The sequence below is a fragment of the Cheilinus undulatus genome, linkage group 21 (genome assembly GCF_018320785.1).
Source record: "Cheilinus undulatus linkage group 21, ASM1832078v1, whole genome shotgun sequence".
In the NCBI taxonomy this organism is placed as follows: domain Eukaryota; kingdom Metazoa; phylum Chordata; class Actinopteri; order Labriformes; family Labridae; genus Cheilinus; species Cheilinus undulatus.
Window position 1 is genome coordinate 31,461,739 of NC_054885.1, and position 1,120,282 is coordinate 32,582,020.

Sequence of the window (1,120,282 nt, forward strand, 5' to 3'; positions counted from 1 at the left end):
GTGGAAGTGGAAACTGGATAGTCAGTCCAGAGCTCTGGCCTGCTTCACTAGCTACTGTAAATCATGGGAGCTGCTAAAAGTCAGAAGTATGTGATGACTAGTCACAGTATCATCTCTCCGTCTCAAATGCACTTGTTTAAGACTTGAAAAGACCTGGGACAGCTGTTGTAACTGATAAAGCACTGTTCACTCTTGACAAATGATCAAAAATACTCAAGTTCAACAGCTAGTGAAGTATCTCTCCTTGAAACATTTATTATAAAATGGCAAATAACATGGATAGTACTATCTATATGACTATCAAAAGGGACGTTTCTCTATGCTAATTAGGAGAAATGAGCACAGCTGAGAAGCGCCTTGCATTTATCAATATAAGAACACAGGTGTAAGTAATTCAGCAATTTAAGAATATGCCATAAACCTCATGTAGGTTTCTCTAAGAAACTTTCTTCATAACAAATTTAAGAAAAAAAATCTCAGAAAGATATAGGTGAATGAGGCCCAGAACCATCTATGGTAACTGACCTCTAATTTCCACATACAACAGCTGCCTTTGAAGCTCACTGCCGAAGAAATCGCTCCCTCTGGCTCTGGTGAATCCCAGAAATTCCACGCTGCTCCACTTCATTGGAGATACACACCAGGTCTATTTTCAGAACAGGCCCCTTCCAAACCATGTCAATCCACAAAGAGCAGGTAGATCAAAACAACCGAAAAACATGTTAAGTATGTACTCAACTTTGATACAACACAATACGTGGACTACCTATTGTAAAACATCACTTTATCAACAACACATTTCATCCTTAACATGAAACCACACATCCATTGTAGAAAACCTTTTAACTTCCTAATGTACTCACTCATGGCAGAAGCAGTAAAATCACAGAATCATGTGGAAATGAACAGCAAATCAATCCAAAAATGGAAAAATAATCTGTTGTTGACATACCGAGTGAACGCATAGTTCTCCAGTGATCTTGTGCCCTTTTGTCTCAAGCTTATCCTCGCTCATGTGCAGGGTCATTTGCCTTCGGTTGGAATAAAATTGCTGCACTGGAAAGCACAGCACAAACAGTGGAACTACAATTCAGTACCATTGGCTCTGAGATAATCCAATCTAATCTGATTCAGGGTAACTGGACTATAATTTTGACCAACCTTGGCTGAAATCCTGGCCATACTGCAGGTATGCTCCCTAACGCTCATGGTAGCTGAGGCCACCACTGTCTCCACAACTGTGTACAAGTTCACAGGTTGATCAAAGAGTGTCAGTCACTCTACAACAGAAGCACCCTGTAGGATTGTAGCGGTTTTTAGAAGAAAACAAGAAACAATTATGGATTTAATTATGGATTGAAGTTATGGATGGATCAAGAGATCAATATGGATTGGCTCTCCTTCAGGTGGAACTTGAGGTATGCCTGTGATAACATGAATAGGATAAAATAAAATGTACACATTAGCTCCCTGGAGGGAAAAAATACAGAGATTCTTGTAAATGATGATGCAAAGATAAGGCCCAAATGCTCTCCTGGTGGTAGGTGTCAGGATTCACATCATTGGCATCAGGACAAGGTGTGAAACTGGATGATGATGTAAAAAATATTCTGACATGCTAGTTTTGTCAGGTCATGGGTCTGGGATGTGTTGTGAATCATGTCACACTCCAAAACCATTTGTCGCTCCCAGTACTCAAATTAGGCCTGAGTTTTGATGATGAGCTGTGATGTTGCATTCGGGCCAAATTGAACTTAAAAAACTCACTAGATATCTGCATTTTGAGTGATTTTAGTGTATAAACTCCCTAGGAGGCCACCATGTTTTGGTCCACATCAGTAGTGTGTGATGTCACTTAGCCAGAGTGCTCCTTTGCGTTGCTATGCAGTAACCGCTGTTTCAGACGGTTTTGCTGATTGCAGCTGTTGCCAGCATAAAAGCTTTCATACCAGGCTAAAGTTTGCTGTGTGTTGGCTTTGTCTACCTGCTGTCAAAGCTCTGTTGGGGAACGACAGATGCATTTTAGCTCATGGCCTTCATCAGGGTCATCAAGAAACAGATTTCAAACATATTCTACTGATGTGGACATACATATCTGCTAACCTGGCACGCCAGATGTATTTGTTTCACACATCCATCTGGTAAACCACTCATATACAGCATTTGGGAAAGGACAGAGCCTTTGAAGAAAAGCTTGGAGGTTGACTGGATGAACTTTCTGTCTGTCACATCTTTATGGGCCAATCAGAGCAACAAAACATGTGACGTAGCCGCTACTGAGCTGTGCCTCTACCAAGGAGTAAACTCCATAGAAAACTGCATATCGCGAACCATGGCAACTGTAGACATGTCTCCACGACTTTGTTGTTTTTGAAAAAAAAAACAACTCACTGCTGTTCTTTGTTCTTCTTTTAATGAAGAAATGTCGTCAAGTTCTAATAAAATTGGTGCTTTAGCAGCATCCACGCTAATCTCTCCTGCCATAATTGCACCGACCTCTTGTTGCTGCTTGCTTACGTCACCACTCCGCCGTGCCCAAAAGTAGTGCCCCTTGACGCTAATTGGTCCTGTCACTTTCCAACTGGGCGCAAACAGTTCAGACGGGAGCTTTACAAGATGGATTTGCTAGTGAGAAACACTGAAACAGGTTTTGCAAGTTTGCATATTTGCTACAACAAGGTAAAATTCTCTGTGCGTGTGACATGCAGTGTCTCTAGAGTGTGTGAGATGCAGCCCTAACACCGGCTGCCAGTCTGAAACAGCGGTCACAGTACCAGTGTGGACCAAAACATGGCGGCCTCCTGGTGAGTTTATAAATTCAAATTACTCAAAATGCAGATATCTAGTGAGTTTTTTAGTTCAATATACATACAAGAATCTATCCAGATGTTCTTAAGCTGGAGGTATTGGCACAGAGAAAAATCCCTTTCCTGCAAGTATACAGGTACAAGACTGCAGGGCAGTGTGCAAACAGAAGGCACACAGAAGTGGGGGGGGACAAAGTAAGATATAAGAAATGTTCAAATTCAAATAAACTGTAAAAAAAAATCACAATACTTTGAAACACTTTGATCGTTCCTCAGTGGATGTAGTGTTGCTCCAGATGACAGGAAGAGGGGAGTTAATTATGTTTTGCACCAGTGGTGGATGTCAAATATATGCCACAAACGCATTAGTTGGTGAAAATCAGTGGTTCAGACGATGCTTTCATAGGCAATGACATGCACCATCAGAGAGAAAATGATGCACTTCACATTCATTCCTAAATAGTTATTATGATTTCATTAAAATGAATATTTATTCTTAAGCCAATACTTTGAAAAAATGGAACATCTTTAAAACACATTTATACCTACAGATGCACACATGACAGTGTGTGAAGATAGCTTTTTCTTGTCTTAACTAAAGTGTCCAATGATAAAACACCTCGAGTGTGCTAACTTTATGATTATATTTCGACATTTTGCAGCTAAGATCGAATACTGCATGTTTAAATTACTTATCATATTTGAGTCAAGTATTTGGTCATATTATTCAATAATATAAAAGTGTTAAATTTATTAAAACCCAGTAAAATAGAACAAACACATTTGCTCTGTTGTAAGTCTTAATCTATCATATTTTAGTGCAAAAGTAAACATTTTATCGTCACTCAGATATTCATAATAGCGCTCAGAAGTGTTCTTAGCTATTGCCTTGTTGATATTTATCTCATTCCTGAGCCATTATATGGTGTATTTGGTGCAAAACAAGCCACAACATTTCTCTTTCACTGCTGCCCTGCTGACTTCCTAAAAAGTCCATTTATAGCTGAAGAGCATGGAATTCACTTCTGCATCACAGTCCACGCTGAATCAAGTGAGGACCGTAATTGAACTAGATGTTTTTCTATTTTCACCCCCACATGAACGGCGTTATGTAAGTTCTCGTCAAAGGCCGTCCTTCCTAAAAAGAATGTCTTTGATTTGGCTGAAGACCACTCTTCTGTACAGCACTGGACCACTGCCTGCAGTGTCTGCATTGAGTTTTCTCATCCTGCCATGAAGTCTTTGACGTGGACACTCAGAGAAGAGTGGTCTGTTCAAAGTGAGCTTTTGTGAACCTCTGTTGTTGACATTCACGGGAAAAAAGCACTCAGAAAGAGCCATCGAGACAAGATTCTTCTGACTATTCATCACACATCCCAAGAAATCACAACTTGTCAAGTGTGTGGACTCCTGTGTGCTTATATAAGGATGTTTACATGAATAGAAGTGGTTATATTAATGCAGAAATCCACACTGTGAAAAAGAATATTGGCTGTAATCAATGTGTTTAAAAAAAAAACAAAAAAAAAAAACAAAAAAACCAATGCACAACCTATATATATACCGTGAAGGGCTCTATTGTTGGGTCATTTATTGATCCTTGGCCCATGAACCAGTCACCAGGTTCCCTGTTTTTTTATTTTTAGACTGAGAACCTTTAAAGAGCTGCAGTCCTGAAGATGTTCTGATCTATCTGTAAGCCATCAGATTTTGTTCCAAGTCAGTCATGCTCATCCATCCCCTTCACACATTTTCCTGCTTCTACAATGCCTATCAAAAAGTATATCACACCCTTGGATGTTTCACCCTTTCATTGATTTTAAAAATCAATCATGGTCAATATAATTTGGCCTTTTTGACAATAAAAAAATAGAAACAACATCTTTAATGTCAAAGTGAAAACAGATTTCTACAAAGTAAAGTCAATTAAATAAAAATATGTAAGGTAAAATAAGTCACTTTTAAGTGGTAGGTGCTGAAAAGCATCCCAACAGCATGATGCTGCCACCACCCTGCTTCACAGTGGGGATGGTGTGTTTGTGGTGATGTAGAGTGTTTAATGTCTGCCAAACATACCATCTTGATGGCCAAAAACCTCCATTTTGGTCTCGTCAGACCAAAGAACTTTCTCCCACTTGACCATGGAGTCTCTCCCACCTCAGCTGCTGAAGCTTGTAACTCCTTCAGAGTAGTTTTAGGTGTCTTGGTGGCTTCTCTCGCTAGTCTCCTTCTTGCACAGTCACTCAGTTTTTAGAGGATCCCCTGATCTAGGCAGATTGACAAATTCTATATTCCTTCCATTTCTTGATGATGGATTTAACTTAACTCAGAGGGATGTTCAGTGCCTTGGATTTTTTATTGTATCCATCCCCTAACTCAAACCTTTCAATAACCTTTTCTCTGAGTGTTCCTTTGTCTTGATAGTGTAATGGTAGCCAGGAATACTGACTAACCAGGGACTGGACCTTCCAGACACAGGTGTCTTTATACTACAGTCATTGTAGACACATTCACTGCACTCAGGTGATCTTGATTTCACTGAGACTACTAGCACCAATTGGCTGGACCTCTGTTGAATTAGGTCAGTCACTTTAAAGGGGGTGAATATTTATGCAGTCACTTTACATAGCATATTTTTATTAAACTGACATTACTTTGTAGAAATATGTTTTCACTTTGACATTAAAAACATTGTATTGTATTTTTTTAAAAGCAAAACACAACAATATTCAGAGACTATTGCCTTTTATTTAACAGGTTATTTTCAGTGTTTAGCCAGTCAAATACACATACTTATCTTTTCAGTCTTTTAATAACTGTGTTAACTCCCATTAATGATCACATGTAATTGATGACTTATGACATGGTTGAATTCAGTTGTCCTTATGGTAGGATGCTTGTTTTACTGCTCTTTGGGAGGGTTTTTGCTCTGTTGTTCTCAAGTCTGTTAGACAAAGCCAATAAAAGCAAATTTTTGACAAAATAAGAATGTTTTATGGTCCTTCCATCAGGTTACGCTGCCACCTATATGAGGTTAATTAGACTAACCAGCCAGCTGCTTCATCCAAAAACAGGCTGTTGATGATCAGTAACCATAATATATAATATGTGATTAGAATATTACATATGTGCATCTATTTTACAGGATTATTATTTCAAGGCTGAAACATGTACATGACCTTCTTACTGAGGAGAAAAGTGAGAGTTGGAGACCACTGCAGGCTGAAACCCAAAGACCTGGCTTCGCCTCGTCAGCTGGATCAGTCAGCTCCTGTTTCTTGATTACAGAGTGCAGTTGCAGGAATGAGAGTCTTAAGTGGAGCTGTTAGTGACACAGAAGGAGGAATAAAGCAGGTTGAGGAGCTGCCTGGATTTCCTCTGATTGGCATGAGCAAATCTGGCAAAGTGTAAAAGTTGGGATCAGTATTTTCTATGTTAACAGTATGCTGACTTGGACTTGAGTCCATGCATCTTTTCGGCCTTTGGATTTATGGTTCTGAAACAGATTTAAATAGGCGAAAAGGGATAGGTATTCAATTTTTTTACAGTAGAAAAATCACACTGAAACCACATGGCAATGGTTTGATTTTCATTTTCCATTTCAACTATTCTCACTGCAATCACACCCTGATGGCAGAGATGCACAATTACCTGTCACTACCATTCTCTTCACATTCAAATATAACTGGCATAGCAGGGGGGAGTAATTTTGGATCAAGTCTTTTATCAAAGAATACTTACTTAAACACGGGACTGCAGGAGCTGGAGATTAAACTCCCAAAAAGTACAGTTGTGAGACGACTAACATGGTTCCAGGGACACCCCAAACTGGCAAAATTAGCAGAAAAAAAGCTTAAAACAGGAAGAAATTGCTAAAAGTGGACTACTTTTGTTCCCTTGATAAGTACTGTACATTTCAGTTGTATTATATAGTGTATTTTGATGTGAAAAGTACAGGAAGTTTTCCAAACAAATGAATACGTAGGCATAGATAAATAAGTCACTTATCTTCCTGGGAGGCCCACATGTCTCACAGGACTGTTGGTGTGGACCTGACCCACTCCAACTCCACCTTGACAGCCTTAAATCTGTATTTAAGGACCTTGTCCAAGGACCCACACTGGACTCTGATGATGCCCTGACCAAGATATAAATCTTAGATCTCTTGTACCAGCTATGGAAACCACAGAGCTATCTAGCCTGATCTGGCCCCAGGGCTTCCACTTTAATAGCCAGGTAACAAAGTATTTTAGCCTTACTATCAAAGTATCTCTTAACGCACATTTGATGATGTTTCATGTCATGTTACCCCTAGTTTATTTTCTCTTATATTGTGCTGGTTTAAATATGGAATGATTTATTCCTCGTGTTTGTTGAACAATACATAAAATAAGGAGCCTAAAAATTATTGCATATTAAATCAATAATAGGGGAAAAAATCGCAATTAGATTGTTTTTGCAAACCATTCAGCCATATTTCAAACCATCTTGAGTGCCTGGACCTGAATTGTTGTTGACATTTTTTTATCAGTGTCTTCAAAAAGTGAAAACTAAATAAGAATAAAAATAAAAATGAAAAATCTAACTGTTATAACCTTGGGCCATACTGTGATAATGATAGAATTGCTTTCTATTGTGCAGCCGAATGTGACAGCCTTCACATCAGAGCACCTGCAACACTCATAAAAAGGACAGGTATAAAATGCTTATACTGAACAATAAAGCCTTTATTTTTTGTCTTTCCATAGTTCAAGTTTGTCAGTCCCACCCAATGAAAAGGTGGCAAATAGAGTGAAGGAGTAAGAGGTAGAGCAAGTGTTCCATTCTCATTGTGATCGGCGTAAAAACTCACTTTTACACACCAAGGGAATGGCCATCCAAAGAAGGCCGACTAAAACAAAAAAGAGAAAAAAAGGAGAGAAAATAAAAACAAAAATTAACAGCAGCTTCTTTGTGGTGTTGCTAGCTTTCCCTTATTATTCACAATCATAAATACTCCTGACTCACTGACTTTTGATAAAGGTCGCACTACAGTGTAAACCAGAGAGGTGACGAGTGCTAGCCATGACGAGACGCATGCATGGCAGTTATCATCACTATCCTCACCACCATCATCATCATCACAGTCTCTGAACACTTGAAGCGGGAAAAAACTGCCACATGGCAAAGGACCTCTCGCTTTGTGTCCAAGGCGAGGAGGCTCTGCATAGTACGGTCATACAGAAGAGATAATGGCTGCCCACCAAGGACTGAAAAGAGGCTCTCGGTCCAGCACTCAAGGAGAGTATGACCTAAGGAAAAATAAACGGGGTTGTCTCCGCACGGAGCAGAGCAAAGAAACCTGAGTGGCGGCGCCTGACAGCACATCAGTCCAAAATAGGTGTACGACAGTCAGCTGGCCCTGCGAGTACAAGTGTTTGTGTATGACATGTCACACTGCTTTAAAACTAACTAACACCAACCACTCTACCACTCAGCAGCACTGCTAGACTGACACAGTGCCATGTTACATTAAAAAAGGAGATAGTATTTACATCTTCAACACATAAATTATTTCCCTAACATACTGTCTGTGTAATGCATAATAACAAGGTACTGGGGAAACAAACATAAGTGCCTCTTATGAGAAGACTATGGAGACAAAAAGGTTTAAATGCTGCTGAAATAAAACCGAACACAGGCCAGAACAAGTCCAAAATAAAGGGAAAAAAATACAATTAATGCAGAAATTCATGAGAACAATTTGATAAAATGGCACAGAAAGATAAAGCTCGATTAGGCAACCCCTGAATACTTCCAGGTAGCAACAATGGCAGCACTGACGCTGACACGTAAATACCAAAAGAGAAGAAGAAGATGCACGAGGGGCCTCAGCTCAGATCAATGAGGGTTCATATGATATCGGACGCCTCACATTCCTGAGATCTAGGAATGACTCCTGCCGTCCAGAATGCGACCCCTAACATTTCTTACGTTTTTGTCTCTGCTGGAGTCCCGAAGGCTCATTCTGCAGCCCCATTCTGCAGCCCCAGCGCTGACCAATCGATGCAGAGCAGAAGCAGGTCGAACTGTTCCCCTGATGCAGTGAGACAAATAAGGCCCTAGTCCGGTAAAATTCACACTTGTCCAAGAGATACAGTATCAAAACTCTGTATAATGAGAAAACATACAAACGCATATGCAAATATAGCTTTCAATACACAACAACATACACATTAACTGATGGTTTTGCAGATGAAATCCAAAAAAATTCAAAGTATTCATACAATATGTGTCACAAAGAGATCATGGCTGGCTCTGTCCAAGATAAAAAGGGGGCAAAAAAAAAAGAAAAAAAAAAAAAAAAACAAAGCAGAAGAAAGCAGGTTCAGTTCATATCTGTCGTGAATGCTGGCACACACAGGAAAAGTCGGAGGAGTAAATTTAACCTCTCCAGTTTTTTTTTCTTTTTTACCATACGAGTTCATTTAACCGCCACACCCCCACTCCAGTGCTGCTTGGCCGCTGTCAGTCTTTGGGTCAATTCCCCCCCGCCCTGTTGTGTGCGGTGGCATAAGAGTCTGCCATTCCAGTGAGTTAAAAAAAAAAAAAAAAAAAAAGAGAAAAAAGGTAGGCCATTGGTTTGTTTTGCTGGGAGGTCCCGCCTACCATGACGACGGCGGAGCCAGGTCAGAGCACATCAGTCATCGAGGATGACCTTGACAAAACTGGCCACATCCGTCTCTTTGGAGTCATGCAGGGTGAAGAAAGGATGTTGCTGAAAAACATACAGTTTAATTCAGAATGGCAAATACTTCATTTAATGATGTTTCTCTAGATAATTCCATGTAAACAGACATCACATAGTTGGTGGGTTAGTAGGGAAAGCCTGACCTCTTGTGGACAACAAGAGAACTCTAAAAATTACAAATAGGATGATACAGAGGCCACAAAAAGGGCTGAACATTTTCTTTTTTTTTTTTTTGGTAAGAAAAGAAAGATAAAAGTGCTTACCATTAATTCTGTATAAGCTGGTCTTTCATTTGGTTTCTTTCTTAAGCTGTAAAACAAGAAAAAAAATGCTAAAGTACGGCAAAAAATAGATATAAAAATGCAAAGCCATCTGTAATACCACATTTTAAAACAGTCAAGTGACATCATCATAATCCAACATCAATTCAAAGCTCCACAGATATACAATTAACACCCTCTTTTCGCTTAATAAAGAGCCACACTGACCCCTGCTGGGCTGCTTCACAGCAAAGTGTGTGGGTAGCATTAAGGTTGCAGCCAAACTTTACATTAGTAGTCAGGAAGGAAGGATGCATCCACTCCCTGACTGAGCCAGAAATAAGGCAGGGCAATATGGAAAAATAAAAAAACATAATTTCTCTTACGGCCAGATCAAAGTCTGCATTAATTCCCAGTTCTTTTATTCTGATTTAAGGATAAGGATTGCATATTAATGATTTAAAAAATCCTTATTTCCCATACATTTTTTTTCAAATGGAAAAATACTGAGTTGAAAAGCCAAGGTTTCTTGTCTTCTGCAACAATCTGTTGGTCAGTGCAGGAAATATTCAAGTATTTATCGTTTCCACCATCATGTAAGAGGGTCTGGAGGTTTCAACTTCTTCATATGTTTTGTTAAGATGGCTTCTTTCTCTTCTTCGTTGGTTAAGAGCAGTCAGCAAACCCTAATGAACATAACTGCCAGTAAATACTGTCATATTTGTTTGCTTTTGTTTTGGTTTTTTTTTAATGGTTCAGACTTATTCATTTCGTGACTACGTGGTCCAAATACAAATACTATTACACCCCTATTAAACACCCATTTAAAAAGCTAAACTGGTACCAAATGAGGAGACAAAATAAACTAAAAGGTTTTTGAACTTATTTGTAAAGGAGGGGCTTCCTGAACATTGGTACAGCAGGGTTTGAGGTGAATCAGCTGTGCAGCTCCTCATCAGTAGCTTTTAAAAAAACAATATAAGACTTTTCAAGACCTTTAAAAGAACTAAACTGGGAAAAATTAATGCCACTTTTTGCAGTTACAGGTCAAAAATGAAAGGCACATGAGATTTCTCAGTACACTGGACAAGTGCTGAGTTTTTCTTCTTTAATGAACTGTGTAATAAACATCCAATCCTACATTGCTCATAAACGCCCCAATTTGCGGATTTCTGGCAAATTTAATGCCTCTATTCTATCAGTATGACATGTATTGATATTTATCAGTATCAGCAGCACATCTGCTGATATCTAGCATTTATTTATTCATTTTTCTTAAAAAGCAGAATAATGATTTTTGTAGGAGCAGCCAGTTAAAATAAGTGTGGCAGCCCAGCTGTTAGAAACTGGACTAGTTTTTTACAACAGTAGAGTGTATTTGATTGCAGCAATCGGATAAAATAAAGAGGGGTCTGGGGGTCCTCCCACAGGAAATTCATAACATCAAACCCTGAATTCCCTGAATTCAGTGTTGTAATTATGCAACAATTAGTGGAGGAGGATGTTTAAAAACTATGTAATATTGGCTAGAAAATGAAGATTGGTTAAACACAACATCTCATTCTAAAATCTAAGACCTCTCACTGGTTAAATTCAAATTTTTTTTAGGCCTTAAAGAAGTAGTGAACATTTCATCATTTTTTTCAGATGTACACACAGGTATCTGGATGAACTATGATAACACATCATTGATGGTGTTATTTCTGACATTTGCACCAAACTGATAAAAATCTGCATTTTACGAATTTTAATTAGCCCCAAACAGACATCTGCTTTGAAAAATCTTTTCTGAAAAGGCATGGCTTTTCACAAACTTTATGTAAATGGTAGAGCGTTACCGCCTCTAACTGACATTACCATTCAGAGACCACTGCCACCGTCTCCTGCCTGCACCTGCATTGCTTTGGCTCAGAGAGCTTCCGGCTTTAGTAACGCCGGTGCTGGAGCAAACGGCCTGAACAGGTATTGCTCAGGACCACCATGGTCCACCACCACTCCACAGCCTGCTTCAGGGGACTCTGGAAGGGAAAAATCCTCCACCTCAAAAGATCGCTCTGAAGCAGCAGTGCTGCTGGACTTTCCCCTCCCTTCCCTCAGTACCAAACTGCTCACTTTCTGTTTTGTTTTTTTTTTGTTTTTTTTAATACTGAAGTGGGCGGCATTAGCTCTGAGCTGGGGGTTCACTTACACTTTAACTTTCAAATGTGCAATTTAAGACTATTGAAGATATCTCAAGGATCTGCACAAACCCTGGTATGTGATGCCAAACAGACTGATGCTGTAAAGAGATGGATTTTCCATTCAACAAATTACCCTCTCTCTTCCTTGCACCTCTGTTTCCCAATTCCTTGCTAGGAGGAGATCAGACGTGAGGAAATGACAAAAGTGAGGGGTGCAAAGAGATGCCAAGATGTTCTGTCATCACTTACCACTGAGAGATGAAGTCTACAAACTCTGGGGAGAAGCGGTCGGCAGGCAGCTGTGGAGATGGCTCATCCACAACCTGTTTGAGCTGCTGGAACGGAGTACCCCAGGAGTCATAGGGGAACTTCAGAATGGCCAGCTCAATCTATGAGGAGGAGGAGGAGAGCCAATTAGTGAGGATCAGAGCTTGTCTGGGTGCAGCATCTTCAACAGATGGGTGAGTGTTTACTAATATTAAAGTTTTATTATGTTTTAAAACCTGTTGTGTGGAACTGGACTGAAAAGCAAAATCTGAGCAGTTTTCAATATCTAAGCCACATTTATACAAACTAAAATAATAGAAAGAAGGGCTGAACAAATAAGAATTTCTGACATGAAACCATATCATGAATGAAATTTGCTAAACTCAGCATGAATGAGATGTCTCACCATCGTGATACCGAGACTCCAGATGTCTGACTTGACACTGTAGCCTTTCTGGTTGAGGTCAGGGTTGATCCTCTCAGGCTGAAACAGAATTAGTAACAACAGATAAGAACCTTGCCACAATATGTATATAAAGTGAACAATAAAAAATATGTAGAAAATGTTTATTTATGCCTCATTTCTGGGCAAGATATCTGCATGCTTATGTAAGGCTCTGTTAGAGGCTCCACTTCTCTCAGTGTAGAAACTAAATTTGCATATGGAAATGAAGCTCCCAGCCAGTGATTTCAGCTTTTACTCAGATTAACGAGGAGCTGGAAGACTTTAAAGTCAGACACAGGCAACTCTTCTGATCGCACTTCCAGAAACCTCAGCTAGCTGGTTCCTGGACCTAGACCTGCTGTGCCCACTTACCGCCATGTAGGGCTTGCAGCCTGCATCCATTGTTTTGGCCACAGAGTCCACCAGGTGGCCACTGATGCCAAAGTCGCACATTTTCACTTGTCCCTCAGTGTTGATCAGAACATTAGAGGGCTTCACATCTGGATAGAGACATCGATGGGAAAATTATGACAAATCATAAAGTTAGACAAATGTCAAAAGGAGACTGCTGAGTGTGCAAAATGACGGAGTAACATAATTACCTCTGTGTATCACTGACAGGTTACTGTGAAGATGCTCTAATGCTTTGACAATCTATGATGCAAAGACAAAGAATAATAGGAAAATGGTGAATTCATAAAGAATGTTTACATACAATCAAGGGAAGTTTTAGATGCATGTTAATGAAAGATGTCAGTAAAATCTGAACAAAAATAAAGTTTAATTGATACCGTTGTTGTCATGTCCCTAGAGCAACATGTTACCAAACTGTCCTGAATATATGAGCATAAGTTTTAGGCATGTAAGACACTAAGGGTTCATTAAAGGGCCTGATGTGCCCCGACCCAGGACTGGAGAGCAGAGAGAGGCCGGCCAGACTCAGGCTTGACACGTCAACACGTCGCTCTGGGCCTTTCAACCCTTGTTGTATGCCCAGACTCTACCAGCGGTTCTGGGGTCCTTTGGACATCCACAGCACAACCAGGGGCTCGTGGAAACCCTACTACCAGGCCAGGCAGTTCCCTAGCCCATGCTTACTTGCCACATCCAACCCTTATTCTGCTCTGAAGGTATGAAATTCAATTTTTCAGCAGAGTATTTTCCCATGCCCCTGGTAACATGCAAGGACATCCAGAGTATGATCAGGGTTGTGTCAATCCTCCTTCCTGCCAGATGATGCCCATAGGTGGTTTACTCGCCACATCTAAGCCTAAACATGCCTTAAAGTCCTCCACACTAGTGCTGGGTAGTGCTACTGATTGCTGATTCACCGGGTCCCAATTTGATTCAATTTCCAATTCCGTTCCGATTCATGTAGGGATGATGTAGTTGCAAAACCTACTTCAGTTCAACATTTAAGGATCTCTCAGAGAATTACATTTGGAAACCATACAAAGAACGATCCAACCAGGCCCAGTATTAAAAATGGCTTGTTTTGCTCTGTCTTCATAGTCTGTCTTCATAGTTCTCAAATCAAATATGCAGCCTGATATCTTCTTTTACATTTGGTGATGCCTTCAGCAGAGCAGAGCTGCATGGCTCCATGCGCTCACCTGTAGAGTTCAGCTGCTCCTGCTGCACAGGCGGAGGTTTAGGTGAGGAAGAGATCTCCAGAGATCCAAAATGAAATGATTGGGCGTAAGCCTTAAACCTTGTATCAGAGTCTAAAGGCTTTTAGAGGTGAGTGCAGGTCAAGTTTCAAGCTGCATGAGCAATGACAGGGCCTATATTAAAAGATCGATCTCTGGATAATCAGAATCGACATCTTAATTTAAAAAAAGAATCAATCTATTTAGAGAATTCGTTTTTTAACCAAGTCTTACTGCCTAGTCCTGTATATGACCTGTTAGGGCTTGAGCCCAGACCTCAGAGTAAGGACCCGATTGAAACTAAAGATATTATATTTATTCCTTCAAATAACTAGGGGCACACACACACACACACACACACAATAGTGATCGTCTGAGATGCTACGTTTAAGAGGGGCAAATCCTGACTGATCTGTGAAACCCCCCTATATGCCACTCTGTACAGTGTGCTTAATTTTACGACCCCCTACTGCTCCGTTTCACGTGTAAATTACACACGGCCCCGCCTTTACAGCAGGGAAATAACGGATCGCTCAGTCATTTAGAGAGATATGAGTAACAAACTCGCATCTCATGTAGATTTTCTATCAAGTTAGCATAATATAACATTCACAACAACATACAATGTACATATAATGACAGATAACATGATGCATGTTTCTTTTTATAAGCGCTGTGGGTCTTTTAATTAAAGAGCATAGGTGTGTGTCTGTAGTACACACCTCACAGACAGCAGACAGATAAACATTAAAGCACCACACTGTATGCACTATATCTGAAAATGTGACTATTACTGCTACTATCACATTATAACCTTCAGTGTAATTATACATCATGGGCTTAATCAGATTTAGTGAAAAATAACTGATCAAATTTACTTATTTTTATTCATTTAACAACAATAGTTTCAACTTGGACATGCAATAAGTGACTTATCTCTGTAAAAACAAACATGATGGAGCCTGGCAGCTCTGCTCCACTGAAGGAACCTCGAAACCTGACTGCATTTAGAATTTAAACACTACAAAGACAGTGGCAAACTGAACAAAAAAGACCATATCCAGGATGTGCCACATGGAGGTAGAATAGTGATGTAAATACTACTAGTTTAGGGTCAATTTTTTAAGCAAACCCTGAAATTTTTAATAATGTGCCTAGTTGGAACATTCTTTGTACTATTTCCAGCTTAAGTTCTCTGAGAATCTCTTAAATGTAAAAGCAATATAGGATTTTTTTTACTAAAATATCTCTACATGAATCGATATTGAATCGAATCAAATCGAGAATTGAATCGAATCGGGGCCTTGAGAATCGGAATTGAATCGATTCAGGAAATCAGTGGCAATACCCAGCCCTACCCTTCATCCTATTCCTCCAATCCTGAAGTAACAGCGCCTATATCTTATTTTGTAAAAACATGTTAGAGGACATACTGCTACTGTGATCTTGCCCAGGATGTCCTCTGGGATGGTTTTGCCCTTCTCGATGACTTTCTTGTAGAACTTATCCAGAGATGTGTCCATCAGCTCCATGCAGATCCACACATCTCCCTGAAAAAGATGTCAACCAATAATATAAACATGCCATACTCTCCCCGTGACATTAGGATTTATTTAGATCATACTTTATTCACCTCTCTGAAGAGGGCGCCATAGAAGGTGACAGTGTAGAAGCAGTCCACTGTCCTCATAGAAATGTCCAAGTCCATCAGGAGCCTCTTCTGCTCCAGAGTGTTGACTGTGGCACGAATCCTCTGAGGACACAAACGTCACAGATCGGGGCCATCAGTGTCATCAGCCGGCAGATATACTGTAGCTTAAATCAAGCGGTGTCGTCTGACATGTAACATGTCATCCAAACGTTTACTACATGAGCTCAGACGTTAAATCCATCTATGAGGCATGATAGGACTATTTTAAAAAAGCAGGATGCATCTAAAACAGGTAACCTGAGCAGCCTACCTTGACAGCCATGATAACCCCACTGGGTACATGTCTCATCTTGTCCACCACCCCATATGCTCCCCTCCCCAGCTCTGCGATCTGCTCCAAGTCATCAGCCTTCACTACAAAATTCTGGACAGAGGAAGACACTTGCTTTTAGCTCAGAAAGAGACAAACAAAGAAGGGCATGTTTCAAATGATTACAGACACAAACTTACCTGATCTCCAATCGTAACACAAGCTTTTGAGTCAAGATCTCGAGGGGGGCTGCAAAGTGGGAGAGAAATAGGTCAACAAGAATGCCAAAGTTAGGAAATCAACGTCAGGGTTTGCTTCCTTTCTTCAAAACAGAATTTTGCACTATGTGTGTTAGAGCCAGTGTTCATTTTGGCAGCTATTTTTAATTTTCATCTTAGTTGTAGTCTTTTAATGAAATGCATTTTAGTTTTAGTCACATTTTAGTCATTTCTATCCTTTTTAATTTTAATCTCGTTTTAGTCAATGAAAACTCAAAACATTTTAGTCTAGTTTTAGTCCATAAAAAGTCCTCATGTTTTAGTCTTTACTTTTAGTACAAGCATTCATTTTCTTGTCTAAATCTGGTACCAGATCATCATAGTGTGTTCTCTGCACCCAGCCAAACCTGGGGTCCCTGCTTTATACAGCTGAGAGGCAGAATAGATACAGCTGCATTGTTTTTGACAGATATACCCACAGTGGAGAAATATCATGGATTTTGAATGTCCGGCGGAAACCACATTACATTTTAGTCTAGTTTTAGTCATCTTGACAAAAATTAAACTTACTTTTTGTCAGTTTTAGCCATCACAGATCTATTTTTGTGAGTTTTAGTCTACTTTTTGTCATGGAAAAAAGGCTGTCGACAAAAATTTTTAGTTATAGTTTTAGTCAACAAAATTAACACTAATCAGAGCCCTTTAGCAGATATGGGCAGATAATGTGCATGCCAATGCTTTCTTGTGAGTCAAGGACACTTTTTGCACTCACAACCTGATTCCTGGTGAATGCAATAATTTCTAGTGTGCACCTGAGAATGATTTAATATTTTTCTGCCCATGCTTAGCAGACTTTACCCAACAATAAATGCCTGCATTTTTCCTACAAATGACAAAAAGGATGTTTCACATGCTTACTTGCATCTATGGATTGGGGGGAAGATTCTTGAGTATCTCATGATTTTTAAAGAAAACTCGTGCTTGTAGTAAATTCATCTCAAAAGCGATTTTTTCATTCAAACCAATTCCAGATTCATACCCTGCATCAGGGATCATCAACTACATTCGTGCAGGGGCCAGCTACTGTCTCCTCAGATGCTGAGTGGGGCCAGACTTTTAAATTAACAAAAAAAATGAGCTAAAAGGGATATTTTGGTCTATTCAGCATTTTATTTCATCAGTATTTGTGTTTGTTTTTTTTTTTCTATTTCTTTCTTTTTTGTCCAGAATGTTTAGGCAAAATCGGTGAAATCAGTATCTACCACCTACAGCACACTGCAGCCAGCCACAAGGGAGTGACTGAGATGTTTTAGCTACATATTTTTAGGGCTTCCATATTGTCCATAAGTGGTTTGACACCAGTATGCTGTGTCATGATTGGTGCAAAACATGTGCAGGAGACTTTTCTTTTGTTTTTATTCTCCAGCAGGGTTAAATGCACTCTTTAAGAGCCTCATGTAGAAAGTTGAAAATCTGCAAGCTGGCATGCTTTTATTTTGAGTGAACCAAAAAGAGCTAAGTTTTGAAGGAAAAATGTAAATACATTTGTGTTTCAGCCCAAAGATGCTGCAAGTGAAGAGAGCGAAAGGGAGCATGCAGCAAGACACAATCAAATCAGTGCTGCTAGAACAGCTGCAGTTAGATGGAGCAGAGGGATTGTAGTAGTTTATGTATAAGATGTCCCTCTTTCTGCATGATTCGTGCCTCTCCTCTCCACCATGCACACATACCCTTACTAACTGCTTAATTCATTGGCCAGCAAACGTGTTTTATTAAGACCCTCTAGCACGGCTTAAAGATGCACGCGCTAACGTGTTTGTTATAGATGGACAGAGAGCAGAGGGGAGAGACAGCGATGTTTCCTGATCCTCGCATGCAGAATGCAATTAAGAATTATTCATTATGTATTGCTGACAGCGGCTTCACTGCTCAGAACGTGATGGAAGCATGACGACACAGACCAGACTGTGAAGTCTGGCGCCACTTTTTATCTGCTTTTCTTCCTTGTTAGGTCATAATCATGCATTAAGAGAATTCCTCTAGTGTTAGCGTTACCCCTGAGTCCTGGTTTGACTGGAACCACCCCTCAGTAAGGACAAGCGGCAGGTGGATGAGGGCAGTGAGTCCATCTCACAACAATGACTGAAGGCCAAGAGCTCAACTACGGTACTGTAGTTAATAGATGTACAAACTCTAAATACTGAACGAGTGACACAGCTGCACAGAAACTCCAAATTTGTGGACTTTGCAAAACAACATGGAAAAAAATCACCCTGGAGGACTGTTTAAAACTTTACTATAACAGACTGCGGCTCATATTCCACAGTGACTTCTATACCAAATTATATGGTAGTCTAAAATTTTTTTTTTTTTTTTTTTTTTCAGTACGGCAGCTGCCACTCATGAGCCCCTGTCAGTTACTGAATGGCTGATGGTGCTCAGGCTAGGTATGTGTGAGGTTAAATGGTTACATTTAGTTTATCAGATTAGGTGGTGGAAGATCTACAAGTCGGTAAAACTAATTCCCTACATTTTTTTTTATAAACAAAGGCTTGAAATCCCGGTCTGTAGTGCTCTTTTGAACTGTAATGAACCTCCCACCACTAGAAGCCGCTGTAGCTTCAGTTAATGGCCACTGCCTTCCTGTCTGAGCTTCCCCCAACACTTCACCAGACATAAATATGAGAAGTTTAGCAGTTAGCATGTAGTAGAAACAGCGTGGTATGACAGTTTTTTTTTTGGAGTAATAGAAATTACAGTGTATGTAGGCTGTCGAAGGTTGAACTTACATATTACTGCTCAATCGAAGTGAAAAGAAGCCACATATCAAAGCACAATATTTATCTGCAAATAGGAACAAAGGCTGGCAAAGCTAGCTGCTAATGTTAGCCACGTTCTACGCAGTATATCAGGCTCACATCACACCTGCTAACACAACAATGCTGTAATAAATTTGTTTTTTAAGGATTTTCTTTTCTTAAGACTAATCGGTTGAAAGGAATTAACTTGGCATTTAGCCAAAACAGACGCCCAAGAGCATCCCTAGCTCAGGCTTCATCCATCCAACAGCATATACTTTCTGTTTCAGTAAAGGGATGCTGTGTGCATTGACCAGCAGTTGTCAGCATTACACATATTAAACACCAGGTGGTGGAGTTATGATGTGAGCTAGAGCATTTGAATGGTTCCCAAAGTATTTCACTTTCCTTTTGCAGACATCACATATTGACTTTGCTGGGTCAGGCTTGCTCTTACCCGAGGGACTGTAGGAGCCTAAGTGCACCCAAATGAATATGGGACTCCCTGAATGTGTTTCTGCTCTATAGATGGTGGCCTACAAACTGCACATTTATGTGTCACAGCCATACATTACCATCGCTGAGAGCTAGCTAATGTTAGTGATAAGACTGACAAGAAAGGACTGAAAGCACTGGTACAGCAAGGAAGGTCGGAAGGGTGCACGCAAGAAAATGCCAGCAGCAAGTTTGCCGTGTTCAACATGATCAAAGCGGCTGCTGGTGAAGATTTACTAGAGTGAAATACATCTTTGGAAAATACTCACAGTCTTCTTAATTAATAATTACAGTTTTGATGTGAATCAGTGTTATCCACCATCCCGTCTAGTCCCTCTAGGTCTTTCTGTTTTTAAAGGAAACTCCTGCTTTTAATTACGTTGTAGGCCTTTCATGGAAACTTTAGAGCCACAATACTCAGTAAAAGATCACTCCAAATATTAACAAATATTGTGCAAACATGATAGACTACCAATGACACATTCTATAGCTCTTGTCAGTTTTATCTTGTCCAGAAACAGTACTAGTACTAACCAATTACTTTCTTTCCATGGTGCTGCACTGCAGCATCACAGACTCCTGCCCCAGGCTTCAATTTTTGTTGCTTTTGTGCCATCTTTATACACTCTTTGGTTTGGAATTGCTGCTGTTAGGTGATGTTTCACTTCCTGTTTCTTATGGTCTATGTATGATTTACTTCATATGCAAAACACGTTTCCTTACAGGGACATTCAAGTGTATCTTACCTTAAAAAAGTTTTCAAACATGCCTCAAACATCTTTCTGGACTATTTTTCAATCTTACAGATTGTTCTGTAACTGTCTGCAGTCAATCAATGAACAAGATATTTCCAAAACCAACATTAAGACTCTTTTGGTATAGCGTGGCATCACTCATGAATTCATTAGATCCTCCTGAGACCTGAGCTTTTGTTTGGAAAGCATTTTAGATTTTTCCTATTTATTTGGGATAAGGAGGGTGTGATATGTTTAAACATCAGGCTGGCTTTTAAATAGGGATTTCTTGGAAAAAACTCCTCTCCAAAAGAACCTATAAAAAGTCCCCCAAAATTAATTTAGATAATCATCAAATCTTTCAGTGAAGCTTTATCATAAAGCCCAAACATTCCAATAAAAAAATCCCCCAGAATTCCATGCAAATTCATGACCATTTACAAGCAAATTCCCCAAATATCAAAGAACATTCACCCTAAAATTTCATAGCAGAATTTACCAATACATTCTCCAAAAGAAACATCCGAATAAATTTCCTAAAATTTCCATGAAAATTCCTAAAAAGTTCCTAACCCTATTCCCAAAAGCTCATGAATGAATTTTCCAATTTCCCTGTGAAAATGCCCAAAAAAAATCAAGCAAATTTACCTTCCAATGAAACTCTCCAAAATTTACCAACATATTCCCTAATTCCCTAATTTTTCATTGAAATGCTAGCAAATTTCCACTTAAATTCCCCAAAATATCTAAATAGCAATGTATCCCAAAATTTTAAGCAAATTACTAACACTTAAATGGACATTCTGGACAAAAATTTCAAAGATTATAATAGTAGAAATTATTTACTTTGTTGTAAGAAAGCCAATGTGCAATGTCCTCATATGTGCATACTGGGTCTTAGGAGGATATAAAAAGATGAAGACTTACGCTGCTGCTGCTGGAGGCACAAACACTTCTCTGGCCAGCTTCAGCCCAGGGTTTTTCTTCCTTCCTGAGAGACAGAAAGATGAAGAAACAGTCATTACCACAGCTTTGTTAGACTGACATACAGGTGGGTGACATGGACCAAAAATAATTCTGATATAGGCTATATATTATTTTGGGATGAATGCAATGGACAATATACATCTAAAAAAACCTACTCGACAGTCTAAGCTTGTTTTCTTTTCATCAAACAGAGAGTCTAAAACATTTTGTTTAATTTGATTCATAATGCTGATGTGTTTTGAGCTTATTAATTATAGAGGTGACCCGGAACAGTCGGCGACTCGACGATTTGATTCAGAGGAGTCTGATTGGACTATGAACCTCAGAGTTGAATGTTGTTATGTAACCAAGATTGTACCATTCTGACTACATGGGGTGCCCACGGCTGCTAAGCCTGAGTTTCCGTTAGCCGGCATTTGCCAGTCATTGGCCAGTAAAAAGGGCAGAAGTCCGGCAGATAAAAATATAATCGGTCAAAATGTCCGGCAGAAAACATGCAAATGACCAGATAAGTAAATGCTGAATACTTGCATATTATATTTTGTGTAACCTAGAAGATATGCTGCAAGAATGCGTTAATAAACTAAAAGTTGCCTTATCTTACTACATCTACTGTCCTGCGGTGCTGGGGTTGTTTATCTCCTCAGACGGCAAGCACATGGCTAATTATGTACGCACGATGACGTCAAAGCAAATTTATCTCTCTGCGCATGCTCAGTTCTGCTGGGGACTATGCAGGGAAGGTTTGACCAGAGCTTTCTCGTAAAACAGAATTTTAATTTAAGTGAGGTTTTCCTGGTTAACCAAAGGCTCACTATCATCAGCAGTATGGAGGATTTTAAGTCAGTCATCGCTGCGAGTAATGAAGAGGCTGAAACAAAGGGAACTGTATAGCTGAGCGTCATAAACACTGATGCAACAGAAGAGAGAGAGGGGCCTACGCTGGGCCGAGTTGTAGTGGACTTCAATAAACTACCTATGACCAATTCTTGGATAAAGTTGGATTGTAGTCAACACAGAATCACATCGTGCAGAACGGCATGGACCGCTTGGAGCTTATAACGAAGGCTCTGTCTCTCTTCAACGTAGCTGGTTGTTAATGCTCGGGATGTTCTGGCTAATTAGCAGAAGTAGTCTTGGATAAGCCGTTAATGAGAGGATGACTGAACCGGACTATCTGCTGTGGAGCTTTTGTCTTTTCGGGACTAGCTTCACTAGCTGGTGAAGTGTTGGGGGAAGCTCAGACAGGAAGGCAGTGGCCATTAACTGAAGCTACAGCGGCTTCTAGTGGTGGGAGGTTCATTACAGTTCAAAAGAGCACTACAGACCGGGATTTCAAGCCTTTGTTTATAAAAAAATGTAGGGAATTAGTTTTACTGACTTGTAGATCTTCCGCCAGCTAATTTGATAAACTAATTGTAACCGTTTAACCTCACACATCCCTAGCCTGAGCACAATCAGCTATTCGGTAAATAAACCAGGATGGCTGGATTTCCAGCTTTAGCAGAGGTTACAGTTATATCATCATGAGGACTGACAGTAAGACTCATTTTTCATTTGAAATGTAGAGTTCCAATGCAGTGTCCAGTTAACAGAGCACTGGGGAGTTATGTTTGGATGCTTTGTTGGTGTCGGTGGAGGATGGTATTTGGCTGTTGTAAGCTGCAAAGTTACAGTAGCGGCCAATGTGCTAACAGGCTAACGGTGCTAATGTGAAGCTAACTGTTGTTGTTCATGAGTTTAACGTGGGCATATAATGTGTATCTAAAAGCATGCAGCTTTAATTATGATACTTTAAACCACTTACACAAAGAAAAATAAGACAAAGTCTTCGTGCAGTCATTTCTAGGGTCTAATCATGTATCCATGTCTACCAGTCTGTAATAACAGGGTAATAATTACTCAGGTTTACTGTCAGCTTGGTTTCTACTGTCTCAGTTTTGGGTCAGGTCTGGAAATAAAAATGTGTCCTCAGTCCCGTTTAGCGCAGACATGTATTGATGTATCACCGAATATCAGATTTATGCGTCTTGCTGCTGTTAGTGCAGCAAAATAATGTCAAAGCAAATGTCCAGTAGTTGTTCTAAATGGCCGGAATTCTTGAGGACTGCCAGTCATTTTGACTGGGGACAAAAAGTCTAGTGGAAACGCTGTTAGACTTTTAGTCGACAAAAGGCAAAATCTGACGAATCAGATTCGACTATGAAAATCCTTAGTCGAAGACACCTCTAATTAATTGATTGGCCTACAGCTAAAGTGCTCCTTAGGCCTAGTCGTCTGTGTCTCTGCTCTGAAGTCTGCCAGCCGGTCACAGTGAAAGGTGCAGGAGACAGAGCAGAGATATCTTTACTGGGATATCAAGGCACAGTTATCACTGACTGTTATCATGGTAATAAATACATGAATGGTATGATAGCAGTGGAGGAATTTTATCAAGGTTATCTTTAATACTGGTAATTGTTTCACTTCTACTCACTAACCACGAAACCAGCCGCTACATCAAACTATAATCGATCTGGTATTGGTGATTCGCTTATCTCACTAATGGATCATCAGTAATTGGCTGCAAGAATTCTGATCAGGTCATCCTTAAAACTGAAATTGAAAGTATATCAGTCTATCTCTGAATTTTGATAGAGGATTGCAGGAATCACACACAAATCAATCCTGCAAGTCTCATCCTCATAATGCATGAAAATCCTGCATAAAGTATAAATTCACAATGATTTTTACAGTGGCCCTGTATGTCACACAGCAAACGTTTGCACAGTTGAGGAAACGAGAATAGGTCGAAGCAGAATGAGCGTCGCAAGTCTGGAGCCTGGTGGCGCATTGATCAAATGTCAGAAATCAAAACATTTGACTACATACAGAGAAATAATCAATAACCATTTGCTGCTTTTGTTTGCTTTCAAATGTCAAATAGAAACATCAACATAACAAGTATGTGTCTTGCTAAAAAGGTCTAAAAAACTCATTGCCGTTCTGCTTCTGTAAAAATCCCCTAACTTTAAAAATCCCCTCTTAAATTTAGTTTAATTTCAAGATTTCTTACTGGCATGAATGGCACTGCTGTTGCCAAGGCAAAATTAAACAAAACAAAAATAAGAGGAAAATTCGCCAAGTATTTAACAATTATGTAATAACTTTTGTGGCAAAGTGTAAAACTAAAAAACATGTAAAGAGTCATGAGGGGAATCCTTCTTGGTATAACTATTGAATTCCAGCCCCTATATCTCAAATATTTACTGCATTTCCCAGCCTTAGAATAAAGATGTATTGAGCAGAAAAACCTGATCATCAGTGTTTATTGAAGGACTGAAGCAAATGGACTTCAGACTCCTCAGAGTTAGAGCAGGAGTTTGCGAGCTATGATTAGGACTATTCACTGCAGTCTGTTATCACATCTGCCTAGAGACGGGGGATTTTGTTTTGTGTTGGAAGTGAGGAGTGTTTTCAAGGTTACAATCAATTTGCAGCTGCCTCTGACACAAACTGAGCAAATGATCTGTTATCTAAGTGGAGATTAGGTGTACTCAAAGCTCAAAGCAGAGGCCTAGCAATAGAAGGAAGGTGGACTAAATGACTAATGGGCACTGGTATGATGACTCAAAAAAATTAAGAGAAGGGGTCAGTTAAAGGGAATTAAGCTCTCCTTCCTGTCGTGATGTTTTTTACGCTGTTATTAAATCAACTTGTTTTCTTTTCTAGTTCAGTTTGGACCTTTGTTTTTTTTCCAGATGATCTGTTCTGAGGTGTTGTAAACTGTGCAACCCTGGAGACTCTGTGCTAAATCAATGACAGCAGTCCCATTCATAAACACAGTTTACCAGCAGGCTCTGGGACTTCCCACAAGGGGCTGCGAATCCCTGCCAGAATGACACAGCTACCGGGCCTACGAGCAGCAACACAGGAAAAACAACTCTTGACACGGACACTCGTGCTCAGCGTGTTCACTCTTGTTACAAGGTCGGCAGGAAAAACAGAGCACTTTTCTTGACCTTTATCCGTGTGTGCTCAGACTTGGCCACAGTTATGCCCACTGGGATATGATGAGAAACGGTTTCGACCTGGTTGGTTATTTCCTGCTCTTGTCCTGCAGCATGCAAGCTCACACCGGGCTGTGCAATTATTCTACCCCAGTTCAGAAGAACTGGTTTAATGTGCAGGGAAGTCACCTTCACTCGGGAACAAATGCAAAAGCTCTTCAGAGCAAATGTTAGCAATGGGTCATCTCACTGGTATGATTAGCACTCCTATTACTGTGGGCTTGTATTTGCCGTTTAGTGAGTCACACCACTCCTGCATGGAGGAAGTTAGATTGGGTAAACCCCTTCTTGCTAGTCTGAGCTGGAAGGGAAGTGAAGTTTTACTAAGATTTTAGATTCTATTGCCTTCCCCTGAAATGTCAGACAGGTCCATTTTGTGCTGCAGCCCTAAAATAGTCCCACAGTGTCTGGACAGACTACGACAGTCTCATGTGGTAGGGAGAGATTGAAGTGTGATTTACTCACACATGCTCAGTCAAAAATAGACTTTGTGTTTCCTCTGCGTGGGATAAAGCAAGAGCACTCAAAGCCTTCAGATGACCTGAGCAAAGAGACAAACTTTTGTTCACATTAACAAAATCTGGGCAGCAGTAGACATCATGGAGCAAACACATCTGGCACCCTACAGCTGAGATATCTTATTATGCTTCATATGGCAAAATCTCACTGAACACTAGTAGTCTGTAAAGCTGCACATTTATTTTAGAATTACATTTAATGATAGTGAAATACTTTTTAGAGGAGCTGTGTGCTGTGCAGTGTCTCTGTAGTCCTAACTGTGGGGAGGGACGTGACTCACAGCCGGTCAGACTCAACACATCCGCTGAAAACACAACTGTCAGGACCCCATTGGGAAATATGATGTCACTTCACTCCACTTGCTGCTTGCTTACCCAGTTAGGGCCAACTGAGGCCAACTTTACATAGCACCCTAGTGCTGCAAGCCCTGCATGGCTATCAAGTTAGGGCTGATAGGAGACAATAGTGCCATTACATCAGCTTTAACTGCTGTGAAAGTAAAGATAGCTAAAAAAAAATATTTATATACAGATACATTTAATTAAGCACAACCTTAATTCCAAATAGTATATAAAAACAAAATTCAATGATTTGCAAATCTCATAAACCTGTATTTTATTTACAATGCAACATGAACAGCATATCAGACTATTTCATGAAAAATATTAGCTCATTTTGAATTTGATGCCAGCAACACATCTCAAAAAAGTAAGGACGGGCAACGAAAGGCTGGAAAAGTAAGAGTTAAAAATAAAAAAGCTGGAGGCGAATTTTGCAATTAATTAGGTTAATTGGCAACAGGCCAGTAACATAACTGGTTATAAAAGGAGCATTTTCAAAAGGCAGAGTCACTCAGAAGTAGAGATGGGCAGAGCTTCACTAATTATGGGCTTCCAGAAATCATTGTTAAAATAGTTTGCTGTGCCATTCAAATGCAAGTTTAAGCTGTATCATGCAAAAAGGAAGCCCATCCTCTCTGGGCCAAAGCTCATATAAAATGGACCGAGGCAAACTGGAAAACTGTTCTGTGGTCAGATTAAACAAAATTTGATATCCAATATGGGGAAAAATGGACGCTGTGTACTGTGCACTAAAGAGGAGAGGGACAGGGATGCATGATATTGGATTTTTGCCGATATTCAATATGCCAATTTGTACAGATTCATTTAAGCTGATACAAATACTGATATATAAGTTTTACATAACTTAAAGATTCAGACCTTTGACACACTTCAAGGTTTGAGTATAAACTAAGGCTGGGCAATTAACTGAGATTTGATGATGTTTTTTCAACCTGAAATGTGTTTCAAAATACAAATGTACTTCTTTTTTGCAGCATAGAATCATTGAAGTGCCATTTATTTTAATAGTTTGCAAAAAAAAAACCTTCTTTCTTATTTTGTATGTTTTTCTGCATCGATAGGAAAAATTCGTATAATTTTGCATTATGAGTTTAATTAATTGCAAATAAATACATACAATTTGTTCCCAAAAGAGTTCAGCCCTAGCTTAATCTATTTAATACAGTGCTTGTTTTGGTTGAATAAAACATACAACGAGGAGTTGAAAAAATGATCGCATATCAAATTGCAATAACGATATTGGAAAATGTAATCACAATTAGAATATTTTCCATAATCATTTAGCTCTAGTATGAATGAAGAAACCACACTTAAAACACACTTTAAAGTTTAAAGAATGAAGATGAATGAAGAAAAAAACTCAACAGACGTAGGTCTGTTGTTTCAGCCCAAAACTCCACCAATTTTTTAGTATATATGGCCAAAATTACAGACAATATATGCTAATATTCACAGCTAAAATATCTTATGTTAATATCTGCCAAAATTTTAATATCTGCCATACTGATATTTGCCTTTTTAAGCTTATACCTGCTGATAATATTGTGCATCCCTAGAATGGGATCATTCAGCTTTTTAACAGTGTCTGTATATCTGATGGTACGGGGTTACATTAGTGCCTATGGTGTGGGCAGCTTACACATCTGGAAAGGTACTATCAATGCTGAAAAGTAGATAGAGGTTTTAGAGCAACATGTGCTCACATCAAGAAGTCTCTTTCAGGGAAGGCCTTGCATGTTTTAGCAAGACAAAGCTAAACCCCACAACAGCATGGCTTCACAGTCGAAGAGTCCAGATTCTCAACTGGCCTGCCTGCAGCTCCAACCTTTCACTAATAAAAAACATTTGGTGCATTGCAAAACATAACATCCAGTAAAGAAGACCCAGGACTGTTGAGTTGCTTGAATCCTATATCAGACAGGAATAGGACAACATTCCTATCCAAAAACTCCAGCAACTAGTCTTCTCACTTCCCAAAAGTTTGCAGAAAGTTGTTAAAAAGATGACTGGATGCTACACAATGGTAAACATGGCCCTGTCCCTACTTTTTTGTCACGTGCTGCTGCCATCAAATTCAATATGAGCAAATATTTTCCTAAAAATGGTGTTATGTCTCAGGTTCAACATTCAGTGTTTTTATGTCCTATTGTGAATAAAATATGGGTGTATGACATGTTGCAATGTTTTAATTGGGTTTTACATTTTAATGTTTAAATTTAAGAGGCAAAATAGGAAATTAAACATTAATATCAAAGCATCTTGTTTCATACTTAAACTTGGTGCAAGATTTTTGAAAAAATAATTTTTGCACTGCAAAAATATTTCCTTTAAAATATTGATCATGGGGTATCACAGATACAAGTAGTAAGCAGATGCTGGATTTAAATTTAGTAAAGTCTGCTGTTACCAACAGTCGAGTGGTGCACTTTCACAGGAAATGCAGCAATTCTTATAAAACCAAAAGTGTTCTGTGGAAAGTATTCAGAGTGGAATAATTGCATACGTCATTTGAACAAGAATTTCTGGATTGTGCACGAGGGATCAAAGTGTCAATAGCTGCGTGGCGAGTCACCATCAGGAAGCTCCAGCTTCGGAGTGGGTCCATATACAGAAAAGGATGACTCATGCACAGATAATCTTCTGCACCACCCTATCAGCTCTACTAGGGAGAACCCAATCTCTAAACATGCCTCAGCAATACCATGAACAGCAGCAATGCAATGCACTGCTCTGGCCCACTCCACCCTTGACCAACCAGGGTATAACTGTGTGGTGGTCAGGGAAAAAAAGGGGGGAAAACTACATAGACACCTCAGGCCTGCTTCCGTGCACACAATAATTACAGCACAGAACCTGTGTAGCAGCTATGGAGTCTGTGCTTGCAGCCAGTGAACTGTCAACAAAGAGAGAGGCTGCTCTAGGTATTGGTGCTGCAAGTCAAAACATGCCATGGTAGGCCAAAGGCTGTGATTGCCTGTGAGCAGCACCCCAGCCAATCTACAGAGCCCTCTCAAAACAGTGTGTACTCCCGACCATGGTAACGCTAGTATGATTGTGTAACAAAGCACAAGCGGTGAACTTGAAATGTAAATTGACATCATCATCATCATGTGCATGCGCGCGTGCATGTGTGACGCAGAGGAAGGACCTTGATTTTTCCAAGGTGTGTATTTTATTCAACACAGTGCAGTAATTATTACACAGCACAGACCCACGGGCAGGCGGAAGCCGAGTGTGTGATAGCGCCCTGGTTCCTTGGCATTGCCGCCTGTTTTAAAAATAAAATATTTCCACCACATGAGCAGAAGGAGGGAGGTAAAAACTGCATTTATAAAAGCGAGGTGCTAAAAATATTTTAGCTCCAACACCAAAAGGTCCCATCACAATCGATCAGTCATGAGTCAGAAGGCCGAGAAACACAAACACCTGTGGTCCCAATGTGGTTTACTTTCCCCGAAAGCGAGAAACTGATCCCAGGGCGGTGATTTCCAGCTAAGGGGCAACTTGGTTCATAATTACATCTTGGCAAAAGTCCTTTATTGTCGTGAGTGATGTTAGCTAACCACAACACGGGAACTTGAAGAAGCTATGCGACTAGCTTAGAAAATTAGCACCAACTTATATGTAGCGCAAGATAAATATTTCCACTTAAATTACTTGGACGTTCAGAGGATTCACATAATGATGGAAAGCAGGAAAGACATGCTGGCTAGCGTCTCTTTCCTCCTCTCATACATGCAGTTTTCCACCTGGCAAGGTTACGTTTCTCAAACATGGTTAGCTAAATTACTTCCCGCAAACTGCAGCTCCGTGTTAAAATGTATGCACGGTTGAGTTTTAAAAAAATAAAAGTGAAAAAGCACTTACCTCCTTTAGACAGAGACATTTCCCCTTTGCTTTGATGAGGGGGAAGGGAAGCACAAAGACTTTTGCCTTTTTCTACTCCCTCCCTCCCTGCATCAAGCCTTACACCCGCTCAGGATCGCTGGCTTGTGCAAAAAAAAAAATTAGCACCGATAAAAACTAAACTCTTCTTCTATGTGCAATCTTTGCGCTTTAATCGGCAGCTCGCGTGTTCAAAGATCGATCCGCAGATGAATGCACAACTTTAAATAAAGTCGGCGCGGGTTATACAGTTCGAGTTAGTTTGCTAACAAAACCTGCACTTTTAGGGTGGCCAAAGTCTGACAGCTGAAGGCTCCAACGACGTAATGACGTATTTCCTGCCGCGCGCGGAGCACCATGGGATCTAGAGTGCGCATTGAAGGTTCACAGAAACATAAGCTGTCTTTTCAAGCTTTACTTATTTATTTCATTTATTCCCAGAGGTGGAAACAGAACCAGACGATTATACTCAAGAAGAAGTACAGTTATTCTGGTTCAGTGTTAATTTTTACAGCTGTTTAAATTGAGTCTTAAGATTGAAATGCCTTTTAGTTTATATCACATTTTGGTCATTTTTAATATTTATAGTTTTAGTCTAGTTTTATTTGATGAAAACCAAGAATATTTTAGTACATTTTTATTCAAGTAAAATTCCTTAAACTCAAGTCAAACGTTAATTCAAACTGTTTTTGTTTTTATGTTTGTTTGTTTTGTTTGTTTGTTTGTTTTTTGTCTGAATGTGATGCAAACAATACTTGTCAGCCACCCTCACAGACCAAATACACAATAAAACTTTAGAAATAAAATTGGATTAAACTTCCATTCACAGTTTGGGTTTACAATATGAACAGTTAAAATAAAAAAAAAAAGAACTGCAAAATCTGATTACACAAAATTTAATAAAGTAATGGTCTGATACAAGAAAAAGCTTGTCCTCTGTGAAAACCTTCCAATGCAACCAGCGCAGCTTATATAGCTCTGTTAGCTGTGTAAGCTGTGTAGATAAGGGAGCTACATGGCTAACAGAGCTAAAGCTAAACTCCCAAAGCAGCTACATAAGCTACGTATTGAGGTTATCTGTGTAGCTAAGTAAGCTTTAGCTAAGTTTGCTAAAGCTCATGTTGCTAAAGCTCACATAGCTATAGATAACGGACCTACGTAGCTAACATAGCTAAGGCTATGCTCACAATGCAGCTATGTAAGTACATTATCTACACAGGTACATTAGCTTTAGCTACATTTGCTAAAGTTGACATTGCTAAAGCTAACTTAGCAACATTAGCTTATGTAGTTACGTAGCTATGTTATCTTTAGCTAAAGCTAATGAAGTTAAAGCCACAGCTTGTGTAACTTCTTCAACTGGTCTATACGTATTTAAATCCCAGATTAGACCTCAGATCTTTTTATCTGTTTAATTGATGAAAGGTTTTTTAATATGTTAAATTTCATTTTATGATTATTTTATGTGTTTAACTGCCAGATTTAGGAATAAAGTTGTTTTTGTCAGTTCATTTGCTTTTTTGTTTAGTCTAAAACTAGAAAAATGTTGCACTGGCAAATTTTGGCACCTCCTTTCTGAAATATACTGTATCTCAAATAAATGGTCTGTGTTAGTGGCCATCAGAAAAGTAGGGTCTGCAGCCAGACACCGATCAAAAAAAAAAAACAACAACAAAATTGAACAAAATTGGCAAAATAACCTGATTTAACCCCATATGGCAACTGTGATCTAAATCGTAATTTTTCAAAAAACCTCATCATCTCGTGTATTTTGAGCAAGCAATACATTGTATAACACAATTACACAATATAAGATATATTAAATTCAAACTGAGCCAAAACGAGTTAAAAGAGGCAAAAATATGTTCAAAGTGGCACTAATGGACTGGGGGAAAGAACGATGAAAATGGTTAAATGTGGCAAAATTGGTTTAAAGTGGCACAAATGGGAAAAAGAGGCAAAATTGCCCAAAATTGATCAATTGTGTCAAATAATAGTGGAAAATGGGTATAAACAGTGGTTAAAAGGGGCAAAAAAGTGTCACAAAAAACTAATTCCAACATCAGAACCCAATAATAGTTTGACACTCTTCTCAGCTCCTTCTCAGGTTTGTCAGGGGCCCAACCAACTCTGTGGGCCACCCCTGCTTATCTCAAGTCTTTTTTATAACCCCAACATAGGCTATGACAGAAAATATTTATGTTATTGTCCTTTATTGTTATTTTTGTTTGTTTCAGGATGAAAATCACAAGGATACTGTCTTTAAAAGCTAGATAAATGCAGAAAAATAAGAAAAATTACTAACTGAAGCATTACCATCTTGATGGTGTTCTAGTAAGGAACATGGATGCGACTGACCTTTAATTTACACATTTTGTGTGTAAATAACAAGTATGTTTGGCTGGAAAGAAGTGCTGTGAACTAAAAATCTATTGAAATCTATGGTTGACTGCTGAATTGTGAAAATTGATAACAGTTACATCTGACTTGAAAAAGAATCCATATCAGCTATGCAAACAACATTAACCATGACATAAATTCCACAAGTTCAAGGATCAAACTATTGGGCTTAAAATACCTGAAAAAATACAGTACAGTGAAGTGTTTTCCTATTTTTTTTTTTAAGTGAGACAGAAATACTGAATAACCCACCATCGATATTGGGGTTATCACTGCTGAGCCGTTGAATTGTGAGTCCTTTATTGTACCTATCACCTCCCTGCTGAGTAGTTTGAACACCGTGATGCACAAACTATTCAACAATAGAGATTTCACAGACCTGATGCATAAACATTTGCAGTGATATGAGTTCACTTTGGAATATGTGTTTGAGTAATTGTGCGTGTTGAATTGAGATTAACCGATGGTAAGGCCATGCCAGAATCCTGCCCTTACTTCCTGGCAACAAGGAGAGTATGGTAAAGCGGTTTTATTATGATGTGCAGGTAGAGGGAGCTGTCAATCAGGTACTCTGACGCGCGGCGCTGCAGGTCAGCATCGAGCAGGAAATCCCCGGCCTCCTCTGTGCTCTGGTGGAAGTTGTAGACGTGGCGAACCACCACTTTGCCTTGCTGTCTTGCCATCACAATCACAGTCTTCTGGAAGCTCACACCGGCAAAGTCTGGACTAGAAGTGGCCGGCGTTACAATGATGCGAGGTCGACCTCCGTCTGTGCGTGTGGGCTGCATGGCGCCCAGCTCGGTGTAAGTTGACCTGGCGCTGAGTGGTAGCCAGCGAGGGGAGAACAGGGCGTTCCAGGTAATTCTCTTGCTCGAGTCATGGCCGCTGGGGCCAAGCTGGGTCTGGAAGCTGAAGCTGCGGTCATCGCGGGTTGGGCTATTGATGATCCAAGGAGAACCCCAGGAGGAAGACAGGTAGTTGCGAGGAGTAAAGATACTGCAGTTGACATCAAAGTACTTGGCCAGCTGGATTGGTGAGGCGGAGTGAAACTGGAAAGCCAGATAGAGGAGATCTCTAATTGACTCGTAGTTCTTCTGCAGGAGGGCTGACTGCTTCTGGAGACGGAAAAGGTGCTGAGGTGGGATCATCCCGTATCGAACAGCCCTCAGGGCGGTTTCCACTGTCTTACTGACAGGTTGGTTCTGGTTAATCCAGGCCTCCAGGGCCTCGTAGAGCTCCAGCTCACTCTGCAGAATGAGGTCAGAGCGCTGGAGCAAGGAGAGGAGCAGGTCTTCACTGATTGAGCTCCATTCTCCGCTCTGCAGCACAGATGACAAGTTCCAGGACAGGTACTGCAGGCAGCTGTCCCGCAGGGCCACGTCCCCAATTTGTAGCGCATAGTTGTACCAGCCGACCACATGGCCAGCTGGGGAATCACTTGACAGATGTTGGGTCATATATTGGGTCAGACCCTGTTGCAAGCCCCAGACATGGTACTTGCTGGCTAGTTTGTGCAGAGAAATGGCCTGATCCAGCCGCACTGAGACATCACCGCAGTACAGATACCTGCAGGAGGAAAAGGTTGCTTCAGTAAAGCATGCTATATTTGAAACATGTGTTCTCTCCTCACATGTGAGTCACTGAATAAACCCACACCGCTTTTCAGCTGTGAGCCTAAAACAGTAGATGTAATTTTAGAATACTTCAAATGCTGGAGCATCTCATTTCTGCAAAGCATGGAGGCAAATTGTTGAGATTTATAGGCAATGCATCAACAGCTATCTCCAGGGTTTCTTAAATTTGATAGATCCTCACCTGATAAACTTGTCAAAGACAGCTGCACAGTCGGCCGGCTCTCTCAGTACAACGTGACTGTTATTGCGGGTGAGGAGCAGTTCCTCAAACACGTCGCTCTGCAGTGTGAGAACCAGGCTGTGGGCCTGGATCACCTTCACCTCATCAGTGTTGATGGTCTTCACCCGCAGGGTGACATCACTGCCGTTTCCAGTGGCCAGCAGCGACTCCATGCGCTGCACCATACTCATGGAGTGATTCAGCAGGGTGGCCCCATTATCCAATCCGGCCTCCTGCTTCAGGGCAGCTGTGGAGAAAATAGAGCATGGAGATGGTCAAGTGAATGCACTTAATGCGTACACAATCATCCTTTTTAGTAGACGATATTTGCCTTGGAGTTGCAGCTTAATTCATTTCTTTGTCTGCTTCCATCACCATCAACCTACAGAATTCATGTGCACTTGTGTTTAAACTTAAACCACACACTAAGAACTGAAAAAGACACTCTGACTTTACCACAACTGATAAACAAAACTGTCAGGGAAAAATCTAACTTGTGCATCCTTCACGCTTTTTGGTTTCAATTACTTGGGAGCAACAAAACAGGTGGCTGACTCAGAAAATCTCTGCTAACATGTTCTCAGAAAGGATCCTGAGTTTGCAGCGCGACTTGCAGATGGCTGCTTCTATGCGCTCTCTGTGCACGAGTACAAGTGGCACACACTGGAGGAGCACACATGAAAGACTCAGCGTGACAAGTTGCTGTTTCCACTCTGCTCTGCCACAGCCGTCAGCAGCCTCGTCGGCCTGTTACAGGGGGTTTAATGAGACACTGGGGGAGAACTCCTGGCTCCCTGGAAAGCCTCACAGTCTTCATATCTTAACCACAATCGAGGAGCCCCCTCTTCAAAGTAACCTTTTCCAATTAGTGAGCCAAGACCCTGAGCCAGCTGAGCATGTGGGGGTGCATTTCGACAGATGATTCTGGCACGGTGTAGCCAACTGGAAAGTCACCAAATTCATTATGACTGGAGTAGTATACCTTACATATTTTATCTTTTTTCAATCATGCAAGAAAAATGAGAGATACAATTCAAAGTACATGAAAAACTTGAGATAAAGAGTAATTTCAAGTCAAACTGAAAGAGCTGAAAGCATTTAAAATATCATTCAATACACAGTCCCTAAATATAGGATCAGATGAATCTGTGCTCACAAGGAATAAAAAGAGCTCATAATCTGACAGCAGAGGAATGTGGCCTTCAATAGCTTTGTTTAAAAATCAGTTATAGTCAGATCTTCTTTCAGGAGTAAGAAAAGCTTTCCCTCTGCGCTTCTACTCTACTCTATCACTGAGCCGGCACAAAGCCAGGCAGCAAATGGACCCGCATGTCTCTCCCTGCACCCAGCAGACAGATAGATGAGGACAGGATGAGTAGAATAGATAAATACCCATCCTTTGCCCTAAGGCTGAGCACGAGCTACACATTCATGCCGTGCCCTACTATCCTCTGCTGTGCACAGGAAGCTGGAGTGAATAGAAAACAGTTTCTTTTACAAACAAATCAAACTGCTGATGAAGAGTTGTCTTACCTCCTCTGACAGTGACAGAGTGGATCAAGAGGAGCAGGGTACCCACACAGACCCAGCCAGGGATCCCTTGTTCCAAGGAGCGTACCATTTCTTATCAGTGATGTCCTGCCTCTCTTCCTTTATCCTTTCCCCCTCTCTTCCTCACTCTGTGCCACTCTTCTCTTGACTCTTCCTCTCACAGCTGTGCGCCTTCTGTCGCGTGCGAGCAGAAAGGTGTGTTGCCCCCCTCTTGTGTGCCGCCCGGCTCCCTGTCCCGCACTCTTTATGTAGGACGCTGGCCTTTCCCTGGCGCATCTCGCAACCCCACGGGCTCCATTGATTGGTGGAATCTGGCAGGGGCGTTGCTATAGCGACAGCTTTGATTTTGAATTTCTCCCTTTTGGATTTTACATGGTATTGATCAGTGGCAGCGGGCCAAGGGAGGACTCAGCTTAATGGTTTTTGTTTCTTTTTTTTTAAGTTTAAAGTCAGGAGAGTTAGGCTCCATTAACAATCAATAGTAACACAATTTCAGTGTTTTGAAGGCACTCCGAGAGCTGTAAATCTCTGCAAGGCTAAATTTTGTTTGTATAATGAGCTAATTAATTACAGCAGGTTGCCACTCAGACTGAGAGTAATTGAGGTTCTAATCTGTGTGACCAACAGCAGTCAATCAAATCTTATTATCCATTTTGTGGCACAGTTTTTCAACTGAGAGCAATTATTGCTTTGATGGCATGTTAATCACACTAATGGGAGGATAATTTCTTTTTAGCCTGATCTTTCCTTCAATTTAAGGGCAGATCTGTTCATCAAAATCTGCTGCCAATCAGGATTTTGTGAAGTTACATCGCTGGTATTGAAATTAATTAAGTTTTATCCAACTGTGAGTGTGTACAGTTAAGTTTTAGGCAAGCTTTACAGATTCATCATGGGGTCCAATGTGCCTAAACCCAGGATTGGGTGGTGGAGGGATGGGGCAGAGTTAACCTCGACACCTTTGATGACAGCCAAGGTCAAGCTCAACGGCATCTCTTTTGTCCAGGGCATATTCATCATTGGTGATACGCCCGGAGACAACCGGCATTTTTGGGGCACTTGGGACATCCAAAGCATGACCAGGGGTTCACAACAACCCTACTACCAGACCGGACAGTACCCTCGGCCAGCCTTTCTCAACAGGGGTGCCGTGGCACCCTGGGGTGCCTTCAAAATGCTTTATATGCAACCAAGAGTTTGTATGAATATATGGAACATTTCCTGTCCCAGCATAGACATTCAAAACTGTTTCATATGACCCTAAAATCACATCAACATAGGGGTCATGGAGAGTTTTTCCAGTTTAGCAGATGCCCATGGAGTAAGTAATGCTGGTTCTCAACTAGTGGGTTGGGACCCAAAAGTGGGCTGCAAAGCTGTTTCCAGTGGGACCTGAATGTGTGCAAGGGGAAACAAATGTGGCAAAAAGTCTAATTTACAAAGTCCTTAGTAGGCATACAATACATTTTGTCAGGTTTTTCTGTGATGATCATCAAATTTATGTATTTTTCTCAAGATTTCAACTTATTCATCTCCTTTTTCCCTGACAATAATGCTAGCTTTTCCATGATAAATACGAAATTCCTTGAGACGTCATCCAATTTCCATACTGTAGAATACAATGAAATGTAATGGTGTGCTTTTTAAACATGTTTGTTATATCCTGTCTCTTCATTCAATCATGTTTTGTTCCATCTAGGGTCCAAACGTCAGCATTTTTAATTAAATAAATTAGAATGGAGGAAAAAAGAATTAAAATTGGGTTGCAATTCTGATAAGGAGGTGGTGGTGGGTCCTGATGCCTGCCGAGAACCACTGTTTTAAAGTGAGTTTGTTGAATGTGTTCATGATGTCTATGCATTTCTCCTGAGTCTGGCTTAATGTTTTACGCCTTATCTCAGCCTCAGTTTGTCCCATACATGCCTAAAAGTTCTGCACAGTACTGCGTATGTGTAGACTTTTATTTGGTATCACCATGCACGATAAAGTCGAAATAAAAGTGTTTATGCACTGGAATTAAAAAATGATGTTAACACCTAAGAATAAGGCTAAACTTTTCACTTGCAGCTTCCAAAATGACAGTGCCAGAGACTAGGGAGGCACTTCAGTCATTAAATGTTGTGAAAATTAACGTTAATTTTGGCAGCTATTTGAAAGTCAGTCTTAGTCTTCAGTTTAAAATGACTAACTTTTGATTACATTTTAGTCATTTTTAAGCTTTAAAGTTTTAGTCTACTTTTAGTTGAGAAAAATTCAAAAACTATTCTAGACCAGTTTGAGTCAATAACAAGCCCTTACACTTTAGTCTTTACTACAGTATGCACAGTGGGGATTCTGAATGTCCAACAGTCTTGTTTTGGTCTCCTTGATAAAAATTAAACTTAAATTTTGTCGGTTTTTATCACTGAAGATCTATTTTTAGCTAGTCAGGTTTTCAACAAAGGTAGCTGACAAACATTTTTAGTCAAATTTTAACCAACAAAATTAACACTGGTGCAGAGCTGCAACCAAAAACATGTCTGAGACACCGTATGACTTCCGATAGGAAGTGTGCATGCTTTTTATGATTTGGCATCAGTGAAGTTGACCAGTGAGAGCAGAGAGCGCTCTGTAGATACAGCCATTAGAACCTGGCTGCAGACAGCAGACATTCATAAACATATGGAAACTTGATTGATTGAGTCAAGATGAACCTTACATCTCTGTGGTGAAACTAAACAATGACACAAATTAACTTAACTAGTTTCAACGTAGGGTTTAGTCTGACAAATCTTAGAGAGCTGGTGCGACAGGCGGCAGGGTACCAGGTGGGGGGGCAAGTGACCCCCACCCCACCACTGAGTCCACCAGTGGGTTAATCAGCAGTTAGTTACTCATATGTTACCCGGTAAGAATGACAATTTTGTATGCCTTATTGTAAAGTATTACCCAAGTTCCAGTTCTGTATGGAGTGACCGGTCTGCCATAATAAGCTCCATGCTGTAGAAATCAATGTAAAACACTGGGATGACTCAAACTGAGCTCAAGGCACAATGGAATCATACATCCTATGATGGCGCATGGTGACTGTGGTGCTGCAAAAATACAATTTTATTCAAAATGGCACTAATGGAATGCTTAAACATAATGATTTATGGCCAGAACAGACCTGGACAGTGCCATTTATACGAGCCTTTTGCATTGATCTGTCAGTCAGAGATGGGTCAGTCAATACTGAGATCCATGGTAGATTTTATTAAAAAGATAAGCAAAGTATGGATTGAATGAAAAAATCATTGCATCCAACAAGGCCATTAGTGTAATCTTGATATTTTTACCAACAGGCTGCAATGTGGTAAAAGTGTTTAAAATAGCTCTGAATCTGCCAGTAAAGAGACACAGACAAGGACGGACATAGTTTTAGAGGGATTTGGGTTGTGGTGAACCCTGAGGCCTGTCAGGCTGCAGTAACAATGCAGGAGAAGAGATGCCCTGTGAGACCCCAACCTGAGCCACTGCTATGAATAACCTGACAGGCTCCCTGAGGAGAGTGCTGCTGCTGAGGTGCCCTAATGAAGGCGGCTGCAACAAACTGGACCAGACAACACGATCAGGGAATTGGATGCTTCGGTATACAGGGGCATTTTTATTTCTGGAGGCACTCTGGAGGTGGAAGCACATGCACACAAATAGGGTTCTTGAATGTTATAAGCATGCAACAAGCTTGTATGGATGCAAATAATGAGAAAGTGTGAATAAATATCTGTCTACCTGGTGATATAAACTCTACATGGGCTTGGATAGTTGTTTTCAGCTTCACAAATCTGTTGTTTAGCTTCATAATAAACAGAACGTATCCACAACCCCTCACATAAAAGGCGGGTGCCCTTCAGGAAGGTGACATTGCTTTCTCCTTTGAGACCTGCCCTATTAAGAATCAGCTATGCAAAGGGATGAATTGATGAGCTGCTGGGTTTGTGAGAGTACCCCTCGGGATTAGATCCATTGAGGGATCGATGCTCTGCAGGGGGCCCCATCACGCAGCATAAACAGCGCGTTTAGTGCAGGCATGATGCCAGAGCAAACTTCGGCAAGGCGTCCTGGATGACCTTACTATTGTGCATGCACTTTTCATCTGGTTATTGGAATTGTGACGCACTAATGGCTTTTTGATATAAGCACGCATGTTGCATGTGGAATGCATCTGATATCTACCTAACAACTGACAGAAATGGGAGATTTAACATGAACTTAACACAAATTAACAATGTCTAATTGTAGTCAGTAGATCCAGCAGCACATATTTGATTTATTTGTGCCACTGCATTTTTTAATTGCAAATTTCACAGGAAAAAAAGCAAGTAGTATTATGATTAGTTACTGTTTAAGCTTTTAGACCAGTCTAGACAAAGAAGCTGGCAGAAAGAAAGAGCTGCAAGGGATTTGTTCATCTCAAAATACCTTAATTTGGCTCTAGAGAGTCAACTCAGCAAGTACTGATACTCTGATGACCACTCAACAGTCAACATTTATCAGACAATAGTCCCTTCATTGAACAAGCAACTTATCCCTAACCTTGCAAAGCAGATGGATACGCCCGTTTCCGTGTTTCTCACTGGCGAATCCATCTTGCAGAGCTCCCATCTGAACCATTTGGGCCCAGTCAGAAAGAGACAGGGCCAATCAGCAACGAGGGGCAGTACTTTCAGGTGCGGCGGAATCGTGACGCAAGCAAGCAGCAACAAGAGGCCGGTGCAGTTATGGCGGAAGAGCTTCGCATGGATGCATCTAAAGCGCCAGTTTTATCAGAACTTGACGATATTCCTTCATTAAAAGAAGAACAAAGAACATCAGAGAGTTGTTTCCTTTTAAAAACAACAAAAGTCATGTACTGACATGTCTACAGTCGCCATGGTTCGCGTTATGCAGTTCTATATGGAGTTTACTCCTTCAGCAGTGGCTGCGTCACGTGTTTTGTTGCTCCTATTGGCCTGTGAAGATGTGACAGAGCGTTCATCTAATCACCCTCAGATTTTTTTTTATTTCAAAGACTTAGCCCTTTCCCAAACGCTGTCTATGGGAGGTTTTCCAGATGGATGTGTGAAACACAACCATCTGATGTGTCAGGTTAACTTATCCCTGTTTAATGTAAAATATCCTGCACTGTCTTATGGCTTAACTGTAGCTCAAATAGTGTAAGAAAGCTCACTGTGGTAAAATGCCTCACCTATGCACATTTGCATGAACTGATCTGTCTACTTTAACTAAAATACTGTAAGAAAGCTCACTGCGGTAAAACACCTTACCTTATATGCACATTTGCACTAATTAATGTAAAGCATTTTAAATGATCTCATCTACCTCATGTAAATCTGCCCACATCCTTGCACATTTTATTAAACATGTCTAGTCAGAATTCTTGGACCGTTTGCACATCCTGCGACCAAAATATCACTGCACACAGACTTTTATATACGATAAAAAATACCTATATAATAAGAGATTGTTCATTTTCAAAACCTCATCTTTTACACTGTTTTCAGTTTTATTTATTTTTATATTCACTGTTTAATTCCTGTCCATTGAGAGCAAAGCTATCCGGAGCCAAATTCCTTGTTGTGTAAGCATGATTGGTCAATAAAGCTGATTCTGATAAACTTTTGTGATTTTTCTGAAAACTAAACTATATCCTAGTTTTTAACACTAATATACAAACACAACATGTAAGTATTAGACTATACCTATCATATTTTCCGGTTATTTTACATAACAGTGTGAAAAAAAAATTGGTTCAAATGAGCTCATTAATGTGGTTAAAGAAGTCTCAGGAGAAGACTTACCCCTGCAATCTGACATACATGCTAAATATAAATTATATGCAGTCTATCCAATTTCAATAGCTTTAGACCTAATAGAAATGCTCTTTCATTAGTCAAAGCTCAACTGTGCTATTTTTACATATACTGTGTCCTGCTTTACTCCCTGGTCCTCTGCCTTTCAAACAACTTTAAAACTGATTATATCATTAGATAACCAGACGATAAAAAAAATCATGGTCAAAAAACATTTGAAATGACATCATTGATGTGCATTAGAGAGACATAATACATTTAGCTTTGAAAGCTTCATTGGCTAATGCAATCTCAAAATAATTTCTAGATGTGTGCATTCTCTTGTTAAGGGGCAGATTTAGTCATTTGGAGGCTGCAGGCAAAGAGCAATATGAGGGCCTTCCTGCTTTAGCAGAGCAACCACAGCAAGATAAAATCATTACTTTGAAGCACCTCTTTTAAGGCAAAAAGCCAGAGAACAACAGGAAAAAGTCAAATCTGAAACCCAACAGTACTTACTCATCATGACCAAGAAGAGCATCATAAATCAACACATCTAAATATTACAGCATGCTTCTAGCCCAGGTGTATATAATATAAACAAATAATATATGCTTTCTATGATATATGCAATATCTTCTCAATAGTACAACCCCAATTCCATTAAAGATAGGGTACTGTGTAAAATGTAAATAAAAACAGAATGCAATGTTTGCAAATCATATAAACTCATATTTTATTTACAATAGAGACATATCAATGTTCAAACTGAGACATTTTACCATTCCATTAAAAAATTTAGCTCATTATGAAAATGATGGCAGCAACATTTCTCAAAAAAGTAGGGGCAAGGCCATCCCTCTTCTTACAACAGTCTGTAAACATCAAGGAAGTGAGGAGACCAGTTGCTGGAGTTTTTGGAGAGGAATGTTGTCCCATTCTTGCCTAATAGGATTCTAGCTGCTCAGCAGTCCTGGGTCTGCTTTCGTGGATTTTTTGTTTTATGATGCTCCAAATGTGTTCTATTGGTGAAGGTCTGGGTTGCAGTCAGGTCAGTTTAGTATCCTGACTCTTCTTCCATGAAGCCATGCTGTTGTGATGGATGTGGTATGTGATCTAGCACAGTCTTGAAAGAGACGCCTTCACTGAAAGAGACGTCTGGATGGAGAATATGTTACTCTAAAAAATCCATATTTTCCAGCATTGATAGCACCTTTCCAAATGTGTAAGCTGCCCACACCATAGGCACTAATGCAACCCCATCCCATCAAAAATGCAGGCATTTGAACTGTCTGATAACAAGCTGGATGGTCCCTCTCCTCTTTAGTGCCCAGGACACAGTGTCTGTGGTTTCCAAAAAGATTTTCACTTTCTGATTAATTTGACCTCAGAACAGTTTTCCATTTTGCCCAAATGAACCTTGGCTCAAAGACAGAGGTGTTTCTGGATCTGGCCTCTTCTTTGCATGATACAGCTTTAACTTGCACTTGTGGATGACACTGTGATGCAGTTCTGTCTGAGGGCTGTCAGGGATTTCTCCAGATTGTCTGAATCATTTGACAATATTATGTAATGTAGATGATGGGAATTGAAATTTTATGTTGACAAACATTTCCTGAAAGTTTTCCACAATTTTTAGACTCATTTTTTCACAGATCAGAGAGGCTCTGCCCATCTTTACATCTGAGAGACTTTGCCTCTCTAAAATGCTTTTTTTTTTCTTCAATATCCAGTCATGTTATTGACCTGATGCCAATTAACTAATAAGTTGCAAAATGCTCCTCCAGTTGTTTTTCTTTTCGTCGACTTACTTTTTAATAATTTTGTTGCTCTGTCCCTACTTTTTTGAGATGTGCTGCTGCCATCAATTATAAAACTCAAAAGCTTTTTTAATGAGATGGTTCAATGTCTCAGCTTGAACATCTTAAATGTTGTTTATGTTCTATTGTGAATAAAAATATGGATTTATGAGATTAACAGACTGTAATATTGTGTTTTTATTTATATTTTTCACAGCATCCCAACTTTTTTGGAATATATAATTCTTTATTTTAGAACTTACACATGGCCTAGAAACATGTCAAAATATTTTTACGTTGTGGTTTTGTTCCCTAAAACAAAATGCTTCACAATATTTTGTTTGTTGCTTTTAGCTAAATGGAGAAGGGCCTCATATTGATTTTTGCCCAGGGCCAACAAATTACTAAATCCGCCCCTGACTGAACGTCCATGATAAATTAACAAATAGATAAAAAAAGATGTGTTGGCTTATATATTGGTAAAAATGTTCTAAAGACAGCTTAAAAGCTCTAAATCAATGGCGCCAGTCGATATAGCTTTTAATCAAATGGTAGTTAAATGGCCTGGTGACAACAGATCAATAAAAGCCTGTTTTGTTGTGTAATCTGATTTGATTATGCAACACATGACTCCATCTCTCCTGTTATAACAATTTCCACCAGGTGGCTCTGCAAACTGGATGCAGAGTTTCCCCCCCTGATGGTCAGTGCCCCTCAAAGAGAAAATAGACCCATGTGCTACTAAGATTACAGCCAGATGTAAATAGCTAAAATTAGATATTTAATGAAAAACTGCATGTATGCCTTTTTCCTTGAATTTTTACACCAAAAAGCAAAGGATCATTCATGACAAATCCCCTGTAAGGTGTTAATGAATGACCATCAGTGTGCTTGGAATCAGTGTCTCAGCATGTGGAACAGGTCAGACCATGTCCCACAGCCTGCAAACACCACTGAACATGGCTCACTTGAGAGGTGAGTGGGTCCTTTGTTTGGGAGTAAGCTGCCTGAAACAAATAAGCAGGCTGGCTGCTAATCTCACAGAATATGCAAAGCTGTGGAGAGGCTGGGTAAAGACACAGAGCGCTTTGAGCCTGGTCCTTAGAGAAAGTTAAACTCACAGGATCACAACGACTGGACATGACAGGAAGGCTATTACCAGGAGACCGCCGGTGAGGGCAATATAACATGGTTCAATAGATGCAGTGAAGGAGTGGGCAGGTGGAGGTCAGTCCATGACTGGACCCGGAAAACACGCTGGATTAAATAAAAGACACGTTACATTGACTAGCTGATCGAAACATTCGCAAGTAGATCGATAATACTCAGAAAGGTAGAGTATTTAGATACGTTTTTTTAAATTATTTTTCTTAACTGGGTTATCCTTACTTGGAATAAATTTGCTCAAGACACCCATAGGAGCGGTCAGCAGTGCAGGTAAGAAGTCCTGATGGAACCTTTCGATATTGGGCTACTTTCATGGTGTTGCCGTTTAGTTCATGAGCTAGCCAACCTTTGCAATGAGGGTATTCCATAATGCCTGTCTAAAACAAGAAAAGGGTAAGTATTCGACAAAATGCCAACTTTTTCACGTAAAAATAACGCATGTTTTGTCGTTTTATTACGGAATTAATCCAAGAATCTTGTAAGTTTTGTCAACCTAACAAGACAAAGCAAAGGCAGAATAATACTGCGGTAAATTGTTTAAATGTAAATTAAACTGTTCGTGGAGCATCGTTAGAGAGCTTGTTAAGGATTTAACGATAGGCTAAATATCAAATTATTAGGTTAAAAACACGTTTTTAATCACTGTTCTTCAGAGTTTCAAGTAAATTCATGAAAAATATCATTCTATTTAAGCTCTCCAAAAATTTTAATGCAAGAATATCATCTTCTACGGTGCCCTGAGAGTCAACTTTAAAACTGTTTTATCATTGCAAAAAAAGTTTTAAGCAGATGACAGAAACATTTCAGCAAAACTCCACATATAATGCAATTACAAAAAAAATAAACATATAGCACTTACTTTGAACAATGTTTTACCTTCTGCTAAAATAGATAAAAATACAATTTGTGAAAAGTATTTTACCCGCTAGAGAAAATAACATCTGGCAAAAAACTTGTCTGTAAAATATTTTAACAACTGCAAAAAATATTTCACCGTTTGTGAAAAATATCTACCAATTACCTAGGCCCTTAAGAAGCCTGGAATTTTTTTTTCTTAGCAATTAATGTAATATTTGAATCAAAAGCAACTACATGAATTGGTCAACAGACTGATTTTTTAATCAAATACAGTAAAATAAATTACTGTAGCCCCTGCTCTTCCCTTTGAAACATTCCAAAGAAAGTAAGGACAGTGGAGGAGAATAAAGCAGGGACAGAGAGCAAGATAAGGCTTATAAATAAATAAACTCATGTGAAGGAAATAACACAAGTAAATTTAATTTAACCATTGTGAAAATATTGCTCATTAATATTCTTAAAACAACGCAACATTTTTGCCTGGCTCTCCGGCTACGGGGGGCCCTGTGTGATTTTTCTTTCTGGGGGCCAAAAATCCCTAGGTACACCCCTGCCTCTATTTATATATACTGTTGCACTCAGTGCACAATTGGTTATTCAATGCAGTAAATGTGCATGATATAACTATCTTTATTTATTGATTTTCTACTTTGATAAAGACATGAAATTTATGTTATTTGCCAAAGAAATTTGCCAAAAGCAAATGATTTCTTTCCTTGTTTTTATGATTATAGTCTTAGCAATACTGTTTCATTTTAAGGCTGAGAAGTTATTGACAGAACAATTCATTATTATTAAATTTTGTTTGACCATTTTGCTTCCTTTTGAAAAATTCAAAATAAATTTCATAATTCTAATTTCAAATTTAAATTCTTATGTGTATTGGTTTTTAACTATACAGTAAGGTTTTGTTACATCCATACCAATTTAAAATTCTCCCACTGATGTTTAAAATGAGGCCTCTCCTCTGCATATTTGTCTTATCATGCTAGACTGAGCTGATTATGTTATGACTTAATATTTAAATGAACCACTAAGATTCTACATAAATTGTAATAAGTTTATTCAGACTACCTTGGGTTTGTCCAGTATGTGAGATTTTTTTCAATGTTACTTAATTTGTTTGCAGATGCAAAGTCACAGTTTGGATCACTTTTAAATAATCAAATGCTTTTGTTTTGTAACAGTTTTTGCATACATGTTTCAATAATCTGGGCTTTTTTTTTAAAGGGTTTAAAAAAGGTGCAGTAGAGCCATGGGATCGACCGGCCCTCCAAAAGGCTGCACTTCCAGTATCAGCTCCATCTACTACAACCTGTGTGACCTCACCACAGTGTGGGGGATCGTAGTGGAGGCTGTGGCAGCTGCTGGTGTCGTCACCTCCTTCGTTCTCTTCATCATCCTCATGGCCAGCTTACCGTTCGTGACAGACAAGAAGAGGAAGGCTATGGTGGCCCTGCAGGCGGGAATCCTAGCCTTTACTCTGGGACTCTTTGGACTCACGTTCGCCTTCATTGTGGGCCGCTACTCCACCAGCTGTGCTGCACGGAGGTTCCTCTTTGGAGTTCTGTTCTCAGGGTGCCTGTCCAGCCTGATGATGCACGGGCTGTGGCTTGCTCTGCTTCAGCGGGGCCGGATGCCCAAATGCTGGATGTTCTGCTTGGGCGCGCTCGCCCTTTGGATGGTGGAGGTGATCATCAATACTGAGTGGCTCATCACCACCGTGGTCAGGAGCCCACCTGGAGGGGACTTTGCCCCTGATCTGTCCTGCAGCTTTACCAACCTGGACTTTGTGATGGCTCTGATCTACGTCATGGTCCTGCTGGTTGCTGTGGTAGTGATGTCTGTGCCCGTGGTGATACACAAGCAAAAGCAGTGGCGGCAAGATGGCGCTTTCATTCTGGTCACGGGGCTCCTCAGCTTGGCCATCTGGGTGACTTGGATTGTCATGTACCTCTATGGGAACCAAGTGGTCGGAAGTCCCAGCTGGGATGATCCCACTCTGGCCATAGCTTTGGTCTCCAATGCCTGGGTGTTCCTCGTCTTCTACAGCATCCCAGAGTTACACTTACTGACCAAGCAGGACCAAGACCAGGAGCCGCTGGATGATGGAGATCATGTTTACCCAGCCAGAAGCTTGGTGTATGACAACATCCTGAAGGAGCCGGAGACACGCCCTCAGAACATGTACATAGAAAACAAAGCCTTCTCTATGGATGAGCCTACAGGTAGTCTACACATTGCTTGTTCAAAATCATTAGGACCATAAGCCATTAGGAAATGTAATTGTGGATTTTTTTTCATACATTTTAAATCTGTTTCATGAAGAAACTGCTCTATTTGTACACTTCTTGAGCAGTCATGATGTCAATGATTTGCAAAGCATTCTTTGAGATTCCCCATTACTCTCAGTTTGAAGTGTGCCCAAACCATAAGGGTAGGGCTAAGCGGTCTAGCAAGGGCTGTTTTAGTACTGAGCAAAGATCTTGCAAGGAGAGGTGCAAAAACTAAGCAGGATTTTAGGGGCAGCATGTCATGAAATTTTCTACAAATATTCAGGAGTGCGCATGTGAAAAAGCATTAACCCTTTCTAGGGCACTCAGCATAATAGAAGTGTTAAAAGGTAATAAAACTGACCAAAAAGCACATCTGTTTAGCAATATATCCATTAATTGCTAAGAGTCCAACTCAAACAAAACCTATCATGACAATTAGCTCTACTGTTCACCTTTATAATGTAATAGTAATAATGATATTACATTTTATTTATAGGTGCCTTTCAAAGCCATCAAGGTGACCTAAAAAAACAAGACATATAAATGAGTTAACAAAAATACATAAGTTAGGGTTGATGTTACAGATGTCTGGTGGGTGGGAGGTCCAGAGACTGGGAGCAGGCGCTAAAGGCTAGATCCCATGGTGGCCAAACAAGCAGGTGGGACAGGGAGATGGATAGAGGAAGAGGACCTGAGAATGTGGGAGGGGGGGCTAATGTGCAGAAGGCCAGGAAATATGGAGGTGCAAGGTTATGTATGGCGTTGAAGGTTGGAGGGGCAGAATCTTTAAGTCAATGCAGTACTGGACTGGGAGCCAGTGGAGCAGCTGAAGAACAGGAGTGGTGTGGATGGGGTTCTGGAAATGACACAGGCAGCAGAATTCTGGACTAATTGAAGTTTTTGACGGGATTTCTGAAGAAGACCAAAGAGAAGGTACTTACAGTAATCATTCCGAGAAGTGACTAGAGAGTGAACTAAATAGCAGCAGAGGTGGGAGTGAGGGATGGATGAAGGTATATAGACCTGGAACCACTACTGATATGAGATCGGAAAAATAGTGTGCTGTCGAGGATGACACCCAGACTCTTGACCTAAGGGGACTGATCCATTGTAAGGGATAAACTGTCAGATTTTGCTAAACTGGATTTAGTGGCAATGAGTAGAACTTCAGTTTTATCACTGTTGAGTTTGAGGAAGTTGTGTCAGAACCAGGATTTGATTTCCTGTAGACATTCACAGAGGGTAGGAGGGCTTAGTCAGGTTTGGTGGATAGGTAGAGCTGGGTGTCATCTGCATAGCGGTGGAATTTTATGTTGAACTTCTGTTAGATATGACCAAGAGGGGGGCACAGGTGGCAGAATGGATAAGGCGCGCGCCTTATGTACGTGGGCGGCCCGGGCTCGAATCCGGCCTGAGGCCCCTCACCGCATGTCTCTCCCCGCTCTCCTCCCTGTTTCCGACTCTATCCACTGCCCTCTCCTCTATCAAATAAAGGCAGAAAATGCCCAGAAATAAACCTTAAAAAAAAAAAAAAAAAAAAAAAAAAGATATGACCAAGAGGAAGCAAATAGAAGGGGGCCTAGGACAGAACCTTGAGGAACATCCATAGAGACTAGGAAAGGGTGGGATCTGAAGGATTTGAGTTGTATGCACTGAGCACGGCCAGAGCGGTATGATTTACACCAGTTCAGGAGTGTGTTTCTGATTCCAATGGAGGCCAGAGTATGTGATGAGAAGGCCACACTCAGATCAAGGAGGATGAGGACGGTTAACAGTCTGGAGTCAGCTATAGTGAGAAGATAGTGTGTTATTTTAACCAGGGCTGTTCCTGTGCAAAATTAACATTTTTGGGGTCTGAACCACAAATAACAAAGAGCTGATGAATGTGTGAGTTTCAACAGCTCACCGTTGTAGGTTAAGATGGTACGGCTGTTTGTGTGGGACTGACAGTTTCTTGCCCCATACGTATATTCATGGAGGATAACAGCAACAAGCACAGCTGATTTATATAAGATAATGGAGCACAAAATAGTAGCTTGTGTAGGAGGTTTCTTTAATCGACAGTTTCACTGAGCCTAAAAAAAAAAAACATTGGGAAATAGCTGTTGGTTTATTAGATGTCAAAAACATCCTTTTTTTTATATAAAATTATAATTTGCCAATTGTTAGACTTCCTAAGCTGAGACTTTCTTAGCAAGCAAACCCATGAAATCCATTAGAATAACAATTTACAGGCAGGTCATACTGTTTCCTGTTGGAAGACTACAATCATATTTGTTTGTATCCACAAACATGGAGAAACCACTGAAGTTATAAAACATAATAGTAGTTTTTGGCAATAAAATTGGAGGATAATGCTGCCTCATGTGATTGGTGCAGGTGCAATAACAAAAAAACAGCAGGAAATCTGTTTTGTGCGTCAGAATGACAGTGAGCAACAGAAGGAAAACAAAATACCACAGAAATTAAATCACAAAAGGATCAGCAAGCAGCCACAATTAATCAGATTTTTAGTTAAAGCTTGATTTTTGTGAATCGGAACAGAAATTGCAGATCAGATGGGGTTAATTTAGTATGTGAAAGCTTTTAAGGGCATTGTGAGTAATTATAGCACAGCATTTTGAGCATGTTTAATTGGCTGCTGACTGTTCTGTAAACATTTTCTGTGGGTGGTTCTGTCATGTCTGTAAAATCTGAGCAGACGACATAATAGCTGCATTGTAATACATACAGTATCTTCTTTTCAGCAGGCAGCTGAAGGCATTCTTTTCCACAGTGTCTGGCAGAACTCATGGGAACATGCTTAAAGGACTAAAATAAATATATTCCATTCACAAAGCAGTAACCCCTTTTAAGGACAAAAGTCTGAACTACTTATTGAGGTCAAAGTTAAGCTCAGACAGTAACTGAAAAGCAACAACTGCCACATTAAGGTTGCAAAAATGTTCAATACATGAATACCAGTTTTTAAATAGGGCTGTCAAAAGCTTTGAATTTTAAGATTTTCAATTTCAGAATTTCTCTAGCTAATCACAATAGATTTCCCTTTCTAGTCACATTTTCAAAGTCCACAATTTTGCCTTTAAACTGTCCTAAGGGTAACTGACTTTCCTATTAGGATACAGACTAGGGCTGGGCAATAAATTTTAAATTAGATTTAATCATAATATGGCCTGCTGCAATTTTCAATATTGCAGAAGGTGCAATATTTCTTCAACTCTAAATATGTGTCAAAATACCAGTTTTTGCAGCAGAGATGTTTTGCATTACATCTCATGCAATCATTCATGTGTCAATTTAAAAAAGAAAATTAAAAAAATATACATTTTGTTCATTTTTGTACATTTTCTTATCAAGCATGAGAATTGTGTAAAAATTATCACCCTCCCTTCGATACAAAAATTCATCTTCAATTTGCAATACAAGTCAAAATCATCACAATTAAATATTTTTTTCAAAATTGTTCAGCCCTCGCTAAGTCTAATATTATGTTGGTTATAATACAGAATAATTTATTGCTTGTGTTTTTCAGAAGATACATGAGATAAGGAACTTAACCAATAATCGCACATAAAATCACAATCGTAGTATTGGGGGAAAAAGTTGGGATTATATTATTTTCCAAAATCATTCAGCCCTAATACAGACCTGCTTTTATTTTGAAAGAGCATAAGGAAGATTAAGATACACTAAAGATTATGATATGAGCTTACACATGGAAAAAGGAGCTTATTATTGATTGAAAAGCAAATGGGGGGAAGTAAAAAGGTAACAGGAAGTGCAAATGATTACAGACTTTCCCACTGAGCTGTCTGTGAGTTTTTTAAGTGAAATGAGACATTAAGGAGCAGTGGTGGACCTCTTTACATCACTGTAGGTGCAGGGAGACATTGGTGTGGCTTTACCAAAGTGCTGAAAGGAACAATAAATCATGCAATTAAATGCAATTAAAAAGATCAATGCTCTAATTAGCACCCTTAATTAATTAGTGATTAATGCTTTAGTGTGAATAGCACTAGTTTGCAAACAAAACCAGCTCTGTTATTTAAATAACCAGTATGGTAAGGGTTAAGATTGCTGTCATATAAAAGCCATCATACTTTTAACAAGCTGAAGTTTAAATTGCACAAAAACAATGCCAATATATTTTTTCAATTTACATGCTGCAAAGGAGATTGCCTGCCTTTTTTTGCACTATTTAGCCTTGGACTAAATGTTTAAAAATCTGCTATTGTGAGAACTCTAATGCACATGGTTGACAGTTCTCTGAAGTTCCTGTGGGGATTCATGTTTGTGTGGGTTTTGGATTACTAGCTCTTGAAAGAGTCCTAGTTGTGCCAAACTTCTTCCATTTGAGGTCACTGTGCTCTTGGGAACCTTCAGTGCTGCAGAATCTTTTCCCCAGATCTGTGTCTTGCAAGGATCCTGTCTCTTAGCTCTGCAGACAGTTCCTTTGGCCTCATGGCTTAGTTTTTGCACTGATATGCATTGTCAGCTGTGAGACCTTCTATAGAGAGGTGGGTTCCTCTCCAAATCATGTCCAATCAATTTACCACAAGTGGACTCCAATCAAGGTGTAGAAACAACTCAGGAACAATCCAGAGAAATGGGAGGCATCTGAGATTCACTTTGTCATGATGGGGTGCTGAGTGTAGATCAAGGAGAATAAAAATGATTTTTTTTTCAACCGTAGCATCAGGCTGCAACATAAGAAAATTGAACAAAGTGAAAGAGATCTGAACTCTTTCTGAATCCAATTTGTGTTTGCTGATCCTGATGCAAAACAGAAACAAATCAGGTAACAAACAAAACAAGAGAAAGAAAAACAAAAAGGCTGCTTTGAGGTTGAACCTTTTGGTGACTCTGTTACATCACTGAAACAGACTGTTCAAAATCTCCTCTGTCTTTTCTTCAACCAGTGTCCATAAGGCCTGAGTCTCCCTACGGCTCTTATAACGGTCAGATGCGAAGCTGCGTGTACCAGCCCACTGAAATAGCACTGATGGCTAAGGGTCTAACAAGGGTAAGAGTCTCCAGAATATTCCACCTTAACCCTTCTCTTCAAACATTTGCATCAGTAACCCCTTTGTGTGCATTTCAACAGATGGACCAAGACGTGATTCTCCCCAGAGCCAGAACCCCGACCCTGAATCCAGGAAGTGTCGGCTCCCTGCCGCGTTCACCCGTGTCTTTACCTTCTTAAGGACTGTCACATGCAGGCAGTATGTTTCAAGAGTTGACCAACACTTAAAGCCATGAGATTAAGCTCCAACAGGGCTTTGCTGCACTCAGAGTTCCTAGTGTGTTTGTTAACGTAGCCCCAGTTGTTGTGCTTTAGCTCCTCTGTTTTCATTTCTATTCTCAGCAAAGTCCTAACAGTTGATGTTCTCTCTAGTCCAAGAGAAACTGCAGCATGTTTGCATCTTTCACATTTCTTGACTTTCTGGTGAGGTAAAAGACTTAAAATTGTTTGCCTTTCACATTTCTGCAAAACTCAAATCACAACTGGAAACAATCTCTAAAATCTAACTGACCTTCTTCATGTTGATGACAGAGAAACTGTAGACTAGATTAGGCACAAATAGCAAAGGTTTATAATTTGACTTTTATGTTAATTTTTACTCACAACATTGAGAGATCCCATGTGTTCTCAATGATGTAATGTGATTGTTTTGAATCTTTTTGCCTTTAAATTACCTTTTCATTAAGATTTCCACTGACAGCCATACAATTTTGTAGTGTTTTGGATTTACAGAAATATCATTTTATGTAAAGTTGTAAAATTTTAACTTATTAAACATGTAAAGCTTCCTAAAATCCTGTGTGATGAATGGATCTTTGTTGCTGTTAAAGCTGATATGAGGTCATGGAAGAGGAAGTGTCACAGGCACTTCATGTCCCACTGTTATTTACATATTTAACAGCTTGATTGAGGCTTACACTGTGGGGGAAGGTGTAATACTCTAGTTGTTGACACTGAAATGGCAATGGGGGATAGATACAAACTTATAAAATGTAGTTGAAAAAATGAAACTGCATTAAAATCCTAACCTTGCAAAACAGGTGAGTTTGCCAGATTCCATGTCTGTCATCAGGCAAATCCATCTTGCAAAGCTCCAATCAGAAACAACTTTGCCAGGTCTGCGAACGCACCGGACCAATCAGCATCATTTGAGGCGAATGAGGTGGAAGCTACGGCTGGGGTTTAGTCGTACAGGGAGCAGGGAACAATGGCCAAATTTCATTACAAAATAAAGAGCACCAGAACAGCACTGAAAGATTTTATGACAGAAAAGACGTTTTCATTCTTCTCTCAGCCTGCTTCGGCATGAGTTTGTAATAGTTTTAGTTGTACTGTAAACCAGTAGCAATTAGCTAGGATGTAGCTGTAGTACTGCAGAAGTTTTATCAGAACTGGGCCACATTTCTTTATCTCCCGGAGCATTACACTTCTCTCAGTGCTGACCAAGGTCCTTGCACTGATACTGCTGAACAGGATCTGCTGCTCCAACGCTAGCAGCCTGAACAGTTGGGCTTTACACCTAAGAGATCTATGGTAGACCGCATCCTGGCACTTTGGGTCCTCACAGAGCACTTTGGGTAATTCAGTAGCGGGTTGCTTACAGCATAGTTGACTCCCAAAAGTTATTCAACCCAGTTAGTGAAGACCCTCTCTGGAGGATTCTGGAGTTCCAAAGGATCCCATGTTCCCTCATCCAGGTGCACAGAAAATGCTGTGCGTCTTAGCTCCTGTGGTCCTCAGTACCTGTATGGACTGGATATTGGGGCAGGTACAGGAACAGATCAGGACTAAGCTGACGATGCTGTTATCCTTGCAATACTGTAGATGTCCTTGTGCAGGCTCTTAACCTGCTGAATGAGGAGGCTGAAGCTTTGGGAATACATGTCTCCTGGGCAAAAAACAAAGATCCAGGCATCTGGATCCTTTGCACCACTGATCCACTGTCTGCAAGGCTGAGATCAACCGAAGACTTGGACTTGCACATGGGGAGATGGGTTTCCTTAGCAAGACAGTGTGGTGTTCCGGGTGTTTAAGCATGTAGACGACAGTCTTTTGGCCAGTCTGGTCTTACTATTGTGAGGCCTGGATACTGACTGGATGAAGGTGGTCTGGACCCCTTTGTGACAACTTCTCTTCAGCACATTTTTAGGTATTGTTGCCAAGGTCATGTGTCTAATGACGTGCTCAGGAGATCAGTAAGGCAAGCGGGGATGGCTTTCATAGGCCTGATCCAGCTCACTAAATACTGAGTGCCCAAGACCCAGTGGGCTGGTCCAGATGTCGGGGATGGCTGCATGCATCGTTTGTGGGTGCAGCTGGGGGACACCCCTTGCAGAAATGGTGGATGGACCTGGTCAAGGCCTGGGTGATGGCCATCAAGACACTGGAGCAGTACAGAACCAAGGATGATGTGGTAAAGTGCTGAACCGTCAAACGCTCTCATATTTGACCCGACCTGAGACAGCAACACCGAAAGCTTCTCTTGGTGGAGAAAACATTTCACTCTACTCCCAACCGTCCTTGTAATGCCTACTATTTCATTTTGGGGAAAGGAATGCTGTGGACTTTGAGAATAAAGTCAAATGACAAGAAAAACATTGAAATATGGAGAATAAAGTCAAACCATGTTAGGCTATAACAAAACAGCAGATCTTGACTATCTCTACAAAATGCCTTCTATTAATGAGCATGTAAAAACTTTATTTCAGAACTGGATTCAACAACCAAACGGTTTTTTGTCTTTAAGCTCATAAACACTGTGTGATTGTCAGTGTGAGGACTTCAAACATTAAGACTTTGGCAGCTCCAACTTTAAACTCGACATTTCAACTTTAATGCCAAAATTATATTTTAACCTTTTCCTTGTAATTTTGGCTTTATTCTCAAAATACACCACATTATGTTTTCCTTTAACCATGGCTCTAATCCTCTTCTGTATGTAACAGTCATCTATTGTCAGGTTATTAAACCCCTTAGGTAAAATTGGTCAGAAACACCTATCAAGGAACACCCAAATTAAATTGACTGCTGTTTGAACTATTTGAAGCATATGCACAAACATGGTGTCGTTAGAAAGATAACACTGTGAAGTTTCTTCTCAAACTGTCAGTCTTGCTGTAGTTGCCACTGGTATTGATTAATACAACTAAGAACAGAATATGTTTTCCCATCTTACTTTGTATTGTGAAATAAAGGCCTGACAGCTGTGGACTGGAGATATTAGAAAACTCAACTGGACAGAAGCTGGAAGCCTTGGCTAGTTCAGGTACAAAGCTGATTACAATAGAACAGATAATTAGGATTTTACACCTGTTTTTATGAGGTGAGGACCAGATGCAAAGTTGGCAGACATTTTTCTGTAAAGCATTGCTTATAATTGTATGGGAAAAAAATACATTAAACAGCATATATGAACCAGTCCATGCATCTTTATGGATATAATCCTGTTTTTAGATTAAATATTTGACTGGATTTAAATTGTGGGGGCTCTTTCGATGAAGGCTGTTTTTGATGGAATATTACAATCATGAGAGTACAGTAGAGCTTGTCATGGTAAGTTATGTCACTTTTATTATTGTTTGACAAATGCATTAATTGTGGCTGCTGTGGTTGTTTTCACATGTCAGAATCCTGAGTTTCAGAATTTTCTGGTGATATATTTAGTATAACGTGGTATATTTCTGAAGTCATTTGTAAATTACTGAATAGTGAAGTCTGCCAGCCCACCAGTAGGCCCTCAAATTTTTAAGAGGTTAAAATTCTCCTGAGTGCATACCTTTTAAAAAAAAAAAGCCTTCTATTTTCTAAATATTAGAGTTAGATTCAAGCAGATGAGCAAGGGTGGGAACATTTATTCACAGATAATGTCACACATGTGCACACAGCCACACTGCTCACACTTACATTTTCAGTAGCAGGCTAAGGAGGCTCTCTCTTTCTTATTCTTCCACCTATCTGTGCTGTCAGCAATCAAGAGGAAACTGCTCTCAGACTGGAAATCACACAGATCAAAAGTGTACAACAGCATGTGTGAAAACTGTCAGTTTTACCTTCTGTCTGCACCTTTTTGTCAATTTTTTGGATGCAAAACAGATGCAAAAAGGTGCAAAAAGCATGCAGATTGTCTGAGCTGTCTTGACAAACAACCTGACAATGAACACAAAAGAAAGTACGGGCAGAAGTGTAAACTTTCAGACATCTCATAATGTTTTCTTAGCTTTCCCAGCTTCCGTCTTAATTGTGAGTTGCTGCTTAATCACTGCTCTGATAAGCTCTGAATAATTAAAACTGTCTTTCCCAGAGGAGCTGGGTTTAAATCAGACATGTAACAAAGGGTTAACTGGTCAGGTGCCACCTTCTTAGAGGAGGATGAAACCGTGCCAATATCTTTGTTTACAGTGTTAAGACGTTAATTCCTGATCAGTGACTCCAACTCGAATCAAGCCTTTCCCTGCCAGGCAGCAACTTCAAACCCCCTGATGATATGAATAGCTGTCTTGCACACATGGACACAGGTGGTTACATGACCAGTGCTGGTTAAGCTCAGCCCAAGGGAGTCGGCACTATCAATCACAAGCAGCTGTCCCCACTTAATGCATTTCATTGTCACTGTGACAACCTTGTGTGGACAAACACAGCGGAAAAAAAAACTGAAAGAAATGCCAGTGAACCCACAGACCAGATGACAGGGATTAAGTCTTAATAGGTCAGAACACATGGAGGATGTTATCAATAAAGTGTTTGCTCTGAGCTGCAGGAGGCTAAGAGAGATGAAGCTGCCAAACAAAACATTTCTGTATTTGCACTGTTTGTCCCAGGAGCCAGTAATTGCACAAAGGTCTTGTTCATGAAGGTAAACCTTTTAAGGATTACAAAAGTAATCAGCAGTGCCAGGCTCTAAAAAGTGTGTCGCATTTAAAAGAGGTGGTGTGATTTATTTATCACAGGACTCAGGCTCACAGAAAGAAAACATTTAAACTGTAATATTTGTTTGAATGCACTACAATAAACATTATTATCATTTGTTCTCATGTTAATAACAGAAAGATACAGATAAGCATGAATTTATTAGCCCTCTTATGGATTAATTACAGAAGTATTTCCCAAGTGCTGTTTACCAGACTAAGACATTTTTAACACAGCTTTTACAAACATCCTAGCTTTATTTTGGATGCTTACATCATTTTACTTTCCACACAGAAACAAAATTATTTCACAAAAGCCCAAAACTACCAGGGTCAAAATTATAAACCCTCTTTCAAACAGGCCTTTTTGTTGAGTCATAGCACAAACCAGTGTTGTGCAATGATGTGCCTTAACTTTGTGGCTCTCTAAGCTTGTTAAAAAAAAAAAACAAAAAAAAACAAAAGAAATCAGTTGAACAGACTTGAGAAAGGGAATCGTTGATGCTCACAAAGCAGGAGAAGGATATAAACAGTTATCACAGCGTTTTCAAGAGTCAGTAACTGGAGTCAGAGGTATCATCAAGAAATTGAAAGAGAGCCCCACAGTCCAGAACAAGCCTGGCAGAGGTAGGAAGAGAAAGATTTCAAAGACTCTGGAAAGAAAGCTAGTGAGAGATGTGTCTAAAGAGCCGAGACAAGACACTAGTGAAGGACTTAGCAAAGTCAGGAATTGTAGTCTCAAAGATCATCACTAGAGCCCTGCACAGGAATGGACCAAGAAAAACTCCATTTCTGCAGAAGAGACATCTTCAAGCCAGACTGAAGTACTCTCAGGACAACCTGGAGAAAGATTATTTATACTAGAAGCAGGGTTTAAAAATCAAATTAAAGACTTTCAAGACTTGATCTGAGAGAAATAAATACCACCTTGTCCACAGTAAACAATAAAAAATGAAAGGCATATGAGATTTCTCAATACACCGAACAAGGACAAGAATATTTTTGTTCATAAACATCCAAATTTGATGATTTTTGGCACTCTTAATGCCTTTATTCTATCAATATGCTATAAACTGTTTTTTATAATACAGTTTAAAAAGTGTACTAAGCCGATTCTTAACTTAATAAAAAGCAGAATAAAGCTTTAGGTTAAGGCGAACCTGTTAAGGATTGCATGGAGTTCTACATTTGCAACCTCATAGCTAAGACGTTAGAGAACTTGACTGGTATTTTTGAACAGTATAGAGTGTATTTAATCACACTGAGGTGGATAAAATCAGAGAGGGGTCTGGGGTCCTCTCCAAGGAAATTTAGAACACCCAGGACTAAATTCCCTGGATTCTGGGAAAACAGAATGCAACAATTTGTGGAGGAAGATGATTAAATGGTATGAGCTTGGCTAGAAAATGAAGACTGGATAAGGACACGTCTTAGTCAAAGCTTCTTCTAGACTTCAAGATCTCTCACTGATAAAAAATATATATATATACTTTTATGGCCTTAAATTCTACGTGTGAAATTTAAGACTTTGTAAGACTTTTCAAGGATCTGCAGGATCCCTGGTGAAGGGTGTCCTTTAGTCAGATGACACCAAACCAGAGCTCTTTGGCCAGAGAGTCGTTGCTTATGGTTGGAGAAAAGAAGGGAGAGTCGTATCACCCAAAGAACACGGTCCTCACAGTGAAACAGGGTGGTGGGAGTATTATGCTGTGGGGATGCTTCAGAGCATCCGGAAGTGGGAACCTGGTAAAGGTGTCAGGAACCATAAAGAAAGAAGGATATGTGGAGATTTTGGAAGAAAACCTGAAGCAGTCAGCAGCAAAACTGGGTCTGGGTTGTCACTTTGTCTTCCATCAAGGAAACGACCCAAAACATACGTGGCTCCTGGTGAAGAACTACCTCCAGAGGACCAAAGTGAACCTTATTGACTGGCCTGCTCACAGCCCTGACTTAAACCCCGTTGATAATCTGTGGGCAAACTGAGGTCCACAGTCCATGCAAGAAGACCATCAAATCTGGAAGAGCTGGAGAGATTGGCCAAAGAAGAATGGGCTGGGATTCCTCAGAAGATGAGTCAGAGACTTGTTGAAGATGACAACAAATGACTGCAGGCTGTTATCCAGCTAAAAGGAGACACAACTGACTATTAGCATCAGGGGGGCTAATAATTTAGACCCTGGTAGTTTTTTATCTTAATCTGTAAATCTGCAAGACTATGTCGAAGTCATTGTGCTGCTTCTAATTTTCTTACTAAGGCTCCAGAAAAATACATACAAATAGACTTTAGAGTGAGATTACTCATTTGAATTTATTCTTACATTTTATATGCAAGTTTTTCTCATTTCCACAGCTACAAATATGCTTAAAGACTACAGTAATAAATCCTCACATATGATATAGCATCAAGTTTGACCAAAAATACACTTTAACTTTTAAAAAGTCCAAAATGTTTCCCCTGCAAACCCTGCAGGACCAACTTTCTGCATGTAGAACGCCATCTAGTGGAACCACAGCTAACGATCACGACTCACCTCACATGCTGTGGCCTGTGGATGCAAATATTTGCTCCTTTGCCTATAATTAGGCTATATTGTGGGGAGCTTTTCTGCAAACACTTCAGCTCCAGAGTTACATAACACATCCAGTCCGTGTGCTAGCAGTTACCTGGCAAGCCTGCTCAGTCTTTAACCTGCGAACATGGACTCTGACATGAAACATCACTAAAGGTTCTTTAGTTTTTCCAGACTGGCAGTCCTGGCCTCGTGCTGAAGCTGTTTCTGTTTTTTAAGATGGCGGTAGGCCTCCACTGCTCGTTGCCTCTCCTCCTCCATGATTCTCTGGCGGGCCATGGAGGGCTTGGCTGTGGAGGTTGTGTTGTGGCCTAGGAGGGAGTTGAGGAGCAGCTCCTTTGATGCTTGCTGGATGAAGGAGCCAGATATGAATGTTAACATATTATTCAACCTTTAAAATATCAGACACAAAGAGATGTACGGCAGGTTACCTGAGGTTTGACTTGAGCTTTTCTGGGTTTGATGCTCAGAGATGGTGGAGCCATTGAAACTTCACCAAAAGGAACATAATCTGAAAAATACATATCCATTATTTGGACATATAACCATGTTTTATCTTATTCTTCAGCTTACTTTTTCTAAGATTCATGATAAATATCTGGCACTTCAGAAACAATATTCGTCTTTGATGTGAGTAGTAGTAGTAGTTGACTAAACACTTGTATCAGGACTGAATGAAGTATTGTTTTACAGCCGTGATAGCAATGTACGCATATGAAATTGTTCCATGACCTTATATCCGTGACCAATCTACATTAATGTCTGTCTGATTTCACCATCAGTAGTCAGAGAACTGATCAGTGTGCATGCAGAGTCAGTGTGCCTTCAACATTTACGTCCAGGCTGCAGGTGAAAAGATCTGCAAGCCCTGATGTGGACCTACATGGTTGAAGCATGGTGGATTTAAAATTATTTGTCCATTATAATATTTTTTTAAGTCTTTTTTTCCTGATTTAAAAAAATCAGCTTTCTTCTCTTTTTGTTGTTCATATTTCCTGTTGTTTTCCAAGAGTTCACACATGGTTGATATTTCTTCTATTTTGACCACACTGAGCAGCCATTATCCCATTCATCTCAAAGACAAAAATATGGTTTAAATTTTAATTAGCTTGCAAAACAAGCCAATTCAGTAATCTGGTTTTATATCTTTTTTCATTCAGAAAAATCTAGATAAATATCACAGAAAGAAAACAACTGCAATATCAGTTTTTTTCCATTCACTCCTACCTTTCAGTGGCTCTCAAAAGCCCTTTCAAAATTCCACATTTCTGTTTGTGTAATTTCAGAACTTTTACCACCTTTAATGTAACCTTAAACATACAAAATTCAAATGAAAAATAACCAAAATCTTTTAGTATAAATTAAAAAAACAAAACAAAAGGAAAATCCTTGCCACATAAATATGCACACCTTTTGACTAATTAAAGCTTTTTTTGATTTCATCACAGCATGCAGTCTTTTGTCATTACAGAATTCAAATCCTTGCTATGGTTTGGGCAATCACTGCCTTGCATTGTAGGCTCCCCATAAACAACCCACATAAAATAAATATATACATGCCCTTACTGGGACAGAATTGCTCTCTTAAATCATGAATATTAAAAAAAAAAATTTGGGAAAAATGGTTTCTTTACCAACAAACATCTCTTTCTCCATGACAGCCTCTTGTCTGTCCAGCTTCTTCTGGTGTAGCCTCTGTAGTTTCATTTTATCGTGTCTGTACAAGAGACGAATCAAATAAGTATGTATCATTCAGGAAATGTACATTTCTGGGTTTAACTGAAGTATTTTTACAGGATATCCTCCTGTATTGGTCAACTATCTCCCTATTAGGAGTGAGTATTGGCAAGAATCTCATGATATGATACGTATCACGATACTTGGGTCACGATACGATAGTAACACGATATATCAGGATATCACGATATTGTGATATATTGCGATATTCTACACAGTTAACTAAGAAAAATATAGAGATGATGTATAAGTAAATCACACAATACGTTGGTGGTGTTCCCGCTATATTACACGGCAGCAAGACAGAGCTTGCAAACGGCATTTCCTTTTTTTAACTCGCTGTTTGTGCTCACACAAATGTGTGAGCAAGTCATATTTTACTAACAACTCAGCTAAAACATGATTTGTTTTTTTAACCAAAAAATCGATATTAAGAGTTGAAGTATCGATATTTTATCGGATGTCAAAGTATCGTGATACTTTGCCATATCGATATTTTTTTCACAGCTCTACTCCCTATAGGGTTTTACTGTCAATATCCGATATTGGCAGGGCTGTTATTTCAAATATCAGTGTCTGCCCTAATTTTCACAATCGGTGCATCTTTACAAGAGCTCAGCCTGTTCAACAGTTGCAATCTTAAAAAGAGACTAAAAAGCAGTTAAACATTCTTCTTTTTGTTCTTTAAAGCCTTTCAGTTATATCGTGTGTAGCATCCTCTTTTCTTTTAACAACCGTCTATAAACGTCGGGGAAGTGAGGAGACCAGTTGTTGTGTTTCCAAAAAATGATTAAAAATCTTTATTGAGCTGACCACAGAACAGTTTTCCATTTTGCCTCAGACCATTTTAAAAGAACTCTGTATATAAAAAAAATAATATGATTTTTTTGTTTATTCACTGTTTGGGTGCCACTATTGTGTAGTATAACAGCCAGCAGTAAATTATTTTTTTCATTTTTATATATAGTTAAACGTTAAAAACTAATTAAAATGATTGAATAAAAACAGTATAAACAACAAATCAAGGGACGATCCCAATACCAACATTAGTTAAGGGTAAAAAATCTGCTTTACTAATGATATAAATACTCACTGCTTCTTCTTCTCAGACTTTCCCTTGTCTGCAGGCCTTTCTTGTTTGTCTGCCTCCAGCTCAGGTTTCCTCTCCACTTGGTTCTTGGTGAGGAAGAGGACATGTTTCGTCTCATTCTCCATGCGTCTCACGTAAGATTTCTCGCTTTCCTTTTTTCCTCTCCTGAAGCGTGGGACAGGTATGTCTCCAACCTGGGAATCCTGTCCTTTACCTTTAGGGGAAATGGCTGTGGAGATTAGCACAAATAAATCTGTTAATGACATGACTGTTGGGAATGCGTGCATGGCAAAAGTAAATCAAAACTCTACACTACTCACCATCTTTGAGCTTTTTTGCCCTCTTAGGCCCATTTTTAATTCTGTCCTTGCTCTTCATGATCTCTCTGAGCCTAAATGGGATGTGTTTGAGGTGGTCTTCTTTGTTTTTGTTGCATTTTCCATCTCGTTTCAGCTTCTTATCTCTGAAGTTAAGAAAAAATACAACCAGGAGTGAAATAAAGTCAAAGTTTGACAAATAAATCAAATTCAACACGTGTAAAAACAGCCAGCTCTGTCAGGCTTAAGTTCACTAAATGTGTTTATCTCATTTTAAAGGTTTCCATCAAACCCAGGAGACTGGCATGATAACAGTTAGCTACAGTGGCTAACTAGCTGGCTAACAGTTTTTCTCTAGCATTAGCCTCCTTGTGTTACCTTGAATGTTGTCCGGGGTTCACTGCTTGTTTCCCCGACTCTGTAGTTTTGTTCTTCTTATTCTTCCCCATGATGCTGTAGTTTATTTCACTACATTACAAATTGTAGTAACAAAACATGTGGACTAGCGTGTTTGGCCTTTCACCTTCGAACTTCAACCTCAAAGATCGTTAGTAATGAGGAAATGAAGAGCTCCCACTCTGTGACTTTTTTTGGGTACCTTGGATATTTCTATTCGTAGCGGGAGACATTCAAAAGTACCGACTAATTCCTCGACGTTTCAGCATTTACTTCAGGAAAATTTAGATATCTTTTTAGCTTCTATTCAGTGATTTTTGAGCTGCATTTTAAGTTTGAATAGTTTGTAATAAATTGTGTAAATCTAAAATACGTGCTTTCTGTACCAAACTCACTTATAAAGCAGCAGGAAAATAATTTTGGAGTGACACTCCTGATAATCAACGATCTTATGTAAACGTCATCGTGATTTCCTGTTTCTGTTTTACACCACTAGATGGCGACGTCACCCCAGTCTGTCTAAACCATAATCTATATTAGTGATAAACACAACTTTGATCTTGGAGAGGGCCATATTTATTGCGTTCTAGCTCCCAGAGGGCTATTTTTTTTAAAATAATTTCAGGACACTCTCAATGTAACAATTACAATTATTTATAATTTAATATAAATTGATTTAAGGAACAAATATGTAGCTTTCATCACAATCTGTTATACTTAAAGTCAAACACATTTTTTGAAACCTGGGGATGTGAGTTTAATAATTTCTGCTATAATGCTGTGTAACATTGAGGCAGTCAGCCTGTGGCACTGCTGAGGTGTCCACTCAAGCACAGGAATATTATGGTCATTTAACCAGCTTTTGGTACTTCTGGTAGTGGGGGAAGGTGCCATGTCCTGCTGGAAGAAAAAAAAAAAACAGCATCTCCATAGAGCTTTGTGCTTCTTTAGTATTGCAAATGAGATAAGCCAGTGACAAAAATATGTTGTATGCAATCTTTTAATCATGACAAATAAGATGTAATATAAGTAAGCTTTCATTTATGTAAATTGATGAACCCAAAAAGTTATTAATAATGTAGAATAAGTTTACCATAAAAATGCACATTTCTGTAGATCAGCCCATTTAACTCAGTTAGGAAATCTGCTGATAGAAGGTAAACACAGCCATCAGTCATGCTTCTTAGTTCTTGTCTGCAGACATGGTAAAAAACTGCTTTTGATGGTAGGGATGGATCATGGGACACATTCTGAGAAAACCACACAGAAATTAAAGGTTACAGAACTATGTAAAATCCTCCTGTCACCTTTTATTTTAAAAACAACAGGAGTTGTCTCCACCGTCATCCATCTGCACTGGTCAGTATCTGCAGCACAGACTTCCCATCCTCTAAACTGCCTGTCAGCCATGCCTTTAATGGGTCTACTGCCTAATAATGGGACATGCAGTGAGAGTACATGCGATGAAGGTCCTGGAGTTTAATTTCTGAAAGCGTCATAATCTTCTCAGGGTGGGAGGTGTATAAGAGGGCTTGAAAAAAACACAACTCAACATATAAGAGCTTTAAATCTCTACAACAAGACCAACATAGACAACACAAGAGGTGAGTGCTTGTAATTCCATAGATTATCAAACTATAGATACATTTCTTTGCACTTTCGCACTGTACTTGTTTTATTGTACTTGTATCTTAAAGTACAGTGAAGTGCAATGTATTTTGCCTGTTATAATTTGATTCAATCCATTCATATATTCATTAATTGATTAGTTTAATGGCCAGATAATCTACTTTTAAATCTGTTTTTACAAGCTAAAATGTTATTAAAATGGTGCATATTTCAAAGAAGAGACACACATTCTTCATACTTCATTGAGCAAACCACGCAATCAACACATCAGTACAATTATTGCATTATAAAACCGTGTCAACACACATTTGAATTCACACCATTAAAATGCATTTAAGTCATCAATGAAAGTGAAAATTAAAATATATACACCAAAGTATTTCCTAGAATCTATATATATATTACTTTCTGTGATATGTAATTATTTGCTATTTTTAATATAATCAAACTTTGTACATTTGACTTGTAATGGTTGTAAATTTTTATAAAGTTAGAAAAGTATTTTCAGTGGCTGAACGTCTGAGTGATTCATGAGGTATTGTCAGGTTAGGCCCACAAGCTAATTCAGCATGTCCTCTCACTAATCTGATTATGAAGCTGCTGATAAAGCATTGTGGGTGGATTAGAGAAGCCTCAATTGTCTTTACATGAGTATTTATGCAGATAAAAGTTGCTATCACAGCAGTCTGTATCAGTTTGTGCAGCTTCCACATGTTCTAGATTCATCATTACAAAGTGGACTTTCTTTGTTTTAATCTTGAAGATTACAGGTTAAAGCTCACAAATTGAAAAATCCACCATATCAAATATCACAAAGCACCACCAAAAAAAAAAAAAAAAAAAAAGGATTCATTATACAGAAAGGTTGACCCTCTGGAAAATTATGCTTATTAATTACTGCATCTATGTGAGGTGGCATTGGGGCGATCAGTCCGTGGCACTGCTGGGGAGTGACGAAGCCCAGGTTGCTCTTTCAGCTCGTCTGTATTGTTGAGTCTGCTGTCTCTCACCTCCCTCTGAGATTCCCTACAGCACTGATCATCAACTGGCGGCCCGGGGGCCAAATCAAGCCACCCAAAGCTTCCTGTCTGGCCCCCAGAAGATCATTAAATTCAGAAAAGCAGGAAAATGCTGTGGTTTTAAGAGTATCTTTTGGCTTTAAATGTCTGCAGCTGTTAAAAAGATCTGTTAAAACTGGCAAAAATGGCCAGATAAAGTGGTTAGAGAGTGGGCGATAAGCGTCCAAATGGGTTGTGGAGTGGCACAAGGGGACAAAAACTCACAGGAAAAGTGATGAAAAGGGGTTAAAATGTGACAAACCAGTAGTATAAAATGAAAAAGGGGGCAAAAGGTATATAAAAATGGGTTAAAAGTGGCAAAAATGGTGAAAAAGTAATGATAAGTAGCAAAAATAGACAAAAAGTGGCAAAAAAAAAAAGTATCAAGGAGAGATAAAACAGGCAAGAAAAGTGATTTAAAGGAATTAAAGAATGGTAAAAAATTGAGTTAAAGAGACAAAAAAGGGCAAAAAGTATCAAAAATGGGTTAAAAGTCGCAAAATGGTGCAAAAATAGCCAATGGTAAAGCAGTGAAAAGGCAGGAAAGTGGGTTAAAGAGTGATAAGATAGCAAAAACAGGTTAAGAGTGGCACAAAGTGTGGCAGAAATGGCAGACTGAAGCAGTGAAGTAGTGAAAAGTGTGAAAGATTAGTTTATTTTGGTACTAAATCATAATTGTTGAGGGCCCATTGTTTAGGATTTTCAGCCCAGCCAATTCTGTGGGCATGCCTGTCTCCTTATACGGCATTATAGATCGGGACAGATCTCACTGGTAATGCCTAAATATGTCCTGGGATTTTACAGAAAATACATATACTATAAAATATGTTAATCAGAACAAAATTTAGTTTGTCTTTATTTGGAAGTCCAGAGACTCTGTCAAGACCTGCTCTACAGGGTCCAGGTGAGGCAAGTTAGATGGCTAATCAAGCACAGTACTGCCATGGTCAGCAAACCAGTTTCTGGTAGTTTTTTGGCTTCACTGTGGACTGGTTCCAAGTCCTGCCAGAAAAGGAAATCAGTATCTCCATAAAAGTTCTCAGCAGATGGAAGAATGACATGATCTCAAATCTCCTGGTAGATGGCTGACAGCGTTGACTCTGGACTTGATAAAACTCAGTGGACCAACAGCAGATGGCATGACACCCCAAACCATCACTGACTGGAAACTAACTGGACTTCAAGTACTCCTCCAGGGTTCTGTGACTCTCAGATCGTCTGACAGACTCTGGACCTTGATTTACAAATGAGATCAAAATTTAGTTTCACCTGAAAACCGAACTTTAGATCACTGAGCAATGGTCAAGCTGGCTGATGATGATGATGTTTGTGGTTCAGCCCCAGGAGCACAACACTTGTAGTCCATTTCCTTGACCCCGTGTGTGTGGTGGCTCTTGATCCACTGACTCCAGCCTCAGTCTTTGTGAAGCTTCCCTAAGTTCAATCCTCTGAAGGCTGAGCTCATCCCTGTCGCTTGTAGGACTTTTTTAACCACACTTCCCTTTCGGTCAACTTTCCATGAATATGCTTTCATGGAGCCTCTGAGAACAGCCTGTCCTTTCAGCAGTGACCGTCTGTGGCTTACCCTCCTTGTGGAGTGAGTCTAATGATTGTCTTCTGGACATTTATCAAGTCGGCAGTCTTCCCCATGATTGCAGTTGTGTGTACTGAACCAGAGTGAGAGAAAAGTCTTGAGATTAATCTAGAATATATGGAAACTTTCTGAAGTAAAAAGTACATGGTATTTGTCTTCTTGCAGAAATAAGAGAATGAGTCTGGATGTGCCCAAACCTGAAGCAAAGACTGGCAGCAAAGCCCCACCAAGAGTCACCGGCCCTGCATCGGGCCCGCCCAAGTTCAAACAGCGGAACAGCCGCCAATTCAAGAGCAAGCCTCCCAAGAGGGGCATCATTGGGTAAGCCTGTTGTGAATATATATGAACCTAGAAATTCTCTTCTTGGAAAGACACAGCTTTGTGATTTCATTATCTGCTCAGATTTGGAGAGGAGATCCCAGGAATGGACGGCCTTGGCACAGGTAAGCAGACACGCCACAGTTGGACCACCGCAATGTGAAAAAACAAGACAGAAGTAACACAACTTTTCCTTTTTGTCACTCTTTTTGTCCTTTTTCTACAGACATCACTGTAATCTGCCCATGGGAGGCATACAGCCATCTAGAGCTACATGAGCTGGCTCAGTATGGCATCATCTGACCCTAAAGTTATTCTTGGATAGATCATCAATATTGGCTTAAAATATCAGTTAAGAGATGAATTGTATATGAATAATGTTCTTTGCCTAAGTTGTTTTATAAACTATTTGTATACGACTTTCTAGAAGTCCTTTTTGTGTCCAAAGTCTGATGGTGAATGTGTCTTCTGTCAGAGACTGAGGTTGCAGTAGCAGCGATGAGTGAAATGCGTTTTTTGCACATATAATAGCATCATGTTTTATCAGCCTATAAAAAAAAAACCGCAAAAAAAAAGTGTTAAACTTGGTGTGTTTTTATCTTGTTACTGTTTGAAACATTATTTTAACTAGAATAATAATTTATTTGTCCATTTTCAAAAAGGAGTAGCACATGTAAAACACAAAACAATATGGAAAACAATTTAATTCACAGCCATTCAAACCTCTTGTCTAGCTATTCCCAGGAAATGAAAATGCTAATCCCAGTACATTTAGCTAATACTTAGGAATATAATAAATACAGTCAACTTTAGTCAGTCTGCTTCTATGGGTAAAATTTAAAACAGCATTATTTTGCAGCCAGTGTCTGTTGAAGTGAAAAATGAAGGTAGACAGATAGGCTAGCACTTTGAAAGGTTTGAAAGGTAGCCATGAATGGTTAATTTACAAGTTCATTGTATTGGGTGTGTGTAGAAATTTTGGAATGTCGGCTGTATGCTTTCTAATTTTTTTTTCTGCTGTCTGAGAGTTTTTTTTTTTTTTTCGAACCATAGTTCTCTAAATATTGCTGATAAAAAAATAAGGTAAAACAGCTAGTATGACTATGTCTTTATCATCTTAATTTTTTTTTGTGCTTAAGTTTTTTTAACAAGCAGGCCAATTAGCAATATCCAACGTAAAGTAAGAGTTGCATGCATCAGCTAGCCAAGCTAGCTGATGCATGGGTGTCATGTGGTCCAACTATTTGGGCTGTTTGAGAGAATGCTTTCTTTATATATATATATATATATATATATATATATATATATATATATATATATATATATATAGTGATTCAAGACAATACAAACAATAACAAAATAGTGAGAAACAAGAAACAAACATAAAAATAATAATAAAAAAAGGACAAAAAAGAAGTGCAAATACTTGAAGCCGCTAAGACAACACAAAACAGACCCGGGAGGGGACTGACAATATACTGTGGCATTTAGAGTTGCGGGTGCTGAAGAGATGTGTCCATATGTGACCATGGGTGTGTGTGTGTGTGTGGGTTGGGGGGAGGGGGGTTATGGAAGAGTATATGGAATGCATGTACTTTGGTGCATAGGGGGAGCAGCAAAGTGGTTATGATTTTAAGGACATCTGGGGGAGAAAAATATATGTCTGTTCCAAAGTAGATATGTCGTGATGTTTTTATGTGTGAGAGATGAGTGAAATGTGCCATACCTTTATATGATATGTGAGCTTGTAAGGGTAGCAATAGAAAAAGATAAGGAGAAGGAAAAAAGAAGAAAAAAAAAACACAAAAAAGAGAAAAGCCCTCTCCCAAAAGAAGAGCCCTCTCCCTTTTTGAGAGGATACCACTGAAACCACAGTTAGCTCGTATGTCAGTAGCCTAATAATTAAGTTAAGAAAGCTGGACTTAAAATGATTAAAACTCAAAAAAAAGTGCCATTACTAGCATTAGCATAGGCCTAGTTTGCTTAGCAAATGTTTTTTTGTATACAGTGAGATTTTTTAAAAAGTCATACATTTTTGCTAATTAAAAAAAATGTGTTCAGACTATTTGAAAAAACATTTAAATTTCGCACAGGTTCCTCCCATTTCTCTGGATCTTTGATCAGATGTTTCTACACCTTGGTTGGAGTCCACCTGTGGTGAATTAAATTGATTGGACATGATTTGGAAAGGCACACACCTCTCTATAGGCAGCCTCACAGCTGACAATGCACATTAGGGCTAAAACCAAACCATGAGAACAAAGTAACTGCCTGCAGAGCTCAGAGACGGGATCGTTACAAGGCACAGGTCTGGGAGAAAAAAATCTGCCGCACTGAAGATCCCCAAGAGCGCAGTGGTCTTCATAAATCTCAAATGGAAGAAGTTTGGCACAGCCAGAACTCTTCCAAGAGCTGGTCGCCTGGCCAAACTGAGCGATCAGGGGAGAAGGGCGAGGTGACCAAGAACCTGATGGTCACTCTGACTGAGCTCCAGAGATCCTGTGTGGACAGAGGGACAGCGATCACTGCAGTCCTTCACCATTCTGGGATTTATGGCAGAGTGGGTAGACAGAAGCCTCTCCTTAGAGCAAAACACATGAAAGCCCACTTGGCCTTTAATATGGAGTGTTGCAAACTCCAAGACAGTCCTGTCTCTGAGCTCTGCAGGCAGTCTCTTTGACCTCATGGCTTGGTTTTTGCTCTGATATGCATTGTCAGCTGTGAGGTCCTCTATAGAGTGGTGTGCCTCCAAATCTGTTTAATTTACCACAGGACTGCCACAGAAATACCAGGCACCTGAGATAAATTTCAAGTGTTTCTGCAAGGGGTCTGAATACTTATGTCAGTGTAATATTTCAGTATTTTATTTTTAATTGATTAAAAAAAAAATGATAAATAAATTCTGTTTTCACTTTGTCATGATGGGTACTGGGTGTAGATTCATGAGAGAAAAAAGCTATTTTTAGACTGTAACATCAGGCTGCATTATAACACCATTAGCCTATAATTAAGGTACAAGAGCTTGACTTTCTATCATTAAAATCCAACAAAAGTTCCTCACTAGCATCTGTCCTATACTTATAAAACTATATAGGCTAGGTTAAGTTAAACATTTAAAATAAGAAAAAATAGCCTGGATTAATTTGTTTGGGAATTAACACATTTTGGATTCAAGGGGGTTACTCTTGTTGTCTGAGGACTTACTTTGATTTTTTTTATGCTTAGAGCACAATTTTTGTACTATTAAGAATAAAAGTAAGTCTGCTCAAGTTGAAAGCTAACAAATACCTAATAACTTGCATGCTATTGTTGTTTGAAAATGGACAAAAGGGGATTTTACTGAAGTTGTGTCTCAACAAGACTCTTTTTCAATGCCAGAGACAATCACGTATGTTTACTTTGCAATCACAACAAGACTCTTGGCATGGAAGGCTGTAGTCCCATTCATCTAGAATTAAGAAATAGTCATGTGAATGGTGTAAGTGCTCACTTGTAACTTGTGTTGAAAGTTTCTAAAATGTCAAAGTATTTCCTGTTTCCATCAGCAGCTCTTGATCAGAGCTGGGGCTTAAAACAGGCCTGGTTTCCAAATTTCTGAGAGCTTTGTCTCATTCTTATTTGACAGCCTTTTTCTGGGTGTCACAATATGATTATGCTCTGAAAAGTCACGATTTCACTGCATAATATGATAACTGTCGTAAATTTAACATGACTTTAAACTGGTCTTCGTTGTCAAAATATTCTTTAGAAGAAATCTTCCTTTTTTATGCTTGTTGAAAAAAGCATTTTGGTACATCACCTTGATATTTTTATTTTGAAATATGTTTTCTTAAAATAAGTATACTTGTTACAATTTGTATTTTTAATTTAAACTGGACAAAGAGTCTTTTTAATCAACTGTAATGCAATATTAGCACACACATTCTGTAGTCATCATCATGTTAGCTGTAGAGTTTATGCCAGTAGATGCTGTCTAACAGTCGTGTTGTGATAAACAGAGTCATAATTTGGATCCCCAGTAAGACGATTGCAATGGTTCCTATCAGGCCCATGTGTAGCTCGATCCAGCGAGAGATCCCTCCCAGACAGCCACCCAGGAAGATCACACTCTGGGCGGTAAACTCATCCAGCAGCTGGGCTCCTACGCCACACTGAGAGTTCCACACGGTGCCGTTCTCCAGAGGGTCCACGCAGCATGTGGCGGGGACGCCACAGGCCAGCACTCCTGGAGCTGAGCAGTTGTAATATCTGAGGAAAGGAAAATTAATCCTATGACCAATAATTTTTAACATACTATCTTTTAAAATTCATTCAAGTCAACTTGTGCTTACACATTGATCTCCCAGTCACGGTAAGTATCTGCCCCACAGCACTGCAGATTTGACTGGATCTCGTCCATGATGAACCTCAGATCCAGATCATCCTGGTAGCGCACCATGGCCGTTATCATCCCTGACTGCAGGTAGCTTCCAATCTGATCTTGCAGACTGTAAGCCAAGATGGTAGCCAGCACCTGCAGTGTGATGAGCACCAGCACTGCACCAGAGAACAGCCTCAGCAAGGTGCAGTTTTCTCTTATGGCGCCCACACATCCTGACAGGCAGAGCAGAGTCAGCAAAAAGCCCATTCCCACTATGATCAGCATCGGATCGCTGCCAATACTGCCGATCTTCTCCTGGGCGAACGACTCTTTGCTGACGAGGCCCCACATCCCCACACCCAGGACCAACAGGCCCACAGCAGTGAACAACAGGTTGCATAGGAAGAGGGCGTATTTGAGGAAATAGTCAATGAAAGTGTAACCATAGCGGGGCCGGACGACTGCTTGCGCAGAGCTGTTTTGGTCCAGTCCATAGTCTCCAAAGTCTGACCGTGCCTCATAACACCCGGGGGTGTGAAAGTCAAGGTTTGTTGAATCCTCTATGTCAGAGCCTGCCTTTGGACACACAGGAATGCAACTTTATATCAATGCTCTAAAAGCAACTTTAAACATTTAAATATAACTCAGACTGAAACCATGAAAACAGAAGTTCAAGAGACTCCTTACCTTCGGTATGAGCGGACTGGACTCATCTACTGAAGTGTCCTTCTTCCTCCACGGCCATGAAATCTTCTTCATCCACAAATACTTTTTCATGGTGTCAACTCCTGGGAGAAGATTCTCCCTTTGCTCTTAACCGCTCAGAATGATAAAAATTAAAGCGGAACATAGGGGGAACATTCGCTACAGGGGGAACAGAGGAGCATGTGAGCTGAGGTGGAGATAGTCTGCAGTGTTTAGCCTGTGGCTGCTGGGAGCCGTGGGATTTCTTCATCATGTGAGAGTCACAGTGAGGAGATTACGGTTATCAGAGCATGTAAGAGAGGCTCAGATACACCAGAGTGGGCCTCTGTCTGAAACAAGGAAATTTTAATGAAAGGTTAAATCAAATAAAGCCCATAAATGTCAACGTAGAATCTCTAGTTTACACTGGAACGAGAAATTAAAGAAGAATCTGATGCCTGCCTTATTTTAACTGAATTAAATCATGAAGAAAGGAAAATAAACAATGCGCTCCTATTCACATGTGCACACTTGTGCCTCATGAATGAGCTCCTTGGCCATTTTTAACCCTTAGCCCAATGGTTCCCAACCTTTTTTTCTTCCTAGGGGACCCCCACCTGCATCTAAGAAAAGCCAAACACCCTGAAGACCCACTTTGAACAAAGTACACATCAATTTTAATTGTTTTCATTGACCAACATTTGTTATTGAATAAGATTTTTAGGCCAAGACGTAGAAAAAATTCTGTTAATTTTCAAGAAACAAAAAAACATATAAATATACGTCAAACACAACTTTTAATTTTTGAGGTTTCAAAGTTGAAAATGGGACCATTGTTTTCAGTTTGGTTTCTTGTAAATTTTTGACTTAACAAGGTTGTAAATTGATGCTTTTAAAACCCTAACATTTTTCAGATTTTAATGTAAAAAGTTGACTTTTTTTAAACTCTGACGTTTTGACTTTTAAATGTAAATTTACAACTTTTTGACCTCTGAAATTCTAAGTTTGTTTTCTTGCAAACATTGATCTTATGATCTAAAACTCTGATCTGAACTGAACGTCTTCTTTGTTGTTTTCTCCATGTGTTGTTGCCATATTAATGTAGGCAAGTCAGCCACATAAGGAAATACAGGTAGATGAAAAATATGCAAGTTTTCAACTTAACAAGCACAGATAAGGTCACATTTATTTTTATGAATGGATTTATGATCCAAATTCATCTGTCACTGAGCACAAACATAATATGTGACGGGAGATTGGCTGGCTGGGGGGCTGCCAATGTCAACAGACAATAGACAAGGATTGTGCACGTTTTTGGAATAAAAAGCTCAAACGACAAGATTACAGGGACTTAATGAATCATTTACAATAAATGATCCATATTAAAATAATAATTGACTGTGAAACAAAAAAGCAGAATCCGCTTTCTTGTATTTTCTCAGTTAAATGAAAAGATGTACTCCATATTTTAAAATAAAATAATTTTATATTATACAGTTTTATATATGTATAGATATTTCTTATATTGAATTTATATATTTGTACATATATGTTAATCTGATTGTTTGAGCCTTTTATTCCAAAAATGTGCATAATCCTTGTCTATTGTATTGAATGATATAGCCGACTTGCCTCCGGCAACATGGCGGCAACATGGCAGCAACATTGGCGTCTGGCCAGCCAGCCAGCCTCCCGTCGTGTATTATGTCTGTGCAAAGTGATACTTGAATTTGGATCATACATTGATTTATTAAAATTAACATTATGTAATCACTGTGCTTGTTAGTCTGAAAACTATGTATTTTTTGTCTACTTGCATTTCCTTATGTGGCAGACCTGCCACTATTAATATGGCGATGTACGAAGAAAACAACAAAGAAGACGTTCAGTTCAAGTGACTTCCAGTATTAGAAGACAAGCTACAGCGGCGTTCATCCGACTTCCATTATGAAGTGGAGGTTCCCGGCTGCATCCAGGTCCATATAAAAGAAAAATGAATGAATCCTCTTATATTTTGTATCTTTTGAGGAGGATTAGAGCAGACAGGGTTCTAACAGATCTCTAGTCTCAACACAGTTCACATCAAAAGCTACCTGAATGTCAAGAGCTTTGCAATTTTGCAATCTTGAATCTAATGTTCGGTAGAGGAAAACTCAGGAACTGAACGTTGCACATTTACAGTGAAAAAAATCATGGTAATCCATCCAAATGTTCAACAAATGATAGAAAGTAGCTGTCTTTTGAGGACAGGACCCCTGCAAAGCTGCAGTCATGCCAAGAAGACGTGTTAACCTTAATAGATAGTTTTGCACCAGTAGAGTGGATGAATGCAAATAAACTTGGATGACAGTTAAACAGCCTTTGCAAAGAGGAGAACAGACTCTGTTGCCTTTGATAGGGTAATTCAGTCTAACAACTGAGGACAGCTTCCCTTTAGTCCAGTTTCTCCTACAAATCCTGACACTCCTGATTCAAGAGGAAACAAGAGAATCCTCATGGTGCACCTTCTGTTTGGCATCAGTGCTTAAATATAAGAGCAGGTATATTTCGGTTTAAACTGCTCTGATAAAGCCATTATAAATGATGCACTGCTGGGAGTTAATAATGTGAGGGAGCAAATGTGAGTATAGAAGCAGACGGAGAGAGGCCTGGTTATCTCACTCTCTGGCTCTGCACAAGCTCTGCTGTCATTCTTTCCTCTGGCTGTGCTGCATCTGACTGCAGGTCTGTATCCTGCTGCCATAAATCTGTTACCCATATTTGTTTTAATGAACAGATGATCTGTCAAATTTACTGACCTTCAAGCTAACTTTGTCTTGATTTACATAACAGTCGTAATCAGTAAAAACCTCCTGAAATCACAGATTAAGACCAAACCTTTAGCAACAAGGGTACACTTTTTCATCTGTAACAAAGTTAGTTTGACGGTTTTAATTTTCAGTTTGTGTTGATTTTGGCGATTTTGACATTAGCTCGTATTTCTTTATACAGTGGCTTGCAAAGTATTCATACCCCTTGAACTTTTCCACATTTCTTCACATTACAACCACAAGCGTAAATATATTTTATTGGGATTTTGTGTGATAGACAAACATTAAGTGGCACCTAGTTGTGAAGTGGAAGGAAAATTAAACGTGGCTTTCAACATTTTATACAAATAAAAATCAGAAATAATGTGGCATCTAGAGGTATTCAGCCCCCTGGATTCAATACTTTGTAGATCCACCTTTCGCTGCAATTACAGCTGCAAGCCATGGACCTCTTTGTTGCTTCGCCAATCTGATTATTAAATTCAGATAAATGTGCAGAGGGAAAACTAGGTTGATTCATTAAGGCATTTTTTTATTCTCTACAGCTACAAAAAACAATTCAGATTGATAAAAAGTTGTCTGGATGCAGAAATCCACCTATTACCCATTGTTAGCAAACATGATGCATGATAAACACTTACTTTGAGTTCATTCTTGATTAAAACTATGGTTTTCTTTTGAACTCAAGTGTTTTCCTGCCTGAGAATCAACACTGAATAGACTTTTCTTGCACAGGTTTTTCTCCAATCAGGGCACACCATACTAGTGATGACAAACAGAACAGCTAAAAAAGAAAGATAATAAAACATCAAAGTTTTTATTATTTTTAAATATGGACCTTAATTAACCTGCCACGCTGGATGGATTTGTTTCACACATCTATCTGGAAAACCACTCATAGACAGCGTTTGGGAAAGGGCAGAGCCTTTGAAAAAAAAAACTTGGAGAGTGATTGGATGAACATTCTGTCTGTCACATCTTTACGGGCCAATCAGAGCAACCGGTACCAAGTTGCACCCCTATCAAAGGAGTAAACTCCATACAGAACTGCATAACGGGAACCATGGAGACTGTTGACATGTCAGTACACGACTTCGTCATTTTTGAAAAGAAAACAACTCACTGCTGTTCTTACTGCCCCTGGATGCTGATTGGTCCTGTCACTTCATAACTGGGCCCAAACGGTTCAGATGGTAGCTTTACAAGATGGATTCGCCAGTGAGAAACATAGAAACAGGCGTATCCATCTGCTTTGCAAGGTTAGACCTTAATCACATAGTTTTTAAATGCATAAATGTAAAATTCCCCCACCAAGGTACCACAACTCAAACAATATCACAATTTGATGAGTACAGACCAATGGTGCCAGCTTCACTCGCCTCTTCCATTTTCTTGTTTTGAATTAAGGACTTTGGTCAATGAAAAGGCACCTCATAGGTTTATTGACTAAACAGAAAACATTTTGTTTTCCTTCATAAATTCCTCATAATGAGGGAAAAAGGCACTTAAAAGTGCACTCTCACATTCACGCTGAAAGCGGTCCCAGAAGGCACGCTCTAGCGGTGCCTCCAGTGCACATGCACATTCTGGGACCACTTCCAGCATGAATGCAGAAGTGCACTTTTAAGCACATGTCTCCCTCATTATGAGGAATTTATGAATAAAACATGTTGGTTTTCCGTTTAGTCAATAAACCTTATGAGGTGCCACTTTTAGTCCTCAATTCAAAACAAGAAACCGTATTAAGATGGAGGCCGAGGGGTGCTGGTCTTAACTTGTTAGAAATGCAGATTATGGGGGTTTCCATGTTGTTGGAGTGGGTTTGGGCGATTGAATTGGTTGAATTGATGCATTCCATTACAGTTATAAAAATTTTAATCTTCCCTGTCTTGAAAACTTTAGGAAACATTTAAAATACATAGGACAATGATCATCAGCTGGAGGCCTGGGGCCCACATCAGGCCCCCCACAGCTTCCCATCCGGCCCCCAGGGAGCTTGATTACAGTCAGAAAATGTGCGGAAGAAAAAAATAGATTGCTGTGTCCCTTTTTAATCCCTACAGATATTTAAGTAACTCCAAAAATAAGAGAGATTGAAAAAAAAACAAAGATTGGCTAAATGTTTGATCAGTTTTACAAAAATCCAACTATAATTACCCATTATTAGCAAATAAGATGCATCTCAAACACATTCTCTTGAGTCCATTCTTTATCATAGCAGCAGATTTCTGTGTAAATTAAACAGTTCAGGGGGTTTAGAGTTTTTTGTCACAGCCTGAGGATCAAAACAAAATAACTTTTTCTTTCATGTGTTTTTCCATCAATCAGAATGCAGCATTTTCACATCAAACTACATGGCAGCCCGAGGGGCAACCTCCTGTCCTGAAAAATGAAGCCAATGCAGAAGTGCAAATTATTGCTATACCGCGAGTGTCCACTTGAGGCTGGCTGCAGGAATACCGGAATTCCCGTCTGTATACGTGTGAAACAGCCGGTTTTGACACTAGAAATAAACTGGTTTACAGCCTGGTTCAAAACACTGAACGTGTCTCATTAGCTAGTGTCTTATTGTGCTCCCACTGTACGGGGAGTGAATTATTTTGTACCATGATCATTTGGGTTATATTTAGGATGAAAGCTAATTGGCATGTCTCATTTGATTGACAGATAGCTCGGCAGGCAGAGGCTCCATTTCTGTCAACCGGAATGCTAGCTAGCAGGCTGACAGGAAGTCATGCTTAGTGGGCTTGGTGGGACCGCGATCTCAATATGGAAGCCTCCACGGATTGGCTTTAAGAGCCGTTTGAGTCCGTCTACTGTAAGCAGACGACTAACATCACACAGGGTTTGTCCAATTCTTTCTACAGTCTATGTGGCAGCCCCAGAAATATGTGGCTTAAATATCTCAATTGCCCCCTTGTGGCTGGATTTAGTACAGGTAATAGGGACTGAGTTCACTGCTAAAGACTCAATAAAGGTACATTTCAAAGAAAATAAAATTATTAAGACAGAATTTTTTCTTTTATTTGGGGAATTTAAGGGTCTGGACCCCACAGTATCTAGAAAATACAGCATATAAAACACAGATTTGGTCACTTTTTAAATTGATATTTCAGTGCAGAAATAGTACATATTGTGTCTTTAATGCATCAATGCCAGCACTCCTAATACAGTATATATGAATGTTTGTAATACTTTTCCAAATGAATCTTTACCAAACTGATCAACTTTCTAGTGATTTACACTTTTATTTTTTATTATGAGTGCATTTCTGGGTACCAAATGAAGACATGAAGAAACAAACAAACAACAACAACAAAGCAATAGCCAAATAAATTTAAAGAATCTCAGAGAGGGGAATATAAGGGTTGAAACTCCAAGAGTGAAAAAATGTACTGTTAATAGTTTTATTTGTTCAAGAACATATTTTTAAATCACTTTACTAAAAAAATACATTCTGATACAGAATTTATACGAAAACCAAACCCTTTTTTAGAAGCTTCATAAGGACTTCAGATTAAAAGAATAAAAATTTACTGACAATTTTACTGATAGTTAAAGCAATTTAATACTTTTTCTTAATAATTGTCTTGTATTCAAACTCTGGTTCCACGTGTAAGACTTGTAGCCCTGAGGTGTTGCATATTTCTTCTTCAGCAACACGTGAGACTTTTTTACAGCGCTGCTGCTGCACATGGCTGTTCATGAAAAGAATAGACTGGACGAATAATGATCGCCAGTCTCTTATGATAAAAACTGGATGAGGAGAGCAGAGAGATATACTTGAAGATTTATGTCCTCTGATGAATGGATAAGAAGTTTAGAGTCAGATTTCTGTGTGCAAATCTCCAAAATCTTTCTGTTTCCTCATTCATAAATCTCTAGGCACCTAAGATAATTTACTTCCTACTTTTCTGACAACAATCCAACTCCTTCTGTAGCGCTGTCAGTGCTGTATGGATTGCAAAATGTTCATCCAGTCCGGTTTAAAGCTGGTGCAGATGGCAGGGATCGCAGCTCGTGCAGATTCCTCTTCAGCTGTGATGAAAACCTCATGCCAGATATCCGTACAGTCTGCAGGCATCAGAACCAGAGAATTGGTCATCTTTCAAATGGAGAAGAAGTTTTGATCTGGGATGGATCAGAGCTGGAATTTTCAGTGACAAAAGGCATTTCATTTTTAAAGCTGACAAGGACAAATGCTCTTTTTAGTCCATGAAAGAAAATGTGCTTTTGTGCTACCTCTTCCAGCATCCACCTGCATCTATGCGCTCAAAAATGTCCTGATTATGACTCAAGGAAATCTGTTTTAGTGATTAAACTCAAGAAAATGAGGCACTGAAATGAGATGTTACATAAATAATAAATTATCTAGACTCATAAAAGGTGGAATAAAGTCAAAGTAAGCTCAATAGTGGAGTAAATCAGATAGCAGCAGCTTATTTGAGTTAGGGATGTCAGCACATTATGGATGAGGGAATCTCCTGGGGGGTGTAATTTTTCCCATCACCATATAACAGCTGTCGCTAATACTTAAACTAAGGATTGCTTAATCTCTAGAAGTAAATAAAGTGGGATTTAATCCCTTTATTTTGAAGCTTATGTTTTTCTCCAAATATTAATGATCTCTGTCCGTTAAAGGGACCGTCTCTTGATGGGCTGGTTGTAGCCCAGATGCTGTGCAGATTGTATTACAGTAGGCAGTAAGAATGCTACGCTGCTGCCATTCGGCTACATCAAACACCTCCTCTGGACTGCTGCCTGTGGGGCGTGTGGTGGACTTACACCATGCACAGCAGCTAAATAACATGTGGAGGATAGAGGGAGCTAGATAGGGGATTATCAGGACCTCCCATCCAGGATTTGTGGGGTCATTGGTTGTAAAAGCAGTCAGGGATTCATCTTTGAAAAGAGGCAGAAGAGGAAAGCATGCGTGTCTGCGTGGAGCTTGTTATGTGCCATGTTATGTGACCCTGCAGGCAGCAAGTGTGCACAGATGCTGTGAAGGAGGGAGGGTGACACGGGCCTGCATCACCGGAATGGGTGGGAGCAGGTGGAGGAGAAAAACAAGGGAGCTATAAGAGAGAGAAGGGTCGTGTTTTCTTACAATGACTGCTGACGGATCAGAGTGAGCTCTGCTGCTGAGACTAGGAGAGATCTCCAGCTAAACCTCACCACAGGTACAGTAAAAGAAACAGAAAGATCAAGAATGGCTGTGTTTTGTTTCCTTAAACAAGAATAAATCTTATGGTAAATAAACAAAACATTGATTTTTAAGCTTATTTTTTATCATCTTAAAGTTGGAAAATAGAATAAAAATAAGCAAATTGATCTTGTTTGTGTATTAAATTCTATTTCTGTAACAAATTAGTTTCCTAAAAGTTTTTGCATTTTTATTTGAATTGTTATTTCAACAAACTGCAAGAAAGGCAAAGACAATAAGATCGTTTCTACCTAGAAAGGTCAGACATTTTGACTGCACTAACTTTGCTTAATTTACACTGATACATTATCTGCAGTGGCAGCTGAATCTTGTTGCATGGCAGCATCCGTTGTTTCTCACACAAAACAAGCTGCCTATTAGATTAGATGTTCAGTCACCAAATTAAACCAGGCCGAAGAGGTTTTAGGCTGTTATACGTCAGGGTAAATGTGCCGCTCTGTGGTGCTGATCAAGGGCTGCTTTGAATGATAATTTCAGGGAGAACCATTAGAAAGTATCACCTCTATCCAGCCTTTGTGGAGAGACACATAAGAAAACACTGTTTCATCAGTCATCAAAACAAATGATCACGGTTTTGTGAATCAAATTCACATCATAATTTGCAGATTAAAGCTCATCTGATGTGAGGTCTGAACATTCTAAATAAGGCAACAGTAGCAGGTTGTTAACTCCCATGCTTCTCTCCTACTGTGCAGAAATTCAAAATTTCAACAGTAAAAGTGAAATGATACTAACTGTAAAGGAAATCTGAGGTCCACCTTTCATATCTGTTTGTATTGGGTATCTATCATTAGAGATAGCAGCATAATCTAGCTGTCAAAATGACCTCTCATATTCTTTCTAGTACTGGAAATCTGGCTGTTTCAGTGTTAAATGTGCTTGCTTATTAATCTTACATCTACTATCTGTTAAATCTCAGCACCTGCTTCTTCTATTCCAGTATTTTTCAGTGAGGAAGATGAGGATGAAGAGTTCCCTGGTTCTGTTCTGCGTCATTGTAACATGTGGGGCTCAGAAATGGAAACAGGAAATGACACGTTGGGACTCTAAAGGTCAGGACTGATGTGTCGTCATGCTTGAATTTCTTTGGTCTGTAAATAATTATCTCATGCTAGGGATGGGCAACGAGGTTGCTTGCATTTCACATCATGTCACCCTTAAAACTCCAGATGGGGGGCAGGAAGTGATTTTTGCATTAATAAATGCTATCGAAATTGAGAGCTGTTTAGATCCATCCCAACTGGTTAAAATAAATTTTTAAAAAAACTCTTTTTAAAGTCTGGAGAAATACTCACTCAAATATGTAGCAACATCTTTGTCAAAGGTTAGTCTAAAATCATGAAGCTTCCAAATATTGATATAGAATGATGTTTTATCCTTTTGTTGATTTCATAAATCAACCATAATGAATATAATTTGGCTATTTTGACAAAAATGTCAGGTTGCACTGGGATCAAGCAAGTCCAGCCATAAACTCTCATTGGATTGAGGTCTGGACTTTAATTTAGCCAGTCCAGAACATTCACCTTGTTGTCTTTAAACCATTTCTGTGTAGCTTTTGCTGAATGCTTTGAGCCAATCTCCTCACGAGGCCGTAGTGCTCTTGTAGACTGAATAAGATTGTCCTCCAGGATTGTCCTACATTTTGTCACTTTCAGTTTACTCTCTGGCTTTACAAGCCTTCCAGAGCCGACTGCAAAAAGAAGCATCCCCACAGCATGATGCTGCCACCACTGTGCTTCACAGAATGGTGTGTTTGTGATGATTTAAAGATAAGGTGAATATTCTTGAGCAGCCCAGTCAAAGCTGACAGAGCTTGAGTTTTGCTAGTTAAGCCATCAGTTGCCCAACCCTATTCATACATGTTATTTTGAAACCCTGCATTGTAAACTTTAGGGTAAATACCCCATAACTCTAACGTAATTGTCTGATGTCGGCAGACAACAGCAACGGCAAGACTTGCTCCAACCTCACCCAGGTCCTTGACAACTGGAAATTCGCCATTATAACCCAAGTGAAAGACCTGCTGATCAACGACCACGCCTCTGTTTTACCTGAATACAACAGGTTAGTTACTTTCCTCTCAGTTGGTTCAATGCTTGCAGACAGAAAAGCTCAAACAAGAGGAGAGCAAACCCAGAGTTGACCTGTTATATAACAGAGAGGTGAAATGTGTGAGAACAACAGTTGGTGAGGTCAGTGAACATTTTATTGCTCCTAACATTCATACAAAATGAGGAGTTATGTAACCTCTGCATGTGACCACTGACCTGTCAGAGCCAGAAATGGGATCCATGACCGCTCTGGTCCACACAAGGCAGACTCAGCTTTGTGGATGACCTCACTCAGGAGAGAGAGCCAGTAAATAACAGGAAAACGTTCCAGCCTTGTGTTCTGATGAGTGTTTTTGGCAAATGCAACCCCAAGTCACCAGCCCTCACAGTACAAGCAGACTGATTAAGGCTGAAAATGTTTACAGCTCTAAAAGTAAGCAACACTTTATTTTTTTGGCTCATTCTAGGTGTCCTCTCTAAGATTTGGGCCAAAAATCTGCTACTTTTCTATTTTCTCTCTTCATTATGTCTGTTGTCCTGATGTTTCCTGCAGACGATGAGGCTGCTCCTCCTTAACAGTGTGGCGTGACTTCCATGCTGCCAATTTGACTTCTAATGTTTTGCCAGTAAACAATGTTCCAATTTCATGAGAGAGTGTGGAACACCAGCGGGCCAAAGCTCTCCAACAGTTCATCCAAACATTTAAAATAATTTACTCATTTGTACTTTCCTCGCCGTCTTCGCCTGTGTCTAGGATCCAGCCCCTGTCAAATGCTCTGGGAGACCTTTACAAGCAGTTCAACACTCTTAAAGACGAGCTGGCAGCGCTCTCTGCAAAGTTTGACAGCGTGGAGGGCTTCGTGGATGATCTGAAGGAAGGCAGATTCACTGTGCCGCAGCGTCCCGTGCACAGGCTTCCCCCTGGGGTTGGACTCAGAGTTCCTCTGCGAGCGCAGATGAGGGCTCCTGTACAGGGGATTATGAGGGGGCCAACAGTGATCAGAGCGAGGAGGAGAGGGCCACAAACACCGTAGACCTCCTCACTACATGTTTCATTCTTTTATTAATGCTGACTATCAAAAAGAGATAATGTGTTTGCATTTTTACAGAAAATGTAGCTTTATGTAATTTATACAAGTCATGCATGATTGTATGCATATGAAAACTTTAAGTCTTCCATAAATGTTTTGAGAATATGTATATATTACTTTTTTGTACAAAGTTTATTTTAACCACAAGGTGGCAGCATTTGTCATATGATCAGAATGGTCAGTTAGGTGTTTGGAGTACCACAGCTGGACACGTGGTAACAGAAAGACTTAAAAGCTGGTCTTGTACTGTGACATCTAATATAATGATATATAATTGACATATTTTAATAACAATCTGACCTTATGTTTAGGGAGGAGCTATGCTGTCCTGACTTACAATTATATGTATTTTTTGGAACCCATGATAATAAGCATGTGCTTAACATTTACATCTGTAAACAATGATCATTACAATTAAAATAAATAGATCAATTTATAATTTGCTTTCTGTGTTATGGCTCTATATGACTTTCACTTTTCAAAATATTCCAATACTTTGAACTAACACTGGTGGGTCAGCACTGTCAAATAATTCCAATGCTGAAGGCCATTTCCCTAAGAATGGAGTTAAAATTACACATTGGGTGCTAAAATCGCTCCTGAAATGTTAAACCCTGAGTAAACATCAGCAGCTTGTTTTATATTTTACTGTGTTGACTTAACGTTTCATCAATATTTTGCTTGACATCTTTACAACATAACAGTCCTTTGTAAATAAAATTGATAATTGCAGCTGAGAGGAAGATCAGGAGAGGAGGGCGGAACTTTATTTCATGAGTGGAGCAAACCTGGGGGCGGAGCTAACCCCCCACATGACATCATGAGGGGAAATCTGAGAACAGCTTGTTTCAGCACACATTTTCTAAACGGTGGAGAATGAGAGGTGGGGAGGGAATGGATTTCTTAATTCTTGGGGGGATCATGGACAGGTTAGGGGCACATATTTTTGTTAAAAAAGCCAGAAAAATTGTATTTTGCATATGTCCCCTTTAATAAAGTATCTATCTATCTATCTATCTATAGACTACAACTAGACGTTGAAACAGTGTCTCCATAAAGACTAATTTAGATGTCAAAAAAAGGTGAATATATGCAGCAAACATCAGTGGTTTTCAAGCTTTATTTGCTCAAGACAAGCTTAAGATCAAATAAAAATCTCACAAACCTTAAAATCATTTAATTTGGAAAAAACATTGAAGAAACTGGGGTTTAAGTAAAGTAAAGCTATTTTTTTTAATAGTGTTATGATCTCAAAAGCAGTGCAATGTGAAAAAGAAATTTAAAATGTCAAGATATCAAACGTTTACAATTCCTCTCGGCTGAGAGCACAAAGTTCATGCGGTAAAGGATTGACTACAAAGCCAAGACCTGGACTCAAATCCAGTTCATCCTCTGTGACTCCAGGTGGAGGAGTGAGACGGAATCGCTGGAGGATGGCGGTGAAGAAGAGGAAGAGCTCCATCTTGGCCAGACCTTCTCCGAGACACATCCTGCGACCTGAAAGAAAGAGGACACAGCAACAGGTCAGTCTAGATCATACTGTGTTAAAAATATCCCTAGAAAAACACTTCTAAAAAATATAAGAGTTGTTATACCTGCAGAGAATGGCATGAAGGCGTCTCGCTTGACAAATTTACCCTCCTCATCCAGAAAGTGTGAAGGGTTGAATGTGTTCGGACTCTCCCATTCACTCTCATCATGCAGCACAGATGTAAGCAGAGGAAACACAGCAGTCCCCTGTAGGCAAAAGCAGAGGAAGGATCTACAGTATGCTGTGTCTATAAAATGTATTACCCTCTTGGATGTTTTAACCTTTTGTTTAGTTTATAAATCAATCATGGTAAATATATTTAGGCTTTTTGACCAAAAAATTCTTTAATGTGAAATTAAAAACAGATAAAGTAATGACAAACAAAAATATTGAAGGTAAAGCAATTGCGTACATTTTCACCCTCTTCAAAGTGATTCAACAGAGGTCCAGCCAACTGCTAGTAGTAGTCTTGCAATTAGTGAAACAGGAATCACCTGAGTGCAGTGAATGCATCTCAAGTGATTGTAGTATAAAGACACCTGTGTCTGGAAGGTTCAGTCACTGGTTAATCAGTATTCCTGGCTACTGTTACACCTTGAAGACAAAGAAACACTCCAAGCAATTCAGAGAAAAGGTTATTGAAAAGTAAAAATTGGGATGGGTACAAAAAAAAGAAGGCATTGATCATCCCCTGGATTTCAGTTAAATCCATCATCAAGAAATGAAAGGAATATGGCACATGTTTAAACCTGTAAATCAAGACGCTGTTTTTGGCGAGCACTAAACACTGCACATCACCACAAATATGCCATCCCCGCTGTGAAGCAAGGTGGTGGCAGCATCATGCCATGGGGATGCTTCTCAGCAGTCAGCCCTGGAAGACTTGTAAAGGTAGAGGGTAAAATAAATGTGGCAAAACATAGGAAACTCCTGGAGGACAATCTTGTTCAGTCGGCAGGAGAACTGCAGACTGGGAGATTAATTTCCCAGCAAGACAATGACCCGAAGCATACAGCAAAAGCTACACAGAAAGGGTTTAAAGACAGCAAAGTGAATGTTCTGGAGCTGCCAAATTACGCCCGATCCCCTTGCAACCTGGAATTGTCAAAAAACCCTAATTACAGTGTCCATGACTGATTTATAGAATCAGAATAGGGATAAAACATCCAGTGGTGGAGTGAATACTTTTCATAGGCACTAAATGAAACCTGTTTTTAAAAAGTGGGCGAACATTTCTAATGTAAGCACGAACCTTTCTGATGAAGTATCCCTGGAAAATGACGTCTTGGCTGGTTTTGTGAGGTAAACTCATGGGAACAATGTTCGCTACTCTCTGTGTCTCATGGATTACAGCATCAATATACGGCAGGTTTTTACGATCATCGACCCGGACCTGACGGCTTCCCACCACCCTTTTCAGCTCCTCGTGGACCTTTTCTGTAGATGAAAAGACCCTCTAATAACACCATGGTTTTCACAGAAATAGTAAAGTCTATTTGCCCTGATTTTGCGCCCAATCCTCAGGAGAATTTTCACTAATCATATGCTGGTGCAAACACGCCCAGAGAGCACTTTGCACCATCACCACTAGCCACCTAAGTATAACACTGAAGTGAAATAAATAGTTTTAGTTCTGTTGTTGTCTCTGTTGACGCCTGCAGACACAAACAGCTGATCCGACGACAATGTGCAGAGGTGGAAGAACACAAAAGTTGCACTGCAAAGTAGCACCAATAATGGAGGCTGTCTGTCAATGAATAATAACAAAACCAATCTGCATTTTCTTGACTATGGTGTCACCTTTTTAGTCTTACAATCTCCGAAAACACAACACTCAAACCCACCTTGTATGTGTGGATATTTGGCCATAAGCAACAAAGCCCATCTCAGCGTAGTTGCAGTGGTGTCAGTGCCGGCAGAAAACAGGTTGGCAACTGTAAATATCATGTTTGTGTCACTGAAGTGAGTTTCCATCACAGAAGAGGCCTTGAAGAAAGAAAGTTAAAACATCATTAGAAGCTTTTTCATTGATTAAACAAGATTGTTAACAGCTAAACTGTTCATTTACCTCTTCTTTCTGCTTTCGAACGAGAAAACAGTCCACAAGCCCCCTGCATATATGAGGGTTCAGTGTGTCTTTCAGATTCTTGACTAACTCTTTGATATCTCTGGCAGCAGCTTCCATATTACTCAAAATCTGCTGCCGGTTTTTGACCCAACTGAATAGCCTCGGGAAATTGTTGTAAAGCTGTGATGAAACCAAGAGAGAAAAGTAGAGAAACATCAGCACAACAAAAACAAATTCAAAGGAATATAATCATGTGCAATATAATATAATGACCAGGCTTGATACTGACTATTCTGTGCAGCTTTATAGAGGAAAAACTAAGATGTTTAGTTGAACATATTCACCAGGGGTTTAGTGAATGTTAGAAGGTAATTCATGCATTTGTGCAACTAATACACCTGTCAGCTTAGTTTTAACTTTAGTTATCCATCCTTGTTCTTCCGCTTATTCAGGATCAGCCCAGACATCCCTCTCCCAGTGACATTTTCCATCTCTTCCTGGTGAAAACCAAGGCGTTCCCAGACCAGATGAGATCTATAACCCCTCCAGCAGCTCCTGGGTCTACCCCCAAGGTTTCCTCCTAGTTGCCCAGAAGACCTCCAATGGGAGGCGATCAGGAGGCATGCTAAATCAGATGCCTGAACCACCTCAACTGGCTCCTTTTGAGGCGAAGGAGCAGAGGCTCTACTTTGAGATCCCTCCACGATGTCCAAGCTCTTCACCCTATCTCTAAGGCTGACCTCAGCCACCCTCCAGAGGAATCTCACTTTCCCTGTTTGAGCCTGTGATTTCATTCTTTCAGTGATTATCTAAAGCTCATGACTATAGGTGAGGGCTGAAATGAATATTTGACTGGTAATCTGAGAGCTTTCTCTTCAACACAACAGTCCAGTGCAATACCTGCAACACTGGGAATGTCTTGAATTCATGACAAAAAATAAGAATACTGGAAGCAAAAAGGGCACGTTTTCAGAAATCAGGCACTTTCTTGCAGCACATAAAAGTTCAAGATGACAAGACCAAAAGTGGCCCCAAGCATTTTCAGTTTGAGACCTCTGGAGGAGGTTTTTTTTTACATTCTGCAGTTATCCAATGAAAGTTTAATTTATACCCTTCAAATTATACGTGTTTACATCGGATTTCTCTTGCTTCCTTAAAGGGATATTTCGAGATTTTTGAAGTTGGTGGTATGAGGTACTTGGCTATAGAAGTAGCATTAGCTTCCAGTGATTTCTGTGAAAGTTGAACCCCTCTAACCTGACATGACAGATGGATGTGTGAAACACCTCCCATAGACAGCATTAGGGAAAAGGCAGAGCCTTTGAAAAAAACACTCGAAGGATGATTAGATGAACGTTCTGTCTGCCCCTCGTCGCTGATTGGTCCTGTCACTTTCTAACCGGGTCCAAATGGTTCAGACAGGAGCTTTGCAAGATGGATTTGCCAGTGGGAAACACGGAAAGGGGCGTATCCATCTGTTTTGCAAGGTTAGCGCAGAGACGGAAGAAGACCAAATGCCAAAAGCTGCATCATAAATTAGTGCCTGACACATAGGGGTTTTTTGGGAGTAATGAAGTGCTTTGCTTTCGACACAGCATACAGGTGAGCCAACATGGTTTCTTGGGCCATTTTTATGTAAAACTCATTGAACTACACAGCATTATGGTCAGTATCTCTCTGAGCTCATAATAACCACAGGATCAACTTTCTCAGAAATCACTGGAAGCTCTAATGCCACTACTATTGCCAGGAACCTCATACGACCCAACTTCAAAAACCCTGAAATATCCCTTTAAAGTACTACGTATGTAATGAAAACTGAGACTACCTGGACTGTTGCAGAACCAGTAATCCTTATGGTCTGATTGGCTCTTTTTACCAAGGTTTGGAATAGATGGTCATCGTAGTCAAACCTGCTCCCATACACAATAGAAGAGATGATATTGGATGTCGCATAATTCAACGGACGCAACGTATCAAAGGGTTTTCCTGTGTAATAGTAATGAGAAAGAATTAAACCACAAAGACAGCAGCACAACAATCAAACTGTGACTTTGTATTTTAACAGTGACAGTAATAAAAATTCCGATTATTATTTTAGCTTAAAATCCATACCTTTATGCTGGTCAAACATTTGTATGAGATAGTGACATTCCTCTAAGATTTTCTCCTCTGCTAATCTTTTTCCCATGCCAAAGTCTCTCAGGGTAGTCAGGGAGAAACGTCTCAACTCTTTCCATGATTCTCCATTTGCAAAAATGATCCCTATTAAAGTAGAAATAACTTAGAGTTTAAAAAGTTAGAGCACTGTGTAAAATGTAATAAAAACAGAATGCAAATGTCAGATTTTATTCACAATACAACATAAACAACACATCAGATGTTGAAACTGAGACATTTTACCATTTTAAGAAAAATATGAACTTGTTTTGAATTTAAAGGCAGCAACAAACTAAAAAGTAGGGACAGGGCCTTGTTTACCATTGTGTAGCATCCCCTTCTTTTAACAACAGTCTGAAAATGTCTGGGAAGTGGGGAGAAGGGTTGTTGGAGTTTTTGGAGAGGAATGTTGTCCCATTCTTGTCTGATGTAAGATTCTAGCTGCTCCACAGTTCTGGGCCTTCTTTGCCTGATATTTCATTTCACAATGCAGCATTTTTTACCATTTGTAAAAGGTCTGGATTGCAGGCAGGCCAGTTCAGCACCCAGACTCTTCTGTGAAACTATGATGTTGTGATGGATGTGGTATGTGGTTCAGCATTGCCTTGCTGAAATAGTCAAGGCCTTCCCTGATTGGACATTGTCTGAATAAAAGCATATGTTGCACTTAAACCTCCATATACTTTTCAGCATTGATAATGTCTTTCCAGATGGGTAAACTGCCCACACCATGGGCACTAAGGCAACCCCATAAAAACAGAGATGCAGGCTTTTCAGCTGTGCACTGATAACAAGCTGGATGGTCCCTCTCCTCTTTAGTTAACAGGACACGGTGTCTGTGGTTTCCAAAAAGAATTTCAAATTTGGATTTATCTGACCACAGAACAGTTTTCCGTTTTGCCTCTGTCAATTGTAAATGAGCCTTGGGCCAGAGAGTATGGTAATGTTTCTGGATTGTGTTCGCATACGGCTTCTTCTTTGAATGATTCGGCTTTAACTTGCATTCGTGGATGGCACGATGAACTTTGTTGATAGACAGTGATTTCTGGAAGTGTTCCTGAGCCCATGCAGGAATTTCCATCACAGAATGATGCCTGTTTTTAATACAGTGCCGCCTGAGGACCCAAAGATCACCAGCATCCAGTATTGGCCTTTTGCCTTGTCCCTTCTGCACGGAGATTTCTCCAGAACTCTAAATCTTCTGACGATATTAGTACACTAGATTGAGGGATATTCAAAGTCTTTGCAATTTAACATTGAAGATTTTTTTTCTGAAATTATTCCACAAGTTATTAGCTTAGCTTTTAACAGATTGGTAAATTTCTGCCCATCTTAACTTCTGATAGACTCTGCCTCTCCAAAAAAAACTCCTTCATGTTACTGACCTGTTGCAAAATACTCCTCCAGCTGTTTTCATTGGTACCACTTACTTCTCCAGCCTTTTGTAGCCCCGTCCCTACTTTCTTGAGATGTGAAGCTGCCATCAAATTCTAAATAAGTTAATATTTTTCATGAAATGATAAAAATGTCTCAGTTTCAACATCTGATATGTTGTTTTTTGTTCTTTTATGAATAAAGTATGGATTTATAAGATCTGCAAATCTAGGACATACCATGGCCTTTATTCAGATCATAAAATATGGGGGCAATTTCTCGGTCTCCAAACTCTTCTGAGTAGTTGACCAGAGCCTCCTTGACTGTCTTAAATCCTGCTAAGACGACCACTTTGCTGGATCCAAAGTAGACTGTAAATACAGATCCATATTTCTTTGAAAACTGGGGGGAGAAAGAAGTCAGATATGTCATAAATAATGAAAAATTGACATTTTAACGGTTAAAGAACAATTCAATAATAGGTCTTCTGATATAAGAGTGGTTTCACCTCATAGAGAGTTTTGTCAGGTCTATTTAAGTCTAACTGTAACAAGTTTCCAAACAGGGGTAAAGGCCTTGGTCCTGGAGGCTCCTGTTCCTTTTCTTGTGAGCTGAAGCTGGAGTATAAAAGGTGGAGAATCAGCAGGCCCAGTATGGTCCCCAACAGCAGGACAGAAGTGGGGGACTGGAAAAGGCCCTCCAGCATCATACCAGCTGGACCTAACTCTTTAAAAACACAAATTTCTCATTGAATAGGTTTCCTCTCTTTCAGTTCAGAGTGCTCTGAATGTGAATGATCTACTGTAGGTGTTAATGGGTGGGTTTTAGACCATCTCACCAGCAAACGTTCTGCACCAGTGAGACCTTTTCAGGGGACGTACTGAGTGGGCCAGTCAGCCAATCACAGAGCTCCAAAGACACTAAGCCGACCTGTTCAACAGCAAACAAAGACTATATCATTTAACAAGCCTGAAACCAGTGGAGTCAATCAACATGTGTGATTTGGTAGTTTTACATTTTTCAGGAGTCCAGTAACAGCAGAGCTACAGCAGAGACAGGTAAAGAATAACTAGATACAGCTCTGACTATCTACATACATCCTAAAGAGCCTTGGTTTACACTTTCCTATGCAAAATTACTGTCATTAGGCTGGCTAGATTAAGCAGTAGGAGGTTTAGTGAACACTGCATATATACAAGGCATGATGAGCTAAAGAGATATAATAGAAGAAAAATTAATCACTGATGAACAAAACTGGTTGAATCAAGGTAAAACAGGACCTGTTTTCTCTTTCACCTCCCACAAGGATGCAGTATCTGCATCATCTATAAAACTCATCCTAAGGAAAAGACTGTAGTGTACTGTAAATAACCCCCTCCAGATATGCATATTTTTTGCTGCACTTAAATGTTTCAGATAATTAAATACATTTTGGTATGAGACAAAGAAAACCCGAGTAAATACAGAATGCAGCTTTTAAATTATGATTTCATTTATTAAGGGAAAAAGCCATCCAAACCTCCCTGGCCCTATGTGAAAGAGTAAACCTAATAACCTGTTGTGCCACCCTTAGTGGCAACAACTGCAAGCAAGCTTTTGTAATAACTGGCAATGTGTCTATGGAGGAATTTTGGCCCACTCTTCTTTGCTGAATTGTTTTAATTCAGCCACATTGGAGGGTTTTCAAATGTTCTGTCCGTCACATCTTAACGGGCAAATCAGAGCAACAAAACACATGACATAGCCACTATCAAGCTGCACCCCTACCGAAGGAGTGAACCTACAGAACTGCATAACGCAAACCATGGCGTCTGTAGACATGTCAGTACACGACTTTGGCATTTTTGAAAAGAAAACAACTCACTGCTGTTCTTTGCTCTTCTTTAAACAAAGAAATGTCGTCAAGTTCTGATAAAACTGGCGCTTTAGCAGCATCCATGCTAATATCTTCAGCCATAACGGTACCGGCCTGTCGTTGCTGCTTGCATACGTCACAACTCCACTACGTCAGAAAGTACTGCCCCTCGACACTAATTGATCCTGTCATTTTTTAACCAGGCCCAAACGGTTCAGACGGGAGCTTTGCAAGATGGATTCGCCAGTGAGAAACACGGACAGGTCAATCTATCTGCTTTGCAAGGTTACTGTTTAATGTCATGCTATAGGCATGTCATTCAGTTTTAAGTCCGGACTTAAACACTTTTTGGGTTTTTTTTACGCTGTTCAGCTGTTTTGTGTTGATTTTAGTGAACAGTGATTTTGGCCTTGGATGCCATTTTTGACAAGTCTCTTTCTTATTGTTGAATCATGAACACTGACCGTAACTGAGTCAAGTGAGGCCTGCAGGTCTTTAGATGTTGGATTGGGTTTATTTGTGACCTCCTGGATGAGTCATCGATGCACTCTTGGAGTAATTTTGCCACTCCTTGGAAGTTTCACCACTGTTCCCAGTTTTCTCCATTTGTGGATAATGGCTCAGACTGTGGTTTTCTGGAGTTTTTGAATCCTTAGAAATGGCTTTGTAACACTTTCCAGACTGAAAGATGTCACTGACTTTGTTTCTCTCTTGTAGCCTACTTCTCTTTGTCAGACAGTTTCTATTTAAGGGATTTCTTGCTTCAGCAGGTCTGGCAGTAATTATGCCTGAGTGTGGCTAGTAGAACTGAGCTCAGCTTTAAAAAAAAAAAACAAAAAAAACAATGTGGTTAACAACAGTTAACCCAATTAAACAAGAGGGGCAATGACTCTTTCCTTTAGGACCAGGTAGGTTTGGAAGGGTCTTTTGCCATAATAAATTAAATCATCATATCCACTCAGAACATCTTTGTCTAATACCTTTTTTTTTGATGATCTGAAACATTTTAGTGTGATAAATATGCAAAATAATCAGGAATCAGGATGGGGAAAGTCCTTTATAACAGCACTGTTTGTCTTACAATAGGCTCACTACATTCATGTGTAACAATATTTAAGACACGAGTGCATTTAGCTTTACTGACAGAATTACCACACAAACATCTGTGGAAGTTGAATGCTACACAAGTTACAATGCTTTAAAAAAGATAAAGCAGTTTAATCGCTGTATTCTTATTAGGCTACATACTAACAAACAGGTACGTTACCTCCTTGATGCATCTTGCAGACAGCTTTGTAAATGAAGGAAATAGAACTGAAGAGTAGTTTCCACGTCGCTCACCACCAAAAGAAATGCACACTTGGAGTTAAACTCCTGGGTGTAAGGTTTCTCCCAGGAGATGTCACACCTCCCAGCAACAACAGAGTTGTATTTCCTGCTTGTTTGGACTCCTGCTTATTCACCCCCCAAGGGACAAAGTGATGAGAGCAACACCTCAGTGTAATTGGCCACTTACATATTAATGTGAAGTGGGTTGCCTTACTTTTAAAATAAGCTTTGTAAATCCAGCATTATCAATGACAGTGCCTAAACAGATCAGCATACCTGGACAATGTAGATGGATGATTTTGTCTCTTCTTGTGCCACCTACTGGACAACGTGCAAATAGCCTTCTATAGGCTATTTGTCCAGATATTTTATTCTGTTTTACCTTTTGCTGCTTACATCTATGTTTCCCCCCTCTAACATTGAGTTACTCAACAAAACAATGTTGAAAAACAAAAGATAAATACATTGGAATAAATGGTCTTTATTTAAAAAGGCATGCTCCAGTTGTACAATTGTGTCATGGCCAAGAGATGTTGGCACACTTTTTGTGTGTTACCTGACAATGGTTTTCTGAAGTGTTTCCATGTTTTGATATTTATTGCTGGTTTATTAATGCAGTTTTGGAAAGTTCCAGGAATTGAGTGTTGTTTTTTGGCCTTGCCCCCTTATATGTAGAGATTTCTCCATATTCTCTCAATCTTTTCATGATATTATGGATTCTAGAACATGAAATCACAACAGCCTTTCCAGTTTTAGTTGAGGAATGCTGTTTATAAAGATAAAAAAAAGGTTTGTGAGTTTGAACATTGCTTAACTTGTCTCATGCTGCACGCTACTCACAAACGTTACTTCCTTATTTAATAAAAAGGGGCTTTGTGAAAAAGCCATGGAGAACAGACTTTAATTAAACACAGTCACATAAGGGTAGATGAACACCACATCCCTGCATGCCATCTTCTGTTATTATTTTGATCAAGAGCTTCCAGCAGAGTTTACATACTATGCACTTGAAGAGGACATGTTATGGAAAAATCACTTTTTCAGGCTTTTTTAACAAAAATATGTCCCCTGGCCTGTCCACAATCCTCTCAAGTACCAAAAAAATCCATTTCCTCCCTACATCTCTTTCTCCACTTTCCAGAAAATGTGTGCTAAAACAAGCCGTCATGTGGGGAGTTAGCTCCGCCCCTAGGTTTGGTTGGCCCTCCCCGCTTGGAAAAAAGTGTCACCCTCCACCCCGTGATACTCCTCTCAGCTGCCAACTGAGAGGAGGATTAGCAGAGCCACATCCATTAAGCCACATCCATTTCCTAAAGGGCGTGGTCAGGGGCGGAGTCAGACAGCTCATTAATATTTAAACCCACAGAATCAGCTCATTCTGAGCAGGGCTGAAACAGAGGGGTTTTTCAGACATGCAAAAATCCAATACTGGAGTGTTTTTTTCAGCAACAAACTTCAAAGGTATGTTTTGGGGACCTCTGAGAACAATATAAACTTGTCTTAAAAGGGTAAAAAATGCAACCTTTAAGTAATGACACTTCTTAGATTTACTGTTTAGGTTGCAACAATCAAATGGGAGCATTAAGGAAACTCAGTTCAGCGCTTTTAAAACTGCAGACAGACAGCCGCCATCAGATTTGACCTCCAGTCACATCAGGTTACCTGGATCTGTGCTGCAGATTAAGCAGCAGCTCCCTTTGCACCACTTTATCGTTCAAAGAACATCCAAGATTAAATTCTTTGTTTTCATGTATGTGCACAGAGATATCCAGCTGGTTCAGCAGCTTTTTAACCTTTCCTGCACCAGGCTGAATTCAGTACTCTATAATCATGTAACCTGACAAGCACTGACTAAACTCCTGTTGTTGTAAAAGACAGGACGTTACCTTATTCCATGTCTAAGCAAACCTGCTTTATTAACATTGAATACATAAGGTCAGAAGAAGTTCAAATGTCTTATCCCTCCAGGGTAATACAGTTATTGACCATAAACAGAGAAGTTTTTACAGTCATGGACAAAAGTATTGGCACCCCTGGAATTCTTCCAGAAAATACACCATTTCTCCCAGAAATTGTTGCAATTACAAATGTTTTTTGGTATACACATGTTCACTTCCTTTATGTGCATTAGAACAACACAAAAAATCGGAAGAAAAAAGACAAAATTGACATAATTTTACACAAAACTCAAAAAATGGGCCGGACAAAATTGTTGGCACCCTCAACTTAATGTTTGATTGCCAGTGTTGGGGGTACGCATTACAAAGTAATCCGTTAGAGTACTCAGATTACTTTTGGAGTTACAAGTAACGTAACGCGTTAGTTTTACAATTCAAGTAATCCCATTATTGGTTACATTTTCATAAAAGTAATCCGTTACTGAAAGGAAAATCCCAAATTTCTTCTCTCTTCTGTGGCTTCTAAAAGAGAGAACGAAAAAAAGGACGCTCCATAAAGCATCCGCTCTGCTTGTCCGTCTCTCTTCTTGTAGTCACGTTGGCACGTAGTCTCAGGCCAGCGGAAGGTAAACATTCTGTGCCATATGGCCATTACGCGCGCATTGTTAGCTTGTTGAGCCAGTAAGATGACGGAGAGGACAGCAGGCCACTGTGGAATTATTCCCATTATGATGGATTTTTGAATAAAAGGGACAAGAACAGCATCCTGGTGAAACACAAGTTTAAAAGCTTCATTTGCTTTCATTGAATCAGCTGTTCCAATTATGTGCTGGTATTACGCACGGCGTTTGAGTGATTCTGTCTGCCTTTGCTCAGTTTGTTGTCTGATTGTGAGCATGTTAAAGAGCTGTAAAGGTTTTCCTGTCTGTTAGTGGTGTTTTCAGGCTGCAGAGGTACAGATTATGGGCTGTAAATACGTTGTACATTGAAATTAGAGTCTGCACATTCAAATGCAGACTTGGTTGTTTTTTACAACCATCGAGTGGAACAAGTGCTAAAAGGGTTTTAATTTTTAATAACGCAAGAGTACTCTAACGCATTAGTTTTAGAAGTAGGTAACGCAGTAACGTAACAAATTACTTTTCTCGGTATGTAACGCCATAATCTAACGAGTTAGTTTCAAAAGTAATGCTACCCAACACTGTTGGTTGCACACCCTTGGAAAAAAATAACTGAAACCAATCACTTCCTTTAACCATCAACAAGCTCTTTACACCTCTCAACTAGAATTTTGGACCACTCTTATTTTGCAAACTGCTCCAGGTCTCTCAGATTTGAAGGGTGCTTCTTGCAACATCAATTTTGAGAGAGTATGTATTGGGATAAAAAAATAAATTATCAAATATCTGGAACCATAAAGATATTGTTTCATAAATGCATTTTAGCTAATATTATTAGATGTTTTTGAGATTTAAGGCAAATAAACCTTTCAAATCCAGGCAAGTGTATTTTATGGAGGCCACGTTCTACACAGAAAAAAGACATATTGAAATCAACATTATTTGTGATAGTAAATCATAGGACAAAGAGTTGAAATGATAAGATTATAATTCAGATTTTGAGTCCTGAAACTTTTACTTTTTAATTTATAATTATGGTCTTTTATGAGTTTTTTTTTTTTTTTTTTTTTTGTAATTTGACTTTTTATCCCAAAGGTATGACTTCAATTCCAGAATTTTGACTTTTTATATCTTATTTTGACTATCTCATAATTCTGACAATTCTCAAAATTTTTTACGTTTTTATCTTAGTTTTAGAATTTTTTCTAATAGTTTCGTTTTACCTCATAGTTTTGAACCCTATCTCGTAAGTTCTACTTACTAATAATAATCTTGACTTACTCTCTTGTAATAAGGACTGGAGTTTTTTTTCTCAATATATCATAATTTTTTTATCCCTTAATCTTATTATATTTTATGATAATCTTATTTTGCTCATAAAGTAAAATTTGTTTGCCCAGTTGTCGTACTATAAGCTATAAAGGGCTGGTAATTTGTACTCAGTATCTTGAAGTCAGGTATTGATCTTGAATTATAGAATGAACATGTCTTAAAAAAGAGTTTGAGATAAATTGATGAGAAATGAGACAAGTACTTGCTTAAATGCTAAGAGTTGTAGTCTATCTGCTTTATTAAGAGTTGAATCAAAAAATGCATTTATGATAACCAAATATATTTCTATAATTTGCTGCCATATAAGAACATTTCAAAAATGGCAATCTATACACCAAGTTCACCATTTAATGTTATATAGTGGAAAAGATGCAGGTGTATGATTAAATGTGAAAGTCTAATTTGGAATAAAGGTCTTACACATAAAAACTCTCTGGTGATTGTTAAAGCTAATGTGAAATATTACAGCAATATAAAAAAAAACTTTGGATAGTGTTTTACCTTTCTTTGATATCTTACATATTTTACATATTTCATGACACTGTGACCTTGACAGTTATCACGCCATCTTACAGATCTCTGCTGACAGCACAAAGCTCATGAGGGGAAGGGTTGAGCGTCAGGCCAACAGCTGGTGTGAGATCCAGTTCATCCTCTGTAACTCCAGGTGGAGGAGTGAAACAGAACCGCTGGAGGAGAGAAGTGAAGAAGAGGAAGAGCTCCATCTTGGCCAGACCTTCTCCAAGACACATCCTGCGACCTGACAGACAAAACACATTCTAAAAACATGCATGTCAACCCAAAACACTGGGAACTTAGTAGAAAATATTACCTGCAGAGAATGGCATGAAGGCATCTCGCTTGACAAATTTACCCTCCTCATCCAGAAAGTGTGAAGGGTTAAATGTGTTCGGACTCTCCCATTCACTCTCATCATGTAGCACAGATGTAAGCAGAGGAAACACAATAGTCCCCTGTAGGCAAAAGCAGACAGCAGCTCTTCTATATCACTACACCGCGTTCCACATTATTATGCAAATGATATTTTTCTCTGATTTTCCTAAATATTAATGCAAATGACAGTCAGAATATTTTTCAAGTCATCAGCCATTAAAGCATAATTCAGATGTTTTTGAACAAACTTCATAATGACAAAAATTATTTAAAAAAAATAAAAACCTCAAAAGGCACTGTTCCACATTATTAAGCACAACAGCTTTTTAAAACATTTTATAGGTTGTAAAGAACTGAAAATGGTCATTTGTAGAAATTGCAGCATCAGGGGGTCATATTTACTGAAATCAAAGCTATTTCAATCAAAAACATCTTAACAGGACAAGTTCCATGTTAACATAGGAGCCCTTCTATGATATCACCTTCACTATTCTTGCATCCATTGAACTTGTGAGTTTCTGCTACAGTTTTTTTTTGCAGGATGTCAAAATATCCTCCAAGAGCTGCTGTTTTGATGTGAACTGCCTCCCACCCTCATAGATCTTTAGCTTGAAGATGCTCCAAAGGTTCTCAGTAGGGTTGAGGTCAGGGGAGGATGGGGGCCACACCATGAGTTTCTCTCCTTTTATGCCCATAGCAGCCAATGACACAGAGGGATTCTTTGCAGCATGAGATGGAGCATTGTCATGCATGAAGATCATTCTGCTACAGAAGGCACAATTCTCTTTTTGTACCATGGAAGAAAATGGTCAGTCAGAAACTCTATATACTTTGCCGAGGTCATTTTCACACTTTCAGGGACCCTAAAGGAGCCTATCAGCTCTCTCCTCATGATTCCAGCCCAAACATGACTCTGGCCCCTCCTTGATGATGTCCCAGCCTCGTTGGGACATGGTGGCCATCCACCAACCATCCACTACTCCTCCATCTGGACCATCCAGGGTTGCACGGCACTCATCAGTCAACAAGACTGTTTGAAAATGAGTCTTCATGAATTTCTGGGCCCACTGCAACCATTTCTGCTTGTGAGCATTGGTTAGGGGTGGCTGAATAGTAGGTTTATACACAACTGCAAGCCTCTGGAGGATCCTACACCTTGAGGTTGGTGGGACTCCAGAGGCACCAGCAGCTTCAAATACCTGTTTGCTGCTTTGTAATGGCATTTTAGCATCTGCTCTCTTAATCTGATGTATTTGTCTGTCAGAAACCTTCCTCATTATGTCTTTATCTGCACAAACCCGTCTGTGCTCTGAATCAGACACAAATTTCTTCACAGTACGATGATCATGCTTAATTTTTCCTGAATTATTGAATGTTTTCATTCCTTGTCCAAGGCATTACACTATTTGACACTTTTCAGCAGCAGAGAGATCCTTTTTCTTTCCCATACTGCTGAAACCTGTGGCCTGCTTAATAATGTGGAACATGTGGAAAAGTGCATTTTGAGGTTTTTATCTTATTTTTTTTAAATTGTTATCATTATGAAGTTTGTTCAAAAACAACTTGAATTATACTCTAACTGCTGACGACTTGAAAAATATTATGACTGTCATTTGCATTGATATTTAGAAAATCAGAGAAAAATGTCGTTTGCATAATAATGTGCAACGCGGTGTAAATGAAGCCTGTGGTTGAAGAGATGGACAAACTGCAAAATGCTCAGATGTGAACACCAACCTTTTTGATGAAGAATCCCTGGAAGTTGACGTCCTGGCTAGTTTTGTGAGGTAAATTCATGGGGACGATGCTTGCCAGCCTCTGTGTCTCGTGGATGACGGCGTCTACGTATGGCATGTGTTTCCGGTCATCTACACAGATCTGACGGCTTCCCACTACCCTGTCCAGCTCTTCATGGACTTTCTCTGATCACACAGAAAAATACTTGTTTAAAAAGACCTGAGTGTAAGCAGCTATTAAGCTGGCTCTGAGATGCTTAACTTTGGTACAGTTTTGCATTAAGTACACATCAACCGAATGTCAGACACTTTTTGGCCACTACTTTGACAGTGTTTGTTTGCAGTCTAAAATGCATTTAGTTTTATCATAAGCTAGTAGCTCAGATTTTGCTTTAGCAACAGTTTTTACCAGAACTGGACAGTATTTCTTTATTGAAAAGAGGAGCAAAGAACCACACTTAAGCCTTTCTTGGCAGAGATGTTTTTGCTCTTCTCCTGACCAGCCTCAGAATGAGTTTTATCCCCCAACAAGCTCCACCAACAACGACAGTGCCTGCCTGTCTAGCTCAGGTTACCATACGGAGCTTTGCATGCCTACGACCTCATTTTGTCTTGTCACTCTGATTGGCCCTTAATAAATGTGACAGACAGAACCTTAATCCAATCACTTTCCAAGAATTTTTAAAAAAGGCCTGAACTTACCAGACACTCTGTATGGGATGTTTCCCACATAATGGACTTGTGTATTTTGACAGTGCATTGACAGTATATCTAATAATGATGGGCATGGTATCTGGAAAAATACCAGATGGACCACCCAACCATGGGCCGTTCATTTCACTCATAATGGCTAATTATTCTGCTGGGGGTAAAAATGCTGTATCTTTCCATTCATATTTAAATCTGAAAAATCCCCTGCCTTTTTTAAATAACTATGCACAGGTGGAAACACCAGTTCATCAGCCTTATCTGTCTCTTTACCTTGTATATGTGGATATTTGGCCATAAGCAGCAAACCCCATCTTATTGTGGTCCCTGTGGTATCGGTACCAGCTGCAAACAGGTTGGTGACTGAGAAGATCAGGTTTTTCTCGTTGTAATAGGTGTCCAAATCACAAGCTTCCTAGGAGGAAAAAATATCTGTTTTCATGCTGTTCCTTTTCTTATTTTTGTTGAGAAACAGACAAAATATTCTTACCTCATCCTTCTGCTTTCGAATCAGAAAACAGTCCACAAACCCCCGGCATATCTGAGGGTTTAGTGTTTCCTTTAGATTCTTGATCAGCCCTTTTACATTTCTGACCAATCTGTCTCTGTTTCTCAACACCAGGTGACGATTTTTCACCCAACAGAGCAGCCATGGAAACATGTTGAAGAGCTGAAAACAATGTCAAAGCCACAGACTGAACATTCCTTACAGCAGTATTGTTACTACACTGATGATTTACAGTAGCAAACTCAAAAAGTACAGCAAACACAAATCACATTTTAGGGATTCAATTTAGATTTAAATTGATACATTTTTTACAATTCTTTATATGATATGGTCTAAAATGGTTCTACAAATCTGTTAAAGTTATTAAATATTTTTTCAGTACATGCTTAGTGCATAAATCATATTTTTCCATCTTCACTTTCGTTAATGTAGCCCTAAAACATTAGCAATTGTAATTCAAATGAAAAACGTACCCCAACTTGTGCAGAACCAAACAATCGTATGCTTTCACTGGCTATTTGCACCATTTCTGTAAAGCGGGGGTCGTCATATTCAAACCTACTCCCGTAAACGATGGAAGAGATGACGTTTGATGTAGCGTGATGCATCGGACATGACGTATCGAAGGGTTCTCCTGTTAAACAGCAAAGAAAAATAATGTGATTATCAATTCTGAGGTACAACATTGATTTTGTACTCTTCACTCTTGTGCAGTTGTAAACAGAGCAAAAAGTCAAGTGTCCATTGATGTAGCGTATAAAGTCTGAGTGAGCATGCATTATTCTGTCGGCTGGTTCTGGAGTTCTGGGTTTCAGTGAGAGCCTGTGGTAGGGTCGGAGTACTGTTCATTAGACTGACAGCAGAGGGGATGAAACAGTTTCTTGTGGTCCGAGGTTTTGGTCCTGATGGACTGCAGATTCCTGCCACTAGGCAGGGCCTCTAAAAGTCCATGTCCAGGGTGAGAGGGGTTGGCTGCAGTTTTATATTTATATGCATGCCTCAGTGTCCTGGAGGAGTACAGGTCGTGGAGGGATGGTAGACTGAGGGCAGTCAACCTCTCTGTAGAGCAAATGGTATGATGCAGCCGGTTCCTGTCCCTGAAACGTACGAGTCAGAAATCAATAATGTGAGGGCGGCCACAATGATGGTGGTGTAGAAGTGGACCATCACCATCTTTGGCAAGTTGAAGATTTTCAGCTGCCACAGGAAGTACATCCTCTAGTGGGCTTTCTGCATGATGGAGCAGATGTTAAGCTCCCACTTGAGGTCCTGAGTGATGAGGGCCCCCAGGCCCACAGTAAAAACTGGGGGTCACAGAGGGTTATGGGGGCAACAGTATGGGCGACAGTGTCCTTCCTGAAATCTTCAACCATCACCACTGTCTCTAGGTCAACAGATGGTCCACCTCCCACCTGGTGGACCATCTGTTGATAATAAGATACATATAAACTTTGACATGTTTGCACTTGGTACCTTTATGCTGATCAAACTGTCGGATAAGATGGTGGCATTCCTCCAGGATTCTTTCCTCACTTATTCTTTTACCCATGCCAAAGTCTTTCAGGGTGGACAGGGCGAAACGCCTCATCTCTTTCCACGATTCTCCATTCGAAAACACAATACCTGTCAAAGAGACTAGCCGTTAACAAGTTATCAAAGTAATTATCAGGGATTAATGTATGGGAAGAACTACTATTCTCCTGATAAATAATTTTATAATAAAGACCAACCATTAAATTTAGTGTTAAACGTTGTTTAGATTGTTATTATTGGCTCACGAGTTTGATTTCATACTACGATCTGTAAGGACGTGACTTACCATGACCCTGATTTGAGTCATAAAACACGGGAAAGATGTGTCTGTCTCCAAACTCCTCTGCATGGCCAACCAGAGCCTCTTTGACTGTCTTGTACCCAGCCAGAACCACCACTTTATTTGGTCCAAAGTGCACCGTGAACACTGACCCATACTTCTTTGAAAGCTGAAAGAGGAGCTAACTTTAAAAATTGCACATGAAGACATCCAAGTAAATCTCAGCATGCTTCATTTTGTGTTAAAGCTTAAAACTCACTGCACAGAGTGTCCTGTAAGGTCTCTTAAGGTCTAGCTGCAGCAGGTTGCCAAGAACGGGAAGAGGTTTTGGCCCTGGAGGCTCCTTACGCGACTCGTCTGAGTTGAAACTGCTGGAAACAAGAAAGTAGAGAAGAAGGAGGAGGACAGCAGCTCCCAGCGTAGTAGTGGGGCTGGAGAAGAGAAAGGACACTAAATCCTGCAGGAGAGACATTTTTTCTTCTGTCCTGATGGTTTCTCCTCTCACTGAGCCTTGCTGGTGAACAACTGAGATTTTCACACAACAGAAACCACGTCCTCAAATGGACCCACAGCTGAAGTCTCACATGACCTATTATCGCTCCTCCCATCTGTGTGTTGGACCACATTTACATTGGTGGCTTAAAGCACAAGAACCAGTTTTGCTGGGTTTAATAATGTTGGTCTTGGGCCAAACGACAGTAACATCTGACACCAAACATCTGATTGCAGGTGTAATGTAGGTCAAAGGTAAAGAAGGGTAAGAAATCCCTTTACATGACAGTTATGTTGTTGACGAAGGCACAGAGATGTTTAAGTTTCTTCATTTGGAGACTGATTGTGTCTTTTGGCTGAACAACAAAAAAATTTGCTTCTTGCACATCTTTACACAAGTCATTTAAATCATTTGTTTAGGCATACATTGCTTCAGTCCTTAAGAATATTAGTTTATTTTAATGCAGATCCATGCATGTTATAGAAGATTCAACTTCAAAATGATGAGATATAAGTTGCTGCTACTCACATATTTCACTCTACAAAATATCCTAATTTCAATTCTTTCATTTCTATGAATCAATTTTGTAAATCAAGGTCATTACTTTTGTTAAAATTAATAATTTCACCACTTTCAGGTTCAAGTATGTTTTTTTATATTACTTTATCACGAGCTTTCAGGCCCATTTTTCAAATAAGCTATGAGATTTGATGCACATATCCCAATTCCAAAAAGTTGGGATTTTTGAAAACATGTTAATTCGACAGAATATGGTGATTTGAACATCCTTTAAAACCTGAGTCAGGTGCGGCCTGCAGGTCTTTAGATGCTCTGGGTTCTTTTATGACCTCCTGGATGATTTGTTCATTGCGCTCTTGGAGTCAATTTATTAGGCTGGCCACTCCTGGAAGGGTTCACCACTGTTCCAAGTTTCTCCATTTGTAGTTAATGGTTCTCACTGTGGTTCACTGGAGTCCGAAAACCTTAGAAATGGCTTTGTAACCCTTTCCAGACTGATAGATGTCATTGACTTTGTTTCTCATCTGTTCATAAATTTCTTTAGATGGCACCACGATGTGTTGCTTTAGGGGTCTTTTAGCCTACTTTAACAGGTCTGGCAGTAATCAGGCCTGTGAATGGCTGGTAAAGTTAAATTCAGCTTTCTTAAAAACTATTGTTAATCACAGTTAATTCATGCGTGAACAAAGGGGGTAATTAGTTTTTACATAGCACCAGGTAGGTTTGGATGGATTTTAACCTTTAATAATAAAATCATTTTTTAAAATTGCATTTTGTATTTACATGGGTTATCTTTGACTCCTATCATTTTTTGATGATTTCAAACATTTAAGTGTGACAAATACGCAAAAAAAAAATCAGGAAGCAGGAAAAAACTTTTCACACTGTACATACTGTAATTCTTTAATTAAAGTAGGCTTCAAAACTCAGTTTTAACCGTTCATGCATGATTAAAGCCCTTTGTTTATACTTTACATTTCATATGTGCACTATATGGACAAAAAGTATTTGGCCAGCTGACTACACCACCAGGGACTGTAATGACACTGTATTCAAATATGATGTAGCTAGAACAACCTCCACTCTTCTTGGAAGGCTTTTCAAAAGATTTTGTTGTGTTTCTGTGGGAATTTGTGCCCATTCATTCTGTAGAGCATTTATGAGGACAGGCACTGATGTTTGACGAGGCAACCTGGCTTGTAATCTCAGTCCAAGTCCATCCCAAACGTCCTCCAGGTTGTTAAGGTCAGGGCTCTGTGTGGGCCAGTCAAGTTCTTTCACACCAAACTCATCAAACCATGTCTTCACAGTCATGTTAGAATAGAAAATGGCCTTCCTCAAACTGTTGCCACAAAGTTGGAAGCATAGCATTGTTCAAAATGTCTTGATATGCTGAAGTGTAACCCTGAAAATCGGTCCCATACCATTATACCTCCTCCACCAAACTTTAAAGTTGGCACAATGGAGCCAGGCAGGTAACGTTTTCCTGGTAGTCACCAAACCCAGACTCACCCATGTGACAGTGAAACAGAGAAGCATGATTTATCCAATGCTCCACAGTCCAGTGTCGGTGTGTTTTACATCACACCATCTGACACTTGTCAATGCCATTGGAAACATGTGGCTTGCATGCAATTGCTCCACCACAGAAACATATAGTCACAAAGTCTTTAGAGTTGGAAACTTGTACACACCATGCGCCTTAGCAGTCATTAACCTGCTCTGTGTTTTTATGGGGTTCCCAATTTGCGGCTGAGTTGTTGTTGTTCCTAAACACTTCCACTTTGTAGTATTACTTACAGCGGACTGTGGAATATCCAGCAGGGAGGAAATTTCACAAACTGTCTTATTGCAAAGGTGGCCTCCATCACAGCACCACATATGAAGTCACGAAACTCTTCAGAACGACTCATTTTGTATCTCAAATGTTTGCAAAGGGACACTGCATGGATAAGTGCTTGATTTTATATATCTGTGGCAACAGGTCTGATTGAAACCAAATACTTTTGGCTATGCAGTGTATTTTTTATCCAGCCATGTCAGACTGTGCATTTACAATGTTTGGGCATCTTTGGGAAAAATGACACCACTCGTTGATTTTTTGCTACCACTTGCATAGAGCTTTATTTAATTTAAAAAGAAGAGCGATACATATACATTTGACAAGGTCAGTTCCATGGTACAATACAGTACACATTCACAATGGTGTAAATTCCCTTTTTTAATTCTTAAATATGATACAGCTTTTAATCCTCAGCAGCTCAAACCTTTTGTAGTATTCCTCAAACTATGTATCTAACATTGCAGTTGATTCAAGTCATACATGTAATGAGACAGAAATTGTGCAAAAAGACTTAAAAGTTTAAAGGTTTAGTCCTTTAAAGTTCAAAAAGCAACACATCTTTCTGGAATGTCAGTCTCTTCTTCACACACATCAGGTGACGTTAAGAAACCGTAAATCATAAGAAGCTGTAAAAACAAACTTGGTCACTGTGAGCGCTTTTTGCTTCGGTTAAGACAGTAAATACATTCATCTTAATGCTGTGGAGTGGAGGGATGGTTTCATACTCAAATCAATGCTGATTCACCCTGGATTAGAAAAGTGATTGTTAACATGGTTTCTCAGTAATATGAATGGGAATGTGATTATTAAAATGCTCCTTAAGAACGCATATAGAAGTTACAAGTCCTGTAAATTGCTAAAAATGTGATTGCGCATCTTAGCACAAGAGGAATCAACACTGAGCGGATTAATTTTCCAATGAAAACACCAAATACAGTTGTGTTCAAAATAATTGCAGTGTGTTTATAGCTCAAAATCCTTTTAACTTTTATTTCCATACATTCAAATGCACTGGGAACACTGCGCATTCCAGTCCAAATGAAGAAAAATCAAAATATGAAGAAAAATGCTGGTAGATTTAGCTTTCCTTTGAATCACTGACTCAATATTTATCCACTGTTTCTGCTTTGCATCTATGTTGCATGGATCAACCTGCTTCTGGCACCTGTGAATACCTGTGGTGCTCCAGCCCAGGATAATCGGACTATATTCCACAATTCCTCTGCATTTCTTGGTTTTGTCTCAGAAAAAGCATTTTTGATGTTTTCTATCGGATTAAGGTCCAGGGATTAGGCTGGCCACTCCATAATCTTGTTGGTGTGGAACCAAGATGCTGCTGGATTACTGGTGTTTGGAGTTGGTGTCTTGCAGCATGACCTCTTCAAATATTCTGGTGTATTTAAACTGATCCACCATCCCTGGATTCTGATAAATAGGCCTGACAACATAGTCTGAGAAACATCCCCATGTCATGATGCTTGTATCACTATGCCTCACTGTCTTCACTGTACTGTGGCTTGAATTCAGTGTTTGGGGGTCATCTGATGCATCATTTCTCTTTAGGCCATTCAGCGTTTTCTTTGGAAAACTTTAACCTCTTCAGCACATGTTGTTTTCTCAACACCGGGTTTTTGCGCAGCCTTCTTGCTGATAGCTTGGCTTCACATAGGCGTCTTCTAATAGTTACAGCACTCACATGTAACTTCAGACCCTTTTCAGCACCCTGGAGCTGATCACTGGCTGAGTCTTTGCCATTTTGGCTATTCTTTGATCCATCTGAAAGGTAGCTTTCAGTTTTCTTCCACCTCTTTCTGGTTTTGGTTGCCATTTTAAAGCATTTAAGATAATTTTAGCTGAGCAGCCTATCACTTTTTGCACTTCTTTATGTTTCCCCCTCTTCAATCAACTTTTTAATCACAGAATCAGCAGCATGCATGTCCTGACTATTGGGTAAGATGGTTTTCCAATACTCTACCACACCTTGTAGTAAATTATATAATTTCAACCAAAAACAGTGACTGATCTGGTAAGTGTAGTTGGACTGCTATTATACTGAACACAACTATACTTATCCTAGCCTTCCTATTGCAGCACCTTTTGTTGCACTTCTAGGCTTTCCCAGTGAGAGCAGCTCTACATTAAAGATGAAGCAGCAGTCAAATATGTCCATTTTCTGTTGTTTTTCATCACACCATTTTAGTTTGTTTGAATCCAGGTATGTGTTACCATACTCTGTGCATCTCTCTCACACAGGAGATGCATAGCTGCAAGGAGAAAACGCACAAAAATGCTTCATAATTCAGAGCACTCTTCCTGTTTTAGATCCAGTCCAATCCCATGTATTATAACCTATGCTTCTGCAGCCACAGCGACATTTTAAAATCATCTTCTAAATTGCTTCCATGTAAACTTTAATAGCTTGGTAATCACATGGGAACACGCTGCTGCGACTTGTTTTGCAGAGGAAAATCAGATCTAAATGGAGGCTTGCCTGGTGTAGTGAGACTGGATTTGTGTACTTTACCCCTCGTTTCCACTTTCTGGTATGTCTGATGTCCCTACATCTGTAAATATAACATTAATGCCTCACAGTATCCAATGCAAGGAAGTGCACTTTTTTACAGGTGGAAAGAGACCTGATAGAAACTACCTGCAGCCACAGGAAGAGGATAATTTTAACAATTTTTTGCTATTCAGTAGCTTTGAATATATGAGACAGAACAGGACTCATATGCATGACCATCAGTGAAGTCAGCCTGGAACAATAAAATAGAGGGATCCATTAATTCTGACAAAAAAATGAAAATTTTGAGATTATAACTTCTTCCCGCTCCTTTTTGAATACATAATCGGATTCCTTCAGTTATTGTTTTAATATTGTTTAAATTGCTCATCATCTTATTTATTTACTAATTTGTTTACTTTTTTGTGTTTGTCTCTATGAAGTTGTATGATCAATTTGTGTTTTTCTTATTTTTACATTAACAAGCAAAATCCTCTGTTTTAAGATCATCATTGTTTTTTACTTTTAGAGTGGCTCTTATATGCCTTTGTAGCATTCTGATCTTGATGTGTTTTTAGTTTCTTCACTAGCAAATTTGCAATTTTATAATATAAAAACTTAAAAATTTTCTTCTCAAAAAATTAACAGAGCCTCTTTATTTAGTAAACATTCATTTTTTTCTTTTTTTTTCATTTCTAGAGTGGCCCTGATATGCCGTTGTAGCATTCTGATCTAACCAGTGTTTTAAGGTTGCTTTGCTTGCAAATTTAGGATTTTATCATCTCAAAAATGTCCAAATTTTCCTCTTGAAAATTAACGGATCCTCTTCATTAATTTTTCTAAATTATTTATTTATCAATTTACTTTTATTTGAGCGGCTGCGTTAGCATTATGATTAATTCAGTGTTTTGATTTTCACCGGTCGCAAATTTATGATTTTAAAATGCCATATTCAGGACTAAATAAATTTCTAATTTAAAAAAGGCTAAATGCGTGACTTTTTAAACTTGGAAAATTCAACTTCATCTCCCTTATAAATTTAGAACATGTTAAACTAAAAAATTCTACCTTAAAAATGTATACATTTGTAATCTTAGAAATTTCTTATGTTTGTTTACCCTGATAATCAATCTTTAATTTTAGAATGGCCTTTGTAGGTCATATCATGGTTTGAAATTTTGAATAAAAAATACACATGAATGACCACTGAGACATTCAGTTGTTTGTATGTTACCAACCTGTTTTTATGCAGTTAAGCCATCTGACTTGTAGCTTCAAGACGGAAATATTACGGAGGTGAGTATTATTGTTTTGGATAGGAAATGGACTTCCTGTTGGTTCATAAATATGCGGAAACAGGGGGTCAATGTTGAAGGCCTTCGAGTTTCTTGCAGCTCTCTGATTCCTCATTTTCATGCACTCTGCCGATCCTGTTTTCTGCATGCATTCAAACAGTCTTTAAATGAGTAAATGTACTGCTCTGGCCTGAATGAGGGTGAGTAGTTTTTAGTACCATGAACACATCACATTATTTACATCCGGCAACAACATGAAGAGGCTCTTAAGGATAACCAGGCATTTCATATAGGGCAATAGAAAGAAACAAGAACCCTTATTAAGTCTGATAAGGCGCAAAGGTGTGCAATGATTTCATCAACAAATGGAGTGGTTCATTCTCTTGTGATGAGATTAATGATCACAAAGAAGCACATATATTTGGAAACATAATCAGGATATAAAATAAAATCATAAATAACAAAAAAATGAGCAGTTTACGCATAAGTGCACACACAAATAAACCCTGTCGTACTTCAGAGTAGTGGACGTATCAAACGAGTGCAGTCATTGTCTTTGACCTTTGACTACAAAGGTACAGTATTTAGAGTCCATTACTTGGTATCGCCATAATCCCAGACTTTCTCGATACAACACCAACAATAACAACAGCATGAATAACCAAACAAAGATGATGTGAAACAGTAGTAGAAATGCTGAAGTTTGTTTTTCTTTTTTGGCGACTGGCCCTGTGTGTTTGTGAGTGGTCAAGGTAAAAATGGAGCTGGAGACATGTTCCCGTGGCCTGTGTGCACGCCTGCTGTGACCGAGGTAAATCACACAGGTCCTATGTGCACAGACCCGGTAGAAAATGGGCGATTGATGGACGGATCCTACGCTCCACTTACTTCGTCCCACTCTCTGTGCAGTGCTGGAACTGGGCGAAGCTGAGGAACACCTGCTCCAGTGATATCTGGCTCACGCAGTAGTCCTCAATGCGGTATTTTTCTTTGGCTGCCTCCAAAGTGCCAAACACCTAGGAGAGTGTGGGGAAAAGAGAAAACTGTGATACTGATGCATTTCTGGTGTTGTTCTAGGATTCATGCCAGGACTATTCTTTAAAGCTGCATCTCTAAAACAGGAAGACAGTATTTCTGTCAAAGCTTGTAAACACTTTCCTTCTATTTACACTGATTTCCAGAGTTGTTTTGAACATACTGGAAGTTTTGATTTTTATATAAAGGTCATACATGCCTTAATAATGAATTAAATGCTCAGTATATATAAAAATAGAGAAGGTGGAAATGACAAAAACAAAGAATAAAAGCTAGAGCACATCAAATCCAAGCTTGTCCTTTGTGGATGCTCTGCACCAATTGTCCACAAGAGGAAGTTCTAACACAACACAACTACAGCAGAGTAAAGTTTTCTATATGAATCAAGTTACCTGGGCCCAGGTAAGTGTTTTATCAGTCAAGTGATAGTGCACCATTCCCTGATGCTCATCCTTTAGTTGACTTCCTGTAATAGGAGAAAATTCACATGGTTATGTTTCTTGAGATTCTTAAAAGTGAATTTAGTGCAAAAAATCCCCCTTAAAGGGATTGTTGGGTGTTTTTAAGTTGGATTGTAGCGGCATTCGCCTCCAGAGATTTTAGTATATTGGCCCTTTAAGCAGCGTGCCCTAGGGCCACCAACAAGGAAGTAAGGCTGTAAAGTGCTACAGACAGGTACAGTTTCTCTGCATATTTAGCAAGTTTTAGGTAAAAACAGGACAAAAATAATGAAGGCTCTGTGTTTGGGACTTTTGCAATGCAACCATTGGCTAGGATGTACTTCTGTCTCACCATGTAGCTATCTCCTGATCAGCTGTTTGGGTCTGCAGCTTTTATGATGCAGGGTACACAGAGGAAATTTCATTGGAAACTGGTCAGTTTTTTTTTTTTTTGTCTAATGGCTGATGATTAGACCAGCTCTGGGGAAGGTTACTGAGGTAGTACTGTACTGTGAGATTTTGATACCGTTACATCAAGTTTGAATTTTGTTTGTTGATGTTGTATCTGTTGAAGCCATGGATCCAAGCAGCCGATTAGAAGACAACAATACAAGGAGGTGGAGGAACACAGAGCCACAGGCTGCACCGCAAAATAGTGCCAACACAGATACTTTCTGGGTGTAAAATAAAACAATTCAAAATTGTTCAATATAGTGTACATTTGTGCCAGCATTGTTTTTGGCTCTTGTTAACTAAAATTCTCTGCAAAACACTGTAAAGTCTAGCTTCCATGCTTGCTACTGCCCCTACTACTGCTGAGGACCTTATACAACCCAACTTCAAAAATACCCATATATCCCTTTAACCTCTTGAGTCCATGTGTCTGACCTGGAAAAGTGCTTTCAATGAAGTCTTTAAACAGCAGCAGGTCGCTGTCCTCCAGCTCAGCCTCTATATGGACTTTAGCCAGCAGCGTGTAACCGCTGCCAAACTTGCTCTTTAGGTGTTGGGGACTCCCGAGGCACTTGAACTGACCGTTGACCATCACTGCCAGTCTGGTGCAGAGGGCTTCACACTCCTCCATACTGGTGAGAGAGGAGAGATGGGTAAAGGAATGAGCATCGTCACTGTCTCTCTGATACATTTGGATATTTTAATGAATCAAATAAACACCAGACAAAATAAAATTCTCCTTCACAAGCTAAAATCCTCGTCTAGTGATCTGGTTTGGTTGAGTGCAGTTTGTCACTGTTTGGCATGGTAAATCCTGATTGTACTGATTTACCCAGGTTGGTAGCGATCAATAACAGAAATACTTGCTTGCTAGCATCTAGCATCATCTAGTAAAATGAAGTGAGACAAGAGTCTTGAGGAGTTGTACTGAGCTAAGAGGCTAGCTGAGCCCCCATAAAATATAAAAAATTCTTAGTTTGAACAAACATGCTTTTAATTGAAAGGATTATGCACTAATAACTGAATAAACCTTAAGAGGTAAGCAACAGAGCAATGATAAGCTGTTTATGTGAGCCACTGTAGCTCCTGCTTGAGTGCCAGTTTCCTTTCCTCCATTCTTTGTCGTTATTTTTCCACGTTTAAAAAGCCAAACTAGGACCAAATGAAGGGTCATTTGAAAGCCAAAAAAAAACAAAAAAAAGCAGCTCTGTTGAGCTGAGCCTAATGATCTGGATCTCTTATAAAAGAAAGAGTTTCCATCCCAACAAGCAAGGCTGGATGGGCACTAGCTGAGGAAACACGGGCAAGAACAGTTAGAGCTAAACCACGGAGAAACTGTAATGAGTCAAACTGGACCAGTGGACTGAATTGTGGCAATGGATCCTACACGTGATGGGTGTGCTGCTGCTTGATTCATGATACTGACCATACATTCCAGGTAAATCAGTTAACCCATGGGAAAAAGGGATCATCATGTATGTAGAAATTTTCTGATGATAGCTGCAGGGTACAGGTCCACCTTGAGCGATAAAGTACTAACTTTCTTCTTTTTCCATCAATTCCCAACTGTGTTCTTCACTTCCTACCTCCCTCTGCATCATCGGGATCAAGTGACCAATAAAGCTCACCTGTGAGAAGTGATGATTATGGCCTTTCCAGACTCCCTTGTGCGTGTAACAGCGTCCCACAGCAGCCTCCGGGCCACAGGGTCCATCCCTGTCGAAGGCTCGTCCAGGAAGATGACGGGAGGCCCACCAATCAGAGCCATGCCTGCACTCAGCTTCCGCTTATTACCACCGCTGCATAAGAAGGAGGCTATGTATTAGTAAACAGACTTACTGATCAAAGAAAACATCATTACTGAACAGTCTACTTACCTGTAACTGCGGACCAGTTTGTCAGCATGTGGCTCGAGCAGCAGCGACCTCAGCACATTCTCCACACAGCCAGACACGTACTTCTCTGGTATCCCTCTGAGTCTGGCGTACATACTCAGAGTTTCTCTTCCTGTCATGTGGTCCAACACGGCGTCAAACTGAGGGCAGTAACCAATCCGCTGCTGTACCTGCAATCCAACGATAACATTCAGAGAAGTTAAATCCAAATTTTGAACTATTAGAATCAACCCATCTGCCCTTTCCTTCAGTCTGTCCCAGCTCTTACCTTCTTAATGTCCCTCAAGATGCTGTATCCGTCAATGTAGGCGTCCCCAGAGGTAACCGTTTCATCACCTGTCAGCATCTTAAAGGTCGTTGTCTTGCCTGCTCCGTTGAAGCCCAAGAGGCCGAAGCATTCTCCTTTTCCTACAGCTAGAGACAGCCTGTCAACAGCCAGGAGATTGTGCCCACTGCTGTACACCTGAGGAGCAGAGATAACACCGAGTCTGTACCACCTTTTCATATCTCACAGAGACACGCAGATACCACAACTCAGCCGCTCTCTCAGGGTTTAAAACCCATGTGTAGGTGCAACGCAAAAAATTAGAATATCCTGAGAAAGTAAGTCTTTCTCATCTTTTTTTAGGTTAAATCTCAATGATTACAGCTTTCTGAGCAGGAATGTGGACTAAACCAGCAGATAGCATGACAATGGTCCAAACTCCTCTTCTCGGACAGAAATAAATTTTGTAAATTCCCTACTTAACTCTAAAATTCAGAGTTTTTCTTCTTGTCAATAAACAACATTATAATCTCATTTCTTCCCACTAAAAATGTGAAATTTTTCGCTCAAATTCTAAAACATTCTCTTCATTTTTAGCATCTGTAAGTTTTGCCTCAACAAATTATGATTCTAAACATGATTCTAAAAAGGTTGGGAACCAATCATCTGATAGATGCTTTTCACCTCTGAGAACAAAGGTCATATTTTCATTCCCTCCATCAAAACCTTTAGTTATCGTTCAAAAGCCTAAAGGAATAGTTTCCTTCGTCTGCAATTAGGGATGCACGATTCCAGATTTTTGCTGATATGCCCATATTTCCAAACTCATTTCAGCCACTACTCATACACACTCACCGCCCACTTTATTAGGTACACCTTGCTAATACTGCGTTGGACCCCCTTTATGCTTTTAGAACTGCCTTAAATCATCCTTGCATAGTATCCACAAGGTGTTGGAAACATTCCTCAGACATTTTGGTCCATATTGACATGATAGCATCACACAGTTGCTGCAGATTTGTCAGCTGCACATTCATGAGCTCCTGTTCCACCACATCCCAAAGATGCTCTATTGGATTGAAAGCCAGTGACTGTGGAAGCCTTTAGAGTACAGTGAACTCATTGTCACATTCAAGAAACCAGTTTGCGATGATTTCAGCTTTGAAATGGTGCATTATGCTGCTGGAAGTAGCCATCAGAAGATGGGTACACTGTGGTCATAAAGGGATGGACATGGTCAGCAACAATCCTCAGGTAGGGCTGTGGCATTTAAATGATACTCAGTTGGTACTAAGGGCCCCAAAGCTTGACAAGAATGTATCCCCCACACTATTACACCATAACCAGCCTGTGCCGTTGATACAAGGCAGGATGGATCCATACTTTCGTGTTTAGGCCAAATTCTAACCCTACCATCTGAATATGGCAGCTGAAATTGAGACTCAGACCAGGCAACGTTTTTTCCAATCTTCTATTGTCCAGTTTTGGTGATTTGTGAATTGTAGCCTCAGTTTCTTTTTAACATTTAAAAGAAATTGGATTTTCTTATTCTAAGAACTTAAAGTCATAGTCTTCAAGATTAGGAATGTACAAGAGGATATGTAAGGCTCCATTTTTGAATAAAACTACATAAAAAAATGATGCTGCACACCTTGCTGAGCTCCTGCATAATGAGGGGGCTGCCAACCATGGACTCCACCACTGGCTGGCACTCCAGGACCCTCTTCCTCTCGTCTGCAACATCCCGGTCCTCTGGGAGCAGAGCAGCATCCTGTATTAGAGGTAACTAACATACACAGTAGTGGAAAGTGTAAGATAATGGCAGCAATAATGGGGAAAGACAGAAGGTTAAAAACAGGTTCATAATACATGCATAAAGTGTATTTTACACCCAAGAGGATGATTCATCCACTCTCTGCTCCTGCTGTGAACTACAGATTGATCTGCAGGTCCATATAATTTGGTTTTGCTTTTATGGTGGTTTGTGATCAAGAATATTCTTGATAACCTGTGATTGCATGTCTTCACTGATTTGAACCTCCCCTCTCAAAAGGTTAACAGGCTTTGTGAGCCAAGCTATTACAGCTGCAAAAACTGCATCACATCTAAGGAAAAACAGGAAGAATTTCTTGGTAGTGCATTTCCATTTGTGGTACCAGCTCAGTTCAGGCAACAAGCACTTTGTTTTCCATGCCAATATTTACTCTGATAGAGGTAGAACCTCATTCATTTTAAGGCTTCAGATTCAACATATTTAACCACACTTAAAATACTCTCCAGTGAGACATCCTACACGCTGCAAGCTCTGGACCAAAGGAAATATTTTTAGAAACAGGAAAGCCTCTGTACACAAAGAAGCAAATAAAAGCACTCTTCCTCTACCTGTTTCCGCCTTCTTCCCAGGGAGGTGAGGATTCGCCGCAGAGTGCGGACACACTGCAGCTCGATGACAAACAGCAGGATGATGTAGACGACACCTTGAACGGAGAAGGCCACGAGGAAACGGCCCACGCCAGGCTCTGACATCGAGAAGTAGTTTTTCTGGTACGTGATGTCTGCAGTCAGAAAGATACAGAGATATGTCAAGAAAAGGAAGCAAAGGAAACATTGCAAGAAATCCAATAATGTGTGAGTTTTTGTTTTAGAATTTAACAAGAGGGGAGGACTGGATAAAAACATACATAAAAGTGGATTATTAAAATACAATTTACAGCTTTAAAATCCAGTTTAATCTCCACTGCTTTGCTTTTCATTACTGAAGTATTTGTTGAGCTGTCTTTGTTGGCACAGGAGGAACATGTTTAATGCTAACTATGCATGGGGAATTAAAATCAAAGAGCAAATAAACAAACCCATCTGCTCTGACTTCTGCTCAGTCTGGCTGGGCTTTGATAAAAACTGAAAGCAATGATCCTGATTGTAGGATCAATAGTTCTCTCATTATTATTGGCACTGTGTTACATTAAACATTCAGTACAATAAGATAAAATGTATTAAATTGTGGAAAAGTATTATATTCGATGAAAAGTATATTATACTGTCACCAATAGTATGACTCAACATCACAGCTATATCTTTGATATTATAAACTCATCACATTATTGAATGAATTCAGATTGTAGACTGTGTCTGCGTTATTTTCTGACCATTATCATACAGCATTACCCACTAGTGCTATCTGTTATATCTCTATTTTTTTTTTTTTTTGGGCCTTTTATGCCTTTATCTGATAGAGGAAGGACAGTGGATAGACTTGGAAACATGGAAGAGAGCGGGGAGAGACATGGGGCAAAGGGCCACAGGCCAGATTCGAACTCGGGCCGCCCGCATACATGGGTAGCGCCTTAAACCACTTGATCACCTGCGCTCGTTATCTCTATTTTTTTTAAGCATATGTGCAACAGTCACATCACAGCACATGCGATACTAGTCACCTGACTTAAAACATGTCATGTTGCTGCTTCTGCATTTGGGGGAAAACAAAAGTTTTCTCTGTACATTCAAGTTGCAGGTGAAAACAGCTGCCATCACAGATACACCACCGTGACTTTTGAGGCAGACGCTCAATTATGCAGGGCTGATTATAAGACTGTGTTTTCAAGGGCTGATTTTAAGACTGTGTTTTCCTGCTATCAGCGGCATCTCCTCCAGGTACGTTACAATGCTGTAGCCACGTGAACAGTATGCAAATGATACGGACTGTTTAAGTTGTGTTTGGCTTCCTCAGATTTTTCAGAGTGAATTTCATTTTAATACGTTTCATTGACAGTGTCAGTGACTGTTCCTTGTTGTTGTGTTGCTGAAATGCCAGATTCCCCCTCTGGGATTCAATAAAGTATTATCTTATCTTATTTTATACCAGTAAACATTAAAAATGCACTGCATTCACCCAGTAAATTTTACATTTTTAAATCTAAAAAAAGCAATAACAACAGTAGACAGGAAAAATATTGTAATGTCATTTTTAGATCATTCAGCTCTATAACCCACCCTTTTTAAATGTACTTACTCAAGAATCTGCAGATATCCGTTGTGATGTTACTGGTGGTGCAAAATGTGATGAACTGGTAGTTCTGGTAGAACTGGCTGAAGGACATGCCCAGGCAATAGTTTGGGAAGATCAAGAACACCTTATCCAGCAGCCGAGACATATCCCGCAGGTTCAGCTCTGGAGAGGAGATTCGTAAAATGGACATCAACAACAAAGATATAATAAAGACACTACATTTTCATACATATTCTCTTCATTTTTCATCTGTAGAACTGTAAGTTCCATATTTAGCAGCAGGGCCTTTGGATAGCTACATGTCTCCTTAAAATTATTTACTGTACATTTCACTGCCCACAAAGACTGCCATAATTTAAATTCTCAAATGGTTAACTACAGCTTTGTTTTGTTTTCATATGAAAAATGAATTAAAAAAGAAGGCTGCTTATCTAGTTTGAGTTAAACGTGAATTTATAATCACAGTGGGTGTTCAGAAAATTCATGCCTGCTTCTCTCTGCCTTAATCAAGCAAAAGATTGGAGCCAATTAACATGTCGCACAACCAAAAATTACCAGTGTCACATAATGTTATTCTGAGGAGCTCAAAGAGATGCTTTGACAAGTGGTAGGTTGGGGAATAAAAGGGCTGGCTGCAACTTCAGCATACTTTGACAAGCTACACACATTTCTGTAATTTCTACATTTAGAAATAGGCTTGAAAACTTTTACACTTTAGGAGTAATAGAGCCAGTTTGAACATTAAGCTTTTACATTCTATTCTGGTTAATATCTAGATTTGAGACAATTTTGCTTTAGAGCCTCCACTCACCTGGGATAGTCATGATCGTGACAGCCAGATAGGTGGCCGTGCCAGAGATCATGTTGAAGATAGTGAGGCGTGTGTAGGCAGTAGCGGCGGTGGAGAAGAAGAAGCTGAGTAGGTACATGAGAGGCACGACGGCCCAGCCGTACAGCAGCAGCAGCAACAACACATCCACCAGGTGGTTTTTGTCAATGAAGGCCTTTACTCCAAATGCCTTAAACACCACCTAGAAGAAAAAATGTAAAAGGTTCAGACATGAGATTGTAGGAAGCTTCTGTGACAGCTAGTCAGGCTCGGGCCTTGTTCACATGTAGGTGGAAATTTTTATTTTTTAAATAACAACTGCAAGCTTTTTTGATCATTTTAAGTGAGTCTTTAACAACCCTGTGGAGGAATTTTGGCCCATTTTTCTTTGCATTTTCCTTGTTCCAGTATGGGCGATCTGTCAACATGTAACGGGACACCACCTTCCAGAAAGTTCAACATTTGTCTCATTAGTCCACAGAATATTTTCCCAAAAGTCTTTGGGATCATCAGCAAATGTGACATGAGCCCTTTGTGTTCGTTTTTGTCAGCACTGTTTTTTGGCTTTGGATCTCTCCCATCGATGCCATTTTTGCCCAGTCTCTTTCTTATTGTTGAATCATGAACACTGACCTTAATTAAGTCAAGTGGGTTCTTTTGTGACCTCCTGGATGAGTTGTTGATGCACTCTTGGAGTCATTTTGGCAGGTTGGCCACTCCTGGGAAGGTTTAGCACTGTCCCAAGTTTTCTCCATTTGTGGATAATGGCTCTCATCATGGTTTGCTGGAGTTCCAAAGCATCAGGAATGCCTTTGTATTCTTTTCCAGACAGCAGATGTCAATGACTGTTTCTCATCTGTTCATAAATTTCTGTAGATGGTGCCACGATGTGTTGCTTTTAAGGTCTTTTTAGTCTACTTCACTGTCAGACAGGTTCTATTTAAGGGATATGTGGATTCAACAGGTCTGGCAATGATCAGGCCTGGGTGTGGCTAGTTTAATGGAACTCAGCTTTCTTAAACATGTGGTTAAATACAAATAATTAAGGATATAACAAGGGGGGGCGACTACTTTTTCACATAGGACCAAGTAGGTTTGGATGGCATTTTTTTCTTCCCCATAATTTAAAAAAATGGCAAAAAAAAAAGAAAAGAAATGGTCGTCGCAGAGAACGGTGAGGACATTTTAACATCAAGGTCATTTTTGCTGTCTGTGATTGAGTGATTCTTTAAGCATGATTTGGACTATTTTTCAAAACAGGGGAGGAAAACCTCAACTTTTAAAACTACCCACCTACATGTGGACTAGGTCTTAGTTTCTGATCCAATCAGTTATTTTACTGACCAGCATGAGCAGACAGGGCAGCAGGAAGTTGACGAGGTCCCACAGCAGGGCAGAAAACCAGAAGTTGGACAGGTAGACTCCGCTGACTTGCTGCACATGCTTGGACTTGATTGCAGACTCGGTTACGAGCAGCAGGGCGAAGGTGCTGGACAGAGACGCCATACCATACATCAGGTTGATGGCGATGACAAAGCCAGTCTTTCCCCTTTGGATGAATAGAAAAGAGTGAGAAAGTTAGGAAACAAGGGCGTTGTGAGGGGCTGATGTTAGCAGTTAAGGAAGTTGTGCAAAAGAAAGGCAAAGACAGATTTGTAGTATGAAACAGGCAATGATACATCACTGCCACTTTTGTTATTCAGTTACAACCAAGGTACTTTACATGAATCTTGAGTAATAATATCCTGTGCATCCCAATTCACACTGCAATATATCTCATCACCTGCGTCTTCATTTTCCCCCTTATAAATTTGAGTATAATTTATGTTTTACCTTCTGGGAGAATTGTGCAGGGAGAAACCTGCATACTTGCTACAAAAAGCTCCATAAAGTCAAAACCTTCTGATGTAATAACATTTTTTGTGGCATTGAGGAAAGGAGCATGAATTTCACAGGAATTACAGGATACGCATATACCAGCCTTTATCAAAGAATTGCGTTAGACTTCACTGGTGTTAAGGGTACAAAATTATTCACCTCCTTTCAGTGATAGTAATCTCATCATGATATGTCAAACTTTTGCACAGTAACAGTCAAATTCTCCACCCAATCCTTCCTCCACTCACTCAGTCAGCTGACTCTTTGCTGATTCAGACAGGTTGCGTGGCATGGGGTAATTCCCAGTCTCAATGGAAGCATTCGACCCAGCTACTAGTTTAAAGAGGGCGTTGTCCACCATCATGAGGGCTGTGGCGGGTGTATGGTAGCCCTGGTTGTTGAAGTATGCTGTAGCTTCTGCATATTGGCTCTTGCTGCCACGGAAAGCAGCTCCCACAACACAGCGCTCATTAAAGCTGCTGCCTTCTTTATCTGCCTGCGCCAGGATGTAATCTGTGAAGTCTGATGGGAAGAAGGAAAAAGGGGGCATGTATCAGTCAGCACCCTGTCTGTTAGTACCCAGAGGCGGCACAGTCAATCAAAATTTTGATAGAAATTATCTTAAAATCCAGTTTATAAACTGCACTTTAATACCTGTATTAAAGTGCCAAGACACATAATGTCATTTCTTTGAATGCATGCAGCTGCCACTGTCAGATACTGCATAATACCTAATGTGACAGAAAATTTCCAACCCTTGCAGTGTAATGCAAGCCACCACTTTATCACTCAGAACATGCTGGGGTACATAAGAGGAGATCAGACTGGCAGAACTTTGGCTACTTTTTAACCAATTTTCTCCATGTAAGGTCATAACCATGCATGAAAGAAAATGACGAGTATACTGCACAGCTTTGTACATACCTGTGATATTGACGAGCTCACCCAGCTGGGCAGGGAGCTGTGAGCTGTATGAATTAGCTAGAGCAGCTGCCAGAGGACCTGGCTCAGCCTGCAGAGCCACAGGGACCTTAGTGGTACCATATCTGCTGAGGGCCAGCCTCAGATGAGGAGCGTTCTCATGATCGGGGATGGTGCGTGCAATAACTAAGGCCATAACAGTGAAGACCAAAGGCACAAGGAACTGGGCCACCATCACCTTCCAGTTTCTCCAGCTGTATAGCGCCCTCTTCAGGAACATGGCGTAAAACTGCTGCAGGTGAAGTCTGGCCTGATAAGAGAAGAAAGGGATGCTGAAATGTAAGTGGCATGACTCAAGCAGAGATCATGCTGTATGATGAGTTTGCTTCCTTCCTGTCTCACCCCTGTGTTTAGCTTAATGTTGGAGCAGTCCTCTGAGATGAGAGTGCCACTGTCTGTAAAGTCAGTGGCGTCGGTCATGCCGCTGATGCTGCTGGCATCATCTGTGGTCCAGTCGTTGGAGCGTCTCTCGTGTTGGTACTGCAGCGCGGGTAGCTGGATCGCCTGGATGTCCAAACTGGAATCCACCAACTTACCCACCCTTAAAACACAAATCAATGTCATATTACCAAAAGTTTACAGAAAATGGCTCCAACTTGGAAAGGATTTTGTAATACCACATGATAAAAATCAAGGAAGCAACATGTCTCTACTTTGTAATATCTGAAAAATACATCTTTAAGAACTCTTTTGTGTGAGAGGAGACTGTTTTCTTTTTTTTTAGCAGCTCAGGATGACAAGAACTGCAAGACAGATTGTAACAGAAGCCATCTTCAGATCTTACAATTCATAATCAGAGAAGCTATCAAATCAAGGCAGCCACAGCAGGTGGTAGATCCTTATACTTCCATCTCTCCTGACATGATGATTTTTTGTTAGCCTCGATGCATCTTTTCACAGGTCAGAGTATCACTTCTGTTCTTCTTATGGTGGAATTTAAATGCATGAACAAGCAAAGACAATATGATTTTGGTAATCGTGGAGGATCATTCATATTTGCATGCTTTGTAAATGACTTAAACCACCTTATTGTGACAATTTTAATAAGCGCTATCTATCATATGAGTTGTTTTTCTTTGGCAGTGAAATACTGAACACCAGAAGGATGCCAAACAACCAAATGTTCAAACAGCAGCTCTTCTTAGTGTCATGTCTGACGTTTGGTGAACTGAGTTTACAGCCAGATCACACTGACGGACTCTCAGTATGGCTCATAAATAATGAGGCTGAAGAGACGAACGCTGTTGGCAGCTCTAAATAGGATGTCACAGGCTCATCCCGGATGAAGTAATGTGCAACAATAGTAGTCTACAATCCAAGCGCTCTCATGCTTGCTGCCAGAGATACACATTTGAGCTCAGCTGGAGAGCAGAGATAACAGCTCAGAGAGGACTGCTGCTGGGATTTAGATAGTGTGAGCAAAGGCCAACATGGTTTGTATTTAAAGTTCTTTTCACTAACAGTCTTTTTCACTGAGGACAAATGTTTCAGCACAATTTCCAATGATAAGGCTGGCAAGTAAGATTGTAAGAGACCCAGCCAGTTACTAAATAAAAAGTCAATGACAACTTTTATATATTGTGTTACCTTGAAGGTATGTTGCATGAATCCTTTAATATAAATGTGAAGTAATTATACTACAACCCACTCCCTGTCTGGTGTTGTAGGTTGTTTATCGACGTATCACAGCACATGGCTAATTTAGACGCATCAATATTCATGTGCTCAACCATGGATGATGTCAAACAAAGCTCATCTCCAGGAAACTTTAGAGCTTTTGAAAACTATGCAGGGATATCAGCAGTGTGGAAGGATTTACACATATTCATCACTGCAGGTAATAGGGAAGCCGAAATAAAGGAAACTGCAGATAGCTGAGCGGCATAAACACTGATGCAACAGTTGGGTCGAGAACAAGCCTGTCCGAGCAAAGATCTGTAGAGGTCTTATATGAGTGGGTGCATCTACCCATGACCAAGTCTCTGATGGAGTGGAACTGTATTTATGTGGTTCAGAGAGGCGCAGATTGTTTGAGTGCACCATCTTACTTCCCTGTAGCTGGATGTTCATGCTCAGGGCATCCTAGCTAATCAGTAGCAGTGTGTGAAGAGCCATCAATGAAAGGACGACTGCATTGAAACCCCAATGGTCAGATTTTACTGTTTTAGCAGAGGTTACAGTCGAGATCATCAGTTCATGAGGAGTCATACGGTGCAATTCATGGCAAGACTGAATTTTCAGTTAAAAAGCAGAGTTTTAAGGTGGGGCCTAGTTAACAGAGCACTGGTTAGTTATTTGTTTGGAAGATTCGTTGGTGTTTTCAGTGGAGGATGGTATGTTGTGGTTGTAAGCTGCTAAATTATGGTAACACCTTATGTGCTGGAGGGCTAACTTTGAGCTAACGGTGCTAATGTAAAGCTAGGTGCTGTTTTTTCTGTGTCAAATGTGGGTGTATATTGTGCAACTGACAAAGACAAATAAAAGAATGTCTTCTGCAGTCATTTCTGAGGTCTGATCATGAGTAATATGTGTCAGGCAGGCTATAATAACAGGATAACAAATACTTCGGCTTACTGTCAGGCCAAGTTTCTACTTCTAGTTCTAAAAATATGTCTCAAGTCCCACTTTAGTGCAGACATAAAGCTGTATCACAGTGCTTCTGTTTTTATGTTTTATTGCCAATAATTGTTCTAAATGGCTGAAATTCTTGAGGACCGCTGGTCATTTTGGCTTGAGACAAAAAAGTCTTACAGAAACTCTGGTCTAAAGATCGCTTTAACAGTGGCAAATAATCAGAATAGGCACTACACCATGATCTCTATTTGCACTTTTAAACTGACACTTTAAGAACCTAATTTTATCTTTCTCTTTAGTATTTTCTGACATTAATAATTGATACTCAGTGTATTATGTTAAACGTGAATGACATCTTAAATGACTGCAGCTTGGATGAAGACCTCAAGACAAATGTCTCACTTTCCAGAAAAAGTTAAACCTGAATCTCTTGAGATGTATGGCAGATGTTTGCGTTTTTTTTATTTTCCCGCCTACCTGAGAAAAACCTCCTCCATCGTGGTCACTGATGCTCCATAGCTGGCTATGCCCAGCTCCTCTCTGTTCATCTCCAGCTCTGCAAACAGCAGCTCAAACCTGAGGGAAAACGCAGCACAAAAATCACTGAAATGGAAATATATATTGTACATCAAGCTCTGCAGAAAATCCAATAATAGACCACTAGTGCTACAGTAAAGTCAAAATCTAATTTGTGAGGGGTTTAATATTGATTTCCAGCATAAAATAGCCAATAAAAACAGGTAAAAGGAGAGAGGGATATTATAAAAAAAATAACCTGAGGGAGAGACAACGAAAGGTCAAAGTGAAGAGGTGGAAAATTCAAGTTTATTTTTAAAAACTGATGAAAAGAAACGTGTGGCACAGAGACCCAAAAAGAAAAGAAAAGCAGTTACTGCAATGCATATGTGATACAACACTTGTTTATAATATAATCACAATTCTTTATATCAGTTTTTAAGCTTGCAACTCCCAAAATTAAGGTGCCAGAAACCAGGGACCCCCACTGTACCTGAAAGGTGGTTGAACAGGATTTTTAAACATTACTTTGATTTCAGCATAAATCTGACCAAATTACCATGTTTTAAAATTTTACATATAATTGGTTCAATGTTTCTTACAAAAATAGGTAAAATATACAATTTGGAATAATTCTACAATACTGTTTTTTGGAAGGCATCTGACAAACCCCCTCTCAGTGTCCAGTGACACCCAAGGGGGTCTTGACCCCCCAAGTTGAGAACTACTATTTTATATCAGGGTTAAATAAAAGCCTCTAAGATCAAAAATAAGAACGTGTTTTAGCTCTTTAACGATCCATACAGGAGGAGGCCAGCAGGATGTTGTATTGATAATTTAAACCTCCAGATATACAGTTGTGATTAAACTGGACAATAATGCGATTTGCGATTGCAACTTGCGATTACATTACAATACTTAAATGGTATCACGAGTCTGCTTGCAAATTTAAAGGCCTTCCTGCAGGCTTTCTTTGTAAACCTCTCAAGTGATATGTAATATATAAAAAATGCAGCCTTTCATGCAATTTTGTATGTGCAAAGATTGCGATTAATTGCACAGCACTACACAGTGCATGCTCATACATTGTTTGGAGTAAAACACTTTTCTTCCTGATAAATCCTTATTTTAACTACTGTGGTCTTCAAATATTTCCTGTTTCAGAAGTCAAAAGTTTAATTCAGTTTCCTCTTCTTGTACTGTTTGTAGTTTTTCTGCTTAAATCTCAAATAATATTTGTGGTAGCGTTGCAACTGTGCACACAGGGACTTTAATAGTTACTGACAGCAGCCTCTTCAATCTTTAATGTAAATCAAAACAGAAAATGCTAATTCATTAAATATAAATCACAACAAAGAAATGACATGAATGCTGGTTCTGCTCAACATCATTTTAAAAGCAACACAGCCTTCAGGTAAAGTGCAAAGTTAAATAAATTTCAGATGCCATATCTAATCTAACTGTCTATAAATGTGCTCTGCAGTATAATGCAATAATTCTCCAACAGATAAGACAGATTTAATATGCTGCAGCAAATCAACACTGATTTTAAAATGTGCACAGACACGCAGAGACCTGACACAGTATTGATCATATCTTACACTCATGTCCAGATTGATAAACGCCGATCTGTGCATGGACATGAACTGTTTGCTGTATGCATGTTTGATAAATGAGGGCCATTGTGGTTGTCCCAGGACAGAGACATGACTGACTCACTTGCTGGTGCTTTCTTTGGGTAAGATGTAAGCGAGCTCGGCCCCAGCGCTGCTCTCCAGCGTGGCGTTAGGAACGTACATGTGGACAAGGCGGGTGATTTCAGACACGTTACATAGAGCATCTTTTACTATCACCATGTGGTAGCCAGCACCTGGAGAGAAGAGGAACAGAAATTATTAAAAATAGTCAAAAATATCTCCTCCTTTAATATCTGGGCTACATAAATCTAACCCTCACTGCATCACTCACCATATTTGTTTTTCAGAAACAGCGGCGACCCGCAGCACTGCAGTTCTCCTCCCGCCATGATTGCAATGCGGTCCCCGAGCAGGTCGGCCTCGTCCATAAAGTGCGTGGTGAGTAGGATGGTGCGGCCGCGTTTCTCCCCTTGCAGGAGGTCCCAGGTGGCACGTCGAGCTGATGGGTCCATGCCTGATGTGGGCTCATCTAACATCACCACCTGAGGAAAGGGGAGCAAATGAATCAGATGTGGAGGCAAGAATGATGAAAAATGATTCTCTTATAGGTTTTTGTTTCTTACCTTGGAGTCTCCAATGAGAGCGATGCCTATGGAGAGTTTTCTCTTCATACCTCCAGAGAGGGTCTTGGAGCGAGCATGCCGCTTGTCTTCAAGATTCAGGATGCGAATAATGCGGTCTACCTCATCTGGGATCTTTTCTTTGGAGTAGCCTTTTAGCTAAACATAAATCAGATAACACATCAAATGAACAATATATTCTCCTGAAAGAAAAATTGTCTTTTTTCTGTATATTTTGTAAATACCTGTGCATAGAAGAGCAGGTGCTCTCTGACGGTAAGGTTATCAAAAAGTACGTCATGCTGCGGACAGAGGCCCAGACTGCGGCGGATCAGAGCCATGTCCTGACAGATGTCGTACCCGTTGATATACGCTCTGCCACTAGAAGGGGGAAACAACCCTGCGGGCAGAAGCACAGAGGAAATTAGCCACTTTTATGTTTCTGAGTGAGTAAACCAGCTGTGCTGAAGTGTTTATTTAACCACCTGTCAGCATGGACAGCGTCGTGGTCTTCCCAGCACCATTGTGTCCCAGCAGCACCGTGATCTGCCCTTCAAACATGTTCACAGTAAGATCCCGCACAGCCTGCCGGGTCTTGTTGCCCACTTTGAATTCCTGTTGATTAATAAAACAGAAAGTTTCAGAGCAGAAAAGCCATGGGGGCAGTGTAACCTTGTTGTTTGTGAACACGATCTGCACTCATGCACAGCACACAGACATTTTGACCATCTGGGTCATGGTGCCCCTTTAACTGCTCACCTTGGCAAGGTGTTTAATTTTGATCCCAGAGACAAGTCCGGCAGGCTCTTCTTCAATAAACTCTCCTTTTAGAGCTTTTTCTGCATCCTCCTCTTCTTCCTTCTCATTCACCAAAGCCATGCGAGGACTGCTGCACCAGTACGAAGGCTGTGGAGTAGAGGATTGTGACAAAGTGAGAGTCACTGAGGTACAGAGAGGAGCTGGGTGCAACTATAGGCTGTATTAAACAGGTATTTAGTTTTCCTGACATCTTTGAACAGTGATAATAAATTTCATTTATAATGTCTGGGAGTTGAGTAGTGCCTTGAGGCAGGCTGGGGAGTTTCAGTAGATGCATTAGTGAATGAGAAGGGATAGTTTATATTCAATTGTCTGAGGGATGAGTGTAATGTGTTCATACTTTAGGTTAGGCAGTAACACCATATGCCGGAGTACGTAAAAATAGCTCCAGTATTGCTTCAAATACCATGATAAAAGATGGTGGTGTGAAACGCATATGTTTCTAACAAATGCCTTAAGAGTGTGTGTCTGTTTCCAGCAGCAGCACCACTGCCTGTGTGTGGGGATGCTTTGAAAGTGATTACAAAACTGCTGTATGATGCAGGTTTAATATCCATCCCCACATTCACCACAACAGTCCGGTACAATGCCTGCAAAACTGCTGATGCTGCACCAATCTGCATGTCAGTCTTACAGTCAATCCTCCCCTCACTTGTGAACAAGACCCCGAGATACTTGAACTCCTTCACTTGGGGCAAAGACTCACTCCCCACCCGGAGGGAGCAATCTGCCATTTTCTGGCAGAGAATCATGGCCTCAGCTATGGAGGTGCTTATTCTCATAGCAGCCGCTTCGCACTCAGCTGCAAACTGTCCCAGTGCCTGCTGCAGGTCCCCAGCTGAGGAAGACCACAGAACCACATCATCTGCAAACAGCAGAAATGAAATTCTGACTGCGCCTTGAGATCCTGTCCATGAAAATCATACATGGACGTCATGAAAACTCTTATTTTTCCAAAAAGCATAGCCAATAGGAGGATGTTGTTTCTAATTGCAATTGGTGGTATGCTGTCATATAGCAGAAGAAAAAGAGGGATAGGTTTCGAAATAAACTAGCCCTGGAAAAATCTTCTATGCTCGATGGTGATGTGGCTTCTCTCTACTGACCTCACATTTAATTATTAGCCTTCATTTTCATGTTTTGGTTGCATAAATACTATGTTTAATATGCTCCTCTTAGTCTCCTCTAAGGCTGGTATTTTGTGTAACTTGAGCAAACATTTCGCCAACCTCACACTGCATGAAAGTTAATTTGTCACCTTATTTCAATGCCGTGTTGAAATCACAGGATGCAACAAGGGCAGCAGAGGAATCTGATCATTTGTTAAAAACACAAGAAAGAGAAAGTGGACGTCATTGTTCTTGAATGCTCTACGTTAGAGGGAAATGCTTCCTGACCAAATCTCCTTCTGTTACACTTCCTGAGAACCAGAGTCAAACCTCCACTCGCTCTGCTGCAGATGGTTTCTCACACCCACACATACACTCACAATAGACATATGTGCGTCAATAGAAACCACACCCTGCTGGCCGTCTCCACAATCCAAAGTAGTTGGAAATGGGTTAGCATGAGTTTATTTTCATGTGTGTCTGAAGGCACGCCACTTCGTGATCATCGTCAGTTGTTATGAAGATAAAACTTATTTGTGTTGGCTTGACGGACTCAGACACTTCCTGTTATTCTGGCTGGCTGAACCCAAAGATTTCCTCTGGCTGATAAGTTGTGACCTCGCATTTGTAAACCCCTCCACAGTATCAGACCTCCAGTCACTGAATGGTGCAATTTCTCTATAATGTAGGGCAATTTTGCTCTAGAGAGACCTGGGCCTTGACCTCTACCTTTTAACATAGCTGCAAGTGTCAAACACCACTCTTTGTCAGCGTTTGTTGACACATTAATGAGTCTTCAAACTGTAAACCACATTGTAAAACCTGTGTCAGACCCAGGTTCAGGTCCTGGAAGAAGTAATTGGGGCTTGTTCGAGGACTGAAACATGTATGATTAGCCGTGTTTATGTTTGGGAACTGGTGATGTTCAAAGAGCTGGGATCATAAAGACATCCCATTCATTATTTAGGTCAGTGGGTGTACATGCTACATGCTAATGTGATGGGCCTCTGCATACATCTGTAACTTCCACAATGAGCCTTTAAAATGACAGTTTCTATTGCTCTTGCATGAACTTTGCTGGTAGTTTCTCAGTTAAACCTCTCACCAAATTATTGTATAATTTAGTAAATGAGCAGCCATTATGGAGGTACTCATATCTGTTATGTAAAGTCAGCCTGGGCAAATACTGTGATTAAGAAAAAAATGTTTTGCTGTATGGAACCACAGACTGTAAATTAAGATAGACTTGGCAACAGCATCCTGGGAGAGAATCCAAAATATTTAGAGCTTCCCCTGCTAACTGGCTGCAGCACAGGCCATAAACCCCGCCTCTCTGATTGATGGGGCCTGTTGGCTGTTGATGACAACAATACATGCCTCTGCAGTATGATGACATCAACATATACCCAAAGAAGGTACAAGTGAGGTTTGAAAGTTTAAACTATCATAACAATGAACAAAAGAACCCTCAAAGGATTGTGGGATATATACTGTAGTTCCTTCATCCTTTGAAGGAAAATATATTCACAGTCTTGTACCTTTGCCTTTCTTCTCTGTTTTACAATGTTTTTGTGCTGAAAGAAACGTTTTCTCGTCATCACGAGTAAGTAGGGAGCAGGTTGACTTGGTTCCTGAATTACTACTTATGGAACTAGAGCTATCAAAAAAGTGGCCAAGCACTGCTGCTAAATTCCAGGGGGAAAAAACTGACATTGGGATGTATTTTTTTTAGTGATATTTAATTTTTTCTTTTCATAAAAATGGAAACTTCACCAGATAGTGTCTGTGTCACATAGGCACTAGAAGGAAGAATGGTTGAGGGAGAATATTATCTTGTTGAATGTTACTGTGTTAATGAAAAGCCTTCAACCATTTCTTGTTGGGTTTAGTTTACATTACCAACCCAATGAGATTAATTTCTAATTACACACTCACTTGGTCAGCTGCTGCAACTCTCACACACTTCAGCTCACATGTTAAGCTTAGAAATGAACATCAGGCATATCTGTGCAGTTAGAGTAAAAGCGGCCACATGCATCTGGACGAGGTGCTAATGATATACATTCAGTTAAAGGGGACATATTTTGCCCCTTAAAGACAAGCTTATATTGTTCTCAGAGGTCCCCAAAACATACTTGTGAAGTCTGATGCTGAAAAACACTCCAGTATTGGATTTTTGCATGTCTAAAAACCTCTCTGTCTCAGCCCTGCTCAGAACGAGCTGTTTCTGTGTCTGTGGCTTTAAATCTTACTGAGCTCTTTGACTCCACCCCCATCAGGAATGGATGTGGCTTAATGGATGTGGCTCTCCTGATCCTCCTCTTGGCTGGAGGGAATGGATTTTTCTGGTAATCGTGGGGATTGTGGACAGGCCAAGGGGCCATATTTCTTTTAGAAAAGTCAGAAAAAGTGATTTTTGTATAATATGTCCCCTTTAAGCTCCCTCTTGTGTAATTAAGCGTATGCTTCAACTGTCATGCTGGTGTATCTGTGACTAGGGTGGTAATACTGTAATACCGTATCTCGGGGTGTTAGAAAAAAAACACCGGCATTGCTTTGTTAACCATCATGACGATGGTGCTGCATAATGAGCGCACATTTATAATAAATTCCTCTAGACTATGTGTACAGCAGCATCCGCAACACTGGCACAGCTCTGGTTCAGCGGTATGGTCCTCTCTAAAGTCAAACTGTTAGACATGCAACGCTGGTTGTAATGTGATCCACAACAACGTCAGTTAAAAACACTAATTCTTCTTGCTAGGTGTAGATCAGTGATGAAATGATTAAATTGATTGATAACACAATAAAAATTATTGAAGGTTTTTAAAAAGGTTTAAACTGATATTTATCTGATATTTAAACTGATATTTTTAATTTTGTTGTGAAATGTAGACTAAGTTAATCAGTGCTTTAGAGTTATTTTAGGTGCTGAAGTAGTCTGTATCTTTTTAGAAGAATATCACATGGAGCATTACTTCACATTCCTTGATCCTATGATAATAGTTTTGGATTTTCTCATTTAACCCCTGTGAGGGGGAAGGAAAAGAGCACACGTGTTTTTTTTTTTTGTTTATTTATTTATTTATTTTTTTTTTAGAATTTAAGCATTTTGAGAAAGGATTAAAGAAGCGCTGTAGAGGCTAGACTCTGCTTGCATGCTTGCACATGCATGACAAAAAAGTATAATGTGGTTTTTAAAACTCTTGGCAGTAATACTGTATACCTCGGTAAAATTTGGGGAGGGTATGATGGTATTAAAAAATGAATACCACCCAATCCTAATTGTGACAGCAGCTGGGTCGCCTGTAGCCTGAAAGTGGGATACAGACTCTGCATGCATAGTGCTCAGATCTCTGCCTACTGATGGTGATATCAGAGAGACTTTCAGAGTGAATTAGTCATGGAAATGAGAAAACTTAACACCTTTGCTTTCCATCAGACTACACAAAAGCTGTTCTCAAGTCAAATGACAAACATTGCACTTCCTACGATGTGGCTGTTGTGCATGTGCACATCACAACAAGACTGAAAAACACTGTAACAGATCAGCCCTCCTTCTCATTGATAACAAATTCCTGCATACAATGTTGGATGTAACACGTTTTAGTATTTGCATGACAATAGCTCTGCACAAGCTCCAAGGAGTTATTAAAATATTTTAAAGTAAATAGATTTCTATCAAGATTATCACCAAATCCTGTAAGAGATACACAAGAAAAGTCATTTATTCTTAATTCCACTAAATTTGTGGCATGTGTAGTAAAACAGTATAAAGAAATCATGTTACACTGTTACTAGGAAATGTGATAACAACAGCTAACATGATGATTTGACAGTATTTGTTAGAAACACAACTTCCCCGTTTGCTTGGTTTACTTCCTCTGGCTTTGAGTTGCTTACTGTAAAAGCTGCTTTGCTTGAAACTTACCAGTGCAAAGAAATAAGATGGTAGAGGCACACCATACTCCCCAGGAAAGACTGCCTCAATGTACCACGCCACCAGCCCATAAAACACAGCGTCAAACAGCAGCAAGCCCAACACCTGAGCCATGGAGAAGTCGTCGTCCACCGTCACAGAGTCAAAAATGTTGGACCACTGGATCCCAGTGCCTAAAGGATGGAGAGGGCTGTTAATATACTACACAAAACAGTTGACAAAATGTACTATAAATCAAACCTCAAGGCTCACCTTTGCCTTCAAACATTCCCATGAGTTGAGCACCCATGGCCATGGCCACGTTGGAGATGAGGCAAGCGGACACCTTCTGGGCATGGCTCAGCAGGTCATAGCGAGGCCAGAGGAACAAATAAGGAAGGTAGCTCATGAAGTAGATGAAGCCGCCTGCTGCTGCTGCCACGTTTGCTAAAATAAGGCAGAAAAGAAAGAATAAAAGATTGGAAAGACAATGAGCAGAAAAACTATGCAGCGTTAAATAATAAATAAACCAAACTGACACAGAAAGAATAAAGTGCTCCATTCCCCTGGTTGTCAGCGAAAAGATTACTGTGAAGATAGAAAAGCTTCAATAGCTATACATTTATAGACCTATGCAACAGCTCACAGGTAAATTACTTTCAAAAGAGAGCGCTTTTCTCCTGTGAAACCCATTTCTGTGAGTGACAGCATAAGTGTTCAGGGAGGACAATCGAGGGATGAGGAAGGAATTTGTAGGGTAAAGTGAATGAAGCAGAAAAAGACTTTCAGGGCTGCTTTTCTTTCAATTTCAAGAAGCATGACAAGAACTCTCCAAGGAACACTTGTGGTGGACAATGTGACATTTTGAGCATGTATGGACATGCATTGATTAAGTGTCATCAGAAGTCCCAGAGAGCTTGGTAGAAAAATACTCTGGAAGAAAAGATGGCCAAGTAGGTCACTGAAGTATCCTCTCTGTTGGTTCTTCACTGCCTATTTCCTCCACCTCCTATTAGGCTCTGTATATACAGTCACAATCTTTGTGTAACAGATTTAGTTTTATGTACACGGGAAGGAAGAACCCAGGAAGGTCCGGTGTCTTCATTTTATTTTATAGAGGGCTCAGCAGCAAATAAGGCAAACTTAAGGGTTGCAGAGGTGCAGAAATGTGAAAATCAGGGTCAGTACTGATGTCTGAATAATAGTGTAGCCAAATGCTTTAATCAAGTCTTCTTAGTTCCTTGTATCTTTAAAAAAACAAGAGATATGAGACTTGATCCACTTAAATTGCTGTTAGAAAACAATGCTCTTATAATTCAACTGCAATATGTCCTATAAATTGCTAAAGTGTTATTGCAATTTATAGGAGAAGGTGCAACTTCTAGTGCAGACCTAGTTCCAAAAGTCAATAAAAGACTCCAGCACCACCACATTTTCTTACATAAATGTTTTTTAAATCAAGATAAAAAAAATTGGGAAGACATTTGAAAAAAATTACAGATAAGAATTTCAGTTACAGCTCCCCTTTTTTCAGTGTTTGAACCAAGAAAAAGCAAAAAGACAAAAAAAAGAAAGAAGGGAATTCAACATTTAAAAACAGGTAAATTGGGAAGCACTAATGAGATTAACAGAAATAAATACAAATGAAGCACTAGAACTGTTGGGAGTTATACCCATGCATCGACCAATCAGTCTGTTGTGATCTAAGCTCCACCCACTGTAATTTCTGGGGTGAAGTGTGGGCTGAGTTTCCCATCAAGCCCTTGGGCCTTGCCCTTTAGATGTGTTTTAGATGTGTTTAGTTGTATTTGGTTGTTGCCTGTTGTACAGTGATTGTTGTTGTGAGACACATCTGCACCATGAGTGGAGTTATATCCACTGAGTTGGAGTTCACACCTGTGACTATAGGTATTCCTAAAGGATGCACAGTGCTTATTTACAACTCTCATAACAGTCATAACACTTTCAAAGATTTAGTTTTACTCAGGGATGCACGATATTGGATTTTTGCTGAAATCCATATACACTCAGTACTTAAAGTAAACTATAATTTAGATACCTGTTACTTTTACTTGAGTGGATTTGCAGACCAGTACTTTTACTTTTACTTAAGTAGATTTTAACCAGAGTAACTGTGCTTTTACTTGAGTACATTAGCTGCGTAATTTTTCCACCTCTGGTCACACTGGTTGTCAAATTCATACTGGTTCCAAATATCGGTTATCGGTCTAACAAACTACTAATAATCAGTGTTGACCCAGGTTTTTACAAACATATTAATGAGCTGCCATCTTTTGTAGAAAACTAAGGGAGTGTCTTTTCATGGTAATAGTTCTTTCATGTGTGACAACATGTGACTTCTCTGCACGATTGTAAACCTCTTCTCTGAATCAGCTGTTAGTTAAACTAGCATGCCAGCTTTATACCGATGCAACACTAAATAAAACAGCTACTGACGCCAATGCCAACACTGGCTGATACCAATCTTAGCTGACGGACTGGTGCATACATAATCAGGATGTACTTCTATAGTATTAAACTCTGGACAGTTATTAAGGGACCACATTGGGCCAAATGGAGATGGAGAACAGCAGGAAAAGAAGAAAAGGGCTGTGTACATTTTTAATACGACACTTTGCTTTGCATTTGCTCTGTCTGTGATGGAAAGGACAGTCATCTCATATGAATAAAGGAGAGAGAAATCAATCCATCATAGCTAGGAGAAGGAAGGAAGCCTTTAATGTGTTCATCTCTGCCCCTGCAGACGAAAGGCTCTTAAAGCCTAATCATGACTAATCATAATCAATTAATGTTAATGATGATTTTCTGGAGAACATAAATACTGCAAACATGGAAAATAAGTAATGTGTTTATGTGCATACAACTAAGCTAGATAGGCAAAAGTGTGCAGTAAATCCACCCTGTGGCTCCTTTCTAGCACTCCTTCTACCTGATTTCCCAGGCAATCCACTGTCCTTTCCTCTCCAAATAAAGGTAAAAAAAACCACTAACAAATCTTAAAAACTGAGCAAGATGAGCATTTGTAACTCAACCTGGTCTGTAAGGGAAAGTTTAAGGCCCATGTGGATACCATCAAGGCAGAACATCAGGGACAGTTCATTCATGAAATCCACAACTTTTTTAGGGGGAGGCAACACATAAAACAAACGCCTTGAGGGCTTTGCTACATCAGTAAATGCATGTTTGCTTGATCTATGTAGACTACATTTTGCTCTTTAAAAGTCCTCCAGCCTGTGTGAAGATCTTTGTGTAAAAAGAAAAAAAATAAACTATTTTTATTGCAGCTTTTATGCTTTAGAGCAGCTAAGAGGAGGGCACAGAGCAAACAGTCGATATTTGACCTATATCTGACGGATCAACAGTGTTGCGTAAAAAAGGCAGCCGGCCAAACACAAAACACAGTACAACGCTGGAGGCTGACACACCACAAAGAAGTACACACCTCGTGAGAAGAAGGTGCTGATCATGAAGCTGAAGTTGATGGTGGCCACGGCAAAGATGAGCAGGAAGACAAAGACCAGCGTGGGGTCACTGTAGGTCAGTACGGCTCCGTTAGGACTCACCTGAAACAACATTTATAAATCCACCATCAGGAGTCTAAATCAAAACAATATATAAAAAAGAGGTTAGGTAGAGGGGTGGAGATGATCTAGTGGTTCAACCATGCCACATGTACACATTAAGTCTAGCCTGTGGCGCCATTCCCACATCATTTCCCACTCTCTCATCCCTGTTTACAACTCTATCCAACGTCCTTCTCTAGGTCCAAAAATTAACATAAAAAAAGAGAAAGATGATGCATAGACATGTACTACTACCGCCACTGTTTTTTGTTCAATTTTGATAAAGAGAGAGGATATGACAGGATACAACACGTCACTTATACAGTGTGATGCTCAGGCCGTGCATGACCATCAGACCATAATGTGTGAGTCTTAAGAGCGTCTTAAGTGATTCAGTCGCATCACAAGCTGACTTTCCACCATCACTGTTAAGGAACCCAACATGATCAGACAAATTCAACTAATTGGATAGATATTTGTATCTCTCACATGTATATTGAACAAAAAAACTCACTAGATATCTGCATTTTGAGTATATTTGAGCTTATAAACTCACCAGGAGGCTGCCATGTTTTGGTCCGCACTGCTACTGTGACGTCACTTGGCCAGAGCGCTCCTTGCTGTTCCCATACCTCCTAAGTTTTATGTCAATAAAACGCCTGGATTCAGTGTATTGTGGAACCGTTCCAAGAGCATTTCGAAATAAAAGCAGTATGTACACATGAAAGGAGTTTCTCCAAAGAAATGCTAAAGCAGGCTTTTACTTTGAAAAGCACAAACCAGAAGTATTTTTGTACTGTGTTTATCTTCACCTGCAACATTTTGAACCGCATGGAAACAGAAAGCTTCATAAATAGTAGAAGTTTGGAGAACAACTTCATCAAACAGACACATTTAAGCTCCTTGCCTTCATCAGAGTCGTCAAGAAACAGATTTCAAACAAATTCTCCCAATGTCGGTGAACATATTTGCTACACAAAGTAAATTTGGCTCTTTATTTATTATTTTCCTTTCTATTTTGACCAATAACTGCTCGTGGTGCACAGAAAAAGACCTCAACAGCGTATGATATGCAGCCCTCTGCCGGCCTCCTGGTGAGTTTATAAGCTCAAATTTACTCAAAATGCAGATATTTAATATGTTTTTTTGTTCAATATATATATGAGACTTACAAATATCTATCCAATAAGTTGAATTTTCTGACCATGTCGGGTTCCTTTTAAAGAGTTGGCTTGAAATCACACAGTTTACGTTCAGCTTAACACAATTCAAAATCCAAAAAGAAACAAAAACTGTTTAAAATGCAAAATTGTGGCATTTCAAAATTCTACTAAAAGGGGAAATTATAACTACAGAAATTCTTAACTAATGTGAGTAAAAAAAATCTTCATATTGTACCCTTAACATCAAACTCTAGTTCATTAACACTGCATAAACAAAACTAAACCATTATAAGAGGTTTTTTATTTTAACTAATTATCATTTCATTATAACCACTGTTTTAACAGCTTATGCCTATTTTCCCCTGTTTTAATACCATTGCTGAGTTAGATTAGATTGAAAGTCTTGTCCATGAGTGCCCATTTTGTTTGCATTGGAACTCCACTGGCTGTGCATATTATGAATACATAAATGCATAAATACATGCATGTAATGAGTAACTCCCATGGATTTCATTATGATAAATAAATAGTGAGATATGAGACACACATCTTGCAGTTCCGGCAGCTTTTTTAAGATCCTGAAAGTTTATGGACTAAATAACCTGATTCATCTGTTAGATTTGAACCTCCTGGGGTAAGAAAACCTCCTCTCTGACAGCAAAAGTCTAAACTCTGAACGCAGAAGGTGCTGAGGCTCTCACTTAAAAACATGGCTAAGATCATGTAACTCAGTGCATCTTTCTGCAAAGTTTTATGGTATTTTCCACCCTGTCTTTGTTCACAATGCTAAACAAATGACTGCAAACCTTTGTCAAGCTCTCTATGATGAACAGTTAAATTTTGCTGATTTAAAGCTTGAGGTATCTGCATATTTCTTTAGTACATGCATACTGCAGGTATACTACCATATCATTGATAACAACATTTACAGGTAACTTGTGTAAGAAATTTTCTTAATGAATGGCGTGCAGGAATGTGGCTTATGTAACAATGATTTAGCAAAACAATCTTACCTGGATACAGAGGAGCAGAGTGACCAAAAAGACTGAAATGCAGAGGAAGAGGAAGAACATGAGGAACCAGGCGCTCCAGTGGAGCCAGTTACTGAGACCCATCATCCTCATGTACTCCTGAAATAAACAAAAAAAAAGAGAAAATTAATAGGGCAGTCAGCTTTAGATACTGATTTTAGTGACCCTTAAAGAGGCACAACAACGCCCACCTTGAGCTTCCTCTCCTTCTCCTGCACCACGGCTCGGACGATGTTGAGTGAGGTGTAGGTAAAGCTGAGCACCAGTAGTAAAGGCAGCTGGTTCTGAATGGCCAGAATGAAGACGTCATAAATAAAGGCTGGATAAGGAAACCGGGACAGGACCACTCGGCTCTGTCGCAGCAGAGGTGATGCTGCAGTCCTGTTGTATGAAATCATGATGGCTCGATCCACTGCATGCTGCACAGCTAGGAATCCCTCTCTGTAGTAACCTTAGAGAAGAGAAAACGTTAATCCTACCATTTAATCGGCCATTATACCATCATTAATTAGAGTCAGGAATAAATGGCTATTAGCGAAACCATATTTTAAAATTGACCTTTTCTGCAAGGCAAAGTCTTTCTCCCTTTCTCTAAAAGTTAACGGCTTAAGAGGCCCAGAGGAGAAGTGGAGCTCCAGTCGACCCTAATTATGCATGTGGAGGCTGGGAATCCATATTCATGTGGCTCCAAAAGCTTTTACTATGCTGCGAGGATGACTTCATCTTTGAGACATGACTCTTTGTTCCTTCATAGTTACACTCAACTCCAGAAGTCCATTATGAAAAAGGGTTTAGGCCTGATTGGGGAGGATAGCGTCCCATATTTGCCTAAAATTACCATTGCCATCTAATTTAAACCTGACAATGAGGGTCCACTGATAAGAAGTCATCTGCTTACAAGTGACTGGATTTGATCAAATCTTAAAAATTGTACTGTTTAAAAGAACAAAAAAAATACAAAACAAATTGGTTAAGGTGATAAAATCTCTGTTTTTATCTGCATAACTTGTTTAAAGAGTTGTGCTGGTATAACTTTGACACAGAAAAACCAGGACAAGGGTTATCAGATAGAGAAAATGAATACTGTGGAACATATTTCATCAAAATAGGTCAAAAGAACTGAAGACAGAAACATCCAGGGAGGATTACTGTTCAGTTTGGGGTACACAACACTCATCCTTAAGAGGAATTTGGTTCATTTTTAGTGACAAAATACAATTAAAGTCAACTATCTCAGTCACATTAACAATGCTTCGGGCAGTGTGGACACACACGCCAGTCTTAAACACTCCCAACAGGTTTGCACATGTTTAAAAATTCAGATTCTCTGGGTAAATATATGTAATTCTAAAAGAGTTGGGGTTCTGTAAAAGTCCTGTATCTTGGTTTGATAAAAGTAAATTTTACTATCATAAAAATTTTGTAAGATAGTGTTTGTGATTTGCAAAGGAAAAAAGATATAATCCATGATATAAACCGTAACAGAACTATACATAGTCATGTGCATAAATTTTAGGCATGTAGGGCTGGAGAGAGGGGAGGGCAGCCAAGGTCAAGCTCAATGGCATCTCTCTCTCTCAGTCCTTTCCACGCCCTGGTAATGGCCCAGGTCTTCAGGATATCCACAGCATGGCCAGGGATTCATGGCAACCCTACTACCTAACCGGACTTCACCATGGCAGTGTTTACTCACCACATTCACCCCTTACCCCGCCCGAAAGGGGATGACTTTATTTTTTCAACTGATTATTTTTTCCACGCCCCTGATAATATACAAGGACATCTAGAGCACGACCAGGGTTTTGTCAGTCCTCCTTACCGCCCAATGAAAGGCTTACTTGCCAAATCTACACCTTATTTTAGCCTCCTTTATTGCCGAAACATGCCTTAAAGTTCTGCACAGTGCTGTAAAAATAGGGCTGCCAAAAAAATCTAAACTTTTTCAATAATAGAGAGTCTTAGAATATCTGTAGTTAATAGCAATTACTTGCATCCTTTTAACTGCATTCTAAAAATCCGCTATTTTGCATTTTGTCTCATTTTGGATCTTTCTGCTGACTTAACCTAAAGGTAAGAGACATCCTGTCTGAATACAGACCTGCTTTTATCAGTAGATTGAAGATTATGACATGAACTTAACCTTGGAAAAGGGAACTTATGATGTATAAAGGTAAATGTTTGATTAAACAAGGGGCAGATGACAGCTGACTTGTCCACTGAGCTGTCTGTGGGTTTTTCTTTTTTTTAAGTGAAATGAGCCTTTAAGGGGCAGAGGTAGACATATTTGCTTTACAGTGGCTGCAGAGAGGATTAACCAAAGTGAGATGAAAAGGACCAAAAAGCATGCAATTAATTGTGATTCAAAAATAAATGCTCTAAATGGAGATCTTGGTAAATGGTGATTAATCCCAATATAAATGCCTTTTTTATCCAGGATTTAAAGGAATCTGGTGGGATAAATGGAGCAGCTGTAGCAGAGGAGGACAGCACTGTCTTCTTGTGACTCTTGTCATCATATAATGACAACTACATGTTGATACCAATATCCTTACCACATCTCTAGTCCCAGTTTTATGTCTTAAATGTGAAACTGACTGAATATAAAGCATTGCAAAAAAAAAAAACAAGAGGTGATGTTGACACCTACATTGCTCCTAAATTACAGTGACAAAAAAATTAAAAGTGACTTTAGGATTTTAAGACAATACAGGTGCTTATGTTAATACAATAATTTAAATATCCCAGGTATGATAGCTCTGGTAGTCTGGTTTGGTAAATCATAAAAGTCTGTATCTGCTAAGGCTGATCTCACAGAGTTTATTTTATAAAACAGAACAAAAGTAAAATAAATAACCTGATCCTGGACAGCCAAAAAGAGGACCACCAAATCCAGATCATTGTGTATAATGCTTTCAAACAACTGAGCTGGTGGGTTGAAAAGGAAGATAACATTAGACGACGCCTCTGTAAAAGAGCCTGAAACCTGAGAAAGCATAGAAAGAGGGGGCACAAAACATCACTCTGCTGCCAAAACCAGGGTTCACGTAAGAGATGTGTAAGGCCACCGTTGCCACGGAGACACATCCTGAAGAGACACACAGCACTCTAAATTTGTGTTAAATTGGGTGCTTTTTACCAATCAGACTGTCTTTTTTTTAGCACAGATGTATTAATTCCAACCTGGACAGCTCTACTGAGAAATGTAAGGTATTTTGTCAGATAAGACCAACAGAAATGTAGGTTTGGTAGCAATAAAGCAGAGACAAGAAGTTTTGGTTTGCAAAACTGTGAAAAAAGTGAGAAATAAAAAAGAGAAAGGCAAAAAGAGGGACATTTAAAAAAAAAAGGGGGGGTGGAATTGACAGAAGTGGGAGTTCTCACCAGGTGTTCCCCCGTCCTTATCATACTGCTCCCTTGGCCCCGGCAGCTGAAATAAGGGGAAGAGGCTGAGCGTGTGCCAGTCCAGGTCACTGTTTGGGCTCAGCTCTGACTTCTCCTTTGGGGGGGCGTTACGTGGGGTGAAGGTGAACCGCAGATGGTAGCCCACCTGTACAAGAGACAGCATGAAAAAAAACAAGGGATGAGTTTGGAGGTGCGAATTATGCTGCGTTTTTACCAAGTGAACGTCAAAGTTGTACCAACTGAGGAGCTGTTTGGCACCCAAGAGACTGGATCTTAATGCTGAGTTGAGCCAAAACAGCTGAGTCCCATAAAGAGTCAGAATTCCCATTACCACAATTGAGACTGGACAGTCAATGGCTGTGGAAATTCAAGATAAATAAGAGTTTACTGTGCCAAATTGTGCCAGAATGTATTGAACAAAACCAGACAGCTTCATAGAAATGCACCATCTGAAACAGATCTCGTGTCTTTATCAGCTGAGAATCCAACAATCCTATCCTAGTACTGTTGATTCTATAAACCACAAAGACATGTATAACCTTATATAATGATTTGTAGTGTATTTTGGTCAAATGAATACATCTTCATAAAACTAAGCACAAAAAAATAAACTAAGAAGAAAATAAAGTCTTGTGGTCTTTTTATTACATGAATATTTTGGGTTTTATGTATTCATAATATGATGATGTTATTTAGGAGGAAGAAGAACAGAAAAGGGAAATAAAGAACACTTAATACATAGCAAAAACTCAGGAAGTGTATCTGTCTAATTTCAAGTCAAATATCTCACGACACTTCCTATAAGCCAGATCCACCACTTATACAATACTGGAATAAACTAAACAAACTAGTAAACTCTCCAAACTCATGTCAGGTTTTTCCTGCTACACAGGATGAAACGCTTCGCTACTGGTAGTATTAATCATCTTAAATTATTACACCCTGACACTGTGCAAGTGGTGTGTATGCAAAACTGGAAAAGTCAAATATTTTTTATGTCAGCAAATGTTTTCCTGCCAGTAAAAGCTGAGTATAGAAAATCATGAGCATGCACTGAGCAGGGAGGTGATAATATGGCCATTTAAGCTGAGTTTTGCTGCTTTAATGCATATCCTGACTGCAAGATATCATGTTGTATCCTGAAGCACTTGCTGTCCACACTGCATCTGATATATCTCTGGGAATTTCAGGTCCCCCTTAAAAGCAGTACAACATCTTGGACCTTTATTTTGAAGGTGGGGAAATGGAGGTGTGGTGCTTTGCATTGACAAGGCTTTGGTGGTGGTGAGCTGGATAAAGCTTTGCCTCACAAGTTAAAGAACATTTCAGTAAGTTGTTGAGTTGTTGACATGTCACATTACAGAGAAGAACTCCAGATGGGAAGCAGGAGGGGATTTCTGCACAGAGAGACAGTTGATGCTCACTGACCAAAAACTTTCCATTTTTCATTGTTTCTGGTGTTCTACACTTCCCGTCTTCCCATCTGACTTTGTCAGAAATGCACTAAAATCAGGGAACCAGCCACGCAGTTTATATTTCTGATCCTAAATGTGTCATTCTAAAGAGCTCAGTGACTTCACGAGTAAACAGTGAAGTAATCAATGCTGCCTTTGCAATAATATGATTTGTGAAATTTCATCACTGCTGGATATTCCACAGTCAACTGTGATATCATTAGAAAGTGGAAGCATTTGGAACAACAACTCAGCCACAAAGCGTATGACGAAGTAAAATCACAGAGGACGGGTCAATGACTGCTGAAGGACCAACATTCTGCTGTTTAAAGACTTCTGAACTTCAACTGGCATCCATGTAAAAGCAAAAATGGTGTGGCCAGAGCTCCATTAAGTGGTTTTCTATGGCCAAGCAGTTGCATGCAAGCCTCACATCAGCAAGTCCACCACCACCACCACCACCACCAAGTAATCCAAGCATCAGATGGAGTGGTGTAAAGCACATTTACACTGGACTGTGGAGCAGTGGAAACATGCTCTGTGGAGTGACGAATCATGCTTCTCTGTTTGGCAGTCAGATGGGTGAGTCTAGGTTTGGTGGATACCAGGAGAACATTACCTGCTTGAGTGCATTTAATTGTGAAGGTTGATGGAGGAGGGATAATGGTGTGGGACTGCTTTTAAGGGTTTTGGCTAGGCCCCTTATCTCCAGTGAAGAGCAATCTTAATGCTTCAGCATACCAAGATGATTTGGAAAATGCTATGCTTCCAACTTTGTGGCAACAGTCTGTGGAAGGCCCTTTTCTATTCCAATGTGAATGTGCTCCGGTGCACAAAGCAAGGTTAAAAAGACATGGTCTTAGGAGTTCAGTGTGGAGGAACATGACTGGCCTGCACATCAGTGTCTGACCTCATAAATTCTCCACAGGATGAAGGGTATAAATTCCCACCAAAAAAAACCCCAAAATCTTGTGGAAAGCCTTCCATGAAGAAGGGGGGGCTGTTAAAGCTGTAAAAGGGGGGGTCAAATCCATATCAAAGTAAATGTATTTGAATACAATGTCCCTGAATATTTTTGTCCACATAGAGCATGTAATTGTTCACGTTACTCTTTCCTCTTTTTGTGTCAATGTCTGCAGGATTGACACAAAGATGAGTTGAAACTAGGTGTTGGGGTAAAAGCATTGGACTGCTTGCAATCCAAAGGACACAATGGAACCAGGCTGATTTCACACCGATGTTCTCTCACATCACTTTGCAAGCTCTTGATACACAGTTTTGCTGTTTACTCCTAGCCTTGGTTGTCATTGTTATTGTTTATTGGATAAACATCTTCTTACACATTCTGGCCATATTAATATGGCTAAAATCATCATTAAAAGGCATTACCAAAGACATTCAGAACACACTACCCCACAGCATGTGAAGGAAGATTTCTGTAAATATCTGTGCTCCTATGCCCTTAGATTATCGAGAAAAATCACTGTACTGTTGCGCTTTGTTAAAAATCCGACCAAATATGGGCTTTTCTCTTGGCTTGAGACTCTAGCTGCTATTTTTAAACCAGACAATTGACAGACAAAAAAGCTGCTTATTGGCAAGCAAACAATGAAATGTTAAAGGAAGAGAAAAACGTGCCTGAGCCTGTTAGACTGGTAACACATACTGTAGATGTTTTTATCTAAGCTCAGTGTAACAAAAGCCGTGTGTTGTAGCAGCTTTCCAAGTACTAATGCTTCTGTTATAATTACTGGAAAGCAGAATTAACAAGGAATGTTCTAGCTCAGTGTTTCCTAAAGAGAAAACAAAGCACTGCAACTGCACCCAGTCCATCAGTCTGCTTTAGTGTATGTTCAGATTTTCACCTTAATGGGCAGAGGTTCATCATCATGGGTGAAGGGGTGCTCAAACACCACGGCGGCGAGGATCTTTCCTGACTGCGGGTCATTCCTCACAAAGTCCTCAAACTGCCCCTCTGTCTCAAAGCCACGCACTAAGAAAAAAAAAAACACAGACACACAAAGAAAATGATATTAGTAGTGGTGTGGTATTCATCTCACGTACATCTGTTTTCATGCCTGCTGTCTTGCTGCCCGACCTTGGTGCTCTTTATCTCACCAGCTGCCAAGAAGTTAGGCGGGATGTTGACAGCATACTGAATTAAATATTATATTATCAATCAAACGGGTCACATTTCCTCTAAAGAGTTCACCTAATGTTGCCATTTATATGGAGCTCAGTGAAAGTTTAAACAGGAAGCCTGTTTCTTACTCATTCACTGGTCTTCACTCATTCATATCTCTTCCTACTTCATTCCTCCTCTGGTCCCGCTTTGGTGATCAGTTGATTATGGGCATTCACTTTCTTAAGTACTAAAATTCTGTCTCAACCTTGTTTGACCAATCATCTTGTACCTGTCATGTTTTAAATCTTCTCTCTTTCACAGTCAGTCAATTTAGTGTGGACGTTGCAACCCTCCTCCACTCCAGCTACCTCCATTCAGATTATAAGCTTCTAGTCCAGGACATCTGCTCATCTCATCCTGCATACCTCAGCCTCCTCCTCCAAGCCACCTCATTGCTTTCCTGACCCAGGAAGGCTACTCCTTATCTGAACCTGCATCCCTAAACACCACCATCAGTGTCTAGGCTCCATAGCGGGATATTCTATTCCTGCCGTTTGCCTAATGACCCCTTCAAGAACATGAAAGAGATAAACACTAGAACACAAAAATGTTACAAACACCAGTGATATTACAGACAGTTTCAGAAAACTAGTCAAAATAAAAAGATAAAAAGGATGTGGTTCTTTTCACTTTTCACTGTAACTTCTAACTTTCCTAAAACTTGGTTTCTCAACAGCTCTTATCAGGCAGACGTGCAGCCATTCTGAGTCAAAGGAAAGGACTTTTACACTTTGGTGTTCGGGTTAAATCTAGGTCAGCCTCATGAAGTAAACAACTGCATGGAGACATTCAGAGGACACAGAGGGAGAACAACCAGAGAAATAAGTCAACAGTTATTGCATTCACCACATTTTTGGTAAAAATGTCTTCAAAATACTTCTTTTTTATTATTTTGTTATGTTTCTGCCTGATGTTACAGTCGTTTAAATTCTTTTTTCTCATTAATCTAAACTCAGTACCCCATCATAACAAAGTGAACACAGAGTTTTAGATTTTTTTGCAAATTCATGAAAAATAAAAAACTATGAAGTAAGTGAAGTAATTCATGTACAAGGAGCAGAGTATTAGAGAAACTAAACCCTGTGCTGGACTCTTTTCTTAATCCCACTCCTGCCTGCCTGGGCTGGATTTCTGACATTTACCACCTGCTCCTGTAGCTTGTGCCATCCACTCCTGCCTGCACCCACAAGGATTCTGACAATCCATATTAAATATTTAAAATAAAAGAGAGTGTTTTTTATTATGTTCATTTAAGCACCACCTTGAATAAGTTTCCTCTCTGAAAGAAGGAAACCCTAAGAAAACGGTGCCACACATGGATAAAAAAAGCAGCTGGGAGTCTCAGACTGATTTACCTCCTCGTTCTGGCTTAGTAATAGCAATGTCAAAGTAGTATTTACTGACTTATTTATTTTTCAGTCATACAGAGGTGAAATTGTTTCCTGATCTCTGGAAAGCCCCTTCATCATAAAAACTACAGCGCAGTTCCATCAGCTCTCACAGACAGTAGGCTAATCTTTTCTCTATTTATGCCATGCTATTACCAACCACATCATTAGATGCTTGGTGCAATTAGGCCAATTTGCAAGGAAATTGGCGTTTTTCTACAAATAATGGCTCAGCGTCTCTGCAAGCCAGTGTGTAATAGTGGTGATAGGCCAACAACAAAATAAGGGGAATATTAAAGCTATGCCTCTAAAAAAGTTTAAGTGCAACGCACTTTTTGTGGAGCTTTAACAAAGCATCCTATGGCCCAGCTGCTGTCTGAAGCTGGCTGCACAGAGACAGCTCCAAATGTCCCGTGTTGTGGTTGTAGTTCTGGTGGCACACGTCTCACAGCAAGAAGCCTCCTAATTTGAATCAGCACAGGACAGGGTCTTTCTTCCTCCCACAGTCCACAGACATGCTCATTAAGTTAACTGGTGACTCTACACTGACTGAACGTGTCAGTCTGAGCATGCTCGCTTGTTTGTCTCTATTTGTCAGCTCTCTGATTGACTAACAACCGTCCCAGAGCAAATCTGCCTCTCAACCAATGACAGCTGGGACTGGCTCCAGCCCCTGTGGCCCCTTTAAGGGATAAGTAGATAAGTGATAGATGTGTTGTTGTAATAAATGGAAATTTTAAGAATTATAAATATTAAAGTTGTTCATTTTGGTAAAAAAATGATGACCTTAAATTAACAGTTAAGTGATGGATACATGATCCACCTAGAAAGATTGCAAGAACGGCTTTACAATCACAGTTTTCACCCAAAAATAATGTCCTAATGACTAAAATGTCAGCTAAAAATGAAGGACTATGAGCTGATACACAGAGCTACATGAGAATAACAATGGCTGTGTAGATTTTCTACAATAAGAGCTAAAAAGTTAAGAACAAGTAAAAGTGAAAATACTGAGGCTGAGAGTAATGATAACAGCTGAACAAATTCAATTTTAGTTAGAGTACTGCACTATTACCAGCCTAGACTTGCAGCCAAATAACGGCAGGCCTCACTGGAGGCTCCTAAGCTTGTAGTGTTGCTTGTAGAGCTTGATGCCTGCTGCATCAATCAAAAAGCTGGGGAATCACTGGTTGGATTGAGAATGATGTAATTAGCTCAGTTTATTTCTATTAATAGTCAAAGCTTCTCAAACAGAAGTTCTGCACAACAGCTTAATATCGCTCACCTATTAAGCAACAAAAATTCAGATTACACAATCCACAGTTCCTTATTTCATAATTCCCTGTTTCACAATAAACACATAAACAAGCCGCTTCATTACCTAATACCCTCCAGACAAACACACCAAAGCCCTCAATTGTTTTAACTGAGAGCTGTTTAAATGTGTGAGACTATGACGTCTGAAATATCAGAGGGTTTTTAAACTCCTTTGGCTCAATCTGCTGAGCAGAGTCTTTTATTCTAGTCAGAACATTAAGGTCACATTTCTTATGTGGTCTTCTGTGTGCATGACATAGTAAAATTCAGCCTCCACCTTCTCTCTGAGCGCTGAATTATTCATGAATGTCTGAGCTGGGATCTCACCAGAAAAGACAGCCTGAAGTCAAACACCTATACGAGTCTACCTGCTGCTCTGAGTCTGCCGTCAGTCTCACTGCTGCGATTGGTCGTCCCGGCTGATTTACTGATAAACGTAAAATCAAATATGTAAACAGACTGTTGGCACAGCAGAGCGTCTCTGTTTGAAAAACCAGTCCTGCAAGTGTCAGCATGTATTTCAGTGAATGAAACAGACTTCAGCATACCAGCTATGTTAACTCCAGCTGACTCTGACATGAGAGAAGGGTGCGGCCTGTTTGCTCCCCTGACAGCGGTTTCTGGAGGAACCGGTATTCCCAGCTTTGCCCCAGTTTATAAATGGTGTCAAGGCTCTGGTATTTGTTTCACCGGTTATAATGGTTTAACTAAAAGCACATTTGGGGACATAAACATGAGGCTTGGCATCCAGATTTCTATGGGCAAAAATTCAATACTTGATCGGAAAAAGTTTGTAGCATGTAATGCAACTACTTCTTGGAGAAACTTTCCCAAAAAAATCAATTTTAACTAGAAATAAACATCAAAATAACACTTGTAGACACTGATGCTCTGTCACTACTTTGGGATCTATTACATTTCTACTTCTTCAAACTCTCTTCAGTCTTTTAAATCAAATTCAATGTTCGTTCTTCACATGTTTCTAAAACATTTTCTAATCTCAATTAATCAGATCAAATCCTATTGGAACAAAGAGTATGTGACTCATAATAGAGATTAAATACTGAAAACTGAATGGAGAGATTAACACCACTGCCTTTGAGACTTACTGTATCAGTCACATTCAGTATTAGCAAATGACTTCAGATTTAATCAATAATCTCTTTAGGGAAGAATTTCACATTTTTCATTGGTGCGAAAATGTTTGAGATTCTTTAGAGAAAAGCCATATGTAAGGAATAGTTTTAGTATTTTCGAGCAACGGTTCCCAACCTGGGGCATGGGCACCTTTAAGGGTTGGGGTTTGCTCTGGCTTCGTAAAAATTAGATGTACAGATTTATCTTTTTGAAACCACAATGAAGAAGTATTATGTACAGGGGTGTATCAGGGCCAAAATAAAAGATTTTAAAAAGGAAGACAATCTGTCAAATTTTTAGCAAAAAAAAAAAATCCAAATTTGGGTGATTTATTTTTTTTTAGATTAGAAAGTTGTAGATCTACAAGAAAACAAACTCAGAATTTCAGAGTTTAAACAGTCTTAAAGCTTACATTAGAAACTCAAAAATGTCAAGTTTTTAAAAATCCGAAATTTGCAGTGTAAAGTCAAAAACTAGGAAATCAAACTGAACCAGTGGTTTGACTGTGGACTTCATAAGTTTTGGTTAACACACATTTCCAACTTCTACAGTCAAGCATGTTTATCTTTTTCTCATAAATTAACTTTGTAAACTTGAGAATTTTGAGTTTGCTATTTTTGTCTTCTAGAGTGGCCCTAATACACCGCTGTAATAATGGTCAGGGAGTCAGAGAATTTTTTTACTTTCTTCAAAGTCAGAAGTTTGCATATGTTAAGATTACTATCTTTAAACAACTTGGGAAAAGCTCAGATGATGATGTCATGGCTTTGGAAGCTTCTGATAGGTTAACTGACAACATTTGAGTTAACTGGAGGCATACCTGTGGATATATTCTAAGGTAAACACACTGCTTCCCTGTGTGGCATCATAGGAAAATCCAAAGAAATCAGCCAAGATATCAGGGAGAGAATCGTGGGTTTCCATTCTTATTGTCTCATCCAAGTTTCCCTGTTTCTCCGCCATATTTCTTAATTTGATCCCTACTCACACTCGTAAACAATTCCAGTAAAGTCTTTCTTTTATACCACATGTAGGATTTTCCATCATGATACGTCAACATATCTAATAAATGAATTGACTGATGCAGGATTTCTTTACATTTTTCTGTCTTATTGCAGTTGCTCTTTGAGCTTATAAAGCACCCAGTCTCTAGATGCATGCTCACTGTTTTTTAGCAGGAAGTCCCAGAACGCAAACTTTGCGAACAAAACCATCCCCCAAAAGCATTTGACATTTATGTATTGATTTATGTCTTTGCCACTGTTATTTTACACTTATTTACATCACCCATTACCCACCTGAGGAGAGGAACAGGCTCCCTCGCACATACTCTGCCACTTGACGCACTGCGCTGGAGTTACTGGGCACGTAGGCCAGCTGTAGGTGTCTGAAGTAAAACCTGGGTAGTCTGTCCACGGCGTAGCTCTCATAAGTAGTGGCATTTGGGTAATCTTTAAAAGGAACCTTCTGACGCAGCACGATGAGGATGCCTGAGAAGAGCAGGGGCAGGAGGATCTCCACCAGAGTTACCAGGATTTGACGTTTCTAGGGAGGAGAAATGGAGATCAGCTGTCGTTATGCCATTTCTGACAGAGTCTTCATGATGTTAGGCAACTTTAATCTGTGAAAATCAATAAAAATCTTTTTGAGCTGAAGATGTATAAAGAAAAATCTGTATCAGCTCCTCAGCATCAAACTGAAGTGGAGTGTTGAAAACATGATGTCAAAACTTGCAATACCTTATGAAATCACAAGTTTTTCAACGGTAAAAGCCCATTATTTTAATGACAAAACCGCATCTATGTCATAAGAAAGTTGCATGAAAGTTGAAGAAAATGCACCAACAATTACAAACAAACTCCTGCACATGGTCTGAAATATATAAATAATTTATGTTTTAGTACCAAAACATCACAAGCATAACTGCTTGATTTTTATTGCATGTACAAGCTTTCTTGCCATTCTTGAACCTGAACTTCCATTTTTATTGTGAATGTAATATCAAATCAAAGCTTGAAAGCCCAGTATCCTCACAGCCCTGATTGAAAGGCAAAGCTTTTCCAGAAGGCTTAATAATATTTAGATATACTAACTAGGACTAATTCTAAACCCAGATGGGGCCTGAGCTTCCATCTATCATCTTCACACTTTCCAGGATTGAAACCGGATGATTTCAGAGACAGCTGAAACACAGAATAATTTATGTGATGGCCTCCTGCTGTTGAGTGATTGGAGTACTAAGCGACTTTGACGGTTCCAGGTCATTAAAGTCAATCTCTGCGGGACGCCAAGAACAGACCTTCCCCTTTCACAACAAATCACAGGATCACTTCAAGGACGGCCCAAGAATAGACCACCCCTCCGTCCATCTTTGGTTTGCTGTTGAATTAATAAACATCATAATGGGGTGTCAACAATTTCTATACACTGATTCTTTCTGACACCACAAGTTTTGAAATCTCTGTTATTTTAATTGATAGCACTGAAGAGTAATGAAACTTTATGAAGCTTTACAAAATTTAACTCTTTGATAAAACATTTAAACAAAAGCTGCTGCAAGTGACTGAAAAAGCAGAGTCTATATTGCACAAATACACAGCGCATTGTACATTTTATATGGAATGCAAGAGATTGGCCGAATTTTGGGGGATGAAAACAAGAAATTACCTAATATTATGTGCTAAAGACTTCTATTTGTGTTTGCAAGTTTTTAACTAGAATTATGTTAAAGTCTTGAATCTGGTATTTCAACAGCACTAAAATGTTATCCTTTGACCAAACCAGAACAGCAGATCTTTTGTACAATGCTGGGTATTTAACCTAATAACTAGGCTATTTGGTATTATCACAGTTGTATAATTTTAATTAGATATAACCTAAGTTATGTAGCAGTACTGTTAGACTCATACTGTCGCTGTGTGTTGTCTACGCTTAAAGAAAAGTAAGGAATAACATTTTTATGTTGGTTTAGTGCTAAATGTAAATTTAAAAGTGATATATTTGTTATTACAAAGCCTTAAAGTCAACACATTTTATATATGAAAAAATATCATGCTTGTTTATCATGTTGGTTGGTATCACCAGTATCCCGTCCCAGCACCGCTGCTTCTTGTAGAATTAAATTTTTCAAAGAACTTAATGACAAATAGCCCACACAAAATTAAACATTAATGATAAAGCATCAGTAAATACTCACCCTAGTAAATACTGGACTAATCATCTATAAAGCATTATCAACTAATTTATGTTATTAATAAAAACAGCTACAAATGCTTTAAAATGCGAAATAGAAGATGGAAATGTAACTTTGATGGGCTATAAACGCCAATAAATATTTGTTCAAAGTAGAATATTTAATTCAATAAATCATGTTGTGATTTTTTCCCCCAATTTTCATTTTATTTTTAACATTTAACAAAAATCTGTCAGTCAGAATAGCGTGGCATTTCCCAGCCATGTTTTATTAGGTATAGTGGAAATAAACTAACTAACAAATAGCCAAACATGGAAGACAAAAGAAAATATCACCAAAATCCCAAGCCTGTAAAGAAAATGACATTTCGTTGCTCTATGTATCATGCTGTATCTATGTATCAATTTAGAAATTATTACACTGAAGTTTTTTTTTTTTTTTTTTTTTTATACAAACTTCATGCAGAAACTTCAGGCTAATAAACACTCCTGTTCCCTCAATCAGCTGTGCATACAAGCACACAGCAAAACCTAGAGAGCCAAAATCTTAGTGCTAAATATTTCAGGGTTGATTTAACTCCACTTAGAGATAAATGGCCTTCAGTGTTTTATTCGACTATGTTAATCCATGCAATGTTAAGTCAACTCTGTAGAAAGTCAATGATGCAATTTTCGTCCACTGCCATTTCAAATCTGGGGGGCAGAGTTTTCCCATCATGCCCTTGGGCAGATTTTTTAGATGTGATTTAGATCTGTCTGTTTTGTACAGTGATCACTGCTAGGACTCCTTTGCTCATGTTTCTGGTGAATTATTCTTGTTTTTGATTTTAAAAACTTCTGCACCATGAGTGAAGTGATCCACTGAGTTGGCCACCTAGTGCAGACCTTCAACTCAGGGCTTATTCTATTTCTGCATCTGTTTCTTTGCTATGCCAACCTTTCCCAAGTATGGAAAGTGCTTTGCACTATGGGAATGATCTAAATAACACATAACTCAAATTTATTCATTTAGAGTTACATAAACTCAGAAGAAGTGCTAAGTTTAACACTTTGGGAGTTGAATAAAGACTGGTGATTTTGCTGTGTACAGTGTTTGAATAACTAGTTAAGTGTTAGAAATAAACACTTTCGAAAGTGCTAAAAAGCATGGACACATAAACACACTTGTCTAGTGTTTCACACTCTCAGTTAAAAAATAACACTGGGGATTTTGATATTCAGGAGGTGTGGTGCCATATTAGCCAACACATGAAATTCAAGGTTGTTAAAGCTAAATTTGTCCGTAGATTCTTTTCAGCAGATATCTTAGTTACAACAAGACTGAGCCAGAGGGCATTTTTTTGGTTGCATGTGCAGAAAAATTACACCACCACACTACAACGGTGATTACGAAGGAATCAGTGATGAATCGCCCTCATGCAGGACGACCTGCCAGAGGGTGACATCAGTCTACAACCTGATGTTAGTTAATATTATGAGGATGCAGAAAAACTAAAGTTCGGATTTATTGTGCATTAACTTCAGAAATAAATCACTTAAAACTGAGTGACTATGAGGGCCGGGACTACGGAAACAGTGCAGCATCTCCCCCCAGTTAAGAGCGTTGAGGACTGGTATGCTTTCAGAGTGTTGCAGAGCGGTTTGCAGTGGGTTTGAACTTCAGGAGGTTTAAGCTTTATTAAAGCATCAATGAAGCCTTACAGCTGTGTTTATAAGTGAAATATAACATAAAATGTCTGTTTTGTAATTCTAAAGTGTTCCTGATCTTTTTTTATTGCCTTTTTAAGGATGTTTGTGTTACAGCCTCTTTTTACAGGACAGTAACAGCAGACACAATGTCAGCAACTCCTGGGACAATGTCCATGTGGAGTCATGTGACACTGAGGAAGAAGTGCTTTAATACAACACAATAGTGAGGTGAAAAAAACAATGGGTGACTGTCCTAAATGCAGCCAGGCTGTATAAATGAAATGCTAGTGTATAGATATTAAAAATAATTGGGATCATGGAGTAAATAAACAGTTTGGGCGGGTAGAATTAATCTTTCCTTTTCAAAAGCCTTCCTCTGCAAAAACAATGGTGGTTTATACTTTCTTTAATTGCTCGTGTTTGCTTGCTGTTCTGTAAAAAAAGGGTCCAGAGCAAAAATTTGTGAGTGTAATAATTTTTAAGTGGGACAAGTTTAATGAGGACACTCCCAAACAACAGAATAGCCCAGAAATACGAGGACTTTACTGCCTTTACAGCAGGCTTTTACAGCTTTTATGATGTCAGCACTGTGCTACACAAGGTAAAATAAAGCAGTGAATCATATCTGGACGTCCAGTTGGAGTGATTAACATGAACACACCGTGGCCAAGTTAGCAGAGCACCACCAACACAGTACTTCCTCCTTCCTGGTCCTAATAGAGTCTCTTTAGTCTTTGAACAACCACAACTGAGAGGGAAAAAAAGGCTGCTGGAGCTACAACCACACACCAGGCACGCTCTGGAGCAGATAGTCAAATCTCTTGCAGAATTATCTGCAGGATTGTGCAACGATCAACTGATATAAAAGTTCAAGCTCCTCTTTGGTGCCGTGCACTGTTTGGAGTAGAAATTCCTTTCTATCTTCTGTAAACTGGAGCAAAACCCTCAAAGTGATACTGGTGTTTCTCATGCAGAACTTAACATGTGGACTCTGCTGCTGTTAGGGGCCATGTCTGCATGGACGTTCTGATTAAAACAAGATCTTAAACCGGCGAACATTTCATCAACTTATTAAAAAAGCCTGAAAAATAGAAGAAATCTGAATGCAAAACTTAAATTAATGCAGAGGAAGAAAAGTTATTTGCTCATCATGTTTTCTCTACCTTCATTTTTTTATATGTATAATACACATTTATTCCCTCTTTTTTAATTGACTTTCTTATTCAGGGCTCCTACTCACTTTTAAAAATCAATTTAAAGACTGTTGAAGACCTGAACTGAGAAAATCAACTCAAATGGCATAGTGCAAAATAATTTTTAGGGGCCATAAATGTCCAAATGTGATGATTTCTGGCACATTTAATGTCTTTATTCTATCAATACACTATATAAATATTTATCATAAGACATTTTTGTGCTGAGCTGATTCTAAACAGTTTAACTATCAAAAGCAGAATCATTCTTTTGTCAGGGGAGACCTGTTAAAGTAAGCGGGGCTTGTATCAAATTTTAAGTGGGCAACCTGGTAGCCCGGATGTTAGAGAGCTGGACGAGTGTTTCACAACAGAACCGAGTTAATTAAATCACAGCGAGTCAGACAAAGTCAGAGAAAGATCAAGAGTCCTCCTCCAGGAAATGTAGAACATCCAACACTGAATTCCCCGAAGTATTAAGAATATTTACACAATACTTTGAGGAGGAAGATGATTAAAATCATAAGGTTGGCTAGAAAACAAAGATTGGATTTCAAGAATATTCAAGGCTTTTCAAGGATCTGCAGGAGCCCTGCTATTCATTAGATTCTTAGTCTGAGTAGACACTCACTGACCACTTCATTAGGTACACCTATTCAGCTGTTCAGAATCCAAATATAAAATCAGCCAATCACATGGCTAACCCTAACCCTAACCCAGAAGAAAGTTGATTTAAGTGACTTTGAGCGTGCCATGGTTGTTGGTGCCAGACGCACTAGTCAGAGTAGTGGGACTGGGATCATGTGCATATTTGCACTGATTAATCTACTAATTGCACTGATAACCAATTTAATTTATCTACAGTACTGAAATGTTGCAAAGCATTCCCTGTTGTGTAAGCATATTTGGCCGATAACGCTGATTCTTATTTTTATGTTGACCCATCTCTAGGGTTTACAGAAGACAGTCCAAAAAAGAGAAAATACCAAGCGAGCCTCAGTTGTCTTGCTGATATCAGAGGAGAGACTGGTTTAAGCTGATAGAACAGCAACAATAAGGCAAATGACTGCTCATTACAACAGATATGCAGAACAGCATCTCTAAATGCATGGCACATTTAACCTTGAAGAAGATGGGCTGCACAGCAGCAGACCACACAGGGTGCCACGCGAGGCTAAAGTTCACACAGGCATATCTACAAGCTCACCAAATTTTGACAATAGAAGATTGGGGAAACGTTGCCTGGTCTGATGAGCCTCCATTTCTGCTGCAATTATCAAATGAAAGAGTCAGACTTAGGCATAGGAAAACCTGACAGACCACCAGGAGCCACTGCACGTTTAAATCCCCTTTCTTCCTCATTCTGATGCTGTGTTTGAACTTCAGCAGATCATCTTGACCAGGTCCACATGCTAAAATGGATTGCAAATTGCAGAAAAAAAACGGTTTCAAAGCCAGTGAAGTTCAGCGTTTTCAGCGCCCAGTGTCCTGAGCGTCATCATCAGCTGTTTTTGTCACCACACTCACAACACTCTTAGTTAAACATTTGGATTAGCATCGCGCTTGTCAACGTCACTTCTTCCTCAAATATCAATAATAATCTAGAAGAGGCAGGACTCATGATACTGGCTGGAGACAAACTGATCTGGTTGTCTTTTCAAGGGTAAAGTTTCCACGTCTACAGCTGCTGCCTTTGTCAGGTCAGCATTCCTTTAGGCTACCTAGCTCTCCTTTTTTCTCGCTGATATTTCCTTGAATTAAGGAAAATATCAAACAAATGAGCTCTTTAAAAAGTATATTATGGATATAACCAAAGAAAGCAGGAGTTTACTTTTAAAGCAATAATAAATGGCATTGAGAAGCTCTCCTCTAAAGTCCTGAAGTCCTCTGGTCCTTTCATATTCTTGCTTCATTAAAATCCACTTTTTTTCTTTATTTTGCTTTTACTTCCTATGATGGATGTCATCATCTTCTTATAATCATTTTATATTATTTTCATTTTCAACAGCTTTTTTTGATATATTAAGGGGATTTTTAAGCCTTTATTCATAGAGGAAAACAGTAGACAGAACAGACACAAGGATGAGATGTGGGGGAGACATGCGGGAAAAAACCCACAGGCCGGACTTGGTCACCCCTCTACACGGGGCACGACTTAACCACTCCACCATCAGCGTGACCCATTTCCACAGCTTTTGTTCCCTTATTCATTTCTTCAGTTATATTGCTGATCACTTCAACTGCCTTTTTCCTTTGATTACCAGTTTTCGCAAGTTGATTTTTTTTGTATTTGCATCCTGTTCTTGCTTTTCTACTAAAATTCAACTCTGTGTATGGCTTGGCTATTGATGTTTTTATTGTATCTATTATTATTATTTTATATAAATGTAGTTCAGACCTAAAATTTGAGTCCTTAAAACACAGTTTAAAGTGTAAGAATAATGATAAATAAGGTAAAGACTTCCTTATAAATTTAATTCAATTCTATTTCATTTTATTTTATTTTATTTTTAGTTTATTACTTTTGTTTAATTTAAACATAATTTTATTCTATATAACTGTATAGGTTTTATCTTAGTTTTAATTTTAATTTCATTTAATATCATGATATTTATTTTTCATTTTATTTTGTTTTATTTTATTTATTTTATGTCATGTATCCACTCACTATGTACAATTTGTTTTAGTTCAGTGAATTCTGGCTGTATAATTCAGAAAATAATTAAATTTACATTGTGCCAATAATTTTTATTGAAAACTATTATTTTTGCATTCTTGATAGCCTTGTTCATTCAGAATTACTCATTTCTACATCTTGATAATGCAGAAAAATATGTTTTTTTTTCTTTGTCTAGTGAATGCTACAAATTTTCACGCTGGCCCCCATTTTATTTTATTTTATATCTGCAAACTCAACAAGCCATGAATAATTTGCTCAGTGAAATCTGGGTATATAATTCAGGAAAATAATTTAATTTATTTTGTGCTCATGACTCTCAAAGCCCCTCTTTATTGTATTCTTTATAGCTTTGTTTGTGTTTAACTAGTCATTTCTACATTTTGTTAAACATATGTAGGTCTGTTGGTCCAGCCTAAAACTCTACTAACCTATTTATTCATACAGCCAATATTTCTTTCTTCTATATCACTGAGATATGATGATATTTATATATATCTCAGAGACGATTAAATAGAGTTCACTTAGAGGTATTTAAGAATGTGGATCTACTGGTACACACTAACTGTGTTGAATACTGTCTCATGATTTTTGCAGCAACAATTTAAAAAAGCAACAAAAGCTACTAACAGTGATTCCCCTTCAGATAGCCATATAAGGCTGTTAAAGCATGAGACAGGACAGCAACCAAAGTGTTGACCTAGCTGAAACCTGTGACACAACAACAGTGCAGCTGTGCTGCAAATTAATGACATCAATATGTTTCAAAGCAGCTGGATAACATCAGAAGCTCTTGAAACGAAAATGTTGACACACTTTTCTGTATTTATAACGCTCTGTGGGCCTATAACTTAACAAGCACTGTGTCTGCTCTATAAACACGTCTGACAATACACAGTTATAAACCACATTAGCACCTAATAAGGAATCATACAGGCTGAGTGAAGATTAACCTCCCTCCAACTCACCTGCTGAAGATAGTTTTTCCACACCAGTAGTCTGAATTGTCGCACGATAGCCATTTTCATCAGTACACAGGATGCAGTCCAGTCACCCCTTTATGGTGGCTGGAGATAGAGAAAAGAATAACAATGTTAGATCAATGATAGAGGTAGGACAGATTTTGTTTTGACAAGCAGGTACAGTTTTCTTAGTCTGGTTGTGTTTAAAACCTTGATATCACGTAATGTTTTCTGTTTCAATTCACCAAAAACAAAAACTCAAAACAAAAAAGAGAAATGCAACTGGCAATAGGCTGAATCATGATTATCGTTATGTTTTTGTTGATTAAACCCCAATCATTAAGAGTTATGACAAAAATAGACAGAAATGAGGGACAAGTCTTTGCAGTACTTTTAAACAACAGAGGCGAATTTATCTTGCAAATTAATTCAACTGGACACGAAAAAACATGCAAATGAGTAAGGTCTAGAAAAGAGGTCAGTTACATCCACATGATTCATCAGTTGGATGTGGCAATAAAGTTTATAGCCCTTTTTCTTTTTAAATCAATTGACATTTCTGAAGCTGAGACAACAGCTTACTAGCTTCCATGCAAGAAAACGTGGAAATTTTGCTTCAGTAGCACTTTTAGATAACAATTAGGTAAATAAATACAAAAAAATCATGATGTATGAACTTTTAAAGCATCAACAGGCGTAGGAGTTAAACTAAACAGCACATGAGTCCATACATGTAATAAAACTGGTCATGCTAGGACTTTGAATATCACACTGGTGCCATTCATGTCTGTGTGCCTACATCCCTTTCATGCTATATTATGGGTTATCCGGATATATTATCCGTGTAATTTAATCCCGAGGGGCATGTGCTACACACTGACAGCCATAATTCTTCGACTAGCTTCTTCAGGAAAACGGAAAACAAAGGATAAACACACGCAAGCCATTACAGACATGATCCTTTTCCTTATTGCTGTAAACTGCCTTGCTCTTCTCTGATTGGTCCACCGCGACATTCTGAGCCTCCTGATTGGACAGGCAACCTGCTCGTCAATCCCTAGGGGTACTGATGAATGCTAATGATGAGGATGAGGGACAAAGCTAGGTATTTTTAAAATATAATCTGCATAATCCTAGAAATTCTTTTAACATGCATACTGTCAATAATAGTATGTCCCTGAGGATGTGAATTACTGGTGATTTATGACACAAATGTCTCACATTACCTCAGAAAAAAGCAGGTTTCGTCATATGAACTCCACAAGCTGAGGTCCCTCTTCCTGGGAGGTGAAAACAATTCCTCCTTTTTGGATCAAACCGACAACAAAACCATCCCAACCGGGGCTTCTTCTCCCTTTCGCCGACACTGTCACGGCTCGGTTAGCATGAGTGAAGCTAAGGACGTCCACAGCCGGTCAGGTTTTCCCTCCTCCAGTTTGCTGCCTTCCTCTAACAAGAAGATGACATTGCAGCAGTCGGATAAGCCCGTGAATTCATCGTGCGAAACGCAGCGACAACCGTCAACAAAACACCTCACGTGACCTCGCTGGAGGGTAGTCACGTGATATACACAGCTGGGCTTTTTTTCCGCACTATCCTCCGAAAATAATAGATAACCATTAATTATGAGGTGGAACTCAATTTTACGCCGTTTTCACATTTATTAATACAGTTGTGAATATTAGAAATATTCTATGAATTTAAATAAATAAATAAATTGTTATCCTTCACGAAAGTGTTTTTAATTTCCACTCGGCAATGTACTGCATTTTTGTAAAATCTGCTTTTATTTTTTGGGAGAAATGACAGTTCTTTAGGAAGGACGAGAAAAAATATTTGTAAAAATAGTTTTTTTCTTCCCCCCTGAATTAATGACCAAATCGGTCATTCCAAGTGACAGTATTGTTCATTCAGAATGAGTAATTCCTACATCTTTTTTGAATCAGAAAAATAAGTTTGTTTTTGAAACTTGAATGCCTTACTCATAAACTGTTAAGATGATTTGTATTTATTTATTTATTCAATCATTCATTTATAGTATTTTATTCTATTATTACCTCTGCCACGGAGGTTATGTGATTGGGAGGGTTTGTTTGTTTGTTTGTTTGTTTGTTAGCAACAAAACCTAAAAAGTTTTGATGAAATTTTCTGGAAATGTCAGAAATGGCATAAGAAAGAACTGATAAGATTTTGGGAGTGACCCAGATCACCCTCTGCTTTCAAGAATTTTTTTGAAGGGTTCGGTACTATTGGGAGATAGGGCTAATGGCGGAGGTCTGCACTCTCCGAGTGCTTTTCTAGTTTATTTGATGCAATTTTATTTTTTTAGATTTATTTTGACATTATAAAGTAAATTGTGACATAACTAGCATGCTAACCTGGCTAAGTTTGTATCAGCCGCCACGAATGTCTCACTGCACAACACTAGAAAACTTTTCCCAAACTTGCCTCTCAATAAACACCTTTGTTATCCACGTCAGATTCACATGTAGCTATTTTATATATCAGTATTCATCGAAAATGTAAACGTACCTCAAAAATCACGGATTAACGTATTGTGTTACTAGCCATAGTTTTTGTTATTGCAATATCTATTCTGACCACAAGAGGGCAGTAAACTCCCATGCTATTTGAGAGCGTTAAAAGACCTTCTGATGGTAATAAATTCATGTATCTTTTTTATTTGTTTTTCAGTACCAATGTTAAGTTCCCACAGATGCAATACCTAACGATTAATCTTTTATTTGATGCAATTTTTGTTTTTTTAGATTTATTTTGACATTATAAAGTAAATTGTGACATAACAAGCATGCTAACCTGGCTAAGTTTATATCAGCCGCCACGGCTGTCTCACTTCACAACACTAGAAAACTTTTCCCAAACTTGCCTCTCAGTAAACACCTTTGTTATCCACGTCAGATTCACATGTAGCTATTTTATATATCGGTATTCATCGAAACCGAAACGTACCTCAAAAATCACGGATTAACTTATTGTGTTACTAGCCATAGTTTTTGTTATTGCAATATCTATTCTGACCACAAGAGGGCAGTAAACTCCCATGCTATTTGAGAGCGTTAAAAGACCTTCTGGTGGTAATAAATTCATTTATATTATTTATTTTGTTTTTTAGTACTTATGTTGAGTACCCACAGACGCAATACCTAACGATTAATCTTAACCTCCGCCAAGGAGGTTATGTGATCGGGAGGGTTTGTTTGTTTGTTTGTTTGTTTGTTTGTTGTTGGCAACATAACTCAAAAAGTTCTGGACAGATTTTTATGAAATTTTCAGGAAATGCCAGAAATGGCGTATGGAAGAACTGATTAGATTTTGGGAGTGATCCGGATAACTGTCTTGTTTCAGGAATTTTTTGAAGGATTCTGTACTATTGGGAGATAGGGCTAATGGCCGAGGTCTGCGCTCTCTGAGTGCTTTTCTGGTTATTTTATTTTATCTATTGTATTTTATTTTATTTCATACTTTTATTCAATTTTCTATCTCAGAACTTCAACAGATAGAAACTACGTATGAATCGTTGGTTTTAGCTCAGTAAAATCTGGCTATATTGCTCAGTAAAGTTTTTTAATTTATTCAATATAATTTGTATTTATATTTTGCTGAGGACTTTCATTTTCAGCTATTCTTTATTGCATTTACGATAGCCTTATTTATTCATACTTCATGAATTATTTCTATATCTTGTTAATTTAAAAAAAATGTACCATTTTTGATGTAATTTTCTGTCATTTAAAAGTTTTAGGTTGTCTTGCTGGCACTATTTTACTTTGTTTTATTTGATTTTGTTAAAATACAATTTTTGTAATCGTATAGCTCAGACAGAAACAAATTACTATATAATTTGTTAAGCTCTGTTAATTCTGGCTTTATAATCCTGAAAAAAACATTCAATTTATATTGTGCTCATAACTCTCATTGAAAACTACTCTTTGTTGCATTCTTTTTACCCCAATGTTTTTTATTTTCAATCGGCACTTTATATACATATATACAAGATAAATATCATCCAAGCATAACATTGAAAGAATAGAGAGAACGAAAGAAAAAAAATACAGAAAAAACTCCAGACAAAACAACCCCCACCAACTCCCAGATCCATACAGACATGATACCCAGACTTCTCAATCTCAGTCATTCACCAACAAATAAATTGGATCTCAAGATATTTGCCTATTGCAAAGCATTACTCTTTTAATTAGATCCTCCCTGTTTGATTCAGCTTCCAAAGCCTACATGTTCAGTTATTAATGTAGCTAGTTAAGAGGACTATTTGCTAACAATTTTGAACATTTCTTTCATGCTCTGGAGAAAATAATGTTCCTTATTTCACTGGCATTCAAAGAATGAGAAGTCCTGTCACATGTATCTCTTCCTGAAATTCAGGGTTTCAAAAGTAGTGGGTTGGGACCCGAAAGTGGGTCACAAAGTCATTTTTAGTGGGTCACAAATGTGTGCCTGTAAAAAAATGTGCCAAAAAGTCGTCAACATGCTTTCAATACTTTTTGGTCCTACTCTCTTGGTTTTATGTTCTGTACTGTCTGAGGTCTAAATGGATTAATCTTTCATAGAAAAAATCTGTCTGAAAAAAAGCAGAAATTCACAATGACATATCTTGTTAAGAAGTTGGTGGTGGGCCCTGAGGCCTGACCCGCTGAGAACTTCTGCTCTGAAGTATATTCCATTATCTTTTCTCTAATAGTAACATACTTTGCTTTTAGGCTGGAGTGTAGGAAGTTTTGAGAGTGGCCAGTGTGAATTTGTCCAGCCACAAATTTTCTTTTAGATTGAGGTCTGAACTTTGACTCTCCAGCCACCCCAGCATATTCACCTTGTCTCACAACCATTTCTGTGTAGCTTTTCACTCTATACTTCTGGCCATTGTCTTGCTAGAAAATTAATCTTCTCAAAAAACTTAGTTCTCTTTCAGACCAAAGATTGCCCTCCAAGACTTTCCAGCTTTTTGCTGCATTCCTTTTACCCTCTACCTTTACAAACCTTCCATGACAGGCTGCTGAGAAGCAACCCCACAGAATGATGCTACCACCTCTGCGCTTCACAGTGAAAATGGTGTGTTTGATGTTGTGTTTTGCTAATAAAGACGTCTCAATATGGTTCCTCTTAATAAATGTTAATAAACATAAATTGGATGTTGAGACGTATTTGACTCTCAGTGACTCTAAATGACTCAAAAAAATAAGAAAAAAGTAAATTTTGGAATAAAGTCCACAAATCAAACCATTTGGATTGGTGAAGGGTTGATAAAGTAAGAGAGGAAGTTAGCATGATGGCTTATTTTATTTAAACTTGGTACAAAAATTACATATAAACATAAACAGGTCTATTGAGAAAACACTGTACTGTAGAAAAATAGACAATTCACAAAGAAAACTGCCTTTTTTGGAATGACGCAAAAACAATTTCAAGTAGTGGCATGTTCTTGTCTCTCTATACATATAGAACTATGTACACTTATAAAAAAAACACAGGCGATAACCAGTCTGGTGTAACGGTTTTAAAATGTAATTACAGTCAAGTCACAGTCATTATTGTGTACTCTGTGTCCTGAATAAGAAACCCCACCAAGGAGAAATGTTCCTGTAGTGACCAAACTTCCCTTTCAGTCCAGGAAGGCAACGCAATCCACTTAGAAATGATTCAGCTTTGATTGTTCAAGCATGAAATGCTTACATTTCATTGACTTGCCCTCCTGTGATGATAAAAAGTGCTAGACCTGAATCAGATAAGAAGAAACATGGGTAAAAAGTACAACTTAGTGACTACAGCAACAAACATCTGGATGAAAAGATGAGGTTTGTGATACTCGACCAGCTAGTGATTCTTTTCTTGGTACCATTATCGGCTCATTTTAAGTTTTTTCAGCTGTTCCTGGTGGAATTAGTGTGCTTAAGGCCTTACTGAACAAAAACCCTAACTGTTCATGTATGTATAATACTGTAGACACAATAAAAGGCTCATTTCACAGCTCTGGTTCTATTTCAGCCCCTGAAAACAAACACCACTACAGTACCTTTGGCAAACATTTAAAACGATGGACCACTGAATAAGAGGAATCGATACAATAATATCTTTTCAGGCTTTAGATGCAGACATTTCCATCAGCTAGATGATAGCTGTCAAATATTGATGACATTCAACAAATACAAGAGAGATTCTTGTAAAGACAGTGCATAACAGAAACTACGGTAACCGGAACACAATAACATGACAGCCTATGTTTAGAAGTTTTTTTACAAAACAAATCCATGAGGTTTATTTCTTTCTGTCTAATGCAATCAGAGATAGGTTGTTGTAAAAGGCAGGTTTAACAAAGACTGTTTGAGGATCCTGAGGAAAGTCCAGTGGTTTCAGAGCCAACTTTGAGTCTTTATTTATGGGAGGTATTTTAGTTCATATTTATTATCTCCTTTGTTTCTTAAAGTCTCTTGATCTTTTGGCGACTGATGCATCAGTGCAGGCTGACAGGAGTGAGGAACAGCATTGAGAACAAAGTGCTGGAGAATAACAGCTGAACAGCGAGCAGCCTTAACAAGCTCAGAAGCTTCTATAGGCTCAGAAACCCTGCATTAGCAGAGTACTCGTCTCCTTCTCCTTCCACTTCACCGCCGCTGTGAGCTGCCGAATTCTTCCTCTTCACTTGTTTGCCTGAGGTGCCCCGAGGCCTCTGCATGGGCACCAAAAGTCGAAAGCCTGGCTGGGCATTGGTGGAGGCTGCGCCCAAAGATGTGGTGAAGGTCTTGAATGTGCAAGGCATGAGGGAGGAGGAAGAGCACGTGGATGAGGGGCTGATGCTTTGGATGGAGGAGTATCCTGAACTGTGAAGATCTGCAGGGAAGGATAGCGGCTCCTGAGCTTGTCCATCCTTGTCCACATGCTCTTCTGCTTCACAGAAGCTGTCTTCATCACTGGACAGTGCTCTGCAGTGTTCCAGTCTCTTTTCCTCCTCAGTCAGCGGGGACAGTTTGATGGAAATCATGGAAGCTGTTGAAAATAAATATGTGCATTAGTTTAAAACACAGGGTCATCTTCAAAGTTTACAGAGTCTGTAGAGCCTAACAAACTTTGTGCAGCTACTACCATCCATCTGCATTTGTCTATGTGAGTAAGCCTGCATAATATGAAGTCCCTAATGTATGTGCTCATTTATTATGCGGGATATTGCAACTGCTGAGTCATCACTAGTCACATAATGTCCTACTGGAATAGTAACTCATGCATTATGCTCCTCCATATTTAGATTAGTTCATTTATATACTTGAGTCCACCTAAATTCAGACTCTTTAAAAACTCACAATCACTGTCTCTCTCCCCCTCGCTCTCCTCCTCCTGGTCGCCCTCGTAACCTGAACAGGAAGTGTCCAGACTCCAGTCCATGATGTCACCCAGGAGCATCTCTTCCTGGTTGGACAGCTCTGCCGTGGGCGTGGCCGTGAGGCTGGCTCTGTGGGCTTGCATTGCATCATCGCGCCTCCTAAGGAGAGAGTGGACAATGTGTGGTACGGTGAGTCACCGGAGTGTCTCACAGATGGCACAAACAAACAAACGCCTTCTGAAGAAGACTGTTCACAGTAATGGAGCACACAGACTCAGAGGAGAGAAAAACTGCTAAATGAGCAAGATGAGAGGTGCAGGCAGAAGATGTTTAAGCCATCTATAAGTGAGTCATTTCTCAAAAAGCAATTATTAGCAGCTCTAATGCCTCAGTTATCAACAATCTTATCTTTAATAGATGCAAAGCTGCAAACTGTAAAAACATTTTTTAAAACAGACACAAATTTATCAGTCCAGAATAAAAGATATTTCAACCTTTCATTTGGAGATTACACTTTTAGTTCAGAAGGTTGCAGCCCCAGGCCCACATATTTTTTTCTAAATTATTATCTTTATGTCAGTGTTTAATGTTTCTTATTCTATCTTTTCTGATTTTTGTGTGTTTCTTTATGACATTTCATGCTTGTACTTTTTCTAGTATTAAAATTGCATAGCACATTTTTGATCAAATGTTAACCGTCTGTTTTCTTTGTTGCTTTAAAACACCATGTCCCAATTTAAACTCAGCAATTAATCAAATTTCAGATTAAATCACTATATGCCATACTGCAATTTTCAAATTGCAATAGGTGCAATATTTCTATGACGTGAAATGTGTCTCAAAATACCTTTTAAATACGCAGCGATGTTATGCTCTACAAATGCAAACATTAAAGACCCGGTAAAGTAGAAATAAATCTGTATTTAGGTTTGTCGTATGATAGATCACTGTGTTATGAACCCCCAGGTCAAATTTCAATCACATAAAGCACCTCCAAATTTACAAAATTAAGCTTCAAATCAAGAAAAATTAGGCAGTAAAATCTGCTCCAGGATGGTGTGGGCGTGTCTGTTGAATGAGCTGAAACCACACCCACTCAGGACAAAGCTAGTCTGCAGTATTAACCCCCTCACTCATGGTGTCATACTTGGAAAAATGTTTTCCCCTAAAAACATGAACCAATAAACAAAACATGCATAACTATAACTTTGCAATGAAACATGAACATTATAGAACGGTACAAGAGTACAAGACTGAATTCCTTTGCACAAAATGAACCAGAAGTCCCTGCTCCAGGTGACTGCTTCCTTCCACAATATTGTAGTGTTAGAGGGGCGGGGTCGTTCTCTACTGTGGGCTCATGACATCATGAGCCCACATATTGGCCCCGCCCACATGAAACCAAACCAGGACAGAGATGAAATGGCCTAAATCCAGAATTTAGTCTCATGTAGATCTCAGAGTTTTCACATGTTTAAAGCAACCATATTCCAACATTTCCAGAGTGTTAAGACAAAAACTTTGGATTTCACTTTACAGGGTCTTTAAAGTGTTAAAGAGTTTACAAAAATCCTACTTTCCCTGTTTTTGTATTATTATTTTTTTAAATCAAAATAAGAATTACAAAAAAATCATCCTGTCAATACAACAATTCATATCAAATGTGCAACACAAGTCATAATAATTGCATTTCTCATATTTTTTCTAAATTGTTCAGCTCTAGTCCAAACAACACATAAGAGCGAGTGTCAACACGCTGAATCCTGTTGTAGCATCTTGACACCATGCGGGGGCAGATGATGACAAGGCATCAGGAGTGTCTGACATGAATACTTCCTTGGTTTCCTTTCACTTATCTCACTAAACAGTTTGTTAGCTTGCTATGCAAAATAGAAATAGTTGTGCCTTAGTAATATCAATATCTCTGCATCTCTGTCTCCTGAAGAGAAAAAAATATTCAGTTCAAGTCAGCTAAGGGTATGTCAATCCAAAGTGCAGCACTTCTGTTTATCCGTATTCAAAACTAAAAGTGGTAGATGACATTCTATTAACAATGGGAGCCTGAAATTCCCAGGGCAGACTGCATGTTTGCTGGCTGCAGTGTGGACAGCAAGCATGCAATGCTGTGCAATGCAACACAATGTCTGATGTTTGCATGCTGTTAGGACTTAGTGTAAGGCAGCAGTTTGAGTTGCATGCATTTCACACGTTATCTGAATTAATGACAGACAGGTGGGTTCAAAATCAGGGCTGCACAATATAGGAAAATAATGTAATTGTGATTTTTTCCCACTAATATTGAGATTTAATCTGCAATGACTTTTTTTATAATTCCTCATCTTAAGCATTTCTCAATAAACCAGAAAAAAATCTGTATATATGATAAACAAAATATGGAAGATTAAACTAAGGCTAAACATTTCTGAAAAGTATCTAATTATTTTGATTTGTTGTAAATTCTAAAGCAATTGGTGTATTTTAGGGAATGATGGTTATATGTCTCTCATTTTTAACAAAGACAAACGTACAGCAAAAACATGGAAAGTAGGTTTTTGATGCAAAATATTCTAGAAAAAATAAAATACTGATTAACTGCATGTTGACATATTGCATTTTAATCTAAATTTTGATTACCGTAATTGCCAAGCTCCAGTAAAGTCACGTAAGCAAAATCTACACTGAGTACAAAAGTAGCCCAAGGGCCAAATGCTGACCCCCCCCTTTACTCAATATAACACTAAAAAAAAGACACTTAACACTTAAAAAAAATCTGCTCTGAAGGATTTAAATCTGAATTGCTTGCAGAACACTTGGCATAAAGTGATCTTTGATAGCAGGTATATGCATTTAACCTGAGCAGCCAGATAGACTGTTTCACACAGCCATGGCATGGGATAGATTTCACATCCAAATGGGTAATAGCCCATACACGGTGTTTGGAAAGGGAGTTCCATCTTTAGCATTCATTAAGAGGGCTAATCCACTAACCCTAGGAAATTTGTGGATATCACTGGCTATAGTTGCTTATTATATAGTTACTTGCATTTGAGTTTGAAATATAAATAAAAAAATTCAGATAAAAGCAATACATTTGCTCCTTATTCATTTATGTTTATTATTGTTTGATTAAAAAGTATATCTAAGAATTTGTAGCTTTATAGTCCCTTGTAATGATAAATTAACTTGGTCCTCTCGGAAACCAAAGTCCCTATCCCTGGTTTTGGTAACTTATGTTTGTTTTTTGTTTCAGCTATGTCTTCTTCAGTAGAGCTGCAGGAAAACACTAAGCCTAATGCAAGCACATTAAGTAAACATAAATTAGATATTTATTGACATACACAGCTGGTTTTAAGTTGTTCAGGCAAATTTGCATCCCTGTTATCAGTCCAACATTGTCCCCCCAAAAAGGGAGGCAAAATCAGAATATGCTAAGTTAATAAAAATAATGAAAATAACCATAAAACACTGAGTTTAAAAGTAACAGTGCCCAAGTGGTGCATTGTCACTAAAAAGCCATGCAAGCCCATTAAGCCCAGGAGTGCTAATAAGTGGACTTTATTATGGAGACATATGGAGCATTTTGAGCTAATAAAATGTTCTCTGGGCTCCAGCAGGCTGGATGTTTAATGCACTACACTTATTTATTTATTTTACTGGTATTTGCTTTTATTAGTGCTGTTTTTATTAGATCACAACACTGCTGTAATGCATGTGTGTGGGGAACTGGCTTACCTCTTGCTGGTGCTGGACGGAGAGGCGAGGAAGGTGTGGATGTCTGCTGGCTGACCAGTAGGACTGGGAGGCTCCATCTGAGGCACAACGTCAGGAATCTCCAAGATCTGACACAACTCTTTATAGTCCATCACCTTAAAGAGGAGGTAAAAGATTAATTTTAAAGTTTAAAAGAACTGCTACAAGAGATTTAAGCGTAGGAGTCTCCTTCTCCCTCAATGCCTTCAGTGAAAATAAAATCAAGTACCCTTTCTTTGCTGATGTTCTGGTAGGCCTCGTCTTCAAACCGCTGCTTGACTCCAGTAAGAGACACATGCCTGTAATCTTTGGGAACATCTTGACTGAAACTGGAGGAGACAAAGGAAGAGTGGGAGTCAGAGACGAGGAATAAGACTGAGACTTGCTGCATCTTTATAATCAGCTCTTGGGGACAAATCTCGTTACTTTTCCATTTGAGAATTACAGTTTATCAATATGATGATCACCTATCAAAGTGACTCACCCTGAGGCACGTTTCCGTGACTCAGCTGGTGATTCACTGATGGTACATGCACCCACACATACACAAACCCCCATCTCTAAACAAACACCCCCCTTGTACCCAGCCAAGTGGCTCCTTCAGTCTTTTATGACCACAGCTCTCTCTGGGCTTCAAGTTTGCTTTAAAACCTAACCGGCCCACCATTGTGGTCACAGGACATTAAAGACGGCCTTTTATCTAATCAATGATGCTATAAGCGTGCTGAAAACAGCCAGACATGTCACCAATCAATTTATATCATCTCCTCTGATAATGGAAAGCACAGAGAGGCAGTAGTCGCGAGTGAGCAAAGATACAGAAATCAAACAGAATACTGACGACTTTTCTAAACTTAAGAGTAAAAATACATTTATGTTTTCCCTTCAGAATAAAAGCCCGTTCTGTTTAGATTTATGAATAATTTAGACTAATGTTCAATATGCATTTATAGCAAGACTGAGAGTGTTTGTTTTTTAACTCTGTATTCACACTAGATAGACTTGTAGACCCAGGACACTGAGGCTCAACATTTAAGACTGTGACATTACTGTACCAGCTCCTTTTTATCCTTCAACACTGTTCTCAATAAACATTTTATTACAATCCCAATTTTTTTTAAACCATCTTATTACAGCTACAGTATATGAATCACCAAAGAAAAAAATACACATGTCAGCAAGAGCTGAGCACCATTTCTACTCTCTACTCAGCCTGGAAATGTGTCATGAGGCGACGCCGTAATGGTAGTCAGGGGATGGAGATCTGCGTTACAGGGGACAGATGGACTACACGCAGCAGAAGGCAGAGAATAAACATGGAGGCAAAGAAAGGAGCACACCCAAACAATTTATCCTTTAAAAAGTACACAACCAAACTGTTCAATAAGAAACTGTTCTCATAAGGTGTCAGAGATCGGCATAGTTGAGCAGCGCTAGTCTCTACTAATCATGTTTTGTTATTGTTTTGGTTGAGATCCCCCTGGTGGTGCAATTTGAACCTTCAAAATGTTTCTTTTTATTTCATTTTGCATTACATATCCTTTGTTTCCAACCTGTTTCCAACATTTTAAGGGAAAAATTGTTTGTGTGCTCCGTTCTTGTTCCTATCTACCCAATATCCAAGTACGATCCACTTATCTTTACAGATTTGCACACTCCCACTGTGTCTCTCATGCATGCAAGCTTCATTAATGGCTAATTCATTAAATATACCTGTAATATTGACAAACTTAGACGCACAAGCTTCTGATTGAAAAGACTCTGCATCAGTCAGACGTGTCACTTAACAGGAAATGATTTTAAGTATTTATGGCAATTATAAAATGTTAAAAACTAATAAGGCACAAAGTAAAAGAGGCAGTCAGGTAAGCAATTTTCAGTTTTAAAGTTTTAAAAAATCTTTATCATCATCAGTCAATCAAATTATAATCAGTACACCTTTGATTTAATTACTAAAAGAGAAAATTGTTTAAAGAGAACAAGAACTACTGAGATAAAGCCTCTTCATTTGCTCTAAAATTGAAGTTTGGTGCATTTAACTTAAAAATATCAAATTTTTCTCCCCAGGGAGCATTTCCCCAGAAAGTTCGAGGTCCCCCCCACCATAGTCTCCTAAAGCCTATTCTATCATATTTGACACACACTTTTATGACACCTGTATCTAATCAATGTGATCAATAAATTACTTAAAAACCTTTTGTATACGATCTGATAAATTATATAAATGCCCTGAAGTGGTTAAGCAGTTGCAAAAAAACCCTTATGTATCAAACGAGATACTAATATATATATATATATATATATATATATATATATATATATATATATAACATTTTATGGAAATTTTTCTATATTTGGAATTAAGTAGAAGGTTAAATAAACATCAGCTTTTAAAAAATGATAATTTTCTGTTTTTTGTTTTCAGGCTTTAAACCTAATACTTCTCTAAAAGTATTAATTGTTGCAAAATCGATTTATAAACCTAATACTATCAAGACCCTGCAGACACCCAAATTTAGCCGTACAACATCAATCTTGTGTCACAATGATTCATTACAGTAAACATACATTGTCTGTAATGTGTTAATATTTTTACTTTTGTTTTCCTAACATCTTCCTTTAGTTTCCTTTTCCTGCTTTCTTCTTGCTTTCTAAGAGTGTCCTTATTTTGTCATCTTATTTCAACATTAAGAAATAAAAAAACATTAAGAAAAAATAAAAGATCATAACATGACAACAAAAAAGAGAAGCTAAAATCTAAAAGGGTTGTATCATGTGATGATGGAAACAAATTAGTTCAGTGCTGTCCTAAAAACAGATGTTCATATTTGTTAATCTGGCCTCGTGCTGGTGGTAGGGTTGCTGTGCTGTGGTCACAAATTGAATCATAGGATGCCACAAGATAATAAACAAGTTAGTAAAAAGGAACAGAAACCGAACTTTGGATTACATTAGCTGCTTAGGGAATTACCAATTTTCCCAATTCTTCTACATACGAGATAGTTTAACTTTCACGAAAGCCTTTCTGTATAGGCTTTGGATTGTATAAAGGCTTATAAACCATAAATAACTCCCCTTTATACCACACTGACAACATGTAGCTTACCGAGTATGACACTTCCCTCTAAAATTAAAGAGTGAACAGCAGTTATTCCCAACCAGAGAAGTTGTACTGTTATTACTCATACAATCAGTAAAGAAGCCGACCTTTAGATCTGCCAGGTTCTACAGTAACAACTGCTTCAGTATAGACCTGTTCCTCAGGGATTGTGGGTCCTGAAAGGGCAGCTTTGGGCATTTCATTTAAAACAGAAGTACAGAGAACAAGTCATCAGCTTCATGGTGTGCAGAGGGAGATTTGGCCTCACAGTACTTTGTAAATTTCCCGTTACTGATTCTTGTCAACCTTTAGAAGCTGTGTTGGATAATGCTAAGGTTTACCGAGAGAACTGCCACAAGCACCCCTTAAGAAACATAATGTCCAAATCAGAGCCCTTTTTTATTTTACAAACCAGGCAAAACAAATGTGCAGCGATGGAGGGCAGTAGCCACACAACTGGGCTTATTCAGGGCCTTTCTTTATAGATGGGACCACATTAAATCCTACTTTTTGAAGTGATTACACTCATCAGCAGGATTGGCGTACCCTGGGGAGGTCACTGCACATGAAGTGTTTCAGGGCTGAATTGAAATGTGCCGCTCTTGCGAGGTCATGATGACCCGTGTAATCTATTCCCTCAAAATGAAGAGAAAAGGTTGTGCTCTGTTGTCTGGTTCACATGGGTTTCAGAAAGTGATTTAACAGAAGAGAGCCCTTCACATGTGCACCACACAGCAAGAGACTGTCACTGTTAGATAGGATAGATAGGAGGTGGGTGTCTCAAGAGGCAGGATGTGCCTGATTAACATGTTTGCATGCATTTTACAAGACCAGGTCTAGTCTGACTATGAAATAAACAGACTTTTTTCTAACTGTAAAGTAGGTACATACTTTAGATAGTTTGCCTTTTAATCAACGTTATGTGCAAATTGATGTATAAAAAAGACATACCTGTACTTGTGAGCAGAATAGAAAAGAATAAAGTTCCTCATTGTGTACTTAAAGCCTGTGCTGTGTCACCGTCAATCATGCAGGATAAATGTCAAGGCTTTCCTGTTTACCTGCTGCATTTCACATCAGGGTACTCCAGCTTTTGCAGAAATTTCATAAGGTTTCAGCAGGAAAAGTTACATGTAAAGCTGGGGTGAAAAATTGGCTTTCTGTGTTTGCAATTGTGAGATGTTATCCAGCTTAAAGTGCATTCGAGAAAACACCAAAGGTGAAAATAAGATGAGAAATCCAGTGTTAACATGGAGCTTACCACTTGATATAGAGCAGCACTGAAAGGGAGACGAGGTCTTGCTTGGAGAAGCCCGTGTAGTCGACTAGCTGGCTGGGCCAAACTGGAGCTGAAGAGAGAGAGACAACAGACATAAATAAAGGTGAACATAAACCCAACACTCAGCCGAAGCTGTAAATTTTTTATTGTTTAGCATCTGCACTGTGTGTGTCACCGAGTGTTAATACCATAGTGATGTAGCGCTCGTGTAAGCAGCAGAGCAGCACAGGCTAGTTTGGCAGGCGGTGGCGTGGTAAGAGCTGAGTAGAGAAGTGACAGCTCGCAGATGTAGCTGAAAAGGTGAGTGGTCCTCCTCTCCAGAGGGAGCAGAGACAGCAGCACCTCCCCGTAGTCCAGCAGCGTGGGGCTCTGATGGTAGAGTGGGTTCAATGAGTAATCCAAGTCCCACGAGACTCAATCATCAGCGGGTAGATTTTCAACATTTCATGAGAGGTTTGCTGTACTCACCCTGATCTTTCCCTCCAGCACAGAGACAACCTCTCCCATCATTCGAACCAGGTCTTCATACTTGTATGTGTTGTCTGTGAGCCAGACTGCTTCACGAATGGTCAGGATTTCTTTACTAATATAGCTGAAATGAGAAATAACAAACATTGAATATCAAAATCAAGACAAATTTCAAACAGTGTTGTCTCCTCCAAACTCAATGATTAATAACCAAACTGAAGTTTTCAATGTGTTTTAGTCAAAAGTACTATTATAACTCATTTCTATACCCCCCATGTCCGCGATATCCAGGACTGGAGGCATAAATCTTTTGGGATGCACATCCGTTTAAACCATTTTTGTTAATGCAAAAATACTTTGAGGAGATTTTCTTAAACTTTGCATGAATTGCCATTCTGTTAGAAGTAAGAACCAACTGCATTTTGCAAGATACATGGGTCTATATTTATCCCTTGCTTTTGATTGTGATTTCTCAAAAAGTTTGAGTGATTTTATTGTAATAATAATAATAATAAAACAGTTATTATCATTATTGCTGTTATTATTATTATTATTATTATTATTAACATTATTATTACAGAGTTACAAACTGCTTCTTAGCATAAAAACAGACCTATAATAAAATTTAGAGAGACAGAATTACAGCAACAGGACAAAAATAAAATTATCAACACAATCAGTCCAGAAGATATAGGTTAATACTCATAAAATTAGACAAACAAAATAAGTTAAAACCACTTAGACCCAGGTAAATTCTCAATAAATACTTAAGCATAGTTAAAAATCCTTTATACAAGTTAAACTGGGTTAAAACTCAGACCCAATGACAGCCCACTTATAAAAATGTGTTTTTAAGAGATTTAAAAGAGGATAGGGAACTTGCAAGTCTCCTCTGTGAGGAGAAAAGCGGTTGAAAAGCGGCACCAACCCTCGTCAGTTCAGTCTGTGTCGTTGCATGCTCTGAGCCATGAGGTAGCTGCTTGCAGCACACAGCGAATGAGGGACTTTTCAATAGTTTTAGGTATTGTGCTTGGCTTATACACCGCATTTTATGATCCATATGGTTTTCTTGTTTCTTGCTTTCTAATCCTGGTTTGTCCCTGTATTTTTAATCCTTTTCTTATTTTATAGCAGTTAAATATTTGCTTTTGGTAAGCTAAGTAAATTTCTCCTATGATCAAATCAGTACAGCTTGTATTGAAATGTACTTTCCCTCTCTGAAAATTCAAAGAGCAGCAAATCCTCCAAATCCTTGCAACCTAGTAGAAAATTCTTAATGTAACCCATAATCAACTCTGAAGATTTACATCTAAAAATGAAAAAACATCTGAAGAAGTCAGAGTTTGGCATGCTTTGCACTCTTACCGTGTGCAAACAACCATGCAGGCGATTCCTAATAACTGGAGGCGAGCCTTGGGGACAGAGCGTAGAGCCAAGTAGCGGTCCACACATCCGACCGTCACATGCAGCGTCAAGCTGGAAAAGTCCTTCATGGTGGTCACCTCTACAAGCCAGTCCACCAAAATATACCTGAAGAGACAGAGGTAGAAATTCAATATTCAGGGCATTTAAAGGAATTGCTAATCGATATTCTCGTCATGGAGTTAAATAGTGAATGTTCTTTTAAAGAGTCTTAAATTAGCAGAGATTATCTGATCTTAAGCTCAGTAATGATGGATGAATCACAGCTTGAAAGGCGCCTAGAGGGAAGTGGCATTAACTGACTTTCATGGAAACCATTTATCTTAAAGCTCCTATGAGAGACTTTCCATTTGTGTTGATAATGGCTCTCCCTGTACATTAAGTTGCACCTCTTATCTCTGCTGATCTCATCTTCTACATGCACAGGTAGTTTTCTTCCTTACCAACATCTAATCCTGCTTTCTTTAACTGTCAAATTTAACTTTTATTGTAAATACAGTGGCTGTAGAGATGTAGACAAAGGCTGTTTCTTCAGCAGGCTCTGAAGTGTGCTGCCTGATGTTTTCCCTGTTGCAGCATTACAGGCATTAGAAATTAAAAAACATAAAAATAATGACATTTCTTCCTCATTTTCTCATCTGCTTTTGTGGGTCATAAAGAGGCACCAGTGCTAATTTCACTATTTCATAACCAGTTAAAAAAAATCCTCACTGGGGTTTAAGTTTGATGAAAAATCTTCAGCTGGCAAATATCTGCTGGTGTTCTCTTTCATTGACTTTTAATTGATGTGATTAAAGAAAGATGATCCAACATCGTGAGTCATCACCATGACTAAAACAGGATCATTTAATCTTCTTCAAAGACATTATTCCCCAACAGACTGTAATCATGCTGGTAAAGACATATTAGATCTCCTATCTACCTCATGGTGTCCTTAATGCCACGTTTCAGGATGCCCTGTGTGCAGTGTCGTGATGCTGGGTTACAGCTGAAGAGCTGAGCCACTAAATCAGAGCAGGCTTTGGACTCCAAACCCAACGGATTCCCACTGCTGCACACTTTGGCCAGGGAGAGCTGAGGAGGAAAAGACGATGGGTTAAATAAAACATACACAGATGAGGACAAAATCATTAACACCCCTATGAAAGTTTCAATTGCTGTGTAACAGAGACAGGATTTAACACAGCTTTCCCAAACATCCTAGTGTTATTTTGGATGCTTATATTATTTTACTTTGCACAGAGACACAATTTCAAAAAAAAAAAAACAAAACCTACCAGGGTTTAAATTATTAGTTTTAATAGTCAGCTGTGTCTCCTTTTTGCTAAATAACAGCCTGCAATCATTTGTTGTAGTTTTCCGCAAGCCCATTCTTGTCTGGCAAAGCTCTCAAGCTCCTGCAGTCTTTTCTTCAGTTCACCCCACAGATTTTCAATGGGATTCTAGTCCCAGACCCAGTTTAACTCTTGACAACTTGAAATTTTCTTTAAAAATCTTCACCTATGCTTCTTCCTTCACAATTCCTTCCACCTTTATGAGATTGCCAGTTCCAGACGCACTGAAGCATCCCCACAGCATAATTCTCCCATGGCCATGTTTCACTGTGGGGATGGGGTTCTTCTGCTTATACTCTCCCTTCTTTCTCCAAACATAAGCAACGTCTGTCTGGCCAAAGAACTCTAGTTTGGTCTCATCTGACCAAAGGACACGCTTCCAGCATGCAGAATCCTTCTCCAGGTTGTCCTTAGCATACCTCAGTCTGACCTGAAGATGTCTCATCTGCAGAAGTGGAGTTTTTCTCGGTCTGTTCCTGTGCAGGGCTCTAGCGATAGTCTTCTTTGAGACTACAATTCCTGACTTTGCTAGGTCCTTCACTAGCATCTTTGCAGTTGTTCTGAGGTCTTTAGACACATCTCTCACTAGTTTTCTTTCCAGAGTCTTTGAAATCTTTCTCTTCCTACCTCCGCCAGGCTTGTTCTGGACTGTTTGGCTCTCTTTGAACTTCTTGATGATACTTCTCACTCCAGTTCTTGACACTTGGAAACACTGTGGTACTGTTTATATCCTTCTCCTGCTTTGTGGGCATCAGCAATTCTTTTTCTCAAGTCTAAACTGATTTATTTTGTTGTTTCCATGATTCTTTTTCCAGTGACAGCTCAAACTCTTACTAAAGTTTTAATGCTGTGTGTAAATTGGAACATAAGCTTCAGTTTAAACTTGATTTTTTACTAGTTTTAAGCATTACAAAGTTAAAGCACATCATTGCACAAGCAAGTCTGTGCTTTGGCTTGACAAAAGGTCAGTTCTAAACAGGGAAAATCATTTAGACCCTGGTAGTTTGGGGATTTTGTGAAATTATTTTTATTTCTTTGTGCAAAGTAAATAATGTAAGCATCCAAAATAAAGCTTAGATGGTTGAAAAAACTGTTAAAAATGTTTTGCTCTGTTAAACAACACTTGGGAAAAACTGAAATTTTCATTCGGAGGCTAATAATTTCATCCTCATCTGTAATTGGCTTAAAAATCCAGCAACTCAATAGCTTTTTGATGTGAATCTCATTAGATTGGAAACAATCAGTGATGAGTTTATAGTTTGCTTGTGTAATTGCAGAGCTGGGGACTCAAATGAGTATTTTTGCAATTCTATGCAGCACGTGGGGAACGGCAATAAACAAAAATTGCAAGTCAACAACTGTCACGCCCCCTCAACGCTGCCTGAGTGCTTCAATATAAAGAACCTCAAGCTGTGGACAGATGGAGGAGTGAGAAATTTAAAAAAAAACGAAATGAAACAAAAACGTGGCAGACGAGAAGCTGTCAGAGCAGAATCATTCTCTTTTGTGTTATTACGATGAACCACTGAGGGAGATAGAAGCTGCGGGCTGACAGCAGGCCATTACAGGATTGAAAATGCACGGGGACACATCAAAATTGACTGTTGCATCCATGTAACAGTAATTATGTGCTTTCAATCACACACACCTGGGCTTCCCAGCATCCTTTGCCAGCATAGTCCCTGAGGGTTCGAATGCACTGGAGGTATCTGCCTGGATCTGCCATCTGAAATCCATGCAAGAGGAGAATTTGGCAAAATACTTCAAACACAATATCAAAGTGATGCATTAAATGTTCTGTTTTTGCATGTTCTATTCTATAAATGCCAATGTTTTTTGATTGATTATATGGAAGGGCTGTTTCCCTGATCAATAATTCATGGCTCAACATATGCAAGAATAATTAGAAAACTGAACAAGAGGCTCAGACTCACAGCTGCTTTCCGGTTATACTCCCACAGCATGTAGGAGCTCTGCAGACAGCCAGCCCGTGAAGACTCTTCAAGCATAGATACAGCCTCTGAGCGCTTTTCATCCTCCTGAAAAAAGGTGAAACAGGCCCACGTGTGAGCAATAAGGCTTTCCAAGCAGACCAAAAGAAAAACATTTTCAGCTCCTAGACAGTAACTAGAACGTTGAACAGTCTCATACAAATATTAAAACTTAAAATAGGAATATGGGTTTCAGTAGGCAATGATAAAAAGAAAGAGGAAACCAGTGGTCCCTTTGACAGCAGCACAAAGCCATTCACTTTGAATGGCACTAATAGAAACTGGGCAAAACCACACCCAAACAGAGACAGTTTCATATAAAAACTCACCTCAAATAGCTGCAAAATTCTGGCCAAACAGTGCAACAACGGTCCTCTCTTCTCCTGCAAATTAAACAAAATAAAAGACAAATAATTACTTAAACATCAGCAACATCCTCCCATAAAACTCTTCAGCACAGGACTCTAAAGGGAATCAGCCTCTTTCATAGCTTTATGTTTTTGGAAACGTGTAAGGAAGGCATTTCCACATTAAACCAGAATCAGCCTGATATTTTAAAACTATTTGATCCATTGATAATTTCATTACTATAAAAGCTTTAGAGCGACACCTACCACATTGCTGTCACACTCAGCCTTAAGACGGTCAAACACCACAGCCTTGCAACAGCTACCGGTGGGTGACCAGGGTGGGCGGATGAACACCCAGATGAAGGGATCTGTCAAGGGAGAGTGGAGGCTCTCCGCAAGGCTGAAGAAGTGGGACGCCTTTCGACCACATAAATCTGCTCGCCCCTCATCGCTCAACAACGCTAGAGGAGGGAAGTAAAGATGAATCCTTTAAATCAGCTGCAGATATTATCAAAAGGGGTTTGCATTTCCCAAAGTTCATTTTGATATCATTTAGTCATTACATCACAATCTAGAAGCACTTGTTTACAAGTTTTGCATTGCAGTTACATCTAAAAAGAAGGGCTGCATACATTCAGGTTTTAAGAAGTAAAAAAACAAGCTTAAATTGCCTGTTTCAGGATACTTGTAACAGTCCAGATTTTTTGTTTTCAAATTTTAAAGCATTAAATCGTCAAGGATCGCCTAGCCAATCAGCCATAGCTCAGTTTAATTTAGTTGTATTATTTTGATATTTCATTTCCACAAGTGGAAACATGAGGACTATTACCTCTTTAATATAAAAATTTTAAAAAAATCAAAGACCTCATGTTCTTGCAATTAATACTTAAGACTTTCTAGAGGTCTTAATTTTGACTAAATTGATCTATCAACTTTTGACACTTTTTAGGACCTCACAGACACCATGTGCACGCTCTTTTTGTGCTCAAACTATGTGATCATGGTGTAAGTCCCATAAATATACAAAATGAAATATGTAGGATGTTGACTTACGCCCTTCATTGTACAAATAAGCAATTCCTAGCTTCACGGCAGCTTCAAAATTCCCTTTCTCAGCAGCTCTGAAAAAGAGAAATATTGGAGGTAAGTGGAGGCAAAGATAAAATATTAAAGCAAGTGTTGTCCTTTTTTTCCTGACAGGTGTAACTCTACCTTTCAAAGAGCCATAAGGTGTTAGGGGACGGCCAAGTATCCCTGAAACTGACTCTGGCCCAAACACTGGAGTGGTTGTCAACGATGTCTCGCAGCTGGGAGTGAACCTGCAACAGGCCACGAGAAAATTAGTCTCAACAGGTAAGAGCTAAAGTGCTTTCAGGACCTATTCAGACCACTTCACTTTTTAATGTTGCAGCCTGATGCTACAGTGGAGACAAAAATATTCTCATTAATCTACATAGAGGACATGACTTTTTTTGCTTCGCTATTATGGGGTACTTGAGTGTAGATTAATGAGAATAAAAAGGATTTTCTTTAACTGTAGCATCAGGCTGCAACATAAGAAAAAATTGAATTGAGTCTGAATACCTTCTGGTGACAAGTTGCCTGAGTCTAAAACAAATATGGGGTGTCTTGGCACATTAATGTTACAGTACATGTACTCACTGCTCGGACAGACAGCAGGTCCTCAGCAGAGAGGCACTGGAGCACACAGAGGAGGACCTCCTCAGGTAGAGACAGCAAGGTTAGGGCTGGAGTTCGCTTACGAACCCGCTTCCGTGCTGGAACCGAATAACATTTTGAACAACGGCAGTGGACCACTGAAAGAGAAAGAAAATCCATACATGAAGTCTGCCACACATCAGGATGCCTCTCATCTCAGTGTAAGAACCAGTACAAACACTTTAGGTGCACACTTAAACACGAAATTACACAAAAGCATTTCACATCTTAGAGTTAGGCTCACAGACTCATTCTCACATTGATGTCAAACCAATATTTGGACTTCGTTTAAAGCAGGCAAAGGGCTGCATATGTTAGCTAAGTCAGGGTTAGCAGGGTGAGTGTTGTGGCTCCATATTCATAACGCCTAACGTAAAGCATCTCCGGGTGGTCCAGTCAAACCCCCTTTTTAAATCTAAAACGGTTTAAATGCAGAGAAAGTCGGAAACCTTCGGAAGTTACAAAGGATTCAGTGTTATCTAACTAGGCATACATAGCTGTACTATTAAACATTAATGTAAAGAGTGTCTGACTCAAAAGTCAAACCAAGTGAGCGCCCAAATTTCCCTCCCGGGAGTCAAACGCCACTAATGTTCGTTACCATGAAGTTTTGTGACTTTAACATCTTAGATCAAATCAAAAATCTCCACAGACGTGAGCCCTGGTCTTAGGAGTCGTATTTTACTTACATATTGTCATCTTCAACCTGTTTTAGCAGACATTTTCTCACAGGAAGTGTCGATAGCCACCCCGGTCAACGTTCATCTTGGCTAAGAGCTAGTTAGTAAACTGGCTTGTGTAACTTTGCCAAATTGCAGTTATTTAGCACATAGTCCCAAACAATCGCCCTACATAGATCATGTTCCATGTATGTGACATTAACAAGAAGTTTAAACTGATGTAAGTTACTTACCGCCCGCTTTCATTGCAAGTGAAGTGATATCCCCCCAAGCAGAGATGGTTGTAGCTTCAGCACTGAGCAGCTATTTAAACGTTACAGCAATAATCACTGATATGTAACACATACAAACGTACTGACTATTTCAGCAGGAAATTCAGTGTTGCTGTAAAATTCTCAGCTTGTGTTGTGCCGCTAGAGATGACTAATATCCTTACTAGTTGTTAGCTGTTGCCTGAATTCAAATTCAAGCACGCGTCCTCACTCTGTAGGAGCCGCCCCTAAGCTACTCTAGGACCGCCCGCGCTCAGCGTTTAAACTCCCTTTACAATTTGATTGGTCGACAGAGATACCGCCCATCTACCACATAGTAGCCCAGCGATTGGCGAGAACGGAGGAAGGTTGCGACGATTGGTCGGATTTTAAAAACAGTGAAAATCTAGAAGATTATTGGACAACGTGACGCATTTTCGAAGTACGCGCTCGTCACTACGTGTATATGATTGGTTGACCTGATTATGAAGAAAGAAGGCTGACCCTCCTACTTCCTATGGATTGTGGGAAGTGTAGTTGCGAGAGAACGTAATTTAAAGGGACTCCATTTAAAGGGACAGACGCACCGTCAGCTCAAGGGTCTGTATCATGTCAAAACTAAAAAAACTCTCTGAGGGAAAAACGAAATCTCGAAATTTATTAAGATTTATTTAATTGACCAAAAGTCTAAAATAGTCTACAGGCTCTCATTTGTGGGCTACACTCATGCATATGACCACATTGTTTCATACTATCAGGCCCATTAATTTTGTAAAGTATTTCAGAAAAATATTAAGTTATATATAAAAATTAAGATAAAAAAATAGATAAACTTAAAACAAAAAGTAAGGCAATTTGTGTTTGGCACATTATTTCTTTGTTGTAACAATGCTTGTTGGTAATAAATCTTAGACCGCTGGAAAGCCTGTTTATTACCCTTTTAAGTGATGCCACATTTGTAAGGATCATGCATTTGTGGGATGAGCAGAAGAGCTGAGTATGTGGGTTGCACCCATGAAAAACATGCCAAATCTTCTCTGCCAATGCCAAACAGCTTATTTTGCTGTTGCTACTGACTCTTGTTTTGAGCTTCTGGTACCCCCAGGTGCTGCCAATCAGGTGCCTAATTGACAGTACCTGTGAGCATGGGCCCTGCTACAGTGGTCAGTAGATGTCTGCTTCAAGAATCGGCATGCCACGTTTGACTGATCTGGATAGGGCCCGTCGGTTGGGCAACTTCAAGCTGGTGTTCTGCAAAACCAAGTTGCAGCATTGTTTGGAGTGAACCCTAGTACCATTTCCAAACTGAAGGCCAAGTTCCACATAACGGGGAATGTCAGAGACAAGCCACAAAGTGGGCGTCCCAAAAAGACAACACCCTAAGTATACTGTTTTTTCACCCTGTCAGCAAGAACTCTATCCTCCAGGATGACAACACTCACCCCCACAGAGCGGGGTTTATCAGAGACTACCTCCAGACTACCTCCATCCTCTCCAGAAGTGGAGAGGATGGAATGGCCTGCCAGCAGTCCTGACCTTAACCCCATTGAACACTTGTAGGATCAGCCTGGGTGTGCTGTTCATGCCAGAGTGACCAACACAACCACATTGGCTGACTTGCGATAAATGCTGGTTGAAGAATGGGATGCCATCCCTCAGCAGTGTGTGACCAGGCTGGTGACCAGCATGAGGAGGAGATGCCAGGCTGTTGTGGCTGTGTATGGCTCTTCCACACACTATTGAGGCTCCTGTTTGTTAAATGAATAAATTGTTAAATTGTCGATAGGTCTTCTTTCTTCAAACTTCAATAATCCAATCCACCAAACACCAAACAAGAGTCAATGGCAGAATCAGCTGTTTGGCATTGGCAGAGAAGATTTGGCACATTTTTCATGGGTGCAACCCACATACTCAGCTCTGCTGCTCATCCCACAAATGCATGATCCTTACAAATGTGGCACCATTTAAAAGGGTAATAAACAGGTTTTCCAATGGTCTAAGATTTATTACTAAGAAGCATTGTTACAACAAAGAAATTATGTACCAAACACCAATTGCCTTACTTTTTGTTTTAACTTTATATAATACAAAGAAAAAAAATCATAAAGAGACAGCTTTTTATTCAAAAAAATAAAAAGTTTGATAGAAAAAATAAAGATGAAATTTAGAAAAACAAATCAAAATAAATTACTTAAATACTTTGAAAACAAAAAGATCTGTGCATATTAACCCTATCTGAAGTATTACTTGTGTGTTTGTTTCACAGTTTCAAAATAACATTACTTTTTCAGCTGTCCAAACTCAATAATTATTTGTTTTAATTACACATTTTCTTTGATTTGCTCATATCCAAAGGGATCTCTTCCAGTAATTGATTCAAATGATCTCCATTGTTTCTCCACACCCCATTATCCCCATTAACCCCATTTTATGCTCATTTTTGCCCATTTCTAAGCCTCATTTCACTGTTTGGTACACTGATTTTTGCCACTTTAAACCAATTTTTGTCACTTCAAACCCCTTTTCACCATTTTTTCTGATGACTTTTCAACTTTTAACCCATTTTTTGTGATAAAGGGGTGAGCTTTCTGGGGCCCAGTCGTTTTGGAGGCCCACAGAGGTCAGCAAAATCATATTGCATTGTAAAGGTCAGCTGTGAAAAACATTTTTTTATGTGAGTAATAACTATCATATAGTATTTCTAAATCATTTTATCAAGAAAAAGATAGAGTTGACTGCGTCAGAAATTGTCAGAAAAAAAGAGTGCAAACAACGCTGAGGTAAACGGAGTTATCAATGTATTCTCGTTTGTTATTGAGCATATTTGAAATCATTAGGCTGCCTTGTTCTTTAGCACACGCATGCTTTACAGGGACAAACAACCACACAAAACCCTCTTATTAACTTGTCAGTGTTTGTGAAACAGAGCAGAGATGTAAACCCAGATATAAAGACCGGCTCAGCGCCTGACACAGCTGCCTTAGAAAATTATAGAATGATTAAGATGATTGTTTAGGATCCCTACTGAGAGTAAATGGAGTCCTCCTCTGGGTGAATCATGACTGTTGATTACTGGCCCCTTTGAAGAGAGCCATAAAGGAGCAGGGCATACTACCAGGGCTGTTTGTTCCCTTTCAGACTCCCTATTGATCTTCACGTCACATGCTCCTCCAATCTCATCATCACGCACCAGAACCTGGATCCACATCACCTCCGACACTCAGTATTCACCTTAAGCTCTAAGACCCTGCATGTACATATGAGGACGTTATTTGAAATTTTCTACAGCATAGTCATAATTTTTGCTAAGATAATTCCTGAGATAATTGTCCAGAATGTCCACTGAAGTCTCAGTAACTTGTTTGAAATATTTGGATGATCTGCTGTGGAAATTTCATGGAAAATTTTAGGGTATTTGTTTGGGTATTTTGGGGAAATTTTCCCCACATTTTTGGGATATGATTGTACATTTGGTTGAGTTTCACTGGAAGTTTTGGAGAAAACTGCTTTAAATCTTAATGATTTTTTTTTTTTTTTTTGGCATTTTCATGGGAATTTGGGAAATTTGTTTGGAAATTTTGAGGAACTTTCATGGAAATTTGGGAAATGTACAATTGTAATTTTTTGAGAATTTAATTTGATTATTTGGGGGGGGGGGTAAATTTTCTTTGGAATTTTAGGTGTTTTCATGGAAATTTCTGGGAATTTCATTGGAAGTTTTCATGGGAATTTGGCAACTTTGACATTTTTGGGAGTTTGATTTGAGCTTTAAGGGGAATTTTTTTTTACATTACATTACACTTTACTGGCTACTTTAAAAGCATACATTTTCACAGAAATGTTAGTATATATATATAAAATTTTTGGAAATTTGTCTGGATATTTTGGGGAATCTTGTTTGACATTCTCTGGTATTTTCAAGGCTTATATGTTTTTAGGTATTTTAGGAGTTTTAGTGGGACTTCTTGGGGAAGGTTATCCTTTGAAATTTTTAAGAACTTAAATGGAAATTTCAGAGAGAGGTGTTTCAGTGGGTAAACCAGGTAAACCCAACGAAGAAACTGGAGCACACAAATCACTTGATGACGTTTAATCAGGTGCAGAGGACTAACGTTTTGATGCGCTCTGCGTCTTCATCAGAGTCACAACGAAATTTCAGAGATTGAAATTGTAGGGCATTTTATTCAGAACTTTTTCTAAGAAATGCAGAACTTGGAAGTGGAAATTTGTCCATGCTTGGTCACAACAAGTGTTAGTGGTTCACTATCAAAATAAAACTTCACCATACCTCTCTTAATATCTGACTTTTCTTACAGACTGATAATCCCCTACAGCCCAACTGGTCCACACAGCCAAAGGATATTCTCTTAAATGTCTCCAGAGCTGTATTTTCTGCAGAAACAGGACCTAGAAAAAGATTTGCAGACATTATTCTTGATCAATCTACTTCCTGTTTGAAGAAAAACATGAGGTTTTGAACTTACCAGTCATACTGATCCCAAATAAGACTAAAACAGCTTTAGCATGATTTTTCTATAGTAACGTTGATGTCTAAAGCATTAGGCTTATCATTTCAGAAATTCTATATTTTCCCTTTATTTGTTCCCTTCATCACTTGACATGTGATGAAGAAAAAGCCTTTGTTTTCTGTGTTTAAAGTGGCCCCTAATGTATGCTGCATTTTACATTGCAGGTGTTGTTTGATATAATTATGTTGTAGATGGGTGACCTCAGACCATGCACGGGCCTGATACGCCCTCGATTGGATGCAGTCCCTGTTTCCATAGAAACTCCAGCCTGTTTCAACCATTTTCTCAGTTTAACACAAAGTGACCAGTAATGGCTGGGGAGAAGCAATTGGTTTGTGCATTTAACCTTAAATGACAGTAATAACAGAAATAAACCCTTGAACAATGCGCCTGTGTAGTCCTTGTCTGTAATTCTTCTCCCATAAGCGTCCATCAGTTCTTGGTACAATCACTGCTGTTATAAAGAAAATGCTTATGACAGGAAGAGATGAGGTTGGATTTAAGAGAAAGAGAAGGACATTTGTTAACTGACACTTGAGAAAAGTCAAGAGAATAAAGGGATTCAGTCAAAATACTTGATTTAGTCTGTGTGAAATCAACAGGATCCTCTTTGTGCTCTTGAAATAGTCAAAAATAATCCTTCCACTGTTTCCTACAGTCCTTTTTTCTTCTGATTTTCTCATGTCTTTGTCTAATTTAATGCAAAGGTTCCTCAGCACATTTCTGTCTATTACAATACCTACATTGAGACTGTGTGCTAATCTTATTTGCCTGTAATTCAATTTGTCTGGCCAGGCATGTGCGATAATTTTCTACACCTGTTTCAGAAGCAGCTGTGGTGTCTGAAGCAGAATTTGGATTAAAGTAGATGCTAACAAAGGCATCATCTGGAGCAAAAAGCAGTCAGTGTCTGATTAAATCCACAGACAGAGACTCATAGATGCTGCTGATCAGAATGTGAGAAAACATGAAAAGATATCAGGCATGTTTGGCTCTAATCCAGATTTCTTTATGTAGCACTGCAGTGTCTGCTGCATCTCTGCTACAATTTCAAAAAGCCAACAGAAGTGGAGAACGCTTCGGTTTGAAGCAAAGTCCTGCAGAAGTTTGAGAGGCGGATGAGTTGCTCCCATCTGGTTTCCTGTAGTCCATCCTGACCCCTGCAGTTGGACTAACCGTTTCCACCCCCTCTGCACTTTACCCCCGTCAGGCTCTCCACCCTTTATTTACTGTCTCCTCCACACCCACTGCAGTTTCCCAGCACAGCGCTGCCTGGTCATTATAAAAACCGTGCTGATGCTTATCAAATACTAAATAAACTCTGAGTGAGCCAAGCAGGCCTATTAGTCTCACCCACACAGGCCTTTACATAATGAACATGGAAGATATTTCTGACACTCTGAAGGACGCTCAGGTATTTGAGTATTTTACCAGTAGAGGGTGTTATTTTTTCAGATTAATGCCAATCAATGAAATACTACAGATTTCTGAAGAAGGAGCAGGATTTTTATGATCCAGGGAATAAGTTTGGATTTGGGGGTGGTTTGTTTGGTAATTTTCCATAATTTTCAATGGATTTTATTTGTAAATTACGGGAAAATTGGTTAGACATTTTGGGTGGACTTTTTCTGTAAACTCTGAAATTGTTAGGCACTTTCATGGGAATTTTAGGACTTTCTTTGTCATTTTTAGGGAATTTGTTTTGAGATTTGGGTGGTATATTTCCTTACAGATGTTCTTCAATTTTCATGGAATTATTAGGGAAATTTGTTTGGATTTTGGAGGGAATTTTTGGAGGAGTTTCCACATTTTTACATGAAATTTATTTGTAAACTATGGCAAAATTATATGGATATCAGTTGGTTCATCTAATGTAGTTGGGCCAATTTTTTAGGTTGAGCCCCAGATAAATGTTGACTCAACCTAAATCTGAATGTTCATTAGGTATTTACCTTAAAATATTTAAAAACCCCAATATACGAGGTATGGCTAATCAATGATTATACTGTGTTGATTAGCATAAAAACACCTGGTTCACAGTCACACCGAGTGTTATATATTAAAGGTTATTCACCCACAGCCGCTGTAAGTTTCCAATAAATTACATCTTTAGTTCACTGCTAGCTACTGATTGAAGGTCACGTGTTTTGCTATGGCATCAGAAAATGATTAGCCTAAAAGTTGAGCAAAGCATTAACTTGGAACTTTTGGTGAAATTGAACTAAACAGCCGCCACCTGAGGAGTACGGGGGACACTTCATGTTAGGTGTGTTTGAATGGCACCAAAGATTTAGTGAAGGCAGAGAGGATATCCAAGACCATGAACGTCCTGGGTGCCCATGCACATCAAAAACTTCTGAAACCATTCAACAAATACAACAAAATGTTGTAAACAATCAATGATTCAGTGTAAGAATGGAAGCAGAAATGGTCTCCATTGATAAAGAGACAGTTTGTCAAATTTTGCATTAAAATTTGAACATGACATAAGTGTGCTAAAGTTGTCCCAACTTCTTACTCTGATGAAAACGAAAAACACAAGAAAACCTGTGGAGACATTTAGGAACAAAATGAAGTGAACCCAATTTTTTTTAGGAGTGATTACATTGGACAAAACTAAGTTCTTCAAATGTGATCCTGATAGAAAACGTCAGTCAGTGCATCGGAAAACACCAGTGTCTTTTTGGATATTGGTAGAAAGTTAAATCAACATCTCAGTTCCAAAAAATTGGATTTTTCTGTCTATTATTTAAGGTATCAGGATTTAAAGGGTTATAATCAAAGTTCTGGTTTATAAACTAGGGTTTTTACAGAGAATCTGACATTCAATTTTTCACTTTTTAAGGCCCTCTTCATACATTTTGAGACCTTACATCTTCTTTTTCTAACCTGTTACATTAGAAATGCAGTTATGTTTGGGCCGATTGTAAGATAGATTTATGACAACATAGAAAAGACAATGTAATTGTGTTGAAGTGTGTGCAAATTAAGCAGTCCTAAAGCATTCTGAGATTAGACAATAATTTAAAATAAAGGAGCAGGCAATTAAAGGTGAGATTTTTCTACTTAAGCAGCATTAATGTAGTCACACTACTATCTGGAATTACGTTTTTAAGATTTGTAATGTATCTAACACTGAAAAGTAGAACAGCTAAGACCTCATATTCTTGCATTCAAGAATTTTCAATACTTTTTAAAAGCAGAGTTGTTGCTAAATTAACTTTTATATATATATATATATATATATATATATATACACCATATAGCTCTCGTTATCAACAAACTAAAACATTAAAGGACAAAGTGTACACATACATTTATTATACAACAATTAAATTGACATTTAAGTACAAATATACACTAGAAATATAAAATTGTCATATCTATATACAGCACCAAAATTAGAGGGCACACGAATGAACATTTTGTGTCACTCAGTGGAGTGACCAACAGCAAAGGCAGACAGCATGGCTATCTACGGGGTTAGGGACATATTTCCCCTGCAGCACAGAGAGGTAGACTTTCCCTTTAACTCCTGTTTTTTTTTACAAGGCAGATGAGAAATCCCTTTTACAAGTCACTTTCCATTCAGTGTTAACACACCGGCAGAACATAGCTTGATTACTGGCAAGAAAAACAATGCAACCACAACGTCTTACATAATAAATGAGCGCTATACATGTGAAAATTGCATTCATACATAAGCCGTATTTCAGGAGGGAGTAAAGGCCAGTGTAAGTTGTCATTCTCACGATTGATTTTTTCCCTTTTTTTTAAAGCTAATGCAGAAAACTGACGTCACCACATTAACTTGGCATTTCCCTGCTGCCAGAGATGCATTATATCCCCCCATAATAACACTGCTCTGTTCAGGATGGCTGATCCCAATCTTGCCTCAAGCATAGCTCCCCACTTGCACATAAAAGTGAAAGCAATGGCTTCCTGGATTGCTTTTGTCATCCAAAATTACCTCTAGTTCCCTTTCTTTAAACGGAGTAAGATTGGCAATCACTGTGCAACAGAACATCTAAAAGCAAACGGAGCCGTTCATGAACAGACTGATCCGATGGATGTCTACCGAAGTGTGTAGACGAATGCAGGCCTCCAGGACAATCTTTGGCGTAGTGTGATAGCTGCTACCTCTGGATGCATAGACACATTTTACTCCGCAAGACACATCACTAACCGGGTAACCAGAATCAATGCACAATGATCAATAGTAGTTCTCAAGGGTAAAAGACTGCTACTACTGCCCTTCACATGGAGACAAGAAGGTCTAGACTCCTTAGCACATCTATACATTCTGTACAAGCGTGCCATCTTCTCTTGATTTTTACTTCCATTCAATGTTACATTCAATGACTGAAATATTTAAGACAAGATGACTTTTGGTTGCCTCTGTGAGACCACACCAACATACAGACATGCACAGCTACATTCATTCATTCTCTCTGAAAGCACAAGTGTTAGAAAGGGAAACCCCAGAGCCACTAAGAGTGCAAACCTTCGTCACTATTCACTGGAGAACAGCCTTGTACCCTATTTTTAGTCCGACAAAGGGATTTGCTACTCACTCTGGGTCAATATTCTTTCCACTATGAGAGAGAAAACAATCCACATTCTTTGGCACAGATGGGTAACGACAAATGTCTGTGGGCTATGAGGCTTACATTAAAGTGTCTCAACTTGTGTGCAGAAAATCTGCACACAAGGCTTTATGGAAATGGGGAAACAAGTAGGTGCATCAGGAAACTGGGCAATGATGAGGGCAGTCCTGGTGGGGCAAAAAGCAGGAGAGACAAGGGGGAAATTCTTAGGGGTTCAGATGGAAATGGGGGAATGCAACAGAGCCTTTTTCCATGAGTGCTTGCTCAAGGCACAAAGCGGGAGGGGCCCTAGGGGAGCAGGATCAGTCAAAGTGTCCCTGCAGTGGCATGTTGCCTCATGCAGTGTCCTTCAATAATCCTGGCCTGCCCCATGGTGCCCCATGAAGGAGGCTGAGTGTAAATGCTCGCATAATGACAGGAGGGCATTCATTCAGTCAGAAAGTCAGAGCCCCACTCCTTTGTAACATTAAGTTGAAGCTACAGAAGGCCTTGCAGTGCTTTACTAAGAATTTCTCTGGCTTGGCGTGGACGCTTCCATATGTGCAAATCTTTTGTTCCTCAGTAGTGAAGTAAAAGGTCCGCTAGTGTTTCAGTTCACCAGAATCTTTTTGTTTTTTTGCACAAACACCTTCCACTTCCCCAACAGGTCCCTTGCCCTCTCCGGTTCATCGTCCACACAGATGCCAGTAAGATCCTGTTGGACTCAAGTTCCACTCTCCCATTGCGTAAAAAAAGCCCCCAACACATTGCTGCGGTGTCACAGGACGAGTGAATGACGCTGGCCGCTGACGCGGGTGAGCTGCTCTTTCGGATGGGTATCAGGTTGCTGTCTTTGGCCCACTTCTGGCCTCTTGGAGAGTCACCTGTCCTGGCAGGAGGAATGCTGTGACTGACGTGCCTAGTGACGCCAGCATTGACTCCAGCAGCAGCTCCGCATAGCGTGTTGGGTGTCTGTGCAGTCTTCCACTGTGACTGCTAGTGCATGTGTGACTGAGGACTGCAAGGGCCATGTATTCGTGCGTGTAAGTATGCACGCAGTGCACAGCGCATATTTGTGCGTCTCCTTGGAAGTTGTTTTGACACTGGACACCTGCTGTCTGATGATAAAAGAGAGTGTGTGGCATTGGTGATCCCTCCTTGCCGGTCAAAAAATGGTCCAAAACGTACAGACTTAGCAGATCCTTGGAGTTCTGTCTATCTGTCCTTCCACTCTATGATTTGTCAGCCCAAGTTGTCACCAGTTTGAGCTGAGGCAAACTCTGTGATAAAGAATAGAGGGGATTTGGTGGTGGGAGGCAAACCTCTGAGCTCCCACCCCTGGGTTTGTCTCTGCTACCAAGTTCCTATCAAAGTTTTCTCCTCAGAGGGGACACTGTTCAGAGGTGAACGAGCCTCCCTCTTTCTTTTTCCTTCTCTTCTTCTTGTGGACAGTCCAACAAGCGGTAGCCATCAGCAATAGCAAAAGCCCCATAACCAGTAGCACCACAGAAACCACTTTAGTCTGAGGCAGGTCATTGTAGGTGTATGTTACCCCAGTTCCTGCTACGCCAATCACCAAAGAGATGATCCCAAAAGGAAAGATGCAACGGTACCAGGACTTCTCCATGCCTCCAGTGGCCTGGGACAGACGCTCAAGAGAGGAGAGCACCTCAGGGACTTTTGCACCCCCAGCCTCGAGAGACTGAGCTTCCTGGCCTGAGTTGGTCTGGGGCTGAGTTTGGCACGCCAGGTGCCCTGTCGTACAGCCCATCCTTGCAAGTGGCTCCTGACAGGAGGAGGATGCGGCGTTCGCCTCTTGGATCCTGTTTGTTATCAGCGCTAGCCTGCAGAAATAGAGAGAAAGGCAAAAAGGGGAGAGAGAAAGGAGAAGGAGGTCTTGATGAGAGCAGGAAAGGCTGAAGTGTAAAGTTGAAGGCTTCTAAGTCAGCGCTGAAATCCACTCACACTTTCCCCTTCTCTGCCTCCCTCTCAGGCTGTTTCTCTGTACAGTGCCTGCTGGCTCTCTGGCAGCACATTGTACACTCCGCTGAGTGAAGTGGAGGGGGATATATAAGGGAGCACTGGATGGGAGGAGAAAAGGGGATGTCCAAGCACTCCGATTGGTCCTCTTCTGTGTGACGTCAAACTTTGAGGCAGGGAGAATGGGGGTTGAGGAAGGGGGAGGGTAGGGGAGTTTACTGCTCCCTCTTTTCTTCTTCATCTCCCCATCACTGCCTCTCAATTGCAGTCTTTTTTGTTTTCCTGCAGCACCAACCCTTCCCTAAGGAATACAGAAATCCATTGCTGACTGGAAATCAGAGGAGAAGGGGAATCCCTCATCACTTTAGATTGGAAAGCTTTTTCCGCTGTCATCACCTTCTGCTCTAACAGCACAGATGTGTCACCTCCATGTGGCAATTACACAGTAATGGTGTTTCCACTGCACTCTAACAATTCTTGCGGAGACATCAGCGGTATACAGAAATCCTCCATCCACCTACACACTCCTCCATTTATATGCATGCAGGCACCTGAGGACACTGATTTGTAGGTGGATATCAGCTACACACCACTCCTGTAATGAGAGTCTAACTACTGTAATGAGCATGCCTACACGTGACGGAAACACACTCACAGAGAACCAACGGCAGCCCCCACTCGTTTCCCGCCCACACGCACTGACGGTGCCCATCCATTTCTGAATGGAAGTTAACCTAGCAGAAGTCAATCCCCCAGTATGCTGTTCTCTCTCATCCATGAAAAGAAAAATCAATTCAGACAGCTCTCTCCCCCCTAAACTTGATAATCTTCCTCCTCCGCATCTGAAAAAGCAATGCTGGGGGAGGAATAAATGCGTGTGCACTGTTAAATGTCTCCTTTTTTTAATCTCTGAGCATCACTGGAACTACTGTGGCAACATTTTAAATTCTTAATTTTAAAAATATTTAGCTGTCATATTTATTAAAGCCAAAATGACAGAGGAAATCAGAATCAGATTTATTGGCCAAGTATATATATATATAAAAAAAACCCAAACACAAAGGCATCTCTAATTCCAAAAAAGCTGGACTTGTACATTGCTATGTACAATGCAATTTGCACATCTCATAAACTCACATTTTATTCACAACAGAACATAAACAACATATCAGTTGTTGGAAATTAGACATTTTACCATTTCATGAAAAAATATGAGCCCATTTTGAATTTTATGGCAGCAACACATCTCAAAAAAGTAGGGACAGGGCCATGTTTACAATTGTGTAGCATCCCCTCTTCTTTTAACAAAAGTCTGTAAAAGTCTGAGAAGTGAAAAAACAGTAGCTGGACCTTTCGACAGAAATGTTGTCTCATTTCTTGCCAGTTTTTTCATTTTATGATGCCCCAAGTTTTCTGTTGGTGAAAGGTCTTGACTGCAGGCAGGCCAGTTTAGGACCTGGACTCTTCTACTGTCAAGCCATGCTGCTATGATGGATGCAGTTTACCATTGTCTTGCTGAAATATGCAGGCCTTTCTTGAAAGAGATGTTGTCTGGATGGGAGCATATGTTGCTCTAAAACCTCTATGTACTTTTCAGCATTGATAGTGTCTTTTCATAGGCCCTAATACAACCCCATACTATCAGGGCTGCAGGCTTTTAAACTGGAGCTGATAACAAAATGAACGGCCCCTCTCCTCTTTAGTCCACAGGATACAGCATACATGATTTCCAAAAGGAATTTCAAATTTTGATTCATCTGACCACAGAACAGTTATGAAACATTTCTGAAATTGTTCCACAACTTTTAGACGCAGTTTTTCTAAGATTGGTGAACCTCTGCCCATCTTTACTTCTGAGTAACCCTGCCTTTCTAAATTGCTCCTTTTATACCCAGTCATGTTACTGACCTGTTGCTGAATAACCTTATCAGTTACAAAATGCCTCTCCAGCTGTATTTCATTATTACCACTTACTTTTCCAGCTTTTTGTTGACCCGTCCTTAGTTTTTTTTTAGATGTGTTGCTGCCATAAGATTTAAATGAGCTAAAATTTTTCAAGAAATTGAAAAATGTCTCAGTTTCAATGTGTGAAATGTTGTTTGCGTTCTATTGTGAATAAAATATTGGTTTATGAGATTTGCAAATCACTGCATTCTGTTTATATCTACATTTTACATCACCCTAAATTTTTTCAAATTCTTACAGTATTTAATTAACAGTGAGTAAAGAGAAAGTGCAGGATACTTCAGCATTAAGCAGGGTGATGGTGCTTTTGATTATGCGAACATTTACCTAAAAATGAAGAAAAACAAACAGTATTGTAAACATTCTTACTACCACACTCCAAAATAATCCTTTGAACGTTTGCAGGCGTAAAAACAATGGCTTGATTTTGAAGATCTAAAGAGAAAAACAGTGTGTGGGCATCGATGTAATTATGGGTTTAAAAAGCATGACTATACATTAGTAAAACTATAGCATGACTCCAGTTTGGCAGCAGGTTTTCTCCTCATAATTAGATTAGAGTGTTTCTGCTCTATTATATGCACTGGGCGTACATTATCAGAGAAAGAGACACCAAATATTTTCTTTAAAAAGCCAAACATGCCTCCTTCTCAACAGGACAACTGCTTTGATAATAGGGATATTCTTTGCATTTATGGAAAAATTTAACCTGGGAGAATAATAATTTAATGTAGCTTAACGTGCTAAATAAATAGAGCTGCTGATTAGGAGTAAAAGCAAGAAAGAAGAAAACGTTTTTGAAGAGGTCCAAGACAAAAGAGATGTTCAATAGCAATTGGCATTTGAATCAGACAAGTGGATTCTTGGTAGTCCTGTTTGGTTTCTGTGGATTTGCTCTTTGATTCAGACTCTGTCGTGGACTCAGGCTGCGAGAAGTAAAAAAGAGAGGGTTGAAAAAATTAAGCAAGTTGGAAGGAATTTGTAGCACTGAGAGAGGACTATTCAACCCTGTGACACATGGCAGCGCTGACATGGGAAAGAAAATGAAGCCTCTCCATGGAAAGTAAAATTTCCCCGACTCTTCCATCATGTGACAAAAAGGGGCGTGAGAAAAAGGGGACAAAGGCGTGAGACCTGGTTAACCTGGGCAGGGCCGGGCCACGTCGGTGGGAGTTGAAGAGCTCTGCTAGCAACAGTCAGGGCCAGGCAGTAGCTGATGTATGCAGGTCACAGGAAGGCTGAGTTGCGTAGGCGCCACTCCCACTGGGACTTGTGTGTAGTGTTGACGTGATCTCAAGGATGCTTCCCTGCCTCCTCCTCCCTTCAAACTGTTTGGGAAAAGAAATCTGCAGCAGACTGTTATGATCCTGAAATGACTGTCTTTTAATGGAGGGGAAAATTTGTCTGATTTAACCCAGGAACAGCTTCTCCATCCACTTTGCCCCTGTTGTTTTGGACACAGGTAACAATATGAAACTGAAATAGCCTTCTCTCTTTTATAATCCATTTATTGCTCTTCTCAGGGAGAGCCATTTCCAGCTTCAAGCATGCAGAGAGCCAGACTCCCTCAGAGCAACGTCTTTGTGACTCAGCCTGCTTTGGGTGTGCATGTCCCCATGCTTGTGTGCACAAGAGGTTTGGTGCAGCAGGTCTCAAACACCCACGGCCTGCTGTGTGAACCCAGCGCCACCTGTCGCCCAGTCTGGCAGAGTGTGTGCCATCCACACGTCATGTGTGGGCAAGGGCCCTCTCCTGCATCTCACATACGTTTTCACATCGCATATGTGGCATGCACAGCCAAGTCTACCAATTTTCTCACATCAGAGAAGCCCAGTACCGGCCCCTTGAGTGTTATATATCAATCAGTGTATGCCAGATGATGAAAGCCCTGAGGGAAGATCAAACACATCGTATGTAGAAACAGTATGCTGTGGAGGTTTTGCTTGATTGTATTCTTCTCTTCTCTTAAACCAGCTCACGATAAACTCAAACACACTGAAACTGCAGGCCTGTTTCACTGCTAACAAGAATAATCAATCACACTGTGAGCTTTCTGAAACTCTGATATGCCAGACAATTACAAGAAACGGATTCAACCGGGGGATGAGCCACAAGCCATGGTGTTCCTGCTGCTTTCAGTGAAAGACAGATTAAAATAGGATTGAATGCTGCCTTTGTTCCTTTAAATCACTTAGATTTGCAGACCAGCATGCCAACAGCCACAAAGATCACCTATTAGTAGCCATTACTTGTTCCTATTTTATAAGAAGTAGTCTCATTTCCTCATACAAGTCAGTCACAGATGAAATCCAGCTGTATTCATTTCTTTGAATTGATTTTCTTAGGTTCAGTGCCACCTGCTGGTAAAGTTCGAGCTTCATGACTTCATGTTAGATTTTCTGCACAACATTGCAGATTGGGCAATTAGTTAAAATCTTTCAGTGTTTCCCACATGGATGATACTTAGGAGGGCCATCCAGGTTTATGTACAGCCACCCAAGTATATTTGCTGACCTATTTTCTAGTTTTGAAAAAGAAATCAATTTATAATCCCTACTATTTTTGTATTTAAAACTGTCTTGAACTTAAGGAATTCAGTTCCTGTTTAAAAACAGACCTGCTTTTATTTTGAAAGAAAATAAGGAATATTATGCCACCAGTGGCTCCCAATGTTTTCCTGATGACCCACTTTTTAGAAGGTACAAGCCACTGTGACCCAACAACCTTGTTTTCCATACATAATTGCTTATCAACTCTGCCTTCAGTGCCGTCCTTGACTGGTTGGTTGAGTTGTAACTTAGTTCACATAAATTCTGGACTCAATCTGGTCCTGACCTGGCATTTTCCATTTTTTGAGCCTGAAAAGGGCCACATTATCTCTGTAACACAGGCTTTCTTTGGATGCCTGGCCCCCTGTTTTATTATGGTGCAGAGGGTGAGTGTTAAAACATAGAGCTCTCCCACGTAGCTATGCATACTGCAGACATAAATGACCAATTGAATACTGTAGGCAAAGACATTCTGAAAGCTCATTTGGGGACCCAAAAAAACTCTCCCGAAGCCCACCTTTGGGTCCTGACCCAGACTTCGGGAATGAGTGAATTAAACCACTGAAAAAGGAACTTGTTATGGACTGAAAAGAAAATTAGGGAACAGCAAAGAGGTAAATGTTTCATATCACAAGGTGTGGATGACTTTTGACTTGTCCACTGAGCTGTCTGTGAGGTCAAAGTGAAATGACTTGGGCTGTCAAGATTAATCGAGTTAATCACGATAGATCAAGATGTAAATTCGTGCACTAATTTTTTTTAAATTGTGATTAATCACATGCTTTATTGTCTCTTTTAACACGCTTTGGTTAATGTGCTTCAGTATCTCCCTGCAGCCACAGTGATGTAAAAGATGTCCAGCACTGCTCTATAATGTCTCATTTTACTTTAAAAACTCAAAAGTCATCTGCGCTTTTTAAATGATTTCCTATTTCATTTTTAATCATTGACAAGTTCCCTTTTCCATGGTTAAGTTTATGATATAAGCTTCGATCTACTACAGGAAGTCAATTACCCTTAACCTGACACGCTGGATGGATTTGTTTCACACATCTGGAAAACCTCCAATATACAGCACTGGGGAAAGGGCAGAGCCTTTGAAAAAAAACTTGGAGGGTGATTGGATGAACGTTCTGTCTGTCACATCTTTACGGGCCAATCAGAGCAACAAAACACGCAACGTTGTAGCCACTACCAAGGTGCGCGTGTGCAGCTACCGAGGAATAAACTCCATATAGAACAGCATAACACGAACCATGGCGACTGTAGACATGTCAGTACACGACTTTTGTCATTTTTGAGAAGAAAACAACTCACTGCTGTTCTTTGTTCTTCTTTTAATGAAGAAATGTCAAGTTCTGATAAAACTGGCACTTTAGCAGCATCCACGCTAATGTCTTCCGACATAATTGCAACACCCTCTTTCCACTGCTTGCTTACGTCTCGACTCTGCCGCACCTGCCCCTCATCGCTGATTGGTCCTTTCACTTTTTAACCGGGCCCAGACATTTCAGACAGGAGCTTTGCAAGATAGATTCACCAGTGAGAAACTGATTAAGGTTGCAAGGTTAAATTACCCTTAGTTTAAGACAGAAAAACCTAAAATGGTACTCTAACAGTTTAAAATGCAATAGAAAGAGTGTGATTAACCGTAATTGACAGCAGAAATTGTGAGATTAATCGCGATTTAAATTAACCTTTTTAATCTAGAAATGACACATTCAAATAAGTAGTGTTGTACCAATTTAATATCACTGTGGTTGCATGGAGATACTGCAGTGGATTAACCAAAGTCTACTAAAAAAGGGACAATAAATCATGAAGTTAATGGGATTTAAAAAATGAATGTCCCTCTTATGGACTTTAATTGATCTTGATTAATGCATTAGTGCTGACAGCCCTCAGATTTACCCTCATGGATGTAGGAGGTGTTCATTATACATAAGTGCACTACTTCAGGAGTGATGATTCATGTAAAAAAAAAAAAAAAAAGAGCTTCTGACATTCTATCAGATTTCAGATTATTTCAGCTCCTGCTTGCCACAGATATCACCCCCTAGTTGTATCTAAATGGTGATCCCCTTCGGAGCAACATGGAAAAAAATAACATATTGCCCACTAAGATTAGTGTCAACCTTTTTTTTTAAATCCAATAAATCCCAATAAAACAGCCCATATATATTTTTCACTACCAAAAGATTCTTAATGAACCATCAGGTAAGCACGTTACATTGTTTGTAGTCAATTTATGCACACCTCATTTTGACAATCTCGGAGTAGACAAAGCCTCACAACACCCCTGAAATCCTTAGCTTTGGTTGCTGGGGTCCAAGAGCCACCGCACAGATGGGTCCAGGAAAGGGACTACAAGTTTTGTGTTCTTTGTGTCGAGCCTGAACCACAGACATCAAAGCTTCTCACCTACGCCAAAAGAAAATGAACTGGACCGCTGCTCAGTGGTCAAAAGTCCTGTTTCAGAGGAAAGTGTTTTCAGTTTCTACAGTCAATGATAGTTTGAGGTGCCATGTCATCTGCTGCTGTTCTTCTATTGTGCTTTATCAAGTCCAGTCAATGCTGTCAGCAGTCTATCAGGAGATTTTAGAGCACTTCATTCTTCCATCTGCTGAGAGGCTTTATGGAGACACTGATTTCCATTTCCAGCAGGACTTGGCACCTGCCCACAGCGAAGCTAAAACTACCAGAAACTGGTTTGTTGGCCATGGTGTTACTGTGTTTGGTCTGACCTAAATCCCTAGGGAAATGTCAAGAGGAAGATGAGAGACACCAGACTCAACATTACAGATGAGCTGCAGGCTGCTATCAGAGCCAGCTGGGCTTCATGACACCCCAGCAGTGCCACTGACTGATTGGCTCCATGCCCCATCGCATAGATGCAGCAATTTGTGCAAACTTTCCAGAAGGTCAGCATTTCTGTATTATAAATCCTTTTTTATTGGTGTTCTGTGATAATCTGATCTTTTGAAATGGTGGATTTTTGATTTGTGTGAGGTGTAAGCCGTAATCATCAGGAATAACACAATTAACTTTTGCATAATATTCTAATTGTTTGAGATGCACCTGTATAGTCACATTCTACACAGATTTATATCAATGCTTATTTATTGATCCTGCCAAGTCAAAGCTACACATCTGCATACTTGCTGAAAACTAGGATTTATTGATTCCTATGAACTGTGGAAGTTTCCTGAGTCACACATTTTTCACAGAACATCTTAACGAGCATTCAACAGCATTTCACAGTCAGAAACAATGATGAAGAAAAGCTTGAAAAACAATCTTTTTTTCCTCCAATAAATCAACATGGTATCAGAAACTAAATAATAGTCACAGTATACTAAAACAATTCTTCACAAGTTCATTTTGACTCAAGGATGACTACTAACCGAGTTAACACTTTACCACAGAAGCTCAGTCAAAGTAATCAGATAAATGGTCTTAAAATTCATTAGATTCTGTTTTTGCTGAAGGTGTCAGCTGGGTATGAGTCTGTTTCTGTTGCACTGGATTGCATTATACTGATCGGTGCTCTTCATATCTCATTTCTCCTATTTGTATAAATGGAGGTACACAGATTAAATAATAAACTAATGAATCAGTGTCACATGCTCTGTAGTCAGTCAGGCTCAGAGTCCACGACAATGGTGGGGAAGCGTTCCCCTCCCTCCCCCAGCAGGGAGTACATGTCTCTCAGCACACTCACGTTGGGACAGCCAGGCACAGGCACTGTAGTTGAAAGCTGAGGGTGAAAAAAGTCCAGCAAAGCCTGTCACAGAAAAGAGGAGGCTGTAAGCACATTAAGTCTTGGTGGTTATTGTCAGTATAAAGATATCTGATAAACTGAGCCCTTACCTGCTCAAGGTTCATCTCCTGTTGCAGCAGAGCCACCCTGATCCTCAGCTCCTCCACCTCTCTGAGCTCTGCCTCTGATGTGTAGGTTACAGTGAGGGGCAGAGGTGCGCTTATCCCATCTCCCCACATGCCACTTGCCCCGATGGGGCAAAGACAACCTCCCTCTGGCCTCCATCGATCCCATGCTTCCCACTCTGATGGAAAATTTGTTTATTTTTAGAGTGTGAGCGTGAGCAACCGTACCCTAAAACGTTTTTCTGCTCTGCTGCCTCAGCTTTAAATAGCCAGGCCCTTGCCTAGCTGCGTCAGGATAGACAGCTTTTAAAACCCCACCGTCACAGGCTGGGGGGATATGTCGAGGCCAAGGAAACTACTGATCTGGCACCGAGGTTTCACGGCGGCTCTGTTTTCATTTTCCATGCACTGAGATGGAGAGGCTGCATTAGCTCGTTAGCACGCCACAATCATCACAATCATTTCCAAAATGCTATTAAAAAGCAATAAACAACTTATCTTCTTTTGAAAACAACACTGAAAAATAACACACATATTGAGCTGTGAATGAGATCTGCTTGATCAGATGTAACATGGCCACAAAAACAAATATCTGTGACTAAGCATGGAGTCAGAAATGTCTGGAATCCTTTTTCCCACACTGGCTTTAGCAACATGCTCGAGCTGCACTGAAGCTAGAACCGGTTAACATAAACAAAGCTCTTTCCCAGAAGGTGAAGCCGTCATATGAGTGGTGTGGATGGAAAATCTTAGGGTGTTTAGTTTCATTAGAATTGTATCATTGGAGGTGACGGGAATTATACCACTTTACATTCTGTAGGTAACGAGTGATGCTTTGACTTTCAGGCATCATAATTTGAACAGGTCTGAGTAATCAGAGTAAAAGTGGATCATGAGTTCTAACACAATATCCATTTGTATTATGCAAGCCTCTGCCAGGGAATAAACTTTTATCACCATGTTATTATTGTTTGTTTGTACAAACCCCGATTCCATGATAGCATATGTAGCTCTAAAACTTGTATGTACCCTTCAGTATTAAAGGTGTCTTCATAGATGTGCAAATGACCCAGGCCATGGCCACTAAGACACCCTCAGACAATTATAGATGCCTGGTCCTTTTTTAAATTCAGCCTGAAGGGCACGGCTGTTGTCCCCCCCCCCCAAAAAAAAAATATTGAAATGTGGACTCATCAGACCACAGCACACTATTTCACTTTAGGTCGCTCCATTTCAGATGAGCTATGGCTAAGAGAAGCTGGCATCCTCCACATGTTGTTGGCTTTTGTCTTGCATGGCAGAGTCTTAACTTATACTCTGTATGTAGATGCAGCAACCTGCTGTGATATCTGACAAGGGTTAATTAAGTGTTCCCCAGCCCACATTATAACATCCATCACAGAATGATGCTGGTGTATAATGAAGTGCCACTTGACAGATTTCTGCTCTTCCTTTTAAATGCAGAAATTTCTCCTAACTCTTTGTAATTTAGATAGTATTATAGACTATAGATGATGAAATGGATGTTGATGAACGATGTTCAAAAACTGCTCGACTATTTGTCATCACACAGTCTTTTCATGAAGTTACACAAAATGTTTGGAGATGCTACATTCAGCCATTATGCTCTGAGACGGTGGAACAGCGTTCTAGAAGATCTGAGAAGAACTGAGAATATCCAGACTTCCACTGTTTTCTGCTGTTTTCCAGACATCAGAAAACACCCCTTGGGGGGCAAGGGGTGATTTTTGCATCAGGAAACACAACCAAAAAGGCCATGTTTTAAAGAAAGTATGACTATGCCAAGAGTGAAACTATAAACATTCTTCATTTCAAGCTATTTTTGTGTCCTGAAATGAGTGAAAATTTAAGGCAAAGAAAAAAAGTTTAAAAACTGAGGAATAAAAAGCTTAAAGTCTAAAGCCTGGGGGTGTCACATAATGCCTGTGTATGGTCCATTTCCACAAATTTGTCCGGTTTGGTTCAGTACAGTTTTGTCACGGTTTAGCACAAACTTTGATCTGACTCTTGTTTCCTCAGCTGATGTCCATCCTACCAACCTCCAGCCTCTCTTGTTGTGACGGAAAATCCGTCTCTTTAAGAGGACCAGATCATTTACCTCATGTTTGGCTCCCAAACATTTTATTGTTTTATCATATCCAGTGGTGGACAGTAACGGGGTACATTTACTTGAGTACTGTACCTCAGTACATTTTTTCAGTATTTGTACTTTACTTGAGTATTTGTTTTTTTGGAAACTTAGGACTTCAACTCCACTACATTTCAAAGACAAATATTGTACTTTCGACTCCACTACATTTTCTAGGAAGCTTGTCGTAACTCATTCCTTTTAGGCTCAGCATAGCTTTGTAGTCAGATGTTGGTATTTTACTTTTCTAAAATGCAATAGGCCACACGCTGTGCTCCTCACAGAAGGGAACCAATCAAGGTCACCGCTCACACCTGGGATGGATTTGGAAATAGTCTATGTCATCCTCGCTCGGAGATGGCAGGAGAAACTCAAGCTGAAAAACCAGTGCACCTATGGCCATATCTCAGCTCAATGTTTGAGATTTCAGAAATGAGGAATGATTCATATTATTTCAAATGTCTTCTGTGTATACCGCAAACAAACTACATTTCTGCATTCAAGAACTCCTCGTCCAACCTGAGAAAGCAAGTTGAGGTACGTAAACAGACGTTATTTTTCACTCCAGATAAAAATTTTAAATGAAGTTGTCTGAGGTTAGAGTGGTTGCGGTTTAATGCGATGACCGATGATTGAAATGCAGCCGACCATCAGAGCGCTAAGCTTTGTGACGAGTCAGAGGAAAACAGCCTGCAGAGTCAGACTCTTTACACCCTTTACACGCCGTGAATTAAGGATTTGTTTTTGACCAAACCAGAGGTGATGGTTGTTGGAAGAGGGGTCAGACTAACAACTATGGTTTGGGTGAGTTTTATGTGTCTTTCTGTCGAGTTGTCCTTATTGTTTTTGATTGCATTTTTATGGTGAAGTTTTTACAGGTGTTTTTATAGACTTTTTGTTGCAGAGTGGTTCTACATGTAAGTCAGTACATCATTAGGTGGTTTCAGAGAGTTACAAGGTTCTGTAAAAGCACTGAGAAAACAATACAGCAATGTACTGATATTAGAAAATGTACTTTGTACTTTTGAATAGTTAAGTATTTTTAAATGCATGTACTTTCGAATACTTAAGTATTTTTAAAAGTAAGTACTTTAGTACTTAACTTGAGTAAAATTTCCCCGAGCAACTTTTACTTGTACTTGAGTAAGATTTGACCACAAGTATCAATACTTTGACTCAAGTACTGGAGTTGAATACTTTGTCCACCACTGATCATATTTAATTGATTTCAGTGCTTTCTTGTTTTATTAATTCATACTTATTGTTTTCTTTCTTCTTCAATCTCTGTCTTGTATCTTGTACTATCACCTGTCATCATTTAACCTGCTTATCTGTGGAATGTTCCACGTGTTTTTGAACATTCCAAAAATGTCACAGTCTTTTCTCACCCCTGTCCCAACTTTTTTGGGAATGTAGCAGGTGTTCTATTTGGAAAGTGTGTTTACTTCCAAAAACACAATAGAATTCATCAGTTTAAACGTTAAATATCTTGTTTTGTGCTGTACTCAGTAAAAACTTGGTTGAAAAATACTTGCTTTTTTCTGTTTTATTTACATTTTACAAAAGGTGCCATCTTTTACAGCACTTAGGTTTGTACTTATAATGAAGTTCGTGTTATCGTGATTTCCTACCTTTTGTGGTTTGTTCTGCACATCTCTGGAGCTCTGCAGCTTTCATCAGCAACTTTTTATTCATCAGAGAGGACATGTGCTCATTTTTCTTACCACCTGTTTTGAAATAGATAACAAATTCATAGAATTTTAATTAGTACATTTTTACAGGAGATGAGTACAACAGCACATTTCAGCATCCTGAGTGTGATTGGCATAGGGAAAAGTCTATAACACTCATTAGAAAATCAAAATAGCTCACAGAAAGAAACCTCCTGCCGACTCCCCATGCAGCTTCCTCCTAAATCATCATTTTTCACCCACACACTTGGGTCATCAATCTTCTTTTCTTGTAATTCCTCCAGTCCTAATTTTGTGTGTTAGCACATGAGATGGTGTCCAGGCTTCTTACCCAGCTCTCTTGCTTCTGCTGTCTGCCTGGCGAGAAGCTCCTCAGTCTGGCATTGGCGGGCGAGGTCAAGCCCTTGGTGAGTCAGTCTGTAGACCAGAGCCCTGGTCTGGTCTGGGCAGCTGTGCGGCCAGTCCTCGGGGAACTAGAGAGGATACAGAGATACAGGGTCAAGGACAACATGCTGGGTGAAAGATAGAAATTTGAGTGCATATTTTTCCTAATTGGGAAAAGGAAATTAATATATTCTTTTCCAAACTCATTTATTACACAATGTTGAAAACATTTGGGAGACTTTTCCGATCAGCTTCACAAGGAAAAGGAAAGATACCATCTCTCTCATTCTCTCCATGAAATGACTCCTCCCAGGCACAGCTTTCCTTTGTGTTGTAACAACTTTATCCCACAACCTGGAGTAAATGAAGAGAAGGAAACTTAGTGCCCGAACAGAAGCTTCAGAAACGGCTGCAAAATTAGCAGGCTCATTCTGGCCACCTGTTTTGCTTGCTCCTGAGGGATTTCCATTTGGCTGTGTGATCAGAAATAATCCTAAAAAGAATGAAAAGCAAAAGAGATTAGTGCAGCACAGAAACAAACACGCAAATTAAGGTTTTATTGTTGTCATACCCAATCTGTGGAGACACACTGGAAGCTACAGACTCCCCTGTTTGTGAAAAATGCTCTATGTTCATTAAAGATGATGGTGATATTGCTGCAGTGTTGCCGCCTTCACTGTTACTTCTGATAGTCTTGTTTTTAGAGCGGAAGGTCGCAGACTTAGAGACATGCTGCTGCAGTTTCTTCACTTCCTTGCTTGAGTACGCCGCCGAACTTGTACCAGGCGTTTTATACTCTTTTCTGTCAAGGCTGGCAGATTTAGAGGTTGATCTGATGCTAGAGTGATTTCCCTTGGAAGCTGCAGAAGTCTGCCGTGCCTCTTTGCTTTTGACAGCAGCAGTGGAAAGTTCCTTTGAATGTGCAGGTAGTTTGTTCCTGTCAGAGTCTTTTTTAGATGGATCTGTGCCTGTGCGGACCTGTAGGGCTTTCTTCAAGGCTCGCTCAAGCAGTTCTATGTCTTCTTTCTCCCCTGGTGAGGTATCTGTGTCTGAAGATAGCATAAAGGCACACATTGAGTTACAGTTTTGTTATTTTACAAGTTAGTCTTTATATAAGCTAAAAGTTTTGAAACATCATATCCTTTATTAGGCCGCACTGGAGCACAAATTATTCAACAGGAAAGCATTAAAAGATCCATAAATCCTTTACAGCTTTCAAAAACAGTAGGATAATAAGGGCTTTGGGAAGCAAGAAGCAGAAAAGCATACCTTCTTAGTCACTTTAACCAAAAACGCTCAAATAATAGCAATTACATGCAGGGTGCGAATTGCGAGGAGGGACAGTGGGGATTTCATTGCCCCCTTTCATCACCTGATACACCCCTCTGATGATAAATTTCTATGTTTAATGCCTGCCTCTGCTCTGACTGACTGGATCCAGCTGTTTGACAGTGGTAGTCTACTGTCAGATTCATGCGCTCATACTGCGGTACGATAGTCATGCACAGCCCGAGTTCTCACTCTGATGAGTGAAATCTGGACAGTGACAAGCAGCAAAAGGTTTCATTTAAAGGGATATTTCAGTATTTTTGTAGTCAAGTTGTAGAGGTACGTAGTGGCATCAGCCTCCAATGATTTTAGAGAGCATTGCTCCTTTAAGAAGGACTTGCTAGTTGTATCAGTCAGGAAGCTAGGCTATACACCGCAACAGGTAAGGACAGTTCCTCTGCAGAATTTAGCGGGGTTTTGGTAAAAAATTGGCCATAAAACAATGTTGGCTCAAACGTATACACCATCAAAAATTTTTGAAGCATCTTGTTTTATATCTAGAAAGCCACTGTGTTTTTGTCACCATTTTGCAATGCAGGAGTACGTCACCAGTAGCCAAAGCCTGCACTGCAAAATAGTGACAAAAACACAGAGGCATTATAGACTTTGTCTCCCATGCTTCACATAAAAGAGTTCCCTCCTAAAACTAGTCTGCAGACGGTACATCATTACAACCAGCTGGATGGACGCAGATATTTCCTACTTGTTCTGTTAATATTTACGAGGATGGCATAGCAGAGAGCCTTTCCTGACATGGTCATGGTGATTTCAGACACTGTACAAAAGTTTACACAGAAAAAACACCCAGACGTTGGAGAATTTGCTCATAGCTCTGCTCTCTTTGTGCGAGAGTGTGCAGTAGAAATATCAGGCACATCGGAATTCATCCATGTCAGGAGTACCTAATTAAGCTGAGGTCATCTGATGTGTCCCCACAAACTATGCACCGCAAACCAGTGTGTGCCAAGCTATATGAAAGGCCAGGTTTCTTTATTTGTTTAAGAAAATGCACACCCCTTCTCTCTGGTTTTTCAGCATTTTACACCCTGGTCACATGCAATATTTTATACTGTTTTGGTTTTTTTTTTGTCATACCTGGAGCATCATCCTCAGTAAAGTCTGGCTCTTGAGCATCAATCTTTGGTTGAGGCACTCTGTGGGAGACAACTTCATGTTACTATACATTTGAAACTGTAAGGCATTGCTATAAAAATACTTTCCATAAAATTTTATTTAAATGTTAAAAATAAATCATCTTTCTTGTGCAGAAATTGAAAAAAAAAACCTCATCAATCATGTTTATAACTTTTCAATAATCATTTATTTTTTGTGGTATAAATGAAAATAATGGTGTAAATATTGTCTCTCTTAATACCACAAATCATATTTATATATACAAATCGGCCAGCTTATCTCCCACCAGATTTAGTACAAAAGACAAGTGCATTTACAAATATCATTATTGTAGTTACAAAATTAGTATGGAATAATAATAATCTTGTTAATAGAGAATATGCAGCATCAAAAGAAAAAAAAGGCACTGCTGGGATTCGAACCCAGGATCTCCTGTTTACTAGACAGGCGCTTTAACCAACTAAGCCACAGCGCCGGATGGAGACCGCCCGCCCAAAGTGCCCTATTTATACTAATACTAGCATGATTTCATACAAATAAAAAAAATATTCTTCATGGTATTTTATTGATGAATGCCTCAATCATGAATGAATGGATACGTATGCGTGTAAACACATACTAGCTGTATAAAAAGCGTACCTAACATACGATGACACTGACGTTCCATTCAAAACACAATGTTGACTCAAGTGAATGCATGACAACTTGACAACAGCAGACAATATTATAGTGCAGTACTTACAAAATCCTCAAGAAATCTCCGTAGAGCTGCATGGACTTGTTAATCTTGGCTTGTTCAGCTTTGCAGGACTTGATGGCCTGTTCCACCACAGACAGCAGAGACATGCCCATGTCTTGTTGCCGCCCTGCCATAACAACTCGTAAGAAATGATAACGACTAGCTAAACTGTAAATTTAGAGCGTTTTATGGACAAAAACAATCGAGTCTACCATAGAGGCATGTTTAGCCTCGTTGACAGGCAACCTTTCACATAAATTCAACTTCACGTTATTCTTTTTCATCCTCTCAGACCCGCGAAATCGAAATCGACGGATGCGGAAGTCACGTTTTCACTTTTGCCAGAAAAAAATGTTCCTGTAAAGCAGCGTGAATACATTTTAGTATTAAACCGCTTTTCAAAAGAACGGGGGCATTTTTCTGTAACAGAACTGTGTACTTATTAAGTAAATTAGCTTTCAAAGGTTGAAAACTTTGCAACTGAATACTCACATAAGTTCTTACTTCTCGCGAGAATATCGATGGCTACCAAGGGAACTCCTGCATCATGTTTCCACAACACAACCAACACAGCAAATAAAATCCTTCTGATAATAATTCCCTTGGGTTTATTCGCTTTCATTTAATACAGTTTATTAGAATGAATGAAGTAGAGAATTTGTTGCACACCTCTCCTATAAAATGTGTCTGATGTATTATACTATTTAGCCTGGCACCATCAAAAAGAAGAAAACATAAGGAGAAATTGATGATTTTGATTTAATGCTGACAAATAAGTGATTGCTGATTGTAACCGCTTCTCAGTGTAGTCTCAGATTTTTTTTTTTTTCTGATTTGATCCCAGATTACTGTTTCAAGTCTTATCACTATCACTCCTATCACTTAAAAAGTTTTATCACAAGACTAGGGCTGTCATACCAGAATATTTAAATTGGTTAATAATCAGACTACTGACACAATCCTGAAAAACACAACACAAATTAAAGGCTAAGGCACGCAATAAAAGAACCTTTTTTTCATATTTATGATCAGGTCTGACCTTGATGTAAAACAAAATAATGCAAAAGAAGTTACATTTTTCTTATATGTAATATTTTCTATTGCTATTTATGTATGGTGTCCTTTTTTGGCCACTTACATCCTGAGTGTTGCAAATGATTAAAATCTCAAATTCATAAAAAAAAAATCAAAATTGCAGGTCATAATGAAAATATTCAAAGACGTGTTAATCCTCTTCATGGAAGTCCAATTTAAGTATAGTATGTAAAAAACTTTCAATTTTTTGTACTTTTGTAATTACAAAAATCAGGTTTTGTTGCACTTAAACTGGAACGGCAGGGAATAAAACCTAAAAATTAAATAAATAATTGATGTTTATGAACAGGTCTTGTTTTTTAAAATAGTGCAAAAAAGAGGATTTTTCTATGTGTGGTACTTTTATAGCTATTTATGCATGGCATCTATTTTTAGTCACTTGCACCCTTAATTCAACAATTCACTAAAATTTTTACTTGAAAAAACATTAAAAATATCATAATGATTGCTCATTATTAACATATTCAGACTGTGATAATCCCTCTCAAGGAAATCCAGTTTGCATGTAGTACATAAAATAATAATAATAATAATAATGATGATGATTATCATCATCATTATTATTATTATTATTAATTGTATTTGCATTAAAAACATCAGGATTTTGCATTAAAACTGGAATTTGAAGGGTTAAATATCCCAAAATGATTTATATTTGATATTTATGATCAGGTCTGATCTTCACTAAGAAAAAAAATGTAAAAAATATGTTGTTACCTATGTAAGCTGCCATTTTTGGTCACCAGCACCCTGAGTGTAACAGTCTATTTGACATCATTAGAGGTTTAAGGATGTTATGATGCTGCATCCTACAGTGTTATTGAAGCGCAATCAAAATTGCCCAAGCCATAAGCACAATGAAGTCTCTTAAAGGCATTGTTAGCCAATCAGAGTGACAATAAAACAAAACGCAAGCATAAAGTGAAAACATATTTCTCCAACATAGTGCTCAAGCTACATTTCTTTTTATTCTTTTAGATGTCCAAAAATCTTCATGGAATTACTGGCAAACAATCAGAATAAATGGAGTTTTCCTGTCCTTTCTCCATCAAAGATTTAACCAAAGTCCCCTTCCTCTATTGTTGAACACCAGCGGCACAGAAGCATTTCCCAAAGCGATTTACTGCAATGACAACAGCTTGTTGGCACCATTGGAGACAAGTGAATCATCATGTTAGCTCATCTTTCCCCCCACCAGTCTCCTGTGGCTCAGTCGCAGAGTGAGGAGGGGGGTACTCAGCTGCCCTGCCAACCAGGCATCTGACACTGCAGCCGGCTGCCAGACTATGATATGAGGCTTGCATACAGTTTTTCTCACCCACACACATACACAAGGAACACACGGGCAGGTTGACATATACACATTGCATACACTCATATGCTAATGGATACATCTGCTCAAATCCAAACAACCATGTCATGCATATATCATAAACAGCATGCATGAATCATTTGTAACAAAAACACCTAAAATCATGATTCGAATATGATGTTATCAGCAGAGTGATCCAAAACAAGATAAACATCATGATTGGATTTTACGTTCAAGCCTTGGAAAGATCGAAAAGGTTGAGCTTGTTGTTGTGTCGGGCTGATTCAGAACAAACCCACGTTAATTCAGTGGAACTTTCTGAAACTTCACAGCTGTGAAGAGGGCAGACTGTTGAAGATATAAGACAGCAGAGGCAAGCTTTATGTTAACAGATGTGCTGACTGAGTTCCAAGCAGCAGCATCTAAGTGCATCAGATTTGCCTCTGTTATGCTCAGGTTACTCAGTGGAAAACAGGTAAGTGAGAGCAGACTGCCCCAGAAATTCCCCAGAAATATATCTTCATAAAAGATACACTAGAGATATGTTTAAATGGCTAGTTAATGGCTGACAAGGCAAATAGACAATCATTTTAAGGATTTGGGGTGGGTCAATCAGATTTCAGGGGGCCTTGGTTGGCCCCAGCTATTATTGGTCCCGCTCTGCTCTGGAATGCCATTGGTATTGCTATTAGCTGCCTTAATCCATCATGGCATATAAATCAAGATATTGTAATTATTTTGGTTGGCAAAATGTTTACTATTTACAGTGTCATCCTAATTTAGGCACAAAAAACATCATTCAATTTGACTTGTCAAAATGTTTGTCTACAGAATCAGCATGGCAGCACCACCCTGTGCTGAAATTAAGTAGTACAGAACAGTTGAACAACCTTTACATTCTAACATGGGCCATATTTCATTTTATTTATAGAAATGGCCGAGAACCAATCAAAAATGGGCTGCAGGCCACATTTGGCCCCCCAGCCATAGTTTTGTCATCCCTGTTTTAAGTCGTGTATCAGATCCAGATGTAAATACCTGGCAATTAAAGCTGAAATGCTGATCTCTTGTCTCTTATTCATCCTTTGATGTCAAATCAAAATGTTTTCAGACTAAAGCAAAAATAAAGGAATTGGTCTCACTGTTCTAATACCTTTCAGGGGAGTGTAGTAATTTTTATGACAATAAAACAAACTTATGAGATAATTACAAGTATTGAAGTACTACTGATAATAGCATAGGAAATAGTGTCCTAAAAAGTTGTTGTGTCTTGTTTTTGACAGCTACCACTTGACTATTGTGCCTTCTCAGCACTTCCTATGGAGGAGCATCTGACTGCCCGTGTATTCAAATGATGCCAGAATAATTGGACAAAAAAAGTTATCGATCAGGAGAAACGCTTTGAAGATTTCAAAATTCTTAAAAAGTTGGTTCAAGACTTTCAAAGATTGAAGACTAATGTTGTTTCACACTGGCTGACTGTATGTCTATGTAGGCTCCATAATTAATGAAACTACTTAACCAATATCAAATTTAGTCTTCATTATTATTATTATTATTATTATTATTATTATTTTGCCTGTCTGTATTTTTATAGATTATATAAGACAGTCATATAGGGTGACAATGATTATTTCCGAACCGTAAGACACGATCAATTTTGGCCGTCTATGTAAATTCCAAAGCTTGTTAACACAAGGGAGGCACAATAACGACCCTGGGAAAGTCCTTATCCGAGTTTACGTGAACGCAGCATAAGAGCAGCCGGTGGAGGCGGAGTTGTACGTGCAGTTCTGTCCTGGTCCTATGATTGTTTGTAGTTTTAGCACAGCGGCGAAGTGAAGGTTTGTACTGTCAATATAAAACAAAGCCTTTCAGCCCGTTAACACGAACTCCTTAAAGGTTGAACGTGTAACCTCGTCAGCGTGTTGCACCGTCAAATAATACCTTTGTAAGCTTGTTGAAATGCTGGCTAGCATTTAGCCAACTAAGCTAGTTAGCCTCATCAAGCAAAGTTAGCTGTTGATGACAAATGATTATCTTAGATAGTTTTATGGCGTTAGAGTCAGGTGTAGTTAGTAGTACGTTTACTCGTCTTTAGATAAGGCTAAGCTTTTGTCCTTTGGAAGATCAAGACTGAATTTAATCGCCTCTTACAACACTGGTTATCTGTATCTTCCAGCTATTCTCTCAGACTTGTGGTAAACGCTAGAAGGCCTGTGATTTGTTGTCTGAACTGCTCTCTGTTTGACTTTCTCTGTGTACTGATTGGAATAGGCAGGCCAGCTCTTGACAGACTGTATTGGCGTCCACCCTTTGTGACGTCTGCTCTTGAAATGTGCTATATAAATAGACTTCACTTGCTTGTTTACTCACCCTAATATTGCCACATCTTCTACTCAGAATATATCAGGTAAGAGACTGAAAACAGCTGGAATAAGACCTCTTTTCTTTTACCATAATCAGGAACAACAACTAAAGTGACAAGGAGTGGTGATATCAGCTTCCCATTTTCCAGACCTCTGCTGTCTCTGTGGTAAGGCTTTATTGAATCTTTATGCTGTTTGTATATTTGTGAATATTTGCAGAAACCACGACTTAACCTTAACATTCCTATGGTGAATTTTAAAGTGTATTTTTGGAAAGGACTACATTAAAAACTCTGATTGTGTTTGGCAAACATTCTTTTTTATGCTTTTGCTTCTCTCTTTGCTTTGACCCACACAAGCTGTGTGAACAGGGATTGTACATTGCTCTTGTGTTATATTTTAAGGCTCTAGAAACACAGGGAACACCGTCATTGTTCCCTTGTTTATTCTAAACAGCAGTTACATAGGTGCTTCTCTAATGACATAATTAAATACCACTAACTCGTGTAGCTTGTCATTGTTTTTTTATGTTTTGGGCATTCATATGATTGAATGAAGTTCAGATGTGACTTATGCCCTTTAATTGAAATGTACATGCTACTGTGATGTCTCTCACAGTTTCTAGGCTGAACAAACTGTCCAACAGGAACAGAAATGTCAGCAGAGAAGATGGAGACAACAGCCAGTGTGTCCAATGGAGCAGGGCCCACATATGAGGAAAAAGAAGAAAAACCTAGGTAAATTTTCCATGACAGTTGTAACTAGGATAGGGTGGTATCTATTTTTTGATAATATTAAGCTTTCCCAAAATTTTTCAGCTGCATACACTGTTAATGCCACATTATAAAGAAGCAGGTGGGACCAAGCACTAGTCTGTGTACATGTGCAAGCATAGCGAGGAGAGCATGGCTGTAGAGGAGTTTCATTCAATCTTAAAAAGAAATGCTTCGAGTCTTTAATAAAAACTATAAGAACATTTATTACAAGGGTGCTAGAAGCACTGTCTAGTTGCTGCATTGTTTTAACACTCCACCGATAAACAGTTACTACAGGACAGAGTCTGTAGTAACTCTATCTTTTTCCCCTCTGTCCCTGTGCATATGTCCAGCATATGTCCATTTTTGCCCCCCCCCCCGAGGGGGAGGTAATATGTGTAATAATAATCCAAAACTATTATCAGACAGATCTAGGCATGTGAGGTAATGTTTCATTGCTTTTAAACAGATAAATTCAGGCAGTAACTAAATTTACATCTTCGCATAGTGCAATGGCAAGTTCCATCCCACAAGAAAAGGCTATTTTAATGCCCCAAATAATTAGGGTGTGTGATATTATCTGCATGATCTAAGTATCAGCGGATATGAAAATTTCTGCTGATATATACTGCCAGTATTTTAGCTCTAAAATCTGCCTAGATCAGCTGTAGAGGGAATCATAGCATGGTGGTACATATGGATCAGTACCATGTGGTAATGTGCATCTAAACAGCAAGTCCTTTTGATCACAGGTCTGTTGTTTGACAAATTAGCCCGACATCATTAACAGGAGTTCTGTCTTCAGTTTTAGAGCATCTTCACACACAGACAGTGCTGCTGGAAAAGGACACACATTCCTTAAGCATTTGTTATAAACGTGTCATTACACAGCACCATTTTTGTCACAGTAATTAAAGCAATATTGTGGCTGTTTAAAAATTCCTATTGGTAACATGGTCATCTTGATGCAAGAGACAAAACTAAGATGTGTTTTTTTGATCACACATTTTCTTTCCTCAGTCCCCATGATCTGTCTGAGATGCTGGCAGCAGGGACCAAAGAGGTCCATGAAAAAGCTGAGAACACCCAGTTTGTGAAAGATTTCCTCAGGGGGCGCATCAGAAAAGAGCTCTTCAAGGTTGGTCTTATGCAAAGGAAATTTTATTTTACAATATGAAAAGAGTGAATAAGTGTTACTTCTGAGGTTCTTTACAGAGGAACAAGGGAAAATGTCATTCTCACTTTCTTTCATGTTTCCCCAGCTTGGTGCCGTTGCTCTCTACTATACTTATGCTGCCATGGAGGAAGAAATTGAAAGGAACAAAGACCACCCCCACTTTGCCCCTTTATATTTTCCTCTGGAGCTGCACCGTCATGATGCCCTGGCCCGTGACCTTGAGTACTTTTATGGTCCCGACTGGCAGAGCCAAGTCAAATGCTCCCAGGCCACCCAACAGTATGTGGACCGTATTCATGAAGTCGGGCTAGAGGACCCAGTTCTGCTGGTTGCACACGCCTACACCCGATACATGGGTGATCTGTCTGGGGGCCAGGTGCTGAAAAAAGTGGCCCAGAGAGCCTTGAAGCTGCCGCCCACTGGCGAGGGATTGGAATTCTACCAGTTTGATGCCATCCATAGTGCCAAAGCATTCAAGCAGCTGTACCGCAGTCGGATGAACGAGCTGGAACTGGATGAGGAAACAAAGAAGAAGCTTGTAGACGAGGCTGTGAAGGCTTTTCACTTTAACATGGAGGTAAGCAAAAGAAGAAAGACTAAGTTTGGAAACACAGGTGGGCGATATGTTCCCTGGTGGTGATGAAGTGGTAGCAGTAGAGGGGAACTTTTTTAGGCTTTGTTTATACATTTGTTTATTTTGAAGACATTTGAAAGGTAGCAGTATAGTTATTAAATATTAGCTGAAATCTGCTGAAAGTTATCCTGACAGCCTGACAACAAAGATGCAAAAATTAATCTGATATTAAAAGGTTTTTGCATTTTTGGAAAGAGCATTGTGCCTTTGTTAGGACTTGATAAAGGCTTGGCAATAAGAATATGTTTAATGGACAGTCATTAGAAATTTACCTTTTGCAATAACTAGGTGTGTTAAATTCTTGATAGCAGTGCTTAGCATCATTTATCAGAAATGTCAGACGTCTCACAACCACAGCCCCTGTGATTAACAATGACACTGACATATCAGGCATTAACTTTGATGAATTAGTCAGAAACTTTCATCTCTAATTCATTTCTTGTTAACTTAATATGCTGGGTTTTAGGTGTTCAATGAGCTGGAAGAGATCGGTAAAACCATCCAGGAGGAAGTTTTGGATGCCGGCATGCCTGTCCATGGAGCAACAGGCGGTGACATCAGCAAGTGTCCCTACTATGCTGCCAAGATGGGTAAGCTTTTATTGTGCAACTGAAAACTCATATTTTGAATTTCTGATAGAGTTTTCTAATGATATTGTCTGTTTTTGTCCTTCTTCTGTCACAGCGGCATCAGGTGGATCAGCATACGTTCGTCAGCTCGCCATGGCTGTGCTCCGACACCCAACAGGACAGGTCCTGTTTGCTACGTGGTTTGCTGCTCTGGCTGGATTGGCAGCGTGGTATCTGATGTGATCTAGCCATCACCCTGTCACTCTGCTGCTGTGAGAGAGAAGTGGAGAAATGTTGAAGGAAGGACCGCAAGGAGACTAAGTCCCTCAAACTTTGCACATAGTTTCATATAAACTTTTTGAATGGGTCCAACGTTGTTTTAGTTACGAGTTTGTTAAAAAGGATAGCTGACAGAAAATAAACATGGATCATTCCTATCAGTGGAATTCCGATGAAATGATCCACTGGGCCATAAGGACATCAACTCCTGCACCATAAATCCATCCATCTATCCATTCATTAAGTTATTCATTGTTACACTGCTTCTTGTAGTCTTTTAAATTCTCTACCTCCTGTGAACATTCCCTCCATTTTCATCCTTCCAGCGTGTCTGGTAGAGTTTCAGGACCTTTGCAGCTGTTTGCTGACTTTGCAGTTGAAGATCACCATGTGAATAGCTCATAAGTTGTGAAGCAACATTTCTTGTCATTTTAAAATGGAATGGCCAGATTAACACAGTTTAGTGAGTTAGACTAATCTTAATGTGTTAATTCTGTGATGACCAAATTCATGTAACTATAAAATCAATTCATGGTGAGTTATGTTGGTTTAAAATACTATGCGCATGTTATGCATGAACAGAACAGCACAGCGGGTTTTTGCTGGCAGACAGCTGTGCTGGTTTTAAATGAGGCCTCGGTGTATTTGCATAAAAGATTTTAATTCAAGCAGTGACAAGAAGTGACGTTTTATGTAACAATGCAATAGTGACACTGTGTTCTTGTAGTTAAATTTAGGTAATGTCTCAAAATAAGCATCTTACTGGCCACTTTATTAGGCATACCGGTTCAACTGCTCAACTGCTTATTGATGCAAATATCTAATCAGCCAATCATATCACAGCAACCAATGCATTTAGACATGTAGATGTGGTCAAGACAGCCTGCTTGAGTTCAAAAGAATCTTCTAAACAGGAAAGAAAGGTGATCCACTGATTTTATGCACAGCCATCTCTGAGATTTACAGAGAATGGTGCAAAAAAGATGAAATACCCAATGAAAGGCAGCTTCCAGGACTGAAATGCCTTATTTATGGTAGAGGTCAGGGGAGAGACTGGTTCAAGTGGATAGAAAGGCAATAGTCACACGTTGATGTGTCCCTGGGCTAAGACACTTAACCCAAATTTGCTCCCAGTGCTTCTCGTCAGTGTCGTGTAAATGGGTATGGATGCGTTTGAATGGGATTAGCTAATACTGATGGCCAATTCTCATAGCAGCTTCTGCCATCAGTCTGTGAATGTGGTCTGAAAGCGTGTGAATGGCCAGGTGTGATCAGCAGTTTGAGTAGTCAGATGGCTGGAAAGCTCAAGTCCATTTACCAAAATTACACAATAGGAGATTGGGAAAACATTGCTAGGTCTGATAAGCCTTGATTTCTGCTCAGCTTTTGAGTTATAGGGGTCAGAATCTGTTGTGCAGACATGGAAACCTGCCATCAGCTATATTCAAGGTCACTTAAATCACCTTTCCTCGCCGTTCTGTTGCTTTGTTTAAACTTCAGCTCATTGTCTTCACCATGTTTACATACCTGAATGCATTAGTTGCTGCGATGTAATTGGCTAATTAAGATATCTGCTAATAAGCTGAAGAGGTGTACCTAATGAAATAGTCAGTGAGTGCTTAAATTAATGTGAAAATACAGTGCACATCATTTCAGGACTCGAATATTGCCTCAGTTTTCTGGAGTTGTGTTTATGCATACTGTCAAAAAGGAAATAAGAGTCAGAAGCCCTTTTTTAGATAAAATCTAGCACACCTACACTTTCAGGAGTGTATGATAAAATCTTTTAGATAGCTGTGAATCTAGAAAATTAAAGAATCTGATGCATGCTCAGAATAATGCCATAGGGTATAGTACTCTTAACTCTTAACTAAAACTGCCTGTTGTCTTTGAAAATGCACAGCATGATTCTCCATGATAATGCAGAAGCCTATATTAGGACAGAAGTGTTAACACAGGGGACTGCAGCTGTTTTAAAAAGAATGTTTTATAATGTTGATTTGTCCACATGAAGGCTAAATATGGGTCTTATTGTTGTGGTGTATTATGAGCTACTTCAGGTTAGGTAGTTTCTGTACAGGATCATCATTTAAACTCTGTATCAGTCTTCATCGACTTTCATACTGTGTGTTGGAAAAACTGTTCCCATTAGAGCACAACTGTTTTTTTTCAACATGAATTAGGAGAAATATTTAGTACTGTGTGTGCTTTATGCAGTGTAATTGCATTGAATTGTAATATTTATCCTAACAGTTATGAAAAATAATTAACTTTGCTTTATCTTTCAAAGCGGTTTGTATCTTTTGCCTTTGCTTGAGTTTGTTGGACAAAGAGTACCAAAGGAAACCTACTGAGAGCAATGTTTCAACCAGGTTCCTGCACTTTTTGATTTCTTCATACATTCACACAAGAAAACACATGTACAGTATTCCTTCTTTGACTCAATTTCTTCAGGATTAAGTGCTGGGAGGCAGCTGTTCAATACATGTTCAATACATGTTTTGTATTGAGAGTCTCAGGGTCATGTTGCAGTCAAATGGTAAGATTGATTATAGCTGATTAATGCAGGGGTTGTCCTCTCATACTCCTGTCATTAACTTTCCATGTTTTATTACATGCTTTCCATGCCAGTGTGTCAAAATGCCACAGTGTTTTGAAGAAATGAAGGGACCATTACTTGAATTTTAAAAGTTCAGGTACCTTTAATCATCTATTTAAAAAAAAAAACTCAAGTGTGTGCACAACTAACCTATGCTGATTTTTTGTTCATATGCATTTTCATTAACTTTGCACGTCTGTTTATGGATGCTGAGATCAGCTGTGTTTGCAATAACTTTTTAATTCTGTTATCTTCAGATCACAAGTTAATTATGTCAAGATGACAGAGCTTGTTTGTTTCTTGAAAGCAGGTTATTAATCATATTATATGGAGAAAACAAAAACTTGATTTCTAAAGGTAATGAGAAAATTTATCACAGGAAGATGACTATTTCTTTCTTAAGATCATTGCATGAGTAGAGAGAATGAGTTTCTGGTTAGTGTGACCACATTGAATTTACAATAACGATCATGACTGTGAAGGAGGAGTCACATCTGAACAATGATCTCAGTGTGATGCATCGATGTATAAGAAGTACTCCCTGATGCAACATTTTCACCTGAAATCACTCTACAATCGTCAAGACGCCCATAATGCATGTTGCCATGGCATGTCATCTCTGATAAACAAGGCGGATGTGTTTAATTGGATTGTTATTGCTGTCATTTAAATAAGAAAAGCTTATTTTCTCACTCAGATTGAAAATCAACCTAAGCGTGTCTATTCTCAGCCTCTAAACTGTCTTGATCAAACTGTCAAAAGCGTTACAAATGACTGTTTTGTTTGCCTTCAGGTATGAATGAAAATCCAGGATTGTGCTGTGCTGTCTATAATGAAAGACATGATTTCCCCCCCTGCTCATGCTGAAATAAAGGTGATTAATTCAAACTGGTGTTTGAAATTGCTTTTCTGTAATGCATACTTTGTAATGTCAGGGTTAAAAAAGATTATTTATTGGGCTTTCCTGCCTTTAGTAAGATAGGATAGCTGAAAAAAGACAGGAAACAGAGAGGGAGGGGGAAAGACATGCACCAAACTGCACTGAGACTGGGAATCGAACCCCTAACCAGTATGCTGAGGACTAACCTCTGAATATGGGCACCTGTTCTAGTGTGGCACCCGTTTAGGGGGAATTTAGGGTGATGTATCCCACTGGCATGTTTCCAAGTACTTCCACTACCACTCATATTATGTATATATACAGGGCTTGACATTTACACTGGCCAACTAGCCAAATGCAGATGGATTTCAGCTGTGGCAGGTACCAGATTGACTTCAACTAGCCACATTGACTAGTGGAATTTATCAGTGTCACAACCTCAGCATTCTCTGATGGATATTTGTCTGAGTGAGATTTTGATAAAACCAGCTGCATTTCTGATTTTTTTGAATAATCTTAATTCAAAGTCAATGTTTTAATGTAAGTATAAACTTAGTATCCATTAAAGAAGGAAATGGAGCGTGTGTTTCATCTCATACCAGACATACCCAATTTGCAATGTCACGCATAGCTTCCAATCAACACAACTGTGGTCAGTGGAAATGCTCACTGGCTAGTAACTTTTCATATATATATATATATATATATATATATATATATGCATTTATGCAATTTAGACAGTTGCCTGCAGTTTTCTGATTATCAAAAATAATAAATTGCTTCATTTTTGTTGTTTAGGACCCCTGTTTTAGTTGCTGTAGCATGGAGATATAAATATTGTTTGATTTTTACTGAAAACATAAATGTTTCTCAAAATAAATAAAACATTAATCCCAAAATTTAGACAAAATATTTCAAATAGATAATATTTTCAATATGCTAATTGCTGTTAATTGTTAACTGTTCTTGATATTGAACTTCAGGATTGATATCTTTTTTAATCACCTCTATCAACATAAACTATGAATAAATGGTGTTGTCTTTCCCTGTAGATTGTTTCTAAATATATCAATATATCTTTAATTCTCATTATATTGCCCCACTCTCATAGAAGGGGGAAAAACATGTTTTTTTTATATGTAACAATGCTAGATCTAGATAGAGTTGCAGTATTCTGTTTTTTCCACAGGGACTTATATAAAAACAGAACAAAACTTCCAGACCATAGTTTTATTATAGATGTACAGTATATTTTGTCTATGTGACAGACTGATAAAGCTATATGATCCACAACTGTCTATGTACAAATGTAATGAAGGCGCATTATACAAAGGGTTAAAGGAGGGACAGTGTCTTGTAAGAAGTGACTGCAGTTCAGGAGAGTCTCGTCTTAATGTTAGCTTTCCAGGATTTAGTTCTCAAGAGAGACAGGAGACGGTCTACCCTCTAGAGACACAGCTGAAGTCTATCCAACAGCTAAACTAAAAAACTGTGGAGATGTTCAACTGGTAGACTGTCACTGAGAAAAGATTCTAGCATTAATAAAACAGCTATAGTGTACAGAACAAAAGGATTAGGTTCATTCAATCCCAAATAAAACTTCTACAGTCTTTATTTTTAGAATAATTTATGCCTCAGCACTTGGATTCTGCTTTTCCTATAACCACTGGCAGAAAACCAACATGCGCCGTCTGCTACGTTGAAAGATAAAGTCTCTGTTTCCTTATTGGACAGAAGCAATTGGCACGCTGGAACATCCTCTTGTATGTGCATTCAGAGCAGGTAACGCTTCTCTGCAGATCGATCTGTGTGGGTAGACAGCTCCTTGTTGATCCTCCAGAATATTTGTAGGCCTCCTCCAACACCAAATACTCCTCAACCACACAAAATGACTGTTCCTGTTTCACTCAGTCCTCCAGTCTGCCTTCGGATCGAACGATCAAGCCTCTCAGTTCCAGGATGATCTTTTACCTAGAGAGGAAGGAAAAGAAAGAAAACAAGCTGTTAAAGCACACATTTCTTGTTTCTGCACTCCCTATAAACACAACTGAACGCAACATTTTATTCCTTAAAAAGACAAATTCTTATAATCAAGCAAAAAAGGTCGCACTCTGTTCATGTGCATATTATCATGAGAAGGGAAGTTTTTGCTAGTTTAATTGGAGTGGATTTAGTGATAAAAATGCTATTGACATTTATCTGAGAATAGTAATCCCCCTGGGTACTTTGCTGAAACAAAGCAAGCCCCGCCCCTTTCTGGATGAAAACATTCCATCAAAATGAATGCCAGCCAATGGGAAAGATGAGTCTTTCATGCTTAAAAAGCTTAAAATATGAAAACTGTACAGTTCAAGGGTTATTAAGATTCCTAATCCAGTGGCCAAGGAATTAAACATAAAAATGATGACTTCCCTGAACAGGAATCAACATCAGAACATCATAAATAAACATAGTTATGGGTGCATATGTGTCTAGTCAGACTCTCTCTGTCAAACTGGACTACCAGCCCCATCTTGTGACCTGAGATGGTATAAACTGACATCACATACCCTATATGCATATTTTTAATTATGTTACCTGAATTTGATCTTAACTCTTAAAATATCATTAATACATTTAAAATATCATATGTCACACAGAACAATCGCTGTCTTAAAGTCAGTAGAAAAACAACACTAATCTCACATCTGACCACTTGCCTCAAGGTTAGCCCAAAGCCACAGAGCTCTTCCTATATGCCCCTTCATTAATTGAGAATGAAAAACATGTCATAAATTGTGCTCTATATTTTTTCTTGAAGCAAAAAATGCTACACATTAACATTAAATCCCACTGCTATGACTGTTCAAATCTACCACAACTCAGACTCAGGGATTGTTTCATCAAAATGGAAGTGTGATCACTCTGGAGAGTGGTAAGCGACATTAGGCTTGATGATTGAAGGAAATCAGGCAACAGGATGCAGCTTAAAACACACAACATTAAACATCTTTAACATCTAAAAACATTCCCCTAATATAAATATGGTTACCTGTAGTAAAAATAAAATTTAACCACTATAAATTTAGAATTAAACTTGTATAAATATAAATACAAGTTAAATAATATAAATGATAATAATAGTAAATAAAGTTGAACCTAAATTAAGGAAATAAACCTCTTACAAGAATAGAGTACAACACCTTTGGTCAGAGCTTTTTTGGCCGAGCTAGAAGCAGTAAGTTAGGGACAACATGTGCCCTTTAATTTTTATCATTTGGAACTTCAAATCTGTTTTATTAGATTAACTCTTTTGGGGCCTTTTTGCATTTATTTAGACAGTCCAGCTGAAGAGCAACAGTAAATGTGGGGAGAAAGAGTAGGGAAGGACATGCACAAAACAGTGCTGAGACTAGAAATCGATCCTGTGACCAGTGGGTCGAGGACTACAGCCTCTATATATGGCTGTGGAACTTCATATGTTTAACACAATATTCACCAACATGATTAAACACTGCATATTTCTCATACTGTGCAGGCCTACATTAAAGGTACAGAAAATAGAATTTTTGCACTGAAATGTCTACATGAATTATAAAAGTACAACTTCTATATTCTATATATTTGTAGTTGCAAAGCCTGAGACTTAAGGAACATAAGGGGGCATGTCCCGCCATTGAAAGCTGCATCTCATTCATGTTTTGTGCCATTTACTTGAGATAGACCATGATTATTCTCTTCACCTTCTGTAGCCCAGGCACCACCCCGTAATCCATAACACCACCCTCCATAAAAACGTGGCCCAAATGAATTTCTTTCTTTTTCTTTTTTTCCCCAAGCCCGGCAAAGCATAAACATTTGCTTCATTTATTTGTTCAAAACTGATGGCTCAGTTCAATGAAAACTACGGGTGTCAATTGCCGAATCTGATTTGTCAGATTTTGCCTTTAGTCGACTTATAGTTGAACAGCATTTCAGCTAGACTTTTTTGTCCCCGGACCGGCAGTCCTCAAGAATTCCGGCCATTTAGGACAACTACCGGACATTTGCTTTGACAATTTTGCTACATTAACAGCAGCAAAACGCATAAATCTCTCTTATTTTTTTATGTAAGTGGTTTTAAGTATCAAATGAAAGCTGTGCGCTTTTCCTTACACACGCAGTCAGTTACACAATATACACCCACATTAAACTCATCAACAACAACAGTTAGCTTCACATCAGCACCGTTAGCCTGTTAGCACATTGGCCGCTACTATAAATTAGCAGCTTACAACAGCCAAATACCATCCTCCACTGACAACAACAAGCATCCAAACACATAACAAAGGTGCTCTCTTAACTGGACACTGCGTTAGGACTCTACATTTCAAATGAAAAATGAATTTTACCGCCAGTTGCTAATATCAGTCCTCATGATGATATAACTGTAACCTCTGCTAAAGCTGGAAATCCAACCATCCTGGTTTATTTGGACTAGTCCTGAAAAGACAAAAGCTCCACAGCAGATAGTCCGGTCCAGTCCTCTTCTCATTAACGGCTTAACCAAGACTACTTCTGCTAATTAGCCAGTGTAGGCCTCTCTCTCTCTCTGCTGCTGCATTGGTGTTTCAGCCGCTCAGCTATAGTTCCCTTCGTTTTCAACCTCTTGCAGCAATGACACAAAATCCCTCCATACCACTGATGATATTAAACCTTTGGTTAACCAGGAAAACATCACTTAGATTAAAATTCTGCTTTACGAGAAAGTTCTGGTCAAACTTTCCCAGTTTTCCTGCATAGTCCCCAGATACTGAGCTTGCGCAGAGAGATAGGCTTGCTTTGACGTCAACGCGCATACATAATTAGCCATGTGCTTGCCATCTGAGGCGATAAACAAGCCCAGCACCGCAGGACAGTGGGTGGACTCTGATTTGACTATGAGGCTCATAGTCGAATCAGACTCCTCCAAAGCGAATCGTCGAATCGCCGACAATTCCAGGTCACCCCTAATAAAAACTATTTAATAAACTCTATTTACCACTGTTGTGGTTTCATCGATAAATTTTACTTAATGAGAGAGAAAAGCTGTTAAAAGTGTCCTGCAAGTTATCCAGGATGCCAATGAAAACCAGAAAGGCCACTTTTTAAAAGATAGATCTTTGGGCCATCAGCACCCCAGGAAGGCTACTTTTACGCTGCCTTTCTCCCTTATTGTATGAAATCTGTCCATGAAACAAAAACTGTGGTTGGCTTCTAAGTAAAAAGACATGATGGAGTGCTGGTTTTGTTGAAAAAGTCTTCAATTTAGGACAAAAAGTACACGATAGAGGAGGATGTAAGTGGGCAATGCGCCTATATGCAATTTTTTAGGATTTTGATTGAAATCCCCACCCTGGTGGCAGAGTTTACATACCATGGATTTAAAGGCCATTCTAATTAAAGAATCAAAACGTAAATGACTCAGAGCAGTGAATTAAGAACCTCAGTACTGACTAAACATCTAGCTGGATGCAGGGGGATTGTGCATCAGTTGTTTCGGGTGACAGCCACAAACCAGGTGATAAAAGTTCTCAAAAGTTAGCTGCTGTATGCTTTAATAGTGATGAACAGGACAGACAGAGTGGGGTAAGGGAGATAAATCAACACCAGTCCTACCTGGTTTGTGGCTGTCATGAAGAACTAAACAATCCCTTTAATTTGGAGAAGAAGCCCCCCTCTTGTTTCAACTCTCCTCCCTCCTTGTCATGTCTTTGCCCTGTCTCAGACCGCTTACCACTGCTGCCCTCACCTGGACAGAGACGAACACTGCATCAGCCAGCTATGCCACTAAGTACAGTCTCCTTTGCTTGATGCTAGAGATGCTACGGGGAGAGAAAATTTTCTTTAAACAGTCAGCGAGAATGTCCTCTAACCTGTCGTGGTGGCAGTGACTCCGTTCACCGTCCCCTCCACATCTGTCTCGTCTTCAGCGTAGCTCATGAGCAGACTTCTTTGTCTATCTGTGAGAGTCCTACAGGAGGAAACGATGTCTTTTTATCTCTGTGTGTTCCAAAGTGGTGAAAACATTTACTGAAGTAAAGAAAACTTAAAAAATTTGCATTTGTTTGTGAAGTCTTACTTCGGTACTTTTATTTTGACATGGACATAATGATCTCCAAAGCCATAGCCACTGACACGAGCGATTCCCTTCCCTGCCAGACGTATCCTCTGGTCAGTCTGGATGCCTGCTGGGATCTGAAGACAAAATTTCTTTCTTAATAAGTATTTCAAATCTTTCCCTGTTAGGGGTAAAGCCTCTGAAAATACATGCCTACTTACAGATAAATTTAGTGTTTCGTAGAGGCCTTGTGTTCTGGCTGTGCCGCCCAGGATAGCTTGTGCCACAGAGATAAGAAGGTCAGAGTGGATGTCTGCGCCATCCCTCCTGAACACTGGACTTTTTTGGACCTGGACATAGAAAAAAATCACAAACAGTGCCACATGGTTAAACATTTAAAAACACCTGAACTATGTGCATTTGAAGTCAGCCTGCTCAGTGTTCAGACATTCACATTAGGGCTGTCACAATATCAGATTTTCACTTCACGATTGTTGTGGGCAAAAAATGTCACAATAACAATATCATGATTTCAATAAAAAAAAATTGAATAAAAATGGAACAATTAATCAAATTTATATCTAACTTTATACAAGTTGTGTTCTCTCTTTTGGCAGATGAATTACACTCAAAATACCTGTCTAAGGAGGTACTGCAGCTGCTGTGTCATTGCGGAGGGTCAGTGTTTGTGTGTGAGGAGGAAGGGGGAGGGTTGTTGGGGTGCTACAGGAGGGAGACGAAGCAGAGCGGAAGAAAACAGGGGCGGATGTAGAAAACAAACTGTGCTCAAGTGGCACTAGATCATTTACACGATATTATAAAATGCACATTCTTAACACGATATTGAAATTTTATTTTTTAATACCACGATTATCGTCAATATCGTGACAGCCCTAAATTCATATTATAAAAAAATAAAAGGATTGGAAAATCTCTGAATGAAAAAACACTGCACATCTTTTTTCCCTTTGTACCCTCCTCTATATATGCAACAATAAAGATGGGTGGAGACACTAAAAAAAAAAGTTGTGCTGGGGTGCAGATGGCCTGGTGGTTTAAGGCATGCCCCATGTACGCGGGCGGCCCAAGTTTGAACTCAGTCCTGTAGCCCTTTCCTGCATGTTTCTCCCTGCTTTTCGGCCCATCACAAATAAAATAATGACAGAAAGAAATACAATATAAATAAATAAATAATAAAAACTATAAACAAAATAAAATAATAAAATTCAAATTTTTAAAATAAATTTAAAAACAAATATTATCATACAATTACACAATAATAATAGATCATAAATATAAATAAAAGAAATCAATCAATAAATAATTAAATGTAAATAAGTAATAAAAAAATAAAATTAAATGAAAATAACAATCAACAAAACAAAAAAAATAATAAATAAAATACGTATATATTTTTAGAATCAAAACTGGTACCCTTACGTAGTTTATTTGTTTACAGCTTAATTTATAATGCAAGCATACAAATAAGACATCCACTACATGCTCCTTTTCTTACCACTCAGTACTAATACTATGAATTGATTTAGCTACTCACCCTAAATGTGATGAAGACTTCCTTCTTACCAACTGGCATTCTGACTGTTTGACCATCCTCCACACCTTTAAGCAAAAACACACAACAGTGAGGTAAAGATTTACAAAAAAGGTCTTAATTTAAGTTTTTTTTTTCCTGTTACACTTGTATCTGTATCCTCTCTGGTTAAAACATTACCTAAAATGAGTCAAAATATGCATTGATGTGGCCTAAATAAGAGAGAAGACTGCTGCTTCTGGTGACAATTACTTACTTTTTTTGTGGATTAGTTATGCAAAAACTGCAGGATCTTGCTTTCATCCCACATCATGTCAAATGGTATACTGTCTTAAACTGGAAGCAATGTAAATTGAAAGTTTAGTCTCTTATTTCAGCTACATTAAATGTGATTTACTTTTATTAGCTGTAGCCTCTGGAGGCATTTTAGTTTGTGCTCACTGATACTGTCCTATGATAAAGGAAATTACCCAAGGAGTTTCAGCATCATCTGCACTTTAGGGTTTGGAGTCAGATCATAACCTGAGAAGTTCTAATTTTTCTTTTCCTAAAGTCTTTGGGTTGACAAGGAACCAAATTCCGGGGATTTTTAGATTTTTTTCAGTAGTAATTGTAAAATACTCATATTTTCACAGTTTTACTTTATTATGTGAGGTTCTTTGGTAATGAGGAAATTAAAAGAAAATTCAAAGAAAAATGGGTTTATCCAGAAAAGTGCAGGAAATTGTAACCAAATTTTTTAAATCTGGTATAATCACACTGTTTTTCAAAAAACTTCTGCAATTACTGAAGAAAAACATTTTGGATTGGTGAATGCATCTCACTATAGTTGTGTTTTATATTTATCAGAGTGTATGCGTTCCATGCAATCACAGAATCAAGAGTTATTAATAAGTACAATTACAAATACATGGAATTCAGTGTGATATTTTGGTGCAAAAACCATCAATATGGAAATAGAAGAAGACACAAAAGGCTATAAAACAGCAGTACTCAATGTGCATAAGATAAAAACGATATTAAGAGCAATAATGTATAAAAGGTGCGATGCAGAAAAGTGCACATATAAAGAGACAGAGTGATATTTTAAAGAATTCTTTGACGTAAAATTAAAACTTTCAACATCTTCATCTGAAAATTCTGCAGTAGCGCAGACACAGTTCCTGACTTCTACCAAATACATTCCTGGATGACTTCTGCGCTCATTCATAGTTTAACAGACACTTTAGTAAGACTGACCTGCAGGCACAGGAACCATCACAGTTTTCCTCTGTTTAGTCTGGCCTGTCCCACGGCAGGAATGACAGGGGGACGAGATGACTGTGCCTTTGCCACCACAGCGACGACATGTAGAGCGCATCACGAACGGGCCTGTGTTCACTGTCTCCTACAAGGTAGCAGGACACAAATGTGTATGTTTAATAATTGAAAACAAATTAGAGAAGGGTGGTAATTTAATCTATGCACGGACACATCAAGTGGAGGGATGAAGAACCCCTAATGAAAAGACAATAAACTGTCATAGCTTTAGGAACAGTTATGGTATTATTGAGTACTCATATTGGTACTGGGTACCAGTGAGGACCCAATACTAATACAATAATACAATAACTTTATTTATCCCCGCAGAGAAATTCAATTGTCTGGAGTCTATCTAATCTGTTGGATGATGGAATGGAAGTACTTGCATGCGTACTCAGCCTGAAAAATTATGGTGTCGGTAAATCCTTTAAACCAGCTAGCTGAAGCAATGCTCTGACCCCAGTCATGCAGATTCAAAGGCCACCAGATGTCACCATGTGTCCACCACCATTACACCATGAAGACAAAAGAACACCCCAAGCAACTCAGAGAAAAGGTTACTGAAAAGTAGAAGCCAAGGGATGGATATGGAAAAAATATTCAAGGCACTTAACATCTACTGGAGTTCAGTTAATTCCAACATCAAGAAATGGAAGGAATACAGCACATGTGTAAGTCTGCCTAGCTCAGACTAGTTAAGGTAAGATAAAACACATAAAAATGATTAAAAAAACAACATAAAAACATAAAAGTATAAGACTATGCAGATCGAAAATACTCTAAAAAGTAGCAGAAGAGTCATGCAAAACAGCTGTCACATAAACAGCTAGGGCTTTTGGTTGCTGACTGGTTCATAAGACTCCATCCATTCATCACCATCACAAATACCATTCACAGAGAGGCACTGAGTCAAAGCTCTTACCATGCCAGAGCCGTTGCAGTAGTGGCAGTGCTGGACCTTAGTGCCAGGCTCATGACCTTTGCCATCACAGCGCTGACATGCTGAATCCATATTAACAGTCATTTCTTTGTTGACCCCCTTTGCAGCTTGAGTGAATGTCAGCTCCATGATGTACTATGTGGAATAAAAAAAATATTTGAAACAAGTTAATCTTTCTGAATATGAACCACGAGGAATGGTGAAGTGAGAAGCAGAGGAGTGTACCACCAACCTCCTGTGGCTGATCAAAAATAGCATTGAAGTCTCTGAAGCCTCTGCCTCCAGAAAATTCCCCAAAGATTTTACGGAAGAGCTCTTCTGGGTCTACGCTCTGGGCCTGTCCAGACCAGTACTGCTGCCCTCCACCGGCCTGACCAGCATCGAAGCCTGCTGAGCCATATGTATCATACTGCTTCCTCTTAACTTCATCACTAAGGACCTGAGAGAAACATGAAAGCAGAAGTCAACGGACTTTGACGAAACAACACAGGGGAAGACAGTAGAGGCTTAAATAAAGAGTGACACTAAACCTCATAAGCTTCAGCCAGCTGAGCAAATTTTTCCTTGGCTTGAGGGTCGTCTTTGTTGGTGTCGGGGTGATATTTCTTGGCCATCTGAGGGACAACAAACACAAACACTCTGTTAACTGCTGTGATGATTGGTTATCTGAGGGCCAATCTTAGCAGTGGAGGCATGTCAGGCCGGGGCAGACCTGGTAGTAGGCTTTCTTGATCTCTTTCTGAGTTGCTGTGCGGGGTACACCCAAGACCTGGTAGTAGTCCTGCTTGCTGCTTGCAGGGGCACTTGTGTGAAAGGACAGTGTGCTGACAGCATTAAGCGATTTGATACCTGAATAAAGTTAGGACACAAGGGTGAGTATACACCAAGTGGAGCAGTGCTGACGCAGGAGAACACAATGTTCTATCATGTTGTCATTGTAGCTGTTTTTATGGCAAAACTGTGTCGTTTAGCATGCCTGATTTTAATCTACAGAGGATGCATGTCCGTGCAGTCTAGCAAAGCTGTGATGAAGTTAAGAAGCTTCTAGAAACACAGCGAAATACAGTATACCTGCATGACTAGCTGCGGCAATATGCGAATGTCTCTACCAGGCATAAAAACTGCACTAAGACAACATAAGTTAACCGAAACAGCCGTCCTAGAGACAAAGAGTACGATGCAAAACTGGTATCTTCCCTTACAAGTTCAACTTAAAGACTGCAAACCAATGTTAGCCATACTGATTGCATCACATAGTTAACTAAATCTTCAAACATTAAAACAACAGCGTTTGTACGACAACTTTATCCTCTCTTTAGTGCATACTTAAGCCCTAATTAAGTTAAGATATTTCTGATGTCTTACATGGAGTCACCAACCAGAAATCACATCAAATAACGGCTAGCTTAGCCTAGCCTAGGCCATATGGGTATACACCACCTCACCTGACAGCCCTCTCAATGTCAACGCTTTCCCAGCTCCGCCACTCATCAGGTTCCCTCCCCTCCACAGCTTCTCCGCTCCCACGGTAGAGAAACTTCGTACCCCTCCATGACTTGTGCAGACAACCGCAGCAGCAGCCCTGTGCTGTCCAGAGGACACGAAAACTGTAATCCAGCGTGAGGAGCAGCGGGCTGCCGAAGACGCCATCATTCCTCCACGGGTAACTACACTGAACACACTGCGCATGCTCGTGTGAGGAAGTGGGTGCGACCAATGTGCAAAGATAGTCTATTTAGGTCAAGATGATAATCTCCTGAGAGAAACTAGTTGCTTTTCGTGGCCTAAATTTTAATGTACGTTTTAATAAATTAACTTTAATGGCAGCCAATGACAACAGAAGTAAAATATGATACATAATATATTATTTACAAAGTTCAGTTGGCTTTCAGTTGGCTTCATTGGCATTGAACACTTCATCAGTTTCATTGCCAATGCAATGCAATGCACAAATAAATGAAAAAGTATTACAATCGATATCAAAAAGTTGGTATAACTTTATATTTAGTCCAAATATGGACATTTAATTTTTCTATGTTTTCAATTTGCAGAAATTCAATTTCATGGTGGTGGTGTTGTGATTGAAGTTCTTCTTTGGTTATAACTGCTCACATAATGAGCTGCAATATCTGCACACAGTTGCAATTCAACCAGCAGATATAGAAGTTCATTGTTCATGCTGGTGAACTGTTTATATTTGCCGCTGAAACGTGAATAGAACTTGTCTCTGATTTTACTGTTTAAAGGACAGGGGGTTAGAAGGTGCAGCTCTGTTTCCACTTCATATTGGCTGCAGTGGGTGCACAGTCTTTCAGCTTTGTCTGTGGCCCCTCTTTGATTGTGCTTACTTAGGTATTACATCAAGCATCTCGTAGGTAGTGGATCAGTCACTGTGCTTATTAAGTGTTCTACAACTGCATATTTCCTTTTGCTTTTTTGGATGATTCTTATCAACAAGTTTAATCGTTTTTTTTTTTGTTGTTGTTGAATCATTTGTTTTATGCTGATTAGTTTTTTGTCTGGGACTCTGCAGATGAAATGATGCCTGACATGCATTTTCAGTTACTATAAACTTTATCGATAAAAACACATTTTCTTACCCTGTTTCTCTTTTGAAATTATATTGCTAGATCTTAAAATTCCTTATTTACAGGCCCTAAGAAGAAAAATCAAGTAAAAAGTAGAATGCACATGTTTTATAACCCGGGGTAGCACGTGACAAGGCAGTATCGTTCGTTGACGTTCTAAAGCAAATTCCGCCCAATCGGACAGCTCTATTGAACAAAACGAGCGAACACCGCCCGGCCAAACTGAACTGTCAACTGTAGCAGGACTTCTCTCTCTGCCGAGTACCAACCAGCTCGACAGAGACACCCGGAAGGCACGAAAGTCAGTTTGAGAGGGCAGCATGAATCGCTTTAAGACATCCAAATTCAAAAACACCACTCCGAAAATTGCCAAGAAAGATGTAAGTAGCTTCTGAGCTTCTGCCAGTTTGTCTGGCTAACGTTAGCTCTGGTTATTAGCTTAAGCTAGTTATGTGGTGATTGGGGGAACGCCTGCCTGCAAGGGATGTTGAACTTCCTGCATCTGGTAGCCTGTATAGTAATCAGAACGAAAATCTGAATTCACACACCAGTATTTACACTAACTTTAGGCTTGTAGTAAAAACTGACAGCCATGTGAGTGGATCTGTCCACTTCGGATGTTGTAGTGACGCCCATCTTCATGCTGTTAGACTATAGCTAACAGAGTTTTCCCTTTCTTCTCGAAATCAGGTGGTGTGTTGCACAATTTTGTCTGCAGACTTGTAGCTGTGCTATATATGCACAGATTTGCTATGGCAGTGTAAATAAAAGACTGCAGCTGAATGCAGTGAGGTAGTATTACAACAATGGTGCCTCTATTGAGTGATAGTTGTCCTATAGGTTGCAAGAGGCAACATGTCTGGACGGCACTGCAGTGTCTTGCATACAAATCTGTCATATTTCTGCTCTTCTGAGTCTGGACCCATCTGTTTGAAGTTGTAACGCCTGCAGTTCTCCTTGCTGAGGTGGATTATGTAACCCCCAACCTTGTTTTTACTGAGGCAGGAAAATGCCTGGCATGCACAGAGATAGTAGATGTTATTGGTGTCTCTCCAATCTCTGCACAAGATCTGAGACAGCAGGTGGTGCTTTGCTGCTGTGAATGTTAAGAGGCTAGTGAGTATGGCTTGAGTCATGTGATGGAGGGAGGCTGTCATGTCGAAGAGGGAGCAAGGGGGACAGGAGCAAAAAGAGAGAGGGTTGTGGAAACAGAGGAAAGCAAAGATAAGAGTTTTTTTTTCCCCCAGAATTGCTGAAAAGTTTCCACATGTGAGTGCTCGCAAGAGTTGTTTGGGTATTAATTTAGTCAATTCTTATTTGGCTCTTGAACTTGCTTTATGGTGCCAGAGCTCTTTCTGATCATGGATTTGTGCATGGATTAACAGCAAATGTGCTTACGCCAACTCTTAAACCTCAGAAGAATGCTTAGATACAGAGTATGTACTCTTAACCTCAGGGCACAGGTACAGAATCACCAGGAAGCAGACTGAAAGAGGTATCACATCCCTTGTGCCACAGAGCATTCAGCTGCTTAACTAGCTCTGATGTGCAATCCAAAGCTGGCTTTCTGCACTAGTGCTGCCTAGACAATTAATCCAGTTTCAGTATCAATTACAAGTCTGACTTCTGCAATCATGAAGCAAGATAACAGAGATTAGAGATGCACTGGTTATGAAAATTATGACTGATAGTGATGTTTACAATAACAATTTAGCTCATACAGATGCTTTCTCTTTAAAATACATATTTTGGTGCAAAACCTGTGGTATCCCAGCATTTTCTCTCTTGTTTGACCATGAAATTAGATCACAGTTGGTCACTTTATCTGCCCTGTTATAGACCTCTTATTTAACTCTGTAGCTAGATGTACTAGATGCATGCATTGAACTGATTGGATCCAACAGGTTAGCATTGATAACTGATCTCTGCTCATGCCACATAATTTGGACGATGGCCTGATGCATCTGTGCATCTCTGATTGAGATAAAATGATTATTGTGCCTCATGCTATGCAGCACTCTATTAGGTCATGCACAATACTGGATTTTTGCAGATATCCGTTCCACCAATATTTCCAAACTCATTTGAGCTAGTGCCTGTAAATACAAATTTATTTTCCACTTAGCCTAAAGAACACCAAGTTGCTCCTGGTCTCATTGTGACAGTCTAAGCAGATGTAAAACATTTTATTCCACTGTAAATGATGAGTCTTTTTCAAATAAAGACATTCAGTAATGAAAAACAAAGCAAGAGTTTCTTTAAACTCATCAGACCATGTCTTTATAGTCCTTGCTTTGTGCACTGAAGCAGAGTCATGTTGGAATAGAAGAGGACAAAGCATTGTCCAAAATGTCTTGGTATGCTGAAGCATTAAGATTGGCCTTTGTGGAGATAAGGGGCGTAGCCTAAACCCTGAAAAACAGCCCCATACCATTATCCCTCCTCCACCAAACTTCACAATTGGCTCAATGCAGCCAAGAAGGTAACATTCCCCGCATCACAAACTCAGACTCACCCATGTGACTGCCAGAGTAGCATGATTCCTCCATCATGTCTCAGCTGCTCCACAGTCCAGTGTCGGTGTGCTTTACACCAGTGGTTCACAAATGGTTGGAAATCAGGACCCACCACCGCCTCCTTAAGAGAAATCGTGACCCAAACGTTTGAAATTTTTCAACCACTCGAAATTTATAGAATAAAGAATTTGACGGTTTGGACCCACAACATAGTAACAAAATACACATGTTTTAAAAGAACATCACTACAGAAGGAAATGCGTGCATGCATTTCATTTTATCCCATTTTCCCAAGACAGCATGGACATTTGGTAAATTCATAAGCAGTTTCATCAATATCTGGGACAGACCTGCTTGTTATTCAAAGAAAAAGAAATGAATAAGTTGAAATCTTGAGACAAACACTGAAGTTTACTAATCATCACAGTGAAACCTATAGAATACATGTATGTTTGTCCCCTTAGGGCTTACATACAATAAACTTTATGACACATCTTCACACTTTTGGGGCCTGACCAACTCCTTCTGACACTTAACATTGGACTTGGTGATGTGAGGCTTGCATGCAGCTGCTCGGCCATGAAAACCTATTCATGAAACTGCGCTGTTTTTGTGCTTATGTTAATGCCAGTGAAAGTTCAGAACTCCTCATCTTTGGAATCAGCAGAGATTTGGTGACTTTTACGAACCATGCGCCTAAGCAGTCATTGACTCTGCTCTGTGATTTTACATGGTCTTCTGCTTGGTGGCAGAGTTGCTGTTATTCCTAAATGCTTCCACTTTCTGATAATATCATTTACAGTTGACTGTGGGGTATCCAGCAGGGATGAAGTTTTATGAACCATCTTATTGGAAAGGTGGCATCCATCACAGTACCACTCTTGAAGTCACTGAGATCTTCAGAACAACATGTTTTGTGTGCAAAATATTTATAAATAGAGACTGCATGACTAGGTGCTTGATTTTATACACCTGTGGCACCGGTCTGATTGAAACACAAATTCAGTAATGTGGCCAGGTACTTTTGTCCACATATTGTACAGGATGATCAAAGTGGATTTAATGAAGGAATCCAACCATTTTATAATGTAGGAACATTCAGATAAAGCTAAATGGTCTTAATACTTTAATTTTTGGGTTTTTTTTATGTGGACTTTAATGTTAAATATTGAAGACTAATGATGGGTCACTGGTTGATGCAAGCCTCGGTCACACCACAGACATATTTCATTTGCAGATTCACATGCAAAACATGTAATCAGTTAAATGCATGCATACATCTGTACGAGTGCATTGAAGTGCATGGGTGCAAAAGTGAAGCTACTATTCCCAAACTGCTTCAGCTCTGAAGTGCCCTGTGTAGCTCCATAGTCAGCCCATTGAACAGCAAAATCAGTTTCAGAGTAGCAGCACAGCAGCACATTGGACACTCTGTCCTCTCACTGCTGCTGCCTCGTTAATATTATGAAAGAGGTTTTAAGATGTCTGCTGAGCAATGCAGGGAGTCCTTCCACTTCCTCAACACTGGCTCATTCAGAAGCACTTATGTATGAGCGCTCACAGCTAGAATCCTTCCTGTTTAGTCAACATGAGGCAGACAAACTGTATTTTTCTGCTGATTTGTTTTCAGTGCAGCAAGTGGATTTTGTGCAGATGTGTCTAGTTCCTTGTACATGGTCTCAGATTCATGAGGGTTTGTGGAATCGTTCCTTGACTGGGCCAATTTACCTTACCCTACATGGTGCTAATGCCCTCAACAACACAGCTCCCAGGTTCACTGAGACACACAAACCCCTCCACCATGATAAGGTGGCAATTCTCTGAAGGCAAAGCTTGCAATTTATCGGTCAGCCTGTGTTCCAAACCTCATCTGTGGTCATTTTTACAATGGCTGAAAGAATGAAGTCACGGATATAAGCAGTCGAAAGGAGATTCCTTAGGAGGGTGTCTGGGCTCAGCCTTAGAGATAGAGAGAGGAGCTTGGAAATCCAGAGGGATCTCAAAGTAGAGCCACTGCTCCTTTGTGTCGAAAGGAGCCAGTTGAGGTGGCTCAGGCATCTCATCAGGATGCCTCCTGGTTACCCTCCCTGTGGAGGTCTTCCAGGTAGGTCCAACTGGGAGGAGACCCCAGGGCAGACCCGGAACTTGCTGGAGGGGTTATATATTCTATCTGGCCTGAGAACGTCTCAGAATCCCCCAGGAAGAACTGAAAAACGTTGCTGGGGAGAGGAACGTTGTGGTTCGCCTGCTGCCACCACGACCCGACCTTTGATAAGCACAAAAAGATGGATGGATGGATACTCTTTCCTTACATTTTATAGTGTGTTTTCAGGACTGATGTTTTGGGTCTGAAGTCCATTTATATATCTATATCATTATGAAAGTGAATTTGTAAATATTGGCATATCAGATTTAGGATAAAATCCCAATATTGTGCATCCCTAATTTTTTTTAATGCATAGAGATTCTAAATATTGGTCCAAAAAGGTCGACTCCTACTGACAAATGTCTCATATTACAAAGATAACATGATGACTATAAATAAAGTAATACTTAGCATCTTCAAAATTGAATCAAACTAAATGAACATACCAGCATTAAAATCAGATTAAACACTGGCGACCTAATTGTTAGTTTGCATACACCGTGTACTGAGGCTGTAGTCCTTCAAAATAGATCTGAAATAAGAAAAAGTTAAAATAATTTAAAAAATACTCTTTTTTCTGCTTCTACATGGAATAATCCTGTTATTTATCTTCTCCATGATACTGTAATAATTTTCAGCACTTCATCCTTTGTTTTTATTCCTCACAAGTTCTTTCTGTGTCTGTAAAACCAGGGATGGATCAACAACGTCCGAGCTGGTTCCTTCTCCTCTCAGGGGAATCACATCAAAGCCAGCTCCAAACTTGTCGTCTTCAATGCGGAGCAGGCTGGTAAGGCCATAAACATGTCATCGTCATGTACTTGTTCTTTTCATCTTTTTTCATAGTTGTACTTTTCCACGATGTTTAATTGATACAGGCTTTAGCTATTCTACTCTTTTTGAGGTATTTCCCTTATAATTTGCCTATTTGCTCGTATTTTTTGCATGATTAAATTGTAACTTGTGGTTGAAAAGTGCTTTATTAATGAAGTTATTAGTATTCCATTAATATAACACTAAAGTACAAGTCACACTCTGTGGGAAGAATGATGGATGAGATTTTCTCTGCATCTTTCTGCAGGTGGAGGCATGCTGGGCCTTTCCTCAGTCAGACCTGGTGCAGATGGCCAGTGGACGGTCACTCAGATGTCCTGCCATTCAGGTACTGCTCTTCATTTTGGCACCCCTTCAGTCTTCCTCTTTTCCCCTTTGCCCCACTTTTCTTCTGCATAACCAATCCAACCCTCAAGAAAACTCTTGTGTCTTTGAATATCACTCAAGAAAGGCAATTTTACTTTGCTCAGAAATAATTGAATATACATAAACTTGATTGATATGGAAAATTTCTTCACTAGTAATACAGGATATGTATTTGTTTGAGGTGTTAGAAACAGGATTTGACAATGGTTTTAGAAGTTGTTGACTGTGAAGAAACTGAATTAAATTAATATTAAAACTAAAATCTGCTTTAATTTGTCTGTCCTCTCTGCTAGATCTGGTGACTGATATGGACTTCTCTCCTTTTGATGAAAGTCTCCTGGTAACGAGCTCCAATGATGAAACGGTGAGCTCTTTCATTCACTCTTTCTTTTCCTTTTATATCTTTCCTTCATCTCAATTGTGCTTGTGTTATTATTGTATACTTATCAAAACTCTTGGCCTTTTTAGTCCCTGGTAGAGATGCACTGATTGATCAGGAGCCGATAATTATCAGCCCTGTTTTAATTAAAAGTACATGATCAATAGATCCGTCTTAATACTTCTAGTCCATGAATACTACAACCAATCACCTGTGGTTAATACTCTGGTGTCTTCGGCTGAGAGAAGCACTGCATGTGCATTGCCTTTATACTGTAAAGGCTAATTGAAATGCCTTCATTGATGATAAGCACATTAGCATTGAGAATCAAACTAAATCGAAATGTAGAACCCGTGATTGTTGGCTTGGAAAATCTCTGTAGCCTCATCTGCTGCTGCTGCTGTTGATAACTTCTCCTCCTCCTCCACTGAAAGGAGCTGTGGTAGGATCGCCCAAACTTTATGCAACTCCCATTAGTTAAAAATATTAATCCTTGTTGAATACCGCGCTGGACCAGTCAGGATAAAAGCTAGTTAGCTAACTGAAGGGTGAGATGTGGTTCACATTATAATATACCTAACCTCGCTGTTAAAAGAAGCGACAAAACACCTTTGGGGTGTGTGTAAATTAGGGCTGTCAAGCAATAAATGTCAGATTTTGTCAGTTGATTGCCACAAATGTGAAATTTCACAACTTTGATTTAATGACTTTTCTCTTTCATTTTGGATTTTTGTTCTGTCTAAAACTAAGGGTAATTTGTTTCCTGTTTGAATGCAGACCTTTTATTTTGAAGGAAAATTAGAAATTTTTGAGACTTGAACTTGTTTTCAATTGAAAATTGATCAACCAATTTTGTGTAGCATATTTTATCAAAAATAATGTTGCATAAAGTGCATTACATACAAAGAAATAGAAAAATGGAAAAGAAGAGAACGTTAAAAATTGAAATGTTTACTGACACAAAGTGTAGATAAATTTTGACTTGCCCACTAGTGGAGTCATTTTCCATCACTGTGGCTGCAGGGAGACGCTGCAGTGGGTAATCAAAATGTGCTGAAAGGGACAATAAAGCATAAGGTTAAAAACATTAATTCACCAGTCATGGACCCTTAATGCATCACATTTAATGCATTAATGTTGACAGCCAAATAATAAATGTGATTTTAAAAAAATGATGTTTTGGTGAAAAACTGTAATAAACACAGTTATTTGGAGGTGAAATTTATTTTCCTAGCTGTATAAAAATAATTGCGTCAATGCGCATTGATGATTGATTATTACCTTTTATTTATTCAAATGTTTGCTCTTTTTAGAAAAGGCTTAATAAATTTCTTCTGGACTCTTAATAAATGCATTAATTTATTCAAAAGAAAATTACTAAAACTAGCCTAAAAATAAAATCTCTGAGTCTTCATATCAAATCTGATTGTTTTTCTTTTTCCTGTCTACACTGCAACCTGAGAAGTAGAGAAAAGCAGGTATTGACAGCTGGTATATCAATAGCAGAAGGCGATCTTAAGTGGATAAAGAAATGAAAAAGCTTGAATGGTCTCAGCCAGCTCTACTGTACAGGCCACATAGAAAGTTGCCTCAGCTCTTACATGCACCATGCATATATGTATTTATGCGTGCATTAAGGAGAGCAAAAAAAGGCAAGTCGAGCCGAATGTTGTTCATCCTGACAAGGCATTTTAAACCAGTTTGCCTGTACTCTCAACCAGTCAGAGTGCTAGGGGGAAAGGCAGAGAAAGTTGAATAGAAAATCTTTGATGTAGATTTTCTTCTAATGCAATTCATGAATAAAATTGATTTATTGTTTTTTTTTGTACTGCCCTGTTAAACGGCATAAGTAAAAGCATGCTGTTGACTGAATAAGGATGACTTTAGTGCTCCTGTATCAGGTTCTACTGCCCCCTCTAGGGGGATTCAGTACGCTACAAAGCTAAATAGACTGACCAACTGCTAAACCAGCTGCTAAAACAAAGCACAAAATATGATCATGTTCTTATCAGAAGGGAAAAAATGTGATTGGGGCATCCTTAGTTACTGTTACTGGTCCAGCTTTTTGTTCAATAAGAATCTCATTTTTTTTATTATTCAAACCTTTTGAAGACTCTCTTGTTTCAGCACTTTCTCCTCAGCCACACGTACCATTGCTTACAGGAATCTGCTGAGTTTGGCTCTGCATTTTCAGACTCAGCAGCTTGGTTTACCTCCACTACTGGAGTTAACACACACACCTATTGCCACACCAAAGTTTTCTGCAGTGCCTGGAATTTGCTGCACACGTCTGATTCCTCTCATCTTTTGCCAGCAGGCAATATTGTTTCACTTATTGTGCAACCTTGAGAAAGCAAATTAGAGTGGAAATGAGTGAACTTGTGAAATCTGATCAAGGGACTGTGTTTTTACTGACTAAAATGATCTCGTTATACCCAGGAATACCAGCTGACTTGTCTGATGTGGCTTTAAAGAACAGCTGTCACAGCAGAACCATTAGAACTATTTCTTTTTATGTTCAAAGGAGCAGGAACTCTCGTAGATTTGAGGACGATTTCCACCGCAGTAGGAGGTAGAGCGGCTGAATGTTTAAGGTGTGGTGAAGTGATTTCCCTCCGTCTGTGTGTTCAGGTGAAGCTGTGGCGTTTGTGTGATCCAGAGCTGCAGCAGCCAAGCGGTCCAGAGCTCACACTGCATCCAGGTCAAGGCAGGCTGGAGCTGGTGCTTTTCCATCCTACCTCCTCTGGCTTGCTGGCTGTCGGCTCCCAGAAGTCCCCACTGATTTGGGACACAAGCCGCCCGGATGCACCCCTGGCAGGTAGCTAAGCGAGCGCAAAGATGTTTATGTTCATTTAAGATTTAAACCTTGAAATTAATTTTGTCCAAGTCTTTGTTGAACATCATGCACTGTCTGTTACATCTAACATTTCAGTCTCTGTCAGTTAGTCTTCAGTTCTTTGGTTTTGTTTCATGAGTTTATAAATTTGGAGTTGAGTGAAGTGCTTCTTTTGTGTTTGACGGCGACTGTCTGACTGACACTGCCTACGTTTTACAGCCCTGTGGCTCTGTCTATGTGCCGGAGCAGCAGAGGTAATGTTTGGGTTTGCAGTCCTGCTCCCAGTCTCCACAGACTGGCCTCAGGATGTATTCACTATCCTCTGGCATCACCCCCCCCCCCCAAACCACGAACACTTTGCCCCCTCCCTAAAGCCCATGACAGCTGGCCTGGCTGCTTCTCACTGCTCATCCAACTTCTCATGCGCTCCGCTGTGCCCCCACACACCAGCTTTCATCACCCTCATCCCTCATTAATATGTGACCGGGACAATATTCGAAGGACATACCAAGTGTGTTTAAATGAGTGGGTGGAGTTGGGTTTTGGTTTGAGTTATGTCTTGTGTGTAATAAGTGCACCTTTCCTCTTTTTTATGTGAAAAATCACACATGCTGTGCTCACTGTCAGTACCGCTGCCTCGTACATATCATGCTTTTCATTTCTTCTGTATGATTAGATGTTAGTTGTAATCTCATATCATTTATGTGTTTAATAACTTTGGAGCTTGATTTATGGCTTCATCTCTTCCCTGCATTTTCCCTCTGACATTTTTGTGTTTTTTCTTTGTGTCTTGTCCGTACATGTGCTGTCATTCTGTGTTAACACTAAGGTTGTCAAACTTTTTCAATGCTTTTTAATGCCACATGTTTTAAAACAATAAAATGTCTTTAATTTCAATGATCAGTATTATTTAAAAGTGCTGAAATCTTCACCTATTCCATTAGACAGTTAGGCAAGGGAATGAATTTGTTAAAACATTGCAAGAAAACTCCTGCACAGAAACGCTGGACATGGTTATTTGTTTTGTGTAGTTCAGACCTAGTCCCCATAATCTCATCCTCACAACAAACATTTTCAAAAACACCTTTGTCCACTTAAGAGTGCAGAAACACACTGTTCTGTGCTGTCAAGAATGTGTTTTATCAACAGTAGTCTACCCTGCACCATGCAGGCAAGGCAGCTCCTCTTTTAAATTGTCCCACCAACCCTAACCAGAACTCATCCAAAGTCGCTGACCTTACCAGGGGCGGATCAAGGATCAAGGATATCGCTTGAGTTGGGCCAAACCTTGTATCTCTAAAATCACCATTTTTCAGGGAAAGAAAAAGCATCTTTATTTCTCAAATTTAACACTGAATGACATGCTTTATAGCAGTGGTTCTCAAATGGTGGGTGGAGACCCAGAAGTGGGCTGCGGAGCAGTTTTTAGTGGGCCATGAATGCATGTCTGGAAAAAAATGGTGGCAGAAGTCTATGAACATGCAACCGTACCATTTATTTAACTCTGTTTTTTGTGGTAATGGGTAAATTTAAATATTTTATCAATATTTCAACTGATTTATCTTCTATTCTTGCAATAAAACAGCTGCTTTTACCACGTTAATGAAATAATTTCTCAAGATCTCTGGAAAATTGGCTAATATTTACATGTTATCATGGGTGGGTGGGGGTGTGTGTGTGTGTTTGTGTGTGTGGGGGGCGGTGTAAAACATGTCAGTTTTTTCCTGTCTCTTATTCCTGTCATAAATCCTGTGCCATCCAATATCTTAAATGCAACATTTTTATGCATTGTTGAACATTTTTGGAAATTTGGGTCGTGATTTGTCATCCAAGATATTGGTGGGTTCTTAGGCTAGACCAGTTGCAAACCACTGCTTTATAGTTATAAAATTTATTTTAATTCACTGGCAGATGTAAAAGGTGGCTAGAGGCACTGATTTGTGAGAAACATTAAAATCATTAAAATTGGAGATACAAGGTTTTGGCACAATGCCAGCAATATCTTTATTATCTCAAAGGGACATTTCAGTCTGCCCTTTATTTCAGGAGAGAACTTTTGCTACTTTTTTCTTTTTTTGCCACATTTAACTCATTTGGGACACTTTTTGCCTATTTTTGCCACTTTTTTACCAATTGTAGCTCATGTTTACCTTTACGTATTGCCAATTTTTACATTGTTATTTTTGACGCTATTGCCCAATTTTGCCACTTCTAATACAATTCTATAATGTTACATTTTTGCTCCTTTTGGCCCATTTTTACAAGTTTTTGCCCCTTAATACTGCTTTGAACCCATTTTTGCCAAGTTTGGAGCTTTCAGGTCACTTTAACCAATTTTTGCAACTTTTTTTTGCAAAGTTTTGCTACTTCCCTTTGCATCTCCAAACCATTTTTGCCACTTTTTTGCCCTTGTTTTCCACTTTTAACCCATTTTTGAAACTATTAAGCTACATTAAAACCAATTTTTTGCAACTTTTCTGAAGTTCTTCCACTTGCTTTTGACATTTTTTATTTATATATGCCACTTTTTGACCACTTTTGCCAATTGTGGCCCATTTTGAGCATTTCTCTGTCCTACTTTTAACCATCTTTTGCTGGTATTTGCCCAATTTTGCTACTTTTCACCCAGTTCTACCAAATTGTTTCCAAATTATGCCTCATTTTGCCCATTTCCCCCCTTTTTGCCACTTTTTGGCCACATATAACCAATTTTTGACCCTTTTAGCACTTTTAAGTCAAGGATTCACTGGGCATCTCTGAGAATTCTGAGTTTGACCAAATTAGTCAAGTCACTAAGGGTAGTGCCTGCAATTTTGCAGCACGTTTGGTACGGATGTCCAAGGTCTTTATCCTATCTCTAAGGCTGAGAGCCCAGCCACCCTCCTGAATCTCTTAAATCTCTTGAACCTGGGATTCATTCTGTCAGTCATTACCCAGAGTTCATGTCCACAGGTGAGCGGTTCAGCACCTGCAAAACTGCTAATGCTGCACCAATCCGCCTTGTGAACAAGATGAGTGAGGGTAGTGTTGATTGTGGCATTTATTAGTATATCAGACAAATGAAAGCGTAAATAGGATACATGTCTGTGGTACTATGGTAGAAGAAAGAAAAAAATCAGAAATCAGACGAATTTCAATTCAAAAGTTAGTCTATTAGCCATTTCATCAGAACCAGATCCACAGATGCTGATTTGTGTCTTGTACATGCACTGTTGACATGTAAACCTAAGAGATAACATCCTACCCTAATGACATCACACAGAGGAGAAACCTATACAACAAAATCCTGCTTATGTATGGACTAGGCCTTAGATAGTATGTTGGAGTTTGCTTGTAAGTTTTGATAAGGAAAAACACTATCCTGAGCTTTGTAGTTCTGTTTTCTTTGCCTTGGTATAAAACCAGGTGTCAGCATCGTTTGATTTTGCTTGTATCATATTGTAAGTTTAAAATCCTGATATTGTGACAACCCTAGTTCATACTGTGTTGCATCATTTTCTCTCTCCCTCTCTCTCTCTTTATTTATTTATTTTTACCTTTTTCAAGATATTCTTGCTTAATACTTATACATTATGTCTTCACTGGTTTCCTTATCTCACCTCCCTCTCCAAATACTGTGTATGTCTGCAGTTCTGGAGCAGCACAGCGACCTGCTGCAGAGTCTGAGCTGGAAACAGGACGGGTCCCTGCTGGCTTCCTCCTGCAAGGTGACCAAAACTTACACAACACCACACAAAGACTGCAATAACCTGCATTGCATCACTTCTATCTGAAGCATGATAAAGCAAAGTTTTCCACATTTACATCTTTAATCCTTTGTTTAGTGTGGTTTGAGGGTTATAGTTACACAGAGTGACCACTAGATGTTGCTATTGGCACATGTTGAGCACTGCATGACCTCATTGGATGCTGTGGCTCCTTGTTTGTTTATTTGGTGTTTATTTCATTAAATTTACACAAGTGTGTCACTCATAAAAGGGCAGGGCTCACATCAGACACTGAAAAAGGTATTAGTGATCAGAACATTAGAGGGGAAAAAGAATCAACTCAGAAAGCCCTGCAGCATTAAGAACAACAGCTGGTTTGTTTTAAAACTGTAAAAGTGATGACGAAGCAACAAGTGTTTGCCACTGCTGATACAGGTCATAGCTGAACGCCGTTAATTAAGGCTCTAACAAAGGTTTGTGTGTGAAGGATAAATCTCTAAGGGTTTTTGTTTTGGTTGACCTCACCTAAGCCCTTAACCTTGGTCTCTCACAGGCCGTCCATGCTGCTTAAATCTCTCACTCTTCTGCAGCAGGTCTTTTAAATTCATGCAGCATAAAGGGAGAAGCTGAGGGAGAAAATGTTATGCATTTATGCCATTAGGAAATAATCACACAGCTTGAAGGCCTTTCCATTAGGTTGTTAATAATTTTATGTAGTGGGAGGAAGGAGGGAGGTGGTATGAGTTTATGAGCTGGATGCAGCAAAAGTTGGGTTTTATGGGTATATTTGGGCTACAGGAAGAGCTGGAGGTGTTTTAATGAGAGGAGGTTAACATTAGGGATGCACAAAATATCGGCTAGTACTTCACTGTTGACGGATATCAGGCCACACCAAAATAATTGGGCATTCACTGATTGCAGCTGCCAGTTTATTTTAAGGTGACATTATGATGAAATTAACTTTTATTGGGGAAATTTTCTTGACTCCATCTACAGTTACAGCAAGAAAGAATAACAAAAGGTTAACGATTCAACAGAAATACCATGCACAAAAGCACACACAGAGCATGCACACCCACTATAGCACAGATGGTTCAGTATTGTGGTGGATTTTCCTCACTGGTTTCCTTCTGCGGCACTAGTTGTAGTGTTGCAAATAGTGATATATTGACCTGTCAGTCAGGCCTGCCCATAGAGTTGGCTGGGCCCCTGAAAAACCCAGAGGATGGGCCCTCCCAGTTATGATTTATTGATGGTATCAATGCACACGTGTTGGATCAGGAGCATTAATTCTAGCATCCTGGCTGACAGTTCTCTCATTTTGGATCTGAAAAGTGGTTTAAGCTTTTATTGGGTCTGATGTCGGAGTTGTTCTTACGTTCTGCTTTTTAGAACATCTCACTACATTTTCTACCTATTTTTGCCAATTCTTTTTTTCCTCTTCGAACCTTTTTGCTGCCTTTTACCACTTGAAACCCTTTTTTTTTACACACATTTTGGAACATTTTGGCATCTTTCAACCAATTTCTGGCCACTTTTGACTAACTTTGCTACTTTTTTTTGCCACATGTAACTGATTTGGGCCACTTTTTGCAACTTTTTTGCCAATTGTAGCTCATGTTTGCTACCTCTTATTGCTAATTTCAATGTTATTATCATATTTGCCTCTATTTGCCCAATTTTGCTTCTTTTAATTCAATTCTAAAATGTAACATATCTCCCCCTATTGACCCATTTTTACAAGTTTTTGCCCCTTTATGCCTCTTTGAACCAATTTTTGCCAATTTTTGGAACTTTCAGGTCAAATCAACAAATTTTTGCCACTTTTTGCCCATTTTTGCCAATTGTTTCCCAGTTTTGCTACTTCCTTTTGCATCTCCAAACAATTTTTTGCCACTTTTTGCCCTTATTTTCCACTTTTAACCCGTTTTTGAAACTATTTGGCTACATTAAAACCAATTTTCTGCAACTTTTCCAAGTTCTTCCACTTTTTTGCCATATTTTTCTTATTTATCCCACTTTTGCCAATTGTGGCCCATTTTGAGCATTTCTCTCTCCTACTTTTAACCATCTTTTGCTGTTGTTCACCCAATTTTGCTACCTCCAATCCAGTTCTACCAAATTGTTTCCAAATTATGCCTTTTTTTGCCCATTTTCCCCCCTTTTTGCCCCTTTTTGGCCACATTTAACCAATTTTTGCCCCTTTTAGCACTTTCCTTTGCCATTTTTTTGACCCATTAGTGCTACTTTCTTTTGTCGCTTTCAACCCTTTTTTACTGGTTTTTGCCACTTTGAACACATTTTTGCCACTTTTTGTCCCTTTTCACAAATATTCAGCTCTTTTCTATTAAAGTTTTCTCAGTTTCTTCTACTTAATTTTCTGGTACCCTGATGTTTGTGCACATTTTGGCCTAGCTATGAAGTCTGACTTAAGTGTTAAGTCTCCCAATGTAAAGGTTATGCTGTTTTTAGAAAGGGGGTTTAACATTTTTAAGAAAGCTAATTTGTACCAAACCAAAAATAAATAAAACTCTTTGTTGTTGCTTTGATAAAAGTGGGTATTATTCAGGGTAAAACTAAAATATGGATAACACAGCGTAACTTAATAATGGAACATGATTTTTCTGACCTGCATGGGCCCTCAGTTTGGCTGGGCCCCAGAAAGCTACGCTTTATCCCCCTTATGGGTGGCCACGCTGTCAACATTTTCGTCTACCTGCCACTGACTGGTGGAATCCAAAACCTGCCAGCCACAAACATTTTTTTACCAGCCTCTCTATTTTAATAAGCAGCATTATTTGTTAAGGTGTAAGAGTCAAGGCTTAGTATTCAAGTTAATGCCATTTAGTAAGAGAGAGTTAGCGCACAAGTGACCCAAACGTCCGCACATTTTCAACCTTTTCTTTTTTTGTTTTTTTTTTGTTTTTTTTTTTACCGCTTTGTCCTGAATTCTACCATGCAAACATTTGCTCAGAAGCACCTGCATTTAGCTGCAGGCGAATGCCCACCCTGCTGTCAATATGTTACATGTTTGACCGTTTGATATATTTCATTGTCCACATATAACAAATTCTGCCATCCGACATATTGGTTTATAAAATATTGAATGGCATTGCACCATCGTGCTTGTATGATTTGGTGCTGATGTGTGGGTGCTTTGTATTCCCAGGGGACTGGGCGTATTGTTGATTGTTCTTATTTTTACTGTGATAGCTATATGTCATGAGTTGTTGAGGATTTAAATGGACTTGGGAAAGAAAGAATATAGCAGTTCTACATGCCTCTCTGGACCTTAAAGCTCCTCCCTGAAGAAAAGGTTGGGCTTCTCAGACTGGCCACACACTACAGGATTTTAAGCCCGACTTGAGGCCGGATTTGCCTCCCTTGATGATTGTGGGGGCGTATCCTAAGTGAAGGCTCATTGCCAGCAACTATTTTTCTGAATGATCCTCAAGTGTGTGGTGTCAACATGATTATTTTACTGCCCAAAATCACATCACTAATAGATCTAATTAACATTGGGCTTAGTATTGGCCCAGACCTCAGTGGATATATACCCCAGAAAAACATATTTTATTCATCTTAATGTATTTATGTCTTGTTGAAGCTGAACCTTTACCCTGATTGACGCCATAATGACACCAAGGGCCCTGGTGAATACTTAAGACAATTCATGATGAGTTTTCTGGCCCTTGAATAAACTTTGACACCAAAATCTCCCACATGTGCCTATTTAACAAATGTGATTGTCACTCCAATCCTCTTTGTTTGTCTTTGCTCTGACAGGTAACAAATTACTCCACCAATCACAGGCTATGTCCCAGTTTTGACATTCACCTTGACAGGATAATCATCCTAGGCAGAACTCTCACCCTGACCATCAGTTTAAACGTGGACTAAAAGAACAAGGCACCTGAAAAGAAAGGGAGCAGGGGGAGGGGATCTGAGCCGAGATCAGAGTCGGGGGGCCTCCAGGGTTCTTGCCCTGTTGGTCTCTGGTGTCATTTAACCCAAAAGGCCCCTTTCAATCTCTCCAATCCAACTTATTAAAGCAAATAGGGCCCGCCAACATGTGGGTCCAATCCCCCCGGCAATCCCAAAGGGTAAACACTGGGGCGAAGCCAGGCTGAGGGAGGGGAGATGAAGGGGAGACCACCACCCCAAAGAGCAGGAATCATGACAGGCCTCGTTTGGACCTAGAAAGATGTATATTTATGACACGCTTGGAGGGAGAAAGGCGCCATTCATTTTAGAGAAATCCACACAGGTAGTACAAGCAGAGAGAGAGGAAAGCACGTGTTTATTCAAACGATGGACAGGATAGGGCGGTACGCTGCTCAGAAACGAGGTGCTACTGGATTTATGGTCCAAAAGTCTACCTTGGAATTTGAAAGTCACATTGTAAGTGACTGTGTTCCATATTTGTCTTTTGAGATATTACCTTTAACTAAATTTTCTGGGGCGAGAAGAGGGAGACTGATGAGCAGATCCTGCAGCATCAAAATACAAATCACAACTCACAGCAAATTTACAGTGCTGTGAAAAAGTCTCTGTCCCCTTCCTGATTTTTTTATTTTCTGCATGTTTGTCACACAAAAACATTCGCAAGCAAGCGTTTTTCGATAACAATGAGTCTTTCACATTGCTGTGGAGGAACTTTGGCCCACTCTTCTTTGCAGAATTGTTTTAAATCAGCCTCAATGATTTTATAGAATTATAGAAATATTTACAGAACAAACTGTATTTTTCTTCTTTTATTTAGTCATCAAAAATTGCAAGAAAACTCCAGCACATTGTCTAAATTGTACAATTATGTGCAGTGTGGTGCAATTTTCCCTACAATTTGTGTTGTATTCATTCCTCTCTTATGTTACTGCCTTATGAAATGGATGTAATTTGTAGAAGCTGCGGTACTTTTTAATGCTGACATAACAAATGTCTTATCATTTGTATTGTTTAAAGCACATAGACTCCAAAAGTACCTACATTTTGACAACCTTACCTAAGGCTGTTTCACTGGTAACCCTGGGAGACTGGGAACGAGCCATTGGCAGCACATCGGTTTGCTGATGAGCAAGGAGAGGCCCAGTGACCATGTTTCCCTTTGCATACATGTGAAAGTTGTGTGCAGCAAACTCTCAGAGAAACTCATTAACAGCAGCTTGAGAGTGAGGCTCTCTCACTTTGATTAAACAGCTGCTGTCTCAGCACACACAAACACAAATACACAAATGCACACATGGCTCCCCTGGCCCTCCATCTGTGCGTTTATGGGTTGTCTGTGTGTTTGTATTGGTTATTGTCTTAGGCTTTTGAATGTGTGGTGTGTCACATCTGTCTGTGAGCAGCCCCTCATCTCTGTGTTTGCTCTGCCACATAGTTTCCTCACTTGTGTTGTTGTTTGACAAACAACACTTTGGTGGTAATGCTAGACCATCAAACCAAAGAAGAAGGACTGGTACTTGTGCAAAATGCAAGTCTGAAATGAACTGACACGATACAAGTTCTAAAAAAGTTGGGACATTAAATTGAATATTAAATTGAATTCAGCACACAGACAAGCTATTTAATGTTCATATTTATTGATTTCATTGTAATTTTGAAAAATACTCACATTCTGAATTTGATGCCTGCCACATGTTCCAAAAAAGTTGGGACAGGAACATGTGTACCACTGCATTTAATCACCTTTTCTTCTAACAACACTGTAAGCATCTGGGGACTGAAGACACCAATAATTGAAGTATTAAAAGTGGACCCCCCCCCCCCCCCCCATTATTGCTCGATGTACTTCTGTCAAAGGAAATTGAGTGGATGGAACTATATGCTCCGTATTAGTGTCTTCATAGATGTGCAAGTGACCTATGGCATTGGCACTAATACACCCCAACATGATCACAGATACTGGCTTTTGAACTTTGGGCATAAGAGTAAAGCATTATTTCCCAAAAATTTGAAATGTGGACTCATCAGTCCACAGCACAGTTATACATTTAAATAATGTTTTTGCTTTAGTGCTGCAATGGTCAGATGTTAAATTTATCACTGTATTGACAGAAAATACACTTTGGAAAGCAGAATAATTATGATCATTTTAAAACACAATTGCAGCTTCTAAAAGTGAAGGTTTGATTCTTTCTTTGTCATACATTAAGATAGAGTTTATATCTCTGAGTTTAATCTGTTGCCCTTCGAAAGAGGTTGTTATGTGATGATGATTTTATCTTCCACCTGCCATTATATTATAAAATACCTTGATCTAAGTCTGTAGAATAAACGGTAGATCAATATCTGTTGAATTTCTTCCATTCAGAGGTGGTTTAAACCAGCTTTAGGTGTTTTAAGAGGCAGGTGTGCTCTCATGCGTTGATCTGTGGTTTCAAAGCCTGTGTTTCTGTTGTTGTGCTGTTCTGGCACTGCTCTTGAGCCTTTGGCTTAGGCCCAGGTCACAGAGGCCTGAAGATGTGGCCTTGGGGGCATCATATTCGTGGGTGGGCTGTGTACGGAGAGTGAGCACATGAAAAAAGCCACTTGAGGAAATCCCTTTGTTTCCTGTTCAAACTCATAAACAGAAAATAAATACTCCCTTTGATTGCTTAGAAAAGCAGAAAGAAGAGAAGCTGAAGCCCTGATTGATCGTTGAATTCATCCTGATATTGTAAAGGGTGTATTTAGTTTATGAATGGCTAATTTTACATGGTGCCTCTTTAGTTGGTGCTTGACTGCGTCACTGTCAGCCTTCTGATTCTCTTTGACATCTAAATATGTGAGCGTTCAGAGTATGCGTGGCTCGTTCTAAGCCTTCATACTTATTACCTACTATCAGGCCCGCGTGTCTGCTGTGATCACGCTCACACAGACGTATTGAGTGACACGGCTGCAGACACGCATGTCCCGGTCACAGCCTGATCCCATTAGGCCCCATTTCCTCTCAATCATGCTGGAGCCTCTCTGATTGGCTGCTGTGACTGATGTGTAACGCGTGTTTGAGCAGGATGGTGTCAGGACGCATGGGGTCCCAGAGAGGTCACTGGATTGTATTTGCTGCAGATGAATCAGAGAGATTACGCTGATAAATGGGGGAGAACTTCAGAGAGTTTGTGTTATTCTTTGCATAAGTCACACTGAGGTGGAGGGACTCTTAATTCATGTTTTTAATTTTTAGCTTTCATATCTCAGACGCTCATTTTAGATTCTGTAAAAACAAATCAAGCTGACTGTGGAGCCTTTAATTCCCTTCTTGAACTTGAATCTCAACATTGCAAATGCTTTTTGATCTCTCATGAACTTCCGCCATCTAAACTCACACATTTTTATACCTCTGTGCCTGTGACGGCCAGAGCAGGAGGCATTATGTTTCCAGATTTTACATTTGACGTACAAATATGAGTCCAGGCCATTCTTTTAAACACAATATCTCAAGAAGTTTTTAGGGATTTTCTTGAAACTTTGCAGAAATGTCCACTCTGATACAAAGATAAACTGATTAGATTGTGGATGTCAAAGGTCAAGGTCATTAGGCCTCATGTTCATCCCATGCTTTTAAATACAGTTTCTCAAGAATGGTTTGAGGGATTTTCTTTAAACTTAAAGCAAATACTGACTAAAATGTGACCTGACTTTTCTGGGAACACTTCAGGAATGCATGATGGGGGGCAGTAGGCCTACGGGCTACTTCTAATTTCCACATATGCCGAATCCACAACGATCCACTCACGAAGCTTACTGCAGAGAAAATTGTTCACTCTCCAGTCAGTCTTTGCACTTCCACTGCATGTGCTCTGTTCTGTCTGTGGCACCTGTTGGAAGTGCCACTCTGCTCTGCTCAATCAACATAGAGTATAAGGATCCAACAGCAGGAAAAGATTGCGAAGCATCCTGTCAATATCAAAACACATCACAGTGCACAGACACTTGTCAGTCAGTGGGTCACAGAGCTACTACATCACCACTGACAAGGAAAAGTTCACTTTTGAGGTGGAAAATAACAGAATTTTACGGAAGACCACACATCCTTTGCAGAAAACATAAGCCATTTAGTTTCTTAATGTACTCACCCACAGTGGAAGCAAGAGTTTTGCTGTCTGGAGCAATCACTGTGCTGTGCTTGTGTTTTCTGACTGAAGACACATTTACCAGTACATGTATATCTTAAAAAATTAGAATATCATGAAAACAATTCATTTTTTCCTATAATTTTAATAAACAAGTAAAATCTCCATATTCTCTAGTTTCATTGTTCACAAAATGATTTATTTCAAGGCCTTTCTTATTTTAACTTGGCTTACAGCTCATAAAAATAAAAAATCCACAATCTCAAAATATTAGAATATTAAAAAAAACACCTATTAAAAAGGATTTATGATACAGAAATGTCAACCCTCATTTATGCCATCGATACTTGGTTGGACTCTTTTTGCACAAATACTGCATCAGTGTGATATGGCATGGAGATTTTTCCTCATAGCTCAAATTAATGTTTCTTCTTCTCCATTTTTTAGGATAAGATGCTTAGAGTGTTTGACCCCAGAGCCCAGCTGACCCCTGTTCAGGTAAGTCCTACCCACTGCAAAACTACCTAAAAGCTTTTCAGCATGCACAAACACTGAAAAAGAACTGAAAGCCGGGGCCTTTTACCCCGAGTTTTCTGAAGTATGGAGGTGTTTGATCACCATTAGTTATTCTGAACTCCTAATCTGTTCAACAAGAGGTCAACCTGTATGAAACTTGATCACAGAGGAGGCAAGGTGGGAGAGACGCTGTGGCACACTTTGTCTTTTGAGCATCATAGATGAGCCTGAAGATTAGGGATTAGGGAAAAGGATACAGCAGAACTATAAAAGGTACACTTACTGAAGCAGAGAGAGAAATACTGGTTTCAAAGATTCAACTTTCTTGAATGTCATCTGATGAGATAACATCATATGAGGAAAATTGCTCTTATCCCTATCACTCCACTGGCATTTCCTGTTTTTTTCCGACTTTCCATGTTACATGTGGTGATAAACATGTTGACAGTCACCCCCTCAGCTCACCGCTGGCGGATCTGAGTGATTCATCTACGCCTTATTTATGGATGCGCTCCACATGCTGAGGTCCCTGCTCTTCCATTCCCACGGCTACACGTCCCACACTTCACCAGTTTGACCATGAACCTCTCCACTGGGGCCACTCCTTCTTTTCCATATTGAAACCTTTTACCAATGACAACCAGGCCAGCGCTAACGGGACTTTTTTTCTCAACAGAAGTAATAAAAAAAAATGGAGTGGGAGAAAAGAGAAGATAAAGATGTCGAGGAGGGGATGGCAAGTTCATCACTTTTCAGTGCTGGACCTCCCAGGATGTTGTAATTACCCATGTCTGCCTTAAGGCGATGGGCTCTTGCATTTGTAAATAGGAGAAATCCTGGAAAAACACTACATGCCACAGCAGATTAAATATTAGGCCACAGAAATACCTGCGAGGCACATCGCCCTGTATGGAAGTCCGACAGGATGACTGCATATTTTTATGCTCGCTGCTCCTTGTCTCTGCATTGTTGAATGTGTTGTTCACTGTGTTTTTTCAAACTTTGACACCTTTGTGAAAGGAGTAGTGTTTCTCAGGTATGTGATGTCATTGACTTTAAGACAGCAGTGAAAAGGATGTACAGATTTTTTTTTTTTTTCTTTTTTTTTGGTGGCACACTTAAGGCTGTACGCTTCCTTCACAATGCAGAGAGTGAGTACAGTGCATGTGTGCGTCTGTGTTTTCTTAAGTAACATGAGCTCAGACTGCTGGCTCCTCTCCAGTGTTTGAACCTGGCTGTTTACATCAGGTGTGTCAGTGTTGAAGTCCCTTTCAACACACTGCTTTTCAACAGGCCTACTTGATTTTTCTGCACTGAAGCAGCTCTCTCTTTTTCACTCTCTGCAAAACTAAGAGTGCACAGATTTCAGATTTTCTTCATAAACACTATCCCAGGTCCTTTGCCCTTCATATAGCCTTTTCTCCCAATCTCCAGTCAAAAATAAACTTTTTTTTTGTTTTGAAAATATGCATGCATTCTGCATTTGATGCTTGCAACTTGTTCAAAAAATTTGGGACAGGAGCTTGTGCACCACTTTGTTGCATCAACTTTTCTTCAAACAACACTCTGTAAGAGTCTGGAGTCTGAAGAACAGGGACTGGAATTTTTTTTTCTCCTTCCTGCTTGATGTACAACATTGCAGGATTTCCATTTGTTGTATTTTGATCTTCAAAATGCACCATGCACTTTCAGTAGGAGATATCCAGTAAAGCCCATGCACTATTTTACTGTGAAGTCATGCAGTTGTAACTCCTGCAAAATGTCTGCATGTACCCATGCACTGGATACTAACACACCCCCACACCATCACAGAGGCTGGTGTTTGAACTTTGCATTTATAACAATCTTTATGGTCATTTTCCTCTTTAGCCAAGAGAATTAGAAAACCATTATTCCCAAAAACAAGGTGAAATTTGATAGACAACAGCTCACTTTTCCGCTTTAGGTCAGTCCATCTCAGATCATAAGTCTACTTCTGTATGTTGATGATGTATGGCTTTCACCTTGCACGGTAAAGTGTCATCTTACATTTTTAGATGCAGTAGTGTACTGTGTGAACTGACAATGGTTTTCTGGAGTGTTCCCAAGCCCATGTTGTAATATCCATCATAGAATGATGCAGGTTTTTAATCAAGCACCCCTGAGGGGTCAAAGGTCACATGCTTTATACACTGGTTTTCAGCCTTGCCCTTTGGGTGTAGAGATTTCTCCTGAATATTCTGATAATATTTTACCGACTGTAGATAGTGATATATCTAAATTCCTTGCAACTGGTCATTGAGGAAGGTCGTTCATAAACTGTTGGACTATTTGCCCATGCATTCTTTCACAAACTAGAGAATCTTGCACGATTGTTGATTGTGAACTGAGCCCATCAGGAGTGATCCTTTTATACTCAATCATGGTACTAATTAACCTTCTGAGACCGTTGTTGTTGTATACGACAAGGAGAGATGCGGATTAAGTAAAACTTTTGAAATGTAAATTGTAGCCGCAAACTTTATTTTCCTCTGGAAAACTGCCATTGTGCCGTTCTAATGACGCTTTGTAGCCCTTACAGCAGCTTTTCTAGCGAGCCTGGAACATGGGTGACTTTCCAGGGTCCTAAAAGAGAAAAACCCCACCAGTAACTCTGATATGCAATAGTTTTTATTCACTTTATAATCTATTATCTATTGTTTCTGTGGCTAGCTTGGCATTAGCCACCATGTTGCGTTACCAAAACAGATATCACATGGGCTGTGACAACCAATGGCAGGTTGTTCCATTGTCACATCATGGTTTGCCAAACAGTGCATGTACAAACGCTTTGAAACTAAAGAAGATGGCCTGAATAGCTCTTACTGGAAAAAGAGAGACAGAGAGTCTGTGATGTGGCCATCTGTGTCTCTGCAGGCAGGAACTGCTTTGAGAAATGTCTCATAATCAGCCAGTATAAAAAAATGCATTGACTTTTTGTAAATATGAGAATATTTCGAAGACTTTTTGTCACAGAATGATTTTTTTTTTTTTTACTTTTTGGTCCCCGAGATGGTAGAACAAATTTGTGAAAAAACATCTTAGTCATTGTTGTTTACTGTGTTTCACACATAAACATCTCTGAGTTTTGCTTTCCGTTTATTTTTTTCTTATGTCTCTATAGCCCCATAACTTCTTTAAAATACAAGTGACATTACTGTAGCACACATACTCTTAAAACCCTCAATAAAATGATGTTTACAGCTTGACTGTGCACCACAGGGTTGATGTTTTACAAGCTTTTTAAGAAAAAGTTCAGGAGAGACACAGTGGTTAAAAAATAGCCTAGGACTCAGAGGGTTAACTTGCTTACCTGTTAAATGTAGCAGGTGTTTTTGAGAATTCCACAACTTTCATGATCTTTCTTGCTGCTGTCCAAAATTTTTTGGGGGATGTTGTTGGCATCAAATTTAGAACTTTTGTATATTTTATAGATTATGACTGAACGCTGAATATCTTGTACAGCTTCTGTATGCAAACAAACATAGGTTGAAAAGGCTTTAGAAATAACTTTGTTTTATTTCCATTCTACACAGCGTCCCAACATTTTTCTGGAATTGGGCTTTGTAATAGATTTAAGCAATGCAAATGGAATTGCACTGATCTTGCTTGTTAATCACATTTTGCAGGGGCATTTTGAGCATTCCATAACTTGTCTGTATGCAGACAAATAAAGGCAGAAAATGATTTGCACACTGCATTCTGTTTTAAATTTTACATAGCATCCCAACTTTTTTGAAACTTGAGGTTATGATGCATTTAAGTGACGCAGTTTAAACTGCACTGATGTTTCATGTTAATCATACTTTGTTGCTCTACCATCTCATCAGTTAAGACTTAGGAAGCATTAAGGAGAAACTTTTGGTCCGTCTGGAGCATCTCCAGTTAAACTCAGTGGTTTGTGCTCGTGGTGAGGATGAGATGCTGGGGCTTTCCAGCCATGTCTATGGCTTTTTAAACCTCATGAATTGGTGAGTAACAGACCATTTTAGGAGAGAGAGAGGAGGAAAAATGCATGACAAAAGCCTTAAGACAGACCTGGACCCAGGAATAAGAATTACAGTTGAGCTTTGTTGTGATCTGATGACCTATTTTTATCTGTCTTTAAATTCTTAGAGTTCATCTTATCTTGTATTTTTAATGCCTCAACTTTCCCTTCACCACCACGACACCAGGCCTATCTTCATGAGGACAGATGGACACGTCTCTGTCCCCTTCCACAGCGTTCCCATCATATTTAAAACACCAAACTGCTTAAATGCAAATTAGGGCGAGCAACAGTGGTTCACAAACACACGAGTCTGTGGATCTCATTATAACCGCTGCAACAATGTGAAATGTTGTGTTCTGTTTTATGGCACTGAACGCCGCTCTGTGGCTCTGTGTTGAAACCAGAGCGTCACACTCGTCTAACTGCCTCATCATGTGTTTAGGATTCATTTTCTAAACACTTCAAACCCTCCCTCAGCAGATGCTGTTAATAGGAGTGGCAGCAGCTCTCCAGTTTTCCACAAGGAGAAAGAAATAGAGTCGAACATCTGCCCACTCTGCTCTCCCACTGAAGCATCTCAGAGCAGAACCTCAGGTTATTTCAGAGAGACAGGAAAGAGAAAACAAGGGAGCACAAAACCAAACAGGGAAGTGCAGCCCACTAATGTGTTTGATCTGGGTCCTAACTCTTCAGTTTGAGGTGGTGAAGCCATGTGCAAGGTGTAGAGGAGGACAGCAGCTGACTCTGGCTTCTTGCCTACTCTGTTCCTCTTTTCATAAGATAGGGTAGGAAAGAAGTCTTTTTAGACTGCAGGATATTTTCTGTGACAATCCTGTTGCAGATTGGTCCTCTTTTGGGTTTTACCATAGTTTATAAAGGCTGAAATGAGTAAGGGCTGCTAAACTGCTGCACAGAGAGATTTAGATCAATATTTTTGTGTCAAACATGGAAATTTCCTCTCTTATCTCTTACTTCAGCGACTGAGATGACATCAGCTGTATTGGCTGTTTGCCTTGTCAGAGGCAGAACTTGTGTTACAATCATTTTTCGGCTGTGTAACAGAAATCTGCCTGTAGCTTTTTGCATTTCAAAGTGGCATATTTCTTTTTGTTAGTTCTTGAATTCTGACTTGGATGCACAGTACTGTGCGTAACCTTTAGGCATGTTTGGGATGAAAATTGAGGCTGCAGTAAGGCGTAGATGTGGCAAGTAAGCTGCCTGAGGGCATTATCAGGCATGAAGGAGGATTGACACAACCCTAGTGGTGCTCTGGATGCCCTTGCATAGTAGCAGATCCATACTTTTTACTTTTTACTTTTACTTGAGTAGATGTATAGACCAGTACTTTTACTTCTGCTTTAGTCAATTCTAACCAAAGTATTTGTACTTTTACATCAGTACAATAGTCTGTTACTTTTTCCACCTCTACAATATCATCCATCTAACCACTGCCATGAGCCCAGAACAGAGGAGGGCTGCACTGGTGTTTGTCCTTCTGGGACTTTGTTCCATCTCCACACTGGATTTCTGGAGCACAGTCAGAGTAACCATCAGGTTCTTGATCACCTTTCTTTCCAAGGCTCTTCTCCCCAGATTGCTCGGTTTAGCTGGATGACCAGCTCTTGGAGGAGTCCTGATTGTGCCAAACTTCTTCCATTTGAGAATTATGGAGGCAGAAATTTTTTGTAGCCTTCCCCAGATCTGACATGCATTGTCAGCTGTAAGGCTTCTATAGAGAGGTGTGTGCCTTTCCAAATCGTATCCAGTCCATTTAATTTACCACAGGTGGTCTCCACTCAAGGTGTAGAAACATCTCAGCAAAGATCCAGAGAAATTAGAGGAACCTAAGCTGAACTTAAACACACGCCAGGTCAGCAAGCTGAAGACTTTGCTCATCCTCCATATTTGATTTACTCAGAAATCACGTTATATTGTGAGTTTCTGTGAGATCTCAATTATGTGGGCTTTTCACTGTGAAGTCCTAACTACAAATGGAGTGTGATCTCATGGTTTTGAGAGTTGTATTGTGTGTGCATTCAGACAATCATAAGACTAAAATGTCAGTGTGTTCTCTGGCAGATCCATTTCCTGGTTGAAACCAGACTCAAAAATCAGGAGAAACTCTTGTTATTCTGTAAAAAAACAAAAAAAGGAAAAAACAAACAAAAGTAAGACAAAAGTTTTCTGAAAAAGTGGAAACAAATGGAGCTACGAGCCATTTCTTGTTTTTTTTTTCAAATCAGTTATTTTGTTTTCTTGTTTTAATGAAAAACTTGATGGCTTTTATTTTGAAATGTTCACTTTTTCCAATGAGTCACATGGTTTCCTTTTTCTAAAGTCTTTCATTAAAACAAGAAAAAAAAAAATGAAATTTAGAAAACAAAACAATGGACCCCTTTTTAAAAATGTCGTGTTTTTTTTTTGTTTTTGTGACCAAAATAAAAAACAAGAAAATAGCTAGTTTTTCAATTTTTTTCTCAAAAATGAAAAATGTAGAAAACGGCTTGTTTTTCAGTTTTTCCCATTTTCTGTTAAAAACCGAATAATGAGAGCTTCTCCTGGTTTTTGAGTCCTGTTTCAACCAGGAAATGGGTCTGCCAGAAAATACTCTGACCCTAAAAGCTGTTTAAAACTGTCTATTTGTCTTTGGTCTTGCATGTTTTAAAAATCAATGACGATTTGAAAATTACCTAGAGTTTTGCCAGCCTTAGGTTGCCTTGTCATAATTGGGCATCAGGGTTACCACAGGTCAAGTCAAAATTATTTTAGATAGCTCAATAAAACAACCTCAGTTGACCACAGTGCACCTGCATGCCCCTAGCCTTTCCAGGCTATGACAGTTGGCATACAGTAGCTCTGTTGTGCCTACTGTTTCCACCCATGGCAGCGTAGTGGTAGACTGGGGCTGTCTTATCCCTGACAGAGTTCTTTTCTAGCCAGGTGGGGTAAATTTAGGCCCTAATTATAGCCCTGCTCGTGCTGTATTTATGGGAAATCAGACTGTGCAGGGTAATTAAGGTCTTGGACAAGAGGAGCAGTATATACTGCATCTGTAATCAGTGTGAGTGCCCAGGCGTACACATGTAGCAGGAGACAGTGTGCCCATACTTGTGGCGTCTGTTCTCTGCCTGGTCCTGTTACATGAGAGCAGAATCCTTTTTGACTTTTTTCTGCTCTCATGTAACAGGAGAGGCAGACCGTGTTAACTGGTGACTTTCATTGTAAAGTGTCCGCAGTTGTTGTATTTATGAGATATTAAAACATTGAACATATTCTGTTATGGCTGATATAAGCTTAGGAGATATGAATTTACTGACAAACTAAACAAAGGGGCTCTTTAATTTTTTTAATATCCATTACTAACCCAGACACGTTTGTATAGTTACTAGTTAACACGGTCACTCATTAAACCGTAACACCGGTCACTGATGTGAAACCAGATGATAGATCCAGTTGTTTTTATTGTCCATGTCAGTCAGCAGTTGGTGACTGATATTACTCCGGGGGAATGTGTCTGTATGATGTGAATCAGGGCATATGGATCGTTCCTAAAGTGGGCTACATTACTTAAGTAATTATTAAGCAGGCACATTGGGTCAGGCTTCCTCATACCTGGGTATTGTAGAGTCCACAGTGAGTCTTAAAACTTTTCTTTTGGGAAAATAAAACAGGCTGAGTAGCTCAATACTCCACAGGTAGTGAAGGCCAGTGATTCCCCTTTTTTCCATTGAGCCCCCCTTTCTCATATCTAAGAAGAGCTGCCCCCGGCTCCCCAGGAAAAAAAGTTGCATATTGCTGTCAAAAATACACATAAATTTGAATTGTTTTTATCGTTTAAAGCCAAACACAATCATGATTGTAGTTAGTTTGACTGAATGTAATTTTAACAACCTTAGAGCAGACAGGCCTTTGTGTGCCCCCTGGAATCTCTGGGGCCCCCTTGGGGGGGGGCACCAGACCCCAGGTTGGGAACCAAGAGTTTAGGCAACACATGAATATACCAGACACAGCATTGTGAACATTACCCACAATAACAACTAGTGCTGCTAATGCTAACAGTGCAGCTAACTAGCCATACACCTCCTGCAGCATCAGTGTCTGAAACAGCACATGGAGGAAAATACTTGCAGCGGGTCTGCAGTTGGAAATACATTTAAATATATCCATTCTTGCAAATTTTGAATTGATTCAGTATCGTCAAAATTAATAAACACGGCACATCTAAATCGGTCTCTTACCTCACAAGGTTTATTCGGTTGATAGGTTATCACCATTTCCATTGAGGGCATGTTTTGATGAAATATGGATTTTTCACATGTTAAAGGGGCTAATATAGCATCTTAGCTCAGTGCAAGACTCCTCTTTATCTGGCTAGACAATGCTAGGTGGAAGGAAGTCTGCAGGACTGAGTAAATTGTGATATTGATCATCTCCATGCCAGGTAACGCAGTTAAGCTTTGGTAAATTTTTTTGTAAATTTTAGGAATCATACTCCATGTCTGTAGAAATCCTCTGATGGTAATTACAGTGTAGAGATCCATTCAGGGCTTTCTACCTTCCTCCGTTCCTATTTATCCCTAATGGCTTTCCTCCGCTTCGGAAATTCGGGATCATGTTTGCAAACAACCTCTAAAAAAGTATTAGAGAAGTAGCTTTTACAGGCCCACTGAGGGAAGCTGTGGTTAACCAAGTTTTATTAAGTTATCTTGTTAGTGTGACAAAACCTGTCACATTTTTAGAAATACACAAAATAAATCAAAGCTTTGAATTTTATTGTTAGCATTGCCAAATGGTGAATCATGGAGTACCAAAGATAAACATGATGTGTATCATTAAAGCTGATTTTTGTTGGATTTTCTGCTCTGCCCTCCCTGCCATTACATCCCTATACTGGCCTCTTCCCCTCATAAGCTTCCCTCACATCTTTATGCAGCTATAGGCCTCCGCCCTGCCGTCCTGTACCGGGCTGCACACTCACAGCAAGAACAGGCAGACCTGCTGATCTGATCTGAGCTCTTCTGTGATGTGAGGACATGTGCATTAGTGACCATTTGCATCTTCTCTCCTCTCCTGTACCATTTTAATCATTTCTGACTCATTTGCTGCGTACGTTATCCCGTAAATGTGTCTGCCTGCGTGTATACCATGTGTTCTTCAAATTACAGTGCTGAAAATACCCCTCATAGTTTTGGGCCAGTGTTGGCCATAGAGCTGTCGATCTGTGGTTGCTGGAAGAAGAGGGAGACAGGAAAAGGGAATAGTTTGCCGGACTTGGGGGCCAGATTCCTCTTTTTGTGCTCGAGCTTCTGCTGCCTCGGGTGAAATTAGAGAGGACCACGAGCTGGAATGGGTTTGGACTTGAGGAGGGAACGCTGGGCAGAGCCAAGGAAAAGCAGAGCGGTTTCTGGTAAAGGTGGCTGAGAATATACCATCTTTTAGATCCATCCATAGATTATACTCGCTGAACCTCCCTTGAAGGTGTTTATGTGTCTCCATGCATGGATTACTCATTACATCTGTACGTCTTTGTTATCTCAGTATCTGTGAATAATTGGGAAAGTGTGTTTTGGAAGAGTGTGTTGTGCAAGCAGGGGGCTGTTGAACGTGTGTATGCATACTCAGATTTCTCATTACAGGCAGAATAAACTACCACCGGGCACAATGAGCTTAAGATGTGTATGTGTTCTCTGGCAGGCAGCACAATGAAGCTCTTTGACTGAAGCAGAAGACTTCAGTTTGCAGCACAGATGTAAACCCAGAGGGAGAGGAAAATGAAAATGAAATGCAAGAACTTAAGTGGGGTGTTTGCGGCTGTAGCTTTTTTTTTTATTATTATTATTTTGCCCTGCTTTTGTGTATCGTGTGCAGAAATTAAGATGATGGCCTAAACTGAACTGCCTTTAGTGTGCAGTAGGGCTGCACGATAGGCCTGCACATACAGTAACAGTATTATATTGCAATTTACAAAACTAAAATGCATTATGAACTTAAATGCATCTTCCTGTGCACCTGTGATGACATACTCATCTCATGTCTGAGCATAAAATCACAGAAAAATGATTTTGTAAGTCTCTGTGTTTACTTCTTTGTGTTTTCAGTTTTAAGTTTCATTTCTCTCCTGCTGAGTGTCCAGTTGGTACTGACTACACCACATTTTCTGATATCAGTGTTCACAATAAAAGCACTCAAGAAAAATATTACCTACAGACTTTTATTGTGAAGAAATGGATGGAGATAGCATGTTTATTATTCATTTAGCATCGCTTTAGCAGAAACACTAGTGAGTGTTGCTTCTAAGCAACAGCCTGCTTGTTTGAAAGTGAGCCTTGAGTTAAACCACACCTTTAAGCGGAACTTGTTTAAGATGTTGTAGTGTGAATTGCTGCTAAAGACAAACTGAGACGATCCATTGTAGCACACAGCATGTTTTAAGGTCCTACACAGGCCATCAGATATGCTTTGCAAAGCAGGTACACTTGATACATTACTTTTTATTAGAAACTTGGAGAGGGAAGAAAATGTGTCTTATCTGATTACCTTCGATCTGAAACATGTGTCCGGACAGAGTATCAGGTGGGGTTTAGATGTTCTGCAAGCCAATAAACAAAAAGGCTGCTGCTGGTGAAGCTATAAGCTTGAAAGTAGCTGAAGGACGGCATTTCTTTATTATGGGCAGTTGCCCAGGTGGGTGTGAAATTCATATTATACAATGGATAAATAGTGTGAAAAAGTGTTTTAACGGTGATCTTACACATCTTCTACCCAACAGTAGATCAATAAATTCTCTGAATAAGGCATGTTAAATGACAGCGTTAAAATTGATGAGACACAACAGATAAACATCTGCTACTGACATCAGTTCATGCCTACATTATTTGTCAATGGCTGGTGTTTGTCAAGAGGGATGATATGAGCTAATACTGATTTAAAACTGATGCATATGTGCTTTTAAGTCATCTAATCATTGTCTAAATTGATTTATATAACTTAGCACAGTGGCTCCCAAATATTTGCCCTTAGGGTCTCCCCTACTCGTATTTAAAAAATGATAAAACCACAGATCCTTTAAGCAAACATTAACCTTTTAACTTCCTAATGTACTCACTCAATGGAGCAAGCAATAATATCATGGACTTATACTGGAAAGGATGATAAATTAACCCCAAAGGTAAAATAGTTTGCTGTTGACATGCTATTCCTGCGTGAACTCGCAGTTCTCCCATGATCTCCTCCTGCTGATCAGGGCTTGCGCGCTGCGGCGCCACGCTCTAGACTCGCTTCCAGTGGGCAAGGTCTCTCACCTTTCGGTCGGAGCAAACCCGCGGCACTTCAGTGTGCAATGCACGCTGTATGTGGAAATTCGGGGTAATATAGAGAAATGAAACTTAAATCTTAAATGTTTTCATTGGCAAAATCCCACCATAATAGGCCTGAACACTCTTGATTTGAAAAATGTATGTATAAACCATCCATTATAACGCCACCGTATTAAGGCCACTCTAAAAAATGAAAATTAAAGAGGATCTGTTAATTTCTGAGGGGGAAAACATTCAAGTTCAAATGGCACTAAATTCACAAAAGAGGAACTTGAAATATTTGACTAAGATTCATAAATTTATGTGACCATAACTTTGAATTTTTTAGATTATAAAACAGCAATTTGCATGGAAAACTCATACCAGATGAAGGTGTTTTCCTTCCAAAAGTCCTGCACTTGAGTCTAATAAATCATGCATCTTACTGGGACTGATCAAAAAGTTAAAGTAATTTTAGCCCAGATCATCATATTGAGACATTTCTGTAAACTAGAGCTCTCCAGTCTCTGTTTTCATTGTGGTTTCTCATATTTTTCACTTTGCAAAGTCTTAAATTCATGACTTCAAAATACTGAACATTTCCGATGGTAAAATGTCAAATTTATTTTGAATTCTTGCTTTATCTAATAAATGTATGAAATTTTAACACAGATATTCTAAGTTTGATTGCTTGTAAATCTAACTTAATATCTCAGAAACTTTGTTTTTTTTTTCCTCAAAAATTGCAACTTTTTTCCAACAAATTCGGGACTCCTCCTTTTTTATCTCTTATAATCATGTTTTTTTTTTGGTTTTTTTTTTAACTAATTTTGACAAAGCCAGAACAAACAGGGCCTTGGCCACCTTTGAGATCTTTGGTGCCCCCAAAGATCTAGGGGTGCCCATTCCCCTGGTTGGGAACCAGTGATTTTAGACATGAATCATCAAATTGTGTCATTCAGCTGTAGCTCTAGGATATGTGTTGGATTGCTTCCTGAGGTTTTTTTATGCTCTAAGTAGGTGAGAGCATGATTTTGACCTAATAGGGATGACTTTTGTGGTCCTTTTATCAGGTTTTACTGCCACCTGTAGGAAGTCCTGGTACACTACAAAGCTAAGTTGAATGACCAACAGCATAACCAGCTGCTGCATCAAAAAACAACACAGAATCATGTCAGTATTGGCAGCAGGGAAAAAATGCACGACTGGGGCATAGTACTAATGGTTTCTGGTGATTTTTTGCCTCTTATCTCTTTTTTTCTTCTAAAGGAGAAACAAAAAAATCTACCTCTTCTTATCCAACAGGTAAATGTACCTTTCATCAAGAATCTTTACCGTGGAGGTGGTAAAAATAAAATATTCTGTTTGTGCAGCATGCTGGTCATCACTCTCACATGTGCTTCCTGATAGCAGTGCCTGTTATAAGCCTATACATTGATAACTGATGTTTAAATCAATAGTTTTTTTCAAACCTACAAATATCCATTAGTACAGTCTCTCAGTTTAAAACCAGTTTTGCAGGGTGAGCTCAAAGAAATGTTTACTGTATCTTTAAGAGGTCAAAGAGTATCGTATTTAATCTCAATCAAATATGATTACAGATTATGAAATTCCTTTCTCCATCTTTAAAACATTCAGCATTCATTTTTCTTACAAATCATCTCTTCTCACAGAACCTCAGCGTGTGCCAGAGGATGAGATTATGATACTTCCCGCAGAATGAAGCATGTTTAGAATTTGAACAGCGTGTAACGTTAACACCACACGGAGCTGGAGTCAACATTGAGAAATATAATTTCTATAAAGACCAGGAGCTCAGTCCAAGAATATGTCTCAGCATTACTCAATGCTCAGCTCCAAATTCCATCAGCACAAGCTACTCAATTTGACAGAAAACTGAGCCAAGAGTGCTCCTGTTTATATAATCCTATTAAAATACTGGAAATAGTCGATGCATCTTCTCCTGAATATTAGCTGGAAGAAAACTGCTCTTTACTGTAGGTGACTCTGAGGTCAGTCTTTCTGATGCTGTTTTATCATGTGAAAGTCTGAACTCTCCTAGGATGGCACGCTCTGAAATCTTCTAGTGTCTTATTGACACGTCTGTCAAAGCAGAGGACTTTCACTGGTGGATTATGGGAGTTTGGGGTTCATGAGTCATCCATCACTATAATGCTATGCTTCAGAAATCTCCAGTCTTATTGATAACTAGAGCTGAATGATTTTGAAATAAATGTCTAATTGCATTTTTTGTATCTTACCCATGCATTGTGCTGCAGCACGGCAGAGAGACCACGTAGATCCTCCTTTGAGTGTCTTGAAGTAAAGTAGGGGGCGCCACTGAGCCAGTAAACCATGCCCAGTTACAAAACCAATACAAGCCATCTGCTTTTACCGAAGGAATTTTTTCTACCAAATTTGATAATTCTATTTTTAGCCCCTCAAGATAAAAATATTGCACCTTCTGTCATCAGGAAATCGCTGCAGGCTATATTAGATTTAATCTCAGTATCAATCAGCTGCCCAGCCTTATTTATAATGCAGAAGGAAAAGACACTTGGCAAGAAATATGATAGCAAAGGTCTTGCATCCAATTAGTAGGTCAATCCCCACCTGACCAGTGTAATCCCTTTGACCTTCTCATGACTGATCATAATGCACCACCATGCCACCTCTGATCAACCAGATCTCCTCTTGACTTTTGTCCTGCTGCATTAGAATGCATTTATTCATGCATCAAAATACCCTGGATGAGTTCATTCCTGCAGTCCTGTTTCTCTTTTACCACAAATGCACATCTGTCTTTTGTCCCTGTGGTTTTTCTCTTTCTATATCCTCACCCTCGTCCCTTTTTACTCTCATGCACACTGCCCCGTGCCTCCATCTCCCTCCAGCCGACCCGCTGGCTGGGTTCAGGACCTGGTAATGGCCAGCGGTTAACTCAGCCCAGATGCCGTGCCCCTGCTCCTTCTTCTGTCTTTCTTCTCCCTTCTCTCCGTCCCTCGGCTCCCTGTGTTACTGGCCACACTCCCTGCCACTGTTAGTTAGAGTTTTTGTGAATTTTGGCAGAGCTGAAGAAGTCTTTCCTAATGAGGGAACAAGATTTTTTCCCATTCTGGACAGCTCAGCAAAACAGTGGCATTATATCAGAAAATTCCATCATTTCATTCTATGGAGCCCGCCCTATAGAAAAACGCTCATTTTTAGGGTTTAACTTCTTTAGGTGCTTATTTTGATTGTAAGCTAAGAGATCATCAAGCCTTAAATGTCATGTGGTTTGTTTGTGTGGATTCAAACAGAAGGATGAGGTAATAATGAAGGGTGGTCAGTCTGGTGAGGGGGTCAAGAAGTTCATTGGAGGGGATTTGGAGTTTGAAAAGGTTTAGCAGCTTTGGAAAGCTAACACATTTCATTGTGCGTGTGTTTGTGGGTGTGAGCGCTGGAGTATTTTTGAGGAGGAAAAGGGTAAGAGCGGGTGCCAGCTGGCACCTCTGCCTCACATGTGTGTGTTGTTTGTGAGCGGAGGCCTCATTAGTGATCTGGCTGCTCTGGAACTGTTAGCTTCCAACTAATTAAAGCCCCATACGAACACATGTGGGTGACACCTGGAGCCAAAAATGGATGACGATTAGCTCCTTTTTTTCTGGAGAAGAGTCATTATCCTGGGAATAAGTGTCTTTTACAGCGGTCAGTCAGTGTTTTCTCAACATTTAGGTTGAATATTTCAACCTAAATGAGAGATTTAGCTATGAAATAATCATCACAAGGTCAATGAGATCACTTCACATAGGAATGACTCAGTTTAGGAGCTGTGTCACTGTTTATAACTAGAAGAAATTGCTGATTGATTTAGAAATTAATGATAACAGTGACATCAGCACAGTTTCATCATCTCAAACCCCCCTGAGACTCGTAACTCTCTCTGCCTTCTTTATCACCGCTTCCTATTCCAGGAATCACAATGTGGCTCTAATCAACCTCTGCACTGTTTTGCTAATCTTAACCATTTTGTTTTAAACAACAGATTGTTTGTCTGTCTTCAGCCAATGTGGTTCACCCCTGGAGGTACAGCAGCAGTGGGGAAAGTAAATTGTTCTCTGTTTTATTGCAGCCAGGGCAGCACAATGAGGTGTGAAGTGGCGAGCTCTTGATCTGTAGTAACCTGTGTTGTTTTGCAAATGATCAGGTTAGGTGGTTAGGCTGTTAAGTGTTTGGTTTTGTAGCTGATGTTTGCAAATGTCTCTTTAAAGTGAATAGATGTGCAACTATTTTGCATTAATGATGCATTTTAGGCATTCAAATACCATTGCACTTCTGTCCTGTGTCCATACAAAGAAAGGGTGGAAAGTACATGACTTTTGTTTTCAAGTAAAAGTACTGTCACTTTGGTTACATGTTACTGAAGAAAATGTAAAATTACTGGTCTAAAAATCGACTGAAGTGAAAGTTAGAAGTAAGTTTAAGTATTGAGTGGCTACTGAGGATTTCTACAGTAAAATATTTTTTTTTTTCTTATCGGCAAGAACAACAAGAGAATAGATGTCCAAACATGATGTTAAGGTAAAGTTAGGTCAGGTCAGGCATGGAAGACTATGCCGTGCTTCGCCACGTCAACCTTGGTCCTGTACTGCTCTGGCCTCCTGATCGCCATCCTCCAGGCCTGCACCAGGCCCATGCACCATCTCTTTAGGTATCCTCCCAGCTGATGATGAATGCAGTCGCCCCCGGCATCTGGAACAGCTCACCAGGTCCTGGACACCCGACATGCGATGAGCTGGATCAGCCACAGGGAAGAGTGACACCCGTAAAAGTGCAGCGGCTTTTCCTGTATCAGGTGGCTGACTTTCCCATCTTTGCTTCCCTGGGCACTTTAGCATTACACACAGTTTTGCCAATGATACCCAAAGATGCACCAAGAGCAGTTGTCACAGAGGAGTTCAGTCAGCACCTCTGGCCTTAAGTCAGTGTCCAGTCCTCACGAGAGTATAGTACGACCATAAGGACCAAGGACCTAAGAACACTGGCTTTGCTTCATAAAAAAAAAACAAATTATTCAGCAAAATTGAAAGTATTAATGAAACAATTATAGACTTATATTAAAAGTTTAACTTTAAAGTGCCTTTATTGACCCACAGTACACTTTTGAAAGTGTTTGATATTTAGCAGTACAACAGAGCTGCAGTAACTCCTGAAAATCTGTTGTGAGGTGGGCCTCCTCTAGTAAGAACAAAGCAGAACGTCATCCTCATTGCAAGGCTACTCATACTGATTAAGAATATGTACAATGCATCCTTTAGAAACACCTAAGGCCACAGGTAAGAGCTCTAACTCAGTGGATAACTTCACTCATGGTACAAATGGGTCTCACATCAAAAACAACAACAATCCGCTAGAAACACGTCCCAAAGAACCTCAGCAGGAATCAATGTAAAACAGACAACAGTCAAACACAACTAAACACATATAAACACTCTGCCCAAGGGCATGATGGGCAACGCTGCCCACACATCCTCTCAGATTTAAAATGGCAGTGGGGGGAGTTTAGATCAACTGATTCTTTACACAGGACTAACACTGTTTAGTTAAGTAACTACTCAGTCAATTAACTCCAACACTGTTGACCACTGCACTCAAATGGAGTTAAAATCAACTCTGAACCCTACTGTGAAGTCAACAGAGGTGGAAAAGTGCAGACTCAAGCAAAGGTGCAGTTACTCTCGTTAAAAGGTACCTAAGTAGAAGTTAAAGTACTAAATTTAAATGTACTAAAATGTGCAAGTACCCCATAACTGATCAATTCCTGTAATCTGAGTAAATGTAATCACCATGCCGTGACCTGCACAGAAAGAGAAGAAACTAAGTAAACTTTCTGGTGAACCTCTAAACCCAAAAATTTACTTATTGAGATACTTGTCAGTTGCAAAAGGAGGCAAATGTTTGCTAGTAGGCAAGCACCAATGCTACTGATCCAATACACATTTGTTGATATTGAGATATCAAATCTTAGAAGGGGGACATTTACTGGGCTGTTCAGAGGCCTGGTCCATACGATACATCAACAATATGTCTTCAGTAACGACCTGTTGTTGCAACACACTTGCCCGCCTTTTATGCAAACTATAACCCATAAATCCATGGCTTGGTATCCATGCATAATGTATGCTATGAGGGTGAGCTACCTAAGAGGCTAACAGTGCCTCTTTAACAGCTTTTCTCCCTCATGTTGTCATAAACAGTGTTTTAAAGGACACTGATATAATGCTTTAATGCACTTATTAAATTTGCCAACCTAAACTTATTCATGAATGCTTAAATCATGAAGCTCCACAGGAGTTAAGTGACCTTGTGCTTCCAATCATATCAGGCTCATGGAGACTGTAATGTGCCATTTTTTTGCAAACCTTCAATGGGACTAACAGAATTTTCTGATGAGGGGATCCAAATATGGAATGCTTAATCAGCAGAGCTCAAACTGGATCCAGACTGAATAGACACATCCATGACTCTGCGCTCCTTCTACAGGTCCAGTTATCAGCAGTAGAAAGCTAAGGGTTAGTGGTTAACATACAAGAGGTAAGAGTTTTAAAGACAGACTGCATGGGGATTTCACTTTCTCAGAATGACAGAGGAACTCTGGAGAAGATTAAAAGAGAGACATGTGCTTGGCCTAACAAAGTCTTATGCTTTTGTTTTTCAGGAGACAAAGCCAAGCTGTAAACATAGATCAGCATGTTGAGATGGAGCAGTTCTGTGTGGCATTAATTACCCAGAATCATTTATTGGCTTTACAACACCTGGGATTTGTTTGGTTGACAAATATTTTTCCTATGAAAGTTTCCATTGTTTAAATATTGTCTGTTATTGGAAAGAACGCTCAGAGCACTTTGCAGTTTTCAAAACTTTGTGTTGTTGTTGACACAAAATTGACTAATGTCGACCACCAAAGTGAGACATAAACTGACAGAAAATTAAGGATCCAGCCCATCCTGATGCGGTAATCAAATTGAATTGTTGACAGGACAGCCGTAAATGGCCTGAACCAATGTACTGTGAATGGAGACCCTTAGTGATGGTCATAAAATGTAGGAAACTACAGCAGGCCACTTTGTTTACAGTTTTATTAATGAAAAGGCATTAAGACACAAGATAGAGAGTCATCTGTGACCAGACTGTAAAGGGATATTTCAGTGTTTTTGAAGTTGGGCCGTATGAGATACCTAGCAGTAGTAGTTAGCCTCCTGTGATTTCAGTGAGCATTGCTCCTTTAAGAAGGACTCGCTGGTTGTACCAGCCAAGAACCTAGGTTATACAGCATAACAGATGGGTACAATTTCACCCTGAGAGTTAGCAAGTTTTTAATAAGAATGGGCCACAAAACAAATTTGGCTCAAACATATGTGCTATTAAAAAACTTTTGAGGCATATTATTTCTTACCCAGAAGGCCCCTGTGCCAGGCTTTGGCTACCAGTTACATGCTCTTGCATTGCAAAATAAAGACAAAAGCACAGAGCCTTTCTGGGTATTTCTGTGGGCACAGATTTTTTGGTAATATTCTCTGCAACTTTTCCTGCCTAAAGAACTTTTTGGTCTTTTCACACAAGCATTCAGCAGTCTTTCCCGGGGGGTTATCAGAAATATTTCTGGAATTTTCATCGGAAACATAAGGACATTTTTGGGAAACTTTTTGGAATTTTATCTGGAATGTGTCTCAAAAATGATGGGAGTCTTTTATGTTAATTTCATGGAAACTTTGGGGTATTTTCTTCAGTCTTTGTTTTGTCACAGTCTGTACTGTCTGAGGTCCATACAGCACTTTTCTCTTAGATAAGTCAGGTCGAAAATACATGTCAGAAATTTGGATCATAATTGCTCATAAAGGGGTTGGTAGTGGGCCCTGAGGCAAGATCACTTCAGAACCACTGGTCTAGTGTGTCCAAAAACTTTTTGAATTTGTCTCCCACGTTTTTAACATCGTTCATTATTAGAAATCATCTCGTATGTGGCCAGCCTAAGTCTGACATAGGAGGTAAGACCAGCTGGTCATGCTTCATTTTTCATTTGAGATGTTTGTCTGGTGAATTTGCACCAGTTCTGTCTTGTGGTGGTTGCACCATCTGCGTGGGTCTATTTTTGATACCAGTCAATGTATACAGTCAAATTCACAGCTTCAACATCAGGATTGAGACTGTCCCATTATAATTATTCCCTCTGTAGTGAGAAGGTTTGGTTTTGAAGAATGCACATAAGGTAATAACAGCTGTATGGCTATAGGACACAGATATGCATAACCTGTGTCAATGCTGAGTATCTTTTCTCTTACAGGCCGCAAATATGAGCAACATTCATGATGAGATCCCAACAGCAACTGTCTAAAGCACCCCCTGCAATCTGGCTCACACATGTCTTATAAATACCACATCCTTCTCCAACAAAATCCGACTCAGATCATCTTTTACTAATTGAGCTTCTTAAGACAACAGACTCTGCTGCTTTTGCGGTTTCTTTCCAGAGCTGCAGAGAAGTTCTCCCTGATTGAAGCTGTTCACTGTTATTGCAAAGTAAGTGTCAGAGGACCTGGAGGAAGTGTGAGCAGCCGCAGGACATCAAGCTGTTTGTTAACATGGAGAAGATGAGGCCGTTAATCAAGTATGCCATGAGTCAACATTTGAGCTCAGGGCACTGAAATGAAACCCAGTGTTTAAAAGACACAAGCATCAACATTGGAGAATAAGTTACACAACTGATGTTGCTGCACACTTATGAGCCTTCAGGCTAACACCTGCTGCTGCAATTATAATCACATTAAGCTTGTTTTTTCTTTGCTAATTTTGCCAGGATATGAGTGATAGAGGTCTTTACATTAATACAGGAGAGTTTCAATATTACTCTCTGATTACTGCAAACAAATAGACCGTTAAAGCAAAGGAATAGCCTCCGGTATTCCATGATTATGCATATGATCATGACATGCCTTCAGCACATGTGCCTCCTGAGCAAATCCCACTCTGCACAATCCATGCCTCTATACAAACGCGTGGGGGTACTTTGAAGATGTGAAGCTTGTATGATGTGGTTTCAGGGAGGGAGGAGAGCGAGCCGACTGCATCCACGGCAGCTTTGAAAGAGTTATAAGTGACAACAGGCACCGGAGGGCTGGGTCAGACTGTGGGGATTCAGGGGGGCTTCGTGGTGTCTCCAACAGTGTGGGCATGGTTAGCAGTTCTCCTGCTTTGTCCAGTGCACCACTTCACTACCAAAGAATCACATCTTTGTTTTCACAGAGCAGGTCTGGCAGATCCTCTCCAGCCCCTGGTGTCTGAGTTTTTGCCGTCGTCAGCAGCATCACTTCTTCTCTCTGTCATTACTGCCCTGTCCTGCTTTCACGGATCTCTGTTTGGATTAAAGGACCAAGCCACTAAGAGCTGCTCAAGAATACTCAATACTCCAACCTCAACCACAGCAACCACAAAGAACCCCCCTGATCGCCAAACGTGCCCCTGAAATCTCCTCTGGCTCTCTTGTGCTGCTTTTAGACCAAAACCCTGATTCAGCATTTCAATGGTTCCGTTAATCACGTTAGTTCCAGGAACCACTTAGCTCCGTGCAGCACTCCGGTCCAAGACCAGCCTCTGTGACCTCTGGTTTGTGTTCCCAGAAGGAGGCCCATGTCAGTGCAGTTGTTGCCAGTCCGTGCCAAGTGTGGAGTGACAGGGCCCAATCTGTTGTCCCCTTGGCCCCAGAGAGGGGTGACCACAGCCGGAGCTGGCAGGGCTCGCTGGCTGGATCTCAGAATGCGGCCACACGGCCCAATTAGCACCGCGGCTCAAAAATCACAGCCTTTCTACCACTTCAGTGTTTCATTACATTTAGCAGGGCAGTTAAATTTATTTGTTCTTCTAGCCAGGACCAAGAATCACAATGCTAATCTGCCTTGCTGCAACCAAATACGCCTCTTAAAAACTTAAGTTCTTTTTGGAATCTTAGTAAAATCCAGATATATGACTTTACTCACAATATTAAACAACACCTTGGGATTTTGGGATTGTTTACCTCCCATACTTCCATTTTTGCCATACTTTAGCTAAACGCTTTAAGAGTCTGAAAATATATCTACCGTTATGTCTGGGTGGATGGCCTCTACCCGTCTGCGAACTCCAAAAAAAACAAAACAAACAAAGTTTTCCTTGGCGGGATCTTTTGGAGAATGGTGTGTTAAGAAAGAATCCTGCACTGGCTCAGGATGGATAATGACTTTTACACCTGCCCAATCAGATTTCCATGCAAATGCAAATACTAGGTAAGACTAACTCTTTATCCATGACTGAGGATGCTTTGATACACTTTGATATTGTTGACAAGTACCTAGAACAAAAAATAAAACTACATTTATATCAGGAAGAAAAGTGTAAAAATGAGGATGATGCTATCAAATTTAACAGCCTAAGAAATGAGATATACTCGCTGTTAACAAAGCATACATGGATGCATGTTGGCTGCCGCTCATCCTCTGCATCAGTTTGATGCATAGGCCATGCACATCCTTAAAACTAAATGTGACAAGGATGCAAAATGCAGTTTACACATCTGGTAGAGATGTTTGGCTGCAGAGGAGGTGTGACAGTCAACACAGCAGTAGAGATGAACAATGAATTAAAGTTTTGAAGACAAACTCAAAAAGCAAGTCCACAAACCTCCACATCCGATACCAGCATTGTTCTATACGCCAAAAAGTGACACAGGTTATTCAAAGTTGATTAACTACTGATCCATAAATTGTGGCCTCTTACTTAATTTTCTCTGAAAACAAGCCATCTCAGAAGCCTGAAATTTGGGTGACTTTTTGGAGACTTTAACAATTAAATCCACACTGGTAGATCTTAGAACATCTTTGTATCCATTTTTCTGTCACAGAGAGGCTGTACATTACCTGTCTTTTTGTTGAGTCATGTTCTGAATTCACTCTAGGACTAAAATAACGTGCCAGTTTTCCACAGCAGAGTTGGTTGAGAAAGTTTATACTGGTTTCAGATTGGTACTCGGTTTTATCCGATACCAAGGCTATAACAGTTTCGGATTTGTCATGAATTTTTTTATTTTTATTTAGTTTTTATTGCTGGTTTCTGATTTTAGTTTAGTTTTAATTTAGAAAAAAGACTACTTTTTAGTTTAGTTTTTATTAGATTTAGTGTAAGATTTAGTTTTTTCTGCAATATGGGATACCTGTCAGGTGCTAAAAAGGAAGTGGATTTAAAATAAAGTTTGGTACTTTTTGATTCTATCGATTATTGAAGTGTCAGAGATTTTATTGTTTTCAAATGTATGGTATTAAAAAAATGTCGACGACCTTAGTTTTATGTTTATTTTCAGACTGTGCCGTCATATCCATGGCATGCAGTCATGAAAGAGGCACGTGAAACAATTGTAGCTCTTTTCATCTGGAAGTGCATAAAGTTGAATGATGGTTGTGCAGCTCACCAGCAGCAGTGGAGGTATATGAGCACAGAGCCAGTAATGAAAGCGTACACTTGTGAGAAAAGGAGGCCTCCTGTGCTGTGGTGTCCAGAGCGCTTGTACATACAACGTCCATTTTTTCTGTCTGTATTTTTAGCCACAAACCACACTTCCTATACTCAATGAAGCCCTGAATCAACCTCCTGTCAAATGCTGCCGTTCTTTTTAACTATCATTCACTTCTTCTTTGGGCTTTTCTTCCATCAACATCTCTCTTTTCCTCACTCCAGTTAACCACCACCCTGAAGGGGAACCAATCTATCGTCTTTTCCTTCTACCTCTTCTCCTCATTCTTTGATTTATTTTCCATGCAGTATGATTTCTATAGGACCTGATTTTTTTTTGCTCTGAAAAAACAAAGTGACGTCTTTGTGGCTGGCAGTCCATGGCAGTCAGTCTCTAAAGTAGTTTCCATGATGTACAGAGGCTTAGCTTTTTAAGTGCCATGTAATCATTGATACTCAGGGATATTTTTTGATATTTTAAAACAGAAGCAGAGATCACATAACCAGTGGATGGAGGACCGTTTTTGGCATCATTCTGGTTTTGCTTCCTTGTCAAAGACAATCTGACCAACCACATGTCAGCCATCTTTGTTTGGATGGCAGAAAATCATAGAACAATCACAGTTCTCGGGCTTTACTTTGACAACATTTGATTAGAGTAAAATTGCTACTTGTGACAATCTGGTAATTGCAGCTCTCTTTTTTAGTTGCTTTTTAGAAACACAGGCTGCTGCTTCCAGAAGCTCAACCTTGGTGGACACCCCGTCTAGATGGATTCATCTGGAGCGACTATTATATAATCAGTCATTGCCATGTTTTTGCAAATTTGACTAGTTTGACTAAGTTGACAGGTCATTCCAGCTATCAACAAATTCAAACATTGATCCTTCCAGGTTTGCAAGATGGAAACATCAGAGGCTGTTTCTGTGTATTTAAATCCCTGAAACATGAAGCTCTTGTGTGAATTATTCTCTTTCATTAGTAACAGAATCTTTCTTTTTAAAAGATTATTTTTTGTGCTTTTTGTGCCTTTATTGACAGAGGAAGACAGTGGACAGAATCAGAAACAGGGATAGCTGGTGAGAGACATGTGGCGAAGTGCCATAGGCAGGATTCGAATCAGGGCCAACTGTGTACGTGGGGTGTGCCTTAAACCACTTGGCCACCCCGAACATTGCACAGACTCCTCAAGGAAGCATAATAGGACCCGTGTCCATTGCCACTGTTTTGGGATTTTTTGCACCTACAACCTCAGAGTGCTTCTCACCTGCACTAAATACTGCTAGGAGCAACTGTGGCTCTGTAGGTAGAGTCAGTCTTCCTGCAATCAGAAGGTCGTAGGTTTGATCCCCAGGTCCCATAATCACATGTCGGTGTGTCCTTGGGCAAGACACTATCTCCTTCCACTGCTTCATCTTTAGCATGCGAATATTTATGAATGCATTTGAATTAGATTAGCTTATTCTGAAGGCCAATCGCCATAGAAATCTCTGCCATCAGTATATAAATGTGGAATTAATGGAGTGAATGGGTGTGAATGGGTAGGTGTGACCTCAGGTATAAAAATGCTTTGAGTAGCCAGACTACCAGAAAAGCGGCCATTTTACCATTTATGACTTTGAACACTGCTCCCTGAGGTAGTGACTGTACGGCAATATCACAGAGAGAACAAAGAAGACAACACTGTGAAAGAACCATGTCCTGGAATTAGCAGCAGCTATGGCCCTGCATATCAAATCTAAGGTACTCTTGTTTTCACAGTGGTATTCCTAAAGTGCATCTTTAGCTGCTGCAGAAGTGAAAGTGCTTTCAGGAAAACCAGCATTTCATTCACCTTTTCTGTGATCTTTCCAGCCTTATCGCTCTCTTTGTGGGGGCGAGGGTTGTTATCTTTCCTCTTAAAGTCCAGGTAAAGTCCCTGTATTGTGTTGCAAGTTAAGTTTGGAGATGCCAGATTAAATTGGTGTGGTTAAACACAGCCGTGCAGCTATAGCCTGGTAAAACGGTTGAGTTACAAATGCTGCAAGTGGCTGCTGGACTGAAGTATTTCCATACCACTGTCATTTAAGCAATGGGATGGCTAATGATGCCACTGCTGATTTTGTTGTCTAACCTGAGCATTTAGCCTGTCGCAAACTGTCCTCCGTTTACGACAGCTGACGTAAATGATCGGCTGATCAGATAAAAATGCCGATATCCAATCAATTAAGAAATGTCTATATCGCTAAGATTAAATGCACATGATCTGGATCCAAACTGGGGCTGAACCATTTGCAAAAATAATGTAAATGTGATTTTTTCCCAATATTGCGATTATTTTTTGGTTACTTATCTTATGTTTGTTGTATAACCAGCACAGTAATATACTGATTAAACTGGGGATGAACGATTTGAATAAAATATCTGCAAATATGAAAATTAATTGGGATTTTGGCTCATATGGTGTTTGATATCAATCACTATACTGAAGGGGATGGTCATTTTTTATGTTAGTCTCATTTTTATTAAAAAATTGTAGCCTATACATGAACAGGGAAAGTAGAATTTTTGTAAACTATTCTAATAAAAAGACATTTGAATGTCTGCACAATGTAATAATCAGAAAAAAATGGTATCAGACTGGTATTTTTCTGCAACAAAGCCGGCTAAATCCTGGAGGGATTGTGTCGTGACTTTGGAAATAATCAATGTGAACACAGTTGTGAGATACATGCCTGTGTCACTGTATTTCAAAATAAATACTATATGTTACAAATGTGCGGTTTGCATATGTTAAAGTCCCATTTTGAAACAATGTAAATGTTCTTGACATTATTGCACCTGTCACCTTTATTAAAAAGGAAATACAGGGTATGTGATACGTAGGACATGTAGTATTTGTTGAGTGTGTGGGATGAAATTGAGGAAATCCTCTTGATCCCCTGAAGATTTATCTGCCTTATGTGTAAAACCAAGGGTGCAGTTTTCTCCCTCCTTCCACAATTCACCTCTTTATTCTCAATCTGTCTCTGTCCTATCTTTATCCCTGTGCACGTTTTCCCATTAAGGCTGAAAGGAGGAGTAAAGAAAGGATAGAAAAAACACCCCCACCATGGGGAAAAGACGTCTGGATATCCCATTCTCGCTGGATACTATATTTAACCGGGGATCAGTCCAGTTCAGATCATTCCTCCCCAGCGACTGCGGGTCTTTCCTTGTGTCTGCACAGTTGACCTGCTCTGTAGCTGTGCTCATTGTCCTCTTGGCTAACTTTTCTGCTTCTCACTTGCTGACACAAAGGAAATGAGACGGAGGGAAAGAATGACTGCAGGCGAGGGAAATATGAAAAAAGGATGATTGCAGTAACAGCCTGTGAGGTGAATCAGTGGAAGATTTCACTTTCAAGTCTTATGATACTAATCTATTTTTATGTTTTTATTACAGTGTTAAAGTTAGGAGAGCACATACAGTATAGGCTGTGAGTTCAGTAAGTTTGAACTTCCCATATCAGAGGGGTCACTTCTCAGATTTATGCTATTACAGCTGCACTGGAGGATTTATGCCATGTTGTCATCTCCTTCGATAACACTCCCTGCCCAGCTTCTGACCTTGCATGTTAATTTTCATCTTCAGGAAGGGAGTGAGAAAAAGGAAGGAGAAGTCTGGAAAAACAGGAGAATGGCTCGTGGCTTCTGCGCTTTTTTTGAGAAATGAGCGAAAACGAGAATGTTTCCAATTAACGAAGAAAACGTGGCGGTAGGCAGCAGAGGAAATGAAAGAATGAAATGGCCGGTTTGATTTCCATCTTCTACCCCCCTCAAAGTTCTCTTCCTCTTCGTCCCCTTTTGCCCTTTCTCTGGAAGCTTCTGTAAAGTCAAAGCTACATTTAAGATAGTGAACCCTGACTCATAAACACAACTGAAATGGGCCATAAAGACGGCACAGGATGAACAAAACCGAGTAATTGCTGAGGACCAATTAGCCATGGATGAAAGACTGAGAGGGAGTCTGTTTTAGAGGTGATGAAAGACGCAGAGCGGTGCTTATTGATTAGAGGAGGGGAAACTAAAGGGAAAAAGAGATGGTTCTGGACGAAGAGTGGAAACCACAGAAAATGAGGAGCAGGTTGAAGAAATGAGAGGCTGCAGATGGGGCTAAATACAGTTCAGTTGTGTGTATTCAGCTCTAAAAACGAAGAACCAAGAAACGACCTGCTACAAAACTTTTTTGTACCATTTCTACGGCAACAAAAACTCTACTGTAGTTTGATTAAAGATGCAATTTAACCTTTAACATGTACGTGTAAGGGTCAATTTTTAAACCAGTTCTCAACTTCTTTTTTAGGTGTTGATCGCTGAAAGACACTTGAAGGTTTATTTAGATTATTATTTTTTTCAAGCTGAGAAAAGCCACCCCACTCTTACATTTCGTATTAAGGCTAGTTGCTGATTTGCTTAAGATACACTATGTAGCATTTTTACACTGAAATATCTAATCCTAGCACAAAAAGTAAAGAAGTTTGTGTTTGGTAGATTATTTCTTTGTTGTAACAATGCTTCTTATCTTATACCATTGAAAAGCCTGTTTATTTCCCTTTTAAATGGTGCCACATTAGTAGGGAACATGCATTTGTGGGATGAGCAGCAGAGCTGAGTATGTGGGTTGCGCCCATGAATATTTTGCAAAATCTTCTCTGCCAGTGCCAATCAGCTTATTCTGCCATTGACTCATGTTTTGTGGATTGGATTATCGAAGTCATATTGGTGATTTAACAATGTATTCATTTAAAATCAGGAGCCTCAATAGCATTCGGAGGAACCATACACAGCCACAACAGCCTGGGACCTCCCCCCTCATGCTGGTCACCAGCCTTGTCACACACTTCCGTGGGATGGCATTCCATTCTTCAACCAGCAGAAAGCAAGTTGGCCAATGTGGTTGTATTGGTCACTCTGGCATAACCAGTACTCCCAAGCTGATCTCACAAGTGTTTACTAGGGTTGAGGTCAGGACTGCTGGCAGGCCATTCCATCCTCTCCACTCCCAAATTCTGGAGGTAGTCTCTGATAAACCCTGCTCTGTGGGGGCGAGTGTTGCCATCTTGGGAGATTGAGTTTGGTCCCAGACCTTGGAGATATGGGATTGCCACTGGTTGCAGAATCTCATATCAATATCTCTCTGCATTGAGATTGCCTTCAATGATGACAAGCCTCGTTTTTCCAGTGAGGGGGATGCCGCCCCACACCATTCCTCTGCCTCTAGCAGAAGATGTTGCTCTATTGGTGCAGTAATCAGCATAGTGTTCTCCTCGTCTTCTCCACACTTTGACCCTACGATCCAACTGCTGTAGGCAGAATCTGGACTCATCACTGACTCATCACCGCCACATGTTCAAGTTCCTGTGCATGTGTTGCTGACACCAGTGTAAATGGGCCTGATGGTGAAGGGCAGCCATGGCCTCCTAGCAGCCCTGTGAGACCGGAGATTGGCTGCGTGCGGTCTGTTGACTGTTTCTGCAAAGAGCCGTCTGCCATATCATCCTGCAAACTTTGACTGCAGTCAAGCACCTAATTGTCAGCAGCTGGGGGTATAACAAGTTCAAAGCAAGAGTAGGGTTGGGTATCATTTGGGTTTTGTTCTGATAGCAGTGCTAAATTGATACTTTTTGTAAGGTCCCGGTGCCTAATTGGTGCCTGAGTCAATATTTATTTTTTTTTTTTTCAAAGATTTATTTTTGGCCCTTATTAGATAGGACAGTGGATAGAATCGGAAACAGGGAGGAGAGCGGGGAGAGACATGCAGGAAACAGTGCCACGGGCCGGATTCGAACCTGGGTCGCCTGCGTATATGGCGCGCGCCTTAACCACTCGACTACTGGCGCGCCTGAGTCAATACTTTTAAGAGAAAAAAAGCGTGTTGAAAGTCAGTGGGAGAAAAAGCTGGGTACCACAAATGATTTGCTGGAGTATCTTTTAAAAGATGCCAGTATAACGTGGGATAAGAAAAGTGGTGAATGTGCCTTTTATTTGGGGTAACATGGAGTCCCATTAGAGTGGTGGGGTATCGAAATGATATATTGATATCTGTGTTGTAATTTGGTCCGGTAGGTAGTGTTGGTACTGGTACCATATTGGTACCAGATTTCGATACTCATCCCTAAGTAAGAGTCAATAGCAACAGCAGTATAAAATGTTTGGCACTGGCATAGAAGATATGGCAATTTTTTCACGAATGCAACCCACATACTCAGCTCTGCTGTTTATCCCACAAATGCATGATCCTTATGGCACCATTTTAAAGGGACTTAAACAGGCTTTCTAACAGTAAAAGAATATTGCCAAGGAGCATTGTTACAACAAAGAAATAGTCTACCAAACACAAATTTCTTTACTTTTTCTGAATCAAAAATGTACTGAACAGTGGTTTTGAAACTGCAGTAAAAACGGAATCAAAATTTTTCTTTAACATTTCAGTATTTTCCTTAATCAAAGCTAACAAGCTGCTGACTGTGGCTTCTATTTGAACAGTTTCTATCCATGCGTCTTGGCAAGAAAGTCAAGAAAAGTCTCATCTTTATTGAGTCAATACTTTATCTCCCTGCAGACTCAATTATTTCTGCATCATTTTTTTTCCATTTGTACATTATTAAACCGATGCACAGGAAGGTCTACAAGTTAAAGCAAAAAGCAGCCACTAGTAGAAACAGAGAGATGCAGTGATTGTGATAGTTCCCATATGTGCCTGCAGACACCTGATATCATCCTGGTGGGTGAATCAACACTCCGTGAGTGACACAGATGTGCACTCCGTCTGTTAAATCAAAGTTAAATAGCTGAGGTAGAGGGACAGAAAGAGATGGAGCGATACTCATTTGTTGACACTGGGACAGGATATTCAATAGACCTATAAAGCATAATTGGCCAGACTGCTGACTGCACTTTCCTGAGCCTGACAGGTGATTAACCCCACTGTAAAGCCTGCTGCTGCTGTCATTTGAGTTTAATTTGCTTTATTGTGGCTGCAGCAGCCATTCTTTTATATTTTTCTTGACTTTTCCATCTTTAAACTTATGAGACGTTCATTTTTTACTCTTTAGCAGTCTGGAAAATAGCTTCCCACATCTTTACGCAGACACCTGCGTTGGTAATCGTCTCCCAGATGTGATGTCACTCCCTCCACTTCCTTCGCTGTGAGTGCGAGCCGGTCGTTAAACAGGTGTAGCTGATTCTTTACACCTCCTGTGCAGTTTTTGTCAAGTCATGATCCATTTCTGTGCAGGTTCCATCAGCTGGGATCCTTTGTTTGGCTGCTAAGAAAAACATTTGTCTTATTTTCTTTTTTCTATTAACCTCCCCCTTCTTTTCTTCTGGATTTCAAGTGTGTCATGATCGATTTGTTGCATGTCAGTAAGGTTCTGCTGGGGAAAGGAGGGAGGTAGGTGAATGGGATTTGAGTTAAATTTACGGCTGCAGAAGAGAGATACTGTTTGGCAACATTTCTATACACAGACACATAGAGTCCAGATGTTGTGTCCTTTGGCTGCCCTGGGCTGTTAGTAGTAACCTAGCTCTGCTGGCTGTGCTATGCTTCCTTAAGCTGAAACACAGCTCATTGGGAAAAAGGTGAGTGGAGACCCAGCACAGACCTCTAATCCTCACTTTCTCTTCTATTGCTCCAGCCGTCAAGCCATGATGACATCTTTGTCCAGAGGCTCAGAGCTGCACGTGCCTTCATATCCGAACAGACTATGACATCATGGTAGTTTGAGCTATGGACCGCGTATATCTGTCTGCCTCAGGAGACGTGAGGCTGCTTTATTTGCCCTCAGCCTTGGAGCTGGCTGGCTCAGGCAGCGCTGTGAAAGCCTGAGGGATGCTGTAATGGTAAAAGAAAGTCTGTCTGTTCTAGAGTGGGTTCACAGAAAGGTGACATTTTTTAAGCCAGGTTTTTTATCGATCCCAAGATGGGGAAAATTGTCCTCCCACCTCTACAGTCTGGCCTTAAGACATTATAACAAAGGATACAGTTTGAAGCTTCTGTGTGAGGTGTGTTAGCTGTCTGGTGCAAGTTTTTAGCTTCTGTCAGTCCACACACATCACTTTTGCAATGATTGTTATGAGGGAATTGGAATGATGGCTCCTTACTTTATCTCTAGAGCTATTTTAAAGGGATACTTCAAATTTGTCCATTGCCATAATTCTCATCAAACTATCAAATGCACAATCCAACAACTCCATAACACTCTCATGGACAAGTTGTGACCTGCACATTTACCACACTATGAAATAATAACGTATAATTGTGTAACATTACGACGCATGAAGCAAATACTTGGAACTGTTTCTTGAGTAAACCACTAGGCGGAGTGACACAGTGCAGCAGCCATGCCTGGAGTGTAGTTCCGGCTTTGCATTTAACTTTAAAACATCTCCATATCGTGCTATTATTTCATAGCGTGGTGAATGTACAGGTCACAACTTGTCCACGAGAGCGTTTTGGAGTTGTTGGATTGTGTATTTGATGAGTTTGTTGAGGGAAAGCCGGAATACCGTCTGCTTACATTGAGTTGGCACAGCAGGTCCGAACTCGGCAGCGGCCATTCTAAAAACAGCTTGCACTGACAACTGAAGGTAATGAACCTATTACCAAGACTATAGGAATTATGGCAATGGGTGAATTTGCCAAAATGTTGAAGTATCCCTTTAAGGTTCACAGCTCAGAGTCATGCTTCCATTTTACAGATTAGTTATTAGGCTTTTCTTCTTTATTAGATACACGTTGGAGCAGAACCTTTGTCACCTGATTCGAGAGTGTAGCCTCAGCAGAAGAGGCCATCTGCAAGATGGGAAGAACTTGCTTCAAAGTGGGGCAGGCCAACTGATTCTAGGGGCGGTGCTTACTCCCCACATGACATCATGAGGGGAAAATCTGAGAATGGCTTGTTTTAGCACACATTTACTGAAAGGTTAATGCAGTCCACTTGACAAGTCAAAGGTCACAGGCATTCACTGATGGTTTTTGGCCTTGCCCCTTTTTGTAGAGAGATTACTCCAGATTCTCTAAATCATTTGAGAACTATAGACCGTGAACAGTGACATCTCTAAATTCCTTGTAGTTGCACAGGGAGGAACTTTAATCATAAACTGTTTGTCTATTTATCCAGCACTGTTTTCTAATCCACTGCCATTCAGTCTCTGTTCTTGCATTCACCCTGGTGGGGGCGTGGTCACTCTGGAGAGCAGGAAAGTGATTTATGACTGCTCTCATCAATACAGCTACTCTTCAGCTCTTTACAGAGAAGTTCTGATGATGCATTAGAAGCAGAAATTATTCCTACTTACTCATCTGGAGCTCAGCCGCAGATCAGCATGACTGAATATGGAAAAAAAGTGATGATGTTGAAAGTGTGCTGTTTAATTTAGCATGTAATATGAACTCAATTAGATTAGTCAGAAATGAATCAGACACCACATGTTGCTGCTAAAAGATGCTGAAGTGTCAAAGAGACAGTGTGCAGATTAAAATAGTCAGAGCTCAGCTTGTTCCTAGTTTGGTCACAGTACCATCTCTACGCTGGGATGGCCCTGGAAGGAAATCAACCGCTGGTTAGTGACAGTAAATTCTCTCTGTGCCTGTTCACAGTGTTCTGGATTTAGCCTCTTTCATTCCCTCCAATCTTTTCTGATGTATCATTTATTTGGAGGTCCTCATTTAGTCTGGTGCTCTCCTGTAGATCTGGCCTTGCATGGACTGATCAAGGCAAGTTTGAGTTAAGTTAGACATACTTTCTGACTACAGGCTGATGAATGTTTTTGAGCCACAAGCTAAGTGTTTATTCAATCCGGGACTTATTATCAACTCTGTCAGTACCTTGGTAGCCGTGTTTCAGTGGACTGCTTTTAATCCCTCTTAGTGACTGAAGCTATTTAGGTGCACACCAGGAGCCAGAAAACATCTGCGCAGCATACAGATGGTGTCAGGTAGAGCGCTGGTATGGACGAAGATGTATCATCCCTGAGAGAGGTGCAGACCTGAGAATGTCCTTTTTAAGGCTGTGATTTGGTGTTTGCGAGTGCAATGTCAAGTCCCCGCATAACTGCGGACGATAAATCTGGTTTGAACATTGAGTGTGCGGCCTCCAAGCCTCCAAGCACGCTATCAACACACTGCTATGCTGTGATTTACTGTTTTTCTGCTTCTCTGCAGGGATGAATCCAACACAGGAGCTTTGGCCTAAGCTGTAGTGGAAACACCAAATATCTTGGGGAAACATCTTATCTCAGATCACTAACTCAGCTTTACATCTGTTTCCATCTCTTTGTCTGAAGTAAGGACATTTGTTTTCTGTAGCCCATCATAGGATTGTCACTGAACCAGATTTTTTAATTCTGAGTGATAAAATCAAAACTTTATGTTTTGAGTCCAAAGCAACAGAAATTAATGTCAAAAAGCAACCAGATTTCACTGAAATATGCAGGAAAACTCTTGCACACTGTGTGAATGCTGCAAATAAGATGGCAGTGTTTCATGCTAACACAACTGTGCAAGTTAGACAGTGCTATCTCTCACTAGTGCTCACAGCAGCTTCTGATTATATATAAGGTTAAAGAAATGAAGAATTTTTATAAACATCTCTCTTATTTTCTGGCTTTTGCCTTTATTTTGAATGGAAAGCTGAGGTGCGACAAGAAATATGAGGAGCTAAAGTGAGGAAGACATGCACCAGTGTCATAACTGAAAGCTGATTTCATAGCTGAAGCGTTCCAAACTTCCATTGGCGTTAATGCAAGCTCAAAAACTGTGCAGTGGGAGCTTCATGAATGGGTTTCCATGGCTGAGCAGCTGTGTGCAAGCCTCACATCATCAAGTCCAATGCCAAGCATCAGATGGAGTGATTAATGTTGCAGATAATCTTTAAGTTATGGAAGAAGCAAAGTTCAGTTTGTGGCCAGCTGAAGGTGATGCATAAACACGTGCACTCTCACTGTGCGAGAAAGGGAGAAAGAGAGGGAATAAAAGCGATTGATAACTGAAAGGAGGAGCAGGGTCAATGTTTCGTTTCAGCTGTGAGTGCAACAGTAAACATCTCAACTCCTCAAGACTGAAGCCGGGCTCTTGTGTCTGCTTGCTAGCTGCTAAGGAGTCAACATAAACGGGTTTGCCCAGAAGTCTTGTGCACCAGGACTCTTCTGCAGAAGTTTAACACTTTAATCTGCAGCATTGAGTGTAAATGCTTTTTACATTTTGGGACAAGACGATGTTGCATCAACTCCGACCATTATGCTATATTCTGTTTTCGTGTTGCATCACAGTCGCTTATTTGCATTCCAACCCGAGCACAGATTGTAAGGTGGTGAGATGATGGAGGGATAATGATATGGGGCTGTTTTTCAGAGTTTGGGCTGGACCCCTTACCTATCTTAAGCATACCAAGACATTTTGGTCAATGCTATGCTTCCAAATGTGTGGTAACAGTTTGGGGAAGGCCCTTTTCTATTCCAACATGACTGTGCCTCAGTGCAGAAAGCAGGGACTGTAACAACATGGTTTGATGAGTTCATTGTGGAAGATCTTGACTGGCCCGCACAGACTCCTGACCTCAACCCCATTGAGCACCTTTGGGATGAAGTGGAACAGTGATTGCGAGCCGGGCTTCATACATGTTCTACCAAACTCATACATGTACAAGGCTCTTTGATAATGACACCTATCACAACAATCACCCTAAACCATTAGAACAAGAGAGCAATGGCAACAGGAGCTGCAGAATTTTAGTCAAAGGTCAACAGAAGATGCTTCAAATTTAACAAACACAGCTCACTTACTGAAGAGACACACCAGTCCACTTCATGTCTTGTATGCATGCACAGGATGGTAGTAATTTATGGATAAAAAAAACAGAAAAGAAAGGTTGGCAATCATTAATGGGAGGCCTTAATGGGTATCGTCTGTGTGTCAAAAAATAAATGTATAATTGTGACTTACAATGAATAATTTCTGATGACAGGGTGACAATGTTCCCTTTTTTTAATGAAGGGGATTTATTTTTATTCTTAGTTTAGCTCAGTAGCTTATTTGACCGGGGTCATGCACAACACAACTGCTGAACTGAAATTAGCTTTAATGCTAATTTACATGTGCGATCCCTGGTAGGGATAAGTATTAAAAACTGGTACCGACATGGCACTGCTACCAACACATCCAACACAGATATCAATACCCAGCCGCCCAATGAAAGGCAAGAAATATGTTATGGAAGTTGTGTGATTTATCTGTAAAGTTACACTGGTTTCCATGTTTAAATTTTCTGCAAATCATTTGTAATACCTACTTTCAACACACATTTTTTCCCCTCAGAAGTATCGTTTCAGGCACAGTTTAGGCACCAGCACCATTCTATCCTGATGGATATCCTTCAAACTTGACAGGAATGTCCACTGTGGCTAAAGGATGAACTGATAAGATTCTGCAGTACAAGGCCATTGGGCCTAATTTTCATCCCTTTCCTTTAATGTTTCTATAAAAGCCACAGAAAACGCCATAGTGCTCTCTCTGCCTGGCAGTTGAATACCTTACAGAGGCATATAACCACCAGGTGGTATTCTAGTTTAACTCTGTATCATATTTTCCGCATTTGTATGAAAAAGTGATCATCAGTTTGTGACTTTAAGGGTGTGATGTTACTTTTCAAAGACTTGGAGTCATGCTGTCACAATGTGGTCGCCAGGCATCAAGGAGGAATGCTGCAAAGAAGTCCTGGTTGAAATTAATAAACTGCTATTTGTTACAGCTTTGTTTTGCATGTGCAATTTCTCAGGGCAAACAGCCAGCTGAGCTTCATGAAAATTATTTCTGACTTGAATTATCCCAAATTTTGCAAACCTGTAACCCTAGCCTGAACATTACATAGGTATGATATACAGTAGATGCACTGTTGCACAAGCTGGCCACCTCCTTTAGGACATAATGCTTGGGCTTTAGTCACTTCCCCAAGCGACTGCTGTTAAGAGATGATTCATCCTGAGATCAGTGACTCATTAAGCACTTTCAAACTGATAAGATGTGACTACAGCGCTCCGATGGGGAAGGGAGTGAGCTGTGGAAATTCCTTACCATTGAAATCAATGAGACAAACATTATTCTGCAGACTAAAATGACCACCCTTGTCCATCCCTCTATGCCTGCTACACTCACAGTGATCTAACATGTGTGTACATTTATCTCCACATGTACAGGAGGAAGAAGCCCCCTGGAGAGGATATGAGGAAGAGCAAGCGATGAAATGTTCGATTTGGACAGTTTAAAGACATGCATATAACCAGATGCTCAATCTCGCCCTCCAGAAGTTGACTCTCAAACCAGCAGGTTTCTTGCATGTGGTGAGAGTGACGTTAGGAAGGAAAGAAAAGGAGGTTGGGTTTACATTGATAGGACCCATATGTGTGCTTCCCTTTATATCCACATGTGCTTCTCAAACTGGATAGAATAGTCCTGGGTACATCCCTACTAACCCAACTATTACCTTCAGTTGTATGCACTCACGTAACGTCCTGAGTTAACAGAGCTCGTACAGTGTGGAACCCTTTTGCCCCATAACCTCCCACATGTTCAGGGGTGCAACACAGCAGCTCAAGTTCCTATTTGTTTTCACAATTTATCATCTGCGACCATTTAGCAGTGACTGGAGAAGAGGCGGCACACTCTGTGGAGAGTTTGTGAGTGTTAAGCCCTTGAAAATAAGCCTCTGTCCTCTCGCTTTGCTCATAAGTCCAGCTAAGCTCCTCTGGGTTAGTGTGGCCATAAAAATGACAACAGTAATTTGGAGAGACAGAGTGGGCTGAGGGGCTAACTACCTCTGTTCCATGGAAACTTCATCTCTGACCTCCGTGCCTTGTGGGAAAGCTCAGTGTAACTCTAGTATTAGTGTATAGATACCGAGTGGTTCAAGGAGGCTAACTCTGGTTGTGAAACATTGAAGTAGGCAGGATATGTTGTGCTGTAAAAGCTTTAAATTGCTAAAAACAAAAATCTGATCTACAAGATATGTTTTTTAAACCAATGTTCTTTATCTCAAAGGAGCATGGGGAGTTTTATACATGTGCAGCCATTAAATTGAAGAATTGCAAAATTTATTATGCATTTAAAGTGGCTGCAATGCTTCATTAAGTGTGCTGGGATACATGGAAATGCAAATCAGTCTAATGGCACCGTTTATAAACACCTTTTCTCCTTCAGCAGGTCATAATACATTAAAATTTACGCATAAGAGGTCAGAGGGTCGCTTGCAGCGTATGCTGACTCCCGAAAGACGTTTGACTTGATCAGTAGAAATGCCCTCTGGAGGATTCTGGATTGATGTCTGCCCTATATTCTGATACACAAAGTGTAGTGACTCTACCTCGGACTTCTTCCCAGTTGATTCTGGGTTGAGGCAGGGGTGCGTCTTAGCCCCTACGTTCTTCAGTACCTGTATGGACTGGATAATGGGGCGAGTAACAGGGGTAGCGAACTGTGGAGTGTTTTTGGAGATTTCCTGATCCCTGATCTGAACTTTGCAGATGATGCCATGATCCTTGAGAAGACTGTAGATGTCATTGTAGGAGCTCTTAGCTTGCTGAGTGAGGAGGCTGAAGCATTGGGAATGCACGTCTCCTAGGCCAAAACAAAGATCCAGACATTTGGGGATGCCTTGGATGCTGCCATTGAATCTGTGTTTGTGAATGGTGAGAGCGTGGAAGTTGTAGAGCAGTTCACTATCTTGGCAGCGTAATCCATCTATCTGCTAACTGCGAGGCTGAGATCAACTGTAGACTTGGACTTGTGCATTGGGCGATGGGTTTGCTGAACAAGGCAGTGTGGTGTTCCTTGTATCTGAGCATGTGGATGCAAGTCGGAGTCTCTAGGATCTTGGTCCTTCTGGTCTTGCTATACTCTTGTGAGGCCTAGATGTTGACTGATGGCCATAGACGCTGGGTGGACCATAGGATGGTCCTGGATGGTCAGCTGCCTGATATGTGAAACACTTTCCTGAGCTTTACATCCGATATTTTGCCTGTGTATTTCAACATATATAACCTGGACATTTTGTCCATATATACTAAGGCATTTGTGGAGTTTTAGGCTGAACCAACAGACCTATGTCAGTTGAGGTCTTTTTGTTTCTTTCTTTATCTACATTCTTTAAATTTTTAAAGTGTTTTTCAAGGACTAAAGTTTATTTCCTTGGTCATCCTCAAACCTTAAAGTGTTTCCAAAAGGACTGAAATATCTTGTCTGAAAAGCAAATTTAAATATCAGCGCTGATATCCGTATCAGCTTAAATAAATCTGTAAATATCGGCATGTCAGATATGGGGAAAAAAACAATCTTGTGCAACTCTTAAAAGAACACAAGTTACCAGTAAAGGTGGGCAACATAACTTGAAATAAATTGGGTTGCGGGTTCATATTGGACCACGCTATAACTCCCATGTTTATTATTACCCCCAGTATGAATGTTGTAATATTTCTCAAGAAAAATTCCAAGTGTTTAGTGAAGAACTGGATAAAATGGTCATGCTTTCCCTCCATTTTCTTGCAGTCAGATGAATCCCGCTAGCTTTCATCCAACCTTAGACATGGTCTGTCTTCTGCCTAGATGGCTAAAGGGAAATGTTTCTCACTGAATGGCGGTGCTAAATGAATACTGATGTCCATATATTCCCTTATGTTGAACATTGTAGTGCACATTTTGTACGCAGAAAGTTAAGAACGCTTGACATGGCAGTTTAAGATGCCTGCAAATCATTTTCTGAATCAGCATTTTTTCAAAGCAACGTCTCTTTTCAGCAGAAGCATGGGTCAGTGCTAATGCTAGAAAACTGCATGGTTTAAAAATGTCATCATTTTATTTTTCTGTTATTGTTCAGCTCTAGTCCATGCTTCATAATGATCAACGCTGCTGTAGGTTGAGAGCACATGATGAAAACGCAGACGGTACTAAAGAGCTATATCTTGTCTCCTCTTAAGTTCTTTTTACCTTTATTATTACAGAGCTTTAATGGCTTTATTAAACAGCAGTACATCATTGTGTATAAAATCCTGCACTTTGGCGTATTTGCATGGTTCTTCCCACTTGGCTCTTCTCTTTACTATCATGGACATTCTCTCATTTCAACACTTGTGTTTGTTTTTACCTGTTGCCTCTGACAGTGCGTGTAATTTGTATTTGAAGACCACCCCTCAAACGGAGCATGTTGGTGCTGTTTTGACACATACTCCACATGGAAACAGGGTAACAATGTCTCACTACCATGAACACAGACGCAGTGTCACAGTTTGGTAATCTAAGCAGTGCTGGGGCGGAAGTCACCTTGTCTACTGCATCAACACAAACAAGCGTCTCTTTCATGGGACAAGTCCTGGTCTGTCCCACTACAGGGATCTGTCAAGAAGCACCTGGACAAAGACCCATCTGTCTTTCCATCTTTCTTTCTCTGTCTGCTCCTCTTCCCCTTAAATCATTCACTCAACACCTCTCTCTGTCTTCAGCAGGGTAGCATTTAAAGTAAAAGCTCATTATCGCGATAATGTATAATAAGAAGAAAGATGCTAAGTAAAATGTACTCAGTTTACTTTGTTCTGTTGTTTAACATGAAATTTTGCATCATGTTCCACAGAGTGCCAAGAGTCTGCAGAACAACAAGGATTCAAGGATCCTGTGGGTCAAAGACAACAATTTACTCACCACAGGCTTTAACATGGTAAGAAACTGTATTTATGATATCTACTGCTACATCTTCTATTGAATGGAGGCACTGTGTTTCAGTTATGTTGGAAATAAGAGATTCTACAATTTTTACTTCATTTAGATCACATTCTATTATTAAGTGATGTACATTGTTTCTGATGACAGTGCTCACCAAACTAGTGATATAATCTGATCTATCTGTTTGTAGAGTATGTTGAGCATCCACTTTCGATGCTCCTAAATATTACATTAATTAAACTAGCGTAATGCATTTTGAGCAGCACCATGTCCACTTTGTTCTGCTTCAGTATGCCTAACTTTGCATCCAGTGGGCTAAGTTATGAGGATTTTAAATTGGGTGCTCTTTCTCTTAATGATCCAGTGTAATTTCTGTTTGTGCACACTGCCCTTCAGTCTCATGCCCTTAATTAAGCACTGAAGAGGCATTTCACCAAGGAAAAAAAAACACGCATAAGCTTTTATCAGAAGCCAGGTGTATACTGAGCAAATCTGATTTGATTCAGACCCAATTGTGAGTCGCACAAGACTCGCTTTGAAGTTGCATTGGCTTTCAGATCACGTACCGTTTGTGCTGCAGTGTACAGGGGGATACGATGGTTGACCATCTACTGACAAATGCCGTACCAGCTGCTCCCGACTGGTCAGGTGGATTTCTTACATGCTTGCATACACTCCCACAGTGAAAGCAGAGCTCTGATCAGAATCCTCAACTTTGAGGCATTTTTCCACTGTAAACTGTCAGACAACATCTTAAATCAACATTAACACAGCAGGAATGAGTTCCTAATGACCCCCTATGATAAAGGAAATAGACGAGCAGGAAATATGCCCACCTGCGGACCTCCAGCTGATTCGAGTGGTGATGCTTTCTGTGTGTGATAGAGAGAGAGAGAGGGAGAGAGAGAGAGGGAGAGAGAGAGAGGGAGAGAGGATCTTTTTGATAATTTGTATTGACCATAAATTGGTAAAACCCACTCAGAGATGTAAAGAGTGACCAAAATTACCGATTAATACAAAAAAATATAATGAAAAATGGAGATAAGAGGTTTTGGCTCAACCCCTGTGATATACAACATAGGAATAGTCATTTTTTATTAATATATACATTAATATATATTTTAGTGCAAAAATTTGACGTATTGTTTCTTGAAATACAAATTGAAGAAAAATCTCCAGAAGACAGTGGTGGATTAAGACCTTTTCTATTAATAGCTAAATTTTGAGATGCTATGATAAATTGATTTGAAAAAACATGCCCAAAATTCTGGGAACAAACATTTGTAACCAAACTGCAGATGCTCCTAGTCTCATTTAATTGATCTTACCCGCTGGATTATTTTATTTACATTGATGACACTATAAACCTCTATTATATTGTTGTGTGTGTAGATGCGTGATCGAGAGGTGAGGCTTTGGGACAGCAGGAAGTTGAGCTCCTCCATCGGCTCTGTGTCACTCGGCACCTCCAGTGGGTGAGTCTTTACACCCTCTTTACCCTTGCTGTCATGTCACGGACCGTGTGATCTCTAATGCGTCAGTGAGACGGCGGTAGGTCGTGTGCTACAACACAGAGTGGGATTGTGTGCGTGTATAATTCTTTGCGTACAGTTTATGTGTGCGGTGTGTTTGTGTGATATTGGTGTGTGGCATTAACATAAATGGGATGATGTATGGAGGGCCTCCACACATTGTGGAGCTTCCTTGTGGCTGTATGGCCGGACAGATATGCAGACCTCCCAGAGCTGTGACACTGTCCCTCCACATTCCTGCCATTTCCTGGGTGAAAGCCACACACAGAGACTCCTGTCCTCTCTATTAGTGGAAGAAAGAGTGCATGTATGTGTGTATTCCCTTTCTCTCTGTCCACAACCACTGTGAAGGGTCAGACAACAGCAGAAGACACTTTGACAACTCTCCCTTCTGCTAAATGCTTGTCCCTGCTGCTCCTGACCTCCTCTGTTTATTTTTTCCAAACACGGTAAGTGAGGACCGGTGGGGAGTGTTGTGGCCAGACCCAAGAAAGGAGGAAAATGTTTTTTAAAGAATGAATTTTAAAAGGACATTCAATCTGCATCATGAGCAAAGTTGGACCAGTCTTAGGTCACTTTATCTGCATGGTGTCCATAAAAATCATGACCTCTGTCATGCTTCTCAAGTTGCTCGATGTTTTTCAGAGGTGTCTCACTTGCAGAACTCTGAGGCAGTGGTACCTTTTTAAGGATGCCAAGGTTTTGAAGTTTTTCTTTTTGTTGTTTGAATAGTTTAAAGTGTTGTTGTGTTTTTATCATGGTTTTGTTTTGTTGTGATTAGGGTTGACAGTATGGGAAAAAAAGTCATGTCATGATATTTTTCTTTTTTTATCGCTGAATCATGATCTGAAGTTTTTCAGACTCATTTTTAAGGTAATTTTTTATGTTCTTGACAAATATCAGGCTTATTCCCCACACATCTAATTTTGCAAGCACAAATATTGAGTTTAAAAAGTAAACTATATTTTTATGTTTCTTCAGCAACAACCTGCTGATCAATGCATGGAACATTTAAATATTTGAACTTTTTTGTTGGTACTACCAGGTAGGGGGAGTCTGGAGGTCTCCTCCCAAATATTTTACCCACCAAACATTTTTTATCTCTCTCTGGAGATATAAAATGTTTTGTTTGCTGGAGCCTATCCCAGCTGTCACTAGGTGAGAGGCTGGGTACACCCTGGACTGGTCTCCACTCAATCGCAGGGCTGACTATAGAGACAGACAACCTGGCACACTCACACTCACACCTACAGACAATTTAGAGTCACCAATTAACCTAATGGGCATGTTCTTGGTGATGGGAGGAAGCCGGAGTACCTGGAGAGAAACCACACATGCATGGGGAGAACATGCAAACTCTGCACAGAAAGGTCTTGACCGGGAAGCAAACCAGGAACCTTCTTGCGGTGAGGCAACATCGCAGTGCAGCCCTCCCTGCATTCACCATTATATAATTGTTATTTAGCTGTATGTCCTCCTTTTTGTGTTTTTAAATGTATTTTAGTGTCCATCAGGCATAATTTTACACAGTAATATTTATTTTAAAGTGTTGACTATAAGCAGAATTTATACAGCTGTAGTTTTATACAAGTAGCCTGCTCATATGAAGTATTATATGACAGAGCTACTTTAGCTTTGTTTATAGACCAGTAGGAATGACAACATGAGAAAATTTAAACATAGCTTAAAATGGGAGTTATTTCTATGATACATAGTCATGCAGAAGTGGCTTTATTTTATTTCATTTTAGTATAATTATGATTTTTTTTATTCATAAGGAGGTTGGGGAATTCTATATTAATGGACATGCAGCGATGATGTTACTGCCATACACCTGCCTGCTGCACACTGAAGAAGAGAAAGAGCTGCAGGATCACTTTGAGTTACATGCATCTTTTATGTAAATCATGCATGTAAATCAGTGATTATACTGTCTAAAACATTTTTAGATAGCGACAGACGTCCAGATCTTGCAGACATCACCGCCTCCCTCCGTACAGAGTCCCACTTGGGATAACAGAATCCCGACAGATTAAGCCTCGTGTGTAGAGGTGGTAAAACTTGGTCACTTGGTAACACATTAAAACAGCCGAATAATATCGACTGTGATAAATAAAACAACAGGACTAGATCTGGCTCTGCCACATTCTCTGTGATACATGGTCATGTCATAAAGACTGCCTCAGTCTCTGTCTCAGTCCCTCAGCTGTTTGACTCTTGGGGTGCGGTCTCTCTTGAGATCGTGAGCAAACGGTGCAAACTTTGCACAGATTGTACCCTGATGGTTTAGAGAAGAACCTGAAGAAGGGGAGGGGGGTGAGTGATCTTAGATCTAGTAGCAGCTTTAGCAGATTGCCAATACGTTCCGTTACTTCACGTTCTATTACTAAGATCGTCCTACCACACACTCCTAGTTGTGATAGAGGTTTGGAAATATCCACAACTGCTCGGCAAGATTTTCTTGGTTTATAACATATTTTCTCTCCTGAATCTGAAATAATTCCACATGGCAGAGGTCCCTCTCTCCAGCCCCAGGTTGTGGCACATCAGGCACCGTGATGAATCCTCAGCACCCTACATGCCTTAAACTTCTGCACATGCCTCTATGTAGTTTAAATGGTTTGTACAGGCAGAAGAAGAGCATAGGGCAGTGTTTACTGAGGGATGCCACTGTTTTTACTTCCCTCTCTTTGGAATCTGTGCTTGTATGTGTTTGAGGAGTTTAAGAGTTGACACAGCAGGGTCCTCAATAACAATCCCACCCTCCTTTTTTTGCCCTCTCACTCTCCGCTCATCTTCATTTCCTTCACTTCCTCCTTTATTTCAATGAGACGGATACTTGCCTGCCTAAGGGCCTCTTAGGGAGCCATCCCATTGTTTGCTGCTCGCATATTTTCATGGGAATGGGGGAAATTTAAAGCTAATGATGCCACATCATATTAACGATGCAGGAATGTTTTTCCAGCACTCTTAGTGGATGTCTGAAATATCCCCCACAAAAATCTCTTTCGGGAACAGGGTTACTGCTGAAACCACAGACGATAGTGTTAATTGGTGAATTTTATTGGCGTCTGTCCTCGTAGACGGAGGAATGTAGAAGTTTACTCATAGTCTGTGGGCGCAATGATAACGGCGCAACTTGAAGAGAATGTACCAACAATGTGAGCATAGGCTGTTTTCTTTTAGCCTTCTTACTCAGCCACTGTCTGCCTGTAAAGGTGTTCATCTACACTTCCCTGAATCAGCAGATGAGCACACCATATTGGATTAATTTCATACACTTAATCAGCTTAGAATTCAAGAGAGAGCCTTTGGTTTCCTGTATTTCAATATGAGCTAATTTGAAGAACTCTGATCTTTCATCCCACATAATTGCTGGGGTGTGTGCTGACCCATCTGCAGTTTGTCCTGTATTAAATCACTTCAATCATGATATCATGTGGCGGGTTGGTGTGTCAGAGAGCTCTCACTCCCAAGGCCACATCTCTCCAGATGCCTGCAGACGAGCGCTGATATAAACCAGGTAGGCAATCAAAAGATGGATGAGACCTTGCCCTTTACTGCCATTCTGCCTTTTCCCAGCTCTCCTCATTCCTCACATCTTCTTCACCACAGTGCTGCCTTCACCTCTCATGCATCCTACTCTTTTTCATCTCTAATCTCTTCCATGCAGTCTGAAATGATCTTGTCCTGTTTAGTTCCAGCCTTGACCAAGGTTCTATTTGAGCTTCTGCTCACGTTTACTTCATTTTTCTCTTTCAGCTCCACAACAGTTATGAACATGCAGGTCTTCAGGAGTTGAATTAGGGGGAAAAAAGCGATGCACAGATGCGTCAGTATGGACTCTTCTGAAAAGAATCTGCAAATAATGTTAGCATAACAAGATATCAGTTACGGATGTTTATCTGTTGTGATTTAATGCTAGCAGTTAGCTCACCTAACTGGACAAACTCTGATCTGTGTTCATGGACATGAGATAAAATGATGGCACTGTGGAGTGTAACACCAAAAGAAATGGGAAAAAAGCATCGGTATGGGCTATCAGCTGAATTACTTTAAACACTAGTAACAGTATCTCTCCTGGTTTTCACAATTAGTGTATATCCATGGAAAATATAAACAATAAATCCTGCTCTGTCACATACCAGTGAAAGAAATTTCTATGAAACTGAACTAATCAAAAACAACCTAGAATAGAAATTTTGAAACAAAGTTTCTTTAATTCTAAGTGCATTTTCACTTACAACTGGAGCAAAGCTGCTGCTGGGTTGTTCTCCAGTTCCCTTGTGTTAGGATCGACAAGCATGCTAGATAGAGTTTCTCTTCTTTTCCTTTCTTTTCTCTTTGTAAATTGTTTGGACTGGTTTTCATGTGGGAAATGGAGAAAGGGTTAAGCTCTGTGAAATGCCACTCAATTATCCGACAGTCTTGAATGCACCATGCTAGCAGTGCATGTGAAACAGCTCTGCTCTGCTCTGTGTCTATGTGGCAGCTCTTTTTCCCAAACCATTTCCATCTATGCAGATCAATCCAAATAGGAGCAAGAATTTATAAAACATTCAGTCAATTTCAAAATACAACTCCAGATTGTAAAATCATCACTATGTCAAAGTTACATCACATCATCAACCAGTCAGAGCACCTGCACCCACCCAACTCTCCATCCTCCCAACTGCCCCCTCCATGACTCACAAAGTCATCCCCCCCAGTGTCAGGACCAGCGCACCAGGTCCTGGGCACCCAGTATGCTGTGAGTCTGGGAAAGCATGCCAGGAGACCGTAAAAGCACAGATGACCCTTTCCATCACTCACTACCTGTGGTAGAAGCCATATCATGTGATCTTGCAGAACTTGTAGTTCTCTTAAGATCTCGTGTCCATCTCCAGGTGTTCAGGTCTGCACTCCTCTGTGTCGTCGTTTTTGAACAGATTTTATTAAATCATTTTTAATGCTATTTTGCACCTTTTTGGTGCCCAGGAGACTGAAGCAGATCCTGCAACAATCCCTTTTTAGTAACATATTCAAAGAGAAAACAGACTTAATGAAACAAGCTGTTCTTTTTCTGCCATCAGGGAAGTGGTTCAGGAGCATTTCTGCAAATCCAGCAGGATGCTGGGCAGCATTTTGCCTCACTGTGTATGCAGATACATCAGGAAAATGACAAATAATTGGATTTTTTAAGTCTTCAGTTGTGTGATTTTGATGAAGTGTATTAGCCAGATGGAGCTTTTAAGATTTAAATCTTAAAGTTTGCTAAATTTATCTTAAAGCCTGGCAACAAAGACAAAACAGTTTCTTAAATCAGTGTTTAAGTGTTCTTCTTCTGTTCCATGATAGTGAAAAACCCACTATGCACTCTGATCCTGGACAGTTTGAATTCATTTGTCATGTAAGCTCCTAGGGACGGGGTATTTATGAATGAATTCGCAAATAGGGAAAGTAAAGCTTTGAATTGAAACTCTGTTTTGCATCATAATTAAACTCCAAGAATCATATTGTAAGAGAGTAAAAGACTGCCTCTCCCACTGGCTTGTTTTTGGGCTAGCATCAAGGTCAAAATGTGCGTAATCACTGCCTGCTCACTCAGTATTGTGTTATCTTTTCTAATCATTGTTTTATAACTCACATGTCCAAAGAGGCACGTGTCAGGGCGTCCTTCCACTTGTTGCAGGGATAATTTGATCTGTATCTCATGTTGTTTCTCTGACAAAAGAGACTTTGCCATCATTCAACTTTTCTTTGAGTCAGCATCAGGCTGTCCTTGAGTTCCCTTTGTCCTTCAGGGCTTTAATTCATTGTTTCTGCTTTATTATCTTAGTCGGTTTTCTTTGGATTATAACGTCCCTGCACCCTTCTTGTGTGACAGACAGCTGTGAAGAAGACAAAATTCAACAATCAAAAGGAGATCTTGTCTGCATGCCTCTTCACCCTTGAAGCGTAACATTGTACACGAGCAGCAGAGGAAACTAAAGTCAAACATCCGTAGTGGGGCATTTCGTTCTTGTCATTTTCTGCCTGAGGTGCACATAAAGATGATTTGTTCTTTTCGCTTGTCTGTTTTTAATTAAGAAAGCCGTGGTAAACATGGTGTGTAATCGGAACCGTGAGCTGGCTAGTATCAGGTTAGCTCTGCTCGTCCACAACATGCAGTAGGACTGTTTTCTTTGGAGTGTCACAACATAGAGGCCCGCGAAGCTTGAGCCAGTGAAATGGGGTTGTGGGTGGAATATAATTTGCATGGAGAATAATGAGGGGGGAATGTTTATTTTTCGGTTGGGGTTGAAACTGAGACCCAAAGACTGAGGGATGGAGGGTGATGAGTCTGAGAAGGGTGTTTTTAGCTCTGCAGAAGTTGCTATTATTGCATGCCCGTTTTCCATGAATGCAGATCTGGACAACAGTGTGGATCTCTCTGCACCCAGACTCTCACATGCGCTTCCCTTTATAAACCCAAATTATGATAATGAGTTTAATTGAGCCTGTAAGCCAGCAGCAATCTGCCAGCTTTACAACTGGGTAGGATTGCAACCAGCTTGACAATTAAATGCATGATAATTATCCATCCTCTCTTACTTTTGCAGCTACATACAGATTCCCCTCACTCAGAGCTGAAGTCTCCTTTTGTTGGTTGAAATCGTGTCAAAAGTAGATGTCTTAATTAGCCAGCTGAACCATCAAAAGACAGCTTCATCACTAGACAGCACCAGAATTACTCGAACTAGTCAGAGTGCTATGCATTCAGAAAGTTTTATACCTCCTTCCACTTTTACAACTTTGCTATGTTGCAGCCTCTACACTCAGACTCCATCATGAAAAAGTGAAAACAGAATTTCAGACTTTTTGGCAAATTTGTGAAAATGAAAAACTGTTCAAACCCTTTGAAAAAACACGTGAAATTTAGCTCAGGTTCCTCCCATTTCTCTAGATCTTTGCTGAGATGTTTCTACACCTTGATTGGAGTCCACCTGTGGTAAATTAAATTGATTTTGAAAGGCATACACCTTTTTATAGAAGGCCTGACAAATGACAATGCATATCAGAGCAAAAACTAAGCCATGAGGGCAAAGGAACTGCCTGCAGAGCTCCGAGACAGGATTGTTGGGAGGCACAGAGCTGGGGAAGGCTGCAAAACAATTCTGTAGAACTAAAGGTTCCCAAGAGCACAGAGGCCTCTATAATTCTCAAATGGAAGAAGTTTGGCACAAACAGGACTCTTTCAAGAGCTAGTTGCCTAGCCAGACTGAGCAATTAGGAGAGAAGAGCCTGAGTAAGGGAGGTGACCAAGAACCCAATGGTCACTCTGACTGAGCTCCAGAGGTCCTGTGTTGAGATGGGACAAAGTTCCAGAAGGACAGCCATCTCTGCAGCCCTCCGCCAATCTAGGCTATATGGAAGAGTGGCTAGATGGAAGACTCTCATCAGTGCAAAACACATGCAAGCCTGCTTGGAGTTTGCAAACAACTCCACATGAAAACCAAGCAGGTCTGAGCAGAAACGTTGTCCCATCTCTAGACAAGATCTCTGAAGCTCATTATTGGGTTTTCAAGTCATTATTGGGTTCTTGGCCACCTCTCTTGCTCAGGCCCTTCTCCCCTGATTGCTCAGTTTGGCTAGGCGACCACTTCCACTTGAGAATCATGGAGGCCACTGTGCTCTTGAGAACTTTCAGTACTGCAGAATTGTTTTGTAGCCTTCCCCAGATTTGTGCCTCAAGGGCTGTTAACCTTTCTAATATTTGTTATACAGACAGCAGTCTGATCAGAGGGAAAATGCATTTGAAACTGATCCTTCAGGTCTGCCTGTGGTTTTCATCTGGCTATGTTGGCTGGTTGAACCATACTTCCTTGAGTTTGGCCAGATCAAGGTATGTTCATAATCTCCCTACAAACTGCACTAGAGTCTAAATCAGAGTGGACCAAGAATCATCTTTCCAAATTGTCTTGGTAGGGTTACTTGGTCTACATCAGGGTTTGGTTTCCAGCTTTCATACCAGAGCAAACAAACCGCACCAACTTGGCTAGTGGACTTGGGTTGATTTCGTCCAAACCAAGCAGGTGTGAAAGCAGACTCAGTGTTTTCTTAACTTTATCTAGTCAATCAAACAGGGCTGAAATTCATGTTTAATCAGATTTGAAACTAGTTTTCTGGGAACATCCCTTGTCATGAGGCTTACTGTAAAATCTCTGAGCGTTACCAAGTCAGGATCCAGCATAACGAAACAATAATCTCGGTGAAATTCTGGCCTTAACCTCAGTAATTGTCCACAGTCACTTCTAATGTTCTGCTCATGCAGGCAGAGGCCCACATGAATCTTCTACGACTGTTATTTTCTTCCATGAGACTGATTTAAAGAGATCGCCATGACCCAGTGCCCACTAGTATCCATCCTGACGATTGGAGAGGACAGAAGCCAGTCCCTGGAGAGTTGACCCGACTGTTTTCCCAACCGAGTCAGGGGTTACACAAAGAACTCCCCCTCTGAGACAGGCAGTGCTGACAGACTGTTCTGTTAGCGCAGAGGTTTTTGCGGTGGATGCAAGGGAGAACCCCAGGTGTGTTTCACGTACTCACACCCTCTCTCGACTGTCCACAATCTATTTCTGTGTGTTTTTTTTTCAGCCAGAGTCGTGCCTGGGAGCAGGGCCCAGTCATTGGGTGTAATTGAGCCAAACTCCCTTTAATCAGATGGATCGAGAAGAGGCCTGCGCCCCAGAAGGGAACCAGCCCTTTAGAGAACAGTCCCCCCTTTCTCCCAGCCCCGTCGGAGGCGCTCTCAAATCAGTCCCAGATGAAGGCTTTCCTGTAGGGATTAGGTGCAGCTGCAGCACCACTAACCAAACCAGAGCAGAAAAAATACGCCACAAAATCTTTGAGCGATAGTTTGACCTTCTCTGAGCTGGCTTCTTTGAGCAGATGGAGCTTCATTGTTTTGGTCCACCTTTAACAGACAGTGTAATGCAAGACTACAGTTGATTCTCAGGGTCGAGTCGAGAGTTCAGCCGCTCTAGGATGGCCTTGGGGGGAGCGAATGGGGTAAAGCTGTGACCGCACACGCTCTGTCAAAGAACCTGAACTCTGACAGTTGAAACATGGTGTCTGGAATCTGTTAGTCATTTGGGGTTTCAGTTTGTGATCCAGTGATGGTTTGATCAGGAAAGAGGATGAAAAAGGAGGAGGATGGAGCCTTGAAATCCCCACTTGTTTTTTTAAGAGATATCGCCTCTTTGTGAGCTTTTAGGGGCTTTTTGTGCAGTCTCGTGGCGATCTTATACTCCGTAGCACCTCATTGAAGTCATCTGTTCCTCTTTCATGCCTTGTGATCAGCTAACAAAGCAAATGTCCAGCGATTTCTGTGCCCTATTAACCTGTCGAAAACATAGCCTTTGCTAAATCCTTTCTTTATCCTTATCTGGCCACCTATTAGACCCTCTGTCCGTCTGTTCTCACTTGTCTTCCTCTTTGTCCTGCACAGGAATGAAAACAGAGAGCTGAGTTTTTAAAGTACTGCTGTCTGGGATTCAAATTAAGTGTTTTTTCTAATGGAGTCTTTCAGAACTGGTAAAAACACATGGAAGTATGTGGAGCGTTTGGCAGGGGATATTTAATATAATTCACAGAGGGTTTTGATTTCATCCCGCAGGTATGCGCTCAGCACTCCAGGGATCAGAGGGACCCTTTTGTGTGAACTCGCCACAGAAGGAAAAATAGAAAAAAAAATCCCTCCCTCCTACCTTCCTACCTCAGCTACCTCCTTCCTGCCTGCCTCCCCTTTCTCCTCTTCCATTCACCTTTTGTTTTCTTTATGGTATGACTTTAATGCAGACTTTAAGGCTCAACTGGTGATGATTTGTCAAAGAAGAGCTGCGTTGTAATACATGGCAGCTGAGAACGTCTTAATGCAGTTAAGGTAATTGCACAAACGACTTTAAACTGGAAGGCTTTTTCTATAATCTGTCTCATCTTTGGAGTTTGAGACCGTGTCAATTTTCATCCTTTTATAAAAACAGCAGTGAAGTTGCACTTGCAGCTGCAGATATTTATTCTCCAACATCTGGAAAAATATCTTTTTCCCTCTTAAATATAAAATCCACTGGCAGCAACATGTGGGATTTTTGCCCCACCAGAAATCCTTTACACTAGTTTGGACCGTCCCGTCCTTTTCAGCTCTTTTTATCCCTCTTCTGTGAGGTAGATATTCAGTGACTGATAGTTTGATAGAGATGTGAGGTAGACTGGATTGGCAGTGCTAGCTACAGAGTCTAACAGGAAACAGCTTGGGTCATTATTCACAATTCACAGATGAAATATTAGGACATTGATAAACAGTCTAGGATGAAGTATGTATGCAAGAGATGCTTTTTCTAGAGGATTTTTTGTACCCTCTAAAACCTAAGCTATTTTAACCATTTTGTCTCACCTAGACTTCGTCTTACAAAGCTTGTAAAACATCAACCCTGTGGTGCACAGTCAAGCTCTTCACAGCCTTTCTTTTAGGTCAACCTGGACTTTAAGGATATGTGTGCTGCAGTAATGCTACCTGAGTTTTTGAAACATTGTGGGACTATAAAGAAAAAAGAAAAACTAAACAGAAATTGAAACTCAGAGATTTTCATGTGTGACATACAGTAAACAATAATGACTAATACTGTTTTGTACAAACTTGTTCTCCCATCTCTTTCGGACCAAAATGTGAAAAAAAATCTCTCTGTGACAAAAGGTCTTCAAAAGTTTCACATATTTACACAAAAAGTCCTTGTGCTTTTTTCTGGCTCTATTTGTGCCATTATTCAAAGCAGTCCCTGTCTGCAGTGACCCAGAGTGCCACATCATAGCTTTTCTGTCTCTTTTTCTCTCTATTATGAGCTATTCTCTAGGATACACATGCGCAGTAGGACAATATATGACGCAACAGCAGAACAGCCTGCCATTGGTTGTCACAGCCCAGTCGCGATGCATTGTGGGATACAGAGCAGGCAATATGGTGGAAAGCATAAGCCACTAGCAGCAGAAATGATCGAAAAATTAATGGAAACATGGATAAAATGACATTTAGTTTCAGAGTTACTGGCGTAGATTTGATCTTTTGATTATTGGAACATCAAAATAGAGCTTCTCCAGTGGAAAAAAACGCAAGTGGCAACTATTAATGGTTCAACAGTTATTTAACTCTTTATTACCTGTGCTTCCTCTTATCATATACTGCAACGTTGGTCTCAGAGGATTAAAGCAAGCTTTGCTCATGCACTTTGGTACCCACCAAAGGTCTCTAAATGTAGTAGTCCTATCATAAAAGAAACACTTGTAGTGCTTTTACAACTATTTCTCTAAAGCCTGGCACACATGAAAGAGTATTTGAAATCTCAACTGATTTTGACTGAATATGTGAGAGACCCCAAACTTAATGACATATAATTACAAATGTAATGGGTTCATTGGTGTACACCCTAAAAGATTCATTCACCAACAACCAGAGCCTCAGAATGTCATGTAGTCAAATGGGACTTTAAACAAGCTAAATGTGGCTAACTGTTAGCTACATCCGTTTTGGTTGCACTTTCTATCCAGTTCCTATTTTAAATGACAAGTTGTATAAACACTCATGCTGTTGCAGTAAATCCAGAAGTTGCTCCTTCATTTCAGACGTCAACTTTATACTTAATGTTTGCAATTGTTGCCATTGCTGTGCTCGTTGTGCTTCCTCCTCAGCTTGCCTCATGATCGGCATATGCAAACCTACTTATGCTTGTTGGCTGTCCTCAGATTTCTGACTGTTCAAACTGAACGTGATATTTCTGATCTTGAGTCAGACTCACTAATCATCTTCTTTTATTTTTAATTCAATTCATCTGCCCGTTTTCTCTCCTATTTTAAAGAGTTTAATACACCTCTTCTTTACTTCCTAAGCTTTCTTTCTGCACATGTTTTAGAAGACTAATGATTGTCCCTTTCGCGAGTCCGGAACCGTGGCACGGCAGAGCTCCCGTTTTTAAATCATGCCGTGCTTCTGGACGCCAGTCCTGTCCTGGACGCCTGCCATCTCTCTCTACTGTGGTAGAAGGAGCAATTTGAAAGATGGAGAGAAGTGTGTTTCCTATTAGTAGATGGTTTTCTCTGCCCTGCACCCCGCCCACCCGCACCCCTGCAGACTGGCCTCCAGTGCTGCCTCTGGGACTGCTGCAGATTGGCAGCTTGTCACTGCACACCTCATAGCCTTACAAAGAATAATGAAGGCTCAAAGAGAGGGAAGGAGAGACAGCAATGTTGATGCATACAGACAAGCAGGAGTTTCTCATGCTGACATTACTTGGATGTGCTGACACGCAGGAGAGACAGACAAAGATAGATAGACCTTCTTAAATTACACAGCCAAAGATAAGACTGAGAAAAAAGTTGTAGTTGTTCTTACCTCTGCTGATTCATCGACATGGAAGGCCATTTGATCAAAACTATTTGAAGGCTGAAGATTGACCACACCTTCAATTTCCCAACACAAGCAGAAAATCTGTTGATGTTTTCTTTGGGATCATTGTTGATCCTCATTGTTGTGCTGCATTCCTGTAAATTTCAGTTGCCTATATCTGGTTTGAACATACTGCTACTGCTGCCAAAAGTGATGCTGAAAGGTCTCCTCCACCATTTTTGAATGACAGGGGTACTTGTTGCTGTTCCCATCACACAAATCCTGAAAATTAAGATAATTTAAAATCTGAATTTGGTGATATACATACATATACATATATCTAATTAGTGGAAAACACTTTGATTTTTCTTTCTGGGATAAATCATTGATTAGAAATTTAATTAAATGCTTTAAAGCTGAACTCACAGCAGGAAAGAGCTTGTCTTTGTCGCACACTCACTGAACTGTGGTAGGTTTTAATCAAAATGACTAAGGATGTCAGACAGAGGAATTTTGATCTCTCTCCGCCCGACGTTGTCATATATGACTGAAAAGACAGGTTATTAAAAGTGTTTCCTCTTGAAGCTTGCAACACATGCTCCCATCCAGGCGGTCCCAGGGAAAACCTTGCATTTTTCAGCAAGACTGCAAAACCACATATTGCAACCATCATAACAACATGACCTGGTGGTAGAAGAGTCCAGTTGAACATAGCCTGGCTGCTCTCCAGACTTTTCACCAACAGAAAACATTTGACACATCATAAAAGGAAAAATTGACTGAAAAGACCCCAGACCTTTGAACAGTTAGAATTCTATTCCAGACAAAATGGGACAACATTCCTCTCCTAAAACTCAAGCAACTGGCCTCCTCACTTCCCAGACGTTTACAGACTGTTGTTAACCTTAGGAGGCTGACGTTGTCATGTATGACAAGATGAGACACAGGTTATTGAAAGTTAAATAACTTTTGAACCATAAATCACAGCCTTTAATTTTCTTTTTCCCATTGAAGCCAGGCATTGTGCCATTCCAATGATGCTATCCACACCTTTAGATTTTTTATGGAAGTTTTCCAGAAAGCATGGAACCAGGGTGACTTTTTGGGATCTTTAAAGATTAAATCCACACCAGTAAATCCGCAATTGAATGTCCTTTTATGTATTTTTTTATCTGTTTGTCTATGCTGCTAGCTTTGAACACTAACCGCCATATGTTGAAGGCTTCATGGACTGACAGCCAATGGCAGGCTGTTTAGTCACCGTCATGTCATGCTTTGTGTTAAACTGTGCATGCCTTAATACTTGGATCATCATTGTATAGCTTATGATGGAGAGAAAGAGAGCCTGTGATGTGGCCCCCTGTGTCTCTGCAGGCAGGAACTGGTTTGAATGATGGCACAAAAACAGCCGTAACAAAAAAGTGATAGGAATTTTTTGTATATAATGTCAATATATTTTAAATATTTTTTTGTCACAGAATGATAATTTTATCCCTTTTTGGTCTAAAAGAGATAGGAGAACAAGTTTGTGAAATAAAAGTCTAAGCTTAGCAAGAGTGAGAGAGAGGAAAAGAGTGTAGATGTACATAATTGCACACAGAGGGAGCAGAAGAACATCACTGTTTTAATGTAGCTCAGTTTAGTTGGGAGGTTTTTGAACAACTATAATCTTTTCAAGTGCCACTGTTATAAATGTGAAATGTCCTGATAGCTTTTTGAATCAATAAAGAGGCATTTTCTCAGAGCATTGAGAATTTGGCGAAGTTATGACGGCATTAAAAAACTGAATACAGCCCAATTCTAATTGCACAAAAAGTGGCACATTACCTCGGTAACATGGCCTCATCTGCATGCCTCTTGTTTTTGCAATCAAGCACATTCCTTATTTCAGCACTTGCATTTGTTTTCACTTCTAATAAACTTTGAAATTTGTCTTTGAAGACCAACCATCAAACTAAGCATTCTGGTGCGTTTTTGACACTAACACTGCATAAACATGCCATCATTAACACTGACATATAATCGTGATTGCCACCACTGATGCCAAAGTTAATCACCTAATATTCCAGCCAACAGCTTTTATCATGTGTAAATGGTCTGTGTAACATCAGCACAGCATGCTTCCACATCTGGTTTACAGCAGATTCAGTCCAGCTTTCTCTCTGAGCTGACTTTTCCTTTTGTTTAATAGAGACAGCAGGCAAAGGTGGATTGTCTGCTCGTGGTATTCTCTTTTATGATCGTGTTTCCATGATAGAAACCAGTGATCCTGGACTTGCCATTGGCAGACCTGCTGTCTGAAATAAAACTGGAAAACAGAAGGAAAATCTTTATCAGAGAAGCTCCCTGATTGGTCGGTGGCAGGTGGGCCACATGTGCTCCTGGCTGATGTCACTTCCCATGTGGGCCTTATTTGTCTGCCCTCAGTGTGGAAACATGTCAGCGTCAGTGAGGCAGCAGTAATATGCCACGCTTAGTTTAATGAGAAAAGTGCTGAGGCATGCCACTGCTTACTGTCTTTACATGTGTGCGTGTTTTTCTCTTTATGGCTGGTCATATGTCTGGACGCTCTAATGTGCACACGTTTATGTTGACAACAAATAGGAAAAAGGCATGGAAAGAACTCCAAAGGATTCTTTGGTCTCTATGAAATGATTACAACAACAAAAGCTGCTCTGCACCTGCACGGCCTCCCTGTTTTTCAGCCAAAGATTGTGTGTGCATGGAGAGCACTCAGCCTAAGCAGATTAAAAAAACTCATCAAAATGTAATCGGTGGGAGAATTGAGGAGGTGATGGTGGCCAGGAAATGATTTCCCCTTTGTGTGGCGCTGGTTAGAGAGGGAGAGGAGAAGAAAAGGTGGAGGACCCTCAGGGGAAACACCAGTTGGTCTTTAGTTTGTGCACTCTTAAGAAAACCTCTGTGGACGTTTCTACCCTAACATCGACTGAATGTCCTCTTTCTGAAGCAGACTAACATTATTCCAGCCGGGTCAATTAGTCAGTCGGCTATTGTAGGACAGCTTTGTGGGAGGCTGAAGGGGGCAGGGGGCTGAGGAGTTTGGATAAGCAGGAGGTAAGAGTTTGAAGTGTAAGCCCTCTTTTGTGTCTTTGCCATATTTTGTCCTGAACTTTCTTTACTCTTAACACAAAAGATGAAAATAGATTTCTTCATATTTTATAACTGATTTAAAATAGGAATGCCCTGATTGACCAGCAACAGATCATTATCAGATGATTTCTATTAAAACATACACTCACCGGCCACTTTATTAGGTACACCTTACCAGTACTGGGTTGGGCCCCTTTTTTGCCTTCAGAGCTGCCTTAATCCTTTATGGCATAGTTTGAACAATTTGTCAGCAGACCCATGATGCAAATCTTCTGTTCCACCACATCCCAAAGGCACTCTGTTGGATTGAGATTTGGTGACCATGGAGGCCACTGAAGTAAAGTAAACTCATTGTCATGTTTAAGAAACCAGTTTGAGAGGATTTAAGCTTTGTGACAACTGCTGCTCACTGAATATTTTCCTTTCTTCGGACCATTCTCTGAAAACCCTAGAGATGGCTGTGTGTGAAAATTCCAGTAGATCAGCAGTTTCTGAAATACTCAGATCAGCCTGTCTGGTACCGATAACCATGCCACGTTCAAAGTCACTTTCTTCCCCATTCTGATGCTCGGTTTGAACTTCACCAAGTTATCTTCACCACGTCTACAAAATGCAGTGAGTTGCTGCCATGTGATTGGCTGATAAGCTATTTCTGTTAACAAGTAATTGATCAAGTGTACCTCATAAAGTGGCCAGTGAGCATTAGCATTAGGACTGAAAAAATGAAGAGTTCGATTTTACCATCTGGCTCCTCTGATAGAGAATAACACCTGCCTGTTGAGCTTGCATTATATAGTCTACTTGCAGGGATGGTACATGGCTACCACGCTATATATGTTTTTGCTCTGATTGGCTCGTTATGTGACTGACAGAACCTTCGTCCATTTATCCTTAGTGATTTTTTTAAAGGTTCTGTCCTTCCCAAACAGTCTATGCACTGTTACCTAGATGGATATGAAAATATGTCCCATGCAATGGATATGTGAAATAGTCTCTGTAAGATGTTTGTATCAGCAGCAAAAAAAAAAAAAAAAGCCACATGATCAGGACCGTCCTACTTTAAAGTAAGTGCAAGGCATCCTGAACAGTGTTAAGCTAGGAAGCTATTGTAGATTTAGTCTTAGTTGTAGTGTTTTGAGTAAAATAACTTTTAATTTCAGTCATATTTAGCCTTTTCAGTCAAGATTTAATTGACAAAAACTCAGAAATGTTTTTAGTCCAGTTTTAGTCCATAAAAGTCATTTATAGTTACGTCTGTGCATTTCGTCAAGGCATTTATTTTATTTGGACTAATTTAATGAGGTTTATTTAAAAATAAATGTAACTGTAAACACTCATATTAATGCACTTTAAATACTTTACATGACTTTGATTGAAATCTCATGGATCCAGTGGTCAATCACCAACATTTTAGTCTTGTTTTAGTCTCCTAAATGATTTTTTCCCCCAAAGATCTGTTTTTAGCTTGTCTAAGTCTCATCTTCCTTAAGGTAGAAAAGTTGGTCAATCAACATTTTTAGTCATACTTTTAGTCGACAAAATTAAGATCGATCCTGAGTGAACATTAGGACTCAGCATGTCATTGTGCCATTTCAGTTAAAGTTGTTAAGCTCTGATTTTATGGAGAAAACGAGCCAGCTAGTTGGTTTGCTGCAACCATGAGTGTAGATTGGTTATAAAGGGATGGTGAGCTGTCCTTGGATTTTCTCACCCATGCTTCTAATTGAAAGATGTCTCCTGAAGGCTGTTCCTGTCCTGGTCCATTACCGTGCCACCATAGGGGCGCTCTTCCAGTACACTTTGCACGCTTTTGTGTGTAATTGCTTATGTCTGTGTGCTGAGGGCACAGGTGTCTCTCACACAGCTGCCTGACAATAAGCTGGAGGGGCTGCATTCCTACCGGCAAAGCTGGATAGGACAGACCCACACACATGTATGCATTCTTGTACCACATGCCATGCTGTCATACCCCCATGCATGCCTGGGCGGATCTGCCATTTCGTTCCCTTTTTCAGCACAGGCAGACCATTGAAAAACAGCATTCATCATCTTTCTGCAGGGTTTGACAGGTGGAGTGACATAGACTTAATCATCCATGTCTGTCTTCAGCCATGCATTCCACAGCCACATGTGATATTTTTACAAGATATTACGTTTTCAAACAAACTGCACGTTTTTCTCTTCTTTGTGTTCATCTTTACCCCTCTTGCTTCTTGTTCAGCTTAATTTGTGGTAGTCACTAGTACCTGAGTGTGGCCATCCATCACCAGGTTTTTGTCTCTGAATACTTCCATCCCCCATCTCTCTGATTTGTGTGTCTCTTTTCCTTCCAGAGCAGGAACTACAAACTGGAAAACAGACATTGTAAAGCTGATGTGCATGTTTACAGTATCCTGCTGCTTCCTCCTCTCCAGTGGGTTTCTTTATAAGCCAGCTGTGTGGATTGGGTCATTGAATGAGGGTGAAAGAGCACCTCCAACACAAAGCACCTTACGCAAACATGTTTGACCAAAAGACCAGCCCGGAGAAAGAGGGAGGCCTGGCTACAGAAAAACATTTAAAGGACCACTTGTTCCTCACAGGCCAAAGGGACAAAGCTGCGCCTTTCACTCTGACCTGCCTGGGTGGTGCAACCCTTTCAGCAGCACTGGACTGAGAAAACACAAGCTTGACGGACGATGGGTGATAGAAACTCATACACACGTGCACTGCTGAGGTGGCCCGTATTGTTCTGAACTGTTCCCCACACATCCTGGCCATCATGGGCCATCCACGGTCCACTGCTGCTGTGAAGCCGTGGGGACTCACAGCTGTGAGCTGGCCGGCTGTGCACTGTCTCTACGGTCAGCCACGAGCTAGCTACTGTGCAAACATAAACATATACAGCAAGTTCAGTCACTCATGTCGTCCAAACTGTTTTGCACACCCAACAGCAGTCTTTTCAACAAACATCTTGGCAGCGGTGACGACTGGTGTGACCTGGTCTAACCTTCTGGCCTTTAGAAAGCCCTCAAGGCTGCTCTGTTGTTGGTCAGAAGATTGGGCTGCGTCTGCAAGGTCTTTTCTTGAGCAGTGTCAGTTCTTGATCTGCATCAGTCAGTCAGCCTATATGCAAAGTGAAGCCAAGCAGTATTAGCTAAGTTAACTCTGAAAGTAGGGACAATGTTGAAAGTGGACAAAAGCACAATGTTGAAAGTGAGACAGTTTACTTTTTCAAGAAACATATTAGCTTGTTTTGAATTTGATGGGAGGGACACGTCTCAAAAAAATAGGGACAGGGTCATGTTTACAATTGTGTAGCATCCCCTTTCTTTTAACAACAGTCTGCAAATGTCTGGGAAGTAAGGAGACCAGCTGCAGGAGTTTCAGGTTTTAGCATTGTCTTGCTGATACATGCAAGGTCTTCCCTGAAGGAGATGTTGTCTTGATTGGTGCATATGTTGCTCCAAAACCTTTGTATACTTTTCAGCTCTGATAGTTCCTGTCCAGATGTGTAAGATGCCAATGCCATCAGCACTAATTTTACCCCATACTATCAGGGATGCAGGCTTTAGAACTGTGCACTGAAAACAAGCTGGATGGTCTCTTTCTCCTTTAGTCCACAGGACACCTTGTCCATAGTTTCAAAAAGAATTTCAAATTTGGATTTGACCACAAAACAGTTTTCCAATTTGCCCTTTGCATGGTACAGCTTTGACCTGCATTTGTGGATGCCACAGTGAACTGTGTTGACAAACACTAATTTGAAATGTTCCTCAGCCCATGCTGTGTTTTCTAGTACAGAATCATGTCTGTTTTCAATGCAGGGCCAGAAGATCACAAGTATCCAATGCTGACCTTTGGCCTTGTCCCTTTTGCACAGGTATTTCTCCAGATTCTCTGAATCTTTAGACAATATTATGTACTGTATGTATGCAGATGGTAGGATACTCAAAGCATTTTTTTTTTTTTTTTTTGCAGTCAACCTCTGCCCATCTTTTCTTCTGAGAGACTCTGCCCCTCTGAAATGCTCCTTTTATACCCAGTCATATAACTGACCAGCTGCCAATCAACCTAATTAGTTGCAAACACTGAGTTGTATCGCTAACTTTTCTAGCCTTTTGTTGCCCCATCCCTACTTTTTTGAGACGTGTTGCTGCCATCAAATTGAAAAAAGAAAAAAAAATAGTATTTTTCCTCAAATAGTAAAATGTCTCAATTTCAGCATCTGATATGGTGTTTGTGTTCTATTTTCTATAAATTATGGGTTTATGAGATTTGCAAATCATTGCATTCTGTTTTATTAACATTTTGCACAGCGCCCCAACTTTCTGGGCATTGGGATTTAAGTTAATAGACTCCTACCCAAAAAGACTTAGGGTGGCGGTAAAGTCAAAAGGGAATTTAACCTATTGGTCTATGGATGTCCACATTCATGCAACAGTTCTTTTATTTTTTGATTCATCCAAAATTCTTATGTTTTTATTTGAATTGTTTATATTCTAGGCTACATTAAATATAGAAAAAAGGTTCTGAATTATCTCTCAGCCTCATTTTCTCAGCCACATCACAAAATGTGGCATTTTGACAAGAGTGTGTAGACTATTTTAGCCGCTGTATGTGTAAAATTACCATACAATGCTACGTGCAATGGCATGCCTACTACAGCTTTGCTCTTATAAAAGTTCCTCTTCCTCTCTTAGTGTTTTGTCAATAATCAAGACAAGGATGTGAGCTAGGAAACCATAGTTGAACATCTCTGCCTGCCAAGTATTTGCTGCAGAAACCAAGATTGTTAGAAGGTCTACGGTCTTCGAATAACACAGGCTACCATAAGTCCATGATAATTGTAGTAAGCCCTACAAAAATAGATGGAAAGGATGGGATGCTCAGAAAGACAGAAAGAGACAGACCAATAAAGACGGGGACAGAATGAAATAGACAGAAGGAGAGAGTAGGAAAATATGCATTGGCAGCTAAGATAGAGTTGGCACCACATACTACGCTCCTGACCTTTTTAGTGGGTTTGTTTAAATTATATCCCTTACGAGGGAAAATATGTGGTGGTTGAACCGAAGAGACCCCCCTCTACTCCCACCCTTTCTTCATCCCTCGTTTATTCTTTCTCAGGAGTGCTCCATCCATCTTTTAGACCCCTTCTCTTTCTTGATGTCACCGCCTTTATATCGCTCTCCATCTTCGCTCCTTTGTTTCATTAAGTCGTTCCCCTTTCGGTCACATCATAATAATTCCAGTCCTATTTTGTCCATTCATCACCTCTACCTCCTCCATCTCAAACCTCTACTTTTATGTCTTTATATCAGCCTCCCTCCCCTCTCCAACCTCCCCACAGTTATGCTATTTTCTGCTGTGCATGGAGGATACATTTAGCTTGTGGTTGCTCGGGAAGTGATGGCTACATTACAGGGGAAGGGGGGTCTAGTGAATCGCTACCTTCTCTACGCCACAGATGGCTCCATGCGGGCTGATGCAGACTTTCCACTGGGGTGAACCCGTCGACTCGGGGTGCTTGCTGGGGTGCTCAGCCACCGTGCGCACACGCCTTGGCCACAAGCTGGGCTGGCAGGCACCCACGCAGGCACGCGGCGTCAGCCTGCCCAGCGGGTGTCCCTGTTTATGTTTGTCTTGTGTGGTGGCGAGGCTCTCTCTGTGCTGTAGTGACCGTAGCACCACCCAGCCCGGCACACCACCCTCTTTGTCGTTCTCCAAGAAATGCCCTCTCCGACCCTGGACAGTTGCGGGCTGTAAGTGGCTTTTGGCGTCCGTCACTGCTTCTGGACTCGACAGATGTCGGCTGTGGTAAAGCACAAGCCATACTTAAAGGGCCATACTGATGGTTTTGCATGTTTTAGCCCATGGAATACACATTTTGTATACTTAGAATTACTGCCTATCATTTACCTGGGCCTACCATAAATCTTTTGATTGCTTGATCAGCCCAGCATGAAAATGAACTTTTATAGACTTGAAACTTGGTGGTGGCTGCCAAAAAAGCTATTTTATCAGTTTTTTGGTGGGGAGAAACATATAAGAGATACCTTTATCCATCCATCCATCCATCCATCCATCCATCCATCCATCAGTTTATCCATGCATCCATCCATCCCTCAGACCATCCATCCAACCATCCATCCATCCATCTATCCATCCATCCATCCATTAAACCACCCATCAGTTTATCCATCCATCCATCCATCCATCCATTAAACCATCCATCCGTTTATCCATCCATCCATCCTTTAAACCATCTATTAGTTTATACATGCATCCACCCATCCATCCATCCATCCATCCATCCATTAAACCATCCATCCGTTTATCCATCCATCCATCCATCCATCCTTTAAACCATCTATTAGTTTATACATGCATCCACCCATCCATCCATCCATCCATCCATCCATTAAACCATCCATCCATTTATCCATCCATCCATCCTTTAAACCATCTATTAGTTTATACATGCATCCACCCATCCATCCATCCATCCATCCATTAAACCATCCATCCGTTTATCCATCCATCCATCCATCCATCCTTTAAACCATCTATTAGTTTATACATGCATCCACCCATCCATCCTTTAGACCATCCATCCATCCATCCATCCAAACATACTTCCTTACATATTGCTGACTATTGAGAAAGTATTCAGACTTCCTTCACATTTTTCGATTTTCTTATGTTGCAGCCTGATGCTACAGTCGAAAAAATCATTTTTATTCTCATTAGTATACTCAGTACCCCATCACGACACAGCGAAAACAGAATTTCAGAATTTTTTGCAAATTTATTAGAAATGAAAATCTGAAATATCCCATTAGCATGAGAATTATGGAGGCCACCGTGCTCTTGGGAACCCTCAGTGCAACTGAATATGTTTTATCCTTTCCCAGATCCGTGCCTTGCAACAATCCTGTCTCTGAGCTCTGAGGCAGTACCTTTGACCTCATGGTTTGTCCTTTGCTCTTGTATGCATTGTCAGCTGTGAGGCCTTCTATAGAGAGGCCTTTCCAAATCATATACAATCAGTTTAATCTAGCACAGGTGGACTCAAAGTGAAGGTATGGAAACATCTTAGTAATGATTCACAGTAATGGGAGGAACTTGAGCTAAATTTCAAGTGTTTTTGCAAGAGCCTTAATACTTACGTCTCGTTGTCATGATGGGGGAATCAGTGTAGATTAATGAGAATAAAAATGACTTTTTTGGGACTGTTTCATCAGGCTGCAACATAGCAAAACTGAAAAAGTGTAGGGGGTCTGAATACTTTCTGGATGCACTTACTATCCATCCATCTTCGCTTGTTCAGGGTTGGGTTGTTGTAGCAGAAAACGTCATTTGGTTCCTCCTGAATAGAGGAGCCTTCAGGCAATAGGGGGTATATCCACTATCCAGTAAGCTCTGGGTCTTCCCACTAAACCTCTCACAGGAGTAGCCCAGGAGCCACCCTAGTGGAGCTCCTCTCCATATCTCTCAGGCTAGGTACAGCGAACTATTTTCATGCACTTATTTTAAGGGCTGCAAGAACAGATTGATTAAATTGATAACAATCGAAAGTTAGAAGTGTTGCCAATGAATTTGGTTGTGGATTTGTTGTGCCATGCAATTTTGGCGTCAGTTGAGGAGGTTGAGGGTGTATGTCACACTCAGATATTTGCTAAACTTTACTTTCATTTAGCTTAGTTCTTCTCTGATAATAATCTGATGTTCAACAGAAATTATACGGAAAAATGTTCATCAACAGTTTCCCATGATGCAGGTGAGATGCTAAAAATAGATCTTTGATGTAAGAGAGGAACCTTGTTTTGAATGAGATTTATTTTTCACATGGTTGTAAATTGAACCCTGAAAGTTTGCACAAGCTATTCTGTCAGTGCTGGCCTAAAGATTAATAAATTGCTTTGCAGTGCAGCCAACTTTGGATCTTAAAAGACATCTGTGTGTCTTAGTCTCTGTTCTATCCCTGCTGATCAGGATATGTAAACCAGCAGCCTAATTACCAGACAACAGCCTGTAAAAATGAGCCTTATCCTGGTCTGCTACTCATTCAACAGCTCACTACTAATCAGCTTCCAGACACTTGTGACTGTCCAGACCCTCCCTACGGACAGGATTAGCAGATCAGTGTGTTTAGTGTTTGAGCATAATGACACGCTGCCAAACACCCCTCCCTCAGACTGGTATTAGGAACAAACAGGTGTTTGTTGGCCGGAAGTTAATGATCCATTCCCATAGAGTTAGAGTTCACATGCAGAGGTCAGAGGTCAGGTGGCCTCGGCCCTGTGGCGGCAGGATGTTTGGGACGTCCATTATAGTCTGCCAGTGAACGCTTGTGTCGGGCTGGGTGCTGATGTGTGTCTGGAGGAAGTGGAATTAGTCTGGCTGATTTGGATTACGGGGGCACACAATGGTAACAGCAGGAGTTTGGCAAAATGACGATACAGCAATACATAGTTGTCCTGACTCATATTATACAACTAGTGAAGTGGTGCCAAATACCCATGTTTTATTTCCAAGAATGTTTGACTCAAAGAACAGCAGTCAGTGTCCAAAGAAGTGAACAGAGACATAAAAGAAGAAGTACAGTGGGAAAATGTGGGTCAGTGGTTTAAAGGGGTTAAAAGATGAAGCACAATAAGAGGACAAACAAGACAATCATCATCAATAAAAAACAAATTTCTAAATTTTAGATTTTAAGGGGACTTTATATTCCTTAAAATTTCCAATCCTATCCTGTCCTATCATTGTGCAGGGCTTAAAGTATTCCGGCGGCGTGCGATGTTTGGCTGCGGAATAAAAATGTCTTTTTTTTTTTTTTTTTTAAGTTTTGATATCATCACCATCACTCTTGAGTTTATGAGTTCGTCTGCCAATGATATGAGAGGAGCACAACGCTCCTGCTCTCAAACTAGCATTATTAGCCAATCAGAAGTAGAATGGGGCGGGTCATGGAAAAATGTGTGCCACCAAGTCCTATGCTGCATAGATGCACGAGTAGAGAGACGTCACGTCATAGGAGAGAAGGATGGAGAGTTAATTCATGAATCCTTGGGAAGATGCCCTCCTAGTTGATAAAGGATTAAAAAATAAATGGCTGGGTGTGGATGGAGGAGATCGGAAAAGACGGTAAGCCTTTTTGGAGCTGGTGTAAGAAGTTAAGAGAAGCAGGTGCTTGCTTCTGCACTTTGGGCTCGAGAAAGCTAGCATATTCAACTAGGGGGAAAAAAGTGCCACCACGTCATGTGTCAGACCCCGCTCATAGAGCAGCTGTTCGCGCTCTCCCATACACAACGCGGTTACCGGGAGCAACAACCACAGCTGATGTACCGGCATCAATAACTGACCGTGTGTGTGAGACTCGAAAATACGCGTGTGCACGTTCATCACAGAGCACAATCTGACTTTCAAGCTTGCCCAGCCCCTAGTAATTTTTATGCAAAAATTTATGCAAAAAAAAAAAAAAAAGTTGAAGACATAATTGCTCTGACAAAACTGTCAATATCCAATACCCTTATAATATGTCACCTTGTGATTGTAGGTCATCTTTTAACCTGTCAAGGACTTAAAACACAGTTTAAGGATGAACACAGACACATACTTTAGTCTCTAGAACATATTAAAGTTTAAGTAAATAGGATGAAAACAAAAAAGACTTCAGCTGTTAGTTGGTCCTGCCTAACGTTAAAAAAATGAATGATAAAAGGATTACAGTAGCAAATATCAGCATGGATGGAGCTCATTTGCTCCTCTGTCTGATCTGTCTCAAGGTCTTATTTCTAAATCATACTGCTCTAATCACCTTCAGACACCACTTCTATGAAGTTCATCATCTATGAAGATCATTCATTTCCATATAATGTTTTTTTTTTTTGCTTTAACCCCTGCATATATGTTAAAATAGTCTTAATAAATTGAAACATTGAGACATGAAACTGCTCTTTTGTAGCCGCTTTCCCAATATCTCAAATTGTGACAGGTACCCCACCCCCCACCGCCCCTCCCAGAAAAAGTTTCAGGCACAGGATTTTTTCTCACTTTCAGCCCTGATTGTGTCGTATTGTGTCGTGTCATGTCTCATCATATTGCATCTTGTCTTGTGTCATGTCATTTGGTATGGCATGGTTTGATATGGTATGGTTTTGTATTGTATCCTATTGCATTGTAGTATTGCATTGTTTAGTATCCTGTTGCATATCACATTGTATTGCATCGTTGTGTATTGAATTGCATCGTTTTGTATGACATCATTTGAATTATTTCATCATATTGTCCTGGATTTTATCCTATTGTTTCACACCAGAGCTGTTGGTCCACTTTAAACAAACTCTGGTCCATTTTCCTGGTTAGTCCAGTTCATTTGGAGTGTTGTGAAAGCTGATTCAAACTCTGGTGCCGACCAAACATACGGACCAGGGACCGCTCAAAAACGGGGGTCTCTGTTCACCTCCAAACGGACCATGGTGTGGTTTGTTTGAGGTGTGAAAGCAAAGCAGACCAACTTGTGAACTAAAGGCATAAAGTGGTACAAACCTTAATAATTTCTGGATTCATTTGTGCGATTTATTACACTCAAATACATGCAACTACGTGGCTCGGCATCTGTGTAGCCACAACAACACGTAGAGGTCTCTTGCTCACATGTGTGCTCACCTTTTTTCTTTTCATTAGTTTCATGTTGAGAACGACATGTTTGACAGTTCGCCACTTCAGTTTGCCACCCAGAACTGAAATATTAGTGGCTGAAGCTTTAATCAGTTGACTCTCTTTATAGAGTTACACTGAATGAATCAACTTGGAACAGAGTTGACAATATCAGAATCAGAATCAGAATACTTTATTAATCCCGGGGGGATTACAGTTTTTGTTGTGCATTCTATCGTATCATATCGTTCACATTGTATAGTATTATAGTTCACACATAGAAACATAAAGTTTAAGGTGATTTGCAGACATTATTGAAACAGTCCACCCCCTCACTTTGTTTCTGCTTACATTTTTGTGATATATTTCTTTCCCACTAAAACAACTCATGAGAGTTCACACTGCTTACTTGTACCATCAGATCTATCCAAACACTTGGGGAGGGTTAGCCAGTGTGTAGGCAATATATGTAAATCATTCTGTCTACACAGAGACTCCAAGAGCCCCTACTGTGATGAAAAGGATTACAGGACCCTAATCCGTGCCTGTCGCCACCCTCCTCACACCTCAGACACACAGAATTACACACTCACACAGTGCTCCAATAGTGCTGAAATAATGTAAATTCAATTTTGATAATACACAAAACAAGACTGTAGAGTAGACCTGTTCCCTCTAGATTCATTACTCTGTATCCAAACTATGTGATTCCTGCTGTATTTGCATAGGTGTTAGTTGATGTTTCTTTTTCTTTACACTTCTCCATACCCATAATATGCCCACCCACGTTACAGCATAGTTGAGCTAAGGTTTGAGATTACACAGGAGCTCCTGCTGCAAACAATGTGGAATCTGCAGATGTGTATACACCGCACAGCCATGATGCAAGTAGAGTTTGAAAGCTAGCGCAGGATGTGTACACAGCAGCGTTTGATGAATGTCTGCTGCTGTCTTAGAGGGGATTTATCTGAGGCCTAAGTGCTTGACCCTCAAGGCCTTGGCCGTCTCGCAGGCCGTTGGTGCGCTTTAAGTTATGATTGTTATGCTTTTGCTTTTTTTGTTTGCACTGCAAGGTTTTTATCTGAAATGTTGGTGCAAGTTTGGGAGTATGAGTAAAGGAGGTGTAAACATAAAGCTAGAGGGAGAGAGACAGTCTGACCAGGCAAAAGTTTTGCCAGGGTTGTTCCTCCTTGTTAAAAGGAGGAATTTTAAGCTCTGAGATAATGTTTTTGTCATAAGTTATTGGAAGAATCAGAATTTGGGTTGTAATTTGGTTGATTTTTATCTCCAATAACTGAGGATCAACTCAAGGTCAGTTTCAAAATAAGATGCAGACTCCTCATATGGCTCTTATTTAAATATTTAGATCACTGCTCAAAGCCACATCTGCAGCTGCAGCTTCATCTTATTTTTCAATATTAAGCAATAGGAGCATTTTACTACATTGAAGCTGCTGCAATCAAATCAACATCCAGAAAATAAAGCCTTAATAAAACAACCCAGCGTGATTACTTTTGACCTTTTATAACAAACAGCCATGAACTTATTTGAAAGTTAATTTCTTGTCTGTGTTGCTCTGCTGAGATGAAATAAAGTGTGAGTAATCGTGTTTTTATCTGTTCCCTCCCTGCCCCACTTGTGTGCTTGCATGTGGCCTCCTCATGGCGATTTTATTAGATTAGGTTTAATGCGTCATTGTGTCCGCTCGTTGGAGGTGAATTATGGATTTTTGTACTTTTGCAATAATGCAAAAACAATTTATCAGCACAGATGCTTTGAAGCTGTTAATCTGGATGACTCTCAACACTTTTTATTACAGAGAAAGCAGTTTTCATTTCAGCAGAGACCATCTTATCAGCTTAGTTTGTACTGTCAAATCTGCACTACATGAAAGTGTTTGTCTTTTTTTTTAATAAAGATAATTTTGTACATTAATTTAAACAAAGGAACATACATATAAAAAGCACTGCTCCTTGAGCAGCTAACTTTCCTCCAGTCCAAACCTGGACTTGAACTGTGACCTCCAAGTAGTGAGTAGTGCTGCACAATTTAGTCATAATGTACATTTGCAGTTAATTTGACAATATTGCATTTTGCAGTTTGCAATTGGGGTACCATGTAGTGTTGTACTCAAGACCGCACTATCTGAGATCAAGACTTGCCAAGACCAAGACAAGGCCAAGACTTTTAGGAGTCAAACCCCAGACCAAGACAAGACCAAGACCATAAAAATCAACTGAACATGACAAGGCTGAACAGTTAAAGAGCATTCCCTCTTTAATTTTTGTTTTATTTTTAATAAATTTGACAGATTAAAAACAAGGCGTCTGCAACTCTTTCAAAGCATAACATGCAAATATCTCGAATCTAAACAAATTTGTTTGACTAACTTCTTGTAAAACATAAATCCTTGCATGTATTTTAAAGCCACTGACAATTCCAGAATTATTTTAGATATCTGAAAATGAGTTTTTGATCTAGATTTATTTGTGGAATGTGGCCTAAAGTAAGTGTTCAGAGGTATTTCTGACTAGAAATAAGATGGACTGATGTCCCAGTTTTTGCAGGTGTATCCATTTGTTGTTTTAGCAAGTGCTACTCCTTATTATCACATTAATGGAACTAAGAATAGCAGATCACTGCTGGTCTTGACCAGTCTTGGTGGAAAATCCCGAGTCCAGCCAGACCGAGATCAAATAAAAAAAAATGCTCTTGAGTACAAGACAAGACCAAGACATTATAAATGTGCTCTTGAGATTGGTCTTAAGACCAAGACCGTCCTTGAGAACTACAACACTAATGCCATGTAGTAAATTAATAGTATCATGAGTCTATACTTGATTGGTTATCAATGAAAATGCAGAGAATAATGATAGTTTTGAAGTGTAATTTATCTACTCAAAAAATGCAAATTTAATATTTTTCAAAAACCAAAAGTTTTCCTTTTTAAAATAGATAAATAAATAAATAAATAAATAAATAAATAAAGGTACTACTGGAAAGTGCAATGATGGCACTGTTGTAAACTTGAAAGCCTTTCTTCAGGCATTTTTTTTAAACTTTAAAGTTTTATTTAATACAACAAAACCCTGCAGGTTAAATGATTATGTAATTCTGTAGACATCACAATTGCAATTACATTAATCATACAGCACGATTTGTCATTTCTTACTGCAGTTAAGAGAGTTTACATGACACATTTGCTGCCTGCAAGACTCATGCATATGAGACAACAGTCTGCTGACAAGTGGTGTAACAATCCACTGGTGTATATCGGTACACTGATTTGCTGATTAATAATCCAGTCAAATCAATAGAAAGTCAAAACGTGAATCTACACCGATGCTTCAAGCAATACTTTTATTTTGAAATTCCCCGCTGCACAGCATCCTTAACAAGGCAGCGTTAGCACCTGTAACTTAAAGTTTGCAGATGAGGGACAGAGGATTTTCTCTCCTCTGTCAGCACACGGGTTACTGTTGGTGTGTCACTACTAGTTCTCCGGATCAATACCAGATTTAAACAGGAAAGAAGCTACAAACAACACTACTGATACGTCAGCGAATATAATGAGAAAATGAGCTGAATATCAAACAGAGCTGCCTCCAAAGAATTGTTTTCCATCAACCCAGAGATGCTGACAGCTCCCTCTTACTGTCACTTGTCTTGTTTTCCTGTTTCTCCAGCCTGGAGATGGTTCTGGTTGGAAGCACCGAGGCTTTACAACCACAACAAACAAGAAAGCATTGCATGAAGCCTGAGGCTCACCAGACGCTTGTGACAACTCTAACTGTTGGTGACAATCACTGGAATTCACCGCTGGCTTTTTTTAAAATTGAACCTCTGGCTTGTGTCTGGTGTTTTTTAACCACAAGCTGCAGGAACAGCTGCTCAGAGCTTCATCACCTCTCATCACAGCTGGTTTCAGACAAAGGTCATGTGAGGTAAGCAGCCTCGCTCAGGGCCTCCAGACCTCTGCCAATCACAGAGAGTAACGGTTACTGCAGAGGTTCAGCTATTGTTTGGCTTTTATTAAGAGTCTTAGATGGTGGCCTTGAGCTAATCTGTGGTTTAAAAGCTCAATTCTTCTCACTAATGAATGACACATTTCTGTCCGTTTTAGATCAGAAAAAGGACCAGCCAAGAAAGTGTGTCGTCCAGCCAGTAAAATTAGAGAGGGCTTTAAGGTACTTTTGCATTTGCTTACTTTACAGTGAGTGGATCTGATTGGTTTATATGATAGCTACACATGTGAGCTGTGAGCTTCATCTGCCTTTCTACAAGGGCTTATTTGGATTTGACAATTCTTTCTGGCATTTTTGAACACTTTAAACCAAAATGTGCAATCATGTCCCCCCTCTTAGACTCTTTTCACCCTTCATGACCTCCTCAGACTTCCCTGTATCAGTCTTTTCTTTTCTATTAATGCCATACTTCTCCTTTGGTAGGTGATCTAAAGTTTACTGCTTCCTTTTGGGCACATGCTCAGAAACATACACGATCCACGTCTCTAACTATCCCCATCAGTACCTTTCATCAACCAATTTCCAAAGATGAAGAGGCTTTCTGTGCAGCCAATCTCTGCAGCTTTCTTTCCTCGCATTTCAACATCACCCCACATATGCTTGGTTAAAATTCTTCCATCCTTTCCTTTTTATCTTGGAACAAATCATCAGCCTCTAACTGCGGGTGGTTTGGGAGCTTTGGAAGAAATTAATTCAATAAACTCTAGATGTGCTGTAGCCTCCCAGGGTGATCTGCTTGTCTTGCAAAGTTGTATTAAATTTCTGTTAAACTTCTTTGTCTTCCTTTTAATATGTTTTTATTCTGTTTGAGTGGTGTTTAATCAAGATAAGAGATTCATCCATGGAAATCCAAGAGGGTAGGTCCTCCCAGTGGAGAACTGAACATTATCCTGCACATGACAGGTAGAGATACTGCCCACTGTACCAACATGGGCTTGCAAACAGATAGAAAAGAGCAATTCAGCTCTGAGTCACAAAAAAAGAGAAAAAAAACTGAAAAAACAAGATTGTAACATGTTATTAAGCATACTGTTGCAATGGCAGTGCTGTGATTTTAAAAGTCGGCTTTCAAAGTCAGCTAACGTTCTGATACAAGTTAAACAGATGATCAGTTAGATCTATTATGGGTCTTTCAGACTTTCTTCTCCAGTTTCAAAGAGTTTACAGATGTGCTGAAGAGACGACAGAGCAGCCTGCCACTGGTTGTCACAGCCAAGTTACAATGCATTCTGGGATGCAAACAGACAGTTTGGTGGCAGGCTAACCTAAAAGCTGCAGGACCGATTGAAAAATGGATTATAAATGGATAAAAAGATGTCAAATATCAGATTTACTGTGGTAAGTTTAATCTATGAAGACCCAGAATAGTCATCCAAGTTCCAGGTTTGTTAGAAAATGTTCTGTAACAGATACGAAGTGTGGATAGAGTCTTTAGAACGGCACAATGAAGGGCTCTCAAAGGAAAAAACAAGTGGCTACAATATAAGGATTTGTGGGAGAGGATTAAAATGCAATTTTTTTTAAGTCCCTCATCTTTTTCATGTTTTAACAAATGCAAGTAATAAATAATTCTATATTATAACCAACGTAATATTGGATCAATTTAAACAATTGGTGCTGACCAATACTGAACACATATTTAAATGTAGTTATTTTAATTCAAATTGCAAATGCAATGTGATTTTTTGTATTGAAAGGATTGATCATTTATATATCATTCAAATGTTTTATTTAGAAAACAAAATAGAAAAAATAAGAAAATTAAGTTTTTTGCAAACCATTTCAGAAAAATTGATGCTTCAGTGTCTGCACAATGTTTGCGCGAACATCTCTGCTGCAAAAAAATGTATCAAACAGATATTTTGACACAGATTTCAGGTGAAAGAAATACTGCACATATTGCACGATTTGAAATTGCAGTAGGCCATCCATCCATTTTCTATACAGCTTATCCCGTTAGGAGCCTGTCCCAGCTGTTATTGGGCGGGAGCTGGGGTACACCCTGGACTGGTTGCCAGTCAGTCACAGGGCTGACATATAGAGACAGACAACCAGGCACTCTTATATTCACACCTACGGGCATTTTAGAGTCACCAATTAACCTGATGAGCATGTTTTTGGTGGTGGGAGGAAGCCGGAGTACCCGGAGAGAATGCATGCATGCACAGGGAGAACATACAGACTCTGCACAGAAAGGCCCCGACCGGGAAGCAAACCAAGGACCTTCTTGCTGTGAGGCAACAGCGCTAACCCCTGTGTGTGCAGCCCCACAATAGGCCATATTATCACATATTATATATTATTATATACTATATACAGATATTATATATAATATATATTATACATATTCGCCCAGCCTTAGTAAGTTGTCAAAATTTTCCATAGTTTGAGTCTTTTTAAAACCATATGTTTTCGATGTCTTAGTATGATTGATGGTAAGGAATCACAGCTTTACAAAAACTACGGATCATCTGTCATATTCTTGCCAAAAAGCAAAAACACATTTCCAACATATTGTTGCCTTTTGCTGGAGTTTGCATGCTTTTTTGGCAAATTCTACACAAAATTACCTGATTTTAATCATTTTCCCCCACCAAAGTTCAAAGATTATATACCAGGCCAACCCTGACAATGCCAGTGTTGTGATGAAACATAACTGTAGTCTTCCACAGGCTGATACAGTCCAGCCGGTCGTACATGGATGTATGAAAATTGCATCACATTGAAGAAAGTGTTCAAAACCGGGTACCTTTCTTAATGGACAACTCCCAGAGCAGCTGCCTTTACTGAACAGTAAACATCTGGTCATATTTACACAAATTTATAACCATTTGCTATTGCCATGACCACTCTATCCTATTGTGCATAAATTGCTGGGGAGCTAGTGCTATCCTGTCCCATTATAAAAGATAATACATAGTTATGCTGTTTTGCTACAGAGGAAACAATAACTGAAGAGGACACAAATGACAACTCTGAAATGAAAGAAAATATCTGCACTGGGAAAATCATACCACCAACTGTTTTTCTATCTAATGATCTCCTAGACAGCACATGAAATGAATCACATGTGTGCCTGCTAATATATTCTGCCAAGAACTAACCAAAGTCAAATTCTTCCTTCTGCTTTATTTCTCCTTCACTTCTCGTCTTTCTCCTCATCTATCCTGGTCAAAGCAGCATCCTGGCCATCTGCTGGCACAGAATGGCATGAGAGGAACCAGTGGCACACCAACCTTCATCTGTTATTAGTTCTTCAGAGGGAGAGGAGGAGGGATGTGGGGCAGGAGCGCTGGAGCTAGTACAGTAGGGAAAGAAGCAAAGGGCCAAAAACTGGAGCCAGAGGACCAGGTTCCAAAAACAAAGTGGTGGTGTGTTTTCTACACTCAGCTCTTCTTTTCCTTCACAACTTTTTAGCCCCCTTTCTGCAAATCTTTTATTAAAAATCCTCAGCGTGTTTTGATTGCTGATTTAAGCAGAGAGTGAAAGCTGTGATTTGTGTGTTAATATCCAGTTTGGAGATGGTTGGAGGTTACTGGAGGGTCAGCTGCACTGGGTGGGTAGTAAAGCTATTTGGATGATGCAGAAGAGAGCAGCAGAAAGGGACGGAACAAGCCATCTGAATGAAAGACTGAGAAGTGCAGAGGAAAAATAAACACTCGTTGTAGCCGAAAGACCCAATCCTTCAACACATTGTCCTTGGCTGCCTTCATGAAGCCCTGAAATTGGAAACAAATTAGAAACAAAAATAGAAAGTGTGAGGGAAACAGAAACAAGAGGGCAGTGAAAAAGCGGGAGAAAACATTTTAGCACAAGTAATTCCATGTGGAATTTTCAGCTTGATAATTGTGAAAAGGTCCCTTGAAACTACAATAGGGGCCTTTGAGCAGCACAGGCTGAGAGTGAGCGTCAAAGCTGGCTCCTATCCAGGAACCAGGTTTCTCTTAAAGCCAAAGGGAAGAAAAGAAGGACTGTTTTATGGAAAGAAAGCAGAGAAACAGGCACACATGGGTGCACACATATTACCTCTGTTGCACTTCTCCTTTTCTTATCCATATACATGAACATTTACAGATGCATGGCTGGAGAATGGACTGAACATGCATGCAGGCATTACTCTTATCTGACATCATCTTTGTATCCTGTCCATCCTTTTACCTGGACTTCCTCACATGGCAGCAATTAAGACCCATCCATTTTACTCTGCGTATTTCCTTTTTGGAATTAGGGGCTGATCTTCAACATACGAGCATAAATTCAGCACACATGGGGGTTAAAAATGTGAAGGAAGGAAGAAGGAGTTAAAGCCCATTGGCCTCCAGGGGGTGCATTTTTTTCTCCAGTTATTTCACTGGGAAGTTTGCTCTCTCTGTCTTGGTAAATTGATATAATAAGGCCAGCATGACTGGAGTGGTGCTGTTTTATGTGTTTGATTTGTTAGCGTGGGGCTGTGCACAACAGCTCCTAGCTATGGGCCGGTGTGTTTGTGTTTTTGTTCGGAGGTGTGTGCGTGCATGCATGCATTCTGCATCAATCTCCTACCAGCATCCTACCTATAAACACATGGGTGGTCAGCCTGTTTATTGTGTGGGTTTGCAAACAATGCTTACCTATTAGACTTGGACTAGGGAGTCATTCAGAAGGGTTCAATCCCTTTACAACCATAACATGAGTGTTTTTAATCAGTATTTTTATTTCCATTTTGCCTCCAGCTCACTGCTGGTGAGGAAGAATTCCAAGACCACTGGCCACTGAAAACATGCCTGTAATGGACTCGTAGAAACTTTTTAGTGGCAGTGCGCTGGTGACTCCAGAGAAGAGAATCCGATATTTCTGTTAGAGAACATCTGCACAGTTTTAAAAACGTATTCTAATGAAAATGATAAATATTTTAATGTTTTACATGTCCTTTTCCAGATTTTATAAAGCATTTAAAATTTCTCCTTATCATTGTAAACTTACATTTGCAAACAAGTATACATATAAAAAAGAAAAACTAGTAAATTCTCAATTTATTCCTTTATACACTTGGACAGAAAATTAAGAAGTTATTTCAGTACAAAACCTGACATTTCTTCAGTACTGCTTTCAGAATAACTTAATAGTTTCCAAAAAATGGCCTTTCTTGGATTTTTTTAAAACCTTTTAAGCTTGACATTATAATTGTGAGTAGATTAATTTTGCAGCACTGATTTACAGTATAACAAAAATGTTGACTTTGAGTAGTGCAATGTCTGAAATATTTAAAACTGTATTAAACAATGAGGCATTCAGTGCATCTGTATATGCTACTTTAGCCCTGAGGCGGCCTTACGCCTAACTACTGTTCCTCTGATTTCAGTCACAGACAAAATTCTGAAGTCGGAGTAAAATCATGGGAGTCTTCCTAAAGTTGCAGCTAGCTCTGTGATCTCAGTCATTAGGTGTAAGATGGTCATAAGACTCGATTTTAGCATTTTTAGGGCGGTCTTTCTCCAGTCTTGGTGTTATGACAATATAAAATGTGTTTGATATTGTTGTAAGTCTTTAGTCTGGTCTTATGCAAATTGTGTTTTTCAGTGGTGCAACAATCATCAACAACCAGTAGGAGCCAGTGTTGAGCAAGAGCACATTTAATCGCTTCATTTTTTAAAACATGAACATGAGGGTAGATCAATCTGGAGCTGCTAAACTTCTGCTCATAACTCAAGAGATGGAAACAGTTTTCTGTTCAGAGCTGCGGTCAGATCTCTGCACCGCTGTTTGAGTACCTTCATTGCAGGCTGACGTGACAGGTACGGTAAACCCCACTGGGATTTTCAAAGTTAAAACCCTATCAGTTTGTTTCTGTGGTGATACAACTCATGTTTTTATACTGTACTTTTATTCTGAAGTGTTTCCGGGATAGGTCTTCAGCTGTTGCAGTAACATGCAAAGTTGTTTAACTTTCATTTCATTTCTACTCAATGTAAATGATTGTAAAACATCGGATTATAAGAGATTTTAACTTATATGCAATCTCCATCTCCTTCTACATGTTGTTCTTTGCCCAAAAATGGTTGTGAATTTCTCCCAGGTGCATGATGGGAAATAATCTTAAAAGGAATAGCATTCGAGTGTTGTAGTTAATGACCACCATTCTTTGCAAAATCTTATTCTGAGACTAAAAACTCAGCGACTCGCTGTCTTTAGGTGTCGTAGGGTCTCAGATGTCTGTCTTTTTAGAGTCTTTAAGAAGTTTTAACAAACTCCTCTGGTGTAAGGCCGGCCTCAAGTGTTTCTTTTTATGTTACCATTACAGTATGTTTGCATCCCAAACAATTTAAGAAGTAGTTTAAGCATCATACTACATATCATGTTGGTGTTGCTGTTATTAGCAGGTTAGCGTCATCATACCATCACTTGTACCCTTGTTCCCTTCTTTCCTCTCTCAAAGGCTGTCCTCTCTGTTCTCCCAGTGTGCCTTGTTGAGTGATGTCTACAAAGTAAACCACGATCATGTTCCTTCCAACCCCCCTTACCTGTCAATCTAATCCTTCCTTCCCTAAATCTTCATAAAAGACAACTTGGCCGATTTAATTTTTGGATATTCATTTAATGATAATATCACTTTTCCATTTGTACAAATAAGTTCACATAATTAAAAAAAAAATCAAATAATAACAAAAAGTTTCCCAAAATAAACAGGGAAATATTGACAGTCACACTGAAAATACTGTTGGTCATCTTCAATGTATTCTTTTTAAAAAACACATATTCCAGTTGCATTGTTTTTTTAGTGTGGCACTCTGTTAGCATGGAATCTTTGTGATGGGAATACTGTAGGCAGGTATCTTCACAGACATTCACAGATGAGTCTTTGGTGTGTTTATCTATAAGATGTTTGGGGCTTTATGTACTCCTTGGCATGTGGGCACACAGAGGGGAGCTGATAGTAACCTGATGTCTGCAGGTCTCTGTACAAGACAGAACTTGTAGCTGTATCATCGCTGAGATGACAGATCTACAGACACACAACATGCACATATGCACGATCACACAAAGTTACTTTGAGTCCTTCTTTACCCCCATATTCACAGATTTGGATCTGTCTCTTCATTATGACATTCCAAAGGATCTCTCATTTCCACCAAGACGATCTGGCCGCAGACTTCTATGGCGGAGCTTTGGGATCATTTGTTGCATGCCTTTACTATTAGGCGACCTCGGCCGTGGAGGAGGAAGTGACGTGTATTACCCAAGCAGGAACCAGAATGATGTACTGAGCAACGTGTGTTTTCAGCTCCCTGTAAGAGGTTACCGTACGGGGCTATTTTTCGTGACAGCAGGATTTTATGAATAAAAATTTAAAATTTACTGAGATGGATACATTTAAATTTGAACACACCACAAACTTGGAAAACCCAAAGAGGGTTAGGGTTAGGCACTCAAATCGTGAAGGTAAAAGGTAAGGGGGATACAATTTAAAACAACACAACACAAACTATGGAAAAGCCAAAAAGGTTAGGGTTAGGGACCAGAACCCTGAAGGTTAGGGTAAGGGGGTTAAAATTAAAAATAACACACCACAAACTAAGGAAAACCCCAACAAGGGTTAGTATGTTACATCCCGCCCCACAGTCAAGGTCGCCCCATTGAAGTCTGCAACAGATGAGCCCAAAACGCCCTACCAAAGAAGTCATCATCCAGATGCCTCTCCATTTGCAAGGCTTATTTTCTGGACTCCTCATTTTTCTTGAACCTTTCCACAGTCTAGTTAGGCTCAAGTGAGCAAACAAAGATCCTCCATGCCAGAGAGAAATTGTGCACAGCTTAATGATGAGCAGGTTATTTTTATTTGAGTTACTTGTTTGCTGCAGACAAGGCTGTGAAGTATGTTGTAGTGGGACATGGGTATGACAAACTTACCCTTGTAGGAATATAAATAATAAATAAAGTCACTGACACTCTCTTTGATATGGTATACTCACGTGTAATTAAGGCAAGCATCAAACTGGCTGAAACTGAATACTTAAACAGAAGAGGTTCAGTCTACGGCTCCCCTCTGTACCTTTTGTAATCCTGCTTACCTTGTCCCTTTGTGATGGTAAAGCAGGCTGAGGGCCTCAGAATCAAGAAGGGGGATTTAGTCTCGAGTCTGTCCAGACTCACATCTACTTAGACTGTCTGACATTCTGAGGGCAAAGCCCTTTGATTGACTTTGCTAGTGCCAAACGAGTTTTAATCTTCAAAGATTTTAATCTGCTGTTTTGTCTGTTAGTCACAAGAAGTGGGGGTGGAGAGTATAGAGGGCTGTTAACAGTCACAATGTTGCACAATAAAAAATAACAAAACACAAGTATAAAAAAAGCATACATACAAAACAGAAAGTCACAAGTATTTTGGGGCCAAATAAAGCAATACAAGTATCAAATATTCTCTCTGCACAACTTCATCTGGTGTCTCAATGATCATTCACAGCAAGCACTGATCCCTTTAGGGTAGCACTGAAGATTTACAACATGCAGCAAAACACTTTTGCTGGTAGTTGGGCTCTTGTGGGAAAGGCAGCATAACCTCAAATCAGAGCACACTCCTTATGAACAAAACAAAGGAGGGCTTTAGGTCACTATGTCCCTTTACCCAAGCTTTCAGCTGATTCTATCATTCCCAGTATCATGTCATGGGAGCTGAGAGGTTTCCAGTCCAGCCCTGTAATTAAGCAAATGCAGGATGCATAGTGTAAATGTAGAAGAGGCACTTTCAATGCTCCTTCAAGTCAAAGCACATGGTTTTAACTTTGTTTAATGTCCACTTAGACGACTGGAGGGCCTTAAGTTAAATAAGTGTCAAGTTTCTTATCCACTGACTTTTTTTCAGGCTGGTACTGTATCCTCCTTTCCTGCAGCATCAGTTCTCTGTATTTAAAAAGTACAACAGTCAGAGCTGAAGAAAAAATGTCTTTTAGGCCAGGTGTCAAAAGTAAGAAGGCTTGTGCGGTGACATATTGTTATTTGATGTGCAGTGATCTTGTAGTAGCAAGACCTCGTATTCCAGATTGCCGTTCTGTACAGCAGGTTCAGGGATCAAAATTTGGGGCTGTTTTTGAGGCAGTACGCCATTGTCTATGCTGGTTTTAACTCCGTCCAACTCCAGGTGAGAGGGCTCACAGTCAAGGTCCATATGGCCTTTGGCCCTCTTTCTGCGAAGATGGCACACCACCCCTACAGCTATTGCAATCAACACCAGCAATGACAAGATTGCAACTGCAGGAACCAGCATAGTTGTCAGCTTCTGGTCATCAAACTGTGCATCAGGACCCTTGACAGTTTCTGCAGCTGTTTGAGCTTCAGTACAGACGCTGTCTGTGCCAGGAGGAGCACCTAAAGGACTGGCACACACGCTGTATGTGGAGTTGGGCTTCAGACCTCTGAGTCTGTACTCTGGGAAAGATGCCGGCAGGCTAAGTTGGATCGGCCTGCGATCAGGACCGGAGAGATTTCGGTAGGTAAGGCGGATTCCACGGATAAATGGTCTTGATTCAATGTAGCGATGCAGGTCAATCAGGACTGAGGTTGTGGTTGCTTGGTGTGAGCTGATGTCTGGTACATCTACAGTGGCAGTTTCCTTTGGGTCTTCAGGCTTAGGTGGTAAATGGGGATGATGGATTTGGATTTCACAATACAGTCCTGAAGTTCCATGAGGGCAGGTACATTCAACCTGACCATGCTGGTCCAAACGACAAGTACCCCCATTCAGACAGGTGTGAGGGGGGCAGAAATGCAGCACTTCATCCATGTCAGCCTTGCTGCTGCTGCTGGGAGATGCAGGAACAGGAGGCAGTAGGTAGTCCTTACCATCATCTGTGGGACTGTCACTGGGTACAGGAATAGCCCTCGTAGTACTTGGTAATGTAGTGACAGGAACGGGCTGAGGAGTGGTTGTTTTGACAGTACTTGGGGGAACCGTTGTGGTAGTTGGACATCCAAAGTCCCGATGCTCCAGTCTTTCCAACACCTTTCCAGCATTGATCGGTGGGAAATGACAGCGGGTCTCTTCTGTTCTCTCAAGGGTGATGCTCTGAGCTCTAAGCCATCTTGGGAACCATGCTACATTGCAAAGGCAGTTGAAAGGATTCTCTGCGATTGTGAGCTTCCTGAGGTAAGGGAAAAGCTGGGAGAACTCTTCAGGGAGGCCTTGTAGACTCAGGCTGCTAATATCCAGTTCTTGCAGCTCTGCAAGGTTCTGCAGATCTTGAACCTTGAGAGGGCCCATCGGGTTCCCAGCCAGGCTGAGGTGAATCAGCCCATGGGTCTCCTTTAAAACTGAAGGGAAGGACTCAAGTTGGTTTCCTGAGATGTCCAATTCATGGAGGTTCTGCAGGCTACCTATGAGCTCCTTATTCAGGTCAGTTAGTCCTACACCACCTAGTTTTAATGACTCCAGGTTTGGGGTCTGGAGGTCAGAGGGACCCAAGGTTGGTAAGACATTAAAACGAAGGTCCAGCAGGAGCAGTCGGGGCATAGTAAGAGCCGGTAAGGATGTCAACCTGTTGCCTTGTAGTTTGAGTTCCAGCAGGTTCTCCAATCCATTGAAAGCTGCAGGGTGTATGGCCTCGATATAATTACTATACAAATAAAGGCGCTCAAGAAGCGCCATCCCATGAAAACATTCCTCTGAAATGTGGGTGATCTGGTTGGATGACAAGTCCAGGTTCCTCAACGATGTCAACGGTTCAAACACCCTTTCTGGAAGTTCAGTCAGTTTGTTTTGACTCAGATCCAGCATTTCCAGGTTCTCCATACCGTTAAAGTCCTCAGTTTTCAAGCCCTCGATGCCGTTGGCAAAGAGGTAGAGGCTTTTCGTAGATGACGATACTCCCCGAGGAATTGTGGAGGAGCGTCTCTGGAAACATAGGATGGACTCTGGCGAGGTACAGCTGCAGCCTTTTGGACATTCGCTGGACAAGGTGCCATCAGGAAGGATTACGAAGAGCAGGAAAGGCATCAGCGGAGTCAGGAAGAGCTTCATGGTGCTGACCTTCTCTCTCTCCATGCTCAGCCTAAAAGAAGAAAAAATACAAACTGTCAATAAGCTGCATAATCATTAATAGAAATATACACTACAGTTTAACAGGTTGTCACCATGAAAAGGCTTATGAATACAGCCTACTTTTACAAAGCATACTTTCTCTCTGTATAGTCTACTTTCCAAACCCCTGTTTCACTGTGTGGCTCTTCATTGTGTTTCATGGAGTGAGATTATTATCAAAGGTTTAACAATGCATAGCAGGAGATCAAAGGCAGTCTTTTGTCACAAGGTCTCTTAAACAATAGGACTATAGTAGTGACCTCAGGCTTCAGAGCTTTTCTGCCATACTTGAAGGGTGGGGAATGTTGGCATAGTGGCGTACTGCTAAAGTTGTGCCACATTCTCCCTGCAGTCAGGCCTACCCACAGAGTTGGCTGGGCCCTAGAAAAACCCAGAGAATGAGCCCTCCCTAGTTGTGATTTATTGATAGTATCACTGCATGTGTGTTCAGCAGCACTGGTGCTAGCATTCACTCTGGCGGACAGTTACTTCATCTTGGAGCTGAAAAGTGTGTCAAACAATAACTGGGTTCTGATGTTTAATGTATTTATTTGTTCCACTTTTAAAAACTCCTTTTAACATTGTTTTCAAACCATTTTTATAAGTTTTATTTGCCAGTTTTCACAAATTTTGTGCACTCTTATCCACCCCCCCCCCTTTTTTTTTTTACCAAATTTTGCCACAATTTAACCGCTTTTCATCACCCCCCTCCATTTTTTGATACTTTTAACTCATTTTTGTCTGTCTTTACAGTTTTGCTACTTTTAAGATCCCATTTCACTACTTTTGCATCCATTCTTGCCACTTTTGACCTATTTTGCCACTTTCTGCCTGTTGTTTGTCTCATTTGACCCATTTTTACTTCTTTTATTGCATTTTTGCTACTTCTTAAATCCAATTTCACTACCTGTTCAGTCCAGTTTTGGCAATTTTAACCAATTCATGCCACTATTTAAAACCCTTTTCACTACTTTTTCTGCCAATTTTTGCCACTTCTAACCCCTTTACACAATTTTAACCAGTTTTTGCTACTTTTAAAATCCAAATTCCACCTTTTCCACCCATTTTGGCAACTTTTGGCCTAATTAAGCCACTTTAAAAACATTTCACAACTTCTTCTACCAATTCTTGACACATTTTACCTAATTTAGCTGCATGTCTCAATTTTTTCCCATTTTCAACCAGTTTTTTTGTCTCTATCAATCCATTTTGGTACTTAAAACACATTTTTGGTACTGTTTAAAACATTTTCAAAACTTTTTCCTGCCCATTCTTGCCACTTTGGCCCTTTTTTTCTACTTTTAACCCATTTGAGCTACTTTTAAAATCTCATTTCACTACCTTTTTAGCCCATTTATGCCACTTTTAACTTTTTTTTGCCACTTCTGCCTGTTTTATGCCTTTATTAACACATTTTTTACACTCTTAACCAATTTTAGTACTTTAATCTATTTTGCTACTTTTAAAATCCTAATTCACTTTTTTTCCACCTGTTTGTCACTTTTTACCAATTTCTGTTACATCTTTAAACACTTTTCACTTCCCATTCTTGCTTCATTTGAACCATATTTGACATTTTCCAGCTATTGTTGTCTCCTTTAACCCTTTTTTGCCGCTATTAACCCCTTATTGCCACTCTTTATGCAAATTTCTGTCAATTTTAACTCCATTTCACTTTTTGTAAAGGCAATTTTTGCAACTTTAAACCCCTTTTCACCACTATTTCTGCCCATATTTGCCTCTTCTAACTCATTCTAATTCTGTTTTAAGAAAAGCTGTTTACCTTTTAAAGAAACCTATATATTACAGCATAGATAAATTAAAACCACATTTGTTGCTTTTATAAGAGTGCTCATTATTCTGGTCAAAAACTAAAATTTACCATCACAGCCTAACTTTACATTGACTGTGATATTGCTGACCTCCATGGGCCTCCAGTTTGCAGTGATCTGTGCAACACTACTAGGATGCTAAAAGCATTGTTTCCTTCTCTGGCATTGCTACAGATGGCTATGTTTAAAGGTTTGTATTTGTAATCTGCCCACCCACAGCTATTTACTGCACTGCACACACTCTGCGGTTGTAGTGGGTCACAGTCAACTATTTTCTCTGCTTTTATGACAAACTCGACAGCCTGTAATACACACAGATACCCAGCAGCAATCAACAGCGTGTTTTCTTTCGTCAATGACATATCAAAGAGGAAACTCAAGTTACTAAAAGCTTTTCTGTCTTTCAAAAGCCACTGAGACAAAAAAGCTCTGCACACGCCCTCTGATTGATTCACCATAAACACTGCTCTGGTCTCTGTTTTATTTTCTCGACTATACGTCTGCCATGCTGCACACAGCCAGGCATCTGTAGATGATTTTCTTTGTGGCATTCTAAACTTGGAGATGAGCTCTACCAGTAGCTGCTTCCCCGACTATAGATGTAATATAAATAACAAACACTTCCCATGTTATCATTATGCAGGCTACTGCCAGAAGTCTGCCTCTAAAACTGTAAGAAGGATAAAAAATATGCAGAAACCGTTGGGAGTAAATCACCAGAAAGACAGCATACTTTGATTTAAGCCTTTCTGACTTGGGCCGAGTGTCAGCCAGTGCTTGAAAAGACTGGAAAGGTGGAAAAGGATGGAGGAAGAAGAAAGTCTCTTGTGGTTTATTATCTACAGCCTTGGGGGAGGATGCACATATCTATTGGTTTCTTTTCTTGTTAGATAGTTCTTTCCCTGTCCTGTAAAACATTTTATTCCTGTCATAGTGATATTTTGTTGACTCAAGGCCAGATTTTTAAGTTGATGAAATCTCCATAACCTTGTCGGCACTTAACGTTGGACAACTTCAATGCGTCAGGGAGCTCATTTAGAGCCTTAAATGGTGCAGTTGTTGATGTCTGCTCTGCACAAATACCTTAATGAGCAGCCAACTATGTGTGACTTGCAGTTTTACACAAATGGAGCACACAGGGAACATTTTGTTCTTGCACAGCTTACCTAAGGTTGTGGCCTTTTACCCCAGAAAAGCCGAGAAATTACTAAATGTTCTCCATCTTTTTATTTTGCTCTTTTCTCTACAGCTGTACTGTTTTAAAAAGTCTTACTTGCTGATTCAAAATCTTTTTATTGATAACACTATCGTATCTTGTGGTCTGTGTTAATACTTGCTGGAAAATAAATGCAGTTGCCGTAAGTGTTCAGAGCCTCAGCCAAGGAAAATAACTCCTGAATATTTTCCTTATGGAATTTAGGCTCCATTGGCTCCTCTTACTTGCTCTTTTTCTTTTCATGAAACATTTCCTGAAAAAATTACAGCCTCAAATATCACAACTAGGAGGGGAGATCAAAGGGGATACATTAGTCAGCAGGAAGAAAAGCAAGTGTCATCCCATCATGCCATAGCTATACTATTTGTTTGCCCTTCTTTTAGCATACTTCTCGTTCTGCTGCTCCTTGAAATTGTAACCTTCTTGGAACAGTTCCCTGATCCCTTATTTGCCTTCTTGTGGAAAAGCAGTCATGACATTTGCTTGGACCCTACTACCAGCATGCTCTTCCATTCAGACATGGCAGAAATGCTATTTAATGCTGCCAGATGCCAATTAAATGACCCCGCTCGAACCTCAAGACTTGATGGAACAAATCAGCTAACTATTTTTAATAGCCAGCATGTGCAGACAGCAAAGAAAACTACACAAATGTTGGCATGAAAGTGGGTCTACTTCGTACTGGATCTGTCTGCAGGAAGTATTGTTCAGAAGTAGTGATAACATCTGATTTAGAGAGTTTTCTGTTGGCTACAGCTGACTGGACAGCAGAGGTGAAAGGTTGAAGTTATCCTGTCGTTTACACATTGTGCCTGAGGGAATTCACTTCACCAGAGGAGTAATTACATGCCTGGAGGAGAAGAGAATGTTCCAGTTGTGTTTCAGTGAAGTTGTGACTAAGCAATGTAAAACTAATCCTGGAATAAAAGCATTTATTGAAATTAAGTTAATCATGGTTACTCAGTTTTTTGATTGCATGTGTCGAAATCACAAATTTCACATCCAAAGTATTTTTTGATTTCTGGGCTCTGGTTAAGCTTAGTGGGTATAACAGGTGCCCAAATATACCGACTGTAGTTCTTAATGCACTGTCGTGGGATTGATTCCCAGTCTTGGTGCTGTTTGGTGCATTTCTTCCCCCCACTCTCTATCTCCATATTTCCTGTCTTTCTTCAGCTGTCCTATCCAAATAAAGCCAAAAGCAAATATCACTTGAGTTCTTAAAAAATTATGGGACTATAAAGACAAAAGAAAATACTTAAAAGAAATTCTTACTCAAAGATTTGAAATTAACAGCACAGTAAACGATAATGAATAAGACTTTTTCCAGCACAAACTTGTTCTTGCATTTCTTGGGGACCAGTGGAGAAAACAACAATTATTCTGTAACAATAAGTCTCCAAAATATTCACATATTTACAAGAAAAGTCCTTGTGCTTTTAGTATTGGCTCTATTTGTGCCATTATTCAAAGCATTCCCTGTCTGTAGAGACACAGAGGGCCACATCACAGCCTCTCTTTCTCTGCACTATGAGCTTTTCAGGCTGTTTTAGTGTAAAGATGTGCAGTTGAGGAAAATATGATGCAACGACAGAACGGCCTGCCGTGGTTGTCACAGCCCAGTCACAGTGCAGTTTGGGATACAAAATAGACAATATGGCGGACAGCATTAGCTGCTAGCTGCAGAAATGGTCAAAAATAGATCAATAATGGATAAGAAGACATTCAATATTGGAGTTACTAGAGAAGCCTCGCTAGAGAAGCCTACATAAGAGCTACGCAGGCACTGATAGCAAAACAGAGGGCTTTCAGGGGGAAAAAGCGGCTACGATTAAAGTTCAAAAGTTATTTAACTTTTTGTAACCTTTATCTCTTCTTGTCATATATGGCAATGTTTGCTCAGAGGGTTAAAAAAATACCACTTATCCCATGCAGGGTTACATGGGCCCACACCAATCACACTGTTAAAGTCCACTGAGAAATATGCAGGTGTGCATGTACAAAATGACTCACTTTCATCTCTCATGACTCTTTCAGGAGTTATTCTTTCTCGCTTTCTCAGTGTGCATAACCAAGTTAAGGCTAACGTTTAAGCTAAGAAATGTCCTCAGAAAACAATTCCTTGATGTGCTTTTACTTTGTAATTTGTGCTGATAAGCTAAAGCTGCTTTACTTCCTGTTAAGATAGAAATTTAGTTGGAAAGACAATAAGGAACTTCTGGTAGAGGGAAAGAACCCTAACTATGGAAAAAGCCCTTTTTACAGATAGATAGCTGAATGAAACTAGCTAAAAAAATAATGTTAGAGAAGTGAAATATTGGTGCAGACTATTTTAAACTTGTCTGGCAAGCCCTCTGCAAGTTTTTTAAAGTGAAATCAGGTATTCATAGTTGCAGGAAAGCAAGGTTTCTTTACATGGCTAAGATGAGAAGGAGAAGAAGCTAAGTGTGGCTGCTGTGATGTTATGTGTGCAGAAACAGGGAAAACAAAAGGATTTACAGAGGAGATAAAGGGAGAATCAAGCCACAGCTGCAGTATGCTCAGAGGGTCTCAGGTTTTCGCATCAAGACTGTGTGGGGTGCTACAGTTCAAATCCAGAGCAGGATACTGCATGCCTTTGTGTCACTAAGAGGGTGTACACACATACTTTATGTTTAAGGGAGCTGGTTCAGAACAAACAGTCTAGTATTTGACCAAGAAAAGTATCATCTGTGTCTAAAGATGTTAAAAAATTCCTGCCGGAGATGGAGAATCTTGTCTTTGGCACATTTGATCCTGCCCAGAGACGAGTATGCGGGTCTGATGCCAGAATGTACAACAACATCAAGGCGGCCACGAGAGGCAAGTGAGCTATGCAGATAAAACTGACAATATTTTTCTTAGAAACTCAATGTGGTGATTCTACTGTAGCTCCCCGAGGCAGAATGTTTATTTGAGTGTGCCTCATACCAAAGTGGGACAGGCACATCTGATAACCCAGCGGAGGAGAAACTCTGGTGGAGGTGGATGGGGAGGGGAACACAGGCAGATCAAAGATAAACCAGAGCTTGATAGTTTAGATTCTCCACTTTTCTTTCATTTTGAATAACAGTGACTCGTGCAGGTCTTATCTTAGCGTGTGATAAAGCATGATTATGGCGTCGCTATGATGAGGATGAGTGTCCTGGAGTGCTGGTTCCTTACTGTGGAGCTTTAATTGAAGTGAGTGCAGGTGGAGATTTAAGAAAGACAAGCTTGTCATCCTGTGTGTGAGGAATGCCCCCACCCCTCCTGCCTTCCCCCTTCTCTCTTGAGTTGTAATTTCCTTTTCACTCCCCTGTGCGCTTGTTGAGACATTCCTGAGACAGGCAGCAGCTGAGTTCGAAAAAGTGAGCGTGTCTGTCTCATTGGTTTGGCATTTGGAGATTAACAACAAGGATATAAACAGACGATAGATTGGAGTCATGGCGATGCTATAATGAATGAGGTTTAAAGCATATATTAGACCAGATCTGTTATGTAACAATTGGTCTTACATCTGTGTTTTCTTTATGGTTCAGTCTGGATTTGTGGCTTCTATTAGAATAAAATGTGTTGGCTGATGAGTATGTGGAATCACCCGAGGGCTGAGGAAAAAATAAGAAGGAAAAAAAAACGGGAGTACATTTATGCAACATCAGGAGAAAAACACGATGAGCCTCATGAAAAAAAAATTAAAGAGGTAATAAGAAGGAAGAGAAGCATTTACCCCTTCCTCTCAGCTCACTTCTTATCCCACTTTTTCTTTCCTTTCAAGACAAAAAGGAAAAGAAAACACAAGCAGGGGAACAGCGGAGACAAAAGCAGGTTTCTGTCAGCGGGGGCACCCAGGGTGGAGAGGTGGATAAGGCCTGGCTTTGGGAGGGTGAAGTGGGCTCCAGCAATTAAATCCCGGCAGGCCAAGCGTCAAGAGCCCTTATCTTCAGAGCTGAAGGCCAACGCTGAGGGGCAATGAAGGGTACAAGAGGGAGGTAGTGTGTATGTGTGCGGAGGAGTCGCAGGTCAACGTGCACTTGCATAATTCAGCAGACCGGGCTGGAGACTTACAGGAGGGCAACAGGCCAAGTCACAGTAAGGGGATAAGGCTGCACACTACAGAGTGCATACTCTCATTAAAGAGGCCCCTTTTTTCTTTGGGGCTTTATCTATTAAAGGAACAATGCTCGTGGTATGTGCATTAGAGTATGATCTACAGTGTTGTGGGTCTAGGGGGTCAGTTCACTGAGGTGAACCTCTAAGATATACAACTAGAGCAGCTTCTGATTTAAATTTACTCATGCAGCAACCTCAGGTGTTGCCAGTGGAGCCTGTTTATTGAGTGTCCTCTGTAAAAGCCCCAGATGTCCCATTTTAAAATGCCCATTTTTACTATCGATAAAAAAGCATCTGTCTAGCATTGCTAAAAAACCCTCTTGGTTTGCTGATAAAAACTGTGTAATGGTTTAATGATTGTTTTAAAAGTACACCCATTCATCCATCCAACCATCTATCCTTCATCTAAAACACTTATGCCATGCAGGGTCACAGGGGCCCACAGCCAATCCCACTGTTAAAGTGCATTAAGAAATTTGCAGGAGTGCATGTACAAAATGACTCACTTTCATCTCCTACGACTCTTTCCAGGAGTTTCTCTTCTTTTGTTTTCTCTGTGTATAAAGCCAAGGTAAGGCTAAGGTGCAAGCAAAGAAATCTTCTCAAAAGATGTTTTCCTTGATGTGCGTTTACTCCACTGACCCTGGAGACGAAGCAGAGTACTCCCAGGACGAGTCGCCACTTCACCCAAAGGCTGACTACACATCTTGTCTTTGTGTTTTTGAGATGGCACCACCAAGACTATGCAACAAAAAACCCCTCCTGTCTTTGCCATCAGACGTTACAAGTGTGATCCGGACAAATCAATGTATGCTGCTATCATGACTATCTCTACAATTGTGCATGAGTTTATAGGTTGGCAGGAGTGTCAATCATAGCTACAACCTACAAGGTCAGCATTTCCACACTGCAACCACCACTTCAAAATGCCTCTTCAGGAACCAACAGGTGATGCCAAATGGCCGACCTCTATGTTTTACAGAGTCAGGATTTCCTTCAGCAGCAAGGGCATGAATTAACATTCACTGTAAATGAGGACTTTCATTATTCTCAAGAGAAGACTGGTGATGAAGGCTGACGCAAGCCCTCTGACCCTTTCTTTTTCCCACGTCCCCCTTTCCCCCTCTTTTCTTGTACCCCTTCTACATCTCTGACCCAAGAGAAGACTCAAGACCACTCCCCTGAACATACTCTACTCCCATCCCTCTCTACTGTGAGTCCCTGCCACAGCTGGACCCTGTTATTCACAATCCAGTGGAGTCATTCGTCAACATGACAAAAGGGGTCAAGAGAGAATCAGAAAAGAGGAACAAGAGTTGTGTAGAATATCTAGGAGAAACACAAAGCAAAACTATGAGTTTAAAAATGTCAGCTATGTTACTGTTAGTCTGTTGGCACGCATGTAATGCTGCAAAGTATGCTTTTTATTACACGAGCTGACGATTCTTTTATGTAGTGGGTCGTACCTGTTACTCAGACTATGCTAGAGAAGAACGCCAAGTATGTATAGATGAAAATGTGAGGCATGTTTAGAGATGGTAAGGAGGTGGTGAGGAGAACGAGAGCAACATCTTAGTTTCGAGGGCTCATAGGGTGCTTCAGCTGTTGGAAAGAAAACAGGAACTTTGTTTTTGCTACAGCTCTGAAAGTCATAAAATTGAATGATTCCTACAGGGAAGAAATATAAAACAGGTTCTCATTTAACTGGAAATAAATCTGCTTATGAACGAAAAGTGAAATGCTGTTTTTTTTTTTCTTTTGAACTGATGTTAATCTAAGGTCAGCGGCAGAGGTTGAATGAAATTTGCTAAGATTTGGCAACAAGCTGATATCTGAATCTGTTGTTTCATTAGCATCACTGCAAAAATAAAGACAGACTGTATTCTACAGTCTTCTTAACTAGCGCCACACTTGAATCATGATCAATCAAACAGGAAGAACTCAAACAAGACAGATGAAATGAAAGCGAGATGATAGTTTTACTGCATCCATCACTAACAATACTCATCTCAAAGCCACAATGTCAATGCCATGCTTTGAGGTGGTATGAAGGCGGATTAGGGTTCGTAGTTCTTAATGAATATGCTGCACAAACAAAGCTTCCCAACTGATTTTGGCCTGACCACAAAAAAGACCCTGCAGTGGCCACATCCATTGTGCACCAGCTCTGCCACGACTGATTGATGTCAAAGGTTTGTTAAACAACCACTGAACCACCACGTAGCTTACTGTTGTTCTGCCAGAGTTCTCATACTTCTTTGTGACATCTTTCAATCAATGTGTGTGTTCTCACAACATTATGTACGTCTAAATAAGTTGCATGGCAGCTTATTATTAGTGTGAAACGCCTCCCTTTTATGTCAGGATTTATAGTTTGACCGGGCCTGCTTATGTGGACAGTGTGAAGTATTACCATTAGAGCCTGCAGCTGCAGGACTTGAAAGAGAGCATAATATACAGTCCAGGGGTGAATGGGAGGGTAGTAAAACTGAAATAGTAAACTCACAAAAGCATTGTGTATTTGCAGCACTATAGGAGGGACGTGGGGCAAGTCACAGTACACATTTAAGGTCTGGCAATTTTGTTTCTGTCAACTTTAATATGACAAAGAACTCTGACTTTAATATTTAAACAGAGAGACGATGAAATTCCAAGATGGTAAGACTGCATTGCTCAAAGACCAGCCAACCCGGGCTATATCAAGTTTTTAAGATATTTCAACATGGTAAGACAACGTTGTTTATTCTGATAAAAGTTATGTTGCATTGAAATAAAAGGTGCAATAAAGGTTTAGCATCAGAATTGCATGTCTGCTTTTTGCAGATGATGTGATTCTGTCGGTTTCTTTAGCCTACTTTAGTCGGTTTTCTTACAAAAAATGTTGGATTGCTCTCTCTATATGGGGAGTGACTTTTGAGTTCAACTATCTTGTGGTCTTCTTCATGACTTAGAGTAGATTTGACAGTGAGATTGCCAACTGGCTCCCTTCGACGCTCCTCAGCACAGAAAGGAGCCTATTGAACTGGTTTGGTTTGATCTGATCAGGGTGCCTAGCGTGCACCTTCCTGTGGAGGTCTTCTGGGTATGTCTGGTTGGGAGGAGACCTCAAGGAGAACCCAGAATGTGCTGCAGGGATTGTTTATTCTCCCTGGTCTGGGAATACCTCAGTATCCCCCCAGAAGGAGTTGGAGAGTGTCGCTGGAGAGAGGGATGTCTGGGTTGACTTGCTCTGCCTGCTGCCACCACAACCCGGCCCAGGATAAGTGGAAGAAGATGGATGGATGGATGGATGAAAACACAGATTGGTCAGGTATGGGAGCATATGTTGATTCTGCACTTCGCTGAGTCAACCTTGGCCCTGTACTACTCCAGCCTCCTGACAACTATTGTCCAAGCCTGTGCCTGGCCAGTGCCCCAACCCTCCAGGTATCTTCCCAGCTGACTGCAGCTATGTGAGAGTTCAACAAGGATCAACTGCTTCAGTTTGAACCAAAAAGATGTTGCCAACCAGTCATCAACACTTCAGTACCACTAGCACTGATCAGCCTACATTTGCACAGGGATTATCTCCTAGTCAGATGACGAGAGTCCTGAGGGCTTTGCCACGCCGCCCTCATATTCCACGTTGCTAGTCTTATGACTGCAGCAATAGGAGACCTCTATGAAAACTTCTCGCCCCGAGCCTCTGGAGTCAAGGGATGCCAGTGCCCTTTCAGTTACATCAGCAACTTTCAAAATTGTATCACATATGTTAGGTACAAGCAGTTGAAATGAGATTCCTCAGGAGGGTGGCTGGGCCCAGCCTTAGATAAAGGTTGAGGAACTTGGACATCCAGAGTGAGCGGGCGCACCTTTATTGGGTGCAGAGGAATAACGTTTTGATGCACACTACATCATCATCATCTCTGAGTGCCTTGGACTCTCCAAGGAGGAGTTGGACAATGTCATTGGAGAGAGGGATGCTTACTGGCCATTCATCGGGCCAAAATAATACCTAAATAGATATGATGTTTCACAACTGAGCTTGAAAATAGATACATGACTTTTGGTCTCTACTGCCCAGCCTTTCAGCAAACCCCATGAACCACTGAGGCAAAGAGCAACTCCTCGAGGTCAGAGATCAGACTCTGGATTAGTGTTTCCACTGTTGCTCAGTATTCTGTGTCTCAGACAACACAGATAACAGGCTCTGTTTGACACTGGCACACACCCAGCTCTGGTTACGCATACACGCATGTACACCTGAAGCTTACCAGTCCTCGTCTCCACAACAGGTGCTTTCTTTGCTCCTTGAGGGCGACGTGAAACCCAAAACCCTCTGGAGTGTGTCTGGGTAAATGACGCGAGCTGCAACAAAGCTCCAGGTTTAACTTCCAGAGCACAAAAGAAGGAAAGAAACCAGGTAGAGGTGGGCGGACAGGCACACCAGAAGCTGGACTCTACAGCAGCACGTCTGTCGTCTGTGTTCTCAGAGCTCTGGAGCGCAGAGGTCAGACATGAGGAGTTCCAAACGGAAATGTGCACTTTTTTCCTTTTTTTTATTGCTTAAGGGTAAAACTGATGGAAGTGTAGATGTGTAGACACAACGTCCTTATTTAGCTCGATCATGGATGTCCCAACACTGACACATGTCTTTTATCAGTGTGACCTCCCAGGACGGATAATCATCACAGGTCACAATCAGATTTCTTTCACAGATGGACACAAACGCGTCTGGCTGAGATCTTCACCACAGGACTCTCATATTACACTGACACAAAGGATGTCAGTGACCCACTGACAACATGTGCTTTTATGTGCTTCTTATTTCTCTGTACTGTTTGCACTTTTCTCAGTCCTGTGTCTTGTTGGAAACTCACTTCAGACTGTAGGCTCCTCATGTCATGGGTGACCTGAACAGTATGACCCCGCCTTTGTACCATCTCTATCTTTGACCTCGTTTGAATCAGTCACAGCTTTGTGGCACAGAAACACAAACAAGTCTCTCTCTTTTTTAGACTGGCTACACACCAGACGAGCTTCATGTCTTAACATGTTCATAGAACTATGGGACATCACAGACAGATTAAACTGACACCAGTAATGCAACATTGCCAACATTTTCAACAAAAGCAAATGACTGAATTAGAGACATTCTTATTTGTTGGCTATTAGCTGGATTCGTCATTGTGAATGTTTTTCATGCTGTAAGCGTGACATTGTTTTCTGGAGCAGAGGCTGAATAGGAGTGAGCCATCTCACATCCTTTCTGTCTTTGCTGAGAGTTGCATGTGCAAATCAGCATAAAGCATACTGGCAGCAGCTAATGCAACACCAGCATGTCCTTTAATTCCTAAAATCTGTGGTTTGGCCTCAACCCTGCAAACAAAGGTGTAAAACTTACTGCTGTAGAGTTCTGACTTAATTAAGAAAGTACTTTATTTTTCTGCAACTTTAGTCCTAACCTAGTAATTTTAGCCTGTCAGCAACAAGCAGTGACATCAGAGGCCAGGTTGTGTCTTGAGCAGTTAGGATGTTTATCGTTGGACATGTGTTGGGATGAGATTCAAAATCCAGTATAAACATGGTACAATCCCAGGTATACAGTATAACCCTTTACGACACCCCACTGGTGACCAAAGTGCTTTACAAAAAAATCAAACAGCATTACAAACACACAACACAAGACAATTCCATAAAAATAAAAATTACAGCATTAATAAATACAGACATACAGGATCAAACAGTCACCTCACTACTAGGTATTAAAGGCCGTCCTGAATAAATAAGTCTTAAGTTTTGATTTGAAGAGGCCCAAGTCAGAGATGACGCATCACAGAGGAGAGAAACTGAAAAGGCTTGGTCACCCCAGTGTTTATATTCAGACCTGGGCATCCAACAAAAGTTGGTTGGATGACCTCAAAGCCCTGCCATGTTCACAAACAGTTAAAATCTCAGATAAATGGGATGGAGCATGGCCATTTAGAGCCTTTAAAGCAAACATTAAAAGTTTAAAATCAATTCTAAAATGGACTGGAAGCCAATGAAGGGAAAAAAGAATGGGAGTGATGTGCTCTCGTCTGGTTGTGTTGGTTACATGCAGCTGCATTTTGCACAAGTTTAAGGTGTCTGACTGAGGATTGGAAGATGCCAACATAAAGTGCATTGCACCTATTAAGGCATGAATAGCTTTCTCGAGGTCATGATGGCTCAAAAATTTGAAAACTAAAAAAAATTTTGTAGGTGATGTCATCGCTGTCACTGTTACAGGTATTATGTTGAAGGCAGCCCTAGGGGTGTCAAACTCAAGGCCCAAGGACCAAATCCGGCCTGTGGTACAGTTATATCTGGCCCGCAAGATGAGACGATCTTTCTATTATAACTGGCCAACCAGTTTGAGATGAGGCCTGCAGATTTCCTCCAGTGAAAAAAAAAAAAAAAAAGTAAAATTAACCTTGATGATTTAAAATATCTTTGTTAAGTCATGAAGATCTGAACCAAAGTAAAAATATTATAAAAAAAGTCAAGAAAATTGGAAAAGTGATTATTTTTTGTGTTCATGTCATATTTGCAATTTTGCATCTCAAAATTATGATGGAAACTTAGTATTTTTACTTTTTATTTTACACTTTGACCCCTTCAACTCATAATTTTGATATTTTATATCATATTGTGACCTTTTAGATACAAATGTTTAAATTTGGAGTCATATTTTTAAACTTTTATCTCATTATTTTTAGTTTTTAGTCACATTTTGACTTTTCAACTCTTAACTTCAGCTTTTTAATCCCATATTTTGACTATTTAGACTTTAGACCTTTTAAATTCCTGATTTTGACTTTCTTATATATTTGCATTTCTTAAAACATTATTTTGCTATTTTAGTTTTGTGTTTTTTTAACCCTTGAACTAATAAAGTTGACTTTTTATCCCAGATTTTGAGCCTTTAAACTTATTATTTTGACTTTTTTTTCAAAGTGATTTATGATCAATGCTAAGGTTTTTTATTTATTTATTTATTTATTTTTTAATTTCTGGCAAAAAAAGAGGTTCACAGTTTATGGTCCAATTTTAACCCTCTCAGGCTCTCAGGTTAGACTTAAATCCAGAATCTGGACCCTGGTTTGATTGAGTTTGACACCCCTGCCTAACTAGAATCAGAAATATCAAACATTTGTTACATGCCTTGTAAAAAGTCTGAATCATGCTACCCACCACCAAATTTGTCCCAAATTCAGCTTCTATCATCTAACCAGTAGCAAGCCTCTCCCCTGCTCTGCTTATCTTCTATTTTCTCTCAGCACACTACAACAAACTACACCACTTCATATGTCACACACTGCCTTGCCCAAAAACACTCACTAGGAAACCAGTAAAGAAGACATACCGATGACACAAAACTGGCCTCTGTCCAGCTCTTGGCTCGCTGTCATATCCTGTGCACGACTACCAACGCCTCCTCCCTAAATCAAAAATCGCTTGTACAGTCTGGCTCACTCACTGACCCAGGAGAGCAGCAGTGTGGTCCTGAGCTTTGTTGTCCTCCACAGGCCATCCACGGCAAGCCAGGCTCAGGTAGGACATTGGTTTCAGATGGACCTGTCCTCTCGAGTGTCTTGAAATCGCCTGAGAGAGCGTGTCCTTGAGCGCGGACAGGGAAATGTTTGTGCTGCGTGTGTGCTTGCGGTTAGAGGCGGCTGGATGGACCAGTTTTATCAGTCAGACACAAGCCTGGAGTGATGTGCACACTCTGACACAGCGCATACCCCTCTGACAATCATTCCAGCTCCAACATGACTACATAGCTATGTGTCACCTGGCCTCCTGATTTTTAGACCATATTCAACAAAAATCTGACTTCACAGCTGACTATATTTTACAGCTTTGGCACACTTTCAATGTCACTGAAGTCAGCTAAAGAGACAATAAGAACATCAAGAACTGCTCTAAAGCTGAGAGGAGATTAAAAAGGAGCCATTAGTGCTAACTTATTCATGCTATCCTTATTCTCTTTGTGTGCAAAGTGCAATGTTTACACAGTTTGTACCTTAGTTCTTTGTTGCAACCACACTATGTTAGAGTTCAAATCGAAACCCGGCTAAATTAGAGGGTGTGTATGATTCAGGCGGCAGGCAGGCACACTGACTGACTGTAAGACAAGCAGGCCGACTATCCTTGTAAGACAAACATTGTCACACGTACTCACTAAGAAAACACTTGGACATAATCCTACATTTGGATCATCTCTTCTTTTACTCTTTGAACATACCATGTTTACTTGTCTATGATCTGTTGGGTGTAAAGAATTCTGCCCAGGAGGATACCTATATTTTTATCACAGCACTGTTAAATGTGCATATACTGCAAAAAATCTCATCTAAGCATGTACAACAGTCTACATCTTGGTCAAAGACATCCAACAGCACCTGTACCTGTAGCTCAGACAGGTATGCTTTCAAACACTCTGCACAGCAGAGCATTGGTACTCTACATGTGAGACTCATGTTGGCTACATATCTTAAATACTTCTTATTTCACCATCTTGGCCTTTCATTCTCAGGTTAGTTCATGTTGCCAGAGACAGAATGAAAAGAATCCGACAAATGTGCGTCTCCTCCGCCTGCCACGGCGGCCCCGCAGCAACTCGTGGCAGCCATGAGGCTGTCAAAGTGTTCATAAGGCCGGCAGAACAGTAAACAGAAACCTAAAGAGGCGTTAGTGTTAACAGGTAAACATCAAGTCGTTTACCTTGAATGCAGCACAGCGTAGAAGCGTGTTAGCTGGGAAATGACACGTACAAACTCAAGGCTTATTTGCATGAGGCTGTTTTTCAACTGTGAGGACGTTTGAAAGTCAAGACCTCTAACAAACCACCTCTTGTCTACATTAAGATAACATATCTGTCTTTGATTTCTTTTTTAATATTTGGGCTTTGACTTATTTGGAGAACAGGATCATAGAAAGTATAGGCAACCAGGGTTAGAAAGCAGGAAATGGCATGCAGGAAAGGACTTAAATATCAGATTCAAATCTGTGCTGCCCATTTGACTGATTAGGCTTGGTACATGGGGTGCAACCTAATCATGAGGCCATCTGAACCCTGAGAGTCTGTTAATTTAAAGAAACACAGCTGGATAGGGATACAACAATACACTAACTCACAGTACAGTAAGTATTAATACTAGGTTTGTGATAAGATTTTAACCACACTTTGGAACTTCTATAAAGACTGATTGGTATTTATGATAAAATTTTATTATTATTGTAATTCTCAGAGAAATACATAGCTTTTTATAAAAAGAGATACTTATAACCTTTCTGAAACTTTCTTTAAAGGGGACATATTTTACCCTTTTAAGACAAGTTTATATTGGTCTCAGAGATCCTAAAACATGCCTGTGAAGTTTGTTTCTGAAAAAACACTCCAGTATTGGATATTTGCATGTCTAAAAACTCCTCTGTTTAAGCCCTGCTCAGAACAAATTTCTGTGTCTGTGGCTTTAAATGTTACTGAGCTGTCTGACTCCGCCCCTGACCACGCCCCTCTTAGGAAATGGATGTGGCTTAATGGATGAGCCTCCTCTAAGCTGGCAGCTTAGAGGAGGATCAGGAGAGGAGGGCGGAACTTTCTCCCAAGGGTGGAAGTCCAACCAAACCTGGGGGCGATGCTAACTCCCCACATGACATCATGAGGGGAAATACAAAAACAGCTTGTTTCAGCACAGATTTTTTGAGGGGGGGGCGCAGTGGCACATATTTTTGTTAGAAAAGTCTGAAAAAATGATTTTTTTCGTAATATATCCCCTTTTAGTGAAAGATTTTGGCCCCAAAAAATGATTTCAAAGAATACTGCAAAATATCTCTGTCAAGCTGATTTTGATCTGTTGTCATGGAAAAACATAAAAGAAAATGTTGGCATTAGTAGGAGTGTTACACTGAAAGAATTGATGAGAAACCTCAGTATTTGCCATCATATGAATTGCATTTTTACATATCAGTTTCAGCTGTAATTGTTCAATCAGTGCATAAACATTTCTGCCCATCAGTGTGAACAACAGTTATCAAAAATTGTCATTTTTGAAAATAAAAACTTTACATGTGTAGTCAAGTTTCAGTTTCTTAAGAACTGGCCTCAAATATAGTCTAACGTAGTTTAAGGTGTCAGGAAGTTTCCTGTCAACATACTAACCAGATATCATAACCAAAGGTATCACAACAATTCTGCTGAATTATCTGAGACAGTTCTGAAGAACAGCTTTGCCTGTCTAGTAGAGAAAGGTCAAAGCCAGTAGAATGTCATCCATCTCTTAGTATTTTTACTGTTATTATATATAATTCCAATATAACAGTATTGGAGCTTTCCTAGGTTTATATATCCCCACATTTGTACATTAGAATCCATATCAGGAGGGAAAAGTTGCATCTTTTTTCAGCTATGTAGACAAAAAGCAGTGTTTAAATTTTTTCTTCTTACAGAGCACCTCCTCTTCAAGTGAAGTTATGTTGCTATAAATGAGTCTACATAACAGAAGAGTGACATGTGTGTCCGGTAGGGGAAGGAAGCAAAGGATTTATGTGTATATTGATTGACAAATGAGTGATTAATTAGCCGTTGTTCACATTTACTCATCACAAGATTAGCCGTCAGTGTTGTCACAGCTTTAGCATGGTCGGAAATTCAGGTTGAGTCATGTCAGTTATGCGTCAGTGACTTTCAGTTTATGCATTTTGGCTCAAGTGTAGCTGTTCTCATTTTTCTCTACACCACTGCATTCATTTTTAAGGCAGGCATCGTGCAGCGCTACCTGTTTTTCAGGCCCCCAAACCCCACACCCCCTCCTTTTTCTATGTGTTACCGTTTGTGATTTTTCTAGTCATTCTGCCCTGAGGGATTCTTCTTCTGATTAAAAAACACCTTAGACATGTGCCACACACAAGATAGATGTGAAATGCAGATCGCTGGTGCTGATTAGATTTCACAAAGGAATTTATTGTGAAACTACTGCCAGGGTTGAGGAGGCTGGCAGTCAGACAGCACAGTTCCCCTGCCCCTAACACCAACATGCCTTTCCTCATTGGCCTCAGGTGTCCTATGTTTACTTCCTGAAGCAAAACTGTGCATTTATTCACATACCTATGCCTTCTTTTGCCTTGGTTAACTGTATCAGTTCTTTCATTACCACTGCAGGGGTTCAGCTTTGCTGATTTTTATCCTACAGTTTCACAGATACATGACAGGATCTCGAGGGCCGACGTTATTCTTTAATGCCATGTTTGATTTTTAAATGAGCTCCACATTCTGATCAAACAGGTGAGCCTTACCAGCTCTGCATGAGTAAAGACATCAGTCAGCAACAGTCTGTTAAGACATCAGCATCCAACCTCAACACCACAATTTACCTGCAGCAGGTGCGTACAACCACAAGATCCCTCATATCCAGCACAAACAAGACAAGAGAAGAAAGGGGAGGAGGGTAGTGACAGAACGAAGGGATGAAAAATTAAGCCCGCTGTAACCTCCTTTCCCCTTTTAGATGTCAGTTCACAGGACATAAATAAGCCAACTGAACAATCCAGTAACTGCCTCAAGGAAAACGCTGTATCGTGTATTTCTTGGATGGTGCGTTAAAAAAAACAACGAGACAACAACTACTTCTCACATTCCATCTATGTAGTTAGTCACACTGAGAAATGTGCATATTATTAAACTTCTTAACAGGCAGTATCACTGTTATTTCTTCATTTACCTTTCAGCCACAACCTTTGGTTTCAGTTTATTCAACACTATTGCAAAATGTATTTGCAGACTTGTTTAACTAGCTTGTGTTGAGTAATCTGTCACACAGATCGGATTATTATTTGCCTCATTGTTACAGTGTAGAAATGCGGGGTTAAGTTCAGATGATTTGGAATGCATGCATCAACTACTCAGCAAGCTCAGACCAAGAACAATGTAGACATTAACATAAAACAGTCCAGACCTGCTCTTTCAGAAGAGAGACAATGGCTCAGCCCCAATTCTAAGTTTGACCCCTACCCCTTGATTTTGAGTGTCCCTTTTTCCCTTGAAATATAGTTGAGAGGTAGGGGTAAAGTCTTCTGACATATCTAAAGCTGCTGATTCGTCATCAGTAGTTTCCAACAGCATTACACAAACAGATTCGTCAACAAAAGTGGATATTTCTACTTTATGAAGCTTAGGGTTAATTGATGTAGTCATAGGCCCAGCTATGATCATCTGATGGCGAGCTGATCCCAAGTATCTCCTCCCAGTTCTCACAGCCAATCACCACTCCTTCTCTCAACACAGTGGTCCATTTACATATGATGTCCTTCCCACTAATCCCTGCTGGCATTAATGCTGATGTACCACTCTGGTGCTGCTGGCAAAGCTTCCCCTCCTCCACCCCAGCCGCCACCTTTATAACTTCACTTACCCAGGGAGCATCTTTTGAGCAGAGCAGAGTCAATTGAAAATGGATTAAAAATTTGATAAATACAGTCCCAGAGTTACTGGTGTAGATTTAATCTGTAAAGGCCCAGGAGAGTCACCCAAGTTTGAGGCTTGCTGGTAAAGCCTCTATTAGGGCTATGATGGCATGGATATTGTCGTTAGAGCAGCACAATAGCAGTTTATTCAACTTTTATTAACCTGTGTCTCTCTTAAAATGCGACAGCGTCAGTCTCAGAGGGTTAATACACAACTATCTCCACTTTGCAAAGCAAGCTAAAAAGCTCTGTTGAGTGAGAAAAGTGAAAAAAAATACAGTAAATTATCCTTTCAGACAGTCCTTGTGCCTTGTCATCTCCCTCTTCTCTTGTTCCTCACCCATCTCAATGCAAGCAATATAGAGGACAGTAGGAAGTGCAGGCAATGTTGCACTATGTTGTGCTGCTTTGCTTACATACTGTCAGAATACTACAATAGGAGTCCATGTAATCAGGCTGAAGTGTCTCTGACGCTTGCTTGCATCTTATGTACTTATGACACTCTGTTAGAGACTGTAGTGATTCTGAGAAACAAAATTTGCATCTCTTAACTTAATAAACTATGCATTTTAGTTGTCATTTTGCCTTAAAACACAATCCAGTGATTTATTTGGCCAACTATTGTCAAGTAAAATAAATTATTGCTTTAATGTGATGCTAAATCTGTTAGCGCTTTAATGGCAGTTTCTATTTTGTGTTAGCGACAAGCTAACAAACCCATCAGTGGGAAACTTGAATTATCTTCAATTTATTCCCAGTGACTCTCAACAAGTCATTAGGACCTGAGCCCTGACCCCAAAGCAAGGACCTTATTGAAACTGTAGGGATTATTTTTTTCATCCATCAAAGTAATTTCTAATTTGAAGGCATTAACGTGCCTAAAAACTCACCAAAATTTGCACATTTATCAATCCTGGTGAAAACTTTGCATTCTAGTGGTTTCATGCTAGTACAACAGAACTAACTCAACAGCGCCCCTTAGAAGACTTTTTGGATAGCCCCTCCCACTGGTTTCACCTACAGGCATGAAAATTGGTACACATATGTATCATGTCCAGATGAACAAAAAACAAATACACTGTCTTTTTAAAATATGTACAGGAAGTGAGATCAAAAAGGTTGAAGCTCAACTTTTTCTGTTTTTTGGACGTTTTACAGGTCTTGCATTTTAAAGAACTACCCTAAGGGATTTAATCCGATTGACTCCAGATTTTTTTCACCAATCCTAGACAAGTTGGAGATCTAAAGTTATATAAAGCTTGAGTTTTCACTAATGTGCAGGGCCACAATCGGGCCCCAAATGTTTGAATTATGATTTTTTCCTCCTATATCACTTCAAACAATCAACCTTTACCATTCAACCTTGGCTGATGATTTTTGGACTGCATAGGCTTAGTCACTAGACCTACAAAAAGACCTACATCCTTTGTCAGTCTTGAACTGTAGTTAAACTTTTACATTCCTACAACAAAGCACAAAGGTTTGCAGGATAATTAACTGTAAAGTGCATCCAAGTCTTACTAAATATGCAAACCACTGCAAATGTCCCCTAAAGAGGCCCCTTCCTTAGCACTAACATCCACCAATCATTGACTGGAGACAGACAAGCTTGTTTGGTGTGATTCTGAAGGAGCATAGCGCTCTACCTACAGTCTGCAGGATTGTGTCAGTCAGAGAGATCCTGAGATGACCTGACTGTCTGCCACAGAGACGGGGGAGGGAATGAATGATGCTTTGTTATTGTAGCAGTGAGTAGCAATTTGTCTAAATAAAGAACCATTTGTTTGCTCTCACATCCGCTCATGCACGTCATTAAGTGAGTACGGCGGATTCCTGAGCTGACCTGTACGGCAACACGCTGAACAATGCGTACCTGTGTGTTTGCTCATACATGTGTGATCGGCCAGTTTGGAGTCGAGTTTGTGTACATGAATATCACGGAGCAGCACCCTTGTTTGTTCTTCTGTGTTTGCCTCTATGCAGAAATATTAACATTATTAACTGACTGTTGCCGTTGTGTCTTAGGAAGTTAATGAGCAGCTCGGTAAGAAGGGAAAGGTTATTTTTTTTCTGCTGTCATGTCAGAAAATCCATTAATGGGAAATCCAGACAGACATTTGGCTTTGATTCAGCACCCTGTCACATGCACAGGCTCAAATTTTACAGCATATCTAAATATATACATTAGGTGTGGTGGAGACGTGCAGTCAGCACTCAGGAAAAGGCAGGTAAAACACACACAGAATGTCAGAGTGGGCTGTAATTCATCGCCATATGTTAAAGCTTTGATGTTGAAACTCGAGGATTAAGGCAGAAATGGCGCCAGCATGTGCTGACACTGAATAGAATAGCGAGCACAAAGACACACCATGCACAGATTCCTTCGCTCGAGGAACAAGTGCACGTGTAACTGAAGAAAAAGAACCCCACAATGGGAGTTTAAGGCAAACACAGCTCTCTCTTTCTTATCCTCGCCATGAACCAGGCTGCTCAGAGTCAGAGGAGCTGTAGAGCAATTAGAGAGAGTAGCGGTGTACGTCCAGCAGCTCCAGGCTACGGTCTTGTCCTGTGTATGCATGCGTCTTTACAAGTCCACACAGTCCCTGTCACAGCTCATTGACGACAAGCACAACACAGAAATACGGGGGGGGACATAAGGTGAGGGGTCAGGAAGGGTACGAAGAGTAGGAGACAGAATCAGAGTGACAGTTTCACTAGTGACGCAACTCAACACATAGAGAGAGCTTTGCTTATTTTAATCTTCGGATTTATCTTTAAAAATACCTGGTGAAACTTAGAAAGAAAATTCAAGTGTATGGCAAGAAAAGTAATGAAAGTTGCACAGTCAAAGCACATAAGTCTTTATTTCTGGGCAGTGGCAGCATTTAAAGACCCTAAAAGGACATTTGACTGCTCCCTTTTACTCCTTCTTAATTTCTGTGACAGGAACTTCTTCTGAACTTTGTCAATAGACAGCTTTGTTGACTTTACCTGATGTGATAAGCCCTAAAACTTTGATAAACTTCAACAAGAATTTCCTTTGAGATCCCTCCACTGTTATCTGATCTTATCTTATCTCAAAAATACCTCCTTAAAAATCTTGTTATTGCAACAGATGCAGTACAAAATTCAACCATATTTAAGTCTGCTCTTATCTTCACTCTACCTGACTTATCTCTTTAAATGTGATAGTAGGTGACATGCATGATTGTTAAAATTGATCCACAATAACCTCTCCAAGACATCTTCACAGATGAAGATGAAGGGTTGCACCGCTGATAGCCCTAGACTGATTTAACCCCTTATTATATCAAAAATAGTAATGTCAAAATAATATTTACACTTTTTATATACACAGTTTCTTTTTAAGTCAAACAGAGGCAGAATTATTGCCATGATCACTGGAAAGTTTGTGCATCTTACATACAGCATTCAACTCGTCACTGTGCTGAACTGAACTAGCAATACTGTTGCACTTTCATGTGGTTTGATTTGCTTTTACACTGCACCCATGCTCAAACAAACCAAACCATCAAGGTGATGTCAAGCAGTTATATCTCTACTTGTTTGTGGCGCTATCATTCCAAACAAAAAGGGATTAAGAAGGAAGAAAACGTAAAATTGAGAACAATGGGAAATCCATCTCCTTCCGTTAGCTTTTTCACTACATAAACAACGGAGTAGCACCAAAGGTGCTCAGTATGATCAGCATCTAAGTGAGCTGTCCAGTATGTTGTTCTTTACACAATAAGAGTGAATCGGCACAAAAGAAGAAGGTGACAAAATGAGAGTGAGAGACTACAACATGTTGCGAGGTATTGACTGCTTCACAGGTTGGTCCGCTTAGCTTTCAGACCACTCCAAATTGACCGGTCTATCCAGGGAAAGGAACCAGCAGTAGACCAAACAGCTATGGTTTAAAGTAGACCAAACAGCTATGGTCTGAAAGCAGCCTTAGGTTGCTTTCACATTAGCGACCAGGGCCCAGATTAAGGGACACTTGAGCCCAAAATCTGGCTCCATTTGATCAGTGTGAACGCAAGCATACTGCATTCAGGTGCAAAGCCTGAGTCTGCTTTAACTGCTTGTCTTGGACCCAGTTCATGTGGACTCAGGCATGGCACTTGGGAGATGTGCAACCAGGCCTGTGTACAAGGAACCTCTGGGTGCATAGAGCTAAAAAGGCTATTCTAAACTTCTCCAGTCTCTAAAAACACCATTGCATCCATGCAGTATAGGCCAATTTTATCCTCCAAGCTGCACAGTAGATTTGGGTGTTTAAAGCAAGCCTGGCTGGTGACTTAAGAATGATAAAAACATCTATCGTGGCCTCCAGGATGGACTCTGTTGTCTCCACAGAGCATTAAAAGATCTCAACCCAAGATGCCATGGTTGTGTCTGCTTCTTTCTCACAGTTTTTTGCAGATTAGCAAATCAACTATGTGGATGCAGCCACCTGCTGTTTTGGACTATTTTGTAAATGGGGCTGAACGATTTGGGAAAATAATCTTCTTCATTTTTTCCACTATTGCAATTGTGATTTAATATGCAATTGTTCTTTAAAGTTCCTGATCTTTTGTATTTTTCAACAAACACTAGCAATAAATTTTGACTCCTTGCAAGTATTCTTGAAAAAATTAACACCTGAGTGTTTGCATAATGTGCAGAGCAAAAAAAAGATGCATTAAACTGGCTTTTGCAAACATTTCAGCCAAGAAATATTGCACCTTCTGCTTTTTCAGTAGACAATATTGCCATCTAATTGTCCAATCTTAGTTGGAACCATGCCACTATTATGAAATCAGACCAGTAGGGGAGTAGGGATTGTGCTCAGTTTGAAAACACCCTACAATGATTTTTACAATGAAGCTTGTTTGCAAAGAAAGGGGCCATTTTTTCTGCAAAGATGCACATTCACATAACACACATTTGAATTAGCTGCACAATTTGGTAGTATTGTGCATTTGCAATCATGCTGCACAATACTGCAGTTGTGATTGTGACATAATTCATACATCGTCTCATGAGTCTGCTTCCTTGCTCAACAAGTTAAATGCACATAATAATAATGGTATTGAAGTGTTTATTTCTCAACTCAGGGAACTTTTTTACAGTCCTCCTTTCAAAATAACTCTCCAAAAAATGTTCTTCCTGTTAAAACAGAGGTACTTCTGCACAGCAAAATAGTTTAGGCATTCTGCATGCATTTTTGCAAACCTTTAATTTCAGCCTTCTATGCAGCTATATAATTGCACAGCCTGACAGTGCGATTGCAATTACATTAATTGTGCAGCACTTACTTAAATATGCACAACCAGCACCAGCACACAGTTGACACTTTTTGCTCTGTACTTTTAAGGATGCATTTAATCCAATTTATGTGGGTTTGGTGATTAAAATTAGTCATTTTCATTCATCTGCACAGGTTTCATGGGTGCAAAAAGTGGACAATCCTTTACTGAATCAGGCTCAAAGTGCTAAACGTACAAAATATGTCAACTAAAGCAACCACATCCTGCACTGTGGTGCCTTTGTAAGTAGACATTAATGCAGAACCATCAAAAATTTGGATAAGAATATATTAGAGGGCAGAAAAGAGTATAAAGCAGCCTCTGTGCATGCACAAGGATCCCAGAAAGTCAATCTTGGTCACTTGATACCAGAGTTGTTATCCTTCTAACCAACCCTACCTGCCTCATTCAGCCCTATTTCTCATACAAATCTTACAAGGGCTAAGGAAAAAAATTGGAGCTCACCAAGAATATTTCAGCAAATTTTCAGCACTGTGGTTCTTGTGATCAAGAAGCTTAACTGTCTTATTTCCTAATTTTCCTGACTGATTTGCTTCTTTCTCAAGAATCCCCAAACTTCCCCTAAAGAGTAATTAAAAAGTAAGACTCAAAGCTTCAGCACCTCAAACATGCAGGCTATTTGCTCTGAGAAGTCTATGTTCCTCCCACTTCAACCTGACAGGCAGAGTGAACTCCACACTCCCTCTCCGTCTGTAACCTTACACAGCCTCACTGTATCTATTAAACCCAGCGAGTGCGTTAAGAAAGCCGCTCTTGTTCTCCTGCCAGTCTTGTCAAGAGGCTCGGAGTTGTGTGAAAGGGCCCTATTGAGGAGGCAGGGTGTTACGGTTAACACAATAAGGACCGCCAGTAGCGTGTGGTTTGGGCTTCCGGATACACATATTCAAAGGAGTGTATTATTATGACACGTGTCAAAATGACAGCACTGCTGATGTCGTTTATCTAACAGTAAACAAAAGTCGGATGTTAACAGAATGTTTGTATTATAGAATTTGGCGACATCTTCCTAATGACACAGATTACTAATAAAACTGTCAGATTTAATTTCATGCTTTACTCACCCAGTGAAGAAGCCTCCTCTTCTACTCTCACTCCACTTTTCAGTCTGTTCTCCCTGGAAAAAAAACACAACAGTTGAACCTGTTAGCTGCTTATTTGGACTGAGCCTCCTGTCATGCATTGTTACAGGCCTACAAGAAAAACAGGAAGTGTGTTTTTTTTCCCTGTTAATTGGTTGGATTCCAGCTGTGTGCAGGAGCGTGCTGAGCGCTGGCAGGCCGTGTGGCAGCAACAAGAGAATGACAGAGCAGGAGAGGAAGAATGCAGGCCGACCGCTCTGCGCACTGTCAGCTCCTTGTCCTGTGCTATCAGCCCATCAGCCGTGGACCCAGGGAGTGTGTGCGGAGTTGACTTAAGTGTGAGACAGTCGCTGCTTTATTCAAACCCCCATACTGGGTGCTGTGCGAATAGCACAGTTTCTGGTTTGATTGTAGAGATTGTTTGAGTTTCACCCTCTTGAAGTGTCTATGAATGAGGTGTTGTCTTTTTTAACTTCAGGACAATACCAGTTAAAATCAAACCTTGCCTAGCAGGCCTGGGCAATATGGGCTAAATATCATATCACTCTGATTTTGTGTTAGCATACTTAAGTCATGTCTGAGCTTAAGTTTTAAGTTTAACTCTTCATTTACTGAGGTGTGTCAAGTTGCGACCGAAAAACATCTCATTTCCTGGTGTGGACCTTCCTGTTTGCTACATGTCTGAAAAACCAGAAGATCATCTGAAGTGCACTGACATCACAACAGGTCTTAAAGGTGAAAATAAACCAGCTTTGCATTTTCTCTTAAAGGTACGTTCTCGCTATAACTGCATCGAGAATAAACGGGCTGAAGAGAACTGAAGGCGACGGATGTGGTCTGACTGATTGATCATCCTTTTTGCTTTCTCAACCACACATTTCTTCCAAAGCTCAGATCTGAGTTTCAGTACTCTAAGACAGGGGTTCCCAACCATCTTTACTTGAAGCCCCCCCTACTTGTTTGGAAGAAAAGCTGAGCCCCCCCCCCCCCAAAGAACCGAACAAAAAAAATTATAGCATCATATTGTTGCCAAAAATCAACATCCATTTATTGTTTCATGGATAACCCCTAAGGAAGTGGAACTTCACAGGTTTTTCTTACCAAAGACTAATGTTTAAACTGTTTACTAAGTGCCTTATCATAATTTGACTCAATATTTGCAAATTTAATCTTAACAAGCTCAGAGCAGACAAAGCCTTGTGCCCCCCCTGAGATCTTTGGCACCCCCCCTAGGGGGTCCTGGGCCCCAGGTTGGGAACTGCTGCTTTAAGACACTATCAATCATTAAAGCAGTTGAGATTCAATCATTTTTATATCGTGTTGAATGGACAAGCATCAGTGTGGTGAAAAGTTGGGAAACATCACCTTAGCTATAATGACAACCACCTAATGGATGCACCATGGTGCACTCCCAGATCATTTTATTTCAATTTTAGCCCTCTACTTCAGTGTTTTCTCATGTTTAGTGCTTTTATGTATTTATGAAGGACATAACCTGCTCTATTTGCATCTTTATGCAAAGTGAAAAACAATAACCGTCTTTTTAACCAGGTAACCTGGGAAAATCTACCACAATGTTTGTTTTTACTGATTAGCATCTTATTATTGATAACTGTGAGTGATTTCTGTTTGCTGCTTCACATAAATACAATATCAGCCCCTATTAAATGTTATTTTAGAGTGCTGTTATGGTATTGTAATCACGAGTCATTTTTGGGAAAACCCAACCACAAAGTGACCACATGACAGGTCTTCTATTAATGGGTGAGTTTGGCAAAAAACGACTGCTATATTTCCCTGCAATGGTCAGCTTTTTAAAATTTAATGGATTTAAGGCCTGTTCATCTTATTAGCTGAGAAGCACAGTGTTTTTTTAACCATTTCCTGCCTGTTCTGGCAGGAATGATGTGACTGCAGGAGAGAGTAGGACTGACACTTCCGTCTGTGACGAGTGGACGCATGGCGACCTTGCACGGATTCAGACTTTAACCTCTAATGGGGCTGGGCAGTAAAGTAATATATTTCCATATGAAGTATGGGATAGGATAGTATTATTGATATCAATGCAGTTTGTGTTGCACTGATTTGGAGACAACAGAAGCCAGGCCTGCGTTTAAGTAAGCCATGTCTAAGCATACTCTGATTTTAACTAAGTATTCACAGTTAACAGACTCGACTCACTCTTCCAGTACATTTCCACTAAGCAGCCATACTTTGTATACCTGAGCCATGAGTGGAATAGCCAAACCTCACGTGCTTTACCTGATTGTGCAACCTCTCCTGCATCTCTGAGCCACCCTGCAGCGGCACACACTCCCTTCCACAAACACTGCTGCATGTTTACATCAGAAAATGAATCTGTCTGTGACAGACAGATGAAGCTCGGTTTGGCTCTCTGACCTGCTGTGAGGCCTTCACTGCCCTCTGCATCCATGTGTTTATTTGTCTGTGGGAGTGTTTTTGCACTGCTGCAAGCAGGCAGTGTGCATGTTGTTATTGTGTGCTGACTAAGTGGATGTTTTTTTGTTTTCTTATGTTATGTTTCACTGATGTGTGCAGAAAAATGCAACAATGCGTGCTGGCTGGAGCTGGGCTAAGTGTGGGGAATCATTCTCAGACGGCGCGGCCGGGTTCCAGAGGTCACCGTGTCTCCCTCTCAGACAATCCTTTGGCTACATTGTAAATATTTAGCTTTGAAAGTAGAGTTTGAAACTCAAAATAGGCACAAATCATGTGCACTGCTCAGCCCCATAAATGACAGAAGAACTCTGCCTCCTTTTGCACGTCTTTCTGAGACATTTGGTCTTTAATTTGTACAGACTGAAAATCATTGGTTGTATCTTTTTTCTCTTTTCAGCATTATTGGGTTCCCTTTGCATTTATTCTCTTTGAAGGGGGTATTTTTGTTCTTCCTTTTTCTAGAGCACTGATAATTTTTAGCCTTTCCATCCACTATAATTTTCCTCTCTGTGTTCATGTCTTTAACATAAATATCGTCTCACCCTTCGCCCTCTCTCTTGTTTTCCTCTGGGTCACTCCCTTTCTCTCCCCCATCTGTTTTCATCTCAAAGCAGAGCAAGACTTTGCAGTCAGGCATTTCTATTTGCACCCCTTTGTAGTGGCGTCTTCTGAAACATGCAACAGTTTGTCCAGCTCAATCCGAACCTTAATCCTGCAGAGAGGATGGAGACAGCAGAGCAGAGCATCGTGTTTTCCTGCCAGTGTGCATCAAAGTGACTTTTTGCATATTGAATACATACAACGGTGACAAGCCATGACTTGTGGCACTGTCGCAACCACTCTGCTGTAGATTGCAGTGCTGAGTGATTGGAGTCGGGCTGATACGCAGTGGCATTCGGATACACACATGCAGGTATTTGCACGTATGCATGTGCAGATTTTCTCTCTCAGGCTGCTCTCTCTGTGCAGGAAGCAGCAGATAACGACACTATTTGAGTCCTCTGCAGTGACAGAAATAGACATTAAGTAAAAGGGGATATGAGAACTCCAACATCCAGACGTGCAATGCTAAAGAGCGGCTCAGGATGTACGTGTCGGCTGGTACGTATGATGTGACTGCAGGGGAGAGCATGACTGACACCTCTGTCTTTGACGAGTGGACGCATGGTGACCTTGCACGGATTCAGACTTTAACCTCTAATGGGGCTGGGCAGTACAGTGATATATTTTAATATAAAGTATGGAGTAGGATAGTATTGTTGATATCAATGCAGTTTGTGTTGCACTGATTTGGAGACAACAGAAGCCAGGCCTATGTTTAAGTAAGCTATGTCTTAGCTAAATGGGGAACTAGAAAAGCACTCGGAGAGCGCAGACCACCATTAGCCCAATCTCCCAATAGTGAAGAATCCTTTAAACAACTCCTGGATCCATCCCCATGTGCCCCCCACCATGGCATTCACCGATTACTCCCTCCCCGATGGGGTGGAAACATGGTGGGGCAAAGCATTGGCTTTGCTACAGGTGGACTGTCATTGTAGAAGCATTGCCTGTGGGTGCTAACAGATGCACTGACAGTCTCACCCATGGTCTCACCGGACGACTGGAAGTCATGGCAGAGGATGAATATTCCTCTGTTCCTCCCAGCATTGTGAGTATTCTCGCTACAATTTGCTCTTTCTCTCTGTTACGCTCCGACTCATCTCCTCGACTGGGCGTGTGTCTTTCAAACTTTATAAACTCCAAAACTTTAAATAGAAACACACCAAAAAATGCTGCTGGGATTGAAGTTACTCATGTCCGCCATCTCCTGGTGTAAAGTGTTAACAGCGCAGACCTCCGCCATTAGCCCTATCTCCCAATAGAACAGAATCCTTTAAAAAATTCCTGGATCCAGACAGTGATCCAGATCACTCCCAAAATCTAATCAGTTCTTCCTAATGCCATTTCTGACATTTCCTGAAAATTTCATCAAAATCCATCCACAACTGTTTGAGTTATGTTTCTAACAAATGAACAAACTAACAAACTAACACGATCACATAACCTCCTTGGTGGAGGTAATTATTTAACTTAAATTAGGAGCATTTTATATTCATGAAACTCAAATGATATTGATACCAGAGCAACAAATATAGAAGTCCTGGACATCCAGCATTGTTTTTAATTGTCAGAAATTCTTCGCAAATTTCCTTTACTCCACACCAGTTCCATCAACTTCTCCAACTTAGCCTGGTTTACACTTCTGCATCATAGATGCCTGTGCCATTGTGAGCTCCACAAGCTTGTGCATTGCTGTGACCATGCCATTCTGCAAAACTAAGCCCAAACATCACTCTGCAGTGTAAGGTTTATGCCAGTTCCTGGTCTAGCAGCCACATTTCCTGCATGTTTGTGGAAACCATAGCACTTCATAGCATGCCAGCCAGCTTTGTGTGAAGGCCACAGGGTTCAAGGCTACGCAGATGCATAAATCAAACTCTGTGCAATTTGGACAGTACTCTCTCTTTTGATTGAAAATTTGCCCTTACATTGATAAGTGTCATTACTTTTTGATACCACCAGTCATTGAATATATGAAGGTTTACCTTTTGGAAACACAAGGTATTCAAGAAAATATAAAATTCTAACAACCTCAGTGTAGGTAAATGCTGCTTAACTTTTATTTAACCAGAAGCATTCCCACTGAGATACAAAAAAATCTCTTTTACAAGAGAGTCATGCCAAGACGGCAGCACAGCAGGCCAAAACAAACAAAGCTTGTATCAGCGGATGAATCAGCAGCATTAAGTAGAAAAACATGCATTCATTGGTGAAATGTTCATTAATTCCGGTTTTAAAATATCACAAACTAATACGCTCAAGTTTAAGATGACCCTGTAGGTCAGACCATGACAATTAAACAGAGGCATTAATCTTTTACCACAGACAAAACAGGTTTAAATATGCTAAAAACAGTTTTTGTAAATAAAATACATTTTTGTGCAGTTCAGATAGTGTGTATGAGTTAGTCTGCAATTGTTGATGAATGAAAATGAAAAATACCAAAGATTGTGTGTCTATGACTTATATTTTGTTGCAGTAGTATCACATAGGTTTCTGTATGATTTTGATTTTTCCATACTAATATCAAATGAAGCTCAGCATTCGTTCATGAAGAACAGTAGTCAGCCATGATCAGCTGACAGCCAGCTGATCCCAATCATCTCCTCCCAGCTTCCACTGCTAATCACAGCTTTTTCTCTCAATTTGTGTGTTTAGATATGATGTATTTCTCTCTAATCCCTGCTTGCATTGATGCTTATGCACTATGCTGTAGCTGATGGAAAAGCTTAACCTCCTCCAGCCCAGCCTCCTCCTTTACAGCCTAAAGCATGTTGTGCCCTCATATTGAGATTCCTGCTACTATGGATTCATTGCTTTTGAACCATTTTTACTGTATTTAGTGAACATTGTCATAAATGAATGTATCCATATTCGAGTTTCTAGCCATGCAATCCCAGGAAAGTCAAAGCATGCTGCTTGACGAACCCAGGGAGCATCTTTAGAGCAGAGCCTTCTCTGCTGAGTAAAACGGTATTTCCATTTTGCAGTAAAATGGTAGATATTGTGTGTTCCCATTCAGCCAAGAAGTGCTAAGTTAAGCTTTTTGTTCCCTGTTGCCTGGCCATAGCCTTGAAATGCAGACACTCCTTCACCAGTGAAAGGTTCATTCAGCCATCTTATCATAAATCCACATTCAGTAAAACATTAGGAGTTAATATTTAATCTGCGGTTTAATATTTGGCTGCACTATGGATGTCAGATCTGTATTTTCCCCTTCTGGTTTTGGTCAGATAGTGTAGGTATGTGTGGTACAGTGTGACTGTGTGTTTGCTTTTGCAGATCTGGTTCAAGGCTCATTTCCTAATTACAGTGCCGGCCAGAGGTAATTACAACCTTAGATTAAGAGCCGCTTCTCTCTTTTTTTTACGGCCCCGCTGAAATGCAGCAATTTGTGGTGGCTTTTGGGATGAGCATCCTCCCTCTCTCTGTCTTGTTTTCCATCTGTTTCCCCCTCTGCTCCTCTCCTTGAAGAAATCACTTGAGCTGGTTTTAGGAATTTGTGGGATTTTTGCAGATATTTAGCATTTAATTGAAACTGCTGTTTCTTTCATGCCGTCTTTGATTCGGAGGATTGGTGCAAGAGTGCGTGTGCATGTCTGTGTGGACATGAGAGGACAGCAGTTATTTGGGGTTTGAGCTCAAGCTGGGGCACTCCAGATCCCTTCACATGTGTGTGTATATTTATGCAAGGTTTTGAAGTGGTTCTTCTGAACGCATCATTTGGCCGCATCGGCGGGCTCTTCTTCAATTTAGCTTGGCAGGCGTATGAGCTGGGGTTTGCCTGCGCATACCGCCTGGTCAGCATTGATGTGTGAGGCTGAGGCCTTTGAAGCCGGGGATTTTATTTAAGACGCCACCTCCAAGAAGCAGCTTCAGCTCTCGGCCCTCTCTCTCTCTGTCAGGGCAGCACCTGAGCTGAAGAATTTGCACATCTTGAACTCTCTCGCTCACACAAACTCACTAATCATGATGAGCCCCCACTCTCACGTGGCCTTGAGAAAAACAAACACGCACTCTTATATTCCAGCTTTCTGCCCCGTCGACTCCCTTCTCTTTGCCTGCTGTGTGAGTGCCCTACTCCAGCCTTCCTCTACCTCTTCTGCTCCTTCCCCAGGCCTCCTCGCCTCGCCACCTGACTTTTAACCCTCTAATCCCTAAGGGGAAGATGCTTCAGGATTCAGACTGGCACAAAACGGAGCTCTACTTTTAGCCAGTTTGCAGAAAGAAGAGTGTAAGGAAGTGAGTCCTTTTAACAAGTTTGGCAGATCTTTCTGTCAGCACAAGAGAATGAACACCATTATCAGCAACCATCAAAGGTGAAATTTGACTCTTTGACCCACATGATGAAATTCCAGCCTTGATTTTGGAGGAAAATAACGAATAAAAGTGCAGACTGACCCAAAGTTAGCAACCAGATCTGGGACAGATTCTGTGGTTTTCACATAAATGTCACAGTGGTCTGCATTTAATTGTTTAAATTGGGGTTTTATGACAGAGGGCTCATCTTCTTAGTCATGCTTCCCTTTCCACAAACTGACATTTAAGGGCAAGAAATGTCCCGTGGGGTTGGGATAATCCTCCCGATGTGCATATGAGCCTCACACTTAAGCAGCACGCACTAATGCACATTTTAGATTCAAAGCTCCCAGTAGGGCTGCACAATTTGGGCCACAATGATAGAGATCTGGACTGTTTATTGGGAATTTTTAGTCAGTCTAAGGACTTGTTTTGTATGACTAGTATAAAATGATGAAACCGGGCACTCCAAACATGAAAAATGAGAAAGTGAATTCTTGAAAATACTTCATCTTAATGGCCTAATCATTTAAAAGCCAACATGTTTTGACCATGTAGGTCTTCATCAGGGCTAACAGACAAACATTTGTGGTGTGGCTGCATCTCTTTATCAACTGCAGCCAATGACTGACAAAAATAAGAGGAAGATAAGCAGAAAGTCAGTCTTCAAACAACTCCCCTTTGACTTTTTTGTGTTGTTTAAGGTTTCTTTTAAGATCATACAGTCATGTGCGTAAGGTTTAGGCATGCAGGGTGCTTAGGATTCATCACAGGCCCTATGTGCCCAACCCGAGCCAATGTCAAGCTCAATGGCATTTCCTTTGTCTGGGCCTTTTCACCCCTGGTGTTACACCTGGAGACTGCCAGGGGCTCGTGGCAGCCCTACTACCCACCCGTATGGTACCCTCAGACGTGCTTACTAGCCACTTCACCCCTTGACTCCAACCTAAAGGTGCTGACTTTATTTTTTCAACAGGTTATTTTCCTATGCCCCTCGTAGTATGCAAAGACATCCAGATCACCACTAGGGGTTGTTTCTATCCTCCTTCCCGCTACACTGTGCCCTCAGGCAGCTCACTTGGTTTAATTCAGCCTTATTTTTAGGCCCAAATATGCCAAAAGTTCTGTTCAGTGCTGTTTATTCAGCTATGCATCTGTTAGCAGGGTTAAACTGGGACAAAAATCCCCAAATCTTTATTCATATTGAATGATTTTGCAGTTCAGTCACAAATAAATGCTGTCTTTCTTTAAGGTTTTTATTCACGTTGTTGCATTCAGGTGACAAAATTAAAACAAATGCATTATCTTGAAATAATTTTATCATACTTTTTATTGTAAAATATTCATTTACAGCTCTGTAGTTTGCAGCAGACTGGAGTGGATCATGAACTAATCACCCCTTTAAAAAACAAACAAACAAAAAAACATCTTCATCTTCATCTTTCACCTTCTCTAATAGTTCTTTTCTTTCAGCATCATCAGTAGCTGTTCAAACCCACCACTAGCTGTGCATGGACTGACAGCAGAATGCTCTCTTTGTTGCAAAGCTCTCGCTCTCTCTCCTACTGTAAGTGTAGCAGTCTGTGCAGCTGAAAAGTTGTCCACATTAGTAACGAATAATTGGCCTCCTGTGTCTGCTAGTCTAATACAAACCAATTACAGCCATTATGCACCGTCAGTGACACAGTAGCGTCTCTTTTAGCATAATGACGGCTTTTGAGGAAACACATGGAGAGGAAACTAGCGGAACACCGGTGTAGGGGTTAATAGCGGGGCTATTGAAGCAGTTTACACCGCCTGTTTTGCCCCCAGGAGAGATTAGGGCGACTTTCTGTGCCTGTTTGCAGGGGCCGTGTTAAAGATTCTAATCTGGCTGAAAGCTGGAAGGATTGTGGTCAGAAGACTGTTCTTATATGAACTAAGCATCTCAGGCGGAGGGTATATGTGGAACTTTGAAACCAGGTGGAGGGTGATTCTATAGCTTCCAGTCATCTTTATCAATCATAAAGCTATCACTGATGCATTCTTAAGAAAAGCATTAGAACTGGGTTATTTCAGCAGTTATAAACCATTTAAAACAGTGCAGACACATAAAAATACAGTATTTCTCCTGTCTCTCTCAGAGGATCAACATTTACATCAGTGGGATATTAAAAGCTAAGATGCTGTAATATATTCTCTCTGTCTTTACGTTTTAGTAGCTCTGAGCGTGTTGAGCCATGCCACTTTATTGGATGTTAGTTTATTGCAGCAGCAGGTCACTCACTCACAGATTTAATCTTTCAGGAATTTGACCTCATCTCTCAATGCTCTGCTGCTCGCATGTCAAAGGAAAGTGATGTCTCCCTAATTTTAGTGTGTACCTTTTTACTTACATCTCATGTAGTCTTTGATTAAGTCAAGTCACGCTGCACCTTCAGGAAAATATCAAACTTTTAAACTAAATTAAATCTGGATTTGGATTGAAAGCCCATAGCTCAATCAAGTATGGAGGCTTGTGGAATCTTTAACATAGTATTTTCTGCTATAATTATCACTATAACTGACACTGGTAGCAGCATTTCCAGTCCTTTTCACCAACTTTATCATAGAAACGTTGTAAACATACGTCATATATTAGATATATGAGCTGTGTTTTTAGCAGAACTGGTACATCTATTTTTCAATGCTGGTGTTTTCTTTGTTTGGACCATGCATTTGCTGTACTTGTGGGTCCAATCTGACCTTTTCTGCTTTTACTATTTTTAAAATATGATTGCACAAAGCGTCGTCTTCTGTTGCATCATTTCCACCAGATTTATTTTTTAAAAAGTCAATTTATTTTATTACATGAGACTATTTCCTGTCGTTGGACTGTAAAAAGCTCTGATGTATTATTTTAACAGTAGTCATAATAAGAAGAGCAACCACAACCAAACCTTATCATTCTGCAGCAAATAATCCCTCCTGTTGTCCCTGCCAGGTTTACCTCTTTATAAAGCACACGTCAAATATATCAGCCTCTTCTGTGTTAAAGCTTTATAGCCAACTTTATTCCACTATTAACACATTTTTTTACCCTTCTTTTGGTGAATGACAGTCAATACATATCCTTTAGACAAAGCTACACCTTGCTTTAGAGTCAAAGTCAGCGGAAACTGTGAATTATTTTGGTTTATGTATGATCATAGCAACCCCAGGTCAGCAAACACTGTCCATTTTTTTAATGAAACTCCCATAATTTTAATCGTGAAGATTATCTGCAAAAGTTGTTTTAGGCCAGGGGTCATTAGCTAGAATTTGTCTTAACTTATAATTTTGACTATTAATCTCATATTTTGACCTTTAAGACTCATGATTTCAACTTTCTACCTCATATATTTGACTTTTAAAAACATATTGACTGTTCATTTAATGTTTTGACCTTTTGAACTAATAATTTAGACTTTTCATTTCAGATTTTGAGCCTTTAAACTTCTCATTTTGAAATTTTTAAATTTCATAGTGATTTATCATCAAGTTTTTTTCCTCCCATAACTCATTACTGATGAAAACTAGGTTTACAGTTTATGGTTAAATGTTGCCTGCTCTCAGGTTAGACCTATATTCAGAAATATATATGTATATTGGTCCAAATAACATATTAACATGTATTAGTATTAGTTTTTAAGCATTAACAGAGATCAGTCTCTATTGCCTAGACCCATCATAATATTCTATCTCTATATTTGTAGGACTGCCATGTTAACCATCACTAGGTTTGATACTTTTATGTTTTGATGTCATGCACACTCTCCAGGAGCCTGAAGTGAGAAGTTGACACTGAAAACTGCAGATTTAAGTTCATATTTATCATGCATCATACACTGTACACTTAAAAAAAAGCTGGCAGGTTGATTTCTGTAAAAAATGATAATTCCTGATAAAACTGCTGCAGTCTTGATCGTTTTGTGAGTTTATTTCATGGCTGTATGGATTCAAAGACAAAAGACACCCTAAAAACCACAACATCTATTTTCTACTCGTATTCTCTGAATCAAATCATCTTTTAGGAGCCACATGGGGAGCTTAAGAGGCCTGATATGGCCCCTGGGCCACCAGTTGATGATCACCTTTTAAGGCCATTAGATTAAATAAATTCACATTTATTATCACAAAAACAAAAGATGCACGATAATATCGGTATGATATTGGTATCGGCACATATGTAAACAATTCTGCAAAAATGTACAGCTGATATTTTGGCCATAGAAAGCCGCTATCAGCTGTCAATATTGGCCATACAAACTTATATTTTAGTGGAGGTTATCCATCATCATTCCTTACACTCTATGGTACTCATTCCCAAAGTCTGGGTCGAGTCCCACAGTTGGGTCGTTGGAGATTTTTCTTGGGTTGCCAAATTTGAATAAATTTGTCACCATAACCTTAAAGCCCTTTAGAAAGGTTTGTGATGATGTCATGTTGCCTAATAGTCATCGTAGCTAAACACATCATAATGTAATCGTATTTTTCCTTGTTTAATTACCTAAGAATAGTTTTTTTAAACAGTTTCAACACAGATTTCAACACTTAACAGCCATTTTTAACTAGCAGGACTTGCTCGAAGTTTGGGTGCTTTTACTGTGAGGTGTTTGAGCTGAGGAGTATGATCGAGACGCAGCAGCAGCACAAGTCGTCTGAACGTTTTTCAGCTTTTTCCAGCCAACAGAAGGAGCTGCATTTGGGCTTACAGTACTGATGAGATCAGTCCACTCTGGCTCACTGTTTAGTTTTATGAAAACTTCATTTTGGACTTGATTTGATATGTAAAGTCATGTTATAAGAGCCTCATAAGCAGAATTGATCAGCTCTGAAACCAGGTTTATCTCCATCCCTAATGCTGACAAGGCTGAGTAATTGGGTTGTATACATTATTTGGTAGCCGGTTGAATTCCTCCTGATTTATTTTGGGTGTCAGCCAACATGGAACCACATTAAGTCATCCCATCATTTATGGCCATGCTTGAAATTAAACTCATCCTCCCCAAACCTTCTCAGCTGTAATCTTCAAACGGCTGATCTTTATGGACAGCATCCCTCTCCTCTTTATCTCCAAATATGATACAAACGAGATAATCTGGTTATTGCCTGACTCCAGTGCCCCCGTGCCTCCTGTTGAACTCTCTAGTTGTGGGACGGTCCCCTGTGTGGCTCCTAAATCAGCTGTCCTGTGCTCTGCGGTGACCGAGGCTCGATGCGGTCTAGACACTCGGCGCGGCGCGCTGCACGGCGTCCTGCGGTCCAACACCAGGCCGCCTCATTACCGCCTCCACGGCTCCCTCTGCTCCGCATTTTACGCTTTTCCCTGCTACAGATGAGCTGTTTTACTGTCATGGCTCGCTGAAGGAGCGTTAGGAGCGACCACGGTGCCAATGAAACCTGTTACATCCAATAAGCTTTCATGTTTACTTCTTACTCCTACGACAAACACCTACAACTGCTATGCAGTTTAAGGAGTATTTATGCGTTTATATCCTCCTTGTTTATGCATTAAAAGAGTGTTTATTTTGCAGAGCAGAAAGTTTTTGGTTTTGGCGAATAGAATTCTGAAAGAACCGCTGCTTTCAAGGATTTTATTCAGCAGGCACACAAATTTGATGCATTAATTGAATGTTGTTCTGAAAATAAAGATAAGTGTGCATTTTTTATTCTAAAATGTTCCAAAAGTTCCTCCTTCACGGTGGTGTCAGCGCGTCTGTCAGCAGAGCTGTTGATGCGTCTTTACGCACTGCTCCTACAGAGCGCCACAGCCTGAAAAAGTGTAAAAGTCATCCTTGTTTTCTTATAAAAAGCAGGAAAGTCTTACCCGTACGTGTGAAGAAGTGAAATGGTGAGCGCAGTCGCGCTTATGTCTCTGTCCAAGCGGAGCAGTTCTCCGATATAACTCCACTCCTCGTAGTTTTCCGCGTGTGCGCTCCCTCCGTCAAAAAAAAAAAAAAAAGTTTCAGCGAACTTATTAAACTTGTATCAAACGCTCTTCATCAAATCCTTGGAGAGCTACACCGACCTCCACGTCAAGGAATGTGCTCAAGTGCCGACTCCCTGGACAAAAAGCGCTTTATTGGTGAGCACAGAGAGTGTAAGCGGAGGGATGGGAGGGGCGAGGAGAGGAGAGGCGCACCGCAGCAGGCGCGCGCCTGCAGACCGGAGAGCAGCGAAAAACTCACCTTACTGAAAGTGCAGAGAGAAATTCCAGTCTCCTCCTCAGCTCACGGAGTCTTAAAGCTGACCTGCACGACCTGTTTTAATGAAACATGACCGCTCAATTCTAAATAATGGCGTTTGATTGAAATCTGTTCTGCTTCATTAGCACCTTACTTTGCTTCTGCTTTAGAAAAAAACGTCTTCAGTACTATTTAAAACACTGATAATAAGCTTTAAGTCAGACAAGCTTCATCACACTCTAGTCAATCAGTCAGTTACTGTTTCTATTTATTTGGTGCCATGCAACAGCAAAGGTAAACCTAACATACAGACTCCAAATCAAAACATATTAAATGCATGGTCCAGTTAAACTTTGTGTTACACTATTCACAGTAAAATAAATAAATTTGAAAAAGTTATTTTCATGATTGATGTAAGTTCATATAGAATATGTTAATGAATCCAATCTGATCATTGGCATGTAAGCAGGAGCAATGCAAGGATTCCAGATCCCCTGTATGGATTATATAAAGTAGTGGATCTCAGCAGGTTTAGCCAAAGCACCCAACAACACCTCTTTCTAAAAACTTTCAACCCCTAAAATTCAGTAGATGAAGGAAAATGTGCACTTTGTGCCTAAGATAGGGGAAAACATGACTGATCAAAGACAGTGGACCAGTGGGGGCGTATGCTGGTTTGGCACAACGCCACATCAACCTTTTTCCTCTACTCTTTGGCCACCTAATGGCCATCACCCAGGCCTGTGCCGGGCACATGCCCCATCTCCAGATGTCTTCCCAGCTCATCCCTTTGATGGCCAATTCTCCATAGCAACCTCGCCATGCAGAGTGTGTGAATGGTGTGAATAGGGAGGTGTGGCCTGTGGTGTAAAAGTGCTTTGAGTAGATGACTAAAAAAACACTTCAATTTTATATCCAATATTATCTCCAAAACTGACTTTAGTGCCCTGCAAACCCTTCCCCAGTAGCATTAATGTCTCTGATAAATTCTTAAAGACCTTGTAAAGGGGAAATGAATCTGTATTTAGATTCGCTGTATGACAGGTCAGTGTCCTCTAAATGAAATTTCAGTCAACTTAAACATCTCTATGTTTATGAACTTGAGCTTCAAAATCGTGAAAAATGAGACATAAAATCTGTTTCAGGATGGTGTGGGCGTGTCCGTGAATGAGCTGAAGCCCCGCCCACTCAGGAGCAGAGGTGTCAAAAGTATTGACATTCATTACTCAGGTAGAAGTATAGATACTAGGGTTTAAAAAGACTTTTGTAGAAGTTGAAGTATCAACTCAAGCTTTTTACTCAAGTAAAAGTGTAAAAGTACTGGTTTCAAAACTACTTAAAGTATAAAAGTAAAAGTAATGTAAGGGGGAAAAAATGCCAGTAAGGACAAAAGCTTAGGCCGCGCCACAGGGGCCTATAGTGCACTACCCCACCTCCCCAAAAGAACATTTTTCTGGAGGCCATAATGACTATAATGTTATATTAACATGTTAATGCTGAAAAGTTTGAGATGCACCTGTTTCAGCTGCATTTATGCCCATTAAAAATGAACGGATTTTAGTACAATGCAAACACATTCAAGAACCATATATGTGTACTACCGACCTCATCACTGGTCCTGTGGGACATTTCGCTCGAGTTCTCTTGAGTCTCTGTCACGGACATCTTCATACTAGACTACATACATCTGCTATTTCCTTGCTGGAGTGTGACGTGATTTGTGTCATGCACAGGTGTGATGGATCACATACAAACCAATAGGGTGTTGGACTGGTATTATATTTATACTTCTCATCCAACCACAATCAAATTCACTCTATCTGGATGGCGTGATTTATCTAGATAGGTTTTTGGGGGTTTTTTCTGTTTTTTTGGATGATGACAAACTGGAATGAAAACAAACTGAAATGAAATAGCAGTAACGAGACTATTTTTAAAATGTAAGGAGTAGAAAGTACAGATAAGGAGTAGAAGTAAAAAATAGGCTACTTAAGAAAGGTAACGAAGTATTTGTACTTTGTTACTTGACACCTCTGCTCAGGAGAAATACGATCCTCTCAAATTAAAAGAATGCGACAGTCTGAACTGAGGAAAGCACTCAGGCCATTAGCCTGCCTCTTGACCTTTTGTTGACCTTAGAAGAAGAGACAAAGTCTATTTTTCAGTAAAGGCAGTGACATCAGCTAACAACAGACTGTACTGAGATGAACTGCTCTGTGATTTTATAGGTTAGTGTTAGAGGGGCAGGGTCATTTGCCACTGTGGGCTCGTGACATCATGAGCCCACATATTGGCCCCGCCCACATGAAACCAAGCCAGGAAAGAGGTGAAAAACCTTCTTACAGTCTAAATCCAGAATTCAGTCACATGTAGATCTCAGTGCTCTTACATGTTTACAGCAACCATATCCCAACATATCTAGAGTGTTGAGACAAAAAGTGGATTTCACTCTACAGGGTCTTTAAAATCAGGACGCGTGGCATAGTAGAATGTTAATGGTGTTACCAGTTAATCCAACACCAGTTAAACCATGACACCAGTCATATACACCAGAAAAAATAAATGATTAAAAGGAGAAGAGTGAAAATTTCTGACTCTGCTTTCTTATGTCTGAGATCTAAACTGATAATGTAATCAAATCTATTATGATAATTTTGATTTCTATAAATTTTAGGTCATGTAAATGACCTTTTCGCAGCCCATCTTCAGTTGCTTGAGGGCCCAACAGTGGAACCCAAAGCTGTTGGGAGCACTGATTTAGATGTTGCGTGTTGTACAGTATTCAGTGTAGTGATTCCTTTGCTAATGTTTCTTATTGTTTTATTGATGTTGGAAGCTTCTGCACCATGAGTGAAGTTATCCACTATGTTTGTCACATCCTGCCTGTGGAAGGAGATAATAAAGGGTGGGGTGCAGATTGTCAACTCAGGGTGTTTTCTAGCTCTGCATCTGCCTCTTTGCTCCATCCTTGCCATAAGAGGCCTGACCATGCCATATTTATATACATATAATATTGTGTTTAAAATTGCTATTAAAATATGTAAAAGGAACAACACCGTAAGTGTTAAAAAATGAATAAAACAAGAGAATTAAAATTGAAACACTTTCCAAAGTTGTAATGTAACTCTGAACCTGTAGGAATTATATAAACTTGGAAAAGTGCTGAAATTAACACTATGGGAGTTGAGTTAACACTGATTATCTTGCTGTGTAGTAGGGCTGAACAATTTGGGAAAATAATATAATTGTGATTTTTTTTCCCCAACATTGCAATTTAATATGTGATGATGTCTGAAGTTCCTCATCTCATGTATTTTCACACAAAAACAAGAAATAATTCATTCTATCCTATAACCATCCCAATATTAGATTAAACTGGGGCTGGACAATTTTGAAAAAAATATCTGATTGTGATGATTTTGACTCATTTTGCAAATTGGATATGAACTTTTGTATAAGAGGGAATGATAATCTTAATAAAATTTTCATATAACAAGAAAAACAAACAAAAATAGAGAAAGTAGGATTTTTTGCACACTATTCTAAAAATATGCCACAAGAATGATTGCATAATATATAATGCATAACGTCTCTGCTGTAAAAAAAAATGTTTTAAACTGGTATTTAGACACAAATTTCAGGTTAAAGAAATATTTCACTGTCTGCGAGTTGAAAATTGCAGCAGGCCATTTTGTGATTTAATCTAATTTGCAATTAATTGCCCAGCCCTACTGTGTAGTCTAACCCATTCCTCCCCTTCTACAACACCAGTGCATATAAGAAAAAGTCTCCTTGCTTCATACCTCATACATGCTGTGTTTATTTTCACATATGGTCGCCTCATTCACAGAGCCATCCTCCAGCTGAGAAAGCTATTGAATGCTTCCTAACATAAGTGACAAACTACCCGTTGGCAGCTGGCAGCCTGTTTCAACGTCAGAGTCTGGTTCCAAACAAGGTACAGTAAGGCGATAGCTCTCAGGAACTGTGTCACCTTGGATGTTTACTTTTAGCCACATGTCACAGAATCAACCAGAACTCTGTACGCTGCTCAGTCTGACCTGCAGAGCTTCTGTTCTCTCCACTTGTTGACATGAATAAGTTGTAAGACATAAATGAAAACAGGCTGCATTTACAGTCACCCAGGGGGCATAGTCCCCTAAAATGACCTTCACTTTCAGGATCGCCCCAAAAATGGTCACTAAAGTTCTTCTCATTGAGCCATGGTAAGATTTTTGCACAGTCTCCACACAGTCTGCCTGTCCCCTGCATGCTCTCCTACTGTAGGAGTAACATGTAACACGCTTACACAGGCACAGTACCATCTGCAAGGCATTACAGTAAATTGCAGGAATAGAGAAAAGATTTCACGCATGTCCCACAGGGTCCAGATGTGGCTCCTCAGTTTTACATGTAGTGGAGAAATAAAAAAAGAAGTAAGAGATATAAATCTGAGCCTGTAGCACTTTATCCCACGTGTATGAGGCTCACAAAATCAGTACTTGTGCTCTAATATATCTCAGTTTCACTCCTAATCTACCTCCTCACTCTCTACCCAAATAAACTTCATCTTCTGCGTCCAAACCGCTGCACCAGGGCTGAGCTTCAGCAGGTATAACTAAGCAGCAGTTATTTATCTTAGACAGTTAGCTTGTGTGCCTTGGATGAAGAGGAGGACGGGTGTCTCCAGAGCTCAGGTGCCCAAGGACCCAAACTGGAAACTGGCAACTGTCTGTTATTTTTCTGCTGGAGCTCGATCGGTGTTTGAAAGCCAGATACTCAGAAATATCTGAAGCCCTTTTCAGTCATGCACTCCTGGAAATATCCAGAAAATTTCAGGCAGGCTGCCCCTAATCTTCTGGAGCTGGTTGTGCACTCATGCACCTAAAGCATGGGGGGGGGGGGCACCTTTTTAGGAGGAGAGACACGATGCAGAAAGACATCCATACATCACAACAATGCAGCTTTATACATGTTTCCTGCATGACACATTCAAAACATCAGGAAACAAACATGATGAAGCAGTTTCATGACTTGTTTCAAGGTTGCACCAGATGCATGCCTACTGTCTGTGGTGATAGTCTAACTATTAGCCTGTTTAATGACAATTACTCACGAGAGGCAGAACTGTAACAAACACTGGCTTAAAATGCTTTCATTGATTGGGGAAATTAAGTGAAAACGTATCTGCAACAATTTTTCGGTTGGCAGGACGTGAAGATCTACTAGTTAAGATCAATCTTTTGTCCCCATGGTGCAACCAAACAAGACATAACTAAAGTTATAACTGAACTGATTCAACATTGGGTTTGGCAGGACTCTATGCCATAAGTTAAGACTCAACTTATGCACAGCTAGCACAACAGGCTATAGAGCACCGAAGAGTCAGATTTCCCATCACAGCCAGCAAGGCTGGGCAGACACTGGCTGTGGAAACACAAGCAAAATCTGGACTGCAAACGGACCATGACAGAGGTTTTTAATCCGTGCCTGCCATGGGCTTTGTTAACTTTATGTCTGTGTCTCTACTTTTGAGACAGAAAAGAAGCTTATGATAGATTTTTTTCACAATTTGAACAGTTGACACAGCTGTAAACAGCACAAAACGGTTGTTCCGATTCTGATACCAGGGAATACATCTGATACTGCTTAAACTGCAGGTACTGATACCTGCAAGTTAACGAGTTTATGCATGGATCTGTTACCATTTAGTTTAACTTTATATTTTGCTTTGTTTAGCCATGCTAAATATTAGCGCTATGAATTCTTCTTTGCTCCCGGGAAATACTGCGTACACGAGGTACCGTTTTTAGAGCAGCAAAGAAGAATCAAAGGACCCACTACAGCAGCAAAGAATGGTGGCTGTGTGACAGTTTTTTCTGAAGTTAAAGTTAAATGACTTTTGAACCTCCTGTATTATTGTTATTTTAATATTTAGCAGTAAAAGTCAATCATCAGCAGAAAAACAGCTTTAGGGTCATAGAGATGCTGTACATTCTGACTCTATTTGTTGAGCCATGTTCTGAGTCAAATATAGGTCTAAAATAATTTGCAAGTCTGCACACTCAGTCCAGAAAGTTCACACTGGTATCAGATCGGTACTTGATATCGGCCGATGGTTTTGGAATCAATATCGGGAAGGAAAAAATGGTATCAAACATCTCTAGATGCTGGTAGCTCCTTTGTATGCAGAAATCACTTCCTGTCCCCCATCTAGTTCTCCACTGAAATGTGACATCATCAGCAAACAACCAATAAAAATGAATAAAGAATAAAGGATAGGATAAAAAATAATCATAGCATAACAAATAAAATGCATGAATATTTTTTATGTGTCTTTGATAAAATTTCCCCTTTGCAACATTAGTTTGATGTTGTTTTAATATAATTTTATTTTAAACTAAATAATCTGATTATTTTTTTAGCACATGTAAGCAGTTAAACTATGTTGATTTCTAAATGATGTGATGATGGATGATTTAAAAAAATCATTATTTCAGTTTATTCCAAATAAATTTATTTTTATCATCAGAAATATGTAATGCTCAAAGTTACTTAAATCACCGTTCTTCTCCCTCTCATGCTTGGCTTTAACTTCTGATTATCTTACTCTGTCTACCTGCATAAATGGAGATTGCTGCCTTTTGATTGGCTGATGAAACACTTATGTTAAAGAGCAGTTGAGCATGTGTACCTAATAAAATAGTATGTAACTTTCAAGTATAATCATGAATTGTTTCCTCCATCTTAAATCCTTTTTCAGCAAAAAAGCACATTTCAGATTTCACAGATCTGATTAAAATGACTGAAGTCATCACAGCCAACAAACACAGCAGAAAGAACACTTTATTCAGTTATCCAGTAAACACAATGTACTTTGTTACATTTTTCCTTATCAAATTTAACTTCTGGCGGCTTCATTCTGCAGTAAAATGACCATGACAGGAAAGCCCTACCATGGTTTGTTCCACATGTTTGTACATGAAAGAGCTCACTCAGTGTTTTAAACCACGATCGAGTGGCTATTAAAGCATTACATCGTGTGCCGTCAGCACGTCGGGCTCCTGTCACCGTGGTTGAGGAAAAGATGGCAAGGCGGCACGCAGCCTGCTCCTAACGCTGCCCAGGGGAACCAGTAAAGTCTGAGGCTACCACAGACTGCTAATGGTTCAAAGCTAAGGGCAGAAAGCCACACAAACTACTACCTCTTCATAATTCAGCTCTTTTTATGCTCTCTCTCTCACTGCTTGTTTTATTCTGTGCCTATAGAGATTTGTTATGTAAGGGTGCAAAGTCATACTTTGTATGTCATCAACCAGCAGACTCCAATTTACTTCTGGCTGCTTCAATTTTATGTCATCTCTTCTAAATTACATCTCTTACTGGTCATCATTTTCAGCCCTTTACGGATCTTGGAAGCATCATTTGAATGCAGATTGAGTTTATGAATTATTTTTTGTTTGGCACTTTTAAAAAATTACATGTCAAATTTTCAGCTACTGCACATTGGAATAGCCTGCAGAGCTGAATAAATATATGAGAGTGAATTTGGTTGTTTTCAGCAGATGTTGCAGTTTAAAGATTTCAAGTTAGAGACGAAATAATTTCAAATTTTATTTCCCTTTCTAAAGAAAGCACAAGTAGCACAGTTGTTCCTGCTCACAAAGGAGCATGGTGCCTTCCCAAAGGGTACATCAGCACTACTCAGGATGTTAACTGACACCTTTCTTACAATTGGACCAAATTTAAAGATATGACATGGTTCAGTCAGGGCTTCAATCGGTCTTTATAAAGGTAATTTATTGTTCATTTGGAAGTTTAATTTATTATTTGTCCTTGATTGAGATTGAGGTGGTAGCTGGGTAGGAATACATAGTTTAAGATATAATATTGGAGTTGATATTTGATCTAATAAGAACTCCCTTAAGACTGCAGTAATGCATCTGACCAAAAATGACTAAGAAATATCTGTCAGCAGTTTTAAATTCTAAAGGGCTTCGTTGGCATGGGAAAGAGTTTACATTACAAGTTTACATTGTCGAAAAAAATGCTAAATAAAAGCAGACATATCAATAGACAGACAGATATTTGCAAATGGAGTGCAGTGTGCACATCTGGTAAAACCTGCAAAAACAAGTCTCTGACTTTAGCAGGTCCTAACCTTACATGCCACATGGACTGTTTTTCATATCCAGTTGCATTGGATATGTTTCATATCCATCTGGCAGCACCTCAGAGACGGTGTCTGGAGAGGGCAGAACTTACAAAAATAACTCAGAGGGAAATTAGTCTGAACTGTCTCACATTCATTATGGGCCAATTAGAGCAATAAAACATGACAAAATAGACATGAGTAAACTACATACTGCAAGGAGCAAACTTATGCATATTAAAAACACTGTACATTAGCAGAAAAGCACTTTGCATTAGCAGTGAAGATTGTTGCAAATAGCTACAACAAAAAACAGGCACAGCATGACATGATATTCAAACTGGCATCAATTAACAAACAGACACAGCATATTCCAAACACTTCGCATTCATATAAACACACAAACTGCTTCACAACAGAAGCAGTCTGACAAATACTTTTCCCAGATGGACACACTTCATAAATCCTGTTATTCAGTTTACACTATGAAAAGAAATCAACGTTAAGAACAACAGTCTGATGTGAACAACTATGTGATATTTATGAAACTTATAGAAAACTTTAATGTTCACTTACTTTCTCAACTCAGTCCATTACAGTCCTCTGTCTTTATCATTGTCTAGAATTTACTATACACAGGAATAGAAAGTAACTAATTACATTTATTCAGATTACTGTAACTGAGTAGTTTTGGTTACTTGTACTTTTTTGAGCCACATTTGGAAAAACTGACTCTTACCCCAGTCTCCTCTACTGTTTGCAGTCTGTAGGCTAAGACAGCTGGCTACAGCCTTAGCTTACTGTGCAAAGACGCAAAAAAGGATCAAATTATGTCGACTTAGCATTTAAGGTGATATAAATATCAATATTAATGACAATATTGAAAATGTTCATAAAGCCTCCTTCATATAAATGACAGTGTCAACTCAGGCTTATGCATAACCCTTCAATTAAAGTGTTACCACAGTGTTGATTCACCAGCGTTAGTTCAACTCTGTAAAGAGTCAGGTGATCTAAGCTCCGCCCACTACCGTTTCATGGAGGGAGATAGTGTTGTACTCAAGACCACACTATCCAAGACAAAGACTAGCCAGAGACCAGAGTGCACTGAGACTAAGACAAGACAAAGACTTTCTTCCAGTCCAAGATTGAGACAAGACCAAGACATTCAAAATATGGTCTTGAGATTGGTCTCAAGACTGTTCTCTAGTACCACAACGCTAGAGGAGAATGAGGGGTGGACATTCCCTGTTACAGTGGCCCCTGCTAGGGTTCTTTAGCTCATGTTTCTGGTTGATTTTAGTTGCACCATGAGTGAAGTTATCCACTGAGTTCGAGTTTCCCCCCGTGACTTTGCTCCTAAAGGACACATGACGGACTTTTTCAACCATCCTGGGTTATTTGAACTAGTCCCGAAAAGACAAAAGCTCCACAGCAAGTTCGGTCCAATCCTCCTCTCATTAACAGTTTATCCAAGACTACTTATGCTAATTAGCTGGCGTATGCCTCTCTCTCTCTGCTGCGGCATCTATGTTTCAGCTGCTCAGCCATAGTTCCCTTCGTTTCAGCCTCTTCATTACTCGCAGCGATGACACAAAATCTCTCCATACCGCTGATGATATTAAGCCTTTGGTTAACCAGGAAAACCTCACTTAGATTAAAATTCTGCTTTACGAGAAAGCTCTGGTCAAACTTTCCCACTTTCCCTGCATAGTCCCCAGCGACTATGAGCTTGCGCAGAGAAATAGACTTGCTTTGACGTCATCGTGCATACATAATTAGCCATGTGCTTGCCGTCTGAGGTGATAAACAACCCCAGCACCACAGGACAGTGGGTGGAGTCTGATTCGACATTCATTGTCGAATCAGACTCCTCCAAAGTGAATCATCGAATCGCCGACTATTCCAGGTCACCCCTAATAAACAGTAAAGTATGGTTTACTAGCTTTTGTCCAGCGTATTTTTCTCTTTATTTTTTATCACAAACAATTTTAGTACCAAACGAATAGTGGCCTCAAATTTAGTCCTTCATTTGTTGTTCTAATGTGTGTCAACATCAGGCTTGTAAAACAAAATCATTCTTCAGTTAGGTTGGTTTATATTTGAAGTTTTACGATCTGTGTTTAGTCTCTGCTGACTGTGTCATGCTCAGGATTGTCAGTACATAAGGATAATTATACAGCTCTATGCACTGGTTGCAGATGTAATTTCAGTACTAAACGAACATATCAATGATTTTATACGTTCACAAACACAAGCATGGGTCTTGGTTTGAGGTGATAGTATTTTATTGTTGGCAACATGCCTGTGGGTTTATAATTACAGGAAAACAAGGACCTGGTCACTCTGGTCAACAGCAGACAAGAAAACTGTCCCTGAAGGAGAGATCTAAGGGTCTAAAGAATCAGAACATGTTTTAGTAAACTGTTCACCACAAAATAACTTTTAATTATTCCCCATATTTTGACTTTAACCATCAGAACAACCCAAAGACCATCATTTGAGACATTTCTGCATGTTTTATAGCTCCATAAAATGAATAAGTCTCAATTAAATTTCTTAAAACACTTCTTAAAGCCCTTTCTTCAGCCAAATTTGCCCACTTTTTCCCTAAAACATTTGTCATAATGTGCATTTTTTTCCTCCAGGGACAAAGCTATGGTCCTGTTTCTTGGAAGAAGATGAGTTGCTTCTGTGGGGTGCAGAATAATTAACTTTTGAGCTCAATTTAGAAAGATGTTTTTCATATTCTGGGAGCTCTAAATAGACTTCAGATTTTGAGAGAATGTGACTGAGTTTGTGGTTAATGTGTGGTGGGATAAAAAATGACTTATAACACAAACGCTGCAGGAATGTGCAGCATTATTCATATTCAGTAATGCTCAGCTTCAAATACAATTAGGGAGTGTAAACACAAAGTCCTGTTCTCCTATTAGGAGAGCCTGGAAATAATCGTGCATGGTCCCAACTCAACCCTGACTCATTATTCTCTCGCCTTTCTCTGTCCTTCAGAGGTTAGACCGTGCTCTTTATTTGCATATCTGCATATGTATCAGCATCTGTGTTCATGTGTTTAATGCACATGCATGCAATCCCCCTCTGTCCACGACCACGTCTCTGCCGTCACACGTAAATCCACTCTGACGGCAGAATGTGTGGGCTGCCGTGAGACACGGCCGTGTGTTCTTTCTTCAGAACGTCCCTGGGAAGGAGTGCGGCACAGATGAAACCTGGGAAGAGAGAGGGCGAACATCTATGGATAATTAGCGGCTGCTATGGGAACCTGGATGTGACAAAAGCAGGGTAATAATGTGTTCAAAGCAGAAGTCAGATGTCATCAAATAGACTGGCTCTGATAAAAGACGAATGTTGACTCTTCCCACCTGTCCCGTCTAGCCAGCTTTTACCTACCAGCCAATCTGTGGCTCATAAAGCTGTCTGCCGTAGAGGAACCTTTCATACTGTATATTAAAACAAGGGCACGTTTATGGCCTTGTTTACCTCTCTAATGTGACTCACGGAAGGATTAATGTCCCAAATTTAGAGTGAGGGAGTCAGAGCCCAGGCTGAATCACAAGGGCTGGAAAGTTTTTAAGATATATCAACATATTTTCAAATATGATGTTGCGTAAGGCGATCATTTTATACAGAAATGGAAACCAGAAAAAACTGATTTGCTTAGCTGAATAATGCATAGATGGATTTTTGGAAAACGGAAGTATGTTTAAAGTTCAGATTTTCATAAATTGGTCTTGCTGATGCGCCACAGTCACACGGTGTAAAATGCAGGCACGCCAACAGAATTGGCTGGCCTCTGAAAAACCCAGAGAATCACCCTCCCCCATTTTGGATTTATTGATGTTATGTGTGTTGGATCAGTAGCATTGGTGCTAGCATCCTGGCTAACAGTTACTTCACTGTGGAGCTGAAAAGTATGTCAAACTATGATTGGCTTCTGATGGTGGAATTATTTGTTGTACTTTTAAGCCACTTTCCCCACATTTTTCCATCATTACTGCCACATCTTTTTGTCACTTTTAATCAATTTTTGCCACTTTTATCACATTTTTACCTTTTTTTTTTACTAATTTCTCCCACTTTTTTAAACTACTTTTTGCCCATATTTGCAATTTTTGGCATATTTTAACCACTTTTTGCAACATTTTGTCTATTTTAGCTGCCTTTTGCAATTTTTGCCTATTTTTTGCTGCTCCTTGTCCCTTTTGACACTTTTGCCAATTTTTTGCCACTTTTATCCAGTTTTGCTCCTTTTCACCCATTTCTGTTACTGTTTTAACCACTTTTTGCACTTTTTGCCCATTTCTGAGCCATCTTTTTGCCTACTTTAGCTGTTTTTGCCACTTTTTGACAATTTTTGCCACATTTAACTATTCTGGGTGCTTTCTGCCACTTTTGCCATTTTCAGTCCTTTTTTTTTTTTTTTTTGCCTTTTTTTGCCTTTTTTTCCATCAATTTCCACCAGTTTTTTTTTAACCTTTTTTTGCCCATATTTGCAATTTCTGGCTTTTTTTTTAAACCACTTTTTGCAACATTTTGCCTACTTTAGCTGCCTTCTGCAATTTTGGCCTATTTTTGCCACTCTGTATCTTTTTGCCCCTTTTGCCTATTTTTTTTTACCAATTTCATCCAGTTTTGCTCCTTTTCATCCATGTCTCTTACTGTTTTATCCAGTTTTTCGCACTTTTTGCCCATTCCTGAGCGATCATTTTGCCTACTTTAGCTGCTCTTTGCCTACAAATTTTAAGAACCTCCCTAGAGCCTCTATTTTTGTCGCTTTGATATCAAACAGGTTTCAACATCATTCTATTTTCACTAGAATGATATAAAAGTTTATAATTCTGGTATTTGTGACAAATATTTATTAATTCTATACATACAAATACATAGATATGTATCATGCATCACAATTCAGTTTAAAAGTATAGAGATATGACTTTTGGTCCATATCTTCCAGCCCACTTGCTCTCCATAAATATCATTTTGCCCTTTCTAACTGTTTAACAGGAATGTAGACGGGCTGTCTTATGAAACAGACAGAATGTCATAAATTGAAAAGTCTCTGGCTCCTGTATGTCGCTTTTTTATTGTTTTGTTTTTGTGCTTTTATTATTATTATGATTTTGGCTTTTTTTATCGTTTCCCTTTGGCTTTTGGCCCTAATAGGAGCAAGCTGAGAGCATCATGTGAGCTCGCTGTGTCACAACATGAAACAACCCTCAACACACAAACCTCAAGAATCCGTACCCAGAACTTTTAATGATTGCAGAAGTTTGGTGCATGCAGAGGAAGGCGAGACAGCGCACTCGCAGAGTCCTGGAGAGGTCAGAGCTCAGTTCACTTTGAGGTTTACTACGCCGTTGACTCTGTGCACGCTGGCGCTTCTCATTAAGGAGGGAGAGCGAGACAGGCTGCACAGCTGGGCCACGCATGCCTCAGAGCTGGACAAGCCATTAGTGCACTGTTTTACTGAAAGGATGAAGAATCCATCATGGAAACAATCCTCGGTTTACCAACTTCTATTACCGAGCTGATTGAGAACATGCTTCCCTGAGCAACTGTACGATTTGTAATTGTCAGAGCTGTTTAGCCTTAAAGCGCTTCAGACTAGGCACATGTGGATGTCTCGGCTGTGGTATCATGCATCAGTGAGCTGTTGCAGTCTTGGCTGGCTGTCGGTTGTTTTTTACGGTAAAAGTGAAGGATTTGTGCTTATCACTGAGGCTGATAAGACTGATAGTGGGAGAAGGGTGAGCTCCAAAGGGGAAAGGTTGGGCTTGGGGGTGGGGGGTGTAGTGACCTCCCATCCCCCGTTACTCTGGGGTCATCCAGAAGTGACAGTTTCCCATGAACATCACTGGCTGAGGTGAGACACTAAGTCTCTTTAGTTTTTGAATCTCTCTTTTTTAAGTTTGAGTTTCTACCTCCTCAGCCTGAGCTCTTGTCTTAAATCTGATACAAGAAGACTGGTTTCAGATTTCCCTGAAGTTTCCTGAAATTTTGCCCAAAATCTCTGTCAAGGACCGGCATGTATGATCTATTTCATGACCCAAGTTTCAAGGCCAATCAGACTCCCCCAAATCCGATCAGACATAAATCTTATTAGATATTTCTGGAAGGTGAAGGGAGGAGATCAGATGGTGTAATACATCAAGCTATGGACTTCAAACTATCTATCATTCCCACCAAGCTGGAACGATGCTTCTAAAAAATGCACATGAAGTTTTCGTCCACATTAGCAGAAAAGCAAGCTTAGGCACGGCACATAGCTGATGCACCAGCCTCCCAAATCTCATGTGAAGCACAGGACATGGAACCAAGAAAGCTGATTGGCTGATTGACTCATCCCCTTTTTGAGACAGCTTTCAAATCTAGAGGAGTTGATGACAACTCTCTGCTCTGCTATGGAACTATGTTAAACTGCATCGTTCCTATCAAATAAATAAAATTCAAATTCAAACTGTAAAACTGCCCTCATATGTTTGGTTAAAAAACAGAATAGCATCTTCCTCATCACTGATTTTCTCCATTCCTGCCTCTGCTCTTTGGTGTGTCAGGTTGAGTAACAGCAGCATGCCTGGGGTTTGATGCAGAGTGGTTGCAGCTTAGCTACAGAATGTTTACTATGAATGCACTGCTGCAGAATTGCTGTGACAGAATATCTATGAGAATGGGTCATAAGATCAGCTCAGTGTTGCAGATGAATAGTAAGGAAAACTGGTTCATCCCTGTTTTTGACATCAGTATGTGAACATGCAGCAGCATGGTTACAGGTATGGGAGCATATACTGGCTCGGCACTTTGCTCCATCAACCTTGGCCCTGTTCTGCTCTGGTTCTGTGCTCCATCTCTTCAGGTATCTTCCCAGCTGACCCCTTCACAATGCATGTGCCCTCCCCCAGCCCAACAAGTCCCTGGAGAGTATGCGGCGAGCAGGCTCAGGCCCAGGAACAGTGGATGTAGCAACTTTGGAGCCCAAGGCAAACACAGGCATTGGGACCCTCTGCATGCATTGTCCTCCCCTTTTATACTTCTACTTATCAAAGACATGGTTGCTCCTTAGTGGTGGGAATTGTCTAATTAAGTCAGTAACTTAACTCAGGGAGCAAAAGTGTCTAATGCCCAGGAAATTCTCTTCTGTTGTATTCAGTATAGGTGGGACTTCTTGAACTGAGTCAGCAACTTCACTTGTGGTGCAAGTGTTCAGTCCCTAAAGGGATACTTGTCAAATAATTTGAGAGAAAAGAGCTGATGTTGGATTTTGACATTAACACAGCTTAATTTTTTTAATAACTGAAGAAAACACACTTGATTCAGAAAGTGTACTTTCGTGGTGTTCAGTTTAACATTTAACATGCAAGTTTGTTCCCACAGGCAGAATATGTCTAACTGAGTCAATGACTTCACTCATGGTGCACAAAAAGTTTAAAGAAAATTTTGAAACTTGCAATTGTTTGACACTCATTTTCTAGTAGTTTTGTGAAAGGATTCATGCACGTGTGCTTTTTTCGTTGCAGATTTTCAATACCCTAGGTTTGTCTGAATAGCCTACCACATGTAGGTGCTTATTAGGACACAAATCTGTCAGAAAAGGTCTGAAAAGGTTTGGCAACTGTGCCACTGCGGACTCTTAGCCATATGATGCCAGCCAGTAGGGAGGCTGATATCATTTACCAAAAAAAAAAAAAAAAAGGCCAACCCATACATGAAGCACAGCCCAGCTATTCTTTAAGCACCTTCCCTGCACACAGATCACTGCAGGTATCCTCTCCCTCAGTCTTCATGACGTATTTCCTGTTTTCAAAGTATCAGAATACCCTCTCATTATCCTTAAATACCTTGTCTCATCTTGCAGAATGTGTGGTCCTACATCGATGCATTGTTTCCAAACTGCTGTGGTGTTATTCCTCCACTTACTCATTTAGGTTTCATTTCCTCTAATTCTGTCTCTCTGTGTTGTGTGTTATGATGATATGTCTGTTTAAAGACTTTCAGGGTTTTGCGACAATCTTTGAGTAATTTGGCTCAGAAATGACCTTCCTAGTTAAATAAGAGGAGGTTAGACTAAAGTAAACATGCAAAGGCATATGCACACAGATAACTAGCCTTCCTTCTAGCACTGATAACTCAGAGAGATGGATGTGAAGGCCTTCACATCAAGAGGAGGTTAAAGAGAAGTTGATGATGGACCTGTGTCTGCTTTTGTCCTGAGTAGTTCTTAGTGACTCTTGTGTTGGCAAGTTATGAGGGTTGTCCCTGTGGCATCAACGCTTCCTTTGGTAGTGACTATTTAGTCTGATTTAACTTGCACTCTTTGCTTAATATTTGCTTTTATTCAACGACAGAGCTTTCACTCGTTTTTCTTGACATTTGTTTTAGGAATTTACAAGATTTTTAAAAAATATTTATTTTTATCTACTGAGGATCCAGCTCGTATTTTTGAGCCTCAATGCCATCTGAGTGTAATTTAATGCAGCATGAACTCCACTCAGCTTTATCCTGCAGAGGAACATGCGTCTGCTGTGCTTACAAATTGCTCCAAGTTGCCTCGTCATGCAGCGGTGGAAGACCTCGAGCTGAGGCTGATGTGGGCTTGTAAACATTTGGTCGGCGCTGTTTATTGTGAAGAGAGTTGGTGGCTACAAAGACGGAACTGAAAGCATGCCTTTCTTTTGAAATGCATTATTTTTGTACTTTCTCTTTGACCTATAATCCCCTATTTACAATGTAAAGTTTATACACTTGAAATGTTCCAGCATTGTTGGCATTGTATGACTGGAATACTAAACTCTGCATTAGTGATGGTCACTCTGTATGGGTGGTCACAAATTGTGGTTTTTGTCTGCACAAAAGTGTGCGTGTGTTGATTTTTAGGGGGGTGTTGAAAAGAAGAAGCAGCAAAAGGAGTCGATCTCATTGTACCCGTCGCAGCTCATCAAGGTTATCAAGTCAAGGCTGTGTTGTGTCTGTGATAACTTTCTCTTTCTGTCTGTCCTGTGCAGTAACTCTCCCAGATGTAACACGATTAAGCTCAAAGCATTCCTGTAAGCACTCCCACAGGTACGAGGACATGTATAGCTGCTGTGATCCTCTTCATGAACACGATAGTGATCTTATCTCTTTACTACTCTGCCTAGCTCAGTTTCTCTCTTCATTTTCTCCCCCTTTCTCTGTCTTTCACCATGGCTCTTACAGTAAATCAGCTCTGTTCTGTGAGGTTTTTATTGGTTTTTACCGTATGTATCCCTGCTACGATCATTAAAGCAGTTGATTTAGTGAGGGTATGTTAGACCTGTGAACAGTTAAACAGGGAGTTTTGTGCATAGTTGGTCCACCTTGGATGAAAGAAGGGTGTGGCTGAGGTCTGGGGCCACATCATGACTGAGAGCACTAAGTTTAAAGAAAATAAAGAGGTTGTAAGATCTGAGCCATAATACATGGACCACTTTGATGAATGGTAGCCTCAAAGCTAGTGTGAGCAGCCTTCATTTACCTTGCATGTGTTGTGCCAAAGTAGTCTAGAAATAACCAAGTAGCTGGCTGGTGGAAAAGTAGTGCTGAGAATTCTTTCAATCCAGTATGCATTCTGACCCTCATATTGTATTTTGCTCAGTCAGCCAAATTCAATGAAGCATAGCCATATAGCTTAGCTACAATACCTGCATCCAAGGTTGTAAATGGACTCAACCACATATAGTGATTTTCCAACAATCTTACTACTCAATGAGTTTTTACACTTCAGGTCACACTCAGCCACTCATACCACTTTTACACACTGGTGGTGGTACTGTCTTTCGGTATTGACTAATTCCATAGCAGTGGGGACATTTGGGGTTCAGTATCTTGCCCAAGGACACTTTGACAACATGTGACTATAGAAGCTTGGGATCAAACCCCCGACATTCTGGTTGACAGACAACTCTCCTGGTCTCTCTTTAAAGGGGCCATGCTGGCCAGAATCTCCTGTGAATAATGCATTTACTTTACCAATAGATGCGCCTGGGTAAGTTTGCAGTGATGGTTGAAAGAAATAATCTACCAAAAAAAAGTTTCCTGATTTTTTGTGCTCAGATTATTTACTTCTCAAGTTCAGTGAAGAAACATTGCCCCAGTACACCACCACCATCATCACCATCACCACCCATGAGAGACAAACCTAGGGGAAATACTGGAGTTTATGTACTATCTGGCTCGTGTAACTTCCATTGTTGATAAAGCAAACTTAAATCATCTTTTGATACCTCATTAAACCGTTTCACTTGTAGCAAATGACTTGACATCAAAGTTGTACCACACCCTGCTGTGTAGTTTTCAATACTGCAGCTGTCACTGTAAAACAAACCTTCTATTGTGATTCCAAAAGTCAGAGATATAAGGTTTTCATCCAGCTGGAATGGAATTCTGTGTATGAGATATGAGATATAGATCATTTGAGGTGATAAAATATAAAAAGTGCACATTTAAGACTGACCAGATCGAGCAAGTATGAACGCATAGTCGCTGCTGGCAAGGTGTGTGTCACAGTGAGATGAGTCAGGCCGCCTGGAGACTCCCAGGCTGGTAGACACACAAGTGAGGGTCAGATAAACTCTGCTAACAGACTCTGATAAAGCAAACCTGGAAGACACCGCAGAGTCAAAACATGCGCGAGTGACGATCGATGAAAGGCGCTCTGTTAAACACCTCAAGAATGTTTTTGCAGCTCTACTTGAGCGGGAATGGAAAAAAAGACAGTCCAAAAGAGTTGTTTTAGGGTTTATATTTCTCTCTTTATTTTTCTCGTTCCCTCTCTCCAGTTGACCCTCTCGCTCGTTTGCACACACGTACTTGGACTTGAAGGGAAAACAAACATTAAACCGTTGTGTTTTTTTAGTCCGTAAATTGCTGGGTTTTATGGTTCTAGCATTTCCAATAATCCTGTCTTGGCAGCTCATAAAGAAAAGGCATACAAACTCAGTCATACATGTTGATCAAGTTTGGCCTCAGAATGTTTGGATCATTGGATGTGAGCTTTGGTTTGAGGTTGCGCATCACCGTTGTTGAGGCAACTGCGGTTAATGACCTGAGCAAGATTTGCCAGCCGTTTTTATCAATAAATATTCAGATCATGTGAAGACACAGTTCTATTTTAGCATCTAACAAATCTCTGAAGCAGGAAGTCCATTTGAGGCCAACTGAGGTCTGATGAACCAGACAGCATTTGAAGAAAGCAGTAAGTCGATCATTAAGACTGTTATTGTGTGCTCAAAGTGGACTTTATTAGGTGTCTCAGTTTATGCAATGAATTAAGACTTTCCATAACTGGCAAAAAATAGATCACAATGCATCTCAGATTGACATGATCTTCTATTTGTTCATTGAGACAAATCAATTCAAAATCAAAGCCTAGAAAAAGATCGCTACTTTGAAGTTCTGGTATGTGGATAATAACCATACAATTCCTGAAATCAACAGCAGATTTCTATTTCTGCTCTCTGAATACGAATGGATTTATACGGAGGTATTTTAAGGCTGGATACTGACACAGATGATGAAAAATTCAGATTTACATGATTACAGTATTTTATTTTCCAATTAGAAACCAAATAGTTTTATAAAAAGACAAAACTACCAGGGTCTAGATTATAAGCCCTCTTTAGAACTCACAAACCAATGATGTGCTTTACCTTTGTGATGCTCCAGGCTTGTAACATCAAGTTAAATTGAGGGTTATTTTTACATTTACACTCAGTCTGAAAACTCCAGCAAGAGTTTGAGCTGCCACTGGAGAAAACATCATGGCAAAACCTAAAGAAATCAGTTTAGTCTTGAGAAAAGGAATTGTTGATGCTCACAAAGCTTTGTCCTCATCTGTAAGTTTTCCACTTCTTAATAATAGTTTTGAAGAGCTGGTAGCCTAGTGCAAGTGTTACCAACTTTTCATCTTCAGAGTCGTCCTACATGTATCGGGAAAGCCAAGCCTCCAAAAAACCCAAACAAAAGTAAATAATCCAATGCTGTAAAAAATCAAATTCAGTGCTAATTGTGTATTTGATAAACAATTAAAAAACAGGCCTGTCCTTGTTTTGTTTTTACCATCATTTTAGTAAATATGCATAAATCTGTTTTCGACAACCTCAGAACAAAAATGTCTTGCACCCCCTTCAGAGATCTTTGGCACTCTCCCCTTTTCCCTGTCCCATCTAAGGTACAAAAGCCCAACAGTAAGTCTTAAAAGAATAGTACTTAAAAGCCAAACTATAGCAGGACAATCACTTATAATAGGGAGAAGGAATAATCCTATTTCCACAGAGTGCCCTATCACCTGCTTTCAGCACTATATAACTTTTACAATGGGCTGTGGTTCTCTCACGAGAAGTGACTTTTCTCCACTTGTTTACTCACCATCTAGCTAGTCTGCCTCAGTAATGTGTTATACAGATTTTATGTATCTGGTTTACATACAAAAAAAGCTTAATTTAATGACAAAATGGTCTCTTTCATTGTTCATCTGAAAGTTAGCTTTGCAAGCTTGAAACCTTACAGACCTATCACAACTATTTTGCAATCATGGACTGTACACATCATGGCAACGTCTGAATACACAGACATACTCCATATGCCAACAGACTGTGATACTGCTAGGTGGCCTGGCTGTAGGCTGTCTATTTCTGATGGCTACTCTCACGACCATTTGTCTGATGCCATATATCTCAGAACAGAAATGCACGCTTTCAGAGTAAAATCAATCCAACTCTTGTTTAGGGTTAGGGTAAGGGTTAGGATACCAGAAGATGAGTTAAAAACCTGAACTGCTAAAACTTGATCACAAAATGTTTAATAAGGCTGAGTAAACAGCATGAAAAAAGCTCATCCCATGAAAACATTCTAAGGCAGCCAACTCTGTTAGGTGCGTAAGCAAAGGCTTATCTATGATAGCCTATCAGCATAGCCAATGTAGCTAAATCTAAGCTTACAAAGCAGCTATGTAATCTACACAGGTATGTTATCTCAATCACTATGTTAAGTTTGGCTACATTTGCTAAAGGTCACATTGCTAAAGCTAACTTAGCTTTGATAGCATAGCTGCATAGTTAATGCTGCTAAAGTTAAGCTTCCAAAGTAGCTATGTAATCTACACAGGTATGTTACTGTATGTCAATTGCTATGTAAGCTTTAGTTATGTTTGCTTAAGTTGATGTAGCTAAAGCTACTTTAGCTACTTTGGCTTATATAGTTACCTTGATTATGTAGCTAGCATGGTTATGTTAGCTTAAGCCAAATCTAACAAGGCTAAAGTAAGCAACCATTCTGTCTTATTTATGTAATGTTTGCGTGTTTGTTACTGCCAGAATTTGCTTATAAAGTTGAATAAAAAAAATCTGAAACTGATAAATGTACTGATAAATTTCGGCACCTTCTTTCTGAGCTATACGGTGTCTCAGATGAATGATCTGTGAGAGTGCCTGTCACACATGTATTGTCTGCAGCCAGACCCCTCTCAAATAACAGGCTGTAGACACTAGCGCAGCTTTATTTGCACAAAATCCAGCGATGTTACTGATCTTGTTGGCTGGCGTGGTTCTTTGGCTTTTGACATTGTCTTTGCTGACTTTATCACCGTCTGCTGTCTAAGAAGGCGGATCTAGCAAGACTTTATGTTTCAGTGTGAGTGTAGCTGTACTCAAAGGCTTTTGGTTGGCACCAAAGTGCACCAAACCAAATTCCTCCATATTGTTGCTGTAATGGTGGAGCTTTTACTGTTTAAAGTACATCCGTGACATGCTTGTATTTGTGGATAATCAATCACCTGTGGGATGACAGTTCAAAACAGGTCACTCTTTTCTTACTTCCTCCAAACATGTGTACCTCCGTCTGTGTTCAGCGTTTAAAATGCAACTGTGACGAGAGCTGTACTTTTCACCAGTAGTCAAACAGCAGAGGAAGTCATTTCGGTCATGACCCTCACCTCTTCTCTCTGCGTCATCTGTGCTCTTACTTCCTCTCTGTTCTCTTCTCTGAGCCATTTTAGGCTGCTGATCAGTTCCCAGGCCCCCGCCGACAGGTCATTTAATGGTCATCTAGCCCGGGCCCTTGATGCTGAACCCTGGGGTTAATGCGGAACGCATCTCTTCCTGGGCTTCGTGGTCGTCAACAAGCAGCCACGAGCACTTTAGAGATGCACCTCGAACATAACACAGTCAAAGAAACTAAATCAATACCAGTATCAGGGTTATATATTCTGTTGTTGTCAGCATCCGTAAAGCTGTATATTTTTGATCCTTTAATGATTTATGTTCCCTCATAGTTCTTTCACATCCTTACCTCTGCTTCACTCCCATGCCCACCCACATCCAACAACAAACCCACCCCACTCAATCCCCCTTTTTTAACCCTCCTGGTCTGCAGAGCAGCGCCGGGTGTCGAGCGTCTTTATGGCCTGAGACCTGGCTGCTTTATTGCTCAGCCTGTCTGGACCAGTTAACCAAGCATTTATAGGCCCTCCTGAGTGTTTGCCACTCGGCTAGTGGACGTGTTTTTGATTTAGGGTGAGTTTCCAGTGTGGATAAGTAGCACAGTGAATATTTGATTGTTCTTAGTTTTCTCTCAGTTTGTCTCTTCATGTAGAAATAAAGACTGGTGTTTATTTTTCATGTTGGAACCGCTTTGGTCAATCATGTTGTCATGCTAAAGTGAGTGTTAAGTTGTCGTGACGTGCCTCTAAGTGTCTGAGGTTGTTTTCATTCTCACTCTTGATATTTTGCATTGATCTGACTTGTGGCTGATGTTAAAGGCAACTTCCTGTGGGTTCACTGTTTCCTCCAGCAGGGAGGGATAAACCAAGAGATGTACAGCCTTTATTGAGTCTGTTTGAGTCAAAGTGAAGATGAAGCTGTACTGATGACAAGTTTGAATGCTTATGAAGTGTTACTCCCCTTCGGAAGGAGGAGGGTTGCTGCTGAGGCTGTTGCATATTTTTTACTTTGGCAGCGATGCATGTGGTCTTATGTGGAATTGGGAGTGTGAAGGGTGTCAGAGGGGTCACTGTAGACCTGTTGACATGGGTCTGAGTAAGTTTAATTAAAGGCAGTGTATGCACATGTGTGTGGTGGTTGTCAGGGGCCAGCGGACAGGGCCCGGTGAAGCGAGCAGAGAGCGTAGAGCAGGCGCTTGGCAGCCTATCTGAGAGGCTCGTCACTGAGGCTAAGACGTGGCCACAGCTGGCCTCCTCCACCAACAATCCTGGCTTTTCTTCCTCTCAGGATTGAGTGCGTCAACTCTAATTCCCTTCTAATGAACTGGCTACTGAGGGTAGCTAAGCAGGCATACCAACACTTTTATTAAATACACTCACACTGGCAACAGAAGACTCAAAGCAAGCAGAGAAAGTACAGTACGTCCACTTAAGTACATTTCACTGCTTGGCAGGGGGATTGCAGCTTGACTTAGACACCTGCTGAAGATCACTGAACTCATCATGACTCAAAGGTGCATTCAGGACCACCCCAAGCAGAGCTGTGTTTTAGCAGTTAAGACCATATAAGAATCTGCAGTGTTTCTATTGTGTGCCTCTGCTCTTTTGGTATTTAACACATCCCACAGAGCTAAGGATCAGCTTTTCTGAGGGATTCCTGTAAGACTTACTGCTGTCTGGAAGCCCCTCAGCAGACAACAAATCATGCAAAGGAAAGAAAAGGAAGGGTTTGTGTAATTTTCACGGTTTGTCAGAAAACCAGAATTCTAAAATGCAAAACTCTGCAGTTCCTTGAGTGTCCTCTTGAGGCTTGTTGCAAAAGCCTAGAGATCCCATACACAACCAATGTTAAAGCCAGTTTTGACAACAGAAAGGAACCTTTTATACGCTCGGTTAAAAATAAATAAATAAATAAATAAAAAATCTGTCCAAAGTATTTTATTTCTGCTTCAGCAGACATTGTACAAGGGGTGAATTTACACACCTGACCGGCCCAATCTTACGGTCATCCACAACCAATGGACTGCCTCTCAGGTAGCCAGTATGAGCAGCCCAGAAGACATGAACATGCACTTACAATTTAGCTACCTTGAAGTTAACTAGGCTTTATGAAGTAAGTTGCTAAGCATCCTGAAAGGCATCTAGATGCTTACCAAATAAATAAGATTATCTTAATTTGTTAAGTAGATTTAGAAGGGTTGATTTGTTTACTTGTTTGCTTTAATCTATGACGATATTCAGATTTGGCATAAGCTAATATTAACAAATCATGCCTAATATAGAAGCTAGCAAGCAAGCTAGTATAGTTGTCTGGGGAAGCTGCAAGCTTGCTTGCAGGATACAATGGTGACTGGTGATTGGATGAGAGGTTAGGCTCATGCTCACAAAACACCATGGAGCAGTAGTCCACACAACGGCCTTTAGCTAAAAAGAAGCCAGTTAGACTAGTGGTAATGTTTGATACAGTGGCTGAGGCTAAGAGGCAGGAAAGGACAGTAATGGATGGAGCTAAGGATAGAAAAAAGAGAAAGACAAAGCCAATATTTATGTAGGGTTTTGATGAACTGTCAGGCTGTATCATTATTGGTGTCATTATTGGCTTATATCCAGCAGTTTCACGGGTGCAGAAATACATTCAACTTATGCCTTAGAGTTTTCTTTCCTTTTCCATACTCAAGCTAGCTACATAAGTTTGCAATCTTACAAACCAATGTCAACTAGCACATCATAAATGACCTTCTTCAGTGGAGCCATGCAATCACAAAACAGGATAAATGCTAGCAGAGTGATACTTGTGCAAAACCTGGCAGTTAATATTTCTGTATTCTGTCAGTTGACATGCTTTAATATTTAATGTATTTGTCAGTATTTCATTCCAATATTTTATATTATCATCCTCTTTGACAAAATGAACAAAAACCCACAAAAATCCGGACACAACAAAGTTCCTGTAAAAAAGGATTAGTTTATAAGTGATGATCTGAGCCAACATGCGTTTCCTCCTGCCAGTCTGAGGAAGAGCTTTTTGGACTGAAACTGATATTAAGTAAGATGGTTGTGAATCTCTGGTCCCCTCATGTGAGTGAAATTAACTCAGACAGTTTTAAATGAAGACAGTCAAATGAATTTGAAACGCAGCTTTCCACCATTGTGAGCTGAAACTTGAGATTGGAGCTGCCCTCACTGTGACCCTGCGGTCTAGATTCTGTGGTTCGTGCTTTGGAGCTCTGATGCTGCTAATGAAAACATTTATAAACACGGAGACAGCACAAGTGAAGATGATTGATTCAGCTGTGATTATTGAGAGTTTATGAAGGTGACTAAGTTCATCTAATGTGATATGTTGTTTGTTTGCTCTTGCCACAATTTGATCTTATTTGTTGGATTGTTAACCCTCGAGGTTTTAAATGGACGGATTGTCGCCAAACCATGTGTTTCCTTTTTTCAATAACTCTCTTCTTAAATGTTCTGTAATACTCACTTATTTATCCTTCATGGAAACTTTATTGTTTCACATATTTGCAAAACACCAGAAGAAACCAAGGATTTACCATCCTGGAGACAGTTGTAAAGTCCACTTTGGTTCTGTTATGAATCTCATTTAATCAGCAGTGGATTATTCCGCACCATCCCTTCCTTTGTCAGTGTGATGTGAACATCCATGGGCCTGCAGCGCAAGTGTGCATAAAACCATTAGCTGTGTCTAACTCCTCCATTCAAGAGTAATAACGGCGAAACAGAGAGGGTGCTTTCTGTCACAGCAGACAATACAGACAGGAAGAGAGCCGGATCATCAAAAGAATAAACAGATAATCTGCTGGTCATATGAACCATCATCAGACAGTGATTAAGGAAATAACTCAATGAAAAAGCATGTGGTCATGCTTTGAGAGGGGAGACACAGCTGCTTGGTTACAGCTGACTCTTCATCATGCAACATTTTTTACTGAATATTTTTATACAAATGATTAATCTGCAGCTTATTGTGTTTATGTGTGGATACACAAAACGGGCCTTTAATGTTGATATCAAGGAAGTGATTGTGTTAAAGTTCAGAAGTTACCAGCATCACAGCTGTCTGAACAAGTGGGAGCAATTTATCAAACATTTGGGGAGACATTTATAGGCAAAAGAGGAGAAATCACAACACTGAAAAGGACTGACAGATGTTTTCCTTTGTTTCTAGTAAAAAGTCTGAATAACTGTTGGTTGCTGTTGTTATGATTTTGGTCTATACAGCCCCAATTCCAAAAAAGTTGGGGTGCTGAGTAAAATATGAATAAAAATAGAACGAAATTATTTGCAAATCTCATTAACATATATATTATTTTTTAAGATATTAGAATATATTTGCTCATTTTCAATTTGATGGCAGAAGTATATATCAAAAAAGTTGCAACAAAAGGGCAACAAAAGGGTGGAAAAGTGAGTGGTGCTGATGAAACAGCTCAATGAGCATTTTGCAACTAATTTGATTAATTTGCAACAAGTCAGTAACATGACTTGGTGTAAAAGGAGCATTTTATGCCCCCTTGAAACGGAGATGAATTCAGGAGTATACCCAAAAGTTTTTTGTTGTATCAGCATTTCATCCACACGGAAACTGTGTTTTGGGAGGCTGTAAACGCTACTTTTTGAAACCGGGTCCCAGAGTGAACAAATCTGTAAATGCTTACCATTTCATCTCCGTGTGGACAGCCAGCCGCATCTTTCTTGAAATGATTACGTAATACATAGCGTAGCCTACTAAGCCGCATGCACGAATCAAACCAAAGTAACAATGGCGGATTATGGGGTTGTGTTTGTGCTGCAGAAGCTATTGAGCTTATTATGGCATTTACAGCAAAATCTGATGCTCCTTTACAACCATGGAGAACAACATACACCAGATGTTCCAAAATCCACCACGGAGAAAAACCAGAAGGGCAACTAAGAGAAAGTTTTGGGCAGTTTTCTGTGATCTTCTTCTCTCTTTTGGTGCATTTCCATGGCAGCGTTACAGCGCCAATTACAGACTTGGCATATGTACTACAGCGTTTTCAGTTGTTTTCAGTGGTTCCATGCTTACGCGGATGTTTCGTGAAATGATCCCGTGTTTAAGGAAAACTTTTTCAAAACAAAACGTAAATATGACGTTTTTGTCTCCATGTGGACAAGGCCTTAGAGAGACAGAGTCTCTCAGAAGTAAAGATGGACAGAAGTTCACCAATCTGAGGAAAACTGCATCAAAAATTTGTGGAACAATTTCATAAAATGTCCTTCAACGTGAAATTGAAGAATTAAATATTCTACCATCAACAGTATATAGTAGCATCCAAAGATTCAGATAATCCTCACATTTTAGTCTTTACTTTTAATCCAAGCACTTATTCTCTTGCCTGAATCTCGTATCAAACCTGTCAGTGTTACCCACAAGATTTACCCACAGTGGAGAAATATCAGATTTTGAACTAAATTACATTTTAGTGTAGTTTAAGTCATCTTGAGGAAAAAATCTACTTTTATTCAGTTTTAGTCATCAAAGATCTATTTTTCATCTTTTTTTAGGAGGGTGCTGCTGCACAAAACACATGGCTCTGTCCTGACTTTTGTGGGATGTGTTGGTACCATCAAATTAAAAATGAGCTGACATTTTTCATGAAACGGTAAACTGGCTCCTTTGAAAATGTGATGTTGTTTATATTCTATTGTGAATAAAATATGGGTTTATGAGATTTGAAAATCATTGCATTCTGTTTTTTTCCTACATTTTTCATAGCATCCCAAATTTTTTGGAATTGGGTTTCTACATTGGCACATCAAAGGGTAAATTACGGTGTTTGAACAAGTTTTGAAAAGTTACTGTTCAAGGAGTCTGACTCTAGTGACAATTTGTGAACAAACTATCCCTACTATCATTGATGGAGTTTAAAAGACTGGACTTTAACTGAAGCTGCTGTCAGAGTAAGAGTGATAAAATCAAACTGACTTATCAGGATGACTGCAGTTTCTAATGTGCACTCTGACACTCTCACTCCAAATTCAGCGACCCTGTGCCTCCAACAACATGTCCACTGTTGTGTTTCTCTGTGACTCAGTGTGATAATCCAAACATTTATTTCATGGTCTTGGCAGCTCTACAGTAGAAGTACTGTGAAGCACCAGTAGCCGGCAGAGGGACAGCAGAGGGCGGCAGGGACAGCCTGACAAGCTAAAGGCTCATGGTGTCTGCAGGCGGGATGGTTGATAAACGGACAGTTCACAGTTCAGCAGACCCTTCACCTGTAGTGATAATACTGGAGAACTCGCTCACTCCCACTCATGGGATGACTTCAGCGAAGAGCTGATAGCAGACGAGTAGAGAAGAGGATATTTATTAAATGAACCTAGATTTATCAGTTGATATTGCTGCTAATTTAAAGAATTTGAAGCTTCATTACAGCTTTAATTTGACCACAAACCCTGGCTTGCAACGCTGTAGTCTCCAATGCCTTTTGACCTCATTGAATTTGTCCATCCATAAGTCAGTAACGTTTCTATCAGCAAGTTCCCAGACACACCTACCACAGTCAGCCACCAAGAACATCCTTGTAACTGCTCAAAAGGCTTCCTGATGGCTCTGGATTAAGAAGAATTAAGAATTAAGAAGGACGGGTTGCCCGGAAAACAGTGTCTGGTGATAACACCTGAAACATCTCATGACCCCAGGTTCATCACTGACAATGTGTCATGGTTGCACTGCAAAGTGCATTGTGCAACAGACTCTTGACTCATATAAAACACGTTTAATTAATAAAAGAACAAATCTAACTGACAAATAAGAAAATTAAAGAAATGCAGGATAGGCTAACATTTGTACCAATACTAAAGGTCTTATGCATTTGATTGATTTTTGACCTGATTTTTTTGTGTTATTCTCATTAACTCCTCTAAGTGTTTTATTTGGATCTCTTCATAGCTGTTTCCTATCATAGAAAAACTAAAAGTGATCCTTGGTAAGCCAAAACAAAAACTAAAAAATTAAGAAGTCGACAACCAGCTGCTTTGTTTTGGTTTCATATTCCTCAAAGGTCTTCTGTCTCTTTCTTCTCCGCTCTGTTGCCAGCTCCTACCTGTCGACTGGAGCTTATTGTGCTGTCTGATGTGTGTTTTTAGCAGGAAGGCTGGCCTAGCTTAAGGCCATGATCTCATAGAGCAGAGAAAGGTCCCTTTGAGTGATAGTGATCTGGTCAGAGTCCGACCCATAACCTTATACCTCTGCAGGCTGCTTTCATTAGCTCCACCTATATACTGTATATACTACACTACTGTGTCTGTGCACGATGCTATCAGTGCTTCTGGATGTGCTTTTATGTGCTCATAGAAGCATTACTTAGACATATTTGTCATGCCTGTAAGCACATACATGCATTCGTGTTGTATTCTTCTAAAACAGGATTGATCTCTCCATGCCAGGTTAATTTACAGTGCCTGTTCAAAGTATTCACAACCTTGGATGTTTTACCCTTTGATTGGTTTTATAAACTAACCATGATCAATATAATTTGGCTTTTTTGACAAAAAAAACTCTTTAATATTTAAGTAAAAACAGATTTCTATAAAGTAATGTCAATTACACAAAATATGTAAGGTAAAATATGTGACTGCATAAATTTTGCCCCCATTAAAGTGGCAGGCCTAATTCAACAGATGTCCAGCCAGTTGGTGCTAGTAGTCTCACAGTTAGTGAAATAGGAATCACCTGAGGGCAGTGAATGTGTCTCAAGTGATTGTAGTATAAAGACACCTGTGTCTGGCAAGTCCAGGTACTGGTAAACCAGTATTCTTGGCTGCCATTACACCATAAAGACAAAAGAACACCCCCAGACAACAACATATGTCTAAGTCAGGGGATGGATACAAAAACGTTTCCAAGGCACTGAACATCCCTTAGAGTTCAGTAAAATCCATCATCAAGAAATGGAAGGAATGTGGCACATGTGTGAATCTGCCTAGCTCAGGCCGTCCTCACAAACTGAGTGACTGTGCAAGAAGGAGACTAGTGGGAGAGGCCACCAAGACACCTATGACTACTCTGAAGGAGTTCCAAGCCTCAGCAGTTGAGATGGGAGAGACCGTTGAAGAAAACTCATTTGATTTGGACTAGAGTTCACCAAAAGGCATGTAAAAGACTCCATGGTCTTGTGGAAGAAAGTTCTTTGGTCTGATGAGACCATAATGGTCCTTTTTTGCCACTGAACAAAATGCTACGTGGCGGACACCAAACACTGCACATCACCACAAACACGCCATTCCCACTGTGAAGCAGAGCGGTGGCAGCATCATGCTGTGGGAGTACTCCTTGTCAGTTGGCCCTGAAAGGCTTGCAAAGGTAGAGGGTAAAATGAATCGTGGAGGACAACCTGAAGAGAATTATGGCATGGGGGAAGATTAATTTTGTAGGAGGACAATGACCTGAAGCATACAGTGACAGCTACACCAAAATGATTTAAAGACAACAAGGTGAATGTTTAGGAGTAGTTTCTTCTCCTAAACATTCTTCCTCAGTAGAACCGTATGAAGCTCCAGCTGTTGACACATTTTATTTCTGCATTTGTCTGTCATCCCCATAAATATTTCTCCAGCCCTCCATTAGACAGCTATTCCACTGATTTACACTATCTCTACATTATCAAATGACAACACATTCTCATAATCATAATATACCTGGACTGACTCAGACCCTTTCATACACACACAGAGTAATATACCCATCATATCTGCTGGTGCTGAAGGCTGCTGTCACAGGCAGAAGGTCATTTTCTGATGTGTGTTTGGGTTCTATGTGAGAGAGCGATGGCAGACGAGGCGGTAGGCGTGTCTTTTCAGCGCTCTCTGTTTAGTGTAAACTCCTGATAGAAGCAGATAGTCAGTGACAGACAGAAGCCAGGGAGATTTTTGCAGCATCAGGCCATGCAGAGCGGAGTGTTAGAAGAGCTAGAAAGGTGTTGAGATGTTAGTGGGTGCAGAGAGACCTGAGAGTGTGAGACTTGGCTGCTGTTTCATGAAGAAAAATATCTTAAGGTGGAGTTGTTTTATGTATTTTTATACATATTGTGACGTTTTCTAAGCAGTAGTGTAGCTAGACTTTCTATGACAGGCTTGGCTCAACTGTGGAAATGATTTATTCAGAGGTGGACTGAAGTATATGTGCTCAAATACAAGACTGAATAACATCTCTTAGTCAGTATTTACTGCAAGCCCTGTATTTAAAGTATGTACCCCTCTATTTACTGTAATTCCTCTTAGCTTCATTTTTAAGTACTTAAAAATATGTCCGAACTCAGAATTTCAAGCACTAAAAGCAAATGCATAGCAAGAAAAGTAAGTATACATTGGGCCACTCCTGCAATGCCAATCACTACTTTGAAATTTGGGTGGTCAATCAGATATCTAGGGTGACCATGTCCGCTCTCTGGATATGCCCTTGGTTTTTGAGGCCCTTTTGTTTTTGTCAAAGAAAATTCCAGTGTCAGTGAAAAGAATTTAAAGGGGCCCAACATTCCTTGAATCCCTTTTATTATTGAAAATGCATCAGATGCCATGAAAATAGATTGGTGATATGAGTAATGCGGGATGGATTTGCATGGGAATTTTGCAAAATGACCCCAGCTCCTTCTAATACCTCCAACTTTTTTCAAAAAGTGACTAAGTATTAAGTACTTTCATTGCTCATTTGCACACCTCCACATTGCACTTTGGACTACTTGGTAAGTATTTCTTATTAATGCTCCTAAGCATCTTGAAGTGCAAATTATAATCCCATGTACTCGTCAACTACTCTAAATGAAACACCACGAAAACAGTCTAAATTGAGCCTGATTTAAAGTCCCTGCAAAGTGAAATGTGTGACTGAATTTAGATTTTGTGGGTTTTTTAGTGCCAGAAAACAGTAAATTTAAACCCTAACTTCCGTCTCTCTGCTCTGACACAGAGCCAGGCAGCTGCGCTCTGATCAGATGTATCAGGATTGTATTTCTCCTGAGTGGGTGTGGCTTCAGCTAATTCAGCTGACATGCCCACACCATCCTAGTGCAGATTTTACTGCCTACTTTTTCATGATTTTAAAGCTTGATTTTATAAACTTAGATATGTTTTTCATGACTGAAACTTGGCATGGTGGTTCATAACACAGTGTCCTGTCATACAACAAACTTAAAATACAGATTTTCTTTCAACACTTTACAGGGCCTTAAAGTGCATCACGCTAGCAGTTGGTAAACAGTTTGAAGCACATGCATGCACATTTAGACCTTTGCAGATGATCCAGACTACATGCATATTTAGACTTCTGCAGATGATCCAGAGCACAGCACTAAGGAAGACAGCACATTTCACGTTCATCTCTCTACACTGGCTTCTGGTTGCTGCCTGCATCTAATTCAAAACCCTACTCATTGCTTGAAAGGCAGTGACTAAAACTGCACCTTTTTACCTGAAATCTCTCATCAAGGTCCACACTCCTTCTCGCCCACTATGTTCAGGTAGTGAAAGGCACCTCGTACTTCCTTCACAACAGGCCTTTAGAGGCCTGAGAGAACACCTCTGTTGTCCCCTGTGGTTTATGAGTTTCCCAAATATAGTTGGCTTGCACTGTTCAGCTCTACTTCTGAAAGTTTTATGCCCAGCTCTTTGTGAGTGACCCAGCATTTGGTGCTTTGGTGCTGTATTTGTTGATGACAACATTTTAATTGATGATATGTACACTGTGTTCCACTGTTTTATGTTAACTTTTTCCTAAATGGTTTACTTAATAGGCAGTCAATAAGATTTTTTATTCCCCAACAAATATATATTAATCTGCATTTAATTAGACAAAATCACCAATGGTGAGAATGCCTTTTATTTGCAAAATAACTTGAAATGCAGTGCTCCAAATTGTTATGCACGCAGAGTTCCAAAACATGCAGATTGAAAACAAAAATCTGTTGTAATTCTGCATTAGGAGGTATTTTTTCTCAATCAAAAACATCTTTGCAGATCTAGTTCCATATTAGCAAAGGAGCCCTTCTTTGATATCACCTTAACAACGCTCTCATCCATTGAACCTGTAAGTCCATGTATAGTTTCTGCCTATATTTCCTTTGAGGATGTCAGAATTGCCCCCAGAGCTGCTGTTTTGAGGTAAAATGCCAAACTGCTATCCTTCCTCATAAAGCCTCCTTTTAAGGATGCTCCACAGGTTCTCAAGAGGGTTGAGGTCCAGGATGATGGTGGCCACACCATGGCTTGTTCTCCCTTTATGCCCATAGCAGCCAAGGCCGTTGTCTTGCATGAAAATGATTTCATTCCAGATGGCACGGTTCTTCTTTTTATACCATGGCAGGAAATAGGCAGTCAGGAACTCCACATATTTTCCTGAGTTCATTTTGACCCTTCAGGCACCTTCAAGGGGTTTACCCACTCACTTCCAGCCCAAAACATCACTCGTGCAACCATTGTTACATCAACCCTCATACAACATTTAACATTATACAACAGTATATTACTTAATGACTAATTAGCATGAGTGTGTGAAGGAACCTGTTTGAGTCACACCCAACACCAAAAAGAATTTACATCTGGATCAGTGTGTCAGGTCAGGCTGGCTTCACTTGTGTTTGCAGCCTTTCATGAATGACGCTTGTAATAGATTATCTTTTCATTCATAATCACCCCATGTGATCCTGATCTGCACAAGCCTGCTCGCTCCCACAGTTAACCCCTGTCTGACTGTAACTTCCTGCTCTTTTTAATGCAGGAGCACATTATTTAACTGCAACATTAGCACGTGTACTTGCTTGTACATTTATGTGAGTAAATATGCAGAAGCATGCATGTATGTGATTTCCTGTGTGGGAAAATGGGCTGGTAGTGAGGTGGAGCATGAAAGCGATAGTAAACAGAGGCCATTATCAGTGATAAAGCTTCACTTCTATTATGGAGCTGTTTGACTTGTTGTGCATTTACTGTGAGAAAAACAGAGATAAGGTCGTAGGGAAAGCAAAGGCTATTTGGGGAAATAGTTCATGATTGGAGGCATGAAGAGACGGCAGGGTGCCAGGTTGTAGTGTTGTTGAACAGGAAAGGAGAGAGTGAGCGAGGGAGGAGAGGAAGACGGGCAGCAGAGGGGTGTGGGAATGGAGGTGTTTAGGGACTCCCTGCAGACTGACTTTGACATGGGAACACAAAGTCGCCCCTAACGAAGCGTGGTCACCCCTTGCTGACTTCACAGGCTTTGGATAAATGGATGGAGGGATTGATATTTGAGAGAAGAGATGTTGATACATCAGTGACAAATAGGCAGAATGAAATAAACATGACCCAGAGAGGACAGAGAGAGAGAGAGAAGCCTCCTGATAACAGGTTAGCTCTAACACAGGCTCAGTACTTTGGATCAAAACATTAGCGTGATTACACGGTCATACATTTCCTAGAGGAATGATCCAAACGTAACCAGCCACTTCATTAGGTACACTTTGCTAGTAACAGTTTGGGCTCTCGCTTGCCTTCAGAACTGCCTTCATTCTTTGTGGCATAGTTTCAACAAGGTGCTGGAAACTTTCCTTAGAGCACTCAGTTAATTTTGACATAATAGCATCGCATACTTTCAGCAGATGTGCTGGCTGCACGTCCATGATAGGAATTTACCGTTCCACCACATCCTAAATTTTCTCATTTATAAGATCTGAACTATGGATGCCATTTGAGAACAGTGAACTCAAGCATGATTTAAGCTATGTGAGATGGTGTGCTTTTACAAATAAATTCGCCCAAATTTCAAAGCAAATTCCCCATCAAAAATTTGAATGAAATTCCCCAAAATCACAAATACATTACAAATTCCACATAAATGCCTAAAAATGTCTAAAATAAAAAAATTCAAAGCAATTTTCCACCAATAGTTTTAATGAAACTCTCAAAATATACAACCACATCCTCAAAATTTCCATGTAAGTCCTGAATATTTCCAAGCAATTTTCCTGAATTTTCAAAACAAATTCCCTCTGAAAATTGTGTCAAATTCCCCAAAATGTATATGTTCCTACAAATTTCCCTGAAATTTCCATTAAAATTCTTGAAAATGTCAAAGGTCACTCCCCACCCAAAAAACAAGTCCCATATTCAAAAATAATCCAAAAATCTTCAAATAAATTTCCAAAATATTCATGAAGAGGCCTTAAAATATCTGAAATGCCAAAAAATAAAAAAATAAATACAATTCCCTCAAAAGACTTTTAATGAAACTCCAACGTATACAAGCACGTCCCCAGAATTTCCATGTAAATCCCAGAATATTTCCAAGCAAATTTCCTAAAATTTCAAAGCAAATTTCCTAAAATTTCAAAACAAATTCCCTCTTAAAAATTGTATAGAATCCCCCAAAATTTGTAATTTGTTCCAGCAAAATTAAATGAAATTTCCCATAATCAAAGACCCCCAACCCAAAAAATATTCAATAAAATTTCCCATGAAACTCTCCAAAATAGACAATCACATCCACAAAATTTCCATGAAAATACCAGGAGATTTCCAAGCAAATTCCCAAAAATATCCAAACAAATACCCTTACATCTCCATCAAAATTCCTTAAAACATCTTTTCAAATTCCCCCAACATTCCAAGGAAACTACTTTAGGTTTAAATTTCATTCCAGACATTTATCTCAAAAGTTCTAATAGCAGAAATTCTAACTTTGTTGTAGAAAAGCCAAAATGTAATGTCCTCATTCGTGCATGCAGGGTCTTAGGAGGTTAAAAATGTGTCAGAAGACTCCTATGAAAATGAAACCAAGATATTCTGTAAACATTTGCGAAAGGCAGAAGTTGGTATAACCACAGATAATCGCATGTAAGTAAATTAATGATGAAGAGCTGATGTGAGTTTCTTGGTAAAAATGTAGAAGTCTTCTTGTGTTTCAGATTCATACAAACTCACTGCCGACACACACACACACACACACACACACACAGTAATACGCCTCTCCTGTCAGTCTTACATGAACACAAACCATCGCGTGTCACTCTTTGCTGTTCCTCTAGATATCCAAACAGAGTCTGTCATTATACTGTCATACTTGGAGCATTACATCACCAGTGTGTCATTCTCACTCCATGTTGTGGTGTTTGTCTGCAATAGTAGCATTACACAAGGTCATCATCATAAACCAATCACTGAAACGGCCTCTCCACTTCACTGGGCATATCGGTGGCTGGTGACGTGAAGTGGTTGGATCAGCCACCGCTCGCTCAACTCTTTTACTGTCTGGGGAAATAAAGCAAACTAAAATGCAGCATGAAGCTCTCATTGATGAAGAGGGAGCGAGAGACCACAGCACACTGAGAGTAAAGAGGTAGAAAATGAGGCCGAGCTGGCAGCAGTGCTTGTGTTTGTGCAAGAATGCCCCTGCCCTGCCTAAGCCATGATTTCCTGTTTGGTTTGTTTACAGCAGCTATCCGTACTTTCTCCGCTGAGTTAGAACTCATTCACTCCCCTAATTCCACAATCTTCTTACTTCAAATCATGAGAGGAAGCAGGTGATTGTGGCCTTGTTTAGGCCAATGTGTGTCAAAGCAGATATATTGTTGTATTAGGTTTCTCTTGAGGTAAAAGGCATCTCACATCTTTAATGTACCATCTCTTTCAATCTTTACCAGTGTGTTATATAGCAGAATATCTTTGAGTTCTGACCTTTAATTCAAACAGCACCCATTCAGATATTCTGCTCTTAGCTTTAGGAAACTCTGATGAGGGATTTCACAATTCCCCTCCGCTTTTTTATTAAAATACATCAATTGATTGAATAGTATCTGATTGGATTAGGCACTAATGTGATTGAATATCAGCTTTTGAGTCTGTTTTGTGGGATCCATTTGAGAACATTTCATTTTTTCAGTCAGTCCTTGCAGTATTTCTGCCTTTTTTCTATGAAAGTAATCGTTTGTAGCTGTAATCATGCTGTTTCAAAGCACTGAGATACATTAATTATTAAACATAATCAAGACTGACACTGTGTTTGTTTAACTTCACATATTCAGCATGGCTGTATGGACTTTTTTAAACTGTTTTCCTAATCTGCAGATAGAGATCAGTTCAGGAACGGCAGCACAGCGTGTTGGTCTTCTGTCCTGAAATTTAGCAAACTGCCCCATCTAGTGGCTTGTTGTTGAACTTCAACACACAGAGATATTATCATAAAGACATTACTCTTTTAATATGTGTATTTCATTTCTGTGCTGTTCTCTCAGAGTGATTTTAACCCCTCTGTTTTTGTCCCTCTTGTCTCTTTCAGGTCGGTGATCCCTCTTTTTGATGAAGACACTGGTCTGCTCATTCTGTCTGGCACGGTAAGATCTGGTTCATCCATTATGTCAGCTGATAACTAAAGAGTGAAGAGTGAAAGCCTTTTAGACCAAAAGAGGTTGCTTTCCTTTTATAAACACCCTTATTTATGAATAGTAAATGGATTGTTAATTTGCTGAAGTTAATGGTTGAGGTGATTTGGGATTATGTTGCCTCCTGGGAGCATTCATTTGGAGGTCTTCTGTGCACGTCCAGCTGAGAGACCTTGGGGGTAAACCTAGAACTTTATATCCCTTCTGGTCTGGTAACACCTCAGGAGGAGCTGGAAAATCTTGCTGTGAAGAGGGATGTCTGTGTCAGCATGAATAGCCTGTTGCCACTAGGAATTAAACCCAGATAGGTAAAAGAAAATAAATGAGTTGAAGATAAAGTACTTTTTCTATTTGAATTCTGAAGGTGATAATAAAGTATTTGATGACGGTGTATTGTTTCACAAATTTCAGCACATAAAACAATGTTTGCTGTTAAAACATCAATGAAACAGTTATATCTAATTTAGTATTACTTTCAAGGTTGTTACTTTGACGGTTATTAATTACTAATGTTAATCTAGTAACACTTTATTTTAAGGGGTATGCATAAGACTGACATGCCACTGTCATTCACATTAAGAAGGCTTTATAAACATTTATGAATGCTGTCGTTAAGTGTCATTCGGTCTTTTATGTTAACTCTAATGCAAAAAATTAAACATACCACCACACCACTAGAAACCCCAAATCAAGAGTGGAAGTTTTCAGTGTACCTTGCACTCTTTTTTGCTGCCCTGCAGCTTTTTTTCCTTTCTTGGAAGGCCACATCAGTGAAAACTGAATTGTACCCCACGCTCCCCTACTGTTTCCAGTCTTTATACTAGGCTAATATAGCTGGCTGCAGCCTTACCTTACAGTACAACGAAGCAAAAGGGATCAAACAAAGACGGCTTTGCCAAAAAGTTAACACAACTGACCAAATGACACTTAATGACAGCATTCATAAATGCTCTTAAAGCTTCCTTCATGTGTATGAGAGACGGTGTCATGTCAGTTTTATGCATAACCCTTCAAATAAAGTGTCACCAACTATTATCATGGTTAAAACTAGTGCTATCATAAGTTGCAATGAATTTCAATTATCAGTCTAATTAATCAGGGGTGAAAAATGCAACTAAAAAATGTATGCCAATTAATCTCACTCTGACCCGCTGAAGTAGCTTTGAAACTCTGATTAGAACACATGTAAAAATTGTCTGTGCTCTGAATTCTTATAATTTTATGGATAAAATCCATGTCCTACAGATTAACACCACCCTAGAATGACTAGTAAGTGGACAATCTGCCTCATTCTTAAATTTTCCTTTTTCAGAAGCTGGTATTATTATTCATGATTAATTGCGATTAATTAATTACAAAGCCTATAATTGATTCGATTTTTTTTTAATCACCTGACAGCACTTGTTAAAACAGGTCATTTAAATGCTGCTTGCAAAGAAGTATTGGAGCATAAAGTTAAACTAGGGATGCAAGCAGCACTGTCTTGGCCGTCACACATCAGTATTTAGTGCAGCTGCACATTGTGTCATGCACCTGCAGCCAGCCTGTCTTTATGTGAATATGTGTGGCCACCTTTGAGTCAAAGCTTGTATGAGCGATGAACTTCCCATTGCCAGGAAGTAGCAATCTAGTAATTATCAAGTATGGCTACATGAATGTGTTAAGGCTGGGGCTCTTATCATACATGCAGAGTTTGGGTCAGAAGGCAAAACATTCAATAGAGGGGGCTTGCCGTGACCACATTATTTGAGTTTTGTACCTAAGCTGAGCTGCTTTTCGTCATTCAGGTCTCTTGCACCTATAAGCCGAATTCCAAATAAATCAGATGAGCACCCTAGTAGGAGTTAATCCTAGAAGACAGAGAATTGGGCAAAATATGGCTACTTACTGTGCAAAACTTTAAGGCATGTTTAGGCAAAATATTGAGGTTGAAGTAAGGCGTAGATGTGCCTGGGTAAGAAGGAGGACTGACACAACCCAGGTCATGCTCTGGATGGCTTTGCACATTACCATGGGAAAATAATCAGTCCACACATTTAGGGCAGAGTAAGTGGATGTGTCAAGCAAGCATGGCCTAGGGCAGTGTTTCCCAACCATTTTTCCCTTTATGCTCCCAACAGAAGAGGAGCCCCCCCCAAGAACCTAAGAGAGCAGAATGTGGCACACTGCCATCAAAAATCAACATAGATTTTAATTGTTTCAGTGATAAAACCCCAAAAAGGCCTATGCATTCTTTTCTTACCAAAAGACCTTTGAATAAACTAATTAATTATTGCTTTATTATGGTTTTAGTCAATATTTGCAAATCTAATTTTGGCAGCCTCAGAGCAGACAAAGCCTCGCACTACACCTAAGGTCTTTGGTGCCCCCCCCACTGTTGGTGCAAGGACCCTAACTGTTCTGATTGCTATTATAAAGTTGCAACAAAGGTTTATAAAACTATACATATGGTTAATAAACACTTAGGCTGATAAGGGAGAATCATCAGCAGAAGAAAATTTATATTAGGAAAAATGTGCAGAAAATTCTGAAACAACGTATTTAAATAGTAAAATAACTTCTCAATAAAAAGACTATTAACTAAGGAAAGTTATCAGTTTATCATATTTAATTGTTGGTTTTTATAAAGTGCTACCAAAGTTTTGGTGTATATCACAGAAATTCAGCGTACTTTAAAGGTCAAGTGTCATTAGTGAAACTCATAATTTGCCCCCTGCTGATACTGAAGTGAAGTTTTGTTCTTTCTTGCACAGGGAGACACTGTGATCGACTGCTTTGAAGTTTCCTCCTCTGAGCCTTTCCTGTCACAAGGTAAATCGTCTGGTCATCTGTTAGCTACCTGCTCTTGTTTTTACAGCTTTCCCTTCATTTCATCCTTTTCTTTTCTTGTTTTTCTTTTTATTGTATCTCCATAGTGAGCCACTGTCTGACAGATACCTCAACACGAGGGGTCGCCATGGTACCCAAGCTGGCATTGGACGTCATGTCCTGTGAAGTGATGCGTGTGCTTCAGCTGACAGACAGCTGCATTGTGCCAATCAGCTATCAAGTCCCTCGCAAGGTGTGTTTACATACAAAACTGATGTGTTAAAATGAAGAGCAGATTTATGAAATAAACAGGTGAATGTGTTTGTGTTTAAATGTTTTAATGCATGCATATTTAATGTTTCTAGCATTCAGGCCAGGAGTTTCATGATGATCTTTACCCAGACACAGTAGGCACAACTCCAGCCATGTCTGCTGAGGAATGGTGGCAGGGAGGGAACAAGCAGGTGAGCCGTCGTCAACCCACTCTCAATAAGTTTATCCGGTTATGTTGTGCAGACACCTAAAAACTGTCTTATGCACGGCTAACATCTCACTCTTTCTGCTCACAGGTAGAGAAAGTCAGCCTCCATCCTGATAAACAGCCTAAACCAAAGGCTTCACCAGCAAAACAGACGCCTGCAAAGAAGGAACTAGCCACTGGGGGGAGCAAGGAGGTGAGACACATTAAAGTTAATGTTTCAGATTATGAAGGTCTCCAGGAAAAGTCACACTGGTCCATTTTTATGTGGATTTTATTGTTATATTAACAACAAACTTTCTGTGCTACAGGATCCAGCACGCTGCTCCACCTCCAGCAGCCCTCTGAGCACTCCAAGCAGCAGCGCCGTCCCATCCCGCTCTCCTTCCACCACCTCCGGCCTCTCCTCAGGCTTCCTCCCAAGTCCCAGTCCCAGCCAGAGTGCCAAGGCCATCCAGAACATGCTGGGTATGAATATAAAACATCAGAAATCTCTCTCTTATGATCTTTAACCAATATATTAATAGTGACAAAGCTAATCTCTAATCCAGGACCATCCTCCAAGTTCCGGCACATCCAGGGTGTGGTGATGCATCGGGACACACACATCACCAACGTGCAAGGCCTCAACCTGACGACACCAGGCGAATGTGATGGCTTCTCTGTGAATCGTGATCGTGTGGCTGTGCCACTTTCCATCTCTGGGGGCCAGATTGCTGTTTTTGAGGTACAAGAGCAGGGTGCCGAGTCAAACCAAATAGAGCCAAGCTGCTCATTGTTATGAAAAAGCCTCACTAGTGCCACACTGTATGTTATCTGACATCCTCTTGTTAAGTAGAGGAAAACTCTTTTTGAAATGTATTAAAGTCAGACTGTAAGGGTGCTTGAATTTCAGAAATTTTGGCCCTGAAAGTGTAAATAACAGTATCGTCTGCATAGAGGGGAATTTGACAATGAGAAAGAGAAAAAAGAGAAATATCATTGATGAAAATGCACATTGTTTTTTCTTGAACTTCAGTTACTTTAAAAATTAAGATGGGCTTGATCAATTGGTTGACCAGATTAATAAAGGTCCAAGATTAGTGCATTTAAAAAAAAATTGCCATTAACCACAAACTCCCTTTCAGCCCTCTTTGGTTAAGACAGTGTAGTGTCTTCTTGCAACCACAGTGATGTAAAATCAGTCCACCACTGCTCCCTAATGTCTCATTTCACTTTTAAAAACTCCCTGAAAGCTCAGTAGACAAGTCAAAAATCATCTGCACCTTGTGTTATCAGACATTTACGTTTTTACTGTTTTAAATGCAAAAAAAAGGAAATTCTAAAATACGATAAAAGGATGCCTACAGATGTTCTAGCGATTAAAAAAAATCATTTTACAGCTCTAACATTTCATCTACATGTGTTTACGAGTGCCTTATTCCATTCCCCTCCCAGCGCTCTCAGCCTGGTAAACTACCCCACACAGCCCTGCCCACCATCCAAAACTCTGTAAATGTGGTCGACTTCTCTTGGGACCCCTTCGACACACACCGGCTTGCTGTGGGTAAGTACCTCACATGTGCTGTGAAGGTGTACGTAATCGTAGCTGTATATAGTATTGTGTGTTTGTAATCTGACGTGGGTTTATCCTACCGTCTTTGTACAGCTGGTGATGATGCAAAGATCCGAGTATGGCAGGTACCAGAGGGAGGGCTGACAGAGACGCTGACTGAGCCTGAGCTGATTCTGCAAGGTAGGAAAGGACCAACACAATGAAATCAGTTTTCTTTAACAAAGGAAACATTTAACTTTGTTGACTTCTGATTTGACCATCTTGTAGGCCACACAGAGAAGATTTACTCCATCAAGTTCCACCCTCTGGCCAGCGGACTCCTGGTGTCCTCATCCTATGATTTCACTGTCAGACTGTGGAACCTGGAGAGTGGAGATCAGGCCAACCTCCTCACTGGACATGAAGATCAGGTGTGTGACACAGATCAACACTTCATTATGACTCAGAAACTCAAATGAGTAGCAGAAAGTTAGTGGATGAATTTAGCAGCAAGTGTTATCTCCTACCAGCATGCCAGATGTCTCAAAACATCATAATAAACATTGTAATTTCTTACAGATGTTAAATTAAATACATCAGCTATTTGTTTCTGATTGTTCTCTCATGATCTCTTGTCTTGTCTTCTCCTGTGGATTATATTCAGATCTTTGGTATGGCATGGAGCCCAGATGGAAAGCTTCTAGCTACTGTGTGCAAAGATGGGAAAGTCCGCATCTATGACCCCCGCAAATCCACAGCACCGGTCCAGGTATTTTGTATAATCCACTATAAGAGCATTACTAGGGATTTTTTTAAATCAGTTTTTAACTCCTAAAGTGTAATTTTAATTCTATTCTGAAATTGAGTTATTTGACAGTGTTGATCCACAGTGTTGGCAAAATGTTGGCAATATTCAATTGGTTCATTCACTGACTGTTTCATTTAATTTCTTTAACACTCACACATTTAATTATTTCCTTTTTCTAGGAGGGCCCGGGTCCTGAGGGCCACAGAGGAGCTCGTGTTGTGTGGGTGTGTGAAGGAAAGTATCTGCTGGTGTCAGGATTCGACAGGTACTGAACATGGCAAAGATTTATTCAAATGTTCTTAAGAAGTTTAAATACCTCAATCATATGTGGCTTAATGTTGATGTAAAACATCAAAATTCTGTGTATCACCACTGACTCTTTCTTGTTGTATTTCTGCAGCCGCAGTGAGCGATCACTCTACCTGTACTCTGCTGACTCTCTGTCCTCTGGAACTGTGGCCTCCGTTTCTTTGGACGTCTCCCCCTCTACACTCATCCCTTTCTACGATCCCGACACCAGCGTGGTCATCATCACCGGCAAAGTAAGAAAACTACAGAAAGAATATACACCACTCAGACACACTGAAGGATTACATATGATTTAAATGTTTCTTACGAGCACCTAACATGGCTTAAATCAGTGGTTCTCAACTGGTGGATTGGGACCCTAAAGTGGGTTTTGGAGCTGTTTTTAGTAGATTGAAAATGTGTGCAAGGAAAAATTGAATAGTAGCAAAAAGTCTATGATTATTGAAACCATAGGTAGACATGCATACATACATTTTTCTACTAATTTCAACTTATTTTCTACTCATTATCCCATGATAATGAATAAATGCTATCAATTATTCTTACTTACATATGCATTTTCCTCAGGATAACAAATCTATTTTCCCATGATGAGTTTATTTCTTGAGATTTATAGAAAACAACCAAATTTTACAAGTTACTGCAGAAAACTGAGTCTTCTAAAATGCATGGATGTCCTCCCAGGGCTTCTGTAATATGAATATTAAACATGTTTGTTTTGTTCTGTCGCTTTGTTTAGTCCTAAGTTTTGTTCCATTCTAAGGTCCAAAAATTCAGATTTTTCATTAAAAAGATTTCAATGTTTGAAAATTTTAGGAATGTAAGATGGGATTTCTTTTTACGGAGTGGTTCCTAGGGCTAGACCAGTTGAGAGCTACTGCCCTCAATACTGGTTTGGATTTTGATTCTAATACAGAGAGAATCTACATCCAGAACCTCAATACCTAACCTTTAGTGTATTAGTGTACACATGGCCTTGAACAGAAGGATTTTTAAATACCTCCAACTGCATTACTATTACCATCAGAAATTGTAAAACTGGGCTGCATTTTATGTCTGAGAAATAGGAGTGATACAAAAATGCTGCAGGCTCTTTTGGCAGAAAGTAAAAAATGCATTACAAGAAAATGGTTAAATACAGCAGCACCCACAATAGAAGACTGGTATGGAATTCTGTAAATATATAAGATGGAGAAATAGACTTATTCTCTAAGGATCCAAAACCAAAAATAATGTCAAATTTGGAATAAGAATTTATTACACCAATACAGGCAGATTTTGTTTGACTCCATCAGTCTATTTAGACTCCTACTCCCCCTTGGAATGGGTCACATCATCGTTGTAAGCTCCCAATAGTCCCTGTGTAAATAGGTAAAGTGTGTTTTTGTGATTTGAATATGCAAAAAAAGGCTTAGATGTAAAAGTTTAACAGCCAAAAACCAATCCAGTGTAGGTTAAGACATGCTGATTATGCTTCAAAACTTATATATCTACATAATAGCTTTCCAATAATGGCTGACAAAGGTAGATAGCCAATTATTTGTAAGGATTTTAGATGGCCAGTGAGATTTCGGGGGGACCCTGGTCAGCCCTGATTTTCTCTTTATCTGCCTCTGATCGGGATAAGACTATGCTACACAAAACCAGAGCTAACTGCAGAAAGATTCCTAACTTTACCAGAGAGTTGGTGCTTGAAGATGGAGAGCAAATGCTTTGTAAACCAGACCTAGAATAGAGCACTGAAGCAGTTTCAGGGCATTATGAATCAATATGTTATTATTTTTGTGATATCTTTATTGTCAACATTTTTCAATATGGAAGAACTGCTTTACACATCGATGTGCGTCAGATGGCAAGGTGGCTATTCAAAGGAAACTCTGGATTTGTGTCTATATTTGTTTGTTTTCCAGGGAGATACCAGAGTTTCCATTTTTGAGGTTGTCCCTGAAGATCCGTACTTCATTGAATGCAGCAGCTTTAACTCTCCAGAGCCACACAAGGTACTGAGCTGGACTCTGTGAAGTAGTTTTTACCTGCCCTGTCCTATGAAGTTGTGTTTTTTACTTATGATCCCTAATCTTTGACACTCTCTGGTCATGTTCTGTCTGCAGGGCTTAGGCTTTCTACCCAAGACAGAGTGCAATGTACGTGATGTGGAGATAGCTATGGGACTGATGCTCACCAAAACAACCATAGAGCCAGTGGCCTTCAGAGTGCCACGTGTCAAGGTAAGCCAACTACACCACCTGGTGGACATGAAGGAATACTCCATGCCTTACTTCTTATCGTTATGTCGTGTAAATGCATGAGTGGATTGTGTGACTTTTTGTGTGTGACTTTGGGTCTCCAGAAAGAGTTTTTCCAGGATGACATTTTTCCAGACACAGCAGTGAATTGGGAGCCGGCTCTGACTGGCGCCGCCTGGCTCTCGGGCATGAACGGCCACCAAAAGAAGATGAGCCTGAAGCCCAAAGACATGACGCCAGGTGCAGATTAAAACAATCAGTGAGCTATTAATGGCTATATTTTCTCTTTTAATATTTCTGTTTGATGTTTTTTTTATTTTAGTGAGTGAGGCACCAAAAGAGGCTCCAGTCAGAAAATACCTGCCCTCCTCTGTTTACCTGGAGGAGAAGACTGATGAGCAGAAGAAAGAGGAGGTGAGGAGTGATTTAGTGAGCCATTTAGAGCTTTTATCCTCATTAAAATGCAGCTACTGAATCAAAATAACTATATTAGACTAATATAACACTTTATGTACTTGTGTGTGTGTCACACAGCTGCTCAGCGCCATGGTGGCGAAGCTGGGCAACATGGATGACCCGCTTCCACAAGAGGCCTTCGAGGGGGTAGATGATGATGAGTGGGTGAGTGAAAGTGCTACCCTTGGCATTTATGTTGGAGGGTCAAAGCCTAACGTGGTGGAGACTCTGGAACATGTGCAGAACTTGCAAAAACCCATAGTCCAGCCTGGTCAATTAGAGGTGTATGCATACAAGAGAAAATCCATTATCACCATAATCTCCAACAGCATTATCTGCGTGTGTTAGTGGGAATATTCGATTCAGTACAATTTCAGTTAGACTAACATGTTTTCATCCATTTTAAAAGTCCCTATTTAAGTAGGCAGACTAAAACAATAATTCTTTTTTTTCTAACTGCATGTAAACTAATTTAGTTAAACTGTATATGGAAAAAAACAACATTAAAAAAAACCAAAACAACACCAGACAATAATTTAATTGAAGTGGGCAGCAGGCTGGCAGTTTGGGACCCCTGGTGTCTTCCATGTTTGCTAACTGTGCTCCATGTGTCTTTCAGGATGACTAAAGAGGACGCCATCTCGCCCTCGGTCAAATCTTGGTGCCAACAGCGGAGTGGAAACAACAAATCAAACATTAGGTTTCGCCAGCGTCTGTGAAAGCGAGGAACACCCTGTGAACGCAGCACACTGCACACACATAGAAAACTGTAAAATGTCAAAGAACAAATAATACTGGGAAAACAAATCACAAAAACTGTAACACCTTTTTAAATGATATGTATCAAAATGTCTGTCAGGGTTTGGAAACTGAAATGTCACGTTGTCTCGGTGGTGTTTATTGTATTGGACTGCATGAAATTTGATCTTGAATTATTTTAAGATGTAATTTTTGATGATAACACAAATCATTCTGTTATTAATCTAGAGATGTATATTGCAAAATTAGGTCACATTGTTATTGTGTTTTTTAAGCCACAGCCAACAAATCATACAACAATAATCTTAGACAGTTTACTGTATTTAGATTGACACTGCAGGTAAAAGAATCATTTTTTTAATCTGTGCAAGTTGAATCAAGCAGCAGCCAATCACAGCAATAATATTTCTCTTTAATGCTATACCACCTTCTACACTGTCTTTGAATACTAATATAAAACAACAGGACATTAGCTTTTTCCGTTTGGATTTTTCTCATTGTTAAAATGCTAATATTCCTTAAATAAAGCAGATAATAAGTCCAAATACTGTAGAAAACATCGCATCCTGGACTCAAACAAGTTTGTTTGACATGCTCTTTGGGAAAAGGATACAAGCAGTCAATGAAATGACATAAAGATACCTAAAACCACACTTTGTAATCAGATAAAATGCATTTCTTCTCACAGCATCATCATGTAGGCCTTAGAAATATAATCCAGCCTGATGAAGCCTTACCAGGCTTGATGCCAAAAGACATCAAAGTGTCTTTAAGGTCGACACAGTTGTGAAAATAATTGCATTTGAATTGTTCAAGAGAGAAACTTTTTGGATTTCTTGTCTTTCCTATGAAAAATTATGACTTCCTCTTGCTCCCACTCATTGTTATTTCTGATCTCAAGACTATGGTGGCCTGGAAGTGCAATACAAAATCACAGCCTGAAACCCTTTTACAAAGTGTAAAACAAATTTACATTAACAAAGAAAAAATTTGCATTTCATTAAACAAATGTACAAAATAACAAATACAAAAGACCAAAGTCTGACATACAAAACATAAAGTAATTTACATTGATGAAAACATTTTACATAATACTTTTCATCAACTAAGACAAATTTACAAGTTGGAGCTTACTTATCAAATGACACAACAAATTTAGTTTACTAAACACTTTTACAAATGATGAAAAAAAAATTCTATTTCCCTAAAACCATGTTACAAGTGACGAATCAAATTTACAATTTACAGAACAAATTGACAAATTACGAAAAAAAAGTAATTTACTAAACACTTTTACAAATGACAAACAGCTTTAAAATTTACTAAAAACTTTTATAGTGATGAAACAAATTTGCAGTTTATATTTTTTACAGAAGGCTTATTTAATTTACAGTAAAAAAATACAACTTAAAAACAATTTAAAATTTAAGAAACACTTTTACAAGTGACTAAACAAATTTGCAATTTTAAAAACGGCAAAACAATTTTTAATTTACAAAAATGTATTTACAAATTTAAAAAATAATAATAAGTATATACTTAAAAATTAAGAAACAAATTTAAAATTCACAGAAACAAATTAACAAATAAAAAAATGTATTTACAAGTTAAAAAACAGTTTTCCAAATGACAAAACAAATTAACAATTTACAAAACACTTTTACAGATTACGCAAAAAAGTTTTTTACAAAAAATTTTTCAAAAGACAAAACAATTCTACTATTTACATTAACAAATTTACAGAAATATACATCTTCTCAATAATATTTCAAAAATAAAATAAAAATAACAATATCTGAAACACTTACAAAACTTGAAACAAATTTATATTAATATAAAATGTCATTTCATTAAGCAAAATTGCATTTTACAGAAAACTTTTTTAGAACTGATAAAACAAATGTATGTTTTACAAAAATGTTTATGAAGAACAAAACCAATTTACGATTCATAAAATACTTTTCTCATACACAAAACACTTTTACATGAGCTGAGACAAATTTACAAGTAGTGACATTTAGATCATTACCTTTTCCTTAGATCGTGTTTATAAATTTGTTTCGTCATTTGTAAAAATTTTTACAACTTGTTAATTTTTCCTGCTTATGTAAAAGTGTTTCATGCTTTGTTAAAGTGTTTTACAAAGTGAATTTGCTTCATCATTTGTAAAAATGTTTTCTAAAATGTAATATATCTTCATGAAATGTTAAGATATCTTTGTTAATACAAATTTGTTTCAAACATTTTAAAAATGTTTCAGAAACTGCAATTTTGCATTGCACTTTTAGGCCAATGTAGGAGACAGATGTCGACCACAGCGTACAAAGATGTTAGCTGTCATAACACATACCTCCACTGTGGACCACTGCTTGCTGATTTTTTTCTGCTTGCTGCTCGTCTAAGCGCACGCAGTCACACCGTGTTTTTGAAATAAGAAACATGGGGAAAAACTGGTGCAGTGCTCACTGAACACCATGCATCTGAAATAAATGTCTTCCTGTTTCGTCAGGTACAAACAAACACACACCTTTAACAGCAAAAAACACACACCGAGGATACGACAGGGTCACCAGTGTTCATGTTTTTAATGAACTGGAATTTCGTAACACAATAGTGAGTTCACTTTTTCTTTGTCAGCCAATGATGAAATATTAGGATCAACAATTTTTACCTGATAAAATGTTACTGCAAGTTGGGTTTAGGAATGTTTAATGGTCTGGTAGTCTTTAATAGTCTTGTATGTGAGGGAATGGGTCAGTGAGATGCTTTATTTTTGTTCATTTTGCATTAAAAGCCAAACCACCTCCTTAAGAAGTTTTTAGAGAGGCCTTTGTATTTCAGAGATGATTGTTTCTTTTCTCTTTTCTAGTTTGCAGGGCAATTAAACTTTAAATCATGGCATTCCTTACATAATAAATGAACTTTTTTTGTCTTACTTTACTTGTACTTGGTAATCATGAGCTGATTAGGAAATAACAGTACAGTATTAAAAACCTACAATGCAGCCATCATGGTTTTTCCCAATCAGGGTTTTGGCAACCTTAATCCAGGCTTGGAGTTTGTTTACAGCCTCTGAGATGAATCACTGATTCAGCCATGTTTGCTCATGTATGTGGGGTTGTACACATGAACTGCTGGTGTCGTTAGTGTTTTTGTGATGCATACTGTATTTGTTTGTGATTCTAGGACACCATTCCTTTGTAACATATGGGTCGGATTAGCTTTCCTTCGTTGTGTTAAAAACATCCTTTTTATACAGTGGATAAAGCTTTGTTTTTGCTGTCCTACTGGAGAAATGGTTTGTGGATTTTTTCAGTATTGTCTTTCAATAAACAACTTTTGAAACCATTTCTACTTGTCCTGTTTTCATTAGGTAACAACAATCCTTTGAGCTGGAGAACATTATGGTCTCTTTGGACACTATGTTGGCCTATAGGCAGCTATAGTGTAATACAATTCTGCACATTTTATTGAACAAATACATTTCATGTTTCTTGAATATGCCTTTGCAATTAGATTTAGCACTTTTCCATTGCAGAAAGTGTCTTAAATCAGTCCGTTTACTCAACCTTATTGTGTCCTTTACTAGAGTTTGTGTTTCTGGAGACTCCAAACTTCTCAGCCTGTGACCCCCAATATATCAGCCCCAGAGACCAGGGACCCCCACAATCCCTGTTGGTAGTTAAAATGTATGATGTTGCACAAAGCATCATTTACAAATTTACGTTTTGGGGTTGGCTGTTTCTTTTTTGTTTTCTTTTGTTTTTGATATGCCTTCTATAGGCAGGTGCTGTCATTCCAAATCATGTCCAGTTTATTTAAGCACTGGGAGACTCCAGTAAAAATAAAGAAACATTTCAGCAGTGATCAAGAGAGATGAGAGGATTCTGAGCTAAATTTAAAGTGGTTTGTAAAGGCTCTGAAAACTAATGTCAATGTGATTTTCAGTTTTTTCCTCTTTATAAATTTCAAAAAGTAAACAAATAAAATCCAGTTTTCAATCTTTCATCATGGGGTACTGAGTTTAGAATAATGAGAATAAAACATGAATTCAAATGATTGCAGCATGATTTATGCAAAATAACAAAATTGATAAAAGTGGAGGGTGTCTGAATATTTTCTGAATGCACTGTATTTCACCATTTTAAACATCTGGCAATGAAAAATGAGATGAATACAATGTATATACATTTACTTGCAAATGTATTTTTGCAAGAAAAAATGATTGAGCTTTAATTTGGGACAACAACCCCAGTCTCCAGTGAGATTAACATGACTCGAAACACAAGTGGAGCCTTTTAGCACTCAAAATATTTACTTCTATAGTGTTCTCTCATTAATTTTCCCACCCCTTTACCATACAATAAAATTTAATAAATTGTTTGGTTTTTTTTCTAGTCTGGTTTTCTAGTCTAAAAAATTTAAAACTCAGTGCACAGGTGAAAAAAAGAATGACCTCCCTGCCAGCAGGTGTCGCTACTAAGCATGTCACCGTCCACATGGTTTATCATGAATGTAACGTCGTTGGTTTTTCCTTGAACTTTGACCCATAAGTAACCTTCAGTAAGAGAGGGCTACATGTGTGAAAACATAAGGAACAGACTGTACGGAGGAACTCTTTAATTTAACACAATGGTAAGTAAACGCTTTTTGATGGTCGTGGTTTTATTATAAAAGGAATTACAAACGGTCTAAGGGCTCTAATGCTAGGTAGCGTTAGCATGGGACGTTAACTGGTAATTTACTGATAGGTTATATAAATAAGATGTCTCCTTCTTAGTAGGAAACAGTGGACATTATTAAGAGAAAATGTGATGTATTAAACTTAATTCTGTCCATGAAAGGTGGAGACGTGTATGTAAACGCTGCCACAGTATTAACAGCTGTAATGAAGCTGCTTTTTGCATCCACTCCTGCAGACTCATGAAGTCTCAGCCTGGCTCCTGTGTTATCGTTCCTGTAGCCGATGTTGATGGTGTCACTTTTCAAAATAAATACCAACAATGGACAGACAGAGATGGTTTCATTCCCTCCTTGGTTTACTGTCATGACTGAAGGTTGCATCATGTGATTACTGTTGCCTCTCTTTTTACCTGCAGGCTAAATATCTGGCCCAGATCATTGTGATGGGAGCACAGGTGGTGGGACGTGCCTTTGCTCGTGCTTTACAACAAGAATATGCAGGTAGGATCCATAAAATAAATGAAAAATAATTAAATGCAAATGTTTATTTTAAACGTCATCTTTAATATTTCCCTCAGCTGATTAACAGATACTTGTGGTTTTCTAGACTCTACAATCATGCTAAAATGCCAAACATTGTCTTGTCTCAGCTTGACATTTTTAAAAGAAATACATTTAAAGCGGGGATGTTCAAACCAAACATTATTAAAAAATAATCAAGAAATGTCTCACATAAGAACATGAAGCTTGTGCTTGATTGTATTGTACTTTTAAGGTTTTAGCACCAGGTGGTGCTACTATATTATTTCTGTAAACAAACATTTTGACAAGGAGAATCTGCTGATGTGCTTTTTTCATGACTAAGTTGAGAAACAAACATTAATAGGAAGTTTCTTAACATGAAAAATTAAAGCAATATCTCTATTCATAATGCCCACAGTAATAAATGCACAATAACCAATTGCTGCATTAATATCACTTGTTTGCTCTGCTTTCTGCTTAGCTTTATTTTATAACACATACTTTGCTTTTCATCTTCAAGTATTAATATCTGTACAAAGTTTGGCAGCTTCCTGCAGTTTGCCTTTTTTGTTTTGTGTCAAAATATGGAAACATGCCATTAGCATGAGTGTGGTTCTCATCCTGACAGAAGGTGGATCCAGTGGTAGCCAGGCCTCCCTGAAATCTGACCGGCCTCCCCACATTCCCTGACAAGGACAGCTATTTGTGTTGTCAGCCGTTAATAAACCATTTAAGCATATTCAATCATTAAGCATACCATAACCTACCCTGGACCTCTCTAACTAATGCACTACAGATGATGTCAAAGTGGCCCGTCACACTGGTATTTTTCTCTATGTAGCCCTCAGTGAAAAAGTTTGGACTCCCTTGATATAGAGGATATGTGGACTAAGCAATTATTTTAGGACAGATTGGGCTAACTGACATTTTTAGACCAATTGAGCTCCTTAAACCAGGCTATTCAATCGGAGACCAGGAGCCAAGTCAGGCCCCAAGGTCATTTTTAGTGACCCTTTAAATAGACTGTATGTGCATTAAGATGATCCACACAAGTGTTTTTTTAATAAGTGTCACATTTATTGTCCTTGTTTACACATATCCTCTCATTTCTGCCTTATACTGGCATAGTTCTTCACTCCAGCATCTGGATGCACACATTTTGGCACCTCTGGACATTTTCTTCTGAGCACATTAGCCAGAAAGCAAAATGTCTCTTCTGCTTAAAAAGGTAGAAGCAGAGAAAAGACAGGTTAACAGTGAATGGTCAGAGAAGACTGTGTTTTTATCTGTTTGTTCAAGGACTGCATGCTGACTCTCCAGTGATTGCAATTTGTGTGCAAGGAATACAACTTGAGAAGGCATTGAAAGATAACGTATGCTAATTTTGATGCTACTGGGCTCTGATTTTAAATATGAGAACATCTTGGGGCAGACCTAATGTTATGACTAAGGTGGCATTGATTTTTGGTAAAAAGAGAAAAGCCATTTGAAACTGCAAAGCCCATCAAGGTGGTTATGCTTGCATCGTTTGAGGTGTTTATTACAGATGAGAAAGTCTAAAATAGTTTTATTAATTGAGTAAAGATCTAAAAGTTATTACACAAACTATGTGCCATGCCTTATCTCACAAACTCTTCATATGGGAGCCTTTTACAGGAAGTGGCCCTCATTCCAAATCAATTGAATGTCTCTGTACTAAAACATCAACAGATTTATCAATGAAAATATTCATGAAATTTACAGTAAAGGCCCTGGCATTTGCAGCATCCATTCACCCATCCTTCCATTACACCATTTATCTTGTTTGGTGCAGTGGAGCGGATATCAGCTGTCAGTCAGTCCCAGGACTGACACACAGGAACACAAAATCAGACCCTAACACTCACCTACAGGGAATTTAGGAGCACCAGTCAGTCTAAGGAGCACGTTTTTTAAATGTGGGAGGAAGCCACAGTACACAGAGAACCCACATGCACAGGAAGAGTATGTAAACTCCACCTGTCTCACTGGGATTTGAACCAGGAACCTTGCTGTGAGGCAACAGCAGTAACTGCTAATTTTTAAGGCTTATTAGATGAAACTGTAAATATTTGTGTATGTGTTGTGTTTTTTTTCTCACAGCTAGTCAAGCAGCAGCGAAGGCTAGAAGCCGTGCAGGTCAGCAGTCTGCTGCAGCCTCGAGCATCACTGGGATGAGCCTGCAGGAGGCACAGCAAATCCTTAACATATCCACACTTAATCCTGAAGAGATTCAGAAGGTACCAGTACAACTGAGCTGTAATAGACTGAATGCCGAAAGCAGCCTTTTTATCTTGTGGTGTCTAGATTTTTCTAGTTTTCTAAATTCACAGGCTTTTTCTTTTGCTGTAGATAAAAGGTGTCCGTGATCTCTGTATCATGATGCAAACAATGAACTGTGAATATGCAGATATTTCTCTTTGCTGTTCCTGTACACCAACACTGGCTTTTTATCTCTTTCAGAACTATGAGCACCTTTTTAAAGTCAATGACAAGTCGGTGGGCGGTTCATTTTACCTGCAATCAAAAGTAAGTACCCCCTTCTTTTGGCTAGCTCTGCAGCATATTTCACCTATTTGTTATATAAGCAGCATCAGGTACTGATCTGGCCACAAGTTACTTTTCTTTTACTTTTTTTTTTTTTACAGTTCGCTTAAGAGGTGACTCATATTTCAGCTTTTAGGATACATGTTGGGGCTCAAAGGAAAAACGTTGGGTACCGCTATATGGCCTTAAGTGAATCAATCATGAAACTCTATGATGTCAAAGTGAAAACAGATTTCTAAAAAGTAAGGTCAATTAAACAAAATTATGTAAGGAAAAATAAGTGACTGTATAAATATTCATCCCTTTTAAAGTGACCTAATTCAACAGGGGTCCAGTCAGTTGGTGCTAGTTGTCTAACGATTAGTGAAATAGGAATCCCCTGAGTGCAGTGAATGTTTCTCAAGTGATTGTAGTCTAAAGACACCTGTGTCTGGAAGGTCTAGTCACCGGTTAATCAGTATTACTGGCTACCATTACACCATGAATAGTGGATAGAGTCGGAAACAGGTAAGAGAGCGGGGAGAGACATGCGGTGAAGGGCCTCAGGCCGGATTCGAACCATTCTGCCACCTGCACCCCGACTATTAAATTATCAGTTGTGATTTTGAGCATGTCCACTTTGTGATATAGATAGTGATAAAACAATAGTTTCTACTAATTTACTCAGCCATCTTTTCATCGCAGCATTTAAGGAGCCATAGTTTAATTTCTCTCCAGATATCATCTTTTACTCTCAGTTATCACTGTTTTGTTCTGCTTTGTTTGTTTTATGCAGGTGGTGCGGGCTAAAGAACGTCTAGACGAGGAACTAAATATCCAGTCAGAAAATAAGCAACAATCAGAGAAAAATACAGAAACATGAAGAATTACATATTATATGCCCTGTCTTTCCTCTCCCCATCCTCTGTAAATTATAACCCAATAAAAGCCTTCTCTTTTTCTCTGGTCTTCAATTTTCCACTTTTTTGGACAATGGATGTTATTATTTCTAGACAAAGCACACACATGATGGTCATGCAATTTTATTTGCTTTAGAATTATGCAACGCATGCAAGACACTTAAATTATGTCTCCATTTATAGGTGCAGCTTGATGAGTTATATGATTATTATAGTTAAGCTTGTAGGAAGCACCATGCTGATTATTCCCAAATTTCTGTATCTGCACTTCATGTTTAAAGCATGAACAAAAAAACACATTTTATCAAATACAACTTTATTAAACATTTCTTTTCATTGACATTTTCATCAATATCGTAATAAAATTCCTCTAAAACAGGAGAACACCGCTATGTTGTACCAATTGGAGACTTTTACAACTCTAAAATTCTGCATGTTCAACCACAGAACATGATGCCAGGAAAAAATATATTTTCATATAATCATTTGTCTCATATAGTGTATAACTTCTATATTTTACCCTATAATAAAAAGGCACTTGGAAAAATTAAAATACTGACAATAATATCTCACAAATGTGCAAAAAACAGAACTTGGAACAGGCCTTGCATGGCCTTAGTCTCATCATTAACCCTTTGTGCAACACTGTGGCACTTCAGTCAATGGCACCCCTTTACATTGACAAGAAAACGCTAGCAAACTAATTCTGTGTCCTGGATTTTCAGTTCAACTTTGAGTAAAGGTAACTTTAAAATCTCCAGGAGCATGTACCGCTTAAAGTTCAGAAATATAAGACTTTAAATTCAGCATTTTTAGATGCTTTTTACAATTATTCTTGGTTCCCAAAACAACAAATGTGACTCTTTACAATGGGTAGGATGTGGCAGCATCCCTGTATCTACATAAACTACAAAGGGGGATAAAAGTGCAGTTTTTACAGACTGAGCTCAAAGGGTTAATGGATCATACAGCTTATTTAATATGGAAAGTTGTGGACCCTGGGAGGATCCGTGTCATATTTTCCGCTTTCTGCTGTCATGCTGAGTTTTGTCCCTGGATTCAACCTGCAGAGGAGAGACAGACAGACAGGGAGGAGGAGGAGAGCCGCAGCATCTGTGGGTTTCACTGTTGCCATGGATACCATGTCTAGCCTACTTAACACCTGTTTCTGATGACATCACAGGCCAGGATGGTCCACTCAGAGCGGGAGATTCTCCTCGATACCCGGCATGAACCCAGAGGCGGGGCCTGCTGTGTCTATGAGGGGAGGCGCTGCTTTAGATAATGATGACTAAGAATTACTGAGGCAGAAACTGAGCTATGCAGTTCATCTCTAATGGGAATCCTATGGGCAGCCTGACCCAAAGCTCCTCCTCAGACATGGGAGATTGTTTTTGCTGCCTGTGATGAAGCTTGTTAGCTCGCCTGTTTGCTGAATCTCTAAGAGGTGGGGGCGTTGAGCCTTTTGGGTTTAATCTATAAAAAAGGGGAAAAAACTGGAGGGCAGACAGAGTTCAGTGGCCTAGTTTTCTCAGGCTGGTATGCCTGCCACATCGGGTGCAGCACAGCCAGCGACTTCAGAGCTGAGACACCGTCTGCCAGATGGACTGCGGCCGCACAGCACAGCTCTCCTCTGCCTCTTTTTGTCTGCTGGCACACTGCCTCTCCTCTCATCTCATTTAGGCAGCCCTTTCTCACTGTTTTATCAACCTCTTACAGTCTGTGCTAGTCCTCTGTGGTGTCTCTTCACTCCCAAAGTCAGAATAAAGGAAGCACAGCACAAAAATCTTCTCTACCTTAGAACACTTAAAGCAGACGTGTATGTTGTGCATACGGCCTTTGTAAATGATCTTCAGTGCAACAATGTAATCGTCACATGGGAATGTAATGTCCATTAAGTACCCTCCCTCCCTAGAGCAGTGAATCCCAACCTTTATGGCTAATGACCCCTGAATAAAGCACTACTGTTATGTCATGCAGACAGTGCTATCACATATCCCTGTGACGGCTGTGGGTCAGTGGTGGAGCCGGTTGTCTGTCCTCAGGCATGACACTTAACTCCAAACATCTCCCACTGCTGCACCAGCAGCATGTAAATGCAACTGGATGGGATTAGTTAACACTGATGGCCACTTTACAGAGCAGCCTTTGGTACCATGTTTGTATGGGCAGGTGTCATCAGTGGTGTAAAAGAGTTTGAGTCCACGGTCCAAGTCAAACACCATGGTTTTCAAATACCGTTGAGAGCGGATACAATTGAAAAATCCCATATTTCAAGGGATTTACTGTCATTAACAACAGAATATCCCATGAAACCATAATAACTAATTACAGGAGGGCATGTACAATAATATAGGCATAATGTCAGTATTGGCAGATATTAGCTCATAAAGTAAATTATTGTTGAGGGCAGATATGAAAATGTCTGCTGATATTTACAGCCGATATTTTGGCAGACTGCATTGGCAGTAAGGGACGCGCATTTAAAAGAAATGTATTCGAACAGCTAACCCATAAAGGAAACTGCCTTTAACAGGCTACCAGATTTAGCATTGCCTTTAATCATTTAAATTGAAATCGTCCCAGTAAAGTGAAATCCAAAATTTATGTCTTAACACACTAGAAATGTTGGAATAAGGTTGCTGTAATCATGTGAAAACACTGAGATCTATGTGACTAAATTTTTGATTCAGACTGTTAAAAAGTTGATCACCTCTTTCCCAGCTTGGTTTACTTTCAGCAGGGTAACATATGAGCCCATGACATCACCAGTCTTGGTGGGTAATTACCCTGCCCCCCCAACACTACAACGATATAAAATCAGCCAGTAGTTCATCTCTGTACAGTCTGTTAGCTGTTGCCACTGCCTTCGTTGAAAATTAACAGCCACATACATGCTTGTTTTTTTTTTAATGTAATGTAAATTTGCCAAGTCTGTCAGCAACAGTGGCCTACGGGTCATTGAAGTATCATGACAGAATTGTGCCAGAAAACAGTAGAATGGGCGTGGCTTCAGCTCATTCAACCGACATGCCCACACCATCCTGGAGCAGATTTTACTGCTGCATTTTTCATTATTTTGGAGCTTAATTTTACAAACTTAGAGATGTTTTTCATGACTGAAATTTGCCTTGGTGGTTCATAACACTGTAGCCTGTCATACAACAAACCGAAAATAGATATTTTTTTAACAACTTTACAGGAACTTTAAGAAAGATTAAGTTAGTTTCTCAGCACCTCAGTTGTATCACTGGGCAGCACTGCTTTCTTTTTCTTCTGTTATTCAATAGCTGGTAAACAACTGTAGTCCTGCCAATGTCTGGCAGTAATACCACACTAAAACCAGGCACCAGTAAAAATAATGGTAAAACTACAGGGGAAGGTTGGGAACCACTGCCTTTGAGAACCACCTAAACTTCTCCTCAACCTCCCTTCTTAAGACTCATCCTTGACAGCAGAAAGCTGAGTGCGGAGCAGCCGTCTCAGAACACAAGAAGCAACTTCAACATCAGAAAAAATGTCTCGTCTGAACAACAGCAACAAAACAGTAAAAGAACATCAATATAAAACAGCAATAACTGATCATTTCTAAGACTGGGTGCTGGAAAAGTAGAACCCCAACAGGAGGAGAGACGGAGGAAGTAAAGGAGAGAGGAGGGAATTTGTGACCGTCTCTTGAGGCAATGTTCCTTGTGTTGTGATGACCCTCTCCTGTTCTCAGACCTCTCCTCTGTGCAGTCGACATCATGCATGCATTAGCAACACGAGGAACCCCGCAGAAGAGTGAAGTAAAAGCAAAATATAGCATTTTAAAGAAGAATGAGTTGGCAGTAATGCTGTAATATCAAACATGAAAGGATTAAAGTGTGTTGGAAGTGCATGTTGACTGCTTAATCGAACCTTGAGAAGAGTTTTCCCAGAAGTCAAATGAGTCTTTTTTTGTCCTTTTTTTGCCCCTTTGGACAGAGTAAAATGAGGCAGTTTGGAATAGTGTGGCTTCCTAGTCAGTCCAGCTATATGTGGCAGCAAGGCATCACACTCCCTCTCTCTGTGGCACGACACATCCATCCCACTTCAGGTATTTTCACTGCATGGGGCAAAAACTTCAACCCACATGGTTAAGCTGGGCTGCTACTCGATGACCATCTGTTTTTCACGGCTGCTTTTAAAACACAAGACACTAGTGTTTATCACCACAGTGGGTCTTTTATGCACAAACTGGCTGTGTTGATTCAATTACGGGAAAGCAGCTGGACAATCCAAAAGTGAAACAGTGTGAGTTCTGTGGGATTTTGTGCATCGTGCACGGCCAGCAGAGGGAGCTAGATGCACTCGTGCCTTACATTTCAGAGGAAGTGATGATTGGTCATTGCCAGGTGATGTAACACCATTTGTCTGTGTGAAGTCCTCAGTTTTGCTCTGTGCCCAAAAAGCCCCTAGTCTGGCACACATTCTCGTTGTCCCCAAACTGGGGACAGATTGTCAAAAGTTCTCCTTCCCAGTTTGTGATACACTGGAGGAGCTGTGAGGTTAGCAGCAGTTTTGAGGTTTCAGTACTAGAACCAGTTGACACTATTAAGTGCTGTGTTTAATGGAGCTGTCTCAGAGCTGAAAATCCGAGACAGTTTGAGTTCACTTGCTTTGGTATGGCAAGCCTGTCTGAATCATATTAATCACAGCGGCCTGTGAAAAATAGGTCATAACTTTAAAATCAAGTGTGGAGAATCTTCCTATTACGTGCATCTTAGCTTAACGGTGAGAGCGTCATTTCGTTTCATGGTGTGTCTATCTCACTGCTAAGCTATAGACCCGCGGTCATTGAAGTACATATGTCATATAAATACTCAAAATGAATCAGGACTTTTGTAAGAACACAGAGCACTAAGACTGTCACCTTCATGGTCCCTGTCCACAGAACCAGCAGAAAGGAATGTACAAAAAAACAAGAGCAAAGAGGAGCCCATTGTGATTGAAATACAGAACCGTATCTTGTCTTCAATAAAGTCCTTGGGCCCCATGTTTCGTTTCCCATCAAACAAGAGGCTTGCGTTGTATACTTGTGAGGTGAAGTGTTAGCTATTGTTCTGCCGATTACGATTGTACACAGTTTCTCGATAGAGTCCCCTTTCTGAAATGCATTGTCTGGATTTGATTGTGCGAGCTGATCCGTATCACCTTTGACCATCTGTACCCCCACTATGGCGTTCACCTTCCCACCCCAACCCCCTGAGCTCTTCTGGAATGTGTGTTCATGTGTATCAGTTGACCACAGCTGGCTTCAGCACCACAGTGCCTGGAGGGATGACCACCCAGGACAGGGGATCATGAGATCCTCCTGTGGATAGGTTTAAGACCCCCCCAGTCACCTCGTTCTTAGCCTCATCACCCCGGCCCTTCTTCCCTTGCTGACTCTGGGCTCTGCGCTCAGACGAGGCCCCCAGCATGGGCACCATGGACAGGCCGAGGGCTGAGGAGGGGAACGCCGGGGAGATCAGAGGGGACTTGGCCAGGCCCAGAGGGGAGCCGTTGAAGGACAGGATGGGCGTTCCTCCCAGGGCGCCTGGAGGTGAGCTGGGGCAGCCCAGTGTGCTGAGGTCCAGTGGCCGAGGACTGATAGGGGACATGGGCAGGCCACCGCCAAGACCCTGCAGAGCGTGGCCTCCGAGGAGAGCAGCCGCCGCCCCTGGGATGATAATGTGGGCTGCACTGACATAGGACAGGTCTGAATCCTTCCCTACCTCGCTGGTAAGACCTCCACTTTGACTCCCTTTCAGGAGGGACCCCACCCCACCTGGGGAGCCCTGCTCCTGAGCCACAAAGTGCCCATGGGCTTTGATGTGCTTGCGGAGAGAGCTGGGGTCTGTGTAGCGCTTCAGGCAGCCCACCATCTTGCAGTAGTAGGGCTTGTCCACGTAGTGCGTGCGTGTGTGCTTGAAGCGGTCGCTGGAGTTAGAATACCGCTTGTTGCACCCCTCGTACGGACAAATGTACGGCTTTTCACCTGTGGAATAGTAAGATGCAGAAGATTAGACAAATGTAATATTCATGGCAGGAATAATGCTTGGCTTTGACTCACATACATTTAAACACAAGCAAAGATGGAAAAAGTACTAGACTGAAGTTAATTACTGGTCTATAAATCTACTCAAGTAAAAGTAAGGTGAGAGTACTAAACCCTTAGAGGGTGTCGCTGAGGCCATTTTGCACCTTTTTTTTTTTTTTGGTAATTTGTTTTCTCTTCTTGATTATCAATGTTATGGATTGATAATAAGCCCTGTAAATTTTTTTGTATGAAATCAGGGTGTTTGTGACCAAAAAAATGTCCCATTGAAACCCATTAAAACACTTGGATCATGTGATCATAATCAAATCACATGGCAGCCAACCTCCTAGTTCAGTAGTCTATTTAAGCTGCAGGATTTCTGGTCTCTTCCTCTGTTCTGCATTTACAGCTCTGCCCTAAATCAGCACAGCACTCTGGCTTTCAACCCACCTCCACCCCAGCATCCACCTGTACGCTCTGATAGGGGTTTTTAAGATGTTATCTCATCACTCCTTAAATCCTGCATGTAAAATAACATGCATGTTGCCATAATAAATGCTTGAACAATGACAACGTGAGTTGACTGACTGAAATGATTGATTTTTATGATCAGGTCTGATCTTGATTAAAAACAATGCAAAAGAAGTTTGAAAAAAATATTTATGTATGTTATTTTTTTTGTTATTTATGCCATTTTTGGTCATGAACACCCCGAGTGTAACAAGTTACTTAGCACAAACTAAGGGTTGAAATATAGTGAAGTACAATAGTTCCCCGCTAAAAGTGCAAGTACACAATAAAGCAACTTAATAACTGTGATGTTAATGTAATTAGCTATTTACATCCCTAAGTAAAAGGCCCTATAATTCTTATTCCTACAGTTAACACATCCATTACTGACCTGTGTGTGATCTGTTGTGAATCTTGAGGTTCTCCAGGCGTGAGAAGCTCTTGTTGCAGGTGGGACAACGGTGAGGCTTCTCATTAGTGTGGGTGCGGATGTGGATGAGCATCTTGTACCTGCAGCCACACAAAAATAAGCAGGTTCACCATTCATTCTCACCTTTAATGTGCACTTAGTTAGTTACACAAATGTATAGTTGTTTTTGTATATGCACTCCTGAAATTTCAAGAAGATTTAGAGAGAGCTGCTTCTGAAATCCTCCTAGTTCAAATATGTACCTCACAGTAGGAGGATTGGGAAGGGGGTACAAGTGGTCTGAGGAGAGGCACATGAGTGATGCAAAAGAGAAGGATGAAGCAAAAAAGCCCACTGTATGAGTTTTTGTTTTAACATTAATGCTACATGTTGAGTAACATGGTTAAATTATCAACAAAAGCATAGAAAAGAGCATACTAGTGAAAAGAAAACACAGTGAAGCAGTTTCATGATGTGCACAGAGATAGTTCTGGTTCAGGGCTATACAGTCTACAGCCTTGAGCTGACTTGTGTTGAATTCACATCAATATTTTCTTCTGCATTCACACAACAGCTTAACCTGACTCAACACAGAAAACATTTTATACTAGACGGGGAAAATTCAGGGTGAAATTCAGCTGTTTTTTTTTTAAATTGAGCTGCTCATCCATAAAAAATCTGGAAATTTTCAGGAGTTTTGTGCTTAGTTGAGTGATGTATATGATTTTCTTACCTTGCGTTAAAACCTCTCCCTTTGCGGGCACAGCCCTCCCAGTGACAACAGTACCCAGAATCCTTTTCAGGCTTCACATGGAAGTCATTGACATGATCCACGAGGTCTTGCAGGGAGTCAAAGAGCAGATGGCACTGGAGGGAGGGAGAACAGAAGAATTTCAACAGTAAGTCTCATCCAGTTTTTACTGCAAACAGACTCATAAAATAGGTTTTCTTCTCACCTTCTTCCAGCGGCAGGCCAGTTGCTCATCTGCTGAGAGGTCAGGAGAGGCTCTCTTGTCGCTCGTCTGGCCAATGAACATGGAGGACGGCAAGTGAAGTCCTGTCCCAGCTCCGATTGGCACGAAAAACTGAAAGGCCTGTGAGATATGAGAATTCTGATCAACAAAAACAAAAATATACAATAGAGCACCAGGGTTATTCATCCCATGTCAGGAAAAAAAATGCAGCATGGCAGTGAAGGGGTTAGCGCTGTTGCCTTACAGCAAGAAGGTTCCTGGTTCGAGGGCCTGGTCAGGGCCTTTCTGTGTGGAACATGTTCATCCCATGCATGTAACAATGTGATTTCAGAAACTGAATATGTTAATTTCTGACTTTCATCCTATCCCAATCAATGCCCACAGCCCTACTTTGTAACATGAAATGCCTGTGTTCTGACAGAAGCATATTTTTTGTGTCAGTGGAGTATAAAACTGCTGATCTCATCTTTTTTTGAAAAAATCCACTTCTTTTTTGTCATGTAGCCCCCCCCACTGTGTGCTACAAACCCCTACATCACTGAGCTCAGCAGGAGAGCTGTAAGATCCACTGAACCACTGCTGGAGCTTAGAGGGATAATGCACTGGTTCACACACTCGCACTCTTTTTATTGAAACGTAGCTGAAGCAGAAAACAGAGAGGAGTTATGGAGAAGAGTAGACTTTAGAGTAAGTGACACAGAAGTCTTAGCTGTCTTGCTAGAGTGTAGAATCACAGTGAGTAAACAGGGGTGAAAATGGATCACAATAATGTGGCTGTCTCGTCTTCTTCAGCTATGTCAGAAATGTGTATCTGACAAATTTCATAAAATGAGACCAATCCCCTGCGCTCGGTTCTGCCTCTGCATGCAAAACTATGTGAGCTGCTCTGTGGGATGCTGTAGGGGAGAGAACATGTGAGTGTAAGTGAGTGCAGCTGTTCCTCAATAAGAAATATTTACTTTGGTGCAAAAGTGGAGAGAACAAGAATATTGTTCTAAAATAAAAGTGCAGTTACTCTGATGATAATTTCCATAAGTAGGAGTAAAGTTACTATAAGTAATAGTAAAAAGTAAGTCATGTTTTCTCTGAGAACTGAGGAGTTATTTTTCATACCTGTGGTAGATGAAAGTATAATAAGATGTTTCCTTGATGTGAATAAATGAGATAATGCATATATCTCTAATCACATTCTGTAATTAAATGCACATATCTCACTACTATAATAGTCTAGCTGTGTGTCTGTCTCAATTTGCTCACCACACCATTGCTCCAATTGTTCTTGATCCCTCTCAGAAAACTTCTTGGATGTACTAGTTTGAAACTGGTGCCATAAAAAATCAGAAATATGTACAGGTTGTTTTTTTCAATAAAATCCCAAATGTGACTGCTGCTGCATTCAGTTGACCTTGGAATTTGCATGTCAGAGCTGGGAATGAGCTGAATGAAGTTGAATGAGTGTGCTGCCAGCTCAAGGACTTTGTTGAAACACGCCCATAAGGAAACGTATTTGGATGTGATGATACACCTGCTCCATGATCCTGGATCAAAGTAAGCTCTCTTTAAAACACTTCTCTGTGCTCATATTGAACAAGATAACACAGGAGATGTGTCACATGTTGGTGTTAGAATAATTCACTGATAAATCATGGTTTAATTGCTGTTTGTCGCCCGTAGTTGCTGGTGCTGTGTAAACATGTTTGAATATGGGTCTGTCTTTACGAAGACAGCATTACATCACAGGTGGGCCGTGTGATTCTTTGTTTAAGCTCCACAAAAAAGCATGTGCAAAACACTTAGTCAAAAAGCACAGCTTTAATACTGCCCTTATTGTGATGTTGGCCTATCACAAATACGCACCGGCATGCAGAGACGCTGAGCCCATACGCAGTTATTTGAGGAAAACACCCCTTTCCATGCAAACTGACCTTATTGAATTAAGCATCCAATGATAAGGATAGATTAGCCTACTGTCTGCGAGAGCTGATGGAAGTCTGACGCCCAGACTTTCCAGAGACCAGGAAACATTTTGTGCTCAACTGTGGTGATGTTTATGCACACCACTTCTTAGAGCTTGCACGCTCTAGACATTGTATATCATGGAAAGTTTAAAGCCCTAACCCATCAATGTTGTATGAATGTTCAATGTATACATACTCGTATCTAAAAGGCTATTCTCAGCCTTCATATTTTTAGACCTACATTAGTCAGAAGAGCATAAGAACTAATAGTCCTCAGTCTCAGGATTTTTACTTTCTGTCTGTTCCAAAGGTCAGAACTGATCTTTATGAACTGATTTGCAAAAATACTTGAAACTTAATGAGCTGATCTCACTGGACACTTTTAGGTGGAAGTTAAATGATTTAGAGGCAGACATGTGACTGCAGAATCTAAGATTAATTTATAAGTCAATTTTATTAACTTTGCAAAGCAGATGGATTGGCCAGATTTCATGTCTGTCATCAGGCAAATCCATCTTGGAAAGCTAAAATTTGAAACAACTGTGCAAGGTCTGAAAATGGACCGCCCAATCAGCATCATTTGAGGAGAACGAGGCGGTGGCTTCAGGTGGGTTTTTTGTTCTACTGGAAGAAGATTGTAATGGCTGTCACCAGCACAGCCAAAGTATAGCTGCAGTTTTATCAGAACTGGACCAAATTTCCTTGGGCAAAGAGCTGCACTGAAAGCTTTCCTTGGTGACTGTGTATTTTCACTTCTCCTGACCTGCCTCAGCATGAGTTTTATCCAACAACAAGCTCCATCATATGTAAACATTGAAAGCATCTGCTTGCTAAGCAGAGCTGTGCATGCCTGCTTCCTTATTTTGCCTTTAATCTCAGTGAAGTTTTTCTGGATAAATAAAGGTCAAACACATTTTACACAAGGGACAAAACTTCCACAGAAGCATGCTTAAGAAAAAGTAAAATTACTGATTTTAAAAACTACTCAAAAAGTACAAACACAAAAAGTTACTCTATTCCAGTAATTTGAGTAACTGAAAAGAGTGAGTGCTTTTGTGTCCGTGCATCCTCAGTGATAGTGTTGTGTATCACAGTGGGGTCAGGGGCTATCTAGGACTAAAGTGGTGTATGGGGGGGTTAAATGATCTCAGCCAGTGTGTCTTTATTCAATTGGGAGGGAATTGAATTAGGCGGCGTGAGGTCTGCATGGCTGTACCTTGACTTAAATCCGATTATACATGTACCAAACACTCACACACACACACATTAGCAGTCACATACACACACGTCATGCCAGTGAGGCCACTGAGTGCAGACAGAGGCACTTGTTAGGGACACAAGAGGTGTTTGATAAGAGTTCCTCCCACCCTGTGCATAGCCTGATTCCCTTACGGAGAGTTTGACACAACCTCATGTTGTTCCTGATTTGCTGACCCCAGCAGGCTGAGTCACTCTGCTGAAGACAGGAAAGTGTTGACCACTCAGTACTGAAAGACGGCATTATTCCCTCAACAAACCAGATAAATGTAAAGATAGAGATGAATGACAGGCTAAATAAAATCTCCTAGATGTCGAAGTGGAGCACCTGTGCTGACGTGCATGTCTGTGAGTTTAAACTCAGTCTGACTCACCCCTGAAGGGACGTAGTTGCCGTTTGTCATTTCTGGAGAGCTGGGGGTGTGTCGGGAGGAGGGAGACATACTCAGGTCCACTGCAGGAGGGGTAGGGGTGTCTGTCCGATCATGAGGGACCACCTGCACACCTGAGAAAACACATACAGAAACACAGACACCTGTCAAGGTGACGTCTACTTGGTGGATCTGATACGAAGACAATGGAGTCACTATGGACTCATCATACGCATCATGCCGCCATATTGGATCGTGGACTGATAAGTATCTTTTTGAGACTTTGTAGCCTACTTCACTTTGTCTAACAGCTTAAGGGATTTCTTGATTCAACAAATCTGGTGGTATTCTGGCCTAGGTGTGGTCAGTGAAATTAACTCAGCTTTTCCAGAACTGTGGTTAATCACAGTTAACTGATGATTTAACAAGGGGGGGAATTATTTTTTCACATAGGGCCAGATAGGTTTGGAATTTTTTTCCCTTAATAAATAAAATCATCATTTAAAAACTACATTTTGTATTTACTTGGGATGTCTTTGTGAGATATCGAAATTGTTTTGATAATCCAAAACATTTAAGTGTAACAATCTATCTATATATTAGCCCTGTCAAAAGATTAGAATGTTTAATTGTGATTAATTAATCGCAATTAATTGAAAATTCTTCACACTTCAAAATTCTGCTCTTTTGCATTTCAAACTGTTTTGTATCTTTTTTTTAAACATTTTCTACTCTTTTAAACTGAGGGTAATTAACTTCCTGTTTAGATACAATTAGTAGATTTAAGATTTCAACATGAACTTGGATGTGAAAGAAGCAATTTGTCATGGATTGGAAATGAAATAAGAAAACATTAAATAGTTTCAGATGCCTATGATTTGTCCATGAGTTTTCTGTAAATTCTTAATGTAAAATGAGACAGTGAGGAGCAGTGGTGGACTTATTTAAAACACTGTGGCTGCAAGGAGACTCTGAGGTGGCCTAAACAAATACTATTAAAAGGAAAAATAAAGCATGCAATTAATCACCATAAAAAGAATAGTGTATTATCTTTTCCAAGATTGCTATTTAATATGTTTATTTTTTATGTTCACCATTTTATGTATATTCAGCAAACACAAGCAATAAATCATTCTATATTTTATCCAGCACATTACTTAAAGGATTAAAATGGGGCTGAATGATTTTAAAAAATCATCTTCTACAATTATATGAACTCATATTTCAAAGGGAATCTTAGTATCATTCTCATTTGAAGATGAACATATACTAAAAAAGGAAAAAATGATTATTTATAAACTGTTCTAAAACTATTGACACTGCAGTTACTGCATGATGTTTAGAGAATAACATCTCTGCAGAAAACATCTCATATTCAACTGGTATATTTACACACATTTCAAATTAAAGGAATATCGCATCTTTTGTGATTTGAAAATTGCAGTGGGACTTTTTCTAATGTATCAAATCCTATTCTAATGTTGCTGCCTGATTAATTTAGCTGATTAGCTTTAAACCTTTTGGTTTCAACACAAATTTAAATAATTGATTACTGTTTTTAAAGTAATGGGATTTACTGGAAACTTTGGGAGATTTATCATCCTGTTTTGGGTGGAGGATAAAGATAACTGGCCTGCTGCGAATCCAGATGAAATGTCTTATTTTTTCCTGTCAAACTAACAGTCTAAGGTTTAACATTTCACTATAATTTGATTCACAGTGCTGATGTGTAAATATATATATATATATATATATATATATATATATATATATATATATATATATATATATATATATATATATTGGCTGGTTATTCGCTTAACCAATGTCATTATTAATATTATTATGTCATATTATCAAGGATTTGTTTGGATTAACCAATCAATTTCTAATGAAAATCATCAACATTGATTGGTTCCCAATCGATCAGGGCATCTCTTCCAACAGCTATGGTCATTAATTCACATGAACCTTAGTTTAAATTTAAAAAACAAATGCATTGGAACTTGTGCACAGACATCATGACCCCCAGAGGATGAATCCTCATGACTTTATCAGGCCCTTACCTGTACTCTAGCATGACTTTTAGGTTGACATTCTTGTTGTTTTTGTGAGATCTTTCAGAGGTAGCAGGTGGAATGTCATTTTCCATGCATATTCATAACCAACAGTTTTATTTCAATCACTATGCAATGGCTCACACAATAAACCACTACAAATTCATTCTTGTAACAGAAGCCACTGCTATATGTTAAGTACTGATCAGCATCTGGTAAACATTGTTTTGTGTTGCACGGCTTCATATCTTGTTGCATTGTGAGTCTGATCATGCTGGCTCACTGGTGTCAGACACTGTCTCCAGCCTTCACTGTGGAGCCTACTAGAGTATTGCTTTGTTACGTACCTGTGCGTGGGGATGCTGGCGAGGCAGGCTCTATGACTGCAGTGCCATCGTCTGCCATGTGCAGCTGGCGAGCTCGCTTTGGGTGCAGTGGGGAAAGTGGAGGGGAGCATGCCCCCTTGTCCCGCCCATTGGCCCGCCGAGGGAGCTTCAGGTCCAGGGGCTCGTCCAGTGACAGCATGACTGCAACCCGCCGACCTCCCACCTGCACAAACAGAAACAGAGGGGCAGAGCTGAGCCAAGTGGGGCCAATAAAGGATACTCTGGTTTTCATATGACAGTATTTACAAGAAATTTCTGCATTCCAATGACAAACAGTGACAAACTACAGAAGACAGACTCTCACACCTGCAGTTTTCCCACATGGACGTTGTTGAGGGTATCTCACATTCCACAGTCCCACTGGGTAAGAAATACTCAACCCGACAATGGCAAACCGGCCACAATCGTAAACTGAAACACTGAGTAAGCCAAAGGAAAACAAACACTCTTACACACAGAGATCTGTGTGACCCCCTCCTCTTTTTCCATGTTGACCTTTGCACACTCACTCCTCTTGAGGAATGTCTACAATCCAATCCATATGGTCACCTTCACTAGCAGCCCTGCTGCAGCCCAACCCTGAGCCAGTCACATCACCTCCACCCCCACAGTGTGCACCTTCAGACCCCATGGACCTTTGAGACCCCACCGGCAGCCCCCCCAGGCCTTCAAGTCCAGCTGCACCGCTGCAACCACCTCCTCCTTCCTCTAAACACAGTGACCTCTGGACCCCGCCTGAGGGCTGTGGGTAGGACGCTTCATCTAGCTCTGGTTTTCAGTTCCACTTGTAGCCTTTCTCTGCCACCACACTGACACAAGGAGAGGGGGGAAGCAAGGAAATTAAAATGTACTTGATTCCCTTTTGATGTTTGTAAATTCTTGTACTCTATCTCAGTTTTTATTAGCTTTTTTCTTCTTCATTCTAAATAATTTCCTGAACTTATACTAATATTAGCTAAGCAGGCCTGATAGTTAAGCTTTAAGATATCTGAATCTCATTGTTTATATATAACTTAACATTAGAATAGTGTAGGCCTATATATTATCAAGAACAATTTCAACATAAATGTAGAAAATAATCAGTCAATTTCAACATAGGAGCAAAGTAAATATAGTGGTTTAGAGTACTGTTTGTTTTCATCTTATTTGAAGCTAGAACTATTTAGGTTTAGAAGTTCTAGTATCACGAGTCTTTGTTTAGTTATTCTTGTTTAGGCTAGAAGCCTCCATATGGATAGATACTACATTAATGACAATGCATTTTGAATACACTAACATTGTATACAAATCTATAGTAGCATGAATCTGAATATGAGGGTGCAACAAGCTTTATGCTATAAAGGAGGAGGCTGGGGTGGAAGAGGTTAAGCTTTGCCAGCAGCAGAAGCAGCAGCAATGTGATGTATCAGCACAACTGCAATCAGGGATTAGAGAAAGGTATGTCATATTTAAATATACAGCTGTGTTGAGGGAAAGAGCTGTGATTGGCTGTGGGGGCTGGGCAATAATTAGTATAAGCATGCTGTCAGCTTATCACAGCTAGGTGATGACTACTGCTTTTTGAATTAACACGGCTTCATTTGTTTAGCCTTACTAAACCTCTCCATTGTAAAATTGCTATTCCTCAATAGGCCTGTGCTCACAAAATCAACAGGGCAACACATCCTCTCAAGCACCTTGTCTATATGGTTATCAATTCAGATTTTACATAAATGATATAGCCATAAATCCTGCAATAGCAGTTTTAACATAGTACACATCCACGATGGTGCAGTAAACAAAAAAGCCAGCAGATGGCAGCAGTTGTAAACCTGAATTGTGCAACACATGCCTCACATACCAAAAAAATGTTACTGGTGGTACTTGGTAACATGGATTCTAGCTTTTATGTACTGCTAGCAAGACTAAAAGCAAAGATACTGGATAATTTCAGGTTTCTTCCATGACCAAAAAGTCAGGAGTTGGATATAAGTCATGCAAGCTTTGCAGCAAACAAGGTAAAACACTGCAACAACACCAATCTTCATCAACACATGACACCAGGCTAATTAGCAGTTAGCAATAGCAGCCTGGCTCACCAGGCTGATCTGTGTCATCCTAACCAGCACTGAATGATACTGTTGAGTCAAAAATTCCCTCAACAGGATCAGGAGATATAGGTATCACTTTATGCTTTATTTAAAAAGTTCCAAGTTTGCTAGAAAACTTTCTTTAAGAGCTACGAAGGAGTGATTAGCGTCATTAGAATGGCACAAGGGGCTTTCAGGCCTGACTTCAAACCTGGCCACCCATGTACATGGGGTGCAACCTTACCACCAGGCCATCTGCACCCAAAATTAAACTTTTTAAGCTAATATCTGCCAATGACATTGTGCATCCCTAATAAATAGACATAAAGTTCAAAGTATATAAATCATAATTGTAAGATTAAAATGTCAAATACCTTTTTTGAGTCTATAAAAAGTATGTGCATTTATTAGGAAACACTCCCTCCATATCAAACTACATATCCTAGAAATGCTCATGCCCAAATCATCTGAGGCAAGGTTAAAATACCCCCAAAAGGACAATATATGAAATATTTTTTTTTTTTAAATATACACTCCTCTACAAGTGGGACCCTTTCAACATGTGTAAAAATAAAGGTTGAGTCTATTGTCCTTCCTCCAGCAGGTACAGCTTCACACATACAGCCAGTGCTAGTACTGTACTGCTGGTTTAGAGCCAACTCTCCATTCAACACAATGTGTTAGGGTTCACTGAGCCTTCTCACCACTTTCACATACACAAACACACACACACACACACACACATCTCAAAGCATTTTCCATCTACACACTCTCACAGTTGTATGGTGTCCTACATATCTCTCCAGCGTGCACATACACAAACACACACTCACGGTCAGACTGACAGAAACACACACACAAAAGTAATTAATCAAACTGTAATTTCAACAAATTCACCCTTCCTCCCTCTCCTTCATACACGCCGACACACACTCATAGGAGCCGTGGACGGTGGTGAATGGCGGGCTTTGAGAGCGACTGGCCGGGGGCCACATGAGAAGCTCTTGTGTCTGGGAGGCACGGAGCAAAGAGGTCACCAGGTTCAGCAGCCCGACCAGGGAAGGCCACCAGCTCTGTACTGGGGGTGTACAGACTCAATCAGCCGTAGATAAGATGATGATACACACATGTACTGATGGGAGAGCAGAGGAACATACTGTATGATCGTGCACACAGAGCAGCATTATGGACTAATCAGAGAGATCTCTCTGTCCCAATGCGTTTATATACACTGATGCTCCTCGCATGTACAGAAAGAAACATTGTGGGACGGATAACAGCTGGGTTTTTATCTGACTTGGGATGCACATGACCCATGGAACCCTCTAGATGTGTCATATAACAGTATAGCACTAAAAATGTCAGTTATAATAAACATAAAGATCAAAAAGATCCCTAAATTATGTAATTTTCTAAAGGTTTTTTTCAAAAAACTTCAGTGACAAAGTCAGACACATCACCTCTAATGGATCAATAACATGACGTAGGTCACAGTTGACAAAACAGATAAATCTTATAAATTTGATGTTATAATAGCTACAATTTTCAAATAAAACTTTAGCTAGCTATTTCTCCAGATTTTAAGTCTATTATTTATAGTTTGTGTGCACAGACTTTAAACATGTTTTAGGACACAGCAGATATCATGTTATCCTATGATAAAAATGCATTTAATTCTATTTTCTTGTATTTTTACTACAGAATCATAATCATTAGATCACCAGCTTAGATAGAAACATACGCATCCTTTACTGAGACTGCTAAACCACACCAAAATGTTGCACCATTATCTGATTATTTCCATGGCTTAAATTGGGTAAACTGGTTAGTCTTAAAAATATAGGATTTCAGACCATGCTGTTGGGTGATAACTAACTATTTTACCAGTAGATACCAGTCTGTTCAGTATGAAGATTCCTGGTTCAGAGATTTCAGAATTTCATCTCTGCTTTTTTGCAGATGATGTGGTTCTGGTGGTTTCATCAGCTGGGGATCTTCTGCAGGCACTTGAATAGTGTGTAACCTGGGTGCAAAGAGGTCCATATGGGGGCCAGCACTCCCAGGTGTGAGGTCATGGTTCACAGCTGGAAAAAGGTGGATTGCTCCCTCTGGGTGGGGAGTGAGTCTCTGCCTAAGGTGAAGGACTTCAAGTATCTCAGGTTCCTGTTCCTGAGTGAGTTGAGGGAACATGAGATTAACATATCAGCATGTGAATGTCTGGAGTAATGCGGAGATTTTTGTCTCAACCCTCACCTAAGGTCATGAACTCTGGGTGATGACCAAGAGAATGAGATCGTAGACGCAAGTCGCCGAAGTGAGTTTTCTCTAGAGGGTGGCCAGGCTCAGCCTTAGAGATAGGATGAGGAATTGAGGTGGTTCATCTTTAAGGCTTCTTCCCACTACCAGAGATATGCTTGTTAGGTTAACTGGTGACTCTAAATTGGCCATAGATGTGAGTGTGAGCGTGCCTGGTTGTCTGTCTCTATATGTCAGCCATGTGACCCCCAATGGAATAACCAGTATAGAAATTGGATGGATGGCTCTTTCAGACCTTTCCTTTTCAAACAAGCATTAAAAAGAATTGCTTGTAAACTATCTGGCATTTATGAAAGACCATCCCATTTCACAAGGGAAGATTTCACCTCTATTCACTGTAACTCTGTTCTGAGAAGCTAGGGGTCATTGAAAAACAAAGGGTAAGGATAAAAATTATTAACAGGGCTGAGCCTTGGTCAGGTCACCCTTAAAATAAGAGATCTGATCTCAATGGGACTAACCTGGCTTAACAAAGGCTAAATAAAAATCAAAAACTGTGCTATAATAAAGGATAACTCTTATCCAGTTCATGTAGGGAAATGTAGCTGTTTGCTGTGATATGAACATGTTCACATCAGTCAGAGTGGTTATGATACCAGCTGTGGCTCATACCACATCTCTTTTCTTTCTCCCTCTCTCCTTTTCCTCTGTACTAACTTACATTAAGTCCCACAGCACACACTGCCAAGGTTTCAGGCTTTATTGTTTGGCTAAAATAGCAGAAAATCGTCTGTCATCCACTTTAACCGAGTAAAGCCTTCACCCCCAGGCGCAGACCAGGAATCAGCTTAACCTTGCTACAATCCTTCCCTCATCCATCCAAACAGAAAACTGGCCTTCCATCAGTGCTATAATCCATGCTATAAAGCCCGAGGAACAGATCTGGAACTTTTGGATCCATATATAACACTGGAATATAAATCAATTTGGCACCTCAAATCACATGATCCTACATCTCTCACAGTGAGGGCAGCAGAGAGAGACTGAAGGGGGCTCAGCACACAGAAGCTCCTCTCAGGCAGCCCCCCCCCCCACGTGTCAAACATTACTTTATCTCCATAATGGATTCTACCTCTCATCTTTTCCAATTTATTAAGCTTCCATAGCTATCTCCCCTCTGCTGAACAACAGCTAGTCTCATGATGTGTCCCTCTGCCTTTACAATATAGCATTGTTAGTGTCATTAGGCCTGTTGCATGCAGAACAAGGGTGAATAGTGGCTTAAATAAGCTGCATCCTGCAACACAGACCCATTAATGTTTGCATCTTATCTTGTTTTTTAAATTTAATTTTTCTGTCCGCATGCTCTTATGTGTCTTATTTCAATAGATACGCAGCTACTAAAACAAAGCTTATTGAAATTAAATTAAATTATGTTCTATCATATTCTGTGCAAGACATATACAGTGCATTCAGAAAGTATTCAGACGCTTTGCAAAAACACTTGAAATTTAGCTCGGCTGTCTACCATTTCTCTGGATCTATGCTGAAATGTTTCTACACCTTGATTGGAATTCACCTGTGATAAATAAACTAATTGGACATGATAGAAGCCCTTACAGCTGATAAGTGAGTGCATATCCGAGCAAAAACCAAGCCATGAGGTCAAAGGAGCTGTCTGCAGAGCTCAGAGACAGAGACAGAGGTGCACATCTGGGGAAGGCTACAAAAGAATTCCTGCTACATTGAAAGATCCCAAGAGCACCGTGGCCTTCATAATTCTCTAATTGAAGAAGTTTGGTAAAACCAGGACTCTTCCAAGAGCTGGTCACCCGGCCAAACTGAACATTCAGGGGAGAAGGGCTTGAGTAAGAGAGGTGACCCAGAACTCGATGGTCACTCTGACTCAGCTCCAGAGATCCTGTGTGGATATGGGACAAAGTTTCAGAAGGACAACCATCACTGCAGCCCTCCACCGATCTGAGCTTTGTGGCAGAGTGGCTAGATTGAGGCCTCTCCTCAGTGCTAAACATAGGAAAGCCAACATGGCTTTCATTTTGAGTTCTTTTTTGCAAACTCCAAGCAACTTGGGGTTACAACAATGGAGTATATGGATATATATTGTCTGAAAAAAATTATGTCACTATCATAATACATTAAATAGTCTAAAAATAACAAAAACAAATGTTGAAATAACTCGCAAGGACATGATTTCATCTACACAACACATAAGCACTTCTACTAAAATTAAAAAGAATGAAAGAAAAATGGGGGTCATAGACCATCCATCCATCCATCCATCTATCCAGTCGTCATCCATCCATCCAGTCATCATCCATCCAGTCATCATCCATCCACCCATCCATGTGTTCAGTCGTCATCCATCTATCATCTATCCATCCACCATTTCATCACATGTTCATCCAGCTGTAGAGCCATCATCCATTCAGCCATGAATCCATCCATTCTTCATCATCCATCCATCCATCATCATCTTTCCATCCACTTATCCATCCATCATCCATCCATCAACCTATCCATCCATCATCATCATCATCCATCCATCCATCCATCCATTCCAAACAAGCCGCCAAGGAAACACTCACAACTATGGGCAATTTAGAGTCACCATTTAACCAGAGAGCATGTATCTGATTGTAAAAGAATGCCAGGGTATGAAGAGGGAATGCACATCACTGTAGATACTAAAGATTTATACTCTGCAACTGACACAGCACAAATTTAAGAATCAGTGACATGAATGATTATGAGATTTTTATGAGAAACATGGCAGGAAGATGCTAAACTTTGTTTGATGGGTCACTTATAAAATGTGTGGATGAATGAGGAGTGTACCTATTTCTCCAAGCATCACTATAGACCTGCTTTTACACATTTTTGGGTCAAATTCAACGGCTGCATTTGCTGTATAACTTTCAGAAAAAGGAACTTTTGTTTCAAAGTGAATCAAAATATCCTGTTTATACATAAAAAAAGATGATTACTTAACAATCTTACTTAATCCTACTTACTTTGGCTCTCTCAGTCATATGACTGATCAATGAGCTGCATGTGAAACAAATTAAAAAAGCCTTTGACACAACCCAAAGAATGCAAGACATCTTGAGCAGAAAGTTTGATGTATTGAGGATGAAGTGCATGTTCTGATTTTTCCTCATTCAGACTTGTCTTTATTGCTCTCTTTGAGTGTTAACTCTCAAATAACATTTTGCAGAAAAAAACCTAAGTTCCCTTGAAACTATCCGGGACTTCTGGGAAGCTCCGCGGGCCATTAATATCTCCAATACCCACTACACCCCAGGCGATCCATACCACACTAATGTGTTTCCAGTGCAGTCTGCCAGTGCACCTCCTGCTGAATCAGTCCACCATGCTGGATTTCAACTCAGCCCACCCTCTCCAGTCTCTATTTTAGTGAAGAAATATTAGAGATCAGCGCTGAAGTGACTCCCTGAGTATGTTTGTTGGACGAAGTTTCAGGATCTCGACTTCATCCTCCAAACGGCCACGGTCACCGAGACGGGGCTTGTGGGAAATGTGAGACAAAGAGAAAGGGTGATGAAGAAAGGAGGTGATACAGAGAGGGTTGGAGCATGGTCTGTGTGTGTGTGCCCATGTGATAAGCGAGTGTGTGTGTACAGCTCGGTGGCGGATGGCTGTGAAGTTTGTGGAAGGGGTGTTGGCTGGCCCCCATGCAGACTTCCTTGCTCAGCCGTGGGGTCGATGGTCTCTGTGAAAGACGGCATTGTCCCCTCTCTGGGCCCTCTCTCTCTCTCTCTCTCTCTCTCTCTCTCTCTCTCTCCAGCAGAGTAAACAGCAGCTGAACGGGTGAGAGAAACAGAGGAGAGGAAAGGAGAGGAGGGATGACCAAAGGGGCCACAGTGAGGATATACAAGGGTGAGGATGAAGGGAGGAGGAAATGGAGGAGGAAGATCAGTCCTGAAAGAGAGGTTTGTGTGTCCTCTTTAACAGCCCCCCGTCATCTATCCCCCTGTGTGACCCTTCCCTGAATCCAGGCCAGTGCATTAGGACGCCACCTTTTGATGTGGTATAGGTGTGTTTAACACTAGAACCACCAAGGATCTCTATATACTTAGAACGGCCAACAAGTCAAATTTACCCATTAATGCACTGGTTTTCACAAAATCATGGATCAAGAGCAATTATTTAACCACAGACAATGAACAGCCCAACCTTAGAAAGAGAACTACATCACTGTTGGATGGTGATCCATCACATCCAAAATTCTCTAAGACTGATTGGTCAGTTCTGAAACTTCCCCAACATCAGATTCTTCTTCATTCAGCACTGTAAAACCGGATAAATTCATAGACTACAAAACAATCAGAGAAAACAGATGACCTAAAAATTCAAGTAATACTAACTGAAAGAGCCAGTGTTTGCTAAGTAGAAGGTACCTAAGAGGGGTGGGTAAAAATATTGATTAATCGATGCATCGCAATATTTCCCCCCTCAATTCAATTCAGTAAATCCTCTGAATCAATTTACCTCCTGGCCAGTAGGGGTCACTGTGCGTGTGATTCATGTTGTATGGATGGAGGCTGCACTTGACCAAACAACAACCAACCATAACCATGTTATGTGAGGTTTATCACAATTTCCAAGAGGAAAGAAATATTATTAAAGTTTACATGCACTTTACGTTTTCAGTGTTTATACAGAACTTGCATGTTTTTTACTTTTGTACCCCTTATGCACAAATAAGTTATTATTGTGCAAATTTTTTATTTTCAGATGTTTTATTGCTAAAAAATGTGAGGTGACCTACCAAATATGTTCACATGGGCATGAAAATAATTATTAAAAATTGTCAACAGGTCATTTGTGTATTTCTACTTCTTACTGAATCAACATCAAAGCATTAAAATCAATATTGGATCGATATCGAATTGAATCGCAACCTAAAGCATCAAAATTGAATTGAATCGTGAGGTTCTTAGCAATACCCAGCCCTAGTGCCTAACCATTTTAACCCTCTGAGGTCATCATGTTTTCACCATGTTTTATCAATATCTTGGTCATTTTACATCATAGAAATGCAGTTCAAACACTTTCGTGAACGGTAGAATCTCCGCTTTGACTTCCACTCTCAATTGCCATCCCACATGATTCACAGCCAGAGTTAGATGGTCAGTAAGAGAGCAATGGGAACATGTCATCTCCTCTCACTAGTGTCATTGGATACATTTTTTTGTCTGTCTACTTGCACATACATAATTGGTTGAACCCTTCTTTTGCCAACCAATTGACACTCTGGACTCCCTAAGGTCCAGGTGAGGTGAGGCGAGAGACAGGAGCGAGAGGAAGAAGTCAAACCTCTATAACAAAATCAAATACACAGCAAGTCATATGGAGTTATATTAAACACTTTAAATGTGTTTATATTGGTCCACACTACTTGAAAGTGTTAAATATTTTACAGTATGACAGAGCTGCAGTAATGCAGTGAAATTTGTGGTAAGGTGGGTCTCCTCTGGCAAGAACAAAGCAGAGAGTCAACCTCATAGAAAGACAACTCTAATGAAGAATACGCACAGAGCATAGTAAACCATACATCTAACTCAGTAGATAACTTCACTCATGGTGCACATGTCTCACAACAGAAACGACAAAAATCCAAATCCAGTCTCTGTTTGTTAAGATAAAATAAGATAAGATATTCCTTTATTAGTCCCACAAGGGGAAATTCCAGTTTACAGCAGCAAAAAGTATTAGACAAAGCAAAGTTAATGGATGTTTGTAAAATAATATGGGTAAAATTAAGAAAATGCTTAAAATAATTGAGTACTGTTACTTCAAACTAAATAAATGTTCCGTCAACTCCGAAAATACAACTGAAATAGCAATATTTTGGATTTCCAAGTAAACACAACTCCATTTTTAACAAGCTGTTCTTGTTAAGTTTTACAATGAGTGCACTAAGTAAATGTATTGACGTTTCACAGTAATGAAGTGATTTTTTTCTTTGCCTGTAGTATCCATGTCGAAGCCAAATCTATAACTTTTGATTAAGCAGTACAAAAGATATGACAAGGTTTATCTGCTAGTATGAAATAAAATAACAATCAGCATAGGACTTCTAGGTATAAATGGACATTTTTAGAAATGTGGTTTTCTAGAAACAGTTTTAACAATGCCAGGCGCTACACAATGCTTTTAGGAAAAGCCAAAGACTGAAAAAAAGATTTAATAATACAAAATTAGACACTATTGAAGAACAGCCTCAAGCAAATATTGCCCTATGGTGGCTTTAGTGTTTAAGGTTAGAGGGAGCGGGAGTCTGCTGATGCAGGTCAAAGCGGGGCTATGTGATTCAACACCTCCGGGCTCATGAGGATCAGCATTGACTTTTAACCTCGCTCCAACCGATTGATCTTTAACCTGATCTCACCTGATCCAAGGAGGATCAGGTTAGTCTGCTCGATTTGATGGTGCAGAAAAGAGCGCCAACAAAAAGAATCAAAGCATATGGAAACTGTGCAGCATAAGACAATGATTTTGAATCAGGGTATTAAATGGTATGGTGTAATGTTTTGTTTTGTCCGAGGGTTTTGCAGAGTGAAAGAATGTGTGTACATGTCTTGTGTGACCCCCTCTGAGGTTGGCTGTAACTTAATCTGCCTCCCGCTGTGACCCTGGGAGGTGGTCTGTAGGAGGCAAGCCATCTCTCCCCGGGGCTCTTTGCTCTCTCTATTTTTCAGTCTCACACACACAAACACAAACGCACCAAGAGAGGGAGAGAAAGAACATGGTGGGAACTTCTGAAAACTGATGCAACAGTGTCACGTGTAGAATTAAAACACTGAAGAATCATGCAGCAATAAAACTGTTTTGCAATGGTGACAATTCCTGCAAAGTTCATGACACAATTCCTCATCTTTGTGAAGGACTTTATCCCAAAGGTGTAATTTGTTACAATTGTACATGAAAAGTATACAAACGCGTCTGCAGCCCTAAAGAAACCAGTGAGTACATTTGCATGCCATAAGAAAAGGTCAATTCATTGTGTTAGTCTCACTAAAACTGGGCCTTCAAAATGCATGCATGTGCATGCATGTGAGACAAATGATTCACCAAATGATACATCAAAACATGAAAGCACAAAGGAACCACTAAAATTAGCTATCATTACCTGCAGCAATGTCATTAGAATGAAATCTCAACATGAGTCAGTGTGGTGTAGTGGAACATAAATAAAATCCGAATTAAAGAGCTTCTCGGTTAACATGGTTTCTGCCAGGGTCATGTTTAGAAGACTTTCACTGGCAGGGGGGTTGTTTGACTATAAAACACCAGCTCCTAAGACCCGTGGCTCATCAGTGGCCCCCTCCCTTTTGCAGCTATAACAGCCTCCACTCTTCTTGGAAGGCTTTCCACAAGATTTTGGAGTGTGTCTGGGGCCAATTCATGCTGTAGAGCATTTATGAGGTCAGGCACTGATGTTGGACAAGAAGGCCTGGCTCACAATCTCCATTCTAGTTCATTCCAAAGATGCTCAGTGAGGTTGAAGTCAGGGCTCTGTGCGAGCCGGTCAAGTTCTTCCACACCAAACTCACCAAACCATGTCTTTATAGTCCTTGCATCAGGCACGGTCAGGTTGAGATAGAAAAGAGCCTTCCCCAAACTGTTGCAACAAAGTTGGAAGCATAGGTCAGGTTAGGTTTGCTCTGGCCTCCTGATAGCCATTGTCCAGGCCTGTGCCAGGCCCATCTTTCCAGGTATCCTCCCAGCTGCCCCCTCCACCATGCAAGTGGCCACCCCCCAAGTCTGGACCAGCCTAATGGGTCCTGGGCACCCAGTATGCAGTTAACTGGATCAGGCCTGGGGAAGTGCACCAGGTGCTGAAGTTGACCTTCCCATCCCTGCTCTCCTGAGCACGTCAGCATCAGACACACAGTCTTGACAATGATACCCAAAGATGCGCCAAAGGGAAGTCGTCACAAAGAAGTTCAGTTGGCGCCTCTGGTCATCAGTCAACGTCCAAGCCTCACAAGAGTAAGACCAGAAGGACCAAGGACCAAAAGAGTCTGGCTTTTCCTGCATGCTCAGATACCGGGAACCCTACATTGTCCTGCTCAGCAAATCAATCGTCCCATGCACAAGTCCAAGTCAGTGGTTGATCTCAGCTTTGCAGTCAGCAGATTGATGGATTATACTGTAAAGGCGAACTGCTCTCTGACTTCCACACTGTCACAGTTCACAGACACAGATTCAATGGCAGCATTCATGACATCCTAAATGCCTGGATCTTTGTTAGACGTGCATTCCCTACGCTTCAAGCTCTTCCATCACAGTACCATATTTGAAGTCACTGAGATATTCAGAAAGATCTATTTTGTATCACAAATGTTCACACATGAGACTGCATGACTATGTGTTTGATTTTATACACCTGTGATAATTGGTCTGATTAAAACATCTAAAATTAATAATCAACAGGTGTGGCCAGATACTTTTGTCTATATTTGTGTACGCTGTGAATAACAACAACCTATTTGTTCCTGCTGGTGCCTTAAAAATGAACTGCCAAATCATCATTAAACTCATAAAGACATTAAGCAGTAAGGAAATTTGATGTTTTCTTCATTTCAAAGCACATAAGTCACATTATTTGTTCTCCACAGATCACTGGAGTTTATTTAACAACTTAAAACTGTGAGTTTAAGTCACATACTAGTCTTAAATAGTCTAATTCATAATTTTCAGTTATGTGACTAGCGCGGAGGCCTAGAGGGAAAAAAATAAAGGGAAATAGAAGCCCTCATTGAAAGCAGAGCAGGCTTTGAATTCTGCATCTCCTAATATAACACATGCTGACATCACATGACAAACTTAGAGAAATGGGGATATTGATTTGAACTTTAAGTTTCAGCCACTTTGACCCTGAAACAGCACCTAGCTGAGACACTATGTAAATCACAGAGATGTTTACATGTACTTAATGGTGAGTCCCTCTCCTTATATAGGCCGAGATTTGTGCCACTAGAAACTGAATTTGAATAATGATATTGAATTGAATAGCATAATTTGAATTTGAATTTTATGTTCTGAAACTGAATTTATTTGCTTTGAAACTGAATTTATTTTAACTGAAATTGATCTTTTTTGCTTTGAAATTGTATTTTATTCACTTGAGCATTCAACTCTATATATTCCTTAAATAAATAAATAAAAAAAATTCAATTTCAGTTCATTCAATTCAATTTCAGTTCAGTGCAGCACACCATTTACGTCATCCACTTCTGTGAGGAAGAGTAATCAAGCACAGATAGTTCTCAACTGAGTGGGACTGGCGAAAATAGCCTACAAGAAGAAGAACTGAGTGGAGCTGGCGTCTTTTCCTCGATGTCTCAAGACTAGGGATGCAATAATCAGGTTTGTATTAAACTTAAAATTATTCACATTTATCATCGTTTACAGGAAGAAAAACACAATGTAAGTCCTAACATTACCGTAGCTATTGGAGCTAGCAAGGTCGATAAGGTTCTGCCATTTGGGAAATGATCTGTTGTCAGCTTGTAACCTGTGTAATTGCACAACTCCTCTCACATTCAGATATATTTTTTCCTAAAATGTGTCTTTTAATATTGCATGAACTCTCCTGCCATCCACACTGTCTCAGTCAGCATGTGTCTCTTTGGTTTTGTAGTTTTCTGGTTTATCAGTGATGTGTAATGACCTGCAGCTGCAGCATGGATCATGTACCAACCTGCTGGTTTTTACATCCACCAGGTGGGGACGACAGGGTCAAAGGTGATGGACTGAGGTGTGGGAGTGGTGTGACCTCTGACCTCTGACCTCCAACAGTTTGGTTTTACCTCTGTTACTAAGGCTGATAAACAACTGAGGGGAATCGAGAAATTGAAACGTTACGATGAAGAAAACATTAACAACACTTCTCAAATAAAGCATCAGTCTCTGGTGCTGAAAAATTTAGCCAATATACACTCACCAGCCACTTTATTAGGTACACCTTGCTAGTACTGGGTTGAACACTCTTTGGCCACCAAGGCATTGGAAACATTCCTCGGAGATTTTGGTCTATTTTGACAAGATAGAATCATGCAGTTGCTGCACATTTGTCAGCTGCACATCCATGATGCAGATCTCTCATTCCACCATATCCTAAAGGTGCTTAATAGGATTGAAATCTGGTGACTGTGGAGGCCACTGGAGTGCAATGATCTCATTGTCATGTTCAAGAAACCAGTTTGAGATGATTTGTGACAATTTGCATTATCCTGCTGTAAGTAGCCATCAGAAGATGGGTCTGTGGTCATAAAGGGATGGACATGGTCAGCAACAATACTCAGGTAGGCTGTGGCATTTAAATGATGCTCAATTGGTACTAAGGGGCCAAAAGTGTGTCAAAGAAGTATCCCTTACACCATTACACCAGCAGCAGCCTGAACCGTTGATGGTAGTCTGCATACCATGGTTGTAATGAGTGGTTATTTGAGCTACTGTTGCCTTTCTATCATCTCGAACCAGTCAGCCCGTTCTCCTCTGACGTCAACAAGGCATTTTCTCCCGCACATCTGCTGCTCAATAGATATTTTCCCTTTTGTGGACCATTTTCTGTAAAGCCTAGAGATGGTTGTGTGTGAGAATCTCAGTAGATCAGCAGTTTCTGAAATACTCAGGCCGGCCTGTATGGCACCAACAACCATGCCACGCTCAAAGTCACTTAAATCCCCTTTCTTCCCTGTTCTGATGCTTGGGTTAAACTTCAGCAAGTCATCTTGACCATGTTTACATGTCTAAATACATTAAGCTGTTGCCATGTGATTGGTGGATTAGTTATTTGTGTTAACAAACAATCAAGCAAGCGTACCTAATAAAGTGACCGGCTTTATCTCAGGTGTCTTGGGCAAGAAAAGGTTGAAAACCACTGCTCTAGATCCTCAGTGCGTGAGATGTATTAGGCATGTGAGCTGACTTGTTTACATGCTAGCATGTAAATCATGCAGACCATGTCGGCCCCCTGGTGAGTTTATAAGCTCAAATGTACTCAAAACGCAGATATCTAGTGAGTTTTTTTAGTTCAATATACTTTTGAGAGATACAAATATCTATCCAAGAAGATGAACTTGTCTGATCATGCAGGGTTCCTTTAAAGGAATGACTGTCATTGTCACAGACAAAACCAGAGAGTTAGATGGAGTCAGTCATTTTAATATGGCGACTGCCTTCATTTCACTTCCTAACATCTCATCACTAACCGATGGGTGATGTCACTGAGACTGCGTCTATGTTTTATATGCTCTTTGGTCTCAGTAAGAGGATTCAAGTGATCAAAGCAGATCAAAGTCATTCTCATTTGCACTTCTCTTTAAAGGCATTCATAAGGATTCATATCAAAGTCAGATGAGATTATTCAGACAAGTACATGATGCAGAAAGTTTAACACATTTTCACAGACAATGACAGAGAAAATTAGAATAAGTTATTAAAGGTAATGTTGAATTTTCTTAGAGTGTTTCTGATTTGGAGGCACACAAAAAAGGCCCAAACATGGTCACTGCTTCACTCCCTCTTTTCTGTCACCGCTGACGTTTCTTGAGGTAATAGTCGGTATGACCCCACCTCCGCTGACACATACGCACCCGAACCGCAGCCCCCGCTTACGCCCTCCACCCCTTGCCCCTGATGGATCACTCAACACAAACACACACAGCTGAGAGATTTTTTTCTCCCCGTCCTCTTCAGCCAGCCGCCTCCTCAGACAGGAAACCTCAGTTTCCACTCCTCCTCCTCCTCCTCTGGGCCTTGCATTCCCTCTTTCGCTTTATCCTTTTACTCATTGCTTTTGTTTTCTCTCACATTTGTCGATCTCTGGACTCCTCAAGTTTGTTTTTCCTCTTGAACCAACTCCTGTAGCCCTCCCTGGTTTCATCAGTCACTGCCAAATTATTCACTTCATTCCTACCATTAATTCAAATAAATAAATGCTAGAAAAATAAGTTTAATTTTCACAAGTTGAGCCTTTTTATTGTCAATGTAAACATCCTTCTTTCCCTCTGTTGCAAGAAGGCACACAGGATTGTACACAGTGTTATGTAATAGCAGCAAGCCATTGGGGAAGGGCTATTGAGGAGGAAGAGAGTTGTTGGAGCGCTGGAGTCAAGACGGCTGTACTACAGACAGAGAGAGACACGTGCGTTCACATGCTTCAACACAGACAGCTCAATACAATACTGCCACTTGTTCTTTTAGGCTCTTTAAAATAGATTTCAGCCTCAATTTAAAGAGAGAAAGCGTGAAGATTCAGATGAAAAATATGAGAGGTCGGGAAACAGTTGATAAGACTGGAAGAAAGGAGTAAGAGAGGGAAGGAAGGAAGGAAGGAAAGGAAAAGAGAAGGATAGACAGAGTAAGGAGGGAGGAGAGAGTGCAACAGGAAGCTTCTCAGTGAGCTACCGATGGCCTCCGGCCAGAGCGTTCAGACACTGAAGAATTCCAGGCAGAGGGCAGGCAGCAAGGGAAGGTGCCAGGAGGGAGGGAGCGAGGGGAGGAGGGAGAGAACGAGGAGGGCGGGGCACGCTTGTGGTTTGTTGTCAAAGAAGATGAAAAAACAGAAGAGTACAGGCTTAGGGATCACTCTCCGGGGGTTGTACGGTCAAACGTTAGCTTTCTGTGGAACATTCTGCCTATTTATGCTATTTTGGGACATTTAGATGGCACATTTTTATACTGAGACCGTTTACTTGATTTTGATGAACTGATTGTAAAGTTAAAAGGCTTAGAAGTATCCTTAGAAGATGCTTATGTTAGTAGAATTTATCTATGGAAAAATGATGCCATGCAATAAGAGCTGTAATAGATGAGTGAACAGAAAAATCGGCGGATATATTGGCCATTAAGTTTTGGACTGTTTTATATTGGATATATTAATCCAATGTAAGTACAAACATCCTATGTAAATAAACCAGCAATATGATAGTAGCTTAATGCCAACAATAGTCCAAAGATAATTTATGGTTTAAGGCAGCTGTTCTTAAACTTTAATATTCCTCGGCCCCATTTGAAACCTTACAAATCTTCTTAGGACACATTGGAACTTACATGCAACAATAAAACCATATAACATCCATCCATCTATTCTCTTCCACTTATCCGGGGCCAGGTCAAAGTGGTAGCAGACTAAACAAGTCGGCCCAGACATCCCTCTCCACCAGTGGCATTTTCCAGATCTTCCTGGAGGATTGCGAGGTGTTCCCAGGCCAGCTGAGATATATAATCCCTTTGGCAAGTCCTGGGTTTACCCTGGGGTCTTCTTCCAGTTGGACACACCTGGAAGACCTCAACAGGGAGGTGCCCAGGAGGCATCCTGATCTGATGCCTGAACTATCTCAACTTTCAAGATGAAGGAGCAGTGCTCTACCTCAAGCTCCCTCTGGATGTCTGAGCTCCTCACCCTATCTCTAAGGCTGAGCCCAGACACCCTCCTGAGGAATCTCATTTCAACCACTCGAACCCACATCTTTATTATTTGAGGGGCATCTGGCTGCAGACCTTCGAGCAAACCTCTACGCTGGGGCATTCAGCCGCAGACCTGCATGCTGGGGCAGGGTCTGCTGCTGCATGCCCCAGCGTACGGGGCTACACTAACGTCTAGTAAAAGTCAGCGGTCTAGTCATGCTAACAACAGCTAACACGCTGCACGCCCCAGCATAGAGGTTTTGTCGAGGTCTGCAGCCAGACCCTCTTGCATTATTTTGGTAATTACCCAGAGCTCACGGCCATAAGTGAGGACTGGAACGAAGATTGAGAGCTGGTAAGTTGAGAGCTTTGCCTTCTGGCTCAGCTCCTTCTTCGCCACAATAGTTTGGTACAACGTCTGCAATACTGCTGATGCTGCACCATGGAATATTTCATAAATAGATTATTTCAATATGAACATTTTATTTGCAGACATTAACATTACAAGGTAAGCGTTCTGATCATGTAATTGCCAAGTCACCTATACTTTCTTTTCTAATATTCATCACATATGGGGCAATGGGTTTGCTGAGTAAGACAGTGTGGCGTTCCCAGTATCTGAGCATGCTAATGAAAGTCAGAGTCTTTCGGTCCCTGGTGCTTCTGGTTTTACTATACTCTTGTGAGGCCTGGGCATTGACTGATGGCCAGAGGTGCCAGCTGGACTCCTTTGTGACAACTTGCATGCGGTCCCTGCAAAGACCATGTGTCTAATGTTGACATGCTCTGGAGGTCAGCTGCTTGATACAGGAATGGCCGCTGCTTTTAAGGGCACCTGGTGCACTTTCCTGGTTCTGATCCAGCTCACTGCAAACTGGATGCCCAGTTGGGCTGATCAGGACGCCGGGGACAACTGTGTACATTGTGGAGGGGGCAGCCGGGAGGATATCTGAAGAGATGGGGCATGGGCCTGGCGTAGGCCTGGATGCAACCATCAGGAGGCCAGGGCAGTACAGGACCAAGGTTCAGGTTGCTCCCATACCTGACCTGACCTTAATATTCATCTTCTTAAATGTAATTTGTGACTCCACAAACTCTTAGTGACATAAATGTCTCTGGAAGCATTGATAACTTCTTAGAATCTAGTGCCTACTCCAGAGTGTCTACTCTGCCTATTGCTGAATGACAGCTGGATCCGTTCCAGCCTAACGCTTGGGGTCATGGGCAGGGCAGTCCTGGTTGTGTTCACATCTTCTACAGACCATGCCTGAGACCTACTCTTCAAGTAGACTCAGGCCAGGTAGGGCATGTTTGCAATCACACTGACCAAATAGAAGTGGACTTTGGCTTACGGTGCTGAGATGCTGTCTTGGGTTGATAATGTGAAAGCTAAACTGGGGCACCATTTTCTGACTGTTTAAACACCCAAATATTCAGGGATTAATTGAGGCTGCCATTTTCAGGTTAATCAGCAAGGGAAGGAAAAGGCATTCCTGCAAATCACTGTCATGCTGCATGACAGACCTGTATGCATACTGGCAGCATATAATAAAAAAGACACATTTAAAACCTACACAGTGTAGATTGTTGCACTGTCTAGATAAGATAGAAGTGGCAGGCCAGGCTAAATCCAACATAAAATGGGAACTGGAGTGATGCAATATTCTAATACGACAAAAAACACTCCAGACAGACAAGACAACGGAACAGCAATTCCACTTAGTCTGGCGTGTAGTAAGATTAGGCAGCAAAATGATCTATAAACAGCCATCTGACTGAGATTTCACATTGTGTCGAAGAGCCTTATGGGCTGCTAAACCCAGGATTATCAAACGACACAGTGACCTGACTTGACTCGTGCATGTTCGGCTGGGCAAAGGATGACGATTAAATTTCCCGAGAAGCCTGCACTGTCAGATCTATAAAACAACACTTGTCTTCCAGCTTTGCAAATTTCATCTTTCGAATGAAATAATCTAACGAAGTCGGTCTTCGTGCAAAGCCCTTGAGATTTACCCGCCCGCCCCCCTTTCTTTAATTCATTTCAAGAGGACAGACTTTGCTTCAGAGTACAAATATCATTTAAAATCCACTCTGTAATTATTTAAACTAGTTAGACAGAACAAATGAAAAGTGAAGGGGCAGGTATGAGAGCAAAGAGTCGCTGCACATTGGCATTCAGCTAGGAAACTTCTCTGAAGCCAGAGTCACTTTATTAGCATCCCTAGTAGCAGCTATATGACATGAACAGGATGTGTTTGAGGGCCCACGTGCAGCAACATGTGTTTGGAGTCACTGGTTAGTTTTTCTTCCACCTATCAGGCGGGATACATACGTTTTTAATCAACTAGAGTAGTCTTAATCCATACTGTAGTATCAGGACACCAATCAGGGGTAAAGAGATAATCCCTCCCGGGGTCGATGACTCAGAGTGTTGAAGCAGTAAACTGACCCAACACTAGTGCTTGAGGCACTTCACACAACCGTATTGTAGGCTTTGAAGAGTGGTGAGTAATCTTACAATAACGTGGGGCATTTCACAACATAGCACTTTCATAGCGGAGCAAAGGGAGGCAGGAACCAATGAACACAGCAGGAGGCCTACCTTCCATCCATGTGAAGGGAAGAGAGTGAAAAAAAGGAGAAGAAGTAAAAGTATGTGTTTGTCTTTGCACTCAGGAGATTTGATCGGCATCCCCACCCTCTTTTACTGTGACCTCCCACTAACTCTGCTCAGGCTCTACACCTCCTGCTGCCTACTGAATTCCTCCTCAAACTTTCACTCCTCTTTTCTCATCTTTCTCTCCATTGCATCTACATGTTCTTTTCTAGCTCTAGCTACATTATACTCAGCACTAGAGGTGGAACAGTTCTTAGAAGTCACAGTTCAGTTCGTACCCCGGGGTCTGGTGTCACCATTCTGTTCAACAGAACAAAAGCAACAAAACATTGTGGATGCATATTTCTGGGTGGTTCCTCTTATTAATGTATTTTTAACTAGCACTAGTGATAGTTACAGTAATCATGTGTTGTTTAAACTACATGTTAGTTTGGTCTGCAATGCGTGAACATTAAACCAATAAAAAAGCAAAACAATGCAAACTAAAAAGCAACATCAAAATGAATGAGCTCTCCTGATTTGAAACTGCAAAATACATGCAATGTTAAAAATAGATAACAAAAAAAACAAAACAAAACAAACAAACAAAAAAAATGTGCATCCTGGGGAAATGTATCATATTCAAAAGTTTGTGGTCACTTCATTGTTAAAGAACAGCTGATGTCGGAGTGGTTTGTGCCAAGCCTCTTGTGAGATAGTAACATACTGTGCACTAGTTTTCATAAGCACATGGTGATGATCTACATTAAATTGTTAAATTCAGGGGGCTTGTGACCAAAAATGCCAGCATACTTAATGAAAATAAAAATAAAATGAATTATTTTTTTCCAACTTTTGTGCATGAAAATTAAAAAACAAAATTAAAATGCATGAAAATTAAAAACAACACCACAAACTAAGGAAAAATCGAACAAGGGTTAGTACATCACTTCCTGCCCCACAGTCAAGGTCGACTTATTGTAAAGGTCTGCAATGGATGAGCCTAAAACACCCCATCATAGAGGTCTGCAGCCAGATACCTCTCCTAAGAGAGGACAGTGGACAGAGCCAGAAACAGGGACGAGAGACTGGGGGAGAGACACGCCGGACCTGAACCCGGGCTGCTTGCGCACTACGGGTGGGAATTACTAGTGGCCCCACGATACGATATTATCACAATACTTTGGTAAATATTCAATATTATTGCGATTTTCAACATTTTGCAATGCAGCCAGTATTGCGATACCATATATTGCGATATATTGTGATCTATACCATTTTTCTAACTGTTTAGCTGATTTAGCATTAGTCGTGCCTTCATGTTTGTCATATTTCTGCAGTATTTTATTTCCTTTTAGCACTTCTTGCCAACCTCATGTGTCATGTCCATCTTATTCATGCCCTGCTTGCATTCCTAATGTCCTTCCCCTGGTGCTGCCATGTTTGTTGTACTAAATTTCTCCTGCTGTATGATCGTCACCTCTGCCGACCTCACTGGACGAACAATTGACCAACAGTTGATTTTATTTTTTCATTATCATTGACCTCAGTTCATATTAGGAATTAACTTGAAAAAAATCGTTACTTGGTGGACGAGATGATTTGATACATCACTAACCAAAATATTGCAATACTATGCTGTACCAATTTTTTTCTGCCACCCCTATTGCAAACACGGGGCACCACCCAACTACCAGGTTTTCTGTGCCATTTGCTTGTCTAATTTTGACAACCTCAGAGCAAAGCCTTGCCGAGATCTGGGCCTAGGGGGTTCTGGACCCAAGGTTGGGAACCAATGCTCTCTCTTATGGTGAAGACCAAAAGTAGATGATAACTTAACCTTTAAGCATTAATGCTGTTTGAGTGGCAAGTCAAAGCTGACAGCAAACACTGTGGAGCATGTGCAGAACACCTTGTGTAGTTTGAGTCCAATTTAGGCGTTACATGCAAGAGTCAATCTATCTCCAACCACATCACCTGGGCCCTGTTATTCCAAGTTAACAACTCTGATTTGGTATGATTTTAATGGGCTAACATGTTTGTACGTATTTCAAATGTTTATCTTTTTCAGACCAACACAATAATTTAACTTTTTCTGACTGCATATTAAAGCATATTATATTAATGCACTTGAGATTTGATCGACACCCCTGCTCTTTTATTTTTACTTTGACCTCCCACTAACTCTGCTGGATGTCTCCACCTCCTGCCGTCTACTGAATTCCTCCTCAAACTTTCTCTCCTCCTCTCTCATCTTTCTCTCTATTCCCTTCCTCCTTACTTCCTCAAGCTCTATCTCCATCCTTTGTCAACACTTTCTCCTCTTCATCTCCTTCATCAGCCCATCTCTCCTATCTCTTTTTCTCTGTGTTTTTCTCTCCCTCTCCCCCCCTTTCCAGTCCATTCCTGTGGCCTCTCCCCACAGGCGGTGATGCAATCCTCCGACTCCTGCGCGCAATCACAGGGTCTGGAGTCGGCTCACCAGCCAAGCAGGGGCGTCACCGCACCACGCTCAGTAGGAAAGCAACAGGAGAGGAAAGAAGAGAGGTGGGGGGAAGAAAGAAAAGACGGAATGAAGCCAGTGAATGAGGGAGGAAAAACAGTTGGAGGCTGTGGGAGCTGGTGGTGGGTGATAGAAGAAAAAGTACCACGATAAAAGTTAACAGCTCGATTTTACAGTTTGGCAATTATCATGACTAAACTTGGGGTAAAAGTGTTTTTGTGTTAGTGGTGAGATGTATGGGGGTCGTTGAAGGTACTGCAGGAACTTTAAAATGAAATCGATTCTGTAGGATCAAACAGCATAACATCCCGGCTCATTGTCCTCCCATCAGCCCACTAACCAGCTGTGTCCGTTTTGATAGGGTTGCTGGAAGAGGCCTCTGTTTCGGAAGTGATGGTGCTTTGCTACTCCCACACTAAATGCTGTCATTCCAGCTGACTCACACCAACATTAGCATTATTCTTACAGCTTGACTGGCGCTATGAAATTCAAGTATGAGGGTTATATGATCTGGCATTGTAGCATTCTTTCTACTGGTTGATGCTTTTCTAACTAAAAAAAGCTCCATGTTCTCCATCTTCTCCCTGCCTTGGAGGCACAGTCAACATTTTAGTGCTGTCTGTGAGTTTATTACTGAATAAAGTATTGGATGAACTCTGAGTGACATCAGCCATTTGGTTACTGAAGCTGTGTTTCGAAGCCAATTTGTGGTGTTCCCAAAAAAATTTCCACATAGTCCGTCTGCACGGTGATCTGCACATCAAGTACACTCCAGAACAGGTATGCACGACACTGGATGTTGGCCAATATCCAGTACGCCAATATTTCAGCTGGTACCATTACAGACGCCAATATATTTAAACTTTTTTTATTGCAAAGAAGACTAAGTGCATCCAGTGCAATGAGAAGCTCAGTAGAGTGGACCAGAGAGGAGTGGGGGAGTAGACAGTCTGGTAGTTGTTTTAAAAGGGACATGTTTTACCCCTTTAAGACAAGCTCATTATGGTCTCAGAGGTGTCCAAAACATGCCTGTGAAGTTTGCTTCTGAAAAAACACTTTTGTGTTGGATTTTTGCATGTCTAAAAAATCCTCTGTTTCAGCCCTGCTCAGATCGAGCTGTTTTTATGTCTCTGGCTTTAAATGTTACTGAGCTGACTCTGCCCATGACCACGCCCCTCTCAGGAAATGGATATAGCTTAATTATCATTATTATTATAAATGGATGTGGCTCTGCTAATTGTTAGAGAGGAGGGCGGTACTTTCTTCCAAGCAGGGAGGACCAACCGAACCTGGGGGCGGTGCTAACTCCCCAGATGAGGTCATGAGGGGAACGGCTTGTTTTAGCACACATTTTCTGAAAGGTGGAGAAGGGGGGGGGCAGGATTTTTCTGGTACTTGAGGGGATTGTAAACAGGCCAAGGGCACATATTTTTGTTAGAAAAGCCTGAAAAGTGATTTTTGCATAAGATGTCCCCTTTAATCAAAATGTTCAGGACCATGGTAGTCCTCTTTGAGTGCCTGGCACCCGAGGCCACTACCTATACCTGATAGTACAGTTGCACATTTAGCTGATATATAAGACTGATGTGTATGGCCGGTGAATCGGCTGTAAATAGCTGAAATTTTCATATCTGCTTGTAACAACATTTTGAGCTAACATTGGCCAATACCAGTATCATGCATGCCCATAATATTGTGCACCCCTACTCCTGAGAAGTAGTAAATCTTTGCACTTCCACATAGTGGTGTGTAGTAAACCAATAATCAATATCATCATCTGAAAAATGTCTGCCATGCAACAGATTTTTGCAGCACAGTCATCACTGTTTTAAATGCCTTTTTTGTGTTGAAGTGCACACCTGAGATAAAACAGCTGCCACCACTGGTGTAGCAGAGCAACAACAGACAAAAGCTCAGTCTGAGTCCAGTCATCAGCATGATTTGCGCTAGCATTACGAGCAGCTGGGTAACTAACTGAAAGTCACCCACTTATGCAGTTATCAAGCTCAGTAAATAGGTAAAAAGTGTTCTCTTTCCTTTCCAATTTTGTTGGCTGTAATAACAGCAACATACAGAGAGCATCTTTGCTTTTGAGAGCATCTCTGTTGGCTTATCTGGGGTTTAAACATATGCTGCAAGCTTCATTTATTCATCTTGAGCCCAGCGCTTCAGAGGTTATCTTATAACAGCTTAAAAATGGTTTAAATGTGTGTCTTAAGTCACGGCTCCCTTGTTAGAAGTCTGTAATTAAGATCCTGACAGTGTCCTCAAATGAGCTCAGAGAGACAGTTGTATACTGCATAAGATTGATGGTTTGGCAGCCAAAGCTAAGTTAAATCAATGACAAACACGCTACTTTGGTCAAGTTCTCCTCAATAAAAGTGCATGGTTGTTATTTTTTTTTCAAATGCTTTTATTGTGAATAAAAGCATTTGCACATCAGGAAATGTTTTCTAGTCAGTTGCAGCTTAACACGCCTCAGCAGGGTGACAGCTGGCTTAAAAAATAATTTGATTTTAAGCTCGGACATGAGTTTGGTGTACCATCACAGGCTTGATTTAGTAGAAGAAGGGAATTGTAACACCTGAATATCCATGTAAATGCATTATCTCTTTTTATTTTGTAATACCCTGATACAATGCCGTTACCATATAGGGCAAGAAAAATACTGTGATATGATATTTGGTCATATCACCCAGGCCTACTTCCACAGCATGCACTGTAATCCATACCTGACTCCTACCAGAAGCACCACTTCACTCTGCTATGCTACGCTTGGGATACATCCTTGTTCTATTTTCAGCAGAAGCTGCTGCCAAAATGACCCAAAGAGGAACGAGAATGCAAAAGCATCCAGTCAATTTCAAAACACAGCACAATGCTGAGAGGCCTGATAGTAAATCTCATCACTGCTATCAACATTATTTCCAATCCCATGGCACAGGCCACAGGTCACCAGCTGGACAAAGGGTTGCAGAGACACTATGGGCGAAGAACATCAAAGAAGTGAACAGAAAGTCAACCTAAGAAGGGCTAAAGAATCTGTTGTTTACTTAATCCGGTTTTATATTGGATTGTTTTGCATGATCACAATTCCCATATGAATTTGTAGCTCTCCAATGATCTTGTGATCTCTTGTCTCCAGCTGCTGAGTTCAACTTGCCTAGGTAAGTGATAAAGATAAGAGCAGCGGCTGACGCCTCCCAAGTGTTCTACCCCCAGAGGAAAAGATGTCACTAAATTCTTTTTTTCAGTTCTCTCAAGCAGAATTGCTACTACGGCAGCCAAAATGGACAAAACAGCTGTTTTCTCAGGAAAACACTCCAACAGCCATGACCTGCCATGCCGGAAACAGAGCAGTGGCATAAAGTGCTGCAGCTCAGGACATCCTTGTGCATCTGGCTACCACCGGGGTGGGTTTATTAATAGAAAATAATGGGGGTGATTATTTGGGGGCATGTTGGATGGTGCCGGTGTGTTTTGGGCTTTATTCGTACAGTAAAAATGGACGTTTCAGCATTTTAGTAAATGGCATTTCTAGTGCCTCTACACCCAGCCTCAAGTAAACAATTGAGTAACTGCAGTTTTTTGCACTTCCATATTGGCTTCATTCATCAACACCAGAGGTTTCCACGATCTCCAGTATGCTACGGTCCTTCTACTGTAGAGATGCATGCTTTCAAAGTATGATCTTATCAAACACAGAGCACAAAGGCATAAAAGATTTAAAGGTTTGAGTTGAAAGTGTGAAACACGCTCCTGGTTTGCTTGCTGTGCAGAGAAAAACTTCCCCTAAAGGCAGCAGTAGTGACCACAGGGTCAGGTTAGGAATGCAAAAGCAGTGGCACCTGCCTAAATCTTTAAAATACCATCTTGTCCCAGCACACACAAACAAAAGGCTGCTGGTGGCCACTCCCTAACGCTGCGGGTGGCGTTTCAGCCTGAAGAGATATGACTTCAGCACCAAATGAGGCATACAGCTGTGCAGCTCAAAACTTTAGAAACGCATGAAAGGCTATCACTCAGCTTCAAGACCCTTTCAAAACACAACTGAATGTGCAAGCAGTTAAATTCAACAAGAGATGTATGTTATATTTCCTCACTGGTTAGAGCCCACACCAGTCCTAAGCCACTGGGTAGGAGGGATGGGAGGATGTCCAGGAATCTCTTTCTTTCTTCCCCCTTCTCCCACACACAGTTAAAAGCAAGCTGAGGGCAGATTAATAGGGGTGACATGCACATGGAAACTGTGGTTTGATAAGCAGCAAACCCAGGCTGTGTTTCAACACCAGTTGCTGGGTCAATGAGGCTGATTCTCCCAGTAACAACTTTGAAGGCAGTGGAAAGGAGGTAGAAGAAATATATTACTACACACATAAACATACCGACTGTACAGCCCCCTATATGCAGCTATACACCAGCAGTGCACAGCATGTGGAGTTCAGACCAGTTCAGAGTGCTGTGGTACCGCTCCAGCTTTGGGAGGGGTGTGCCTGCCTCACAGTCATTTCCTGGACGGGAATATTATGGCACCACACGCATGAGAAACAAACCCCTTTCGTCTTTGCACACTGACCCCAGCCACTTTCCTCTGCCTCCAACTCAGTGAGCCAGGAGCACATAGTGAACTCGCTGGGAAGCTAGTCTCCTTATTCAATAGCCAGGGTAATATGATCCCAGCAACAGCTTTATGCAACACGGCCTCTGGGAGGCTGGGGGCAAAGCATGAGGTGGGGTTGAGGTAGGGCTGGGCGGGAGCTAAAAACTTGGAATTGTCTAGCTCTTGTCTACCCCCACCCTTCAACAAACCTGTGTTCAAAGCATCAAGTATGAACAGCACATGTTCCTGCCTTTCCTGTGCCTACAAAAAAAAGCCTGATGCAGGGAGAGAAGCAGAAAAAAAATGCCAGAGCAGAGCAGGCCTTGATGACACCATTAAGTCAGAGGAAGAATAAAGGAAGGGCTGGGGTGGAGGAGGGTTGCAAAAAGCAGCTTGCAGAGGGAGCAGCAAAGCGTAGCCGAGTTAGAGCAGTTTAAGTTTGACAGCATGAGTGCGGATAGCCAGTAGCATGCTTAGAAAGAATCAGCTGGCCATCAGCTGATAAGGAATTGCTTGACATCAGCTATCTAAATTATATCTTAATTATATGGCAGCACTTGACTCCATGGCCTGCAGCAGAGATGCATCAATGACAACAGAATGACATTAAGGCAAAAGTAGAATAAAGGAGGAGCTGGGGTGGAGGAGGGTTGCAAAAATCAGCTTGCAGAGGGAGCAGCAAAGAGAAGCTAAGCTAGAACAGCTTATTGTAGCCAATCACATGCTTAGAAGCAAATCAGCGGGTGAGGCCTCCCTGAAATAAAGGCTAAATTTTTGAAATGTGTATTTCCCAACTCAAAACCTAGAAATATTAAGTTGCATAAAAAATACAAAACCTAAAAAGGTTTTACCGTACTCTTAAAATAGCTTAATATTTTCCTAAACATAAAAGTTTTTTCCCTTTTTAGAAAACAAATGTATTCCTACAAAGTCCAATAGTGGCACTATTGTAAACCTGCAGGGCTTTCTGCAGGCGCTCTGTAACCTTTCAAATACCACCTAAGCCTTTTTAGTGGTTATGTAATTGCACAGCCTAACATAGTGCTTGCAACTGCAAGTAGACTGATTGTGCAGCACAAATGGATAACTTAAATGCTATATATTGCCCAGCCCTAGCTTGAGGCCTTATCAGACATGTCTACCATGTCGTTGCCTTTTTCCTTCTTCGCCTTAGAATTCCTGGGCAGCCCCTCCCTGTCCCAGCAGAGGCCTGGGTGACACCTGTGCACCAGCCATGCAGCAGAGGACAGAGCCAGGACGGGGGGAGGCCCACGCAGGGCCAGATGTGCTCCGGACAGGGAGGGTCTCCGTTAGTGTGTGTTTGTGATTCTATATGTGAATGTAAGCATGTTTATGTACGGAGCGAAGGAACAGGGCAGAGGCTCAGCTCCCAAAACCAAAGAAGAAAACAGGAAGAGGGAGAAATACAAAACAGCAGCGAGCAATTAGCAGACAAAGTGACGTGATGTGTGTTTGTGTGAGTTGCGGGGAGTTGCGAGCTCCTGCTTCTTTAAATCTGGGCGTGGCCCCCATACTGTCTCCTATATACCTCCATTTGGGCTCCGTCCTCAGTGATCTCACATACTCACAAAGCTTGTGTTGTCTTTTCCTTGTGAGGCCATGCCAACTTAACGGCAGCTCTGTGTTCTCCCTCCTCACATGGAGCGCCTGTTTTCTCCAAGTAACCCTCCGCCCTGTGCCCCCCCTCCTTCCCTCCCACCATGGCTGGCAATAAGACAAGGTCAATATGACAGTCTTTTCTCTCTTCATCTCCCTTCTCTCTCTCTATCCCTGTGTTCTAGCACGACTAAGTGACAGTCTCCACCCTACAGCTTTTATCTTTTTGCGGCTCCATCCAAGAGAGAGAAGCAGAAAAAAGAGAGCAGGGGAGACAGATGCAAAGGGACAGATGGAGGGCGACTGAGATGGCGACAGACAGAGTTGAGCATAATGCTGTAAAACGCAGAAGCACTCAACTCTTGATTTAAATTTCCTGGCTCGTCCGATGCGCGAGATCTGTTGGAAAGAAGCGTCAGAAAGATCTGGAGCTGATTCCTCCTTTTGCTTGGCGAAAGTTACTGAACAGCAAGGTCTAATAAATGTGCCGTGGACAAACACAATCATACCAAATACTTCAATAGCCTTAGAGAGAATGAGCCTGAGAAAGGATCTCAATTAGTGCAGAAGGTCAGGGCGATATTCATGCTCCTACACACTCTTCTGTCCTGAATCAATACTGACATTTAGAATCAATTAAGACACAGCTACGCTCACTCTGATTGACAGCAGCATTTATTAAGACCCGGCAAACCAGGAGTAAGGACTCTTTGAGGTGTTGGATGCTGTAGAAGAAAGAGACAAGTTGCTTTAAGATACAGAATGCTCATTATTCAAGGTGAAGTCAATATGTCTTGATGCTACCAACTAAAGCAGTGGAGCTATTTGAATAGAATAATCTGAGGTTAGAGCATGTGTTATGTCAACAAATACTCTACAAAAACTCTAAATTTAAAGAATAGCAAAAGAGTCTCAGCATCTATGTTGGAATCTTACAAACATTAGTTGTAACATCATATAGTCTGTGCAACACACATATACTTGTTATGAGGTTTAGCTAGTATCATTTAGCCATATGAAAAGTCCATGACGGAGCTGTATCTGCATCTTTAGAACAGGCAGTGAGTGCTGAGACGGACAATAGTAAGGACATACCAAGGAGGGCAGAGGAAGGTACGGTGTCTTTGAATGGTATATGATGATCCCCAGAGAGTTTGAATGCTATATTGCTCAACATTGTAGTTCTGATATCCTTTTAAACTGAAAATTAATAATAGAACTATCTTGAGCTACTTTTGAGTCCCAAAAGTATTGCTACATTCAGGGAAAAAGTTTTAAAGCTCACTGAGAAAAAGCAGCAGACATGCATCAAAAAAGCCTGGAGGAGCAGTGTCAGACAACACTCATGTATGGTCCATTTCCACCAAGTGGTCCAGTTTGGTTTAGTACCATTTGTCACAGTTTTGCATCGTTAACCCTGATCTTGCTTATGTTTCCACAGCCGATGTCTATCCAGCCTCACTCACTGCGACAGGAAATCTGTCTCCTTTAAGAGATCCAAATCATTTGGCTTGGCTCAGCTCAGTAGTAAGATAAACCTTTTAGCAGCAGCAACAGCTCCTCATTTGGTACCTGTTTGAGGGGGGGGGGTATGTTTTTCTGATGACGTGCAAATGTCCTTTGGGGATCAGGAGGTACATGAGGAATGCCATAAGGAATGAATGGGAATGGTGGAAAGTTCGTACTTTAAAGCTCTAAATGGACCTGTGCACTGAAAATAACAGAAAATTTCTTCATACATTGACCACAATCCCTATGATCCCTACTCTCCACTGGCGTAGAGGTGATCAATATCACAATTTACCCAGTCTTGCAGGCCTTCAGGGATCTAGGGTCGTCTATCTAGATGAAGGGAGACAACAGTCTTGAAGAGTCTCATATTGATGTAATTGGCTAGCTGAGCCCTTACGGGTAAAAACAGTTCCTCATTTTGTCACAAACATGCTTTTAATTGCAGTGGTTAGTATTATCAACTTAACAAACCTTGTGGGGTGAGTGACTGAGCAATGATGTGCCGTTCACGAACAAGCCTGTGCAACTAAACGGCCTAGCTATGGTTGCTAGCTCCTGTTTGAATGCCAGTTTCTGTTCCTCCATACTTTGTCGTTATTAATCCACATTTAATAAAACCAAACTTTTATCAAATGAAGAGCCGTTTGTGAGCCAAACAGCCAGCTCTACTGAGCTGGGCCAAATGATCTCAACAAGAGAGACTGGACAGACATCAGAAGAAGAAACATGGGCAAGATCAGGGCTTATTGTGCTAAACCATTGCAAAATTGAACCGAACCAAACCGGGCTGGAAACGGACAATACACATGCAGGGTATAGAGGCTTTTTGCCATTTCACCATCTGCCAAAACCTTTAAATGAACCAAACCTGTAAGACAGGAAGCTGGCTCTAAATCGGGTGTAGTTCACATCAAACAGCTGCTTTGTTGAACAGCTTAATTTGTGAACCACACAGCATTACTGACAAGAGTGAAAAGCTGTTAAACGGTGGCAGCTATCCTTTTAGTTAAGGAAAAGACTTCTCAAGACCCTTGTCTTCTTTCATTAGGCTAGGTGTTTAGCAGGAGGTTCTGCAGGACTGAGTTCTTGTATAACTCTGTCCAGTTGATTGCATCCATGCCAGGCCAATTAGTCAGGCTTTGAGAAGAAAATCCCCTTTTGCAAAGTCTAGGGATTGTAAGCAATCTTAACCTTGCAGAGCAGATGTTTTTGCCATGTCTGTCATCAGGCAAATCCATCTAGAAAAACTCCAAGACCAATCAGCGTCATTTGAGGAGAAAGAGGCAGTAGCTAGGGGTGGGGCGAAGTTGTACTGAAAGCCAAAGGCATATACGCTCTCTTTCTGAGCTTTCTCAGATGAATGTGAAATATATCCACGCAATGGACATATAAAACAGTCTATCTGGCATTTCAGGCTACAGCAACATATGTAGAAATGTGAAAACTGTAGGGTGCGAGTCCATAGACCTTCAACATACTATCTTGTCTCCATTCACATTGATTCCTAACTGGTGTTCTTTACTTCCTGCCCCCATCTGACATTTGCTTGTCATCAGGGTCACAACTTCAGCCAATCTACCATCATAACTATTCATGGTATACTTACTATAAGCTATCGGAGAGTAAAACAGTGGCGTATGCTCCTGTGGAAATCTATAACAACTTTGTTTCAAAACATAAACATGGTCTCAGAGAAAAGAACAACACTTCTTATTCCAAGTGTGACACAATGACATCTCTGATTGGTTACTGTGAAAAATGTTTACTATCCCCGTGAACTTGAGCTGTTAGCTGGGATTAATGAAGTCCAGTCTTTTTAAACTACAGAGGATTTGAAAAAGGAAACATACTTCAAAATTAGAGACAATGAAAAAGTGGGGAGTCACTGCAGAGCTTTACAGTGAGGAAGGCTGGCATTACTGATCCGCCAATAGAAACACTGATTGCAGTTGCTGGGTTTCGACCTGTAGCAAGCATTTGCCATGCATATTTCCAATGCAGCGCATGGAATTTAAATTTGCAGTTGAAAAAAGCAGCATGAAGGTTTAGTTACTCTTTAGGCAGCCAAGTAAAAGTAATGAAGCTACTTCAATAGCACAAATCGAGGTCAGAGCAAGTCAAATTTTACCAAATGTAACTTAAACTTTAAACAAGTCCAAATACATAAGACTCCATCATAAGGAAAAAAACAGCCTGGCTACATATGAATTGAATTAGTGCTGGCAACATCTCCACAACACCACAGAGAAGGTAAACACTTAACCGGCCAAACTTCCCCCCTCCCTCTCTTCCTTTTTACTGCATGTATAAGACGGAGAAGCTCTTATATAATGTGAGCGTCACATATGAAGCTGGGGGCTCATGGAAAGTGGGAGACGCAATAAGGGAGGGCATGAAGGGAACAGAAGCGGAGTTAAAAGCGAGGAGGAGATGGAGTCCCAGAGAGTCAGGGATGGGGGGGGGGGGTCTGGAAGCTAGCTGACAGGACTGGATATGCCCAGACAGGGAGCCAGGCCCAGGCCCAGACATGAGAGCCTTATGTGAGTCTCAGAAATGTCTCTCCCTCAACCCCTTCTCTACAGAATAAGACCATCGATCCCTCTCCTGTCTCCCTCCCAAACATGTTATTCTTCATCCTCTTCATCCAACTCCTCCTTTTCTTTTCCCTTCAAACATGCACGTGCATAGTCCTTCTGAACTCTTCTAATGCTATTGATGGTATACTGGAGAATTCGGGGTGTTGGCCAAGCAAGTAAATAATAATATAAACCAGCTGTGTCTTCACTTTGCTGTGAGCATATTACTCTAAAACTCATGGCTCCTTGAAATGAGACCCTAGGCTGTAAAAGCTCCATCTAGGTCCAAGTTTTGTATTATTTATAAGTCATAGATTGACGTATGTTGGCAGATGAACCTAAAATGGACCAAAGACAGCCAGGGTTTTCTTTATCCCCCTCCACCCGTCTTCTGACAGTGCCTTTATGTTGCTGTTATTCTTTCACGTCTTGGCTTTTCTCCTGTATTCTTTCTTTGACTTTTCCTCATCAAGCGCGCCCTGCCCCAGACACGGTCTGCGTATTGTCGACATGGCCCGGCGAGCTGAAATTCTCTCACGATAGAAACCCAGAGCAGAGAGCGCAGAAGCAGCATTAAGGAGAATGAGAAGAGGTAGGGTGGGGTAGCTGGAGTGAGGCACTGAGTTGTCTGTGTTTATTTTGGAAATGCAGGCCTGTAGACTTGCAGCAGAGGAACTGACCCCTAAAACTCACCAAGGCAGATATTCGCAGGAAGAGCAAAGAGTCCTGCGCTCATTCAGGGAGTCCCACACAGGTGATTTTGACAAGGATAGACCATATATTCTCTTAGGGGGCTTTTAACCCACACGTGGGACACAGGAATGGTCTGCTTCAGGAGGAAACAGTGAGGCCGGGAGGTGATTAGTGGTTACAGTTTAACTGGAGAAAAATGCACGGCCCGTGAGCCTAGCCAGCCAGGCAGGGAACAGGGCGGTATGCACCGGTCTCCTTCAGTTTGCAAACCGGCGTGAGTCAAGATTTGTATCCGCTATGTCTATTCTTAACGTACAGGTCCAGGAGTCTGGCCATCGGTCAGCATGGACACATCACACAGCAGCGCTCCAGAGTATGAATGTGTCACCTCCACTACTGCACACATGGCAATGATTAGTGATAAGATTCCTAGTGGAAAAAAGTGCACAGTTAGTTGGACTGTAATGATATAAGAGTGGAGAGAGAGTCGTCTACAAGCTGAGCTTTTGAATCAGCTCTATTTAGATTAAGTGAGTCAAATTGGTGTTTTCTGTCTTGTGGCTTTTGTGATTTTCACTACAAAAACAGCTACTGAATATCTGAGTTTGCTTACAAAAAGACAGCAATAGCAGCTACATTTTTAGAATAAAATGGAAGTTGATCATGGAATTTCAATCATTCATATCAACACATACATGTAAACAAATCATATACAGATGTAATGTTCTATGGAAACTCAAAAGACATTATAAATAATGGATAAAGGACATCACAATATCTACCACAACCATTCTCCTAAAGGACACATGGCTTCTTCTGGCTGCCTCATGCATCTCCTCTGACATTTTAAAGCCTAATCAAAGGTCAAGAGCTGGGATCTGTATCTCTCTTCAACATAACATAACCATACTGTGTCAGACATGAATGTAATAGTATTTTTTAGTGCTTCACAATTATCTTAATCATGATGCCAGGTTGTGCAATTACATAACTGCTTAAAATTCTGCAATCATTTTTGCATTAAGTAGTGTTTGAATGGTTTACAAAAAATTTAGGGATGCACTATATTGGATTTTTGCTGATATCCGATTGGCCGATATTTATTAATTAATTTTAGCCAATATCAATACCCATATTTTAATGTAATTAAGACCTAAAACTTTAGTCTTTAAAACACACAATTAAAAGATGGAGGATTAACTAAATCACAAAATATACTTTAAAGTGTAAGGACTGTTGCTACTGAGAAGCATCCCCACAGCATGATGCTGCCACCTCTGTGCCTCACAGTGGGGATAGTGTGTTTGTGGTGTTCTGCACGGCCTGGTGTCCAAACATAGCATGTTGCCTGATGGCTGAAAAGAAACATTTTGGTCTCATCAGACCAAAGGACTTTCTTCCACTTGACCATGGAGTGAAATCTAGTTAAGTTTTAATGAGTTTTCTTTAACAGTGTCTTTCTCTTTGCCACTCTCCCAGCAAGCTTTGACTGGTGAAGAACCTGGCCAACAGTTGTTGTATGCAAAGTTTCTCCCATCTCAGCTACTGAAGGGTGTTACTCCTTCAGAGTAGTCATAGGTGTCTTGGTGGCTTCTCTTACTTGTCTCTTATTACACAGTCATTTTCTATGTGTCATCCATGAGCAGCCTAATAGAATAAACACTTTCTGATTTGATATTTAATCAACTGTTACTGGGTTCTCCTCTGACAACCAAAGTAGGGCATATCTGCCACAGGAATCTATGATAAAGTGGTTGTTTTCCCTGCTGAGATAAATCTAAGTGTATATCAGGTGCCTTGTCTTCTCTGCATGCTGCCTCATTCACTGACCACTGTAATCCTCCATCCCCTGCTGCTCAGTTGCCTTTCAGTTTGACTGTAATCCCCAGCAGCCATGGAGTCCCACTGTGATATCAATTCAAACACTTACACCGACTCTCCCAGGGCAGTTTGTGCCACTTAGACTTCGCCCTCTAACTGGGAGTAGCTCTAGTGCTCCTTTAGGTTTTCTTCCCTTGAGTGGAAGGAATGTTAAAGCATCCCAACAACAGGTCCAGAAACAAAGCTGTCATCTTGGATTTCAGAGTCTTTGTTACACTATAGTCACAACACAAAAACCAACTGACTTTTTCCCTCTTTCGATCAGATGCGGTGCACTTTTATTATCCTGGTTTAAGGCATTAAGTAGAAGTGTACTGCGGGTTCCCACCATCCCTCCACCACATGCCTAGCGGTTGCTCTCTGACGCAGAAATAGGCCATTAGGGTCCACCTTTTCCACCATAAAGCACCAGCCTTTCCCTCGCAGTTTGGGACCTCATGGGTATGATGTCACACAGCTGTGGTTGTGTGGGGCAGAATCTGAAGTCACAGGAACATTTAGGGAGGGGAGGTGACAAGTAAGGCCTGTGATTTCATTTTAGAGGTAAGCATGATGGGAAATTCCATGCTCTTTTCAGTTTTGGGAGCTTTATGCAGCAGGTGAAGCAAGCTGTTGCTACCTGCAGCTAGCCACACATCTCCATGTGGCCAAGTATGCAGTCAGGACGAGAAAATGTACGGCTAAAAAAGGCTGCATACACAAAAACACACACATCCTGTGAGTGTGGAATGCCACCACAGGGCTGCACAGCTGGACCCCAGCAGACATCTGGCGTTACGTTGGAGTTGAGAGCCTTTTCTCCATGTAAGAGAGACTTCACCTAACAGCCAGTGTGTCGATAGTGATGGATGCCTCTCCGTCTGGCCTTGGACTTTCTGTCAGATGTTATGGTTGACCTGAGGTTGAACCGATCATCAGCTGATTGAATAAACAATGCAGGCTGTGGATGTGGGAAGCACCTGTGCTCACAGTTCAGAGAGGGGTTATGGATTAAATAGCAGGGGCCTGGAAGCGGGAGGGAGAAGAGGGAGTCAAAGTCCTCCCTGCACAAAGCCTGAACGGCCTCTTTCTCTGCTCCCCTTCCCCACATACTTTGAGAGAGGTCCAGTGGGAGCACAGCCAGACCTCCTCCAGTCTTGTATGATATCTGTGTGACAGTTCCTCTCATGCACCCACATGTTATACTATTCAAATAGCTCCAATCACCACCACTTTGAAAATGTACAGACATCCTCTGATCCAAAACACAACGGCAGCCCCCTAAGTGTGCCTCGATGTGCATTGCGGCCTAATGCTTTTTAATGATCCGGCCTTATTCCACTCCAGCACAGGGGCTTGTTAGGTCTGCCTTGGCAGGGCTCTGCTCTTTCCCCTGGCATCTTCTGGAACAATGGGCCCATGGGAGGCAGCCAATGGGGAGAAGGTCCATCCCAAACTGAGTCCCAGTGTGTGCACAATTAGGCTTAGGGACAGTGGAATTGCTTAATTGGAGGAAAATGGCTCTTTATCCTGGCCTCTCTGCCTGTGCTCATCCTTGCCCCCTGCACTACATACTTGGCCTCAACTCACTTAGAGTTGGTCAAAACAAAATTTATGAAATGGCAAGACAAAGATGGCACCAGTTCCAGTCATTACTTAGTATGGGAACCATTCTGACAAGAGCTTATTAAAAGAACTCATGAGCTGCGGTCAAGTAGATCCATTGTGACAAAGAATCTTTGGATGAAATTTCATAATATCATGGAAAATAGCTTCTTATAAACCAGAATCAGCTTTATTGGCCAGGCATGTGTGCACATACGAGGAATTTGACTTGGTTACACATTACTCTCTTAGTACACAAGAATATACACTATAAATACACACTATGAATATACACTATGAACATGAACATTTTTAACTTTTATGTACAAACAAGAGACCGAAGATGCAAAGAATAGGAAAGGAAAGGAAAGGTGTGTTTGTTCACATTGATCAAGTTTCAATTTATATTACAATCTTGGCTTCTAAAATCATGAAAACAAGATAAAACATTGTGCCATATGCCGTGTTGTGCTAATTTTAGGTATTTTTAAAATGAAGCAAACCCTCCATTCCGTTTACAGCACAGTATGTGCTCTGCCCTTCTTACAGAAACAGCTCTTACTTTAAGTGAGGAGCAGAGGGAGCCACAGCAAATACTCCAGTTAGTTTGAAAAGCAAGAGAGCTTAAAAAAGATGACAGACCTGTCAGCACTTCCATTGTTACTGGGTTATTCTCATATATTTAAGGCCCAAGACACACTGGGGCCACACCTTCGTATCACATCAACAGCAGCTAGTCTATGGTCAAACTCCCATCAGCCACTGCTGAACCAGACCTTTAATACCAGAGCTGACAGCCCACTACCTCACCTCACCAGGTAGGTAAAAAAACGATAGGGGCAGTGGTATTTTGCAAGCAACTGAGGCGTCCCACTTATTCTACATCTAAAACAAAAGATGGCGCTAAATTTCTTTTTTGCTGCTCTCAAACAAAGCTGCTACTACTGCAGCTGAGATGGACAAAACAGCTGCTCTTTCACGAAAACATTCTGCCAACTGCGGCCAGCTGCACCCAGAAGAGCAGTGGCGTAAAAGTGCTGCTGCTTGACGCTTCCACACGTGTCTCACTGCCAGTGTGGGTTTGTTCATTGAAACCAATGGGGGTGATGATTTGGATGCACATTTGATACCGCAGGTGTGTTTGGGCTTAAGACACCTCACACCCACCTTCTATTTATTTTATCAGAATCAGCCTTATGGCCAGGAATGCTTGTGCAACAAGGAATTTGACTTTGGTTAGCTTTGCTCTTGATGTACAGGAATTACTCATTAAAAAGTGTTTTGAAAAATAAGATTTGAATATGCTCAAGCTCTTGTAGTTACTTGTCTTGCGTAAACAAGTCTGTGTGCATAGACAGTATGGTTGCAAGATGTGGTAAGGGTGCAAGAACACTGATTAGACATAATCAGAAGTGTAAGAAATGTGCAAGGATGTGGGCAGATTTATCTGAGGTAGATAAGCTAATTTAAGATAGTTGATTGGTGTGAATGTGCATATGAGGTGAGGTGTTTTGCTGCAGAGAGAATTCTAGCAGTGAATGGAAAACGAGTAAACAGTAAATAGATGAAAATAGTAATTAATACAGTATGCATGGTTCATATGTTTTTATGTTGGTCTGCAAGTTCCCTGATCATCTATAATTCGTGATATATATTAGGGCTGGGCCATTAATCAAAAATTAGATTAAATCGCAATATGGACTGCTGCAATTTTCAAGTCAAATAAGATACAATATTTCTTTAACCTGAAATTTGTGTCAAAAGGCCACTTTTTTGCAGCAGAGATGTTATGCATTACATATGCAATCATTCAAGTCCCATTTTTTAAGAATAGTCTACAAAGAAATCCCACTTTCTTCATTTCTGTACTTTTTTCTTATTAAGTATGAGAATGAAAAAAACTGTCACACCCTTCAATAAAACAGTTCATATCCTGTTTGCAGCAGAAGTCAAAATCATCACAATTAGATGTTTTTTCAAAGCCCTTGTATAATTTAATATTGTGTTGGTTGTATTATAGAATATTTTATTGCTTGTGTTTGTTTGAAATAGACAAGATGAGTAACTTAAGGAATAATCACATATGAAATCGCAATCTCAATACTGGGGAATAAAATCGCAATTAGATTATTTTCCTAAATCGTTTAGCCTTAATAAAAAAATAATATTTCAGCTGTTTTAAAAATATAACATGTTCATAGGTTGAATTCCTGGACAAAAACATCAAAATTTAAGGGGATTTTCCTTATTATGTTAAAATCTGAACAAAGGTGATCAAAAGCGAACAACAAAACATCTGCCTCCCAATTTTTTTATAATTTTTCTTACAATTTCTATGAAAATCTGTGCAACATGTATAATGTGTGTGGTCTGTGCAGTTGGATCTTTATTATATGTGCAACCCTGTACACGTAAATCAGTGTTGATATTGTTCTATTTATTGCTTATGTGTTGTTTTATGACAGCTTAATGTGTGAAGGACTCGGAGTCCAAGACAAATTTCCCTAAGGGGACAATAAAGTGGTGATATCATATCAATGAGAATTATTGTGGGAGATGCAAGCCAAATATATTGGCCACTACTAAGGCTGAGTATTTAATAAATTTTCAAATTGCAGGAAGTATTTCTTCACCTTAAATGTGTGTCAAAATACCAGTTTAATATACTTTTTTGCAGCAGAGATGTTTTACTCTGCACATCATGTAACATTCAGGTGCCAAGTAAATTAACAAGGAAATTGCATGACAAATAGGTGCATAGAAAGACACCAGTAGAGAGGTAAACTTCACTCTCTACTTCCATGTACTTTGAATCCTACATGTAAGCAGCAGCTGGTTAATAAAAATGGTAAAACAACCTCAGTCATGTGGATCCACTCTGAGTTTTTTTTTGAGTCTGGCCTAAAGGAATGCAAGCAAACATGCAAAATTTGTGACATGGTTGTGGCTGACCCTCAAGGCAACACAACAAATTTGTCTTGGCGTTTGAATTTTGTGCTGAAAGTGGAATAATCAGACCAATTATGATGTTCGTGGTTAGAATCTAGCAGCTACATGTCCACCTCACATAGTCACACACCTTTGTTTACCAGTACATCACTTGTTTAGTAAGTGACAGAGCAGCCTGCAGACGTTGAACTCTTTATCAGATGTTGTGACAGAACATCACACAGATCAGCGCGAGCCTGCATCTTGCACAACAGCTGGCTGTGCTGAGATGAACGCCCCTGTAACAGAGCAGGATTTGTGATTCTGCTCTAAAAATGTCTCTCAGAGGTTGAGGAGGGCGAGGATGCAGACACGCGGAAACGGTATGGGAATGGAAATGGGTAACCTTAAATGGCTGTCTGCGTAAGTGGCACAAACGCCGGTGAAGGCACGTCCGCCGTGACCGGCCTTGAGTGTGACAGTGTGGGGAGTCCAGGCTACAGGGTCTGGAGAGACACTCTGAAAAAAAAAATAGGTCACTACCCTGTTTGAACTCGTGCGATTTTTCACATTCAAGCCGCGCGCACTCCGGCCAACGTGGACACACATGACAGCAGAAAGCAAACACAGGACTGACATGCATGATAGTGTTCCGCTCTCTTACCTTACAGGGAAAATGCAGCCGAGATATCTCCGACTTGGCCCCCCTCTTCCCGGTGCAAACTTCGCACGCAAAGTCCTATAAGGCTCAAGCGGCGTCGGTGTCGAATGACTCCTTGTCAGTTTTTTTCTTGAACAAAAACAGATCACAAAGCTGAGGACTGAGTGTTTCTATGTGTCTAGAGAGGCGGTCTGTCCCCAGACCATTGTCAGGAATACTTCTAAAATCAAACATAAGCTCAAACGCAGCCTGTGTGACAGCTGGTTGTTTCAGTAAAGACTAGTCTAAAGAGTGACAGCCTTGTCTGTTGCCGTAGGATGATAAATTCTGCATGTTATCATGCCACTGGAAACCCGTCAAAAAGTGTAAACACCCAGATCCGTAGCCTCAAGTGTTCCCGCAGAGGAATAACGAAGAGCACCGGTTGTGTAGCGCATCAAGGTGATTTCTTCCGATTCAAAGCGCATCGCTTAATGGCAACGCTGGTCAAGTCAAGTGGGGGTTTCCTATGGGTGGTCGTGGTTCTCCTGGCGGGGTGGGAGGGCGGTCCAGACCAGAGGGATGGCACGAACTGGTGGGTCGGGTGGATAGGGTGGGTTGGCGACGGGGTGTGGGGTAAGAAGGGGAGGTTCGTCTCCTTCTTCGGTGCTTTTTCCAGATGCTGAGGTGGGGCTGTTTTGCTGTCTTTTCTTTTTCTGCAGTTCTGCTGTTTTTTCTTCTTCTACTTCTTCTGAGCACTCGAGGACACGCTGAGTGTTGATGGTAGTCTCCTCCACCTCCGTCTGAAGCGCTCAGACAGCCGCCCGGAGCCCAGGCAGCCCGTCAGGAGCAGCTCAGAGTCTGCCAGCTCAGCGCATGCTTACTGCTCCGCCCCTCCACCATGGGCAGTCCCCGGCTCCTCTCCAAACTCTCCCCTCTCTCTCTGTCGCTCTCTTTGGCCATCACTGCCTGCCTCTGATCCCCTCCATCAACAGGACTTCAAAAAGGCTAAAACCTCAACTTTGTTTCTCCTCCTCTTTTATTCTCCGGATATTAGACCTCTCTGTTGTCAAGCTGTCACAAACCCTGTTTCTAGTTCAGCTGTCAAACAAAATCAGTAAAACTAAGACTGCACCGATGACACTTTTTATAAGAGGGGTCTGACTGCAGACCTTACATCTCTGAGCCACTCTCACTGACCTTTCATCTGAGACTCCTTTTATCAGACAGGGAGACACATAATTTAATGGTACAACGTATTTCCAGTTTAAGATTTTATTCATAAACAAAGTCTGGCAGTTACATTTATGAAATAACCGCACTGCAAACATTAGACTAAGTCATATTTTATAAATTAAAAATAGAAAAAGGTGAGAAGTCTAATCAAGGATTAGATTATGCACACACCAGTTTTAGAAGAAGTCACACGACCGGTAACTCGTTTTGAATTCTTTAGCTTTATCTAACAAAGTAAGCTTTTGCAATGAGAGCTTAGGCAAATTTAGCTAAAGCTAATGTAGCTACGCTATGTAGATAACATATATATGTTGCTCAAGTATCTGCTTTGTGAGTGCTTGATCTGTTATCTACATAGCTAACGTAGCTATGTAGATAATGTTCCAAAGATGATCTGACTTCTTTGTGAACTTAGCTAAATAGCTTCAGCAATGAAGTAAGCTTTAGCAATGTGAGCTTTAGCAAACTTAGTTACAGCTAATGTAACCAGGCTTTGTAGATAGCACAGATATGTAGCTAACGTAGCTGTTTTGACAGCTTATCTTCAGTTATGTTATCTACATAGCCAACATAGCTACATAGATAATGTATTGAAGATTATCTGGCTGCTTTGTTAGCTTAACTACATAGCTTTAGCAATGTAGTAAGCATGAGCAGTGTGAGCTTTAGCAAACTTAGCTACAGCTAATGTAACCAGGCTTTGTAGATAGCACAGATATGTAGCTAACGTAGCTGTTTTGACAGCTTATCTTTAGTTCTGTTATCTACATAGCCAACATAGCTACATAGATAATGTATTGAAGATTATCTGGCTGCTTTGTTAGCTTAACTACATAGCTTTAGCAATGTAGTAAGCATGAGCAATGTGAGCTTCAGCAAATGTATCTTAAGCTTACATAGCCAGGTTACGTAGATAACATAGATATGTAGCTAACGTAGTTGCTTTGTGAGCTTGGCTTGTGTTATATTATCTACATAACCAACATAGCTACATAGTTAATGTTCCTATGATTATCTAGCTGCTTTGTGAGCTTAGCTACAAAGCTTATCAATGTAGTTAGCTTTAGTAATGTCAGCTTTAGCAAACATAGCTTAAGCTAGCTAGGCTACATATATAGCATAGATATGTTGCTAATTTAGCTGCTTTGAGAGCTAAGCTTTAGTTATGTTATCTACATAGCCAACATAGCTGCATAGATAATGTACTGAAGATTATCTTGTATCTTATGCAGCTAATGATAAGCTACTCTTGCCGCATAGCATGAGCTTTTTTTCCTGTAAGCAGACTGTTTTGTTCTATTTTTTGGTTTGTTTGGGGGCTTTTTGTAAGCAGACTGTTTACTAGGCTTTATTTAACATTTGTCATCAAGTTTTTTAGGTCTGGCCTTTGTGTTCTTTTTGATCAACAGTGGTTTTGGCCTCGGATGCCATTTCTGCCCAGTCTCTTTCTTACTGTTGAATCATGAACACTGACCTTATCTGAGCCAAATGAGGCCTGCAGGTCTTTAGAAGTTATTCTGGGTTCTTTAGCAACCTCCTGGATGAGTCTTCGATGCGCTTTTGCAGTCACTTTGGTAGGCTGGCCACTCCTGGGAAGGTCCACCACTGTTCCAAGTTTTCTTCATTTGTTGATAATGGCTCTCACCATTCTTCACTGGAGTACCAAAGCCCCAGAAATTGCTTTATAACCATTTCCAGACTGAAAAATGTCATTGACTTTGTTTATCATCTGTTCTCGATTTTTTTTTAGATGGCAGCATGATGCCGGTTATCGCACATTTGCTTGCATGCATGCCAACCACACTTTTGGCTTTAGTGTAATTTTTAGTGTCAAATATGCAAGAGAGTATGAAATCAGGGAGGGTGCAAACACTTTACTACAGCACTGTAGTTGCAGTCTGCTCTACTTTAGTCATCCTCAGCACAACAAACTGCAGACATGGCTCCAACTTTGCACACCTGCTCAAATATTGGAACGCTAACAGCATTTATGGGCACAAATAGGCTACTCAGACTTGTTATCAGCACAGTACAGGGCTGCATAGAGTTCTGACCAAGACATCCGGTGCTTAATAAATAATACCGAAACAAGCATAAACGTCCTCTATTATGAAATCCACAATAGATCCCAGTGTCAAAGTAATTCTAAGCTTTAGCCAAAATGCGACTGGACTTGGTTGAAATTATTTGAGGTGTTTCACTTGTCCTTCAAAGTTTTGTGGATTTAGAAATACAAGAAGCTTTTCAGAGGAGAGATAAAATGTCTTTAAGGATTTCAACCAAGCCCAGTTGCTTTTCTGATCAAGAATCCATTATAAATCCTGAAAATCAAAACACTTGAGAATATCTGTGACAAAGAATGAAGATCTTCAGGGTGAAATTGAGGCCTCAGGCAAGGACTAATACAAGGTCCTTCCTCAGCTGGCAAAAAGAATCATAGTAAGTCAGTCAAATATTTTGAATGAGCTGCCAGATAACCAACACTACTGGCTCATCACCACCACAGTGCAAATGTATTACCAAATATGTTTATTTGGGCACTTTTTTTGTTGTGGATAACACATGATTCCAAAAAAAAAGAAAGAAAAACTGGAGCATTTTTTTCCCATGAGTAATTCTTCATTTGTTATTGAGAAAAATACACAAACTAAGTATTACGTAGCTCTGTAGGCATTTGGTTACCAGGTGTCCATTTGGAGTCTCTAGATGGCTGTTTTGAAATCCGCCTGGACATTTCTACACAAAAAACATTACTAAAAAGTCACTTTTACTTTATTTTCCATCATTTTGACTTGTATTTGATCAGGCATATGGCTGGAGAGGGGTGGTTCTGGGATGCCAGAGCTCACTGTTTATCCCTCTGGAAGTACTGGGGCACTAACTGAACGAAACATCAGTGACAGTGGGGTTCCCACTCGAAAAGCCTGGTGAAGTGCTGGATTTTTGCTCCCCATCAGTCTGTAGGGTTGAACTGTTGGGGCAGATATTGAGGACATATGTGACTTCTTAACTGAGTGCTTATCCTTCCACAGGTATCTTGTCTTTACTTCAAATCTAACAGCTAAAACGAAATACTCGACTGGAAAAAGATGTTCGGTGAAATTGCCATTTCCTCTGTGTTTGAGCTAGTGTAGCTCGTCACATTATTGTTGCTGAGCCAGGCGTTTTTTTTTTTTTAATTTTATGTAGGTTAAAAAGAATTAATTTTTGAGTGATTAGATATTTCTGCAAAAAGTTGTTACCTGGATTGCAAGATTAATATTATATAGAAATGTATTTATTTAACATTTATTTGACATGGACACATAGAAACACTGATGCTGGGTCATTCAATCACACACAGGTCCCAGTTCCACTGCTCTAAGTGTTTTTAGCTACACCTGTCCACATTTAAACATCGAGTTATTACTCGGCTTGTTCAAACCAGAAATAAGTTGGCCCACTTGAACATTAGCTACAGCTACGTTGTTGTAATGATGCCAGTTCTGGGAAATTGTATCATATACTTTAGAGCTCCACGATCATGCTGGCGTGATTTCAACATCTGCTATTTTAATCACATTAAAACAAAGCCACATTTTGCATTGCAATCACTCAGTGTGGAAATCATGATTTTTAGGCTTTTATTTGGTTTCTTTTCAGTTTTTGTTTGCTGTCAATAGGACAAGTAAAACAGGAAATATGACACCTGGGAAAGTGGACCATACTGTACAGGACTGGCACTGGCATTTTTTCATAATTTTAGCATGTTGTTATTTATTTTAAAATGACAATATATTGTTTAAATAACAATTTTTAAAACCCCATTTTTTGGGGGGGATTTGTGTTTTTTGGAAGTCCTATATCTAATACAGTAAGTTAAACAAACAAACAAAAAAAAATATATATATATATATATATATATAAATACATTTCATAAAGTTGAGGTAGTGCAGAAAAAATGATGTCAAACATGAGCATAATAAATTTTCTGAGTGTTGGCAAAATGGCAAAATAGCCCGTTGACTTCTAAGGGTTAAATCAATCTTGTAAAATTTAAAGACAAACCAGCCTGTTAATTGATGTACTGAAAAAAACTCAACAATAAGTTGTTCAAATTATTTCAGAAATGGCTTGACTTGGCATTACATTTACTAACTAATATTACTAACTTATATTTTGTGCATGTACTTCTATGCTGAGGCAGTTTTATCAGTTTTATGTACTACATCAATGCATCCCTGGATTTGACTATTCCTGTTTCACTCTCTGTCTTTAAATAACTTGAGATATTTTCACATGATCACATGCAAAACTGCACAATTTACAGCGCCATATCACCTTTTGAGATTTTTTAAAAATCGTATTTTACTGAAGTTCTCTGACAGTTGAAATACTGGCATCTTCATTGCCATGTCCTCTTCTAGTTTGTATCAGTTGTTTTTTTTGCACAGAGACAAACCTCTTATATGTGAAACCAACCTTGGCTTTAAACCCAATTCTGATTCTGCTTGTACCAGATAATCAATGCATGCAACAAGATGGATGAAGTCCTTATTTTTGTCATAGTCAAGGACAATTACACACAAAACAAACACAAAAATATAAGGACTTCATTCATTAATCAGTTTACTCTGATTTTCAAAGTTGCCTCTCTGTGTTTGTCTTCTGTAACATTATCATGAGATTAAAATCAGGATATAAGAATGGGTTTGTATACACACAAAGAGTGAACAAGTGTGTTTTTTCAGACGTGATTATACTGTATATCTTGTCTTTTCTTCAGGATCTGACACAAAATTGCATACAAATGCATATTATAGGGGTGTCTGTGCAAAAGTGGCTACTCTTTATTTCAAAACTCTTTATTTAGAAGTGGGTATCTTGTATGGAGACAGAATACAAAGTGGATTTAACTCCATATATCCATGTACAGTATATCCTGCACAACATCACTGATTATACTGCAATGCCAAAAAAGTTATTAGTATTTTTTAGTTAGTTCAATGATGATCATTTAATTTCAAAGCTAGACTTTATTTATCTGTGGTGATAAAGAGCCCTTATTTTAGAGGACAATGTTGTAATAAACTGGTGAACTCAGTTCCAAGAGCTTAAGAAGCAACTATTATCATCAGTTTTTAATTCAACATCAGCCTCTTCCTCTACCTATGAGGTGTTTTATTGCTGACAGGGATGCTGGTTTACTGTGTGATGATGCTGCTTTGTCCTCACTGTGACTCCTCATCTCTCCGTCATGCTCAGGTGCACCAGCAGACTCTTCACAGTTTCCCAATGTGACCACTAGAGGGTGTAAAATAACCTGTGGAAACATCTACTCTATGTAACCCATGAGCTCTCCGAGATTTTTAGCCACAAAAAAGAACTGATTTGTTTACCAGTTCTTCTGTTTACATTCTAGGAAAGCTGTTATTCTTTAACCATGCAGTTTTCCTAAAACAGAGTAGAAATCCATGAGTATGATGAAATGTCCAGTTACACAGACAAAATGAAGTAACAGGAGACATAAAGATTTGTCTATCTGAAGGCCTTTTTGAGATTAATCGGTGAATTTGTATCTGTAGCTTAGAGCGTGCTGTGATACTGAATGTAGCATCTGATTATTATTCTTGATCTGACATCCTTTTCTGCAGTAGACCTAGATTACGGTAGTTTAAGATGGCTGATACATTAAGATAAGATAAGATAAGATAAGATAAGATATGACATGACATTACAAAGAGTGGTGGACTCAGCATGTTTGTGAGGCAAGGGTGAAAAAAAATCAAAGGGCACCTGCTCTGTGTAGTTGGGGGCCATCATCCATGAAGTCGTCTATACACAGACTATTAAATAGTAACAGTGAAATAGTCCAAAATCCTGGTTAAGACTTCATGTCTGTATGCTTATACCTACTACACTTCTGTAAAAGGAGGAATTACAAACCACTTAACCAATGATTAAACAAAAATACACTAGGATGGGTGTTAGTCGGAATGAACTTTATACCAAGGGTCTTGTATTTTCTCTACTCTAAGACATGTAGTTCCATCCACTGAGAGGAGAACCTGCTGACAACCCTAGAGGGCTATTTATCATGGAGGCTATTGCCCACATAAAATGCACTAAAGATGGCACTTTGTCAAAAATTTGTCCAAATGGAGGCCCCTTAAGGTCACACTTTGTCAAAATTTGTCACTATAGGGGCACTTAAGATGGCACTCTAGGAAGCAATTAGGGTACTTTTTACTCAATTAGAGCATACTTGGAGGTCATTTGTCAATATTTGTCCACTAAGAAGGTACTTTGTCAAATTTTGTGACAAATTTTGTCCACTTAGAAGGCACTTTATCAAATTTGGTCCAACTGAAAGGCACCTAAGGGCACTTTGTCAAACTTATGCACTTAACCAAATCGTATCTACATAGAGAGCACTTAATAGGGTACTTTTTAATTACAGCACACTTGGAGAGCACTTTGTCAAATTTTGTCCACACAGAGGGCAATAAATCAGGCACTTTGTCATGTTTATCTACCACAGTGACATACAAGATGGCATTTTTATACTGAATTTCAAACATTAGGGTGCCAAGGGGAGCAGTCACCTCCTCTGCCCCGAGCCAACCAGTGATTGCAAGAATACAAATTAGTTAAACCCAAAAGGGCATCCAATGTAAAAAAAATATTTCAAAAGCCTAATACAAGTCAAAAAAGTTTCAACAGTAATGGGATTATAGACAGTCTCAGCAGTTCAGATACTAGTATAGTAAAAAAAGAAAAAAAAAAGTCACTGACCTGTCAGAAGAAATGACGTCAGTCAGTCCAAGTTTGTAATACCAATGATGTTATCTAAAAAAGAGCAGGTATATACCTTTGCTGTATTATTCAATAGCCTTAATATTAACCCACCATGAGCACAGAGATCAGCATCATTTAGAAAAGTTATTATTGCCAGGGAAAAAAAAACTTTCAACTGGGAGAAACATCCAGCAGAACCAGACTCATGTTGAACAACCATCATAACCACCAACCTCAATTCAAGTTATAGTGGTAACTGTATGTGTAGTTTTACTGGTAGAACTGTAGTATTAATTTGTCTAAAGGGTTCCATAATAATGTTTATCTCTTGAAAATCTATAAAAATGTAAAAAAAAAAATAAAAATAAAAAAAAAAGAGTGAGCTAACAGAGAAAAGAAAAGAGCAGCTCTCTGTGCATATAGACAGACTGTAGAGAAATGCGTCAACAAAAACCTACATAGCCAATGCACAATAGGTTGTTAATGGCAGAAAAAAAGCTTACCACCTTTTATTGGCCACATCAACAATAGCCAAGGCCACAGGCATCATGTTTAAGGGTTATCTGCGCATACACTTCTGTCTCAGCCTTTCTCATGAACATGATCTCTCATGAACACTTTTAGGGTTCCTCTTCAATTTTTTCTCAAATGTCCACTGTGACTCAAGCGTGGTCTGATTAGATTGTGGGGATCATCAAGGTGATTTAGCCTTATGTTGGTGAATGTGATTTCTCCAGAACACTTAGGGATCTTCTTCAAACTCGTGGACATCAGATTGTTTAGGTTACAGGTCAAAGGTGAAGGTTATTGGGCTTCATGTTCATCCATACTCCTGAATGCATCTAAAGATTTTGAGAATTTTTTCAAACTTTGCACAAATGTCTTCTATGACTCAGTGATAAACTGCTATGACTTTCAAGGTTATAGGTCAAAGGTGAAGGTAATTAGGCTTCCTGTTCATCCCTTGCTTCTGAATGCAATATCACAACAACTCTTTATGAAGTTTTCTTCAAGCTTTCCACAAATGTCTTCTATGAGTCAAGGATGAAGTGATTAGACTTGGAGGTCAAAAGCCACGTCCGAGGTGCCTTATATTCATAGCATTGGTGCTAGCTTCCTGGCTAACAGTTACTTCATTTTGGAACTGAAAAGTTTATCAAACAATCACTGGGTTCTGAATTTGGAATCATTTATTCATGATGCTTTATAAACCCATTACGGCACTTTTTTGCCACTTCTTTGTGTCACTTTTAATTTCTTTTTGCTGTTTGTTGCCACAATTTTGCCACTTTGTGCCCATTTTTGCCAGCTTTTTTTGGCACTAATATCCCATTTTTGCATTTTTTGGCCGTTTTGGCCACTATTCTGTTACTTTTAGGCCATTTGCCACTCCATTATAGCACCTTTTTGTAAACAACTTTTACATTTTTTTGTGACTAATTGTTACTTTTGCCAATTTTTTCTTATTACTTTGCCAATTTGCCAGTTTTACAGTTTTTTCACAGACTTTTGCTACTATTTTGCTTCTCTTCACTCATTTTTGCCACTGCTAACCAATTTTGCCACTTTTTACACACCGTTGCTGTTTATTGCCCAATTTTGGACAATACTTGGCCACTTTTTGCTACTCCTTTTTGGCACTTTAATTCATCAAATTTTTAGCTCACCTTCCCCCTATTTTTCCCCTATTAACAATTTTTTTTAACACTTTCTTTACATTTCTACCAATTTTTGTTGCTAGCTGCCCATTTTTTGCCAATATTTGCCACTTTTATGCCGCTTTTCACCCATTTTGCCCCTTCTCTTTGGCACTTTTAACCTATTTCCGCATTTTTTTCAAAATTATGTCATTGTTTTTCATTTAAGTTGATGAATTTTTCTCTGCTTTTCTGTCTTAATATCAACAGTTAAAGGGGCATTCTGTTTTAAGAAAGGGGTTTGTATATTTTAAAAAAGGCTATATTGTGCTACAGCATAAATAAATCAAATTCATGTTTTGTTGCTTTTATAGGAGTATTATTCAGTATAGAAATTAAATAAGGTTATCACGTCTTTACTTTATAATGGACCATGTTTTTGCTGACCTCCATGGGCCCCAGAAAGCTCTCGCCTTTATCCCCCCTTATGGACGGCCTTGCCTCCAAGAGGCATGTAAACTGTCAGGCAACAGTTCTAGTTTCTTACATGCTGTTTCCTATGAAGTGGGCAAGAACTGGTCAAAGTTAATGGGCTGAATATGCCCACTGTCATCTGTAGATCTCAGGTCAAAACTCTTCCCCTATTATCTATGAATTCATCCTTTATATATTTGGTGTTTTTTGTTAATACACTCATGTCTGTCAATGTTTTTAGCATTTGTTTGTTCATTTGTCTCCATAAACAGACTCCCACTCCTGTTTTCCAGCAACATTTCCGGTTAGAAAAACAAAATCACTGCCTGTGTTTTTGTGTCTGGTTTCGCAGCACGCGCGTCGCAGCCTCTAATTAAACCTATTAAATTGGGTTACTGTACTTAATCCTCCCTTACAACCACTGCTACACCCATAATGGTTAAAAAAAAAAAAACGCGCCAGACCGTGTAGTGTCAGCCAGGCGGCAGTCTGTCCCCAGAAGCCCTCCTCCTCCTCCCCGGTGCGCTGTTGCTGTGCAGCTCTGCCAAGCCGTCAGCTGATCCCTCTCTTGTTCTCTTATCGCAGCTGTCCGCGTATCCGCCCCTATAGTAGTCCCGCTCTTTATTTACTATCAGCTGTCTAGGTGCGCTTTTACAATTGGGTTAAAGCTGTAAAAATGTCTCCAGGCACTGTGGTTGTAACATTTTACCCGCTCACGTTGACCTTTGAAATGTTAATAGCTTCAAATCAAAGGCGCTCCTCGTAGAAATGTGATTTAAATGAAGGATAAAAGAAGAGAGTGCTTTTTGATTTTTACCGGAAGGTTCTTGGATGAACCCAAAGCTGTATATCTAATTATCAATCAGCTATATATGTGATAATGTAAATGCAATTAATTAGCCATATATTCCCATAAAACTCCCAATTCCGTGGCTGTATTTACGCACTAAATAGTCCTTTGTTTACATGCAGTCCCTCGTCTCTGCGGAAGGAGGCTTTTTGGTAGTGCAGTGTGACTCCTACCAGCTGTTTCCCGCCTTGAAAGCCATCCGATCAGCTGCACACACACATACACGGTCATGCAGAGAGAAAGCAAAGGGGGAGGGAGGGAGAGAGAAAGAGAGAGGTAGAGCGCCACACACAACGAGGGAACCCCATCAGCTGGAAGTCGAGTAACATTACAACTCTCAGCAGCCTGAAACTACTACATTACACAGACGAGGGATTCGCATCTGCTTTGTGGATTTAACCCGCGTCTGATCACGGCATTTTTGCTCTATAACGTCATTATTTCCATTTGATTCAACGAAGACTGTTTGCTGTTTTTTAATTTATTTTTTGGAGGTGGGGAGGGGGGACCAAACTGGCGAAAGGCGAGCATGGAGTATTTCATGGTACCAGCTCAGAAGGTGCCCTCTTTGCAACATTTCAGGAAAACGGAGAAAGAAGTGATTGGAGGTCTTTGTAGGTATGTATGCCTGTTTTCTCACCCAGCATATTGTATGTATTATTTTTATTACTGAAAGGCATCTGTTTGGAGTACACGCACTTAGCGACGGCAGTGAGGCAACATGCTTCATCTGATCTGTTATTGTGTACACGACTCACTCACGGCCAGCTGGGAGCCTTAATAATCACCAAACACAGCAAATAAATCATGCCAGAGCAAGATAAAGGTCTTGTTTATTCCATAACATCTTTACTAGTGTGTATTTTTTAATATTTAAATGCTAAAAGGGAGAATTTTGTGGCTAACAAACATAAACCACGTGGTTACCCGCACACCACGCTGCTATCCCTCTCCAGAGCGCATCCTGCTCTATTTATCCTCAAATTACCCCACTGTGTAACATTTATGTCGCGTGATTGGCATAATAAAGGGTATGGTTACACGAGTAGATGTCACACAGTGTGAAAGGGTCTATTTTCTGTCGGTAATACTGCTGGGTTGCCGATTTCGCTCAAAGCGATCAGAAGTTATTGTGGGTAGTGCGGCCATGCTTGTGGCTTGTGCTTAGCGTGATGAGGGGGTCTGGCGTTTGTTTCCTGTTCATGGCGCCTTGTTTTCGTTCACTTCGCATGAGGAAACATACAAACACTGCTAATTTAGCCGTCATTCGACGTGGCGATGGTTTTAAAGGTGTTTCCTCACGTCTTGTTCGCGCTACCAAGCCGCCTCCACTGCGTCTTTTCATCCCGCACCTCAGCCATGCTGCCTGCCGCATTGTTATAATGGCGGAGGACACGAAAAGTCTGCTCGGAGCACGGAGGTGGTGTGGGGCACAGTGATGAAAAATAGCTCTTTGTATGGATTTATAAATACATAACCCATTATTTGTCCCGCATACATAGACCTAGCGTTCGCCTAGAGGTAGGAAAATTAAAAGTGGTGTTTTTAATAAGGGGGTGTGTATGTCGCGGAAGGCCCCTCGATACGTCCGCAGACTTGTTTGAAGAGGGAGGCGGAGGGATCTGCCGCTGTTGCTGCTGGCTGCTGGTGGGGACACATGCACTCTGGGAAATGAAGTCCGTTGAGATTTTTTTTTTTTTTTTTTAACATCTCATGTAGAGTGAAAACAAGCGTGTTATTCCCCAACACAGCATTTTTTCGGGCTTTTTCTTTCAAGGAACCCTTTAAGAAACAAACTAACATTATGCATCACTATGACTGCCGGAGGATTTAGTAAGAGAATTAACAAAATAAACCGCCTAAGCAGGGGGTCTCCACCGGTGGATTGGAACCCAAAAGTGGGTTGTGACAAGTGGCATGTTTTCAGTAGTTCGCATCTTTGTGCCTGGAAAAAAAAGGCAAAAATCTATTAAGTACTTAGGCCGTAAACAAACATGAGAAGGGTTTATCTGCAGGCTCACTAGCAGACGTTTCAGTACTGTAATTGGAGAAATAGGACCCCAAAACTTGTGCACATGCACAAAACTTTATTATGGAGGGTCAGAACGGGTCTGCCTTATGTTTGAAAGTCTGTGGGTCAGATTTGCTGTAAATAAATGCTTTTGTGTGAACTTGACCTTTTTACATATATACATATTCTTTATTATACTTTCTAGCAAGGCACCATTTACATTCAAGAACATAGTTGCCATTGGCTGTCAGACTAAACAGGTAAATGGCCATATTGCTAAAGTAAACAAAATAATAAAGTGAAATAATATGAATATGAAAATTAAAAAATAAATGGATGTCCGTACAAGAGGATTTCAGATTCGTATAATCTTGTATATGTCTCTGTAGTTCCAGTGTTGGGCCATTCCAACCATTCAAATATTTATCCTAATATGATTTCATCTTTATTTTACCTGATAATGAGCTAATTACAATTATTTTAGATGCCTTGGAATGCAACTTGTTTGATTGCAATGCTCATCCAGTTTGCTGGTGTGAAATAAAGAGGGGTCCTAGTTTTACAGCCCTGAAGCTGCTGCCTGCAAGCCTGTAGATAGGTACTATTGGAACATGCATCCAAACATTTTATTTTACTCTGTCTTACAGGGACGGTATATCAATTCAGAAGTTTTCTCAGTATTTCAACTCATTTTTCTAATTTTCTTGGGATAACAAAGCTGTTGTTTTCCATTGTAATGTGGGAATTCCTCAAATCTCTGAAAAATTGGCAGAAATTTACACACCAACATGGGGAAATGTGGTCTAAAATGTATTTGTTTTGTCCTCTCTATTTCACAGTCATATATTTTGATCCACTGCTCTCCACACTTTCGTAAAACAGTTAAAATGCCTTTATTTTCCTAGAATTGGAGTGTAGACCTTAAAACACATTTGGCCAACCTGCAAAACTAAAAAAAAAAAAGGAAAAGAAAAGCAGATTCTTTTGCAGTGCTTACTGACATTCACCTCATCATTTGCTAAGGCAGCTGCTGACATGATTTCAGGAAAAAGGAAAATGAGACATTTTTGATCATTAATGTCAGGATAGTTCATAATCTGCATATTCATGGTATTTCTTGGTTGAATTTACAGCATTTTGAAGGTGCCTCTGACGATGAGACAAAGCACCCCAGGGTGCCATGGCATCCTGGTTGAGAAAGGCTGCGCTAACCTGTAGCGGTAGACTTCAAACTCCTTTAAGAATTGCATTTAATGAAAAGGAGAATGGAAATCTACAAGTTTTGTCATGTTGGTTCCTTGCCAGTAAGACTATATAAAATACATATGACATGCCCTAAAACAATAACATAGATTTAATTCATCTCCTTTTTTAAGCCAATGTTACAAACAATCAATCCTTTGATTATATTTGGCCAATTCATAATAATGATAAAGTATTGAAAATAATATTGAAACCAATAAATGACTATAATAATAGTAATAGTTTATGGAATTGCACAATAGAAAAAAGATAATGTATGCTGTTATTTCCCCTTGATCTATAAAATATTGTCAAATTCAAGAAAATTCTTAGCAATATGTCTCATAATTTAATTGTACTAGTAATATTATTTATTTGGAAGGACACTGTGCATATTAATGGACAAATCTGGGACAAGAATAGAAGGTGTGAATATGCCAGATTATATCTGATGATTAAATCCCATCTGTTGTTGCTTAAAAACATAAAACATTTGCAAAGTGATCCAAAGTCTCATAGATCCAGTCATAAATACATCAAGTCGTGCACATCTCCACAGTAGCATTGCACAAGCATGCAGTATACAGCATAAAGCAATGTATCTGGATATTCTTTGTTTTTCTAACTGAGACAAATCAGCATTAGTTCACCAGACTTAAGTAAATCATCCGATTGTCTCAAAGTGTTTGTCAGAAAACATGCCTAAAATTTATCTAGTATTCATGCACTTGCAAGTTTGTTTTGTGATATAACCAAATTACCATAAATTGACAAAAAGGTTCAACTTTTTACCTCACATATTTGCTATGCCATATATTTCTCCCCTCTAAATCTTTAAACCATTCTGATTGGGGTCTTGTGTGTCCTTGCCGTGGTTTGTATCACACGGTCGAGTACAGACTTAGTCGGACAAGTTCTGGCAGTGGGTGGTTTGCTGGATGTGCTGCTGCAGTGTTGGTGTCTGTGTGTCCTCACACACACTCATTTTCTCATCTGTGTCTGCACAATTGTTCCCCGTGTTTGCACTGGGGCAGCTGAGTCAGTACAGATAAGGGCTTAGCCAGAGAGGGTCCCAGAGATACTGAGCTTGATACACAGTGGATGTTGGAGGAAGCGCACTCAGAATTTCCCCTGAACCGAATAACCCACTCACTCAGCAGATGGTGGATTTTCATCAAGGTGGTTAAATTCATAGACTTAGATTACATCCCAGAAATGGTCAAGGGAAGTTATGAACTGAAGTCACCTTTTTGATATTTGTGGTAACATTGAGTTGGATGATAACACATACATCTGTTTAATGACAGGAAACATTTTCATGCCTTAAAATCAACCTCAATCAGTGTAAAAATCTTTGTTGTTGATTTTGATGTGAAATAAAGATAGACAGGATAAGATAATCTAATCCAAAAATAATGTTTATCCTGCTGCAGCAATCTCATTACCGTGGATGTGATAAAAGACCTAGCAGTAATGCATCCCCATAGTTGATCCACTAACCTTATGGATTTTTTTCCACCTTGAATGTTTGGTTAATAAAAAGAACCAGCCACCCTACCACCTTCAAAGATTCAGTGCTTTGAAAAACACTCAGAGCTCAAGCCTGTAAGCCACCCCATGGCTCCACCTAAGTATCAGAGGATCAGATATCAGGAAAAGTCAAGTATAGCGTGGCCCTAAAACTTTGATGCTGACCATCAGCTCTCAAAGCTAGAGTTATCCTTCATTTTTATAGCTTTCAGAGACAGGCAGGCGCCATGACAGAACCACTGTGACAGACACAACTTGTTTATATTTAATGTGAAAATATCAGATGTTATGTCAAAGACTGCAACATACAGAAACGGGAACTGCTACTGGAATCTTTCAGTTACCGCTGGCACTGAAATCAGGAATGCACAACAAACACATCACTGGTGCACAAACTTGCATCAGTTCCTGCAAAGAGAAAGAAGAACATAAGCTCTGAGCAAATCAGCCTTACAAGGCAAATTAAATCAAATCATTGTCTTCAGATTGGAAAAACAATCAATCAGCATTAAGATTCATTAGATTGATAGCACACAATGCAAGTAACAGAGAAACATCTTCAACTTAAAGACTTGTATTGTTTAAAGTGGTGCTGGGAGTGTCACTGCTCCTCACTCTATCACAGCTTTTATTTTTGCATCTATTTCCAGAATGTTTACAGATTTATCAATTAATCTGTAATCAAATTATGTATCTGGCAGTCAGCTGATAAAGTCTTATTTAAGCAGATGAGCTCTGTATGAATAAACAGAATAATACCCCCTCAATACTAGATGTGCCAGGTAGAGAGATGGAGCTGTCCCCACCCTGCAGGTGCTGATTCTCTGAGCGTGTTCCAACAATCTAAAACATTTTTATCTCTCAGCAGGTCATAAGCACCCATTTAAAGAAAACGGTGATCTACTATTTAGTAACAAACATGTATGGAGCTAATTAGATTAAAATGACTCCTACATTCGAGTCTGCAGGGCAGGTGCGAGGGGCATTAAAAAAAATTCTTTTGGTCTTTGTATTAGAGTAATTTCCGTGTTTTTCTTTGGCATACAACAGGATTATATGTGTTAAAGGTCTAATCTTGCAAAGCTGATGGACTGTCCAGATTTCATGGCTGTCATCAGGCAGATCACCTCGCAAAGCTCCAATCGGAAAAATTTGTGCCTGATCTGAAAAATTACCTGACCAATCAGCGTCATTTTAGGGGATCAAGGCGGTAGCCAGGGCGTGATTCAGTGGCATTGTATGTTGATGAAGAATGGCAGCTACCAATTAAGCAATTAGCCTGGATGTAGCCATAGTGGCAATTTTTATTAGAACTGGATGGCATTTCTTTACTTAAAGAAGCACCAATAACCACACTGAAAGCTTTTCTTGGAGGAAAAGATGTTCTCGCTCTTCTCCCCTCTGGCTGCTGCATGGATTTGCTTGAGGATGAAAGTGCCCACATGCCGAGCTTAGGTTATGTAATTCTGACACCGGGGTTGTATATGCTCATAACGTCTAGTTTCATTTCTCTGATTCGCCCATTGTGAAAGTGCCAGACACAACATTAGTCCAATCACCTCCCAAGAGTGTTTTGAAAAGTTCTGCCCTTCCCAAACAAATTGTATAGGAAGTTTTCTAGATGGATGTAAAATACATCCCATGCAATGTATATCTGAGACTGTCTACATGACGTGTCAGGTTATTTAAGGTCAGCACAGTAAAAAGACTCCAAGGCAAATGTAAATAAAAGATCATCATGTCACATAAGGAAAGTTTTTGGAGGTGATTCTTTCCAGCAATATGAGATAACAGATGCTGATTGAAAGCTAGTATTTGGTTGTCAGAAATGAATAATTTATGATTATTTTATTTAAAAATTGAGTGATTCACACTGGTAGAAAAAAAACAGTTGCGTAACATTTATGAGGTTCCAGCTGTATGTCAAAGTTTGCAGTAAAAATGTAATATTTCTCTACGAGCTTAAACTGTATCTCACTCTGAATGTAAAACTGACTTCTGTTCTCCCCTCTGTCCTCCTCTAGCTTGGCCAACATTCCTCTGACCCCAGAAACAGCCCGGGACCAAGAGAGGCGAATCCGCCGAGAGATTGCCAACAGCAATGAGCGTCGGCGTATGCAGAGCATCAATGCTGGTTTCCAGTCACTTAAAACACTCATCCCACACAGTGATGGAGAAAAGCTCAGTAAGGTGGGTCACATCGAGAGATTTTAATCAGGTGATGAGGTTGATGGAGCTGGGATGGTCTGAGCTGTAACTTGATTTAATATCTCTTCCCACAGGCTGCCATCCTACAACAGACAGCAGAGTACATTTTTACTTTGGAGCAGGAGAAGACGCGGCTATTGCAGCAGAACAGCCAGCTTAAACGAATCATACAAGTAAAGCATCGCCGTCCCAACCCTGTCATAACAAAACCATTATCTGACTACTCTGGCTCCCAGAATGATCAGATTTAGGATTCAACTAAAAGTATCCCATTTCTGTTTACTCTTTTAGGAGTTAAGTGGTTCCTCTCCTAAGAGGAGGCGTGCAGAGGAGAAAGATGAAGGGATTGGCTCACCAGACATCCTGGAAGAGGAAAAGACTGAGGACTTGCGGAGGGAGATGATTGAGTTAAGGCAGCAGCTGGAGAAAGAGCGCTCAGTCAGAATGATGCTGGAAGATCAGGTGAGGATCCAAACATGGACTTAGACTTCTAAGACACCAGACCACAGAGGGTATAAAAGGTCAGCGTCCATGTTTTTAGAGTCTTGTTTGTGGGGAGATGTTATGAAGCCAAGAGTTTGTCATTTCTGTATTTTTCATTTTGTTTTGTTGAGCCAGAAGTAACCACAGCAGAGTGGTAGGCCTGTGCGATATATTGGTTTTATTGATTTTTTCGATTTTTTTTGTTTAGGACGAATTAAAAAAAGAATTCCCGATATTCCTCCGCACTCTTCTTTCTCTCCCCCTGAGGCTCCCGTAGTTTACATCCTCCCCCTCCTTCACCACAGAGATGCACACACAACAGCAAGGCTACCAGAGCAAATCCTGAGTTTTGTCTCATAAGAACTGTATATTTTTTTCAGCTGTTTGGACCTGGTTCAGGTTTGCAGCTTTGGACCATGAACACACCACAGCACGCTGCAATATTTGTTTAAAAGCTGTGGCAACTAAAGGAAGCAGTACGGCAAACGTGTGTCAAATCTCAATCAAAGACATGCAGCTGAGTGGCAAAAGTGTGTCTCACTATGGAATTGGCAAGACTACTACATCCATCAAACACACACTTAAAGCAGTCAATAGCACTGAAATCTAGTGGTGGGCACTGGGCAGTAAACCAGTATCAATACTGTCAACTGTAAAAATTCTGCCACAGAATGGATTTCTGCATTGCTGTCTTTACCAGTGTTTAAATGGGTGCATTCAGCTGTAGAGCCCACACAAGGCATGAAGCAGCCACTAGCTAGCAAAGTGATTGAAAACTGCTTATTTTGAGTCCCGTCAGCAGTAAGTTTAGCTCTAGCAGTAAAAGCAGCCACATAACTAACTGAACGTCATTCACTAGTTCCTCTGTATTTAATCTGTAATACAGTAAACAGGTTAAACCTGTGTTTTTCCTCTCTTAGTTTAATGTCTGTAATAATAAGGACCGTGTTCACTTTGGAGAGCCTAACTGTCGGTCGGTCTGGAGCTTTAACACAAGTTGGGTCGCCTCGGTTAGTTTTTAGCTCAGCGCTGCATTGATTCTGCTTAAACAACAGTTTGAAATGTAAAATGTGTAAACTCCTGACTCGCTTAATAAGTCCATGTTCAGTCCTAGAAGAGAGCTGTGGCGTTAAATGAGTCAGAGATGTATGAAGAGATGCAGCTGTGCACACTGCACTTGCAGAAAGTCGCTGGTACCGCTGCAGAAACTTAGTTGAACAATGATAAAAATGCTACTTCTGACAATTCCTTCACAATAAAAGTCTGTAGCTGTTCATATTTATTAAGGGCTTTTATTGTGAATACCCCCAGTGGGAAATAAGGTGTAGTCAATTGCAGTTTGACTCACCTTGGCTTTACAGAAGTGAAACCTTAAACTATAGGAGCAGTAACACAATATCGAACATACAGAAATAAAACATTTTTTCATGTTATGTTCAGACATGAATTCTGTATGCCATCACAGGTTTCTGCAAATAATTGCAGCCTTTGTGTGTTTATGTAAACTCTCCTTGCAGTAAAAAGGAGAGTAAAATAAAGAGTAAAAATGTCAGAACATTCATCCAGTCATCCTTCTATATTTTTAGAAAGGTTTTTCCTTCCCAAACTTCGACTGTGGACTATTTATGTGTGATTTGAAGTCATGTGCACAAATTTTAGATATGTAGGGCGCTAAGTATTCATCACAGGGCCCAATATGCCACAACCCGAGCCTGGAGAGGGGTGGCCAAGGTCAAGCTTGAAGGCACCTCCTTTGTCCAGACCTTTTCAACCCTGATGATGCATCCAGAGACCACCTGTAGTTTTTGGGTACTGGGGACCTTGGGACATCCACAGCACAACAAGGGGCTTGTGGCTACGCTACTGCCTGCGTGGATGGTTCCCTTACTTGCCACATCCACTGCCTTAATGGAGTAAACTTCATTATTTTTTCAACATATTGTTCTCCCATGTTCCTGCTAATATGCAAGGACATCCATTGCATGACGATGCGTCAGTCCTTCTTCCCGCCTGATGGTGCCCTCAGGTGGGCTTACCTGCCATTACATGCCTTACTTTGGCCTCAATTTTTGGACCCAACATACTGAAAAGTTTGGCACAGTACCATATATACCACCCAGTTGAAATATGAAACAGTCTATCTTCTGTGTCAGGCTTTTAATGAAGTACATCATCTTCTCCAAATGGTAGCAGCTCCCAATGGTCACTTAACATGCAGCTCCCCTTAATCTGCAAAATTTAAGCCCTTAACCAGTTTAAAAGAGTTAGTTATATAAATGTGGCTCTTTTTCTGAGCTATAGTGACAAAAACTCTCCCTGTGCACGACTGTTAACACATTCAATTTTGCTGTAAAGTTGGGTATTACAGTTTAGGGTCTATGGGGATTGACTCTATTTTGGAGCCTGCCTGAGGTGGTCATTCAAAGAAATGTGTTTGTTAGCTCTTAGCTTATCCCTAGACATTGCTGTTTCATTCATTGAACCCCAATGTCTGTGTCACACATTTACCTCCTGCTGCTTTTTTTGTCAGATGCGTTCCCTTGATGCCCAGTTGTACCCAGAGAAACTGAAGGCAATCGCTCAGCTGGTCCAGGAGCAGCAGGCCCAGACACAGGGCCTCGTTCACCTGCAGCAGCACAAGCAGCTGGAAAGGGACCTCACTCCAGCTCACAGCCCACAGGTTGGAAAGACTTTTCATTCAGTCTGACTCAGAAAATAACAGTGTGCTTTTTCTGGAGTTCTGTTTATGAGTGAAAGTATTTACATATTTTTATACTGGTTACACTTGTAGGAGGCCTGGGCCATGTGGCCAAAATGTATCATGTTGCCCTTAGTGGTAACTATCATGGTATTATAAGGCTAAAAGAGATAATGCCTTTAAATACATATTCAGGTGTTACAACCCCTTCAACCTCTCAACCAAACTTGTGATGGCATACTTAAGTCATATCTGAGCTTAAGATCACAGAGATATAATTTTACAAGTCTCTCTGTGTTCACTTCTACACAACTGAACCTGTAGTCAATAGTTTCGTTCCTCTTTGCTGACATGTGTCAAGTTGCTGCTGAAAACAACAAGTTTTCTGATGTGGACCTTGACAATTAAATGCACTTGGGGAAAACAACAACAACTACTGACTTTTATTCTGAGGGACTTGTTGGAAATGCTGTGTTTATAATTGATTTAACTTGGCTTTAGCAGCGGTGCCAACAAGTTTACGCTTCTACATCGTCTACAGCTACTTCTCTAACTTCTTTTATTGCCACAGCTCACTTCCTTGAATCTCCATGGGCTTAAAACAAGCAGATTATCAGTTTAAACACACCCTTTAACGGTCGTTTAAGCTGTTGTAATATGAGTTGCCGCAGCACTGAGCCCAGCTTGTATCGAAGCCCCTGACAGGCTGACGGCGACGCCATGCAAAGCTAACCCTTGTTTCATGTTGCTGTTATTACAGAAATCAGACTTAAGGAGGAGAGAAGACACGTTGTAGCTGTTAACTGTGTTTCGCATTAATCACACGGATACAAATGGGCCTTTTGACTTGTTATCTGGCGGATCTTTTAGCAAAAATACATGCCATGGCAGATATTTTGCTGGTGACAGCACTGATACCAGTTTTTAGTCCACCACTGACTTGTAACATGTAGAACAGTTTACATCTAAATGCAAAAAAGCTTTTAAAATAATAAATAAGACAAAGGCCAGTCTTTATTATTAAATGAGACAGTGTTACTCCCTACATACTGTATCTCATTAACTTTACCTAATAGTTTCCTTAGTTACCTTGGCATTTCTTTTGAAAATTCATACAATTTTGCACTTGGTTGGTAAATTTGATCACTTTATTCTAATTTAAGTGCTGTTTTAGTTCTCTTGTTACAATCTAGAGCTACCCTGCAGCATTTGGAGTCAATTTTGGAGCAATCAATGACAGTAACGTCTGGAATTTCGCATAATTTGTCTGTTTTTGGACTCATCAGCCTAAATTCATCCAGCAGCTTGAACCAAATTCCTGCAGGCCCTCTATACACACAGGCTATGGTTATCATGATAGCAGAATTTTAATTGTAGAAGAGTGCCAGAGTAAACAAACAAAAACAATGTTGATTCCTGTCTTGATACCACACTGGCAAAAATATGGAAATCCTTGGCACCAAACGTTGGATCAGTTCTTATTTTTAAGTACCAAAATTCCAGGCAATCTCCTGCACATTGTCTAGATTGAACAAATATGCTATCAACATCAATTTACCTGAATGTTGCCTGTGCAGTGTAGTCTGTGTTCTTTCTCTTTCTTGTTGCAGCTTTGGTTAAAATATTATTGTTGTGTTAGTTCTGTTATTGTGCTATTTTTGTATCACTTTGGTTTCAATAAGTTTGAGTGAGATGTGTCAGCCCTTATGTAGGCACACATACCTCCCACACAAACACCTGAACTAATCTTACATCACATTGTAGCTGTCACACAGACAGTTGCACATGACGGCCACTTCCATGTCCAGAGTTAGAGCTGTCAACGGCCGAGGAGCATTCACAATGTGTTAAATGAGCAACTCACACATGTCTCCGCTGTGCCCGTCTCCTGCCCTGACAGCCGCGGTATCCTGTTCCTGCAGGCTAACCCTCACTGAACATGATGCCAAATCAATCGACCTGTGCCGTCTGCCATCCACTACCTAAGGTAGCACAGTGCTCCTTAGATAGATGATGAACACGGTCTGGATTAGTCATGTGATGCTCCCCGAGCAGAGCTGAGCTATACGACCTCAAATCAATAACACTATAAATTACTAGAAAATTACCTGAGTAACAGCAAATTACTGGAAATAGAATTCATTCTTATTGAGGGATACTTTCTTTTTACAGCATTGATTGCTCCATGAGGAGCCAGCATTCAATCAACCATAATATTGCAGCACAATTCAATTTTACTGAACTTTTTAAGCAGATACTACAGGACAACAAAAGTATCACACTGAGTCTCAAGAGCTTTCAACAACGGATAATTGAAGGATGTTGTACTTTTAGCAAAACTCCCATAAAACTTTGGAGGGTCAAAGAGTGGAGGAAAGTCAAGAGGTGGATTTAAGTCATTTTCTGTTTTGGTTCCAGTGGTTTCCTAGGTCAAGAATGACTGTTTATGATTGATGCAGTGCAGTCAGTCAGGAGTATTCAGACCCCTTCACTTTTTCAGCTTTGCTATGTTGCAGCCTGATGCTGCAGTTGTTTAATTTTTATTCTTGTTAATCTAAACTCTAGTACCCATCATGGCAAAGTGAAAACAGAATTTTAGAAACTTTTGCAAATGAATTAAAATAAAAAAACTAAAATGTCATATTGACATAACTATTCAGATCCTTTGCAAAATACTTGAAATTTAGCTCAGGTTCATCCCAATTCTCATGATAACTAAGAAAGATGTTTTTACACCTTGATTGGAGTCCACCTGCAGTAAAATAAAATGATCGATCATGATTTGGAATAGCACACACCTCTCTATAGAAGGTCACACAGCTGACAATGCATATCAGAGCAAAAACCAAGCCATGAGGTGAGTGGAACTGCCAGAACTGCCACCAGAGCTCAGAGACAGGATTGTTGCAAGGCATGGGTCTGGGGAAATATGAGAAAATATTCAGTTGCACTGAAAGTTCCCAAGAGCACAGTGGCCTCAATAATTCTTAAAGGAAGAGGGTTGACCCAACCAGGACTCTTCCTGTTGGCCTGTTTAACTTTCATCCATCCATCCATCCATTTTCTATACAACTTATCCCGTTGGGGGTTGCGGGGGGCTGGAGCCTATTCCAGCTGTCATTGGACGAGAGGTGGGTTACACCCTGGACTGGTCGTCAGTCAGTTGCAGGGCTTCAATAATAATATTTGGGTGGCAAAATTGAATTAACACGAATGTACAAAACTTAACGTATAACCATGCACGCTTCTGTGCAATGTTCTTGAACTACTTTAATTTCTAAATATATTATGTTGTGATGTATTTGCATGTTTTGAATGATACTTCAATATTGAAATGATAATTATGGTAGTAATTTGTAAAAACTGATGCTTTCTTCCAGGTTTTGCCCCCAGCTACCCCCCCTGCACCTACACACCATGCTACAGTCATCGTCCCTGCACCTGCCCAAACTCCACTGCCCCATCATATAACCGTGGTAACCGTGGGCCAAACATCTGTCATCAATACAGCCTCTACATCTCGACAGAACCTGGACACCATCGTTCAAGTAAGAGGCAGACAAACAGAGCTCCACAGTTCTGACTGGAAAGACTAACACATGTGACCACTAGAGGGTGCTGTTGTCCCTGACATCTCTCCTGTCCTCATTCCTCCCTTGCAGGCAATCCAGCACATCGAAGGCAACCAGGGGAAGGGGGGCATCGGGGAGGAGGAGCAGCGCAGGGCGGTCATCGTCACTTCAGGTCGTGTCCTCTCTGACGCGGCGGGCTCAGACACGGCCTCAAACAGCGATGGGCCTGATGACTGCTCACTGCCCTGAGTTCATCCCTGGCGTCTTGCACGCACACTTACATACACATACACTTAAAATCAAAAGGCCCACGCTGACCTGGGCTACCTGATGCTACAAACCCACAGCACTCATTTTCAGTGGACTTTATTAGGGCTGGTAGACCGATTGAAGCACTCGTTTTTTTTTTTGTTTTTTATTTTCTTTTCAGTACACACTCTAACATGTTGCTAGGCAGCCCGAATAGGTTTACACTTACACGCACTTCTGCATCTTTTCTCTGCTTGTCTCTAGCTCTCTGCTTTCTCATGTCTTTTTCCTTATCAATAGAAGGGTTTTAGAGCACCTGCTTTACTGGTTGACCTATAAACACTTTATTAAACTGGATACTAGAATTTCATGTCTGCTAAACATCACCATCAATCAATGGGACTGTTCTCTCGATCTTTGGCCCTAAAGCCATGTGACTCATCTACAAAAATAGGAGAAAAGTCAATGAAAGCCCTGAAGTGTGGCGTTGTCACCACCCAACACAGAGCATCTCCTTTAAATCTCCTGAGCTGTTTGGAGAGACACTGTGAGCCAATAAGACTGTCTTATATTGACGTTCCATCTTTCAGGCTTTGAGGTGACAGGTTATTTTTCTCTTATGAAGTCTCCTTTACATGTTCTGTTTCTTTTTGGCTCCATAAGCCAGCAAGTTAAAGTGATTGTACTGGAAAAAAAATGCTTCTTGTTATTGCAAAATGGTGCTCACAGGAAATGAAGCAAAGCTCTGAAGGAAAAAGAGCATGCTTACTGGTTCACAACTCTTATTGTTTTTTTTAAATTTTGTTTTCTGCGCTTTTTTTACTGGGCTGGGTTCCCAGTAATCCCCCTTTTTCTTTCTAATCTTGGCCTGACAAAAGATGCTTTGACTTTTTTTTTTTTTTTTTGGCATCCTCCCCTCTCGAAAGCACCTAGCTTGTTAAATAAGCTAATCTGTGGGCAATCTTGAGTGATTTCCTCTGATGTGTGTGTCATGTGTGTCCCCTTTTTTGCATTCTGCAGAATCAGCGGAGCTAAGTGATATTGCAGACTCTGGAAGTCTGCAAAAGCACTGCTTTAGCTTGAAATCTAGCACTCACACATACAAAAAAATGACTGACTTACAATCACTTATGCGCTATTTAAAGGGTTAGGTTTATCTAGCCCTTGATGATGTAGTTTGTTGTCCAGATGTTTGGACATCTATCAAAACAGAGTACATTTCAGACACGTGAAAAGGAGCCCTGTGAAATAGTTTGAATGTGTCACGGAGGTTGATGAAACATGCTCTATGCATTTCCTTACATAGATCATTTGTCCCTGTGTGCGCTTGTTACCAAGTGCACGATGCTATTTACATGTTTTTGCCTGAATCTTTTTTTCTTTTTGCCTGAAAGTGTTAGCTGACAGACCGAACTTTTGACATGTAGCTAAGAGTGACAGCAGCTCGCCTTACTGATAGCCCAAGGGTGCAGGGAGGCACTGTAAAGCCAGCCTTAACAGCCCTGGGTCTGAGAGACGAACCTGAACTCTTGATGTGTGCCGTTTGGAAGGCTGTTGGAATCGTTTCCAACTGGCCTAATACCTGGGTTGTGTTAGAACATGTGTCCCCAGTCATTTTGTCTATTTCCACTTATATTCATTTCTTATGTTTGCCTTAAAAACGAACAGGTGTTATTCTTATAACATTAAAGCGCTCCTGATATTTCCCCCGAAGTATTCAAAATATATCTGGATAGTGACTTCTGGCTGCATACAAGCGTCTATTTGCAACATTTTTCACTCCTTATGTGTGCACTATCAAAGGGATATTTTGATATATTTAAAGTGTGGTTGTCGGAGGTAATCTTTAATCGTAGTGTGATCAGCCACAAGAGGTTCCAGTCTGTTATCCCTTCAAGGAGAGAATGCTGAGGGAACCAGCAAGGAAGCTAGGCAGTTCAGTACTACAGACGGATACAGTTGCTCCATATAATTAGACAAAGTTTAAGTCAAAATTTACACTATACTGAAACGTTTTGGAGCATTTATTCCTCCAGAAAGTATCTGTGTTTGGCACTATTTTGTAATGCAACAAATAGCCTCACCGCATCCTTATTCACTTACCAGCTGTTTGGGGTCATACGCTGGTTACTGGAGCTTACATTGTGTTTTTTGATATTTACTGACCGATTCTTTGCCGAAGATATCATGCAGCAGCGGAGAACTCCTGTTGGGGGGCAAGTAGTGATTTCTGCGTAGAAAAAAGTTACCAAAAAGGCCATGTTTTGAGCTGTTTACCACTATGCCAGGCACTCAAAGTGCAAAAAATATATTCTTAATTCTTGAGCTACTTTTTTGACCTGAAAGAAGTGAAATATCCAGGGTAAAAAAGTAAAAAAAAAAAAAAAAAAACTAAAGAAGTCTCTGTCTTAAGTTGGAAGAGCAGAAATCCATGTCTTTTAAGAGGTCTAGATCAGTTGACTTGGCTGAGTAGAGCTCATTGACTCAGAAACAGCTAGTTTTTTACTGTTTTGCTTTTAAACATGGATCAAACAAGGACGAAAAATAGAGCAAAGGAAACTGGCACTCAAGAGCTGTTTTGTAGCACATGCTCATTCATGAATAGCATGTCAGTACTTGGTCGGTTTCTCTACAAGGCTTATTCAGTCAGTAGGACTTCACTGTTTCAATTAAAAGCACATTTGCTGTATAATGAAGAATATGCCATATATTAAAGGGGGTCTCCCTTCTTCTGGCTAAACAACACTAGATAGTCTGCAGGACTGAGAAAATTGTGTTATTGATTGCCTCCATACCAGCTAAATCTGTTAAACTGTGGGAAAAAAATCACTTTATTTTTAAAGTGCAGCATTCATAATGTAAGTAGACATTTTCAGATGATGATTGTAGCATAGAGGTCCATTTACTGCCCCCCATGGAGCATCCAGGTTCACGGGATTGTGTACAACCTGTTCACTGAAAACATTTTAGCATCACAAGTGTTCCTGAATTTTGAAACTATCACCATTAAATGGTGTCAAATGACTTTACAACATGAATACTAATCGGTTACTGAGTGAATGACTATATATCAAATAGTGTATTCTGAAGCTGATAAAGCACAGCAATAGAACCTGCAGGGTTAGTTTTCTATTTCAACAGCTGACAGACTGTGTTTTCATAAGGCACACATAAGCTTATGTAATAATCAATCGTTATAAGAATAAAGCGACAGACAAAAACTTAACTTGTTGACAAATTTCCGTTTAGCTCCTCTAGGCAGGGTTGGTCGTTCCAGTTTGCCTTTGGAAGATTTTTAAAACACCGGAGTTCAATTTAGAAGGGAACTCTGGATGGGGAGTGATGCAGGCTGCAGGGGTCTGTGAGCCCCTATTCTTTGACTCAGAGCTGTCCTGAAGTGGTGCTATAACTAAGTCCCACTCCTGACAGTGGTAGCTTTGGGATCCCTCCTGCTCACCAGTTTTCACTGCAGTTTCTCCCCTTTCTCTTTCAGCCAAACGAGTTTCCATCTGTAGAAGCTGTTCCTCTGTGTACTCCAGTTGATATAAAGTATTCACAGGAAACAGCACATCATCATCACTCAAGTTTTTTGTTGACCTAAAATCACCATATGCCCATCTATGGCACTCTCTAGACTAGCTTCCTTGCCAGTGCTCTCAGCATGCTCTCCTTAAGTGTCACTGCAGACTGAAATCTCTTGTGGCTGATATATCAAGGACCTTGTACATTGCAACTCAACTTTAAAATACTGAAATATCCCTTTAAAGGCAGATATGTGGAGAGAAATTCCATATGAAATTTTGACATTCCATGTAATTTAACTCATTCTTTCCCATCTGGTATCTACAGAAGTTGCGCCTGAAGTATGTAGAAATTGCATTCATATTTAGAGCATCTGACACATCACTGTTTATTTTTTTAAGTATCAAATTTTGTGACGAACCCTTACATCAACGCATAGATGGAACTTTGAAATGCTGGCTGGTTAACGTGTCCAGTTCAATGTTTTCTGTCATGGAACTGCCCTTTAAAAGATATTGATGTCAGCTGCACTGAAAGATGTGACACATCTGTCAAATCAGTTATGGGATGTCTTCCCTCTGCTTGTCACAATAGGAAAGGGATCCTGAAACATAAATAATGCGGTTTGCAGGCTCTTTTTTTTTTGTAGAGCCTTTGCTTTTTCTTCCAAGTATTTGTTCTTTTTTGTGATAAATCCAAAAACTGTTTAATTTCCGTCTATGTTTTACACTCTGTTCTGTGTGCTAGGAGATGTTATGTGGACATATCAGATTGTTAGCTGAGTGGGGTGGGCCTTGGGATCATAACATGGGGTCAAAATAACAAAGCACTTACTGTACTATACAGGAGTCTGCCTCTTTCTATGAATGAAGAGGCATCTCCTCAGCTGAAGCTCTTGAAGGTATGCGTAGAAACCGCACAGCTGTGTATCCACATTTCCCCCCATTGTTCAGCCCTCCATCTTGTCCTGTTTGCCCCTCACATTCTGCTTTGTCTTTTTTATGCTATTTTTGTTCATTTATTGTCATTATCTCTTGTTTCCCTTCTCATTTCGCAGCTCCTTCCTCTCCCTCTACTTTTGTCTGTTCTCTGTAACTTTTTGTTAGACCAGTCTGTGCATACGGTCATCAAGAACCTATTTTGTTTTTGTTTTATAAGAGAAATGTTTTGGGGATAAAGAGGCTTGTGCCTTTGTAAAGACAGAATAATAAAGTTTGTACTTTGTTTTTTACGCATTGGGCCTTGTGTGTTTGACATTTCTTCTGACTTTACTTCTTCTAAATACAAAACGCAATTATTAACATACAATTTTATTTATTAAGGGAAAAAAGCCATCCAAGCCCACCTGGCAAAAAAGTGAAAAAGTAGTTGCCCCCCCTTGTTAAATCATGAGTTAACTGGGATAAACCAAGTTTTTTGGAAAGCTTAGTTCAATTTCATTTGCCAGACCCAGGACTGATTGCTGCCAGACCTGGTAATTCTAGAAACCCTTGTCTGACAAATTGAAATAGGCTAAAGGATCTCAAGAAGGAATGCATCATGGAGCCATCCTAACAAGCTTAAGAATAGATAACAAAGTTGTTGATATGTATCAGTCTTAGAAGGGTTATAAAGCCATTTGTAAGGCTTTGGGACTCCAGCAAAACACAGTGAGCGTCATTATCCACAAATGGAGAAAAAATGGAATAATAGTGAACCTTTTCAGGAGTGGCCGACCTACCAAGATTACTCCAAGAGTGCATTGACGCTTATCCAGGAGGTCACTAAAGAACCCAGAACAACAACTAAAGACCTGCAGGCCTCACTTGACCCTATGAGATACTGGGCAAGAATAAACAGTCTGAGGTGAAAACTACCGCTGACCAAAATACAACAAAAAGGTTCATCTCATTTTTTGCATTTGCAATATCTTAATGACCCCAAGACTTCTGTGAAAATATTTTATGGACTGACAGAAAGGTGTGCATCCTGTTACATCTGGAGTAAAACTAGCACAGCATTTCATAAAAAGAACATGATACCAACAATCAAACATGGTGGTGGTAGTGTGATGGTCTGGGGCTGCTTTTGCTGATTCAGAACTTGGACGGCTTGCCCTAATTGATGGAACCATGAATTCTGATCTCTAGCAAAAAACCCTGGAGGAGAATGTCTGGCCATCTCAAACTCAAGCTCACTTAGGTTTTGCAGCAGGACAAACATCTGAAACACACCTGCAAATCCACCTGTGAATGGCTTAAAAAAGGCTTTGGAGGGGCCAAGTCAAAGAAACAGAGTCCAGAGTGAAATCCAATTGAGACGCTGTATCATGACCTCACACAGGCCGTTCATGCTTGAAAACCCTTAAATGTGGCTGAACTAAACCAATTCTGCAAAGAAGAGGGGGAAAAAATTCCTCCTTAATGATGTAAGAGACTCATTGTCAGTTATCACAAACACTTGCTTTCAGTCTTTGCCACCAAGGATGGAACAACTAGTTTAAGGTGTAGATGGTACTGACTTTTTCCATATAGGGCCAGGTTTGGATGTTTTTTCCCTTAATAACTGAAATCATTTGAAAACTGCACTTCGTTTTTACTCTGATTATCTTTGTCTAATATCAAAATTAGTTTGATGATCTGACAGTGTGACAAACATACAAAAATATAGAAATCAGGAAGAATTCAAACACTTTTTCACAGGACTGAAGCCAGTTTTGTCACAAGTATCTGCATTTGTCTCCTCTGCAATGGTCACTGCAGTTGTACAGTTGATGCACAAGTGTCTTTGCCTGATTGGTGGCCAGGATTTGCCCCCTCCCTTCATCTCCCCTCCCTCTCTTGGTCAGAAGCTCATTGCTAAATAAAGACTGACCACCTCCTCTGACAGTTAAAATGCACACCAGGGACATAAAGTAGTATCTCTTGCCTTCATCCTCTTACACACTCATTCATTCATTCATGCTGCTGGTTCACACCGCCACAGGTCCATTCAGAAAAAGCACCATGATGTACCAGCAGGTGATCTTTTATAATGAACAGCCAATCAGATGGCTTTCTGATAAAATATAAGTTTTCTCTGAACCTCCGAAAGCAGAGTTTATCACGTATAACACTGGGGAGGCCATATTACAACATAAGCTGTAGAGGAAATCAAAATTGAGTTGAAATGAAAATGAGAAACAATAGGAATGCGCTGGTAGTCAAGTGGTTAAGGCGCACGCCATGTACACAGGCAACCCAGGTTCAAATCCACCCTGTGGCACTATTTCCCACATGTCTCTGCCCGCTCCCTTCCCTGTTTCTGACTCTATCCACTGTCCTATCTAATAAAAGCCATAAATGAATCTTAAAGAAAATGAGGAACAATAAACTGAAAGTAATTAGTTAGTTTACAAAACTTGATGAGGGACTACTGAACGATTGTGTTCTGCTTTTGTAAGTATAAGCATTTTTTTTTTTTTTTTACAAAAATGTGAACAGTAAGATAGATTACATTTTTTTGTTATTTCTTGTTATAACAAATATTCAGAATGAACAACCTTTTTTGTTTCAATAGACTGTATAAAGCATGGACATAGACTCATTGACATCACCTGTGGGTTCTGAAAACTCACTTTCAAATTGTTTGGAATGGGCAGGAATTTTTAATCAAATTCTTGGAAGGTGATTGGACGAACCTTCTACCACTTTCATTGTGGGCCAATCTGAGTAACTGGGTAAATGAGGTAGAAGGCACACGCAGCCCTGGTGAGTAATATTAGCTCAGCAGGAAGTCGCCACTATAGTTGACCAGTGCTGGAGCTTGTTGGTGGACAAAATTCATGCAGAGGCTGGTAGGGATTAGTGCAAAAACATCTTCTCCGTCATTAGAAGCTTCCAGTGTAGTTCTGTGCTCCTCTTTCAATAAAGAAATGCTGGGTTCTGATAAAAACTTTCAGTAAAGCTACATCCCAGCCTATAGCTTCACCAGCAGCAGTCATGACTACTTGCTTGCAATACAACTAAACCCTGCCTGTAACGATCGCAAACGTATGCCAAAGAATGATACGAAAAGAGCAAAAACCTCAATTCCACTAAGAAAAGTTTTCAGTTGGGTTCTTTAGTCTCGTTTTAACTATGAAATGTGGTCCAATTTGGATAAAACTGCCACTATAGGTACATCTGAGCTTATCACATCACCAGCAGCCATGATGTATAGCAGCTTACAGCATAACCAAACCGCACCTGAGACTCTCACAAACTCATGTTCTTTCTGTCATTAAAAGCCTTCAGTGAGGTATTTTGCTCTTTATTTAACAAAGAAATATTTTCCAGTTCTGATAAAACTGTCACTTTACTATAGCTACATCTGAGCTAATCGCTACACCGGCAGCAGTCATTGCTACCTGCTTTTAGTGCAACTAAACCCCACCTGTAGCTATTACTCATTCTCCTCAAATGATGCAGACTGATCTGGTCTATTCTCAGAATGTGCAAAATTGTTTCAGATTGGACCTTTGCAGGATGGATTTGCCTGCAGACTGACATGGAATCTGACCAATCCTTTGGCTTTGCAAGGTTAGTAGACCTTTAGCCTCTTGGTCAAAAGCAACATGTCAGGCACACTAGCCATGCCCCTACTTATGCACAACTCCAATCCCTCTTGAAAGCAAAGCAGATGAGTGTGCAAATAAAAAGCTAAATTTTGCATTTTTAATGGGTGTCTCTGTGACTTTGGGGGCTTTTGCAGACAGTGTGAAGTGGCCACTTAAGGAATGCAGTGTTTTGCAGTTCCACATTGGCCTCCTGTTTCAACCACATGGTTGCTGTCTGGTTATTTCTTTAACAGGCTTCCAGGATTGTTGACAATCTTGCAACATAAACACATGCTGTGATGTTTTTCCATCAACATCAAAGCTCCAGCTACATTTTTAAAGCCACACATGAAAAAAAAACACGGATGCCAAAGGCTGTCATCTGTAATTAACAAAGAATTAATGTTTAGCAGAATTTTTAAAAAGCTTTTCAAAAGCACAGATTTTCTCATTAACTAATAATAATGCCTCTCTGCCACATGCCACCATCAGAGCAGTTTCCTCAGGACTGAGGCAGTTTCACGCACCCAGTGATCATGCCGTATTGTTTGGACATGCCTCCCCAAGACATTTGGGATGGACATGCTCGAGTAACTGCCACATTCAGGGATTAATTTACAGTGCAGATGTTGATTCCCAAGGAATTGGGAGATTATGCTCAGCATAGTGTGTCTGTTTCAGTGTGATAAAGCTGTAATCCGCCTAGCGTTTCCCTGTGTTAGGGATTCTGGGTTGACTCTGGGGTTTTTATGCTGCAGACATACCCTCTCCTCAGCTCAGCTCTCATCCCTCCCTTTTACACAAACAGTCTCCTAATGATCAAAACATTACAGCCTAGTGAGCATTGTGTCTTTTTTCCTAAAATAAGGGTATGACAACTCCTTGTAATGCCAGACCCTCATTCACTTATGACACATTAACTGCTAATAACCAGGATTTAAAGGAAGTAAAGTCGTCGCAGTCATTTAATCATCAGCATTTGTTATGTAACGCAACTGTCCGGGCTTATTGCAAAGGATATAATTCCTGAATAAATTAGCTCAGCACACTGTCAGCTAGCCGAACTCTATCCAGAAATGACAAAATCTTCCAAAGTCACACCTCCAAGGCTCAAAGTGAACATCCAGGATTGTTTTATGTTTTATAAAACTTTAGGCAAAGAAATAAAACCAAGAATAAAACATACAAACCACTTATACAACTGACAGGACCACTGAAAGGCTGAGAAAGTGGGCCTTGTGAAAATGTCTTTTATTAACATATGCATGGTGGGTCATTTATCCAAGTAAGTCTAGCTTTCTTGTTAACATTCAATTCTTCAGCCTGGCTCTGATTGGTTTTTGGAGGTAATAGAAAAATTTTACTAACAAGTTATTTTTAAGACAAATGTCCAAGCCTCCTTCCTTTCTGGCATCCTAACTTTTGTACCTAGCTGTACACAGCCACAGAGTTTCACAAAGCTTTTTTTTTCTCCAGCCAAAATGACTGGAAGTCCTCAAGAATTTTGGCCATTTAGAACTACTGGACATTTATTTTAGATAGCCTTATGTGACCAATAACCTGCATTTAACAGCAATAAAACATATAAAAATAGACACTGCAATACAGCCTTATGTCTGTGCTAAAATGAGAGTGGGGATACATTTCTATTTCATATCCTGACCCAAGACCGAGACAGTAGAAACTGGGCCTGACGATAAACCAGAATAACTGCTGTTACAGCCTACTTGACAAATGACCAGACCTTGGACGTGACTGTGGACCGACATCCTTTTATTAATCCTTTGTAAGTTGTCCAAACAAACTTACTGAAAATCATGAGCTGTTCCTTGCACACATTCAAGCAGTTGCACAACATACCTACATTTAACACTCAAAAAACAGAACTAAGCTTCACAGTAGCACCATTAGCTCTAAGTTAGCCCGTTAGCACAACAGCCAGTTAACATCCTCCACTGAAAACACCAACAAACAGTACCAAGAAATAGCTAACCAGTGCTCCATTAACTTGACATCACAATAAAACTCCACATTTCAAATGAAAATGTAATCCTATTGTAAATTATCCAATATTAGTCCTCATAAACTGATGATCTCAACTGTAACCTCCACTATACGGTAAAATCCAACCATTGTGGTTTCTTTGGAGTAATCCTGAAAGACAGCCAACAAAGAAAGACAGAAGCTTCCACTGTGGCTATGTCGGTACAGTCGTCCTCTCATTGAAGGCTCTTCCCACATTGCTGCTGATTACCCGGGATGCCCCGAATATTAATTTCCAGTCACGGGGAAGTGAGATGGTGCTCTTGATTCTGTGATGATTATCCACTTTCTCTAATAATTGATCATAGCTAGATTTACGAACTCATTGAAATCCACATCAGCGCTCTCATCAACTCCCATCCTGGGTTAAGATGCTGTTTTGGTGTAGATGCCACTCAGCTATCTACAGTTCCCTCTGTTTTGGCTCCTTTATGACCTGCAGTGATGACTAACTCAAAATCCTCCATACTGTCAGTTTCCCTGCATTGTTTTCAGTAGCTCTAAATTCCCTGGAGATGAGCTTTGTTTGGCTTCATCCATGTCGGCTGCAGGAATATTCACTGCATAACCCCCCCCCCATTCCAATTCCAAAAAAGTTAGTACTGTGTGTGAAATGTAAATAAAAACAGATTTCAATGATTTGCAAATCTCATAAACCCTTATATTTATTCACAAAAGAACATTAAACATCATAGATGTTGAAAATGAGACATTTTACCATTTTACTAAAAATTTTAGCTTATTTTGAATTTGATGGCAGCAACACATGGGCCATGTTTACCATTGTCCCTTCTTCTTTTAACAGTCTGTAAATGTCTGCAAAGTGAGGATACCAGTTGCTGAGATTTGGGAGTTGAATTTTGTTCCATTCTTGTCTGATCTAGGATTCTAGCTGGATCTTCTTTTGCCAGATTTTTCAATTCATGATGCGCCAAATGCTTTCTGTTTGGGCAACTGTCATTGAGGATTGAGTGATTCAGTCCTGGAAAACAGACTTAAGTCATTGTACACAGATGCTCAGGCCCAATCTGCGACCTCTCTAAAAATGAGAGTCAGCTGCTGGTACACGTAGAGTCCCTGTGGCATGCAGTGACTCCTGCAACACCTCGATCTCAGCCCCGCCACCAGCTGGCCCTCTCGGTGCCCCGCCTCTTCTCTCTGTGTGCCCTTTAACCTTCCTGCCTTGGTATATATAGCCTGTGTGACTATCAGAGTTCTCCTGGCAGCCATCATGAAGGGTACGGTCTTGATCAGCTGTTTCCTCTCCCTGCTGCTTTTGCAGGCCACAGCAGGTAAGGCTTTTTGTAGGCATTTTGGATAAATGTATGGTCGATACTCCTGGTGGCACACTGTAGAGATTTGTTTGTGTATAAAGCAAGTGTTGCTGCTGAATGATGGTAGAAGTTTGAGGCTGTTTAATGAATGCTTGATTTTTGTGTTGGATTAACTTTACAGAGAGTTAGAGACGTTTTCTTTAAGTATAATGATAATTACTAAAGAGTTGCTAGAACAGGGTTGTTCTTGCATCCAATATGAGTTTGAACAGACAGGCTGCTGGAGGCACAGTTTGTAGGGACATAGTGACACCAGCCGAGGATAGACACAGACAGAAATGTTATCCAGGTCTTTCTTTCCCTGCTAAGCACTGCTATTTAAAATGTGTCATAGTTTATAATTAAACTATACGTCCTCAGGACTGACACATTTAGGAGGCTTTATTGCTTAAAACCACCACAAATGCTGCAATGTAAGGCTTCTTAAAGAATGAACCAACGTCTAACAGTTAATCTTTGTGACTTTTAAATGTGCAGCTTTGTTAAATAATTGTTACGTGTCTCCCCTGGACTGACAGCATGTCAGCTGTTGTAACGCATAGCACCAGCTGATGGAAAAGTCTCAGTCTAAGCAAGGAGGAAACGGCCATGCTGGAGCTTGAATGGACACTTAGCATTTAGTTACTTGGATGTCTGCCTTCATACATGTGACCTCTATGTTTCACTTTTGAAACTTGATTTTGATAAGTGTTTGAGAAGAGTTACTCGAGACTTGAAACACCTAATGAGGGCATCATTTTATGCAGCGATCATCCATGATATCAAACTACAGGGATCATGACTGTAATAGTGATCGCATGGAGCTCGTGTAGTTCAATGTCAAAGTCACAACAACCTCTCCAAGATTACCCTTTCTAAAAACGTGGGCTGACATCTGGGTACAGGCTAGGGCTGGGTGATAAGCACCAAAAATTATTTATTGGTAATTTTCAGCTGAATTAAGATACATGATATACAGGCATGTGCATAAGTTTTAGGCATGTAGGATTCATCACTGTCCCAATGTGCCACAGCCTGGGGCTGGAGAGGGAGAGGAGGGCAGCTAGAGTCAAGCTTGGCAGCCAAGGTCAAGCTCGATGGCACTTTTTTTGTCCCGGCTTTTTCATTCCAATAGACCACTGGCAGTTTTCAGGCCCTCTGGACATCCAGAGCATGACCAAGGGCTTGTGGCAACTCTACTACCTGGCAGATGGTACCCTCGGCCACTGCTTCTCCACATCCAACCCTTACTCTGCGCTAAAGGTGTAGACTTATTTTTTCAACATATTATTTTCCCATGCCCCTTGCAAATACAAAGACATCCAAAACAAGACTGGGGTTGTGTCAATACTCCATCCTGCCCGGTGATGCCCTCAGACAGGCTTACTTGCCAAATCTACAACTTATTGCAATTTTTGGCCCAAACATGTCTAAAAGTAATGCACAGCATTGTATATCTCCATGTTTTTTTCCTGTAAAGAAATGAAAAATTGTAACAGAATTAGAATTAGAAATGTAAAAATCAAATTATATTCAAATCTGTTTGATACTACAGCAACAAAAATAGAAATCCCTGACACCCATGCTGAGCAAATTTTTCATTTTTAATGATCATAAATTGCAGACAAACTCCTGCACTAAGTCTAAATAATCAACAGAGAGAGAGCGAGCACTGTCTAACTGCAAGAACAAGTTTGCAACATTGGAAAAGTGCCCAGTTCAGCACACTCTTTCAAATGTTGCTAGTGTATTTGTGCAACTTTGACAGTATGTTGGACTTTGCCAGCATTTTCTGACCAATAAAAACAATACATTACCAAATGTTTGGTGTCTGGGTATTATGAAAAAACATAAATGATTGTTGCAATTGAATTAACAAATTAAATAATTATCTCCCATTTAAACTAAACATTTCAAATAATTATCTCAAGTATCTCAACATTTTTTTTACTTAGAATTAGGCCTGGTATTTATTGATTTTTTTTTTAAATCATCAGCATAGATACAAGCATTATTGTCCAATCTATATCACATCTGAAAATATATAGTGGGACCTAATTAATTTTACAAGAGGTTATAATATAGTAATTTCTCAAAAATTTTATTATTATCATAATCATTATTAATTACCAAGTACTTAGTTGGCATTTTACCAAGCAATAAATCAGAATTATGGCCATACTAAGGAAGTATTTATTTAGTAATAATGTATTTATTATCAAGTAATTCCTTGTAATTTTGTGGCAATTCTCTGGTAACTTGGTGGTATTTTACCCTAAACCCCTTTAACTAACCCTAAAAATTACTTTTACTGATAATTATTCAGGGACGACTCACTTTTATTTAGAGGACCCATATAAAAGAAATACCTGGGAATTATTAACCAACTTATGTAGAGAATTACCATCTTAAAAATTTCTTGGTGGGTGGTGATGTGGGTCAGTGTGTAGAGTGGATGCCTACGAACAGTGGCTGTGGCCCTCGGTGCAGTGGTCACCGGATTGATTTCCAGTCTTGGCGCGTGTTTTTTTCACGTCTTCCCCATTCTCTCTCCCCATGTTTCCTGTCTCTCTACAGCTGTCCTAGAAGAAAGGCAAAAGCCCCCCCCAAAATGCATGAGAAATTACTTGGTAAAATACCACCAACTGCCAGAGAATTACCGCAATATTAGTCAGGCTTAGGTCAGGCTAGGGTGAAAGATGAGCGTCAGGGTAAAATATTATAATTACCACAGAATTGTGGCAATATTATGAGGGTTAGGGCAAAAAAACTACCGATTAACCTGTGAATTGCCACAATACTACAAGATATTACTTGTTAACTGATAATTTATTACTAGGTCAATACTTCTTAATGTCACCATTTGGTTTTTACTTGGTAAAACACCAATTTATTTAAAGGTATTTACCAACTTACTCTTGAGAAAGTACTTGGTACACTTGTAACTATAAAATCAGCATGTAATCAGGGCCCACTAAAATTAAGTGCTACCAATACATTTTGAAAACTGGCTCTATTTCCCAGCCCTAGTGCAGATTCTGCCATTACCCTTGTCTGTCACCCTTGTCTGTCCTTGGGGTGGCGTTCAGCTCCGAGGATCGGGCCCAGGCCTCCATATTCCAGACCGCTGTCAGGTGTCTAAGATTGGAAGGCCTCCTGAAACCCAATACTGGTCACTACAGTTCCTCCCTTCATTTTACTCCCCTTCCCCCTGACTCCCCCACCCCTCCCATCCCATGCTTCCCTTTAGATACACTGCACAGCTGCTGTCACTCTGCACTGTCACAATCGCAATTTATTCCCAGCAGTTGGCCTTATAGGGACATGCATTCTCCAGGCAGGAGGGGCCGGGCTTTAGCTGCTAGTCATGCTTTCATTCTGCTGTATGCAGGTGTCTTACACTCGTATCTAAAGATAATGATTGCATCTAATGCATTGATTTTCTGTCACTGAGCACACAGGAGTCATGAGTCTGGGTCTCACAGATTATGGAAAAATAAAGAATCACGAACTCCTTGTGCTGCTCAGTGTGTAATTATTTGTCCAATTGATTGGTTTGATCTCTGTCAGGAGCTTTATTGAAGAAGTCTGCAGAGTACAGCAAAGTGGGTAATTTTCCTCTAAAGGAATGTAAAATTGATTTGCTATCATATCATCATAAGTTATCTAACAGCTCTGGGCTGTGCAGACTTGTTGTCTAAAAGAGAAGACATTAATGTTTTATCTTTACACTGTAATTCAGACGATTCTTGATACATTTTGCAGCAGCCGAGTGAACAAGTGTGCATGGTAACATCAATGTTGTGAAATCTTACCCACAATCCTGGCACATGCCTCTGATGCCTGCAAAGCTGCAGCCTTAATCAGCTGATCACATCGACATTTCCTGAGTTTATTGATTGCAGAAGTTGTCTGCAAACTAGGATACTGAGATGATAGAAGGAAATTGCAGACATCACAGGAATTATTTCAGTAATGCTTTGAATTTGTCAGCGTACACTCAGGCATTGGAGTAGCAGCGCAAAAATACCTCTAGATGAAAAACAGTCCGTTAAGATTGGAATTGCAAATGGCAACTTGCTCATTTTACTGTGTTTCATTTGCAGCCATTTATATATAAGTAAAAAATTAACCTCTCGTGACTAAACAATGATATGTGAAAACTTGTGTTCTTTGCTGGTTTGAATGGACTGACTTCGTCATGTAGTCGCATGTTTACTGTCACGTAGCAGTAAACATAGGTTTCTGTAGTAACTATTGGGTTATTATAAGGTTGCAAGAAACCCAACACTAACTAAGCTGTGCTCAGTTTCTGAAGTCATCTGTGCTCCTTAAGTGTGAGAGGGATTTAAGAGAGCTGCTAACGCAATCTATATAAATATCATTAATGCAAATGTCAACTCTGAGAACATTATAGAAGACTTGTATAGATAAATATATCACAGCCTCTCAGAGGCCTTAGTTAGATCCTCACATCACTGTGTTTATACTCCAATGGTAACACTATATCCATCCTTGATACTGTAAAAACATATTTAGCCTCCTCACTTTGCACACAGGAGACATGAAATGTAAAGGCGCACTGTCTCCACGTGTTCCCTCTGACGGTATGTGGCATGTCTGGGACATCCCTCTGCTGGTAGTAGTGGTGGGAACACGCCAGTCATACTTAACTGCCTTACTACACAGCCCTCCTTAAGACAAGGCCCCAAGGGCACCGGACGTCCTTTCCTGGCTTTAAAACAGGAGAGCAGGGATAGAGGTGTCAGATCAACACCTCAGAGTAAAGTGCCTTTGCTGTTGGACCTTTCTTTTAGGCCTGTCACTCAAATTCATATCTACTTCTAAGTCACCTAGAAGATTTACAGTCTAAATGTGACTCACGTAAGATGGTCTTTGAGTGTCTTACAGCCATGGTTCCCAACCCTTTTCCCCTAGGATCTCCACTACTTTTATCTAAGAAAAACTGAGCTCACCAGGACCCACTTGAAAAATTAACATCAATTTTAATTGTTTTCACTGAGAACATCCCAGCGTAAAATGCCTATATACACTTGTAAATGCCAAATTACTGACGGCATCTTAGGGCTGCTCTAAGAATAAAATAATAATGAAGATTGTTAATTTTCAAGAAAAGCTCAAAATTCTTGAGTTAAAAAAATCATTAATTTACAAGAAAAAAAAACTTTAAAAATTGTTAATGTATGTGAACAAAAACTTTGAATTTCTAGATTTATAAAGCTGAAAAGTAAAAAACAAACAAACAAACAAAAAAACAACAACAAACAAACAAAAAAACAAACAAACAAAAAAAAACAACCACTGTTTTCACTGTCTGGTTTCTTGTGGATTTCTGACTTTACACAGTTAAAAAAAAAAACAATGACATTTCTTGAGCTCCTTGTGTCAAAATGTAAAACTTTTTAAAATAAGAAATTGCCAGTTTTTCTCATGAATTTAGCTTTTTAGCCAGGTGTGTCAAAATTATGGCCCAGGGGTCAAACGCGGCCCTTGGCCCATTTTCAATTGGCCCGCAGCAAATTCTAAAACATAAATGAAAAATGGCCCACATATATATTTTGTCTGTGTTTTCTTATTGAAAATACTTTTATGTTACCTTGGGGGCTCATCCGGGAAGGTGACACAAACAATACTTGTCTATCAAAATTAACACAAAAAAAGATAGTCTGTGAAGACAGTATGAATTGATTTGGATATGTGCATGTTGTACTTTCAGCACTAGGCAGTGCTACCGTGCTATTTCTGTAGACAGTTTGACATGACGATTTATTGATGCAATTTTTTTGTGACTTAAACTGAGACAACACTGTAAATTGTCATTCTGACCAGGATGGAGCCATAGTTCCCCTGTAATCTGAATGGCCACCTGAAAATCCTTAAAAAGATTGACTATTAACCAGTCATATTGGATCACTTAGCATATCTTTACCTAAATTGGACAGGATTGACTGGCTTTGATATCATAAAGGTTAGGTATATGAAAGTGGCCCAACCATCCTTGATATTTTTGCATGTGGCCCTCAGCAAAGAAAGTTTGGACATCCCTGTTTTAAACTCTGAAATTCAAAGTTAATTTCTTGTAAATATGACTTTATCATCTCAAAATTTATTTTTTTTTCCCAAAAGAAAAGAAAAACAAACAAACATTTTTTGTATCTGCAAAACAATTAACAGATTCTGATTATTCTTATCTTTTAGGGTCTTTTAGGGTGTTCTTATTCATTGTTGTATATTATTTTTCAGTGTCAGGGTCCTGCCTATGGGTGTACAGACTCCAGGTTGGAAATCACTGCCTTCACGTATAAGAGTCAGTACATTTCCATGCAGTTAGAAAAAAGTTAATATTTGTGTTTGTCTAACTTTAACTGGACCTTTAAAGTGCATCTTAACTCGATAATCTCCCACAATGCAGTAGAGGACTGATTTACTCTTGCATGTTTACACCTCATTTAGGCTCAGACAGGAACTGGGTGTTCTAGCACACTCTCTTCAGTGTCCATGCCAGGCTTTGACCTGGAAGTGAAAGTTTAACTTTGCAGCATAGCAGAGATCACTCTGTCATCTCTTTTCAGGTATCACCATAAGCAAGGGTGAGGGTGCGCATTGCATTTGCACCAAAATTAGAACATAAAGAACTTTAAAATTTTAAGAACTGTAAAGTTGTCCATGCTCTCTGTTTCACATACAGTAGAGCTATTGCTAAGCCCTGCCCCCCAACGCCCTAAGCCAATCCCATTTCCTGCAGCTACACAATGCACTCCGACATTCAGCTCCTAGATCTCCATGAAAAAGCTTTAGAGATTCAGATTTCCCTGGTTTTTAATGAGATTTATACAGCTCTAACTTCAAACAAATGCATGGAGTGCACAGAAAACTGATATGAAGCATCCTGAGAGGCTAGAAAGTGAAATTTGTTTTATCCCATTTCTTAAGCCAAACACAAGCACAGCAAAGTGCCTCCATTGTATAAAGCAATATGGCCAACCACACAGTGGTTCTATGGTGACAAAACATGTTACTGGCAGAGTATGCCGCAGAATGACAAGTATGTATATCCTTATGTGTTATCATTAGCATTTCTGTTGGAAATCAGTGTTAACTGAGCCGAGTGTGTTCAGCGGGTGGGGTAGGTCAGCTGGTTTGCTGTTTGCTTGTCAAAAGTAGTAGCTGAAAGATGGCATATTGAAACCTACCGTAGTGGTTGTGGACATGCATGTAACATTAACATTAACTGATGCTTGGACAGCACTCTATTTAAATGTCCTAACTAAGACAGTAACTCTGCATGTAAGCATATAATTGACAACCCTGAAGTCATTCATGTCTTTGTGGGTTAAGTTTTACACTGTTGAATAAAACAGTAAGATATGGAGCAAGAATCTAATCATCTTTTTTGTTGAGGCTCTCCCTGATATAAATATTTTACTGTGTTTCATACTTGAAAAAATTACAGATCATTTCATTTGCCAGGTATGTGGTTTATCATAAATGGACGCCATAGCTCTCATTTTGTTAGTTTGTATGTTAGTCATGTCTGAGGGAAGTGACCATCTCCGAGTCTCCACACTGGCTAACGGTCCAAACCCTAAAATAGGAGGCAGCCGCTCTGCCCCCCTCCTCTGTCCATCCTCTGACCCATTGTGGGTCTATTTTTGACTTTGGGGGAGTACTAGCTCCACAAGTTGTGCCACCTGTTGCCTTTGGTGGCCTCTTCTCATCATGCCCTGCACAAGCTCTGCTGACTGCCATCACACCTCTGACCCCTGCCTGTAAGAGAATCATGCTTATTTTCACAGCTGTAGATTTTTTTGGCATTTAACCGGGTTTGTTTTAGGTGTCAGAATTCATATAAAGTGTCCTGAACTAAGCCAGCACATTTTCCTGATTGCAAGATAAAGACAAGGTGATTTGGATTCAGTAAAAACCTTATTTATTGCATTGCATTAGTGCTGTGAAAATGATCCCCTCTTTGAAAGTCTGAATGAAAGAATCCCTACCCATAGACCTTTTTGCCTTTGGATCCCTTGGCCGTCAGTTAATGAAGCTTGAATCCACCTTTGCTCAGGATAAATCCTCTGACGGGACGTCAGGCCTGCTGCCCTCATCATGTTCTGTTTAATTCTATTACCCACTCGGTGCAGCAAGCAGAACATGATCCTGGGGTTTTACACACACAGACACCTAAATGTATATATAGCACTATATTATGCATACATACTGGCAAACTCATTCATGTGTACATCAAACATAGAAAGCAACAAAAGGTTGTTTTATGAGGGCTTTGGAATGTTTGTGCAGTTTGTATTTGCAGTTCCAAATTACTTTAAATATACTAAAAACATACCTGCAAAGAAATTGTGAATTGATTCATGATTGGATCCATTGATTGTGGATGATGCTGCTACATTCATGAACTATACATTAGTTATTTGGACCTGTTTTATTTGAAAGAGTGTTATCTGCAAATCAGAATTGAAATGCATGGCCAAATATAAGGATGGTCGTAAGCTATAAAGGGATATTTTTGCATTTATTATGATGGGAAAACTGAAGAGACACAAGAAGTATGGGGAAAGAGTGGAGGAAGACATGCACCAAATACACCAGGATCGAGACTGGAGCTTGTGACCAGTGCATTGAAAATTGTAGCTTCTGTATAGGGGTGGCTGCTCAGCTGAACTAGACCAGCACCAGGTCGTAGGGTTTTTTGGTAGCACTTTAATTTAGTGGGCCTTAATTACCTAGTAACTTTATAGTATTGAGTGGGAATCATCTGGTAATTTCTCACTGATAATGTGTTGTTACATCATAATAACTTGTATTAATTATGAGGGATTCTTCATTCCATTGTGGCTATTCTCTGATAATTAAGAGGTATTTTACCCTTACCCACAAAAAAAAATCTTCTTACCATAGCCATGACTCTTATCCAAACCCTAACCCTAACCCTCATAATACTGTGGCAATTATGTGGTATCCTTCTTAATCCTAACCCTAGCCATCACCTAATCCAAACCTTAATCCTAACTTTCATGATACTGTCAAATTTTACGTAATCCTAGCCCTAGCCATCACCCTAATCAAATCCTAACCCTCTCATAATATTGTGTCAATTCTCGTATGATTATGTGGTATCCTACCTAATCCTAACTATAGCCATTACCCTAATACAAACCCTAAACCCAAACCTCATAGAATCGTGGCAATTCACATGTAATTAGATGGAATTCTACCATGTAATTTTTAAGAAATAAGATGATAATTTTCTGCATAGGTTGCTTGATAATTTCCAGGTAAAATATTTTTCTCTCCAAATTAAAATGAGTCATTCCTGAATAATTTTCAAGCAATTTTTATGGTTAGGGTTAGGGAATGGGGTTAGGGTTAGGGTAAAACACCACCTTATTATCAGAGAATTTCAACAATATTATAAGGAAGTACTTCATAATGAATATATAATAACTAGGTAAACAACTCCTTAATATTTCTAAGTTATAACTGGGTAAATGCCATCTTATAATAAGGCATTTACTACCTTATTCTTGAGAAACTACTAGATAAGTGCATTTGTTACTATAAAATTACCAGAGAATTAGAGCCAATTAAAATAAAGTGTTACCAATTTTTCTACAAAATGTTCTTCTATGCAGCTAGGCTGACATTCTTCCTGATGATGATAAATAGCCTTCACACAAGGATCTATAGCTGAGGTATGACTTACCCAGCTGCTGAGGCTGTGGTGGGCTTAAATCCCCTACATTCCTCTTGGATGTCCTGATGCCACCAGTATGTTTCCCTAAACTGAGGGAGGGTTGTGTGGCAACGGGCTCACTGAGGATACACACTCCTGTGAGCAGATGTCCGCGTTTCAACTCCCCTGGCGCCTGCAGGGTTAATTTTGAGCACTGATGCAAGGCCCGCCCTGCGCAGGCAACACTACCTCTCTGATCTTTGTAGACCTTTGTAGCAGAGCTTCCATCGGGGATCGACTGGATTGGAAGGTGTTAACACGTTCGCAGCAGTTAAGGCCTACTCAAGAGGGTAGTGTTAAAAGACATGTCTCCTCTGAGTGATGACTCAAGTTACAGAAGCTTGAGTAATGTTTGAAAGCTGCAAGAACAAGTCAGGAATAGTGAAGTGAAGAGATTTGTTCCTCAAAAGCCACTCTTGGGCCTTACCAAGAAGCCCAACCCTCCATTTTGCTTAGTGTAGGTTAGTGTGTACTTTTCTTAGTGACAGTCTGGCTCCAATAGATCTCAGACAACCCGCTCTTTAGAATCATTAAAATGAGAACGGAAGTGCCACGGCAGTATGAAGCGATAGCATAGCCTATCCCTCACCCTCACCCTAACCATTTACCCAATGTGCACAATGGCAAAGCAGCACATCTCAGAAGGTAGCACAAATCAACAAAACACCAGTACGTGTTTCCAAGTATTCGATTTTTTTTTCTAAATTCATAAAACAAAGTCTGGCAGTTACATTCCTGAAATAACTACACTGCAAAATTTACAGACTATGCAGCATTTCATAAATAAAACAGAGAAGGTCAGAGCTCTATAACTCGAGGGTAAAATATACATCGGCCTGTTTTTTTTTATAAGCACGGTGTCTCACTTTAGCTTCATTAGTTTTAGCAAAAGCTAACATAACTATTCTAACTATGTTGTTAAAGTTACTTCATAAGCCAATATAGCTAAATTTCCAATGCAATGTGAGCTAGCAAACATAGCGACCTCACAAACTATGCTATGTAGATAACAAAGCCACATCATTTATGTAGTTAACATTAGCTTTTGTAGTTTTGTTTGCATAGATATCAGTGAGCTTTGTGAGCTTTAGCTTTTGCTAGATTAGCTATGTTAGCTATGTAGTTCTGTTGTACTATGTAAGCCAATATAGCTAAGTTGGTTATAGCAATATGAGCTAGTAAACATAGCTAACCTAACCACACAGATTACATAGCTAGCATTAGCTTTGTTTGCATTGATATTACTGAGCCTTAGCTTTAGCTCTGTTAGTTCATTAGCTACATTCTCTGTTATCCATGTAGCTTATGGAGCTATGTTAGCTACATTTGCTACCATAGAATGCTTTTGTGAAGGATGACCTTTTTCCTGTCAGCATGCTGTTAACTCAGCTGAATTAAATGTTTGTAGGTAGGTTTTTAAACTTAACTTTTGTGTCCTAAATCTTACTTTAACCACTACCCTAACCTAACCAAAAAAATTAATCTTATTGAAGGTTTTAGTATTTCTGTTCTGACAAATGCAGCATCTCACAGTAACAGTCTGCAAGATGGGGTGTCTGGGAGCTATGGTCTGCAGCCAGACCACTCTCCTTTTCTCATGGTGGGTTAGTGTCATCTAACTTTTTAAATGGACTGTTTTCAAATACAGAATCCAATTGGAGTGGCTAGAAGAAAATGTCCAACTGCAGCACTGTAACATGGAATGTGACACTAGTGTTGGAACCCATATCTTCACAGATAATCATTAAAAGGGTTAAAATCAACTGGAATATTCTAAGTTGATGTAGACACAAAGCGATGTATGATATAAAATCACAAGAGGGGGAAAATGCTGCTGATGCCTTCAATTAAACAGTGATCTGTGAGTTGAAGAATAGTAATTTTCATGCACAGTGTATGAGACTTGGAAATATAATGCAAAAAGATGTTCCCCATTTCATAGTCAAAGATTTTAGTCATAACATCATGCAGCTCTGCACTGGTGCCTTGTTTCTACTCATATATGTGACTGTTGTCTGGATGGATGGAGACATGATAGAAACTACCTATAGCCATGAGGGAGAGGCAAATTTATTCACATTCAGGAGTGAAATATTGCAGTTGGGAGCACATTAGATATCACTGAGATTCCCACTGGAAAGAACAGACTTCCAGTTGACTCACCTCCATAAACACAGACTACATGGTAATGAGGCATAAAGGGCCTTGGGAAATGGGACAGAGCCCATGCTGAATTAGAGTCAGCGCCCTGAGAAAGTTGACATCTCTTCCTCACTGGCTGATTCATCCCATCTTGAGTCAAATCTTTATTCAGTGTTCATTCAGATAGCTTTCACTCCCTCCATTGAGATCTTTGCTGCTATTATAATGTACCAAATGCCTGTGCTTTATCACTGAGCCACACATGAGGCGTCATCTCTTCTAAAGGTCACATTAATCAGCACAATCAGCAGCAATCATTCTACTTTTAATATCATGAAATAGAGAACTCAGATGTGAAAAAAGTATTGGGTTTAGCATCATCACATCCTATTGAAGTTCCTTACGAACACCCCTAGATAACCTTTCAGAAACCCTCTTAAACACTCATTGACATATGTAGATTAGTTGCTGAGTCTTTTTCGGGATTGCTGCATTACTCATATCCTCCTTTTATTCTGGTGGCTAACCTTTTGGCTTCTCTTATTCTTGCACCGTGCTGGGAGAAACATTACACAGGATTATTTTTAGCAGGTTGACTCGGGGAGAATCAGCTGTGCTTAAACAGCGGCGTGTGTCACTGCTGCAACACTGCAAAGGAGCAACTGTCGGAATCTCAATTAAAGCATGAGCCACACCATACGTTATATCATTGTGTGGAATTTTTATGGTCTTAGCATTAATTACCTTGCAAATGCAACATTTTTATTTGTTGAATCTGATGTTTCTACCTCCACCACAGTTAGCAGACTTCTTTATTTACTCCATTTGAATTGTAAACAAACAGGCCTGAATATGAGTTTGTTTGTCATTTGATGCAACATCAGTTTTGGCCAGAGTGGCATGCCATTCTCATGCTTGGCCCTATAACCACATGGATATATGGACCATGTGACCAGTGACTGCTTCCAGGACACGTTGCAGGATGCCGTGATGGCCTTGCCTACTGTGAGTTTTCTAAAATCATATTACGGTATATATAATCCTGTGCAGACAGCCAAAAAGCATTCCTCAGAGATAATTCAGCAGCATGGGTTAGATCAGACTGGACTGTGGATTGATTACTTTCACTGTTGCCTCACAGCAAGAGGGTTCCTGGGTCAGATCCTATCCAGACAGGGCTTTTCTGTGTGAGGTTGTGTTCTCCCTGTGCATGCATGGGTTCTCTCCAGCTTCCTCCCACAAACCAAAGACATGCTCGTTAGGCCTATTTGTGATGATAAATTGGTCATAGGTGTGAATATGATGGCTTATTTGTCTCTACCCCATGATTGGCTGGCGACCAGTGCAAAGCGTACCCTGTCTCTTGTCCAGTGACAGCTGGGACTAGTTCCATGTCCCTTGTGACTCTTGAGGATATAGATTATGAAAGGATGAAGAGCAGGAAGTTTTACTCAAGAAGATCAACTACATACCATCATTCTGCTGGTTTAAATTTCCATGTTAAAGCGCAATCAAGAACAAATCTTAAGCTTATTGTCATTGTGAAAACATATGTATATCACAACTGTTTAAAAAAGTAAAATAGTAAAAAAGCACAACATGACATAGGAGTAAAAATGTTTCTGCTGAAAAGTGGAATTAAATAGAACCTATGATACACCCTTCTTGTTGTCATATAAAAGGTATTTCAGTCAGGACAGCTTTGTCAAGAAACACACATGATTTAAGTATTTTTCTTTATTTGCAGTTATGAATTTGCACTTATCGCCATTGTTTATATTTGGCGGTGTGGGTGTTTTTGGATCTCCCTGCCCTTTCACAAGCCTACGTGCCTAAAGCAGGAACAGCCTTTCCTGGGCCTACAAGAAAAGCCTGAGACAGGAGGAGAAGCAGCAAAAAACCCAGAGCAAAGCAGCCATCAATGACAACAGAATGACATTGATTAAGTCAGATGCAGAATAAAGGAGGAGCTGGGGTGGGAGAGGGTTGCAAAAAGCAGCTTGCAGAGGGAGCAGCAAAGCTAGAGCAGTTTAAATATGGCAGCATAAATGCAATGACCCAATAGCGTGCTTAAAGGCAACGAGCTGACTGTCAGCTGAGGGCTTGTGCGAGATCAGCTGATATCAAATATATGGCAGCGCTTGACTCTGTGGCCTTTCTGAACCAATGTGATACACTTGATTTGATGTTTGTGTGAACTTTATGAAAGTACAGATTTACTTCGTGGATCCTTAATTTTTTTGTATCATCAGAAAGATTAAGATATGTGGTAAATATAGCCCTGTTATTGTATTCCCACTTTGACCATGCTTTCTGTAATAGCGATCCTTCTTGTTATGCTGATAAGCATCATGTGCATTGTGACTGTGAAAACAAAATTTGTTTTCAGTGGAAGTTGACAAAGACAGTGAAGGCAAATCATCTGTATGAGCTTAATAAAAAGAAGGATTAAATGAGAAATTACATGCTTTTTTAAAATGCCCTTTGTATTCATAATTTGAAAATAATTCTAATGGGAATTTTGGTAATAAAAATTTTTTGCATTTTTTTGTTGGTCAAATTCTTCAGAGTGCTGTTTTTACTTATTGTAATCTGCTACTAAGATTCAGGGCTCTGTAGTGTTTTAAGACTCTGAAAAATACTACTTCCTGTTTCATGGCGAACAAAAAAAAATGCAATGACCATGTTTTTTTTTATTATGACTTAAGCTCCAGCTGACTTTAACACACTGGAAGTTGTTTAAAGGCTACACCAAGCAACAATTACCACAAGCATTTAGCTTTCATGTTTATTTTACATTTGTGGAAAATTTGTTTTCACACTTGTAGTTTTTTGTTGGTCAAATTATTTAGAGTGCTGCTTTGACCCATTTTAATCCCCTCTGCAATGATTTGTTGCTCTACCAGTGATTTAAGACTGAAAAATACTACTTCCTGTTTCATGGTGAACAAAAAAATTGCCATGGCTATGTTTCTTTATGTGACTTAAGCTCCAGCTGGCTTGAACACACTGTAAGTTGAAAATTGGCTACAACAAACAACAATGACCACAAACATTTAGATATTGTGTGTGTTACCTTTGTGGAAAGTGTATTTTGTTTGCAGGATTATGAGATCTAAACTAGTAAATTTGTATTACATTTGTGGTTAATTGCATTAGGGGAAGTTATTATGTTTGCAGATGTAACAGGGACCCCTGAATATATATATATATATATATATATATATTTTTTTTTTTTTTTTTCTTTTTTTTTTTACTGAGGGCCCCACCAGACTCCAGAGTCCAACTTAACGATATGATGTTATGTCAGTATTTTTATAGGACTGTAAAGTTTTTAAAAAATTAAGCGTATTAAGAGAAACGCAGCTGAAAAAGTTGAAGCAAGATCAAGTTGAGGATTGATTTGATTAATGTTGATTTGTTGTCCGTGCAAGTGGACAAATCTAAAAAAGAGGTGTGCTGACAGAAAGTATGTAAATGATGTGTTTGCAATACAGGAATAAAATCCAGATTATGTGTTATCACAATGTGATTTACAATTGAATGACAGCAATTAAGCTATAGCTATTGACTTTAATATTTCACTAACATGTAGTAAATACTTAAAATGCCCAAACAACTTTATGGGAAGTGTTACGTAGGTGGATATTAGGACTTTAAAGCCCCTAGGACACGGAAGTGTGAACAAGAAAGACTTCCCATCTGCTCCTATATATAACTCCAAGCAGGTTTGCCTGCAGCAGGACTGTGTGGGAGGCGTTAAAGGGAGGCCTCTTCTTTGGCCTGGCCACACAAGGACAGACCGAACAGTGTAATAAGTCTCTGATAGGATGGTAAATTTAGAAGAGAAAAGACAGAGGATTGTCTAAGAGTGCATATTACTGATTGAAGCACTCAGTCCAGCTCTGAATCCTCCACTGTCTCTTAACAGACTGGGGAAGTCCCCTCTCTCTCTGAGTGTCTTCTTTATCTCTGCTGTTGTTATAAAGCCCATGGTGATGCCAAACAAATGTCTTTGTCTGGGTATTTTCAGCCTTTGCTTTCTAAAATAAGAACTGATTGTACCAACAGCTGATCTAAGCAATCTGATATGTTTCAAAGTGGGAATGACACACTGTACAGCAGTTACGTTCTCTCACATTGTTACACATGCACATATTATGGAAGAATGAGTAAAACCATACGCACGTTAGCTAAGGGGTCCTAAACTCAAGAAAAGGCACCGATTTAAGGTAACTGTGCAGGAAAGTCCCATATTTCGGAAACAACCTTTCAAATAAAATGGACTCTGAAGTACAGAACAGTGGGAGAATACTTTTAGGAGAGTTTAATGCTGTTTAGGAGCTGAGCAGTGAAGGACAGTGTCATCTGCATATAAATGAATATTTGCATTTGGGACATTTGGACCGATACTGTTGATATAGAGTTTCTACAATCATCTCTGTGATTCACATAAATTCCAAGCAGTGATAATACAAACGGACGTACAGAAGTATTGATGGATATGGTCTAAAAATAACAGCTTCGACCTCTGTAGCGTCTTCAGTACATTGAATTTGTATGACTGTTTACAGCCTCAGTGAGTCATAATGAGCTCACACTGTGTTGCTTTGCAGACTACTATTATCCACCTCCAGTATTTCTTTACCATTATTTCCCAGTTGGGGGATTTGAACCACATTCAATTCTGTTTTTTTTTTCCTATTTTACAGAGGAAGAGGATTTCACCACCGTCCTCCGAGACAGATCTCACATCGATGAGACGCTGCGGCTCGCAAATGAAGAAAAATCAAAAGACTATGCAGGTGAGAATCAGAGGATCCCGTAAACGCCAGAAAAAGGAAATATCAGTATAATAAATGGAAAGGGTACAAACACATAGCTTGAATATAAACACTTTTTAAATATGTATTTCTACCTTAAATTAATGCTCCTCCCTTACACATGCCATAAAAATTCAAATAAAATCTCATTTCAGTATTAGTCCCTTTTACTAGCCATGTGTTGTGCTTGATAAATACAGGCATGTTTCAGTCAGGGGCTCCTATGTATTTAGGGGTGGAATGGTCTGTAGATCAGAGAAAAAGATGCAAAGCTGATTCAAATGATGCACAATTTTCACACTTTAATATGTGCTTCAAAGAAGACATGAACGCATTCTAATCCACAATTCAACAGTAATTTCATTGGATGCGTTGTCTTATAAAGTGAATTATAGGCTCTAAAAATTCTCAGTGCTTGAATGCTTTTTCATAACACAAGTTTGATAGGTATTTTTTATTTTAATGATTAATCTTATCCGATTCTCAGGCTCTTGGGTAGATGGTAGTTTGGTTTGTCTTCAATTTCTAGTTACTAAAAACATGAAATTACCCAATAATAGCAGACCACAGTTTCCTTTTTGGTCATGATATCAAAACAGATGTAGACTGTGTTTGATTAGGATCAACACAGAAATTTTTTATTGATGCCCTCATTTTGTGCTCAGTCAACATTCTCTCTGGGTTAATTTACAAGTTTATAGTCTACTAATCTTTGCTGTGGGAAAGTTTAGCATGAAAATAAGTAAAGTCCATCTTGTTTGGATGCCTGTTCCTAACAGACCCACCCCTATAAGGTGCTGGTCCCTCATAGGTGCAATTAAAGGACCCTCTGCTGATGTGATTTAACAATATGAATGCAAGGATCAGCAACATTTGAGCTAGCTCCCTGGCTAACAACTGCCCGAGCCATGCTATGATTAGCTCCAAAGATGAAGTAGTAGAAAGTTTATCAATGCATTATTGTTGGGGTCATATGCACCGCCTTTTCCTCACCTTTCTTTTCCAGTATCCTAACTTTTTTCCTGTCTTAATGATGTAGCTTTGTAAGGCATTTCCAGGTCAAGTAGACACCGCTCAGGTGGAAAAAGTACACAACTATTGTACTCTGGCAAAAGCAGTTAGACTAGTTCAAATTTACTTTAGTAAAGTGAAAGTACTGGCCTATAAATCTGATCAAAATAAAGAAAAAGAATTTAAAGTTTACTTTAAGTACTGAGTACTGAGGAGCTACCGAAGAGTTCTACAGTAAAATATGATCTTTCCTTATTGGCAAGAAAAACATGAGAATAGATCTCTGAACACCTAAAGTCACAGGTAGGCTCTCTAACTCAGTGGATTACTTCAATCACGGTGCAAATGTGTCTTACATCAAAAACAACAATCCACAGAAAACATAACCAAAAGAACCTCATCAGGGATCACTATACAATAGGCATAACCTAAATACAACTTAATACTCTACCCAAGGGCATGATGGGAACTCTGCCAACACAGATCAGTGGCAATAGATCTGGAATGGTTTTCTCTTTTCATCAGTCACAAAGCAAAACCACTGGTGACAACACTGCTATTGAAAAGGAAGATGTGTACCACAGGGGCTCTAAGAGTGCATTTCATGCTCAGAAGAATATGACAAAATTTCCTCTCTCTCTCTCACTCTCTCTCCTTTTCTTCCAGCTGCTATTGAGAGGTTGCGGAAGATCTACCACACATCTATCAAGCCCATGGAGCAGGCCTACAAGTACAATGAGCTGAGGCAGCACGAGATCTCAGGTACTCCAGGGGGCTTTGGTTTCCTCTGCACTTTGTTCTGATGTGTGGGTTTTTCTGTTTGGGTTGCTTTGGTAACTGATTTGTTTAGGCACATATGTCATACCTCACACTCAACAATACATAACTGCAAGGTCTGTCCTAAATCATTGAGATTTTTTGTATTAAAACATATCGGCATAAACTTGTAAATAATTTCAGTTGTAAAAATCCACTTTTATATAGTGATAACTACATGTTTTTGGGTCTGATGAAAGTTTTTATCAATGCAAATGTGTTTTCTTGTATCGATCTTTAAAGTATTTCAACCCCTTTTCTTCTAATATTTTCACAATGTCGCTGATTTTTTTTTAGTTTCTACTTTGCAACAAACTCTACTGTCCAACATTTAAGTAAAATGATTCTTTTGTGGCCTGTAGGCTTGACAGAGATACATTCAAACCTTAAAACTGCCTCTAAAATAACTCAAATGCATAAAAACTGAACAATAAGGTAAACTATTTTCTGTGCACAAACATATTTGACACCTTCAGTCAAATATGGGGCTGGATCTCCCACCCTCTCCTGCACATTGTCACACTACCCCTACCTGTTGCTTCTAGAAACCTCTACCCTCACTCCTCACTTTCCTCCCTTCACTTTTCTGTCCTCCAACCTCTCCTCTCCCTCCCCATCCTCTCCACTACCCTCATCTAACAGCCTACCCTGGACGAACCCTAGGGGACTCAGCCACAGGTGGGTGTGGGCAGAGCTTACCTGTGCATGGCACTGCCTGAAGTGCTCAGCCCCCCTCCTTTACCCCCTCATTTGTCCTCATACATTTCTGTCATGTAGATTTACAGGTGCATCTACAAGAAAATTAATATTGTGGAAAAGTTCAGTATTTCTTGTCAGTTATTGCAGAAAGACAAAGCTTTAATCAGCACAGCAACTCTAGTTTTCCTGAACCTTTATTCTCTCAGTTTGGTTCAGTACACACAACCACAATCATGAAGAAGACTGCTGACTTGACAGATGTCCAGAAGACACTCACTGACACTCTCTACAAGGAGGGTAAGCCACAGAAGGTCATTGCTGTTAGAGCTGGCTGTTGGCAGAGTGATCAAGGCATATTCAAGGAAAGTTGACCATGGAGATAAAGCAGCAGGAGAGCTTCACAAGGAGTGCACTGAAGCTGGAGACAGAGCATTAAGATCCACTGTGGACAGATATACCTAGGAAAAGAGCAACAAGTGTGGTGTTCCTAGTGCCAAACCATTCCTAAATCATAGACATTGACATAAGTGTCTTACCTGGGCTAAGGAGAAAAGAACTGGACAGTTGCTTGGTGGCCCAAAGTCCTGTTTTTAGATAAGAGTACCACTGTGCATTTCATGCAGAAATCAAGGTCCCAGAGTCTGGAGGAAGATCAGAGAAGCCCAGAATCCAAAGTTCTCAAAGTCCAGTGTATTCAGTTTCTACAGTCAGGGATGATTTGAGGTGCCGTGTCATCCGCTGGTGTCAGTCCACTGTGTTTCATCAAGTTCAGAGTCAACACAGCCATCCAGGAAATTTTAGAGCATTTCCTTCTGGTGACAGGCTTTATGGAGATTTACCAGCAGGACTTAGTTCCTAAACTACTAGTGAGTTTAGTGTCAGCGTCATGGTAGCGTACTTGTCTTGGTCTCGTCACTTCACAATATGTAAGATAATCTCTTTAACACGTGCTTCTGTGCCTTTGTGATGGATGGATGTTTAGATTTATGTCTGTACAGGCTGTGAAAATCAATTTTCCCTTATGGTAGTGACATCTACAGTCTATCTACAGTATCTGTTCAGTACAGTATCTACTGTACAAAAGACTATGGTTCTATTGTGCTCAGCAGTGCCACCTCAGAAATATAGACTTCTTTTTGCCAAAGCCTGTCTGAGATGGGCTGACCTAAAATCACAAAGAATGGTCTGATGAATTCACACTTTAAAATGTTTTTTAAATGGAGACTGTTGAGTCCTTCAGGCTAAAGAGGAGAAAGATCATCCATCCATTGTTATCGTCGCAAAGTTAAAAATCCAGCGTCTGTGATGATGTGGTAGTGTATTACTGTCCATGGCATGGGTCACTTGCACATCTGTGAAGTCACGATTCATACTGAGAGACATACAGATACAAGAGCAACATATACGTCCATGCAGATGTCATGTTTTTCAGGGATGTCCCTACACATTTCAGGAGGACAATGCCAAGCCGCATTCTGCATGAGTTACAACAGCTTCCCAATAAAAGTCTGAGGATGTTAAACTGACCTGTGTGCAGGCTAGTCCCCCATTGAAAATGTCTGGCACATCATGAAGCATAAAACTGGACAATAAAAACCCAGCACTGTTGAGCAACTTAAGATGCACACAGGGGCGTAGCGATTTTGGGCCCCCTGAAAGAATATTACACAGGGCCCCCCTTAACTGGCTAGCCAAGCAACAAATATTGCATCATTTTTACAAATGTCTATGCATTTATTTTATTTTCGAACCATAATTTATGGGTTTATAAGCAATATTTTTACAATGGTTAAATTAAATTTATTCGCATTTTTTCGCAGCGCTGGACTATACCATTTTGACATTTTTTGAAGGGGGAGTGAAGCCTGATTTATGCTTCTGCATTACGTCCATGCCGTCGTTGACCATTTGAAGTTCTGCGTCGAGGGAACGTGCCGCTCTGCAATTCACCACCATGACGCCAGGGGGGTGTGGCTGTGTGTATGTGTGTGTGGTTTCATCCGAGCGGCTGTGTCGCTCTCCGCTGAACTGTACAACATCTATTTTTAATGAAAGAGTGGATGCTTGGGTGTGTGATTACAACCAGTGGTCGATATTACATGTTGTTTGCACATAAGCACAAACCAGAGGTTGCGCTGGACTTTTTTTTATTGTCCATCACTCCTTTAAAATCCTGCTAGATCCATCCTGACAGAGAGCTTCATAGCACACGCTCATGCGTCACAGCACTAAGACAAGTTGGAGTTAAAGTGAGGTTTCAGAGAGAGAGAGAGAGAGAGAGAGAGAGAGAGGAGGGTCGGGTGGAGGTGAGTGAGCAAGAGAGAATAAAGCAACAGGTGCTGGAACTGCTGGAAATGACATTTTGAGCGGACCAATCACAGCGCTTGGGGTCTGCGTCGCCGTGACGCGTTGTCAGAATTTTTTGGAGGTGCGCGTCAGGCTACGGCGTAGAGGTGCGCGTCGACACAGAGGGCTACACGTAGCTACGCCGTCGACGCGATGCTGAAGCATAAATCAGGCTTTAGAGTCCCCCAGTGCCTTATTTTAAGTTTTATACTGCTGACCAGTTTATTAAGTTGCTTTTGATTCAATAATGACACTAATTGCAAAGAAAAAATGAGGTAAAACACACTTTTCATTGCAGCCTCCCTCCTCCACTGTGGGCCCAGGTAATCAGTATCCCCCCCCCCCCCGCGCTATGCCCATGGATGCACATCGAGCAAGAATAGGGAAGAACTGTAGTTTGAGTACTTCAACAATGATACTTTTCTGGAAAATGATACAAGCATCAAATCAGGATATGTGTCAACACATTTTAAATGTCCAAACATTTTTGGAAATTGGATTTGTATAACTGTCATTAAGTCCCATCATTGCTGTTCTACATACAGTATGCAGTGCCTCAGCCTTACTGCCTCCATGCCTCACTGTAATGATGCAGGAATTTGTGCAAAAGGAGTCCCAATCTAGGATAAAGTGTATAAATACTCTTCATATTATCTTATCTTACCAAGATTAAAACAAAAAGCCTGAAATATTGCACTTAATGTGCAATGCATCTAGAATAAACAAAAGTTTCACCTTTTGAAATAAACCTTGGCAGGTGAAAAGAACTTTTCCACAATATTCTTTTTTCGGACATGCATCTTTATAAACACACCAAAAACTCAGGCAGGTTATCATTACATGACATCGTACAGCACAAAAACTATCTGCTCATCAAATTTACAACCGAATCCCACATCATGCTAAAGAATTAAAGGGGAAGAAATGTAACTACAAAAAGGGGGTGGGGGTTGCATGTGCAGCTCTGGCTTTAGCAAAGGACAAACTGGTTTAAGGAGGGGGCAATGGTGGGAAAGGGTGGGGAGTGTTCAGAAAGGCATACTGAAGAAGGGATAAAATCTTTTCCTGTGGGATAGCTTTCCTCACTCTTTTTTATATAATGAGGGCAGGGATCTTTCCATTGTCATCTTCTTTTAAATGTCTTTTGTATCGGTCGGCTGTAACAGAACATGTGTACCTCCTCCCTACCACCCCCACACCACGTCCACTCACACACACATGCAGTCGAGACACAGCTTGCAGTAGCTTTGCCCCGTTCAGTTGTATGTCAAAGTAACGGCTCTGTTTTTCTTGTGTGCTACAGATTTGGCTGCAGCACTAACCCAGCACATATCTGTCTTTATTTTCTGTGCAGTGGTGCTTCTCCGGCGTGCTTTTGGTTTCTGTCAGACTCTAAGTGTGTTTCATCTCAGAAACGACCCCATATGATGGATTTTAGATGGATTGTTGTTTTACTATCCTTTCACAAGGCCCCAAAAGAAATGGAGTCTGTTGAGAAAGCTGCCTTGTTTTGGCATCTCGTCACACTGAACTGCTCGAGTTCTGACAACTGCTGTTATCAGCTGCAAATAAAGCTCAGCCAATTTTGTCATAATCTACTTTTAGAAATTCAGAGGGTATTTTGTCATCAGAAAGCCCCTCAGCTGAGGTTTTAATCACTGTTCACTCCTTTTACCCAACAGATGGAGAGATTACATCCAAGCCCATGGTGCTGTTCCTGGGACCCTGGAGTGTAGGAAAGTCCTCCATGATCAATTACCTCCTGGGCATGCACGACAGCCCCTATCAGCTCTACACAGGTATGTTTATAAAGATATCATTTCCTAACAAGCAGTAAACCAGTCTTTAGTAAAACCTTGAAATAGCATCATACTTATAGAGAGGCAGCTGTCTGATCCATATCTTAAGGAATATATTTTTTAAATCCCATCTAAAAAACTATTTTCCTTCACTATTTTCCAAATGCTTCAGTCGAACCTTTTGAAAAATGCCTGAAGATTTAAATTATATTTTCACGAAAAATTCCATGAAAATTCCCAAATCTTTTGAAGCAAATTGCCAAAAATTTTAAAGCAAAGTCCTCCTAAAATTTACAATTTCCTGAGAATTTACTGAAAAAGTCATTCAAAATTCCACACATTTCCAAGCAAATTCCCCAAAACATTATTTGAAAATAAAGTAAAGATTTCAAAGTATATTCCCTTCCCCCCAAATTTTCTACAAAATATTAACAAATAAATTCCTATATTTCTCAAGAAAATAGCAAAAAATTTCAAAGCAAAACATACCCCAATTTTTCTGCAATATTTCCCAAATATTTCAAGCAAACTCTCTGAAAAATCCTACAGATTGAATTTTAGTTTCACCAAAAAATACAGAAAAATATAATAAAATTTAAATCAAATTCCCCCAAATTTCAAAGCAACTTCCAAACAATTTCCCAAGAATTTACAAATAAATTCCTCCAAAATTCTATTGAAAATTTCCAAACAAATTCCCCCAAATTTCTATGAAAATATAATAAAATGTCTAAAGATATTCCATCCCCCACCATTTTCTAATAAATTCCCAAATATTCAAAAACAAATCCCTCAATTTCCCATTAAAATACCTAAACATTTCAGCGCAAATTTCTCAAAAACTTAAAATCAAACACTCCAAAATAGACAAGCATATACCCCAAATATTTTCATAAAATTTCACGACATTCTTTCCTTTTTTGAGATTTTTTTCTGGGCTTTTTATGCCTTAGTTTTAGAGAGGAGGACAGTGGATGGAATCAGAAACAGGGATGAGAGAGTGGGGGAGAGAGGCCGCAGATCAGGCATGAACCCAGGCTACCTTCATACAAAGTTTGAATGTTTATCCTCAACATTCCAAGCAAATTCTTAAACTTCCATGGAAATTCAGAAAAATTATCTCAAAATTCTTATAGCAGAAATCATTACTATCTTATAAGAAAGAGGAACTGTAATGTCTTCATATGTGCATGAGGGTTTCAAGAGATTAAAGTGTTTATTGTTGATATTTTTATTCTGATAATTGCGGACCAGCTGTTGCAGAAAATGTCCTGGCAGGTTTAACCCTTTCCTTTGTGTCTCCCTGTCTTTGTCTTGCTTAGATCTTACATCAGAGTTTATGAATCTGTATTCTGTCTTGGACCCTTTCCTACTAATCTCTCTCTTTTGTTTTCCAGGAGCTGAGCCTACTACCTCTGAGTTCACAGTTATCATGCACGGGGAGAAGATCCGCTCTGTGGAGGGTATTGTCATGGCTGCAGACAGCTCACGGTCCTTCTCCCCCCTGGAGAAGTTTGGCCAAAACTTCCTGGAAAAGCTCATCGGTATCGAGATGCCTCATAAACTTCTGGAGCGTGTGACTTTTGTGGACACTCCAGGAATCATTGAGAATAGGAAGCAACAGGAGAGAGGTAAAAGAGAGCCCGACCTACACATGGCAGATTTTTATTTGATTTGAATATGAGCTCTGTATTGATGGGTTTATTTTTACCTTCTATCCAGGCTATCCTTTCAATGATGTGTGCCAGTGGTTCATTGACCGTGCCGACCTCATCTTCGTGGTATTTGACCCCACTAAGCTGGACGTCGGCCTGGAGCTGGAGATGCTCTTCCGTCAGTTGAAGGGCCGTGAATCTCAGATCCGCATCATCCTCAATAAGGCTGACAACCTGGCCACCCAGGACTTGATGAGAGTCTACGGAGCACTGTTTTGGAGCTTAGCCCCCCTCATCAATGTCACTGAACCCCCCCGTGTATACGTCAGCTCTTTCTGGCCATACGATTATGCACCTGACACCAGCCGTGATCTCTTCAAGAAAGAGGAGATTTCCCTTCTGGAAGATCTGAACCAGGTGATCGAAAACCGCATGGAGAACAAAATTGCCTTCATTCGCCAGCATGGAATCCGCGTGCGCATCCATGGCCTGCTGGTCGATCGCTATGTCCAGACCTTTAAAGAGAAGATGAGTTTCTTCAGCGATCCAGAGCTGGTCTTCAAAGAGATTGTGGATGACCCAGACAAGTTCTACATTTTCAAGTCCATCTTGGCCAAGACCAACGTTAGCAAGTTTGACCTGCCCAACCGCGATGCTTACCGTGACTTCTTTGGCATCAACCCGATCAACAACTTCAAGCCTCTGTCAGCCCAGTGCTCCTACATGGGAGGCTGTCTGCTGGATAAGATTGAGAAGGCAATCACCAATGAGCTGCCTGCCTTACTGAGCAGCATTAACTCTGGCAAGCAGCCTGGCCTGTCCTCCTGCGAGGCCACGGGCTGCGGTGAGAAGCCAAAGAACCGCTACCGAAAGAACTGAGCAGAATGAAATAACTTGAGTGGGGAATGTAAGAAGAGGAGAGAAGGTCTGGTGGAAGCCAGCCCTAAGTTAGTCAGAATGCCTGTGTTGTTGAGGAGACAGAGGAGGGGATATTAGTGTTTGTTTTTGTCCTCAGGAGAATATTTGGAGGTGCATTTAAAGACTGTGGGGTGAGGCCTATAGAGGGAGGGATGGGTCATCGTTTGAAAGGCAGCTTAAAGACACAAGTGCTGAAGAAATAAGAAGATGCCACCAATCACTGAGTTTGTTACATACACGCCCTCCTCTCTCCCTTGCACATTCACAGTGGACTGTCTGGGGTTTTTTGGGTTTGGGAAGTGATGATGTGAAGACATGTATAATAAAAAGAAAGCTCAAATAAAAATTGAATATCCTTAGACTGACAACAGTCAAATACCAGCTCCCATTTATGTGAATAAAACAGGAAAAGTGGAAACAGAGGTTGCAAATTTGTGTTGTAAAATCTTGAGAGTTGAATTGCAGAATTCCATAGGCTTCATAAGCTGTTTTTGACGTAGCTTTTTTTTGGGTGCTATCACAGCTTTTCTGTTTGGGTTGTCATCCAAACCTTTGACTTTTACATGGATTAACTTTAACATTGCATGTTAGACATCACATCTTATTTAATAGATGCATGCATTTCCTTCTAACGTACAGTTAATGTAATATTCCTCATGTTATTGAAACCTGAACCAAACCTGCCATGCATCAGATGAGGCCTTTTTTATTCCAAGTTTTATAAAAACTCATCCGTCCAGGTTGTTGACAACCAGAAATCTGCTTATTTCTTAACTGATCTTTCTGTTTCTGTTTGCATCTATAAATTCGCCAGTCTTTGGCAGAAATTAAACACTGTTTTATGACTTTTTTTCTTGAAAGATAAGCTTCCCAGTTTTTTAAGCTGAATGACAATACAAATAAAACACAGCAGTATATGTTTGGATTGTAGATGTCTGCCATTTCTTCTGCAGGCTAGAAAGATATATTTAATGATTATTTAATGTGAAAACTTTCCCTGCCATACAATCTTTACAGTACCTCCCTGCTAGGTTGTATTAGAGGTTTTCTTGGTAAATAAAAGTGGGCATAAGGCAGAGGTGAATTAGAATTTGTGTAAAGCAAAATCTATAACACACTGTATGTTGGGGAAAAGACTGACAGCTGTGTTTGACAGGATGTCCAGAAAGTTTGATTTTTTAAATCACTTTCAGTGTCGGTTTTTGAGGTATGGAGCCAAATATGGGGGCTCAATGTTGAGCTGTGGTATCTCAGCATAGAGAAACCCCCATTACTAAATCAATATTAAACCACTGTGCACTCCTCACACAAAAGCTTTCAGTTTACTAGTCGATCTTCGTTGCAGCCCTCACCTATGGTCTATGGTCATGAGCTTTGTGCAGTGACTGAAAGAATTATATTGCTGATAGAAGCAGTTTGAATGAGAGTGACTAAACTCAGCCCTAAAGATAGCATGAGGAGTTTTAACATCCAGGAGGAGCTTGGAATAGAGCCACTGCACCTTTGCATTGAAAGGACTCAACTGAGGCATTCACACATCTGATCAGATGCCTCCTGGGTGCCTCCCTCTGGAGGTTTTCAGGGCAAGTCCAACAGCAAGGAGGCACCTGAGCAGATCCAAAACACGGGAGGGATGATATGTCTTATCTGGTCAGAGAACAACTCAGAATCCTCCATAAAGAACTGGAAAACGTTACTTGGGAGAGGGATGTCTGGGATTACTTTCCTAGCCCCAAGACCCAGCATCAGATAAGCAGAAGGTGGATGGATGGATGGATGGATGGATGGATGGATGGATAGATGGATGGATGGATGGATGGATGGATGGATGGATAGATGGATGGATGGATGGATGGATGGATGGATACATGGATACATGGATGAATGATGATGGATTGATCTCTTGATGGATGCAAGGGCAAATGGACTAATTGTTGGATGCATGGATTGATGGAGGATAGATGGATGCATGGATGGATGAACAGATGCATTAATACATGGCTGAATACATGGATGGATGGATGGATGCAGGGGTGGATTAATGCATACAAGAATGGATGCATGGATGCAAGGATAGTTGAACTGATGTATGGATGGATGGATGGATGGATGGATGGATGGAAGGATGGATGGATTGATCCATTAATGAATGAACAGATGCATTAATGCATGCTGGATGGATGTATAGATTTTTACCTGTCTGAAATTGAGTTGTCAGAAGTTTTGTAACCAAGCTAAGCCTTCTTTATGTGAGTACATTTTCTCAGAATGTCAGAATTTGAGGACCAGTCTAATCTGATTATTCAGATTCCTTAAGTGTGTGTCTCTCCGGTTCTATTGCTCAAACATTTAATTCCATTAGAACAGCCTGATGAATCCTGTGTTGTCAGAGATGCACTTCTGTATTTTCAAAAGACAACTTATAGCATCATGGAACAGAGATTGCGGCTCCATTTTTTTGTAACATTGAACTTTTATTGGGCTACACAGGATTTTTTATAATTACACTTTAAGAAAACATATTTTTACTGCTTTTTATGGAATTCATGGACTACTCATGAGCTGATCCCTCATGTGGAAAGACACAGAAACCCCAAACAGTAACCATTACATCCCAGTATGGTTTACCTTGAAACATAATTGCTGCAAGTTCTTATGCAAGCCTACCTCCAGGAGTGTGGCAGGGTAAAATTATTCAAAGTAGTTTAACATTTTTCACCATACTTTTAATTAAAACAACGCAGACAAATTAAACTCAATTCAGCTCTCAAGTTTCGGCTTTCTCATCTCGTCAACCCTCTGTCCTGTTGCCTGTGGGCTTGAAATCAGTTTTAGCATGAATGCAACCATTCTTAAAACACTTCAGGAAAGAGGAGAGAGAAGGCTTTACTTGAAGAGCTAGAAGCACGGATGCACAGATGGGTCCACGGCGCAGCTGTGCTACATCTCAGGTGCATTTCAAAAACACAAATCTAAGAAGACTAGTTGTTTAATTTCTAGTCAAGATATCTAAGTAAACTCATTCACTTACAAAGTCCAGATAAAAATCTTATTCTAAGCTATAAAATAACAACAGTAGGGCCTGAATCATTCCTGCGGGATCAAACTTATCCACTGTTTTGTAAAACGATATAAAATCTAAAGTAGTTAGTATATCTCACTTTGGCTGCTCAACAGGCGAGATTTGCTCACCATGTTGGCAGATTTTTTCTTATTACAAGTGAAGCAGGTTTTATTTTTGTGATTTATATCCAATGATGGCCAAGTTACTGAGAAGTAGTACCAAGCAACTGTATTTCCAGGTCAGATATGGCATTATAAAAGTGACTACATACTTAGGAAAGAGGCTTTAGCATTGCTATTTTTGCTCCATTACTCATATTAACATACAGATTTAGCAGTGTTTGCTGTGCTGTGCCCTCAGGTGACTATTGATAGAAGCATGTTGTTTGTCTTGGTGCTTTATGAAACTAGAAATACAATCTTGGCAGCCGATTAAATTGACCTCCCTGTGCATAGTCTACAGCTCACTGATATTCTTGTCCTTTAGACTGATTATAAAGTGGATATTCTAAAGACAGAGAGCTCATATCTGATGCATGACATTAATTCTCCCAAGATGCTTCTGTAGAGTCATAACCTAGTCTACTAGTCTACAACAAATATTATATATTTCTCTTGGATTAATGAGTTATGTGTGCTTTAAAATGTTTGTAACTGTAACAGCATTACTGAGTTTGAAAATTAACTTAATACTACTATTCCTACCAGCTGTGAGTGGCTTACAGTGCATTAACCCCTTGTGGAGCCAGAAGTGTTTGATATCTTAGCCCAAATTTTTGAGGGTCTGGAGGTATGCCTCTCCATCAGGTAGTTCTATGCACTATTTTTCAATCTTAAGTACAAATTTTGATTTAAAAAAGCAACAAATGCAAACATCATATGAATGCTAGTTTTGCTCTCCTTAGTTCCCTTGATGTTAGGAGTGTCCAAACTTTGTTCACTGATATTGAAATATAAAAGAATTGTGGGGCCACTTTCTTATACCGCACCTTGATGATGGATGTAAAGTTATAAACCAGTCTAATGTAGACTAAGATATTCTTAGTGATTGAGTGTGCTCACATGGCTAGTTAGTGGTTTACAAGGAAAATAGCCAATCAATTTAAGGATTTTGGGGAGTCTAGTCAGTTTTCAGGGGGACCTGGTTGGCTCTGGCTACACACTTGGAACACTATTGGTGCTGCTGTTTATAAATCAAGATACAATTACTACTTTGGTTGCCAATACGTTTACCATTTACAGTGTCGTCTGAGTGTAGTCACAAATTAATAAGAACATCTATAAATTCTTGTCAAAATGTTTGTTTACAGGGCTAGCCTGTTAGCACTGCCTTGTACTGAAACTAAGAAGTACAATAGAGCCAAGCAAAAGCTCCATGTTCCATATTTGCAGCGGGCCAATCAAAACTGGGCCGCAGTTTATTTGGACACCCCTGCTCTATGTGTACAAAACTTGTCAAAGCGCCCTCTAAGTGGTCAGATTTAGACAAACTGCCTTTTTCGTCCCCTTCATGGGGATTAAAGTTGAAGAAGAGCCTTCTTATAAATGCTCTCTATGTGGGCAAACTTTGACAAATTACTTCTTAAGTCCCATTTAAGTGGACACATTTTTGACAAGAATCATTTTTAGTTCTCTCTTAGTGGACTAAATTTGACAAATTGCCCTGTTAGGTTCCCTCTGAGGACAAAAGTTTGACAAAGTGCCTGGTTTGGTGCCCTCTATGTGGACAAAATTTGACAGTTTGCTCTCTTTAGCGCCCTGTGAGAGGTCAAATATGACAAATTGCCTCTAAAGTTCCTTAAGTTTACCAAATGTTTGACTGCTTTTGTGTGCTGTTGCCCCAGAGCATACAGAAGGCGCCCTGTCTATCATCCATTACTGCTCTTACTGCTCTCTCAATTCATACTTTGATACTTTTATACAGATTTTGCAGGTGAATTTGTCTTATAATACGCCTAATTAGATTATTATGACTAGAAATAAGACAAACACCTGTGCTTAGATCTGTTTTGTTTTTTGTTTTTTGTTTTTTGCAGTGTGGGAGACATGGGGGAGGAGGAAGGGAATAAAACCCTAAGTAAGAGATAACTTTGTGCCCCAGGAAGCAAATTTTCTTGGAAGTTTCTATCCCCCAGCAACAACCATATGACAAACCAGTTTAACTCTACTTTTTCTTTTACACAGAGTGAACAGAAAAGCTAGGATGTCAAGGTAAGAAGACGATGCACAAAGGGATGTTACTAAGGCGAGCTTTCCTCTTGTTTTACTCTTGGCTAAACTAAGCTAACCAGCTGTGGGCTCCAGCTACATATTTTCTACAGACATGAGAGGTATTATAGGCTTCCCAAATATCCAACATAAAGACCAAAATCTTCAAAGATCAACAAACTTGCACCAATTAAGATTTAAGCATAAATGCACTTCCAGTCCCCTCTCTGTCCTCCCTCATAAGCCCCCCAGCGTTCTGTGTTCTTAGGATAAAATCTAAATCAGAGTGAAAAGGAAAATAAGACTAACAAAACAAACTCAAACCTGCTTACATGACCTTGTTTTATGTCTTTTTCTTCTGTGTCAGAGCTCTGATAGGTGTTTAGTAAGATTTAAACTGCAGATGCAGGTCTTGACCACTAGATAGTGCTGTGTAGAAGTGTAAAAAGTTAAACAGACCACAGACTAACACTCATTATGGCAACAGTTTGTAGTAGGATGATAGCTCCACTAATAATGAAGCTGCGTGGATGTGATTGGGTGTATTTAAGTATCAGGACTCTTCATTTATCTGTGAATTAAATCTGGAATGGAAAAAACAATTGTTTTGTTTTGGTATGAAATTTGACTTGATGGAATTTTTGAGGATTGATCAATAATAAAAAAACATCTGATTGAACAGGTAGTGATACTGTTTTTCCTCTGGCTAAATCAGGGAGAATTAAAAAAAGAGAACAGGGATGAAAACCTTTCCCAGACAGATATTTCCTCCTTTTCCCCTCACTTTGACTTAATTATGCAAAAGCTCTGCCCACACTGGTGCCCGTTTCTCTTATCTCACTGCTAACCCCTGTGGATAGGAGTCTAAATTCTCTTGACAGGTCCAGTCTACACTTACAGGTTTTTAAAGGATACTTTGATTCAGTAGCTGCATTGCACCAACAGTTTGTCGTGACTGGAAATAGGGAGGGGTGTGTGGTGGGTTTTGTCTGCTCTACTTTTGACTCCACAACTCCCCAAGAAACACCCTGACTTAAACCCAGAGTGTCTCTCTGAAAGGTTTATTCCCAGATTTTACTAGGATCGTTTTTGCCTGGATTCATCTGAAAACAGAATCGAACTTAAGCGCTTCAACATTTTTAATACATGTCATTATATACATGATCACTTTCCCAAAAATAGCTTTAGTGGATGTTTCACTGATTGTTCATTATAATTTGATTTATTTCGCAACAATTTTAGATTTGTTAACAACACGACTGACTGTGACTTGACATCAACATTGCACAATCGAAGCAAAGGCAATCACACACTTTTAATATCAAGTAAATCCTTCATCCAGTGGCAGACTCAACATGTTTGAGGGGAAGGGGCAGAAAAATTTCAAAGGGCAACTGCTGTATTAATTATTTCAGAGAGGATGCAAAATGGGGAACTTTGTCACAATTTGATCATTCTGGGGGCCAAAAATAGAGCACTTTATCAAATATTGTTATTTATAAGGGCACTTAAGAAGGCATTTTGTCTAATTTTGATCATTGCTAGGGCACTCAAAAAGAGCACTTTGTCTTTATTATGATCATTTTGAGGGCATGTAAGAGGGCACTTTGCCAACTTTTTATCACTTCTAGGGCACTAAACAGGGAACTTTGTCAATTTTTGATTATTTCTAGAGCACTAAAGAGGGAACTTTTTCTAGTTTTTTTTTAATCACTTCTAGGGCACATAAGAGGGCACTTTATCCATTTTTGATCATTTCTAGGGTATTAAAGAGGGTACTTTGTCAAGTTTTGATCATTCTTGGGCACTAATGAGGACACTCTGACTAATTTATGAATCCTGAGGACACTAAAGAGGACACTTTGTCAAATTTTGATCATTATTAGTGCACCAATGAGGGCACTTTGCCAATTTTTGATAATTTCAAGGGGCACATGAGAGGACACTTTGACAACTTTGTTAATTCTGAGGGCAATAAAGTGGGCTTTGTCTAATTTCACTCATTTCTAGGGCAATAAAGTGGGCACTTTGTCTAATTTGTGTCATTTCTAGAGCACTAAAGTGGGCACTTTGTCAAATTTTGTTCATTCTGAGGGCACAGAAGAGGGGGCACATCAAATTTTATTTATTCTGAGGCACTCAAGAAGGCATTTTGTCTAATTTTGATCATTACCAGGGCACTAATGAAGGCACTTTGTCTAATTTTGTTAATTCTGAGGGCAATAAAGTGGGCACTGTCTAATTTCAATCATTTCTAGGGCACTAAAATGGACACTTTGTCTAATTTTGATCATTACTAGGGCACCAATGAAGGCACTTTGTCTAATTTTGTTAATTCTGAGGGCACTAATGAAGGCGGTTTGTCTAATTTTGTTAATTCTGAGGGCACCAATGAAGGCACTTTGTCTAATTTTGTTAATTCTGAGGGCAATAATGAACTCACTTTGTCTAATTTTGTTAATTCTGAGGGCAATAATGAAGGCACTTTGTCTAATTTTGATCATTACTAGGGCACTAATGAAGGCACTTTGTCTAATTTTGTTACTTCTGAGGGCAATAAAGTGGGCACTGTCTAATTTCAATCATTTCTAGGGCACTAAAATGGATACTTTGTCTAATTTTGTTAATTCTGAGGGCACCAATGAAGGCACTTTGTCTAATTTTGTTTATTCTGAGGTCACTAAAGGGGGCATCAGGTATCAAACATGATTTGTTCTGTCTGTTTTCTCTCATTCCACCCCTGTCTAACCAGCAACATTTTTCATCAAATAAATTATAATGGTTGAAATTTGTTGCACATTTTATTAGGATTTCTCATTTAAAAAGGTGTAGTTTCTGCATACTAGCTGTGAACCACTGATGCAGATTTCTCTCTTCTTCACTCATGCTTTTGTACTGTGTAACTGTGAAGGCACTGGAGCTGTTTTTTGTTTGTTTGTTTTTTAAGAAAAATACACTTCAATGTAGAATGACCCTTTAAAAATCTCTGATTAGTCATAAAAGAGCTGGAAAAAACAGAGAATCTGGTTCAGTGCTGAAAATTATATTCAACCCTTAAAACTTATATTGTAATTTCATATTCTGAGGGGGTTTCTGAAGGGTACTTTGACTCCCTTCATTAAACTATAACTACAGTATATTCCATATATATCCTATCTTCCCCTCTTCTGTCGTCTGTGAAGCCCACAGTTCACTCTTCATGCCAAGGGTTTAGACGAGGTAAAGAGGAGAGGGTGGAGGGTCTTGGTGAGTGCGCTCATTGCGGTAACAAAACAGACGTCCCCACCCTTACCAAAACACGTGCTCGTTACCTCTCAGTCCTTACCGAGTGCGTGCACGTAGCTCTCCTCGACCCCTCCCATCAGCAAGCAACCCCTCTCTCCTTCCCTCCACTCAACCAAGACGGACAGCAGCGCCAAGTTAACGGCACTCACCAAAACGGAAGCAGGAAGTTTTTCAAAAATGTATTTAGAAGTTTAAAAACGTGATTTTAGGAGGATTGGGCTCAGAATTTAGGAGCAATAATCTCCTTAGATCCAAGATTTTGTTTGGAATATGTTTTAGTTTCTCACACCACTTGGGGTTAGAATAACAAAATCACAAATTCTGCACCGGTAGGAAATGAATTTTACAAAGAAAATGTTTTTAAAATGCTAAATATTGTGTTGTAATTTTTCTGAAGATGGACCACAAAAACTTAATAAGAACAAGGGTGAACTAAATGCCACTAGATATTCTGTAAATTTTTGGAAATTTCAATGAAAATTACAAAAGATTTCCAAAACAACATCCCCCAGATTTTCCAAGACATTGCCAGAAATGTATGTATGAATTTTAAAAAATCCATAAACCCCCAAAATTTCCTAAATATTTCCTTAATGTTTCATTCTTTGAAAAATGGGCTAAAGATTTGAATAAGATTTTCCCTGAAAATTCCATGAAAGTTACTCAGAATATCCTCCCAAATTTCCCAAAATTTCATGGAAAAATTTCCAAACAAATTCACTGAAATTTCTATGGAAATTTATGAAAATGTCAGAAGACATCCCCTCCACCAAAATTTCCTATTACCCAAATATTAAAAAAAAAAAATCTCTAAAAATATCAGAGCAATTCCTCCAAAACATTGGATCCTACTACAAAATGTGTTTTTCTAAAGAGTTATATTGGGATTTAATGTCTTCATTTTTGAGAGGATGGAGCCAGGAACAGATGAGAAAGTGTGGAAGACATGAGGGAAGGGGGATCTGGTTTGAACAAGGGACGCCTGCATAAATGGGGGTGCAACCTCCAATGGGCCATCTGTGCACCCTGGATATTTAGGGGCAATTTGTCAATTTCTCCCCAGAGGACACTTAAGAGGACTTTTTAGTCATTTTTTGTCCACATGGGGGGTATTAAGCCAAATTTTGTCAAGATAGAGGGCACTTTGTCAAGTTGTTGTCCACTTAGAAAGCATGAAGCCAAATTTTATCTGCTTAAAGGGCACCAAAAAGGCCATTTTTGACAAATTAAGTCAAGATTGAGGGCACGTAAGAGGGCACTTTGCCATTTTTTTCAAAGAGAGGGCACTTTGTTGATTTTTTTGTACACAAAGAGGGCAGAAAGCCAAAATTTTGCCCACCAAGAAGGCATCAAAGAGGGCAATTTGTCAAATTTTGTCAAAGCAGAGGACACTGTGTCAGATTGTTGTCCACTTAGAGAGTAGGCTATTTAACCAGTTTGTCTACTAAAAGGGAACCAAAGAGAACAATTTATCAAATATTCCTCTCAGATGACATGTATGAGTGACTCTATCAAATTTTGTCCACTTGGAGATCATTTAGCCACATTTTCTACAGGGCACCAAAGACAGCGTTTTGTCAAATTTTGTCAAGATAGAGGGCGCCAAATTAGCCACTTTGGATTATTCTGTCCTCTCAAAGGGCATTTTATTGTGTTAATCTACAAAATTACACAAGAGGGTAATATGCTTTGATTTTTCAAACATTAGGACACCATGGGGGCATCAACCCACCAGACCCCCTCTCAACCCACTAGTGAACCCAGGTGATTGCCAACCATTTCATAATAATAAAACTATGTCAAGCAGTATTGTGCAGTTTTATCTTTCTCATTTCCCCCCATAAATCAGGACTTTTTGTCACATGGGCCATTTTTTAATCAAACATTGAGTCAAAACTAGATGTAACTAGATGGTTACAGCACAACATTTTGATCATAAGGAAGCGTTTAGTGCTCTGCTAACACAGATTTTTGTCAGTAACCAACGGTTTATGGTAGTTCAGTGGTATTGTGCAAATAAATGCACCCGTTATTTTATTTTGAAAAGGAAAGGCGGAAACGGTCTTCGCGTTCCGTCTGCCTTCACACCCACACTCATACACGCGCGCTTCTCGCGCTGGACGCCTGTAAGCGCTCAGAAGATGGTGGCGGCTGCGGCCACTGCGTCCCCCACCGCGCCTGGATAGCGCCAACAACATCTCCATGCAGGTGTCGACGCCACCGTGACGCGCGAAATGATGGTCAGGTAACAGAGAGAGGACAAGCTCATCTCACTCTGGACGATCAGGGGACGGAAAAGCTGGACGATGCTTGCAGCCCTGATCCGGTGTATCTGTCCTGGAATTGAGCAGAAATATTCAGAGGTATGAAGATATTCTCCCGTGTGTCTCGTGCGATTCAATTAAAGTGGCGGGATCGAGGCAGCGCTCCGCTCTAACCTGTGGGACTGTTGGTGTAGGGGGGCGTGGAGCGGAGGTGGAGACCTTTCAATTAGCCTCACTCTCTGTGGGCTTTCGCTGTCTGCCATTTAGAGTGGGGCTCATCTGCTGTGGGCAAACTTTACTTCAGAGAAAGGAGGGACTCAGCAGCAGCTCGTGTAGACTTCTAAAGGATGCACCCCCGTTCCCCCTCATATTTCAAGCTCTTCTGCTCACGTGAGAACCAATTTGACAGAATGGATTTTGTTTTGGGGCACACAACGGATGTGACAGTAAAAATCTTTGCTACATATCTCTACTAGAGAAAGACTTTTAGTGCGTAGCATCGGAGGAGAAAACCAAGCTGTTGCAATCAAACCAAACGTGTTTTTCTGAACACCACTCATGCATGTTTCCTGCAGACCTGCACACACCTCTCTGGGACGAATCGGTGATGGAGACTCTGCAAGGAAAGGACAGGGCTCTCTCCAGGAAAAAAGTCGCTGCTAGGCCCTGCAGCAATAAGAGTGAGGTTAAATAAAAGCCATGATGGCAGAATTTTGGAAATACTTTGCACACTGCAATTCAAAAACAGCCCGTTTTGGATCAAGAAGATGAGCAGCAGACCTCACGCCTATGGAAAATCTGCAGCGGATGATTTTTGCATGAGGTTCTGCTCACATTTGTAAACAAATCATGAAGTTCAGGAAGCAGTGCTACGTATTTCCAGTGGAACTGATTGCATCAACTTGAATGGATATGTGAAATGGACTGGATTTGATTCTCCACACACATCAGAGCTCTTCTTTATTTCCTTTCTGCTGTTCCCTTTATAAGCTTTGTGATTCAGTGAGTTTTCCCCACATATTTTCCAATGAGTGCAACAGTGCATGAGCAGCTGAGGGGACTTGGACTGGAGAAGAGCATGCAGCAAGTGATCCTCACCCTCTCAAGTGCGTCAAAACAGAGGGGAATGTAGAGGAATGCAGGGATTGACGTCAAGAGGGGCAATAATGAACTGTTCAAAACCTTTGAAAGGTCTGCTGGGCTTCCAAGAGCCACTCCTCACCTAACTCAGTGGAATTTTCTCTAACAAGGTTGTTGTTTTAATTCTTTGGAACAATCATTGCCCTGTGCTTGTTATACTGTGACCCCATAAGTTGCCTTACTTCTTAATCTCATTTTTCTTCAGTCCCTTCTGCATAGCCTTTGATTTTTGATAGAAAATATCACCATGGCTTCCCCCCAGCATCAACAACTGCTGCCTCACAACACAGAAGTCAGCTGTGACTCAAGTGGAGATGGAGGCGTCTCTGTGAGGATTGGCAGCAGTGTTAAACACAAGCATGGAGGCGGGCCTCTGGGCTCAATCGGAGGAGGCTTCATGGGGGGATCCAAGCACTGCAAGTACAGCATCTCCTCCAGCTGTAGCTCTGGAGAATCCGGAGTCAGGAGGCCGGCGGTCAAAAGCTTTCGAACACAAAGGAAGATGCCTCAACTTTTTGAGAGGTCTGCCGGTCATTTCTGGGACCCGAAGTTTGACTCTTCGATCCTGGAGGAGGCCTGTAGAGAACGATGCTTCCCTCAGACCCAGCGGCGTTTCCGATATGTACTTTTTTACCTGATTGTCGCTAGCCTTCTCTGGGGATTATACTTTGCTGCAAACCCGTCCCGCTGTGACAAGACTGCCTTTCTCATCCCTACTGCATCCTTTCTCATTTTCTGCCTGCTTCTTTTCCTCTTAACTTTTACTAATCTTTACTCTCGCTGCTACAACCAAGCGTCTCTACTGCTCATCCTTATAACCTTCATCCTGACTCTAGCCCCCCAGATCCAGACCCCTAGTTTCAGGGAACCGGAGACTCCTGTACCCACGCTGGACTTGGAAGAATACAGCGGCATGGGGCCAACATACAACCTCTCCTATGAAAAGCTTGTAGGAGATAGCACTTGGTCTCCTTGCCTGTCTCCTGTAGGCACCTTCTCCCTCTGTATTGAGGTTCTACTGTTGCTTTACAGCGTCCTGCATGTGCGCCTTTATGCTTCTGTCCTCATGGGACTCCTCTACTCTGTCTTTTTTGAAAGTCTTGGCTGGCTGCACTTGACACAATCTGAAGACACTTGGAACATAACCTATCAGTCCGACTTGGATACCTTAAGGTGGCTGGGCCCAGCCAAAGCTCTACTCCATCTCTGTGCCCATGCAATTGGCATCCACCTATTTATCATGTCTGAGGTGAGGTCCCGCAGCACCTTCCTGAAGGTCGGACAAGCAATCATGCATGGCAAAGATCTGGAAGTGGAGAAAGCCTTGAAAGAGCGAATGATCCACTCTGTCATGCCTAGAATTGTGGCTGATGAACTGATGAAGCAGGGTGATGAAGAAATAGGGGATAATTCTGTTAAAAGATATTCCACAAGTGGTGCAGCAGCAGCTCTCTCCAGCCCTAAGAACAATAAACGGAAGAAAACCTCCATCCCTCGAGGCCAGATCATCTTCAGACCCTTCAACATGAAGCGGATGGAACCAGTCAGCATCCTCTTTGCAGACATTGTTGGCTTCACAAAAATGTCTGCCAACAAATCCGCTCACGCCCTCGTCGGGCTTCTGAATGACTTATTTGGACGTTTTGATCGACTTTGTGAGCTCACTGGCTGTGAAAAGATCAGTACGCTGGGAGACTGTTACTATTGCGTGGCTGGATGCCCTGAACCCAGGCCAGACCATGCCTATTGCTGCGTGGAGATGGGCCTGGGTATGATTCAGGCCATTGAACAGTTTTGCCAGGAGAAGAGGGAGATGGTCAACATGAGGGTGGGCGTCCACACTGGCACGGTACTGTGTGGTATCCTGGGCATGAAACGCTTCAAGTTTGACGTTTGGTCCAATGACGTCAACCTGGCCAACCTTATGGAGCAGCTGGGCGTGGCTGGGAAGGTACACCTATCACAAGCTACGGCCAACTTCCTGGATGATCGCTACCAGCATGAAGACGGCCAAGTGATTGAGAGAATAGGACAGAGTGTAGTGGCTGACCAACTCAAAGGTAAGTTTAGTGTGCAGATTAAACTATGTCTTTCCAGTGATGCATATTTTGATTTGCAGTTTAAGTTATTGCACTATTTGTTGTTGATACCTCGTAGTAAAGCTCCAAGGTCAGCAGCAGTTGCTACCTCAGAGGCTGCAACAGTGAGACTAATAGCTGCAGTTATCCCTAAATGAGCTGACACATCTTTTAAAGCATCTTATAGTCCTTTAGTTAGTGCCCTTTACTGCCTCTTTGCTCACAAGTGGCTGGAAAGCATTTGCATCAGTCATGATCATCAGCATTTTGCATCGTGTAACTAAACAGGCACATTTGGTTTGCAAGGGTCAGAGTCGTTATTGCCCTCTCTGTTATTGGTATTGTGTGATTTTATCTCAGCCGGACGCCATCTTTCCCTCTCATCCTCCCCTCCTCCCTGTCCCTACCAATTCTTTGTTCCCTGGTTCAATTAGATTGCCTTCCAGACGTCCTCAATGTGTCCCGTTCTCTTTACCTCACTCTGAACTCCAGCGATTGCTTTACAAGTTAATGCAACCGTCACCCCCTCCAATAGAGATTTGCCTGCAGGTTTATCTTCTCTCACCTCACTGTGTTGTATTCCCTCTTCAGTGCCTCTAAAATGCTTGACTGCAGCTTTTATTTGGTGCATTTATGCAAATTACCCCAGTGAAACTGAATGTTTAGCTTAATGGCTCTTTTCATCCTTTAAGGCTTGCTGATTCGTAATCAATCTCAGTGGAAGCGAAATAATGGTGTTTGAGTAAGGGGTTGCAGATAGTAGAGATGCTCTGATTGTTTGGCAACTGATCGGTACTGGCTGATTCTTATGGTTATATTACATTCTTGAGGATATTTACACATTAATTTTAGCCAGTACCAGTATTTAAAACCAATATGTAAAAGTAGTTCAGACCTAAGACTTCAGTCCTTATAACACACATAAAACTTTAATGATTGGAAAAGAACAAAGGAAAGACTGCTGGGTCTGCTGACACATGTAGCTTCATTATGATACACTATATGGAAAAAGCATTCCTGTTGAAGGGATATTTCAGTATTTTTGAAGTTGAGTGGTATAATGTACTTAGCAGTCAAAGTGGCATTAGCCTCCAGGGATTTTAGTGAGCATCACTCCTTTAAGAAGGACTCACTGGTTTTATGGGCCAGGAAGCAGTGTTAATTTCATCGACAAAATCTATGACTAAAAATGTTCGTCGACAGCCTTTTTTCCATGACAAAAACTAGACTGAGACCAACAAAAATAAATCTGTGTGGACTAAAACTGACAAAAAGTAAGTTTAGTTTTCGCCAAGATTACTAAAACTAGACTAAAATGTAATGTAATTTTCGATGGAAATTCAAAATCCATGATATTTCTCCTCCGTGGGTAAATCTGTCAAAAAACAATGCAGCTGTTGCTCTTCTGCCTCTCAGCTGTAGAAAGCAGGGACCCCAGGTTTGGCATAGAAGTGCATAGAACACACTACCATGATTTGGTATCAGATTTAGGCAAGAATATAAATGCCAGGATTAAAAGTAAAGACTAAAATGTGAGGGCTTTTTATGGACTTAAACTAGACTAAAATGTTTTTGAGTTTTCGTTGACTAAAACTAGACTAAAACTAAAAAGGGTAGAAATGACTAAAATGGGACTAAAACTGAAAAACATTTCTTGTAAAGACAAGACTAAAATAAAAAGAATAGCTGCCAAAATTAACACTGCCAGGAAGCTAGGCTATACAGCACAATAGATGGGTACAGTTTCTCCCTGGAATTTAAAGAGTGTTGGTAAAAAAAAAAAAGGGCCACAAAACAATGTTGGTTCAAAAGTATGCACTATTAAAGACTTTTGAAGCATTTTAATTTTTTACCCAGAAAGCCTCTGTGTTTTTGTCACTCTTTTGCAATGCAAGTTACTGCTTATGTGCTCTTGCATTGCAAAATAGTGACAAAAACACAGAGGCTTTCTGGCTATAAAAAATGAAAATGAAAAAATAAAATGCTTCAAAAATTTTTTTGATAGAGCATACTTTTGAGCCAACGTTTTTTTGTGGCCCATTTTTCACCAAAAACTCTTTAAATTCCAGAAGGAAACTGTACCCATCTGTTAAGCTGTTTAGCCTAGCTTCCTGGCCAGTACAACCAGTGAGTCAACTACACTGATCATATGACTCAACCTCAAAAATACTGAAATATCCCTTTAAGCCTGTGGTTTAATGATGTTTAGCGTCTTAATAATTGTGTTAATAAATTCACACATTTACCTAAAGAATGATCAAATTTTGTCCTTACCCAGCAGTGAAACAGGTCTCCTGTATAGGACATTTTAGTGCTCCCTGGGAGGCTTTTGTCCTGCTCTGTTGGGCAAAGTTAGTAAGAGCATGTTGTTGACTGAATAAGGATGATTTTTGTGCTCCTTTAATTATGTTACGCTGCACCCTGAGTACACTAGAAAGCAAAGTAGACCGACCAATGGCTAAACGGCTGCTTTAACAAAACAGAAAATATGCCAATATTGGTACTGATACTGGCCGATCTCTTACTAGAAAAATAAACTCAATCAGGACGTCCCTAGCAGATAAGATTTGTCTGTACTTTAAGATAAGCATTGCAGTTCTTTGTTTCCATTGCTGCTGACTGTGCCTCCTTGGAGGCCACATTTGAGATTTTGTACAGTGCAGTTCAACCATGGATTAACATGCTCTAGTAATTCACACAGATTAACAATTCAATAGTACACATTTATGTTCTATGCACAAAGTAAGACACGCTCTCCTTGTAGGACTCCATTATTTTGGGTTGGTTATTGCTGCTCTGACTAGTCAGACAACAAGATTTAGCAAGAGAGCCTCTTGTTTACGAGCTTGCAGAAAAAAAGATTTATAGGCCTGCATTTTATCCTTATCTGTCAGATTAATGAGTGACTACCACTCTCACTCCTTCTTTTTTTCCTTTGTGAAGGATAAAATGTGTTAGCTGCAGTGTTATCACCCAGCCCTCTCCCTCTCCTCCTCATCCTCTCCTCTCTGGCCTCCATCAGGTATTCAGGTCCCCTCCTAAGATTTATGCTCTCCCTCCAGATCTGTTGTGCCAGTGAGAGAGCTGGCTGTCAGGAGAGAGTTGTTCTCCAGTGATGTAAAACTCCCTCCACTGTCTGGCTCAGTCTGTGTTAATCACTGGGGTAACATCATGAGCAGGCATGGATCCTGGCCGAGACTGGTCCCTGTTGTTTGACTTAGAGGTAAATTGTTCTATAAACTGATAGCTGTGCTGCCACCTTTCATATTTTTATCTCCTTTTTATTTACTACAATAATTCACTTTTTCTCAACTAATTTGAGTGTTTTTCCTCTTACCCTGTATTTGCAAAACTCAAAAGTTCGTACTTTCCTTCTTATAGCCTCCTATTGTAGTTTTGGGCTATTTATAGCTCATTGTAACTGAGGTTCACATGAGGTGCATCCATGTGTGCTCAGCCACATCCTGCTGGCTTTTTAGCTCAGACTGGAGGTGGAGATGTTATGGTTAAGTTTACATCCCAGTGGTTGGTAGCTGATGGTAAAGGGTAAAGTATTAAATCAACATTTAAATCCTTAATCTGCTGTCATTTTATTAACTGAATATTACAGTTTAGGTTTGTTACTAACTTGTAGTTAGGGGTGTGGACAGTAATTGTTGCTACTGTGCAATGCAATCCAGACATGGGTGAGTCTGCATCGATGCAATAGCTGAATGTAAGTGATTCTTGTACACTGACAGTGCTTGTGGATTTATTTGTTTTGACGTTTATGTTGAAATTGATTTCTAAGGCCCTCTGTATATGACTAAAAGAGAGTTCAGGTTGATCTGACTGCTTGTTTTCATAGCTGAAAACCTAGCCAGGTACAGTGATATAGAATATTAGGGATGCAACCCATCATGGTGCATTGTATTGTTGAATAAATCAAGTCATTGACAGGGAGGTTTTTTTGTGTGTTAACTTTTAAAGGTAACTTATGTTGCTGTTATGTCTTATTGTATGTCTTATGTTACCTACAGGGAAAAGAAACACGTTTGAGCACCTCCTTACCAAAGCCTTCTGGACCGACATGCAGATGCCAAATGGCATGCATGCCATGTGTGTGCTTTCGAATGTGTCAGTTCTACTGACATTTTACAGCCCATTATCTGGAATGCTGCAGCCAAATTACGAAACAGCAGACGTACTATAAACTTCACAGCTATTTAATATGATCACAATCTGACAATAAACTTGGCAGAGGAAGACAGAGGGCTGCATGCATTCAAGGCTTCTCATAAGGAGGGGAAAGGGGCGATCTCTCAGGGGCTCTGCTACACTGTAAGACTGAACAGCTGAAGGTTGTTGAAATTGAGTGGTGTTAACTTGAATATCAAAACAGCTCTGTTTTTCTGCATTTTACAAACTTCAAGTTAACTGTAATAAATCACTTTAAGTATTTTTTTTGTTATTGTACTCAAATGTTTTCACAGTCATCCATTAATCTGCAGAGTTTTCCCAGAATGCATTTGGGCATTAGACACTTTTGCACCATGAGTCCTGACTGCATCTAGCAATCACAGTATGATGGTTGGTAGAGGAATGTCAGTTATTACTACCTGTTGTCACTGAAGTTCATCTATCTTGAGTGGCATAAATGTCAAAGATTAAAATATGTGATAGAAATAAGGCAAAAAGAACATAGCTTTACAGAAAATATTTTATCATATCATCATAAGTGGGATTTCAAAAAAAAATTTAAGTGTAGTTGAACATTAAAAAATTAACCGTGCATAAATGTACTAATAAAATAAAATACAACTTAAAATTGCAAAGTACATGTTACTTAAAGATGCAATATGTAGAATTTCTGAACTGAAATATAAAATAAATATAAAATATGAAATATATAAATATATATATAAAAATTAAGTGATATCCCTCTGTGATTTATTTTTTAAATTGAGGTCTTAAAGAATCTTAAGTATTTCCTAAAATTTTTACAGAAGAGAAATTACTAATTTTTATAAACCTAATGGGATCTGTCCCCTCCAGTCAGCAATTCCAGCCAGTTTAGTTTGCTCAGCTCCGCCTTCCTTCATGGTCTCTTTCTCAATGCTATTCTTTATTTGAATTGAGGGCTCTGTTCTATAAAACAATACATCATAAGGCCTATTTACCAAACAGAAAACCAACATTATGTTTTCTTTCATAAATCTCTCATGAGGGAGAAATTCACTTAAAAAGGCACTTCTTGGTTGCTTGGAAGCACCTAGAATGCACTGGGCGTGTGGCACAACAAAATGCTGGTTTTCTGTTTAGTAAATACTTCATGTGATGTACCATTTTTATAGAACAGAGTCCTTGATTCAAAACAAGAATTAATCAGCCGAGCTGAGCTGGTCTGCACTCGTCATAATGTTTTTGTTTTGGTTGAGAACTCACTGGCAGTGTAATTTTACTTACTGTGCGTTAGACAAATATTGTTCTTCAATGAAGTTTAATTAACTTCACTCTGTTTTACACACATTTATTTACCACTGCTAGTACACTTATTTTAGGGGGGGAATTTGGCGTCTTGTAAATATGTTGTGTATTCTGCTGTCATCCTGACCCCATGTTTGTAATGATAAAAATCAATTAAAAAGTTGGAACATATACTTTTTTCCCCCAGTGAATATTACTATTAATTAATGTTACTTGTATTAATTCTACTGAATCAGTTGCCTCTAATATTCTGAGTTCCATTAACCTGGATTACATTGTAAATCATATATTTAAACTCATCCTACTCAAAAAATGTATTTCCACTCCTTATAAACTTTAACATAGTTACAACAGTCATTTTTAGTATTTACAACCTGTTCAGTTTTAGAGAGCGCATAGGGGGCCCATCATAAACATAAACAAACCCTTTGTAAGAAAAGAAAGATAACACTATTTATATCTTAATTTAAATAATTACCCTTTGTAACAAAGCAACAAAAATACAAATTTCATTCATTGTTGCTTAGTGTTGCCTATCGATTAAAAGTTGCTTGTTTCAGCCTTTTTATAATCTTTTATTAGGGCTGAATGATTTAGGAAAATATTCTAATTGCAATTTTTTCCCTAAATATTGCAATTGCAATTTAATAAGCAATTAATTTAGAAGTTTTTCTTCGTATGAATTTCTCAACAAACTAGCAATAAATCATTATTATGTTAAAGAGGACATAATATGCAAAAAAAAAAAAAAAAACACTTTTCAGGCTTTTCTGAAAAAAAAAGGGCCCCTGGCCTGTCCACATTCCTCTCAAGCACCAGGAAAATCCATTCCCTCCACCCCTCTCTTTCTCCACCTTTCACAAAATGTGTGCTGAAACAAGCTGTTCTCAGATTTTCCCCTCATGATGTCATGTGGAGAGTTAGCCCCGCCCCCAGGTTCAGTTGCCCCTCCCTGCTTGGAAGAAAGTTCTGCCCTCCTCAGCTGAGAGGAGGATCAGGAGAGCCACATCCAATAAGCCACATCCATTTCCTGAGAGTGGCGGATTCAGATAGCTCATTAACATTTAAAGACGCAGACACAGAAACAGCTCGTTCTGAGCAGGGCTGCAACAGGGGCTGTTTTTAGACAAAAATCCAGTACTGGAGTGTTTTTTTCAGCAACAGACTTTACAGGCATGTATTGAGGACCTCTGAGACCAATGTAAACTTGTCTTAAAAGGGTAAAATATGTCCCCTTTAATTGCAGTTATTTTGACTCATTACAAATGAGTTGTTGTAGTGAAGGGAATGATAATATTATGTCTTTCTCAGTTTTAAAAAAGAAACTTATGCAAAAACAAGGAAACTAGGATTGAAAATTATTCTAGAAAAAAAATGGCATTTTAATATTTACATGATGTGTAGAGCATCATGCAAACATGTTCTCTGCCTCAAAAAATGTTTGAAATTGGAATTATGACCTTTGCACCTTGTGGGATTTAAAAATTGCAGTAGGATGTATTGCATCTATCCATTTTCTATACCGCTTATCTCGTTCGAGGTCTCAAGGGGCTGGAGCCTATCCCAGCTGTCACTGGGCGAGAGGCAGGGTGGATATATTACAGTTGAATCTAAATTAAGATTAATTGCCCAGTCCTACCTGTTAACTTTTGTTGGTTTAAACCTTTAACAAGACTTTTTTCATGCAGTATGCAGTTTAAGCATTTATTTTGCAGTAAGCCTAGTAATATAAAATGTAAAAAATACTTTAGATTGTAGTTGCTTATGTTGCTTGATTTTTGCAAACTTGTATCACAAAACTGAAAGACATTCAAGTGTAAAAAGCAACGAACTCCTGTTTTCTGCAGTAAGCAGTAACATTTTGGCATTCTTGGATGGTTAATCAATTAACTTAATTGGTACTGGTTGTTTTACTGCTAGTTAAATGTTATAGTTAGAAAAAACGAAAATATTATTGTCACATAAATCAATAAAGGAAAGAGTGTTAAACCACGGCTCAGGGCACTTGAAGGACATACATGATGTGATCAGTGTAACCCTCTGGGCTCTTTGTCTCCGTAATGGGCTTTGTGTGAGGCCGGAGTTGTTGGGTTTTTCTTTTTCCTTTCTGGAAATGAGAGCTATATTTGGCTCTGTTTCCCTGGAAAATACCCATTTGTGTCCTTCCTTTGTGCTTAATGCAGAATGATGGCACCTGCAGAAGATTATCCCCTCGGAGGAGACTGTCTATGTGGCCCTATTATCTTTCTGCTGATGACAGAAGCACCACAGATTGTCAGATAGGGTTCTTTTCTCTCTCAATGGCTCTTTGTTTCCTTAGGAAATTGAATTGTTTGCAATCTATTGGCAGAGGGTTGTGTTTGTTACAATAAGAATGTAACAGCCTGTGACTCTGCAGTAGTGATGCAGAATGACACAGCAGCTGCTTCAGGTGTCTTTGACCACATCCCCCAGTCTGCTGCACTGGTTTGGTGGCTCAATGGCAGACACTCAAGCTGCTAATATCCCTTTTATTAAAAGCAAAACATGAACTGTAAGTGTAAAAAGTGACAGTGAATAGGTTGTCTTTTGAGTGAGAGTGAACATCTGAATCTAAATTTGGTCCCCTCTTACAGATCTCACAGATCATTGTTTTCAGCAGCAGCAGCAGGCAGGCGTTGTCAGTGATAAAAAGCTTGAAGAACTCGGCGACAGTCAGCTGACAGACACAGTTTTCAAATAGCTTTTGAAGCAAAGGGAGCTTTTCGCAGCTGAAGAAGCCACAGATTATTCTCAGCCGTTGGTTTAGATGAAAAACAGAGCTGAGGGGGAGTAAATATTGGACTCAGAAGTCCTATTCAAATATGTACAAAACTCCTGAAAACTTAATAAAGTTTTCATGGTGTGAACACTTTTTCAGCCAGACTTTTCCAGACTTTTTCCTGCCGGCCCCTTAGTAAATTCTCTCTTAGAAGTCGGGGTAAGCTGATGCATAAACTCAGCAGGAAATATCCAGAAAAAACTCTTTGCAAGAAAAAGGGAGGTGGTGAATACTGCTAGATGTCAATCACAGCAGGGGCTGGATTCTGAATTTGGGTCTAACCTGAGGGCCTAACAGGGTAAAAATTTCCCATAAACTATCAACTTCATCTTCACCAGTACAAAATATAGATACTAAAAACTAAAGCCTTTTAACAGTTACAATGCTGGGTAAAAGTCAAAATCACGAGCTCTAAATGTCAAAATATGAGAATATTTAAAATCATGAGTTTAAAAGGTTAAAAGATAAGATAAAAATGTAAAATTTTGAATCAAAAGGTCAATATTTGGCATTAAAAGTCAAAGTTAGGAGTTGAAAAGCTCAAAATATGAGAAGAAAAAACAAAATAATGAGTTAAAAAGGTGAAAATATGAGATAAAGTGCAAAATCAAGAGTGTTAAAGGTCAAAATATTAAATAAAACTCTAAATCATGGATTTTAAATGTCAAGTTATGAGAAAAAAAAATTAAAATTGAGTTTTAAAGGTCAAGAGATGAAATGAAAATTTTAGATTTTCAATGGAAAAGGTCAATATGTGGGATTTAAAATCAGAGTTAGGAGTTGAAAATGTCAAAATATGTCTTAAAAATTAAAATTGTGAATCATAATGGTCAAAACATGAGATAAAGTCAAATTTATGATTTGAAAATGTCAAAACTATAACATTAGGTCATAATTGTGAGATGCAAAATTGAAAATATGAAATGAAAGTTCAAATTTCTTTTCACACATTCTTGACATTTTATCAAATTATTTTAACTCTTTACTCTTTCTAATTCTTATGACTTTACAAGGATATTTTCAATCATTAAGATTAAGTTTACATTTTTCTACAGGAGGAAATCTACCTCATACTAGTGGGCCAGTTCTAATAGAAATACGATATGATCTGGTGGGCAGGGTGTAACTGTACCACGGGCCAGATTTGGTCCCTGGGCCTTGAGTTTGACACCCCTGTCATAGAGGACAACCAGTGCGATCTTGAAACTGCTTCTTTTTATTTTCTGTTTACCAGTTTATTCTTCTCTGATCTTCTGTTTATACTGTGGATAGGGATGAGTACCAAAATAAGGTACTTGACTAAATCCAGATTTCAATGCTTCATTTCAGTGTCCCACCATCCCAGCCAGAGGTCACATTAATGGAAAATTCTCCATCAAATTCTTTTCTATTTTGCACACATGGCCCATCATGGATGTTATGAAATGATTCCTCTCATAGCCTGTGGGTTTTACTGCTGACTTTGACACAGTAGATTACCTAACTCCTGTCACAATCTGGGCTGACAGCGTACTGAGAAGCTTGGCCCAAGGTGAATGAGCACGCTGGTCATGGAGGGCTACAGCTGCAGATGCATTGTACTTTTTTATACAGTGAGCTTGTTGTTCAGACTCTTAAAAAATGGTGGCTTTAGTTGTAGATTGATTTATGAATTATTTTGCTTGCATCTGTGGCCGCCTCATGCCTGAGCCATTACAGAGGTATTTACGGGAAATAACTTACATACATCTTACCTTATTACTAAAAAAGTGACAGTTCTGATAAAACTGCAGCTGAGCTATAGCTACATCTGAGCTAAATGCTACACTGGAGGAAGCCATTGCTAACAGCACACAGTACAACTTAACCTGGCCTGGAGGTACCACCTTGTTCTGGGTCACTAATTGGTCAAAATCATTTTCATTCTGCATCGAAAATGTTGTGGATTGGAGTTTTCAAGGTGGATCTGCCTGATGACAGTCTGGCAAATCCATCTGCTTTGCTATGATACTCTGTCCCATCAACACTTCGACATCTCTGACATCTCCCGCAGCTGGCCAAAGTCACATAACATGTTACTCTTTTTTATTTAACATACTTTTTAAAAGATATTGAAGAAACAAATAAAAAGTTAAAACTTTTAAGTGATATTGCCAGATTTATTGGGCTAACACATTAAGAAGTCTTTTGAAAAAACAGTCATTAGAAAATTTAGTTGAAAGTAGAGGGAGTAGGTAGAAAAATTTGGTTAATTATGAACTTTGTCCTTTTATTCCTTTTCTTTTTTCTTTTGTTTTTCTGTAAAAGCTTAAATTCAGACAACATTTAGGCACCAGAACTGCAATATAAATATTTGATTCAGGAGAGACTTGTATCTGGAAATGATTGGAAATGTACCATGTCTTTGACAAGTAGATTCCATCCAGATGTCTTTATGACCTTGGAGAGGAGTGGACTTCTGAGGAGCTTGACACGGACACTGATGAGGTGACTTGGAAGTACAGATAAGGGAATGCAGGATGCAATGAAGGAGCTGGTTCTAAACACTAATGCGATGTAATGGAGGCGGCTGGGCTGGAGGAGGGTTGTAGCAGCCACCCTAAACAACTGACTGACTGCAGAGGAGATGAGAACTGATTTTAAAATATGACAGCAGCAGGATGATTGGATCAAGAAAATTTGGCAGAAAAGGACTGGCTCAGAACTAAAATGAGCGAGTGATGCCCATACAAGCTAAATAATAGAGCGGGAAAGGAGACACATGGAAGAGTAATCATTGATGAATGAAAGGATGAATTTAAATGAAACCGTCTTCCTGTTTTGACCTATGCTAAGCTTCACAATTTTGAATTTATTGAACACATACAGCATTGATACAAATGCAAACACAGTCTTTATGATGTTGTCCAACAAATCAGAGTGTCGCACTGTAGATTTAACTGTGCATATGCATGCCGTCATCACTTTTAGACTGACATGTCATGGTTGTGTTCAACTGACCCCTGTAAGGCTAAAGAAATAAATAACCAAAAAGTTTTGAAGATTTAAAGGAAAGCTTTTGAGAGTTTTCCTAGTTTGCATGGCCTTCTGTTCATCTCTCCAACTGTGACTCATCCAGACTGTCACTGTACCGCGGTTTGGAGGAGTAAATGTATCCAAGTGAATGCTAGCTGCTCCACTTTAATGATCTAAAGAGCACTCTCATTCATCTGAACTACTGACAGCTCTTTGGTGTAATTTCACAGGCCCTTTCCCTTTGCCAGCGCTTGTTATAAACAGGATCTTTAGTAACCAGCTGCCTCGAGTAAAGCCGCATATGAGATTCATTTTGAAATTGTGAGCTCCACCTTTTCTGATTCGACTGCTGAGCAAAGCTGTGCAGGGCAGCTGTGCATTGGTATACATTCCTCCCTGACTTGCTCTCTCCTCTTTTTACCCTGTGGGAGAGATCCAGTAAAGTAAGATGGAGTAATCTCCTCGGCTAAAGTGATTAATGTAAGTAATTTTCCATCATCATATCTTTGCACACTAGCCTGGTGTTATCTCGACCTGGGCAGATCAGCTGCCAGACAGCTTTTTCTCACATGGAATGATATTGATTTTTTACAATGAGGTTTTCATGGTGGTGTTTATGAATGATGATGAGATGAGCGAGGTTTGCATGTCTTCTGAATATCAAAGAATCAAACATATGGCTAGAAATCAGGAGATAATATGTGCTCTGATTCATGATACTAATCTTTATAGGTTACTTATCTACCTTTAGGTCTGAAGAAGAAAAGCTGATTTACAGAGGTGGGTGCAGTTGATCAGAAATGTATCTTTATTAGCCCTTAATCTTTTGTTTTTGAAATTAGCTAATCAATGATTTTGATCAGTAGATTCAGCGGTCTTTGACAAGTAGATTCCATCATTATGGCCATATGAAGTTGAAGGGGTAGTGAGGCCAACAGCAGGAAAGGACACCCCTCAGGGGGTCTAGACACTGGTGGTGGTGATAGAAGGAGCAAGATAAGATGGTGAGTGGACTTCTTAGGAGCTTGACCCGGACACTGATGAGATGGTTTGGAAGTAGCCATAAGGGGTTGCAGGATGGCACATAGAAACTGGACCTGAATGCTGATGAGATGTGATGGAGGTGGCTGGGGTGGAGGAGGGATGCAGCGGTTGCATTCAAAACAACAGACTGACTGCAGAGGAGAAAAGAACAGATTTTAAAATAATGACAACGCTGAATCCCCTTTTTTTAAGTTCCTCTATGTCAGGGGTGTCCAAATTATTATATTTCATAGTCTCAGCACAAGTTGGTGCTACCAGCTGTAAACGAACATCTTGACAAGCAGAATTATTTGATGTGTTTTTGTGTGTGACTAAATTGAGACAACATTGTACATGGTAAACATATTGGCAACCAAAATAACAATATCTTGTGTTCTGCTAGCAAATAGCAGTACTGCTAACATTCTAGGGGCGGAACCTGTGGAAGCTAGGGCCAAACAGGGCTCCTTGAAATCTGATTGGCATCTCTAAAAACCTGGAAATAAATATCTATTTGCGTAGTTGTCAGCCATTAAATCGGGCTTATACTGTTAGTTCAGGCACTGCTGATCAGTTGATTGTACACAAGCCTTCATCAGTTGATGGCCAGCTGATTTATTCTAAGGTTGCTATTGGCTAATTGCCCTCATGCTGCCTTATTTAAACCTCTCCCTTCTGACCATGCACTGCCGCTCTCTCCACTAGCTGCTTTTGCAACCTGCTCTGTGTACTCAGATTCATACAAGTAACCCTCTGTATCCACAGTAAACAGCATGTCATCATCACTCGAGTTGAAATCTCTCATTTTACTGTTGCCTTTTCTTCTGACGAAGCCTGCAGACCCAAACAGCTGCTCAGGTACGCTGAGACAGAAGAGCACCAGTAGCCGAAGCTTGCATTGCCACTTAGTGCTGAACACTGCTGAGGCTTTCTTGGTGAAAAACATGGCACAAACATTTTCGGTATAGCAAACAATTGAGCCAACATTGTTTTTTGTCCCATTTTTACCCTGAATTTACTAAATGGCATAGAGAAACTATACCCATCTGCCTGCTACACTGTATAGCCTAGCTTCTCCAAGCATGTCCTGTTTAAAGGGGCAATGTTCACTGATGACACTGGAGGCCATCACTATTGCCAAGTTCCTTATACAACCCAACCCAAAAAATGCTGAAACATTCCTTTAAATTAATCTTTATTGACCCTACACAGCACAAGGGTTAAAGTTATGTAGGTGAAGCAGCATTTCACAACAAATGCATTCTGGGTAAACACAGGCTTTGATATTCACCAAGGAGGGGACATGCTTTTGCTGAGGTTCTCAGTTATGAATCTTAGCATGTAAGGCTGGCTGCACACTGGATCATTTAAGGCCCCCAGGTGAAAAAAGGATAACAACAGACTTTGCAATCTCAAGTACTAAATTAACAGATACTGAATTCACATGCAGTTAAAGGTTTTAAATACGGATGTTCACGCAAAAAATACTTCAGAAATTAATGCCTATAATGAACAATTAGTGTATTGATGGATGTGTGCCCAGCTCTACTGATTGGTTTCATTTTTATTGATATCAGCTGCACTTGAAGAAATAACCTTGGTGTTGAATTCTCTTTTTCTCTCCTCACTCTGGATCTATTACTCCTGACTTGACAGCAAGTACAAGTTGTCTGGAGAGCCATTTGTGCTTTGGGAGACTCACATGCACATTTCACACTCACGCCTCCCTGCTTTTAGTGTGTGAATGCTATTCCTCAGGGATTTACCGTCAGTCAGCAAAATGTATGGTATTTGCCCCAGGCTCAGTGGAGAATTGCATATAATGTGACCTTGAGTACAATAAATTAGGCTGGTTTTGAGGTTATACTTAAAGAAGCCAGAATGGAGGACTGAAAGGGAGAGAGAGCAAGACAAGGAGATGAATTGCCCTTTACTGTAGCTCCTTTTTTTCTGTATGCGATGGTGCATTCATACCTGTGGTGCTGTGTGTGCTAGGGATAGTTTCCATTGTTTTGGCTCTTATCTGTTTGCTTTTTTTTTTGTCTGTTTACGATAAATTTGTTAAGGCTAAGTGGTTTCTTGAGAGTTGATGGTACACCACTGTGGGTCTGTTTCTATGATTAAATGCTCCTGAACTAATCAAAATCTAAAACTGGGGCATGAGCAGTCTGGCAATTGGTTTGCAGGCCCTATTTGCAGAGGCTGGAGTCCTGGAGGCATGTGACTTGGAGTTCAAATTCAACTTGCAGCTCCTTTCCCGCATGTCAATCCCACTCTCTCTCTCTCTCTCACTGATATCCAGCTCTATCCACTGTCCCATTTCTTATCCAAAGCATAAAAAGCCTCTTGATAAGTCATCATAAACAAAAAATCTAGAACTAATAAGCACTGGAAGAATAACAGATATCTGGTGACTCACAAAAGTTCATGTAGCACTTTAACGCTTCTGATTTGTGTATTTATGACTCAAAGAGCTTTCCAAGAAGTAGCTACTCGAAAGCTTCATTACACTGCAGACTGACCACATGTTGTAAATAATGAGTAAAGGTAGAGGCAGAGTTAATAGGAGGCTTCCTAAAAAAGCAGTGTTACTGGTCTTGTTAGTGTGAACAATAAAGTCTATTTTTACAATGAACTAACAGAGGCGTCTGACCCCTCTGATGTGCATGCTTGTTACTGTGGTTATAGGATGTTAAGCATCTAAGCTTTGACTAAAAGCATTATCAGCAGATTTCAATCAGGGCTATGGCTGCAAGTAGCACTGAACAGGCCTTTGCACCCTGGTGGGCCAACCCAGTGCTGGGTGTTGGCAAGCCATAAAGCCCGAATTCAGCCAGATTTTGCCTGACTGCAATGTTGCAGCTCATCATCAAGCCTTGGGTCTGATTTTGCACATCAGGAATGACAAACACTCTTGTTGTAGACTAGCTTTATGGGAAAAATCACTATAAAAGCACTATCATGATGTGCAGATATGAAGATATCCAGATATTGACGTGTAAATGACAGAGAAAGAATGTAAAAAAAAATAATGCATGAAAAACATGAATAACATGAATAAGTCAGATTTAAGGATGGGACTGTTCCTGGACTATTCAGGGCCATGGCATTTCATAGAGTAGCAGCCTTGCATATCCCACTAGGTAAACCTAACTTGACCTAAGTGTTAACCTGCAGTGTGAGCCACAGCAGATAAAAGGGAAGCTTGGTACATTTAAGACATTGAACTTCACACCTTTATGCTGTGTCAGTCTACACACTGAAATGGCTTTTTCACCTTGATATATATTCAGCTGCATCCCTCTAGCAATCAGAACATTTCACGTAATTTTTATCCAGACTCCAAAGTCCATATCAGTATGCACACACAGCGCTCAGCTGTACTATAGACAGACAGCAGGGTTAATAGTGAAGTGGGGATCTTTGAGTGAAGTGGCTTACTACTATGAGGGGATAAGGAGGGGCAGACAAGGAGCTATTGCATGGCAAGGCTATGGCTTAAGCTGTTTGGATGCTTTGTAAAACCATTGGTGTATAGACCCCGGATTACCTTTCCAAGTCATACTGAGCTCTGTATGCCTCTTGTCTGAAGTCGTGGAGGGCACGCTTCAGAGATGGCTAGGGGAACAAAAAAGCCAGGAGGGACTCAAAACTGCTGTATTGTATTGCAGTGACCGAGCCCTGCCTGGAACACCTTGGCTCTGCATGGTAGATTACAGCTCTGCCAAGAGAGTAATGGCATAATACATCACGTTGCATTTTACTGTATCACCCGGCACTGTGTATTATGGTTCAGCACAGCATGTCATTGTGGCCTGCAGCAATGCAATCTCACCATTAAACATTTCTGGCCTTATCATACAAAGCAAGTCTGCAGAGCTTCAAGATGCAGAGATTCAACATGGGGCCAGTGAAGCGAGGTTATTTGAGGTCTACGATGTGGTGATTAGCTGGATTTCATATCTGGAGTCATTTTGGTTATCTGCTGTGTCACACTGTTACGCAGAAGGATCAGACTTGACTTGTTCAGGAGGACTCTACTGCAAGGGCAATGTTTGCTGCTTCGACCCAGCAAGCAATAACAGATTAGTACTCAGGGGGTGTAATGACTTTGTGGATCAAGAGCAGAAAAGCAGAAAGCATATTATTCCAAAGGCTGCAATTGATCTTATCCACACGACTGAGAGATATTTCTATGAGCTGATACTGTTAGAGATTTTCCTCTGGTCATCCATGTATCCTGTTGTGCAGCACATAATCCTGACAAGTGTCAGTGTACCCCGCACCTCCAAGTCCCCCTATAGGGGACAGCTGTCCTATTGGCTCCATGCTAAGGCGTCCCTGTCTCTATCTAGTCTGACAGAGATGACCCGGGGCCAGATGGATGAGAGAGTCTGATATCAGCGCCACTGCAGTCTGTCTGATAAGGAGGCACACATGTGAGCTGCCAACATGGCTAAGCCTGTAGAACAAACACAGCACTAGTGGCATGTAGGGTGGAACATGTTACACAAAGTGCTTCCCTGCACAAACTCATTCACTTTGCTCAGAGGCCCCCAGCCTTTTAATTTAATAAGCTAAGCACACAAATCAATAGCAGTGACATTGTTGAAAGGAGAGTGTGTTCAGGGGACTTGCTTGTGATCCCATGGTAGTGTTTGACTGCTGCCTACCAAACAGTGGGTTCATTCTAGTCTCTTTGGACCAGGAGGTTCCTAAATGAGTGCCATGAGGAGAGCTGTTTGAATTCTGTAAATGACAAAGAACAGGCCTTCGTTGCGTCCTTTTTTATCTCCTTAAAAGAAACTCGTTTTACTCCTCACTGTACTATGGGTAGTTTGATGTCATCCGGCTTCAGCGGCACCTTGTCCGTAAGTCATATTTAATTTTATTTCTAGAATTTGCTGCGGGCCAATCAAAATTGGACTATGGGCCGCATTTGGACCCCGGTCCATAGTTTGGACAACCTTGGACTAGATAGTCCGGTAGTTCTGTTTTCACTTTGGCACCAACCAATCACTTAGGCGGTAGTTCGAAAAACAAATGAAAGAGGAGACTTACCCAACAGACAAAGGCATTACAATCTTTTAACTCAGTGAACCCATTGCAGTTGGTGCCCTTTATCCCCTAAAATGGTAGAGTAGCAAGCTCTCCTCCACATTTCCATTAGCTTCCATTATATTGTGAGGTAATGCAGGCAGGCTCATGTTAGTGCAGGAATGCACTGGTCTGCTGTGTGGAGGTGGTAATATGACAGATATTTATGGTCTCATATAATTAGCCTGATACTCAGTAGCAGAGGATTGAGGGAGTTTTGTTCTGCAGGATATTTGATGTCTTTGGGTCGTTTCCTTGATGGCTTGGAGAGGTTGGTCTGAACTGACTTTTCTCTCCTTGGCTGGGGTCGTTTGGACTGATTATGCAGGTCCATTGTGGCAGGTGCATGGGGCATTTGAGAAGCCGGGAATCAAAAAGTTAGTTTTTATTTTTTTATTTGTAATTAGCATCATAATTGAATCAAAAGCAACTAAATGTCAGTGGGAACGAGACAACAAGAAGAGATAAAATCAAACAGTTGGTATCTTGTTCAAACATGAAGATCCTGCTGTATTATTTTATAAAGCATACTTATTGATATAGGGACATTTAAGTCTGAGAAATACCTTAAAATTTATCAATATTCATAAAACGACCAAGTATTTTTTTGTGTGGCAGGCCAACTAATGGGGGGCCATGTGTAATTTTCTTCCTGGGGCCCCGAAATCCCTAGCTATACCCCTGACAGTTCCCAGTTGCACAAAGCAAGGACTATAAAGACAGTTTGATGAGTTTGGTTGACTGGCCTGCACATAGCCCTGACTTTAACCACATCAAGCACCTTTGGGATGAGCAGGAACGGAGGTTGCGAGCCAGACCTCCTCGACCAACATCATTGCCTGACCTCATAGATGCTCAACAGAATGGGCACAAATTCCCACAAAACAGTCCAAAATCTTTTGGAAAGCGTTCCGAGAAGAGTGTGGCTAGAGCTGCAAAACAGAAGGCGACTCCACATTAAAGTACATATATTTAAAAGGAACAGTCCCTGTTGGTGTAACAGTCAGGCAGCCAAATACTTTTGTCCATATAGTGTATGTAGTTGGTAAAGGAGGCTCTGACATAATTCCAGAGGGACAGTTTTGCTTTGGTGTGTTCTGTGACCCACTGTACAATATGTCATTGTCAACAAAAAATGACTCAAAGGAAAATGGAACAATGGCTCATTTATCATGTGAATTGAAAGACAGAAAAGGTACAGGTGCAAGCACCCTTAACTAAGAGTGCTATGCTTTTTTCTTGTCATCAAATGACAAGAGGAGGGCTATAGTGACTTGACAAAAATTTCTTGTAGCATTATTACTCCAGAGGCATTCTGTTCTGTATTTGGGCATGCTTTTTGACATATTTTACTGTAATGTCAACATGCACAGCCTGAGTTTGTAATGGGATCCTCTTGCTGCATCACACAGCTAATCTGTTAACAAACACTGCAGGATTTGTCACATATGGAAATGTTCAAAGGGATCTGCTTGTATATTTCCCTGCAAACACAACTTCCTCTCCTCCAAACAAAGACCAAAATGCAACCAAACAGAGAAAGCAGAGTAAAAGAAGAGGTGCCATGAACAGAGCAGAAGAACCAGATGAAAACAGATGGAGACAGGAAGATGGATAGAGTTACTCCTTCAGGTTCATCCTGTTCAGGGCTCCACCTGGCTCACAGTCATAACACCAGCCTCCGCATAACACATGGGAGAGGACATTTCCCATCTGCAGCCACACACACCAACTCCGGCTCTGCATCCTGGGCCTGCCAAGGCTAATTACCATGGCAACGGGCAATTGAATGGGGCGAGGGTCAGCTGAAAACTGGAGGCTTGTTTTAGATGGAAGGCCTGGTGCTATGACTGGAGGGGGGGGGGGGGCAAGATGTCTTTATTCTGCTGGTGGTAAAAGCCAAGCAAAGGCCTTATTTTTCTGTGAGCAAGGCAGGAAAAAGCTGAACACATGCAGAGATTCTTCGCTGCAGCGCTAAAGACACCTACACAGATACAAATTGTTCAGCTTTGACTCTTAAATAATTGTAATCCTTGAAAAGTGCAAGGACGTATTGAGGCAGCCGTGTATGTTTTCCTCTGTATTTTTGGTTCTTGGTTTGAATCTCTGCTGGTATACTCTGACTTGTATGGGACTGAGCTCTCTCTCCTCACAACAGTGCACATGTACGGGTGATAAATTGCTATCATGAGTCATTGATGCATCCTAAGCTTTTTTCCTTTGTGATCCAGGGTATAGAAAATACAAGCACTCCTCCTCTCACAGACACACACTAGCCTTCACTGACATTGACGGATGAACAGCTCACTCTTAAGGTGACACCCACTGTAACCTCCGCCCACCCTTCTGCAGGCACGCTCTTGCAGGCAATCACTTTTTGCATGTTGTGTTGGTGAAAATGCAAACAGCCACGCATTCATCTGCACCCTGTCTGTGTTTTTGGGCCGCAGTCATTCGTTAGTGTGCACAGCAGGAGAGTGTGTGTGTGATAAATGGCTGTGTGAATAATGAATGAGGGAAGATGACGGGGAGCCAGTCCACCCTGAAGCACCACACAGCACTTAGCCTGCACGGATCGACTGTGTGTATGTGCAATATACAGTAAAAGTGTGTTTCCCCCCTGAATTCTTTTTTGTATATTTATGTGCATTATGCATATCTAAGTACTTTATTATTAGCACTGCAGACTGTAAAATGAAGTTCTCTCCTGCCTCTGCTTTAAGAATGATGGAAGCCTCTATTTAAATGCCTGTAGCCTACCCTCATTCTTGCGTTAATGTTGTTTTACAAAGTATAGCAAAGCACAGATTGGGTCATGTTTTGCTCTATTTCTGAGCCTTGTCTTTCTTCCTTACCACATTCCTATATGCTCTCTTTCCTGTACCCATTACTCTGCTTCCTACTCTGGCCCCATATGAAAAAGTAATTGCCTCCCCCTTGTTAAATCATGAATAAACTCTGATTAACCTTTTGTAGAAAGCTGTGTTGAATTTCCCCAGCCACACCCAGGACTGATTACTGTCAGACCTGTTGATCCCTTTAATAGAACCGGTCTGACAAAGTGAAGTAGCCTAAAGAAATTCAGGAACAAATGAGAAACAAGTCAATGACGTCTATCAGTCTGGAAAGTGTTACAAAACCATTTCTAAGGCTTTTGGACTCCAGTGAACCACAGTGAGAGCCATTATCCACCAATGGAGAAAACTTAGAACAGAAGTGAACCTTCCCAGGACTGGCCAGCCAACCAAAGCTACTCCAGGAGTGCATAAGCGTCTAATCAAGGAGGTCACTAAAGAACCCAGAATAACATCTAAAGACCTGCAGGTCTGATTCAGTAAGGTCAGTGTTAATGATTGAACAATAAGAAAGAGACTGGGCAAAAATCACATCATGGGAGAGCTTGGTGTAAGAAAGTAGTTGCCTCCTAAACCTAATAACTGGTTGTGCCATCCTTGGTGGCAATAACTACAATTTGCATAGGTGATATCTGGCAATGAGTCTATTCATTACTTTGGATGTATTTTGGCCCACTCTTCTTTACAGAATTGTTTTAATTCAGCCACATTGCACGGTTTTTGAGCATGAATGGCCTGTTTAAGGTCACGCTTGAATTTTTGGTTCCATCAGATATAGCAAGTGGTCCATGTCGTGAAGCAGCTAAGCAGCTCCAGACCATCACACTACGACCACCATGTTTGACTGTTGGTATGATGTTCTTTTTATGAAATGCTGTGATAGTTTTACTCCAGGTATAACAGGACACACACCTACCAAAAAGTTGGGCTTTTGTCTTATTAGTCCACAGAATATTTTCCCAAAAGTCTTGGGAATCATCAAAATGTTTTTATCTTATGTATGACAAGCCATTGTGTTCTTTTTGGTCAGCAGTGGTTTTGTCCTCGGTACTTTCACATGGATGCCATTTTTGCTCATTTTGTCTCTTTTAGGGATGAGTATCGAATTCTGGTACCAACATGGTACAGGCACCAACACCTACTGGACCGAATTAAAACCCAGATATCAATGCTTCATTCTGATACCGCACGACCTCAATGTGATCCCCTGCCACCCAAAATGAAGGGCAAAAAGTATGTTATAGAATTTGTGCAATTTATGTCTGAAGTTATACCAATTTCGGACTGAAATCCTTTAAAGATATTTCTGTGAATCATTTACAATACCCCAACAGCTTTTATTCTCCTGCTGATTTAACACACTCTTGTTCTCAAGTGTCAATTTAGTACCCGTATCAGAGAAACCCAACGATACCAAACATTAGTCTCTCTCTTATTGTTGAATCATGAACACTGGCCTTAACTGAGTCAAGTGAGGCCTGCAGGTATTTAAATGTTGTTCTGGGTTCTTTAGTGACCTCCTGGATGAGTCGTCAGTGCACTCTTGGGGTAATTTTGGTCGGCCAGCCACTCCAGGGAAGGTTCACCGCCGTTTTAAGTTTTCTCATTTGTGGATAATTGCTCTCATTTTGGTTCGTTGGAGTCCCAAAGCATTAGAAATGGTTTTGTAACCCATTTAGTCATGATGTCAATGACTTGTTTCTCATCTGTTCTTGAATTTCTTTAGATGGCTCCATGATGTGCTGCTTTTTGTGATCTTTCAGGCTACTTCACTTTGGCAGGCAGGTTCTATTAAAGGGATTTCTTGATTCAACAGGTCTCGTAGTTATCAGGGCTGGGATTGGCTGGTGAAATTGAACTCAGCTTTCCAAAAAAGTGTGGTTAATCAGAGTTAATTCATGCTTTTTTCCCTTAATATATAAAATAATCTAAAACTGCATTTTGTATTTACCCAGGTTATCTTTGTCTAGTTTTAAAATATTGTTTGATAATCTGAAACATTGAAGTGTGAAAAGTATGCACAAAAACAAGAAATCAAAGAAATCAAAGGGCAGATACTTTTTCATGGTACTGTATATGTATTTATGTGGTTTCTGTCTCTTTAGACCATGCATCATTTGTTCTTAAATGGTCCAAGTAATGCATGAGGCAGTGAATGTCTTTATGTTTGTGTTGCACAGCTCACTAATTAAGTCATTTAGTCAATAAACAGAAAGTGTATTGCTGTCAGGAGTGTTTGCTGGAAAAATGGAAGTAGACATGCCATCATCATGTTAGTTACAATTAGGGATGCATGGATAACTGTATCAGGTATTGGTGTCGATACCAAGCCCAAATACTCGTACTCATAAAATGCTGCACATACTGTACTGAGTATTGTAAATTTTGAAAACCTAACTGATGGCACTTTTCTGAAAAAAACTCTAGCACTACCTGGAATTTTCTCCAGTGAATTACTTGTTATTTACAGCCAACATTATTATAAATGCTGATGATCGCATAGTAAAATCAGCCTGGCTGGAGTCGCTGGTGTGCCTGATCTGATCTCCCTGCCTCGGGCTCAGTTCCCTCCATTGGCTCCAGTGTGGAACATCCCTCCTGTGTTCCCTCCAGCTGTCAGCTGCACCTCCACCCACGTACTTTACAGCCCCAAGAGTCTCCCTCGCTGTCACTTCTTCAGGCAGTTTTCTGATTTACTGTGCATGTGTGAGTGTTTGTGCTAGGTACCTGATATATTCCCGACAGAGGTCACTCCCCATCCTTTTATCACTTTCAATCTGTCTCTCTTTGTGTCACTCCTCTTTTCTGCTTTTTTCCCTGTTTGTTGTTATTTTTCTGCCCTCCATCTTGTTACTGTCTCCTTCTGGAACTGTTGAGTCAGAGAGCTGCCTCTGCTGTTTGTTAAATGACACCTTCATCACCAAACAATACAACCATGCTTATCCTAACAGGCTGGATATTGCATTGTTTTCTGCCCTACTTTCTGTGCTTGACCATTAGATTAAATGAACATGTCCTTTATGCTTTTTAAGAGGAGCTTGTCACAGCAAACAGCCATCAGCTTGCACATCTGTATCACAGGCGAAATATGTTTCAAAGGTTTTGTGTTGTAGTAAGTGTCCTCTTTTACTCTCACCATATCACTGGCCTGCTTTAGATAAAGAGTCCTCAGGGAGTGGCGCAGCGCTCAGCAGAAGATCCAGCACTTTTTCATCATCAATCCCCTGTTAAAGATGCCATTACTGAAAATGTTTTGCAAGCAGAGGTATTAAAGCAGAAGCGGATGAAAGGTGGCACATAAGCTGTTTGCTTTGATCATTTACCCAGAGCCACAAACTGCCACTGTTTAATCAATCGGGGCGCTGCTCAGTGCTGTGGGTCAATAGCATCTCAGTCTGAAATGATTCAGCATGTGAAGAAATGGAGTTTCAGTGAGATACAAGACTGTAACAGAAGTATGAGCACTTGTTTGTAGAAACTTAAGGATAGAAACTGTTTGAAAAATATTTCTCTGGTAGCTCATTTTTGAGATAGAGAGGCTAACTTCACTTAAGATTATTTAACTAAGACCTCCTACAGGGGGCAGTGTAACCCTATAAATGGAGCACAAAAGTCATCCTTATTCAGTCAACAAGGTGCCTATACTAACTTTGTTTAACAGAGCAGTACAAAAGCCACTAAAGTGGCAGTAACAGTAAGGTAACCTGACAGGCCAGATATACTGTTTCATAAATCCATTGCATGGTAGGTGTTTCACATCCGACTGGGAAAACTCCCATAAAAAGTGTTTGAAAAGGGCATGACTTTTCCAGAATACCAGGAGGGGGATGGATGAATGTTCTGTCACATTCATTAGGGGCCAATTAGAGCGACAAGACAAATGAGGTATGCACGGGCATCTCCTGTAATTAACCCAAGCTTTCTAGGCAGGTGCTGTCTAGGGGTGAGGGGAAAAAACGATACAGCATAGTATCGAGATATTTTGCACAGTGATATATCATATCTTCCGCAAAGTATACTTTTTTTTTTTATTAATTGCTAATATGAACTGAAATCTATGATACTAGATAAATAGCATCTGTTGCTTTTCTGTCCATTTGATGATGCTGTTGTGCCCTTTGCCCAGTGAGGTCTGCAGAGGTGACAGTCATACAGCAGGAGAAAGTTAGTACAACAATTATGGCAGCACAAGGGAAAGGGCATTGGGAATGCAAGCAGGGCACAAACAACATGGACATGACGCATGGGGTTGCCTAGATAGAAATATATCGCAATATAAGGTATCGCGGTATTCTGTGTATTGCAAAATGTTTAAAATCGCAATAATATCAAATCATGGCATAAGTATTGTGTGGGGTGACTAGTGATTCCCACCTCCTAGTGCCGTCATAGTTTATGAACAGTAGATCTAGTTGGTGGATCAAAGTCATGCCAAGGCTGGTAGGCATCTTGTTGATGGGGAGTGGGAAAGCTAAAAGAGAGAGAGCCCACACAGTGGAGTGAATAAGAGTTAGGATGATGCAGCAGACAGCAATCTAAGTAGAGGAAGGAGTGCATGTAGACAAAACGCAAGTCCCTCGTCTTGATATAAATGTGCTGGAAGGTGCAGGATTTTGTTAGTATTGAAGTGGCCCATGACCAACCCCCTTGTTAGAGCCTTTTATTAACCTGTCAGAAAATATGTTTTATCAAGTCCTTTCATCATGTCATTAAAATGCACAATTTGTAGCTGCAGCCTGTTACAGACAGAGTGGAGGAAGGAGATAGCAATGTCTCCTGGTCTCTTTAAGTTTTCTTTATAATCTGACCTGTAGATTTATTTTCATTTCACCTTACATACAGTGCTTAACAAATTTATTAGACCACCTGTCATATTTGTCTCAGAGACCATCCAGTATCATGAGGTGCTTTAATGCGGACGCTTTCATTTTCAGTGAGCTCTCCACGTTTTACCATTTTGAACAGGAATGAGGGATTTCTGAATTCACCTTTTTATACCCAAATTTGAGCTGGCTCACTGGGCTTCTCTGAGAAGTCAGAAATGAATCAAGCATATCATTCAACCACTAAAACTCATTTTTCTGTTCAGGAATGCAAGTAAATAACTATAATTTGACATATTAATCAAGTAATATTAATGTGATTTACTATTTTTTCAGGTTTTTTTTTGTAAATCAGTAAATTTGAAAATTCATGGATAACAATAATAATTATATTTAGCATTAACAATATCATTTGGGTTAAAGAACTTCTACATATTGGTGTATTAACCATTGCAGAAACATAAAAAATGATTTTGGTAATTACCATAGACTGTAGAAAGAACTGGACAAGCCCCGTGTGACGTCAGTCATCTGCTTACAATAGGCGGAGTAAAACGGCTTTTGAAGCCAATCCGTGGAGGCTTCTATATTGAAATCGTGGTCTCAACCGAACTTTGGATCAACCTAATGGCCCGCCCACCAAGCGTGACTTCCTGTCAGCCTGCTAGCTAGCATTCCGGTTGACAGGAACGGAGCCTCTGCCTGCCAAGCTATCTGTCAATCAAATGAGATGTGCCAATCAGCGTGAAGTGAGGTGTATCCAAAATATAATCCTAACGATTGTGGTACAAAAAAATTCACCCCCCATACAGTGGGAGCACAATAAGAGACTAGCCAATGAGACAGGTTTGGTGTTTTGAACCAGGCTGTAAACCAGTTTATTTTGTGTCCCAAAATCGGCTGTTTAACATGTTTGCAGATGGAACTTCCAGTTTTCCTGCAGCCAGCCTCAAGTGGACAGTTGTAGTATAGCAATTTTTTGCACTTCCGCATAGGCTTCATTTTTTAGGACCGGAGGTTGCCGTTTGGTAATTACCAATGCTGTTAATTTAGCGCAGCTGTGGCATAAACCTTACTTTGGTTAGGGTGGTCTAATAAATTTGTTAAGCACTGTATGTGGCGTGCTTTTTGGAGTTTGTATATTTTTGTAAATTACATCATGGGCTGGAACAGGTGGGTCTTACTAATTGTAATTTTACCATTATAACTGGTGGTGTGTCTTCCTATCTGTCTGTCTGTGTTGATTTGCACACCACATCGTTGCCCTAATCATCCTTGATACTTCTCAGAAAACTTCTCAGGTGTACTGGTTCCAAACTGGTGCCGAGTCATCCTTCAGATACTTCTGTTGCATTTCATTTATGTTGGATGTTGCAAGTCGGATGTCAGAGCTGGGAATAATATCACACTGGAGTTGAATCCTTTTTGTCTGCTACAAGCTCAAAAGAGTAAGCGACAGAGCTGGTGTTTTGAGCTAACAACTGAGATATGCTGCTTTGCCTTTAGGCGCATTGGGTGAATAATTAGGGTGAGGGCTAGGGATAGACTCTGCTATCCATAAATAGTAATAAAAAAACATCCCTGTCCATGCACATTGACCTTATTGCATTGAGTATCTAATGATGAGGATAGTAGTAGTGTGGTGTTAATATAGTAAAGACTAGCCTGCTGTCTGTGAGAGCTGAGGGAAGTGAGCTGCAATTTTATGACACACAAACTTTTCAGATATCAGGAATCAATTTCACCTCCGTATGACTTGCAAATGAAAATAAGGTTGGTAGACATTGCTTTGACATTGCTATTACTAAGCCATAACTAGGCGTTAAATCAGTCTGAGACTCAAGGCTGTATTTTTTTTACCCATGCACACCGTTACATGTGACAAGGATGTGGTTGTTTTCTGAGGGTTTCCTTCATTTAGAGAGAAAACTTCATTGAGTGGTGCATATCAATATTTCTTTTAAGTAAACTCACTGTCTGTTATCCTGATTATTTAATGTGGATTGTCAGAATTTATGCAGGATGCAGGCAGGATTTGACACACCTGTTGCAGGTGCGGGCAGGAGTGGATGCAAGAATTGTGGGAGTGGGCAGTAATGGTCAGAAATCCAGCGAGAGCATGCAGGAGGCAGGGTTCTAGTCTATATAAGCAAAAAGCTTCTGTGTTTTCGTAACCAAACTTGGGGTCTTCATCTCAATATGACATTGGAGTTTACGCAGCCTCAAGCTGACATTAGCAAACATCTCTTTGTTAATTATGGCAATGGAGCCTCATCAGGAGCAGTCTATGAAAATCAAAACTTTATATAGTCATGGTTGTACTACTTCTTCTATTATTAATAATGTTAGCTGAGCAGCTCATTCTGGTTGACATTTTCTCACGTCCCATCCCCCCTGAAGTTCTCTGGCACCCCCAGGGGAGGTGTTCTTCACACTTTGAGTAATGCTGCATTAGAGTATACCCACAGGGGATTGTTTTTTTGTCATCAGTGAGTGAAAGCATTCAATCCAATCCAGCTATCACAAGACTTTGAAAGAAAATTGGCTGGTATTGATTGGTTTCCAATCAACCGGGGCATCTGTAGTTATTTCTCTTCATGTTACATCTGTGACAGGATTATTGAAAGATATAAAGTGATGCATAAGACATAGAAATTTTCTGAGAACACAGTATATAAGGAGAAGAAAAAAGTTCTTTTACTGAATGGGAAAGAGAAAAGCTCACAGTTTTGTCTGTAAATTTCATTGTCACAACACTAATTAAAAAGTTTGTGTCATGCAGGGTGAGAAATGTCTGTGCTTGTACTTGTTAAATTTGAATCTAGCAAGTTCTGTCTCTAGATTTCAAGCTGCCACAACTCCAAAGAGGTTTACATTTATTCATTTTTCAGCATTTATGACAAGTAAAACACTCAAGGAATGTTGATTTTATTTCATGGTAGATGCAAGGAGAATCAGCCCTGCAAAGATGACTACTTCAAAAAACCCTTGAAACAGATCAAGCTAACGGAACAGGTGTTCTGAATTGCATCTGAAGCCATATGGTCAAAATTAGGAGAAAGATGAAATGAGGGGAGAGGGATTAACATTCAGCGAAGCACACAGGGGTGATGGCTTTGACAGAAGAGAGGAGGGTGGTGTAAAAAAAGACAAGATGCAAAGTGAGTTTGAGCTTCTGGGATGATGTCAGCCATGGCAATACTTGGCAGAGAGAAGAGCTGCTAAAGTCTGTGCTGTGATGAGGCAAATGAATATCAGCTTGGACACAAAAGAACGAGGGAGGATAGTTGGATTTGGAGATGGAAAGAGACAGACAGTGAGCTACAGTGATTGACAAAACGGGGAAAAATCACAGGCCACTGAGCAAAGGCTGGAGAGATGGTTGTTAGAGATTTTGGAGGGATGTCAACTGTATCTGTTGTTCTGCCAACAGACCATGGCAGCCTGAGCCTGTCAAGGATGAAAGGATCAGAAGCCCAGAATACAAAATGAGTATGTAAGGGACAGACGGAACCGAGCCAGAGCTAAAGACTTTGGAGAGATGTCAAGTGTTTCTATTGTCATTGTGAGTTCTGTGAGGAGGCCCTGATTGAATCCAGGAAAAAACAGCAGCCCAATGTTGAACTTTTGTTTTACTCCTAGCTTTGTTTACAACTTCAGAGGAAGGATATTGACATATTTTGTTGATTGCAGCAGGAAGAGAGATCATATAAAGACTCTCTGTGCTGGGACAGTGTGTTTGTGTGTAAGCTGAGTAGTTTTCTGACGTCATTCACGGTTCAGAGAAGTGTTTTTGTCCCAAACCTGGAGAGCTTATGCGCTGAGAAAGTCCAGGCAGTGTCCAAGCCTTACTGTTCCTTTTAGTGAACTCTAGCTTACATAACTCAGACCAAAGGTCACTGTGGGTTATCTGGATTTTTCAAGTGGATGTGAAAATGTCTCCTGTGTGATATTAACATCCTGTTTTAGGACTCTTCAGCCATAAAACACCTGAATTGAAAAATTTCTGCTACTTTAAAATGTTGACAAGAAACTCAAACAACTTACTTCAAGGCCTTTTTTTCATAATAAAACTATTTCTATGATAGATGCTGAAAAAGCATTCGACCGAGTGAATTGGGAATTTTTATATAAAATATTGAAACGGTTGGATTTAATGGGAAATCAATTCAGTGTATAAAAACCTTATATCAAGATCCAACTGCCAGAGTCAAAGTAAACAGTAATCTAACAGAAAAATTCAGAATACAGAGGTCAACCAGACAAGGATGTTGTCTGCTGCACTTTTTATGGAGCCTCTGGCACCATCAGTTCGTCAAAACAGAGAGTTGAAAGGATAAACGGTCTGGATAAACGGTACAGAGCATAAAATAGGGCTTTTCGCGGATGATGTAATAACCTTCCTCGAAAATCCTACTGAAACACTGCCCATACTGATGGAACAGCTAGCGAGATTTGGTCACCTGTCAGGATACAAAATAAATATCTTAAAAACACAGATACTTGCACTGAACTACACACCACCAAAAAACATTCAAGATACATCTACTTTTAACTGGAACGTAAGTTAACTCAAAAAATACAAAAAGACACTGGGAGATGGTCGACTTTACCACTGGATCTTAACTGAAGAATTGAAATCATAGAATAAATGTGCAACTTTATCTATTCCAAGTTTTACCGATAGAGGTCACTCAAGCTCAGTTTACCATATGGGACTGGATTATATCCAGGTTTATTTGGGGAGGAAAAAAGCCGAGGATCAGGTACCAAACTCTACAGCTACCAAAAATAGAGGAGGCATGGGTTTACCAAGACTAAAAGAATACTTTTATGCATCCAACTTGAGATATGTCTTATGTTGGATCAAATCAGACCATGTAGCAAAGTGGAAAGATATTGAAATAAGTTTGGTTAATATCCAATTCAATGCATTATTGGAGATAAAGACATTTATAAGAAAATCAGAAACGATACAGACTCAGTAACACTGTTTCCCTGAATTTATGGTTCAAGATAATGAAAACGGACAAATTAAAGAAGGAAATAAATATGTTAAAATGGGTAGCATTTGATACTGATTTCAGACCACACAGCTGTGATAAAAGATTTAAACAGTGGCTCAACAAAGGAATCACAGCATGGTACACTATAGAGAAGGATGGGGAGTTAAGCTTTCAGAACTTACAAGAGAAATTTAAATTGGACAAACATGAATTTTCAGGTATTTACAGTTAAGAGATTACAACAGGAAGGAAATTAAAAGAGATCCCTCCAGGGAAGTGAATGGTGTGATCATGCTAATACTACAACTACATAAGGGAATTAAGATAAGAATTATTTCCACATTTTATCAATCGCTCTTTTTAAACAAATACTCAACTCAGTATATCAAAGAAAAATGGGAATCAGAATCCAATATAAATATTTCAGATGTTGACTGGTATGACATGTAGAAACACACCAAACATCCACCAATTCACGGACATGGAGGGAGTTTCTTGGAAAAACTTGATCTGTTTTTTCATTACTTCCAATAAAACACTCCAATAAAAGTTTGCCATGTTGGAGATCTTGTGGAGCCATAGATGTTGATCACTCACACATATTTTGGAAATTCCATAAGATTCTGTCTTTTTGGAAAGCTGTACATAGAATCCTACTGGAAATATTAGGATACAGTATTCCTATGAGTTTTCTGCTACTCTATATGTGTCCTTTTAACTCACCAGAGGGAACTGTACAAACAAGGGACTGATACTTGGTAAAAATATTGTTGGTAGCTGCGAAAAAAATCTATAACGAGAAAGTGGGGCAGAGCAGACCCACCTACCCAAGACCAATGGCTTGAGACAGTGGAAGAAATCTTCATAATGGAAAAACTGACACATTGTTTGAGATTACAGGAAGCACAAATGGATGACAAGTGGGAGAAGTGGTCATTATTCAAAACAAAATACAGCAACATTACAACAGAAAAGAAAAGGGACAAATAATTCTGATGTTGATTGTGACGGAACTGATATATTGCTACTGAAAATGGAACTCCCAACCATGTCTATAATGTTATAGATTCATCTGTGTTAACTATTCATTTGATGTAAAGCCAACATGCTCATCAGTAGGCTGTATATACATAAAATGTTGAAATAATCAATAAAAATTAAAGTAACAAAAAAATAAAAACCAGCTTCTATGAGCCCTCATAGACAAGGACAAGGTTACCCTATTTCACTTTTGTGGGACAGTAGATGCAAACCTAAATGCAGAAAAGTTGGGGTGCTGTGTAAAATGTTAGTAAAAACAAACCTTTGCATTTTGTTTTTATTGCTAATCTCATAAACCCATACTTAATCCACAATAGAACATAACAAAGGATGTTGAAACTAATAAGGTTAATTGGCAACAGGTCAGTAACAAGACTGGGTATGAAAAGTAAGATGTAATTTATGTAAAGATGGGCAGAGGTTCACCAATCTGGAAAAAACTGCAACAAAATTTTTAGAAAAATAGTCCTCTATATAAAATAGTGAAGGCTTTAAATATCTCACCATCTGCAGTACATAATAGCAAGGGACAAGGCAGAAAGTCAATATTAGACCCTCAGGCAGCGCTGTATTAAAAACAGACATGATTCTGTACTGGAAATCACTGCATGGGCTCAGGATCACTTCCAGAAATCAATGTCTGTCAACACAGTTGGCTGTGCCATCCACGAGTGGAAGTTAAGGCTGTATTATGCAATGAAAAAGCCATATGAGAACAATGGGGCAAAATGGAAAACTGTTCTGTGGTCACATTAATCAACATTGAAATCCTTTGTGGAAACCATGGATGCCATATCCTTTGGGCTAAAGAGGAGAGGGACCATCCAGCTTGTCATCAGCACACAGTTCAAAAGCCTGTATCTCTGATGGTATGGGGTTGCTTCAGTGCCTATGGCATGGGCAGCTTACACATCTATAAAGGCACTATTAATGCTGAAAAGTATGGAGAGGTTTCAGAGCATCATAAGCTCCCATCCAGACAATATCTCTTTCAGGGAAGGCCTTGCATATTTCAGCAAGACAATCCTTAACAACATACTGCATCCATTACAACAGCATGGCTTCACAGTAAAAGAGTTTGGATGCTGAAATGGCCTGCCAGCAGTCCAGACCCTTCAGCCTCTCTTAAAACTCCAACAACTGGTCTCCTCACTTCCTGGACATTTACAGACTTTTTTCAAAAGAAGAAGGATGATACACAATGATAAAATGGCCCTGACCCTACTTTTTTGAGCTGTGTTGCTGCTATCAATTTTAAAATAAGCTCATCTTTTTCTTAATTATTATTGTGAATAAATTATGGGCTTATGGGATTTGCGAATTAAATTTTACACAATGTCCCAACTTTTTTGGAATTGAGGTTGGACTTTCGATTCCTAAAAATGTGTAAAAACACTAAACAAGTGGGTTAAACCCCCTCATACAAAGAAATTATCAGAATTTTTAATGAAGCATAATTCTGGCACTAATGAAGTGTGGAGACTTTGATTCTTGTCTCATTTTACTCAGTTTACCATTTGGCTCATTTTGCTTGTTTATGCATGAAGTAAATGAAACAAGGTGTGAAACTTCTTCTCTTTTATTTTATTCAGAAGACAGTCTGTTACAGACAAAGTCAGTGTGACACTTTCTGTCAGGGGATGTTCAGAAGCTGGATAATTGTTCTCGCCTCCTTTAATCCCTTTCACTGCTCCTGAAGTAACCTGGGCTCAGCAGAAGTGTTTAGCTGTAAAGGAAAGGTCACTGACAGCCCTCCCCCCACTATAAGCCATCCTCTGCCCACACACACACTGGTGTACACACACACACTGTCTCTCTGCTTCTCCTTCCCTGTCAGAAATGACAGTGTGACTCCCTTGGTGATTCCTTATGAAAAATGCACAAGTGCCTTTCATGTTTTCTGACTGAATGGGTTCACTCTCAGACAGCACACAGAAAAGATTTCACCCCACTGCCACTACTGACTCTATCACACCTTTATTTTCTACGTCCAGGCTCTTTTACTTTATTTCTCCTCCGAATCACTGCCATCCTCCCCTCTGATCTCGCCTTCATCTCCCCTGAGACCCATGCCGCATTAATGAAGTCCTCCTAAACAGCCTGTCATTCTGGACAGGCTTCCTCCTGTTCCTTCTGCCCTCTTCCCCCCTGACAGGGACAGGATGTACAGTATATCCCAGGACGGGGACGCAGTGGAAGGAGAAGGTGGGGCTGTTTGCTGGCAGTGCCAGCTGGCATCAAGACCTGCCTGGCCTTGCAGTGTTAGTGTCTCTGCGCCACCTGCTCACTGCCCTCCTGCTACGTTACCTGGCCCTGGAAAGCAAACCTGTCATTACTGGGGGATACGGCACATGATATGCTTTGTGGGTTTTTATGTGCGTTAGTGCTGAGCCGAGCATATTTCCTAACTCTCCATCGCCCTCAGTTGCCCTCTGCGTTCTGCAGCTTTTAGGAAACCTCCAGAGGACATTAACACTGGCTGCTTGGGGTGCAGCCAGGGAGTCTGTAAGCGAGAGTTAAGGTGTTGCTTTGAGATAAAAGACTATAAAGATCTTCAGTATGACTAAAAGTCCTCTGCTTTTTTAACATTTTAATTGTTTTCTTTTTGGTACATTTTCTGGGTTGTTTGTGGCTTCTGTATTCTGTCCGTAAATGGTTACTGAAGCTCTCCAGCCTATTTGTTATGGATAACTGATTTAAAGGCTATAGACACATATAAGACATTAGACACATGGCCTTACCATTCATAACCAAAGATGCGCTGAAGAAAAGTTATCACAAAGGAGTCCAGTTGGTCTTTGACCATCAGTGTCCAGGCCTCACAAGAGGCTAATTTGCATTTTAGAAAATGGTCCCCCTCTGAGCTCCTGCCCCGTGGAGGGTTGTATCAGCTCTTACTGAACTGACCACTGCAGTCACGACTTTGCTCAACCTCTCTCTTGTGTATGTTTGTTTGGTACACCCAACCTTTTGCACTGAGCCTCTTTAAGCATCGTTCAAAGAGGAGTTCAGGGACAGCCGTTGTCCCAGAAGAGCTCAGACGTGCTATGAGGAGGCGTAAAGGGAGGAGTGGAGTTGATGGTGTTATTTGTTTGCAAAGTGCTTTTTCTCATGTCGCTCTCCTTTGTCCTGAACAAAAGGGGATTGGAGAGGGAGATAATATGTCTGTGCTTTCATGGGGAAAGGTTATCTACTGTTCCCTGACAGCTGATAGCACAGGACAGGACACTTCAAGTCCAATGACACTTAGAACCTTCCAGTAATGACGCTCTTCAATTAGTTCAGGGTCATCAGAATTACAGATCGTCAGACAGATGACAGAGGGTTGTCACAATACTAGAATTTATACCAGAATGATTTGATGTGAGATGATGCAGATACCTGCTTGATACCACAGCAACAACAATAGAAGTCATCTGCGCCTATTGGCAGGTACTGCCTTGTTTTTAATAACCAAAAATTGAAAGCAAACACTGCATTGTCTTTGATTGCACAAATACACTGGTAACCTTTGAGAATTTAAACAATGTCATTGTATTTGTGGAGCTAAAACAGTGCCAGCTCTGTTGTCACCTGCTATTTTCCTGTTCTTTACCTGTTTTATACTTAATCCTAAAATCAATCTCATTTTTAACACATACTGTAATATCAAAAAACATTGCCGTAAAGAACATTTTGACTACCGTGGATTATAATCTGACTTTACTGGAACAAAAAAAGAGACATCATGCATGGACTTTGTGACCTTTTCCCCTGCAGCGAGGTCTTTAGAGCACAGCTGTGTTCTGATGGCGTTGGACCCTGCTGGAGTGAGCACGCAGAGCCAGCTGTGGTCAGATCAGTTTATCAGTGCTACAATTTAATGCTTGACAACACTCCAATTTCAGCTGCTACAAGGTTGGATCATGAAGTCTAGGGCTGTGTCTTGACAAGAATCTTGCACTACAATACATATCCTGATACAGGGGTAACATGAATTTAATGGAGTCAGCGCTAACATGTTAACACATTGTAGTTAGATTAAGGTCTTATTTTGTGGTCCACTGATGATCAGCCCTAGTGGTTACTCGGAAAGATATTGTGCATTTGGCTGATTATTAAAATTAAGTTTCTTTATCTTTTTTTCTCTGTTTACAACAATAATCAAAGCAACAAATACTATGTTATCAAAAAAACTCACATCCTTGCCGTGTGTAACAATGCCACACATTGATAAAAAAAAAAAAAAAAAAAAAAAAGCAGCTAGGAGTCGCAGACTGATTTAACTCCTGGTTAGGGTTTAGTAAAAGCAATGTCAAAATGATATTTATTTTGAAGTCATACAGAGGTGGAATAGTTTCCTGATCCCTGGAAAGTTTGTGCATAATACAGTCCTCAGCTTGCTTCCATCAGCTCTCACGGACAGTAGACTAATCATTACTGGATTTATGCCATGCTGCTACCATCTTCATCCTCATCAGTAAATGCTTAGGGTATGCAAATATACACTTACCAGCCACATTATTAGGTACATCTGTTAAATTGCTTGTTAACAAATATAGCTAATCCACCAATCATATGGCAGCAACTCAATGCATTTAGGCATGTAGACGTGGTCAAGATGACTTGTTCAAATAGAGCATCAGAATGGGGAAGAAAGGGGATTTAAGAGACTTTGAATGTGGCATGTTGTCGTGCTGGTCTAAGTATTTCAGAAACTGCTGAACTACTTAGATTTCCATACATAGCCATCTCTTACAGAGAATGGTCTGAAAAAGGGAAAATATCCAGTGAGCAGCATTTGTGTGGACGAAAATGCCTTGTTGAAATCAGAGGTCAGAGGAGAATGGGCAGACTGGTTCAAGATGACAGAAAGACAACAGTAGACCAAACTGGGGGCAACTCCTGTCAGTTATGAACAGGAAACTGAGACTGAATTCACATGGGCTCACCGAAATTGGTAGAAGATCGGAAAAACGTTGCCTGGTCTGATGAGTCTTGATTTTAGCTGCAACGTTCAGATGGTAGGGTCAGAATTTGCCAGAGACAACATGAAAGCATGGATCCATCCTGCCTTAAATCAACACTTCAGGCTGCTGCTGCTGGTGTAATTGTGTGTGTGTGTGTGTGTGTGTGGCGGGGGGGGGTGGGGGGGTGGGGGGGGGGGTGTTGCTTACCATTCCCTCCCATCTTTATGGCCACAGTGTACCCATCTTCTGATGGCTATTTCCAGCAGGATGATGCACCATTTCACAAAGCTCAAATCCTCTCAAACTGGTTTCCTAATTATGACAATAAGTTCACTGTACTCTGAAGTCCTCCACAGTTCCTAGATCTCAATCCAGTAGAGCACCTTTGAGATGTGGTGGAACGGGAGATTGGTATCATGTATGTGCAGCTGACAAATTTGCAGGAACTGCATGATGCTGTCATGTCAATATGGACCAAAATCTCTGAGGAATGTTTCCAACACCCTGTTGAAACGATGCCACGGAGAATTAAGGCAGTTCTGAAGGCAGAAGAGGGTCCAACTCGGTACTAGCAAGGTGTACCTAATAAAGTGGCTGGTGAGTGTATATAACCTATTAATAAATAATCAATACAGTCTCACTCTAAATGCTGCAATATTTAAGTGCATTTAAGTTTTTTACTCCCAATGAAGAGGCAACACTGTCCTAGAATTCTAAGAAGAGCCATGCAAGCATCTGCAGACACTTGAAATTGTGTAACCCTTCATACACAAACAAATCTCATTTGGTGCTCCATTGCTAACCTCTGTAGTCCATTCATCTTGCCCTTCTCTGGCTGTCTGGACTCTGCCATGTGAAGTGATTTCCTGAAACAAGCTGTCCAACCACAGGAAAGGATCAATTCAACATGCATCCTCATTAACCTTTCACAGACATGGACATGGATTCCTTTCTCCTCTTTAGTCTGACATAAAGGAAAACGCTTAAACCCGTCCAGCACACATGTTTAGTTTGACATAAATCAAAAAGAAAGAGAGGGCATGCCTAGCTGATCTCCTGCCACTTCCCTATGCTATCATGGTCTCACTATTTGGTTAAGTTTTGATAGTTATATTTGAAATTTTGACACATATTTTCTTTTTTTTTAATTCGCCTCTTATCCTTCTTTGTAGTCCTGCCTGGCGTCTTGTTTTTAATTGTCTTTTACAAGTGAGCCTTTTCATTCTAAGCCATTATTCTTTCCTCTACTATCAAATCTTCTGCACTCTTTCTGCCTTTCACCCTCTCTGATGGGCATATTATCTGGCTTGAAACATTTCATTATCTTTAATAAGCTATTACAGTGGTGGAGAATAGAGGCTGAATGCTCCAATGATTTCTGCTTAGGTGGATTTTGCCTGGTCTTTGTCTTGTAAAGTTTTATTATCCAGCACACATTCACAGCAGGTATAGACTTTGCATTAATGACTGTTAAAATATTAATAAACCATGCAGTGTTAGTCATATAGCAGCCGTGCATTCTCTTGTGTGTTGTGTGATGATGAACCAGGCAAAAAAAAAACAAAAAACAAAATTGGCACCAGAAAGTCAAATATTCTGCCAACAACTGAAGTATATTAAATCTCTCACAGCCATGTTAAGCTCTAAAAATGCACAAAACACATCTCTTATCATGCATAAGCATGCTTAAGCATGGGTGTATCATCAAATATCCCAGATTTCTGTGCAAGTGACACTTATCTTGACATTTAGCACTGATATGATAAGTGAGTTTCATCAGCTTACCATGGTTAGTCATGATGTTAGGGAAGTTGGTGTGGGACTGAATGAGATGTAAAACTGCACTTTGAGAAGTCTTAGTCGTAGGATGCTTGAGACATGCTTGTCCGCTAGTGATTGGCAGGATGCCATGATGTCACTTTTCTGGTGAAGACTGATCCCTGCTGACTGGTTGAGGAAAAATTATGTGCTTGTACTACCTCACAAAGAGGCATAGAGGACAACAACCAACCAAATATGGGTCTTTATCCCATAAGGTAGCCTCAATAATTCTTAAATGGAAAAAGTTTGGCACAATCAGGACTCTTCCAAGAGGTGGTTTAACTAAGTACAGAGTAAGGGTAATGAATACTTCAGTCATATCATAATTCAGTTTTTTATTTTTCAGAAATGTGCAAAAAAAAAAAAAACATTTTGTCATTGTGGGGTACTGAGTGTAAATTGATGAGAATTAAAATGAATTTAAATTACTGTAGCAACATAACAGAATTCAAAAAATTTAAGGGGGTCTGAATACCTTCTTAGTGCACTGTATGACATGGATTAATATTAATTTTACCAATAAAAACTAACTTTATTCCAAATATTTAGCAGGGTAGCACCCTTAAAGTCTGCAGGAGGCCTTAGCAGAGGGGACTGTGTCACAGAAAATACCAGTCCCAGTAGAAACATTCAAGAAAACAGTGTAGGTGGTATGTACATAATCACAGTAGTAAGTAATGGTGCATGTGATGGTGAAGTGATGGAAAGTTATTAGCGCTGCTACACTCATTTACTTTATCTGTTTCAGCCTGAGATGAACATAACTGTGTCTTTGAGTCAGATGTTCCCAATCTGGCTTGTAGAATTTTCGCTTAATTGACAAGAAGATGTTCACACATAATTTCCACCAAATCTCTACCCACAGCCATGAGACGCCATCTGACGTTCATTTATTGCTTTACATACATCAGCATTTCAAGTCATCTGTATCTTTGGTTTCTGTGCAGCCAGGTTAGAAATGGTGAGACGTGGAGAGACAGAGAGATGAAGGGATGGAACAGTTTGAAAAGGAGGGGGTACAGTAACACTGTTGACCTATGAGGAGGAGCAGAAGTCAGTTTATGTCATGGTGGGAAGCAGGGAAGGATTTGATTAGCAAACTAATGAAATCAGTCAACCCAGTGTGTGTTGTGTGTGTGCCACTCTCACATTTTCTCAGAAGAAGCTCCCTCAGTTTCCTGCTGCCTCTCCTCCATTCTGCATCACTGGTGCGGGGAATTAGTTCTTTGTTACTGTGTTTACCGCCCTCATTTCCTATCCCTGAATCCTCATCCACCTGGCTATCCACCCAGCTACAGTGAAGCTGTCCATCTCCACCTCCGCTTGATGTGTGTATATGTGTTTGACTGGGTATGTAGGTGGATGGAGGGGGTGGATTTTTTCTTTTTTGAGTGTCTCATAATTGCCGTTGTATTTACATGAGTCTTTTTTTTTTCGTTTGTGCATGTTTCATTCTCCTGTCTGCTTCTTGAGCTTCCTATCTCAGTATTGGGCCTTTACGGCATGAGGAAAATATGTGATGTATGAATGCAGGATGTGATTTCAAGGCAACTTTATAGGTGTTGTGCTGTAATCTTCCAGCTCCCACTTGGCAACTGACGACTCACAACAACTCACACTATACAATCCCATGGCTGTGCATGACTTGAGTGCTCTACTGTATGTGAAGTCAGGGTGACTATATCAATTGTCTGTGGAGTTTCCTTTGACAACTCTTACACATGGAGTGTGAAGTCATATTGCCTTGTTCTCATTCTTCAAATAGCAACAAACAGCAACAAAAATGCTCTCAACATCTCTCTCCCATGCAAACATATCCACATCATTGGCAGCAAACACAACTAGCAGCTAAACATCAATAAATATTAAGTGTCAGCTGGAGGTCTGCTGGTAGGCCTATTTCCTGCTGGTTTATTTCCTTTATTATAGGGAAGGTGCATCAAAAAAGCTGTTTTATTGGTGATGTAAGATGCTGTCTGATAGTTTAAAAATGTGCCTATGTTGAGAATTCTGCTCATGGTTCTGCTTGAACTCTGGTAGTGTATGCACCAAGTTATCAAACATGCCAGAAGTCCCAACTGGGAGGGTGGGTCAAGCTGAGGTTGGCTGTCTAACACCCTGTGCACTGGACAAGAAACAACACAAGCAAGCTAATAGTCGGCCCAACTTCGAAGTACGACTCAAAAATCTTTGTCTGAATCAGCTGATAATAGAAGGCCTGTAGTCAACCAAAGAAAAACTTGGTCGACCAAAATCGCACCCAGGCACCAACCAATCGATTGGTCATTCAGGTAAAAAAATAAAATGAAAACAAAATAAATCGGCTCATTGGGGACCAGTGTAATCCATACAGGTTCCTTACTACGCCTGCTTGGTACTCTAAATGATCCTAAAATTAACATAACAAGCCTTTGGAAGCATTAATACATTTTTAGGCTCGTCATGTCGTGCAAAAAAAAAAAAAGATTAATTGAGAGACAATCAGCACACACCTGCCTTTGAGCAAAAGATCTCCGTGATCGCAGCGCGGTAACTCTTCAAACTCATATATCCTACAAAATAACCTCAGATCATTGTTTTTCATTCATTTATAATGGTGATTGATAACGGGATCACCTGATCCAGCCCACGCCGTGTCATTTACGGAGGAGGGAAAAAGTGTGTTAGTCAGGACTCAATGACCAGCTCCTCTCCTCTGCTTTCTGTCTGCCTGTAAGAGAAGCTAACGCTAACGTGAACACTTAAAGGAGATTATAAAAGGAGATGATACCACGCAGTCTATTTGCCGACAGGTGAATTAAACTGACCGTGGGAGCTAATGCAGTGAGGAAGGACAGAGCAGAGACACTCAACAGCGCCACTTCAATACAAACAGCCTGCAACTTTGTGACAAATTGAATATGCGTTGTTTTTGAGTGTTACTGCTGTGAAAATATCAGAAAATATCCCACTTTGTGTCGCTTTGTGTGCTTCTCTAACTGTATTTCCCAGTGCTGCATTGCTCCTCTGTCCCCAGCAGCACGTCTCTCTATATCAGTCAGCTGCGCACTACTCTTCTGCTCCCTGGTCAGCGCCTTGGGGACGGAGGGACAGAGGGGCGACTCACCGGCCAGGGTGATCTTGCTCGGACTTAAGCTTTTCAACCAAACAACTGACTATTCGAATGGAAGCTTTCAGCCCTAGATAATAGCACAGTACGCCCAACTTGAGGTGTAGTTGCGTTTCAGTCTTTCTTCTTTATCAGGGTGCTGTACTTTATTATAGATGGTGTTGGTGCTATTTTGCAGTGTTTTTTGTCTTTTTTTAAATTATTTTGACTGTGTTAATGCTAACAACATACATTTTGGAGAGTGTGTTTTTTCAATAGAATTTAAAAATGCTGATATCAGAGCGTGCCATATCTGGCACTTGCCAGAAGTGCCAATTGGACTAGACGGCCTACTGTGGAATTGAAAAGAATTGACTGGAAAGGAAGAGATTTGCTTTATGTAAATCTTTATGTATGGGTTGCTTTGGAGACAGAGTAAGTGGAATTTGAACATTATGGTCATCCTCCAGGTGCTGATACAGGTTTGTCATATTTACTCTGAAATAGCCTCAACTGCTTAGCAAGTTTTACACAGCACCCCAGTTTGTGACATGTTGCTTCTCCTCAATGCAAAATAATCCCAAATGGCAGCTTGTCTGTTGAACCGGTTAACATCTCTGCTGCTACTGAACTGTAACCATTTACACAGGGAGCATGTTTGCTTGCTGGGGATTCATCTGATTGGCCAAATGATGCATGCTAAAGGATTGCATTGGAGTTTATTACACATTTTCATAACACAGTGTGGTTAACTGTTTAACCTCCCCTGTAAGAGTTGTCTGTGCTTGTGTATCCCTGATACACAGGAACTGTGTGCCATATGTGTGGTCTGTGTGTAGTATGTGTGTGTCAGAGGATGTAGCCCCAGGGTGGTTCAGCACAGGCGAGGCGGGTGGCAGGCCTATCTGAAGTACTTAAGCAGACAATGCACAGGGTCTAAGGTTGTGGCTTCACTGACAGTTGAATTATGTGGCCAAGTGCACGGCCACTGATACTTACTTATGCTGCTGACATATACACAGTTACCTGCCAGTGTAATTGTCCCTTGTCCCCACATAACACCACCAAGAGGAGAGGAGAGGAGTTTAGTCACAAACAATCCTCTTTGTTATGACTATCCATGGTTTTGGGTGCAGAGCTAAATATGTGTCCTCTCTGTGTGACTCTGAGCAGCAGATTTGGCAACAAAGCTCAAACAGGTAGTAGACCATATGTCTGCCATGGTGATTAAAATATGCTCTGTGGGAGCGCTGAAGGAGTCATTGGGCTAAGGCTGGATAAAAGCAGGATAAAATGTTATAGAGAGTATTAAATACTCAGGCTTTTGCATTTTTAGGCCATCTAGCATGTTCAGTAAATAAGAAATCTTGGGATTAAAGGCAGTTTGTCTTAAAATGCACAGCCACCAAAAAAAGGAAGAGTTGAGGTGATGCTCCATCCTCCAAATTTCTGCTGATACTTGCCACAGATAACCTTGCAAAGTAGATGGATACACCCGTTTCTGTGTTTCTCACTGGCAAATCCATCTTGCAAAGCTCCAGTCTGAACCATTTGGGCCCGGTTAGAAAGTGACAGGACCAATCAGTGTCAAGGGGCAGTGCTTTTGGGCACAGCAGATTCGTGATGTAAGCAAGCAGCAACAAGAGGCCTGTGCAGATGTGGCAGAAGACATTAGTGTGGATTGAGCACTGAGTTGGTTTGTTTTCAAAAATGACAAAAGTTGTGTACTGACATGTCTACAGTTGCCATGGTTTGCGTTATGCAGTTCTCTGGAGTTTACTCCTCGGTAGCAGTTATGTCACGTGTTTTGTTGATTTGAATTCACTCGTAAAGGTGTGACAGACAGAGCGTTCATCCAATCTCCTTCCGAGGTTTTTCCAAGCCTCTGCCCTTTCCCAAACGCTGTGTAGGAGAGGTTTTCCAGATGGATGTGTGAAACATCTGGCATGTCAGGTTATTCCACAGACATATAACCTGTGAATATCAGCCATATGTACGACAAAGATTATGGAGTTTTAGGTCAGATCAACAGAGCTCTGTCAGCTCCTGTCTTTTTTCTTTTTAATCCCCTTTCCTCTTTGTCAGGATGCATGATATTGGATTTTTTATGATATCTGATGTGCTGGTGTTCACAGATATTAGTTTTTGGCCACAACTGTTAATTTTTGAATTCAGGTGTTTCAAATAGACCTTGTCACTCTGTTGATTCCATAGCTGAGGAGTTCTAAACCTCTACTGGCATTAATGTTTGCACAAAAACTGTGCATTGGGAGCTTCATGGAATGGGTTTCCATGGCCAAGCAGCTGCCTCACATCACCAGAATGGAGTGGTGTGACACTGGACTCTGGAGCAAAAGAAACGTGTTCCGTGGAGTGGCAAGTCATGCTTCTCTGTTTGGCAGTCAGATGGGCCAGTCTTAGTTTCAAAGATGCCCAAGAGCATTACCTGCCTGATTGCATTTTTTCAGCTGTGAAGTTTGGAGGAGGAGGGCTAATGGTATGGGGCTGCTTTTCAGGACTTGGGCTAGGCTCCCTTATCTGCAGAGAAGTGCAATCTTGATGCTTCAGCATATCGAGACGTTTTGGACAATGCTATGCTTCCAACTGTGCAGCAACAGTTGAGTGAAGACGCTTTTGTATCCCAACACGACCCTAGTGCTCAAAGCAAGGACTATAAAGACATAGTTTGATGAGTTCTCTTTGGAAAAACTTGACTGGCCAGCACAGAGCCCTGACCTCAACCTCATCAAGCACCTTTGGGGTGAACTGGAATGGAGATTGCAAGTCAGGCCTTCTTGTTCAACATCAGTGCCTGACCTCGTTAATGCTCTACAGAATGAATGCTCACAAATTCCCACAGATTCACTCTAAAGTCTTGTGTAAAGCCTTCCAAGAACAGTGGAGGCTGTTATAGCTGCAAAATTTGATATTGGATATGAGCAACAACCCAGATATTGTGTATCCCTAATTTTGAAGAAACATCCATTGCATCCGTGGTGATGATAAACTTACCATGTATGTCAAGGTTGCCATTACAACTATAAAAATTAAGTATTTCTCAGGCTTAAGAAGGTGCTGGGGAAAATCTGATGTGAGGTAAAAAATTAAGGTCTTTTTTAAAATTGATTTAAACATTTAAGAGTCAGAACTCCGCAAACTGTTGTCTCAAGGGCCTTAGCTCAACATTTGACATTTTTATGGTTGTTTTTGTCAAACTGTTTAGCTCAAAAGGCTGAATTTTGGTCTGAAGACTGCACAAGCATCCACACAGGCAGAAACATTCCTCACAGGAGTGATGGAAATGGAAACATGTTGATAAAAGTGGGAGTATGCAGGTGTTCAAATATTTGGCCTTGGCCTGTTGTGTCTGAAGCTGTTTCTATCTCATGGTTATGGTGAGAACCTCACATGCATGAACTCGTCACAGAGATGCACATACTCATGCAACTGCAGATGAATTATACAGGGCAGGATAGACTTGTTGGCTTTAAAGGGTTTGTATCAGTATGTTAAGCTCTCTGTGTTGGTCTTTACAAAATCCTGCCATATGTTTATGCAATCTTATTTATGTTTATATTTAAGGAAACAAGAGTGACTCATGAATATGACCTTGGCTTTTTCAAGTAGGAGAAATTGATATTCACTGCTTTTCCCTCTCAGGATTCTAGTTTCATGCCAGAATCCTCTGATATAACTCTCCAAGGGAATGCATCCTGCACAGGGACTGGGCCTCTGCTGCATACTAAAACAACTACTCAACCACCAATACCTTCATCCATTCAGGGATGACTAAACCCGTGTCAGGTATCCTTTTTTCATACAAGAGTTAGAACTGACATCGCTCACTCTCTGCCTCTGTTTCTGCAGGGCTGAAGACCTACTTGATCTCTAGCAGGAAACTGGAGCCTCACTCTCACTGTAGCTGCTCTCATCTGGCTGGATCTGAGCCCCCTGATTCTCAGTGCCCTTCTTCCAGGATGCACACACCTGATGGGGCTCCTTCGGCCTGCAACCTTCCTCCAGATACTGCTAAGGTGGGTGCTTATTATTTCACTGTTAAAGTCAATTAAAACATCAGTAATAGGTTACTATGTGAGTCCTTTGCGTTACCGAAAATGTAAAACCCTTTTGTGGCTTATTCCACATACATGTGGACAAAAGTATTTGGCCACACCTGTTAATTATTGAACGTATGTGTTTCAATCAGACCTGTTGCCACAGGCGTATAAAATCAAGCACCTAGCCATGCAGTCTCCCTTTGTAAACATTTGTGATACAAAATGGGTCGTTCTGAAAAGCTCTGTGACTTAAAGTGTCAGACAGATGGATGCCACCTTTACAATAAGGCGGTTCGTGAATTTCTGCTCTGCTGAATATTCCACAGTTAACTGTAAGTGATATTATTAGAAAGTGGAAGCATTTAGGAACAACAGCCACTCATCCATGCAGCAGAAGACCACGTAACATCACAAAGTGGGGTCAACGGCTGCTGAGGCACATGGTGTGCAAAACTCGCCAGCCGACAGTCAGCAGGAGCTTCAATAAATGGGTTTCTGTGGCCGAGCAGCTGGATTCAGGCCTCACATATCCAAGTCCAGTGTATGGTCAGATGGAGTGATGTAAAGCACACCAACACTGGACTGTGAATCAGTAGAAACGTGTTCTGTGGACTGACGAATCACGCATCAGTGTTTGGCAGCCAGATAAAGACCAGTCTTAATGCTTCAGCATACTAAGACATTTTGGACAATGCTATACTTCCAACTTTGTGAAAAGGTTTGGGGAAGACCCTTTTCTCTTCCAACATGGCTGGGCCCTAGTGCATGAAGCAAAGACTATAAAGACATGGTTTAAAGAACTTGGGAGTCTTCTCATCCAACATCAGTGCCTGACTTCATAAATGCTCTACATAGTGAGTTGGCACAAATTTCCAGATACATCCATATTCTCTTGGAAAACCTTCCAGAAGAGTGGAGGCTGTTGTAGCTTCAAAAGGGGAGCCAACTCCACAATATTAAAGTACATGTATTTGCATACAATGTCATCACAGTCCCTGGTGGTTTAACGGTCAGATGGCCAAATACTTTTGTCCATAAAGTTCTGTGATATTAAAACACTGATATACAGCCTGGTTTAGAAAAGGAAAAGTAAAGGAAATCCTGCATTTTTTCCAGCCCTGTATGTCAACAAAAACCAGAGCACTCTGAACAGACCCCTTGTAACACTAACCTTGCAAAGCAGATGGATACGCCTGTTTCCATGTTTCTCACTGGTGAATCCATCTTGCAAGGCTCCTGTCTGAACCGAAAGTGACAGGACCAATCAGCGTCAAGGGGCAGTACTTTCAGGTATGACAGAGTCGTGATGTAAGCAAGCAGCGAGAAGAGGCCAGTGCAATTATGGTGGGAGAAATTAGCGTGGATGCTGCTAAAGCATCAGTTTTTTCAGAACTTGACGACATTTCTTTGTTAAAAGAAGACGTGAGTTGTTTTCTTTTCCAAAACGACAGAAGTTGTGTACTGACATGTCTACAATCCATGGGTCGTGTAATGCAGTTCTGTATGGAGTTTATTCCTTGGTAGCGACCACACGGACCTAGGTAGCGCCCACAACGTCACGTTTTTTATTGCTCTGATTGGCCCGTAAAGATGTGACAGACAGAACGTTCATCTAATCAACCTTCAAGTTTTTTTTCAAAGGCTCTGCCCTTTCCCAAACGCTGTCTATTGGAGGTTTTCCAGATGGATGTGTGTAACAAATCCATCTGGCATGTCAGGTTATTGTAACATGCTATCCTCAACAATGTGAAACACTGAGCATTTTTGCATTTTTATTTTTCTCATTTTATTTTTTCATCACACATCAGTGTTGCCTGAGGAAGTACAGTGAGCTGTTCTTCTACAGCCTCTTTCAGGTTAATTCTTTCGATCTCTGTACTTTTGCCTATGTGGGTGTATCTGAAGCCTTAATAAATATTTCCTTCATGCACTGATTTTTTTTCTGTCGTCAGTAGAGAACGAGAAAAAAGGAGCACCTTTTCTCTTAGGCATATCATGCATTTGACTTTTTTCTTTCTTTCTGCGTTACTACATAGTTTAACCTTGAGCATCCTGCATGCATACAGGATCTTTGGTGCTCCTTCATGCGCTCCAATGCAGGCCTCCATTTACCTCAGACCTTATTAAATCCTCATTTATGGGAATCTCCGAACAAAACTGTGAGATCTCTTTTACAAGGCAATAAAAATAGATTTTCTCCCCAGCAGGCAGTCTACATAATAACTGACCTATTATGGTGTCCTCATCAATACAAAGCATGCCCATCCACTGTTTCCTCCTTTGCTCTACCTCCAAGGGAAATTTCTCATTTGCTTCCAATTTGGATCACTATGTCATGGGCTCTATATCACACATTATTACCCTCAAAACCTTGCACCACAGTGCCTCACAATCACCCCAATTACTTTGGTCTCTCTGTACATATGTGCACCCCATGATCCCCTATAGATCTTCCAGGCTAGGTAGAGATGGGAGGGGTATTTGTTGGAGAAAAAAGAGAACGAAGAGCATGCCAGGAGGCAGGGAAATCAGTGGGGGTCCTTGGTATGGTAATGAGCTAACTCAGTCAGACAGACAGGGAGCCCTTCTCCGGTCTTTCTGCCTTTCACTGATTACTCCTCCATTTACGGCCCTCAAACAGATTCAGATTTGGCTTGTGGGAAAGAATCACACTCTGGGATCCTCTAAAAAAGGCTTAATCACATCTGAACGTGTGAAAGGATTCACAGGGCAGGTGCTGAAATAATGTTTAAAGGCTAAATGTAACATGTAGGCACATGGAGATGCTATCCCTACATGCTAATATTGCTGTAAGTGTTTGACTTGTCAAAGCACTGCTCCTTGTATCCTACAGAGTCGATATCAGCACAATATATCTTTGCACAGACCTCCCTCTGGTAGACATACACTCACACTATCTATTCTCTTTGAAGGGTATGAGTGGGATGAAAACAAAAAAACTTAAGCCTGTGTAGAGCTTTTTCACACTCTGTGTTTACTCTCAAGTATCTTTTTTTGTTTCTCAATGGCTGCTGACACTTTTCCTCATATTGTCCCCATTGAAATGAAAATTGATTCCATAAAAAACTTGTCACTTTACCCTTTCTTTGTGTCTAAGTGAAGATTGTTGTCTTTTTGCAGCTGCATCTCTTTTATCATCTTTTATTTCTTTATGTCACCAACATACTCAATCTCAGCAGCTGTCTCGTGCTTTTTTGACCCTTGATTTAATGATTCATCTTCTCCTTTCCTTCCCAACCCACCCCCCCACTGTCTCTGCCTCCCTGCAGTCCCCCTGTCTCTCCTGCAGTGTGGTCTTGATACCAGCAGAGGATCAGGTTCTGGAGGAGGGAGCAGTACACAATGGCTGTCAGGAGAATCACAAGACAAACAGCAGCAAGGTTAGCATGTTGTTCTTACCGAAACCAAACAAATGAGACTTCATCTGTTCGTCTTGAACAGTGTAATTTATGTTGTTAATGCCCAGCCAAATACTGGAATACTGTAAGCCAGCTGCTGTGGCAGTTTCTCAGGCCCAGCGGCTAAAAGAAGGACTTAAAATAGTTCAAAGAAATAGGACTCCATGAGTCCCAGATAAAGTGTGCCACAGACACAATCATTTAAAGTGATGTGACTGTACTTCTGACGAGTTATTTATTATTTCTGACCTGGTTTCAAAGCTGAGATCCATTTTTACACCTTCCCTTATGGTAAATTCAGGTTTTCTTTCTTCCATTTAGGACTCTTCAAGTCTAAAGTTTTCCCCTGCGGCTGCTACAGGGCGCAACCCCAAGGCACTAAACGGCCTGCTAAGCCCTCGGCTGGAGGCCTTGAACAACAGCCAGACGTCTCTGTGTGAGATGCTGCAGGAGAAGGAGAAGAAGACATGGAGTGGAGGAGTCCTGGGCATGGACCATTCAGCGCTTATACCGCTACGCTCCAAAAACTTCAGGGAGAGGAGTGATGCTCACTTTGTGGATGTTATCAAAGAGGACAGGTTAGAATAAACACGTTATTGTACTGGATTTGTGATATTTGAACAAAAGATCCTCTGATACTATCAGGGATGCTGGAAGCCAGTGTCATTTGCCAAGAGTTGTATGTTTATATGATGATTTTATAAACTGTGCTGCTCAGAAAAACTTCTTTTTATCCATTAATTTGAATGTACATTGGTTTTATACACAACGATTTAAGAGCAGTTCATACTGCTCTAATAACATTTTTCAAGTAAACAGAAAATTAAGCTTTTTTCAAAATCCATGATATTTCTCCACTCTGGGTAAATCTGTCAAAATACAATGCATCTGTAGCTATTCTTCCTCTCAGCTACAGAAAGCAGGGACCCCAGGTTTGGCAGTGTGCATTGAACACCATGATTTGGTATCAGATTCAGGTAAGAGAATAATTGCTTGGACAGGAGGGCGGGCCAACCAAACCTTGGGGCTGTGCTAACTCCCCACATGACATCATGAGAGGAAAACTGGAGAACGGCTTGTTTTAGCACACATTTTCTGAAATTTGGGGGGCGGTTCGGGTACTTGAGGGGATTGTGGACAGGCCAGGGGCACTTATTTTTGATAGAAAAGCCTGAAAAGGGATTTTTGCATAAAATGTCCCTTCAAACGTCTTTAGGCCATGCTTCTAGTTTAGATAACTGGATTTCATCATCAGGTTTCAATAAAATGCACAGTTGGGAGTCATCAGCATAGCAGTGGAACTCTATGGCATGGTTCTTCATAATGTTGCCTAAAGAAAGCAGGTAAAGGGTGAAAAGAATCAGTCCAAGCACAGAACCTTGTGGTAACAGCACTTGCAAAGGGTCTGAATACTAAAGTAACCTTCAGAGGGTTTTTTTATTTTTAATAATTTTGCAGAAAATTCTAAAATTGTGTTTTCACATTGTCATGATGTGGTACTGAGTATAGATTAATGAGTTTAAAAAATATATTTTTTTGACTGTAGCATGAGGCTGGAACATAACAAAATTGAAAAAGATGAATGAGGTCTGAATACTTTCTGAATGAACTGTATATATAGAGAATCCCAAATTATCATGATTCTACTGGCTTTCCTCTGTGCCTGAGACAGCCTCATGAAGGACTATTTCTACAAGCCTCCCATAAACAAGCTGAGTGTCACCTTCCTGGAGAAGAGCCTGGAATCTGCCTACCGGATAAGCTACCAGGAGGAGGTATATAAGTGTATATGAGCTGTTTCTGTGCATGACATAACAGCGCCCGTTTGCCTGAGTGCATGTGTGTTTATCTATTTTAAACCAGTCTGTGAATTTGCCCTTGGCTGTGCTGTGAAATTCTTCCAAAGTCTATAATGATTAAAGATAAAATATATATTTTTCCTATGTTACTCCATTTTATTTCAGCATCACATCTATCAGCATGATATCTTCGTATTTTTATGAATGTCTTTCTACCAGTTTGAGTTCCTGTGCTTGTCTGTGCCTTGTCTGGGAAGCCTGTTTGCACTGTGTTATGACCAGACCAGTCAAGACTGCGGCAAAGAGAAATCACTGCAAGACCTTTAATGTAGTTTTATACTAGGCTGTGTTGTCCTCTGCTGGTGCAACCTCAGCAGTGCAACTGAACTGTCAAGACCGCATCTGTTGCTCCATCATAAGGTCTTAAGTTGCTGGGATAGAAATAAGTCATTTTGAGTTATGATATTTTTCACATTTCTGCATAAATGTGTCTGCTTACCTTTTCAGATCGAAAGTCAAGCAGCCGTGCAGACCTTTGCCAGTCCAACATTTAGTTCTTTCCTGGACATGCTGCTGTGCTGCTCTGTGTTTCTCTCTCTCTCACTGGCCTGTTTGCTTCGCCCGCTCGTCACCCAGCAGAGTCTGTCCACACCAGCACTCACTGTGACATCTGTAGCTGCTGTGTTAGAGACACTAGCTCTGCTGTTTGCAGTACGGTAAGATGCTGTATGTATGGAGCAGATATAGTGTAGTGATCTGCTCAAGAAATATTGTGGTCACGCTCTACCTCTAAAATAAGAATTTTATTTTAATTTATAGCCATTTTGTGTATGAATGTACAGACTTTTATTCCAAAAAAATCCAGGACGTTTTGTACATTCTAAAAAAGGATAGAATACAGAGATTTGCAAATCCTGATATGAGATATTCATTCAAATAAAGCACAAAGAGAAGACAGTTAAAGTTCAAACTGATATTGTTTTTGGAAACACACGCATATCCTGAATTTGATGACTGCAACATATTCCAAAGAAACTGAGACAGGGGCATGTTTAGCACTTTGTTACATCACTTTACCTCTAACAATACTGTGGGGACTGAAGACACTAGCTTTTGAAGTATTGAAAGTGGAAATATTTCCCATTCTTGTTTGATCTACAGCTTAAGTTCTTCAACAGTGCAAGGTTTCTGTTGTTGTATTTTGTGCTTCATAATGAAGCATCCTGTACATTTTCAATGGAAGACAGGCCTGGACTGCATGCACAGTTGGACTTAACCTTGCAAAGTAGATGGATACACCCATTTCCGTGTTTCTCACAGGTGAATCAATCTTGCAAAGCTCCTGTCTGAACCATTTGGGCCCGGTTAGAAAGTGGCAGGACCAATCAGCGTCGAGAGGCAGTACTTTTAGGCGCGGCAGAGTTGTGACATATGCAAGCAGCGACAAAAGGCTGGTGCAATAATGGCGGAGGAGATTAGCATGGGTGCTGCTATAATGCCAGTTTCATCAGAACTTGACATTTCTTCATTAAAATAAGAACAAAAAACAGCATTGAGTTGTTTTCTTTTCAAAACAAAAGTCGTGTACTGACATGTCTACAGTCGCCATGGTTCATGTTATGCAGTTCTCTATGGAGCTTACTCCAGGGTAGCAACTACATCATGTGTTTTGTTGCTCTGATTGGCCTGTAAAGGTGTGGCAGACAGAGCGTTTATCCAATCACCCTCTGAGATTTTTTTCAAAGGCTCTGCCCTTTCCAAATGCTGTCTATGAGAGGTTTACCTGATGGATGTGTGAAACAAATCCATCTGGTGTGTCAGGCTACAGCAGACTAGTACCTGTTGGAACTTAACAGTATAAATGATGCCAATGCCATGGGCCCTAATACACCCCCACATCATAACAGATACTGGCTTTTGAAATTAGCATTTTTAACAGTTTGAATGATTGTTTTCCTTGTTCTTTCTTAAAACTATTGTAAATGTTGACTTGTCAGACCATAGCACACTTTTCCACTTTAGGGCATTCCACCTCAGACAAGCTCAAGAAGAAGTCAGTGACACTTCTGCAAGTTGTCAATAAATGGCTTTTGCTTGGCATGGTTGAGTCTCAGCCAGCATTTATGGATGCAGTGGTGTACAGTGTTAAGTGTCTGCAGAATCATGTATACTTTAAAAGTTGATAAGACAATTAAGCAAAACTTAAGGCTTTCAAAAAGTATTAAAAGCCTTAAATGCATTAGTTTTTGGAGCTGAGCCAGGGCTGATATTTGTAAAATTTTTACAGGATTTTGCTAATAAAACCAGCTTTGCAGTGAAACTTTTGCCTTATGTAATACTAGCACAGAGTCTGTTAATGTGAGCACAGCTACAGTCTCACATAAAGCTTCATTTGTGTATAATGTTAAATATTTGACTTTACTTGATGATGCCACATTTTTATCTTACAATCAGTACAAAACATGTGCATAACTGTCTAGAATATCCATTTAATTCAACTAATGGGATTGAAATGGGAGGATTTGCTCAAAAATTTTCAGATATTTAAATGGAAATTTTGGGAACATTTTTGTATATTTTGGAGAGTTTCTTTGTTTTGGATTTTGTTTGGAAATTTTCATGAAGATCTGTGAAATTTGGATATTTGGAGAAGTTTGTGTCAGATATGCAAAAAACTCAAAAGGGAGGACCCAAAATGCAGATAAACAAAAGAACTTACTACAAAATAAATCCAGGAATCAAAACTCAAAGTCCAAATTCAAGGCAAAAACCACAGGAAGCACAGGGAGAATCACGAGGAGAATCACAGAGGATCACACAGGGAAGACATTTGACGAACTGACACAGGACTGGGAGAAACACAGAACCTAAATACACAGGGAGTGATTAGACAAGGAGAGACAGGTGTGGGTAACGAGACTCAGGTGAAACTAGTGAGGGGCTGTGTCTGAAACCACTCACTCATTCCCTACTCCCTATCCACTATATAGTGAGCAGCATATAGTGGACTAAATAGTGGACTCAACCGCACAACACAAAAATGTTTTCGGACACTACTCCGGCTGCGGGCAATGACATCATCGCCGTCTCACAATTAAAACGTTCAGCAACAACAGCTCGTAGATTTCCTTGACAATGGCTGAGGATCGAAATTAAAGGTAGAATTTCAATGAAAACTGATACAAAATGTAACGTATTTTCACAAAAAAATAAATATACTAATAGATAAAAAAGTTGTCTCTATAGTGACAAAATAATATACATCTTTTTGTGTGAATTATCACTTATTTTTGCATAAAGATGATGGTCTAATGTCTTGTAATCATCATAGGAGGAAGAAGTTACTCCATTTTGAATCCTTAATATTTTCTTACAGATTTGGTAAAATCAACAAACAAAAAAGCATTTTAAAAAGTTTTAATATGTGTTCCTGTGCTCCTCTCGTTGGTCCGTCATGTTTGAGAGCAGCAACCGCGATGCATTATGGTAAATATTGCTGGGCTAGTGACCATCGGTTGTTCACTACTTTTCACAATGCATTGTGGGATAGAATGAGTGCACTATATAGTGAATAACAATGCTCACTCAGAATTCGGACACCACTACAAAATGGCGTATTCACTATGTAGTGAATCACAGATGAATCACAGAGGAGGGAAACTGAAGCAGGAAGAAAAACTGGAATCAAACACAAGGGAAGGCAACTACAAAATAAAACAGGAAACATGGAACACTTCACAATACACAAGAACACTAGACCAGGAGGAGATTCAAACATGAGACACTAGGAGGGAGCAAGGAAGCAAATACAAACAGGGAGTAAAAGTAACATGAAACACAGGGAATTAACTAAACATAAAACACAGGGAGTAAAATTAAACATAAAACACAGGGGATTAACTAAACATGAAACACAGGGAGTAAAAGTAACATGAAACACAGCGAATTAACTAAACATAAAATACAGGGAGTAAAATTAAACATAAAACAGGGAATTAACTAAACATGAAACACAGGGAGTAAAAGTAACATGAAACACAGGGAATTAACTAAACATGAAACACAAAGAGTAAAAGTAACATGAAGCACTAAATACACAGAAACAAAAGGGATCATAAACTAAACAAAGTTGATGAAAAGGCAAAAACACATGAAAAACACAAGAATCAGAACATAGATCATGACAGTTTGTTTGGAAATGTTCAGTTATTCCCATGGAAATTTGGGAAATGTACTGTATTTGTTATTTTTTAGAATTTAATTTGAACTTTTGGGGGGATTTTTGATTTGACATTTTGTTATTTTTAGAAATTATTTTGGAACATTAGAAACTTCACTTCAGAAAGAAAGTTTAAGAGTTAAGGGAATTAGTGTTGACTTTGGAAAGGAAAACTGCGAAGAAACTCTGAACTTGGGGTGGGAATTTTGTTGATGCTTGGGTTTAACAAGTGGTTGTAGTCCATCAACAAAATAAGAAAAATTAGAACACCATACCTCTCTTAATGACTGTCACCATTTCTTAATGACTGAAGACCACCAGTAAAAACTACTTCCTGTTCAAGGCTGAGCTTTTAAACTCATCAGGTCCTACTTATCCCAAATAAATATGAAAAAGTAAAAAACAAACAAAAGTTCAGGTCTGAGGAGGTTTAGGTGTCTTAAATTAATCCAACTAGCTGTAACATTACTGGAGATGTTTGCATTACCCTATGACAAAGCTGTATTTATTATTTTTAATGAAAAATGAGCTACATTTAAATTTCATCTTTAAGTGGATCATATTTCACCCACTCTTGGTAAATGATTTTGAAGAATTGATGTCACTACTATCATTTGCCATTTTCCCTTCAACAAACTTTTGACTTAGATGTTCAGACCTGATTTCAAACTGTTTTCAACCAAATTAAACCATCTAAATCCTGAATACTCACTTATACAAAAATGTTAACCAACTTTTGTTACCTCTTTTTTAACTTGCATGCCAAATATTAAATACAGAATGCTGCAATAAATCATATCAAGCTTCACATTAACCACTATTTCTTGTTCTGCTATCCCAGTATGGCTTTCTATCTGGACTGTGTGCTGAACTGCACTCGGGTGTTGATGAGGACGATTTCTAGCTGGGTAATGCGTCACATTATAGGAGCTGTCCTGGTGTCTCTGCCCACTGTGGCTGTCTACTCCCATGTCACCTGTGACATGCATCTCTCCATACAGGTACAGTTAAAGTTTCATAGCCTTTATTGTAATCAATCACAGATATGGTGAGATCAAGTGTGTTGTTATTTGGTTCCTGTGCTTGTTGAATTTTTAATTATTTTTCAATCAAGTCAGCTGTAGGGCTATGATGCTTATGAAATTTCCAGCTGTGACTCAATGAAATTCACCACATGTGTTATATTGAGCAGTATTGGAGCTTTTACTAGGGCTCTTTTATTTGATATCTCTATAGGCCCTTTTGACTAATTGCTCTCTGCTCTGTGTTTTCCCAGTTCACCATGTTCCTCTGCTGTGCTGTCATCATAGCAATCATTCAGTACTGTAACTTCTGCCAGCTCAGCTACTGGATGCGCTCAGCTCTGGCAACTTTGGTGGGACTAGCACTGCTTGCCTTGCTCTTCAGCTCCCCCTGCAGGTAAATGTGAAGACACTGACTGCAATAAAGCAAAAGGAAAAAAATGGCTTTGCTGTTAAGAAATGTTTTGTTAGCCCTATCTATGTTTAATGAAAGTGTAGGGTTAATGTGATGAAATTGGCTAAATCATGAAAATATCAAGTTAAGAGATGAAATGTCAGTTTGGTCTTGTAGATAGAGCAAGCACTCCTTGTACATAGGCAGCTGTCCTTGCTGCACTGGTTGCAGATACGACTCCAGATCCTGCTGCTGTTTGGTGCATGTTATCTCCCTCTCTGGCTTGCCATATCTTTTGTCTCTCTGTAGCTGTCCTATCAAATGAATGCCTGAAGATACACATGTACTGTGTAATTAGAAATTTCAAGAAAAAACAACATATTTATCAGAATCAGCTTTAATGGCCTAGTATCTATGTAACAACAACTCTGGTTAGCTTTGCTCTCAGTGTTCAGGAATTAAACATTAAGTACAAATAAATGAATAAAACTGGAAAAACAGTATAAAAACATAATCTTCAAATATATACAAGCTTTTGTTAGGTATTTTAAGAACATAGAATTCTGGGTATTTTCTAAGGCATGTATGCCAAAGCCAATAGACTATGAGTCTGAAATAATAAGAGTTATAGTTGTATGATTTAAATATTATGTGCTTCTATTTAAGCCTACATAAACTCACAGCATCTCTTTGATCAACCTGAATCATTCAGAATTTTTTCATATAATTATATACACTATATGGACAAAAGTAACACCAACAGGGACTGCAGTTACACTGTATTCAAATACATGTACTTTAATATGGAATTGCCCCCCCAATTGCTGCTATAACGACCTCCACTCCTCTTTGAAGGCTTTCCTCAAGATTTTGTGGGAATTTGTGACCATTCATTCTGTAGAGCATTTTCGAGATCTGGGCACTGATGTTGGACGAGAAGGCCTGGCTTGCTTTCTCCATTCCAGTTCATCACAAAGGTGCTCATTGTTGTTGAGGTCAGGGCTCTGTGCAGGCCGGTCAAGGTCTTCCACACTGAACTCATCAAACCATGTCTTTATAGTCATTGCTTTGTGCACTGAGGCACAGTCATGTTGGAATAGAAAAGGGCCTTCCACAAACTGTTGCCACAAAGCTGGAAGCAGAGCAATGTCCAAAATGTCTTGGTATGCTGAAACATTAAGATTGCCCTCCCCTGGAGACAAGGGTGCCTAGTCCTAACCCTGAAAAACAGCCCCATACCATTATCCTTCCTCCATCAAACTTCACAGTTGGCACAGTGCAGTCAGGCAGGTAACATTCTCCCTGCATCTGCCAAACCCAGACTCACCCAACTAACTGCCAAACAGAGAAGCATGATCGATCACACCGAGAACACATTTCCATTGCTCCACAGTCCAGTGTCAAAATGCTTTACACCACTCCATCTGATGCTTGGCCTTGATGAGGCTTGAATGTAGCAGCCATGGAAACCCATTCATGAAGCTCTCGCCACACAGTTTTTGTACTTACCTTAATGCCAGTGGAAGTTCAGAACTCTTCAGCTATGAAATCAGCAGAGTATTGGTGACTTTTACGCACCATGCACCTCTTCCACTTTGTTGCGGAGTTGCTGTTGTTCCTAAATGCCTCCACTTTCCAATAACATCACTAGCAGCTGACTGTGGGACGAAATTCCAGGAACTGTCTTAAGGCAATGATAGTATCCATCATAGTACCATGCTTAAGGTTACTGAGCTCTTTCATTTGTATCACAAATGTTTGCCAATGGAGACTGCAGGGCCAGGTCCTTGATTTCATATACCTGTGGCAATTCATAATCTGATTGAAACACCTAAATTCAATAATTAACAAGTGTGGCCAAATACCTTGTTCATATTGTGTATGTCACAGAAAGAAATGATATTACTGTGCCATTTTTTCAAGTATTGTTCATCCCTTATAGGTTGGGTTATGCTGGAGTCCAGATATTTTTTTAGTGTTAATTTTGTTTTATTTCTTGCAGGGTTGCTAAAGGTCTGTTTTTCTGGTAAGTAGAATCTAACTGTTTTGTGTAATATGTTGTGATTAGCCATCAATCAGTTTTTGCCTTTATGATACATGGTTGGAAATATGGTCAGAACAAGCAAACTTATGGCAAACTTTATTCATATGCAAGGGATATTTGGAGAATTAGAATCTGCAGATATTATCAAGTGCTGCATTTTTGTTCTACCCTTCTGTGTTCCAAATTTTCAGCATTTCTTTCTCCTGCCCTCCAGGAGGCCAGATGACCAGAGTAATATCAGCAGCAGCAACAGCTCCATCATCATATCTGACACTCTGACAGACCCAGACTCACAGCTCAGCCCACAGGGTCTTCTGGGCCCTGAGGCTTGTGTGGCCTTTTTCCTGCTCCTCCTGCTGGTCTGGTTCCTAAACCGTGAATTTGAGGTCAGTTACCGCCTGCATTATCACGGCAATGTGGAGGCTGACCAACATCGCATCAAGATCCAGAACATGAGGGACCAGGCTGACTGGCTGCTCCGCAACATCATCCCCATCCATGTGGCAGAGCAGTTGAAAGTCACACAGAGCTACTCCAAGAACCATGACAATGTGGGTGTAATATTTGCCAGCATTGTTAACTTCAGTGAGTTTTATGAAGAAAGCTACGAGGGAGGCAAGGAGTGCTATCGTGTGCTAAACGAGCTCATCGGAGACTTTGATGAGCTGTTACGGAAACCTGTCTTCACAAATATTGAAAAGATCAAAACCATTGGTGCCACATACATGGCAGCAGCAGGACTCAATGCACAGCAGTGTGCAGATGCGGCACATCCTCATGCCCACCTTCGTGCTCTTTTTGAGTTTGCCCTGGAAATGATGCGTGTGGTGGACGACTTCAACAAGAACATGCTGGGCTTTGGCTTCAAGCTACGCATTGGGTTCAATCACGGCCCTCTAACAGCGGGAGTGATCGGCACCACTAAGCTTCTTTACGACATCTGGGGCGACACAGTGAACATTGCTAGTCGAATGGATACCACAGGTGTGGAATGCCGTGTCCAGGTCAGCGAAGAGAGTTACTGTGTGCTCAGTGGCATGGATTATGAGTTTGATTATCGTGGCACAGTAAATGTCAAAGGAAAAGGTCAAATGAAGACATTTCTGTACCCAAAAAGCAGTGACAGCGGGCCTGTGCCTCAGTACCAGCTCTCAGTCTCACCAGAAATCCGGGCTCAGGTGGATGGTAGCATTGGGCGCTCGCCAACTGATGAGATCGCCAGCATGGTGCCCGCAACTAGCGTAAATGCAAGTAGCTCCAAAACTCTAGTTCCCAGTGCCAGCGCTGGTTCTTCTCCTGCAACAGTACTTAGTCAGGGGAAGGAGATGCTTAGCTGTGAAAGACGTCACTCCACAGATACCTCCAATGCCAGGCGATCTATGTCTCACGGTGGCATGATGTCGATACCTGTCAGTAACCAAGAAGGACCTCTCACTTCTGCAAATAACAAACAGATCATCATTCCATCCTCCGACCCTCAAAATAGACGTCAAAGTTCAACAGCAATGCCGCCAAAAGAGGCTAAAAAAGACAAATGTGATGATTATGACATTTATGTTGGAGAGTTCACAAAACTTTAGGAATTTTGTCTCAATGGCGCTTTTATCATAAATCATCCACCCGTTATGCACTTGTTCCAGCCTGAAGGCATCCACAAAATTGCTGTACATTTGGTTCTACCACAGGTGGAATCAAGGAGAAAGTCCTGCTGTTTCTTCTGCATCAGCCCGGCAGCAGCTGGTTTTATTGTAGTCTGATCGGCTGATGCTATCAGTGAAAGGACCACAAAGTGAGTGTCAGGCAGGAACAAACAATGGAAAGGGAAGCTGTGACCACTGACTTTAAATCTTTTTTTGCCTCTTACAGATTGCATTGTCTCCAAATAACTTACTTGATTATCAGTACACCTTTAATCATTTCTTTCATATGTCTTTTAAGTGCCTTTAGAATAGAATAATATGTACACTAAGCCTTTTTGAGTAAGAGATGAATAACATAAAGGGAAAAATGTAAAAAAAGCAATCTTTTTTGGAAAAAAACGCTTCGCTTTTGTTACAATTTAACTTAGTAAACTATGTTTTGCTATGATATTTTGCCTTTTATCAAAGAAGTTCTCAGCAAGCTGACCTTACAGTTGGAAAGTGCTACAACATTTGGAGATTCTGGAGAGGAAGATTGAATACAACACAGCTGAAAGACAAGTATTATTAAACTCTGCACTTGAAATGCATCAGAGCCTGCTCCATGTTCATCATGAAAACCAGAAAACTCTTCATGAAGGGCACAGATGAAACTAATCAATACAGTTTAAGGGCAGGTGCATGTTGCGTGAGTGTATTTGCATGTGTACAGTGTATGTGTCCGTGTACATCATGCAGGGTTTATTAAGGAGAGGAGTCTGTTGAATCATGCAGGATGACAAACAGGAACGCAGCTGAAAAAAAAAAAAAAAAAAAAAAAAACTCTCTTGTTGCTGATGTGGCAGCTTTGTCTCTGGCCTCAGTTTAGATCTTTCTATTGCCTCAGTACTGAGGCATGATGGTCCCTCAGCCAGTATTAATCAGCATGCTTACAACAGCAGCACCCATAGACGAGGCTCTCTGCTGGTAGTGTACGTACATCCCATGTGATCCTGACTCTCACAGGGACTCAAACTGTGATTAGTGTTGATGAGCATTTCAGTGATTCCTAACAGGCACTGCTGTACCTCTAGAGTGTCTTTAGCTGTGGTTCTAGATTGAGTAGAGAAACAAACAGCCTAGGTTTGCTATGGATTACACTGTGTGTTAGTTGGTCGTGCTTTTCCGACATGGATAATCAAAGTGGAATGTCACCAATCTTAAATAAATGTGTTTTATTGTATTTATTGTCACACAAAACTTGAACTGTTCATGTGAAGTGCCCTATCATATTTTCTATTATTTTACAGACAGCTGAACACACTTAATGCTTTGTATTTTCAGTGGCATGAAACTCAAATGTAAATGTAAAGGCGTTGCACCCAATGTATTTCATATTTATTACTTAAGGTGTTTTTACTCTTCTGTTTAATTTCCCTGCTGTGGGTCATACTTTTTAAGGAAATCAAGGTGATTGAACTGTACTGGTTTATCCATGCACCAACCCTCATCTAATCACAAGCATAGAGGTAGAACATTCAAGGGGGAGCTTGGAGTAGAGCCAGTTGAAGTGGTTCAGGGATCTGATCAGGATGCCTCCTAGCTGACTCCTTTTTGAGGTCTTCCAGGCATATCCAACTAAGAGACCCCGGGGTAGACCCAGAGCTCAATGGAGGGATTATGTATCCCTTCTGACCTGGGAATGTCTCTGGATCCCTAAAGGGAGATGGGAAATGTTGCTGTGGAGGGGGATGTCCGGGCCAGCCTACTGCCACTACAACTCAGTTCCAGATGAGTAGATGAAATGGGTGGATGGGTGATCTCTCTTGCGATTACATTTTCTCCCTGTATATCTATATATATCTCATCAATAAGGATTGTGTGCTCAGAGGCAAAACGTTGTTCCACTTAAGCTATTCTTTGTCTTTTTGACATTTTTGTCTTGAACAGCAATTAAACTTGATCTTTTTTAAAAAAAAATCAAAGATGGATATCTCTAAGGTATCAAAATCAAAACATACCACCATTTTTCTTTAAATTAATTTCAACCTTATGTTTAAAGGGATATTTCAGCATTTTTGAAGTTGGGTGGCAAGAGGTACTTACACAGTCAGTGATGCATATACCCATACATACATATAATAAATCTCTTTTTTTCTCTCTGAAGTGAAATGATGATGATTATGGCTTACAGATAATGAAAAAACAAAATTCTGTGTCTCAGAAAATTAGAATATTATGAAAAAGTTCTATATTGGAAAGTAATGGTGTCATACCCTAATAAGCTAATTAACTCAAAACACCTGCAGAGGTTTCCTGAGCCTTAAAATAGTCTCTCAGTCTGGGTCAGAAGGTTATACAATCACGGGGAAGACTGCAGACTTGACAGATGTCCAGAAGGCAGTTGTTGACACCCTCCACAAGGAGGGTAAGCCACAAAAGGTCATTGCTAAAGAAGCTGGTTGTTTACAGAGTGCTGTATCCAAGCATATTCATAGAAAGTTGAGTGGAAGGACAAAGTGTGGTAGGAAAAGGGACAACTGCAGCCTTGAGAGAACTGTCAAACAAAATCCATTCAAGAATTTGGGGGAGCCTCACAAGGAGTGGACTGAGTCTGGAGTCAGTGCATCAAGAGCCACTACGCACAGATGAATCCTAGAAATGGGTTACAAATTTTGCAATCCTCATGTCAAGCCACTCCTGAACCAGAGACAACGTCAGAAGCGTCTTACCTGGGCTGTTGAGAAAAAGAAGTGGACTGTTGCTCAGTGGTCCAAAGTCCTCTTTTCAGATAAAAGTAAATTTTGCATATCATTTGGAAATCAAGGTGCCAGAGTCTGGAGGAAGAGTGGAGAGGCACAGAATCCACGTTGCTTGAAGTCCAGTGTGAAGTTTCCACAGTCAGTGATGATTTGGGCTGCCATGGCATCTGCTGGTGTTGGTCCACTGTGTTTTCTGAAGTCCACAGTCAACGCAGCCATCTATCAGGACATTTTAGAGACCTTCATGCTTCCTTCTGCTGACATATGGAGATACTGATTTCATTTTCTAGCAGGATTTGGCACCTGCCCACACTGCCAAAGGTACCAAAAGCTGGTTCAATGACCATGGTGTTTCTGTGCTTGATTGGCCAGCAAACTGGCCTGACCTGAACACCATAGAGAATCTATGAGGTATTATCAAGAGGAAGATGAGAGACGCCAGACCCAACAATGCAGATGACCTGAAGGCTGCTATCAAAGCAACCTGGGCTTCCATTACACCTGAGCAGTGCCACAGGCTGATCGCTTCCATGCCACATTGCATTGATGCAGGAATTCATGCAAAAGGAGGCCCAACCAAGTATTGAGTGCATAGAAATGAACATACTTTTCAGAAGCCTAACATTTCTGTTTAAAATATCCTTTTTAATTGATCTTAAGCAGTATTTTTAATTTAAAATGTTTACACTGAATTTTGGATTTTCTTTATCTGTAAGCAATAATCATCAAAATTTCAAAATATTTCACTTTATGTGTAATGAGACTGTGTAATATATAGGTTTCACTTTCTGAAATGAGTGACAAAAAATATTGAGCTTTTTCATGATATTCTATTTTTTTGAGATGTACCTGTATACCAGTTGTTATTGGTACACAAGTATTTAAAGTGATATTGTAAGCTACAATTTTAGATAATTGAAAATAACATTAAATTTATTGCTAGGATATAAGAAAGTAGATTCTGCATCTGTGTTTCAGAAATAAAATCTCATTCATTTTTAAATATATGAGCAGTTTTTAATCATCATTAATTCATATACCCCTTTTCTATATTATTGTGTATTGCCTAACAATATGGCGGCAATGTTGGCATATGGCCAGCCAGTCCATACCAAAATATCCCTTTAGCATAACCTTGAAAGTCAAATAAAAGTTCATGGCTTTTAAAGTAATCTTGAGTTGCCTCTTTAATTTTAGTCTGCTTTCATTCCTTAATAACCTTTCCTTAAAAGCTTATTCATAGGCAGCAGAATGTTTCTTTTTTGTGCTACAATTGTACTAAATTTTTCAATAGTTATGACACTTGAGCAGTGCCTTTTCCTAATATAATGTTAAACATTAATTGGCCTTATGCAGCTTTCAATTGCTCTTTGTTTTCCATTTATTTGTGTACTGTATATATTGAAAAAGTAAGTTAGATGCTTGAAATGCATTAATCTGAGTTTAAAATCCCTGGTTCAAAATATAAAATCAGTTTTTTTCATGCTTATGAGCACACAACCCTTGTACCAGTTCAATATAACTGTTTTATAAACTACAATAAAGGGACATTTAGAACAATGGTAGTTGTAATAAACCGAGGTTAAGTGCTTAGTAGAAGTCATGAGTGTAAAGTAAACATAGAAACAGTACTCCTTTTGTCACTCTGTAAAAGGAAAAGTTGTCAATGCAGGATTATGAACGCTTCATACTTTTTTCCCCTCTCCTCAAACTTGAAATGATTGTTTGCTTTGATTCATTCAGATGTAAGTGACATGCTGAACCAGCAGAATGGGAACATTGAGAAAACTGATGCCAAAGAGTGTCATTGCCACCTCAATAGCTCCACCTTAATTTGCAGATTGTGTTGTGTAACAAGAATCATTTATAGATTTACAGCTAAAACACATTTGCACAAAGCACCCACTTTTTTTGTACAGTTTGCCTTTTTAATGTATATTACCTGAGCATTTTCTATTATTTATATAAGCGCATGTACTATAATATTGAATAGTCTGAAAATCTGGGTTATTTTAACAAAGCTGGGAAAAATACTTGTGTTTTTGTTTGCCTGCATGTGTGTAAAAATGTAAGAGTGTTTGTAAAAAAAACTGTGAGGTTGTGTTTTTTCAAAGGGATGCTTTAATACAAGCAGGATTGTGATGAGGACATTTTAATCAATTTTATCATCCCAATAAGTATAAATGTTAGGACAGATAGGCTTAAAAGACACTTCTTTATTTAAATTAATCAAACTGGCCAAATAAGTGGAGAGTCAGCAGTATTTCAGTAGCTTCTTAACAACCGTTTTCAATGAATTGTTGCTCTTTTGGAAATATTTTGTACATTGCACGCTGATAGATTTGCAAGTGAAGGTTTGATTTGAATAAAATACAGTTGCTGGGAAATGTTGTTGCGTTTAATTTATAGACTATATGCTACTGATGTAGTACAGCAGTGGGACATTCAATAATTATTATTTTTTTCTTGAATAATCTTTGGGTGTTTGTTTATAAATGTTTGAAAAGTGACAAATAGTAAACAAGGTTATCACTGATGTCCACTTGTTTTGTCCACAATGTAAATATATTTGCTTAAATTTTATACAACCATGAAAACTTCATTGAGATTTAGACTGTCATTAACAAGAGTGTCCTTGAAAAGACAAGAGGCAGCACATTTAACTAAGTTACAGTCATAAAACAGCATAACATTATTGACTGTGTGATACAGTTTTAATTTATGAATGCTTTGAAATGATTATTTTGTCTTATGCTACATTTGCAATCTAAGCTTGTGTATGCAAGACATACTTTAATTAAAGAAAACATATCCAATCAATTCAGGTGACCTACCCAAAGAGTGATAAATAATATTTTTATGTTTTTATTTGTGCATTAGGCATATATGTTTTTTCCCTTTCCCTGCTTTTAGTTGCTTTATCTTTTTTAATGATAAATTATTCTAGAAACGGTTTTTATAGCCTCCATGAATTATGAGTGACCAACAAATTTGTTAAGTGTGGGAATTGTCTTTTTCTGTCTCTGATCAATAGTTTTTGCTACCTTCAAATAGGAAAATCCTAATTGATGCATATTTTACAGAGAGAATTATGTTTAAAAATATTTTGAAAGTAGGCTAAAGAAGGCCTACATCGGCAACCGTCTGTTTGTAAAGTTTTAAGAGGGTAACTGTAGTAATTTCAATTTTTTTGGGTTATTCCTTCCCCAGAGGCTACTTTACGTACGTCCGCATGACGCACAATTGGACACAGGTTTACGTCAGGGCGTCATAGCGCACACCTCCCCCTCCTCCCCCCACAGTCTAGCTGGGAAGAAAAAAAACTTTTTTTTGTATCGGAGGAATCAACAGCCGCCATCTTGACGCGGCTCAGAATCGGGATTTCGGGGGGAGCATTAATTTTAAAAAGCGACCGGAGCGATCCAGACCGGACCCAAACGGCCTTTTTCGTGCAGAAAATCGAAGTGTTTGATCTTCCGATCACATTAAATGTCAATATGTGATGGTAACACGGGGTTTTATCGTCTCGAGAGCCCACTGTATATTTGATTTCCCTTTTAGAGAGCGCCGCTTCTCGCCGTATCTCCGTCTCGAGACGCTGTATTTACTGGGAGACAGCCACCAGAAAAATAATCCACTCAATACAAAATATTTTTCGATTTTTGCTCTTTTTATTTAAACCAGAGAAAGATTTTATGGCTGCTTGTTTCGGCTGCGAAAAAAATGATTCTGTACAGATGTGAAACCGGCGATCTGCGGACAAAGGGATTTGCTCACGTCTTTTGTAATATTTTATGATTGATTTTTATTTATTTTTCTCGAACTGAAATAATTTTTGGACGGTATTATTGAGGATAATTATGTGGGTGTTGGGTGTTGGATTATCATGGGGTGATCTTCGGTGGCGAAGCGTGGCGCTGTTGCCTTTCTTTTAAAGCCTTTAACACCAGGCAGCGTTTCTCCTGCTGTCTGCCACTCAACAAAAACAGTTAAATTGCTGCTTATATGCGTTACGATTGGAAAGTGGCCAGTTTTGACGACCCCGAGGCTAACAGGTTGGACAGACCCTTCAGAATATATTTCTGCAACATCATCCATTCATAAAATTTACCAACCAGGATGGCTGACAATCTGCTGGATGTCGGACCCCCCACTGCAAAGCGACCCAAGCTGAATTCACCTCTCTCAGGATCAGATGGCCCAGGTAAAGTGGTTTCACGGTATTGAGAATAACATTTAGCTAATGATATGTCGCATACAGCATAGTCTTACTACCTATTGAGGTTTTGGTGCACCCTTAAGAAAGAAGAAAGACACTTCAGTGGTGCTGTGCAAACAGATCACAGGAAAAGTGTACATAAAGTCCCTGTAGGACTGTTTCTTTACATCTCCAGTAAGTGTCAACTCAGTCCCTTCCTCACATGTGACTCATTTAAAAGGGGCTGAACTGTTTTAAAAAGTTATGTCAAACATCAATGCTTATCCATCATATCATATCTGAGAAACGTGAATAAGTGTTGACAGCAGATCTGCAGGGCTCTGGAGTTCCTATGATCTTGTGTTATTTCTTAGCTTCATATGATATAATGTGATCATCTTTGCATGAGGCGCATGCTGCCTTTGTATCCCTGAAGTTGGATTGGATCTAGTGTCTGGCTCATTCAGTCTTGAGCAGTATAGACCCTTGACAGGACAAGCGCTTGAACCAGTGTTGTGTCTGATAGAAAGATAATCTCTTTCAGCACTGGGTCACCCTGTCACTGAAGGGTTCAACCCCTCTTACATTTAACAAACTGCTTAGGGGTTAATACTATCTTGGAGAATAAGCTTGGAGAAAACTTTTCCTTTGAAAGTTTATGAAAACATTCTTATTGGAGAGGACTAAATAGAAAGATTAATGGGTTTGTGCTCAGTGATAGCAGACCTGTACACGTTTGCAGTCTTGCCAAACATAAAAAACACAGGCTAAGGCAGGACTTTTGCTTTCTGTCTCACCAGGACCTAGCCTGCCATAAATGTAGTCTGACTAGGACCTCATTGTGGGAAAACTGCTGGTTCTGTTTTTGGCTCTACAGTCATACCACAGGATATATTTGCATGATCTTTTTGCAAAGAAAGATGGAGTGTCTACTGTGTGTCTGAGCTGTCAGAGTCAGGGTTTTTTGTTGTGCACCTTAACACTTAAACCACTGAAAAATAGAGAGCAAGTCAAGTCAGTTAACAAGCAAGGTAAATTCACAGGACAGTATGGACTGGAATGTATCTGTTTGCTTGCTTGTTTATGCATGCATAGCATTTTATTTTTAGGGTTTTTTTCAAGTCTAAATGCAAACTGTTTGGACAAAAATGTTTTGCTGCCTGACCACTACACCAATTGGGACTGTGATGGCACTGTATTCGAATGCATGTACTTTAATGTAGAGTTCTGCAACTGTGATAGCCTCCAATCTTCTTGGAAGGCTTTCCACACGTTTTTGAAGTGTTTTTGTGGGAATTTGTGCCCATTCATTCTATAGAGCATATATGAGGTTAGGCACTGATGTTGGACAAGAAGGCCTGACTTGATCTCCTTTGCAGGTTTATCCAAAAGGTGCTCGATGCAGGCTATTTAGGATCTTCCATGCCGAACTCATCCAACCATGCCTTAATATGCTTTGCTTTGTGCACAGTCAAGTTGAAATAGTAAAGGGCCTTCCCCAAACTGTTGCCACAAAGTTGGAAGCATAGCATTGCTCAAAATGTCTTGTTATGCTGAAGCATTGCCTTTCACTGGTGATGAGGATCTAGCCCAAATCTCGAAAACAGCCCATACCATTATACCTCGACTACCAAACTTCACAGCAGTCAGGCAGGTAACGTTCTACCGGCATCCGCCTAACAAGACTCAAGCATCTAACTGCCAAACAGAGAAGCATGATTTATCACTCCAGGGATACATGTCCATTGCTCCACAGTCTAGTGCCCATGTGCTTTACACCACTCTGTCTGATGCTTGGGGATGTGAGGCTTGCATGCAGCTGCTGGGCCATGGAAACCCATTACACGGACCTCTGGCTACACAGTTTCTGTGCTAGCATTAATGCCAGTGGAAGTTTAGAGCTCTTCAGCTATGGAATCAGCATAGCATTGGTGGCTTTTACACACCATGCAGCTTAGCAGTTGTTGACTCCACTCTAGGGATGCAACAATTCGTTGCCGTTGTTGACAATAATCGATAATGACTCCTGATGTCCGTGCACCTTTTTTCATGCAAGGTGCAAAACGTTGTTTTCTCAAGCTGAGATGCTTGGGAGTGAGCCATTTGTCATTCAAACTGTCTCTGTTGAGAGTTGACCGTGCTCAACAGTGATCTGCAGGAAAAGAAAAATGACGGGAGAAATAATGAAGGCGCTTGATGCAACATCTGCACATCCCAAAGCTTCAAACATCTATGAATATTTCACTCTTGATGGTTCAAAAAGAAAGACTGCTTGTAAAACAGATAAAGCAGTCCTTACATATCATGGGAGAACATCTGCAATGTGTTTTTACTTCCTACTCATGGTCCGGTTCATGGCTTAGTAGGTGTTGTTCCTAAATGCTTCCACTTTCTAATAATACCACTTACAGCTGACTGTGGAATATCAAGCAGGGAAAAAATGGACTTTTGTAAAGGATGGTAAATACTGTAGTCCAAATAGTGTAAAAATAAGAGGTACTTAAAAATGCAAAACTGGAAGCTTTAATAGTGCTGTTGTCAAAAAATGGCACTTCAGGGTGCCGGTGGCCAACTAGTTTAAGGCTCCCTGTATGCGGGTGGCCCGGGTTCGAATCCGGCCTGAGGCCCTTTACCGCATATCTCTCCCCACTCTCGTACCTGTTTCTGACTCTATCCACTGTCCTTCTCTATCAAATAAAGGCACAAAAATGCCCAAAAGTAAATTTAAAAAAAAGGCACTTCTGCAAAGCGCAAAATTGGCACTACTGTAAACCTAAATGCATTTATGCGGGCATTTTTTTAAACCTTACAAGTACTTCTTAATACAAAAGTAATTGCAGCCTTTTTTGTAATTATATGACTGGCACTGCAATTGCGATTGGATTAATTGTGCAGCACTACTGACAATTTTATTGTTTTCCATTTTTATTCTATTCTTTCCTTCATATTAAAAAAATGGCAGCGTCATATGTTGTAAATACCCAGTAATAGGAATGAGAGATTTAAGTGAGGGAATAAAAGTTATAGCAAGTTCGTATGTGTATGAATAATTTGATAACTAATACTGACCAGGTGAGAGATAACATTCACCCACATACTTATCTCCATAAAGCATGCTTAAAGCATGTAAACATATTGATATATAAACAGGTACACTTATTTATTGTGTGATTACACTTCTAATTATTTCACCCCCAAATTAAGATCTCACCTATTGCACACCACCGGTGTCTTAAGTGACATCTTCAGGTGTCTTTTTGTGCAGCCTACAGTCCAAAACCCCTTAAAGGATTGCTGGCATTTGACCGATATAGCTGTCCAAATTCTTGTCTGTTAATTTTTCCTGGTAATCACATAATTTTATTGCTCTAATAGAGAAAAAATATCATACAAAGGGTCCTCTTATACAGCTTAAACTTAACTCTTTCTTTGTAAAAGAGTCGAGGAAGGCAGAAACAAAGGGTCAGTTGGCCACGTCAACTTAAGCCATGTCTTTTTGCATGTGTATTCTTACTGTTAGTTCAGAAGATATCTTTTTATGTAGTCGTCAACATTAAACTGTACAAGCATGGGCCGTCTTCTGTTCCTGAATTTAGTCTTGGGATTGCACCACTGCAGCCACCTCTTATCTTTTTTGAAAGTTTACAAAGCATGGTGCAGTTGCTTAATTTCGAATCACAGCGGAGATGGGAAACATCTGTCTGTTTTTTTCAAACAGCTGAGAGGAGTGGAGTTTCTTTGTTTGGTCTGTCTCCTCTTCTGTGGGTGGCTGTTTTATCAGAGCGGGCTGACGGTCCTCGGGTCCTCAGCCAAGGTAGCTCATCTTCTCAGAGGGGTGACAGGAGCTTTCGCTGGGCAATAAAGAAGCCTGACACTGAGTCTTCTCCCCCACTGCTGCCAGAAGCCTTCTCTGTCTCAGTTGACACACACACAAATGCATGTATTTAGTAAGACATTGCACAGCGTCTGTTGTAGACCTGCTCTCTTTGAAGTCTGGGGATGCAGCTCAAGGTCTTAAGAACACTGAGAAGATTTTAGGTGCCAGGCTGCAGATGGGGGGATAAGCCCTGTATTTTTTTGTACTCTTGAAATAGCCCTTATTCTGAGAAAATTCAGAGGCAGATATGTGAGGAACCTGTAGCTTGCAGCCCTGTACCTCCCTCCTCCCTTTGTGTGTACACTTATGTTTTCTTGTTTTCTTTCATTGTAGAATGTACACAGTAAAACTAAATCTTTGTAGAGTACAAATGTACAAACAAAGCTACACTTGATATCTTAATTGATTTTCAATGACACATGCATAGTTTTATAAATTTCCCCCTTAAACTTGTTGTGTTATGGCCTGCATTTAATCGGCAGGCAAAGATGTCGTGTCGCTCACAGCTACAGATTAGCAGTCTGTCTTTGATGTTTATGTTAATGTGTGATAGTTTTTTATGGTTCTCTAGTCTCATGTCGGTGTGTGTTAGCGCCTGAGGCTACGGGCCAGTGTCGGGCTTGTTTTCATTTGTATGGCTGAGTAGGCGTGTCAGCACCAGAGGTAAGATAGGCAGCCACTCTCAGACCCCACAGCTCACCAAACAAACTTTTCATTTACTCCTTTGACTAGCCTGTGTGCATTTTGACCAACCCCTTGGTGGGCATTATTCATCTATGTTAGCATTAGCATGTGGTTAAGTACATACAAGTGTTGAGAAAAGAGATGAAAAGATTGTAAAAATTAGTACTGATACTGATGTTTAAAATAACAATGTAGATGATACTGATGCTGATCTATGTGTTTTTTTAAATACTTCTTTTGTTGCAGCGCTCCTAGTATGTCAGCATTTCTCTCATATTTGGCCATGAAATTAGATCTGAGTTTGTCTAACAGGACACTTTTTCTGCCCTGGAATAAAATTTGCATTTGATTCAGCATCTAGATGTACTAGATGCCTGCATAAAAATGACTGGACACAACGCACAAACATTGGTAACTGATGTCTGATCATGCCACATAACGTGTCCGATGGCCAGTATTTGTAAACAGGGTCGATATCGGCTAAATATAAAAGTTAAACTGATGCATCTGTGGATCCCTAGATGAAAATCTTGCAAAAGCATGGACAGACAGAGAGCCTGGCAATGGAATAATCCTGATAGAGGGATCAAAAGAAAGATTAACATTATTACAATGACAAACTTTGGATATGTATGTTTACTTCTTATAGATTGATTAAACACTTAAACAGTGTCAGATTAAGCAAAAAGTATTATTTGTTTTTTTACTTGTTTTAACTACAACCCCAGTTCCAAAGAAGTTGGGGCACTTACAATAAACCTGTTTTTTCATTCACAACATCAGACATCGAAACACAGACATTTTGCAATTTCTTGAAAAATACTAGCTCATGTTGGATTCAATGGCCACAACACATCTTTAAAAAGTAGGAACGGGGCAACAAAAGGTTGGAAAAGTAAGTAATACAATTGATAAAAACAGCTGGAGGAGCATTTTGCAACTTATATGATTAATCATAACATGACTAGGTTTAAAAAGAGCATTTTAGAGCGGCGCACTCTCTCAGAAGGAAAGTTGGGAAGCGCTTATCTAATCTGTGAAAAAACGTCTAATTGTGGGATTGTTTTTTTTTTAGGAAAATGTTCCTCAACATAAAATTATAAAGAATTTGAATTTCACCATCTACAGTGCATAAAACCATCAAAACATTGAGAGAATCTGGAGAAGTCTTTGTGCACAAGCAACAAGACCAAAGGTAAATATTAAATGCTTGTGATCCTCAGGCCCTCAGGCTGCACTGCATTAAAAACAGGCATGATTCTGTGCTGGAAATCCCTGCATGTGCTCAGAAACACTTTAAGAAATCACTGTCAACACAGTTCGCTGTGCCAAATGAAGGTTCAAGCTGTTTCATGGAAAGAAGAAGCCATATGTAAACACCATCCAGAAATGGGGCTGGCTTCGCTGAGCCGAAGCTCTTAAAATTGACTGAGGCAAAATGGAAAACTGTTCTGTGGTCAGATGATACAAAATTAAAATTCTTTTTGGGACCACAGATGCCTGCAGACTGAAGAGGAGAGGAACCACCCAGCTTGTTATCAGCACAGTTCTAAAGCCTGCATCTCTGATGGTATGGGGTTTCATTACTGTCTATGGCGTAGGCAGCTTACACATCTGGAAAGGCACTATCAATGCTGAAAAGTCTATAGAAGTTCTAAAGCAGCATGCTCAAATCCAGAAAACATGTCTTTCAGAGAAAGCCTTGTATATTTCAGCAGGACAATGATAAGTCAAATACCACATCCATCACAACATCATGGCTTCACAGTGGAAGAGTCTGGGTACTGAACTGGCCTGCCTGTAGTCCAGACCTTTGACCAAAAGAAAACATTTGGAGCATCATAACATGAGAAATTCAGCAAAGAAGATCAAGGGACTGTTGAGCAGCTAGAATCCTACATCATAAAAGAATGGGACAGCATTCCTCTCCTAAACCTCACTCCATGGATGTTTTTTACACTGTTAAAAGAAGGATTGCTTTATAATGGTAAACACTGGCCTGTCCCTATGTTTTTTGAGAGGTTTCCTCATCAAATTCAAAATGAGCTAATGTTTTTCATTAAATGGTAAAATATCTTGGTGTATGGGATTTGTGAATCATTGCATTCCATTTCTACATTTACACAGTACCCCAACTTTTAGGGGACCTTTGGTTGTGTTTGTTTCATTTATTTAAAGAGGAGGAGAAATTTGTGGATCATAAGATTTATTAACAACACTGTATATTGCGGTCTCATTTAAAAGCGTGTTTAGGAAAAAATGAGTGATAAAAGCTGGTAAAGAGGCACAGCTAGCCCCTTAGATCAGGGCTCATTTGCCCCAATTTGTTCTTATTGCCAGCTGCAAATAAACCACAGTCTGCCTGAGAGCCACAGAAATTATGTACAGGCTTTTATTTGCATAAGAGGTGAGCAAGTGAGTTTCCATTACAGGTCATCAATGAAGACAAATTGTCAATGAATAGTGTGGGCACATATACTAAGTTCAGTGAACTTGGTTTCCCAATGCCTGAAACTGATGTATAATGCAGGTATAAACACCCATGAGTGAATGCAAGCAGCATCTGAGCTCAAACCCTTTTCTTCTGTCCTCTTAATATCAGAAGACAGTGGCTTAAATAGCGTATTTATCATATTATTTTTTTCTTTGTTTCTTTTGGCCGTTGTCCTTGTGATGATATTGCTCAACTGGGCACCGTTATCAAATTAAATATGGGCATAAATATCTGATATAAAAATGATCATATTTTTTGCCAAGACTTGGTCGGACAGTAGTCCAGATCTGCTTTCCAGCATCTCACCTCAGTGTCTGCTGTTTCAAAAGAGGGAAAACATGGTTGGTACTGGTTGCAAACCAATCTGCTGCCCAAACCAGTCCTGCCCTGCATCCCTCAATCCTTAACCTTTGCATCTCATTCTTCCAGTCCCTTTTTCATAAATTCAAATAATTTCTGTGGGTCTACAAGATGGATTGAAAGTTTTCTTTTGCCGCCTGATTGTAAAGCCTTGCCTCTTTTAAATACCATTTCTCTCATTGGTTGTGGTTTTCATAAACACTGTGCAGCAAATGACTGTAGCCCCAGCTTTACAAGTGTAGTGTGCCACTAATTTTGCACATCTTGAAGTCGTCAAAGCTTTGCTTATAAAATACCATCTTAAGGTTTGACAAACCGCAATTCACATGTGTGGAAAATAGCTGAGCTTTGCTTACCCATTTTTTGACATGACATTATATGCCCTTATTTATTTACTTAATCTTCCTTCTGTCTCTGAGGTTATCCTCAGTTTTACATTTTCCCTTAAAATATTTAAAGCAGACCTTAAATGCAAACTTAATAGTGGAAAAGCACTTAAAGAGGATGTCCTGTCTATACTGTGACACATAATTTTATTATAAGCATACATGTGAAATAGAAGGAATGCTATTATTACTTGTAGTAATAACCTAAATTCAAACTCAGAACAACAGAAAACTGCATATGCTGCAAAATTCATTTCCTCATGCAGTAAGGTGGTGGAAGACAGTGCCTGTGTCTTCCTGCTAAACCCCTATGATGAATGCATTTTATTGATTTGACTTTTTTAACCCTAAAATTAATGCTAAAAAGGGGATAATTCTTTGATCGAGACTTATATTATTTAATTCCCAACAATCATATTCAACACCTCCATTGTGAAATTGACCACACTGTTTTAAAGAAGGATAAAAACAAAAACAAAGCTGCTATCCTCAAAAGGCTTGCCTCAAATGCTTCTGTATGCACCAGCCTAGCTTTTATTCCGCCAGTTTCAACATGGATTTTAATGCTAGAATTATTTTTGAACTTCAGCAGCATAATACAGAAGCTTGTTACCACAGCTGCTTTGAGTGGATGTAAGAAAGCTGCAGCAGCAGATCACTTGACTGCATTTTTCTTAAGCTGACAGTTAAAGGTCCTACTTTTTAGTATTATTTGATTTAAAAGGCTTAATACTTACTGGCATTTTAATTAGCCTGTATAATTACTTAGGCTTGTCCAATATTGGTTTTCCAGGGCTGATATCGATAGATTATTTATTAGTCGTGCATGTGACCAGTAACTGATATTTAAAGCTAATAACATTTATTATGACAAACAAAAATGTACCTGATGTAGCAAAAGTAAAACTTCATGTTAAAAAATAAAGGAAACTGCTTTGTCAACATGAGAAACAGCATGGAGACACTGTAGCAGCAGAAAACAGGAAGTGATTTTGCTACTCCATGTGCCAGTGCCACCCAGGCCTCAGTGTTGATTGGCTGGCCATTGTGTGACATCTAGTCAGTGAGGTAGTGTTGTGGACAGAACATTAGGATGACAGAGTAGAGTGAAAACAAAACCAGAGTGGACGGCACACCTCGCAGTGAACCCAAAGTAGCACACCTTAAAATGAATGATTATAGCCAATTATCAGGAAAATAGAATGCCCCAACCATTAATAGGCTAAATGCCAAATATCGGCATCATTAATCAGCCTGGCTGATAATTGGTCTACCCCTAATAGTTATGCAACCCTGCACACTAAGTGCTTTTTAATGAAAATCAGCTGATGATATTTAGTTCCTGATCAATTAGCACATCCCTACTTGTTACCACTTTACTTACAGTATTTCATAAAGTACAACCACCAAATTTAACGAGGTGATCTACTGGTAGAACTGTTAAAGTTGGGGCACTGGTTTAGCTCAGTAGGTAGAGCAGGCACCTGCATATAGAGGCTGTAGTCCTCAATTCACTGGTCAACACTGTTTGGTGCAGATAACAAATTTTCTGCCGATATTTACATCCAATATTTTGCCTGTGTATCTCAGCATACATCAACTGTAAATTTTGTCCATATATACTAATGAATTAGTGGAGTTTTAGGCCAAACCAACAGACCTATGTCAGTTGAGGTCTTTTTCTTTATTTATCTTCATTCTTTAAAATTTAAAGTGGTTTTTAGGGACTAAAGTTTGTTTCCTTGGTCATGCTCGAACCTTAAAGTGTGTCCAAAAGGACTGAAATTTTTTGTTGGTATCAGTATCCTCTAAAATAAATCTGTAAATATTGGCATATCCGATATTAGAAAAAATCCAATATTGTGCATCCCTAATCTAAATAAAGGCAAAAGCCCAAAAATATTGGAAAAACAGTGTTTGTAGGCATAGACAAGGTGTTTTGGCTATTCACTACACTTAGCATGAAAATAAATGTGCAGCCAGCTTCTTTGGGCTGTCTTGCCGTCGCGCCATGTTTTAGTTAAGTTTAGCATGCTGGCCTCCAAAAATTTCTAATATACACACAAGGCACAAACCGCAGTAAATGCAATACCATAATCTTTAATGTAGATGGTCAATAACCAAATCATTAAATAGAGTATAACACAATGTATTTTTTGATTAGATGTCTTGCAGTGTTTTCTGCAGGAACACAGCAGATCTATGCCAGAACATTGCCATATCATATCAAGTCTGCTAATTCTCTCGTCGGAGACAGAGAAGAAGCATTCTGCTCTTTTCTGCCTCCATCTCATCCCTCTGTGCCTCAGCAACAGTCTGTTATTTAGCCTGTTATTACCTCCCAGACTGAAGAGGCTAATTGAAGATTTTCATGTGGCTGCTGGAAAGCTCAGGGTGAATTGCAAGCAACAGCAGCTCTGTCCTCTTCAGGTGAGAGTAGTATGACTCAAGTGTTGGAACTCTCATCACTGAATGCTTCTGCTGTTACTAAGTGACATGTGATTGCTTGCTACTGGATGTTCTTATCATATCTTTTTGTAAAAGGGCAAATGAAAAATGGTAGTCCCAACCATGCATTGAGCCCCTTAAAATGTTTGTGCTCTTTAGGTCCTCTGTATTCTGTTGTTTTTATCTTTGTATGATCAGGTCTTTTTGGCAAATGCATAAACGATCAAGTCTTCCATAGTAGTTGAATTTCTGTCCAACCTCAGTAATGTTGATCTCTTGGGACCCTGAGTTAGGCGGTTGTAGGGGTGTGGCTGTTGTGATGACATACACTGGCAGGCTCGCGTCTGCACGTGAAAGACCTTGCCATAGACGTGTGATTTGGACTGTGACCTTCATAAATGTTCTATTCATTTTCTGTTTGTGTTGGGTTAAGTTGTGTTTACTTTAGCTGCACAGCTCTCAGTTACTGAGCCAAAGCTTTCCCTCTGCAGCCCTTGTCGTCTTCTGTTACGGTACATCAGGGACTTAATTACTTTGTTGTCCATACTATCTCTTTAAACAGATGACTGCAAATAAATGCAGAATTTTTGCGGGACATGTACAGTGCTTAACAAATTTATTAGACCACCCAAACCAAAGTAAGGTTTATGCCACAGCTGCCCTAAATTAACAGCACTGGTAATTACCAAAATCATTTTTTGTTTCTGCAATGGTTAATACACCAATATGTAGAAGCTCTTTAACCGAAATGAGATATATATATATATATATATATATATATATATATATATATATATATATATATATATATATTTTTTTTTTAAGATTTATTTTTGGCCTTTTTGCCTTTATTAGATAGGACAGTGGATAGTCGGAAACAGGGAAGAGAGCGGGGAGAGACCTGCAGGAAATAGTGCCATGGGCCGGATTCGAACCCGGGTCGCCTGCGTACATGGCGCGCGCCTTCAGCACTCAACTACCAGCGTGCCCTGCTAAATAATATTTTTAATGCTAAAATATCATTATCATTGTTATCCGTGAATGTTCAAATTTACTGATTTACAAAAACCTGAAAAAATAGTTAATCACATTAATATTACTTGATTAATATGTCAAAGTATTGTTACTTACTTGCATTCCTGAACAGAAAAATGAGTTTTAGTGGTTGAATGTTATGCTTGATTAATTTCTGACTTCTCAGAGAAGCCCAGCGAGCTGGCTAAAATTTGGGTATAAAAAAGGTGAATTCAGTTTGAAATTCCTCATTCCTGTTCAAAATGGTAAAATGTGGAGAGCTCAATGAAAATGAAAGCGTCCGCATTAAAGCACTTCATGATACTGGATGGTCTCTGAGACAAATATGACAGGTGGTCTAATAAATTTGTTAAGCACTGTATGTGGTGTTTTCTTTTGTCGTTCATTTAATTTCCATCTGGTTTTGTTGGAAAACAATAGCAAAGTTGGCAAATGGGTCTACAGTTCACATGGCAACAAAGATTTAGTCCTTGTTTGGATTGCTACTCAAGGAAACCCAGAAAAGTTATTTTTAATTAAATTTTTCTACTTCTCAGCTGGCCATGAAATCAACAGTACGTACAGCGCTACAGTCAAAATGCTTCTTAACACATCTCAATGATGTATCACATCTAGAGTCGTCACGATAATCTGAATTATGAGTTTTGATCTGATACTAGCTAAAGTCAAACAATATAGATACAGGGCAACAAAAACACCCAAAACTGCTTAATTTAGCAGTTTACAGTAAGAACAACAAAATGTGACAAACTAGTTATGGCACAAAAATGAGTGAGCCACAACATTGGATTTTTGCTGATATCAGTTATGCCAATATTTCCAAATCAATTTTAGCTGATAGTAGTGATGCACCAATGCATCGGCTTAACATCGGCATCTGCCGATGTCGGGCTCGTGAACTTTCATCGACACACTGGTAAAATAAGTGAAATGTGCTAAAGACAATCTCTGTTGTATGTCATTCTTTTAGCACCTGCTCCTCACGTGCTTTATAATCTGTGGCGTTACATAGGACACAATAAACTAAAAGCCCATCAGTATTGTGCATCACGTTAAACCAGAATGTGGTGCCTTCAAATGTTGGCTTGAGGGAGACAGACTCTGCATACGCTGGGAGTAATGGACAGTCATAATCTCTTCAACTGCTCCAAGACAGTTTTTGTTCTTCATGTGCTCAGATAAATGCTGAACAGTACTCCCAAACTTTGCAACAGGTCCTGTTTGTTAAAAACATTAACCCAGTGTAGAAATCCATGCTGGAATCAACAAAATTGAAGTTAATTAGCTAACTTTATGAGCTGAACGACGGAAAATATGATGTGTTCAGGTAACCTCAGTAATTAGACGAATGTATACTATATTTTGTGATATGTTCAAATGTCCCATAAAAAATAGTAAAATTTAGTTTTTAACAAGAAACAATAATAATAAATGCAGCTGTGTATATGAGGAAATTGTTTTATTTGAAGATATAAAATGGATAATCCAGACTGAATCATGACATTTTAACTCGAACACAACTCCGTTTTTACCCCTTCCATATTACGTATTTGTCCTCATTTTGTCTTCCCCAAACTATAAAAAAGTATCATTTGTGGTATCGATAAGGACTCTGATTGATAAGGAGTATTGATAACGGTATCCATTTCTATAAAAATTAATGAACTCCATCCTTAACATCGCCGTTCTCAGAGTGATGGAAAAACATTGGCATCGGTATTGGCCAAACGGTCATTTTTAACCTCGGTTTCAGCATCGGCATCAGCTATGATTTTCACCATCGGTGCATCACTAGCTGATACTGATATGCACTATATGGACAAAAGTATTTAGCCACCTGACCATTTCACCGGCAGGGACTGTAATTACATTGTTTTCAACAACATATATTTCAATTTGGAGTTAGTCCCCCTTTTGCCACAATAACAGCCACCTCTCTTCTTCGAGGGCTTTCCACAAGGTTTTTCAGTGTTTCTTTAGGAATATGTGCCCATACATTCTGTAGAGCATTTATGAGGTCAGGCACTGATGTTGAACTAGAAGGCCTGGCTCGCAATCTCCCCTGCTCTGTGCAGGCTAGTCCAGTTCTTCCACGCCAGAATTTTCAAACCATATCCTTTTAGTCCTTGCTTTGTTATGTTTGAATAGACAAGGGACTTCTCCAAACTGATGCCACAAAGTTGGAAATATAGCATTGTCCAAAATGCCTTGGTATGCTGAAGCATCTTCACTGGAGATAAGGGGACTAGCCCAAACTAGGGCTGAATGATTTGCAAAAATAATCTAATTGCAATTTTTTCCTGCAATATCGCGATTGTGATTTGAAATGCGATTATTTAGGTTCCTCAGTTTTTCTGTTGTTTAACAAACATAAGCAAGAAATCATTCTCTATTATAAAAAGTACAGTATTAGATATGTTAAACTAGGGCACAATTTAGAAAAAATCTTTCTGTGATTTTGGCTACTAAAGCAAATTTGATATCAATTGCTTTGTTGAAGGGGGTGGTGATCATTTCTCATATTCTTCTCATTTTGATGAAGAAAAATAATTGCATGAGCAAGAAAAGTAAGATTTTTGTAAAAAATAAAAGAAAAAGATACTTAAGGTTTGAATAACGTAAAAAGTAGTATTAGTTAACGTGTGGCTCTGGAGCTACATGTGGCTCTTTTATGTCTTAATTAAGAAAGAAAACCTTAAAAAAGGGAAACCTTTTCACCTTTTTTCCACTTTTCACCCATTTAAGCTATCTTTTGCAAATGAAAACCACATTTTTGACCACTTTTATCCCATTTATCCCTTTTAGGGTTGTCTTTTGCCATTTAATACCACTTATTCCCTGCTTTTTTGCCCATAGTGACATTTTTTTCAACTTTTTTACCCATTTTTGCCCCTTTTCGCCCTTTTTCTCTGCATTTTCACCCATTTAGGCTACTTATTGTCATTAAATACTTTTTTTCCTTGTTATTTTCCCATTTTAGCCAATCTTGGCTGCTTTTTTGCCCATTTTAGTCACTTTTCACACATTTTTTCCCCACGGTTTTACCACTTTTGTACCATTTTATGCCAGCAACTCATTTTTTGTCACTTCTCACCCATTTTAGCGACTTTCTGACCCTTTTTCCACTGTTTCTCCCAATTTTTGCCCCTTTTCACCCAATCTTGTTTCTTTTTGACAATTTTTGCCACTTTCCACCTCTTACATTGTGGTTCTTACAAAGGTATTTTTCAACAAATTTGAGTAGTTGAGTAACACTGGTATAAAGCATACAAAAAGACTGCCAAACCCAGACTTGCCCATCTTACTGCCAAATAATGAAGTGTGATTTATCACTGCACGGAACATTTTTCCGCTGCTCCACAGTCCAGTGTTGATGCGCTTTACACCACTCCATCCGACACTTGCCATTGGACTTGGTGATGTTAGGCTTGCATGCAGCTGCTCGGCCATGGAAACCCATGCCATGAAGCTCCCACTGCAAAGTTTTTGTGCTTTCATTAATGCCAGTGGGAGTTCAGAGCTCTTAAGCCATGGAATCAGCATAGCATTGGCACCTTAGCTGTCGTTGCCCCTCTCTGCGATTGTACATGGTATTATGCTGGCATCCATCACAGTACCACACTTGAAGTACACTGAGCTCTTCAGGATTACCCATTTGGTATCACAAACGTTTGCGAATGGAGACTATGTGGCTAGGTGCTCGATTTTATACAACTGTGGCAAATGTCTGGTTGAAACACCTGAATTCCATCGTTAACAGGTGCAGCCAAGTACCATTGTCTATATAGTGCGTACACACATTTTTTTCAACAGATAGACATTGCTGCCTTTCCAGTAATAAGAAGCGGTGAAATTTACTTTTTATTGATAAATTACTTTTTAAAATCCAAGTACAACAGACTGTACTATAAAAAAAGGCTTCAATTTCAATTTAGGATTTGTTAGCCCCCGATCAAGGACGTCAGATTTTACAAATGCAAAATAGAAATCTTTCTAGAAATAAGAAGTTTGCTCTAATCAACAGAAACCTTTTTTTGTGCAAGCTTTGAAAATGTTGGACATATCACTCACAATGTCTATATGTATTTGTGTCTCTGTGACCTGCCTGCACATGCAGTGCATGTTTGAGCCACCTTAAACACTAAAAAGAGAGCATCTGTTAGGGCACCATATATCTTCAGTTATGAGACTAGACACAATGCTCTTTCAGAGAGTTTCTTTCACTAACTTTACAGCTACAGATTTCACCAGGCTTTAGTATTACTGGGTTGAGGTTTTCTTTAACTATGAGCAACCACTCGCTGATCCATGCATGATAAACACACAAGATGAGATAAAATGGAGAAAAATCTAAGCAAAAGGCCCAAAATACCATAAAATATCCACACTTTATAACCCCGTCAGTGTGAAAGTCTGCAGAAAACTTATAAATGTAGGCTAAAGCATTTTAAAAGACTTGTCTTTCTAGTTGTACAGCAGACCTACAAGCACAACTCAGATGCTGAGTTCAGGGGTTTAGCAGCAGTTCTTTTATTTTACACCATGATGCCCATTGATCTGTGCAGATTAACCCTCCACAGTGATGTGAATGGATTACCATTCAACTCAGATCCACGTTATCAAATACAGGTTTACTACCTCTTATTTTGATGCAGTGTTTCAGTACAGAGTATTACCTTTTCTCTGAAGTTAATGGATTTTAAGAAATTTCCAGATACAGTAGGATGCACAAGCACTAGGGGTTTGTGAAAAAGGCACTGAACATTCAGGGGTGGCTTCAGCTAAAGACTGAGAGAAGTTTATGGTTGGATAATCAATAGACATTTACTCCTTGCTAGCTGAGCAGCAGAATAGTGGTTAAAAAAACCTTTTTTTACAATTTATATGCTGGTTTTGTGATCTCTAATCAAAATTGAGTATTTTCTTTAAATTCCAAAGTGACATTCCTGTGTCTCAGGTTGCTCTGTACACACTGATCAGTGATAGCTCACTATTGTTCAACGTTTATCAACTCCAACATCATGCACTCAGTTTTTGGCACCATGGTTTTCTGTACACAAACAAGCACTGCTGGTTAGTGTTTTGGCATAGCATTGCAGAGTGTCGTGGACACACCAGTGCACAAGTATGAAGTCCTGCTGACAGCACAGGCCACTACACATAGAGTGTAGGAGTGTAGTCTTGACCCACAAGTTTAAACCAGGCTAAAAGTCCACTTTTTCCTCTGGTCATCATACTTGCCCCATTTGAGATTATCACCTGAAACAAATGCCATATTATCTTTTTAGAGGTCTTTAGCTTGTTCTGTTCTGTTAAAGGTTGTGGGTCAGTGATGCTTGTGTAATTCGTGCTTTTATTTTCTCTCCTTTCCTTAGATCTTGTGTCCCTGTTTGACCTGGAAAATGATCTTCCAGATGAGCTCATTCCCAATGGAGACTTGGGAATGGGAATGTCCTCCAATGGCGGTCCAGGTGGAGGGGGTCCTGGTCTCAACTCGATCATCCCTGATGCAGCTGCCAAACACAAACAGCTGTCTGAGCTTCTGCGACCAGGAAGTTCCTCCATCTTGGGAGGCGGTCTAAACTCTGCTAACCCCCAACAGGGAGGCATGGTAGGAAGCCAACTTGGTGCTGTGCTTGGTAAAAGCCCAATGGGGTCAGGTGCCACCAATCACCAGTCTCCCCAGGCCCAGAAAGGAAGTGCAGCAGCTGGACAAGGCAATGGAAGTATGGGCTTCAACCAGGCCATGCTGAACAGTGGGCAGGGGCATGGGGTCATGGGCCAGACAGGACAAGTCATGAATGGGGCTCTTGGACCTGCAGGCCGGGGTAGACCTGGGCCTGGCATGCAGTATCAAGGCCAAGGCATGCAGGGGGCTGGACCTGGTGTTGGTGGCAGTGTGCTGGCAGAGACACTCACACAAGGAGGGCCACAGTTGGGTGCACACAACGTGTTGAATGCTCAACAAGCTGGAAACATGAATAAGGTAAGAGTTAAAATAAAGCTGAAGTAATCACAGGTTACTAGTTACTTTCTGTTCTTCAGATAACTAGTTGTCTCTTCTACTTAAAATAGTTTTATTAATATGATATGATCAATATGATAAACTGTCCCCAAAGGTTAAAATTTACTGATGTAGACAATAAACTAAAGTATTTCTGTCATTGTCTGTCATGCTTATTTTTAAAATCCTTGAATGATTTATTTTAATTGTTAATACAATTTTACATACAGCCTGAGAAAATTATTTCATTATCAATTTTTATTTGTTTTAAATTTCAATAAAATGTATTGAAGTGCAGATTTGTAGCTAACTAAATTGAATTTATTAAATCCTCTGTTATTGTGCTGGAATTCTTCATGTTCCTGATGTTTCAGTTTACTGCTGTGTTTAGTAACCTACAATGTTTAATGTTTACTCCACCAGTGGGGTGAAACAAGGATAACTTGCACTGTCTGACGCCCTGCAAAGGGCCGATTAGTCTTCCATTGACTACATGATGCTTCACTGCTATTTATTTATACTAAATGCTGAACTGCCACCACAACTCTGCTGATTGTGAGTAAAGTGTTTAGATATAATTCCCAACCAACTCAAAGTTTCATTTTGTAACTTTTATTTTAACCTAATATCCCTCAGTTATTGTATGTTTACTTTGGTGTGAAGGGCTGCCTTGTGTTTTTCACCTTCAATGTTTTTCCATATGGTTTTGCAGACATTGGCTCTGTTGTCTTTAATTACTCCTGCCATTGGTGCAGTGTCATTGCCTTCACTTTCACTTTTTTCTTCAGAGGACATGAAAAGTCCCTGCTTTGTCCAGAGTTTCCACTTGTCTCGGTCACCAGCCAAAATGTCCAGTAGTCCTGAAGGATTTTGGCATTTTTGAACAACTACCGAACATTTGCTTTAGATGGCCATATGTGACCAATCACCTGCAATAAAACATATATAAAAAAAAAAACACTGATACAGCTTCATGTCAGCTTCACTGGACTAGAGACACTTATTTTTTTTCCAGTCCCAATCAAAAATCCAGACATTAGAAACTGAGCCTGACAGCAAGGTTATTATCGTTAACTAAAACTATCTAAAAAATTAAATTTGAAAGTCATTTTAGTTAACTGAAACTATATAGAAACTGAGCTAAACCAAAAATGAAAACTAACGAAAATGTTAAGTATGCTTACAAAACTAAATAAAATAAAATAAGAGACAAAATATCCTTAGTTTTAGTCTTTGACATAACCATACTGACTGGAACATACACCCAAGTCTGGGGAATATAACATTGCCTGAATTGATTGGTTAAGTCTTCACACAGTGATGGTTTTATGTCTGGAGTTGTATTCAAACATCATCTTTGAATAAATAAAATGATAAGGGAAGAGAACCTGTTTGAATATGTTTTTAAAAACGTATGATGTTCAGCCCTGACATGTATCCGAATAAACTAAAATGACCACTAAAACCAATAAAATTAAACTAAAACAAAGCATTTTTGCAAAACAAAAACTAAACTAACAAACCAGCAGTAAAAACTAATTAAAATTAACTGAAATTGAACACAGAGAGTACAAAAATAAATCAAATAAAGCTAATTAAAAATTCAAAACTATTCTAACCTTGCCTGACAGTGAACCAGATTTTTTTTCCCTGTTATTACAGCCTGCTTGACACATATTACACATGATCAGACCTTTACAATGACTGCAGAAAGACATTCTTTTCATTGTCTTTGTGTGATTTGTTTAAACAAACATAATGAAAATTCTGATCTGTTCTTGAAACACATGGTTGATTGCACAATTTACGCCAATGTTAAACGCAAAGGCAACAACAGCACTTAGCTTCATATTAGCACTGTTAGCACTGAGTTAGCCTATTTGGACATTAGTTGCATTAGCAACTTACAACAGCCTGTACTACATTATCTAGTCACCACCAAACCTCTAGATTACAAATGAAAATTGAGTCTTACAATCAGTTGTCCATTATTAGTTCTCATATACTGATGAACTCAACTGTAACCTCCACTAAAACGGTAAAATCCCACCATTGTGGTTTATTTGGAGTATTCCTGAAGAAAGGCAGAGCATCCACTGTGGATAGTTCAGTACAGTCCTCCTCTCATCCATGGCTTCTCCACAGTGCTGCTGATTAGCAGACGCACCCAGCCATGGGGAAGTGGGGCAGCTCAGCCAAGTCCGGTCCTTGTCTCGACTGTATGACAGTTCCCTTTGTTTTGGCATCTTTATTGCCTGCCACAATGCCTATCCCAAAATCCTTTTTTTTTAGTAGCTTTAAAGTCCCCCAGGCTTTGTTACTAGATTATCTAACGCCATCCACGCTGAACACATGAATATTCACGCGCCCAAATTAGCCATGTGCTATGTTACATAGACAAACAATCCAAGCACTGGTGTGAAAAATAGCTTTAAAAAATTTACTTTGAGTTTGTATGAAAGGATTCTTACAATTTATTTTATAGGTAACACAATATATAATGTAATTATTCACTATTTACTTATTTGGTAATTGACATATTTTGCAGCCAGACATTTTGGCTGTTAATGACCAGGTGATCTGTGCTTCCAGGCTCCGCCTCTTGTATGTTAAATTAGGTCCACACAAATATCAGGAAACCCAATTTGTAGCAACATATCAATATACAAGGTCCAGGATATAGTATTGATCTCAGTCAGGTCCAAATATCCCTCATTTGAGCAGATATTATTGTCTATTTTTCTCTCGTTTTCACAAGTTCTCATAGAGCAAACAGTCGTGTTTTGCAGCCCAGCTGAGCAGTTGTGTAGTGTGATGAAAGTGGCGTCAATGCAAACCCCCATTGTGTGTGTATCTCCAACTTTTTGGGATGGATAGGTAAGCTTGGCACCCCTATGGAAGGGTGCCAAAACATGGAATGGAATAGGTCTTTTTTATTGGATCCTTTTCAAATTTTGATATATGGTAAAAAACATGTACCATGCCGGACCGAACTGAACCAGATCACTAAGTGGGAACGACTCATAAAATTGTTGATCCTTTTTTTGCCATAAAGCAATACAGCATCATTGGATTGCTCTAACCCAATAGTAAAGTGTTTTCAAAAGCATATTTGTCTTAACATAATGTAAATGCGATTCTTCCACAAAGATTAACATCATTGCATGATTCTTTTTGATTTTGATGCCTTTTCAATCCGTGTTTTTCTTCTTTGATTTTTAAGTCTTCATTTGCAGTTATTTGCTCAAATGCTTTCTTTTTCTTCTGTCTCCCCTTTCTCTCTGATAAATGCCCCATCTCTGTTGGCCTTTGCCCTTTAATAATTAAGCTGTAAATCATGTTTGGAGAAGCAGGTCTATGGGTTGCTGTCAGGCTGAGAAAGAGGGGCAAGGAGGAAGGAACAGAGGACTACATGGCAAGATGAGGGGAAGATCTAGAGCCTCTCTGTGCAGCAGTACTTTCTTACAGCCTGGCTCTCTTCTCTGCTTTAAGTGCAGTTCAAGTGAGAGAACCTGTGTGAAAGAGGAGGATGAGGTTGGGCTCATTTGTGAATGGGAGGGAGGCAGCAGGCAGGCATCTGTGTGGTTCTTTGCAGCGGAGGGGGAGGGGCAGGCAGCAGCACAGTGCTTCGCTCAGCTGTTGGGCAAGCTGGTCTCTCTCTTTGCCTCTCTCTCTTTCCTCTCTCACTCTTACTCTCTGTTGGGCTGGGCTTGGTGTGTCTGCCTGAGCACCACTAGCAGTAGGGAACCTCCGTGCAGCAAAGCATACTGGGTGTTAGACGCTGTAGTAAACGGCAACTAAAAGGAGATGACAAATACATGCTGAGGGCCATAAAAAGGGCCATCAAAAACTCTTATCTTTCTTTTTGTCTTTGTGTGGATTAGACAACTCGTTGCGTTTAGTCACATTTTAAGCAAACCTAGCTTTATTGTTAAGTATTTTTTATATCTTGCTGCTTTCCACTGAACTCCCTTAACCTTGAGAAAAGAATTTGGATATAGTTGTGTGACATGTTTGATCTTTAGTGATGTGTTCTCAAGCCTACACTGATTTCCAGCTTCACATGTGCATGAATTGTCAAAGATGTTCTTTGCATATCCATTCATTTACAAAAGACTCTGGTTAAAGATCACTGTACCATGCTGGTATGCATTTTAACATACATATTTTCTCTCCCCCCTGTGTTCTGTTTGCCTGCTATAGATGGGGATGTCAGGAGCTCCATTTGGCCAGCAGTACGGTCAGGCTGGGGTTCAGCAAATAGGGGCAGCTGGGGTCAATGCTCAACAACTCCAGAACAAGACAGCCCTTTCCAACAACCTGCCCCAATTCTCTGCTGACCTAAAGGGAGCTGGAGGTGTGCCAAATATGGTGAGTGTCACTCAGAATTTTTAAAAACATGGGTATATCATTCCTTATTTGTGGTACATTTTATTTGTCCATATGCAGTGGTTGAGTCATGCATACCAGCCTTACCTTCAGGCCTTTACAGGAGTTGTCATAAAGAAACATTATAATGCATTTTTAAAGGCCTTAGCTTATTTTTTAACAATCAACACAACAAAATGAAAGAAACGCCTCATATAAACACAAAGCAGACTACCAGCAGCTCTTGGAAAATGATGGGTGTGTAATTTGGCTTTTATTGTGGAGTGTCCTACAGTAATAAGGAATTCTGCTCAGACTTAAGCCCAACACTTAGTTGTTTTCAACTAAGGGGGCACAAGGCCCTGTCTGCTTTGAGGTTGCCAAAATCAGATTCACTCGTTCTAACTAAAATCATGATAAAACACTTAAGAATAGCTCATGCAAAGATCTCTTGATAAGAAAACCTTTGTCTAAAGCTACAATGAAAACTTTTAGATTTGATTTTAATTTTTTACATCCATGTTTCCCCTTCTGTTTGTGTGGGTCCTGGGTGTCCTCAGCTCCTCTGCGATACAAGTTAAGGGGGGATCATAGGAAAAAAGTACTGTCTGACTAATGTCACAGTGGGGTTTTTTTTAGCTAATCTTGCGTCAAAATCAGACATGTTTGCTCCAGCCATGTTGTACAAAACTACATATTGAGTATAGATGAGGTACTTATATACAGCCTAAAGCTATAGAAACTCCACATTGCTGAAATAATGCTGAAACAGGTTTATAAATGTGTTCAAATTATTTATGTCAACAGATGCCACATGCAGTAATAAAGGTACTAAAATATACAGTCCTCCTTTTTCCTAATTTTTGTGCTGATCACATCTCTGATACCAGACACAAGGAGAATTGTAATTTGTCTCTTGTTATAGGATGTTGTAGGAAAAATGTGAACCTGATGATGGAACAACAAAATAAAAAAATACTGTAATTTGTGTTGATTTTGCTTGTTTTAATAAGATACTGTACCTGCCTAAAAATCGCTACAGCCACAACATACAGTACATAATATGCCTTCATGGCATATTATTTAGAACAGTAGATGAAAATTGCATTCAAGGCAATATATTGTCAAAGCTACCCTCTGATATTGTTGTGTATTTACTCTACTCTACTACTGAGGACCGAGTTAGATTTTTGTCAAGGAGCAAAGTAAACAGAGCTCAGTAAAATGAAAATTTACTCAAGGAACAGGAAATGTTTTAAACAAGTCATGAAATGTTACCCCCTTGATTTCTAATAATGCTTTTTGTAGATAGTCTGGATAATCTGTTGCTTGCTATTCTGAGTGGGCTCATTCTTATTTCAGGAATATTTTTTTTTTACACGACATCCCTGTCTTGACTCCTTTTGTTTTCATTTTAATTTCTTTCTTTTGTTTTCCTGTATACCAAGTCTTTGCTGTTAATCAATTGATTTTTTTAATTGGTGCCTAGGAAGCATTTATAATACCTATTGTCCAGCTTAAAATGGGCTGCTTCTGTTAAAAATTTGCCCCATTACCAACAAAGAATTGCAAGCAGCCACTTTAGAGCTTTAAAAATGCTGGGATACAGGGATGCAGACCAGGCTGGCAGTGCCAATTTTAACCGCTTTTCTCCTTCTTTAGGTCATAATCCTGAATTTAGGTGGTATGTCATATAGGTGGTTTTGAGCTAATTAACCTTGTGGCGTGCTTGTGTGATTGAAAAGATTCGTCAAACAAAGACGTCAAGGGATCAAGTATTTAGCAGTGCAAGCTCCCCTTAGATCATACAAGAAAAAGCTGCATAGCTGCACAGAAACTGCACGTTGTGGACTTTGCTGATTAGGGAAAGACCAGTTAAACCTTGCTGACAAAACCAGACTACATTAACAACTTGAGATTTTTCAGTCTCTGAATCAGTACCCCATAATAACAAAGTGAAAACAGAATTTTAGATTTTTTTGCAAATTCACCATAAAGAGAGAAAAAAATGAAATGTCACATTGACAGACATATTCAGACCCCTTACTCGATACTGAGTTGAAGCACCTATGGCAGCAAATGTAAGGCTTGAGTCGTTTTGAAAATGATGCAACTAGCTTTACATACTTGGTGACTCTTCTGCCATTTTTCTTTGCAAATCTTCTCAATCTCAGTCTGATTGGATGGGGACATTGGTGGGGCAGCCATTTTCAGGTCTTGCCAGGGATCTTCGATAGGGTTAAAGCCAGAGCTCTGGCTGGACCACTCTAGGACATTCAGAGTTGTCCATATTAGAGCCCGAATGATTGATTGGCGGGCCGATTAATCGGGCCAATTATAGCATATCACAGATTAATCAACATCGGTCAATGTTTAGCCGATATATTAACTTTTTGCTGCGCGGGGATTCTGTCACTCTGTGTATATTCCTGCTGAACTCAGCCTGAGTCCCTTGCACCTTCCCCTCAGACACAAGCGAGTACAGCCATCAGTGCAGCAGCAGCTCTCCCCCACTCAGTGTTCCCAACTTAGCGACTTTGTTGCTATATTTAGCAAGTTTTCATACCCCTCTAGCGACTCCTTTCAAAAAAGCAAACAGCAACAAATTTAACGACTTTTTCTGGTGTTATTGGAGAGTTTTGGAGACTCTGACATGAAAGCACATATCGTTGTTGCTCTTCTCAAGCCCGTTTCAGACTTGGGAGCATGATGCATGCGTCTCAACTGCGACACGCCTAGATTTTCAGTTTGATTGCATGTTAACAAGTCAGGTCTTTCAGACTGCCTGCATGTGCGCCGCTTCTCGCGGGGCTGATAGGTGCGGCTCAGGCATGGAGAGTTGAGAGATTTGCAATCTTGCCTATTTTTTCCCCGCACCACATGTGGATGTGGACCATATTAGACAGGAAAATGATCCTTATGAAGAAGGACAGGATTTTGAGAGCAGGGAGATGTGGCTGACACGCAGAAAACCCACGCCGTGTGAAAGCCGCATTGGCAGGAACCGGAACTGACATGCGCGGCACATGCCAGCAGCAAAACATGCTCCCAGTCTGAAATGGGCATCAGTGAGCAGCGGGTGCTGCCGTGTGCCCCTCCCTGTCCCTAAGCACTCGCACGCCCATTTCAGACTGGAAGCGTGTTTTGCTGCTTGCATGTGCCTCGTGTGTCAACTCTGGTTTCTGCCAGTGCGGCTTTCACACAAAGCACGAGTTTTTCTGCCTGTCAGCTGCATCTCCCTGCTCTCAAAGCCCTGTCCTTCTTCATAAGTTTTACCTCAATAAACACCCCTAAAAGCGACTTGATTCAGTGTACAGTGGAAGTTTGTAGGGAACTATTCAAAATTAAAGCATTCTGTACAAGTGAACGGAGTTTCTCTATAGAAATGCTAAACCGGGCTTTTAATTTGAAAAGCACAATCCAGAAAAGCATTCACATGGTGTTTATCTTTCCTGTGACATATTCTACCAGTGTGGAGACAGAAAGTTTCGCTATATATATAAACCACCAGGTTTTGGCATCGGCCCCAAAAATCCCATATCGGTCGGGCTCTAGTCCATATGCACTCCTGTGTTGTCTTGGCTGTGTGCTTATAGGTCATTGTTATGCAACCTCCAGCCCAGTCTGAAATCACTTCTTTCAGTCTGGCTTTCATGTGTTTTGCACTGAGGAGTGACTTCGATCCGCTCTGCAGTGATGGTTGTTCTTCTAGAACTGTGTCCCATCTTCACACTGGATCTCTGGAGATCAACATAATAAAATTGACAAAAGTGAAGGGGTCTAAATATTTTCTGAAAGCACTGTATTTCTTACAACTCCTTAAGTATGTTGCACTGACCACAACATTCAAGTAGCATTTAAGAAACTGTTTAGTCATTACATTTTTGTTCCTTTTTGATTTTGTGGCTATTAACAAATATTAAGGGTCCAAAACCATTTTCCATTTTGTTCTTATTAACCAAGTGAAATCTAATGAATTACCCTGCAAACATACTCTGAAAGTCTGCAATGCATCTTTGGGTTTGTTGTGCCCTGTGGACTGAATAAACACTGGAAAGCCCTCAGCACTCACACGCTTTCTAGCAAACGTTACCCAGAGCCCCACAAGTCACAAGAGCAGCAATGTGGATGCTACTTTAACTCTCATTTTAAATGTTCAGAGTTAAAGTTGCATCCACAAGAGCAGCAATGTGGAAGCAACTTTAACTCTGAACATTTAAAATGAGAGAAGCCAGGATTTGTGACCTGTCTCTAACTGTTTGTTCAAACTCTTTTTACAGTCCCAGATGCAGCAGCAGGTACCCTCAGTTGGCATGGTCCCCGGTGCTGGGGGCGTGTCAGCGGGCCCAACCGCTGACCCCGAGAAGCGTAAACTCATTCAGCAGCAGCTGGTCCTGTTGCTCCACGCACATAAGTGCCAGAGGCGGGAGCAGGCCAACGGGGAGGTGAGGGCCTGCACTCTGCCCCACTGCCGCACCATGAAGAACGTCCTCAATCACATGACCCACTGCCAGGCTGGCAAGTCCTGCCAAGGTGAGTGAACGTTAGGAGAACTTGATTAAAAAGCAAGCTTACTCCTGATTCCTGTGTCCAACACTCACTCTTAAGCCCTGTTCAGACCAACAATTTTCAATGCAGTAAGACCATTTTAGAAAGTCACACAATAACCATTGCAGCAGTCTGACCTGAGCTGTCTAAGCTTAATTCAGGCTGGCTGATGTTGTTTCCTGCAATTGAGTTTTTGTATTCTGCAAGCAGATAATGTGGATTTTTTATAAAATTAAACCAAAATGCATTAAATGTCAACCTTAGACTGTTGGCTTGATGGAAAAAAAACACTCAGACTGTAGGTAAATTATGCACGCTGGTTTTTCTGCTCCCCCACTGTTCAAAAAGTTCTTGAAAATCACTCCTATACTTCAGAGTAGCTTGTGTTAGTTACAAATAATAATCCAGTGTTAAAATCTGCATTGAAATGAAAAGAATAGACATTAATCAGCTAATTTATATGGTTTATGAATTAAAATGCAGAGTAGGAGCTTTTGATTGAAAATGTGTCTTGTACATCTGGTTTTCCTTGGTAATTTTGGCATTTTTCTGTCCTATGAAATTTAAATCTATTGATTATTTGACATTAAAGGCATATGATATAGAAAAGGATCAGAGTATCAAAAATTCTGTCAACCTTATTAAAAAAATACCTTTCTTAATGCACATTTAATAAGGTTTTTATTTTTGCTTTTAATGTTTTTACAATCACAACGTGCAAAGTTCCCTTACTGCCTATTTGAAATGCAGTAGGTTTTTTTTTATGAAAAATTTAATGAAATGATGAATGTGTAATTTTTTAGCTTTTCAGCAAACTATGTAATTACTGATAGCGGTGATGTTTTAGGTCATCATTACTGTGATTTGAAATGTTGATATTGATACATCTCCACTAGGGATGGGGAACAAAACCCGGGTCCGTAAAGACCTGGTTCTGTATTTTTCAAATCCCTGAAAATCAGTAACATCTTAGCTTCTCTATACTGCTATCGAGTCTCAGGTTCTGCAGAATTGAAGTTGATTATTGAACTTAACAAGCTGAAAGACGGTTATCTATGATGCGTCCAGGTAACTTCAGTTAATTAGAAGACTGTGTCCTATATGTCATGATGTGTCAAAATACCACATCAAAAGAAAGGAAAATTCTGTTTTTGATGAGAAACTTCAACAAATCCAGTTGTGAATAAGAGGAATGTTTTTTTTATTTCAGAGATATAGAATGGATGTAACAAACTGAATCATAACTTTGTAGCTCAAGCACAACTCAGTTTAGACCACTTCTGTTGTAAACATTTGTCATCATTTTGTTTTTCCACCATACAAGAGGAAAGCATCAACAGTAGTATCGATAAGGGTATTAATATCAATAAAAATCAACAATTTCCATCGTGAATCTCTTCTCAACACCAAACTTTTGATATTAGATAAAGTGTCATTAGTAAATCCTTCAATATTTTCAACAGCATGGTAAAAAATACAGAAGTTTCAGAATACAGAGTATCCAGTACAGGAGTAATGTTTTGATATAACCAGCAAAAATGCAGGCAAACTAGTTGTTTAAATTTTACAAATGCATTTGCATCATTTTGGTACTAATATCTTGTAAATGTAGTATTTGTGTAGGTAAAACGGCATTCTTGCTCTCTTCTGTTTGCAGGATGGTTTGATAAAAAAAACAGGACTGAAGATGTTAATTTCTGCTAATTAGTTTTTTTAGATGTGTTCATTTTTGATGTTGTAATACATTAAAATAATATAGATTGTATTGCTCTTAAAGACAATATTGAAAATAACAAAGTAACTTAGTTACCATCTAACCTATAAGGAACCATAACTAAAGCCTGTACTGTGGGTAAAGTGCCATCAGCTTTACATACCACGACATGGTTGAAATGGTGCTTGTGGCCTATTGTCAATTTCTTTGACCCATACGCAAAAATGCCTCATGATTTAGTATGATTTAACATTAATTATAAATTGATGAAAATCTTTACTACAATAGATACTTTTACTAGGAGCAGTGATATGCTAGTGTGATCAGTAATGTGGTTTTGTTTTTACAAGGTGTAGCCTGGCTCCAGTGTTTATTGCTTTAGCCGCTCTTGCCAAAAATGCCCCTGTGTCATGACTGAATTCTGTTTTAAAATGGACGTTATGCCTATTATGATCCTTCCTCTCGTCATACCTGGCGCCAAGCAGCTTCCCTCCAACAGCTGTTAGTAGTAAGGTCACCTGAGGCTGATGAACTTTGATCTGTGATATTCATTCTGTTTATATGCTTAAAGTAAATGCCAGGATGCCTTTATTGTTTTACAACATGCATAATTGCTCTTTACATGGCTATTTGCACGTTGAACTGTAGCAGTTGAGGCTTTTGTTTTTACTACAACCATAATTTTTCCCCCCCTTTTTCAAAATAAAATCTGTGCATTTAAATCTCACATTGTTTTTTGAGTACTCCTTGATGAATCCTCACTTTTCTATTTTGGTTTTTCCTTAGTGGCTCACTGTGCATCGTCCAGACAGATCATCTCCCACTGGAAGAACTGTACACGGCACGACTGTCCGGTCTGCCTTCCTTTAAAGAATGCTAGTGACAAGAGAAACCAGCAACGTGAGTAACTATGGATCTCTTCAGGCAGTCCTTTAAAATGCTTATGGATAAAGACAGACCTTTAATAAAAATGTAATGGGTATTTAATTATCTGTATGCTTTTGATAGCTTTAGGGGAAATATTTCATACCTTGTAAAGTGTTGAACAAGGCAGCTGCCACTCAGCAGCAGCCTTGATTCAGTGCGTGTTATATGAAGTGGTGCCACCTGCAGGTTGTGTCTCCCAGCCACAGCTCTGTGCTGGCTCGCTGACTGCAAGTGCTCCCACAGTGAGAGGATTCCTCCAGAAAGGCTGGGCCTGTAATGTGACACCCAGGGGAGGAGCTCCATGTCTCTGCTATTAGTGGGGGCAGGGTCTAGGGACTGAACGCTCCCTGATTGGTTAAAGGGCATGTGACGGATTTAAATCCCCCACAGAGGCAGCATGCTCTCTGTCAGCAATCAACACAGCAGGGAGTAGTGCAGGGATTTTAGATAAAGGCTCCCTCAAGAAGATGTTCTTTTTTTTGCATAGAGTCTGGAATTTTTCGTTACACATGAACACACAGTTCTACCATTAGCTGATCTTTTGTGATCTTTGTGTTTAAAAAACTAGTGAAACCTTGAAACTTTAAAATAGAAATGGTCTGCCAGTAGTCATGTTGACCTTTTTGTGATGTTAATCATCATATGCATGCAACATGTCCCCCAAATCTCTACCAGTATGGCTAAAAGGCTATGTCAGCCTATAAGCCATATTATTAGATAAAAATAGTAAAGATAAACAGCTTCTTTGCAGATGATGTGATGCTGAATAATGCATCAGTAGCTATTAGGAGTGCAAACCTCACTTGGTGACACAGATCATGCAGTGTTTACTCTTAGGCCACCTGGACTTGTACTCTGGGTTTTACTGTACTTCTTGATTATCAACAGGTACCAGTTAAAGGCTTGATATGCCAAACTGATTATGTCTTTTCTCCTTCTCTGTCTAGCCATGCTGAGTTCCCCTGGGGCTGGCATACCAAATGCCATCAGTACAGTGGGCCCAGGCCAGCCCAGTGCCACAGCCATCAACAGTGCTGCCACCAACATTGACCCCAGCTCCATGCAGAGGGCTTATGCTGCCCTTGGCCTACCGTATGGGAACCAGTCCCCTGCTCAGGTCCAAGGGCAGGGTCCTGTGCAGCAAAACCCCCAGGGCCCCCAGCACCAGCAGCTACGAAATATGAACCCACTAGGTAAGGACTTGATGAAACTTCACTGTGACTTAAGGGGATGTTTTATAAGTGTTAAAAAATGCCCCCAATCTTTTGCAAAGCTATTTTCTTAGAAGCCCTTGAAAATGATAATGTGGGTTTTAACAGGCACTAATCAGATGAACCAGATGGCAGGAGGCATGGGTGTCCCCTCTTCAGACCAGTCTGGCATGCACTCTGACTCCTCTCTACCATCCACACTTAACAAGTGAGCATTCTCCTCCTTAAAATGCTGTGAAATGTATTCCTTTGCTGCTAAGGAGCCTGCTATTTAAAGCTTTGCTCAAGCAGAGAATATTTGGACATGTTTTCAGTGTAAATGAAGGAATTACAAATAGTTATTTTGAAGTTGATTATAGTTTCTTTATCTCTGTATGATACAGTCAGCTGATGCCTGATGGGTCTGTAGCAGGAGGCATGGGAAACCTGCCTGCTGCCACCCCACTCTCTGCCACGGGAGTTAGAAAGGCCTGGCATGAACATGTCACTCAGGACCTGCGCACCCACTTGGTGCACAAACTGTGAGTACAACATTGTAAATAATGAGTGCCATAGGTTATTTGCAGAAACGTCAAGCTGCAATGGTAAAGTCAGTTTAGGGAGCAAGAAGTGAATTCTTCGTAGAGAAATGCTGTTGAAGAGACAGCAGCGAAAATTAAGCATTTCAGACAGAGGTTAAAATCAAGGTTTTTCAAGATGCCAGTGTGAGAAACATGAGGAGTTTTTTGAGCTGCAAACCATGTGAAGCTACTATGTGGGTATCGGAGAGATGGTGTAAAGCCTTGGGAAAAAAAAGGCCTCTGTCTAAAGCCTGCACATGCAGTATCACACAACGCTAGTGTATAGTCTGTTTCCATAAAGTGATCTGGTTTAAATCTGTAAAATTTTGCCAGGTTTTACTCATTAAACTCTCATCTTGCCCACGTTTCTTTAGTTGATGTATGTTCAGCCACTCTATTTGTGACGGGAAATCGTCTCTTTTAAGAGATCCAGATCAATTTTCTTGCCTATGATAATATTAGTAATATTCTGATGATAATTGCAGCATAGAGGTCCGTTTATAACAGTCAAGTACCTTTCTCTATTCCCATTCATTTATAATGGCTCTCCCCACTACCTAACATGGTGTCATGTGAATGCAAACAACCTTTACACTTGTTTTTCTATAGTATAAAATTATTAGCAAATTATTTTGCTGTGGTCTTTCCTCAGTGTACAAGCCATATTCCCAACCCCAGACCCTGCAGCACTGAAAGACAGGCGAATGGAGAACCTGGTGGCATATGCGCGCAAGGTAGAGGGTGACATGTACGAATCAGCCAACAGCAGGGTGAGTTATATGTAAATCTTCTGTCTTAATTATAACATAATAACATAGTGTGAACTCAGAGTGACAATCTTAAATCTTGGTCTTTGGTTATGATAAAAACCAGAAACCAAGATATAAATGTCCTTTTTTTGTTTATGTAAATCTTTTTTTTTTGTAAGAATTGTTTGTTTTGTTTGTTTTTAGTAAGCTTAACCGTACATTTTCAGAAAAAATACTCAAGTGATTGAATAAAAAGGAATAAAGAAATGAAGAAACAAAAATAACCTCCTAAAAGAAAAAAGAAAGCCCCCTGTTCCTTATGTGTACAATGATAGATAAGCATGTTTTTTAAAATCTTGTCTTTCATTGTGTCTTGTTATTCTCTTTATAGGATGAGTATTACCACTTCCTGGCAGAGAAAATCTATAAAATCCAGAAAGAACTGGAAGAAAAGAGGCGCTCACGGCTCCAGAAACAACCTGGCATGGTGGGCACTGCTGGGCCTCAGCAACCTGGTATGGCTCAGCCCAACGCCATGGGCCCAGGACAGGCCGTCCGACCTCCAAGTTAGTCATCATACTCTTATTCAATACTGGCAAAAAAGTCAATGAGAAAAGGATGATAAAGGTTTTTAATAATGGCTTTTTTATTCTTATTCTGCTATTCAGATGGACCTGTGCCTATGCCCAACATGCCAAATCAGATGATGAACCGTATGCAGGTTCCCCAAGGTATTTTCTAACAATTATAATAATAATAAATATGATGGTGATGGTAATAATTAAAGTTTTATTTTATTTATGAAAGTTTTTCTCAAACAAGAGCCAAAGTATTAAGGTCTTCTCCTTTTTAGCAGTGTTTTTCAAGAGAATATCACTTGATATTTGCTCCTTTTGCTAACTTTATTTTTTATTTTGCTTTATAATTGAAATCATAAGCATAAATGATCTTAGGTTATATATAAGATGGGAGTTTTAGTTTCCTGTGCACACCTCTACCACTTGAATTCAGAGCTGTAAAGCTGGTTCAAGGCCTCAGCAAGCCCACAAGGACATGGAATATTAAATTACGACTCCCAGGTATTTTAAACAGGTTAATAATTGTGTTTGTGTTTATGTCTTCCCACAGGAATCAATCAGTTTAACCCAATGGCAATGCAGAATACGCAGATGTCTCAGGCACCCATGGGAGCACGTGCTCCCTCCCCTATGAACCATCCACAGCAGATGAACATGAGCTCCGTCCCAACGGTAAGATCTTTCTCCTGTGTCTCTGTAGATTGTGTCTTCTCTCTCTTTGAACAGCCATGCAGTTATTTCACTGTTTTTGGTCACAGACTATTCATTTCTTGCTAGTTGTCACTGTTTCTCGTGGACAGTTCTGAAGTTATCACACCTACCTTGCAGCGCCTCTTAGCCTTTGGCTGTTTAACTCTTTAGTCCTTTACCATTTGGCATTAGAGCATAACATATAAAGTGTGGCCTGTGGTTTAGACCAGAGTGATCTATCTATGAGTAATCTGTAATGAAACAGATTCAAGGTTTTGGTGTATATTAGTGTTTTTAATTTACAATGCAGCCTCTTCAGCAAGCTGTTATGTTGAATGTGTTATGCATTCGTTTGCTTCTTTTAATTTGCTTTATTTTACTTGTCAGACATTAAACACTAGAGAACTGCAGCTAAAATGATTTTTTTTTTCATTGATCTTTTCCTTTACAGATGGGTATGTCACCTTCAAGGATGCCTCAGGCTCAAGGAATGATGGGTAGTCATGCTAACAACATGGTTACTCAGCCAGCCAACCAGGGACAGTTCTTGCCACAGGGCCAGTTTGCTACAGCTACAGGTGGAGCAATGAATGTGAATGTAGGCATGGGCCAGCCCATAACACAAGCTGCTGCCACACAGGTGAGAATACATGTCCCAGACCAATATGTACTAAGATTTTGTATGATCCTAGCGCTGACTGCATCCTTGTGTCTGAATGAATGTATGTCACTCTGTTTGATATAGTTGGTTCATACTTCATATTAGGGCTGGACAATATTTATTGCATTTAAGCAGTATTGATATAAGCTTCAAAAAAAGGTTAGAAACTACTGGTTTAGACAGTGCTGTTAAAAACAGCTGAAAATAATAAAGTTTTTCCACTTTTTCATAACCATTCATTAGTATAATGGAGATTTTAGCATTTCAAAGTACATGACATTTCTGAATAAAAAACGGATCATCCTCAATAATTTTCACGCAATTTTTGATCATTAAGATTGAAAGATTGCTCAATATTCAATCAGTTAATCCTTATTTGTACATCGCCAGTTCATTTAAAAGCTATCTCAAAACATTTTACAAAGAGGACAGGTTTAGACTGCACAAGGTTCAATGATTCATAAAGATTGACTCAACATTAGTCCACCATCAGCGTAGCACTAAGCAATATTCAACAGATATAGGGAAATTTCCCTTTCCTAGGCAAAAACCTCAAGCAGAGCCAGATACTTTTGCTGCATCTTTGTTGGAGTTGTAATGGGATAGCAGGAAAACAGAGAGAGGGAAGTGAAGAAATTGAGAGTTGAAGGAACAGAGAAGGGGAAATGCAGAAAAAGGGAAGAGGAAGATGCAGAAAGACAGAAAAGGGAGGGACTGAAAGCAAGAAAACAGGTGGCAAAAATCATTAATGAAAGAAATGTATGGCTGTCCTTGCCATAAATCCATCCTACATTTTCTTGGATATGGCTATAATGTCAGAAGTGATGGTAATAGATGTGTAGAATCAGCAGGAACAACCATGTTTTTTGGAAGACTGGCGTGATTTTGGTCATTATCCCTTCACTATCTCCAGCCCTACTTGGTATTGGTATGCTAACGGTGCATTCCTCTTTTTTCCAGCAGCAGCAGAACTCTAACCTCCCACTGAATGCACTGGGATCCCTTAACTCCCAGTTGCCTTGTGGCCCTTCAGCCCAGCCCTCCCTGGGCCCCACCCCTCCACCCAATGCCTCTGCCAGCTTGCAGCCTCAGCAGCAGCAGCAGCAGCAGCTGCAGCAGCACCATGCTTCAGCACAGGCCCAGGTGCCACCACAGCCCTCCACCCCTGCCTCTACAGGGGGGCCCTCATCCACCCCAACCCACATACCCAATAGCCTCCCTGGCCCTCCCTCGGCTATGGGCACAACCCCTGATCCCTCCCAGCCACTCACACCTGTGCAACCCCAACCAGACCCCTCAAGCCAGGCGCAGCAGCCCACCTCAGTGCAGGCGCAGCATCCCAGCACACCGGTGAGATACTAGTTCCTTTGAAATACCCTGTTGCGCTCATCTCACTAACAGCTTTGCCAGCTCCTTTAAAAGAATATAATCCAAATAACCAAGCATGAGGAATGCTAAACTCAGTCCTTGTTGTGCCTAAATTTTTTTTTATAATTTATCAGCACTGTAATCCGAATGTGTCTCCTTCCTCTCTTTTCAGTTGTCTCAGGCTGCAGCAAGTATAGATAACAGAGTGCCAACCCCAGGCTCTGTGGCTGAGCTGAGCACCCAGCAGGCCCTGCCAGATACGAGCAGCACTGATGCCAAACCTGAAGTAAAAGATGAAGAAGAGGACAGCAGTTCTGGAAAGAGAGAAACGGATTTAAAAATGGAGGTATGTCAATGATAGCCTTGCCTGTTTGGATGGAGTGGATCCTCCTTGATCAGTTGAATGAACATAAGCTGCACCTTGGTCACTGACACTTGCCGTACATGCATTTTAACTGGGTGCTTTTTGGGATTTTAGTTGCTTTTCTTTGTGATGGACACAATTTTTAACTCGCTGCTACATTTTTGTCCTTTACCTTAAGGAGGGAAGACTATCTTAGAGCTCGTGCCTTTTATGAGATTTTATTTCAATAGTTTTACATTAAGATTGCTGTTACATTTTTATAGTTGTAACAACTCCACTGTAAAAGAATTGGATACACTTCTAGATACTGCAATAGAAGTGGAATTAGAGTAACCTGTTACTAAGAGAGCTTTCACACTGGGGCTCTGTCCCAGATCGACGCACACTTGAGCCCAAAGTCAAGTTCGTTTTGGTCAGAGTGAATGCAAATGAACTACACTTGGGTACCAGGCCGGGGCCTGCTAGGTTTGGTGGTCTCAGGCGCACTATAATATTAGGACTCTGGCACAGTTCAAATGATATGTGAATGCAGGCGTGCCCCGCTACAGAACAGAGTTACGACTTTATCCTAAAAGTTTGCCCACATTTTTCTCGCAATATATCTGCCTTGCAAATCGTTAGAATCAAATCAACAAATAATCTGTTAGGACTCACCTTACAGACGACAAGTTGGACTCAGCGAGATGAGTTGCAAAGGCAATAAACTCCTCCGGTCACCTCAAAAAGTGTTGTACCCACATAACGCAAACCCATTACATCCTCTAAAAGTACGTAGATGTGCAAAGACAAAGAGGGACATTGCTGGTGTCTGTATCCATAGAGGCAGAATGAACTCTTTTGCCAGCTTAAAACATAAATAATCTTTGCGCAGGTCATAACCCAAGTGCCATGGTAGCATCTTTTTCTTTCTACTTCTTGGTGGGTTTGCAAACCAGATATGTGCATACGCCACCTGCTGTATTAGACTGAAAACATGGTGGGCTGGGGCACGGGTCAATGTTGCTAGTGTGAAAGCAAGCCAGCAAGAAAGAGGGGAGGGGGAGCAATTGCACCGCAGTGTTGTGCCTGGTTTGAAAGCAACCTGAGTAACTGATAACTCTGAATGCTGACCTTAACCAGCCAGTTATGATTACATGTCATGGTCCAATCATAAGTTGTTCAGGACTTCTCAGTCTGCTATGGCTCCTTCTGAATGAATTAAATAATTTTTTCCTTACTCAGCATTGTAGAACAGCTGGTTAATCATGGTTGTGTTCATACAGCAGGATGATGAAACCAAACCCCCTCTGGTGAAGAAGGAGGAGCCAGATGCAGCAGAGCCAAAGCAGGAACCAATGGAAACTGAGGAGAAGAAGCCGGAGATGAAGACAGAACCCAAAGAAGAGGAGGAGGGTGGAGCAAATGGCACATCAGCCTCTTCTGCCTCTCAAAACCGAAAAAAAAGTAAGATAGCATCTCATGTGCATATACTAACTGTGCATCAAAACATGATGGTGTAATTTTATGATATGAGAATTATATGAATTACAACTCAAAAATATACCATAGGACTGTTTGTACACTGTACTTTGTATTTGAAACATGTATTTGTGGACACATGTTGACATCTTTTGAGTGTTTATATTAACATGATTATTTTTTGTAAAGTTTTCAAGCCAGAGGAGCTGAGACAAGCACTAATGCCGACACTCGAGGCTCTCTACAGACAAGGCCCAGAGTCTCTGCCCTTCAGACAACCTGTAGACCCAATGCTACTGGGCATCCCTGTGAGTATCTACTTTTGTACCTGTTAAACACCTTATGTTAGGTATTAAAAGAGCCCCTGATAACTGTAAAACCACATTTGTTCACTTTACAGGACTACTTTGACATTGTGAAGAATCCCATTGACTTATCGACCATCAAGCGTAAGCTCGATACAGGGCAGTACCAGGAGCCGTGGCAGTATGTGGACGATGTGTGGCTCATGTTCAACAATGCTTGGCTTTACAACCGTAAAACATCTCGTGTCTACAAGTACTGCACCAAACTTGCAGAAGTGTTTGAAGCAGAAATTGACCCTGTTATGCAGAGTCTGGGCTACTGCTGTGGTCGGAAGGTGAGACTTTACAGGATGTGAATTTGACTCAAATACTTCTCTGTTTGTTACATTTATTTCTTCAGTTTACATTTATCTTTACCTTTATGTTGCTTTTCACTCAAGTGCAACCTGTCTATTACAATTGCATAAATAGTGACGATTTCTCTGATGTTTTCACAGTACGAGTTTTCACCCCAGACGCTGTGTTGTTATGGAAAACAGTTATGTACCATCTCTAGGGACAGCACCTACTACAGCTACCAGAACAGGTAACATTTATGGTGAAAAAGCTCAGTCAATGCATTGATTCAAAGGCCATGCATTCCATCTCCATCTGCGGTAATTGCAGTATAATCAACTCATTTTCAATATTTACTAGCTCTATTTCCAAAATAATCTGCTCAGTTTTAGGTCCAGTGGTTTTCTGTATACAAACAAGCAGAGAATGTGGCAGGACCTGAAATGGTGATATAATAATCATAGAAATCACACTACTGACTAGCATTTAAGTGGAGTACTGCAGAACTGCACTGATCCATAATCACATAAGTATTTAGTGCACATGTGGGCTGTTTCCACTTAGTGGTCCAGTTCAGCTTTGTATTGCACGGTATGCACTTTTTTGCATTTCCATAATCAAAATTTGATAAGGGTCCCAAATATTTGGCATGTACTGACCTACTTTTTTGGCATCCCTCCATAGGGATGCCAGCCTGATCTATCCATCCCAAAAGGGGTGTCAATGACTAAGGTTTTTCATAGTCGAATCTGATTCGTCAGATTTTGCCTTTAGTTGACTAATAGTCGAGCAGCGTTTCTGCTAGACTTCTTTGTCCCCAGACTGGCAGTGCTCAAGAATTCCGGCCATTTAGAACAACTACCGGACATTTGCTTTAACATTATTTTGTTGCATTAACAGCAGCAAAATGCATTAATCTCTCTCTGATTTTTGTGTAAGTGGTTTAAAGTATCAAAATGAAAGCTGCGCATGTTTCCTTGCACAGATACACAATATACGCCCACGTTAAACTCATGAACAACAGTTAGCTTCACATCAGCACCATTAGCCTGTTAGCACTTTGGCCGCAGCTTACAACAGCCAAATACCATCCTCCACCGACAACAGCGAAGCATCCAGACACATAACAAAGGTGCTCTCTTAACTGGACACTGCGTTAAAGCTCTACATTTCAAATGAAAATTAAGTCTTACCGTCACTTGCTAATATCAGTCCTCATGACGATATCACTGTAACCTCTGCTGAAACTGGAAAGCCAACCATCCTGGTTTATTTGGACTAGTCCCGAAAAGACAAAAGCACCACAGCGAGTTCAGTCCAGTCCCCCTCTCATTAACGGCTTATCCAAGACTACTTCTGCTAATTAGCTGGCATATGCCTCTCTCTGCTGCGGCATCTATGTTTCAGCAGCTCATCCATAGTTCCCTTCGTTTCAGCCTCTTCATTACTCGCAACAATGGCACAAAATCTCTCCATACCGCTGATGATATTAAGCCTTTGGTTAACCAGGAAAACCTCACTTAGATTAAAATTCTGCTTTACGAGAAAGCTCTGGTCAAACTTTCCCACATCCCCTGCATAGTCCCAAGGGACTATGAGCTTGCACAGAGAGATAGACTTGCTTTGACGTCATTGTGCATACATAATTAGCCATGTACTTGCCGTCTGAGGTGATAAACAACCCCAGCACCGCAGGACAGTGGGTGGACTCTGACTCGACTATGAGGCTCATTGTCGAATCAGACTCCTCCGAAGCGAATCGCCGACTATTCCAGGTCACCCCTAATATAAAGTATAGCATACTTCTTTATGAGGAGTGGGTGAAAACATGAGAAAAACAGATTAATATCCCTTTAACTTGGGGATATTTGGACTCAACAGAGATTCATACCATTTCTTGGGCAGTGGACATTAAAGGTCACATATTTTTACCCTTTTAAGACAAGTTTATATTGGTCTCAGAGGTCCCCAAAACATGCCTGTGAGGTTTGTTGCTGAAAGCCCACTCCAGTATTGGATTTTTGCACATCTAAAAACCCTATTGTTTCAGCCCTGCTCAGAACGAGCTGTTTCTGTGTCTGTGGGTTTAAATGTAAATGAGCAGTCTGACTAGGCCCCTCTCAAGAAAGGGATGTGGCTAACTGGATCTGGATCTCCTGATCCTCCTCTCGGCTGGCAGCTGAGAGGAGGATCAGGAGAAGAGGGCGGAAACTTCCAAGCAGTGCGGGCCAACCAAGCATGGGGTGGTGCTAACTCCCTACATGACATCATGAGGGGAAAATCTGACAACGGCTTGTTTCAGCACACATTTTCTGAGGGGGAGGGGCTCTGACTCTTGGGGGGATTGTGGACAGGCCAGGGGCACATATTTTTGTTCGAAAAGCCGTAAAAAGTGTATTTTGCATAATATGTGACCTTTAATGTGTGGCCACACATTGGGTGTCCTGACATTATGTCAACCTTATTTTAAATACACAAAGCAGAGCCTGAAGGCACACATCAGCCTGGTTCTTCAGTGATGGATGTGAAACTGAATGAATGTCAGTTTTGTTAATATGAAGCTTTAGATCAGTTGTTTCTGTGTTTCAGAGATTCATTTACTTCAACTCAAGGTAATCTGTGAAAAGATCGATCTTTGTTGTTGAACCTGTGTGGTAAAATTTGGGGTGTATTTTAAAACAAGATCAATGTGTCCCGGCTTTCTCACTTTATCTAGATTGATTTTAATCACCTGTTACATCTTCTATACACAGTACAGCTCTTAACTTTTATGTTATGTCATATTATCTGTTATAGCATCTGATATGTTCGCATTATGAAGCATTTTCAGAAATAACTTCAGTACTTAAACAAATAGAAATCATGCTAATAACAAAGCCTTTTTTATTTAGTTTGTGGTAAATACCAGTGGAGCATTTTTTGTTCTTTCCCCTATAAAGCCTCGTTTATAAGACATGACAGGACTATGTTACAGCCATAAAACATAAGCCATTGTCATTAGATGCCTGTCATCTTATATATTATTTTAATGTATGGTTGATTTGTTGAAATTTAAGGTCTTAATTATCCTTAAAAGTAACGGGATGGAGTATAGAGTTGAGTTTAGATTCTATTTATCACTAATGAAATGCTTGTGGTGTCTACTTTAAAAGCCTAGCTTTATCTTGTGCCTTTATTAATGTACTGTTACAGCTCCAAACATTTCCATTAATGTTCCTTATCAGCTGAGGATCTGTACCACGACCACAATGAATGTAGTTATTAAAAAGACAACACTTTCCAGCACAGCTAACTCCCCACTGATTTCTGTCACCAATTCATACCCTGTACAGTCCACCCACCAAGTGAGGATATGGGTGTCTGTGGTAATGCAAAGTATTTTGGGTGTTATCATACCGACTAGTACCAGACCATACTCAAGCAAACTGGATCACCTGGTGGAAACGCAGCCATGACGGGGTTGGCTAGTGTGGTGTTAATTCAACTAATAAAAATAAGCCATGCTTAACCCTTGAGGATAAAGCATGACAAAACAACACTTCATATCCTACAGTGCCGGTCAACAAGCCTGTAAGGGAATTTTCCCCGTTATCTCATCTTTAAAAAGCCTCAGAGACACCACTCAAAGTTCTGTGTGGTGTCTGAACAGAATGTGTATGATTGAGTCTTCTGTTGTCCTCAAATGTCTGTCATGACCAAGAACCAGCACCAAAGCTCCCCCTGCTGTTCAGATATTGCCACTACACTGTAATATCATTCCAATGCAACACCACTCATATATTGCATTAAATACACCTTGCAGGTGCGCCGAGGTATGAGATGTTTTACACCAGTTATCAAAAGTTGACCTATGATTAGAGGCAGCAACTTTTTCCTACAATATTTCCTTTTCATTTGCATTTCACTCACTGTCTCTTCATTGGCATGCAGTAATATAGAATAGTTTAGACATACAGTAGTGTAAGATTCATCTAATGTTGACATTTTAATTTAACCATCATAAACTTATGATTTTAACATTTTTTTTCCTCTATCTCTGTTCCAGTTTGAATGAGACTGGCTGGATCATGACCATTTCAACTGTGACTAACCTGTGCCTCTGCCTGTGTGTTTGTGTGTGTGTATGTGTACATGTCCTTTTGTCTGTCCACTGCCCATGTCCTTGTTGCCTCCATTTACTCTGCATTCTGCTGCCTGTACGCCGGTTTGCCTGTGCTGCTACTGTCTGTGCTGGCTGCAGTTCACCCAAATATGGCCTTGTTGCCGACAGGTATCACTTCTGTGAAAAGTGCTTCAATGAGATCCAGGGTGACAGCGTGACCCTGGGGGACGACCCTGCACAGCCACAGACGTAAGTTACACGATCCTGGTGACTGAGCCCCGCCAGATGATCCTCTTTAGAGATTTTTAGGATGCCCTCTTTGTCGTCTTTGGAAAGAGTTTTTTTAATCCCAGGAGCAAACATGAACTCTGTCATCTTTAATCTTTCTTTTTGTACAGTATGATATCAAAAGAGCAGTTTGAAAAGAAGAAAAATGACATGTTGGACCCTGAACCGTGAGTACTACGTAGACACTAAATTCAGTTTGACTCTCATTTATGTGATCCAGTAAACTTAGTTAATTTTTCCAAGCACAAAAAACCCAAATGCTTGCTTTTGCAGGTTTGTTGAATGTAAAGACTGCGGACGAAAGATGCATCAGATCTGTGTGCTGCACTATGACGTCATCTGGCCATCAGGGTAAGATTTGCCATTGCCATCCATCCATCCATCCATCCATCCAGAAATGTATACAAGCTGGAGTTACATCATGTCAGCACACAACAAAAGTTTAATTTTTTTTTTTAATCTTTTATCTTGTAGCTTTATCTGTGATAACTGTTTGAAGAAGTCTGGCAAAGCAAGAAAGGAGAACAAGTTTTCAGCCAAAAGTGAGTTGCTGTATATCTGCAGAAAAAAGAAACATTTTTTAAAAATTTGTTTCAACTTGAATTCATTTTGATTTTTCTTGTACAGGGTTGCAATCTACAAAGTTGGGGACGTATATTGAGGACCGAGTAAACAAGTACTTGAAAAGGCAGAACCACCCAGAGGCTGGTGAGGTGTTTGTGCGGGTTGTGGCCAGCTCTGACAAAACTGTGGAGATAAAGCCTGGCATGAAGTCTAGGTAAGGCTCTATCCTGCCTTTTTATTGGAGTTAATGTTGTTGGACACAGAGTGGAAAAGAGGTTGGGGCTTATTTAAGGAAAAATGCTACTTGATTTGTATGTTTTCCACTTGCATTTAGAGTCTTAAAACCAAAAAGTAAATGATGACAGTATGTTGTATATTGTAATTTCAGATGAGTCAAATTTGTGAATGTATGTATGTTTCATTTATACTGAATTGGCCAATAGTTTTAAGTATGAAACATGAGCATAATATACTGGCTGTACTGTTCTTTATGAATTACAAATGCATTTTGTTTTTTTGTTTTTTTTTGTTTTTTTTAAATTGATTACTTAGAGAGCAATGGTCGCGCTTGTTGCAAGCTTAGCCACTGAGATCAGGCCAGAAATCCACTATATGGACAAAAGTATTAAGCTGCCTGACCATTATACCACCAAGGACTGTAATGACACTGTAATCAAATACATACAATTTAATATGGAGTTGCCCCCATTTTTCATCTTCTTGGAAGGATTTCCACAAGTTTTTGGAGTGTTTTTCTGGAAATTTTTCGACCATCCATTCTGTATTTATGAGTTCAGGCACTGATGTTGGACAAGAAGGCCTTGCTCGCAATCTTTATTCCAGTTCATCTCAAAGGTGCTTGATGGGCTTGAAGTCAGAGCTCTTTGCAAGCCAGTCAAGTTCTTCCACACTGACCTCATCAAACCATGTCTTTATAGTCCTTGCTTTGTGCATTGGAATAGAAAAGGGCCTTCCTCAAACAGTGGCCACAAAATTAGAAGCATAGCATTGTCCAAAATGTCTTAGTATGCTGAAGCATTAAGACTGCCCTTCATGGGAGATAAGGGTTCTTGCCAAAACCCTGAGAAACAGCCCCATAACATTATCTCTCCTCCTCCAAACTCCACAGTTGGCTTGATGCAGTCAAGCGGGTAACTTTCTTCCAGCATCTGCCAAACCAAAACTTGACTGCCAAACAGAGAAGTGTAATTCTTCACTCCACATTTCCACTGCTCCGTAGTCCAGTGATGATGTGCTTAACACTACTTCATCTTAGTATTGGACTTGATGATGTAAGACTTGCATCGGCCATTGAAGCCCATTCCATGAAGCTGCTGCTGCTGCTGCTGCTGCACAGTTTTTGTGCTTCCATTAATACCAGTAGAAATCAGAACTCTTCAGCAAGGAATCAGTAGAGCTTTTGCGTCTTTTACACACCATGCAACTTAGCAGTTGTCGACCCTGCTCTAAGATTTTACATGGTATTTAATCTGGCTGAGTTGCTGTTGTTCCTAAACACCTCCACTTTCTAATGATATCACATATGGTTGACTGTGGAATATCCAGCAGGGAATGAAATTTGACAACCATCATGTTGCAAAGGTAGCAACCATCACAGCACCGTGCTGAAGTCACTGAGCTCTACAGAACGACCCAGCAAAAAGTCCCTTGATGTGGAGATGACATGGTTTTAAGTATGGTGGAATGGCATACCAGCTGTTAGTACATAATGTAGTTTGCAGTATATATGTGTGAGTGTGTAGTATGGAGTACATTGCTTTGTACACAGCCAGATTGAGGAGATGTACGTAGGAACAGTGTTTTCTACGAAGTGAAGTATACTTACATTAAAGGGATGGTGGCACAAATTCAAATCACAGGCAGATATGGAAAACAAATCTCACATTTAGTTTTTGCTACAAGTTGAGTTTTTTTAAAATCTATTTTCAGTAACAGCCTGTTGGTTTATAATGTCAAATAGTAAAATATTTACCTTTAAATTGTTGACAACATCACAGGGGTTCTGTAGTAGTTCTCCCTCAATTTTTGCCTCAAACACCTCTTTCCTAACCTTGCAAAGAAGATGGATACACCCGTTTCCTTGTTTCTTATTGGCAAATCCATCTTGCAAAGCTCCCATCTGAACAGTTTGGGCCCGGTTAGAAAGTGACAGGACCAATCAGCTATGAGGGGCAGTACTTTCAGGCGCAGCAGTGTCATGACGTAAACAAGCAGCAGCAAGAGCTGGTGCAGTTATGAAGGAAGAGATTAGCATGGATGCTGCTAAAGCGCCAGTTTTATCAGTACTTGACAATCTTTCTTTGTTAGAAGAAGAACACATGACAGCAGTAAGTTGGTTTCTTTACAAAAATGACAAAAGTCAAGTACTTACATGTCTATAGTTGCCATGTTTCGCGTTATTCCTCAGTAGCTGTGCACACGCAGCTCGATAGTGGCTACGTCACATGTTTTGTTGCTCTGATTGGCCCGTAGAGATGAGACAGACAGAACATTCACCCAATCACACTCCGAGTTTTTTTCAAAGCCTCTGCCTTTTCTCGAACGTTTCCTATTGAAGCTTTCCCAGATGGATGTGTGAAACAAATCCATCTGGCGTCTCAGGATACCTCTTTCCTGCATTCTGGTCAATTTTATGCACAGATCTATATTATCTTTATGAACTAGCAGTGTGCTTTCTGTATTTTTATGAGCTTCCCAAGTAAAGCCTATATGATGGAAACAGTGATGCTATTGAAGTGTCCAGCTGGACTAGAACCAACAGAATTGCAATCATTTTATCAGAATCCTATCTCTAAGGCTGCAAGGACTCCCCAGCTCCATTAACACTTTAAATTGATGGATTTAAATGTTTTATTATTCTTAGAGATGTCTCTGCCATCTACCTCTACACTAAAGGCAGTAAAATTTTATTCTGGCACTCATCTTTTGCCTCCCAAAAACTGCAATAACATCATAGATATTTAAAAAAAATAGTTAAAATCAGCTGTTTTTAATAGTGCTTCTTTGTTTCCTCAGGTTTGTGGACTCAGGCGAGATGGTGGAGGGCTTCCCTTACAGAACCAAAGCACTTTTTGCATTTGAAGAAATAGACGGAGTGGATGTTTGTTTCTTCGGCATGCACGTCCAGGAATATGGCTCTGAGTGCCCCTTTCCAAATACGAGGTAATACTACAGCAATCAAAAGGGTGATAAGACTTATAGCTGCAGTTATTATGTATATTTTTATATTGTTTGTTTTGTTTTATTGACTTGATCTTCTCTTTATCAGACGGGTTTACATATCATACCTCGACAGTATTCACTTCTTTAAACCACGAATGCTAAGGACTGCAGTTTACCATGAGATCTTGATAGGCTACCTTGAGTATGTGAAGAAAATGGGGTAAGTTGAAAAAAGTTCCTGAGTAGTGTTTTACAGCCTTCTGGATGATTCCTGCTTGTACTTGGTGTCTGATTATGCTCGACTCTTGTCCCTCAGGTATGTGACTGGCCACATCTGGGCCTGCCCACCCAGTGAAGGAGATGACTACATTTTCCACTGCCACCCTCCTGACCAGAAGATCCCTAAGCCCAAGAGGCTCCAAGAGTGGTACAGAAAGATGCTGGACAAGGCTTTTGCTGAAAGGATTGTGCATGACTACAAGGTAAGACAATCCTTACGTTGCATCTTTGGGCACATTTAGAGGCATACAGATGCATTTTTTTTGTTTTTACTATCACTTCATGAAACCATAATTCAGTACTGTCTTTCACTGAGAAATTTTGTTCACTATTGCAGGGACAGAATAAGGAAACTTGACATGAGCTTACCTGATAATTACCTGTTTTTTAACCACTTCTTTTAAAAAATAGATTAACAATTGTACTAAGAGGATGGGTAGATGAACATACTAGTGACATACTGGCTGCCTTGACCATTTATTGCATGACATTAAAGGGAAACCAGGGCATCTCTCTAGGAATTTCAGAAAGTGACTTTAGAACATAACATTATCAACACAACCAAAAATCACTCCTTATCACCCTTTCCTGCCATCAGCTGCAACATCATACAGTCAAAGTGACACACAGCTATGCACAAGCACAGACTGATTAGCAAGTTTACATCAGTTATTTAACCATTAGTGATGAGTCATGAAGCAACACAGCGAGATGTTCTTTGAAGTAAAGGACTTCTTTACTCCACGTTCTCCTGTAGAGCCAAATCAGTTTGAACCATTAGCACAGGCCAGTGAGTGCAGACAACTCACTGGCCTGTGGCAGACAACACTGATTTCATGGAGGTATCCCAAATTGGTTGATTTCACTGTGTGGTCCAGGTCAGTTCAGTATGGCACAGAAAGCATTCATTTGCATTTTCATTATCAAAAGTTGGAAAGGTTCCTAAATAACTGACCTGAACTATCCTGCTTTTTTGGCATCCTACCATAAGAGTGCCAAGCTTACTTACCCGTCCCAACAAAATGGAGCAACACACAATAGAGGGTTCGCACTGATGTCACTTTAAGTGCGCAACACAACTGTCCAGCCGTGCCAAGTGACAAAACAATGCTGTGTACTCCGAGGAGTAGCTGAAAACAGGAGAAAAAACAGACTAATATCGGCTGTAATCAGGGATATTTGGACCCGACAGGGAGCCATACTGTCTCCTAAAGACATCGTCAACTGTGGACATTGATCTGTGGCCATAAATCAAGTTTTCTGAAATTAATGTGGACCTGATTTCAAGTACACAAGCAGGAGACACTCACTGGCCTGGTTTATCAGTGATGGATGTGAAACTGAATTAATGTAGAAGTTTTGTGATTCCAAAACTTCAGATCAATTGTTTCTCCATACCGTAAGACACCAAATAATCGTCAGGTCCCAATTAACCGTATAGAATCAACTCACAACTCCCCCTCCCTTCCTGTTCTTCTCCAAGTTTGAGCTCCGTAGCTCTGCCCTTCTCTTTACGTGCCTCCTCGCGGGTGAGAATGTCTGCTGAATTGAGTACTCACGGTGACAGAGCGCTCGTGGAGTGATTTTGTTCTGCTTTTCCACTGAAATCAATGGCCGAATCAAAGGCAAGAAAACACTTCATCTCATCATGAACAAATTCTACACAGGACAGAACTCCGCCGTAATTTCGCCATTGAATCAACTTCTCACTGAGCTGAGATACAGAAGCTACAGTGGCCAATAGGAACACTCCCTCTGACCTGAGCCTGATTGGCTTAGAGTACTAGCCTCCTCATTGGCTGGGGTACCCCCGTCCCTTGCTCATTTTCTGAAGTGAGATAGCAGCGCCATGCCCCAGTGCAGCCAAAAAATAAAAAGTACGACATCAACTTCAAACTGTCTGTTGTCAACTTTTTGTTTGTTTAGTTCCTTACTAGTATTTACAGTGTTCAGAGAGTGTTGAGTTGACAGAAGAAGACAAAAGTATAACTATGGTACTGTAATCTTGTCTTAAAAATGTAAAAGTGATAGTCATACTGGTGTAAATAAATAGTGTAATTAAATTTACCATATTTTTCCAATTTTTGCTGAGCAAGATTTTTGTGAGAAAGGAATTAAATGCCTGTTCCAAATAGCTGCCTAGTCCCAAATAAACGCCTGGTCTGCTCAGTGATTAAGACAAATAAACGCCTGGGCTATTATTTGGTGTTTTACAGTATTTCAGTGATACATTTACTTATTTACTTGCACATGTATAAAGATCGCTCCATGGTTATTAAATCTGTTTGCAAAAAAATGGGTTGTATTCCCAACCCTTTTTCCTTGAGTCCCCCCCCAACAAATTTGTATTCTTTTTTGTGTAAATCCAAACAAAGTAGCCCTAAACACAAATTATAATACCCAACAACCATTGTATGACTTATTTCTAATTGTTATACCATGATTTCTGTTAATATTTGCAAATCTAATTTTAACAACCTCAGGGCAGATGGATTCTCACACCCCCCTGAGATCTCTGGCACCCCCAAGGGGGTCCCAGACCCCAGGTTGGGAACCAAGGTGTTAAAGTATGTTCACTTTATGATGTTTTCACAGAAATAACTTTTTTTTAACCCAATGTAAATCAGGTTAGTTTTAAAAAGGGGCATATTTATACAGCTATGAAACATATTCCATTGTCACTGATTTCCTGTCTAAGTCTGATAGATAATATTTTACTGTATGGTTGAGCTGCTGCTGAAATTCAAGGTCTTAATTTTTCTTCAAGGTAAGAGGAAAGAGAATAGAATGGGGTTCAGATTCTATTCATCACTAAATGAATGCTTGTTGTATCTACTGTAAAAGTCTGGCTTCATCTTGTGTGTTTATTTACAGACAGCTATGGCAATAAACTTTTCTAGAAGCATTTTTGATCGACTGAGGATCTGTACTGACCATGGTAAACAACTTCAAGATGTAGTTATTAAAATGACTACACTTTTCAGCTAAAATTACGATGTTTACTGCTCATCTCCCACTGATTTCTACCACTCGACATCTGGAGCAGCAGAGACTTGCGCTTTCTATGAAGTAACATGCATTCTTTTTACAGTCTACCCACTAAGTAAGGGTATGGGTGCCTAGAAACGCAAACTATTTTGGGTTGTAAGGTGAAAATGCAGCTAAAGTCAGCTGGTGACATATCTGAATGGTAGAAGATGCCCCCTGGAGGATTTGCACGTTATGGTTTAACATTTTAAACAAATGGACCCACTTCTAAATGTCTCAGTCTTTATATTTCACAGCAAGCCACACAGTTCTCCTAATCCACTTGACTCCCAAAAGTTAGCTGAGTTGTTTGACGTAGTTTTTATCACATTTGTTGATAAAAGCTGGCACCATGTTAGTCTCCCGCTTCCAGAGGAGCCAGTTCAGTTGCTGTAGCCAGGATTCAACCTGCAGAGAGCAGTCAGTCTTCATTTCTAACACAGTTTGTTGTATTTGAATGCTTTGTCTCATGAGTTAAGCAAGGACCTGAATAGATCCTTGCCTAACTCATGAGACAAAGCAAGGACCTGAATAGATCAACCATGCTACTCATGAAGGGCATAAAAATGCTTATGAATAATCATTAATTTTTTTTTTAAATATAAAATGAAAATTTGAAATTTTTTACATAGAAATTGCATTCACATTCTTTTTAAGAGTAGAACAACTCTCTTTTTGGCTCTGTGTTTAGGACATTTTCAAGCAGGCAACAGAAGACCGACTGACAAGTGCCCATGAGCTGCCATACTTTGAGGGTGACTTTTGGCCTAATGTACTGGAGGAGAGCATCAAGGAGCTGGAGCAGGAGGAGGAAGAGAGAAAGAAGGAGGAGAACACGGCCTCCTCTGAGACAACAGAGGTATGCGAGATGGATGGTCGGGATTGAGACTTTAGATTATTATTATTATTTTGCAAGGGATATGCTCTTGTTATGCCAAAATCAACAGCCTGGTGCTTGGACCCAGGATTACTTTTATCATCCCAGAGTTTCTATATAAAACTTTATAGCCATCACCCTGGCATTGTTCTCCCTCTCATCTTAATTTCATAATGTCTCTTAGCCTGTTGTGCAATCTCTGCTCTTTCTAACATTCATGTTTGTCTTTCTTTAAGGGCACCCAAGCTGACAGCAAGAATGCCAAAAAGAAGAATAACAAAAAAACAAACAAAAACAAGAGCAGCGTTAGCCGAGCCAATAAGAAAAAGCCTGGGATGCCGAATGTAGCCAATGATCTATCCCAGAAGCTCTATGCCACAATGGAAAAGCATAAGGAGGTGGGAAACTTTTCAACAATAACAGATTAATTTACAGTCATTCCACATGATTAAAAATGCCATTTCTCACAACATTGCAACAACTGTTTAATTCTTGTAACACCGGATATTTTTAAGCCAAGCTGCAATGTTGAAACAACATTATACAGTTCCTGTGTACTAGATTGAGATCTGAAATTTCTTTTTGGCACACTTTGGTTCTTTCCAACTAACAACTACATTTCCTTTCTGTATACTATCAGGTGTTTTTTGTTATCCACCTCCATGCCGGGCCAGTCATTAACACTCTGCCACCCATCATGGACGCCGACCCTTTGTTGACCTGTGATCTGATGGATGGCCGTGATGCATTTCTGACTTTGGCCAGGGACAAGCACTGGGAGTTTAGCTCACTGAGAAGGTGCAAATGGAGTTCGATGTGTATGTTGGTAGAGCTGCACAACCAGGGCCAGGACCGCTTTGTGTACACCTGCAACGAATGCAAGCACCATGTAGAAACACGCTGGCACTGCACTGTCTGTGAGGTATGGAACAGTAACGCTTAAAAGATATGCTTTAAAAAGGGATGCATGATATTATCAGCATATTAAGGGTATTTGGTGGATAATAGCTTGAGGAATTAAAGATCAGGGGAAGAAAAAGTTCTGCAGATACAGTTCCTATATAAAGTATTCACCCCCTTGGATTTTTTATACTTTTATTGATTTTATAAAGCTATTTTTGCCTATTTGACATAATAAATGCCATAAACACTCTTTAATGTACAAGTGAAAAGTGTTTCTACAAAGTAATGTCAATTAAACAAAATATGTAATTTATGCAGTCACTTATTTTACATTTAAAGCTTTTGTTTGACACTAATGTGTAGGAATCTGTTTTCACTATGACATTATAGAGGATTTCTTGTCTTTTTTATGTCCAGAAAGCCAAATTACATTGACCATGACTGACTTAACAAATCAATAAAAAAGGTAGAGCATCCCAAGGGGGTGAATAGTTTGTGCAGGTACTACATGTTCTAGTTTTTAGCTGTATTGGCTGAATATACGATGATGCTTTATTATATTCTGTGAAGCAGTTTATGGAATTTTAACCTCAGTGGATTTTTTCCATTCTCACTCCTTATGCTTTAAATATGTTCCAATGACTAAAATGTTAGGTCTGAACTACAGCTAGCTTCACTTCCTGAGGAATGTGTTATTTCAAACCTTGCAAACCTGTTTAATTTGGAGAATTTAATTTAAAGAAATATACTCCTTAAATCAGGGGTACAATTTTTTAGTGCTCCAGTGAGCTCAATGTCTGTCAGCAGTTTTTTATGGTGCTTCTTAAGAAGGCAGATGAAGATTGTTTTACTGTTGTTGTTAAAAAGTACTGAATATATAATTTACTTGCAGTCCAAAGAAACTACCTTCATTTTTCAACTGAAGTTCTATATCTGAAAATTAATTCCATCATTTATGGTACTTAAAGATATTGTTTTATGTCTGTCAAAAGGTTGGTGTAACAGCAAAAATACAACATTTATTCTGACTTTGTGGTCTTTAACTCTATTTGAGGTTAAATTTAGATCTTTACTTAATGTTGCCTTCTTTCTGTGTCACCAGGACTTCGACCTATGCATTAACTGCTACAACTCTAAGGGCCATGAGCACCAGATGGTTAAGTGGGGCTTGGGTTTGGATGACGAAAGCAACAGTCAGGGTGGAGAGGCCTCCAAGAGCCCTCAGGAGAGCCGACGTCTTAGTATCCAACGCTGCATCCAGTCCCTGGTCCATGCTTGCCAGTGTCGAAATGCCAACTGCTCCCTGCCTTCATGCCAGAAGATGAAGAGGGTGGTTCAGCATACCAAGGGCTGCAAGCGCAAGACCAATGGTGGCTGCCCTGTGTGCAAGCAGCTCATTGCTTTATGTTGTTATCATGCCAAGCACTGTCAGGAGAACAAGTGTCCCGTTCCTTTCTGTCTCAACATCAAGCACAAACTCCGCCAGCAGCAGCTGCAGCATAGACTCCAGCAGGCTCAAATGATGCGCCGCAGAATGGCCACCATGGCTGGAAGGGGCATGCCCATGCCATCTCCACCTACCTCAGCTGCACCTGACACCCCAAACTCTGTGCAGCAGCCTAACACACCCCAGACTCCACAACCCATGTCCAACCAGCCTCAACAACAGCAGCCAACTAACCCTGACAATATTTCCCAGGGCTTCCCAAACAATGGTCGCAGCAGCCAGCCCCCGACACCTGTGTCACAGGGCAAACCAGGGCCTCAGTCATCTCCCCTTCATCAGCAGCAGTCACCTCTTCCTAACATGCCTCACCAACAGCAGCCTCAGCCCCAGCCACAACAGCAATCGCAGCAGCAGCAGCAACAACAGCAGCCATTGCTGGCAGCCCTGAAAGTGGCCAGACAGATTGAGATGGTAGCTAAGGCAAGGCAAGAGCAGCAGCAACAACAGCAGCAGAATTATGCCATGAATGGGATGCCTATGAACCATCCTCGAATGATGGGTCCCATGCAGGGTCAGATGCAGATGATGCAGGGTCCACGGGGTCCGCAGGTGATGCCGGCTATGCAGCAGGGCCAGTGGGGTCCAGGAATGCAGAATCCCATGCAGAATTCCCAGGGTCATCAGCCACAGGTCCCTCCTCAACAAGGCCCAATGGCCCCCCAGCAGGCTCAGGGAACTCCCATGCCACAGCCGGGCCAGCTCATGCAGAGGCCCATGATGCCCCAGCAACAGGGTCTCCAGATGCCTGGGGTCATGCCTCCCCAGGGGCATCCACAACAAGGCATGACACCACAGCAGCAAAACATGCCACGAGGGATGCCCAGTAACATCGCCCCGAGTGCCCTGCAGGACTTGCTGCGCACCCTCAAGTCACCCAGCTCTCCCCAGCAGCAACAGCAGGTCCTCAACATCCTTAAGTCAAACCCCCAGCTCATGGCTGCCTTCATTAAACAGAGGACAGCTAAGTACCAGGCCAACCAGCCACAGCCGCAGGGTCAGCAGCAGAACCCCCAGGCTATGCTTGGGTCCCAGGCAGGAATGCAGGCGATGGCAGCGATGGCAAACCAGGTGCAGAGGCCAGGTATGGCACCACAGCAGCAGCCTCCTCAACAGGCAGGGCCCCAGGGCATGGCAACCATGGGCCCCCAAGGCCAGATGATGAATGCTGCTCAAAACGGCAATCCCCAAATGTACCGCAGGCAGCAGCTGCTCAGGATGCAGCAGATGCAGGCGCAGCAGGCGCAGCAGCAGGGAGGCATGGCCCAGGGTCATGGCCAGTTCCCTCAGCAGCAGCCAGGACCAGCAAGCTACTCCCAGCTCCGTATGCAGCAGCAAATGGCTATGCAAGGAGGTGGGGGGCCCATGGGACAACTTCCTCCAACCTCCCAAATGGGACAGCCTGGAATGGGGATGGATGGAGCTCAGAATCTTCTCCAGCAGCGCATGCTTCAGCAGCAACAGCAGCAGCAGCAGATGTTAAAGCAGCAGATGGGTTCTCCCGTGCAGGCAAACTCAATGAGTCCACAACCCCACATGCTCCAAGGCCAAGCCCAGGGAGGAGCTCACTTACCAGGCCAGACAATGGCAAACACCCTGGGAAACCAAGTACGCTCCCCAGCCCCAGTGCAATCCCCTCGCCCGCCTTCGCAGCAGCCCCCGCATTCCAGCCCCTCTCCACGTATACAGCCTCAGCCCTCACCTCAGCACGGCAGCCTTCACTCCAGCTCTCCCCACCCTAGTCTTGGCGGCCCAATGTCGGGCCCCATGGAGCAGGGACATATGGGAACACCGGAGCAGAGTGCCATGCTTCCACAACTTAACACACCAAACAGAGGGGGTTTGAGTAATGACATGGGTATGGTGGGTGACACAACGGGAGACACGCTGGAAAAATTTGTTGAAGGATTGTAGCATTTTGTGACAGAAGAAAGGCCTTGTTCTGTTTTCAGCTGAGACATTTTTATATTTATGCTGATGTAAAAAGCTAAAAAGAAATTCAAACAAATGAGTCATATGAGGCCTACAGACTGTGAACTTTCCTGAAACCAAGGGACTGCTTTTTCTTCCAACACACAGAGTGATTTAATAATTGCTGTTGTAAAGAAGACAACAAAGACACAAAGAGTATATTTTTGGTTCAGACCAGCCATGCAAGAATTTGCCTTGGTCTATGTGTTGTTTTAATTTGTTTTTCATTTGTTATGCTCTGGTATTGACTTTTTTAACAAAACTTCTCAAAACAAAAAATACTTCATTTTATTATTCTTTTTTTTCATTTTGTACCTTTTCAAATTAATATCATATTTGTGTTGAGAAGACTGTAAAATTATTTGTCTGGGATTTTTTTTGCCAGGTTTCACCTCTTGCTCAGTTCCCCTGTTCCCTGGCTAATTTATTCTAATATGCCATTTTACAAAAGGACTGCCTTTGGGAAAGCCTTAATTTCTTTCCTGTTTGCAGAGTCTATGGGAGATTAACACATTTGTATAGATTTAGGCACTATTGCACACACCCAACCACAAAAGGCAGGTGTAAGATAAACCTGCATTGAAGCTTGTTAATGTTCACAGGTGCCAGAATGTTCTTTTTACTGGCTTTGGCCCAGTGTTTGTCTTGCAAATGTTAAAATAATTGCTTTGTCTCTCCCTCAGTCTATAGAAATTCTCATAAAGTCTGAACTGTAAAAACTGGTTCAAATGGCTCATTTCGTACTTATATGACATATTGTTAAATAAACCTGTGTGCCACAGACTTAGCTTCTAATTTCTTCTGTTTTGAGAGAACTCTCTTTTTGTCAGCATTATGTTTGCAGCTGATCAAAGTTTAAATATTTAACTGAAAATTTCCATCATTTGAGTAATGTCTAAGTGTATTAAATAATAAAAAAAAGGAGCTGTGCATCTCAGTTTCCTAGAGCCGAAGGTATGTCATCTTTTTGCTTTTTTGCCCAAAAATACGTCTAACACATCTATTGATTTTATAATGTACAACTGCATCTCAAAAATCAGAATTTCATGAAAAAGTGATTTTTTTCTGTGATTTAATTCAAGAACTGAAACCTCCATATATTCTAGATTCCTCACATGCAACGTGAACTATCTCAATACTCTTTGTCTCAATCTTGATGATTACAGCACACAAAAATCCCCCACCTGAAAATACTACAATGTCACAAAACACGTCCAGAAAAAAAGATTTATATTACAGAAATGTTGACCTTCTGGGAAATTGTGCTTATATGTACACTCAGTAGATGATTGAGCACCTTTTGCATGAATTAATGCGTCAAAGTGATGTGGTTTGGGGTGTTATAAAGTCCAGGTTGCTCTGATGGCAGCCTTCAGCTCATATGTATTCTTGAGTCTGGTGTCTCATTTTTATCTTGACATTTCCTCAGAGATTCTCTATGGGGGTCATGCAAGTTGGCTGACCAATCAAACACAGTAAAACCAGAGATGAGATCAGCAGATGGAAGCATGAAGTGCTCTAAAATCTCCTGGTAGACGGCTTGACTCTTGATTTGTTAAAGCCCAGTGTACCAACAGCAGCAGATGACATGGCACCCCACATGGCTGTGGGAGCTGAAAACCCCTGACTTCAAGCACCTTGGATTCTGGGCTTTTCAGATGATCCTCCAGACTCTTGGACCTCGATTTCAAAATGAAATTTAAGAATTACCTTTATCTGAAAACAGGACTTTGGACCACTGGGCAGCAGTCCAGTTCTTTTTTTCCTTACCTCAGTTGAGACGCTGACTATGTCTGTGTTTCAGGATTGGTTTGATACTAGGAACCGACACTTGTAGCCCTGGACACATCTGTGTGTGTTGGCTTTTGATTCACTGACCCTAGCCTCAGTCCAAACAAATGCATTCATGGTAATGGAGTGAGTTTACATGACCTTGAAGAAAATATTAAAATTTTGAGTTTATCCGCTCCCATTAAAATGGAAGCCAGCAAATAGTAAAGTCATTGATTGATGCGGAAAAGCTTAATGCACGGTTTAACTGTGCATAAATAAATTCACAAGGCATTTACAGTCTCTTTTTATACTGTGACTTTCAATGAGTTAAATCATTTCTTTATCAGGCAGTGTGAAGGACGCGCACATGACGTCATTGCAAGGCGCCACAGCTGGTCCTGCCTCTGCCTCCGTCGATCAGCGTGTGTTTCTCGGTCAAACGACCTGTCCCGTCTTTTCTCGTCCCCTCGTCCGTCAACATGTCCCGCTGCCTCGCGCTGGCTCGGTTCGCTCTCGGTTCCTCTCAGAGGGCCAACTCACGGCTAACGTTATGTGCACGAGGGCTGAACACCCGAACTATCTCACGGCCCCTGACTGGAGGTAAGTAGTGATGTAAGCTAACCGAGTTAGCCTGGCCGGTGTTACGGTGTTAAAGGGGACCGTGTTAACTGTTGTAAATAGAACAGATGTTGTAGAAGAAAGAATGCTAGCAAGTACTTCTTGGTGTGTCTTACGGTCTTATGGCATTATGATAAAAACTAAGTAAAATGACATCGGGTTGAACAGTTAAACTCTTCAACATCTGTCGGAACTCTCGGATGAAAGTCACCAATTTGCACGGTCTCTCGTAACACCATTACATCGGCTCTTTGACAGCAACATGAGTATAGTTATGCCAACTCCTTTGAGGCGTAACATTTAATTTAGATGTAAACATGGTGTGTTTATCCAGCAGCTCAGTAAGAAACGAACAACCAGAGCTTTATTTATTCGAGTTACTGGTTATCAGCTAGTTGTTGTTTATAAGACTCACATTACATCAGCCAGTACCCCATTTTCGGGGCTTAACTCATTGCCAGTGTTATTGGATTTTTATGTCCCTTATATACATTTCGATATGATTTGTATGCTGAGAAGACATTTACTAATGGCACCGAGTTGTCCACCAGAAGTCCATTCAAGGCTTTTGAGTTCAGCTCATACCTTTTTTTGTTGGGATGGGGGCTTTTTTTCTTTTTTAGTTTGACAACATCAAAAACTTCATTTTTAAAAATGACATTCAACCCCTCCCTTTGTTTGTCAGTATATACCAGTCAAGTCTATATTTATGTCAAAGACTACTGGCAGTGAATACAAAGTTTACTTCCCATCATAGCACAAGAATAACAAAAAGGGTGTTTTTTTTTTTTACAGACTATGTAAGGTTTTAGAGTCTTGGCTGTCTGCATGGCATCAAAACAAACATGTCTGTAGCGACGCCTCCTTTTGATAGCCTCACCAGGTTACTTCTCTTGTGTTCAGGCTTGCAGGTCAGACAGCAGCAGATGTGGAGCAGTCGGCCCAAAGTCTGGAGCTCCCAACGGTCCTGTCTCGGCTTCAGCCAGCAGTCGTTTTACAGCACCCAGGAAGCTGAGAAAGAGCCTGAGGAGGAGCCTCTTCACACCATCATCAGTGATACAGAGTCTGTGCAAGGTGCTGTTACAGCTGCAGACATAATGTAAATGATCCTGCAAACAGAGCAACTTGTTGGAGAAAAAGATGATCTGATTTTTTTTTGCATTGAATCTGATGCAGGTAGCTTCTCTAAACATGAATTTCAGGCTGAGACGAAAAAACTGCTGGACATCGTTGCAAGATCTTTGTACTCTGAAAAAGAAGTAAGTTGGTTTGTGCCACAAGTAACGCTTTCATGATTCACTTTATTTACCTAAAGGTTTCCACTTTTGCTGACTTATTTGCTCCTCCACCAGGTGTTTATTCGGGAGCTGATCTCCAATGGCAGTGATGCTCTTGAAAAACTGCGCCACAAACTCATGACAGCAGGTGGAGCAACAGCCCCAATGGAGATTCATCTGCAAACAGATGGTGCAAAGGGCACTTTCACCATTCAGGTATAACCACAACAGTGCAAGATTTGCAGCGATTTTAGTTAATGAGTATCACTCACAGTTTTTTCCAAATGCAGGGCTCTCATTTATTACCCAACAGTGCAAAGAAAATGTCATAGAATTGTCGTATGACTAAAATTTAGAATGTGCTTAAGAACAGCAGCTCCATACTTATCAAACATGCACAAATGTCAGATGCACATTGGTTTGTAACCAGTGTTGATAAATTTTGCATGCTCTTAACCAGTAGGCTTATGCAAAATCCTCAAGAAAAAAAGTGTATATGTTTACCCCTTAGAGTAATGACAAAGAGAAAAAAATGAGTCTATTAGGAACCAAAATAAAAGCTGGATGAGGCTGATGAAAATGGGGAAAATACAAACTTGGGAACCCTCACACTGATTGAACCAAATGATAAGTCTTTTTAATGCTGTAGAGAAATTGCTAACAAAGGAAGCATGGTATATGGAAAGGGAGACAAATGCTGTAATTTCTGTTGGGTCAGAGGAAAATTACTTTTGGAAATCAAAAAGAAGAAGATTTATTTTGAGCTCATTGCATGCAGGATATCACACAATTTTCACCTATAGACACAATGCATTTTCAGCATTATTGGCTCTTTCTGGGATTTTAGAAAAGTGAAACACTAAGTGAAGCATGCCAACCAAAAAAGATTGATAGATTGATTGATCATTTGCAAATTTTTTTATAAGGCAAGATGAGCCATGGCACTACTTTTCAAATGCCCATCACAGCGTTGTTTTAAAGATTTACTGTTCTCACTGGATTAGTGTTACCTGGGGACCTCTGGTTATTTGTGCATTAACCCTCCTGATGTCAACGTTTGCTGCAGTGCATTTGCATAGGATAGGCAAAGTCTGTAGTGTACTTGAATTTACAGATGTCTCTGGAGGAAAACATGGGAGGTGCGGCATGACAGCAGTAATAAAATCACAGTCAATTTTTATTTCTAAATTCCATGTAAAAATGCAATGTCATGCATGCCTTTGGCAGGTGACATTTTGCATTTTGTTCATTTAGCCTGTCCTAAAAGGTCTCACGGTGTTGTTCTCTGTTTTTGAGAAAGTGTGCCACCTAGTGGATGAATGTTTTACATTCAGACAGAATTGATGTCTTTTGGGAGTGACTTTGACTCGCCGTTCTTTGACAGGACACTGGAGTGGGGATGAACCAAGAGGAATTGGTGGCTAATCTGGGAACTATTGCTCGCTCTGGGTCCAAGGTTGTAGATTTTCTTACCCAAAGATTAATCCAGTTAATTTAATCTGTATTTTTTTAATTTATACTCTCAGATCTTTTACAGTTATTTTCAATCTTGTATTGATTGTAGTTGTGGTGTCTTTTCCCCTTGTGTAGGCGTTTTTGGATGCCCTGCAGAACCAGGCGGAGGCTAGTAGCACAATCATCGGCCAGTTCGGAGTGGGATTCTACTCTGCCTTCATGGTGGCTGACCGTGTTGAGGTCTACTCCCGGTCAGCTGAGCCAGACGCACCGGGGTACAAGTGGTCCTCAGACGGGTGAGAATGAGAAAAAAAGATGAAATGGGAAATTTCTTCAGTGTGTTTTAGTTTTTCAGCAGAATATAGCATACCATATGCAGTTTTTCTAAATAGCTGTAACCAAATATGATGCTCAAAAATCTCTGTTGTCATCTCCTTCAGCTCTGGAGTTTTTGAGATTGCTGAAGCCAGTGGTGTTCAACAGGGAACAAAGATTGTGCTACACCTTAAAGAAGACTGCAAGGAGTTTTCCTCTGAGGACAGAGTTAAAGGTTAGAGGCTGTCTTAATGGCATGACCATAATACTTGGTGAGTGTATTGATGCAAAGGATAACATACCATTGTGTCTCTTTCAGAGGTTATCACAAAATACAGCAACTTTGTCAGCTTCCCCATCTTCCTCAATGGACGGCGGATCAACATTCTGCAGGTCAGTGTCTATGTTTCTGTTCTCACTTGGTCTTATAATCAGAGATCCACCTAATGATGGCATATTCTGCAAATGTGATTTTTTTGAATTGATTTTGGTTTGATATCTTACAGGCCTTGTGGATGATGGAGCCGAAGGAGATCAGTGACTGGCAGCACGAGGAATTCTATCGCTACGTCGCCCAGGCCTATGATAAACCCCGCTACACCCTTCACTACCGTGCAGACGCCCCACTTAACATCAGAAGCATCTTCTACGTCCCTGATGCGGTGAGGAGCGCATTATTGGCTATTTCTGGTTCATGTGTAATTGGTTTTCCCATGCAAAGCTAAACCGAGTGTTGACATCCCAATCAAAAAGGTGCTTTTATTGCATCGCAAAGTATAGAACTTAAGCAGCCAGTCCAGAGAAAAATTACAGCTCATCCATGATCCAAACCAGCCACTTTACATGGTCAAATCATGTCAACTGCATAGAAAACCGTGAAGTTCTTGAACATACTCTATTTTTGTGTTTGAAAAAAGATATTATGATTAAAAAACTATCATATTTTTCAAACAGAAGCCAAGCATGTTCGATGTGAGCAGGGAGATGGGATCCAGTGTGGCTCTGTTCAGCAGGAAGGTCCTGATTCAGACAAAAGCCACTGACATCCTGCCAAAGTGGCTTCGCTTCCTTCGAGGTAAGAAACCTCACAAGTACTTTTAACTCTTTTCCGTGTTTATATTCTACTGAAAATAAAAGAAAAAAATTTTTTTACTGATGAGCTAAACTTTGTTTCTGCAGGTGTGGTGGACAGTGAGGACATCCCTCTGAATCTGAGCAGAGAGCTGCTGCAGGAGAGCGCCCTCATAAGGTAATGATGCTCTTCAGCTTACTTTGGGGCGGTGCAATTGATTGCTATTTAGTATGAGCATTTACAGTACTTTAAACATTTTTAAAAAGTACTTTATGCAAACAAGCAATGTTTTCTTATGTAAAATCTGAACATTTTACCTTTTAGAGGAAGGTCTTAACATATTTTTGAAGCCTAGCCCTCCCCCATTTCAATTAGGAAAGACTTAAATATGAGTTTTATTTATTTTACAAGTATTGAAAAAAGAAATGTGAAATGTCTTTGGCAAATAGACTCCACTGTGAAGTCTTCATGTACTTGAAGGGGTAGTGAGGCTGACAGCAGGATGGGACATCCCAGGATGGGTCTTGACATCTGTGGTGGTGATGGAAGGTGTCAGTTGTGATGAAGAGTGGGCTTTTAAAGAGCTGAAGAAGAGCTAATGAGATGGCAAAAAAGGACTGGTGTAGAACCTAAACCCCCATAACCAGCTGATTGCTTGGGCAGGGAAATAGAGGAAGTGGGGCAAAGGGAGAGACATATATAAATGCTGATTTATGAATGAAGCAATGAATGGAAATGGGACAGGTTTTCTGTTTGAACTCACGTTAGGCGTCATTTCTTCATTCCCTAGTTATACTCTGATATTCATCCTCTGAATCTTGTCTTTATCTCTGTCCTTAGGAAGCTGCGTGATGTCTTACAGCAGAGGGTGATCCGCTTCCTGTTGGACCAGAGCAAGAAGGATCCAGAGAAGTACAACACGTTCTTTGAGGATTACGGGCTCTTCATGAGGGAGGGCATCGTCACCACCCAGGAACAAGACATCAAGGTGATTTTCTTTTTCATAGAAAAATGGTATAATAGTCCAAATACTTCCACAGAAATATTTCCTTATTTACAAAGGCAGCCAATACTAAAAGCAGCAAGAATTTGGTATTAAGAATATGATTGCTAAACTGTGTGCTTCCCTTTCACTGTGTCATAACAGGAGGACATCGCAAAGCTGCTGAGGTTCGAGTCTTCTGCTCTGCCAGCAGGGCAGCAGACAAATCTGATGGAGTACTCCTCACGCATGAAGGCTGGCACACGGAACATCTACTACCTGTGTGCCCCAAACCGTCATCTTGCAGAGCACTCACCCTACTATGAGGCCATGAAGCAGAAAGACATGGAGGTGAGAGGACAGTAATGATCAAAATGATGGATTTGTGTTAGAATTTGGTGATAAGAGCTATCTTCCCATAAGAAGGGAGGTTAATTGCTTGATCTAATTTGAGAGAAACAGCGATAGCATGCAGCAGACTTTGTAAAACCATCACACAAGCTTTACATCGATGTACAGTCTGATCAGATCTTTTTTTTTTTATTCCATAAAAACTAAACCCTTAAAAGGTCCCAAATAAAATATTGTGTATAATATGCACCGTAATACCAATTATCAAGTTGCCTGCATCCTATACACATAGGAGACTGTGATACCGTTATAAAGTGCTGAGAAATGTGCCGTCATGACCAAAATGTAGCTGCCATCATCACTCATTTCATGCAGTTTGACAGAAAATTAACCCCCATTCAATTTGCATTGCAAAAAGCCTTTTCACTGCTCAAAGCATGCACGATTCAAACCAGATGTGCTGTGGAAGATGCAACCAAAGGCTGTTTTAGCAGCTTAGACCTACATTCCGGTAGCCGTTTTAGGCATTAAGGATAACTATATAAAAAATAATCAAACTTGTTTAATGGTCTTATTTGCTTTGTAGCTTATAGATCTGCATAAACATTACTTTTGGCTTATTTCACAACTTACTAAAAATTATTATTTGGAGCTTTAAAGAAAACACTTTGATCTATAAAAATCTCCTTTCTGTAAAAAGTCTGATTCACTGTGAGCCTCAGCATATACTTTAGTAAGAGTATTTCATCATTTAGAAAGGCCTGAATCTCTATATTTTCCACATCAGTGTTGATTTCTCTCCCCTTTGTGTGCAGGTGCTGTTTTGTTACGAGCAGTTTGATGAGCTGACCCTGCTCCACCTGCGGGAGTTTGACAAGAAGAAGATGATCTCAGTGGAGACGGACATCGTTGTTGATCACTACAAGGAAGAGAAGTTTGAGGACAGCAAGCCAGGTCCGCTCCTCTCTCATATCTGCAGTTAAGCCCTTTTCATGGATGTAGCTCTGACTTCCTGTTTGTTGTCTCTTCTTCTCTGCAGCCTCCGAACGTCTGACGCAGGAGCAGGCTGATGACCTCATTTCCTGGATGAAGAACGCTTTGGGCCCCAGAGTTGCCAACATAAAGGTACATTTCTTATTTCAATTTTAACCTGCCTGAAAATTCATTAATGTTGCAGACACATGAAGTAATACATTTTTACTCTCTGATCTGCAGCTGACTCCTCGGCTGGACACCCACCCAGCTATGATCACAGTGCTGGAGATGGGTGCAGCACGCCACTTCCTCCGCACCCAGCAGCTGGCTCGCACCCCTGAGGAGAGAGCTCAGATTCTGCAGCCCACTCTGGAAATCAATGCAGGGTGAGGAAGATAGGGATTAATTTTGGCAGTTAGAATTGGTCTAAATGTTTTACTTGCAGCTCTAACTAATATGTATCATTTTTGCTGCCTTGTAGACATGATCTGATCAAGAAGCTGCACGCGCTGAAGGACTCCAGCTCTGAACTTGCAGGACTACTGCTAGAACAGGTACTGTAAACTGATGCTGAATATGGAGATTTTTTAAAATCATAATTTAGTCTCACAATGCTCTTATCTGCTCCAGTTTCAGCTTAAAACAAAACGTGTTCCCTTTTTCGCACTGCTGTAGAAGTAAGGATGATGCTGTGACAACATCATGTCACAGTGGGGCTGTTTACACCTCACATAAACATCTATCCTACATGATCTAATAGCAAGCTGAGAATGCACCCCAATGCAGAGGGATTGAGATCTGACAGCGTGTATTAATCCACATTTGTGTTTCCTGGTTAGCATTAAGGGCTGCCAACTTACTGGGAGAATATGCTGTCTTCTCATGGTGTACGCTATGATGCCCTTTGTCTATCAAATGGGCAGGTGCTTATTTGCATTTGGGGAAAGGAAGCAAACTCTGAGTACTCACCCCTGTTTCAGCCTGGGCATCTGCTCTGGCTGGCACCGTCACAGCTCTATACCAGGCACATGTGTGCTGTGTATGTTGATACTGTCATATCCCTATCTTTGTTCACTAGTTTTGCCTCAATAAATCTCCCTACAAGTGACATGATTCATTGTTGCTGAGTTGGGATGACCTCAGAGTAAGAGGTTTCTGTGCAAAGTGAGTTTCTATAGACATGCTAAACTGGCTTTTACTTTGAAAGTACAAACCAGTGTAATCAAACTGTGTTCTCACTTCCCTTCTACACTTTTTTGCTCTGAAGACCTATCTTTGAAACAGTCATATGTCCACGGTGGTATCGAGATGCTTCTGTCACTGCACTACAGCCATATCAACGATACCATTACATCTCTAGTGGAGAAGTATGCTTGATGCAAAGTGCTACCCAGTTGTTATCAGATCACCCAGATTGGATGTTAATGCAAGGTGTTAACAGCCTCAATGTCTTTCTCCCATGATGGGAATGACAATTTTTTTCCCTTATTACTTTAAACACCTTTGTTTTGGACATTTTTCAACAACAAAAAGCATAAATAAAGTTTCACAGGCAAAATCTTAAAGCATTTCAAGATTTTGAAACCTCAACAGAAATAATTCCTCTCACATCCTGTGCTTTTTAACTTGAAACATTTGCATGGATGTTTGTATTATTCTAAATATTTGGACTAAATAGATGGATTAAAACATCAGTTGAATAGGGGTGGCAGGAATGGAGTCTGTGCTGCAAAAATATACATTATCTAGAATTTAACATACAGGCTACAGGTGAATTATTTTAAAAACAGTAATAATCCTCCAAGCTCTGCAACAATAAAATGGTTCATGATGTTGATAGATTTATCGTATGTTCTCTAATTAGCTTTTTGTTTCCGTCTTTGCTCCGATCCCTTATTTTTCCTTGTCTATGTCTTACAGATCTATGACAACGCCATGATCACAGCTGGCCTGAATGATGACCCCCGGCCGATGATTTCCCGTCTTAATGATCTACTAGCCAAAGCCCTGGAGAAGCACTGAGAGTTTAAACATGAACAGACAGACTATGTTTGGTAGACTGAAGCATCTGCAACAGCTGCAGAGCAAAGCTGAAAGAACTGTTGTTTCTGATGGGAAAGATGGGCTTTTCTTCTTCTGCAACCATTAAAAAAAACATCTCTACCCCTTTGGAAACTTTCATCACACCATGTGGAGAGGACATAAAGGCTTAAGAAACTCAGAAGTAGTGAAGATGGACTGCTGAAAGCCTCTCTGTAGATCACATACATGTCTTTATCCCTGCTTTAAAACTGTATTAATACTGTGAGGATGAGTGCCATACAGAGGGAGGTCATGTTACAGTGAGGTCTTTTCTGAACTGTCACGCTGTTATCACAAAGTACATAGAAGGAAAGCACTGAAGGTGCATTATAATATTTGTCGAGCTAAATGTGTAAAACAGTCATTTCCCTAAAAACTGTTTAAAAACTGACTTACCAAGTTTTTCTTGAAAGTTTGAAGCAATTAAACTGCTCTAAAGAGCTGTTAACCTTTTTGCCTTTCCCTTATGTTTTACATGCCCTTTAAAGATTTTCCCTCATTATTTAAACTCTTCATTCACCTTTCAAGTTTTTTTTTTATATGTAATGAATGTTTTTTAAGCTGTGTCAACAATGAGGTTGTTTGCAGAATAAAAGTAAATCTGAAGAGCTTAAGAGAAATGAAGGACATATTGATGGAGCAGTTGGCTGTGTGCACTATAAATAATGTAAAACAACCCATTCTAGTGATTAAAGATGCAAAAAGAAGCTTCTCGAAAATACAACTTTACTGCATTTCAAAGTAACATGACATCTCTGCTGTGAGGGTAGAAGATGAGTAGCCTGAACCTCAAAATGCCATCCTCCAGTGTGCAGTTTGTCACAGAATGAATATTCTTGGAGGGATAGGGGTTTAAAAAGTTTCAGTGAAGTGATTCTCTGCTGTTTCTTTGCTAGCGTCTGAGCGCTCTCTGTCCATTTTGAATCACCAAGTCTTTCAGACCTATCTCGCCTCCAGCCGAGGATCCATCTTCACTGTGAGCCATCCTGCTTCAGGTCGCACCTACTGATCATCTGACAAGATTCACAGATCCCACAGGAGTGTCAGGAGAGCTTGTCTATGTTGGCAAGGAAACGCTGCGCCCACCACTCGTCCAGATCTATGGGCACAAAGTCTGGAAAACAAGAGAAGTAAAAATGACTCAATGGAATGGAAACTGAGAAACATCCTCACTTTAGAAAAGTTAAGTGAAGAGTGAACACTACTCCTTTGGGCTCAGCCTGATTAAACAACAGATATTTACTCTGTTTCAGCTTAAAGTATACATGAGTTGTAAAAATAAAGAACTGGTGAAATTCCAATTGCAATTATTTTCCACTTTGTACTCAGAATGGGAAGCGATTACTTCTTGATGATTTAATTTTTGTCTTACAGCTTGATATTCCTACCGCATTTACATGTCAGTGTAAAATAGAATTCATCATTGAGGCCAGTAGTGTTCATGAAAATAAAATAATAATAATAAAAAAAAACCAGACTAAAATATTTCTGATGATAAAGCTGTAGTAGCCATTGATCATATTCTGGTGTAGGGCCAAAACCTTATATGTAGTTTCTGTTTAAGATACGGCCTCTACTGTGATATTTTTAAACTAAATTTTCTCAGATATTTGTTCCATACATAATACTAGAATAAGGTGGATGAAAGGACTTGAAGATGCCATAACATGGAAAAAAAGTGCAAATGTAATATTAGTTTAAGGGGATGAGAAACATGATTTAGCCTTTTAAAATGTAAATTTACTATGGAACTGTTTCACTTCTGTTTTTTATGATGAGCACATCATCTAACGATTAAAATTCACAGAAACAAAGATCAGGAGGACAAGAACCCTGTGTATGTTCACATTCTACATATGTTAAACTTTTATACTTAATATAACAAGAAAGAGAAATTGCTTCGGTCTTGAAACTATGTATTAAGACACGCTCAGCAGATTTGCAATACTGTGCCTTTTAGTTTGACGTTGACTCTTCACTGCCCTCCTGTGGTCAGAATAGATATTGCAATAACAAAAACTATGGCTTAAAACCCAATAGCTTAATCGTATTTTTTAAGGTACGTTTACATTTTTGGTAACTACTGATATATAAAATAGCTACATGTGAATCTGATGTGGATAACAAAAGTGTTTATTGAGAGGCAAGTTTGGGAACAGTTTTCTTGTGTTGTGAAGTGAGACAGCCGTGCCGGCTGATTCAAACTAAGCCATGTTAGCATGCTAGTTATGTCACAATTTACTTTATCATGTCACAACAAAATTTAAAAAGAAAATTGCATCAAATAAAAGATTAATAGTTGGTTACTGCATCTCTGGGAACTCAAGATAAGTACCAAAATACGAATTAAAAACCATAAATGAATTTATTACTACCAGAACGTCTTTAAATGAACTCTAATAGCATGCGCGTTTACTGCCTTCTTGTGGTCAAAATGAGAAACTACAACGGATTATATGAAATAAATTTAGGACTACGAATGTGATTGACTCGTTTTTGGTACAGACTTTCAAAATACTTCAAATAAAATATAACATTCGCCAACCCAAATCAGGAGACATTTTTTAGGATATAGAGGAAGAAATGACTTAATGAACACAACAAAAATACATCAAGAAACTACCATTTATTAAGTTGGTGACGTTATTCATCTGCTTAGCCGATTACAGTTGTTCTTGCATATGGAATCATGACTGCACTGCCCTCCGGTGGCAAAAATATGGAACTGCAATAACAAATGCAGTCTGGCTAAATTCAGCTTTGTAGCTGTTTTTGTTCACATTTACATGATCAGTGAAAGCTAATATGAAACTATAAAGTCCATTAATAAAATATCTGCAGATAAAACCAGTGATGAAAGCAACTAGGTTTAATAAGAAGCTATTTTAGAAACGTTTTCTAGTGTTGTGAAGTGAAACAACTGTCTGCTAACAAGAAACCTTACCTAGCCATGTTAGCATGCCAGTTTCGTAGGTATTTCATAAACAAAATAAAAATAAAACGTAACAAAATAGTAACAATAACAAAATGTCATCAAATAATAGATTAATCATAAATTATTTCGTTTTTAAAAGCTTAAATTGTATATTAAAACGCCTAATAACAGACGTACCCGCTCAAATGTCGAGTTTTTAATGCCCTCTAGTGGACAAAGTAAGAACTTATTTTTTTTATAAAGTTGACGTAAATTACGATTAATGTAATGTGCTGCCATTTCCGGTACGTCCTTTCAAAATAATTTGAATTAGAACTAAGACTCGCTTACAACCATTTGGAGACAAAATATGAGGATATAGGGGGAAACGGTGTTGATGTATGGCGCTGATTAAAATATAATCGAATATGTATCTGCTTATATTACTTTGAGCAGATGAAAAATGACACCAACTGATTAAATGGTATTAGTTTCTTGCTTTGAACACGTGATTCTTCAGCTCATTTAAATCGCTTAAAGACGTTGCTAAAACGGACGCGTCTCTTAATAGGCGTTTGAATTTATAATTTAAGCCTATAAAAGCGAAATAAATTATGATTAATCTATTATTTGATGCCATTTTATTATTGTTACTATTTTGTAACGTGTTATTTTTGTTTTGTTTGTGGAATACAGAAGACACTGGCATGCTAACATGGCTAGGTTTCTTGTTAGTGGGCCTAGTTGTTTCACTTCACAACACTAGAAAACGTTTCTAAAATAGCTCCTTATTAAACCCTAGTTGCTTTCAACACTGGTTTGGTTAATATCTGCAGATATTGTAAGGAAATAATGGATTCGGACACAAACATATGCAACAAAGATGGACAAAACATTACAATACTGTTTAAAGTGTCCTAATAAGGCAAGAAAGGGAGATTTTTCTGTCCTAAATTAACTTTAAATCCTGCTTTAAGTCATTAAAATAAACAGACTGGGAGGTTTTTTTGTCCTGATCTTCTTGTCTGCAGCTTTAAATGGTGAAGGTAGATGTTTAAGACATTTCATAGAGAGATTATTGATTTTAACTGACGATTTAAATGATCTGAAATATCACGTGTTCAAAGCAAGAAACTGCAGCACATATTTCTAAAGTTATCTCAAGGAACCATTGGTAGCGTAACTAAAGGCCAGAAAATATTCATATTATTGTAGTTTAACTGGGCTCCAGACAGACCATTAAATCTATCATTTAAAATGTCAGGGCTGAGAAAATATACTGAAGGCCTCAGGTAAATAACAATTCTGCTACAAAAGTTATGACAGCCAAAGATCAGCTATGTTCCTTTTGTCTTTCTTTTAACCAAAATTCAGGGCAACAAAAACCAAAAACACAGTAATCCTTTAAGAAAATGATTGACAATACAACAACAAAACACTTTTCAAATAAGGCCACCCCCCAAAGTTCAAGCAAAATCAAATCAAATGTTCCCCGAAGCAGTGTTAATTTTGTTGACTAATTGTTTTCGTTATATAGAAAACTACACAGTAACTAACAAAAAAGTAGGGGCAAGTCAGGCATATATCCAGTCACAGCTACTTTGACTTTGTGGAAAAGTGGGATGATATATGGGGGAGATCCAATCACAACTGCTTTTGCTGTGTGGTGACGGGGTAAGTTGGGGAGAGATCCAACCAGTCGACTGAATTTACTGTAAATTTTGTTGACTAAAATGTTGGGAAGTTTCGTCGACTAAAACTAGACTAAAACTAAAACAATTTAGATGACTAAATTCTGACTAAAAATAAGATATTTTTGGCAAAAGACCATTACTAAAACTAAATTAAAAAGTGCTGTCAAAATGAACACTGCCCCAAAGTTCAAACAATGGTTCAAGGCCTCCTCAGCCCAAACCAAAAATACGTGTGTTAAAGAATGTGTGTGTATTGGGGAAAGAAAATGTGAAAGATGAGTGTGGGAGAGAGGGTAATGTGGTAAACTTGCAGTCAGGAGAGTTGTAGCCAGGATCAGGAGGGTAATATTCATATTCAAACATATTAACAAGCAGTAACTTATCTAACTTTACAAATAAAGTGTTAAATAAATGAATAAAAATAAGCATTAAAAAAGTCTATGGACGATGGACCTATTGCAATAAGTATAAAAGACTGTAAACGTGTGTTGTCTGGAGGTAGAGGTATAAATGTGCAAGAAAATGCGAAACCACGGGTCACAGCAGTGGATGACTCTTTACATCAGTCATCAATCAGAACGGTTATGTGCATTCTGTGCAGTAATAATGCGTTTAAAGTGCAACTACAGTGTGCAGAGAAATAATCAGAAAATATAAACTACCAGTTAAAAGTACAGACTTTGTAATGAATGGTATGGTTGTACGTGGATGAAAAAAACACAAATTAAACCAAGCAGGAGGAAAAAGCATTAATGGAAACGGATGGTCAGGATCAGACAGAAAAGGCATCAGTAGTATTTTTTATAAAAAATAGTCCTATTCATATTTGGGTACAGTATTTGTTCAACAGGTGTTGATATTCCTTTACATGATTCAATGCTTAAATAAACTCATATAGTAATAATTTTGGCCTTTCAGTCTGAGCAGCAGGAGAAAAATGTTCATCCTGGCTGTCTTTAAAACTGCCTGGTAAACTAGAAACCTTTAAGAGTACTGCAGCACTTCAGAGGTCCACGTGAAAATCCCTCGATATGCCTCATGCACGGTATTTAAAGGCCGGGTTGATTCATTAATGAAGTATAAAAGCTTCCTTGGTTATTTTTTAAATGTGTTAGCTGAGTTGGCACATCTCATTTAGACAAGGAGAGAGAAAGGCCTGCAGGCTTCCAGCTGGAAGGATCAGAAACAGGTCCACTAATCCGTGGTTGGCTGGCTGTTTTAAACTACTGTCCCGGCCGCAGTTGTTTCAGACCTGTGGGCTAGTATTTAAAAAACTAAATGCAAACATTTCACCTTATGTTATACATTATTCTCATGTTTTTTTAATGATGCATCCTATAAAAAATGAGGGTAAGGCTTAAACTGTGACATGCTTTAAAAGGAAAACTTGCAATGACAGTGTAGCTGGATGCTAAGAGACATGAGTTGCTCTAGTAAAATGAAGAGGAGGACTTTAAAGCAAGGGGGATCTGTACTTACTATCCATGTGGGGACTGGGAGTGGTGTCTTTATAGAGGACAGCTCTCTGGGCCTCCTCTGGCCTCTGCTCCTGCTGCAGCACTTCCTGCCAGGCTGAAAACACAGAGACACGGTCAGAGCATCGACTACTGACACCAACATGCTTCTGGTATGTGGAGGTCTGGCATCAATAGTAATTAATCTGCAGGTCCAGTATTTAAAGACTTCTGCTGGTCCCAGCTTCTGGACTTTTGTCCTGTGGTTTTTGATTTATTACAGTAAATCTAAAATCTTTCAGCTTTTCATTTTTGGTTGGAAAAGAGAAAAAGAAACTGAAAGAAATCACATTGTACTCTAGGAGGTTGTGTTTAGGATTTCTCACTGTTTCTGGGCTTTTTAGACCGCTAATCCAGTAATCTCAGGAAGCAGATTATTTCAATTATGCAGCTTTCCTACAGTCCTAACTGCATGCTGACGGTTTGTTGTATTACACCTACAGTTCACTGCAAGAGTCTGCAACCAAGTTTATTCTAATCTTACTTGAGTTACAGCATGAATTAAATGCACAGTAACTCCACCACCAGGGGCCTCTCAAGGATTCGGTTCACCCAAGGCTGTTCATCAGGGGGGAGAAGGGGGCTTTCTGTTGCCCTGTCCAGTGGAGGGGTCCACTGAGGACAGTTATCCTACCCTATTTAAAACAATGACAACAAAGAGGCTTTTATTAACTGTTGCTTCAGGAAAAATGTCGCCTGTTTCATAATTTAAACCATGCCTCCTTAAAATAACATGAGCCTGTTTATGCAGGTGTAAAATAGCAGGCTTAAAGCTACAATACGGTATTTATGCCTCTAATAATAACAAATTGCTTCACCTATGTTAGATATGTTTATTATTTGAGGCCTGACATTATTTAAGATATTTCCAACAGTTTCCAAAGACAAAGAAATGGTTAATTTTTATAATCCAAACATTTGAATGATCATTTAATTTATTATAAGGGAAAAAGGCATCCAAACCTACTTGGGGCTATGTGAAAAAGTAATTGCCCCCCTTGGTAAATCATGAATTAAATTAAGCCTAGCATTAGTTCATGCAGGACACAATCGTCATGCCGTTCAGCTGTGATCAGCTGACGGCAAAATGATCCTAATTGCGATCCTAACTAATAATGTACTTCTCACAAATCCCTGCTTGCATTAATGCTGATGCAGCACTCTGCTGCTGCAGGCAACGCTTAACCTCCTCCAACCCAGCCTCCTCCTTTATAGCATAAAGCTTGTTTCACCCTCAAATTTAGATTCATGCTACTATGGATTCATTACTTTTGAACTGATTTTATTGTATTCAATACAGATTGTCATAAATGTATCTGTACAAATGGAGGTTTCTAGCCATGCACTCCCAGGAAATTCAAAGCATGGTGCTTGACTAACCCGGGGAGCATCTTCTAAGCAGAGCCTTCGAGTAAAACTGTGCATCCATTTTGCAGTAAAATGGTTAAATACATGACTAGAACATTCCTGACTGAACTGTGATTAACCACACTTTTGGAAAGCGGAGATCAATTTCACTAGACACACCCACCCTCAAAAAACAACACACCATGCGACGATCTAAAGAAATTCAAGAACAGATGAGGAACAAAGTCAATGATATCCATCAGCCTGGAAAGGTTACAAGGCAATTTCTAAGGCTTTGGGACTCAAAGTGAGAGTCATTATCCACAAATGTAGAAAACTTAGAACAGTGGTGAACCTATCCAGGAGTGGCCAGCCTACCAAAATTACTACAAGAGCACATCGATGACTCATCCAGGAGGTCAGAAAAAATCCCAGAACATCTAAAGACCTGTGGGCCTCATTTGCACTAAATCCTGGCCAGGGCTCACTCATATGTCTTGAACTGATGGGGGAAACTAGGGCAACAGAAAGCAGGGGCAATGGCAGAGAAACAATGGGACATCACAAGTAAGCAGCACAAAACGAGAATGAGATACAGCAACAGAACAGCAGCTTCCAGTAGTAGTTTATGGCAATTATATTTACATTAATCTCAACATTCCAGTGCAATAATTATGCATATTGTACCTTTAAATAGTGATAAATAACAAGGACTGGGTCTGAGAATATTGATGTATTTAGTGGCTAATAGCAAATATTCTTATCTGTCCCAGTTAGAAAAGAAGTCGTGCACCCCAGTGTCACACCCATAAAGTAAAGTCCACAAGGGCAATGGCTTTAAAGAGCCGCCACTCCTACCAAATGTTTGTATTTGCAATAATGCAGCATGTGCATTGTACTGTGTGTGCGTACTGACTGAGTTTATCTCAGTAGCTGCCTCCATCTTTAAGAGACTAATCTTGTTTATAAAATGGGTTGAGCGTTTTCAGAGAGTAAAAGGGAATGATTCAACCCTGAACAAGAGAGAGGTGGGGGAGGATTGGGCCTTCTTTGTGTCCTTGTCCCCTCAATGACAAGGTTACTGAGGTTGTTTATGAGCTGCTGTGGCTGAGCTTTAACACTCAGCAACCAGCAGGACACAGAGAGTAGGAGCAGAGAGAAAAAAGAGGGTAAAAGAGCTGCACAAAAACTTTAAAACTGGGTCAGTGTGTTGAGTTTCACCTGGACTGAACAAAACCTTTCATCCTGCCTGTCAGACCCCTTTGTTACCCGAGTCTTTCCTTTTTCCAGATAAAAGGTGTCTTTCAGTTTAAGTGCCAGCGAGAGTCATGAGGAGCTCGATATGAGGGTGTGAGAGCATTTCTCTTGTAAGTTCCTATCATGGCTATCAGTGTCAGAGCAGCTGTGTGGGTGAGGCCTGGGATGGGGGAGGAGGAGGAGGAGGTAAGGGGTTTCAAAAAGACCTTTCATAGTGGAACACCATTCACAAAACAGCTGGCAAGGGATGGATGTCACATGATGTAGGAGGGCATCATGGCGCATCCATTATGGTGAAAGTTTTTAGATATATAAGAGGCTGGCTTGGTGTCAGCATACATTCAGGATTCTGGCTTTTGTGTACACATTATATCTAACAATAACTGGATTTAATACAGCTGCAAACCTGGGAAAACCTCAAGTATCCCACGCTAAAAAGATAGACTAAAGAAATGTCTAAAATGTCAATGTATCAGCACATTAGCAGGAATGAATGCTGGAGGAGGCAATTAAGATATGAGGTCAACTCTACATGTCAAAGTGAGGTCAGAATAGAATTTTAAGGTGAATCATTGGTGGATACAGAGGGGGGCAGAGGGGCTATTATCCCCATGGTTCCCTGATGTTTGAAAAAAATGCAGCAAAAGTGCCCTCAAAAGGGTGGGTTCCCTTCCAATTCACAAATCTCTATAAAGTGTCCTCTAGCTTGCCCTTTTGATAAAGTGCAATACAAATGGACAAAACATGAAAAAGTGCCCTAGTGCCCAGTGGTCATAATGCTATGAGGTGCCTTCTTGGTTTCTCTTTCAGTGGTCAAAAATTGCTAAGTTGTCCACTAAGGTGCCGTTACAGTGGTCAAAGTGAGGTAAAGTAACTCTAGTTTTTCTTTTTTTGGTAGTCAAACATGGTAAAGTGCCCTCTAGGGCAGTGTTTCCCAACCATTTTTCCTTCCACCCTACATGCACCTAAGAAAAATGGAGCCCCCCAGGACACAAGAGAGGAGAAAAAGTCACACACTGCCACCAAAAATCAACATAAGTTTTAATCGTTTCACTGATAAAACCCTAAAAAACAGCCTATTCATGCTTTTCTTATCAAAAAATCCATTGTATAAACTACTTAATAACTGCTTTTTCATGGTTTTAGCCAATATTTGAAAATGTAATTTTGGAAGCCTCAGAGCAGGCAATGCCTCGCGCCCCCCCCCCAAAGATGTTTTCCACCCCCGTTGGGGGTGGGTGGGGGGGTTGCCAGAACCAATGCAACATGGGGCCTTCCAGTAGTCGAAACGGGATTAAGTGCCCTCTATGGCACTGTTTGAGTTGACAAGTTTGAGAAAGTGCACTACTAATGGACAAAACATGACAAAGTGCTCTCTAAGGTGCCCTTCCAGTGGTCAAAATGTGAAAAGGAACTCTAATATTTCTCTTTCAGTGGTAAAAACATGGTAAAGTACCCTCCAGGGTGCGTTGGTAAATGGTAACAAAGTGCCCTCTAGGCTTCTCTTTTTTTGGCCGAACTGTTGTAAAATGTCCTCCAGGGTACCTTCCTATGGTTAAAACCTGATAAAGTGCCATCTATGGTACCCTTCCAGTGGACCTGCCTGCCCGGAATGGTTAAAATCAACTCTAGGTTTTCTCGTTCTGTGGTTTTAAAAGGGTAAAGTGCCCTCAAGGGTAGGGGTTCCCAAACTTTTCAGCCCGTGACCCCCAAAATAAAGCCATCAGAGATTGGGGCCCCTGACCTTACCTTGAGGGGGATAAGGTGCACGCTCAAAGCACCATGTATGACTCATATATTAGGTAGTTTTTATAACTTTTACTGACATTTAATCACAAATATCACTAGATAACTACGTTTTTATTTTAAATTGAATTCACTTTAACAATCATTTTTTCAATAAATAATAACATTCATGATTTTGAATCATGTAACATTTTAGTTGTTTTATGGAAAGTCCCGCAACCCCCTTTCACTGTCTCACGACCCCCACTTTGGGAACCACTGCTCTAGGGTACCCTTCCAATAGACATGTGGTAAAGCATCCTATGGTTTTTCTTTCAGGGGTCAAGACATGACAAAATGCCCCCTAGGGTTCCTTCCAGCTGCCAAAATACTATAGAGTACTCTCTAGGTTTCTTTTCAAGTGGTCTAATATGTGGTAAAGTGCCCTCTAAGTTTTCCTTTTCAGGGGTCAAAACATGGCAAAGTGTCATCTTGAGTGCCTTCCAGTGGTCAAAACATTATAAAATGCTGTGCAAGGTGCCTCATAGTGGGCAAAATATTTTTAAATGCCCTGTAGGGTGCATTTCAGTGGTTAAAATGTGGTACAGTGCCCTCTATATTTCTCTTTCCTTAGTCAAAACATTATAAAGTGCCCCCTAGGGTGCCTTACAGTGGGCAAATGTAAAAAGTGCCCTGCATGTTTCTCTTTGAGGTCAAAACATGACAAAGTTCTGTGCAGGGTGCCTTACAGTGGGCAAAATATTATTAGAGGCCCTATAGGGTACTATTATGTGGTTAAAATGTAGTAAAGTGCCCTCTATGTTTCTCTTTCAGGGGTTAAAACTTGACAAAGTGCCTCCTCTGGTGCCTTCCAGAGGTCGAAAGGTGAAAACATGGCAAAGCACCCTCTAGGGTGCCCTCCAGTTGATTGCATGTGATAATGTGCTTTATATGAAGCCCTTCAGTGGACAGAGTATGATGAAGTTTTACTTCCCAACCCAACCCACGCTCCTTAAAAATACTGTTCCACATCACCAGTGACTCCACCAGTGGTTGAGCAGCCGCTCTCCAAACTGAGGCTGAAGCTGACATCCTCACTTGTGTATCCTTGTAAAGTCATAGTTAAATAGTTGTTAGCAGTTTTATTATTACTGAGGTGAAGGGGGATACACACATAATAAACCAGGATTAAGATTTTTAGTGTCCTGGTGCCCCACTGCTTACAAAGGGGTATAATTTAAGTCTTTGCCCCTGCCCCTTTAAAAACCAGTCAACCAGTCAATGTCATTATTTGTTGTATATTTTTCATATCCAAGACTGTATTTTGTGTTTATCTGCAAAATTGTTCAAAAAAGAAAACAAATTTAAATTGTAGAAGTATAAAAGTCTCACCCTCATAGACAAATTTGACGTTTTCCTCATGGTCAGCGGTGAAACGTTCCTCCTGCTGGGTGTCTGTAGGGAGCACCGGAGCATGGTGATGGTATTTCTTACCATTTAGGCGGTTGAAAACAATCTTGGGTGCAGGAAGGCTGATGTGTACAAGAATAAAAAAAACACGTCACAAGCAGTTGGACGTTTTCTGCAAACAGATGAACCCACAACTTTGAAAGTCTGTGAATGTGTCAGAACTTTTGGGCCTGAACTCAAGCAAGGCTGTTTGAGTTGGAGGCAGCAACAGCTGAGTGAAGGACCATGTGCCAGCTCGCCTTCTCACAAGGTCACACACACACACACACCCACACACTCAGAGATCCTGGCGAGCTATAAAGGCATGAAAACAGCCCAGCAGGCGGACTGAACCTTGGGGAAGCCATAATGTGAAGGAGTGTTATGAATCATTCAGGCCTGCAGACTTGTCTCCAACTGATGACGTCCACGTTGCAGCCAGGACACAGTTGTGCACACTTTAAGTGCCCAACTACATCAGAAAACCAAGTCTTAAACCATCTTATTTTTTCAAAGGACACACTACTTTGCGCATATATAAAGTTGTTCAGTAACAGGAGATTTATCTCCAAAAGTTGCGCACTTACTCAGGCATGCTCCAGGACGTCTGTTTGTGCTTGAAGTCGTTTATTTTGTTGTCAAGCTGCTGTGTGGGTCCTAAAGTAGAGAAAAAAATGAATCAGACCTTAAGAAAATATAGAAATCAACATGCATGTTTTGGTAGGTTTTGGAAACTGCAGATCAGGGCCTCACCTGTCCTCCTCTGGGTGACTAGTTTGCTGGGACCTCTTGTAATAGTGTACATCATGCGCAGGAAGAGTACCTGTAAACTTTTTAGCACTTCGAAGAAAGAAGTGAGTCCAGAAACAGGTGGAACAAGCCTTCTTGAACAAACAAGTCACTTTAAATTAAACGCAATCCCTCAGGGTCTAAAAAGAACTCTCACTATGGGTGAAGTCTCGGTCCTCCCGTCAGCTGATCGGACTGGATCTCAGTCCCAGTCACAGGGTGCAAGTTGGAAGCCGAAGTGGATTCACACGCAGTCCAAACAGCCTGTTTGGTAACGTCTCAGTAAACGGAGCTCTGCGCCACGCTCCTCTCCGCGTAAAAACAGCTGCTGGAGCGCATCTCATCCAGGAAACCCTCCTTCTCTTACCTGCCACTTCCGTCCCCAGGTCCTGTCAGTTAAGTCACTTTGGTGCTAAGGTGTCCTGCACCGACACAATGTCACATAACCTGGAACAGCGGCTGTCATTCATAAGACATTGTACGCACGCCGTCAGAGCGTAGGGCTGATCACTCGACGTCCCTTACACGCCTCCCTCGGCGCTTTAAAGAGACAGTGTCCTGGGACTGGAGGAGCTCTGTGGAGTACTGCTAAACGAAGAGGAGACCAATGAGATATAAAAAGAAAAAATAAGCTGTTTCATTACTCTGACTTTGAACTTAATCATCCAACTAAGGTAAATAATCATGACATCTCTAGTGCAGCTGTGGCTCCTTTGTCTGAACAAGTAAAACACAAGTCAATCGAGTTAATCTTCATCAAATTTGATATAACTGATAACTTTCAGTTGATCATCAAACTAGGAGTAGTTACTCAGTTCTAAATCCTTATTGAATCATTACCTATTCACTAGGTATTAACTTGTCACTCACTCATTTGATACCTAGTACTCATGCCAATTTTTATGAACATTTTATAGACAAAGATTCAGATGCATGTACTTTAATAATATATAGTGGACCCCATTCTGCTGCTGTAACAGCCTCCACTGTTCTTGGAAGGCTTTCCACAGGAGTTATGGAGTGTTTTGTGGGAATTTGTGCTCATTTATTCTGTAGAGCATTTATAAAGTCAGTCACTGATGTTGGATGAGAACGCCTGGCTTACAATCTTTGTTCCAGTTCATCCCAAAAGTGCTAGATGGGGCTGATTTCAGGGCTCTCCTACCTGCCACGGTGGCTGGTTGATTCAGTGTAGAAGAGCTAGTCTAGCTCTTCTACACTGATCTCATCAAATCCTGTCTACATAGTCCTTGCGTTGTGCACTGCGGCACAGTCATGTTGGAATAGAAAAGGGCCTACCCCAAACTGTTGCCACAAAGTTGAAAGCTGAGTTGCTGTTGTTCCTAAACACTTCCACTTTCTAATAATACCCCCAAGTGGACCGTGGAATATCCAACATAGATAAAATTACACAAACCATCTCATTGCAAAGGTGGCATCCATCACAGTACCACGCTTGAAGTCACTGATCTCTACAGAATGACCCATTTTGTATCACAAATGTCTGCAAATGGAGACTGCATGGCTAGCTGCTTGATTTAACATACCTGTGGCAACAGGTCTGATTGAAACACAATAATAACAGGTGGGGCCAAATACTTTTGTCCATATAGTGTACCTTATTGTAAAGGTCTGTCACATGAGTTCATCTTGTTTGGTGCCAGTTTATTCAAGGGTCATTTGTCTGCTCCTCTATGAAGCCCCTATCCGCTGTAAACGACTCTGTGTTTACAACATAAACACCTGAACTCATGTGCACAATACAATCACACATAGACATGTTTACAATACAACCATCTTTACTTTTTATGTGTTAAGTGTGTTAATCTAAATAAAAAAGGTTAACTGAAACATGCATCCATTTACATAACTTTATCCAAAGAAAACTCTAAAATACTTTTCAAGTATTTAATAACTAAGGAGTCTGTAATGAACTGTTAGTTATCTAGAGAAAGAACGGCCAGATGACCAGGAACAAATGAGTAACTGGTGGTTCAGCTGGGAACAAATAAGTAGGACACTGCTAGTTAACTGGTTAAAGTAATGAAAATAAAATTTAGACATTTTAATATCAGAACCTGTTATGAGTGAACAATAATAATCTTTGCTCACTTTCTGTATACACTCAGGGTGTTAGTAGGCTTTTATTCTGGAATCACTGTTTCTAATTTGCAGTTTTCCATGTCACCAAAGGTCAACCATTTTCCAATACTTTCATTTAGGAAGAATTGCACATTTTTGTCCTTGTTTCCTACAGGGCTACTATTTTAACAATTTATGAAAATCTTAAAATCAAAAAATAAAAGGCATGACAATCAAAGTTGTTGCTCATTATCAACATATTTAAGGCTGTGATAAGTCCCTTCAAGTAAATCAAATTTGCTTCTAGTATAAGAGAAATATTTATTTTTTGTGTTTTTACTGCTCTTAAACTGGCATTCAAAGGGTTAAACTAGATATTTGTTAGCATGCATGCTGACATTTTTGGTCACTAACACCCTGAGTGTAACAATTTCTTTTACATCAACTGGAGGTTAACCAGGGATAATCTGAGTAATGAAATTTAAATTAAGCAAGGATTGAGTGAGTTACTAACTGCTGGTTAACTTGCACCCAGATGTCAAAATTACCTCATAACAAATAAGTAACTTTTGACCAGCTAACCATGGGACAAATGAGGAACTGGTAGTTTTAGAAAGAACAAGTGATAGATTGCTAGATAAACGGGGAAAGAATAAATAACAATGAATAGCAGGATGAAAAAGTAAGTCCTTGCTAATTAACCATATCAAATGAACTGCTAGTTAACCAGGGAAAATACCAAATAGCAACTACTAAAATGGGATGAATAAGTAAGTCATTGCTAGTTATCCAGGAAAAGGAATGTAACTGAACAGCTAGTTAACCATTTGTTAATATAAAGCTGGTATTTCCTCATTAATTTTATTGGGTATTTTAGATTGCGTAACAGATATGACTGTTAGACTGTTAAAAATTGTGTGAAATTATTAGTGAATGAAAGAGGAACAAAATGCTAGATAACCACTTGTTAATGTGTAGATAGAGAGTAATTCCTTATCATATATTTATAAAGTAACTGTTAACTTTCAGTTCATTATCATACTGTGTAGTTACTTGGTACCAGATCATTAACTGATAAATACCTGATTACTCATCTGGTGTTTCCTGTTGTAAAGTGGAGCATCATAGTGAGGTAACAGTTGAATCAAACTGAAAAGATAACCTGTTATAATGTTCAAACAGGCATACCCTTACAACAGCATTATTTAAGATATTTCTCTGGACTCACCTACACCTTTACCTTACACTCTAAATACATACACTCAGGTTCAGTGGTGCATTTACATTCCCTAAGAGTTGAATTCTCAAAAACAGACGCTAAATTCTAAAGAAGCAATCATTAATATAATTTTAAACTGCATATTTACACTAAATCCACCAGAGTCCATCAGTGTATAAATGTGACTACATCAGTGTTACAAGTATTTACATTGATGTCTCTTTAAAGGTGCATCAAAGCTCAGAAGGTAGAAAAGACCTTTAAGGTAGCGTAATCCTAATCCCTGCTCCAAGTGATCTGGAGGTTTTGCTGCTGGTAGTAAGATAAGGACATGAACGTATACAGGTGGATCATCATGGTGTAATTATTTAAAGTGAACCTACCTGTGTTACCTGTATGCCAGCTACAAGTAAAGATGTGGTCCTACCTCTATAGAAGATAGTTAATTTATTTCATCTAGATTGTTTGATTTCTACTAAAGTGCAGAGCTAATAAGCACCAAATTTCTGGTACCCTGTAGTCTTATCGTGAACATTTTTCTTTAAAATATTTCAGTATCTCGTGTTTTTCATAAGGATCAATCTCAAAGTCTGAAAAAAACAAGAACAAAAAACAGCAATGCAGAAGTGCCAAAAACTGCCATATACTTTGAGCCTAGCTGCAAAAAGCATGGGAAGCTGCATACAAGCATGAATACAGCCTGGTTCAAAAGAGAAATTTTGGTCGGAACAGCTCATGTCTTTATGGTCAACTACTGATTGGGTAGATGTTTTAAAATAACTAGTCCTTTTTGGTTTTAAGAAGATAAGGCTCATTTATACTCTAAGTTTGATATGCATACAGATATGGATGGAGCCTTTTGGCTATACACTGCATTTTATTTTACATGTAATTTTACATGCTGTCTGGAGCCTTCAAGGGATATTTATGTATCGTGAAGTTGGGCTGTGTAAGGTAGGCAATAGTAATGATATGAGCCTCCAGAGATTTCAATGTACATTGCCCGTTTAAGGAGAAAGTGATGGGGGTACTGGCAGGGAAGCTAGGCTATTCAGTGCTAAAGAGCGAGTTTTAGGTGAAAAGGGCTCTCAAACAAAATTGGTTCAAATGTAAAGTGGGGTCTGTCAGCCATGGGTGTAGCACAGGGGGGGGAAGGGTACTGATTACCCAGGCCCACAGTAGGGAGGGGCCCTTGAGAAACCTGCAATGAAAAGTGTGATTTTTTTCTTAGTAATTAGTGTCATTATTGAATCAAAAGAGACTAAATGAATTGGTCAACAGACTGAAATTCATATGAAATAGAGTAAAATACAATACTGGGGGCCCCCTGCTCCTCCCTTAAAATGTCCAGTGCTGCAAAATAATGTAAGTAGATTTAATTTAACCATAGTAAAATGATTGCTCATAAATGGGGAAATTATGGTTCAAAAATACATTAAAATGCAGAGATATTTGTAAAAATGGCGCAACATTTTTTGCTTGGCTAGCCGGTTAAGGGGGGCCCTTTGTAATATTCTTTCTGGTTACCCAAAATCTTTAGCTATGCCCCTGCTGTCGGCAGACTGTAGCTCTCAGATGCCCCCTCTTGCAGCATGTTACTGTGAGATGTCGCATTTGTCCGTACAGAGATACTCATTAAACTCTAAAAATACAATAGAATTAAACTTTCAGTTAAACTTTCAGGTTAGGCTAAGAGTTAAGGTAAGGGTTAGGATACCAAAAGCTAAACGTTGAAAACCTGACCTCCAAAACATAATTATGAATTGTTTGGTAACGATGAGTTAACAGTCTGCTTACAGGAGAAAACAAAACCAAAAAAAAAAAAACGTGTCATTCATAAAAAACATTCTAACATAGCTTAAGTAGCTATTACTTAAGTAGCTGTGTAAGCTGCATAAGCTATGTAGCTAAAAGAGCTATTAAGCTTAAGCTCATGGATATCTACACTAAGCTACGAGGCTAACGTTAGCTATGTAAGCTATGTGCTATATAAGCAGCTTACATAGCTGTTACCTTTAGCTCAGTTGCTGAAGCTCATGTTGCTAAAGCTATCTAAGCTACATTGGATTACGTGGTAGCATTATCTATGTAGCTAGTTAGCAAACATAGCAAAAGTAAGCCACTATTCGCATATCTACCCCCCTCAAATCAGGTCTGTACACACCTCTGTGTAATTTAAGAAAAAAATCTAAATCTGAAAATATGTTGTACTGGCATATTACGGCACTTATGTTCTGTCAGAGACGGTGTCTCACATTAACAGTCAGCAAGAGGGGGCATCTGTAATCTATGGTCTGAAGCCAGACTGTCTTATAAATGTATTCTACATTAAAATGTTTTGAAGTGTTCTATTTTCACCCAGAGCGCATCTGTGTTTGGCACTATTTTGCAATGCAAACTTCTGCTTCACCTCTATTGCTGTTTTCTGATCAGCTGTTTGAGTCTGCATCTTTGACAAAGACACCTCAACTCTTCTTTTTCTGTTACCGTGTTGAGCAATATTAATTTGAGACCCTGTTTTCATTATGGTGACAGTCATGTATAGATGGCCTAAGGTCTTAAAGGCTTAAATGGACAAGGAACTGGAAAATCATGGCTATCATTGCTTTTTTCCCCAAACTTGTATTTTAATAATTAAGAAGCTTTAAATGTTAATTTTTTTAACGAGTTTGATACTTTCAGGATTTGAATCTCTTATATCTTGAATCCTATGTGTGTATAAGCATGACTTAGCCCAACCATTCAGAGACACGTCTCAGACTAAAGACTGGTTAATTGGGCTGGCTTCTCCAATCAAGGACAATAGCCGATCTCCCAATTAGAAAAAATGATATTTTTGGGTCAGTGGTTAAGGTTAGGGTCAGGGCAAGTCGGAAAGAGAGGGTATAAAGCTGGGTTTCTACTAAAAGTAACTATGACCAGTACCAGGATCTGTTGTTCATGAGAGTAAATGTCCCTACAACCCACTGCTGTAATAGTTAAACCTAAGATCTAAAGACCCCTGAATAGTGGGCAATTTTTTTCTGTTGACTTTGGACTTCCGGTCATGTAGAAATTGCAGCTCCTTGGAAGGACCTTTTGAGAGGCCCTTTAGACCCTGTGTTCTCGATGGACACTTACCAAGTCTTAAAGTCTTTAGTCCATAGGGAAAGTCCCTGTTGAAACTGAATCTAGGTAAAGTCCTGAAAGTGGCCTAAGTAAACGTTTTCTGTATGTGTATGGTTGTGTAATCATTCAGTAAAGAGAGTCACAGTCCTCCAGCAGGCTGTCAGTGATGTAGCTGATCTTCAGCAGGTTTTGGTAGTATTCTTTCTCCACAGCCGTGTTTACAGTCCAGCCCACCACCTCCACACCTCGCTCTGCCCAGTACTGAACATAGTCCCTGAAGAAATGAAAAGTAGTTTAGTGAATATGGAATATTAACTAAAGCTAGACAAGATTAAATTATTTATTTTCAAATGATCTGTGAACTACTTGATTGAAGCAAACATCTATGTCCACTTGTGGGCTCAGAGGGGGGACAGGAGGGGGAAACTGCCCCCCTTGGTGCAGATCGAACAAGTAAAAGATTGACATTTTTTATAATGCAAAACTACTAGTGAAGTGCCACTTTTCTCAGTATGTAAAGCATAACAAGTTCGGATTGAAAACTAAATAGTATGACCCAATACTGCTGTCTGGGTACTGTGGCTTTCTCCAACAGACCAAAAACATGCTCATTATGGTAACATGATCAACAGGTGTCAAGGGTGAACACAGCCTCTTCCCTGATGACAACTTGGGTTGTCTTCAGTTTGCCGTCTTTTGTGTTGCAGGTTTTATGCATTATTTCTACTGACTTGATCACACCAGGTTTATGACATTAATAAATAAACTATATTCCGTCATTCTGAATTCTGTCAGAACAAGAAGAGACAAAGATGGATCTCCTTGTAGCTTCAACCTCCTAAGACCCTGCATGTATACATGAAGACATCATATTTTGGCTTCCTTACAAAATAGTATGAATTTATGCTATTAATTTTTTAAAATCAACGGTCCAGAATGTCAGTTGAAGTTTAAGTAGTTTGCTTGAAATGTTTGGAGAATTTGCTTAGAAGTTTTAACATATTTTCATAAAATTTAAGGAATATTTGTATCTTTTGGAGAGTTTCATTTGAAGTTTTGGGGGTAATTTGCTTCTTGGTTTTTGGCATTTTCATGGAAATTTGGGAAATGTATTTGTAATCTATGGGAATTTGATTTGGATTTGGGGGAATTTGTTTGAATGTTGAGGAATTTTTATGGGAATTTGGGGAAGTTATCTGTAAAATTTTGGGAATTTGCATTTTTTGGGTAGCCTTTAAATTGTCATATAATTTTCATGGATTTTTTAAATGGATGTTAAAGGGATTTTTTGATGAAATTTTAGGGGAATGTTTTTGTAAAGCTTTGGGAATTTTAGAACACATTTTAAGGGAAATTTGCTTCGGGAAACATTGCCTGAAAATAATTAGGAATCTACATGGTATTTGGGGGGAAACTGTCATCAAGATGTTAAGACTTAATGAAAAAGTTAGACTAAAATGTCTGGTGAATATTTGAAGAATCATTTGGGTACTTTTTATAGGATATTTAGAAAATATGTTTTAATATTTTTTACAAAAATTGTAGGCAATTTCTTTGGAACTGAAATGAATTTGTGAAGATTTCAGAATGGAAAACTTCCAAGAAACTAAGAACTTTTTGGAAATTTTCTTCATGCTTGGCCTAAACACGTCTTTGCGGTCCATCGTAAAGAAAAAAGAAAAAAGAAAAAAAAAAAAAAAAAAAAACAAGCAAGAATAATGACTCCACTAATCTCTCTTTATGACTGGCATCATTTTTTGCTGTCTGAAGACTTCCACCTGGCCAACACATTCAAAACATCTGATCTGAAACCTATCAGTACCGTACTTTTTATAGCAACAGCACCTTCTGGAGATTTGCAGACATTGTTATTGGTAAAACCTAATCCCTGTTCAAAAACAAGGCTGGGCTTTAAAGCTTAACAGGACTTTCTTATCCCAAAAAAGTGGGAGGAACTAAAACTGTACTAGAAACAAAAGCTCAGGTCTCAGGAGGTTAAATGAAGCCAACTTATACAAACAAAAGTATCGACACCTCTTAAATCCCATCTGGCACCCTTAAATCCAACTTTTCAGCTGTGCATGTTCATTATAAAGTTATTCTAATATCACCTACAGCGAGATGAAGTCTTTCTGCACAAGGATGGCAGAGATTCCGCACAGCTTCCACAATATGTGGTGGTGGGCCCAGTCCAGTAAGATGTCCAGAATTCCCATCCACACCTGGCCCCATGTGGACAGGCTTTTAGGAGTGCCGTCGTCAAAATGGCTCAGTCTCCAGGGTCGGTGGGTGAGAGCCGTGACCACTCTGGAGTCGGTCTGCCGCATCTGTGGAATACAGGAGATGAGAGGTTGGTAGAGTTACCTTAGAGTCAATGGAAGATTTGGCTTCCCATTCAGATGCAGTCTCATTCAATAAAGGTAAAAACAGCCATCATTTACATAATATAAGCCACTAAACGTTTTGATAGACTCTTGAAGACAAGTATTACTATTTACCTTTATGATCACGTTTTCTTACCTTGTAGATGACTTTTGGCTCAAAGGAACAGACGATGCTGGAGTTGTAAAGGACAGGGAACTTCTTGTACATCTCATGAAGAACCGCTGCTGCCTGAAAAAGAACAAAATATTCAATACATAGAGAGAAATGATGAAAAAAAATCTGTATTTAATTATCTGATTAAATGAGCTTGATCAGAGACTCTGAGAGAAATCAAAGTGTAGCTTTAAGTATTCTATACAGACAGACAACTGCCACTTCTGTTTTGGTGAAAACTGCAGTGTTGTTTAGAGTCTGGGATAGTAACAAACCATCCGGTTACATATCCCTTCTTCCCTCACCCCATCATGCTTAGTCTCTTGGCACTTAAACTCATCTCCTTATCTAGACTTCTCTGGTCATCAGTAACATGAATCTATCTTAAATCCATTTTGTTACTGGTGTAGTCATTGTTAGTAAGGCCAGTATATTTGATACCTTATCAGGTTCACCTCCAACATCAAAGAAGATGGTCAGCTGGTGTTTGATGCACTCCTGCACTGCCTCCTGCAGAGTTGGGACCCGTTCAACACTGAACTTGTCCCTGCAGCAGTAGAAACCACAGTTCTTTGGGCAAAAAGGTTAAATATTTCTGCTGTATCAGGCTTTCATGTTTCAAGCTTTGTCTTAGCTATTTTCACACTTGAATTTCTGACATGAACAAGTGTTGTCATGCTAATTTATTAATATAAAAATAACCAAATCCATTAAACAATCTATTTAAAAAGTAAAGTGGGAAAAAGCAAACTGTTAGAAATAAAATGATCATCCTTCAACTTGAAACTGACTGGTTAAAATCCTCACAGCTTTCCAATAAGGAAGGTCTGATTTCACAGCCAAACCTCCCACTCCTTCCTTTTTTATTAAAGAAAAAAAGATGCAAATTAAAACGGAAGCATACTTTAGCCTGTGTCTGGCAGCAGCATCAAGTCTCTTAAGCTGGACTAGCTGCAGTTTGCTGACTGGTCCAGATCCGTTGGTGGTGCGGTCCACAGTCTCGTCATGCATCAGCACGGCCACTCCATCAGCAGTGAAACTCAAATCCAGCTCCACTCCTGTAGCCCCATTTCTGCTGGCCTAGAGCAGAGAAACATACACAGCTTTACAGGCAAGTGGAAATTTACTATGAAGGGTTAAAAACACTTTTATTTGAGAGATGTCAAGCAAAAGGAGACAAATTAGTCCTTAGATTAATTACAAATAGATAACAGTGAGGATATATTCCTTGTCCTCATGTCTTTAGCTCTACTATATGGTGCTATAAATCATGCAGATACAGTACATGGGGTGACTAAATTCACCCTGAAATATATTATTCAATAAGACAATGACTGCAAAGATGATGCATACATTTAAACGCAAGCTGTGTGTAACTTTAAGGCAGAGACACCAGCAGGTCTTATGAGCTTCCTTCTTTAAAGTAAATGATCTGATCAGGCTGAGCACCAGCGTTGGAACATGAAAGAAGCAATAACTAGTTAAAAGAAGGATGCTGCCTTAAAATATCAGACTGAACCAAGACTAAAAATATCCAAAGACAATGCTGCAAAATATGGAATCGTTTGTACAACGTAACACAAAGAAAACGGCTCTACAATTGACATAAAAGGACTTAAAACTGCCACAAAATGCATACAATGGCACAGTGTTGCTTGACCCAGCTTAACCCCTTTCGACAATGTTTTACACCTGTTTGTTGCCTCATTTAACCCACTTTAAGCCAATTACTGCTACTTTTCAATCCCCTTTCACAACTTTAGCCACTCATTTCTGCCACTTCTGTCCCCTTTTCACCTTTTTGCCACTTTTTAACAACTTTTCAATATTTTTTCTGCCCATTTTGTCCTTTGAACCTGTTTTTGCCACTTTTTCAACCGCTCTTCACCATTTTTTCCACCCATTTTGCCTCTTTTTTCCTTTTTTAACCCATATTTGCCGCTTTATCCAATTTTTCCTTATTTAGCTTATTTTTGCTGCTTTTTAACCACTTTCCCCCCTTTTGTTCCCTTCCTTAACCCATATTTGTTGCTTTATCCATTTTTTCCTAAATTTGCCTAATTTTGTCACTTAAAACCCACTTTTTCCACTTACGCTCACCAGTTTATGAGGCTTTAAAGCCATTTTTGCCTGTGTAAACACTTTGAAACGTTTTTTTTCTGACTGTTATGCCCCTTCGACCTATTTTGGAACTTATAATCCATTTTTGCCACTTTTTACCATTTAGTCTGTTTGTTTTACCCCTTTTGCTCCCTTTCTTAATACATATTTGCTGCTTCATCCAATTTTTCCCACTAATTTTGCCAATTTTGTCACTTTAAACCACTTTTCACGAATTATGTTGGCCAATTTATGAGGCTTTTTGCCTTTATTTTACAATTATTTTATTATTTTTCCTTTAAAGTTACATCATTTTTTTCTACTTTATTCTCTGTTCTTCTGATGTTTTTGCATATCATAATTACCACTGATTAACTTTACAATGGACCATGATATTCCCAGCCTCCATGGCCCCCCCAGCTGGCTGGGCCCCTGAAAGCTCTCCCCTTTATCCCCCCTTATGGGCAGCTTTGATCACTGTGATGGTCTTTTAGGCAGTGAAAAACAGCATTATTTCATAATAGACCAACTCAGAAGTAGATTTAAGAACAGACAATGTGCTTTACATGTCAGTAGTTTGAACAGTAGAATTATTTATCCTGAATGTCTCTTACTCCTGTAAAATTTAGAAATATTTGCACATGGGATACTATGTAAAAGACAAGCTGATTATTACCAATAGTGGATCTGAAAACGTTGGTGCATTGCTGCACTGGTGACAAAAGCAAGGACAGGATGTATCCTGGTCTTTTTTTTATCACTAAGTGCCCAGAAAGAAGAGATAAATAAGAAATCAAATGTGAGCTATAGCCTTCATTTAGCCATCTGAGAGGTAGATAAATGAAGAGAGTAGATGAGAGGTTTGACTGACAGAAGGAGTGACTAACATCATGTGGAGCTACTGCTAAGAGTACAAACACAGCTGACTCAGCACCTTCTGCAGCCTATGTAAAGCAGCAAAACTGTAAGAAAAGGAGAAAATTTGACTTTGAGCTGGGAACTGAATTACATTCATTATGTACATGTGAAAAGATTCATTTTAAGGATAAACTAGAATAAAAGGAACATAACAAGCCCCATAGTCTGATCAAATACAGCCTCTTCCATGTCATTCATTTTACAGTGGATATAGTGCTCTGATTACACTGCAAACACCTTTATTATCAACCTTATTTTCGTGAAAAAAATCCCACGTTTTCCTCATGAAGGCTAGCCCTTTGGTGCTAGAACTCGCATCTCAGGTACGCTGAAAACCCTAGTTTCCTACAGTAATTAAACACAACATTTCAGTGGTCTAAATTTCAGTAGCCCCGACCTTAGCAGATCTAAATTTCACAGCTCCACACAGAAACCTGCATGTCACCTCTCTGATCGCTGCTATCGTGTTCTCCGGAGCATCGTGGCTCCCCCCACGGTGCGCCACCACCGGCACGCCGCCTGTCGGAGCCCGGGGCCGGAGGACGCGGCCTGCCTGGTCCGCCGGCACCGGAGGAAAGCGGAACATGACCATGAAGACGTAGAGGAATGCGGTGAGGAGGGAAGCTCCCGTTGCACTCCTCGTCCCCAGCATCACCAGCAGAAACACCACCGAAAAATAAACCAACTCATCTCCCAGCTGCAGCATGATGGATGGAGGATTATGTCGCGATCACGGTGCAGGGTGAGGACTGATGTGCAGAGAGATGGCATGGATGGAGCCCTGCTGTCAGCACTACATGGTGGAGGAAGAGACACAGATGCTCGTGACTGTGCAGAGGATGGATGTGGGAAAGTGTAGGGGTGCACGATACTGGATTTTGCTGATATCCGATATGCCGATATTTCCAAACTCATAAGCCAGTACTGACATGGGACAGGCCTTTTTCTTCCTTATTATAACTCCTCTCCATACAAGAAGTACTCTTACTTGGACAGCTTTTGACATAAGCACAAAATAAGATTAAAACAATCTTATTGTATTACATGCATCTCTTGTTTTCTTCATGCATCATGCAGCACAATAACCTTTATCTTTATTTACACAAAAAAATCAAACTGTGATAAGAAGGAAAATATTTCCAAAAATGGCCAACATTGTTGTCCACAGTTTGTTACATGCATTTTGGTCTTTGGATTTCTACATCAAACTATCAAGCTGCAGTTTGGTTGTCTGCATCCGGAGGGATGAAAGACTTTGCTGATGTAATGTGTGGAATTGTCCCTTTTCCTGCTCTGTTAATCAACTAGTATGGAGATCTACTTACTTAAGTTGCTGCTGCTGTCATATTTTAAATCTGTTCTTCTCTCCTCCATAGACAGTTTATTGTTTCAGTGCAACTGCTGCAGCGCTCCTCCACCCCAGCCACCTCCATTAAATATCATCAGTGTTCAGGTTCAGCTCCTCATGCATCCTGCATCTCTTCATGGCTCTTCAGTCATCTCATTGGTGTCCATCTTCTCTGTTCCATCCTGCATCCCTTCAGCACCACCTCCAAGACATCTCACCAGTCTCTGGGTCAAGTTCCACAAAAGTCCGCTTCTCATCTTGTCCTACTCCTCCCATCACCACCACCACCAGTGTCGAGACACCACTGGGGGGTATCTTATCCTGCTGTCAGGCTTACTAACTGAAACATAATTTATCTTACTGAACAAAGTTAGACCATAAAAGTCTTGTAAGATTTACTCAATAAATGCTGGAGATGGATCTGCTTCAGAAGTCCACATATTCCCATGCATAAATAAAAGAGAAATACATATAAACAATGCTTTCTACTCACATGGCTGTTTTATAAAAGGTGGCCTGAGATTTAAAATATTTTAATTAATTTTAATCAGTGCATTTAAAAAGGTCAATAGTTTATACAGAAAATGAAAAAGGCTTTTATTTTGAAGGTAAAATCACACAAACCATCTTCTCCCAGGCAGGTATGCACAGAAACATCAAATGAGAACAAAGCAAGAACGTTTTTAAAAAATCAGTGCGTCAAAATTCGGTTTCTTTCCAGACACACATCAGAACAAAAGGGATTCAATAAACAGAAAAGGTAAAAGGTACAGGTGTAAAAAAAAACAAAACAAAACAAAACAAAACATTTTAGAACAAATGGTTAAGGAAACATTCAGGGGTAAAAGGTAAATTAAGAGTAAAAAAAAGTACAAAACAAGGCTAAACTCCATTCATATTAATTTTCAATATAATTTAAGGATGAAAGCTCCTTTGAATTAACATGTTATCTCATCAGTGCCTTAATCTAAGGCACATTTTTTTTCTTTTTTTTTTTAGGTGGTTTCAGTCACTCGGGACACTCTGCTAAAGTTTCTGTTTTCAGAGAGCTGATGTGCTGGAGCAGCTGGTCACAGTACACAGGACTCCGGTGCTTGTCTCTCACTGATTCTACCTCCCTCTTGAGGAGTGCCGGGTGGACTGAGCTGCCCTTCTTCAGGATCTCTGGACATGTAAACAGAAACAAAAGAAACAACACAGGATAGGAGTCAGCAATCTTGATACTCCAATTAGGAAGATTTAAATAACTGCAGAAATACCAAAAATGTTTAAAAAGAGCCTCACTTGTTGTTAGTGTATATTTAGTAGTTTTGACAAGTGCAGACATGAGATTTTTATTGATCTTATTATTCAACTCTTTTAAGAGGGCCAATAAGCAAAAAATCCAACTTTTTTGTTGGGACCAGCCATGTAGGAAACAGAGATTTGGCCTACATGAAGACTGAGCTGTAGTTTGGAGGTAGTTTGAAATTTTACCGACAATAGCTTATAAAAACCAAGGGACTCATCAACCCAGGATCCTTTGCAGCATTTCACATTGAGTTGTGAAAAGGACTCATTCTCATCTATGATAGGAGGAGGCCCCAAGACTAGAAAAGCTTTCATGACCCTCTCCTCTTCACCACACCATCGCCTGCACAGCAGAAGACTACTGTTTGCTTGGTGTTTTCAGCTTCACCGAAAAGTTTGGCACAGTCAGCAACTGGCCAGTCGAGTAAAAAGAGTTTTCTTCCTTCCTTTGACATCTGGACAGAAGTTCTGCAGAAACGCTTATGATATCTGAAGAACATGCAACTCTTCTCCTGCCACTTGAAGGATGATGCAAGGTCTGTTACCATCCTAAAGTTGATTCTTGGCACCACAAGACTTTTCACTTGCTGAAGACATACCAACCGGTGGAAGAAACATTAATAGACTGACCTAAGCTTACTCCTGGACTTGGTTGGACATCAGACCTTGATCACAAGTGATCACAAGTAAAAGGCTTTGTTTGGGCAGAAATCGCTATAGAAAGTGTTATATGTGCATCTATCGATAGCTGCATTTGTTGTCTTGTTGTCTCTGCTTATGTGTTGTTGACTTATTTTGCTGTGCCCGTCTATGTCCAGTACAGTGTCTTCACATACACAAATACTAGTGTGACTGCAGTAGAATCGAAGTCCAGCCACTGAGTGTCTGTGTGATGAAGTTTCCACACTGAGTTTGTAGCTTAGAGCTGAAGTTCTTTCTTTGCTGCACGGCTACCTTGCTCTCAGTCCACGTCCCACGTCCAACCACATAATTATGATAATAATGATTATTAGGACACTCCAGTGGTGTAAATTTAAAGTAGTTGACAGGTACTCCATAAATACTTGCATATAACTTTACTCCACCTGATTCAAGAGCCAAAAATACTGCTAAAAATACTAACACTACAGCTGTTTAAATATTATGTTATGGGATGTTGACAAACTGATATCTTGCTTGGTCTCAGGTCCAAACTGCACCAAAATTCCTTGAATAATTTGAGAGGTTTTTCATGTTAAAATTGGTCAGAATTCTAGAAATTCAGAAATGGGATGTGATTTGTTACTAAGGAAGTGGTAGTGGGTCTTGAGTCTTCATAAATTGAGAACCACTGCTCTATAAAATACAAAGTGGTTGGAAATGTTTTTTTTTTAATAAAAAAAGTTTTAAAAGAGCAGTGAAGGAATCATAGTTAACGATAGATCTTAATTTTTTTTTTTTTCTAGCCTAGTCGATGAAAAACAGGTGTTCTATCAAAATTAAGAAGGCAGACAGGACATCAGCAGATGGCATAAATGAACTAATACCGCCACTCTATGTGCAAGTAACATTTTCTTCCACTGAGAGGCGCTGTTTCTCTTTTCATATCTTTTCCTCCATCACTTTCACACCTTCTGCTGATTTTCAGAGCATATTGAGTTACTTGAAAGCTGTCAGTGGGAAATAACTTTGAACTTGCTAAGAAAAAGTGGTGACATGCCGTCACTCTGGTTGAGATAGCTCATGTAAACTCATCATCTGATACCCGCCTTTGTTCTTCAAGGAAATGGAGGGGAATTTTAGATTCTGTGTACACTGTACTCAGATAGGGTGGAGATGGGGTGGGGGAGTGGGACTTTGAATTAAAGGAGAACAAAGATGACTTGTAAGAAGTGAGTTATTGCCATGCCAACAGTCTGTGTGATTGAGCAGGTAGCAGCCGTGCTGCCAGGACGGTGGGATTATCAGGGTGGAGGACAGGAAGAGAGGGAGATGAGAGGCGCTGTCCGTCATGCTGTCAGGACATGCTGCAGACATCAAGCCACTTCACAGATATGCTTTTGAAATCCTAGAAGCATAAGAATGGGATCAACTTTGAGAGGAACAAAGAGATGGAGAAGAAGAAAGAGAGAGAGGGGGAAAAGACAGCCTCAAACAGCGCCATGCATGAGAGTGAGGAATGCTTCCACATTTGTGGTGCAGGCGGTTGAGGGTGCTGTCAGATACAGACGATCACTCAGCAAGATGTGAGGTCATCTCATTTCACAAAGACTCCGATCTTTCTAAGAACCCACTGTACTACATGGGGAGCAAACTTTAAAGATCTGGTCTTTATACAAAGGCTATTATTTGTATTATTACTTGGCATGGTTCTGGCATGCCAGCATACTCCATGTGTGGGCTGATAAACAGTCATAATGCACTCCTGCTGTTAGTGATTAGAACATTTTTAGAGCTGATATAAAGATTTGGATGAAGAACTGTTGCCATCACTCTCACTTAACATCAACATAGATAACTGTGCTTGCCTTGTAACAGATTTGTTCCCACAGGGTAATGTAAATTTTTGATTGTTTCATCATCAAATTCCAAAAAAAAATCTTATTGACATTTCCCAATAATCCATAAGTTCTTTACTTTTTTATGGCTCTCAGGCAAATTGCAAATGCTCCTACTAAGATGAAGCTCTTTAATAATGGATTCTAAGTTAGAGTTTAGATACTTTATTAAACAACTCCCATAATAGCAGACTTGGTGATGTAATGAAAGACCGCCTGTAGTGGGGATAAAGGGGAGAGCTTTCTGGGACACTGCCAAATGGGAGGCCCATGGAGGTCAGGAAAATCATGGTCCATTGTAAATCTGATCTATGTTATCACTGTGTGATAGCCATATTTTATTTCTAACCTGAATAAGAAATCACTCTTCAAAGCAACAAATCTGAATTTCATTCATTAATGCTGCAGAACAATAAAGTATGTTTTTTTGAGATTAAGCCCCTTTTCTTAAAACAGAATTAACTTTTTATAGTTCATGTTGATGGACACAATGAATCAAACCACTTTAAAAAGTAATGTCAGAGTTCAGGATTTCAAAAAATAAAGTAGAAGGAACTGTGAGAATTGCAATGAAAAAGAAATTCAGTGACAAAAATTGGCAATAACTAGTTAAAATTGGTTAAATTCTGCAAAAAAGTGGCAAAATTGGGTTAAAAGTGGACGAAAAGAGGCAAAACTTGATTTAAAGTGGCAATAATGGGTTAAATGTGGAAAAAAGAGGCAACACTTGGTTTAAAATGGCAAAAAGTAACAAAAATGAGTTTGCACTGATTATTAAAAAAGTGGCAATCTTGGTTAAAAATGTGGCAATGGGTTAAAAGTGATAAAAATTAGTTTTAAATTGTTTAAGTTAAAAAAAAAGTGCCAATGGGTTAAAAGTGATAAAATTAGTTTAAATTGTTTTGGTTAAAAAAATGTGGCAATGGGTTAAAAGTGATAAAAATTGGTTTAAATTGTTTTGGATAAGTGGCAACATTGGTTTAATGTGTCAAAAGGAGGTTGATATTGGCAAATGGGTCAAATGTGGAAGAAAAGTGGCAAAACTTGGTTTAAAGTCACAACAAATTTGTGAAAATGGGTCAAAAGAGACCAGAGTGAACATAAGAGGTTAAGTAGCAGAAAAGAGGCTAAAACTGGAAAAACAGCAGCTACAATGGGCTGAAAGTGGCAAAACTTGGTAAAGAATTGAAAATGGGTATAAAAAGTGCCAAAAAACAGGGTGAAAATGTGTTAAAAAAGTGGCACAATTAAACATTTTCAGCATCAGACCCAATAATAGCTTGACACACCTTTCTCCCACAAAATGAGGTAACCGTTAGCCAGGATGCTAGCACCAATGCCGCTGGTCCAACAAACATGCCTTGACATCATAAATAAAACTTAACAAGAGAAGACTCAAGTTGAGGTGTTTGCAGACCCTAGTAAAATTAACAACAGACTTCTTTGTTATGTTTAGTCTTGTACTGGAGCTTGTCAAATTATCAGTGGAATAATGTGGCTCACTGATGTGCTTTTAACAAATAGTTTTCGGACAATATAAAAGCTCAGTGGCACAAAGTACTGAGATATATAGGGCATTGGCATAAAAATGAGACTGATCATGATTATCCAGCTGATGTAGTTTTAAACTTTAAATGAGATTTGTGATTGGAAAATTAAAACTACATAATTTGTTCGTAATATTGCATATTAAATGTAGCGTGGGAGAGGAAAGGTCAAAATGATCCATTTTTTAACTATAATGAACAAGAATTTCAGACTACTTTGTGTACACAACCCACAAACTCACTCAACTACATGAAATACAGACATACAGTATGTATGATATTCTGCCTCCTGCAGTCAATTTCACAGACACCCAATAACCAGTGGCAACAACAAAATTGCTTTTCATTCTTGGACATGTTTCAAAAGCGCTCTTGCAGGGATAGAATTCATGGTATGGAAGCTATTGCTACATCTGCTTTGAGCGTGAATACTCTGTCTTCGTTTTTATATTTTATCTCTTCTCCTCCATGTCTAGTCATATCAAGATGAGAGATCCCTCAGAGAGGCCTCACAGCACTGGCTAAGGCATCAGTGCTCACCTGCTTCCTGTCAGAAGTAATGACAGCTTACATGTATGAGAGTGGGAGAGAGCGAAAGTCCAGAAGATCTGAGCCCATTTCACTCAGATTTTCCACTGATGCATCAGTGAAGCAACATTTGGAAACTGCTACAGACTCACTGGTTATAGAGGAGGACAATAGACAGATAGATGAAGAGTGGTGAGAGTAAGCATGGAGGGGTTGTAGGGCAGATGTGGAAAGGTGGTAAGGAGAAGGCGTGCACATGTGGTTGTGATTAAATGCAGCTGTCCTGGGTGTTAGGGAGAACACAGGTGAAGATGCAGAAATTTGACCAATTCACCCCAGGTGATCTGGCAGGGAAGCTTTACAGATATTGATGCTCAAAATTCAACCCATGAAATATGTCTCAGGTCCATATCTGGGTTTGGCAACCCTCACTGCTGAAAAAGGAAGCTGATGCAAAAGTTCAAATAACTGCAGTTCCTCAAGTGTTTGTAATAGCACTGGCATCTCTATGAAGTAGGTTATTTCTTTTGTACAACTGTTGCCTAAAATGCATAGTAATCAAAATGTAAACAGTGGCACTTCTGACATCCACTGTAGTGAATGATATCCTAAAAGTGTCAGCAAAAGGTCTAGACCTGGTCCTTTTTTCTATGATTCAGTTAATTTCGTCAACAAAACATTTAAAAGAAATGCAGTTCCACATGTGAAGGCCCACTTCCATCAGCCAGCTTTTATCACCTCTGAGGTTCCAGGTTTAGGCACCCCACCCATGCTCACCTAGCACGTTGCCCTGCACTGAATCATCGGGATCATCCAGGTGCAGGAGAAGCTGCTGGAAGAGGAGCTGCAGATGAGCGGTGTAAAAGTCCCGATTGTAGTCTTTGGTCACGCTGGACAGCCACAGCCCAAGGGCCTGAAGAGCTACGCTGCGCACCTCCTCGCTGCTGTCATCCAAATGCTTCACCAGTTCTGTGGAGAGAAGACACCAATGAATAAAAAATAATTCAAAACATTAGGCTTGACTAAGAGAATACATGCTTTCATTACAGCCAGCATGGCAATATCAAATGCACAGATTAGGACATGCTGTTATACAGAATTTCTGGGCATATACTGTATGTAAATGTAATATGTAAATTTCATTGTGCAGTGTTGCAAGTACAGTGCATTTATTTTAATCTAGTGTCTTTTACCAGGGTAGATTTTGTTGAGGGCCTCAGGGTGCAGACTGGTTCCTGCAAGTTTAAGTATGCTGGACAGAGAACGATGAGCAAACAGTCTACCCATCTGAGAGTCTTCATCTAAAGCAGACAACAAGAGGGGCAGCAGCTTTTCCTCCAGACACAGCAGCTGCACACATAAAAGGCCAGAGAACAAATCTGTTAAATGTCACATGACAAAAGCTTCTCACTCTTTAAAGAGAGCAAATAAAAGACATGGAAGTTTATATAAAGAGTATGATTCATACAAAGAAATTTAAAGTTTTTTTTTTAAGTTAAAAGCAAAAATACATCAAAATTAAATATATTAACATATACAATATAAAGAAATGAGCAAAATCAAAAACATAAAATATTAAATAAGGCTGTCAAGATTAATCAAATTTATTGTGATTAACTAAGATCCATACCCAGTGCATTCATTTTCAAAGTAGTGATTAATTGCATGCTTTAGTGACCCTTTTAACACACTGTAGTCTCCAATATATCTACGTGTAGCCACAGTGATGTAAAACAAGTCCACCACTTCTCCTTAAAGTCTCATTTCACTTTTAAAAACACACACAGACAGCTTAGTGGACAAGTGAAAAGCCAACTGCATTTTGTGCTATTAAATATTTACCTTTTCTTCCATTTTTCTTTCTAATCCATAACAAGTTCCTTTTCCTGTGGTTAAGTTCATGTTATAATAATCTACGTTTTACCTATAAAAGCAGCTCTGTATCCAAACAGGAAGTCAATTACCCATGGCTTAAGACAGTAATTCTGAGATTAATTAAAACATTTAACTTTTTGACAGCCCTATTAATAAAATATTCTCAAGCTGTGAATTTGCTCTGTGTGCCTTACACTGTAACAATGCTCTGAAGTCCCTGACCACAGAGCCCAAAATTTCAGACTGACACGGATTCACCTGTTGGTCTTGCCTATTTTAAACAGATCAATTTGACAATCCACCATACAATGTCTTCTGGAGGATTTAGGCTTAAGGGATGCTTCAACATTTTGGCAAATTCGCCCATTGCCATAATTCCTATAGTCTTAGTAACAGGGCCGTTTCCTTTAGTTGTCAGTGCAAGCTGTTTCTAGATCTAGGGGGACCGTTAAACCAGCTGCACCGCGAACGCTATGTTAGAAGACGGAATTTTTGCTTTCCCTCATCAAACTCATCAAATACACAATCCAAGAACTCCAAAAATGCTCTCGTGGACAAGTTGTGATATGTAACATTAGGACACATGAAGCAAATACTTGGAACTATTTCTTGAGTGAACCACTGGGCAAAGTGACACAGTGCAGCAGCCATGTCTGGAGTGTAGTTCCGGCTTTGCATTTAACTTTAAAACATCTCCGTCTCCTAATGCTCCATGATTATTTCATAGCGTGGTGAATGTACAGGTCACAACTTGTCCACAAGAGCGTTTTGGAATTGTTGGATTGTGTATTTGATGAATTTGATGACGGAAAGCAAAAATTGCGCCTGCTAACATAGCGTTCGCGATGCAGCTGGTTTAACGGTCCCCCCCAAATCTAGAAACAGCTTGCACCGACAACTAAAGGAAACAGACCTAATTACTAAGACTATAGGAATTATGGCAATAGGCGAATTTGCCAAAATGTTGAAGTATCCCTTTAAGGTTGCTTTGTCTGGGACAGCCCTAAGATGCCTTAAAACCCCTCTGCAGGGCTGCTATGGTGGAAAAGCACATTTACACTCCTTAACGTTGACACCTCAACAGTTAGAAATGAAATGCTCTCAACATAACTCTCATATGTGATTCATCCCAATATTTTTAAATAATTATTTTATAATTCTATTAGCTATTTTTGTTTTACCTTTTTAATTTAATAAGTACCTATAACTGTGTGACAGGTTTGTTGATAGTAGTGAACGATTATTTTAAGTAACCAGCTCTGCAAGCACAAAAGAATTTTGCTTGTTTCTACCAAGCAGCCTGGTTTGGGTCAGTACAGTTTGGCAGTCTGGAACAGTGCACCCTGGTATTGTTTGCATTTCCACAGCCAATGTCCATCCAGCATTTGTCATAGTGATTAGAATTCTGTCTTTTTTTAAAGATCCAGATCCTTTGGCTTAGCTTACAGTCATTATTTTAGCTTCCAAACAACCCCTTCTTTTAGTCTGCTCTTAGAAATGGCTTGTTTATGAAAAAACAAGGGAGAAAAGCTGTTCTGCTTAGAAAAAAAATGTATTAATTAATTAATTAATTATTAATGCCACTGCATAGGACATGGAGAGTCTTTCCATTAACTGCAAAGAGTCCAGCTCCACTAAGGGTTGGTTTGCATGCTTGATACCCCAACAGAAGGGTGCCAAAAAGGTAGGGCTGTAAGGATAAGTTATTTTGGTATCTTTCCCAATTTTGACATTTGAATTGCATTTGAAACATCTGAAATAACACCTAACAAAACTGATCCAGACAGCTTTACTGTCTATCCAAAGACTGGTCTTGTCTCATCCAAATGAATTCTACAAACCTAACAATAAGAAGTCTAGGTGACACTTGCTTTCCTCAAAATCATTCCTAAAAAAATGTCCGTTGTGGTAAATTTCCACAAGAGATAGAGAATGCACTTCTCTTTAATGGGTTATGATCTCACATCAGACTGGAATGATTGCTTTGAGACTGCATTGTCAAGATCAATTACTTCATTTCCAAATCACTCTGAGATTTGTGTTTTCAGTTCATCCTTATTTCACTATTTTTAACAATAAGAACCATGAAATGCAAGCCTGATTAGTTAGGAGAAGCTTATATAACAGGTTGCAGACTTTTCTTCAGTCACTCATGTTGAATTATGTGTGATTTATTTCTTATGTACTGAAGTGAAATATCACCTGAACTCTGACAGATTCACATCAGGTCTGGATCAGTTTGTACAGACACACAGGCACGAAGCCAAACTGCAGGAGTCCAGTGCGGAGCGATGTTTTCATCACACCCACAGATGAGAAACAGAGGAAATGGACAGACAAGGTGAGGCTGAGCCACTGGCCAAGGGGTGATGGCTAAAGCCTCTGTAATGCTGTCTGTTTGCTATCAAAACCTCATGAGCCAAACAGTAAAAAAAGAAGCAAGGGAGAGGGAGGAAAGGAGACAGTTAGAGGAAAGTTTGGCTGACAAGTGATCCGGCATTACATCAGTGACAAGTGAAGGTGCCAAGTGTAACTAGAGCTGCTAATTGTTTTCACAGGGAGTGGAGAGGAAACAATGTCCTTAAAAATAAAAAGCTGTTTAATTTTCCTGTGGAAAGACACTCACATAACCCTCTGATGTTGTATCCATCAGGACATGCTGTGTATTTAATCTCAAGTTAACAAACCCCTTGTATATTCTTGTGAGACGTTTGGATGCAATTACATAGTAAAAGCTTGATTGCACACCAATTCTCATATTGTCCCCCCTGTTTGCTTTGCCTTGTCGTTGAAGACGTGTGAATAGCAGAGGTGTGCAAGCTTGCTTCAGCTGGCATGCAATGGTAAATACAACCAGATGTGCATGTGTGATGTCTGTGACAGAACACATACTGTAACTGGGCAAATGCTCAGGAGGCAGGTGCAAGCGCATGTCCCGGGGATAGTGCCTACAAAAAAACAAGGGCCCCGCACAGTGGAAGCATTGTTCCTCAGGGACAAAGGTATGTGAACCCACTTGCCCCAGTGTACACCTGCTACCTGACATGGCCAACTCTTTCAGCCAAGGAGAAAAAGATGGCGGACGATGTATTTTCCTAAAAGGCCAAGAGGGACTGTCTATTTTGATGTGAAATGGACGAAACAGAGGATTTGAAGTTAACTCTGTTTCCTGATGGATTGAAAGAATGCTCGACTACATCTTTCCCTTACAGCTGAGTCAATAAAAAGTGGTTTTGCAGACTGTAGATCAGGAGCAAATACTACAGGAGACACATCCGGCATTTGCCTCTAAAGCTTGAGAGTCCCTTTGCAGAGGTTGAAATAATTTAGATAAAACACTGTTTTATATGTGTCTTTGTGCAAGAAGATGGATTTATGGATGAGTTTTGGCCTTTCAAGCTGTGTAACTACCTGTCCGGGTGTGACGGCCCCTCCATGCAGCAAGGCAAGCAGGCAGCTGAGGGCTGCGGTGCGGACGGCGGCAGCAGTGCGGCCTGCTTGCCACACCAGGTTTGGAAGCAGGATGTCACATAGAAACCTCTCTGACTCATCACAAAAATGCCTAAGAGAGAGAGTAAGAATATGGGACAAGAATTGATCAGAGAAAGAAATTATTATTGTTCAAAAAGTGTTCGTTTCATAGAATAAGACTATGATTAAAATTAATAAATAATTGGGATCCGCTGGTGGTAAGCTGATCCTAATTATCACCTCCCACCTCTTACAGCCAATTACAGCCCTTTCTCCCATTATGGTGGTCATTTAAATATGATGCCCTTCTCACAAATCCCTGCTTGCTTCAATGCCAATGCACTATTCTGCTGCTGCTGGTAAAGCTTCACCTCCTCCACCCCAGACTCCTCCTTCATAGCACAAACTTGTTGCACCCTCATATTCAGACTCCTGCTACAATGGATTCATTGCTTCTGAACTAATTTTACTGTATTCAATATACAATGTCATAATTGTATCTGTCCATATCAGGGTTTCTAGCCATGCACTCCCTGAAAAGTGAGAGCATGCGGCTTGACAAACCCAGGGGAGCACCTTTTGAGCAGAGCCTTCTCCGCCAAGTGAAATTGTACATCCATTTTTGTAATAAATGATTAAATGTATGATAGGAGTGTTCCCGACTGAAATTCAGTTTTCAGTCAAATCCACATGATCCAAATGCCAGATTTACCTCAGGCACTTTTACAGTATGAACAGCCAGCTGTCTGCACAATGTCAAAATGTGCATGAAAATGACAAAAAAACTTAACTGAAAAAAATATCATTTAAAAAAAAAAAGTGAAGGGACAATTACCTGTAGAAACTCAAAATTTCGAAAACATTATCATGTGGTCAATATGCATATCAGAACTCTTACTGTGAACAATCTCTCTACTGAGCATTAGGCATGAAATTTATTTTTCCTCTAAATCCATGTCAGCATAAACAATATTAACATAAATGATACTGTCTTGTCCTATAGCACCTTTGAAAATATATTGATATATCTTAACACTCAACATATTTCCAAGCCATGACAGACAGTTTCCCACACTTGTTCTAAGGCAAAAAAGATGGACGTTTGAGGCACTGGAGGGGAACAAGAGGTGACGACTGCAACATCTGGGTGTCCTCCTTTCCCTTCTCTCTGTTTTCTTGCCTGGCTTTGGCCCTCTGACATCCTCTCACACACTTCCAGAGTTTTCTCTGCGGTTTTGTTCCAAATCAACCAGCTCTGGTAGCTGCTGCCAGCTTCAGGCTGCTCAGCTGGTGTCACAGTAAAATTGTTATTATGTTTAATAATGGGTGGTGTGATGATTCAGTGCCAGTAGGGGGAGACAGTGTGCCACTAAAGCAGCTGAAACTGTGCTCATGAGTAAGTTCAGTGTCTTCACTCCAACAGGTGTTGGAAGCTCATCATGTTTCACAAATGACGCCTGGAGATGGAAAGATGTGTTTCCACATTACAGAGATGCAGTCCAAAGGACAAAGGGTGGGACAACACATTTGGCCAAATGTTGCAAATAGTTTGCTCATGGTGGATTTTTGTTGCAAAGAGTCTTGATATAGGCTATGTTACTGATTGTTTCTGTATGTTGGTCTACAAACCAAATACGGAGGGATATTCTTGCTTTACTGTCATGTTTTAAAGTACATTTTTGCTCCATGCATTTATGGTATATATGTGCATTTATCTGTTCAAATACAGAACAGTGCATAAGTTTTGTCTTTCTGTAGTTGCAATTATGTGTGGTGCTAAGGAAGGTAGTATCAGCACTGTCACTACACTTGCATGAAGGGGCCTGGGTTTGTTGAAAATGGCACTGCCGTTTAGGCTGTGAGGGCCATGTAGTAAGGTAGGCAAGATAATCCGTATTGGCATGGTGGTTGGTTGGAGTTGGAATTGTGTGTGTGTGTGTGTGTGTGTGGGGGGGGGGGGTTGCTCTGGGACGTTGGAGGTCCCCGCTCAGCCCTCTGGAGGTTTTGTGGGACTAACTGAATTTAACACTGGCAAACAAGGGTTTCCCCTTGATAACCTTGACGTGCTGGCTTTTTACTACCAATCAGTCTGCATGGTTGACTTGTAGAGCCAAATAGCAATGGTTTAGGGCATCCTTTCCTAAACTTCTATGACCCAGTTTAAGACCTGAAAAACTTCCGGGCCCACCAAAACCTTCATCCAACCACAACATGAGACTCTTTTTATTTCATAAACAGAGGTTTTTTTTAAAGCAAATGCCTTGTTTTCAGAGTCATGTATGCCACACATAAGTATTGGCATAGCCACGAGCGTTTACTTTGTTTAAAGAGGTGTCTGCAAAGTCACCTCTATTTTCTTTTCTTATATAAATCTCTTAAGATGTATGACTCCATAAACCATTTTCCCCAGTAACGCTAATGCAGCTGAGTTGACTGTTTAATAGAGCATAACTACTTTATTCAGCACCAGTCAAACCATGAAACCCACCTCTTTATATCAGATAAAACAGATGTTGAAAAGGCGACCTACTAGTTAAATCATCTAGCTGTGTTTTGTTACTCCTTGGTCTTTCAAAAAACATTTATGAAAAATTTATGATCATTTAAAAGTTGATTTTAAGTGACACATGTCACATGTGTCAACATGTGTTGAGCTTGACTCTGCCGCTCTCCCTCCCTCTCCAGTCCCAGGTTACGCCCTACATGCTCAAAACTTATGCACAAGACTTTAGGTCCCCTTAAAACCAGACTGGTTTTACATTTTTGTGTGTGTGTCAAGTTAAATGTACAGAGCTGTTATTACAATGCAATTTTCTTCTCTGGAATTAATGAAGTACTCTATCTAGGTCTTCCTATCTACCTTTATCCATCTGGCTCAACGGAAAAAAGAAGCGTGTGGATACTTACTAAAAGAGGGAAACTACATTTTAAATATAAGGAAGATCTTCCTCCAATTAAATCAAGACTCAACTAAGAAGTCGTTATCTGTTCACACATGCATGAAAGTGCAAACATTTATCTCTCTTGTGAATGGCACATGATTTCAGCCTGCCAAATCTCACACTTCACCTTCTACTTAGATTTCACATCCAGCTTTGTAATCACAACACACAACCCCACATGAAACAAAGACATTATGTGTGTGAGTCTTCGTGGATGAAAGGCACATGCCCGCACACAAACTTACTCTCCCTTTCTGCTTGTTCTATAGCGGAGCTGTCATTATATCATTTCGGTTACAGAACAGAGAGAAGAGGTTTTCTCTAGGACTATCATTGTCCTCCTGATGACATATAGTATGCGTGTGGGCTACAATTTGGTGGGCAAAAATCAGACCATAAATCATGAATGGAGGTATAAGATGCGTACGAGAGGAGATATTTTGGTAGACCGCACAGCCTCACATACTGTGTGGTAAGTTAAGCATTTGTTTGAACCCTTTTGAAGATGTAACATGATTTGATAGTCCTTTGATTACCGGAGGTATAGTTCAGGAATGAGAGAAAAATTTAGCAGCACAGGTGGCCACACTGAGAGTCAGTAAGAGACACAGGCTTCTTTTGTCTAATATGCTTATTTATGAATAAAATATTCTGATTATACTGAGAGCAAAATTCCAGTTTCCATGTTTTTGGCTTAAAAAGATCTCTTGTTTATACAACATTGTTCACTGACATTGGATATTACTTTGCCTTGAAGTCATTACTCTGCTGGTTGCACTTCAAAGGCACTTTTAACACCTCTTCACACAAAGATTACCAGCCTATCCTTTGTATTAACCAATGGAGGCACCTAGCAACCCTCATGGACCTTTTGGCTGCAGGGCTAGGGTTAGTTAAACACAGCACGGATATTTCCATGGCAACCCAATGGACGAGGTTTGTCTTTCTGATCGACAGCAGCAGCTGCTGTGATCACTGAGAGCTGGAGAGGGCCTCCTGCTTAATGCATTCTCTCAGATTAGACCTCTGAGCTCCAGGCTGAACACAGAAAACCCACAAACAGGCGCTCCCTCTATCATTCATCTTTCATCAGTATATGACAATTCAAACACTGAGGGGCAATTCAGGCACAGATTTTTTTTCTGTCATACACAAAATGATTAGCTAATTTGGGTTAGTCTCATTGAAATTCCCAACGAGACGTGATACCCAGGACTCTTTGGGGTGACTTTGTATGGGCTTTGTTATTTATCAAGAAATATTAACTAAGTCACACCTTCAACATACCCAACAATATGATCCTACAGAAGCTGGTGAGAATATGATTTCCTCATGAGTTTTCTCAATCTGAATCTGAAAACATTTTCTTGTGCATCATTTAATTAAAGTTGTAGGTATGGTAAAGGTTAAAGTCAGGCTGAAAATACATGCTTTGCTTACACTTACAGATCTGAAAACTCAGGCTATACATTTTGCTGTTCTTAAAGCTTAACATGGGTTCATGCAGCAATGTAATTGTTGAAATGAGAGATGCAGAGAAGATGAAACTCATGGCCTAATCTGATGTTTTTCATTTCATCTTAGTGAAAGACCCCTACAGTGCTAATATTTTCTCTGAAAACAGATCAGGGTTTCTCCACCTCTTCTTTAATTCAGTACAACAACCCCCTACTTACAACATATCAGCACTAAATTGAACTGATGCGACAGATTAATATCGGCTGTGGGCATTTGTTCATGCTATATTATAGCAGACGGGCCAATGTTTATTAACAGAACCAAGTTGGCCAATGCCAGTGGTGGAAAAGTATAGGACTATTATGCTCAAGTAAAAGTACAGTCACTCTGGTTAAAATTTACTTTTATAAAAGTAAAAGTAATGATCTATAAATCTACCGTGGTAAAAGTAAAAATAATTTAATTTAAAGTTTGTTTTAAGTACTGAGTATTGAGGAGTTGTGCAGTAAAATATGATCTTTCCTTACTGGTAATAACGACAAGAGAACAGATCTCCAACCAGGTTGTTCAGGTAAAGTAACACCTCTAAAATAAAGTAAAATACACAGCAAAATTGACAGTGTAAATAAAACTCATATAAAGCTAAATTTAACACTTTCCAAGTGTCTGTGTTGGTACACGCTACATCAAGTTAAACTATACTTTTGAAAGTCTTTAATATCTTATAATATGATAGAGCTGCAGTAACTCTACAAAATCTGTGTCAAGGTGGGTTCCCTCTGACAAGAACAAAGTAGAGAGCCAACCTCATAGTAAGGCAATGCATACTAATGAAGAATATGCACTATGCATCCTACAGGAGCACCTAAAGTCAAAGGTGGGAACTCTAACTCAGTGAATAACTTCACTCATGGTGCAAATGTGTCTTACATCAAAAAACAACAATCCACTCACTGTCAAACAGGCAAAATCTAAACACACAGACAAAAAAAACATATAAAAGACATTTAAACACTCTGCCCAAGGGCATGCTGGGAAATTTCGCCCACACTTTAGATTTGAAATTGCAGCGGGCAGAAATAAGATCAAATTACTTTACAGAGTTGAACTAACTCTAATAACCCAAACACTGAAGATGATTTAATTCAGAAAGGAGTTAAAATTATACTTTGGGAGTTAAAATCAACACTGTAGTGTTTAAACCTGACACATTAACACTTTAGTTTTTGTTGTTTGGGGATGTGATGTGGGATCATTCTCTCGCTATGTGCTACAGTGTAATCAACAGAGATGGAAAAAGTACAAGAGTATGGTACTCAAGTAAAAGCACAGTTACACTGGTTAAACTTCTTTAAGTAGAAGTAAAAGTCTTGGTTTCAGAAAGTACTCCAAAATATAAAAATACCCAAAAGAAACCACTCAATTACAGTAATATGAGTAAATTTAATCAGTTTCTTTTCACTTCTGTCCAATGATATTTAAACTAGGGGTGGGCAACTAATCGAAAATTAGATTAAACTGCAATACAGCCTGCTGCAACTTCAAATTGCAAAAAATGCAAACGCTGAAATTTATGTCAAAATACCAGGTTAAAACTTTTTTGTAGCAGAGATGTTATGCATTAAGTGATTATGAAATCACTTAAGTGCCTTTTTTTAGAATATTCTACAAAAAATCCTACTTTCTTCATTTCTATACATTTTTTCTTATTAAATATGAGAATGGCAATACAACAATTCATATCCAGTTTGCAATACTAGACAAATTCATCACAAATATGTATTTTTTCAAAATTGTTCATCCTTTGTTTAGTCTAATAGCTGCTGGTTGTGATGTAGGATGATTTATTTATTGCTTGTGTTTGTTGGAAAATACATAAGATGAGGAACTTAAGGAATAATTGCATTTCAAATCGCAATTGCAATATTGGGTAAAAAAAAAACTGCAATTAGATTAATATCCCAAATCATTCAGCCCTAATTTAAACAGAATCTACATTCTACCTGCCATGTGACGCTTTCAGGAAAAGATATGGCAATAATTTTACCACAGTGATGGTATTTATTCTCATCATTGTTTTTTTCCAAAATGTTTAGAATGATACGAATGTTTAAGTTTTAAAAGAATCATGTGATGCAGATTTTTTAATGTAGAAGAGTATGTTTCATAATTGTGATCTCAGTATCAATCAGAAAAATTGATGATGATTTGTTGTCATATCTGAGAAGCCCCGGCTAATTTTAACAGCTTGTTTCATCAGGTGGATTGCTTTGGGATTTTGTAAGTATAGAGATGAGTCTAAATGTGCCCCTCTTACCCCCGGGAATCAAGTGTCTTAGAAGCATCCAGTAGCAGCTTAGCCAGCATTGTGAAGATACTCATTCTCATCTCCGTGTCTCTGTCTGGTTGAAGGCAGCAGCGAAGCAGAGGCATCAGCTGGCTCACAAACTCCCCGATCACCGGACCTTTAACACATAAAATATTGCATTGCTGTTTTAGGAATTTTAAGTGAAATATCTGTCCTTTTGGACAGTAAAGAACATACATACAGATGGAGAGAAGGGGTCATATGGTGTTTGTCTTTAACTCCCACTATTACAAGACTGGAACGTCCTGATTGAACTCACATACTGTGTCGCTGCAAAGTGTAGCATTAGATTTTTAGTGTCACATCAGCTGTGCCTCTACCTTGAGCAAAATGACTTAATCTTATTCTGAAACCAATCCTTTTAACGCTTAATACAAAACCTTATCTTAAAAAAAGTCTGTTTCCTACTGAAGGCACCTTCATTTATGTATTCTATTTTCTTTTTTAATATATATTTTTTGGCTTTTATGTCTTTGCTAGAGATTAGACAGTGGATAGACAGTGGATAGAGTCAGAAAATGGGATGAAAGTTTAGGGAAGGACATGTGGGAAAGAAGCCATGGGCCGGACCTGAACCCAGCCCCCCTTACCACCAGACTGAAGGCATTTTCTTTGTAATTCTTTCAAGTCTAAACCAACTGCAATAGAGTAAACAAGAAAAAGCCCACCCAGACTTGAGACTTTCTCATGTTTAGCAGTGACAAAGACCCTAATGAATAGGTGAGACAGTGACACAGGACTCTGAGAAAATGGCACATAAAAACAGTCTGTATGTGACAGAGGATTTCTATAAAACAGTCTATTACAGGAAAATGACAAAGTCTCAGAGTATTCTCAGTTTCATTCATGCCCACTCACACACCCACTACTAGTCTGAAAGCATGTTTAGAGAGCTATATTTAGTCATCTGCATGTATGTGTAATAGTGATAAGAATCCCTGTCCTGTTTGGACTCAGACATGAGAGGAGACAGAGGAAATCCGGACACTACCCGAGGGCGATGGTCAGCATCAAAAGAGATACAGAAGCACCAACTAGTCACTCCAACTGGAACATGTGAATCAAAGGGTGTAAGAGGAAACTCATGCATGTTGACGCATACCTACTAAGAACATAACAAGGCGGTGATTGGAAATTTCACTACCCTGCTTACTATTTTTGGAGAGCAAAAGATAGACCAAGAGTGAAAAGAGCTTAAAAGCTGGTAAAATGACCAAATATCTTTTGTCAAATGAACCCTTAGATGGTGTAAAATAAAATGTTACACTCAGGGTTTGAGTGACTAAAATGGCAGCATACATAAAAGGCTGAAAAAAATATACATCCTTTTTTCAACTTTTGCACCATTGTTTTAATCAAGTTCGGACCTGATCATGAATAAAAAATATGAATTAATTTTTGGGAATGTAACCCTTACCAATTAAGTGCAAAAAACTCATTATATAATGTGGAAAAAACACAAAGCAATGGAACATTTTTCACATACTACATACAAATTGAATTTCCTTGAAGGGGATTTTTACAGCTTTGAATGTGTTAACAATGAGCAACAACTTTAATTTTCAAGCATTATTATTATATAAGTTTCAAAACTTTTATACATTGTCACACAAAGTGTGTACGTGGCCAAAAATGGGTGCCATGCATAAATAGCAGCAATAATAGCACACTTTTTCTGCATTATTTTTTGATCAACATTAGACCTGATCATAACTTTCAAGAGAAAGAACATACATACATACATACATACATACTACATGCAAATTAAAATTTCCTTGATGGGGATTTTCACAGACTTGACTGTACAATTAGCAATAACTTTAATTTTAATACTTTTTTCATTTTAATATTTTAATAAATTGTTACAATAGTAACTAGAGCTGTCAAGATTAATCACATTAATATCAATTAATTAAGCTCCACAATTAGTGCACTACTTTTTAAAATCATGATTAATCGCATGATTTATTATCCTTATCAGCACGGTTTGTTTGAGTCTGCAACATCTTCCTGCATTCACAACAATGTAGAAAAGTCCACCACTTCTTCTTTACGACTCATTTTACTTTAAAAAAAAAAAAACCCAGACAGCTCAATTGACAAGTAAAAAAGTAATTGTACCTTTTGTTATTAAACATTTACTTTTTAAATGTTCCCTCATTTCCATTTCAATCTATAACAGGTTCCTTTTTCTATGGTTCAGTTTGCATCATAATCTCTGGCCTACCTTTCAAAATAAAAGCAGGTCTATATCCAAACAGGAAATCAATTTTCCTTAACTTTAGACAGCACAAAAAACAAAAATGACACAATAAAGTTGATTTTACAATGTGGTTAAAAAGGATGTGGTTAACTGTGATTAATCGTAGGAATTCTGAGATGGATTGCAATTAAGAATTTTGATCTTTTGGCAGCCCAAATAGTAACCCCACAGGAATCCAGTAAAAATAGTATGCAATTTCCCCTCATACTGAATATAGGAAAAAGATGGACATTTAGTGACAAAGGAAAAAAATACAAATCGGAAGCAAGGACTCCAGAATGAACTGGGAACAGAGGCAAGACCCCCATGACCCTGAAATGGATTAGTAATCCAGAAAATGAATCAATGGATGGATGAATGGATGGAAGTAATCTAGTTGGGGAATTTTTATTTATTAGTAAACCTTTCAGGATAATGATAACTGTTTAAAACCAAATTAACAAGTCCTTTGCACACAATTTTGGGCAATTTCTTGATTTTAATCATCAAAAACTGCATGCAAACTCCTTGTCTAAATTGCACAAATGTGTCAATATTCAGGAAAAGTATTTGGATTTGGCAACATTTTTGTGCAATTAGACAGTGCTTTGCTTCTTTTGATTTAAAAAATGAAAATTACTAAGCTTCTGTCTGCAATTTTGAATATCTTAAAACTGACTTTTTACAATAATCATATCAAAGTTTATAATTCAGTTATTATGATAATCATTTGCTATTTCTGTACAAAAATATGCATATATTGTATTATTATTCAGCTAGTTAAAACATAAAGATAAGTGTTTTTGGTCCTTACTGCCCAGCCTTATCTATTGCAAGACAGAAGACCACATTTGTAGGAATGAAAATCTAGGGGAGCTTAGAGTAGCATTCAACATGAGAAAATAAAACACACTCACACACACACTAACACACACAAAGAGCTTCAAAGTGGCCTTGATCCAGGGGAAGGTCAAGAGCAGGCGGCTGTGGTGTCGTTTGATGTAGTGACCTGCATTGGGATCACTGAGTGGACTTAGAACGGACTGGTCAGTTAGCCGTGGGAGTGTATGTGAGAGTCTGGGTGTTTGTGTGTGGATTAGAGGGGTACCCAGCTGCCCGGTCAATTAGGAAAAGAGGGGAGGGAGGGGGGAAGAGATCGAGATGAAAGTGTGGCACAAGGGGGTGCTGATGATGGAGGATTATTCAGTATAAAGAGAGGTATAGTGAAGTCTCAACACCAAAGACAGGGTCACAGCTTTTTAACCCACTGAGCCACACACAAGCACAGACTGACCCCTCTAGACAAGTCTCAGACACAGTGGCTGACTGACAAACTCAGGGAGAAATGGGGATTTACAAAAGTCAGTAAGCCAAATGGTGCTAATGACAGCCTTGTCGTCCTTGGTGTGGCCATGTTTGACCATGACCCTCTCAGCTATATTAAGAGAAAATATTTTAACAAGCCTAAATTAAATAGGCCATTATCTATGAAATGCTTAAAACAAGGAAAGGATATGTTAACAAATGAGCTAAGAAACAATAAATATGTAGCTATAATGACCTTCTTTTATGCAGGTTGTTACTCAGCTTGCTTTTGACATGACCTGTTTGTTTCCACTTATGGCCAAAGCTTCTGCAAGCTTCCTGAAATTTTCAGGGTAAGCTACAAGAAGGAAAAAAAGGCAATTTTTTCATTCCAAGTTTACTTGTAAATTTCCCGACCACCAACCTAATAAATTTCAGGGATGAAGAATATTGTTTTTTTCAGATATGCTGATACTTGCAAATTAATTGTAACCAATACTGATATTTATATATAGTATATATAATGTACTAAACATTATATATGTGGGAAACAGCCATTAGGAATGAATGGGAACGTTAGAGGAAAAGTTGCACTTTAAAGCTCTAAATGGACCTGTGCGCTACAAATATCATAAGAAATTTTCTACATACACTGAGTACAATCCCTTAACTTTTCAAAACAGTCATTTTTTTCCACTGTTAAACCAATTAATCTGGCATGGAGGCGATCAATATAACAAATTTGCTCTTAGTCCTGCAGACCTCCTTGCATCACCTGGCCACATGAAGTGAGACATGAGTCTTGAGGAGTCTAGTACTATGTTAAGCTAGCTGAGCCATATAATGTAAAAAGATAATAATTTTTTCACAAACATTTATTGAAATGGTGATTTACTGTGCATCAGATAAACCCTGTGGGTTAAGTGATAAGGAGCCATTCATGAATCAACCTATGCAACAGAACAGCTCTTTAATGTGAGCCATGGTAACAAGCTCCCGTTTGAGTGCCAGTTTCCTTTCCTCCATCCTTTGTAATCTTTTCATCAAAATTTTAAAAGCCAAACTGTTTCCAAATGAAGAGCCATTTAGGAGCCAAACAGCTCAATTGAGCTTAGCCAAATGATGTGGACTGCTAAAGAGACAAATTTCCCATCACAATGAGGATGACTGGATGGACATCAGCTGAAGAAACACAGGCAAGATCAGGGCTTAATATGCAAAACCATGGCAAAGCTGTACTGAACCAAACTGGGCTGCTTTTTGAAAGTGGACCATACATGAGTGCCGTGTAAAACTGATTGTCCAGGCCTTAGATGGAGATTTTTTTTAAAATTCCTGCATACTGATGTTTCACCACGAGTTTTTAAGAAACTTCTTATATCTGCCTGAATATTTCCCAACTTTTAGGACACAAATGTATCTTAAGAAATAAAAATGTTTTATTTTTGCACTTTGAAAGCTTGGCATAGTTGTGACCAGCTCAAAACATGGCCTTTCTGGTAGCATTTCACTATGCAGAAATCAACATCTGCTCCCCAAGAGGAGTTCTCCATGGCTGCGTGACATCATTTGAAAAGAACCTATACAAGTTGTCTTGATCTATAATTCACAGCCAACTTTTCAGATGAGAAAAAAGGTGTCAAAATTGTGTGTTACAAACCAGGTTTTATTATGTAAACAGGACTTTTTTGAATACAAATCTGGCATAGCAGCTGCCATGACAAGACATGTTCTGTTACAACTATTTAAATGAAGTATTTCTTCAACTTTGGAAAGATTTGAAATTATGTATTTGTCTATAAAGATATGAAACACAGGTTGGGATATTTTTAAGCAGTTTAGATATTTCAGTGCTCGAGGTCTACATATTGTAGCTTTAAGAAAACAATGGCTTCAAATCCCCTCTGTGAAGTAAGGGTTAATAAAACATGACATAGGTAACAGTCTCACCAGCTGACTTATATGAGATGAATCCAATGGCATATATTCAGTCTGCTGACAGATGCAGAGATTTTCTCATCATTGAAGGTCTTCTGACAGGCTAATTTCTCAAAACCTTACTATTTTTCTATGACCATTACTGTGTCTCTATACAGGCAATCTTCAGCACCTGCTGTAAAATTTGGCAAAGTCTTCAAAAAACTCAAGCATCACTTCTCACCTGATTGCGTGACCATCACATGCAGTTGGAGTCTCTGTGGGGAGTAACTGGACCAGGTGTTGACTGAGGCAGACAGCCAGTCCAGCAGCTGGCCCATATGTTGTCTATAGAGCTCCATTACTGACTGCAAACCCTGCACCTTACACAGCAAGTGTATGTTCTCCATGGCCTGGGAGGGGGGGGGGCAGAAGAAAACAATGTCAACACATTTTTAATCTTTCTTCTTTGCATGGAAAGACGAGGAGAAACAGAAGATTTTGCCCAAAGAATATTATATGAGGAGCTGATGAGAAAGAGTGACAACGTGCTCAGAGTGTTGTGTTTAACAATTACAGCTGTTTTCTTGTAATTTCAGTAATTCCTGACAAACATGGGAAGCGACAAAACACCAAGTGAAACCATGGGAAGAACAACACATCAGACATGGCGAGGTCTTACACATAAAACCACTTAGAAACAAAAACCCTGACAGATACACAGGATGTCAAAAAGACACAGGAACCGACAGAAAAGCCCCGCACACATATATATACACACAGACACAAAGCAATAAAGCTGAGCTGGGAGGAAAGGGCAAGAATGAGAGATAGGAGAGTAAATAATTAGCTGACTCTTTAGGGCAGGGAAACTGACCTTAAGGGCACTTCATAGTTCCCTTCATAGTCCCTCAGGGACACACAGGGACAGAGACAATGTCTGAGTCACAGTTCAGCCCCTTCAGAAGAGAGCTAGACAACCCTGAGCTGTCCAGTGATGGGAAAGCCACGCCCCTTTTCTGAGAATCAAGGACTGCTTTTCCCCTTGGTCCGGGAATGCCCAGGGCCATTCTCACCCTCCCTCTTTATTTCTTAATCCATTCCTTCTCATCTCTTCCGTAGCTCTGCTCCCAGTCTGGACTTATGGACTGATGCAGACACACATAAACAAACACACAAACTCTGGTGGCCTGTGTGGTGTCTAGCATGCATCAGTGCCAAAGACTTCCCGCTTTTCTCCCTGTCATTAACCTCCTACGGCGACAAGCATCGAGGCGACACTCTTGCCTCATATAATGATGGCTCAACTTGTCGCTGTTTCTGTTGCATTCTGAGGCTGACCACAACATGAAAGCTCGCTGCTTGCGTATCATCTGGCTACAGTGGCCCAGAGGAGGCGTTATGGAGCTATAAATGGGGGCTGAGCTGATGACACACACCAGTTAGGCAACACAACTCTTCTCTCTAAGTGTTTTTGTTTTACATTTCTGTCTGTCTTCTCTCCACCTTGCTACCACCTCTTTTCACCTAAGGTCTGAATTTAAAGTTCCACTCCAAAGGTGCAATTTCAGCTCCCCTGGCTAAGTGGGTAATTATACTGCTGGCCATGCCCACTTTGAACTGCTCACATTCCTTGCATAGCTCTCATGCTTCATAAAACACCCTTGTCATAATGATAAAAAAAACTGCGGAAAACTAATATTTGAGTGTGGAAAATCACAAAAAGTGCAGTAAAACAAAAAGCTGGCAGAGCTGCAGAAAGGATATATGTTAATTTGAACCTTCATACCATTTTTAGTGTTTTCCCACCTTTTCGCTAACATGTGGCTCAGTGGAGAGGCTCTGGACAGTGACAAGCACCTGCAGCAGCTGCAGGCTAACCGAGCCACAATCTGATGCACACTGACGCAGCAGGACATCCACATTGACCAACAGCTGCTCCAAGTACACAACCTGGGAAAGAAGGAGAAATACAGTAACACATCTCGTTTATACAGTCATGTACAAAGGTTTTAGGCATGCACAGTGCAAAAGATTCATCCCGGGACTTTAAGTTCCCACCCTGGTGATGTGCCCTGAGTCCGCCACTGGTTTTTCAGGCCCTTTGAGCATCCACAGCACAACCAGAGGCTTGTGGCAACCCTACTATCTGCCTTGAGAGTGCCCTTGGCCATGCTTTTCTGCCATATCCATTCCTTACTCTGCCCTAAAAGTGTGTCATTTTTTCAACAGATTATTTTCACATGCTCCCGGTAATATGCAAGGACATCAAGAGCACGACCAGGGTTGTGTCAATCCTCCTTTCTTCCCAACTATGCCCTCAAAACACCTTACCTTTTCCCCAAGTTTTGGCCCAAACATGCCTAAAACATATGCAGAGTACTGTAACTGGAATACTAATTTTATCTATGAAAGACAGCTATTTTTTATTGAATAGCTTTTTTATTGATAGCTAATAGTTCTCTCCTGATTGCCAGTAAAACCGCACTTTGTGACGGATAACTACGTATAACTCAGAGAGAGAACTTTCCTTCTAAAAACACCATTACGTGTGAGAATATAGTCACTTGTTAGTCAGTGAGCTCATGTTTAAACAAAGACTTGTGGCTTAAGCTAATGTCTCTGCCATCAGTGGGATCATGGGACTTTTATTTTTCCTGTGTTTTTCTCTTTTTTGCAGCCTGTCATTAAAGCTGTAAAGAGGGGAGGAAATAAAGGGAGAGATGGAAGGTGTAAGTGTGTAAGTAAGAGAGAAAAAGGAGGGCTGAGAGCCGCTGAAGTGCCCTCCAGGGCCTGCCTTGGTCTTGATGAGGAGAAATACTCATTACAACCTTCTTATGTGCTCCATTGCATAAAAAAGAAAACACACCCTCATACTACGCCTGACTGACAAACATCAGAGCTCTATCACTAGGGGGCACAATCTCTTTCCACAAATCTGAGAGGTTATTGTAGAGCACAGCTTGGAATTAATCTGTAAAGACAACAAGTGGTAAGCTAAGCAAAGATGCTGAAATTATAAAAGAAGCCAAGGCTTAATAAGGGAAGGAAAGGGAGCTAAGGGACTTCCAGTCTGCAAATGTTTTCAACACAGCACTGAATACATGCTGAAAAAACTGTGGTATACAGTATAAGTCTGACTTACTCAGTCTGAGGTTTGATTAAACTTCTCTGTAGATCTGAATAACTATAGGTTGCCCTTATTAATAAGACACATCTTACCTACTGCAGTCTGTACTATCTAACCTTTAGAGGGTGTTGAAGCTGTAGTGTGGATTGTTGGTCATTTTGTGTTTTCTTTTGTTGATTATTTTGACTATTTTAATTTTAAAAAGATAAAATTTGGAGGTTACATTTTTTTCAGTATTAACACAAGAACCTGTATGGATCAATGATAAGCTCTGTACATGTTTTAATTTACACTCAGAATGTTCGTGACCAAAAAATGCCCCATTAAAACCCATTAAAACCACAATTTTTAATCCTTCAGCCACGGCAGTAACAAATATGCATTTTATGATATTTGGCTTTCATTCTAGAGTCATTGCTACAAACTTGCAGTTTTTCCTGTTCATCTAATGTCAGTCATTTTCCAGTATTTTGCATAAAAAATTGCATGCTTTTTCTCTGGTTTTCTCTGGTAGGATTACTTTTTGAGCAATTTAATAAAATCTTAAAATTTTAAAATATATTAATGCATAGAGATAAAAGTTGTTGCCCATCATTTAGATACACAAGGCTATGATAATCACCTCCAAGGAGACCCAATTTTAATGTAGTACATACAAAACGTTTATTTTTTTGTTTTTTTCCAATTAAACTTGCACTGAAAGGGTTAAATTCCTAAGAATGAATGAATATTTGATATTTACGATCAAATCTGGTTTTGATAAAAAAAAAAAAAAAAAACCAAAAAACTCATGCAAAAATTAGATTTTTTTTGTGTACTATTCTTATTATTTGATATATATGTAAGCCATCCATTTTTGGCCACTTACACCTTGATAGCAAAAATGTATTAAAATCTTAAAATTTTAAAAAATAAACATGAATTAAAATTAAATTTGTTGCTCATTATTAACATATTCAAGACTGTCATAATCCCCTCCAAGGAAATTAGATTTGCAAGTAGGATATGAGAAATGCTTTATTTTATTAGTTTGAAACTTGATTATTTGCTCAGCCCCATGTTTTTCTTCATGCCAATGAGAATGTCATAAAAACGATCATTCTGTTCAATACCATAAATAATAATGAATTTGTGATATAAGTCATAATAATTGCAATTATTATTATTTTTTAATTATTCTGCCCTATTTGTCACACTTCATATCATTAGCATGATATCAAAAATAGCATTGTGCAACACATTTTTCCCCTTAAACAGCCTGGCCAATGAAAAAAAAACCAAAAAAACACTGAGACAAAAAAATTCTAATATTAAACTTGAGACTGTAAGATTCGTGTTCAATGACCTGCATTCAAGTATTTGTAAACTCTCATTTTTTTGGAATAACTTCCTGTATTTTTTCCTATCACTATATATCTTGCAGAAAAAAAGAATCCCAGTGTCACTTTCTTCCTGTATCATTCATCCTTAGCTCCCACAATCATTGACAGGAAAAATCCTGACTTTGGGCCAAACCATTCACTAGCCCATAAACACAGCAGAAGGCGGGGAGTAGTGGAAATAACGTGACAAACAGTGGCAGACTCACACACATTAATGCTCACACACACAGACGCACATATTATACATTCTGAGAAAACAACCATTAGGGCTGGCTGAGAGAAAGAAAGAGGGAGAGCGGAAAAAGTGGTGCAGTGTAATCACCATGTGGACACCTGGAACCAGGCGAGATACACCTGGTTTCATTGGCCTGGGCACGCTTCAGGGGCCTCGTTACACAGTGTGTGTGCATCTGTCCACCACTGGATACATCAATTACACATACACACGAGACTCTTCTTCAAGGAGCAATACCAGGCGATGAATTCCTATCCAGAGGGGAGCCTGCCACCCCCACAGCCACTGATGTTGCTAGGGTAATAGGACAACAAACAGAAGCAGTGCTCGGGATGCCGACCCGTTGCAGTCAGGTGAAGTTCGCTATCATGCCTTTCTTCTCCTCTCTTCATCTGTCATTCAGTAGTGTGCAGCTGTCATTCATGACAAAAGGCAGGCACGCAGGAGACATGCTGATGTATGGCAGCATGTTTGTGTATTCAGCAGAAAATTTGTGGTTGTGACATGAGGGCCAAAGCTTTTCCATGCACAGACAAGATGAAAAGGCACAGAGCTTTCCTTTCTGCCTGTTTTTGTGCTTTACATAGGCAGGATGCTCAAGAAGCCTGATTGTAAAACTGCAATACATTTATTCCATTTTATTCTCCTCTTCCTCGCTCTTGTTCCTGACTTTACCAGTTCACTCCAAACCTACTGATGTTCTAGTGACCTGTTTACCATGGTCAATAAAAATCACAGAGTCACTCTAAGGCTGGGAAATATGAACCAAAAATGGTTTTGCAAAACTTTTTAGCTGCATTGAAAAATGCAGCCTAGTTTTAAATAAAACCCCAATTCTAAAAAATGTAGGGTGCAGGATGCAATGATTCACAAATCCCATAAACCCATATTAAATGTTTATCAGATGTTGGTGCTCAACTAGCCTGCCTGCAGTCCAGACCCTTTACCAATAGGAAACATTTGGCACATCAAAAATCTGTAAAGAAAACCCAGGAGAATGGGCATGGGACAACATTCCTTTCTCAAAAGTCCATAGCTGATCTCCTCACTTTCCAGATGTTAACAGACTTTTGTTGAAAGAAGAAGGGATGCTACAAAATTGAAAACACGGCCCTGTCCCTACATTTTTGGCATGGGTTACTGCCATAAATTCATTTTTGAATGAAATAGTAAAATGTCTCATTCTTCAACACCTGATATGTTCTTTATGTTCTATTGTGAATAAAATATGGCTTTATGGGATTTGCAAATCATTCTATTCTGTTTTATTTGCATTTTACAAAATGCTCCAACTTTTTTTGGAAAAGGGGTTGTATATTTGTATATCTTAAAAACTACATATATACAGCTGTAAGTCACAAGCAGCTGTGCAGGGTATGTGAGGGATAGTGTGGATCTGCCATACCCCTTTTAAAGTAAACCCCTTTTATGATTCATAAGCAAACAAGTCATATAAACTACACAAGGTACCTAAGAACGCGGTGGCTTCTTCTCTGACCACTGGCTCGCCTTTCATTTACCCTCAAACCCTTGACATCATGTTCAATTTAAGACCAATATTTTTATTTTCTCCGTGCATCTGCCATTTATTTTTGTAAGCTGTCCTTTTCCCTGAAATACTAAAATAAAGAAAAGAAAACAAGGACTTGAAAGAGTTGGAAAGGTTAAGTTGTGGAGAAGTATCGTATATCAGTTTCCAAATCTCCAGCATGTAGCCAAAACTCCCTGCAGAGCCCTGCAGTTCCCTTGCCTCTGTTCACTTTGATGATTATTTATGTTTAATTTCTTAACAGGCCTTGTTATGTCCAAGTTAAACTTAGCTTTTTTGGCCTTTGGTTCAAGTGGCAAATAACTCTCTAAAGTTGAATCTTTTAAGTCAGAACGTTACCTAATTTAGAATGTATAAAATATAATAAAACAAAGGTTGCCTACTTCTATGTCTTTGTCATTGTACGTCTGTGGGTTATTAAACCATCATCAAATAACACTTAATCCCATGATAAGAAGGATCTGGGTTGGACTATAAATTTTGAACAAAGCAACTGTAGTGCTGGGCAGTATATTGAGTTCTTATGATATACTGACATATTTTCAAATAAGATGTAGGTGAAGACAATATTGTTTAAAATGATAAACATAGACAACATATACTAGGTAATTTTTAATGATCAAAAATTGCAAGCATACCCCTGAACACTAACTGAATTGCACAAGTACGTTTGCAATATTTGGAAGTGGGGGAAGGGGGGGTTAGGCAAGATTTGGAGGTGGGTGAACTGGCCAGCACCTTGCCCGCTGCATCCACATTTCTAAATGTTGCCAATGTATTTTTGCAATTACACAGTGCCTTCTCATTCAGTTAAAATATGGCTGGAATAATTATGTTTCTGTACATTTTGATACAATTAATCATTTAAAAAAATGATATTTTAATTAGGGGTGCACCGATCGATCGACCAAAATTGGTATCGGCGCCAATTTTCTTAATTTTAGGAGATCAGCGATTGGCCAATCCTTGTAAATAAGATCGGTGGATAAGATCGGTTTCATGTGCCTCTACCTACTAAAATGTGAAAAATGAAAGACTGAAGGAACTGATATAATTTAGTACTTTGGACAGCAATGCTTTAAACTTTTCATTTATGTTTGAGAGAACTACCTCATGTGCATGCAGTTAAAACAACAAGTCTGTATTGTTTCACGGGTATTGTTCAATGTTATTCAATAAAATAAAATTGGAACATTGAAAGTGTATGCTGTCACTTATAAAAAAATCGGTATTGGCCAACATCGGAATCGGCAGGTCAGGCTTTTTAAAGATCGTGATTGGTGATCGGCCAGAAAATTGCAATCTGTGCACCCCTAATTTTAATGTCAGTATAGAATATCAAACTGACATCAGTAATCAGACCCTTCACTCAGTACTTAATTGAAGCATCTTTGGCAGCAATTACAGCCTCAAGTCTTTTAGGATATGATGCAACAAGCTTAGCAGACCTGAGTTTGGGAATTTTCTGCCATTCTTCTTTGCAAACCCTCTCAAGCTCAGTCAGGTTGGATGCGGACCATTTGTGGACAGTTGTTCAGGTCTCTCCAGAGATGTTTGAAAGGGTTCAGGTCAGGTCATTGTCATGTTGGAAGGTGAAGACCACAGAATCTTGTTTCTCACTGTTTGAGAGTCCTTCCAGTGCTTTTTTGCAAACTCCAAGCAGGCTTTCATGTGTTTTACACTGAGGAAATGCTTCTCTCTAGCCACTCTGCCATAAAGCCCAGATTGGTGGAAGGCTGCAGTGGCATTTTTCCTTCTGGAACTTTGTCCCACCCCGACACAGGACCTCTGGAGCTCAGTCAGAGTGACCATCAGGTCCTAGGTTACCTCACTTATTACGGCCCTTCTCCCCCAAATGCTCAGTTTGGCTCTTGGAAGAGTCCCGGTTGTGCCAGACTTCTTCCATTTGAGAATTATGGAGGCCACTGTGCTCTTCAGCGCAGCAGACATATTTTGTAGCTTCCCCAGATCTCTGCCTTGCGACAATCCTGTCTCTAAGCTCTGCAGGCACTTCCTTTGACCTCATGACTTGGTTTTTACTCTGATGTGCACTGTCAGCTGTAAGGCCTTCTATAGAGAGATGTGCGTCTTCCAAAATCATGTCCAATCAATCTAATTTACCACAGACTGACTCCAATCAAAGTGTAGAAACATCTTAGCAATGATCAAGAGAAATGAGAGGCACCTGAGCTAAATTTCAAGTGTTTTTGCAAGGGGTCTGAATACTAATGTCAATGTGATATTTCTAGTTTATTTTTTTAATGAACTTGCAACAATTTCAGACAGACTTTCTGGTCCGTATTACCAAGCCCTAAGCTGCTGTGCTTTAAGTCTTTGAAAACTATTCTGGGTCAGCATTTCAGCAGACAGACGGACATGGATGCAGGTGCTCCTGTCTGATGTGGTGTTATTTACAGCCACATGGTGATCCGGCCCTGCTCCCTTCAATGAACCCTGCCTGTTGTTAAAGAATGTTGCAGGTGCTTTGTCTAGCTGTGCTTTACGCTCTGACCTCAGAAACCGAGACAGAAGGAATGACAGAGTGAGATAGACGGACAAACAGAGAGAGAGGAAACAGAGGTCTGCTCCCATCTGTGTGACAATGCTGACCGTCCCGTCCTGTTAGTTCTGTCTTTGGTTGACCCCTTCGGATAGCGATGAAGGAAGACAGAGGGGGGTCAGTTTTCCTCCCCATTTATCACCGGCCTTGACCAGGCAGGCTTTGAAATTTCAGTGATTCTTTTAATGGCATGGCTGAACCCCAGTCCTGTGCTATAACCTTGCACATAGCCATAAAAAACAAAGGCTATGCATGGCCTCATTGGCTCAAAGGGGTCGGAGAAGCCATGCAGGGGTCACAAGAAATTAGTGGATTTCTGTTATTATTATCTCAGGGAGGATATTCTTACAGGCCACAGTGAGGGGATGGGGTCATGGATACAGGTGAGTCAGGATCAGAAAATAGCTCTCTGCCAGACTACTGTTATTTTGAGTCTGAAAGGAAAACACATTTGGTGCAAGAGGAAAGGAAGAGGTGAAGATTGTGCATTGGACGCAGTGGGGTTTTTCCACTGAGAGACTATCATTTGTTGGAAAAACTAAAACCATTTTACATGATGTCTGCTATGTAATTAAAATAAAGATATTGGAAGATATGCAAGATTTGAAAGTCCCACGTAGCATGACTGTCATTTAGCAGGATTGTGATTCTGGAGGATTACTGACCTTAATGAACTCCCCATGTACAGTAGTGTTATTTAAACTACTTCTCAACTCTTCAGCTAAAGCCCTTTTAGACACAAGTGGCATCTTATCATAAAATCTATTTACATACGGGACAAATTAGGCAAGAAATATGCAAACTGTGCTGTACTGTCACTGCCAAAAATAAGAGAGTAAGGGTACATGTGGAGGGTAGAAATGACCTTCTATGACACTGCCAAGATCACCTAACAAGAGTGGAAAAGAAAAACAGCTGGTGCACGCAGATCAGGAAGGAAAATCAAGACATGGCAGTTGGGGCAGAGAAAATCTGGCATAGATGTCATCAAAACAAGTCTGACTTTGATGTTTCACTCTTTTCCTCCCCATAGTGCACTTATGGAGCTTTGGTACGCCACAGAAGCTATTCAGCTAACAATGTTTGAGGGATGTTGGGGTGTTGGGTGTAGACAGATTACTAGGAAAGAGCAGTCGTTTTCAGGTAAATATTTAAAAACAGGTGAATCACAACCAAACACAAGAATCTTTCTGCTGACCTGCTGATATTCCTGGCAGACATCAGGCTGGGCCAGTGTGTTGGCAATCTGTTCGAGATGTGGTTTAAGGAGGGGTCTGGGGCAGCCTCCGAGCACAGCAGCCAGTACCATGAGTGGGGCCCAGGGGTGAGAGGAAGACGATGGAGCTGTTACATGATCCAACATCAGCTTGAGGAAGACGGCAGGAGGGACAAATGTCCCCAAAAGCTTGGCAGCTGCTAGGCACTAGATGTGGGTAAGACATGGGAGAAGAGAGATAGACAGAGGCAGAGAGAATGAGACCAGGAAGTCAGACAATGTTAACAGGTGTGTCCTAAGTCCTTGAACCCTGAACCCAGTATAAATTAAGGACATACAGTGCTGTGAAAAAGTATTTCCCCTTCCTGATTTCTAATGTTTTTTAGTATAATTGCCACATTTAAATAAATCTGACCATCAAACAAATTCTAATATTAGAGCCATTCAAACCTACCTGGTCCTATGTGAACAAAGTAATGCCCCTCTCCACATTTTTGGAGAGCTGAGTTCAATTTCACTAACCCCAACCAGGCCTGATTACTGCCAGACTTGTTAAATCATGAAATCCCTTAAATAGAACCAGTCTGACCATGTGAAGAAGGCTAAAAGATCTCAAAAAGCAACACATAATGGCGCCATCTGAAGAAATTCAAGAACAGGTAAGAAGCAAAGTCAGTGACATCTATCAGTCTGGAAAGGGTCACAAAGCCATTTCCAAGACTTTTGTACTTGGCCAACCACAGTAAGAGCCATTATCCACAAATGGAGAAAACTTGGAACAGTGGTGAACATTCCCGGCAATGGCTAGCCTACCAAAGAAACTCCAAGAGTGCATCAACAACTCATCCAGGAGGTCACAAAAGAACCCAGAAAACCATCTAAAGACCTACAGGCTTCACTTGACTCAGTTAAGGTCAGTGTTCATGACTCAAAAATAAGAAAAAGACTAGGCAAAAAAATGTCATCCATGGGAGAGTTTCAAGGCCAAAACCACTGCTGACCAGATAGAACACAAAGGCTCAACAGACATTTGCCAAAAATATCTTGTTGAGCCAAAAGACATCTATGGACTGATGAGACAAAAATGAACTTTTTTTGAAAGGTTGTGTTACATCGGACGTACAACTAACACAGCATTAGTCGTTACGGATGGAATCATGAATTCTGCACCCTGCACACTGAATGTCTGGCTATCAGTTTGTGACCTCAAGCTTAAGCCCATGTTCGTTATGCAGCAGGCAATGATCTGAAACACGCCAGCCTTTCCACCTCTGAATGGCTTAAGAAAAGAATAAATGAAGGTTTTGGAGTGGTCTAGTCAAAGTCAGGACTTAAATCTGATTAAAAGGCGTGACATGACCTTAAACAGGCTGTTCATGCTCCAAACCCCTCCAATGTGGCCGAATTAAAACAATTCTGCAAAGAAGAGTGGGTCATAAATTTCTCCACTGCAATGTGAAAGACTCATTGCCAGTTATTGTAAACACTTGCTTGCAGTTGTTGCCGCCGAGGACGGTACACCCAGTTATTAGGTTTGGGGAGGAACTACTTTTTCACATAAGGCCAGATAGGTTTGGATGGGTTTTCCCTTAATAAATGAAATCATCATTTAAAAACTGCATTTTTCATTTACTCTGGTTATCTAATATCAAAATTAGTTTGATGGTCTGAAATATTTAAGTGTTACAATTATGCAATAAAAGAACAAAATTGGGAAGGGACATACTTTTTCACAGCACTGTACCTAAGAATGCTGACTAACAGCTCAGATGTGTCCTGAAATGATTTTATCTGGTAAAAACTGACTTAAAATACAGAAATACAAAATTTCTGATTGTGTTAGATCAGAGGTTGAACTTTATCAAATACCCTACATGATGCAAAAACAGTGAACTTAAAGGGTTACTTCAACATTTTGGCAAATTTGCCCATTGCCATAATCCCTATAGTCTTAGTAATAGGTTCGTTACCTTCAGTTGTTGGTGCAAGCTGTTTTTAGATTGCCCGCTGCCGAGTTCGGACCTGCTGTGCGAACTCAATATAAGCAAACGGTATTCCGACTTTCCCTCATCAAACTCATCAAATACACAATCCAACAACTCCAAAACGCTCTCGTGGACAAGTTGTGACCTGCACAATCACCACGCTATGAAATAATAACGTATAATTATGTAACATTATGACGCATGAAGCAAATACTCTGAACTATTTCTTGAGTGAACCACTTGGCGGAGTGACACAGTGCAGCAGCCATACCTGAAGTGTAGTTCCAGCTTTGCGTTTAGCTTTAAAACATCTCCGTCTCGTATTGTTCTATGATTATTTCATAGCATGATGAATGTACAGGTCACAACTTGTCCACGAGAGCGTTTTGGAGTTGTTGGATTGTATATTTGATGAGTTTAATGAGGGAAAGCCGGAATACCGTCTGCTTACATTGAGTTGGCACAGCAAGTCCGAACTCGGCAGCAGCGATCTAAAAACAGCTTGCACCGACAACTGAAGGTAACAAACCTATTACTAAGACTATAGGAATTATGGCAATGGACGAATTTGCCAAAATGTTGAAGTATCCCTTTAAACATGTAGCTAAAGTGATAAATAGCTCTCTGGGACTCACGTTGGTGACCACGTCCCTCTCTGTGTCAGTGCAGGCCTGGTAGAGTGTGGCAAGGAGAGGCTGTAAATGCTGAGTGTTGTGGTCTTCAGCGTGGAGCAGCAGCACAGCGAGCAGCTGGGAGGTTCTGACCCGTGTAGGCACCAGCCAGTCGGTCACATCATGGGAAATGGCCGGCACCAGTCTGCCCAGGTTTCTCACCACAAGCTCTCTGCACCCGAGTCCTGGACGCTCCTCTGGAGGAGAACATGCAGAAGACTGAACTCTTTTTTTGTGGATCTGTGCATTTATGTTTTGCCCTATTTTACCATCTATGTGTTGTATATATTGTATTTTTATTACAACTTTGCAACAATTACACAATGGAATAATGAAAATACGCAATAAAACATCTAAACTTTAAAAACAACTTTTATAAACCACCGTATCAATAATTCACAGCTTTTAAATGTCTGCTGACTACGCTGTAACTCATCACATTTTTTACCATAACTTTTTATGATTACATTTGCCCCTTGAGGAACTTGTTAGAGCAAGTAAAATACATTCTCCAATAGCCGTCCACATTTCAAATCCAGCATCCCGTTCTACCACCTTCTTTCTCTATGCTCCTTCTTGGTCTTCGCCTATAGAGACACTAATGAGGGAGGAAGAGGGAACCAAAGGGCTACAGAGATAAATCAGAAAAACACACCAGGACAAGACAAAACAAGCCCCTTTTCTGGTTGTCTTTCACTGTCTGACAGCGACCTCTTCACACTGGGAGGCCTGGCAGATTTATGACAGCATGGAAGAGAAGACAAAGAGGGAGAAGGAGCCTTTCCTTTCCCTTCTTCGTCACATATAGCAGATTTAAGAGGTTGCAAAGCCTAGGAACTCTACTTTTCACACACTCACTGAGGTTGGCCCTATACTGTAAGCCATAGTGACCATGTTCAGGTTCATGATCATTCCTGCCCCCAGGGCAGACATTTATCTTTTCCAAGACAGCACCTGCCATTAAAATTTGCTGTCATGAACCTTAATTTTCACTTATATAACAATTTTGAAGGGCTGCAGTAAAGACGGACAATTAAATACAAGAAGGCAGGAGTGATAGCAATGACATACATAGTAGGGGTGCACCGATTGCAATTTTCTGGCCGATCACCGATCTTTAAAAAGCCTGACCTGCCGATTCTGATTTTTTTTATAACTGACAGCATACACCTTCCATGTTACAATCTTATTCTATTGAATAACATTGAACAATACCTGTGTTTTAACTGCACATGAGGTAGTTCTCTCAAACATAAATGAAAAGTTTAAAGCATTGCTGTCCAAACTACTAAATTATATCAGTTCCTTCAGTCTTTCATTTTTCACATTTTAGTAGGTAGAGGCACATGAAACCGATCTTATCCATCAATCTTATTTACAAGGATTGGCCAATCGCTGATCTCCTAAAATTAAGAAATTTGGCGCCAATACCAATTTTGGTCGATCGATCGGTGCACCCCTAATTAAAATATCATTTTTTTAAATGATTAATTGTATCAAAATGTACAGAAACATAATTATTCCAGCCATATTTTAACTGAATGAGAAGGCACTGTGTAATTGCAAAAATACATTGGCAACATTTAGAAATGTGGATGCAGCAGGCAAGGTGCTGGCCAGTTCACCCACCTCCAAATCTTGCCTAACCCCCCCTTCCCCCACTTCCAAATATTGCAAACGTACTTGTGCAATTCAGTTAGTGTTCAGGGGTATGCTTGCAATTTTTGATCATTAAAAATTACCTAGTATATGTTGTCTATGTTTATCATTTTAAACAATATTGTCTTCACCTACATCTTATTTGAAAATATGTCAGTATATCATAAGAACTCAATATACTGCCCAGCACTACAGTTGCTTTGTTCAAAATTTATAGTCCAACCCAGATCCTTCTTATCATGGGATTAAGTGTTATTTGATGATGGTTTAATAACCCACAGACGTACAATGACAAAGACATATTAGCTTATTTAGACATCTTATTTACAAGGATCGGCCAATCGCCGATCTCCTAAAATTAAGGAAATTGGCACCAATACCGATTTTGGCTGATCGATCGGTGCACCTCTGATACATAGTACAGTTTTGAATTTGACTTAGTGTTACGGTTTTTAACATGCATTGTGGGTTGGCAAATTCATCTAAATGTCATGTCACAAGAAGAGTTCGACAGCACTAAAGTCAGAAAATCAGCAATGTGATGAAACTACTTTTTGCAGAGAACCCAAATGATAGTGTGATTACCAGAACAAATAAATGGGCAGAATAAATCAAGCTGGCCTTGACTTACCTCCTGCTGGGTAGAAGGGAGGTGGGGTGAGGAGAAAGTCCATTTTGTCCTTGATGTCCTCCTCATTTTCCTTCTCCCACTGGGCACCTATTTGCTTCCATAAATCAGCTGCAAGAAGTCTGCAGGAGGGGAGGGAAAGGGGAGGGAGATTTGAAAAATGCAAGTGTGCAATTCTGGATAAAAGGACATTCGTACAACAGAAATGACTTGTGTCAAAGTGTGTTGTAAAGCAAAAAGAAACATGACAGTTCAAATTTTACCTTATTTCTGGGATGTCATCGCTGATGCTGCTCAGCAAGAGAGGGATGAGTTTGTGGAAATAAGAGTATCTGTCTCTCATGTGAAGTAGCCAATTCCCAACAACTACAGTCACGGCTTTCCTCACCTTAAACACAAAACATTACATGAAGGAGGATGAAATTCAGTTGGAAAACTACAATTGATGACATGTTCTTACACTCTTAATGACAATTACAGGCACTGGAAGCTATTAACGATTTAAGCAGAACATATAATGACAAACAGTGTTAGGATGCTTTAAACTGAACCTGTGGTGAATTGTCAAACAGTCTCTGTGCCAGGTGAGAGAGCACATCATCCACGTTTTTTCCAGTGCCATGCTGAATGACAGCTCCAGTGGCCTCAATGGCAGACACTCGTACCCGGGAGTGCTGATGAGAAATTGTCTGCATGAGAGGCTTGATCAGGCTCTCAGCCTGCAAGTGAAAGTGGTCTACAGAGAAAGAGGGCGAAGCATTTCAGACAATATTCTTCATTTGTTAACAGTGAGAAATGTGACTGGGTGAATTGTTAGTTATTTTTGTTTTCCTGCGCAGAACACTGTTTATTTTCATGAAAGTGTGTGTCTTCTGCCAGACTTCAAATGCAATGTGGAATTTATTCAAAGTGACACATTTGTTAGGGATGCATGATATTGGATTTTAGCCAATGTCCAGTATGCCAATATTTGCAAATCAATTATAACCATTACCAATAATGATATTTAAAAGTAGTTCAGACTTAACGCTGCAGTCCTTAAATCACACTTTAAAGTGTAAAGAATGGTGATGAAAAATGATAAGGCTTCAGCTGATTTAGACCTGTTGGTTCAGTCCAAAATTCATGGAAAGTCATGATCCACTTTCTCTGCTAAGTTAGACCAGCAGTAAAGTAGGCTTTTCTATCGCAAACATGTCCGCGTGCCGTGAAACCATGACAACCGACTTATCCACAACATAAAGTAACTTCACAAACCTGGCACAGCCTTTGCAAGGCTGACGGTGCATTTGCAGCTCTCCTTTTTGACGTCTGGGAAAGGGTCTACGATGGTTCTCTGGAGTATATTAATCACATCATTCAGATAAGGTGCTAAATGTTTCCCGCACACCTCCAACGTCAGCGAGAGCATCTCCATGGCAGACAGTCGAAGCTCCTCGGCGGGCTCCAAGATGTCTTTTTCACCGAGCCTTTGAGCCAGACAGGGCATAAAATAAGACAGGGACTCCTCCGGTTTGGGGACAGAGCGAATAAATTCACTTAAAGTTGTTATCGCAGTTTCTCTGCATCTTTCCATTGGGTCTGACAGACATTTGAGCAGAGGCTTTAGGAGGGCAGAGAAAACCTCCTGTAAGACGCTGCTGGAAAGTCCTTTATCTACAGTTTCCTTCTTAATCACCTCTAAAGCCCTCTTTCTTGTCGCCTTGTTGTCTTCATTCAGACAGTTTAAATGTCGAGTGAGTCCTCTCAAAACCTCAGAGGCGGCATGTTCATCTCCAGCCGCCATCGCTGCCATCTTGACTGTCGTTATGGCAACCGAGAGCCTCACGACAAACAAACAGCCGGTTTACGGCAGCTTCCGCTTCAAAATCTCAAACTTTATTAACAACAACAACACCTCCTTATGCTCAAGCCTCTTTCTGAATAAAGTGGTTATTTGGTGCTGAAAACATATAAAGCGTAGACAAAAGAAATATTTACCAGTTTTTGCAGACAAAACTTGAATGTTATGAAACAACGATTTATAAAATACTTAAGGGCAATTTGTTATAGCCTCTAAGTCCACACCAACACCACGTGGAGGGCCCATGGGGGTGAGGAAAATTCTGATCCATTGTGAAGTTAAGCTGTGATAACAATATCTTATTCTTAACCCGAATATTAATCACTCCAATAAGAGCAACAAAAGTGAATTATATTCATTAATGCTGTAGTACAATAGATCCTTATTTCAAGATGTAAACATTTTTTCTTGAAACAGATTTACCTTTTTTAGGTAATGTTAAAAATGCGAATGGGCATATTGAACTAAACCATTTGGAAAGTAATGTCAGACATCAGGATGCCAGAAAATAAAATAGAAGAAATGTTGACAATTTTAGTGGAAAAGTAATTCAGTTATTGATAAAATGACACGAAAATAGGCAACAGGTGGCGAAAATGAGTTAAAAGTTGCAAAAAGAGGTTGAAAGTGGCCAAAAAGTGGCTCTTGGTTAAAAACGACAAAAAGTGGCAGAGAGTAGCAACATGGGTAAAAGTGGCATAACTTTGGTGAAAATGGGCTGGAAGTGGCTAAAAGTGGTGAAAATTGTTCAAAACTGCCAAAAGGAAAAGTTATGAAAATGGGTTTTAAATGGCAAAAAGTAGCAAAAATATCTTAAAATTTGCAAAAATGGGCAAAACTGGTTAAAAGTGGCATGTTGGTGTTAATAGTTCCAATAAACAGGTTTAAAAAGGGTTAAAAGAAGGAAAATTGGCAAAGATGGGCAAAAAGTGGCAAAAACTGATTAAAAGTGGAAAATATGTAAAAGTTGCAAAGATGGGATGAAATGGGTTATAAGTTTCAAAATGGGTCGAGAAAGCAGTGAGGTAGCAGTTAGCCAGGATGCTAGCACCAATGCTACTGGTCCAGCAGACATGCATTGACACTGTATATAGATCACAACTGTCTGGGCCCATTTTCTGGGTTTTTCAGGGGCCCAGGCAGTTCTATGGGCAACTCTGACTTTGTGTAAAATACACTTTATTCTTTGGCACTAATGCACAGGGCGAGGGATGAAACTATGATTAAAATTTGTAGGCCTTTTATTTTTGCATAGCCTTCCAGTATTTAAATAGTTGGAATATGCACTTCAAATATGCCCTTCAACAAATGGCATTGATCTCCTGATTTTTTAGGAATATTACATATCATAGTTATTATTTCTTAGCACAGACATGTACTAGAACAATTATTATTATTATTTGTGATTAGAATAAAGAGCAAAACACCTTACCCCAAATCACTTTTTTAAATATATTGGTTTTCATGATGTGTTACCTTTTTGTTTTTGCAATTAAAATATTTGATTAACTTCTTCATGCCTATTCAATATTTTAAAGAATTAATCCACTGCCCACATGTTTATTAAATGAAACAGCAATTAGCTTATGTACACATAATAAGTCAACAAAGTATGATAATCCAAATCCTTCACTTCTACAAGACAAAAAAAAAAAAAAAAAAAAAAAAAAAAAAAAAATCGACAATTAACTACCCCAAATGTTTGGAGGAGATTATTTTTTCAGGAATAATATTACAAAAATTTTGTATAATTTTTGATAATTGTCTTGCTCTTATTCTCCTCTATTTTTTTATGTAAATTGAAATTCATCACTTGATACTTAATGTGTTTAATGTGGTGGTACTGGCACCTTCACCTTTGCAGAGAACCAGAAATCCATTGTTTGTTGACAGACAGTACTAACTATGGATAGCCAAGGTAGAAGGATGATTATGGGGTCCATCACTGCAGTAAAGAAAAAAACATTATGTTAGCACTGAAGGATTTTATTTTTTCAGGTTGAATGGCATCATTTTGCCAAAACTGATGCACAGATTAGTTGGCATTTTAAAACTAAATTTGTTTTTCTAATTGCATAAAATGGTGCATACAACTGATAAGCAAGAAATTTCTGGGGTTTCTGGCCCCAAACTGTCCTTTGTTTGGGCTTAGTCCCAGATGTGACTCACTCTGCATCTGGTATTATTTAAAAAAAAAAAAAAAAAGTTTCATTAGACTGAATAGATACCATAATGTAAAACCCACAGAAAAAAAAAAATCAACATTCCATCCAAAATTATTCTCAGGCCTGTTTCTGCCCAGTCCTGCCTACCTTTCCTTATTTTGGCAAGATTTTTGTTCAGTTTCTATAGAAGATCATTAAGTTTATGTACTTTCTGTTACTATTAATCACTAATTGGTAACTGGAAGCAGTTGATATTTGGAGCATAGAAAATGTTGACAATATCAGCGTACAAATATAGCCAAAGTTTTGTACAACTAAGACAGTGATTGATGGATTGTTTGCAATTTTTGTTAATTAAAAAAAAAAAAAAAAAAAAAGCCCAATATTTGTTGTCCAGCACTCCACTGTTTTTTTCTGCCGTGGTATATGGTGCAGTGCATTGCAATTCAGCTTAAAATATCAAGATTTAACTTCTGCTCCTTTCATCTAGCCATTTTGCCCCGGGCCTCCAAATACCTAAAACCGCACCTTGGTGGACGTTACCTTTAAACATTTTGTTACCTGCAGACGGTCTTGCGCGTGCCCGATGCTGCTCCTGGTCTCGAGAGAGTGCCGCTGCAGTCGAGTTGACAGATTGACGTCATCGGGACTGACGCAGAGCGAGCCGAGATAGCAGAGAGGCAGAGCAGCAGCAGCATCCCATCTAACGAACGACTCCTCACCAACCTCCCACCACCAGCGAGGTGTTTTCTCTCTGAGCATCCTCCAAAAATAACGGTAGGGACAGCAGCGAGAGAACAGGGCTGGACTGTGTTTTTATAAAAATTTAAGCTCCGCACCAGGCCACTGACAGCGTTTACCTCGCTTTAATTTCCCTTTCGTTGTGGTTTGGTTGTCAACGCAAGATTAGCACAGCTAGCTCGGTTAGCTGTCTATTGTATGCAACTGAACAGGTGCTGAGTTTCATTCCCAGGTCATTACCTCAGAGTGTTTTTGTGGGCACTGCTTTGCTGTTTGCTAATAAGAAAGTCGGTAGATGTTATGTCATGAAGCCACGAATAATTTAATTTGTTATGCGGTAAAATAACAACATACCGAAACGTGATTTCCTTCAGAGGAAGTGATACAGGCTAGTTAACAGTTAGCTACACCTGCACAGCTTCCTGGCATGCTTTCATACACAGAAACTGCTGTTATTTGACATAACTGCAGGATGACATAATCATAGCAGCTGTCACTTTATGTACATTGCTGCATGATTTGCTTCCTCCACTTGATGAAATGTTTTGCTTTCACAAAATTATATCCATTAAAACACAAGTTTCTTTCCCCAGAACACAGTGACTAATATAGTCATTTATTTTTAGTACATTATTTGTGTTTGAGTTATTTATTTTTATCAAGTGGTACTGATAACCATCCTCCTTATAGTTAAAAAAAAAATCCTTTTGTTTTGGTTTACCTGCCCATAATAGAAAGCAGGTAAATGATAAGTACATCTGCCTTTCGGAGTACAATAAGTATGTATTTATAAATATGTCAGGATGAGATGAGGATAAGATGAGAAAATAATATATATAGTATAAATGTTTATTGTTTTTAACAAAATATGAACTCCTCAAATAATGCCATTGATATTGATCTGCAGCTTCATTAAACATAATGCCTGACTTAGGGTACTCAAGGGTCAAAGTCAATAGGTCTTAGACAGGAAACATAATAATAAGGTGTAAAATGTTTACTCACATTCTGCCCCTTTTGTTCTTGGTATGACCTACTTCTAATCATGATGTATGTACTGCATTCACTCCTCCTCTTTATTTATTATGTTTTCCTCATACCCCTTCTGCCTGGCTATCCAGTTCTACCTCCTCTACTTTGCTTCCCCTCCCCTCCTCTCATGGTCCACCCTGTTTTTCTCCCACTGTCACAGAGATAAAAGATAAGATGGCCACCTCCTCCTCCACTCTGGAAGAAGATGAGAGTTTGAAAGGCTGTGAAATTTTTGTGCAGAAGCACAACATCCAGCAGATCCTCAAAGAGTGCATTGTGAACCTCTGCATCGCAAAGCCTGAGCGTCCTATGAAGTTCCTGCGGGAGCATTTTGAAAAACTGGAAAAGGTTAGTGATAAAAGATTTAGTTCTGTTAGAATGGCTTTGAAGTTTTTTTGCTACATTTTTAATTCAACGAGTTCTGTGCTATTCGTAATGTATTTTTAGCCTTTTATATGTAACATGTATGATGCACAATTTTTCAGTTGCTAAAACTGATTTATTCACAGAATTCTCCAAATATTTCTGACCACGCATCTTACTAAAGTCTTCACAATATGGATTGCATATATTTATGAATTATGCAATGTTAACTCTAAGTTTTGTTCCTATTATTAAGCACTCAGTATTTTGTCTGTGAAACTACATTTTGAATGTTTTTGTTTTCTACATGTGCTGTAAACTTCACACACCCACCATTTTATTTGTTTATTATCCTCACAAGTAATGCTTGCAACACCATCACATATAAGCAGATAAATATCATCCCAGCTAGCTCAGATGAAGGTTAAAAATTGTGTTCTCACACAGTTTTTCTGTTTAATCCCATAATGGGAGGATCCATTAGGGAAAATGAGTGGCTCACCCATAAAAAGCTGGTGTCCTGTTTTAGGTCTCTGAGAACATATTGTTTCTATCTGCCTGCCTGTCAGAGGAGGTGACGCATTTGTTGAAAGATGACAGTCACTTAGAGAAGAGAGGTTTTGTGCGAGAACAGTGAAATGAAAGATCATAACTACTAGAAAATGGGTTACATCTAGGGCAACCTCTGTAGCACATTTCCTGTGGCCCACAATCAACGTGACTGCACAGTGTGTGTTTCTGTGTTTAGCCAATGTGTTAGCTCTGGCTCACAAGATGCTTTTTGCATGAAAGGTGCTTCTTTGTCCCCTGTTTTATTTATAAGTTGCTTTTGTGCTTAATAGCTTTTCGGAGACACACTGGTCTGTGGATTCATGGTTATTAGCAACCAGGCCCATTTAGTATTTAGCCTTAGTGAGAGGGATTATTGTCCCAAATTGTGTACATTGCCTTCAAAATCAGGACTTATTAAACTTGAAACTAGCTGCATTTTTTTTCAAGGTTCTACTTTAAACATGAGTGAATCATGAGTTTTGCCTGTCTAAACAATAGCTCTACTCTACCAGAAGGTCATAAAGGTGTTTGAGTGTAGAGCTATAGGCCATCACTGTTAGCATGACAAAGTTTAGGCCTTGATAAAACGTCTCAAACAAGAGACATGATTGTGCATTTACCAAAGATAAGAGCAGGGCTTAGGATGATCATCTCAATGCCTTGAGGAGGGTCTCCATCCTTGCTGCAGTGTATGTGTGATAGCATGTGGGAGTCATCTGACCTGATTGTTATCCTAAAAAGGCTTGGCCATGTTCGTAGAAATTATGCTTTGCATGTACGTATATATATAGGAGGGTGGGTGATCTTAAATTTATATAAAGTTTTTTCACTCTTAGTTTACAGTATTGCTATTATTTACAAATTTAAAATGTCATTTAGCTGTGTCCTTTATCCAAAGCCACATACATCTGATGGGTAGACAGGTGCTCTAGGAGTAAAGGACCTTACTCAAGGGTCCGAGCTGGATACTGAATCTGCACTGACTGGGATATGAACCACTGATCTCCTATACCAAAACCAGCAATGTAACCTAGCCTATTATATTGCAGTAACACATAATTTAAAAGATAACACATTTAAATGCGTGTTTAAGCACTATATCCACCCCTCTCCTCCTAAAACAAGCCCTTTGATGTGTTACTCAACTCATGCTCTTTTACAAGATCACAGAAAGATGCTTTGATAAGTCATTCTGTATTCAGTTCTTGGTATGCTAAAGCTTTTTACAGAATCTGTGTGTTTTTTTACGCTGAGTTGTGTTGGCCCACTATTGAAAACACCATGTTTCCTGTTATGGTTGTTTCATAACTAAAGAATTCGAACAACATAACAATGGCGGACTTTCACTGAAAAGAACTGCTCAGAAATTTTATCTTTATCCCTAAATTTAAAAGAGCTTTAGTGGAGCTACAATTAGCTGAGAATATTTGAAGATAAAGTATTTTATTTGCTTCCTTGACTATGATCAGAGCCACAGCCCTCTTCTTTGAATCATCCTGGACTTAATTCGAGCAAGTCTGAGATGTCACAAATCACTCTTACACACCACTTTATTTTCCTGCCTCAGTCACTGAAGCATCTGTGGCTTCATATTTGTCTCAAAGCATGAGTATAAACTGAGTGATGAGGGGTCAAGCCCAGGTTATACTTTTAGGTGACTTTCACACTAGGTGTGTGCACATGAGGCCAAAGTCCGGTTTGGGTAGTGTGAATACAAACGAACCCTGCCCGGGCCCAGGCCCACTTGGGGAGGTGGTCTCGGGCGTGATTCAAGTAGACTCTGGAACGGTTCGGATGAGATGTGAATGCAACCGCGCTCGGATATGGGACAGAACGTCCAATCAGCTTTATGACATCATCGTAAAAGCTAAACTTCTTTAAACAGCGCGGCAGTTTGTTCACATTTTTCCTCAATAAAGGGCAGATATCATCAGAATCCAGTCAGTAAATGGTCTGCTGTGACTCACCTTACAGATGAACATAGGTTGGAGTCAGTGAGAGGAGATGCAAAGGCAGTAAAAAGTCTCCTGTCACCTCAAAAACTGCTGTATCTTTGCAGCGCGAGCCCATTTAATCCTCTGAGCTGCACGAGATGTGCAAATAGGAAGAGCGAAGTTGCTGGCATCTCAAAAGTTATTTTAATCATCCATGGATGCAGGACAGACTTTTTGCTGGGTCAAAACAAAACAGTCTTCTTCTTCTTTCTCCTCCTTTGCGGGGTTGTAAACCAGCTACGTGCATACCGCCACCTGCTGTTTCAGACTGAGTAAATACACAAGCGCGCCGGGGCATGGTTCGATATTGCTAGTGTGAAAGCCGCAAAAAAAAAAGCTGAACACTAGTGTGCAAGCCAGAGGGGGAAAGGGGGAGGGGGGAATCATGCCGCGGCACGGCTCGAAACAACTGGGCCTGATGTGAAAGCGCATCAGACTGAGAGAAACCCATAGAGGAGCGAATAGTGGGTTGATGCTGTTAGATGCTCCACAGTTTCTACTAAGGCCTGACTGGTATTGTTTTTTCATAGCTGATATTATTGCCTATTATTGATAGTGTATGTGACCAATTACTAATATTTGGAACAAATATACAATGGCTATGACAAAAAAATGTAGTAAATATTAAAAGTATATCTGCATGTTAATGAATCAAGGGAAATAAACAATTTAGCACTAGCTTTGTCCACATGAGCAATGGCAGAACAACACAGTAGCAGCAGGAAACAGGAAGTGCTGTCATACACCCCCTGTCTTAGTGGCACCCAGGCCTCAGTGTTGATTGGCCGATAGTTGTATGACATCAAGCCAGTCAGATAGTGTTGTGGGCAGGATGTTAGTTGAGACTTTAGAGAGTGAAAACAGAAGCAGAGGGGAAACCACACCTTGCAGTGAAGCCAAAGTTGCCCACCTTTGAATTAAGTGATTTTGGCTGATTATCTGTAAAATAAAATGCTAATACAATAATCGTCTAAATGCCAAATATCAGCATCAATAATTGGCCAGGCCAATAATCAGTCTATCCCTAAAACCTACCATATGTCTGCCTTTTAAGTAATATTATAGTGCCTAAACACTGACTGACAGCTAACAGTGATCCTTACACTGCCATTGTATCTTAGCCTATTTAATGTGAGCCAATTTGCATTGGCCTATAATTTGATGATGAAAATTTCCCTGTTTGTCCTCCAGGCCTATGCTCATTCATGTGACAGAAGGCTATGGATGATTTTGACCCCTTTCATACAAGATGCAAAGGAAATAACTTTAGGAATATTTGCGGACAAACTGGAGTCATAAAAATAAGTTAAGCTAACCAACAGAGGAGCATTTAAGGGAGACAAAAATAAAACATGGAGCATCTTTATATCCAGTATTTTCTCTGAGTTTTAAATATTGTTTCTTTTGAAAGACAATACTGCTTATATACAGCTTGAGCAAAAGCAGATAGTCTTTTATATAAACTGTAACTCATCAGTGTCAGGGCACTAGCATCTCTTTCAAGTTTTAAATAATGCTTAATATTGTCATGGTCAATATCTCGAATATAATTATTGCCGAGCATGTCATTCTACATAAGCAAAGTCAAGGTTTTATGTGTTTTCATTTGTGAGCTTTAACAGACTTGATCAGGTGCTCACAGAGATCTGTGGTCAGAAAGAGAGGATGCTGAAAACACATCATTGGTAGTGGAGCTACTGCTGCTTTTAGCGGAACTGTAATGCTGCATGGTCAGAGAGGCTGCATGCATACTAATGTATGTGACGGAGCTCAGCAGAAGCACACAGTATTAAGTTGTTATTGATTCATGCTATAAAATGACACTCTGTGCTCTCGCCCTATGTGTTTCTCATCTCAATAACAAATTAGCTGCAAAGATTTTCTGTCATAATCAAAAAGGCTTTTGCAAGATAGATTCCTTACAGTCCTACCCAAACAGTACGCCTTGTTACATTAGCCAAATAGCTAGCAAGGGTAAATAGGCAATATTACACATGAGCCTCTGTATTTCAGAAATTGCCCTACAGATACCATTTCAATCCGTGTAAGTGACCACATGTGATAGGATGAATGCATAGTTATTGATGGAAAACATTACAAACGAGGTAAGCTTCACTCTTTACAGCACACATCCATCTCATTCTGTACAATAAGTTAATGTATTGAAGCTGTTGTGCTCTGCCTGAGCATGCTCTCTACACTGCTGCAGCTCCACTTTTCATGAAAGTATCACCCTAATCTTTCTGCTGCTTCGTACATTTAATCAGCCTCATATCCACCCCTGCCCCCACCTGTAGGCTCCGGTGATGGTGTCCTCTGAATGGGGCGGGGGTTTGCTGCTGGCAATCATAAATCTCCCTCTGTGTTGCAGGGTGTGTAATGCATAAATCATTAATCAGTGTGTCTGACGTCAAACTAACATCTCTATGTGACATAGCTGTTTACATAACAGGAAATATTTTTTTCTGAGAGAAAAAGGCTTTGGACTTACACTTTAAGAGAGAGGGCTGTTTTAATGATAAGATGCATATTCATATATTCAGTATAAACAATTGCTGATTTTTTAGTTGCCAGATGTGAAGATAAGCATAACAATTTCACCTGATTTTGCTTTTTTAAATGAATGAATAAATGTCATCATACATACGTCATCATACCAGCCACTCAAGGTGACTTGAAAAAAGTAAAAGGCCTTTAATTCACAGGGCTTCAAAGGGCTACCAGCACACACTGACTAGCCCTATAATTTAAAGAACTTTCACATTTGTCCATCCATCTTGAGTGCCTGGACTTGCATCATTTATACCAATGTATTTTTGCCTTATGTTTTCTGCCCCTTTTTCTATGAAGTAGTCTCCTCTATGAGCACTGCTGGTTTAAGGGATGCCTGCTTTTTTTTCAGCAGCAATATAGTAAGCTCAAAATTGAACTTGAATCCTACTGTTCTGCATAGCTCTCACAAAAATACAACCCCAGTTCCAAAAACATTGGGGCGCTGTGTCAAATGTAAATAGAAACAGCATGCAATGATTTGCAAGTCTCATAAACCCTTCTTCTATTCACAACAGAACACAAAAATTAGGGCTGAACGATTTGGGAAAATAATCTAATTGCAAATTTTTTTTTACCCAATATTGCAATTGCGATTTAATATGCATTTTTTTTCTTAAGTTCCTCATTGCATGTATTTTCCAATAAAAACAAGCAATAATTCATTCTATACTATAACCAACACAGTATCAGATTGAACCTGGGCTGGACAATTTAGAAAAAATATGTTATTGTGATTATTTTGACTCATTTTGCAATTTGGATATGAACTGTTGTATTAAAGGGAGTAATTATTTTAATATAATTCTCATTCTTGAGAAAAACATACAGAAAATGAAGAAAATAGGATTTCTTTGTACATTATTCTAAAAAATATGGCACTAAAATGATTGCATGATATGTAATGCATCATGTCTCTGCTGCAAAAAAACTTTTAAACTGGTATTTTGTCACTAATTTTAGGTTGAAGAAATATTGCACCTTCTGCGGTTTGAAAATTGCAGCAGGGCTTATTACGATTTAATCTCATTTGCCATTAATTGCCCAGCCCTAACAAAAATCATAACAAAAAATCGTATCAGATGTTAAAACTGGGACATTTTACCATTCAATGAAAAATAATAGCTCATTTTGAATTGGTAACAGCAATACATCTCAAAAAAGTAGGGACAGGGTCATGTTTCTCATCGTGTAGCATCCCCTCTTCTTTTAACAGCAGTATGTGAACATCTGGGAAGTGAGGAGACCAGTGACTAGACCTTTGGAAGAGGAATGTTGTCCCATTCTTGTCTCGTAGTATGCTAGCTGCTCAACAGTCCTGGCTCTTCTTTGCTGGATTTTTATTGATTTTGTTTTATGCTGCTACAAATGTTTTTTATTGATGAAAGGTCTGGACTGCAGACAGGCCAGTTCAGCACCCAGACTCTTCTATTGTAAAGCCATGCTGTTGTGATGGATGTGGTATGTGGTTTGGCATTGTCTTGCTGAAACATGCATGGCTTTCCCTGAAAGAGACATTGCCTGTACGGGAGCATATTTTGGGCTAAAACCTCTATCTACTTTTCAGCATTGATAGTGCCTTTCCAGATGTGTAAGCTGCCCATGCCATAGGCACTAATGCAACCACACACCATCAGGGATGCAGGCTTTAGCACTGTGTGCAGATAACAAGCTGGATGGTCCCTCTCCTCTATAGCTGCAGGGCATGGCGTCCATGGTTTCTAAAAAGAATTTAAAATTTTTAATCATTCGACAGAACAGTTTTCCGTTTTGCCTTCTTTTTAAATGAAGTTTGGACCAGAGAAGAAGGCAGCATTTCAGGATCGTGTTCACGTATGGCTTCTTCTTTGCATGACACAGCTTTAACTTGCATTTGTGGATGGCAGTGTGAGCTGTGCTGACAGACAATGATTTCTGGAAGTGATCCTGAGCACAATTTCGGAATCCTGCTTGAATCATGCAGTGCAACCTGATGGCCCGATATCATGAGTATCCAATATTAACCTTCGGCTTCGTCCCTTGCACACAGAGAGTTCTCCGGATTCTCTGATTGGTGATCAGAGATTGGTGAACCTCTGTCCATCTTTACTTCTGAGAGACTGTCTCTTTAAAATGCTCCTTTTATACCCAGTCATGTTAATGAATTGTTGTCAATTAACTTCATAGGTTGCAAAAGGCCCCTCCAGCTTTTATCATTAGTACCACTTACTTTTCCAGCCTTTTGTTCCCCCATCCCAACTTTTTAAAAAATGTGTTGCTACCATAAAATTCAAAATGAGCAAATATTTTTCATGAAATGCTAACAGGTCTCAGTGTCAACATCTGATATGTTGTTTATGGTTTATTGTAAATAATGAGGATTGCAAATCTTTCACCACTAATCTATTTACATTTCAAACAGTACCCCAACGTTTTGGGAGTTAGGGTTGTACAAAAGCTTTTCCGATACTTACTCTAGTCCAGCTTCTTGCTTAGTCTCTGTCTCGCCTCAGCTATTGTATGAAACAGTACAGAGGAGGACTAACCAGCTCTTTGTCCCACTGAAGGTTAAATGCTGCTGTAAATACTTTTCTTATTAGAGACCTGCGTTACATAGTGAGAGCAGGTGACTGGACTGCTCCATTGTAATGGGGATAAATACTATTGTCACGGTGGAAAGCTATTGTAGTATCACACTGATTTTGAAACTTTTATTTTTAGGTAGAAAAGTTACATAATTTGCTTTAAGGGTCAAACCAGTGGGGTTAAAGACAGTAAGGACTGCTTGAGAAATAAGCTTTTTTTGAATGATGGTCACTGAAATTGCTCCGTGTATACAAGTGGTTAGGATAAAAAAAGAAAGGCAGGCTTTCAGTCTCCTTAGGTCCTCTGTTGCCCAACACTTTCCTGGTCAGGCTGTTCAAATCTGTGCTTGTGTTATGAGGATGGCCATTTGTGGAATTGAAACAGGCCATGTATGTGTTTGTGTTGTCCCAGTTATTTAAGTAGCTTATTGTGTTCCTTTTTCTCTCTGAGGATAAAATTAAGTTCAACAGCCATGTTTATGTAACCTGGAGTGGGGAGTATGGAGTATTTCATGACTCTTTTCCCTTAAGTTTATGTTTTTATTTCTCTTCATGTTTATTGTTGTTTTGTTGGTGGAAGCATTAATGATATTATCTTGGGATGTTGTGCCAGTCCAGTTCCAATCCAGGGAAACTCTTAAATGTCAGAACATTTGCCTTTGATTCTGGCAGCTCTTCAAACCAGGAACAACAAAAAGATGGAAAATACACTTTAGTGCTTTCCCCTCTCCTGCACCCATGTTTTTCTGCGATTTTTTCCTTTCTCAGCCACATCCATCTGCACTCATCGCCTACTAGAGGCGGTAACCTAGGCAACAGTACAGGATAGACACCGGCCTGTACAATGTTCAGTGAGTCTCTTTATCTGCAAAGTTTATCCCATCTCTCCTCTCAGGTTTTCTGTGTGCAAATGAGATCACTGGGGTATTCTTTTTCCTCCTCGTTTTTCAGACCAAACCTCATTTCATATCTACACAGACGGCATTCACAATCTTATCTGGAAGATCTGTTTTTTTCTGTCTCGGTTTTACGTCACCCGCTTCCTCAGTCATGTTTTTTGGTAAATTTTCCATCTTCTCTCTGTTCTTCTCCTCTTCTCTCAAACACACTCACAGACACGTGCACTCAGCGACCTAAATCATCAGTCTAACAAGATAGTTTTTAACTTTTGTTTGAGTATAATTACACGCCTTTGGCCATCAGCTGACATTGTGAATGGGAAAATAACAGCCATTTGACTGCCTTTCATCCTGCCTGTTTACGCCTCTCAACAAGACTTTGATCTCTACAACAGAAGTACAGATGGGATCATGGGAGTAGTTATGTCAGCATGTCTACCAGCACAGCTCAGTGTATAACTGTTGGAGTGAATTTGAATTATTTGAACATTACATTTGGCACATTTTCTGACAGGACTAGCTTTAAGCCAGTATTCCTTGGCGGTGTACTTATTTATAGTACTGCATAATTTGGCAATAATGTGCAATTACAATCATACTGGACAGTAATGTGATTTGCCATTGCAATTAGGATATAATCTATGAATGGTACTAATAGTCTACCTGCTAGGATATCAAGGAAAATGCAGATGGTAAGGATAGCGTAGTGTGCTAGTTGATCATACTTATTTATCAATCTAAAACATAAATAGTCAGCATCATTGTGAATATAAAACCTGACCTTTTTACAGTGCAGTGCTTTCAAAATAACTTAACATTTTTTAAAAAAGAACAGTTTCTCCTTTTTGTGGAAATAAAGGCACATCTACAGTGCAATAGTGCTGTAAACTTCAAGGCCTTTTTGCAGACATTTTTTAAAACCTACTTATTACTGGAATTGCAGGCTTTTATGCAATTATGTAATTGCACAGCCTGACGTTGTGATTGCAAATGCAATTAGATTGATTGTGCAGCATTACTTATTCATTCTCTTTTTTGTATAAATCGTTTACGTTCAAAGATTTATGAAAAGTAATTAAAACAGACAAAAACTGTCAAACATTTGAAGTGTTTCCAATCTGCACAAATTAGGCAGATTTTGTTTGCTTTCAGAAAGTCTAAGAAAGAACTCCACACTGTGGAAACATTTTGTCCTAATGAGACTTAAACTTTTAATTTATGCTATAACATTTTCATTGTTACACTTTTGAAAGCAACTTAATAAGTGACAATTCTAGGATTTATTAACTTTGCAATATTTGGATGAATTTCTTAAATATAGCCTCACACAGTAGTGACCTACATGAGTGTCCAGTGTGGGTTCTTGGGTAAGGTTCTTAATGACAGGAACACCTGTCCCAGATGTAAGTCGCTTTGGATAAAAGCATCTGCTAAATGACAATGTAACATTGTGGATAGCGGCATATGAAGAGTAAGCAGCAGTGTTGTCTAGTCCACAGTTTATCACTGCAGCCTGCCTTGATCAAGTGAATGATAAATAAATATCTCTACTATGTATTAAAGATGCATCCAAATAAATGCTGTACTACAGAATTGGCAACATTTCTTATCAGTCTGCATCATTCTAACAGATCTGCCCAGCAAGTAGCGCCAGCTAAAAGTGCCAAGTCTGAATGCTCGAGTGTGGACATGCCACTCAGTATATCAAGTGGGCAGCTGCCACCACAGATGTTTTATTGAATTAGCCATCTTCACAAGGCTTAACAGTGTTTTTGGCATCCAAGAGCAGCTTCCTTTTGCAGCTTGATGTTTTCATAGAAAATTCCTCACATTCTGTATCTCTCATCTTTTTCTTTCAGCCACCTTTCTCATGAACATGTCTGTCTCCTCTTCTGCAGCTATATGGAAATCACACTTTAATCAGAACATAGCATGTACCAAATGTTTATCGCCTGCAAGACGTCACTGCTGAACTCCATCTGTACATGCGTGGTGCTTGAATGTTAGTGTAATCCTTCACATTCTGCTTTCCATTTTTAGGTGCTTTATCCCCCCCCCCAAAACAAGACCCAGGGGGACTGTTTTGCAAATGCCTTTGAACAGATTTGGAAAGTTTTTGTTTGAACTGGTCTCTTTATATCTGTGGATAATTTTATTTCTCTAGCATTGATTTGATTTCTTAGAAATGATGTTTTCCACAGTTTTATCACAAACATGACTTTTGTCATCAGTGTACCAGAGTTGCAGATGTTTGTAAGACCCCCCACCCATCCTAAAAAAGGTTTTTACTGCAGTTCTTTTAACTGGTATATAAATGCATTCTCACTAGATACTAAAAGTTTCTGCCTTGTTGAATTTTTTTTATTTTTTTAAAGATTTATTTTTGATAGAGGAAGGACAGTGGATACACTTGGAAACAGGGAAGAGAGTGGGGAGAGACATGCGGTAAAGGGCCACAGGCCGGATTCGAAGCCAGGCCGCCCGCATACACGGGTAGCGCCTTAAACCACTCGACCATCTGTGCTCCCGCCTTGTTGAATTTTTATATGTTTTTGTGTGTTCTTTGATCACAGAATGCCCTCTTTGTTCATGATGCTTGAAGGGCTGTCATAAGTTTACATCTCATGCTTCATACTGGCTGTAAACACTTTCCCTCTTATTCTGCTTTGACCTGTTCATTTCACCCCTTCCCTTTACTCAACAGTAATGTGTCATCTGTTCTTCTCCTTCTCAGCTTATAGTAGGATCTTGTCTTTGCTATATCCCTACTTAATCACTTTCTTGCAAGCTCTTGACCACACTTTTCTATCATCTCAACTGTCGCCTGTATGAAGAATATCTCTAAAGTGCTCTGTCTGTTACAACACTGCAGCTAGATATTAAAACACACCCCTGTATCAGTATCAACTGCTTATGAAAATATCCTATATTCTATGGGCAGTGGATACTGATGGTGGCCTCTCCTCAGTGCAAAACATATGAAACCCTGTTCTGCTTTCATTTGGACTTTTGCAAACTCAAGGTGGGCTTTCATGTGTTTTGCACTGAGGAGAAGCTTCAGTCGAGCCACTCCTCCATAAACCCAGATCAGTGATGGCTGTCCTCCTGGAACTTTGTCCCATCTCCACACAGGATCTCTGTAGCTCATTTAGAATGACCCTCAGGTTCTTGATCACCTCTCTTACTAAGACCCTTCTCCCATGATTGCTCAGTTTGGCCGGGCAACCAGCTCTTTGAGGAGTCCTGGTTCCACCAGACTTCCTCCATTTGAGAATTATGGAGGCCACTGTGCTCTTGGGAACCTTCAGTGCAACCGAGGTTTTTGTAACCTTCCCCAGATCTGTGCTTTGCAACAATCCTGTCTCTGAGCTCTGCAGGCAGTTCCTTTGACCTCGTGGCTTGTTTTGCTCTGATATAATTGTCAGTTATGAGGCCTTTAATAGAGAGGTGTGTGCCTTGTCAAGTCATCATGTCAAGTCAACTTAATTTACCACAGGGGGGACTCTAATCAAGCTATATAAACATCTTAGTAAAGATCCAGAAAAGTGGGAGGAACCTGAGCTAAATTTCAAGTGTTTTTGCAAAGGGTCTGAATACTTATGTCACTGTGATATGTCAGGGTTTTTCATAAATCTGCAAGAATTTTGAAAAATCTGCTTAATGTCATCAGAATGTAGATCAATAAAAATAAAGGTGTTTTTTTTTCGACTGTAGCATCAGGCTGTAGCATAATGAAATGTAAAACAGTGAAGGGGGGTATAAATATTTCTGAATGCACCACATCCAATAGACCATCAATAACTAAACTACTGACTCTGGAGTTGGACTTTGCATAGGATCTATTAGATTATTATGTCTCAAACTGATCATCTTTAATTGATTAATCTTCTACTGATTTTCTCACCCTACCCTTAAAACCCATGACAGCTGTATATGCTATGATCTGTCCAGCCACGGTTCTGCTCCTTCTTTGCCTGCTGGGTCTGTTTCCAAAGCAGTGTGAAGCCATGAGCAGCAGGATTTGTAAGATCAAAAGATCAAGTGGTAATACAGAGAATAATATACAAGCAGACTGAATTGCTGTTCATTTGGTTCCTTGTCTTGACATAATGTTGATGTAGTGATGGTATATACGATTAGCAGTTTGTATCTGCTGTTTCATTTTAAAATTGAGCAGATGCTTTGTGCATTCCTGTGTCAGACTTCCTGTATAGGTTGATCTACTCTATTCAACTTGACTGGAAGTGACTCCAAGGAATAAAGACTGAGTGTATCTCAGCAGTGGAAATAAAAGGATTGCCTTGACAGGGAATGATTAGCTCTGGAGTGCACATTGTTCACTGTGAAAACTGCAAGTCAGATTGCCTGGCCTGGCTTAAACTCCTCAATATTTGGATTACCAGCACTAGTAAAAGAAAAAGAAGAGAATTTACTTTTTTTAGGTTGTAAAGTAGATATAATGGATACAAAGTGACAAACACTTCCTGGTTATAGTTCCCCATCTTGTAAATACTTTCCAAAGGTGCTCTGTTTGGCCTGGATGCTAAAGCAGTGAGCTTCACTACAGATACCTGGAGCAGTGACATTACAGAGTAGCGCTATAGGCTGAACATTTCTGCAACAACTCAATTCCAACTGCGATCAAGGAAATACTTGGTTAGTGAATGACATTTGAGAGACATAGCTAGCAATATAAAAAAACATGTACAGCAAAGCAATGCATAGCACTTTCAGTTCATATGAATTTATTCTTTTGAAGCTGTTTTACAAAGCTACAGAAATTTGAGGCTGCACAGTGTTTCTCATTCTCATTCTCACAATGAGCAATAAAAGTTATTAATTTATCACTGGTATTGAATCAGATCAGTGTCAGTGTTGATGTTGGCTTTGGCAGATACTCAAAGCCAAGGTAGTGGACTTTTCTGTGCCTATTTTCCTTTTTTGTTTTTGAATTAAAGCATTATGGTGTTGAGAACATTAGACTTGTGGAACAACAGCAGAATAAAGATACCCAGTTTGATCTTTGGTTCTTCGCTTCTAAAACATCACAAAGCATGACTCGTAAAACAAAAGCCTGCTGCATCAACTCGCTGTCAGTCTGTCAGTCAGCCTCTGTCTCCCTGTCCTCTGTTAGATGAGAGGCCTTCCTGTGTTGCCAGCCATTCAGCTGTCACCAGAATCTGTCATAACAAATCCAACAGACCCTTCAAAGGCTTCTGATTGACAATCCATCATGAAGGCTTATTTGGTTGTTGAGTCTGCTAAGAACATTTAAAGAAGAATTAGGTGTAGGTTTGCATCTTCTATCTCTTTATTTCCTCCTTCCTGGTTTGCTTTATAGTTATGTCTAGATGTGGCCCAGTGATGTGTACACAGACAGCATGCTGACACCAGAGGCAGTCTATCCCACACATACAACCTTTCAAGGATCTATAACAAAGTGTAATTAGTGTCTTCAGTCTCCATGTTCACTCAACACTGCTATGCTGGCAGGAGGATATTTGTCAAATCAGCTTAAGGTGCATGCAGTGACCCCAGCCTAAACCTCCTTCCAAGCCCATCTACAGGGCCCCTAACAGGTAAATGAAATCCAAAGACTCCGTTTTCCTGGTGGTCCTTCATTGTCCTCTCTCATCTACCCATTGCATCCCTCCTCTCTCCACAATTAATCTTCGTGAAAGAAACGGTGAACGGCAATATGACAGAGATTTGGTTTGTTTTAACCTTTTCTTACTCTCTTTTATGCATTGCTTCATATTCCGTCTGTTTTAATACTCTGGTTTACAGTGGATGGCATTATCTCCTGGCTGCAAAACACATCTTCAACAATCAACACTTTAACATCCAAAAACATTCTGTTTTGTATTTCAAGACAAGCGAGCAAGCAAGAATTCACATGTCAGGAGCTTGAACTGGTGAATAAGTTACATAATCAACTTTTTAATCATGGTAACTTAGGCATATGGTGTGTCATATGCTAGAATACATTAGGCAAGGGATAAGCAGTAAGCAGTACAACAGTAGAGGGGTGGCTAATTCAGAGGTCCCCTTACAATAAACAACAGCAAAGATATGTGGCCTATGGCTCCTTCCTTGCATGCTGTTTTCCACTCTCCCTCACCCCAGTTTCTGATTCTACTCTCTGGCATGAATGCCCAAAATTAAGTCTTAAAAAAGTTAAATAAGTACAGCAAAGATTTGCAGTAACTCATCTGAGCTATCTTTTCTGTATTTCTCTAGAAAAAATGATCAATGTCAGAATTTCTCCTTATCCATTATGTGCAGTTTTACATCCATCAAGTGTAAGAAAACTACAGTTGTGACATAGAGAGCAGGGTAAGATGGTTGTAATCCACTGAAGAAAACTGGCTATGAGTAAACAGTCATCTCCCAAGCTGCCATCACATTGTTTTGTGTGTTTACTCGTGGCCTACTTGATGAATGAAAAGGCTGGTCCCCTCAGAATTAAGAGGATACAGGCAGGGCACTTATCATTTCTGTTTGGGATTTTTACAGGTAGATTCTGAGGGTTAAGCTCAGAGATTCAATAAAGTAAATAGAGGGACAGGGTTTGCATATTCGTGTCGTGCAACCGTAAAGAGAGTGATCATCATTTTATAGCCAGGAGGTCAGCAATTGCCAGTTCACAGTCCTAACACAGAAGCGAACTTTCTGTCCATTGTGGTGCTGTAATGGTGTGGAAAAAAGTGATGAGTGGACTGCGTCAGCTCTCCATGCTTCATTACCTGTGTGTGTATGTGTGTTTGTCTGGGTTTGTGCGGCACCTTGTTGTTTTTGGTTCACTCGCATGCTTTCAGCCCCGGCAGTGGAGAGTGAAATTGTCTACGTCAACGGATCAGGGCCACGTAAGGTAACCACTTATTGCTGTTTCCTTATCTTCAACTAATATCAGAAATGAGGTTCATAGAAGAATGGATAGATTGATGATTTCTGTGAGCCCTCTAATCTTTTCATACAGACTAAGCTTTTGCATAAAGTATTATGGGCGGATGGCCTGATTAATGGTTAGTCATCGCTATTATGATGAGTGTTAGTCAGAATTTTTGTCCCCTGGTGCAAATTGGTCCAGCGAATGAACAATGCATTGGAGGCACAATCTAAAAGGACTCACCGTACATAATTGAGTTGAAGTTGATAATGGTTTAATAACAGTGACTTTACATTTATTGCATGTCATGCTTTGTCTCCATCAACTTTCGTTTGGTTTTCTCTGACCCACGCAGTCACTTAGTGCCTAATGGAGAGCCCGCTTTTTTCTGTGTCCTGCTCCCACCTATGTCCTCTGCCTTCTCTTTTGTCCTCTCTGTCTGGCATCCAGCCACTTATGATGACGTGGTGGGAGCAGCCGAGAGAAGGTGGGAAAGAGTGGCACAGAAGCAGACAGAGGCTGTTAACACTGATACTGGACTACAAAAAAATTTGTGTATGCATAGAATGGATGATTGTAGATAACAACTTGTAAAAGGAAAACTACTAGGGCTGTCAGAATTAATGCCTTCATTTTCATGCAGTTAAGGTCCAAAATTAACCAAGTCAAAATTAATTTGCACCTTGTAATATCAAACATTTTACCTTTTCACCTTTGTCTTATACTATCTCTATTTATTTTTCTATGTTTAGTAAGTAACTTTTTTCCTTTGATTATGTCAATGTCATAACTTCTGATCTATCACAACTTCCACATACTGTTTCAAAATGAAGGCAGTTTTTTTCCAACCTGGAAGTAAAATAACCTTGATTTAAGTATCTAGAAAAGCATTCGGAGAGCACAGACCTCCGCCAATAGCCCTATCTCCCACAGAATCCTTTAAAAAATTCCTGGATCCAGACGGTGATCTGGATCACTCCCAAAATCTAATCAGTTCTTCCTTATGCCATTTCTGACATTTCCTGAAAATTTCATCAAAATCCGTCCATAACTTTTTGAGTTAACCCTGAGTAACAAACCCTGTCGATCACATAACCTCCTTGGCGAAGGTAAAAATTACAAATAGAAAGCATAACAAAGAACAGTTATTTAAGATGACCTCTTATCTCTGTGGCTTACAGAGAAAACACTAAACTGGAATTTTCAGTGAGCCATTTTGTACATGCACTCCTGCAAATTTCTTAATGTATTACAGTGCTGAAGAATGTATTTCACGTAATGATCACTCTAAAGCTGTCTATTACAACAAATTTACTCATACTCCCTCCGCACAGTGATCTGCACCTGAATTGCGCTTATGAATGAATCATACTCAATCTTTGCCATTCCACAGTCTGGCCCTTCTCAAGCGCATGCTTTTCTGCTCTGCTCTGTTCCGATCCACTCAGGATACACGCAGCGTCTGTTTTCAGTGGAGGCTGCTGCCAAAACGTATCAGCCCACGTAGGGCAGATCCACCCAAACAGGAATGAGAACATACAAAACATGCAATCAAATTTAAGCACCAACACCATATTGTAAAGCTCTATACTGACTTTATCCCATCCTGCAGCACATACTACAGATGATCAGTTGGTCAAAAAGTCAAAGAGGCAATACAGTCTCATGGATGAAAAAGAGTTAATTTTTGAGGTAGACAACGATGAGATTTACGTGATGTCACACATACGTTCTAGTGAACATAAACCATTTAATTTTCTGTGTTCACCCATAATAGAAGTAAAAAAAATCATTGAATGATACCAAAATGATCAGTAAATCAACCTCAGTTCCCCCAAGAACTCGGAGTACTTCTGTGATCTTGTAATCTCTTGTCTCCAGCTTCTCAAGGCTGTGCTGCGCTGCACATTGCTTTCGAAGCACATCCAGTCAGTGAACTTGTGACAGAGTATTTGGAACTTGCGGGTAGGTCATAGTCTCCTACTCCACTGACGTAGTAGTGCAGCACTAGTTTAACTGATAAATCTAAACCTTAGGATTGCGAAATACATGTCTTTGCATTTATTTGATTCCCAAATTAATACATTACTGCATTTACGCTCCCTTTACATGCAAAAATAGATTTGTGTGTTTCAAACGATACAACCGTAACTACCGACAAACTTGGCATGTCTGTTACGTTGTAGTTAGGGATGCACTGATCCACTTTTTTCCAGTTCCGATCTGATTCCGATAAATCTGTGCCGATACCGATACTGATTCCGATATATATACATTGCTTAACAAATTTAGTAGACCACCCTAAACCTAACCAAAGTAAGGTTTATGCCACAGCTGCCCTAAATTAACAGCATTGGTAATTAACAAAATATTTTTTTATGTTTCTGCAATGGTTAATACACCAATATGTAAAAGTTCTTTAACCCAAATGATATTTTTAATGCTAAAATATAATTATTATTGTTAGCCATAAATTTTCAAATGTACTGATTTACAAAAAAACTGAAAAAATAGTAAAGCACAATAATATTTCTTGATTAATTTGTCAAATTATAGTTTTTTACTTGCATTCCTGAACAGAAAATGAGTTTTAGTGGTTGAATGTTTGCTTGATTAATTTCTGACTTCTCAGTGAATCCCAGTGAGCTGGCTCAAATTTGGGTGAATTCAGTTTGAAATCCCTCATTCTTGTTCAAAATGGTAAAACATGGAGAGCTGACTGAAGATGAAAGAGTCCGCATTAAAGCACTTCATGATGCTGGATGGTCTTTGAGACAAATATGACAGGTGGTCTAATAAATTTGTTAAGCACTGTGTGTATATATGTATATATATGTTTTTTTTTTTAACAATTATTATTATTGTTGGTATAATGTGTGAGGTTACATGAGCCTGTAGTAAACCACCCAGCTCCTCTTATTAAAAAGCAAAATAAAAAAATACAAAAATGAATCGAATTTAAATGTATTCCAAACAAATTTATTTGACCTACTACTAAAAATAAATGTCAACATTATCCAAAAAACAACAACAACTGAGTATAATTTATAAACAACAATGCTTACCCTAAATAGCATAACTCAAGTAGATTAAACTACTGCTTTCACAGTCGGTTAAACTAATTACCTATCATCTTTTTATGAACACGGTCTTGCAATCCCTGTCTATAATGCTCTTTTATACTGTAATGAACCTCCCTCCACTAGAGACCGCTGTAGCTTCAGTTAATGGCCAAAGCCTTCCTCTCTGACCCTTCACCAGATATAAACAATGAGAAGGCTGGTGGTGTATAATCTTTTAGCATCTCGTAGGAAGCGATGGTACGACAGTTTTCCAAAGTAGTAAATGGAAATAAAGTGGTGTGTGGGCTGTCGAGGGTTAAGCTCACGTATGACTACTCACCTGAAGTGAAAAGAGGCCAAATATCAAAGCATGAATCTGCAAAGAGGAACAAAGGTGCCAGCGGCGCTAGCTTTCAATGCTAGCCATGCTGTAGAGCGTATATCAGGCTAATGTCACACCCACTCTTCTTTGTGTTCTCTCATCTTTAGACTAGTTTTGACTATTCTAAATATAGATTTACGTTTAATGGACTAAGTTTATACTGCTAAGAACATCCCCAACTAATACTAGCTCAGCTACACACAGACCGTCTCGTGTTAGACTGCAGTGCGTTCATGGTCTACCGCAAACTGTAGGATGGATTTGGATCGGTCACTTGGATCGGCGCCGTCAGTCAGATATCCGATCTATTAATTACGTCCATATTGGACTCGATACCGATACTGGATCGGATCGGTCCCATCCCTAGTTGTTGTGGACATTAAAAAATGAATACACTAGAGGTTGCTGTCTGACACAGAGCTCCACAACTTCTGTTTTGCTGCTCCGTCTTCCTGCATCCAGCTGTGCCGATGTGAGCTAACATCATTTATTTGTTCGTATTTTTAAAAAAGTATTTTTATGAAGATTTTTAGAGCTTTTTCAACAGATTGAGCAAACAGAAAAAGACAAACAAAGCAAAATAGGGGCTGCATTGTAAGACGTTTAGCTACAGTGCATCACTAGCACAGTACTGCACATCTTAAGACCAAGATTGTCCATCATGCCATACCGTATCTTCTCCATGTGCAGTACACAAGTGAGGCCAGTCATCCAGGTCTTGAACTAAGGCTTAATGTCAGTTTTCCAGATATTTGGTGTCAGTCTTTCAGCAATAACCATTCCATACATGATAGTGCTCTACATGGAGAGACTGTGATTTTGTAAGGATGAAGTACCCAAACAATGCTATCTCTGGGTGAGGTTTCAAGACAACCTTGCACTCCTAAAAACCAGCTGAACATCCTCAGACATATCCAAAAAAAGTGGGACAGAAATTTGGATTTTGATTGCATAAGAATTGAATTTGAACATGCAGGCAAAATGTCATTAATTGTGATTAGATACCAAAATTCACAGATGGATTTCAGTTTGAAAAATTAATTGTGTGACTGCCCCAGAAACTATACAACTTAACAAAGGGGAAAACATGACAAAAACAGCTGCAGTTGTGTTTTGTTAAGCTACCACTGTACTAAGCTGTGAGGATGACAAATGGCCCTGCCTCAAACTACCAAGCTGGTGTGTTTTTACAGGAAAGATAAAGCGAAAATAGTGTCCCTGGGCTGCTTGTAAAATACTGCAGCAGTTCTCAGCATAGCTTACATTGGAGAAGCCACCTTAGATGACATTTAAAGTGTTGAAGCCACACCTGTCTAGTGTCTCTGTGTTTGGAAACTGAAGCCAGAACAGTATGAAGGCTTGCTGGAGACAGACACAAAGTCCTGACTTGATGCCTGGCCCTCTGACCTTAGAGGACATCAGTGGAGAGTGAGAGAGACGCTGCATGGTACAAACGAGTGTCTGGCACACATGAGGAATGTATGGGATGACAGTGTATCCCTATGAGATTGTTAGGAGCCATTCAGTGGTGCAAAACGTGCCGTCATGCTATTTAGTTAGAACAGAGATCAGTATTGAGGGAATGACGTTTCCCCTCTGTGAAATGAATCACTGTAGATGTGTGAGTGAGAAACTGTCTGTCAACAGGCATCACAGCTGCTGTGTGTGTGAGAATGTAGGTGTGTGAGCCACCTGTGAGACTCGCAGGATGCTCGCAGTGTCCTGTTGTCATAGCGACGAAGGGAAGCGACGAGCTTGCTCATTGCGCCACCTGATTGTAAGTGTGTGTGTGTAAGAGAGAAACGGGAGAGGGAGAGAGAGGTTGGAAAGCAGAGTCGGAGAGTTGCGCAGGAGAGATGGAGAGACAGCCTTTTTGCTGTGATCAGTGTTTTCATCAGTAGCCTTGTTCTTTAGCTGCTGTGTCGTGGGGATTGCATAAATTCTGTCACTCGCTCGCTCTGTCTCTCACTAACTTGGATGCTCTGCTTACCCGCACACATCCACACAGCGCCTGCTGTGTTTGTAAGGAGAGATGCTGCAGCAGTGTGACATGTGTGTCAGGTGTGTATGAGATGGGATCCATGAGTTGTCCTTTGACACACTCACACTTTGATTTGATGCCTGGTGCCTCTGACAGGCTGAGGGACTCACAGCAGGCCTGGCCAGGGACCCTCCATGCCATGGTAAATACCTCTCCTCACAAACTCTTCTTAGCCAACTGGAGCTAGCTTGTATAGCCTTTCATAGTGGCAGGACAATGTAGGATGTGACACTGTTTGCTAAAGTTTTGTTGCATTGTAAAGATGCTTTGCACCAGCTTTAATTAGGTGAGCGTTACTGCACAATCTAGAGAGTGGCATGTAAACAGTCTTTTTGATTTTGACTTTTAGATTTCTCTGAAGTGACAAAAGAAAGAAGCATCTCTCTTTTGGCTTTTGGGTGGGGGGGTACTGTGTTTGTTTTGGCTTTACCTCCTCTGTCTTATGAGACTGTAGTCTGTTATCTGATTGCGGACATTTCAACCTTGATTAAGCTGTAGCGTATGAGTCTCCCTCTCCCCCTGCAGTCTGCCTGTGTTTGTGAGATTCTCTGGCTCTACCTCCCCTCCTCTCCTCCTGCTGGCTGTGTTCCCTCAGGCAGTGACTCTGCGTAAGCAAGAGGTGTGTGTGTGTGTATGTGTGTGTGATCTGCACTCCCACGTTGTGTTACGCAGAGAGTGTGCCAAGCATCACACAGACCTTAGGGCATAACTATCAGGAGAAAGGCAAATTAGACAGAGAAAGGAGTGAAAAATTAGAGGGAGACTGTGAAAAAGAGCATAAGATGAAAGGATACCAACTCATGAAATGAGAGAGAACAAGTAGACAAATGCCTTTGAGGCAACTGGCTGCTGTATTACTGTTCCTGTCCTAGTTACATTATGCTATTGGAACATTTTATTGTTTCTAACAATGTGGAGAGTGCTAGGTTCTTAGATGCTATACCACATTTTGTCTCACTATTTAGGTTTTCACTGTCTCCACCTCTCAGCTTCTCTCAGTATGTTCTCAATGTTACAAGTCATCCCTCTCTTCTTTCTGTCTCTTTCTGTTCCTCCCTGTCAGTGAATTTACAAAGAGGTGGCAGCATTTTTTTGGTTCTCTGCTGAAGGCATACAGTGATCATTCTGCTCCTGGCAGCTGTGGATCTTCTTTTTTCTTTCTTCCAGCTTTGTTCTTCTGGAATTGTGCACAATTATGATCATAAACTGAGGAGATATTAAAAGGTTTAACATTACAAAATGTTTGGATTGTAAACCAAAATGAATTGATAACAGATGATTCCTACAGAAAAAAATTAGTTCTACTAGTGATACTTTATACTTTATACATGTCCTAATACTCACTGTAAGTTTTCATAACTTTACCATATGCTATTTTTTTAACTGTATGACTTGTGACATGGTTCAGACTGCTTGCATAGAAGGTTTTGCAGCACACTTTAAGAAACCTCAATTAAACTAGCTACATTAGTTATGTGTGGGTTAATGACATTTAAGGCCCTTCACCCAGTGCATGTATTTTATTTGTTTGTTGTTCAGGCATCACGTTAGCACCCAGTGTGTTATATTTAGGGAGACCCTTAGACCCCCTTTAACCTGGTTAAAGTCTAAATTCTGCTCTGCAGTGTGCTCATTTTTATGATGGATAATACTACAATTTGAAGAAAAACAGATGAGTTAGTTCAACAAAGAAAGTTAGTCCAACCAACATGGCAGCACCAGGGGAAGGAGATTAGACATGCAAGCAAGGCACGGATTAGACGGATATGACACGAGGTTTGCAAGAATTGCTAGATGAATATAAAATACCACAGAAATACGACAAACGTGAGGGAAAGATTAATGCTAAATCAGCTAAACAGTTGAAAAATGCTATGAATCGCAACATATCGCAGTATATGGTATTGCAGTACTCACTGTATTGCAAAATGTTTAAAATCGAAATAATATCGAATCGTGACCCAAGTATCATGATAATGTTGTATCATGGGGCCACTAGTGATTCCCACCCCTAGTCTCCATAGACTTTTTTTAAGAGGTAGCTGGATGATTTGGAAGTAAATACATCTGTTTGTAGATGTTCTACCTGATCCATGGGGTTTTTATGGTTGTTGTCTAATTTGACAAATGATTTGTTTATATATTTATTCATCTTCCTGGTTTGTTATTATGCTTGTATGTAGGACAGTGCATTGTCTGTCTGTAACTTTGCCTCTTGGCCAGGACACTCTTGAAAAAGAGTTACTAATCTCAATTAAATTTTCCCTGTTAAATAAAGTATAACTAAAATTTAAAAATATATACAAATATGCAGACAGAAAACAGAATCACCGTAGACATGTCTTCTGGTTATTGATAACATTTCAGAGGAAATATTAGATTTTAGATAGGCCTTATGCATTTTTTGAAAATCTTATAGTGTTTGGAAATAAAAAAGACTAAATCAAGCAATTTTGGTTGTCCAGGAGATAATTTTTGTTGCCCTGGTATCATAAAGTACAAAATTCTGGTATAATGACTCTGTTTTATTCAGAGGACATGCTTAAAAGATAGGGATACATTAGCAAGTGCACAGTTCACTTTGACTTATCTTGTTCCAGACAGAATGCACATCAGCAGAACAAGTTTTTTGTGATATAGAGCAGTAGTTTTCAGTGGGTGGGTTGGGACCCAAAAGTGGGCTGGAAGAAAATGTGGTGGAAGGTCTTTGATGTATGCAAGGTCTAAGTAGACATATCATATATCCATACATTTTTTTAAGTCTTTTTTTCTGTTTTTCTCATTTTAATGTGTCAATTTCCCAAAATATATACAAAGATTTAAAAGATTTATAAATAAAAATCTTCCAATCCACATATTATGTAAAATGCTCTGTCTCTGTTTCTGTTTTTTCAGTCACGCAAATAAAGGAGAAAAGTTGGTTATTCTCACTGGAGTTTGGTTTATCGAAGGGTAAAGAATGAAATCCACTACCAGTGTGAAAGCCAGCAGGTCCACCTAGCTCTTAAAGGGAATGAGTGCTGACATTCACACACACATCCATGTATAATAAAGGGACATAATCCAGCCTCTTGTACTCTACGTCTGTAACCAGCTAGATGAAGATGGACATGTTCCAAATCGCTTTGTGCCATTTTCTTTTTATGCAATCCTTTGGTCTTCCACCATCAAAACTGCAAACCTGGTGGCAGACAAAGTTTCGAAACCCTTTACAGAAGTCAAACAGCTGAAGACAGAATCCCACACTATACAAAAGTTCACCATATTGTTCTGGCTGTGATTCACATGCTCGCCAGATGGAGAAGGAGGAGGAAAGGTAATGAAAATCCAGAAAAGCGCCCACCAGACAGATAATCCAGCCAATACCTTTAACCCCCTTTTTGTAAAGATTATTTTTGAGGTCTTTTTGCCTTTATTTGATAGGACAGCTGAAGAGAGACAGGAAAAATGGGGAGAGAGAAAGTGGGGAAAGACATGGACCAAACAGTGCCAGGACAGGGATTAGATACACTGGCCAGTGCCTTGAGGACCATAGCCTCTGACCTGGGCGCCCACCTTCTAACAACATCATTTTTGTTTTGGCTCTACACCACACATACTACTCGACATTGACACCTGTTTATCTTGCCTGTTTTGAGTTGTCTCCTTAAGGAGCCCTTGTTCATTTTTGATACCATATTAGCAATGTGATTTACTAGCAAACAGATGAAACTATCTCTGTTATTGATTGATTTATTATAAAGAAGATGATGCCAGCCTGCTTTTTACCAAATGTTAATCAATTACCCTCGGCTCACAGCACTCTTAACACATTAACTTGCCTGCAGTGGTTTTATTGTTTACATATGCTAATGTGTTAATCAAGTGTGCAATCAATAATTCATCCCCTGCAGAGCGTTCAGCAGTTGAAACAAGAGCCAGCCAGAGGCATGCTGTCTCTCATCTGATCTCTTTCTTCCTTGTTGTTTATCATCAGGGAGGGGGAGAGTACCTGGTTGAGCTTTCTGCTCTCTGCATATTCAGGCCTGCAGATATTAATATTTGATAGCTTTTACTTCATACCATAGCAGCCAGATGTCCAAACAGTGTGCACTCAGGACATAGATGTCTCCGCTGTTGATGTTAGAACAGCGCTGTTGTGTGATTTGACCTGGTTAAGAGTCCTCGTGAATTTGTTTTTATCTTAGAAAAGGGTTCGTCAGCCCACTTTCATGTGATCAGGTGAAAAATGACAAGATGCTCTCAGATGATTCTGCCTGAAGCTGAAGAAGAGGTTGCATCTGTTTTTCTGAACATAGGTTATTTTGTACTGACTTTAAGAGGCTGTCATTTAAGGAATATTTTCTTTTTGTAATCCATCAGTGTCTTTATGGATAAACTGCTAAAATCAGTTTTTTTCTCGTCCCCTAACAGGAAGAATGCAAGCAGATCATGGCTCGCCAGAAATCTAACAGTCAATCAGACTCGCATGATGATGAGGTTTCTCCCCCGCCACCCAACCCTGTCGTCAAGGCCAGGCGCCGCAGGGGAGGGGTCAGCGCCGAGGTCTACACTGAAGAGGATGCTGTCAGCTACGTACGCAAGGTTAGCCTCGGAAGAAACATGAGAATATACCTGCACACAAATGAATGTGAAAGACACAACACTATACATTCACAATGACACTTCTGGACTCAATTTTTATTATTGAAATAGTTTACCGACAAACATTTTGCACTTAAAATGATAGATTTTTAAATGATTGTATGAACAAAAGTAGAAAAAAAAAACAATTGAAAGAGTTTAAGGGTTAAAAACTGATACTTAAAGTAACTGTCATTTGTTTATTGGCCACAAGAGGGTTGTTTTTGTAACATGCACTGGAGAAAACTAGTGCCAACAACATGTCAGAACAACATGTCAGAGTGAAGGGACCTCAGCGTTGTTAATTTATTACATGAAGTAATAAACCCTCTTAGACACTTTACTGTGTTTATTTACAGGAAACAAGCAGTGTGAGTCAGCTGCTGAGCTGATATTCAGCACAGATGCTGAGGTTTGACTCTGTGATGTTACATAATCTGTAAAAGACACCGACTGTGCATTAATTAAAGGCATCTCGGTTTATTTTCACTAAACCAAAACCGTAAGACTGACACCCACACTTTGGGGAAGTGTGTTATGATATAAATATTCATTTGACGTTAAGGCTGAGGCTTTTTTTTCCATTTCAGTATAAGCATTAAGGCAAGGGATGCCCTTGTTATTTTTTTATTTATTTAACCTTTATTTAACCAGGAGCATTCCCATTGAGATACAAATATCTCTTTTACAAGGGAGTCTTGGCCAAGATAGCAGCATAAGTTTCACACATATGACATTAAACAGGCCATAGAAACAAAAAGGGAAAAAAATAATCATTCTATGATATAAATTTTTCAACATATTCACATATTTACAAAAAAAGCACACGTGCTTTTTTTATATTGGCTGTTTTTGAGCCATTAGTTAAAGCAGTTCCTGTCTGCAGACACACAGAAGGCCACATCCCAGGCTGTCTCTCTCTCTTTCTCTCCATTATGAGCCACTTAGGCTCTCTCCTTCAGATTCAAAGTGTTTACACGTGCTGTTTTGCAAACCATTTCATGGCGTCAGCACAGCTTTTCGCTGGTTGTCACAGCCCATGTGACATCTGTTTGGGAACACAACATGGTGGTTAATGCCAACCTTAGTGGAAGAAACAATCAAAAAATGATTTAAAAGTGGATTAAAAGATAACATAAGATGATTTATTCCTTTATTAGTCCCACAAGAGGAGATTCCAATTTACAGCAGCAAGAAGTATCGTAGACAAAGCAGGCCAATGGCAACAAGAACACAATAGAAATAGAGGACAAATAAAAGTAGTGTTACAAGAGCATTAATAAATACAAAAAAGTGGAATATAAAACATCAATTTACAAATTAAAATAGTCTTTACAAGCTGTTATGTACAGGTTGGATATATTACAGAACACGTTCAGTATCAGAGTCAGCATTACTAGGTTTTTGTAAACATAGGAGGAGATGTGATGGAGCCTGAGCAGAGCACTTACATGGGTGCTTGTAGGCAGTGTTCTCTATATCTACATATCTACATGATCTGCACATAGCATGTAAAATATGTAAGCATGGTAAATTTCTTCAACTGCCTCTAATGCCTACTTCTTCCTCTTCTTCATTAGTTTTTTAATAGTGGTTAGCAAACAGTTATGAGGTTTACTGCCACCTAGACTGGAGTGTAAGTACTGCCATGTCTGATTACTTTTTGCCCATTCAGACATATTTGCTGTGTGCTGTGAACCAAATATACCAACAAATACAAATACCGTTTCAACCCTTGTCATTACAGAAAGTTTCAGATTAATACACTTCCTGACATGAAATCTGAGAGTTTATTACAGCTCTAATTTTATAGATTTATGCTCCTATGTTATAAGCATTCCTCATAAGAAAGAGAAGCTGGAATCATACCTTTTATGGTTTCATATCTTCACATTATCGACAGCAGCTGTTTAAGTTATCTGTCATCTTAAAACCTGCCATTTGTCCTCTTCTTAGTTTCATGGCATGATTGGAAAGAGCGCTCTTTGCCAGGAACTATAACTCAACTTTTACACACAGATAACACATAAAGCAGAAATGCACACACATTTATGGACATGGACAAAAACACACACCCCAGCTGTTTTATTATGATCATGCTTGTTGAATTTAAATTAACCTGACATGTCATTAATTGCTTGGTAATGACATAACTGCATGAATTTACTTGTCACCGGGTTGTAATCACATGGCCACTGGAGCACGTCGCGTGTGTCAGGTATGTGCACACACCCACGGGCGTTTATGTTTATGTCTCTGAGGTCTCCACCAGACACTGCAGTCATGTGTCATGGCAACAAGCCTGCTCTCATCTCCAGCCTCGTTTTCTTCACTGTCTCTCTCTATCTCACAAACACACGTAGACTCATACTGCCACGTCAGCTGCTTGTGAAAAATTGATGAATTCACGTAACTATGCACATTGCTACAAACCATTAGAGAAAAGTGAATTAAAGTTGAATTAGAGCATTAAAGGGAGGATTTCATCTAGCCATTGATGAACACTGAGGCAGAGCTTTCACACATTTGCATGCACACTTGGTGCATATGTGCTGACATCTTACCACATCATCAATTTCTTTAATGACTCCTCTGTCAGTACGTTTAACAGAACACAATTAATTAGCCAAGCGACTCATCTGATTAAAGGGAGCTTTGCTCAGTCTTTGCAAATCATGAGGCTTGTCCTTTAGGCCTGCCCATCACATTAAAATGGAGAACTTTGTTAAGATTAATGTTGGAAACTACTAAAGGACTCTCTCTTTAATATCTCCACTTTTAAGTAGGGTTGAGTATTGTTGGATTTTTTTCCCGATACTGGTACTAAACCAATAATTTTTCAGTGGTGCTAATGATGGGTGCTGATGATTAAGCAACATCTTAAGAAGACATAATAGAACATATACAGATAAAGATGAAAGTACTTTGAAATTTTCTTTCAGAGTGTTTCCAAAGGGATTTTTTATTTGGCCCTTGTTGATTTTGTTTTAATTAAATAATTTTGTTACTGTGTAATTCTGCACAGTATTTATTGGATGTGTGTAATGATACAAAGACCAATAATAGGTTATTTGCAGTGATGTCACAGAGAACTCCAGATGGGGTGCAGGAAGTGATTTTCTGGGCTTGAAATTATTTCCGGGGCCCCGACAGAAACGTTTGGGAGCTACAGAATTTTTGCATGCAGGCATATAATTTAAATAGTTAAAAATCCATCTTTCCCATGTGGCTTAACCCCAACTTTTTCCCAATATGGCTACAAGAGAATATCTAAACATTACCCTGAGAAGTTGCAGGAGAAATCTGAGTCATAAATGTGAGTTATTCAGATGATGATAACACGTTGACATTTAATGATCCCCTTTGTGGCAGCACTGGAGTTGGATCTGGTGGAGGATAATTAGGTGTCTGACCCAAAGTCGGTATTTGAAAATTACTTCTATCGCTGAGCCTCTCTGGGTGGATGCATCCTCCTCCAACTTAATTTCCCAGCCAGGCCACTTTGTGTCCACTGGGTATCCAGGCCTTAGTTCTGCAGACAGATGAAAAATTTGGTACTTTTTATGTTATTTTGTGATGTGGTTTTGTGTGTATTTGTGTGCATGATGTGAACAGTGCTGCGTGGTCATCTTCATGTGGAAACATCTGTTGCTTTAACGTAATTACAGCTTACCCCCTCCTCTCCCTCAGCACCAGATACAAACACACGCACACGCATGCACTCCTCATCCTCCTCAAGTTCTTTTGTAAAAATTTAGTTTATTCTTGCCACTCTTTCTCATTCCCTGAATCTCAAACTTTTTGCCTTTCTCACCCAGTGTGGAAAAAAACTAAGGTTCTCTTCCTGGATGCTTCTTTGTGAATTCAGGCTTCTTTGGCTTTGTTGTGGCTACAGACTTTGCAATCCCTTTTCCATGTATACACACACAAAGACAACCCACAGAGTCTGGGACATGAAAATGCATGTTTTATGAATGAGTTCAGGCCTCTCTTGAATTTTTAAGGGCTCTGTGACATTTTGAGTGTAATCCTCGAACAGATGGGCTTTCCCAAAATACACAGTCACACGTGCGGGATATTTCTTTCAGAGTTTGCCAATACACTGCTCTTTAATTACTCAATTTAGTTTGCTTTGAAGTCAAGCCTATTATGTGTTTTTGCTGGTTTAATTCATGTGTCCACCAGCACAGTGTTGTAATGGTCATTTTTACGGTCCTTATTACTGCGTTGTTTTCACAGGTGATCCCAAAGGACTACAAGACCATGACTGCCTTGGCGAAGGCCATCTCCAAGAATGTGCTGTTTGCTCACCTGGATGACAATGAGAGAAGGTACCAAATGTTTGCAACTACACTGATTTCTTCTTAAGGGTTGTAAAAACAAAGTGTGATTTCACCAAGTCACCATACACTCCACATTAACATCCTTGTGTTCACAGTGTGTGGGGATGGAGATCAAAATCTCAGTTCACTGGGAACCTGGTTCTGCATGATTAGATACAGTATATGATACAATACAATACAATACGAGATGATGCGATACAGTATGATATGTTACAAAATGTAATGATACCATACAATATGATACAATATCATCTGTAATATTAAGGATTTGTTAAGATAGGGTGGAGTACTATGCCGTACAAAGCTATGTGTTTTAATATAGTATGATAAAAGACAAGATGATAGAGTGCGATGTGTAGCATATGATACAACATAATATACAATGCTTAACAAATTTATTAGACCACCCTAACCCTAATTAAAGTAAAATTTATGCCACAGCTGCCCTAAATTAACAGCATTGGTAATTACCAAAATAATTTTTTATGTTTCTCCAATGGTTAATACACCAATATGTAGAAGTTCTTTAACCCAAATGATATTTTTAATGCTAAAATATAATTATTATTGTTAGCCATGAATTTTCAAATGTACTAATTTACAAAAAAACTGAAAAAATAGTAAAGCACATTAATATTTCTTAATTAATATGTCAAATTATAGTTATTTACTTTTATTCCTGAACAGAAAAATGAGTTTTAGTGGTTGAATGTTATGCTTGATTAATTTCTGACTTATTCAGAGAATCCCAGTGAGCTGGCTCAAATTTGGGTGAATTCAGTTTCAAATCCCTCATTCCTGTTCAAAGTGATAAAACGTGGAGAGCTGACTGAAGATGAAAGAGTCCGCATTAAAGCACTCCATGATGCTGGATGGTCTTTGAGACAGGTGGTCTAATAAATTTGTTAAGCACTGTATATCGGATACAATACTATACGTACAATATGTTTTGATATGATTAAATAAGATCAAATATGCAATGATATATTATGATATGTTGCATACTATGCCATACGGTATGATAAGAAATGATACGACATGATAGGATACAGTATGATAAAGTACAGCTGATTCCATACGAAATGACACGATACAAGATGGTACAACACAGCACAATACATTATGATATGTTACGATACGTTACAATAAATAGGATGCGATATGATTCAATACATTTTGTTGTCATACAGTACAATACGGTACGATGCGATACATTACGACATGATACGATACAAGATGATACGAGACAATATGATACGATATCATATAATACGATATAATTTGATAAATGATGCGAAATGATATAATATGAAACAATGTGATACGATATGATATGATACAAGATGTGATGTAATGATACCATAAAATATAGATGATCTGATACATTAAGGATTTGTGACAATACAGTAAGAAACTATACCATAGGGTACAACATGTTTCTATACAGTATGATACAAAACAAGAGATGATACAGCCAGGTGGGATATAATCAGTGTGAGAGGTGGCTGTCTAACTCATTCCATTCTGTCAGGCTGACACACTCCAATGTCTGACTGACTCATTGCATTCTGTGTGACTGACTCATTCCATTCTGTCTGTTTGATTGATTCCATCGTCCGACACATTTTGCTCAGATTAACTCATCCCATTCTGTCAGTTTAAATGCTTCCATTCTGTCTGCCTGACTCATTCCATTCTGTCTGTTTGATTCATCTGTCCAACATATTCCACTATCTGTCTGTCACATTCCATTCTGTCTGACTGATTCATTCCATTGTCTGACTGACACATTCCACTATCTGACTGTCACATTCCATTCTGTCTGGCAGACATATTCCATTCTGTCTGACTGACTCATTCCATTGTCTGACTGACACATTCCACTATCTGACTGACACATTCCATTCTGTCTGGCTGACACATTCCACTGTCTCGCCGACACATTCCATTCTGTCTGGCTGACACATTCAACTGTCTGGCTGACACATTCCATTCTGTCAGGCTGACATATTCCATTCTTTCTGGCTGACACATTCCACTGTCTGGATAATATATTCCATTCCATCTGGCTGACACGTTCCATTCTGTCTGGCTGACATATTCCATTCTGTCTGGTATAACATAATCCATTCTTTCTGACTAAAATATTCCATTCTGTCTGGCTGACACATTCCATTGTCTGGCTGACACATTCCTCTGTCTGAGTGACACATTCCATTCTGTCTGGCTGACATATTCCATTCTGTCTGGTATAACATAATCCATTCTTTCTGGCTATAAATTTCCATTCTGTCTGGCTGACACATTCCATTTTGTCTGGCTGACACATTCCGTTCTGTCTGACTGACACATTTCATTCTGTCTGGCTGACACATTTCATTCTGTCTGGCTGACACTTTCCACTGTCTGGTTAACATATTCCATTCTGTCTGGCTGACACTTTCCACTGTCTGGCTAACATATTTCATTCTGTCTGTCTGTCAGACAGCTATTAATTATGTTCATTTCCAACAATAACAATGACTATATGTTATGTTATGAAATAATACAATACGAAACGAGATATGTCATGATACGATATGATGTGATACTTTTTTGTACTTAACTATATGTTATGATGAGATACAATACTGTTCGGTAAGATATGATATAATAGCAGATAGTATGATAAAAATACAACTGATTATATACAATATGATACAATATGAGACAAATATAATGATGCGATACAATACCATACAGCACAATACAATATGATACAATAAGATACAATACGACAGATACAATACAATGAGGTATGATCTGACTGGATAGGATTAGATAGTATACAGTATGATACAGGACAACTGATTCTACAATATGATATGATACGGTATAGTATTGTAAGGTATGTTGCAATATGTGTCTGTAGGATTCAATACACTTTCCACTGGAACACGCAGCGCATACTAATGAAAAGCTTACATAACATCATTGCTTCTATTTTAAAGGTAATTTTACAGCTATCGTCAAGTTGCATCCTTTAAATCAAATCGGTTTCTGATAGTTTTGGAATATATGTGTTTGAATAATGAAACGCCAGTTACCAGCAACTCTGATCCTTGGATCGACAAATCTCTGCTACCTTACCTGTAGCTGCTGTTGCTTCTGCTGCAGAAACAGGTATCTCAAAGCAGCTGTGGTTAGCACATCCAAACATTTCTGTAGTTAAAAATCTTTTTAATTAATGTTGAAAGTCATGTTTAAACAAGCAGGATAAACACTAGTTAGCTAACTAAGCAAGGCAACCAAAGGTTACATGTTGAGGTGTATAAGGTCGGGTAAAATGACAATTGGGCTAAAGTAAATTAAACATCATCACGATGTTCGGGTGGAGCTTGAAGAAAATGAGATCTTAGACAGATACAGTTGTTTGGACGTTAAAAAAACTGGGCATATTTGTAGCCTATTAAACTATTTTTCTAAAATTAAAGTACTGATAGCAATATTAATCATGTCCCAGATCCTTAAGGAGTATCATTGAGGGTATCAATCTGAAAAAATAATCAATCACTTTCCCTAACTGTGTGCCATTGTGCCATTTTTGGAAGCATCAGTGACTGGCATAGATCCCAAGAGAGAAGGAGGTGGTAGTACAGTGGTAGGGGTATGCAGCAATGGTGGGTAAGGGGGAAACTGTATGCCTCTGTGTTTCATTCCATTGTTGGTTGGTATGTTAACGTGTGAATCCAGTTGCATGTTCTGACATTGTGGCTGAGGCCCAGATACATTGCTGAGAAATGAACAATTCTCCATAGTAGTTTTAGCAGAAAGTGATGCCAACTTTCCTCTGTCTCTCTCTTCATTTTAACATCTGTTCATTGTTCTTGCACACTTATTTTCTCCTCAACCATCCTCTGTCCATCCTTCCATCTGCCCTAGATCTCCAGTGATGGCTCAGCTTGCCTGTGACAGGGGAGGGGGGTTTTGTGGGAAAGACTCTAAGGTGGCTGGCGGTCCGGCCCGCCAGCCGGAATAATGTTTCATTGGCGGGGAGAATCCATTAGGTCCCATGGAGAGGAAAACACCGGAGCTTTCCTGTTGGCTAAAGCCTCCAAGGACCAAACCCAAAACATGCTCTTTCCAGTCTTTCGTCAGCTGACAATTTACCATGCTCCTTTGGCACAGGCACGCAGGCCTCTGATTGCTTGTCAGTCCCTCTGAAGCAGTCCCGAGTGGAGTGCAACATGTGATAGATCTAGACAATTTGAAAAACCATGTACTTGGGTGGCTAATGTGGCAGATTAGAATTGCCCCTCTGAAATATATGACAGTGGACCATAAACCATCAGGTTTTAATGCACTCAAAACCTTTTGGCAAGCTAATGGTATTAGCGTCAGCCCTCGAAACCATGCAGATGTAGAACTGATGATGTAGAATACTTTGAGTGACTGTTGTGTTTGCTGTTTTGCTAAACAAAATTAGCATCAGCTGTTAATATCTACTCAACACAGGACTTGGCCGTCATTGGATTTATGGGTGAACATGCAGCTTGCAATTCTGAAGGCTCTTAGCTTGTGAAAACCCTGTCTGATTTGCTAAATTGCATGGGAAACATGGTAGTTAGTTGGTTTTGCCTTTCTCTAACTCTATTCGACTCTCTCTGTCAGTCTTTCAGTCTCGCTCCTACTTCTCTGTTCTTCCTCACTCTTCACTTCCAGCTGATGATGCTGGACGGCTGGCTTTTTTGGACGGCTGTTGGCTTAGTCGCACTGCGGTTTTGTTGTGGTTATTGTGCTTTCAGCCCCTGCTGACAGAAGTGTACTGATCTATAGCCAATGTGTGGCATATGAGAATTAGTGAAAAACTGCAAAAGGCAACCTAGAAACCTCAGCAGATGACTTAGTTTCTTCAGAGAGCACGGCATGCACAAATTCTTAATGTTGGCACAAAAATGAGGCTGAAAAAAAGCTTATGACTTCTCTCTTTGTAAAAGTTGTAAAGTCTGGTACAGCTATGACAAATATGTGTTGTATCATAGTCAAATCTACCCCTGAAACTAAGACAGAAAACTAAGCTTTAAAGCAAATGATTTTTTTCTTGGTGATGCCTTCTGTCATTGGCAGATGTACATTGGCATCTTTAGAGGAGCCAGAACTGTCATGGACTGACGTACATCAGCAGATGGAGGCTCTCTTTGTTGGTGTCTCTCACTCCCTCCCTGATTTTTTGCTCCTCTTGTTCTGCAAACAGCTGGCCATTTTGGTTATCAGACATACTTGCAAATGTGGTTGAGAGAAGAGTGACAGCAGAACACCTCCAGTGATATGGGCCTGTGATTACAATTAAAAGGGACAAGACAATGAAAACATCATTGGATAATAAATGGAAATACTTCTACTTGTTACTTTTACTTGAATCTTGATTGGAATTGTCATTTTTTATGATCATTTTAAATAAATTTTGCAAACAAAAAGTAGCTTTTTTCTGTTTGAGGCCTGTGTGTGTGAGGCAGAATGAAAAGAAAGGGGCTGGTAGCTGTGTGTGTCAAGGAAACATCTTGTGTGATTAGTCACTCAGTGGTTATGTAAGCTGAACACAACACGATTTGTTCCCCCATTAGCACTATATTATGCTATCATCCCCTTCAGTAATGAGCAAGAACCAAAACAATGAAGCCCTCTTTGTTTCTCTCCCCTCTCCAATGCACGCTTTTATCTCTCACAACTGTTTCGTTGCTGCTGTCTTTTCTTCCTACTTTTTGTCCTCTCTCTGCAGTTTGTAATCTATCTAGGGTTCTTCCGTACTTATTCATCTGCCTTAAAAGAATTCTGCTCTACTGGTCCTGGAAAACACGCATTTTTACTGATTGATAGGCTTTCTTCTCTTCTGCTGCCCATCTTCATGTCATATTCTTCTTTTTTGTATGTACATGAGCAGTTTCATGTGTGCCTCTTTAAATTATTGAGATAGAAACCCAAGTTCATAAAAACTTGTTGGTGTATTTTTCAGAACCCGAAAATCAATGATGTTTTGTCTTATTGATACTGCTATTGAGTCTCACATAATGTGATTTAATGATATCGGGATTGTAAAAACACACAATACTGTGCAGAACCTTTAAGCATGTTTGGGCTAAAAATTGAAGCTGAAATGAGGCATGTTATGGTGAGTAGGATTGACACAACCTCTGTCATGCTCTGGATGTTTTTGCATATTCTACTGGTCGTCAGCTGATGAGGGCTTGTGAGTGATCAGCTGATCTCAGTTATATGGCAAGTTTAGTTTACTTGGTGTTCCTAATTCAACACATACTGTACATCTCTGTTGTCTCGTGTCAAAACTGCAAATGTTGTATGCACCAAAAAAAATCAAATCTGTTGTTGCTTATTGCTTTAGAATTGATTCCAATAATGTTTAATTCACTAACCAAATGTTTAATGAGTATGCGTCTCCAAATCTGAGAGTTGACTGACAGAGTGAATAATCCAGAAATGGGCCAGGCAGAAAAGGATCCAGAAGGGCATCCTAGGACGAGTCGAATGGCACTCAAACACACACAGAGCCAGCCTGCTCTGCCCTTTGATCATATCCTGTTTTGTAGCTGTTTGCTTCCTCAGCTTCCATTGTCTTTACAGGAATGCGGAGATGTCAGGATCTATGTGTGTGTTCTGGAGAGAGAGTGTGAGGGAGGAATTGGTTGAAAACCCGGGAGAAAAGGCACTTGTTTTCTGTAAAACTCGCTCAGATTACCTTGTCTTCACACTGTTCCACATGAAATCAAACAAGGAGGTAAAGCATTCTTCAGCATCTTTCACAATTTCTCTTTGCTTCATTTCATCCCTCTGAACAGTTTTCTGTGAGCTGATCACTTAATCAAGCACACACATTTTTTAAAATTTAGAGCAGCTCAAGTTTTGGATCTCTAATAACCTTTTAGAGATGGAGATTGAGAGCTTTTTCAAATGAATTTGTTACTATGCATGCGCGTTTGCCCCGATCCCTCTCCCCTGCTGGTCTGCATCACATTAGTATCATTGTTCCGTGCCTGAGCACACTTATATGCACTATCTCATGGCGATAAATAGGTGTTGGCCACATTCTGCAACCATTCTGCGTTTGCAAGTTTGTGACAGTGTGACATTTTTGTACTGTTGAAGTGTGAAGTTTGTGTATTTATTTAACTTTTTGCTAGTCTGTTAAATGCCATTTTTTTGTGTGTGTTTAGTTGGATGGAATTTTATCTATTTATTTTTTAACCTTTATTTAACCACACGAAAACCTGCTGAGGTTGAGATCTCTTTAATAGGGTGATATTTCCTAAAGCTCAGCAGCACACGTCATAATAAATGTACATATTCAAGAGATAGATTGCAATGAATGAAAGCAAACAATAATTTAGAAAGTGCAAACTGTTTTAAAACAGAGGAGTTGGGGCCACAGTTACAATTTAAAAATAAAGGCACTGTCTATTATACACATATGAACATCACCGCTGTAATCAATGTCCAGGTCCCTGTGTGAAACCATCCTCAAAAGGAAGGATTGTTCAGAGGTTGAGGTGAACACATCCATAGAGTTCTTACTCTGGTACAAGGGTAATGCAAGAGCAGTCAGGCGCAGGCACACCAGTGCAACCATCACTACAAAGGATGACAGGAATTACAGAGCCATGAGAAACACACTTACAACCACACACACACACACACACACACCCCCACCCACACACACACACACACGCACAGTGCGGCTGGTGGAGCTCAGAAACTCTAAGGCCATAAAGTTTGACATATGGAATGGTGTGTTAATCAAAGACCCCATGCTCCCAGCTGGAGCAGCCTCACTGGGAACACAGGCTGACATGCATACTTTAGAATATCCTTGTGTGTGTGTGGGTGTGGGTGTGTGTGTGTGTATATGTGTGTAGACCTTCTTTCCTCAGCTGCATGGAAGGGAAACCTCAACACATTTTCCCTTCCAGATTTCATCTAAACCCTGTTTTTGTTGGGCCGTTTGTCGGCTCAAGAGGTTACAGGAAAAAAAAAGGGATCAAAGTACTCTGTTGAGCTTATAGTAGTGTAACATATGGTAAAACTGCTGAACAAAAATGATGTGGATTTTAGGGACAACTTCATATCTGGGAGCAGTATTGTTGTCGCCCAGCATTCCCCTCTATAAATAAAATGGTAATGATGCTTATACACAACTGTGGTAGCAATTACAATTATAATGGAAACTGGACAGACTGACAAAGTCCTGCTGAAATAAAATAAAATATAATTGGGATTATCATTTTGGTCAAAATTCTGCAGCTCTTGGCTAGATCTCATCATTTATTGCCTGTGCACTGCCATTATTGCCCCATTTTGATATGGCTGGAAAAACTCACAAGCAAACAAGATAAGCTGGAAATAGTGTTTAAGTTTTCTTTATACTGAGCCTGCTCTGCTAACACCCAACTTAGCCTTAAGTCCCCTGTCTAAATCCTGTAACCATACCGTATTTATTATCATACCGGCTGAAACTATTATCTCATCTGGCCTACTGGATGTTTTATTCTGTCTTACCTAGAGCACTTAGATGATCATTTTCAGATTAGTGGTTTCTTTAAAAAAGCACTGTTAACAGAAAGGGTCAGCTGAGGCTGTTTTCAACAATTTAGCTCTATTGTGTAGCAGAATTATCAACTTCACAGGCAGGTGTTTGTATACTTAGCACACATGTGCATGTACATAGCCTGTTTGTCCAGGTGTACTTTCAGCTGATATCTGCCAGCATATCTCTACATCACTTTTCCTTGGTAAATGCCCATTGAGAATCAGTCTTTGAATACAACACAAGTGTTATCGCCTGTTTAAACAAACTTTTCTCTCTGTTCTTACAGTGAAAGTTTTCTTATCTAACTTTCCTCTGAAGCATTATGAAATGAAATCTGATTAAAGCTAGCTTAGGTGTTAATGTTTCACCCTTTGGGTCAATATTTCTGCACACCTTGGATATGAAGAACTACTTCATTTTCAATTTTCTTTTATTTAAGTTGGAGATCAACTGATGTGTAACATTTTACAGTGTAAACCAGGTAATATTAAACAAACAAAAAATTGGAAATGCTTCAAATATAGCACAACATAATTTTTGTGTAGCAACAAAAACAGCACATGCAGCTCAGTTTGAACATAAGCTTTTATTTATGATAGAGTTGATTCTCCTCTACCATTTAATCTGTGACAGTTTCAACATAGGCTTTAGAATAAATTCTTAAATCTGGTATGTTTCACACAAAGTTCACACTGTGGGGGCCAGATTTTCATATAAGTAAAATAATATCTGGTCCTATTAACATTTTTTGCTTTAAAATGTTGATTTTCTTCTAAACTATATGTAACTGATAGCCTTTACCTGTGAGAACAGCCACTATCATATTTACCACATCCAGCCACAAGGAGGCAGTTGAGACATTTAGGCTTATTTCTGGATGCCCATATTTGGTTTGATGTTAATGTGCTATGCTGTGATTGGTAGAAACCAAGCGGCAACCTCCAGTCCTGAAAAATGAAGCCAATGCGGAAGTGCAAAAAAATTGCAATACAGCGAGGGTCCACTTGAGGCTGGCTGCAGGAACACCTGAAGTCCCATCTGAACTCATGTTAAAAAAACAGTTTTCACTCTAGAAACGAACTGGTTTACAGCCTGGCTCAAAAAAACCAAACGTGTCTCATTAGCTAATGTCTTCACGTCCTCTCATTGTACTGGGGGTGAGTTTTTTTGTACCACAATTGTTTAGATTATATTTAGGAAAAACAGCTCGACAGGCAGAAACTATGTTTCTGTCAACCAGAATGCTAGCTCGCTGAAAAGAAGTCAAGCTTAGTGGGTGGGCTGTTAGGTTGATCAATTAAGACAGAAATTTTAATATGGTAGCCGCGATGGATTGGCTTTAAAGCAGTTTGAGTCCCTAACCCTATTGTAAGTAGATGGCTGACGTCACACAGGGTTTGTCCAATTCTTTCTACAGTCTATGGTAGAAACCCAAGCAGGAAACAGGTCTTTGTTTTTGTTCTCAGACAGGGGAATTGCGCTCTAGAAGAACCTGAAGTGGAGAGTCGGCACAGAAAACATCAACTTTAATGAAAATGTCTATCATGCCAGTACTTCAGCGTTTTGTCTGTTTTTGATATGTTAACATTTTTTATTTTGACTTAAAGAAAAAAAAACGGTGAACATTAGCTTGTACTCAAGTAAAAGTACAATCTCTCTGGTTAAAATTTAACTAAGTAAAAGTAGATCTGTTAGAATGGCTTTTGAAGCAACAAAACAGAAATAACAGATTAAAACCTGTTTGCCAGCATTCTTACATGTAGACAGGTAGATTTCTGTTAAAGTCATCAAAGATTAGGTCAGTTCTGATAATACAGTCTCAATTATTTTGGGGTTGAAATAAATCACACTTTTGCCACCTTAAATTTTGAGAATTAGTGTATTCTTCTTAGGGACAGGTGGGAAGCTGTGGGATGACCTGATTTGGCCCTTTGGCTACCTGTTTATGGTCACTGCACTTAGGGGCTTGGCCTCTAATTAAGTCTGTATATATAGATAAAGATTTTTTCAGACTTTCTTTGCTAATTTTATCATCCATGTTATTTCTCAGCTGTTGAGAAACACATTCTCAAATTTAATACATATCACAGTAGAGGAGCTGTCTGAGGTGCATTTATTATTCCCTTGACACAAGCAAAACACAGTAATAAATACATATAAGCTCATCAAGTTTTCTCCTCCTGCATTAGCTGAATGTACACATACCACAAAACAGTCTCATGGGAACAGTTTAGACACGAGAAGCCCTGCTCTCTGTGTAACCACATAAATAGTCTGGCAGGCCTGAGGAAACCCTGTTTATCTCATTCGTTTAGCTGTCCTGTCAGACTGTGATATTATAAATGACAATGCCATCTGGTAATAGAAGTTGTTAAGCCTGTTGAGGTCAGGACCCTGTGGTAAATCAAACAAATTCACTCCTTTGATAAGCAGAAACCCCCAAAATATGTCAAAACCCTTTTTCTTTTACCAGCATTCAACTCAACGTGGGGCTTGTTATGGATAAACATATGGAAATGTTGCATTCATGTGAATTTTTTTCTTATATAGGCCATATATATGGACCATATCACCCAGCCCTGACACAACATTCACAATTTGCAGCACATCTTAACAACCAAATTGTAAAGCTGTGCTGTTTACTTCATCTCGCCTGCTTTAATCCTCTTAATTAACAAGCTGAGTAATGAGTTGATGAAGTAACCGATTAGTTGATCTCTGACCCCCAAACCGTAACCTCTGCACCCTCCCTGCTGCCCCTGCCGATGGACAGGGGACATCTTTAGTGTACTGGCACTCTTTGTCTGTGAGTGTGAGTGTGGGTGTGTGTGTGTGTGTGTGTGTGTGTTGCCTTGAAGAGGTGCAAAAATAACAATAAATAAATCAGTCAGTGACAGAAAAGTCACACAAACAAACAGTAGTGAAGCAAAGGGACACTTAAACTGCACGAGAGAGATCTATCATGTCTCACGTTCCAGTGGAAGTTTATTTAAGGCGGCCACAGGGACCAAACAACAAGGAGAAGGGTGCAATGTGAGAATGTGTTAAACTGGATCAGATGTAGGGTTGTCACAATACCAGGATTTCAAACTTTATCATGATTTCAGTAAAAATCTGACAATATTGATACCTGTTTTAATAATACAGCAACTGAAACAATAGTCTTAGGCTACTAATAATGGGTTATTTTTTTATTTTCAGTTTTCAAATACAGGCAAACTCCTGCACACTGTTTTAAACTGCAGTTTAATTGCACAGTTTAGACAGCACTCTCTCTTGTTTGCTTGTGTCAGCTTTTGGTTAAGAAAATGATATTTAGGTACTTTTCAACACTTGCGTTCCTTATAATATTAAAGGTTGTATCATTTTTTAAAATATATTTTTATTGAGCTTTTTTGTAGCAAAGCATGGATTAATAAAACAGCATACACAGCACAGTTGTTTCATTTTAAAAAGTGATACCATTTAGTGTCAAAGTATTTTAAATGTTGATACTCTAAATCAGACCGAATTAGTTCTCATTTGATCTGATAATTTTTGTAAAAACAGGCTCCATGTAGACACAGGTGTGGAACTTGAGCCCTATTGCCTGGTGAATGCATTCAGGCTTGCTTTTTAATCAAGTGCAAAGGTAAGAAAAGAAATTATAATAGTAATAATAGTAATTCAGTGCTTTCAGAAAGTATTCAGACCCTCCTCACTTTTTTGAATTTTTTTAGTTGCAGCCTGATTTTTCAGTCATAAAAATTCATTTTTATTCTCATTAATCTACACTCAGTAACCAGATTTATTAAAAATAAAGAAAAACTGAAATATTACATTGACAGAAGTATTCAGACCCTTTTCAAAAGCACTTGATATTTAGCTCAGTTTCTCTTATTTCTCTGGAACTTTGCTGAGATGTTTTACACCAACCTGAGACTTCTAGCCACTCAGCCATAAAGCCCAGATAGGTGGAGAGCTGCAGTGATGGTTGTCCTTCTGGAACTTTGTCCAATCTCCACAAAGGATTTCTGGAGCTCGGTCAGAGTGACCATCTGACTCTTGGTCACCTCTCTCTCTAAAGCCCTTCTCCCGTGATTGCTCAGTTTGCCTAGGGGACCAGCTCTTGGAAGAGTCCTGGTTGTGCCAAACTAGTTCCGTTTGAGAATAATGGAGACCACTGTGCTCTTGGGAACTTTCAGTGTAACAGGATTTTTTTTCTCTGATATGAATTGTCAGCTGTAAGACCTTCTATAGACGGGTGAGCATTTCCAAATTATGTTCAATCAGTTTAATTTACCACAGGTAGACTCCAATGAAGGTGAAGAAACATCTCAGCAATGATCCAAAGAAATGAGGGAAATCCGAGCTAAATTTCTGTGCAAAAAAAAAAAAAATCTGTTTTCACTTTGTGATTATGGGGTACTGAGTGTAGACTAATGAGAATTAAAATGTTTTTACTGTAGCTTTAGGCTGCAACATAATAAAACTGAAAAAAATGAAGAGGGTCTGGATACTTTCTGAATGCAAGGTATATTTCTCCAAAATAAACCCAAAAAATATCTTTTTCCACCACTATGTTGACACCAGTTTGGCTAGAAGCTCACGAGCTTCATCTGATTATATCATAATAACATGATATTATGGCCAAGCATCCACACATAAAATGACACATGCTGAGTGAAAAGTCATCGCTTGTTTCCATAAAATATTTTTCTTACTTGATGCAATCCGTTCTGCAATGTGTTTATTACAGATGCTCATATTGCAATTTGGATGAAAATGTGATTTGTTCTGCTGTCCCAGATGCAGCCATATAATCTCCATCAACACGCACATGAAAGCAGTGACCCTGCAATTGTGCTGTTACCACTCTGCAGCCCCTAGGGGGTGTTTTTGCCACACATACAGATAAGACTGATATTAACTTCACTGAGAGTGATTTCCCCTTCAGAGTTACGCTGCAATATTCCATGCAGTATAAACAGAAGCATACATACAAACAAGTTCATGTATGTAAGATTGTGGCTTGCATGAGGGAATGCATGCTTAGATCTTCGTTTAAAGGACCCCACCTCTCTGCCGGCTGTTCTGCCTGGGAGTAGAGGAAACAGGATATTAGTGATACTGTGAATAGTAGTGGAAGGTTGTTTCTCTCACCAAACCAGATCTCCTTTTCTCTGGCTATTCTGGAAGTACCCTGGGGTGTCTGTTCTGGATGTGTATTTGGCTTCACAGTCATTTGTGTGCCTTTTTCTCTCCTTTATAAGGGACCTGTTGCTCTGTGTGTTCAGGTGTAAGACTGGTCAAGATGTTTGACTTTGATTTGTATTTTATGGTTGGCAATGGAGCAGCAGTAGTCCACAATACAAACAGCTTATCGGGTGGTGTGTTGTTGAGTGAGTTTGTTTGTACTGGTGTTTCCTGTCTCACTGTTTCCTTCATTGGATGTTTGTGTGTTCTCATCCCTGAGAGCCTGGTGGTCCTCTTCTTCCCCTTTTCAGATTAAACCACTTTCTCTCGCTTGTCTTCTCTTTTTTTTAAGTCATGTAGGCTCATTCATGACTACATCCTCGCTCACATCCAGTCCCTCCCCCACATTCATGTGAAGTCTCCTCTCTGTGTCCCCTGCATGGCTTTGTGCTGCAGCCACAATGCCAGGGGCCAGGCGATGAGGTCACTCTCCACAGGAGAGCTGTAGGCCTGACTGAACCGCGACCATCCCCACCACCATCCAGCCCACGGTGGACTAACAGGCCAGCAGCAGCAGTCTCACCTCCCCCAGCACACTCTGACATCTTCACCTCTGTATGCCCATGCAAAACACTGGGCCAGCACACCACCATATCAGTTTTAGGAAGTTCATAGCATCTCTTCTGCAGATAAGCATACTCTATTAGAGCTGAGCAATATTCAAAGGTTATATCTGGATATTTTATTTAGCTTAGCTTTAGCTATATATTATAAATATCTCAATGTTTTTATTTAAAGAAATATCAATACAGCACCAGAATTATAAACTGATATCATTCAAGTAAAAATCAAACAGTGCTGAAACTTGTGTGACACCATGTCAACAAAATAAAAGCCCCAGACACCCAATGTTGGGCATTTTTTCTAATTGGGAAAGGTTGCATACAAACTAATGACCAATGGTATCAAAAGTATAGAAATTTAATGAATTTTAGTTATGAATCAAGCCAAAAGAGAGCAAGCTCTGCCTAAATCACACAAATACATTGTCAACATTTGGAAAAGTAGCTGGCACTAGTTAAGACCTTCATTCCACACACTTTTACAACTGTTGCCAGCATATTTGTGCAGACTGTGCCTAGGAGTTTAGCTGCAGTTTTTTTTTAAAGGTTTATTGTGGGCCTTTTTTTGATAGAGGATAGAGTTGGAAACAGGGATGAGAGTGGGGGAGAGACATGTGGTAAGGGGCCTCAGGCCGGATTCGAACCCGTACATGGGGCACGCGCCTTAACCACTCGGCCACCTGCGCCCCAAGCTGCAGTTTTTGATGATTAGAAACTAGTGCAGCACAATTTGGTAATAGTTTGGGACTGCAGTTATACTGGACACTATTGCAATTTGCTAATGCATTCACAATATAATACATAAATTGTATCATGAGTGTACTACTTGCTTGGCTGTCAAGGAAAATGCAAAAAAGATAAGTTTTTTTTTATTTGTGCAGAATTTCTCAATTCAAACAGGAAAATGTTAAGTAGCATTAAAAAAACATGATGTTTTTACAGCCCTGCTTTCAAATAACTTCAAGATTAAAGTTTTTCCTGTCTTAAAAGTACTTCTACAAGGTTCAACAGTTGCACTGTTGTAATCTTAAAGGCCTTTCTGCAGACATTTTTGTAAACCTTTAAGTATTAATACAAAAATAACTGTGGCCTTTTATGCGGTTATGTAATTGCACAGCCTGATGATTGCAGTTGTAATTAGATTAATTGTACACCACTACTAGAAGCAGTAAATTACCCAAGAGTGGGTTTCTTCCTCCATTTTTGTTTTGTCTTTAAACCTCTATATACTCTGCAGCCCCGGCGAGTGCACACTTGCATACACATGCACAATGTTACACTCACACGACTGCACAGATAGCTGGAAACTTTTGTCCTCTCTCATTCCCTATGCTGTGTTTCAACCTGTCCCCTGCCGCCTCTTCCGCCCCCTGTCTTCCTTCTCCATCCTTCACTCCGTCCAGTTCCTTAGAAAGTAGTGACTCATGTCTTGGTGTTAGGGTCTGGAGTCCTCTTTGAACATTGTATTCTCTCCAAAATGTACCCTAGAGTCCATGGAGGACAGTTTTCCAGCTAGCTATGACTCATCTCTGCCTATTCAGCTGCTTAAGCCATCAATAGGAGTATTTGCATGTGAAAGTTACGTGTGCAGGTTTTCCAGTTCATGTTATTGTGTACAGGTACTGATGAAGTTTGAATAAAAAGTAGTTTGTTTTTGTTTTGACGTGTCCATGTGCAGTACGTAAGTATTTGCTAATCATATATTTTTTCACTGTAAAATAAAGAAAACATGTTGCACACAAACCTGCCGTTGGCCCACTATGTTTTCACACGAATTTTTATCAGTACTTATTTTGAACCTATCTTGCTTGTGTTTTTAACAGATTATACACACAGAGGAGAAACATAGATTTTCAATTTCTGATAGTCCAGGACTAAGATTTTAGTCTTGTTTTAGTCTCCCTGACAAAACCTGAAGTACCCAAAGATTTCATTTTTAGCACGTCATAAGGCAGGCATAGACTACATGGATTCAGCTAGATTTTGGCCCACTACATTGTCGCAGCTCATCGTCAAATGTTGGGCTTGAATATGGGTGTCAGGAATGAGGAACGCTCTTGTAGGGAGACATATTGAACAATGTGTCCAAGATATCCCATGACCACAATTTGACAAGATTAGCATGTCGGAATATTTCCCACACTGTCGTCTAGTTTGATACCCTACCCCGACATCAATAGTGTGAATCCTGATGCCTACCAATAGGAGAGTATTTCCTCCTTGTCTTGGTATCATCTACCAGGATGACATTAGACAAATCCATACTTTTTTTCCCTCTGGGGACTTTTCCTCTTGATACACTGGGACAAGTCATAATTGCTTCTTGTTTGTTTTCTTCCTCTCAGAGCAAAAGACCGCTAGCATCAGGAGTGCTTCTGTTGTAGTGATGATTGACACTCTTTGACCCACCTCCCCGACAACATGGGAAGTCACACAAAGTTGCAGAGACTGTGGTATACAACAGTAAATGATGAGTGGTCAGAATCACACTTCTGGTGTGGCCAGGCTGTTGGCCAAGACAGGACAAGGTTTTTGTTGCATGGTCTAGCATGGTGACATCGTGAAAGACCAGCCTTTAGTCTAGTCTTCCTCATGGAAAAAAGGTAGTTGACTGGCATTTTTAGTCTTATTTTTATTTGATGAAATTAGCTAATTGATCTGAACTATATAAAAAAAAAAGCATGTGCACCATGTGTGAGTGATGAAATATCAGTCTAGTAAAGACATCCACAGTGAGTACTTGAGTACCTCAGTACTCCTACCCTTGCCTGATCTGAACAGTAGTTTGGTACAGTAATTACAGTGGGGAAAGTTGTAGCCACCTCAGTCTCTCTTATTAAAATGGCCATCAGGGAAACTTCAGCTGCTGCTAGAGGGAATATCAAGGGGAGCTTGTGTGGTTGAGTGAAAGATAGAAAGTTTAGTAGAAATCTCTGTGAACACCTTTAAACTGAGACGTGTGTTCCTGTTTATTAGGCAGGAGTGACTCAGGGCGTTTGTAATCGTGGACAGTGTCACGTTTCCTTTCATGTGAATGAATATGTAGGGTAAATGGGCAAATGGGCATGATAATGACTTCCTAGCCAGGGTTTGCCCCTGCTGTGAGGACATGATGTTCCGGCAACCCTTCAGTGCCTTTGTAGCTCAGCCAGGCCAACACAGTACAACCCACACACTGACCACCAGCGCATTAGCCAAGGACAGAGAAGCCCAGCACCCTACAGAATAGGCCGGGTTGGCCCATGGCCTCCCATTGTATACATCCCGTCTGCTTTGTCTATGCTGCTGTGATAGGTTCCAGTGCACGGGCACAGACAACAGTCTAGTTATAGCGTGTTAATTCTCCCATGACCTCCTTGTTGGTTCATCGTGTCACTCTGGTTGAGTTTCATTTAGATAAGATGTGCTCAGCCCATTTTTTCCATGCTTGATAAGCTTGAATGTGTGTGTTATAGAATTCAGGCTTTAATCATGTATTTTCCAGGTAATTGTTTGTGTTCAGAATTGCTCACTGATTCTTCTCTATAGACACATACATGGAACATACAATGACTCAGCTGTGCTTTCAGCTCTCAGGCTGAGTAATTAGTGTTTTTTTTTTCTTAATTGCTTTTTTTTAAATTCATGTCTCTATGAAAACATAACCCTTGTGTAGGCTTGGCGGTCTATATATTCCCATTGTCCAGAGGGTCAAAAATGAACTGCCATCATTTAACTCCTAAAATAAAGCATGCAAACGGAATTTTTATCTGATGCCTATTTTGCATTAGAAACAATCTGTTATCAACCACAAACTTTGTAAAAACCTGGTTCTTAGCCCCTCTTAGAGCAGAAACACAACAGTTAATCACTGTTCACCATTTGTGTTATTACAACACATCACTCATTGTTTTCTTAATTTGATTATAAGTTTATTATTACTATAATTATCCTCATTTCTTAACCTGCTGTATAGTTGTAAACAAGATTTTTTTTTTAAATTGATACAGATAGATGATTGTATAGCTAAAGAACAGAGCACAATATTAGTATCGGCAGAATATCAATATCGTATGTCGGCCTTTAGTATCTGAAGAATGTGCAACTGTACCACCAGGTGCAGTATTGTGTTGAACTTTTAGGCATGTCTGGCTCAAAAATTGAAGCTGAAGTAAGGTGTAGATGTGGCAGGTAAGCATGGAAAAATAATGTGTTGAAAAAATAAAATATTCCCCTCCTTTAGGGCAGGGTTCCCTAACTTTTCAGTTTGTGACTCCCTGAAAAATCAGGGTCAGAGATCGAGACCCCCATCTTCCTTTGAGGGGATTAAAACAATAATAATGCATAAAGCATCATGTAAAAACTTTCATCATAGGTCATTTTTTTTACTTTTACTTGCATTTCATTACAAAAATAACTAAAAAACTCCATTTGGATTTTAATTTGAACTAATTTTAACAATCCTTTTTTTAAATTATAGAAATTTATGATTTTAAATCATATGAAATTTTTCTTTGTTTTATGGAAAGCAACCTGCGACCCCCTTTCACTGTCTCATGACCCCCTTGGGGGTCCCGACCCCCACTTTGGGAACCACTTCTTTAGGGCACAGTCAGGGGTGGATGTTGCGTGGAAGCACAGCCCAGGGTACTATCCTGGCAGGTAGTAGAGTTGCTGAGAGCCCTTAGTCATTCTGTGGATGTCCTAAGGGTCCGAAAAATGTTGGAGCTTCGGGTGTATCACCGGATGGAAGAGATGCCGTCGAGCTTGGCCTTCGCTGCCAAGGGACACACGAGTTGAGCTTGACTGGCACCGTGGTAAATCCTTAGCACCCTATATGCCTAAAATGTATGCACAGGACTGTACAAGTGGCTGCGTAGGGCACCACACACTACAAGAGGCCCAACATGAGAAATTTTGAAAGAAGACCCAAATATAAAACAACTACCAGACTGTCTACTTCCCTGCTCCTCTCTCAGCCCTGCTTGACTCAGCCTCTCTTTACACAGGAAAAACTTGTCGTTCTTTACGATAGAAGTTTTATATATGTTGGTGTTGGTATTGACTTTTAAGAGTTTGGAAATCAGTTTAGCATCAGTATCAGAAAAGGTTTCTTTGCAAACTTAACATGCATTATCTTAATATCTGACTGTGCATGTGTGCAGGCAGAGCGATTGTATGTATCTCTGTGTATAGGTGTTTTTTATGGTGTGTAGCCTAATGACAGTAAAAGTAACTTCTGGGTCAAAATGACCCCATAAGACAATCTGTGCACCCTGGTGTACCCAAACTGTAAAGTTTGTTGCTGTTTGCTGTTGTAATCACCCAATGAAGTGTCCAGCTAGTAAGCTACAAGTGTTAGCACATTCCATGGTGTTTGTAAATTATACACAAAATGCTTGTTGGTTGCTCAACACTGTCCAGGTTCTGCAGGCCTATTTGTCTGATGAAGCTGTCTGTTTACAGCAGAGAAGGCCTTACGTCAGTCAGATGTCAGTTATTGAATGTCAACTATTTCTCTCCCCTTCCCTGCACCCAGTGCACCTATTACCTCACTGCCCAGAGCGTTGGTTGATGAGGTTATACACAAATACACACAAGAACAGTGTACAGCTTTAGCCTTAAGCACCTTTACAGTGGATACCTAGGCCCTGACTTCTTTCCATCTAATCATCCGCAAATGTTCTCCTCCCTCTTCCTCAGGCATTTTCAGAGTTTCCTCTCAGTCTCAGTTTCAGCGTCCATACTGTATTTATGTGTTTGAACGTGCTCGTATAATGTGCAGTGTAAACACCTCTCAGGTTTAAACACCTACAAAGGACAATTTGTGACCTGATCTGCTTCTCAAACGCTTATCTTGTTCCAAAGCTTGTCTTCTGCAAGGTGGGAATGATAGAGGGAGCGAGGAGAGGGCGGAGGAGAGGGGAGAGGAAAAGACATGCCCGCAGGAGAGCGGCATGTCTTGTGATGTTCAGCGATGTGTCAGGGAATGTTTGTATGTGAGAGAGTGAGAGAAAGAGAGATAGAAGGTGAGACACTACTCTTGCCAGTTGTACATTATGCATTTGGATGGTGTATCTCTGAATTCAAGGAAATAACTCTAATCTACACGCTACATGAGAGTATGTTTTCCTGCCGCTCTCTCTTTCTCCTTCCGGTGACAAGTCGCCTGTGGACACATCAGGGAAGGAGAGGCTTAGTCCTGTCAGCACCTGATTGAGCCTGACCCTTTTTCCTTCCTAGTGGAGGAAGAACTTGCTTCTTCCTGCCCTGTGGCAACGAGCAAGACAGCAGATTAGGAAGGTGTGAAAATCCCCATAGTTCTGAAAATTCAGCCTTGATGGACATTTGGAGGAAAATGAAAGAGAACTTTTAGGAAAGTTAATCAAAAGCAGAGAATACAGGGTGGCAAAGGAAAAGAAAGTCAGAAGAAAGATGGGGGGAAAGTGCAGGGTTGGACATGTTTGTGATGTTTTCAGGCTGACATCATGGCTGCTTCAGCAGGTGGTGTGTGTTGGATCATCAGGTAGGCCTGTAAAACAGCCGTGTCACACTAATACACAACACCTGACACAACAGAATGGGAGTCAGACATGACTTTCATCATCTAGGTCATGCTTATCTTTAATGATGAAGGTTAAAAAAAGCATCTGACTACTTATCCAAATTAATGATGTCCAAAAATATATACTCTGCAGAAACGTACAAAGAAATCCTATCATCTTTCACACCCAAGAGTCCTAAAGCATTTACCTACAGTCACGATTATGTCACAATGTGATGCCTTCTTGGTCACGAATCTTACTTTCTCCTGTAATTCCTCTGTCTTAAGATTCCTCTTTATAACTTCTTGTCTTTTCTTTCTAAAAAGCAACTCTGCCTCTCCCCCCAGGATGCCATGTTGTGTGTTTTGATGGGTATTTTCCAAGCAGTAGTCACAGCTGAGGAATGAGGTTTTGTATACAAGCGCTGGCTCATTATCACTGCTGCTGTAAAACTGAAAACAGACGTTTATAAATAAGGATTATTCAAGCTCGTTCATGTGGATGAAAATGTGTGGGTTTAGTTGTAAAAATACAAGCAAGTGTTAAAAAAGTAATTAGACACAATGTTGAAGAAAGCTTAACCTGTCTTTTATTTTTTTTTTCTAGCTGTCTATCTTTGTTTCTAAGAATGTCCACATCATGTTTTCTGCTATTAGTACCTATATACCTATCATCTATAGGCGAGATCATCTGATACCCCTAAAGAGGTGATCATATTTGGGTTTTATGATATCAGCTGGTTTAGTGGTTAATCAGTCTACATAGCTTTGTAGTGCACTGGATCCTCCTACAGGTGTCAGCATAACCTGATAAATGAGCACAAAAGTCATCCTTATTCAGTCATCAGCATGTTTTTGCCTTGTCTGTGTCTTAAATAATGTGTCGTTATTAACACAAATACAACCCTGATACAAAAAAAGTTAGGACACGGTGTAAAATGTAAATAAAAACCCTAATGCAACGATTTGCAAACCTCTTAAACCCATATTTTATTCACAATAGAACATAAACAGCATATCAGATGTTGAAACCTAATTTTGCTAATTTTGCAATTGACAGTAGCAACACATCTTAAATAAAGGCTGGAAATGTAAGAGTACTAATGAAAAACTACTGGAGGAGGCAACTTATTAGGTTAATGGGCAGGTCACTAACATGACTGGGTATAAAAGGAGCAGTTTAGAGAGGCAGAGTCTCTCAGAAGTAAAGATGGGCAGACATTCACCACTCTGCAAAAAACTGTATCTACAAATTGAGGAACAGTTTTAGAAGAGTGTTCCTCATCAAAAAGTTTCAGAGAAACCTAACAAATGTCTGCGGAAGAGACAGGTCACAGCACAATACTGTATGCTGATGATCTTTGTGCCCTGAGGCAGCATTACATTAAAAACAGGCATGCTTCTGTACTGGAAACCACTGCACGGGCTCAGGAGCACTTCCAGAAATCAGTCTGTCAACACAGTTTGCCGTGCCTTCCACAAATACAGGTTAAAGCTGTATCAAGTAAGGAAAAAGCCACTTGTGAACGTCATTCAGAATGCCACCGTCCTCTCTGGGCCAAATCTCACTAAAAATGGACTGAGGCAAAATGGAAAACTGTTCTGTGGTAAGCGGGATTGAAGTTATTATTCTTTCATTGCCAAGTCCTGCTCACTAAAGAGGAGAGGGACCATCCAGCTTGTTCTCAGCACACAGTTCAAAAGCCTGCATCTCTGATGGTATGGGGTTGCATTAGTGCCTGTAGTGTTGGCAGCTTACACATCTGGAAAGGAACTATTAATAGAGGTTTTAGAGCATCATACGCTTGAGAGAAAGTCTCTTTCAGTGAAGACCTTGCATTTTTAAACAAGAAAATGCTAAACTACATACCTACCTGCTGTCCAGACCTTTCATCAACAGAAGAATTCCGACTGGACTGTTGAGAATCTTGAATCCCATGTCAGGCAAGAATGGGACAACATTCTTCTCCCAAAATTGCAAAAACTGGTTTTCTCACTTCCCAGACATTTACAAACTGTTGTTATAAGAAGAGGGGGGTCTACACAATGGTAAACATGGCCCTGCCCCTACTTTTTTAAGACTTGTTGCTGCCATCAAATAAAAAATGATCTAATATTTTTAAAGAAAACATAAAATGTTTTAGTTTAGACATCTGATATGTTATTTATGTTGTTTTATGAATAAGATAGGGGTTTATAGGATTTGTAAATCATTGCATTCTGTTTTATATTTACATTTTACACAGCGTTCCACCTTTTTTTGTAGTTAGGGATGTATTTACAGATTGGAAAAAAAGTTTTGAATCTCAAAACAATAACCTAAATTTCCTTTTCTTGAGATTTGAACACACCATGATGACTTTTTCTAACCATCTCCTTATTGTCCATTTGCTTTGGTTAGTTGGCTAAGTAGCTTTAATCCTATCAATTTCAACATTTATTCGAATGAAAGACTAATAATATAATTAACAGAAAAAAGAACAACATGTGGATGATACCACAGCTGCTCTGAGTTGAGGTTGATAACTATCCCACAGAAGCAGCAGCAGCAGATGAGTTGATGCATTTCTTTTCAACTCATCTCTTGAAGTCTAAAAGGTGGTCTGGTTATTGTAGGTGCACCTATATGTAAATAACACACTTCTTCTGTAGCCATTCACAGGTAGCCCAGACACGTCTACACTTTCAGACTACAGGATGCATGCAGGTTTACACCACTTATAAACCTACTAGGTCCAGGTGTGGTGGTTTAACACAGTGTGCTCCCTGCCACCTTTTGGTTTTAAACACAACTTCATACATTTAGTTAAACAGCATTTTCTAAATACTGCCCCTCCTACTTCCAGCTATGCAATTGCTAGCCCCAAAAAGATCAAGAGACAAAAATATCCTGAACACCAATAAAAATCAAAAGAGTTTTCACAGTGCAGGAGACCATTGCAGAGTAAAAGGGCACTAGGTATATTTTGGAGCTTATGATATTTATCAGAACTGCACTTTGAGAGCTTCGGGCCACAGCCAGGAGCAGATTCTGAAAAGACCAGTTATGCTTTAGAATAGTGACAGATCTCTCTCTCCTTCACCAGCCTTGGCCTCCTCTCTCCACCCACGTTGTTGACCATCTTTAAGTGGTCGTTGCCACCAGTCATAACGTGTTATGTCCACCTGTAAAGCCAAAGACCACTTCTGTGTTGCAGCGTTGCTTGTTGCTAAAGCTTCACCTTACATATTTTTAAAGTGGTACAAAGGGGACATTACTCAACAGTGTGTATGAAAATATGTTGCTCTGTTATTTTTTCATATCCGTACTAAAGTTGATACAAAACTTTGGCACTGCCAGAAGCTACAGACAGTAGTGTGTAGGCTAGATTAAAATTCTGAGTTATTCAGAGTATTTCTTATTCTGCTTTTATGTGGAATCACAAACAGTGGGTGGGAAATTTTTGGGTTCCTTCTTAGTGAGAACTTTTCTCTTCAATGAATCTGCTATTACACATCAGAAAACCTTCGATCAAAAATCTGTTCCAATGTAACTCAGTCTACCAGTAAGTGTATGAACAACAGACTTAAGTCTCTATTACCGGACTAATGCTTTACAAAAAGGTTTAGCACACAGTGATATGTAGATGCCTACTCGTCATCCTCACTGCTGTCTTTATTTAAAACAAGAAACTTCATACAGACCACATCTGAGTGATCTTTGGGTGTGATATTAGTGTACTTTTTAATTTAATAATCTGTTAATATTACCAAGTATTCAAACTGATGAATACATTCTATTTTTTTCCACTCTTCAGTGATAAAATATATGCTACTGTGTAATGCTTAACTCTCGGATGGTTAAAAGTAAATTGCTGAACTTGGGGTGTTATTGATCAAAAATGGCAGCATATATAATAAATGACAAAATAATATACATTCATTTTTTTCCAACTATTTTGCACTAATTTTTAATCAATATCAGACCTGATTATACAATATATATTAAATACATATTATATTTTGGGAAGATATCACTTCAATGCCAATTTAAGTGTAAAACCTCTGTAATATAAAAAAAACAGAAAGATGTAATAGTTTTGATTTGCTAAATGCAGAATTTATTTCCTTAAAGGAGATTATAACAACCTTGATTTTTATGCATTTTTTTAGTTTAAGATTTTTATTGTTAAATTTAGGGTGTAAGTGGGCAAAATGGTTGCCATACATATTAAGCAATAGAGATAATACTTACAAGATAACCCCCTTTCATTGCATTATTTTTTAGTCATGCTCAGACCTGATCATGACTATCAAGTATTGAGTAATTTTAGGAATCTAACACTTTAAATGCCAGTTTAAGTGCAACAACCCCTGATTTCTGTAATGTAAAAAAACATAAATATTCTTCATATAATATATGCAAATTGGATTTCTTTTGAGAGGATTATCAAAGCATTGACTATTTTAATAATGAGTAACTGTGATTTTTTTGCTTATTTTATCTTTTTTAAGATTTTTTAAATTGCTTTAATAGTGACCTTATAGAAAACCAGGAAAAAACAGGCAATTTCTTCTCATTCCTCTCATCAAATATGGGAAAATGGCTAACATTTGATATCAAACAGGAAAAACTGCAAATCTAGAGTGAAAGTCTAATATCGTAAAATGCATGACTTATTTTTACTGTGACATCTGGAGGATTTAAAATTAATGTTTTAATGGGTTTAAATGAGGATTTTTTTGGTCACAAACACCCTGAGTGTATACAAAAAGTGTATCAAGCTTATTATCGACCCATTACAGGTTTTGATATCAACATTTCAAAATGTAAGTTGTGAGCTTTAAAACAGTCAAAATAGTCAAAAGAGAAAACAAAAAAATTGCTGCAAAATGGTCTCAACAGCTTCTATGAGCTAATAAGATCTCATCTAGACATGTTCTTGTCATTTAAAGTACTGGGAATCATAGCTTCAGACTTAAAATAAAACAGCTGACGTATCAAAAATGTTGGGCTTAGTTTTGGTTTGGCACAATAAATATAGTTAATGGGCAAAGCAGGGTGGGGCTGAATTGTTGGGCCTGATCTAAGCCCTTTGCACTTGAAGAGGTATGATATGGCTATGATTTGAACCATTATGGATCTTTGTGGTGTGTTTTGTCCAAATAGAACAAATCACACACTTCAGTGTTTGCTCTTGCATTATAGATGTTGATGTAAAAAAAAGTTCAGCAGCTGCTATTTCCAAGTCCCTCCTTTTTCTCTCCTCCTGTACAAGCCACATGCCAAAATATCAAAAACCTCTCATATGTAGCTCTTTGCATTTTTTTGTCAGTCTTGTGCATCTGGGTTTATCCATTACTGCACCTGCTTACATGGGCCGGTTCACATAAGCTCAATATCTTGTGCTCAACTTTAAGACATTTAACTGTACATCCCTTAGTCAGCCTCATAAAGCTGTTTTCCCTCTTATGCCCACAGTGACTCATACAGCAGGCTAGTAAACATCTCTGTTCACCTCCATTTTCTCTGAAACTCTAATCTCTGTTTTTGTGGGTTTAGTTGTGCTTCACACATTATGCTGACTAGTCAGAATCCTTCAACCTGGCAGCCAAACAAAAAGCCGTTATGTCATTTGTGTTTTTCATCAAGACCTGCCACTTTGAATTTGCCAGGAATGTGCCTAGTGCTTCTTTGAATTTCTCAAAGAGCTTTAACTCCAGACAGCCTTTTGGATAGTGATACAATATATAATGATATCTAATTTAATCTCATGCATTTAAGGGTTTACATAGTTTGTATCATTGGTTTTACTAAACTTCAGTCAACACTGTCATTCCTTTTCATTCTTCTTCTTCTCCGGGACACACCCCAAGCTCACTTCTTTTAGCATCATGTCCCGCCCTGCCTCATTCCATAGCTTTGTTTTTGTTTGCATTCTCCTTTTTAGAGATATGTACAACTACAGTTCCAAAAAAGTTGGGACACTGTGTAAAACATAAATAAAAAAAGAACAATGATTTAGAAATATCATGAATGTGAACATAAACAACATATCAGATGTTGAAACTGAGAAATTTAACCATTTCATTAAAAAAAATTAACCCATTTTGAATGTGATGGCAGCAACACATCTCAAAAAAGTAGGGACAGGGCCATGGTTATCATTGTGAAGCATCCCCTCGTCTCGTAACAACAGTCTGTAAATGTCTGGGTAGTGAGGAGGCAGTTGCTGGAGTTTGAGGACGGTAGTGCTGACCTATTCGTCCCTGATAAGGTATTCTATTTGCTAAATAGTTTTAGCTCTTCTTTGCTGAACTATTTTGGTTTATTTTTGATGGGACAGATGTTTTCTATTGGTGAAAGGCATGTGGTTTAGCATTGTCTTGCCAAAATATGCACGGCCTTCCCTGGAAGGGACAGTGTCTGGATGGGGACATGTGTTGCTCTAAAACCTTTAAAGCACTGATTTTGCCTCCAGATGTGTTAGATGGTCTCCTCTTTTGTAGACAGGGCATGGTGACTGTGCTTTCCAAAAAGAATTTCAAATTTTGATTCATCTGACCACAGAACAGTTTTCCATTTTGCCTTATTCCATTTTAAATGAGCTTTGGCCCAGAGACGACAACAATATTTCTGGATCGAGTTCCCACATGGCTTCTTCTTTGCATGAAAGAAATTTAACCTGCATTTGTGGATGGCACGGTGGACTGTGTTGACGGACAATGATTGCTGGAAGTGTTCCTGAGCATATGCAGTGATTTCCAGGACAGAATCATGCCTGTTTTTAATGCAGTTCCACCTGAGAGCCTGAAGATCATGAGCATCCAATACTGACCAGTGTCGTACGTTTTGTCTGTCCATGGGAAATGCAGCAATATCTATCAGAGAAAGGGAACATTCTGCAATGCCAGTCTTTCCTAATATTATTCAGCCCTACTTTGTATCAGTCATGTTGAATTTTTGATGATTCAACATGCAAGCTGACCCATAACGATGTATGAGAGTTATAAAGTAAAAAAAATACTGAAAAACAGTCATTTAAGTATATTTGTAATTGTTTTGGCTCATATCTCTTGGATTCCCCTACCCTATGATGGATTATTGTGACCTTGTATGAATGGCTGTAGTATACTCCTTTATTTTTATGATCTAGTGTGTTACAGAGAACAGTTTTTGACAGTTTTTGTGTGTATGATAAAGTTAGACCTGCATGATCGATTCCTGCTCCCTCACTTAACCTTCAAGACTTAGGCCTACTCAAATCAACAGTCAATCTAATGTCCCCAGGCTATGACCTCTATTAAGGAATTAATTGAACTTGCAAAATAAAGAACATTGTTCTAATATGCCAGAATAAACAATCTGAACAACTATAAACTGTGGTAATGAAAATTAATCATGCAAACACTTACGGCATGAACTCTGTGCCAGCCAAACCAGTGGCACATCGCTGCCAAGCCAAGACACAACTTGGAGAGCAGGGACATTCCTCTGTGTGGAGCAGTTGTTGATTGTTTTGATTATTGCAAAATCTCCTCCACACAGACGAGTGAACATTCTGGATGAGTTCCCCATTAAGGACTTGTGTAACCCAACATTCTGTGGCCCATTAAGAAGCACAAAGACAAGGCTGCACGCCGCACAGTAAGAAAGAAATCTTTGGTGTAAATTGCTTAGTGGCAGTGGTGTGTGTTGTTGAGCTAGTAAGGTGAGAGATAAGACATCTGCTGCAGAATAAATAAACAGCTGTGCTCAAGAAGAAATAATGACAGAGGAGGGTGAGGTCAGCAAGAAAGCTCTTCAACAAGCAGCTACAAATAGGCAGGCCTAATTTTATTTCATTAATGACTTAAACACTCTGAGCTAACTGTGTTTTTATGGGTGTTTGAGAACAATAGAAGGCTGTTGCTGTTTTGTTAATGTTGCTGTGTGCATGGTTGTGAGAGGGAGGGTAAAACTTTCCCTGTCATTCCCAAAAAAACACACACATGCATTAGTGCATGAAAATACTCAGTGTTTGGAATTAGAACTTGCAACTTTCCATCATTAGCAAAATGCAGGTGTCCCTTCTAATGTGTGCTTTATTATCCTCACCGTCATGTGATGTCATCTGGATAAGCAAAATTTGCACAGCAGGACACATATAAAGAGTTACAAATAAGATCATAACAATGGGATGTAATGAGGCACTAGACCTTAGGTCACTAATTGGTGGACTGGGGTCAGTATCCAAGCAACCATATCTGGGACTGTATGTTCCTGGAAATGCACCATTATTAGACATTGCAAGTACAGACAGAAAAAGACTATTTCAAACTTTTTAGTTTCATTTGGCTATTTTTACTATCTTTAACTGAGGGTAACTGACTTCCTGTTTAGGGAAAGGTCTACTCTAAATTACAAGAAATAAATTCAGGAACACTTACCACATACCTCACATTTTAGTGTTTACTTTTAGTCCAAGCATTTATTTTCTTGTGTAAATCTGGTACAAAGTCATGGTAGTGTGTTCTATATATATTCTATATATTTTGTCTCAGAAAAAAAAGGCTGTCGACGAACATTTTTAGTCATAGCTTTAGTTGACGAAATTAACACTGCTGAGTTAGGCAAGTAGCATGCGTTGACTTTCCAGGGAGCACATGGCTAGAAATGTCAATATAGATAGATACATTCATTACCAGTGTTGGGTAGCGTTACTTTTGATACTAACTCGTTCCATTACTGTGGAACATACTGAGAAAAGTAATTTGTTACGTTACTGTGTTACCTACTTCTAAAACTAATGTGTTAGAGTATTTTTGTGTTACTAAATATTATAACCCTTTAGCCACTCGTTCCACTCGGCAGTTGTAAAAACGACAGATAACGACCACATGTCTGCATTTAAATATGCAGACTCTAATGCCAATGTACAGCGTAATTTACAGCCCATAATCTGTATATCTGCCTGAAACACCACTGACAGACAGGAAAACATTTACAGCTCTTTAACATGTTCACAATCTGACAACAAGCTGAGCAGAGGCAGGCAAAAACAATCTAACGCTGTGCGTAATAACAGCGTGTAATTGGAACAGCTGCACAGCTGATTCAAAGAAAGCAAATTCTTGTCCCTTTTATAAAAAGAAATCCATCATGATGGGGATAATTCCCCAGCGGCCTGCTGTCCTCTCTGTTATCTCACTGGTTCAACAAGCTAACAATGCGCATGTTATGGCACAGAATGTTTACCTTCTGCTGGCATGGCGCTACGTGCCAACGTGACTACAGGAAGAAAGAAGGACAAACAGAGCAAATGCCTCAAGGAGCTTCCTTTTATTCTTTGTCTCTTTTAGAAGCCACGGAAGAAAGAGGAAATTTGGGATTTTTCTTTCAGTAACGGATTACTTTTATGAAAATGTAACTAATAATGGGATTACTTGAATTGTAAAACTAACGCATTACATTACTTGTTACAACAAAAAGTAATTTGAGTACTCTAACATTACTTTATAACGTGTTAACCCCAACACTGTTCATTACAGATGTATTTATGACAAAAGCGATGAATCCATAGTAGCATAAATCTGAATATGAGGATGCAACATGCTTTATACTATAAAGGAGGAGGCTCTTGTGGATCTCAGCTGGGCATATGGCTATCATGTCCTGCATGAACTAATGCTGAGCTTTTTATAAAGAACTTATTATGAAGTGAACCATGGAAAGAGGAGTTTGTTATGGATTGAAAACTTAAATATAGGAAATTTATTTTAAACTCAAATAAGACAGTAATGCACTAATTACTGTCCTAACCTCTATTTGCCTTTATTAGAGAGATAGGACTGTAGAGCCAGAAACAGGGATGAGACAGAGGGCAATGACATGCAGTGAGAGAGCCACAGGCTGGACCTGAATCCAGGCTGCCCTTGCACATGGGGCATGACCCAACCAACAGGCCATCTGCGCCCCCATGAAGTGTTTTCTGTATAAAGAAATCCTACTGAAATGGCCAAGTTTTTAGCTGTCATATTCTTACAATTTAATGCTTGCATCCAGCACACCCAACTTCTGATTCAGAGAAGAAGTTATCTGAAGTCAGAAGAAGTGTCCTATTGGACAAACTCTGAACTGTTTTCATGGTCAAACATGAATGAAATTGTGGGAAATTGTGGGAGTGATTCCTCAACAGAAGTTGCATTTTATTAACATTTTATCTTCCCACCCTGAGAATAACATTGAAAATGGCCTGCTGCATGTATGCATTTTTTTTTTCATTTGGTTTAAGTCTTACATGTACATACACAAGATATTTCATGAATGCACATTTGCATGTTTTACTAAAGAGTATGATGAAAGTCATGATTAAAGCTTTGTTCTAGACCTTGGGGGAAGGTGAACTTCCTTGGCCCTTTAGAGTCTTCAGGGTCTCCCAGTCTGTCTCTGCCAGAACAGCACATCCATTGTTAGGAGTTGTGGAGTCCTTTGCTTTTTCATAAGGTCAGAGGGGCTACAGGTAGCGGAAAGGACAAGATTAATCACCTCATCTGGGACAGGCAGGGAGGGGGCGATAGACTAAAGATGAGAGAAATAGGTGGGGCAGGGAGGGAATTAGAGGGAAGAAAGGGGTAATTGAGAGGGGAGAGGAAGGGGAAAAGTTATTGAGAAGAGACATGGAGGAAGCTGAGGATGAAGAAAGGGAAAGAGAGACAGGTTGAGATGAGGGGAAGTAATTACCTGCACAAGTGTCTTTGTTGTGCTCAGCGATGCATTCAACGAGAGAGGTATGGCATGGAAACAGAGAGGTGGTCAAGGACAATTACCTCAACGCAGGTTAGCTTGCCTTTGATGCCCTTACTATGGCTGCATGCCTCAGTCTCCAGCACTTCGCTGTGTGGAGGATCATCATCAATAATATGAAAGAGATTGTACCGGATGCTTTACAGCTGCTATATAAGTAAGTGACGACATTTTTGTCACATTAGTTTCAAAGTGTAAACTATATTATTTTCCTGTCTTTTTTACTTTGCTTCACTTTTGCCCAGGTCTTTTCCATAAACAACACTTTAAAATTAATGCCCGATCCGTGACCTTCTACTCCTAAATGCTCTAAATAAACAGAACCCTTGCTGAGTGCAGCTGGTCACAGATGTGATGAGAGTTCTGGGCACTCCTACAGATGTTGCCCTGACTAATTGTGATCAAAGAGTTGCGGATTGTGATTCATTAGACTGCCAGTGTTTGATTTTTTATCGAGAATGCCTGTGCCCTAGTGCCTGCACTTGCTATGGTGTGTTTACATGCTGACATGCACACCAGAAAGCATTGGTTGCATGCATAGCTCCAGATGACTCAATCTGTGTTTTATTTGTGTTTGTGTTTGTGCTAGGGATGTTCCCAGGCAACTTAAGCAAAACTCAGTTCAATTACTAATTTACGATAAATGGTTTACTAATTTAAATACTCAAGTCTAAGTGAAGAAAACTAAAAAAACAATCAAAGGTGAGTGCAATTTTTTTAACACAGCTTCACAGCATCTGCGGTAAAATGTTGCAAAATTGTTTGAATATGGCTAGTTTAGCCTTGAAGCACCTCTTATATTAGATTAGAGGTTATATTCTCTTCTCAAGCCAAAATCAGGCCAACATGGCCTACGGTCCAGATTCTGGTGGCAAATACATCAGTTGATCAACTCAATTCACCAATGAAGTGACTGAAGAGTGCTTTTTTAGGTGCACAGTGATGTCTGCATGTCAGCTCCTCATTCTTACGACTCTGTTTATCATAAACACTAAACAGACCATGTCTGTAATATGTGCTTCTGTGTTGTACTCATTAAGATCTCATTTTAACATATCTCTGTCTTGAAAACATCTCTGCATTGTAGTTTAAAATTTGAATTACAAAACGTGACAAATGTGTATGTGACAAACTAACCCTTGTTAGGTTTTTGCTTGGTTTGTGGTGTGTTATTTTCAATTTTATCCCCTTTTCCTTTACCCTAAACAAGACCTTTAGGGTTTGGGTGCCTAACCCTCTTTAGGTTTTCCTTAGTTTGGGGTGTGTAAAATTGATTTCCCTCAGTAATTTCTTTATTATTTTCATTTGTAAAATTCTGCTGTTGTGAAAAGTAGCCACTTACCATAACCTTTGACAACGAGTGAAACATATGCGTCATTCAGTACACTCTTCCGGTTCCGGCTTGGGTTATGTATGTTACTTCCCGCCCCATGGTTGAGGTTGCCCCATTCTAGAGGTCTGCAACACATGAGCCCAACATGCCCCACCAAGTGTGTTCAATATAAATGCATGCTTGAGTGCAACATGTGCCCTAGTGTATGTGAGTCAGTGGCCAGCTGCATCGCACAGGGCCTACCTGTGAGTGCAGTTGGCCCAAATCCACCTTCTCAAATCTGCTTTTTATTCAGCATCACATAAACAAATACCAGCAGGGTCTGTTCACTTCCAAATCACTCAATAACATCCTCAGATCCCTCCTCAACATCTGTTGACCTCATATTTTTTTTTTACTGGGGAGGTTCATGCAAAGCAACACTTTCATGAGTGCAGAAAGGTGTGTTTGACAGTGTGAACCTTTTCATTTCTAAGAGCTGCATGGTCTAAGATTCTGTCATGAGCACAGACATATTCAACACCCACACATTATTTTGCACAAACCTGTGTGTTTTCGTAGGCAATATATACTCAGACGCAGACAGACTGGTGCAAACACACACTTTCAGTCTCACACTCACGTATATCGGAGAGCGGGCTGGAACTTGCCCCACATTCACTCAGCGGGTCTTGTACGCCTTTGATATGCCTGACCCTCTTTTATTGTTTTTTCTATATTTCTCTATAAGACAGGCGGTATGTAACTGATTAGATAGATAAATATACCCTGAAGGTGAGAGACATGCAGGGAGGAGGAGAGGAAGCATACTGGAGTTTTCTCTTGTCCCAACACATCTGAGCAGAGGAACTTTAATCTGCTGAGGCTTCATGCATTTAAACGGCCGATTAGGAAGAGTCTAACAGGCGCTTTCCCTTCTGGGCTGAAACAGAAATTAAGTGCTTAGCTGCAGCCCTCATTTTGTTTGTTTTCTCAGCACTGCTTTTTAAAGATAAACTCCAAGATAAAGACTTTGATCATGTGCTGAAACAACACAGAGTCAGGTTTAAGCCTAGGTGCAGCACTAATACAGTGTAAAGACACAGAGAAAATAACATTTTTTAAGCATATTTCCAATGACAATATGCTGTTTTTGGTACATAACTAAGGTAGACTTAATGGACTAAGCATGATATTTTCTTCTGGAAAAATGTTGTTACTCTCTGATGGTTTGAATGGTGGATGGTTAGACTTTGTTTGAATGTGGATACCCTTAAAGAAATCAGTATTGTACACATACAAGTGGGTGTGTTTTGTATGGGTAATCCAGAGTCCTCAGGTCTTTCTCTTTGGCGTTGCTTCTTGAGTTTACACAGTGATGATAGCCTCTCTTTCTTCTCCATTGTGCCACTCTTACTAGATATGTGTGTGCGTATCTGTGTGTAAGTGATTAAAATGTTTGATAGAAGACCATTGTACCAGGTATGTCAATGAAACTGTGTTTTCTTATTTCTTTCCCCTTCTTTCTCTTTCAGTGACATATTTGATGCCATGTTTCCAGTCACACACATTGCAGGAGAAACTGTCATCCAGCAAGGTATGTATTTAGTTTTAATGGTGGCATGTAGTCATAAGCAACTGTGCTTTATCTCACAGCTGGCAAGTGAATGTCTAGGTTTCAGCAACAAATAGTACTCAAAAACTAGTACTGTGGATAATATTTAATTATTCTTTGTATTTCGAGAACTGCAATTACATAATAAAGTAACACAATATATAGATTAATAAAATGGATGGCGAAAAGCTACTATTTAAAATATGTGAGGTAAAATAATGGCCGTTTAAACCGGGTGCATGGTGCTTGCTGAATGCGTGCATCGTGGCTTGATTTCCATTTTGATGTTTTGAGCAAAGTAAAGGAGGGAGTCCAGGTTAATGTGCTTTGGTGCCTCTTATTGCCACTGTACTGTTGTAAAGCATGCATGGTGCTGTTAAGACCAAGCAACAACCCATGGTGTTAAAAACTAAGGCAGAGGTGCAAAATCGTGCAATTACTCCACTCTCCTCTTGGGGCTGGCTGCAGAAGCACCAGAAGTACCAGAAGTCACATGCACACCTCATGTTAAAATGCTAATTTTTAAAGTAAGAGTCAACAGTTTTACAGCCTGGGTTTAAAATAAGTGGTTTATTATCCAGAATAATTCAAGACATTATGAGCTCACACTGCTTGGGGGGTAAAGTTTTTACTATCGTCCGTCTGGGTTTAAAGATGGACATGTGTTTTGCATAATTGAGGATGTGGCTGACTTAACCACAAGCCAGTCATAGCTGTTTATTAGGAGGCTTAAGATCTCTGCTCCACCTCTGTCTGTTTGTAGATCAGGTGAAAGTTAGTTTGATATAGTTTATCAACTTCTATGGATTTGCTTCAAAAGACTTCTTAATGGGTGGCATCACCCATAAGAAATATACGAGTTATGTTAGCATGCATAGTTTAGGCATCAGGGAACTGTGATATCATGCTTTTAACACCAGGTTATAGCATGATAACATCACCTGCTAAGCCTCTAATGAGATACACTGAACAAGATACCTTAATAACCGTGATAACTGATCCAACAAAAACAAAGTACAACAAATAAGGCACAAAGCTTTAAACAAGCATATTACTCACAGACCCAAATGCACAAAAGCTAGCTCAGTGTCAGATTTCAGCCTACTGCTTAAAAAAGTTCTCTCCGCTGTGCAAAAGCTTGTCTAATATTTACTGTAGTTAAGCCTCTTGCTTAGTCTGTCTCTGATCTTCTCTTACAACTTCAACTGTCTCAATTCTCTACTGTTTCTCAGCCACTGAATCAAACAGTACTGAGATAGGCCAACTGGCTTCTTTTTAGCTGAAGGTTGGTGTATGAACTACTCCTTTAAAGTCATACGCTGTTAGAGCAAGAGAACCACAACATGCGTGCAACTGGAGCTCTGTGTGGAAGATGTCATTCCTCCCGTCCAGAGTTAATATACTGTTGGAATGACTTTAAAACTGATACTTGAAGGTGGAATAGTTATGTATTGTCACACTAAGTGCAAAGGACAACCCAAGCTATCCTTTGTATTACGTATATGCTGTAGCACAAAGTACAAACAGGCTGGGTGAGGGTGAATATAGATTAGACACTGTAGTCATAAATAATACACTTCAGCAGACACCTCAATTGTCACAGCTTATACACAGCAATGCTAGTCACAGAAAAACTTGACAACAGCTCTACAAATTAGAAAGCCAGTATTCCTGGGAGTTATCTGGTTGCATGAACTGTGCAGAGCAGACTCTGTTATACTCTACAAATGCGAAACATATAATATTTAAGAAGTCTAAATGCAATAGAGCAAGTAATAATCCCAATGTCTGTTATCATTGTACCATGTTAATTAGGGGTATAAAGGTACGTGTATTTGTACCGAACTGATTCGGTATGGGCCTCTCGGTACGGTACAGACGTGTACCGAACAAATACATGTGGAGCCAAGCTCACATACAGACGGAAAACCAGAGATCAACACACTGTCCTGCAAACAACACAACCACAGCAAATGACAGCAACAGTCTGAATATTTCCAGATAAAAGTGTCCTGTTTAGGAACACTTTGTTTCCCAGTAAAATACAACAGTGGACAAAGACAACAACAACAGCTCTGACACTATACTGCAGCTGTGTCGCTAAAGGCACGTCGTCCAGCGGACCAATCAAAGCATTTGAAAAAGCTCCACTCAAACAAGAATGTCACAGTAAAGAGTAGGAACAGCAAAGTCTTACCAGCCAGTTATAAATTTCTATTCTTTAAGATCGTTTTTATTATAACAATGGTGCTCTGGCTCTGTGAATCAAATCAATTTTACCTTCATATGTCAGCCTTGGAGGAGGGAGAGACGGACTCTGCAGCTGCGTCCTAGGTAAAGTTATCCTCAGATTTGACACGGCTCTAACCTTTTTATCCGCAGAGATGGGCTGTGAAAAGTTCTCCCAAACTTTGTAGTAGGTCCCATTGATTAAAAAAGTAATCCAGTGCTGGAGTCTGTGTTGAAATTGGCAGGAAAGATGCTAATTAACATATTTAACAAGCTAACGCACAGTAGTATGATGATGCGTTCAAGTTGGCTGGGAAATTTTGGTTTTTAAAGGATGGGTATAAACTTCAACACCGAGGTACGTACCGAACCGAAATTTTTCTGTACCGTTACACCCCTAATGTTAATAATGTGACCAAAGTATATTGAATTTTGTTCAGGATGCCAAAACTAAAATATCAACTGCTTTATTCTTAAAACATGCTGGAGAAAATCTTTGTTGCACTGATGTAATGAACTCAGCTTATCTCTTGCATGAAAGGTAAAAATACCATGTATTACTGATGTTGTAAAGACTCAACCTTCTGATCTGTAGTAAGTTGGTGTTATTGTCAAGGTACAAACTGATTAAATTTGATTTTTAAGTCTTGAGTCTTTTTATGAGTTCCAAGTAGTGACTCAATCATCCAAATAAAGAAATCTGGTATTTGAAATGAAACCTTCATGATTCAAAGAGGCTGTTTCTTATGCCATTGTTTGGACACATCCCCCTTTGAAATACTTCACTGGCACACAGCAAAAAAGAAATTATATAAAAATCACATTAACATCAACATAACGTTGATTGATATTAACAACACTGTCTTACCCTATGGAAATGTGCCAATATATCTTTGAAACTCTGTATAGTCCCAGCCCTGTTTGCAAGCTCATTTAGACATCTTAACAATGCCAAATAATCAGGGTGCTGTTTTAGCAGGATGCCATGGCATCACTAAAAATATACTATTTATATCAAAGCATGCACTTACTGCACTGCCACTACTTGTGTTCATTTTATCCTTCCATTGCTTTTTCCCCTCCCTTTTACTCTTCAATGCCCCACTGACACATTCCCCCTGGCTGGACCAGATGTCAGGTCCCTCTTTGCCCATTCACAGTCATCTGTGCCTTCTAGACATCTCTAGACTTAGAAGGAACATAGAGCTAAAGAGAGCCAGGCTGAAACTTTACACTAGTCCTCACTGAATATCCTTCCAAAAGCAGATAGGGCCTGATGTTTAATCAGTAAAAATGCACGTTTTGACATGTGCCCATCCAAGAAAAACTTTGGTGTAAACTACTGTGACATCATGAAGGCTACACTGAGGATAAAGACAATCAATCACACTGTCTCTTCTGTATTAAATGCCTAAAAACTATTGAGTTTTAGACACAGACTGGATCACATACGGATTCAGCCCCTCCTGCATACTCTGAGACAACATCCCAGATTATCAGTCCTAATTTGGTGATAATAAGTCTAGCTAGCTTGCAGGGCCCCCAGCCCCAGAAAGCCCATTGTTATATATACAGTACATTGTACTACAGAGTGTGTTATACAGTATATACAGTACAGAGCTGATGTCATTGCAAATGTCTGCACTACTGTGCTGCTTCAAAAACTCAGCCTTGCTGCAGACCCATCACACACTATTTAGACACAGCCTGGAGTTATCGACTTTGCAGCCCGAGTGGTATTTAAACAGAGGAAGAATTAACTGTCATTACATTCTTCAATGGTATGCAAATGAAGCATAGACATAGTTCCACTGTAATACCCTTGATTTATTATTTTGTCTTTGTTATTAAATAAATAGTAAATTTATTTCCTTGTCCCTGAGGCCCAGCCCTCATTGATTTATCAGCATCAGCCCTGATTTTAACAATTGATGCATCTGCACATTTAAGCATAAGTAAGTGTTCAGTGGGATGAATTTTCAGTGTGGTTGTCCACATTCATTATTTAGTTTAGTAGAAAATAAACCTACCAAAGAAGCTTGGGTGAGATTAACCCCTAAGCCACCCCTGTCATCCAAGTAAAGTATCATTCTATGGGAATTACATAGTCTAACTCAAAGCTGCAGACCGATCAGAGAGCCAGCGAAGGGTAAAATACAACATAAAATCAGTTTTTTAAAGATGCTCATATTCAGTGTTATGTAGGAGCAGAATTGTCTGTTTTGAACACCTTATAGGCTGAGGATGTTTTTCTTTTGAGTGAAGCCAAAGAACCTTAACAGTGTGTGATAATTACCTTGTGTTGAAACAAGGCCACACTGAAAACACTGCCCTGCGTGTGTGCACCTATGTGTGAACGCATGCACTATTCAAATATTTGCTTGCACTCTCAGGCACAGGGGGATTGGAAAGGCGCAAAACAAAGACTCAAGCACCAAAGTGATAAAAGACAGGAAGAGTAGAAGAAAAGAAAGACAGAGTGAGAGGGAATTGAAAGAGATAGATGAGATGAAAGAGAGAGAGGCAGAGACAGAGAGAGGCAGATAGCAGAGGGCCAGGTTGAAGCAGGTTGTATGTGTGTCTCTGAGAGTGTGTGACTGCCTGGGGTCTCCTCTGGGACAGACCATCAGACAGACAAGGAGCGTTTTGTGTGACAAATAGAGCTGTATGATTAACGAGCTCTCTCCTCTCAGTATTAATTAGCCATGTGAACTCCTGTGAACTTTACACACAGGGCGCTCTCAGCCTTTCAACTCTTCAGGTGAACTTATACACACAGTCATGCACGCCTTCATTTGGTACATACAGAATGCATACACAGGCATACTTTTGTCATGTATACTCATGCCTCGTTGCCCACTCTTTTGCCTCTGAATGGAGTTGTATTTATTTCTTATTGTAAGAGGTCGCTGCAGGGAGGGCTTCTCTGTGCTCATGTATGTGGCTGTCAGTCCTCCTTAATCATTTCCCTTTAGCCCTATGTAACGGATAGCATAATTAAAGGAACGCTCCATTTTTCAGCCTTATCTTCAGACTAGACGCTTTTAGCAGACATTGACCAACCAGATCCCATGACTTACTTTAAAGGTGTGGATCTGCTGTAAAAGCTCAGAATCCTCTTATCAGTGACACAACCAAGATCCAGTGAGCAAAGCAGACATTTTGCATTGACATCCTCACATATATAGCTGCCAATCAACTAGCTAATATATGAACTCAATTGTAGCCTAAAAAGCTACATATTCCACTCTGACAAGGAGACTTTTTGGAATACCTTTCACTTATGAGGAGCATAAAGATGTTTTTTTTTTCATGACCAATAGACAATTCCAATCACAGACTAAGTGAAGGTTTTTTCAGACTTAACCTGTTTGGTTTGGTTAGAAGATAAAACCTGGGTCCATTTGCCAAGTTAGTGTGACTTGTTTTATCTGGTGTGTAAGCATTCAGTTGAACCCTGGTGCAAATCAAACAACTTTATGGAGAACACATAAAAAGAGGGGGTTTGGTCCCCATTTTTTAGCTCCAGTGTGGTTTATTTGCAGTAAGAATTCCATGTCTGTTAACAGGTAAATCCATATTGCAAAACTCCAGTCTGAAATTATTATGCCAGGTCTGAGAACAGACCAGACCAATCAATGTTATTTGAGGAGAATGAGGCGTAACCCTGGGGTGTGGACTTGTTGCACTGGAAGCCAATGGCAATGGCTGCTGCCAGTTTAGCATTTAGCTTGGATGTAGCTATAGTATAGTGGCAGTTTTTTTAATCAAAACGAGACAAAATTGATCTGTTAAAAAAGAGCAAATAACAGCTCTGAAAGCTTCTCTTGACGGAGTGGATGTTTTTTACACTTTCCCTGACCGGCCTTGGCATGAGTTTGATCCACCAACAAGTTCTGCTGCAGTGGTAATTTTGTTGACTAAAGCTATGACTAATAATGTTTGTCAACAGTTTTTCCCATGAAAAGACTAGACCAAGACTAGCCAAAAACAGAACTTTGATGACTAAAACTGACTAAAAGTACGTTTAGTTTTCATCAAGATGACTAAAATGAGATGAAAATGTTCTTTAGTTTTTCTCAGACATTCATTTCCAGCTCTGTCACCTCTCTCTCAGTTCTAAAGAAAAACCAGACTCATGAGCGCGGTGTAGTTTCTGATTTTTACTACGTGTATATTTGAAAGCAAAGGCTGTCTCCTCTTCAGCATCATGGCAGAGGGACTGTATGTGTTATATGACAGGAAGGGGGCAAACTGAAGCAAAAGGCACAACAATTTTGGATTTTATAGAAAATTTGTTCATATTTAGGATTTTTTGATTGCACCAGTTTTGCACCAGTTCATCCAAGAAGTCTTCTTCTAAGAGGTTTTAAGGACAATTGAAGCAACAGTGTGGCATACATATCAATACAGACAGACAGGCTGCATATTATGGTTGTAAGATGTAGAGGCCCAGTAGGGAGATTTTTTTACCCTTAGAAAGGGCTAGCTTAACTGTTTTCTCCTGTTTTATGCTATTGCAGCATAATTTGAAATGTTGTGTGTTTTGCTGATCATACTCTCTGAAAAAAGCTATTTTAACCAAACCTATGTTAATTTACCAACTAGTGGTTAAGGTCTGGAATTGACCTATTGTCTTCTTTATGAGAAGAAGTGTAACTCACATAGGCAGCACTTTTTTCTAAATGTTTTCTGTATATTTTATGAATAGAGTGGCAAGTTCTCAACCAAAATAAATCCAACAGTCTTACTGATATCTTATAATTTTCCCTTTACCTTCATACTGATTTGTTTTAAGTGGACATGCTCAGGCACCTCTGTTTCAGAGTTTCCACTATTGAACTACACAAGCAGCTGTAATGAGTACTGCTGTTGCTGATAGTTTATTGGCAGTCGCATTGAAATATGCATTGTGGAGGAGGCAGAGGCATCTCTGACACTGGGCCTGCCCTAAAGCTTTGGAAGACCCAAAATACTGATAAAAGACAAAAAATAAGCAGTTTTCCAAAGGAGAAGAGGTGGAAGTTGACAGATTTAACTATTAGGGGAAGGGTGTGATAGCATGTTTTCCTCTGTGGGTTCTAAAGAAGAATACTAGCCATTTCTTTAATATATTTTTCCTCCTGCTCACAAAGGGCTTTTTTAAAGGTTTGTTACTGATGATTGATATCGCTTGATAAAATCATTTAGGTTTTAATACCCTTTAAACCAAGCAGGAGGTGGAAGTTAGGGGAAGTAGGCTTTCCTGCTCCAGTTCCTGCTTTTTCCTGTCATCTCACACCTTCTTTTCTTTTCCCTCCAGGCGATGAAGGAGACAACTTCTATGTGATTGACCAAGGTGAAGTGGATGTAAGTGGAAACACAAGCACACACAAACAATCCACCATTTTTTAAATAAGCAGTCTCTTTTGATTGTTCATTTGATTAAACAATCACAACTGTAGAGTGCTCTATTATAAAGTGTGCCAGTACTATTTATTGACCTTTCGGAAGCTTTTCACAAGGATTGTGACTCAGTGGGAAAATCCTCTCTCCTCCTCTCATGTTAAGACAATGATACTCACTAACAATAGACAGGCTGTATTGGATTGCCCCCATGTTTTGTTTTCTTCAAAGTTCAGTTCCACCAAGATGACAATCTCTACGTGACGCTTTCCAGCGTAATGTTAGGGCAGCCAAACTGAGAACATCTTTTGTCTTAGTAAGCCTGACAAAGAGCGATAGAGTTAAGTGGAGAGATAAAACAGGAGCTGATGGAAAGTTAAACAGGAAATGGCCCTATCAGCTTACTAAAGTGAGCGCTGAGACGGTGGCTTACAGAGATAAACAGGTTGGCAAGCTTGGTAGAGAGACAAAGTGTAGAAATATAGAGATGGTGCCATGATGGAGGACTGTGCAACACCTGAGTATTACAAATTATGGCATTGACCTGCATTATATTGAATGGTAACATTTCTGACAAGCATTCATTGGCTATTGCTGAATTTTAAAACGTGTTGAAAACACATCTATACAACTAATCAATGCTTCAAGACATGAAACTCAGTAAAGGGTTAAGCAGAGAACATCCACATCGCTGCAGGAATGATGGACATCGTTGTGGATATTCCCTTATTTCCACTGCATGATGTGTTTTAGCCTGTTATCTAAATATTGTCATCGTTGGGAAGTTCCTTTTGAGATCACTTGTTTTATCTTATCACAATCCTGCTCTCGCAATCCAGGGTTTTTAGAGAGACACTTTGTTTTTTGTTGTCAGTGCTTATCTAATCAATCTCCTGCTTGTCTCTTTCAAGCAGATAGTGTTGAAAGCACTCAGTTTAGCTGTTCTACTAGGTCTGTTTTCCCCAGGTTGGTCCTATCCATCCCTAAGCTGTTACTTCAACTTCAGAGACAAAGTTAGATTGCAGTAGCAGCAGATTGAAGGCTGAAATTTGAAAAGTTTATATATGAAGGTTTATTTATGTGCCCTTCATTTTGCCACCTGGAGCAGTCAGGAAAGCGGACAGTGAAGGAAATCAGGGGCCTCACACCCAAAGACCAGCCTCCGTTAATCAGTCATGACCCAACTGTCATGTCTATGGCGCCATTATGTAAGATGTTTGTTGCTCACTTGCTAGGTCCATCAGCTGCAGCATCACTTTGTGTCTTTATCATCTGGCTTGCTGACTTAGCCTCTGTGTTTACCAATGGTTTCTTCAGGTTCAAGGCATTTTTCACAGCCAAGATCCTATCATAGTTTTTGAAAGATCTCATCCTTGTCCTCACCCCAGTGCTCGTCTGCATCTACGTAACCCCAGCCTACCATCCTTTCTATGTCTACAAGCTGCCTCCCAGCCACAGCTCAGTCACTAAACTACTTCAAGCTCAGTGCCAATACTTTAATAAGTGTAGCGACATCTCCACACTTATTAAAGTGTCAAGATGTCTCTCATTAGACATGGATGTAAATCAGCTGGCAGCCCATAAACTGCCGGGAAGATGACAACTGCTGCCACTGATGTAAACACCCCATCATGTCTGTACCCAGACTTATTCACTTACTGACGTTGGCCTGTGTTTATATGGGTGCAGCACTAAAGAAATTATAACGCTTTCATTCCAAAACGCATGAAGACTATGATGAAAAAATGCAATTTGTAATTAGATATTGAATCTAATTTGAGTCTAATCTAATCTGATGTAAAATTTTTCACTTTGTTCCATTCTATTTGGCATTCAAACAAATATAGATTTATGATTGTATTACACCCTTATGAGTTGAAAGGTGACAAAAGTGTTTACATTTTTTAAGAAACTAAAACTCAACTTTTATTCACCTGAGCCTAGAGTCTGGTCAGCGCAAATTATCTGTCTGGATGAACCTCATGAAAATTTTACACAAAATTACATTTGTCATTATTTACTAAGAGCAAGCAAAGTTTGCTATTGAAAAAGTTTGCCTGGTCTACCTATCTTGACCACCTTCCACACCTACATTTCTTTTAGGGTTTTGCTTTATTTAATTTTTGTATGACCCTAACACAGGATTTATTTTTTTTTTAAGTTCCATATTACTCCGTTACTTATTCGCTTTTAAAAGTGTGGTGGAAGGTATGACAATCGTGCAGATGTTCACGCCCTTTGTGCATTTTGACTCTGACACCATGTCCTAACTACAACTGATGTGAGTGGAGGTCAATGACAAACTCAATGGGTGAGGATTAATCAAAGAGGTAGATGACAAGGGTTCAGGAATGCCCAACAGGAATATTTTAATATTTAAGGCTCATTGATAGAAAGTATGACAGTTTTGTTTGTCTGCATTCCAAGAATAATTGCTAGATGTCTTACAATGAACAGCTAGAGCCTGAAAGTCACAGAGTAGAGAGTTTTGGCTTTTGATGCAGTGGGGAAAGCAATACCATGCAACGTGACGTGATGCAACGCAAGAAAAGGTCAATGCTTGCATGCTGTTTGAACACAGTGTTAGGCTAAATTATTTGGAGAACCATGCATTACTAGTACATGGAATAAAGTAAAATCATATTTATATGATGTGTTTTAGTCCAGTTGCCAAATGTTTGTTCACTGCTTATATCTGCTAAAAGATTATCTCTTACTTGTGGTGATCTCTGACATTTTCTGACTTTAAATAATTAGCTTAAATCCTTTAGCCAAAACACAGGTAATTATTATAAGATTAAAGCTTTTTGTCATTATTGTTTGAGTGAAAGTGGGATTAAAAAATTTAATGTGGCTATACAGTAAATGGATAGAGCCAGGCTATCTCTGTCACAGCTCATGAGAAACTGCATAAAAACAGAGTAACTACAAACAGAAATACATAGCAACACTGTCTGCTCATCTACCTTTCAGTGCTTATGATTTGTTGCATCTTAATTACCGCCAGCCAACAAAGAGAAGTTTCAGTGACAGCTGTGGGACAGAATGCATTGTTCAAGATTTGAATTGTCTCATCATGAACTCCATTTTACCCTCTGCATAGCTCTGACTCAATACAGTCAAGTGTTTCCAATTCAGCCCCCATGGACCACCTTTTCTGCAGGCTTGATCTTACATCGTGCAGCTTCACTCTTGCATACATCATGTAGTTAAGATGTAATGCTGCTTGTTTAAGCATTTGAAACAGATCTAACCACCCAGAAGGTGTTTGACAGGAGCTTTTTAGAGTAGGCAGGAGGGCTGCATAATCAGTTATGAAAAAAAAAACAAGAGTCTAGCTTTATTGCAATAAATAAGAAAAAAAAATTCACAAAGTTTGTCACTTAGCATGTCGAGACCTAAAAGTAGGTCATGGACATGCCTTCAGTGGGTGGCAAGTGCACATCTTGTAAAAGAAAAAGTGGAAAAAGTCTTTGAAATACAAAAGCATTGGGCAGACAAACATCCACAGCCTATATTTATTTTACTCAATTATATATCAGATACAATTTTATGGTTTTCTTGAGATCCTGACTTATTTCTCCTGTTATGTTGTGATAAAGTTGTTTTCCCCTTATATTAAAAATGTGTCAACCCCCTTCAAGTCAGTATTTGGTAGATCCACCATTGATTTCCACAGCACTGTGTCTGTGTGGATAGGTCTCAATCAGACTTGCACATCTGAACACGGATTTTTACTCCATTCTTCTTTGCAAAACTGCTCAAGCTCTGTCAGGTTGCAAGACAATCAGGTGTGAACAGCCCTTTTCAAGTCTAGCCACAAATCCTCTATTTGGATTGAGGTCTAGGCTTTGTTTGGGCCACTCCAGAACCTTCATCTTGTTGTCTTTAAACTATTTCTGTGTAGCTTTTGCTGTATGCTTAGGGTCATTGTCTTGCTGGAAAATTTCTGATGGCCAAAAAGCCCCATTTTGTTTTCAAGACCAGTTTAAAGGGGACATATTATGCAAAATTCACTTTTTCAGGCTGTTCTAACAAAAATATGTGCCCCTGGCCTGTCCACAATCCCCTCAAGTACCAGAAAAATCCAGTCCCTCCCCCCTCTCTTTCTCCACCTTTCAGAGAATGTGTGCTGAAACAAGCCATTCTCAGATTTTTTCCTCATGATGTCATGTGGGGAGTTAGTCCCACCCCGAGTTTTGGTTGGCCCTCCCCACTTAGAAGAAGTGATCTTCCTCTCAGAGTTGACAGCTAAGAGGTGGATCAGGAAGGCTTCATCCATTAAGCCACATCCATTTCCTGAGAGGGGTGGAGTCAGGGGCGGGGTCAGACAGCCCAGCAACATTTAAAGCCACAGAAACAGCTCATTCTGAGCAGGGCTGAAACAGAGAGGTTTTTTAGACATGCCAAAATCCTATACTGGAGTGTTTTTTCAGCAACAAACTTCACAGGCGTGTTTCGGGGACCTCTGAGACAATATAAACTTGTCTTAAAAGGGTAAAATATGTGCCCTTTAAACTACTGCTCTGGAAGTTATGTCCTGGGTGCTGATTAAAGAATCTTTTGTTTTTTAAGTAATTGGGTTCAAGTTCATCCTGCAGCACTTTGCTCCATGTCATTCACTGCTCTGTCATCCTTATTTCCTATGCTGCTCACTATACTAACCTCTTTCAAAAAAATCATAAAAGCAAAAAAAACAAAAAAAACCTTCAAAACACATATATTAACATTTATGAAAATTGTGAGTTCACGTTTATATTAATGCTTATATATTCAATGTATCTTTTAAAAATGGAATTTTGAACATTGCAATCTAGTATTGTGCAGGTGTAACAAAGACTAGGTAGTTCAATACATGTATAATAAGATAAAATATGCAGTAAAAACTACTTGGACCTGTATGTACTGATGTAACACTTGAGCAACATTCTTATTGTTCCTCTAAGCTTGACGTAACCCCTGTGCTTCTATTTGAAGCCACCCAAGTTTGTAGAGAAGGATGACTCCCCTGTGGTCAACCCTGAGCCTTGGATAATGGCTTGCAACAATATTGGCACTCCACAGCCACAGAAGAAATACTCCCTCCCTCTCTCTCCTCCTTTCTCTCTGTGTTATTAAGTCAGCAACATAGTGGATAGTGTGTCGACAGGTGAAACCCTAACGGCCCCAGGGAGAGCCTGGATGAGCCTAAATGCGGTTGTATTGTCTGAAGAGCTATAGTGGCTGGCCTAAATAGAGCTGTGAGTTGAGAAACAAGCATGTGAGTGCCTGTAGATCTGAGTATAGATCCACAATATCTACCAGGGCTTTCTGTCCTCCATTACCCCTAAATCAAAGGAAAGGTCTGAACAAGAAAAGACAGAGGAAAATAAAAGGGGTGGATTGAGATAGAAGGGATAGAAGACTTTTTAGAAGGTCTCATTTGAAGTCTCAGTGGGGATCAAATGCTTAGAGACAAACCTTGTGAGCATATCAAACAACCTGGAAACTGAGGAGGGGGGTTATACGGGTTGTGAAAGGTGTCTGAGGGTGTGAAGTTAAAATGTATCAAAAAAAGAAATTCAGCACAGATTACCAAGGGATGACTGACATTCTTCAGAAGTTTTCAACATTTTCTAACAATTTCTCCATTGCTGTTTCTTCCTGCCTGCAGGTGTACGTGAACGGGGAGTGGGTGACCAGTATCGGAGAGGGTGGCAGTTTTGGAGAGCTGGCTCTTATCTATGGGACTCCCAGAGCTGCGACTGTCAAGGCCAAGACTGACCTGAAGCTGTGGGGCATCGACAGGGACAGCTACCGCCGCATCCTCATGGTAAGACACTGTCTTCCTGCATATCTTGATAAGCTCAGTTTAGACCAAAGATTCGCAATAAGACAAGTTGAAACTTGCAACTTCTTGCGATAGGCTGTTCTGCAACGTTCTAAGCTAGCGGAGGAGACAAGAGTCTTCATGGGTTGAAGTTTCCTGTGAAAACTTAGATGTAATAATGTCCAAAATTCCTAGCATGACTTTATCAAACAAAATAGGCATTTATAGCCTTTCAAAATGAGATTTATATTTCGCTCTTTCTTATTTATATACTTGCACCATCCTGCAACCAGTTGTCTGAAATGCAGGCAGCATCATCAGACAGATTGAGTCGAGCTGCAATTACTCGATTCAGACAGCTGTGACTGATCAGCAGTCAGAATCACACAGTCTCAGCTTTTAGTTGCATAGTCTGTTGGTACCGTCATGAACAACTAAAAAAATTGCGTAGTCTGAGCCAGCCTTTCTGACCACCCACTGTTTTTGCAGCTCTTGTTCTAGAAGTAAATTTCCCCTTTCTATTCATCAAGTCGCTTACTCAAACAAAACCCACCTCCATATATGCTTCTTCTTGAATGCCTCCTTACATCTGCTGCTAGACAGAGACAGTGGCAAAAAGGGAGTGAAGTCGAGGAGAGAGAGAGGGTCAACCCTACTGCCTCAACACACTCGTCCCTCTTCAGCAGCTTATCTATCAGGAATGTCTAAATGTTTAAACTGGAAACACAAGGTGCTCTGCCCCAGCTGTCATACTGATTCATACACATGCACATCTTGAGTGCTGCTGGAATTAGAAAAAATGATAACTTTGAGTGTGCCCACAAGAGTCTTCATTGTTCTTAACACTCTACAACTAAATAAGATGGCACCCAGTTAACCTTCATGACCTCTGTGCACACCTAAGCCTTCCTCGGCGGGAAACTTGTTTTTGGACCTTTCAGCTCAGTGTAAAGTTGGCACAGGCCTGCCCAGCACTCATCTCACCTCTTCAGCACATTGTTAAACTGAGGGCACAGACTGCCCTGGTAACCTTTCTTTTAGAAGATTCCCTCTCTCTCTCCAGCTCTCATTCCTTCGTCTCTTCCAGCAGCAGCAGCAGGAAGGGGGTGCAAAGTGAAGCAGAATCCAATTATGTGAACCTGTAGTTAATTACTGCCATCAATGATTTGTAAAGCTGTTTTTATAAAGTGTGGTATTCTGGCAACATCTTAGGCCAAAACAATGAGAGCTCTCTTTGTGTCTTAGTTTGTGTGTGTGTTTCCCAGTGAAATTATGCTGAGTGTCTGCAGCTAGTTAGTCAGAGGCCTGAGAGGGTGTGTGGCAGCTACCATCAGTTTAATTTTTGCTCATTTGCTCTCTCCTGTCCTGCTTTTTTTTCTAGTATCCAGAGACTCGACACTCACTGAATGAAAAACTTTTCTAAATAATTTATTTTCATTCTGTTTGTTTATACAGTTGCTAAAACAAGTTATATTACATTTAACTGTTTTGTACAAGCATTATTCCAGCTACTAAATTCCTCTAAAGTGAAAACTGCCTGTCATGAACTCTGATGCATTTTGTTTATCCATTTTAAAATCTTTGATTTATTTTAATGGTTGGAATTCAAATACTTACAGAATGCAAGATTGGAAAGAATTTTCCAAAAAGTTTTAGGCTAAGATGACAAATGTTTTTTTCATGTAAAATGTGAGAAATCCTCACATTGCTGCATTTTTGGTCATAATTAATTTAACATTGTTGTGTGTCACATTGTCCTTTTAAAATAGAAACACACTTATTGAAGTCTGGGAACCAGAGAAAATACAAGAAAACCTTACAGCACACATCAAAAATATGTAAACGCATGCACATTAGGTCTCAGCTTTTGATCAGTAAATCGAAAGGACTCAAGAGGAACTAGAATCAGATTCAGCTTTATTGGCCAATAATGCTTATGCATTAAGAAATTGCAGGTTAGCTTTGCTATCAGTGTACAGGGATTAAACATTAAATGCAAAAACTAAATTTACTGAATAAGGTATTAAAAAAATGAAGCCCAAATCAAGCCCTGTAGATTTTATTACCCACGCCGATGAAATCGGCAGGGGGTTATGTAAAGGGTTACGAATCTTTGTTTGTTTGTTGTTTCTTTGTTTGTATATGTACAAGATAACTCTAGAACGGAAAGTCGGATCTTCACCAAACTTTCAGGGAATATTGAGATAGTGACAGAGAAGAATTGATTAAATTTTGGTGATGATCAGCGCACCTGTTCGGTTTTTCTCGCACTTCGAATTTTGAACACCATAGTAATCAATGGGAGCATGAGTTCCTCGGTGGCGCTGCTTAGGTGTGGGTCTGCCGCCTCAGACGGCCATTCTAGTTTCTAGTATATACAAGTCCATAAGCACTGATGGTATGGTTACAAGATATGCAAAGGGTTCAAGGATGCTGACAAGACATGATCAGAGTATAAAACATGCAAGGATGTAGGCAGATTTACATAAGGTAGATAAGATCATTTAAAATAGTTGAATAGTGCAATGTAAGTATATAGTACAGTTACAGTGAAACGATAAAATACTTGCAGAAATGAGTTTGGTCAGAAACACTCTCAACATGCATTTTACAACTTTATTGCAAAATGGATAAACAGTTTTACTATGCAGGGAAGGCTCTGCTCAAAAGATGCTCCCTGGGTTCATCGAGTAGCATGCTTTGACTTTCCAGGAAGCACGTGGCTAAAACCCCTCATATAGATAGATACATTTATGACAATGCATAAATTAAAAATTAGTTCAAAAGCAGTTAATCCATAGTAGCATGAATCTGAGTATGAGAGTGCAACAACATTTAAGCTATAAAGGAGGAGGCTAGGGTGGAGGAGGTTAAGCTTTGCCTGCAGCTGCAGCATGGTGCATTAGCATTAATGCAAGCAGGGATTAGTGAGAAGTACGTCATATTTAGATACACTGCTGTGTTGAGAGAAAATGGTGTGATTGGCTGTGAGAGCTCTGAGGTAATAATTGGGATCAGCTGGCTATCATCTGATCACGGTAGGGTGTATGAAGTAATGCTAGGCTTCATTTATTAGTACTACAGGTAGATTAATTAGTGCAAATATGCATATGAGGTGAGGCATTATACCACCAAGAGAGATCTTACGGCCTTTGAGTTACAGTGAATAGATACAGCATTTGAGTATGGTAAATAAGATAGATTAGTAATTAGTACAGTAAGTAGAACAATAAGTGTGAATATTGATATGAGGTGAGGCATTTAACTGCAGTGATTTAAGTTACAGTTAATAGATTAGTTGGTGCAATTGTGCAAATGAGGTGAGGCTTTTCCCAAAGTGAAGTTTCTAACTGTTTTTCGTAAGCGACAGTGGATGATATTTTACATTAAGCAAGACTAAGGTGCTTGTTAAATAAAAGGTATATTTCTGACTCTCTGTGACTGTTGAGTGGTCATCAGAGTAACTCACAGGTGAAAGCTGTTCTCCATAGCATCGCTTTTACAAGTTGTAAGAGTTAGTAGATTTTTTAGGGTTCCTGCTTTGATCCCCCTCTTCCAAGCAGGAACAGCATACATTCCTGCCTTTCCTGTACCTACAAGGCAAGCCTGGGGCAAGAAGAGAAGCATCAAGAAACCCAGAGAAGGGCAGGCATCACGAACAACAGAATGACGCAGATTAAGTCATAAGTAGAATAAAAAAGGAGCTAGGGTGGGGGAGGGTTGCAAAAAGTGACTTGAGCAGGTTAAATATGGCAGCATAATTGTGATTAGCCAATAGCAAGCATAGAGAGAGTCACCTGACCGTAGGGCTTGCGTAAGAGAAGCTGATCTCAGTTATATGGCAGCGCTTGAATCTGTAGCTTGCCTTAAATAATGCTATATGCTCAATATTTGTATACAGTTTTCCAAATATCAGGCCATGTAGAAGGGCTCACTGAGCAACAGTTTAATTAAAGTAATTTTGAGCACATACATTGTTTGTTTGCATGTTATGTTCAACTCTAAATGATTCCCCCTTCAGTGATACTGGCATTTAAATCAGAGCTGAGCCACCTCTTCAGAACCACCTTACCCTGCACATCTTCCTTTAATCATTATCCAGGAGTGCATTTAGTAAATACAGTAACATCATTCCCTGTGATAAATACACTCCCTCCATTGTGTAGCCACCAGTCAAACAATGCACACCTTATCATGTCATCTTGGTATTTACACACACATGGTTACAGACAAAGCCATTAACGAAATGACAGGCCCTTGTCAACAAACAAAGCACAAGATGATAGGAGACTAGGAGAAATGATACCAAGAATTGAGGAGGGATGTGAAGGTGTGTATGTGTTTGGACAGAGATGAAGGTGATGGGGATGGAGTGTAAGGTACGGTTGCTTTAGTCTGGCTTTGCTCCACACCTCAACTCTTTGATGATTCTACCTCAAAGACAGCAAGCAGACACAGAGGCTGGTTCATCTTTGACTGCAGGAGGAGTGAACACATTAGGAATTAAAGGAGTAGGGAGTTCTGCACATGAAACATATGCTAACGCCCTCCCAAGAAGATATGAAGGATCAGGATCTTAAAAATGCAAAGACAAAAATATGTGCCCTGAAAAAGTATCATAGCTTGAAATGTTAGCATCACAAATTTAGAAAAGTATTATTTTCATTCCTTCCACATTGGTATACTTCTTTGTTGACATGACTCTGGCCCACCCGGCCCTTCTCACACCAGTGGTATAAATAAAACCTGCTGTGTAATGTAATGTTATGTTATTTACGCATAGTAAGCCTTTAAGCTCAGCAAGCCAAGAGATCCAGAGACTAACTTAACATCTCTGTGCTGTGTGTTTATGTGCATGCGAGAGTGTTTGAGGTAGAGTATACATGTGTGAGTGTTTGTATTTGCTTGCTCAATGAGCATGAAGTTTCATCACTACAAAGACAGCAACAAAACATAAGTGGCAGAACTAAAAACAGACTGCATGCTTCGCATACACACGCTGACACACAAATCAGTTATCTAGGAGGGAGGCGATGCATCTTAGAATTCCTTTAATCAAGTTGTTTATGATGTTGAGTTTTATGTTGGCTCACTTGGGAACATTTTCTCTCCCTTTAAGACAAAATGCGAAATTATATAAAATTAGAGGCAGCAGCAGCAGCACTCAGGCACTTATGCACTAAAGACATCCCTGGCCTCAATATATCATTTCCATATGCAGAGGCAGACACAGGGTGGATGAGATTGTCTCTCCTTACTCTCTCCGCTCCTCTTTATGTTCCTGCTCGCTCTGACTGATACTGTACACTGAAGAAGGGAAGAAAGGAGCAATGCAATTAGGAAAAGGGGTCCTCTGGGTCCAGACTTGTCAGGAAGCACCTGATGTTCATGGCAGAGGGGAAAGTCCCTATGCCTGGTGGGTGGGGTGGGCCACACACACTGACACACGCATGCAATGAGCATTACCACGCAAGTCTTACACTCCATGCATGACCTTATGAACTACGCACAGTAAATGTCTGCACAATTAATCAGAAGTCGTTTTCACACATGTTCACCTGAAAATTCTAAAAATTTTTGACAGCCTGCCCCTGAAATCTTTGATGTCCCTCAGTGAAAAGATTTCATGCCAAGAAAAGCAGAGATGTCTCAAGAACCAAGACATCTAAAAAAATCAGCAATAAATATCCGAAAAACAAAGAGACAAAATGCTACAGTATATAGTAGAGCTGTTACAATCTGATTGGAAATACGGGTGGGTATTGGTATCATCAAGTAAATGTGTTTATTAACCGACCCAATACAATTTTGTTTGACTTTACATTTTGCTTCATTTACCTATGCTGTGTTAGTATTATAAATCAGAAATCAGTTGTTCTTCGCTGCTTGAAAACTGTGCACACAGGGACTACTGTTCTTAGAGCAGCAAAGAAGAACCAAACAAGAATCCACAGCAGGAGTAAAGTTTGGACCCAGCCTGACATCCATTATTCTCTGTATGTACTTGTTAAAAACTCTACCAGACCAACATTTTCGTGTGCAACTAGAAGTGACACAAAGTATTAGAAGTTCAATAACTTTTGAACTGTTTTTCCTTATGAAGCCAGCTGTTGCACTGTTCCATTGATGCTGTCTATGCCTTCATATCCCTTACAGAGATGTCTCTAGTGAGCCTGGAACCTGTATGTGGCTTGAGAGCTGCAGATTCAGTATCATTGTTGTAGACCAGGGGTGTCAAACTCAGTCACAGCAGGGGCCAGATCCTGAGTTTAGGACTACAAACCATAAGCTGTCAACCTCATTTTCACCAGTAATGAATTATGGTAAAGAAACTTGAAATAAAAAAGTCAAAATGATAAGTTTGAAGGCTCAAAGTCTGAGATAAAAGTCAAAATTATTAGTTTAAAAGGTAAAAAAACAAAACTACAATTAAAAATAATGTTGTTTAAAGGTCAAAATATGAGATAAAATTAAAAATCATGGTTTTTGAAGGCCAAATTATGAGATACAATTCAAAAACATGAGCTTTTAAGGTCAAAATACAAGATAAAATTCAAAACATTAGTTTATAAATGCCAAAATATGAGATAAAATTTGAAATCTTAAGTTTTAAAAGTCAAAATATGAGACATATGAGATAAAATTCAAAATCATGGGTTTTAGAGGTCAGATTATAAGATAAAAAGTTAACATTTCTAGTTTAAAATGTCAAATATGAGATTAAGATTGAAATCATGAGATTAAAAGGTCAAAATGTGAGATAAAATTCAAAATCATTAGTTGAAAAGGTCAAAATATGACTAAAAACTTAAAACTGTGAATGTAAGAGATCAAAATATGAGATAAAAAGTTAAAATTATAAACTGAAAAGGTCAAAATATGAAGCAAAAAATCAAAATCCTAAGTCTAAGTCATTACTGAGATTGCATAAAATTGAAAATATGTAATGAAAACACAAATTAACTTTTCTCACATTCTATTTCTTTTTTCTTTTTTTTCTTTTTTTTTTTTACTGTTTTCAGATTTTAAAGACTTAACAAGGATATTTTAAATCAAGGTTAAGTTTTTATACTATAGAAAATCTGCAGACCTCATCTTTGTCGGCCAGTCATATTAAAAATATGATTTGATTTTGCTGGCCAGGTTTAATGGTGCCACAGGCCTGATTTGGCCCCCAGGCCTTTAGTTTGACACCTCTGTTCTAGAAGATCAATATTCTTATTTTATATTAAGTGTGGAGTAACCAATGATCTGTGAGAATGTTGTCTAATGGTTTATTTTGCCTTTCATTGTTTTTCAGGGCAGCACACTGAGGAAGAGGAAGATGTATGAAGAGTTCCTCAGCAAAGTCTCCATCCTTGGTAAGTCTTTGTTTTTAAAATGAATCAGTGACATTCCTTTATGTTTTGTTTATTTGTGCATGCATGAACCACTACTGTAAAGGGCATACCTGCACGTGTATGCCATGTTAGGTATTAAATTTAAACTCCAGGTCAAAGAGTCCAGAGTGCAGGCAGTTAAATCTGCTGGGTGCAACATATACTGTAGATTAGCCCACATAAACACAGGCGCACGTTGTCACACAAGACCAACAGCTGAGTAAGGTCTGTGTGTGCAGTCCTAATCTTCTCCCAGTGATCATACTAAAGCCAGTCACACTCTGCTATGTCGTTGTGTGGACAATTAAAGAATAGGGAGTTAAACTAAGCCTCTCTTTTCCTACTGGAATTTGGAAAACACCAGCCTATACAGGCCATTGAGTTTGGCAGAACGAGAGTGAGATTCATTCAGACTCTCTAAACGAGCTGCAATTGGAACTGACATCTCATCCCCTTCCTCTTGATGGTGTGTGTGTGGTGTATAGAGCGGGGCCATGCCCCCTGTACAGAGTTATTAGCTGGCTGAGTAAACACATACACTCAATTCAGGTCTTAGGAGAACGTCTCTGGGAGATCCACTCTCTTTTCATTCACCTCCTTTCTTCTGCGTCTCCCTTTTTGACAGCCTTGTCCAGGCCTGTATTCAAACGCCCACCTCCCTCCTCCAAGTGCTTTTCCTCTCTTCAGTCGTTTTTCTGCCTCTCTGCTTCTCCGCTTTACCCCTTTGAATGGAAGGAGGGGAAGGAGGCGGGAGTGTTTTTGTTTGTCTTTGATTTTCGAGATAGCCACGAAATTGGGTACAAGCCCTTGATGTCGAGGAGTGAAGGGGGAAAAAACAACATGGTCTTTGTCAAATGCACACAGGCTTCAATATCCCAACAGCCATTCCTTGTGCCTTCTATGTCTGTGTGCAGCAAGATGATCCAAGTGGGTACCGGCCCTGTGAAGCGTGAAATGTTGGTTCTTAAGTCAGCACATTTGTGTATCATGTTACATGCAGAGCGTTAAGGATCACTACGATCAGACCTGCTGCCTTTAGCTTGCAGCCAGACAGAGGACATCCATCTGGGGCCTGCAGACACCACGGCCCCACCAGAGGGGACACTGGACACCTCCAAGCGACCAGACTTCACCTTAGTTAATCCTAAAAACATACACATTTACACAAACAGACACACTAGGATCAGTTACTTAGCCCATCAGGAGACAATAGGGTCAAACAAAGAGATCCTGTTGTAGTTTTACACCTCCAACTCACGTCTTAGTCAAATCAAAACACCATCAGCCAGTCACCAAGATAAAGCTAAGATGAAGAGTGTTTTCACTGCAGATAAGTCACATTCCAGACAGAGATGTAAAGACTGTTAAGATTAAACTACAATAATCTGTTGTAGTGTAAAAGAAGGATGAGCTTGCTAATCTTCAGAGCTATTTAGTGAATGTGGGTCCTCCTTCTTCTAAGAATATCTGAGTTGTTAAAACTCCCTTGGTTGGAAAGTTTTTCCCAGTACGGATGTGAGACTGTCTGTGTTTCTAGTTTCTGTGTGAAAACCAACATCTTCTAGAAATATCCTGGGCTAACCACGTCACTGTACATGTGGCTGGATATTTGGAAAGACAGCTGTTGCCACTGGCTCTTCGGATCAACAAGAAACCGAAAAAACACGGATCTTATCAAAGGTTTTGGTCAACTTGTTTACACGCAAGGGATTATTTGAGCAATCCTTAAAATAAAAATCTATTACCTATGATATTGCTACTATTATATATCCAAAATCATTACGTTTGTTATTTAACAAACCTAAAAAAAACACACTTTTGTCATGCATGTTCCTTTGGTGCAGCAAAGTCATGTTTTCCATTACCTAGGGGCCCAACTCCAAAAAAGTTGGTGCACTGTCTAAAATGTGAATAAAAACATAATGCAATGATTTGCAATTCCCATAAGCCCATATTTTACTCACAATAGAAAAATGTATCAGATGAGCCATTTCACTATTTCATGAAAATATTACTACATTTTGAAACTGATGGCAGCAGTGGGTCTAAAAGAATTGGGAAGGGGTAACAAAAGACTGGAGAAGTATGTGAACTAGTGAAAAACAGCTGGAGGAGCATTTCACAGCTAGTAAGTGTAATTGCAACTGGTTAGTGATGTGACCTGGTATAAAAGAAGAATTTAGAGAGGGAGAAATTATCAGAGGTAAAGATGAGCAGAGGTTCACCTGTCTGCAAAGAGCTTCATCTAAAAATTGTGGAACAATTTCAGAAAATTCTTCTTGATGTGTAATTGTGAAGACTTTGAATATTCCACCAGCTACAGTACATAATATTATCAAAAGACTCAAAGAATCTGAAGGAGTCTCTTTATGCAAGGGGCTAGACCAAAGGCCAGTATTTGCTGCTTCTGGTCTTCAGACTCTCAGGTGGCATTTACAAAAGGCAAGATTCTGTACTGGAAATCACTGCATGGGCCTAAGAACACTTCCAGAAATCATTGTTTGCCAGTGCAGTTTCATAAATGCAAGTTAACCCTCTGAGACTGATGTTGTCATTTAGGACAAGAATAGAGACAGGTTATTTAAAGTTAAATAACTTTCAACCCATAAGTCATAGCCACTTTCTTTGTTTTTCCTCTGGATTCCATCCACTGTGCCGTTCTAATGACGCTATCCATCCTAGCAAGTCTGGAACTTGAGTGACTTTTCAGGCATTTAAAGATTAAATCTACACCAGTTACTCTGACACCGAACATCTTTTTATCTATTTTTTTTCATCGTTTCTGCTACTAATGCTATCCACCATATTGTTATGTCACATAGGCTGTGACAACCAGTGGCAGGCTGTTCTTTTGTCATATCATGCTCTGCTAAACGGCATACACTACACACTGAAAGCCGTGAGGATAAGGCCTAAGAGCTCATGATGGAGACAGAGTGACAGAGAGGATGTGCTGTGGCCCCCTGTGTCTCTGCAGACAGGAACTTTAAATAATGGCTCATAATCAGCCAATTAAAAAAGGACTGTTTTAGTAAATGTGTGAATGTTTTGAAGACTTTATGTCACAGAGTGATTATTTATTACTTTTTGATCCCCAAAAGATGTGAGAACAAGTTTGAGCTAAAAAGAAGTTTTAGTCAGTTTTCTTTACTGTCAATGTGCATGTACATAAAAATCTTTAAGTTTTAATTTCCTTTCCTTTTCCTTTAATTTCCTTTTGTCTTTATAATCCCATAACTTTTTAAAATTCAAATGACATTCTGCTGCTCATATATCATTAAAGCGCAGGTTGACCTGAAAAAAGGAGGTTTAGAGCTTGACTGTGCACCACAGAGTTGATATTTTACATGCTTTTTAAGACAAAAAGTCCAGGCGAGACAAAATGGTTAAAAATAGCTTATGGCTCAGAAGGATAAAGCTGTGCCATGCAAAGAAGAATCCATATGTGAACAGGATCCAGAAATGCTGTAGTTTTCTCTCTAAAAAAGCTCCTTTAAAATGGCCTGAGGAAAAATAGAAAACTGTTCTGTGGTCAGATTATCAAAATTTTAAATCTCTTCTGGAAACAACTGATGCTGTGTCCCAGTGAGGGACAAAGTTATGGTTTTGGTTATTGTCCAGTCAAGTGTACTGAGTTTGAAGATTTCTCAAAAGGTTCCTGGCTGTTTTTTGGATTTACTTTGGAAATAAAACTGCTGTTACTGTGAGGCCAGGTCTGAATTATCCTCAAAGACTGCAGATTTCTCTCAGCACACTCCAGGACTTGTGGAGTCTTACAGAATAAGGGCTCGGTTTCAAGGTGTTTTAGCTCCACAGGAGGAGGGAGGAGGAAGGGGAAGTCTAAGATGTAATGGTCCTTGTTGACTGACTGGATTAGCCCCAGGTAGGAATTATCTTTCCTTCCTGCTGACTGGACTTCTGCATAAGATTATGGGGTACACACAGAACATAATGTGTGTATATTGGCACAGTTCTCAGTGTAAATAACACATTTTCTGTACTGCACTATTTTCTTCACAGAGTCTTTGGATAAGTGGGAGCGTCTGACTGTGGCTGATGCCTTGGAGCCTGTTCAGTTTGAGGATGGAGAGAAGATAGTGGTGCAAGGAGAGCCTGGTGATGATTTCTTCATCATAACGGAGGTAAGGTCTGCGGTAGGGCTGATGTGTGTGATAACAAAAGAGGGTTGTTGCTCTTGGAAGACAGGATGATTGGACACCTTCATTTAATGTTATATCTACTATAAGCTGTACATGCTGACATGTGGGGCCGTGTAGGCATCATCAGCAGGCATCTGGGCTGATGTGCATGTCATCAGAGACGTTGGTGGGCTCTTTGCTGAGATCGGAACTGATCCAAGTTTATTGCCACCAGCAGACAGACTAGCCAGCAGTGTTTCCAAACCCCGGGCCTGAAACATCCACTCTTGCTTGAAGAACAGCCCCCCTCACACTGCTGGCTTTGTGGAGCTGGGGCCCCTGGCACAGCTTCATGAAGGGCCCCCCTACCTGTCATCCCAACACACTTTTGATTAACTCCATACTTACACAGCTTTCACCAGGGTCAAGTCAAGAGGGCCCAGAGTAGAGGGTGGGGGTATAACGTGCTGAGGTTTTGTCCTTGCTTCTTTCAGTTGCCTCTCGTCTTCAGACTCGGTTGAAGGTTTGTCTCTCTGTTAGCTCCTCCATCTTTCTGTCTTTGTCTTTGTCCAACAGTAGTCATAGTGAGAAAAGCACTGGTTACAGTTAAAGGCAGGAACAGATGGAAATGATTTTTACAAAGGTACTGAGGGAAATATAACTCCTGTCTGTTTTTGTTTTTCCTTCCCTCTCTCTTTCTACACCTGTGCCTCTCCAGCACAGCACACCTCTCCTCCATCCATCTCTATCAGTTCTTCATCTACGTAAATGATGTATTTTCATTATAAACATATTTTAGAGATAGACTTGTCAGGATACTAAACAAAATGATCTTGTGGTCACTTAAACTGGTTAGTTAAGTTATTTTTGATTTCTAACCTGAGCTTTTGAAAGGGTCACTGAATACTAGTGTTAATTTTAGCAGTTATTTTAACTTAAGTCTCAAGACTAAGTCTTGAAAAAAAATGCAGTTACAGTTCTTGCTTTAGTTGAAATACACTGAAGAAAATGTTTTATCTCTGGTCTCTCATCTTATATGTGTTTTGCTAGATTTTACACACAGGAGTGAAATAAAATGCATTTTGAATATTCAGTAGTTTGGCCCTAACACTTTAATAACATTTCAGTCTCCCTGATGTAAAAATAAGCATATGGCATTAGTTCAGGCAGACAATTGAGTTGGGCACTGGCATATAGTTGAGATCAGCTGATCTCACACAAGCCCTCATCAGCTGATGGCCATGTGATTCACTTCTAAGGATGCCCTTGGCTAATCACACTCCATTCTTTTCTTTGCTATTCCCTCTGCTTGCAACTTTTTGCAACCCTCCCCCACCCCAGCTCCTCCTATATTCTGATTCTGACTAAATCAGTGTTATTTTGTTGTCACTGATTCCTGCTCTGCTCTGGGCTTACTGCTGAATCTCTCCCTGCCTCAAGCTTTCCTTGTTGGCATAAGAAAGGCAGGAGCATGTGCTGTTCCTGCTTGGTCCTCTGACATTGGCTCGTGGAAGGGTAGGAGGTCCAGGAACAGCCACACTGCCAAATATAAATGACAACAATAAGTGCAAACTTAGAACCACTTATAAAGAGAAGACTATTTTTAGCCCCAATCATGTGTTTCTTGACAAAGTGGTCCTGACTGAACTTAACTTACATTTTGACAGAGTTTTTATCACCAAATCTCTATTTTAAGGTACTTAGTCCCGCCTTCCTCATGGAAAAGGTAGTCAAAAACATTATTAGACATGGATTGAGTCAACGAACCTAACACAAATAAATATATACAGAAAAAATCACACCCTGTTTTTAGTTATGAAATCCCTCAAAAATATTGTGTTCCCAAACTAACATAATTCCTGATTATTATCAGTAGTTACACAGAAGAACTGTATGCACTGAGTCTGCTCCATGTCTGTGATTTCTTCTTTTCTTATTTGGGAGATTTTATGGGCATATTTGTTTGCAAGCTCACAGCCAAAAGTCTACAGGTAATGGGATTGAAAGAAAACATAGAGTCCAGGTTGCATTGCTGTCTTTGTCCTCATTTCTGTCTGAAACTGACACTGTTATTAACATGCATATTTTAGGAAATACTAAAAGGACTTTATAAAAATGTAAGTAATTTCAAGGAACAAAGCAGTTACTATTTTCATATCTGAGGGAGGGCAGAGCAGAGACCCATACACATGAAATGAAAAAAACACTTCAGCTGCGATCAAACGAAAGCTTGCACCTTCCTGCACATTTGTTGCAACATGTTTCACAGAGTGTAACTGCCATAAAACCATCAAAAAATGTCTTATTTCTCCGTATTGTGGACTGCCTTTTCCAGGAGGCAAGTGAATCTTTGCTCTCAGTGAAGCAGTTTAAGTATCTCAGGGTCTCTTTCAAGAGTGAGGGTGGATTGGACCGTGAGATTGACTGGCAGATTGGTGCCACTGCTGACGTTACTGTCTGTCATGATAAAGAGGGAGGTAGGGTACACCACAAAGCTTTCAATGTACCAGTCGATCTCCTTTCCTGTGGCCATGAGCTTTGGGTAATGGCCAAAAGAATGAGATCATAGATACAAGCGGTCGAAATGTGATTCCTCAGGAGGCTCAGCCGTAGAGATATGATGAGGAGCTCAGACATCTGAAAGGAACTCAGAGTGGAGCTGCTGCTCCTTAATTCGAAAGGAGCCATTTAAGTTGGTTCAGGAATCAGATCAGGATGTGTCCTTGCTGCCTTCCTTTGGGGGTCTCCTGGGCATGTCCAGCTGGGGGGAGACCCTGGGATAGACCCATAGCTCATTAGAGGGATCATGTATCCCACCTTACCTGGAAACGCCTCTGAATCCTGCAGCAGTAGCTAGAAAACTTGCTAGGGAGCAATTTTGATGAGTTGCATGTTGGGATGTGCCTTTGTGGCCCTTCATAAAACATGAATTTGATGTTTACAGAGGTAAACATAGAAAACACATCCCAGAATAGCATAACCAGGGAAGATTAAATATGATACCTTGCTAAGGGACCAACAAGTCTCACTACATTATTTTAAATTCGTACATGAAAATGTTTAGATAAAAGGACTGGCTTGCAGTTCATTGTTTGAAGTAATACAGCCCTATTGTAAGAAAAAACTTGGCAGCAACCTCTCATCAACCCTAAATATAGAATTAAACAGCCCTCAATAGGACACCAGTCAACCTCAATGGCATCACTGTGGAAATATCCATAGAATTCACTTTATATAGCTCGCACACACCTCTTATTATCTGATCAGTGCTGGCCAAATTTGGAGTTTCCAACTGAAGCCTCTCAAAGCTGCAGAAATCCTTTAAAAACCAGTGACTTTAACCCAATCAGCGTTTAGGACAGAAATATAGCAGTAAACTTAGTAATGCATGACTCATCAATCTGAGACTTGTAAATCCTCGAGAGGAAAAAGCCAAAATATGCAGTGGGGGGATTATAGGATGGAGAGATGGTACAAGGAAGGGGAAGAAAGAGACAGACGGTTTGTCGTCTCGCTCTGTAAGAGTGTTTTTGTCTCTCTGAGCAATTTTCCCTTTCTGCTGTCCATCTTCCATTTTCATATTCAGATCCCTCCCATCCTCTCTCTCCCCTTCAATTATTCTCTCTCTCTGCCTCCGTCTCTCATGCAGCAGGGCCTGACTTTCCCAGAGCAGGGTGGACTGTGGTGGAATGTGTGTTGCTGACTTTCACACGGGGTCAGGAGACCCAGCCTCCCGGGAGGGAGACAAGGAGGAGGAGGAGAGAAAGAAAGAAAGAGGGAGAGAGAGGGATGAGTCAAAGAGGGCAGGGTTGGATGTAAAGGGAAAGAGGGATTGATTCAAAATGGACCACAAGTAGGATAGGAGAAGAGGGTTTTACGTGAGATACTAGAAGATAGTGACAGGTGAAACCAACTAAAAATCATGTCTCAGTATGTTTTTGCTGAATGGAATTATATATTATACCAGTACACCTTTATATTTTGTTCTTAATCAATAATGAAGAATGTGTGATACCAAGGCAATAGCAACAGAAGTCATAGGCACTGAGTACTGGACAGTTCCTTGTTTTAGATGTCATTAATTGCTGAAAAAACTTCTATAGACTTTCTAGGTTTACAAAAACATTAACAACATTTTGGTATAGTGGTGTTGTTCAGTTTTATATTGTTCTGAATACTATGTGTTTAAAAAACATACAGTCTCTATTATTTTGATGATTGGTGGTATCAGAAAGTGCAGAAGCTTAATGATCTCCAGTCAGTGCTTTAAGTGGAAGAAGTGCCAGCACTCACCCTTAACACCTGTTGTCGATCTGTCACACAATCACGCCACTAGTTTGGCTGAAATTGAACAAAAATCATATCTCAGTAAACTTTTAGCTGAACTGCAATACATGATATATATTTGGATATTTTTTAATCTACAAAGAAATATCAGAAACAGTCACATTCTCGGTGTGAGTCAATGTCAAATTGGCACTTTTATCAACAGCCTGCTGATCAGTCAACATGGGAATCATGTAAAAATAAACTACATGTTTGTGGGGGAAACTCATAGTTTTAAACAATAAGGCTCATTAGATAACATATGATAAAAAAGAAATTTGAAATTGACTATTGTGGTCAATAAGCCTATTACTATTAGTAGCTCATACTGGTAATATTCCCGACTTTCTCTTCGTGATTTCTTACACAATCCACTGTCCTTACTTCTCTAAATGATGGCAAGAAGCCCAAAATAAATCTTGATGAAAATGCACCATGATGTAATATAAGAAATAATATAAAAATAAAACAATAAACAAAATTATATAGCTACCTACAAAAGGGGTCTTGGATAAAATAGAATTATCTTTTGCAGTGTAGTTGTTTTGTCTTGTCAGCACAAATGTAGAGATTAAACAGCCCTTTGACTCACTCACACCCTGACTCCCTGCTGTGTTTGTGAGTTTACTTCACCACCGTTTACACAGGTTTCTGTCTTTTTAGTATCAGTATCAATTGACTGACAGGCCATACTGCTCATGTGCTGCGTCCAGTCTAGTACTGGACTGTCTAAGAGAGCTGACTCAGATTCAGATTTAGCTTTATTGATCCTTAAAGGATCAATGTGCAGCTCACCTATGTCACCAACACAAAAGACTCAGCTGAAGTATGTCAACACTGACAAATCAACAAACAGAGGTCCGTGAAGGACACACAATCCAAGGTAATTACATCAGAAAATACATTAATAAAAATGTCAATAAATAGACAGGCACAAGTCCAAACAGTTAAAAAAAATCAGTTGAAAGACCTGCTATTAGAGTTCAGTAACCCGAGAGCAGAAGAAATAGAAGACTTCGAGTAATGGTTAGTTTTACTCAGCGGCACTTGGTAATGTCGACCTGAAGATGTAACAGTAAACTCATTAGCCACAATATGAAGAGGTTGGCTAATAATCTTTATTGCCTTCCTTTTGCCTGAAATCTCCAAGAGGGAGCACAGGTCTCTTTGCCATAGTCTAATGCTCTTTGAGCAGGACTTAACAATGTTCGGCTGTTTTTGCCCTAAATGGACAAACTGTTAAACCAGGAAATAAAGTGAAATGATTAAAGGCTTTTGATAAATTAACATAAAAGTTACATAATTTTTTTTGTTAACATTAAAAGAGTTAAGCTTCCTGATCAAATAAATTCTTTGTTGTCCTCATTTGAGAGGAGACTCAGGGTAAGTAACCGTTTTATTCTCTGGTTTCGACAGTGACCAGTGATTTCACCTGGATTTTCTATACAAGGATAAATGTCATGGTACACAGTGGGAGGTGCACTGTGTGCCACACAACACATCTTTTTGGATGCTGTTGTTAAATCATCCATAAAAGCTGAAAGTCATGGAGAGGACAAGGTTTACCAGCAACTGGTGTGAAGTGCCAGTACGCCAAGGGGCAAAATTTACAGCGCACCTGTGCGTACCAGCCCACTTAAACCACTGTCTCATTCATAGTTTTACATGGTTGCACAATTACATTTGGAGAAGTGGTTGCAAATGGCCAGGAGTAAGGGATGCCTTTGCTCCTCACCAGCTCATGCCCACACCTTTATTTATTCAGCTATATCAGGCTGAGATGCCCATGTTTTTCTCTGTTGATTATCTCTTGTTTCTCTATTTCTAACTCCACACCCTCTCTGTTTCTTCTTCTCTTCTCACCCTTTTGTTGTTTCTGTGGTTTTTGAGCATCAACAAAAGACATCCCCCACAATCACTAAATAATATGCCGCTGATGGGGAGGCTTAACTAAAAAAGAAGTATAGAGACATCACCCTCTTTGCCTGTCGGGAGGAAAAGGGGCCCTAATCAAAAACGACATGTTTGCATTTTTTTTCCTTTCACTGTACAAACAAGCCTCTACTGAACCCCAGAAGCAGTGAAGACTCAGCCTCACCTTCCTGTCCATCCTTCTTTTTTCTATACTTCTGTATGGCATGCCCATTTAACACGCACACTCCCTCACTCTCATGCTCACACACCCAGGGCCAGCACCCTGTCATCTGTGGTCTCACCACTGTCACATAAAATGGTGCAAATGAAAAGACAAAGAGGGAGGGATGGGAAAACTGTCAGCAGGGATTTTGACACATGAAAACAAGTTTGTTGCTTATGCTGCGCCTCACAGTAGCTGCATACTTTTCATTCTGCAGTGATGGGAAAATGTTATGCAAGATAATAAACAAAGATTTACCAAACTATATCATTTTCAGGTTTCTTTCATGTCAGATCAGAGAGAATAAACCTCCTGCTGGCTCTTTTGCCCATTGCTGTATTGAAATTTGACAAAGAGAGTTTGATTACTAAAATCTGATGAGAATGCAGCATGGGTTTGGCCGAGGCAAATTAACTTATTTCAGACTAGTTTTCCCATATTTTCTCCCAAATAAACAGAGTTATGAAGTCATAGTAGGACTATTTTTGTCTAAATATAGTTGCTCCATCTGTGTTTGGTTAACCAGATCTGAAAGTGATCATTGAAAGCATTATTAAAAAAGAATTTGTTTATTTGTTCAGCTTTTCTCCTGAGATGATTTATCTGATTGACCTATTTTTCAGTCTTTTGATTAAAATGTTTAAAAGTTGACTCAAGCCTGTGAGCTTTTTAAAAGAAAATGAAGCCGATAATTGAAATGTTTGTTTCTTGAGATGCTTACCTGTTGGAAAGAATACGGCATAATCAGACCAGTTCATCATATTGGATAAATATTTCTCTTATATGTATATAGAACACAAAACTCACCAGATAAATGCATCTTGAGTAAATTTGACCTTATAAACCCATCAGGGGGGCTGCCATGTTTTGGTCCGTACTGGTGGTGTGACCTCATCCAGCTACAGCGCTCCTCCACCTGTACTGTTTCTATGCCGGGCCGTTTCAGACTTGCTGAATGAGGGCTTGGATATGTGTTCAAATCATAAGTTAAAATATGTCTATTTAATAAAGTTGTTATTAATAATAATAACAATAATAATAATAATAATAATAATAATAATAATAAAAATAATAATAATAATACAAATAAAAATACATTTTATTTATAAGAACCTTTCTCAACACTCAAGGTCACTTAACAGATAAAAAAAAAGTACAATGTTCTCTAGACTTGGAGTGATAAGCTGGTACAAGAGTAAAGAGCCACACTGACGGCTTTTAGTGACGGAGAAAAGATGTTTTAACTCTTCCCCTGGCCTGCTTCAGCATGGGTTTTGATTGTTACAGGTAGGGTTTGCCAGTGTTTCCAGTGGCTGCTGCTGGGTAGCTATTAGCTTGGATGCAGCTGTAGGGAAGTGTTGGTTTAATTGTAACTGGACCACATTTTTCTTCTAAAACAAGTACTAAGAGTCCCACTGAAAGCTTGTCTTGGCAGAGGAGATGTTTTTTCAAATTTTCTGACCGGCTTTGGCATCAATATTATTCACTGAGGAGCTCTGCCATTCATATCTATGACAGCAGTAGCCTGTCAGCCCAGGTGACGCACAGCATTCAACCTTATTTTGTCTTGTAGCTCTGACTGGCCAGTCCCGAATGTGGCAGACAGAATTTTCCTCCAGTCACCTTCTGAAAGTTTTTTAAAAGTCCTGCATTTCCCAAACACTCTTTATGGGAGGTTTCCCAGGTGAATGTGAAATGCATCCATGCAGCAGATAAATGAAACAGTCTATCTGGCATGTCAGGTTAGTGTCAAGCTGCTATTGAGTAAACCATATTTCCTATTAAGGGTGTTCATGATAAAAGCACTCGAGAAATAATAACAACTCCAGACTTTTATTGTGAAGAAAGTGACTGTCTGTTTCCCTGCTTCTCACACAGCTCTGCTTGACTCAGTCTGTCTTTGCACAGGAGACACTTGTATACTGGTATTGGCAAAAATAAGTTTGAAAATATCGGCCAAAATCTAATACCATGCAAGACAAACACAACTTTTTATGCTGTCACAGCAAAACTAGAAAACATGGATGTATGGTTACCCAGAGCTTTCTTAAATCATAGACTGATTGCCATAGTTTTTCTTGGCACACATTCATGATCCACTGAGAACAGCTCACTTCTCACTATCGGGTTCTGACCCAGTTGTGAACCACTGGATCCTCATAATGATTCAACACATTTTACCATTGACCCTTTACAGAGGTAATCACACAGAGGGGATGTAAAGGGTCCCTGTGGGGCAGAGAAACCCTCTGTGGATCGTCTGAAATATATCACCTATAACTGAAAACTACTTTAAAGCACTGCAATTTAGCAAATGGAGCTTAACAGCACTTCATCGATTTCAGATCAATACATTTAACTAGAAAGCCATTTTAGGAGTGAAAAAATAACTGGCTTTGATTGGTTTCTGCATGAAAAGTGGCCCAGAGGCTGTGAAATTTTTTCCTGATTTGAATCTTTTCGTGTTTGAGTGTGTTGGCTTTTGTGTGAGAAGGTGCAGACACTGCTGGTGCTGGGTGGCCTTGTGAACAGGCCACACCGGATATCACCTTTCCTCTTTCCCACCTCTGATTGTGCTTCTTCTCTCTCTTTGTGCCTGCTGTTGATCCATCAACTGTTGCTTCCTACATGCAACACTACATTTTGACATGTCGCCATGAGCAGACATGCTACGCTCTGTGTGTGGTATGTGTGTTTAGGTATGTGCATGAGTGAGGTTTTATTTTGGATTAGATTTTACTGGCCAATCCTCTTCTTACTTCTGCAATTGAGATTTTGAGACTCTTAAGTAATAAATCTATGTGTCTCTTTTCTTCCTTTTGTTCTATCTGTCCTCTACTCTCCGTGTCGGGTAGTATTGCATGGAGGATCCTCGATGTTTATAAAAGAAATGTCTGTGGAGCATTGCGCTGCCCCTGGGGTGGTACAGTATGTGATGGTTATCTGGACCACACTGGGTGAAGCCTGTTCACCAATAAACTACTGTACTTTACAGTGCTGCACTGTCTCACTTTCTTTGTTTAGACATGAATAGAAGGGAGAGGAATCAGCTGTAGCCCCTTTTTCTCTCTCTGTTCACATAGTATCATGAAGTTTAGTAAAGATGTCTCCTCTTTTTACATTTAAGGTTAAAAACAGAAGGTGCAGATGACACTGGAATCAAAAAGTGCCAGTATAACACAGAATAAGGTATGCTTATGCCCAGAAACATAATTTATCCAGACAATAATGCATTTAACTTGATTTTTAGGAGTCTTATTAAAGAATCTCTGGTGTGAACTCTACTGCTTCTCTTTTTTGTTAAAGAATAAAATGTTAAGCAGAGGCCCACTTTCATGTCTGGAAGGTTTAACATCAAGATTAGGGTTGCCCGGATCACCCTGTTTTGCTGCTGATGCCTGGGGACGGAGATCAAAACCAAGCTCTGTATGGACCCGGTTCCCTATCTTTTAAAAACCTGTTAATAAGGTTTTAGCTCATCAATACTACTCTGTGATATAGTGTCATTTTATATCATCGAGGTAAAAACAAAAATCAGGGGTATTGCACCTCGAACAGGGCCCGTGATCTGCTGCTCCAGCACCAGCGGCCTGAACAGTTGGGCTTCACACCTTAGAGATCTACAGTAGATCGCATCCTGGAACTCCAGGTTCTCATTGAGCACTTTCAGAAATTCAGTAGAGGGTTGCTTGCGGCCTTTGTTGACTTCCAGAAAGCATTGACTGGGTAGAGGATCCTGGAGCGCCACGGGATCCCACGTTGGCTCATCCAGCTAATGTCTGCTCTATATTCTGGTACAGAGAGTGCTGTGAAGTGTGGTGGCTCAACTTCTGGCTACTTTCCAGTTGATTCTGTGGTGATACAGGGTGCATCTTAGCCCTCACACTCTTCAGCACCTATAGAGACTGGATAATTGTCCAGGTAACTTTGCTGAAGATACTGTGATCCTTGCAGAGACTTTAGATGTCCTTATGAGGGCTCTAAACTTACTGAATGCAGAAGATGAAGCATTGGGAATGCACATCTCCTGGGCCAAAACAAAGATCCAGGCATTTGGGAATGCCTTGGACACTGCCATAGAATCTGTGTCTGTCAATGATGAGAGCATGGATGTTGTAGAGCAATTACATCCATTGATCCGCTGACTGCAAGGCTGAGGTCAACCAAAGACTTAGACTTGTGCATGGGGCGATGGGTTCTTTTGGGCTTGCATCCTTGACTTGTATGGGACTGGGAGGCCTGGATGGTGCTCCAATACCTGATCTGACCTGCACTGAAGTGGCATGCTATCATAACAGTGGCTTCAGCTGCTACAGGATAGTTTTCTTCTTCCGCTGCTCGGACCAGTGCTGAAAAGTGATCCCAAACCAGTGTAAAAATCCATAGTAGGATCAGGAGAATAAAAGTTAGCGAGCTATATATGGTGCATTCAGGATCACTCAGTAAATTAGAATAATACAGATAAAATGGCTCAATACAGTGGATTTGTTCAAATGCCACTTAAAAAAGGGATTTATTTTTGATTAAAAACAAGAAGCATGCAGCTGCAGATAAGTGTACAAAGTTTTTTCTAAGCCAACAGTCGAATGAGCTGCATTTTGTAATGGTGCATGCATTGCTCAGGCCTTCACTGCAGACCAGGAGTGTATGGTTGACAGCACGGTCGTGACATAAAAGGAGGGGAAAGACAGGTAGACCCTTGCAGAGTTTCACTGGTCTGCATAGCATTATTAAGGAAACCACAACAACAAACCGTGAAACAGCAGCCTTTTCTGTGTGGCTGCTTCCAAAGCTCATGAGAGGCTTTCTGGAGAAGCAGATGCATACCTGCCTTCAGATAACTGTCCTAGGTGATCAGTTCAGCTCCTGAGAGGGGATAATCTTTAATCAGTAGAGCTAATTAGAGAAATTTCATTCAGAGGCTAAGTAGTTGTAATGTTGGCCAAAATCCTTATCTTCTATGAAACACTGATGGATACACAAATTACCCATGCACCAGTCACCACAAATTTGCTCAGACAATATTAAAAAGAATACTAAATAAAACGTAGACCAAGTACACCAAGCAGCGGCTGGCTAGTCACAACAATGAGAGACAGATGCATACATGTATCAGGACTGTATCAAGGACTATTTTTATAAACTCATGGTAATTTTTTTTTTATCATTTTATAAATTTTTTTTTCAAAAGTAAGACAACACTGATGGTATAATTAGTCATCCCCATCAATACAAACTTATTATCATGTTCTAACAAGCTAGCTCCTTAGGAACATGTCTGATAGGTTTTAATAAGACAGTTTCACTGCCCTTGAACATCATAGGGCACCTTTACATTAAGGACCCAGATCCGAGTACGCTTGACCCAAAAGCCAGATTTTACTAGGTCCATGTCAAGTGTACCATATTCAGGCACCAGGCCCAAGTCTGCTTGAAGACGTGGTCTTCAGCATGTTTCATGTGGATTCAGGCAGGGTGCATGGAAGATGTAAACGACACAGGGTCTGACTACAGGATACTCAAAGGTGCAGAGTTCATAGTTAATTGTTGATGTCTCCTGTCTTTTTAAAAACTGTCGTATCTGCATAGCACAGGCCCATTTCATCTGAGCTGTTTGGTTGATATGCTGGCGTCTCAAAGTTAGTAAAAGCATCCATAGCAGCAGGATGTCTGCATGAAGCATAAACAGTTTTGACCTGAATGGTTGCCATAGCTGTTTCTTTCTTTTTTTTTTTAAGATTTATTTTTGGGCCTTTTCATGCCTTTATTTGATAGAGGAAGGACAGTGGATAGATTCGGATGTTATGAATGTGAAAGAAGGAGGGGGGGAGCAATCATGCCCTGGCACAGTATAAAACAATTTACTTTATGTGAGAACAACAAATTCATCCTGTTTGGACATGGTATAATAGCACTGTTTTTCTAAAGAGTCAACATTATAGTCACCTCTAAATGATGGTATATCCCTCATACATCTGTAGTATCCCCCACTTCTCCACATTTTCACCAAGTCACAGATATCCTTTTCACTGAAACAGTCTTACCTTTGTATGCCTGCAGTTAAGAGCTGGGAAGTTTTTGGGGTTCTCATTAAAGCTCATTATATTCATATTAACATTATTAGCCCAGTCAGTACAAGTAGCAGACGAAGTAGAGGAGGATTAGAAACACTGAAAGAGCTGGAACAGTCAAGTCTGTTTTGCAGCACGGTCCAAGACACACTGGGAAGTTCCCACTTCTGATTTTTTACTTGCTAACAATTTATAATATAATTATGGCTTCATGTGAACATTTCTACCTCTACCTATACTTCACATGTAAGAAAAGTGCTACCCTCAAATTCAACATTCTCTTTGTCTGTAGCGTCGCATTCACACCGCATTTTTCCTCCAACCAGTAGCATGCACCTCTGCAGCAATCAGTACCTGTGTAAGCTGTACTATCACCAAAAACTTGATTAAAGAATATATGCACTTTTGGGATCTCTTTTAAAGAAAGTCAGGAATGTTAATGTGGGCGTACATTCAAAGATAAATGTTCCAATATCATGGGGTCTTTCACACACACAAAGTTTGTCAACAGCTGCAAAAGGCAATAATGGCTGTTATCATCTTTTGGGCGAAGTAAACGGAAATCAGATTTTCTCCGTTCTACTTTTTAGATGACTCACACCCACTGAGTGGAGGGTCCAGTCAGTCCGTCTGGTCCAGCAGACATCAGCTGTTGATTTTCTCACTGTATGTGTGTATGGGAAGGCTTGTGTTTTTGTCTGCATCCATCTGTGTCTGCTTTTCATGGTGCCAGGCTGTGTGTGTGAGTTTTTGCAAATGCACTGTGTAGATTAGCATCATGCTTTTGGAGAATGCTAATAGTTTGAATGCATACTAGTGTGAGGCTCAAACTCAATTACTAGGTTAGCTTCACGCAATCATGAAACAAGAAAATTAAACTGTTATTAGTAGCTATTATTCCTATTACTACTACTACTACTACTACTACTAATAATGATAATAAAATGATTACAATAATATTAAAATAATAATGTTAATAATATTTTGATACTATCTGACCTTCACTAAATTTGCCGGGGTATACTGTAATACTGCAAGATGTTTAAAAACCACATTAAACAGGCACTTGCTGGCATGCACAAGCAAGCACAGTGAGTAGAGCATGCACACCTTTACTGGAGTTTCATTTATGCACTGCCATATAACTGAGATCAGCTGATGTCACACAAACCCTCATCAGCAGGTGGATGACTGATTCGCTGTAAGCTTGCTATTGGCTAATTGCACACATGCTGCCGTATTCAAACTGCTCTAGCTGAGCTATACCTTGTTGCTCCCTCTGTAGGCCCGCTTTTTGCTACCCTCCTCCCCCCCAGCTCCTCCTTTATCCTGCCTATGACTTAAGCAGTGTCATTCTGTAGTCAATGATGCCTGTTCTGCTTTTGTATTTTTGCTGCTTTTGCCCTTCCTTAGGCTTTCCTTGTAGCACAGGAGAGGCAGGAACATGTGCTGTTCCTGCCTGATGCTTTCCACATAGGCTTGTGGAAGGGCAGGGGGATCCCAGAACATCCACAGCACCAAATATAAATAAAGGAAATAAGTGCACATTTATAATTGCTAATAAAGAAAAACATTTATAACCACAAATCATGTGTATTTCTTGACAAAGTGGCCCTGCCTGAGTAAGGTTAAAGGACCTGTCATATAAAACCACTCTGGTTTAGAGATAGAGCAATGCAAAATAACTTGCAGAATTTATTACATAGTTGTAGTGGCCCCCTCAAGGCATCCTGACAGATTAAGCTATTTATTTGAAATTCATGCATAGATGCAGGCGTAACATCAATGAGTAAATAACTGTATATTAATCATGTTCCTAATATCAGTCTAAAATAACTATGATAAGGATTTTCACATAATCTATTGTGAGTAGATGTTTACTTGTTAGTGCTTTCAGAGCTTCCAGGGATCACGGTCAGTTTTGGATGATACATTATTTTCCGTCTCGTGGCTGAATGTTGATGAAGGGAATTCTGGGATGGAGATACTGAATGAGTTCAGCCTCTAACTGGTTTACATGTTTGTATTTATTGCACCCTGGAGGAAATAAAGCATAACCAATCAGAATTTGTGTCACATAGCCTGTTGGAATATCTGAGCTTGTGCTGCTTTGTGTGTCTGCTCATATGCATCTCACAGAGCAGGTGTCCGTCCCATGGAAAAGTGGCCTAAATCCAGTGCACCTGTGTCCTTATGAAGCAAAGGAATTTCTCCTCGGCTTAATCCTCCTGATGGTTTTCAGCCCCTCACTAAATAACTCCTCCTTTTCTCTCCCCTTCCTTTCTCCCCCCCCCCTTCTTTTTCTCCCCCTCTCATCCTGTTTCTCTCTGCTGTCTGTCTTTCCTTTCCTTTCTTACTTTCTTCCAACTTTCCTTTTCTTCCTGTTTGCAGGGAATAGCCTCTGTTCTGCAGCGCAGGTCTGACAATGAGGAGTACGTGGAAGTTGGACGTCTTGGACCCTCTGACTACTTTGGTGAGTGGCTGCTGGCCGATGAAGCCTTTTCCATTTCAGGTTTGACACAATACAGGAAAAGCTTTACTTCAAACAAAAACTGGTGTGTTCAATTTCTAATTCTTCAGCAATATTACAAATCCTGCAAGAAAATGTAGAATATAAACTCTAGCAGGCCAATTTTGAAATTTCTGGTCAAAATCTCTCCATTTGAACCAATCAGTCACTCTCCTTCAGTTTCAAAGTGTTTACACATGCGCTGTTCTGCAAACCATGCCATGGTGACAAAACAGCCTGACATTGGTTGTCATGACCCATGTGACTGTTTTGGGAAGGCTACATGGTGGCTAATACCAAGCTAGCGACAGAAACCATTGAATATGGATTAAAAAGTGGGTAAAAAGACATTAAGTGTCGGAGTTACTGGTGCAGATTTAATCTTTGAAGACCCCAGAAAGTCACCCAAGTTCCAGGCTCACTTCAATAGCATCCTGTAATGGCTACAAAGATGTGAATCGTTTCATTATATTGACAAAAAAGTATGTGCCTATGACTTATGGGTCATAAGTTTTTTAGCTTTTAATAACCATGTCTCTTTTTGTCAGAACATTGATGGTAAAATTAAGATGATTCTGTGATTTCAGTAAGGAGGCTAATGTTAAAAAGTAACCAGAAAATGAAGGGATTGGATCAAATAAGTTTTTTCTTCTCCATACTTCATTTGACTCATCTAAACTGAGATTCTCAGTCTTTGATAGAAGTTAGTGCTTTTTTTCTTGTCATTTTTTTAATCTGTTCTTATTTGCATCTTTTAAATAAAGGCATAGAGTAAAGAAATCTTTTAAATAAAGGCATAAAGTAAAGAAAGATTTGGAAATGCTTGTTCTTACAGACATATAACTGAGGGATATACCCAGAAACAGCTTGTAATAAAGTGGAGGAACATTCTCGATGTGGTAACTTAAAAGAATCTGTACATGCTCCTGCTGATTAAAGACAGCAGTTTATACAGGTTAAATCTGCATGTCCTGACTTTGTGAGGTTTTGATGATTCTACAGATGTCTTAGGTAGTACAGCATAGTGGCTTTTACAACTGGAAAAATTACGATGACTGTTGCTTTGAAAGCTGCTGGAAATATCTGAGGAAATTGCATAATATTTTTGGATGAGTGTCTGTAAGACCTCTTTCTGCTTTTGCAGGGTTAGTTTTCAGTCACTGTGCAGCAAAACCAGATTTTCAAATTTTGTATGAAAAGAGGACAGATAATAATCATGAGAGAATCCTTTAGGTTTCACCCTTCCAAAATAAAATTTCAGACAACTTTCGTCCTGATTTCTGTTTTATTGGCATATATTATGAACTTATTTGTTATGAAGTTGTCTTCATTTTAGCACAGAACGGGAAAACACAGAACTTTTATTTCCTTTTAAATAGTCTAGTGACAGAGATGTTTTTAGTTTGGATTACTCAGATTATAACAGAATAGAGGAACAAACTTTTAATCTATATATTTTTAACAGGAAAAATGTTGTAAACAATTCAGGATACACTTAATATTTTAAGGACAGCTGGAAATATAATACTGTGCATAAGATTGCGGCATTTGTGGGCCAAAAACTGAGGCTCAATTATGGCGTAGATGTGGCAAGTAAGCCGCTTGGGGGAAATATCAGGCAGGAAGGAGGACTGACGCAACCCCGGTGATGCTCTGGATGTTCTTGCATGTTACCAGGTGGCATGGGAAATTAATCTGTTTAAGAATAACAAAGTCCACACCTTTAGGGCAGAGTAAGGGGTGAATGTGGGGATTAAGCCAGATCGTGGATAACAGGGTTGCCACGAGTCTCTGGTCGTGCTGTGAATGTTCCAATGGCCCAAAAACTGACCACAGTTTCCAGGTCTATTACCGGGGGGAAAAGGCCCAGACAAAAGAAATTCTATCGAGCTTGGCCTTGGCTGCCCAGCCAAGTATGTGTCATTCTTGACTCCGGCCACCTTTTCCTTAACCCAGGTTGTGGCACATTGGGCCCCATGATGAATCCTTGGCAACTTAGATGCCTAAAACTTAGGCACATTGCTGTATATGGTGCTGAAGTCTGTGTGTCTGACCCATTTCCTTATAAAACTGCTCTAAAAACGGATCATCAAAGACTTCTGTTTTTGCCATCATTGACACTTCCACTGTCCAACAGAAATCCTGACTGTGTGTTTAAAGAAATTGTTTTTATGAATTATTTTGCATGAATCTCTCTGTGGCCAGTACTAAGAATAATGGGCACACAGAGGCTCAGCCAGTTAGCTTTTTCTGGGAAATATTCTCTCTTTATGCAGTTTACCTTATGACAAGAAGAGTAACAGCCTCATGAGGAGTAAAAACATAAGATGATATGAATCAAAACCACAGCTCAGTATGATGATTACAGATCAGCGCTGCCCCAGAATCCCCAGAATGTGCATGTGTCCTAGGGTCACTGCACAAAGCATTTCTTCCTCGTTACGAGACATTCATTGCATATGGTGTCTTTATGCATGCATCTTAAGAGTTCATTTACTGGAATCCTGACTGATTCTTCTTGCTTGTCCTCCTCCTTCAGGTGAAATCGCTCTGCTGTTGAACCGTCCCAGGGCAGCCACTGTAGTCGCCCGTGGTCCACTCAAGTGTGTGAAGCTCGACAGGCCCCGCTTTGAGCGTGTGCTGGGACCCTGCTCAGAAATACTGAAGAGGAACATCCAGAGATACAACAGCTTCATATCCCTCACTGTGTGACACGTCGGCCCCTCTCCGGGCCCCCACCAGCAGGGGTGGGCAGCATCAGCATCAGAGTTTTGGTCCATGGGTGGGATAGAGGTGAGGATGCGGGGTAACAGATGTGGGTTTTACATCTGCGATGACAGGGCGCTCATTTCCTGCCCTTTTTCCATTTTGCGCATTTCTTTCTTTTCTTTGATCTTGTGCACTTTGACTTGACCTGTGCTGTCACGTAGCTTTATGTCAAAAACAACATGCAGGAGTGTAAAAATGAGAGCGAGGGCTGCGATCATTCAGCTGTAAATCAGTCATAAATACAGTGTCTACTGTATATGATGCATGCTCCTAGAATGTCAAAGAATGGCGTTTGCACTTTCATGTATGTATGAAGGGATGAATTCAGGAAATGAGGAAGTAAAGACATGTTTACGTACAGCAGGAGAAAGTGAGAACACATTTCTTTGCTCGCTGGCAGAGGTTTGCCTTTTTTTCACTTCTGGCTGTGCGTGGTGCCATTTTGAGGATGAATCAGACCTGCACTACACATATCTGTGTTTCCTAAAGCGTAGATGTGAAGATGTGACTAAGTTCCTGGCTGCTTCATTCATTTTTGTGCTTTTAATTGTGCTTTAACTGTCGGAGGCGCTTAGAAGAGATTTTATGTGGCGTGTTCAAGCCAAATTAACTGACGAATTTCTTTATTGTTTTCCTCAAGAAACCCTCTTTGTCCCGATATTTCTTGCAGCGGTTAAGTCTGATCTGTGAGCCGTGGTATTCCAAAGGTGCAGTAGTGTTATCAGTCCACACACATGCAAACAGAGTCTGAAACACACTGACATAAAACACACAACAATACTGTATGTGCTTTCACTGTCTCAGGACTATGTGAATCCTCAACACACACTGACACACAACTATTACCTAAAGCTTTTTGAAGCTGATTTTCTTCTATGTTGAATAACTAGATGAAAGCTTTTGCACCACTCTTGAGTTTATAACGTTGGGTCAGGAAAAGGTTTGATTTTAAGACTTATATTATTGATAGATACTAAAAGAAAGAAGTAGAAAATATACTTGTGTTGTTTTCTTTTGATCTACTGTAAACAGTAAAAGTTGCACAAATGACCCAGCAAAAGATGTTGTATAAAAGGGGAAGAAAATAATCTTTCTGTATTCTCTTTCTCTCTATATATATCTTTCTTTCAACTATCAAACCATCTTGAGCAAATAAAGATAAGCTTCTGAAATCCTTTTCATTTGAGTCCTTTTTTTGTAATCTGGGACCGTTTTTGTGTGAGAATGTGACCTTTTTCACATTTTTCCCCTACGTTCAACCCGACTTTTGGCAATTTCTCCTCCTCTCCGTGTTGGACTTCTATCCCTTTCTCTCCCTTCATCTCATCTCATGCCAACACCAGGCCTCTCCTACAAGTCTCCATTAATCTCCCCTAAAGTGCCAGCTGTCCTCCTAAATCACAATTTACATTTCTTTTTTTTCCCACAGGTACCTCCTCTCCATCTCTCTCCTCTGCTCTCCATCCTCTCCTTGATAAACCTGGTGTCAGTCATTCATCAGTCTGAGCTGTCAGATTCTCAGAGCTCCTCCCAGCTAGTTTATACTGCAGCAGACTAAAGCCTCCACAGCTTTGACACATTCCTCTTCATCTTAATGCCCACTAAATCAACTAAGGAATGTGCCCCCAACTTGCTCACATTAAGTTTAGTACCCCTTGCTTGATGCGTACACACTGGCTAACACACAACATCCTCAGTAACACTCATGAACTGACAAACAAAGACGTTTTTTGTTTTTTTCAAGCTCAGAGAAATAAATGTTGCCATCTCTTCTGGTCAAGTATCCTGCAAAGCAAAAATAAAATCTCTGCTCCCACTTGCATGCTGTGCATGACTACTTGCTCCCCTTGAACACTATAATGTTGCAGACCATGCACCACTTAGCTGAAGTTGGCCATTTAAACACAGATTGAAAAAAATAATTCAGTCAGGACCACTATCTCAAGAAATACACATGATTTGCAGTTATGAATAGTTCTCTTTATTAGCAGCTATTATTTTGCATTTATTGCCATTATTCACATTTGGTAGTGTGGTTGTTCCGGGATCCCCCTGCCGTTCCATGAGCCTACATAGAAAGTAGACACATTCCTGCCTTTCGTGTGCCTACAAAGAAAGCCTAAAGGAGGAAGAGAAGCAGCAAATACTCCAGAGCAGAGCAGGCATCAGTGACACCAGAATGGCATTGATTAAGCCAGAAGCAGGATAAAGGAGAAGCTGGGGTGGAGGGCAGGTTGCAAAAAGTGCTTGCAAAGGGAGTAGCTAAGCATAGCTAGACCAGAGCATTTCAAATATAACCACGTCATGCATGCATGAATGAGTGCAATTAGCCAGTAGCATGCCTAGAGCAAATCAGGGCTAGCGTTAGATCAGCTGATCTCATTTATAAGGCGGTGCTTGATCCTGAACCTGCCTGAACAAGCGCTATATCTCTGCTCAGTTTTTTATCACAATTTCATTCATTTCTTGACTTATCTGTGGATGCTCATCTGCGCATCATTCTTAAAAATGCAGGTTGAATTACAACTTCCAAAAAAGTTGGGACAAGTAAAAGAGTTCAGAGTGATATGCAAATCCTTTCCAACCCATATTTAATTGATCACAGCACAAAGACAAGATGTTTAATGTTCAAACTGATGATGAAGTATACTCACATTATGAATTTGATTCCTGCAACACATTGCTAAAAAGTTGGGACTTGGTAAGAAAAGACATCTGGATAATTCTACAGGTGAGTAGACTGATTACTAACAGATGATAGTCCTTTGATTGGGTATAAAAAAGAGCACTCGTGAAAGGCTCAGTCACTTACGGTAAACCTGAAATACTGTCGACTTCTCCAGGTTTGAGCTCATCTATGCTTGACTGACCTAAAGTAGAAAAGTGTGCTTTGAAGAAGCATCTGTCAAGTCCTCAAGGTTAAAGAGGAACAGGGACCATCCAGAGTTCAAAAGCCAGTATCTGCAAAGGAGTGGAGGTGTATTAGTGCCAATGGCATGGGTCACTTGCACATCTGTGAAGGCACCATTAAAACTGAGAGGTAAATCCAGATGACATCTGTTTTTTCAGGGACATCCCTGCTTGTTTCAGCGAGACAATACCAAGCCACATTCTACATGAGTTACAACAGCATGGCTTCACAAAAAAAGAGAGTTGGTGCTATCCTGGCCTACATGGAGTCCATACCTGTCCCCTGTATACAATGTATGGCACATTAAAAAACGCAAAATATGACAATGGAAACCTGGCACTGCCGATTTACATCAAGCAACAATGGGGAAGATTTTCACTCTCCATACTTAGTTTTAAGTTGCCACACACCTATGGAGTGTTGTAAGATTAAAAAGTGATGGATCAGTGGTAAAAATTTTCAAAAAACATTTTAAAAAAGTATCAGCTTAAACATAAAATATCTTGGCTGTCTGCTGTATTAAATTGAACAGTCTGAAAAAGAGTTTGTAAATCAGTGCATTCAGTTTGCATTCACATTTTACACAATGTCCCAACTTTTTTCAAATTGTATTTTGTACATATCCAGCACCATAGACAGCAAAAATGAAGAGAAATATTGTTTAATTTATATTCTTACAGTACAGGATGCTTTATTTTAGCTCCAAGTCAGCAGATCAAGCTCCAGGACAACTGAGTGCCATCAGTGGATGGAGTTTCTAAGGTAAGATTGACTAAAACCAAAGACAGTTCACAATATACTTAGAGAGCCTTTTAGAAACCTGGTAGCACCCAGGAGAAAACACTGGGGTGACCTACGCATGTGTCTCTGCCTGTCCCTGTGTGTCCAGAGCACCTGATTGGGCAGGGCCACTGTGGGGCCAAAGCTGGGCCATGCTGGGTGGGCCGGTCGTGGACAAATCTTGGCAGTGTCGCACAAATAGTAAGATGAAGCCTTGATACCATGGCACAGTGCCAGTGCTAATAAGAGAGCCCAACCAGAAAAAAAAAAACACTTTCACACACTCCTTTACTAACTTTTGATTAAGACAGCTCAGTTCTGTGTTTGAGGCCTTTATGCTTTATAGCACTGTAATCCATCATACAGCTCCTGTAGTCCCACTGTGCCTGTAACACTGAGACCAAAAACATTTATCCAGATTAACTAGCATCAGTTCCAGTTGCTGCGACCTTAACTGTAAAATCAACTTCATCAGTGAGTAACAAAGACTTAAACTGTGATAGTGCAATCAGGTGGCCTTTATTGTAAAGTAATAAATAGGGTTAGGATTAGATCGCCATAGTCAACAATGGCTGAAAAGGAACACAAGTAGTCTCTTTTTGTCATAAAAGAAGAAACTGGACTTGTTTCTGTAGTAAAATCCCAGTAAAACCTTCAATTTTTGGCATCACACTAAATATGTTCTTTAGAAGACAAGCTTTTGTGGAGTAAAACAAAAAGAATTTAAGAGAGGATACCAACTCAATTTCACAAACATCTCTAGTAACAGTTGTCAACATGACAGTGTCATTTTAGCTGCTCTTGAAGAGGGCAAACACATGAGTTTGGTTTTGTCTGTTGTAGCTGACAAAGCTGATCTTGTACAATGTCAAATGCATGCTGAAGATATGCAAAAGCGTGTGCAGGAGTCACAGCAGTAGTATCATCAGCATAAAAATGAACAGAACTGGTATTATTCTGTCCAAGGCAATTCATAAACAGAGAGCCCAGTGCCGAGCCTTGTGGTACTGGTACCTCTGATGTAACATCCTTTAACTAAACAGCCTGGGTTCTACCACTAAGTTAACAAACCATAACAGCATGTTCTGAAAACCCTGTAGCTTTAAGACGACCCAGTCAGATGCTGTGGTCCACGGTGTCAAAGGCCTTGGAGAAGTTTATAAAAAGAGATGGGCAACTTTGCTTGTTAGCTAGTGCTTCAGTGACAACTTTCATGGCAGCAGTGGTAGTGCTGTGGCTTTTATTTATTGCCCAACAAACAAAAATGTGTTATTCTGGCCACGTGTTGCTCCAGTGCTAGCCTTATGTTGCCTGGATATGTCTTGATCTGTGAACTAGTGTTGATGGTATTTGTTGGTGTTATATTTGAAAACAGAAACTCCTGTCTGCACAACAAATTTACCTTTCTAGATACGATAAAGATACTTTAAACCTGTAAGTTGTGGTGGAATGTCAGCTCATACTATGTGACTAAGTTTTGTACAATGCATGAACAAGGCTCATAATTTACTGTGTGCCCACACTGTACAATCCTGTTGTCAGGCATACAAAGCTCTGTTTCTAAATCAGGGCAAGTCATTGACAAATGTCAACAAAGTTTCCTTTGAGAGCTCCAACAGACGGGGATAAAAGCACATCTATCTCTGTATTTCAATTAACTCTTACACATGGCTAAAATACACAGACATAAAGGCTCTCACTGTCTTGTATGCATACTTAGTATCACCAACAAACAACTAACTAAATAATATAAAAGAATCCCTGTCTGCAGGAACTGTGCAGGTATTTCTTGCTTAAGTGCATTCAGAAGGTATTCATAGCCTCTTCACTTCTTTCAGTTATGTTCAGTTGCAGCCTGATATTACAATCATTTACATTCATATTTATCTGTTTTATTCATTGTTTTTATTTTTACTTTTTGCAAATTCACCAAAAAGAAATAAGTGACATATCACACTGACATAAGTATTCAGACCTTTTACTCAGTTCTAAGTTGAAGGACATCCGGCAGCGATTGCAGCCTGGAATCGCTCTGATTATGACATAGCAAGCTTTGCACACCTGGATTAGGGAATTTTATGCCATTCTTTTTTGCATAACCTCTCAAGCTAAGTCAAGTTGGATGGACAGTCATTGCATCTTTAAGCCATTTTTGTCTGACTTTTAATGTATTTTCACAACTTTTTAACGCCATTATACAAGTTAAGTCTTCTGTTTTTGCCTCTTTTTGACACCTTAAACACACTGCTGCCACTTTTTAACTGCTTTTCCCCATTTTAACAGGTTTTTTTTTGGCCTTTCTTACTCCATTTTTGCCGTTTTTATCCAATTTTTTGCTTCTTTGAAGCAGTCTGTGCCACTCTCTAACCACTTTTACCACTTTTTTCTTCCTTTTTTGTCACTTTTAAACTGTTTTTCCCCATATTTCACCTCTTACAACCATTTTTTGCCTATCTTTATCCATTTGTTCCACTTTTATCCTAATTTCTTTTCTTTGAACCCATTTTTGCCACTCTGTAACCTCTTTTAACACTTTTTTCTGACATTTTTTGGCACTTTTAATTCACTTTCACCGTTTTTGTGTACCCATTTTTGCCATTTTTCCCTGTCTCTATCACTTCAATCAAAATTTTGCCAATATTTAAATATTATTTTGTCCTTCTACTTTATTCTCTGGCATCCTAACAATCGTCCTCTTATCATGGCTTCTCCATGAAGTCTGACATGACTCCCGCTGTTTTAGTCAATGTGTCCATTCACAAAAGAGATTTACAGTTTTTTTTAAAAGGTTATATTTCACCACAGCATAAACATATTTCATTTTTCTGTTTCTTTCAGGTTAAAGTTAAAAATAAAATACAGTTTTCACAGATTGACTTTATAATGGACAATGATTTTTCTCACCTCCATGGGCCTCCAAGTTTGGCTTGGCTCCATAAAGCTCTCCCTTCCCCTCCTTGCTGACTGATGTAGGTTAAAAGAATTGCTACTGAACATGTGAAGTATCTTTTCCCATGTCGTAAAGAATATACAGCAGTCTTGTTTCCAGCTGTTCAGACATGGCCCATGAGAGTAGAGAGCAGCAGGAGTCAGAACCCGGGAGGATGAATGAACCCTCCATCCCTCTTCAGCTACTGTAGCTTGGCTCCCCTACAACTCCCAGCTACTCCCACATCAGAGCATGTTTGGTACGGGACTCCTGTGCAGTTTGTTGTCCAAATAAACAAGAAGCTGGATTCATAAGCTTGTGGGGAGGTGTAGGAGGAGGAAACAGAGAGGATGCGGAGGATAAAAGCTGAAGTGGAGGAGGTGATGAACGTGCAGGAAGAAGAAGAGGAGTGTGGTTTTTAAGTGGGGTCCTTAGCGGTGTGAAATCCAGTGAGAACCACAGGAATAAATTTTTAAGAATGTAGCCCAGCATGGGAAGTTCTTGCCTCCTCTTTTACTGGGGGGATCTTGAGGCCATCCCTCCAAATTCCAGGTTTTATATAAAGATCGCCAAAAATTTACAAGACAGAATAGCTGGGAGTGATTTTGTTTTTGTATGTGCATGCTTGCATGCATATTTGTTGCATCCCATAACCATTCAAAGCCACCCATGGTCTCATGAGAGGATGTTTTATTTGGTGCTACATATTCAGATTTGGCGCAGTGAGCATAGCCTGTGGGCGTGCGACCCTTAACCCCTCTGTCTTTTCCTCCATGACTCCCTCTCTCCTTTGTTTCCTGTTTCTTCTCCAGCTTTGTGTTCCCATAGCTGCCATCTCCGCTGCAGCTATCCTCTAGTTATGGGAGATCCAGGCTAATTAAAATGCCGGCCAACACCAAGCATTGATTCTCCCTCCTCCATGATCCCCACACCACGGTGGAAAAAATCAACCCCCAACCGCCTTCGCTAATGCCGGAGCCTTTGACATGCAGCTCTTTTCTTGTCTGGATATATTGGGTGTGGCGACCTGCCTGTTCCAGGCTGGCTGGGTTGAAGCTCTCAGTCTAGGAGCATCTTGTCCCTGCGTGGTCCAGACTTCTGCCGCTCTGATCATCAGCTCTAATCGTGACCCTCTGGGGTTAAAGGCCACCGACCAGGCCTGGGCACAGGTGACTGAGCAATAGTGAGGCTGATGGGATTGAAAGGTTAGGGATGAGAGAGGCTGTTGAGGAGAGGTCAGGGGGAGATGTAGAGTCAAAAATTGGGTCAGGAGATCATCACAAGGTCTGGTTAAGTCAGCAGCCTGTCTGTGTAGAGATTGAGCTACATAAAAAGACGGCATTTTCACACCTAGAGTTTGTTTGTCCCGTCCCAATCAATGACCAGTTTAATGCATTAAAGCCAGTTTGGGCTGTTGGGATTTCCTGCAAGAAAAATCACGACCAAAGACTGAAGTACTCTGGCCCAGCTATTGCAGAATCAGAATGGACAGACACGACAAACCCTCCACGATCACTTACAGTGAATTTCCTGAATATTTCCTGTCTCACATTCCTTCCTAATTTATGCTGAAAATTTACAGTGGAGATGACAGGGGAAAGTTTTGGTAACGTCTGGGTGAAAAACTAGCTTTAGAAGTTTAAAGTGGGCCATACACTACTCCTGCTGGTGAGCAGCCGCCTTCTGCCTGAGGCACAAGGAACATGGTAGAACAGTTCATTTCAAGTAACATCCCTAACTTAAGTTTAATGATTCTTGTCCCTCTTCATTGCTGCCTGACTGGTAGTGGAATTTCTCCAACCTTGACTTTCTTCAACCTCGGATTGGCTAGATTCCACATCTGTCATCAGGCAGATCAATCTTGCAAAGCTTTGATCTAAAACATTTGTCCCTGCTCTGAGAATGTGTGGACCAATCAGCATCATTTGAGAAGAACAAGGCGGTTTCTATGGGCAGAAGTGAGTTTTACTGCAAGCCAGAAAATAATTGCAACCCGTGGAGCATTTACCTTGGATGCAGCTACAGAGTCAGTTTAGAACTGGACATTAATTAATAAACAGCAAGCTTTTCTTGCTCTTCTCCCACTCAGTTTTGATTTACCATCTGGCTCCACTGATAGTGAACAACACTGATAACAGCTGCCTGCTGTGAATGCCTACTATATTATATGTTTTGTCAATCTGATTGGCCTCTAATGAATCTGAGAGACCAAACATTAATCCGATCACCCTGTGAAATTTTTTTTAAAGGTTCTGCTAATCCCAACTGAAATTATTTCTGAAACACACAATGGCATTCCAAGATACAAGTTTTGAACCTTACAAACCTATCTCAACTAGCATTTGATAAATGACTTTCTGTAATGTCACTAATAAGCCACAGACAATAGACATTAAGGGAACAACTCAATTCACATACTCCATATGCAAAGAGTGGGTTTGAAATGCTAGCAAAGTTGTATGTCAGCAAAATGGTTGATAAAAATGAAGCTCAGCGTTAGCTCATGCATGACACGGAAGTCAAACGCCCAGATGTGATCAGCTGATGGCCAGCTGATCCCGGTTATTGCCTTCCAGCTCCCACAGCCAATCACAGCTCTTTCACTCAACACAGTGGTATATTTAAATATGACGTACTTCTCACTAATCCCTGCGTGCATCAATGCTGATGCACCACACTGCTGCTGCAGTTAGCAAAGTTTCACTTCCTCCACCCCAGCTGCCTCCTTTGTAACAAAGCTTGTTGCACCCTCATATTCAGATTCATGCCGCTGCAGATTCATTGTTTCTGGACTAATTTTATTGTATTTAAGACAAATTGTCCTTAATATATCTATCCATATTGACATTTCTAGCCATGCACTCCCTGAAAGGTTGAAGCATGCTGCTTGGCTGACCCAGGGAGCATCTTTAAACAGAGCCTTCTACACCAAGTACAACTGTATATCCATTCTGCAGCAAATGGTTAAATGTATGATATGATATGATGTTCCACACATGCAATCAGACTTTCAGTGACATAAAACAATCACAAAGATCTCAAAATGATCATCACTTGTGTCATTTCAATGGGCGCAGCTCTTTCAGCTTCTCAAAGTTGCATTCATGAGCTCCTTTTTGAAAAGATTTACTCTGAAATGACCCCCACCTCCTGTCGCTCTCTTGAAAGAGTCAAGTCCTTTGCCATGTGTGTCTGCAGACACGGCTGACTGCAACCGAAAAAAAAGAAAAAAAGCTAGAAATGAACAAGGAGATGAGATACAATCTGTTTGTTTTTCTGCTTTTCTTTCCCAAGCTTGTTATCGTTCCTCATTTCCTGCTGGACGACAAGTAAATAATTCACTTGTATACATTTACCAACACTGAGACCAGGCCTCCCTGACATCGCCTCAATTTTGGCCTCTGTTTCAAAGCTATTCCCAGCCTACAGAGCCTCGGTGACTCGCCTCCGACTGGCGTGTAGAAAAAACAAACAAAAGGCTGAAATGTTCTCCTGATATTCTGCATGCTCAAGGGGGGGAAAAGGGTAAGCAGCATTTCTCTGAGTGAGATATTCCATCTTGCACATGACTCTGCAATCTCCAGCCTACGTTGATCTGGACCCAGCACAATCCATCCCTCTTTACTTCAAATGTGACTTCACTCCCCTGAGAGGCAGCTCTGAAATTCACTCAATTGTTCCTTTTTGTCAGTGCCTCCTACTCTCGAAGGAATCGTTGGTGGTTTGAGTGCAGATCATAAAAGTAGTCGAAGTCTGTTCTAATCACATTAGGAAAATGAAGGACCGCAAATCCCAGTAGGACTGTTCAGGAAGTGGTCTTAAAAGTCTGCTCAGATAATGTTAATAGATCTTTGACTTTCACATATTTTAGTTTAATGATCACATCATGTGTTTCAAATTCCAGTAAGAACCAAGTGGGATTTCATTTTTCATTTCTGTTTGGAAAAAAGTAAGAGAATAGGTCAGAATCTCCAAAAGCACTTTCAACAAGCTTTTTTAACAGGATGAAGTTCAGCTACATCCGGCCCAGTTTTAGATTGAGGGGCATTAGAGATGTTGACTGGTCACTGGGGTACTCTAAGGGCTTCAATTACTAAGATCCTGCAGAAAGAGGACTAGATTGCATGTGCATTCCAACATACTAGACATTTGGTCGGTGTGCATTTTATACCACTGGAGGCAGAACTATATACAGTGTCTATGAAAAAGTATTCACCCCACTGGATGTTTAAAATTTTTTATTGATTTTATAAATCAATCATGGACAATGTAAAAAAAAAAGAAAAAAAAAACATCTTTAATGTCAAAGTGAAAGCAGGTTTCTGCAAAGTAATGTTAATTAAATAAAAATATGTAAGGTAAAATAAGTGACTGCATAAATATTCACTCTCTTTCAAAGTGACAGGCCTAATTCAACAGCCAATCAGAACTAGTAGTCTCACTGTTAGTGAAAAGGGGATCCCCTGAGTGCAGTGAATGTGTCTTAAGTGATTGTAGTTTAAAGACACCTGTGTCTGGATGGTCCAGTCACTGTTTAATCAGTATTCCTCGCTACTATTACACCATGAAGACAAAAGAACACCCCAAGCAACTCAGAGAAAAGGTTATTGAAAAGTATAAGTCAGGGGAAGGATACAAACACCATCTGAGGCACTGAACATCCTCCGGATTTCAGTTAAATCCATTAAGTAAATGAAAGGAATATGGCACGAGTATAAATCAGGCTGTCCTTACAGACTGAATGACCATGCAAGAAGGAGACTAGTGAGAGAGGCCACCAAGACACCTATGACTACTCAGAAGGAGTTACAAGCTTCACCAGCTGAGATGGAGACTCTGAATTCAACAACTGTTGACTGGGAGAGTGGCAAAGAGAAAGCCACTGTTGAAGAAAACTCAGATTAAATCTCAACCAGAGTTCACCAAAAGGTATGTGGAAGACTCCATGGTCAAGCTGATGAAAGTTCTTGGATCTGATGAGACTAAATGGTGCTTCATGGCCATCAGACAAGACACACAACACTGCACATCTTCACAAACACATCATCCCCACTGTGAAGCACAGTGGTGGCAGCATCATCCTGTGGGAATGCTTCTTGGAAGCATGCAGCAAAAGCTATACAGAAAGGTTTAAAGACAACAAGGTGAATGTTCTGGAGTGGCTGAGTCAAAGCCCAGACTTAAATCTAATAGAGAATTTGCGACAGGACTTAAAAAAGGCTGTTCATGCCCAATCCCTGTGCAACCTGACGGAGCTTGAGCAGTTTTGCAAAGAAGAATGACCTACCCACACAGACTCAGAACTGTGATTGCAGCCAAAGGTGCATATAGCATTAGTAAGTCATCATGTATAAAGCATTATTAGAAACTTCATTTATGCATAAATAAAGCATTAGTAACCCTAACCCCAACCCTACTCCATTACTAACACTTTACTGATGCATTACTACAGCATCTATGGCTGAGTTTATAAAAGACATATAAATAAGTAAATATATGTTTATAAATAATGAGTGAAGTATTTACTAAAGCTGTACTACTGCTATATGGTGTATAGTTATCATACAGTATTTCCCTATAAGTAATGATGAAACATGGAAGCCTTGGATCAGAGACTGACACACTGGGCCACCTTGGCATGTGAGCACATGTTTGTGTAAATTTGCCGACACACAGGGTTGTTGTACAATCTAAGAGCCAAATTAGAAAAATAACCTTTTTGGGTCCCTGAGCCTTTGATGCCTGCCCACACTGTCATTATGGTACACAGACCAGAACCATAATAACACCTCTCCTCCTCCCCCTCCTCCTCCTCCCTCCTCCTCCTCTCCAAGGACCCCAGATGAAGTGTCAAAATCCCAAAGCAGAGGGAGATCACAACAAACTGATTTTGAACAGGAAGTGGCTCCATTATGGGCTTAAAGATAGGAGAGAGTGCTCTCTGGTTACAGCACTCACTCAAATCCACACATTCCTGCAGGGTTTAGGGAGAGCTGGGTCACCCCTGTGGACTCTGCGCCCCAGCCACTGCCTCGGCCCGGGGCATGGCTCAGGGTACAGCTAAGACATTGAAGGGATTTTGGGGGGTCCTTGAAGAGGGGCTGAAGAAGATGTGGGTGTCTGGGGTGGCCTGATCATCAGGAGACACTTGACAGCCTTTGCCTTGTGACTTTGCACACCTGCAGTGAGCGGATGTGTTGAGGATGACATGAATGCTCAGGGATGTGAGGGTAGACTTAGTAGAGCTAACAGACCTCAAAAACTTCTTCACCCTCTCTTTTTTGCTCTCTTTTTACACTTTCTTTTCTGTTACTGCATATTGCATGGTGTTTGTTATTTCTTGATAAAATTTTGAAATTTTATTTTTGATTAAATTTCATTGGTCTGTCTTAAAGCATGTACACATTTACTACACTTTAAAGCCATTAAGGACAAAAATGACAACTTCCCAAAACATTCAGGAAACCATAACATACAAGTATCTAAACAGATTTTTTTTCAGGTTTCATTAAACCTCTGTCCTGATCAAAACTCACAAGAATTTTAAGCATTTAAACCCTTCAGATGCCAGTTTTTTGCATGCAGTCATTTATTTCATATATTTTGTTGCTTTTTTGTATTTAAAAAAAAATTAGGGTGAAATCTTTGAATCAGCCTAAGTCCTGATCCAAGCAACCAAATATTTTATCATTTTTAGGATTTTAACCCTTTAAATGCAAGTTTACCGTACACCATGTTGCTGTTTTATGTAAAAATTGCACCAAAAGTGAGCTCTTTTCCTTTCAATATAATAGTTTGAGGCCTTGGGGAATTTCTAAAACCATAGTCTTGGAAATATTCAGAAATTAGCAACAAAATTGTTTTTGGTGCATTTTGAGTTTTTGTTCAATGTCCAATTTCCAATTTATTGCACATTAAGGCCAATTGACACTGTCCAAAGAACATTAAAACATTTTATTTCCCCACCTTCTGGGGGTTAAATCTTTCAATCAACTTCAATTGTGATCAAAACAACACAATATTTGATTGATTTCAAGATTCCAAGCCTTTAAATACAAGTTCGAATACACCAATTTTGTGCAAAAAAAAAAAAAAAGTGTCAAATTTGTCAAATAATAAATGTTTCGGGGGGGGGGCTGTTAAACTGCAGTCTTACATGTCATAAGTTATTTACAAACAATGATTAGAATGCATAATTACCTTTGTTAATGCAATGTCTGATATAAAATGAACTTCCTTAATAAGCTGTTAAATTTTCCTTTTACTCCAATTATTTCACAGAATATAACCATGCATTAAAAAAGAAAAATTCACGTCATGCAAACTGGTATCTAAAGACTTAAAATCCTGGAAATGATTTCATATTTGTTAGTTCTGATCAGCACTGAGGTTAATTAAAAGATTTAACCAAAAAACTCTTTAGTATTTCCATGAATGTTTCTGGAAGTGGATATTTTTGCTCTTATAGTAGAACATTAGATTGATACCTGAGAGCTAAGCAGATGTTTCAAAGTGGATTCTCTAATCTGGGGGTATTCTTCAAGCTCTATCTCTTCCTTTAAACCTTTTCTTGTCATCTCAGTCCCCCTCTCCTCCTCCTGCAGCCCACGCTTTATCCTCTCCTCTTCTTCTCTGTCATGGATAGCTAATGTCGCTCAAGTCAAGCAGAGAAATCTCTCCTTAATCCCCTCGGTACTGAACCCTGACCCCTCCCACCTGCACATTACAGCCACTATCATCACGGCCTCCACTGGTTCCCCGATCCCTCTCTCTCTCTGCACTATCAACACTGGAGAGGGGGCTGTGGCTAGTGAAAGACGAGGGGAGAAAGGAGGGTAAATAACCAAGTGAAAGCCCCATCTGACATGCCAATTGGTGTAATTATGGGCTTAAAGGTTCCTAATACATTTCTGAGGACAGGAGAGTTGAGCTTGTCTGTCACTAGGCGATGTAAAGATGACTTTTCATTGGGCCAGAGTTATACATCCAGCTTGTGATAAATATAAATGTTTTATTAGTTTTTGCTATATTAGTTTCTTTCTATTTGTTTGGATGACTTTTCTCTGCTAGTCAAAGCAGTTTCTTTCCACTGACCACTGACGCATAATCCTAAAAACGTTCTCTCTGTTTATTATGAGTATGACCCTGTATATGTTTCATTCTTTAATGTCTTTATTTTAAGGCCAGACTCATGAAAGGCAATACTTGTGTGCGACTTTCCCACTGGCACTAACAGAAAGCTTACATTTGTGCCACTTTAATGTCTGGGCTCTACACGTAGACCTCAAACTTTCCTCCATCCTCATGGGATGGCAGTAAGACAGGGCAGCTCTGTGTCCCCCTGTCCTCACATCGTCCTGTCCCGCCTTTCATGTCCCCCTGCCAACAGCCTGATTTGTGGGTTAGTCTTGTCCTCAGAACCCACAGAACATGGGGACACAGTGGGAGTTCCCACCGTTTTTTGGGGGGGAAGTCGGAGCGCAGAAAGGAGGGGGTTAGGTTGGGTCAGACCACCACAGAGACGGGGAGACCCCTGTCTTCCTCCTCGCCGGTTCCCACTGCTCCCAACATGGCGCACACATGTTGAAAAGGTCATGTCTTGATAGACAACAGAGCACCGGCAATTATGCTGCTATTTCTCAGTTGCTGGAAGTCCCCTGTTTTCTGTGTGCAGAAAGAGAGAGTGTTTTTTTGGTCCATAGAGAAGAAAGAAGCAGTGTTTTAAGGGGAAAAGGAGCTGAGACGGGGGGACGAGGGGGCTGCATGTAAGGACTTGTGCCTGAATTGCTTCATGTCTGTCTGTCCGTCCGTTTGTGGAAATTGGAGAATGTGCATGAGGGAGTGCAGGTGTGTAAATGTGAAAGCTGCATAAGTTTGTCATTTAGGTGTAGTTTCCACATGTACAGTGAGTTTAATGGAGAGTGCATGTATGGATCTTTGAATACCTCAGGGTTAAAGGGATGGTTCTGGGTGTTTGTTGCAGGATTGTATGGGGCACTTATCAATAGTAGGTTTATCAGCTATAGCAGACTTCTGTTAGAAAGACCTTTATCTGGGGATAATAGTGGGAAAGCCAGCACGGAGGTGCAGAAGCTTGGCTCTGGACTGCTGAAGATGAATTTTTAAAAATATTTCCAGATCCACCTTGCCTTAGACGGCCTTTTTTGTATGCATCACAATTTCTCACCAGTATAAGTTTTGTGTTTTTATATACAGAATGTGGTAACAGGCTTCACGGTGGCGAAGGGATTAGTACTGCTGCCTTACAGCAGGAGGGGTCCTGGTTCGCTTCCTGTGTGGAGTTTGCATATTCGCGCCAGGTACTCTGGCTTCCTCCCACTACCAAAGACATGCTCGTTAGGTTAATTGGTGACTAAATTTGACCGTAGGTGTGAGACTGGTCGTCTGTCTCTATATGTCATCCCTGAGATTGACTGGCAACCAGCCCAGGGTGTACCCTGCCTCTAGCCCAATGACAGCTGGGATAGGCTCCAGCCTATATGCCTATATAGATGTGGTATAGAAAATGGATGGATGGATGGAACGTTCAACGCACTCTTTTCATTTAATCTAATCTAAAATCAACTTCAGGTAGTTGTTTACAGTGAAACAAAGAAATCAGATAAGTCAGACTAACAACTTTTAACAAGGAGTATGGTGTTCCCTCTTTTCCACAGAGAGCCCTGGTCGCCTGCTTTCAGCACTATGAAACTCTGGCAGCAGGCTGTGATTCTCTGCCAAGAAGTGCAATTAATACTGCAAGTCCAGCACTCGTTCACACGCCCTCCTTTGGAAAAAAGAAGCCGGTTATCCTGCCTCACAACTGTTTGGTAGAAACACTGAGGCGAAGAGACCGAAGAGGTTTGACTAAAAGCTTGGCTTTCACTTGCATTTTCTTAGCAAACTCCATGCAGATACCCAGTCCCATCCATCCATCTTCTTCAGCTTATCCGGGTTGAAGTGGTAGCAGGCTAAGCAAGTCAACCAAGACATCCCTTTCCTAGCGACACTTTGCAACTCCTTCTGGAGGATCCTAAGGTATTCCCAGACCAGACAGGATATCGGATGCCCAAACCACCTCAACTGGCTCCTTTTGATGTGAAGGAGCAGCGGCTCTACTTTTAGTTCTCTCTGGATGTCTGCACTCCTCATCCTATCTCTGAGGCTGAGCCTAGACACCCTCCGGAGAAAACTCGTTTCAGCTGCTTGTATCTGTGATCTCATTCTTTCAGTCATTACCCAGAGCTCATAGGTGAGGGTCCCCCTTTTTTAAAAATAGGGAGCACCACCCCAGATACTGTCCCAGACTTCCATGCAAAGAAGCTTCAGCTACGACAGCCCTACAATGTCTCAAAATGTTGAACTTTTCCTTTAGTCTAATTGAATGCAATTAAACAACTGCATCATGAAAACCTTTCCTGCAGACTGCTGCAATCATGAGTCTATATCTCACACCTTCCTTAAGCCTGCAGAAACTGCATCAAAGGTCCAAACACACAAACACAACATGGGCTATCTTCCAACGTGTTCCCAGAAATTTCTCTCATTGGTGTCATTTCTCTATCACACCAAAAAACTATTTCTAGCTGAGGATGGCTTTCACAGAAGAGCTCAGAGGCAGCGTTATGACAAGAGCAGACCGCAGTTTGACAGATCTGGAGATCACACAGCGAGGATGCCGCGGTCCCTTAACAACTCAAGTGTGCTGCTGGGATGTGTAATGTGTTGCAGCTGGAGGTTTGCCGTGCATATGTTGCACCACCGGCTTTGTGAATTTATGTGAGCATGTGGCGTAATTTCTGATCCCAGAGGTGAACTTAACTGTGCATTTGTGACTTATGAAAGAGTGCTTGGGCATTGTGCTGCTTTAATGCCTGCACACCTATAGTGCCTTAAAGGAAAAAAAGGGTCTAGGGGAGTGCAGAGAGGCCCCACAGAGCACTTAATTCAGGTTGCTATGCATGTTAGAGAGATGAAGGCCTTTAAATGGCTGCCAGTAATCGTCCCTATAAAAGAGCAGCTGCATCTACGACTAGTTGTAAGTATGGCTGCTGTACTTGGCCTCCCTCCACTGCTTAATATTCAAGTGAACGACCAGTAGGAGTGAAGCTTTTTTTCTTCCTGAACGTGTGAGTGCGTGCAGTGTGGCTGCTTGTTTATGTGTGTAGAAGTTGCCCTGGATATGCACTCTGCTCTGGATAATTTCCAAGTCCAATCTATATCGCTACCAGCCTCAGGAATGTACCTTTGCTCCTGGGAAATTTCACCTGAATTACTTACCCTTCTGTGTGTGTTTACATGAGTAACCCAACCATAAATGTGACCGCTGTTTCTAATGGGCCTATTACGAGACACACGCTGGTGTTGAAGAACACAGCTCCTGACTTTAAACACCAACACTCAGCCCACTAATGGAATCAGCTTTGTCATCATAGACTCTGATGTGCTAGTTTGGGCTTTAGTTAGTAGAGCTAATTCCTCCCTTAGGAGGAGGGAGGAGATCTCTCAGTAGTGTGCAGACGACCTGCTCCTTGTGTGCGTGACTCATGCATGCTTATGATGTGGCTGGGCGGCACTATTGGAGACACCAGGTTAAGATCTGTGTTTGTTTTTCTGTCGCAAGGCAATCCGCTCGCTCTTTGACATTATGAGGTGTTGTAGAATGGGGATGCCCAGTGGAAAACATGCCTTCAGTGGAAAAGAATTATAACAGTCTGAGGGATCATAATCGTGGAGAATGTGCAGCTATCAGTATTGAGTTTCTATTGTCAGCTCTGCTATCTTTTTATGGTTCCCCAGCTCACTGAGGTGTGAGATTCTTTGCTTTCTGTGCAGGTCATAGTTCACCTGCACTGGGATCAAGTTGAGATTGGGTTATGGATGATAATGTGTTTGTTATAACACTTACTGCACTGTGATACCTGGTCTTCTGCTTTGGGTGTATCCAACAGGTGTCAGCTCTTTATCAAAGTCTGGGTGATAAATAAATTAACAGTAAAGTGCAGGACCAGGGTGGCAATTATGAAGGAAGATTCCAGGTGGGTCAGATGACAGTAAATAGATCATACAGGTTGCACTTGCTACAGATGGGTATAAGGAATTATTATTTCAGCAGTGTTTCTCTAGAGACAGTAATTCTTCAACAGCCAGCTTAATCAATGAGGTCCCGTCCATGTCTGACTGAAAACACTGCCCTTTTATGTACTGCCACATTTGTCACAAGTGAGCCAATGTGGTTGTGTTGGTCACTCTGGTGCCAACAGCGCGCCCAAAAGTGATTAATGGGGTTGAGGTCAGGACTGCTGGCAGGCAAATCCATCCTCTCCCCTCCCAAATTTGCGAGGTAGTCTCTGATAAACCCCGCTCTGTGGGGGTGAGTGTTGCCATCTTGAAGGATAGAGTTCGGTCTGAGACTGTGGAGGTATGGGGTTACCACTGGTTGCAGAATCTCAACCCACATACTCAGCTCTGCTGCTCATCCCACAAATGCATACTCCTTACATATTTGGCATCATTTAAAGGGGAAATAAACAGGCTTTGCAGCAGTGTAAGATTTCTTTCCAAGAATATTATTACAACAAAGAAATGATCTACCAAAAACACATTTCCTTACTTTTTGTTCTAAGTTTATAATCACGTTTTTCCTCAACAACTCTTGATCCCTCTGAGCTGAGAAAGCTGAGAGATGATAAAGAAATAAAGATTAATGAAAGCCAAGGTGGCACGAAAATCTTCATTTAATATTGAAAGCTTTTAAAACTAACATGTCAAATGATCCACGTGTTTTCAAAATTACTATTACAACCCCATTCCAAAAAAGTTGGGGCGCCGTGTAAAATGAAAATAAAAACAGAATGCTATGATTTGCAAATCTCATAAACCCATTATTTTTTCATGACAGAACATTTACACCATATCAAATGTTGGAAGTGAGAGATTTTACACTTTCATGAAAAACATTAGCTCATTTTTAAAATTAATGGAAGAATCAGATCTCAAAAAAGTAGGGACAGGGGAACAACAGCCTGGAAAAGTAAGTGGTACTAGTAATTAGGCCAACGAGTCAATAACATGACTGGGTATGAAAGGAGCATTTTAGAGTGGCCAAGTCTCTGAGAAGTAAAGATGGGCAGAGGTTAAACAATCTGTGAAAAACTGCATAAAACACTGTGGAACAATGTCAGACAAATGTTCCTCCATGTAAAATTGCAAAGACTTTGGATATCCCACCATCTACTATCCATAATATCATCAAAAGATTCAGAGAATCTGAAGAAATCTCTGTGTACACGGGACAAGGCTGAAGGTTAATATTGGGGGCTTATAATCTCTGGGCCCTCAGGTGGCACTGCATCAAAAACAGGCATTATTCTGGACCGGAAATCACTGCATGGACTCAGGAACACTTCCAGAAATCACTGCCAACACACTTCACTGTGCCATCCACAAATGACAGTTAAAGCAAAGAAAAAGCCAAATGTGAACATGAACCAGAAGCGCTGCTCTCTTCTCTGGGCCAAGACTAAGGCAGATGTATAACTGTTCTGTGGTCAAATGCATCCAAATCTGAAATCGCTGGAAACAATGGATGCCCTGTCCTGCAGACTGAAGAGAAGAAGGACCATCCAGTTTGTTATCACAGTTCTAAAGCCTGCATCTCTGATGGTATGGGGTAGCATCAGTGAACACAGTGCTTCTCCCATTCATGTCCCAGTATTAACCACAGCTGATTGATTAAACTTATCTTAACCTTCATCTGTTAATTCTGAATCCAGATTAAGTTTAAAACTACTTAAATCTAAGATTTCTCATCGGCTAACAGGTCCTAATATGCCCAGTGTGACGACTCCTCCATTGATCATTTCCTCCCACCGTGGAAATAGATGATAAAAACAGTCTTCATCCAGACACGACAATACCCCCAAGGCAATACAACTCATATCCGCCACATTCTTAGAAATTTTGACCGCCTTTTTCCTACATTTCTCTCACTGGGAGCTATGTGAGGCCTCAGGGGAGAGAAACGGAGTCATCACCGCGCTCAGAGAGCGTCTTCTCCACAGCGTCTTTATGGCTCGATTAACTGTGCAGCAGCATCTATAAAAGCATTTAATGGGGTTAATGTTGTTAGGTACACAGACCTCAGTTGCCAGTAAACATGTTGCCTTGACAGCTCATGCAGGAGAGGATGGAGAAAGAGGGAATGGTCTGGTTTAGTTTTGGTTTCCTCTTCTAGAAGGATTTTCCTTCTTTGTCAGATTTGTTTGTTTCACCCTCGTCTTTTAGTAAAATGTTTATTTCTGAGTATCTATTTGGCACCTTCACCGTACCTCAGCTAAAACAGAAATTTAACACTTTAATTTACAACAACTACATCACAATCATTGAATGGTTGAAGCCATGGTCAACAGTTAGCTACCTTAGTGGAGCTTATCACATTCACAATCTCACACAGACTTTATCACTTTATGGTTTCAGTTGTTCTTAATCTCTGCTTACATCACATACAGTAAACAAGGCTGACCAAAAGGGGGGATAAAGGGGAGGGCTTTCTGGGGCCCAGTTAAATGAGGGAAAGCAAAATCATGGTCCATTGTGAAGTCTATCTGTGATAACCATGTATGGTTATCATATATATATATAATGATAACCACTTGGGAGGTAATATCAGACCTCATAGCTAAGACATGATGTGGACAAATGGCAGGATGCCAGAGAAATAATAATAAGAAGGGACTGAAATACCTTAAAGGAAAGAATAATTAGATCATCCTGAACAGGCCAAAAAGTGAAAATTGGCAAAAATTAGTAAAAAATGGCAAAACTTGACAGAAAAAAAAAGTGATAAAAATGGGTACAGCAAAAATGGGACAAAAGTGGCAAAAATGAGTTCGGAAAGGCAAAAAAGGGGTCAAAATGGGTGAAAGAAGTTGTGAAAAGCTGTTAAAAAGTGGTAAAATTGGTTAGCAGTGGCAAAAATGGCAAAATTGGTGAAAATGGAAAAAAATGGCAGAAAGAAAGTAATAAAAAGGGGGCAAACAACTGGTTACATGGGAAGAAATGGGTTCAAAGAAGCAAAATGGGATAAAAGTGGCAAGAATGGGTTGTGAAATGCATAAGAAGGGTCAACATGGGTGAAAAATAGTGAAAAGCTGTTAAAAAGTGGTGAAATTGATTAACAGTGTCAAAAATAGGTAATAAGTTGCAAAAATGGGACAAAATTGGCAAAAACAGAGTACAGAAAGACAAAAAATGATCAAAACTGGGCATAAAAATTATGAAAAGCCATATAAAGGGGCAAAAATGTCCAAAAGTGTCAAAAATGTGCAAAAATGGGCAGGAAAAAAGTGATGAAAATGTGTTACAGAGTGGCCAAAAATTTATTTTATTTGGAAGAAATGGGTTCCAAGAGGCAAAATGAGATAAAAGTGGTAAAAAAAAGTTTTGAAAGGCAAAAATGGTGAAAAGCTGTTAAAAAAGTGACAAAATTGATATAAGGTGTTAAAAAAAAGGGCAAAAGTGTCAAAAGTGTGAAAAGCACTAACAGGGGATTAAAAATGGGGAAGATAGTTCATGTTTGGAGAAAATGGTTGAAAACAGTGATAAGGAAAAAAGTGGCACAAATAAGTAAACTGAGCATTAAAACCCAATAATAGCTTGCCCCACCTTTCACCTACAAAATGATGGTAACCATTAGCCAGGACACTAGCACCAATGCTACGGATCCAACAAACATGCATTGACATCATCAATAAAACACTGGGGAGGACCCATTCTCTGTATTTCAGGGGCCCACCCAAAGCCTGGTAATAAGAGATGAGATGCCAGTGTTATTTTTTCACAGTTTGACGTAGCTTCATAGCCAGATCACTGGGGTTATATTCAATGGTCAGCTCAGGTATGGGGGCATATGCCAGTTTGGCACTTTGCCGTGCCAACCTTGGTCCTGTACTGCTCCGACCCCTTAAAGGCCATCATCAAGGCCCGTACAAGGCCCACACTTCCCATTCCCACTTTCATGAGCACGCCAGCCTAAGAAACACGGTCCTTCCATAGATACCAAAAAATGTGCCAAAGAGAAGTCTGCACGGACTTGTACAGACACTTTGTCAAACAAAGTTTAGCTGATTTACCAGTGTGGAGGCCATCGATATCTAAAATCACTCAGCCCTGCAGTCCTCAAAGCAATTTCTAGTCAAAAGTCTAGAGAAGTCTTGTAGTAAGCTAAGAGAATAGCTGAGCCCCCTTAGCATATAAAAAATCCTCATTTTGTCACAAACATGCTTTTAATTTGAACAGTGATGTACTATCAGCTGAAAAACCTTGTGGGGTAAGTGACCAAGTAATGATGAGCAGTTCATGAATAAGTCTGTGCTACGAAGCAGCTCTGTGATGTGAGCCACTGTAGGTAAAACCTGTTTGAGTGCCAGTTTCCTTTCCTCCGTCCTTTGTCATTTTTTAATCCACACCTAAAAAGGCCAAACTGTCGGAAGTTGGTTTAGCTCAGTGAGCAGAACAGGCGCCCATATACAGAGGCTCTACTCCTCACTGCACTGGTCGCAGGATTGATTGGTGCCGTTTGGTACGTCTTCCCCCCGCTCTCTTTCCTCATATTTTCTGTTCCTCTTCTGCTGTCCTATCATTATAAAGGCAAAAAAGCCCCAAAATAAAAAAGCCAACCTGGTACCAAATGAAGAACACAAAACAATCAGCTCCACTGAGCTGAGCCAGTCAATACTTCCTCACTTGACACTTTTTCCTTTTACTCACTTCTCCTTCACTCTCCATTAAAAACAATTACTCTCCCACTATGTTGCCTGATCTCTCACTTCTTGCTCTCACCCTCTGTTTCCCACCCTGATGTGATGAAGAGTCATGATTCATCATTACAGTGAGAGCATGAATCCAGGCTGACCTGTGATGTAAGGTGACGACACTATGACACTGTTGAAAATGATGATGAAGCTGCCCGTCACTGGTCTGTGTTAGTCATTCTGCCGTGGCATCACGGTCTTAAACGCACACTGTTACTCATGCAGGGTTAAACTGAGGAATGAGTGACCAGCAGAGGAAGAGATTCTCATGAATGGCTTTAGCAGAGGGACATTTGTTATAAAAATATGACATTTATTTTACAGCAATGGTGCCATCTTAAAATGAACTTCATTGGCCTATTAAAATACTTACATTAATTACTCCACCAGCTGCTGCAGTGCTTTCTACAGGCAAGTGTTTCCAGCCTCAGGCGGGTCTATTGCTCTGTGATCCAGCTGAATGAACAAGGTGGAGGGCAGACCACCTGGTTGGCTGACCTCTGGCTCCCTGCTGATTGTCACCTCTGGCTGATAATGTGTGTGCACGCCGTCTGCAGGTATGTCTCGTTTATCGGGCCCTTGGGCTCTTCTCCCAGACCTCCCAGCACAGCACAGCCTCCAGCTTCCTCACGACAAGTCAAGACCAGCCTGTTGTTAACCTGTCGTAAACTAGTCGCTTCCTATGTGCACAAAACCATGCAGACACTCATCAGTACGGCACTGTTATGTCATTCTTACCTTTAATGTCATTATTTTTACAAATTTGCTGTAGAAAGGCTTTTTACATAGAAATTACAAGAATGAAGAAGACATGTTTTATGGCTGTGACAATGAATAGGGCAGAAATACACTGAACAAGATCCTATGGTCATGTAGATTGGAGAGATTTTAAAGATCTGATACCTTGATCAAGGGCAGCAGGAAGGACTGGAATGGAACTTGAACCAAAGACCCTGCAGACTGAGCAACTGCTGCTCACATATTACCCCCTTGGTGCCCTAATTTTAGAGAGCTTGCAGCTAAAGCCCCCACTCTGATGCCCTTTAGGTAGATCAAATTTGAAATGCACTCATGAGTGTCCTCTGACTAAACCAAAATTTTCAAAGTGCCTCTGAGGTGCCCAAAAAGAGGAAACAGTTTAACAAAGTGTCTCTTAAGAACCCTCTAAGCAGACAAAATTCGAGAAAGAGCCACTAAGAGGGGCCTTTGATTTTAAAAAATTTGAAAAAAGTGCCCTTAAGTGCCCTCTAAGTGGATAAAAAGGCCTCTGAAGTGTTGTATAAATGGACAAAATTTGACAGTGTCGTTGAATTGTCCTCTGAGTGGACAAATTTGACAAAGTGCCCTCTTACGTACCCTCTGAGTTGACAAAATTTGACAAAGTGCCCTCTAAAATACTCTAAGTAGAGTAAATTTGAGAAAGCATCACTGAGGTGCTCTCTGATTCAGCAAAGTTTGTCAAAGCGCCCTCTGAATTGCCTCTGACTGGACAAAAGTGCCTCTGAAGTATCCTCTTAATTGAACAAAATTTGACTTATTGCCCTCTGAAGTGTCCTCTGAGTGAACAAGATTTGACAACGTGCCTCTGAAGTGTCCTCTGATTGGACAAAATTTGACTTAGTGCCTCTGAAGTGTCCACTGAGTGGACAAAATTTAACAATGTGCCTCTGAAGTGTCCTCTGAGTGGACAAAATTTTACAAAGGGCCTCTAAAGTGTCCACTAAATGGACAAAAATTTGACTTATTCCCTCTAAAGTGGCTACTGAGTGGACAAAATTTGACTTAGTGCCTCTAAAGTGTCATCTGAGTGGACACATTTTTAAAAGTTCCTCCTAAGTATCCTCTTGATGGCCAAATTTGACTTAGTGCCAGTAAAGTGTCCTCTTAATGGATAAAATTGGCTTAGTGCCTTTAAAGTGTCCACTGAGTGGACAAAATTCGACTAAGTGCCTCTAAAGTGTCGTCCAAGTGGACAAAATTTTATAAAGTTCCTCCTAAGTGTCCTCTTATTGGACAAAATTTGACAAAGGGCCTTTAAAAATACGACGAGTGACATTATACCCTCCAGGGTTTCCTTTTCCTGCACAGGGTGTCCTCTCAGTGGACGACCCTGAAAGATCATGTGTCCAACAGTGAAGAAATACAGTTAAGTGCCACTAGCAAGTTTGTGCATGTTTTTGAGATAAATGGTTACAAAGTTTGTAGCTCCTCATCTGTATTTACAGCGTTCTTGTAGATGCAATTATATATATTTTTAAAATGTTGAATCTTATCCAAGTTTTGCAACTGTCTTATGTTAAATGTCTCAAACTTTTTTGTGCTGCTTTCTCACCACATACAGCAGGTGCCCTTGTTAACATTTCCCCCTGCCCTCAGTCCGCCACTGATGTAATGTCATGTGGGACTGCCCACATGTAGATCATTTCAAGAGTTGCCATTTCACCCAACACATTACTCCTGAATGATGACTGAATGAGTGAAGCTCCGTCCACTGTGATTTCAACTCTGAGGGGATGTGTGGGTGGAGTTTTCCATCATGCCCTTGGGCAGCGTGTTAAGATGTGTTTGGATGTTGTACAGTGATCCTTGCCGGGGTTCTTTTGGTCAAGTTTCAAGTGGATTGTGATAATTTTGTAAGACACATTTGCCCCATGAGTGAAGTTATCCACTGAGTTAGAGTTCCTAAGAAGGCATATTTTTCTGTAAATCTCCTCAGTAGCTGCTCAGTATTTAAAACAAACTTTAAATTAAATTTAAAACTTTTTAATTTTACTTAAATGGTTTTATAACCAGTACTTTTACTTTCACTTAAGTTCATTCTAACCAGAGTAACAAAGCTTTTACTGGAGTACGATAGTTTTCCATCTCTGATCCAGAGGAAATTTTATCTCTTTTCAAAAGACCTTGAGAAATTAACTCCAAATTTGTGGAAAACCAGCTTTGTTGTACCAGGATAGCTAGATGAGATAGGAAAATATGTCAGGATCTGAGGACCAGTAGAGAAAGACTGCTATAACAACATCCAGGTAATGGATAAGATCCTCATCACAGTACTGCTGTCCCATTGGCTCCTTTCCCATCACTTTCAATTAAAAAGAAACAATATTAAGACCATCAACAAGGCTCAATGGCATCTTTTGCACCTTCCCTTACAATCACTATCAATTACAGCCTGAATCTGTGAATGGGCTCCCTCCTGAAGAACGTGTACGCACACACAGGCTGGGGGTGTAGGGGGGGAATGGGGGGGGGGGGGGCAAGCTCTGGAGTCTTAAGTCATCTAACCAGCCAACCAGCTGCCCTCGCTGAATAGATGCCGAAACGCGAGGGGAGGCGCAACGGGCACGGAGCTGCTGGTTCTCTATATCCAGCGGCTCAGAGGCGCTCTGACTGCATTCACTCAAGAGTCCTACACAGCCAAGGACCTGCGCACACTGCTGCTGCAAGACACTGTGGATAGCCCAACACGGACAACTTTCCGCCTTGTGATTACCTCAGAGGATCTGCTGGTGTGGAATATAACCTTTAAGGACTATTTTTCCACAGATATAAAGTCTTAATTGCGCGTAATTCTAGCAGCTGTGGGGAGATTTTCTTTAAGATTTGGGCAGAAGTTTGAAGCCATTCGTAACAGGGTGAAGGACAAGTGCAATGCGCGTCAGCCTCGTCTCTGGGGATTGTCCCACTTGCGCCTGAGGAGCTACATGTCATGCTGCAGAGTCCAATGTGAATAACGAGAGACAACTTTCCAGAGCTTCTCCATATTTTCACTTATACAAGAATAGTGTCACCAGGAGACCCACCGAGCCCGCGGAGCTGCTCTGACACCTCGGATTCTCTCCCCGAGCTGGGGATGGTTGTGGATCCTGTGGGGCCAGGAGCGATTGTGCGGCTCCTACAGAACACCACCTTTTTCTTATTCGGGGTTAAATCGAATTTAAAGGGAGATGAGAGCTGCACTTTGTCACTTCCTGCTGTGGACGTCGTACCTGCTGCTGGCCACCTCTGAGGTAAAGTTCCCAGGACTCTGAGCGCAGATTGTGTCCCTCTGCGCTCATGTCACACTCACAGCTGCGGGGTGTATTCTAGGGCTGGGCAGCATGGACCAAAAGAATCACATCATGATATTTTTTAACCATGGCCAACACACACAGCACATATCTCCAGACTTTTTCAGCATTAGAATAGAAATCCTGCTCCACTAATATTCCAGACAAAGTCCTACACAGTGTTGAAGTTGCACAAAAACATTGGCAACATTTCAAGGCATTGAGTACGGTTCCAATACTCTTTCCTATATGTTTCAAAGTGATGAAATCTCAGTTATTTCATGATCAGTGGTGTCAGCTGTACAGCAACTAAATGATCTGCAGTCATCTGCAACCAAGAGAGAAAGAGCAATGTCAAAATTGCATTTATATGTTGGCAATATTTGAAAAAGGGGGTGGGACTTGCAAGGAGCACATTTCCACCCAATTTCCTTACTATTGACGACATAGTTATACAATTTTAACAGAGTAAAAGACTTTGTTTCCCACTTTTCCAATTATTGTCAACATATTTGTGCAATTTAGAGCATGTGACGCACTTTGCCTTCCACTTTTTCAACTATTGCCAACGTGTTTGTACAATTTAGAGTGTAAATGGCTTTGCCCCCACTTTTCATCTATTGCCAACATATTTGTGCAATTTAGAGAGTATGAATGGCTTTGTCTCCCACTTTTCAAACTATTGCCAACACATTGGTGCAATTGAGAGAGTGCGAAGGACTTAGCCTTCCACTTCTTTAAAAATACGGTCAATACATTTCTGCAATTTCTACAGTGAGGACTTTTCTTGCCATATTTCCAACTTTGCCAACATATTTGTGCAACTTAGAGAGAGTGAAGGACTTAGCCCCCCTTTGTTTCCAACTATTTCCAACATGTATGTGCAATTTAGAAAGCATGAAGGACTTTGCCATCCTTTTTTCAACTATTGCCAACAAATTTGTGCAATTTAGAGAGAGTGAAGGGCTCTCTCGCGCTCATTTTACCAACTTGTGCCAACATATCTGTGCAATTTAGAGAAAGTGAAGGACTTTGCATCTAATTTTTACCAACTATTGCCAACATATTTGTCCAACATGTGTGAAAGACTTGGCTGCAATTTGCAAATTTGATTTAATGAAAAATTGCCCAATAATGAGACTATAGGAGTTCTATTTAGGTTGCTGTGGTATCCAACAGGTATCATTTTACTAATGATACAGATGTTTATTAGAAGGAAATTAAAGCTTGCCAACAAACATATTTCTTAGTGGTTTTGACTGTAAAGGATGTTTTCACTAAGCATTAGGCCTGCCATCTTTTCCTTCTTCTATATCTTACCCTATTGTATTTAAATATTTGAATAGATTGTCCAGCCCTAGTTTGTACTAATTCTGGAGCACAGTCCCTACAGAGCGCACATTTCCCACTCTATAAGGAAGCAGAGAACAGCTCTTTCAATGCCTGGAGTAAGAAAGTGTGAGGAATACCTCTTAGCCTGGATAATATGCCTATAATTAAAAACCATAGTCATTAAAACACCTGAGTAAACCTGTAGCAGACCAGAGGGGGGGTTTGCGTAAAATGTACCATGGCTGTATTTACAGAAAGGTTGAATAAGATTCTACTTCTTGAGCATGAGCAAACAGCCTACTACTCCAGCTACTATGAGGGCCAGTGACTACACGCTTTTGAGAACCAACATAACGCTGCACTTGGACGCACATCGCAGTTATTTTTGGCTTTTGTGCCAAATCTGTTTGTAGCCTGAGCCAACTGGGCAAACGTTTTGGTTGCGCTAAGCGCTTTCATGGGAACCGCCGCTCCGGCCGATATAAATAGCCTCTGTTCCTGTAAGACTGCGCGCTTTGCTCGGCCTGAGGTGCTTGCAAGACCGCAACAAGTGCAGTGAGTTGGGATCTGCTGTTTACACGGGCAGACGTCGCCCCCATGGACCCAAATCCCCCAGAAGACGTTACTATTCAATTTTGACTCCCCCTGCCCATTCTAACGATAAAGTCAACGATGATAGGAGTCCTATGGGCTTAAAAGGGTCTATTTCTTCATTGGGCATCCATCTGATAGAGAAAGCCTCTCTTATATTATTAAAGTTAACCTTTTAATCGTCTTGCACGCCAGATACAGCAAAAGAAATCCTTTAAACGACAGATTTCACAGTGAAATTGTACTTATTTTAGAATTAGCTGGGCGCCGAGCTCACCACAGGATCATAATGAAACTACTCTAAACTTATCCTCCACGCTTGCAGCTCTGCTCCTTTGCAAAGCCCATTCTTCTTAAATTGCACAATTTCTCTAGGGGATTCAGCGCAGCTCCTTTCTCCATGTGTGATGGAGCAGAGCTGGAGCTGGCACATAGCTGCAAAGTTGTTCTAACGCTGATCTTCCTGTTGAATGTTTGAAGCCAGCACGTTTATTTGCACAGGCAAACAATTACGCACACGTTTTGCCACTGGCGCGACGCAGATCTAACCTTCGTGTGTCTTGTTTGATTTCTTTGCCCCCTCTACCCTCCCCCTGAAGGAAGTGGAGTTTCCCCAGGAGCTGATAGACAGATTGTCGCACAGTGAAATCCACAGCATCAGCGACCTCCAGCGGCTATTGGACATTGACTCCGTAGGTAAATTCTGCCTCTTGATACTTTTTTCTTCATCAGATAGGGTGAATTCACTGGTTCTGGGGCAAATTCTGTACATCTGTCTTCTCTTAGCTTTCTTGCTATGAATTTCAAGAAAACTGTAAACACATAGAGCATTTCTTCAACCCTGTAGATGCTGCTAAAGAGGGTCTTATCATGTTCCAAGGAGGAATGGCTGACAAAATTATTGAACAAATTTCTTTGCTCTGCACATTGCATTAGCTCAAACTGGATTTAAAAGGAGTTTTGCCATGCAAAATGCAAACACTGAGCAAAAACCATCTTATTCATGAACATCTTTGAGCTTGATCCAGGGTCTGCGCATTTTATTAAGTTTAGAGCCACTTACTTGGAGCATACAAAGCATGCACAAGGGTTTCAACCACAAGGCTTATATTTTTCATACTTAAGGCTGCTTATGCACTGCCACAATAAACCAAAACTGCAGCCCCCTCAATCTAGTCTCTCTTTGGGTGGATAGGACAGCATAAATACAACCAAATTTAAAGCATCCATCCACATACACAGTTTGTCCCGTTCAGGGTTGCAGGGAATGAGCCTATCCCAGCTGTCACTGGGCTAGAGGCAGGGTACATTCTGGACTGGTCGCCAATCAGTCGCAGGGCTGACATATGGAGACAAACACCCAGGCATGCTCACACTCACACCTACAGCCAATTAAGAGTCTCCAATTAACCTAACGAGCATGTGGTAGGAGGAAGCTGGAATACATGGAGAGAATGCACACACGCACAAGGAGAGCATGCAAACTCTGCACAGAGAGGCCTGACCTTCTTGTAAGACAACAGAGCTAACCCCCATGCTGCTGTGCAGCTCAAATTTTAAACATAGAATACATATTTTATTATCCTTTGTTGGATCAGTACAGTGGTGGGCAACTGGTGGCTGAGGGCCACATTGAGGCCATTTTCCTCTCTCACTGGGCCTGCAAGTTGTCATTGGTTACTCGTACAGTTAGGAGAAGAAATTAGAGATATGATTGGATGTTGTTCCTCATAAAATGTTTTATATGTATCATTATATGAGTTTATAGAAAGACTAAGTATGTAAGAAAAATATAATAGAATAACCAGTAAGTATTTGGATCAGTGTATTGAGAAAGCAGCTTAAATCCTGTTTATTTGAGCGTTACTATTGGCATTTGTGTACAAAAGTATAAATGACAGTTTAAGGATTTGTGATGAAAGCTATATATCCATCCCTTCTGTTAAATCATAGGCTTTTATTCTCCTCACTGAACACATTACATTGTCAACCTCTTACTAGCTGCTTCCAGCCCACTGAAATGATGTCATACCAGTGAGGCATGCAGTTTTTATTAAACAGGTACAGGATGAAAATTAAACCTTTTTGTGATGCACAGTCTCACTCAACCGTATCACCCTGAATTCACCGCATATTTTTAACCCTTTTGCATGAGCTGCTGTTCACACACGAGACTGTTGTTGTCACATCATGTAGTAAAGCCTGGCACTAAAAACAGCCGCACTATTATTACATCAGCCAGTATTATTGGCTGTAATAGTACTCTCTACTTTAGTATCAGCTCTAAAGAAAGCTTTCTTTGTTGTCACCTGCACAGTATGAAGACGTTATATATAGCCTATAGATGTATAAATATAATTGGCGTAGTGAGGCGGCATGTGATGGCTTTAGGATGGAGCCACATAACTATTATGTCAATTCATTTCAAGGTCGTTGCTTAAATAACCATAGGAGGCAAGCCTCTAGCACATGTGGCTCTCTTGTTAGTGCTGTAGTATTATTACTCTCCTTTTGGATGTGGAATACTGAAGACTGCAGCCATTTTAAATGTCAATATTTTTAAACTTATTTTAGCCAACACTGAGTTATATACAGAACCATGTCTGCTGTTATAGATCATCAACACTATAAGCTATTATCTGCTGGTATTATAACGTTTCACACCTTTTCTTTAAGTAATGAAAGTGTTGATTTTGTGTAATTAGTCATTTTGGTCTGGGGCTGCATGGTGGCAGGGCTTAGCGCTGCTGTCTCACAGTAAGAAGGTTCCTGGTTTGATACCTGGTCAGGGCCTCTCTCTGCAAAGTTTGCATGTTCTCCCTGTGCATGCATGGATTCTCCTCCTCTCACATGGATGCTAGGTGAATAGGCGACTCTAAATTGGCCTTAGGTGTGAGTGAGAGAGTGCCTGGTTGTTTGTCTGTACATGTCAGCAGTATGATTGACTAGCAACCAGTCCACTTGCGATAAGACAGCTGGGATAGGCTCCAGCAACCACACAGGGGACAAGCAGGGTAGGATGTGAATGGATGGAGTAATTTGAGCCTAAGAGTGTTGTAACATCAAAGTTTTGCAGCACAAAGTAAAAATCAGATGGTATCAATGCCAGTTTCTTAACAACAACAATGAAAATTAAAGTCTGAGGCACCAAATATTGGGTGATTTGTAGTAGTTAGCATTACTGCATTAATCCCTATGAAATGGAGGTCTGTAATAATAGTACATTAAAATGTCCAAAACTGCATAAACTGCACACTTTATTGTCCCTTTCAGCACACTTTGGTTAAGCAGCGGCAATGCTTCCTGCAGCCACAGTGATGTAAAACAAGCGCCTCTTACAAATGTCATCTGCAGCTTGTGTTGTCAAACATTGCCTTTTTTACTGCTCCTGTTTTTTCTTTACAATCCACGGCAAGTTACTTTTGTACCGTGGTTAATTCATTACATAATCTGCAGTATAGCCAAAACTCCAGATTTCTTTCAAAATAAAAGGCAGTTTCTATCTAAAAAAGGGGGCAGTTACCCTAAGAGTAACACAGTAAAATGATCCAAAATGAAACAAGAACGTTCGTTATACAGAGTACTGGGATTTCAAAACTTGATAAAAGACAACAGTGACAAAAAGAGCAGTTGCAATTAATTAAAGGAAGTGAGATTAATCGCGATCAAAATAAACATATACATATATCATATACATATCCAGGCAAAATCATGTACTCTGTCTAAGTTGCACATGTTTGTACACTTGCGGCAGCCTTTGGTTTAAATTTAAGATTGAAGATCTGAAGTTTTTTAAGCAATTTTTAAAAAAGACTGGATGTTACGTGTTTTTACAGCTCACAAACACAGCTATACTGCAGCTGTTACACATGCTTGGACAGTCAGTCAAGGATTTTGATCGTCCTCCATATTTGTATTTCTCTTGAAGTCATTCTGGGGGAAACTTTCTGTGAGATTATTACTATCTGTGCTGTCTAGTGTCTGTGTTCAGAGAATTATAAGACGATAAATTGTTTGAAACTGTCCCTTGTCTGTGGTCTTCCACGTATTTCAAATCCTTTGAAAGTCTCTTGTGTTGATTGACTCATAGATGTTGAAACTTTGACAGTCCTGCAGCTGTAGTGCATTTGATCAACAACAGCTGTTGTGTTGTCTCATTTTGACTGAAGTTCAGAAAAAAATGCTGCATTTTTTACTGCATAGTCATTCTCCAAAGACATGTGCATGACTGCAGCGCTGTACAAGTAAAGTAAAGAAATGACTGATGGATCAGTGCAGCAGTGGCATGCCCTATAATGCAGTTACTGTGATAGCTGCGTCTACTGTACACATGTGACTAAGATGGACTTTCACTGGCAAGCATTTAGCCGTGCATTTTCTTTCAGCTGCTGCAATAAACTAGCTTTATAGCATGCAGACTGCCACATATGTCGGCCTGTAAACAGAGACAGCAGCCTGCGGGTCAGGCGGGTTTCTCCAGACTCAGGTTCTTGGAGGTGCTGCGTCTTCGGCGGCGGTGGGGGACCAGGCTGTCTCAGAGTGTGTTAGATTGAGTTACAAGGGTGCTCTGGAAGAAGCTGTTTGCCTTCATATGAGCCTCTATTTACACAGGCTCTGGCCATATATCAAGCTCCGTGCTCTCCCTAAAGATTTGTTGATGGAAATAGGTAATTGCTTAATTTGCTTTAACTGTCCCAAATGATGTCAGCTGCCTCTCTGGTCACAGCTCATTAGCAGCTTTAACATTTATAGTCTGCAGAGCTACGTCAGGACAGGTATTTCACTCCAGTATCAGGTATTCTCGCCTCTAATAACCTGATTGCTTTTCTGATAAATGTATCAGTCACAACAATCAGGACTAATGTGTTAGATTTTTAAACACAAAGCTGAACTCCACATCAGTTTATCGGGCCACTTTAAGCCCAGAATAGATCCCTGGAGTGCCCCTAGCATGAGAGGAGGTGTTTATAATTGAATTAACATGTCTTTCTTCAAACAGAGGAATGTTTTGCGGGGTAACAGTAGTAGGCTGATTATTATTACGAGGACATAAATCTGTCTGAGGGCCAGCTCGGCAGCCCAGGCCAGCCTGTTAAAAGACCTTTGACGCCAGCCATAGGGGTATTTTCAGAGCTTTTGTTGCAGACGGCCTGGACAGTAAAGCTACCAGTATAGGCCGAACTGTACATGGGATGGTATGTCAACCTAGAAAGGAGAGGGCTGGTACCAGGAAGGTATAAGCTTGTCTTGTCAAGGAAAGTGGGCATTGTATTTGTGGTGTTTCCCCTCTGTTTAGCACTATGTCAGTTAATACAACACATTAAAATCCAGCTTAGGATCCCTTGTAACATCCTTAAGGGCTCATCTAGCTGCTATGTGTTTAGTGCCGCTGTGAGTACGCGCCCATGTCCTGCGAGGATGGTGTCTTCAGCTCTGACTGACAGATGAGATGACCCTGCTGAAGTCTGCAGATGGCTGTCTGGCCCCTAAGGGTGCTCCACTCTTCTCCTCGCTTTTCCTCTTCTTTCTCACCGTCTCCAGCCTCAGACGGCCCCCCCAGCCTGCCTGCTCTTATCTCTCGGTGAAGGACTTTGACAGAAAAGGGAACCTGACTCTTAGGGGAGAAGGCAGAGGAGGGAGTGGGGAATATTCTAGAGGTTGTATTCCAGCTGCACTTGGATTTGTTGTGCAATCTGTTTTGTTTCTGACAAGCTGGCAGAGCGTTTATGAATGATAGTGTCTTACCACTTCCTATTAACATGGAGTGTCAAAACAAAGTTATTGCATCTCATTCCTCTTTCCACACCCCAAGGAAGGATCTTCAACTTAGTGCACATATTAGGCAAACTCAAAGGCACTGATAGCTCAACCTACCATCAATGGTAGCGGGTTGATAAAAGTAATGTAACCAACTGTGATGGAGATAAACAGCCAAGATTGACGCCTGTTACTCTGTATGTTTTGACACTTAAAAAAAGCCAGACATGTCAGAGTGTTTGGGTGTTAACAGTGATGAATTGGCACCCCTGGAATTTTTCCAGAAATTTCTTCCAGAAATTGTTGCAGTTACAAATATTTTTTGTATATGCGTGTTTATTTCATTTATGTGCTTTGGAACAACACAAAAAAAACATGAGAAAAAAGCCAAAATTGACATAATTTTACACAAAACTTGGCACCCTTTTAAAACTGTGGGTAAATCATTTTATTTCAAGCATGTGATGTTCATTTAAACTCACCTGTGGCAGTAACAGGTGCTGGCAACACATAAATCACACCTAAAGCCAGTTAAAATGTATAAAAGTTGACTCAACCTTTGTGTTGTGTGCCTGTGTGTGTCACACGAAGCATGGAGAAGAAAAAGAAGAGCAGAGAATTGTCTGAGGACCTAAGAAGAAAAATTGTGGGAAGATATGAACAATCTCAAGGTTACAAGACCATCTCCAGAGATTTTGAAATTCCTTTGTCCACTGTGCAAAATATAATCAAGAAGTTTATAACCCATGGAGCTGTGGCTAATCTCCCTGGACGTGGACGGAAGAGAAAAGTTGACAAAAGAATGCAACACAGGATAGTTGGAATGGTGGATAAACATCCTCAGTCAACTTCCACACAAATTCAGGCTGTCCTGCAGACTCAGGGAGCAAAAGTGTCAACTCGGACCATACGTGGTCATCTGAATGAGATGAAGCACAGGAGAACGAGGAGAACTCCACTGCTGACAAAGAGACATAAAAAAGCCAGGCTGGAGTTTGCAAAAATTTACCTGAGTAAGCCTCAATCCTTCTGGGAGAACATTTTGTGGACAGATGAGACTAAGGTAGAGCTTTTTGGAAAATCAGGCCATTCTACTGTTTACAGAAAACAGAATGAGGCCTAAAAAGAAAAGAACACAGTACCTACAATCAAACATGGTGGAGGTTCAAAGATGTTTAGGGGTTGTTTTGCTGCCTCTGGCACTGGGTGCCTTGACTGTGTGCAAGAAATCATGAAATCTGGAGACTATCAAAACATTTTGGGCTGCAGTGTAGGGCCTAGCATCAGAAAGCTGGGTCTGTGTCAGAGGTCATGGGTGTTCCAGCAGGACAATGACCCTAAACATACCTCCAAAAGCACCTAGAAGAGACAAAGCCCTGGAGAGTTCTGAAGTTGCCAGCAATGAGTCCAGATCTAAATCCCATTGAATACCTATGGAGAGATCTCAAAGTTGCTGTTGCATGAAGGCACCCTTCAAATCTGAGAGACCTGGAGCAGTTTGCAAAAGAAGAGTGGTCCTAAATTCCATTTGAGAGGTGTAAGAAGCTTGTTGGTTTTTAGTTATTTTTTCCCAAGGGTGTGCAACCAAATATTCAATTGAGGGTGCCAGCAATTTTGTCTGGCCCATTTTTTAAGTTTTGTGTAAAATTATGTCAATTTTGGCTTTTTTCTTCTGTGTTTTTGTGTTGTTCCAATCACAGGAAATAAACACACGTATACCAAAAACATTTGTTATTGCAACAATTTCTGGGAGAAATGATGTATTTCCTGGAAAAATACCAGGGGTGCCAATACTAGGTCCATGACTGTACATACAGTAGCTCCATTATCAATGTAAATCTATTAGCTGCATAACCTACAAAGCTAATGGAGTATCATAAGCTTCCTTTGCTATGTCAAAATGTTTTCTTGAAGGATGAGCTTTTTCTATGTAAGTGGACTGTTTACTTCACCTAACAGAAAATTTAATCCTATTTAAAAACAAGAAATGTAGCAAATATTTCTGTTACACAGTACCGTTACACACTTAGTTAATTCAGTGGTGAGCACGTTATTTTCTAGGTCTTCCCAATAAACATCGCCACATGTTATGTGGTTTGAATTCTTTTATTATGAAACAGCCATATCAGGATATGTTTTTTCCTGCAGCAGCTTAATACAACCCAGCAGGAGAGAAATGAAACTCAAACCCCACAAATTCAATTAGAAAAACCACATGTGGGCTTGTGAGTCTTGTATTGCATCAGGCTTGTTTTAGGGTGACTTGGATGGTTGAAGAGCTTAAACATGTATTCAAATGTGGGACCCCTTTTAATTTTTTGTGATACCATGATAAAACGCCATTACTTCAAAGAGAGAAGAAAAATAAACAGTGATATAAATCTCAGCTACCTTTAACCTGAACTTTTACTTTGCCAAGTCATCCCTGAAACTGTTGACAATAAAGAAGTCGAGAGGAGAGACAGAGAGATTCATGGAGACACCTATTACAACAGTCAACAACATGCTGGCTATTTGTACAAGTATAGGGAGCGAGAAAAAGAGGAGGAGGAGCAAAGGGAGGGAGTCAAGGCCTTCAGCTAATGGAGGGAGTAATTTGCCGGTCATGAAAGCCTGATTCATGGTAAAGAGACTGTCTCCTGTCCTCTTTTCTCTTGTCTCAGTTTGACGACGCTCCGGGCGTGTTATTACTTCTTAGTCACCTGGAACTGTCGGAGAAGCAAACCCCTCACTCTACTTTTCCACAGTCTCCACCTTTCTCTTTAACACCCCTTTCTCCTCCTGCCTCTCTCCAGCTCTCCCGTCTCACAGAGGAAAAAAACCAACAGAAAGGTCCTTTTATTGTGCTGAAAAGAGGACTCCGCAGTCTATAAAGGGCTTCTTTATGCCCTCCCTCCCTTTCTCCTGTCAGCTCTGACACAAACTGTCTCCGGGTGGCCGCTGGTGTGACTCCCTCCCTCTCCCCTGTCCTTTTTCTGGAGATGAAGAGAGAGGGGATAGGTGATGTGGAGTTAGAGGAGGCACAGTGGGAGTTCTGTAAGCGACCTGTGGTGTTAAAAGGTTGTTAGGGAGGGAAATCAGCAAGTTATCACAATAAGTCCACCTGACTGTGCAGCTAGTGCGTTTACATGCAGTTAGAAAAAGTCTGTGACAGCTGAAGATCATACAAAGTTATGTTTCTCTCAACACAAGACACTGCAGTTTGAAATGTTCTGATTTATATGCAAATGTCTTAATCAGACCCAGACTGGACTACATGTTCTGAGCATACTCCACAGTGTCCATGCTGGACTCTGTCCTGCAAGTATAAGTGGTTGCATGCCTTGCATTTGCTCTTAGAGTGAAAACTGTGTACCAAATTTACAGAGCTGTAAAGCTGTCCATGTTTTCACTGTTTTCATATATAATCGGTTTGCTGCATGCTAGAACCGAAACCTAAAGAAGGGATCAAAAATTACTACCTCATTTGGGGCATATTGCTAGCTTAACATTAGCCACCATATTGTTTCCCCACAATGGATGCCAACCAATGGCAGGCTGTACTGTTGTCACATCATGCTTTGCCAAACTGCACCTCCTTTAACATAGATCCTGGTGGAGATGGCCTAAATATCTCATAATGAAGAGAAAAAGAGAGAGAGAAGCTGTGATTTGTCCCTCTGTGTCACTGCAGACAGGAACTGCTTTGAGAAATGGCACAAATACAGCCAATACAAAGTCTAAGTTACTTAATTTTTTCCTGCCGTTCTAATGACACCATCAACGCCTTCGCAGTCCTTATAGAAGCTTTCTTAGCAAGCCTGGAACTTTGTTGACTATCCCAGGTTTTTGAAGTTTAAATCTACACCAGTAACTCTGATATTGAGCACTTTTTTATCCATCTTTTGATTTTATCATTGCTGCTGCTAGCTTAGCATTAGCCACCATATTGTTTTCCCACAGTGGATGCCAACCAATGGCAGGCTGTACTATCGGCACGTCATGCGTTGCCAAACTGCACGTCTTTCAACATAGATTCTGGTGGAGAAGGCCAAAATATCCCATTATGGAGAGAAAAGAGAGAGAAGCTGTGATTTGCCTCTCTGTGTCATTGCAGACAGGAACTGCTTTGAAAAATGGCACAAATACAGCAAGTTAAAAAAAAGTGCATGGACTTCTGTGAATATTCTTAAGACTTTTTGTCACAGAATGATTACTTTTTTCACTATTTGGTCCCCGAGAGATAGGACAACAAGTCTGTGCAAAAAAAGTCTTACTCATCATTGTTTACAGTGTGTCATACATGAAAATCTTTGGGTTTGAATTTCAGTTTAGTTTTTCTTTTGTACGTATAGTGACATAACTTTTTGAAAATCACATGACATCACTGCAGCAGACATATCCTTAAAGCCCAGGCTGACCTGAAAAAAAAAAAGATGATTAGAGCTTGACTGTGCACTTTCCACGTTTTTAAAGAGTCCAAGCGAGACAATGCGGTGACAAATTGCAAATGCAAGAAAAAGATGATTATTTGTGATGAGCTTTAGAAATGCTGAGATTAATTTTAAAAACAAAGTGGGGGAAGAAAGTGTGCCAAACAGTGGTAATCAATCCTGCAACCAGTGCACCAGACTGCAGCCTCTGTGTATGGATGCCTGCTCCATTAACTAAGCTAAAACAGAGTCCAACAGCTCCCTATTTATGACCTGAGGGTTTCATCATCTTCAGTATGTCCACATCCCTACCTACCGTACTGGAGATAACCACATTTCTGCCAATGAATAGATTCTCCTCCAGTGCTTGTATGGGACAAGGACAGTCATGACCTAATCAAGCTTCACTGGGCATGTAAACATACTGAGTGTAGACATGTGTCTCCATATGTCATGCAGCAGGGGAGTTTATGTGACATATGTACAGTATTTCCCTGTGTACATCCATGCGTGTGGCAGCTCTGGCCTCATAGACTGATAGCTCAGCTCTTTGCTTAACTCCTGGCCTTAACACTTCCTCTCCCTAGACCTTTGGTTCTGGGTCACCGGCTGTCTGACTGACTGCACGACAGGCTGGAAAGAAATTCCATCCACTCTCACTTAGATGCACACATGAAAAAGAAGTCATCCAAAAGCAAATAAACAACAAATCCTAGAGGTGGACCACATATATGTGGAGGAAATCCCTTTAGAAGATTTTGGTCGAAGCACAAAGGAGCTGGAGGAGAGGAATGTGTGCGCCTGTGGCTAAGCTTTGTGGAGCTGGTGTACATTGGGTTTTAGCATGTTATGGAGGATAATAAGAGGGGTTTGTGTAGTCTTGAGTTGTATGTTTATGTTAAGTGTACAGGTGTAGGATTGTATGAACTAGGTGGGTGGGTATGCTTTACCCACAGACAGGTAGACCCACCCTCTTAGCAAACACTCTCAGACTTTGAGAAAGGGCAGTATCATCTGCGTACAAGCTTTATCGCTTTATTGCTGCTCTGGCACTCTTCTGTAATCCACCTCATATTCTGGGTGGGGACCAAAACAAGCAAGCTTTATCAGATGACCATGACTGGGAATAAGCTGAGCTGGCTATATTAGACTGCAGTTTTACCACTGCAGCATGACAAAACATGTACTTTTCCAAGCAATTGAATGATTGAAAAAGCAAATATTTCAGCTAAATGAGAGACATGAAACCGCTCATTAGGAGCAGAGATAATAGTGGCGGAGCACCACCTGTCAAATGACCACTTTTGTCTCTCCAGAGGTTGTTTGTGAAGGACTTTGCTGACTCACCTGAGTCTAGATGCTTTACTCCTGCTGGGAAAGTTCAGCCAAATGAGTGAGTGTGGCTGACACACAAAGAGTGCAATTAGAAGAGGTCTGCGTAAAAATGTGCATCCTGTATGTACCCGGTGTACTCAGCGCTGTTTACCTCAATTTTTGTCATCATCAGCATTTGCCATGTCTGCCTGCAAACACATTTAAGGAAACCTTAAGCTCTGTGGGAGTAAAACATATGTTATGCACAGCCAAGATATAGATAGAGACCTTGTTCCATTTTCTTCAAAACCTGAAAATCTATCTATTCTCATAGGTCCTGTTAAAGCTCCTACAGCCACATGTTAATATGTCCTTGAGCAAGACACATCACCCTAAATTTCACCCACTGCTGCTTCAGGAGCATGTGAATGTGTATAAATGGGATTAGCTAATATAGATGGCCATTCTAGAAGTCTTTACCATCAGTGTGTGGATGGGAATGAATAAGTGTCAATGGGTTCTAGTGAATTGGGGTGTAAAAGCACTTAGGTGGCTAGAAAAGTGTTATATAAGCTTTAATCCATCAACCATTTACCATCATTTACCATTACCAGCCTATTAATATTAAGCGTAACAGCATCGTGAATTAATTGCAGTGCACCTTCGACTGTTGGTTTGAAAGAAAACTCCAACAACTCATCTGCTGATGATTTAAGCACGTCCAGTAGAGATGCAATCCATGTTTGAAGTGTTGAAACTGTCAGGATATGGTTTTAAGAAAATATGTTAAACTAATTTGACAGCGTCAGAGCAGATAGGGTCCTTAATTTCGTCGACTAAAACAAGGACTAAAAATGTTCATCGACAGCTTTTTTTTTTTATCAGAAAGACTACACTTAGACAAGCCAAAAATAGATTTTTGATGACTAAAACTGACTAAAAGTAAGTTTACTTTTTGTCAAGATGACTAAAACTAGACTAGACTGTAATTTAGTTTTCATTGGACATTCATAATCCATGATATTGCTGTGGGTAAACCTTTCAAAATGCAATGCATCTGTATCTATTCTGCCCCTCAGCTGGATAAAGCAGGGACCCCAGGTTTGGCTAAGTGGATAGAACACATTACCATGATTTGGTACCAGATTTAGGCAGGAGAATAAATGCTTGGACTAAAAGTTAAGACTAAAATGTGAGGATTTTTTATGGACTAGAAGTATAAGGTTTAGAAGCAACTAAAATGTGATTAAAACTAAAAGGACTTTAATGTAAAGAATAAGACTGAGACTGCAATTAAAAATAGTGGTCAGAATTAACACCACTGCATTAAACGATTAAGAAAAAAATGTCAGACTTCATAGTGAAGTCATGATGTGCACAAATGTCACAATGCAAGAGAACAAAGTACAAAGAAGAATTATGGCAAAAAGTAGCAAAAAATATGCAAAGTGGCAGAAAAGAAGTGGTGAAGATGGGGTGAATAAGTAGCAAAAATGGGAAAAATGTGGCAAAAAAGGTAAAAATGGGTAAGAAGTGAGTAAAAAAGGAAAAATGGGGGAAAAGCAGAACAAATGGGCAAAAAGGGGGCAAAAAATGCATAAAGAAGTGGCAATAACATGTTTATAGTGGGCAAAAAGTGGCAAAAATGGGCAAAATGTGGCATATATGGGTTTAAGGGGGCCAAAGGTGGCTAAAATGATTCTAAGTGGTAAAAGTGGCCCAAATCAGCACAAAAAGGGCAAAACAAATTTTGCAAAAAATGCTGCAAAAATGGCTCAAAGGGGCAAAAAAATGGCAAAAAGGGCAAATATGGGCATAAAACGGAGAAAATTGGAAAAAAAAAAGAGAAAAACTGGTCTAAAGGGGCAAGCAGCAAACATTGGCAAAATGGGTGACAAGAAGCGACAAAAATGTTTAAAAAGATGCAAATTGGGTTAAAATTGTGAAAAAGGGATATGAAAAGATAAAAAAGAGTAGCAAAATGCACACATGCATTGACATCCTCAATCAATCAGAACTGGGGAGGGCCCATTCTCTGGGTTTTTCGGGGGCCCAGCCAGCTCTGTGGGCGGCACTGCTAAGAACCATATCACTCTGTGAGTAAAAGACACATGATGTGTTGTGGAGAGGAAGTATAAAACTTCATTAATGTGGCACATGCAGCTTCAGTGAGGTCTAACAAACCACCAACCGCAGTCTGTAGTGCTGGTTAACCTACTCATCGTTTTCAGACTTTATTGGTTGAATCAGCATCTTGTGTTTACTCCCTTCTCTGTGTGACATTATTAATAAGTCTGCCTTCTGTTTTGACGAGGTACGGGAAATGATGTCATCGAAGAGCCCAAACATCACAAGTACCACAACCACCATAAGAACTACTCCCGTCATCACGGTTACTACAACGACCTGAAGAGCTCCCAGCTCCACAGCCGCCGCAAGAGAAGCCTGGGTATGCCTGAATAAATGCATGCATGCTATATGCTTTACTGTACAGGCTTCTGGTTGCATCACGATATACATCACAACTTGGCACGGCTTATTTCAGTGTCATAACGCCCTAAAAATAACATCCACCTAAACATCACCCCTGAGTTCCCAGGAGATGAAACAGATCACTTTGCACTAATTTCAAACAAAGCTAATAGTTAGTGGCTTTTATACCACTTTTTGTGGATAAAAGGAGTCCTAATGAAGACACCTACCTGGTATTTATGGCAATCAAAGAATCATGAGAAACGAGGCTGCTGTGTGAGGTTGCTGAGGACGTCTGACATGAAGCCTTATAATTGGCCGGAGGCGTGCAGATCTAAGAGACACGCGTCAGGAGAGAAATTTATCCTTGAGCGTGGAAATTCCAGGCATACGAGGCTCAAGTTGCAGCTCGCCTGGGCTCCCAGTCAGATTTCTTCATAAAATGCCACGCGGTACGATATCTGATCGAGGCATAGAGGATACCATGTAGTGTGTTAAGGCTGGCTGAGTGTTCTTTACATCTCTCCCTGCAGTGCAGCATTTAAGACACACTGGTCAGATTTCATGTATGCGCTCCATATCATAAGTGTTTGATACTGTATACTATTTTGGCAGCTGTCCACAAAAGCCCTCATATCATCTTTACAACATTAAGGTATCCCACTGTACGCTTTCTGACACATCTTTAGGTTCGAGTGTCTGTCACTGCATGAATGCTTACTGCCGTCCTCTTTTCACTACAGCTAACAGTGTCAGAGGCCATTATTAGATTTCCCACCGACACACATTGAGGTTTTCTTGCCTAGTCACACTGCATTAACCCCAGTGAGTGCTTTGAACAAAGGAGCAGTCTCTTTATGTCTCACAGACTTGATCCCAAAGCTCCTTAGCTGATATGAGATCAGCTTTTGGGATAACTAGTCTCTTTAACAGCCTTAAAGGAGGTTGGGTGTGATCTGAGGTAAGACAAACAGCCCGCACATCAAGTGAGTCATCAAATAATGAGCAGTGAAGGAATGCATGAAGCAGCTGTGAGTGAAAAGGACAGATTACAACAATGCATCAGCGCGCTTCCATTCGGAAAATGTGTCACCAAACTACTCCCTGTCTCTCTTCCAGTGGAGGAGGCGGTCCCGGCGGTGTGTAAGACGCGGACGGTGATCTACGAGATCCCCAGGAGCCAGGTGGATCCGACGTCTGCCAACTTCCTGATATGGCCGCCCTGCGTGGAGGTGAAGCGCTGCACAGGCTGTTGCAACACAAGCAACATGCGCTGTCACCCTTCCCGCAAGCACCACCGCACCGTTAAGGTAAAGAACACACAAGATTGCCCATAAACACGTAAAGCAAGTCTAGGTGTGCCGACAACAATGCTTGATTACTTTGAATATAAAAGTATCAAAAAATTGGACAACCTCTTAGAAAACTAACATTCTCTGTAGTATTTCTGGTGTTTTCTTATCGCGCCTTTGTATCATGTGCACAGTTTTTTAAATATAATTTGTTGTAAAAATGACTTATAACAGGTAAGAAAAATTTTGGCTTTGCTGCAGGAGATTTCTGAAAGCAACATCTGTGAATTAGGCTGATATGGATAAAAAAATATGCTGCAAAAATATCCATTGTAACATGTATTTTTTTTTTATTTTAATTGTTCCTAAATGGGGTGGTGTTGTGAATTGGGACAGCCATGCATTCTTGCTACAACTATACATCAAATGAGGATAGTGCCAGAATTTTGCAAGGATATGAAGATGTGTGCCTTGAGATTTTGGCTTCATCTCAGGTGTGCCATTTGAAAATTATTAGCACATAGCACAGTGGAGACAGTTGTGAAAGTGCAACAGTCCAATACTAACATTTAGTCTTATAGTAGTCTCCTCGATTAAAATTGAACTTATTTTAGTCATAGTTTTTATTATCAAAGATTTATATTTTACTAAGGCTTAGTCTAGTCTTCCTTGTGTAAAAAAATTTACAATAAACATTTCTAGTCATAGTTTCAATTGAGGAAATTGAACTGATTTTCAGGACTAATGCTATGACTAAAAATGTTGGTCATCTACTTTTCTGCTAGGCAGACAAGACTAAGACAAGCCTAAAATAGACATTTGACGATAAAAACTAAAAAGTAAGTTAAGTTTCATCAAGTAGAGTAAAATAAGACTAAAATGTTAGTGCTGGACTTTTAAAAAAGACTTAAGTGTGATTAAATTTTAGTCTAGATTTAAAGTAACTAGTAAAATGAACACAGAATGTGAAGATATCCCTGCTTTAGAAGATGCTTTCATCAGAGATGACATGCTGTAGCGGGTCATTCTGGCACAACCTCCTAAACTTCCAAGGTGCACGGAGAATGAGGAAAATCTTGAAGAGAACATAAATTTACAGCAACATCTGTAGTTTAGAGAACAACTTTATAAGACCAACGCAGCCTACATCTGGGTCATGGATGACCCTGGATGGCCATGGATGCAAGTGAAATTGAATTGAAATCTCTATTTTGTTGTGTCATGATTAATTTTGCACATTTAAATGCTCCTAAATGTGCAAATTTAAACATTTTATCCTCTCATATCAGCACTGAAATGCTCTTAAAAATGCCCTTGGATTTTTTTTCTTAAAGTTAAAAACAAATGAAAGGTAAGGAAGCTTTGCTGAATGTCAGAATCTTCTTTAAAACTGCATAAGAGGGTTTAATTCTTCTGGTGAATGAGGCTCAACTGCATTGCAAGGTGGAACATGCTAGTCAAACATTGAATGCACCTCATTTATTCCACAAACACACCCATTCCACCACTTTCCATCTCACCAGGTAAGTAAATCACATGCAAGGCTGGGTTAACATGCCTCCCTTGCCTTCTCTTCCGCTAACCTTCCTCCACACCCCGTTTTCATTTCAGTCCCCTTGGCTGGTACCCAAACAGTGGGCACCTTAACTCCACAGCCCCCTCTTCTTCGACTACAGCCGATCACCACCCTGTTTTCTCATCACTCTATCCCATGTTTGGCAAGCGGCCAGGACGTCTGTGCCAGGTCTTAGGTAGAGCTGACGAGAGAGAGGACAGGCAGGGGCGGTTGTTGGCACCAGCAGACCTGCTGAAGAGTGGACCAGAGAGGGATGCTCCAGGCAGATACTAACCAGACAGACAGAAACAGAGAGAGATGGGGAGAATCTGTACCTTGAGAATGTCTGAGTGTCCTCTGCTGTCCTTCTGCTCTGTGTTTGTTTGGCTCTTTGTCTTTTTCTGGAAACAGCGAGTCTGGCAGAGACAAGGCGACAGAGAGGGTTTTACTGTTCTCAGAGGCCTGTTGGCATCAGGAGCTTTAAAACATGTCCTTCTGTTCAGGATCAGAGGAGACACGGTGGCTGGAGCTGAGTTGTATTTCTGCTCTATTTACACTACAGACTGTTAGCCGGCGTTCGGCTGTGTTTGGAGGTATGGGAGTTATGTGCTCTGCTCTGTACGAGTAAAAGACAAGCTGGGGATAAACAGGAAAGCCCAGAACACTCTGACTGTGTTTGTGTTTCTCTACGAGCCCGTCTGTTCACTGTTGTCTCTTCAATCATGGTGATCTTGTCCGGCTGTGGGCACCGTGAGATTGCTTTCTCAACTGCTCCTCACGCAGGGTTTTAGCAGCACCGCCTGGATGGGGCATAAAAGTAATAAAACAAATACCAACCCCACCTGCTGCTGCCTCCTTCCCCTTATTGGCACGCTGGCACAGAACAGGAAGGTTTTAGTATCTTTGACCTCATTTTGAGCTGTAAAGCAGGAACAGTAAGATCTAGTAGGATTGGGCTGATTTTTACGAGATTGTCCCTCTTTACAGTTTGGAGGAACTGGTCCTGGACCCTGGTTGGCACAGCTGTTTACCCAGATCATCTGCTGCTGCTGACTACGTTTAAAAGCACTGATAAGCACCAGCAATGCAACTGTTAACATGAAACCACCAAGTCTGATCTCTCCTTTAGGTTTTCTTCAAAAACAGGCAACCCCTGACTAAACCTCTACCACTATTTTCCTCATTTAGACTGGCTCAGCCTTCAGCTCTTATTTTTGGTCCCTGCAGAGTGATATTACAACAAGCTAGTTAGTCTCTGGTTGTGTCCAAAATCACACACTACTGACGACAGTGCTCTGAAAAAGGTATCTGGGGATCATCAAGATGTTTTTTGTCAAATATGAGATGAGCCTTTGTGTTTTGGTTAGCAGTGGTTTTTGCCTTGGAACTCTCCCATGGATGCCATTCTTGCTCACTCTCTTTCTTACTGTTGAATCATAACCTTTGACCTTAACTGAGTCAAGTGAGGAATGCTACAACAATATAGTTACCAAACAGTTCATCTCAATACTGTCTGTTATTAGCTCATGTTAGTGTCTTCATTGAAAGTTAACAGCCAATAACATGCTGTATTTTTCTTCATTTTGAAGTAAATTTCCTAAGTCTATCATCTTTAGTGGCCTACAGGTCATTAAACGCATCGTAACTGAGAGATTTGTGCCAGAAAACAGTAAAAATAATCCCCAACTTCTGTCTCTCTGTTCTGGCACAGAGCCAGGCAGCTGCACTCTGACTAGAGTTCACCATAAGGTCAGGGTGCAGTCTAATGCTGAAGTGCTTGTCAATTTTTTTACTTGAACCAGATGCAGCAGGATCAAATGTCTTATCTGTTGAATTTACCGTATTTCACTTGTCTTTAGTCCTGGGTGATTAAAAAGAAGCTGACTGTGGCTTTGTCTCTCTCAAAGCAGCAATGGTTCAATCCCTCCTGTCCGTTAGTGTCTGATGCTGAAGTTTAGAAAGGTACCCAGTGTGTTCTATTCTATCACAACAGAAGTCTCCAATGCTTATTATCATTGAAGACTTTTATTTTGAAAAGCAACATCAGGAAATGAGGTGTTTTTAACAGCAACTTAACAAAAAGACATCTAGTATTTCTTGTGAGTGGGCGTGGCTTCAGATGATTCAACTGACACGCCCACACCATCCTAGAGCAGGTTTTAAAGCTTAATTTTAAAACCTTAAAGATGTTTTTCCTGATCAAAATTTGGCAGGGTAGTTCAAATGCACAGTGGCCCGTCATACAACAAACCTAAACACAGATTGTTCTGATGACTTTAAATGGACTTTAAGTGATTTCTTGGTTCAACAGGTCTGTCAGCAATCAGACCTGGGTGTGACTAGAGAAACTGAACTCAGCTTTCCTAAAATGTAGTTAATCATAGTTATTTCAGGATTTGGCATTACGTTTTCACATAGGGCCAGGTAGGTTTAGATGATGTTTTTCCCATAATAAATGAAATCATCATTTTAAACCACATTTTGTATTTAATCAGGCAATCTTTATTGATGATCTGAAATATTTAAGTATGACAAATATGCAAAAAGTAGCAAATCAGGAAGGGCTTGAATACTTGTTCACAGCGTTCTATGACTGCAGTTTTAATCACTGATCTCCACCCACATTGCTGCACGTTTAACTTCACAACAGTGATGACGTCATTGCCTACCATCAGCCAGCGAGACAGTGAGTAGTGTCTGAGATGCTTTTTTACTGTGCGGATGAGTTCACCATACAGTACAGTCCACTACTGTGAACTTCCTATGGAGCGAGGAAAGAGTGCGTGATTTCAGAAACAGCCTCTGTTTTGTTTACATCTGCTTCCCTGTGAGATCACATGAGGTCATGCAAGGAGCAACACGCAGTCCCTGGCACAATCAGTGATCTTTAAGCTTGTGTGGCATCTTTTTTTCATATCTTGTAATGCTTTTTAGTGCTTAGATTGGAGAATAGCCATAATTTCCTACAAAGCAGTTGTGAATCTCCTGTAGTCTGACACAGACAAGACTGTAGGGCAAAGGGTTCTGATCCAGGGCACAGGGGTTTATGGTCAGAAATGCTGACTCATATTGTGGTTGAAGAGACAAGCTCTGATATAAAACATAAACTCTGTGACTCTTCTGTCTGCATGCAAGCTTGTCTGTGTCAGCCAGACAGTCAGTGCACATCTCTGTCAATGGGAGCTCTGTGTGTGATCACAGTGACTAGGAGGGATGGAGAGGCACTGACGATGGCGGAAAAAAGCTCCACAAGCCTTGATTCAGCTATTCCCAGAATGTCCGGATCCATGCAACTTTGTCCCCCACATGACACCAAGGACAAATTGAGCACACAGACTTTAGAGTGACCCCCTCCCCCCCGGTTGGTGGGGTTTTGCCATGGACGTTTTTCTGTATGGCTCCAGCCGCAGGCCAAGGCAGCCGAGAGGCATTGCATCTCAAGAAAAGGTCATCAGTCAGGGCTCTCTCTCTGGTCAGGACACATTCGCCACATTGTGTGTGAGAAACATTGTCTGATGCCAAGTTCTTTTTCCTGTCTGTGCTCTCAGCGGTGAGTCTGAATGGGGGTTCAGTCTGCGCTTCTCCCTCCGTTTATTAGAAAGCTAAAAATGTGTCCCGTCTACCCTGGGCTTGACTTGTTTTCCTTCCGCTGGCCAAGGATGGGAAAAAAACACACTCGATGTGTTTCTTTCCATCTCATGCCACTGTGCATTTGTCCGAATGCACCTTTATTGATTTATTCCTTCTTTCCTTTTTCATGCTATGATCCCAAAAAGAAAGAAGGAGCAGGTCAGTGCAGGCCCGGTACTGTGCAAGCCTGTGCTGTTCAGCTGTAATAGAAAAGACAACTTTAAATAAGACCAGCCTGAGGGAGGAGAAGGGGAACATCCTAATACCCTTCTATTTCTTTTCTTGAATCATCTTTCCTCCCTTTTTCTGTTATCTTGAACTTCCTTTGCACTTTGATATTTTACTGTCATATGCCTTTTTAAAGATTTTATTTGTGCACATATAGGTTTATATCAGTTGTTTTTGTGTTGTCAGCCTGTCCCGGTCTGTAAATGGGACAGGTGTAAAGATAAGAGCCTTGCCAGATTCACTATTTATGGGAGATTAGGTGAGAGACCCAGGGCTGGAGAGGACAGCAGAAGGAGAGAAGGGTTTGAGGAAACAGACAGGAGAAATGTTTACAGGTTTTCTAATAAGTTTTATGTATTCATAATGGTAGGGGATACTGGACAGTAGCCCAGGATAGATGATACTTACCAACAGATTTAATACAGCAATTATTCAATAATCAGTTTAGTTCATGTAGGACTTTTAGTGATAATGCATTAAACCTGTAAGTTCATTTTCATGCTGGTGTGATGTCATCATGAGCTATTTTTGTCACGTGATAGCATTAATAAACAAATACATTTTATATTGCAATTTCTTTGTGTGGAAATCGTGTGTTTCAGGCTCTCTTTCATTTTTTGTTTGATGTCAATAGATCAATTAGAAAAGAAAATTTGATCAGTGAATTTGATATCTAAATTTAATTTTACACATAGGGGACAGTCGTCCATACCGTTCAGGACTGGCACTGGCAAACTTTTCATAATTTTAGCATTTTATGTCATTTTTAAAAAGGAAAAAAATATTTTTTAACTATCTGCTAATCATTAATTCTGTAAAATAAAGTATGTGTAATTTATCCTTTTTGTAATTGAAAAAAAAAACAACAGATGTATATAATTGTATTTTTCTGAATTTAGCTTGATTTTGGCTCACGTATCTGTCTTTGTATGTGTTTAATTTGCACTGCTGGGGAATCTTGGGATTCAAAGAATGCTATATTTTTCTCTGTATACTCAAGTGCAAAAATATTTTAAACTTAGGCATTGTTTAGTGGATAAACCACCTATAGATACATATATATTCTGTATTGAAAAAATCTTCATTCTTATCTTGATATATGTTATTTTACTATTTTCATGTGTAAGTTTACAACATTTTATAAATTTCTAACTGAAATGACAACGTCATCCTATTTTGATATGTTTATTTTTGTGAGTAGCAGTTTTATTTTTTGTGTCTTTCGGTACTATATCTAATACAGCAATGATGATGAAATTGTCAGACCTATAAATAATTGGTATCTTCGTGGAACATCACAAATCTCCCCAAATATCCATTAAATATAAATATCTTCTCTTGCATATCAGTTTTTCCCTCCTCCTCTTCTGCCTGTTGCAGCCGTTTCCAGGATATTGATGCTTTTCTCAGTGCTTTTGGCTTCGGAGCTTGCTAGACAGATTCAACCATAAAACAAGCTCTGATTTTTGACAGCAGAACTAAGAAGCTTATGTAAGATGTGTGGGGGATAAAGCAGGAGTTATGTAGCGTTCTAAGCATGCATTTTAGCTTTCTTTTGCTCACAAGTCCCTGTGTTTAATCCTGTGTTTGCTCTTTCTGTGGGGCTGATCAAACAGCCCCTGACACATGCAGATAAAGGAGCTGTCACTCTTCCTCTCACTTATTAACTTTTAAGACTTGGCACTACATTTGTTCTTCATTTACTGGTTCATAAAGGTAGAAACATGGCTTCACGCCTTTTTTCTAAAATACATATATACTAGTATGTTAGAAGTTTTTCTGATGTTTGACCTACTCTCAAGGTGCAAAGGCAGGCAGTTGCCCTGGGGCCTTGTGCTCCAAGGAGCCTTAATAGTTAGTCATTGTAAAGTGTAGGTCTTTACTCCACTCTTCTTGGAAGGCTTTCTACAAGATTTTAGAGTGTTTCTGACTTAATTTGTGCCCATTCATTCTGCAGGGCATTTATGAAGTCAGGCACTGATGTTGGACATGCAGGCCTGGCTCCCAATCTCCGTTCCAGAATGTCTTGGTATGCTGAAGCATAAAGAATCCCCCTCAGTGGAGATAAGGGGCCTAGCCCAAACCCTGAAAAACAGCCCCATAGCAGTTATCTGTCCTCCACCAAACTTCACAGTTGGCACAATGCAGTCGGGCAGGTAACGTTCTCCCGGCAACCACCAAACCCAGACTTGCCCATCTGACTGCCAAACAGAGGAGTGTGATTCATCACTCCACAGAACACATTACCGCTGCTCCACAGTCCAGTGACAGTGTGCTTTACACCACTCCATCTGATGCTCAGATTCAGATTCAGATTCAGACGACTTTATTAATCCCGAAGGGCAATTCAGTTTACAGTCTACCCTGCCTTATTGAAACGATCTAAACAATCAGAGAACAAAGATAAACAAATCCAAAACATTCACTGCAGGAAATAAGCAACCACATTCACATGTCAGTGCCAACAGATCCACAGGATCAGCAATAAATACAATATGAATATATAAATGCTGGCATTGGACTTGGTGATATGATGCTTGCTTGCAGCTGCTCAGTCATGGAAACCTATTCATGAAGCTCCCACTACACCGTTTTTGTGCTTACATTTATGCCAGGAGAAGTTCTGTGGTAACAGGTCTCATCAAAACACCAGAATTCAGTAATTCACAGAATCAGTAATTAACCGTGGCCGAATACTTTTGTCCATATAGTGTGTAATACTTTTCTGAGAGATGATGGAAAGGCACAATTGGCTATTTTGGCTTGATTAAAGAGGAGGTGATATGCTATGTAGTTTACTTCCAGTGTGGATCACTGTGCAGGCAGAGTATGTGGAATTTGAGGGTCAGCTTTAGCTATTTTCTGTAGTTCTGCTGCTTTGTTTCCTAAACAGAGTTGCATCACAATATTTGTTTACTTGCTTTGATTAATTTCAGCAAAACAGGTAAGTGCCTCATGTTGGTCTTGGCACTGTGCAGACAGAGTATGTGGAATTTTAGGGTCAGGTTTGGCTATGTTATGTAGTTCTGTTGCTTTGTTTCCTTTTTTGTTTACTTGCTTTGATTAATTTTAGTAAAAGAGGTAAAAGACCTGATGTTGGTCCTGGCCTAAGTTGCTAAAACCACTGCTGTGAGGGACAGCAGTAAGTTCCACCGTAGACATTAATGGGTTGATCAAATCTCTCCAGCATAATTTTCCAACAAGGACGCTAATTTAGGTTTGGATCAGAAGCTGGAAACTTTTGATGATCCTTCTAAAATGAACAGGCATTCTGCAGAGGTTGGAGAGGGTCGTCAGAGCACATCTGGGTAAACCCAAGAAGGGGATTATTTGTGTGCATTTGAGAGAGTGCATGCTTTATGCTACGCTACATAAACTCCCCCCACTGCAGCGCAGGGACAAGGCCATTTGTGTGAAGCGGCAGCAAGAGGAAGACGGGCCGCAGAGTAATGAAGTGTTGATGGCTGCTGGATCAAAGTGGAGGCTGACAGAGGCCAGGCGGATACAGCCACAGTGCTGAGTGTGGGGGTCCACACATCTCCCCGCTCTGGCCCTGGACCTGACCCCATCACCCACACAAACACACATGCTCGCAGAGTGACGGTTACCTCAGTGATGTCAGGTCAGACCTGGGTGTTGGGGGAAGCAGTAGCTGTAGCCCTGTGGTTGTGTGGGACCCTGACTTACGGGGTGTTTCATAAATAAAAGACAGTGCGACGGTGATACAGTGAGCATGATTTATGGTAGTCTGAGGGGTCCCGTGGATTACGTGAGGAGGGGGGGCATATGGGAATAAGGGGCCTCCGTGTTTGAAGTCCCTCTGCAGCTGTGAATTATTTTCCCTTTGATTCACGCAGCTCTTCTGCGGGATGAAGAAGGGTGAGGGAGTTTGTGTGTATAAATGTGTGTGTGGTGTGCGCGGTGGGGGTTGAGGGGTGGGTCAGAGACCATGGGAGCGTCTCGACCAAGCCAGAAGTCAGAGAGTTTGGCTACCGCAATGTCGGCTGGAATGCCTCAGTCTGAGCAGGAGAAGTAGCAGGCGTATTTGAATCATATTTTACTTCAGTTCTGTATTTTCCTTCACTCCTCCTCTCCTGTCCTCCCGTTCGGTCTTCCCCTCTGACTTCATCCTCCCTCTCCACCTCCACCTCTCTTCTCTGCTCAATCTTTGGAGTCTGATTGTCTGTTATGTGAAATAGTTGTTCACTCCCTCCTCACCCTTTCTGTCTCCCTCCAGCAGCAGAGCGATCTCCCACTCTTTAATTTTACCACTCTGTCAGTCTGAGCAGTCTTTTTGCTCTCTCATTAAAATCTTATTTACTTTCCCTTCTTTTAGACGCTCAGTTATGTCAATCTCATCTGCAATTCTGCATTCTGTAGAGATATGAAAAGGAGGGAGGAATTAAATGGAGACATCATAGACTAAAAATATTTTTCCAGGAAAAACACTAGACTAAGACAAGCTAAAAAAAGATCTTTGATGATAAAAACTCAGAGAAGAGTAAATCTACTTTTCATCATTAAACTAAAACTGAAATAAAATGTTAATGCTGGACTGTTGGACATTCAATCCCTTGATACTTCTCCATTGTTATAGTTAAATTTAAAGTGATTTAAAAAATGATGCATAAATATGAGAGTTGTTAGCATTACTTTTACAAATTGGCATTTATCAGCACCCAAATATGCTGAACCATAAAAAGACAAAGTAACATATAATAAGAAATTAATTTGACTGCATGTTTCACCGTTCTAATTCATTCATCTATTATTGTGATGGCAGCTTTATATGTGCACAACTCCTTGTCCAAGACAAATTTCCTGAAGGGGGCGATAAAGTGTACCATTTTGTGTAATATCGTGTCATATTGTATCATGTCGTATCATGTTGTATGATATCGTATCATGTCATATTATATCATATCGTGAGTGTCGGATCGTATCATGTCATATTGTATCATATTGTGTCATATTGTATCATATTGTGTCATATTATATCATATTGTGCCGTGTCGTATCGTATCTTGTCATACCGCATCATATCACATCATATCGTATTGTATCATATCATATTGTATCGAATCAAAATCGTGTTGTATCGTGTCGTATCTTTCGTATTGTAACATATTGAACCTTCGTATTACTTAATAATATGAACAATAATATCACAAATACATGACATAAATGTGGTCACCTTTGAACTAACTTGGCTGCAAAACTTAAAATTATGCATACTGTAGAAACTGAGCAGGTCAGTTGTAGATTTTTCATTACACACTTATTTAAAAGAATAAAAACCTACCCTCATTTAAGGGTATATGATTTATGTACTTTAATGATGTTACAATATTCAGCATCACTTTTTGAAAGAAAGTTAGTTTAACATCAGATCATATAGATTTTGAACAAAACCCCCGACAGTTTCTTTAAATCCATCAGTAATGCATCCTTTTCTTATTACAGCATGTCATTTTTTATGTTAGTGCTGTGTCAACAAAGAATCTGCTTTCATCCTTTCAGTGATAATTCTGTCAACTAAAAGCTTAATTTTTTCATCAGAGCCTACATTCAGAGGATAATGTTAGTGCATTCAAAGTCAGTGATGTTTCTCTACTATGCATATAGGAAATGTCAGAATTATCATGTGCATATTTTAAATCAAAGGAGTACATGAATATTAGTGATCTATATTTATATAAACTGTACAATGGACTTATTTAATTTGTTCTAATAGAATAAATATTTTGACTTATGTAAAGTCTAAAATGTGAGGACTTTTTATTCCTGTTATCTTCTTTTAATTTAACTGTTTGTAAAGCACTTTGTGCTGCATTTTAGTGTATGAAAAGTGCTATATAAATAAAGTTTGATTTGATTTGATTTGATTATTGAATAAAACAGGACTAAAACATTTTTGCGTTTGTTGATTAAAACTAGACTAAGATTATGAAAATTATAAATGACAAATGCTCCTAAAACTCAAAAGCATTTACTCTAAAGACTTAAACTCAATTTAAAACAGCTGCCTAAATTAATACTGGCAGGTTTGCGGCAGATGCATTTCACATCTGGAGATCCAATAATGTGTGGGTGAGTGAGACCAAGATAAGGAGAGATTGGTGTGTCTTGAAGAGCCTTTTCAGCATCACAGGTCTATGATAAATGCTCTCTTTGCTTCCTCTCTTCTTCACACACTGCCTGTGATAACCCTTCCACCCCAGAGTGTGTGCTTGGTGTGTGCAGTGGGGGTTGAAGCAGAGGGCAGCAGCAGGTTGTCTTGTCTGATGTCGGCTTTGCGTCTGCTGCAGTTTTTCTGCAGACAATCTTTCCTTTTGCAAAGATGATGTTTCTCTCTTTGATTTCAGACTGATATGATTACATCGTCATGATTATAAGCCAGACTTTAGACCAGATTTGCCCCCTCTGATGGTTGGGCATGTACAATTGCTAAACATTTTTAATAATGATTTAAAAGATTTTGTTTTGAAACTCTCTCACGATTCATCGACAAGTTGTGATTTTAAATAGAACAGTTAAACAGGCTTAGTTCTTCTTAACTGTCTTTTATTTTGCTGCTTTTCCAGTTCATGATGGCCCATAGTGAACATCCAAATCCCCTGTTTGTGTTTTCTTTGGAAGGCCGCTGTAAAACTTTCCTCTCCATCATCCTCTCATCAGTGCTTTGTGCCCAGGGAATTCCCAATTAGTCCGACTGGGACAATTGCCTTCACACGGAGGGCCTCGGAGACACTGAGGACAAACCCGAGGTGGGGGCGGGGGGGGGGGGTACACTTCCCAGAGCCTCCTGCCTCACCCCAACCCTCTGGATCGGATATCATTCCAAAGCCCCCTCACGGGACTTTTTCTCAGGGTCCCGGCTTTCTATGGAGCTTGGAGTGGTTTGATTTATACAAAGAGAGTGTGGGGCCCCTCGTCGTAGCATGGGGGTCTCTTTCTGATGTATGTTTTATGTGGGAAGTCATTGACTCTGCCTGGGATTGGGAGTACAGGAGTGAAAAAGTGGCTAAAAATGGAAGGCTGGGGAATTAAATGTGGATGTTAAGTGGAAAAATTGTCCGGGTGTCACGGTTTTCCCATAACAAAGGAAAAAGGGAAGTGGGGCAGAGAGAGAGTGTTGACAGAGTGGGCAGATCAGAGAAGTGTGATAGCTCAGTTAGACACACTAATATGAAAGTGTGATCTGTGTGGTAACTCCTCCCAGGAGCATTTTTAACCCTACTGTGTGAGGGCCAAGGAAACAAGCCCACCAATGGGCCTCTCATCAAAGGGGCCCATCACTTTATTCTTTTGTCAATAGCTTTTTGTTTGTCCAGAGGAGTTTGGGTTTCAGCGTGAGTGTCTGTGTTAGTCATTGGACTGAGTGTTTGACTCTTTTAGCTTCCTGCTGGCTGCTCTGGACCCTCAGAGTCCCTTCACCGTTCTGCAGAGATAGCTGTATTTCTCATCTCCTCTTGCTTATCCACAAAGCTGTTTAAGGTGTCATTTTTACAAACTTGTGTCATTTCAGTCAGTATGTTTACATGTATTAAGACAAGTCAAATTACCATGTTAGTCTGGTAGACTTGTTAGTTCAACTGAAATCCATGCAAATTAAATTTCTGAAGTCGATCCAACACACCCAGATGATTGGAGACTCTTGAATTCTTGCACGCAAACACCTCAGTCAGACCCCAAACTAGACCAGATCTCTGCCAAGCTGCACTGCCTCCAAGCCAGGCTTTGACCTGGAAGTAACACAACAAAAATGCTAAGCATCAGAGGTGTTGGAATCATGTCAGAATCAAAAATATTATTTCTACTTTTTGAATTCATTCATAATGTCCAGAAAAAACAACAACAAAAAAAAAACAAAAACAAAAACAAAAAAACAACAGTTTGAGCAAAGTGAATCTGCTGCTGGTATTTCCTCTGTTCATCATCTCCAACCACCTGCTTGCTTACTTGTTTAATCAGGGTTAAATAAAACTATAGCTTAGGTGGACATGATTTTACCTAATGGATAAACCTCTAACCTGGCACACCACAGAGACAGTCTTACATTTTCACTGCATGCAATATATTTCACGTTCATGTGGGCAACACCCCATAGATGGTGTTTGGGATGGGGAAAACCTTTGAAAACATTGTTAAAGGATGATTGGTTGAACATTCTGTCTGTTTCATTACTTACAAGCCAATCAGAGTGACAAAACTGAGTGTGTAGAGTTAGTTCAGGCAAGCCATGCAGTCAAGCACTGCCATTTAATTCAGATCAGCTGATTGTACACAAGCCCTCATCAGCTGAGGGCCAGCTGATTTGCTTCTAAGCACGCTATTGGCTAAGTGCACTCATGCTGCCATATAAACTACTCTAGCTTGGCTACACTTTGCTTCTCCCTCTGCAAGCTGCTTTCTGCATCCCTCCTCCACCCCAGCTCCTCCTTTATTCTGCATCTGACTTAATCATTTCCATGTAGGCTTGTGTAAGGGCAGGGGGATCCTGGGACAGCCACACTGCGGAATATGAATAATAGCAAATTAATAAGTGCTAATTGAGAAAAAAAAAATGTAACTGCAAAACATGTGGGTTTCTTTACTGAACATGTCATGCATGTGCAGCCCAGGGGAGTAAACTACAAAACAGGAGTTTGACTTGCTGCTGCTGTTGCTGTTAACTTTCAGAGCCAGTTGGTGAATCAAAACAAATTGGTGAAAGAGCAAAAAAAAAATCTTTTCACTGGAAAAGAAAAGAACTGTTCTTAGCTCTTATCTTGATATAGAAATACTGTCCAGGCCTGATTAAACTAATGCTGAAGCTGCATCCAAGCTGATAGCTTCATCAGCAGCCTTTGTTACCCCGCTTGGATGGATGGATCTTTGTTATGACAGGCATGGAATCCTAGCACCCTAGCCAGGCTACAACTGTAGCTCACCTTAACTGTGCATGCATCTGTACTGAGCATGAATGTTACAGAGGTGTAAATTTAAATCAGGAGTATCAGAGCGTTGTGGTGTTTGCATATCTGCCTGTGGTATGGGAATTTCCTATCGTGCTCTCTCATGCTTCCGCTATGCTGTAATACAGTTTGAATTGACAGATGGGGATACTATTATTACTGATGGGCCTTGGTTAATGATGGAAAGAATGAGATCACAGATACAGGTGGTTGAATTGAGATTCCTCAAGAGGGGGGCTGGCCATAGAGACAGGATGAGTAGCTTGGACATCCAAGGGGATCTCAGAGTAGAGCAGCTTTACCTTCGAGTTTATAAGGAGCCAGTTGAGTTGAGTTACTTGGCCGGCTGCCATCGTGACCCAACCTCAGATAAGAGGAAGAAGAGGACTGGATGGTTAGATGGTACTATTTTTACACAGCTCTGGAGTCAATATGAATGTAGCAGGCACAGTTATGCCAGCGCGTCGTTATGGTGTTGTTGTGGAAATACACAATGGGCTTATCTCTTCTACCTCTACTCCCTCACACCCTGTTTTTCAGTCTGAAAATTGGATTAAATATTAGCAGTAGTTAACTTTTTTACCGCCCCTGTCCATGTTTGTGTAATAAATTTCTTTAGTCTGTAACCCAGAAACGAATCGTTAATGGGTAACACATGAATGCCATCTTATGCTAGTCATGATCAGAATCAGTCCTCCCTTAAATGACCCCCTCTGTTTGCAAATACACACACATATTAGTGTTCCTAATGAATGTGATGGTCTATGCCCCTGTGTCAGTGCTTCCCTCTTCCAGGGCTGATAACAGCAAATATACCACCGCTAACTCAGACACCATTGTCCTCTATTTGCACACTGCATACCTCCTCTGCTTGCCTGCCCTCCTTTCACTCCCTCTCTTCTCCATGGAAAGAAACTGTTTCTAAAGAGTGACTGTTGAAACCGCCAGTTTAGGTTTTCACCTCCCCAGATGACCCTCCAGCTATTGTTACAGCACTGACATGAGGCAGCTCTAGCTGTGTGAATGTCAACATAATGCTTTGTTTTATCAGACAGGGATTGGTATGTTCGTTTGTCTGCATGACTAATTCACCACTGAGAGCTAGCCTTGGACGTTAGCCACCCCAGGATAGAGGAAGAAAGCCTCTCATGAGTTTTGGCCCTCTGTCTGTGCGTGTGTGAGCCGCATGCCGACTGCAAAACAGTGTTGTTCATAACGCCGGGAGATTGTCAGCCAATATCCTCTCTCGTGCAGTGACCAGGAAGATAGGTGAAGCTAAGGGATATTGTTTCCATGTGGCCCCCAGGCCCCTCAGTGGTGAGCAGGGAGGTTACCTGCCCTTGGCACTCAGATCAGAGAGGGATGAAGCCACCTCCCCTGTGTTACACAACAAGATCATCATAACCTCTGTGCAACCTTCTCAATTCAGCTTTCATCTAAGCTTTAATCAACATAGCCTATTCATAACCCTCAGAGGATCGGCCCTTTTCATTATGAGCTGTTGGGTGGGAAGTGGAGGTCAGCCCTGTTGTGTTTAATGGAGAGGGTGTTAGCTGGACTCAAGGATAGGAATTCCTACATTGCTTTTGCATGTTGGATCTTTTGGATTCTACTGCTTATATTAGGCCATGTAAACTGTGTTCCTTGCATGCACATGTTAAGCAACACTTTCCCCAACGAATGAAGAAGAATTAATGTGGTTTAAAAGCAGCCTACATGTCGGAACAAGGCAAGGGAGGTTAGGTGTGTATCTGTCTGGATGTGGACGCTCTAGGCCTGGAGCAGGAAGGGGGGGATCTCCCAGCCTCTCTTCCCCTGCCAGGGTAAACCTTCCCTGGGCCTAAAGGCGTGTCCTGCTCCCTCCCGCCTATCCTTCATCTCTCCTGACTCCCATTGTTTGAGCACTCTTGGACAGGGTCATACACTCCATTCAGTATTTACACACCTGATCAACAACCCATAATGCACCCCAAACTCAGGAATTCTGCCGTCACACTTCAAACACAGCAAGGCAAAGCAGCAGCCGGCGTATTTTATGAATTGGTCTATGAAGGAGTCATCAGTCACAGCGCTACGCCTCCTTGATGTTAGCGCCAGGCAAAGAGTGCGTGCATTCATTGAAGACATGCGCCGGGGAAGAGTAATGGCGGCGTACGAGCCGGCTCTGAAGCTGACCTTTTCTCTCTTCCTCTCTGCAGGTAGCAAAGGTGGAGTACGTGAGGAGAAGACCCAAGCTGAAAGAGGTCTTTGTGCGGTTAGAAGACCACCTGGAGTGCGTGTGCACGTCACAACATCATGTGGTGGAGCACTCAGATGCAGAACCAGGTAAATTTGACCCTAAAAGATGCATCAAACCCCTGTAAAATAGTGTTCCAGCATTGCTTTTTTTTTTTTTTTTTAAAGAAAAAGGTCCTCATTCCTATGCCATACCCCACATTGTGCATCATCATGCTTCTCTGCCTTCCTCTTGTTTGTTTAATAACCCATATTCATATGGCGGCCATTCTGCCTGCAGACTAAAATGCTGTCTGAAGGCAGACTATAGTTTCCTGTTTACAAGTCCTACAATAGAAGAGTATTTGAGAAATTATATCCATACCATATTTAAAAATGTATCTAAAACAATGAAAACTTTAGATATAGAGAGCCGAAAGGCACAACAGTGTGGTTCAAAGGTAAAATTTCCATTCATTTTCTCCATAGCAGATTTGATAATTAGCAATGTTGTCAGAAATATCCTTTTTAGACTTACCACAAGCTACCTGAGAGTGAAATGACATTCTACTGTACAAGACAAAAGTTCTTAAAATATCAACATCTTTTTAACTAAAAGTGCAATCTCAGCCAAAAAGATTACATTACCCACAATCCTTAAGTGTCACAGTGACATCTCTGATTGGTGGCGTCTACGCAAACTATGCTGATCACAACATTTTCATTTAAAATGTAAACACAGTGAAGAAAAGTGTTGAAAAAAGGTACTTATATGGTTTGAAAGATAAAAATTATTCTTAACAATGAATAAAACTAACTGCAGTGGATTGTGGGATACGTAGTTCCTTTATCCTCATAAAGTTGTATAAACAGTTTTCCTCCAAAATAGTGGGAGGGCACTGTTGAGCTCTATTCCCAGCTAGCTTCTCATGCAAGCTTGTTAACAGTACTTTGCTAGCTTATAGATTAAGCTAGGAGATTTTTGAATGCAGCGATGAGCAAACTGCAGTAATGTTTGTTTAACACAGAAGTAAGCCTCCATTGCTGCCCCTAGAACACAGACAGCAGTGTGTCAATTGTAATAAAGGAGGAGATGGGGTGGAGGAGGGTTGCAAAAAGTGGTTCTCCGAGGGAGCAGCATTACCATCGCTTGATACCTGCTCAGAGCTCACCTCCCAGCCTCACCAGGTAAAGTGGTGTTTAACCAGTGTCCCAGGGCCTCACATTTATTCTACACTTGAACAAAAGCTGGTGCTAAATTTCTTCTTCTGTGCTCTCCAACGTAACTGCTACTACAGCAGCCAAAATAGACAAAACAGCTGTTCTCTCAGGATTGCATTCCACCAGTTGCAGCTAGCTGTGTAGGGGAAAGAGCGGTGTTGTAAAGCTCTGCGGCACACGTGTGTGTTCACCACTGGTGTGAGTTTGTCATTATAAATAATGGGGGTGGTTGATTGGACAGGCATCAGACATTACTGGTTTGTTTGGGACTTCTTAGATAACAGTACTGGTTGATAGTTTTACAGGCAGTGTTTCTCAAAGCACCAGTCTCAACTCCAAACTGGGTCACCAGGAAGCATTTTGGGGCACTAAAAAGAGCACTTTCGCAATGCTTACATGGTATGTGAGCCCCCAAAGACCTTGACTTTTGACCCCAAGCCTAAGGAAAAAAAATTTGTGCAAAGTTTGAGGAAAAACCCAAAAAGTGTTGATATATTCTTCACATGAATAGAAATCAAAGGATGAACCTGGAGCCCAGTGACCTTGACCTATGACCTATGTCAAAATTTAATGAGTTAATCCTTGCATCAGGATAAACATTTGTGCAAAGTTCAATGTAAATCCATCAAACTGTTCTTGAGATATTGCATTCAAAAGAAAGGCCTGGATTGACAAATGGACAACCTAAAAACATATCTCTGGTTTCTGTTATCATTGATGCAGAGGCATAAAAATATGAATTTTAGGACTGTATGAAATACTAAACAAAGAATTAAATGAGCTGCAGAAAAGTAGGGGGTCAGTGTTGAGCTCTTTTGCTGCAAATATTATTGTTTTTGCATTTGATTGTCTGTTTTTAAGAATTAAGAAGTGATTAAATGACATAAACACATCAGACACCCTATGATTGACTATTTTCAAACCAGGGAAACATTAGTTCAATAATGATCGCTACTACCCAGGGCATGATGTCAGAGGAAAATGGCTGCTGTGTGAATATAGTGAATGGTCTCTCTCTCTCCGTCTGCTGCTTCAGCTTTGCACTGAATGACCTTTTTCCGATGATTGCTCCAAAACAGACAGACACACCTGCAAGTCGGCCTGCTATTGCAAAACTGTAAAGCTTGTGTATTTGTGCTTGGTTAGGAGAAGATGTGTGTGTGTGTGTGTGTGTGGGGGTGTGTTTGTGTGTGTGAAATAGTACGCGAAACTGTGTGTTGAAGGAGGGTGTCCAAAGGCTGCTTGGCATAACAGCAGGTAAAACCACCAGTGCCTTGATCTGGAGCTTTTCTCTCCCTGTAAGCAGATAAGCGCTGTGATGTGCTGATAAGGAATCTGAAGTATTTATAGTGTGTCATATCTTTGCACTCTCTGCTTCTGTCCCAGGGCTGTTGTGCCTCTTTCTGTGCCATAAAATCCTTGTTTCTTGCTTTTAACCCTCCTTCCTATCCACCCTCCCCGACTTTGTGTTTTCAGGCCACCGTAGGGCTAAAGGTAAAAAAAGGAAACCTAAAAAGCTAAGACCCAGCAAGGATTTATTGGCAACATAATAAAGTTGCAATCATTACCCAAAGTCCACTGGAGAGCTGTGAAGGGAACAGGTAGGACTTTAGCACCACAGCGTCCTCCCACTTTTTGGCACTGCACCGAATGCCCAATCGGGGCGCAAAGAGAGCCTGCCAATCACTCTTACCAATCACGTCACAGCCAATCAGTGAGAGAGGAGGGAGGGCTAAGGAGTACTATGCTCTGTGCCCTTGTCGATGCTGCATGCTGATTTTGTGGCCTGCTACGCATGCACACTACATATACGTATATGCTTTGTGTTTATGTGGGGTTGTGTGCACTGTTTGATGTGTTCTACAATAAGACAGGGCCACTAGATGTTAAAGCTTGTTTCACTGCTCTGTCACTGTATCATCACCAATGTTTTTTTCTTTTTATTGCCTGAAAGTAAAAGAGGGAGGGGTTTCCTGCTGAAGAACAACAATGTCACAAACATTTCACACCCATCTCTCTTGTACTTTTGGTGCAAACAAAATGAAATAGAAATTTGACTTCACATCAGTATGTCTACATGCATAGTTAAGTTGAGCCATTAGGATATGTACCTGGACTAAAAGCATCAGGGGATAATTGATTTATTGATGGAAACATATTCACCTCCGCTACAGGTGTAGGTGGCGCTATGCTGCCCCTTCCCTACTATCCACCTTCTTCCTGTTCACCTTGCTAACTAGCTAGCAAGTGGTTAACTGGTGTGTTATGGTGAAGTCTAATGGAAGACGACAGCACGACCTCTGCTATGCTACACAAATTTGCACGTCGACTTTTCTTGGACGGGATGTAACTGGGCAATTCCCCCCCGGGGGATCAATAAAGGATTGATTGATTGATTGATTGATTGATTGATTGATTAGCTATGTTAGCTTCGGCAAAAGCTAGCTGAGCAAAAGCAAGCCATCATATCTACTTCTAAAATTTGTCTATACAGAATTTACTGCCAGATCAGACCTCTGACCTTTATCTCTGTCTTAGTTAAGAAACATTGCTCAGCCTGTAATGTTTGCTGTGTAGATATTTCAACAATGTAATTGCAAGACTTTGGCTACATTCACACCGCAGGCTTTAATGCTCAATTCTGATCTTTTCTCAGATCTGATTTTTTTGTTTTGCCTGTTCACACTGCAGTCAACTTCCAAAAGAACAGATACCTATCTGATTCAGAACCACATACGAAAGTGGCCTGAATCTGATTCGAAACGGTCAGATTCAATGTGACTTGCGCTGTAGCCTTTCATATGTGGTTCTAAATCAGATATGTATCTGATCTTTTGGAAGTTGACTGCAGTGTGAACAGGCAAACAAAAAAATCAGATCTGAGAAAAGATCTGAATTGGGCATTAAGGCCTGCAGTGTGAACGTAGCCTTTGTTTATGAATGAAGTTGTTTTTAAACATCAAACCTAAAACTGGAAATATGTTGTCACAGCAAATTATGGCACTTCCGTCCTCATAGTAATGGCCTGTGAGAGATCTACAGCTCAAAACCCGACTTGTCTTTTAAAACTGTGGAGCATGTGCAGAACGCCTGGTTCAGTTTGGGTCCAAATGAGGTTCCTACATGCAATTTCATCCAACCCGATCTAAGTATGCTTGGGCCTAAATTCCAGTTCCATTTGGTCAGTTTGAATGCAAGCATATCGCACTCGAGTGCCGGGCCAAAGTCCACTTGAAATGGTATGCAGAACATCTGAACACAACCACGCCAAAATACAGGACGGAGAGATTTAGCAGCTATATGACGACTATATGAATCAAAACCTCTTTCATTGGTTCAGCAGTCACAAATTTTTAAATGGAAGTAATAAGAATCTTGTCAACAAGTGGTCTGCTATGACTTACCTTATGATTGACCACAAATTGTAGTCAGTGAGTAGAGTAACAAAGGCATAATCACGCCTGTATCCATGCAGCACAGGGCCATTTCATCCTCTGAGCAGCAAGGAAGAAGGGGGTTGATGTTTGCTTCTCAAGTATGCTTAAAGGAAATCTTCCATAGATGTCTGCAAGATGGCCTCTGTTACCTGCATGATACATGAACAATTACCACTCAGTTAATGACTCAAGTGGGGGCCATGGTCGCTTATCTTTCTCCTTGGTGGATTAGCAAACCAGCTATGCATACTGACACCTACTGTGTCTGACTGTGTACAAACAAATATGTTCTCAGGCATGGAGCAATGCTACTAATGTGAAAGCAGACCAGCTTTACATTAGTAATTGCAGGTGGGCAGCTGTGTTACAGTTAGGATGGAGCATTGGACTGGAATTATGGGCCTGAACTGATAAAAAATGCTAATAATTCATTTTACCAGCTCATCATTCTTTAGCCAACAACAAATGGACCGAATTTAGCTGTTTAGCCGGCTAATAGTGCACATCCTTGAGTACAACCCGTGAAGGTTGATACTTACAGCTGATGTATCATTTGTGAATATCAGCTGATATCAATAATCCACTTTTTAAGCCAATATTTGCCAGTAATTATAATGCCAGTGATGTCTTGTATCTCTAGTGTGCGTACATTATAAAATTCCAGCTGAGCATGATAATCCAGCTTTTCTAGCTGCATGTAAACATACTGAGTGATCCTGGGACAGACCTCTGTCTTTGAGTAAACATGATTAAAACTTTGTCTGTGTTTTGTCTGTTTGTTTTAAATGCATGGACAATTGCTGCCATTGGGGTTAAATTTAATTTTTGTGTCATTAAAAATCCAGTTTGTTGTTTGTAAGTGGTGATAGTAATCTCTATTTTGTCCCTCTCTCCTACAGTGGACGTGAGGTGAGACCAACCAGAACAAGGGGACTTCAGCGTGGGAGGGACCTAAACAGCAGACGCCACCAACAGGAGACCTGCTCTGTCCTCCTCCTCACTGCCATGCAACCTTCGTTTGAACTTTTCTGTAAAGATGACGGACTGAATATAGACAAAAAAACTTAAACAAGATGCCAAAGGTGCTTTTTCTTAAAACCAGTGATGATGACTTCCTCTGTGGTACGCCACCTCTGCGGACTGCTGCTTGTGATGGCGGCATAGAGCTGCGCGGGGCAGAAAGAGGCCGAGAGGAGATCATGAAAAGGATATGATGGACTTTGTTGAAAGATGGATCGATTCTGAAACAGGTGGAAGAAGATTTTCGTGGGCATCTGGTGCTCTTGACTTCTCGATAGTGCTGGCTGTGGATGGCCTCCAGCTTGGCGACGTAAAGATGCCCCGCCCTGCTTCGATGACTCTGGCATACACTGTAAAAACCCAGATGGAAGACTTTTAAAGAGCGAAGAACATGTGACTGTTTCTGTTGTTTTCTATCAAAGACTCCAAGGAGTATCAGACATTTTGGATCCATGCTCTGACATCCGATCCTCCATGCTTTTGTGACTTTATCCACTTGTTATGTACAGTTCAATCTGAGAAGGAAGATGCGCCGCTACTTACAAACTATTTATCTGTGTGGACATTTGCTTTCTGTCTCTTCCAGTTAAAAAGAAAGAAAGAACAAAAAAAAAAGAAAGGTTTTAATGAATTTGGAGACATACAAGAGTTCTGTGTGGCCCGGTTCGGTTCTTTGTAACCATCACAATACCATTGTCATCTTTTTAAGTCGATGTTATCCTCGTCATCCATGTTTCTTATTATATTACAGTATATTTGAATGATGTCAAGTCTTGTATATGGTTTGGATACATGTGTGCAAGGAGGAGATGTGAGAGTCAGTACAGGAAGATGCTTTATTTTTGTTATGAAATATATCAAGCTTACTTATATCCAAGCAGGAATTATGTTTTATTTCTTTTGTTGTGGTTAATGCCTTGTATTTAATCCAGGTGAGAAGATGCAGAGGTTTAGGCTGCAGGGGCATCAGAGCTCAGAAAGGCTCTGAAATGGCAACTTTACACAGATCGTACAGCAATGATAAGCCTTATTCTTTATGCACCTACTGACTTTATACACCAACATGCAGCCCGTTGCATTGCTTCTTTGATCCATGCATGCTCACAAGCCGTACCGTAGGCTATTTTTCACCCATATCACACTGATAAGGAAGATGCCCGCCCGCCAGCCTAGCTGCACAAGCACACGTTTTTCCTGCAGAGAGCAAAGTCCACCATAAAGAGTGAATGAGCAAAGCAAATCGACAAGTGCATGAATGGGCTCCTTGTTAAGCCAGGCTTTACTCCTCCGTCGACACGACAACAAATCACTAATAGCTCCACCCCCGTGAAGGCCACTCACGCCTTCTGCAGCCACATACCATCAGGACAGATGATGATGATGAGTGCCCCGAGGTGGCCTGAAAACAATACAGAACCGGCCTCACCCCGTGCCTCCATGGAACAAACAATAACTTCCTCAACAGTTCCTGTAACAGTGATGAATGTGCAACCAGGCCAGAACAACACAAAGAAAAAAGCAGCACATGCCCTATGAGGAAGTTTAATAGTAAAAGGCAAGGGAGTGAGTCAGGGAAGTCAAACAAGAAAAAGTCAACACAGTGAATAAAGAGGTTAGCATTTTGGTGCTGTATTTATAAGCTAAAGTGTCATCAGTGTCCACATTCACATTACTGGTGTTTTCAGTAAACCAGGGACCATTCTAAGAGCCTTTTCATAATGAAAATGCCTTTTTCAGTATCACCAAGAAACTTTTCCTTTTGGGCTTCCATTGGATAAAAACAGAAAAAAATCATAATTTATATATTTATGTTTTCAACAATAAATATATTTCTGCTTATGAAATTGTCCATACAGTATTGAGTCCAATAATGTGTTGTGTTTTGTGCATCAAGGATGGTATTTTAGGGATGCCAATTAGACCATCAAGGTTAAGATTGACTAATTTATGTGGTTGTTTTTTAACGCATCACACCATGACCACAGGGTAGGTGTTAACAGCGTACTTAAGATAGTCTTTGTTTACTTCTTCTTTTTTAAGGCTTATTTATGGGGCTGTTTGCTCTCATTCAATTCATAGCTTTCACGTGACACCACACTCATGGTACCACCCCATGGAAGATTGGTTTGAGCCAGTTTTATTTTAAGGTTTTTAAATGAAATGAATAAGTAAACTGATAAGACAAGCACGGAAGAAAGTATTATGACGATTATGACGATTTCATTTTTTAAGGAAAAAGTCATCTCAACCTATCTGACGTATTGCCACTTGTGAAATAATGAATTAACTGTGATTACCCACATTTTTTGGAAAGCTGAGTCCAGTTTCACTATCCACACCCAGGCCCGATTACTGCCAGACTTATTGAATCAAAAGATCTAATCTCCTTTAATAGAAGCTTTCTGAGAAAATGAAGTAGAGCTCAAAAAGCAACACATCATGCCACAATCTTATGAAATTCGAGCACAGGTGAGCCATTGACATCCATCAATCTGGAGAGGGTTACAGAGCCATTTCTAAGGCTTCACAGACTCTAGGGAACCAAGGTGAGGGCCATTATCCACAAATGGAGAAAACTTGGAACAGTGGTGAACCCAGGAGTGGCCGGCCCACCAGAATGACTCCAAGAGCACACAGAGGACTCATCCAGGAGGTCACAAAAGAATCCAGAACAACATATAAAGGCCTGCAGGCCTCACTTGACTCAGTAAAGGTCAATGTTCATGATTCAGTACTTACACTGTATATAGGTGTTCCCCTTGAGGATCACAAGACACTGAGAGAGGTCACTATGCCTTTAAACAACTATGAATATTTTTCAAAAAATTTCAAATTGTTTAATAACTTGTCCGTTTTCATTGATTTTGTACACCAATTTTGCCATATATCAACCTGTGTCTGCTACATAAAACCAGTCACCTCCATTTGTGGCCATTTATTTCACTTTGAAGCAATTTTTGTCACTTTTAAATCCTCTCCACCACTTGTTCTGCCTGTTTTTGCCACTTCTAAACCAATTCTTGCCACTTTCCACCTATAGTTGCCTCTTTTGACCAATTATTGCCACTATTAACCCCTTTTTGCCACTTGTTATGCCCTTTTTTGACAATCATAACCACATTTCACTATTTCTTATGCCCACTTTTGCTGGTTTAACACATTTTTGCCACTTATTGCAACCCATTTTACCAGTTAAAACCAATTTCTCCCACTTTAAAACCCAATTCCACCACTTTTTCCACCCATTTTTGCCAATTTTTGGCAAAGATTGCCATTGTTAACTCCTTCCACCACTTTTTTTGCCCATTTTGCTGCTTTTTGCCTAGTTTTTTGGCATTTCCAAAGTCTTGTTGTTTTGTTTTTGGCCCATTTTTACCCAAAACTCTCTTAATATATACCGTTGTATAGCCTAGCTCCCCCAAGCCCCAATCGTGTATGAAGGGGCAATGCTCACTGAAATCACTGGACGCTAATGGCACCACTGGTCAGAGGTCATCTGCACCATGTGCTATCAAACATTCAACATTTTGCTGTCCACTTATTTCTGTTCCAGTACTCCTGCTGCTTTGTCTACACTTTCTTGCCAAAATAAACAGTAACAGAAACTTTAACTTAATAAAAATTCAGATGAATGAGTTGAATAAAACTGAATGAAACAGCAGAGGAAAAATAATCTTGAGGAAATGCGTACCCTGCAAATAAATCCTTCCTCACTCCCTCAATAGTAATCGGCTTTCTAGTAAGTTTTATCTCAATGGAACATGTGCAATATAATGCACACAAATGAAGGAGATACTGAGATTATGCAAGCTAAAAAACAAGTCCACATGTGCAAGTGCTGCAGGAGGACAGAAGCTGGATGTGGGGTGGTGGTGTATCCAGGAAATGTGAGCTTTTCCAGGCTTTCAGGCTGAGCAGGAGCTGGGCTTTATTCCAGGATCCTCCAGCAGCAGACGGTAGGTGCTAGGGGGGCTTTATTGCTTTACCCCGAGCAGCTCACCCTAATCCCAAAACTAAGGGACATGAAAGTCTCTCTCCACAGCACTTCCCGGCCATACACCCAGCTTATTACCTCAGGAGGGAGCCAGAAAAAGAAAGGCAGAACATGAAAGAGGGAGAGGATCAGAGAGACAGCAGCTCCACAGGCCGGTGGAACAGGGGGATAAAGTGAATCAAGGAAAGATAAAAGGAAGAGCAGAGCCTTGATTGATTTTATTGTTTCTATCTGACATGCACAGCTTCATTCATTAGAGCAGAGGGAGAGAGTCTAGTGGAGGGAAAGGGGAGCAATATGTCATGGAGGATGGAGCACAGGAGAGCGGTGAGAATTCCCTTAGGAGTGAGAGTGCGAGGGGATTCAAAGAGAGGGGAAAGACGGAGTGAAGTGGACTCAGGATGTGGGTAATCGGCACCACAGCAAGAGGGGGCAGACAGGGCAGCACTAAGTGGACATGCTTTCATAAACAATGCCAGAGGGGGATGAAGGGGCCAACAAGGTGTGAAGAGCTGCTGAATGACTGTGTGTGTGCTGGAGTGCAAGTGTGCAAAAGTGTGTGAAAGCAACCAACAATACAAAGCAGCGTGAAAATGTAGACCACCAGATATCCATTTAATTTTATCCTGTAATGTGGGCTCAGGGTAGTGGGCAAAGTTTTTAAGAGAAGGAACATGAATCACAGTTTTATCACAGTCCATGAAAGGGTGAGGGAGAGGAAGCATGATATTTAATTTAAGTGTAATTATTCTCTTTGTATTCATCTTAAACTACAAATCCCACTCCTAAAAAAATTTGAGCATTGAGTAAATTAAGAAAAAAAAACAGATGCAGTGATTTGCTTTATTTCAAACTACATTCTTATAAAAATAGCACAAATACAAGATATCAAATATTTAAAATCAGTGCTCCACTTGATCATTGTTTTGGAAAAATCCATGTTTTAAATTGATGCCCTAAAAAAGTTGGGACAGAAGCGTGTTTACCACTGTGTTACGCCACCTTTTCAGCTAACAACATTCTGTAAGCATCTGGGGACTGAAGACACTCTTGAATTATTATCTAATTTTTCACTGATCCCCATCTTCAGCTGCTCAACAGTCCATGGTTTCTTTTGTCACATTTGTGCTTCATTATGCACCTACATTTTCCATGGGAGACATGTCTGGACTGCATATCCAGTACATGCACTCTTTTCATGTGAAGCCATGCTGTTGTAACTTTCACAGAAGCTTGGCATGGTGTTGCTGAAATAAGCAGGTATGCCCCTGGATAGAAGCATACAGTACATCATTTTTCATTTTTACCACAGAATTCTACTTACAATATCCCATAATGACAAAGTGAAAAAGTTTGATTAAAATTTTTGCAAATATATTCAAAATAAAAAATAAAATATATCACACATACAGTTCAAACCAAAGTTTAGTTGCACTGTATAAAAAGACACATAACCTCTTTGTTTTCACTGTCTGACATTAAATCAGACTAAACTTTTCTGGTCTATTAATTAGTATTATTAGTGCCTTCACAGATGTGCAGGTTACCCATGCTGTTGCCACTGTGGGGCTCTACATTCAGTTTTACAAGTTTTACCATAAAACTGCACACATTTCTGTCTGTTTTCCTTCTTAATCAGTAGTTTTAGCAAAGGGCAAAGTGTGGTTTGTTTACCCACAATGCAAAGGGTTAAGAATCAGAGGTGACATGCATGTTGTGAAGTGATTCCAAAGCTTTTATTTTGACTCACTTCTAAGTTTACTGTTAAGAAATCTCACCATCCGGGCTGAATGATAGTAATTTGTTTAATTTTTCACAGTATTGATGCAAAGCTTAACACAACTTTCGAGGCTCAGCCACCTCTGAATCAGCCTGGACTATTTCCTTCCCACATTTCAGATCTTGTAACCTTTGCCTTATTACTTATGCCCCCCTCCCCAGTCCGCCCCTTTCCTCTTCCCCTCCATGTCACCCTGTTATGTTTCTCCTCTCTTCCCCAACCTGTGGCCTCTGGGTTTTGAGGAAAGGCAGAGGTAGCCTTTGAAGATGGCGACAGCCAAGTTTGTCCAGGGCCACAGCCATGAATGAAAGTCTTTGTCCGCCTCACTCTCACGTCTTATTCCCCCCACTCCCTGCTACACTCCTCATCCTCCCTCTGCCCCCCACAAACTCACACAGACACGCTCATGCCCTCGCCGTGGGCCCTCGATGCACAAATGACCCCGCTAATTATGTATTTAAGGTATTTGGCTCCTGTGAAAACAGCTTTAGGTTAGCGGTGGAAGGCGGAGGGGGTGGTTGGGGTGAGGAGGGAGTGCAGGGACGTGGGGTGGTCTATGGTCTCATGGCTATCATTATTGCCGAACATTTTGTGTAAACACAGGATTAGGGCAGCTAGGGTTGATTGAGGAGAGGGGGGTGGAGGTGGTGGAGGGGTTTGGTAGAAGGGAAGGTAAGCGGGTCGCCTGTGCTTCTGATTTTCTGTAGTTTCACCCCTGAGTGGTAGTCCCTCAGAAATGTCTCTCCCACAGGCACATCCTACCTCACACAGGTAATGGTTTAAAGCAGGGATGGGAAACTAGTGGCTCGAGGACCCTCTGCACTCATCGTAGACTTGAGTCAATGCCAAATATCAGTAAATTGTGAACATGAAGAAAACATGACACACTTAGTTGCCAATCATCACAATCTTATTTTTTGCCGTGCAAGAAATAAGTCGATTTAGATATCTTTTTTTTTTTGTTACTTTGATGTATTTAGAAGACCAAAAAATTGTAAATACAATATAGGCCAACTTTATCAACCCATGTGTTCATGGCTTTAACAATGTTGCACAAGTTGGCTTCAATTCACCATTTAGGTCTTTAAATCAAAAACTACTTTTGATATGTTGTTATAATAGGATAAATTCTGATAAATATATACTGATGAATTCTGAGACATTGCCTAATCAAGAGTATAGAATAGTATAGAATAGAAAAACCTGTAAGACAAAATCAGTGAGGTCCTCTTTGTAACCTAAATTGCCCATTCCTAGTTCAAATCAACACAAGGGTGATCACCTCAGTGCTAGTTTTCTCAACATATGCCACGCTTTTCTCTTTCAAGAAAAAATTCCAGCTGTGCATGGCTGTTTTCATACTTTGTGGGATCTATTTAAAACTTTTTCCTTCTGGAAAACGAGCATACTCACAGTCCAAATTAAACGACAAACCAACCCCTTCACATGACACGATGTGGCTCAAAGTTTGCTGTAAATTATTCTTATTAAGCCAACCCAACATTTTCTTTCAGCTTTCCCTCTCCTTCTTTATTTGTTACATTTTAGACCCGTCATTGGTCTGAAGGATGAGGCTGATCAATGCTGCTGGTAAATCTGAGATGAACAGCTTCAGCACCAGCGCTTTTCATGACAGTAATGCAAAATCATACAACTCTGATTTCCACTCCAGATGTCCAATAGGATAAGAGGTGTTCCTCATAATGTCTCTGAGAGTCCTGGATGTTTAAATGTGCATCCACTTTAGATGGTCTGATTATGGTAAAAGCACACAGTCTTTGTCTTGAGTAATAAAAGCAATATCTCTGAAACTTTTATGGCGTGTTGAAGTGTTAGTCCAACTCTGTAGTGTCAGCTTATTCAAGCACCGCACACTGCCATTTCAAATCTGGGAGACGATGTTTTCCCATGATGCCTTGTGTGTTTAGATGTGTTTTAGACTTTTTTTAGATGTATTTTTACTTCCTTCATGTCACCTGTTGAACGGTGGTCACAGCTGGGGTATCACCAGGGTTGAAAAGGCCCGGAAAAAAGCAATGCTGTTGAGCTTGACCTTGGCACCTTGGCTGCTGAGCGACATGTGTTGCCCCCCCCACCACCACCATCTCTGGGTTGTGGCACATCAGGCCCCATGATGAATCCTTAGCGCCCTCGCTTAAAACTTATGCACATGACTGTTTGTAAGTAAATTTGAATTTGGTAAAAACATTTTAAAATCCGACCTTGTCCGTAATATTTTTAGAATTGTTTTTAGTTCTTGAGCCAAATGCAAAGGCATTTCATTCTGCTGTGTACCTGTCCAACATAGACCCTTTGCAGACACTTGACTGCTATGACGCCACTCACTACAGTCCACATCCATCTGAATGTCTCTTAACTGACTTTGCCAGTGTCTGTGGGATTTATAGAAAGCTTACTGACTGATTCATTGGACTTCCTGCTTCTTTTTCCCTGACTACTACGTGACTTAAGTGAACATGGCAGGGCCTCCGTCAGGTCTTGTTAGATGCAGGGAGGGAGGAAGCAAAGAATCAGGGAGTGCAGGAGGGTGTGTCAGAGGAACTCCTGAGAGTGCAGAGGTCTCTGGAGGCAGATAAGTCAGGTTCTAATGGGAGCTGATGTTTGTATGTGTTGTAATTACAAAGGGAGATGCACGGAGTCATTGCCTCTACTGTATTTGAGTGGAGAGTGTGTGAGCGTGCATGTTTTTCCGATGGGAGCGCAGCAAGGAAAGCCAGTTTCCCTTTGCACATGAAATAAATCAAAGGTCTACAATTAGAAAGAAGGAATGAGTGGTGTTTGGTTTGTGGGAAGAGAGGAAGAATGTGTCACTGCTATTGAGGAATGAGGAGTGTGTGTGCATGTGTGTGAGTACAATTATACGTGTGAGGTCGGGAGTAGCTGTCCCAGCCAACATTCTTGGGCAGCAGTATTATTAACTGTGGCTGAACCACTATCAGTGTTTACTTTGATCCAACCACCATCAGAGGAGTAATGGACTCAGCTGAACCCTGCCTCCGTTTCTCCTCTCATTGAGATTCCATCCAGGGGCGATGACGATGCTCAGGATGCTTGTTATTTTCAACACAAGGATGACTGGCAGACGAAATAGGAGGTTTTATCAGGATGCTGACTAAGGACTTGGTAATCATGTTTTTGTTCAAGTAAACCCCAAATCCAAAAAAGTTAGGACGCTGTGTAAAATGTAATGAAAAACAGAAATGTCAGATGTTGAAACAGAAACATTTTACAATTTCATGAAAAATGTTAGCTCATTTTGAATTTGATGGCAGCAACACACCTCAGAAAGTAGGGACAGGGCAACAACAGTCTGGAAAAATAAGTGGTGCTAGAGAAAAATAACTGTATTTTGTTTTTTGCAACAAATAAAGTCAACAGGTCAGTAACAGTCCTTGACATAAAATCATGAAAATGAGAAAACTTTGAATATCCCACCATTCATAGTAAATATTATCAAAAGGTTCAGAGAATCTGGAGAAACCTCTGTGAGCAAGGGACAAGGCTGAAGATCTAAATTGGATGCTCGAGATCTTGGAGCCCTTAGGCATGAAAACTGTCACGATTCTGTTCTAGAGATTACTATATTGGTTCAAGCAAAGAAGAATCTATATATGAACACAATCCAGAAACACCCATCCCCTTCTTTGGGCCAAAGCTCATTTGAAATGGACTGAGGCAAAATGGAAAACAGTTCTGTGGTCACATGAACCCAAATTTTAAATTCCTTGTGAACACCACAGAGGCCCTGCTCTGCAGACTAAAGAGAAGAGTTACCATCCAGAAAAGTCTCCAAAAGTGGGGAAGGGGCAACAAAAGGCTGGAAAAGTAAGTGGTACACATGATAAATATCTGGGGGAGCATTTTGCAACTAATTTGGAAAATGAGGAACAAGTCAGTATCATCGCTTGGTATAAAAGGGGCATTTAGAAAAGCAGAGTCTCTCAGAAGTAAAGCTGGGCAGAGGTTCATCAATCTGTGAAAACTGTGTCTAAAAATTGTGGAAAATTTTCAGAAAAATGTTCCTCAACATAAAATTGTAGGACTTAGAATATATCCCACCATCCACACCATGATATCATCAAAAGATTCAGAGAATCTGGAGGAATCTCTGTGAGCAAGGGATAAAGCTGAAGGTCAATAATGGATGCTGGTGACCTCGGGCCCTCCAGGGCCACTGCATTAAAACAGGCATGATTCTGTACTGGAAATCACTGCACATGTGTAGAAACACGTTAGAAATAATGGTTTGTCTACACGGCTGGCCATACCATCCACAAATGTAAGTGAAAGCTTTATGCAAAGAAGAAGCCCTATGTAAACATCATCCAGGAACACTGCTGTCTTCTCTAGACCAAAGCTCATATAAAATGGATTGAGGCAGAATGGAAAACTGTTCTGTGGTCAGATGAATCAAAATTTGAATTTTTTTTGGAAACCATAGACACTGTGTCATGTGGACTAAGGAGGAGAGGGGCCATGCAGCACACAGTTGAAAAGCCTGCAGCTCTGATGGTATGTGGTTGCATTAGTACCTATGGCGAGGGCACTATCACTGCTGGAGGTATTAAGAGGTTTTATTCCATCGTACGCTCTCATCCAGACAACGTGTCTCTAGGGAAGGTTTTTCCATATTTCAGCAAGACAATGCTTAACCACATACCACATCCATCACAACACCATGGCTTCACAGTAGAGGAGTCCGGGTGCTGAACTGGCCTTCCTGCAGTCCAGACCTTTCACCAATAGTAAACAACTAGAGCATCTTAAAATGAAACATACAGCAAAGAAGACCCTAGACTGTTGATCAGCTAGAATCCTACATTACACAAGAATGGGACAATATTCCTTTCCCAAAATGCCACCAACTGGTTTCCAGACTACTGCTGACATAAGCTGGTAAACATGGTTCAGCATTGTATTCTTAAATGGTAGTAAGGTTACAGAATGTAATGTAAAGTAATGTAACTAGTTACTTTAAGCTGTGAGTAATGCATTACTCTTTTAAAATCTGATCAAAGGGATGTGAGTCCATCCAACACAGAGCATCACAGGCTCTTTATAAGAAAGCTGCTTAAGTTTCTGTGAAGTGAGCCAACCACAGAGGGCTTAGCGCTCTCCTACGTCTCATTATTCAACTGTGCGATAAGACCACCTAGTTTTACAGCCATGCGAGGAGGGAAACACACAATCATGGGCATGGGCACACACATCTTTCTTATCTTTAAAGCAGCGCTGTTGTCAATAGACGGGGGAGTCCTACATACACACAAAGACTTTCTTGTGCGGACTGAGAGAAAAAATGAACACAAGTTACATCAATGTAGGACCGTGGACTTGTCTGAGGGAGTGCTCAGAGTGTGGGAAAGGCGGATGGAGCAGCCACACACCTATCTGTCTGATGAGGGTACGATGAGAGCATCACAGAACAGACCGCACACTGTTCACACCAGTCGACAGGTGGCTCACGCACCTGGTACCAAAGTGTTGAACGTGCACATGAACACACACACACTTTCAAAAGGAACAAATAGATCTGCTGTTGTTGCAATCAAACTGAGGTTTAAATGTGTGCGTTTTCTCACTTTTCCGACTAAAAAGATGGCAGCTGGCACATTTTTTCAGTGGGGTCTTTAACAAAATCCAACTTTTACTGTATGCAGTATACCAGTAGTTGTTACTACACCTTAAAGGCAAGGTGGTTTGGTCAGCTGATCAGAATGTGCCCTGTGCAGAGGTTCTTCTGGATAGAGACCCTGAGGAACTTGCTGGAAGGACCCCTCTAATCAGGAACATCTCAGGACTCCCCAGGAGAAGTTGGGAAATGTCCCTGCAGAAGGAAATGGATGGATAGAATAATATGCCTCATTTTTTATATGGTCAATTGAGATCCCATTACAAGCTTATTGATTAAATAACCAGTATACAGTGTATTTGTTGAATGTAAAATAAAGTTTGAAATGATGAATAAGAAAGCAGCCTCTGCAAAACTTCCCTTCATGCAGACTCATTCAAAGTGAAAGTCACATGAATACACTGTGTGGTTTGTCGGCTTGGCAGGAAGATGAGCAGAGTCAGTGAGCAGCGCAGCTAATCCCGCCATTCTCCAAGAAAGACACATAAAACTCACATTTTATTACTTATCCAAACAACCCTGAAGGTTCTGGAAAGCTGCAGAGCTTCTGTTCAGTGAGTTAAAGACTTGACAACATTAGGATCAGTGCTTCCAGCTGCACAATTCTAATTTTATCCACAAAAAACTATGTCTCTGAGAAAAGAAAAGAAAAGAAAAGAGGACCATTTCTGACGCAAGGTGAGGCAGAGTGGTAGATGTGAATGGAAGTCAGTTTGAGAGGATGAGGAGATTACTGTGCACACAATGTGCACACACCTCACCATGGAGCAGTACTTGCCTCATCAGGTAACATTAAAACATATTTAATTATTTCATAATTGTGATCTCATTTTTTTTGCCATGATTCAGCAGCTCTGCTTTGCATTTCTGTTTTATTCTGCATGTTTCCTGCTCCTCCTCTCTACTCAAAAATAGCATTTCTTTTTACTTGCATTGTTGCATCTTCTTCCATTTCCAAATTTGGATCAAGATGAAGTCACTGAAACATGTGCAGAGACAGGAGCTTGCATGCACAGCTCCCCACCAACCCCACTGTCTTAAATCCAGTGGTTTCAGACTGACCTGAATATCTCTGACATGACTTCCACCAAAGCTAATAACAGCAGCAGCATAACTGCTACCACCGCTGCTGCTGCTGGAAGTTGCCTGGCAGAGTTATTGTCGCGGGACAAGAAACAGGCTGTGTTGGGGAAACTCTGTGACCTGCATGCCGCTTTGACTGCAACGTTTATGAGTTTAATTCAGGTTTGGTCAACCCCCCCCCCACACACACACCCTCTGTCTTCCCCTCTCTCTTTAACTTGATTTCCATGAGCTAAGCAGTGAGTGAACACCTGCTATTTTACATGACATGCTCATTGTCATGCAGTGCAGGAGGTGTAAATCATTGGCTGCCGCTGTACAAGGCAGCTGTGACCGTACCCTTGAATATAAATGACTGACACCTCTGACCGGCTAACAGTGCAGGGAGAGCCAAACAGAACATGTGCTCAGCGTCCAGGAATTCATCTTTCACTCCCCCTGTCTTATTTAAGCTCTGCTCTGCAGCAGCTATCAAACTGCTGATTGTAGAGGAGCTGCTTGTTTGGGTATGTCCCGCTCTAATCTGTCTTCAACCATTGCAATGGGTATGCTAAATATTGGAGCTAAATGCTGATGTTAGCATGCAGTTTTTGTTTTTGTTTTTGTTTTTTTTTTTTTAAAATTAGCAAAGCTTAATGCAAAAATGCAAAGCTTAGGCCTCTGAGCAGTTAGTAACCTTAGTGTAAAAAAACAACAGAGGGTTTAGACCAGGGGTGTCAAATTCTGGATTCAGGTCTAATCTGAGGGCCTAACAGGGTCCCCTTTTTAACCATAAACTGTCAACCTCATTTCACCAGTAATTAAACATTAAAAAAACAACTTTTAACTGATGATAAATGATTTTGATATTTAAAAAGTTTAAAGGCTCACAATCTGAGAACAATTATTCGATCATAGAGGCCAAAACATGAAACTGAAATTGAAATATAATGTTTTTTAAGGCAAATATATTAGAAAGAAAGTCAAATTCATGAGTTTAAAAGGTAAAAATATGAAATAAAATGTGTTATCATGAAATTAAAAGTCAAAATATGATTGAAAATTTTAAATTATGAGTTTAAAAGGTCAAACTATGGGATTATGAAGTCAGAGTTTGGAGTTGAAAATATGAGGGAAAAAAACAAACAAAATAACTGGTTAAAAATATCAAAATATGACTTAAAATTTACAATTATAAGTCTTAAAGCCCAAAATATTATATGAGAAGTCAAAATTATGAGTGAAAATGCTCAAACTACAAAATGAAAAGTCAAAATCCTAACTTTGAGTCCTAACTGAGAGATGTAAAACTGAAAATATGAAATTAAAAACAAAAAATTAATTTTTTCTCCCACATTCCTGACTTCTTATCTAATTATATTTACTCCTTACTCTTTCAGATTTTATGACTTTCCAAGGATATCTTATATCATCAAGGATAAGTTTACCTTTTTATACTTGGGGAAATCTGCAGACCTCATACTGATGGGCCAGTTATAACAGAAATATGAGGTAATTTTGTGGGCCGAATTTAACTGTTCCATGGGCCAGATTTGGCCCCCGGGCCTTGAGTTTGACACCCCTGGTTTAGACCTAAAACCAAGTGGCCCAGGAAGACCAAACTAAAGCTAAGTGTGTTTTTCCTCACATGTGTTTTTTTATTGATAAGCTGTCACACCAGCAATGTAAGTTTTGCTCCTGACCAAACATGTAACAATTCACTCTCATAATTACATCTTGAAAATTCCCATTAGAACAGTTTGATCTCCCTTTAAAGTGTTAATCTCTATGTTGAGGATAGACAGTAAGAGCCAGAGCAGCAGATCACTGCAGGAGTGTATGTGGCTAACTCCAGAGCATGTACACTGTGTGATGCTGTGAACAAGCCGAGCCTAGCCTGCAGACTCTATAAAGACTTCAGTAATCCCTGGCTGTGCTGCAGGGGGCTAAGGCGATGACTCCGGGATGGGGCCCCTGAGACTCGACCCCTATTTTCTCTGTCATTCTCTCACTGTAGCCGTGGACACACACAAACCCAGGGGGGGGGCACGGGGAAACACACTGTGCTTTGTCATCATTCTCTATTGTTACACTGCTAATCACCTCTCCACTCTTCTTCACTGAAACCTAAAATGTTCTTTAGATGAGAGTTATTTATCAGTCCTTGTCCTGGTACAGGCAGCAGGAAGTTTCAGTTAATTTAAGCAAGTCTTGAGAACCCTGGAATGAAAAATGTGTTTTGTTTTTTTAACTTTTGTCAAAGCAACTAACGACTTGATAAACAGGTTCTTCCCTTTAAAAATGTCAAAATGGCAACAATAGTGAAAAGTAGTGAAAAACAGAGCCAGGAATGAGTGGAGGAAAGTGACTATAGTTTAGGGAGGAGAAAGCAGGGACAGAGAGCAAGATAAGAGTGATGGAGTAAAGCAGGTACCAAGGGAAAGATGAAGATGATAGAGGAACAGAAAACAGGGACAGAGCAAGATGAGCATGGTGGAGTGGTGGAGGTGAAGAAAGCAGAGATAGAGAGCAAGACGAGGACACATTTTTTCTTGGAACTTAAATTCCTCTACTTGGTCAACACAGAGGACACTATAGAGGGTACTTTGCCAAAGTTCTGTGCACTTGGACAGAATATGGCCAAAGTTTGTCCTAATAGAGGGCACCAAAGACAGCCCTTTGTTATGTTTTTCTACCATATTGGCAGATAAGAAAGCACTTTTGCAGCAGTTTTACAAACAAAATTCCAAGGGGGGGGGGGGGGGGGGATAGGCCTGCCTGCCCACCCTCTGAGTCTACCATTGGTTTTAATGTGCAGAACCAGGCTAAATATTTTAATTTTCTGTGTTTCTGAGGATTGAATTGTGGCTGCTGTAAAAGATTGTTTTGAAAAAGCACAACTACAGGGATTGAATGTGATTGTGGTGACAAGCACCATAGGGTGTGTTCTGAGTGGTGTGAAATAGTTTTTTCTATACGTCTCCTGATCTTATCGCTCCATTTTTCTTTTATTACTAAGCATCTAATGAGACCACTCTACACCACACGTAAAGCTGTGTGGCTTTACTTTTGTGCGTAACAGCATCAGTTCTCCAACATTCAGAGTCCAATTTAAAACCAGATTGTGCTGTTGCTCAGCCTGACTCCTGAATCCCATTAAAAACTCCCCACAGAAGTGAAACAGTCATTAGCCAGTGAATCGGCTTTAGTAATTAACTCTTTTCCGCTGCCAGCTTTTGTGTTTATCGTTTTCAGTAAAAAGCCCTCTGGGGTTCAAAGTGGTGAGACGTGAGTTCCTCACTGACGTAATGTTTTGGTTTACCTGCAGTCCCGCAGGCAGGAAGTGAGAAGGAGTATTTAGATGATGTGTGATAGGCAAACAGGAAACTGGAGTAAAATAAACAGACATTTGGAGGAGAAAACTCAATCCCTGAAGCCAAAATACATCTAACAACAGACTCTACTGTAGCTCAGGTCGTCCAATTAAACAAAGAATAACATCACAGACTCCTATATTCACAGTTTAATGGTGCTGTGCTTGTGTGCTGCAAGATAATGTGATTATTATTAAGATTTAAGCTTGACATAAAAAAGTGTGATATATCCTAACTGAAGATATGCTTTTGATATTATTATTTGATTATACTCTGTACAAACAGGGGCAGTTTTTATAAGGTAGAGACCCTAGGCAAAGGCCAATAGACTAATAGCCATTTTACTAATAGCAATCACAGTGAGAGGGCAAAGTATTCAGAGGCTAACAAATTATAGTATACCCCATCTGGACTAAAGAGGCTCATACATAGGTTCTTTGCAGATGATGTCATGCAACAGCAGAGAACTCCCGTTGGGGGGCAAGTAGTGAATTCTGCATAGAGAAACCCTACCAAAAAGACCATGTTTTGAGTTGTGCACGACAATGCAAAGTGTTCATAGAGCAAAAATAAAAACATTCTTTATTTTATAAGCTACTTTTGTGTCTCCCAAGAAGTAAAATATTAAGGCAAAAAAAAAAAAAAAAAACATTTTAAAAACTTAAGGTGAAAAAGCAGCAGGCAGGGATTTAAAAATGCTTCAGCCTGAGGTCTAGGCAAGTGATACCACACAACACGTGTATGGTCTGTTTCAACAAAGTGGTCCAGTTTGGTTCAGTACAGATTTGTCCCATTTGGTTAAACTCTCGTTTACTCAGCAGATGTCCATTTAGCCTCTCTTGTTGTGCAGGGAAATTTATCTTTTTTAAGAGATCCAGATCATTTGGCTCAGCTCAGTTGGTTCCCAAATACGGTGGCCGAGAGGTCTCACATAAATGCAAATTCAAAACGCTTTGCAAAAAGAAAAAAACACGACAACATTTGAGAAAAACTCCAAAACAAAAGTTCACAACACAAATACAAAAACTTGCTGCAGTGCATGAATACAAACACTCAGCACCGCGCATGGATACATAAACCCGGCACAGCGCGGAAGCAAACAGATTCCACAACAGCACAAAAATACAACGACTTGGTGCAGCAGATGCAAATAAAAAGTCACAACACAACGGAAGTGGGGCCGTTATTAGGGACGGACCTGCTAAGCTGCTAACGGCTCTGTTTTCTCAAATGTCATCGTGTTTTTTCTTTTTGCAAAGCGTTTTGAAGTCGCATTTGTGTAAGACCTCTCGGCCACCGTACCCAAGGATTGGGTAAAAGAAAAGTGGCACAAAAGGGAGCTAGCTACTGTGGCTAACTCCCTGTTCTACCTGATATTAGTAACAAAATGTTTCGTAGAACAGGCTGGTTCGCGAACAGCACACTATTTTAAATTTGAGCTAATAAACTCACCAGGAGGCAGCCGTGTTTTGGTCTGTGCTGGTATGGTGACGTCACAGTTCCACAGCGCTCCCTATGAGCGCTCCTCTCCGTTCCTATGCAATAACTGCTGTTTTCAGCAGCTGTAGCTGCCATAACAGCTTTCGTATCAGCCACGAGTTTGCTGCGTGTTGGTTTTGTCTCCCTGCTGTCAAAGCTCTGTCATTCCTCCTAAGTTTTACCTCAATAAAACTCCCTACAAGTGACTGGATTCAGTGTATAGTGGAAGTGTGCCAGGAGCTTTTCAAAATAAAAGCATTATGTACATACGAAGGGAGTTCCTCCAAAGGATGCTGGTACCATCTCAGTTTGTTCCTCTTCTAGTTTCCTGGTATGTTCCTGTGTATTGTGAAGTTTTATTTTGTAGCTGCCTTCCCTTGTGTATGATTCTTGTTATCTTCCTGCCGTAGTTTCCCTCCACTTTGATCGCCCTCACCTGTTTCACCCGGGTCTCGTTGGTAACATCCTGTGTATTTAGGTTCTGTGTTTCTCCCTGTCTTTCATCAGTCCATTGTCACTGTTTATGTCCATGTCTGCTTCAGAGTTTCCCTGTTTTTCCTCGTACTTTTTCCCCTGATGATAGATTAGTTTGTGTTTTCTTGATGGAATTTAGTGTTTGGATATTCGATGTAAGTTCTTGTTTTTCCTTCAGGACTTTTGGTTATTACACCATTTTTTTGCTAGATCTGCATTCAGGTCCTCTTCTTGTTTTTACATTATGACAGAAAAGCGGTTAAAAAGTGGCGCCATCCCCTGCCAGCCTGGTCTGTGTTGTTCTCTTTGACACCCTATGAGCTTTGATGCGCCCGTTTACAATACAATAGGTCTTGTTCAGTTGGTGACAGCAGCAGCTTTATGCACTTGCACTAATGACTTGTATAATGGTTGCAGCAGCATGTAGGATAAATCCAACTTTTTAGGTGACAGTATAGGTAGTGAAGTGAGTCTGTTTCATGACTGTCCAAAAAGTTCTCACTGGAGCTTGAAAGGAAGTTCAACCAAGCCAAGGAAGGTGAAGAGCTGATTTAATTTCTGTATTTTCTATGTCTCATATTGTGCTCAAACTTCTGTATTTTTAATGGAGCTGTAACTAAATAATGCTCCCTTTTAATACTCAAGTTTTCCTTTCCCCACCACCCGTATCAAAGCGCTGGCCTGATTCTGTCGGCGCTGTCAGAGCTTCAAAGGCCATGTTTCAGAGCGGAGCTTGATGACGTCCAGTGGCAGTGTTTCAAATCACCTCTGGTGCAGTAGATATAAAGATAGCATTCATCTATTGACTGCCTTATGTTCCCACTGTGGCACAGATAACTACATTACTGTCCCAGGACAACAGGGCCTGTGTAGACCTTTGTTGCTCTTATGCCAGTGGTGCAAGTGTGCATTTCAGCTCTGAGTTCATCCGAGACATTGAACGCTGAAGGGCTTGTGTGTGTAAGAGTCTTAAAATGACAATGATAGTATGTTTGCACTGTGGAAATGAATACCCCAGCAGGAAAATACTTCAGTGTTGGATAATTTGAGTATAATACAGGTTTGAGACAGCCTTTTTAGAGCAAATGTTGGACAATGACTCTTTTTCTGTGTGTCACTGAGCCTCTTATGTAAATGTGTAATGATATGTAAGGAGAGAGGAGATGGGATCAGGGAGAGAGGAAGGAAGAGTGCAGAGGGTTAGAGAAGTCCTCCAAAAACAATGAGAGAAGAGGATGCTGGGAAAAAAAAGGAGGGCAGCAGGAGGGACAATAAGGAGGTTCAGAGCAGATTTGTTTACATGCAGTTGAAAAAAAGTCCAGCTATGGTGTTAGACAGACTATAACTGGACTTTTACAGAGTTTTACAGGATCCACAGTTGGGGATCTTGGTGGGTCCCATAGATGTCAGACAGCCATCAAATAAAATTTCGGTTCACTGAGAAATAGAAATTTACAGATTTTACTTGAAGTGCTGCTTAAATGCAGTTGAGGCATGGCTGGACTAAACCTACAGTAAACCATCTGTAAGCAGTGATGTTCAGTACGAGAGAATCACCAGGTCAAACATTTCACAAGGGACCAGCTCTGCTTTGCATTTAACAGCTTAGTTTGTATAAAAGACACATTTTCCTGTCATATATTGGCTGGTGGAAGTGCAGGATCTATCAGAGGCAGTGGGCTGTTGTAACACAGATTTTTCTTCACAGTCGGCCGTTAAGGGAGAGCTGGGATTCAACCCTGGGGTGCATGGGTAGTAGGTTTAGTCCATCTTTATAGATTTTATAGCAGAAAACATGCAGAGGTTGGGCATTATTGTCTGACTGAAATCCTACAAAATCAAATTTCTAACAACCCCCATTCCAAAAAAGTTGGGGCACTATGTAAAATGAAAATAAAATCAGAATGCAGTGATTTGCAAATCTCAAGAGCCCATATTTTATCCACAATAGAGCATAAACAACATATCAGATGTAAAAACAGAGACATTTTACCACTCCAGGAAAAATGTACTGCTCATTTTGAATTTGTTAGCAGCAAAAGAGGCAAAAAGGCAAAAGAAGGTTTTAAAAATTGGTTAAAAGTGGCAAAAAGAAGTTGTGAAAATAGATTAAAAGGGGCAAAAACACACAAAAAAAGAGGTAAAGGCTAGAAAAAATGTTTTAAAAATGGCTGGATGAAGCGGTGAAAAGGGGATAAGGAGTGGCAAAAAATGGGTTGAACCTCCTAAGACCCATACACATATGAGGACATTGCATTTTGGCTTTCCTTCATTACTAGTTTATGCTATTGATTTTTTTTTTTAGATAATTGTCTGGAATGTCCATTGATATTTATCTAACTTGCTTGAAATGTTGGGATAATTTGCTGTTTATTTTTGGGAATTTGATTTTTTATGATTTTGGAAGGGAAAATTTTTAATAAATTCCTGTTCAAAGACAAGGCTAACACTTTTACTCATCAAAAATAAGTGAGAAACTAAAAAAGAGTAACAAACAAAATTTCAAGTCTCAGGAGGTTAAAGAGGCAAAAAGATGCAAAAATTATAAAAATGAGCACAAGTGACAACAATGTGGCAGGGAAGGTGTTCAAAAGGGGTTTAAGAGAGGCAAAAAAATGGCAAAAACTATGGAAATGAGTTAGAAGTTGCAAAGATGTTTTAAAGAGTGGCAAAAATGGGCAAAAAAGTGACAGAAATTGGTTAAAAGAGCCAAAAATGTTGGGAAAAAGGCCAGGTAGAGTACTAAAAAGGGGTTGAGCGTGGCAAGAAGGCGCTAAATATAGCCGGAAAAGTGGTAAAGGAGGTTAACCCTTTAAATCCTAGCACGTCGCCAACGACGTGCTGTTAAAGCACATTTTGCATGACCATAATTGCATGACTGTTTGTGTTATCGGAAAAATTCAAACAGTTTCTGAAAGCTGAGAAACTGTGCGTCACAGCCAGCCTGTGGTTATTACTGTAATTTCCCCTTTTCTCACGAAGATTCTAGCATAAAGTTCCCCCATTTTTTTGTGTTTTTTCATTTTAAACTGTTAAAACACTCTTAACATGCAGTAAAATCTAAAATCTACAAACCAGTAGCCCCAACATGGAGTAAAACGTAAATAACTGCCATATATTAAAAGTTCTAAGTATTGTGGAAAAATTGGCAAAAGTATGTACTCACAGGACATTTTCTGGGCTTTTTATGGTTAAAATAAAACAAGAGTCCAGAAACTCAGGTTTTAAAGGGTTAAAGAGTGGGAGAAATGGCCTAAAGTAGCAAAAATGGGTTAAAAGAACCAAAAATGGTACAAAAATGTCTGGATAAAGAGGGACAAAATAGGCAGGGATGGTGTGTGGTTAAAAGAGGAAAAATATTTTTAAAAAAGCCAGAAAAAGAAATGAAAAGGGGTCAAAAGAGGCAAAAGGGTGGAAATTAGCTGGAAAGGTGGTGAAAATGGGTTGAAAGAGATAAAAATGTTGCAAAAATGGCTTGATAATGCAGTGAAAAGAGGTTAACAAGTGGCACAAAGTGTATGGCATGTAAGAAGTTAAAACGGCAGCTTCACTTCACTTTGAAGGTAAACATGCTGACTCAGACAGGGATCCATTGATGTTGCAGGTTTATATGGTAAAATAAGGCTTCAGTCAAAACAAACTGCTGAAAGTAAAGCAATGAGTTTGCATGTGTGTGCTGGGAGGTTCACCTTAATTTGTGTGAGTGTGTTTGAAGATTTCGCAGCGGCCTCGGTTCAGTGCAAAGCTGTCCGTCTGTTGTTGGGTGAGCTGCTGCAGAGTTGATGGAGAAGAGAGATATCTGGGCAAACAGCAGGCATGTCAACACTGCTCTCTCTCTCTTTTCTTTTTTCTCTCTGCCTTGAGATAACACACAAAGATGCGAAATCAAATCCCTGAATTACTGGCAGCAGTTGTAACATTCTGCTTTCTTTTGGTCTTGTGTCCTGCCTCCATTCCCAGACTGCGAACAAACGGTCTCATCAGACTCTGCTGAGGCTCGAGCGCCTGGTTGTGGGTGCCAGGCTTAGGTATGGGTGGTATGCTCTTTATGAACAGCTGTGTGACACTGCGGTTGGTGCTACAAGGTGGCATTTCATGGTCAAAAGTGGAGAGGAGTCACGTAAGTCTTCTGGTTAACCTCCCGCACAATGGAGTGGCTGTGTTCGCTACTTCATGCTTGTATTTGGAGATTTATGCAACTAAAAGATAATTCTCAGTGCTTTATGTCTGCAAATTGGGCAGCTTATGTTTTTGTGTTTATAACCACAGCAACATTTGTAACCTCAAAAACCTAAAAGTATCACAGTGTTTGCTTTTTTATCTTTAAATAAGTCAAACAATAACCAGCCAGCTGACTTATTTATGTTTGCCTCATGTTTGGCCGTGTTGCCTTGTTAGACATGATTTATTTGGTCTCTTGTCTCCTAAAGATTCATGTGCATCTAAAGAGGGATAACCGCCCATGGTGAAAAGAGGGATTAGGAAGGTAACAAATGGGAGGCCTAGAAGAAGGGAAGGTCAAAGATTTTAGGGGCAGAGACGGACTGAGTCAGATAATGTTGTTGAACAGCTGTTTGTGCTGCAGGTGAAAGATGTTAGATGGTATTTAGTAAAAAATGACTCCTCTGACCTGTTCTATCGCCAGCAGAAATCCTCTGTTTGACTTCAAGCAGCATTGGGTGGGAATTTAGTTTTGTATGCTTTTGTGCTTACTAGAGACTTCTGAGTGAGACTGCAGGGGTTTAAACAAGGGCTGGTCTGCCTCCACTTCATAGAAACAGAGAAAAAAGCCATCAAAGCCATGGAAAAAGCGCCAAAGAACCATCTTGACTGACAATTACAGTCATATTTTGTACAAAAATGTCTCTGCTACAGCCCGTTGTTTGTAAAACTGTCTGCATGTGGGGTATGTACGTGCTGTTACCATGAATTCTCGATGGGAAATCACGGCACATATGGAGTGGCAGTCTGGGATGCTGTTGACCTCTAACAGGGCTGCCCTTTATCGCCGATTCTGTTTGTGATTCTCATGGACATGATCTCGAGGCTCAGCCACAGAGAGGAGGCTTTACTTAGAATTCCATGTCTGCTTTTTGTAGATGATGTGGTTCTGTTGGCTTCCTCAGCTGGGGACCTCTAGCAGGCACTGGGGCGGACTGCAGCTGAGTGCAGCACCTCCCAGATGCCATGGTCCTCTACCAGTGGATTGCTCTTTCTGGGTGAGGAGTGAGGCTCTGCCTCAGGTGAAGGAGTTCAATTATCTTGTTCATGAGTCATGAGTTCAGTACTGCAAGCTTTGTGCTTGCAGTACTGTATCTGCCTGTATTGCAAGCTTTTGATTTACTGGTTGACCTCCAACCCCCACCTATGGTCACGATCTCTGGGTAATGACCAAAAGAATGACAAATACAAATACAAGCAGCCAAAATTAGATTTCTGCAAAGGCTGGCTGGGCTTAGACTTAGAGATAAGGTGAAGGGTTCAGACATCCAGGGAGAACTAGAAGCAGAGCTGCTACTCTTAACGCCCCAAGGAGCCAGTTGAGGTGGTTGAGCCATCTGATCGGGATGCCTCCTGGGCGCCTCTCTTCAGAGGTCTTCTGGGCATGTCTAGCTGGGAGGAGACCTCAGGGAAGACCCAAGATGTGCTAGAGGGATTACATATCCTGCCTTGAGATCCCCCTAAAGGAGTTTGAAAGTGTTGCTGGGAAGAGGGATCTCTGGGATCTCAGCCTGCTGCCACTGTGACCTGACTTCAGGTAAGTGTAAGAAGATGGATTGATGGATGGAAATCTTTTTTCTTTTGCATAAAAAACTACTTACTGATGCATATACCATATTTCTCTTTCCTTTTTGTCAATATGAATAAAATTAAAAAAGCATCTGCACCATATCTGTTTAACTCTGACTTGTTGTCAGGTAGCTACAGAAGGTAAACATACAGCGATGTCAGTGTGCATGCATAGCTAGCTGATTCAACTAGCCTACAATAGGCATGCCATCTGCATAATACAACCAATATAGAAGAGTTGCATGCACATTCTAATCTTCAGTAATGAAAATACTCTAACCTGGTACCTTTCTAAATACTCAGTGCATGATGTCAGGTTTTAATGGCAGTAATCTAACACAACATGCTACTCCTGACAATAATGTTACTCAGCACTGTTCACAAAATCCCAACATACTGAAAATGGTGTTATATGAATCAGAGAGTTGTGCCATAGAAACACTAAATAGCATGAGAATTGAAGTAAAAAAAACAAAACAAAACAATGCTTAACACATGTAAGTAATTCCAAAAAAGTTGGGATTTTCTCTAAAATATTAATAAAAACAGAATACAGTGATTTGCAATACTTTTCAAAGACAGATATTTAATGTTCGAACTCATACACTTTACGGTTTTGGGAATATACACATTTGGATGAGTTGGATGCTTGCAACATGTTCCAAAAAAGTTGGTGCAGGCATGTATTGCAAGTGGGATTCTTTGCCCATCTTGCCTGAAATACATCTGTTGTTGCTCAATAGTGCAGTGGGTTCTGTTGTTGTATTTCCTACTTCATAAATCTCTGTACTTTTGAACAGCATTCAGGCCAGTCTAGTACCCTCATTATTTTACTCTGAAGCCATGCCGTTGTGTCTTGGCATTGTCTTGCTGGAATAAGAAAGAAGGCCCCGAAAAAGACTGTCTCAGTAGAGGCATATGCTGCTCCAAAACCTGTATGTACCTCTCAGTATCAATAGTGCCTTCACAGATGTGTAGGTTACCCGTGCTATGGGCACTGATACAACCAGAACAATCACAGATGCTGGATTTTGAGCTCTGTGTTGATATCAGTCTGGATTGCCCTTATTTTCTTTAGCCTGGAAACTGCCACAGCTATTATTTCCAAAAAAAAAAAAATCTCAAATGTTGACTCGTCAGACCACAGCACACTTTTCCACTCAAGCTCAGTCCATCTCAGAGCCCAGGCCCAGAAAAGTCAGTCGTTGTCATTGAGATATGGCTTTTGATTGACACATTGACAAAAGTTTTACATAATATTTCTGAGCCCTTGTTTTTAATATCCATCATCGAATGATGGCAGTTTTAATGCGTTGCTGCCTGAAGGATTGAGGGTTTTGGCCTCGCCCCTTATGTGCAGAGATTTCTCCAGATTCTCTGGAGCCTTTGATGATATTATGGCATGCAGATGGAGAAACTTTTCTGATGCAGAAACTGCAGACTTCCAGTAACACACCCATCACTGGTCAGAAGCGGGAACAAAACCCCCCTGTGTTGCATTGTTTACCTGCTTAACTCTTTCTGCCTTCAGTCTCCATGCTTTCTTTTCATGCATAAGTACCTTTGGATTACCTTTTTGTAAAAGCTTTGGATGCAGATCAATTTGTAGCTTCCCTCTCTGGTAATATTTCCTGACAACAACAGAGGAAGCAGGCATCAGATAGCCTGATAGAGATGATATTTTTCTCTTTATTTGTAATCTGGAGCGTGACTTCGTGTGATGAGCGATCAAAGCAAGCTTCTGCAGACTCAGGAGCTACAGAGATGCCATTGTGTGAGTGTGGCCCTTCTCAGACCGGCTGCTTGGTTCTGGGGGCCTGTGCAGCCAGCCTTTGTCTTCAATATGAAACAAATCTCAAACGCAGAGGAATTAAGCGCTGTGAAACTTCAAACCCCCGTTTTCTATCAGTCAATGACCTCTCTGGTGTCTTTCACAATCACAGATCTCAAATTTCCAAATCAACGGCTTTAACTTCCTTGTTCTTTATTGTATTTCAGTTTCCAGAAGTTACAGGGTGTCTCCGCTGCGCTAGCATTGTGATTCATATCCCGTCACACTGGAATGCAATGATGACTCTGCGTTGTGGTCATTTCTCACTTGGATTTTCACTGATGTAGCAAAATGATCGCATGTCTTCAGTATCTCTCTCAAATCCCCAGCAGCTTAATGAGTTATAGATCAAGTCTTTTCTCACTATTGAGTCAAATCCAGATCAGCAGCTTTACTTGTATTTGAAAACTTCCCAGGGGGACGAGGTCACCGCCTTTTGTTTTTCATGTCGGGGCAGTGACGGGGTCAGGCACAATCCCCCGTGTCACCTCATTGACCTCTGCAAAATAGTAGGGTCACTGTGCGACTGACAGCAGCTCCTGTTGCTGCAAACAAGGCTGGCTGTCTAGTTTTTAAATTGGCTGAATACTTTTGTCCATATAGTACATGTTTTTACATTTCTATTGCCCAGATGATGGCTGCTCAGAAAATCTTCCAGTTGCCTCTTTTTTTCTGTGATTAAAAACAGACTCCTCTGTTTACATTCTGAGGAATGAAGACAGGAAGAAACATTCACAAAAACAGAGAAATAGGAACTTTTAGGATGAGGTAATGACTGAGAAGAAGGAAGTAAATGCAGTTTCATTCTCACTGTAACAATAAGGCCTCTCTAATTCTTTACACTCACATTTCTATATGGAGTCAACTCCCTCTGACGTCATGGCCACAGCTGAAAGAAGCTACCTTAGTTAAAGGGATATCTCGCTATATTTGCAGTTGGGTTGTATTATCAATAGAAGTGGCTTTAGCCTCCAGAGATTTTAGTGTGCATTGCCCCTTTAAGAATGATGTGGTTGAGGAAGCTATAGGCTATACAGCGCTACAGATGGTATAGCTGCTCTGTTATTTAGCGAGTTTTAGCCGAAAATTTTTTTTTAAATTGTTTGTGCAATTGTATGCAATATTGAATATTTCGGAGGCATTTTTTTTTTCACCCAGAAATCCTCTGTTTGTCACTAGTTTGCAATTCAAGCTACGGCTAAGTGACTCATGGTGTCTGATCAGCTGTCTGGGTCTGCAGGCTTTAACAAACTCAGCTAAAACTACACTAAAATGAGTGCTTTGGACTGGAGTGGCAATGACCTTGGGATATGAGGGTGTACTTTTGAACAACTTCTGCAGATGAAGACTCAGTGGAGGGAGAGTGAAAGGATAAAGTTTAGTGAAGACTGGTTAGCAGGAGAGATTACCTGGTGGTGAAGGTGTGAATCCGGTGAGCTTATACCTACAAACACAGAGAGCTGCAGCCTTCATAAGCAGGCCTTCACAGCCCGTCTTCAGGATTTTTCTGATTGAGAATGACGTCTCATACACCTGCAGCCTGCATCACTCCCCATCCAGAGTTCCCTACTTCACTGAATGCTGGTGTTGTAGGACCAGCTACAGCCAGCACAAAATGTTTACATTGTTGCTGTCTCTCTGTCGAAGCCTAAGGATCCAAACAGGTAAGAAACGCTGAGACGGAAGCGCATGAAGCCAGTCACCGAAGATTGCATTGCAGAGAGGCTTTCTGGGTAAAAAAAGGACAAAAACATTTCAAACATTTTTGATATTGCGTACAATTGAGCCATCATTGTCCCATTTTACTTAAAACTTGCTAAGTTATGAAACAACTGTACCTACTGTAAAGCCTTCCTCAAACACATCATGACTGAAGCAGCAACGCTTCGATGGAAGCCAGTGCTGCTACCATTGGAAAGGACCTCATACCAGTGGTTCTCAATGTGGGAGTCGGGACCCCCTTGGGGTTTGCAAGACACTGAGAGGGGGTACCAGATGCCTAAAAGAAAAAAGAATATTTGCTAAACAACTTCAAACTGTATATTTTACCAAAATGTATGAAAATATACGTATAGAATTTGTTAAATGTAAAACAAAAACATGGTCATTTGGTGAGATATATGCTTAAATCAAAGTAGTGTTCAATAAAGCTTTTACTGCCCTGGGCCCTTGATAACCCAGAGCATGGCCTCTCTCCAGTCGTGATTTAATGATGATATCAGTGCATGTGTGTTTTATCAGTGGCATTGGTTACCTGGTTACAGTAACCTCATTTTGGAGCTGAAAAGTGTGCCAAACTATTATTGTGTTCTAATGGTGAAAGTATTTATTTAAGACACTTTTAAACCACTTTTCGCACCCGATTTTGCAACTATTATTTTCCACTTTTTATCATTATTTGCATAATTTGGACCAATTTTGGACACTTTATGCCATCTTTTCCAAATTTCAACCCACTGTCATTACTTTCTCGCTCTAACTTTTACCAGTGGTAACAGATTTTTTTCAACTTTTGCCACATTTTTGTCATTTTTAAACTCTTTCCACCACTCTTTCCACTTGTTTTTGCCACCTCTAAACAAATTCTTGTCACTTTCCGCCTGTTGTTGCCCCTAGATGTGGTAAACTCATTTTGTCTTCTTATGCTGAATACTATTCATGTTTCTTTTTTCAGAATTGTCGATGTTTTTTCTACCTTGAAATCAGGAAGCAGGGAAAAAACACCATTAATCCGTTTTTACCCCTTTTGTTTCGCCCGTTCTTCTGCCTCAGTTAACCAATTTTGCCAGTTCAAACCGTGTTTTCCCTCTTTAAATCTAATTTAACTCACTTTTACATCAATTTCTGCCACTTTTAATTTGTTTTTTTGTACCAATTCTATTCCCGTTTTTGCCACCTGTATTCATTTTGGCAATTTTTGGTTCTTTTTTGCCACTTTTATCTAAGTTTTGCCACTTCTAACCCATTTCTGCTACTTTTAAAATCCCATTTCACCACCTTTTCCACCAGTTGTTTCCCCTTTAACCCATTTTAATTCTGTTTTTAAGAAAAGGAATTTACATTATTAAGAAGGCTGTATACTATGGCACAAATGAATAAATAAAGATGTTTTTTGGTATGATAAGGGTGGCTGTTATTCAGGTTAAATATGAAATATATTTTAAATTTTTCTTCACAATAACCATGATTTTGCTGACCTCCATTGGCCCCCAGTCTGGCTGGGTCCCTGAAAGCTGTCCTCTTTATCCCCCCCTCCCCCTTAAGGACGGCCTTGTCTTTCTAATGTCAAACACATTTACCATTTCAACGACCTTGAAATGAAACAATTATTTATGATTTACATCTTTATTATAAGAGCTGGGAGCTCTCAATCTGTCCTCCCTTTTCTCATATTTTTACTGCTTCTCCTCCTTTACCTTTTTCTGTGAGTTCCATGAATTCTGTATGGACCTGCTGCTCCACAGATCTGCCAATCATCCCCTCTCTTTGTTGTGTTTTCTTTCCTTCTTAAATAGAGCAGGGAGGAGAAATGAACAGTACTTGACAAGAGCCTCCTTAAAGGAATTTCCCTCTCTCTCTCTTCTCCCTCCCTCTCTCTCAGCTCCTCTTTTATCCTCTCACTTTTGGCCGCTCTCCAGCAAATTTTAACACCCATCATGGCGTGCTGGGCATCTTCCAACAGATGCCCTTGAGGAGGACATTCCTGTCTGGCACAACTCCTCTTTTCACGCTATTTATACTCAAATATCTGTGTCCTGAACTGATACCAGTACATCGGGCACCCAGGGCATTGTTCTCTGTGAAAATAGATCAACTTTCTGTGATGCTGGCATTACAAGAAATCATTGGAGGGTTTGAGAAGCTGCACATTTTCACACACACAAAACTCTGTTAGAATTCTTGTTAAATAAAAGTAACACAAATATTTGCAGAATTATTTTATAGCACTTTGATAGTTGAGCTCATGACAGCTTAAATTACGAGGGTAGAAAACAGTCATGATAAGCTTTCCCTGAAAACTTAATTTTTCTTTTCTTTAATGGTTCCAGTTTGTAGAACTTTTATCTAAGACTGTGTGCATTAATGCATTCATCAAGACGCCTTTAAGGTGCACAGTTAGTGCATTAATGTTCTTATAATTGCATTAATTTTATTGTCTATTCTTTTGGTGCACTTTGGTTTATCCCCTGCAGCGTCGTTTCAGGTTAAACCTCACAGATAGGATTGTAGCCTGATCTACCCACTGAGCTACATCAGCCAAGGCCCCCCACAAAGATGGATAAAGGAGACAGCTCACTGGGGCCAGGCCAGACTGGGGGCCCATGGAGTCAGCAAACCATGGTCCATTGTAAAGTTAAGCTGTGTATCCATATTTTATTCTTTTTACCTGAATAATAACCACTCTTACCAAAGCAATTTTTTTTTCATTTGTGCCATAGTGCCATCTTAAAAATGAAACCCCCTTACAAGGGTTTAAAATGGCAAATATTGGCAGAAATGGTAAAATAGGATTTTACAAGAAGCAGACATTGGTTAAGATAAAATGATATGAAATTAAAGAAGCAAAAACTGTCTAGAAGTGGCAAAAATGAGTTAAAGTGGCAAAAACTGGCATACAAATGATAAAAGGGTTTATAGTGGCAACAGTGGCTTTAAAGTGGCAGAAATGGACAGAAAGGTGGTGAAATAGGATGAAAAAGGGGGAAAATGGAGCAAAAGAGGCAGAAAAATAGGTTAACATTGGCAAAAATGGGCTTAAAAAGTGGTTAACAGTGAAAAAAATGGGTCAACAGAGGCAACAACAGGTGGAAAGTGGCAAGAATTGGTCTAGAAGTGGCAGAAAAAGTGGTGGAAGGGTGTAAAAGTGACAAAAAAGGCAAAAAAAGTGGAAGAACTGGACAGAAGTAGCAGGTGAAATGGGTTTAAAGTTGCAAAAATATGTTTAAAGAAGCAAACACGGGTGCAAATTGTGCAAAAATCATAAAAAGTGGCAAACAGTAATGGCAAAAATGGGTGGAAAAAGTGGTTAAAAATTGGCACATATATAGAATTTCAACATGAGAACACAAAAATAGTTTGACACACTTTTCAGCTCCAAAATAAGGGTACTGTTAGCACCTAATAAGAATAGCTTTTTAATTCAGAATTTAGACATTTTGACTCATAATTTTGCTTTTAAATGTCATAATTATAATTTATTTGCTCATTGTTTCAATTTCAAATATGATAAGTGTAATAATTTTTCAAACAATTTTCCCTTATTACCTCAGATTTTTTTTTAAATATTATAATTATTGAGAATTATCCCATAATGAGATAGTTGGGGGGCAACAGCCCACTTTGGGAACCACTCTGCCAAATAATTACAATAATATCACAATTTTTAAAAATGTAAATTTGTTTAATAGGACTTTTACTGATAGCTGTGATTTTTAACTCAAAATAATGAGACACTTTTTCATAATTAAAACCAATTTTGACTCCTTATTTCAGATTTACGGCTTTTTGAATCATAATAGCAACCTATTTCATATCATTTCAGCTTTAACCACATTATGTTTTAAAGCTTTATTTTATTGCCAATGCTTAGCCATGATACTTTTATTTTTGCTGGTAGAATGGGCTTCCATAGCATGTGATTAAATTGAACATTTCTTTGAATGAAAGCGGCATGGACCATTCAAAAAGAGGAGAGTCATGGTGGGGTATTCTGAGAAGAGCTCATTATAAAAGCATCCATTAAGGAAACAGTGGAGCTGTTTCTTTCAGATTAAGAGTTCTGTCCTGCTGCGTTTGAAATCCCCTCGCTGTGCAGCGCTCCTGCTCCAGTGAAAAGAACAGAGAAGGGAAGGAGGAGTGGAGACACTGTCAGATCTTACTGAAAGACAATTTGTTAGCCTGGTTATAGCTAATTCTAGAAGATCCCACATGAAGCGTGCACTCAATCCTGCCTCATCAAAAACTAGCTTGTTAATAGTCTGCTAAGTATTATTCACACCACACTGGAGGACTAAGAATGTTTTCCTCCTCAGCCTAAAAGTAGCTCTAAGTACACCAAAAGTATATCAGTTCATCAGTTGGCCCTTTTAGATGCAGCACACTTGTATATTTATATTTGGTTTGTGCATGCTTACTTTTCAATCCATACCTCAGGACTCTGATCAGTTTGAAAACCAACAGCTTCATGTTTGTAAAATTAACACCTGTGAGGAGCAGACTGCCCCAACTATCAACAGCATCAAGGGTACAGGGAGCTCTGCTCACGAGAGCTACACTTAGAAACACTTAATACTGTCATCAAAGCGTTTGCTGGGGCTGCATGGTCTCACTGTGAAACTGAGAGGTGGGACGGACAGAGGGAGCGGTGTGGAGAGGTTGGGTGAGGACTGTGTGTGCACCACAGGGTGCTGCACATGTTGAGTAACAGTCTCCCTAAAAAGATACTGTAAGCAAACATGTGATCTGATGCTCAGCCTCCTGTGCACGCCACTCAATGATGTATTAACGTATTTACACAATAAGAAATGACCCTTAAAGAGGGTTTATTTAAATAGTCACACCTGATCTTACAGCAATGCTTAGAGGTGCCAGATACTCTATAGCCTTGTATCTACTGTAGGCCTGAGTAGTGCATTCAGAAAGTATTCAGACCCCCTTCGTTTTATTTCAGTTTTGTTATGTTGCAGCCTGATGCTACACCTTGGCTGGAGTCCACTTGTGGTAAATTAAACTGATTGTACATGATTTGGAAAGGCACACCCTTCTCTACAGAGGCCTCACAGCTGACAATGATATCAGAGCAAAAACCGAGCAATGAGGTCAAAGGAACTGCCTGCAGAGCTCAGAGACAGGAATGTTGCAAGCAAGGCATAAAAGGCATAAATGGGTTAAATGGGTTAAAAATGACAAAAAATGAGCAAAAAGTGAGAAAAAGATGAAAAAGTGACAAAAAATAGGCAGAAAGTAGTAAAAATAGACAAAAAGCAACAAAAATGCTGCAAAAACTTGACAAAAATGGACAAAAAGCAGCTAAAGAAGGCAAATGATATAGCAGAAATGTACTCAAAAGGAGGCTAAAAGTGGGGGAAAAGGGACAGAAATGGGTGAAAAAGAGCAAAAACAGAATAAAAGTGGCAAAAAAAGTAAAAATTAAAGAATAGTGGTAAAAATGTGTAAAAAAAAAAACAAACAACAAAAAACAAACAAACAAACAAACAAACAAAAAAAAAGCCAAATGGTGGCCAAAGTAGGCAAAAGGCAAAAGTAGTACAAAAAGATGTAGCAGAAATGGGTAAAGAGTAGCAAAACATGAGAAAAAAAACAGGCAAAACAATTGCAAATAGGGGCAAAAAGTAGTTAAAAAAGTGGCAAATGTGGCTAAAAAGTGGCAAAAATGAGCAAAAAAGAGCTCTAAAAGGGAGCCACACAACTCTGTGGGTGGGCCTGGTTGCAAGGCACGGATCTGGGAAGGGTCCAAAAAATTCTGTTGCACTGAAGATTCCTAAAAGCACAATAGCCTCCATAATTCTCAGATGGAAGAAGTCTAGCACATCCAGAACTCATCCAAGAGCTGCTCACCTGGCCAAACTGGGGCGGGGGGGGCCTGAAGTCCTTTGCACATTGAGTCTGTTTTTTCATCTGAATTTTTTGTACATTAGAAGAAAAAAATGATTTTGTGCTGTTCTAATCATGTTTGCACACTAACCCTGAAACCTTTGTCAATCATAATTTTTTAAGAACAGTTTTGATTTATGAAAATGTTCACATCAGTCCGAGTCATTTAGATGGGGATTGATGATTCAGAAAAGTGATTGCTGCTTCTTTCCCTCTTGCTCACCCACACCCTACCTCTGTTTCTCTATCATATCGCAACCTCACTTTAAGCACAGTGATCTGGCTGTGTATTATGTGGATGTCAACCATGGAAACAGAACAGATAAAGGCAGAAGTTTGTGCTCACAGCCTTCAAACAGAGATTGAATAAAAATTGCTCTCCATCTTTCCAACTTGGCACAACTTAGACGTACGTGTCAGTGTCTAATGAAGGTCTCTGTCAGGATGGATGGAGTGATTTTTAAGGATCGACATAGCCGCAGGCTCATCATCACTGCTAGTTTTTATCACAGTATGAAACGGTTTTTATGAATTTTCCAGTGAATGCAAATAAAATGAAACAGACTTGGTGTGCAAGGTTCAAGTGGGCCTTCACCAGAGGATCACCAATCACCATCTTCTGTTTTTATCTTCTTTAAACAGATGTCTTAACTTTTTTGGAATCGGGGTTTGTAAGCACCTGTTTCAGAGGAAATATGCTGACATTCTTTTACTTTAAATGGACAAAACTTTCTTCACTTTCCAGTTCTCATCTACCATCAATGCTTCCAGTCTGAGTGGAGGCTGAATTCCTCTAAACTGGATGCGGTGAGGGTCGATGCGTTTAGGTTTAGGGAAGACGGCAGTAAAAGTACAGGACCACAGGCGTAAAGCTGTCAACATGTGGACACGGCAGTGGAACACAGCATCGCCTGTCCCCACAGCAGCTTTATAGGAATGTTTTACGCCCGGCCCTGCGCCTAAACATATCTGTCCTCTGTATCGCGTTTTTGCCAGGCTGCTTAATATGCAGGCTGAGATTTCCCCCCACATTCCAACAGATAAATCTCCACTCAGGATCTTTCTAGAACAAAGCCGTTAAGACTTGTTGGGAAATCTTCCACTTTGATCTAAGTTGTTCCTGCTGCTATCAGCTTACCCACTGAGGGATATTTGGGCTGTTGATACCTCTTGAATTGTCTGTGTGTCGGCGTATGTGTGGAAACACAGTAAGAGGTACTTGTGTGACACTGTGTGAGATCTTCCTCCTCTTTGAAGAGAACAAGATGGGACGGGCCAACCTGTCCCCTTTACAATGATGATTCTTTGATGTGTGATTAAAGGAGTGATGTAGAGCTTTTTGTAATCTGCTCCAACATTTATCATCTGACAGCTCTTATCTCACAATGCACCACTTATGAGGAGTGTTCTTAAACATGGAGAATTCTTGTTGGCTGGTGATGAAGACAGAGTTTATTCATGATTGTGATTATGTCGACCTGCAAGCTTAAACAGGATAGTTCAACGGCTAGCAGGGCTGGACAGTTTTGGCTCCAACCAGCCCCTCACAACGGGTCGAATATGACACCTTTCATTTGCCCCCATAATACATAGACCACCAGTTTTATCCCCAAACTGTCACACAGCTCAGAGGTCAGCATAGACTAGGTTAGCATTGTCACTTTGTTTTGCTGATTTTTCTGTGCTCTCTAAACCATTATTCAGTAAAGGGAGAGGGAATCCAGGAGTGCAGCCTTACACCTTGTGCAGCATAACAACTGCAAAAATCCTAACCCTGGCCGTCTAATAGCTCAGCGATAGTATCAGAGGCGGCTTTCTTGAAACGTTAGCATCCTCCCAGCTCGGGACTAAGCCTCTCTATCAACATGGACATCAGCCAGAGTCGGCTATGCAGCCACGCTAATTTTGTTTTACTTTGTTCTGCTGCTACTTTCTCCATCCCGTATTTATTTTCCTGCTTGATACTCTCACTTTAAAGTGGGGTGACACACAAGCTGGGTTTTCCAGCACGTTTCCTGTGTTTGGAGGAGGGGGGCAGGGGTATAAAAACACGGAGAGGGTTGAGAAGGTCAGTCAGAAAGAGGCAGTGGTAGGGCTGGAGAGTAGGCAGGTTAATTGGAGATGTAGATTTAAGAACATAGTGTTAGTTTTTAGCATTATAACTTTTGAATAGAAGCAGGTCATTGCATCGGCTGGCTTGTAAGGGTAATTTCTAAGCCTGACCTCAACAGTGTTCTTACTTAGAAACAGTTTAGTTCAGCAAGAAGCAATGTAACGGCTGTCGGAAGGCTCACCCATGGAATTGGATGGGCCCCTGAAGACACAGACAATGGGCCCTCCGCAGTTTTGATTTATTGATGGTATGAATGTAAGTTTGATCAGTAGCATTGGTGCCAGCATCCTGGCCAACAGTTTCCTCATTTTGGAGCTCAAAAGTGTGCCAGACTATTATTGGGTTATAAAAGTTGGAACGATTCATTTTTGGTACTTTTAACCACTTTCACCACCTCTTTCCATCAATTATCACCACTTTTAACCAATTTTGCTGCTTTTTGCCACTTTTTGCCCATTTTTGCAACATCTCTTTGCCAACTTTAGCCACCTTTGGCATTTTTTTTGCCACTTTTTGTCAATTTTGCCACTTACTACCCATTTTTGCCACTTTTCGCCCATTTGTTGACACTTCAGCACGTCAGCTGTTTTTGCTACTTTTATATTGTTATTGACCTTTTCACCCATTTTGTCATTTTCTACCCACTTTTTGCCCCTTTAGCTGCTTTTTACCACTTTTTGCCCATTTTTGCTTTGCTTTTTGCCCCTTTCTCATATCTTTGACTCATTTTTGTCTTTTTTCAACCATCTCTGTCACTTTTTGTCCCCTTTTTTGTCAATTTCTGCAACATCTTCTCACAACGGTTTGCCTACTCTAGCTGCCTTTTGCCAGTTTTTGCCAGTTTTTGTTTATTTTGCCATTTTCACCCATTTATCACCACTTTTGTCAACTTTTTTGATACTTTTAAATTGTTTTTGCCCCTTTTTACCCTTTTCCGTTAATTTTATTGAATCACTTTTTGCTCCTTTTTTCCCTTACTTTTTGCCTACTGAAGCTGCTTTTTTTGCAACCTTACCCCATTCTTGACGCTTTTTGCGATTTCTTGCCACTCTTAACCATTTTTGTAATCATTCATCATTCCCTATATTTCAAAAATAAAACGTTGTCTTGGATTCTTCTCTTTTTTTCTGGCATCCTGCCAATGTGCACATCATGGCCTAGCAATAAAGTCTGACGTTACTTTCCTAATAGCTCAGTGCATCCATCCATATTGTTAACTTCACTAATAAAAAGGCAACTCTGTTTTAATAAAAGGAAATTCATGTTTTGTTGTTTTGATGACTGACTTCATGGGCCCCCAGTTTAGCTGGGCCCCTTAAAGCTCCCCCCTTTATCCCCCCCTTATGGGCAGCCTTGGCTGTCGGAGCTGTAATGTGAACCCAAAATAACAGACCAGCTCTACCATGAAGTCACCCTCTATCACCGATCCCAAAGACAACACAAACATGATACCACCTGATTTATCTCTTAAACATGACCGCAGCAGAGACGTCGCCAGGTAACGCCAGCATCTCAGCGAAGGCTCTGAACTAGCAGACATTATCACCTCTAGATGAATGATATCACACTTGGCAGAGAGATCGTGACCACCTGGGTTGTGGACGGTGGTGAGGTGTTACAGATCGTTGAAAAGAGGAGAACAAAATGCGTTCTTGTTTGGTACAGAGTGGGAGGGATTGGTAACATGATGATGTCCATTACCAACAGCTAAGGTCAAGGCACAGTTCCTAGACCTCTGTGAACCCTTTAAAATGTAAACTCAGCACAGAAAGTAAGGACATTTGTTTTGTAGGGTATTTCATTGTTGTAACAATGTTCTTGGCAATAAATAAAACTGATAGAAGTTTAATTCCTTTTTAAATTGTGCCACATTTTTAAGGAACATGCATTTGTGGGATGAGCAGCAGAGCTGAGTAACTACAAATGAGTTTATACAAAGAATAATCTGGCAAATCTATTTTCAAAAAGATCTTTTTTTTTTCTTTTTTTTTTTTTTAAAGTAGATCTGGCTGGGTTTTTTTAATAAGTGCACCATTAATACTGAAGGGTACATGCAGCTTTTTAAGCCACATGTACCTCCTTCTAGATGCCTTGTTCACTCTTTATTTCAAAGCAGCCTCTGTGTGGATGAGTAAGGGTTCAGCACAATTTTTTGGCATTGGGTTTGTAGATGGGCAGGTCCTGAAAAAGAGCAGAAATAGGTTGAACTTACTAAATTTCCTGGAGAATTTGTGGATATTAACAAAGCTTTGAGTGAGTCAAAAGGATGTTCTGCAGCCAGACATGACGGTCTTGCTCTTGGGGTAAAGCAGGTCAAGTTTAAACAGAATAAAAACCCACTAAATATCCTGCAATCAAGACAAGAAGCACATTCACTCTAGTTTGGTTTGAATAGTCTAAGTGGGATAAGGATTAGGCCAAGGGTGCATCCACACATACTGAGGATATTACCTTATCCATGTCAGGGTTTCTTGAGGTCACACATTGTTGATGATGTGGATGGTTGGATGTGCTTTTCTCATTCCAGGCCTCTCTCTCAACCCGCCTGTCTGCAGTTTACTCATCCAAATAATGCAGACAGCATTTCCTCTGAGGAATAACTTTATGTCTGTCTCAAGTTCGGCCCAAACACTGAACCTATTCCCCTCACCGTTCCTTCATGCACTCATTCGACAGCCTGCTTCTGTGAATAAATCTGCTGTTTTTAAACTATTAGTGGTAATAATCTGAATGAACTGTTAGGATATCAGGTACAAAAGCAACAGTTTCATCATGGGAAAGTGCTTCTGCACTCTTTATTTATGTCTAGAGAAGAGGCTTAATAATCGTCTGGGTTTTTGTTGGTGTGACACTATTCCAGTAGTCTTCAAATGTCCAAACAGAGAGGAGGTATAATATTACCATCTACAACATCCGCAAACAGAACAACTATACACACAGCCTCCCTTACAGCCCTGTCTTCTCTTCCCATGACCCCGCGTCCTCGGCACTCCCTCCTTTTATCACTTTACCAGTCACATTACATGATATTCTCTCCCTCCCTCACTTGTTTTTGGTTTCTTGGCATCAAGCTAATTTCATAAAACTGTTCTCCGTTCATTTCTGTCTGTTGAGGTCATTGAAAACAGTCCCAGTCAGGATCTACTGTTTTGTAAGAAAATCCAACTTCTGCTTCAGCTTGCTCTTTTAGAATGATACACCCACCACACTGCTCTAACTGAGAAGTTTTGTTTTCCTCACAGCTCCTGCGAGCTGGTTATAAAACAGACTGAAATGAATATGGATTCCTCTACATGACAAGCAGAAGCAAACAAGACCATCAGCAAGAGGACTGACAGAAGCTGCTGAAACAGGAGTGATTCATTAGACTATCAAAATACAGGGTTAGGTTTTCATCTGAAAAAAGTTCTTGTGACATTACTTACATCAAGTGCAGAATCAGAGAAGACATCTTTCTCTGTGCCATGCTTTGGTGAACATATGATACAGATCAAGTACCAGAGGAGTTTTTGACCCTGTGTAAACCAGATCTTTCTCAGAACACTTGGTTTTGGTGCGTGCCTCTGGCAAAGCTTAACTTCCTCCACCCCAGCCTCCTCCTTTATAGCATAAAGCTTGTTGCACCCTCATTTAGATTCAAGCTACTATATATAATTCAGCACTCATTTTCATTTCCATCCATCCATCCATCCATCCATCCATCCATCCATCCTCTGCTTATCTGGGGCCGGGTCACGAGAGTAGCAGGTTAAGCAAGTCCACCCTCCCTTCCCCCAGCGACACTTTCCAATTCTTTCTGGGGAGTCCCGAGGCGCTCCCAGACCAGACAGGATATGTAATTCCTCCAGCGTATTCTGGGTCTTCCCTGAGGTTTCCTCCCAGACGGGCATGCCCAGAATATCTCCACAAGGGGGCGACCAGGAGGCATCCTCAACTGGCTCCTTTCCATGCGAAGGCTCTACTCCTTGGTCCCTCCAGATGTCTGAGCTGCTTACCCTATCTCTAAGGCTGAGCCCAGCCACCCTTCGAAGAAAACTTATTTGGCCGCTTGTGTCCACAATGTCATTTTTTCAGTCATTACCCAGAGGTCATGACATAGGTGAGGGTTGGGAGGTAGATCGAGATCGTAGATTGAGAGTTTAGCCTCTCAGCTCAGCTCAACGGTACGGCACAATGCCCGCTGCACTGTGTCACGCTCCCTTTTACCCTCACTCGTGACCAAGACCCCAGGATACTTGAAATCCTTCACTTGGGGCAAGGACACTCCCCACCCCCAGGAGGCAATCCACCATTTTTTGGTAGAGAACCATGGCCTCGGATTTGGAGGCGCTGACTCTCATCCCGATCACCATGTGCTGCCTGGATAGTCAAAGCATGCTGCTTGACTAACCCAGGGAGCAGAGCCTTCTACGGCAAGCTAAACTGTATATCCATTTAACAATAAAATGGTTAAAATGTATGACTAAAGTTTTTACGCTGGGCAGCTGCTAACATTGTTAGCTGGTGCTAAACATCCAAAGACACAAACAACATTGTGGGGTTCTTAAATACCTCCCACATCATTAGATTTGCCAGGTTTAAATATCATTTGGTGCAAGAAAACAATTGCAGACCTTTACAAAAGTGTGGCTAGGAAGTCATGAGGAGTCACGAGGAGATACCAGGGGAGAGGAGAGTATTATTAGGATGGCTTTTATCCTGACGTCAAAAGGGAGCAAATTGTGAATAGATTGCCGGATTTTGTGTTTTCAGCCTTAGGCAGACCACCAACAAATGACTGGGTTGGCTTATTTCGCACTTTATGAGTCAGTAGCTATTCTGGATACCCAAATATATGTGCAAAAATATTGAAAACATGGGTATTTCATAACATGTCCCCTGATAGATAAATCCAGATATTGCTAACAAATTCAGGTAACAAAAGTGTCTTTCTGTCTCCTTCTTTGTAGCTCATCTCTGGAGTTTGACAGACATGAAGTGATAATAGCCTATAGAGGAGCAAACGGCTGACCTGCTCTGAACAATATGTGGAGACACAGGAGGAACACAGACACAGTGAGGAATGTCATTACTGTGCAGAAACCTGCTAATGCATCCGAATCGGCTCCAAGACATCAGTGAGGACAAATCAGCAGCCAGTACAGATGAGTATGCACACGCACACAACACACACGGTCAGGAGGGACGTGGCCATAAATAAGTCATCAGAAAGATCTGGGAAGGAAATATTAATTATGTCTGATTTACTGATTGAGTTCAGATGGGGAGCATGTGCAGACGTGTTGTTGGGTAAGAGGTCTGCTAACAGGCATAAACATTGTGCAATGTAGGCCACAGACTGAGCTAATAGAAGAAAGGTGTTACCCCCTGTGGGTGTCTTTGGGAGTCTTCTCAGAAAACTTTGATAACAAAGAGCTTCTACTTGGATTTGACACTTTTACGGCTTAGTTTAAGTAAACGGACTGGGTGAATGGAGTTCTGTGAAAATCATGATGCAGACTCTCCAAACCGCGGATGGATTTTAAAGATACATAAACAAGATCAAACTAACAAGAGCCAGAAATCTGGTTTCACAGTTAGCCCTGTTATAAGATTACACAGTTTGAAATGAAAGACAATCCACATAGACTACAGAATGCAACTTATTGTGCTGGTTCAGTGGATATCACCCACTTGGTTAGTAGGATAAAATGGATGAGAACATTTTGGGTTAAATATACATCTGTATATTTCAGTTCTGTTTGTTGTGATTACAGAGATGACCTGGTAACTAATCTGCTCTGTACTTCTGAGAGGACTTGGGCTGTCATGATGTACTTGTGTTGTCATTTGCAGCCCCTCCACCCTTTGTTCCCTGTTTCTGGGGTTATTTCTGCATATTCCTACCCTGACCAATGGATCCTGGTGGCAGTCATATCCAACCTAGATATCTGATTGGCTATGCAAAAATTAAAAATTAGAAACATCTGTTTGGCTTGTCAGAGATGATACTTATACTTTAATCTGCTTGTAGTCTTGTGTTACTGATAGCTGATAACATCTTTTTTTGCAGAACAACCTGGACTATCAGAATATGTGTGCTGCAAGGATGTCAGATGTGTGTATTAAAAGTAAAACCAATTCATATTTTGCACACATTTTCCAGAGTGTTAAATGCTGATTAATCCCATTTTAATCCATAATTGTTGCATTTCAGTTTAAAGTTCCTGTAAGGTGATTAAAAAAAAAAATCTGTATTTTAGGTGTGCTTTATAATAGTACAGTATGTTATGAACCACCAGGCCAAAATTCAGTCATGAAAAACACCTTTAAGTTTATCAAATTGAGCTTCAAAACCATGAAAAATGGGACAATCTGCTCTTGGATGGTGTGGGCGTGTCCGCTGAATGAATGAAGCCACGCCCACTCATGATACATACAACCCTCCTAAATTAAAAAAAACGCTACAACCTGACTGGAAGAGTCTATCATCATATGCTTTACTAAACATTAGCACTGTGACGCTAAAAGACATGAGGGATTAAACTGTTTCTGCTTTGAGAGAGACAAAGCCACAGTCTGCAACTTTATCATCCAGGACTAAAGAACAGTGAAACATGGATAAAAACACCTACAGCTGGTAAAATTTTTGTTCCTTCTGCATTTGGTTCAAGTAAAAAGTAGGCAAGCACTCCAACAATTAGCCCGGTGAGCTCTGATCACAGCGCAGCTATCTGGATCAGTGCCAGAGCAGAAAGACAGAAGGTGGGATTAAATTTACTGTTTTCTGGCACAAATCTCTCCATTATAATACTTTTAATGACTCGTAGGACACTGTGGCTGATAGATTTGGGCAACTTACCTCACAATGAACAAACACATAGCATGCTGGCTGTTAGCTTTCAATAAAGGCAGTGACATTGGTTGTATTGAGATGAACTGCTCAGTTATGGTTATAGTGTAAGGGGGGCGAGGTAATCCCCATAGGGACTAGTGACTTCATAAGTTCCTGTATTTGCCCTGCCCAAATTAAACCAAGCCAGGAAAGAGGTCTTAATCCAAAACCCCTCAATGCAAGACCGTAGAAAATAGAGTTACATGAGGTTTTTGTCTTTTGCTTTCTTTGCCACGTCTGCTTTGATTCATACTATTTTGTACTCCATGTTGATGTAATGTGCCCTTCTGCATGATTCTCGGTAGGAGAGGGTCTGTCTCTTCTTTTCTTTGCCAGACAATAAAACCTGGTTAATGAAAGTATCACAGTGTTTCAGTGTCTTGTAGTTTTATCACACCGGTTACATCCATACTCACGTTTCTCCTCGACAGCTAAGGATGGGTGAAGTGGGGCCACACTTCTTTTTTTCCCTAAAGCATGGCAAGGACAGAGGTCTGATGGGAGTGCGTGTGATGGAGCGGCAGTGAAGTGTGACAAACAGAAAGACTGGCAGAAAAAAGGAGAAAGATGAGAAGAAGGTAGAATGTGATGGTTTTGATAACAGGCACAGCAGAGACAAGACCCATAAGTCTGTGACAGTATGAGAGGAAGGAAAAAGGATGACCACAGCAGTGGGAACATTTTAGGAAGATATAATTGATGAGAAAATCACAATATTGGTGTGTTTGTGGAAGTTTTTTAATGCCAAAGTTACATAATGTTTCAGTATGATCAGCATGTCCCAGTGCCTGAGTAAGAGTTGTTTACAGCTGACCCGATAACATCAGCAAAACACGACTATGGACTCACGCTACTCCCTTGAACCACCTCTCCACTCATGGTTACTGTCTCACCCCTTCTCTCTAGCTCTTCATCTTCACATGAGGACAACAAAGTCCTGCTGTAGACGTTACATAAGGCAGCTGTAGATGACTGCAGGTAGTGCATCATAGTTCAGAAATGAGGTTGTGATGACAGCATAGGGGAGGTTTAAAGCTTGGTTTGGTGTTGTGGCATGTTTATACCAAACATATTTAGAAATTGCAATGTCAGAAGCTGCCTGCTACTCAGCTTGGTAAGTGGCAGACAGCCAGTTGCAGGACATTACAAGTAGATGGGAACTGTGGAAACTGTCATATGCAACAAAAAGAGACACGTGGTATACAAAGTTAAGTAACTTTTGAAACATAAATCACAACCACTTGTTTTTTCTTGTGGAAGCCCTCTGTTGTGCTGTTCTAATACCTTCATCGCTCTAGCAGAAAATTTTCCATCAAGCATTGATGCATTCCAGGGTCTTTTTATCCATTTATAATTAATTTTTTGATAGTACTGGGACCTAGCGGGTTAGCCTGCTGCCTTATTGTCTGTTTGTATCCCAGACTGTTTGGTGACTGGGCTGTGACATCCAATGGCAAGCTATTCTGTCTTCACATCATGCTTTGCTCCAGAACACATGTGCTGGAGAGGAGGACCTGAATGACCATAATAGAGAGAAAGAGACAAAGAGAGACTGTGATTTGTCCTTCTTTGTCACTGCAGGCAGAAACTGCTTTAGAGAATGATTCAAATTCTCAAAAGCCCAGCAACTTCTTTGTAAATATGTGAATATTCTGAAGGCTTCTTGTCAGAGATTGATTATTTTTTTCACTTTTTGGGAAAGTTTGGATTTAATATTTGCCAGCCAAACCAGTAGTTTGAAAAATGTAGCATTAAAACAAGCCAAGATATTAGAAGGATATGTTTTCTGTAGCATATGCACAAATGTTGGGCCATAAACTCCATTTCCAATACTATTCTGTTTTTTCTTTTCTCTTATAATATAAATCTTTTCTTTCTCTGTCAGGATGGATGGATCAGTGCATTAATCTTGAATAAATCCTGACTTTTTATGCACCCACTGTGTCTGCTATTACATTTTTGTCTGTTTTCTTCTCCTGCTGTCTCCACTCTCTCTCCATCCAGGTTTTACATCTACACTTTGCACACGCAGGCTCTATATCTGTCTGCACGCTGTCTTCAAGCTGAGGATGAGTTGGGGAACTACCCCTCCACACTTTTATTACCTGAACAATCTTCATGTGTTCTGGCTGCTGCAGATGAAAGAGATGTGGAGAGGCACACTAGGTGTGTGGGATCAGCATGCAGCTTGAGTGTGTTTTTCATTTGATCTGGATGTGATCCAGGTCTGTCTTCTGTCATCATTTCTTCCTTTTTTCTGTTTGATATGTGTCAGCCTGTATTTCTGTTCCGTTTGTGCTCTGCTGTCTTTCATATCTTACTTTTTTGGTCTCTCTTTCCCCTCTCTGCTGCTGTCTGTCTGCAGCTGTCTGATCTAATTCAGACATAGATGAATACACAGTTCTATGTTTCTCTTAACTTTAGAGGCAAATGAGGCAAGTTCAGGCTTTTATCTGGACATATCTAAACTTCTATTGTTAGTAGCAGTATTTCATGCTGGAATTCCTGATTCCTCTGATGACTTATCCGCTATTTCTCCCAGCCTCCTACCTCTGCCCTGCACTTTTGTTTCCTCCCACTTTTAGCTGACTCTTTACTGTATCAATTTTTTCTTCCTCCTTTCCTGCTACACTTTCCTCCTTCCCTTCCATGTTTTTAAGCGCAGCAATGCTTATCTGTTGGCGTGGCTGAGCCATATAGGCCTGTGCAGAGGCGGTAAAGCCTGTTATTCTTTCCTCCCCTCTGTCTGGCATGTGTGGAGAATGGAGGGAGATTTGGAGCCTGCACTGCTGTAATTTCAGCCCTTCATCCAAGTCAGCCAGCGGAGGTGGGAGGGTGAGCCTGGTTCTATGATAAAGAGGGAGAGAGTAGGGCATTCGTGGCTTTTGTTCTGTTTAGAAACCCACCTCTCTTATCCTTATTTTCACCTCAATCTGCTTGCATCCAGTAGGTGTGATTTGCCTTGAACAAAGAAGCCTGATATGCTGGCTGAGTGTGCAGAGCTGAGAGTGGTTTGCACTGAAATATCTACAGTAATTTAAAAAAAGGCTACTCCTATGTTACATAAACCTATCAAAAAAGTATGGAAATTTGTCTTTGGTAGATTATTTCTTTGTTGTAACAATGCCTCTTGGCAATCAATCATTTATGTTTATAAAGCCCGTTTATTTCCATTTTAAATTATGCCACGTTTGTTAGTACATGCATTTGTGGGATGAGCAGCAGAGCTGAGGATATGGGTTGTGCCCAAGAAAAAATTGCCAATGTCAAACAGCTTATTCTGCCAGTGACTCTTGTTTTGAGCTTCTAGTACCCCAGGTGCTGACAATCAGGTGCCTGCTACAGTGGTCAGTATGTCTCTGCTCCAAGAATCAGTATACCACCACCAAATTCAAGCTGGTGTTCCACAGAATCAAGCTGCAGCATTATTTGGAGTGAACTCTAGTACCATCTTCAAACTGGGCTGCCCAGGAAGACTGTATGGATATTCCACAGTCAACTGCAAGTGATATTATTAGAAAATGGAAGAGTTCAGGAACAACAGCAACTTAGTCGCCAAGCAGAAGACCTCGTAAAATCACAGAGTGGTGAGTGAAAGTAGCCAACACTGTGCTGATTCCGTAACTAGAGACTTCTGAACTTCTACTGGCATTAAAGTAAGTACAACTGTGCAGCAGGAGCTTCATGGAATGAGTTTCCATGGACGTGAAGCTGCAAGCAAGACTCACATCACCAAGTCTAAAGTCAAGCGTTGGATGGAGAGGTGCAAATCACACTGACACTGGACCGTGGAGCTGTGGAAACATGTTCTGTGGAGTAATGAATAACTCTTCTCTGTTTGGCAGTTCACTGGATGAGCATGGGTTTGGCAATGCCGGGAGAACATTCCCTGCCTGACTGCATTGTGCCAGCTGTGAAGTTTGGTGGAGGAGGGGTAATGTGTGGGGCTGTTTTTCAGGGTTTGGACTGGGCCCCTTATTTCCAGTGAGGGTTAACTTTAATGCTTCAGCATACCAAAACATTTTGGACAATGCTATGCTTCCAACTTTGTGGCAACAGGGGAAGGCTCTTTTGTATTGCGACATGTCTGTGCATCAATGCACAAAGCAATGCAGAGCCCTGACCTCAACCCCATCGAGCACCTTTGGGACTAACTGCATTTGGGGCAACTCCATATGAAAGTTCATGTATTAGATACAATGCAATTCCAGTCTCTTTTAGCATAATGGTCAGGTGGCTGAATACTTTTGTCCTTATAGTATAATTCAGAGTTTGTTAAACCAAACTTATACTTGTGTAGAGATTCACTAATACACTTTTATTATTTGACCTCCAACGGGAGCAAGAATAGCATTACAGATTGCCTACAGATTCTGAACTTAGAGATTAGTTTATCTACTGCAGTGTAAATGCAATTACTCATTTAAATCATGTCAGTGTTTGCTTATATGTATCTTAAAAGTCAGACTTTATGGATCAAACAGCAAAGCAAATCTGGTGTTTCTGGGGCTCAGGCCGACAGACGAGACAAGCACAAACCAAGGCACAGGTGTGTGTACTCTGAGGAAAGAAGACGCTTATGGATGGGTGCCAGGTTTACCCTTACAACCCCCCCAGGATTTCTCCAGCCAGCAGCGGGGTTTGCATGCGGGGGTCAAATCTCCCTGCTGCTGATCGTAAAGAGAGGAGGCATGTTGCAGAATAAACCAGGTTAACTCTCATAGCTACAAGTATAGATATGATTTAGGGCATTTTAGAGTGGATAGAGTTGGAAACAAGATATGTGAGATGAAACCATGAAAATGCACTTTACAAGAACTGAAAAGCATTGTTGACATGGTGGTGAAAAACATCAAATCACTGTTTCAAGGTGATCACATCATCCATCATCTTGCCACATTTACTGAGCTCTCTTGGATCTTTGTCATTAGAAAAATGAAACAAAGGACAAGAAGTTATTTTAAGTCCTGCCCCGACAAGTTCTCCTCCCAGCAACACCTCAGTGATCCCTCCTGGGTTTACTTTTTCCAGTTTAAAAAAAAAAGACGTTGCACATGTGTACATTGAAGGGTTTTGTAAGGCAATACCAAGCTGGGTTTTCCCCTTTTCACAAGTGCTGCTGTGGAACATTTAAAAAAAACACTGACAGCACACCCTTGGCAAAATGTAGCTGAAAGGTGCATTGTGTAAAGTATTCTTCAGGGGGTTAGTCTAATAATCCCAGGTTTCAGTTGGTTTATTTTCTAAATAAGACATCAAGGAGCCACATATTAATCACAGGCCCATGTGACCCCATCTTACTTCCCCAAATGGAAAAACATCACTGGTCTGAAAGAGTTTTACCCCTGCCACGTCCGGCTCTCATCTCAGGACCGCTGCATAGCCCCCCCGATGCATGTGTAGCAATGTACACATACATGCATGAACACATAAACACATGCTTGTACATTCAGTGTATTCTCAGAGCGTCAGAGTAAGGTAGACACAGGTAGGGCTGTTCTGGGAGCACTCAGGACTGGAAGTGTTACCTAATGGCTGGATATATGCTGCTGTGAAAGGAGCTTTGTGGGGATCTTCTTACACCTTCATCATGCTTTGGTACTTACCATGTGTTGTATGCATGGATGGCAGGCTACTTCAAAAATACAGTGAGCTAAGCTTATAGCAATCCCACAAACAATTAAACTTCAGCACACCAAGGCTGTACCCAGAAGAAATGTAGCAAGCTATGCTACAGGACACGGCATAAGAAACTTGCTGCTGCATGTTGTCATGTCTAATTTCATATGCTTACATGGTCTGCTGTACTAAAATAATGAGGTAAATCTTGAACACTCCTTGGACACTCCTGAAAAAGGAATTTTTCAATATAAATAATTTTCCTCTAAAATAAAGGTTATATAAACTAAACGCACCATGTGGTAGTTATGCTTCCTTTATTCAACAGTGAAAGTACAGAGTGGATTCAGAAGAACTAGGGTGGTTTTGGACCATGGCCCTGCACCTCCAAAATGCATTCAGTAAATCAGTGAGTCTGAGTACACACTTCTTGAGATATTGTTTTACAAGCAAGTGATGAACATTGGTCCAGCTCATCCTTGAGACAGATTTGAAGAAAATCCCTCAAAGCATTTTGTGCAAGGTTCGAAGAGAATACCTCAAAGTGTTTTTGTTGCGTTTCAATCACAGGGCCAAATAACCCTGACTTTGGCCTCAAACTGAGGAATTGTAATCAGTTCAGAGTTTGCATTTTCTACATAGGTTCTCTCCTGCATCCTCCCACCACCAAAGACATGGTCGTTAAGCTAATCGGCGACTCTAAATTGGTCGTAGGTGTCAGTGTGAGTGTGCCAGGTTGTTTGTCTCTATGTCAGCCTGGTTACTGACAGGTGACCAGTCCAGGGTGTACCTAACCTTGCAAAGCAGATGGATACACCCGTTTCCGTGTTTCTCACTGGTGAATCCATCTTGCAAAGCTCCCGTCGGAACTTTTTTGGCCCGGTAAGAAAGTGACAAAACCAATCAGCATTGAGGGGCAGTACTTTCAGGCGCGGTGGGGTCGTGATGCAAGCAAGCAGCAACAAGAGGCCGGTGCAATTATGGCGGAAGACATTAGTGTGGATGCTGCTAAAGCACCAGTTTTATCAGAACTTGATGACATTTCTTCGTTAAAAGAAGAACAAAGCACAGCAATGAGTTGTTTTCCTTTCAAAAATGACAAAAGTCATGTAGACATGTCTACAGTCACCATGGTTCACATTATGCAGCTCTCTATGGAGTTTATTCCTTGGTAGGGGTGCAGCTTGTTAACGGCTACATCACTTGTTTTGTTGCTCTGATTGGCTCGTAAAGATGCCACAGAGGGTTCATCCACTCACCCTCCGAGTCTTTATTCAAAGGTTCAGCCCTTTCCCAAATGCTGTCTTTGAGTGGTTTACCAGATGGATGTGTGAAACACATCCATCTGGCATGTCAGGTTAGGGTGTACCTAGCCTCTTACCCAATGACAGCTGGGATAGACCCCATGACCTCAAGCAGGATAAGTGTTGTGGATCATCAATGGATGGATGTCTTTCAAGCAAGGGATTATCGTGAGGTCCACTGACCTTGATCCTTGATCTAAGACCTCTGAATGCTTATTTATTAACCCTTGAGTCAGAGTAAGAATTTCTGCAAAGTTTGGGGACAATCCCTCAAAGCATTCTGGGAAATCTTTTCATTTGATACTTAAGTTAAGATAGCTTATTTTGAAAAGTTCAATTAAAATCCCTTAGAGTGTTTTTAAGATCCAAGATAATGACCCAGAGAGGCAACAGAAAACAAAACTCAATCACAATGCTATAAAATCTAGTTAATAACAAATGCTGCTTTTTGTAGTGCTGCTACTGCCTGTCACTGGTTGTACAGGCTACCATCTCATAGATTTCTTTGTGGTATGAGTGCATGAGTGCAGTAGTTTTTCACTAAATGGCTATAAACAGCAGAACTTCTCAACTTTCAGCAGATGAATGAAGCAATAACAGATTCCATTTGTGCAGTCACACTCCACCATGACACTGTATCACGCTTGCATGCAGCCTCTAGAACTGGTTTTATTGTGAAGCCATGACGTTTCCTCAGTGCTGCAGCCAGACATCTTAGCTTGGCCAGGTCCTGGCTTGCCGCAGGCTCCACTGCTGGACAAGAGACCTGCAATTATAGCTCACTTCAAAGATGCCAGTCAGTCAAAGACGGCATTCATACATTTATTTTGGCAAACCCCAGCCCCCTCCCCCTTTCTTGCCTCCTCACCTTTCCATCTCCCACTCCCTTGCCCTTCTTCCTTCTTTTCCCACCAATGCTCAAGCTTGTTTAGATGAGCGATTAAGGAGAGAAACAAGTGCAAATGGAGTTTGCTTTGGCACGCATCACTATTGACACATGGTTTACTGAAATATCTCCCTGCATAGTTTTCCCCCCTTACCTAAAATTGGACAAGGTGGATGTCTGCTAGATGAGGGGAGGAGTGGGTCTCATGTGCCCAAACAGGGAGGCTTTAGTCCTGGGTGAAGGGACCATCCTCTGCCCCCTTCTCACCCCACCACCTCCAGCTGATCCAAAAATAAAACCCAAAGAGAAGAGAGGGGGCAGGAGGAAATGTTTCACCTTAGACCATCTGCTCTACACGAGCTATTAGATGTTCAATTAACAGTGTAAACTGATAGTTTGCCATGTCAACAGAGCACTGTATTACCAAGCATCGAGTTCTGCCCCCGTATATCCAAAGCCCCCCTTTCAAACCACAAAGTAGGCCAACTGTAACTGTCAATGACAAATTTAGAGAAGTGTTTATTCACCCACCATTTAATTTTCTGCCAAGGTCTATTTGATCATGGGAATGCTGTGTATATAAGGGACTAATAATACCACTTCCTCAGCCTTGTTGCTGCATTGGAGCTTTGAAGTGGCCTGGCCTGAAATTTGAATGGAAAGGAACAGCTGGTTTATTCTCTTCATAAATTTCTTTTTATTAGTCGGGCATCATCAGCATATAACTGATCATATTTCACAAAATTCCAGTTGTCTGCAATCTTCAGGGTGAGTCCTGGTCCTGCAAACTGTGAACCTTATCCAGTCTGAGATCTATGCCAGCTTTGATTGGCCTTTTAATCTTAAAGTCAAGGATCTATGGGCCAAATTCACCTTTATCTTCCTAAGATGTTTCTTAAATCTGTTTGCAAGAAAAATCCAAGAGAAACCTGCGTGGGATTCATGGCATGTTCTCAAAGCTGAAATTTTCACTCCTGTGTTCTTAAGCTAATGAATGTTAGGTGCTTTCAAGCTGGAAATGCATGCACATTTTTTCTATTTAGCAAAGGGAAATTCCGTTTTCATGCCAATATAAGGGCATGAGACTGCAGGGCTGTGTGCAAACACAGGAGGTAAACAGAAGTTAGAGGAGAAAAAGCAAGATTTCAGTAACGTCTGAATCTTAAATAAACACAACACTCTGAAATACATCAGGGGTTCTACAGTTGATGAAGGGCTGCTCCAAATGACACGTAAAGAAGATCCAGTAGTGGATTTTAAATATATGCTGCAAACACACTGATTGGATGAAATCATGGGTTCAGACTGTGCTTTCAACAGAAATATCATGCTGTAATAGAGAAAGGATGCATCCATCTGCTATATGATTGTAATTCTTACTAATCCTGTTGTTCTATTGTAGCTTTATACAGGAAATACACTGCCGTACTACAACTAATACAGTTGGACTATTTGTTTAAAGTATTTTTGCAAATACTTCTCTACCAATGTAACTTTAACCAATACTGTTGTTTTATCTTAACATTACTAATACAGCTGTAAAATTATGATTATATTAGTACTAATAAATATTACTATTATTAAAACTTCTGTACTATTACAAATATTACTAATACTGTGACAACAAATAGCCATTCTTATTTTTAATGTTCACATCACTGTTCATACCTTTACCATAAACACTGGTGCCATAGGCAAATATAATATAATATAATATAATATAATATAATATAATATAGTATAATATAATATAATATAATATAATATAATATAATTTAAAATTATATTATAGAATATGATACAATAGAATATAAACAGTGCTGTTACTCAGTTACATCTCTAAGCTGTGATTAATCATGATTAATAGCAGCATAATTTCTATAGTTTAAGTATATTTTTAGATTTTTAGATTTTTAAAGGTTGTTATTGTCGTGTTTTATTTCTATTCTTTTGATTTTATGTACAGCATATTAAAAGTGCTGATCTGAGTCCTTATTGATACCACTATCGATACTTTCTATAGTTCGGTGGAAAGACAACATAAGGGCAAATATTTAAGCAACAAGTGGTCTAAGCTGTGTAGTGCCTGAGTTAAAAAGCTGTGATTCAGTCAGTCATTTCTACTGTATATCCCTCACATTAAAACACATATTCACAACTGTATTTATTGAAGTTTCTCATAAAAAAAAAAACAAATTTTCCCATCTTTATGTGACATATGAACTCATCATAGCATATAGATTACAGTCGTCTAATTTACTGAGGTTACCTGAACGCATCATTTTGTCCGTCTTCAGCTTGTTAAGTTTTCTAAATTAACTTCAGTTTTGCCAATTCCACCACAGATTTCTACACTGGATTAATATTGTTAACAGACAGGACTTGCTCAAAGTTTTGGAGCACTTTTCAGCATTTATCTGAGCAGCTGAAGAGAGTGATATGACCTCTTCAACCCCAGGCACATAAACATCCTTATGTACTATCCACATGTCATACTTAGCATTTATCTAATTATCGATAATAATGCAGTCAATTATTAAAACTCTGTTATGTTTGTGTGTTAAAGGTCCATCTGCCTGTTTTGAGGTTTGTATTTAAGTATTGAAGGCAGCTTGGAGAGTCTGTAAATGTTTGTAGAAAAAGCACACCCGACACCTCAGCCCCAACAGGCCACAGCTCCTCCATCCCAACTCCTGGAATTTGAAACGCGACTCTGGAAGTTGGGCAGCCAGAGTGATTAGGGGGACCCACCGCGCTGGCGGTGTTACAGTGTGGCTCAGGTGTCCCATTCGTCACACCGGCTCCAGCATACACCAGCCTAGCCCAACACCCTAGGTGCAGCACTGTCTCTGGGGCGGGGTCAGCCGGCCCGTGGACCATTCTATAGGGGCCTGTATGGCTCCCGTGGGTCCAACTTATCCATCCGTCTGCACAGGCTCCTCTAACTCGTTAAAAGGCGCAGACTTGGGGTGCTTAATCATCCGGCTGTCACACACATCATACACACCTGGTGGGACTTGTATCCCCGTAGAACAATAACTGTCACTTACTGGATATTGGGTGGACACTGAGAAGTGGAGCTGACATTTTAGGCTGGTAGACAGAGCAAGATTAAATCAGATAAACCACACTGTATGCCAAAAACACACATATAACACACACTCTCCATCAAGGTTCGACAGAAGCTAGAAACGGGTCAAAACCACAGTGAGTGCGTCCACATAAAGGAAGCTTTGTTAAGACATGCTACACTCAGAGTAGCATTCAAAGTAGTTAGAAATCCTTACAGGGGAGAAAAGACACAGCAATAAGGGAGAGGTACAATCACAGCTTTTTAATAGGAGCTTTATGGACCACAGTATTCAGGCACCTAACCATTACTCTTTAATGGCATTGTATTCAAATGCATGTACTTCATTATAGAGTTGCCCCCCCCCTTTTGCAGCTACAACAGCTTTCACTCTTCTTGGAAGGTCTTCCAAAGATTTTGGAGTATTTTTGTGGGCATTTACAACGTCAGGCACTGATGTTGGATGAGAAGGCCTGGCTCACAATCTCTGTTCCAGTTCATCCCAGTGGTGCTCGAAGGGGTTGAGGTCAGGGCTCTGTGCAGGCCAGTCAAGTTCTTCTACACTAAACTCATCAAACAATGTCTTTATAGTCCTTGATTTGCGCACTGAGGCACAGTCATGTTGGAATAAAAAAGGGCCATACCATTATTCCTCCTCCACCAGTCTTCACAGTTGGCACAATGCAGTCAGACAGGTAACGTTCACCTGGCATTTGCTAAACCCAGACTTGCTCATCTGACCACCAAACAGAAGCATGGTTCTTCACTCCACAGAACAGGTTTCCACTGTTCCACTGTCCAGTGTTGGTGTGCTTCACCTCACTCTATCCAACACTTGGCATTGGACTTGGTGATGCTAGGCTTGCATGCAGCTGCTCAGCCATGGGAACCCATTTCATGAAAATCCCACAGCACAGATTTTGTGCTTTCATTAACTCCAGTGGAAGCTCAGGACTCTTTAGCTATGGAATCAGCAGAGCACTGGTCACTTTACAACGCTCCGTGATTCTACATGGTCTTCCACTTTGTGGCAGTTGTTCCTAAATGCTTCAACTTTCTTATAATATCACTTACAGCCAGGGGTGAAAGTAACTTATTGCAATTGTTCTAATTACTGTAATTTGGTAGCTTTATAAAACCTGACCCACCAGATAGAATGTAAATATATCCATTGCACGGGTATATTTCTCATTCATCTTGGAAAGCTCCCCTAGAAAGCATTTGGTAAGGGCGGGACTTCTCGAAAGGTATTTGGAGGTATTTCTGTCCCTCACATTCAAGACAGGCCAATCAGAGCGACAAGGCAAAATGATGTTGTACGCACGTGCTACTCTTAAACTGACAGCTTACCACTATTGAAGATTGTTAATGGCAGAGCTTCTCTGTGAATAAAATTGACACTGAGGCCGGCCGGGCGACGTGCAAACATCTCTGCCAAGACAAGCTTTAGGTGTGGCTCTTTGCACTTGTTTTTAAAAAGAAATGTTGCAGAGTTCTGATTGAACTACTGCTTTACTACAGCTACATCCAAGCTAACAGCTAACACTGCAGCAGCCATTGTATATACCAGCAAACCCACCTGTAACAATCTTAAACCCATGCCTAAACCGGGAATCTTTTCCATCATGAAAAGTTTTTTGTGTCTCAGTGGGCATAGTACTGGTTAAATACATGTTAAATAACAAATTATCTGAGTAAAATCCAAGGCTCCATCTTGAGCAAAAATAACTACAACCTGCGTAGCTCTGCTGGGTCAAGAAGTAAACAAATGACTGCCTCTACAGCAGGTGATCTTTGACCCCCCTCACCCTCCCGTCACGGTTGTGCCTTGAGGCGGCATTGTTAATGGCTCTCTCTGCTGGTATGCAGAGAGCGTGAGCAGAACGGAGAGGATCCTGCCAACGCTGTATGAAAAAAAAAAAAAAAAAAAAAAAAAAAACAGCCCCTGAGTGCATTAGGCCCTGCGAACACCTAGGTGGTCCTAGAAAAGATGGGAAGAGAGAGGCACAAGAGTACATGGGAGGACAGAAGTTATGTGAGAGGGAGACTGTCAGGTTGTCTGTGTCAACAATAAGGAAATAATTGGCCTCTGTAGTCTGTGGGCCTCAGTGCGGCAGCCCAGGGGCCTGCTGGGGTTGGGTGGTGCATGGCCCTGGCATTACACACAATTAGGCCAACAAGGGGGTCAAATGGGAAGGCAAGGGAGGTCTCAGCCTTGTCATTCATAAAAGGGATGTCTTTGTGCTCCAGGCTAAGCTAATGCAAGGCTCAGGTCACAGGGAAAGGCCCTGAACTAGGCCTCTGTCTGGAGATGAAAGCTTTGTGTGACTGTTCTGCTCATCTAGAACTGTGCTGATGATGCAAATTACAGAGGAGGAGCTGAACATGGGGAGGTTAATGATGACTTTGGCTGCTAAAAGCTAGTTGTAAATAGGTATTTGGTTAGCTAATGGGAAGACAAACTGGAATGTTCAGACCCTGTTTACACCTTGCAGTAACAACCATGCTGAAGATTTAGATACCAAGTGGTAATCCTTTATTCTAAATGTGAACACAGCCCCATCTATACTGAAGAAGATTTAACACCTTATAGCTTAGACTGCATACAAAGGTGGTCTGGGATGCCTTCATCTGGACTGGTTTGGTTTGGTAGTGCTTACACATACTAGGATGCATTAAAGACCAACCCATCTACTGATGTAATCTACCATAATCCAGTCCAAAAAGATATCTAGCTTTTTTCCTTATTGATTTGTAGCTTCATAATTTTTGTCTCAGAGCTATAATTGTGAGAGTACCGTACACCACTGCCTCTCATGCAGGGGTCAGGGTGGAGCTGTGAGTAGGGGACCTATATGTAACAGCCATGACTCTCATGATTAAGATGATTTCTTTTCTCCTCGTCATCTTCGCTCTTCTAGATCTTTCTCAGCCCCATGAGTCACAGACATGTTCTCTGTCTAAACTTTCGGTGGAATCCACTAAATCCTACTCAACAGGTTTTCATGCCTGTGGTCAGGGTCTGGACAGTATCATGAGCCAGACTGCTGGGTGGCAGCCTGCTAGCCTTTCTCTGACTTGAGTCCCTCCTTGACCTTTCCCTAATGTGATAAACATTCCCAATCAATGGAGGAAACAGGGAGGAAGTGGCCGGGGCCATGAACATGACCTCGTTGTTGGCTTCAAACGTTGGCTGATTCTCTGTTTACACCTAATCCTCACCTTGTTCTTCTTAGTGAGAAAGCTTGGTCAGAGGGGGGAGAGGTCAGCTAGTACAAACATGACAAGCATGAAAATGTTTCTATTGTAAAGCCTTACTGGGTGGCTGTGGATCAGTGGATAGAGTTGGTCATCTCAACTGAAAAGTTGTAGGTTCAGTCCTGTAAATACAACAGCCACATGTTGATGTGCCCTTGAGCAAGAACTTAATGGCAATTTTCTCTCAGTGCTGCATCTGTGGCATGTAAATGTGCATGAATGGGTGTGAATGGGAAGGTGTCACCTGTGGTGTAAAAGCTTAACAACAGAACAGGCTGCCATTGGTTTTCACAGCCCATGTGATATCTGTTTTGGGAATGCAACACGGTGGCCAATGCCACGCTAGTGGAAGAAACGATCAAAAATTGCTTGAACGGATGAACAGACATTCAGTATAAATGTCTATTTATCCATTCAATCAACAGACATTCAGTATGGATGGAGGTTTTAGATCCATGTCTGCTTTTTGAGCCTGTTGCCTTCATGTGCCATTTATTTTGGGATTCCGAAGAAGGTCAAGATTGTACTTTTGTCCCAGTCTGACCTGTGGCAGAGCTGTAAACATCACAAAACTTTGTCATTCTGATATTACCTCTGTATGCAGAAGTCACTTCCTGCCCCCCACCTAGAGTTCATCACAGTGACATGACACTAGCTGCAAGAATCCTGTTGATAAGAAGAAAAATGTGTCCCATAAAAGCAAGCTACTGGTGTGCATTTAATCTCTAAAGACCCTGGAGGGTCCCCCAAGTTCCAGGCTGTCTAGAAAAGCTACTACAATTTCAACATACAATAGCTGCACCATGCTCTGTAGTGCCAATGTTTTGCTCCGACGGAAGGCAAGCGACCTTGGCCACTGGAAGCGTGTTAAGAGTGGCCGCGCCCCGGTGTGCAGCCCTGATCAGAAGGCAGAGATTACATGAGATCTGCGAGTTCATGCAGGAATAGAAAGTCAACAGCGTACTATTTTACGTTTTTGGAGTTGATTTATCATCCATTCCGGCCTGAGTCCATGATATCATTGCTTCCTCCACTGGTGAGTACATTTTTGGAATGCAATTTGGAAAAATGTTAATGTTTGCTTAAAGGATGGATGGCTTTGTTATTGGAGAGGACAGTGGACAGAGTTGGAAACAAGGGATGAGAGAGCTGGGGAGAGATATGTGGAAAAGCACCACAAGCCGGAGTAGAACCCAGGCCGACCGCGTACATGGGGTGCACCTCAAACCTCTATGCCACCGGTGTCCCAGTACCAGATACTCTATGCTTTTGACTTCCTGTTAGAAATGGTTTGGAAGTGGCTGGCAATGAAAATAGACCTGCAGCATATCCCCTACGAAGAACAGCGGAGGGGTGCTTCAGAGATCCGCCTGTGCAAGGGCAAGGAAGGGGTGGATTACGGAGGACTTCCAGGGTATAAATGAAAAAAACTGTGGCTTTAGTTTAACGCACCTTCCATCCATCCATCCATTTTCTTTTCCCTATCCAGGGCCGGATCACTGTGGCAAGCGGCAAAGCAAGACAGCCCAGACATCCCTCTGCCCAGCAACATTTTCCAGCTCTTCCTGAAGATTCCAAAACACTTCCAGGCCAGATAAGATATCTAATCCCTCCAGTGAGTCATGGGTCTACCCAGTGGCCTCCTTCTAATTGGGCACACCCAGAAGACCTCTGCAGGAAGGCAACCAGGAGTTGCCAAGCTCATTCTTTTAGACATTACCCAAAGTGGCTGCACCTGTGATCGTGACATCTCAGCATGTTACACTGGTGAATTGATTGCACAGGTATATAGGACACAGCCCCTTTTTATTTAATGTAGGTGTTAAAATTTAGTCATTAACACAAAATTTCACAGAAAACTCAAAAATAGAATGATTAAAAGTTTATATAAAAGAGTACATTACATGATGTGACTTCTGAGTCTCCTCATTGGCCTCCATTCATATTTTCACCTCACACAAACATGTACATCAGGCCACTTGGTGTACAAATGCATGTAGACACAAAGCCTGATTTATTCAGTCGCCCACCCACATGAAGTTTTACAACTTCGTACATATCTGCAAACAGTATCCATCCAACCTCTCACATTCTCTCCACAGGCAGCAGAGGGTTGCAGAGCGCTCTCACGTTCCACATAAATGACTTCATGAAATGAGAGACAAGAGAGAAGGAGAGAGTAAACGACCTGCACTCACAGCTGGGGTCAATGTTTCATGTCCTGCTCTCTGTGTTGGCTCTTTTCTGCTTGAGGAAGTGATAGAACAATCTAACGTCACAACAAACAATAAGCCGAGACCTGTCTGTTCATTTTTCTCCTCTCTCACACTGAGCCGGTGTGTGATGTCCCGGTATGTTTGGGTTTAAAAGCCTGTTTTGGTTTGAGGAACTGGTCCCCCATGTAACCTTATCTGTGACAGTTCATGCTGCATTACTTTACATCTACATTACCTACAACCACTAGACCTGGCGTGGCCAACTAGTGGAGCAGGGACCATATGTGGACTCCCTCTTCACTCAGTTGGGCCAGCAGGTGAGTTTAAGATAGGAAAAAGTTGTCAAGATAAAGAAAGCATGTCATGAAGAGATGAAAATTAGATGTTATCTCTTCAAAAATCTTTAGAGAACTCATACTTGGAAATAAAAAAAAATGCATTCATGGTTTTAAAATAAATCAAAAAGTGCAAATATATTAAAATGTTAGTGATGGAAAAAACCCATTCAAAGCCTAATGAATATTTACATAGGCATCGAAAATGTATATCAATAAAAAATACCTATTTTTGAGGTTCATAATGAATCTTTGAAGAGGAATTTTAAAGCTGCTTCTTGATAAAACATGGGGCATTAAACAGGGATGGGTCAGACTTCACAAAGCCATCTTAGATGGCTGTAGTGTCCTGTCAGATACGGTGCCTTTAGATTCTGATCTGTTTTGGAGATAAGACATGACTGGCTTCAAAATACTGTAAATGAAAATGAGACTTGCAGCCATTTCCTTCAAAATAAAAACATATCACAGACTCCAGGTACACATCACCAACTAACTGAAAGTGGCTTCCTGACCAGTTTAAAATTTAGTGCCCAGACCAGTGGTTCCCAACCTCTGGTCCAGGCACTTGTAGAGAAGCCCAAATATCTCTGTGGGGGTGCAGGAGCCCTGTCTGCACTGACGTTGTCAAAATTAGATGTAGATTACAGTACAGAACTTTTCAGCATGTAAAGACCAGAAATTCAGGCTGAACTGAGGCGTACATCCGGCAAATAAGCCATCTGGGGGGGGGGGGTAAGAGGCTTGATGCATCTCTGCTTTTGCTCTGGATGTTCTTGCTTTAAACCAGGGGCATGAGAAAATAATCTGTTGAAAAGATAACAATGTCCACACTGTTAGGGCAGACTTAAGGCTTGATTATGCTTTCCACAGACGGTTGTATGGACACAAACAAACGCAGAATAGTGACACTGAAATGTCTGGTGTGTTTATACCTAGCGCGGTCCCTCCTTGCCACAAACCAAAATTCAATCAACAGCCAGGGGGCAGTGTCTTCAAAAATCCCATCTGTAGCATATTTTAATGGAAGTTGCAGAGGAAGAATTGTTTACAATAAAGAGAACCACGAAAAGGAGCTGCTGTGTTTGCTCTTGTTTCTAAAACAAAACAAGAAGAGGAGATGTTTGTTATGACCACTCAGTCACGACGTGAGCATCCAGGTGAAAAATCGCCACACATGACCTCAGCAAAGGGGCGTGCCAGGAGATTGTACTTAACGTTTGACACTTGCAACTCTGCGGATGTGTCTAGCAAAAAACAGGCTTAAGGGATGGATGTGGTGAGTAATCATGGTCAAGGGTACCTTCCCAGCAGGTAGTAGGGTTGCCACAAGCACCTGGTTGTGCTAAGGATGTCCCGAGGGCCCAAAAACCACCAGTGGTCTCTAGGCTTATTACCAGAGGTGAAAAGTGCAAGACAAGAAGCCCATTATTGGGTGGAAGGTGGGGGCCCTAGACTGGTCACCAGCCAATCGCAGGGCTGGCATATAGAAACAGACTCACACCTAAGGCCAAGAGTCACCAATTAACCTAATGAGCATGTTTTTTGGTTATGGGAGCAAGCCGGAGTACCCGAAGAGAACCCATGCATGCATGGATGGGGAGAACATGCAAACTCCGCACAGAAAGGCCCTGTCCGGGAAGCAAACCAGGGACCTTGTTGCTGTGAGGCAACGGCGCTAACCCCTGCGCCGCCGTGCAGACTTTACGATTATGACTGTACATAAAGTTTTAAAACAATGATCAGAAACATAAAGTCATACATTTACAACATTGTAAAGTTAAAAACTGATGAGAAACCAAGCTGAAAACAGTGGTGGGATTGCTCTCAGAATTGTCTCTCCTGACTTCAGATTACGTAATAATTTGATGATTCTGGTTTAAATCAGAAGTCCTCAATGGCCAGTCCCAGTAAGAAGTGTTGTTCGATTAGGCTCTCATCTGCAGGAATTGTGTTCTTGAAAATGGATAAAATTGACCTCTTAATAATAATAACAATAATAATATCTTGAATTTATATAGCGCCTTTCAAGACACCAATTAATTGATTTGCTTCTAGACTGGCCCTTATGTGTAATAATGGATAGTTTAAACATAGATCTTTAGGCATGAATCTACTAAGTGACCCCATTATGTTGGGATTTTGTCAATAAAAACAACTAAGTGGGTCCTGGGGGGCTCAGCTTCTTTTTTAAGATATGAGTAGGGGGGCACTAAGAAAAAAGTTTGGGAACAAGTGGTGTAGGCCACGCCTACATGCTCAAATGCATTGGTTGCTGCCATGTGATTAGCTAATTAGAAAGCTGTGTTAATAAGCAGTTGAACAGGGCTATCTAATAAAGTGATTAGTCAGTATATTTGTTCATTTCCTTTATATTTATATTTTGTTATGCAACCTGTATTTATTTAAGAGTGTTCCCATTAGAAGTTTCCATTGTCTGCATCTTCTTAACAATCTGGCACTTTTGCAGTGAGCATAAAATGAATGTGACCTCATAGTGACCAAAGTTGCCCATCCCTGTACTCCAGTGACTGTATCCCGGCCTCTCCGCTCTCCTCTAGCTGAAGGATACACATTCAGTAATGCTGCATGCCATGCACCCCCCGCAGGAATTCACGACTGGATGTAACAAAATATATGTCAAACCTCTCTTTTTACCGAGGCCTTTCACTGCTTCCTCTTACAGTTTAGGGCATGATAAAACAAGACGGGACAGGAAAGTGGGATAAGATTTAAGTGTACACAAGTAAGGGGCAGTCAAAGAGTGGGAATGAGAGGAGGATGGGGGATTGTATCTATGTCTCTGATCCCCCCACCTTGGGCCCCTGGGGAGAGGGCAGGACTGCTGCTGAGACTGAGCGGGGCTCAAGTTTTGTCAACGGGCATCAATCTCTCTTGTCTGTCAGCCCTATAACTCCCAACCCCTGACCCTGCCCCGCCCTCTCTTGGCCTGGGTTACAAAGCTTCCCGGGTGGGGATTGGTTGTCAGAGAGGTCCAGCTGAGAGACAGTGGAGACAGTAATCTGGCCTGTGATGCCGCAGTGTCTCAGGAGGATGCAGCTCCCATTGCACCAGCCTGATCTCACCAAATCTGAATGTTTTTTCCTTTATATTAGGGGTGGGCAATACATTTAGTTTTTAAGATATATTGACATGTTTTCAAATGAGAAAAAGGCTAAGACAAAATCATTAATATGAGTGTAGTTTATGTTACGTATACATTTTTTGCTGATAATAGGACCAACATCAGTATGTACAAAGTTCTACTTCCACAAGTTTAATGCTCACCTTATAAAACGAAGCAAGGAAATGGGGATCACCTGAGTGCAGTGAATGTGTCCCAAGTGATTGTAGTATAAAGACATCTGTGTCTGGAAGGTCCTGTCACTGGTCGATGATTATTCCTGGCTACCATTACACCATGAAGACAAAGGAACACTCCAAGAAACTCAGAGAAAAGGTTAGGTTAGGTAGGTCTAAGTCAAGGGATGGATACAAAAAAATCCTTTGGCACTGAACATCTCCTGGAGTACAGTGAGATCCATCATCAAGAAATGAAAGGACTATTGCACAGATTAGGCCGTCCTCACAAACTAAGAAGGAGACTAGAAAGAGAGACCACCAAGACACCTCTGCCTACTCTGAAGGAGTAACAAGATTCAGCAAGATGGAAGAGACTCTGCAGACAACAACTGTTGGCCGGGTTCTTCAGCAGTCAGAGCTTTATGGGAGAGTGCCAAAAAGAAAGCCACTGTTGAAGAAAACTCAGATTAAATCTCAACTAGAGTGTGCCAAAAGGCATGTGGGAAACTCCATGGTTAAGTGGAAGAAAGTTATTTGGTCTAATGCAGAGATTCCCAAACTGGGGTGCTCGTACCCCCAAAGTGACTTAGGGGGTACGCAAAAAATAAATGTAAAAACGTGACTTGAAAAAAAAAAGGTCAAATTATATAAAAACTATTCACTTTTATTTTTATTTTTCAGATTTAATCTGTATATTATTTTGTATTATTTATTATGTATGCTGACCCTTGAATACCTGTCAGGTTTCAACCAGTTGTTTCAGTAGTTTAAGTTCCAACTTGTAAATGTTTGTATTGTGAGCTTTGATAAAGGCCTGAAGTGTTGGCAGAGAGGCTGGAGGCTGGATTCGTGAGGCATCTTGGAGAAAGAAATCTGTCCTGAAATGTTCAAGATTCTTGGAGTAACATATGTTCAGTCAGACAGTCTATTCTGTGAGAAATAATTTAAAATTCAAAAGAGATTATATTTGTATGTTATGCATGCTAAATGTGAGAGGTGGGGGTGGGAGTAGGCTTACAGACACATTTCTTTTTCTAGCTGCTGTAAGTGTGCGAGAGTAGGGGGCACATGGCTGGAGGTCAAATGTCTAAAGGGGTACGGGCCGTAAGTTTGGGAACCACTGGTCCAATGAGACCAAAACGGTGCTTTCAGACAAGACACCAAACACTGCACATCACCACAAACACACCATCCCCACTGTGAAGCAGAATGGTGGCAGCATCATGATGTGGGGATGCTTTTCAGCAGCTTGTCCTGGAAGGCTTGAAAAGGTAGAGTAAAACATCCAAGAAGAGGAATACTTCCTTATAGGCGATATAAATTACAGTCCACCTCTTTGAATCTGCAAATTTCTTGTGACTATTGAATTACTTTCTTTCAAATGCACGTCCCTTACTATCAGTATGTACGGACAACATTTTGACTGTGAATATTAAAAATGTCCATATCTGGGGCGCAGGCGGCCTAGTGGTTTAAGACGTGCCCCATGTACGCAGGCATCCTGTGTTCAGGCCTTGCTTGCAGCACCATTTCCCACATGTCTCTACCCCACTCTCTTATCCCTGTTTCTGATTCTATCCACTGCCCTCTTCTATCAAAAAGGGCAGAAAAAGCCCAAAAATACATCTAAAAATAAAGTCTAATTAAAATTTTAAGTTTAAATGTGGAATTATTTTTCTAATTTGTTTTTATTCACGCATTTTTATAAGCAGTGAAAATCAAATAAAACTGAAACCTTTTTGATACAATGGTAACAGCAATGCAAGTAATAATGAATGATTTGTTGTTTTCTGTTACCATGAATTTCTGAACTTTCAAGAGTTCCTTCATTTCTCACTGCTTCCACCCATTTTTCTGAATGTTGCAAAAATATTTTGCAATTTAGATATTAGTCTTGTCCGATGAAGAATCTGAAAAAGAATCAGGAAGTCTATATACTTGAAAAAGTGTGTGGGAGTTCATTTGCAATTTCTGATAGCTTCAAAACAAAAAATTACTCAATATGGGGTCTCCTGGATTTATTTGTATACAGTTCATCACCATATAGAAAAAAATATTCATGATTCCTTCCATATCACTCAGTTCTCCTGGATCCTCCCAGATTTTGTCTTCACCCCTTCACAAATAACAACAAATCTGTCAGCTACCTCTGGGTCTCATCAGTCCACTTCCCCTCTCTCTTTCCTCATGGTACGAAGTGTCTTCATCCATCTCTCTTCTTGTGTCTGAGCAGTCTGTTAGTCGGTTACCTCTGAAGTGAAGGATCGTCCTGTCATGAAACAAAGAGGCTCACTTGTTCTCAGCACATGCACTGAGGGCCTGGAGTCAGGGATCCTGGAGTCTGGGCTGTGAAGTCCCTGTGTGTGGGATAAAGGTTTGGTGGGAGCACTGAGAAAAACTCTAGAGGACATGACAAACCACTTGTGGCACGGTTGTCTCCTTTCATATCCTGGGACTATTAATTTTTAAGGGCCTGGCTCAGCTTCTGTCATCTCTCAGAGCCTCTCTGTCAGCAAAACAGCCAAGGTCAACAATTCAGAGTTACATGACCTGCTACACTTCTTGCACCGTTGTTTCAGTGTATGGGAATGTCCCTAAAAATAATAATTTATCAAGGACAGATGAGAAACAAAGTCAGTGATTTCTATAAGTCTGGAAAGGGTTACAAAGCCATTTCTAAGGCTTTGGGACTCCAGATAACCAAAGGGAGAGCCATTATCCACAAATGGAGAAAACTTTGAACAGTGGTAAACCTTCCCGGGAGAAGCCAGCCTACCAAAACAACTCAGTGATGACTCATCCAGGAGGCAGCTGAAGAACCCAGAACAACATCTAAAGACCTGCAGGCCTCACTTCACTCAGAACACATCTGGATCATACCAAAATACAAGTTAATCAGATGAACGCCTTAGGAGTTTGTCAAAGTATGACCCCTTGAAATGGTCCAAAACATCCCCAATTTACATATCTCACTAAAAATGGAGGACTTCCTGTTGGAGTTAGACTCACCACCCACCTGCTTTTTTTTTGTAGATTTCTCAAACCGAATCTGCCCCCCAAATTTAAAAAAGATAAATGGAACTGGCCGTGAATGGTGTTCTAAGTGGGAAATTAACTCTGCTGTGAAGTCTGGTGATGATTGACAATCATCACCAAACTAGCATGGATGCTGCTAAAGAGCCAGTTTTATCAGAACTTGATGACATTTCTTGGTTAGAAGAACAAAGAACAGCAGTAAGTTGTTTTCTTTTCAAAAATGACAAAAGTCGCGTACCGACATGTCTATAGTCACCATGGTTCTCGTTATTCCTCGCTAGCTGCGCACGTGCACCTCGGTCACGGCTACAACATGTGCTTTGTTACTCTGATTGGCCCGTAAAGATGTGACAGACAGAATGTTCATTCAATCACACTCCCAGTTTTTTTCAAATTCTCTGCCCTTTCCCAAACACTTAGTATTGATGGTTTCCCAGATGTATGTGTGAAACATATCCATCTGGTGTGTCAGGTTGCCTGTTATATAAATGTACTGATTTTCATGTCTGTAGCTCTAACCAGCCCTAGATCTCACATTTGGGGCCTGATTTAGCAGCATGCTTTGACTGTCCAGGGAGTGCCATATGGATAATGACAATGCATAATGAATACAACAAAATTAGTTCAAAAGCATTGCATCTATAGTATAATAAATCTGAATATTAAGGTGTAACATGCTTGATGCTATAAAAGAGGAGGCTGGGGTGGAGGAGGTTAAGCCTTGCCAGAAGCAGCTGCATCAGCATTAATGCAAGCAGGGATTAGTGAGAAGTATTTCATATTTAAATGTCATATCTAAATGGGCCCACAGTGGCCCCTGTGCAATGAACTTGTACAATCACACCAAAATATATAAATTTCCACTTGGGGACAGTTCGCTGGAAAGTTTGGTGAGTTTTTGAGCATGTCAGATTAGCAGTTCTTCTGACAGAATAATAGCAACGCCTCCAGATACAATAAGCTCCTCATTCTGAGATTGGTGCTTGGGCCCTGGTAAGGCGTTTGTGGGATTATTACATTAAAAGCTGCAGATTGGGGAGCAGGTGGCCTCGTGGTTAAAGGCGCTCCCCATGTACGCAGGCAGCCCAGGTTCGAATCCGGCCTGAGGCCCTTTACTGCATGCCTCTCCCCCACTCTTGACCCTGTTTCCTACTCTATCCACTGTCCTCCTCTATATAATAAAGGCACAAAAATGCCCAAAATTAAATCTTAAAAAAAAAAAAGCTACAGATTTGTATCACATCTGTTGGCAGTTATAATCTTTGCAGGTATTACAATAAGATTGGGATTACTCTTGGGCAAACAGAAAGCAGTCAGGGGTTATTGGGGTGAGAGATGGGGGGTGTTGAGGTTCTCCAGCTGTAATGTTCCTTGAGCTATTCCCCTTTGTCTTTGTCACTCCATGCCTCCCCTCTCACCATCTCTCTCCATCACTCACTGTCCCTTGTCCATCAGCGTCCTGCAGCTTCCTCACTGAGGAGAAGGTCTTTTAAATGCCCCTTCACCCACCAAGCCCCTTTGCGTCCTCTATCTTCTTCTGTCCTCTCGTTCGTATCTCCTCCCCTCCCGTGTGAGGCGACCTGGCTCACTTCCATCAGCTTGTCTTTGGAATCTGCGAGCTGAGCCCCGGGTATGCTCCCGGCATGCTCAAACTAAATGCTTTTCCATTCTTCTTTATTTCTTTTCTCTCTTCATCCCTCTTGGATTTGACAAACCTTGTCTTCAACATTGCTTTCCCACGGAACAGGTGGCAAGCTGAGGTAGTCGTATGGGTCATGCCTGGATTGTGTGTGTAGTTCAGTGACTGAAGAAAGAAAAGACCATGCTTTTTCTTTCATGCTTTCTGCTTTTATCTGCAGCTCCTCAGTTCTTCAGGGACTGTTCAACCAAGATCTGCAGTCAGCTCTTCCCTGTGTTTGCCATTAAGATCAAGACAATGCACCTGGTCAACACAGCCTTTGTCCCTGCTTGTGATGATCAGTGAAATGCAGCTGACTTCGGCGCCACCATGGCACTTAAAGAAAGTCTCAAATCAAAGGCAGAGTGATCCTGTATGATGGTGCATTTCATTCACAAACAGCTCTCTAAAGCAGGAGGCCCTACCCTTATGCAGAGACCCTCAATCATCATCAGATCATCAGTGCTGGCTTTGATGCACTATCCAGTTGATGGCCCATTGTCACTGCTCCCTATTCAGCAGCACCTGGGCAGCTCTGCACAGTCAAACCTTTCTGCTGTGTTATCAAAACAAGTGCATGACCCTATTCAGGGGACTTGATTGGAGGCTGGGCACTGAGTTAAAGCTGTACAGCAGAGAGGTACAGTGAATACTGGTGCCCTCTCTTTTAAGAATATAGGGGCAAGTAAGATTGTGACAGTAGGAGCAAGATCTTTAAGAAATATAATTCATTCAGGACCACTCTCGTCATACATTTAACCATTTTATAGCAAAATGGAAATACAGTTTTACTTGAAGGCTCTTTTCAAAAGATGCTCCCTGGGTGAGTCAAGCAGCACTTTTGGAGAAGTGGATCACATTTGTCCACTGCTGGGCCGTCTTCTCTTTGACATGTATGACTATGGCAGGGAGTTTTTAGCACAATGCTTGTGCCCAGGCAAATTCCTTATCCTGGGTTAAGTGTCTTAAAATGAAAATTTTAAATTCTGGCTTTTCAGCAACACTGGGTTCGTGTCTTTAGCGGCGGTTGTGTTACTGCCGCCTTAATCTCAGAGTCATCTTGCGGCGTATTTTAACAATTACTGTATGAGTTCGACCTTTTCCTTTTTAAAGCTGAACCCCTGGCAGATGACAAACCCAGCGCTGTTTCTCGTTGTCTGTCTCTGAACATAGATAAGCCGCTAACTCGCCAAGCTGTTCTGTTTACCCATAGTGTTTACCTCCTCTCTCCTCATCTGACACAAAAACGTGCGTGTGCGGAGAAGGGTTATCTGGATGGGCAGGGGAGTGAGCTCTCTGCTGTGAGAGATATGTTCAGGGACAATTGGAGAAGTGACACTCCAGTGAGAAATGCACTCTGACAGCTCAAAACTTCCACAAAATTTATACTCAGATGTTCGTGATATAATCATTTTATACGTCGTGCGTGGCAAAAGCGATACACCAAGTATACTCGATATGTTGCCGGTCAGTATGGTATGGTATGGTATGAAATGGTATGGTATAGTTCAGTATGGTATAAAATGGTATGGTATGGTATGGTATAGTGTGGTATGGTACAGTTCAGTATGGTATGTTATGTTTTGTTATGGTATGGTATGGTATGGTATAGTTCAGTATGGTATAGTTCAGTATGGTATGGTATGAAATGGTATGGTATGGTATGGTATGGTATAGTTCAGTATGGTATAGTTCAGTATGGTATGGTATGAAATGGTATGGTATGGTATGGTATGGTATAGTTCAGTATGGTATAGTTCAGTATGGTATGGTATGGTATGGTATGGTATAGTTCAGTATGGTATAGTTCAGTATGGTATGGTATGAAATGGTATGGTATGGTATGGTATGTTGAGGCAGAATAGATTGGTATAGTAGTTATTGTGTGGAAGCATCTCCACATATCACTTGGATTAACGTCAACATCTTCTTTCAACATTCAGCCAGGTCTCATTTAACTAAATGGAAACTTCTGTCATCACTTATTAATCCACTTTAATCCACCCAGACAACAGGTTGGACCCAGACATGCAGAGGCCTTCGCGCACTGGGCTCTTACATGAAGAGATAAATGTGGGCAATGCTGACCTGACTATACTGTAGTGGCTGTTTAGCACTTCACAGCTGAGTAGGGCAGCTGTGGGCAGCAGCGGGCAAGACACCCTGGCACCATCACCTTGAGAGCAGCCAAGGCCCACTCCTGTCATCTGTGTGAATGTAGTCTCAGACGCCAGCCAGTGTGTCCCCTGGGTGCCTCCTCACCTCTGTGGCCATGGTTTGGGGTGGGGGTGTGGGGGACAGAGTCCTCCTTCATCACCTCAATGCGGGGATGGGACCAGCGCCCAGAGCAGCCATGCCCAGCCAAGTCCATCCCTTGCTGGGACACAGCACTGGGCAGAGAAGCCAGGGAGCTCTATACTGGTGAAAAGGCAGAATATGACTCCCTGTTAGCTAAACCTGTGAAAAAAAAACACATGGGGCTTCATGAAAAGATACACCCTGGTGACAAATGCATGTCCACACATCCACCAGCTTAATAAATGCCAGCTTTTCTGAATGTGTTTTTGCCTGGAAAATTGCTGTTTGAAAATGATAACAACAGTCATAGAGCTCTGCTGTTTTGCGCTTGTGTTTGTCCCTGGAAATAAAATATGTAGGAGCGGAAACAAGGCTGCTGGTTCAACTTGCAGTCTTTGATGTATGGTTGTCCCACTGGCTGCCCTCTCCTCTCTGTGTAACCTTGTGGTTTAGCCTTGGCTCCACGACCCTCTTCATAACCCTCTGGTCCAGCTCTACCACCGCAGGCGCACTTCTTTAGCGCATGTCAATATTAGTTTAGGATTATTTCTAGAAGTCCAGTAGGGTAAAATCCCTTCCCCAGATTACAGAGCTGACACCAAATAATGAGGAAGAATCTAAGGACCCCGTGGAAGAACCAGCAATGAATATTTATTATTTGCATAACAAACACAGATGATTTAACTCAGGCATACTGCGGGCAGCTAAATTTGGATGAACCCACACAGTGTCCTGGGTAACCTCATCCCAGAATAGTCTGCAGTGAAGACAGGATTCACAGTGGTGTGTTAGGCTCTTCAGCATAGAGGTGAGGATAGGAGGGATGCAAACAGAGTAAGAAGACCTTCCACCCAGGCACGGGCCTCAAGAAAATCCTTTAGGTCTGGGTCATTGTAACAGCCAACATTTGCATTTTGCTAGTCTTTCTGAGCTGAGAAACACTGGGAGAACACAAGGTAGTCAGGCTTACATGTGCATAGAAGGCAAAAGATTTTACTCATTCACTTTTTGCTGCTAAACAGTGGAAGACACACAATGTTAAAAGCTCTATTGTATTTAAGCACACAGTAGATAAATTCTGCCACTAGGGGGCTCCCAATCAAAACAATAACAAAACAAGTAGAGACGCTTCTTTGGTACACCAACAGTGTTGTTTGCTTGTTATTTTTAAGGAATCTATGTAACGGAGTTTTATGAATGAATTTCACAACATCAGGGAGTAAAAGCTGTTAACCCTTTATGGGGCAAGGACCCATATATGGTCATTTCCTTCAAAGAAGAGGCCACACAAATGGTCCTAACATCATAACTAACCATGATAAGTCAATGAAATTCACACATTATAAAGGTGAATAGTACACCTGCATAGGATTTCTAGCAATTACTGAAATTTTTGGGTGAAAAATGAAGGAACCATGTTTGGACATACTTTTAGGTGGAGAAAAATCTTGTCTATATTTAGACATATGGCCAAATCATCTAGCAAGCCATACTAGTTATATTTTTTTTGATAAAGAGCTTAGGATGATAGTACTCTATAGCAGGGGGTTCTCAAACTTTTCAGCCCTTGACCCCTAAAAAAGGTGCCAGATAGTGGGGACCCCCACTGTACCCGAAGATGGTTGAACACAGCCAGCACATTCATGTATAGTCATGTGCAGACAAGGCTGCCCATAAGGGGGGATAAAGGTGAGAACCTTCTAGGTGTTAGCCAAACTGAGGGTCCATGGAGTCACCAAAATCATGGTCCATTGTAAAGTGAAGCTGCAAGAGCCATATTTTACTTTTTTGATCTGAATAATGAACACTCTTATCAAAGCAAAAATTATCTTTTTTTATTCATTTGTGTTGTATATAGAAATACAAGGGGTTAAAGATGGCTAAAATGGGTTAAAAATGGCAAAATTGTTGTAAAAGCTGTTGAAATGGGATTAAAAAGCGGGTAAAATTAGATTAAACTGACAAAAATAGGTTAAATGAGGCAGAATAATAGGCAGAAAGTGGCAGAAATTGGTCAAATTGGCAAACATGGGTATACCAAATAGTGAAATGTGGTTAAATTAGTGTAAAAAGGGGTGAAATTAGTGGCAATAATGGGTCTACAGAGACAATAGGTGGAAAATGGCAAGACATGGTTTAGATATGGTAAAAAATGGGCAGGAGAGTAGTGGAAAGCTTTTAAATATGACAAAAAAGTTTAAAAAAAGTGGAAGAAACTGGCAGAAAAGGTGGTGAAACGGGATTGCTAAACTGGCGAAAATGGCACAACAAATAGCAAAATGTGGTTAAAATGGGTGTAATAGTAGTTAAGAGGGGTTAATAGTGGCAATAATGGGTAAACAGAGGCAACAATAGGTGGAAAGTTAGGTTATAAGTGACAAAAATGTATTGAAAATGGGAGAAATTGGCAGAGAGTTTGGTGAAATGGGATTTAAAAGTGGCAGAAATGGGTTTAAAGTGGCAAAAATATGTGAAAAGTGGCAAAAACTGGTGGGGGAAAGGCGATAAAAATGGCTAAAAATCTGGAAAATTCATGTAAAGTGGCACAAATGAATACTTTCAACACGAGAACCCAATAACCCATGTTCAGCTCGAACATGAACTCTATTGTATTGTAACAGGACCTCTGAATGATTCCAGGTGGGACGTCCTTCTGGTAGCCCACAGGCTTGAGCAAGAGTTCCTGATTGCTTTGAAGCAGTCAGAGATTAGTCACACAGTTCTTAAATATGGTTGAAACATTACAGCCATGTCGTCTTTGGGGATTTGAAATACATATCTCCTTTTCTTTTGCAGATTAGATGAGGTTATACCCCTTCCTTAACCAGGGTGGATTGGATTAGGTAGCCAAGGGCCTACAAAAGTAATCAAGGTTGAAATAAGTCCCTTTAGCCAAAGAACGACTTCAGTGTAAAGATACGTGATCCCTTCAGAGAGTTAAGAGTTCTTGTAGTCTAAAGAAACAGTGTTTTACCTGCAGTGTAGGGGATTTCCTGTTCAGCTTACACTGATGTGTGTAGTCCGAGGCTATGGAGTATTTTTCCACCCTTCTTTATGCTTTTTATTGGTGGTGGGCGATACTGCAAAATTTCATATCGATCCAATACCAAGTAAATACAGGACCAGTATCACTGATGCCGATACTCAATACGATTCTTTTTACTCATAAAAGCAGCAGTATACATAATTATCAAATTGATATGAATAAGGCCAATAAAAACTCAAAAAACATAATCTATCATTTATTTATCAGTCCTAATAAATAGAACAATTTCTTTTCCGAGTTATCTTTAACTATCAACAAAGTATTTGGGGTAAAACATATTTCAAAGCAAGATTTTAACTTGTATATTTTTTGTAATATGGGACTTGATTTTATCTTTTTTGTTTTCCCACTGTACCTAATTGTTAGACTGTTTAAATTAGTTAATTAATCTGTGGACTATTCAATGCGTGGTTTGAGAAAATGCTGCAAAAAACATTCTAAACGTTGGAAAATGCAGTCAAATTATAGGAGAAAAACTAATAAACAGTAATAAAGAGGAACAGATTTAGAAGTACACTCTCAAAGTCAATTAAAATTAATTGCAAATGCATCAGAGTCAGCTACAGACCTTTTTCTTTCCTGGTTTTTATGACTAACAGCACTAGCTGTGGCTTTGGCTCTGTGAAAAACACCATCAATGTCTTTCGTCGGGAAGTGAGCGGTGCAGATTAGACATGACTCTAACATCCTCTTCATGCATCGGTTTTTTTATAACTTTGAGATAAAAACTTGCTGACTCACCTTTGCATTTTTGTGGAAAGTTATTTCACAAAGCTGCAGCAGTTTATTTCTGCCATTCTCTCCAGTTTGATACAGACATGAGGACTCTGAATAACTGTGTGTGCATGCCTGTATGAGTGTGTATGTGCTCGTTTGCTCTATCTGATTGGTTGCCAGAGTCACGTGACACAGAAAACAGTGCAGCAGCGGACTTCTGGCACAACAGACAGACGAGAGCGACTGCAAACAAACAGATGGGGTGCATGGTTAGACATTTTTTTAAGTACTCATTTAATATTGATACTTTTAAAAAGTACTCGATACCAAATGACTACTTTGTAAATATTGATACTTTAGGATCGATATGCCCACCACTATTTTTTATGCCTTTGTGCCATTCAGAGAGGGCCGGAGGAATTGTGTTTCCAAAAATTCTTTGGAGGATTTTCTTAAAATATTGCACATATGTCAAGCCTGCTAAAAGAAAGAACTGCTTAGATTTTAGAGATCATAGGTCAAAGGTCATTAGGCCTCATTTTATCCTTTGCTTGTGGACATTATATCTCTCATTATATCATGCCCCAAACTCCCTTCAGTGGAAACAAATTCAAAAAGCAATTTTACTTAGTCGAAATTTTAGAAATATTGCTTTTATTTTGAAAATAACTGTAATGGAAACACAGCTACTAGTTTGTGACATTTCCTTGGCACATATCCACCAAGACTCAAAGATGAACTGATTAGATTTTTGGGGTACAACGCCAAATCTTGCGCACACAATAATTCAAGAATGCACAAAAAGTGGCCCTCATTCTTATAACAGCACTGCAATTAACGATGGGGTAACAATGATCAACGAGATTATTCGCTTTTAATTTGGGGCTTCTTAATCTTTTAATGTATTCTGTCAGGTAAAAGCTCAGCTTAATCATATTTATGTAAAGCTGTGTGCAGAAAAACAGCAACACCAACTTTTATTTTCACATAAAAGTCCTATTAGTCCTCCTGTAAAGTTTACCTATGCAATGTGTATGGACACATAACATCTCAGTTGCCCCTTTGTCTTCATATTTGTCATGGAGAAATATTATAGATAAATGTAAAATCCTTGGAAGTCTTGGACGGGGAAATCAAAAGGTTGAAACAGCCTGTTAGTATCTCTGTTTGTCAAGCTAATAAATGAATGAAGCAGCCACAGGAAGCTTTTCTGGGTAAGGCCTTAAAGGTGAAAGAAAAAACTATCACTCCAGGGCACTGCAGGTTCAAAAGTTCAAGTTCCACATGACAGCTGAACTTGCCGACCTGCTTTGTGTGATGATTCAACAGCAAATGTCCTGTTATCAGCATCAGTCTGTCCAGAGCAACAAGCTCTGCAGCAGTTATAAAAGAATGGCATGGATTTATACATATAGATATAGCTATAAAGTTTCAGCAAGACATTTATCATCATCACTACCAATTTGGACTACAAAGGATTCATCTGCAGAATTTGACTCGCACTGTTTTCACACCATAAGTTATTTCAAAATAAGAGCATAAAGGTGACAGTGTAGATTGATGTTTTGATTTTCTATCATCTGATTGGATAATTGATCAAACAATCCAGAGATTCCCATCAATTCCATAGACCAGGGCTGTCAAACTCAATCACAGCAGGGGCCAGAATCTGATTTTAGGTCTAACCTGAGAGCCTAACAGGGTCGACATTCAACCCTAAACTGTCAACCTCATTTTCACCAGTAATGACTTAAGAAAAAAACAAACTTAGCACTGATGATAAATGATTTTGAGATTAAACAAAAAGTCAAAATGATAAGTTTAAAGGCTCAAAATCTTGGATAAAAAGTGAAACCTATTAGTTCAAAAGGTCAAATTTCAAAATAATGTTTTTAAAAGACACATTTATGAAAAAGAAAGTCACAATCATGTTTTAAGGGCCAAAATAAGATTTACAATTCTAAATTGTGAGTCCATAAATCAAAATATGGGATTAATAGTTAAAGTTAGGAATTAAAAGGTCAGGACATGAGATAAAAATTTGACATAATGAGCTTAAAAGGTCAGAATATAATAGAAAAAGTCAGAACCACACGTTTGAGTCATAATTGTGTGTTGCATAATTGATAATATGAAATTAAAACACAAATACATTTCTTTTCCTACATTCCTGACATTATATATAATTATTTTTACTCTTTACTTTTTCCACATATTTATGACCTTAGGGTATTTTAAATCAACACGGTTAATTTTAACTTTTTGTACTGGATAAAATCTGCAGAACTCAAACTGATGGGCCAGTTATAATGGAAATATGATCTGATTTAGGGCTGGATTTGGCCTGCAGGCCTTGAGTTTGACATCCCTGACATAGACTATGGTGCCCCGCATTGTCTAGTTTTTATTCAACGTAGTCCATTCCACACCTCCAACGGTATTTCCACAAAGCGGCGTGGGCTTGCTCAGCAGTTAACACGTACATGCACGTGAGTGTTGTGCCCACAAATGCTCTTCATTGTGACTGAGCTTCAGACACTCAACTTAGAGGAGACGAAGCCTTGAAACATTTCAGACAGAACATTTATGCCTCTCTGTCTTAACCTGACACACCAGATGGATGTGTGAAAACCTTCAATATTAAGTGTTTGGGAAAGAGCAGAGAATTTAAAAAACCTCAGTGTGACTGGAAGAACGCTCTGTCTGTCACACCTTTACAGGCCAATCAGAGCAACAAAACACGTGACATACCCGCGACCAAGGTTCGCGTGCACAGCTATCAAGGAGTAATGTGAACCATGGCGACTATAGACATGTCGATACATGACTTTTGTCGTTTTTGAAAAGAAAACAACCCACTGCTGTTCTTTGTTCTTCTTTTAAAGAGCCAATTTTTACTTAGGCTAACAGATATAAAATATCAACTCCACCATAAATTAAGGAATAAAAGTAAACACTAATTAAGGAATAATGGCAATGACAAAGTTTTCTGATGGAGATTAGTTTCTGTAAAAATCAGGGGAAAAAATCTTTATCATTGGTTAGACCAATTGTAATCAGTAAATCTCTGATCTAATTACTACAAGGGAAAATTGTTTAAAAAGAAGCAAATTTCCATAGATAAAGCTTCTTTCTTTGCACTAAACATGCACAAGATTGGTGCATTTAACTACAAAATGTCAAAATGTTTTCTCCCTATGTAACGTGCCCCATGACCCCTTAGAAGGTTCAGGGTCCCCACCATAGTCTTTTATAATCCTGTGGGAAACACTGCTGTCGATCTATCAACATACATTGATGGATTGTTGCACCCCTAGCATTGGCGACTTGATAAAAACTGATGTGTGACCCATTTTGGGTCCCAACCCTAACATTGGGAAAGGCTGCTTTAGACTGACAAACACAATAATTGACTTTTCCTAACTGCATGTTAACATTCTGATTGTCTTTAAGGCTCTGGTTGCCCTCCACTCATTTTACTCTCGTCCTCTGCTGTTCAATAGAAGAGTGGAAAGTCCATAAGTTGGAAACTACAACCACAACCAGCCAATGCACAGGACACTTATTCATAGCCTCTCTCACACACACAGTTGTGGCGGGGAACAAGAGCGGCAGTAGCAGTAAATTGGTGCAGACATCCGTCAGATGCCCCATGAGTCACCGACTGGAAAACGTACAGCTCTCCAAAGCCAGAGTAGATATCCATCAAAAGTGATTGCGGCTGGTGCGAGCTCCTGCAAAAACACAGTTAGATATACACACACAATTATATCCATATACACACAAACACATGCTTTCCTGATCACATAGCAACATGTACTACGAGTGCACAGACAAAGTGGAGATTTCTGTGGTGGTGGTGGAAGGATAACCAGTTTGTTGCCTGGAGGAGAAACAGTGGGGCCGGGGGAGCCATGTTAAACCACCAGGGCTTTCATGCGGGTTTTCAAATGCTGCCAACTTTACTTTTGAGGTCACCTGACAGATTCAAGTCAGCTTCAGATTAATTTACACTTCACTAATGCTTTATGAAGGCACAGGCTACTAAGAGGCCATATTCCTGTGATGTTACAGTCAGGCTGGAAACACAAGCATTATCATCAGGCTATATTATATTTGAAGTTGTCACAGAAACATTGAGATTCTAAAAACTGTTTTTCTTATTGCTTCCGGATTGAAAATGGACTACTTAAAATATTTTAGAAATCCTGAAAAAGATCCAACCACATTTTTGTTTAAAGCACCCAACAGACAGAGACGCTGTGCGAAGTGAGTACACTCACTGCATGTTACTGTTATTACATACTGGACTCATCAAAGAGCCAACACTGCATCAATGCATAGTTAAATCAAAATCAAACCAAATGAAGAAACACAAACTTAACTGATCTAGATTAGTTTTACTCATTTTTGTACATTTTTTATCTCTACTTTTGCCTCCTCTGATCCTGCTCACCTCTCTAGAGACCTAACTACTAACTTGATTCCTGAGACGACAGACATTCTGGAGTTGGTGAGGCCAGCGGCTGCAGCCTATGCCTCACACATGATCTCCTTGAGGTCAGCAGGTCCAGACTGCACATTCGTTAGTTCTTGTTTGCATGTTTATGCTGCTGTTTGTAACATATGCTTGAAATTTAAGGGGGAGTTCTGTTGTTCTCTTACCTGACAGGTCAGGTTTCAGCTAAGATGGAGTCACCAGTGCGTGCTTTATTTTGTAGCTGCAGAGAATGCAAGGGTCAGAGTCCTATGCAAAGTGCAAGCATGTATATGTTTGTGAATGCATTTATAGCAGTGTTAACAGTTTCACAGTTTGCTGCCGCTGTCACCCACCCTTAACCTTGCAAAGCAGATGGATACGCCCGTTTCCGTGTTTCTCACTGGCGAATCCATCTTGCGAAGGTCCCGTATGAACCGTTTGGGCCCAGTTAGAAAGTGACGGGACACAGCAGAGTTGTGATGTAAGCAAGCAGCAACAAGAGGCCAATGCAGTTATGGCGGAAAACATAACTGCTAAATACTAAATGGATGCTGCTAAAGCCCCAGTTCTATCAGAACTTGACAACATTTCTTCGTTAAAAGAAGAACAAAGAACAGCAGTGAGTTTTCTTTTCAAAAACAGCAAAAATAGTTTGCTGACATGTCTACAGTCGCCATGGTTTGTGTTATGCAGTTCTTTCTGGAGTTTACCCCTTTAGTAGGGGCGCAGCTCGGTAGCGGCTACGTCACGTTTTGTTGCTCTGATTGGCCCATAAAGATGTGACAGACAGAACGTTCATCCAATCACCTTCCGAGTTTTCTTTCAAAGGCTCTGCCCTTTCCCAAACACTGTGCATGAGTGGTTTACCAGATGGATGTTTGAAACAAATCCATCAGGCGTGGCAAGTTAATCCACCCTATTATTGAGTCTATACAGGTACTGTAGAGCTTAGGGGCTATGATGAACCCTTGCCTCATCCTGGAATCAACCGTGAAGAAGTCAGGGGTGGAGCCATCACACTTCATAGCATTCTCTGTACCAGAGTATAGGGCAGATATGAGCTGGATGAGCGAACACTGGATCTCATGGTGATTCAAAGTCTGTTGGTGCTAACCTTGCAAAGCAAGAAGATTCCATCTCTGCCTACAGGCAAATCATTTTGGAAAAGCTCCATCCACAATGTTTGTGCCGATCATTTCATCTGTTTTTATCCGTTCTCGCAAAGCTTTTAGATACGGACTAGATGTTGTAATACTACCACCAATCGTGGGGGCAGTGTTGAACAATGTAGCCAACAGTTCTACTCAGAGTAGCAAAAGAATCATTTGGTAGAAGAAAAAGGCAGAACTTAATGGAGTTTTTTGAGGAAATATCGCTGAATATTGAGTGAGTTGTTAGAAAATACAAACATGTCAATGATGTTAGCTTACTTTGGCACAAAGATGGACTGTTCCTTTACAGTTTATGGGATAGACAGGACAGCAAAGGAGTGGTGTAGGTGCATGAGAGACAGTGATCTCTAGTTTAGTTTTTCAATGTCCACCCCAGCATAAGATATGCATTTGGGCAATGATGGTTATAACGTTTATAACGCATGAATGTTTTTTCCTACTTGCGTGGAGCATAAATGAGCCCTTAGTGTTGGTATCAGTGTGCAAAAGGATGGGTGTGCAATTTGTCCCAGACGGGGTCAAAAGACCTGCACCTGCAGGAGATCTGCAAAGAGCATCACTGTCATCTGGAGGAGCAAGAACAGAGGAAAAGATGAAACAGAGAACAGAGAGGTCTCGCTCAGCCCCAAGACATTGTTATTTCAAGCTTTTCTCATCATATTGAGGAAGAAGGGAACAATACTTAGCACGCAAACTGACTTGGTGGACTCACTGAGAGCAGCACAGTCAGCTCTTTCAGCAAACAGAAGAAAGAGAAAATATCAAAGCACAGAGAGGCAAGGAGAGGGAGGGAATGGGTGAAAGATGTAGACAGCAGGGGAGATAAAGCACCTTATGCACTGAGGCTTTGCTCTTCACTACTCCTTTACTTCTTTTGCACAAGTCCGATGCCAAACGTGCATCAACATGGCCTGAGCTGGAGGCTTTTTTCGTGCCCTGCCATAAGTTTTAGCCTCAACTGTTTCTTTTGCAGATAATTTTCCAGCTATGTTTGCCAGGGTTTTATTACAAAAATAAAGGCATACACCATTTTCAGAAGGGTTTACATTTCAAAACAAGCAATGATAAATCAAAGGTGTATTTATGTTGCTTTTATTTGACCTGACTAGTCAGATAGATTGTTAGACATTTCCATAGAATGACTTTACTTTTGTGTCCAGTTCTGATAAAGCTGACTCCAACAGCTGTATTTACAGCCACCTTCCCTTTCTCCTCAAATGATGCTGATTGGTCCAGCCATTCTCTGACCAGAAATGAGAGTCTCAGCTTTGCAAGATGGATTCACCTGATGACAAACGTTAAATTCTGGCCTACCATCAGCCTTTCCAGGTTAGCTTCCATGAGTAATAATGGGTGTTTAGGCTCCAGTCCCATGCCCCATCACACAGGCGGTCTCCCCCGATGTCTGGTCCAGCCGGCCAGGTCCTGGGTGTCCAGTATGCAGTGAGCTGGATCAGGTCTGGGAAAGGGCCCTGCATGTTTGTAGTAGTGTGGCTGATGCTACCATATCAAGTCACTGACCCCTCCCATCCTGTCATTAGACACATGGTCTTACAAATGATATCCAAAAATGTGCCGGGGAGAAGTCGTCACAAAGCAGTCGCACAACTGTTGCCTCTGGCCACGAGTCAGCATCTGAGCTCTTCAACCTTTCTCTGAGGCTGAGCCCAGCCACACTCTTGAGGAATCTCATTTTGACCAATTGAACATGCGATTTTATTCCTTCAGTCATTACCCAGAGTTCATGGCCATTGGTTAAGGTTAGGACAAAGATCAAGCTGTATTTTGAGTTTTGCCTTCCAGCTCAGCTGCCTCTTCACCACAGCAGCATGGTACAACGTTTGCAATACTGCCAATGCTGCACCAACCCGCCTGTCGATCCCACAGTCTATTCTACCCTCACTTGTGAACAAGACCCCGAGATACTTGAACTCCTTCACTTGGGCCAAAGACACCCTCCCCACCCAAAGGGGCAATCTACTGCTTTCCAACAGAGAACCATGGCCTTGGACTTGGAGGCGCTGACCCTCATCCCAACAGCTTGGCACCCAGCTACAAACTGCCCTAGTGCCTGCTGGAGGTACCCGGCTGAAGAAGCCAAGAGAATCACATCATCTGCGAAAAGCAGAGATGGAATTCTGAGGACACCCAACGGAAAACCCTCCTCCTAATACTGACTATTGCAGCTTATTTCTGGCAGGCATCCCTGCATGCACATCTAAACTTGTCTACACTGGCTTCCAGTTGCAGCTCACATCAAATTCAAAACTCTCATCATTGCTTACAAAGCGGTGACTAAAAAATGCTCCTGTTTACCTGGAATCTCTTATCCAGTACTACACCTCTACGCTCGGACAGTGAAAGGTGCCTGGTACTTCTATCACATCAGGACCCTAGGTCACTTCTCCTCTGTTGTACCTCAATGGTGGAATAAATTACCCAACTCCATTCGATTAGCAGAGTCCCTCTGTACTTTCAAGAGAAAGCTAAAGACCTAGCTCCTTAGAGAACACTATGCACTTAGCTAGACTATTCTCCACTGTTGTCCCCAGTAGTAGAATGAGTCTCCCAACCACTGCTGGCTTGCACGGTCCAGTTCTACTTCTGGGGTTTTGCACCCAGCTCTTTGTGAATGACCCAGCGCTTGGTACCTTGGTCATTATTTGTTGTTGAAAACAATTTTATCGGTAGAGATGATGAGAGGTCTTCTTCACAGCTGGTGCCTCTAGCAGTACATGGTAGCACCTGTTCCCGATTGGACTTGATGTACTTTGTGGAATTTACTAAAGTTGTTTCCTCCTGTCTAGCGCTTTGCTTGTGCTGTGCTCTCTCAATTGTACTCTTGTGACAATCTGGGCAGCAATGCCAAATCTGCCAATGGGAATGGAGGGGGGGAATTTTCAGGTCACAGGGGGCAGCTGCACCTGCAGTAATGTTGTTGCATGTCTTTGCACTTTTAACTGGTGTGTTATTTGTCCTGGCCAAAGCCAATTTTGGACAAAAATAGATATAAAAAATGCAGGTTAAACATCAGATCATTCTTCAAATTTAGGATGAACCATGTCTCTGCTAACCTCCTTGGGCCCCCCATGACTCTGGGCCTCAGATTGCTTTCCCTTTTTTCCCTATACGGAAAATTGTAAGTGTATCGACACCACACTTGAGGGTTATTTGGCACATTAGGCCACACCCACCCCATCACCAGGCCTAAAATCATCTAGTGTGTAGCCAGTATTAAGCTACATTTTTTTCCTAATGTCTCAATCCCCTCCTCCTCCATGCACACAAACACACATTAGCTCCTTCTCCAGTTGTTAGGAAGGAATGCCTGTCCTGTAGATCTCATGGCAGCTGGGATGATTGATCAGGTGGCAAAGAGACTAGAGTCATCATAGAGTCTACAGTCTGTACGAGCATGCATACATTTGTGCATGCATGTGCAGTATGCATGTAACATACAGTCCTCATGTTTACCCCTGGCATATGTGGCTGCCTCATTTTGCGTGTGAATTCCTTGTACGTACATGTGTGTGTTAGTGTGGCCTTACAGCAATGGAGACACCAGGACACTTGGCACCACACTGACATGACCCCAACACTTGACCTTGCAGGACGCTAGTGACAGCCTGACATGAAAGATGAGGCACAGAAGAGAACATCACCAGGCAGCTAGAATCTCTACTTTGGGTTTATTGCTTTGGAAATTGTATCCTAACTTTTACTTAGCCTGAATGAAAGACAAAAACAGTTCTTCAGGTAGCTCCACACAAATTCATTTTTACAGAGGGAAAAGAGCCAAAGACAACTGCAGACACTTGCATAACAAGCTACAAGAAGAAACATATCTGTGTGCGTTTCCCTCTTGGGACCCGTCCAATGTCAAGGCATTTTGACTCTTCTGCTCTTACTTTCTACAATAAGCCTCTGTGTGCTCAGTGCACCTCCACTGGCAAGCGCAGCTTCTCTGTGATCCATCTTTTTTCTTAGTTTTATCTCAAATAAATATTTGTTAGGAGTGTAAAATTAGAGCTTGAATAAATGTCAGTAGTCTTAGGATTCTGGCCTGAAGCCACACTGGTCATGTAGTGCTGGCTTTTATCTCCCTCTACAGGAGAGCAGGAGCTTTCAAGGCTTTGATTCAGATGCTATCTGTCTAACAGGCACATGATCATATTTAGCCACAGCACAAACATGATATGCTTGGAAACCACTGAACCCCATTGTCGTTTTTATTTTTAAAATGTGGAAAATTCCCCTCTTTAGCTGACATCATATGAGAGGCACAGATCCCCCTAATCCCCCACCCCAGGCTCTGTGGTGGTGTGTACTGAATAAATACTTTGATGCAAGTTTTGCTGTGTCTACTCACCCTCCCTCTTTCCTTTTTTGTTCACAATTGCTCCATTCAGCCCTGTTATTTCTGATCCCTTGGGCAGTGCAGTTAGGTCAGCCTGCAGATCTAATGGGCCATCAGCTGGAGGACTGTTAGTTACAGAGCAAAGCTTTATGACTCAGGTGTATCCCACCTACAACCACACCTGACAGGAGCTCATGACTTTTGCATGCCTGGGTGGGATGCCTATTAAAAGTGTTACCTTAAGGGCAGTGAGACTCATGAAATCAAGATGTCCACTTTGGATGGTGACCTTTATTGTGTGTCATCCTTCTCTTTCTCATCTAAAAGCCAAGTGATCTTCTTGTTGATTTAAAGATGTCTATCATTGAAATATTTTAGTTTGGTGAAAATCTACTGAAATGCTATGGTAACTCTTTATTTTAGTTATCCTTTATTACATATTAATTGAATGGTAATAATTATAAATACCTAGTAATGTAATTACCTTGTAATAACTTGGAATTTTACCAAGTATTGACCGAGAAATATGATAATAATATGTATTTATGTAGTTTAATGTATTAATTAGTAGTATGATTATTTAGTAATTCCTCATAATTTGGTGGCAGTTCTCTGGTATTTAGGTGTTTTTTTTCCCAAAGTTTTTTAGAAATGTGCCGATAATTTTCTGTTTAAAATGCTTGATAGTTCCCAGGTAATTTCTTTATATTTGCCAACTAGATTAAAGTAATAATTCTCATCTTTTAGGTAGCTTCTTTCTTCTGCCCATCAAAATTTTGAGGTATTTTTTTGTCATTTCTGAATGCATTCCTTGATGATTCACAAGTAACTTGAAGGTAATCAGCATATCAGCCCACAAAATTACAGTGGGCCCTTCCTCACTGAGAAATTTCAAGTAATTTCTATGAAAAAAAAAAGTCTGTGTTGTGTTAAATGATATTCAAGGCACAATACAAGGTTGTTTTTAAATAACATGGCAATTTCTTTGGAATCAAGAACAAAAGAATAAAAAATAAATGACAAAGTACTTGTATAGAAAATTAGTATCTTTTTTCTAAGGAATATACTGGAAAAACACCACCTAATTGCCAGAGAATAAAACCATAATATTGCAAAGGTTAGGGTTAGGAGTGTTGGATTTCCTATGTTGCATGTTCGATTTCCTGTGTTGCATGTTAGATTTCCTTTATTGTATGCTAGATTTCCTATGTTGCATGTTAAATTTATATTGCATGATAGGTTTCCTATGTTGCATGTTAGATATATGTTGAATGCTAGATTTCATAAGGTACATGTTAGATATCATACGCTGCATGCTAGATTTTCTTGTTGTATATTAGATTTCCTGTGTTGTATGTTAGATATTATATGTTGCAATCTTGATTTCCTATGTTGTATCTTAGATATATGTTGCATGCTAGATTTCATATGTTACAGGTTAGATATCATATGCTCCTTTCTAGATTTCCTTGTTGCATGTTAGATTTCCTATGTTGTATCTTAGATATCATATGTTGCATGCTAGATTTCCTATGCTGTATGTTAGATATCATATGTTGCATGCTAGATTTCCTATGTAACAGGTTAGATATCATATGCTGCTTTCTAGATTTCCTTGTTGCATGATAGATATCCTATGTTGTATCTTAGATATCATATGTCGCATGCTAGATTTCCTATGTTGTATGTTAGATATCATATGTTGCACACTAGATTTCCTATGTTGTAAGATAGATATCATATGTTGCACGCTAGATTTCCTATGTTGTATGATAGATATCATATGTTGCACGCAAGATTTCCTATGTTGTATGATAGATATCATATGTTGCACGCTAGATTTCCTATGTTGTATGATAGATATCATATGTTGCATGCTAGATTTCCTATGTTGTATGACAGATATCATATGTTGCATGCTAGATATCATATGTTGTATGTTAGATATCATATGCTGCATGCTAGATTTGCTTGTTGCATTTTAGATTTCCTATGTTGTATGTTAGATGTCACATGTTGCATCCTAGATTTCCTATGTTGTATGTTAGATATCATATGTTGCAATCTAGATTTACTATGTTGTATGTTAGATATCATATGTTGCACACTAGATTTCCTATGTTGTATGTTAGATATCATATGTTGCATGCTAGATTTCCTATGTTGTATGATAGATATCATATGTTGCATGCTAGATTTCCTATGTTGTATGACAGATATCATATGTTGCATGCTAGATATCATATGTTGCGTTACATATGCTGCATGCTAGATTTGCTTGTTGCATTTTAGATTTCCTATGTTGTATGTTAGATATCATATGTTGCATGCTAGATTCCCTATGTTGTATGATAGATATCATATGTTGCATGCTAGATTTCTTATGTTCATGCTCACCTGCTTTTGCAATTTAACAGTCTGTGAACAGCAGCCAGCACCTCATTCATGGAGGCAGCTCTCCCACACAATAACATGCAAGGAGTCTTGCACTGGTACAGCAAATATTGATACTGACCGTGGGCGCTCTGGTGTGTTTTCAGGACATTCAGTGGTGAGATTTAGGGAAGGAAGGCATGTCTTCATGGTTGCAACTACTGAGAAGTCTTCGAAGCTTACCACACTTTAACTGTGCTGTACCTTCTTCCAGTGCTGTCATGTTTAGTTTTCCATTCAGCTCCCTGTGCACCTCCAGACTACCCCAGACTCTCTCCAGCAAAAGGAAGCTTGGAAACTGAATCAATCAGCTGCTCTTCCTCGAGGTTTCCTTCTGTTTGTGGAGGGACTGAGAGGAGGATCCCAGGGAAGCCAGTCAGGCTTCCACTAACACTGCTGCTGTGTAGTCAAACAGTCAGAGAGGAGCTTCCACAGTCGGATATAGCTTTTATATGTTTACACAGGGCAGATAGAAATCATTTACCAGTCAATGATGGCTGTATGTTCAGAGTATGGAGAGATATTTCAGTCTAAACTACTGTGGGATCAAAGTGCATGATTATATCCACTTTTTAGACAGCATAATGAAAATAATTGGGTCCTGCAGACCTTCTACTACACATCTAACCAGGTCCAGCAAGACAAGTGTTTTACAGAGCTAAGAGGTTCACTGTGCCCTTTTAACAGCTTTTCACTCTTTTAATGAAACAGTGATATACTTTTACCAAACAAAACTTAACAGAGGCTTTTAATCAATGTACGTGTGTAACACTTGAGTAATTAAGAATGAAGAACTGTTTCTTATCTGCTATTAATATGGAGTAATTAGGAGGCTATTAAGGGAAAACTCTCAGTTAATGGCCCATTAGCCATAGATTATGGTCTTGTAGAATAAGGTACTAATAAGCTTTGGATAATGACTCATAAGCAAATAGTATGCTACTAATTAGCGCTCTTTTTAGCAGATAATATTTAACGGTGAAAATTTCACCATAAACTAGAGTGTTACTGATGAACCATTTCAGCTTAAATAGAACTAAATGTAAACGTATTAAACTTGCTTTCCTTGACTTATCCTCAGACTGAACTACTGGGATCAGACACATTATAGACATGCACTCCAGTTCTAAAGTGCATCACTGCCCATGAAAGAGTATTATATGGTGTGAGAAAGAGGGTCAATATTATTCTCAGTGTGACTCATCTTCCTTCACAGATGCTGTAATGGGAGCAGCACACTTCCTCTCACACATGTCAATAGAAGAAATGCAAACTTAAGAACCACACATTCAGTCTTTGACCAAGTCAAACCTCACTGCAGAGTTAAAGGGTCAAACATTGTCTCATGAATGGTTGTCTTGCGCCATCTGTAGGTCAGAAATGTTCACTGATTTCTTCTTCAATGACACCAAATCATTCCCTCTGTAAAGAAAGTAGAAAGAAAAGTCTAAATTTTAAATCTTCACTGAATTTAAACAGAGATTCATGGGCAGTTTTACCATCAGGCAAAGACAGGCTGTTACTTGGACCTCAGGTTCTATTATACATGTATGTATTACACACAGATCAGGCATAACATAATGACCACCTGCCTGGTGTTGGTCCCCCTTTAACTGCCAAAGAAGAATGGATGGAGAATAAATACTCCTGTCATCTTCATGTGACATCTAGTCTTGAGACTTTATGATGTTTACACAAGATGAGTTCAAGGCCTGATGATCCTCCAAGAGGTGATGAATAAGCACTTCTGGGAACTGGGGCCTTTTTACCTAAAACAAAAAAAAAACAAAAAAAAAACAAACAAAAAAAAAAAAAAAAGCATTAAAATAGTTTGTTCACTCACTATGACTGCTTTCAGATAAATGAGGAGGGGCCTCATGCTGTTTTTTTCCAGGGGCCTCCAATTTACTTGAATCACCCCTGAGCAGATTAACAAACAACAGATGCAAGCGTCTTATGCATAAATACACTGGGAGAGAGCATAATGTATATGTGTGTAGAGTAGTGCAGTATGAGTCAGTCGCTCCATGTGTCTGTCAATATTCTGTCCAAAGGAGAAAGACAGCATTCACGCTGGTTCCTCCTAGTCTTTAACCACTCCCATCCTAAATAGTTAGCAGCTTTTCTGTAAGATTTAATTTTTCCTAAAACATGCACGAGGTACTTTGGAAAGTTTTAAATAAGCCCAAATGAACACAAACACAGTCTTGCAAATAAAACAAGGATTTCTCTGAGAACTTAGAAGCCAACACTTTGTCTTTTGTGCGCTCTGTTCAGCAGCTGTAAAGTTCCATATGCCTGCATTTATGTTTTCCCACTCTGAATAATTTAGAATTTGTTTTCTGTGTTAACTACAGCAGGGAGGGGATGACAAGAGAGAGGTGGGAGAAAAGGTCAGGCTATGAATGGGCTCCATAAATGCTTCACTTTCAGCTACACGGCTAATATTTAAAGCAGTTCTCTTGCCATAAAATTGTGTTTTTAATTTGGTGAGTGTACCTCTTTTATTAGCCTCCATGATGTGTCATATTTAGAGAGCTCAGAGGAAAAAGGGGGTCTGTCGCCTCTCTCTCTCTTTCACTCATTACCTCTGTGTCCATCTCACCATCCCGTCTGTCTGACCAGGTCAAAGAGTAGAAGCTTTAAAACCTCATACTCTCTGAAGAGGCCTGGAGCTTTTTAAATCCAGGGAAGTTTCTCTTTATGTGGTGGGATGCTTGTTTGATAAGCTATACATACTGCATGACTAAAGGACAGCAATAAGAACTGAGATACTTTTATTGGCCTAGTATATTCTTAACAAATCCTTTGACACAATCAGAGGTGATGTGGGCACTATTAGAGTGGGGTTTATCAAGACTACCTCCAGAATTTGGGAGTGGAGAGGATAGAATGGCCTGCTAGCAGTCCTGACCTCAACCATATTAAACACTTGTGGGATCAGCTTGGGTGTGCTTTTTGTGCCAGAAAGACCAACACAATCACACTGGCTGAAATGTGAAAGATGCTGGTTGAAGAATGGGATGCCATCCCACAGCAGTGTGTGACCAGGCTGGTGACAGGTATGAGGAGGAGGTGCCAGGCTGTCGTGGCTGTGTATTGTTCTTTCACATACTGCTTGGGATCCTGTTAGTTAAATAGATAAAGTTTTAAGTTGCAATTTTGTTCCTCAGACTTCAATCATCCAATCCACAAAACACCCCAAACAAGAGTCAATCGCAGAATAAGCTGTTTGGTATTGGTCATGAAGATTTGGCTATTTTTTCATGGGCACAACCCACATACTCAGCTCTGCTGCCCATCCCACAAATGCATCTTCCTTACAGATGTGGCATCTTTTAAAAGGGAAATAGACAGGCTTTCCACAGTTTAAGATTTATTGCCTAGAAGCATGGTTACAACATAGAAATATAATAAGATAAGATAAGATAGACTTTAATGTCCCCATAGGAAAATGTGTCCTGGACTCTGTCCCACAGTTACAAAATCAATAAATACATACATACAGATCATACAGAACACATAACATTACATCCTGTAACAATTTTCCACATCAACATAAAAGCAAACATCTGGCAGCAGCAGGGTTGCCAGGTCAGCTGTTTTCCCGCGGAATTGGGCTACTTTTTACGTACAGCCGCAGGTAGTTTTTTTGTCTTATGTATGTGTATTTAATATCCAAAGCAAAATCAACTACTTCATTTACCCTCAATACAACTAAATCAACCAGCAGAGGAGCAGGTAAACAGAACATGGAGCCGCAAAGAGCCGCTGTGCCTCACTGGCACATAGACATACACGCCACGCATAGAAGTGTCACACTTGCATGCACACAAGCAATCTGGTGGATTTACTGGCTTCTGTTGAATTTTAGTGTTTGGCTTGGTTTTGGGCTAGTTTTTATCAACCACTTGGCTAGATTTGTCACCCAGACCTAGCAACCCTGGGCAGCAGTGGCATACTGGCGTATTGCACAACCTCTTGGCACATCTTACATCACCTGCTGTTCAGAAATGTAATGTACATGGGGAAAAATAAATGTTTGTAACGGGTCAGTCTGGTCTGAAGGACCAATATTCTTACCTGCCAGACACATTTCCTTAATTTTTGTGCTACGTTTACTTTCAACATTAAATGATATTCTTTAGAACATACAGCATTTCATGAAATTTAACCTCTAGGACTAATTTACCTTTTGTAACTACATAGTAGCCTACTGTTTACAATGGCAAAGATAGGAAAATAAAACAGCATAATAATAGACTAATAATAATGACTAATAATTATAAAATAAACATTAGAATTTAAATGTTTCATTTAGGGTCATGTATTGTAATAGTAATTTCTACTCTTGCGCTATAATAAATTAATTAGATTTAAATTATGCTTAAATGGGAGTAATCTATTTTTTTAAATATTGCTTGTCATGCAACTCAAGTGAATACAATGTCTTTTCTCCTGTCAGTTATATTATTAATTTCAAACGGTGGTATCGCATTAGTGTGTTGAAAACTGCTGTTTCACAAAGACTGGACAAAGCTGGTTAAGCCTTTACTTCAAATGTGAATATTGTCAAAACTTTGATACACAGTGAGCTATATTACATGTGTTATGATGTTTTGCCGTCTTCGGGGGGTAAATACACGCTTGTATTACTTTGTTACTTATTATATCTCTTTCAGCGGCATTTTTAAAAAGTTTGGATGCTAATCGCGATTAGCGCGTTAGCATGCTAGTAGTGGCAGCCCCTCAGCTGACTTGCAGCGCTCGTGCTCAAGGTAGGTAAAAAATACTAACACCAATGAAAATACTATGAGGTTTGGGGAGAGGGACAAATATCCTTTGACGTTTGTTTCAGCAACCTGGGGACCCTGCAAGGAATGCGAATGCTTTATTGAGTCAGCTAAAGCACTTTTTGGACAGTAGCATCCTCCAGCCTGAGGTTTACAGACGTTTCAGCCGTCGCCTGCCCAAAATGAGGGTAGCGTCCTACGGAGTGTCAATCTACCTGCCATATTTCAATGAGTTTGCCATACATTTTGTCAAAAGTGAGATATTCCTACTAGCTTATGTTGTTTCACCGTTCCAAGAATGCAACCACACGCTTTTGTTGATTTTAGTTTTCACATTTAGCAGCATTTTTAAAAGTTTGTAAGCTAATTAGCGAGCTAGCATGCTAGCGATGGTAGCATAACGATTAACGGCCCAGTAGCGGTGTACGCAAGGTAGGTTAGTAACATACGAACATGATAGCATGTTTGATTTTTGTGTATTGAAATGACATAATAAATGGTCATTGTTTTTTTTACCAGTTGAAGAAAACCGAGGATCATATGAGGAATGCTACACAGCAGCATCCAGCCTGACATTTACCGACAACTTTTCACCTGTTTTCACCTGCACATGCCTCAGGTAGCGTCCCATGGAGTTGTGAGTACCTGTTCATCAAAAAATATAGCTATTTTCTGAGGAGAAACCTATTTCTTTAAAATGGTAAATGTCTGGTGTTTTGTATACTTATTTGTAGTCGCCAGTTGTTGTGAATAGTTTTTCCTTTTTTCAAAGCCATCCCCAGGGTGGAAAAGATCAAACTCTGTAAATTACTTCCTCTTGAAATCAGAAAGTGTATCACAATGAAGTCCTCTCTTTTCTCTCTGTCCTCTCTGTATTTAATGGTTATTTATGGGATGTTTTTTTTTATCACTGTGCTGTTTTCCCCTAAATAGTTCCTACAATTTGTCAGTATGTTTAAGTTTATAATTACAAGGAAGGTGCTGAATATAACCTAAATAAAAAAAAAAAAACTGTAATGTTGCCAACAGTGGCAGAGAAGGACAAACAGACCAACAGAGAGTGCTTGTGTATGAACAGAAAATACGAAATCAAAAGTTTAATGCAGACTCCTGCTCTTGCTTTGTATGACTTATGTCTTTCAGTGACATAAAGTACATCCATGGCACTTTGGACTCTGTATTAGCATTTCAAAAGATGACAGCTAGAACACTGCAGGCTGAAGGCAAAGCTTATTACATTTTCAACAAGATTATTGGAAGTGGAAAATGAATGAAAACTTGATATTTGTATTGAATTAGCACAATTTCTGCTGAAAATCTTAAACTTTATTTTCTCTGGACGCTTTTATTTCTACCGTATGGCAGCACTTCAAACAAAGCACTTGTATGGTATTGTATTCAAAACTTGTATTTGCCTACAAGTTTTGAATACAAGAAAATCCCTGCACGTGAAATGCTCAAAAGCTTTGTGGTATTGTTTTCTTAGGAACAACAGTGTCTAACACTATGTCCCTGCCATAGAAAGTAGGACTGGGCAATTAATTGCAAATTAGATCAAATTGTATAATGGCCTGCTGCAATTTTCGAATCGCAGAAGTTGCAAAATTTCCTGAACTTGAAATGTGTCAAAATACCAGTTTAATAATTCAATTTTTTGCACTGGCAGAGATTTCATGCACACTATGCAAACAATTAACTGTCATTTTTTTATACTGGTTTCCAAATTCCTCCTTTTTGTGTTTTATGTATGTTTTTCTTAATCAAAATGAGTAACATAAAATGGTAATGCCTGTAAACAAAGCAAATGACATCACATTTGCAATACGAGCAAAAATAATTAACTCTATCTAAAACTGATGAAGCTTATCCTCACCTCCCCCACCCTAGCCGCCTCCTTAAGGTTTGTTGCACCCCCATATTCAGATTCATGTTACTTTGGATTAATTGCTTCAGAAGTAATTTCATTGTTTTCAATACACATGGTCTTATTCATGGAATTATTTGTTGCTTAAATTTGTCAAAAATACATAAGATTAACCCAAGAATAATTGCATATTAAATCATAATATTTAGGGAAAAAAATGCTATTTGATTATTTTTGCAAACCTTTCAGCCCTAACAGAAAGAGTACTAAACTTTATGATATTAAAAAAAAAAAAACTTAGTAAAATAGAATAAAATTATACACAAAATATCTTTAGTTTTAGGCTTTGACAGCAGCTTACTGACTGACATGCACACCCAAGCCTGGAGACTTCAGACTCTGGTTAATTTTTGGTTTTGCGTTGTATAAAAACAATGAAAAACTGAAGAGAGGCCTGTTTACATGTGTTTAAAAATTGTATGACGCTTACTTTTTCTGATCCTTCTCCCTGACACGAATATTGTCAAAAAACTTAAATTAATAAAAACTACATTAACTTGAGCTTTCTGCAAAAATACAAACTAAACTAAACCAAAAAACACAGTAAAGACTAATTAAGGCTTCACTGAAATTAAAAACAAAAAAAATAAAACTAAATGACAATAGAAATGAAAGAAAAATCCTAAACTATCACAACTTTGGCACACTTTAAATTGACAATTTTTCCTACTAAATTTTTTATATTTCTTCTAAATGTACCAGTTTTTTTTATTGTTTTTGTTGTACTTTCTGCATTCCAGACCTCCCAAGGCAACACTTTGGAAAATATTAAATGTGTCACATGGTATTGACATTCTTCTTTTTGTTGCCCTCTAACCTTCAATGATCAGGGCAGGTATGAAGTATTTGATGGTTTCTCACAGTTTCAATCTGACGGTGTAAGTACCCAGAATAACCAGTAGGAGTCACCATTGCTGCAACAATGATAAGAACCTGTCTTACAAGTTCTTTGATTTTTATGATGTCATATAAAAAGAGAGGAAGTACATCAATCCAAGTATAGTTTAAACTTTGTTCCAGGTGCTGGAATATTTAAATTCAGTCCTTAATGTTTAGAATAAGATTTCTTGTTACACACATCCTTGAGTGGCAAGTCAGACATTGGGGTTAAAAATTAAAAGGTCTAAGACCCTTCAGCCAGAGGAGTTTGCCTATTTAGGGATGCCTTAGTGACAAAGGCTAGAGAAGAGTCCTGCAAAAAAGAAGTTTACTGTGAGTAATAAAGTGCATGAGGCTGTGAAAGGAAGTAAAGAGTTAATGGCAATACCCAAGGAGGTGGAGCAAAAGCAGAAGGGAAAAGATACAGGGAAGTACTGTGAACACTAAATCCTCTAGCAGAATTTATCCCGCCATTTTTGGAGCTCTCTGCATTTTTTTATCCAAGCTATTATATTTGGATTTCGAAGGAAATGTAAGTAGTATGAAATGTAAATAGTGTTACTTATCAATTAAAGGGATAGATGTATTGTTTGTTTGAATAATTCTGCTCGGTTGAACTCATTTCCTTGAATTGATGTTGTGTGTTTCTGCTAAAAACGTTTGCATATCTTCAACAGTTCCTTCATGTGCAGTTTAAGAGCTTCACAGTATTTCAGTTTAACTAAGAGGTTCTTTGAATGAAGACAGTTTGTCTGCAATGATATAAAATTGGACATCGCATGTGATGAAGTCTGGTTAGACTTAAATAGACATTTCCCTTGCTAAAGGGTTCATCATCACATTTAGATATTTCCCAGCATTTTAACACAGTGACAACTATGGAGGGAGCTTTTGTCAACTTAAATCTTCTCCAGTTGTACCATTGAAGCTGTGGCTCTGCTGCATGTCCCTGTGTTTAAAATCAAAATGTACTCCTCAAATTTCTTTGAAACAAAGCTGACAGAGAGCTTATAGAATAGTTACAGATTATTAAGGAAGCTGCAATTAAATATCCCATCCATTATGAGATTATCGATTCTATTTCTCATATATATGAAATTGTAAAATGCATCTTCACTACATTTTAAACCTACTGTCCTTTTTACCAGAGCATTTATGATCACTGTTGGTGTAATTTGTGCTTTTTTCAGATGGCATCACAGCTCTAAGGAAATTCCAAAAAGTATTTTGCATTTAAAGTTCTAGGGCTTTCTGGTATCTTTATACTCTTTTTACTGAGTGTTCTTGTTTCTCTGCTAGAGGCAATCTAACACTGACTAACTGAGCTACGTTTACATAGGTATGGGCATCAGACATCAATAACATTCATTAAACCTGTCTGGCTTTTGTGCATTATTACTTGTGAATTCTGTGCCATTAGTTTTAGTGCAATCCCAGTCTCCATGTCCAGCATTATTAGCTCTAGTACCTGCATTAGTCTTGATTACAGTATAATACAAATAGGGTGGGACTGCATTAAAAGACATATAAAAAGGATGATTTTCATAAAACTACTTATATGTATAGTAAAACAGGCTCAAATCTAAACATCTCTTTACAGTTGCTGTTTCTGGTCATGGATGAGTTTGTCTGTGAAAAATTAACCGAATGGAAGCTCAGCGAGTTGATACCATCATTTCAAGGTAAAATGCCACCATGCGTTTTTGATTGTCACAGGTAGTTCCCACCATACCTGAGAAACTAAATCACAGTTGCACAGAAGGTGTCACTTCAACAATGCTGACTTGTACAGACATCCAGCCATATCCAGAATCAGTTTAGTTTTTCATGACCAGAATAATCTGATTGTTTTTAATAACAGAACAAGGCATTGATGAGGAAAGTCTTTATGATCTTACTGATGAAGACATCAGTAATCTGATCACAAAAGTTGGACCAAGGGCAAAATTCAAGAAGAGACTCAAGTTGCTAAAGGTAATACTCCTAAATTAAGATGAGTTTAAATGATTACATGTGATGGATCATAACAACAAATGTATCATTTCTAGAATCTTTCAGAAAATCTTTTAAAATGACCCATTTATATCTCTTTTTTCTCCTTTTACCAGCAGGAAAAATTTGAAACACCTCAGGAAACAGATCATTTTTCTGTCCTTCTAAAGGTGATATGCTCACATGACAACTATTAAACTTCTTCAGTCATACACTAGTGCTGAAATGTTTGGGATCACAGGCAAATTTCTTTGGTTTCCAAAGAAATACATTTTCATGCAGTTCACAAACAGTTATCAGCAACTGTCAGTCCTCTGCATTAATCTCCTAGTATGGCTGCTAATCCAAGTTAATCATGCTGCACAGCTAAAAACCATTTTACTAATAAAGGAGCAAAAAAACTGGATACTGAAAGACCAGAAGAAGATGTTGTGCACGGATGACTCCAAGTTTGAGGTCTTTGAATCAAACAGAACATTTGTGAGACACAGAACAAATGAAAAGATGCAAGAACAGTGCTTAAAACCATCAGTCAAGCGAGGTGGAGCCAGCGTGATGGTCTGGGGTGCTGTGGAGGGGGTAGAATAGAAGATTTGTAAAGAGAAAGAAAGAAAGCTATCAAAAGAATTTGCAATGCCATGCCATACCCCGGGGACAGCATTTGCTTAGGACCAATTTCCTACAACAGGATAGTGACTCAAAACACACCTCCAAAATGTCAACGAAATATTTAAAGGACTAGAAAAACACTCAGAGAGCGCAGACCTCCGCCATTAGCCCTACCTTCCAATAGTGAAGAACCCCTCAAAAAACTCCTGGATCTGTCCCCATGAGCCCTCCAGCACGGCATTCACTGAGTACTCCCTCCCCGGTGGGGTGGAAACACGGTGAGGCAAAGCATTAGCTTTGCTACGGGTGCCAACAGATGCACCCATGGTCTCACCGGATGACTGGAAGTCATGGCAAAGGGTGAATATTCCTCTATTCCTCCCAGCATTGGGAGTATTGTCGCTACAATTCGCTGTCTTTCTCTCTGTTACGCTCCGACTCGTCTCCTCGACCAGGCGTTCATCTTTCAAACTCTATAAACTCCAAAACTTTGAACAGAGACACACCCAAAATGCTGCTGGGATTGAAGTTACTCATGTCCGCCATCTCTTGGTGTAAAGTGGTAACAGCGCAAACCTCTGCCATTAGCCATATCTCCCAATAGTACTTTCTTATGCCATTTGACATTTCCATCAAAATCCGTCCACAACTTTTTGAGTTATATTGCTAACTAACAAACAAACAAACAAACAAACAAACAAACCCATCTGATCACATAACCTCCTTGGGGATGTAATAAGCTGTCAGCCAGAATTCTGACTGTAATGGAGTGGCCAGCACAGTCTTGGGACCTGAACAGTATTGAGCTGTTGTGGAAGCAGCTTATGGTAAGAAGGAAGACTCCATCAAGACAATCCATCTTGTGGGAGATACTCCAGGAAGCATGGGGGTGCAGTCTCATCAGATTACCTTAAAAAAACTGACAGCTAGAATGTCTAAGATCTGCACAGCTGAAATTGCTGCAAAATGTGTTTTTTTTCTATAAAGGCAAAGTTTAAGGAACATTTCTCATTAAAATCATTTCTATCTCTTGACAATGTCAGCATGTCCAGTTCATTTGCTGTATTTCCTATTCAGACTAATTTCATGAGCTATTCCATGGAAAACAAGAAAAATTCAAGTGGTCCCAAACTTTTAAGCAAAAGTGTATTTCTGTAAAGTTTGATTAAAATGTTGATTATGACAGAATGAGACATTTATTTGCTTTGTCTGCAGGGGAATGAAGAAACAGCTGAGGATGCACAGGTAAGGCTAAAAATCTGTATAAAAATTACTTAAGTGTTTGTTTTCCAACATCTGATGCAAAAAAATTTCCCAAATTGAATCGTCTCTGACTCAAGAAAAAAGTGTTAACTTTAGACCAGATATCACTTTCCAGCTTTGTCCTTGACTACACTTGAAGGGTTTGTCAGTCTCATCACTGAATGGATGATTTCTGTGATGGGAATGCAAAAGCAAATAAAAATGCTGAAATTGTGAACAATGATAATACTGATCACTGACAGATTTAAATTGTAAGTTACAACATCGTACGTATTTTTTGTGCTGTATGGATTCGTGACCTTGTTTTGGAGATCGAGAAGAAGTGAGCTATCTCCAGTCCTCACTATCTTTGCTGAGAGTTTATGCAAATCAGCAATACTGAAGTATACACGTATGACAAATACACGTATACAAAACATAAAAGTGGTAGCCAGTGCAACGCCATCATGCCTAAAAACTCCAGGAGCATTTTTCCCTTCTGCTGCATATAAAGGATTATCCTGTTGCTGCAGAGTCTTGAGTCTTGAGGTGATGGGATGGTAATTGTTGCACACACAAAAAAAATAGTATTTATTTTAAAATTTCTTTTAACTATTTTTTCGATAAACTGATGTAAACCATCATCATATCAAAACTGAACTTTTATCTGACTTTAAAGGAACTTATTATAAGGTTAAAGGGCTACACAAAAATATCATCATCTGAACTGCATTTGCACATTATTGTTAAAGTGGGGATAAAGTATTACTTGAAAATAAATTACTGTAAATAATATATTATCTAAATAATTCTTCAGACTAAAGCATGTGTAAACTTTTTTTCCAAAAACTTTCATCCTCAGGTGTTGCCTAACCCTAATGAAACAGATAAAGGTATGGTCCACAGTAATCTAATTGTCTTCTTTTTGCTGATGATGTTTGCTTTTTCTGCCATAATATTTCTCTTTAACCAAATAGTTGAGACAATGTTTAATAGTTTGAGAGGCAAATGCCTCTTTTTTCTCTTCAATAAATAAAAAATCAGGTAAAAGAAAGTCTGTGCCTCATGAGGGGACCAGCAGATTCCAATTACCAATGAAACGACGCCGTGAAACCTCAACAGAAGGTAAAACGTTTATATTTAAGGCAAACACAATATGTTTTGCAATTACCTCTGTAAGTGTCCTGTCCACTCCACAGTACCTCACACATATTTGTATACTTTAAAATAATTTAGGATTGTAAATTCTGTTGTCCAGGGATTTAGTGTCTTTAGCATCCAGTTTTACATTGAAAGATGGGGAATATAATTATAAAAATATACATATGAATGTGTTCAACACTATAGCCATTGCCATTGCCATCAAAATAAACAAAATTGTATCTGCTGCTTTAAATCAACGTTTTATCTGGTTGCACCACCTGACGTTGAGGTTGCACCGTCCGAAAACATAAGAGGAAATATGAGGAATACCTGAGTACCTTTATTGTGACTTTTCTGAAGCAGTTAGTTGTTTCCCTCTTCAACAACGGATGCATAATGTCTTTTGATAATCAGGAAGAAGGTTGTAAGTGTAAAGCATCTTTAACTTAAAAGTGCTAGCATTTTGGAAGAAAAGTAAGTAATCTTAGAGAGTTAATTTATATTATTATGTTTCATTTGGTGACACTCAGTTGTACCACCTGACATTTGCAACACTAACTAAAACAAAAGAAAATACATAGACACATTACTTTTGTCCTTGTTAGAAACTCTATACATATACTTTAAAATAAAATTCAACTTTATTTCAAAGTACAAGTCCTATGATTTTAGTTGTGCCACCCTGACAATTAAGAACTTGGAAATTCTGATATGAAAGTTATTTGATGATCTTACCAGCTTTGAAACTATAAATCTGAATAACAGTCATGTCAAGGATTTTTGCCATGAAATCATGCCAAAGTGCGTTGTCAGTGACCCATATCATTTGATGACAGATGCTGCCTCCCTCTATGCTCTGATGAGAGCAATTACCTTTAATTAAAAGCTGAAAGGTAACCAGTTTCTAATATCTCCTGACAGACCCCCAACAAAAACAGTCCAGTAGTTTTCCCCAAAATCTCTTACAGGGTTTCATGCTCTCTACAATAATCTCTCCTTGTCATGTAAAATTCATTTCTTTTTCTTTATTTTAATCAAACAGAAAAACTTGTACTGTCTAAAGCCAAAGAAATCATGAAGAGGGTGAAGGATGGACTACCTAAGACAGAGCTCAATGATTTTCTAAGGTAAAAATGAAATTTGATTTATATTGTGTATTTATCTGAAGGGTCAGGCTTACAAATGAATTAGTGGCAGGTTTCTGGAGATGAGTCTAAGTTTTTGCAGTTATTTTAATGTTTGGCACGTTAGAACGTTTTTACAGAGAGACAGTATTATTCACAAGCTGTTGACATGTAGAGGTGTAAATCACCTGTTTTATCACGATACGACACAATATAGGTTTTTTTTTTTTTTTTTTTTTAACAACGATACAGTGTTTTCCAGTATCACAGAATCTATTATAATACTATTTTGATTTGGTTCAGTATAAGAGCCCGTGATCAATATCAGACAATGTTCTGCTCAAATTTCTCACAGGTACAGAAAAGAAAGTTTTGGCAGTTAAATTTCTCAAAGTTTCTGTATTTTATAAAAAAAAATGTTCAACAAATAAAACGAAGGCCTGTATTTCATTAAAGTACTGTTTTAATTAGAGGTTGCAAAACAGCAAACATTTTAAGTGAGAAACAGTTTTATCGCCATTCATATTCTCTGATAACTCCTGAGCAATATGTTCTTTTTCTGCAGCCTCTTTTTTCCTTTTTTTTTAACCTATTTACATACATGTGGACTTGAATAGTTATTTCTCCCTATCATAGTCCTTCAAGCGTTACATAGAGACCTTTTAATTTGCAATATAGCTAATTAGTTAATTTGTAGTTTCTTAATACAGTATGAGATTATTATTTAAGATAAACTAGCATATGATGTTATATTTATAAATTTACATGATTTTTCATTTACTAAAATCTTGGTTCTGATAAATGGCTAGGTTTGGACAAAGTTTTATTTCAAAGGCTGATAACTCGTTACGAGCAGCTTCATAATGAGTAAGAAAGGGTGGGATGGAAGGAGAGCAGCTGTCCTGCTTGAATCACATTACTTTTATCAACTTTTATCTTTATTAATAAATCTAAGGCTTCAATTCATGACATGCAGCAGGCTTTTCCTCTCCATTTGCTGTCTGTAGCTAATTCAAGCTTCACTATGTGTTTCTATGTTAACTAGTGTTTGTTTTTTTAGCCACAAACATGCTCTCAGACTAGTTGGATACAGATTTTAAAAATGTAGACGAGGTCAGCCAGTTAAGGTGAGAGGCCTGTCCTGTAGTAGTCTCTGTCTGAAATATGTCCACAAAGCTGAGAGAAGAGTGGATCTCTGCATCTAGGCTGCTTTCTGTCAGCAAGTGCAGTTTATTGCTAGCTTGATGAGGAATGTGCAGCAAGGCAGAAACTAACAGCGGGAGTATAGGAAGAATTTCAAAATAAAAGAGTACCTTAAAGGTGACGATGTAGATCACTTTTTTGACTTTCTATTGATCTCGTTTAATAGTTTATCAACCAGTTGATGTATCGATATACACTGATGAATCGTTACACCCTCACTGACATGTCATCATGTAGTGTTTATTGCAAGGGCCTGACCTTTTATAAGACAGTAATACACTGCCTGGCCAAGAAAAAAGTCGCCACCAAAAAAGGCCACACACTAATATTTCATTGGACCGCCTTTAGCTTTGATTACAGTACGCATTCGCTGTGGCATTGTTTTGATAAGCTTCTGCAATGTCACAATATTTATTTCCATCCAGTGTTGCATTAATTTTTCACCAAGATCTTGTATTGATGATGGAAGAGTCTGGCCACTGCACAAAGCCTTCTCCAGCACATCCCAAAGATTCTCAATGGGGTTAAGGTCTGGACTCTGTGGTGGCCAATCCATGTGTGAAAATGATGTCTCATGCTCCCTGAACTACTCTTTCACAATTTGAGCACGATGAATCCTGGCATTGTCATCTTGGAATATTCCCATGCCATTAGGGAAGAAAAAATCCATCGATAGAATAACCTGGTCATTCAGTTTCAGGTAGTCAGCTGACCTCATTCTTTGGGCACATAATGTTGCTGAACCTAGACCCGACCAACTGCAGCAACCCCAGATCATAGCACTGCCCCTACAGGCTTGTACAGTAGGCACTAGGCATGATGGGTGCATCACTTCACCTTCCTCTCTTCTTACCCTGATGCGCCCATCACTCTGGAACAGGGTAAATCTGGACTCATCAGACCACATGACCTTCTTCCATTCCTCCAGAGTCCAATCTTTATGATCCCTAGCAAACTGAAGCCTTTTTTGGATGCCATTGATTTGACCCTTCTTAAATAGACTAATATCTTTTCCACGACCACAGGATGTGTCTTTCGATGTGGTTGTTTAAGAAATTAGAAGTTACTCATTGCATCAGCTGGGGTTAAATAACTTGTTGCCAGCTGAAAGATAATCACCCATGCAGTAATTATCCAATAGGAGGCTAAACCTATTTGCTTAGTTAAATCCAAGTGGCGACTTTTTTTTTTGGCCAGGCAGTGTATGTAGCCATAGTACTAAAACATGATGGCACTGAGTTGTTGTTTCATTTTAAGTCAAACTGTACGGGGCACTGGCCAGATATTAATACAAAAGCAATGGACATCATACATTGTTCCTTAAAAACACTGTAGCAGAAAGTTGCTGTTGTAAGCAGTTAACAGTAGGTAAATTCATTTTTATAACCAAATTATTCATCCAAGTTAAGGCACGTGGAACATTATTATTAGGGGTGCACTGATTGCAATTTTCTGGCCGATCACTGATCTTTAAAAAGCCTGACCTGCCGATTCCGATTTTTGCCGATACCGATTTTTTTTTGTAACTGACAGCATACAGCTTCAATGTTCCAATCTTATTTTATTGAATAACATTGAACAATACCTGTGAAACAATACAAACTTGTTGTTTTAACTGCACATGAGGTAGTTCTCTTAAATATAAATGAAAAGTTTAAAGCATTGCTGTCGAAACTACTAAATTATATCAGTTCCTGTAGTCTTTCATTTTTCACATTTTAGTAGGTAGAGACATATGAAACCGATCTCATCCACCGATCTTATTTACAAGGATCGGCCGATCGCTGATCTCCTAAAATTAAGGAAATCGGTGCCAATACCGATCTTGGCCGATCGATCGGTGCACCCCTAATTATTATCATTATATCATCATTCCTGATAGAAGGTTTTTTTTTTAATTCAACTTTTTAGAGAGAAAGAGCAAAAGGAGACACAACTATGATACTTTTTCCAAATGTAAGTCAGTCAGTCGGTGAGTTGTGTGAACCAAAATATACACTACTTTAAGTGTCCCTGTAATAAATGCTTAGTGTCCTAGATACTGCCTGATCTTAAATTGGAACTATTTAAAGTGGAAAAAAAAAACACCATCTTCAGCTTTGCAGAATAAAATATAAATCAATTTTGACAAATAGGGTATACATAGAACTTTGCTTGGGATGTAAAGAAACAATGAGCTTAAAGATACTGTCAAACTTGATAAATCAAGTTATCATTAGAGTTTAAAGTTTAAGAAACATTTATCAAAGCTGTTTTCATTTTCCTTGTGTTGGCTATTCATAGATGTGTTGCTAAATTGGACACATTGTTTTATTTTCCAGAATCATAAGTCAAAACATTTAATGTGTTGTACCACAGTGAAAAAATCCATGATTTGGAGACAGAGAAGAAGGAGCTGGTTGGTGTCTTTGGTCGAACAGGGGCTGGGAAGAGCTCCTTAATAAATACTCTCATTGGAGAGAGGAATCTCTTGCCCTCAGGAGATTTAAATGCTTGCACAACAGTCATCATTAAGGTGGAAGCTAACATGAAGAATAAGAAGTATGAGGCAGAGATTGAATTCATCTCTAAAGAGGTAACGTCAGCTAAATATAATTTCAGAATTTATCCTTTTGATGCAAAAATACAGATGCTGGTCACTTATCAGATGCGTTTATTTTATATTATTCAATTAAACCAAGTAGATGGTTTTTTGTGTGTTTTGTTTTTTTTTTTTTTGTAAAATTAGGATTTGGAGGATGATTTACAGGGCCTGAAAAGAATCGCCCTTGGGGATGCAGACAATGAAGAGGAAAATGACGATGCCAGTGGTGACAGTGGCTACAGTAGCAGCTTCGATGATAATGTCAGTGATGAGGATGTTTATAATGATGCTGTCGAAGTGCTGTCAGCACTGTATGGAGCAAGATGGGATGAAATCTGTGCCAGTGACGATTTCATGAATAGGAGACATTTCCGAGAAATTCCAGAATTTCTTGAGTCTGGGAAAAAGACCTTGGCATTTGACTCAGTAAGAAAACTGATAAGTTCATAGTGTTCAGTGTTTCAGATAAGTCTGAGTTTTACTTGTGGTGGTTGCCAGTGGAAAGGGCCAATATCACACGCAAGCACAAAAAAGTTCACTTCTGTTTAATATCTACCAATATTTGGCATTTACCTTATTAACTATAATGTATTGTATAACAATTTCATAACCTTATTCCGCATCAATATCACATCAAAAATTAACATGAGTTGTTTATTTTAGCCTGTACTGTACAAACAACAAACATTTAACAAATAATGTAGTGTAGGAAAAGTCAACTGTGATATAGGCTTCATCACCCTATTTAATATGGATAAGATAGGCTTTTTTTACAGCATTAAAATGTTACTGAGCCTGAATTATTAGTGATCAATCAAAGCCCAATTTCTTCAGAATTTTCATTCTTTAGTTTATAAATCGTTTTTTATTCATAAATTTAGGTATTTAGTGGTTTGATCACAACTTCATTCACAACTTCAACTTCTCATTCAGCTCTATAAACCTCCAAACATCTAACCTTGCAAGCAGACGGATACGCCCGTTTCCTTGTTTTTCACTGGCAAATCCATCTTGCAAAGCTCCCATCTGAACCATTTGGGCCCAGTTAGAAAGTGACAGGACCAATCAGCAACTAGGGGGAGTACTTTCAGGCGCAGCAGAGTCGTGACGTAAACAAGCAGCAGCAAGAGCTAGATGCGAAAGGCAGTTGCACATCTGGATAGGCTATGTAGCGGCTCACTCACCATCTGTGAGAGAAATATTAGGTTGCATTGTCAACTTAGCTGTGCACTCACAACTGCCCAAACATGAAAGTGAGCTGCTGCACTAATGATCCAGGCTTCAGGCGCTCATTCTGCTGTGACATTTCCCTCATCATTCATTTCCAGATTGTTTGCTATTGTGGGGGACACTGTTAAAATCATTGTTGGTTTATAAATTCATGCAGGATTTTCTGCAATGTGACAACAAAACTTGTGGAAATTAAATATTTTGTGATCAGTTCCCATAATCCCATGCGGAAATCCAGGCCCACACTGGAGAAATGAACCAAATGCATGCTTACAAATTAGGCTTAAATGCTGGTGTATACACAGCAGAAAAAAAGCGTTCTCAGGACTGTTCAAATATGAAATGCCGAAATGGCACATCAGTCTACTTGGGCAGTTGTCAGTTTATCTGGGCAGGCCACCCAGGTGGTTGTAAAACTGGTATGAAGTACAGTGATAAGAGTCTTGGTCATAAGTGTGTGAAAGATTCCACACACTTGGAGCACAAGAAATCTAAATATAAAGTGAACCTGGGGACTTGACGCATTAAACAGAGTGAGTTTGATAAAGTCCATTGGACGAGTTCAACATAGATTAAGATGGGATTAAGGGAGATTAAGAGATATAGAAAAACAGGTGTTTGTCACACCTCTCAAACAAACTTTTCAAAGGAAAGTCACTTAGAACCTTAGCCAGTGTTGAGCTGATGATCAGTGTAACTGCTTATAAAATGTCAGTAAAGGCTTGTTCCCATCATGGTGAGTTTAATGGAAATCTTATTAATTGCAGCCTGAAATGCTCTCCAGAGAACTCGTCAAGTACACACGAAGTGTCACAGTTGTCTGTGAGGGTGAAGACACTAGGAGGTGGTTTTGGCCCCTGGTTAAGTGTGTGACTATCAGAGTGCCAAATAATGACTTCCTCCAGCATGTCACACTTGTGGATCTACCTGGAGCTGGGGACCGCAACAAGAGACGAGATAATATGTGGAAAGAGGTCATTTTTTGAATTTATATATGTATTTTTAAACTTGTATTAACAGTGTACCATGTTTTTATTATGAAACAATGCCATTTGGATATTCATAGCTGATTTGTTTAATCCCCTCTAGGTTGTTGGTAACTGTTCCACTGTGTGGGTTGTGGCAGAAATTAACAGAGCATTAGCAGAGAAAGAGCCATGGGAGATTCTGGAAAATGCCAGCAGTGATATGGGAAATGGTGGCCAGTGTCAGCGCATTCACTTTATCTGTACCAAATCTGACATTGTCAAAAAGTCAAGAGACCAGTAAGTGCATTTTTATTTCAACATGAGAATTAGATTTTGGCACTGAGGGTTGTAGAGAGTCACTGCTGGCAAATCTTTGAAGTATATCCCCCTACATGAGAATTTACCTGTCACAGACAGTTTGCTTTCAGCAACATGAAAAAGTGCCTGTTACCTGCAGTCCTTCAAATATCACTTGCTCTGCTAAATCCTCTAGCATTGCCTACACTTTTGGTGGTTCATGTGAAAGATATCTAATATGTTCTGTGGCACTAATTAGTATAAAAATATACTTTATACTTTTACTACATGTTTGTGAGTTTGAAGAACAATTTTTCCTTTGATTTTGAGCATAATGAGGACTATCACAAACTAGAAGTGTCATAATTTAAAGTTAAATGGTCTTGATTACCAAATGAAGCACATCTTGATTTTGCCTACTTCTTACAGATCTGCAGCTGATGTTCGCTCTGCCATATTAGCCAGGAACAAGAAAGCCAAGGAAGGATTGATGAAAGAGTTTAGGAAACAAAACATCATTCGGGTAAGCTTTATAGACTGACAGAAACAAAACAGCATTTTTCTCTACCACCAGTTCCAACCTCTTTGATTTGTATTTTTCAGAAACATTTCAGTGATGAATGTTTCAAAGTGTTCGCAGTGAGCTCCACAGAGTTTCAGGAGAGAGAATGGTTAAAACCTGAAGACACTGGTAGGTGAAGCCAGCTTCTAACTTTGTGGATCACAGAATTTTTAAAACATGTTAAACATTCCTAAGAAAATTTTCATGCCAGATGAATGTTACATTTATTTACAGAGATCCCCAAACTTCTGGACTTTTTGCAAGACCTCAGTGACCGTCAATCAGAGACAGAGACACTGAACTATGTGTCAGGAGCTAAAGGGATTCTGTCCTTAATTCAAGGGGCCCGCTGTGGAGAAGTGGTATGTTCAAGTAACAAGACTTCTGTTGTGATCAAGTATCAGAACTATCCTAATCTTATTTATTTATTTATTTATTTTTTAAGTGTCACAAAAGACACAAAATGATGATGTAACATATCAGGGCTGCACATTAACTTGATAAGCTTGATAGTTCAGTTGCACAAGACAAAAAACTTACAGCACAATATATAAACTGTGTTATATAAAAAAAAACAACAAATGGCCTTACAATATGGTTAGTACGAAAATATACTTTAAAAAACTGCCATGAATAACAGCTTTTTCTTCCATGGCTGACAAAGTAAATTGTCAATCTTTGCTGTCAGGACAGGGAGTTTTGGGACACAAATGCAGATGAGTCATTTCTTAAAGTTATCCTAAAAGGATAACCACTAAAATCGCACGTGATCAGTTGGTAGGGGGGAATAAAATAAACAAACCAAAAGCTCCCGATCACAAATACCTCTAAGAACTAAACCACCACTGCCATGCGGGTGACTACTAACTTAAACTTCTAGGGAGACTGAGAAACTCTCCTTAAATAGAATTGAAAGGCCAAAAGGCTCATGTCAGAAGAAGAAGAAAAATTACTGAGTAAGGGTACTCAGCACTGACTCGCACTGTATTTGAGTACCAAGTAATTCTAACACCTCAAAGATTATCGAATTGCTTCAGCAGATTCTTATTACCACACATACAAGAGAAAACACAGAGATTAGCTCAGTATCTCTAATGGTGAAATTGTGGGTGCGTTCGAAAAGTCCAAAAAATTACCTCCTAAGTCCTTTCCTATTCACTTTTCCTTAACCCCAACGAGAAACGTCATAGGGTTAAGGAAAGGTGTGAGTTAGAGGATAGGAAAGGAGAACTGTGGTGAGTAAGGAATCCGACTGCACTTTCTCTAGGCGAATGTTACGGACGTGACGTGTGTTTTTTGTGTAAAAACTACAATTTAATTTTGATGGACTACAAAATTCACAACTTCCACTCGGTGCGTTCTCTGTGTTGTTATGTACTGTGAACGCTAAAACGTCAGAGATATGAGCTCATTAAGATTTTTATATCCTAAAGTCTCTTCAGGAAGAGGAACTGTGAACATCTAGAACAGCAGAAACCTTTCTCTTAATCTGAACTTTCTACTAAGTCAGTACAATGAGATGAATAATGTTCAAGTCCTTTTGTTTCATAACGATATTAAATACTTTTGCTTTATACACTACCTAATAGTTTTTTCTTTAATTCTCTCGTCTCTGTTAAATTTATTACAGAGTATACTTTGGTTTCATCTTCCTTTCAGCTCATTCTGTGAAAAGCTCTATAAATTGTGTCTTCCCTGCGTAATTATGATGATAAATATCAGGGGTGCACCGATTGCAATTTTCTGGCCGATCACCAATCTTTAAAAAGCCTGACCTGCCGATTCCGATTTTTGCCAATACAGATTTTTTTCTTTATAACTGACAGCATACACCTTCAATGTTCCAATCTTATTTTATTGAATAACATTGAACAATACCCGTGAAACAATACAAACTTGTTGTTTTAACTGCACATGAGGTAGTTCTCTTAAATATAAATGAAAGGTTTAAAGCATTGCTGTCGAAACTACTAGATTATATCAGTTCCTGTAGTCTTTCATTTTTCACATTTTAGTAGGTAGAGGCATATGAAACCGATCTCATCCACCGATCTTATTTACAAGGATCGGCCGATCGCTGATCTCCTAAAATTAAGGAAATCGGTGCCAATACCGATCTTGGCCAATCGATTGGTGCACCCCTAATAAAATAATACTCACAATATAGCAACATGCCGACTTTATCACTTTTAATAAAACATTTAATATTTCAAAATAGCAAGACAAATACAGTTTAAGATACTGACTGATCAGTTTACTATTTAAATAAAATGGAAATTAGAAGAAATGAAATCCTGATCATAAGTTGGATGACAAAGTTTTCATGTCTGTAATATTTCTCTGTTCATCCCTACTGCCTTCCATTTATCACGTGTATTATACGATTGACTGAATTTTATGGTTTAAATCGGGGTTAGTAAAGTTATTCTAGTTATTCAAGTTATTCACTTGTTCTGATAAGCAGTGAACAGGTGCGTCACTTTAAATGAAGTTTACGCAAAGCATTGTGGGACGTCTTTTCATCTCTCCTTTGGTAAAGGATGGTCCAGTGTTTTCTAGGCTAAAGGAGATAATAAAGGAGATAATGAAGCTCCTTTCCTTACCATTTGGAGAATTCGAACAGTCCTTACCATGGCCGACACTTAAATACTTCCGGGTCGTTTCACTCAGGTAGGAACCTTCCTAAGCAAAATGGACTTTTCAAACGCACCCAATGAGTCAGCACAGGGCAGTAGAGTTTAAGTAAGCTCCCCACAACTGGTCACAATCAAGGCCAGTCAGCCACACACACACCTGGCCCTGCACTTAGTTGATTTTCCCACCTGCCTCAGTGAGCAGCAAGAGTGGGTCCCCTCACACATTGCTAAGGATTTTGGGGTAGCAAATCAGATTTTGGAGGAGCAAAATGTAGACAGACACAACCCAAATCTCTGTGAGCTATGCACTTTAGTTAGACCAGTGGTTTTCAAACTTTTTTGGCCCAAGACATACCAAAAATCAAGCTGAAGACTCTAGACACACCATATTCGTGTCCTTGCAAAATATCCTCTTTTACATGTGTCAGAACATGTCCCAACTACAAAATCAGTTTGTTTACAGTTTCCTTTTGTAGTATCTTGACAGCCTGTGAGCAAGTGCAGTGCAGCTCAGTGTCGAAAGGTCTATCTCCAATCATCCTGTTCCTGTTTTCCTCTCTGTCACTTATATTAAGATGGACAAAACAAGAAAAGAGGTAGCACAGAGACAAGGCACCAGGAGTGTTCTACCACAAGATATTCTAAATTTTCATCACTTTTTCCACTCCTGAAACTTGTTAGTGTGTTTTACAAAACAAAGATTGTGATGCATGGATATTCACCATATCCATTTATGAAATTTTATGGCTCACAACCATTAGAGGCTAGGTACCACACCTCCAATTCTCCACTTTCTAAGTGAAAGCATGATATGTTATATTTTACACATGGAAAACAGTCAATTTACAGGACAGAGAATTGCATATTTATCAGAAAACAGTGACAGTGAGCATGCCATGCTGCATGATACAATGCAATGTCTGGTGCTCGAATTCAGTTAGGACATTGGTTATAGTATCTTTAGTTGTTGCATAGTTGTATTACTAATGTATAGTTAAACAAATTCCCAATGCACACCTAGACTTGCCTCAAGGCACACCAATTGAAAACCATTGAGTTAGACAATGCATTTTACACCATCAAAATAACTATAATAGATTTTTTCTTCAAACTGTCTATTAAAACTTGTCTTTGTGCTCAGAACTGCCTCCTTGTTAAGATTTTCTGTTTGTGCTCAAAATTTCTGCTTCCTGTCAGATCCTCAGTTGCTTGCTCAAATTCCCTGAACTCAAGCTCAAACTATTCTTTTCTCATTCAGTTCTCATTGTTTGTGAAACTGTTACTCTCTGATTTACTTTTACATACATATACAAAAAGCACAGAGCAAGTTTTGAGCATTAATAAAGAATTATTTATTTATTTGTATTAATTGGTGGTTGTAAATGCAATTTATTGTTTTGAATTTTATTTTTTTTCTGTTTTTCAGTCTCAGATTAAAGAAGATGTGCGCACAGTCCTCAAAATAAATTTGGAGCATGGACTTCTGAAAGTGTCAGCGCCAATTCTAAAGGCCATAACTGCCTTTCAGAAGTGCCTCAACAATGGGGTGGAGAACTCCAAAAGTTCTTGTGATCGTACCTTGAAGTTCTTCCTATATCCTAAAGTACCTTAATATTATATTTCTATTTCAAAACTATAGATTTGGAAAAAAATGTCATCTAATGAAATGTTTTTATTGTTTTTTGAAGGGAAAAGCAAGAGGACGAGGGTTTCACAGGACACTGAAGTGTGTTGTTGCAAACAACGGCGTCTGCAAAACAACAAAAGGGAAACATCTAAACCTCAATGAGAAATTAACTGCAAAGCTGAAGGAGAGCATTGATGAGGAATTCAGGAAGACATTCCCGTAAGAATTTGATGAGGACTAATAGGGCATGAAATTCCTTCTAAAATCTGATTTATAGTTCTGTGTCAACTCTGTGTCATACATTCACTGGCATAGACACTACATGTTTGTGCTTTGGTTTGTCAGCATCACGCAATGCTTCACTAAATTGGTAGTTGGCAGCGAGACTTTTAAGCCAGCCTAATTCCTGCAGCCACATTTCCCACTTGAAACCATGGCAGGAAACCCTGAAAGAATAGCGAATAGCTAAAGGATAGCACAGCTTTTTGCATGTTGTTAACTTTAGAAATGGCAAAAGAAAGATGGCGTCAGATCCACAGAGCACTCACAAAGGGAAAATCCAGGCAGTTTGTGTGCTTGTGGCACACAAACTGCATGCCAAGTGCTCAGCTGAGTAAACAGTCCCCCTGCCCCATTCTCGTGTGGAAATGAGTAAGAAGAGGAATATTCAAATTTAAATGCGAAATTGCGCCACTCACATGCAAATCAGCCTCATTGCAAATAGCACCTTATCCACAGGGGCCAGTGCTGATTGCAACAGGCAGTATTAGGGGTATAGTTTAACACCAAATGAAACCAAGGTATTAATTCTGCGCTACATTTCTCTCCCTTACTCATTTCTCCTCTTTCCACCTCAGTTAGTCATTACTGTGAATCCCAGAATAAAGTCTCTTTAAGCAACAATATGCTGTGGAACCAGTAGGAACTCAGTGTGATCCCCCTTAGAGTAATACATGTTTAAAAATGAAATGCATTGTGAGCCAGATATCTGACTCTGCAGTCATGTATGCCTCTCATCTCCTAGCAAAAAGGATTATTTTGTTGGGGGGGGCATTCAAACAGAAAGTGAGCTGAAGTATTTGTGGCGCAGTGGTGAGTTTGGGATAACAACTTTATTTTATTTATATATAGCACTTTAAAAAAATGGGTTTACAAAGTTATTTGACATATGCAGAAGCAAACAGGAGAACAAAGCGACACACCCAAACAGAATGTGACAGGCAAACAACATCAGCAGAATTCAAACACTTGAAGAAACTAAACAAAAATATGGACGAGATAATAACTCAGCAGCATCAAAATACATTGAAACATGGACGTCATGTGATGCCATGCAAACGAAGACATCACAGATATAAATCAGAGTGTACGCATGAAGTACATCAAGTACCATAAAACAGTAGGAATAGGAAGTCTGGAGGGATGTTAATTGTTGTACAGTATGTGACAAACATAGGAGCAGCACACATTTTGGTCAGACACACTTTAATAAAATGGCTTGTGGATACATTTACAGACTCACCTCTTTATAGGACGTTTATTTGTATGTGATATAATTAGTTGTCCGTAAGCTGAAGCTGTTGGTCAAAAATTAATTGTGCTTCTGTACAATTAAACGGCTGCACTGCAGCACATGCCAAGTGCATGTTTGCCATTGAGTTATTTTGATTTCTAGTGCAAAATTATTCCAAGATTTTTAGTCATGCTGTCAGAAAAGGAGCAGCATGGGCAGATGCTTCTGTTTTGTTTTCTTGGAATACTCTTGAAACAGAGAGGGTGAATGCATATGAATGATGGAGGGGATTGTGATTACACACAGGGATTTGTTAAAAAATTGGATTTATCAGTGAAATAGTGTAAGGAACACTGTAATGTCTAATAACAGACTGCTGCTGCCTCATATAAACAGGTGTGATGACGTGTAATGTTAAGTAATATCTATCTGCGTCATTGTCCTCTGTCTCATTTTCTCCATTGTTCTTTAAACATTTCTGATAGTCACCCTGTGCTTCCAGTCAGACGGGTGGAGTATGCTTTTTTTTTTTTGTCACGCATCAGGTCTGCAATCTGCAAGTAGATTTGATGCATGTAGTCTAAATCAGGCTTTTAAATCTTTGGTAAATTCAATTTAATATTAGCCTCTTACTTATTAGCCTTTTGCTGCCTTTGAGGCAAGGAAAATGTCCATTTAGACAAACAAAGAGTTGAACCAGGTTAATGGTGAAGAGCTTAACTGTGGATCTAGGGGTTAATTAAAGGCATTTAATTATCATCTTAGTTTCTTAAACTTATTTTAGAGTTTTCATCTTCTATCATCCATGACAGTTATGACCTATTCTTACGTATTGTTACCATCATTGACACTGACAATAAAGCTATATCCAATAATACAAGTTTAAGATGTATTTATGACCAGGACATCCATAAACTTATTTTATTGTTGTTGCTCTGCTTTTCCTCTTCACCTCCCTCTTCTCTCTTTCTGCATCTTCTTCCCATTTTTTTGTATACCTTCTTCTACCTTTCTGTATCTCTCTGTTTTCTGTTTCAGTGTCTCCCTTTTCTCTCTTTCTCTACCTCCTACTTCTTTCTGTAGTTCCCTCTATTCCTTTACAACACAAACCCCAACACAGCTTCAGCAGTTAGCTGTTCAACATGAATCTGGTTCTGTTGAAGGTTTCTTCCTGGTAAAGGGCAGTTTTTTTCTTGCCAGTGGAAAAATGCTAAATGTTGATAAGTGCTGAGTTTATGGTGGATGTATGATGGACCTTTGTTAGGGCTGTCAAGAAATTAGAATTTGTATTACAATTAATCTTAGGATTTCTGTGGTTAATCAAGATTAACCGCATCCTTTGTGTTGCATTTTAAAAATCTTCTTTTGGCTTTGACATTGCTTTTAAATTGTTTTTTGTGTCATTGTAGATGTTTTGACTGTCTTCAACTAAGGCTAATTGACTTCCTGTTTGAATAAAGACCAGCTTTAATTGGTAGATCAAAGATTACGACACAAACTTGACCACAAGAAAAGGAACTTGTTATGATTGAGAAGTAAACAAGGGGACAGTTAAAGGTAAATGTGTGGTAAAACGAAGTTCAGATGATTTTTGACTTGTCCACTGAACTGTCTATGATATCTTTTAAAGTGAAATTAGAAATCAAGGAGATAGGGTGGACGTATTTTGCATCGCTGTGGCTGCAGAGAGACGCTGCAGTGACTTCGCCAAAATTTGTTGAAAGGGATGACAAAGCAAGTGTTTAGTTGCGGTGACTAAGTGTGGATTGTTGATAATCAAGATTAATGTGATTAATCTTGGCACACCTAGTCTTTATTCAAAGAGGGCAATCTTGATCTGCCTTCTTTAATGTGTCTAGTGAGCACTTTAGTTATGAATTGTTGCTATACAAAATATTAACATTGAATTAATACAGCTTCCACTCTGCAACTAACAAGTAAAGTTACTGAAACTGAAAAATGTTAATTCTTGGTTAATTAAAGTTTTCCTTTTAAAAATTTTGTCAGAAATGAATCAAAACAAGAACCATTCAATGGGGCCATCAGTTGCTATTCAGTCATCACAGAGGCATTCGTTGAGAAGTACAAAGATGTAACTGCAATGCAACTGCGACTGGAATATCTCAGGACAGAGGTAAGAGATGGGGAAAAAGCAATCTTATTTCAGTTATGTATCGAGCAGTTTCTCAATGCAAGGGACTCAACAAATGCAACAGCAAAAATCGTGTTTTAGCAAAAAGTTCATGAAAGTGTTAAGCCAATTTTTTTCACAAGCTTATGTTTAACATAAAATACTGAATATTTGCAAAGCAGATATAAAAGCTTTACAAACAGTTTTTTCCTCTCATAGGAAATCAAAATCAAGACACAACTCCACAAAGACATCCAGAAGAGAAAGAAGGCAATCTACAACAGCCTGACAAAAATAGTAACGGAAAAAATGTTACCATGCTATCAAGGTAAGACATTTAATCTTAGCATATAAAACATGACTAAAACATGATCCCTATGGAGAGAAATTAAATCACTTGCACTTTTTTTGTTTTGTAGATGCACAACAATGTGAAGGAAGAGGATCACTGAAAAACATGAGGAACATAATTGAGAGACATGTTAATGCTAACAAGAGCAACATGTTTGAAGAGGCGACAAACATGATGTTGAGAGATCTGCACATCTTGGGGGTTTGTCATGTTTGGTTTTATTTCTGTTTTTATGTGCATCGTTTATTCTGAAAAAGGCCTTTTGAGACTGAAACACTGCAGTGTAACAAACAAGCAAGTTTTGTTGATTATTATTATGAAAGAATCACAAACAGCATTTTTCTACAAATATTTTTTGTCATCTGAGCAGTCTACAAAGACACATTTAAACTAACTTTCAGTGTAAAACTTACATTTGTTATAGTTACAATGTTTACTGCAGCAGCAGAACGACGTCTAGCCAGTGACACTTGTCTTAGATTAAACTGTTTATTACAAAATGGATACACAGATCTGCTCAGTGGCAAAGACTCGAATCAAATGATGCTCCAGTATGTTTGGACTTTCCAGGGATCGCAGTGCTAGAAACTGCCCTCATAGAAAGATATGTCAATGACATGCAAGTCACATGCAATGAGAAGTTGCATTAAAGTGATTGTAAGTGTGAAACAAAGCTTTAGGCTGGAAAGGAGGAGGGTGGGATGTTGGAGGTGAAGCTGTTTCTGCGGTAGTGTATAGTGATTAGTGTTGGTCAATCAGGGATTAGCGAGACAGTTATACTTAATTGGACTACCTTGCTGAGGAAATGACCTTTGATTGGGTGGGAGACAGTGATCAAATCAGCTGTCAGTTAACTGCAGCTGGGTGAATGACTTCTGTGGTGTGGCTGAACGCAAAAGCATTGTTTTGTTGCTGGTAGTGGCAAAAGGAGAGACGGGAAATGTCCTGGCATGTAAACAGACTGTCAGTCACATGATTGTCAGGTGATGAAATGAAGATGCATATCAAGAGTAAAATTAGTACAGCTTGAGTTGTCTGCCTGAATCAGCTCATAGGTGTTCCTCCATTCATGTAAGATCTATTAAGTCTTGAACACAATAAGATTATGATTCGGTAATCTGTTTTTGCTATTTTTATTCTAATTTAGGTGGACATCCTGAAGAAACTGAAAAACGACATGCTGAAGGCAATTGAGTGTTCACTCAGGACTTATTCTCAATCACTTCCAGGTAAACGGAATATTCAGAATTATATTTATTTCTAATATTTCTGTCTTTCGCTATCTACAACCTGCCTCATTTTTTTATTTGTCTGTCATCTGCAGACATCTCCTAAAAATTGTTATTCACTGAAATTTCACAGAAATTCTTGTCACTTTGTAATGAAAATATATGTTGAGCGTGTTCAGGTAAAATAAAAAAGCATAGTATATTCAAAAACAAACTTTGAAAGACCACATGTATAACAAACACCTCCCAAGCAAAAATGAGGTTTTGCTTTGAACTACAAAGGAAATATGAGAAAATGCACTGCAAAGCTAGTTCCTTTTTTCAGGATGTTGTCAGTGTGGAAGTACACAGTCTGATGGAGCTCAAGCTGGGGGCAACATCTCTGAAATACACCACGTTTCACATTATTATGCAAACTGAATTTTAGTGTCATAAACATTCATTTAATTTTTTATTTTTTAATTTTTTTTTTTTTAACTATACTCATGGATGGTATTGTGTCTCAGGGCGTTTTAGATCACTGGAATCAATCTAAGACACCTGTGATAATCAGTTTTCCAAGTAAGCCCAATTAAAGGAAAACTACTTAAAAAGGACGTTCCACATTATTAAGCAGGCCACAGGTTTCTGCAATATGGGAAAGTAAAAGGATCTCTCTGCAGCTGAAAAGCCTCAAATAGTGCAATGCCTTGGACAAGGTATGAAAACATTAGATATTTCACGTAAACTTAAGTTTGATCATCGTACTGTGAAAAAATTTGTGGCTGATTCAGAGCACAGATGAGGAAGGTTTCTGCCAGACAAAGTCATCGGATTAAGAGAGCAGCTGCTAAAATGTCATTACAAAGCAGCAAACGGGTATTTGAAGCTGCTGGTGCCTCTGGTGTCCCACCAACCTCAAGGTGTAGGATCTTCCAGAGGCTTGCAGTCGTACATAAACCTACTATTCGTCACCCCCTAACCAATGCTCACAAGCAGAAACAGTTGCAGTGGGCCCAGAAATACATGAAGATTCATTTTCAAACAGTCTTGTTTACTGATGAGAGGCATGCAACCCTGGATGGTCCAGATGGATGGAGAAGTGGATGGTTAGAGGATGACCACCATGTCCCAACAAGGCTGCAGTGTCAGCAAGGAGGTGACGGAGTCATGTTTTGGGCCAGAATTCATGAGGAGAGAGCTGGTCAGCCCCTTTAGGGTCCCTGAAGGTGTGACAATGACCTCGGCAAAGTATACAGAGTTTCTGACTGACCACTTTCTTCCGTTGTACAAAACGATTAACCATGCCTTCCGTAGCAAAATTCTCTTTATGCATGACAGTGCACCATCTTATGCTGCAAAGAATCCCTCTGTGTCATTGGCTGCTATGGGCATAAAAGAAGAGAAAGTGATGGTGTTGCCCCCATCCTCCCCTTACCTCAACCCTATTGACAACCTTTGGAGCATCCTCAAGCAAAAGATCTATGAGGCAGGGAGGCAGTTCACATCAAAACAGCAGCTCTGGGAGGATATTCTAGCATCCTGCGAAGAAATTTGAGCAGAAACTCTCCAAAAACTCGCAAGTTCAATGGATGCAAGAATTGTGAAGGTGATATCAAAGAAGGGGTCCTATGTTAACATGGAACTTGGCCTGTAAGGATGTTTTTGATAGAAAAACACTTTTGATTTTAGTAAATATGACTTTCTAATGCCTCAACAAACGACCATTTTCAGTTCTTTACAACCTAAAAAATCTTTTAAAACTCTGTTGTGCCTAATAATTCATTAATTTGAGAAGTTTTTAGTTTATTTTATCAACAAAATCAAGGACATCAGGGATAATATCACCCCCCCACTCCGTATTTTTAACACCAGTAGGGATGTTTTTAATTATTTTAGCAGTTTTGAACCGGTGTCCTTGTCCTTTTTATCTGAGATTTTATCCAAGATGAAAACAGCAACGTGCAGCCTTGATTTTATTCCCACCAAATTTCTCAAAGAGGTTTTTAGCACGGTTGGACCCAGTATTTTATCAATAATTAATAGTTCTCTGACAGAAGGTGTAGTCCCCTCTGTTTTTAAACACGCTGTGGTCCAACCTCTTTTAAAGAAACCCAACCTTGACCCCTCTGACTTTAATAATTTTAGACCAATTTCAAAGCTTCCTTTTTTATCTAAAGTTTTAGAGAAAGTGGTTTCTACTCAGCTTTTATCTTTTATGTCTCACAATAACCTCTTTGAGAAATTCCAGTCTGGTTTTAGAGCGGGTCACAGCACTGAGACGGCCCTCCTCAAGGTGACCAATGATTTGTTTTTGGCAGCAGATAGAGGGGAGGGAGCCATTTTAATTCTTTTAGATCTCAGTGCAGCTTTTGATACCGTTGATCACAATATTTTAATTGAACGTCTTAGAAACTGGGTGGGCATCACGGACACTGCACTTAGCTGGTTTTATTCTTATCTTTCAGAGCGAACCTTTGCGGTCACCATAGGTAACCACTCCTCCTCTACCTCTACCCTTACCTGTGGTGTACCGCAAGGTTCGGTTTTAGGCCCCATTTTATTTTCTATTTATATGCTGCCCCTTGGTCAAATAATCCAGAATCATAAAGTCTCCTTTCACTGCTACGCAGACGACACACAGATATACCTGCCCCTGAGACCTGAGGATCCTAGAAGCCTAGCTGCTGTAAAAGACTGCCTGTTTGATATTAACTGTTGGATGGCCCAGAACTTTCTTCAACTAAACACCTGCAAGTCTGAAATAATCATGTTCAATTTACAAAATTCTTCAGACTTAATCAATAACAGCCTTGGTTCATTTTCATCAAATATCAAATCAACAGCCAGAAATCTCGGAGTTCAGTTTGATTCTAACCTCACCTTTGCAGCTCATATTAATAAAATCCCACAGTCATGCTTCTTTCACTTACGCAGCATCTCCAAATTAAAACCCATCCTCTCCCAGTCAGACATGGAAAAAGTCATCCACGCCCTCATTTTCTCCCGTCTAGATTACTGCAACTCACTTCTCTCTGGTATTAACCAAAAATCTCTCTCCCGCCTTCAACTTGTCCAGAATGCAGCAGCTAGGCTTCTAACCGGTTTTAACAGACGACATCACATCACCCCCATTTTAGCATCTTTACATTGGCTTCTAGTTAGTTTTAGAATTGATTTTAAGATTTTACTCATTACTTTTAAAGCTCTGAAGGGTCTGGCACCAGTTTGTGTTACAGAACTTCTAACCCCTTATGAGCCAGCCCGCACCCTAAGATCCTCTGGTGGGGGCCTCCTGGTCATTCCAAAGTCGAGACTTGTAAGTAAAGGTGACAGGGCCTTCTCCATCAGGGCCCCTCGACTTTGGAACGACCTCCCCGAGGAAATAAGGCGTACAGAAACTGTCACTGCTTTTAAATCACTTCTTAAAACTCATTTTTATAGACTTGCATTTATGTGATGTCGTCTTCTTACTCATTCCTATTCCTTCAATCATCGTTTTACCCTTTATCTTCACTTTTGTTACATTACACCTATTTTTGCTGTTTTACTGTTATTATTGTTACTATTAATTCTTTACTACTTCTGATTTTTAGCTTATTTAGTACCTTTTACTCTTCTTATTCATGTTTTAATATCTCTTACTCCTTACTGTTTTGATTTTCTATATCAATGATCTTGAGTCTTTAATTTAGGCAGTTCTTACTGGTTTTAGCTTTTACCTTTGATGCTTGTATCCTTTTAGCGTTTTCACACCTCGGACATATTCTTTTACACTTATTCTTCCTTTACAATTTTACTTATCTTAATGTTTTAGTTCTTACTGCTTCTCTTTTACTTGCCTTTTAAAACTTCAGTCCCCTTGGTCTCAGGTTCTGTAGTTGGGTTCCTGTGTTGGCCGGGTACCCGTGGGTTCTTATGATGTCTTGTTTTAATGATGTTCCAGGATGTTTCAGCTCAAGTGTAGTCATGTGAAACATATCAAAGCTCTCATGACTTCCATGGATTTGTATTTCTAATATCTCAGTAATATTGTTGTTTTGGCTGAACCTGTAGTTGGTTTGATCTTGTTTAGGTTCTGTCCCCTTGAGTGCACTTTTGTCTTTGTTGTTGTGTTTTGTTGTCTTGCTGCTTTGTTTTTCTGAGTGTGAAAGCACTTTGTAAAACCTTGCTTTTAAAAGTGCTATATAAATAAAGTTATTATTATTATTATTTTGAGTTTTTTATTTTTGAAAAAAAAAGTTATCATTGGGGGGTTTGTTCAATGAAATTTTAATTATGCTCTATGGTTGATGACTTGAAAACTGTACTGACTGTTACTTGCATTGATTATTTAGGAAAATTATTTAGGTGTACTTGTGTCCAGGGAGGATTTAGTGGGGTCCTCTTTTGGTTAACTCTGCATACTCTGTTGAGTATTTCATCTTCAAGTGCAATAGTAATTTTGTTGTTTTTAAGCTTTTTACTGTTTCCTCACCAACATATGTTATAGTGGTATGCATTGAAGATTGCATATGTTACATTACTCTGGCAAACGTAAAGTTCCACACAGCATTCATGTTTCTTTTGGTAACATTTCATCAATGTCATTGTATAACTGATGACACTGTATCTCTCTAATGTACATACATGGACAAAATTGTTGGTACCCCTCTGTTAATGAAAGAAAAACCCACAATGGTCACAGAAATAACTTGAATCTGACAAAAGTAATAATAAATAAAAATTCAATGAAAATTAACCAATGAAAATCAGACATTGCTTTTGAACTGTGGTTCAACAGAATTAAAAAAAAAACAAAACTCATGAAAAAGGCCTGGACAAAAATGATGGTACCCTTAACTTAATATTTTGTTGCACAACCTTTTGAGGCAATCACTGCAATCAAATGATTTCTGTAACTTTCAGTGAGACTTCTGCACCTCTCAGCAGGTATTTTGGCCCATTCCTCATAAGCAACCTGCTCCAGTTGTCTCAGGTTTGAAGGGTGCCTTCTCCAGACGCCATGTTTCAGCTCTTTCCACAGATGTTCAATAGGATTTAGATCAGGGCTCATAGAAGGCCACTTCAGAATAGTTCAATGTTTTGCTCTTAGCCATTCTTGGGTGTTTTTAGCTGTGTGTTTTGGGTCATTATCCTGTTGCAAGACCCATGACCTGCGACTGAGACCAAGCTTTCTGACACTGGGCAGCACATTTCTCTCTAGAATACCTTGATAGTCTTGAGATTTCATTGTACCCTGCACAGATTCAAGACACCCTGTGCCAAATGTGGCAAAGCAGCCCCAGAACATAACAGAGCCTCCGCCATGTTTCACAGTAGGGACAGTGTTCTTTTCTTGGTATGCTTCATTTTTGCATCTGTGAACATAGAGCTGATGTGCCTTGCCAAAAAGTTCCGGTTTTGTCTCGTCTGTCCATAGGACATTCTCCCAGAAGCTTTGTGGCTTGTCAACATGCAGTTTGGCAAATTCCAGTCTCGCTTTTTTATGATTTGTTTTCAACAGTGGTGTCCTCCTTGGTCGTCTCCCATGAAGTCCACTTTGGCTCAAACAATGATGGATGGTGTGATCTGACACTGATGTACCTTGACCTTGGATTTCACCTTTAATGTCTTTGGAGCTTGTTCTCGGCTCTTTTGTTACCATTTGTATTATCGGTCTCTTCGATTTGTCATCAATTTTCCTCCTGCGTCCACGTCCAGGGAGGTTGGCTACAGTCCAGTGGATCTTAAATTTCTGAATAATATGTGCAGCTGTAGTCACAGGAACATCAAGCTGCTTGGAGATGGTCTTATAACCTTTACCTTTAACATGCTTGTCTATAATTTTCTTTCTAATCTCCTGAGACAACTCTCTCCTTCGCTTCCTCTGGTCCATGTTTAGTGTGGTACACACCATGTCACCAAACAGCACAGTGACTACTTGTCACCTTTTAAATAGGCCGACTGACTGATTACAAGTTTGTAGACACCTGTGATGCTAATTAGAGGACACACCTTGGTTGAACATGTCCCTATGGTCACATTATTTTCAGTCTTTTCTGGGGGTACCATCATTTTTGTCCAGGCCTTTTTCATGAGTTTGTTTTTTAAAAAAATTCTGTTGAACCACAGTTCAAAAGCAATGTCTGATTTTCATTGGTTACTTTTCATTGATTTTTTTATTTATTATTACTTTTGTCAGATTCAAATTATTTCTGTGACCATTGTGGGTTTTTCTTTCATTAACAGAGGGGTACCAACAATTTTGTCCATGTGTGTACATGTCCTAATCATATCACTTTATTTAGCATCCAAGTAACAGTAATAGCCTTACTAGTACAGCACCTTTTAATACAAAGTGCCATCCAGAGTAATAACAACAGAAGATGTTAAAAAAGGTACATTTGGGAACAAGATGAAAACACAATAGATCATCATCAAGTCTTGAATACTGAAACTGTGAAGCTGTTAACTATGTTTTTTTTCCAAGATGTCAAAGGAGACCTTGAGAGGGTGACAAAATACTGTAAAATACTGAAGAAAAACACCAATAAAGAAACATCACCAACAAGGTAAAATGTTTTAAAGTCCATGCAACATCCTTATTTGAAACTCTTTAATCTGCCTCAGACAAAATTAAAAATAATGTTTCTGTTTTCAACAGTGCGGATCAACCTGGCCCGTCAACTGCACGGGTACGCTGTTAAAATGATGATTAACATTAGGAATTCTGACAGGTAATAAAATAGTTATAAATACATCATCAATAGAATATCACAAGTTTGCTGTTTAAATGTTCTGTGGATTTTTCAGGTTCACTAGATGGAGAGAAACAGCTATGGTCTGTTTTACCACAAGGATCCCACTGGGCACAGTGATCCAAAACTTTAGGCCTCTGGATTGGATCAACGAGTAGTCATTTCTTCTTATTTAGTATCGGGTCAGTGTTATTGAGTTTGATAATGTGGGTTTCAAACTTGCTTGTACAGTTGGACACAAGAAATAGTATGGGGGAGGGGAGGGAGTGTTTAAGGATTTACCATTATTTCAAGTAGACATCATCTTAAATGAGGTTGCAGTTTTCTAATCTTTTAGATGTTTATTCGTTCCTTGTATATTATCTAATGAATTGGGTGGATGATTTTAGATGTATGCATTGCAGTTTCAATTATAATAAATGTGTGATGAAATCTTAAACCTTGAAATAAAAACTCTTGGTTCGATCTGACTTGTATTTTAGACTTTTTTCTGCAGCAGTTAAGAACAAGTAGTTGTTTTCTGTGAGTTAGCAGGTTTATCTATGTACTGATATAAATTATTTCAAATTGAAGCTTATTTTGTTAGACCAGCTTATATGATTTGTACTTTACATTTATTTATTTTTCATTCTTTACTGATTTTAAGTGCTATGTGGTATATCATGCAGTAAAATTTAATAAATTTACCTTCTGAAGCTTTTTTGTCTTTTTTGCGAATTCGGCATAATCATGAAGCAACTACCCAAGAGTAACATTTTCATTTAGACTGAAAGGGCTGCAAGAGCACAACAGATTCTTTCCAAAAGCAAACAAAGCTGTTAAAAAAAAAAAATCATGGATGTTATAGTTAAACTACTGAGTATCCAGTTATCAGAGCAGAGGCACTCCAGGCCTTTAGGGGTGCTTTATTCAACAGCTGAGGTTTTGTGGAGAGAAAAAAGAAGTGCAGGTGTTACTGATTTTGAGACAACATGATAACGCTGACAAAATGACTCCTTAAGTCCTTTCCCATCCCCTCTTCCTTGACCTTAATGATAAACATCATAGGGTCAAGGAAAGGTGTGACTAACGTCTGTTACTGTAAGAAAGGCTGTGTACACTTACCTGATATGTGGGATATAAACTACAAACATGGAGGTTACTATAATGTGATGTCTGAGGTCAGAACTCACTGTATAGTAACACCAGAAATAAACAGTACAATCAGATACCCATCTAATCTGAAAATATTTTCTAAAAAAATATTACCTATATCTACACTTTCAAGAGCTTAATTAACATAAAGTTGACCAAAATTAATGAAAAGGTTCTACAGTTGTTTATAATACAAACGAAAGTCCCATCTCAAGCACAAAGTATAGAAAAACCTCTCAGTATTGGAGATGGCTTGCTGCTTAAAAAAATCTCTAACTAGAGCCCTGTTTGGGACTCTGGCTGACTCCAGCTGGCTTCCTCACCATTACTGCCCACACCTGCAACAGGTGACATCCACTAACATCCGCACCTGCAACATGTGACATCCACTAACATCCGCACCTGCAACATGTGACATCCACTAACATCCTCACCTGCAACATGTGACATCCACTAACATCCGCACCTGCAACATGTGACATCCACTAACATCCTCACCTGCAACATGTGACATCCACTATCATCTGCACCTGCAACATGTGACATCCACTAACATCCTCACCTGCAACATGTGACATCCACTATCATCTGCATCTGCAACATGTGACATCCACAAACATCCTCACCGGCAACAGGTGTGTCAACCCTGCCCACCCCCACACAATCCATTATAAATATTCAGAAAAACCGACAATACATGTAATTGAAGGCAACACTGATCTATACACTGAAGTACCAACCTGGTTAAGTTGCCTCTCTGAAGAAGGGATCCCTGAGAAAACAACCACATTCATGTTAAGCTCAACCTGACATGCCAGATGGATTTTCTTTTTACACATCCATCTGGTAAACCCTTCATAGACAGGGTTTGGGAAAGGGCAGAGCCTTTTAAAAGAAATCAGAGGGTTTTTTGCATGAACTTTCTGTCTGTCACATCTTTACGGGCCAATCATAGCAACAAAACACGCGATGTAGCCGCTACCGAGGAGTAAACTCCATGGAGAGCTGCATAACCTAAACTTTGGCAGCTGTACATATGTCAATACACGCCTTTTGTTGTTTTTGAAAAGAAAACAACTCACTGCTGTTCTTTGTTCCTCTTTTAACGAAGAAATGTTGTCAAGTTCTGATAAAACTGACACTTTAGCAGCATCCACGCTAATGTCTTCCACCATAATTGCACCGGCCTCTTCTCGCCGCTTGCTTACGTCACGACTCTGCTGCGCCCGAAAGCACTGCCCCTCATCGCTGATTGGTCCTGTCACTTTCTAACCAGGCCCAAATGGTTCTGATGGAGGCTTTGCAAAAAGGATTTGCCAGTAAGATATATGGAAATGGGCAAATCCATCTGCTTTGCAAGGTCATGTCGTGTAATGATGCGACACACGAGCAGACATGTAAAGTGTGTCATGCAGTCTCCACAAACAGTGCAAAGTACCCAGAATAACCAGTAGGATTCACCATTGCTGCAACAATGATGAGAACCTGCCTTACAAGTTCTTTGATTTATATAATGTTGGAGGAAGTACTTCAATCAAAATGTGGTATTAAACCTTTTTCCAAGAGTCGGAATATTTAAACTCAGTCCTGAATATTAAGAATAAGATTTCTTGTTACACACATCCTTGAGTAGAAAGACTGACATTGGGGTTAAAAATTAAAAGATCTCATAAGACCCTTCAGCTAGAGGGGTTTGTCCCTTTTAAGATCCCTCAGACCTGGATGCCTTTGTAACAAAGGCAGCAGTTTACTGTGAGAAATAAAGTGTTTGAGGCTGTGAAAGGAAGTAAAGAGTTAATAGCAATGTCTAAGAAGGCGGAGCAAAAGCAGAAGGGAAATGATACCAGGAAGTTCTATGAACACTGAATCCTCAGGCAGAATTTATCACGCCAGTTTTCTTTGGAGTCTGGAGGAAATGTGAGTAGTGTTAATTAGACATAAAAGGGATAGATGTATTGTTTTTTGTTTATTGAACTCATTTCCTTGAATTGATGTTGTGTTTTTTCTGCTGAAAACTTTTGCATATCTTCAGCAGTTCCTTCATGTGCAGTTTAAGAGCTTCACAGTATTTCAGTTTAACTAAGAGATTCTTTCAATGGAGACAGTCTGTCTGCAGTGATTTAAAACTGGACATTGAATGTGATGAAGCCTGGTTAGACTTAAGTAGACATCTCCCTTGCTAAAGGGTTCATCATCACAATTAGAGATTTCCCAGTATTTTAACATGTTGACAACTATGGAGGGAGCTTTTGTTAACTTAAATCTTTTCCAGTTGTACCATTGAAGTTGTGGCTCTGCTGCATGTCCCTGTGTTTAAAATCAAAATGTACTCCTCTCGTTTCTATGAAAAAAAGCTGACAGGAAAAAAGCTTATAGAATAGTTATTACTACGAAGCTGCTCTGAAATACTCCATCCATTTTTAGATTGGAGATTCTGTTTCTTATGTACATAAAATTGTTAAAATGGTCTTTTCTCCATTTTGAACCTTCTGCCATTTATGATCACTGTTGGTGTAATTTGTTAATTTTAGATGGCATCAAAGCTCTCAAGGATTTCTAGTACAAGAATTTACTCACATTTAAAACAGTGAAATCCAACATTATAAGCCACCTTTAACAAATGAGGTGGACATCAGGGGGTGGATGAGTAAGAAGATTTAGCCTATTGTGGAACTTAAACTTATAATTTCTCACCTAGGGATATGTCAAATTATAAAAGTCTCAAATTTAGATCTGTCTTTACATTACAGCTGCAGTTTCTGGTCATGGATGATTTTGTACGTGAAAAATTAACTGAATGGGGTCTCAGAAACTTGATACAAACATTTAAAGGTAAAGTATTATCATGTTTTTTAATGTCACAGGTATTTGTCATTATTACTGAGAAAGTCAGTAATAGGCTAAGATAGCTTTGAATTTTTTATAAGTTTTTATTTTTATTTCATTTTGACTTTAAGCTTTCAGTTTAGTTTAAATTAGTTTTTCCTACTGGTGTGTTTAGTGTGGTTACATTTTTATTTTGCTTTTTTAGCTTAATTTTTATTATTTTAGTGTTAGTTTTATTTATATTTTTAATTAATGTAGGATACCTGTACAGGACAAGACATCAAAGTACCAGAAAAAGTAAAAATACTATTTAAAAAATATGTTAAAATACTCATCCCTTTTCATTTGTTTATTCAAATTTGACATTTGTTTACAGCTCAAGACCTAAAATTAGAATTGTGTGAAGTCTTCTTTAACCAGATCAGACCTTTTTAGACCCCCAGGATGTGTCAGTCAGTATGCTGCTGTCAAAGACTAAAACTAAGGAGACTTTGTCCTTAATATTGTCTTATTTAAATAAGATTTGTAAGAACACAGTACGGTTTGGTTAGTTTTTGATATCATGTAAAGCTCTGTTTTGATTCTAGTTTTGGTGAACTATTTTATCATTTTAGTTTTAGTTATTTAGTTAGTTTTAGTTAACCGTAATAATCTTGCATAGTAACATGGAAGGTTTCACAACATGGTTCTGAACAATGCTGACTTACACCAAATACATCCAGCCATATTCAAAGTTCTGTAATCTTTATGACCGGAATAATCTGATTGTTTTCAATAACAGATCAATACATTACAAAGGAAAGTCTTTACCTTCTCATTGAGAAAGACATTGATGAATTGATCCCAATAACTGGACAAAAGGCAATCTTCAGGAACAAACTCCAGTTGCTAAAGGTAATATTTCTTCAATCAGATGAGCATGAATTTATTTTTGTCATTGACACATGATGGATCATAGAAACTGATGTGTACTTAAATAAACTACAAAATTGTTTTTCTTTTGCTACCAGGAGGGACAAAACGCAACCAATCAGGTAACCCATTGTTTTCCTGCTCTTGTGAAAATAATCTTATTTTTTTAATCAATGACATGACATCTATGGAATTTTCACTGTCATTGATCATTTTTCTTAATGTATACTTAAAATGTTTCATGACGTGGCCTGTGATACATTTATTTGCATTGTCAACAGAGGAATGAAGAAACAGCTGAGGCTGCTCAGGTAAGGACAGACTTGTGTGTGATCCACAGACTCCCTTTCTACTTCCAAGACTTTCCCCCCTTCTGTCTCCAGTGGTAGAATGAGTCTAAGTTAGACTCTGCTGGTACTTTGGTCATCATTTGTTTTTGGAGACAAATTAGTTGATGGTGATGATGACAGATCTCTGACTCTACATGGCAGCAAGTTCATAGGATAAGACTTGAAGCACTTTGAGGCACTTAATGATGTTTCGTCCTGTCTAGATTTTATGTTTGTGTTATACTTTGTCTCAGATTTATGTTGCTTTGGACTAAAGTGTCTGCTAAATAACAAACTAACATGGTAACATCTCTGAAAAGCTGCTCAACTGAATCTCATTGTTGCTGACTCAGGAAAACAGGTGTTAAGGTTACACCAGATATTACTCTCTATCTTTGTCCTGGACTCCACTTGAAGGGTTTTCCAGTCTTATCACACCGATGATATCAGTGATGGGAATGTAAACGCATAAAAAATGCTGAATGTTTGAGCATGTTTACCCATTCCTGTCATACCATTTTTTTTTCTTTTTTCTTTTCTTTAGCATAAACATAAACATTTTTATGACTGAAATTAAAATTTTCTTCCACAGGTTTCTCCCCACAGAAATAAAGGTAAGGTCCAAAGTTTCTAGATAGATCTCTGTTTTTACAGCAATGATGTCTCACTTTGACAAAAAAAGTTGAGATAACGTTTAATCCTGTGAGAGTCAAATGGCTCTTTTTCCCCTTTTCAATGGAAAAATAATCAGGAAAAAGAAAGACGTTGCCTGAGGAGGAGACCGGCCAACCTGGACCAATGAAACGACATCGTGAAACCACAGCAGCAGGTGGGGCCTCTTTCTATACTTTGATGAATGCTAGTACATTTACTTAGTCTACAGGAAACCTCTGCCTGACATCCCCAAGACACACACAGTCTAAAAATGTTTTATCCCATCTTCCTTTCAAGTCCTGTACAAGGTTTCTCACTCTTTACATCCATCTCTTCTAGTTGAGTTAAACAAGACACCTATCTGATTAAGTTTTCCTTTTCTTTATTTTAATCAAACAGAAGTTACACTGTCTGAAGTGAAAGAGATCATGAAGAGGGTTGAGGATGGACTACCTAAAACAGAGCTCAATGATTTTCTATGGTAGGGAATGCATGTTTTTATTTCACATACTTGTTTAAATGATCAGGTTTATCAAGGAATTAGTGACTGGTTCCTGGAGATGAGTCTTTATCTTGTCCGTCAGATCTTATTCAGAATATTTATTATCAATCTTTAAGACAGAGCAGGGAAAAACATTCCTTCAAAAAGCCCACAGATATTAAGACAGATGATCTGGACTCAGTCCATTAATCATTAAGAAAACTGTAGCAGAGAGCAGCCATTGTAATCAAGCAGCAGACAGTATAACAATATTTGTCAATAGATTTATTGGTAGATGTTTGCAAATTTGGACCAATCGTTACATTTTTAATCAATGAAAATATTTAATATCTCATACCACAGTGAAAAGATCCATGATTTGGAGACAGAGAAGAAGGAGGTGGTTGGTGTCTTTGGTCGAACAGGAGCTGGGAAGAGCTCCTTGATAAACGCCCTCATTGGAGAGAAGAATCTCTTGCCCTCAGGAGATCTAGGTGCCTGTACAACAGTCATCATTAAGGTGGAAGCTAACATGAAGAACAAGAAGTATGAGGCAGAGATCGAATTCATCTCTAAAGAGGTAACACCAGCTGAATATGATTATTGTAACTTTTTTTTAAAAAATTATGATTAAGCTGCATGAATACAGATGCTGATCTCATTGATTGATGCATTTATTTTCTTTGATTCATTTAAATCATATTAATCTTTTTTTTTCTTTTAATCAGGATTTGGAGGAGGATTTGTGGGGCCTGAAAAGAATCGTCCTGAGTGATACAGATGATGAAGAAGAAAATGAAGACAAAGATGAAAATGACGGTGGTGGTGATGTTACTGATGTCACTGATGAGGATGTTTATAAAGATGCAGTAGAAGTTCTGTCAACGCTGTATGGAGCAAAATGGAAAGAAATCTGTGCCGAAGACGCTCTCATGAACAAGAAACATTTCAGAGAAATTCCAGAATTTTTTGAGCCCGGGAAAAAGGTCTTGTCATCCCTCTCAGTAAGAACCATGACGAATCACAGTGTTATTCTTGTGTACAAGTATTTATTTAAAAATCAGTTAGAAGTCTTTTTTTCACTGTGAGGAAGTAGTTGATATTTGTTATTGACATAGTTTGTTCTTGTTTTGGAGCAGTTTAGAGATTATTCAGATCAATTTGAAAAAAAACAAAATTCACATTGAGTGGACTTAATGCTAAGTATCTACAATCCCATATCATTATTATCAACCTGTTATTAAACCTTGTAAAAAATTAAAGACAACTATTAAGACAACAAGAAAACTATTTAAAGGAAAACATTCACAGGTGGAATGACTGGAAATAAGTCAATCAAATTTTCTTTAGAGAAATGAGAGCATCAGTTGTAAGTGTATGTAGATAATGAGCTCATATATTTGGAGCACTAATTCAGAGTGAACTTGTTGAGGTATCAGATAACCAGTGGAATGATAACGGTAAGGTCAAGTGGACCAGGTTGGCAAAGATGTTCTATCAAATAATTTAGTCCATGAAGGGATTTTTAAATCTAAAGAAACAGCTGTTCATCACTCTTCTGTGCCAGAGTAGTCCAGTGGTCAGTGTATTTTCTGGTTGAACAGTTTAGTTTCTACTGTGTTATTAAACAGCCTTGATGGTTCAAGTATATTCATTTATTTTGCTCTTAATGTTAATGAAGCCCATTGACTCACCAGTGCTTATACCATTGATCTTAAGGTTGATACACTGTATAGGGTAAATAGGCCTATTATTATACTGTAAAACACAATGGATGGCATGAGAGCTTTTATTTTGAACTGTTCAGCTTTTCCATAGGGTCACATGATTTTCCTCCAGTATTTCATCAAAGGGGACATATTTAGCAAAAAAATCCCTTTTTCAGGCTTTTCTAACAAAAATATGTCCCTGGCCTTTCCACAATCCCCTCAAATACCAGAAAAATCCATTCCCTTCCACCCTCTCTTTCTCCACCTTTCAGAAAATGTGTGCTGAAACAAGCTGTTCTCAGATTTTACCCTCATGACCTCATGTGGGGAGTTAGCAACGACCCCAGGTTTGGTTGGCCCTCCCCGCTTGGAAGGGAGTTCCGCCCTCCTCTCCTGATCTTCCTCTCAGCTACCAGCTGAGATGCTGGATAGCTCAGTGGGTTATCCTGCTGACTTTGCTCTGGGAAATTGATGGTTCAAATCCCAGTCAGGTCCTTAACTTTGGATAAAAGTTTCTATAACGTGACATCAAGAGTGTCACATCCATGTCCTGAGAGGGGTGTGGTCAGGGGCGGAGTCAGACAGCTCATTGACATTTAAAGACACAGAAACAGATCGTTCTGAGAAGGGCTGAAACAGAGGAGTTTTTAGATCTGCAAAAATCCAATACTAGAGGTTTTTTTTTAGAGTTTTTCAAACTTTACAGGCATGTTTTAGGGACCTCTGAGAACAATATAAACTTGTCTTAAAAGGGTAAAACATGTCCCCTTTAAAACAAGAAAACATCACCGATGGAATTTTTAATTAATAATATTATTGTCGGGGGTTTTTTCCAGAAAAGAAAAAATGGGAAAACAGCACTGTTTTTTCCCATTTTCTGTCAAAATGAAAAGAGAGTAAAAGAAGAGTTTCTCTGGATCTTGAGGCTCATTTCAAACAGGAAATGGGACAGCCAGAAAATACTCTGACTCCTAACCAACTTTGTCATATGAAATAACGTTTTAAAAGAAAATCATTTAGAAACATATCCAATCGTAAACTAATTTTCTGTGTAACTGCTTGCCAAATTTCATTCAAGGTTTTGTTCTCATCATAGTGCATTTAATGGAAATCTTATTAATTCCAGCCTGAAAAGCTCTCTGAAGAACTCGTCAAGTACACACGAAGTGCCTCAGAGGGTGAAGACACTAGGAGGGGGTTTTGGCCTCTGGTGGAGTGTGTGACTATCAGGGTGCCAAACAATGACTTCCTCCAGCACGTCACACTTGTGGATCTACCTGGAGCTGGGGACCGCAATAAGAGACGAGATAATATGTGGAAAGAGGTCATTTTTTAAATTTATATATTTATTTTTAATCTTGTATTAACAGTGTACCATGTTTTTATTATGAAACAATGCCATTTGGATATTCATAGCTGATTTGTTTAATCCCCTCTAGGTTGTTGGTAACTGTTCCACTGTGTGGGTTGTGGCAGAAATTAACAGAGCATTAGCAGAGAAAGAACCATGGGAGATTCTGGAAAATGCCAGCAGTGATATGGGAAATGGTGGCCAGTGTCAGCGCATTGACTTTATCTGCACCAAGTCTGATGAAATTACTAGGTCAAGAGGCCAGTGAGTGTGTTTGCAGTTTTACTATTACAAATACACATGGACATCAGCAAGTGTTTGGAATAAATTCAACACAAGTACTTTACAAAAAAATATTCCCCTACACGGTTAGCTTAGCAGTCACAAACAGCTTTGTTTTCAACAACAGTGAAAAGTGCAGACATTGGCAGCAACCCTTCAAATATCACCAGGCCTGCTAACTCCTCTGCAGCACTGTCTACATAGATAGCAACTTATACTATCTATTGTTACACTAAGTTATTTAAATATATATTCATGCTTAAACTTGTGATAAAAAAGACCTATTTTAATTTGGTTTAAGAGAAATAAAGATAATTGCAAACTAAATATGGTAGAATTTAAAGTTTAAGAGCCTCGATTACTGAATGAATTACATCTTGATTCTGATCTCCTCTTACAGATCAGCAGCTGATGTTCGCTCTGCCATATTATCCAGGAACAAGAGAGCCAAAGAAGAACTAATGAAAGAGTTCAGGAAAAAAAAAACCCTTCGGGTAAGCTTTTATTGACTGACAGGAACAAAATTTCATTTTCTGTAACTGTCATTCCAACCTAAAGTGATTGATAATTTTCAGAAACATTTCAGTGATGAATGCTTCAAAGTGTTCACAGTGAGCTCCACAGAGTTTCAGGACAGAGAATGGTTAGATCCTGCAGACACTGGTAGGTGAAGCCAAGAGATAACTGTGGATCACAGAATTTTATAAGATATAAAACATTCATAAGACGAATGTCACATTTATTTACAGAGGTCCCCAAACTAAAGGAACTTTTGCAACACCTCAGTGACTGTCAATCAGAGACAGAGACACTGAACTATGTGTCAGGAGCCAAAGGGATTCTGTCATTAATTCAAGGAGCCCGTTATGGAGAAGTGGTAAGTTCAAGTAACAAGACTTCTGTTGTGTTTAGGTATCAGAACTGTCCTTAACTTTACAAAAAGAAACTAGTATCTCAAAAATTAATCACACAAATACAAAAACGAGGCCATTTGGCAGACATTATATCCATTTTTTAAAAGAGATATAATAGCTAGAATGTGCTTAAACTTAAACTGGCACCAAGACCACAGAGTTTTCTGAGAGGACAGAGCTGCTTTTTTCAGAGAAGATGGCTGTCCAGATTCATGCCAATGTATTTAAATTAGTGCTCTCAAACGATTAAAATTTTTAATCAGATTAATCACAGTGTTGCTGTGGATTAATTTTGATTAATCATGATTAAATATCATTCATTTTTAATTTTTTAAAAGTATTTTAAGCTGGAAGTGCTTTGGTGAAAAGATAATTCCTTCCTGCAGGAAGTGCATAATACTTTACGTCGGCCGACTGTTCTGTCTTGGGGTTTTTTGTACTCAAATTTCCCATCGAGAGGGCCAATGTGCTGTTTAGCGTCTTCCATATCGAGTTGGTCAGTCACTACACTGCCGGATCAGCGGCCCATTTGCACATGCACGGCCTGCTCGATGGTAACCCTACTTGGACAAACTGCCCGAAATGCGTTGGTAGATACGTTTCAGGGATTTTGAGTCAATCTGCGCTGTAGATGGGTTGATTACGTTAAAATTTTTAATCAGATTAATCATGATGATGGATTAATCCGCATTAACACGTCAATTTTGACAGCCCTAATTTAAATATTTCTACAATAATGAAAAACTGGCCATTGTGAAACTGGCTTTGTTTATAGATCTTGTTTAGTGCAGATAACTCATTCCTTTTTTTTTGTCATTAATTCTAGCTGGCTAGTGTGACATGTCCCAAGAGCCTTTGTGTTGAACAAAAACATAGCTTTGTTAAAGCAGTGGTGTCCAAACTTTATCCGCCAAGGGTCACAGACAGAAATATGTAAGATTGTTAGGGTCACTTTAATATCCACAAGGTGAAGTATATGAAAATTTGTAAAACCAATGTAATGTAGGTTAAGATATGTTTAGTGACTGAGTGTGCCTACACTGTAAACCTGGATTTTGTTTCTGCTCAAACTTTTTAGTAATCATTACTTATTCTTCCGTGTTTTGTCAAAAAACGTTGACTTTACTAAACCAGATTAGTTGTTTGTATTATTCAGTTGAAAGATGCAACACAATGATTATGTTAAGCTGAGATAACTCAATATGTTTAGTTCTTTCAGGGGAGGGGCTAGTTTAAAATTTTCAAAAACCACGGGTGAGACTGTCAGTGCATCTGTTGGCACCGGCAGGCAATGCTCCCATCATGACTCCCACACATGGCGAAGCTATTGCTTTGCCTCACTGCGTCTCCACCCCACCAGGGAGGGAGTAATCAGCTGATCTGGATCTGTCTGGATCCAAGAATGTTTTTAAAGGACTCTTCATTATTGGGAGATGGGGCTAATGGCGGAAGTCTGCGTATTTTGAGTGCTATTCTAGTTTCATATTGTGGCAAGCAGTGATGAGGAATGGCTCCCACACAAGTTGAATGACTTTGACAAGCTCTTGCACAGGGAGTGTGAGTAGCTATTATTTATTCTGAACCACAGATACACTCACATACAGACAGGGTGTTCTGCAACATTTACCCCCTCACTCATGGCGTCACACTTTAAAAAACACTTCTCACTAAAAACACAACCTAATAAACTAAATGCAATGAACATGAACATTATAAAAACAGTAGAAGGACAAGTTCTTACACACAAAGCACTCCCAGAAGTCCCTGCTCCAGGTGACTGCTTCCTGGATTGCCACAATATATTTTTATGGAAGTTAAAGTGAGCATTGTTATTTCATACAACTTAACTTCATTTATGTCAAGTAATGATTTTTAGTAAAGACTACTAATATACACTTAACATGACAACTGCATAAAATTAAGGTTCTATGTTGATACAACTTAACTTCTTTAGTTTTAGCTTGTGTAAAAACAAAAGTGGTTTAAGGCAATCGTTTTACTCGGGCTTATTAGTAATGTCAACTAATTCTGGTTTAGAGTGTAAATGGCTTGTTCAGGCAGGAAACACTCATGACTTGTGGCTATAATTATTTCTTTTTGAGGAGTTATTAATAAGTACTGAGCTGTTATTTATGTTTGGACGCATGGCTGTCCTGGGATCTTCCTTCCTTTCCAGAGCCTACGTGGAAAGTATCAAGCAGGAACAGCACACATTCCTGCTCTCCCTATGCTGATAAGGAAAGCATAAGGCAGGGAGAGAAGCAACAAAAACTCCAGAGCAGAGCAGAGCAGGCATCAGTGACGACTGAATGACGTTGATCAAGTCAGAAGCAGAATGAAGGAGGAGCTGGGGTGGAGGAGGGTTGCAAGAGCAGCTTACTGAGAAAGCAGCAGAGTGTTGCCAGGCAAGAGCAGTTTAAATAAGACATCATGAGAGGGCTTGGCCAACAGCAAATCAGCAATCAGCTGATGAGGGCCTACATGAGATCACCAGATCTGGGCAGAGCTTGACTTCATGGCCTGCCCGCACTCACGCTACACACTCAATTTAACGGCTGACAAGGCAAATAGGAAATCATTTCCAGATTTTTTGGGATGCATCAGATTTCAAGGGACCTTGTTTGGCCCTAGCTGCCTAGACCTAAAAATGTAGGCCTCTGTACTTGTGCATGATGGAAAACATTGCTTTTTGAAGGAGTTACTTTAATAATCAAGGATTACATTTTAAACTGCCAAAGTCTCACTGGAATATAAATACAACCATATATGTCTGTTTGATCATATACCTGTGAAGGCAATATTGCATCCTATCCTATAGAAAATGTTTTTGGTAGTTTAATAAAACAACATGAGTTATATTTAGAGAGTAGTGATATAAATTTGGATTTATTTTAAGAGTGTACCACTCATACAGGGTCTTTAGCTTATACAGTATAATAGGACATTTTACCATGAACTGATAGAAGTTATGACTGGATCACATCTGGTTGCTACAGCACATGCCACTCAGAGCCAAATGTTCTTATAAGTCTCATGAAATATTTATTTAGAAGTTATTTTTTTATTCATTTATTTACTGTTGGATGTGGAATGCAGATTTATTTTTGAATTGTCAGTGTTCTCTGTTTGATTTCAGTCTGAGGATAAAGAAAAGCTGCACACAGTCCTCAAAAAAAACTTGACACATGGACTTGGAACAGTGTCAGGACCCATACAAGAAGCCATAAGTGCTTTTGAGAACCAACTTAGGAGGGGGGTGGATAATTCCAAAAGTACATGTGATCGCACCTTGGAGTTCTTCTTAAAGCTTAAGGTAGCTGACTGTTTTGTTTGTATGTCAAAACAACACATGTTTTAGCTTATATTAAGTGTGATCATCTAATGAAAAGTTGTTTTTTTCTTCCAGGGAAAAGGAAAAGGACGTGGTTTTCACAGGACATTAAAGTGCGTAGTCAAAAACAGCGGGGTCTACAAACCAAGAAAAGGGAAACAGCTAAACCTCAATGAGAAGTTAGCTTCAAAGCTGAAGGAGAGCATTGATGAGGAATTCCGGAAGACATTCCCGTAAGAAATTCCAATGAGGGCATGAAAAATTCTAAAGCCTGTGTCAAATCTACTCTGTACCTACTCTGTCATGAGCACTGGGTACTTACATACTTCCTCGGCAGTTCACCAAAATCATCCAACCCCCCATCCAAATTAAATTTATTGTGAAAATATACAGACTTTCAGCTTTTTACAATGACAAAATCAAACAAAAGTAATTGAAATAGCACAACTAATGCTTCAAGTGGTTTCCCCAAATTCAATTCAAAATGCAATTTCAACTGACTTCTCTAGTCACAAAATTATTGAACTCCTTCATGGCGAGCATCTTTAGTCCTTCATAGAGCACCCTTTTGCTTCTTTGACCTGCTTCGAACGAGATGCATATCCAGATACCAGCTTCTGGCAGCATTCCTGAGGAATCTTAGCCCATTCCTCATGTGCAATGGCCTTCAGCTCTGTAGTATGCTGGGTCTGCAACCACCTTCTTCAAACCCCACCAGAGATTTTCTATGAGGTTCGAGTCAGGCGACTGTGATGGCCATTGTAGAATCTTCCAGGAGTTCTTCTGCATCCAAGCCCTTGTGGAATTTGAGTTATGCTTGGAATCATTGTCCTGTTGGAAGGTACAATGATGCCCAAGCTTCAGTTTCCTCACAGATGGCATGATGTTTCTTCCTAGAATTTCCTGATACTTCAGTGAATCCATCTTGCCTCCCACATGCTGCAGGTTTCCAGAGCCAGATGATGCAAAGCAGCCCCAGAGCATAAGCAAGCCACCACCATGCTTAACTGTGGGTACAGTGTTCTTTTCAGCGTATGCTTCATTCTTCTTCCTACAGACATACCGCTGATCCATCATGCCAAAAAGTTCCAGTTTTGTTTCATCACAGAACAGAATCCCAAAACCGCTGTGGCTTATTTATATGAATTTGAGCACATTGGAGCCAACTTTTCTTGGTCTTTTGGTTGTACATCTTGGAGTTCTGGAAACAGTCTACATTCAGTACTCACTGAAACCTCAGTCCTTGTTGCCACCAAGTTTTGCTGGGGTTCTTCTGCAGTCTGGAGGGTTTTTCCCAACCTGCCTTCTAGGGGTGAGGGGAAAAATTGATACAGCATAGTATTGCAATATTTCGCCTGGTGATATAGGTATCGTATCTTCTGACAAGTATCGATTTCTTTCAAATGAATTGCTAATATTAACTGAAGTCTATGATACTGGATCAGAAGCATCAAACACTTGATGATGCTGTTGCACCCTTTGTCCAGTGAGGTCAACAAAGGTGATGGTCATACAGCAGGAGAAAGTTAGTACAACCAATATCACAGCACCAGGGAAAGGACATTAGGTATGCAAGCAGGGTCAGACTACATGGACATGACATGTTGGGTTTGCAAGGAGTGCCGCATGAAAATAAAATACTGCCGTAATACGATGAAAATGAAGGCAAGGCTAATGCTAAATCAGCTTAACAGCTGAAAAAAAGGTATTGAAAGCAATATATGGTATAGCAATACTCTGTGTATTGCAAAATATTTTCTCTTAACTTTTTGGACCATACTTTTGACTTTGCCATCTTTCTAACACAGAGTCAAGTGTGAGACTCAACAAACCGCCTCGCAGTTCAGGTAGTTTATGTGTTCCAGCTCATGCATCCTGGTGCAACTGAAGCCCTTGATTAGTTGCATAAAGCTGGGCATAACATGCAATTTCAAACCGACCATACAACTGTCGTGACAGAATGTCAACTCATACTGTGCATCTGAATCTCTTACGACACGCAACCATCCCGCATAATGTATGTGCTCGCACTATACAGTGTGATGTTCGTCTTGACCTGAGTGCTCACACTATACCAGTGAAGTCTGGACAGACTGTGACAGAAATCCCCATTTTCCTTTTAAAATAATCTCACAAACTGAGGATGAAGTGTTTCCAGTTATATCCTCTCTCTCCTTCTCTCCTGCTTTCTCTCTCTATCCCATACACTCAAACAGCATCACCATCAGTGTCAGCTGCAGATCTGTGTATGTTTCCTGCTCATTTATTTCCTTTATCATCCTTTTTGGCAAGGAAAGTGTCCTTTAAGAGGGCAGACACTTACAGTAGAACCAGGTTCATGATCAATAACTTTAAGAACCCTTGAAGTGAAATTCAGAGGATGTATTGGGCTGTATACTGCAACAAATGAAATTCTCAAGCTGGGTGTAAAAAACTTAAGAACTAGGCTTGAAAGATTTTAACTATCGCTGGGTCTCTGATTAAAGGCATTTCATTATCAGCATAGTTGCTAATAATCATACTAAAAACTTAGTTTTCTATCGGACATGGCAGTTATTGCTAAATCTTGAGATATTGTTCCATCACTACACACAATAAAGCTTTATCCAGGAATTCAAGTTTAATATATAGCCTATTTATGGCCAGAACAGGCATGAATGTATCTTAGTCATTGTTGTTTCTCTTCTTATTTTCTTGATTTCCCTCTTTTCTGTATGTGCACCTCCTCTTCTTTCTTTATCTTCATCTTTTAAATTTCTGAATCTCCCTTTATCTCTTTCTGCATTTCCGTCTTTCCCTTTACAGACTGAACACAGCTTCAACAGATGGCTGTTCAATATGAGCTTGAGGTTTCTGCTGGATAAAGACAAGTTTTTCCTTGCCACCAAAACTTTGCTAAATGCAGGTTTAGTGCTAAGTTCATGATGGATTAATGATAGGTCTTTATATCAAAAAGGTTTGTAATTCATTCACTCTACCAGTGGTTTTCGACCCTTTTTTTGGCCAAGTCACACCTAAGGTCAAGACAAATCAAAAGGCACACCAAATCCATATCCATACAAAATAGCCTTATTAAAACATGTTACAGTGACCTCAGTTGTTGCACAGTTGTAGTAATACTGTAAAGTTGTACAGGCTCCCACAGCACACCATTTGAGAAGCACTACACTGTACAAGTGAAGTCGTCACACATCTTAACTCTATATTATCTAAAGATGTATTTATGAACATGTTTTCAGAAACGAATCAAAAAAAGAACCATTCAACGGGGCCATCGGTTCCTTTTCACTCAACACAGAGACACTGGCTGAGCAGTACGAGGATGGAACTGGGATGCAACTGCGACTGGAGTATCTCAGTACAGAGGTAAGAGACTGGAAATCTTTGTTCAAGCATGTATCAAGCAGTTTCTCAATGTAATGGATTCAACAAACAAATGAGTGATCAGCACAATCATAATTTTATTATAATGAACGAAAATAAGTCAGTGAATATTTACGCTATCTATATTCATGAACAATGCTTCTGTCAAACACCACAAACATAAAACTTTGCAATCTGTTCAAAGTATTTGCAAAAGGTGTGTTTTTCTCTCTCAAAGGAAATGACAATGAAGACAAAACTCTTCAAAGACATCCGAGAGTGTAAGAAAACAATCTACAACAGCCTGACAATAATGATTGAGAAACTAATGGAACCATGCTATAAAAGTAAGATACTTTATCTTAGCATATAAAACCTGACAGTTAATCATTATCACTGTATACAGTATTAAACTGACAACTTTTTAAATTTTTTTTAGACGCACAGCAATGTGAGGGAAAAGGCTGCCTTGACAAAATGAGGAACATAATAATGGAACATGTTGAAGAAAACAAGGAAAGCATGTTTGAGGAGGTGAAAGATAAAATCCTGGAAGATCTGGAAAACCTTAAGGTTTGTTATGTTTAGTTTCTTTTATCATATGGAGTTTATCTTTTTAAAGTGGGTTGTTCATTCTGAACATAACTTTAGGGACTGAAACTCAATGGTGTTACAAACGAGCAAGTTTTGTTGTTCAGTATTACAAAATAATCACAACCTTTTTTATAAAGATTTTTTGTTGTCTGAAAAGTCTGCAATGGTAAAAATCTTTATTGCAACAGTAGATCACAGTTTAGTCAATAACACTTGTCTTTTGCCTTAGCAAAAACACCTGAGCTTCAATCAGTAGCTGTGAACAGCGAACTAGCTGTGAACTAAAGATGTCACTTGTTGGAAACTGAACCATGTGGTTTTATTCTCATGAGCAGAGTCTCATTTTGTAATAGCAATAGTATTTTTCCTGGGTTTGCCTATTAGCATGCTTTGACTTTCTAGGGAATCACAGTGCTAGAAACCCCCATATTTAAACATTTATGACATCCAAGTCAAATACACTGAGTTTAAGTGGTTGCAAAACCCTGAAATTTGGCATAAATGTGAATATAAGTGTGAAGCAAAGCCTTAGGCTGGAAAGGAGGATGATGGGATGTGGAGGTGAAGCTGTTTCCACAGATCAGCGTTGGTGAATCAGGTCCTTGAATGTTAGTCCGTCGCACCAGAGACTCATGGAGAGACTGGAGGAATGAAAGCCGAAGCCAACAGTGTTTGGTCTCAGTATGAAATAAATTATACATAACTATCTCATACTGATTAACAAAAGAATAGAATATTATATCTTAAGTGTCAAAGAGAATAACAAGGACTCAACGTAAGGATTCAAAGATTTCCACAGTGCCAGTTAAGAAAAAATAAATCAGTGTTAGGTGAGATCACAAACACCTGCATGAGGAGAACCCTGCAGTATGTCCAAAAACATGTGGACTCTTTCTAAGAGAAAACGCTTTCTTATAGAATTATTTATGATCCTAATTATGTAATGTGAAGGCACCCAGCAATAATTAGTTGAAAAGACGTAAAAAAAAAAAAAAAAAAAACATCTCCACTATGTGTAAACAATGTCTAGATCTAGTTGAGAGGTGAAAGGTGAAAAGGCATAATTCTCAAGTCATTGAAAAGACGTCAAATTTTTAACGACTATTATTGGGCCAAATTTGGGCCAAATCACACAGACAAAACATGGCCCAATTTTCTATGATTATCTTTTGACTAAATTAAGGCTTTAACGGACCGAATCTAGCCTGAAACAAAAAAAAGGTCTGATTGATGTCGGGTGTTTGGTGGGAAAGGGAAGATTTATATCTGAATCTGTTGGTTTTATGAGCTCTAACATGTTTTATGTTTGAAGGTGAATCAGAAAACAAATCAAATATTAAACTCCTGATTGATTCACTCCTTATTATTGATCTTATTAAATGTATTTTCAATATTTCACTATTAATATTTATTTCAAACACTTTTTAAATCCCAGCCCTTCAGTTACGGAGCCTTTTAAAACTTCTGATGTTTAAATTCTCTTGAGAGTCTTTTCAGTCCGATTATAGTTTGTTATAAACTCAGTTCCTCCTCCGGGGTTGACAGGTCTGTGTGACAAAACCAGCCCAGTGGCCCATAAAATCTAGCCCAAAACCAAACCCAATGCTGAAATTCAAAATAATACAGTAAAACCTCTGCCACACTGCATATGTTGCTTGTGTGCCTGCAGATATTCTGCCTCTCTGTGGGTGGCGTGAATGTCTGTGTACCATGTATCATGTTTTCCTGCCTCTCTGCTGGTTGTTTTAGTTGTACTTGAGTGTAAATAGAGTAGTTTGTCCTGCTACAGATATTAAATACTCATACACAAGACAAAAAATGGGTCTGCCCAGAGCCATTGAGAGAGAGGGTCCAGAAGCTAGAAGCTCACGTGGTTCATGTAGTAGCCAAATAGTTCCAAACAAAGCTTGGCGGGCCGTGTAAATGAACTGCGTAGCCACGATTTCTAATAACTACTCACCAATAGTTTTGTTTTTTTTACATTCATATATCGATATAGATATATTCCAACGTGACACATACTCTATGCGCATGAGTAGGAACATTATTATTGCAATGATGCTTTTAAAATCGCTGAAATTTCCTCTGAAAAGGAAGAATGTGGACAGTAAACTAGCTGGCTTTACTTACATTCTTGACTAGCAAACATTGCTTGACACTGTAATGTTACTAAATTTCCTTGTTTATAACAACAACGTTAGTGATTTTGAAAATTACTGACTTGTTTTGTTTTAACATTTCAGACGAAGAAAGAAGCAGCCTGTGTGATACTCCTGAGTAGGAAAACATGTTCAGATGTTTCAAGGACAATGTCTATGTTGTAACTTAGCTTTACTAACTTAAAGCATGTAGGAAACTCTGTCTTGTGAAGTATGAAATATTTAAGTGATCAATCTGTAGTCCATACACAATAGCTGTTGTAAGATACTCCAAGCTGCAATATGCTGTTGTGGAGGGGGAAAAAAATCAGAATCGTATCCATCTACTGTATGTATATAAAAATATGAAAGTGACAGCTAGTGACTGAAACAATTAGGGAGGACAGGAGAAAAACCAACCCACGGCATTGTAATTTATACTAGTTGTCCATACTTTCTAATATTTAACAAAAATTAGTTATTCTAGCAATAAAACAAAGGCTTACACGATATCTTAAAAACATTTTATTCAATCCTGTTGTTTCCAGATTAACCATACAGGCCTAATACAAAAGAGAATTCATCAAAGATGTGAGATGTAACAAGAAGCAGACCAGTGTTCAACACCTGTGTAGGCACCCAGTACGTCACAGTGGGAATTTTACATGACACTCTGATTTAAAAAGGAAAAACAAAAACTATTAAAATCTGGAATTATCAATAACAAAGCAATCTGTTCCACTCAATGTATATATTGGGAGACTATCTTAATAGCTGCTGTGAAGCCTCTTGTTGCATCCAGTCTTCCAAGAGCAAGAGAGAAGCATAGGCTGGCTAACTTTTTTGGATCTTGCAAGGTCAGAAAAAGTTTAGTCAGTAAAATATCAACAGAAATCAAGCTTTGGCAGTATAATAGTGATTGGAAAAAGCAGTATTTTGCATACTGTGTAGGTCCCCCGAGGCAATATCTCCTATCTACAGGCTGAAGCCTCCAGCTACCAGATGAACTCTGAGAAGCTGCAAGAGGCAATACATTTAAGGTAACGTTAGACTACTACTACATGTAATGCCAAATAAAAGCTAAATAAGGTATCACATCATCTTACACAACCTTATACCCAACATTTAAATAAACTTGAATTGCAACAAACTATGACTATTATAATGAAAATGGTTAGCTTACATATAAAAATGTGGAGATTTAGCCAAAACAAACTTCAAAAGGGCAATTATTTTCAACATCATCCATTTACCTCTTCTGAGGCATAGTGCGGGGTTCATATTTGGTGGTTAAAATTGCTAAATAACCACGAACACCCATCAAACTAGGAAGTTAACACTTTGCTTCAGACAAAACAACAACCAACATTAGTATTAGCATATTAGCACCCATTGTTAGAATAACATTACATTAGCTAATATTCTTAATTAAACGAGACTTTCAGAAGGCTACAAAAAGTCCTGCAATATCCTACTAGCTAAGTTATTGAGGGTAATTTCAATCATAGTTCATCGATAGCAAAGGCAAGTTAGTTAACTGTCAGCTTTAGCTACGAGTCTTTGCTAACGTAACATTAAAACTAATATTCTGTTTTAAATTGAGGAGCTATCACCCTTTAAATTACATCTTTAATTTGATTCAAATGTGTTTGTTAAATAGTCATCATTAAAATGTCAACTGTAGCTTCCTACCTGTAAACTAACCTTCGATTAATACGAGAAACATACCTTCGCAATAGGAATCCTATTGACACGGTTGCATTGTTTGGACAATCGGGGGCTGCCATGATCTGCCATCGCTGTAAAATCATTGGCCCATTGGTGTCTATGGAGTTGACGCTACTCTCTCTCTCAACTACTCTGGGTCTGCTTAACCCGCGGACAAAAAAAGTCTACCCGCAGCAATATGTTAAAAGTAGTCCAAACCACTGACATCCACTGTGTAGCAGCGTCTAATCAGAGAGTGATATCCAATAAGGGGGCGTGTCTTTGAGTAAAAAGAGCTCTGGGAAGCCTGCTCTCATGTGTCTGTGCTCATCGGTCTTTAAATCTCAGTCCTCAGTCTTATGGCTCTGGGCTTCAGACCAAATAAGAGCCATTGGGACGGTCCTTAAGATGGCGGATCAGAAACTACTTCCGGCTAGAGCATAGACCGAGGACCAAGGACTGATACACAAGAGACATGGAATCCACCAGGGACTACCTTGCAGAGAGGTTGAGCTGGGAGACTACAATTAGATTAGCTGGAAGTCTGCTGATTGCAGCTGGGCGAATTACGTCTGTGGTGTTGTTGAAAGCAAAAGTTTAATACTGTTGCTGGGCAGAGCTGGCAGAGGAAGGGCAGAGGGAATCTTGCAGCTTACATAGACCACCGGTCGTGAGAGTGTTTGTCAGGTGATGAAATAAAGATGCATGTCAAGTGTATGATTAGTGCAGCTTGAGTTGTCTCCCTGAACTAGCTCACAGGTGTTTTTCCATTTATATAAGATCTATTAAGTCTTGAACACAATAATGCTAAGCTCATGTGTCGGTAATGTGTCTTCAAAATTTGTATTTTGATTTAGGCGTACATCCTGAAGGAACTGGAAAAAGACATGCTGTTGGCAATTGAGTATGCACTCAGGATGTATTCTGAGTCTTTTCCAGGTAAACTGAATATTCAGAAATGTAGTTTGTTTTTTCTAATGTTTTCTCTACAATGCACAAATCACCAGTTACTCCATAATTTTGGTGCATGCTTTTTCAGTTAGATAGTTCAGCCTTTACATGTGCTAAATCTGTTTTTTATTTATTTATAAATTTCTACATAGAATTTTGTGGTTCCCAAACCTTTACACAGAGTCCATCCATTTTTAGAAAATTTGGTGTACTTTTTGACTGTTACAGGGGCCAATCAACTCTTTCCATTACATTCGTGCATGTGACATGTATTAGAAAACACCTTAACAATAACAAAATGTTGAAAGTTTGAAATCATGTCAAGGTCATGACTACAGCAGTGCCCAACATTTTGACTCTTCAGAAAGCTCTCTGTTATGTTTGATAGTGTGGTTGGACCCAGAATGCGGAAACGGAGGAGCAGGTTTGAACAGTTTTATTGTGCAGGTAAGTGAATAAGGGAGGGGGGATTCCAAGAGTCCTGGTGAGTGAGAGAGTGCGCTGGTGCTGGCTGCGGTGATCTGGGCTGGAGGCACTGGAAAAAGAGGAGAGGCACGTTAGAAGAGGGTTCACAAAAATGCAGCACTGGAATTCACTAATAACAAATCAGAATAGCACAAGAAACTTCTCTGGAGATCTCGAGAGAGAGCCTGGAGCTGGAGTTACCGTGAGGTAAGTTCTGCAAGACTCAGGCGCTGTAGAGAGCTGCAGCCGATCTTAAGTAGTGTCCGTCAAATGAGTGATTTGCTGCAGGTGTGACTCTCCACAGCACCGGGGGGGAGGGGTGGATGCCTCAGGGAGAGCAGAGTAAAGTTAGCAGCCAGCACGATACTCCGGAAACCGGAAGTAACCAAAATAATACACAGAATACAATTTAAAACACCACAGTACCCCCCTCTCAACGGACGCCTCCTGGTGTCCTACCAGGCTTGTCAGGATGCCGTCTGTAAAACTCCCGTAACAGGTCCTCATCCAGGATTAATTTTCGGGAGATCCAGGAGCGTTCTTCAGGGCCATACCCCTCCCAGTCGACCAAAAACTGGAACCCTCGACCCCGCGGTCGGACGTCCAGAATCTTCGAGACGGTAAAGGCCGGGTGGTCATCGATGATCCGGGGGGGGTGGAGGGCCGACGGCCGGAGGGCTCAGGTCACTGGAGGACACAGGTTTAAGCAGGGACACATGGAAGGTGGGATGAATCTTCATTGATTCCGGGAGCTTGAGCTGCACCGCTGAGGGGTTGATGACCTTGGTGACCTCGAATGGACCCACGTAGCGAGGAGTTAACTTCCTGGATTCCGTCTCCAGGGGCAAATCTTTAGAGGATAGCCAGACCTTCTGGCCAGGGCGGTACTCAGGGGCGGGGACGCGGTGCGCATCCGCCAGTCTTTTGTTGCACTCCGCCATGCGCGAGAGCGCAGCCTTAGCCGTTCTCCAGACCTCCTTAACGTGCTGCAGGTGCTGCTGCACTGAGGGCACAGACACGGAGACCTCCTGCTCCGGTAACAGGGGGGGCTGGTACCCAAAACAGCACATAAAGGGCGACATACCAGTGGCAGAGCAGGTGAGGGAGTTGTGGGCATATTCTACCCAGGGGAGATGAGAGCTCCAGGAGTTGGGGTGATGAGCGGCGACGCAGCGTAGAGCAGCTTCCAGGTTTTGATTGGCTCTTTCTGTTTGGCCATTGCTCTGTGGATGGTATCCGGAGGACAGGCTGACAGTCGCACCGAGCTCATTACAAAACTCCTTCCAGACACGTGAAATAAACTGGGGTCCGCGGTCTGACACAATGTCGCTGGGGAGCCCATGGAGCCTGAAGACGTGGAGGACCAGCAGGTGAGCAGTCTTAAGGGCGGTGGGGAGTTTGGGGAGAGGAACATAGTGGACACCCTTGGAGAAACGATCAACAATGGTGAGGATAACCGTGTTGCCATCAGAGGTCGGTAGACCAGTGACGAAGTCCAGAGCGATGTGGGACCAAGGGCGACTAGGGGTAGATAGAGGGCGCAGTAACCCAGCAGGAGGTTGGTGAGACGCTTTACCTCGGGCGCAGATGGAGCATGCAGCCACGAACTCTCGAGTGTCTTTACTCATGTTGGGCCACCAGAAGCTCTGCTGTAAGAAGTGGAGGGTTCTTTGAAAACCGGGATGACAGGTGAGCTTGGATTCATGGGCCCACTGGAGCACTGCTGAGCGAGCAGAATCAGGTACGAAGAGCCGACCGGGGGGTCCGGTACCGGGATCAGGTTGGAGCTTCTGGGCGTCTTTGACGGTCTGAATAATGTCCCAGGTGGCGGCTCCAACTATGCATGAGGGAGGGAGGATCAGGTCTGGCTCCACATCATCCCGAGGAAGGGAGTCAATGCGGGAAAGGGCGTCGGGTTTGATGTTCCGGGAGCCTGGTCTGTAGGATAGGGTGAAGTTGAATCTGCTGAGGAACAGAGCCCACTGGGCCTGACGGGGATTGAGTCTGTGTGCCGTGCGTAAGTAAGCGAGGTTTTTGTGGTCCGTCCAGATGATGAATGGATGTTGCGTGCCCTCCAGCCAGTGCCTCCACTCCTGCAATGCCCACAGCCAGCAACTCTCTGTTACCAACATCGTAGTTACTTTCAGACGAGGACAGGCGACGTGAGAAAAAGGCACAAGGGTGTAACCTTTGGGTCTTAGGGTCTCTCTGGGAGAGCACTGCACCTGCTCCAGTCTTAGAAGCGTCCACCTCCACCACGAACTGGAGGGAAGAGTCTGGGTGTTTAAGGACGGGGGCAGAGGTGAACAGAGTCTTCAGCCGGGAGAAAGCCTCAGCTGCCTCGGGAGACCACCGATAGGGGGAGCTGGGGGATGTGAGCTTGGTAAGGGGTGCAGCCACTCTACTATAATCTCTGATGAACCTTCTATAAAAATTGGCAAAGCCCAGGAATCGCTGGAGTTCTTTGCGGCTAGAAGGAGTGGGCCACTCTGTAACGGCCTTTATTTTAGCGGGATCTGGCTGCAACTGGCCCTGAGCAATAGTAAAACCCAAAAAGCTAACAGAGGGGGTGTGAAACTCGCACTTTTCAGGCTTAACGAATAGTTTGTTCTCTAAGAGTCTCTGGAGGACGAGACGGACATGCTGCTTATGCTCCTGGAGCGAGCGGGAAAAAATGAGGATGTCATCTAGGTACACAAACACAAATCTGTTCAGCATGTCCCTAAGAACATCATTAATGAGAGCCTGGAAAACAGCCGGGGCGTTAGTGAGCCCGAAAGGCATGACCTTGTACTCGAAATGGCCTAAAGGGGTCTTGAACGCAGTCTTCCATTCGTCCCCCTCCTTGATCCTAACCAAATGATAAGCATTTCTCAGATCTAACTTGGAAAAGACCTGAGCAGAACAGAGAGGCTCGAAAGAGGGGTCAATCAGGGGAAGGGAGTACCTATTCTTGACAGTGATGTCGTTGAGACCTCTAAAGTCAATGCAGGGGCGGAGCGTGGAATCTTTCTTTTTAACAAAAAAGAATCCTGCCCCTAGAGGAGAAGAGGAGGGGCGAATGAGACCTGTGGCTAGCGAATCGTGGATATACGTCTCCATGGCGGCTTTCTCTGAGGCGGAGAGGTTATACAGGCAGCCACTGGGCAGGGGTGCGCCGGGGAGTAAATCTATCGCACAATCATAGGGACGGTGAGGGGGAAGGGACACGGCTAGCTCCTTGCTAAACACTAGTGCAAGATCATGATAGTCGGGGGGAACGTTGGAGAGGTCCGGAGGAGTGGGAGTGACTGGGACACGGCTGATGGAGGGATTAGCAGAGCGTAAACAGTGGGAGTGACAATGGACGCTCCAGTTGGTTATGGAAGCGGTTTGCCAATTGATTTGGGGGTTGTGTAAATGAAGCCAAGGGAGACCTAGAACTATGGGAGCATGGGGTGAAGGAATGACAAAGAGTTGGATTTTCTCGCAATGATTTCCGGAGATGAGTAAGGTTATGGGAACGGTCCGATGAGTGACTTTAGCTATGAGTCGGCCATCTAAGGCAGTGACATTCTTAGGTGCAGGTAAAGGTTCGAGGGGGAGCTGGAGTTGTTGGGCTAGACTGTCCTGAATAAAACGATCATCGGCACCGGAGTCAATGAGAGCTTGAATGGGGACGGAATCGCGCCCCCAGAGGACACTGGAGGAAACGGTGATACGCAGGGGAGGGCTAGAGGAGGAGGTAGTCTGGCTCACCCGAGTGCCCTCGTTCACGGGCGAGCCCTGTCTTTTGGCGTCTGGGGACAGTTAGCTATGAAGTGACCCGCCTGACCACAATATACACACAATTTAAGGTTAAACCTTCGCTGTCGCTCACTGGCGGTCAAACGGGCTCGGCCTAGTTGCATGGGTTCCTCTATAGGAGTGGAGGGAGAGTCCACAGGAGGTCTCGGCCTAAAGGGGAACGGAGGAGCTGACTGACCAGAAGAGGGGGCTACAGGACGTGACTTGGAAGCCCGGTGCTGACTCTTCTCTCTCTGTCTCTCCCTCAAGCGGTTGTCTATCCTGATAGCTAGAGAAATAAGTTTCTCTAAGGAATTAGGCTCGTCCCAGGAGGCTAACTCATCCTTGAGTTCTTCAGAAAGGCTTCTAAGAAAAATACCCTTAAGTTCGGTCTCCCCCCACCTACTCTCTGATGCCACTATCCGGCATTCAATGGAGCACTCTGCAACAGATCTAGAGCCCTGGGAGAGGGAAAATAAGCGTTTCGACGCCTCCTGACCCTGGAGGGGGTGATCGAAAACTCGACATAACTCACTAGAAAACTCAGAAAAAGAAGCTAACACAGGTGATTCACTATTCCAAATAGAAGTGGCCCAGCGGGAAGCCTTCCCGCGCAACAGGTTGATAACAAAGGCTATCTTGGCCCTGTCAGAGGGGTAGCTCAAGGGTTGCTGATCAAAAACTAGAGAACATCGTAACAAGAAGCCCTTAGCATTGCCTATTTCTCCAGAGAAGAAATCTGGATGGGGGACCTGAGGTTCTCTAAAGTGGGGGTGGGGAGGAGAGGGTGAGGGATCTACACTGGGTGGCTGATTGCTAACAGGTGGAGGCTCTGGTGAATGGTGGTGAGGCTGACTGGTGGAGAGTAATTGTTCTGAGATGCTAGAGACTTGAGTGCTGAGAGTCTGGAGGGATTGCATAATACCTTTAAGCATGTTTTCGTGTTGTCCGAGGCGTTGTCCTTGATGGGTTATTGCAGTTTTGAGAGTGTCCGAGTCCACTGAATCCATTTCTGGCCTGAGTCTTCTGTTATGTTTGATAGTGTGGTTGGACCCAGAATGCGGAAATGGAGGAGCAGGTTTGAACAGTTTTATTGTGCAGGTAAGTGAATAAGGGAGGGGGGATTCCAAGAGTCCTGGTGAGTGAGAGAGTGCGCTGGTGCTGGCTGCGGTGATCTGGGCTGGAGGCACTGGAAAAAGAGGAGAGGCACGTTAGAAGAGGGTTCACAAAAATGCAGCACTGGAATTCACTAATAACAAATCAGAATAGCACAAGAAACTTCTCTGGAGATCTCGAGAGAGAGCCTGGAGCTGGAGTTACCGTGAGGTAAGTTCTGCAAGACTCAGGCGCTGTAGAGAGCTGCAGCCGATCTTAAGTAGTGTCCGTCAAATGAGTGATTTGCTGCAGGTGTGACTCTCCACAGCACCAGGGGGGAGGGGTGGATGCCTCAGGGAGAGCAGAGTAAAGTTAGCAGCCAGCACGATACTCCGGAAACCGGAAGTAACCAAAATAATACACAGAATACAATTTAAAACACTACACTCTCATTTACCATCTGCAATCTGCCTCAAATTCTTTCTTACATGTCTGTTGTGTTTGGGACACTTGCTCGCTCATTTTCATTCACAGAAAAAAATCTCACCCTCTCGTAAGGGTACATGCCAACTGTCTTTTTTTTTTTTTTCAATTTTGATGTTATCAGAGCTTTTGTCCACATCCACTTTTTTTTGTTTTGAGATCCCCTACTACCTCAGTTTCAAAGCTTCTCACACCAAAGTTTATTGTTAGGTTAAGAAACTTGTCTTCCAGCTGGGTCACAGTGGTAGCAGGCTAAGCAAGTCCAACCAGACATTCCTCTCCCTAACAACATTTTCCAGCTCTTCCTGGGGGAATCCCAGGTGTTCCCAGGCCAGATCAGATATAATCCTTCCACTGAGTCCTGGGTCTACCCCAGGATCTTCTTCCAGTTGGACACGCCTGGAAGAATAGGACAGGGAGGTAACCAGGAGACATCCTGATCTGAGGACCAAACCATCACAACTGACTCCTTTCAATGTGAAGGAACAGCGGCTCTACTTCAAGTCCTCTGGATGTCTGAGCTTTTCACCCTATCTCTAAAGCTGAGCCCAGACACCCCCCTGAGAAATCTCATTTAGACCATTTGAATCTGCGATCTCATTCTTTTGGTCATCACCAAGAGTTCATGACCATAGGTGAGGGTTGGAACAAAGATTGACCCGAGTTAGTATCATTAGAGTTGTCACTATATCATGATGGGGGCGTTTGTGTGTCCCTGAAAATCTGGTAGCAAGATTATCGGGGGCACTAGCCCCTGTTAGGGTTTCCCAAGGTCAATCAGTCACCAGGAAAGGGACTAGACCGGCACTGTAAGTTTGCCATCAGCTCTCCCAGAAGAGGGATACCGGGGCACCCCCCTGGAGCCAGACCTGGGGGAGCTGGATGGAGCTCATCTGGTGTCTGGCCTTATCTCCATGTGGCCTGCTCACACCCAGCCTGGAGAGATAACATGGGGCCACCACTCTGTGGGCCCACCAGGAGTGCTCATAGGGGTACTGTGCATGGCAGGCCGGGCAAGAGGGGACGTTGGGATACCAGGTGGTCTGAAATATGAAAATAATGTAAAGCAATCCTGTCCTTACTCAAACACTAGCTCTAGGGAACATAACCCTTGAAAAGACGAGTCAGATCGGGTTCTCTTCCCCACCAGCCTTGTCTTCCCAGACAAAGTTGGTGTCATACGTCCCACCCCTTTTTGATTTTGATCAGTCAGTGAGCAAGATGTGACCCTGATGATCAAAAAATTCAGCTAATTTTTCTCTTCTTTTTTTTTTTCTTGAGTTAAAGAACTATTGGTCATGGTAAAATAGCTCCTATGGATGTGTCATTTGAATAGCTGGTTGTAAATGGTGAGGAGCTCACATAATTGATCCAGGAAGTTCTCTCCTCAGCTGTGATGCAAACCAAAGTGCATGAAAATATACATATATGTTTTCTTTTTAAAAGATGTTGAAGAGGACCTTGAGAAAGTGACTGAATACTATAAAAAACTGAAGAACACCACTGAAGGAACATCAGCAGCAAGGTAACCCGTTAACACCTAGATAATACCCTGATTTTAAACTGTAAAAAAATCAGTATTTTAAAATTATTAATAACAATGATTCTGTTTTTATTAGGGCTGATCAACCCGGTCCATCAACTGCATGAGTAAGTCTAAGTGATGATTAATATTAGGAATTCTGACAGTGAAATGTTTTCATTGGAGCCTTGACGTTTTCACTCTTTGTGGATTTTTCAGGTTCACTAGATGAAGAGCAGAACAGCTGTGGTCTGTTTTACCACTGAGGATCCTACTGATCATCATGTTGTTATTTCTTCTCTTTCAGTGTTGTTTCTATGTGTAATTGAGTTTGATACTGTGGGTTTTCTACAAAGATGTTACTTTAGTGACACTTTTGGACAGTCGGACACCCGAAATAGTTTAAGGGAGGGAGTTGTTACCGGGGATGTTGTGGTGTTCATATTTAGGATTTTTACTTTCATTTCAGCTCCACATCATCATCTTACATGATTCGGCAGTTTTCTAATTCTTCAGTATGTTTAACGTAATGAAATCTTAAACCTTACAGTCAAAACTTTTGGTTTGATCTGACTTGGATTTAATACTTTCAAGTGGCTGATATTGATCTGTTTTTCTACAATGATTAAGACCAAATTCATTGTTTTCTGTGTTAGTAGCTTTACCTGTGTGATAATATAACAAATAGACGTTTGTATTAACAGACCAACTTACATGATTTGCACCGTTTTATTTTTATCCTTCACTGGTTTAAATGTGCTTTGCATGCATTACAATTTCATTAAACAAGGTTCTGGTGTTTTTTTGTCTTTATTGTGAATTCGGCATAATCATGAAGCAACTGCCCAAAAGATTTCCATGAAAACTGAAAAGGCTGCAAGAGCACAACAGATGTTTTTTTTAAAGCGATCAAACCCAGAAAACATGTTAAATGGTTGAACTACTGCATATCCAGTCATCACAGCAGAGGCACTCCAGACCTTTGGGGGCGCTATATTTAACAGCTGAGGTTTTTAGGGGAGAAAGAACAGAAATTTACTGATTTTGAGACATGACTGTTTGAAAAGTCTAAAAAATGACTCTCTAAGTTCTCTCCTCTCGCCCTTGACCTCAAACAAAAACATCACATAGTCAAGGAAAGGTGTAAATAGGTCCACAGTTGAGAACAACAGGACAGGAAATGTGTTTTTACACCTGTTTTTATGAGGAAAAGTCCAGGTCTTTCAAACTGGAGACATTGTTCTATATAGCATTGTCAATAACTGCCTGAAAAAAGGTTTTTACAGCAAATGGAGTGGACTATTGAGAACAGCAATGACAAATTTAAAATACAAAACCAGTTCATGGAGCTTTATGGATGTAATAATGTTTTTGGACTAAACATTTGACTGGATTTAGATGGTGTGGCTGCTTTCTGATGCAGCAGGACTGTTTCTGATTGAATGTTATGATCAGGAGAGCTTCTAATGTTGAGCTCTGTCACTTTTATGATTGTATGTTGTCTGACAAATGCATTAATTGTGGCTGCTATGGTTGTTTAATCTTGATGAAATAACAATGTATAATTAAAGCTGCAAGCAGCGATGATGGGCCCTCGCAACCTGTTGCACGTCAGGATGTGCTGCGACCACGGGTGTATGGCAACTGTCGAGTGCCAGCAACAGAGCGTGCTGCCTCATGGGGTTTGTGGGTTTGCAACACTCACAGTTTAACAGAAACAGAAGGTGATCCCCCTCATTCATTTCCAGAGCTTGCCGTTACTTTGGCAGTAAAACCAAATGAGCATGAGGCATGAGCCCTGAACGTTTGGAAAGCAGCTCCAAAAAATGAACAAATCACTGGATTGTCAGCTCACAGCTCCTCTTTCTGCTCTGCTTAGCTCAGTTACTCTCTCTCTCTTTCTCTTTTGCATGCTTGCAGCCTCACTTCCTTTTCCTCTTGTTCATGCTCACTCCACAGGAGAAAAATGACTGAGTGGCTCAGTCAGTGTGGAAGATAGAGAAGAAAATACAGAGATACAGATGTGTACAAGTTTGTTTCATTATTATCTTCAGTGCTTTGATATCTCCTCTCAGTTTTTTTTTAATTATTTTTTTTACCATGTATTTATGGATAAACAGACAGATACAAACAGTACTTTCCTGCAAACCAAGCACCCTCAGTAACTTATATTTCATGCCTGTGACACAAATGACCCCTCAAATGAAAGCAGACACTCCTCAGATTCCAGCAGTATCTCTTTTGTCATTCTAGGTCCAAAACTCACTGAGAAAACAGCAGACAAACAGACTAAGCAAAAATCCCATTTGCCAATCAAAACAACATATTTCATCCTAACATTGATGGTTTTTTTAATCGATGTAGTCCCAGTCAAATAAATCCACTTGTAAGTGATACTCCAATGTCTTCCCAACATTTTGACCCTGTCCAAGTCCCTGTGCCTTCACATTCACAGTATCAGGCACAGGAACAATAATGTGGTCTTTGCTGCCATGTAGTGTTTCACTGAATGTATTGACCTGTACTCGAAGCAGCCTGAAGCTGTCAAAGAGGTTAGATTAATATGATGACAAGACTGAAACACGGGATTCAGAATTGTCTCTGCATACATGGAACACTTGATCACAGTTCAGATCATGCGTACAAATTCTTTATAATAAACCTAATTGTTTTATATCCAGACTGTTGCTCTCTCTAAATTATTCATTTTTGAAGATATTTCTTCCATTCCTCTGGTTACCCCCACCTTCTTTCTTTTTCATGACCTTTATTATTTTGTCATGGCGACAGATGGGTAAAATAACCAGATATAGATGCATAAAATACAGAGGTAAAGATGTGTACAAGTTTGTTTCTTTATTTTATTATTCAGTGCTTTTATATCTCATCTCAATTTGGCAATTTACTTTATATTCATTGATAAATAGACAGAAGTAGACTTTGTAATGTGTTGGTTGCTGTTTGGACCTTGTCCTTAATTGTGTTACAATACTGTATACCATCAAAAGGTGGCAGCATAGCCTTACTTTTGTTTCCCTTAAGAGAGGACCGAGTTTTGAACATTTCAACATGAAAAAAGACAAAAATAGACTTGCTTTTGTTTTACAATTTGGGTCCAAAAGGCTTCTTAAAAGGTCCTGAGATGACAGATATGCTTAAGCATATGCTTAAGCATTTTCAAAGGTAATATGAACTGCGGGGGATGATTTTTAAAAAATATTGTAGGGGCGCCAGTGAGCCAGTATTCCATGCCCACCCAAAACACAAAGGGCAGTCATCTGAGCTTCCCTATAAGCTCAAGATTTTTCAAAATCCTAGGTTAAACCTGCTGCAGGGGCTGAATTTTTCAAAAAATTGTAGGGGGTGCTACTGAGCCAAAAAGCCACACCCACCCAACACTCATCCTATCAATCCTCTCATTTTGCTACTGAGCATTTTTCTGCAAAACTTTATGGCTTTACTAATTTTATAAGCACTAGATAATTCTACTTCCTTTTACATGGCGAATGAAAAATTCTCATGGCCGCACCATTTTAGGTAAGGACTCTTGACCTTCAACCTTGAGAGATGTGCCTGGGCTAATTTCAGCAGGATTTGACCAATCTTGTAATAAATGGAAATTTTTTTAGTGATTACCAGCCACTTTTATCATATGATGAAGCATTTCAATTTAAGGGGCTGCCATGGCCATGCCTTTGGACTAATGAGAAATCCCTGAATAACTTTTGACCTAAGACATCTCTTCTTGCTCTAGGCAAGTTTGGCAAGTTTATTTGTATGGCACATTTCAGCAACAAGGCAATTCAAAGTGCTTCACACAGGTCATTAAAATACATTAACAAAGGGAAAAAGAAACACAAAGAAAACATTTTAACTTTATATGTATAAAATCCAAAAGAGATAAAAACACACATAAAAAGTTTTTTAAAACAGAAAAAAAAAAGGCACAGTGCAGAGTTGGAGCAAAAATGGAAAATTTGAAAGGTAAAAAGTTTTTTAGTCAAAGGCAGCAGTGAACAGGTGTGTCTTCAACCTTGATTTAAAAGAACTCAAACTCTCAGCAGACCTGATGTTTTCTGGGAGTTTGTTCTAGATATACGGAGCACAGTAATTGAACACTGATTCTCCATGTTTGGTCCTGACTTTAGGGACACAGAGCAGACCTGCACCAGACAACCTGAGTGGTCTGGATGGTTCATACTGGACTAGAAGGTCTCTGATGTATTTTGGGCCTAAACCATTCAGTGCTTTATAAGCTAACAGGAGGATCTTAAAGTCTATTCTCTGAGAGACAGGGAGCCAGTGTAGAGACCTCAGAACAGGAGTGATGTGGTCCACTCTCTTGGTCTTAGTGAGGACTTGGGCAGAGGCGTTCTGGATCAGCTGCAGCTGTCTGATGGACTTTTTAGGCAGACCAGTAAAGATACTGTTACAGTAGTCAACTCGACTAAAGATAAATGCATGGACCAGTTTTTCAAGGTCCTGCTGTGACATTAGTCCTTTAATCCTAGAAATATTCTTGAGGTGATAATAAGCTGACTTTGTAATTGTTTTTATGTGGCTTTTGAAATTCAGGTCTGAATCCATGACAACACCCAGATTTCTGGCCTGGTCTGAGGTTTTTAACTGAAGTGACTGGAGCTGCATGCTGATTTTAAGGGATTCCTCCTTGGGTCCAAAAACAACTACCTCAGTTTTTTCTGTTTAACTGGAGAAAATTATGGCACATCCATTCGGTGATTTGTTCCATGCATTTACCCAGTGCTTGTATGGGGCTATAGTCACCTGGGGACATTGAAATGTAGAGCTGTGTGTCATCTGCATAGTTATGGTAATTTATTTTGTTGTTTTCTATAATCTGAGCAAGTGGAAGCATGTAGATGTTAAACAGAAGAGGCCCCAGGATGGAGCCTTGGGGGACTCCACATGTAATTTTGGTCTGCTCAGATTTAAAGTTACCTATTGACACAAAATAATCCCTGCCCTTTAAGTAGGATGCAAACCAATCAAAAACTGTGCCAGACAGTCCCACCCAGTTTTCCAGTCGTTCAAGTAATATATTGTGGTCGACTGTGTCAAATGCAGCACTGAGGTCCAATAACACTAAGACTGGAGTTCTGCCATGATCTGTGTTTAAGCGAATGTCATTAAACACCTTGACCAGAGTGGTCTCAGTGCTGTGATGAGGTCTAAAACCTGACTGGAAGACGTTAAAGCAGTTGTTCAGTGTTAGAAAGTAATTAAGCTGTTGAAACACGGCCTTTTCAATAATTTTACTTAAAAAAGGAAGATTTGATATCAGCCTGTAGTTATTCATTAAGGTCTTCTCTAGGTTGTTCTTTTTTAAGAGCGGCTTAATAACAGCTGTTTTCAGGGTCTGTGGGAAGACTCCTGAGATCAGAGACATGTTTACGATCTGTAACAGATCAGATGCCATGACATGTGAGACCTTTTTGAAAAAATCTGTGGGTAAAACATCCAGACAGCAGTAGGAGTTCAGTTGGTGTAAAATGTCCTCCAGATTTTTGTTGTTGATTGGATTAAACTGTGTCATGGTGTTTAAGTTGTTTTTAGATGCACATAGCACAGATCCTGAACCTGGTGTGGATGGACTCACTGCCAGTCTAATATTCTGAATTTTCTCTCTAGAGGAAGAAGCAAATTCATTGCAGGCCCTAGCGGAGTGAAGTTCAGGTGCTATTGACACAGGGGGGTTTGTTAATCTCTCAACAGTAGAAAACAACACTCAAGCATTATTTTTGTTTCTGGCGATCATGTCAGAGAAGAAAGACTGCCTTGCATTCCTCAGCTGTAGATTATAAGTGTGAAGTTTCTCTTTATAGATGTCAAAATGAATCTGGAGATTTGTTTTTCGCCACCTGCGTTCAGCTTTTCGACACTCTCTTTTTTCATTTTTCACCACCATGGCATTTCTCCATGGAGATCTTTTCTTGCTAGAGACAACCTTCAACTTAATGGGAGCAATGGAGTCAATAACATTTAACATTTTAGAATTAAAGTTATCTACCAGCTCTCTGACAGAACTACAGGGCAGGGTGGCTGTGGAGGAAAAAAGGTTGTTAAACATTTCACTGGTGTTTTCAGTAATGCATCGTTTCATGATAACTTCTCTCTGATTACTTGTTTGCACAGAGATAGAGCTCTCAAAGAAAACACAGCAGTGATCAGACAGGGCCACATCGCTCACAACAACCTTGTGTATGTTCAGACCCTTGGAGATAAGCAGGTCCAGAGTGTGCCCTTTATTATGTGTGTGCTCTGACACATGCTGACTCAGCCCAAAGCTGTCAAGAGTACAGCACAGTTCTTTAGCCCCTCTGTCCTGGGGGTTATCAACATGGATGTTAAAATCACCAACAATAATAATACAGTCATGTTCAATACAAATTATGGACAGCAGTTCATTGAAATCATCAAAAAAGTCTGCAAAGTATTTAGGTGGCCTGTAAACATTTAGTAACACGGCTCGAGAGGAAGACTTCAGCTGAAGAGCCACATATTCAAAAGTAGAAAAATTACTGAAGGATAATTTTTTAACTTGCAAAGAGTTTTTGAATAAAACTGCCACTCCACCTCCTCTCCGATTCACTCTGGCCTCACTAATAAAACTATAGTTGGGAGGGGTTGATTCAATAAGAACAGCTGTGCTGTTATTTTGATCCAACCAAGTCTCATTTAAAAACATAAAATCAAAATTGTGCTCGGTGATAAAATCATTGATCAAAAAGGTTTTTCCAACCAGAGATCTGATGTTCAATAAAGCTAGTCTTAGTGTCGTAGGAACATCCTCTATCATTTTTGGGACGGACTGTGATTCACAGGGAATAAGTTTCAAGTTAGACAATCTTGTGCCATTACTTTTGTGCCCCCAGTTTCTCAGCACATTTACCTTTGTTTTTCTGTGACCCATCAGGACAGGAATTCTGTAAACTGATCGCATACAGGGCCCCGGTTTGGCCTGGGAAGACTCATGACTGCTGATAATCTCGCAGCCTGGACCCAGAACACATCAGTTTGTACTGTCTCTACACCAAAGATGAAGTAGTTTGGATGAACGCCCTAGGACAAGTTCATTCAAATACATCCCCTAAAATATGCCTCGTTTTACCAAAAAATTCAAAATGGCCAACTTCCTGTTTGACTTACTATATGGCTCCAAGAGGATTTTTTGTGCGTCCTGACATGACACATCTGCCCACACTTGTTCCAAAATCCTAGGTCAAACCAGCTGAGGGGGATTAACTTTTGAAATGTTGTAGGGGGCGCCATTGAGCCAATAGGCCACGCCCACCTCCAAATATCACATCAATTATCTCAGCATGCTCATGAGAATGTTTTTGCCAAGTTATATTGCTCTACACATATCACAAGCCCCTGAGAATTCTACTTCCTGTGTCATCCAATGAGGCTAGTGGACTTCCTGTTGAGATTTCGGCATGGGACCAAATAGCTTGTTTGTAGGTCTGATGATGACCTGATATGAACACCGAAATTCACAAGCCTGGGTTAAACCTGCTGGGGGGAGCGAATTTTTGAAATGTCCTAGGGGGCGCCGTTGAGCCAACAGGCCACGCCTACCTACAAAATGAACATCAATCATTTTGGAATGCCAATGAGATTTTTTTTTAGCAAGTTTCATTGATCTAGGTGTCTTATAACCATTTGAAAAATCTACTTCCTCTTTCATGGCGAATAAAAAAATCGCCATGGCCACGCCCTTTAACGTAGACATTTGACCATTGTATATGTGTAAGGCCAACTCCTTGGGAACAGCCTGAGTGAATTTTCAGCATGATCTGCCCAACCATGTAGGTTCTGCGACGTGAAATTCAGGAGTAGTGACTTTCTGTTGCCAGAGGGTTGTGCTGTACAATTTTTCAAAATTTCCAGCATGGATGTGTTCTGGCTTGGACTGTTATCAAGCACGTGAAATCTGTCTCAGATATGACCATGTATACTAGAGTTATGACTGTTTAAACATTTTTGGCGTAACAAAATGGTGACTCTTGATGTTGTCGCCCTGCCGAGGCCATGCCCTCGGATGAAAAGTCAATTTTATTTTTCACAAAGCTAAATCCACTTCTTTAGTCCATCCTGACACAAATTTGAAGTGGATATCTTGGATAGTTTTAAAACTGTAGCTTTCACCATAAACCTTGACATTTCATGTCACCTCTAGGTGGCACTTTGATCTGTAGAAAATCTGACCATATAAATGGGTGCAGGCCATCACTGCCAATATACCTGAGCAATATGAGTCCATTCGGACAATGCAAGGCTGAGTTATAAACTACTTCCTGTTTACCAGAGACATTTGCAAATTTGAGGGCTTGCCACGGCCACACCTTTCGACTAATGAGAAAACCCCGAATAACTTTTCATCATCCATGTCTCATGTAGCTCTGGGCCAAAGTACAAGTCGATCAGATGAAATCCCTCAGATGAGGTTGTTCAGTTATGACCCCTGGAAAAGGCCAAAAACATACCCCTTTTTTGCATATTTATTCAAAATGGCGGATTTCCTGTTAGAGATAGAGTGTAGGCCCAAGAGGCTTTTTTGTAGATCTCCCCAAGCCGCACCTGCACACAAAATTTGATGAATCTATGACAAAGTCAAAGGAGGAGGCTTTAATTTTGAAAACTGTTAGGGGGCGCTATTTTTGCAATTCTGAATTTTCATGTTGGAGACCCAAAAAATATTGAAATTTTCGTGAGACTGGATATACGTGCAAAGTTTCCTGCGAATTCAGAAATGTTAAGGGCCTCAAAATGCCATGCAATGATGGCAAATGATATGTTGAATAATCCTAGCAGATACAATTAGGTCCTCGCACCACTCAGTGCTCGGGCCCTAATTATGTAACATTACAACACATGAAGCAAATAACTATTTCTTGAGTAAACCACTGGGCGGAGCAGCCATGTCTGGAGTGTAGTTCCAGCTTTGCATTTAACTTTAAAACATCTCCATCTCATAATGTTCCATGATTATTTCATAGCGTGGTCAATGTGCAGGTCACAACTTGTCCACGAGAGCGTTTTGGAGTTGTTGGATTGTGTATTTGATGAGTTTGATGACGGAAATCAAAAATTTCGTCTGCTAAACATAGTGTTAGCTGTGCTGCTTGTTTATTGGTCCCCCCAGGTTCAGAAACAGCTTGCACTGACAACTACAAACGAACCTATTGCTAAGACTATAGGAATTATGTCAGTGGGCAAATTTGCCAAAATGTTGAAGTATCCCTTTCATAAGGGTGCTGTATGCTTGCTCTGACTCTCTTCTTCTTTCCTGCTTACAGGTCCAGAAACAAAACCAACAACAGTAACATCCTGTTTTTAGCAGATGGCATACCAGTTATGCTGTGGTTTGTCTAGAATTCTTCTCCAAGTCTTTGTTACTGCTGCCACCATGTAGGTGTCTGTGGAAGCTGCATACATCTTTTTAAAAACATCTACTAAGCAGGATGAGATTTGTAATCTGAAAAACTACTTTCAACTTGATAAGACAATCTAGCAAAGAGATCAGGATTAGCACTTTTCCCAAAGAGATCAGCAAGAAACACAAAAGTTTCTCACAAAAACCCTCACATAAACCTCTCACTAAACCTTCAAATACTCAAAGTGTTACACACAGCCTCTTCATGTCCAAAAATGGACACCGTACATGAATAGCTGTAAAATATTATACAATCATATTTTACCCACCTTTTTTGCCTCAATTTTCTCATCAACATGAGACCTGTGGAAAAATATCACATTTCTAATAATTAGGAATTTAACCCTTTAAATGTATAAAGTCCCTTTATTTTAATGTAAAAAAAAAAACACCCACAAAAAGTGAAATAATTTTCATAAACTACATGCAAACTTGATTTCCTTGAAAGAGATTATTACAAACTTAAAAATGTCAGTGATGAGCAACTTCGATATTTATTCTTGTTTTCTACACTGTAAGATTTTTAAAAAATATTAAACTCAGACTCCACATCTCCAAAAATGGACACCATACATAAATAACAATTAAAAAAAAAAAAATCTAGAAAATTGATATTTTCCCCCCACTTACTTTGCATTAATTTTCTCAGCATGAGATCTGAAGGGACAACAAATTTTAGATCATCTTTTAGGTATTTAAAGATGCAGTAGGTAACTTTTTGCTAACCAATGCTAATTTTTTTTCTTTTCTATTTAGATCAAATGTTCGTACATCCATAGAGAGCTCTTAATGATAAGAGTAAAATGGCACTATTGCGAGATCTCTGTGGTTCCATATGCCTGAGTAATCAGCAGTCAAAAATTCTCCACCGCTCCAGGTATCATCGACCAATCAGATTCGCCTCTGACTTCTCTACCCTGATTGGTTGAGGGGCAGGGCTTACTCCCTCGCCCTGATTGGTCGAGAAGCTTTCCCTGTGTGAATGCGCTTGGAGGAGTAAACACCGCCGATAGCTGAAAATGGCTAACAGTAGCTACTCAAGGAACAGAGACAATGGCTGTGTCCGAAACCACACACTCATTCCCTACTCCCTATCCACTCTATAGTGAGCAGCATATAGTGGACTATATAGTTGACTCAACTGCAAAACACTAAAATGATTTCTGAACTGCTACAAAATGTAACGTATTTTCACAAAAAATAAATATACTAATAGAGAAAAAAGTTCTCTATAGTGACAAAATAATATACATGTTTTGTGTGTATTATCCCTTATTTTTTGCAAAAAAGATGATGGTCACTTGTCTTGTAATCATCATAGGGGGAAAAAGTTACTTCGCTTTCAATCCTTTATATTTTCTTACAGATTTGGTAAAACCAACAAACAAAAAAGCATTAAAAAATGTTTTTATATATGTTCCTGTGCTCATCTCGTTCGTCTGTCATGTTTGAGAGCAGCAACCACGATGCATTATGGTAAATATTGCTGGGCTAGTGACCATCGGTTGTTCACTACTTTTCACAATGCATTGTGGGATAGAATGAGTGCACTATTTAGTGAATAGGGAGTGATTTCGGACACAGCCAATATTCTAGTTTTTTTCTTTTGCTAACACAGCTATCAGCATACCAGTAACACACGACTATAATACTGCAAACACTTGTAGCGAAGAGGACTGAGCAGGGAATAAAACGAGAGTAAATATCAGCGCAGCATGCTATCTGAGGAAGCCTGGGAGCTGAGAAGTTTCATTTCAGATCCAGGGCTGACTACTCCTCTCCTGGACAGGTAACAGGCCTTTTTTTAACTATGCCATATGGTCTCACAGCGAGAAATATAACTATTTGTATAAATATCACCTGCTGTATGATTTAGCTTTATTGAGGCCTTCTAGCCCGCGGCGTAGCGTAGCCCTGTTGACTGTGGAAATGTCACTGCTGTTGAGGGCTCATTACCCCGAGTTAGGGGGATTTATTGGGGAAATTCAGGACTATCTGGACAGACATTACACCCGTTATGAAGCGTTTTTCCAGAGCCCAGGAACGCTTCTTCGTGAAAACCGGGACTTATTGTGTACACATTACACCGAGCAAAGTGGCGACGTTGCTGGGGGGCTGCGTTTAAACATAGCGGTGCTGCCCGGAGAGGCTTCTGGTAGAGTTTACAGCTCCTAGTTAACATTTTCTAATTGTTTTGCATTTGTAAGATGATTTACTCAGATCATATTTTAGTTTTACAGTCATTTTACCAGCTTATCAGAGAAGGTAAAATTCTCCTATGTAGCTTGCTTAGCACAGACGTGGTTGAAAGTCATGTGGAAACATCACTTACCAGAAAGAGGAGCTGGTTTTAGTTGTTTCCCTTTTTCTATCATGATTTTGTGCGATAGAATAAATGACAACAAATGTATGGCTTCGTATCAGATATTGGTTTAGAGACACAATAAATTTTAATTTGCATAAACGATTAAACTGTTGTCTTCATAGCATGCGTTCACTGGAGGTTAGAGGCTCCTTTGTTTTATGTACAGATCCATTGAGTTCATTCCCACATTATTACTCCCAGGAAGTGATCAGAAAACACCTGTGACCCTGAATAGATAAGAGGGCAGCTTCATCTATGTAAAAAATATGTTGGAGTGGTCAATGCAACAGCAAGGCCATTGAAATACAGCACAGATAATCTACAGCCACACTGCTGAATTTACAGGCATTAGACGGTGGATCCGTGTATTCTGATTTCTTTTGTGCCTTTCATTTTTGTTTAATCAGGTCAGGTGGTGATCTTTAGAAGGAGTAATGTGGGATGCACTTCCAGCTGTGAAACTGTATTAAACCATGGATGAAGACTAAACTCCTAGAGCTGTACTCCTACCTCCAGACCATGTCCCAGTCTGCTGCACTGAAGATCTCATAGGACAAGCAGTCACTGTTTATTTCAACCATCTTAGACAGCTAGCTGAGAACCATATCTTATGCACAAAAATGCTGTTCATTTTACCTAATAAAATACTTTTGGACCACATTTTCTCATCTTTTATGCAGCATAGTACTTGGTGATGTATTAAACAAAGCGACAGTGATTTCTTACATAAGAGAGGATGATTAATTAGAAGAGTGGCTGGAAACATATACATGGTATATTTATGATTTAATTTTACTCTAAAGTAAAAACGTTATAACTGCATATCTACAAGTAGTTTACAAGTCTAAGAGAACAAAGTTAAAGTATATCAAGTGTTGAAATCGCTCAAAGTAAATCTAAGGTAATAAGCAGAATCAAATTTTAAACTGGATAAATATAATGTATACAGTTTAAAAAAAATTGAATTAAACATGATAACCTGGAACCTAAAAAGTGAGACGAATGTAAATGTCCACAGAGTAAAAAGTGTATTAAAAACAAACATGAATGATGATGACTGTGAACCCCTGGATGGTGATGAAGATCTCAGTCATCTCTGCAGCTGCTCCAGGGTGAGGCCTCTAATTCTAACCTGGTAAAGTAAAATAGACAGCCTCATTACAAATTTATACTAGAGGGGTCAACTACATCAGTTTTACAATGTGGAAAATATGTATTTAAAAGACACAGTCACTCTTCTGCCATTATCTGAGCCTGTAAAGATCTCTGTGTATCGGACCGCAGGCTGTCGGTCCTCCATGTCCACGTCCAGACGGCCACTTCTCCCTCGGCTCCGCAGCTTCGGTCACGCTGGCCCGGCTCCTTCTACACCTCGCCTTCCAGCTGTGGATGGTCCTGACTTTTAGCCACCGCTGGAGTCAAGGCTAGCGTTTGTAAACCTATATTGTGTTAGTTCATTGCTAACTAGCCGGCTAGCTGCTAACATCGTCCTTGTTTGGCTGGTATAAGCTATCTGAGCGTCGTTTCTGACAAATATTCAAATGTGAATTAACAGGATGTAAATCCCTAAGCTTATATTTGAATTATATTTAGACATTACAAGCTTTCTTACCTTAGAATCAGATACGGTCATATTCATCGCTCCATCTGTTGACAACTGTTCGACGCCATGTTGATTAAAACTAGATTGTGCGCGAGCTTGTAGGAGGGGCTAACAGGAGTGTGGGGAGTGAACTGAGAGAGAAACAGGCCGGGAGGGGCTGTGCTGGTCTTCAAATCTCAAACTAGCTGGCTGTGTGCCAAAATATTACCAACAGCACCTTTAACCCTTGAAGGGCCAGTTTAAATGCATACGATCTCTTTGTTTTAATGTTAGAAAAACAAACAAACAAAAAGAGATAATATAAACTACATGCAAATTGGATTTCCTTGACAGGGATTATTAAAAACTTAAAAAAAAACAATGAGGAGCAACTTTGATATTTATGTATAATATTTTTTTCACAGTGTAAGATTTTTAAAAAAAGTTACACTTAAGACTCCTTGTGTCCAAAAATGGTAACCATACACAAACAGCTATTAAAATACAAGAGAATTGATATTTTGTTCCCACTTGTTTGCATTATTTTTTGTCAACATGAGATCTGATGAGAATTATTAAAATAAAGAAATTATTTAAGGATTACAAATTAAAATGTTGATTAATTTTCATGAATTAACCCTTTGAATGGCAGTAAAACTCTTAAAACTGCTTCATTTTCAAAATAAAAAATACAAATAGGGCTGCAAGCAGCACTGAATGGCCCTCACAGTCGGCGCAGGGTGGGGTGTGGTGCAACCACCAGTGTGTGGTGCAACCTGCTAGTTTGTGGTTATAGTGGGGTGTTAGCAAACCATGCATTGTGCTGCTGGCAGAGTGAAAAGGGTGGATGCTGATATTTAGAAGTGATCAGGGAGATACTATTTTTCATGTAAAATAAAAAAAAAATTGTAGAGGTTTTATGTCCAAGATGCTGCTGGTCTGTTACAGTAGGTACACAATCGGATGTTTCATATGAGAGTTACACCTACTTCCTGTCTGATGGTGAAGGATGAAAATGGCCGCCATGGCCACTGGGGCATCTTTTAATGATTCATGTCAATGTTGGGACAGATATTAAGGACTTCAGGTCAAAAATCAGAACATAAAAGGGTCAACACAGTAAGGGGAATACAGAAATGACCCATTTGCATCAGTTCCTGTTGGAAGTAGAGGGCGCTATGATGAGGTGTTTGCATATACTGTGGTACTGTTGTGTAGTTTTGACAACTATAGAATAATCTCTCCTGAAGTTACATCAGTTTTCAGTGAATAATTTAAAAAATAAGGAGGCATTATTTTGGGCCCTTATTACGGCCCTGCCCCCTTGTGAAAAGTCCTGTATTTGACAACTTAAGGTGTCCATCTTGTCTAGTTTGAGGAAATCCAGTCTGGGGTCAAGCAGGTAAGTCCCCTTGGACTTTTCGATCAGATGGGAGGGCTGTAAATGCATCCAAAATCACCAAAATTGGGGAAAAATGGTTATGATCTCACTTTCTGGGCATTTTAGAGGATGCTCCAAGAGGATTTTTTGTAGTTCTCTCCTCAGCTGGACTTGGAGCCAGCCACGGGAAGGAGTCACGCAATACCTGCAATGACAAAACTCCTTGCAAGTTTACATTTTTTTGCATCTGGGTCATTCCAGCGTACGGTAGCTATCACAGCTGGGATCTCGCAATCCTGTTTTTCTGATGTTCTGTGTAAAGTTGTAACAATTAACTTTTCTCAATCTAGCATTAAACACACACAAGGGGGAACTTTTAAGGAAAATAAAAAACCTTTTAAAGTAATTAATACATCAAAATGCATTAAACAATTCTGAACAAATATAATCAATACCTCTCTCAAGAGTACTTAATGAGTTTAAAGCGCTTCTTATTTAATTAACACTTCCCCAGAACATAAGCACATGTGCATAAACTTAAATGAAAAGTAGGTCACAACAAAATTAAAGATTTTATCTCAGTCTTTTTTATTTCAGAATAAACTACAAGTCCAAATCTAATGAAAACAGCAACCTCGTCCTTATTTGAGCACTTTTAAGTGTCTTCTAAGTCTTTTTAAAATGTCTATGATGCACATAAATGCAAAGGCAAAAGTCTATAATCCACCAGTCTCCTCAGAAAAAAAACACAGTAAGTCCACACAGCAAAAAAAAAAAAGGAAAAAAAAAAAAAAGATATGAGATCGGCTAATAATTACTGGTACACCAGGAACAAAATACAAAACAAGACGATCCCACCCAAATCCAGGAAGCATAATCCAACAAGGAAAAACTCTTTTTCTCCTCCCCGACGGCTTCTTTGCTGTAGCTCATTTAAGTGTTTATTGGCTTCATTCATCAACTCCTCTGGTTTTGTAGGGTCGAATTTCATTTTGCGCGTTCAGCTCTGATGAAACATGCAAACCCTCATTTAAATAGGCGTGTCTCCATTTCTGATATTTCCTGAATATTTCTTGTTTTCCCAGATGGATGTTTCACACATCCATCTGGGAAAGCTTCAATAGGAAAAGAAAAGGCAGAGGATTTGAAAAAAACTCGGAGTGTGATTGGATGAACGATCTCACATCTCCACGGGCCAAACAGAGCAACAAAACACGTGACGTAGCAGCTATGTAGCGGCTTGCCATATGCACTGCTACCAAGGATTAACGCAAAACATGGCGACTACAGACATGTTAGTACTCGACTTTTGTCGTTTTTGAAAAGAAAACAACTCACTGCTGATCTTTCTTCTTTTTTTTAAGAAAAAATGTCATCAAGTTCTGATAAAACTGGTGCCTTAGCAGCATCCATGCTAATCTCTTCCTCCATAACTGCTGCTGCTTGTTTGCATAACAACACTGCCAACAGTACTGCCCCTCATCGCTGATTGTTCTTGTCGCTGGCTAACCGGGCCCAAAGGGTTCAGACGGGTGCTTAACAAGATGGATTCGCCAGTGAAAAACAAGGAAACGGGCGTATCCATCTGCTTTGCAAGGTTAGGTAACCCTAACTCTGACTCTGAAATTAAAGGTTAGCGGGCATCATGTTCATCCATTTTTTAAGAACACAGTAACTCATGAATTTTTCTTCTGGCTCAAGGTCACTGGGATTTTCTTTTTACACACATCCTTGATTGGAAAGACTGATGTTGGGGTTGAAAATTAAAAGATCTTCTAAGACCCTTCAGCCAGAGGAGTTTGCCTTTTTAGGGATGCCTTTGTAACAAAGGCTAGGAAAGAGTTCTGCAAAAAATCAGTTTACTGTGAGCAATAAAGTACATGAGGCTGTGAAAGGAAGTAAAGAGTTAAGAGCAATGTCTAAGAAGGCGTAGCAAAAGCAGAAAAGATCTAACACGGGGAAGTACAGTGAACACTGAATCCTCTGGAAGAACTTATCCCGCCATTTTTGGAGCTCTCTGCATTTTTTCTCCAAGCCACGCTCTTTGGAGTCTGAAGGAAATGTGAGTAGTGTTAATTAGACATAAAAGGGATAGATGTATTGTTTGTTTGAATAATTTTGCTTGATTGAACTCATTCTCTTGAATTGATGTTGTGCTTTTTCTACTGAAAACCTTTGCATGTCTTTAACAGTTCCTTAATGTTCCTTAAATGTTAAATAGACATTTCCCTTGCTAAAGTGTTCATCATCACATTTAGATATTTCCCAGCATTTTAACATGATGACAACTAAGGAGGGACTTTTGTTAACTTAAATCTTTTCCAGTTGTACCATTTCAGTTGGGGCTCTGCTGCATGTCCCTGTGTTTAAAATCAAAACTCAATCCTCCCATTTCTTTGAAACAAAGCTGACAGGAACAGCGCTTATAGAATAGTTACAGATTATTAAGGAAGCTGCTCTGAAATACCATATCAGTTTTTTAGATTGTAAATTCTGTTTCTCATATACATAGAATTGTTAAAATTGTTTTTACTCCATTTAAAACTTACTGCCATTTTTGATCACTGTTGGTGTAATTTGTGATTTTCAGATGGCATCAAAGCTCATGAGGATTACAAGGAAATATTTCACATAAAATTTGCCTTTTAAAGTTGTCAGACTTCCTAATCTACTCACTTTCAAAACACTGAAATCCAACATTATCAGCCACCTTTAACAAAGGTGTGGACATCAGGACATCAAACTTGTGGTTCACTTTTGTGGGTTGTCTTTGCAACTTTCCATGCCAACTGCTCTTGTTTGATTCCTGAATTAATTTGTGAAGTATTACCACAGAACCATAGAGAGAATAGCTGTAGTCTCTGCATCAGTTACTGATTTTGGAAAATACAATAAACTACAAATTCTGTACGAGCAGTTTGTTAAAAGAGTTGGAGCCTGAAATTCTAGAAGATCAGTTGTTGGGGTGGATGAATAAAAAGATTTAGCCTATTGTGGAATTATGACTGATCATTTCTCAACTAGGGATGTACAATAAGTATCCATGCTGATTAATTATCAGCCAATATTGCATATATTTTATTCTAAAAATTTATTATGAATGAATGAATGAATGCCTTTATTGTCATCAAGCATAGATGCATGATGAAATTGTAGCAGCCACTGGACGGTCACAATAGATAAAAACTAGATAAAACAAGCTGACATAAATAACAAGACATAGAATAGAAAAAAGATGAGACAAAATAAGTTAACAAGATGAACTACAAAAAAGAATAAACTTTTGGCACTCTTAGAGTGCAGTCAAATCAAGTGCAACACAGTTATGCTTAGTATGAGCTTATTAAGGTCGGCATTACAGTGAGGAGTTGAGAGTTCTAATGGCCCATGGATAGAAACTATTTTTCAGTCTGTTAGTCCTGCTTTTCAGGGACCTGAACCGTCTACCTGACGGCAGCAAGGCAAACAGATACTAACTAGGGTGGGAGGTGGGTGGTGTCCTCCGTTGAACGGCTTTACCTGTTTGACCTGTTTGAACTGTTCTTTGGGAGGCTGGCTTTAAGGTGCGGGAGAACGAGCCTCTCGAAGCACTTTATTACTATCGATGTCAGTGCCACTGGTCTGTAGTCATTTAGGTCCATTACAGATGATTTTTTGTGCACCGGGATGATGTTAGCAGCCTTTAGGCAGGGCGGGACCTCAGCCAGAGACAGAGAAGTGTTGAAAATCCCAGTCAGGACCCCTGCCAGCTGGTCAGCACAAGCGCAGAGCACTTTACCCAGCACTCTGTCTGGTCTGGCTTTCCTCAGATTTACTGCCAACAATGTCCGTCTCACCTGTTGGACCTGGAGGATAAGTGGGACAGGGGGGTCATGGGTAGGAGAGGAGGGCCGGTGTTGAAAAATTGGAGGAGTTGGAGGTCTGGACGTCTCAAAGTGGGCGAAGAAGTGGTTGAGTTCTTCTGCTAGTGAGGCATCCATGCTACCTGTAGCTGCAGACAAGGTGCCTTTGTAGCTTGTCAGGTGCTGGATCCCTTGCCACACCTGTCTTGTGTTGTTATCTCTTAGGTGCGACTTTACCTTCTTCCTGTACTCCACTTTGGCTGCTTTAATACCTCTCCTGAGGTCAGATCTTGCGACACTGTAAAGGGCTCTGTCACCTGACCTGAAGGCTGCATTTTTGGCCTTCAGGAGTGCCTTAACAGCAGGGGTCATCCAGGGTTTTCGGTTAGGATAGACCCGGATATGCTTGTCCACAGTAACAGTGTCTGTACAATGCTTGATGTAAGATAAGACAGCCTCTGTGCGTACCTGTAACTCTTGGTGTTCAAATATATTCCACTCTGTGTTTTGGAAACAATCCTGCAGCTGGGCAAGAACTCCCTCAGGCCAGACTTTGACAGTCTTAATCACTGGCTTGGCTTTCTTCCTGAGGGGGATGTAGGCAGGCACGAGGAGCAGGGACAGGTGGTCAGACAAACCCAGATGGGGAAGAGAGACAGTCTTATATGCCTGTTTCCAGTTGGAGTAGACCAGGTCTAAAGTGTTCTCTCCTCTGGAGGGGCATTGCACATACTGAACAAATCTAGGTAGCACAGACTTCAGGCAGGCTCAGTTAAAGTCCCCAGCAACAACAAAGAAACCATCTGGGCGATCCTGCATCTGTTTAGCAATAGCATCATACAGGTGCGACAGGGCCATGCTAACATTAGCATCCGGAGGGATGTAAACAGCTGTTAAGACAGCCACTGATAGCTCTCTGGGAAGATAAAAGGGTCTACACACGATTGAAATGGCCTCCAAATCCATGGAGGGAATAAATGACTCTACTGTTTGTATTATTCCAATAATAAAACATTAACCCATAAAATCCACAGATAATTAAGGTGTTTGTTGACTTTCACATGTGGCTGTAAATCTGAAACAGTAGGTGGCATCACAGTATGTGGTCCACCATTAAGCCCCTGAGAAGAAGAAGCCTCTGTTGTTGCAAAGACCTCAGTGCTGGACTAGTCTTTACTAGGTTTTATAAACTCATGGGGGAGTGTTTGAGGGTGCACTCACACTAGGCAATCTGTACCATACTAGGGCTGCAACAAATGATTATTTTTTATGTCGACTAATCTGGCGATTATTTTTACAATTGGTTGACTAATCATGGCTATTTAGCATACTATTTTGGATCCCTGTTTTACCTTGCCTTCTTATGCATGCACACCTGTGAAAACTTAATGGTTTAGCAAATTGACATGACATGTCAAGTTGCTGCAACGTCAAGGTTTGTTTTTCCTCTAATATAAAAGTATTGAACTGATAACTTAAGTAAATTGCACACTAAATAGCGTTACTGAGAAAAACATTACCCTAACAAATATCAAAGATGGTTTTCTGACTGATTAACGTACGGCACCAACGATATAAGTAGGCTACTGGAATTAATCCTTGTGCCTGAAGCACAAAGGGCTCAGTAACTAAATACAAAAGATCTAAAAGATATTCATGCAACTTGCAAACTTGCCCACTCGCGGTATTTGAAGACGCGGCACCTACAGTGTGTTTACGTTGTCAGGTGTTCGTGACTTGCCGTAGTGCTGCTATGGTACGAGAGTTTGACTTGACACAGTTTGCAGTTGACTTGTTTCGCCAATTTGTTTTCTGGAAAATGTTCCCAAAGTTTAGAAGCTCTGGGTCGGCTTTTTGGTGTGTTCTCCGTGCTTTCGGCCATGCTTAACTTCTTCTTCTCAGTTTCTGTGAAGAATGTAAACAGTGGGAGCGATACTGCCCCCACCACTTCCTGTAGTGAACTGCAAGTACAGATGAGTCCTTACCGGCCGGTACTAGATTTTACCCGTATAAAAAACAATAATACGACACGTCGACACTTGAATTCCTGCGTCGACAAATTTTTATAGTCGACACAAACGATTATGTCGACGAATCGTTGCAGCCCTATACCATACCTGGGAGTGTTTGAGTCTAAAGTCCAGTATGTTTGACCAGTGTGAGTGTGCTCTTCCCCTCTTGGGCGTGGCATGCTTCCCTGTCCCTGGCATGAAAGGATGATATGGACCAAAGCATGGCACGGATGCAAATGATGGAGCATGAGCACAGGAATGTGAACTAAAGTGATGAGGACCTGGCATATGCAATAGAGAGTGTTTTTTTTTTTTTTGTTTTTGTTTTTGTTTAAAGAGAGATCATTTTTTAAAAGAATTTTCACATTTAAATATCTCTGACCCACATTTTCACCCATCTATTATCAAATATTTGTGATTAAAGCAAAGGAGAAGTTTAATGAAATAAACTAGATCAAAATTGCAATTTCAGCTGAAATTGCATGGGGATGCTGAGAGCTGAACTGTGGAAGAACTGCTAAAAATCACTGAAAAAGCAAAAAATTGGCTGAAAATAGTATAAAATAGCTGAAAGTAGCCTGAAATAGCTCAAAATAGCCTATAATAGCTAAAAGTAGCATAAGGAAATCTCAAAGTTGCCTGAAAATAGCTCAAAGCAGCCTAATAAAAGGTCAAAGTAGTCTAAAAAATTGCTGACAGTAGTATAAACACAGCTCAAAGTAGAGTAAAATAGCTGAAAACAGCAAAAGAAAAGCTCTGAGTAGCTTAAAAATAGCTGAAAATAACATAAATATAGCTCAAAGTAGTCTTAAAATAGCTGAAAGTAGCATATGAAGAGCTCAAAGTCACCTAAAATAGCTGAATATAGCACAAGAATAGCTCATAGTAGCCTGAAATAGCCAGAAATAGCTTAAAAAAGCTAAAAGTAGCATAAGAAAATATCAAAGTAGCCTAAAAACAGGTCAAGGTAGTCTCAAAATTGCTGAAAGTGGCATAAGCACAGCTCCAAGTAGAGTAAAATAGCTTAAAATAGCAAAGGAATAGCTGAACATAGCCTTAAATAGCTCAAAGTAGCATACGAATACCTGAAAATAGCATAAGAATGGCTCAAAGTAGCCTAAAAAGAGCTGAAAGTAGCATAAATATAGCTCAAAGTAGCCTAAAAATAGCTGAAAGTAGCATAAGAATAGCTCAAAGTAGCCTGTGATAGCCAGAAAGAGCCTAAATATAGCTTTAAGTAGCATAGGAATAGCTCAAAGTAGCCTTAAATAGCCAGAAAGAGCCTAAATATAGCTTAAAGTAGCATAAGAATAGCTAAAAGTACCATACAAATAGCTTAAAGTAGCCTAAAAAAAGGTCAAAGTTATCTAAAAATATCTGAAAGTAGCATAAGCACAGCTCAAAGTAGACTTTAATAGATGTAAATGGCATCAATAAAGCTCAAAGTAGCCTAAAATAGCTGAACGTGGCATAAGAATAACTCAAAGTAGCCTAAAAAAAGCTCAAAGTAGCATAAGCACAACTCAAAGTAGACTAAAATAGCTGAAAATAGCATCAATATATCTTAAAGTAGCCTATTATAGCTGAAAACAGCATAAGAACAGCTAAAAGTAGCCCAAAATAGCTCAAAGTAGCATAAGAATATCTCAAACTAGCCTAAAATAGCTGAAAGTAGCATAAGAAGAGCTCAAAGTAGCCTAGAGCTGAAAGTAGCATAAGAATAGCTGAAAGTAGCCTAAAAAGAGCTGAAAGTGGCATTAGAATAGCTCAAAGTAGCTTAAAAATAACTCAAAGTAGCACAAACTCAGCTCAAAGTAGACTAAAATAGCTGAAAATAGCATAAATATAGCTGAAAGTAGCCTAACATAGCTCAAAGTAGAATAAGGATACCTCAAAGTAGCCTATATATAGCTAAGAGTAGCAGAGGAATAGCTCAAAGTAGCCTATAATAGCTGAAAGTAGCATAAGAATAGCTCAAAGTAGCCTATAATAGCTGAAAATAGGATAAGGTTAGCTGAAAGTAGCCTAAAATGAGCTAAAGATAGCATGAGAATAGCTCAAAGTAGCCTATAATAGCTAAAAGAAGCATAAGAATAGCTCAAAGTAGCCTATAATAGATCAAAATAGCATAGAAATAGCTCAAAGTAGCCTAAAAAGAGCTGAAAATAGGATAAGATTAGCTGAAGGTAGCCTAAAATAGCTAAAAGTAGCATGAGAATAGCTCAAAGTAGCCTATAGTAGCTGACAGTAGCATAAGAATAGCTCAAAGTAACCTATAATAGCCCAAATTAGCATAGAAATAGCTCAAAGTAGCCTAATTTGAGCTAAATATAGAATAGAATAGCTCAAAGTAGCCTACAATAGCTCAATGTAGCATAAGAATAGCTCAAAGTAGCCTAAAAAGAGCTGAAAGTAGTATAAGAACAGCTCAAAGTAGCCTAAAAAGAGCTAAAAGTAGCATAAGATTAGCTGAAGGTAGCCAAAAATAGCTGAAAGTAGCATAGGAATAGCTGAGGTAGCCTATAATAGCTCAAAGTAGCTTAAGAATAGCTCAAAGCAATCTAAAATAGCCCAAAGTAGCATAAGAATAGCTAAAGTAGCCTATAATAGCTGAAAGTAGCATAAGAATAGCTGAAAGTAGCCTAAAAAGAGCTGAGAGTAGCATATTTAGCTCAAAGTAGCCTGAAAATAGCTGAAAGTAGCATCAGAATAGCTCAAAGTAGCCTAAAATAGCTGAAAATAGCATAAGAACAGCTTAAAGTAGCCTTTATAATGAAATGGGTTCAAAAGTAGGAAAAGGTGCTATTTAATGGCAAAAGGTATCTTAAATGGGTGAAAAGTGGCAAAAATGGTAAAACAGGGGCAAAAATAGGATATAGTGGCAAAAAATGGGCAAAAAAGAGGAAGCAAGTGGTATTTAATTGCAACGGGTAGCTTCAATGGGTGAGAAATGGCATCAAATATGGTGAATAGGAGCAACTATGGGAGCTATGTGGAGCTACATGTATGTGATAGTTAAGGGGAGTTAATCTGTGTGTCTGTAGGGGCTCCGCGGTTGCTATGGTGATCAAAGCCTGCATGACATCATTGTTTAATCAAGGCTGAGATCAAAGCATAATTAGAAACACCTAAAAAGCCTAGCCTAAAAAGAGCTTAAATAGGATAAGATTAGCTGAAAGTAGCCTAAAATAGCTGAAAGTAGCATGAGATTAGCTGAAGGTAGACAGAATAGCTCAAAGTGGCAACAGAATAGCTCAAAGTAGCCTATAATAACTGACAGTAGCATAAGAACAGCTCAAAGTAGTCTAAAATAGCTAAAAGTAGCATAAGAATAGCTAAAGTAGTCTATAATAGCTGAAAGTAGCATAAGATCAGCCCAAAGTAGCCAAACAATAGCTGAAAATAGGATAAGATTAGCTGAAAGTAGCCTAAAATAGCTGAAAGTAGCATATGATTAGCTGAAGGTAGCCAAAAATAGCTAAAAGTAGCATAAGAATAGCTCAAAGTAGCCTATAATAGCTGAGAGTAGCATAGGATTAGCTCAAAGAAGCCTATTATAGCTGAAAGTAGCATAGGAATAGCTCAAAGTAGCCTAATATGAGCTAAAGATAGCATGAGAATAGCTCAAAGTAGCCTTTAATGGCTCAAGGTAGCATAAGAATAGCTCAAAGTAGCCTATAATAGATGAAAGTAGCATAGAAATAGCTCAAAGTAGCCTAAAAAGAGCTGAAAATAGGATAAGGTTAGCTGAAAGTAGCCTAAAATAGCTAAAAGTAGCATAAGAATAGCTCAAAGTAGCCTATAGTAGCTGACAGTAGCATAAGAATAGCCCAAAGTAGCCTATAATAGCTGACAGTAGCATAGGAATAGCTCAAAGTAGCCTACTATGAGCTAAAGATAGCATAAGAATAGCTCAAAGCAGCCTATAATACCTCAATGTAGCATAAGAATAGCTCAAAATAGCCTATAATAGATGAAAGTAGCATAGGAATAGCTCGAAGCACCCTAAAAAGAGCTGAAAATAGGATAAGATTAGCTGAAAGTAGCCTAAAATAGCTGAAAGTAGCATAAGATTAGCTGAAGGTAGCTAAAAATAGCTTAAAGTAGCATAAGAACCGCTCAAATTAATCTAAAATGGCTGAAAGTATTATAAGAACAGCTCAAAGAAGCCTAAAAGAGCTGAAAGTAGCATAAGAACAGCTCAAAGTAGCCTAAAAAGAGCTAAAAGTAGCATAAGATTAGCTGAAGGTAGCCAAAAATAGCTGAAAGTAGCATAGGAATAGCTGAAGTAGCCTATAATAGCTCAAAGTAGCTTAAGAATAGCTCAAAGTAATCTAAAATAGCTGAAAGTAGCATAAGAATAGCTGAAAGTAGCCTATAATAGCTGAAAGTAGCATAAGAATAGCTTAAAGTAGCCTAAAAAGAGCTGAAAGTAGCATATTTAGCTCAAAGTAGCCTATAAGAGCTGAAAGTAGCCTTTAAAAGGAATTGAGTTCAAAAGTAGGAAAAGATGCTATTTAATGGCAAAAGGTATCTTAAATGGGTGAAAAGTTGCAAAAATGGTCAAACAGGCAAAAATAGAATGTAGTGGCAAAAAATGGGCAAAAAAGAGGAAGCAAGTGGTATTTAATTGCAACAGGTAGCTTCAATGGGTGAGAAATGGCATCAAATATGGTGAATAGGAGCAACTATGGGATCTATGTGGAGCTACATGTATGTGATAGTTAGTGGGAGTTCATCTGTGTGTCTGTAGGGGCTCTGAAGTTGCCATGGTAATCAAAGCCTGCATGACATCATTGTTTGATCAAGGCTGAGATCAAAGCATAATTAGAAACACCTGTGACAGCTTCTGTTAAAAGTGCTCAGAAAACTGAGTTAAGTGGCCAGAACATGCACTCAAACAAAGTCAATTTAAGCTGTTGTTGTGAAAGCTAGCAGAAAATCAAAGGTACCGTGAGAATCAGCAGAAGCTGAGGAACGCAGTGATATGTTTTTTATGTGTGGGAAGTGAAAATTCATGCTACAAGAGTGAGTTAAAAACAGTGGTACCGAAAGCTCTCACTCAGGAGTCTTTGATCAAAAATTGTATTGCTGCAGATTAGGAGCTGTAGAGGAGATAGTGACACTTTGAAGATCACTGTGCCAAAACCGTTGATCCTATTGACCTCAAATCTTTTTTGTGAGCAAGAGGAGAGATGTAGCTACATTTTGCTGTTAAAATTATTTCTCTAGAGCCAATATTTTTCTCAGGAGAGCAGTTTTTTTGCAGGGCTCCCTCTAGTTTTGAAGAGTCCAGCCACACTCTGGCGGTGATGTCATCACTCTAAGTCTCACTCTAAAATGTCTGAGAGAGCCAAATTTTTTGAAAAAGTTTGATCAGCAAAAAGCATGATAGTTCAAAAAGAATAAATAGTGGAAAAGAGTATTATAGTTCGCAAAATTCTACACAAGAAGCTGAAGAGTATGAGAGTAAAATAGTGAAAATAGCCCAAGGAGTGCCAAAGTTATGAGCAGTGGAAAAAAGTGCAAATTTGTGAAATTTTTGCCATCTGCTTAACATTGTTAAACAAAGTTAAAAATTTTTAAAATTATAAAAGTTAGAAATGAGAAAAGTCATAGCAGTCGAATGGCGGAGAAACGGGATTTTTTGAAGTTTGAACGGTGTCAATACAACAAAGTATGAAGGAAGAGATAGCCGGCGCGGAGGAAGAATAATAATAAAGTTCAAGATGGCCGACGTGGATATCATTAGTGGGGATGCTTAGTCAGCATCCCCACTAATGAATTAAAATGAAGCTAATTTAATCATCTTTATGCAGAGAACAATATAGTTAAAAGGACTGCAGAGCGCACAATTACCAGGCAGCAGCTGCATGCTCAGCAGACATCCAGAAAGAGAGAGGCTGGAAGAGATGGCAGGATTTTTGTAGAGGGATGGGAGAACTATGTATTTTTGTTTGATTTGATTTTAACAAGTTACAAAGATTTTAGCACGGAAGAATGTCACCATCAGCTCACAGCTCCCCAA

General features: G+C 40.0%; 31 protein-coding genes, 1 long non-coding RNA gene and 1 other non-coding gene across 55 annotated transcripts; 15 read left to right on the forward strand and 18 right to left on the reverse strand.

Annotated features, from left to right (window-relative positions):
• Window positions 1–7,513: 7,513 nt before the first annotated feature.
• Window positions 7,514–30,652, reverse strand: LOC121503317 (dual specificity mitogen-activated protein kinase kinase 6). 2 transcript variants are annotated; one of them, XM_041777645.1, is made up of 12 exons: window positions 30,329–30,652; window positions 21,472–21,535; window positions 16,500–16,548; window positions 16,300–16,413; window positions 15,972–16,091; window positions 15,772–15,888; window positions 13,292–13,343; window positions 13,062–13,189; window positions 12,651–12,728; window positions 12,227–12,366; window positions 9,801–9,846; window positions 7,514–9,564 (listed from the first exon to the last, which is right to left on the reverse strand). In XM_041777645.1, the coding sequence occupies exons 1-12, from the start codon at window positions 30,345–30,347 to the stop codon at window positions 9,487–9,489; spliced, it is 1,005 nt and encodes a 334-aa protein (XP_041633579.1). In that variant the 5' UTR covers window positions 30,348–30,652; the 3' UTR covers window positions 7,514–9,486. The 2 variants fall into 2 exon arrangements, with proteins under 2 accessions (XP_041633579.1, XP_041633578.1); XM_041777644.1 differs by lacking the exon at window positions 30,329–30,652 and having other exon boundaries at window positions 21,472–21,566.
• A 1,933-nt stretch (window positions 30,653–32,585) lies between these two features.
• Window positions 32,586–36,262, reverse strand: btbd17b (BTB (POZ) domain containing 17b). Its single transcript, XM_041778227.1, has 3 exons — window positions 36,134–36,262; window positions 34,562–34,847; window positions 32,586–34,312 (listed from the first exon to the last, which is right to left on the reverse strand). Exons 1-3 carry the CDS (start codon window positions 36,219–36,221, stop codon window positions 33,238–33,240), a joined length of 1,449 nt encoding a protein of 482 aa, XP_041634161.1. The 5' UTR covers window positions 36,222–36,262; the 3' UTR covers window positions 32,586–33,237.
• An 8,429-nt stretch (window positions 36,263–44,691) lies between these two features.
• LOC121503439 (G-protein coupled receptor family C group 5 member C-like) lies at window positions 44,692–53,861 on the forward strand. Of its 4 annotated transcripts, none has more exons than XM_041777858.1 (4): window positions 44,692–44,735; window positions 47,016–48,013; window positions 52,981–53,084; window positions 53,166–53,861. In XM_041777858.1, exons 2-4 carry the CDS (start codon window positions 47,041–47,043, stop codon window positions 53,262–53,264), a joined length of 1,176 nt encoding a protein of 391 aa, XP_041633792.1. In that variant the 5' UTR covers window positions 44,692–44,735; window positions 47,016–47,040; the 3' UTR covers window positions 53,265–53,861. The 4 variants fall into 4 exon arrangements, with proteins under 4 accessions (XP_041633792.1, XP_041633790.1, XP_041633789.1 ...); XM_041777856.1 differs by lacking the exon at window positions 44,692–44,735 and adding an exon at window positions 44,808–44,932; XM_041777855.1 differs by lacking the exon at window positions 44,692–44,735 and adding an exon at window positions 44,974–45,197.
• A 6,404-nt stretch (window positions 53,862–60,265) lies between these two features.
• Window positions 60,266–64,244, reverse strand: ccdc137 (coiled-coil domain containing 137). The gene is made up of 6 exons (XM_041816716.1): window positions 64,081–64,244; window positions 63,706–63,848; window positions 63,389–63,614; window positions 62,193–62,275; window positions 60,990–61,069; window positions 60,266–60,906 (listed from the first exon to the last, which is right to left on the reverse strand). Exons 1-6 carry the CDS (start codon window positions 64,149–64,151, stop codon window positions 60,709–60,711), a joined length of 801 nt encoding a protein of 266 aa, XP_041672650.1. The 5' UTR covers window positions 64,152–64,244; the 3' UTR covers window positions 60,266–60,708.
• Window positions 63,426–69,116, forward strand: LOC121529051 (retinal rod rhodopsin-sensitive cGMP 3',5'-cyclic phosphodiesterase subunit gamma-like). The gene is made up of 4 exons (XM_041816717.1): window positions 63,426–63,519; window positions 68,545–68,700; window positions 68,782–68,822; window positions 68,924–69,116. Exons 1-4 carry the CDS (start codon window positions 63,509–63,511, stop codon window positions 68,998–69,000), a joined length of 285 nt encoding a protein of 94 aa, XP_041672651.1. The 5' UTR covers window positions 63,426–63,508; the 3' UTR covers window positions 69,001–69,116.
• A 3,522-nt stretch (window positions 69,117–72,638) lies between these two features.
• LOC121503942 (tetraspanin-10) lies at window positions 72,639–73,834 on the reverse strand. Its single transcript, XM_041778564.1, has 3 exons — window positions 73,745–73,834; window positions 73,029–73,633; window positions 72,639–72,945 (listed from the first exon to the last, which is right to left on the reverse strand). Exons 1-3 carry the CDS (start codon window positions 73,832–73,834, stop codon window positions 72,639–72,641), a joined length of 1,002 nt encoding a protein of 333 aa, XP_041634498.1.
• A 7,661-nt stretch (window positions 73,835–81,495) lies between these two features.
• On the forward strand, window positions 81,496–85,348 carry si:dkey-282h22.5 (uncharacterized protein LOC107988040 homolog). Its single transcript, XM_041778248.1, has 4 exons — window positions 81,496–81,731; window positions 82,716–82,827; window positions 83,716–83,842; window positions 84,584–85,348. The coding sequence occupies exons 2-4, from the start codon at window positions 82,734–82,736 to the stop codon at window positions 84,861–84,863; spliced, it is 501 nt and encodes a 166-aa protein (XP_041634182.1). The 5' UTR covers window positions 81,496–81,731; window positions 82,716–82,733; the 3' UTR covers window positions 84,864–85,348.
• A 783-nt stretch (window positions 85,349–86,131) lies between these two features.
• LOC121503310 (cytochrome P450 2K1-like) lies at window positions 86,132–92,762 on the reverse strand. The gene is made up of 9 exons (XM_041777630.1): window positions 92,562–92,762; window positions 92,293–92,455; window positions 90,635–90,784; window positions 90,348–90,508; window positions 88,520–88,699; window positions 88,296–88,437; window positions 87,704–87,888; window positions 86,516–86,657; window positions 86,132–86,417 (listed from the first exon to the last, which is right to left on the reverse strand). Exons 1-9 carry the CDS (start codon window positions 92,760–92,762, stop codon window positions 86,224–86,226), a joined length of 1,518 nt encoding a protein of 505 aa, XP_041633564.1. The 3' UTR covers window positions 86,132–86,223.
• Window positions 92,763–99,281: 6,519 nt separating this feature from the next.
• On the reverse strand, window positions 99,282–105,267 carry LOC121529647 (cytochrome P450 2K1-like). The gene is made up of 9 exons (XM_041777629.1): window positions 105,006–105,267; window positions 104,753–104,915; window positions 104,407–104,556; window positions 103,407–103,567; window positions 102,916–103,095; window positions 102,699–102,840; window positions 101,719–101,903; window positions 99,920–100,061; window positions 99,282–99,847 (listed from the first exon to the last, which is right to left on the reverse strand). The coding sequence occupies exons 1-9, from the start codon at window positions 105,216–105,218 to the stop codon at window positions 99,657–99,659; spliced, it is 1,527 nt and encodes a 508-aa protein (XP_041633563.1). The 5' UTR covers window positions 105,219–105,267; the 3' UTR covers window positions 99,282–99,656.
• Window positions 105,268–107,855: 2,588 nt separating this feature from the next.
• Window positions 107,856–163,299, reverse strand: abca3b (ATP-binding cassette, sub-family A (ABC1), member 3b). Its single transcript, XM_041817616.1, has 32 exons — window positions 163,282–163,299; window positions 161,976–162,198; window positions 160,756–160,854; window positions 152,335–152,581; window positions 146,875–147,002; window positions 143,535–143,700; window positions 140,345–140,604; window positions 140,136–140,252; window positions 137,839–137,959; window positions 134,649–134,822; window positions 134,388–134,569; window positions 129,288–129,434; window positions 129,014–129,143; window positions 128,774–128,928; window positions 128,532–128,687; window positions 128,240–128,450; window positions 127,991–128,141; window positions 126,233–126,331; window positions 123,524–123,722; window positions 123,125–123,431; window positions 122,449–122,722; window positions 121,667–121,871; window positions 120,305–120,524; window positions 119,497–119,655; window positions 117,870–118,042; window positions 117,139–117,273; window positions 115,491–115,685; window positions 115,205–115,392; window positions 114,956–115,126; window positions 113,763–113,959; window positions 112,827–112,900; window positions 107,856–112,415 (listed from the first exon to the last, which is right to left on the reverse strand). Exons 3-32 carry the CDS (start codon window positions 160,813–160,815, stop codon window positions 112,284–112,286), a joined length of 5,133 nt encoding a protein of 1,710 aa, XP_041673550.1. The 5' UTR covers window positions 160,816–160,854; window positions 161,976–162,198; window positions 163,282–163,299; the 3' UTR covers window positions 107,856–112,283.
• A 2,804-nt stretch (window positions 163,300–166,103) lies between these two features.
• Window positions 166,104–184,662, reverse strand: ccnf (cyclin F). The gene is made up of 17 exons (XM_041777869.1): window positions 184,427–184,662; window positions 183,457–183,611; window positions 183,007–183,113; window positions 182,848–182,915; window positions 182,059–182,255; window positions 181,774–181,827; window positions 181,388–181,492; window positions 181,102–181,179; window positions 179,042–179,193; window positions 178,063–178,227; window positions 176,698–176,821; window positions 176,418–176,598; window positions 176,212–176,299; window positions 172,080–172,179; window positions 171,833–171,966; window positions 168,081–168,259; window positions 166,104–167,769 (listed from the first exon to the last, which is right to left on the reverse strand). Exons 1-17 carry the CDS (start codon window positions 184,437–184,439, stop codon window positions 167,333–167,335), a joined length of 2,337 nt encoding a protein of 778 aa, XP_041633803.1. The 5' UTR covers window positions 184,440–184,662; the 3' UTR covers window positions 166,104–167,332.
• A 7,612-nt stretch (window positions 184,663–192,274) lies between these two features.
• On the reverse strand, window positions 192,275–195,591 carry LOC121529169 (transmembrane protein 100). The gene is made up of 2 exons (XM_041816902.1): window positions 195,525–195,591; window positions 192,275–195,403 (listed from the first exon to the last, which is right to left on the reverse strand). Exon 2 carries the CDS (start codon window positions 195,328–195,330, stop codon window positions 194,941–194,943), a length of 390 nt encoding a protein of 129 aa, XP_041672836.1. The 5' UTR covers window positions 195,331–195,403; window positions 195,525–195,591; the 3' UTR covers window positions 192,275–194,940.
• Window positions 195,592–203,187: 7,596 nt separating this feature from the next.
• On the reverse strand, window positions 203,188–211,634 carry LOC121503742. Its single transcript, XM_041778284.1, has 9 exons — window positions 211,368–211,634; window positions 210,587–210,645; window positions 208,734–209,211; window positions 208,602–208,655; window positions 208,438–208,516; window positions 208,110–208,251; window positions 207,719–207,814; window positions 203,924–204,117; window positions 203,188–203,837 (listed from the first exon to the last, which is right to left on the reverse strand). Exons 1-9 carry the CDS (start codon window positions 211,496–211,498, stop codon window positions 203,688–203,690), a joined length of 1,383 nt encoding a protein of 460 aa, XP_041634218.1. The 5' UTR covers window positions 211,499–211,634; the 3' UTR covers window positions 203,188–203,687.
• On the reverse strand, window positions 211,027–211,100 carry trnat-agu. The gene has a single exon. It is a non-coding gene; the product is annotated as a tRNA-Thr (tRNA).
• Window positions 211,635–215,524: 3,890 nt separating the features above from the next.
• hmox2b (heme oxygenase 2b) lies at window positions 215,525–223,024 on the forward strand. Its single transcript, XM_041777937.1, has 7 exons — window positions 215,525–215,615; window positions 216,238–216,307; window positions 216,759–216,877; window positions 217,916–218,033; window positions 218,158–218,649; window positions 219,173–219,296; window positions 219,391–223,024. The coding sequence occupies exons 3-7, from the start codon at window positions 216,795–216,797 to the stop codon at window positions 219,516–219,518; spliced, it is 945 nt and encodes a 314-aa protein (XP_041633871.1). The 5' UTR covers window positions 215,525–215,615; window positions 216,238–216,307; window positions 216,759–216,794; the 3' UTR covers window positions 219,519–223,024.
• Window positions 223,025–224,248: 1,224 nt separating this feature from the next.
• On the reverse strand, window positions 224,249–234,540 carry dnaja3a (DnaJ heat shock protein family (Hsp40) member A3a). The gene is made up of 11 exons (XM_041816687.1): window positions 234,331–234,540; window positions 233,598–233,734; window positions 233,416–233,499; window positions 233,118–233,324; window positions 232,868–233,020; window positions 231,883–232,030; window positions 230,647–230,711; window positions 229,313–229,441; window positions 229,113–229,228; window positions 228,907–229,004; window positions 224,249–225,004 (listed from the first exon to the last, which is right to left on the reverse strand). Exons 1-11 carry the CDS (start codon window positions 234,536–234,538, stop codon window positions 224,982–224,984), a joined length of 1,368 nt encoding a protein of 455 aa, XP_041672621.1. The 5' UTR covers window positions 234,539–234,540; the 3' UTR covers window positions 224,249–224,981.
• Window positions 234,541–235,708: 1,168 nt separating this feature from the next.
• Window positions 235,709–425,672, forward strand: coro7 (coronin 7). Its single transcript, XM_041816981.1, has 28 exons — window positions 235,709–235,853; window positions 240,829–240,925; window positions 241,217–241,297; window positions 241,629–241,699; window positions 244,346–244,532; window positions 248,181–248,257; window positions 256,759–256,809; window positions 296,285–296,368; window positions 297,766–297,848; window positions 416,112–416,166; window positions 418,968–419,025; window positions 419,130–419,275; window positions 419,388–419,486; window positions 419,592–419,696; window positions 419,812–419,968; window positions 420,052–420,227; window positions 420,938–421,046; window positions 421,149–421,235; window positions 421,323–421,465; window positions 421,699–421,803; window positions 422,022–422,107; window positions 422,243–422,384; window positions 424,062–424,151; window positions 424,263–424,379; window positions 424,502–424,637; window positions 424,720–424,811; window positions 424,932–425,018; window positions 425,473–425,672. The coding sequence occupies exons 1-28, from the start codon at window positions 235,794–235,796 to the stop codon at window positions 425,479–425,481; spliced, it is 2,790 nt and encodes a 929-aa protein (XP_041672915.1). The 5' UTR covers window positions 235,709–235,793; the 3' UTR covers window positions 425,482–425,672.
• Window positions 336,408–378,565, reverse strand: vasnb (vasorin b). Its single transcript, XM_041816982.1, has 3 exons — window positions 378,341–378,565; window positions 365,134–365,186; window positions 336,408–339,105 (listed from the first exon to the last, which is right to left on the reverse strand). Exon 3 carries the CDS (start codon window positions 339,096–339,098, stop codon window positions 337,020–337,022), a length of 2,079 nt encoding a protein of 692 aa, XP_041672916.1. The 5' UTR covers window positions 339,099–339,105; window positions 365,134–365,186; window positions 378,341–378,565; the 3' UTR covers window positions 336,408–337,019.
• Window positions 425,673–430,139: 4,467 nt separating the features above from the next.
• Window positions 430,140–434,323, forward strand: pam16 (presequence translocase associated motor 16). The gene is made up of 5 exons (XM_041816983.1): window positions 430,140–430,247; window positions 430,712–430,796; window positions 432,939–433,075; window positions 433,299–433,364; window positions 434,158–434,323. Exons 1-5 carry the CDS (start codon window positions 430,245–430,247, stop codon window positions 434,242–434,244), a joined length of 378 nt encoding a protein of 125 aa, XP_041672917.1. The 5' UTR covers window positions 430,140–430,244; the 3' UTR covers window positions 434,245–434,323.
• A 295-nt stretch (window positions 434,324–434,618) lies between these two features.
• glis2b (GLIS family zinc finger 2b) lies at window positions 434,619–490,026 on the reverse strand. Of its 2 annotated transcripts, none has more exons than XM_041816886.1 (7): window positions 489,198–490,026; window positions 448,208–448,409; window positions 445,807–445,937; window positions 442,200–442,337; window positions 441,977–442,110; window positions 441,226–441,344; window positions 434,619–440,282 (listed from the first exon to the last, which is right to left on the reverse strand). In XM_041816886.1, exons 2-7 carry the CDS (start codon window positions 448,383–448,385, stop codon window positions 439,540–439,542), a joined length of 1,443 nt encoding a protein of 480 aa, XP_041672820.1. In that variant the 5' UTR covers window positions 448,386–448,409; window positions 489,198–490,026; the 3' UTR covers window positions 434,619–439,539. The 2 variants fall into 2 exon arrangements, with proteins under 2 accessions (XP_041672820.1, XP_041672819.1); XM_041816885.1 differs by having other exon boundaries at window positions 489,193–490,026.
• A 10,390-nt stretch (window positions 490,027–500,416) lies between these two features.
• Window positions 500,417–518,888, forward strand: tfap4 (transcription factor AP-4 (activating enhancer binding protein 4)). Its single transcript, XM_041816887.1, has 7 exons — window positions 500,417–500,760; window positions 506,950–507,115; window positions 507,208–507,306; window positions 507,425–507,595; window positions 510,147–510,296; window positions 513,695–513,862; window positions 513,977–518,888. The coding sequence occupies exons 1-7, from the start codon at window positions 500,672–500,674 to the stop codon at window positions 514,133–514,135; spliced, it is 1,002 nt and encodes a 333-aa protein (XP_041672821.1). The 5' UTR covers window positions 500,417–500,671; the 3' UTR covers window positions 514,136–518,888.
• Window positions 518,889–525,470: 6,582 nt separating this feature from the next.
• srl (sarcalumenin) lies at window positions 525,471–552,381 on the forward strand. Of its 2 annotated transcripts, XM_041778047.1 has the most exons (7): window positions 525,471–525,547; window positions 542,195–542,287; window positions 543,983–544,078; window positions 544,775–544,810; window positions 548,860–548,976; window positions 550,374–550,607; window positions 550,699–552,381. In XM_041778047.1, exons 1-7 carry the CDS (start codon window positions 525,487–525,489, stop codon window positions 551,508–551,510), a joined length of 1,449 nt encoding a protein of 482 aa, XP_041633981.1. In that variant the 5' UTR covers window positions 525,471–525,486; the 3' UTR covers window positions 551,511–552,381. The 2 variants fall into 2 exon arrangements, with proteins under 2 accessions (XP_041633981.1, XP_041633982.1); XM_041778048.1 differs by lacking the exon at window positions 544,775–544,810.
• A 9,834-nt stretch (window positions 552,382–562,215) lies between these two features.
• LOC121529451 (adenylate cyclase type 9-like) lies at window positions 562,216–627,533 on the forward strand. Of its 2 annotated transcripts, XM_041817323.1 has the most exons (11): window positions 562,216–563,619; window positions 563,715–565,569; window positions 610,418–610,584; window positions 613,899–614,009; window positions 614,349–614,605; window positions 615,700–615,802; window positions 616,334–616,542; window positions 620,887–621,046; window positions 621,322–621,464; window positions 623,464–623,487; window positions 623,720–627,533. In XM_041817323.1, the coding sequence occupies exons 2-11, from the start codon at window positions 563,757–563,759 to the stop codon at window positions 625,083–625,085; spliced, it is 4,353 nt and encodes a 1,450-aa protein (XP_041673257.1). In that variant the 5' UTR covers window positions 562,216–563,619; window positions 563,715–563,756; the 3' UTR covers window positions 625,086–627,533. The 2 variants fall into 2 exon arrangements, with proteins under 2 accessions (XP_041673257.1, XP_041673256.1); XM_041817322.1 differs by having other exon boundaries at window positions 562,216–565,569.
• A 3,704-nt stretch (window positions 627,534–631,237) lies between these two features.
• Window positions 631,238–686,690, forward strand: crebbpb (CREB binding protein b). Of its 3 annotated transcripts, none has more exons than XM_041778064.1 (31): window positions 631,238–632,090; window positions 648,744–649,354; window positions 653,576–653,743; window positions 658,021–658,273; window positions 660,789–660,902; window positions 661,877–662,122; window positions 662,249–662,348; window positions 662,524–662,661; window positions 663,353–663,470; window positions 663,841–664,015; window positions 664,118–664,180; window positions 664,578–664,699; window positions 665,169–665,357; window positions 666,339–666,728; window positions 666,919–667,092; window positions 668,373–668,553; window positions 668,758–668,876; window positions 668,969–669,208; window positions 669,371–669,459; window positions 673,450–673,560; window positions 673,710–673,766; window positions 673,873–673,950; window positions 674,074–674,141; window positions 674,227–674,377; window positions 677,200–677,346; window positions 677,453–677,566; window positions 677,663–677,828; window positions 681,344–681,511; window positions 681,766–681,927; window positions 682,170–682,451; window positions 683,535–686,690. In XM_041778064.1, exons 1-31 carry the CDS (start codon window positions 632,006–632,008, stop codon window positions 685,848–685,850), a joined length of 7,395 nt encoding a protein of 2,464 aa, XP_041633998.1. In that variant the 5' UTR covers window positions 631,238–632,005; the 3' UTR covers window positions 685,851–686,690. The 3 variants fall into 3 exon arrangements, with proteins under 3 accessions (XP_041633998.1, XP_041634000.1, XP_041633999.1); XM_041778066.1 differs by having other exon boundaries at window positions 673,480–673,560; XM_041778065.1 differs by having other exon boundaries at window positions 666,342–666,728.
• Window positions 686,691–688,083: 1,393 nt separating this feature from the next.
• On the forward strand, window positions 688,084–697,255 carry trap1 (TNF receptor-associated protein 1). The gene is made up of 18 exons (XM_041777893.1): window positions 688,084–688,280; window positions 689,202–689,372; window positions 689,475–689,557; window positions 689,651–689,791; window positions 690,960–691,031; window positions 691,166–691,326; window positions 691,471–691,580; window positions 691,665–691,738; window positions 691,852–692,007; window positions 692,300–692,420; window positions 692,525–692,594; window positions 693,258–693,405; window positions 693,565–693,750; window positions 694,566–694,704; window positions 694,790–694,875; window positions 694,966–695,111; window positions 695,207–695,279; window positions 696,646–697,255. Exons 1-18 carry the CDS (start codon window positions 688,160–688,162, stop codon window positions 696,745–696,747), a joined length of 2,160 nt encoding a protein of 719 aa, XP_041633827.1. The 5' UTR covers window positions 688,084–688,159; the 3' UTR covers window positions 696,748–697,255.
• Window positions 697,256–697,516: 261 nt separating this feature from the next.
• Window positions 697,517–709,984, reverse strand: LOC121503469 (MAPK regulated corepressor interacting protein 2-like). Its single transcript, XM_041777894.1, has 5 exons — window positions 709,461–709,984; window positions 709,295–709,364; window positions 708,651–708,790; window positions 702,895–702,987; window positions 697,517–697,921 (listed from the first exon to the last, which is right to left on the reverse strand). Exons 1-5 carry the CDS (start codon window positions 709,513–709,515, stop codon window positions 697,851–697,853), a joined length of 429 nt encoding a protein of 142 aa, XP_041633828.1. The 5' UTR covers window positions 709,516–709,984; the 3' UTR covers window positions 697,517–697,850.
• A 5,960-nt stretch (window positions 709,985–715,944) lies between these two features.
• On the reverse strand, window positions 715,945–722,279 carry LOC121503837 (glycerophosphodiester phosphodiesterase 1-like). The gene is made up of 6 exons (XM_041778403.1): window positions 721,907–722,279; window positions 719,348–719,523; window positions 718,885–718,990; window positions 718,426–718,518; window positions 718,021–718,232; window positions 715,945–716,179 (listed from the first exon to the last, which is right to left on the reverse strand). The coding sequence occupies exons 1-6, from the start codon at window positions 722,165–722,167 to the stop codon at window positions 716,032–716,034; spliced, it is 996 nt and encodes a 331-aa protein (XP_041634337.1). The 5' UTR covers window positions 722,168–722,279; the 3' UTR covers window positions 715,945–716,031.
• Window positions 722,280–723,387: 1,108 nt separating this feature from the next.
• LOC121503513 (dynein assembly factor 5, axonemal-like) lies at window positions 723,388–763,099 on the reverse strand. The gene is made up of 13 exons (XM_041777972.1): window positions 762,562–763,099; window positions 761,856–762,040; window positions 761,568–761,692; window positions 761,308–761,426; window positions 758,982–759,214; window positions 756,344–756,568; window positions 748,099–748,242; window positions 746,534–746,702; window positions 740,775–740,922; window positions 733,998–734,148; window positions 729,905–730,061; window positions 729,489–729,680; window positions 723,388–723,973 (listed from the first exon to the last, which is right to left on the reverse strand). Exons 1-13 carry the CDS (start codon window positions 763,097–763,099, stop codon window positions 723,819–723,821), a joined length of 2,541 nt encoding a protein of 846 aa, XP_041633906.1. The 3' UTR covers window positions 723,388–723,818.
• Window positions 763,100–765,965: 2,866 nt separating this feature from the next.
• On the forward strand, window positions 765,966–875,872 carry prkar1b (protein kinase, cAMP-dependent, regulatory, type I, beta). The gene is made up of 11 exons (XM_041816888.1): window positions 765,966–766,089; window positions 767,246–767,433; window positions 792,795–792,965; window positions 797,244–797,335; window positions 831,859–831,920; window positions 839,470–839,516; window positions 845,206–845,364; window positions 852,662–852,722; window positions 856,761–856,882; window positions 871,805–871,886; window positions 874,462–875,872. The coding sequence occupies exons 2-11, from the start codon at window positions 767,260–767,262 to the stop codon at window positions 874,632–874,634; spliced, it is 1,143 nt and encodes a 380-aa protein (XP_041672822.1). The 5' UTR covers window positions 765,966–766,089; window positions 767,246–767,259; the 3' UTR covers window positions 874,635–875,872.
• Window positions 875,873–901,525: 25,653 nt separating this feature from the next.
• pdgfab (platelet-derived growth factor alpha polypeptide b) lies at window positions 901,526–942,483 on the forward strand. 2 transcript variants are annotated; one of them, XR_005991405.1, is made up of 7 exons: window positions 901,526–902,135; window positions 904,697–904,793; window positions 917,895–918,029; window positions 919,172–919,362; window positions 935,913–936,039; window positions 938,626–938,750; window positions 941,486–942,483. XR_005991405.1 is itself a non-coding variant. In XM_041778607.1 (6 exons), exons 1-6 carry the CDS (start codon window positions 902,073–902,075, stop codon window positions 941,497–941,499), a joined length of 627 nt encoding a protein of 208 aa, XP_041634541.1. In that variant the 5' UTR covers window positions 901,526–902,072; the 3' UTR covers window positions 941,500–942,483. The 2 variants fall into 2 exon arrangements, 1 of the variants encoding a protein (XP_041634541.1); XM_041778607.1 differs by lacking the exon at window positions 938,626–938,750.
• An 89,051-nt stretch (window positions 942,484–1,031,534) lies between these two features.
• Window positions 1,031,535–1,064,074, forward strand: LOC121529524 (nuclear GTPase SLIP-GC-like). 12 transcript variants are annotated; one of them, XM_041817445.1, is made up of 25 exons: window positions 1,031,535–1,031,630; window positions 1,032,165–1,032,282; window positions 1,036,049–1,036,130; window positions 1,036,310–1,036,422; window positions 1,036,557–1,036,610; window positions 1,038,265–1,038,294; window positions 1,039,154–1,039,184; window positions 1,039,336–1,039,416; window positions 1,040,477–1,040,561; window positions 1,044,120–1,044,336; window positions 1,044,490–1,044,771; window positions 1,046,343–1,046,549; window positions 1,046,665–1,046,840; window positions 1,047,270–1,047,363; window positions 1,047,444–1,047,531; window positions 1,047,637–1,047,764; window positions 1,051,465–1,051,641; window positions 1,051,727–1,051,884; window positions 1,055,186–1,055,312; window positions 1,055,529–1,055,637; window positions 1,055,729–1,055,862; window positions 1,056,809–1,056,890; window positions 1,063,342–1,063,423; window positions 1,063,516–1,063,588; window positions 1,063,665–1,064,074. In XM_041817445.1, exons 2-24 carry the CDS (start codon window positions 1,032,193–1,032,195, stop codon window positions 1,063,556–1,063,558), a joined length of 2,670 nt encoding a protein of 889 aa, XP_041673379.1. In that variant the 5' UTR covers window positions 1,031,535–1,031,630; window positions 1,032,165–1,032,192; the 3' UTR covers window positions 1,063,559–1,063,588; window positions 1,063,665–1,064,074. The 12 variants fall into 12 exon arrangements, with proteins under 12 accessions (XP_041673379.1, XP_041673382.1, XP_041673391.1 ...); XM_041817448.1 differs by having other exon boundaries at window positions 1,063,516–1,063,546; XM_041817457.1 differs by having other exon boundaries at window positions 1,044,490–1,044,606.
• Window positions 1,064,075–1,066,576: 2,502 nt separating this feature from the next.
• On the forward strand, window positions 1,066,577–1,094,738 carry LOC121503860 (nuclear GTPase SLIP-GC-like). 2 transcript variants are annotated; one of them, XM_041778431.1, is made up of 24 exons: window positions 1,066,577–1,066,660; window positions 1,067,494–1,067,575; window positions 1,068,351–1,068,463; window positions 1,068,580–1,068,603; window positions 1,068,763–1,068,792; window positions 1,069,403–1,069,424; window positions 1,069,562–1,069,639; window positions 1,069,864–1,069,945; window positions 1,070,309–1,070,525; window positions 1,070,674–1,070,949; window positions 1,072,781–1,072,978; window positions 1,073,094–1,073,269; window positions 1,073,688–1,073,781; window positions 1,073,863–1,073,950; window positions 1,074,037–1,074,164; window positions 1,077,338–1,077,514; window positions 1,077,608–1,077,765; window positions 1,080,772–1,080,898; window positions 1,081,134–1,081,242; window positions 1,081,335–1,081,468; window positions 1,086,192–1,086,273; window positions 1,093,540–1,093,618; window positions 1,093,713–1,093,743; window positions 1,093,835–1,094,738. In XM_041778431.1, the coding sequence occupies exons 2-23, from the start codon at window positions 1,067,509–1,067,511 to the stop codon at window positions 1,093,741–1,093,743; spliced, it is 2,490 nt and encodes an 829-aa protein (XP_041634365.1). In that variant the 5' UTR covers window positions 1,066,577–1,066,660; window positions 1,067,494–1,067,508; the 3' UTR covers window positions 1,093,835–1,094,738. The 2 variants fall into 2 exon arrangements, with proteins under 2 accessions (XP_041634365.1, XP_041634366.1); XM_041778432.1 differs by lacking the exons at window positions 1,093,540–1,093,618; window positions 1,093,713–1,093,743; window positions 1,093,835–1,094,738 and adding an exon at window positions 1,086,674–1,087,028.
• On the reverse strand, window positions 1,091,591–1,093,532 carry LOC121503863. Its single transcript, XR_005991401.1, has 2 exons — window positions 1,091,836–1,093,532; window positions 1,091,591–1,091,704 (listed from the first exon to the last, which is right to left on the reverse strand). It is a non-coding gene; the product is annotated as an uncharacterized LOC121503863 (long non-coding RNA).
• Window positions 1,094,739–1,120,282: the final 25,544 nt, after the last annotated feature.

Excerpts from the sequence above, each read along its gene's own strand:
- LOC121529647 (XM_041777629.1), bottom strand. The coding sequence starts at position 105,218 with ATGTCTCTCCTGCAGGATTTAGTGTCCTTTCTCTTCTCCAGCCCCACT. Across the intron at positions 103,096-103,406 it reads TTGGTTCTGCACAAGTTGGG|CTCTTCAACATGTTTCCATG; the intron begins GTACGTTTTTCA and ends CATTGTTTTCAG. Across the intron at positions 102,841-102,915 it reads TTCGAAAGCAGAAGGATGAG|GAAGCTTGTGATTTGGACAC; the intron begins GTAAGAATATTT and ends TTTTCCTCCTAG.
- LOC121529051 (XM_041816717.1), top strand. Across the intron at positions 68,701-68,781 it reads CCCAAGAGGGGCATCATTGG|ATTTGGAGAGGAGATCCCAG; the intron begins GTAAGCCTGTTG and ends TTATCTGCTCAG. Across the intron at positions 68,823-68,923 it reads AATGGACGGCCTTGGCACAG|ACATCACTGTAATCTGCCCA; the intron begins GTAAGCAGACAC and ends CTTTTTCTACAG.
- LOC121503469 (XM_041777894.1), bottom strand. The coding sequence starts at position 709,515 with ATGATGTACACTATTACAAGAGGTCCCAGCAAACTAGTCACCCAGAGG. Across the intron at positions 709,365-709,460 it reads AGTCACCCAGAGGAGGACAG|GACCCACACAGCAGCTTGAC; the intron begins GTGAGGCCCTGA and ends TCTCTACTTTAG. Across the intron at positions 702,988-708,650 it reads CGTCAAATTTGTCTATGAGG|CCTGGCAGGAAGTGCTGCAG; the intron begins GTGAGACTTTTA and ends CTGTGTTTTCAG.
- LOC121503942 (XM_041778564.1), bottom strand. The coding sequence starts at position 73,834 with ATGAAAAAGTATTTGTGGATGAAGAAGATTTCATGGCCGTGGAGGAAG. Across the intron at positions 73,634-73,744 it reads CCAGTCCGCTCATACCGAAG|GCAGGCTCTGACATAGAGGA; the intron begins GTAAGGAGTCTC and ends GTGTGTCCAAAG. Across the intron at positions 72,946-73,028 it reads CGTGACTGGGAGATCAATGT|ATATTACAACTGCTCAGCTC; the intron begins GTAAGCACAAGT and ends TCCTTTCCTCAG.
- trap1 (XM_041777893.1), top strand. The coding sequence starts at position 688,160 with ATGTCCCGCTGCCTCGCGCTGGCTCGGTTCGCTCTCGGTTCCTCTCAG. Across the intron at positions 693,406-693,564 it reads CCCAGGAACAAGACATCAAG|GAGGACATCGCAAAGCTGCT; the intron begins GTGATTTTCTTT and ends GTGTCATAACAG. Across the intron at positions 694,705-694,789 it reads GTTTGAGGACAGCAAGCCAG|CCTCCGAACGTCTGACGCAG; the intron begins GTCCGCTCCTCT and ends TCTTCTCTGCAG.
- LOC121503837 (XM_041778403.1), bottom strand. The coding sequence starts at position 722,167 with ATGCTGCAGCTGGGAGATGAGTTGGTTTATTTTTCGGTGGTGTTTCTG. Across the intron at positions 718,991-719,347 it reads GCTGCCAGACACAGGCTAAA|GGACAAGTTCAGTGTTGAAC; the intron begins GTATGCTTCCGT and ends CTACTGCTGCAG. Across the intron at positions 718,233-718,425 it reads AGCCAAAAGTCATCTACAAG|ATGCGGCAGACCGACTCCAG; the intron begins GTAAGAAAACGT and ends TGTATTCCACAG.
- crebbpb (XM_041778064.1), top strand. The coding sequence starts at position 632,006 with ATGGCTGACAATCTGCTGGATGTCGGACCCCCCACTGCAAAGCGACCC. Across the intron at positions 660,903-661,876 it reads TGACAAGAGAAACCAGCAAC|CCATGCTGAGTTCCCCTGGG; the intron begins GTGAGTAACTAT and ends TTCTCTGTCTAG. Across the intron at positions 681,512-681,765 it reads CCTCCTCTGAGACAACAGAG|GGCACCCAAGCTGACAGCAA; the intron begins GTATGCGAGATG and ends TCTTTCTTTAAG.
- LOC121503310 (XM_041777630.1), bottom strand. The coding sequence starts at position 92,762 with ATGATGCTGGAGGGCCTTTTCCAGTCCCCCACTTCTGTCCTGCTGTTG. Across the intron at positions 88,700-90,347 it reads CTGGTTCTGCAACAGTCCAG|CTTTACAACAATTTCCCGAG; the intron begins GTAGTCTCAGTT and ends GTTTCATCACAG. Across the intron at positions 86,658-87,703 it reads AGGGATACTTCATCAGAAAG|GGGACTGCTGTGTTTCCTCT; the intron begins GTTCGTGCTTAC and ends TTTTGCCTACAG.
- pam16 (XM_041816983.1), top strand. Across the intron at positions 430,797-432,938 it reads TTTACAACAAGAATATGCAG|CTAGTCAAGCAGCAGCGAAG; the intron begins GTAGGATCCATA and ends TTTTTCTCACAG. Across the intron at positions 433,076-433,298 it reads ATCCTGAAGAGATTCAGAAG|AACTATGAGCACCTTTTTAA; the intron begins GTACCAGTACAA and ends TATCTCTTTCAG.
- pdgfab (XM_041778607.1), top strand. The coding sequence starts at position 902,073 with ATGAGAGCTGCACTTTGTCACTTCCTGCTGTGGACGTCGTACCTGCTG. Across the intron at positions 918,030-919,171 it reads CCGCCGCAAGAGAAGCCTGG|TGGAGGAGGCGGTCCCGGCG; the intron begins GTATGCCTGAAT and ends TCTCTCTTCCAG. Across the intron at positions 919,363-935,912 it reads AGCACCACCGCACCGTTAAG|GTAGCAAAGGTGGAGTACGT; the intron begins GTAAAGAACACA and ends TCCTCTCTGCAG.
- srl (XM_041778047.1), top strand. The coding sequence starts at position 525,487 with ATGAAGGGTACGGTCTTGATCAGCTGTTTCCTCTCCCTGCTGCTTTTG. Across the intron at positions 544,811-548,859 it reads CCTAGGGGACTCAGCCACAG|ATGGAGAGATTACATCCAAG; the intron begins GTGGGTGTGGGC and ends TTTACCCAACAG. Across the intron at positions 550,608-550,698 it reads TAGGAAGCAACAGGAGAGAG|GCTATCCTTTCAATGATGTG; the intron begins GTAAAAGAGAGC and ends CCTTCTATCCAG.
- LOC121503439 (XM_041777858.1), top strand. The coding sequence starts at position 47,041 with ATGGGATCGACCGGCCCTCCAAAAGGCTGCACTTCCAGTATCAGCTCC. Across the intron at positions 48,014-52,980 it reads CTCTATGGATGAGCCTACAG|TGTCCATAAGGCCTGAGTCT; the intron begins GTAGTCTACACA and ends TTCTTCAACCAG. Across the intron at positions 53,085-53,165 it reads TGGCTAAGGGTCTAACAAGG|ATGGACCAAGACGTGATTCT; the intron begins GTAAGAGTCTCC and ends GCATTTCAACAG.
- hmox2b (XM_041777937.1), top strand. The coding sequence starts at position 216,795 with ATGTCAGCAGAGAAGATGGAGACAACAGCCAGTGTGTCCAATGGAGCA. Across the intron at positions 218,034-218,157 it reads TCAGAAAAGAGCTCTTCAAG|CTTGGTGCCGTTGCTCTCTA; the intron begins GTTGGTCTTATG and ends ATGTTTCCCCAG. Across the intron at positions 219,297-219,390 it reads CTACTATGCTGCCAAGATGG|CGGCATCAGGTGGATCAGCA; the intron begins GTAAGCTTTTAT and ends CTTCTGTCACAG.
- dnaja3a (XM_041816687.1), bottom strand. The coding sequence starts at position 234,538 with ATGATGGCGTCTTCGGCAGCCCGCTGCTCCTCACGCTGGATTACAGTT. Across the intron at positions 229,442-230,646 it reads AAGTCTTCATCACATTTAGG|GTCCAAAAAAGTCCAGTGTT; the intron begins GTGAGTAGCTAA and ends TTCTATGTCCAG. Across the intron at positions 229,005-229,112 it reads GTCAAAATAAAAGTACCGAA|GACTCTCACAGATAGACAAA; the intron begins GTAAGACTTCAC and ends TTCCTCCTGTAG.
- prkar1b (XM_041816888.1), top strand. The coding sequence starts at position 767,260 with ATGGCCACCTCCTCCTCCACTCTGGAAGAAGATGAGAGTTTGAAAGGC. Across the intron at positions 797,336-831,858 it reads CTGGATGACAATGAGAGAAG|TGACATATTTGATGCCATGT; the intron begins GTACCAAATGTT and ends TTTCTCTTTCAG. Across the intron at positions 839,517-845,205 it reads TTGACCAAGGTGAAGTGGAT|GTGTACGTGAACGGGGAGTG; the intron begins GTAAGTGGAAAC and ends TCCTGCCTGCAG.
- LOC121503513 (XM_041777972.1), bottom strand. The coding sequence starts at position 763,099 with ATGGCAGCGATGGCGGCTGGAGATGAACATGCCGCCTCTGAGGTTTTG. Across the intron at positions 756,569-758,981 it reads AGAGGGACGTGGTCACCAAC|TGCCTAGCAGCTGCCAAGCT; the intron begins GTGAGTCCCAGA and ends ACCCACATCTAG. Across the intron at positions 746,703-748,098 it reads AGCCACATGTTAGCGAAAAG|GCCATGGAGAACATACACTT; the intron begins GTGGGAAAACAC and ends CCCCCCTCCCAG.
- LOC121503317 (XM_041777644.1), bottom strand. The coding sequence starts at position 21,566 with ATGACTGTTTCTTCATCTTTCTGTCTCTCAGGAAGGAAGAAAAACCCT. Across the intron at positions 15,889-15,971 it reads ATGGCGCCCTCTTCAGAGAG|GGAGATGTGTGGATCTGCAT; the intron begins GTGAATAAAGTA and ends CATCTTTTTCAG. Across the intron at positions 12,729-13,061 it reads GCTGCAAGCCCTACATGGCG|CCTGAGAGGATCAACCCTGA; the intron begins GTAAGTGGGCAC and ends ATTCTGTTTCAG.
- abca3b (XM_041817616.1), bottom strand. The coding sequence starts at position 160,815 with ATGAAAATGGCTATCGTGCGACAATTCAGACTACTGGTGTGGAAAAAC. Across the intron at positions 128,451-128,531 it reads CTCTCATTGGAGACTCCAAG|GTGGTGATGTTAGATGAGCC; the intron begins GTAAGAAACAAA and ends CCCTTTCCTCAG. Across the intron at positions 119,656-120,304 it reads CACGATCATGACTATCCCAG|AGCTGAACCTGCGGGATATG; the intron begins GTGAGTGGAGGC and ends TCTCCTCTCCAG.
- vasnb (XM_041816982.1), bottom strand. The coding sequence starts at position 339,098 with ATGGAGAGAGAGAAGGTCAGCACCATGAAGCTCTTCCTGACTCCGCTG.
- btbd17b (XM_041778227.1), bottom strand. The coding sequence starts at position 36,221 with ATGGTACGCTCCTTGGAACAAGGGATCCCTGGCTGGGTCTGTGTGGGT. Across the intron at positions 34,848-36,133 it reads CTCTGTCACTGTCAGAGGAG|CTGCCCTGAAGCAGGAGGCC; the intron begins GTAAGACAACTC and ends TTTTCTCCACAG. Across the intron at positions 34,313-34,561 it reads GTCTTTGACAAGTTTATCAG|GTATCTGTACTGCGGTGATG; the intron begins GTGAGGATCTAT and ends TTCCTCCTGCAG.
- si:dkey-282h22.5 (XM_041778248.1), top strand. The coding sequence starts at position 82,734 with ATGAGGATGAAGAGTTCCCTGGTTCTGTTCTGCGTCATTGTAACATGT. Across the intron at positions 82,828-83,715 it reads GACACGTTGGGACTCTAAAG|ACAACAGCAACGGCAAGACT; the intron begins GTCAGGACTGAT and ends TGATGTCGGCAG. Across the intron at positions 83,843-84,583 it reads GTTTTACCTGAATACAACAG|GATCCAGCCCCTGTCAAATG; the intron begins GTTAGTTACTTT and ends GCCTGTGTCTAG.
- tfap4 (XM_041816887.1), top strand. The coding sequence starts at position 500,672 with ATGGAGTATTTCATGGTACCAGCTCAGAAGGTGCCCTCTTTGCAACAT. Across the intron at positions 507,596-510,146 it reads GAATGATGCTGGAAGATCAG|ATGCGTTCCCTTGATGCCCA; the intron begins GTGAGGATCCAA and ends TTTTTTTGTCAG. Across the intron at positions 510,297-513,694 it reads CTCCAGCTCACAGCCCACAG|GTTTTGCCCCCAGCTACCCC; the intron begins GTTGGAAAGACT and ends GCTTTCTTCCAG.
- LOC121503742 (XM_041778284.1), bottom strand. The coding sequence starts at position 211,498 with ATGGCAGGGCGGCAACAAGACATGGGCATGTCTCTGCTGTCTGTGGTG. Across the intron at positions 208,656-208,733 it reads AGTGTGTCTCCACAGATTGG|GATTATTTCTGATCACACAG; the intron begins GTATGACAACAA and ends CATTCTTTTTAG. Across the intron at positions 208,517-208,601 it reads CTCAGGAGCAAGCAAAACAG|GTTGTGGGATAAAGTTGTTA; the intron begins GTGGCCAGAATG and ends CATTTACTCCAG.
- ccnf (XM_041777869.1), bottom strand. Across the intron at positions 181,493-181,773 it reads GAATTTTGCAGCTATTTGAG|GAGGATGAAAAGCGCTCAGA; the intron begins GTGAGTTTTTAT and ends ACCTTTTTTCAG. Across the intron at positions 167,770-168,080 it reads GGGGGAGAGAGACAGTGATT|CTTCCATGATTTCCATCAAA; the intron begins GTGAGTTTTTAA and ends TATTTTCAACAG.
- LOC121529169 (XM_041816902.1), bottom strand. The coding sequence starts at position 195,330 with ATGGGCTGTACGACAGGGCACCTGGCGTGCCAAACTCAGCCCCAGACC.
- glis2b (XM_041816886.1), bottom strand. The coding sequence starts at position 448,385 with ATGCTGTCACTGGACGAGCCCCTGGACCTGAAGCTCCCTCGGCGGGCC. Across the intron at positions 445,938-448,207 it reads GCCAGCATCCCCACGCACAG|GTGTGCAGGTGGTCCCTCAT; the intron begins GTACGTAACAAA and ends GTGTTTTCTCAG. Across the intron at positions 442,111-442,199 it reads TGGCCTGCCGCTGGAAGAAG|TGCCATCTGCTCTTTGACTC; the intron begins GTGAGAAGAAAA and ends CCCTCCCTCCAG.
- ccdc137 (XM_041816716.1), bottom strand. The coding sequence starts at position 64,151 with ATGGGGAAGAATAAGAAGAACAAAACTACAGAGTCGGGGAAACAAGCA. Across the intron at positions 61,070-62,192 it reads GGAGAAAGAGATGTTTGTTG|ATTATGTTCCTTTTGGTGAA; the intron begins GTAAAGAAACCA and ends TGTATTTTTCAG. Across the intron at positions 60,907-60,989 it reads AAGCTCAAGTCAAACCTCAG|CAAGCATCAAAGGAGCTGCT; the intron begins GTAACCTGCCGT and ends TCCTTCATCCAG.
- LOC121529451 (XM_041817322.1), top strand. The coding sequence starts at position 563,757 with ATGGCTTCCCCCCAGCATCAACAACTGCTGCCTCACAACACAGAAGTC. Across the intron at positions 614,010-614,348 it reads ACAAGACAAACAGCAGCAAG|GACTCTTCAAGTCTAAAGTT; the intron begins GTTAGCATGTTG and ends TCTTCCATTTAG. Across the intron at positions 623,488-623,719 it reads GCTAAAGGTCTGTTTTTCTG|GAGGCCAGATGACCAGAGTA; the intron begins GTAAGTAGAATC and ends CCTGCCCTCCAG.
- LOC121529524 (XM_041817445.1), top strand. The coding sequence starts at position 1,032,193 with ATGCTACACAGCAGCATCCAGCCTGACATTTACCGACAACTTTTCACC. Across the intron at positions 1,055,863-1,056,808 it reads GAGATCTGCACATCTTGGGG|GTGGACATCCTGAAGAAACT; the intron begins GTTTGTCATGTT and ends ATTCTAATTTAG. Across the intron at positions 1,063,424-1,063,515 it reads AAAGAAACATCACCAACAAG|TGCGGATCAACCTGGCCCGT; the intron begins GTAAAATGTTTT and ends TGTTTTCAACAG.
- LOC121503860 (XM_041778431.1), top strand. The coding sequence starts at position 1,067,509 with ATGGATGATTTTGTACGTGAAAAATTAACTGAATGGGGTCTCAGAAAC. Across the intron at positions 1,069,946-1,070,308 it reads GAGCTCAATGATTTTCTATG|TGAAAAGATCCATGATTTGG; the intron begins GTAGGGAATGCA and ends CTCATACCACAG. Across the intron at positions 1,072,979-1,073,093 it reads GAGATAATATGTGGAAAGAG|GTTGTTGGTAACTGTTCCAC; the intron begins GTCATTTTTTAA and ends AATCCCCTCTAG.
- coro7 (XM_041816981.1), top strand. The coding sequence starts at position 235,794 with ATGAATCGCTTTAAGACATCCAAATTCAAAAACACCACTCCGAAAATT. Across the intron at positions 297,849-416,111 it reads TCACTCGGCACCTCCAGTGG|GTCGGTGATCCCTCTTTTTG; the intron begins GTGAGTCTTTAC and ends TGTCTCTTTCAG. Across the intron at positions 420,228-420,937 it reads GCCAGATTGCTGTTTTTGAG|CGCTCTCAGCCTGGTAAACT; the intron begins GTACAAGAGCAG and ends TTCCCCTCCCAG.